The following is a 1,153,433-nucleotide window of genomic DNA, read 5'->3' on the forward strand; positions in this document are numbered from 1 at the left end:
TTTTCTTTTTTTAATAATGAGAAAAAAAGTAGCAATAATTTCAATATTAATGATGCCTTATATTTTTAAAGATGTTTTCTTATTTTTCTTATACTAAGAGCTGCTAAATCCTTTAAAGTTCAGTACTTTGTCACATGTAGGATAATACTATATTTCTATGAAATTAAATTACATTGCTCAAATTTTAATTATAGCTTAAACAATATTATTTTCACAGTTAATATACCAAGCATAATTTTTGGCAAACAAACCATGCTGAATATAATAGAAACTAATATTTGTATCTAAAGATGAACTATATGAATTCACATTAAATTCTTTTTGGAATAAAGCTATGCATATGAAGGGATGGAGAAATATTGCAAATATTCAATTTTTTGAACTTATTATCATGTTTCCATACATCCCAAAGTAGGAAAAGATATTTTTGCCAGTTCTTTATAGTTTCTGCATTATATATCTTATCAAGCCCAGAAAATTACAATACCCATTAAGCACACACTTGCACCTCTGATTTGAAATGTATATAGTACTCCTCCTGTGATTTGAATGTGTCCCCAAGGTTTCTTACATTAAAAATGTAATCCCTAAGTTCATATATGGACAGTATTTGGAAGTGGGGCCTTTGCACAGTAACTAGAGCTAGACAAGCTCATCAGAGTGGAGCTCCCATGATGGGACTGATGGCTTTGTAAGAGGAGGAAGGGGGACTTGAGTGGACGTGCACGCTTTTGCTCTCTCACCATGTGATACCCTCTAGCATGTCATGGCACAGCAAGATGGCCCTCCATAGATGCCAGCCCCTTGATCCTGGACTTCATAACATTCAGAATGCTAAGAAATCAATGTATTTTCTTTATAAATTACCCAGTCTCTGGGGTTCTGCTAACAACAAAAAATAGACTAAGAGAGTTTCTAAGTAAACATTTTTCCATATAGCTCTTTTATATCTTTAATATTGACAAAAAATTTGTCCTCACATAATCGATGTGATTTGTTTACAAAATGTTATTCAGTTTCGAGGCTTTGGTCCCAATGAGGACAAGATAAAGATCATGGAAGAAAAAATGGAAGATAATTCTTATGTGGCTGGATGTCTTCCCTGCTACATTTAATTTTAGCTTACTTAGTGGAACAACAATATTATTTTTGATGTTTGCTTCCTTTATCAATAACTTCTGGCTCAAATGATTTCAGAAATGTTTAGCATGACAAAAATCAAACAATATATCAAACTTATCTTATTTAACTATATTTTAGGCGAATTAAACCTCTAACACATTTCTTTAACTTTAAGTTTTTATTGTACCCTAAAAATATAAAAATATATGCTGTCTTAGGATGTGCTAGGTTTATGATTGGGAAAAAATAGTTTCAGTGTAATTGAGGTCCTTCAAGAGAGCATAAATAATAAAAGTTGCTAATTTTGGAAAAGTATCACTTCTGATGTTATCTATTGTTGATTCAACATGCAATAATAAGATTTGAGACTGAGCAGCTCAAGATTAGAATTCAGTGTTTAAAGTTACATATTTATTATGGTATCTCTTATGCAAATTATTTTTAGAAAATTTAAAAATATTGTGGGATCATGTTCAGTAATATTCTGTTTTGTTACACATTACAGGTATTAACAATATATAATACATAAAATTCATGTTTGTCTACACACTTTTGGTACAATTTTTGTCTAGCTTTTTGTATTTTTTTCAGTTGAATCTTTATGCGAATGGATTTTTCTACGAAGACGTGATTAATTCAGTATTTTATTTTCAATTGTTCAAATATCTAATTCATGGAATTGTTGTGAAGATTAAATTTGAGAATGTGTAACAAGAGGCTTGATCTTATCCCTAAGACACAGAAAAGACTAAATTATCAGTTATTAACATTGTGTCATATTTGTATAATTGAGGGGTTTGCATATTAGACTTCTACTGCTGTGTAACAAATTACCACAAATTTAGCATCTTAAAATAACACTCTATTTTTAGCTCACATGCTATAGGGCAGAAGGCTGGACACAGCATGGCTCAGGATATCACAACACTGAAATCAAAGGGCCAACCAGGCTGATTTATGCAGATGGGGAAAATTTTCTTTGAAGTTCGTTTTTGTTGTTGGCAGAATTCAGTCTCTGATCTTAAGACAAGTCCCCAGTTGTTGCTTTTTTTTTTTTTCCTCAACTCCATCTTTAAGCCAGCAGTGATGCACTGAATCATTTTTATGTGTCCAGGTGCTGAAATCTGCCACCAGCCAAGGAAAACTCTCTGCTTTTAAAAGCCTTGTGCAACTAGGTTGGGCACACGTAGATAATCTCTCTTTCAATTAATTCAAAGTCAATGATTGGTACTTAATTACATTTGCAAACAAGGGAACGCAGGTCACAGAGGCCAACTTGATATTCTGCCCATCACAGTCTCAAATTTTGTAAGATGTAGTTTTGTTGTATTTCTAATTCATCTAAGGACCAAATTAAGTATTTCAAGAATTTATAGGAATGACAAAAATTGTCACTCTCTGAAATACACTGACAATTAAGAGCTGATTTACCAAGTAAAATGGTGAACAGGTTGACACAATAAGAAATTGACATGTTGCTTTTTTACTTTTGACAACTATCATTGGGAGTCAGATTTCATGAGATCAATTCATACAGAAAGTATACAGAGTGACACAAATATTACATGAAAAGTTCTTTAATGTCTTACTTTTATAATATTAGAATGAAACTAAAGCTTGGTTAGCACAACTGGGAAAATTAATATCAATCATCATCTGATATGGTTGGGGTGTGTCCCCACCCAAATATCATCTTGAATTGTAGTTCTCATATTCCCCTTATGTCATGGGAAGAACCCAGTGGTAGGTAATTCAAACATGGGGGCAGTTCCCTCATGCTGTTCTCATGATAGTGAGTGAGTTCTCAGGAGAGCTGATGGTTTTATAAGGGGCTTTTCTCCTTTTGCTCAGCACTTCTCTCTCCTGCTGCCATGTGAAGAAGGACATGTTTTCTTCCCCTTCCACCATGATTGTAAGTTTCCCGAGGCCTTCCCAGCCATGCATAACTCTGAGTCAACTAAACTTCTTTCCTTATAAACTACCCAGTCTCATGTATTTCTTCATAGCAGCATGAGAATAGACTAATACATCATCGTTTTGTTATTCATAGTGGTATTTGTAATTAATCGTGGTATATGTTTTTCCATATGATGAAAGATATTTTGTTTAAGTTCCAGTATTTGAAAGGAAAAGTCAGCTCAAGTAATATTCCTTGACTCCAGAAATAACCAGACACTCCAAGCCCTTACAAATCACTCTTGGCTTTTGTTTAACCTGCACATATCTGGAAGGGAAAAAGAAAAGGCTTTTAATATCATAAATTGCAGTTTTATGATTTATTATCTTTCACCTGACTTCAGGAAGCCACAGTTCACGTAGCTTATATACTCTCCATTCCCACACTCTTCTTGCACTAAGCTGTACTACATGCTAGGAACTGTGCTATTTACAAGAGATACAATGAATAATATGGCATAAATGCTACTTTTAGAGAACTTACAATTTATTTTGGAGATAAACATGAAAACAAAAATCAATCTTCAGTGTGAGAAAGTGAATACGTGAAGTGCAGGAATATAGGAAATGCTTCAAACTAAAGAATAGTTCATGGCTAAAAGAACAAATATGTATATTTATACCAACGAGGACCAAATACATCCAGAAATAGAAGGCAAATGATTTTGATGCATTTCACAGACATCAGTCTCCTGGGGCACAGAGCAACACAGAAAAGGATGAAGTAAAAGGTCTAAAGACTAAAAACAAGGAAAAAATAGGACAGCATTTTAGAGAAAGACATAGCTTAGGTAAAGATATGATGACACAGTAAAGCATGAACCATCCAGGGTATGTGGCCATGATCAATGCCAATTATGTTGGGTGCTGCCAATTATCCAAGGAGGAATTTAAATCAGACTTAAATCAAGACATGTGACCCATGGGATTGAAGAGAAAGGCCAAGGCCATTTTCAAAGTGCCATATTAAAGGTTGTAGTTTACCTGCAAGGTGAGTGGTCTCTAAACCAGGCTTTGAAACATGTTCACTTAGGGAGATTTAAAATTTGGATTACTAGACTCCACAGCAAACTGGGAATTTATTTTATATTTAAAAGTTTTCCAAATAATGTACCTTGATGCCGTCAAACCCCAGAACAAGATTTGGGGAATACTGTTACAGGTGATTAGGCTGGATATTCTGCATCAGACTTCAAATAATTTTTCTGCCCTTCTCCGCTATGACTGTTGGGCTGTGAGGCTCACCTCTGTGGACTATACAATACTTGTCCTCTTATATTCTGAATAGTTGTCAGGTTTGAACAAAGGGAGACATCAGTAGTAGATCAGAGGGTGGAAGAGAGAAAGACTAAGGTACTGATCCCTCTTCTCTCTTCCTGTTTAGCTTTGATTCTTCTGATGGTGGGAGAATGTTTTCTACTGCTCCTGCCAAGCAGGTCATCTGCCGAAACCCCACTTTGGCAGACTCCACTAAAGCCAATTCCTCCCATAGCCTTTGAAGTCTGTGGGTGGCTTTTAGATAATGCTAGATCCTTACTTACTCATTTCTTCTTGGTTCTCTCAATCAATAATACGTTTACTGAATTGTTTTCAGTTAAGCCTTTCTGAGTCATCACTGTTTTTTGCTTGGATTCCAACAGATACAGTGATGGTTTATGAGCATAGGGTTAACACAGTCAGACTTGTGCTGGGTGAGATCAGAAGTAGCAGCAGTGTGAGGGCTCAATTAAGGTAGGAGGAACTTAAATCAGGATGCCACTCACAAGACAATGGCAAGATTCTAGGTAAGAGACAGCTAGTTTCTGGAAATTGGATTCAGATGATATTTAGGACTTAAAATCCCCTGAACTCTATTACTACTGAATTGACAGACAGTGGGGGAAACAGTGAGGGAGAAGGCTGCATTACAGATAACCCACCTGCTTTACAATTACACTACTTGTGTGCGTGCATGTGTGAGTGTCTAGCTATAGACATAGACATTAAAAGTGGAGCATGTTGTATTTGGAGAATGGTAACATATGTAATGACTTTATTGTTAGAAATGGCAATGGCAATATCTGTAGTATTTCCAACATTCAGATGGAAGTACAGGAGCCAAGAATAGAGGCCAGAGTATTTGGCGAGGAGATACGGTTCATTTTATGAACCATACGCCTTCCACAGGCATGTCACACGTACCTGAGAGAGGTATCAGGTTTGTTTTTTATGTTTTTATTTTCTTTGAAGTAAGACTGCACTTGATGGATGTTGTCGCCGTAAATAGTACAAAGACTGAAGCTGCATAGTATAAACTTAAGAGGACCCCTGTTTTCCAATCCCCAAATATTTTATCTGAAAATATCTAAAACCATAAGTTTATACAATATTTTCCAAGTTTCTAAACTTGGAACAGAAGGCTCAAGATGTGCTAGGTAACTCAGTCACTGCCATGGCTACAAGTAAAACCACAGTGCACTGATACCAGAACATTTCTTGGTAAAGCACTATCCATGCTATGGAGGGTGCCAATTCATGTTTTAGATGTATTTTGCTTGTTGTTCAGTTTAGATTTTCAATATCTAACATAAGTGTACTTGTTCTTATGTGGTTTTTTTTTGTAAAAAATAAAAATAACACATTGCTTTCATCTTCTTGTTTATATAGCGCCTACATCAAAACACAGTTCAAAATGTTCCTCTAAGTTCTGTTGTGTTTAGAAAAGAAAACAGATTCTTGCATAAAGCAATGCTTTGATGGAATCTTTACGCCGTGAGAATGTTTCTGGAAATGGTTAGATGCTCAGAGTTCATTACTTAACACAGAAGCTCTTTGCCTTGATTATACAGAGATAATTAACTATGCTTTTCTACTGCTATTCTTCAAATAGCATGTAATAATCATGACTAGTGACACTCAACATGTTCCCTCCTTTTGCAGTGCATTTATTATAATGACTGTGGCTACATTTTGGTTACTATGGGTGTAGACTGAAAAGTATCCATTTGTTTATGATCATTATAGTGTTTCCCATCATGCAATGTCTCTCAATGTTAGTATGACAAAATCAAAAGGTCTGTTGGTCCTGAGCTTGCAGCTTAGCTGTATGGTGGATGGTCCAAGCCCTTCCTCTGTGATGCTTACTATGCATGAACTACACTGGCCGGCCATAGGTCCTTGAGGGACAATGAGATTTTAAACATTATCCCTAGCCTTAAAAGGCTTACAATCTAGTCTCATGACAAGAGCCTATGCTACTCTGAAGAAGTTTTAAATAACATATATGAAGCATGAGGGGAATGGTAAATTGTCAAAACTGCTATACTCTGACAAGGATCAGGAGCAGTAAATAATTCAACTGAGGCTTGAACAAAGACTGAGCCTTGGGCATGTGGTTTGTAGAAAGAAAGATATCCCACATGTTCTTGTTTTTACTATGAAACTGTGGTTACCATTCTTAGGTGTGGTTTAAATGATACCATGGGAATGAATTCCACATTGTGTATTAATTAGTAACTGATTTTAATTCAACACATTTATGAGTTAAGGAGTAGATATTACATCTACATGGTAATAATTGATGACTGCTTAATTTAAATGATAGTTTTCTACTTCATTAATATGCAGAAGTTTTACTTGGTAATTTCTAATCTGAAAGATCAATTAAACATGATGCATATTTCTGTCAAAAATCTTATAGAAAACCCATTTTATATGGCTTGATAGTGGTTTTTTTAGTACATATATAAAAATTTGTCTATTTATAAATAAATAATCTGCTCCAGTACAAAATTTAGGGTGACTAAAAAGTAAAAGGACTGAGATAAAATGTCATGGATTATTTTTGAATATATGGGGAGTTATTCATACAATGACTTTCATTGTGAAATACAGAATGATCTGCTGTAATCATTTAGTTATTAAGATTTTTCAACTAAGCAAAGTTCATATGGAAGAATAATTGAAAGGATGGGAGCTGACATGTATTAAATGTGAAGCTGAATGTATGGTAAATAGAATATCTCAAAAATTGTGAATAAGGTAACTACTAAGTTTTATCCTTAAGACAGTACTTAAAATAGTGCCAGCTTGGTTTTCTCTGATGAATTAAATATTTATTTTACAATAATGCTTACCTTTGGAATTAAAAACATCTGAAACACAGGTAATTATGAAACTATATAGTGAATTTTCCTATAAGTTTAAATGCATTAGATATCAGAATTTTCTTTCATTTGCTCTTTTACTGCCTAAAAATCTATTATTTTTATTTCTGTATTGCATAAAAGTTTAGAATTTTTGAATTATCTGTTTAGACACTGGGGTGTTTTGTCTCTTGACTTGACTTTGCCTGATACACTCAATAAATATTATCTCCAACTACTGATCTTTTTTTTTTTTTTGATGGAATCTCACTCACTATGTTGCCCAGGCTGAAGTGCAGTGGCGCTGGAGTGCAGTGGCACTGGAGTGTAGTAGTGCTGGAGTGTAGTAGTGCTGGAGTGTGGTGGCACTGGAGTGCAGTGGCGCTGGAGTGTAGTAGTGCTGGAGTGTAGTAGTGCTGGAGTGTGGTGGCACTGCAACCTCTGCCTCCCAGGTTCGGGCAGTTCTCTCACCTCAGCTTCCCAAGTAGCTGGGATTACAGGTATGCACGACCACACCCAGCTAATTTTTGCATATTTTGTGGAGAAGGGGTTTCTCCTTGTTGGCCAGGCTGGTCTCGAATTGCTGACCTCAAGTCATCCACCCGCCTCAGCCTCCCAAAGTGCTGGGGTTACAGACAAGAATCACCGCGCTGGGCCCAACAAATAATTGTTTTGTTTGCTTACAACATAAAAGATGGTCCTTGAAATGAGTCCTCTTAATAAGTAAAACTGTAGTATCTAAAGTATTAATGAATCTATTTCAAGAGAAAGACTATATTTTATTATGAACATTATACATTAGTATTATTACTATCATTTATAAGGGGGATACATTTTAGAGGTGCTAAATTCTGTGACTTTTTCTGCTGCAAGATATGAATCTTCTAAAATGTAATTTAACACACTTCATCGATAAAGTATTTCCATGTTATAAAACAAAAGCTGAAGTAAACACTATATTTAGTTGCATTATATGCAGTTTCTTTATATTCTGGCATAAAATCCTTATGTTGTTGAAGGACCAGCATCAGTCTGCAGAGCATATTTGGAACAGCACAGTTCCAGGGAATCCAAGAATGGAGAATTTATTCTAATATCTGGTTGAAGACTTTAGACTTATCTGTATGATTCTTCTAAAGGTTTTCCCTTCCATCATTATAAAGTCTTCTGAAAACATCATTAAATTAATGCTTATGGAATTCTAGCTTTAACTAATTGTAATTATTTTTGAATCCTCGAAATTTATTCTGCAATGAGTATAATGCTTTTTTTGAAAGACATTTCCAATTGTAGACAACCGCTTAATATATTTCGCTTAGTAATGATAATAGTAGTGTCTCATCTCCCATTCTCCTGATGTATGTGGTATCTTTGCCTCTCTTTACCTCGGATGGAGGCCATTGTTTCATCAGTTGTTACCTGGCTAAATCTGTTTTTTTGTTTTGTTTATTTGTTTGTTTGCTTTGTCATTGCTCTATTCTTTCCCAATTTTAATTGGCCCTGTTTGGTTTGATTAGTGTCTGCAGCTGTTTGTGAAAATGAAGTTGCTCTGTCCCCTTGCACTTTATCCTCCGATTGCAATGGGCAAGCATTTCTGGCAATTAGATTATTGTTTACTTCAAAACCCTAAACTAAGCAGTCATTGTCAACTTTCAGAAGCATCAGTGTTAATTCACACAGTACCTGCCATCTGTTCGTTTCATGGGGTCATAACAGATCATTTCTGAACTTGACTGCTTTTTCTATCATTTTACTGAATGATGTATCAGAGCATTCCATAATGGTTATCAAGCTATGAAGCTATCAAGCAATACAGCTACATTTTCTTCATTTATATACCTGTGTTAATTCACTGCTAAAACTCTCGAAACCAGTAAACAATCTCAGCTTCATAAACAATCAAGTAGAACTGATTCCCTCATGTTCCCAAACATAAAAACACAGAGCTCTCTCTACATTCACCACTGGAAAAATGAAAGCTTAAGAAATGAAAACTTTACCTCAGTTCTTAAGTTTATTCAGTTACCGTTTCCATATAAAGGTGTCTGAATTGATGAATTTTACATATTGACAAAAACTTACAAATTCAGATTTAAAATGTGTATGTTCATTTTTATCTTTCATGCAATGCTCTATTTACAGCATGAAAGAGACATTTTCATCTTTGCTTTCTTAGGTTTATAAACTGTGCTATGAACCATACAAATACACTTTTTTAGTCATAGAATCCTGCTTGGTTAGGTGCAGCTGATAAAGATGGTTTCTTTGAAATTCTCTATCTGCCTTGGCTTTCAGTCGAATTAGTGCATCTTTTCATTCTTGGGAATATGCGGACCTTTATGGTTGTTGTATGTCTCAACTATGAGGCAGCCAACACTCCCCGCTGCTTGCCTTTCCACCCTTTCCTTATGCTGTGACATCCTTTTTTACAGGATAGGTCAATTTATAGGTTTTATAGTCAATTTACAATTTACAGTCTTAGGTCAATTGTCTGAAGTTTATTTTTTCCTATTAATATTATACCCAGTCTTGCTTCTTAGGATTTTCTCTGTGACTCAATCAATATCAAAGCAATTTTGTGGTTTGGTTTGATTTTGCTTTTCCTATATTTACTCACCCTTATAATTCTCTGATCACTGAGATTTGCCAGCATAATCTAGCCAGGATGGCACATAAATATCTTCCTATTCCATTTCTGAATCACAGTACAAACAAACATACATTGTTTGAATAATAATTCAAACAAATGGAAAACAGATGCTATAAATACCTGTCTCTGTTGCATTTATAATGTTTAAGAATTAACATCTTAATTCTTAAATAAGTATACATGTACAATTGTATGTGTCCATACATATTTGGGTATTAAACACATGGAAAATTAGTATTTTCCTCTTTTTGTCTATGTGAGTTCATTATGCTTTGGCATTTGTGAAATTGTTTAAGAAGCTATATAATAGATGGTCCAAATACCAGCCCCATAGGTATCACCCAGAAGCTTATTAGATGGAAATTCTCGGACTATTTAAAAAGGCTATTTAAAATAATATTTAAGTTCATTATGCATTTATTCAGTTCCTATTTTATGAACCATGTTAAAATACAGGTGTATAAATAATTCATGATACACATTGACAGAGGTCTATAAATTCAAATTTAGAATATGAAGTGCTAATGTATTTTTATTTCCTTTATTATAAAGAGAATAAATGACAAGCAGAAAACTTGGGTAAGAATGAAGGTGTTAGAATTTTGTGATTTTAGGTTGTTTAATTTCTAGCACTTGGAGACAGCTGCTTGTCAATTTACATTCTTGAAGATCCACGCCATTTAAATGTTGCTTAATATTTTACCAGGTGCACAAAGCCCTCTCAAGTGCAATTAATTAAAAGTGCATGAATGCTGTTCAATTTATCAACATCCATGGAGTCTCACTAAAACAAAAAATCAAAATAAACACTTCATTAAAGATACTTGTCCATCTCTATTTTAATGTGAGAATTTATCATCACTGTCATAATTAAATTATACTATGATTACATATTTTATGATTTTTAGTCTTTCCTGTATAAAATTAAATTTGCCTTTATGGAATACAAATTTGGATATTAAACACATGGAAAATTAGTATTTTCCTCTTTTTGTCTACATGAGTTCATTATGCTTTGGCATTTGTGAAATTGTTTAAGAAAACTACATAATAGATGGTCCAAGTACCAGCCCCATAGGTATCACCTAGGAGCTTATTAGATGGAAATTCTCAGACCCATCCAGTCAAACAATGGAAATCGGGATGATTCAGTTGGATTTGTACAAGCAAGTAATAATTGTAGGTTAAAAATACACAATGTCACCATTTGATTTTTAATTTTTATTTTAAAACAAAATTTGGTCCCTGAATTCTTTTATAATGGAAAAATTTTTGTGAACATCACTAACTGAAATAAAGCTTCCAATTATTTAAATATGTTGACTAACCAAGTGAGAATTCTTCCCCTTTCTACAGGACACCCGGGCTTTCTGCCAACTGGTTCCTTTAGGGCTTATGACTTCTATATTTTTGGTGGATAAAACCAAAGTTTGGTAATGGTTGCATGACTCTCATATTTGCTAAATATCATTTACTTGTACTACTAAGATAATTTATGGTATGTAGACAATACCACAGTTAAATTGTTTTAAAAAGTGAAGAAACAGACAAACATAGTTGGATAGTTTACTACTGGATTTTCCTTATTTCCTTTAAATGTTATATTTCACAGGTTTGGAAAATCATTATTTAATTATATATACAAACTTTTTTTCTCTACATAGAGATATACATAAGTAATCACTGGAATAGCCAGAAAAACATCTTTGAATGTCAAGAAACTGAGATATTTACTTGACAAAATGGAAAAATTTACATTATTTTCAAGGGCACAGAACAAAATTGCATGCCTAGTAACCTGTCATTTGTTTTTCTCAGAAGCTTACTTTAGTACAACTAGTAAGCATATTTTTCAATAAAATAAAGATGTGGGAGATTGTGTATGTGTGCGTGTGCGTGTGTGTGTGTGTATCTGAGTGTGTGTGGTTAAGTAATCTTACATCCTTTGAATGTGGTATTAGGAAGGAATTAAAAGTTAATCTAATTTTGGAAAGAGAATTACAATAAAACTATTAATATGAACATAAAAGTGTTCAACCATCCTTTATTAAGACAAATCAACTTTCAAATTAATTTCAAGAGGAAAAGCTAATATTTTGCTGATAAGCTATAATTTTCCCTTTAATAATTATGTTTTAAGAAAGTCACATTTTGTTGAAATGACTAATTAATTCACTGCACTGCTTTCCTAATAGCAAAATAATCATGGTAATTAAAAGGAGATAACAAGAATTGTCACTAAAAAGAATAACTTGAGTGGTGATAAATTGGTACTGCCTTCTACAGTGTCAATTTAAATTTAAATCTACACCCACGATATTGGCCACCTCCTAGAGAAGCAAGATGGGATTTTTCTACTCTAAGAACTATAAAACATGTTAATAATGATGCAAGTATACTGTGATGTAAGGAACGTTAAGATTAATCATACCTCCAAATCCCCTTATATCTTTGCATTGAATTCAGACAAATCACAAGCAAAACACTTCTCTAGTGTCACAGGCAATGTGCATATAACTATGTACAGCATTCTACCAGTACCATTTGTATCAAACTAGTTTTTATATCTTATGCTTTGTGATCATTTTAAATTTTTACCCGTAACTATCATGGTGCCTAGGGTTTTTTCACAAAATTTGAGCATCTGTTTTGTTAGCCCAGTTATATAAACAAATAGTATTTTGTTCTACATGAGGGCAAAAATATTTTATCTGAATTGATAGGGAATGACAGTCACCGTACCTGTAGGGAATTGCAACCATACTGACAATTAAATGGTATTATCAAGTCTATGGAGACAGGGTATCCGTGGCACATTCAATGAGGGAGAGTCTTAGCTCTGAAAACTGGAGTTTATCTACCACAGTGAATTTATCTGGCAGTATACAGAAGGAATTATTCAGATCTAAGTTGAATTCCCCTTCTGATGAGTGTTTTTGCTAGGGAGTGAAAACAAGAGCCTGTAAAATTTTATCACGTTTCTATAAATTTATCCATTCACCAATTCCTCGCAGTGACTGAATTTGGAATTTAAAGATATGAGATATGTCCTAATTCCAAAATTCTGAATTTCCATAAAATATATTGTCATATTATCATTATGCTTCGATGAAGTTTAGATCATTATCATCTGAGTAACTTTTGTTGTATTTTTTCTGGTATCCACAATAATACCTAATTATTAGGAGATTAATTTGCATGACCAAAACAACAACAACAAAAAACAAACAAAAAAATAAAAGCCGCCCTGGGTAACTCAGTTTCATGCCGTTGGCAGAAACAGAGACTTCCAAATTTCTGCATCTTGAGCACATGGCTTAAACCAATTTATATTCCTTGATAACTGCTAGAGACTGCGCTGTCTGCCATGTGTACATTTCATAGAGAAGGAAGTTAAAAGTGGAAAAATATGCCCTATTTTTCTAAGACAACTTTCTGGAAGTGACAACACTGCAGCCACCTCATTGGCCAGAATTTTTTTTTTTCACAAGGCCACATGTAGCAGCAAGGTAGACTGGAAATTCTATTCTCTGTTATAGGTAGCAATGTACAGGAATAAAAACTGGGATATTACTACTAATGAAGAAAGTGAAATGAATATTGAGAGGCAACAGCACTTTCTGATGCAGTCAATGCTTTTATTATAGCGTTTATATTTATCTAACTTCCAAAAGATACTTCTTCCATTTTGGCATATTTAAAATAAATATTACTTTAAAATTCCATGAACACAACTATAATTTGAGACTGTTCCTAATTTAGCATATACATAAAAAGATATTTTCTATTTTGCTATTAACATAAAATCTCAATACCCACACCTAAATAATAACTTTCCCACCTTCTTCTCAAGAAGGAAATGCCATCTCTCTTTTCCTCAGACCTCTGTGATTTTCTCCCCCAGGCATATGGACTTTATGCTTTTCTAGGTTTATTTCTCTCTCTGATGTTTTGAGAATAAGAGAGTGTGGTCTGTTTGGGGGAAATATCAGAGCCTACATTCCAAAAGGCTGCCATTTTCTTGCCCTTTCCTCTGAAAATTAATGTATTCTGAACAATCTTGCCCATCTGTTTGTACAGCAGAGAATGGGTTTCCTGATTTATTCAAAGCCTCTTTCCAGTTTGTTTTACCATCTTTGCCTTTAACTCAGGAATAGAACAGAGTGTATTTTGCATTCCTTGCTCAGTTTTAATAGAATAAAATGAAAAGTTTAAACAGGGTTAACCCTCGTTTCATTATCATTTCTCAGCACGAAAGACCAATGAATCCAATGTGTGTCTTCTCTTTTGTGGATAAGACACCACCCCAGGGTCTATGTAATGTCCAAACAGGTAAAGTAAACCTAAGCAAAATCTATGATCTTGTGTAGATTTGCAGTGCTCCTATAGTGGATGTCAACAGAAAACAGATTTTATAAATACCCGTCTGAATTAAATTTAAGCATATGTACCTTGATATATGCAGTTTTTTTTACATAATCAAACATCTTTTATACTTGGTTCATAATTGTGAAAGCATTTTTGTGTATATAAATTCATATAATATATAGTGTATATTTAATATGTATTAATCCTAAGGGTATATTATGGGAGCCTATATTTGCAAGTAGCCTAGAAGTTTCTGTTAAGGATACTGCTTATGGCCAAATAAATATATAAGTCAATGCATCATTTAGAAAATAGGTAAGTTGGTAAATATTTAGAAGTAAATACTTCTAAATACATAATATGCAAGCATAATTAAATATAATTAATATATGCTATCAGTATGTACATATTTGATAGATAAGTAACATAACCATAGCATTATATAGCATAAAATATGTTTAAGCAGATGAAGCATATGGAAAAATACCCACAGAGCCTAGCAAATGCACGTGACTATTTTTGGGTGTATGAATATTTGTAGGTGTGTGTGTGTGTGTGTGTGTGTGTGTGTGTGTGTATCCGCATCTGTGCTGGCAAAGTCTCCAGACTGGGTTTGGTCTCTAGCCCATACTCCAGGAAGAAGTTTTATAAGTCAGTTAACTAAATTATGTCTTGGAGCCTCAGTTTTCTAGTCTACAAAATGAAAGGATTGGCTTACTTGGAAAAACTGTAAATGTTTTTCTTCTTTGAAGTGTCTGTGGCCTTTAAGAAATGGCATCATCATACAGAAGAAGAAAAACAAAGAAATATGTCATTTCTGAATCATTGTTGGACATAATGATGTCTAGAGATAGCCATCCATAAATAATGTTATTCTAACTCACAGGCTGAGTCCAGCCTAGGATCTTAATTGAGAACTCCCTATACTTGCTCATATAGCTGTCTTCATGCCACACATTTGGATCCAGACGAAGTTACTTTACATTTGCAACATAGCATAACTAGATGGAATTATAGCACACTGAGCACCTAACTCCTCTGAGGATTTATCAACTCTTGAATTGTTCTTCATTTTAATAAAACAAAAAAGTCATTCTTGTCATTTCTTTATTCCTGCAGATACAATGTATTAATGTATAAAATTTTTGAAACTTAACCAAATTATACATCTTTTTTTGAGGATCAGTTTTATACTTCTTTGACTCTTCCATATAGTAGGTCCTTGAAAAAGATGAGCAAATATAAGATTTTTTTCAATCAATGACATTGACACAATGTGGAATGTGTATTGTCGTAAATTTGTGCAGTCATATGTGAAGAATTGTAGAAAACATTTGTGTGAAGACATTTGAATAATGAATATGAATTCGTTTATGTATTGCTTATCCTAACTCAGGACAATCTTTACTTCCATATAGAACAGAACAGATGCCATCCAATTCACAATGATACCAAATTCTAAGCCATATTTATGCCCTACTTTCTTCTGGTATTTTTAATGGATAATGAATGTAATTCTTCAATAATTTTAAAAGGATATTGTCTCTTGCTAGATGAGAAGTGAAAAAGGAAACATAAAGACAAACTCTATAATTACCTTCTAGCGTGTTTTAGTGAAAATCAAGACTCTGTAGAGACTGCTTTTCTAAAATCTGAGATTGTGAGTGCTGTTGAGAATATAGCATGTATTATTTTGTAATTAAAAGTGCACCCTCTCCCTGTGCAAATGGAAGGATGATAATAGAACAGGCTAAGCCAAATCCTGGAGAAGTTTTTGCTAGCCAAGAGGTGTCATTTGATTGAGGAACAAAGCTGTGTCTATTTCTTGTTTAAGGATAGTTTAATCACTCCAGTGATGCTTAAGTAGGTACACAGGGACTCTCACCATGGCCTACTCTCCCTCACGTGAAGAAAAAAAGAAATGGGGATGAAGCCACCGAAGTGTACTCCCACCTTCATGTAACCTGCAAAGCAACACTAAGAACTGCCCAACATGGATAATATTGTGGCGGCAATACACCTGTGAAACAGTAGCTACATAAAAATGTTTAATCATCTCATTTATATCACTCCATCAGGATTGTCCTATGACTTTAAGATTACTTCACAGTAGGTACTTGATAAATAAGTATGCATTACATTATTTAGGGATTAGTGAGGTGCTTTTACCAATTTTGAGGGCAATGTACTTTTTCACCTTTAAATCTTACACTGATGAGTGAAAGTTTGCTTCTTTGTAAAATGAGGGTTTCTCAAAATGTTCTTTCATTTTAAAAATTGCACTGTTTTATCAACTCTCTTCCCCTATTATCTACAATACGAAGCAGTCTTCTTGAAAGCAGTAGAAAAGAAGCCCTGGGTCTCTTCAAGTATTATTGAAGTGTCCTGACCCTGTTCAGAAAGGACACACAAAAAAGAAGAGGAACCAAAAATTTCAGAGAACTTTTCACTGCAGCCGAGAGAGGCTAAGGTTCAGAGAAGACACATCACAGCTGTTATTAATGGTAATGGTCACCCTCAGCAGAATTGGAGACTTCCATGTATTCTGGCTGAAATGGACCTCAGCGGCTATTTGTTCCTCACCATTTATGGTTTATCAATAACGAAACAAAGGCCCAGAGACATTAAACGGCCTGTGCAACAGCGAAGCATTTTGTAGTATTGCTTTGTCTTTTAATTAATGATTTTAGAAGTCATTTAACTTCTCATTAAAAACAAAAGGAAACAAAACTGGGGATTTTTGTACAAGTGACCCTTTGCCATGACAGGTCTATTCTATAATAGACTTTCATAGAGAGATGTTGTCTTGAATAAAAATAGCTCACCTCTCGAAGACTTAGAAAACTAAGCACCGCAGAAAGTGCTATAAACCAGTAGCAGAATTAGGTGATGGCTATTTATAATTGTATTTGAAAAAAGACAGAAAAGCCAAAATAAAATGTAAAATCACCCATGATTCCACAAATTCAAAAAAAAATTGTGACCTGATGAAATTGAACTTATTGAGGAAAAGTTTAAACTTCCCATTTCAGTCTGCATGTACTTACACATATGAATATGAACAGATGTGTGTATTTGTGCACATGTATGCTCAGAGGTAAATAAGTGGAAATTGGGGAAAATAGATTTCACTTTTCACCTATAAGCTGATATTTTTCTCAGTCCTGCAAACACAGGTGTATAATGCATGAAAGGTAAACAAACCTAAAAGTCACCTTAAATGTTTTGTGCCTTAACTCGATATTTGCATTTCAGTGTTGTCTTTTTACCTCTGTATTTATGTCCTAGCCAGGATACACATGTAGACTCCACTCCCTGAACAACTTACAAGACAAGAAAGCATTGGTAAAGCCTACATTAATTCTAGTGTGCTGATTTCATTATTGTATTCTCTTAATATATCATTGATGATGCAACATTTTCTTGGTAATATTATTAGAACCAGGTCACCATTAACAGCTTTCAAAGCACTGCAAGTGGATAAAAGACTTCCTATGAATCTAAGGTGAATTAATTTGCATAATGAACTTTTCCATTCTTCCAGGGGCAGTGTATGAGAATTATCTGAAAGCTGTTAAATTATGTTCCTGCTTTGTTTCAGTGCACCTGAAAAGTGCAAAATTATCAGTCTCATCAAATGAATTGATACTAAGCTATTCAACTTTCTAAGATCCTTACATCTTTCAATGAAGTTCTTTTAACAAACCTGTCTATGTTATTGCCAAAATTAACGTAGGTGAACACGTGGAAAATGCCAAAATTTTACTTTTACTCAGAGTGAAGTGAATAGCTAGGGTAGCAACGAAACCTGGCATATTTTATAAGGACCAGTGTGTCTGAGACCGAGAATGGGGAACAGATATGGAAGCAGAAATAGTAGTCAGGAGGTCATGTGCTTAAGCAGGAGAGAGCACGTGCAGTAGCACTGCAGTGACTGGGAACTAATCAGACATGGGCCATTTTAAATATTTAACAGGTATATGTGTGATGAGAGAAATAAATGAGTTACACTGACTCCAAGTCTTTGTCTTGAGCTCCTGAAGGGATAAGATGGGAAAGGCAGTAGAGAGAGTCAATTATGGATAGACAGACCAAGAGGTCAGCTTTGGAAATGGACATGATGCTTTAAGAGGTATATTTGACTTTCAAGTAGAGAGTTTGAAAAAGTCATCATGAATTATGTGAATTTTGTTTATAATCTTACAAAAGATTACATTCATGTATTTGTTGATAAGGACTGAAAGTACTGATAGATTAAATTATGAAATAATATTTATTTATTATTATTCCCCTTCTTCATGGCCCATTTATTTTTCTCCTACCATGAATTAGTGCCATGAAAACAGGACACTTATGGAATTATTTCTTACTCTATGAGTGCAATATATTCATACAATATGTGGATTCTCTTTTGCATATATTTGTCAATTCTTGCCCTATAATCAAGGAATGTACTGTTTTCTCTCTCCTTAAAGGAACTTTTCGTCAACAGGGAACAAGGCGGTATTTCTAGCTGAGAAGGCTAAAATGGTATTATGTCAAGCCCACCCATAACAGTTAATCTACTTTCATCATTTAAGATGACTGTCAGAAGGAACTTAAGAGGCCCTTTAACACATTTACCTTTCATATAGTAACTATGATTAGATAAGTCTGAGATACATTTTCCCACTAAATATTAGTTAATATGTGCAAAGAGATCACACATATAATTGATCTTCGTATATTATTTTCTGTATAGGAGACTTCTGGTGATTTAGCAATGCGCTTCATAACTTGGTAAAAGATAGATGAGGAATTGCCTGTGTCTAAAGCAAGTATTTCCAGAATAGATTAATGATGTATAAAGGTGATTTTTACTTTGGAATTATGATTAATAAAATGAAAATTAATACAAATATGAAGTGGATGCATTCATGTTTAAAACAATGCCATACTTAAACCAAAAATGAAGGCATCCAAACTTTTTATTGCCAGCAAGAATCTCTGCCTTTTAATTACATGTGACCATCACTCTCCATATCTAAAGAAGTTTTGCATTATTTCCGAATGAAACCCATCAGAGATGACATATGAAAGACAGTTTTCCCTAAGCATCTATTTTATTCACTGTTTTGTTTGCTTGCTTATTTCTTCAGAAAATACACTTCGAGCTCTAAAAATTCATATAAAATGTGTATTATTGTCATAAATATCACATGTATTTTAGCTGTGGTAAGGCACTTTACTCAATGGTTTAAAATGATTTTATTTTGTTTGTTTTGTTTCTGTTTGAATCCTAGGAACAGTCTGTTTGAATCCTCTGAGGTGAATTCTATGTTCTGCATAGTGATGAGACAAGTAAAATTTATTGTTAGGGAAAACTCATAATATGAAATATAGGTGAGGCTTGAGACACACACACATCATGTTCCTAAGCAATGTTTGTAATTTTGCTTGTGTGTATGTGTGTGTCATGTACTCATCAGGTTTTGTCTTGAGGGTTAACTTGGCCTCTTGAAACAAGTTATGAAGTATTCTCTCCTCCACATGCCTGAAAACATTTATATATATTTGATATTGTTCATTTCTTTATTTTCATTTTGGAATTTACCAATGAAGCCATCTGAACATTTAGAAAAGTTGTAATTATGACCTCAATTTCTTTTCTGTTTTTAAACTTTATAAATTTTATAAACCCCATATATTTTGTTTTTAAACTTCATAAATTTTAAGTTCAGGGTACATGTGCAGGTTTGTTACCTAAGTAAACTTACATCACGGGGGTTTGCTGTGCAGATTATTTCACCACCCAGCTATTAAACCCAGTATCCATTAGTTATTTTTCCTGATCCTCTCCCTCCTCTCACTGTCCACCCTCCTGTAGGCCCCGGAGTGTGTTACTCCCCTCTATTTGTCCATGTGTTCTTATCATTTATCTCCCACTTCTAAGTGAGAACATGCAGCATTTGGTTTTCTGTTGCTATATTAGTTTGCTAAGGATAAAGGCCTCCAGCTCCATCTATGTCCCTGCAAAGGGAAATATCTCATTTTTTATGGCTACATAGTATTCTGTGGTGTATACGTATCACATTTTCTTTATCCAGTCTAATATTCATGGGCATTTAGGTTGAGTCCATGTCTTTGCTAGTGTGAAGAGTGCTGCAGTAGACATACACATGCTTGTGTCTTTATAACAGAACAATTTATATTCCTTTGAATTATACCCAGTAATGGGATTGCTGGATTGAATGGTATATCTGATTTTAGGTCTTTGAGGAATGACCACACTCTCTTTCACAATAGTTGAACTAACTTACACTCCCACCAATAGTGTGTAAACATTCCTTTTTCTCCACAAATTCACAACCATTTGCTATTTTTTTGACATTTTAATAGCCATCATGACTGGTATGAGGTGGTTTCTCATTGTGGTTTTGATTTGCATTTCTCTAATGATCAGTAACGTTCAGCTTTTTTCATATGTTTGTTGGCTGCATGTACAACTTCTTTTGAAAAGTGTTCATGTCCTTTCCCCACTTTGTAATGTTTTTTTCTTTTTTGGTAAATTTAAGTTCTTTATACATGCTGAACTTTAGACCTTTTGTCAGATGGATAGTTTGCTAAAATTTTCTCCCATTCTGTAGGTCACTTGATAGTTTCCTTTGGTGTGCAGAAGCTCTTCAGTTTAATTAGATACCATTTGTCAATTCTTGCTTCTGTTGCAATTGCTTTTGGCATCTTCATCATGAAATCTTTGCCTGTGCCTATGTCTTAAATGATAATGCCTAGGTTTTCTTCTAGGATCTTTATGGTTTGGGGTTTTACATTTAAGTATTTAATTAATCTTGAGGTGATTTTTATATATGGTGTAAGGAAGGGGTCCAGTTTCAATCATCTGCATTTGGCTAGCCAGTTATCCCAGCAGAATTTATTGAATAGGGAATTTATTTTTGCATCATTTATTTTTGTCAAGTTTGTCAAAGATCAGATAGCTGTAGGTGTGTGGCTTTATTTCTAGGTTCTCTATTCTGTTCTTCTGTTCTATATGCCCGTTTTTGTACCAGTACTATGTTGTTTTGGTTACCGTAGCCCTGTAGTATAGTTTGAAACATGATGTCTCCAGCTTTGTTCTTTTTGCTTAGGATTGTCTTGGCTATTCAGGCTCTTTTTCGCTTCCATATGAATTTTAAAATATTTTTTTTCTAGTTCTGTGAAGAATATCAATGGTAGTTTAATAAGAACTGCATTTAATCTACAAATTCCTTTGGGCAGTATGGCCATCTTCACAGTATTGATTCTTCCTATTCATAAGCCTGTTACATTTTTATATTTGTTTGTATCATATCTGATTTCTTTGAGCAGTATTTTGTAGTTCTCCTTGTAGGGAAACTTTCACCCCCTAGTTAGCTATATTTCTAGGTATTTTATATTTTTGTGGCAATTGCAAATGGGATTTCATTCCTGATTTGGCTTTTTTTTTTTTTTCAGGCAATGCCTTTGCAGTTTTTGAGGTTTTTAAGCTTCCCTGCTCTTGTAGCTTTTTCCCAGATATTTCTACTTATTTTGTTTGAGATACAAATTAACAAAATAATTTTAGCATACACACATTTAGAAGTGACCAAGACAGATTTTTTTTAAGTTACCTGTAGTTATGATGATGATCTGTTGCACAGCAAAGAAGGCCAAAGTGAAGTCTGAAACATTTAAAAATGACTCAATAATCTCTGGCTTTCGAGATAAATTTTTGATAAATATGTTAGCCAGTTTCCCTCACGTTTTAAGGAAATGTATCACGAAAGATGCGGAGAAACTCCATCCTAGTTTGCACATTGCAAATTAATTGCTAGGTTATTTTTAAAACAATGAATGAAAGAATCAGGAAACCAAGAGAGTTACATGTGAAAGAATAAATTGCCTGTGCTTGCTGTGTGTGTGACAGAAAGTGAGGGTCATATACCTGTCACACACACATTTACCTGACTTCATAGGCCTCTTTTTCTTAAAACATATATGTGTGTGTATGTATGCATTCTTGAAATATGTATATATATATACACACACACATATAGTTTTTAATTTTTAGCAGAACTGAGACATTCCCATCCTCCCACCCAAGTCATGTTAAGAGGGAGAGACAGAAATGGATCAGTCTCCCTGTGCCTGATCTAATCACAGCTTTCTGCTCTCAAAATAACTTGCCTCTCTCTTTTATCTTAAGATTGTTGGTGATGTCATGCAATTGCTTTTTCTTTTTCAGTGGAGTGAAAAAGAGCACAAGTTATAGAGACTGAAAAACATCTCATCTCTTTGTTCCCACTTTTATTGTAATTATATATGAATTTTCGCTTAGCAATATATGATAGCTTGAAAATATTCCACAAAATTCCTGACCTTTCATAAAGAGATGGAGTCTGATTTTCCCCTCCTTATATATGGACTGGACTTAATGCCTCATTCCTAAGAGAGAGAATAGCTTGGATATGTATTCTTGTGAGGCTTGTGAGGCTAGATTAAAAAGGATGGTAACGTTTCACCTGACTCACTCTCTTTTGGGACATACAACTTCGGAGCTCTTAGTCACCAAGTAAGGTGTCCAGCTAGTCGGAAGCCATCTTGTTGGAGAAATCATGAGACCAAATCCTCTGAAGACAGAGAGACCCAAGCAGCCTAGCTACTCAGCTATAGATACCGGCTCCTCACCATCAGCTACCAGACATCAAATTCCTAAGCAAGTGAGAAACACCTGAGGGACTGAGCTTTAGACAATTGCAACCCTCAGTCTCCACACCTTCTAATGGAGGCATCAGACGTGATGGAGCAGAGACTGTTAACCCTTCTGCACCCACCTTGAATTTTTGACTTAGGGAATCTGAGAAAAATTAATGTTTTTTTATGTCATTAATTTATGGTCCATTATTTTGTAGCCATGGGAAGACAACAGGCTAGCTCAGGCCATGATACCACATATTAGTGACAATTGACAAATCCACCATTTGTAGATGGAGAAAAGTTTGTTACATGACAAAGGACTTTGCTATACAACCAATATCACAAGTTTCTTAGATATATCCCTTAAAGTATATAATGTTACTTGATATCTTAAAGAACTTTCAGTCTCTCATTTAATAAAGTGCTTACTTGCTAACATATTACTTTTCAAATTTTTAAACAAATATGTTCATTTGTTTATTAGAATGAATGCTAAAATTTGAAAGTCTTCTTTGTTTAGGCAATTATTTCCATACAGTAGGAAAAAATAATCAAAATTTTTAGAAATCATTTATGACAGATTTTTGCTATTGATAAATATAAACATGATATAGCAGTATAAAATAAAATAGTCACCATTTGTGCTAATTTATTTAAAAGTACTGACTTTGTTAATATCCTCTGAGTAAAAATGTCTTGACTATAAACAACAGATGACTAAATTCCTCTCTGCAGAGTCAAACCACAGGTAGGAACATTTCATTTTCCTTAAATTTTTAGCACCACTGGTGATAAATATGAATATATATTTACATAGTTTATTATATAATATTACTTTCTAAATTAATTTTAAATGTAATTATCTCTTTCACTAATTTCAAATTAATAGTCACAAAACATCTGAAAATACATTTCATTTGTCAACCATCTTCTTCATGACTAGATATTTAATCAAAGAGAGCAAATGTATAGCAAAATGGATGAATTTGAATTTGTCTGCTATTTCTTCTGGGTATTTGTTTCCATAGCCTTTGTCTCCTGGACCCCACAGTGGTCATGGGCTCTAGCAGAAAGTGACTGATGGAGGAAACTTGGGAGGAAAGGTCTTACGAAGCTGATGAAGCACATGACAAACCTCTTAGTAAATAAGGTTTTGACTATTCCAAACACAAAATGGATTACACATAAGAAACTTCAAATATTCTATGTATAAGAACAATTCTGCATTTAGTAGTACCATTTTCCTTATTAAGAATTTTACCAGCTGGGTGCAGTGCCTCACACCTGTAATCTCAGCAATGTGAGAGGTCAAGGGGGGTGGATCTCTTGCGCCCAGGAGTTCGAGACCATCCTGTGCAACATAGCAAAACCCCATCTCTACGAAAAATTAGCCAGGCCTATTGATCCACACCTGTAGTCCCAGTCTATCAGGAGGCTGATGCAGGAGTACCACATGAGCCCAGGAGGTTGAGGCTGCAGTGAGCCTTGTCCGTGCCACTGTACTCCATTCCTGGGCAACGGGAACAAGACCCTGTCTCAATTATTTTTTTAATTTTGCCTTGGATGTTTATTTGTTATATATTACTTGCTTCTGTAATTCTATCAAAACATGAAGATTACTTTTCTTTCAAGGTTATTAGTCTTTACTTCAACATTATATAGCTAATAAATATAAGTATTTCAATGCCCTGCCAAATGATGCCTTTAAACCTTACCACTTCTCAAATATTCCCAGTGATTTGTCACACTTTTGCATTTATATTCTTGTAGAGAAAATTAAGTTGTAGCCTTTGAAGTGAATGAAAACACTATAACTCATTTATGAAAAATGAGTTTAGTCCCTTTTCTTACACTTGTATCCAATGCACTTTTTTATATTATCTGTTTAACATCGTGTATACAACTCCATGGTAAAAGTTTCACTAAATGCATTGTAATTACTACACCCTTAAATTTTATAAAAGAAGCTAGTACAAATAGGGTTGTGTTGCTCTTTGAAATCATGCTAAGAGGAAGTTGTGATGCAAAAGACTATATGTGGGTGTTATAAGGCACCCACCAGATGATTTATGAGGCACCCACATATAGCCTTTTGCTTCACAACTTCCTCCTAGCATGATTTCACAGTCCCTCAGTTACAGCAGCACTATTTCTCAGTTTACTTGCCTCAGAATATGGTAGAGTTTTATAGAAGTGGCATTATAAAGACAGCTTTCTGTTCTTTCTCAGCATGTAACACATTGCAGGCCAATGGGTGTCCAAGGTATTACAACAAGCTCCATGATGATTTCTTCCCATATTTCTAGATATTTTAGGTATGGATGGAAATTCTCTCTAGGATTATCTGAACACCCCTAATTGAGCAATGTGCCACTCTGTTTAGACAATGGTTCTATAATATGTGTATAAGTTTGGAAAAGATAACTTTTAGGATCTACAGGCTGAGTTGTCCCTCTAAATGCAACCAACTACCAAACTACTATGCTTGTAAATAGCTCATATCATCAAATACTATTCAACTGTCACATTGAAAGATCCATCAAAGCTTAATAAAGACCAACAAATGAATAAATGAATAAATAAGCCAACCAACCAATAAATAACTGAATGAATATATATATATGTGTATATATATATATATAAATTTATCTATAGACACACTATGTTCTGTGATGTGAAATGTTTAGACAGAGAATTTAAAGTCAAGTTCTAGCTCTCCTCATTCCTTGCACTAATGTTTGGAAGAAGCAACTTAATTTCAGTGATATTCTGGTCTCCCCATCTGAAAAGAAAACAACAGCAAAAGAATCTACCCCATATGTCTGTTATCAATATTAAATGAGAATATCCTTGTTAAAAAGCACCACATTGAATCTATAGAATTAATGAACTATATACCTTTAGTCTTACACTAGATGGTGCCAATAAGGCCCTAAGCACTTCAGCTATTAGGGGTCTCACACTGGTGTGCACTTCAAAAAAAAAAATGTGGCCACTTCTTTATTTGTGGTCTGTTAGTGCTTAAACCAAGAGAATACTTTTTATTTTCTAGTGACGATGTGTCATGTATAATTGGATTTGAGGCTTGCCAAAATTGAGCGTCTGCCATGTAAACCTACAGAAGTTATACTTGACTCTGATGATAAGCTCAAAGAATTCATTTTTCCAAATGCCATTAGAATGTAAGATGCTAATTAAGCCAGACTTTTCATGTATCCCTAGTTCTTTACAGGAGGCAGGCTGATGTTGATCTCAGGGATGTATTATCTATTTACCATAAAGTCCTCCTAAATAAATAAATGTTATCTACAGGGTTTTGCTGGGTCCCCAACTGCCCACCTTGAAAATTCAGTAAAATTACTTTTTGCAAGTGCACAGACCTCTTTTTGTATGTCATAAAACATAGGTCAAATAGCCATGTTTCATATTTATGACATATGTACGAATTGACTACATTGTTGTAGCTTATAATATAATAAGGAAGTATTATTATACTGTTACATGTACTTGTGCATTCATATTGCATCTTATAATTATGACTGTAGACACTTTTATTCAATCATCTGTGAACCTCAGAAGAGCTAAGCAGGGCACTCCTACTCAGCATCTACACAGCAGGACTTGTCTTGGCTCTATCACCTCATCATTTAAAGTATGATTCTCATAGTAGCAGCTTCTGTAGCACCTGTGAGCTTGTTAGAAATGCATTCTTCACTTAAGATTTACTCAATCAAAATCTGCATTTTAACAAAATCACCAGATGGTGCTTATTAATGTTTAAGGAGTGCTGTTCGAGTACTTACTTCAGTTTCATATCAGCTCCTCATGATTTCTGTGGTTATAGGAATGGAAGCATTCTGCACTCCCGTGTGTATTGCAGCACTATTCACAATAGCCAGTATGTGGATTCAACCTAAGTGTCCATCAACAGAGGAATGGATAAAGAAAATGTGGCACATATGCACAATGGGATATTATTCAGCCGTAAAAGTAATGAAATCCTGTCATCTGCAACAACATGAATGGAACTGGAAGACTTTATGTTAAGTGAAATGAGCTAGGCACAGAAAGACAAATTTTGCATGTTCTCACTCTTATGTGGGAGGAAAAAACTAAAACAATTGAACTCATATAGATAGAGAGTGGAACAATGGTTACCAGAGGCTGGGAAGTATACCTGGGAGGAGGGAATGAAATGGGGATAGTTAATGGATGCAATATATATAATTAGATGGAATAAATATAATCTAATATTTGATAGCACAAAAGATTGACTATAGTCAACAATAATTTATTTCGTCTTTTAAAATAACTAAAAGAGTGGACTTATTTGGAATGCTGTCAACACAAAGAAATGATAAATGCTTGAGATGATGAAAACCCCAATTACCCTGAGGTGATTATTACACATTGTATATCTGTATAAAAGCATCACATGTATGTCATATATATATATATATACACATATTATGTAACTATAAATATTAAGAATATATTTTTTAAAAATTACCATTAAGTAGTAAAATAATCAAGGGATGACTTCAATTGATTTCAACTACTGACGATCAATGTTGCTATGTGTGTATGTGTATGTATGTGTGTGTGTGTGTGTGTGTGTGTGTGTGTATTTCTTCACCCAATAAAAATGTTTAACTACAAAAGTTATTTTTCTGAAAAGTCCCTTCTGGAAGTCCCAGGAGGGACATTGAGAGAAATTAAGAAATTCAAAGATTTAAAGACACATTCTCGTTGATGGTTGATAGAGCCCAAAATCTCTAGTCTTATGCTTTGATGACTAAATTCTGCTATTACATCTATTAACTTTCTAAGCAATCAGAGGAGTATTGAATTTCATACACTCATATAGGTAAGTATTTAGTTATAGACATACATTTATAGGCATATACATATGTGTGTTTATACATACATGTATACATACACATATACATTTAAAATAAATATTGTTCTAAAAGAGTAACTGAGGTTGTCAGTGAGTGGTACTATTCAAGACTATTTTTCTTTATGTCATTTGCATTTCTGAAGCTACATTTTGTAATCAGGAAAAATAAAAACATTTTCTTATTTGAAAAATATACTTGATCTTTGATAACAACTTATTAATGTACATGTAGAAAAATATCCAAACTATGAGAAAGCTCACGTAACATTTTATTTGATAGGTGGTTAAAACACAAAATGTATTTAAAAATGAACTTATTTTATTCATCTAAAATTTAATGAGGGCATTTCCAGAAAGTGCTTGTTTGATTTTTTTAAGGAAAACAAGTTACATCTGACATTTTGTAAGCTATTTATTTATTAAAATCATGATAATGTTTCCATAAAAAATATTGCAATCATGGTTTAATGTAACAGTTAATTCAATGGAAAGATGATAAGGGTAACAAGGAGCTAAATAAATCCTTCTTAATAAATGTTATAAGATATTCTAAAGTTACAACTTATAAAATTGAATAGCTGGCCAATGCATCTTAAAAATTAAAAATTAAAGAATTAAAAAAACTTGTGAATATTCTGAGCATAAATACATACAATTCATTTTGATACACTAATAAAAACATAGAGGCAAAGAACATGAAAGACAGGTTTACCTTGCGTGTTTATCAACAACTCAACCTAAACTGAGATCTGTACAATCCCAGCCCGGGAGTAAAGATTGATTATAAAACAAATGTTGTTTGAGCAGTTCATAAATATCTAGCATTTTTTTTAGAAAAAATGATCCATTATACCATAAATATGAACCTTTGGGATAAATATAATGGCGTATCCCCAGTTGACTGCCACCATCAAGGCCCCTGGGTTTATATGCTTCTTCACAAACTCCAAGGCAGTGTGGTAACCACTGTTTACCACTATAGACTGGGTTGCAGTTCATTCTATGTATGAAGATTCATTATTATATATTATTACTGAAGAGTTTCTACCATTATGATGAAGGGTGTTTGGAGAAAAGACAGATTATTCAAAATCTACAGCTGTAAACAAACAAACAAACAAACAAAAAAGCATGGGCCGTTCCATTGAGATCTCTGAAGGCTTTTAACACCAGACAAAGTGTCAAAATACCTATAATAAGAATGAAGTAGAAGATCATCCATGTGGCGACAAGCCAGGATAGACTGTAAGACTAGAGGATCAAATGATACATTACACTACCGATTCATCCAGGGAGTGTTTCCAGGTCAGAGAGTCCTAAAATAAGCCTACAAAGAAGGACTTGTGACAAAAAGACTATTCATCATGTAAACAAAAACTCATCCATCCATCCACATCCACCCACAGTGTTTCTTTATTTTAAAATTGAAGATGTCTTAGACTAATGTAATAAGAAAAAACGTATCATGAGTCTCAAACAGACTGAATGAGAATGTGAAGGAACAACATCTGGTAGTTAACAGATAAGCACATTAACACTTTGTGTTTCTGCATCTGGACTTGCCAAGTGGTGGAGAGCCAGATGCTTGCATAAGGGCAGTGGGAAGTCATGTGTTTCTGACTTGTTTTAAAGCACTTTCACATCTGCGTATTTCAGGTGTTGTGATTTTTTAAAAATCCTTTTCAAATGATGTATAGATTCTAACAAATAATCATGCAAGAGAGGGTAAATGCCTATTAGCATTTCTTTTTTCCCAACTGGGACCAAAATTGTAAGTCAATTGGAGTTAGTGTTTAAGCAGACTGTGCCCAGTTCAAGCCAAACCACTCACTATAAACTATTCCCATGCTTGTCTTAATCTTTAGTCCCATGCAGCTTACAGTTTAGCAACAGTTTCTTGTAACTCAAGCCACCCTTTAAGAATTTATGGTAGGATTTAAGCCTCTTCATTCTATCCCTTTAGACTTTATCATATTTCTTCTTAGAATTGAATAGATGTGTGTTAAAATTTATACTTTACAAAGCAGATAGTTATAGGTGTATGTGTGTTTGTGTGTGTATGGGTGTGTGTGTTTGCAATAATGACAAAGTAAGTTACATCCCTTATTACATTCCAGGCATTCTGAGAAAAAGAAAAGATTTAAGGCACAGGGAATGTGCTGCCACAAATATTTCAACAGATGCAATATTAATAGATGATAGTAAATTTTACTATTTGGCTCCAAAACTCAGAACTAGAACAACTTGCTGCAAATGTCAGAGAATCTACTTAATGAGAAAGCGTATTCTCATAACACTGTTCGTAGTGCAATGAGCCTAGAATCATCGCAAACATTCAATTTGAGGCTGAAGGGACAAAAAAAAAAAAAAAAAAAGAAAATCTCTACATATATTCACTGCCCCATCCAGACACTGAAAGGAGACATCCACCATAATTCTGTTGTGCTTTTTTTACTCACTGTGATGATTCTTCCATGCATATTGTATTAGTTTCCTACAGCTGTTTTGTCAGTTCTGGGTTAGTTTCTAATGAAACAAAATGAGGGAAATAGTGAAAATATCAAAATAATTAATGGCATAAAACAATAGAATGTATTGTCTCACAGTTCAACAGTGAAGTCCTCTTTACTCTTCCCTTTTTTTCTCTTCAAGGGGAGGGAAGGAGTCTCTCCCCTCCAGTCTTCCTGCAAGCTGTGCTGGGTTTGGGGGATGAGAGTGCAAGTACTTTTGTGGCCACCCCAGCTGGTGTCTCACTAGGTCGTGTGCACCTCAAGTCTACAGGTTCAAGCCCAACACAGCACCAGGACTTGCCCAATAATTGCAGTCCATTTAACAGACTACCTTTTAAGTTTATTTAAGTCCCCAAGCCCTTTAGCCCATGCAGGCGGGGCTTGCTGGAACTCAGGTTTTGATTGCTAGGAGGGACCATCCCCTTCTGGCTGTGGCCCGTCTAAATTCTCCCTTTGTGGGCTTTGGCTGAGTTATCCCCAGTGTGGCTTTCTGCTGTGACAGAGCTGCACTGAGTTCCAATCCAAAGTCCCACAATCACTGTGCGTCCCTCCCCTGAGTGCACAGATTCTCTCTCCATGCTATGTGGCCACCACCAGGGAAAAGGATGGGGTGGTGTAAAGAATTCAAAACTGTCTTTTCTACCCTCCTCAGGGCCTCTTTCAATGATTTGAAGTTAAAGCTAGGTACTTTGATTGCTCACCTGCTTTTTGGTTCCTATGAAGGTGATTAGTTGTCTAGAGGGGACAACTGAAGGCTTCTATTCAGCCATCTTTCTTCACCTTCTTTCTCCATAATAATTTATTCCTGACAAATTTTTTGCATCTTATGTTTGTGGAATGAAACTCTAGAAACTAGAGCATCTCATGTGGATCTTTATCAAAATGTGTGCAGAGTTTATATTTATTTTGACAGTTGTTGCTATAGCCAAACAGACTTAATTAGCTTGTATTTAGTCATTAACTTGTATTTTTTAATGTTCATGCCAACGATGTAATTACTTTTTAAAGTTAAAATAACATTTTGAATTTAGAATCTTCAATTCTCTTAAAAAAATCCTTACTGGAAAGTCCCAGCTAAATGAGTAAATTACACGATATAGAGCCTGGACGAGCAATCCAAAATGTTGAAGTGTAAACTCTGTGTTTGTCTCAATGTCGTTTGCAAAATCTTGTAGGAATTAATTACGGCTTTCAATCATGGGACAATGGCATCAACCACAATCAGAACTACTTTTCCATTATAAATATAAGATAATCATTAATATTTAAAATATTAAATGTCTAAAGCATTGCAAATCATTACTTTAACCATTTATTTTTAATGTTGTGCTATTTTAATATCAATATTACTATTTTATAGCACATACAATACAAATGTCAATCCAAAGAACTAGTTCAAATGAATCAGAGACTTCCATTCTAAATTCTATCTTTAAAGGATATTTACATTTGAAAATGTTTGATAGTGTTTTTAAAGGAAGATTGATTTAATTTATTAATAAAGGTGTTTTTTATAGTAAGTCGTGATCACTTGGTTTTATATGCTGTCTGTTAAAGTATAGTTACGAAAAATCATTTTTTAAAAACAACAACTTAAAAGTTTGAGGAATCCCAGCTTATCTCCTAGAAAATTGATATTAAATCAACAAACTTTTATAAATATTGATCAAAACTTGTGTAAACTTCTTAATTTTTACTTCAGATTTAAACTACAATAAGAGATTCTTATCTTATAAAAAACCATTTATATTAATGCCCATAATTCCAGTCCTCACACACCGAATCTCTTACATACATATACAGCTGAGGTTCAACAAAAATAATGATGATCAATTCTTTATCATTTTGACTTTCAAATCCAATTTAAGGGTCAGCCAGAATTAACTTTTCCTATTTTCTAAGAGTAAATGTAGCTGAGTATTTTATCTCAATATTGATTTTAATTTTTAATTAAAGTTTCAATAGTTCAGTCAAAATTTTAATCATAATTTCACTTTTGCTTTTATTACTTTTTTTGCTGCTTAGGTGCTCTTTTGTTAATATTAAGAATTTTAAATGGGAGCATACACAGGGAAAAACATAAAATAAAAATATTCAGTTTAACAGATTAGCAAATAGACAACACCTTAATCACACTACCCAGATCAACAAGTGGAATATAGCTCTTAGCCCAGCCCTACTGAACGCAGCACCTAAATCGCTGTGGGGCTCTTAATTCTAGAGTGATCAATTCCTTGCTTCTTCTTACAATATTATCTTTATATTTATATTAGTATATAACCCTAACTATTTTTGTTTTAAACTTTATACAAATATGAATGAAACTGAGTATATTAGGTATTCCTTCCGTTCAGTATTGTTTAGAGATGCATCCTTTGCTGTATGTAACTATAATTCTTTCATTTATTTTGCTATGTAGCATCCCCACAAATGATTCTATCACACAAATTTATGCTACAGTTGATGCTATTTGATTTGCTCAGATTTGGGGCTTACAGAAATAATGTTATGAGTGTTCCCATACATGTCTCTTCACTCACATATGCACGAATTTCTGTTGGATATACACCAACAAGGCAAGCTAAGAGGTCATTGGTGTGGAAATATTTAACACTGGTAAACAAAGTTAAACAGTTCTCCAACTCACGGCATGAGAGCTACCATTATGCCACATTTGCACATACTCTTGCTATCACCAATCATTTTATTAATACTTAAAATTAGCCATTCTGGTGTTTTTGTGATGCTGTCTCATTGTGATTTATAACAATTTCCCAATTTTGTAATGAGGTTGAGCAAATTTTTAAATATTTCATATATTTATTGGGCATTTCATTATATTTTTTAAAATGTCATTTTGGGCCTGGCACAGTGGCTTACGCCTGTAATCCTAATACTTTGGGAGGCCAAGGGCGGATAACGAGGTCAGGAGTTTGAGACCAGCCTGGCCAACATGGTGAAACCCAGTCTCTACTAAAAATACACAAATTAGCTGAGTGTGGTGGCGCATGCCTGTAATCCCAGCTACTCGGAAGGCTGAGGCACCACAATCGCTTGAACCCAGGAGGTGGAGATTGCAGTGAGCCGAGATCATGCCATTCCACTCCAGCCTGGTGACAAAGGGAGACTCCATCTCAAAAAAAAAAAAAAAAATCATATTAAGTTTTCTGTTTCTCTAATGTCTCAGATCACTTTCTTATTAATATGTAGGAGGAATTTTGTTGTTTTGCTTTTTGTTTTTTAATTTAATTGTAAACATTTCCTCCCACTCTGTAGCTTGAATTTTAATGCTCTTTAATGAGAGTAAGTTACAGTCATTACGCATCTTCACTCATGAACATTTTAGTGTACGTGTGTGTCTCTATATTTGTATCTAGCTATAGATATGTCAGATGAAAAAAGGACATTGTCTGCCAACACCACAGTGCAGTTATCAGTGTCAGTAAATTTAACATTGATGAAAATATTATGTAATTCCTCATCCATATTTAAATATCATTTATTGTCCCAATAATATCTTTTATTGAAAACTTGTGTCCTGACTTGGAATTCAACACATCCAATATGTAATGGGCATGTCTACATAGTCACCCTTACTCTAGAATTTTGCTTGATCATCTTGACTTTTTTAAATATTGTAATTGCTCCACACGTTCTTCTCTGCTGCACAGATAAAACCAAGTCACTGAGACAGTGATTTTGCGGTAGAGAAATAATTTCATAATCTCAGAGCTAGCTGAGCAGAAAGATGGGCGTAATTATTCAAATCAGCCTCCCCAAAAGCTCAGAGGATCAGCTTTTACAAGAATAGTTTGGTGGGGAGGCAGGGTTGTAGAGAATGGGAAATGTTGGCGGTTGGGTTGGGGATAAACTCATAGTGGGTAAAAACTGTCTTCTTGCACTCAGTCACTTCCTGAGTGGGGTCACAAGAACAGATGAACCAGTTACTTGGATTGGATTACTTGTCCAAGTGGTGTCAGCTGGCTCTTCAGAATGAAGGGTCTGGAAAGTAACTCAAACACAATCTTAGGTTTTACAATAGTGATATTATCTATAGCAGAAATTGGGGAAGTTACAAGTCTCGTAACCTTTAATTACGTAACTCCTGAACCGTAATTTTAACTCTGTGGCAAATTTGTTGGTTTTACAAAGGCAGTTACTGTCCCTGAGCAAGGAGGGGGTTAGTTTTGGGAAGGGGCTGTTATCATATTTCTAAAAATAGTTAAACTCATCTGGGCACAGTGGCTCATGCCTGTAATCCTAGCACTTTGGAAGGCCGAGGCAGGCGGATCACTTGAGGTCAGGAATTCGAGACCAGTCTGGTCAACATAGTGAGACCCTATCTCTACAAAAAGTGCAAAAATTAGCTGGGTGTGGTGGCACACACCTGTAGTCCCAGCTACTCGGGAGGCTGAGGCATGAGGATTGTCTGAACCTGGGAGGTGGAGGTTGCAGTGAGCTGAGATCGCACAACTGCATTCAGCCTGGGTGATGGAGTGAGATGCTCTCTCTCTCACAAAAAAAAAAAAAAAAAAAAACAAGCAAACAAACAAAAACAGTTAAACTAGAAACTAAACTCCCCCCATAGTTAGTTTAGCCTACTCCAGGAGTGAAAAACAGCAGCTTGGAGGTTAAAAGCAAGATAGAGTCTGTTAGATGTGATTTCTTTCACTTTAATAACATTTCTATGTCAGATTTCTCTCACCATCATAATTTTCACAAAAGCAGTTTCAATATTATAGGAGAGTTATTTATAAAGTGCTCCAGAATTTGAATCATTATTAAATTCAAGTTACACATTTTTGGCATGGATACAACTCAAATGATAGTGTGTCCTTCTTGGTACATGATATCAGGAGGTATATGATGTCCATTTGTCCCAGTCTTGGTAATGATAGATTTGATCGTTTGTTAAGATGTTGTAAACTGGGTTTCTTCTCCTTTAAATTATTATTTTTACATTTTAGTTAATAAATAATATCTAGGGAGATAGGTTCAATCTAAGTATTCTGTTTCTCATCAAAATTTTAGCTATTAGTGTAATTATTCAGTAATTATTTTCTAATTCTATCACTCCTTCTATACAATATTATTCATTGGCACTCTAAGGATTTTTTTTTTATTTTCTCCCCATGGAGGGCATAAAGTCATTTTTATCTTTCTCAAAGACTGAAAAATTATTTTCCAAAATGGCTGTACAATTTTATACTTCCTCCAGCAATGTATGGCAGCTTCATTTGCTGAACATTCTTATTAAAATGTGATATTATGATTCTTTTATTCATTTTAGCCCTTCTAGTGCTGGAAAAGTAATATCTCATGAGCTGGTTATATCTGCTATTATACTTGCCCACTAATTTTTTAATTGTGAGTATTGTAATTTTCAGTTCTAATATTTCCAGTTAATGCATTTGCCATTCTGTAACGTCTTAATGGTTTCCATATTTTTGTTGAAATTTGTAACTCTCAATTCTTTTGCAACTTGTAAGGTTGTTGTGTGGTGAAACCTCTACTATCTGAATCCTTGCAAATTTATTTTATTTGTCTGTTGTTTATATGCCTTCTTATTTTTTTAAATTTTTTATCATTTACTTATTGTTTATGTGTCCTTCTTTGAGCAATTTATACAAAAATTCTAGAAACAATTTGAGGCTTACAATCACATTTACTTCTCCTTCAGAATGTTTTCTAAGCTATTTTATTGACAAGGCAAGAATTACCTCATTTAGTTCTTCTTTTACACTTTATTTGTCTTGCTCTTTTGCTCAGGTTTGACTGCAGCTATTCGCTGCTATTCACTGCTAATCTCAGCTATTCGCTGAAACGTCTGCCTCCTGGGCTCAAAAGATCCTCGTACCTCAGCTCCCGAGTAGCTGGGACTACAGGCACGCAACATCATGCCCAGCTTATTGGCTTATTTTATTTTATTTTATTTTATTTTATTTTATATAGACAGGGTTTTGTCATGTTGCCTAGGCTGGTCTCAAACTTCTGGGCTCAAGCAACCCACCCACCTCAGTCTCCCAAAGTGCTGAGATTACAGGCTTGAGCCAGTGTGCCCTCATCCTTTTACACTTTCAAGAAAAATGGAAGAAATGCTATGTTCTTTTTGTCTATATACATTTATATTACTGGAAACACCATGATGTCAAAGATATTGGCACACCACATTGGGGATAAAATAAATTTTTATTTTTTTAATTAATTTTATTTTTTATTTTAAGTTCCGGGGTACAGGTGCAGGATGTGCAGGTTTGTTACATAGGTAAATGTGTGCCATGGTGGTTTGCTGCACCTATCCACCCATCACCTAGGTATCAAGCCCAGCATGCATTAGCTATTTTTCCTAATGTTCTCCCCATTCTCCTCACCCCTTGACAGGCCCAGTGTGTGTTGTTCCCCTCCCTGTGTCCATATGTTCTCATTGTTCAGCTCCCACTTATAAGTGAGAACATGTGGTATTTGGTTTTCTGTTCCTATGTTAGTTTGCTAAGGATAATGGCTTCCAGCTCTATCCATGTCCCTGCAAAGGACATTATTTCTTTCCTTTTTATGGCCATATAGTATTTCATTGTGTATATGTACCATGTTTTCTTCATCCAGTCTATCACTGATGGGCATTTAGGTTGATTCCATGTCTTTGTTATTGTGAGTAGTTTGCTATTGTGAGCAGTTTTGCAATGAACATAGATGTGCGTGTATCTTTGTACTAGAAAGATTTATATTCCTTTGGGTATATACCCAATAATGGGATTGCTGGGTCAAGTGGTATTTCTAGTTCCAGATCTTTAAGGAATCGCCACACCATCTTCCACAATGGTTGAACTAATTTACATTCCTACCAACAGTGTAAAAGTGTTCCTATTTCTGGAATTTATTTGAAAACTTACAGGAAACAGAATTCAAACATTTTGCTTGCATCTCATTCAATCAAAAGAACAACTGGGAGGTATCAGAGAAGTTTGATGTTTACACAAGCCAGTCATTTAAAAAATATTTTTAATATTTTTATTTTTAATTATTATGGATACATAATAATTGTATATATTTATGGGGTACATGCGAAATTTTGATACAGGAATAAAATGTGTAATGATCAAATTATAGCAATTGGAGTATTCATCACCTCAAGTATTTATCATTTCTTTGTGTTAAGGACATTTCAATTTCACTCTTTTACTGGGCTGAACTTTTAACTTTGTTTAAAATTTTACCAAGATTGAACTTGTAAGTTGTTTCTCCTTCAGCTTAGAATATCAGGAAAAAAAAGATATTATCTGTGCTGTTTTAAAAATCTCCAATTCATTTTTAGCCTTTTTTGTAGAAGGAATTAGAAATATTCTAATTTGACTATGATACAAAAATACATTTGAGTCTTATATTTCAGAATTATATTCTGATATACCCTTTAGGCATTATAGTAGAACTAAAGAACAGTTTTCTACCAAATTTGCTAACTTAATCCATATACACTGTGCCTTATCATAAGAGATAAGCCCACAGTCTAGAAGGACTAGTCTAGAAGGCCTGGACCAATGCTTCTCCCCTATAGCGTACACTCTTTCTGGCAGCCCCCTGGGGTGCAGTCTTGCTGACAAGTTTGAAAGAACCTACAGCTGTGTGTTGAGAAGGTCAGAATTTATATGACTGCCTTGCATCCTTATTTAGGGCAACCAAGAAAGTCACTGATTTCTAAAATTAAGAGGCTAAGAACAGCTTCAGTAATGTCACTATGTTTAGCTCTTGGAGCAGTTAAAACAAAAGCTATTTGTGTATCTGTAAAAACAGAAAATTCAGTAGTTCATGAACTGAAAAAAGTAGCATTAATTTTTTTAAGTGTTAGGATATCTTAAGTAAAAAAATCCCTTATTTTCTTTCCAATAGACATCTAAAGACAAACAATATCTCCAAAGGCAGGTAAATCCCCAGACATAGTAACATTCCTGTCCAGACGGAAGAGAGTTTCACTACAGGGGATTCTATGCATAATTTTATAGCTAAAGAAAATGTTTTGGTTAATAAATGATTGAGCAGGTTAATGAAGTTCCTGCTTGTCTGTCAAATTTGATGGTTTTTGCAGTTCTGACAACTATTTTTATAAGGCTGAGAAGGAAAAAAAAAAGGTCCCATTCTTCCAGAGCTACGGAAATAACACTGAAATCTAGATGATAGATTAAAATGAATTTGATGAAACACATCAAAAAAGACTTGATAATATGATGTACCACATAAGAACTGAAATGATGAAGCTTTTCTTTTTTTATTTCCAAAATAGTTTTTTTTCTACAATTGTTCTCATATCATTGAAAGTTATAATTATTTTCTTATGTGAAAGAGGTTTTTATATTTATTCCAAGTACCTTTCTGTCAGTTGTTTCACTAATCTTTACCATTAAGTGGAAATTTCTGAAGTTTTTATAGATAAGCTGAAACTATTTTTAATTTATAAGAGAGACAATGGAAGATAATTATACCTTACTCTGAAAATGCCTAATGTAGCAAGGTATTTTTCATGTGATAAATTTATATTCATGGGATGAACTATACATAGAGATACTTTAGGATAAGTTAATAAAAAATGTAAGTTACAGGAACAAAATGAAGGGAGACAGAAAATCTATATCATTCTTTTTTTATAGGTCTTATATCAGATACAAAGGAATATTGTTTTGATTGACAACAAAATTGTGCATATTCAACTTTAACATGAAAATTAGTGACTAGGATATAAGTATCTATCTATTTTTTCATACATATCTAGATATTTCATCCCCATGGGTCATTAAACTTAGGCATCTTTAATGAGAAACTTACATACTTAAATAAAATTTAATATTTTATATACCTTTAACTAGTTTTGGCGTATAAGTTTGCGCACTTCCTACGTATTGAGCATGTCACAGGGTGCTTTATACAAATCTTATCCTAGGATCAGACTGAGAGAATTGGATAAGCAGCTTCTCTAGTACTGAAAAGATAAAAAAGCAAAGTCAGAGAGTAATTCATCTTGGTACAAAAATAAAACAAAATTCTGTACTAGGTATATGCCAACAGTCTTGACATGTAAACAAAGACCAGAGATTTGAACTTGTGTTTCAGTTAGGATGTTAGACATATCTGGTGGGGAGGGAGGCAAGGGAGATGAAAGTCAACCCATTCATCTTATTTATTTTAGTTATTTAGCAAACCCATGTACATATAGTACTTAAAAATCTTCTGATAACTACTGTGCTTTATAAATACGAACTCATTTAACCTGTATAACAAAGATATGAGCCTACTAATAATATTATCCAGCATATTTTGCAGATGAGAACACTTAGGCACAGAGTTATAGGCTTCCCAAGATGACACAGCCAGTAAGTAGCAGAGATAAGATTTGAAATCAGGAACTATGGCTTTACCTTCTACCATCTCACTGTGCCGTGTCAGTTCTACAGAGTCAATTGGTAAATGTGTCAAGTTATATCTTTGCTTGCTCCTTTAAGATTGAGCCAATAAAACAGGATTACAGCGATGGATTTTAACTAGTTTTTTCTTGTTTTGTTATCAGAACACACACACACACACACACACACACACACGACTGGCTAGTATATTAATTATTGAAGGTTACATAGCTAACAAATAACAAATAGCAAAGCCAGGATTTGTATCCAGTGAGTTAGGATGCTTTTTGGTTTTTGGTTTTTTGTTTGTTTGTTTGTGTGTGTGTGTTGTTTTGTTTTGTTTTGTTTGAGATGGGGTATCGCTCCTGTTGCTCAGGCTGGAGTGCAATGGTGCAATCTCGACTCACTGCAACCGCCGCCTCCCAGGTTCAAGAGATTCTCCTACCTCAGCCTCCAGAGTAGCTGGAACTACAGGTGTGCAACACGCCCGGCTAATTTTTTGTATTTTTAGTAGAGATGGGGTTTCCCCATGTTGCCCAGGCTGGTCTTGAACTCCTGACCTCAGGTAATCCACTGCCTGGGACTCCCAGAGTCCTGGGATTATAGGCGTGAGCCACCACGCCCAGCCAGGATGTTTCTTACAATGTAGAATTAACTGCTTGACTTTACTGCCTTAAAGCAAATAAAGTATTCCCCAATGAAAAATAGATTATTTTCTTAAAATATAGAAGAAAATCTTTTAGGACTAAAAATAAGTAAATAAATAAAAGTACATGTTAAAACAAATGTGAACAAAAATAATACCCACAAACACAAAGAAAAGTATAGACAAATATCATTTCAGTGTAATAGAGGCAAATTTAATAGATGCAAGTAATAGATACAGAATAGATACAGAGATGCATAAAATAGGTGTAAATAATAGATACAGTGCAACCAAATTTCATCTAGCTGTGCTTTAAAATAGTAATATGACTTGGACACAGAGGGCTTATTTATGTAAGTCATGAATAGTTAAAGATAATGCTAAGCTACATTAAGAATTAAAGGGGGAAACAAATAATACAACTTTATGCATTAATAGCATTGGTTCTCACTCGGAAGCATAATATTGAGTGAAAGAACATTGTCTCAGAAGATAAACACAACGTGTTTCCCGGTTATATGGTGTCTAAAATACAACAAACTGGATAGAGTTTTAATGTGGAGGCCAGGCCCGGTGGCTCATGCCTGTGCCAGTACTTTGGAAGGCCACGGTGGGCGCATCACCAGGTCAGGAGATTGAGACCATCCTGGCCAACATGGTGAAACCCCGTCTCTACTAAAAATACAAAAATGAGCCGAGCGTGGTGGCACGTGCCTGTAATCCCAGCTACTCAGGAGGCTGAGGCAGGAGAATCTCTTGAACCCGGGAGTTGGAGGTTGCAGTGAGCTGAGATCGCACCACTGCACTCTAGCCTGGCGACAGAGGGAGACTCTGTCTCAAAAAAAAAAAAATGTGGAATAGATAATTGGACAATGAGGAAGACAGAAATTGTGAGGAGTAATTGGCACAAGTTTGAGGATGGTGGTTAATTCTGGGCATGGGGAAAAAAGAGGTGGTCAGTGGAAGCTGCACTTAATGGTCTGTGCCTTAGCTTGGTGGTAAGTGCACAGCTATCTATTTTATTGTTGCTCTTTACATTATTAACATCTTTTACACACTTCTGTATATTAGTTATATTTCACAGCAATTTTTTTAATGTTGAGATTCTAAATGAGATTGTAGCTAAAAGATTGTTCATGTAAAACCATCACCCTGGCTACTAAGGCAAGAATCCATGGTAAAATATCAAGAATGTATACATAAAATGGGTAGGGTACTTGTATTACTGTGTTATCATGTTCCTAATAAACACATATCCAATCCTGGGCAGTTTATAAAGGAGTTTAATTAACTCACAGTTCCACATGGCTGGGGAGGCTTCAGAATCATGGCGGAAGGCGAATGAGGAGCAAAGTCACGTTTTACATGGTGGCAGGCAAGAGAGCTTCCGTAGGGGAAACTCCACTTTATAAAACTATCAGATCTTCTGAGACTTACTCACTATCACAAGAACAGCATGAGAAAGACAGCTCCCAAGATTCAATTACCTCCCACTGGATCCCTCCCACGACATGTAGGAATTATGGCAGCTACAATTCAAGATGATATTTGGATGTGGACACAGACAAACCATATCAGTACTCTTGCTAATGTCTCGATGCAGAATCAGGTCATTTAGACAATGTTAAGTACAGTGGGGTGTAAGAGACATGGATGGATTAGGGAGTGCCTTAGAGATGGAGCAAGAGAAGAAGAACGGGGTGGGTAAAATAGTGAGAAACAGTGGAAAGTCAAGGGTATCTGATAGGTTTCTATGTTGAATCACATGATGGACACCCATGTCCTTTATTAAGCATGGAAACCATGCACATGGAGTCAAGATGTTCATGAATAAGGACAAATGTCATGATCTCTGTGGTAAACATACCCAATCTGGTTAGGTTTGACTTACTTCTACCTACGTGGAAATGCGAAAAAGGCAGATAAAGGCTGGGTCTCAGGAGAAAGGACTGACTTAGGTGTATTTTTAGGGTCATCAGCATATATTCAGCAAATGTATTTGTGGCTTAAGAAGAGATTGCATAGTTTAAAGTGAAAAGAGAAGATATTCTCTGTGGAAGTCCTGAAGAGGCAAATTGAGAAGGTCTGGGCAGAAAAATAACACTGAGGAGACGTGCTAGAAAATTGGAAGAAAGAACCCAAGGAGGTGTTTCTACCATGAGGAAACAATAGATATTGCCTTGAGTCACCAGAACTCACTTTTGCTTATTACATTATTTGTTTGATAAAAAACAAAATCAAATCTATGGGATCCTAAGGTGAGGCTGACACAACCCAGTGGTTTTACAAAAGGAGAATCACATAGTGACACTGTTTTAAAATAGTGAACTCTATCGCTGACAATTTAAGATAAAGCATTAAATAAATTCACTTTATAAATGTATAAAGATAAGCATCAGCTATTTATTTACTAGTCAAAAATTTTAATGTAATAAAAAGTAATTAGTTGCATAGAACTTTTATGAAGCTTTTCAGTTCTAGCAAGCATCAACAGATATGCTTCATTTTACAATATGCCCATGGTACATTGAAAACATTTTTATCATAGAACTGTATATGAAGTCCTAAAATTTCAACATGTACACTTGTTGCTGACATTGTGGAATAGTAAGCAGGAGTCGTCCCATCATTCTCCTTTCAAACATGAATCCCCAAATATTTGGATGTGAAAATGAGATGGCCTCAAGAGAGAAAAAAAATAAGTGATAATTGAAAACTGCATCCATGAACTGAGATATTATTTTGTGCCAAACATTTCTTCTTTTAAAAAATTCTGCAACCTGAATATATTCCTGTATTACAGATAGGACTAATGAAGCTCATATTATTTAAATAACATTTTAAAGGTCACAGACCTCTAAATGATTATTTAGAACTGAATCTATATTCTAACGACAGGTTCGTGATAATTGAAGAGATAATGTTTTTTCTGCAAGCAGGCTTATTCAAAAATATTCTTACCAAAGTATAAAATTCCACCATTTTCATAATATTAATCTATGTACCGTAAGCTTATTTTGTTTTCTTTTTTTATACAGACTCATTTCTTAGTAAAATAATTGTGCAGCTTATCCAAAAGCTGTCTGCCATTCTATTCACAGAATGAGTCTGAATTCCTTTGTGTAATATTTTGTATTATTCATTCATGATATCAGAGCTCTCTTCTGTATAAACAATGAACCATGGATTTCAATTTTGAAACAATGTTAATTATTAATAGGATTTAACTCTGTCTACTTTATGGGCACACACAGATTTCTACAAGGCAAAAATGTTCCAGGCAGCAAAAATAAGCGAAATAAATCAAATATTTCAGGAAAATGCAATGTGTTCTTTATTCTTTAGAAAATATGGCAGGTTTCAATGATTATGGTTATTTTTATAATCACTTTTATTTACATTACAGCAAAGTCCATGTGTTTATTCATTCCGTAAATAATAAAGCCCTGTCTTTTTACTGAGGATGTTCAAATCCCTTCCCCAATCTAGTCTTGATCTTCTTCCACAGTCTTTTCTTTCATCACTGTCATCCATTTGTTTTATGCTGTAGGTACTTTGAACTCATCAATATGCCTTATATATTTAATGTCTTTACTGACCAGTGATTCTTTTTCTGGCAAGTTATCACTACAATAAGCCCCCTAGTCTCTAAGTCTCTCCTTTTCCTTCTACTTCAATGTTGTAAATGCTATCTGGTAAATTGCTGTTTGTTTTTTCATGTCCAACTGAAATATGCAGTCCTTCCTTACAGCACTTTCTTCAAACTTCCATGATGCTCTCTTGTTCTTGAATTGAATATTCTTTGCTCAGAGCTTCTAGGAGGCTTGCCCATTTCTTCTCTCCTAACATTTGTTGCAACAGATGTTGTTAGCTAGGTAGGTCCCAGTCTTCACCATCAGGTCCTTCCCACTTTGCATTCTTGGCACATATGCCAGTGGTTAGGAAGAAAATAAATGTGGTGAACTGAGGTACATGTACACAACTGTCAGTGGAAAGTCCTGTGACCTAGATGTTGATATTTGCGAATATACTAAACAATGCAGGTGTGTGCCTATGATTCCATGTACCACCAAAGATTTCTAGCATTTACAAGAAAATAAAATCATAGTAAGTTCTAGGGGAAATCTGAGCAGAGTTTTTAAACCCTGACATTTTTATTTTCATCATTTTTTATTTTTATTTTATTTTATCATTTTATTTATCATTTTTATTTTATTTTATTTTATTTTTATTTTATTCATCTAATTTTTTCTCTAAAATTAGATGAATAAAATGTGTAATTTAATTGAGATCTATGTCTATATTTATTTCCTAAATATTATGCATGCGTTCCATCTTAATTTGTGAAATAATGGTAGTTCTGCTTTTGGTGATCATGGAGTGTCTTGTTGAAGACCAACTCCCCCATTGATAAAAACTTGAACATATGGGCAAATACAAACACATCCTTTTAAAAGTGTGGAAGGGCTGCCAAGGTACCCAAGACTCAGGAGGGCAGAATTCTGGTGTATAACAAACAACAACATGATAATTCTAGTAGTCTTTGGAATGGATTAATATGTTCAGTAAGATAGATTAAAGATGGATAATGTTATCAGGGAATCAGTATATACTTAAAATGCAGTGGAAATTATAGAATAAAGAGATAACAACTGAAATGAATAACTCCTTTGTGGCTTTAACAACAGATTATAAACAACAGAAGTGAGTATTAGAGAAATAGAAGAGAGGTCAAACACATGACTAAGAATAGCACATTAAAAACAGGACAGAAAATGTTAATTGTATAATGAGACAAATAAGACATGTTGCAAATGTCTGAAAAGTTAATTGGTGCACAAAAGAGAGGGAAAAATAATTTGAATCAATGTTTGAAGAGATATTTACCAAGAAACTTCAAGTCATAGTTTCAATAAGACATGAATCCCAAACAGGCACACAAAGAAAATCACACAGTGAAAATGCTGAATATTTATAACAAATATAAATATTCTTAAAATGAGAGAAAAAGGCATATTGCCTTTCAAAGTAGTAATAAAAATTATATTGAATTTTCACCAAATTAATGGAAAAATAACATTAACTTTTATTTAATACACAGGAATAAATTTAATAAAATATATGCAGAAGTCTACATTAAAAATATAAAATATTATTAAGAAAATATTAAATCAATTAAAACATTTCTGGATGGGGCAAATTTTGTCTGTAGATGCAATGCAATCTTAATTAAAAGCTCAGCATATTTTAAAATAGATACCATTTAAATTATTTCAAAATATTTTGAGAAATTTAAAAATATATAAAACTACCAAAGGAAACTGAAGAAGAATAGTAATGATGCATCTAGTTTACCTGATATGCAGAACTAATGTTACCAAATGTCAAGATACATTTATAGTTAAAGTAACTAAGGCAGTGTAGTATTGGCAATAAGATAGACAAACCAACGGAACATAGTGGCAAGTATAAACAGAGTTACACACTGATCTAAACACTGGATTTATGAAAAAAGAAAGGTGAAGATCAGTCAGCAGGTAAAGGACAGACTTCTCAATAAATGTTGCCAATGCATTTGGATGTACATGAGAATAAAAATATATCTTGTCTCCTATTTTCTTCAATATACCTAACATTCCAGATGGATTGTTGATTTCAGTTGGAGGGATATTAAACAAATAAAAGCTTCTACATGAAACATGAGGGAGTATTTTTCTCTATTTGTAGTTTCAAGAATTTTCTTCAACAGGAGATTAAATGTACTAAGATTAAAAGAAAATTCTATAAATTTGACCTTCAAAATTAAGAAATTCTGTTCATCAAGGGACCCCATTAAAGAGAAGAAAATTTTTTAAAGTAAAAAATCAAGGCAGTGGCACAGGTATTTGTTGTATATATAGCCAACAAATAATTTGATATATATATAGAATATAAAATGATTATATATAGATACATGTTACATATAATTATATAATGCTGCATATAACCATATACATATAAGCATACATAAATTTATTTGCCTATCTACCTTTATCTACTTACCTATATATTAGATTTCTACAGATTAGTAAGAAAAACAATTTAAGAAAAGAAATATAACTCAATAGATAAATTGGCTAAAAAATAAGGAGGCACTTCAAAAGAGAACATATTGAATGTCTTCAAATGACCAATAAATATATGAAAAGACACTCAAACTCAGCCATTAGGTAAGTTAAATTCATAAGAAAAATACAACAAAAATGCAACCAAAAATGACTAAATGTAAAAGAATATACATGTCAACACAGAGTCACTGTAAATCTTATGCACTGCTGTTGAAATGTAAATTGGTATAACCATTTTAGATGTCTGAATCTGAATGTTAAATCTGAACTATTAAATCTGAACTATTAAATCTGAACTAACACATAGCCTAAGACCCAGGAATTGTACTTCTGGTTACATATGCACAAAAATACATATTATACGTATCAAAAGACATATATGAAAGAGAAGATTATAACAGCAAATGCTAAGAACAGAACACACCCCTAATGCTTATAAAGATAGAATGGTGAATACATTTTGGTTTCTTCATACAATGGAATAATAATTAAATTAAAATATAGAAAGTCTTTTACATGCAACATGATGAATCTTGAGTAGTATTCTACTTAAGATGAGAGATGTGAAAGCAGACACGTGTATGACATATAAACAAGGTCAAAAATCAGCAAAATTTATATCTAATGTTAAAATTCATGGTGGTGGTTCCCTCCTGGAAGAAGAGAAAGAAGAAAGAGCCACCTAGGAGAAGGTAGGAAGCATAGGAAGCATGACCTGTGGCGCTGAAAATATTCTATTTCGTGGTCTAGATGGTGTTTATGTGGTTAAAAGTCTTTGAGCTGGGCTGGGCGCAATGGCTCATGCCTGTAATCCCAGCACTTTGGGAGGCAGAGGCAGGCAGATCACGAGGTCAAGAGATCGAGACCATCCTGGCCAACATGGTGAAACCCCGTCTCTACTAAAAATACAAAAATTAGCTGGGAGTGGTGGTGCGGTAGTCCCATCTACTCGGGTGGCTGAAGCAGGAGAATCTCTTGAACCCGGGAGACGGAGGTTGCAGTGAGCCGAGATCACACCATTGCACTCCAGGCTGGCCACAGAGCAAGACTCCATCTCAAAACAAACAAATAAACAAATGAAAATTCTTTGAGCTATACAGCTATGTCTGCTTTTGTGTTTATATATGTCATACTTGCAAAAATTATTAAAATATGAAGATATGAAGTCCTTGGCATTCTGCGTCTCACAGAAATATAGGATTGGTTTTCAGGATTTAAATACAAGCAATCTTTTAAAAGTCTTTTAAGTAATTAACTGAAAGGACAGTCTAAATGAGGTATAATTAAGTCAAATATATTGCGGAAAAAGAGTTGTTGTAGCTGCTGTTGTACTGGATGAAGACCTCTATATGTTCAAAAGTATTATTTATTTAAATGTTGTGGAAGTGGTTTGAAACATCAAACAGTACAGTTGCTACACTAGGAAAATAACGTAGGCAATTCTCTTTCAGCATATTTTCCTAAATGTCTAAGGATTTATTTTCAGTTGTAATGTAGTGAAATTTTTGTTAAATGGAATTTGATTTTTTAGTACACTATTTTTATATTAAAGATGAAGTTGATTTGTCATTATTTCATCCATATGTTTCTCTTTCTTTGATGAGACAAAATCTACAATTTCAGTATGTGTATTTTTCATGTCTGCAAAATGGGTATATTACTACAAGTTCAAAAACTAACATAAAACAGAATGGAAAATCATGGATATTTCAAATATTAAACAATGTCACCATGGATAATTTTATGAAATTGGATCCATCCACAATATTTTCTATTATCAAGGACTGACAATCATGGAAGAATAATTGTCCATGTATTATTTCCCTTGGACACTGAATTTACTAATTTATGATATAATTTTAGTATGGGGAAGTGCTAGAGACAACTTGTGTTAAACTTTCTTCCAAATGTAAGATTCTTTCATTAGAGTGTGTATCCTCTTCTCCCCCTCTTCCTCCTCTTCCTGCCCCTCTTCTTCTTCCTTGTCTTTTGGTTTTGGGCATTACTTCTATTGGAATAGCACTGTCTTACAGAGCATACAGAGCATGCAACTTGTAACATAAACTAGCCCTGAGATGAAGATTCCTCTCCCATTTTGTATGCTGGAAAATTCTTACATAAGAGATAATGGTATAAGTTTTATAAGATTAGATAATAAAATCTAGCCTTTCTCTTGGTACAAACATTTATATTCATTTTTTAAACCATATATTTAAATAAGCACCTTGAAATTTATTTTTCTGAAAATCTTCCTAACAATGTGTGTCAGGTAAATGGTAAATGAGGTGTAAAGTAGTTCTCAAAACTGTCAATTTCTCAGTGAGGCATGTGCAGTAGAAGAGTGTTATTACTTCACCCATGCAACTTTGTTACAGGAAATTAGAAGAGCTAGGTCACTTTAGCTGTTTAACACCTGAATTTCATTTTGTGATAAATCCTTTACTCTTCTTGAATCTCACCTGGTGCACAGGTAATGCAAGGAGCAGAAGACTTACTACTTGGAGAAACCGTTATTTTCTATTGGTGCAATAATGAATTACGACAGTAACAAATTACTCCAGATTTAGCATCTTAAAACAAAATTGTATTATCTCACAGTTCTGGAGGTGAGAATTCCAATGGTTGTCCCTGGGCTTCACTTAAGATGTTGGCAGGGCTGACTGCTTTCTGGAATATATAAGTAGGATCCTTTTCCTTGCCTTTTTTGACTTCTAGAAGCTATCTACATTCCCAGGCTCATGGCTTCCTTCCGTCACCTCCAAAGACAATAATTCTGCATCAGTCTAATCCCATCTCTATTATCAAATCTCTCTGACTAGAGCTGGAAAGGCTCTCTACTTTTCAAGAATTCATGTCATTAGATTGAGCCCACCTAGTTAATCCAGGATAATCTCCCATATATAGGTTCTTAACTTTAATCCTATCTGCAAAGCCTCTTTTTCAGGTAAGATATTTCAGGTAAGTATATGTTTTTCAGGTAAGAATATGTTTCAGGTAACATATTCATTGGGTATAAAGATTAGGATGTAGACATCTTTGGGAGTGGGGGGACATTATTCTGTCTACCACAATAAGAAAGTGTTTTAATGTGTTATTTAAGTATTGGAGTTCCTTTGAAGATGAAGGAACACATTAATTATGCAAATTTTTAAAATACTCATGTGAAGGCAGTATCTAGGGCACCAAGTATCTCGGGCAGTATCTAGGGCACATGACCAGTCAAACTTCATGTATAATGAACAAAACAACACTGAAGTGGTGTTATTACTTAGCAGGAAGAAAAGGCCATTCAGATTTTTATTCTTTAGTGTATATTACCCAGCGGTGATGTCTTTTGCTTGCCTCCCAAGGTGTGAATTCCTTTCATGTATGTAGGTATTTGTGATCATGAAGACTGTTGATGAAAGACTATAATGAAGACTGTTTCCCACCTTTCCTTATACACTGTAAGTCCCCCTCTCTACTCCCTGGCAGGCAGATTATGGCCATATAATCTACACTCTGCCAGTCCAATGTGCCCATGCCAAATGCCTGTTGGCCAGTTCACTGGTAATGTATCAGTGCCCTCAGATAAGTTCTGCATCATGACCTGAATGTGGGTCCTACAGCCCAGTATCCCGTGTGTGTGTGTGTGTGTGTGTGTGTGTGTGTGTGTGTGTGTGTGTGTGAGGTTTGTTCTCTACACTGTTGATTCTAAGAGCCATCTGATATCCTTAAATAAATTGCATCCCTGACTACACAAGCCAGCATAAGGAACTGCTATTTACAAACAAGAATGCATATCTGAGCCTGTGTCTTCTTGTTCCCAAACTCAAGGAAATAAATGATTTAGCAGAAACTAATAAAAAACTTGGATCTACTGATATTTTAATCTGTCTTGAGTATGTATTTTGTTATTTTAATCACCAAAAATCTGGTAAGGGAATTATGTTACAGAGAGAATTTAATAATAACTGTTTCAAATGCCTCATGTTCTCACTTATTCTTAGGAGCTAAACGATGGGTACACATGGATGTACAGAGTGGAATGATGGACATTGGAGACTGTAAAATTTAGGAGAGTAGGATGGAGGTGATAGATGAGAAATTACCCATTGGGTACAACTTAACCGATTCAGGTGATGATTACACTAAAAGTCCAGACTTCACCACAACACAATTTATTCATATAACAAGAATGCACTTGTAGCCCCCAAATCTATAAATAGTTTGAAAGGAAAAAAAATAGCTTGTAAGTTAGAGGTTATGTATGTATGATTATTTTTAAAGTAAAACATGAGTCCAGATATTAAAACCCTTGGTATCATGGTGCATTAAATTAAAGGAAAGTAAGTATGCTGGTTTGATTTTTATATCTAACAATGAAATGAATTAATAAAAATAACTCCACTTGAAAGTCAGATTGCTATATTTTAGACAGCCGGGAGAATGGAGACACTGCTAATACTGATTTTTTTGAGCACAGTGTAAGTGCAGCATAAGAAATTCTCTTGGTGATGGATGACATGCAAACTGAATAGCAATTTTAAATATTGTATTAGAGAAAATCATAGAAAGGTACCCTTACTATTTAATTGCTATTTCAAGTGGTTGTTTGCTTGTTTCTTTTTGTTTCCACCCCATGCCCCATAAATGTTTCCATAAGTTGACTAAGTCTGTACTCATTAGCACATGAACCAGGGACTCCAGTTCCTCAGTGTAGTGGGTGTCCCAGTCTAAAATAAAGTATTTTTAAAGAAGGTGGTGAAAAAGGGAGCAGAGGTAGATAGTGAAATACCGTGTTTGAAACTATAAAACATGTCAAATTTGTCAAGTTTGAATAAAAGTAACTTCATTTGTATGTTTATATTTTTAAGGCAAATGAGAAACACATCTACAATTAGAGTCATCAACACTAGTCCTACCAAAGCAGTGTAAGCTTCTTATCTGGGCTTTTAAATGTGTGGCCAAATGGTTAAGTCCGGTGACAGAATAACAGTTGATCAGTCAAAATCTGATACTGTTACTTAGGTATGCCAACGATGCTAAGAAGAATATGTGCAAAAGTAAAGAGGAGAGAAATCAGAAAGATTTAAGTGAAGAGAATGATCTGCTCAAGATGGTGGTGAATAGGACACCAACAAGTAGATGTGTAATGTAGCATGAAGAGCACAAGTGGGTTGATTTGAAAATCTAGAAGAATTAATATTCAAAACAGGGGTGGAGTGGACAGTAGTCTAGAAAACACAACTTTTGGAATTAAATGTTAAAAGAATAATTCTATTTTAGAAAGTAGGAAGGGGTCAGTTGACCATTGTGCAGTCAATACTACCAATAGAAGTTGTCTTTTTTTCAGTGAGTTTTCCCATTGATGTTTGATCATTAACCCATTTTAAAGTGGGTCATTTTCTGCATCACAGTTCAGTGACTGTCAATGATTCTCAAGCTGTCACCACGCACTTAATAGGAAACAATTTCGTTAGACCAGACATGTGAGCAGTAAGTTGATATAGTCTGAACTGAAATATAGAATGAGAAGGTGACATGGCTGGGCTCTATGTTTCCACCCAAATTGTATGTGAAATTGTAATCACCACATGTTGAAGGAGGAGCCTGGTGGAAGGTAATTGGATCATGGGGGTGATTTCTAATGGTATAATACCATCCCCTTGGTGCTGTCTCATGATAGAGTTCTCACGAGAACTGGTTGTTTAAACGTGTGTGGTACCTTCCCCTTCTCTCTAGCTCTCTCTCTTGCCACGATGAGAAGAAGGTCCTTGCTTCCCCTTTGCTTTCCGCTGTGACTGTTAAGTTTCCTGTGGCTTCCTGTTAAACCCCAAAAATGGTGAGTAAACCTCTTTTTTTTCATAAATTACCTAGTCTCAGGTAGTTCTTTCTATCAGTGTGAAAATGCACTAATATAGAAGGATAACTTGAATTTTTAAAAAACAGACTTGCTTATATAGTTTTATTAATTTAATGATGTGGGATAACCCTTCAGGGGTTTCATCTCTGTGAAGTCTCAGGAAACTTAGAATGTCTCAAGTCCCTTAGGGAACCAATGAAAATAGATTAATTTGGTGCCTAATTTCCATGACTATATGAAGATAATTATTTATAAATCTTTCTGTTAGGAACAGTGATATTTCAGTATGCTTGTCTGCATTAAGTACTTTAAATATGTATTGATCACTAGCATTTCTGCAAAGCTATCCTAAGTTGGTTGCTTTTCTTTTTCAAAGGTATTACTCAATTGTTCTTAGGACTGAAAATTAGCTTTGATGAATTCTATTCTGATATTCCTAGCTGATCAAGGCCATGAAGATATTGTCCAGATAAAGCTGCTCTTACTTAACTATCAAGTGAGGCATTGATGGAGATCTCATTATATTGAATACCTTGCTCTGCTTATGGTTTGAACTGAACCTTATAGATCTGTGCTCTTTAAAACTAGTTCAGAAAAAGTGTGCTGAAGCTTCCTTAACAATTATTTGTGCCCAGAAACACATGAGGCGACAGTCAATATTATAGTCATCTCTTCTCAGAATTGATGAAAACAATATACTCTGTTGGAGTTGGTTTTAAAAATGGAGCAAAGATATGTTTGCCAAAGTTAATGCTTTTTCTTAAACTTGTGGACTTCCAATTCTGTTTGGGATCACTTTTCTTATTACTCTTAGTGGAAGGTGACATATTCTGATCTTGAGAAAACAGGTAACCTAATATTAAGGTACCTATGTAGTAAGAATTTATCCAAATAATCCTTTGATCCACATGCACATTTACATGTCACATATGAGCTTCATATTTTCATGTCCTTATGGAATTGCCTTTAGAGTAAAAGTGCTCTAGTCCCAAGCAAGCCATTCACTTACGTTGTTTCTACTTAGCTTTTGAGCTACACAGTCTTTTTATTAACATTCCTTGCTGAAACCAAAATTTAGATTTTTAGAACTACGATACCATTTCTTAGATGTTCTCACCAAATGCTGATGCTAAAATATGCTTATCTACTCTTTCGTTCATAACCATCGTCCTCTTAAAATTACACTGTACCTTAAATCAAAAGATTTAAGAAAAACTGAAGCTACATGTTGTCACTGCTTTTTTTCTATTCTAGCATCTTATTCATTCCAAGTTTATGAAATCTATATTTGAGTAAATTAAGATGAATAAAGGATCTATTCTTTCATTTGATTTTGTCATTACAAAAAAAGAAACACTTCAATTTTCAATAGAAATAGATAATCACAGGGGTCTATGGTTAAGTAAGATACCTGAGATGATGAGATAATATGTTGCTAGATAGGGATACAATTTCCTTGTCACAGAAACTCTATTTCTGTAAGAGATCCAAGATTTTCTTCATAATAAAATAACATACAGATGCCCACACGAAGAAGAGAGAGAGGCAATTTTACAGCAAGAAAAATTGTCAGCATATTTGAGTTCTAATTAAGAAAGGAAGCATGTGAACAGGAGTGATAGCTAAGCCAGGCGGGAGGGCGGGTGGCACCAGGCCCACACAGCACATTTCTAAAGGAATATGGCAACTGCTGTCTATCTTGTTCCAATTACTATATATCAAATAAATGGCTGCCTCTATGGTGGGATGCAAAAGAATGTTAAGAAGGCCTGTTTGCCTTTCTAAAATTACATAATTATATTTGTCAGAATATGACATAGAAGTCAGTTGTTTCTTCAAATTAAAAAAAAAAAATCACCAATTCAGTCCATCTCAGAAGTGCCAAACACAAAGGTAATTTCAAAGCTAAAATCATAAGTAGGAAAGGCATTGCCAATAAGACAGATGTTCTCTTTGGAAGTCCTCTTTCTTTTTGCTGGGTAACATCTGAGACTTCTTCAACCTTACGAAATGATGAAAAATTAAAGAAGACAATAGCATTTGTAGTTTTCATGAATATTGAAATCACACATTCATGTACAAGAAAAAATTGTGCATGGCAACACACGTCCATACTCAAGGCTGCACATACATAATAAAAAATACAAGCACATTGTTTTTTCTTACATTTTATAAACACATGCTCATTTGATTGATTGTGTAGATAAAGCAGCATTGTTCTATCATCTTTCCCTCAGGCTTTTAGATATAATTCTTCTTGGAGCCTTATTGTGTGACATGTGGATGGAGAATTTGATATTTAATATTTGTTCTTTTGAATCATGTCCAGGAGCTGGCTAGGGTGGTTCATGCCTATAATCCCAACAGTTTGGGAAGCTGGGCAGAGAGGATCATGAGCCCAGGAGTCCAAGACCAGCCTAGGCAACATAGCAAGGCCTTGTCTCTACTAAAAAATAAAAATAAAAAATTTAGCCAGGTATTGTGATGCACACGTATAGTACCAGCTACCGAGGAGGCCGAGGAGGGAGGACTGCTTGATCCCAGGAATTCTAGATTATAGTGGGCTATGATCATTCCACTGCTCTCCAGCCTGGGTAATGAACAAGACCCTGTTTCAAAACAAAAAAAAAAAAACAAAAATAATGTCAGGACTAGGTACTTCAAAATACATTATAAATCATAACTTGTGTCTGTAGAGCTTATCTCTCATAAGTGGAGATATGTTCTATAATGTCAAGTTTGGATGTTTCCTCTACCATTAGATTTAGAAGGATTAACATTTAATTGTCTTCTTATCAATGGGAGAAGAGAAAAAAATAGTTCCTTAAAATATTTCTACATGGATATGTATCTTTTTGATATGAGAATAGTACAAGAATTCTGCTTACCCCTACCCATAAATTGCACGAACCAATTGCAAAATAGATATAAAGGTGTGTGTCTGCATGTGTTTGTGCTTCTGGGCACAATTTTTCATGACAAAATTGAAAATGAAAGGGTAAATAAAAATATCAGTCTAAGCAACTTATTTGACAACATGGACATAAACACCAAATGAAAAAGCTAAGAAATTAAAATGGTTGTTTTTAGAAAGAGACTTGGAAGTGCAGAGGCTGAGGCAGAGCAGAGCATTTAAATATCTATACAAAAATTCAAATAATAAAAACATTTAGTTAAAGTTGGGAATCAAAATAAATAACCACGAAGTGGAAATAAGCAAATAAATGAAAAAATATCCATAAAAGCAAAACTATATAGCCATTAAAAAAGAAAGAAGTTCATCTAGATTATTTTGAATTTTAACGATGTTCCAGATTTATTAATTTAAAAATTTAAAATGAATTTATTAATTCATGCTATGCATATTTTAGGGACTGAAGCATCAACAGTGAACCAAAAAAACCAGTCTGTGTCTTCCAGACTTTACATATGAATGAAAGAAAGCATAAAGTATGTACACATTTAAAAAATTATATTTCAAAAGGTCATGAATTCTACAGAGAAAAACAAAACAAAGTAAGTGGTACAGGGCAGGTGGATGAGTGTGGGGCGCAGCAGTGAGTGTTTTCTTTCCTAGCCCTCTGTGATAATAATATATGTATAAACAAAGACTAGAAGGAAGGGAGGAACAAGTCACATGGGTGTATAAGGAAAGGCACTCTAGAAGAAGATAAATAAATGTAACGTTCAAAAGTCCTGCCATCTTTGTGCATTAAAGGAGAGGAAAAGTGCTCTGTGTTGATGTATTTCAGAAAAAGAGGAGGAAAACGGTAGAAAATGAGATCAAGTAGGTCACTGAAGGTTTTTTAGATTAACATAAGATATTTCGTTGTTTTTTCTTCTGAGATGAGAACCATTAGTAAGAATTGAAACATGTTTTAAAATGTTGATTTTTTTTTCTTTGAGGACTAAACAGAATGGTAGCAAGGATCAAATCAGAGAAACCAGGGAACAGTAAACTACTAGAAATCTTGGTAATTTTGACCAGAAGGGTAGAAGCAAAAGTGATGAAATGTGGAAAGTTCTGGAAGCCTTTTGAAAGTAAAGCTGAAAGTATTTGCTGTTACATTTAACTTGAGTGAGGTGAAGACAGTGTTATAGGATATATCCACATTTTCTGACCTGAACAACTAAAGGTCTGAATTTCCTGAGGTGAAGAATACTATTAAATAAAAGTTTTAGGTCATAGGGAATCAAGATACTTTTTTTGGACATTTTAATTTTGAGATGTTGAGTGAAAATCAAAGTAGGATATTGAATATGCAGTTTGATATACACTTTCAAAATTTGAGAAATAAATTTGAGAGTAAACGTGGATCTTTAAAGCATGTGACAAAATGATACTACTCTTGAAGTACAAAAAATAGATTACTAGTTTACATAAGTCTTTAGAGTTCAAGGAGCTAAGAAAAACAATTTTAAAACATGAAGACATATTATGTTTGCCACCTATTTATTGTTTTAATATAGTGATAATAAGAAACCAGATATAATGCATTCTTTTCTTTTTTATTTCAATAATTTATTTTTCAAAAGGCTGGCAGAGGTAACTTATGTTTTTGAAATATTAAAGAAATTCATTAGGCATTCTCTTAGTTAGTTTGGGCTGCTATAACAAAACACCTTAGATGAGGTAGTTTATAAACAAGAGAAATTTATTGTTCACGCAGTTCTGGAGGCTGGAAAGTCTAAGACCAAGGCTCCAGCAGATGCGGTATCTGCTGAGGGCCCCCGTTCCTCATAGACGACGTCTGCTGTATGTCTTCACATGGCAGAAGGAGTGAACAAGCTCACTTGGGCATCTTTTATATATAAGGGCACCAATGCTATTCATAAGAGCAAAGCCCTTACGATATGTAATCACCTCTGAAAGGCCCCACCTCTTACTGCAATTACTTTGAGGATTAGGTTTCAATATAAAAATGCTGGTGGGACACAAACACTCAGACTATAGCAATTGCAACATGTATTTTAGTGCAAAAAAATGATATTTCTTATATGGTATTCATATGATGAAGATAGAGGAATTAAAGCTAGTTAAACAAGAACCAAGGAGAATTAATTGATGTCAAACTGTGGAAGGTATTTTGCACAAGCCACTAGGTGCACCTTTTCTAAAATATTTTTTCTTAACTAGACTTTATAAAAATTTGTTTATATGAGCTTTTCATTATGGGGGCTGAAAAATTAGAATGAAATGTAATCTGCAATACACATCTTAAGTGTTATAATGGAATTACTAGCTGAGTTTAATCCTAGGTCTTGGGGGTAAATATGACTTAGAGCATGTTCTTCCATTTAAAACCATAATTATTAGAAAATAAATGTGCAAACAATCAATCAGCTGTAAAAAAAAAAAAAAAAGGATACTATTAGGTTGTTGCAAAAGTAATTACGGTTTTTGCCATTAAAAGTGATGGCAAAACCCACATTTACTCTTGCACCAACCTAGTAAGTACTCTGGAGATAAAGGGCAAGTACCTTTGCTGAGAGACCATAGATGTGGTGTCATTAAAGGTCTTGAAAAATAATTAAAAACAAATTGAGAAGATAGGAGCATTCTATCACAGTATTTTCTGTCATAGAAGCATAAGCAGCACCACATGTTAAATTGTTGTTTTATGAAGTTAGAATATATGCTATGTTAGGCAAAATGTGAGAAATCAGGGTGGGAAATAGAGATAGACTCATTTTGAAGAGCGCAATTTTAAAGAACAGTGAAGGCAAGGTTTTTGAAATAAAGAATGGCAACTTCAGAATCATATTTTTATATATAAGCGTATGGAAGCAGATGAGGATGTAACGATGCTTAAACAACTAGTACGTGCCATGAGAAAAAAGAATGGTACCAGTATAGCTTTCTAGGTTGTGGAAATATGTATGTCACAGAGTTGTGACACTTGGAATAAAGCTGAGAGAGACCTATAACTTATTTGACATCTATGTTTCTGCCTAATTTACTCCATTGGTGAACAAATGATGTATAAATGCATCAATGCTACTACTACAAATACTAGCGATACTAATACTGGTTATAACAACGACAATGACTAATGTCACTTAAACTACTCTGTGCCAAGAACTGTGATTAAAGAATCACGTTTTTATTGTTTTATATCATCAATAAGTATTTACTGTTTTATGTCATCAAGAAGTTTATCCTCAGTCAAACTTAAATACAGAACAAAAGTTTTCCAAATCCCTTCTTGTATCTTCCGAAGTATAAAATATAACTGGTGGCTGTGACAAATCAACAAACGCTGTCTGTTAAAGGAATTTTTAAAAATCTTTGAAGATATTCAATTGTATTATTTTCAGTGCACATGATAACATACATCAAGCTAAGAAGCACTCTAGACTTTTGGGATAATGTGACATATTTATTATATTTACAAGCATATATTATTTATTTTGAATTCATTATATACAGAGATTTATTTTAAATGCATTTACTCTATGAATTGTATATATAAATGTATTTTAAAACATTTATATATATATACATATATGAATGGTTTAGTGTTCTTGTAAAAAGAATGCATTGTGTATACTAGTAATTTAAAAGCTATCTTTTGCCAGGCATGATGGAGCACCTGTAATCCTAGCTAGTTGGGAGGCTGAGGCAGGAGTATTGTTTGAGCCTCAGACTTCAAGGCTACAGTGCCTGTTAATAGCCACTGCATTCCAGCTTGGGAAATATAGCGAGACTCTATATCTAAAATTTTAAAAATAAATAAATAATTACATACGATAGGAAAATAAAGGCTAACAACTCTTTAATGACCTCGTCTGTCATTTATTCATTTATTCTTTTCATTCAATCCTTTACTTACTTATTTTTATTAAGGTGAATTTTAAATTCTGTAGCGAGTACATAATTTAGCACTGTTGTATTTCAATTGCCTCAAAATTTAGCAGCATATAAAAACAAAAGTGTATTATTTTCCCCAGTTTATAAAGCTGAGGAGTCTAGATGCAGACTATCTGCGTGGGTCTGAATCACGAGCTCGTATGAGATGGCAGTCAAACTAAAGGTCTGCGCTTCAGATTCGGAACACGCCTGAGTTCTGCTTAGTGAAGTTCGGCTTCCAAGCTCAGTCACATGACTGTTGGCAAGAGGTTTCAGTTCCCTGCCATGTGGGTCTCCTGATAGGCTGCAGATGGCATTGATTCCTCAGCATCAGTGATCCAAGCATGAGAGTGAGAGCGCGCACTTAAGATGGAAGCCATAGTCTATTTATAACCCGATCTTAGAAGGGCATATGATCGTGTCTGAACTCAAATTTAATAAAAGTAAGTCACTAAGTCCAGCCCACATTAAGTACACCAAAATTAAGTTCCATCTCTTGAAAGGAGCCCTGTCAAAAACTGATTGGTGTCTTAAAAACCATCACCAAGGTATCTTATCTTCCATTCAGTTCTTATTTTGATGATTAGAAATAGATAATAGAAAATTAGTGTATTTCTTGTGCCCCAGGGTTATGTTCATTCCAGATAGGTTATCTTCTTAAGAAACACAAAATATCGATATACCAATGGATTAAGCCAACTATAAAACTCCATTAGAAACAAACAATTAATTACTAATGAGAGTAATTGTTATTGAGCAAGGGCACAAAAGTTCTCACATCAAATCATTATATTAGAGAGAATTATTAATATAAGAAGATTTTAGCAGTCAGAAACAATCAGAAAAGAGAGTCTTGAAAAGAGTGCTCTTCAGTCGTGTTTAATAACAATTTATAAAAGCTTTTATGTAAACAAAATAGTTTTATGCCAAGAATTATGCCGATGTTGAAAATACAAAGATGAATAACTCAGTTCTGCTTTGAAGGCTCCCCAAGGCTTTTGTGGGAGAGAGTTCCATGTAAAGCTATATTAAGGGCAATACGAAAAGTGCAATAATTAAAGTGTGTAGAAATCGCTATGGAAACGTTTTACTACATAGGAGATCAAGGTGAACTTCACAGAGTAAGTGACCTTTAGTAGAGTCTTGAAAATGTGTAGCGTCAGCAAGGTGTGAAAATGCTGGAGGGGAGGGGAGGGGGCGTGCAGAGATGGAAAATGGAAGAGGCTCCTCGGAAAAGAGAGCAGAGCACGGGTGAGAGATGAGAGGGACTCTGACCCCGGCAATGCAAGAGGAGTGGTATGGAAAGCAGCACAGGGGAGTGGCTAGGTCATGGGAAATAAGTATCCAGTGGAGAGCAAGCTATGTTCCAGCCCTGCTCCCCACACTGGGCACACAGCAGAATAAAGGAGGGCCAGGCCTCCTCACCATTTTAGTGTTGCCTGCCGTACTAAAGAAGGAAATTTATCTTGTCATGTGGAGAGAAAGGTTGAAGGATTCTGAGCTGCGTAATTGCTTGATACGTTTTGAGTTTTAGAAAGCTGATTTTGGTTCTGATGAGCTGATACGTTCTGATGAGGGTGAATTGAAGGGGGGTGATTTTCTAAGCAGAGGATCATTAGGAACTCAGTTCTCAGACTGAGAATTTCTTTTTAAAATAGTTGCAAGATATCCAGGAAGTCTGTCTATGACTGGGATGCAGGAAATGCTGACCTTTTCTGTCACACCCTCCTCCTTCCCCTAAAAACAAACAAACACAAGCAAAGAAAAAAAAATAAATAAAAACAAACAAAGAAAATCACCCTCCTTGTTTGGAGGGAAAACCATTGCTTTCCTTCTCCAAGAAAATTTGAGAAAGGATTTAAAATAGTTTCCAAATGGCAAAAAGATGCTAAATGTTGGAAAAGAGATAAACAGGGTCACTGTCTCCATTACTTCTACTAAGAAATGTCCTTGATTTTAGGATTCTTTGGAAATGTCACTATCTTGTCCTCCCGAACCTTCAATGTCTCATGCAGTCTTGGGGAATAATTCTGTCTTCCTCTCTATTCTCATAAAATCAGATTGTTTGTCCTCATCATTTGCACCCCTAAATCTGAAGATTGTCTTGCTCGGAAAGACTTGCCTTTTCCTTTTGCTTTTATTTCTCTTTGGTTTCTTCAAAAGCCAGTTTATATCTACATTTTTTCATTTAATTTCTCATGTTCCTAGTTCTTTTTCTAAACTTCTGTCACTTACTGTAGAAATACCTTCATGCTGTTCTCATCATTTATCGTTTTTAATTCCAGAACACAGTGTGGCGACTCAAGTATAACAAGTGCTTAGCAGTATTTGTGGAAAACAAAGAATATGAGTTAGAAAAAAATGAATAAATAGATCTTGGTTTGGTCTAATTGTTAGCAAATGCTCACTTTAATTCCAAATCTGTTCAGGTGAAGATTTTCTTGAGTAAGCCATGAGAGTGTATCTTTTTACAACAGAATCTCAATACTAAGTATATGACTGATATATATCACAGTTTTGGAATTAAATGTGATCTAGTCCAATACTGACGCTAAACTGATGTAGTATGCTGGAGATTTCTTTGCAAATTAATTCAAATGAAAGTAGGAGCATGTTTGTTTTAAAAATATGATAAACAATAAATCTGACATCATTTCAGAAGAGAACTTTTAGTTCGTAGATACACTTGATGAAATTTAAGTTTAGAAAATATATTGGGCCAGAATTTTAATGTGAAGGTATGAATTTAAATGTTATAAAAAATTAAATAACTTTTATTTTAAATGACTCAGAATTAACTACATAACTAATATAATACTTAATATTAAATAAAACATAAAAAATAATTTAGATGTTTTCCTTTTTAAGGTACTCTTTCAAGGCTTTAATAGGAAAGATTATGGAGCATTTGAATAAGGGAAAGAAAGCCAGTGAGGCTGGGTTATGAGAGGCAAACTAGAAAGGTAGACAGAGACCCGATCACGGTTGGTGTCCAAGGCTCTCTGAAACGTTTTTATGTTATTCTCTAGGAGGCATGATCATCTTCTGATGTCTGACATTTAATATCTCTGTAATATTATGCAAGTTAATTAGCCTACATCAACACAACAGTGTTTCCATCTGTACTATGCAAATAATAACAATAACTGCTTGCTTTGAAAATAATAGTAACCGCTTCCTTGGGTTGTTGGAAGAATAAAAGAGATCATTTATATTACCTAAGTAAAATGCTTAGTACATATCACTCAACAAATGTAAACTCTTGATAGGATCAGTGTTTTGCAGGGTGACCCATGCAGACAGGAGAAATTAGAGGGCATTAAAAGACAGATTCACAAGAGAAAGCAACACTTAATTATGTTGGTTGGCATGGAAATTCACAAGGAAATGAGACTCGAGGTGGTTAGAATTTGGGGCTTATATACTGTATTAGTCCATTCTCATGCTGCTAATAAAGACATACCTGAGACTGGGTAATTAAAAAAATAAAAGAAAAAAGAAACAAAAGGAAATTAGAGGGCATTAGTAATCACACAGATAAAGGAAGGTATCTCTATGAAGATTAAACATGTACTGTAATTACTGGAGAATATTTGCTTGCCTAAAATATTCTCTCCCTAGCCAGATTCCTTCACCGTTTCTGACTAAACTTAGAATCACTAAAAATAGAACGACACAACCACAATATCATCTTCTCAGGCAATTCCAGCCTACTTTCTCAGCAAAAGCAGTTTCTTCTCTTTCTGGCTGCATTCCTTGCAGGCAATCCGAGCTGCTTGCAAGAAAGCAAAGTTCCTTGCTCATCTTTGCAGTCCTGAAACCTATTGCTGAGGCAATGCTTTGCCCCAGTCCCGACGGGAGCTCCGTTATCACAAAACCTTATGTCGGTTTACTCCTTTGTTCAAGGGCCACTGGAAGAGAAAGACTAAATGCATCCCACCCAGGGCCTGCCTTCGCGTCCACCAGGGAGCAAGGTGTACACAGGAAGTGGACATTCCACTGTGGTGGTAGAACCTCCTCTGTCACTCATCAGTGGATGACTGGCTCATTTGACTATTCAGTGCCTGCCCTTTGGACATCTCGCTGAACTGCAGTCTCTCACAGAGCCCTTATAAGTAATACAGCTGATCCTTTGGCTATGCTATACTATGCTTGTTTTATTTTCTACACCAAATGAAAAGTAGATATTCACTAGATTTTTTGCTAAATGGAGATAACATTTAATTGAATTCAATAAATGAGAGGAAAAATTAATTAGCCTTAAAGTCTCGTAAGTACATCTATACTTTAAAAAATATTGTGTGCTTGCAAAAGCTGCAGATTAATAAATCATCTGCAATGGAATTAAATTTGTGAATATTTATCTCTCTAATATTGTGTAGCAGGCATATTAGTTAGGAAAATAATGAACCATACAGATGCAGTGGCAAAAATTGCAGCCAACCCAGAGATTTTAAATTATTAGAACCATAAGTACAAGGCAACTAGAAAAACCCACATGTTGAATGAAAAAGAAGAATGAAAACAATGCCAATTTCAGTATAAGCCAATTGAAGGGTCATCTATCTTCTGTACCAGCACAAAATCCTTGATGGGGTGACACGACCATCCCAGAAGATCCCATTTAACAGCATTTAGTACTGCTTACATTTACACATTTTTTAAGGATAACTTAAAAGTTCATTTTATTTCCATGGTTAAAACATAGTTGCCCATACTTTACTGTTAGAAATTGTGTGGCATAGTAGATGTTTATAGAAACATCTTTCGTATCACACGAACGGTGTGAGAGGGGTTCCAAGCCAACAGAAGTGTTGCTTTCACCTTAGGCACTCTTAAAACTTCAGTTATTTACATCTTAAATAACACATTCAGTTTTTGCAGCTCTACTTTGAGAAAATGAAAGTGGAGTGTAAGGTTAAAATTAAGATATTTTAAAATAAAGTAACATTTACATAAACTGTATTTCACACATGGAAGATCAAACAAATCATCAGAAACAACTCAGCATGAAAATTCATTGTGAATGTCCCAAGAATTCCTTTCCTTTCCTTCCCTTCCCTTCCCTCCCCTCCCCTCCCCTCCTTTCCCTTCCCTTCCCCTCCCCTCCTTCCCCTCCCTTCCCCTCCCTTTCCCTCCTTTCCCCTCCCTTCCCCTCCCCTCTCCTGTTCTTTTTCTTTTCTTACTTTTTCTCTTTTTTTTCTTTTGTTTACATTCAGCTTAAACCTGAGGTATACTTCAGTTATTCAATGTTACTTTTCTCAGGCACTTTCGTTTTTTTTGTCTTCATCAATAACCCCCTCCCCGCTAACAAGCATTCCCCCAAAAACACATACGCTATTCCACATATGCTCTACAGACCAATTTTGTATACGGCCTCCTCTTTTTTTCCACTTCTGTGAAATTCTTTTTTTTTTTTTTTTTTTTTTTTTTTTTGAGACGGAGTCTCGCTCTGTCGTCCAGGCTGGAGTGCAGTGGCGCAATCTCGGCTCGCTGCAAGCTCCACCTCCCGAGTTGACGCCATTCTCCTGCCTCAGTCTCCCAAGTAGCTGGGACTACAGGCGCCTGCCACCACGGCCGGCTAATTTTTTGTATTTTTTAGTAGAGACGGGGTTTCACCGTGTTAGCCAGGATGGTCTCCGTCTCCTGACCTTGTGATCCACCCGCCTCGGCCTCCCTATGGAATTCTTACAGGTGCTTTTGGTAGTTAACTTCAGAGTTCTTGGTCGTCTTTGCAATCTGAAAAGAAGGAGGAAAAATATGATTAAGAGACTAAATGACCACGACCTAAAATGACCTTAAAAAGATCTGAAGTAACCCAAATAAATAAGAACACTTTTCTCATAGTTTAATACTATTTGAATGAGAATTATATTTCAGGCAAAACTGCCAATCATGTACATCATTGGATTATTTGACCCGTGAAAATTTTCTTCTTTCTGAGAACATTTTGATTACTTTATGTATAATGAAAAACAGTTATGTTTTACTTAACGTAGGTTGATTGTCATTTCATCTCTTGGCCCTTATACATTTTCCTCACTAATATCATTTTGTAGAAGTGGCAGATCACTAAAGATTAGCATATTTAACTCATAAGAGAGTTTTGTGGTTTAAAGTATTTAAGTTTTCTAGAATTGTTACATATCCAACTGCCCGCTTTTTCAAATGGCTTAGACTTAGGATGCTTTTCAAGAAATGTTTTCCCTCACAACCCTCAGATTCTTGAGTTCATTTTACAAAATTGCCACTGCATATTTTCTGGCGTAGTTTATGAAAGTATTCCCCTGTTTAAAGGGTAATCCAATCAATTCCCAGGATTCTCCATGAAATGCAAATTGAGTCCAGCTGGCAACCTCTGACTTCAACCTGGTTTTTGTTGTGGCAGTTGTTGGTTTCATTACAAAAATACTCATTCAGAATAATCCAGGTGCTCTATTACACACTGAATGGCTCTCTCATGTAACTTAGATGAATTCTAAATTGAAACATTGTTTATTCTGACATGCCAGAGTAGACATGTTGAACATTTTAGACCCACAAAACTATATTTGTCTAAAGCTGTCCCTTAACTACCCCTCACTTCTTCCTTTGCATTGTCATTGTGTATGTATGTGTGCAAATGACATGTACCTACATTTTTGTAAATTTGTTTATTTTTCTAGGCTGTGAGCTATTCCAGAGCACATACTTTTTATGACTAGCATGTAATGGCACAGAAAATACCTGAGAAAATAATAACTTTACTTTTTTAACAATTTAAATATATAAACTCATTTTAATTGGAAAAGGTAGACAAATGGTAGGCTAAAAATCATTAAATTTAAAAAAATTTGAGTAGCTTTATTAGAATTTATATATGTTTTATAGAAATAAAGTTTTACAAATGATTAGAGATGAGTTTCAGGGTAAATTACACAGAATTTTCTCTAAAAGACTAGACATCACTTCATGTTTGCTATATTCAATACACATCACAGTTAATCGTATTTAATTAAAACATCTTGTAGAGTCATCAAATACTATCCTAAACACCTTCATGAAAGCTTTAGTTTGCATTTTCATTAATATTTTAACTGGTACAAATCAATTGCAGGTGGTGGGATGAAAACTTATTTTAAGAATTCAGAGCTCAACTCCAAACCAAAGAAAACCCAAATGCTGAACACTAACTATCCTGTGTTTTCTGTGTCCCAGGGGATGTAGGAAATGAGGGAATCACAAGAAGAGCCAACTGGAAACTTTGCATAGAAACAATACACACAAAATCCGGGCTAATGTTTTCCTTGGGGTAAATATAATTCATATCTTTCAAAGCATTAAAAGAGTTTTTTGGTTTTTGTTTGTTTGTTTGTTTGTTTTTTGGTAACAACAATCATATTTGAATGCTAACACCCGGGCATTTTTAACAGTTGTGTCTTTCTCTTTTGAAATGTCAGTTATGATAGTGAATGTGCTCTCACAGAATAAGATGGTGGTGAAAAATATATTCAGTGTCCCCAATTAATGGAGACACAAATTAATCATCAGTTATCAGTATGGATCTTTTAAGTTCATGGAAATGCATATTCTGCACTTGGAAAATAATAATTCTTGAAATTCTTGAAATGTGTAGCAGTTCTAGGTAATTGCATTTTTGGATTCAATTATTTGAAGAAGGATAAATAAAATTTTAGAAATTTTATTGAAGAATAATTCTGTGAGCCATCTTTTCTTTTCTTTTTCTGGGGCAGTAATAGTATAGTGCACTTTATATGCATTAGTCAAATATCTGTTCTTTTTAATAATATGAAACATGGCTAATGTCTTGAAAAATACTCATGTGAAAAAACCCTCAACTCTTTCAGAAAGAGGTTGACATATACACACAATGTGCATATGATACATTTACTTATTTATTCAAGAATACTTATTAAATGCTAATTCCAGGCCAGTGATTATTGTAATTACTCAACAGACAGAGAGGTTCTCTGCTTCTGAGGAGTTTACAATCTGGTGTGCAAGACTGTGTGGTGGAGATAATCTGTGATTTATCTGTTTTTGCTGAAACTGCAAAACAATCAGCTTCTGGATGCCAAGCATCTCCTCACACCATCTCCCCAGGCCTTGCTGTAGGCATACACCTAGCTAGCCTTTCTAAAAATATATTTTAATTGATCTATGTTAAAAAAATCTTTAGTTTATTTCTTTCATGAACTGACCAAAATCCAAACATTGTTATTCTGGATTTAAGACCTTTTCAAATCTCATTACAACTTACCTGTCCTCTGACTACCTTCCTTTCCAGCCTGTTACCTACATCCCTTCCTTTATAGTACATACCACCATCAGACATTACTTTATTTATCAGAATGAGGCTTTTAAGGGCATAGTCTTGGTTTATGTTTTTCTTCTCACCACTTCCCAGTAACTAGGACAGGATTAGACAGTTAGGTAAGGCTCTATCAATATGCCACAACTAAAACTTACCCTCCAGGTGGCTAACTGTTGTTTTTGAAAGTACTTTATACGTTTCCATCTGAACTTTGTGTACATTCTGTCTGCCTGGAAAGCATTTCCAGCAATTCTCACCTCGTTGTTTGTAGTGAATTGTTCAAACTCCTTGTCTGCTTTCTATCTCCTGCCTGTACACTGACTGATACAGGTGGGTAATGAAGATTTTTCCTCAAAAACGATGGTTTTCAAGATTGGATTAAGTGGAGATAAGGTTTGTTATCTAACTCGTATAGCTATTTCTTATTAAATAGTGTTTCTCTTGCACGTTTTTACTCAGAAACTCTCACCAAACAAAAACCCTTCCTTCATTTTTTTTGTGTGATCATACCTGATCAAACTTATCAGTCTCATATATAAGTTGGGTTTCAATGGTCAGTTATAGAACAGTGACATGTCACTCAGAATCCACCTTATTCTCTAGAACCCTGTTGTGGTCAATTGATAGGTGTGTATAACAATCCACAAAAATATGTCTAATCCACTGTGTGCCTGACATAAAGTTCTATACCAATGGGATGCTAGCATTTAACCAGCATGCTTCAAAAATTTATCACTAGGAAGAGTTAAGAACTCCTGCTTCAGGGATCAGAAACAAGTCCACCACCTGTACTTTTGGTGGTGGCAAAGGATATTCCATTCTCTTCCATGTCAGGCTAATCTTGACTTAATGTAACCCCCCTGGGGTGAATTCCATGCACACTTCTAGACCGTTTGTGTGTCTGTTTTTTCTTGGAGCTGTTGGGTGCTGCCACTCTCTTATGTTCCGTGGGTCTCTGGGCTGCATGGTGGTCGTGGTGAGGGTGGATGGGCGGCAGGTCATGGGGAGCCCCCGGCCTGTTGTTTCAATACCAGAGCAATGGATGATGTGCTCTCGCTGTAGCCACACCACCTTTTAATTTAGGACATTTAGACATCTAAGTCACCTTGTGGGCCTTCCTCTAATTTTCTCAGCATCTTTCTTGTTCATGCTTCCCACAGCTGTGAAAGTGGCCATAAATTTCCACAGTTTCCACCTCTCTTCTGAGCTAGGGGTTCCCTTTCCCTCTTTTATTAGATAACTACCTCTTACCAGGCTCTGTGCCAGTAGAGGAGAAGCAGTTTGCAGGGGAGAAGCAGCGTGCAGGGGAGAAGCGAGCAGGAAAGAAGCAGTGTGCAGGGAAGACACGATGTGCGACAGTAACTTTTGGTGAATCAATTCCCGGGAGCTCTTTTTAGAACCATTTCTGATTTTTTAAACCTTCACTCTCAATCCTGTTGTCACTAGACTTCCAAACTATATGTTAGAAGTGGCAGGTTTTTTAATATATTTTTTTTTTCCTGTAGTAGACTAAGAAAGAGGCAGTGTCACTTGTTAATCCTGAGCCCACCCAACAAAACACAGCACGCTCACTTCATTCCTTTTCTCCACACGCCCTGATATCAAATGAGGTGAAGATTGAGGCTCAAGCAGATTCTGACATTGGCTGGAACCTTCTTAGAACTCTTTTTCAAATAAAATTATGATGTTTTTTGAGCCCCATTAATTAATGCATTGTGAAAAGATATTTGTTCAGGTTAGTTCTGCTTAAGAACTTCTTTTAGAGTTTTACATCTTGGAATCAACAGACTGGAGAGAGGACTTTATAAATTGTAATGTAGCATGGACATTATCCTTTAGTTAATAAACTAGTTTTATTTTTAAAAATTTTTTATATTGCATTCATACCAAAGAGCTGATGGTTATTTTTATTAAGAATTGCTTAGGACGAGATGAAAAGCACAGATAATGGAATTCTTGACACGAGTTGATGCCAGTAAAGGGAGAGCATGTAAAACACCCAAGAGGAAGTTCTTCTGTAGAGAGAAGTTTTATTTTTAACATCATATTTACAGCTGGCAGAAGATTAATAGTAAATAACTGTCAACCAAGCTAGGATGAAAATGCACCACTAAGGAGGCAAAATACCATATGTCTTCCAATATTCAGGAACTATAATGACATTAGAAGAGTGATTAAGGTGCCACCACACAGCATCCAGGTGTAACATGGCATATGGTACACTTCCTGGCTCACTGTGCATCTCAATGTTCTTGTAGCTAAATAAACTTTTATTGCCACTTTTATGTATGTCTAAATATGGATTTATTGTTTAAGTAAACTTTCAGTATTATAATGAATCCATTACTACTTATTTCATTACTGACCATTACAATGAAATTATTTTAAAGGATGGACATAAAAAGATATGAATAAATGTTTAAAAGTAATCCTAATAGCTAAAATTATTTGAACTTTTTCTGTTAGTCACTATTCTAATTGCTGTAAAAGTATAAACACGCTGGTCCACAGCTATATTTAATAAGTAAAAGAGTTAAAATTCAAATTCTGATATTCCTCCTTATAAAGACCATGATCTTTCTATTGCTGTTCTCGTGCTAGAGTTCTCACCAGATCTGGTTGTTTAAAAGCCTGTGGCACCTCCCCACTCTCACTTTCTTCCTCCTGCTTTGGCAGTGTAAGACTTGCTGTTTCCCCTTTGCCTTCTGCCATGATTGTAAGTTTTCTGAGGCCTTCCCAGAAGCAGAAGCTGCTATGCTTCCTGTACAACCTGCAGAACCATCAGCAAATTAAACCTCTTCTTTTTATAAATTATTCAATCTCAGGTATTTCTTTATAGCAATGCAAGAACAGACTAACATATATTACTCTAATCGGGTAAATTATTTTGTTTAGACAAAAATGCAACTAAATTGTTACAATTAAATTAATTTATATTAGTAAAATAGTTCTTTGATTGCATTTCTAATTAATTTACCTTGACTGCAGAGAAAAGCCCTTATCTTTTTTCCAGTGTTTTCACTTTTTGATGCAAATTTGAGCTTTGTTTACTCTATAAGAGTGATTAAAATATACATAAAGCCAACTTTGGGAATATGTGAATAATTTCTCCCTGCATGTCTTCTGAAAATGACATTTTTTTTTATTTTGAGCAGCAGAATTATGCCTCACCATGTGGCCTTATTTGAGATTATATTATTAAATGTAGCATGGGAGATGAAATATAAAGTGGAGCTTGTATGATTTCTAACCTCCCTTCTGATAAAAGCAGCAGGGAGCTATTGAGCAATCTTATTTTAAAGTATATGTTTGCAGGGGAAATAAGACTTCAATCCTCTCTCTCTATAGGCCAACTCTACATAGGCAAGCAGATAGATTGTATCAGTTTTATCACTGTAGTTTTTTTTCCAATTTATAGAATTGCACTCTGTTATAGTCATACATAATAAATCAGAGAGCTCTCCTTAGAAACATTTTCCATGGATCCTTATGTTTTTTTCCGCTAGGTTAGAAGCATGCTTTTTATAATTCTTGAAATAGTACTATTTAAGAGAATAACATAACCTTGCCTCTGAATATGCACATGATTATTTGATTTTAAGATAAGGATATGCATTGGATTAAGTATTAGCATGCATTTGAATGTATTATTAGACATGTATTGATCACTAATTTGTCACTATTATTCAGTGTAACATACTCAGCTTGTGTCTAAAGGTATATTGGTTTGATTTTAAGATTTTCAAAGAATTTTATTGACCCTGTACCATTCACAGATCTTTTAGAAAGCGTAAGGAATTTTGATAGATAACAAACATATTTTTTTCAAAGATGAGCGAAGGCAGAGCTGATTTAAAATAAAATACAACTGCTTGTTGCTGCTTTACTTTGTAGAAGGTACAATTGGACATAAATGTCCCTAATTAGTAGCTATAAATCTCTGCTTCTGTTACGATAATGTCTTAATATCATCTTTTTTGTTTTAATTGTAATTGCACAGATAAAAACACATAGAGACTAATATAGCAGACAGCCATATAATGATAACCCTAATTTAACCACTATAATGTATACTCTCATATATTTTCATCTATTAGGAAAAGTTTGCCAAGATCGTGTCACTGCACTCCAACCTGGGTGGCAGAATGAGACTCTGTCTCAAGAAAAACAAAAACAAACAAACAAAAAATGAAAGAAAAGAAAAACAGAAAAGCTTTGCAGATGTACTGCAGAGATTCCCACCCAATTATTTTGATTTCCATCTTATGTCTTCTCTCTTTTGCCTGAGATGCTGAGTGAATATGTTTCTCTCCATTTGGGATTTTATACGTATTTTACAAACATGCTTTCCTAAAAAAATACATGTTGTTACTGGTACTTATATAGGCACTAGCAAACAGGTACTGCCCAATTTTTGCAACATATTGGTATTCACTTAAAATTGTATATTTGAAGTTAACTGATTTAGATAAGTGCACTTTTTCTTTCTCTTTCTTTTTGTTTAATCCATTGTTTGACCATACCAAATGTATTTATCTATTCTTCCATCGATGAATGTTTGAATTTTCTCTACATTTTTGCTACTAAAAACAATGCTGGTTAAAGTTATTTGTGCAGCTTAAAACAGGCTAAGCCATTTTCTCAAGGGTATGTTTTTTCTTTTCTCCTTTGTGTTTTTTGTTTTGGTTTGGTTTTTGAGACATATTCTCACTCTGTCACCCAGACCAGAGTGCAAAGGCACAACCATGGCTCAAGTAGCCTCGACCTCCTGTGCCCAAGAGATCCTCCCCACTCAGCCTCCCTAGTAGCTGAGACTACAGGCACATACTACTACGCATGGCTGACTTTTGTATTTTTTTTGTACAGATGAGATTTCACCATGTTGCTCAAGGGGTAAGTTTTTTTCCAATTCTGAAATTCCTGGGTTATAAACTTATCACTTTCTGCTTCTAAAGCTTCTAAGTCTTATGATAAAGAGGTATGCAACTTTGACCTTCATAGTATAGTCTCTTCTGTGCCATTAACAAATAAATAAATGAATAGTGAATTCCTAAAAACCTCCTAGTAGAAAGATTATAACTTTTTCAGGTAAATTATAAATTGTTCCATTCTGTGACTGCAGTGAAGGCTATTTCTCCTTTAAAAATTTCCTTTCCTCTTGACTCATAAATGAATAAAAACTAGTTAGGTTTGTTGAAGTGTAATGGACCCAACCTGCAATCTAACTAATGAGAATTTTGTTGCTGTTTTTAATATTGCAATGCTCCTAATGCTTCTTTCTGACATGACTTTTACAAGCAGTTGCTTTACTCTGCTTACCCTACATGGGTAAAAGATGAAAAAAAAAATACAAAGAGGAGAAAACAGAAACAGGTTTTTCTAAGATTCGGTTTCCATCTACCAAAAATTGTTTGGACCCTTTACCTGAATACGTGAGCAAGTTTGACATGTGAGAGTTAGACCTGTCTAAATTATGCCTAATATCTTCAATAAATGATGTTTTGAGCTATAACATTTAAAAGTGTAAGATATAAATAACTGATTTGAAAATTAAATGTTTTTGATGATTAAAATCCTGAAAAGACATTGAATACATGATAAATAACAGTATCACTTTTACCAAATTATGTTTTATGTATTTTTCTGTCTCAATAAATATCATGCTAGTAAAGAATTCCAGAATAGTGTTCATAACAGTTATTTATTTGCCCATTCCATTGTCACATATAGCTTATATTTATGCCTAACAATTAAAAAAAAAAGACAAGCATTTGAGATGGTTAATTTTATGTGTCAACATGACTAGGCTGTTTGGTCAAACACAGTCTAGATGTTGCTGAGAAGGTATTTTTTAGACACAATTAGCATGTAAATCAGTAGACTTTGAGCAAAGCAAACTACCCTCCAAAATGTGGGTGAGCCTCATTCAATCAGTTAAAAAATGTAAGAGGTAAAAACGGAAGTTTCCTGAGCAAGAATCAATTCTGCCTCAAGACTACAGCATGGAAACCCTGCCCAAGCTTTCAGCCTGTGGATTTATGACTCAGGATTGTAACATCAACTCTTTCCTGAATTTCCAGTATGTTGGTCTGCTTGCTTAATAAGAAAATTCCTTTAAAATTTCTGTCCCTCTCTCTCTGCGTATATATTTGTGTGTGTGCACACAAACAACATGGCACTGTTCAGAAACAGACACATACAAAAATAGGCCAATAGAACATAATAGAAAACCTGGAAAGAAAGCCACACATCTACAACCATCTGATCTTCAATGAAGCTGACAAAAGTAAGCAATGGGGAAAGACTCTGCAGTCACTAAATGACGCTGTGATAACTGGCTAGCCATACGCAGAAGAATGAAACTGGACCCCTACCTCACACCATGTACAAAAATTTACAAATGATAGATTAACTATTTAAATCTAAGACCTCAAACTGTAAGAATCTTAGAATATAACCTAGGAAATACTATTCTGGAGATCAACCCTGGCAAAGAATTTATGACGAAGTCCTCCAAAGCAAGTATAACAAAAACAAAAATTAACAAGCGGGGCCTAATTAAACTAAAGAGCTTTTGCACAGCAAAAAAAAACAAAAACAAAAACAACAACAACAACAAAAAACACTATCACAGAGTAAATAGACAATGCACAGAATGGGGGAAAATATTTGCAAACTCTGCATCTGACAAATGTCTAATATTCAGAATCTATAAGGAACTTAACAAGCAAAAAAACATATAACCCCATTAAAAAGTGGGCAAAAGACATGAACAGACATTTCTCAAGAGCAGACATAAGGTGGTCAGCAGACATGAAAAAATGTTCAACATCTCTAATGATCAGAGAAATGCAAATCAAAACCACAATGAGATAGCATCTCACAGCAATCAGAATGGCTATTATTAAAAAGACAAAAAAATAACTAACAGATGTTGGTGAGGCTGCAGAGAAAAGGGAACACTTATACACTTTTGTTTGGAATTTACATTAGTTCAGTCACTGTGGAAAGCAGTTCAGCGTTTTCTCAAAGAACTTAAAACAGAACTACCATTTGACCTAGCAATCCCATTACTTGGTATACACCCAAAGGAAAATAGATCATTATACCAAAGGACACATGCACTTGTAGAGTCATCGCTGCACTATTCACAATAGCAAAGGCATGGAATTAAACTAGGTGCCCACTAACAGTGGATTGGATAAATAAAATGTGGTACATGTACACCATGGAATACTATGCAGCTATAAAAATAAATGAAATCACACCCTTTGCATAAATATGGATGCAGCTGAAGGTTATTATCCTAAGCAAATGAGCAGGAACAGAAAATGAAATACCTCATGTTCTCACTTATAAGTGGAAGCTAATCATTGGGTACGTATAGACATGAAGAGGGAAACAATAGACTCTGAGGACTAATAGAAGGATAAGAGGGGAGAGAGGGGAGGGTTGAAAAATGACCTATCAGTACTATTCTCACTACTTGGATTATAGGGCCATGCAGCATTGTGCAGTATATCCATGCAACTAACCTGTTTATATATTCCCGGAATCTAAAATAAAAACAAAAATTATTTTTATAATGTTATTATTTAGTAGCACAGATTGTTTTGATTAGGCAACAAACCAAGCCAGAAGTTTCAAGTTATTATCCATATTTTAACTGTGCTGACACATCTGGTACTTCAGCAACTGCATTTCAATTTACTAAATCAATCCCGTTCCTAGATATCTTTAAAAATGAAATTAAAATACCCAGATTTGCACATTAATTAATGCTCATCTAGGGATTACAATATGTATCCTTAAATTTTCACATTCTACGTATAGTTAACATTGTATCACTTTCTAAGAGATGCAAGAACTTTGCAACCATGACGTTCTATTTATGTTTTTATGATATGGTTCTCATATATGATACATCTGCATGTGCCAAAGCCCCACAATACAATGCCATAATTTTTCTTTAAACTGTCTATATAGGCTAAATAAACTAAGAGACTTAAAAAGATTTTAGATGTATAATAATATATATATAATCACATATTTGCCATTTTGAGCATAGCTCAATGTCCAAGTTTATTATTTAGCTATGGCTATTTTATGAATGTTTGTTCCCTCTGAAACTCATGCGAAAACTTAATCTCCAATGTAACAGTATTTAGAGGTCAGGCCTTTAAGAAGTGATGGGTCATTACGGCTCTGCTCTCATTAATGGATTAACACATTTCATAGATTAATGGACTAATGGGTTATCACGGGAGTGGGTTAGTTATCACGAGAGTGGTTCATTATAAAAGCCATTTTGGCTCTCAGTGTACCCCTCCTAGCCTGTGATGCCCTCTGCCATGTTATGACACAGCACAAGGCTCTCACCAGGGGCCGACCAGACATGGCCCCTCAACGTTGGAATGCCCAGCCTCCAGAACTATAAAATATAAATTTATTTTCTTTATAAATTATCCAGCCTCAGGGACTCAGAGCCATGGAAAACAGACTAAGATAGCTATAGAATAAATACTTTATTTTTGCTTTTCTTGACAATGATTTGTCATATTTGTGTATCTGGCAATGTCTTAATTTCACCTTCATTTAAAGAATATTTTCAGCACATATAGAATCCCATGTTGACAATCCTCTTTATTTTTCTTTCAGTATGTTAAAAAATGTAGTTACATTGCCTACTGGCTTCCATTTATTTTCATAATAAGTTTGCAATAATTTGTATGCCTGCCCTCTATGTTTTTCTCTACTATTACAAAGACCAGTATCGCTGGTGTTCAGTAGTTTGACCGAAATGTTGCTAGGTGTGAGTTTGTGTTGCGGGGCGGGAGACACTAGAGTTATTCTACTTGAGTTCTGCTGAGCTTCTTGAATATATGTGTTTTTCATTCACCAAATTCTGGAAATCTTTGCACATATTCTGTCAATTTTTTTTTCTGATTAACTTTCTTACTTTAGTATGTGACTAGTTTACATACGTGTTAGATGTATTGATATTGCTCCACAAGTCTGTGATGCTCTGTTCATGTTTCACTCTGTTTCCAGTTGGATGTGATGATAATGACAATATAGCTTTCAGTTTTCAACTGTTTCTTATGTGATTTCAGAACTGCTGTTAACTTTAGCAGTTTTTTTCAGATACATAATTTTTCAGTTCTATTATAAAATATCTATATTTCATTTTAATACTTCCCATTTCTCTTCTGAGTTTTCCTATATTTTCATGCACTTTATGCATCTTTTTCTTTACACCCGTAAGTATAGTTACAATATGACCACGTTATAGAAACTTGTGTCTGCTAATTCCACTATCGGCATCCTCTTATGGTTGGTCTTGCTTGTTTGTTCTCTTGAGTATAAGTCTTCTATTCCTGGTGCTCTTATGATTAGTGATTTTGAATTCTATTGTGAACATTGTGAATGACACATGATAGAAACTCTGAATAAAGTTCTTTTATTCTGAAGGAAAGGCTTATCAAAGTACTGCTTAAATTTTAGCCGGAAGTTAACTTGCTGTAACACAAATTTAAATTTCTAGGCCTTCAGAAAGTAGCATCTGAAGTCTCTTCACGTTTTCTTTGGCCTCATTCTAATAAGCACATGTGCAGTTCAAGGGTCAGCCAGAGAATTGGGCAGATTTTATGTACGGAATTTGAGCACCCACTTAGTGGCTGCTTTCCAGAATATTCTAAGCTGTTTTGCTCATGACAAACCCTGTCCTTTGTGTTTCTCAGCCAGCAAAATGATTTCCAGAATATTCTAAGCTGCTGTGTTCATGAAAAACCCTGTCCTTTGTATTTCTCAGCCTGCAAAATGATTGGTTTCTATCAGATTTCAGTCCTTCACAGTGCTGCCCTGGGCCTGCCGTCAGGTGGAAAACCTTAACAACCGTAAAAGATCTCAGTGTCACATTTTCCAGTTGTGGACCCTTCTCCACTTTCTGCCCAACTTTGATCACTCTCCGTTGCCTTTGTGCGGATAGCTGGTGTGCGTGTGTGTGTATGTGTGTGTGTTTGTGTGTGTGTGTTTGCATTTCATTTTATTCAGAGTATTAGTTTGGTGCAAACGTAATTGCGGTGTTCACCGTTACTTTTAATGGCGAACACTGCAATTACTTTTGCATCAACCTAAATATATAGTTGTTACCTGCAAAAGAGTTAGTTGTTTATAAGGCATTCCACTATTACTGGAAATCTAGCGGAAGCTGTTTATTATGCAGATTATTGTAGCCTTTCTTGCTGCTTCTAGTTTTCCTATCCTTATGTTACTAAGTTCCGCAAATCAAAAGAAAATCTGGTTGCTAACCAGCAAGGAAGAATCGCTTCTCCTCAGGTGAAGACTGCAAGCATTTTGCTCACCATTTTATTTTATCTTTCTCATAAAGTTATATCAAATCCCACATAACATCTCTTAATCAGCCATATGAACTCAGGCTCACCAATTTGTAATTATAGAATAAAAGTAAATGATTTTAAACTTGATTTTATAAGTTCCAACAGACACATACTTTTTAAAAATTAGCTCCCTTAAATATCCCTGAGTAATTTCAGAGGTTTCTAGAACACTGCATCGCCTGGGTTCCTAGAATTTCTTCTGGACGCTGTGCTGCTTTTCAGATTGTGACTCTAATGTAATTGCAGCTCTCTTTTCTGCTGATAGCTCCTGCTAGGAACTGAATGTTTGTGTTCCTCCAAAATTCATGTAATGTAATGAAAATGTATGCATTCCCCATGGGATGGTATTTGGAGACGAAACTTTGGGAGGTAATTCTATTTAGATGAAGTCATGATTGTGAGGTCCTAATAATGTCATTGTTGCTCTTATAAGAAGGGACACTAGGTCATTCATTCTCATTCTCTCTTTATCTTCTCTCTCTCTCTCTCTTTCTCTCTCTCCTCCCACACCCACCACTTTCTGCCATGGGAGGATATAGCAAGAAGGCAGGCGTCTCTAAGCCAGGAACAGGGTCCTCACTGGGGACCTGAATCAGTGAGCTTACTGGTGTTGGACTCCTCACGCAAACTGTGCGAAACAAATTCCTGTTGTTTAAGTTACCTGGTCTATGGGATTTTGTTATGACAGCCTGAGCTGACTAAGACAACTCCTTCAGCCTCAGAGAGAGGCCTGGAACTAGGGAAAAGCAACTGAAGTATTTGCTTCAGTTATAGAATTTAAGAATGAGCCCAAATCTCAGTAATCTATGTAAATAAGATGTTACTACCACATTTTAAAAATATATTAAAATTAATACAAAAATCATTGATAAATATTATAAATATATATAAAGAAAAGATCATTCACAGTGCCAGGCTGAGCCATACCGGAGCTTGTGGCAAAAGGAAAAATGTATATTCCTATTGCAGTTTTTACATACCTTTTTAAAAAAAAATTTTATAATGGCTTTTTGAGATATAATTCACATATCATGCAATTTACCCATCTAAAGTGTACAATTCAATTTGCAGATATGTGTGGCATCCCCTCAGTCAATTTTAAAATATGTTCCAAAGAAACCTCACACCCTTTAGCTAGCATCCTCTAATCCCCCTATTTCCCACAGTCCAAAGCAACCAGGAACCTGCTTGCTGTCTCTCTAGATATGCCTACTATGGACCTTTCATATAAATGGGATCACATGATATACAATCATTTGTGGTGAGCATCTTTCAGTTAGTACAATATTTTCAAAATAAATACTTATTGTAGCATGAATCAGCACTTTTTTCCTTTTTAAGCCAAGAAATTTTCCATTGTATAGGTATACCATATTTTGTTTATCCATTCATCATTTGATGGGCATTTGGGTTAGTTCTACCTTTTGGCTATTATAAATACTGCTGCTGTAAATATTAATGTAAATGTTTTTTTTTTGTTTGTTTTTTTGTTTCTGTGGACAGATGTTTTCAATTCTCTTAGGTTTACTTAGTGTTGAATTAATTGCTGGGTCACATGGAAACTGTTTAACTAATGGAGAAAATACAAACTTCTATGAAGTGGTATAATTTTATATTCCCACCAGCAGTGTATGACTGTTTTAATTTCTTCACATTCTTGCCAACAGCTGTTAATACCTTACTTTTAAAAATTATTATAATTATCCTAGTAAATGGAAAGTGGTATTACATTCTGGTTTTAGTTTTGTATTTTCCCGATGACTAATGATGTCAAGCATCTTTTAAAGTGCTTAATGGGTATTTATGTAGCTTCTTTGGAGAAATCTCTTTTCATACCCTGAGCCACGGGGTTTGTTTCTGTTTTCATTTTGTCTTTGTATTATTCACTGGTAAGATTTCTTTATATATCCTTTATATGTGTCTCTTATCAGATACATGATTTGCAAATATGTTCTCTCCTGTGAGTTTTCATTTTCTTGACAGTGTCCTTTCGAGCTCCTTGTAAAGAAAATCTAGAAACAAATTCTCTCAATTTTTTCTTTATATGGGGATGTCTAATTTCACCTTTATTTTTGAAAGATAGTTTGCTGGATACAGAATTGTTGGTTGCTAGGTTTTTTGTTCCTTTGAGCGCATAGAATGTTAGTCCACACTCTTCTGGCCTTCATTATTTCTGATGAGAAGTGAGCTGCTAATCGTATGTGGTTCCTTTGTAAGTGGTGGGTTATTTTTCTCTTGCTACTTTGAATATTTTCTCTTTGACTTTCAGCTTTACTATGATACGTCTATTTTTGGATTTTTGCATTTTTTCTCTAGTAATTTGCTGAGATTCCTAATTTGTAGATGGTTTTACAATAGTTTGGGAAGTTTCCAGGCATTATTTCATTTTTCTTTCTGCTTCTTTCTCTCACTTTTCCTTCTACTATTCCCATTAATGTCGGTGCACTTAATGGAGCCCCACATTTTTCTAAGATGATGTTAATTTTTCATTGTTCTCCTTTTTTTCTGTTCTTCATGTTGCATAATGTCTATGTTCAGATTGGCTTATTCTTTATTCTGCCAGGTCAAATCTACTGTTAAATCTTCCAGTGAGTTTTTATTGCAGGTATTACACTTTCCAATGCCAGAAATTCCATTTGGTTCTTTCTATTTGATGTGACATTATCATACATTCCCTTATTTCTTTACTTATAGATTCCTTTATGTCTTTGAATGTATTTATAATGACTGCTTTGAACTCTTTGTTAAGTCTGACATCTGGTTGCTTTCCAAGGCAATTTCTCTTGCCTGCTTTTTCCCCTCAGTGTATAGGCCATAATTTTCTGTTTCTTTTCACGTCTCTTATTTGTTGTTGCTATTGTTGTAAAACGCTTGTTTTAGATATTGCATTGTAGCAATTCTAGGTACTGGCTACCTCACATCCAGGGCATATTACTGTTCTTTGCTTTATTACTGTTTTAGTAACTGGCTGAATTATTTTAGTAAAGTCTATGCCCCCTCTTCCACTTTCCATAGAGTGAAGCTTCTCATGTTGCTCCTTGGGTTGTGGGGGGCAGCCTTGGTTATGCCCCCAGTCACCTTAGGATTACAGTTGTTTTGACAGAGCTTTCTTTGACTCTCTTTTTCTGACAACACCCACCTGTTATGATCCACCAGTCCCAGCTGATATGTCTATTGATTTCAACCATGCCATAGGTTACAAACTAATCCAATCAAATCCAGTCTATTTTGAAGAGATAGTTTCTAAGGTCAGCATTTGAAATTTGTCTTCACTAAATGAGGGCTGTTTCTAGCTGTCTCTTTTCTGTTTTTCTCTGGCAAACTTGTTGGCCTACATACAGTTTGGTGTCTACCTGCAAAGAATCTATCAATCTACTTTAACTTGCCTTTCCCTCACAACTCCCATAATTTTTTAAGAGTACCCTTAGGCTTGAACTTTTGTAAACATTTGCAAATGAGGTCATACCTTTTCAATGTGTTCTGATGCTTGCTTTCCCCCTGGGCAAAATCTCTGAACTATGGCTCTGGTGATGTGGGGCATCGACCTGCTTCTCTCTGAGTGACATTTTTACTTTAGGAGCTAAAGACAGTGGATGGGGAAGCAGCAGCTTCGGGTTTGATTATCTCAGCACAGGAAACCCATCCCACAAGCCAGGACAAAAAGATTGTAGGCCAGAGTGTTCTCAAAAGTAATATGCCCAAGACTGAGCCTCTATCCCGCAAAGGGTTTGAGCTGAAAAAGGGAACCAGCACCTTTGATCCACAATCACCAGAAGCTTAGCCTGAGCAACAGGGAGCTGAAGTATAAAGATAAATATAGGTGTCTTGCTCATCCTGGGATAATGGTACTCCCACTGAGTTCTTGGTTATACCAAACTAGAGGGAAGTTTCCATTTCATGACCTGTGAGAGAAGACAGAGCACAAATCTTGGTTCAAATACTACAGACTTTTCCATTTCTTACTGAGTTTTAGCAGATTTTCTTGTGCAAATATTCTTAATTTGCTGTGGGCCTTTATGGACATTTCCAGAGACTCTAAGTGGTTAGCTTTTTAAAAAGAATTTTCAGCCATTTTTCCAGGGTGTCTGTGAAGCTCCCCAAGCTGTTGTACTAAACCATATTTTTAAATGGGTATTTTTTTTCCAGAACATTGAAGATGTTTAAAAAAAGTTTTAAAAATTGAAAATATACTGAAATACTGAATATTGAAAAATTGAAAGATTAAATATTGATATGTGAATAACCCTCATTGTGTAGTGATTAATACATACAGAGAGTAGCAGTTCTACAAATAGAATGTATCATAATTTTAGCTTCCCATATTTAATGGAAACAAATAAATCAATAATAATTTTTAAATCCATTTGCTTGTCTTATTTTTACTTGAAGAACATCCTCTAAAATTTTGTGCCCAACATGGGTACTTTATTTGCCTCTATATAGTCTCACTCCTTCTCATGGAGGAAGAGCTGCTTTCTTTCTATCCTGGTCTCCATTGCTGTGTGCTAGTATGTCCAACCATTAATGTCCTGCCAAGTTGACCGTGCTGATGCTAAATAACTTCATTACCATGAGCCCAGAGGATGACTGTTTCAAAAACTGACTGATTTGCTGTTCTGCTCACTGTGTTTATGGCTGCTACACCATCTGCAGGCATAGGCAACACAAACCCAGACCCAGAGAGCTCATACATAGTGCCAGAATTAAAGTCTTTCCTTGTCAGTGAACATACCACCCATTCATCTTCACCCTATAGAAAATAAGCTCTCCTTCTCTTCCTCCATTCTCGGTTCTTCCCCAAAAAGAACAACTTTAAAGAAAAATGAAAGTAGTATTTTCAACTGCATGTTCTCACTTATAAGAGAGAGGTAAACAATGGGTACATATGGACAGACAGAGTGTAGTCTCCAGTAATAGACATTGGAGACTCCAAAAGATGGGAAGGTGGGAAAGGGTGAGGGTTGAAAAACTACCTATTGGGTACAATGTTCACTATTCAGGTAATGGGTACATTGAAACCCCAGGCTTCACAACTACACCATATATGCATGTAGGAAATCTGCACTTGTATCCCCTACAGAAAAAATAAAAGTTTTGAACTTAAAAAAAATAGTATTTTTATTGAACTTCATGAAAAAATCCTACTTCAAGCTAGTAGATATGCATGTTTTCAATAGTCCTAACAAGCGAATAGACCTAAAGGATATTTATAGTCAGCATTTTTACTTAAATCCTAAAAACAGTAGTCAAGTATTTACTTTTGTCATATTAGTTACAATGTAATTGAATTAACTCTTTCCTTCTATTATATTATTATCCTACTTTTTCTCGTCACTGTAACTTTCACTGTATACAATTTTATATAGAGAATTAACTTTCAAATTGCTTGTGAAAATGTATACTTGTATACTTGTCCACTAATATACACATCTTTTTTTCACTAATTTATTCGTTGGCCAGTCTATTTTTTAAGTACTCATATACCAGTCTTTGCACCTATTTTCTTTACTAATTATTATTTTCCTTCCAATTTCTTTAACTTGCAATAGTAAAATCATATTTTACTGTTGGGAAGAAAATTAAATAAGATAATGTAAGTGATAATACAGTGAAACACAGTGAGTGGTCAATAAAAGTTTATTGTCTTCTGAGTGTATATAACATGTAACTCCTTTTCATTTGGAATTTTGTTGTGGTTTATTCACCTACTGTGATTCTGCCTTGGTTTGGTCATTGTGTATATTATCAGGAGCCTACTTATATTGATAAATTTATCTATTGAAACCACAGGTAAGATGTTGTATGCCACGGACAAATTTTGACCTTCATAATGTAGCTGGGTTAATGACGAGTTAATGAAAACCATTTATTTTGCCTACAATAAGCTGCTCAGCAGGAATTTTCTTATCTAATTAATAGCGACATGTTATATGAACTTCATCTGGCATTTTGCACCCAATTCAAGGCAATTTCAGAAATTAAGAATCCAAAATATATTTGAATAGATCTCTACCAGTAATTATAACAATTCTTAGTAAATAATATTGCATAAAGAAACAGTACCTGATGATTTGTCAAGGTCAGTTCATTTTCCTTGTAGATAGTAAAAATAAGTTGAGAAATATTTCTTTGTCTTAAGATTAGATATGAAAATACTTGTTTAAAATTTAAACCATGTTTTAGCTCTCAATGGTGCTCCTCACAACATTTTAAATATTAATATTTAATTACTGATCTGTTTTCCAGGTAGACATACAAAATCTGTATTAATTTTTTTAACATATACACATTTTATTGGAGTTTTCTTCTAAAATTCAAAAATGACAACATCATTTTTTCAAAGCCAAGTAACAGAAGAGTATATTACAAAGTCAATTTTGTGCATGCCTTTTTACATTTCTTTCTATGCTCATGTAAAACATACATGACTTGTGTAATTATACACATATGCTCTCGGTCTCATCTGTATTAAATTTTTTAAAACCACAGAGTCTCATCGATTTTTGCAAAGTCATGTTAGTTTCCAGTTTTTAAGGTGACAAAACCAAAGAAATTCACATAAAAACTAGATTTAGAGAATAAAATATTTTTTAAATTGTGGGTCGAGGAGTAGTCATTCTTTCAATAGAATTAGGTATGTTATATTGTCTTATGTTTCAATAATTTCTGCTCTTAAATTATTATTTCTTTATCACATTTGTATATTAATTTGTCATATTTTCAAATTTTTCATGATGGATGATTATTTTATTCATTTGCAGATTTTCTTTTTTCTTAATAAAAGCATGAAAGTCTGTAAATTTCCCTTTAAGTATACTTTTAGCTATATTTTGTAAGTTTTGAAATGTAGTATTTTAAATATTACCTAGTATATAAATAATTTCTAAATACTTTTGAATGATTCCATTTGTTTTTACATTTCCCCTTTCTACTATCTTGACAGTTATAAATCCTTTCCTATTTTTAGTAATTACTGAAAGATTATTATATACATTTTGAGCTAAATGAAAATATGGAAAGGATTTATTATTATTTCACCACTTTAAGGATGATAGAATGATATTAGAACAATTTATATCCATCATCTTCCTTTCAATTATATGGCTGCATATTACTGTTATTACTGTTTTCTGTAGTCAACGGTAATTTGGCACACCAATTCAGTTGCTCTTCATTCCCTCCGTGTGTCTTAGATTCCATACAGTATAATTTTCTATATGTCCAAAATATTCTTTTTAGTATTTCCCTAATATAAAAATACTGATGGTGAACTTTCTATTTTCTCTCAAACAGCCTTCAGTTCACCTTTATTATAAAAACTACTTTTATTTGAAATTATTTTCCAGTTTTCTGGTTTCATTATGAAAATAGCTCTTAAACCCAGTATTGCTCTTATGAAGGTAAAATTTATCTTTCTATGGATGGTTTTAATATTTTATTATATTTTAGAAGGTTTAAATATTTCATCCAGCTGTGGTTTACTTTATATTTATTATTTAGTTAATATTTAGCTTCATTTTGTATTTCAACAGTCTCTGGAAATTCTCCACCATTATGTTTTCAAATATTGTTTCAAATCTACTCTTTCTTCTCTTTCTTCCTGGGACTCCATTTGCATTCGTATTAAACCTTTCCATCACATCTCCTGGGCTTCAAATTATTTTCTATATTATTTTTTCTTTTGGCTCTTTGTGGTGGAGTGCAGACAGATTCTCTGAACTATCTTCTAGCTCACTAATTTTCTATTTACAATTGTTTTCTATTTAGACTCGTTATTGTGTCTTGAATGTTTGGTTATTACATTATGGTGTGGCAGAATTGCTACTTGGTACTTTAAAAAACCTTCAAGTTCTCTGCCTAACTTCCTCATCTTCTCTATTTACTAAATAATTCAGCATAGTTACTTTAAAGTTTGTGTCTCATTTCCTATTGTCACATTTTTATTTTCTATCTATCTATCTTTCTCTATCGTTTCTCTAGGGTGCATTCTTGTTCCCTTGTCTTCGTGTATACATGATTATTTAATTGATTTATAGGTATTGCTTAAGAAAAACTGTCGGAAAACAAAATTGAGGTCCTAAGTGACATTGCACTCCATATTAGATGTTAGAGACTCTAGTAACCCTAAATCAGCTTAATTTACATAAGAATTGAGAAGATATTAATTTGGGTTTAAGCTTTATTTTTATCTTTGAATATAAAGTGTATCTCCTATAGACAGCATATAGTCAGATATTGGTTTGTTTTATCTATACTAACAAAATCTGCCTTTGATCTGATTGTTAAATCAATTCCCATTTAACATTATTATTGATATAGTTGGATGTGCACCTCCTGGTTCAGTTTATATTTTGTGTATATCTCCTGTCCTCTATATTCTTCTGGTCTGGGGAACTCCACATGCCACTATTTTGGAAGACATTTCCTAGAATATTATTTTTAATGTTAGGAACAAAAACATATTTTAAAAAGCATCAAATTTGATAGAACTTGTGCACTTTTTCAAACAAATATTCATATGTTCATTATGTTTCTAGATTCAGCCCAATATGATATACACATTTCTAACAGCTTGATATCAAATATTGTATTTGCTGCCATCCCTTATAAACATTGTGTTCATAAAGCTACAGAATGTAGTCCTATCATTTAAAAAGAAAGAGAAAAGTCTGCACTCCCGAGCTACAGAGATGAGTTATTTTTTCAATTAGTTTCACTTCTTGTTTTAACTCTGATTAACTGGTTTGTCCATTTATATTTTTAAAATTTAATATTAACATGATTTATCTGTAAAATGCTTTAAGTGAATATATACCCAAAGTAAGTGACCCTGAGTAAATAAATTGAAAATCCAGAATTATAGGAGCAGATATTGTTAATAGTTTTTCACCTTTAAAATTTCCTTAACTTCAATGTGGCACAAGAAAAGTTCTTCGGAGTGTTGGAAAGGTGGTGGTGGTTTTACAACTGTCAAAATTCAACGAATCCCAACTTTATTGTATGCATATCAATAATTCTGACTTTTTGCAGTTGCATTCTAATGGCCCGCTTTAATGAAATAGCAGTTAATATGAATGGAGGGCTGTGATGAATATGCCATCTTATAATCATCACAACAAATTTGTGAAACCAAGTTTATTAATATTCCCATTTAAAATATAAGGAAAAGGTACCCTAGGGAAGTTAGGTGATTTGCCCATAGTCACAGAGCTAATAAGTGGTAGAACAGCAAGTGAAAAACAAGTTACGATGATTCAAAAATCTACACATTTAACGATGTTTTTCTGCCTCTCCTTAAACTCCTAGGCACCTCAGTTAGAATATATTGAGGTTTGTAAAGTAGATTTGCTGGTTAAATATAATTTGTTTATACTTAATGACTATATTTTAATATAAAATACATCGTGAGAACATACAACCAGTACATCCCTGATAATCCATTATTTACAATGATCCTAAGCTGCTCTAATAATTCACCAATAATTGCACAATGGATATTCTCACAGGCGATGCAGAAAGCTCAAGCTAATGATTCTCCATGTGAAGTTGTGGACAATTGGCCTCAGATTCTTCCAAAATATGTTTCAAAGATTTGTGGGATTCCCCCACTAGATCTATTAAAAGAGATTATCAGAAAGTAGCACCTAGGAATTTACACTTTAAAAGCTACTACAGGTGATTCATAAACACATTGAAATTAAACTGTCCCCTCTGTTACCTAGTTATGTTCTTTGATGTGGTGTGCCACATACCACTCTAGAAAAACAATTGTTTTTAAATCCCCCAGGGAGCTAAGAAGTGTCTTGGATTGTTGCAATGAGGTGAGTAGTGGGTACTGCTATCATCTGTCTCCACCATTTCTAAATTTATTTTCTGGTCAATAAGTTGTAAACTAGCTTCTCAAAAGAGCTGTAAGAATATAGTAAAATATGAATGCTGTTTTCATCAGCATGGGTTTTGTTTGTTATACTTTTTATTTCAATTATTTCAGTAATAATAAACAGAATATGAGCTAAATGAAAACAAATAGGTCCTTTAAGAAGGGGCTAAAACAATGTTTCTAGGGTAGTTTTTTGTCTCTTATCAAACCATAAAAATTGACTCCATTGCACTCGTAATAAACTTCAACTGTTTACTCAGCTTCTATATGCTCCAGATTCACTTAGCTTTCAGCATCAAAGTTTATAGAATATGACAAAATGATTATGCTCCACTTGAAATTGCTTCATGAGAAAATAACATCTTCAGAAAATGGAGCAAATCTACAGAGGCAATGTCCATAGAAGAGAGCAAAATGAACAACACTGCGATTGTTTAGCATGAAAACGATATTTAAAAAGCCAAGGATAAAAGTTGGAAGGAAGAGCATTAGACAGAATTTAGTTTTAGGGGGAAGAAAGCACAGGCCAGTGAATGGTAAGAATATGATAGTCTGTCTCTCTGGGGGGTCGTGTTTGGGATAATAGCAAAAAAAAAACAAAAAACAAACAAACAAAAAACATTCTTGCATCTGCATTGCCTTCAAAAGTTTCTAAGGAACAAGCTCAAGCAGGCTTATGGAATAATTTTCTGAAGAAGTTGACTCTGAATCTATTTTGACTGTGCCTAAAGAGTGTTCTTAATGCAATTGACCAAGAAGGCATCAAAATCAACTATTTCGTAGGATGTGCATAATATTTTGAAAAGACAAGCCACTCTTGTGGATCAGAATTTGGTTTTTAAAAAGCCTGTTTTGATCTCCCAGAGAGAGGTAACACATCTGAGGTTATCACAGCACTGGCTCAGAAGCTCAATTAGTAAAGCTTTACTCTAAAAATCAACTTAGAAGAAATGAACTTTTATCCATGGCACATTTCAAACAAATAGTATTGACCCTCTTTAATTTCCCTTAGATGTTTCATTTTTTCCCTTGAATGCATTTTTTAAAATTTCAACTAAATTTCAAATCCAAACAACTTCAAAATGACAAAGTTTATATTCAAACCAAAGCTTGTTTCAAACCACTTACACAATGAATTTTAACTTTGATTTAGAATTTGAAAACTATATTTAGAGAAAATGTATTAAAATAAATATAGAAAAGTACTTAGACATATATAATACTTAGATTTTATAACTGTCATATTTTTAAATAGAAACTCAACAAGATATATTGGGTTTATGATCTGAATAGGATACCAAAGACTGGAAAATAAAAAGTAAATATTGGCCAATAACATAAATTGATTTTTGCTTTGTTTTACATTATTACCTAAATTAGAATCTTAATATCCGTCTTACAATGAATTAGCCACAGGATTGTATTATTAATTTCATCTTCTGAGAAAGAACATAAATAAAACATAATTCATTTTAATCATCTTTTACCTTCCCATATGCTTTAAAAATTAAAAAAGAGAACAAACTTCTATTTTAACCTTCTTGGCTTAGTGTTTCAATTCCATGACAAAATACAAATATATGAAAGTGGGTTAATTTATTTAGATTATTTAAATTAGCATTGGCTCTAACCTGTGCATTTCTTTGTTGACATTAATGCAGCTTATTCAATCAAAAGCTACATAAATTTCATATCTTCACTATATTTATCAATTATACTTTTTTCCAGGTCGCTAACCTCTCCCCAGATTTTTGTTCACTAAATTACCTTGATTGAAGTGATGGTTAAATTTCTCTATGGTATTTCCTAAGGTTATGCAACTGATTTTCACATCATCTATGCAACTCACATAATCATCTATTAGATGACTTATCAGGAATCTGTTCTAACAAATACACACAAACACACATATGAACACACACACATTGACCTACACACGCACATACACAATGTGCCACAGGCTTTGAAATATTATACATAGGTCTTTAGAGACAGAAGTAGTTAGTATTAAAAAAAATGGGGAAGAAATTTCCTACTAAAAATATAGTTAAAACATAAACAAGCAAAAAACAGTGTTCCAACACACAGTTCAAACACAGCAAAAACTAGTACAAACACAAAATTCCCATAGTTAAAAGAAATTGACAGTAAAAAGAAGGCATATTTTAAATAACTTTAACAGGAATTCTTATATCTTAGTCTGTTTTTTACTGTTGTAACAAAATGTCTCGGAGTAGATAATCTATAAAAAGCAGAAATTTATCTCTCACGTTCTGGAGGCTGAGAGTCCAAGATCAAAGTGCCAGCAGTTTCAATGTTTGTGAGGTCTACACTTTCTGCTTCCAAGATGGCACTTTACTGCTGCATCCTTCCAAGAAAAGTAATGCTGTGTCCTCATCGTGGTGGAAAGAATGGAAGAGCAAGAGGGGACAAACCTTGTGTCCCCTCACATAGCAGAGCAGAAGAGAGCAAACCCACTCCTTCTAGTCCTTTTATAAGGGCCCTAACGCCATCCACGAAGGCTCTGCTCACATGACTTAATCACCTCCCAAAAATCCCACCTTTTAACACTAATTGGTGATTTTGGAGGGGACATCATCAGCCAAACCATACCACCACATAAAAGCATGTTTAAAATTTGTTTCTGACGACTGAGACAGTTTGCATCTCAATATTACAATTGTTCTACCTGATTTAACTTAGAGACCTTGGGTCTTTAGCTACTAAAAGATTGAATAATCACCAATCTTTCCTGAAGGAGCTTATTTTTGAAGCAGCCAATAATGTCAAACTTTTCTCACTCTCTACTTGTCTCAATTTTTCCCAATATTTTACAATATTAATTATAATCATAATCCCCTCCCAAAAAAAAGTAGGCTAAAAGTAAAGTGTTGGATGAATAAAAGTAGCACATACATTATTTTAGAAGGTTTCTACAAATTGTACCATACTCTAGGTAATTAGAAGTGGGAGCAGGTTTCAGGGGGAAGAACCCCAGCAGAAGGCTAAATTCCATGGTATGAGGTGATGCCCGTGATTACAGAAATCTTGGGAGTGAAGTTAGAAAAGGATGTCATAAACAAGATGCAAATACTACTTATCACAAGGGGAAATGGTAAATTGAACGGCATTAAAAATAATAACTTCTTATCAAGAGGCATCACTAAAAGATTGAAAGGACACCCTACAGATGAGGAGAACATATTTTCAATACACATGTGTAATAGAAAACTCATAATGAACTGTCAGAAATCAGTAAGTAAACGTCAAGCAAGATAATAACACTGGAAAATATCATATAAACATACATTTCATAAGAGAAGATACCCACATTTCTGATACCATAAGAAAAGTGTGATATGGTTTGGCTGTGTCCTCACCCAAATCTGTTTTGAACCGTAGTTCCCATAATCCCCCGTGTTGTGGAAGGGACTGGGTCGGAGGTGGTTGAATCATGGGGGCGGTTACCTCCACGCTGTTCTCATGATAGTAAGTTCTCACGAGATCTGATGGTTTTATAAGGGTCTTCCCCTGACCCCCACTTCGTACTGCATTTTTTCTTGCCATCATGTGAAGAAGAACGTGTCTGCTTCCCCTTCTGCCATGATTGTAAGCTTCCTGAGGCATCCCCTGCAATGCTAATTTGTGAGTCAATTAAACCTCTTTCCTTAATAAATTACCCAGTCTCGGGTATGTCTTTATTAGCAGCATGAGAATGGACTAATAAAAGTTGTTAAAATTCTTTAGTCATTTTCTAAAGCTCAAAATATTCATTTCTTATGATTCTGTAAATTGACTCCTAGATATATAGGCAAATGAAAAGAAATCTACCAAAAGCAACATATAATTCAAATGTCCATCATGGGAAAAATTAATTGATAAATAATATACAATGAAATTTCATACTGTAATAAGAATACAGAATATATAAGTATGCCTACATGCAGCATTTCCTTATAACAATAGTCTTAAGTTAAAAAAAAAAGCCAGAGTATACATTGTAACATTCCATTTAGATAAGTTCAAAAATAGTCAAAATTATCTATGACACTTAAAGTCAGGTATTTGCTATTCAGGGGTTGATGACTAGAAAGGGGCAGAGAGAAAGGTTTAAAAGGCTTTACCAATGATATCATTTTTTATTCCCTTGCTATGTTTATGAGTGTCTTTACTCAATGAAAATTCTTTAAGTTTCACACCTATGATATGTGCAAATTTTAAGGATATGTTATACTATAAAGTTTTTTTTTATTTTTAGGGAATGAGGTTAAGAAAAGATACAATCATAGTCAAAAAGAAGTGCCGATGATTAAGAATGCAAATTACAGGTGGCTCATGCCTGTAATCCCAGCACTTTGGGAGGCCGAGGCAGGCGGAACACGAGGTCAGGAGATCCAGACCATCCTGGCTAACACGGTGAAACCCCGTCTCTACTAAAAATACAAAAATTAGCCAGGCGTGGCGGCGGGCACCTGTAGTCCCAGCTACTCGGGAGGCTGAGGCAGGAGAATGGCGTGAACCCGGGAGGCGGAGCTTGCAGTGAGCGGAGATGGTGCCACTGCACTCCAGCCTGGGCGACAGAGCGAGACTCCGTCTCACAAAAAAACAAAAAACAAAAACCAAAAAAACACAAACAAAAAAAACAGGAATGCAAGTAATTTGTTGATGGATTTTATGTTAATTGAGTTTTTAAAAAGTTTAAAACACAAATAAAATAAAAACAAGTTTAAAAATTGTTTCAGTGGTGTAATACTATTAGCAGTATCTACGAAATTATTATCAATAGATGTGGTAAATAATTTCATATGACAATACAGTTGTCTCAGATATCATAAAATATTTTTTAGTCATTCTTACTTCCAAATTATGGTAGTTGACCCGGTGCTAAATCATGTAATTTAAGATATTAAAAATGATACATATAAATAATATTCTACCATAAATTTTCTCATCTCTTGATAATTCTATTTAGACATAATGAATGTTCTTTAGAATACTACACATTTAATGTTTTATAGTATTTCAGACTTCAAATGGCCATTAAAAGGTTAATAATTTCTGAGCTTGTTTAATTAACAGATGATCCCTTTCATTTCTACTTCTCTGTCTGTTCTACTTCTTTTAAGTAGGCAGACAATAAACCAGGCTTTTTAAAAGAGAAATATAGTCCTATTTTTCATGTGATGACCAAAAAAAGGAAGCCCCAGATTTTTTTTTTAATTTTTCCACCCAGATATGATTCAGTTCTTCCACAATAAGGTGCATGGGTTATAGAATATGCCACGAATGGGATTATCTGGCCTCATGGGTAACACTAAAGGGAGTCTCAAGGGTCCATCCACTCTGTGTGAATAACAATTCCAATGCCTCAGACAGACAGCTGCCCTTCTTGCAATTCTGTTTGTCTGTGTCTTCTCACTACAGCCCGCATCATACCATCACCATCACCACACAAATGGCTTCTATTCCTCAAGACAGAGGCTGCTTCTCACCATTCTTCAAGAGGTTCTTACATTTAGTTAGTGTGTGCAAATTTCTCTTTGGCTCAGCTACTCCTAAAACCTCTTTAGAAGAGAGACTGTAATCACTGTATAGCCTACTAATTAATCTTACATTTGGCAGGTTCACCTTAAAGCAAAACAAAACAAAATAAAAACCTCAAGTTAGCTGGTTTTGCTGATGAGGCCAGATTTTATCTATGATTTATTGCTTATTTAAAAACAAATCATACTGATTTGTCACTATGGTTTCTACCTCTCTTTGCCAAATCATAAGTGGAAATATTCCAATACACTAGCTAAATCTTTTCCTTTCTCATATTTTAAGATGGTATGTTCTTGGAGAATTATAAAATCTATCCATCAAATAAGTGTATTATGGAAGAGTATAAGTATTGGAAAATATATCCAAAGCTCCACTCTGGAATCACCAATAAGTCATTTATTCAAAAAGTAATGTTTAGTCAACCATTGAAATAGCTTAAGGAGCTTGTGATATGGCAGTGAATTACACTACATATAAATCAGACTCAAGTCTTCAAACTTTCATCACTTCTGATCCTTATGTGAAATAGGAACAGTTGTTATATTTACCCTCACTTCCTCCCACTGTTCCAGCTTCATGGGTGTGCAGCCTGTTCAGTCAGTCACAGAGGGGCCTGCACTTAGGGTCCCACTTGAGTTTAATGCTATGTTGTTGCCATCTTGAAATCCTTCATGGTTTTTGAACAAGGGTCCCACTTGAGTTTAATGCTATGTTGTTGCCATCTTGAAATCCTTCATGGTTTTTGAACAAGGGTCCTGAATTCTGTACTGTTTCCTAAAAATTGTTGCAGCCAGTCCTGCTCCCTCCTTATAATGGATTTATAATTAAAGGTAAATTGAGTGAGGAGTGTGAATATTTGTAGATCAGGTGCTATGTATGTGTTTGAAATGGTATGTTTTTTAAAAAATTCCACATTGCCTCATGTTTCAAAGCAAATTTCTGAGTCTTTTTAAAATCTCTTTGCTGCTTTTATCTCTTTTGAGGGACTCAGAATTTGTCTGTCTTTATTGTGTTTCCATTTATACCTTTTATCATAAACAACACATTTTCACTTTTTTATATAATTCCTGGCTCTATGTTGATATTCACTAGAGAAGGAAGACATTACCACAGAAAGAAGTATATATTTGCAAGTGCAACAAGTGTTAAAGAGAGGTTGTTTGTTTTTCAGCAAGTAGACTCCTGGATTAAATAGTACTAATCAAAGATCAGCAACTTTTCCAACTTCTCCCAGGCCTACCTCATCAAGTTTTATAACTCTTCTAGCATTGCAAGTCAAAATATAAGGCAGTGTTCTGAAAACACTCTCACAGGCACTCCCAGAAACAATGTTTTACCAGCCATTTAGGCATCCTGACATTTAATTGAGTGACACCTAATATTAACCACCACATCATGTGATCCAAAAATCTCACTTATTTCTCTTTAACCAAAAGAGTTGAAAATGTGTGTCCACACAAAAACCTGTGCATAGATGCTTATAACAGCTTTCTTTATAATGGCCAAAACCTTAAAGCAACCAAGATATCCTTCAGTAGATGAATGGATAAGTTATGTTACATGCAGACAATGGACTATTATTCAGCATTCAAGAGAAGTGACTTAACAAGCTACAAAAAGACACGGAGGATATTTAAATGCACATTGCTAATTGAAAGAAGCCAATGTGAAAAGATTACACACTGTGTAAAATCAACTATATGACCTTCTGGAAAAGGTAAAATTATGAAAACAGGAAAAGGATCAGTGGTTGCCAAGGCTTGGGGTTAGGGATAGAGATATGTCGGTGGAACACAGAGGATTTTAAGGGCAATGAGACTACTCTCTATGATACTATAATGGAGGGTACATGTTTTTATACATTTGTCCAAATCCATAGAATATACACCACCAAGAATGAACCCTAAGGTAAACTGTGGACTTTGGGTGATTATGATGTGTCAATGTAGGTTCATCAAATGCAGGAACTGTACCACTCTGGTGAAGGACACTGAGAGTGGAGAGGCTGTGCATTTGTGAAGGTGGAGGATATACAGCTAATCTCTGTACCTTCCTCTGTACTTCAGTTTTGCCATGAATCTAAACTTCTGTAAAAAAAAAAAAAGTCTTTAAAACCAAACCAAACAGAAAGAAAACCTTCTGAGAAGATTCTAAAGAGAAGCCAGGGTGAAGAATGACACATTCTATTTACAGGTTTAGATAGATCACCCTTTCTTCCCCACTCCCTCTCCTTACCATCCTCTATCCTTTCTTACCTCTCTCTTTCCCAGTTCATCTAGAAGTAGATATCTTATTTTTATGTATTAATGGTACCTATAATGTGATTTTCATCTTTTAAAAAATATTAAATTTATACCTGTGAATATCTTGTCAGGGGGATGTGTGTATGAAGGGACTGGCATTGTGAGAGTGCCTTTTATGGGACATTGGGAGGTAGAAAAATAGATTAATTTAGGAAAATTCTCCATAAGATCATATAGGCTTACAGTTAGAGTCATAGAAATGCAGAAGCCTAATAAAAGATAGTTACAGGTATGTGGGGTTATCCTTCCCACTTCTAATCCATCTGCTTTTAAATTCTAGAAGTGGTGTTATTCATTCTCTGCCACCTTTACTAAATAGCTTACCTGACCTAGTTTGTGGTAAAGAGTCAGAGTTTTCAGTGCAGTTAGAAGGTGGCCCCTGGTGACTACTTGCAGCGTATAGAGCGAGATCATCACCCAGAGAGATGACAAATTGGCTGAATAAGTGTTCATGATCTGTAAAGGACATTGCAATTCAGTTTGAAAGACATTGCGTAACCTCTGTAGCCCTTTTCAATTTCTTATGCTGTAATTCTACCACAAAGCAGGCAGCAACTAACCCACCACTTAAGTGTCCACAGCTATCCCAGCTATCCACCATGATGACCATCTATTGAAAAGTCCATGCTATCTTTATTTGAAAATAGCAAAAGGAGAAACATATATAGAATCTAGTCCTGAGTTCAGACAGTTGTATGATCTTGAGTTTCCTTGTTCTTTGCCTCTCTTTGAATAAGGATTTCTGTATGGAAAGCATGCAATATTCAAGTGGGTGGAATTTTGCCTATAACTCTGCCCATTTGACTTCCAACCTACAGATTAGTAGAAAGAGGTGATACAAAATGTATTTCCTGACAGGTAATTAGGTATTACCAAATAGGAACTGGAGTTTAAAAAAATTAGAATAGCATGAGCAACCTTTTGGCAGAGAAGTATTTGCAATGAATCTGAGCACATCAGAGTAAAGATGCCGATTTTAGGAGCATACTAGTGAAGGTAACTGTGAGCCCTCACATCCAAGGTCATCCCCTCATGCATCTAAGCCATCAGTACTATATTTTGATATTTTCTGTGTACATTCTTTTCTTAGGTTTCCTATAACAAAGTTCAATAAACTCCGTGGCTTATAACAATGGACATTTATTCTTTCAAAATTCTGGATCCTAAAAGTCCAAAATCAAGATGTCAAGATTATGCTCCTTCTGAAACCTCTTAGGAGGAAGGTCTTTGCCTGCCTCTTTAATCTTCTGGTAACTTCAGGTGTTAACTGCAAATTGTGTTTTCACATGGCTGTCTTCCCTCTGTGTCTGTGTCTTTTCTTCTTTTCTTATGAGGACAGCAGTCATATTGGATTAGAGCCTGTCTAATTCATCATGACCTCATCTAATCCTGAGTACATCTACAAAGACCCTATTTCTAAATGGGATCATATTTACATGTATCAGAGATTAGAGCTTCAGCTTATCTTTTTGCAAGACATAACCCATAACACTGTATATTTGTTCTGTCTACTTAGTACTTATGAAAAATAAGACCTTGTTTCAGAATAGTCAATAATAAAATAAATTGGTAATAAAATATCCCTTAAATTCTCAAGTCCCTTCTTTTGGCCCATTGTCTTTACCAAATACCACAGTCCAGGAGTTAAACCTGCTATGAATTTCAAGATATTGTGGGAGGTTGAAGTAAAAACTGTATTTAAAAATCATAAAGCAACTTTAGAGTTGGACATTAGCACATTTTCCTGGCATGTAAAAACTGAGTAAAATATTCAACAGAAAACAGTAGCTCTCATAAGAAGTTATCTTTGTCAGAATAACCATGAAGTAATAGCATTTGCACCAATCTGGATGGAATTGGAGACTATTATTCTAAGTGAAGTAACTTGGGAATGGAAAATCAAATATCCACTCATAAATTAGAGCTAAGTTATGAGGACAAAAAGTCATAAGAATGATACAGTGGACTTTGGGGACTCTGGGGAAAGTGTGGGAGGGGGTGAGGGATAAAAGACTACACATTGGGTACAATGTACACTGCTCAGGTGATGGGTACACCAAAATCTCAGAAATCACCACTAAAAAACTTGTTCATGTAAGCAAATACCACTGGTTCCCTCAAAAACCTATTGAAATTAAAAAAAAAAACTGTAGGTTTATTTCAAGAAAGACTGTGGCTTCAAATACATTGGGAATGGATAAAATTCCATCTTCTTTTTCAGCCCAGGTCTCCAAACTCCCGTCAAATCCATTACTCAGCAAATATTAATATTTTATGAAAAAATCGGCTGTCCTTCTCGAGCTCCCATGGAGTCCAGTAAGCCACACCATCCCACATGACAGTCAGAAGCTGTAATAATTGCTTTCTTTAGCGGATTCCTTAAGACTATAGCAAAACTGATGCTGTATGCCCAAGAGTAAAACAGTCATATCTGATCTACATTGACCTAGGACAATTCCTTATGTCTTTTTAAAAAGTCAGACTTTCGTAATTAATCTTTCTTTCCCTGCCTATTGGAAAAAGTGTCTACTACCTTCAACATAACAATCAAAAGCAGAAATTTACATTTTATTCTATCCTCTAAAAACTACAATTCACTTATATTAAATATGTGTTTCCAACAATGTAAAGTAGAAACTTTACATCTAGTCACTTATATTAGGTATTTATCCTAATGCTATCCCTCCCCTAGTCCCCCACCCCCCGACAGGCCCCAGTGTTTGATGCTCCCCTCCCTGTGTCCATGTGTTCTCATTGTTCAACCCCCACTTATGAATGAGAACATGCAGTGTTTGGTTTTCTGTTCCTGTGTTAGTCTGATGAGAACAATGGTTTCCAGCTTCATCCATGTCCCTGCAAAGGACACGAACTCATCCTTTTTATGGCTGCACAGTATTCCATGGTGTATATATGCCAGATTTTCTTTATCCAATCTATCATTGATGGACATTTGAGTTGGTTCCAAGTCTTTGCTATTGTGAATAGTGCCACAAAAAACGTACATGTGCATGTGTCTTTGTATTATAATCTTTTGGGTATATACCCAGTAATGGGATTACTGGATCAAATGGTATTTCTAGTTCTAGATCTTTGAGGAATCGCCACACTGTCTTCCACAATGGTTGAACTGATTTACACTCCCACCAATAGTGTAAAAGCATTTCTGTTTCTCCACATCCTCTCCAGCATCTGCTGTTTCCTGACTTTTTAATGATCGCCATTCTAACTGGCATGAGATGGTATCTCATTGTTTTGCTTTGCATTTCTCCAATGACCAGTGATGATGAGTTTTTGATAGGTTTGTTGGCTGCATAAGTGTCTTCTTTTGAGAAGTGTCTATTCATATCCTTTTACCACTTTTTGATGGTGGTGTTTATTTTCTTGTAAATTCGTTTAAGTTCTTTGTAGGTTATGGATATTAGCCCTTTGTCAGATGGAAAAATTGCAAATTTTTTCTCCCATTCTGTAGGTTGCCTGTTCACTCTGATGATAGTTTCTTTTGCTGTGCAGAAACTCTTTAGTTTAATTAGACCCCATTTGTCAATTTTGACTTTTGTTGCCGTTGCTTTTGATGTTTTAGACATGAAGTCCTTGCCCATGCCTATGTCCTGAATGGTATTGCCCAGGTTTTTTTCTAGGGTTTTTATGGTTTTAGGTCTTACATTTAAGTCTTTTTCATTTTACATATTAGTGTTGAAGATTGTCGTTTTAAGAAGTTTCAAAATAATGGAAATTTCCTATGTACAATATTAAGGGTTTTTAATTTTTTAATTTATTAATTTGGTTTAGAAATTCAAGAGAAAAAGTAAAATGAATCAGCATTCATGCAATAAATGTGATTGCTTTTTAAAATTAAGTGAAAATAGAAAGGTTTTATAAATGTGTGCTCAGTTTTCTCAATAGCAATTAAACTACAGTAATACACGAAGTAATTAAAGTTTCAGTCATAGTTTTTGTTCCTTTACCTTTCTTCTACAGAAAGTAACAAACTATTCACATCGTTCAACAATAACCTACAAACGTGAAGAGCTTTTTTTAAATAAAATTATTAGAAAGTCTAACCTCTGGATTTGTCTCAAGTACTTAATAAATATTTTCAAAAGTTAGTATCAATGAAGTTCTATGTGCTTTATTGCCAATATTTATATTTTTATGCAAACAATGACAGCAATAAAGAAGGCTAAAATATAATAATGAAACACCACATAAAAACCTTTAAGAGGTTTTACACAATTGATATAGGAAATCACATTATTACTTCCTAGGTAAAATGTAAATAATTAAGTTCTACCATATTAAATAATTTATTTCACTTCAATATTATTTCTAATGTTTTGTTGAAAATAAATTATTTAAGAATCTTATGTTAAAGAAAGACTCTTCAGTTTATTGAAGAAAATTACATGAAAATCTTAAAGCTCAGTAGGAAAATTGAAAATGAAAACACTGTATAACATCTTCCTCTGTTGCTATGCTTCGTAGGAGATAACTTTTCCTGGTCGCTGCTTCTGCAGCATGATGTTATTCATGAAGCTCAATATGCAAAATAAAAGGGTTAAAGGGATTCTACTGAAAAAAATAATAATTCTAAAATTTTCTATAAGGATGTATTAGTTTGTAAGTACTTTAGTTTCCAATATTTCTATTTTCAGAAACGTAGGTTTCATAAATTAGATTTTGAAAGAAAAAAATAACTTATCTCAAATACTGTGCACATGTGAGTTTTAAAACTACGCATGTTTTAATCTATAGGCAAACTATATATCTATGATTTAAAAGCATATATTATTTATATGAAACCTATATGCTTATAAACTACAGATGTAATTTGAAATATATGTTTGTGTGTATAGTTTTAAAATAGCTGCCCTAAGTTTGACATAATCTGACACCTGAATTTCTAATGACTTCATATTTAATCAATTCAACAATTTGTCATATATATAACTTGAGTTGCCTAAATATTTGTTATTCCCATTAATAACACTGCTATTCTTCGAGGCAACTCATGTAAGAAATCTCAGTCACCTTTCACTGACTTTTCTTCCAGAATTCCCATGATAAATCAATCATAGGCAATACTTACTAGTTGGTTTTTAGGTGGACAGGGGTTCAAAAGAATGATGTATTTAAACAGAATTTCTTGCTTTGTATTTCAACTTGATAAAAGCAATTTGAAACCTATGAAATATGAAAAAACTATTGAGGCAACCAACCAAATTCCACAACCTGGGATTAACATTTTATCATCTCACTTCTAGAAATTTTAGAAAAAGTAAATCATTATGGAGTAAACCAATCTCCTTTTGAATTAACACTCCCAATATCTTCTCCCATCTTCACTCTCCAGCGACTATTGCTCTAGTGAGTCTATATCATTACACTTTATTATAGTATTCACAATTTAAAATTTTTTAAATGTATGCAAATTCCACTATTCTACAAGATAATTTTGAAATTCAAAATACTCATTAAATTATATTTTTAAAAGAGTCCTCATTATATAAGTATAAAATTATAATTTATTAGCTATATATATGTATGTACATGTGTATTTGTGGGTTTGTATACATATATAAAATTCATTTAACCTACATAAGACAAAATCACTTATTCTATAACTATTCTCCAATTGATGTCTCTGTTTCCCTTTTTTTTCCTCTACTACATAAAATGCCCAAATGAACAATCTTGAGGTCCTTTTGCTCACATGTGAGAGCTTTCCTGGATAATATAGCTAGGAGAAATGGTAATTATTTTAACAACATAAAATACATACAAATGATTTAGTAATGAATATGACAGACATGGGCCAATGAAAAGATTAGATTCTTATGATAGAAGTATAGATAATTATTTTCTCCAAAGTAGTCTTTAATTATATTAATATTACCTGCTTGGTAACTAATAATAAAAGTGAACAATTAAAATAAATAATCTATAGATAGGCACATAGCCGACCATATAAAGACAGAATTTTTCAACCATTCCAGGAACTCAGGGTTGCCGTATGATTAAGTGTTGGGCAACAGGATGTGAGCAGAAGTCATATGTTCCAGGTGTAGCTGTTGGCTTTCAAACAGAAGGACCTGAACTCCCTTGGTCTCTTTCTCTTTCCCCTGGGAAATGGAAAGACTTGAGGTATCTACAATGAGCTCATAGATAGGAGGGTATGAAAGAGGTGGAGTTTTCTACAAGGCTGGGTCTACTTATATCAAACTGTTATATTAGAAAACCCCAAAACTTTCATTTTTTTTGTCTATTTCACTACTTTGGCTGACATCTTTGTTACAACATCCTAACCTATACTACTCCTGATATAAACATTCCAACACAAACTTTCAAAGACTTGCATTTCAATATGAAAGCCAGTTCAAAGTGAGTGTCTTTCTCAAAATGAGGCTTGCAATATATTATGTTTCATTTACTGAAGAAAGGACAGGCACTCGAGTCTCCTCATGGTCCATATCTAAGTTGAACGTGTCCTTTTTTACTTCACACACCATCGAGTCTGCACCTGCCACAAGAGTCACTGAATTCTGACCCTCTTGGCTGATATACAGCCAATCAAGAATCAGAAAACAGTTCACTTGTTTTATTTAACAGGGAATGTTTTCTGATTTTGTTTATTCAACATGGGTTTTGTTGCTATTATTTCCCTCACAGGGCACTGTCTATTATATAATTTCAGCCCTACCTTTTTCTGTTGATATGCCAAAGCATATTCTCATATTGATCTTCGTACACAAAGCAGTAATATGGAATTCATGATACCTTAATTTCCTATTATAAATCAGTTCATTCAGCACAAATGGGCATGAGTAACATCCGCCATGTACAATGAATGTGAGAAACGCTTCTAGTTTATTTGTAAGGAAGTAGACACCAAATACTCAGAGAAGACTTCTAAGGATGCAGATGTTTTAACACTAGGGCTATTACTAAACTTATTGATATATCTTAGGATTTTAATTTGTCTAATCCATTTACTCATTTTAATAAAATCATTATTATTAGAATTAATTTTAATGATAAATTCTCAATCATTTTGAATAAATCATTCTTATTCAAATATCAGCTCAGCAGTAATGACATTCCTGACTGTCCCACTTACAATCAAATTCTGTAGAACATTATATCCTCCTATCTGGCTTTACTTTTATTCATTGTACTTACATGATTAATATCATTTTAAATATATATACATTTGTTTCTTAACCAACTAGAATACAAGCTCCCTCCCACCAGAGATGTAATATGAGCTCCATGGAGTCAGAAAGATGGTAATGATTGCTGTGCCCACAGTAACTGAAACAGCTCCTTGGTTATAAAAGCTACCAGATAAATATATTCTAACAGGACTAATGAACTTTCTGGGTTATTTTATATCAACCTTTTTAGTCTTTTAGGTTAAAAAACATAGCATTCTTTGCTCTGCCTATGGAAGCTGAGGAGAGTGAGAAGAACGATTCTGTTTGTTATGCTGAGAGAAATTATTTATTCAGTCAGGATATTCAAATATTAGCAACACAAAAACATATAGTAGAATATCCAAATATTATGGGTATTCTATTATGATGTACAATATTTTTTAAACTCTTGAGTAATTAGTTAAATAAGAAATGGCAAAAGAAGAAACACAAGAAAGTACAATGAATAGGAAATATTAGCAGAAGTGAAATAAAAATGTGTCATAACATGTGATAGAATTGATATTCTATTAAAGAATATTTAAAGATTATTTTTAAAAAGCAAAATACAGCTATATTCTTTGTATAAGAATCACTCCTAAAAAAGAATTTGAGGAAGCCCAACTAGAAGAAATGAGCAAGAATAGATCAAACACTTAGAGAAAACAAGAAAGCAAGAGAGTGAGAAAGAAAGGAAAGGAAAGGAGAAAAGAGAAAAGAGAGAAGGAAGGAAGGAAGGAAGGAAAGAAGATAAAGTGGCAATAGTGGCAATATGAATATCAGATTATATGAAATTTAAAGTCAAAAATATTAAAGTCAGAAACAGTGTAAAGTGTATTTTATAATGGAAAAAGATAGGATATTTTACAACTTAAAGATCAAAGGAAAATCTTTAGTATTTCATAAAGATAAGAGGACAATATTAATGTAAACAGAGAGAAAATTACCAACCTTTATATATTCAGCACAGGTGGATACAAAAAAATAAAACCTTTTACAAATAAAGGAAATGTGATTAATCTAATACTACTGACAGGATTTATGACATCTTCCTCAGATAAATAGAAAAAACTAATAACCAAAAATTTTAAAAGATTTGAATAACAAAAATATTTCATATGCTATCATCAATTGACAAAAAAAATTCATTATTTCAAATACTCATGGAACATTCACAAAGACAAACCATGTATTAGGCCACCACATAAAGCTAAATAGTTTTTAAAAGTACAAATTACCTTTGGCTACTCTCTTGCCCCCAAATGCAACAAAAAGATACTTAGCACAAACACCTTTTTTTTTCCACATTGTCTTGTCTTACCTGCCTAAGGATTCTTTATCTTTATTTGAAATCATATAAATGCCAGTCATCTTTAAACATCTTCATTAAATAGGAAATCAAAATTAAAATTGTCATTCTGTGTAAATGAATAAAAATTGGGGCATAATTAAAACCTGTACAATATTTCAAAAATAACTTAAAAAATTTGTTGCAATTAATGCCTCTATTAGAACACAATAAATATTTAAAAGAAATGAGAGATGACTACAATTCAAGAGTCTAAAAATATAGTAAAATAATATCCTAAAATGTTCTAGGACTTAATACAGACAAAAGGAGAAAATGAATAAAACACAAACCATGTGGACAGCTGAAAGCTGGTTCCTGGAAAAAAACAGTAAAGTATTTGCCAAGTCTGATCATAAGAATAGGAGAAAGGAATGACACAACAGCAATTGTGATGAAAACTTGGATGTTAAAAGAAATATGAAATATAATCTAAAACTTAAAATATAGTAATGAATGAAATTATATGGTAGGATATTTTTTCTGTAAAAACATCCACTACCAAAATTGTTTCACAAAGGAGTAAAGCTACATAGACTAATAACCACAGAAAAAATATAAAAGTTAGTCAAAATATAGAACCCTTCCTTTCTCCAAAAAAGGAAGACTTCAGCTTCAAAACGGATGGAAACAAACAGCTGAAGAACAGGCAATTCCAATATTATTAAGGTTTTCTAAACGTAAAAATAAATACTTGATTCATCCTAAGATAAACAAAACCCTAACAGAGAAATCCGCTAAGGACGACTCCCATTCAAAATTAAAAGAGATTACATTCATTTGTAAATGTATAAACAGATATAAATGATATTAATGGAGGCATTAATTGCAATAAATTTTTTTAGTTATTTTTGAAATATTGTACAGGTTTTAATTATGCCCCAATTTTTATTCATTTACATAGAATGACAATTTTAATTTTGATTTCCTATTTAATGAAGAAGATGTTTAAAGATGACTGGCATTTCTATGATTTCAAATAAAGATAAAGAATCCTTAGGCTGGTAAGACAAGACAATGTGGAAAAAAAGGTGTTTGTGCTAAGTATCTTTTTGTTGCATTTGGGGCCAAGAGAGTAGCCAAAGGTAATTTGTACTTTTAAAAATTATTTAGCTTTATGTGGTGGCCTAATACATGGTTTGTCTTTGTGAATGTTCCATGAGTATTTGAAATAATGAATTTTTTTTGTCAATTGATGATAGCATATGAGATATTCATATGGATTCAATTTTAGCAATTACCCAGCAGTATGTTAATATAAATGAAATAAGGTACTCAACTGTGTTTAATCTGTACAGTTAAATTTTAAAATGCCAAAATAAATAAGTAAAAGTAGAAAAATGAACAATAACTTGAGTTCACAAGCCAGAAAATTAAGATTCATCTGTGGTCTTTTCTCTTCCTCACTTCTCCTATCTAATTTATTACCATACTTTCTCTACTTCTAAACAAACTCAAACATCTCCCCGTTTCTCTTCATTTCTAGCACCACTCTCCTAGCACAAGGAAGTTAGATACTGGTTATATGCAGGTATAATTCTTTTGAAAAAATGTATGGATTTCTTGTGAATATTATTTCAGTTCATTAGACAGAAGTCAGGCCCTCTAATACCTGTCTTGTGGAGAAGATCGGCGCCTTCATTTATTTCTTCAATCCACTCAATGCTCTCCATCCAGGAAGCGTTTCTCCATCACTTACTTGAGCTATTGCAATGGTTAACCAGAGTCAGCTGTGAATTTCCCACTCCCTCCCTGTATTTTCCACACCTTGATTTTTGGTAGCCTAGGTGCCTAAAATAAAAAGTTGTTCTTATATATTTTTTCCAATTGCTCAAAGTTTTGTTTTTCATATCCACTCCATAAATCATTTGCTTTTATGTTTTAAAGGATGGTATGAGGTAAGGTTCTAAATTTACCATTTTTCACTTGCATATCCAATTCTCCCCATCGATTTGGAATTCATTCTCATTCTGGGGTCTGCTTTTTGTCCCATTTTTCTATTATTCTATTCTCATATAGTCACTGCAATTTTTTTAAATGTTGGTCTACAATATAATTATAGAATGCATGGATACCAGGTGGGGCGATTGCTCCTTCATTGAGAAAGATGTGGCCCAGAAGGTTGTCTAAAAAACAAATTACTTCTTCTGTATTTTAGAGGTTTAGAAAGAAAACTCAGCGGGTTTTTAAAAGCTGTTAAAATGATACAGCTTCAGCTCATACAGAAAGATTTACTAATTAAATTTAAACTGCCTTGAAACTATAAAAGATTTACTAGAAACCATTAAATTCCCAAGACATCCAAATTTTAACTTTTATCCTTAGGTAATTGTGGAAACAGGGCTTTCATTCATTAGTCCAAAATATTTTCAGCAATATTTGCAAATTAGCAAATAAATATATGTAGACATGCTTACAGAGGGCTTGAAGCTGTTTTATGATATAATTACCTGCAATTCCTTCCTATTTCTACTGGTGAACTAATTAGCATTCTCACATAGATATTCATCAAATCTTGATTTGGAGAGAGAGATAAGCATATAAAAAACAGAAGATAAATATTTGCATGTAAAACTTCTGCTTTGTCAGCACTAGGATCCTGGCTGTATTAATTTACCAATAACATTGTAGCCTACAGAGGCTTTATCAGGATGGTTTATATATTGAGGTTAATGCCTTTGCAAATGAGTTTTCGTTTACATCTTCTACATAGTGGGAGCCTTTAAACCATTCTTTTGTAAAAAAAATCGGTAATAGGTATTGTATATCTCAAAATACCTATGAGAAAGGATTTGAATGTTCCCACTACAAAGAAATGACAAATGTTTGAGGTGGTATGTTAATTACCCTGACTTGAGCATTATACAATATATACATATATCTAAACAGCACCTTGTACTGCATAAATATTTGTAATTATTATGTGTCAATTTAAAATATAGAATAAAAATGTTTAAATATTAGGCAATAGCTAGCGTGATTTTATAACATTTGAATTGAAATTATATGAAATGATATATCAATTGTTATGCTTAATTTGTATTTAATCACAGTAGCATGATGAGTTAAAAGCTGAGTAATAGAAGTATAACAAATCATACACCTAGCCAGAATTTATTTTTATTTAGACAGAATTCAGTAAAGGCTTATCTGTTCTTATTCATGCTGGACATGGGAAACTTGGCTATACTGTTAAAATAAATTCTATCACCATTTTTCCTTCATCCACATTTTCAAACTTGTACCTGTATGATGATTACAAGATGTTTTCTCGATGACTCAAGCCAGAATTTAGAAATGCTATGTACAAGTTAATTTATTTTACATTAGGCCTAAATATAAATGAATATAATTAATAATTTCACAGAAGAATTCTGATAAGCAGTTCCATGTAATCATCCCCACATAGCTGGTGTTACTATTGTTTATTGTGATTAAGACAATCATTATTTTATGGTCCTAGCTGTACTATGCAAATATTCCTGGTCAGCTAACCCCTGATATTTTCTGTACTGAAGGGTTTATTCTTGCTTCAAGTCCTTTAAGATTCATCACATAATAATTTTTGTTTGCCAATAGACTTATTCAAAGAAAAGTCATGTCATGTTGCATTTTTTTTCTGTTGAAGGCTTTCCTTCCCTCCAAAGTTCTCTGCTAAATGTCCACTGTTGGTTTTTAACAGAAACAGTTAACAACGTGAGAGTTTGTGCCAGCAATCTCTCCTTTGTGTCTTTCTCCGTAGCTTAGTGGTGCTTTTTCTTCTACACCATGATGATGATAATTTACACAATTTATTTTCTTCACAGAAAGAGTCTTTTTCTCACTGAAATGACACTGAAAAAAAAAAGCAGGTATTTTGTTTGGCACAGTTCCACATCCCTGCCTCTATGTGACAAGCCTTTTGTCTTCATGCTAGGCACCCACTAGAAGCCACACGTGTTCCTGAGGACACAGCAACAAAGAAACAGCAAAGCCCCTGCCCTCAGTGCACTTACAGTCTGGAAGCAATTAAACATTCCTCTGGCAGCAATATTTCTGGAGCATTCTTATCTAGATATTTTGGTAACATATCAAAAAAAATTGGAGAAATGTCTTCAAATGGGCACACCAAGATTTTAAACCATGGAATTAGACTGTATACTCTAAATTCATGCTTGGACTCATGAACATACACATGGATTCAATCAAAGAGAATCAAGTTTTTGATTCATTGACAAATATTTCTAAATACTTTTAAAGAACACATAATATAGAATTATGTTTTTATCAATATTTATACAGTATATTCTGCTAGTGTTCACCAAATATTCTACATATTCATTCTTCCTCTAGTAATTGTTCACATAGATAAGATTTCTCTAGCATTTATTCTTTGTGCTATTGTTGACCACTCTAGAGAACTGCTATAGTCATTTATTTCATTATATTTGCCCAAGGAATCTCAAAAAGAGTTTCACATTTGTTTTCTCTGAATATGTCAAATAATTTGGTCAGAACTGATATGTCCAAAGTCTAGGATGAAAACCACTAGTTTCAGGCAGTGCAGAAATGATCTGCAAAATAAAAAGTTTTCTTTGTGCTTTTTTATTTTCCACTATAAGAATATTTTCTTTTATTTGTTGACCCATGCAAGTTGACCTTTCTTGCTTACTACTTATAATTGCAAAAACTCTGATATTACATTGGCAAATGTTGGCTGACACTTTTACATTAATTTTAAAAGCTCACTTTTCGTTTTATTTTTAATGCTTTTCTCCAGACGCTCTGTGTATGGCTAAATCTGATGGTGTTGTCTGGAGTGTGAAAGAGGTTAAAATAAGTCATCCAAAGTAAACTACTGTTCTTAAAATAAGATTACCCCATTTCTACATACCATTCCTTTATTCCTTTTTTTAAAAGAGGCTGCAAAGATTTTACTTTGATTTTAATAAATAAGTGGACTCCACTGAAAAAGCTTGAACAATCCAAAGCAATAGCTATATGGCAATTTCATGTATTTTGTCGATTTCCAACGAACAGCAATTTGGGGAACTTCTATATTCAATAGTAGAAAAGATGCAATGTTTATTTTGCACCTTCGAGTTCATATTAATATCTGCTGATAAGAGAAGAGATAGCTTTTGCTAAGAGATAACATGGCTATATGAAGTGAGAGTTAATGCTGAAGATCTCGTATGCAAACATGTTGATAACAAAGCAAATATTCAATACATAGTAGAAATGAAGAATTCAAGATGACTCAGAATCACAAATTCAAAACCAGTTAGGAAGGTTATAGGTCATTGTTTAGCACCAAATGTGCTTTACTGCATAAAAATTGAGGGAAAAATGCTTAGTTTCATAGCCTAAACTATAATCTCTCCAAGAATTAGAAAATAAATATATATCTTATTTATAGACATCAACAGTAATGGAGTAGTTATTTATTTTTGTCAAATACTACAAGAACATGCAAACAAACCACCTAACATATGTTCTCTGTTGCTTCTTCTCTTTGGTAAGTATTTGAATAGGTCAGATATAAAACATGACAAGGGAAAAGTCATTTATCAAATAAAATTGAGTGATAGATATTTCCAAAAATATTAGAAAGCATAGAGTATGTTTTCAGGAAACTACTAATAGAATAAACCAATGTACAGATATAATTGGACAGATATAGAGCTACAAATGAATAAGTTAAGTAATAGATATGAAATACTATGACAGAGAGTGTGGGGCATTTTACATGCTGGAGATTAGAGAAAGCTTACAAAAGGAGTCCAATAAACTTGAATGATAAAATAATTTGGTATGCAAAAATGGAAGACGCTTATGGAACTCTGTACAGTACGGCCCCTAGAGGGTAGAGCATGGGAGTGTTACAGAACACTGAGTACAAATTGGCTGAAATAGATTATTTGTAAAGAGAAATAATAAGACAAAAAGTTGAAGTTGAGAAGTTGAAGATTACAGACAAAGCGTGGAATGTTACACTAACTGCCAGGTTTAAAAGTTTATATTTTATTTTTATTTTTAAGGAAAAGTGAGAATACTTGAATTTTTCAAGTGAGAATCTTTTGACCGCACAGCATACAGTTCGTTGAAACGGGGGCCTGTTCTGGAATAGTTGTATGAAGGCGATTTGAAAGATGCGTGCTTGTTTAGTTTTGAAATATTTGCCTTTTACAAATGTGTCTACATTCTCTTTACTGAATGTAACAGAAAATATAAAGGAAGCATGGAATTAGCCATAGTTTTCAAATGTAAAGAAGAGTATTGTAAAGTCAGTGTCACTTATTTCAAGCTGGATGGCAAACTTCAAACCTGTATTTTTTCAAATACAAACTAATATGCAAAAGAAGGGTGTGTAGTCTGACTGAATCCATGCGTTCTACTAATTACCTTTTTCTAATTAAGGTATTGGGAAAATGGAAAAGTATTCAGTATTTAAAGACTAAAAGTATGTTTAAAATAACTATAACATATTAAGATTCTTCATTTTAGGAGACTGTGGAGTCTAAGGTGATAATAAAACCACTATTATTAAATAATATTTTATTTTAATTATTTGCCTATTTATTAATTTTGAGAAAGGAAAGATTTGAGAGGAATTAGCAGATGCATGTTTCATGAAAGCTTAGGAATTTGTAAAGTTTGGGCAAAAAGTCAATAATATATGATAGATTCCAGCAACAGCAACCTTTATTAAATATGAAGCTAGATCATTTTTGTTTTAACATTCCTTCCAAAACTAGAACGAGTATCTAGACAAGTTCGAAACTCTGAATTATACTTAACTATTCTCCAATATTCAAAAAGCTTAAAACAAATGTCATCTATTAACTCACTAAATGAGTGACAAAAGTAAATAATGGGCATTTTTGTTGCATTTGGAACATATACAAAAGTGGCTAAATAATTGGCATAGGTCAGACAAATATTAATTTATATTGATAATTATTTATAGCTAATGGAAAATCTCTTCAGAAATCTGTAACTGTTGGGAACATGTAAGTATCCTACCTAGATTGAAATCAGCTGACACCATCAAAAGACCATATGCTTCTGTGTTCACACAGTATTTAAAACTTTACAAAGCCAGCTGGCTTTATTTCATAATCTAATTACAAATGAAAATGTTCAGCTAAATATTGCAATGCTTGCCAAAACTTACTTTAAATATCTTCATCTTCCTTAAGCTCCTTGTTATTGAATTTTCATGTTTCATTTCTCCTATCCTTATACTTCCTTGTTTTTCAATATTAATTTTTAATAAAAATATTATTTACTTCACCTAAAGTATTTTGTTCTGCCTAATAAATTACTGTGGATGTCATGCAGGTGATCCAGTGAAGCAATATTATGAAAGTAGGCTATTTATGTATAAGAAGCAAGGAAAGAGAGAAGTTCCACATTCTAACATATGTCATTACAATGTAAAAACATAATATTCATTCAATAATATAACAACAAAAACTCATTTGACAACAAGTAAATGTATACAATAGAACTTTTATACTATTAATGCATATTCTCTTCACAATACTCACAAAGCAATACTAACCCTTGGATAAATGTAGACCCTCTTGTTTGACAGGTGTACCTGTTATTCAATCCTTTCTGTATAGTTACATTTATTTTGGGTTTGATATTATGCACTGCTTTTTAAAATTTGTAAAATTCAACATTTTCTGCCCATATGTTATAATTCCATGAGTTTCTTTAAAAATTACCTTTGGCTATGGGGGGTAAAGGTATTTGATTAATATCAAAATAAATGGGTTTTTGTTGATTTTATTCTTTTTAATATTTGAAAACATTTCCTTTTATCACACACAAAAAATCTGTATTTTGAAATGACCCTGGATCCTTAATATATTCACACCATAGGAAGAAAAATGCTTTTATGCACTAACATCATGCATAATTGATTTATGTAAAGAAAAGGACCATGTGGGTACAGCAAATTATCATGGCACGTGGATACCTATGTAACAAAGCTGCACATTCTGCACATGCATCCCAGAACTTAAAGTATAATAACAAAAATAAATACATAAAAATAAAATCCCAGAATGTGGTTAAAAAAAGGATCATGAACAGCATTTATGCAATAAATGAACATGTTTTAATGGGATATGAAAATGTTTACTTTATAAAATACAAAATTACATTTTCATGACTTTAGAATTGCTTATTTTAAGTTATTCAATTACAGAGCCTTGAATAGGGAACTCTTTTTGGAGCTATTGTACATAATTTTTAAAATCTGAAATTGCTTGCTGTAATTTATGGGAGAAGTTTTCACATTTTCAGAATTAGAGAAAAGTGCCCACTCTGCCTTTTTAGAACATTTTTTTCCTAAAGTCCTTCTTCTACTTTTATTTTGTTTTATCTCCTGATACTCAAAACCAAAATATGTTCTAGATTACCGAAAGCACTGTTTTATGGTCAGCCAATGAAGATAGACACATAGCTCAGAAACTGGCTTAAGCTGCCTCTTAAACATGTCTTCAGTTACTCAACTTTCCCAATTCCCAGGTACGACCCAAATGGGCCATTCACCATTCTTGTCACATTCCTTGCACTTTCACATCTACACTTATTTTTAGACCTGGGATACTCTCTTCTCATTATTCCAAAAGGCTGCACATCCATTTATACCTAATTCAAAATATTTCTTTTTCATAAAGCATTTTCTATGTTATTCATTTCACCTCCAATAATCTCTCATTTCTCTGAATCCAGCTCTTTTGTCTATACAACTCACTTTTGAATTTGTTTTACTCTATTTTTTATCATCTGAACTGTATCTTATTTGTCTGAATACACATCCATGAACTGAGGACTCATATTTAATATTGTCTTCTATCTTCCTTTTTTTCCCAATATAACGCTTTACACAGTAAAATTATGTTACTTAATTGCGCAGTGTAAATTTTGGTGATAAGCTTTACTGTTATAAATATACTTATGTGTATATCCCCCTCCCTACATTTCAGGGTCATTAGGTATAGGAGGAGTGGTTTGTCTTTTCCATATTAGCTGAGAATGCAACGTTTGTGAGGCTGTCTCTTAGTATCTGGGCACCCATGTTATGGTCCAGAGAACCATTCACAAAAACTTTTGGCCTTATTTCCCATAACTCATTTCTAAAAAAGATTATATAAAATGATTATTTGATAATTGAGACATATTATGAACACATATTTTACCTATGCATGTAAAATACATAAATATCATATAATTACATATATACTATTATATAATATCGAATATGTATGTAAAATTATTTATATAAAAACATATAAAATTATTCTAGATAGAAAATAGGCTTAGACAGGAAAACAAACTAATTTGGTGAGGTCTCAAATCCCTTTCCAGAAAATGTTTTATAATTTTCTGAATTTTAATTTAAGAAGCATTGATCCAGGAAATATCTTAAACCCAAACAAAAACTCAAATAAATTTAACTAGAGTACAATATGTAATGACATTTAAACTACAAAATATTGCAAGCTATAAAAATATTACAAACTATAAAAGTATGGGTTAGTATTATATCCTACTTATCTTTTGTTTAAGCCTTAAATTAAATAGGAGGATAATATTACCATTATGGTAGGAACAATGTGTTCTGTAACAAAAATAGGACTCAAAATATTCATGGCATCTCTTTTCTTCTTCCAAATCACTTTATACTTGAATGATTTAGTTATGAATAGAGGTTAAGGTGGACAATCTTAGGACCAGAGAAAATGAGTCTTTGTTTCAAATTCTAATTTTGCTGCTTAAGTTTAATAATCAATGTGAACCTCCCTTTGTTCATCTGGAAAATGGAAGTAAAACCACCTGGCATGGTTTCAGTGAAGACTAAAGACATGTAAAACACCAAGCTCTGTGCTTGGTTCATAAGAGACGTTTAACAACTGGAAACTCTTAATACCATTTGCATTCTTTTGAGGGTAAATACATTGATTTTCATCTCCATTTTTTAGCATGCTAAATATTATCTACTATATAATTTTTTCTTATCTTATCTTATCTCTTGATGAAATCTAATTCATCAGCCTGTCAATTTGATCTCTTGAGGTCTTTAACATTGTGGTATTTCCAACTTTATATTCTGCAAACTGCAAGCTTCCAAATCAAATGCACTTTGTTCTGATTTAGTGTATTGAAATTTTCTGTAGAATGGCTAGATCCAAATAGTCTATTTGGGCCCCAGCATCACATAATATACTTATGTAATAAACCTGCACATGTACCCCCTGAATCCAAAAAATAGTTGAAGTTATAAAAATAAAAAATAATTATTTTAGGGTATATTAGTCTGTGTTCACACTGCTATAAAGATACTATCTGAGACTGGGTAATTTATAAAGAAAGGAGGTATTATTGACTCACAGTTCCACATGGCTGGGGAGGGCTCAGGAAACTTACAGTCGTGGCAGAAGTCAAAGGGGTAGCTAGCACCTTCTGCACAGGGCAGCAGGAGAGATAGAGAGAGCAAGCAAAGGAGCATCGCCACACTTTAAAACCATCCACTCTCTTGAGAATTCACGCACTCTCATGAGGACAACACGGGGGAAATCGCCCCCATGATCTAACATCTACCAACTCCCTCCCCTGACATGTGAGGATTATAATTAGAGATGAGATTTCTGTGGAGACACAGAGCCAAACCATGTCATAGGGTAATGACTGATTTAAAGGTTTTATTCAGCTTCCAAATGCCAATACCTTTATACATCAAGCACTGTGGTAAGCAGTGGGGACACGTATGAAAACCATTAAACTCTCACCTTGCAAAGACTGAATCTCTCAGTATTATTTTCAAGAAAGGCCAAAAAGAGTATGTGTGTGCCTGTGTGTGTGTGTGTGTGTGTGTCTATTTATATATAGAAAGTATGAACAACATATCATAAGGACAAAAAATGAAAAGGGACACATAGCACTATATACTATGGTTCTGGTGAAGGAGGGAATAAAGAAGTTGATACCCAAAAGCCATAGATTGGGCAAGAAGGATTAGAGACTTCCTCAGCACAGTTAGTTCTGAACCAGTAATAGTAGGATTTTCAACCAGATGCTGTAGCAATGAAATTTAAATGACAATCTAAAAGATAATCTAAAAATAATAAAACAATCTGGAAATAACATTAACTTTCTCTTCTGGCATCTAAATCCCGAGTAATTGTGCCTTAGATTGCAGAAGAGTTTAAATTAATTTAGTTCAATGAAGTGAAATAAGCTGTCTTTACTTTTATTTCCCCAATTCGATAAAAGAGTATAACTCTATAGTAAATCCTTTTACAACTGTGATGTAAGTACACTCATTTATATAGTTTCAGTACTTGATAAGTAATCAAAACATCCTTTGCTAAGAAATAAAGTCTTACAATATATGTATGGTATGTGATTATATAAATGTATTTTTATACTTGTGTTTGAAATAAAGCAATTTTTAAATCAAATTTTCTTTTTCTTTCTTTTTTTTTTTTTTGAGACAGGGTTTTGCTTTATTACCTAGGCTGAAGTGCAGTGGCGTGATCATGGCTCACTGCAGCCACTCCCTCCCGGCTCAAGTGATCCTCCCACCTCAGCCTCCCGAGTAGCTGGGACTACAGCCACATGCTATCACACTCAGCTAATTTTTGTATTATTTTGTAGAGACGGGGTTTCAACATGTTGCCCAGGCTGGTCTCAAACACCTGGGCTCAAGCAATCTGCCCTCCTTGGCTTTCCAAAGTGCTGGGATTACAGGTCACCACACCAGGCCTTAAAACAAACTTTCTATATTCAGATTTATCTACACAGAAGGAAGTCCCCCCAGCACACATACACACACATGCAAACATACTCAATTTGTTTCTTCTATCTGGTCTTGGTTGTCGTCAAATCATACATTCTCTCATCTGGATGTGCACCTCTTAGTATTTTCCTTCTTCAATTCTATTAACATAGCCAACCACTTTCACTATTTTGCATCTATTCACCAGATATTTATGTTTATCAATCACCTACAGAGTTAGATGCTGCAGGAGGAGGTCATAGATGACATGACAGGTGAAAGCAGTTGCCTAGAAATTATGTAGCAATGTTGAAAACTATAAGTAGAATAAAGGAAGTCAAGCTGGTTTAGACAAGGGCAATGTCACTGGAAGCAAAGAGGTATTTTTGCCTGATCTTTTCATTGTCATTGTGCAGATTTTATCTACATAAACAAAGACATGAAGATAAAATTACTTTTAATCTGATGTCCCCTCCCACCCCATCCATCATTCTGCAAAATATGATTCAGTGAGGGAATGGACCTTTAGTCGCTACATCTTTGTAACAAAGATTTGCAGGTTTGAATGGCAGACCTGGTTTTTATTCCATCCTACCAGGGATGTGGAGATCAGACAGGTGTACACAGTTTTCTTTTCTTTGTACTGGCAGGTGGTGTCATCAAAGTGAGAGGTGCCCTTCCAATATGTTCAGCCAAAAACTTTTGTCACCTAAGCAGATGGCAAAGCTCATCTACTATGCTGACAGTTTGCAGATAAATGGAAGACTTACTTGGCTAATCCATGAACTGCTGAAAAGCAGGAGTAAAAATAAAAATAAAAAATCCATGGGTCACAAATGGATTAGGGCAGTCCGTATTTAGAAATAGCTCAAGGCCTTGTCTATCAGTGTTGACAAGGCTTAAAGTTAGGAAGGCCTCAATTAATTAAACTAAAGAAATCAAACACAAAAGCAAGGTTACTAGTAACAAAACTAATGGCCTGTTTTCAGTAAAGCAAAATTTAAAATCAAAACAGATTCAGCTAAGTAGGAGAGTTTAGAAATGTAAATCAATAGAAGAAAATATTTATTTAAAATTAAAAATAAAAAACGGAGGGCCAACATATTTCAGCTCCTAGTATGTTGAAATTTGCATTAGCGTTATTTTAAAAGTCATAATTTTGCTTTTGCAATTTTATAGTGTTGAAAATATTTCAAGTCCATATACATGATGCAACTATATTTTTTACCTTATTTATTATTTTGAGATTTTTGAATAAATGTTTTCTATTACCCTACACTAATGCCTTTTTCTTCCTTTTTACGCCTTAATGATTTTAAATGTGTATCCACTGTTTAATTATTTTCATCATCTCATTTTCTTTTCAAATACGCAAATTCCCTAATAGCATCAAACATCTATTTTTTTTCTAATTCCACCTTGGATAAAAACGTAGACTCCTGGGAGCAGGGGATGCCTCCTTTGTTTCCATTTTTCTAGCTCCTGGTAGTGTGTTTCAGGTGTAGATATTTTTCCCTCCCCTTCCTTCTTATTGAAATGGAAAAGTATTAATATCAAGCTATGGCTAGCGTTTGTTAATGGCTTCTGAATTTTACATTAAAAGCAAGTGTATAATTCCACATTTCACTGCATACATTTACCTATAAAGCACCCATGTGGAACCCTTGTGCTTCTCTTATCTTTAAATCTTTTAGGCAGAAAAAGATTAATGAACCTAACATTTCTCTCTCACACAGGGGTGAAATGGACTGTATAAAATCTTCACGGGAGCCTGTCTGATTTATGAGAAGGAAAATCCACTCCGTTAAAGGCACAAGGCTTCGGAGTGTTCTGTCCAAAACCATTTAACCTCTGGGTTATCCCTGCCAAGCAGACCTGGGAGGAGCACCAAACCACTGCCCACAAGCAGACGTTACTCAGAGATAATTGAAAGGGGCACTTACAGGTTTCTTTTCCCCTGGCCTTGTTTTGAATAGAAAAAGACAGCTGCTGTCAACGTAGTGCAAGGTGAAGAGGGCCAAAACGTCTTAACCAAAAATAACTATCAAAGTACTGCTGCGTTTTCACAAATTCCAACCTCATTAGCCCCTTAGTCTCCTTCAGTGCTCTTTCGCTAGCTTAATATGTTATTTAAGTTTAAAAGGATAATGCATTTTCTATCTAATTAGCTGAGATGGGTTTAACCAAGTATTAATACCTATTACTACCATCTGCAGAAGAACCTTGGAGAACTAAGATAAATAATAGTTTGGCATATAGAATAAGATAAGAAGTTTCCAAGAGTACTGAACTTTATTGGGGCAAATGTTCTAATTTCTAATCCAGGAAAACTTGAGGTGAGAGAATAAGGTCAGAAGTACTTAACAGAGATGAAGTACTGAATTTTGTGGAGACAGCTGAGTGTTTCCATTATTCAGTGACAATTTAGGATGTTGCATCCTCTTTAAAAAGAGGTGAGTGAACATCACAGGCTCTAATTCTCCTAGGAAAGAGAAGGAAGAAGATTTTACATTTGCTTAAAGTGAAAAAAAAATTATTTCTGCTTCTCCCCTGTACTAGTCTGTTCTCATGCAGCTAATAAAGACATACCCAGAACTGGGTAATATATAAAGGAAAGAGATTTAATGAACTCACAGTTCCACATGGCTGAGGAGGCCTCACAATCACGGCAGAAGGCAAAGGAAAAACAAGGCACGTCTTACAGGCTGGCAGGCAAGCGAGCTTGTGCAGGGGAACTCACATTTATAAAACCATCAGATCTTGTGAGACTTATTCCCTACCCTGAGAACGGCATGGAAAAAAGCCACCCCCATGATTCAATTAACTTCACCTGGCCCTGCCCTTCGACACGTGGGGATTATTACAATTCAAGATGAGATTTGGCTGGGAACACAGCCAAAGCATATCATCCCCTTTCAACATACCCATATTAAATATCACCTGTTTATGGCAATGGGCAATTGTATTCCTCATTGCAACTAGACTTTACTAAACTAGCAGAAATGAGAATGCAGGGGTTTAGGGACACAGAGGAGGTGCTGAGCAAGGAGTTGGGGTAGGGGGAGCCAGAAGATTCACTAACCCTCATCAAACACATGGAAAGCTCTCCTTTTTTGACCCATAGCATCTAGGGCGAAATTACCTCCTAGAAGAATTACATCCCACTCTTTACTCTGCGTGTAGTGATTGTGTATTTAGCATTAAATCATGCAAGGTAGCTCAAGAATACATTAACTTTAGTGAGAACTGAAAGGAATTACTTGTTCAACCAAGGGAATTATTTCTGGGGAAACAAAACTGATAGTTTTCTTAAATTAAATTTTCTATTTGCTGAGAACCTTTATGTTTTAGTCAATTGTCAGCATTCTTTCATCCAGATTTTTAAGCACAGTTTAAAGACAGCAGAATACTTATCTCATAGTACTGACATTTTGAGAAGCTTAGTTTTATGCACAGAGATTTTAGGCTAGATTTAAGTGTAAGGCAGTTTTCAGTAGAAAACATGACCATTCATAGTTCATCTTGAATCATAGGGGGTTTGGCCATGCATGGAATTGTTACACTGACCTGAAGACTCTGTATTAAACTCTCCTTTCTGACTGAGTTACTCAGGAAATATGTAGCTATACATGCAAAGAGTTATACCTGCTTTATTATTATTATATTTTAAATTTTAGCTAACATCCATTCCTCTAGGCATTGTCCTAGGAGTTAGATAAAAATAAACAAAAAGGCCTCCATCCATGAGTAGCCTCACATTCTAAAAGACAAGCTGAGCATGGTAAGATATAATTTTAAACCAATAATGTAAAGGACTTATCTGCAAAATGATAGAATTGCTAAGAAAATGAAAAGGCTAATTGTGCCTAAGAGGAATAACATGAAAGGCAAATAATGTCTATTTTCTGCGCTTATTAGAGAAAAGGTGCTTGGACACGGTTGGAATATAGACAAAGAGTTAAAAGTGTTACTACTTAGTCAACAAGATGCTTATGGTTAAATTAGAAAAATAACTACTTGGTGAAATGGAGACTGTAATAGTGTGACAAATAACTGCAACAGTTATCTCCAGGACACAGGTGGAGAAAGACACAATAGCAGATGCACCCTGGAATTTAGAGAAAGAAGATTGTAAAAGGTTTAGAGAGAGAAACATACTCTGCACAAAGTCCTCAGCCAAATCTTATTGGATGGGTATAGGCTGGGTTGTGAAATGAGTGGAGGCCATTGCTACACACTCAGGGGATCAGGCGGCAGGTGGGAAAGAGCAGAGCCTGTGCTGAGCCTGCTGCAAAGCTAAGTACGTCAGGAAACAAGCCTGAAAATGTAGGAGGGGCTTGGTTGAGAGGTCATTAAATACCTTCAGGTGTACCAGGCCCTGGAACTTTCACACCATCTAATAGGCAGCCAAGAGCTGTAGAGGAGATTTAAGCAGGCTGTGGCCAGTCAGTTGCATCCAATGTTGATCACAGTACAGAAGTGTGCTTTCAAATGGGGAATGATGCAAAGGAGCACTCCCAGAGGAAAGATCTGTGCTGAAGTCTAATTATATTATTATTATTATTATTATTATTATTATTTTGATGGAGTCTCTCTCTGTCGCCCAGGCTGGAGTGCAGTGGTGCTATCTCAGCTCCGTGCAACATCCGCCTCCCCAGTACGAGCGATTCTCCTGCCTCAGCCTCCCCAGCAGCTGGGATGACAGGCACACACCACCATGCCGGGCTCTTTTTTGTATTTTTAATAGAGATGTGGTTTCACCTTGTTGGCCAGAATGGTCTCAAACTCCTGGCCTCAAGTGATCCACAGGCCTCGGCCTCCCAAAGTGCTGGGATTACAGGCGTGAGTCACCACCCCGATCCTGAAGTCTGATTTTTAAAACACTGTTAAAAGCTTTTGTCAGGGGAAAGCTTTACCCTAAAGAATGTTCACCTTCTCAAGAGTGCCTTGCTGCTCATGGTATTTGTTTTTCCTATTGGTGGCATTTTAATAGTTTGAATCATACATTGTCTTAGGCGTAAGCATAAAGTTGAAAGTGTTCATCAGTCTTATTGATTAATACACCCTGCCTTAGTGTGTCCTTTAAGGAAAATATATCTAAAGATCCCTTACTGGCCCCAAGTGACAGGATTATGTGTGTGTATATTAGAGAAAAACTCATCATGGTAATAAAAAAAAAATCAGAAACAGGGCATTTGTAAACTAACACATTCTTAGGGTAACCAGAGTTCAATGAAGAAAAAGCAAAAGTTTCTGTTTATGTCCAGGTTTCAACTAGAATAAATCATTAAATAACAGTTTTATTAATATTAACAATTTATTAATATTAATGTTATTAATATTAATAATACTAACAATTTTATTTATTGAACTTATGGGTAAGGTACTGTACAGCCCTATTCACAGAATGTTCATTTCATACTTCTAGTAATTCAATGAAGTGGGTACTTTTATTTATACCCATTTTACAAATGAGGTTTTAAAGCTCCAAGAAGTTAAATAACTCATCTGTAATCAGTCAAATAGAAGTGGCTGAGGCTGCTCTTCCGACTCTCCAACCTGTGCTTTAATCATGATGGTGGTGGCATCAATTAAGATGGAAATAGAGAAGGAAGAGCAACGTTCGGGATGACAATGACTTCTGTTGGACAGGGAACATAGAATTTTCCGTGCTGTACGAGGAGATGTGGCACCATATGGCTATGTGGTAGAGAAACTTGACTGTAAGAGAATGAGGCCCAGGGCAAAATATCTACCTGTGACTTCCTGTCCTAGCCCCTCGGAAGGGCTTGTTCAGGTCTAGAGTCTTTGTGCTGCTGATCCGTCTGCACCTTTGTTCATGTTGCACCCTCTAAATTCCTCACTCTCTATATCTCTCTCCTTCACCTGCCTCACTGTGGCTCCTCTATGACTCTCCAGAGACCTCACTTCTTCACGAAGCCTTCACGCTTGGTCAGGGCCAGTGGCGTCCGGATTCTACAGAGTCACTATGCACTGCCACTTCATTTAGTACAGTCTTTCCCACACAGGAAACTGAGCTGTTCGCTTCTGTGTCTCTCTGCCTTTCCTGGTGGATCATTAACCCACTAGGGCAGGAACTCTGACTTGAGTATTTCTGATGGTCCCATATTAGCCTGTTTTCAGCATCTACATGAGTTCAAATAAGCTTTTCTTGAAAAGATGCAAGCTAGAATAATAAAGCCTGGTCACCTATGTTAGAGAGATGATTTGGGACAGAGGCTACACTAAGATCTCATTTGTATGAGTTCAAATTACTGAAAGTTAGACTTCAATTTAAGAAAACATTCTGCTATTAGGGTGAATATAAATAATATAGATATATGTATATCATAATGAAATATTATTAGACATTTTTAAGGAGAGGCCTAATGACCAAAGTTTACAGATATTAATAAAAGAAATACTTCAATGGGTAGAAAATAGATTATATTACCTCTAATGTACTCTTCTCTCTCAGAAATATCCTGTAATATTGGTTTGAAAAAGTGGAGCTGAGAGCAGATCCTTTGAGACTTACGTTTCTAAGACTATCCTTACACAATTCCACAAAGAGGTGGCCTTCTGTGCCAGATGAATGAAACCATGGAGTTTGGCATAACACAAGGATTTATGGTCAGTCATATTCTGGCCTGGCTCTGTGGGTGGTCATGATGGCCAAATACAAGGCAGAAATTGGAGGAGAGAGGACACGTTTATCTTAATCAAGACAGAAAAGGTCCTCCCCTGAAAATGGCAAGTAAAACCAGTAGTAATCTATAGCACATCAACGAGACAGGACAGAATCAAGAGATTCTTGGCAAACAAAAAGCTTTTCCTGAAAGAACATTTTCCCAAAACACTTCAGTGGAAGAATTGATCACTGACACAGTGGAAAGTTTAGTTCCCTAGAAATCCTTCAAATCCCAGGCAGCATTGTCACGGTGGATAGCAACAATAATCTGGATGGGTTAAAGGGTTTAAAGACATAGCCCAAGAAATAACCTGTGAGAAACCCCAGACATAGAACCTCCGTGCACACAGAAGGGACTTTGTTAGTGCCGAATGTTAATATAGACTCCTGGCCTTGCCTGCATGTTACACTTGAGCAAAACCGTGGGCACTGGCTGGGTAGTGCCAGAGCCCCTTCACACTGTATATGAGGTACTCAGAAATACTAGCAATAGTCATGATGCCAAGTCAACAACAACAAGAACTTAGCCCATACTATACCCTCCAGTACCTCTGCTCATCACTTCGTATGATTATCACATTCACTCCTTCCAAAAATACGTAATAATATTCCCATATTACGAGTGAAGAATGTGAGAATTTAAAAAGCTAACTAACCAGACTGAGGATGTACAGCTACAGTTAGCAAATCTAAATTAGAAACAGAAAATCTGACTCCAAGCTAGCACTCTTAGTTACAATAGTCAAATACTTCTCTGCGATCTGATTGAGAATGGTATATTTAAGTTGCTGTTACAGCAGACATAACAGGAATTGTACTGAAAATACTTAACAACAGGTAATGATGATCTTTTGCTCAGCGAGCTTCCACCAGCCCTGCCAAGGGCCTTGGCTCTGCCAGTGAAGTCCTTTCAGGACTACAAGGGGCCTGGTGGGTGGGACGTGATGGGGGCTGTTCCACAGGAGCCCTGTTAGTATCTTGGTAAGTTTCATGGTGGTCCATGGAAGTGCACATGAGGGGCTGCCAGGCTGAATGGGGGAGAAAGGGAGAAAGATGGAGAAGAGACAGTTATCCCTCCAAAGTGCCCAAGGAAAGCCAATAGTAGAAATGCTGGGCAGGGAGTTTTGTTTTTTGTTTTTTGTTTTTTGTGAAGGAGTCTCTCTCTGTCACCAGGCTGGAGTGCAGTGGCGTGATCTCGGCTCACTGCAACCTCCACTTCCCAGGTTCAAGCAATTCTCCTGTCTCAGCCTCCTGAGTAGCTGGGATTATAGGCGCGTGCCACTATGCCCAGCTACTTTTTGTATTTTTAGTTGAGACGGGTTTTCACCATGTTGGTCAGGCTGGTCTTGATCTCGTGACCTTGTGATCCGCCCGCCTTGGCCTCCCAAAGTGCTGGGATTACAGGCGTGAGCCACTGCGCCCAGCTGGGAGATTTTTTTTTTTTTTTTTATGAGTTTGACTGAGATAGAAAATCACAAATTAGAACAGTAACCAGCTAGAAGTCGGTACAGGAGAAGGGATTGGTGCAGCAAGCGAAGCTGGTGGCACTAGGTGGGTCAGGACAACAGCTGTTCACCAACCAGTATATATTTTAGCAACCAGTGCAGCTATCCTGCTGGGGTATAGGATGCCTCTCAAATATGTAGGCTACAGAGGGGAGCTCTGATGTGAATGTCTAGCTCTTCCTTGCAGAGGAACATGTGAAATCTCATAGTTAGTCTCTCTTCTGATAGGGTCACGAGTGAGTTTCTTCTCAGTTTGTCTAAAGTTCTGCTTTCTAGACTCTGGATTGGCTGACACCTGATTCTTCTGGTGCTCTTACTCCTGAGTTCTCCTTTTGTGCTTAGTCCACATATCACAGTGTAGCTAAGAGTGCTTATCTGTAAGTGAGCTGTACTAACCACTGGCTTCTTTCTGTATTTATTGATGTAGTTACAACTCTACTCCTTTCAGGTTGGACATGTAACTTCGTATTTATACATACATAGCTGGCAGTCTTCTTGGCTGCAGATATAGGGAGATTTAAATTCTGCTCTTTCTGCAGACTGAGGTGGAATTACCTTGGGAAAAGGGTAGTTTCTTATTTACAGTACAATCTAAAGACAGATTCTCTCATTACACAGAAACGTGACCAGCTCAAAACTTCCTATATTGCAACTTTAACACACCACCTGCCGCCATATCTGCAGCAGCTCAGAGGTTTTTCAATTTGAATTTATCACTATACTCGCATTCTACTGCATACCACAACAGCGGATCATTATTAGCACTGAATCCCCCTCTGGCACAGCAGTTGGAGAGTAAGTGCTTCTTCGGAGCATCCACCACATTTGTACGGTTTGTCTCAGCATTGAACAATTTTTAATCTTCATTCCAGTGCTTGGATTCATAAAACTTAACGTTCTTGCTTTAATATTAAATGCTCATTCTGGTCTATGACACGAATAGCCATCTTGTTTTGGCTTTGTCCTTTCTTCGGCCAGTTTGCTCTCTCCTTTTGTTTTATTTTCTTTTGCTATCAGTGGTTTCTAACCATCAGTCTTTCCTCTCACTTTCTTCACCTTGGATTTTCTATTTAGGACTCTCATTTTACTCCCTTCTCTGTTTTTCTTTTTCTTTTTTTTTTCATTTTTGTTTTTAATATTTCTCTTTTAAGATCTGTGCCTGCTGATATTCTATTGCAAGTCTCACTTCTGGGAATCCACAGTACTGAATTTTTAAAATTCTTTCTTACTTAAGAATATATTTAAGATTCTCTCTTGATATTTTAACACAGAGATAACCAGGCTTTTAATCTGACAGTAGGTCACACAAGTCATCATCTTGTTTTGGAGCGGATGTATTTTTATCAAGGCCTGAATGAACAGGGATTTGGCCCACCTTCAAGGTACCAGGAAAAGCAGCCCGAAGGTGTCCCTCACTGTAATTCCCCCACCCCTCAACCATGAACCCAGAACCAGCCATATTCTGTTCACTTCAGAAGGATGTGTGCACTTTATGCCATATGCAAAATTTTAGGGTGTTTAGGAACTGTTTATAGACAAGGTCTCCATGTCTTTTGATTCTTAGAAGCCAGTTTATTTATTCCCAATAACTACTGGCTATTAAGAGAACCACTTGGAGACAGCTGTGTGGGGAACACACTGCCTCCACCTTCTTCAACGTGCCTCCCACAGAGCCTCCCGCGTGACCGAGTCTACACGTTGAAGAATAAGTCCACAGGCTTTGCCATCAGGGATTCTATGGCTGAACCCTCAACATCGCCACACTCCAAAAAAAAGTTAGACCTTTACATGTGAAAAAGATTTCTGAAAGTTTTAGAGGCATTTAGGTTTCATAGAGCACTCGCAGAGTCACCAAGTTATAAAACACTTATTGTGACACGTGGCCTTAAATTTGACCAAAGAGGGAAGAATAAGACAGGTTGCTCTCTAAGGGACAACTTTTTGGCCAGCAGGACAAAAACCTTCTTCCCATTTCTGTTTTGCTGACTATAATTAATGATATATTAGTTCGCAGCCTCCCAAATGGCTGCATGACAGATGAGAAACTAGGCAGCAGGAAAGAGAATGAGGGCTCCCCGTACACCTGCCATTGCTCCAACGAGTCATGTGGGATGCCCATTTTCAGCCAGAGTGGACGAATCACGATTCATTCCAATGGTGGTGCAGTTAAATGAGGTAAACTAAATTATATTTGGCTTTCAGCTTTTGAATCCTAGCCTGTGCTTCCCTAAGACACTGGGGTTTATTTCAATAACAGAGCATGACGGTAGTTTATAATGAGGTCATTCTCACCTGGGGACTGTGTACTCCCAGGAGTAACACCCAGGAGACGGCTATTGTGATCATTTATTATTCAAAGTACTACAGATCTCTGAGTAAATTAGAGCCCCCATTAGCCATTGACACAAAACTCTGGAAACTGAACACATTTCCAGAATACGTTTTCCTGTATTAGTCCAGACCTCTTGAGACTGTAGTTCACGACTCCCCAGGAAGATCTCGGCCCCTCTAAAAAGCCAGAAGATCAAACACCACTTAGAGGTTACGGTTCATTCTGGCTGAGTATGGTGGCTCACACTTGTAATCCCAACACTTTGGGAGGCCTGAGGGATCACCTGAGGTTAGGAGTTCGAGATCAGCCTGGCCAGCATGGTGAAACCCTGTCTCTACTAAAAATGCAAAAATTATCTGGGCATGGTAGTGCTCACCTGTAACCCCAGCTATTCGGGAGTCTGAGGCAGGAGAATCACCGGATGACGGAGCAAAAACTCTGCCTCAAAAAAAAAAAAAAACAAAAAAGGTTACAATTCATTCATTTTAGTCTGATGCAACTAACTTGGGATAATTTAATAGACTAACAATAAAAAACTAAGCAAATTATGACTCTAATAAATTGAATTCCCATGTAATTCTGCAGTCAGGACCCCAAAATTTTATGAAGGGTAATTTATTCTGACTTCAAAAGGAAATGTATAATACAAACTAAAAAAAAATTAACATGTTCTTAATTCAGGGTTCCCCTTTGGTTTTTTAACCTTATGAACATTGGAACATTCTAGCTATTAAAATCTTTCATGAAAATTGAGCAGGAATGTATTAGCTTTAATAAAGTAATAGCCAATCAAAAAAATTTAATTTTGATTTTAGTAGAGACGAGGTTTCACCATGTTGGTCAGGTTGGTCTCGAACTCCTGACCTCAAGTGATCCCCCGCCTTGGCCTCCCAAAGTGCTGGGATTACAGGCATGAGCCACAGTGCCTGGCCTAAATATAATTATAACCATATTCATTTTTAAGTATACTTTATTAAACATGATTATAAACATAACAATTTTACAGATTTTAAGGAAATTTTATAGTATGTAAGGTAAAATGATTCAGTTGATCTGTATAAGCAAGATCTTAGAGAAATCATCAAAGTTAAAATAAGACTTCCTGTAAGATTTGTAATTTATAATCTTGACAAATGCATTTCTGAGTTACCATCCATGAATTTTGGCTCAAGTTATAAGCTTCTGTCAGGTATTTATAGAGTAAAAATCATATCCTAATTTCATATCTAACACAAACCTTTGCAGCCACTGGAAGATTGGTGATGGACATTTAATTGAAAAGAGACACTCGTAAGTGTCTTTTTCTAAATCATTCCTCTTTGCTGCTTTTTGACGTGTCCTACAAGCAATTGTAAAAGAAAAAAAAATTCTATTTTTTCTTTAAGATAATTGAAATCCTTTGTCATCTAATTACATTGTTAAACATCTTTTCATGCTCTTATTACCTTTATCTAATGTTTAGCACATAATATTAAAATGTTCAGATGCTATCTTTTATATATTTTTTCTCATCAATTTTAATTATAATGACCATGATTAGAATTAAATAATAATTACTTGAACAAAAAGACTGAGCATTTTATGGTGTGGTTGTGAGGGGGAGTTATTTTATATCATAACTAACACTGAAAAAAGTCCCAGAATCATGATTCCTAAAAAGATATAAACTCTTTGGAGGATGATTTGTATAGGAGAACTGAAAATTCTATGAGCCATTCTTGAGAAAATCTGTCCTCCCTGCTTCACTGTAGGTGGAATGTAATTTTATAGTAAGATACATATGCCAATGTTATTTTGTTCCTGGCTCAATTCTCTTGCAAGATTTCTCCATTGATTTCTTTAAAAAGCATTCTCTGTGATAACAAACATGCCTTTGTATGTGCAGACCTTGATCTTGCAAGCTCTCTTAATACTCACGTAATTTTGGTGATTATAGCAAAGGTCAATTCCAGTTCAGCAAGCATTAATTAATAGTCCTTTACATGCCAGACACTATAAAAGTTGTGAGGATAGAAAGGAGAAAACCAGATCACCTTTCCCTGGACATTCTCTCCGTCTACTTACAACTTGCCAAACAGATCATTTCAGTGTGATATGAAAAATACCATGACAAAGTTTATCCAAGAAAGTGTAGGTGGAGAATAGAACAGTTCATGAAGCATGAGAGACTTTTGGGGAGGCTTTTTGAAATAGCAAATACTTGATATATGTTCTTCAGGAATGGGAAGGATTCCATCGGAAAGTTAACTGAGCATCTTATTTACAGCAAAAGGAAAAAATTAGTAAATATGTAAGTGATATGGTTTGGATCTATGTCCCCACACAAAGCTCAGGTCACATTGTTATTCCCAATGCTGGAGACGGGGCCTGGTGGGGGGTGATTGGATCATGGGGGCGGCTTTTCCCTTTGGTGCTGTTCTCTTGATACTGAGTGAGTTATCGTGAGATCTGGTTTAAAAGTGTGAGGCACATCCCACCTCTCTATCTTCCTTCGCTCTGGCCATGTGAAGACATGCCTGCTTCCCCTTTGCTTTCCACCGTGATTGTAAGTTCCCTGAGGCCTCCCCAGCCGTGCTTCCTGTACAGGCTGCAGAACCGTGAGCCAATTAAAACTCTTTTCTTAATTTAAACTCAGTCTCAGGTATGCAGGTATCTCCTTATAGCAATGTGAGAACGGACTACTACCATAAGCATACATTTTAGCAAAGAATGTTTAATGAAATAAATAAATGGCATATGAAATATTAAGTTTTTAAGTACGTAAAATACCTCTGTGTGTTTTATCTATCATTAGCAGATGATATCATTTTAAGCAGAGATCAATATTTTATCTACTTAGAGAATAACATAAATCAGTCAACATTGAAAAGGGAGTGCCAAGATATTTAGCAGTATTTTATGAAGAGTACCTCATCAAATGGCACTTTACCTCTATAAGGCAGATTTTATTATTATGCTTATTTATAGGTAAAGTAACTAAGGGATACAGAGTCTAAGTAATTTGTCAATAAATTTAAGTTGCATAACTAATATGTGTTAGGGAATTGATTCAAATGCAGGTGAACTGTCTTCAGGTTCTCTTATCAAAATATGCCATCCTGTCACTCAAGATCCTATCTTCTACCTACTGAGAAGCTGTTCCATCATGGAATAGATAGATGAATTGGGGAGTAGGGCTGAGAACCTGTTTGGTGCTGGACATCAGTTCCTGAGATAGGATATGACTCTCACAGGCTGGAAGGAGCTGAGCATGATAAAAACAGCTAGTCCATGTGCCAAAGAAAATTAATCAGAATTTCAAATGTAGACAAATACGTTGGTCTAGATATTAGCAGGGAGTAGAATTTAATAGACAAGTAGTGCCAATTTATGACCATAAATTGCTAAGAAGTTTTTTCATCTTTTCTGTGGCCTCTACAAAGCAAAGCCTAATATATTCACAGATATTTCCTTGACACCTGGAAACATCTTTTTCTGAAGCTATGTTGAATCTATTTTGTATATTATGTTTGCCTTGCACAAACTAATTACAAGACATTTTGTAATCTTGGTTCCTTACTTTGTTTATATACATTTTTGTCTCCAAAAAGCAAAGATTGCATCCTAAATTTCTTTATTTTTCCTCACAGATTTTTTAAATAGTGCTATCCATGTTGTTTATGTAGTGAAATTATTATATTATGTGCATGTTCAACCGAGGTAAATATAGTTACATGTGCAAGAGAGAAAGGAGGGTAGAAATTTAAAGAATTAAGACTTTTCCCACCTTCTCATCCATTAGCACCCACTCAGAGTGACCATGAAAGGGTAACTGAATCATATTGACCTCAGCCATACTCAGCTTCCTCAGATTATTCATAATATGAGCATTTCAAGCATTGAATATGATCCTTTGGAATCAAAGTTACATAGTTTTCATTCAGCATGTCCCCTAAATAAGAGATAACTAATTATTCTGGTGTTCCACTGAAAGGCACAGTGATCTCTTTCAATCTTGGAGAAAAAACTGAATGTTAAAATTACTGTTAAATCATATGTCAGTCTCCAATATATAGATTTCCTGAGTGACTTTTACAGGAAATGTTAACATAATCATCACTCTAGGAGTCACCCATGGAATATAACTAATGTCAGTTGGGACTGTCATATATTCAGTAAAAATCTTTTAAATAAACTGATAGAATTGGCAAGTGTTAGGGCTCATGGTGGGACCAGGGACACTGTTAGAGATATTTGCTAGGGAATGTCTAAATATGGTTTAACTCCATACTCCTTCAATTCTCCAACACAAGACTTGTAAAGAAGAAAATAGGGCCCCCAAATGACTTTCCTTCAAGTTACCCTGAGTTATGCTACCCCACATTCACACTTTTGGTCTAGCTGTGTTGAAGTATACAACTTACAGTTTTGATAAGAGTAAGAATCTTGAGTTTAATGTGAAAAATATCATGATAAAGTTCATCCAGGAAAAGTGTGGGTGGAGAATAGAATAGTTTACCAAGCGCTCTATAGCTCTAGTGAGTTCTCCACTTTATCTAAGCCCAAACTCAATATCAGCAATCTGCATGAGATATAAAACCTAGGGAATGACAAAAGTAATCACACTGTGTGTTAGAGAAAGAGAAGTCCAAGATGATTGACCCTATAATAAGATCATAACTTTATTTTCCGATCACTTCTGATGGACACCAAAGGGAAGATAAAATGGAGAAAAACTCAGATGCAATATTTTTCAATAAATAGTAAATCTTTCCACAAGCAAAAGGCCCAATCATATTTCTAGGCAATCTGAAACTATCAGATTTCTGGTTGCAGAGCTGGAAAGGTGATATAATAGAGATCTTTCTCTTCACTCTGAAACGTCTGTCTTGATTTACTACCTGTGTTATAGCAGATTTGGTAGAATGTTGAGAACAGGCTACTTTTAAAAAAAATTCTTCCTTTTTAAATTTGGAACTGAACTGTGTCATTGTCTGGGGTAAATACCTGAGATTCGTTGTCTCATGGCCACGGAAAACTAGGATGCAGACACACAAAGAGTAAGCTTAAGAGCAGAAGTTTAATAGGCGAAAGAAAGAGAATAGCTCTCTCTGTAGGGGTTTCTGCTTCCACGGTAAAAGTTAGGGAGATTTGTAGATGAGCTTGAGGAGGTGGTGCCTAATTTACAAAGGGTACGAAAGATTGGTCAGACCAGGTGTGTCATTTGCATAAGGTGCGAAAAACTGGTTAGGACTAGGTGTGTGCCATTTGCATAGGGCGCAAAAAGCTGGCTGCCCCCATCCTAATCTTTTATTATGGAGATGGGTTCTCTACCTGGCCTGTACCATGTTGCCTGTTTCTTTACGGTACACGTGGTAAAAAACAAGAGAGAAGATGGAGCCTCCATGTTGGATATGCCTGGACCCCAGGTAGCCTTTTTCTACTGGCACAGCTGCCGGTATTCACCCATGCAGACTTCCAGCTCGCTTATCTATGTTTGCAGCTCGATTTTTCAGGCTGCTCTTTGTTAGAAAAAATAATTTCTTGGGCTGCTTTTTGTTAGAAAGGAAGCTTTGCCGAGGGCTCTTTTACCCTCACTATCTGTCTAAATAATTTCTATCTCCTGTATCAGAACTTACTGCAACTTCTATTTCTTATATTTTGTATATCTTAAAACAACATTATGAACTATTACCACATATTTGATGTTGGTACTGCTTTGGAATTCCATAACTATAAAGCCAAACAGAGAAATTGAAAAGGTTTGTGAAATATGATAGAATGAAAGTATTGAAGAATAAAAGCAGCTAATAAATGGAAAAATACATCAGTCATCACTAAGGATAGCATACACTTCTTCATCACATAAGTTTGCATATGAATAGGAGCTCAATTGGCCAATACTGAGTAGTCAACGTGTTCAATTTTTCCAATTCCCCAAATAGCAAGTACATTGGCTTAGGTCATCCTTCTTATAAAGACCAGAAATCATGGGTTACTGCCTTTGAATTAGGAGTGCAGTTTGTGGCTGGGATTGGAGGAGTCATGTTGGGTGCAACATGACAGCATAGGTAGAAGGGTCCATGGGTGAATGGACACAATAGATAAAGCTACCATTAACCAGGTCCAGCAGATTTCACTGTATCACTTACATGTTCGTTAGCCTAACACTAACTATGAAACTGAAACACTAACCAACACAAGGTGGTCAAATTGTTATGAAGGGGGTTTAGTATTTGGAATCATCTCCTTCCTAAGCTTTTGTTTTCATCTATTTTCTAACTATATGTCTTTTAAAGGTTCCGTAGCTTTGGCAGATCTGTGCATATGCTATCTGACTTTGTCTAGCATTTTTAGTGCACCCCTTCCTGATTGCTAATGCTCTTGGAGTTGCCCAGGTATAAGAGTTCCTAAAGGATTAGCAGATCTCACTTGCTGGTAAGCCCCAAGCTTATTTCGTAAGATTCTGTCACTCGGGGGACAAAGTTGAGTCCAATGCTCTACTTCTTTGCTGTCATCCTGACTGCCCCACAATTGATTTTATGCCTTTTGATGGCCCTTTGTAGTTATGATAATGCTGCCTTATGTCTCTAAATATGCAGAAAGCCAGAAACTTAAATGTAAAATAAGTAGCATGAAATACTGTTAAATTACAAGAACTAAAGTAATTTTATTTCTGTCTTTCATCTTAAGCCTAATTCCCAAAGTAAAAGTGTTGCATTATTCCCTTTAAAAAAATTGATTTGATAATTAAATCCTAAAACAGGCATGTTATAGCTCGTCTTTCTGTCCTGTGAACCAACCAAATCCAGTCTCACTGTACTGTCAAAATAATCCTACCCTAATAAGTAAAATACTATCTTACTAGAAAGATAGATTTTCAGTTTTATCCTGGTCCCCAGTTGCCACTCTGTAAAAAGCAATTTGGGTCACTCCTTAGAGCACAAATGTACTTTCTAAGGAGCATTTTTGGCTATGCATGAGCATTAATAAACACAGAAAGATTCTTCCATTTAGATTGGATAGCAATGCATTTGAATTTATAGAGCTGCTTTGTCATTTTTTAAATGGAGAGGTTGGTCTAGCTTATATTTAATTTCCCTTCCAGAATTAAAATGTTGTTATTATATGATTCTACAGTACACTTAAGTATTCCTTTTTGAAACAAAAGGATCAGAACACAAGCAAAATTCGAATTAGGTAAAAAAAAAAAAAAAAAAAAAAAAGGTTTTTTATTCTCGATGGCCTATCAAATTTTCTCCTATATTCTCTTGAACTCTAGTTTAGTGTCAGAGAGTTACTGTTTGTGGTCATTTTCTAACTGCTTTAAATTATTGCTTCCTTCAGAGCTACCATTTGAAAGAAAGCTTGAAAACAGGAAAGCCTTCAAGATAGCAAGAGATCAGTTACCAAAAGTGGAATTTCAGGAAATTACAGGTGGCCCTTCAATTGACATAGCGTAACTTATCTACTCACTTCTTCTGGAGTAAGCATGAAGTTCTGGAGAATTACACTGGCTCTGTTCTTTTAATTGATTATCAGTTGAGTAAAATAGTCAAACAACTATTTCATTTATTGGTCAAAATACAGCTGTTTCATACTTGTTTTGAAGGCAGGCTAGACAAAATAATAATAATAATAAGCACAAAAGGCCGGGTGCAGTGGTTCACGCCTGTAATCCTAGCACTTCGGGACGCCAAGGTGGGTGGATCACCTGAGGTCAGGAGTTCAAGACCAGCCTGGTCAATATGGTGAAACTCCATCTCTACTAAAAATACAAAAAAAAAAAAAAAATAGCCGGGCGTGGTGGCACACGCCTGTAATCCCAGATACTTGGGAGGCTGAGGCAGAAGAATTGCTTGAACCTGGGAGGCAGAGGTTGTAGTGAGCTAAGATCGTGCCATTGCATATCAGCCTGGGCAACAGAGCAAGACTCTGTCAAAAAAAAAAAAAAAGCACAAAAATATACTGAGTTCTTATTTCTTATTTTGAAATGTGCATAGAGTAGAGTTTGAGAAACAATTCGTTTGGCAAACAGTACGTGGTTCTGTTTTATGAATAAAGTTTTATTGAAACACAGTGATGCCTACTTGTTTTTGTATCTTCTAAGGATGCATCTGTACTACAGTGGAAGAGTAGAGTAGTTGCAAGAAACCACATGGCCACAATGCCAAAAATATTTACTATCTGCACCTTACAAAAACAGTTTGCTGACACCAGAATGAGAATGAAAATAATTTTAGTTTCAAAAATATTTGAATATATGTGCAGTTAGAAAGAAAAGGAATTCAACTCAAGTAAAATATATCATTTGAAAGAAATGATACATCAAGCATGTTTTGTCTACTGCTCACACATTGGGCAGTAGACTGTGAACCTGCTGCCAAACATAGCTGGTGACTGAGGAAGATTACATGTGAACCAAACCTCTTATTTCAGATGACAAGGTTTCCTCATGGTGACCATGAGAAGACAGAGGCACCATTCTTTGTATTGCTACTCACCTTTTCCCTCATACTTCTTACGGCAGTACCCCATAATGCTTAACACAGTACTGAAATCAGAACTTCTACTTGGGACTGTTCGACACCAAGGGCAGCCAAACCACTGCCAAATAGCACTTTTTCAAATTACATTCTCAGCTGTCTCTCTCGCAGTCAGGTCAAAGCCCTGCCTATCTTGCTTGCCTAAGAGCAGTATGTTATTTTAGGCAACTGTAGATAGTAAACAAAATTGAAGACTTTTGCCAGGGGCATGTCACAGACATTTCACCAGAAGACAACTTTTGCCATCCATTCCTAGAGATCATAGAATATAAAATGTTAAGTACAAAATAGATTTCATGGGTTAATATTTGACCTTTTTTTGATTTTCTTATTAATCAAAGAAAAATGATAGCCAGTCAAGATAGACTGTCATTTAAAATAAATTGTGTTGATATAAATAAAATAGAGTATCAAAAATATGACTGTACTTATGATTCATATTTAATTTTGCTTAAGATTAAAATATATGGCCAGGCATGGTGGCTCACGCCTGTAATCCCAGCATTTTGGGAGGCCAAGGTGGGCGGATCGCAAGGTCAGGAGCTCGAGGCCAGCCTGCCCAACATGGCAAAACTCCATATCTACTAAAAATACAAAAAATTAGTCAGGCATGGTGGCGGGTGCCTGTAATCCCAGCTACTCAGGAGGCTGAGGCAGGAGAATCACTTGAGGCGGAGGTTGCAGTTAGTCAAGATCGCGCCACTGCACTCCAGCCTGGGTAACAAAAGCGAAACTCCATCTCAAAAAAAAAAAAAATTTAAAATTAAAATATATTTATAAGATCATCTCTGGCACTGTTTGAATATGTTTTTAAGTTGGAAAGTCAAATTGGAATGAATGTGCTTTTTATTTTTTGGAGAATATAATAGTAGATTCTATAGAAGGAGAGGGCAAAATTATGCTATCATATGGTGATTAAGATAATACCAAATGTCTGATTGTCAAGTCATATTCAAAGGAATTGCTGATAGTTAAACAATGCAGGCAATTACAAGACCTAAGCAACGTATGCAGAAGTCTGAGACCATCTCTGCAGCTCACGTGGTCCTTCCTTATTACATTAGGATGCACTGTCATTCAGATTTAGTATCTGAAATTCTAAGCTTGTTTGCTTAAAAAAAAGCCATTTTGGTTATAAAATATCTCCAATTTATACCTCCATTAATTAAAAGAAAAAGATGACATTTTTCCAGGAAACCATACCCTAACACATTAATAAATTCCAGTTTTGTTTACAATAGGCCTCCTAGATAAATCACGTTATGTGACTACATGCATTTTGTAGATAGATACTCTGTATTTTCTGATAGTGAATATCATTAGGGTGTTTGCTACAAGGTTTTATTAACTTGTGCACAAGAAAATTTGATCCTATCACTCTTTTTTTTTCCTCCCAGGAAAGAGGTTAACATCCTACTGTTAATATGCTCCTTCACAGTGATGATACATGAGTTGCCCCAACTGGTACATTGTTGAGAATCAAATTTATATTTTTAATTACTATATAATTTCAACCAGTAAAAACCAGTATTGTCTGGAACAAACAAAGGCATGGTCAAACTAGACACTTGTAACCATGTAGCACTAAGGTTACCTGGTAGACATACCAGAAAACAGACATGGGAAATTATTAAAAACAATATTACAAGCTAGTAATAAATGTTAACCTATAATGCTTGACAAAAACGATGTATTTTGTTTTGCCTTAACATGTGGAGTTGAGAATCATTGTCAAGATGATGATTTGAGGGAAGACCCAAAACTCTGGGTCTTTTGTTGTTGTTGCTGTTGCTTTCTTTTTTTTTTTTTTTTTAAATATATGTATATATATATATATATATTTTCTTTTCTCTTTTCTGTGTACCGTACATATCTCTAAGGCTCAAGGAATTAAACAGCTTCCTTTTGCTTGACCTGAATATAATTTTCTGTATGTTACTCCAAAATTTCAAGAGTTCTAAATTTTAGGGACAAAATAGAAAACGTATGCAGTCTTTTTTGAAGGTGGCTTAGAAAAAGGCTTTCTTTCTAAATTGTGAGTGTAAGATGTAAGCAAGTCTCCGAGATTTACATTAGTGAACACACAAAGTTCCAGAATAAAGGCTAGGGATAGACCATTCACAGCAGGTTCCAAGACAGATTCTAAAGGATGTCACCACGGCCCATCATTTGCCAAGCTCTATATGTATGGGGTAGCTTCTTGGCCCTTGGCAGCTACCCAATCTTATAACTTTTACATCTGGAGGCACACATTCAGCCCTAGTTAGTATCACATTCTCCATGTTGTTAAGTTAAATTGCCTTTGGCCGCAGTAACAAAATGCTTGATTAAAACTGGCTTAAACAATAATAACGTTTATTATCTTGCTTAAAAATTTCCACTGGCAAATCAGTTACAGAAGGCTCTACAAGTTCATCTTTGCAAAAACTAGGGGATTTTTATCTTTCTTGAAACTCCAGTATCCTGACTTTCATCCTCAAACTTGCTCCCAGAGAAATCAAAAATAATTAATCATCACAGTCTACAGAATTTATCCAAAGGCAGATAGAAAGACAACATTTTCCTCATGGGCCTTACTTTTATTACAGAAAAATTATTTACCAGTAGCCCAAGAGCAGATTTGTATTTTATGAGTCAAAACTGGGTCTCCACAGTCATCCTAAATCATTTAACATCAAAAAGAATTACACTACTGCAATTGGGTATCTCAATCATGATTAATGACCAAAGACACATATTGCCACTCCAAATACGTGCAAAAATTTAAGTTTCTGCTATAAAGGATGATGGAGAGGATAGCTGTTGGGGGTGAAGCTTAGCTTGGGTCTGCATGCCATTTTGTGAGTGTTTCTTACATTCCAGAGTTTGAAGTGCTTAATGTAGTTTCTATTTCTGAATACCTACAACAACTCCTTTAGATATGTTTATAATCCTCATTTAGTGGAATTTTAAGATATATGTTTATAAAATCTGCTATTATACCCCAAAATGCTGATGTATGACAAACATTTCACAATTATCAACTTTCTAGTTTTCTCCATGAAATAGAAGTTGTTGTAGTACAAATTAAAATAATCAATTAGTGAGTCCTACTAGGAGCAATAGTTGCAGAGGTGCAACTTTGAATGCAAGGTATGCTGCATGAGTTTCTGTTAAAAACAGAGGGTAATTTTATCCTGAAGTAAATTGACTGGTTATTCCAGAATTAGAAAGAAGAAACCATACAACAAACACTAAATGAATATAGAAAGTTCATTTCAGAACTCAGAAAAGGGAATTTTGTCATGCTTAAAGTTGAATGTGATGGACTTATTTCTAAGACTTTCAAAAATAGCTTTTGCATGAAATGATATACTAATGACAATTAGAATTTGTTTTTCATCAAATTTTTATCATATTTTGAGTAATCTGACTAGAAAGCAAATATTGTGTATCTTGGAACCATTTTCTTTGGTTTATGTTGAATTTATCATGTCTTCGATTATTGAAGAGAACAAAGTTTCTCACATATTGTAGAACTTATGTTCTTTGAAATCATAACTCCTACATTTATTTTTAAAATATTTTATTTCCACTTGCCTAAATGAGTTGTCAGTTTGTTTCTCAGCAGCCCATGATCTTATCTTAATCTGGTGTACAAATATCCCTTTAATTTTTTGATATTTTATCTCCCCCAAAATCTAACTCCAAATGATAATTCCAAGTGACACAAGAACTAAGCCTGAGATGAATCTAGAGCTTTCAGGTGAGAGAGAAGTCTGACGAAAAGCTGTCCTGCTCTGACCTCAGAAGAGGAGAAGGTTCAAGTTGGTCTCTAAAGCCTTCCACTGCCTCACATACTCAGTTTTCTGTGTCTCCTTTCTTCAGCATTCAACTCTATCACTCTCTTGACATGACTTTCATCAAGGTGAGTGGCTGTTCTCTACAGCCAAGGAACGCCCTCTCTTGTTTGAGCTTCCTCTTGTATTTGATATTTTTGTAACACTTTTATTTGTAACACAATCTTCGTAACTTCTTTGATGTCAGCCTCTTCCTTTTTGGAATCTTCCATAATTTTATCTCATTATCTGCTTAAATTATTCCTCTTGTAAGTACCACATGAATGCAGATGCTCAGAAGGTCCTATACTCTTATTTTTTCCTAGATATTCATACTCAAACTCAAGTTAATGTGATGTTTCCAAATTACAGGTCTAATCTTGTTATTCTCTGGCTGAAAGTCCTGAATGAGCTGCCCAGAACTTTCAAAATACACAAAAGCCTTCTTCATTCTAGGTGTGCCACATACTCCTACACGAACCCTCCTCCAGTTCTACTGAACTAATTGTAATTATCAAATGCTCATTGCTGTTTACCCTCAGTGCTTTTGTCCATTCTAATTTTCTTCCTGGAACATTTTTTCCTCACCACTCTTTCTGGTTAAATTGTGAAAATCTGTTAGGGCAATTTCCTTGGGTCTTCTACCTAGTAAACATCCTGAGACCCTTCTCAAGTCCATATAAAAGTTTCCCAGCTTATCCATTCCACCATGGCCTAGGAAGACAAAATGCTTCTCCAAGACCAGGAGGTGTGTAATAGTCCATTTTCATACTGCTATAAAGAACAGCCCGAGGCTGGATAACTTACAAAGGAAAGAGGTTTAATCGACTCACAATTCAGCCTGGCTGGGGAGGGCTCAGGAAACTTATAATCATGGCAGAAAATGAAGGAGATGTGAGGCAGCTTCTTCACAAGGTGGCAGGAAGGAGAAGTGTCGAGCAAAGGTGCAAGAACCCCTCATAAAACCATCAAATCTCATGAGAACTCACTCACTGTCATGAGAACAGCATGGGGGAAACCACTCCCACGATTCAATTACCTCTACCTGGTCTCTCCCTTAACATGTGGGGTTACATTATGAGGGTTACAATTCAAGATGAAATTCGGGTGGACACAAACCACATCAACGTGTGAGTATCTACTATTGAGCCTGTGCTCAGCAGTGGGCAAAAGATTCACAAGAAAATGCCCTGCCTTTGGGTCACTTGCAATCGGGGGGATATGCATGCCACCAGTTCGCTTAATACATATATATGTATAGTATAGAGAGAGATAGGTGTATATTTGTTTGTTTGTAGAGAAAACAGATTTTGCATAGTCTTGGAGCATCAGAGAAAGAAAATAATACCTAATCTGATAATTAAAGGAGAAGTAATTATTATCAAGTTCACAAATGTGATGAAAGCATTCCAAACAGATGGTACATCAGGAACAAAGACCTGAAGGCATCACACAATCAACTGTAAGTGAAGTATTTTAAGTAAATCCGCATTTACTCAAACCATGAAAATCAAAGTTGTGAGTAGTAAGAAGTCTGGGAGGAGGGCAGGCTTAGTGCAGAGCATGAATTTCAGATGTTGCTGAGTGGGAGGCAGTTATAATAACCTATGCAAGCATTTATCAAGACAGGACCTGAGGATATATATTATCAGAGATTGTTGGGAGTTTCAAATATGTAATTTGTAGTTTTCATTTTGATTATACATTGGAATCATCCTGATGACCACCTTATACCCAACTACTGACATATAATTTCAGCAGCTGCAGTTGGGATCATGATTAAAATGGCAAAAATCCCCAAGTAGTATTACTTTAATTGCCACAAACTATAGAGAAAATAAAAGAGGCACAAAAACAGGCAAAATAATATATTTGCAGTAAGTGAAGGTCATATGGTAAGGTACAAGTGAAAGTTTCAAAGAAAGTTCAGTAAAACAAAACAACTAGGAGAAAAATTATGTCACCCCTTTCCATGTTGCAGAATGGATGCAGTGAATTCTAGAGAATCAGTGGACAGCCGAAAAATACAAACCTGAGAAGGATAATTTAATTTCAGCAAAATGTCATTCATCGAATTAAAAATAATACATTGAAAATTGTTTAATTCATATATAATTATATCTCCATTTAATTTTTAATTAAATTTGCATTTTTTGTCTGATAAAAGTCACATCCATGAAGAGTTTATACCTAGATTTTATGCTTTATATATTTATGGAACATGCTGAAAGTAAGTGTATTCAATCTTTTAGGTCCTCAATATTTATTTTCCTTCAAAGAGGATTTGGAGCTTGTTGCTTTCCAACTAGAAGGTTAACATTCTGATTTCACATTAGAAGGTCACATTCCAGTTAACAGAAAAGGAAGGAGAACAGCATGAAGGAAAGGTCTGCAGAGACAACTCTCACCTTAGGAGACTTCGAAGGGATTGGGGAAAATAAATGCCCTCATCTCACTCTCCTGCCTTTCCCTGACCATCTGCTGGGATTTTCAGTGGCCAATAGGAAGGAGAGGAAAATCCCTGTTGATGTGGCAAGAAGTCAGCATCCTGGAGTGAGACAAGGTGAAGAAGGGCAGAACCAATATGGAATGCCAAACTGGAGATCCCCAGCACAGCTGCTTCCCAAAACAGTTTTTAAAAAATGAAAAACAAAACATTCTGTTGGTAAAAATATGAAGACTTCTGTTTACATACTTTGCTTAAATGTATGTGTTTCTACCTTAAAAAAAGAGTGTCTGTGAATCATTTTTATGAAGTGAAAATTATGAGAATTGAACTTGTTAATCTAAAAATTCTCTCTCCTTTTAAAAGTACAGTCTTATATTTAGAAAGAAATTTAACTAATGGGGTGATAAGGGCAGGCCGCAAGCCAAGAAAGTGATAAAAGGATTAACTAATCCAGGGCAAAAAGGTCTTTATTTTTTTAAAGAGTCAGCTTTAAATCTTCCAATAGCAAAAGTTCAGATTTAAAAAGGTGGGAGGCTGATGCACATCCTACACATGTACCCCGGAACTTAATAATAATAATGATGATAATAATAATAAATAATTACTAAACAATTTTTAAAAAGAAAAGAAAGGTGCGAGGGATGAATGTCTTCCCCAGTCCCCTATCCATTAGTTAAAGAATAATTTATAAATCTCTTTGTTTTCTAAAACACTTTCTTTCTAATTTTAAAGATAAATGTTAAATTCAATTTACATTTTAAAATGTGTTTAAAAAGCATACATTGTATAACAAAACTGAAAAGTTTATTATTTTACCTTAATTGCTTTAGAAGAATATTTTGTTTTTCTTCGTGGAAATGAAAAGTTACCAGTAATACAAATTTGGAAATTTGGGACATATCAAATCTGCAAGTATTTGCATTTCTTAACTAAATGTAGACAAAATCTTAAATAAATGAAAGAGGAATTTAGAATTGTCATTGAAAGCCTTTAGGGTTTAAGTTAAAATTTTGTAAATTAACACAACTCTAAAAATTTGCATTTATAATCAGAATTTATAGAATCTATAAAATAATATTACATTTAGTATTTATGTATACCTTGTAAACATTTTCTAAAATTGTTCAGTTAGTTTTTGGAAGTCAAAAATTGTCATAGAAATAGATTTATAATTTCCAATAGCCTCTAAAATTTTGGATTTCACAAGAGGGATTCATGTCGTTAAAATGAGAATGCTTAAAAAACAGACCTGTGAAGTAAAGTTGGATTTGTCACGTTAGTCAAAAGGAGATTTTTGACCAAACCTCTACAGCATATATTTGCATATACTGTTCTGGGCTAATCATGAGAAATTCCTAGGGAGGGATCATCTCCTGAATTTCCCTTCAGGAAATCTGAAGATTTTTACTGCTATTGCATCCAAACAAGACCACCTGAGAGAACCATTTGGAGTGATACATAGCAACCATTGGTACAATATAAATACTGTAACATGATAATGAATAGTATAACACATTAAATGTGAAAGAATTTTTTTTTTGAGACAGTGTCTTGTTCTCCTCCCACTTCAGCCTCCCAAGTAGCTGGGACTATAAGTATATGCCACCACACCCGGCTAATTTTTGTATTTTTTGTAGAGGCGAGGTCTCACTATGTTGTCCAGACTTGTCTCAAACTCCTGAGTGCAAGTGATCGGCCCACCTCACCCTCCCAAAGTGCTGGGATTACAGGTGTGTGCCACTATGTCCGGCCGAAAAAGATATTTCATATCATAATATAAGAACAAGTTTGTGGTAATTCCATATCTCCAAGCTGAAACATGCTCTGGTGCCACAAAGCAGAATATGTGTCCAAGGTTAATGGAATCATATCAAAAGTGCACGCAAAGGAAATCCCATTCAATGAGCTGTTGACAGTTTGAGCATCCAAAGACGAATAAAGACTTTAGTTAATTGAAAAATATCCAATCCATAAAGAATTGAGTTCATAATGATACTTCAAACAAAGAAAAGATAATTTAAAGGTATTTTAAATTATAAAATGTATAGTTGTTGAGTCTTTTACTTCTTCATATACCTTAAAAATATTATAATAACAAAATATTGTGAGAGAACAGAAAAAACATGTGGAAGACTTTTAATCTGTATAAATGTATGTGTTTAAATGCCTAAATTATATAAAGCAAAAATAATTTGGCCTTTTAAAGTAATAGCGTTGTTACTCTAATATAATAGTTGAATTGAGTAACTGATTTATTTAGACTTAGGAAATCATGATGAAAGTTCTCAATTTATAAAGAGTGTTGCAGCATCTAAGAGAACTGAGGTTTACTGCATCTGTATGAATAATTTATTCAATTCTAAAAATTATTTAGTATCTAGGAAAAACTTGTTTAAAAATCAGAGAATTGAAGTACTTTAAATGGAAACAGAATTTTTAAAATATAGATTAATGTATGTAAAGATAGTTAATTAAGTTTGTGAATGAGATCAAAGATACCTTAAAAGTGATAGATGTTTAGTAGACATATATTGAATGATAACTTGTGCAAGGGAAATGAAAATCATCAAAGAGAACATCGAGATTTTCGCCATTCTATGCCACTTTTCCTCATCAAGGGAAAGGGTGGACCAAATCCACGAAAAAAGACTGAAAACCCCAGAGCCGGCTCTAAAGAACCCACAGCAACCTTGGGACCAGGGTGTGATGTGGAGCCCCTGGTGGATCTTCCTCCCCATCACTTTTCATGACCTGCTCCCTCAACTCCTTTCCTGAGGTGGTTGATGACAAAAATCAATAGACTCATGATTACATAGGCATAAACTTGTGGCTATATCACCACAAAATGAAGAAAATAAGAGAAAAATTTCTTTTCAATTATAAAGATATCTACAAGTCATGTAGAGCCAAAGTTGGAGAAAAAGCAAAGTGAAGTTCTTTACAAAATCTTTTTCTGAGCAGAACTGAGAAGGCTGCCATGTGTATATTATCAGCATCCCCACTTGTAAATACTAAGTGTAATTACTAAGTGTAATACTTGCTCACTTGTAAATACTAAGTGTATTGGTCCATTCTCACACTGCTAATAAAGACATACCTGAGACTGGGTAATTTATAATGGAGAGAGGTTTGATTGACTCACACAGCTCCACATGGCTGGGAGGCCTCAGGAAACTTACAATCATGGTGGAAAGCACCTCTTCGCCTGCCAGCAGGGGACAGAATGAGTACCCAGCAAAGGAGGAAGCCCTGTAAAACCATCAGATCTTATGAGAACTCACTCGCTATCATGAGAACAACATGGGGGAAACCACCCCCATGATTCAGTTATCTCCACCTAGTCCCCCTGGACACATGGGGATTATCACAATTCAAGGTGAGATCTGGGTGGGGACATAGAGTGAAACCATATCACTTAAAGGATATTAAGAAACTGGAGGATGATGTTCGCTTTGATACTGGCTGGAGAACATTCCCTCCATTTCCTTTCCAGTATGTCATTCAAAGTAAACAACAGTCTTAAGTGCACTTATGAACCTAGATGGAAGAAAAACTAGTAATCAAATCCAACAGTGTGAAAAAAAAAATAGAAAAAACACCAATGCAGAGATGGCTCAAAATCTTAAAATCCGTTTATATAATATACAAGAGTATCAGTTTAAAAGTAAAATAAATAAATAAAAGAAGTATAAATAATGCAAAAGGAGAAATAATCTCAAGTGCATTTAATCCAAATTATTTATTATTTTTGTTGCTGTATTGTCCAGTTTCAATATCAAGATTCTACCAGTTTGCTTTTGTTGTTTGATAAACCTAGGTGTCTGTAAATGCTTCATTTGACTAAAAGAATGTGGAGAGGTGTGTTCTGATGCCTTTCAGAGGCTTCACATCTTCTTTTCTATTCAATAAAGTAGACTTTTAAGAACAATAAAATAAAATAAAATAAAATAAAATAAAACAAAAGCAAAGTAAACAACAGTCTCATATTAATTCTCAATCCATAGTACTTTTTTTCTCTTAACAAGAGTTTGAAGTCACTCTGTGCATCTCTGACACTGTATTCAGACAGGACCATAAATTCCAAAATGTGCTCTGTCACCTAGAAGCTCTATGTCAACTAGAACATTTGTTTATTTCTCTAAATAACGTTTCTTATCTAATAAGTGCTGCTAATATTAGTTACAGTTTCATAAAGTCAACAGAGATAATACGTGAGAAGAATTTGAATACTGTATGAATATAATAAGCTGTTGACTATAAAACTATTAGTAAGTTTTATTAGAATTATTGCAATATATTGTGCTTTTTTAAACTTGCTGCCTCCTCACTGATAGTTAAGATCACTATGGGATGGAATAGTCTGTTTTTATTTCTGAAAGTCCAATATTAATACGGAGTACTTAATACTATGTGTAAGTGAATAAATTCTTAAATTAATTAAATAATTAGCTGGTATAATTATCCTCCAAATACCTTCTAGTTACGGAATTATATACTCCTATAGTAAGAGGAATACTTTAACTTGGATAAAGAGATCATTGCAGTCAAAAATCTCAGAACACTTTAAATCCAAAGTAGCTTGTAGTTTTCAGCCTTTCTACATAGAAAATATTCAAGATAATTTAGTTCTAGCTTTAAAATAGAATCAGCTGTATTAAATTTAGGAAAACAAAATTGTTTTGTGATTGAGATAATTTATGTGGGAAAAAACAAACCGGAATAAAGATGTAGGACATTATCCCATTATCCATATCTATCTATCTCTCTCTCTACTTACCTACTTACCTACCTATCTAGTGTGCTCTAAACAATAAATATAAGGATGGTATAAAAATCAAATGTTTCTTATTAGTTTTAAAAACAATTTGATAAGTTTAAAAGTATATACACAGAGAGAGATAGAGAAAGAAAAAGAAAGGATATAGATGGTAGAGATACAGATGCAGATGGACACAGGGACACGAATAAAGATATAGATTTTGAAGAATGCTTAAGTGAAACAATGGTCTTCAGTTGATAAGTATGTCATCATCCAGGCGGTGGGGATTCCACTTGGGAGATGCTATAATCATGAGGAACAATGTCTCATGTCAGTGTGTGTACAGCAACTCAAACTTACCTTAGGCTGAAACAGAAATCTGCAAAGCAGTGGTTAAGGTAAATGAATTGAATCTGGACTTGGGTGGTTCATGGATTTAGTTTCATTGCTGAGGGATCTCAGAGCCATGGCATTTTGATGTTTCTCGCCTTTCCTCATAGCTGCTGTGTGGCCACAAAATCACTGCTTTTCCTGTCGCATCAAATATTCATTTTAGCCATGAAGAAGAGGCAGATTGAAGGCCAGAAAAATAAAAACACCAGACAAAACAAAAAGCATGAGTCTTGAGGTGCTCACTTTTGAGGAGCATTCCTAAAAATCCCACCCAGCAAGTTCCACTTACCACAGCCTTGGAGCCAGCCAAAGCTGGAAATGCCATTGGGAAATGTAGCTTTTTTAGCTGTCTGGATTTTCACTTCCAACAAAATCCCGGTACTGTTAGCAAGGAAAAGGTGGTGAATGGATATTGGATCAGCATTTTGCAATCTCTGCAACCATTCTTTTTCTTAGTAGGGACAAACCACATCAGTTAATCTTTGAGCAAAATTGAACTGACATGTTCATGGATTTCATAGCACCTTATTCCAGCAAGAGCCTATATATCATAAATCTCCTCATAGTAAAATTTGCTTAACAGTAACAGAGAATTTCTGCTCTCAGATATGTCTCAGCTCCACCTCGATCATGAACTAACTCAGGATTTCAGATATGTTCTCAGATCTTTAAGCTTATTTCGCATATTCAATATTGCTTTTATTTAATCCTATTATGTGATTTCAGTATGATTTTATACCTAAGTATAAGATTTTGGCAAAATGTTCTATTTCCCTTTTTCATTTCTCTCTTCTTAAAACGAAGATGGCATTTATCTAAAATATGTTTACTTCTAAAAAGATATCCTATCTGAGATTTTTAATTCAAAATGGGGAAAAAAATCACATTTTCCAAAAATTTATTTGAAAGGTGAAGAATAAATTAAACAATGGTATTTTATTTTACTTCTTGAATCTTCTAAGTCTAAAGCATACCCAAAAGTAGATTCAGGATTTTAAAGTGTTCTTATTTAAAATGTTAATTTACATTTTTTTGTTTTGTTTTGTTTTGTTTTATTTGCTTTATCTTTGGCTACAAAAGATATTTCTAAAATGGTTTATGTTCTAAGGAATGCATTTCATGCCACTATGACAGGCTTTGCATTACAGATGACATGAATGGAAAGAAAGCAGAACAAGCCAAAACAAATACAAACATGAATAATTTTAAATGCTAGAGGAAAATAAAGTATACGTAACCTCTGTATTTCTTTCAGAAGGAATATAACCTGAAAATACTGCTTTCAAAAGAAAAACAATGATCAAAATAATAACTTTAAATTGTATTACAATGTCTTATGCTCAAAACTTTTTGTTTCTATCTTGGCATAAAATAAACAATTAAATGAAGATTTAAATCATTCACCTAGCATTAAAACCTCAAGAGTCTAACACTACCATTTTTAGTTGTTTGCACATTTTTAAAGTAATGCATTTGTATATATTGTAATAACCTTATAAAACTGTCAGAAAATAGGCCTATTGTGTTCCTTCTTTTTAAATAATAAGACGAATGATTTCAAAGAAAAATTCCCAAGTATAATATTCAATAGCACAAGTTCTGTGAGCAATTCAGTGTGTTCACATATACTCATAAATCTTTAGAGTAAAGCTTTATGAATATCATTATAGATGTTCTTAGCCTAATGTACACAGTCTTTCAAAGCATGCAAAATGCTTTTTAATTAATGTAAAATTATCTATAACATGGGAAGAAAATACAGCTTAATTTTCCTTTTCAGTTCATAAATTTTAAAAAAAGCAGTAAAAACATACAAAGTTTGTTATGTTCTTATTCCTTAATGGAATTATTATTTTCTTTAGATCCTGACTCATTTATAATTTGATCCATGATGGCACTTATAAAGAATGATTTGTAATTTCTTTCATTTAATTGTCCCCTTGAGGAAAAGAAATAAAAAGTTGCTTTTTCTATTGGCATAAGTGGTAATTGCAAATGCATTTGGACTCAGTGATTACTGTTTTTTACTCATTCAGCCATTTCTATTAATTGAGTGACAACCCATTCTGCAGTTGAAAGAGCTTTAATTATTTAGAAGTTGAAAACCAAACAATTGTGCGTGTGTGTGTGTAAAAGCACTGGTTTTATATGTTTTTATGTTGGTCTTTACCAAACTGAGAAGTGTGGAGATATTGTTAAGGTTTTTGTCTTTTACGCAATGTTATCGAAATGTAATTTACATAGCATGAAATTCACCCTTCTAAAGTGTACAGTTTCATGTTTTTTAGTATATTCAAAGAGTTGTGCAACTATCATCATAATCTAATTTTAGAACAATTTTTGCATTCCTAAAATAAAGACGAAACCAAGCAGCAGGTTTGCCAACTTGTCTGAGTCTGTTGAGACAGAACACCCCCACACACAACAAGTTACATAAGGCAGCTTTATTACTTACAGATAGGCAGCGAGGGACAACAGATGTCTAGGATCCAGAATGAGCAGGTCCCCAAGGCTCAGGAAAGATGCCTGGGGTGGAGGGAGTGCTGTCTGCCCATGCCCCACTTACACTGCCGCTGAGGGACCCTAAAAAGCAGCCCATCCTGGTTTTATATCTTAGGGGTTACTGGGCTAGATGGATACACTGGGTTATAGTGTGTCCACCGGACTAAAGCATTCTCGGAGGGCCTGGAACAGAGCCCGACTATTCCAGGTGGCTCCTTTTTAATCTCAGGATGTTGCATTCCCACCACATTCTGTAGCTACTCTTAGGAGCTACAAGCAAGAAAGAGGGAGTACTGGGTCTGCCTGAGGCAGACCCAGGTGATTATAAGATTTAAGGGCTCAGGTGATTATAGTAGGCCTTCTCTGATTATCCAGTCTAATATCTTCATTCTAAGGCCCCTAATTTAATTAGATCTGCAAAGTCCCTTTTGTCAGGCAACATATTTGCAGGCTTTGGGGACTCAAGTGTAGGCATCTTTTGGGGGCCATCCTACCTCTTACAAGTCAACAGTTTTCCTTGTCATTTATAGGAAGATGACATACAGCACTGACCACAAACATTTAAAATTAATGAGATAGCTATACAATAATTGTTGGGGTTTTTTTTGTTTGTTGGTTTGTTTGTTTATTTGTTTATTTGTTTATTTTATTTTATTATTATTATACTTTAAGTTTTAGGGTACATGTGCACAATGTGCAGGTTAGCTACATATGTATACATGTGCCATGCTGGTGCGCTGCACCCATTAACTAGTCATTTAGCATTAGGTATGTCTCCTAATGCTATCCTTCCCCCTCCCCCCACCCCACAACAGTCCCCAGAGTGTGATGTTCCCCTTCCTGTGTCCATGTGTTCTGATTGTTCAATTCCCACCTATGAGTGAGAACATGCGGTGTTTGTTTTTTTGTCCTTGCAATAGTTTACTGAGAATGATGATTTCCAATTTCATCCATGTCCCTACAAAGGACATGAACTCATCATTTTTTATGGCTGCATAGTATTCCATGGTATATGTGCCACATTTTCTTCATCCAGTCTATCATTGTTGGACATTTGGGTTGGTTCCAAGTCTTTGCTGTTGTGAATAGTGCCACAACAAACATACGTGTGCATGTGTCTTTATAGCAGCATGATTTATAGTCCTTTGGGTATACACCCAGTAATGGGATGGCTGGGTCAAATGGTATTTCTAGTTCTAGATCCCTGAGGAATCGCCACACTGTCTTCCACAATGGTTGAACTAGTTTACAGTCCCACCAACAGTGTAAAAGTGTTCCTATTTCTCCACATCCTCTTCAGCACCTGTTGCTTCCTGACGTTTTAATGATTGCCATTCTAATTGGTGTGAGATGGTATCTCATTGTGGTTTTGATTTGCATTTCTCTGATGGCCAGTGATGGTGAGCATTTTTCATGTGTTTTTTGGCTGCATAAATGTCTTCTTTTGAGAAGTGTCTGTTCATGTCCTTCACCCACTTTTTGATTGGTTTGTTTGTTTTTTTCTTGTAAATTTGTTTGAGTTCACTGTAGATTCTGGATATTAGCCCTTTGTCAGAGGAGTTTAGTAGGTTGCCTGTTCACTCTGATGGTAGTTTGTTTTGCTGTGCAGAAGCTCTTTAGTTTAATTAGATCCCATTTGTCAACTTTGGCTTTTGTTGCCATTGCTTTTGGTGTTTTAGATATGAAGTCCTTGCCCATGCCTATGTCCTGAATGGTAATGCCTAGGTTTTCTTCTTGGGTTTTTATGGTTTTAGGTCTAACGTTTAAGTCTTTAATCCATCTTGAATTAATTTTTGTATAAGGTGTAAGGAAGGGATCCAGTTTCAGCTTTCTACATATGGCTAGCCAGTTTTCCCAGCACCATTTATTAAATAGGGAATCCTTTCCCCATTGCTTGTTTTTCTCAAGTTTGTCAAAGATCAGATAGTTGTAGATATGCGGCGTTATTTCTGAGGGCTCTGTTCTGTTCCATTGATCTATATCTCTGTTTTAGTGCCAGTACCATGCTGTTTTGGTTACTGTAGCCTTGTAGTATAGTTTGAAGTCAGGTAGCGTGATGCCTCCAGCTTTGTTCTTTTGGCTTAGGATTGACTTGGCGATGCGGGCTCTTTTTTGGTTGCATATGAACTTTAAAGTAGTTTTTTCCAATTCTGTGAAGAAAGTCATTGGTAGCTTGATGGGGATGGCATTGAATCTATAAATTACCTTGGGCAGTATGGCCATTTTCATGATATTGATTCTTCCTACCCATGAGCATGGAATGTTCTTCCATTTGTTTGTATCCTCTTTTATTTCATTGAGCAGTGGTTTGTAGTTCTCCTTGAAGAGGTCCTTCACATCCCTTGTAAGTTGGATTCCTAGGTATTTTATTCTCTTTGAAGCAATTGTGAATGGGAGTTCGCTCATGATTTGGCTCTCTGTTTGTCTGTTATTGGTGTATAAGAACGCTTGTGATTTTTGTACATTGATTTTGTATCCTGAGACTTTGCTGAAGTGGCTTATCAGCTTAAGGAGATTTTGGGCTGAGACAGTGGGGTTTTCTAGATATACAATCATGTCATCTGCAAACAGGGACAATTTGACTTCCTCTTTTCTTAATTGAATACCCTTTATTTCCTTCTTCTGCCTCATTGCCCTGGCCAGAACTTCCAACACTATGTTGAATAGGAGTGGTGAGAGAGGGCATCGCTGTCTTGTGCCAGTTTTCAAAGGGAATGCTTCCAGTTTTTGCCCATTCGGTATGATATTGGCTGTGGGTTTTTCATAGATAGCTCTTATTATTTTGAGATACGTCCCGTCAATACCTAATTTCTTGAGAGTTTTTAGCATGGAGGGTTGTTGAATTTTGTCAAAGGCCTTTCTGCATCTATTGAGATAATCATGTGATTTTTGTCTTTGGTTCTGTTTATATGCTGGATAACATTTATTGATTTGCGTATATTGAACCAGCCTTGCATCCCAGGGATGAAGCCCACTTGATCATGGTGTATAAGCTTTTTGATGTGCTGCTGGATTCGGTTTGCCAGTATTTTATTGAGGATTTTTGCATCAATGTTCATCAAGGATATTGGTCTAAAATTCTCTTTTTTGGTTGTGTCTCTGCCCGGCTTTGGTATCAGAATGATGCTGGCCTCATAAAATGAGTTAGGGAGGATTCCCTCTTTTTCTGTTGATGGGAATAGTTTCAGAAGGAATAGTACCAGTTACTCCTTGTACCTCTGGTAGAATTCGGCTGTGAATCCATCTGGTCCTGGACTCTTTTTGGTTGGTAAGCTATTGATTACTGCCACAATTTCAGAGCCTGTTATTGGTCTATTCAGAGATTCAACTTCTTCCTGGTTTAGTCTGAGGAGTGTGTATGTGTTGAAGAATTTATCCATTTCTTCTAGATTTGCTAGTTTACTTGCGTAGAGGTGTTTGTAGTATTCTCTGATGGTAGTTTGCATTTCTGTGGGATCAGTGGTGATATCCCCTTTATCATTTTTGATTGCATCTATTTGATTCTTCTCTTTTTTTATTTATTAGTCTTGCTAGCGGTCTATCAATTTTGTTGATCCTTTCAAAAAACCAGCTCCTGGATTCATTAATTTTTTGAAGGGTTTTTTGTGTCTCTATTTCCTTCAGTTCTGCTCTGATTTTAGTTATTTCTTGCCTTCTGCTAGCTTTTGAATGTGTTTGCTCTTGCTTTTCTAGTTCTTTTAATTGTGATGTTAGGGTGTCAATTTTGGATCTTTCCTGCTTTCTCTTGTGGGCATTTAGTGCTATAAATTTCCCTCTACAGACTGCTTTGAATGTGTCCCAGAGATTCTGCTATGTTGTGTCTTTGTTCTCGTTGGTTTCAAAGAACATCTTTATTTCTGCCTTCATTTCGTTATGTACCCAGTAGTCATTCAGGAGCAGGTTGTTCAGTTTCCATGTAGTTGAGCGGTTTTGAGTGAGTTTCTTAATCCTGAGTTCTAGTTTGATTGCACTGTGGTCTGAGAGACAGTTTGTTATAATTTCTGTTCTTTTACATTTGCTGAGGAGAGCTTTACTTCCAAGTATGTGGTCAATTTTGGAATAGGTGTGGTGTGGTGCTGAAAAAAATGTATATTCTGTTAATTTGGGGTGGAGAGTTCTGTAGATGTTTATTAGGTCCGCTTGGTGCAGAGCTGAGTTCAATTCCTGGGTATACTTGTTAACTTTCTGTCTCATTGATCTGTCTAATGTTGACAGCGGGGTGTTAAAGTCTCCCATTATTATTGTGTGGGAGTCTAAGTCTCTTTGTAGGTCACTCAGGACTTGCTTTATGAATCTGGGTGCTCTTGTATTGGGTGCATATATATTTAGGATAGTTAGCTCTTCTTGTTGAATAACCAATACAGAGAAGTGCTTAAAGGAGCTGATGGAGCTGAAAGCCAAGGCTCGAGAACTACATGAAGAATGCAGAAGCCTCAGGAGCCAATGCAATCAACTGGAAGAAAGGGTATCAGTGATGGAAGATGAAATGAAGCGAGAAGGGAAGTTTAGAGAAAAAAGAATAAAAAGAAACAAACAAAGCCTCCAAGAAATATGGGACTATGTGAAAAGACCAAATCTACGTCTGATTGGTGTACCTGAAAGTGACGGGGAGTATGGAACCAAGTTGGAAAACACTCTACAGGATATTATCCAGGAGAACTTCCCCAACCTAGCAAGGCAGGCCAACATTCAGGCCAAGATTCAGGAAATACAGAGAACGCCACAAAGATATTCCTCGAGAAGAGCAACTCCAAGACACATAATTGTCAGATTCACCAAAGTTGAAATGAAGGAAAAAATGTTAATTAAGGGCAGCCAGAGAGAAAGGTCGGGTTACCCACAAAGGGAAGCCCATCAGACTAACAGCGGATCTCTCAGCAGAAACGCTACAAGCCAGAAGAGAGTGGGGGCCAATATTCAACATTCTTAAAGAAAAGAATTTTCAACCCAGAATTTCATATCCAGCCAAACTAAGCTTCATAAGTGAAGGAGAAATAAAATACTTTACAGACAAGCAAATGCTGAGAGATTTTGTCACCACCAGGCCTGCCCTAAAAGAGCTCCTGAAGGAAGCACTAAACATGGAAAGGAACAACCGGTACCAGCCGCTGCAAAATCATGCCAAAATGTAAAGACCATTGAGACTAGGAAGAAACTCCATCAACTAACGAGCAAAATAACCAGCTAACATCATAATGACAGGATCAAATTCACACATAACAATATTAACTTTCAATGTAAATGGACTAAATGCTCCAATTAAAAGACACAGACTGTCAAATTGGCTAAAAAGTCAAGACCCATCAGTGTGCTGTATTCAGGAAACCCATCTCACGTGCAGAGACACATATAGGCTCAAAATAAAAGGATGGAGGAAGATCTACCAAGCAAATGGAAAACAAAAAAAGGCAGGGGTTGCAATCTTAGTCTCTGATAAAACAGACTTTAAATCAACAAAGATCAAAAGAGACAAAGAAGACCATTACATAATGGTAAAGGGATTGCTGGTTGTTAACAGTCAAAAAATTGGTTTAAATGCAATATATATGATTATTTAACTGATGTTATTTTTATGCCTGTTGTCTCTACCTGTCTTCTTACAATTAATATAAATTTTTGGACAGGTTCCAGAGGACTGATCTGATAAACTCTCAGCTTCCTTCTCTGTGCTCCTGGTCACACTGCCCAACTTCCACACACAGGTTCTATTTCCAGAAGAAGTTTACACAAGCTCATTTGGAAACGGGCCCCAGGTTTGACGTACACTTTCTAAGTGTACTTTTCCCCTTATTCTTCCCCTTGCCTCAGCTACTCCTGTCTTCATAGTTGTTGGCTTCTGGGTGGAAGCTGCTAGCACACTTGCTTCGAATTCAACAACATGGAGCATGTGATCCCATGGCTGCTGATCTCTCAGGTCTGGTAGGAGTTCCAAAAGATAGCCACGTGGGCTGTCAGCTCAGCTACCCAATTGATTTCTACACTTTCCATGGTACCTGTGTAAAATATACAGGATCCATTCTTTGCCATTGCAGGATTTCAGGAAGCCAGGGTGTCTGTGAGCTACTGGAAAGAGATCAGTTCTTTCCAACCCCTAAAGACCCCAAACTTTGTGAGGCCTCCTGTCTTGTTTCTTTCCTCATTTTCTCAGGATGTACCCTGCCAAGGGCAGAAGAACCACAGTGACAGATAGCTTCTCAACCGTCTGTGTCTGTGTCTCACCCTCGTCCTGAGCCTAGCATCTTCGTGTTGTGGGAGGGATATACAATAGAAGCTCTCAGTCCCTACCACGTCACCAAATCCAACAAGGCTCACAGCAGGGCCAGTGCCCTTTGAATTGAGTTCAGTGATGGCCCATTGCCTCCCTAACATGTGAACAAGGGCAGAGTGAAGTATGGTGAGGGGAGTGGTATCTGCAGCCTACCTGGCAGGGAGAAAAGGCTCACTCATTTATATTTTGAAATACTGTCATCCCAACTACATATAAAATATTTAAATTTAGATGCTTGTCTTATCTTTTTTCATTGGAATAACAAACCCACTCAAAAATGTATGTTATTTATGAATTCATAACTACATTTCCTTTGAAATTAGCAAATCAATAATGATATAAACAATGAATGGTAGTTGTAACTTAAACCAATGTATTTTAGTGGTAGTTTTTAAAGTGTGGCTTTTAATTGAAAATAAATGCCTGTTGTACTCACTTATAATTGGGACCTATATAATATATACACATGGACATAAGGGTGTGAAATAATAGACATAGGAGACTCAGAAGAGTGGGAGACAGGTGGGGAAATGATGGATGAGAAATTACTTAATGAGTTCAATGCACATTATTTGGGTGATTGTTATACTAAAGCCCTGACTTCACTACACAGTGTATCCACGTAACAAAACTGCACTTGTATCCTTAAATTTATACAAATAAAAAATTTAAAAATAAATACATGCATGACTTTGCTTTCTTAAACCTTTATTTTCCAAAAGTTTAGCCTTCACAATTCAGACTTTTAGAAAACTATTCCAGCAAAATATGACACGAACTTATTCAGTAAAGTTAACATTAGATTCTCTATTTTCTCAATTCCTGTTGCTAATTAAAATTCTCATTACACTCTTCTCCAAATACTTCCAAAATTAATCTAAATAATTGATTTAGGAACTCCTCCAGTCATTCATTTCTGTGAAATCAATTACTCTAAAACTGGGTGGCATAAAAAGCAAACTCTTTTATTAAACTCATAATTTTGTGGGCCAGAAGTTCGGACAGGGCACAGGAGGAACTGATTATTTTTGCTGCATAGTGTCTGGTCTGGGTTCTACACAAAGCTGGAAAGGCTAGGGTGACTGCTTAGGAGGAATATGCCTGACACCTGAGTCTTCTCCACTAGCATTTGCCAGGGCAGCTACACACACAGTGTGTAGCTTGGCTGGATGTCTGCAGCAGCCAATATGCTCCCTTTCCGTGATTCCTTTCCACGTGGCTAGCTTGGGCTTCATCAAAATTCTCAGTTTTCTTACTCAGTATTTGCCTTCTCAAAGGGAGAATGTTCCAGAAATGCCAGGCCATATATGCTAAACATTATCACTTCTGCCATGTGTCATAGGTTACACAATGCTGGCCGAGATTCAATATGGAAAGGGATTATGAAAGAGTATGCATACCAGGAAGCATGGTTCATTTGAGCCTGGCTATCCTACAATCTAACAGATGGTGCTAATTTCTTCTCATTCTTCTAATTTAATGTTTCAGTTTTATCTGGAATGTTGGATATTCTAACCACGCTATTTTATGTTCTTTGTTTTGTGATTAAAAATACAGAAAAGGAAGTAAAATAGTCTATTTCTTAGAGGTTGCCTTGAAACCAAGGAATAAATAATATTCTGTTATATTAATGTTACATAGTACTAGGTATTAAAGCATATACATAGTCTACAGTCCAAGTGTGTAATCTATTCTAAAATTCCTCCATGGTAGAGTTGCAAAAAGTAAAAGGAAAATGAAAAATAAATCCAAACACAATAAAGTATTTGGGCTAATATAGGTAGGTTTGGTTTTGTTGTTGCTGCTGATAAAAGATTGCAGAGAAGAGAAAGATTAGAAGCAATAATCACACACTTGGACATATTCATTCATTCTGTAGTTTCCTGAAGAGTATTGTAAAAATTCTAGATTTTGTAGTGAAATGGATTGTGGTTATGACAGGTTCAGATTGAGATTGAAGATATCTCTGTCATACAGTCTCTTTTATTCTTCCATAAAAATCACAACCTTGAGGAACATGGTTATGCCAAAGTTGTATGAAGGGGAGCAAGGTGTGGGGAAGAAGAAATCTGTTCTAATTGCAGGTATCATTCTTTGCTCAGAAACAATTCCCTCTTAAATTCGATTTTTAGACACCTATTGACTACAGATATTTTTCATTGCCATCCTCTTTAGCTGGCCTAGATGTGGCTCACTGTGAACCTAGCTTCTTTCCTACTCACATATTTATCATATAATTAAATATTTCTAATGTACCACTACAGGAAACATACAGATTTAACAATCCACCATATAAACTGTGTTGAGAGGAACTATGCTAACCTTTCCTGAATTCTTATCTAGTCCAAAAGGCTTCTTCAAAACCAATGAGTCTTATCGTTGGAAAATTTTGCACTCCTAGATTACACGTTCTTATTCAAAGGATCCATTTGACCTCATGCCTGCAGTTCAATAAGGCTACTGTGTTCTGCGAAGTTACCAGATAAGTGGTTTGCCACAATCATAATTCAGAAAACAGCATCTGGAACACACTTGGGAAGTGGGTGGCACACTATAGGGAGGCTCTTTTCACTGAGTATGCTGCCAACAGCAATATTGTTGGAACATTGTTAAGAAAATATTGATTCACCATTGTACAAATACAATAAAATTCCAATTCTGCACACGGTTCCCAAACTATGTCTGAAGACGTTTCACCTCATTCTTCATCCTATCAATATACTTTATATTCTAGACTTGTCCAATTACATTATATTCTGAATGCACCATATACTTTTCCTTTTTTAATAACTCAGTTTAAACTATTCCCTCACATGTAAATGTCTAGAATACATATTGCCTTGTCTTCAATTATCCAAAGCTTACAGCATTAAAATGAAATTCCCCCTTCTATAATTTCCATATTCCATATTAGAACTATTTTTTTTCCTCTAGAGCGCCTTTATGACTCTTGGTATCTCTGTTGCTTTCAATTTATTTTAATTTAATGTAGTCTGTTATAGTTGCCTACTCTACTATTCTTTCTATTTCTTGATGTCAACCCAAGGCCTAGACCACAGTACCCCTAATACTGACACCGTGAAAATATTAGGTGTTTAATTACTGTTACCACATGAATAAATGGATGAAGATAGCTAATGATCAAAAGTAACGGTATATTCACCATTGATTTTGAGTAAATCGAAATATTTTTGACCCTAAAACAGGGCATCCATAAAGCAGCAAGCAATTAGACAACCAGTTAGAAGCTTCGGAGAATCTATCAAATAGCTCACAGAGTGGTGATTTTTTACACTTTTCCATGTAGAATCTGCAAATATACTAAATCTGAATTGTCCTGTTTGATAAATATTTTGTTATAATTTTAACTAAATATGCATAGCTTAAATACAAAATAAGTTTCAAAAATGAATTTAGTTATTATTTTTCTTTCATTGCCATTTTACCCGTTCTTTTCAAATCACCATGAACTGGGATGAGAAGAAATGAGAAAATAGAAAAATTCAATGTCAGAATGATTTATTGTAGAACATATTTTCAATGGAAAAACATAAAAGAATAAGGAGCTTCAAAATGCACATATTCTATGAAAGTGAAAAACAGTAATACTCAAAATTAAAATGCTTTGTAAAATACAAAAGTCACTAGCTGAGGGTTTTGTGAAGTTTTGTTTATATTGTTTTCAGTCAGGTTTAGGACAAGTAGGACAAACACAACTTTCCCATTTCTATGGTTCCATATTATATCACCTGTACCTATAAAAAAGCTTTTATTCACCAGAAAGACTGCCACTGTGTGCCAGTTGAACAAATATGCATGATTCATATAATAGCCCCTTTTAAATTTAATTTGCCTGTAACTATTTTAAATGCTATTTACCTTATCTGCTATTAGAATACACTTCATACAAGATATATGAAAATATATAAACATATAATAAAAATATATTTTCTGTTTTTAAGTAATTTCAAAACCCATGTTTAAAAATACAAAATATCTTTTACCCAGCTATAATTAGAACTTTTCTAAGCTTTTCATTATTGAAAAGAAAAATGAAAAGCTCCAAAACAATTTTCATACAAAAACTGAAAACTGTAATCTGAGTGTTTGCTCATATATATTTTTTATTTTCTTAACTTTAAAAAATTATATTTTCTCCTTCCTTCCTTCCTTCCTTCCTTCCTTCCTTCCTTCCTTCCTTCCTTCCTCCCCCTCTCTTTCTTCCTTCTTTCCTAATTAATGGAAAAAAGACTTGGTCTAAATGAAGGAAGTAGATCTTAGAAGTTATCAGTCTTTTGAAACTCATGCACGTAATTCATGTTGTGAGAAAACTGAGAAGTCCCTGGTTCTAACCTATCTTTTGGTCATCACAATCATATTCACCTGTCTTGTTTCCATGTGGATATTTAAGAGATGTCTCAAATTAACATGTTCATACCATGTCTAAAACAAAACTTCTTCTTTACAACTCTTCCCACCTACTGTCTCCTTACTGTTTTGTAAATGGTATCCCTGTAATTGCTGAAAACAAAAAACCTGACATCACCACTAACTGTCCTATGGATGACCCTATGTATTGGCAACCATGGCCTTTGACCAATTTCCTTTTCTTTGCTCCTTCTTCACTTCATTGTCTAGAAAACAAGACACCCACATTCCCATTCCCACATGCAGCCAGAGGTGGCCATGCAACCAACTTCTAGACAATGAAAAACAGAACTAGAGATTTTTAGAAGGCTTCCACTGTGGCTTTTGTGGTCCAGGTCAAAGGGATAGTTGTGGGTCAGGTGCAGTGGGTGGTTCATGACTGTAATCCCAGCACTTTGGAAGGTCAAGGTGGGAGGGACACTTGAGCTCAGGAGTTTGAGACCAGCCTGAGCAACATGGCAAAACCATGTCTCCATAAATAAATAAATAAATACCAAAAATTTTTTAAAGGGATAGATGTGACTCATACCATCAAATCTCACCTTTTCCTTCTTTTAATAGGTGAACATGATGTCTAGAGCTGTGATTGCTTTCATATGACAGAGGCAAGAAATATATCAGTAAAATGTCCTCCAGTGAAAGATTCAAGAACAGAAAAATAGCTTGGATCTTTGATGGCATTAGTAAACAACAGAACCATTACCAGCAAGTGCTCACTGCCAGACTTCTTAAGTGGGGAAGATAACCACCATTTGTTAAGCCACTAAATTTAAGCATTTTATTACTTGCAGCTGAAAGCATTCCTAACCGAAGTATCTCTCCTTCATTAATGCTCCCCTCCCATCTTTAACATCAGTCCACCACTAAATCTTGTCCATTTGATCTTCAAAATATAAGCACCACAACCGTAATTCAAAACTCCATTATCTCTGTCCAAGATTACTGGGTTAGCTTCCTAACTAGTCTTTTCACTTGAATTCTACATATCTCTTCTCTATACAACTTAAAGAATGATATTTTTCAGAGTTATTGCACACTCCACTTTCTATTCCTACTACATAGAATATTCTTTCATGGATTTTCGTCTGGTTGGAACCTTCTAATTTTTCTGTTACAATAATGTTGGTTAATATTAGCCATTCAATATGTATTTAGTGGAAAAATACATTTGTAAATGGAAATATAAAAATATCTGCAACACTCAAATGTTTTACTACCTGAAGTCTTCCTAATATATTAATCCATTAAGTTTCCAACATTAAGTTTCTGCCTTTTGGTAAATGTATGCTGAAATGTATACATTAGTTCGAATTAATTTTTACTTTCTTTTTGATAGATTCCTGAAGATAAGTCATATATATATATATATATATAGAGAGAGAGAGAGAGAGAGAAATATACATATGTGTATATATATATGGCAAGGGAGAATATTGTGTAATTATTTATTGCTAATATTTGTCAGGACTAATTTAGTACTTTGCAGTAAGAAATTCACACTGAAAAAATAATATGAAAAGGGACTGTTTTGGGACAGGTGTAAAATAAACAATGTAAACACACACACTCTACTTCACAGTCTTTTCCAAGGTTGATTTTGTAGGATATGGCATCACAAAGAAGAGGCTCTAACTGTGTGATTTTTAATTCCCAGTGGGTGATATTCTATGAAAGGGTGATTAACAAATAGTGGATCATTACTGCAAGAACATAATCTAGTTCTTCTTGCAATTCTTCAGTGTCTGCCTCATATTTTCTATTTATCTTAGGCCTGGCCCTAAGAAATAGAACTATTTATTTCAGTTTTTAATATAACTTAGAAAAGTTGCATTTTTTAAATCATTGTGCTATTAAATTGAAAGAATGAAGCAATAGTTGCTAAGACAGGTAATTTTGAATAATTTACCTTCTGTAGTTAAGAGATCCAACAAAAATATAAAACCTGGTTCAATTGGCTAATGAGGAATTACTTCACTTTTGGTTCTTTTCATTTTGTTTGAATGATATTACAACAGATTCTAAGTTTAAAATGAGAATACTTTTAGTACAAGGAGTTGGTAGAGTTAATATCAGTTTTGTCTCTGATGGGAAGCTTCACTCTTCCCGGAATCTACTTCTAGGTCTTATTTGATGCCATTATTTTATTTTATTTTATTTTATTTTATTTTTTGGCTAAATATTGCATTGCATGTCTACTTTGCCGTTGACCTGAATGCTCCAGCCTCTCCCTAAGGCCCTGAGTTCCAGAGCTCTCAGTTAGAAACGGCCAACACTGTGTGACATTCTTTAGTCCTTAACATATATATCACTTCTACAGCCATCAGAGACTTTACTCTTATTACAGCTGGAATAATGCATTAAAGACATCACACTGACATTTCTACTCTATGCTGCTTCATCCCAATGGGGGAGGAGATTTCTCTCCAAGACCTACCTCCCCCCACCTATATATGCTCTGGAACATACAGCACTGGTTGTGCCACTCTTAGATTCCTCAACTTTCAAGGTTCACATCACTGTATCTCTTCATTCAAGACTCATCTCAAGGGGTTGAGCACAGTTTACACAAACATCTCTTGGGTCAACGTACAATTCCATTTCCCCCTACTTTCCAAGCACTAGTCTGGAAAAAAAAAAAAACTTACATCTTTCAAAATACATATTTATTAGGCAGTTAGTTGCTAAGAATGTGTTACCATAATTGCTGATACATCTGACAACTCTCCCGGGGCAATGACAGCCCCCTCTTTTGCAAATTTAACAGCTGTGTTTGTAGGGTCTAAGAAAGTAACATATGTGATAATATCTAAAAATCTTTTTTCTACTTTATCTGTACAAGTTAGATTTTTTTTGTTGTTGAAAGGAAGTGACATACTCATTTTATCTTTACTGTTACATATTTATTATAAGGATACTGTAAAAAGTATGAAAGTAATAGTAAGATAAGATACCACCTTATGATCTATAAAATTCACAGACCAACCAACAAGGGCTGGCTGGAATGACCACTTGTTGTCATTGGGAAGTTACTTTTCCCCAAGCATTTAGGGGGAAAAATGCCTTTCATTGTGAACTGACTGTAAATCTTTCAGGACTGGGTTATCCCTTAACTCTTCAATAGCCATGGGACCGAGTGATTGCACCACCCTTTAGAGGCAGGCGTCTACTGTTTGCCAGGCCCTGTTCCTCTCTCTACTCTTTCTAACTCTCTTCCATACCACTCACCGTTTATGATCTTCCTGGTTGTCATTATAATTTTTGACTGCATACTAACTTACCTTCCATGCAGAATGGACCATCAACATACTGCTTGACCCTATGTTCAGGATGTCTTTTCCCTGGCACACCTGTGAACCCTGTGAATGTGTGGTATACTAAAATCTTTCTCTGCAAAACATCTAAAAAAGAGTAAAGTCTTATTATTTTATGTAAAATACTCATAGGAAACTTTCTTTGAAACTACAGAATATACCTGGTTGATGGACAGGTTCTTAGAACCATAGGTATGTTATAAGGGGTGTTTAAGGAACCATATAAATAAATATGTGCTAATTTAACAAACTTGTGTTTTCAATGATCCTGGGCATGTGATGTTGTCATACTGTTTCCATTTAATAAGAAGATGCTTTGAAAGACATAAGTTACTTTATGGGGCCAAATCAACTTTGTTGCAAGACAGATAATTTATTTGCCAGTTTAATATGTGGCCTGCATTGCAAAATCTCCTGGAAATCAGTGGTCAAGTATTTAGACTCCACTAGATTCCTACAGCAAGGAAATTCTCTGTTTCAAAATGATAATTATTTATGTACTAAAGAAAACATGGCTTTGCTCTAAATCCTCCAAGAGATCTTTCTTGAAATTCTCCTGCTAGTTCTGTTACAGGCCTCAAATTGTACCCACCTCTGCTTCAGACACTTCAAGCACTATTGAAACTATAAAGATTTCTCTTTATTGGAGTAAGCAACTTTTCTGGCTATATGATAAATGAGTTGCAGAAGGTCATTCATGTGGCGTTTATAAGTTGTTAAAATCCAAAAAGTTACACTGATCCTTCTACTACCTTCCAAGGGGTATGATGGTTAAGTAACAGGACTATGTTCTTCACATTAATGACGATATGTCCCTGTGTGCCTTACACCACTGGAGGCCCAGAAATTTTAGAAATGTAATAGGTCTTCGTAAGGTTTAGTTTCCGTCTTCTTCCATGCATAAAGGACTTGTCACTTCCTACCTGACATTATAAATTTAGCAGAGAAGGACAATGTCCTAGGAGAGAGAAAATCCATCAAGTTGACAGTGGACAACTTTGGAGTACAAGACTAGGAATTTTATATAACCTTAGGGCAGAATCCTAAACTGCATTGCTGCTATTTTGGGTAAAAATGAAACAGTTTGGTTGTTTATGTGAAAAAATGATAAGAAATGGCTTCAATGTAACAATAGCCCTGTGCCAAGTGTCAGTGAAGATATGTTGCAATAGCATCACATTCAATGTAGTATCTGTAAGCAGAGCTGCTCTCTACTAGGTTTTGACATACACAGATATCTTTCAAAGGCCAAGCTGGGAAACTAAACAAAAGCTTAGAGAAATTACCATATTTGCACATCTTTCGTTGTGTGTTTACAGGGGTGAATTTAAGAAAGAGTTTCCTTAGTAAATTAGCTTGAGTGCCAGATGATTTTTTTGGTTGGAGTGGTTGTTTGTTTGTTTGTTTTTCCCCTCTTAAAATTACATGAGGCCCGGTGCAGTGGCTCATGCCTGTAATCCCAGCACTTTGGGAGGCTAAGCGGGGTGGATCACCTGAGGTCAGAAGTTCAAGGCAAGCCTGGAATGTATTAGAAATTCAATATCTACTGAAAAAAAAATTAGCCAGGAATGATGGTGGGCACCTGTAGTCCCAGCTACTCCAGACGCTGAGGCAGGAGAATCCTTTGATCCCAGGAGGCAGAGGTTGCAGTGAGCTAAGATTGTGCTATTGCACTCCAGCCTGGGTAACAAGGGCAAGACTTCATCTCAAGAAGAAAAAAAAAAATTACATGGAACTAGAGTTTTCTGAAAAGATAAATTTTCAAAGATATTTAAAGAAAAAGAAAAGAATCACCCATGAATGTACACACCCCCAAATGTATCTACTCGGAATAGAAGTCACTATTCTGGTGAGATGGGTTATTTATGGCAATGGGTTGTAGTGGAACGAGATGACGAGAGAATTAACTATAATACTATGAGGAGTTCCTCCATAAATATGTTGGTACATTTCTTTTTCTCAAGTTAAACATGGCATGATATAAGTAAATGAATCACAGAAACCAATGGGAAAAACGTAAATTAGTCCAAAATGGTCAAGTTAAATTGCTTATTATTCTGGAAAAACATAATCCAGTTAGACTTAACTCAATTGAGAGACCAAAATAAATTCCAGACGAACTAAAGAATTAAATGTAATAATTTAAATACCAACAATTTGTCATTCATTTGGTGCCTTTTAAACTGCCTTGTGACATTAACATTTTAAACACAATAATATTTTATTTTATATCACATTCATATAATTCTCGATCCATACTATACCTTGCCTACTCCCAAGTTCAGGTTACAGAAGTTGCAACCTACATAAAAAAAAAAGGCCTTACCTTCAGATTAGTTTCATGTAAATAGAAGTAGTCATAACCTAATCAATCTTGCCCCATTTAAGATTATCTTTTTCTAAGTACACAGAATACAGAATGAAACAAATAAACAAGACCCATCATTTTTAAAAGGACTTAAGCTCAGTACTGAATTCCTAAAGAATTCCATTTTAAAGTGTAATATGTAAACCTGTAATTAAGTAATTTCTGATTCTCATTCTCAAGAAGTTTTCCAAAGAAAAGAGACAATTCATGTCTAGCAACATATATTAGAAAGGTGTAACTGAAAGACTGGTGGTGAAGGAAACAGGAAAGTCTAGAAGTGTCTTGGCTGGAATTGTACTGATCTTAAAACACTGATTCTGCCAAATGTGAGTAGCCATTGGAACGACATGAGAGATGCACTGTTGACTCCTGCATTTCTCCTGCAGAAGCCTTGTCCTAGTCAAGAAGTACTCGGTTCCTATCTAGGGATGGACAATGTAACATTTGGCTGACTAAATAAAGCCTTTTTTCTCTCTTTCCCTGTGAGAAGAGCAAGCATTTGCTTTTAAAATTTATGTAGTGTGTTTTTCTTCTGACTTTAAAAAAGTGTATAATTTGTTTTCCAATTGCAACTTTTAGTGGCTAACACTAACTATGATATTCTTTTGGAAAATAGAGAGAAGCAGAGGAATGTGTGGGAAATAAAAAAAAGTAATTACTTTAAAAAGTAACTTGTATAATTTATGCATTTATTTTCAAAACAAGTTTTCTATGTGTGCTCCTACTAGGGGCTTGATGCTGTGACAGGTGCAGGGAAAGGTACCACTCTCATAAAATTTGCACTCTAGTGAGATTTAGTTAATAATTCTCTACAGTTGTATATGATACATACATCTTCAATTTTCTATAAACAATTGGATATTTTGCTTATATTTTCCTAAATTGTGATACAATTTCACATAAAAATATATTGTGATCTCTTCCTTTAATATTTTTCTGGGCATTAAAATGAATGGAGGGCTGGCTATCAACTTGAACATACTTGCAATGAACCATTCTGTACGAAAGAAAGCCTCCAACCCATGTCAAAACTGAAACACATCACTAAACCACTCTCTAATCTTATGACACTGGGGCAACATTTTCTATCATGACTTACATAAAAATAGTAATACAAAATCCTCTAGAGCTACTCTTTACTAGTAAAATTCTTCTAATCATTTCTGAGGGAAAAGAACTCACCATCCCATGTTTGAACTTCTTGTCACTAGGTTAGAAGCCCATTTTTCTATCTATTTCCTGTCTGTGCCTATCCTGTGACACCTCACCTTAACAATTAAACTTTCTGATATGGAACACAACTAAAATTCATTTTAGAAAATCGAAGTGCAGCTTCATCACTTGAATTTTCCTTATTTATTATGACAGTAATATCTTCAAAGACTTTCGTAAGGCTGGGTAAGCTTCACCTCTATGCAGCCTGAAGTTCTGCAGTTGGCCTTTATCAAAACATTCTTACAGTTGTTTTCTCACTCTCTCCTTTACTATTTCATTATTGACTGACAGATTTGATCTCCCTATATCATGCCAAATGTCTTTGCACTCTATAATTCTCTGACAATATAATTTTAGACTATCACTTAAGTTTTCCAAAGCAGTTTGGCTAGACTCTAAGTCCTCAATTTTATGTATTTCTCATACATTGCAATTCTTCAGGGCATGGCTGCATGGCTGGATTTTCCAATAACGATCTGCAATGATGAAATTAGAGAAAGTAACATCTGAAAATAAAGGATGTTGCACAAAAGCCAAGTGTTTACAATAAAAAAGATGTATAAGCCAAGATAAAATATTGCTTTGTATAGTTATTAAGGTTTTCTTAGTTACTTTCTGATAACTGGAGATAACTACTTTCAGCCACCTTATTTTAAACAGTCATTTTCAAGCATGGTGTTTCTTCAGTGTCTATGTGGCAGGTAAATCAGACAACTGTAGACATCATTTTGGCCATTGAAACACCCAAATTAACTCTGCTTAGATGGTCAAGCTGATTAAAAACCTGACTGTAGTCTTTTCAAACCAACAACATAGACATTGTGTGTGATACAATATGAGCCTGAGCAAGAAAGACCACATAATTTTTAAAAATTATATTTATATATAATAATATATAATAAAATTATATATGTACACACACACACAAACCAAGCAGGATTTGCCAGAGACCGCCCCCAAAAAAGAATACAATCTCTAAAAAGTAAACTTAACTCTATTGAAAATGTATTAAATAAAAATGCTGAAAGGGATAAATGAGGAAAGAAATGACCTATGTAACGTTTTGAAACAGGACCTTGACTAGATAGTGTAAGGCTAAAGACAACAAGAGCTTTGCATAAATGCTGAAAGCTAATTAGTAAATATATTTTATGTGTATATAAAGATTCAAAATATAATTTATTGGTGGGAGAAAGAAGTTACAAATAAGCAAAGAGGAAAACCAAAAAGATATCTGTGATATTACATTGAAATAAGAAGCATCAATATGAATTCATAGCGAGAGATAGATGATAGATAGATATTAATAGAATGGATAGATTGATAGATATATAATACACACATATGTAAATTAGCTCACACTCACATATTTCCTTGCTTACTCTACTGAAATGCCTAGAAGCAATAATACCTGGATAGTAAATTGATGGCTGTCTAGGACAGGCATTGGCCTTTAGCTCAAGTACATTTTCTGACTGCAGTCGTATGAAATTAGAAATCAATAAACTAGAATTTTGGAGAATTCAAAAATACATGGAAATTTGACTGAATTCTCCTAAGCCACCAATAGTTCAAAACAAGAAATTCAAAGGGAAATTTAAAAATATATTGAGACAAATGAAAATGGACACACAACATACAAAAAACCTTTGGGATGCAGCAAAAGCAATTATAAAAGGGAAGTTTATAGCAATAAACAGCTACATCAAAAAAGCAAAAAAAAAATCTCAAATAACCTAGTATTATACCTCAAGAAACTAGAAAAAAAAGTAAACCCAAATATCACAGAAAAAAAAGTAAATACAGATCAGAGTAGAAATAAATTAACTAGAGACTAGAACAAAAATAGAAAAGATCAGCAGAATTAGAATTGGGTTTCTGAAAAGATAATCAAGATTGACAAACCTTAAGCTAGGCTAAGAAAAAAACACAGAAGACTCAAATAAATAGAATCAGAAATGAAAGAGGAGACATCACAAATGACACCACAGAAATCGTTAGAGACTGCTATGAAGAACTATGCAACAATAAATTGGATAATCTAGAAGAAATAGAAAAATTTCTAGAAACATACAACCTATCAAATTGAATTATGAAGAAATAGAGAATCTGAATACACTAATAACAAATAAGGAGATTGAATATATAATAAAAAGTCTCCCAACAAAGAAAAGCCTGGGACCTGATCCCTTCACTGTGACACTATACCAAACACTAAAGAAGAACTAGGCCAGGCGCGATGGCTCATGCCTGTAATCCCAGCACTTTAGGAGGCTGAGGCGGTGGATCACAAGGCCAAGAGTTCAAGACCAGCCTGGCCAAGATGGTGAAACCCCGTCTTTATTAAAAATACAAAAAAATTAGCTGGGTGTGGTGGTGGGCACCTGTAATCCCAGCTACTCAGGAGGCCAAGGCAAAGAATTGCTTGAACATGGGAGGTGGAGGTTGCAGTGAGCTGAGATCACGCCACTGCACTCCAGCCTGGGTGACAGAGTGAGACTCCATCTCAAAAAAAAAAAAAATGAATAAATAAAAATTTAAAAAAGGAAGAACTAATCCCAATTCAAAAATTGAAGAGGCAACACTTCCAAACTTATTTTATGAGGCTGGCATTACCCTGATACCAAAGCCAGGAAAGTACATATAAGAAAAGAAAATTATGGGCCAATATCCCTGATGAACACAGATGGAAAAGTCTTACACAAAATACTAGCAAACCACATTCAATAGCACATTAAAGAATTATTCACCATTATCAAGTAGAATTTATTCCAAAGATGTGTTGATTGTTCAATACAAACAAATTTTAAAATGTGATACACCACGTTAACAGAATTCAGGACAAAAACCGTATAATCATTTCATAGATGCAGAAAAAGCACTGGTAAAAATTCCATGTCCTTTTATGATAAGAACTCCCAAGAAATTAGATATAGGAGGAATTTAACACAATAAAGGCTATATATGACAAATCTACAGTAAATGTCATAGTCAATGTGTAAAAGTTATATATTTCTCTCTCTCTCTCTATGATCAGGAACAAGACAAGAATGCCTACTCTTACTACTTTTATTCAACATAGTACTGAAGTCCAAGCCACACCAAGTAGGCGAGAGAAATAAAAGGCATCCAAATTGGAAAGGAAGAAGTTAAGTTGTCCTTGTTTGTAGACAATATAACCTTATATAGAGAAAACCTTGAAAACACCAAAAAAATACTGTTAGAACTAATAAACAAATTCAGCAAAGCTGTAGGATACAAAATCAACATAAAAACAATTAGTAGCATTTTTATAAAATAACAGAAAGTACGTGCCACCCCCCAAAAAAATCAAGAAAATAATACCATTTACAATAGCTACACAAAATACATAGGAATAAATATAAATAAGGAGGTGAAAGACATGAACTCTGAAACAAAAAAAATTGATGAAAGAAATTGGATATGCAAAATATTCCATGATCATGAATTGAAAAAAAAAAGTATTTAAATGTTCAGACTTCCCAATGCAATCTACAGATTCAATATAATCTCTATCAAAATACCAAAGACATTTTTCACAGAAATGGAAAAAAAATCCTAAAATTTGCATAGAACCAGAAAAGACCCTGAATATCCAAAACAATCTTAAGCAAAAAGACCTAAGCTGGATGTATCAGACTATCTGACATCTAAATATACTGCAAATCTACAGTAATCAAAGTTTAAAGTTTGTAGGCAATGGAAAATAACAAAGAGAAATATTAAGTAATATAAGGATTTAGGGATATAATATCATGTATTCCGGCACTTTTTCTAGGCAGTGAATCATTGCTGCCAAGGAGCACTATAGAAATTGAAAATTTGAAAAATGGCAAAACATTTTAGAAGAGAATCATGAGGTTAAGTGAACTGGCAAATCTAAAGTGAAATCACCTCAATCTAAATGACAGACACAACTTTGCAAAAATGTGAACATTAATTCTGAACAAGTACTGTTCATCAAGTACAGTTTTTATGACTTGCATTGTAAAACTGCTTGCTTTCATGAATTAATTTTGAATATTTGCATTATTCTATCATAAAGCACTTAGCATTCCCCCCCCATGTAGTTTTCCCTTCAAATATCAAAAGGTATATTTTTCTAGTTTATAATACGATAGAAGGAGACAAGTAACGGAAAACATTTTTTCTTGGTTGAGTGACAGTTTTAAAATATCTCAACATGCTCTAAAAATACACTGATTAAATCTTACAATAACATAGATATTGAAGTACTACAACAAGGAATTTCATTATAAACTTCATATTTTTGCAAAGATATGATACTTCGAAACTGCTTGTTTTCTCAGGGTCAAGGACGTTTCAAGTCCTGAAAATGATGTGCTGAGTAATAGGAAAAATAGAGCTGGACTCAGAAGGGCACAGAATATGCTGCTGCCTAGGTGATGGGATTTCAGAAAATTAGATCCATGCTTCTAAAATACGCCTTCCTGACTTGCTCAATGATCGCTGAAATTCTTTCCAACATAGCTAAGTCCTTTCATCCCAGAGTTAATTGAAAATCTTAAGTGGCAGGTAACTCTGGTAGTTTAAAGAAGTGGTATTGCATTTTTTCTTTGGTTCAGAATTCAGCACAGGAGGAAGCCCGTGAGAGCATGAGCATCCTGAACACTTTGATAGAAAATCGAGTTTTCATAGTAAAGTAAAATAATTCAGAAAGAGACTCTGGGGTACTGATCTGGGATATTTTGCCTATTTATAGTGGAACTTTCCTTTCTGTTGTCATAAGTGATTGAAGAATGGCTAAAAGCATGATATGGAGATGGGACATTAGAGCACAGAGACTATTAATGGCAGTAGTGGGTATGGTAAGTCAAGCACAAACATATATTCTTACTTGTAGAAGTTAGACAATTCATAGAATTATGTCATTATCATCATCAGTGTTATTAAATAGCATTTATCCATCTATTAGGAGGTGCCATGAGTGGCATTAGGGACACTAAGAACAAAAAATGAACAATATTCTTAGAGTAATCTCAGAAATGAGAATTTTAAAAGCGACATTTAGGATAACAATGACACTTTGTTCTCTCCTTGATTACCTCTTCTTTGTCTAAACCCATCCTTACTACATTTAACTAAATTTCAATATGTAGCTATTTTTTGAGCAATAAATAAGTAAATCTCTATGTAATACATGCTGCAGAAGAGATGAATATGAGTGAGTTAAACCGATCTCTACTGTCAGCAATTCCCAGACTATTTGGGCAAGTGGTTGTCACAAACAGATGGCTAACTTCTTACCTACTACAATTGCAAAGGAGAAAGTAGAGACAAAAGAAGTGCTTGTAAAAAGGTTCACATTGATTATTCCTGAAATATGATTAGGAACAAAGTTCTATGGGTGTTCTGAAGAGGAAGAGATCAACCAGCATATTAATATGTTGATGTGATGAAACAGCAATATATTGCAATGGACATGCCCTCCCTGAAAGTAAATCTACACACATTCTTTCAACTCTCCAGGCTATACAAGGCAGAAAATGTTTCTTATTTACAAATGAGAAAGCTAAAAAATAGTCTGAAGACAAATTCTTCTGAGTTTAAAAAACATATTTAAATTGAGCAAGAAGCACATAACACAAATCTGAAACCTTGTGGGATGTTTTGTAGCAACTTGTCAGTAAATAAAGTTTTCTCTTTATTTTGTACTTCATGGATGTTTGAATTAGTGTTTTCATCCCTGAGAAATCAGGAAGCTCAAAATTATTATCAGTTGAAAACAAAAAACAAATACATGACACTGAAAGTTTGATTTCATGAATTACATGATTTTTCTTTAGATATTTTAGTGGTATCAACCTCAATAACAGAGTTAAATTTTCCAAAGATATTGAATTTATTTGGGAGTCATGAGGGTTAGCAAATCTGGGGTATGTAGGCTATAGGGACCACACACATATTCAAAAAGGTTGCAGAAAGGGAAAAGATGATCTCGTCCCTCCACTGCAGCCTGGGTGACACAGCAAGACTACCTCTAAAAATAAAATAAAATAAAAATAAAAAAGGCCAAAGGAGAAGTGCACATAAGTTGTTTTGTGACAAAAAGAACATGGGTTACAAGGGCTTATCACAGGAGGTGATGCCAGTTTGTTAGCAGAGACAATGTCAAGCAATGGCTCTTAAGCATCCAGCTAGCTGTCCTTGTGACTCCTGCAGCAAGCTACAGTTTGAAAAGTGCTTGGCAAAAGTTGTTGTCACAGGCACATAGGCATAAGAGCTCTTCAGAGAGTCTACCATAGGCATGTGTGTGAGAGCCCTCCCTTCTTAACCTTCTGGATTTATTTATTTATTTACGTATTTATTTATTTATTTATTATTTTGGGGTCTAACACAAGTGATTCCGTTTTGCTTCTGACTGCTTTCACATTTCCCCCTCTTTTCGTCAGGGTCTTTTCCCAAAAGTATCACTGATCAGTCATCCTGCAGTTAGGTTGTAATTGTACCTCAGTGCCAAGATGGACTTGTCCCAGCTGTTGGTTAGAGGGAAGTGCTTGGAGACTAGGAGTCAGTGTCAAAATCCCTTTAGCCACATTGGAGCAATAAGGAGGTTTGGAAGGAGTGGCTTTCATGCTAGGTCTGCCTGGAGTCCATTAAGTTCAATTTTGTTTGTACTGTAGGTGTTGACTAGCATCTCAAAGTCCTGAACTAACATTGTTCTGTACGGAGCATTGGTTTTGAAGAGATTGTACAGGCAACTGGTACAAAGTTTCAAAAGAATAACGTAAAAGAAAACCAACAGGATCGTAACAAATCCAATTTGCACAGTGGTTCTGCATCAAGAGCCCAAGCCTAAAGGCAATGAACTAAACAAATTAGAAGGCCATGGGGAACTGATTGAGACTTGTGGTCATTGAGCCTGTTCTGTAATGCAGCTGCATTAGCAATCTTACCATTTAGTATTCCATAACTGGGTTAAATTAAAGCAGATAGTGTTATACAAAGAAAGCATTAGTACAATTTGAACAGAAAGTTGCATTGGGGGTGTTGCCAAAGTTACCCACTAGTTGAACTAAAGGATTTATTAAATCAGGTATTGTCAAGTTATCCACAGTAGCTGCTGACTGTGAAATTTTACTATACCTACATCTACACCTGTGAAATTTTACTACTACCTTTTTTCAAGTGAAAATGTAGGCATTAAGAAAGGTAATAGTTTTATTATAATATGGAGTCTGTTTTTATGTTTTTCTTTTTTAACTCATTTTAGGTTCAAGGGTACATGTGAAGGTTTGTTACATAGATAAACATGTGTCAAGGGTGTTCATTTACAAATTTCTTCATCACCTGGGTATTAAGCTCAGTACCTAAGAGTTCTCTTTTCTGCTTCTCTCCCTCCTCCCACCCTCCACCCTCAAGTAGACCCCAGTGTTTGTTGTTTCCTTCTTTGTGTTCATATGTTCTTATCATTTAGCTCCCACTTATAAGTAAGACGATGTGGTATTTGGTTTTCTGTTTCTGCATTAGTTTGTTAAGAATAATAGCCTCCCGCTCCATCCATGTTCCCGCAAAAGACATGATCTCATTCTTTTCTATGGCTGCATAGCATTCCATGGTGTATATACACCACATTTTCTTTATCCACTTTGTTATGATTGGCTTATTCATGATATGCAGTCTTGTTCCAACATCTCGGAGAACGTTGCCCACAGCATGAAGTTCTGAACGTCTTGTCCTGGTTTGCAGTCAAAAAGTCCCTGGATGTGGTATCAGGTGATCTGTTGAACTTTGTATGTGGCCCCTGTATCAGGCACAAGATGTGTTCCTTAAAATTTGCTCCGTTTCTGCTTATGAGGACTCAGGAAGACAGCAGTTATTTTTCTTAGTCGGAGAGTTGCAGCCAGACAGTGAAGGAAACTATGATAATTCATGATCTAGTCCAGTCTACAGGCAGTTAGTAAAAACTTGAAACAATACACAAGGTTACAATCTAATAACAGCTCTTTTATGGCTTTTCCTTAGAAACATCATTTTTTTTTCTCCACAGTCATCCTGATTTCTACCAGAGATAATCAAAGAAAGACAGATTTTTTGTAAAGTAAATAGAGTTTTATTAGATTTGACCTGATCTTTTACATAAGTGCAATGAGACTAGTAACTGACCACATAAGAATCTCAGGTTGAACTTTTAAAAATATGCAGGGCAAGAAATCCAAATTAAAGTAGACTTCAGACTTTGTGGGCAGTACCTATAAACAATTTAAAATATGGCATCCCATTCAAAGCCTTGGTAATACAACTAATGTTTCCAATTGTATCCTACTATAAAGAGAACTTATAGCTTAAGATAAAAATTATTTGTAAATCTGAAAAACTTATAGCTTAAGATAAACTTTTTTTGTAAATCTGAAAAATAAAACATTTCATTAAAGAGCCAGTAATGTTACCATAAAAGTTATATAAACATTATCTTTATCAGATATTAAATCTCACGTAAGTTTTGGTTTACTTGATTTGATTAGCAGTTTCATGAATTCATTAGTTTCTTCAACAGAGTTTTGAAAACGTTTACTTAGTTCATTAATATCTTAATTTGAACCAAGTCAAGTGTTCAAATGACTTTTAAAAATTTAATATGTATGAAATTTTAAAAATATATATATTTTAAATTGTCTTTAATTGTATATCAGTTTGAGATTTACAGAAAAATCAAATGGATAGTGCATTCAGTTTCCTATTATTAACATCTTCTTGGTTAGTATGGTACATCTGCTACAATTAACCAAGTAATACTGATGCATTTTTATTAACTAAAGTCCATGTTTTATTCAGATGTCTTTCATTTTTAACCAATGATCTTCTTCTGTTCCAGTATTTCATCCAGTATGCATGACATTTAGTCCTCTTGGCTCCTTAGGCTCCTCTTGGCTGTGACAGTTTCTCAGGTTTTCTTGGTTGTGATCATTTTGAAAGCTATGAGGAGTACTGGTCAGGTGTTTTGCAGGATGCCGTTTTATTGGAACTTGTCTGAGATTTTGCTCAGGATTAGACTAGGGTTACCTATTTTGGGAGGAAGACCACATGGATAAAATGCCATTTTTATCACATCATATCAAGGGTACATACTATTCGCATGATTTACCATTGTTGATGTTGACCTTGACCACATGGTTAAGGCAGTGTTTGTCAGATTTCTGCACTGCAAAGTTACTCTTCCTCTGGCCCTGCCTTGCTGAACTCTTTGGAAGGAAGTCACTATTCCCAGCGTGTACTTAAGAAATGAGAAGTCATGCTCCTTCTTAAGGGATTAGAGTATCTACATAAAGTATTTGAAATTCTTCTAAATGGGAAATTAATAACCTCCTTTTTTAATTTATGTATTCAACAATTTATTTATATTAATATGGCTTATGGATACATATTTTGTATTTCATGGTATAAGCTAATACTATTTTATTTTGTCACTCCAACTGTTCAAATAACTTTTATTAGAAGGGGATAATATTATTTAACATATTTTAATTAAATTATCAGTAATGATGTGATACAAAGCTACATCTGTGAGAGTCAGGTGTTATATAAAATTATTTTAATTAGATACATTAGATTAGATATTCTGGAGGTATAAGCCCATCTTTAGTTATAATCATATTATTTATAATTACAAATGTACTATTTTAAAGTCATAGAAAAATGCACTTCCCAAACAATGGCATTGATAGAATATTTCTTCAGGGTCACCTATGTGAGTAATAACATATCAATTTCTATATCCCTTATAATTTGACGTTAAATTGATTTAACTAAAGAAGCATTCTTTTTTTTTTTTTTTTTTTTAGAGGACTGGTATTTTATTTATTTATTTTTTCTTTTCTTTTTTTTTATTATACTTTAAGTTTTAGGGTACATGTGCACATTGTGCAGGTTAGTTACATATGCATACATGCGCCATTTAAACTAAAACAAAGAATACTGAACAAATAATAACAGAATAATTGCTTTTAGAACTCAAAATTCTCTGTAGGCATATTTTGCAGGATTCGAATGATATAAAATGAAATTATTCTTACCAAGGTGATATCCAGGATCTCCGCCCTTGTTCAGGAATAGTTTCAGTATATACATACATGGGTTATTGTTAGCAGGAATGCATTTCTCTCTTTGCCTTATCTCATTGGTCAAATATATGATTTAACATTCAGTACAGCTGTGTAAAGAGGGATTAAATTCTCAATGCTTAATTACTTTAGCTAGTTTCCATCTGTTAGTTGATTTCAGGCCTTTTCTCCAACATTAGACTACAAAGAAATTCTGCAAGCAATCCTTTTGCATGACAGACATTTTTTGCTAACAATTCGACAGATTTAACATTCACCTTCAAATTCACGGAATGGGAACCCTGGCTGCTATGGTTTGACCAAGCATGTCTCTCATAAGCTATTGTGTTAGAAACTTAGTCTCCAAACTCATATGTTAATGTTATTTGGAGGTGGGGCCTTTGAAAGATAATTATGATTAAATGAGGTTATATGGGTGGGCCCTCTCCCATGATGGCATTAGTCACTTTATAAGAAGAGACAGAGAGTTTAGCTCTCTGGCTTGCTTTGTCTCATCACGTGATGCCCTCAGCCATGTTATGAGGCAGCAAGAAGACCCTCACTAGATGCCGGTACCATGATCTTGGACTTCCCAGCCTCCATTACTATGAGATAAGTCAATCTCTATTCTACATAAATTACCCAATCTTTGGCATTCAGTTAACAGAAAAGAGTTAACAGAAAACAAACCAAGATATTGGCCTTATATGACCTCCAATAATATGAAAGCGGCTTGATTTCTGTACTCTTCATATCCTTTCCACAACTACAAACTTAACATTTAAGATTGTAATGTTAATTTTTATGTCACATCTTTGTACAAGTAAAATAGAATTTTCATGAACAGTTTATTCAAAACAAGCAAACTGAGGTCTGACAAAACCCATATTGTGAAAATCTAACACCAATTTTATGAAATGGCACATATGTACTTGCTGCCTGCCCCTCTACAAAGGTCAACCAGAGCAACGGAAATCAGTTGGAGGAAAAAGCCACTGGAAATACGAAAATGTACATCAAGTGGGCAAAAATCTTGGTATTTTTAATAGCCTGAGTCAAGGCCCAAATCCAACAGGTGATAAGATTAATTAAAAGATTAATTAAAAGAAAGTATTTCCATGAAATTTAAGGCTAGCTCAGCAGTATAAATTTTTACGTTGAATAAGTTAGAGAGCAAATCAAATAGGACATTTAGTTTATCCCATTACTTTCAATTAGGAATGCTTATGGCTTCAGCTAATCTTTTCAAAAGACATGGAGAATATTGAAGTGTCCCCTTCAAAGACATTGCTCACTGTTTCTCAATGACCTGTTCCAGTGTTTAGCAATTCTTAGGCAAGTAAGAATTGTATTGGTTTTGGGCAAAGATCACTGAACAATCTGAAAGCAAACAGTAGATACAATACAATCTTTCAAAACAATTATAAGGCTAAGAACCAAAAAACAGAGAGAATTCTTTTCTTGTTATAGAAGTAATCATTTCTCCAAGCTAATCAGTTCCTGGTATAGAAGGTGTCATTCACTCAAATTTACAGTCCCTGTGGTTTTGTACCCCTTCACCAGTTCCCATCCTTCCACCCCCACTAAACACATACGTACTTTCACCATATTCATGGGATCCCTGTTGGTGGTTTACAAACCCATTTGCTGCTGGTGGATGCAGTCACTTCAACATCAAATCTGACACTTTTCATCCATTTCTACTGCTGGTCCAGAGGTGTGTGACCTGTCATCCAGTCCCTCACAGCTGGCTGTGTGTGACCTGCTAGACAAGGCAGGTATTGACACCTAACTCTGCCTCTACTATGTGGACCCTGCTGCAACAGCATCACCTCAGATGCCCAGAGATGGCCTAAAGAGGCTCTAGTATCCGCCATTTTGCCCAAGGCTCCTCAGCCCCATAATTGTATTAAACATATTTCATATCCAGGTAAGTCTGAATCAAACTGAAAAGCTAAATAAGATTGTGTGTAAGATTTTAATGTAAATGTTATAAAGGAAATAAAATACCAATATCTACATACTTCAGAAAGGCTACTGATAAGTATTGAAATAATCTAAAGTATTTGTGAACTAAATTCTGTAGCCAGATGTAGAGCTTACAGCATACAATTTTGTGAAAAACAGATAGTTACTTTATGCTTTTTTGTTACTATGATTAGGTGAATGTGGGTTTTAATTGAGGAAGAGAAATATCCTAATTTAAGTTTTATCTACCAGTATTCTACACAAAAATGTTTGTGTATATAGCTGTGTTTAAAACTGTACATATAAATAGAAATTTACAACCAGCCAGTATCTTCCTTTGCTCTATTGCCAACCACATTTAATTCAAGCTTTCATTCTTTAGGATTATTTTGTTTATTTTTATTTTTGTTTTTGTAGAGACAGAGTCTTACTATGTTGCTCAGGCTGGTCTCACATACCCGGCTTCAAGCAATCCTCCGAACTCTGCCTCCCAAAATTCTGGGATTACAGGCATAAGCCACTGTGCCCAGCCAGCAATCATTCTTTACTAACTAAATTATTACACAGCTGCCTGTATGTCTCCCTTCTTCTAATCTACTTGCACTTTGTGTCAGGGTGCTTTTATAAGGTTATTTTCAGCTATTTATTTTCTTTAGTGACTAACCACAAACTTCTTAGCATGACAAGAAGACCTTTGTAGATATAGTGCTCACCCTTTCTGCTGTTCTAGACACACCAAACAATTTGCTGTTTCCATGATGTGACAACCTTTTCTACATATTGTTCTCTACCCTTTTCTGTTCTACCAATTCTTTCCTGCCCTTGTCTGACCTCTATATATGATTCTAAATGTATAAGCTGTCACCTTTCTGTGCAGTTTCCTGACTCTCCTAATAATATGTATGTCCCTCCCTGCCATGCCATCCTGTCATTGCTGTGATGGCAACATTTGCAAATTATTATAGAACATTTATTTACTTGATTTTCTGTATTTGGGGATTAGAAGCTCTCTGATAGCTGGCATATGACATTGCTCATAAATATGTTATGGAAATGTTAAATTAATTTGAAATTTGTTATCTTTGTTGTTTCTTCCCAACTTCAGACTTCAATTACATGATGATTATGAGTCAACTACATGAAAATATATGAGAGATGAAAAATTTAAGTACAATTTACAATGGGAAAATTTCAGTATAGACTCTATCATTTTGTTTCCTTTTGCTTTTATCCTGCTGGTATAGAAATATTATTAGATTTTTTCCCTCAATTCTCATAATGTTTCTCTCTGTGCTGTGACAAAATAAAAAAAACTTCACCAGTGTATTTTGAATAGAAAGCCTTCTACTGCTGAAGCTTTCTTGAATCTTTCTTCTCTAAGTTTATCAAATTAAACTTTATTTTTCTCCTTACTGAGAATTATTATTTTTTTCCCATTGAAAACTACAGAGGTTTGAAACCATGAAGAATCTATGACAGTATTGACTTTACATCCTCAATAAATATGGACAAAGGAACATAATTATTAGTGGAACTCGGTGCCTAAAGATCTCTCAAAGAGTCATTAATTTGTCAATTTTAAATAACAGGAGTAAACTATTTTTAATAAATATTTTTTAAATTTTTCCTCATTAAAATATTGTCTATAATGTTTTACGAACATTATGAGTTCTCTACTGACACTTCTTTGGAAAACATAAAATTTGTTTATAGATAAAAATTAATAGATTTTTGAGCTCTTTAAAGGAGAAACATTAAACACACATTTGCACATGGCACAAAATATGATGAGCATACCTAGTGAATGCATTTCCAAAATAGCATAAAAAGTTTCATCATTCTGGTGAAATGAAATTCACATTAGTACCTAAGCATTTGGGGTTTCCTGTCATTTAAAACATTTTTAAGCTATTCATTGTAAGATGCATTCTTTGTTGAAGAACCAATCCAAGTGGGGAGAAAAACTAAAAATCTAGTATAATACCTTGATTCAAAATGTGACAGTGATATTAAAGGGACTGTACATCATTTCGTCTCATGAAATCCTCATTATTTTGAAGAGATGTGAAATAAAATATTTGCCTTAATTCAAGGGGCCTTTATGTGCATGAGCTGTCATACTTATCAGAGATTACTACAGAGTAATGACATTCAGCTCCAAAACCCATCTAGAAAAAGATAATTTTGAGTTAATAAAAACTCTTGTTTTGAGCCAGATATGACAATTAAAGAATGAGAGTATACTCTGGTACACTTTATCTGTGTTCTCAGATGAACAGGGCATGTGTATATCAGGAATCTCAGAGCCTCCCCCAACAGCTTCCTTATCCCAGCAGGGTCAGCCAGATCCTTGGAGGGCTATTGCCTTGATCTTAGCAGGAACATTCCTTCTTTAATCCAAGCAGTCGCAAACTCTACCAAGGGAATACTATTCCTTTTGAGGCCGCAGACCACACCCATTCTTATCTGTAGGTGCAACCGAAGATGTCTCTACAGCTAGTGATTGTGCCAAGAGCTCCCAGTGAAAGGCAATCCATTTGGTGCAGGGATCTGCTCCCATAATACCAGGGACTGTATCTTACATTAGTAATTCATAGGCTTGGCTCTTGTTAAGTTGACATCCATGCATTGTGACAGCCTCACCTTGAAAATTTATATTTATTGATTTAAGAAAGAGCCCCTGGGATGATGATATTTTTATCACCTTAGCAAAAGGTGAGAACTCATTTTCCCTTTATAGTTTTTAAGGCACTGGACATATATTGCCCACAGCTTATGCTTTGGGGGGCAATAATAACTTCCTGTATCTTAACTTTTGTTTGAGTGCAGCACCCCACTCACAAAACATTGAAAATATTTTGTAATATTCATGTATAATTTTTATTCTGATTTTTACCTGAATAAACTACTCAGACATCATAGATTATCATTTCAATATTTAGGAATTAAAACTTTCCTATTATGCAGCTATTATGTATGTGTAAAGTTCATATTAGATGTTATGGAAATGAAGACAAACAACACAAAACACTGGTTATAAGGATTTTATAATCTTTATTTATATAAGATTCAATTATGTCAAAACTACTATGAAATATAATATAGCCTAATAGATAAGAGGAACGAGTGCAGCATTTACTTGAGTAGGACTTCACGAAGGAAAAAGTACTTGAGCTGCATGGGATGTTCGTAATGAATCTTAAAGAAATTATCTGAATTCAGTTGGTAAAAAAGAAAAAAGAAAATATGTCATCTGGTGTAAAAGTCATGCACAAAGACATGAAGGTTTGACAGCATGTCATGATGTGGTGGCATAAAGAAGAGAACATCAGCTGGCTTTGCAAAGATGTTGAGCATTATTTTAATCTGGTCATTTGGACTTTCTGAAACTCAGCTTTTATCATTTGTAAAGGGGAGAGGATATTGACAATTGATCATTGAAATGATAATTGATAAACACGAATTTAGTGAAAATTAATGATAGTGGCCATGAATAGCTATGCTGTTGGTAGCTATATTACTGACAGTATTAGAAGTCCAGTATGTTTGGAGGAGAGGATACTAAAATATGAGTATATTTAGCAGAATTTAAGAGATTTAGTTTCAACTAGATTTATGTTTTATGATGATCCCTGCAAGTAATAGAGTGAAAATGTCTACTCATAAATGCACATTTCAGCAATTATGTCATGTCCTCATTTTCCTCATCAAATTATTAATATGGCCTTAATCCTGAGAAATGACTTGAATTTCTTCTCTGCCAGCTATCCCTGAAAAAAAAATAACCTTGAATTATCCCTGAGGCAAAAGAAGGGAAACCCTATACTCTGAAACAATTTCTTTATTTTCCCACTTCCCCCAAACTGCTTTGCAAGTTAACATAACACCTGTTAATAATCTTTCTTATGTTTATAGAACTGAGTTTTCAGCAACAGCTGAAGTTAAGATATTTAAACATCACGTCTCAGAAATGCATTCAAAATCATAAGTTTTATTTGAGTAAGGAATGAAAATATATCTAAAATCAGTCTTTATGATCCATTATGTTAACCTTTCAAAATTTGAAATATAATAAACTGTAATCTCTGAGCTGAAACACTCTAGTGAAATGAAATGAGTTAATAAACATTTGTTCTATATTTAATTGACAGAAAATTTGAAGGCTGAATTAAAGCCAAAATCAATGGAATACAAATATGAATAGCACATTTATACGACACGAAGCCAGAGTATTGTGAATATTTACTTTGGAACATGGAGGCTGAAGAGAAAAGAAAAATAGAATTTTATAGCATTTATATATTTGGAAGAAATTCATTGATCAAGAACCAGCAGTGATATTGAATGTGTGTGTGTATGTGTGTGTGCACATTCACGTGTGTTTTTTTCTTGATTAGTAAAACTCTACTTTTCTTCCAGTCTAAATCATGATATAGGAAATAAAACCCCATCTGTCTATTGTATTCTTATAAGTCATATATCACTGCTACTGCTGTTAAGAAACCAGGAAATAAAATTTTGGCAAAAGTTATTTCGGCAAAATTACCATAAAAAATGTATATAGTATATGTAAGTGAAAGTTTTTAGGTTCCTATTGGACACAGAATTATAAAACAAAGGAAAAAGCTACTGAGCTCTTTGCAAGAATAGATAATCAAATAACTGTATTTTAGGGCAGAATTTTTAATGAAATACAGGTTTCAGTCATATTTTTAGTTAGAATGAATATGCATATGCTAGATACCAAAATAGTATTAACTAATCTTTTTAAGATTCATGTAATTCTAAATCTTAGAAAGTAGTTTTGTATAAAATATTTCCTTGATTTGACTAATTTTTTTGTTATTTTCTCACTCAAAAAAAGCAGTAACATTTTCCATTTTTATAGTTATCCTTTGTAAAAGCACAGATAAGAGTTTATTCAAAATTATTTTAAAATGTTTTCTATAGCTAAGAAATTATTGACAAAACAAGTCTTAACTTTTTTTATATTTATATCTATTTTATATAAAACAATTTATAAATGGATAAAATTATTTTTAAAATTATATTTTGTAAAGATATGTTTAGTCTTTCAACATTTATGTGTTTGTCAAAGAAAATGTATGTTTTTATTTTTACTGCTTTTAAATACAAGAACATATAATATTTCATTTATTCTAATATACATAGAGAATACTTTATTCTCTAAAACATGGAAGGCTAAAATTACCTACTAAAAGATAAAATGATTCAAATAATTTTCAAGAAATTTTATTTCATGATCCTTATTTTTAAAATAGTAATTTAGAATATATCTATTTATTTTCATGATATAAAATTACAGTCACATATGTCATTTTTCTTACTTTAATTAAAATATTTATGTACAGTGTCTTCAACTATGCTTGGTCATTTCTGTGATTCTTGCTTTTTGCCTTTTATTTCAGTCATGAATAGTGTAGAGAACCTGCACTAAATTAAGATCTGTACAAATTGGGTGATGTCGAGTAATTTTTCAAAAAGCGTAGTAGGTTTTATTCTTTCAATCTCCCTGAATCAGTTATGTTTTCCACATTTTAAATTTCTCAATGTTTAAATAATTAAATAACCATATTTTTTTATTCCCCACAAAGGACTTCTTTACATATAAAACAAAATTTCTCCTCAACAGTTTCACGTAACATAAGTTAGTTTAAGAAAAAATAGAATAAGGGCTTATTTCCTGACCATTCAAAAAAGAAGAAAGAAAGAAGAGGGACAGAATGCAGAACTGGAGCTGAGAAAACTGATTTTGCAGAGGGATTCCAATGGGGAAAAACAGATACGTAGAAATCGGTAGCTGACTCTTGAAGAGAAATCCTGGAAAGTCAAAGTCAACAAAGAGACATCTTTAAAATGTCTAAAGAAAAAAACTATTTTTAAATGTGTTGAACATATTAAAATATGAAAGAAAAATAAAAGTGATTTAAAGTCAAATAAAAGCTGAGATAATTCTTCATTTGAAAACCAACAAGAAAAAATAAATAGCTAACACTAAAAGTAAGATGTTTAGGCTACAGGAAAATGATGCTAGATGTAAGAACAAAGCTGAAGAGAGAAAGGAAGATCACCAGAAGAGTGAGTGTATAAATACTGATGACAAATCCACGAGAACGGTGTCTATTTGAGGTAAAAATAGTCATCAAAGAATAATGATAAATATCTACTGGACTTTAAAACATGTAAATTATTTTATAACAGTAGCAAAAAAGAGGATTAGAGTTCAAATATATAATTGTCTTAGTCCATTTTGTGTTGCTATAACAGATAAGACTGTCTAATTTATAAAGAAAAGATATGTATTTGGCTTACAATTCTGGTGGTTGAAAGGTGTAATATTGGCCATAGGCATCTGGTGAGGGCCTAAGGCTGCTTCACTCATGATGGAAAGCAGAAGGGTAGCCAGCATGTGCAAAGATATCAAAGGGCTATAAAGGAAGGAAGAAGAGAAACCAGGGAAGCTGGATTCTTTTTAATAACGCACTCTTGCAGGAACTAATCCATTCCTATGAGAGGGAGAGCTCAGTCAACCCTATAGAGGGCATTAATTTATTAATGATGGATCCACCCCTGTGACCCAAATACTTCCCACGAGGCTGCCCCTCCCAGCACTGCCATGTTGGAGATGAAAATTTAACACAAGTTTTGTCCAGAACAAAGCAAACCCCAGCAATGTTTATTTGAATCCTTATGCTAAATTATTGAGAAAATCATTTAACAGTATATAAGTAAAATGAAAGGGTACTAAGGATGACAAAATGGAATAATAAAAAAGATGATAAATACAAAATCAGGTAGGAAAGTTGAAATAAAGGCAAAAAGGAAGCACATAGAACAAATCTTGAAAGAAAGCAAATAGCAAGATATAACCCAACTCTATCAATAATTACATTAGATGTAAATGTGCTAAAATCTCCAACTACAATGCAAATATTTTTATACCGAGGTTTTAGTGTCAATTATACATTGTTTACAAGAAACACACATTAAATAAATGGAAAGAAGTTGAAAGTTAAAAAATGAAAATGATATACTATGCAAGCACTAAAAGAAAGCTGATATTGTTATATTAATATCAGATGAAATAAAACCTAAGACAATAATTTTTACAAGAGGTAAAGAGGGATGTTTTATAATAATAAAATGCTTAATTCAGATAGGGTATGTTGCAATCTTAAAGTTGTGTGCATTTAAAACGTGTGTGTGTGTGTGTGTGTGTGTGTGTGTATTAAGTAGAGAACTAAATAGTAAAGTAGAAAAATCCACAATAATAGTTGGACATTTTAACATAGCTCCTTAAACATAACGAAACAAAAAGACAACATAATAACAAGTATATAGAAGATTTGAATATCACATTTAAAAACTTGACCTAATTGGCATATATAGAACATTGCAGCAACAACTGTAGAATACTCTCTTACTTTCAAATACTCTCTTACTTTCAGATACTCTCTTACTTTCAGTATACCCTAAAGAGTTATCAAAAGACAGGCAATGACAATATCCTCAAATATTTGAAAAATAAACACCACATTTCTAATAACACATGGGTACACAAAAGTAGCAATGAGAAATATCCTTAACAGGTCAATGATGAAAACACAGTATATCACCACTCACATTGTGCAGTTAAAACAATGTTTTGGAGAAAATACCTTTAAATAAATATTTATCAAAAAGAAGAATGGTTAAAAATAAATATTAGGCTTCTTATTAGTTATAAAGAAATCCAAGAAATTACTAGCATTTTTCAGTGAGTATAATTAAATTTTGCAAGACTTTCTGTAAGTCACCAGTGTATATAAATTTTTTGTGATGTCTCATCCCTTTATATTAAGAAATGCAATAGTAAAATAAGCTCTAAACTGAAATGTAAAAACGGAGAATTAGAAAGAATATTTGATTTATTAGCCTTAAGGAAAATTAGCTGTTTAAACTCCAAAAGCCACATTCAGTTCATGTTTTGGTTCTGACAATTATAGGTAGAATGTCATGAAGAATGAATTTTAAACTTGTTTAAATTTTGTTGATCCTCAGTTGGACATCAATGGCTCTATGTAATCCTGAATAATAGCGATCTGGACATCCAGGCCAGTAGGTAGTATTTGGCAGGTTAGATCGGCTAGCAAATTCTAAGAAGTTTAATCAGGGATTGGGAGAATCCTTTGGGAGAGCCAGGAGCTCAGGTTTTTCCCAGAGAACAAATTATAACCTAGTACCATTACCATTGCCTTGCATAATCCTGAAGGGGGTTGAGGGGACACACCTGCGGAGTCAGAGGTTAAAGGGGCAGTTGAGAAGGATCTGGGTATTTGGGAGGAGAAGGGAGGGTGCCCCAGGGGCTGTAGAAGAGGGTGGAGTAGAGATGGAAACAGGAGCAAAAGGGGAGACAGGAAAGGTGAGGAAAAGAGTCAACTGTAAATTTGCAAACATGCATGTTACATATGTCCCATGTTCATGATAAGGTAGAAACTTAACAGTTAAATGCATTAAAATTAGACCCTACATGTCAAAAAATGAAATGGAGAACACAGGGGCATCTTGTGTGCAGCCTCTGTAAACCAGCCAGAGATTGTCCATGGTCAGTTGTCAATTATCAGGAAGAAATATTGGTCAGGTGCTGTGTGGAAAATGGCAAAAGGGAGGAAAGTCCAGCAAGTCTTTCAGAAGGGGCTGGTTTCTGCTTAACCCTTAGGAAAGAAAGTCTAATGGTGGTTAGTGAGGGAGGATGTATAAAGAAGCATGTGTGATCTCCCATCTCGTCATGGCTGGGATCTCAGTTTCTAAGGTTTCTCTGGAGTCCCTTTGGCCAAGATGGGTCCGTTCAGTCAGTTGGGGGACTTAGGATTTTATTTTTATTTCTCAACAGCTACATCCAAGGAAGCCATCTCAAGTACATACAATGCACTGAAAACTTGGTCCTCATGCTTATGTGGATGTCCTTTGTATCCTGTGACACTCTCACACCTTTCATCAATTCATAAAAAAGAAAGTTGAAAAAAAAGGTTTCTCTGCTTCCAAATAGTAGAGAAGGAAACAGAGGGAAAAAAGTGACTTTACAATGAAGACTGCTACACACTGCCTCAGCCAGGTGATCAAGGTTAATGATGAATCTTATTTATAATATGAACCCATGTTATTATGTGAAGAGAATGGCCCTGTCCCCTTGTGCTCTTTTTTTTTTCCAAAAACACATAACCTCTATTTGACCATGAGAAAAACACTAAACAAAGCCAAATTGAGAGTCATTGTACAAAATTCCTGGCCACTACTTGTCAAAATTGCTAAGGCTAACAGAAGCAAGAAAAATCTGAGAAACACTCACAGACTACAGGAGAGCAAGGAGACATGACAACTAAATGAAGTGTGGTCCTTGGAAGGGATTCTGAACAGAAAATAGACTTTAGGTACAAACTTGAGGATATCTGAATACAGTAACAAATATGGTTAACACTAATGTACCAATGTTGGCTCTTTAATTGTGGTAAATGTACCATCCATAATAGAATGTGCTACCAGTAACGAACACTTGGGTTATGGGGTATACTGGGACTCTCTGTACTATTTTTGTAACTTTGTAAACCTAAATTTACTCTAAAATAAATTTTAATTATGCTTAAAAGCATTTAGCCCTTTTGATTGAGAAGCAATATTTTCTCTAGAGAGAAATGTGTTTTTTAAGACATGTTTTGTTCTTTGACATTTATGAGGGAAATAATGCTCTGAAATGTCTCCTTGACTAACATTTCTTTAAAAACTTGTCTGAAATTGTTTGTATTTCGTAGTTTTGGAAGAGCAGACAACAGTAGCCTTCCCTATTAATTCTTCATCTTCCTATTGCTTTTATCAATAGGTATATTTTCAGAATCACATCTGCAGTTGTCATGGAAAATGCATTGCTCGTTGGCTTCCCGACAATGTTTGAGTAATTGCCTCATGTTTTCCAGCAAGTTGTGAGACCAACTCTGAGTACGGACATATATCAAAAACAGAACGTAGCAAATGCACTTTAGTAAGGTAACCTGAATAAATAGAGAGAAGTCAGAAGAAGTAAATAGTGATCACCTTATCTGTGACACTTTAGCAAAAGTTATCTTAATATTCTACCCAGTAACATCTGCGACTGATTCTAGTGCCATGGTTATAAATTTAAAAAGTGTGCTAGTAAAGAGTACAACACAAGAACACAAATGATTTCTCGAAACTGGGTGTCTTGATTTCTAAAAATGCATTAGAAATTTTGCTTACTTTTACAAACGGCATCTTCGTTATGTGAATTTTGCTAAATATAGAAAGAAAAAATAATCATCTACATTTGTCAATTTCACATGATCTAATTCCACATATAATATTCAGTGGTAGTTATAAAACTTTTAAAAATATGTGTTCAAACAGGATCAAAATGTGAACAATAGAAAAAAAAGACGGTGTAATTTAATCAACCAGCATTCACAAGGCTGAGGCTTTGGATTGGTCACTTTCACTTATTAACTGTGTGATCTATGCCTGTGACTTCCATCTCTCAGTCATTCTCTTTTCACATAAAACTTGATGGTGATACTATGTTTTATATATACCCCAGTGCTTCTGTTAGAGTCAAATACTATGTAATGATTTTTATGAGATATGAAGAGCTGTTAAGCTCTGTCTTTTCTTCTTCACCCTTAATACCTCTACAGTTCTTCTGGTTCTCATAATCTTTACATCATTGAAATGCCTCCTGGTTGCTCCCTAAGCCACCAGACACCAAATTCCTACCTAGGGCAAGTCAACTCTCTGAAATATTATCAAGCTGATCATCTAACAAAACCACCTCACTGGTTGGCCAGTAGAAACAAATCCAGCCACCTTGTAAGTTGCTGTGTGATTGCCCTTCTCTCTATTCACCAAACTCTCTCATATATTACCCCCAGTTCCTCACTAATATAAAAAGTGCTTATAGTACCGCTAGTTCCTGTGTCTCTGTCTTTGCTCATGTTTTATTCAATTACCAAGAATGAGTCTTTTAAGTGTTATGACTGCCTCACCCTAGCCCCAAGACAGGGTAGGGGCTCATGAGCTATGCTTGCATAATGCATTTTTATATCTTTATAATTTCACATTCATATTTGATAGACGTTTATCCTACTGAATTCACGGTCTTAGGGAATTTTGTTGTTGTTGTTGTTTGAGCCACTAATACAATATTAAGCAGAGGGTCATATTCAATAAAGGTTGTGCACTATAGTTAACATTTAGGATTATAAAATTATTATACAGTTGGCACTTGAACAATGTAGAGGTTAGGGTCACTGATCCCTGTCCAGTCAAAAATCCCCCATATAATTTTTGACTCCCAAAATCTTTATTACTAAATCATAAGGAATAAAAATATATTTACAGCATTGTGCTGTATTTATCGATATGGAAAGTTTACACCATCTGTTTCCAAGATAAATCATCTGTCTGAAATGGTGAGCAGCCACAGCCGCAGACTCAATCTGCAGTACATATCAAGCAATTCACCTTTTTCTTGTAATGTCATGACTTTTCTTTGCTTCTCGGGAACACTTCCAGCATCACTGGTGGCACTTCCTATGAGCCCATGGTGTTATTCAAAGTTTACAGTATTGCCCTAAACACAATTAAAAATAGCTGAGAACCACGAACAATCACTTTGTACTGACCGTGAGAGGTAACTTTTTGCTGTGATACAATTTGCTAGTCAGATGAAATGATCACAAGGAGATGATGTCACGTAGTGTTTTAAGCAAATACTAGCAACATTTGATTTCACCCATAGCAATAAGAGGTGGCTATTAAATTTTTACAGTAGTACAGTATATGCTACAGTTAATTTCATGCAGTTATAATTTAATCCTGCAGTTTCATGCTTGTTTACACTGCTCTGTGAATGTGTATGGTTTCATGTATGGTCTGTGTGTGTTTATTGAAAACAATTCAGTATAAGTGAACCCACCCAGTTCAAAACCACGCTGTTCAAGGGTCAACTGTACTTTCCATTTGGTGGAAAAATTATCTTGTATCTTACAGCCTATATTATAGGCTATGTTTCTGAGAAAACTGTGTACTTAGAATGTGTTGTGGATAGAATATACACTCCCAAAAAAGATATGTTGAAATTCTAACTTCAGTTACTCAGAAAAATGCCCTTATTTGGAATTTGAGTCATACGTTTCAAATATAATTATTATAGAAATAAATATTCAGTAACAAAAATTTAATATATTACCACTCAATGAGTCAACAATTATAAATAAAGACGAAGGTACTCGTCCAAGAGGATGCATATATACATTGATCTTTTTTTAGTTTTCTGATTGAATTAAGGATACACACATGTTCTAAGGCTGGGTTCCAATAGATACACTCTTGGGATTAAAATATGAAACACGGACCACATGTAAGTTAAATAACTGTCATAGTTATGTAATCAAAACACCTATCACCATATTCATTATTATTCTAAAGCTAACCCCCTCTTTATGTTCTTAATCCCACCTGCAATAGGTTCATGTTTTACATGTAAACACATTGTCAGTTGTTGGAGAAACATAATTAAAATGAAATCTCCCAACCCGGAAATCCTCTCCACAAAGGTAAGTAGAGGAAGAAACATTTGTATTATTGAATAAGCATTAAATTAGAATTTGATGCATATCACAGACAGTCCACTAAAAGAAGGGAAAGACAGAAGGAAATCTCATCCTTTTATATAGCCAAGCAAATATGACCCATTACATAGATATTTTCAAGGTACACAATAACTAGTCCTCAAATAAGAGGACTTGACAGCACCACTAGCCAAATATAGTTCATCCTAAACTTACCAGAGTCCAATTAGTGTTAGCTAATTGGCTTTATCCAAAGGAGAAAAAAACTTGTCATATCCTTATTCCATGAAGCGATTTTGCAGTTTGGATAAAATGATTCACCGAAGTTAGAGTCTTAACTTATCATAGAAACTGGGATATAGGGGCACTATCTTTCTGCTGTTTACATTTCAAAAAGATGGCTCCCGGCTCCTTGAGAAATATATTTTCGGGCCATAAAGCTGACAAAAAGCCTCTCTAGTTTTCAAAAGCATTTTTATATACACTTCAAACAGAGAAAGAAGCACCTGCAATTACAACTTTTCTAAAGTAAATGCCCTAAGAAAAAAGGAGGGGGAATAAGTCTCTTCTTTAATTTCAAAAAGGAGAATCAAAATCTCTTATTTTTATTTGTCCTGATACAATATTTTATCTTTAAACTCTTTCTCCAGTTTGAGTCTTTACTCAAAATATATTTAAATCCTTATTTTGTAAAAAAAAAAAAAAAAAAGAATACTTTCTATTATAGGAATCAAAATAATAAATTGTATTAATTAAAACTAAAACATTTATTTTTATTGTATAAAATTACAAACAAATTGTATCATATTGAAAAATAGAATAGACTGAAGTTCTTAATTCTATAATCCTTGTCAAATTATTTTTAGGACAATTTTTTGAGATATTAATGTGTCTGCTATTCTAATTATTTATCTCCCCCATCGAGTCAGTATCCAGTCTTTGGCAGTTCCTTACGAGAGGGTCATTTCAGTTACAGGGCCAAAAACTGAAATTATTTGAATAAAATTATTTTTCTTGATTTCTGTCGGCTCATTGAGAGGCTTAGTCTAGGTTTTCCGAGGGAGGATGCTCTGAAGGAGATTTTCTGAGGGAGGATGCTGTGAAGGAGAAGCAAAACATGGTGCTGGTTGTGCTCTTCCTCCTTGTGCGGTTCCTTTCCTCACCTAAGAGGGACTGGCACTCTGCTCCCTTTGCCTACCTTGGAAGCCCTGGTGGTGTATACCTAGGGAGTTGGGTAATGGATATCTAAGATCCCAGCCTAGGCTAGCATGGGCAAATGATACAGCAGCTCTCACTTTCAGGGGCATGAAATGCCACAAGGTTAGCACCGAGGCTTATGGAGACCAGAGGATAAATGAAGAACAGCCCTCAAGTGGGTCCAGTAAGTCCATAGGATCATATGTTTACTCATCCATCTCCAAATACATAATCACTACGAATCTATTAGCAGATAGAAGAACTTCCACGTTGGTTTCTTGACCTTTAATGCCATTATGGTGGGAAGGGCCAAGTAGAAATCCTTGAAAATGTTCATTTTAACCCTCCCCTGTCACGACAGAAACAAGAGGAAATGCTTCATTTTAGGAAAGTTTCCATAGACAAGTAGCATGATCAAAGATGTAAACATAAACCATGCTGGAGAGGCGGCTTCCCTCATAGTTTTTGTATCAGCAATACAAGAAGCACTTACTGGCTGGTCAGTATAGAGTTAACCACAGAAATGCAAGAGCATAGCCTGGACAGTATGCAGGAGGCTACTACAAACTCAAGACACATCAGCGTGGCAGTTTGGATTAGGGTGGTAGCAGAAGTATGATAGTATTTGGAAGCAGTGTGAATGAGGATATATTTTGAAAGCAAAACTCACAGGACACACAGAACATATGTGTGTATGTTTAGTGGTAAGAAAACAAAGCAGCTAAGGATGCCAAGGTTTTTGATCTCAGAAGTTTGATAAAGGATAGTGCTACTTCCTAAAACGGGAACCATGGTAAGGAGCAGGATTCAGACAAGGGGAGAACAAGGAGTTGCATATTGGACTTAGTCCATTCAGGCTGTTATAATAAAACACCACAGATGGGGAGCTGGGAAGTCCAAGATCGGTATGCCAGCAAAATTGGAGTCCATTGAAGGCCATCTTTCTGGCTCATAGATGGCATTTTTTGGCTGTGTCCTCACATATTGGAAGGGGTGAACAAGCCCCCTGGGCCTAGTTTATAAAGGCACTAACCCCACTCCTGAGGGGTCTTTCCTCTTGACCTACTCACCTCCCAAAAGGCCATAAGACTTAATACTGTCACCTTTGGAATAAGAATTTCAACATGAATTTTAAGACAACACAAATATTCAGAACGTTAGCAATTTCTTAATATAGAAGTTTCTAAAAGCACCCTAATAGGGATATTAGATAGAATTGAACACATTGGTCTGAAACTCACGGACAAGGTAGAGCCTTGGATATCTACTTGGGAATCATCAGCAAAGAGGCTATATTCAAAGCTGTGAAATTGAATGTATTTAGAAAATATGTATAGAGAAGTTGCAATGATTGGTCCCTGGTTCTGTCTGTCTTTAAAATCAGAAAGAAGAGAAGGAGCAGGGAAAACAGATGAAGAAGAAACATTTAGTGAGTTTGGAATGTGTTGTCCCCAGCAGCAGAATGAAAAAGATTGCAAATATACTAAACACTGCTGAGAAATCAAGAAAGGTGAGGATTGAGAAAAGATTGTGGTTCTGACTATACAGAAGTTCTGAAGATTTTTACAGATTCCTGCTCAATGAAAAAGTGAGGGAGTAATTCAAAAACAGAACATGAAATTAATGTGCCAAGTATACAAAACTATTTTGAGTCATGTTGGAAAGACAACAAGAGAGAAGAGATGGCAGTTTGTGGGGGTAATGAGGTCTCCACAGTTATATTACAGTGTGATATACAGCATGACATATCTATAGCCACACATAAATCTATCTATATTTGTCAATATTTATTTTTATAATTATACATAGAGGATAAAGAGAGAAGCTGATAATATAGGAAAAATAAGGAAAATCTTAAGCGTAAATCTATCAATTAAGCAAGAAGGGAGAGGATGCAGTGGAGATCTTGGTCTTTTATGGGAATAGGTAAAGTGTATTTTATTAATTTTCTTTTAAAATATTTATTTATGGTTTATTTTATTTCCATCACCTCAAGCATTTGTCCTTTCTTTATGTTACAGACAATCTAATTATAATTCTTTTAGTTATTTTTAAACGTGCAATAAATTATTGTTGATGTAGTCACCTGTTATGCTATCAAATACTAGATCTTATTCAAACTATAATTTTGTACCTATTAACCATCCCCACTTCCCCCCCATCCCCACTACCCTTCCACAATTCTAATATCTCTAAATTTAAATTGACAAATAATAATTGAATATATTTATGGATACAATGTGATATTCTGATATATGCTTACAATGTAAAATGATTAAATCAGGCTAAATAAATTCATCACCCCATATAATTAGCATTTCTGTGGTGGAACATTTAAAATACACTAGTTTTGCAATGTTGAATTATCCAATGCATTATTTATTATAGTCACCACTCACCAATACATTACTGAATCTTCTATCTTTTGTCTAACCAAAACTTTGTACTCTTAGATCAATCTCTCTCTGTTCCCCATCCACATCCCCTCCTCTAGTAATCATCAATTTTGTATTGCTGCTACAAATTTCTACAAATTGCTACAAATTTTGTGACTTAAAACCACACATATTTACCTTACAAGTCTGTTGGTCAGAAGTCTGACAACAATCTCACTGAGTTAAAATGTAGGTGTCAGCCAGGTGCCTTTCCTTGCTGGAAGCTCATGGAGTCTGTTTCCATGAGCTTACCAGCATTTAGAGACCACTCACATTCTTTGGCTGTGGCATCCTTCCTCTTTTTTTTAAAGTGAGCAACACATCATATGGCACTGGTCACGCTGCCATAGTCACGTTGCCCTCTGACTCTACTGCCTCCCCCTTCCACTTCTAAGAACTATTGTCATTACTTTGGCCCCAGGGAGATAATCTTAGATAATCACCCAATCTCGGATTCCTAGATTTAATCACATCCACAAAGTCCATTTCACCATGTAACGAAGTATACTCCTGGATATTCCTGAGAGCAATTATTCTGACTATTCCATTCATTTATCAGCTAAACAGGCAGGAAGATATTACAAACACAGATAAGATGGTAAATGTATTGCTGAGGAAATGTAGTTCTCAGTTTACTGCCTGTGATTTATCATTGAATTAGGAAGAATAAATATTGGAAGTTTGCTGAAAGGAAAAATCAGTACTTTGGCATATGGGAGAATGAATTAGCTAGGCTAGTATTAGACTTTTTAAATCTTACTTTAACTTTAAGATGACTATTCAACGTAGTTGTATATTTTCTCCATTGGATTTCATATGTTAGTATCTTGTAGATGGATATTTGGGTTAACCACGTGAACAAGAGGAGAAACAAGGCACTTGAGGATGTATACAGAAGAATGTTTATCACCATGAACAATTATACCCTGCCTATGCAATAGGACATGAAAATACAAGGGCAATAATGAGCACTAACATGGTAGATTAGAGACCCTAATGTGTAAGACTTTTGAAAATGATCAGCTCTAGGAGTAGAGATAAGAAAGAATCAGACAGTGTGATAGTTAATATTTTTTAAATGGAACTGGCATAATTATTATTAAAGGCCAAGTAAAAGATATGACCTTGAGAGTAGGCCTGAAATCTTGGTAGAGAAAATATGGTCAGAAGTTCAAAAGTAAAAAAAAAAAACAAGAAGCTGCCATTCCCCACATCTGTGTGTCTGTAAGAACATGCATGTGTCTTCCTTTCATTCATTCTTTTGTTTTCTTTCTTCCTGCCTGCCTGCCTTCCTTCCTTCCCTTTCCTTCCTTCCTTCCTTCCTTTTTTTCTTCATTATTTTTTATTTTTAATCGACAAATAATAATTGTACATATTTATGGGGTACAATGGGATGTAATACATGTATTCATTGTCTAATGACTAAATTAGGGTAATTAGCACATCTATCACCTCAAGCATTTATCATATCTTTATGGTGGGAATATTCAAAATCCTCTCTTCTAGCTATTTTGAAATATAATGTATTGTTGAGTTTACTGTGCAGCAAAACTCCAGAACTTATTCTTCCTTTCTAATTGTAACTTTATATCCTTTGACCAGTCTCCCCCATTCTTCCTTTCCCTCACCCCTTCTCCATCTCTCCCCTTCCCCATCTCTAGAAACTACTATTTTATTCACTATTTCTGTGAGATCAACTTCTTTAGATTTCACATATGAGTAACATCACTTGGCATTTGTCTTTCTGGGTCTGGCTCATCTCACTTAACATAATGACCTCCAGTTCCAAGCATTTGTTGCAAATGGAAGGACTTCATTCTTTTTTATGTAGGAATAATATTCCATTGTGTATATATACCACATTTTCTTTATCTATTCACCCACTGATGGACACTAGGTTGACACCATATCTTTGCTATTGTGAATAGTGCTGCAATAAACGTGGAAGCAGGGTAGGAGGCAGGACTGAACTCTGGAATAGATTTAAACCTGGCAGAAATAGGGAAGAGGTATCAAAAGCACCTCTCACCCCAGCGCAGTGGCACACGGTGGCTCATGCTTATAATCCCAGCACTTTGGGAGGTTGTGGCAGGTGAATTGCTGGAGGTCAGGAGTTCAAGATCAGCCTGACCAACATGGTGAAAACCCGTCTCTACTAAAAATACAAAAATTAGCTAGGCATGGTGGTGGGCACCTGTCATCCCAGCTACTCAGGAGGCTGAAGCAGGAGAATCACTTGAACCCAGGAGGCAGAGGTTGCAGTGAGCAGAAATCAGGCTGCACTCCAGCCTGGGTGACAGAGGTAGACTGGGTCTCAAGAAAGGAAAAAAAAAAAAAAACACCTCTTCATAAGACACACCCACCAACATCACCAACATCATGACAGTTTACCATTGTCATGACAACGCCTGGAAGTTACTCCCGTTTCCATGGCAAAGACCCAGAAATTACCACCCCTTTTCCAGAAATTTCTGACTAACCCATCCATTAATTTGCATGTAATTAAAAGCGGCTATTTGCATGTAATTAAAAGCACTACAGAAGTACCCCTGAGCTGCTACTCTGGGCACACTTCCTATGGGGTAGCCCTGCTCTGCAGGAGCAGTCATGTGGCTGTAACACTGCCCCCTCAATAAACCTGCTTTCTTCTCCCACTGCTGGCTCTTGAATTCTTTCCTGAGTAAAGCCAAAATTTTTCCTGGGCTAAGTCCCAATTTGGGGGCTCATCTGTCCTGTAACAGAAGTGCAGATATCTCTTTGACATAGTGACTTCATCGCATTTGAATACATACCCAGTAGTGGAATTGCTGGATCATATGGTAGTTTTGTTAACATTTTAATTTTTTGAGGAAACTCTGTAATGCTTTCTATGATGACTGTACTAATCTATATCCCCACCAGAAGTGTGTAAGGGTTCCCTTTTCTCCACATCCTTACCAACACTTGTTATCTTTTAACTTTTTGAGATCGCTATTCTAACTGGAGTGAGGTAGTATCTCATTATGGCTATGATTTGTATTTTCCTGATAGTTAGTGATGTTGAGCATTTTTATATACCTGTTGACCATTTGTATATCTTATTTTAAGAAGTGTCTAACCAGGTTCTTGCCAATTCTTAAATCAGATTATTTGTTTTTTGTTTTTTTGTTTGTTTTGTTTTTTGTTTGTTTTTCTATTGAGTTTTTTTGAGTTTCTTGTATATTCTGGATATTAACTCCTTGTCAGATGTACAGTTTGCCAATATTTCCTCCCATTCTGTTGGTTGTCTATTCACTCTGTTGATGGTTTCCTTTTCTGTGCAGAAGTTTTTTAGTTTGATGTGATATTTTACCTTCCTTCCTTCCTTTCTTTCATTGTTTTCACAGTCTCTAGAGAGAAAGTAAGTTTTAGTGAAGTTTGCAATATTCTCTAAATTGAGCTATTAATATCTATAATGCTTGAGGAATGGTCTTTGGAATTTGATTTTCAACAGTCCCCTCAGTTAACCTTAATGAAAGGATTTTGCAATGGGATAGGTATAGAAATCATGAAACAGAAAAGTTCTGGTGAATATCCTCATACAAACAGTGCACCCGTCCAGAGAGCTGCGAGTTGATGCAAGGCCTTTCGTCTGGCTTGCTACATTTGCTAAATCTTGTCTCTGATAAAGACTAAAAGGCTTTTGCTATAATTAAATCACATATAAGGATTTTATTCCAAAATGAGGCAATAAATAAGTATAAAATTAACTAATTGGTTGACCATGCCAGCTGATGCCAGTTGCAGGAAAAAGTGAAGGTGCTTAACCTTTTCTATAAGCTCAAAGCACCCTGCTGAACAGCCAGAAGCCATGCACATAACTGGGTAAAATAATAGGGCTCCTGAAGACGAAGGACAGCCTGGGGACAGTGAGTCCTCGCATAAGACATGACTCATTTCTCCAGTCCCATATCTCTTAAATGACTTAGTAATTAACAGCAAGACTATCATATATCATGATACAAGAAGCATCTAGGGACCAGAGCACTATTATAAGGAGAGATGATTTCTTAGTTCTTATGGAGACATTAATTTATTTATATTACTCCTTTTTCTTAAATAAAGACATTACTGATATCATGCAGAATGATATTTTAAAGTTGCAGTCTACTATGAGATTAGGCTCTAACCCTAAGGGATAAATTCCATAATTCTCTAAAATTAATTTATTTTCAAAACTATAATTAACAGTTCACTAAAATCTCCAGCACCATTATAGCAATACAAGAGCTCCTAAAGTCCCAACTACATGCTCATAAAATTTTGATTACTTCTTGTAATCGTGCCATCTGGTAGCTTGGTTACAGCTGCATCTTAAAACTTATTGGAGATAGGCTTATTTTTGAAATTTTTTACAGTATTTTGATAATTCAACATTTGGAAATAAAAAATACAGTCTTTTTAATCTTTCAAAAAAGTACAAATTAGTTGTTCTTGTATAAAAATAATAATTTGGCTGTTTCTCTTAATATCAAGTACTACTATTAGTACTGCACATAACATTTATTAAATCACTATTAGGTTAAACATAAGGAAATCATGCATCTAAAGTGTGCAAATAAGGGCATTTGGAATACTATAGTATCATCTTCTATCAAGTAATGTAATTGTAAATAAACTTAAATCTAAATGTCTTATTTTTAGTTTCATACAAGCTTAAAATTTTTATACAGTCTAACATGCCTTAAAATAACAATAGAGGAAAGAAAGACTACCTTTCTTTCTTTTTTAAGAGACAGTGTCTTGTTCTGTTGCCCAGGCTGTAGTGCAGTGGCACAATCATGGTTTACTATAGCCTCAAACTCCTAGGCTCAAGCCATCTTTCCACCTCAGCCTATCTAGGAGTAGCTAGGACTGCAGGCATGTACCACCATGCCCAGCTAATAGTGAGACGAGAAGTCTCCCTATTTTGCTCAGGCTGGGCTCAAACTCCTGAGCTCAAGCAATCCTCCTACCTTGACCTCCCAAAGTGCTGGATTACACGTGTGAGCCACAAGTCCAGCTAAGACTGCCCTTCAAGAGAACCTGGAATTTATTTACTCTTCTCAAGTCAGGTTATTGGAGCTACTAAGCAAACAGGGTAAGATGAATAACACTCCAGCTACCTCTGAGAGGACAGTTGCAGATCTTTAGATCATCTGAGACTCTAGGAAGTGGCATTTGTGGAAAGAAATGAACTGTGAAGCTTGGTGAGATTGGTCCCCAGGGATCCATAGACACCATGACCACCTCAACTCTGGGAGGAGACTGACATTGCCTAGTCTTCTTGGCCTCTGTCTGCTGGTGGGAGTCAAGACCTTCCTCTCGCCTGTTCCTGAGCAGCAGAAAAATTTCCTCATGCTGTTCCAACCTTGAGTAGCTCAGGGAAACACACAGGGAAGACCACATCCTAGTCCTATGGGTAGAGCTGACTCTACACAAGGTATTCTTGCAGCTGGACCACAGCCCCAAGGAGCATAGAGAGAAAAATAACCCATTTATGGGCCTATCCTAAGAGAAGACAAGGTGAATACTTAAGTCTTTCACAAGGCAGAGATAAAAGAGGAGCAAAGCAGCAACTACAATAAAATATTTTGACCTTTAGAATTTTTTAAACATCACAAAATTTTAAAACTCCATTAGGTATTTTGGAGTACAGGATGGTGACTAAGCTAAAACAAAGCTTTGAATAATAAGCGGGGAAATGCCTCAAATCATAGGAAAAATGTAAAGGTAAAGTAGAAGAGGAAATAAAAACACATAGAAATAGACAGGCATGATCTGGTTAGCATCATTATCAAAATATTTGGGAGATTGTAAAAAATATAAGATAAGAAAACAAAATAACAACTATAGACATAAATTAGTTTATCTAATATAATTTCTACTTAAAATTCAAGAGGTAAAAATGTATTGGATTGAAATATTTTGTCGAATGACTAGTTTGAAAATAGAAAAGAGAAAAATGTACTTCAACACAGTGACAATGTCAATTATGACATACTTAACAATACTGTTAACAGCGTCCTGTACCTGTATAAAAGTTAAAACTACTATTAACAAAAAAGATATAAACAAATGAAAAACATCCCACGGATGCAGAAACCTAGAATCATATCAATGTAAATTATCCCAAAACTCTGAATAAATCCAATGTAATTTCAGCTACAATTCTGATAGCTTTTTTTCAATATAAAATAATATTCTTTTTTTCTGTAAGTATTTGTTGAAAGTCAACACCATGCCTGGCATTATTTATGTCATTAAGGATGCAAAAGCAAACGAAATAGGTATGATTCTTCCCTCATGCTGTTTGTAGTCTACCAGGGAGAAATTCATTTCAAAATTGCATAGCATAATGTCAGGTTGGGAAAAGTGCTACGAGGAAAAAGCAAGAACATTTGCTAAATGAATTAAAGAGATTTTGTTTCAGATATGGTGGTCAGGAAACAACTTTCCTAAGAAGTACATTCAAATTGAGATGTGAATGCAGTGTGTTAAGCTATTAATCTCTGTAAATACATGGAGGAAAAGAATTATACCCAGTAAGTACCAATGCCCAAGGTAAAAATGTAGTGCGTTTGAGAAACAGCAAAGCAAAATGAGGAGAAGAATGTCAGGAACAGAGGTGCAAAATACAGCCAGATGCCACACTTTGCAAGGCCTGTGTAAACTGATGAGGACTTTGACTTTCATTCCACATGTGATAGGAAGGAATTTGATGGTGAGGGCAGGGGCAAGAGACTGGCTTGGTGTGTTATACATATTAAGGCATATTATGTTTTAGGGTGGGGAATGAATGGCTGAGGGGCAACAGTGAAAGGAGAGAAGCAATGAGAAGGTCCTTGAGCAATTCAAGCAAGAGATGATTGTGGCTTAGAGTTTTGGCAATAGAAGAGTGAGAGTAGTTTAAGAAAATATTTTCAGGGTAAAGCCAACAGGTGCAGTTTATGGAAGGTATGTTGATTGTAAGCAAAAGGGAGAAGTCAGGGATGACTATGTTTTGTGTTGTTTGGTTTTTATAAACTGAGCAACTCCATCATCGTACGTTGTACTGAAAGGTGTGAAAATCAAGGAATATCCAGGAGAAGAATGAATTCAAAGATGTTGTGGGGACATTTTTTGCCAACCTAGATATCAGAACCTATTGAAATATTAATATTGTAAAAGAAACGTTACACCAACATGCCAGTAGACAAATAGGCTGATGAATCATAATACAGAGTCCAAAAATAACACTCATGATATATGAAAATTTATTGTATGACAAATGTGGTATTGCAAGTGTGAAAAGCATGAGACATTTAATAAAATACATTGGCACCATTAGATATCCATCTGGATAAGTATGATTTGAACTCTCTCTCACACATTATTAAAAATAAATTCCAGATGGCTTAATGATTTAATTAGGTGTGGAGAAGATCATCTTTACTAATACTAAAACTTATAAATTATATGTGAGAAGATATATATATATATCACATATATCTAATACTGTCTACAAAATAATTTGAGAAAATAATAAGAAAACTTTATTTTCAACTCACATGATCAAAAAATGTGGTTATTATTTACATACTATTTGATCAAATTCATGTAAAAATACTAATACCTTAGTAAATCCATGGACAAAGTATATAAACAAGCAATTCATAGAAGGCTTTGTTAATTTAAATATATATATATATATCTCAAACTTTAACACAGAAATTTTACTATTTATAATTTGTTCCATAGAGAAAAAAATTGGATTGTATGCTATGTATATATAAATACACATAAATATATCATATATAAATCTAAATGACATCAGGATATCATATATAAGTATATATATGCTATATTTATGTATCATACGTAATATAAATATATCATATAATATGTATATGATATATGAAATATATTTATATCATGTATTTATCTTATACATAAAATTATATTTAGTACAACATTGTCTGTAGTGGGAAAATCTGAAAATTATTGGATAGCTATTGCTCTAATTTAGTGGAATGTTATACAACCAGTAAAAATAATGATTTATATAGTTTCACTAATGGACTTAAAAGGGATTTTGTGGATATTAGTCAATGAATAAGGCAGATATAAACCAGTTCATATGAATCTACTTTTAAAGCAAAAGTGAAACAAAAGCCCTCAAACATTTATTTATTTGTATTTTCATATGGGACAGTATGAGTAAAATCAAAAATATTTCTATATGTTGGCATTACCAGACAGATTATATGATAACTATACACTATGTTTAATATATAAGATAAATAAAATGCCAGCCTTAAAATATAGGCATGAATTAGAAACTATAAAGAATGAATAATTGCAAGTAATATTTTTTTAAATCAAAATTGGAGATGGTAAAATGGGCCAAAAATAATCAACAAATTTGGAAGTATTTGAAGTACAGAGAGTATACATAAAATTACAATTCAATTAAGTTGGCAATCAATAGGAAAAATCACACATGAACCAACAAAACTTGGGAAAAAACATTTATGTTTGAAATTCAATGCAAGAAACACAATTCTGAATTACTAATATATGAAAGAAAAATAATAGCCATGCAAATACCAACATATCCTTACTTTATGCTGGGCACTATAATTAGCATGGAGAATGATGAACCAAAAAATCAAAACTTGCTGATTTATAAGGCTTTTTTTTTTTAAAGGATGTTGTCCTAAACCCTTTATATTTAACCCTCATAAGACCCCAAAGAGGGAAGAACTGTTCCCTCCTCAGTTTGCAGTCAAGGCAACAGGAGCCAGAAAAGATAAAAGACTTGGTCAAAGGTGCAGCTCGTTTTGGGCAGACCAGGAATACTTTGAACTGAATGATAAAGACGAGGAACAGCATAAGAAAATTAGATGGAATAAAAGCTTATTAGAAACATTCTTGTGCAAGTGCAACAAGAGACATGTAAATAACAGGATGTTAATAACAGCAGTGCTCACAACAACAAGCAGACAGGAAACACAGCAGATATCCATCAATAATAGATTTGATAATTTCTGGAAGAATTATAAAATGGCCTACTCTACATCAATTAAAATACATGTACATTCAGTATCAAATAATCTTTTTTTCGTTTTTTGTTTTTTTTTTTTGGAGATAGAGTCTCACTCTGTCACCCAGGCTGGAATGCAGTGTTGCAATCTCAGCTCACTGCAACCTCTGCCTCTCAGGTTCAAGTGATTCTCCTGCCTCAACTTTCTGAGTAGCTGGGACTACAGGTGTGCGCCACAACACTGGGCTAATTTTTGTATTTTTTTCTAGAAAAGGGGTTTCGCCATTTTGGCCAGGCTGGTCTCGAACTCCTGACATCAAGTTATCCACCGGCCTTGGCCTCCCAAAGTGCTGGGATTACAGGCGTGAGCCACCGCACCCGGCCAGAATCAAAGAATCTTGTAAGGATTATGTAGAGAAGAAAAAATCAAAGAAAGATAGATTATAATTATGTTTCTGTAGAATTCAAGGACAGTCTCAATAAATGTTGATTAATATACCTAATTCTTAAGTTACATGCTTATTACCAAGCAATGAAAATAAAAGAAAACGTGAAGAAAAGAAAGAAAATGATTACCAAAAAAAGACAAGAAAATGGTTACCTGTGGGGTGGAGGGAAGGTAACGTGACTAGGAAGAGACACATGGTTAGGAAGGGGACTTGAAAGTACTGACCATGTTGTATTTCTTAACCTGTGTGGTTAAGTGTGTGATATACAAATGTTTTTGTATTGTACTTAGAAGTTTCTTTTTATGCTATGTTTTCCATGGTATCTAATTTTAAAAAGAAAAATTTGAAGAGAATGTATTGGGTATCTAACCTTTATAACAAATTTACCCTACAACTTAGTGGCTTAAAACATAAAGATACATTGTCCTCACAGTTTCTGTACGTTTGAAATCCTGGATCAGTTCCACTGTGCCATTCTGGCCCAAGGTTTTCCATGAGGTTGCGGTTAAGATGTTGTCGGGGACATCAGTCATCTGAACGCTTAACTGTGGCTGAAGATTCTGCTTCCAAGGAGGCTCGCTCACATGAGTAACAGACAGTGCTAGTTGTTGTCTGGCTTCAGCTTCTCCCAAGATAGTCCTCTCCATGGGTTTCCTTCCTGTCCTCATGACATGGTGGCTCGCTTTCCCCAGAGGAAGCACTGCAAGTGAGCAAGGGAGCTGTAGCAAAACCTTTCACCAGCTCGGCAATACTGGCTGCATTCTACTGCTTAGAAGTGATTCACTAAATCTGTTCCATATTGAAGGGAAGGAGAATTACATTCCACTTTTTAAACGAAAGAAAGAGTGTCCATCAATGATAGATTGGATAAAATAAATGTGGCACATATACACCATGGAATACTATGCAGCCATTAAAAAGAATGAGTTCATGTCTTTTGCAGGGACATGGATGAAGCTGGAAGCCATCATTCTCAGAAAACCAAACATTGCGTGTTCTCACTCACAAGTGAGAGTAGAACAATGAGAACACATGGACACAGGGAGGGGAACATCACACACAGAGGCCTGTCAGGAAGTGGGGGGCATGGGGAGGGAGAGCATGAGGACAAATACCTAATGAATGCTGGGCTTAAAACCTAGATGATGGGTTGATAGGTGCAGCAAACAATCGTGGCACATGTATACCTGTGTAACAAACCTGCACGTTCTGCACGTGTACCCCTGAACTTAAAGTACAATTTTTTTAAAAAAAGAAAGAGTGCCAAAGAATTTGCCGACGCATTTTAAATCTACCCCAAGGAGGTATACCAGATTTGATGTTGGGAGAGGAACAGTAAAATGTTCAGCTACCTCCATAGACTGGCATTCTTTTTGCATAAAAGTTAAGTGCACCTACTTCAAAAATATTCCGTGGCAGATGCTGACTTATCCTTATGAGTCACAACTGCGGGAAAAAAGCTTTTAAATTCTTATGATGAGACCAGGCACAGTGGCTCACGCCTGTAATCCCAGCACTTTGGAAGTCTGAGGCGGGTGGATCATGAGGTCAGGAGTTCAAGACCAGCCTGATGACCATAGGGAAACCCCGTCTCTACGGAAAAAAATTAGCCAGGCATGGTGGCGGGCACCTGTAATCTCAGCTACTCAGGAGGCCGAGGCAGGAGAATTGCTTGAACCCGGGAGGCAGAGGTTGCAGTGAGCTGAGAGTGTGCCACTGCACTCCAGCCTGTGCAACAGTGCGAGACTCAGTCTCAAAAAAAATAATAATTTTATGTATATATATATATATTCTTATGGCGAAATAAATCTTATATATGTAACATATTTATTAAAACTACTAATATATGTCTTATTTATTACTAGTTAGATAATGTGATGGAAGACTTTAATAAATACTTTTGTTGCAGAGATAGGAAACATTTTCAAATTTATCCTTTTCATGGAGATAGATTTCATGGAGTAGTTTTCAGTGAGAGTTTTGAGATTAATCTGAGGTTGTGTATTCTGTCCATGATAAACTACATCGCACCCCTGTCACACAGATTTGCACCAGGTGGGAAAATAATTCACATCTAACTCCCTTGTTTCCATTTATTTTTAATGCTTTCAATACTACCTAATATTTTCAAAATGTTGTACGTAAATGAAAAGTAAACCCTTACTTGCCTCACTCTATCTTCTCAATTTATATTTTTAAGGTGTATTGAAAATAATAAATTTATACCAAATTATGGTAATTTTGCAAATTTGCACCTGGTTGCAAAAAAGCACAAGAAAAAAAATGCACAAAGACACAAATAGAGGGTAATAATTAAATTCTTACCAAGTGTGATGTTCTTGTAGAGAAGCCACTATACTTCATAAAATTTTACATTTGCATATATTATAAATGCACAATATGTTGTTATAATTTTAGCTTTAAATAATAATACCTTATTAAGAAAGTTAAGAGAGGAAAAACATATGTACTTATTTATGAATAATTATATATGTATAAAAATGGCACATGTATATGTACACATATATGCACACAGTTATGTTTATTTTAGGCACTTTTCATTCATTTTTGTAAATCTGAATTTTCTTTTGGTGTCTATTCACTTCAGTAAAGAATGAATGTCTTCAGTGTTTCCGTATTTCAGTTCTGCAGTGATGAATTCTTTCAATTATTTGTCTTAAAATGTCTTTGTCTAAAAATCTCATTTTTAGATTATTATTTTCCCACCTGGCGTGAATCTCACTTATTTGTCTAAAAACCTCATTTTCTATTTTGTACAATAGTTTTGCTGAGTAAAGAATTCCGGGTTGACTGTTTTTAGTTTCAGCACTTTAAAGTTGATTCATTGTCTTTGGCCTCGTATAAAATGATAAGTCAGCAATTATTTGTGTCATTGCTTTCATATATATGATATATTTCTCCCCTCTGACTGTTTTTAAGACTTTTTAAAATCTATGCTTTTTAGCACTCATGCTGTGCTTAGGTGTGGTCATCTTTATAAATCATCCACCTTTGCATTTACTGAGGGTCTTGGATCTGTAAATTTATGCTTTTCACCAAATTCATCATATTTTCAGACAACATTTCTACATATCCATATTTTCTACTTCATTCTTTCTCTCTCCCGTGTTCTCATAGGCCTTGACATGCCTCAGATAGCTTGTCATTCTGTAACTTAGTTACCAAGTCTCTGTTCATCTGTTAGTCTTCGTTCTTCAGATTAACTAGTATCTAGTGATCTATCTTTAAATTCACCAGGCCTTTCATTTTCCATCTGTAATCTTCTGGACTAGGCAACTGACATAATTTGCATTTCAGATACTGAAATTTTCCATTTGAATCTTTTTTTGTAGGTTTTGTTGATCTTCTGAAATCTTCATTCTTTATTATGTATAGTCATATTTTCTTTTATGTCTTAAATTTACTTATAAGTTATTTATAATCTTTTACTGCTAATTCCAATATCTAGATTATCTTGTTGTTTGTTTCTATTAGTCATCCCTTCCCCAACAATTATAAGTACTTATTCACTAATTAGTATAAGTACTTCCCCTTATAAGTTAAAAGTTTTGAATATACAACTGTTATATCCATATGAAAAGAAGTTACACTTCTTTATAAGTCTAGTAATTTTTTTTTTTTTTTGATGAAGTCTCACACCATCGCTCAGGCTGGAGTGCAGTGGCATGATCTTGGCTCACTGCAACCTCTGCCTCCTGGGTTCAAGCAATTCTCCTGCCTCAGCCTCCTGAGTAGTTGGGATTACAGGCGCCCACCACCATGCCTGGCTAACTTTTGTATTTTTTAGTAGAGACAGGGTTTCACCATGTTGGTCAGGCTGGTCTTAAACCGCTGACTTCATGATCTATTCACCTTGGTCTCCCAAAGTGCTGGGATTATAGGTGTGAGCCACCGCACCTGGCCAAGTTTAGAAATTTTTATTGCATTGTAGACATTGTAGATACTACATTTGGGGGGATTTAGATTTTGTTGTCTTTTTTTATATTAGTACTGTATTTTACTTGTTGCTTTTGGCAGGCAGTTAGTTTATTGTTATGTCAGATTTATCCCTTCAGTTTTCATTTTAAAGATTTTTAGGGCTGAACTCAAGTAGTCATTATTCTAGACGGTGTTTTCTGAGTTAATTGAGTTCCTGTGGCTGGCTTGTTGGAACTCCTACTTTTTAGGTATTGTGTGACCTCCAACGTCTTCATTCAGCTCATAACTTCCGAGAAGCTATCTAGGCGTCAGGTTCTGTGCAAACAGATCATTGGGGACTCAATGAAAGTTTCTTAAAAATTGTGGGTGTATTTCCTTTCTCTCTGTTATTCTTTCCTGCAAATTCCGACTCTTAAGTTATCATCTCTTAGACTCCACTTCCTAATTTCAGTGAGGATTTTGTGCTTAATTGTGCTCTACCTTTGCAGGCAATTGTGGAGAACGTGCCCACTCGGCAGTATTTTCATTGATGAGGGGCTCACTCTGTATGTTTTCCTTCCTCCAGGAATAACAGCCCTGTATTGTCTATTGTTCACTACCTGAAAATATTCTCCCACATATTTTATCTAATTCTTAAATTGTCAATTATGGTTAGGTTCCTGTGGTATTAGTTACTTCACCATGGCTGGAACCTAAAGTCATCAAGACATTTCTGATGATACCATTTTTCTCTCATCCTTGAGTCGACCTCCATAAATGGTAGTTGTATAAGAACAAACATTAATATACCCAGGGTATTAAGATAATGTTCAGTGAATTACTCATTCAGCACTTTTTTTAGGAAGTCAAATACTTTGGGATACACATCAATAATATATAGTGCCCCAATAGCCCAAGAAAATGTGAAATGTTTCCCGATAGATAGAATTAAAATTTAAAAGAGGTATAGGTACTGGAGCAAATGCAGCTCACACCATTTTTAAATTATTTTTTTTCCTTTTGTCCTATCAAAGACACCCCAAAAGAACATCAGACATAGTTCATGTAAGTTAAAAATATCTTCAAAATGTTAAATCATGAGGTAATTCACCTATTAGAATAAGTATAGGATCTCAGCCGGGCATGGTGGCTCACGCCTGTAATCCCAGCACTTTGGGAGGCCGAGGCAGGTGGATCAGTTCAGGAGTTTGAGAATAGCCTGGCCAACATGGTGAAACCCCATCTCTACTAAAAATACAAAAATAAGCTGGGCGTGTTGGCGCATGCCTGTAATCCCAGCTACTCAGGAGTCTGAGACAGGAGAATCGCTTGAACCCGGCAGGCAGAGGTTGCAGTGACCTGTGATGGGGCCACTGCACTCCAGCCTGGGAGACAGAATGAGACCCTGTCACCAGAAAAAAAAAAAAAAAAAAAAAAAAAAAAAAAAAAGGATAAGTGTAGGATCTCTATTCTAATTTTAAAAGACATTTTATGTAAAATAAAAAGGAGTATACCAATAATTTTACAGTAGGAATTCCTGTATATATACAGAAAACTAGTTAATAAACACTTTTTATTTCTTACTGAGATCTAAAGCTAAGTATACCTGTTATATCTGTAAAAGGGAAGAAAAATGGGATGGTTCAATGGATGATAATTCCACTGAAGGAACAACATTGTCATTGTTTTGTAGCCCACAATGTGTACTTAATTTTAAAATGATTCTTTCCTCCTTTGAAAATGATGACAACATGTACTTTTTGTCCAAAAGTTATGTATTTTTAGGTAAAGTATGTTAATGTAAAGATGAGATAAATCATGATGATAAAAGACTATCATTATAGAGCACCCCAATCGATCATTTCAAACAGATTTTTTAATCATTTACTTAGAATGCCCAAGTAATCATAATTTATTATAATAACTCAGATGAAAAATAAATAACAAAGCAGACTGCATTTGTAGGACAATACAGACCAGATTCATGCTGACCAAGTGTTAAGCCTAGTTCAAATCCTCATGGTAATAACATGGACATAGTTCAAACCATATAATGTGTGTATTTCAAGTAAATATTACATAATTAAATTTCACAACATAACTTGGAATATTCTACAGAAATAATATATAAACAATGCGTGCCACCAAAATTTTACAGTTAGGCTAAATATACTAGGATAAATTTACCTTGTTACAATTTTCCAACTTCATTTTCTAGAGTTCTGGTTCCAGTTGCCATAGAGCATGTGAAAAGAGAAATAGGCCTCCTGGTCTCTTCAGTAAATTAAATTCTATTTTCAAATTTTAATATATACCACAGTTTCATGTGAGCTGGTTTTTAAAAAAATATTTAAAAAAAAGATTTTTGCTGTAAAATAAATGAAACGATGTAAATTTTAGTAAATATAAATTTAAATATGCGTGTGTTAAAGTAACTGATTAAAGGAAGATTATTTAAGTAGGGTTTTTATTCCTGAATGACTACCTTACCTCTGTAAGCTACTCAGAATGTAAAAGTTTAAAAAAATAGCGTGAGTAATGTGAAATAGGATTAAGGAGATTAATGCTTCTTGGAAGAGGTAATTAGACTCTAGATGGAAACAAATGATAAGGAACTAGAAAAGTATATTTAAGCCAATGCAAGACAGGAAAAAATATAGGATATATTGTTGTTAACTAGTATTACAAGCAAGATTTACACAGGTGATCACTTTGACACAAAAATGTACTCATCCCATTTCTAATTAAGTAAAATTCAAAATTATGTCCAGCTACTGCCACTAGAGGTATAATAATGGTTATTGTGCTCAAATTTTAGACTTCCTGGGTAGATAAGATCTAATCTTCCTTTATTTATTTATTTTTTAATTTTTTAAGAGACGGAGTCTTGCTCTGTCACCCAGACTGGAATGCAGTGGCATGATCCTAGCTGACTGCAGCCTCCAGTTCCTGGGCTTACATGAACCTCCTGCCTCAGCCTCCCTGGGTCCACAGCTATGACTATCAGCTAATTTTTATTTTATTTTATTTTTGTGGAAATGGGGACACACCCAGCCTCTATCATTCCTTTAACTCAGGTCTGCTAGATACAAATATAGTAGATCAAATAATATATTTAATTATCCCTCATATCAATAAAATAATTAGAGGAAAGAGAGTATGTAATGAAAAATAATACCTGTTTGATAAGGGAGAAATGATTTCACCAGTCACTTACTTAGAATCTAAGCCATATCTGTTATACAGGAAGATAAAGATATAAGGAAAGACGTTCTCCTGGGTATTCATCTTCATATAATCTGGTTTGCCAATATTCTGCAAATCAGTTCTGCATCTATGTATTTCAAGTTCATAAATGTCAATGAAAGCCACATTGCTACTACTTGAGTCAAGTGACATCCATGTACCTATTAACCTCGCCAAAGTGTTGAGATCAGATAAAAACATGTCTCACCATGGCCAGGCACCGTGGCTCACTCTTGGTAATCTCAACACTTTGGGAGACTGAGGCAGGAGGAGCTCTTGAGGCCTGGAGTTTACGACAAGCCAGGACAACACAATGAGATTTCATCAGTTAAAAAAAAAAAAATGAACCAGCATGGTGGCTGGTGTCCATATTCCTAGCTACTTAGGAGGCTGAAACAGGAAGATTGCTTGAGCCTAGGAGTTTGAGGTTACAGTGAGCCATGATTGAGCCACTGCACTCCAGTCTGGATGACAAAGAGAGACCTCATCTCTAAAAAAAAGAAAATATCAGATCTTACTGTTAATGAAATCTATAAACAATGGCAGGTGAAGGTTGATTCTCAGAAGAATTACACAAAGGAAGAAAAACAAAGACAAAACAATAATAAAAAGTAAAACAACAAAAAACTCTATAATCTGAAAAATTTGTCTGCAAATTATGTTTTTGGTATGGCATTAGTATGCGCTATGAAATGTCATTTTGGTAGTGATGACAGAAATGGAAGAAGCTGTTTTGTGGAAATTCATTTTCGCTTTAATAAAGTCTTACAAATGATACATACCTTTAAACAGCAGACAATATAGATTTGGAAAATAGGTAAATTTGCTTGCCACATTAATAGCATGTTACACATTGATTCCACAGATTTATAGTTCCATATAGTTTTCTGGTATATGAGTTTTCTGATACTTACAAACAAATGACTAACAGTCATTTTATTATTTACCTTAACATTATGTATTAATTATATTACTAAATTCTGAAGCAATTCATAATTATTAATTTATGTAATAGAATTTCACTTTAATATGTATGTCCAGTAATATCAGTGGGTATTTTACAATCTGCTGGTAAGTATATAAACCCAGATGATTAAATCAGTTGACAAAACTAACTAGTTTATAACATTTTATCCTCCTTTCAAGGTTATAAGGTAGAATTTACACACATGTACCCACTTAAACTGAACAATATGATGTTTTAATAAATGTATATCGCCAAGAAACTATTACCTCAATCAAGTTATAGACTATTTCCATTAACTCAAAATATTCCATTTTGATCTTCCCATCTCTGTTATGGAATGTGGATCTGGAGGTTTCTCTGTGGAAAGGCTTTTACTTACACAATTACTATAATAAATACAGGGTCATGAATGTGATGGTTAGTTTCAGGTACCAACTTGTCTGTATTAGGGAACACCTGAGGGTAAAACATTATTTAATCTAGTTTTCACTAGGTCTCAGCTCATATATCTCAGAGATATACAATATGACAGTATAAAATTTAGAACTTTCCTCATATCTACCAGGTAATTTTTGGTGTGAGGAGGTACTAGTATATTTCCTAGAAGACCAAATATGGCTTTTCCCTCATCATAGACTCTTGTATACTAAATGCATTCCCACCCAGCCTCCTGATGTATAAGAACACGCACCACAAAACCATGAGGTGTCTGATAACCTGTTCTGTCATCACTCAAAGAATGAGGTTAAATATTTTAAAACTTATAATTTAAAAAATATTTAGGAGTATACTCATTGAAGACTTTGGCGAACCTAAATTTCCAATCTGAAGTTCAGCATCACTTTGACCAGAAAAAAAAAAAAAATTTAAATTTATAGGTTGGCCAATGTCATTATTCACAGAAGAAATTGGACTTCTAGCTGAGCGCAATGGCTCACACCTGTAATCCCAGCACTTTGGGAGGCCGAGGTGGGCAGATCATGAGGTCAGGAGTTCGAGACCAGCCTGGCCAATATGGTGAAACCCCATCCCTACTAAAAATATAAAAATTAGCCATGGGTGGTGGTGCATGCCTGTAGTCCCAGCTACTTGGGAGGCTGAGGCAGAAGAATCACTTGAACCTGGGAGGTGGAGATTGTAATGAGCCAAGATCACGCCACTGCACTCCAGGCTGGGTGACAGAGCAAGACTCCATGTCAAAAAAAAAAAATTGACTTCTAAATTTTATGTGCATGATTTATACTGGGGAAGAAATATTGCTCACTTTTAAAAGAATCTTTTTAATGGCATACATAATAGAGAATAATTTAGACAAATTTTCTTAAATGGGAATCTTCTTCAGATGTTTATTTAACTCTTGCCATGTAATAATTGTTTTAAGGTTAAGATGGCTTTTTTCTTTTCCAAGATTATCACAATTTCACATAATAGTCTAATTAAGAATGGGTTGGGGTACCTGAGTCTGCACTTAATCAAATTTGATTCATTATGAGAAGAAAGGTTATAAACTTGAGGGCACTATTCACTCATGAAGAAATTATCAGGGGCCCTTGTACATATAAAACTCTCCTATAATGCAGTTGTGTGATGATTACAGTGGTGATGGTGGTGAACATGTGCCTTTATGTCTATGAAGGATTTGCTTCTGCCAGTGGATGAGCCAATCTATTTTGTGCTTGCTTCAGTTTTATTTGCACGCTATGTTCATGTTTAGATAAAGCCCATTATAATAGTGGAGTCTGGGTAGGATAGATATGTGGAACGTCGAGGATCATTTGTTATCTTGACAGCAAGAGTAGTCCTATGCCCAGCTGCAACAGGGGACATGTATTCTAGGTTACTGAGGTGACTTGAAATTTGTCTGCTATGATTATAGGGCTCATATTTTCATCCAGTGCCGCCCATATCTTGATGTTCTTAAGGAACTCCTTGCTGTTAACGTGGGGTTCTACTATGTTCCATGGTCAGGTGGGGTGGTAAAGTGAAATCTTTTGGAACTTTTTTGGTATCTTGCATATGATTTACTCTCCTGTTAGAAAAATAAAGCAATGCTATGACTATAAATTGCATGGGTTTTCTTTTTTAAAATAAGTAATCTAGAAAAAAACAGTAGTTTGATTATTAGCTATTAACTTGTATTCTAATGGAGTTTAAACCAAGTAAGGTACACACACACACACACACCCCCTTTCTAAAATAAGTTGTAGAGTAACATGAATGTATGTGACATTAATCCATGCAGGCATTGCCATCTTTTAGACTGTGTCCTCTACAGTGGTTTTACTATTTTCTAAAGTACACTTATATTACATCGCTTTCCAGCTCAAAAGCCAGCTGATTCTCCGTTCCTTCTTGAGTCAAGTTCAAGTCTCTAGGAAACCTATAAGATCAAGTATTTCCACAATCTGGTTCCTGCCTAGATTTCCAAAGCTATAGTCTTTATTCCTTTTAATGTACTTTGGGGATCGGTATTAAATAATCCATTGTCTGGTAACTACATATTTCTTGGCTTATTTTTTACTTTTCCCATTTTGACATAGTTCTTGGATTACGTTTCTACAATCTAGCGTACTGCCTCATTACCACTGTGAAGAAATGTAAGCATCTCCCTAAAGTCTTCCTTACTTACTCACCATTGGACCTTACTTACTTTTCCAATTTTATAGTACTTTCTTTTTTTTAATATTCTTAATATTCCTTTCATGAACTTTATTACTTTACAACTTACACCATTTTACAATCTGAATTATGTTTGAAAACAGAACCCATAACTGTTTTTCTGTAAATATTTTCCATAACCTGATGCTGAAAACAGAATATGTTGCAAAGAAATGTTGGAAATTTTTGCTGTTACTTTTTAGTCATAAATCTTCATGACAAGCACACTGAAGATTTTTATTTTTAAATTTCGTACTCTGTAGTTACATACAATATTCCCTATTGTTGTTATATAATCTGGCTTTTCCTAGGTTTGATTAAACTAAATCATCTAATATGTTTTTTATTGAGAATTTTTATTAATATGTTCCATCAGAGTATCTCTCAAAAAATGTGTATTAAAGGCAAATATAACTTTTCTTTTTTCTTTTTTTTTTTTTTGAGATAGAGTCTCACTCTGTCACCCATTCAGGAGTGCAGTGGCATGATCTCTGCTCACTGCAACCTCCACCTCCCAGTTTCAAGGATTTCTCCTGTCTTAGCCTCCTGAGTAGCTGGGATTATAGTCGTCTGCCACCACACCTGGCTAACTTTTTGTATTTTTAGTAGAGATGGAGTTTCACTATGTTGGAAAGGCTGGTCTCAAACTCCTGACCTAAAATGATCCACCTACCTTGGCCTGCCAAACTGCAGGGATTACAGGCACTAGACATAATTCCCGGCACCAAAATGACTTTGAACTAATTTCAGTCATCTCTTCTTGGTTCCCTACTCCCTTTAGAATCCTTTAAGATAAATATTTCTGGATACCAAAATACTCAATGTGAGGATATAATGAAATAAAAATGCAAACTTTACATGCATATTATGGAAAATAATAATTGACTAACTCTCTAAAAACAAAAAATTATTTTTTATCAATTAGAAATGTTGATAGGTACATATTAGGTGTGCGTATTTTGGGGGCACATTAAGACATTTTGAGAATGGCATACAATGCTTAATAATCATGTCAGGGTAAACAGAGGTATCCTTCACCTCAAGCATTTATCATGTCTTTGTGTTACAAATATTCTGTTATAATCTTTCAGTTATTTAAAAATGTACAATAAATTATTGGTGGGTGTAATCACCCTGTCACCCTGTAGGATTTTTCCTATAGAGTTGTTTGTGCTCCTTATATATTCTGTATTAATCTCTTGTCAGATCGATAGTTTGCACATATTTTCTCCCATTCTGTGGGTTGTCTCTTCACTTCATTGCTTGTTTCCTTTGCTCTGCAGAGGCTTTTTAACTTGATGTGATCCCTTTTCTCCATTTTTCCTTTGGTTGTCTGTGCTCATGGCGTATTAGTCAAAAAAAAATCTGCCAATGCCCTGGAGAGCTTCCCCAGTGTTTTCTTGAAGTAGTTTCATAGATTTAGATCTTAGGTTTAAGTCTTTAACCCATTTGATTTCATTTTGTTATATGGCAATAGATAGAGGTCTAGTTTTGTTCTTTTGTAAGATATCCAGTTTTCCCAGCAACATTTATTGAGGAGACTGTCTTTTCCCCAGTGTATGTTCTCAGCACATTTGTAAAAAATGAGTTCACTGTGGGTGTGTTCATTGGTCTCTGTGTTCTCTATTCTGTTCCATTAATCTGTGTGTCTGTTTTTATGGCAGTACTATGCTGTTTTGGTTACTGTAGCTCTATAATATAGTCTGAATTAAGGTAATGTGATTCACCAGTTTTGTTCTTTTTGTTCAGGATAGGTTTGGCTATTCTGGGTCTTTTGTGCTTCCATATAAATTTTAGGATTGTTTGTTCTATTTCTATAAAGAATGTAATTGATATTTTGATTGCATTGAAACTGTAGATTGCTTTGGGTATAGAGACATTTTCACGATATTGATTCTTCCAATCCATGAACATGGAATATCTTTTCATTTATTGGTGTCCTCTTCAATTTCTTTTATCAGTGATTTACAATTTTTACTATGGAGATCTTTCACCTCTTTAAGTTAATTCATAGATATTTACATTTATGTGTTGTTATTGTAAAATGAGATTGTTTCTTGTTTTCTGTTTCAGATTGTTCACTGTTGGCATATAGAAATGCTAGTGATTTTGTGTGTTGGTTTTGTATCCTGCAACTTTACTGAATTTGGTTATTCATTTTAATACTTTTTTTGGTGGACTCCTTAGGTTTTTTTCAAATACAAGATCGTATCATCTGCAAACAAGGATAATTTAACTTCTTTTTTAATTTGGATGTCTTTATATCTTTCTATAGTCTGACTGTTCTAGCTAGGACTACCGGTAATATGTCGAATAACAGCAGTGAAAGTTGTCATCCTTGTCATGGTCAAGATCTTACAGGAAAGGTGTTCAGTTTTTCCCCATTCAGTATGATACTAGATGTGGGTCTATCGTATATGGCTTTTGTTGTATTGAGGTATATAACTTCTATACCCAGCTTTTTGAGGGTTTTCCTTTGGAAGGAATGCTGAATTTTATCAAATGCTTTTTCAGCCTCAATTAAAATGATCATATAATTTTTGTCCTTCATTCTGTGGATATAATGTATTACATCGTTTATTTGCATATGTTGAACCATCCTTGCATAGCTGGGATAAATCCCACTTGGTTATGATAAACCACTTTTTTAATATTTTGGTAAATTTGGTTTGCTAGTATTTTGTTGAGGATTTTTGCATCAATGTTTGTCAGGGATGTGTGCCTGTAGTTTTCTTTTCTTTCTCTCTCTCTCTCTCTCCTTCTCTCTGTCTCTCTTTCTCTCATCTCCCTCTCTCTTTCTCTCTTTCTTTCTTGCTCTCTTTCTTTCCCTTTTTAATGTGTCTTTGTCTGGTTTTGGTATCAGAGTAATACTGGCCTTGTGGAATGATTTTGAAAATACTCCCTCCTCCTCTATTTTTTTGAATAGTTTGAGTAGGATTGGTATTACTTCTTTTTAAATGTTTGGTAAAATTCATCAGTGGAGCCTTTTGGGTCCTGAGCTTTTCTTTGGTGGGAGAGTTTTTATTATACCTTATAGCCCATTACTTTTTATTGGTCTATTCAGGTTTGGATTTCTTTATGGTTCAATATTGGTAGGTTGCGTGTGTCTAGGAACTTATCCATTTCTTCTAGGTTTTCCAATTTATTGTCATATAGTTGTTCATAGTAGTCTCTTATGATCCTTTGAATTTCTTCGGTATCCATGGTAATTTGTCCTTTTTCTTCTCAGATTTTATTTATTTGGGTCTTCGCTCTTTTTTGCTTAGTTGATCTGGCTGAAGGCTCATAACAAATTTATCTTTTCAAACACCAACATTTTGTTTCATTGTTCTTTTTTATTTTAATTTCTTTTATTTCTGCTCTGATCTCTCTTTTTTTCCTGCTAATTTGGATTTGGTCTGCTGTTGCTTTTCTAGTCCTTTAAAATGCATCAATAGGTTGCTTCTTTGATGTTTTCTTGTGTATTTTTTTTTTTATGTAAGCACTATTGCTACAAACTTTCCTCCTGGTACTTCTTTTGCTCTATCCCATATGTTTTGTTATGCTGTATTTTGATTTTTATGTGTTTAAAGAATTTTTAAATTTTCTTTCTTAATTTCTTCATTGACCCACTGGTCATTTATGAATGTATTGTTTAATTTGTATGTGTTTGTATAGCTTCCAAATTTCCTCTTGTTATTGATTTCTAGTTTTATTCCACTGTGTTCAGAGAAGTTACTTGATATGATTTCTTTTTTAAAAAAACTTTAAAGACTTGTTTTGTGAACTAACACATGGTATATTCTTGATAATAATCCATGTGCTGAAAAGAAGAACGTGTGTTCTGAGGCGTTTGCATGAAATGTTTTGCATATATCTATTAGATCTATTTGATCTATAGTGTAGATTAAGTCCAATGTTTCTTTGTTAATTTTCTGTCTGGAACATACATCCAATACTGAAAGTGGTGTGTTGATGTCTCCAGTTATTATTATATTGGGGTCTATCTCTCCCTTTAGCTCTAATAATATCTGCCTTATATATATCTAGGTGCCCCAGGGTTGGGTGCATATGTATTTATAATTGTTATATTCTCTTGCTGAATTGACTCCTTTATCATTATATAGTGACCTACTTTGTCTCTTCCTATAGTTTTTGTCTTGAAATCTATTTTGTCAGATATAAGTATAGTGACTCCTGCTCTTTTTTGGGTTTTATTGGCATGGAATATATTTCTTCATCCCTTTATATGTATCTTTATAACAGATGTGTGCATCTGGGATCTTTTAAAAAATACATTCAGTCATTCTATGCCTTTGTTTGGAGAGTTTAGTCAATTTACGTTCCATGTTATTATTGATAAGTAAGAACTTACTCCAACCATTTTGTTATTTGTTTTCTGATTGTCTACTGGTCTTCTCTTCTTTCTTTCCTTCCTTCCTATATTCCTTTCAGGGAAGGTGATTTTCTCTGGCGGTATGCTTTAATTTCTTGTTTATTATCTTTTCTGTATATGTTGTAGTTTTTTTTAATTACTATTTGAGGTGACCATGAGGTGTGTAAATTAAATCTTATAACTCATTATTTTAAAGTGATGACAGGTTAACACTGGCTTTAAAAAACAAATAAAAAAGCCAAGAGAAAACTAATAAAAACTCTGCACTTCAGCTTTATTCCCCCAATTTTTAAACTTTTTGTTTTGTCTGTTTATACCTTATTATACTGTGTTTTGAAAAGTTGTTGCAGTTAGTATTTTTGATAGATTTGTCTTTTAGTCTTTCTATTCAAGATATGAGTAGTTTACATACCACAGTTACAGTGTTACAATATTCTGTGTTTCTCTGTGGACTTAGAATTACCAGTGAGTATTGTACCTTCACATGATTTCTTACTGCTCATTAACATCTTTTGCTTTCAGACTGAAGAACTCCCTTTAGCATTTCTTGTAGGACAGGTCAGGTATTGATTAAATCCTTCAGCTTTTGTTTGTCTGGGAAAGTCTTTATTTCTCCTTCATGTTTAAAAGATATTTTTGCCAGATATACTATTCTAGGATAAAAGGTTTTTTATTTTTTTTCTTCACTACTTTAAATATCTCACGCCAATCTCTACTGGCCTGTGAGAGGTTTCCACTGTGAAGGTTGCTGCCAGATATATTGGAACCCCTTTGTATGCTATTTGTGTCTTTTCTCGTGCTTTTTTTAGGATCTTTTTTTTTTCTCTTTCTTTAGATGAGGCCTTGCTCTTTTACGCAGGCTGGAGTGCAGTGGCACAATCATGGCTCGCTGCAGCCTCTACCTCCTGGGCTGAAGCAGTCTTTCCTCAGCCCAAGTATCTGGGGCTACAGGGACATGCCATCACACCCAGCTTTTTTTTCTCTCCTTTTTTTGAGATGGGGTTTTGACACCTTGCCAAGACTGCACTCAAACTCCTGGACTCAAGTGATCTGTCAGCCATGGCTTCCCAAAGTGCTGGGATTACAGGCATGAGCCACTGTGTCCAACTCCATTAAATCTGGCCCTGAGAGTAGATTAAAATTGGAGGTATTATGACATAATGTTTAAAGTAGTATTTTTTGTTGTTCATAGAAGTAAATATAATGGCTGAAAATACGTGCTAGCTCTCTATAAATATTTATATCTGACAGAAGACCTTGTATCTAGAATGCACAAATATTTTTTTCAAATAAATTAAAAAGACAAAACAACAAAGGGGGAAATACGCAAACACATAATTTTAAAAATAAGATACCTGAATAACCTAAGACACACAGAATGCTGCTCAACATCATTAGCATTTAGAGATATACAAATTAAAATCAAAATAAAATACCACTTTACAACCACTAGAAGGCTGAAGTTAAAAAGCCTGACAACCCCGGGCATAGGCTAGATGTGAAGCATCTTGAAGTTTTGTTCATTTCTCATAGGAATATAAAAAGGTTAATCACTTACAAATTCAAACATATATTCCCATGACCTCACAAAAAAGACTTGTACATCATATCTCAAATCTGTAAATGACCAAAATGTTCATTAACATGGCCATAAATAAACAGATGCTTGTATATTTGTACAATAATGTAAATAAAAAGAATGAACTACTGGCACACACAATACTGACAAATCGTGACATGCTATGCTGAGTGAAAGAACAAACACATAAAAGACATGCAATACAATTTTATTGTTTTTCTTTCTAATTCAAGACCGGATAAAACTAATCTATCAAGATAGAAATCAAAACAGTGGATACCTGTGAAAAGGTGGGAATTAACTGCAAGGGACCATGAGGGAACCTTCTGGGGAGATGGAAATATTCTATATCTTAAGTGGGTGGTTGTTACGCAAATATATATGCTATGGTCTCAATGTGTCCACCAAAATTTATGTTTTGAAAACTTAATCCACAATTCAATAGTGTTTGAAGGTGGGGTCTTTGGGAGATGTTTAGGTCATAAAGGCTCTGCCTTCATGAGTGGATTAATGCTGCTTAAAAAGGGCTTTCAGGATTGGGTGTGCACTCTCTTGCCTTTCTTCCACATAAAAACACAGCAAGAAGAACCTCACAAGATAGATACCAGTGCCCTGATCTTGGACTACCCAGCCACCAGAACTGTGAGAAATACACTTCTATTATTTACACATTACCCAGTCTCAAATATTCTGTTGTAGCAGCACGGAACAGACTAAGACAGTATATGTTTGTAAAATCCCATTGAATTGTGTGCTTATGAATTATTCATTTTCCATATGTAAATTTTACCTTCATTAAGAAAAAATACAATGAAATCTCCCTTTTTATATAGTTGGAAATCTACTATGAATTAGGCTTTAGAATATTTTTATATCCTAATAAATTCAATGAATTTTCAGGGCAACAAAAACAGTAAAATTGCTATTACTATATTCTCTAGAACTTAAAGAAATTTAAAGAAAATGTATTATTATTAAATAAACATTCTTATTCTCTAATATAGATTTAAGTCTTGAAATTGGAAGTAAAACTCTACAAACTGTGAAACATAAAAGCAATATAATCTGAAGCTATTAAATCTGCTTATCAATTAAAAATCACATTGAAATAACTTAATTATCAATTTGCAGATTAAACTATAGAGTCACTATTGAAAATTAATCATTTCTACAAGCTTAAAAGAATTTAGTCATCATATTTAGTAATTTTTTGGAATACAAAGGCGACAGTATTAATTTTCACATCACTGATAAAAGCAATTTAAATTACACTAGCGTTGAAATTTCAGTTTTAAGCTGTAACGTTAGTGATTATTAATCATAATCAATGTAAATTTGTTAATGCCAATTGAGTAGGTTGATGACGATGCTCATTTATGTATGATATACAATACTTTTCAGTTGTAATAAAATATATTAAGGTTTTTTTACTTTCACGGTTTTTAAACAATATGAATTATTTTTCAAGCTTTATTAGGCTTAATATGCTATGATATATAATCATTGATATGGCCAAGATTTGCTGATAAATAATTCCAAATTAATATTTCATTTTAATGCCTATTTCTTAGGCCTTAACTCCAGGTTCTAAATTTAGTACTAAGTAGCAATAAGCTAGGAAATATGCATTCATCAAAACCATTTTAAAATATCCAATGCCTCAATATATTAGAAAGCGAGTATTCTTTAGCCTGCAGAAAGTTAAGTATAAAAATTAGGTTTTGAATTTTTATATATGAACTTAATTTCAGCAGATACTTTTAAGGACCACTCAATGCACTATATGTAACTACCAGTAGTCCAATTGTCCTTGTGGTTTAAATAATCAGTAGTAAAGACAAGAAGCCTAACTAGCCATCTGGAGATAGAATGCAGAAGAGAATTGGATTATATTCTCTTTCCTCAGCCCAGTAATGGCCAGGGAAGTGGCAACAGTAGTCATGTATCATTGCTACAGGCAGGGGAATAATTTTTTCTTCCTACTAATCCATTCCATGCTAAGCCTTATGACTGGGCTACACTGAGGAGGAGAAGAGGGAACAAGGTCCTTGCCCTTAGCTGCCATTCATTGTTATGGAAGATACCTTCTTTCCAGGTTTAACCCTCAACAGCAACAAGCTAGAAATATAATCGTTACCAATTCTGCACAGATAAAAATTTTGTTAAATAATCTTTCCTTCTCAGTACATCTGGTTCAAATGCTTGACTTTGCAACAGTGTTTCCCAATATTCCCACCTTCCTGAGATGATTGGAATGAGGATTGTTGTAAATTATACTAACAAGAATCAGCAATAAAATATCTGTAGAAAATACGCAAAAAATCTTCTTACAAAGGCTTAGAAATAGACATAAGAAGGTGTATATTTGCATTACAAATGTATCAGTTTTTTTAGTTAACTTTGTTATGTAATAGAACCAATGTCACTTTTTGAGGAAATTTGACAACATATTATTTTAAAGGTTGTCTGAAATAATAATAAGAGGCAAAGAAAAAAAAGCCAAAACAAATAGGAAGATATATAATTAAGGGTATGTGGTAGGGGTTAGACCAAGCAGAGATTATAAAATATTATACAAAAAAAAACAGCCAAGTTACCCAAGAATAATACATCAAACTTAAAAATGGCATTTGTTACACAGGAAAATTTAATATATTAAAAATAAGTCATTTCAAATTAATTGGAAAAGAGAGGTTATTTAATTATTGTTACACAAGTAATTCGGTTGTTATATAGGAAGAAAAAATCAACTGAATTTATCTTATAGGTGAATTAAAGAGTGAAATATGCAAACGTACACATTAAACAAATACCCAAACTCTTTTTGCTGCAGTCTTTCCACTTGTGACCATGTTGGCTGTTCCTAGTAACCCTCATGCTGGTTATTTCCTCCTGTAGCAATTGGAACTTGTAATAGCACAATTCTAAGATGGTCCCCAAGATTACTGCACCTTTGTTAGGGAAACAGGAGCATAGAGCCAGAGAGACACCCACCATTTTAAAAATCAGCTCCATCTTAAAATTAGCAAGGCACATTCTTTGCCATTCACATGGTCATAAGATGGCTATGGCTAAGGAAGCAGCTTAGTAATGACTGCAAAGACAAACTCCTGAACAACCAGGTGTTCAAATGCCCTGATATGGAATAACAATACATACTTTAAAGATGATTACAGTCATGCTTTGATGTACTGATGCACCCAAATGCCAAGGATAACTTTCTTTAAATCAACAAAGTAATTAATTTGGACACACTGTGAGCCCACCTGCATGTAGACATAACTTAGCTTAGCTTTTATATCAGTAAGACCCTTACATAAGAAGAGTTTAAAACAAAGACAGAGCATTCCTCCTCTTGCTTTCTGGGTATGCCTTACTCTAGCTGAAACTTTTAGAAGTTTCTCTAACAGTCCTGGTACTGAAATGGGTCCAATTAAATTTGCTCTGTCAGCCAAGGACCTGCCTCTATTTTATTATCATAGCCATCTTTTACAGAAATCCCATGTCTATGGAGCTGACTTGTAGTTGGGTGAATTATGGAAGCATTTTCCCCTAAGGCTACTCATTTACTTGTCACCTGGATCTTTTCCAACCTTGCCTAACCTATAAATTGCCCTCTCTCTCTTGCATAATCCTTGTTTTCCTTTTTAATTAAACTATTCCCATTACCTCTTGAACATACTGAAATTGCTCCCATCTAAAAAAAAAGAAAGAAAAACCTGTTCACTGACCTTGCACCTCCTTTCAGTTACCACTCCAAATCTCAATTCTTTACCGCCGAATGCACTTCCTGCTGCCCTTTTTCTCTTTTGCATACTGCAATCAGGCTTTTACCCCAGACAATTGATTAAAATTGCTCTTGTAAAGGTCTCAAATGATTTCCATGTCACCAAATCCTAGTCAGACTTTATCTCACTCCACCTATCAGCAATGAAGAACACAGGTCACGCTATCCTTATTAAAACACATTCTTCATTTGGCCTCCAAGAAACACTATCTCTTGATTATCCTCTGACCATACTGGCCTTTACTTTTCAGTCTTCTTTGATGAATTCTCATCTTGTGGACCTCTAAATGCTGGGGCACCTTAGAGTTCTGTCTTTGTACTAGTCCTTTTCTCTATCTGTTCTCTCTTAATAGATAATATCATGTAACCCCTCACCTTACATTTCAGATATAAATGAAATATATACTGAATACTCCATGGGAATGAAAGGATTCTCAGCAAGGCTATAACCTATTCCTCCACTACTTAGAAATCTGAGAAACAATAAGAACTCAATAAAAAAATCTTTCTAAATCTACTAAAAAAGAGCTCTTGGCAAGTAAATATGGTAATGATATTTACTAGAGGAGCAATCATGGTAAGTCTCTATCTGTATGAAAATTTTTGCATGATATAGCTGGTCTGAAAATGTTGCTTATTGTATTAAAAAGTTGGACTATGTGCATTTATAGTAAAATTCCTGGATGAAGAATGGCAAGTAAAGGATATAATTAACAGGTGCGAGATGATGAGCTTAAGATGAAAATATTCCATGATAATTGCTTTGTCTATGAAAAATAATTTTATAGCCATTGCTCAAACACCTTGTCTATTAACTTGAAATTAAATTGCATCCTAATACAAGAAAACTTAGCAAATGATTTTATGAAGGGTCCGGCAGAAGTCAACCGTGTCAGTGTGATAAAACTGATGCTTACCGTTTGGCTAAAACCAAGAAGACCTATTAAAAAAAAAAGTGCCTAGGAGTTGGCAAGATGGTCAACTAGATGCAGCCAGGAGGAACATCTGTCACTAAGGGACTGGGCCATAGGGAAGACTGGTGCACTCCAAGCAGATCTTCAGAGGAAAGGCGTTGAGAACAGACAGAGGGAAGATGCTGGGCTGAAGGGAGAGGAAGCTGGGAAACCTGCACAAGGCTACTGGGCTCCAGGACTCATTCCTGGGCCCAAAGGGCTCCTGGGGAAGGGGATGAGTTGATTAGGCAAGGAGAAACTCACTCTTGCCATGGTCCTCTGGAATCCCAGCAGGAGGAGACTCCACGACCACCACGGACACTTGAATTGGCAGGGAGAGCTGCTTGGGGAAATGGTAGGTGCAGAATTCCAACCAGTGTGGAGCCCAGAGTATTTGGTGTTCGACTGTCAGTAGTGGAACACAGCCATAAAGTCCATACCCCTAGCCTTGACTTGTTCCCATAGGAGACTTTAGCCCTGTGGGAGCTGTGGGATCTGAACTTTGCAAGGCAGTTTTCCCTATGAGACGAGGTAGGTCCGACCTGAGCACTCCTCGGTCTGCTGGCCTCTCCTAGCACCCCAGCCTGACTGTGCCTGCTTGGAGTGCAGCCCCTCACCCCCACCCCAGGTAACTCCTGGGGGCTAATATCAGAGCTCCCGTGCTGGCAGACAGTGGAGAGTGGAGAGGAGTGGAGTGGCACCTACAGACACACACAAGCCCCCTGGCATTCTCCCCCCACTGCAGCCTCTCGCATGCCACTTTGCCTGCAGGCACTTGCTCACGGCCATGCCCCACATCACTTTGCCGGCACCTGTGTGCCTGGGCGGACGTTGCCTCCCCTTCCCTACCACACGCACGTGTGCATGCCCTCTGCCGTGCCACTGCTGCAGGTGTGAGTCCACCCCTCCTCACTACCCGCGGTGCAGGATCATTGCCTTTGGAGCATTGGTGGGCACTGATCTCGCCTGCTCAGCCTCCTCCAGCACCCTGCCCCTGCGCCCAACATATAGAAAACATAACTGACTTGATATAGCTTAAAATACACTATACGAATTTCATAATGCAATCGCAAGTATTAACAACAGAATAGACCAAGCCGAGAAAAGAATCCCAGAGCTTGAAGACTGGCTTTCTGAAATAAGACAGTCGGACAAGAATAAAAAAAGAAAAATGAAAAGGAAAGAACGAAACCATCAAGAAATATGGAATCATGTAAAGACACCACATGTATGACTCATTGGCATCTCTGAGGAGGTGAGAAGAATGGAAGCAACTTGGAAAACATATTTCAGGACATCATCCATGAGAACTTCCCCCAGTGCAAAGACATGGAATCCACCGAAATGCCTACTAATGACAGATTGAACAAAGAAAATGTAGTACTTATACACTATGGAATATTATGCAGCCATAAAAAATGAATGAGATCATGTCCCTTGCAGGAACCTGGATGGATCTGGAGGCTATTGTCGTTAGCAAACTAATGCAGGGACATAAAACCAAATGGAGCATCTTCTCACCTATAAGAAGGAGCTAAATGATGAGAACACATGGACACAAAGAGGGGAACAACAGACACTGGGGCCTACCTGAGGGTGGAATATGGGAGGCGGGAGAGGATCAGAAAAAATAATTATTGGGTACTAGGCTTAGTACCTGTCTGACAAAATAATCTGTATAACCAACTCCAATGACACAAGTTTACCTAAGTAACAAACCTGCACAAGTACCCCTGAACCTAAATAAAACTTTAAAAATAAAAGAATAATAATTGAAAAGGAAATTATTTTACTGGAACTGGTGTCAGAGGGTTTTAGACTTCTCCAAGTAAAATGCTAACTTTTGCCTGGTGTTCTGCTGTGATCCTTTTAATATTAGGTTGGTGCAAAAGTAATTGTGGTTTTTACCATTACTTTGAATGGGCTGGCTTCTAGGAGAGAGAAAGGCTATAAACACACACACACACACGCACACACACACACACACACACATTTACATAGTTAAGTTTGATATTGGGCAATTTATATGAATTTTCTGAGTCCAACTTTAAAATTTGGTGCTTGTGTATCTTTCCCAAAATTATTTTTCAGCTCAAACACCTTCATGGAACTACAGAATCAATTGCCTAATTCATTTAACTATCTAATGGCCTCGCTCAATTTCGCATTTAAAAAGAATATTACATTTGAGAACAGGTCTTATTAGAGTCTTTCTCATTTCAATAAATGCCCATTTCATTTATCCATTGCTTGTGCAAAAATTTTAAAGTCCAGAATTCAATCACTATGTAATGTAAGTTCTCGAATTATCTAGTTTGAAGCATTGAGGTTGCTTTCTACCTGATCTCCCTTCTGTTTCCCCCCCCCCCAAGAAGGTATTCTGCACACAGCAGCCATCGTAGCTTTTTCTCTTAGGTTCAGATCCCCCCCTAGCTTCCCAGTTCAGTCAGAATAATCCCGGAATCTATTCAGGCATCATGTCCTACAGGATGTACTTGATATGATCGCCTGCTTCCTCCATTACCTGCCCTCTTACTACTTATTCATGGGATACCTTGGCTCTTGAAACACTGACCTCCTGAAGCTCCTTCAACACACTTAGACTGCTCACACCTCAGTAACTTTGTACTTGATACTTCCTATGCATGTAACATTCCTCTCCCAGGTATGACGTGGTACACTCCCTTCCCTCCCTCAGATGTCTGCTAAGATATCCCAGCATTAGCAAGGCCTTACTTGATCATTGTTACAAAATAGCACAGACTGAAAGATCATGCATTTGTTATTTATTTGCTTATTTTTATCTCAACAACTGGAAGCTCCTTAAAAACAAAGACTCTGTCTGTTTATTTCACTGTCAAATCCTCAGCTACTTGAACAGCTGTTTCATGAGTAATTATTTTATATGACTTGCCATGAAAATTCATGGTCACAAGAAATTAGGCTCAGCTCAGTGAGGCCATCCATTCTGGGGTACCCTCACTTTTTACACTCAGCTAGTATGTAAAGTATACACAGCCTGCTGAGACCTCTGTGACTAGCCCTCATTCTCCAAGGCAGGGGCATCTTATCAAAACTGGTTACTCATTAACTGACAACAGCTGCTGGTCTAGGTACTGATTTATCACGGATCTGGTATAGTAAATCCTTAACGATTCCTTGAGTTAACGCTGGAATGCAAATCTATTCCTCAGCAAATCCTGAGGTACTCCTCAAATTGGAGTAATGACTTCAGAGCCAGCTTTTTGCTATTTCCTTCCATATCTATTTGTTTATGGAGGAAGTAAAGATGCTTGCTTGAAATTATCACGTTTCAGGATGATTTAACCATGCCAACCATGTATGTTTTTTTACAGCCTTTCTCTCTCCTAGTCCCCAAGTGTGAGTCTAAACTGCCACTCATGCATGGATTTCAGTGAGAGTCATCACACTATAGGCTTATTGATTGCAACCCTCTGATATCCTGCTGGGTTAAGTTAATCAGCCATCTTTCTCCTCATTAATGTATGTAAATATAAAAAACACGCGCAGTGCAGATGACTCTTGGACAGTTACACATTTAATTATAACATTGCTATGTATTTCTAATTGCAGTCTTTTAGCATTAATTTTTTTTCTGGATATTAGAAAGCCTTTTTGAATTATGTTTTTATGTATTTTTAATCTTAGCAAAATGTCTTACAATGTAAATTGTATCCTTGCTTTCAACCGCTATTGCTTCCATCATTCTTATATGTTATTTCTCTTTTGTGTCCGTATAATATCATTTTTCTTACTTTTTCCTATATTTATCCCTTTCCTGTATATTCTAAAATATTTCAACTTGTTCTTTCACATTTTATATTTTAAATAACAGTTTTGTTAAACTATAATTCACATAAAATAAAATTTACCCCTTTAGAGTCTATAATCCAGTGGTTTTGATTGTATTTACACAGTTGTGCAACCGTCACCACTATTTTATTTTAGAAGATTTTTGTCACCCTCAAATAGAAACCCTTTACCAATTACCAGCCACTTGCCATTCCCCATGCTTCCCCCAAACCTCTGACAAGAAAAAGCACACTTCTCTTTTCTGTAATTTGCCCATACTGAATATTTCATATAAATGGACAGTGTGTGTGACCTCTATGAATAGTTTATTTCATTTAGCATAATGTTTCCAGGGTCCATCTTTGTAGCATATATCAGCACTTCCTTCATTTTCATTGCAGAATAATATTCATTTGAATGGGTATACCACTTTTTACTTATTTATTCATCAGTTGATGAACACGGATTATTTCCACTTTTTTTGCTGTTATGAATAAAGCTGCTATAAGCATTTTTGTATAGGTTTTTATGAACGTATGCTTTTAATTCTTTTGAACATATAACCAGAAAAGGAATTTTGGGACCTTAATGAAATTGCTTGTTTAACATTTTCAGGAACTGCCAAAATATTTTCAAAAGTGACTGTACCATTTTACAATCCTCCCAGCAACTTATGGGGACTCCACTTTCCCCTTATCCTCATCAATACTTGTTACTGTCTGTCTTTTTCATGTTAGCCATCCTGGGGGGTCTGAAGTAGTATTTTATTGTAGGCTTGATTTGTGTTACCACAATAATTAATGATGTTCAACATCTTTAAATGTGCTTATCATCCATTTGCATATCCTCTTTGAAGAAACATTTATTTAAATCATTTGCTCCTACTATTTGTCCATTTGTTATTGAGTTTATGAGTTCATAAAAATGCAAAGATAGTGAATCTTAAGTGTTCTCAGCACAAAAATGATAAATATGTGAGGTAATACATTTGTTAATTAGCTAGATTTAACTACTCCACACTATATAGGTACTTTAAAGCACCATGTTGTACGTGATAACTACATACAATTTTATCTGCAAAACATAAATAAGTACATTAATTAATTAATTAATTTTAAAAATAAAAATTGCCCAGGCCAGGCACAGTGGCTCATGCCTGTAATCCCAGCACTTTGGGAGGCTGAGGCAGGAGGATTGCTTGAACCCAGGAGTTTGAGACCAGCTTAGGCAAGGAACATATATCGTGCAATCTTGCTCGACCCCATGAATAATGTACCAGTGAGACCCTGTCTCTACAAAACATTTTAAAAATTAGCCAGGTGTGGTGGTATGCACCTATAGTCCCAGCTACTCGGGAGGCTGAGGCGGGAGAATTGCTTGAGCCCAGGAGGTAGAGGCTACAGTGAGCTGTGATTGTGCCACTGCACTCCAACCCAGATGACAGAGCAAGACCCTGCCTCAAAGAAAATAAAAAGAAAAATTGTTCAGTTAAAAAATGAGTTCTTTGGATGTTCTGGGTACGAGGCTTTTTATCAAATATATGATTTACAAATATCTCCTTGCATTATGTCATTTTTCTACTTTCTTGATGGTCCTTAGAAGTAAAAGTAATTTTTATGATTTATCTCTTTTTCCTTTAGATGTATGTGTTGGGATTATATCTAAAAAGTCATAGGCCAATAATTATTCCTCTGTTTTCTCCAAAAAGTTATATATTTTACATTAAGAACTTTGATCCAGTTCAAGCTGAGTTTTGTGTATGGGGTGAGGAAGGGCTCCAAATTCATTTTTTGTAAATGAATATGCAGTTGTCTCATCACCGTTTGTTAAAAGGACTACTTGACAATTAATTTTCTTGGTACTCATGTTGAATCAATTGATGATAAAGGTAGGAGTTGATTTCTGGATTCTCCGTATTATTCTATATATCTATATGTTTATCCTTTTGCCAGTATCATGCTGTCCTGATTGCTGTAGCTTGTAGTAAGTTGTTTGTTTGTTTGTGACAGGTTCTTACTCTGTCACCAAGGGTGCAGGGCAGTGGCATGATCATGACTAATTTCAGCCTTGACCTCCTGGGTTCAGGTGATCCTCCCACCTCAGCCTCTCGAGTAGCTGTGACTATAGGTACATGCCACCACACCAAGCTAATTCTTATAGTTTTTGTAGAGATGAGGTTTCATCACGTTGCTCAGTCTGGTCTCAAACTCCTGAGCTCAAGCAATCTACCCACCTCAGCCTCCCAAAGTGCTAGGCGCCATGCCTGTCCTATAGTATGTTTTGCAATTTGAAGTGTGAGACCTCCAAATTTGTTCCTCTTTTCTAAGATCATGTTGGCTATTTTACATTGTTGCACTGCCATAATAATTTTAGTATCAGTTTATCAATTTCTACCAAAGAAAAAAGCCACCCAGGATTTTGATAGGAACTTAGAGTCTGTAGATCAATTTGTGGAGTATTGCCATGTTAATAATATTAAGATTCTGGATTTATGAGCCTGGGATAACTTTACATTTATTTAGGTATTATTTAATTTCTTTCAACAATGTTGACATAGTTTGGATATTTGTCCCCACCCAAATCTCATGCTGAATTGTAATCCCCAATGCTGGAGGTGGGGCCTGGTGGGAACTGTTTGGGTCCTGGGGGTGAATCCCTCCGGGCTTGGTGCTGTCTTTGCCATAGTGAGTTCTTGTCATTTAAAAGTATGTGGTACCTCTGCTACCCCCACTCTTCCTCTTTCTCTCTCTTACTCCTGCTTTCACCATGTGATGTGCCTGTTCCTGCTTCACCTTCAGGCAAAAGTCAAACCTCCTTGAGGCCTCCCCAGAAGCCTAGCAATGTCAGCACCATGCTACACAGCCAATTAAGCCTCTTTTCTATATGAAATACCTAGTCTCTAATTTTTTTTTTGTAGCAGTGCAAGAACAGCCTAATACAAATGTTTTCTACTTTTGAAAGTATAAGTTTTTAACCTCTTTTCAAAATTTATTCAATCTTTACTATTTTGATGGTGTTATAAGTGAAATTGTTCTTATATTAATTTTTGGACTATTTGTTGCTAAGGAATAAAAATAAAGTTGTTTTTTAAATATTTACCCTGCAAACTTACTAAGTTCATTTATTAGTGCTAATAACATTTTTGCATATAAATTTCATACGATTTTCTATGTAGAAGATCACATTATCTGTAAATAGAAAGAGTATTTTGTTTGTTTGTTTGTTTTTTGTTTTTTGTTTTACTTCTTTTCAATCAGGATGCCTTTCAGGTTTTTCCTTGCCTGACTGTCATGGCTAGAACCTCTAGTAAAATGTTAAATAGACGTGGTAAGGGCGAACATCCTTAGGGTCTTTCTGACATTAGGGGAAATGTTTTCAGTCTTTCCCTATTAAATTAGCTGTGGGTTTTTATAGACACCTTTAGGAAGTTGAGAATGTTCTATTCATAGTTTGTGGAGTTTTTTAATGAATTGATGTTGGACTTTGTCCAGTTTTTCCTGCATTTATTGAGATGATCATGTGGTTTTGTTATTTAGTCCTAAATGTCATTCTGTTATTGATTTCTAATTTTATTCTGTTGTGATAATAAAACATATTTTGTATTTCCACTCAAGATTCATTGAGGCTTATCTTATAGACTAACATACAGTACATCCTGGAGAATGTTCCATTCGCCCATGAGAAGGACAATGTTTTGGAGGAGCATTCTATAGAAATCTGTCCATTCTAGTTGTTTTATAATTTTATTCAATACTTATATCCCTTTGTTGCTCTTCTGCCTAGTTATTTTATTAATTATTGAAAGGTGGTTACTGCCTAGTTGTTATATTAATTATTGAACGGTGGGTATTGAATTTTTAGAACTATTATTGTTGAATTGTTTATTTGTTCAATGTTGTCAGTTTTTCCTTCATGTATTTTGATAGTCTGTTTCTAGGTGCATTTATATTTATAACTTTATGTCTTCTTGATGGATTGACCATTTTATCATTATAAAATGTCCTTCTTTTGCAATAATTTTTCTCTAGCAACAATTTTGGTCTTAAACTCTATTTTGTTTATATTAATATAGCCACTCTACCGCTAATTTGTGTCCTATTTGCATAGCATATCACTTTCCATCCTTTATTTTCAAGCTCTTTGTGTCTTCGAGTCTAAAGTGTGTCTCTTGTGGGCAGCATATAGTTGGATTGCACATTTTTTCATCATTTCTGTCAAGCTCTTCCTTGTGTTTGGATTGTTTAGTTGAATTATATTTGAATTTTGTTACTTACTTTTTTGCTCATATGTTAATTAGTCTGATACAATCTGGTCCCCATGAAGCCTCTACAGACTTTATATCACTTAACAGTTTCCAAGTGCCATGAGGGTTTTCTTTTTTTGCATTTTATTAGACATGCCCATATTTTTAACATCCTATGATTTTTGAAGTCTATCATTTTAAATAATATATGTTTATTCTGAATCTTCAACTTACTTCTTGCTTTCTCTTCTCCTGCATTTTTTGTAGATTTTATGTTGTTGTGGCTGCAGTATTCCTATTTGCCCTTCACAGACTGCATTAAAATTCACTGTAGCTTTTTGATTAATACTAAACAAATATAAAAACATTAACCTTTTATTATCAGCTTTTGGCAAATTACTTTTTAGGCTGAGCCTTCTCAAATTTCATCTAAAGTAAAGTTTGTGTTTGCTGGACTGGTGTGAGATTTCTCTTATTTGAATTGCAGAGTTTTCTCAATTGTCAGAAAGACAGGTGTTCTCTTTTTAGGATGCAAGCCTAGTAATTCTTTTATGTATGCTCACATATTTGGGATATAGTTTTCATGCTAGGGAAAGTTAATACCTGGTTTTCTGATTTGTTTGGTCATGAGTCCTCAGAAAGTACTTTGAAAGTATAGTTGGATCATAACATTATTTTTTTTCTAGTTTTTCTTAATCTGCTGTTTCATGGAGGAGAACATGTAGAACACAGATATGTTGCTTGTCCCAATCCCATCAGGACTGGTTTTAGTCAGATTGCATTATACTTGTACAAAGACTGAGTATTCCTTATTGAAAAGGCTTGGGACGAGAAGTGTTGCAAATTTGGGGTTTTTGTCAGATTTTAGAATATTTGCATATACATAATCACATGAGGTCAGATGCAAAATTTTCTACTTATGATATCAGGTTAGTGCTTCGAAAGTTTTGGATTTTGTAACATTTTAGATTTCAAATTTTCAGATTAGAGATGCTCCACCTGTACCACAATTTCTTTACACATTCATTTATAGATCATAAATTAGGTTGGTGTTTGGTTACTGTGAATGGTGCTGCTGTAAACATGCATGTACATGTACCAGTTTGAGTAACTGTTTTCAATTCTTTGGGGTATATATCTAAAAGTGGAATTTAAAGATCATATGGAAATTTCATGTTTCCCTTTTTGAAGATGTGCTTAACTTTTTTCCACAGTGGCCAATCCATTTTGCATTTCCATTTACAATGTCGGAGTGTTCCAATTTCTCTGAATTCTGGCCAACATTTAGCAATCCTAAATGCTGATAATTCATTGTGGTTTTAATTTGCATTTGCATTACCCTACTTACTAATGATTTTGAGTACTTTTAATGTGTTTATTGGCTGTTGTATATCTTCTTTGTAGAAATACTTATTCATGTTATTTATTCATTATTTATTTAGATAGGTTTTTTGTTACTGAGTTGTAAAAGTTATTTTTATGTTCTGGATCTTAGATCTGTTATCAGATATATAATTCACAAATATTTTCTTCTGTTCTGCAGGTTGTCTTTTCACTTGCTGATAAATGACATTTGATGCAAAAAGAAATTGAAATTTTGAAAAGGTGAAACTCTGTGTAGTTTTTCCTTGCTTTTAGAGTCACATCTGAAAATCTTGCTGAAGTGTCCTTCAATTTTATGGTGCCACTTGTCTTACAACACACAAATTTTCCTCTTTTAATTTTTTTCTTTCATCACCCTATTGACAAAGAGTGTCTCTCCCTTTCCTCCATTCATTAAGAATTTTTTTTTTTTTTTTTTTTTTTTTTTTTGATACAGGGTCTTGCTCTGTCACCCAGGCTGGAATGCAATGGTGCGGTCATGGCTCACTGAAATCTCAACCTTCCAGGCTCTAGGGATCCTCCTGCCTCAGCTCCCGAAAGTGCTGAGATTATAGACATGAGCCACTGCAATCACTCTATCTCAGATTCCTGAAGCTGGCTTCTCACTTAATGTCCTTAATGTAAGAAAAGAACAGGAGTTCAAGTAGCATGTACTTGCAAGTGTTAGAGAGTTTTAGCCTAATACGAGGCAGTATTTAAAATTTTTATTCAAAATACAGACAAAAATATATTAATGGATGTCCAACATGGCACCCAAAAGACAAAGAAGCTTCTTAAGTGTGGGCAGACTACACCTCACTTCTGGACTTAAGAAAGTATGAGAACAATTTGTGAAATGATACAGTTTTATCATATGTCTCCTCACCCATGCTAGGGACCCTTGATCACCCAGCTGGCCTTGAAGGGGCATTGGTGAAAACCTGCTGCTTATTCTAAAAATTCTGATAACGGTAACAGGACAGGATATTCAAATAATGACACCTAATTATCAGGAGCAAGCTCAGAAAAATAATGGTACCTGTAGTCATAGAAAGGAAGGTCAGTCACAAAGAAGTAGAACATATCCCACCCAAAACAGACATACTGGTTGATTGTAAAAAGGAGTTAAATAGAAAATTATCTATAGCACTGTATATACTAGTTTAGCCTACATCCATACATATGCACACACACACACACACACACACACAGATAAATTTTTAGAAAGTAAAACATAACTTACTGAGCCAAGAATTGAGCATATACCATGCTGAATACAAGAAGATAAATTTCCTTTTTGACCCCAAAATTATTGAAGGAAACATCTGAATATACCAGATAAAACTATAATGAGAGTAAAAATTTGGGAACGAAAAATATACATGTTGAATAAACCTTGGAAATATATTATCCCAAAAAATAAAAGTTAAAAAATTAAAAAATGGAAATTGGTGAAAGACAGAATGTAAATAAACAAAAACAATTGTTTTGAGATAAACAAAGCCTCCAAATTAAAAGGGTTTCCCAAATTCTGGCTGGAAAAATGGAAAAAGACACAGGCTAGCCTATACTCATAAAAAAAAGAAGTCAGTATAGCATTACCCCTCTCATCTGACACTGATAATTGGAAGATAATGGAATACTACCTACAGGCTACTGAAGGAAGAGGGAAAAATTAAACTCAATAGTTCTATAGTTAGTGAAGATATTATTTCTCCAGGAGGAAAAGAGATAATTTAGAGTTATACATAATTAAGATATTATTACATTCACGTAATTCAAATGAGGAAAATCTTGGAAAATGTCAAACTTAGTACTAAAAATCATAATAAAAATATCCATGCAATAATGGAGAAAAATAAAGATAAGATTGTAATTAATATGAATTATTAGGTACAAATGGATAATGACAGCATACAGCATTATTCTTACACAATGGCACAAGAACAAGAGAAATACTGCAAAGCACATTTGAATAATGGCCTAGAACCTAAAATACTAATAATCATTTAATAATATGAATGAAATGTAGACAGTATGTCAATCATTGCATGAATGTGAATGGATTGAATTTTCCAATTAAAATATGTGTATTAAGAAAACAACACTCAGTTATACAGTTTACAACAAACACACTTAAGGTTGTAAAAAGAGTTGATAGTAAAGAAAAGGGTAAGGGGATATAAAGCAACTGTAAACAAAAATGAAGCAGAAATGATAATGTTATTATCTTGTAAGTGAAATATATGATTAAAAAGCACTAATCAAAGAAAGAGGAAAGATTTCCTTTTTTCTGATATACACTGTAAGGTGAAGATGTAACCATTATAAATTAAAAACACACATATCAGAAATTATATTAAATGTAAAAGGACTAAATAATTGATTTAAAACACTAAGGTCATCAAACCACATTATATATTGCTTACAAAAGACAGACATTAAATATAATGACACAAAAGGTAGAAAGGTAGAAAGTAAAAGGAATAAAATGTAATATCATGCAAACATTCACAAAAGAAAGCTAGAGAAGCTATACTAACATCAGAATAAATCATATTAAGCAATAAGTTCATAATGATAAAAGAACCAATCAAACAAGAAAATAAATCTACGTTTACATGCCTCTAATAACAAAGTCATCCTACACTTTACATCAGATGTAAAGCGGCTGTTATGACAGTAATTAAGGTTTTATGTTACTACTGCTACTGATGTGCACTTGACTTGGCAGAGACCGGCACTGAAATGCTGTTAGAACATTATTCTCTGCAGGAAAACTAGCCATTTGGTGACAAAATGATTACATGAGGCTTCTCCTATTATGGAGAGGTAAAAAATTACATCCCTGGATAAGACATGTACCCTGGATATGGATTATCTTTTCAGTAAGTAATGCCCATGCCATCATCTCTAAACTTAGGAGTTTTTTATTTACCTTAATTGTATTCCACATAGCATTGCTTCTGGAGAAAAAACTCATCTCATAGCAAAAGAACAATGAGAATGGATATCACTGGTTTTACCATATACCTCATAACAGAGAAAGAATTAGACCCATAAAAATGGAGTAATGGTCAACTAAAGACTGAGTTACAGTGCCAGTTGTCGGGGGAAATATGACGTTACATCTTAAAAGGTAAATATATGTTTTGAATTAGTAAGCAAGTTATGGTATATTCTTCCCCAAATCAAAATACACACGTCTGACGACCAAGAAGTAAATGTGGAGCTAGATCATCTCGGTATTGTACAGCATAATCCACCCAAATACCTTTTTTTCTTCTACTTTCTCTAACTTTGAATTCTATTGATTCAGAGATCTTGGTTCCCAAAGAAGAAATGTTTTCACCCACGTAACAATGATTTTATTGAATTGAAACCAAGACTTTCTGCTGGCTATTTTAGTTTCCTCATGTCAAACAAACGAACAAGCAAAGAAAGGAGTTAGTCTACTAGATGGGGTGATTAATACCAATTACTAAGTAGAAATTAATGGGGAGAGGAAAGAGTAGGTCTGTTATGAAACTGAATCCAAAACTACCACAACAAATAGCTGAAGGCAGAAACCTTTCAGGAATGAAGATTTGGGTCACTCTACCGGTAATATCTTGGCGTAAAGCAAAGAAAATGTGGAAGCGTAGTGGGAATACACAAGTTAAAAATACCCATTACAGTCTCATCGTAAGTTACAGAAATGAATGCTACAGCAGCAATGCTTATTCTCCCTACATCATCGTGTATGTGTGGGTCAACGATTTCCTTCTCTCTCTTCCTTCCTGTTATTGTCTTATACTAATCTTGTTGAATGTGACCTAAAACAATTTGGCTTTTTTTAATGAACAGAATATTAAGCTGGGACTGTGAGTGAATTTTAAGGTAATAAAGATAACTCAGAAAAAATAGTGCAACTCTGTTTCGGAGATGTATGAAATGATGATAGTTATTTGCATCTACTCATTTCAATAAGAGAAAGAGAACATCTTAATTTGCACAAAAGTTTATTTTACATTGTTGGATGCAAACACAGAAATGTAATTTGCACAAAAGTTTATTTTATATTGTTGGATGCAAACACAGAAATGTTTTTCTTGTCTTAGATATGAGATCTTTAGATACAGGGTTCACATGTGTGTAGAAGGGTGTGGGGATGCTTAACAGCTACAAGCACACCATGCCACTTAGGGAGTTATGGTATGTGCTTCAGACCAGCTTTTCTAAGACATTTTATTATTTTTATGCTATTTTGCGATTGCTATTCTCTTTAACTATTACTATGCTGCTTCATTTTTTTTTAATGAAATTAAGACCAAAGTGTCACTGGATCAGGCCAAGGACAGGGTGAAAGATTATTAGCAGCAAGGTCACTGGGATACTATGGGGCCAGATCCTTTAAGGTCTTATTTATAAGTTTTGCAAATCTGCTATGAAACATCTGTATTTTATTAAAGGTGAGAATAATGTTAATGATGACATGCGCTTCTATTATGGAGGGTAAAATATTACACTCCTGGAAAAGACACGCATCGTGGATACAGATTATGTTTTCTGAAAGTAGTGCCCACACCATCATCTCTAAACTTAAGATATTTTGGTTTACTATAGCGTTATTCCACAGAGTAATTTTTAAAATTATATTTAAGTATAATTTTTTGAATATCTGCCCTAGAAAGTAGAATTTCTGAGAATGATGATTCATCTTTCTCAGCAAACTATCGCAAGGACAAAAAACCAAACACTGCATGTTCTCACTCTTAGGTGGGAATTGAACAACGAGAACACATGGACACAGGAAGGGGAACATCACACTCCGGGGACTCTTGTGGGGTGGGGGGAGGGGGGAGGGATAGCATTAGGATATACCTAATGCTAAATGACGAGTTAATGGGTGCAGCACACCAGCATGGCACATGTATACCTATGTAACAAACCTGCACGTTGTGCACATGTACCCTAAAACTTAAAGTATAATAATAATAAAATAAAATAAAATTCAGACCACAAAAAAAAGAAAGTAGAATTTCTGTTGCAATGAATGTTGTAAAATGTAAACTTTTATAAATATAGAGAAATTAAAAGTGTGAAGTCTCTTTAAAATCTTAGTAGAATGGTGCTTTCTGATAGCTTTGCTGTCCCATAGTAAAAGGATTAATCAGACTGAAAACAAAATTTATCCTAAAAGCCAGAGAAAGAACGGTCCTGTTAGGCCACCTTCAAAAGCATGGAATCTAATTCCACCGCTTACTAGCTAAGTCAGCACAAAAGTTCAAATTGCCCAATCAGACTCACACATACAAGAGATGTTACCCACTATTAAGCTTTTCTAATACATTCAAAGATACAAATAATCAAGACACATGCATGAAATGAAGCGTTCTGGGACATCAAGGTATTTTTCCTGGTCACTTGTTTTCTCACATTTGACAAGAATCTTTAGCCCAGATTAGGAGACGAGACCTTTAAGAGAGATGTTGCCTCTTGCACCAGGACACATTTCACATTTGGGATATCAAGCACATTTGTTATACACAGATTGGCGTTTAAGTGATGTGACATTTTCCAGGGAACCATGCCTCATGAATCTATAATTTATAGTTTTGTTTATCATGATCAAACCTACACTGGAGACATCTTGATAAAGGATTACCCAACTAGAGGCTCGATAGAAGCATGACCAAACCATGGGCTTTCCTTCCGATTTTCCAGGACATTTCACTACCAGTGGATTCACAGAAAAATTAGATTGAGTTAACTGATGTCTTTCCTTCCCCAGGAGCACTCCAAGCCCTGGTAATCGGGAGAGAAAGGGATCCCAAGCCAACTACTTTAACTTTTTTTTGCCTCACTAGCTATGCAAGTGTGGGCAATTTACTTAGCCTAGATATCTATCTGTTTTCTTGTCTTTCACATGGAAATAAAGGGACTCCATGCATAGATTTTTATTATTAGGTGGAATGCAACATGCAACTTGCTGAGCACAATGCTTGGCACATAGTAAGTACTCAATGAATATTAGCTATCACTGATAGTATTGTTTTTTTATTGGTTTTCTGTATGAAAGGAGATATTCCCCCTTTATCAGAAAAAAAAATCAAATAAGGGAAGAAAAGTCAGAGATATAGTGAGTCTTCAATAATGTTGAATACATAAGGCACTTTACATGCATTTGCTTTACTGTTCTAGCAAGAAATAACAATATGTCACACTCAGCTACTCAGGTATCCCAAAACATTTCCATTTGAGTAACAGCAGCTTGAAGATTCATACACTAATACAACATCTCTGAATAATATGTTTTTAAGTTCGTTGCTGAGAAAATCCAGAAATATAGCTCAGTATCTAGTAACATCAGGGGCTACTGAAATTAAATAAATAAATAAAAATAAATTTGCATCTTCTTTTGAGACTTCTGTCTTGGGAAACAATAAATGAAATGAGGGACTCATTTCAAAGGTGAGGCTTTTAATGAAGCAGTATGCTTTTTTTCCTTCCACTTTGTACTAACTACCCTCCTATTGGGACAATTTAGTGAGTCACTGTGTTGGCTAGAGAGGCGATTAGTAAATTCATCCTTTATTTTAAATTACCCTAGTAGTGAATTTAAGAGAAAGATCTAATAATTACCTTAAAAAACTTAAAAGAAAGTTGAAGTGAAATGTTAACCACACTTAGTCATATCAGCCCATTTTTCCATGCGTGGATCATTCATTCTCTCAGGAAAAAAAAAAAAATATACATATATATATATATAGGTAAATACATAGACAGACAGACAGACAGACAGACAGATAGATAGATAGATAGATAGATAGATAGATCTGTTGAGTGCACATCAGCTATCAGAGACTGTTGGACTGTTGATTGGGCTGCTGGGGATGCTTTGCCATGAATCAGACAGTCTCAGGCTTCATGGAGCTTGCATTTTAGTGAATGAGAGGAAAAGATTAGAAGTGAGGGTGTGACCTGTTTGTAGGGAGTGATGTATACAGAGTGCAAGGATGGACTAAAGTGGCCTGAAGTATAAGAAGTGACAAATTTTTAATAACCTACAAGAGAGTTGACACACCCACTGTGTCAAGGATTTATTTTACTTTTATTTATGTTCATTTTGGGTGGAGGGGAGTTGTTTTGGGTTGTTTTGTTAATATACTGTCTATCTTCCAAGATACATAGGACAAAGCTTCATATATAGCACTGCATCATCAATGTTTGTTGAATGAATTCTTAGAGCATTAAAAATGGGTAAGAGGAAGGATATAATGGTTATAGGTATAAATCCAAGAATAGATATTAAACACTAGATGGCTGAGGAAAGACATAAAATTGCAGGAAATGGTAGTGAAAGCCAAGGAGTTGTAAAATATAGAATTCAGTATATATTCTAAAGATTCTCTTAGCAATTTCTTATTCTTTGAATGAGAAAAGTACCTCATCGAGCATCACTTTGTTTATTTGTTTTGTTTTGTTGTATTTATCTTCATGATCACTACACAATTTTGGCAAGTCAGTATGATTTTCAATTTCTGGTGTAACATAAATTTTCCTTTTAAATGAAAAGTTTTATTTTTCATTTATGGAAATAGATTTTTGATTTTGAAGAACTATATTAATAAATATAAGTACAATACATACTTGTTTGGGGAAAAATAATACAGGAAGTACACAAATAACTGAGGTTTGTGAAACCATGTTTAGAAACACTAGCAGTAATAACAGTGTTTGTATTATTTATTCATTTAAACTATAAATTGTCATTTCGGTTTGTTTTGTGTTCTCTAGAAGCATTCATCTATTTGGGTTTTGTTGCAAAGAACACAGATATTTGAGTTGACAGTGTTAGAGAGATTTGCCATCTAAGTACAGAAGGCAAGGGAATTGTGGTTTTCTAACCACAAGGAATACTAACAATCATAAACCATGAAATCTTAAGAGTGATAAACAGAAAAGGAAAGGGATCCAGGAAATATGTGGATAGGAATAACCTATCCAATTCTTGTCAAGGTTAGCAGCTTCACAGAATACCTTAGAAGGCTTTCTGTCTTTTTCTATGCTTTGCAACTATTTAAATAAGTATAATGTTCTTGAAGATGTGTAAGAATTTAACCTGTTAAACCTATTGATCTGCTGCTCCTTGGAGAATAGAACTTTCCTTATCTTTTCCAATTTATCTTTATTGTTTTCCTATTGCTCCAATAAGTTGCCTTCTCCTTAATCTGTTTACTGATCTTTACTTTTCCTAGTTAACCATCCTCTTTCTTCTATAATTTCAATTGATTTTATATAAATTTGTTCAAAGTGATCCATAGATTTATTTTTGGTCTTATTTGTTTCTGCAGTTTTGTTGTCTTTTTTATTCCTCTGATTTGCTCATGTTTTTCACTTGAATTTCCCCCTAGTTAACACCTGCTAAAATCAGTCTTTTCCCAGGATGCTTTGTAATCGCATGCTAAAATTTTCTCATATCTGTTATTTTATTTTTATTTCACCTCTATTTTATATTAATTCTTCATTATTATGTATTTTTTAATTATTTTGTTATTGTTCTTCTAATACCTTAATGTGAAAGTGTTTTTGGTTACCTTGAGTTTGTTTTGTGTTTTTATTTTTAATTGACACATGATTGTACGTATGTGTGAAATACAGTATGACGTTTTGGTACATGTATACACTGTGTAAAAATCAAGTAAGGGTATTTGGTATATCCATCACCTCACACATTTATAATTTCTTTGTGGTGAGAATATTCAAAATCCTCCCTTCTAGGTATTTTGAAATATACAATATTGTTAACCACAGTCACTCTACTGTGCAATGGAACACCTAATTATGATATTTAGGTTTTTAATTCTCCTCTAGGCCTCATAGTTATGATATTTAATACTTTCTTTCCATTTACTTTTAATAGAAGTTAACTTCATTTTTTAAAATATAACTTGAAATATTTAGAAGATTTTATTTAACTCCAAGATTTAAAGATTGGAGGGCAGCTTGTACTATTAATTTTTCATAAACGTTATATCATATTCAAAGAGTAACAGCTGTGTGATTTCTTAGCTGTGGACTTCATCGTGGGTTTTTTATGTCTTCTAGTAAATGGTCAATTATTTTAAATGTTTTATGAATAATATCTTGTTTCTTGTTTAAAGCTTCCATTATTTTAAGTTTCCATTAAGTTAAAATGCTGATTTTCAACAATAATTTCGATTTAATAATATATTTTTCCAATTTTTTTTTACCTCCTGTAACTTCCTCATTCTTGGATTTAATTTTCCATGTTAATGGAATACATTCTCTGTTGTTGTTTTTCTCCAGAAATAGTATGTAATGAAAAACAACTTGGCTTTACACATGTGAATAACTCTTTTTCCCACTTCATCAAATGCTTACTTGGATGGTCATAGAATGTTAGATTACACATCATTGTCTCTCAGAATTCCCCTATTTTTGTCTAGAATTCTGTATTACTAAGAGTACCAATGATATTTAGCTAACTCTTATTTTCTAGTAGCAACCTGCGTGTTCACTTTGACTTTTTCTTACTTTAACACATATATATCTGTAATTTCAATTGAATTTATATAAATTTGTATATACACATATATATATCTAGGTGTCCATCTTTCTTTTGCTCAGGGAATGCATTTCTTTTATGATTTCCTCCACTTGATTCTTTCAGAAATCTGTTATGCATGTGGGAAATGTAGATCTCTCACGTCTAAATTTATTCCTCTCTTTTATTAATGATTATCAGCAAGTATTGCCTTTTATTTTTAACAGGTTTATTGTGGTGATAGTATCAGGGGTGTTTGCATATCTACACAATCATCAAACTGTCTTTCATTTTTAGAAATAAGATGTGTCCTTTTATGCTATATTTCTAAGAGATTCCCTCAGCTCATTCAGTGTAGGTGTGTTTGTTGTGCTTATAAAGCCCATTCTATAGAATATTTTTTTCAGTGATCACCAATCATGCTTCTAATTTATAAGAATGCAGGGGTTTTTCCACAACACACATTGTTTTCTCCAAGGTCATATTCTCTCAGCTGCTTTGAAAGGTATTTACTATACTTACTTAGAAACTTTCTCCTTTTTCTAAAAATTAACTGTATTTCCACTGGTGCAATTTCAGTTAAAAAATAGATGCCTCTCCTTTGTGCATTTGCATTCCTCCAAATTCTTATGGTTATTGTCTCTTCTCTATTGATGAGGTTTTGGTTGAAAGGGTCCGTGGACGTGTAACTGGGCTTCACATGAAGATTTCCTGTCAAGTCCACAACAATCTTTACTGAGAGTTGGGGAATGAAGCTTGAGGCTTCCAATCACTTATAAAGCCTGTCAGAAACAGCTCAGTTATCAAGCCATTAGTTTTCTAGGGGTGAACAAAACAATTGGTGCCTTGTTTTATTAGCCCTTTCACAAGTAGCTATACTGGCTATTTTTAGGATGATTCTATCTATTCCCTACTGGCTCTGATTTTGCGATTATCCCAAGGTGAGCTGCATGTAGGACTGTGAGCTATTTCCTTTCTGTTACATGACACCAGTCTCATTCTTTATGCTTTATATGGATCCAAATGTTCTCATTTATAAGTCCACTTCTGGCATTCTCCTGGCTTTCTAGAGCAAATATTTATTCTTGTTTTTGTTTCATTTTATATTTTAATGGAATTATGGAAATAGAGATTCATAATGATATAAAGCCATGTTGAATGAGAAGCCAAAATGCAAATTTAGAGAATTTTGTTAGATCTCAAGAAGCTAAAAACATGGCTGATGTAAAGTGTAGTCTTTAAGAGTATTATGAGGTAATTCAGAAACATTTATAACATGCTACCAGTACCCGGGGCTTTGATATTGCATGACATTCCATAGTTTTTAAGATCTTGGAAATAAGTAAGTTGTCTTGTAGGTGTTAAATTAGAAAATAAATAAAATGTGAAAGAGAAGAAAAACGTGGATAAATACAAAATAGTGGCCCACGGAGTCATTTAACTTTCTTACTGACATCAAGGCAAAGTTATCTTCTTTATGAACTTTAAAACCAGTAGACACTGAGACTAGCAACACAACCTTTACAAACATGGGGACCAGTGAAAGGCATTATTCTGCATATGTCAAACACAGAGCAGAAATGAGAAAAGTTTGGTTAATGAAACAACCCCATCAAAAAGTGGGTGAAGGATATGAACAGACACTTCTCAAAAGAAGACATTTGTGCAACCAACAAACATATGAAAAAAGCTCATCATCACTTGTCGTTATAGAAATGAAAATCAAAACCGCTATGAGATACCATCTCATGCCAGTTAGAATGGCGATCATTAAAAAGTGAGGAAACAACAGATGCTGGAGAGGATGCAGAGAAATAGGAAGGCTTTTACACTATTGGTGAGAGTGTAAATTAGTTCAACCATTGTGGAAGACAGCGTGACAATTCCTCAAGGATCTAAACCAGAAATACCATTTGACCCAGCCATCCAATTACTCGGTATATACCCAAAGGATTATAAATCATTCTACTATAAAGACACATGCACACGTATGTTTACTGCAGCACTATTCACAATAGCAAAGACTTGGAACCAACCCAAATGCTCATCAATGATAGATGGATTTTCTTTATCCATAAAGAAAATGTGGCATGTATACACCATGGAATACTATGCAGCCATAAAAAAGAACAAGTTCATATCCTTTGCAGGGACATGGATGAAGCTGGAAACTATCATTCTCAGCAAACTAACACAGGAACAGAAAACCAAACACCACATATTCTCACTCATAAGTGGGAGCTGAACAATGAGAACATATGGGCACAGGGAGGGGAACATCACACACCTGGGCCTGTCAGGGGATGGGGGGCAAGGGGAGGGAGAGCATGAGGAGAAATACCTAATGTAAATGACAGGTTGATGGGTGCAGCAAACCACCATGTCACATGTATACCTGTGTAACAAACCTGCATGTTCTGCACATGTATCCCAGAATTTAAGGTATAATTTTAAAAAGATTTCAAGTATTTCAGTCGCATTTTCCAAACCAGTGAAAGCATGTCTCAATGTCTTGATTCCTCAGAAATTATGGTAATAACATTTAAATCTGTTTGAATCTATATGTCAACACAACAGTTTTTACTGTAACTTGTGAAATAGACCGATCATAGGGAAAAAGTATTTTTTAAATTGTGAACAGGCTTTGTAAATTAATATGTTGGCATTATTTGTGATCATTATAATTTGAATGTAGGGGCGAGTCATTTAAAATTCTATAAAGTATTTAGAAAATTACCAGGCACACAGTGATTTTAGTGGGGGGGGGGTGGTAAATGTTAAACATTACCATTAATCTTTCCTTATTTTGTCAAATTATATTCCTTCTTGATGATTACTGACCATGTTACCCTACAACTTGTCATTTTCTCTAGGATTAAAGAGATAAAAGAAACTTGCAAGAAAAATATTATGTAAACCATCTTGTACTTTTTATGTAAATTCTTGGAGCAATTGGGAAAAAACAGCTATGTATTACTGCTCTGTAAATGAAGCTATTTCATTTCAAGCATCAAATAGAAGAGTGTTTCATTTGTTTCCTCTAGGTATTTAAAATGCAAATAATATACGCAGTGAAAAGAAAAAAAGTACATGCATATATAAAAATTATTTTGATTCATGAGAGTTTAGTGATTTGACCCTGAATTTCAGATACTAGTAGAAATAATTTACTTAGAAACAAATCAATTTCTATGCAAATTCACAAAAAGGTTTTGTTTTACAGCTGTAATTAGAAGTATAATGGTATAATCAAGCACCCTTCAGAATTTGAAATTATTTTAAAATATTCTGCTCATGAAAATTTTATTGTGAAATCAGGCCATTTTATTTATAAAATGACATATTGTCAATGCATATTCTCTGTAAAATATTCTATTTCTTTAAATTAATCACAACAGTCTACATGATACTTGCAATGTGACTTTATAGTTATTCTTTTCACTGTGATCATATACTGGGCTAGACAGAAGTGACTTTTCTCAACCTTATCTCATAATTAATCACTAATAATTTAAACAATGAAGGGTTCAAAATCTGTATATTTGGGACAAGTTGGGGATTATAGTAATGGATCATGGGTGAATTATTTGCTGAAGAGTAAATGCGCACACACACACACACACTCTTACTTTACCCTTGATAAACATAATGCAATGAATGACAGCTGTAAAATACATGAGTAAATTGTTTACGTAAAGTTGCATAAGCTTTCTTTCAACACCTCAAGAAGATCCTGCCTTCACACAACTGAAGACAGAAACAACTAACATTATTACTGCAGAGACAAAAATACTGTAGTGGTTAAATACATACACATACACACACAGCTTCCAGAGCCAGCCAAGGTTTAAATCCCAGCTCAGTCACCTTACAGCTGTATGAACCCATGTGAGAATGATTGTCAATCTCTGACTCAATTTCCTCTACTTCTGCAAAATGAAGATAATATTGCCACTGCTATTGTTACTACCATTAATCAAAGCTCGCATTTATTGCTTACTTATTTAATCTTAGGTACTGTGCAGAGTACTTTATGTATCTCATTGAATCCTCATAATAGCCTTGGGAAATATGTGCAACTTTCGTACTTATTTTCACAGAGAGGACACGGACAGGTTAAGTAACCTGAACAAGACCACACATTTAGTAAGTGTCGGAGGCAGGAAACGTATGAAGGAAATATTGAAGAAGGGTTCGTGAAATTGAGTTCACATGCAACCCTGCTACAGCCTGTCTCAACCTAGGCTTCCATTCTTACATAACACATATCTACCAACTCATATTTTCTCCAAACTTCCTAGGGGATTGCAACATGGAGAAATTATCAAAACTAAAACCCAATCAGGGATAACATGGTATGTACATCTTAGCTGCCAACGGCATGGACATTTGCCACCTGAAGCTGATATTCCCCCTAACAACATATTGTTTTGTAAAACACCTGGGCCCTAAATCCCACCCTGGAGACAATGTTGAATTGATCAATACTATTGTTTGAAAACAACACTCCTGTCACATTTGCCATAATTTCTAACAATAACACAAATAATATATTTATTTGTTGATAGTGTCAGTGTCCCCTAACAAACTATAAACTTCGTAAGATAGTGACTCTAATTATGATTATTTTTTAATGTTTTATGTCCCTGGAAAATAGTGGGTGCTCAAAAATATTTATTGGCTGACTGAATTGAAGGTATTATGAATGATTTACTCAAGGCAGACACAATGGCACTCAAGAAGCAAGATACTCTCCGTCAGGCAAAAAAAAAAAAAAAAAAAAAAAAAAAATCCTCATCAGCCGATGACTGTACAAAATGTAATTTTTAGAAACGTGTTTTCATCGGATGCATTACTTGTTCTGTATCAGAACAGGCTATGTTATGTGTGGCTTAAAAAAAAAAAGAAAAAAATTAGGCTGGGCTCAGTGGCTCATGCCTGTAATCTCAGGAGTATTGCTTGAGCTCGGGAGTTCAAGACCAACCTAAGCAACATTACCAGACCCTGTCTCTACAAAAAAAAAATTAAAAAATTATCTGGGTGTGCTGGCATGTACCTGTGGGCTCAACTACTCAGGAGGCTGAGGAAAGAGGATTGCTTGAGCCCAGCATGAGCCCAGCATGATTTCACCACTGTATTCCAGCCTGGACATCAGAGTAAGACCCTGTCTCGAAAAAAAATCAATCCCAAATGTCGACAGCTTGAAACAATTGTGGTTTATTTTTCATTCACTACTCCTGTCCAACACTAGTTATCTGAGGAATCTGCTCTGTATGAGTCCATTTTCATGCTGCTTATAAAGACAGACTGGGTACCCGAGACTGGGTAATTTTATAAAGAAAAATAGGTTTAATTGACTCACAGTTCCACATGAGTAGGGAGGCCTCACAATCATGGTGGAAGGCAACAGGCACATCTTACATGGCAGCAGACAAGAGAGAGTGAACCAAGTGAAAAGTGAAATGCCTTATAAAACCATCAGATTTCATGAAACTTAGTCACTACCAATGAGAACAGTATGGGGGAAACCGCTCCCGGGATTCAATTACCTCCCAGCAGGTCCCTCCCACAACAGGTGGGAATTATGTGAGCTACAATTCAAAATGAGATTCTGGTGGGGACACAGCCAAACGATATCATAGTCCAATAAATCTCCACTAGAACCACAGCTGATGGGGCAAACCCTGTCTGCATTCCTTTGCTAGGGCTGCTGTAACCAAGTAGCACAACCTGAGTGGCTCAAACCAACAGAAATTTATTCTCTCACAGTTCTGGAGGCTACAAATCTTAAACCAAGGTCCCAGCAGGGTCATGCACCCTCCAAAACCTGTAGAAGAGAATGTGTCTTTGCTTCTTTTAGTTTCTGGTGTTTGCTGGCAGTGCTTGATGTTCTTTGGCTTGTAGCAGCATTGCTCCCAATGATGTCTCCCTTGTCACTATATGTTCTCCCTGATGTGTCTCTCTTCTCTTCTTATGAGGACATCAGTCACAGAGGATTAGGGGCCCTCCCTACTCCACTATAACCTCATCTTAACTAATTACATCTATGACTACCCTACTTCAATATCAGGTCACATTATGAGGTACTGGAGGTTCACACTTCAATATATTTTTCTTCTTAATAGAAAAAGAGTCTCTTTCTGTCACCCAGGCTGAAGTGCATTGGCATGATCAATACTCACTGCAGCCTCAAACTCCTGGCTCAAATGATCCTCTCACCTCAGCCTCCCAAGTAGCTGGGACTACAGGCATGCACAAACGTGTCTGGCTAGTTTTTAAATTAATTTTTAACATCTCGCCCATGCTGTAATCCAACTCCTGGGCTCATGCAATCCTCCTGTCTTGGCCTCCCAAAGCGTTAGGATTACAGGCATGTGCCACCACGCTCTGCCAAAACTTCAGCATATCTTTTTTGGGAAACACAATTCAATTCATAACACCATCAGAATGTTGATAGTTACTGTGACGGACTGGATGTTTGTGTCCCTCCAGAATCCATATGTTGATGTCCTAACCCCCAATGTTATGGTATTTGGAGGCAGGGTCTTTGGGAGATAAGTAGGTTTGGATGAGGTCACAAGGGCGATGTCCTCATGTGGGATTGTAGAAGAGGCAGGAGAGATCGCTCTCACCACGAGCATAAACCGAGGAACAACTGTGGGAGGACACGGTGAAGAGGCCACTGTCTGACAGCTAGAAAGAAGGCCCTCACCAGACACCAAGCCTACTAGTACCTTAATCCTTGACTTCCCAGCATCCAGAACTTTACAAAATAAATTTCTATTGTGTAAGCCACCAGGCTATGGTATTTTGTTACAGGAACCCAAGCTGACTAACATAGTTACATAGGCAAAAGGACAATGTAATGAACCGTGCACTATCTGTTAATTATTTAACCCAGAAGGGATACACAGGACTTCCACTAGGGTTGCATTGCTAGAGCAAATGTCATCCTTGTCCAGTCAAATGTTCTCAACACTAACCATTTCCATTAGTGCTGGTTCTAGTACAACCAATTCTGTCTCTTGGTCTGAGGGCTTTCTCTGGCAAATAGCTTCTGTTCTGCTTCAGCAAAACAGACGTTAAGGGAATTCATGCTCCCAGGACAGGTTCTCAAAAAATAACGGATCAAAGTCGGTGAGTAATTTAATGAGTTGACTTGCTATTTTGTTGCGATAGCTGTGAGATGCACGTGCCATGCTGTATCCCAAAGCTCCTCAGTGGAATTAAGCCAAACAATATGGGGGAAACCGCCCCCATGATTCAATCATTCCCACCAGGTCCTCCCACAACATGTGGGAATTATGGAGGCTATAATTCAAAATGAGATTTGGTTGGGGAAACAGCCAAAACACATCAGGATCCTTTCCTTTTTCTGTGTTTCAGAAATTATTCTAATGATTAACAATTATGGCCGGGCACGGTGGCTCATGTCAGTAATCCCAGCACTTTGGCAGGCCAAGGTGGGAGGATCACCTGAGGTCAGGAGTTTGAGACCGGCCTGACCAACATGGTGAAACCCCGTCTCTACTAAAAATACAAAAATTAGCTGGGCATGATGGCGGGTGCCTGTAATCCCAGCTACTTGGGAGGCTGAGGCAGGAGAATCACTGGAACCTGGGAGGCGGAGGTTGCAGTGAGCCGAGACCATGCCACTGCACTCCAGCCTGGGAAACAAGAGCGAAACTCTGTCCCTCCAAAAAAAATAAAGAAAAAAGAAAACAAACAAACAAGCAAACAAACAAAAACCAATTATGGTTTTTCTGTTAGATATGCTTTATCAAAATAAATAATTTTTGTCTAAACCCATTTTACATAGCTTTGATTCTACTCTATTCAACACTGTCCTTCTCTCTTCCACTCCTGTCTTAGCTTTGATACCATAGAAAAAGGAAACTTGGGGCAAAGTATATATATATTAATACTTTTTGGATGAATAAAATGCCTGTGCAAGCACACTGAGGAAAAAAGACAAGTGAAGCAGGCAAAAAAGAAAAAAAAATGTGTGTGTGCGTGTGCGTGTGTGTGTTACAGAACCAGCTACAACCTCAAAAGAAACAAGCTAGTCACTTGATCATTTTGGACATCTCTCTAGAAGCTTTACAGAAACATTCAACTGCGAAAGAGCTGGAGAGGGGGAAGGGGAGGATTTGTCCTCTAAGCCTGTGCACCTACTTCCCAACGTTCCAGCCGGTGGGTAAGTCAGAGCCTCTCTGGGTTCATTTGGAAGTGACCGGGTCAATGGACCTGCCCCAGATGCCCTGGTGAGGCTTGTGAGAGACTGTGTTGAGCATAGCCCCTAAGCCCTTGGGGAGCTGAGAAAATCACATTTGAAGATAAAGCTGTATCTGCAGCTAGACCCTGGAGAGGCATCGATTTGATCCGGGACATTCCTCCTTACTCCCATCTTCTCCTCCTTTCATCCACTCCCACATTTTGAAACATAGAGCTATATTTTTCTTTGTCTTCTATTAGAATAATATTATAGTAATTTATTATAAACAAAACTGATACAATATTGCAATTTATTAAGTACTTATTGTAAACCAAGTACTAAGCAAGGCACTTTTTAAATGTTATTAAATTAATTTTATATTAAAAGGACTTTTATAATATAGAGATATAATTCTTTGCATGGGTTCACATAAATTATTTTATATCAATTCAATAGTATAATGATGCCACATATATAACCTGAGGGGGGGGGCTGAATAATATTTTTCTTTTCATTGTTTTAGCTTCTTTCAGTCATTGAATTTAAAGTTTAACCACTGCATACACAGAAAACAAGGCACCATATTCAGTTAAGTCAAGTGTGTGTCCCTTTATTTTGGTTTTTTGTATATTTTAATGCTTTTATCCAAGTTACATAATCAGAAACAGTCAGTTCTGTGTATATTTAACACCAACTCACTAATAGTTGTACCATTTTTATTTTTCAGACAAAATAGTCTTCAGAAAACTTCTTTTTATATCACTTTGCTTCCTCAATACTACTTCATGGAAATACCTCTTTTTAGCTGGTTTAGCTTTAATTATATTTAATGCTTTTAGACTCTTGAGTGTATGGTAATTAATATGAACATCGCAGGATTGATGGGTATTTACTTGGTTTCTTGCTAGGGATTAGTATGAACAAATCGGATACAATCTATTTTATTTATACCTACTCCTGTATTGATTATAGTATTTCTAACGCATAGAACCCTAATAGCGGGATCGCAGTGTTGAAAGATATCCATGCATTTAATTTCAATGAAGTTGCCAGAATCGAATTTGAGTAAATACTCAATCTAAAGGCAAACAAAGATTGTCATGTAGCTGATTAATAAGGTTGAAGCAAGTCCTCGTGACAAAGCTTGGCCGAACTTTGGTAGGTTTCTGAACCTTCTCCTAGGCCCATCTGTGCATTTCCTCATAAAATTCTGTTTTAGCAAAGATCCCTGCTAAGTCAGTTTAGCAAGAACACCTCCATTTTTGACCCCTAATTATTCTCGATATCTGATCAAGTTCCCCATCCTCCAGTATTCCCCACATGATGTCTTATAAACCTGGCCTGTATGTAACTGCAATCCCCCTCACTCCGATGTGTTTTCTCTTAATTTCCTATCCATTGACCCCCACGCTGCTTCTAGGCTGTAAATTCCCACTTGCCTATCTATGAATGAAGTTGATCCCAATCTCTCTCCCACTAAAAGATCCCATTGCAGTGGCCCTTGAACCTATAGTATGGTCCTGAGTAAAGTCTTCCTTACTGTGCATTAACAAGTATCACTGAATGCTTTTTCTTTCACACTGGCAAGACTCAAACATATTGGGCAGTGTAGTGTCAGTGTGGACTCCGGAAGCCAGCTGCCTGGGCCCATGATTATGATCCTCCCACTCTTGGGGTGTGACCTTGGGCAAGGTACACATACTTACTTGTCTTGCTTCTACCCCAGTTTGCTCATCTGTAAAATGAGGATAATACAACTACTATTTCATATGATTGTTGAAGGAGCTATATCAGTGTATATGTAAAATGCTCAGAAGAGTACATGACAGAACAAAAATACCATATAAGTATTTCACTACTGTAATGGTCATCATTATCGTTACTATCAGCATCATTGTCATCATTTTGGACCCAAATGTCAGATTTCTTTTTTATGATTTATTTCCATTCAATGTGCAAAGATAATAACTTTTTTTTTTTTTTGAGACAGAATCTCGCTCTGTTGCCCAGCCTGGAGTGCAGTGGTGCGATCCTAGCTCACTGCAACCTCTGCCTCCCAGGTTCAAGCGATTCTCCTGCCTCAGCCTCCCGAGTAGCTGAGACCACAGATGCGTCCCACCACGCTGGCTAATTTTTTGTATTTTTAGTAGAGACAGGGTTTCACCATGTTAGCCAGGATGGTCTTGATCTCTTGACCTCGTGATCTGCCTGCCTCAGCCTCCCAAACTGCTGGGATTACAGGCATGAGCCACTGTGCCCGGCCAGAAAATAACTTTTATCTCAAATCTGAGTTTGTTTTAAGCACCTTCAGTGTTACCATCAATATTTCCCCAGACACAGTTAATGTCCTGTTATGTATCCCAGAAATCTCCCACAGACTTTGCCTATAGCCATGGCAAACTCAAGTTCCCACCCCAGTTACCAGCATCCTTATGCTTCCCTTGAGCTTAATCAGCCCAAGCTCAGGGAGTCCCACAACTGCAGGGAATTTGCTGTCTCCTCAAGAGTAACCCTTCACCAGTGAGATGTAACACATAGGCCCCAGATTCTTTGGTCCAGGAGGAATAATTCTGAGGCCCATTTTCCATGGTTCTTAAGAGAGTTCCCAGGATTGCATTCAAATTGCCCACAAGAGTAACCATCTCCATAACATACTCTTGGTTGGTTCCCCAGACTCCCCGCCCTCTTCTCACGTTCGCTCCTCCCACACCTGAGCTTTCTGGGATCACCTCCCAAGTAAACGCCCTAACCCTAAGTCTTTGACTGAGGTCAACTTAAAGAGTGCCTGAGGTAAGCAAACCTCAGTGCTTGAGATAAGACTTTTTACTTTTTGCCAGAAAGTACATGCTAGATTACCTAACTTTTTTTTCTGTGGGTTTCTTTGTTCTATTGATTTGAAATGTGTGTGTATATGTAGATAGATAGATGGATAGGTAGACATAGATATAGATATGTATATTTGTATACATACATATTTGTGTGTGTTTCAATCTCTTCAATATTTTTGCCTGTGCTTTAGGATTTTTGTTGTTGTTCTTGTTTGAGACAAAGCCTTGCTCTGTCACCCAGGCTGGAGTGCACTGGTGCCATCTCGGGCTCACTGAAACCTCTGCCTCCTGGGTTCAAGTGATTTTCATGCCTCAGCCTCCCAAGCAGCTGGTATTACAGGTGTGTACCACCATGCCCAGCTACTTTTTCTATTTATACTGGAGATGGGGTTTTGCCATGTTTCTCGGGCCAGTCTCGAACTCCTGAGCTCAAGCAATCCTCCCACCTCAGCCTCCCAAAGTGCTGGGATTTCAAGCACGTGCCACTGAGCCTGACCTTGCCTGTGTTTTAAATAATGTTTGCGTTTAATCTACCAAACAATTACCATACTTGAACTTATCAGCCACTTATTTAGTTAGAAATTATTTGTTTTTTACTCTCTAGAAATAATGTTTGTGTGTATGTGGGTTCCTTTTAAATCTTTTTAGGCATTCTCACTATTTTTCTCAGGCTGCTTACTTCTTCCAGCAGCTTTAATCTGCTCTGCGTGGTTTCCTTGTCTTCTGCCCTCAGGCTATCTGAGAGAATTTATATTTCTCTGGAAATTCATTAAGGATGAAGTCCAGAGAGTACCCTAAGTGTGATAGTTCCTCAGTGGTAGGAGTCCACACAAGATTCTGGGCAGGGGCTGTAAGCTAGGCGTTATCAGACTATCTATCCAAATTTTGAAGCCCTTCCTATTCTCAGGCTGTTTATATTTTCCCAGGCTCAGCTCCCACAATCTCCGTCTTCTCAGTGTCCTCATGACTAGAACGATCAGACACACACAAAGTGGTTTGAACTCGACCTTCCTTTTTTTGATGACACAGATCACTGTGGATAAAACTCTTCCCAAGATTTCTAACTTCCTATTCCCTTCCCAGTGTCTTCCAATACTAGTCTCCAGAGATTTGTTTATCCTGCAGAGAGAGGAACAAAAGGATGATACTGGCTTTTTCCAAGCAACCCACAGAAAAGATCTCAAAGCTTCACTTACATTTAGCAACCCCTAAGCCTTGACCAAAGATTAGCCAGAAGATGAGAGAGATCAGAGTTGTCATGAAAGGGAAGGAAGCCTCAGTCAGTTCAACATAGTTCCATCATGCCCCCCTTGAGGACACTGGGCTTTTATTCCTTTTTGTTTGTTTTTGGCAACATTATCACAAAGCAAACTTTCCACCAGAGCAACAGAACATAGTTGTTAAGAATTCAGTCTCTAGAGTAGGATTACATGGATTCAAGTCACAGTTCATCTACTTACCATCTGTGAGATCTACACTTCATAATTTAAACTCTGTGTTTCTGTTTCTTCTTTAAAATGTGAATAGCAAAACTTACTGCTCACAGCCTTCCATAAAAGATCCTAGAATAAAGATCACACCTCTGTAGCAGATTCTAAACAGTTTGAGAATAAATTACCACTATGTATGTCAAAACATCAACTTATAACTAAAGGTCGATTGAAGTGTGTATCTTGGTAAGAAACAGATGTCAAGTAAACCTCAGAATTAAACACATTTAACAGCCATTTTCCAGCAAAAGAAAATATGGCATCACTGTGGGCAGCTGATGCGTAAAGGACAAAAGGGTGGTATTGAATGATGCACACCTAATTATGTTTCCCTAGTTTCCCAGTTGATTAAGTTTCTCCACCTCTCTGTGGGTGGAAAGAATATGTGCCATAATTTTAAGTCATTTAGTGAAAACCTCTCCTCATGACCACAAGAGAAAGCAAGAAAAAGTGTTTCTGCTGTCACACTGAGGTTAGCATATATCTGAGACAATTTCTGTTCTGGAAATTCTTTGTGCCTAATCATATCCCTGTTGTGAAAAGGGACGTGGCTCTTTCTGAGGTTGGAAGAGAGCATGGCCTCCATCTTCCATTCACTAAGTTGTTTCTTTTAAACTCAGCCCTGGTCCTGTGGATGCCTTTTTGGGACTTGTTCTGGGGAGATTAGATTTAGCCCCTGATATGGTTTGGCTGTGTCCCCACCTAAATCTCATCTTGAATTATAACCCCCACAATTCCCACATGTCATAGAGGGAATCTGGTGGGAGGTGATTGAATTATGGAGGTGAGTCTTTCCTGCACTGTTCTTGTGATAGTGAATGAGCCTCACAAGATCTGATGGTTGTAAAAATGGGAGTTTCCCTACACAAGCTCTCTCCTTCCCTGCCACCATCCACGTAAGATGTGATTTGCTCCTCTTTGCCTTCTGCCATGATTGTGAGACCTCCCCAGCCATGTGGAACTGTAAGTCCATTAAACCACTTTTTCTTCCCATTCTATGTCTTTATCAGCAGCTTGAAAACAACTAATACAGTAAATTGGTACTAGGAGTGGGGTGTTGCTGAAAAGATACCCTAAAATGTGGAAGGGACTTTGGAACTGGGTAACAGGCAGAGGTTGGAACAGTTTGGAGGGCTCAGAAGAAGACAGGAAAATGTAGGAAAGTTTGGAACATGCTAGAGACTTGTTGAATGGCTTTGACCAAAATGCTGACAGCAAAATGGACAATAAAATCCAGGCCGAGGTGGTCTCAGATGGAAATGAAGAACTTGTTGGGAAATGGGGCGAAGATGACTTTTGTTATGTTTTAACAAAGAGACTGGCAGCATTTTACCCTTGCCCTAGAGATTCGTTTTAAACTTGAGAAGGGCAACTTAGGGTATTTGGTGGAAGACATTTCTAAGCAGCAAAGTATTCAAGATGTGACTTGGATGTTGTTAAAGGCATTCAGTTTTATAAGGGAAGCAGAGCATAAAAGGTTAGAAAATTTGTAGCCTGACAATACCATAGAAAAGAAAATCCCATTTTCTGAGGAGAAATTCAAGCTGGCCACAGAAATTTGCATAAGTAATGAGGAGCTGAATGTCAGTCTCAAAGACAGTGGGAAAAATGTCTCTAGGGCATGTTAGAGATCTTCACAGCAGCCCCTCCCATCACAGGCCCAGAGGCCTAGGAGGAAAACATGGTCTCCTGGGCCAAGCCCAGGGTCCCTGTGCTGTGTGCAGTCTAGGGACTTGGTGCCCTGCATCCCAGAAGCTCCACCCATGGTTAAAAGGGGCCAAGGTACAGCTTGGGCTGTGGTTTCAAAGGGTGCAAGCCTCATGCCTTGGCAGCTGCCATGTGGTGTTGAGCCTGTGGGTGCACAGAAGTAAAGAATTGAGGTTTGGGAACCTCCGCCTAGATTTCAGAGGATGTATAGAAATGCCTGGATGCACAGGCAGAAGTTTGCTGCAGGGGCAGGGCTCTCATGGGAGAACCTCTGCTAGAGCAGTGTGGAAGGGAAATGGGAGGTTGGAGTCCCCACACAGAGTCGCTACTGGAACACTGCCTAGTGGAGCTGTGAAAAGAGACCATCATCCTCCAGACCCCAGAAGGGTAGATCCACCTACAGCTTGCACTGTGGACCTGGAAAAGCTGCAGACACTCAATGCCAGCCCACGAAAGTAGCCAGGGAGGCTTTACTCTGCAGAGCCACAGGGGCAGAGCTGCCCAATACCATGGAAGCCCATCTCTTGCAACAGCTTGACCCAGATGCAAGACATGCAGTCAAAGGAGATCATTTTGGAGCTTTTAAGATTTGACTGCCCTGATCATGAGGTCAAGAGATCAAGACCATCCTGGCCAACATTGTGAAACCTTGTCTCTACCCAAAATACAAAAATTAGCTGGACGTGGTGGTGCGCACCTGTAGTCCCATGTACTCAAGAAGCTGAGGCAAGAGAATTGCTTGAACCCAGGAGGCGGAGGTTATAGTGAGCTGAGACTGCACCACTGCACTCCAGCCTGGTGACAGAGCAAGACTCCATCTAAAAAAAAAAAAAAAAAAAAAGATTTGTCTGCCCTGCTGGATTTCAGACTTGCATGGGGTCTGTAGCCCCTTCGTTTTGGCCAATTTCTCCCATTTGGAATGGATGTATTTACCCAATGCCTGTATCCCCATTGTATCTAGGAAGTAACTAACTTACTTTTGATTTCACGTTTCATAGGCAGAATGAACTTGCCTTGTTTTAGATAAGACATTGGATTGTGGACTTTTGATTTAATGCTGAAATGAGTTGAGACTTTGGGGGATTCTTGGGAAATCATGATTGGTTTTGAAATGTGAAAACATGAAATTTTGGGGAGGGGGGGTCAGGGGAGGAATGATGTGGTTTGGCTGTGTCCCCACCCAAATTTCATCTTGAATTGTAACTCCCACAATTCCCATGTGTTGTGGGAGGAACCTGATGAGAGGTGATTGAATTATGGAGATGAGTCTTTCCTGCCCTGTTCCCATGATAGTGAATGAGTCTCATGAGATATGATGGTTTTAAAAATGGGAGTTTTCCTACACAAGCTCTCTCTTTGCCTGCTGACATCCACATAAGATGTGACTTGCTCTTCGTTGCCTTCTGCCATGATTGTGAGGCCTCCCCAACCATGTGGAACTGTAAGTCCATTAAACTACTTTTTTTTTTCCAGTCTCAGGTATGTATTTATTGGCAGCTTGAAAATGGACTAATACAGCCCCTCTCAGGTCTTTACCATGAATCACAAAAATACATTCTGAAAATCAATTCCTCAGGCATCTCATTTCCATTCTATTCCTTCTCGTATTAAAACTCATGTCCAGCCACAAAGTACTGTGAGCCTACAAGTAAGCAGTAAGATAAGATGCATAAACACAATACATAAATTCTAATTAATAATGTCAGCTGAGATATTTCCCCAGTTTTAATCCCAGGCAATTTTCAAATTTCCTGGAAGAAATTAAAGGTTAAATATTTAAACATTTTTCAAGTTAAAATCTAAAGATAGAAAGTTTGAAGCAATTAAAATCAGTTATCTTGTTTTTAGAAGTTTAAGATCTAAAATTTAAAATTCTTATGTTATAATTAAGTCAAAATATTATCCTCCCAAATTTCTTACTCAATTTCATCTCACTAACAGGCATTCTTGATGACTGCCTAAAAGTGTGTTCCTTGCAGCAGCTAGAGACAGCTTTCGCATCTCTCATGCTAATGGGTATGTGTCCTTCAAGGCCTGAGAGATTAGAGATACAACAAACCTCTCAAGAGTTTAAATTTTTCTTGTTTTGTTTTTTACTTTATTGATTGATTGATTGATTTTTGTAGAGATGGGGTCTTACTATAATGCCTAAGCTGGTCTTGAACTCCTGGCCTCAAGCATTCCTCCCAACTCAGCCTCCCAAAGTGCTGGCATTATAGGTGTGAACCACTATGCCTGGCCAAGTTTCACTTTCGTTGACTTAAAAAGCATCCACAAAGCACATAAAATTATTAATTTACCATATCCATTACTATACATTTTTTAAAAACATATCATTAGCTTTGATAACAATATTCCTAGGTATATTTACATTCCCATAACCTAATATTTAGTTTTGCCAAAGTCCATAGCAGAAACTGAAGGAAAGGGGAGTCTGCAGAGATAATCTTCATGGAGTTATCCTGGCCAAAATGACGATCAGTTCATTCCTGTTACTCAGAATCCATGCCCTATAAATTCGCATTTGTTTGGAAGCAATAACCCTGCAAAGCAGTATTTTTCACACTATACAATCATTAAATCTGAAAGAAGGTTCATTTTACGCATCTATACACTGTCTTATACACTGGCATTGAAATGCTTCTAGTTTCTTGGAAGTCAAGAAAATTCCAAAGAAACAGGCATCAGTCAACAGGTAATATTTGTGGTGCTTTTTCTTTTATAATCAAAAGTGGTAATTGCTATTTATCCCAACTCCCCTATTTCTGCCCAAATGTTATACCAAGGTTATCATCTATCTGAGACAGCATCCACTATTTTCCTGAGCAGGCTTTTTCATTCCTGCGCTACGGTGGCTCATTCTACTGCCTCTTATTATGGGATAAATTAAAGCCTGTGAAACCTGCCTGTTAGTAATTGGCTCTCTTTCATCCCTTTACTTGTTTCAGTTGGAAAATCTCCTTCAGACTTCTGATCTGGAGCTGCTATTTGATGCTTTTGAAACCTGTGCCAAAAGGAACCTAACAGGAGCTGATACCCCTGCTTGTTTCCTTTAAGTCATGGCCCTTTTCATCCACTTTTTCAATATTCCAAGACTTAAGGCACATTATTTTACATTGCTACTCTTTTTCCTCTACAGTCCTGAAATGTGCTTCTCATGTTTAATTTCTCTGCCATTTCCTTATTCTTTTCAGGAGGGTTCAGCTGGATTCCCGTGAATACAAACATTTCTGAGTAACCTTCCCTCTCTAATACATGCAGATTGTTTAAATTTTAATTGTATATGTTTGTGGGATGCAATGTGATTTATTGATACATTGTGGGATAATTTGTTTTTCCAGAATGGAGACTTTCTTTCCTTTAACCTTTTGTGTGTTTTGTGCCCCATAAGTTTGTTTTCTTAAAATATTCTTTCATATTTTGTCCAGATAGTAAAAGGGTTCCAGATCTTTCTAATGCTTCTGGGTGGCGAACTTTTGTTCAAACCAATCTTGTTTTCATCATTTCTCTGGGCTATGTAATGCCCTCATGGCATCATCTATCCAAGTCCAAGAACACAATTTGCCATTGCCTGCCTTCTCCCCTTTTCACCTTGTAGTTACTTTAGAGTATTAGTTCCATAAGCATATTAGGCAACTTGCTGAAGGCAAAACTATATGCCTACCTTCAGTGGCTATACTCTCTTGAAATTACCTAAGAAAATTTTGACTCTTTTTCACTGATATTTCTGGACTTCTCCCTCATACCTGCACAGATAATTTTTGGCCATCACTTGGTAAAGCTGTCACAATCTTTGAGGGGCGGTTCCTCATTTGGTTTTCTTATGGAATCCCTGTTGTAAAGCCCCTTTTCAATAATGTCCTGAATGATTTGGCAAAGAGCCACTCCCACGTGTCTTCTTTGAGGACAAATAAGCCTTAGGTTTATGTGGGTCATAGGTGAAGTTTTTGTCTTCTAATAAATACAACACATATTTTACTAAATTTCTCTAAAAGAGCAATTGGTTATGGGGGCTTTTTCCCCATATTTATGTCATCTCCTCTGGCCTTCAATATCACATCAGATTTTTCTCTTCAAATCTGTTGTCTTTATTTTAGGATATCTACCTATTTGTACTGGAATTTCTCTCTCTTAAATATAGTTTCCATTGTTTCTATTGCTCACATTATGTCCCTCCACTTATTCTGATAGTAAGCATATTTCTCAAACTACTTGTACCCACAATTTGCATAATTTTTGCAGATTGTTTCTCTAATACCAAAATGAAATATTGCAAGGGCCCTTATTCCTTTCTATTTATGTATTAATAAAATCTATTATCTTTGTATCGGTGATCATAGTTGAAATCTTGAAAACCTGAGGAATTGGAACTGCTATAATTAACAAATCCCCAGACACTTCACTGTGGTATGTTTGCCTGTGTGTGTCTGTGTTGTGCAGGGGCGGTTACCACATAAATAAGACTAAGCATAGATCAAAACAGGATGTAATGGGCTCTGCCCTGGGGTCATTGCTTTGCTAATAATATTCTGACATGTGGACAATGTTTGCTTGTTGGGTCAGCAGACACCAAGCTTCTCATAGGTACTGACAAGACTGCTGGGAAGCCCAACCCTAGCACCTCTCTGGTGGCCTGTCCCCTTTAGGCGGACACAGTGTGTTGTCCTGAAAAGGAGGCCACCCCTCACCCCAAGGAAAACAAAACAAAGCAAAACAACATGGTAAACTGCAGTCACAGGTCCAGGTCAACAAGCAAATGGCTGATTCAAACCATTTCATCTAGGACACAGCAGTTGAAAGACCACTTCTCAATGCCAAATACTCACTTGACCTAATACTCTACAGATTATTTGGGTCAAAATACCCTGCCTTACTCTGAAATTCAAGATTGCAACCTCAGAGCTCAACTCCTGGCCATACCCAAAGCCACCCACATGACTACCATGGCCCTCTAGATGTTTAGAATTTTTCAATATTCTAGCCAATGTGAGTAATGCTGGTAGTCTCCAAAATGCTCCTCCAAAAGAACACCCTTCTTCTTTATCACTATCCTGAACAAACTTAAAAATGACATAAATATAAAAGAAAATATCGCATTTTTTTCCTAAAAGACACTAAGTCAAGGAAGGTTGTCTGAGAGTACAAATCAGGTTGCACGGCATCTCACTTGCAGGCTTCTCGGGAGCACAGCAAGCAGCTCCTGGTGGAGGAGAAGGAGGCTGCAGCCCAAAATCCGCATTAAGTTCTCTCCTCTCTGTTAATGATCAGGTGAGTAAGAGGGCAGAGAGAAGCCCTTTGTGCCTAGGGAGAAGCTCCTGCTCCCGGAAGCCTGCTCTCCGTCTGACTCCACCTCAGATGTGAGGAGCAAATGGATTGAAAGTTACAGTAGATATATTTAGACAAGTTCCAGACACATAATAAGGACTCTCTAAAATCAAACTGTTTCTTTTGTTTGTTTCTATGTTCTGCAGCATTAGATACAAACTACCGCTTCTTGAAACGATAAAGTCAAGGTTAAAATGCTTTGGTTTGCTGTAGCTTCCAGGTCTATCTTTGATTACCTTTTAATTCCATTAACAGATCTGGCCTCTTTGAAATTTTGTCTTTTTAGCCTTATACAAGAAGGAAATCCTACCATTTGTGACAATTTGGGTGACCTGGAAGATGCTACACTGAATGAAATAAGTCAGTCACAGAAGAACAAATACTGCATGATTCCACTTATGTGAAGTATCTAAAATAGCCACACTCATGGAAGCAGAGAACAGCATCATTGTTGCCAAGGGATGGGGCAAAAGGAAATGGTGAGTTGCTTAGTAGGTATAAAGTTTCAGTTATGCAAAATGAATGAGTTCGAAAGATCTGCTATAAAACGTACGGCATATAGTTAACAATAAGAGATGGTGCACTGAAAATGTTGTTAAGAGGGCAGATCTCACGTTAAGTGTTCTCACCATACACACAAACACACACACAGAGGGACACAAAGAAACTCTTGGAGGTAACGGACATGTTTATTCAGTAGATTGTGGTTGGATTTTATGGGTACATGTGCATGTCCAAACTCATCAAATTATATACGTTAAACATGTGCACTTTTTTTTGGTATGTCAATTATACCTCAGTAATGCTGCTAAGAGACAAAATAACAGAAAAAGATTCTGTCTTTTCTTGGAGCAAATTAGTAGTTTCTTAGACAATTATCTACATTCTACTATACTTAGACTTTCAGAGGCTTGACATTTCTTGTGGGGAGGAACTTTACAAGAATTTGCCTTTGGTCTATCAATTTTGTTTTCCTGTTGTTCATTTTACTTTTTAAAAATTGATATCTGTGCTTGTCTCTATTAATTTCCCCATTTGACTTCTTTAGGTATTTATTTTGTTATTCGATTTCAAACTTATTGAGCTAAATTCTCATTGGTATTCTATTATGTTTTCTAAAAGTTTGCAATTAATGCAATCTATTTTCCTCTATGTATTGCTTCTATCACATAGCAATTTGTAAAACAATGTACTCTCATTTTATAATTTACATTGAAAGAGTGAAAACCAGTCCAAAACTAAAAGATTGAAGATTAGCTTGGATTGAAAAAGAAAAAAGCAGTCCCATCATTAACTAGCCTTGGAGACAGACACAGACAAAGCCAGAGGCAAAGTCCACAGGCAGCTATGTACCTCCCAAATCACTCAGCGGCTATGAAATGGCGTAACAGCCTGGAGTGAATATACTTTTATATCAATGATGCCCCCAGACACACTTTGCTGTTCCTATTTAGTGGAAGGAAGTCTCAACTGGTTGGAATTCTCTAAAATGTATTATATTTATTATTGCTTTGTTTTCACTCTATCAATGCAATTGTCTTCCAAGTATTTCCACTTTAAGAAGCGTAAGTCCTAAATCAAAGTATTGAGTGAAAAAAAGCTCATTTCAGAATGGAAGTTAGTGCTTGCCATAAAAAAAATGGGGACAAAAATTATGTTTGGGTTATTTTATTATGTGCCTAGAATTCATTGTTTAAAACTTACTAGTGTATGCTATATTTTTTATTAAAAAGAAACTTGTGATCCCTCATCTTGAAGTCCTGGAAAACAGCCCTGGACAGAATGGCTATTTCTTTACAATTGCATCGAACCCACTTATGGAATGTAGAGGTAGAACTGTAAGCAGAGGTGAGGATGATGTTTCAAAAGTCTAGAGAGAGTTGAACTTTTCAGCTTAAAAACCAGCTGCAGCCTTAGAAAATTGCCATAACAAATATTGCCAGAGGCTTCCTGTAGCCTCCACAGCAAGTCGATGGAGAATTCTCTCACAGAAGTCCGTATCTGAGTCACAATTCTGATCTGCCTCCTATATTGAACCCACAAAAAATAAGGCTCTACCACACACCCCCTCCCCGCCCTTTATTTTTCTTCAGAGTTGCTATGGCAATCTTTCAAACTCTAATTTTAATCCTGGTACATAGACTGTCATTATATGCATTATCAAATTTGAAGCTGTAAATCCTTCAGTCAGAATCACTAGCTGGATACCCAAAATGAAAGTTTGTAACATATATTCAAATTTTTGAAGAAATGAGCAAGTCTACTGGTAACATAGTTAATATCTGGGCTAACTACAGACCTGTACACAATCTACTCCCATCCACACTTCCTGCAAACCAGGGGTACCCAGTCTTTTGGCTTCCTTGGGCCATATTGGAAGAAGAATTATCTTGGGCCACACATAAAATTCACTACCTTTAATGATAGCTGATGAACTAAAGAAAAATGGCAAAAAGTCTCATAATGTTTTAAGAAAGTTTATGAATTTGTGTTGAGCTGTACTCAGAACCATCCCGGGCCGCACGTGGCCCATGGGCCACAGGTTAGCCAAGGTTGCTCTGAACTGTAATCCTGCTTCATTTGGTTATACATGAATTACCACATAAAGAATTGTAAACCATACCTTATTTTCTTCCTCTTTTTGAGCTTCTTAATAAGCAGTATATTTTAAAACTACTTTATGCCTCATAAGCATGTCTTTTTTACTCAATGGACATAGTTTTTCTGACTCAAGTTTTTTCTTATGATTTCTCTCTTCTTTTACCCTTCTTCCTCTCCACGTCTTTTCTTCTTCTTTGCTTCCTTTTCCCTTCTGGTCTTGGACCTCAGTAGCAGCTAGCATTGCTTTATCCATAACGGATCTAGACTATGTTCACCGACATTTCAGCAGAGTAGTATGAATACTACTGTCTCAACTTGCTCAAACTCAGGCTGGCTAGCAGGAAAGCCCATAGGAAATTGGGAGAAAACCATGTTACTAGTTGATGCAGATCAGCTGGAAAGACATTCTCTCATCTCCAGTGTGACAGTCCCAGTATGCTGCTCAGCATTAGACCTTTGACTGGACAAGTACATTCCCAGATACCTATACAAATGCATTCTGAAATCAATATCCAATATGTTGTAATAGCTGGCAATAATGGTCTTCTTGGAACAATTCTCTACTATCTTCCACAAACTAATGAATATTTTATTGTTTTCAGGATGTCTTCTGTTTTATTAATTTATTTTCACTACAACAAAGAACTTTAGCAGTAAACATCTTTGCGCATAGCCTTTATTATCAGTTCTGTTATATCTTCATTTTCATACATAAAATAATGGGTCAAAGTGACTGCGTATTTTCAGTTTTGTCACTTGCAGCCAGATTGTTCTCTTCAAGTGTTAGAGTTTATCTTATTTCTTTTGGCAGGGTATCAGAGGAAGGTGGGGGGAGGGGGTGTTACAATTAGAGGGAGATAAACCCAAATCATGTAAGAGACTTTGTAGGCCCACAAGAGGAATTCAGGTGGATTATAAGTTCAATATAAAAGCATTGAAAGATTTTAAACCAAGGAGTGAGATAATTTTAAAAATATTACAAAAGCACTCTGACGTAAATTGTAGGGGATGGTTTTGGGAAGGCAAAGGTAGCAGCAGGATAATATAAGTTTTGTCAGTCATCTGGATCATGAGAATATTTTGAAACGAGTTCATAATATTACAAGAGTCCTCTGACATTTTTATTTAAAGTAGTTACACCAAAACTGCTGATTTAACCTGCATAATATACCATATGTTTGTTTTTAATAAATGGATTACAAAATAAATGTCTATAAAACATAAAATGTTAAGTTACACTAAACAAACAAAATGAAATGCATTTACCAGGGCTTTCTTGGAGGAATCTGCTCATGATAACTCAGTCCAAAATAAATCTTTCTCTGTGTTATGGTCTCATGTCAAGCATCCTGCTTTTATTTTACATCATGGCACTTCTCTGATTTTCCTTTGTCTTTATATTTTCCTCTGTTTTCCTTTGAGCCATTTCTGGGTCCATCCTCCTGTCAGACCCAACCTCCAAGGCTGTCTGTTCCCAGTGTATACACCGGATAGAGCCCAGTGTGAGTGCAGGATGCACAATACACACAGCTAAGCATTTCTTAAATTAATAAATCAATATTGGTATCTAAGAGATTAAACAGAAAATCCTATTTGTTTCATTTCCATAGCTCTTAGAGAAAGACATTGGTGGACACTTTTCAGATCTAAATGAAAGAAATTACAGAATCCATCGATGTAGAAATATATTTTAGGCAAATGAATGCATCATTCTTCTATCTCATAAGCTAATATATCAGCCTTGGAAAATGGCTAACGCAGATCTATTTTAAGCTGGCAACATGTTTATGGTATACAGTCTTTCCCTTGTTATTATTTGAATATAGTTTGTCTATCAAAAAATAATTTATTTTCTAAATGACTTTTGCCTCCAGTCAGCATTCTTCTAAACAGCTTGTCCAAATGGTTATAAGAAGATAGGAAATTATTATTGCCTTTGAGAAGTAAATAGAAATTAAAATATGTTGGACATATATATGATTGAATATGAGGACAACGGAAGAGTTCCAATGAATTTTTGATATAGTTAAAATTAAAATAGAGAACTGGGGAGTAAATACTTTGCCTAATAAGTCTATTGCTAAAATGTCGGAAAAGTTAGAATATTCATGTCTGTTGGCTGCTTCCTGATGCTTTTAACGAGACACCATGAGATAAGCTGAGGAGAGACTTGGCCAGTTACCGAGCAAGATGAAAGGAAATGCTTTTGCTAAAAAAGGCTCTCTCTTTTCTAAGGAGCCGTTTAAAGTGACTGAGAAGCCAGTAATTTGCAGCTCACAAAATTGGAAAAACCAACTGTATGTTTAACCCAAGGAACAGGAGATATGATTCTAAAAGCCATCCCAATTGTACCAATCTAATTAAGAGGGTCTCCTTCTTGCCCTAGCCTCTTATTTCATATGACCTCAAGATGCATACCATTAAATCGAGAGGAAGAGGATGGGCAAACACAAAACCCAGTAAATAAGAGACAGGATTCATCAGGTTTAAGAACGACATATATGATTAACTTGATGTAGAGTTTGCTAAAATAAAATAGACGTTAGCCTGCAAAAACTTAAAATTTTATTGCCACAAAATTACAAACTTTTATAAATATTGATTGTTCAATTATTAACATTACCCTCTGCCCTATTTCTGTATCAGCACCCATGCAGCATCTCTGTCATGAACTTCAGATTAGAGCACGGAGGATCATGGATAAGGAAGAGGCTCTCAGAGTCCAAGGAAGACAACAGACAAGTGAGTTATTCATACACAGCAAAAAAAGAGGAAGCTAGGGGAAATCCAAGAAGGAGGCAGTGACCGCTAACTGCCATAGATTGTGCACTCTTTCTCATTCCTCCTTTTTCTAAAAAGATGTGTGCGTGTTCCTATTCCATCATCATGTAACCAAGGCCATGTTCAGTTCTGACACGCTGGTGTAAAACTCTTAGAGTTCATGCTTCCTACTGATGAGAACTAAATATGATGAACAAAATATGAAAACTTCCAACTACCTATAGACTGTGAAAAGTGAGCAAAAACAGATTGTGATGAGGAGTCAGAATTTGGAGAACCGATTGCATGAATGTTAAATTTCTTGTTAGATTTTTTTGGTTTTGTTCTTGTGTTTACCCAACAGTTTTCTCCAGAGGTGGGTCCCATTAACATAGTGGCAGGCTGGTAGTGATGTCTAGAACTTCAGGAGAAGTCTCATGTCTGGTCAGAGAAACCAGCAAAGAAAGACCTTGCATTCCAGAGAGTACAGGAGAATCCAGAGCACTGAGAAACAAAGAAGGGCAACTCGAATTTTGAATATGAACATGCTCCAGTCTCAGTCTCACCCTTAAGCTACACATATATAAGACAGACACAAATCAACACAACAAAGGCTTTGAGAGGTGATGATTACTTGAACCTCAGGGCAAGTTAGTTAAATTAACACATGAATTATGCATGTATAGAACAGCACAAGCCAAAATAGCAAAAGTTAGTAGAAGTGAGATTTAAACCACTCATAAGGTCTCACGTTTTTTTTTTGAATGTACTAAACAGCAAACATTTTGAGAACTGACCAGAGATTTGAACTACCACCCACAAAATGCAAGACAGAAATTATGGTCTAAATCTGACCAGATTGGTTTCTGGCTAAAACTGAAATATCAACATTTCCGGAGGATTCTAACAGGATGCATCATCTTAACATAATATTCAAATGTGTAGGATACAACCCAAAATTACAGAACGTACCAAAAACCAGAAAAACACGACCAAATCCCAAGGGAAAAGACAATCAACAGATTTCAAATATGAATAAAAAAGATGTTGAAATTGTAACAGCAAGATTAAAGAGCTTATCAAACTATGCCACATTTGGCTGGGCATGGTGGCTCAACCCTGTAATCCCAGCACATTGGGAGGCTTAGGTGGGCAAATCGTGTGAGCCCAGAAGTTCAAGACCAGCCTGGGCAACATGGCAAAAGTCTGTGTCTACAAAAAAAAAAAAAAAAAGCCAAGCATGGTGGCATGTGCCTGTAGTCCCAGTTACTTGGGAGGCTGAGGCAGGAAGATTTCTTGAGCCTAGGCAGTGGAGGTTTCAGTGAGCTGTGATTGCACCACTGAACTGCAGCCTGGGTGACAGAGTGAGACCCCCCCAAAACTGTCACATTTAAAATTAAAAATAAAATAAGACTTTTCAGCAGAAAAATTGAAACTACAATAAACAAAATAATTTAAAAACTAAAAAATACAATATCTAAATATTTTTAAGTCTCTAGTAGATCTCAGTAGTACAACAGAACTAGCAGAGAAAAAATCAATGAACTTGAAGATAGTACAGTAGAAATTATGCAAACTGCATAACACAGAAAATGAAGAGGCTCAGGGAACTGTTGGACAATATCGAGTAAATGTGTCATCATTAACAAAGAAGCAAAATAGAAAGAAATTGGGGCAAAAATCTAATTTAAAGAAATAATAACCAAAGTTTAACAAATGTAGTGAAACATATACATTTACTGATCCAAGTAGCTCAGTGAATCTCAAAAAACAAAAATTTAAAAATCCTGCATATGTTATAATCACATTTCCCAAAACTAAAAATAAAGGGAAAAAATATTTAAAGCAGCCACAGAAAAAATGGCACTTTCTAAACTGAGTGACTGCAGTAAGAATGATCACAAATTTTTCATAAGAAGCGTGGAGGCCAGGAGACAGTACCTTTAAGGGAAGGGGGGGGAAACACTTTTAACCCAGATTTCTGTATCTCATGAAAATATACTTCAGGAATTAAGGCAAAATTAAGGAATTAGATGAAGGTAAACAAAAAGAATTTGAAACCAATTGAGCCACTCACAAGAAATTCTAAAGACCTTCAGATTGAAGGGAATCTATACCAGAGGTCTAAGGCAATCTTCAGCAATGGAGGAAAAGGAATAGCACTGATAAATATCTGCTCAAGTAAGGAAGCCTACTTTTTTCTTGTAAGTCCCTAAAATACATGAGCTTTGATAACAAAAATGATAGCATTGCCTGTGGGGGCTTCCCATGTGTGTAGATGTGATATTTATAAAAGCTATATGTAGAGCTCAGTGGGAGGGGCCATAAGAGACTATATGGTTATAATTTGTTACGTTTTAATAAACTGATAAATTATTAATTCTAAATTTAACTGTGAAAGGTTACTATGCATGTTGTAATCCCTAAAGCAACTGGACAAATAAAATATGAAGAATTCTCAACAAAAGAAACAACAAATAAATTAGGATAAATCACTAAAAAAAATTCAAATAATGTAAAGGAAGGCAGGAAAGGCAGAATAAGTTTTGAAAAACAGAAAGTGGTTAATAAAATAGTAAAACTAAATCTAACCATATTAGTGCTTACAGAAATGTTAATGATACAATGAATAAAAAGAGCCTGGTACATGCTGCCTACAAAAAAAGTTGAATAAAATGAGACAGACAGATTGAAAGCAAATATCTGGAAAAAAAGTGTTTTATGCAAACCATAAGTGTAAGAAGGCCAGAGTGGTTGGAGGAGCTATATTCATATCACATAAAATGGACTTCAAGATAAAGTGTATTACCTGAGATAAAGAATTTCATAATGATAGAATGGACAAGTTACTGAAGTATTATAACTATTTATAAATATATGTGCACCTACTAATAGAACTGCAGAATAGATTAAGCAAAAATCGACAGAATTTTGAAAGGAAGATAGCAGAAAGTTTTAACGCCCCTCTCTCAATGGTTGATAGAACAATTAGATTAAGAAAATCAGAAAGGACAAAGAAGAACTGACCACAACTATTGAGTGCCTTAATCTTAATAGCAATGTATAAAAGATTTATACCTAACAATTGCAGAATACACATTCTTTTCATGGGTACAAGTTTTATTTAACTGACAGTAGATTGGTCATTGTCTGGGGATGAGGATAAAGGGAGAAACTGATTCCGAAGGTGTATATGGAAATCTTTATGAGTTATCAAAATGTTTGCTTTCTTCATTGCAGTGATAATTTCCTGGGGGTATACATATGTCAAACCTACTCAAATAGTACTAAAAATGTATGTCTGTTTAATATATCTCAATTACATCTCATGAAAGTTCTAAAAAAATTCCATCGTTGCATTTTAAATGTTGATTAAAATATTTAAAAGGTTTTTAAAGTTGTCTTATTAGTTGGCAATACATTTGTTTTAAACCTTTCCTTATTTTTTAGTTGTGATGATACGATGCATACATATCCACTTTAAATTCCACAGTTTACACTCAAATACCCCAAATGTCTATACACTGATTGTACTAATGGTAGCCCATTTCCAAACAGAAAATTATGATGAATTAGATCAGGGTGTTGTCTATCAAGGGGGTGAGAAAATACCATTTCCTTGATAAAAATTGAGGGTATATATAACAAAATAAGATTTTGGCTTACATTTGAATTGCAAGAGATACAGAGGAGGCAGATTCTTTTTGTCTGAACAATGGGAAGAGTGAGTTTGCCATTTAATTTAATTTTTTTGAGAAACCTGTGAAAAACAGGTATGAGGAGCTCAGTGATTAACTTTGAGATGATTATTAGACACTTAAGTAAAGTTTAGAAGTATTTCCAGTCTGGAGTTGTTTGGGAAATACTCAATGTCATAAAATTAGATAACCAGGGAACTGCATTTACATAAACAAGAGTTCCGAAATCCAAGCCCTAGGGTCTCCAAGCATTGAAAAGTTGGGGAGATAGTAACAACTGCAAACATTTCTAGAAATAACAAACAGTTCCAGTGTTCCTGGTTACACACACACACACCAGTCTTACAATGGGTATTATTGTCATCCTGATACATTTATATATTGATGAAAAAACTCATGGTACACTATCATCTATGGTAGATAGTACCCTATAATCTCTTTATGGTACCCTATCAACTCTTACGATAGCTATGGTACCCTATCATCTCTTTATGAGAAAATGCTGGCCAAGATTTCTAGGAAAGAACCTTCCATGAAGACAGAGAAAAAGCAAGAGAAAGTGGGGTCATGGAAGCCACACGCATGTTTGCTGGGGGAAGGAGGTATTGGGTAGGTCAAAAGTTGCTGATCGATCAACCGAGCAATGATGAGACCTGAGCATTAAATTAGCCAAGGGGAGTCGCTAGTGATTTGACACAAGCATTTTCTTAAAATAAATAAAGGCGGAGAGGTGATAAGGAATGAGCTTAGAAGAGATTGTGAAGAAAGATAGTAAAAGCAGAATTTGGAGCTCAGTTTCAAGAGCAGAGAAACAAAATGGCAGCTTGAGGGGGATATGAGTTCAAGAAAAGGTGTTTGAAAGATGAAGTATATTACTGTCAGCTTTTGTGTTGATCAAAATTATGTAACATAAAGGGATAAAAGTATCAATGCTAGGAGAGAGTTTCATTGTTAGGGATTACTTTCCTAAGTGAAAGAGAATGAGACCTATTGCCCAAAAGAGTAGTTTGGTCTCAGATGGGAAGAAGGACAGCTCCTTCTCAGTTAAAGGAAGGAGGGTGGAGCCAATTATCTGGATTTCAGAAAGGTCAGTGCTGTAAGAGGGAGCTTTTGCCAGTTCTCTTCTGAATGCTTCTCTTTTCACAGTGTTATAGAAAATGAGTTTATGGGATGAATATGAAGATGAGAGAGAATCTGTGGAATTTTGAGAAGAGAGAATCCAACAAATTGCCTCTGGTGAGTGTTAAAGTAATTTGAGTAGGATAATACAGTAGGATTCCTGGGACAGCACTTAAAACTCAATTATTAGTTCTAAATTTACAGTCAATCCAGATTCCTATTGCTGCCATAACAAATTAGCACAATTGTAGTGATTTCATGTAACATAAATTTATTATTTTCCAATTCTGTAAGTCAGAAGACTAAAGTCTGATCAAATTCTAGGTGTCAGCAGGACTGTGCTTCATTCTATAAGCCCTAGGGGAGTATCTGTTTCCTAATTAGTGAAATTGTTGGCAGAATTCACTTAGTTGCAGCTGTAGGACTGAGCTCCTTGTTTTCTTGCTGGCTGCAATTTGACAACCATTCCCAGTTTCTACAAGTTGACCATATTTGGCTTGTACCTCTTTCCTCCATCTTCAAAACAAGCAAATGGTCAAGTACAATTTACATCCTTGCATCTCCCTAACCACAAGTGGGAGGGTTCTCTGCTTTTATACATTCACATGACTAGATTGGGCCCACCCAGATAAGCCAGAATAATCTCTCCACCTCAAGGTCTCTAACTTTAATTACACCTACAAATTACCTTTGCCATGGCTCACATTCACAGATTCCTACAACTAGGATTGAACATCTTTGAGGGCCAATTATTTAGTCTGCCACATCCAGTCAAGATGACTGTGTGTTTTTGCAAGCTGCATTCATCTGCAGCGGTAGAGCCTGCAAAGGTAGGATTGTATACAATGATTTACGTTCAGATTACTGCTGGTTAGGTATGTGGCAAGCAGAGTGAGTCCTGACAGAAAACAGATATGTTCAGCATTTTCTGGGAAAGCTTTATTATTGAAGGGGCTATTTGAAAATATGTAGGTACAGAGAAAAAAACCTCAAAGTATGCTGTAACTGGTGGCAGTAGAATAATTCTACCTCTCACCCTGGAAAATGAAGAAGAAAAGATTAGCAGAATCTATGTTCCAGTAGAGTTGGAGCCCTTGAGAGAAACAGGGACCTTTGCCCAAGGGGTATAAACAGTTGAGCATGACATCCCGGGAAGTGAACTGGGAGATAAATACCTGACTTCACTCTCTTCTCTTCTTATGTTCTGCTGGGATTACCATTGGCTAAGCCCAACCATAAGCTAGAGAGTAGTAGAGGTTAACCTCCCTGTAGAGATTGACCTCCGTGGCAAAAGTGGAAGAGGAAAAGGTAGAGAATGGGTCAACGTGGACAGAAGGTGCGTGTCCAAAGGGGAGATGAGAATATGAGTGGGATTAGGAGGGTGGGGTGAGGGACACTGACAGGGCGATAGATATAAAATGTGGGTCCTGGTAGGGCTAAGAGATTATTGGAATAAATCAGAAAGAAAGGCAGTGCCTGTTAGATAATAGGATGCTTGAAGTGACCCCGTGTTTAACATAATCACATTTGTATTACACAATCAGAGTGCCATTCGCCTTTAACAATGGAAAATAATGTTCCATTCAAAATATATTCTGCATGTTTTTACATGCTAATACAATGTTTCAAAATTAATTCAGATTTTCTATATATTTATACTCATACAAGAGATTATTCTTGAATGAACCTTTACATTTTCAAGTATTACATAAAATCTCACCCAAAATACTTAAAAGCATTATGATTATAAATTTCCAAACGCAACAAGTGCAGCACTTTCAGACTGTATCTCTTCGGTTGCTCTGTTTCTGTGCTCAGTTCCAATTCCAAGACTCCTCTATCAGCTCATCTCTCCCTCCAGAATGCCTCAGGTCTTGTCTTCCCTAGATTCCATTTCTTATTTCTAATACTTCGACCTTTCATAGCTCTACAGGTGTATCTAGTAATGTGGTGCTATAATACCCTTCCCTCTCTTGCCATTAATTATTTTTATAATAAATTTACAATTATGCTTTATTTGCCTGTACTTCTCTTTTATAATATTTCCAGATTTTCTTCAGCTTAATTTTCTCCTGTAGTCTTTGAAAGCACTCAAAATAGTTTATTCTAAAAACATAAATTCTTTGGTTGATAATATACATCTCAAAGGCTCCAGATGATGTGGAATGCAAAGTTAGTTCAGTTTTCCCCTTGAATCTTGGTCTCAGGACTTTAACACATATGCCCACTCTTTGAAAACAAATGTTTTTATATGTGCTTATAGTAAACATAAATGAATACAATTAGGAAATAATGCTTGCCATTCAATATGTCAACCCCATAATTTAAAGGCTATTTATGAGGAATTTCCTATACCTACATATTTTCCCATGATGAATGCCTTGGCTTTGGTCCACTGCCTGTAGTGAAGAGGTGGGGCATTTTATCTGGTGGATTCTTGATGTGAGAAGCTTTAGATAAATTTGGGATGGCTTCAGGGACAATTGGAAATATGATTAGAAAAGGACACATAATTTGAATACTGTTGCGAGTGTGAACACCTACTTCATCATTTTGCTGAAAGATCTGATCCTTTTTTCATGACCTTTCCTGAATCCTCAGCTCAGTAACTGTATCATCCCACCACTCCATCCCCTCATACTCATTCCTATAGTCATTCTCTCTCTCTCTCTCTCTTTTTTTTTTTTTTTTTAGAGACGGAGCCTCACTCTGTCACCAGGCCAGAGTGCAGTGGCACCATCTTGGCTCACTGCAACCTCTGCCTCCAGGGTTCAAGCAATTCTCCTGCCTCAGCCTCCTGAGTAGCTGGGATTACAGGCGCGTGCCACCATGCCCAGCTAATTTCTGTATATTAGTAGAGACGGGATTTTACTGTGTTACCCAGGCTGGTCTCGAACTCCTGGGCTCAGGCAAACTGCCTGCCTCAGCCTCCCAAAGTGGTATTATTTATCTTCACAGAACTCTTCCATTTATTATGGAGCTGGAGTTGCATGAGAAAGTATATTGTGGAAACTTTCTTTAAATCAAGGTGGCATTTAGAATTTATTTTTTATATTGACTGTGGCCAAAAGACATATATTGATTTTCATTGTAATACTGAACGCTGGAATGCCTTCCTCCTTTTTATCATGTTTTCCTTTGAAAGAACAACAAGGCTAAATGCATTCACAATTTACTGCTCTCTTAAAGGAAGCAGTAATGAGCTTTCAGAAACAACCTTCAGAGCACACTTAAATATTTAGCAACATTAAAGCACTCTGTTTTTTTCCACTATAATTTAATGTCCCTACTATAAGAATTATCCATATACAAATGTTTAAATGTTGAGTATCTCTACATTAGTCACTGAATAAAGTTCAATTAAATAAATGTTTATGGAATCCTTATTATGTGACAGAGTATTCTAGGTGCCAATTAAAAGGTGTATAATTCATTTAAAAATATTAAAATTCAAGAAAGACATGAAAAATATAATAAGAAAGTATGTATACTCCCCTTCACCATCACCACTACCACTACTTGTCTTACTGTCCTAGTTCATTGCGGTTTTACTTCCACACCTTGGATTCTCCAGTCGTCAGATAAACTGAGTATCAATGCAGGGAGCCACAGTTGAAACACAGAGGTGGGGTCCTGACACCGGTGATGAATACTATTTGTGGTACATTTTCTCCAAAAGACCAGATGTGATGGCACAGTGGTTCCCCAAACCGCTGCAATTGACAAACAGGGTTTCAATCTTTAACCTATTTAATGAGGCTTACAAGGAGATCCAAGGCTATTAGAAGTCATTTTAAAGCCACTTTTGTGAAACTTAGCCTTTACTCAGCTTAAAATTTAACTGGGAAAGGATTATAAATTACCTTTTTTGTTTCCAAAGTGGATATTTTTCAGTTTTTTCTGATCACCATTCATGCCCCATTTATAATAGCAAGCCAGTTTTTAGTGATGGAATTAACTGTCTCCTATCATATGCAAATCAAAGTGCTTCTCTTCCTTCATAGATGTTGAAGGGGTCAAATCTTAAAACTGGGCAAAACAGGCTGTAGCATAATAGCTATCTCAATGTCTAGCAAAACATCAACTCTTGAAATAATGTTGCTCAAACCAAAGGAAAGGTGAATACCTTTCCTCTGAGGAGCAGAGCTTATGAGTGCTAGAACAGTGCTGTTCTTCATACTCCCTGCACACCACGGTTTCTAACCAACACCAGGACCCCCAGCATTCCATGAGCTCCCCAGATTTTTCCAGTAGACTATATTATTCTTGAGTTACCAAGAAAGAGTTCATGATGCTTGCCTTTAGCGCTCCTCATGTGATGCATCCTCCAGCACGGACGGTGGGGAGAGCCCTTCCTGGAAGCAGACAGGTTGAGCAACAGCACTTGTGCACATGACCGGGAAAACCAGTGACTAAAAAGTCACTGCTTCATGATGCAACCACTTCTATGTCTAGATTTATCAATTTTTAAAAAATCTCTTCTCAATATTATACTGAATCTTCTTCCCTGCCACGTCTTAGTCAGTAACAGATTATAATACTGAAAGCAATAGGTCATTTATGACTTAGGAAAAATAGATTTCATTTAACTCCTGGGTCAGAAATCAAATTGCGAAGGGCTGGAGTGAGAGAGAGGTGTGGGTTTGGGAGGAAGTGAAGACCACTGATGAAGTAGGAGAGAGACATGACATGCTAGTGAAGATGGCAACCAATCACAGGATATATCTTCCAAGGCAGTGAAAGCTAGTGCGTTTTGAGGTGAATTAGATGGAGTTGATGGGAATCGGTTGAAGAACAGCAGGGGGATGAAGGGGATGAAGAGGTTACAGAGAGAAAAGAAAGCTCTTATGAGAAGAAAGCACCTTTGCTCATGAGGGTACATAAGGGATAAGACAAATGAAGATACAAGATCATCAAAGAGATTTGAGAAACCTATGTGAAATCTCTTTGATTCTTGTGAGGTTATTCATAAATGTATAGGTCTGAAAGCATCTTAAAGGCATCTAAAATAACCTCCTGACAAATGTATGCATTTCTTCCTCAACATTCAGCAGAGTCAGAAAGTTTTCTCCTGAAACTTTTAGGAGTAGAGAAATACCATCTTATGCGATATTACTGGCTGTTTCTGAGCAGCTCAAACTGTACAGTGTAGTAAATTGGGAAAAAATCCTCCCATTATACTTCTATCGGTCTATCTCAATTTAATCCTCTAATACCACAAAAGTTATAAATCTTTCTACATGAAGACACATGCACACATATGTTTATTGCAGCACTATCCCCAATAGCAAAGACTTGGAACCAACCCAAATGCCCTTCAGTGACAGACTGGATAAAGAAAATGTGGCACATACACACCATGGAATACTCTGCAGCCATAAAAAAGGATGAGTTCATGTCCTTTGCAGGGACATGGATGAAGCTGGAAACCATCATTCTCAGCAAACGAACTCATCTGTTTTTCAGATATTCACTCCAAATACTTGACTTACTTGAAGATAATTATAATTCTTACTTTGGTAAAGAAACTCATCCAAACATATCTTTTAAAATATAGCCTGCCACATCCAATCTGTTAACAGAGACACATCATCTGTTCATGTCATCTATTGTTTTCCACTGGACTGGAATAGCTTTAGAGTCTCTCCCTCCCTCCTACTCCCCCTTTCTGTCTCCCCCTGTCTCTCTGTGTCTGTATCTCTTTCTGACTCCTCATCTGTCTCTTCATTTCTCTCTTCTTCTTCTAGTGTATTCTGCCATGCCTGTATTTTTAAGTATGTGAATGTGTGTATAGTTAGATGATTTTCTTCACAGGGGAATCAATAATGACCACATTTTTGGTCAGGCATGTTCCTTTTGAACAATGTGCATGTCTACATGCCAATATTTTAGATCTCAGGATTTAGTAATGTCTATGATTGTGTTTTTATACTTAGATTTGAATCTGAAGTTCACATTATCTCTGACCTAAATGTTGTACTATCCAAAGTCATGAACATGATATCTAATACACTTTACATCAGTTTCTCCCAGAAACTGCTGAAACTTCCTTCTATTGATTTTCTTTATCCCTTAACAGACAAGGTGTCCTGGATTCTACCAATATTACAGATATATCAGATCTGTTTTTCTCTCCCTCCTTTTAAACTTACATTTCTTGTCATGAAATCAATAAAACTCAAGGAAAATAGATATATGTATTAAAATCTTCATAACAGTCATCTGGTGTCAAAGTAGAATCCATGTATTTTACATTAAACTATATACCAGAAAGCCAAATCCTTCTAGTCACATTATACTTCAAACTTTGTCAAATCCCAGCTTCACATGAAAATAATAAATTAAAGTTTAATATTTAACCTGAGAACATTTTGGCTGTTATCAGGATTTCATAGACATATTTGATACTTCTTTTTTATTGCTTATTCTCCTTTCTATAAAATGTTACCACATTGATATTTTTCTATAAATTTTGCTAAGTACTTATCATATTCAAGTCACTATGGTAAATTGTATGTGAAAAGGCAAATAAAACACTGTGATTATTCTAATAGGGTGCCCAGTATACTGCATTGGATATGTAAGTCAGTGATTATATTAGAAAGACATTTATGCAATCATAACAATTATTTAATTATACAAAATAAGAAATTGCTGATTTTTGTCTGAAGACATAGCGATGTCAAAAACAGTTTCGAGAATATATATCATTTTAGTCGAGATCCCAAGAAGAGATGATAGTTAGATTTTTTTTGTAATATTATATAGATTTGCCATCTGGAAAGAATGAATATCTTTGGATTGTATCGTGTTAATAAACAGCTACTTTCCATATCTTCAATAATGATTCTTCAGCCATCACAAAAGAAAGTATTTCACGAACCTATAGGAATAAGCAAAATGCTCTTTCCCTAATTAGGTGCCTTAGATCTAATATATTATGGCATAAATGAAGAATATTCCTAAATGATCAGATACTTTCTTAAATATTTTCCAATTATTCTATTTTCCTTTCCTTGCCTAAATTACATGTTAAACACCTAATATTTCCCTGGCTTCTGATAAAAATCTGTTCCAACTGATATTTAAATTTAGGAAACATGAGCAAGATAACCTCTGACAACTTTTCTGGCTGTCTTTTAGTTATTTGAATTGCTGTGGTATTGAGAGAGGATTGAAGAAGGAAGACACTGCCGAATCACTGGGGTTTGTGAAAACTTGGTGAGAAATTTCTTCCTTGAGTCACGGCAGACCCAGGGAGTTGCCTAAGAATCTTCTGTGATGCGTTAAGCCAGCCAGCCTGTCAGTGAGCCTTAGTGTATTTTGGGTTATCCTCAGAAGAAAACAAAGATCCTACCATTGTCTATTTAAAGCTCAAGTATAAACTTCCCATAGCTCTTCTCTTTCTTTAAAATCGATATTCCTTTGATTTTAAAGACATGCTGTAAATACTCTCCCTAAGGTGCTTTTGCATACTTATATCCAATAACTATTTTCATTTCTTTATACAGCTATCTGTGTTCAGGACTCCATACTGGATGTGTTAAAATGTTTCTCCACATGAACAAGAAGATATCAGTGATATGTATCTGAGTCTGTTGTTAGAGAGTTAAGTGCAGAGTTTGCCAAAGTGAATGTTCTTTTTCTATATCTTCTAAATATTTTTAAAATCCTTTATAATAATTGAGGTTATAGGTAATGCATTTTATATTTATAATGTGCTTTAGGGTTATACCGATTTCATTCAACTGTCATTTGATCCTCATACCAATTATATGGAACATTTTATTTGTATTGAATACCAACTTCAGTTTTACCAAAGAAACCTAAGATTAAAACAGATAAATGACTTTCCAAACCTTCCCAGTTTACAGAGCTTGTAGGTTCCAGAAACAAAATTCTAAATGAGAGCATGTGATTTCAAATCCTATAGCCTTTATTCAGTTTCAAGCTGATTCCTAATTGCATACATGGTCATTTTAAGCATAATGGAGCTCCATAATGAGCTATGATATTAAAAGCTGCATTTATTCCACTAGCACCATATATATATATATATATACATATATATGTATATATATATGTATATATATATATATTTGAGAAGCTGTTAGAGACAGAACAGGGGTGTTAAAATTGTATCATGGACAAGACAGATCTACAAATACAGGGTCTACGAAGTCCTAATGTGAAGTCAGCCCTCAGGGGTTGTGGGACTCCAAGATAGAAGCTTCCCCCATCTATCATTCTCTGTCCATGTTTTCTGTTCTAAGAGATCCTGTGCATCTGCTTTCTAACAGAAAAAGAACTTTCCCTTATTTTGGTTCTCTTATATCTGCTATACCTCAAAATATCATCTCACATGGACAAATCACTGGATTAAAATAAAAACTACTAGAGGGTTGAACACGAACTACTGGTTTTATGAAATTAGATATCTCTAGCTAAAAAGAAATAAATTTCTGCAATCCCATTTGACTAATTCTATTTCTCTTAAATTACACGTCTTATAAGTATGTCAATCAATATTACATATTATATATCAATGAGGATGCCAATTTATTAACATAGATTTTTAATTCCAAATTATTTTTTAATAATTAAACATTACTTTTTAATACCTTGAACCTATTTGCTTGCTTTAATGGGAAATAGAAATAAGAGATATGAATATTTTCTTCCATGATAAGTAAAGAAAAAAATTATTATATTTAAATTATAATAATAAATCAGATCATAAATTTGAATAAAATGTCAAATATATCTTTGACAGAAAAAATATGTTGGAAACAACCAATTTACCACAAGTTATACTTTAAAGCTTATTTAGATGGAGAGGGCAAGGAAAAGTTTGCTAAACACTATCTTAAGTAAGAGAAAAATCAAAGATAGTGTTTCAGTTTATCTCCTTCAATTATTAAAATATGTACCAAAATGCTTTTGAAATATTTGAAACAAGAAGTTATAATTTTATATATATATATTTATATCTTTGGAAGATATATATATCTTCATGTATTGTGTATATTTATATATAATATATATTTCTATATATTATATATATCTTTATATATATAATATTCCTCAATATTTTGGAAGATGCTGTATTTTCTAAAATACTGATGAAGATAAAAGGAACGCATACCTAACCATCTAACAAAGCATTAAAAGTAACCACGAAAATAATATGAAAGTAAGAAAACAAAATATTGATGCAGAAAATAGGAGTAAAAATAATTATATTATTCATAAAAACAAAGGATTCTAGGATTAGATTAATAAGAAAAACCCAACAATGCGAAAAACAAATTTAACAAGTGCACTAAAAACAATGTGATCCACAAACATAAAAATAAAACAGAATAGATTAATTTAGACCTCTTTATAAGTATGAATGGGAAAAAAGTCTTAAAAAAAATCAAGCAAAGGGGAACTCAAGGCAAAATGTGTTACCACAGTAACTTTGTTAACAAGTGTCTATTTTAAAGGATAAAACAGACCCAATTTTATGCACTGAATTTCATTGCATCAAAATGTATAGGGCAAAACAAAATTTAAAAAAACATAAAAATATATCTGGCATTTATTGAGTAAATATTATATATGATAGTCTTGGAAATATCATATAATCCTCATAGACAACTGTGAAATATTAATACTACTTATATTAAATACAAATATGTGAGGCTCAACAAAGTTATACAATCTCAAACGCCAATGTTTGTGTCCCCTTCCTCATGAAAAATCTTAGAGATAAATTTGTGTGGCAATACACACAAAAAAAATTGTCAGAAACAATAGTTGAAGTTAATACATTCAACTTTTTATGCCAAGGTAGACAGTATATAATGATATAAAGGGTTGAATAATGTAATTAAGATCAATTTGCAACATGTGCACATATTGAGAATTTGTTTTCTCAAAATAAATAAACCCATGGGAATAGTTTGAAAAGTTAATTATATTTTCCTAAGAGAAAATATCAATCAGTATTCATTTTATAGGATTATAACAATATAGGTTAGCTTAATTAAATAGAATTCATTCTGACAAAAACGCAATAAAAATTGAAATTAACAGCAAAGTGTCATCTAAGACTGAAGTTTTTAGGTTTATTAAATGGCTCTCAAATCAAAAAATGAATCAAAATCTTAACATCTGACTGTTTCTCAATGACTGTAATCATAATGACAACAATACAATATAGCAAATATGCACAAAATTGATCTTAGAAGAAAGTGCATAGCTTTAAATGGTTTCACCATGTAAAGACAAACAAACATGCCAAGCAAGGTAGCTCATGCCTGTAATTCCCAACTTTAGGAGGCTGAGGTGGGTGGATCGCTTGAGCCCAGGAGTTCGAGACCAGACTAGGCTAAATGGCAAAACCCCATTGCTACAAATAATACAACAATTAGCCAGGTGCGGTGACTGGGAAGGCTGAGGTGAGAGGATCACTTGAGCCAGGGAAGTGGAGGCGGCAGTGAGCCATGCTCACAATACTGCACAGCAGCCTGGATGACACAGTGAGACCAAGTTTCAAAACATAACATAGGTAGTTAAATAAATAAATAAACATGTTATTTAAGCATCTAATTTAAAAGGCAAAAATAGTAAAAACAATAAATTTAAAGAAATTTAGGAAAGACAAATAGAAAAAATACTCCTTTTCGAAATGATTAGCTATTGTGTCATCTCCATCCTTTTTCTTCTAAAATGAGAATAAACAAAAATATTTTAGAGGTAGATAGTCACAATAGTGAAGAGAGCTGGAGGGGAGCCATCAAGAGATGTTATTTGAGCACCTCTAGAATAAAGAAAGTGGACGGAAAAGAGCTGATGACTGAAGGAGTGCAGAGAAAGTTGCAGTAAAAAAAAATAAATAAGGAAGTTGTTGCATTGGAGAAGAAAGTCAGTCAGCTTGGCACCATTCCTAAGAGGCTCAAGTCAGAGGCTACAGCAGAATCTATAGTAGAAAAAGGAAATAGAATAGAAAATAGTTGAAAGATTACATAGGGCAGTCATCACCTCACCCACCTACTGACCTATTCCACTGAAATCTGGCAATCTGGCGTTTTACTCAGGGGCAAAAATTCAGAGGGCTCATCTCTAAGGAAATTGAACTAACCGGGAGGAACAAAGCCAACCAGTGTGAGTGCTCCTGACTGAGTAAAGCTCTCCTCATTTCTCACTGGGAATGTTGCCAACATAAAGGATGGCTCCCCATGCTCTAATCTTAAAGGTAAGTGCTGCTCACACATGCATATCTGCCAGTCTGCCTTCCTATTCATTAATTAAAATACATATATATATATGTCCACCAAGTGTCACTAATTAGCTGAAAATTATATGAATCATGAACTAGAAAGACAAAGTTTAAACAACAACAAAAATCAGAATCAGATGAAACAGATAATGCAAACAGCAGAAGAGAACTTTAAAATGTAGTGAACGTCCCCAGAGAATAAGGAAAAAATTGCATCTCAAAGACTAGGCAGACTGCTTCTCTGAGGAAAAATCAGAGCAACAAAACTCTGATTGATAAGAAGTATCATGGCCAAAGTAAAAGTAAAATTATTACACAATGGAATGGATTAAATAAAACAGTCCAGAAAATATCCCAAATTAGAAAGCAAAAAGCAATAGATTAAAACAAAGAGACAAAATTGAATCAAAAAGTGTAACTTCTGAGTAGTAGGAATTAAAAAAAAAATACTAAGATACGAGAAGAAAATTTCTCATGGTTGCAGAGATTCCGGTCTTCAAATTCAATGTGCTCTAAAGCTCCCGTAGAGAAAAATGGGGAAAACAAAAGGAAAACCTAGAGGATTGGGGCTCTCTCTTTTGCTGCTTACTGCCCCACCTCATATTTTCTGAGTCAAATGGCTAAGAGCTAAGAGCCGGGTGCAAGTGGAGAAATTTTCTCCTATTATAGTCTAAAAAGATTAACTGGGTGTCACACTCTCCTCTGAGGTCTGAAAAACAGCAAAAAGGTAAGACTGGAAAGCCACTGATCAAGAAAGGTTGTGGTGCAGAGAGATCTACATACCTCAAAGGGAAAGGAAGATTCTCACGATTTATTAATCTGCAACATCTAGACAGGAGCCAGTCCAAATAAGAAGAGTCCAGAAGCCAATGAAATACGGCAGAGCAATCAAAATAAACCACATGAAGCACAACTGATGGAGGAGATGAGTGAGTATCAATAAAATAATACAAAGAACACCTGAGAACATCAAAATGACAGCTTAATGCAGATAAAAGACTTTCAAGAGACATATACATAATTTCCCAATTATATGTTTAGAATATGAGTTAAGGGAGCAGAATTACTGTTGACATCTGAGTGTATGATCTGAAACATCAAGTGCAAGAAATGTCTCAGGGAAGAGAGCCAAAAACATAAGGAGACAGAAAAAATAATAAGGGGAAACAACAAAAAGCGTTCTGGATATAATAAAAATTCCAGAAAAAGAAATAGGATAATATATGTATGAGCAGCAAAAATTGAAGAAATAATACAAATAATAGAAAATATTTCTATAATATTAGTAATAAAACAAAAGTGTTAAGTTCCAGGGTGCCTTAATTAGAAAGCACACAGGGCTCTGTTGGTATATTTCTGAAATTAAAGGATGAAGGAAAAATTTGCAAGATACAAAGCAGAAAGAAAAAAGTTACATACTAAGGAAAAGTCGGTCAACATTGCATTTTTTACCTGCACACTGTAGATTGAGGACAATGAAATAACATATACAAATCACCGAGATATAGGACTGAAACCCAGGAATGTACACTGTAATTAACAAGTTATTCAATTTTCAGGGAGAAAGATGTTTAAAGAGGATGCAAAAGTCCAAAGTCTACCAATCACATACCCACTTCAGGATAGACTCTGTTCAAAAATAGAGACAGAAGACCACAAGAAACACCCAAATACCTACAGTAGAGGAACATAAAACTTAGAGAAAAATATGCTGAGTACCTTAAGATATGAATGTATATGTGTATGTGCGTGCATGTGTGTGTGTATATATAAATATATGTGTATATATATTGATATATCATATTTAATATGAGATATATATCATATTAAGATGTAGGAAAAGGGCCTGGAAATTTGTCATACAGTGTTAGTTAAGGGACAAATTATGAAAAATTCATCTCAGCAAAAAATAACTTATAGTTGGAGGAAAGGAAAAGAGAAGAGAAATAACCACATTCTAAATCTCTATTGGGGGTAGGAAAAAAGAGAAGGTGAAAATAAAACTACTCTAAAATTATTTCTTTGGGACTTAAGGAAAAATGGAATATCTTGGTGGGGGGAAATGGTTTTGCTTGGGGAGTTAATTGGTGCATCCAGTAGATTAATCATATATGTTTGCCTAAAAGGCAAGAAAAAAGATTCATTTCTAGAACAGAAAATTACATTTGATGTTCTAAATTAATGAAGAAAAATGAATAACTAAAAAACATGTCAATGCAACAAACACAGAAAAAAGTGAAAAACAGTTCAATCAATAATAGAAAATATATAGGAAAGGAATAAAATCTAGCATAGCCATTATTATAAGTGTGAATTAAATAAATTATGTGAATTAAATAAATTATCTCATTATCAGTCAAAAAATGTCAAGTTGGGTTAAAGTGTAAAACTTGTTTGAAAGAAATACACTTAAATTAAAATAATGAAAATAAAAAGTTTGGTAAAGAGACATATGACAAATATAATAGGGAGCAGGAAGAGTACATATTTGAAGGGTAAGAGCACCAAAAGGTATAAAGGATATTAAATGACTTTAAAAGGCATAATATATGATGAAGCTATAACATTCATAAATCTGGATGCACTAAACAAGAGTGCAGTTAAATACGTATGCAAAATCTATTGAAATCTAAGAAAAGTAAACAGAAGTTAAGTTTTAAAGAGTTCAATTTAACTTTCTTGTAACAAGACAGACATAAGAAAAATATAAACTCAATTTAAAAAATTAATTGTTGAATCTTCACCACTTAAGTACTTGTCCACATTTGAAAACTTTATTTTTTAAAAATATTTTTATTGGTTGCATTTTCATAGCATAAGCCAAAAAAATCTATTATGAATTTACCAACTACTTTAGCATAGGTTAAGTTCCAGGCAAATCATAACATCTCTAGAAAACAATGGAAAGGAAGACTCTTTTATACTAATATATATATATATATATTTCTTTTCTTTTTGAGACAGGGTCTCTGTCACCTAGGCTGGAGTGCAGGGCTGGGATCCTGGCTCACTGCAGCCTCGACTTCATGGGCTCAAGAGATTTTCCCACCTCAGCCTCCTGAGTAGCTGAGATTACAGGTGCATGCCGCTATGCCTAGCTAATTTTGTATTTTTTGTGGAGACTGGATTTCACCATGTTGCCTAGGCTGGTCTTGAACTTCTGTGCTCCGGCCATCCACCTGCCTTGGCCTCCCAAACTGCTGGACTATAGGCGTGAGCCACCACACCCGGCCTACAATAACATATTTCTAAAAAACATGTAAAATACATCATAAGAAAAATTCTCAGATACTGACAAAATTGGACATGTGAAGGGCCTCAAACAATTTCCCCTCTAAAGAAATGTGTTGAATTCTGAAGTTATGCAGCACGGTTTAAAAGGTGAAGTCAAAAATTTCTGAAAAGTAGCATGCAACTTCTTCATAGTCTTATTGTTTTTTAGGAGTCAAAGATCCATCACGCCTTTGAAAACACAACAGATGAGTAAGTATTTAAAGCCACAGAGAAAGTGTTGACATCATGTGTAAGCAGTCATTTCTATTCTAAGAATATTTGGCTATATTGCTCTAACTGGAGACTGAGAATTTTTAGGTTGCTCCCATTGGTGGTCCATAGGTATGGAAATGAGAAACCAAGTGGAATTTTTGGAATGACATGGGGCCTAAGTAACCAACTGGAGACTTGCAAGTGCTTTGAACAGTCTCCTCCTCAATACATTTGCCATTTAATAAAATTCAACCTCTATTCATATAAAATCTACCAGAAAACCAGCAATAGAAATTTCTGCATAACGAAAGCTATTTATGAAGTTAATACCTTAATTAATGTAATATTAGATTTCCCCAAAGTAAGTGAATAGGCGAGGACATTCAATCTTACCAATTCCATTAAACTTTAAATAGACCCTAACCAGAGCAGGAAAAAGTAAAACTATTTTTATTCCGAGATGACATCATTGTATATGTAGAAAACTCAAAATAATTTGCAAATCTACTACTAGATCTAATAGGTGAATGTAGCAAGGTCAATATATAAAATCAACTGTATTTCTATATAGTAAAATGAAAATGGTATTTCAAAAACATTACTTATATTAGCAGTAAAACATCACATTTAAATGTCAAGAAATAAATTTAAAGAAATATGTGAAGGCCTCCACAGCCATAAAATATTTAAGGTAGCATAGTGTAGTAGTTTGCTAGGGCCACCATATAAAAGTACCAAAGACTGGGTGGCTCAAACAACAGAAATTTATTTTCTCACACACTAAACAATAGAAGTCTTGAGAGCAAAGGATCAGCAGGGTTAGGTTTTTCTGAGGCCTCTCTCCACAGCTGGTAGACGGACATCTTCTCCCCATATCTTCTCATCATCTTCTCCCTCTACCTGTCTATCTCCAAACTTCCTCTTCTTCTGAGGACAACAGACATATTCAATTAGATCCCCTCTCCCCACCAATAACCTAATTTTAACTTGACTGCCTGTTTAAATACAGTCACATTTTACGGTACCATGAATTAGGGCTTCAATATATAAATTTTGAGTAAACACAATTAAGGCTATAATATGCAGTGAAACAATAGTGGAAATAAAGAGAGTGAAAGAAATAATATTTGAAGGAGGTAGGAGAGAGATAGATGTTCTGTGTGTGATGTCCATGGCCTAGGGGTTGAGGACCTCTGTGTGAAAATGTGTTTGACTCAGGAAGTGGGGCTGTATCTAAGTAAAGACATAGCAGGAAACTAATTATACCTTTTATAAAAGATTTTGGACAGCTATGTGTATGTGTAAAAGATAAATTTAAAAATGCAATTAAGTAATAAAAATATGAGTTGATTAATGAGAAAAAGTAAATCTACTCCTGGTAAACATAATCAAAAAAAGAAAGAAAGAAGAAAGGGAATAAAAAATTTTAGAAACAAGAGACTACTACTGTAAACATCAAAGAGATTTTTAAAATTCTGTATACATGAAATATTAATTTTAAAATCCTAAAGATACTTGTGATTCTGTATTACATAGATCACTAAAATTAGCAGAGAAAATTTTTTGTACATCCGGAAGATCCATTGAATTCAGATGAGTTTAAAGCAATAAAAGAATTAACTTGTCAAATACATGGGGCCGAAAATTTTGTCAAACTTCTATAGACCAGATCATTTTTTATTTAAAATGTTTCTGAATATAGAAAAAGGAATATGATTTGCTATTTCTTTTTTTAAAAAATACACAGAACACTTCATGGCAACTGTAAAGTAATTACATTAATCACAGGTAACTTATCCCATCAAATTGAATACATTAGATTAATTATTAATCTTGATTAACCAAATTGTACTGTAGGAAATTGAAGATGGTCAACACAAATAAATACACTAATGTGCTTAGTTTATCAAACTTAAGATACAAATTATATTATGATTTTCACAGATACAAAAGACACGTCTAGTAAATTTTTTTTTTTTTTTGGAGACAGAGTCTCGCTCTGTCACCCAGGCTGGAGTGCAGTGGTGCGATGTCTGCTCACTGCAAGCTTTGCCTCCCGGGTTCAAGCCATTCTCCTGCCTCAGCCTCCCGAGTAGCTGGGACTACAGGCGCCCACAACGACACCTGGCTAATTTTTTTGTATTTTTTTAGTAGAGACGGGGTTACACCGTGTTAACCAGGATGGTCTCGATCTCCTGACCTCATGATCTGCCCGCCTTGGCCTCCCAAAGCACTGGGATTACAGGCGTGAGCCACTGCGCCTCGCCCACATTTAGTAAAATTTAATAAATATTTTGGTTAACAAGTACTTTATGAAATAAGATTTGAAAAGAAGTATTTTATCTGAATAGTTAACATTTTAATCCTTAATCCCTCCTCAAATTCTTATTTAGCAAAAATGTTATTGAATGACTGCATTACCAGTTGTTACTTCACATTGTTCCAGAAATTATATCCATTGCAAATAAAAAAATAAAAAATATTATAGTAAAAATATTGAACAGGAGATAAAATTATTTTTATTTGAACAAAAAATGCAAGAAAATCAATTTAAAATCAATTCTAAATAGTAGGAGCTTTCCATCAGACTTCTATAAAAGCATTTCCAATAATCTAATATTATCATCAGTGATAAAATTTAATAAAGGAAACAATATTATTTATGACAGCAAAAAAGTGCCAAAGAATAAATTTAAAAGAAATATGTAAACATGATGTATATTTTTAAATACTGCAATATGTTGCCAAGTAGTATGATTTATGGAAAAAGGAAGCAGACTCATAATCTAAATAGGAAAATTCAAAATTTGAAATATATGCATTTACTCAAATTTTAATGAAAAATAATCATATAATTGCAAGCAAATCCAATGGGAAATGGGAGGAGTGTGGGGAGGGTATGGGAGGGATTTATAGAATAAAACTTCAGTATCACAAATCTTGAAAAGAACAATTACAATACATACATTGGGACGGGAAAGGAACTTGCAGTGACAGATGTTAACCACCATTATAAGCATATGAAATCCACATTGTAATTATTATAAACGACTAAAATAGGTGGTTCTATAATAAAAATTGACTATTCTATTCAGCTGAATAGAAGGTACAAAAACAAAAGCAAATACATATTTATTTTTAGTAGATAATATATGGGCTATTCATATTAAGTAAAGATCTATTCAAGAAGTGTATATTAAACATTAACAGAAATGTAGTGATGTCAGTTTTCCCTCAAATAAGTTTAAATAAGTGGATTAAATATTTATGTAAAAATTTTCAATCGTAAATACAGTATCTTATAAAGATAGAAGTGGGTGCTCTGTAAGATGGTGTCGGTAGGGGTAGCAAAATAATTTGAATATCTTAAATCCTGTCAAATAAACAAAGACAGCAACTGGGATAGAAAAGGAAAAACATTGATAGAACTTCTTAATTTAACTAAGTGACAAGATATGCCACAGAAGCTAAAATCAGGGTGGGTATGGCTAATCACCAACAGCAACAAGGATGTCAGGGGAAAAGTAGTTGTATAGGAGAAGCAAGAGGAAAAGAACAATCTATTACTGACCTAAGAATAAAATATATATATATATATATATATATATATATATATATATATATATCTCCAATGACACACTTTCTAGAGGAAGATTTACTACTTAGACTAAAGGAATAAGTAGATCAATCTGAGAACAATTAATAAAAAAAAAAGTTTAAAAGATTGGGCTTCAGATGTCCCAAACTTCAAGTGGTTGTGTGGAGACTGTAGATAGAGGTGCAAGTGTATAGGAGTTGCTTGAGGATTAGAGCTCTGAAATATGAAGTCCCACATTGAGGAGGTAACTAGTAGACATTAGAATAAAAATGAACACGAACAGGAATCTGTCATTATGAGAAGAAGATCGAGATATTTGTGGGTGAGTGACCTGAGTAGGTTAATTTCAGGAAGTCTCAAAAGGCATACTCAGAAGCCGTATCTTTCGCTACCTCATGGTACAAGTGAAAACGGATGCCAAGGGTACCCTAACTCAGTCTCTCGCCCAGTAAACTAAACATCCTTAAAATACATTTTCAAAAAGCATAATTCCCTAAAAATGAGTGCCAGGAAAGATCTAGAGTGTATTTTTAGATTTCCAATATTTTGAATTAGAAACATGAACTAAATAATACTTTTAGATGACATTCATAAAGAAGGAGTATATTCATTTTGCAAACGAAAGGAAAAAAGGAGAGAGCGAGAGATACCTAGGGAATACACCCGCATTCTTTTGATAACCTATTCTTGAAAATGACATTCTATCACTTCTGCCAGACTGAGAATTTATTCAGTAGTCCAAGCCACACGCAAAGAGGGGATTGTAAGGAGGTGGGAGGTTGTAGACCCATCTTAAAAGCTGCTTCCCACAGGCTGCCCCGGACCCTCCATGCTTCATGTCCCTCATGTGCAAAATATGCCAACCCCTTTGAAGACCTTCAAATTCTCACTCACTACAGTCTGAACTCAAAGTACAAAGTTTTGTCACATGAAACAGAAATGAGGCTTCTCAAGTGTAATGCCTTGGGCACAGTTTTTCAACTGTAGATCTTTTCTTTCAAACCTTTGAAACTAAAGAGACAAGTTATCTACCTACCATATATCCAACAATGGTGGGACAAGCATAATACAACCACTATACACATTCCTGTTTGAAAAGGGAGAAAACAGAAGGCAAACAGTTACTGGTCCATGATAATTCTGAAATCCAGATGGGAAAATGTTGGAAGTTCCTGGACTAGTTCTCAGGGTGTGGGTATAATCCTCCAAGGTTCTTTGCTCTCCCTTCTAGGCTCGTGGTTCTTCCCTCTGAGTAGTATTTATTTATTTATTTATTTATTTAATGTAGCATGTTTCTGCACCTGACCTGTCCTCTCTGCCTGCTTCCTGTCAGTAGAATATTGGGGATCCACGTGCCTCTCCTCATTGCAGACTATCTTTGTCTGGCAAAGCTTCAGCATTATAAATCTTTCAAGAATGTCGTGGGTTTCCTGTGACTCTTTTCATTAGATCAAATCAAGAGCAGTGCCATGACAATGTGGTGTAAAGATAAAGCCCAGAATGTGACCATAAAATCATTGATTTTCTGAAATCTTAAAAAATATATTTTGTTGTCACTCCCTTGACATTATTTCTACACTAAATATTCATGGCAGTCAGTGCCCAGGATGAAATCTTTGTTCAACTGTCATTTATTAATTTGAGCAACCTAGTCTGGAGAAGGTGAGAATATTCGAAACCATCATCAGTTCTTGGCTCCCTTCTGTTCAACAGTCCTTCCCTCAGTGTATCTCTCTCCTCTCAAGTTGTACTAAGTGGGGCCAGGCACAGTGGCTCATGCCTGTAACCTCAGCACTTTGGGAGGCCGGGGAGGCTGACATGGACAGATCACCTGAGGCCAGGAGTTCCAGAACAGCTTGGCCAACATGGTGAAACTCCATCTCTACTAAAAATACAAAAATTAGCCTGGTGTGGTGGCGCATGCCTGTAGTCCCAGCTACTCGGGAGGCTGAGACAGGAGAATCACCTGAGCCTGTGAGGCGGAGGTTGCAGTGAGCCAGGACTTGCCACTGCACTCTGCAGCCTGGATGACAGAGTGAGATTCCGTCTGAAAAAACAAACAAACAAACAAACAAAAATTTACTAAATGGAAAGAAGAAACAGTTGCACTTCAAATACTTTGGTTGGAGATTTTCTTATCTAGATCAGGGAGTTTATTACATACATTTTCTAGTTTCCACATAGCTGCAAGGAACATTATTACTAAATTTCCTGCCACTGAATAACCAGTATACTCCTCCTTCCAATTTTCAATCACATTTTCTTCACTTTGTTGTGTGAGCTTACTCAGTGCCCTCAAAGTACAAAATGCTACAAACAGCATGTTGAAGATACTTTCAGCCTTTACTAATACTCTTCTCAAGGCCACTCATAAATTCCAAAATCATTCTCAAATTTTAGGGTTTTTTGTTGTTGTTGTTGTTAAGACAACACCCTACTTCCACATACCAAAGTCTATTTTAGTTATTAATTTACAAGTAACTAAAGTTTCCTTTGTTGAAAAACAACTAGTAGCAGCATAGCTGGCTGGTTTTAGCTCAGGCTGTCTCAGCGACTGCCAGGGTGTGGTCACCTAAAGCAACTGGGCGGATGTATTTCTGAGTTTACTCGCATGGCTTTTGGAAAGCCTCAGATGGTCACCCTCCAGGCTCATTTGCATGGGCCTCTCCATAGGATTGCTCACACTGTGGTAGCTGGCTTCTCCAGGGCAAGCAATCCAATAGAGATGACTCAGCATATAAGAAGCCACAGTCTTTTTATAACTTAATTCAGGAAGAACACTCCATCACTTCTGCTGTATTCACTAGAAGTTGGCGGCGGAGCGGGGGTGGGGCGGGAAAGTCCATCCCACACTAAGAAGGAGGAATTACACAGGGCCCGATATCAAGTCTTAGGGCCCAATTTAGAGGCTGCCTACTGGAGTAATAAAATGTTGAATAGTATGCTTTTCTTTTTTTTTTTTTTTTGTAAGAAAGACAAAAACAGGTACCCATATATGTCTTTCCTTATATTGTCAAAAAAAAAAAAAAAAAAAAAAGCAGTGAAAGGGCAAACCAAAAACTAATAAAAATTGTTTCTTACAAAGAGAGGAAGGGAAATAAATGAGAGCTATATCTCTCAATGTGCCTTATTTGATATGTCTGACTTTGGAAACTTGTAAATATTTCACATAGTGAGTATCTCAAAGGAAAAGAAGCGATCCTTAAATATGGAATATGTCAACATTAATTTGAATTGAAAATATCCTTTGAAAGTGAGAATTTTTTCTTTTAATATATATTTCTGAGATTAAAAAAAAGTTCCTTGCTTTATAACTGAAAAGCATAAAACTAGTAGCAAAAAACACCACTAGCAACCAAATTATGGGAAATGAATTTCATTTCTCATTAAAACAAATGAAGGTTCCAAAAGAAATAATGAATTCCAGGTCTGCAGTTGGAAATGTATTAGATAAGCATGGGATACCTTGTTATTGATCACAGCCAGGCCAGTAAAGTTCATGGCTACCTGTTCAAAATGCAAAAATGTCTATGGAAGCAGCTCCTTCTCACCTAAGATGGGGTAGTTCAGACACCAAAAAGAATAATGACTGTGACGCCCTGAAATACATCAAATATACAAAACTGCACCTTTGAAAATGATATTCCAAAGGGAGCAGGGATTCATTTTGAGTTTGCTAGAACCCATTGAAGATTTCTAAAACATGGATAATAATGGTTAAGAATCAAGCCTGCCTTTCTTATAGGGTGTCTATTTCAGGGGAATTCTCTAATTTGTGAGGGAAAGAACTTTTGTTTATTTGTTTGTTTTTTAGAAGAGGGTATATACTCATAAACTCAAGAATAAAGATAAATTAGAAAATCACAACTTTGCAATCCCTAATGAAATAATGTATCTAAGCAATGATCATCAGTGGCTGCAAAAACCACTAGTTGGAAGGTTGGTGGAGAATTTTATAATTCTACAATTTCATATAATTTATATTTTATAATTTTATAATGTACGGATGAGTGTTGACAACACTTTAATCTTCTAATCAATTGGACAGCTAGATATTTTGTTCCTTTGGTATGATTCAGTAGAATATACACAGCATCTTTTATTAATTATTTTGAAAAAAAGGAGAATGCAAGTAAGTTTCTAAGTCACATTAGTAGGAAACGTGGGACTTGGGTGAACATATTTAATTGATGCTATGCAACCAAATCCAGATTTGGGAAAATTTACATGACAGATAACCTACTGCTTTCAAGAAGCAAATAAAGATCATAAAAAGAGGGACACACATACATAAAAATTGCTGTATCACAAGTTTAAAAATTAAAGATAAATGAGAATATTGAAGTCATGCTAGGGTGTTACAAAGACGTTGATAAACATGAATGTAGGCACAGTGATCACATACATAATCATTAAAAGCTACGATTATTGATCACACCTGTTACTTATGTAAGCACTAAGATTGTTGCTGAGACAAAACTAATCCCTGACTTCAAAGAACTGATAATTGACTTGTGAAACAGATGATTATATAAATAGGAGAAGGAGTCAGTGGTCATAGAAATCATTGTAGACCTCAAATCAATCTTGAAACGTGTGGCTCTGCAACTGAATGTCTGTGAGCCTCAATTTCCTCTAGTAACTGGCAACCACATTTAACATATGTGGTTGCAAAGAGGGCTGAATGAAATCACTTATTTAAAGCATTTACAAACCTAAAGCAGTCTTTACATTTCTAAAAAAAAAATGGCCATGCAGTGTATGAAATAGTAAGAAGTGGGTGGAATAGACAAGCTGTGCCAGGTATTTAGAGGAAAGAATTACAAGGAGTTATCAGAGAATTTATGCAAATTTTCTGAGAAGGTCAGAGCTTGAGCCCATTCCAGGGAGTTTATGCAAATTTTCTGGGAAGGTCAGAGTTTGGGCCCATTCCAGAGTGACAGCGGAAAGGATTTTACCATGTTATTCTTAGTATCTGATCTGCCCCAGCATCTGGTACTTTGCACGGTGGAAGGTTTTTTTATTTAAAAAAAAAAAAAAAAGGCTAGCCCACATTAATGAATGAATAGGAATAGTGTGCTGTTAAAGCAAGTAAGAATTTCCATTGGTTTACATGGGCTCTAGATGGAGATTTCTGCAAAGGATGAGACAAAAATCTTCCTTGGATGCTCATCTGGTTGGAGTGAGCTACCTTGTCCTTCAAGTTTTTACATTCCCCCTACAACCCCATTCAAGTTAAGTTTCCTTTCTTTCTATTATTGTGTTTCAAATGGGGTAGGAAATTTTAAATGAGAACCTGGAAAAATACTGCTCACTGTAATAAACAAACATCATCTTTTGAACTTTTACTAAATATAACTGTTGCAGGAGTCACCTTAAAAACTGCCAATCTTTATACATTTTACTAGTTAGAAACATCCTTAGAAGTAAGTACTAAATGTTCTAGCCTATAGTAAAAATCCATATGTTGCCTCCGGCCAAAACTCAACATCGCTCTTTTTCCTCGAATCTTTCACAAAAATATAATCCTAAAAATTAAAACATCTTTACAATAATGAAAAACCTACTTTTCAAATGCCATGTGTTTCTACATTAAGGGGAGAAAGTTTTTCATTTTTTGTTTGTACAAGTTGAGCATTTCAGGAAGTCATTGGTATCCATTGATAACAACCACGTTCTCCATTTTCCCAGAAGAGCCAGGAGCCACTTTCAGTCCTAGTTAACGAAAACGCATGCATACATCAACCACTCGGGTCGGTCGGTCTTCTCCACTCCTTCAGCAGAGGACGTCGGCGCCCGGCTGCCTCGCCCGCCTGCCTGTCTCCAGGCTGCGGGAGGATTAGACACATGCGCACGATTGGTCTCTTTGTGTGCACCGGGAAGGGTTTGGCGTCGATTTACACTTCCTAACGGGGCAGAGACCTGGAACGGCCGCGAGTGCTTGGGAATAAAAATGTACTGTAAACAAGGCCAATGAAATAAGTGTCTCGCTCCCGCTGGCCTTCCGCGTTGGAAGTGTCCCCACTGCCCTTTCCCCGGTGCCCAGCTTGCGAGTGGAGATTTTGAGCCCGGGAATGAGGCGCCGTGTCCTTAGGAATCTCGCGCCCGGGGAGCGCTGCGGGACCGGGGAGCCGGGTGGGGAGCGGGCCTCGGGGCGCGCGGCGGCGGAGGCGCTCCCACCCGCGCGGAGAGGGATGGAGCGCGTCTTGCGAGCGTCTCCAAACCCAGCCACCCCACGGGCCAGGGGGAGGGAGCGGGGCCGGCGCATCAGCCCGCCCCCCCGGCCCGCCCCCTCCCCCCGCGCCGGGGAGCCGCGGTGGTGCGCTCCGGCCAGCTGTGCGCCGCCGAGCGAGGCGCCAGCCCGTGGGTGCTGCCGGGGGCGGCGGCGCGGTGGGGGCTCCCGCAGCTGGCGGAGGCGCGGGCCGCGGCGCTGGGCTCGCGGCGGGGAGCGAAGGTGAGCGCCGGAACGCGGAGGGCTGGCGCGGCTCGCGGCGCCGGGCCCCGTTCCCCGTCCGCGGCGGCCCCGCAGGCGACCCCGCGTCCCCACCGGCGGGAGCTCGGGGAAGAGCGGGCGGCGGCGCTGCTGCTGGCGGCGGCCGGCTGGATGCGAGACCCGCGCAGACCCGGCGGCGGACGGCGGCTCTCGACTCCGGAGAGCGGATCGCGGGGCGCAGGAGCCCGATCGCGCTGGCCATGGCCTCCAACTTTAACGACATAGTCAAGCAGGGCTACGTGAAAATCCGCAGCAGGAAGCTTGGGGTGAGTGGCTCGCTCGGCTTGCTCCTTCCCCGGCGCTCGTTCGGCCCGGCTGGCTGCCTGGCGAGGGGGGGGGGACAGGGAGAGGTGACCCGTGCGGGTACAGGGCAGAGAGGGACCCGGCCCTTAGGCGGATGGCCCGCTTGTTGCTTGGCCAGGTGGGGGCCCACACCTGCCGGGGGGCTCTGCAGACGGACCTGGGGACTCCAGGAGCGCCTGAGTCCCCATCCTCGAGTGCACCGGGCTGTCTTCGACCGTGCGGGGAAGTCAGTAGACGAAAGGGGTTGTCAGTTCCAACGAGGAACGTGCCTTGGAGGAGGTTTCTTTGCGGTGCTATCCACGATGGTCTGTTCTCAAAAGTGTGCGCCTTTCGGGTGGAACTGCTCTGTGTGGCGACGCTCGCGTGTGTTTAGAATCACCATTTTCTGGTCTCCGCTTCCCAAGCTCAATTCGAAATTCCCGTCTGATGCCCTCCCAGCGCCGCGCGTCCCTGCCGGCTGTAGTTTAGGGCGCCTTCGCCGTGGCCGAGGGCGGCTCCCGCGCCCCGCAAGTGCTCCCCTACCCGGGGACCCGCGCCCGCGTGCAGGCAGGTGTGTGCCCCGCGCCCGCCCGCGGTCACTGCTCCGTGACGGCAAAGTTGATGGAGACCTTTCCCTACTTCTTGAGAGATGCGCTGCCTGGCTTGGGAGGGAAACCGTGTAGAACCCAAGGGTTCAAAACTATTCTAGTGACCAGACGAGGCGGTAGGAGGGACTCACGGGAGGCAGCGGGACAGGAGGGGCTGTCACCTGGGCGGGAGCAGCCTAGACTTGAGACGCGAGAGGGAGGATGGAGGGATGGGTAGGAGGTCCCTGGGGAGCGCGCGATGTAGGGTGGCCTGGGAGGCTGACCCCGACTGGCTGGTCCAGAAAAGCGAGGGGAAACTCGTCTGGGAAAGAAAGGGCCCCTGTTCCAGACTCTGGTTGTGTCTACCTCACTGTTCTCCAACTTCCAGTTCTACCAGGCTCCTGCCTCCCGGGGCAAAGGGTCCTTGAGCTAGAACCTTTCCTGTGTTCCCTGATGACTGGATGAATCCTCCAACTTGGAGAAGGGGAAAAAGAGGGGAGGACTTTGCTAATTTTTGTGTAAAAAAGAAAGCAAAAGAAGGGTAGTGTTAGAGGGTAGAAGAAAGATACGGTAGAATCCCCGAAAGAGGGCAGATCACCAAGCACCAGGAGTCGCTTTGTCGGGAGTTGGCGGCGCCAGGTGTTGGGGACAGGAGGACGGGAAAGGCAGACTTGACTCTTGGTGCTGCCTCTGCTGGGTTTCGCATTAAAGGTGCAGACTGTACCCCAAGGACAACAGGGGCCCATTCTGGAACTTCAGCAGCTCTGTAGTAGGCTGGGAGGCTGCAAGAGCGAGTGCGGAGCTGGGTGACAGCAACGCCCCCCTTCCTCTAGCCTGGAGCCAACGTGCGCTGCCGTGAGCCCCACCAAGGCGAGAGAGAGCAGGCGCCAGAATCAGATCCTCGGCCAGGTTTCAAGGGCTTTTCTTGAGTAGAAGAAAGCGCCTCATTCTTTTCCAGGGATATAAGGACGAACCCACGGGAAAAGCTGCGGTTCTCCAGGAGTCTGGTTGTTCCTCGCAGCCCGGACGCAATGCTCGAGTCTGTCACCACACAGCTGTCAGCCAAGGGAGGTGCAGAGCTGGAGGTGGAAGGGAAGCGTCTTCTTAGCTTGACCTTTGAAGCCCTTTGCTTTACGACTGGATGCTTGATCATTTTTCTCGGCCTTTGATCTTCTTGAAATCGCAATTGTATCTGATGCCTCAGACTATATAAACTAATAGATGAGTTAAGTCCCAGACAAGATGTATGTCTGCGTTCACAGAGTCACCTGCATATGAAAATGAGACTGAAGAATGTAGCCTGAGCATCCCCTTCCTGCGCACTTGGCCCTGGAGTCTATAGGATTCCCCTCCACCCCATCCAAGCCTTCCAGGATTTCACACAATAAAAACTGAGTATGTAACCCAATTATAACATAGGGCCCAAGGAAAGTGCATTGAATGCTTCTTGGGTAACTATGGCATTCACAGCGTTTGAAATGTCATCTTGAACGCCATTTCTGCCTAACGATGTGTGCAAATGTATATTTACACTTACAAAGCCTCTTTTGCTATGTTCACTGTTTAGAGCTTTGCCTTTGTAAAGTGCAGCCTTCATAGAAAACAATAAAAGTGTGTTCATATAAAAGTTAATTGCTTTTGTCCTCCATTTCTACCTGAGAAATGTAAACTTCAAAGTTAGATATTGAAACAGTTTTGTTTTAAATTAAATCAAAATATTGAATTCACCTTGACTATTTTGGGAACTTTTTTTTAAGTCAGATACTTTTCTATTCAGAATATTCTAATATGCAGAAGAGTGAATTTAAATGGCAAAACTTCACATAGCTGGTTCTGTGAAGCTTACTAAGTTAAGTGAGTCCCATAAGATAGTAAAACTCTAAGCAAATATTGTGTGCCTTAAAGAGTCATACCCCAAATCATAAAAATTGAAATTATCCAAACATTAATATTTACTTTGCATAGTTAATAACACATATTCCTAATTTTATGGACTCAAAACTATGAACTTTTCCAAATAACATATTTTTTAACTCCAAGGACACGATGAGTTTTGTATGATTTATGTCCAAAACTAAATTTCAAAATATAATTATAATTGAACATACATAGATATTTGATTTATTATGGACAGTACTCATGCTTTCAAAAATCAAAGTCTGTGATATTCTAATGGAGAAAAAAAGGCCTGGATATGAGGCCGATTGCATCAGAGATAATTATTGACATGAAACATAATTTATGATGAAATGTTCTAATGTGCCCTTTGCTCTTCACAGATAAGTGCAATTTTGAATGAGGGCAGTAAGGCATTTCTTGTCCTCTAGGCAGCAAGTCAGCCCTTTCAGAGGAGCTTCCAGGTTTAAGAGGTCAAAAAGGCCCTTGCCCTGTGTCTCACTGGGGAAGCTAGCAACCTGTTGAGTACAGTCCCTTACCCACTCTTTGGGCAAAGAAGTAAAATTTAGTAAGCAAGGCATATATAGCAAAATATCCAGTCAGTTTTTGGTTTGCAGCCAAACTAAGAACTCAATCACTGAAAGCATTAATAATCTAACACTTTGTATATTGACCCTAAATTTATCAAAAATAGATGCAGCTTTGTGGAGTGATCATCATCATCATCACCATCATCACAGTCATTGTCATCAATATCACTGTACAAATTTTAGACTGCTATACCTTGACTTATTCTAGACACAGACCTCACATCATTTTTTTTCAAGGAATTCATTCAAATACATCAACATGACTATTCACAGACACATTGTATGCAGACAAAATAGTGTCTTCTACAGACATTTTATATTTCTTACTCAAACTCAGGTGAGAGATTGGTGTTGATATGTGTGGGTTCTGAAGGAGTGTCTCAGGATAGGGTGGTGTGTGTGTGTGTGTGTATTCAGGTACACACTTAAGTGATCAAATTATCTTGGAGTGCCCACAGTTTAAGAGGCAGTGTACACTGGTGTTTGTGTGTATATTACAGTCATATTGCGTTAAGCCTGAATTAGTTATAATAAAGAACCGCTGCATCATTGCTACTCAGAGTACATCCGGCCAGTCATTGTCACTTTGCACCAACTTTGCTGTAGAGTAAGCAGGGAAATGTGGAGGGACAGATTGCGAGTTTTGAAGAGCACTAACTTTATGAGCTGAGCACCTATTGAGAATTTCGCTTTTTGCATATTTTTGTTTTAACATCTTATTGTGGATTCACCTACCTCTTGCCCTTTCTCCCTTCTTGATTAAAACCTTAAGACACCTCCATTCCTGGCTTAAGGATAATTGATCTCCTTTCCGTAAACACTGTGAGTTTTCCTTTCCTCTCTCAACAGCTTTCCTCGGAGTATTTGTTCATGAGAGATATTTATGAAAATTTACCCTTTTATAGAAGCTCAATGATTAAAATAAATAGAAATAGCTGGACACGGTGGCTCACGCCTGTAATCCTAGCATTTTGGGAGGCTGAGGCAACATGGTGAAACCCCATCTCTACTAAAAATTACAAAAAGTCAGCGGGGTCTGGTGATGTGTGCCTATAGTCCCAGCTACTCAGGAGGCTGAGGTTTGAGAATTGCTTGAACTCGGGAGGTGGAAGTTGCTGTGAGCCGAGCTCATGCCTCTGCACTCTAGCCTGGGTGACAAAGCGAAACTCTGTCTCAAAATAACTAACTAAATAAAACAAAATAAAATAAATAGAAATGTGCATATGTGCATTTGTATATTTTGTCCTTTAGACCATTTTACAATATCTTTGGTCTCCAAGTCTGTAAAAACTAGTTTGTAAAGAGAGATTACATCTTGCATGGCATGCATTACCAATTTCCCAAGAATTAGATGCAATAAATATATTTAAGATAAAACATATAAATAACTTAGTCATTCTGACCATTTAAAAATTCTAAAGAAATTTCAGGATCATTACTTTGTATATGAATTTCCAATATATGGATTTATGGTGCAGAAGTTATAATGAGTGTGTTTCAGTCTTTACTTGTCTAGAATATTGCGAATCCTGGACATTGTTTTCTGAAATGGATCTGTGGTATCTATGTTTATTTATCATTTGTATATTTATCATTTCTCATTAAATACTAATTTAGCAGATGACAATTTCAATTATTTGAACTCTCTATTTGATTCTAGATTTTTATTCATGGTGACAATTATGCATATTCCTTACGCTGTGTGTAGATTTGCCACTTACTTCTGTATCTATACATATTCCTGCAAATAATGCTAGTTCTTAGAATTTTCCAGTAAGCAAAGATCTTATATATCTTCTACCCAATCCCTATATTTTGCATTATCTTCAACTGCATGTTCGTGTGTATGACATCTGATGTATGCTTAGAAACTCTATCTCTATTGGCACTTTTTTTCCTTTTAAAAACATCCCTCTGTCTGCATATGAACATGTTCGATGTTCTTTGAATTTCAAAAATTAAGCCAAAGACAATGAAAATTAAGGTAATTTTTACAGTAAAAACCAAATACAGACATTGTGGCTGGATTTTGCTATTAAATTATTATGCCTATGTAAGACCTGGGAGAGGCGGGTAAATCAGAGAGAGTTATCAAGATTCACATCTCAGTTTTTATCTTGATAGATTTACAGATGACTGCTGGCAAGGTAAACTTTAAAAATGGCATTCCTTTTCTTAGAAAACAAAGATAATACTCAGTACTTAAAGAGATCTTTCAAATGACTGAAATTAATAGATAGTGAGCAGGGAAGTGCTACAGTGGTCAAATATCTTTCTACCATCTACATTCCCAGTTTCCTTAAATGTCTTTCAAACACGCACAGTAATGGTGAATATTTTGGATCAGTATAAAATAGAATACGGAATAAAAAATTAGTTTAGGCTGGGTGCGGTGGCTCACACCTGTAATCTCAACATTTTGGGAGGCCGAGGCTGGTGGATCACCTGAGGTCAGGAGTTCGAGAGCAGCCTGGCCAACATTGTGAAACCTCATCTCTACTAAAAATACAAAAATTAGCGGGGCGCAGAGGCCAGCGCCTGTAATTCCAGCTACTCAGGAGGCTGAGGCAGGAGAATCACTTGAACTCGAGAGGTGGAGGTTGCAGTGCACTGAGATCGTGCCACTGCACTCCAGTCTGGGCAACAAGAGCGAAACTCCATCTAAAAAAAAATAGTTTACTATGAAGCATATATATTTGACATAAATGTCATCTTTTTGAAGTATTTTTCTTAGTTAGCATTGCCCTCTTTGGATCATAAACCATGTAGAAACTGTTGAGTAGGACACTTAAGTATTTGTATCTTTGGACTGTTTCTATTTACATCAATTTTAGAAACTGTAGAAGATAAAAGGTATGCAATACAAACAAAATTGAAATTATCTGTAGTCCCACCATTTAAAGATAATCTCTAGATTCACATATTTTGAAATGCAGTGCTGGTTTTGAGGAAGACATAATTTCTATCAAGTAAGATAAAATAATTAAAAGGGAGCATACTATAATTTATTTAGCCTCGGTTTTATTACTTGTGCCTCACTTTTGTCACAGTATTTTCTGTTTTTCTTCAAGGTCTTGTAACTTTGTCCACAGAGTCCACAAATTCTAGATAGGGAACATTTTCATTAACTTTCTGCATAAATCCTCTTTAGATTTATTTTAAGTTACAGAGCAGTATTATCCTCTAAGTAATTCATTTTTATATTGTTACACTATTATTACTCAATGAGAATATTGCACCTGTCAGTCAAAGTGGACAGAATAAGAAATGATATTTTGCTATAAGCAAGAGCAGAAATTAATAAAGAAAACTATTGTTTACATGGTACTTGCAATGATTAGTGATGGTTGTAACCTTTCAACATGTGCAAAATATTTTGTCTGCCATTTTCCTGAATTATTTGCAATAATTCTTGGTTAATTTTTATTTTTGGCTTAACAGTAAAATTACTGGGAACAAAGACATATTAATGCTTAGTTTGAGACTTCATAATGGTAACATAATCTCACTACATTTTGTACATATTGTGCATCTCACAACTTGTAAAGACTTATCACACATATTATATAAGTCTTATGGTAGGTTTCAAACATATATTCAATTTTTAACCCCCATTCTGTACATAAACTAGAATCCAAAAGAAGTAAGGCAAATCAGCTGGAGTTATTGAGACACAGCTTGGGTTTGTGTGTTTGTGTCTACAAACCTAGGTTTATAACTTCAAGTTCAGTGTAATAGCTGTTATAGAACAGCTACCACTTTGGAGTATATATAGACAAGTTCAACACAGTCATGTGTACCCTTCAAAGTCAAGATGCTTTCTTTGGTATCTTGGTTTAAAGCTGATACAGTCATTCACTGTACTCAATGCTAAGTTATTTAGATTGCAGACAAAAATGCTACTTAGTGAAAGAATTTATGTCACAATAAGGAAGTACTATGCAGATACTTGTCCAGGCCACACTGAATTGACACAATTTCATTTTCATTGATACCAAACACAAATTCACTAACCTCTCCTTTCAAAAAAAAATAAAAATAGAGCACCTTTCAAAATTTACATGACAGTGTCTGGGTAGAATTTTACAAGTCATTTAAATAGTTAAATATCTTTAGTTTAGCATTAACTTTATTTATGGAAGATGATATTTTGTTTAACCTGGCTTTATAAAAGATTATGTTTAAATCAACTTAATGAAAGGTGAGTTCATTTAAAGAAAACCTAAATATAAAAACTATACAGATTAATGGGGATCTGACAAATCAAAAGGCAGTATGTGGTGACATAGTCATGCCTCACATAGTATGACAGTGTTAGCTAAATGCCCAGGCATTGACAGTACTCAACCACAGCACGATCTTAACTCAAGAGACTGGATTATTTTGTTTGTTTCTTATTTTTGTTGCTTGCTGCTTTAAAGGGGGCTTAAATCAAAATAGATGTATTTAAATTATGTTCCTTTATTAAAAAACTATTAATTTTTTAAGTTGCCTATATGCCAATCTCTTATTCAAATGTGTACATTTATACATAAAATGTATTACACGTTGATGTGGTTTGGCTGTGTCCCCACCGAAATCTCATTTGAATTGTAGCTCCCATAATCCCCACGTGTCATGGGAGGGACCTGGTGGGAGGTAATTGAATCATGGGAGTGGTTTCTTCCATGCTGTTCTCGAGATAGTGAGTTCTCACAAGATCTGATGATTTTATAAGGGGCTTCCCCCTTCACTGGGTACTCATTCTCTCTCCTGCCGCCCTGTGAAGAGGTGCCTTCCACCATGATTGTAAGTTCCCTGAGGCCTCCCTAGCCATGCAGAACTGTGAGTCAATTAAACCTCTTTCCTTTATAAATTACCCAGTCTCTGGTATGTTCTTACAGCAGCGTGAGAATGGACTAATACACATGTAGAAACGTGTGTAGTAATTTTTTCCTAACGATTTTTCCATTGTAAATATGGAATTGCTTTTTTCTGATTACTCACTACCCTTTGGCATGTTTATGTGTGTATGTATATGTGTGTACACACACATATACATATATGATGTGCTATATATTGAATATGTATGTATTTCCAAATGGCACATTACTACCCATACACATGGAATTGCTATCTTTCCTGAGTGGATAGCAGAATGCACTCCCCACCTCTGCACCAGAAGAAGAGTTCATAAAATGCTTTTGTAGAATACAAGGAAAGTTTTTAATTCTATAAACCATTTTATGTCTACATCAGTCTTTACTTGGAAAAATAGATGCAATATTTGTCTAAAATTGCAAAGTTAGTATTTTTTCCCCAAAACTATAAAAACTATAACTTTAACACCATGGCAACCAGTAAATTTTATATTTATTTTTGTTTACATAATTCTAGTAAATTTTCTCACATGCTATGCAAAAATAAGAGTAAAATTATACTATTCACATATGTCTCCTTGCTTTGAAAAATATTCCTTTTTGTTTAAACTTACTAGCAAATAGGAATACATTTTCCAGAGTGTTTTAAAGACCATAGGGTAGTTCTGTAGAAAGCATCCATGTCATTTTACTCTTGCTTTCATAGACTTCACCACATATTTGAAATCCTTAAGTTTTAGCTATATAAGTCTTCTAAACCAAAGTACACCTAGTACCAAGTCATGATACTGAATTTACCTAGAAGCTACCAATTTTATGTATAAGTATGAAATATACTATTCTAGACATTTAAAACTGGACAATTATTTAGCACTGTGAAGGCCACTCAACACATTCTGTTGTTTTCTGATATTTTGAATAATTATCTATATTACCTATCCCTTTATTAAAAAACAATCACTCTCAACCACGACTGCATATAGGAGTGACCTGCAGAACTTGATCCTTCCGCCTGGGCTTTCCTCACTCAATTGGCCTGCCTGGAGTTGAGTGTGGGTTTGCTTTAAAGTTCCCTCAAGTGTTTTTAATGTGACACCAGAGTTGATAATTGTTGCCATAAAATGATACTTTTTTAGGAAACAGAGAAAATATGTAACATGCTAGACTCCTCTAAACTGCTAATTACACTGTTGTTAGTGCGAAGACCTCTGATATATAAAGTTAATTATCCATTAAATCCTTTATGTAACACTAATTTCCTGACAGTCTATAATGCTTTATAATGTGAACACAGAAGGAATACAACAAAAAATTTCTTCGATGTACAGAAATTGACTTCATAAACAATGTAACGAACGTGAGTAAATCCTTTCTGAGGACTTTCCAGGCTCTCTTGATACATGACTGATGTGGATTGTATACCAGCAATGTGGATGCTCTTGAAAGATTTCAATTGTCTAATTTGTGTATTCTCATCTAAGTAATTAAGATACCACGGCTATTTAAATTGTACTTAATTTAAGACTCACTGAGTTCTGAACAATGCAATCATGATTTTCCCAATGGGAGATTCAGTGCCTGAGGCTATATTTTTAAAAAACCAGTAGCTCAGAGTCAGTTTTGTATTCTTCATAAACCTGGGCTCATGGCTGTGAAAGACAGTTGCTACCCTGCAACACCTTGCTCCTGATATCTATGAGGTTTATGTTTTATGTTCTTTTCTTTGTTCTTTGTTTCCTACTTGAAGAGATAGGGCATAGATGGATGGATGGGGGGAGAGAAAATCGAAGCAATATATAGCACATACCTCTCGAGTTCATGCAGATAGTAGGTACCCTTGTGGTTTTTAGAGAAAGTGACCATCAAGCTGACAAGTCGTGAATTAAGAAGGGTTTGTTAAAAAGTTCTATGCATAAGACACAACATATCCAGGTAACAATATGTGTCTAGATGAGATGAGTGTGGAGTAATGAAAAAAGATCCAGAATAAGGGTGCTTGTAGTGTTCTAAGAAGCTGGGAAGTTACTTATGTGTTTTACAAGAGGGGTTAATTGTTCATTGTCAAATTAACAAAATTCCTGAGCCGGGGGTGTAGAATAGATTGTAGTGAAATAGGACTGTTGGCAAGGAGCCAATAAGAAGTGAGTTTCAGTATCTAGGAAAGGTACTGCATGCTTCTACAGGCTAGCCAGGATGGAGAACCATTGCCACAGAAGTATTTTGTTTTTCTAGCTCTTGGGAAAAATGAGTCTTTCACCTACTATTGTTTGCATTGAGAATCCATCTGGCAGTCTTATTTTTGCCGTTTGAAAATGATTGGTCTCTTCTGTCTGCTTTTAACATGTTCTTTATCTTTGGTTTTCAGGAGTTTTGTTATGACATGTAGAAATATAGTTTTCATTCCGTTCATCTTTCTTGAGGTTTATAGGGCTTCTTGATTCTATGGCTTGATATCACTCATCAGTTTTGAAACATTCTCCACCACTACCTCCTCAAGTATCAGTTCTGTCCATTCTTTCTCTTTGTCCTTACTCGTATGTAAGGAAGCAGATATATGGCAAGTAATTACTACCTTATCTCAAAGTGTCTTTACGCTTTTACTCTTTCATCTCTTTGCCTCTCAGATCTTCAAGATAAATATTTTTCTTGCATTTCTTTCAGTTTGCTAATTTTCTATTCAACTGCAAATAATCTACTGTTAAAACTATTCATTGCTATCAATTTCGATGATTTTATTTTCATGTCTAGAATTATCATTTGGTTCATTTAAAAATTATACAAATAAATTATCAATTTTATCTTTGGTAGTTTTCAATGCCTTCGAATATATATACTTTTTGTATGTGTGCAGCATTTGTGATCATGAGCATGTGGGCTTTCTTGAATTACTTAGTACCCCATTAACAGAAATGGAACTTTCTCACTGGTTAATGGCTTTTTGTGGAGGTAGAGGTCATGTGATCCTCCAGAACTCGCTGAGAGACAGAAGAGTTGGCTATGGCTTTTCCTTCATTGTGGGACCCTCTACCTGTGATAATTTTGACTTGGAATATTCTCAAAACAAGTTATCTACCTCCATGGTAGCACTATGGCTTGTGACAATGACGGTGAAGAAAAATAATTATTTTACTTTTGAGGGTTATTTTTTCTCTTTTGTTTTGGTAACAGCAGTGGCAAGACCAACTCCCAGAGATTCTACCTTAATTGATTTCTGGGCAAGAGAATTATTTGTTTCAGGCTTGGTTTTTATCTCAAGTGATTCCAGAATAAATAAAGTACATTTCACCAGAATAATTTTTAATGCAAGTTGTTTTTCACCATATATTTCCACTGAGCCCTAGAGAGCTAGGATAAATAGGCTAAAGTATGCCTCCATAAGTAAAAAAATAAAATAAAATAAATGTCTATATCGGCTACTTGTCATTTCTTTATTTCAGCCAAAATTTGAGTCTCTTTCCCATATTTGGAAAGTACTCCCACATTATGAGTGGTGAAGGTAGCAAATAAGGTCTTGCATTATAAAAGATGAAATGCCCAAAATGCTTATCTCCCTTGCAGCTAGAGCACAAGAACATGAGCTGGCTTTTACAAATTCCAGGAACCTAGGACCGACTTTGAGTTAGTGACAAAAGAGGCAATTCAGTGGAGGAATCTTCACAGGGGAGGAGAGACTAGTCATTTCTACTGGATCAATGTAATGACACAGAAGTAGAAACAATGCAAATTGCTGCATCTATTGTCTCAAGTGAATACACACATTAAGCCACTTTAATAACTTTAGAGAATATTTATGGTTGCTTAGTCTTGAACCTGGTTCTCCAGTCCTCTATTCCTATTTTGAAATAATAAAAACTTTAATAAATTCCTTTCTGTCTAAATCAGCAAGTGTCAGCTTCTGTTGCTTGCAACTAATACATATAATTGATAAAACAGCATTATTGGAAGTGACTCAATTAAGTTTTAAAATATCTTAAAATCATCAATGTTTTAGAGTAGTGAATATTAAATAGTTGTCTTTAGCAACAAGTAGATAGAATTAATTTCTCTTTTGTTTACTCCTAGCTTGGACATTAGAGCATCATTAGTGATTTATTCTGTTCAAACATGGGGATTTGTAGGAGCTTTGATATAAGGATACATCCAGATCATATAATTAAGAAAAAAGTTTGTTTTAAATAGGGACCCACACAAATACACATAACATATTTTAGGCAAAGGTGGAAAACTAATTGGATAAAGAGGAATGCCTTTTCAGCAAATGTTACTGGAGTAATTGAACATCCACGAGCAAACTAAGTGAAACTTCACATAAACTTCACGCCTTGTAACTCAAAACAGGTCACAGACTTAAATGTAAAACATAAAGCTATAAAAAATTTTTGGAAAAACATTAGAAGAAAATCTAGGACTAGGCAGAATTCTTAGACTTGACAACAAAATCATGATCCATAAAAGGAAAGATTGACAATTTCATCTTATTGAAATTAAAAACTTTTGCTCTGTGAAAGACCCTATTAAGAGGATGAAAAGACAAGCTATTTACTGGCAGAAAATACTTAAGGACTATACATCTCTGACAAAAAACTAGTATGAGACACTCTAAAAACTGTACAGTAAATTTTTAAAAAACCATAATTCAACCAGAAGACAGGCAAAGGACATGAAGATACATTTCACCAAAGTTGACATATATACAAATAACCACATAAACAGGTGTCTGACATCATTAACCATTAGGAAGATGCAAATTAAAACTACCAAGAGATATCATTACACACCTATTGGAAAGGCTAGGAAAAAGTGACAACACTAAATGCTGACACGAATCCAGAGAAGCTGGATAGCTGGATCACTCATTACTGGCAGGAATATAAAATGGTTCAGACACTCTGGAAAACAATTTGTCAATTTCTTAACAACCTACATATGCAAAAATGAGACCTGGCAATTGCACTCCTGGACATTCATGTCAGAGGAATGAAACTTCTCACATACAAACCTATTCATGAATGTTCATGGCTGCTTCATTTGAAATAGTAATAAATTGAAGATAAACCAGATGTCCATCATTAGGTGAATGATTAAACAAGCTGTAGTTTACCAAATTATGCAATACTACACAGCAGTAACAAAGGACCAAACTAATAATAAATCTCAGAAAATCATGGTGGGTGTCTATAAAAACACCAATCATCAAATGTTACATACTGTGCAATTTCATTCTGTTAACATTCTTAAAATAATAAATTGTAGAAATGAAGAACAGGTTGGTAGTATCCAGAGGTTATGGACAGGAAAGAGGGAATGGGGTTTGTGTGTGAGGTAGAAGTGGTTATAAAAGCAAAGAATGGGGAATCCTTTTGATGGTTGAAATGTTCTGTATCTTGACTGTAGTAATGTCAGTATTTTGGTTATGAAATGAGATGGTAATTTTACAAGAAGTTACTATGGGGAAAATTGGATAAAGAGCATGCAGGGTTGTTCTGTACTGTTTCCCACAACTGCATGTGTAACAACAGTTATCTTAAAATTAAAAGCTAATTAGAAAATGTAAGAAGGAGCATCAAAACCTAGCCTCATTTTACAAACACGATAAGCCATCCAGTGGGGCACAATTATGGTGGAAGTAGCATAGAAAAATGGAAAGAGTACACTCTTTTAGAATCAACTGAGGGATTCAATTAATAACTTGTCAATTATGAATTTTGTAACCTATAGTAAGTTTCAAATATCTTTAAGTCTCACTTTTCTTAATTATGAATTCGGTAGAAGAACACCAACCTCATTGTTGAGTAAAATAATACTTTACAAGATCAAAAGAGTGCTTAGTCTATGATGCTTCAACCATTGAATGGTAGAATTGATTGACAGATACCAAAAGCCTCCTGGGACAGACCTTTGAAAAGGAACCTATTTCTTGGCAGCTCTTCTGAACTGGGGTTCCATAGGAGAAGAAACTCTTAATTCCTTGAGTCTTCCAATGTATGTAATGAGTTAACTTCCTTCCTGTATGGAAAATGGTAGCAACTGTTCAATACTTGTGAATTGAGGAAAATAATGACTCAAATCATTTTTTTGTAAGTCTTAATTCTCTCATGAAACTCAGGTTGAGAGAGGCCAAATTTTGATTGATGGGCTGTCAATTTCTGCATATCATCAAGAAAACAGATAAAGGGGAAAGGTGTCATTCTGTGATGGTTTGAATCATGAGACCACCCCCAACCTTCCAATATGAATTTTAAATGATTATTACTATCTTAAAGATAGGCACCAGATATTTATTTTACCACAGTTTTACCCCAGTAGCTAAACTCAAAGTCTGATACAGTGAGTTCATGTAGATAGCCGTATTGATATATTATGTAACATTTTGGCTTACTTTTTGCAAACATCTGTCCAAGGATGCATTATATCATTTTCAGCACCTAAAGGTCAATGCATTCATGAGATAAATTCTGATTTTGGAAGAAAAATCTTAAAAAAGAAGGCCATATTTTGAGGGTCACAAAAGAGAGGTCAAAAATATTTACCTCAACCTTACGATTCATATATTAAATCCCAAGGTTACTAAACATGTAAAAGATTAATTTATGGCTTACAGAATTTTAAGGGATTTTAGGTTGACTGTATATTCATATAAACATTTCCAGTGAATACACTCATCATGTGCAAACCCATCATGTAGTTAGCTTATTTAACTCATAATTAAGGGCACATTTAACAATACCGTCTTCTGTAGCTACTCCATTTTCTTCTGCTTTCCAGATCTCTAGATAAATTTTTTGGAAGGAAGGAAGGAAGGAAAGGAGGGAGGAAGGGAGAGAGGGAGGGAGAGAGGGATGGAGGGAGGGACGGAGGAAGGGAGGGAGGGATGGAGAGAGGGAGGGAAGGAAGGAAGGAAGGAAGGAAGGAAGGAAGGAAGGAAAGAAAGGGTGGGAGCGAGGAACAAACATGTCCTTAAAATGAATGAATGTGTTTTTGCTGAACAGTCTTAATAGGACAACAGTTATTCTGAAACTCAAGCCACCATGGCATAGAAAAGCTAAATTTGTGTTTTTGCATACAATTTAACCAACTGTATAAATATATGAATACACAAGTATGATTTAATGGAATAACTCTCCACATTGTCACCTGTGAAAACATAAAAATGTCTTTTCTTTTGGAGACAGTGAGAATTGTTCCCTTCAAAGTGAGGACTTTACATCTTCTCCCACTGTTCTTCCTAGAAATGCAGCAGAAAGTGGGAGAAACATCTGCCTTCTGTTCTTAATAATTTATAGACCCCAGTATGGCCCATTTAGAAATTTCACCTATTTAAGAATATGCTCAAATCCTACTTCCTCCAGATTGTATGACCTATCATCCTCATCCTGGAAGTTTTCTACTGTCTCTGAGCTGATGGAGTTATTATTTGTAACCTAGGCCCACCTCATAGGGCTGTGAGGGCTGTGCTCAGCACAAATCCAAGGGACTGCATTTATATAGACTATGTTGTGATCACTTTGGAGTTGTATATATAATCCTGGCACTGTTTCAATGTACTGTTTTCCTTCTTGCATGTTTGTCTTTGGTCTCCTAAACCATTTTAGGTTGTTGGAATGTTATGGCAATTATGCTATTTTTAATTTTTAAATTTTTTTATGTTTATGGATACATAATAGTTGTCCATATTTATGGAATACATGTAATATTTTGATACAATAATGCAACGTATAATGATCAAATCTTGGTTATTGGGATATTCATCACCTCAAACAGTTTTCATTTATTTGTGTTGAGAACATCCAACTCTACTCTTCTAGTTCTTTTGAAATATACAATAAATTATTAACTTTACTATAGTCACCCTATTGAACTATCAAACACTAGATCTTATCCTTCTATCTAACTGTATTTTTGTGCCCATTAACCAACCTCCCCTCCCTACTACTTTTCCTAGCCTCTGGTACCCACCATTCTATCCACTATGTCCATGAGATCAATATTTTTAGCTCCCACATATTGTGAGACACGTAACGTTTGTCTTCCTGAGCCTGGCTTATTTCATTTAACATAATGACCTCCATTTTCACCTATGTTGCTGCAAATGACAGGAGTTAATTCTTTTTATAGAGGAAGAACATTGCGTTGTGTATATATACCACATTTTCTTTTTCATTCATCCATTGATGAATACTTAGGTTGATACCATATCTTGGTTATTGTGAATACTGCTGCAATAAATATGGCAGTCATGTATCTTTTTGATATACTGATTTCCTTTCTTTTGTATATATACCCAGAGATGGGATTGCTGGATCATATGGCAATTCTATGTTCAAATTTTGAGGAACCTCCACACTGTATTTTAGATGGAAATAATTTTTATTTCCATCAACAGTGTGCAAACATTCTCTTTCCTTTGCATCCTCGCCAGCATTTATTATTTTCTGTCTTCTTAATAGTAGCCATACTAATTGGGGTGAGATAATATCTCATTGTGGTTTCTATTTGCATTTCCCAAATGATTAGTGATGTTGAACATTTTTTTCATATACCTTTGACTATTTGGCTTCTTTTAAGAAATGTCTATGTAGAACTTTTGCCCATTTTTAATCAGATTGTTTGTTTATATTGCTATTGAGTTGTTTGGGTTATTTATGTATCCCGGTTATTAACCCCTTGTCAGTTGAATAGCTTCACATATAATTTTTCCTATTGTGTAGGTTTTCTCTTCACTTGGCTGATTGTTTCCTTTGCTGTGCAGAAGCTTTTAAACTTGATGTGATCCCATTTGCCCATTTTTGCTTTGGTAGTCTGCTTTTGAGGCCTTACTCAAGAAATCTTTGCTCAAACCAGTGTCCTGGAGCATTTCCCTAATGTTTTCTTCAGTAGTTTCACAATTTTAGGTCTTATTTAAGTTATTAATCTATTTTGATTTGATTTATGTATATATTGAAAGACAGGGGTCCAGTTTCATTCTTCTGTCTATGGTCTAGATAGTTTTTGGTGTTTGTTTTTGACTTTTGGGATTATTTCACTTCATTTTATGTCAAATTCAAATGGATGATCTTTTATTATAATATCTGATAAATTTTATATTTTCATCTAAGCCTAATGAATAACAGCTTTTCTCAGTGAATTCTGAGAAATATGTAAAGTAGAATTTATATTTAAATATTAAACAGCTTTCTTTTTCAGAGATAGGGCCTTGCTCTGTCATCCAGGCTGGAGTGCAGTGAGTGGGATCATGGTTTACTGTAACCTTGAATTCCTGGACTCAGGTGATCCTCCTGACTCAGCCTCCCCAGTATCTGGGACTACAGGCACGTGCCACTTTGCCCAGCTAATTTCTTTTCTTTTCTTTTTTTTTTGGTGGGGATGGGGTCTTGCTGTGTTGCCAATGTTGGTCTTGAACTCCTAGCCTTAAGCAATCCTCCTGCCTCAGCCTCCCAAAGTGCTGGGATTACAAGTATAAGCCATTATGCCTAGCCTGAGAGCTTCAAAATAAACATAAAGGGAATATTTATTTAATGCCAGTCAAGAAATGGCTGCTTCTAAATTTCATATGAGAGTAATAGTTAACTAAGAAATAGTAGTGAGGAAAAAACTTTTTTTGCCTAAGTACATGTATTTCAATTATTAGCTGGGACTTTTTCGTTTTATGGTTCTCTCTTTTGAATTGGGGAAAATATAAACATTAATCATTTTGCAGTTGCAGTTTAGTGTTCTCTGTGAAATGAGGTTTATATAAGCTACATTTGCCCATAGAATACCTTAATTACTAGGACCCAAGTGGTTTGAACACTCCATTGACTTTAAAAACAAACAGCAGTGCAAAACTTCTGTGTCTTTGATGTTGAGCTCTAGAGCCATCTTGACTAAATTTTAGAAGACTTCATTACTTAGAAGATAAAGTTCAATGCCTTTTCAATGAAATTCTATTTTGTAACTGCAGTAAAAGAGAGATCACTGAGCTGCATTCCCATCCAAAACGCGCACATAGCTATCTTGATACTCATGGTTTTAACTAGTCACAACTCCCTTTTAAATGACAATAAAAGTGTGCAGAATACAAAATAAATAAAGTCCCAAATAAAGCATCCAAGAAGTTGAAGTCATTATGCTTTCTGCTGACAGCGAAATGTCAGTATCTGACTAGAATGTAAAGGGGAAACAGTAAAATTACTTTTCAAAAGAAAAGTAATAGCACCTAAAGAAATAGCACCTAATGCATTTGGATATTCATGATTTACCCAGGATTCAGAATTAAAGGTGAAGTAAATAATTGTTTTGCTCTGCAGTTAGAATCTGTAATGTATCTGGTAGGTTTTTCTTCAATTACAAATATTAAGGATGTGTTAGTATATGTTTAATATGTGTTAATTAAGGATATATGCTAATAGGAAATAACCAAGGATGAAGAAGTAAAAAGATGGCATTAATACGAACCCCAGCATTTACTATACACAGGAGGATACAATGATATGTAAGACCCTTTCTGGCACAAAAGAGGGCAGTCAATAAACATTTGTTAAATTGTTAGATAAGTTTACATTCAGAACTGCACCATTATGGTTTTGATTGATATGTACAAGAATATTGGCACCACCTTCATAGAGGCACTTTGTAATATCCACCTTTGTAATTAGCTTCAGCAATATCAATTGATTGCAATGTAAAGCCTGTAATTGGAAATATGCCAGCAATAATATATTTTATATCTTACCTAAGAGGTGTTATTCGATGTTTAATTTTTACAAACTACATTTTATAACCTCAACTAAATTTATTTTTTGACAATTTTTTTGTGAACATACTAAAATTTAGCTTTTTAACCAATAAAACATACAAAAAAACACAGCAAAGTACATTGCTGTTTTGGAGGGAAGAGATTTTGTTTTAAGGGCTATCTAAATTAAAAAAAATTAGTCCTGCATTGTCTTTAGATGTATTTGTTATATTGTGATTTTTTCAGTTACTATTTTGACTATTCTTTATGTATATATTTGTCTTTAAAATTTAATGCAAAATTTCAAATAGTATATACAATAAAATTGTGCAGCAACTTTTACAGCAAGTGAAATGTTCTATTAGGAATCATCCCAACAATATGAATTCTTACTGTTTTTTACACACAGTACACCTTTAACACAGCTATACTGTTCTGTGGGCAGGTCAGATATCATTTTCTCTTTATTTATTTATTTATTTTTATTTTTTTAATTATACTTTAAGTTCTAGGGTACATGTGCACAACGTGCAGGTTTGTTACATATGTATACATGTGCCATGTTGGTGTGCTGCACCCATTAACTCGTCATTTACATTAGGTATATCTCCTAATGCTATCCCTCATTTTATACAGGAAGCCCATGAAGTTAAGGAAGCTGAGATAACACAAGCAGGCTCAGATCTGTTACACTGATTTCTAGCGCCTTCTCAGAACACCTGTTTCAACCACTGCACACAATTTCATGACAGTGTATTCCACCCTTACCCCAGAGGAGGTTGGCGTATATCTGAGGATGCCGATTGGTGTGCCACCCTAGACTAGGACATGATACCCTTTTTCTATATAATCTACAGTAATTCTAAGGCTCCTATTTTATATAGTTTTTCCCCAATTTAATTGGAACCATTGGCTGTATCTATTTCAATTCACAGTCCCTGATGAGTGCCTCAACCAATCTCAAAGGTAATGTCACTAATGATTCCTCAGATCTCTTGATCACTTTCCCTGTTATGTGTGCAGTCTACCATCTTTGAAACCCTAAGATGCATGCATCACTTTAAATGTACTCAAAGATTAAGACAGGTTCTCAATTGTACTTATTTTAAAACCTGAAAAACCTTTACAAAAACTTTCTATATGCAGCAGCATGATTCTGAAATGTCTTTTCTTCCATCTCATTGATGTTGGTTTTGATAATGTGATTTTATGACTTAGCTGGAGCTTATCAAAGACTACATTGTTTTTGTCTCTGAAAGAACTCTCCACAGACTTCTGCTTCAGGAAAATCCAGTACTTCAGATTATTAACATTATTTAAGCCCCAGCTCAAGAGTACCAAGTTCTGAATATCACCAGAGTGTAATGCAGACAAAGAACTTTGGAAATAGAGACATTTGGTTGAGGCTGTGGACTTTCCTTCTTCATACCTCATCTGTAAAATGGGCATGAAGTATCAAATGGCCAACTCCCATAGGGTTATTGCAAGACGTAAATAAGATAAAATTTGCAAAATGCCAGGTGCATGGTAAGCCCTATACCATTTTACCTATTGATATTGGTATTTCTAAACAAGAAATACAGATTTGATTTGCCACAATGAAGGAGTATCTTTACATTTAATTTCACCTCTTTGGGGACGACTTCTTTTTTTGCCACAGGGAAAACAGTTTTATATCTGATACAGTCAAAGTGGAAAGCTATGATGTTTTAATCCAGAGAAATTACTTGTTTACATGTGGTTTTAAACATATTCATTGGACAAAATTGTGTGCATGGATTGATGCATGGGAAAGACACAGAAACTGGTGTGGGGTTACCAGGCTGATGATGACTTGACCACACTCTGCGTTGAGGCATCCCAGCTTCCTCACCTGGAGAACTGGGCTTCCTCACCTTCACCTGACTAGCTCTTCCCTGCCATTAAAACAAAGCAAAGCAAAACAAAACAAAAACAACTTCCAGTTTCCCTTAAGTTTTTATCATCCACCAGAAGTCCAGCTAGAATCACTTAGAAAGCCCTCAATTTCTGAACCTTCCATCATGTGTACCCTAACGGTTTCCAGCCCTTCCTCTGCTTCTAATACTTGACTGTCCCATCTGTCTGGAAGGCCAGGGATCCACACACGTGTGTCTCCTGCTGCCTGGCCCACTGGACCGCCTTCCCTGTCTTCTCCTCCTCCTCATGCCCTCTCTCCACCCACCACTACAAGAGTTCTGCTTTTAAAAAAATCTTATCCTCTTTCCCAAAGAATTCCTCAAGTCCTGAGCCCTACAGTTTTATGAGTGCTTCTCAAAAGACTTCTCTGAAATATAATTTTATACTTTAATCTCACTTTCAGTGTCCAGATTGGCATACTCAAATTTTTATAAAATATTTTCTGCTTCCTACTCATATTTTACTCCAGGCCAATGAGTCTAAATAGAATATATGCTGTTCCCTCCTGAACCAGCTACTCTATCATGTAGAAACATATATTAAGTAGATATTTCTGTTAACACTGCCACTCTTTTCGAAGTTATTCAATATTAGACCTCAAAGGTAAAACTGTCTTGTCTTTATCTCAATGAGAACATCCAACTGAGTGCTGTATCTTATTGGTGCTGCCTCAGAATGTCTCTACCTTCTGTGGTCTCTTTCCAGTTGATATATTCTGTTTGTGTAACTTAAGGCACAAGTGTTGGTGTGACTTTCTAATGGTTCTTTTTACTGCTCGCTCAATTATCCTTGTACTTCCTGCTAGATTAATTTTTCAAAATTTTGATTTGAAACATAATTATTCCTCTTAAAATTTCCCATGCTTTTTCATTACCTAGACTAATAATTTAAACTTAAACTTGCAATTCAGAACTATTTGCAACATCTACCATTGTTACATTTAGATTTTTTAAATATAATATTTCAAGCATGATGGAAATTGCAGAGAGTCACATTACAAACCTCCAAGCGCACACTACTATATTTTAGAAAGTTCTTCTTTTCCTTTAAATTTTTTAACATAGAAAAATGTGGCCAGGCGCAGTGGCTCACGGATGTAATCCCAGGACTTTGGGAGACTGAAGTGGGAAGATCGCTTGAGCCCAGGAGTTTGAGACCAGCTTGGGTACATGGGGAAACCCCATCTCTACGAAGAATACAAAAATTAGCCAGGCATGGTGGTGAACACCTGTAGCCCAGCCACGCGGGAGGCTGGGGTGCCAGGATCACTTGATTCTGGGAGATCTAAGCTGTAGTGAGCTGAGATCATGCCACTGTACTCCAGCATGGACAACAGAGTGAGATCCTGTCTCAACAAACAAACAAACAAACAAAAACAACAAAAAATGTTGGGAATTGAAGACCCATTTGAACCTTTTGCTATCTTGCCATTTTCACACTGAAGCGTTGCCTTTGGTATTTATCTGTGTTACTACCTAAGACTAGTCTGTACACTTCAACCGTTGTATTGTCCTCTACTACATAAGTTAATCACTCTTCCTCTATTAATAGACAGTATCAGGTATTGCTGATTTTGCTATTACAAACCATGCTTCAACAAACATATAATTATCCTTGATTGCATGTATACATGTTTCTGCAGGGTATGTGGATAGAAGTAGAAATACTGGTTTTTAAAATGTGTGTATGTTCACTTTACTAGATGTTTTCAGATTGCTCATGATTGTTTTAATTTATAAGCCTAGAACCAATGAAATGAAAACTTCTTTTGTCCTCAGCAACAACTACTATTGCCAGATTTTTCCAGTTATGAAATATTCCAAACATACAAAGAACATAAACTTTTCTTAAAACATAATTTGCTGTGTTTCAGATTTTAAAAAATAAATAAAATGAATATAATTGAGGCCTGGTGTATATCCCAATATAGTTATTTCAGAAGAAAACTCATGTTTATAATTCTATGTACAGTTTTTCTACATTTATTAGATTTTTGTATTTCTTTAAATAATATTTGCTATTGAATTACATAGCTTCAACTTTATATAATCAGAATTGTACAGAATGTGATTTCCTGTTTTTGCTCAAGATTATGTTTTTGAAATGTAATAGTTTTGATATATAGAGCTGTGGTTCATTCATTTTTACTTCTATATACTATCGCTTTGTATAAATACCTACAATTTGTATTTTAATGCAAATGTGCAAGAGTTTGGTTAGGTTATATGCTTAGAGGTGGATTTGCTGGGCATAGGTTGGCCACATACTTACCATCTACTGCAAGTTTGCCAGATGGTGTATCCAAATGCAGCCAAGTAAATTCCAGAACCTTTTGCTCTACCTTCTCAGCAACCCATGACAGTGTGAGACTTTTTCCCCTTGGATAAATGAGTGGGTAAAAGTTGCATTTCTCTGCACTTTGAACATGTTTTCATATGTTTATTGACCAATAGATTTTCTTAGTTTTGAATTATTTCTTCCCGGCTATTGATTAGTTTTCTATGTGACATCTTTTCTTAATGGTGTACAAGAATGCCATCTATATTTTAAATATTAGTTATTTACAGTTATACACAATACAGTTGTCTTATGTTATAGCTTGCCTTTAAACCTGCTTATAGTCTTCTATGTCTTACTAACATTTTACATTTTAATAAAATCAAATTTATTCTCTTTGTGACTTATAATTTTTTGTCTTACTCAAGAAGGCTCTCTTTACAACATAAAGCTACTATCTTCTAGTCTAATGACACAATATTCTGTTCTAATTAAGCCACATGTAGATCTTTAATCAGTGTCTAATTAATCCTTATTTCAGGGTTTGAGTTTGGGATTTATTTGTTCCCATATAGGTAGTCTGTTTTTCTTCTCCATTTATTAAAATTCTTGTGCATGAGCTTGTTAAACATGCACAACTTTTCATGTTTTCATACATGTATCTTCAATATTGTGCTGGATTTACTCAGGCAAATAGAGCAACATGGGCCGGACAAAGGCGTAGGGGTCTCAGAATACTTGCCATCATGCTTCAGTGCCACTTGTGTGTAAAGTGTGCCAGATTAGGTCAAATTAGTTAGGTCAGAGTAACACAGTAATATTTTACATGTGCAGTCTAGATTATTGTGAGCAGGACTGGAAGGAGGAGTACTATATAGATAGATGCCAGGCAAAAAGTGCAAGGAAGGGTCGGCGTGAGCAGCAAAAATAGAGAAGAATTTTGCTGTTGTAGTCAGAGTAGAGCCTTATGTGCATTGTATCATTATGTAAATATGGATCGATAATTTGCCCACTTCCAGTTTTTTTATTATATATATTTATGTTTATATAATAATTTTTTCTTTTCCCACTATCACAGCTTGTCACAGTGCTACCTGCTACTTAGGACCATTTAAAAAGCCACCTTGTTTACAAGCTTTTTCTAGATGTCCTAAACACTATGTGGTTTCTGCTCCTCCCCCTTTCAATTATTTATGGCGCTCTGCTTGTGCCCTTAATATACCCTTTTTCCCTGCTTTTCATTATATTTACATGTTCATGAAATTAATTTGTTCTCAATTATCCCACAATGATATATGTCCTTTTTAAGATGTCACTAAAATGTATTAACTGGAAATTTGAATGTATTATAAAATATTTTATTCATTGCATCATGATTAAAGCAATCATTTTTTAATTTTTAGAAAATAATTTAAAATAAAAATACAAGTTTAAAATAACCTTTAATCAGATATTTGCAATTTTAAATCAGAGTATTCTGATTTAAAGTGTTAAAAAATGTTGCATTAAAATTTAAAAAATCATATAAACTGGTAAACATATGCTTAATCTCCTGATTGCTTATATTCCTTGACTTTATTTCACTATCTGTATATTGAGTTGAAATATTTCTCTAAATATTAAGGAGTGGGCAAAACTGTCTTAAAGATTATTTTAACACTAGCATAATAGAGCTAGATATACGTATTCATATTATTTTTATTTCTGGAGAAATTTTTCACTGCCCTAAAATCGCAAAGATATTCTCTTACATTTTATTCTAATTGTTTTACTTTTAATTTTTACATGTAAGGGATCCATTCACCTGGATTGTTATTGGTTGATGAGAGATTATGATCAGGTTAATTTTTTCGTATGTGTAGCTAATTTTCTCATCACAATTTGTTAAATAATCTGTCCTTTTCCATTCATGTTCAGTGCTACTTCTTCATATACCCCATTTCTGCATATGTGTAGGTAATATATGGGCTTCCTTATTCTGCCCATCTTGTTCATTTATGTATAATGAACACTGCTATTCCTCCCCATATCCAAACACATTTTCCTTCCTCTCCAAAGCTGTCCAGGATCTTCCTAATCCTTTACTTTGTCATTTGCATTTTAGGATTTGTTTATTAACTTGCATCAAATACTTTGCTAAGATTTGAATAAAAAATTCATTGACTTTTAAAATTAGAAACGTAATTATATACGCATTTCAGGCATTACATGGTTCAACTTAATTTACAAATGTTGAAATGGGATCTCAAAAGGGTAAACTCAGATCACCTATGAAAGTCGTTTTATTTCTAATTTTCTAGGGGAAGATATAAATGACTAAACTTTGGGCCATATTACTAAACATTGTAGATCATGAGTATGCCATTAAAACATAATAAATTGAGAAACACAAGAAAATCTACAAAGTTAGATATTCAATCAATACAGTGAAGTGATTTTAAAAGTGTCAGAAATGATTGTGTTAACAAACATTCATACCCATTTTTTCACTTTGTAGAATATGATATGTGTCACATTTTGACGATTTTCTCCAGCTCGTCATTCTTGATCCCTACTAGTCTGATGTTACCCTACCTTTTATTCAGTTGTTTGATTTTTTTGTACTCTCCTTTATTTCTTTTTTTAACTTTTATTTTAAGTTCAGGAGTACAAGTGCAGGTTTGCAACATAGGTAAACTTGTGTAATGGGGGCTTGTTTTACAGCTGATTTCCTTACCCAAGCATTAAGCCTAGTGCCCATCAGTTATTTTTCCTGATCCTCTCTCCCCTTCCATCCTCTACCCTCCAAAAGGTGCTAGTGTGTGTTGTTTCCCTCTATGTGTCCATGTGTTCTTGTTATTTACCTCCAATTTATAAGCAAGAACATATGGTATTTGGTTATATGTTCCTGTGTTAGTTTGCTAAGGATAATGGCCTCCAGCTCCATCCACGTTGCTGCAAAAGACATGTGCTGTCTCTCTCTCCCTCTCTCCCTCTCTCTCTCTCTTTATGGCTGCATAGCACTCCAACAAAGGTCTAATATCCAGCACCTATAAGGAACTTAAACAAAATTACAAGGAAAAAACAAACTACCACATAAAAACGTGGGCAAAGGACAGGAACAGATACTTCTCAAAAGAAGACATACATGTGCCAACAATCATATGAAAAAAAGCATAACATCACTGATCATTAGAGAGATGCAAATCAAAACCACAACAAAATGCCATCTGACACCAGTCAGACTGGCTACAGATGCTGGCAAGGTGGTGGAGAAAAAGGAACGCTTATACACTGTTAGTGGGAGTGTAAATTACTCCAGCCATGTGGAAGACAGTGTGGTGATTCCTCAAAGACCTAAAGACAGAAATACTATTCGACCCAGCAATCCCATTACTGGGTATATGCCCGAAGGAATACAACTCATTCTATCTTAAAGACACATGCACACATATGTTCATTGCAGCACTATTCACAACAGCAAAAACATGGAATCAGCCTAAATGCCCATCAATGATAGACTGATTAAAGAAAATAAAGAAAATGTGGTACATATACACCATGGAATACCCTACCTTTTTTTTTTTTTTGAGATGGAATTTCACTCTTCTCACCCAGGCCGGAGTACAATGGCGTGATCTCGGCTCACTGCAACCTCAGCCTCCTGGGTTCAAGCAATTCTCCTACCTCAGCCTCCTGAGTAGCTCGAATTATAAGTGCCCACCACCACACCCAGCTAATTTTTGTATTTTTAGTAAAGATGGGGTTTTAATATGTTGGCCAGGCTGGTCTCGAACTCCTGTCCCCAGGTGATCCGCCGGCCTCAGCCTCCCAAAGTGTTGGGATTACAGGCGTGAGCCATCCGGCCTGGCCTGGAGTACCCTACTTTTAAAGTGACTTTACTTTCTTTATAGTTCCTCATGATCTTTACTTTGTCTTCATTGTACTGTACTAATAATTAAATTATAAAATATAGAGAATATGGTTTTTATATAGAGAGAAAATAGATTATAAAATATAGAGCATATAGATTATTTCTATAGTAATCTGCACTTCTTTGTTTTGTGCCCACACAATGTGGGCTCTGTATACAAATTTGATAAATTAAAGGAAGTGTATTTAAAATCCTATCGTTTATGTCTTCATTCATTCATTCCATGATACAGATTTAGCATTTACTTGGTGCCAGATATGATTCTAACCATTCTCAGATATTTAAATTCTTACTACAATTGCCCTTTCAAGAAAGATTTCTTCTTTATTATCTGAAATTTGGGTTTCAAACAGAAATTAAATAATTAATATAAAATATAAATTTTGGGCCCCAATAAGGATTAATTCTTAATCCTTAAGAGGATAACTCTAGAGCTTCCTCATGAAAAATTACTAAATTATGTAGGTCAAAGAGATAGTGATTTAGAATATAAACCTCTGATAGCTCACTTGCTGGATAAAATACCAAAAATAATAAAATCCAAATAGCTTGCCTAGGATTGTCTAACATGTTCAAAAACAAATCAGCTTTTTCCAACAACCTCTCTATTCTCCTTTTATAAACTCTAATAAATTTTTAAAAAGTAAAAATAAAAGGACTTGCTCAAACAAACTCCTAGAGTGTCAGTGTGGTACTATATTTTACATCAATGATGAATAATCATCAGAATCATTGTCTTTAATTGTGGAATCATCATTCATGTTTATTAGTGTTTCCTTATAGGCACCTACGTGATACGTGGAAAAGAAATCTGCAAAATCAAAGGGTAGCTTTAGTGTCTGTTGCTTTTCACAAATGAATGTACTCATGATGAAAGGCCTAACATTGCTTGGACTACTTCAATCTGGAATAAGAAGAAATATTGCCTGTTCAGAACAGCCACAGGAGAAGTAATTAATTGAGGACTTTGGAATCAGTGTTTTATAGGAAATGATTTAATTAGTTGTTCTATCCATTGGCTTCAAAAATTTTGTTGTAATATATGCTTCAGTTTACCCCTGTGACTCTGATGATTTCCTTATGCATATAAGGAAATTATAAGAGAATTTTAGTAGCATGGACATATTCCTGTGAATTGAAGATGTGATGAAAACTTCTAATTTAAGAATCTTTATTCTTTGGAGAACATGTGGTTCTGCCCTGTTTAACTGCACACTAAAATGATTTAATTTACTAAATGTTAAGATGATCTAAAATTCCAGAATTTAAAAATGATTGGCTTTTCCTTATTTACTACACATGGATATTTTATATTTCTATCAAAAATATATTGGAAATAGTTTCTTAGATCCCTGTTTGTACTTGAGATTTTATGCTTAAATATATGTTGAAAACCACAATGTATTCAATCAAAGTTACATTTAATACAAACAACATCTATATCTATGTTGATTTTTCTATAAGGAAAATATTGAGGGATATATATATATATATATATATATATATCTTATTAATACAACTCAAGGTCTTCCTTTTCTTCCATACCACCTCTAATGCAGTGTCTGTAATTTGTGATGATTTTTGCATTCTCACAGTTGTAATTTCTAAGCCTAGTATAACAATTTAAACCTGTTAAAAAGAGAGAAACTATTGTTTTCATTTAGATGCAAAGTATAAGATTCATTGCTCTTATCTCTGGAATTTTTCCAAAGATAAATTGGTTAAACTATTCATTATCATTATGAAACATTATTATTGATTATGAAATGCTGATAAATTAGCCGTTTTTATCTAATGAAATTTCCTTTTTATGAAAGTGAACCATAAAAACAATCTCAGTGCATAAAGGGTTATGCAGCTGCTTCTGAAATAAATTTCTAAGTGGGCATTTTACATCATTGATCTTCAAAACTCTTAATTATCAAAAAGCTTTTAATTTGTAGAGGGACAATTATAACTATTAGATCTACCTGTGTTGGAAGGTCTAGGATTGACTGATTACGAAGGAGAAGAAAAAGCCATCATTTCCAAAAAGTCTTAGGTTGTCTACATGAAAACTGTCATCTTTTTAACATCCAATTTTAGAATATTTATTATGCCTGTATCTTCAGTCTAAGCATTCAGAAAGGGACTGTAGTTAATGACAAGGAAAGTAGGTTATTTTTGGCTTATTCAGATTTAAGGTACAGGTTATTTCTTTTTACTTTCGCTTTTTTATTATTTTTTGAGAGCAAGGGACTATTCTCTTCAAAACATAAAAAAGTCTTTCATCATAAAAATGAGTTGCTCTTTATTAAAATAGCAATCACACAACTTAGAAAATGATAAAGAAGTTAGTTGGACTTACCCAAAATCTCCCCCGCTTCCTCATTAGGATTAGTATCATTATTCATTCTTTGAATGAATCTACCTAGATGTTTTTCTTTCCCTAAGTGGAATACATACATAATTTTATTTTGCAAAAATAGCAGAGAGTATATGCAATGCTTTATAGGAATTTTTTTCCCGCTTGAAAATAGATTACTGGCCGGGCACGGTGGCTCATGCCTATAATCCCAGCACTTTGGAAGGCCGAGGCTGGTGGATCACCTGAGTTCAAGAGTTTGAGACCGGCCTGATTAACATGGTGAAACCCCATCTCTACTAAAAATATAAAATTAGCCAGGCGTGGTGGCGGGTGCCTGTAGTCCTAGCTACTAGGGAGGCTGAGGCAGGAGGATCACTTGAACCCAGGAGACGGAGGTTGCAGTGAGCCGAGATTGCGCCACTGCACTCTAGCCTGGCGACAGAGCGAGTCTCCGTCTCAAAATAAAAGAAGATTACTAATGTTTTCCCATGTCAATTTTCCTAGCTCAGTCAACATAAGACCACCATTGACAGCCTCTACTGTGACAAAATCAGGTTTATTACCTCAGTTTAATGAAGGACACTGCACAGCAGAGAAAATTTAGGAGTTCTCACCAAACTAAGGAAAAGAGATAGTTATTGCAGCGTCTAGGGAGTGATGGAGCTTAGGGGAAATGTAAATAAAACAGTACTTTCAGCAGGCACAAAGCAGGACTATTTAAAGGGATTAACATCAGTTCTGAACTGCAGTGTAAACTGAGAGTCCTTTTTCCTTGGAAACTACAGAGTTGAGATAATTACAGAGAGCTGTGTCCAGTTACCCCTTATCTGAATCTCTGCACCTGAGTTGTCAGTTGCTGTAGCTTCTCTGAGTCAAAGTAACTTAGCAACTCTAGGCAAGAGTGGGAGGTTTCATTCTTATTTACATAATTTCAAACATCAAAGTTTCTGACAGCAAACAAGATTTCTCAGTGAGTAGAAAAACAGTATTCATTCATAAAAGATTATCCTTATGCTGCCCTTGGTTTTATAATAGCTTATCTTTGGGAGAAAGGGTGACTCCTGTTAACTTTGCATCTGGCGCTACCTGTCTCATTCCAGCCCAAGAATAGCAGGGCTGATTTTTACAGTCCCAATTAATTTTTAATTTCTCACCATAAATACAAGTGTACACAATTTTCAATGTGTATGATTTACAGATAATGCATAATTTGTTTAATTACTGCCTACTGTTGAAATCTCCCCACCCCATGGATAAAGTCTTATAAGTAGAATTGTTGGGTCAAAGTTATATATTTTGTAACTTTTTAATTTGAGATAGTTTAAGGCTTACATAAAAGTTACAAAGATAGTACAGAGAATTCTACATACCCTTCATCTGGCATTCCCTTATGTTAATATCTTACATAAGCACAGAATAATTATCTATCTTAATTTTTTGTTTTGCAGGTATTAAAAATAGCATCCTACATTTAAACATCATACTTTAAAAAACTGCAGCTTAACCATAGGAACTGATGTTAAGTTTTAATAACCAAAAATAAAAAGAAAATTTGAAAAGAAATTACAATTAAACATCGATATTTCACAATATAGTATACAATTAGTGAGTTTTTTCCCCTAAAGATTATTAAACTAAAGAAGTTTATCATTTTGGCTGGTCATGGTGGCCCATGCCTGTATTCCCAGCACTTTAAAAGACCAATGCATGAGGATTACTTGAGCCCATGAGTTTGAGACCAGCCTGGGCAACATGGCAAGAACCTGTCTCTACAAAAAATTAAAAACCTTAGCCAGAAGTGCTGGTATACATCTGTAGTCCCAGCTACTTGGGATGCTGAGGTGGGAGGATTGCTTGTACCAAGGAGGTCAAGGCTGCAGTGAGCCGAGATCATGCCGTTGCATTCCAGCCTGGGAAACAGAGAGAGACCCTGTCTCAAAAAAAGAGAAAAAAGTTTGCCATTCTAATTATTTTGAAATGTGTAAAAAATGTGAAAGCCACCCATAAACTGAGTGAAGAGTGAACCTTTAATCTGATTGCTAATAACATAATGCTACTTTGAGAGAAGAGAGGGAATGAATATGCATATTTCTGTATTTCAACAAGGTTTCAATATGTAAGATTAATCTTTTTCACAGTTTGAGTAATTATATAATGACTACTGGCAACAGTGATACATTTGGTGGTGTTACTGCATAGGAACTTGTTTCCAGAGTTTCCAAGTTTAAATTCTCCCCTTCAAAAAAAAGAAAAAGTGATTAATGAAAGAAAATACAATTTTATTTAAAATATAAATTCATACAATTTTAAAAAGATTTCATTAGGAAACATTTATTTGTGTTGTGCTTGATATAAAATTAATGAATTAAGCTAAGGAGTCACCCCCTAGGATTTCATTATTGAAGTGTGTGTGCATTATATTTTCTGGCACATTCCATGTTAATAAATCAAGGCTTTGAGGTTATGGACATGTCTGCTTGACCTCAAAGCACAGTGATTTATTTGTTTTGATGGTTTTGATTACTGCAAAGTCATAGAAGTGGAGGTTTGTGAAAACTGTGGTATAGCTAGAAACAGAAGCTCTCTTCTACCTTATTTAGTCTTATTTAAAAAGCTTGATTCTGTGTGTTCTAATGCATTTGAATCTAGTTTAAGTCTATATATTAATAAAGTTATAATTAGAACACTATAATTAGAACAATTTTTAGGAGATCTGTTAGCATTTTATTTATTAGTGCTAATTGAACACTGCTTTTGCTTGAACCATCGATAGTAAAACACTCTTAGAAAGCAAGTTTCAATTTTCTTCCTGAATTTTTTTTCTGAGAACCAATGTAATATGTTAAAATATCTCATTGTTAAGTTGAAAGACAAAAGCATAATAGTTTTGACTACATATTGCAATAGAAATAGCAGGAAAATTAAGGATGTCTTTTAAGTGAGCTACATTTTTAAAAATTGTATCAAATTTTGTAAGTAAACTATAATGTAATAAAAATGCATTTAACCAAAATAGCAGCCAAAAATTATTCCAGATAGAGATAAAGCTCATATACATCTAAGTCTCATGCTGTACTTGAAAATGTAATACATTGAGTCACATTGCAGGGAAGAATTCAGGACAGTGAGACTCAGTGTGCACACAGTTTTAGAAGCTTTGCACTGTCTGTCATCTGCATATATTGCAAAAAAAAACAAAAAACAAAAAAAAACCAAACAGTTATTCTTCCCTTCTAAAAACCTGGATATAAGTAGTTTGGAAAGAAATGTAGACTATTTCCTCTGAGAAGCTAGTTAAATATATAGTCACTTTTATGACATGAAGTTCAATAGAGAGCACAAATATAAAAAGAACAATGTGCATTTCAGATTTTGAATTTTGTCACATACATTCCTATGTACTTTTTCACTACAGATTTTCTATATACTATATAAAGTTTTCCCAACGCATGGCTAATGTAAAAAGAAAACTACATGTACTAACTTTATAGCCTCAACTACAGCAAAATTTCCTGATCACACATGATTTTTTCCACTAGGAATAATCAGTTCCATCTGTTATCATACATTTTAACTATTTCTTACTAATTTTTAACTTCTCTTCCAAGCATAATTATGTGAGGTCAGGTTCAGTTTTGGTGTGAAAGCAATGAAAGGGTCTGGGAATCCTGGTGGAGCCAGTAGAAGCAAGGCTGACAGTCAGAGTGACGTTTGAGATGTGGTTTTCAATTTCTCTACCATTCCACAAATACCTATTGATTTCTGGTTCTGCTGGCATTTTTCTTGATTAACGTTTCTGCCACATGTTCTCCATGTGATCTTGGACAAGTTAATTAAACACTTTGCACTTTAAACTTCTCATTGAACAAAATGGGGAAAATAATTCTTCCCCTTCAGACTGTGATGAGTCTCAAAAAATAAATGAAAGAAGTAACAAGTGCCCTACATGTAGGATGCACATGGAGATTTGCATGTGGCATGTGTACTGGATTGTTCCTGGGAGATACATACATAAGAAAATGGAAAAGGTGGCCAGGCACGGTGGCTCACGCCTGTAATCCCAGCACTTTGAAAGGCAGAGGCGGGCGGATCACGAGGTTAGAGCATCGAGACCATTCTGGCCGACATGGTGAAACCCTGTTTCTACTAAAAATACAAAAATTAGCTAGGCATTGTGGCACCCGCCTGTAATCCCAGCTACTTGGGAGGCTGAGGCAGGAGAATCGCTTGAACCAGGGAGGCGGAGGTTGCAATGAGCCGTGATCACGCCACTGCACTCCAGTCTGGCGACAGAGCGAGGCTCTGTCAAAAGAAAAAAGGGAGGGAGGGAAGGAAGGAAGGAAGGAAGGAAGGAAGGAAGGAAGGAAGGAAGGAAGGAAGGAAGGAAGGAAGAAAGGAAGGAAAGAAACGAAAGAAAGAAAGAGAAAGAAAGAAAGAAAAGAAAAGAAAGAAGGAAAGAAAGAAAGATTAGTGTAGGGGATCCTGATCCACCATGAGGTTGCAGCTGTGGTCTTAGCCTGCTCCACAGTTGAGCTCTGGAACTGGGATGGGCCTTCAGAGTTGTCACAAATTGAGGCCAATGAAATAGTATTTGCACTTGCACATTGGCCAGTCACTAGGCTGAGGTTTTCTCCCTCTCCCGTCAATATCCTGACTTTTAAGTTTATTAATCATCTATTTATCAAATATTTATTTAAGCTGTGCACTCTACTGGAAATATAAACACAGATAAAATATGGGTCTTTCTATTAAGAATGCATTGAACTGGTGGGTAAACAGGCAAATGTTTGGAATCTTGTAGAGCCATAATAAAAATAGAGATGAATGCTGTGCTTCTGAGGGGAGACAGAAAGCGGCCTTTTCATTCGATTGTCGACACAAAGTGGGAAAGGATTCCTTAAACCGTTCTTAATTATGTGGATCTTGAAGTAGAACTTTGGAACAATAAAGTCAGGATGGATACTGAAGTGGTAAGAAGTTCAAGTTGTAGAATAGCATTAAATATCATTTTTCACCTTAATGGAATGTATTTTTTAAAATCTTTTTATTGGCTTACTTTTTTGGCCTGAAGTATTTCCAATTTATTATTGTTTTTACTTTCAAATAATCCATATTACGTGCTACAAGGAAAATACATAAATATATATTTCAGTGATATTTCCCCCTCCCTCTTTCATTTTTATCCCTTTAAAATGTATCCAGTGTTTCTCTTGGCTCATATGTGCTTTTCTTTAGATGTATAAAGATACTATTTAATATAATTTAATATAATATCCCTTTATTCCCTGCTATGAAAACTGATAAAGTTAATATACTTTTAATCCTTCTTTTCTTTCTAATTTTTGTGTACTATTTTAACTGAAGGTTTTTAATATTTATGTCCTGTCTTATAATTACAGTTCTTACACCTTAGTTCTCTATTTAAAACCTTAGTTCTATATTAAAATCTATGTGATAAATCACCGCAGCCTCTCTATTCTTGAGTTCTTTATCTTGATACATATACGAATTATCTGGATTTTTTTTTTTTTTACTTTAAATTCTGGGATACATGTGCAGAACGTGCAGGTTTGTTACATAGGTATACGCGTGCCATGGTGGTTTGCTGCACCCATCAACCCGTCATCTACATTAGGTATTTCTCCTAATGCTATCTCTCCTCTCGCCCCCTACCCCCTGACAGGCCCCAGTGTATTATGTTCCCCTCCCTGTGTCCATGTGTTCATTGTTCAACTCCCATTTATGAGTGAGAACATGCGGTGTTTGGTTTTCTGTTCCTGTTGCTGAGAATGATGGTTTCCAGCTTCATCGATGTCCCTGCAAAGGACATGAACTCATCCATTTTTATGGCTGCAGAGTATTCCATGGTGCATATGTGCCACATTTTCTTTCTCCAGTCTATCATTGATGGACATTTGGGTTGGTTCCAAGTCTTTGCTATTGTGAACAGTGCTGCAATAAACATATGTATGCATGTGTCTTTATAGTAGAATGATTTATAATCCCTCGGGTATATACCCAGTAATGGAACTGCTGTGTCAAATGGTATTTCTGGTTCTAGATCCTTGAGCAATTGCCACACTGTCTTCCACAATGGTTGAACTAATTTACACTCCCACCAACAGTGTGAAAGCATTCATATTTCTCCACATCCTCTCCAGTATCTGTTGTTTCCTGACTTTTTAATTATCACCATTGTAACTATTGTGAAATGGTATCTCATTGTGGTTTTGCTTTGCATTTCTCTAATGACCAGTGATGATGAGCTTTTTTTCTATGTTTGTTGCCTGCATAAATGTCTTTTGAGAAGTGTCTGTTCATAGCCTTCACCCACTTTTTGATGGGGTTGTATGTTTTTTTCTTGTAAATTTGTTCAAGTTCTTTGTAGATTCTGGATATTAGTCCTTTGTCAGATGGACAGATTGCAATAATTTTCTCCCATTCTGTAGGTTGCCTGCTCACTCTGATGATAGTTTCATTTGCTGTGCAGAAGCTCTTTAGTTTAATTAGATCCCATTTGTCAATTTTGGTTTTTGTTGTCATTGCTTTTGGTGTTATAGTCATGAAGTCTTTGCCCATGCCTATGTCCTGAATGGTATTGCCTAGGTTTTCTTCTAGGATATTTATAGTTTTAGGTCTTACACTTAAGTTTTTAATCCATTTTGAGTTAATTTTTGTAGAAGATGTAAGAAAGGGGTCCAGTTTCAGTCTTTTGCATATGGCTAGCCAGTTTTCCCAAGACCATTTATTAAATAGGGAATCCTTTCCCCATTGCTGGTTTTTTGTCAGGTTTTCCAAAGATCAGATGGTTGTAAATGTGTAGCATTATTTGTGAGTCCTCTGTTCTGTTCAGTTGGTCTCTATATCTGTTTTGGTACCAGCACCAGTACCAGTACCAGTACCAGTACCAGGCTGTTTTGGTTACTGTAGCCTTGTAGTATAGTTTGAAGTCAGGTAGTGTGATGCCTCCACCTTTGTTCTTTTTGCTTAGGACTGTTTTGGCTATGTGGGCTCTTTTTATGTTCCATATGAAAGTTAAAGTAGTTTTTTCTAATTCTGTGAAGAAACTCAATGGTAGCTTGATGGGGATAATCCAAAGGAATTATCTGGATTTTATCATATCTTGGAAATATTGTTCATTCAGGCATATCTTAAAAATGTTATTGGTTCAGTTCTAGACCACCACAGTAAAGCAAATATCAAAAACAGTCAAACAAATTTGGAGGTTTTCTGGTGCATATAAAAGTCATGTTCACACTCTGCTGTAGTCTATTAAGTGTCAATATCATTGTGTCTGAAAAACAATGTAATTCCTTCATTAAAAAGTAATTTTTTGCTAAAAATGCCAATGATCATCTGAGACTTCAGTGTGTAGTAATATTTTGCTGGTGAAGGGTCTTGCCTCAATGTTGATGGCTGCTGACAGATCAAGGTGGTGGTTGCTGAAAGTTGGGGTGGGTGTGGCAACTTTTAAAAACAACACAACAGTGAGTTTGCCACATATATTAAGCCTTCCTTTCATGAAAGATTTCTCTGTAGCAAGTGATGCTATTTGATAGCATTTTATCCATAGTAGAACTTCGCTCACAATTGGAATAAACAAAGTTTACGTAATATTATAAATCCTTTGTTGTCATGCCAACCATGTTCACAGTATCTTCATCATGAGTAGATTCCGTGTTAAGAAACCACTTTATTTGCTTATGCATAAAAAGAAACTTCTTATTTGTTATTTGTTAAAGTTTTATCTTGAGATTTCAGCAATTCAGTCACATCTTTAGGTTCCACTTCTAATTCTAGTTATCTTGCTATTTCTACTGTGTCTGTAGTTCCTTCCTCTGCTGAAGTCTTGAACTCCTCAAAGTCATCCATAAGAGTTGAAATCAGCTTCTTTCAAACTCCCTGTTAATGTGGATATTTTGACCTCCTCCAATGAATCAGAAATGTTCTTCATCTAAAATGCTGAATCCTTTCCAGAAGATTTTCAACTTACTTTACCCAATTCCGTCAGAGGAATCACCATTTGTGGCAGCTACAAACTTATGAAATGTATTTCTTAAATAATAAGATTTGAAAGTCTAAATGACTCCTTGACTCATGGGTGGCAGAATGCATGTTGTGTTAGCAGGCATAAAAATGACAGTTATCACCAGGTATAATGGTCACGCCTATAATGCTAGCACTTTGAGAGGCCAAGGTGGGTGGATTGCATGAACCCTTGTATTCAAGACGAGCCTGGGCAACATGGTGAAACCTTGTTTCTACAAAAACTACAAAAAAATAGCTGGGTATTGTAGCACACGCCTGTAGTTCCAGCTACTCTGGAGGCTGAGGTGGGAGAATTTCTGGAGCCTGGGAGATGGAGGCTGCATTGAGCTATGATCATACCACTGCACTCCAGCAAAGAGTGAGACCTGGTCTCAAAAAACAAAACAAAAACAACAATCGCCTCCTTGCACATTTCCATCAGAGCTCTTGGGTAACCAGGTATATTGTCAATGATCTGTAATATTTCAAAAGGAATCTCTTTTTCTAAGCAGTAGGTCTCAACATTAGGCTTAAAATATTCAGTAAACCATGCTGTAAACAGATATGCTGTCATCCAGGCTTTGTTGTCCTGTTTATAGAGTACTGGCAGAGTAGATTTAGCATAATCTTTAAGGGCCCTATGAATTTTGGAATGGTAAATGAGCATTGGCTGCAACTTAAAGTCACCAGTTGCATTAACCTCTAACAGGAGAGCCAGCCAATCCTTTGAAGCTTTGAAGCCAGGCATTGACTTCTCCTTTCTAGCTATGAAAGTCCTGAATGGCATCTTCTTCCAGCAGAAGGCTGTTTTATCTAAATTTAAAATATGTTTTTAGAACAGCCACCTTCATCAATGATCTTAGCTAGATCTTCCGGATAACTTGCTGCAGCTCCTACATCAGCACTTGCTGCTTCACCTTTCACTTTTGTGTTATAGAGATGGCTTCTTTCCTCAAACCTCATGAACCAACCTATGCTAGTTTCAAACTTCTCTTCTGTAGCTTCCTCACCTCTCTCAGCCTTCATGGAATTAGAATGAGGGCCTTGTTCTGGATTAGGCTTTGGCTTAAGGGAATGTTGTGGCCGGTTCGATCTTTTATCCAGACCACTCAAACTTTCTCCATATCAGCAACCCAGGCTATTTCACTTTCTTATGATTCATGTGTTCACTGTAGTAGCACTTTTCATTTCCTTCAAAAAATTTTCCTTTTGCATTCTCAATTTGGATAACTGTTTGGCACAAGAGCTCTTGCTTTTGGGCTATCTCTGCTTTCAGCATGCCTTCTTCACTGAGTTTATTTTTAGCTTAATGATTTATTAATCATTTGTAGCTTTTGATTTGAAGCAAGAGATGTGCCACTCTTTGTTTCACTTGAACACTTAGAGGCCATTGTAGGGTTATTCATTTGCCTAATTTCAACATTGTTGTCTCAGGGAATCTGGAAAGTCTGAGAAGAGGGAGAGAAGTGGGAAATGGCTGGTCAGTGACATCAGAACACACACAACATATTTGTCAATTAAGTTTAGCATCTTATATGGGCATGGTTTATGGTGCCAAAAACAATTATAATAGTGATATCAAAGATCATTGATCACAGATCACCATGGCAGATATAATAATAATGAAATGGTTTAAAATATTATGAGAATTACCAAAATGTGACAGAGACAGGAAGTGAGCACATGCTGTTGGAAAAATGGAGGTGATAGACTTGCTTAACACAGGGTTGTCACAGAATTTCAATTTGTAAAAAATGCAATATCTGCAGAACACAATAAATTTAAGTACAATGAAACAAGTTATGTCTGTAGTTGTTTTCAAGAAGGCATTCGGAGTAGCCATGAGTCTGTTCTCTGTTTTACCATATATTTGGGAATGTCGGCCTGGTGCTTTCTTACTTGCAGGATAACTTGAGCCCAAGTATATTTCTTGGGTTATAGTCTTTTTCACTGAGACCCTTGTAGACTTTTTTCCACTGTGCTCTAGCATTTATTGTGTCTGTGAAGAATTTCAGTCTCTCCAATATCTCACTTTTCTACACAAATTGCTTTTTCTTCTGTGATTTTTGTTCTTTTATACACACACACACACACACACACACACACACACACACACATTTCTTTGACTATGAGATACGTTGAACATGAAACAAAAAAATAATGATTGATTTATGTAGAACTGTGATCCTGGGAGAGAAAAACAACTTGACATTGTCTGATTGAAGGTTTAATACAAGTACTGAGTGAGTAGGTAGTGAATTTCATCAGCTTCTTGAAGTATTTCAAATCCTACTATTTGATTTTCAATAGGCTAACTTAAAAAATTAGTTGACTATTTTAAGCGTTTGAAATTACAAAGGCAGAAAGATATTAAAATTAAACTTTTCAAATTAATTCTCTATTCCCTATACCACTTAATTTCCAGTAAATTGTGTGTGTGTGTATGGTTTTGTATTCAGATTAAATCTGTCCTTATAGCCAACAACCACCATAAAAATACTCCTTACATGAATACCAGATGAAGTTAAAGTAACATTTTCTTACAGTTTTTATCATTATACTGTTACTGTAACGTCAAAAATAGTATAAAAGTATGATAAATATTATGAGTACTTAATTTTTGAAATTCAATAGTTATTTGTTTCTTTTCTGTCCATCTTTCTCACAAAGGTTGTGTATATTTTTAGCTAGGCATTTTCCTTCGAGGATCTCAATTATTTTATACTTTCTGAAACATTTTTGCAATTTAAAACATTAGGAGACTAGAGAAGATAAATTTAATACAATAAACTTTGTACATAACATCTGTTGTTACTCAACTTAATATGAATTACTTATTTTGAAGTATATTTTTTGTAAAGAAGAACCTTCAAGTCTATACTGGACCTACCTCCAATGATTCATTCAAACATGAGTGGCATAAATAACTTACATTTACAAGGTATTTCCGAATTAGATAATTATGTTCTTTGAGCCCACCAGAACATGCACTGGATAATATAGCAATAAACATAGCTGAAAATGTATTCTTCTTTTTTATAATATAAATATCAATAGCCAGGGGATGCACAGAATAACTGTTCATTCAACAGCTGTTGCATTGTGAAAAGCACAATAGGTGTTTTATGATATAAAGAGATGGCCCAGTGGTACAGGTAGAACACCGGTGTGCATAACGTTACACAGAATGTGATGAATGCCTTAAGGAGGAGACAATAAGGCATTTTGGATATTGAGAGAAAAGAAAAAAATGTTCAGGCTGGAAGGAAGGCAGAGTTCAGAAAAATACTTTAAGAAAGGAGATGACATTTAAGGTGGGGATTAAAATATGGTTACCCCGGAACATGCAGAGATAGAGGTAAGAGAACAAGGTAGTCAGAGGATTTGGATAATTCTAAATTGTGTACCAATCCTGCATAATTAATCAGTCTGTCTTTTACCTTGTGTTTTTTTAAATTCACCATTAATGTTGTTTTTTACTTGCTTAATTCTCTCTTCTAAAAATAGGATCAATTTGTTCATTTTATGAATATTAACAGTATTTGAAAGCATATTTTATGTTCTTTTTATTTTTAAAGATCTTCAAAGACTCTTAATATGCTTTGTGTATTAGTCCATCTCACGCTGCTATAAGGACATACCCAAGACTGAGTAATTTATAAAACAAAGAGGTTTAATTGTCTCACAATTCAGCATGGCTGCAGAGGCCTCAGGTAACTTACAATCATGGTGGAAGGGGAAGCAAACACATCCTTCTTCACATGGCAGCAGGAAAGAGAAATGCAGAGCAAAGGGGAAAAAGCCCCTTATAAAACCATCAGACGTTGTGAGAACTCACTCACTATCAGAGAACAGCATGGGGGAACTGCCCCCATGATCTAATCACCTCCCACGAGGCCCCTCCCGCAACATGTGGGGATTACAATTTGGATTACAATTCAAGATGAGATTTGGGTGGGGACACAGAGACAAACCATATTATTTTGCAAATTGTTTTTCAACAATAGACGTGGAATTTCTGTTTGCTACTTTACACATGTTGCTTATTGTCTTATACTATACTTATATTGTTGCTTATTGTCTTATACTATACTTATATATGTTGCTTATTGTCTTGAGGACACTTCATTGCACATCTTTCATTGTATATCTGTGTGAATATTTTATTAGTGTTTCTCTACCTTACTGGGAGGTGCATAAGATTAGGTATCATTTATTTCTCACTGCATACTAATAGCACAAAGCAGACCCTTAGCAGATGCTCAATAAATGCTTGTTTAATTTATTTACAAATAATGGAGGGAAACGAATGTTGCTTCACACTCATTTTATCTAAAATAATGAAGATCACTCATTTTTTTTCATTTGGTATACCAAAGATACGAATACGCCTGTTTACCTTACAACAAATGCGTCAGTAGACTCAGAGCTTGAATTAATTTCTTTCAGAGTAAAAAGTTACATTTACATAGGATCTATAGATTTCTGAGCATGATGTTCCAGGTTGTTAATTTGAAAATAGCTCTGTATGACTAGAAAGATTTTAGTGTTTGAATATGACATTTGACTACCTGATGAAGGCATAGCTCCTCTCAGCAAAAAACTAGAGGCAGATTCAAGAGATCTTGTGAGAACACCAGAGCACAGTGGTCACGTGTGTGGAGCAAGACCATCTCAGGTTGAAACCCAGCTCCAGCACTACCGGCAATGTGACCTCAGCAAATTTATCTTCTCTTTGTTCTGCAGTTTTCTGTTCTGCAAAGTGCTACTAGGTGATGATTCAATGAGTTAAATCATGTAAATAACTTACATGGGAAAACCTGAACCCATATCTTTTTCTTGTAGCCTATAAGAGAGTAGCAAACTGTCACCTTTGTTCTGTTTGTTTCCAAATTCTGTTTTCTGATATGATTGTGCTTGAGACAGTCTAAACTCCTTAGTGTGACTTCAAAACCATTCAGGAGCCATCTCTTACTTGTATCTCCGGCATTTTCTTGTGTTACTTTCTATCCCTTGTACTAAATGCTCTATCCACAAGGAATTACATGCCCTTGACTCTGTCTTGTTTGAAGGAGTTGCTGATAGTGGTATTTAGACATAGACCCATAGTATTCTTGCTCCTGCGTTTTGCTAGGATAGATCCTCAGATACCACCTCCTGTAGTCATCATAGTCCTCACGTTCAGAGTGGAGGTCAAGTCTGTGTGCTCCCTTAACCTGCTGTGTACATTCTATGCTTGTACTTACCACATTCCATAAACATAAACATGTGTACACACACATAATCATATATATATACACACACAATACACATATACATACATTAATACATATACAGATATATGCATGTGTGTATATATATGTATATGCATGTACATTATATATAATTTGTCTCTACTTGTAAAGCAATCAGGGAAGGTTATAAGACAGGATATTAAAATATGTAAGTTTTAAGATGGCTTTAACTGACTTCGAGGAAATGGCTGAGCTCATGGAGGATTAAGTACAGTAGGCAGTTTAGAATTTTTAAAGCCCTTTGATGTTTTGGAGAGCACGGCACTCATCATTGCAGCCTAGGCTGGTTCACTTGCAATGTAGCTACAGAAACTATTGTAGCATTATCTCATGATGGCTGAATATTTGAAGAGAACTAAAGAAAAGTTGTGGATGTATAACTCCAGGAACTCATTGCCTTAGTGACTGCACAAAAAGGGCACCATATGGAGTTGATTCAATTTGTGGTTGTTCTCCAAGAATGCATTTCCCAACCACCAAATCCCACACATGAGCTATGCCTGTTTTGTAAATGTTCCTCTGAGGTTTACTTGGATGAAAACTTCAGTGGGAAGAATTTGCCATATTTATTGCTGTCTCCTTAGTGCCGAATACCATATTGATTTTTATTTTTATTTTTAATTTATATGTTATTATTGAGGCAAAGTTAACATAATATAAAATCAACCTTTTTTTTTTTTTTTGAGACAGAATCTCACTCTGTCCCCCAGGCTGGAGTACAATGGCACGATCTCAGCTCACTGCAACCTCCGCCTCCTGGATTCAAGAAATTCTCCTGCCTCAGCTCCCAAGTAGCTCTTGAAATTGAGAAATATGAGTCCTCCAAGTTTGCTTTAATTTATTTTTTACTATTATGGCTACTTAAAATTCCATATGAATTTTGGATCAGGTTTTCTCTTTTTTTTAATGGAAATTACATTGATTCTGTAGATCACTTGTGGCAGTGGGGTATTGTCATCTAAACACTATGAAGTCTTTAAGTCGATGAACATATAATGCCTTTCTATTTATTTCTGCCTGCTTTAATTTATTTTGGCAATGTTTTTTACTTTCAGTATACAAGTCTTGCATATTCTTGGTTAAATGTATTGCTAAGTATTATATTCTTTTTGATCCATTATTTTCTTATTTCATTTTCATATTATTAATTGCTACGGCATGGAAATGCAACTGATTTTTTGTGTGTTGATCTTGTATTCTGCCACTTTGATAAATTTGCTTTTTAGTTTAATAGATTTGTGTGTGGGTTTTCAAAGATTACCTATGTATATTATTAGGTTTACCTATAGATATAACCAGTTTGAGTACCATTGATTTATTTTTCTTAACCAGTACTACTAGTACAACATTGAATAGTCCTGGCTAAAGTGTTCATCCTTTTCTTGTTCCTAGTCTTAGAGGGAAGGTTTTCAGTCTTTCACTGTTTTGTATAATGCTAGTTATGAACTTTTCATAAATGCCTTTTATCAGGTTGAGGAAATTCCCTTCTCTTCCCAGATTATTAAGTGTTCTTATCATGAAACAGTTTGTTTGGGATTTTGTCAGATGCTTTTTTTGGGGGGGGAATTAATCGAGGTCATCATATAGATTTTTTTCCTTCAGTCTATTGTGGCATATTACTTTAATTGACTTTCATATGTTGAACCACTCTTTCATTTCTAAAATAAATCTCACTTGGTTATTATGTATATATATTTTTAAATATGTTGCTAGATTCAGCTTAGTAGTATTTTTTGGAGAATATCGAAAATCTGTTTTCTTGGCCAGGCATAGTGGCTCATGTCTATAATCCCAGTGCTTTGAGAGGCTGACACGGGAGGATCACTTGAGCCCAGTAGTCCAAGGTTACAGTGAGCTATGACTGCATCACTGCACTCTAGCCTTGGTGACACAGCAAGGTCATGTCTTTTACAAAATGTTTTTGGTAATATCTTTTATATTCCTTATTTATATAAGATCTGTAGTAATGCCTCTACTTTCATTCCTGATTTTAGTAATTTGAGTCCTCTCTTTTATTCGTGGTCAGTCTATCAGAAAGTTTGTTGATATTATTTATATTTCTTTTTTTTATTTCCTATTTAATTAATTAATTTATTTATTTATTATACTTTAAGTTCTAGGGTACATGTGCACAATGTGCAGGTTTGTTACATATGTATACTTGTGCTATGTTGGTGTGCTGCACCCATTAACTCGTCATTTATATTAGGTATATCTCCTAATGCTATCCCTCCCCCCTCCCCCTACCCCACGACAGGCCCCAGTGTGTGATGTTCCCCTTCCTGTGTCCAAGTGTTCTCATTGTTCAATTCCCACCTATGAGTGAGAACACACGGTGTTTTGTTTTTTGTCCTTGTGATAGTTTGCTGAGAATGATGGTTTCCAGCTTCATCCATGTCCCTACAAAGGACATGAACTCATCATTTTTTATGACTGCATAGTATTCCATGGTGTATATGTGCCACATTTTCTTCATCCAGTCTATCATTGTTGGACATTTGGGTTGGTTCTAAGTCTTTGCTATTGTGAGTAGTGCCACAATAAACATACATGTGCATGTGTCTTTATAGCAGCATGATTTATAATCCTTTGGGTATATACCCAGTAATGGGATGGCTGGGTCAAATGGTATTTCTAGTTCTAGATCCTTGAGGAATTGCCACACTGTCTTCCACAATGGTTGAACTAGTTTACAGTCCCACCAACAGTGTCAAAGTGTTCCTGTTTCTCCACATCTTCTCCAGCACCTGTTGTTTCCTGACTTTTTAGTGATCACCATTCTAACTGGTTTGAGATGGTATCTCATTGTGGTTTTGATTTGCATTTCTCTGATGGCCAGTGATGATGAGCATTTTTTCATGTGTCTGTTGACTGCATAAACGTCTTCTTTTGAAAAATTTCTGTTCATATCCTTTGCCTACTTTTTGATGGGTTTTTTTGATTTTTTCTTGTAAATTTGTTTGAGTTCTTTGTAGATTCTGGATATTAGCCCTTTGTCAGATGGGTAGATTGCAAAAATTTTCTATTCCGTAGGTTGCCTGTTCACTCTGATGGTAGTTTCTTTTGCTGTGCCGAAGCTCTTTAGTTTAATTAGATCCCATTTGTCAATTTTGGCTTTTGTTGTCATTGCTTTTGGTGTTTTAGACATGAAGTCCTTGCCCATGCCTATGTCCTGAATGGTATTGCCTAGGTTTTATTCTAGGGTTTTTATGGTTTTAGGTCTAACATTTAAGTCTTTAATCCATCTTGAATCAATTTTTGTATGTGGTGTAAGGAAGGGATCCAATTTCAGCTTTCTACATATGGCTAGCCAGTTTTCCTAGCACCATTCATTAAATAGGGAATCCTTTCCCCATTTCTTTTTTTTGTCAGGTTTGTCAAAGATCAGATGGTTGTAGATGTGTGGTGTTATTTCTGAGGGCTCTGCTCTGTTCCATTGATCTATATCTCTGTTTTGGTACCAGTACCATGCTGTTTTGGTTACTGTAGCCTTGTAGTGTAGTTTGAAGTCAGGTAATGTGATGCCTCCAGCTTTGTTCTTTTGGCTTAGGATTGTCTTGGCAGTGCGGCTTCAAAGAGCCAACTTTAGGTTTTGTTGATTCTCTCTATTCTTTATTTCATTCATCTCCACTATAATCTTCATAAGTTTCTTTCTTCTATATTCTTTCAGTGCTCAGCCAGGCCATTAACAGCCCTGCCTTAGCTTTCACCTCCTATTTTCATGGAGTCAGAAGGTGAGCCCGTGATGAAAGCTGAGGTTATTTTCTGCTTTTAACAGAGTATGTGTATAGCCCTGGGCACGTAATTAGTCTTCTTGATATTCTGGTATAAACAGATATTTTAAAAGTCAACATATCTCTTTTCCTAACCTCTTCTTCCCTGGAGTTTGGTTATATTGCCTGTTATATTCCTTATCTCAGGTTTCCAGTGACCTTTAAAGACTTTTGGCAAATGTTATCCCAGCCCTGAGAATGTATTGGTTCAGACAAATTAAGTGTAGCCCTCAAGCTAGTCATTCAGGGAGCTTTGAAAGACAGGTCAAAACACAGCCACAGTTCTTTGATAATAGCAATTGCATTGCTCATTTTGGCACTAGCAGCATGAAGAAGGAGTGTGGTCTGCTGCTGTCTTTATCGCCATCACTCATCTGGAAAGTGGGAGATGGTAGGCAGACAACTTAAAATGCCACAGTGATTTCTTACACGGATGCAGCAAATTCTTTCTTCATTAAACTTTCACCAGATTGTTTTAAGTGTTTAACTAGATTTTAGAATTCTGAAAAAGTTGACTCTGAGACTTTTTGCTGGCATTGTAGTTGCTTTTGTGCAAGGAGGGTTGGGCTGGCATTTCTTACTCTGCCATTTGGGTGATGCCATCCCAAATTGATTCTTATTTTTTTTTTATTTTTACTTTTATTTTTGAGACAGAGTTTCACTCTTGTTGCCCAGGCTGGAGTCCAATGGCGCATTCTCAGCTCACTGCAACCTCTGCCTCTCGGGTTCAAGTGATTCTCCTGCCTCACCCTTCTAAGTAGCTGAGATTACAGGCATGCACCACCATGCCCAGCTAATGTTTTTGTATTTTTAGTAGAGACAGGGTTTCACCATGTTGGTCAGGCTGGTCTCAAACTCCTAGCCTCAGGTGATCCACCCGCCTCAGCCTCCCAAACTGCTGGGATTACAGGTGTGAGCCACCGTGCCCAGCCCAAATTGATTCTTAATAGTTGATTATACCATCCTTGGTCCTTAATGAGAGATTATTAATTTTTGGAACATTGAATAATCAGAAGTATTGTTATATTTGTAAATAAACGTTAGTTGCAATGAAAGTGACATATTTACTATTTATTCTACAATACTGAGTGCCATGTATATATTTGAAAAATATGGCAATTTTCTATTTCAGATGTGGCAATATATTTCAATTGCCACATTTTTCAAAAGTAGAATATATCAAAATGCATGTTATATAGAGAGTTGCCAAATAATTTGTCACCCAAATCTGGATACTTTGAAAGTACAAAGAAGAGCTGACAAGACAGGAAACTAGGGTTAAGGTATAACCAGGACTGTATTAGACTAACTGATTTGTACATATGTTCATCCTAGGGATCCTTCACTCTCTTTAGTAATTGATAATCCTGACTTCTAGTCTAGTTAGTTGTGGTCTTTAATTACTAGTTTTTGTTATTCTTGTATATTTATGCAAAGAGTTTATTGCTAAAAAGTTGGGTGCAAGATAAGTCTACTTTTGGTATAATACTATATGAACAGTAGTTTCCATTATCACTTAAGAATAATCAAGTTTATGGCAGATACAATGTGAGAAACTTTTGCTTCAGCATTGTAGAAATGTGATCTAATATGCAGAATTGAGGAATCAAGAGTTTTTCTCTTAGTTGTAAACTTTGACATAAATCTGTAAATAAGACCAAAGAAAGAAAATAGCTAGATAATAAGTTCATATCTTAATAGCATACGTTATCAAAATACCTTAGCATTTGAAGTAAGGAATTTTTCATTAACTACTAATTTAATATCAAAGCTTTATTGGGTCTTAAATAATATATAACCATGTATGAAAATAGCTGTGGAACATTTTCAACTTTGTTTATAATTCGCCTTTAGGTACTTTTGCTGAATAGCTATAGCAAAAAAAAAAAAAAAAAAAAAAAAGAAGAAAGAAAAAGAAAAAAGGAAAAAAAAAAGAAAAACCAAGCTGAAATTCATTAATGTGTAAAAGCACAGAACATCATGAAAGAAAGAATAATAACTAGTAGGTATGCTTCTAGCAGTAATTGCAGTGACACACAGGATTGCAGAATAACACTGAAAGGCATTCTTGCAAGGTCAAAAGCCACTTGACCTACTCTATTTTTTAAGTCTGAAGAAAGCTTTTGATACACGGAGAGTCTGTAAGTTTATCTTGCACGTGTGTGTTTGTTTTTAACACATAAAGTGAACATTGACTCAACTATTTTTAACAGAAATATATGTGAATAATTCATTCTATAAAATACCTCATTTTTTGTTTCTCTGTCTTTCACTCTCTGATATTACATGTGGCATATGCACTAGAATTGTGTGGAGTCACAATTGTATATTGGGAGATATTTTATCAATGTATCAGTTTGTTTTTACATAGGGATGGGAAGTAAGATACATAGAGGCTTAGGATTTTAACTGATGGCAGATGAGAAGAATGTAACATTTTAGGGGTAAATGCCACAGCATAAAATGTAAAATATTGGCAGTCCTTCTCCTTCAGTAAAATTACCTACAGCTGTATTGGCAAATAATTTGTCATTTATATTCAAAAAGCTAAATGATGGGCAATTTGGACTCATTTACCTTTTTAAAATCCATACAAATAATGACAACATTAATCTTATTTCCCCCAAAAAAGTATAAACTAGTTTGAAATGCCAATTCTCTAAAGAGACTTACACTGACTATAGTGTATCCAAATTAAAAATCATAATTTAAAAGAGGGATTAAAGACTTCAAATTTGTTTGAAATATACATGATACAAGATTACAAATCTGTTTCTGCCATATAGAAATAAACATTTAGCATTCACCCATTGTAGTCAAGAACCGTATCTACTACCTCAAAACACCCCTCTTTTTTCATGATATCAAAACATTGTTTTTATTCCAGGAATTATGTCAAAAATTAAGCCTTTTTTTCCTAAATTTCAACTTTTATTTTCTATACAAGGGGTACTTGGGCAGGTTTGTTACATGAGTATATTGCATCCTGGTAGTGAGCATAGTACCCAATAGGTAATTTTTCAATCCACGCCTCACTCCCTTTCTCCTCTAGTGTCTGTTGTTTCCATATTTATGTTCATATGTGGTCAATGTTTAGCTCCTACTTATAAGTGAGAACATGTGGTATTTGGCTTCCTGTGCCTCCATTAATTCTCTTAGGATAATGGCCTCCAGTTGCATCCATGTTGCCGCAAAGGACATGATTTCATTCTTTTTTATGGCTATGCAGTATTCCATGGTGTATATGTATCATATTTTCTTTATCCACCTTACTGCTGATGGATACCTAGATTGAGTCCATGTCTTTGCTATCATGAATAGTGCTGCTGTGAATATATGAATACATGTGTCTTTATGGTAGAATGATTTATATTCTTTTGGGTCTATACCCATGAATGGGATTGCCGGGTCAAATGGTAGCTCCGTTTTAAGTTCTTTGAGAAATCTCCAAACTGCTTTCCACAGTGGCTGAACTAATTTTCTTTCCTACAAAAAGTGTATAAGTGTTCCCTTTTCTTCAAAGTCTTGCCAGTATCCATTGTTTTTTTACTTCTTAATAATAGCCATTCTGACTGGTGTGAAATGGTATCTCACTGTGGTTTTGATTTGCATTTCTCTGATGATTAATGATGATGAGCATTTTTCATGTTTGTTGGCCACTTGTATGTCTTCTTTTGAGAAGTGTCTGTTCATGTCCTTTGCCCATTTTTAATGGGGTTATTTGATTTTTGCTTGCTGAAGTTCCTTACAGATTCTGGATATTAGACCTTTGTTGGATGCATAGTGTGTGAATAATTTTCTCCCATTCTGTAGGTTATCTATTTACTATGATAATAGTTTCTTTCACTGTGTGAATGTTCTTTATTTTAATTAGGTCCTACTTGTCAATTTTTGGTTTTCTTGCAATTGCTTTTGGGGACTTAGCCAAAAATTCTTTGCCAAGACCAACATTAAGAAGGCTATTTGCTAGGTTTTCTTCTAGGATTTTTAGACATTCAGATGTTACATTTAAATCTCTAACTTATCTTGAGTTAATTTTTGTATATTGTGAAAGATAAGGTTCTAGTTTCATTCTTCTGCATATGGCTAGCCAGTTATCCCAGCACAATTAATTGAATAGAGAGTCCTTTCTCTGTTGCTTGTTTTTGTTGGCCTTGCTGTAGGTGTGCAGCTTTATTTCTGAGTTTTCTATTATGTTCCCTGGTCTATGTGTCTGTTTTTGTACCAGTAGTATGCTGTTTTGGTTACTCTAGTCCTATAGTATAGTCTGAAGTCAGGTGATGTGATGCCTCAAGTCTGGTTCTTTTTTGCTTAGGATTGCTTTGCCTATTTGGGCTCTCGTTTCATTCATTATGCATTTTAGAATAGTTTATTTCTAATTCTGTGAGGAATGTCATTGGTAGTTTGATAGGAATAGCATTGAATCTGTAAATTTATTTGGATAGTATGGCCATTTTAATGATATTGATTCTTTCAGTCCATGAGCATGGAATGTTTTTCAATTTGTTTGTGTCATCTCAGATTTATTTGAGCAGCATTTGGTAGTTCTCCAGCAGCACATCAAAAAGTTAATTCACATGCCAGGCACGGTGGCTCACACCTGTAATCTCAGCACTTTGGGAGGCCAGGGCGGGTAGATCACCTGAAGTCAGGAGTTTGAGACCAGCCTGGCCAACATGGTGAAAGCTGTCTCTACTAAAAATACAAGAATTTGCTGGGCGTGGTGGTGCATGCCTGTAATCCCAGCTACTTGGGAGGCTGAGGCAGAAGAATCACTTGAACCCGTGAGGCAGAACTTACAGCAAGCCAAGTTACAGCAAGCCAAGGTCATGCCATTGCACTCCAGCCTGGGCAACAAGAGCAAACCTCCGTGTTACAAAAACAAAAACAAAACAAAACAAAACAAAAAACAAAAAACTTTTTCACCACAATCAAGTAGGCTTTATTCCTGGGATGCAAGGCTGGTTCAACATATGCAAATCAACAAATGTGATTCACCACATAAAAAGAATTAAAAGCAAAAGCATATATCATCTCAACAGACACAGAAAAAGCTTTTGATAAAGTCCAGCATCCTGTCATGATAATAGTCCTCAAAAGACTAGGCATCAAATGAATATACCTCAAAATAATAACAGCCTTGTATGACAAACACAAAGCCAATATCATACTGACTGGGTAAAAGCTAGAAGCATTCCCTTCGAGGATACAAAGTAAGGATGCCCAGTCTCACCACTCCTACTCAACATAGTACTGGAAGTCCTAGCCAGAGCAGTCAGGCAAGGGAAGGGAATAAAAGGAATCCAAATATGAAATGAAGTCAAACTATTTCTCTTCACTGTCAATATCTACACTTAGAAAACCCTAAAGATTATGTCAAAATGCTACTAGATCTGATAAACAATTTTAGCAAGGTTTCAGGATACAAAATCAGTGTACAAAAATCAGTAGCATTTCTATACACCAATAATGCCCAGACTGAGAATCAAATCAAGAACACAATCCCACTTACAGTAGCCAAAAAGAAAGTGAAATACCGGCTGGGAGCTATGGCTCATGCCTGTAATCCCAGCATTTTGGGCGGCCAGGGCGGGTGGATCACCTGAGGTCAGGAGTTCAAGACCAGCTTGTCCAACATGGTGAAACCCAGTCTTTACTAAAAATACAAAAAAATGAGCTGAGTGTGGTGGCAGGTGCCTGTAATCCCAGCCACCTGGGAGGCTGAGGCAGGAGAATTGCTTGAACCTGGCAGATGGAGGTTGCAGTGAGCTGACATCACGCCACTGCACTCCTGCCTGGGTGACAGAGCAAGACTCCCCCCAACAACCCCCCCCCAAAAAAAAAGAAGGAAGGAAGGAAGGAAGCAGAAATACTTAGAAATACCTAACCAAGGAGGTGAGAAATCTCAAAAAAAAATTGTGTGTGTGTGTGTGTGTGTGTGTGTGTGAAGGTGCCACGTAATGTATTGCATTCCAAACTCAATAAATTAAATTTTAGTAACCCCTAAAAATAGCCTTTTATGCTTTCTAGGGCTCATACATTTCTGTTAATATTATGTGCTTGTTTCTTATTTAAAATCTATTCTCCAAGTTTTTCTGGCCCTATTTGTTGGTCCTCATGTTATGGAGTTGATAACATCAATAATAATTATTGACCAATCTTTATCAAGTATGTAAAATGTGTCAATGTTCTTGGCATTTCAATTTTAAAATAATTCATTGTTCACCTGCTATTACAGTTGAGGAATATCACATTTTAAAACAAGAGCAAATCCCAATCAGCATTGTTTCCAGGACTTGTGCTCAGAACGATGAAACTCACTGTCATGGTCATTGTTATAGGAAGTACTGCCTTCTGTTTCTGTATTTATATTCACCATCACTAAGCTTTCATCACTGTACTCAGAACTTTACTATTTTTAGCACAGTAAATAATATTTCATAATTCTCATTTAGGGAAAAATTCAAAAGAAATGCGAAAGCAATATATTGGTTACTTTTGGTGCTTGGCTTGAATATGCAGAGTTTAAAAAAAAATACATTTCAGATGATATTTGCTAAATAACCCAACCCAATTTTGGTGTTATATGTGTGGGTAAAAGTTGTTGGAGAAACTACCTTCTTATTGTGTTATTTGTGTTTAAATATTACTTTTCCTATTTCTTTAATAGCATTTAGGAACTCTTTTATAAAATTTAATTTATAACCAATTTATCTCATTAGTCGTTTTAATACTTAAATTTTTCCAAATGTAGCCAGTGAGAGCTTATTTAAGCTGACTTCTGGGCCCTTTTGCCATTTCCTTGTCAGTTTTTAAGCACTTCTGTACTTTCTGGCACAATATATAAGGGATATAAGGGAGAGGAGAAAATTCCTCATTACTAAGGAATGACAAGTGAAAATGCAAAATGATTGATATAAATAGAAAGACATATTTTTCACAATTACTAAAGCAGTCACTGAACCATTCAAACATCATCAATCATTGGGTGAAAAACAGAAAACAGGATATTCACAACTTAAGCAATAAAACTTATCACCAATGATAGGTCAGATGTAATTATTGTACACTGACATGATGCAATAACAAGGAGATATATATGTTAATACACCAATCATATATCAATAAAATTACATATATTGAGGTATATTAATATCAATAAGTTTTATGCAGGTGTAGCTAAATAATATCAGTCAGTTTATGCTTTATATAAAACTGTTAGATGAACTCAATCAATGTATTTGTACATGAATATATTAATGTTTCCATATCTATATAACATCCCAAAATAGTAATTAAATATTAAGTCATGCATACCCTTGAAGGCATGAACACTGAAGAAATTGTAACAAATTGTTGATATCTGGCAAACTCATTGGTATGGTAAATTTATATAATCAGTTATGTGTTTTTATTATTTTGCAACTAAACCACTGAATCTACTACTTTTCAACTCATAAAGACGTGTTAAAATAGTGGCTTCTTGCCTTATAATTGTATTGCCCTCTTTCATTCTTCATAAGCATCATTTAAAAGCCTACCTCTGCCTTTCCTGCAGTCTCATCTTGACTTCGATCATGCCCACTTTTTAACTGTCAGAGCAGCAACACTTTCTGCTTCATACTTGGTCTTTTGAACCTGTCTTGTTTCTCTGTGTGTGTGTGCACGTGCAAAATAATATGGTACTATGTTTGAGGAAAGCACAGAAAAGCCTTAAACTGAGTTACATTTCCCGAAGTGCCTTTCCCATAGCCTTGCTCTTAGGAAGTTCTGAATATTTGTGGAATGGCACTGACATCTTTGTCATTATTATTAATTATTTTTAATAGTAGTAGTGGTATTGTAAAGCAAACACATTCTTTTTTGGTTCTGATGAACACATATACTTCAGAAACACACACACACATTGTCTCTCTCTCAGAAACACACTCACAAACTTATAAATGTATTTTATTAGAAGCACTTGCAATCTTATCTGGAACTCAGAAATGCTTCCCAGAATTACTTTTATGTTTTATGAGTTTATTTTTGCTTATTTTCAAGCCTCTTCTATTTCCTTTAGTTTCTGACCTGCCATATTCCTCGTCACTCAAAGCAAATCACCTCACCTCCCGCTCCACCATGGGAACAGCTGGCAGGGGCTCCTCAGTTCCTGATAAACGCCTGGCAGTCTTACTGGCATCTATTAAATAAATTCCCTTTATTCATCTCATCTGCTTACGGTGGAGCACATATCCCTATTTGGTCTAAATTCCTCCCAGCTTTTCTCTGAATCATATCCCCTCTTGGAGGCCCTATTTAATCTATTAATGTTATGCTTTCCTCCAATCTTTATATTATTTATCTCACCCCACTTTTATTCCAGCTGTTATAAACATCTTTTCAAAACCCTCTTTAAACCTAAAATTAAAAGCATTTTTGATCTCATATCCTCCTCGTCATTGTCCTATTGTTGTTTGCTAAGCAAATTTTTGAAATGACTTCATATGTCCTTGTGTATGTGTACATGTGTCTTAAGAATTTGAAATAGAAATGGCAGTGCAGTTCATCATCTTCTTTGATCCTCTCTTACCATCTTGTGGATTAAGTCATCTTGTAAAACTCCAGTTTGTCTTGTCTCTTAAAACTTCCCACGCAGCTCAAAAGCCTTAATCCTTGTTGTCGCCTATAGGATCTTTCTAGGTGCTTATGCCTGTTCTTCCTTTTGTCCAGACTACTTTCCCTTGCATTTTCAAAAGGAAGACAAATTCCCTTGAAATTTCTCATCCTCTTGTCTGGTTAGTTGCTAATAATTTTTCAAGTAGATAGGATATCTCTTTTTGGATATCTTCCTTGAAATTCCAAAGTGTGTTACATTTCCCCTATGTGCTTTCATGCCATTGATTAGATCATATAATAATTGCCTATTTATTTGTCTGTATTTCCCTCTATCATAAGGTTTATGAAACCAAGCGCCCTGTGTATTTTTTTAACCATGTGCTTTCAAAATCTTGTAGGAGACCTGTCAGATGGAAGCTATTCACTAACCACTGATTAAATGAAATCTTAGCTATTGGCCTTCTTGCATAGGCTATTAAGTGTAGTATATTTCTGTGTGTATGTGTGTGTCTGTGTGTATGTGTGTGTCCTCAAACTATTCCTTGTGCTATGAAGGTTAAGAATATTTACAAAAGTATCCTCAGACATCAGCTTTTCATGAATATTTTGATTACATTATTGCTTCTTTCAATTTTGGTATTAAAAATTCTAAATGTCATGGGTATTTAAAGGTATATTTATTCAGCACATTGTTGTAAATGATAGAAAGCCCCTTTCCTGTTTGTGCTAGATTTTGGTCTTTATTTTTATTAAAAGCTTCAGTGAATTGCTTTGGCTTTAAAAAATGTTTTTATACAGCATTCATGTACGGTATTAACTGATTAATCCTTCTGCTAGAAGATTATGAAACTCTCAAATCTGAACAGAATTCAACAAATCCAGATTAATAGCATTTAAGCATTGGAAAGGTGGTTTCTCTTGGGAGCTTGGGCAATTATTTTAAACTCTGTACCGAAGTAACTCAAGTCATTAAGAAATGTCCTGCCTTTTAAATTCTTTGAGCCCAAAGAGATGACTGACAACTCTGCCTGCTTTTCATTACCCTTCATCAGATCAGCCTGTATTAACAGACTAAAAGGAAATTGGAATTTAGTCTATGGCTAAGCATTTTGAAATATATTTAGTGACTGTCTTAGTCCATTTGGATGGCTGTAACAAAATAACATCAATTGGGTTGCTTAGGTACAACAGAAATGTGTTTCTCATGGTGCTGGAGGCTGGGATGTCCAAGACTGGTGTCTAGTGAGGGCCTGCTTCCCGGTTCATAGATGGCACCTTAGCTGTGTCCTCGCCATGGTGGAAGGGATGAGGGGTCTCTCTCAGGCCTCTCCTATAAGGGCACCAGGCCTAATCATGAAGGTTCTGCCCTCTGTACCTAATAACCTCCCCAGGGCCTCTCCTCTCCCCAGCATCACCGTGGCGATTAGGATTTCCACACATCAATCTTGGGAGAACACCAAAATTCTACCATAGCAGTTTCTCCCTCTCCCTTCAGAGGGAGCCCTTGGGAGTGCTCTTCAGCAGCCCTTGGCATTTGGAGATGAACAGCAACATCTGTTATATTGCTGTTTACTGTTGGCTTCTCCTGCTCCCTCTTCCATATCATCTCCCCTTAGGAAAGTTTTCTTTTATGCAAAACACTAGTTTTGCCATTAAACTAACTGAAACACTAAGCTAACTCATTTCTGAGTAAGATACTTGAGAGAGAACTCCACAGAGCACTTCCAGTTCTATTGGCTACAAAACTGTTTCATTGACCTTTGTTGTGTGTGTGTGTGTGTGTATCTGCGTGTAAATATGTGTGCATGTGTGGGTGTCTATGTGTGTGTGTCTATGTGTGTATGTGTATGTATATGCCTATGTATGTAAATGCATGTTTGTATGTGTGTGTCTCTGTGCGTGTGTGTGTGTGTCTGTGCAAATGTGTGTGTGCATGTGTGTCCGTGTGTGTGTGTTAATCTCAATTGCGTCCTCTTATTTAGATTTTATGGCACTATGTCTGTCAGGCTAATGCTTAGCGTTCCATTGACACCAAATAAAGTTAAACTGTAATCACTGTAATTACTGCTACTTTTATTTGAAAATGATATTTACTATTGACTTTTGTCAATATTTTGTTACTTAAATTGCTCCCTCCTGTGTTTCCAGCATTCTGAACTCTGCACCTGACAGCATAAAGATCTGGACCGTCTAAAGATTTGGCAATTTTTAAAGTGCACAGTTTATCCTGGGCTTTAAACATAATTGTAGCACACTTAATGAGTATAATAACCTAACAGCATGAGTGTTGTTTTCATAAACATGTCTGCATAATGATAGACTCACTTCTAAGAAGAAATCATCTAATCAATGTGAATTCCAGTTATTTGTCCCATATCCTGATGTAGGATTGACATCCTGATGTGAGATTTTCTAAAAACTTTTCTTGGCAAAAGCTTGTCTGGTGAGATTGTAAACAATGGAGTGGGTATGTTTGTTTTTCTGTTTAAATTTCAGTTATTAGGGTCCACTTTCCTCTTCTCTAGGCAGTGGCCTATTCCGAATGTTCTTTGTATCTTCAGCTTCAGATATACTGAAAATTTGGTGACAGCAGTTTGATATTTATTTAATTGGACTTTATATTAGATTATGAGAAGAGGAAGCTAATACACAATGGTATTTTTATTTCACCGTCTTCAGTCTAGGACAGAGATGTTCAGTGAAGATTTTTGCCCTGCAAAATTAATGAGGGAAAATAATCTATAACATATTGTGTTGACATCATCTATAAAGTTCTGTAGCTAAAACACTGTGGATATTTTGTATTTTTCAATAAAATGTCTGCAATTTGCACTAATTGTGAAGAAAGTCAGTCTTCTCTATGAACAATGTAAACTACAGAATGTATTTAAAGATCTAGAACATTATTACATAAAATTAATCAGGACACTTCAAATTAGTCTAGGAAAGTATTGGCAGTTGAAATGCTTGGAGGATCTGTTTCCAAGAACAACAATAAAGACAAAACCTCTATTTTAAAATTTCAGATCACAGTTTTCAAAGTAAATCCTCTTTAAATGTAATCCAGATTAACTTTTATTTAAAATTATTTATCTCTCCTTGTAGCATCTTTACATATTGTAATTGGTTATTTAATACTAATAAACAAAAGAAGTTAGACCTTTGTTCATTCAATTTAGTTCCATGTTCTTCACACCTAAAATTTGTTTAACCCAATAATGGGGGAAAATATTGTACATACATACACAACTGGAAGTCAGTTCACTAATTTTCTTGTATGGCATGTTTGATTTCTATCCATAATTGAAGGAGCTTTAGTTTTCTTAGAATATAAAATAATGGAAATCAGATATGGATAAATTTGTATTTTCATTTACATAAGAAGATATTGAATTCTTTTTGTATTTATGTGATAGAACTATATAAAATAAAATTTATTTTATTTTATTATTATACTTTAAGTTTTAGGGTACATGTGCACAATGTGCAGGTTAGTTACATATGTATACATATGCCATGCTGGTGTGCTGCACCCATTAACTCATCATTTAGCATTAGGTGTATCTCCTAAAGCTATCCCTCCCCGCTCCCCCCACCCCACAACAGTCCCCAGAGTGTGATGTTCCCCTTCCTGTGTCCATGTGTTCTCATTGTTCAATTCCCACCTATGAGTGAGAATATGCAGTGTTTGTTTTTTTGTTCTTGTGATAGTTTACTGAGAATGATGATTTCCAATTTCATCCATGTCCCTACAAAGGACATGAACTCATCATTTTTTATGGCTGCATAGTATTCCATGGTGTATATGTGCCACATTTTCTTAATCCAGTCTATCATTGTTGGACATTTGGGTTGGTTCCAAGTCTTTGCTATTGTGAATAGTGCCGCAATAAACATACGTGTGCATGTGTCTTTATAGCAGCATGATTTATAGTCCTTTGGGTAAATACCCAGTAATGGGATGGCTGGGTCAAATGGTATTTTCTAATAAAGTTATTCTATTGTCTTACATTTTTAAAGGTATAGTTGATACCTTAAACATTTATAGTTGATAAATAAAAATTATATATGGTGTATGACATGATGCTTTATACATTGTGAAATAGTTAAATTAAGCTTACTAAACTTTCACCTGACATACTTTTTTGTTGTGAGAACATCTAAGATCCACAGTTTTAGCATTTGGTAAGTATACATTATTATTAACTGTAGTTACCCTGCTGTACAGTAGATTTTGTGAACTTATTCATCCTGTCTAGCTGAAATTTTGAACCCTTTAACAAACATTATTCTATTCCTCCGCCCCTCCCTCCAGCCCTTGGCAACCACCATCCTACGCTGAGCATTTATGAGTTTGATTTTTGTACATTCCACATATGAGTGAGATCATGCAGCATTTGTCCTTCTCTGCCTGCCTTATTTCACTTAACATGTTTTCCAGATTCATTCATGATGTCACAAATGTCAGGATTTCCTTCTTTTTTGAAGGCTCAATAATATTCCACTGTACATCTATACTGCATTTTCATTATCCGTTCTTTCATCGATGAACACAAAGATTGATTTTATATCTTGGCTATTGTCAATAATGCTGCAGTGCATATGAGAGTGCAGAGTTATCCCCGAGATAGTGTTTTTATTTCCTCTGAACATATATCTAGACTTGGGATTGCTGGATCTTAAGGTAATTCTAGTCTTAATTTTTTGAGGAACATTCAAACTGTTAAATTTAAACTTACTATAAAATTGTACATATTTTTGTCTTTGAAAAATTGTTCAAAAACAAAAAAAAAGCTGTATGAGATCATAAGGGAGAATCTCTAACTTATTCATTGATCAGTTAAAAATGTGTGTGATATAATCTGAAAAATCCCAAAGACTCAAGGGAAAAAAAAGTAGGAAAAGTAAGAGGGAGGGAAAGAGGGAGGGAGGGAGGAAAGAAGGAAGGAAAAAAGAAAGAAGGAGAGAAGGCCTCCTCTTCTGTGTCCGTAATGAAATATTCTTTTCTGTTGAATAATCCAAGTTACTTTTATATTGATACTGGGAGAAACAGTAACTTTCTTTCATTTTTTGTTTTCACTTTTCTTTTTTTCTTAAATAGGAAGGAGGAAAGACCATGAAGGCATTCAGCACCTAGGAAGTAATAAATAAGTAGCAACATCAAAGAGATCAGAATGACGCATTTTAACCTTAGTAAAATTTTTGTAAGGATCAATTCTGTCTGCATAATATGATACAGGCAAGCTATTAGCCACTGCCTTATTTAATAATGTTGTAAACTAAAGAGGAGGATAAGATTAAGAAATAACTGAATAAGTTATGAAAACACGCCATATTCTATTATAGCTGCCTAAAGAGAAGAGGTCATTTGGCAAACACAGTACTTCCTGGAGTTATCAACAATTCATATATAAGATCATAGACCATTTTTAAATGATAAAGATGAATGGAATAAAAAACAAGTGCTTCCTGTAACACAAATAAAAAATTCAACAGTGAACTAAATAAGAATTTATTTTGAATCAGGAACATGAGGTGATTCATTTTGAATTTTGAATCAGGAATATAGTCCTATACTATAGGAAGTATAATATATGAAAATATGAGTGGCTTTAGGTTTATGTGAAACATAGTTTCTGTGGTTCATTTCATAGTTATCCAAGGAAATACAACTTGCTTTCCTCATCTATATTTGACTAATTTATATTTGGCTCATAATGTTGCAAAAAATAATAATTTAGCACGTTTTCTATAAAATCATCTAGATATTATCCAATCACGATTTCTTATCTCTTGTGTAATGAAAAAAATCGGTGCTTTTTAGGAAACCTATCCTTTTGTGTGCCACCAGATAGTTACTTACTGTTAACATAATTACCTGAGGAGTTTGTGTAAATATGCAGTTTCCTGTATCATTTATTACTATGAAGTATGCATTAGCTGTTAGTCTTGCTATTTACAATTATTATTATTGTTGTGATATCTGTATTAGAAGTGACAGACAACACAGTTTCCAAAGGGACTTGAAGGGGTTATGATAGCCCCTGAATTGTATTGTAAATAATAGCATGGAGAGACAGCTTGCATTTTTGAAAAGCACTATGCCATGCAATAGGCAATGATTTAATTTTGAAGTTATTATATTTTCAAATGAAATGCAAATTCCCCTGTTTCTTACTGTGTTTCTCATTATTAATTCATCATTTATCCTCCTTAGGTGATTATCATGGTTCATGTATCATTCTTTGGCTTATATAATATACCTAGCTGACATTATATATGGTGACAATTTGATATTTCTCATTATAATGGAATTATTTTCTTTGTCTACTGTAAAGGAGGTTCCTGTATTTCAGGAAACAAATAATGAATACTTATTTAACAAATAGAAACATGTCACTGAGCAGATTTTGCCATTAAATTCTGCCACACTTAGCAACACTTGGAAGTAGCCCAGTTACCTTAATTTGATCATTACATGTTATATGCTTGTATCAAAATGTCATATGTGCCCCATAAATATGTGTAACTATTATGTACCCCTATAAATTAAAAATAAAATTCAGTTAAGCTCAACGCAATAACACACACTATAAATTCAACTGCCTACTATACACCAGGTCCTCTGTGAGGTAATTGGCAGTGTCTGTACCCTTGAGGAGTGTATGGCTTGGTATATAGATTTCCCACATAGTCTGTCAGTTTATCTGTGCTCTATTTTCTGAGATCTGAGAAGCACGGATGTGGCTGCATAGAGAAATAGAAGTTGAAAGATCTTAAAAATATTTCATATCTCGTATGATACACAATGTCATATGATATACAATCTCATAAGATATATACAATGTAGGGCAATTTTAGATTTCAAACTTAGATTAGGTGTGGTGATAGTCATAGATTTGAAAAATTTATTGCGGCTGCATGCAAGATGGACTAGAGCAGAAAGAATTTAGAATATAAAGACACAAACTTGAATACTACTAGAGAGATACAGCTCTGGATAAAAATGGAGATTTTTAAAAATAAAAGCAAAGGAGGAAACCGCGACACACTTCAGAGTAAGCTGCACCCGGATTTTCTGACTACTTGGATATTTGGGACAAAGGAGGCGTGCGAGGAATTACTTTTGAAAATGATATCCTCTCTATCTGATAGGTCAGGGGAGAGGATGAAGATGGTGCCACTGAAGGAACTGCAGGTTTGCTGAGAAAGTGAGTGACTTTGATATTGCTGATAGTGACTTCAAAGTAACATAAAGAGGAAGAGTGACACGGAATGGCAACCAGCAATTGTGGGGCAAGGGCCCAAGGAGTCAGAACTAGAAATACAGATTTTTAAATATTTAGTGTGTGCTGAGTACTGATAATTTCATAAAATAAGGAGATTTTACCTTATTTTATTTATTACTAGTAATGATTAGATTTATACAAGTTTAAATAAGAATGCTTTTTATTCTCACCCTTCACTTAAATAATGAACTATATCAAATGCAAGTCATTTTAACTTTGTGTGTTTGCTTTGCAGGATAGGGAAAGGTAATTTAAAAATTCATAGAGATGATAATTACGGCTTTTTTTTTTTTTGGTGGTTTTTATTTGAAAACTCGTATGATCTATAACCTTCGCCGGGAGTGATCTGCCGCCACTAGGGTGGCGCAGCAGATAGCCCAGGGGAGACTGACGTCATCTACTTACTCATCATCCGCCGGAAATCACAAACATCATGGTTCCCTGCGTGCTCATCTCAGGCTTGGTGCTGCTAGCCTACTTCCTGCCGGCTGCCTCGCCAGAGCCTGGGCACTGCCGCCCCGGAGATCCGCTGCTGTGGGGACGCCGTGAACTTCGTGGCCAAGAACATGAGAGGGCAGGACACGAGAGGCCAGGACGCCATCGGCGAGGTTGGACAGGAGCCGGAGGCGGATGGAGCGCGGCAGAGGCGGCCCCAATGTCTCCCGTGCCACTGGCTCCTGCAGCTGCCCCTTTAAGGACTGTTTGTGCCGACCCTTCCCCAGGAAGTGACGGCATCTACTTCTGGGTCGCTCGGGTGCTCTTCAGCCTGGACTCCAACCTTATCTCATCGTGGCCTACTTGAACCGAGTGTCCGATCTCCCCTACCCGCTGGGTATCCAGCCTTAGCGTGCACCGACTACAACTTCAACTTTCCACCCATCTCCAGGGGAAATTGATTTTGAAAAAGCAGGCTGCTGCCACCACAGCATTATGATCCTTTCTGGCTGCTGACCAATCTGTATTTTGTGAACTTCACAAGAGGAATGGTGTGTGCCCATTCCTTGACATGTGTAGGTCTGGCCCCAAGTCCAGGGGTCAGCAGGAGGGAAAACGGTTCAAGCAGGCTCTGAGGTGCTAGTCTTCCAGAAAGCAAGGACTGCCCTTCATTCACCCTTGCTGACCTCCCAGCTTTTCTCAGGCCCAGCCTCACGTGACTCTGGAAGCTGGGAGCTTCTGAGCTATCTTTGTTCATCTCATAGCCAAACAGGAGACCCCTTTGCAGGACTTGCACATAGGGAGGCTGGAGCCAGGAAACTGTCTCCTTTTCTGGCCTGGCCCTGCTGGAGTGGGTGGGAACCAAACACCTTCAGTGTCGGTGGCCCCCAGGCGCACCTGTTTAGAGCTGAGGATGCCCTGGCCCTCCCTCAGTCATTTATTCTAGGTCTTGTTGGTCCAGCACTGCCCATCCCACCCCATGAGACTCACTCATTGCGGATCCCACCCCACCCTGCCCCTTTCTTCCCCACCCTGAAGACTCTCTGCTTAGCATCCAGGACTGTGAGAGAAAGCAATAACATGGGGCCTGAATGGTGGGGCGGGAGGGAATACATATATATGTATATAACACATATATGGCCTTCTCCAGAAAGTTGTGTGGAAAAGATGCTGGTAAACGAGCAGAAAACAAAGCGTAAGAAATTTTCATTCGCTCAACATGTGGTTGTTGACTTTGACTTAGGTGCTGGGGATAAAGCAGTCAGGTCCTGTTAAAGTTTTCATTTTAGAGGAGGGGGCTCAGAGTAAATACTTAACAGTAAACAAAAAATAGATGAAGATAAATGCTGTAGAAGGATTTTTTAAAGTGTGATGCAGCCGGGCATGGTGGCTTGTGCCTGTAATCCCAGCACTTTGGGAGTCCGAGGCAGGCGGATCACCTGAGGTCGGGAGTTTGAGACCAGCCTGACCAATATAGAGAAACCCTGACTCTACTAAAAATACAAGATTAGCCGGGCGTGGTGGCATATGCCTGTAATCCCAGCTACTCGGGAAGCTGGAGGCAGGAGAATCGCTTGAACCTGGGAGGCAGAGGTTGCGGTGAGCTGAGATCGCGCCATTGCACTCTAGCCTGGGCAACAAAAGCAAAACTCCATCTCAAAAAAAAAAAAAAAAGGGGGTGATTTCAGAGATGAAGGGCAGCGAGGAGGCTGCCTGCTGGCTCCAGGCGAGAAGCCACCGGTGGATCAGGAAAGTGCTTTCGGAGGTTAGGGAAACACTTGGTGCACTTGAGGAACAAAAATGAGGTGAATATGGTGGGTAGAATTGAACAATATGTTTGGAAAGGTCAGTGGGAGACTTAACTGACTAGGGCTGTGTAAGCCGTGGCACGATGCTTGGATTTTACCTGCAGTTCTCTGAGAAGACACTGGACAGTTTAAAGCAGGGATTTGTCCTTCTCTGATTTATGAGGTTTTTTTTTTTTTTTTTTTTTTTGTAGAGAACACTGGCTGCTGTGTTACAACTGGGTGGGGGGTTGCACGGAGAAGAGAGAAAAGGATCAGGGAGACCATTTAAGATGCTCTGGTGATATTACAGCTGAAAGAGAGGTCTAATCAATAAATATCAAATGAGCGAGTGAGTGAATTGCCATTTGCTTCAGGAAAACTGTCACTTGCTCTATTCAAATAGAGAATTGTTCTTGGTTGAGCCTGAAATATAGAGAAACTTTCAAATCACCTGATACAATTTGCCTCTACTCTCAATGATGAATTCTGTTTTGCCCTGTTTTTTATTTCAAGTTTCAAGCAATCTGGTTTCTTATCCCCTAGCACAGTTACTTGCTTTACAGTGTTGGTTATGGAATAATTATAAGTAGTAGCATTACTGTTCTAGTTTACATTTATTTCCTCAGCAGGGACTGTGGTCAGGGCTTTACATGCATTATCTCATATGATTTTCCCAAACAACTCTTTAGTTAGGTAACATAAATATTCCCATTTTACTTATGAGAAAACTGAGACATAACCTCACCTAGGAAATAATTCCTCCAATTCTTATTTACGAAAAGCCAGAAAACTACTTAAAATACCTGTTTCACTTGAGGTTAAAGAGATATAATAGAAGCAGGTGGGCCTACTAATGTATTTCAGGCCAGATTCTGAGTGTGAGCGCCCGGGCAAGGTAAGGTTACTGCGCACACAATGAGGTTCCCTTCTTCCTTGCACTGTACCACTCTCCCGAGTGTCTTTATAATGAGAATACCCCCAGGGACCTGCAGACCTTAGAAGAAAAGGTGGCACATCATATTCTTGCCTTAGGGTCTCAGATTTCTGTGCTAAGTCCACTACCTGGGCTCTGCTAGATTGCATGTGCCTTGGAATTGTTGTCTGTTCATTGTTGCAATAGACAAAAGGTGGCTTCCTCCTCCTTCCAGGTCTCTGGGCCCCACTCATCCCTAGTGCTCACTGACGACCACAGGAGAGGAAGTTCTCCAACTATTTCTAGAATCTTTTTATTTGCCTTTTTTCCCAATCCCTCATCAGGAGAATTGAAAACACACACATACACACAAGCACGCACACACATGCATACATACATATACACATAAACATACACACACGCACAGATAGACACACACACACGGGATCTCATTATTTCTTTAAAGAAACATTTATTTTTTCTTTTCATTTGACCTCAGTCACAAACTCTGGTCTAGAGGCAGACGAGTTATTCAATTCAAAAACTTCTTTATAAGAAACAAAGAATTTCAAACATAGGTCATTCATATCATGTTGTTGTATGTTTCGTTCTTATCCATGTTGAAAAATCTCATACTATTTGAAACCTCTTCAAAGACAGTTGCTGGCATTAGCTTCCCTAGTTTCATAGCAGTGCTAATATGTAAGTTAGAGAGAAAAACATATTTTATGTTTAGCTCATATGATGAAATACAAATGTTACAAGTATCAACTTGGTTGGGAAAAAAATTAATATTTTTTTATTTTGTGTAACTGATATAACCCTGCTTTCCAAAGATGAGAGAGAAGTTCATACTTGCTGTTTCATTATAAATAGGCTTACCAAGTAAAATGTAGGAATACTGTTATATTTGAATGTCAGGTAAACAATGAGTAATTTTTGAAAATATGTCCAATGAATAAGTTTTGAAAATGTTGAAAAATACAAATAAAAGTTATTTGTGTTTTTATTTGTTAAATATGGCAACCCTAATTTTTAAACAATTTTAAGTGAAAACTTAAATATCAAAAAGATGTTAAAAGGCCCCATCAATTTATATGATCACAATGGTGACATCATGTTCCCTCATATTCCCCCAGTAGCTAGAGTGGTTCCTGTCGTGGTTGAGGCTTAGTGGTCCCTGTTAACTCAGACTCACCTGATTTCTTTCAGCCATTGAAGATCCCTACATATCAGCTGTATTTTCTGTCTGGAGTCTGTCTTGCACCCAGCACTGTCAGTCTATGCTCTGGGGACAACTAGACCCTCACCATAGTGGCTCGCTGGCAGACCAATCCCATGTCCTTGCTAGGTCATATGCAGGGTTTTTTGAATCCCTTCCATGTTACAATGTTGCTGAGGGAAAGAGACTCTAAACCACTATTTCATGTTCTTTCTCAACCAAATAATCTATGTAATGATTTTAAATGGCTTTGACCACATGTCTTGCTATGGAATCCACTGGAGGGAAACTGTCTCCTACGATTACAAATAGAAGCAGGATACGTTCCTTCTGTGCTGTCCCTCTTGCTTTTAGCTTCCTATCCACCCTATCTGGGTTTTTCTATCACAGCCATACTGGAAGTGCACACCTTTCCCCCATGCACCCAAGCTTTTAGGACTCAGTGAAAATTCAAGAAGGTCAGCTTTCAGACTGAGTGACACATTGGTTTCCTTCTGTTGAAGCCAAAAATCATGGAAAGAGGCTTCATTAAAGTAGAATTTTTAGGAAATGAAAATACATTGCAAAATATTTTTAAATCCCTCATATGTTAATATAGATTTTATTATATGTGTCCTTGGTGAGGGGGGGGGCCTTCTTTCCTTCTTTCCTCCCTCTCCTGTTCTCTCACACACTCTCTCTCTGGTTTTTGCTCTGTCTTCTTTCCTCTCCTTTCTTCTCCCTTCTTCTCCATCCCCCTTCCATTCTTCCTTTCTCTCTTTCATTTTCCTTTTTTACTTTCTTTCTTGAAATCGTGTGTGAACAATTATAAAAGCAACATGGCCCCCTAAGTATTGGAGAAGCAGAAAAGCTTTGAAAGATTGAATGACTCTGATGCTGAATTTTTCAGTTATAAGGCAAACTCTTGCCTGATTTATTCTAATATCAATAAGAATTGTTCATTTTAGACTCGTCAGAAAATATGTGCTTCGATCTTTAAAATAAAAATTTTACCTATAAGCAATTTGCATTTGACTTTTGATATGGTTTGTACATGGTTTAATGTATTCCAAAGGCCCATTCATTGAAAAATGTGTTGAAACTTCTTATAATGCCATTTTTCGATTTTGAACCAACTTATATAGCACTCCTTGGGGAACTGCCAGTGCCTTCTTTGGCAAGAAAATCTTTGGCTATAGGATAACTAAAATAGTTCAAAAGGTTTCCCAGTGCAAAATTTAACAATCAGTGTATTCAGAGCTAGAATAATTCTTGTCAAAACAAAAATGAATTCAGTTGTGTAATTCTTGTTAGCAAATGGATATAACCCCTTTAGAAATCCTGCAGCCTGTGATTTTAATTATCTATAGCAAAAACTTGCACTAAATTTAACAATGCAACAGAATGTAATGTTTTAAAAACAATGTATCCATTCTAGATACTTAAAAATGATTCATATTTAAAATTTATTTTCTTATATCACAAAAACATAGAACTTGAACCAAATAATTATTTCACTTCCAAGTTCCAGAAGGGTACATTTTGCATTGACTTTAACATATCAAGAAAAAAACGCACTAAATCACTCCTGAAGGGATGATGTAGCTAATAAATACCAGTTATATATTTTAGGAATTTAATCAACTGTAGCACAACAGAATAAGCATTTGTATAACATATTCCACCATATTGGAAAAAAGAAAATGTGGTTAGGTAGAGGAGAGTATTGGAATCTTACTTTCACAGAGTAAAGTTGGAAAAACAAAAGTATTGATCTTATCAGGAATAAGTAGTTTCCAAGGGCATGCAGTAACACTGAGTATTAGGATTGGACCCGGTGGAAATGCACTAATATTAATTACAAATTCCCACTTAGAATTTAGAAATGTTCCCCTAATGAGACTGAAAAAATCAAGAAATTTGACATTAGAAGTATGAAACAAAGAAAAAAATAGGAAAACATTATCACAGAATTGGCAAATAGTTTAACTTTTGCAGAGAGAAATTCAGCATTTTCTGTGCTGCCAAACATTGCTGAACATACTTTCCTATGTGAATCCTCATTTAGATGGCCCCGCCTCTACCTTGAATTGTGTTCCTGGAAACAAGAAAGCTCTATTTTTACTGCCATCATCCCAAGCTATGTATCTTGAAAATTCATTGTTCACTTTATATCTTGTTCATAGATATCTTGAAAAGTCATTGTTCACTTTAGATATTATCAGCTCTTCTAGTAAACATGCAACAACTATTCCTACTTGCTTTCACTAGAAAAAAAAATTCATTCTATTAGACACAAGTTAACTTTCCAGTTTTACTAAACACATATTAAACAATATGAGCCACTTATCATAGCTATTTAATGTTTATTTTTTATTATTTTATTGTTTTAACTTTTATTTTAGATTTAAGGGGTACATGTGTAAGTTTGTTACGTGGGTATACTGTGTGATGCTGAAGTTTGGAGTATGACTGGTCCCATCACCCAGGCAGTAAGCATAGTACCCAACCATTTTTCAGCCCTTGCCACTCTCCTTCCCACCCCTCTCACCTCCAATAGTCCCCAGTGTCTGTTGTTGCCATCTTTATATCCATGAGGCCTGGAGGTGGTGGAGGTTCCACTTCCTTACAAGTGAGAACACGGGGTATTTGGTTTTCTGTTTCTGCGTTAATTCACTTGCTGCCCAACATTTTAAATGCACGTCTTCACAGGCAGTTTTTTTGTGAGTTTATCATATATTATTTTTCCCTAGGATATAAGAATAGGTTTTGTTTTCTGGGTATACAGATATATGTGAATTTTTTCTACATGAAGAATATACATAAGAGTAAAACATTTTCTAGGTATTCCTACGCTCTTTGTCTAATATTGAATGTAAGTACCTGAAAACTCAGGAATTTTGTTTTTGTTTTCTCAAGAGCGGAAGAGAAATCAGAGGGATTCTTGGAAGGCACGCGTAATCGTCACTTGATCAGTCAGAGTTCCCGGAGGAAATCGATGGCATTCTCAGAAGGAAGGATTAGAGAAGCCTTACTCTGGACAAGGCAGTTAATAGACAGGTTAGGGAAACCAAAAAGAAGAGAAAGCAGGAGGTGGCCTCTGCCACCCCCAGGTCCACAGGAGGAGAGAAGGGATTGGTGACTCTCATTGGAGTTGACCTTGAGAAAGGGGCCACCCATCAGGAATTGGACTTGAGGAGAAGAGGTAGCAGGAAGCAGGTAGCAGGGCCGACTGCGGCCTGCAGAGAGGGCGTGAGAGAATAAGCAGCGCTCCTCCTTGCTTCCTCCCATCTCTTGCTGGAACTTTCCTTTCTCAGAACCCAATTGGAAGCATGGAACATACTCATGCAATCCATGAAGACCAGCCTCCAGGACAGCAGGACAGAGAACAATGAGACTGAAGGAATCTAAAGGGGCCAGTGGAACTTATAGATCCCACGGTTAAGTACACAGTAAAAGGTTACTTGGATTAGTCAGGTGATATATGATTTACCTGAAGTCTTAATTCTGTGAGTGCTGTGCACAACCCCATCACTGAATTTATTTATAAAATAGGCTACTTGTAGCATAAAAATAGTATCATTTTTAAAGATAGATTTGGTATATGGATGACTGCGTATTGTTGTGTGCTTTGTATGACAATCCCATGGTGACAATGCTGTTTGAAATATGTATTTGACGTTTGAAATAAACTTTAGAGCAACATTTATCTTTTGGGGGATCCTATCAGCCCACAAGTGTGGAAGCAGGTTTCGAGATCCGTTCTAAGCCCAAAGCATCAGTTCCACAGATGCTGAGACAAGTTTGTCCCATTGGAGGCTACAGTGGTAGTAGGGTGTACCTGGGAGCAAGTAGTCCTTAACTTTCATCAAGATCAAAAAGTGTATGTTTTAAATTTTTGATCAAATAAAGCTATGTCTCTAATTGTATTTCTTTGTTTGCCATAGCAATGGAAAACTTAAAGCAAGAGGGAGTCTAACTGTACCATTCATTTTTTTCAACAGCTATGACTTGAGCTTCTATACCCCCCAAAAATATGAAGTCCTGAAGATGCAAACAAACAGTATTTATTCTTCCATTTCTTTATATTTGAATAGAAGCTAATGTATATTTAGTACAGGCTATTCTATGCATGTTTTAAAATTCAAAGATGACCCAATTCTTGTTTTTGGTTAGGTATACTGTGACTGTATAGAAATGTCAAAGAAAAATTTTTGAACATTGATAACTTTTAAAGTGATTTCCTGCATGATCAATATTCATTTATCAGTTTAACAGCCAAGAAGATAACCTTACATATTAGCATGAATTTGACCTTAAAATCAGGTTTTCGTATCCGTTATCTTCCTCCTACATTTGGTTTATTGAAACCTAACTGTGAAAAGAACACTACTGTAGTATTTGAGCCTTTAGCTTTGATCTCATTTGGGCCGAATCTGTCACAAAATTTTTCAGTGGTGAATGAAATTTAAAAAAGTATTATCGTTAACAAATGGTAAGGAAAACTTATATTGTCTTTCTTTTAAGATACAGAAAATTACAGTAATATTACCTTAAATTGAGTGTTCAAGTATTAATGTTCATTGCATTGATAAACTAATCTGTACTTCACAAAATACTTAAATACGTGTGTGTTTATTCTATACTCCCATTAGCTCAGTGTGGTGGAAGAGAGAAGAGGCTTTCCGAATCACGCTATTTTGGGCACTAGACTTAATATTTCATGCATAGTTTAAAAATCAGATTAGCAGTCTTATTTTAGCATAGGGCATTTGCCTGTTAAATTATATCAGCCATCATTTATTCTAAGGAATTTTCTTGTACCTTGAACATAAATCCATGTTTTGGGGCTTGAATTTCTAATCTGACACCTATCTAATTTGGTTCTTCCTCCCCTCCCCTTCCTTCTCCTCCTTTTTCTCCTTTGTTTTATTTAAATCATTATTAGAAAGTAGTCACTTTAAACTTACTGTTTTATTTCCTAATCTAAAAAAAATGGGAAAAATAATTAATGTTCTAGTTTCCTAACTACAACCTCCTCAGTCAATTTGATCATTTTCTTTGAGAAACAAATTCAATATATGCCATTGTAAGATTAGTGTTGTTTTCTGATTCTGATAGTACACATTTATTTCATGATTTTTTATTGGAATAAGTTTTAATTTACAGAAAATTCACCAAGATTATACAGAGAGTTTACTATTTATCCAATATCCTCTAAAGTTAACATCTTCCATTACCATGATACATTTATTAAAACTAAGAAACCAATATTGGTACATTACTGTTAACTAAACCCCACACTTTATTTGGATATCATGGGCTTTGCCACTGATGTTTTTTTCTCTGTACCAGGATCCAATTTATGATACAAAAATGCACTGAATAGTTCTTAAATTTAGTACAGGTTTTCAGTTACAGAAAAAGACCACCAGATTGTAGTATAGATTTCAATTAACATAAATTAAGACACAAATTAGGACATTTTCAGTATACATCCAATTTAGATATTTTGTCCGTTTCATTTTTGCTAAACTGTTTCTTGAGTGCTCAGCACACTGAAGGATGCTTGCGCTGGGAGGTAAGGAAGCATGTAACTAAGAGATAAATGCATGTTGCCTGTTCTCGGGAACTAGTGGTTATTATAAACTAAAATAGAACAAACCAGGAAATAGGGTATTTGCCAGAGGGAGGAGAGGAATGGAGATATTAAGTTTGTAGTAAACAAGTTTAGTCCTGAAGGATTCCAGTGAAAAGTTGAAAATATGAGAATAAAAATCAAGGAAGGGTTCTTAGGTGACTCAGAGAGGATACAGTAACATGAGTTGGTATACAAGCTAGCAACATGTGATACATTTCATGGTATGGGCTAGAGTAAGGGAAGAATGTGATTCCCATACCTAGCCCTCAATATAAAAGGGATGTCGAGCCAGTTAATACATGAGATGAAATGTAGAAGCATGTTTTGCAGGGTTCTGGGATTACAGGAATACAACGTTTTCCTCAGCTTTTACTTTGCTGCAGATGTGCTTTCGGTAATATGGTCATCATAATACACTTTTATAGGATTAATTCTGAGCTCTTTGAAAGGAACCAATTCATTAATACAAGTTAATATTATGTAACTTAAAATATTCTTCTCCAAGTAATCATTAACTTTGGCAAATTTTCACACACAAAAAGAAATACTCCTTATCACCTGTGGTATCAGTTGGAATGGAATTATAATTTCTTACCATGAGCAGAAAAAAAGGTATTTAACACTCTTAAGTTGAGATATAAAAATAATTGAGCAAATTGCTTAGAATTTTATAAAGGGCTTTGAATGAAGGATGCCACTAATATGATTAAACATTTCTTTTGCATCTGTTTAGTCTCTTGTGAGTGTGTGGTAGGGACCTGATTTTAACTTAATTATCAGAAGCATTAATACATTTAGACACAAATCAAGAGGGAAAAAGTCAATTTCAAAACTTATTAGTAAATTGGCACACTCAAAACTCATTTATTTCTCCAGCATCTAAACTAATGCGGTGTTACAGTCTATTTGTTGACATATTAATAAAACTGAATGCCTTTTTATTAATCAAATATGCACTACTTGAAATGGTAAAATAAATACAAGTTAGTAGTAGTGATAACTCAAAATAAGTTTAACTTTAAGATGAATGATAAATTTTAGTTTTTAAAAAATATTTTATGGACTCTATCATTTTAAATATCCTTATTGGTATATAATTTAAAAGATTAAAGCTAATAAATGATACATGTGGGAAACTTTCTTTTTATTTCCCAAATGTCATCTAACTTTTGAGATGAAAAGTTTACCACTCATTTTGATATGATAAAATGAGTGTCAAAGATATGAATCTTGACTATAATATTGACAAGAACCAAACAGATTTTTTATTTGCTAGTAACATATCTGTGACTAAATTAATCTATAGAAATGAGGTGTCTAATGTGTCTAAAATATTTCTAAAATATACCTAAAATATTTTAAGATCTTCTGAAATATTTCTGTAGTCTCTTCTGTAATTAATATTCTCTGAATTTACATAAAACTACCTACCCCTAGTGACACATCTAATCTCTTTGAATTAAGATCTATTTGTCAGTTGAACACAAGGATATTGTGTAATCCCTCTGCGTTCTGCTTTTTGAAGGCGTCTTGGTGTAGTGAGAAATGTCTTACACGTGTGGGGAAGGAGATATGGAGATATGACTTTGATGTGACTGAGGTCACAATACAGTGTGACGATTTTAAAATAGGCACAGAATTATAGGCTGAGGGACAATAATCCATGTATGTGATATTGGTTAGGGCAGGTTTTACTTTTCAGGCAATGGAGATGGGTGGATGTCCCAAGTCAGAGAACTGTACATGAGAAAGGCTCTGGCGGACCCTGTGAAGAACTCACATACGGTCCTGAGATGACTGGATGGCCAGAGAAGCCCAATATATCTACCTCCAAAGTGAGAGTGAAGGAAAGAGATATTTGCCCTTCTCCCACATTCTATTTAAATTCAGTGCCAGAGGAGTAAAGCTTTGGTAGAGGATTGGGAGACCCAGCCAAAACCAGCACACACCTTCTGCCGTCAGGCACTTGGAAGAGAAGGACAGAAATGGCCAAGCCTTTTCTCGTTCACATCCCTTGAGGTTCATATCTGAGAGTGGAGAGGAGCTGAGATATCAAGTCACATGTGTGATGGGGATTTTTTTTTTTATTATTATACTTTAAGTTCTAGGGTACATGTGCATGATGTGCAGGTTTGTTACATATATATACATGTGCCATGTTGGTGTGCTGTACTCATTAACTCATCATTTACATTACGTATATCTCCTAATGCTATCCCTACCCCCTACCCCCACCCCACAACAGGCCCCAGTGTGTGATGTTCCCCTTCCTGTGTCCAAGTGTTCTCATTGTTCAATTCCCACCTATGAGTGAGAACATGCGGTGTTTGGTTTTTTGTCCTTGCGATAGTTTCTGTGAATGATGGTTTCCAGCTTCATCCATGTCCCTACAAAGGACATGAACTCATCCTTTTTTATGACTGCATAGTATACCATGGTGTATGTGTGCCACATTTTCTTAATCCAGTCTATCATTGTTGGACATTTGGGTTGGTTCCAAGTCTTTGCTATTGTGAATAGTGCCACAATAAACATACGTGTGCATGTGTCTTTATAGCAGCATGATTTATAATCCTTTGGGTATATACCCAGCAATGGGATGGCTGGGTCAAATGGCATTTCTAGCTCTAGATCCTTGAGGAATCGCCACACTGTCTTCCACAATGGTTGAACTAGTTTACACTCCCACCAACAGAGTAAAAGTGTTCCCATTTCTCCACATCGTCTCCAGCACCTGTTGTTTCCTGACTTTTTAATGATCACCATTCTAACTGATGTGAGATGGTATCTCATTGTGGTTTTGATTTGCATTTCTCTGATGGCCAGTGATGATGAGCATCTTTTCATGTGTCTTTTGGCTGCATAAATGTCTTCTTTTGAGAAGTGTCTGTTCATATCCTTTGCCCAATTTTTGATGGGGTTGTTTGTTTTTTTCTTGTAAATTTGTTTGAGTTCATTTTAGATTCTGGGTATTAGCCCTTTGTCAGATGAGTAGATTGCAAAAATTTTCTCCCATTTAGTAGGTTGCCTGTTCACTCTGATGGTAGTTTCTTTTCCTGTGCAGAAGCTCTTTAGTTTAATTAGATCCCATTTGTCAATTTTGGCTTTTGTTGCCATTGCTTTTGGTGTTTTAGACATGAAGTCCTTGCCCATGCCTATGTCCTGAATGGTATTGCACGTGCAGTGATGGGGATTTTAAACTGGGCTTGGCACGAGTCTTCCAAATGGAAAATTATCAGAAAACTAGAGAGGGGTTCATCCAAGTGTTATAAATAGAACAGGACTGACAATTTTCTTACAGCATATTTTGGGGAAAGAATTGAAGAAAAATTAACTTCATGTATGTTTGTATCCCATGGAATTTAGAACATTAAGTGTCCTCATGACATTATATGCTGGAAAAACAATTCTGTTCTAGGCTGAAGCTGCCCATTACCAAAGTGAGATTATATAGTAAAATTGGAAATGACAAAACAAATTAATATTTCATGCAGCATAAATATGATCCATTTTAGAGGTTTTAGTTTGTGTATCTTATGTATATCTCTGCTATGCATCCTTATGTATATCTCTGCTAGCTAGGAGCTTCTGTTATAAAAATTATTCTATAAAATAAGAAACTATATGAAAAAGGATGAAATAAAAAAAGTGATATAAGAAATATGAGTTCTGTAATTTAAAAGAACCTCTGCAGTAATTTACTAAATGCTGTTCTTTTAAAAATTATTTATTATTCTTTTTATTTTTTTAACTTTTAAGTTCAAGGTTACAAATGCAGGTTTGCTACACAGGTAAACTTGTGTCATGGGGGTTTGCGGTACACAGATTATTTCATAACCCAGGTATTAAGCCTAGTAGCCATTAGGTATATTTTCTGATACTCTCCCTCCCCCCGCCCTCCACCCTCCGACAGGCCCCAGTGTGTATTGTACTCTATGTGTTCATGTTTTCTCATCATTTAGCTCCCACTTATAAGTGAGAAAATTTACTGTTTTGTTTCCTGTTCCTGTGTTAGTTTGCCAAGGGTAATGGCCTCCAGATCCACCCATATCCCTGCATGAACCTATGTCTAGAAAACCCCCATAGTCTCAGCCCAAAAGCTTCTTAAGCTAATAAACTTCAGCAAAGTCTCAGGATACAAAAAATCAATGTGCACAAATTACTAGTATTCCTATACACCAACAACAGTCAAGCTGAGAGCCAAATCAGGAATGAACTCTCATTCACAATTGCCATAAAAGGAGTAATTGCTGTTCTTTAATGATACAGTGATGTTATTAGATGAAAGAGTTTTGAGGCCCCATCTATCTTAGAAGACTTATTCTCTTTACTCTCTTGAAAGCCGTTTCAGCCTCTTTGGAAGGAATGAGCATCTATCTTTCCATAGCATTGGGACAGACTACGAAGTACTCAGTTGTCTGCTGATTTCCTCTCTAGTCTTTGCTTTTCTTGGCTGCTGCTTTCTTCTGATCCCTTGTAACACTAGAGTCCTTGTAACTCCATTCTGCTCAGTGAACTGCAGGTGTCATTCAAAACTCAAGAAAGTCTTCCCTCCAGATTGTGATAGTAAGTTTGCAGGATAGACTTGCTTAATTACAACAGTGCCTTAGCAGGCATGCAGGCTTTCCTCATGCTTGCCTAAACGAAATTTAGAAATGGAAAGGGTTAGAGATGCATTAGTCTTTGTGGTTTTTTCATACTGGTTGTGGCATCTCCGCTGTTAATTGCTTTCCTTTAGTGATTAATATAATTTTTCCATCCATTAATCTATATGCCAAACTGGGTTTGTTCGTTTGAATAACTTAAATATCCACATATTTTTATTTTTTAAATTAGCAAAGATGTTTAACAGTTTAACAATGTATCCTAATGTTTTATTTATCTGTTGTGTCAGAAAGCAAGAAGTTGAGGGATCCTGCTCTTAGTGGATATCATTGTGACCCTAATATATATTGAATTATTGTTCACTTAATTTATAAATCCTAAGTCCTGAGGCTTTCCATAAAAAAAATAATTAAATGTTCAATAGGTCTCTAAAATCCGAGACTGGCTGAAATGTTATTCTTATAAAGCATTTTGATCAACTGGTTTCTATGTAATACGTATATGTCTTTAAAAGACTCAATGCGTTCTTTGCTTTAAGTAACTAAGATACTTATTTTATAGAAGGAATCCAAATAAATGTTTCAGCTTCGTATGCCTGCATAGAGATACTCAGTTGATTTATTTTTGCTGATGGGAACAAAGCCTAAATTTAGAAGCTATCTTTCTTTTATAACACTGTCCTAAAATACTTTCAGACGTTTTCGAGTTTTGTATTTTGTATTTGTTCAATGAATCAAATAACTAATATGGCAAAATCTAGAAGGGTTTTAAGCTTTGTCATCAAGTAATACTGAACCATTGCTCCTAGAGGAAATACAGGGTTGGGTTCTCAGAGCCTCAGGTCACAATATTTTTACCCACGGATCAATACAGAAACTTGTTTTGAGTGTGTTTCTATTGAAAAACATCTTATGTAACACATATTCTTGATTCATTAACATTGAACTCACGGCCAGCAGCACTGTAACTCATGCCTGAGCTAAGCTTATCTAATCATATTTTCTCCTTAAGGTGCACCACAGCCTTCTCCTGCTTAGGAGTCCTGGACAGCACTTCAGCACTGTGCTTAGAAGTTATTTAAATGGTGACATCGCCAACAAAAAGTGCAAAAATGTGGAAATCATGACTAATAAATAGATCTCTGGAAAAGACACTTGTTTATAGTTAAGAGAGCTGGAACAGGAAGGAAGAGCGTCACCTGCTGGGCTTCAGCTGGGAAACTTGTGTGTTGGGTGACTCAGATTTCTCCCTTTCTCTTTCTGAGAAAGTGCAGTGAATATTGATTGGGGGGTTACAAATGCATTGTAACGAGTAGGAGAATTTGCAAATACAGAGTCCACTAATAGTGAGGGTCACTTGTCTCTTCACAGTAGATCGTTTGCACATCCCTTTGGGATTTGGTTTGGGATTTGTGGAATCAACTGTTCAGCAGATGATGGTTCAGCAGATGAATCCAACAGCAATGCTCCTGGATTCCCAGTGGTTCCATGGTGAGCAAGGGCAGCAAGTGAGAGGGCATGCTGAAAGCCTTGCTAGAAATTTGTCGTGATTTTAGATCTGTTGGATCTATTAGTGCTGTCTATATCATATATATGTATTTTTCTTAGAAATATATTTTAATGTGCTTTATGAAGTCTCTTAACAGATAGGAGATTAAAAAAGAAGAAAAGATCCTTTACCCCAGACCATCGAAGGCATTGCCTCATTCAGTTGGCCATTTCACTCTGTCCCGTGGATGCAGAATAAAGGCAAGAGGGCATAGGATATCCTGCAGTTGAATCCCCTAATTGTTCCCTGATCCCAAGTCTGTGCTTGAGAAGTGAAGGCTTAATCCTTTTTTGTGCCATTTTGTTCTAAGATCCTTCAGAGGAGTGAAGGTAAACATTCAAACATTCAACTCGGTTTGAGAAGAGATGATGTGTTTATGTCTGAGGGAATCTAGAATGCAATACAAATTGGTAGAAAATTTTGAGAGAATGTTTTCTAGAAAGAATTTTAACACAGACATATCCTGTCCATTCTAGTAAGAAGAAAATTTAGTCAAATCATTCTGAATAGAATTTTCTGTCTCATTGCAGACTTCAGACATTTAAGGCTCATATATGTATGTGTGTATATATCCATATATATAGTATACATATATATATGTGTGTGTGTGTATATGTATATCTCCCAGTATCCCCTAAAACTAAGCTTTTTTATTAATATATGTTTCATTTATGATCTTCCTATAAGTATTATTTACTCATTCTCTTTTGGTCTATAAATGCCACTTCTTGGATGAATAACACATATGAAGCAGGGAAAATAGGATATTTCATAGGTAAAAAGGTTTCAGTTCCTTTTTTAATATATAATGTAACATTATTATGCTCATTATTATTATAAGTAATAATGTCTACATTCTTCTTTTGCAGAGTATAGACATTTCTTGTTCCTTTATTGATATCTTTAAACATTAGCTTTACTAAGAACATATTTATAATTAAGAGTAAATTAACACATATAAACTGATCAAGCTGTTGAAAAAATTATACATGTTTAGTTTTTGTTTAATCTGAAGGTACTTTAGAAAATGTTAGGAGAAACAGTTTTAAAATTCATGAAAAGTCTTAGTAAGAATGATAATGGGACAATTAAAACAGTAGTGTGGGTTTTTGTTTTCTATTTTTTAGTTTTTCCTATTTCTCCTGTGTGAGGTGATGTTCACAGAAGTTCACTATTTCAACCTAGACAATAAATCTGCCATCCAGAATGGAGATCTAAAATGTATTCTGGAAACTTACATTGTGTACTTTCTCAAACTTGAAATTTAGTGCTTTTGATCAAATTGTAATGCCAGTGGCTGAACCCACATTTTGTTGAAGGTTTTATTTTATTCAAATCTATCAAATGAAACTTTACACAGAGAAGTCTGGAAATACTAATTTTTCACTCAACAAATGTGGTGGTTAGGTCTCTCTGGGCTAGTTTTTTATTCAATGAAGGAATTTTTATTGGTAAATCTTAAACCTACCACAGCATACTTTTCTTTTTAACTAACAATGTTAAGGAAATTTACTTTAAAAATAGCATTGGTTTCATTTTAAAGTTTACATTTCTATGAGTGTTTGCTATGGAAATACCATCTGCAGTTTATATACACCTATTTTCCTGTTTGACATTTTATATTTTTCTTCATCCTTATTTTTCACCCCCTTTCTTTCTTCTTTCTATTGTATGTTAATAATGATCTACTTTCTGCTCCACTTTAGGGTTGTAAGTTTCCCAACCCTGCCTTTCCTGTCAGGGCCTGTTGGGATAGAAAGAGGGGGAAAGGAGGAGAGTGAAGGGAAGATGTACATGTACAGTGTCAGTTGCTGTCTTTATCTCTGATTCAATAATTTCTGTCTACAATTAGCCTTGGCACTGATAGGATATGTGTGTGTGTGTGTGTGTCTGTCTCTGTGTGTGTGTGTCTGTGTGTGTGTATGTTGGGGGGTATCAGCCCTCATTTTCAATGTCCTGTTACAGTCTTTCAAATTACCTATTTTTCACCTTTTTCTATTTTATAAATCCAGTGGTCATAAATTAGGGATCAAAGACTGAAAAGGGGCATTTCTAGATTTGAGGAGGTCACTAAGATCACAGGCTTCATTGAGGACACCTGGGGCAAAATCTTTCCCCCAATGTGTGAGGAGCTGGAAGGAATCTGATCTCTGGTTTACTTTTTCCAGGTTTATACTTTGATGTGAGTGGATTATCCTTTTATTATTTTCATTAATATGAAACAACCAAAAGTTCCTTTTTTAAACTTTTAGTGCTGACTTCAGATGTTTACCCCTTTGCTGAGGAATGTTCCATCGATGTTTATAGAAGTTATGCAAGGCAATTTCTGGAGAGAGTCAGGAAAGAGGCCCTGAGAAGCAGGTAACAGGTTATTTCATCAGCTGGAAAGCTTTGGACTCTGGATCTCCAATTCTAGAGCGGGAGATCTTAGCCCCTTCACATTTTGAAGATCTCTGCCCTGCCTGACATCTTTCAGAGTTTCAGGGAGCATCTTGCTTTCACTTTTGACCTCTGCTTCCCACTCATCTGAGTTACTCCCCAAATGCTTTCACAAAAACTCTTTCTGGTCTAGGCACAGTCTAGGTTCTCTGAGGGTCCCAAACAGCCTTGATGTTCCACTCACATCGAGCCCACATGTCTTAGTCTTCTCAGAACCATGGTAAAATGCCATGGACTGGGCAGCTTAAACAACAGAAATTTCTTTCTCACAGTAATGGGAGGTAGACTGTCCAAGATCAAGGTGCTGGCCAGGTATGTTTCCTTCTCTAGCCTTGTCCCTTGGCTTGTACATGACCACAATCTCATAGTGTGTTTCTATGACCTCTTCTTGTGCTCAAGGGGAGAGAAAGGGGGTGGGCTGTCTTGTGTCTCTTCTTAGAAGGGCACTAATCCCATAATGAGGGCCCCAACCTCATGACCTCATCTAACCCTAATTGCTTCTTAAAGACCCAGTCTCCAGATACCATCACATTGGGAACTGAGGTTTCAACATATGAAACTGGTCGAGTGGGACACAAACGTTCAGTCTTAACACTGGGTCTCCCTCCCTCTGTTTGGGCTACTACCCACCATCAATGCTTCCTGCTCCCCACTGGTGCCACCAGCTCATTAGGCCATAGTGTTGCTGCCTCAACGTTCTTGTCGTGTGTTTTAGTCCGTTTTAGTACTGCTATGAAGAAATACCCAAGACTGGGTAATTTATAAAGAAAAAGAGGGCCAATGGACTCACAGTTCCACATGGCTGAGGAGGCCTCACAATCATGGGGGGAGGTGAAGGAGGAGCAAAGTCCTGTCTTACATGGCAGCAGGCAATAGAGCAGTGCAGGGGAACTGCCCATTATAAAACCATCAGATCTTGTAAGACTTATTCACTATCAGAAGAACAGCAAGGGAAAAACCCACCTCCATGATTCAATTACCTCCTACCGGGTCCCTCCCACAACATGTGGGGATTGTGGAAACTACAATTCAAGATGAGATCTGGGTGGGGACACAGCCATACCATATCATCATGATTCACTTATGTTATTCTCTTTGTGTCACTTCCTTTTATGTGAATGTCACTGCTACCTGTACTACTACAGCCAGAACTCCTGTTTATTGATCTGTGACCATATTAACAGAGAAATAGGCTCAGGTTTCTGATTGGCTCAGCTCTTATTGATGGAGTCCATAGGGTTCACAGAGCTGTAGCTTAAGTTTTATACACATAGAACTTTTCTACTAAATGGAAGATAGGTGGGTGCATTGAGAGAGTTTCCATAAAGAACCACTGCTGAACTCAGAAACACAAGTTCACTAGTTAGATTGTTTCTAAAATGATCACAGCATATTTGGTGATTTGGCCATAGGTTGATGCCCCACCCACCTTGTCCAGCTTAAATACTTGCATAGTTCTGAATCCCAACTTTTCAAAATCTCTTCCAGAAAACTTTTCAGACTCTGAAGAAATTGTCAGTACAAATACTAAAGGTTCATCAGCTCTTTTCTACTTGCTCACATAGGGATAAACAGTCCACTTCCAAGTACTGAAGGTCCATCATCTTCCTACCAGTGATGGGCCATGGGCCAGGGCAGGGAGGGTAAGCCCGTTTCCATAGTGCTGTGTACTTGCAATGATTTCAAATTAATAGCTTGAAATCAGCCATGGTGGGGAAGTGTGTACACCATGGAAATTGACGGTACTACAAATCTAAGCTTTTTTGAGGGGAAGGGGTCCAAAATACCAGTATTGTCACCATGATCGATTATAGGTTACCTCAGAAATTTGCCTGGCTTCCCCATTCACATTGGCATTACTATTTTACTTCATTTAGAGTCCTGTTTCTTTTGTTAATTACAGAATAAAATTTACATTTGTAGGTTTTTCCTTATCCTTCTCTTTCTAATGCATATGGAAAGCCCTGTTCAGATTTTCATGAATTTTGTAATTTTGGCCATACACGATTTGGTATGTCTTAGGTTGATATTTTATTAGCTGACACAAGTTAATATTTCTTTAGAAGGTGATGGAAGAAAACAGCAGTATTTTTTCCAATATATTTCCTCTAAAATACATTAGGAAGAACAGTTTTGAAGTGGTGAATAGTTTTTGGAGACAAAAATTCTAAAAAAAAAAAAACCCCTATCTTTACATAAATACAGTTTTAGACAAATTCTGCCATATTCAATGCAACATTGTAGGCTGCCATGTCATAGTTTTACATATTCAGAAGACATGCCAATTGTTCATAAGCTGAGATTGCTTGAGAATCAGATTTTGCAAAAGAATTGTCCTGATATATTTTCTATTTTAAGAGTTTAAGAATGTCTGAGGAAAAAAAAAAAAGCAAAACAAACTTCTTGCTGTAACGGGTGAATGCTCTGTTTGCATTGATTCTGACTTCTTCTCGGTGGTGAAACGCCAGACCTCACAAGGATATCATTAGACAGCAGTCACAGCTCATGCCACCATCAGGAGGAACTCTAGTCCACATTGTTTTAACTGGCAAACTCAATTCCTCACAAAGGCCAGAAGCAGTTTGGCTAAATTTGAATTGTTATATAAATATATGTTGGATAGGATACTCAAAATTTAGAAAGAAAAAACTTTAACACTGGACTGTGGAAAGCTGAAGATAATAATTATGAAAACATGTTTCAAGTTAAGAAGGGGTTTTAATAAGTTTGTAAAATGGCATGCCTTTTAGGGAAATTTGATTCATTAATATATGCCTGTTAGCATATAGTTAAGCTAGAAAATACTTTTTTATTACGTAATACAAACTATTCACTTAAAAAAATCTTAAGATCAAAGACAAAAGTTATGACCATCTACATACTAATATAATAATTTCCCAAGTATTTGAATTACCTCCATTATGTGCAACTAAAACAAGCAAAAAATATAAATATAAATATAACTGATTCTATTTAGTTTTGTTTCTTTTAATTGAATAAAAACATTTTGAGATCAATGTAATAAAATTGTGAAGTGTTTTTATTTAAAGCCTTGTATTGGGTTTTATATCCAACTTTAGCAAATTTGATCTGCTAATTTCCAAGTGGGTTGAATTTTGCGTATGGGTGATATGTGTGTGTGCTTATTTCTGTCATGAATTTTACAAGAATGACTCATGTCTCATTGTGAATGCCCTCCGAAGGCCGCAGTCCCTGAGCGTTTGCTGCCGGCAGCGGAGGAGCAGATGGAGTTAATTAACATTAACCAATGGCATGGTATATACTAAACATTCAGTAAGTGTTATCTATTAATAGTAATAATAAACACAATGAAAGGAAAATAGTTTAAATTAACCAACCAATGTTATCAGAGCAGAACATCTATGGAGTTTGCTTAGATGATTAATAAATACTTTTACTGTCTTATCTAGAGGAAATGTGTAATTTTTGCACTTTTCCATCTGGATTGGCTAAAATGCCCTTCACAGCAGAAAGCTAACTATTGAAGAATGATATTGCCTGTCATTTTCTGATATAATAAATACATGTTTGTATATATAATAAAATAGTTTCTTTTATGCATCATTGTATTCCTTCTAGCGAACATAGTTCTAGGCATTGAAATAATGTTTTCTAAAAAATCAGTAAAAGTACTTATGGCTAAATTTGAGATTCTGAAATGTTATCTCGTCACATTTGTATTATATGTCCTATGTATGATATGAGTCACATCATCAATTTGCAAAATGTTTAGCTTGTTAGCAGTGCGTTTCCTAAGGAAGAAACAAGAATCTGTGCTGAATATTAATTCCAGGCATGACTGAGGGTTTTCCAAATTGCAGCAGTCATTTAGCAGGCTGTTATTTGACACAAGACTATGGCCTTGGAGATTGTTTATTGTATCTGCTGACTTGGAATTTGTTTAGAATAGGTTGCCCAGGAATGTTTCTGAACATGCTGTCTATAAATATGTAAATCATCTTTTTTCTTAACTATGCTATCTAAATATATAAATCATCTTTTTTTCTTAACTATCCTATCTAAATATATAAATCATCTTTTTTGCCAACTGGCTAGACATTACCGCTGAGTAAATGGCGATCAATGTGCAGAGAACCAAAAGAATATTAAATATGAGTATTTCCAATTGAGAATTCAGATAGTTTTATTATGGCTATATCTGTTACAAAGTGTTCATTCCCAAATCTGTCTCTTTGCAAAGCTAACTGTATGCCAGCAGCAGATAGAAAACTGAAGAAATGAGTAGTGTGAATCGACAATTCTAATTGTTATCTTATTTGCAGATAAACAACGCATGTAAAAAGACTAATGTACTGTATTGACTTATTGAAAATATACAATAGGAACCATAAAAATCACAATACTATTTACATGAAAACAAAGTGTCATACAATTAATTTTAAATTTATGGATATCATACACAATGCAAAATAATGTGAGATGTCACCTTCTTAGACAGCAAAGAACAATATTGCTTCTGCAGAGACTGTACAATCTGTATCTGCAAGCTCCAATTCTAATAAACCCCTTATTTCTTTTAAAAATTTATTTTATTTTATTTTATTATTTTTCTAACTTTCACTTTAGGTTCAGGGCATAGATGTGCAGGTTTGTTATATGAGTAAATTGCCTGTCACGGGAGTTTGATGTACAGATTACTTTGTCATTCAGATAATAAGCATAGTACCTGATAGGTAGTTTTTCAATCCTCACCCTCCATCCTCAACATAGGCCCTGATGTCCATTGTTCCCTTTTTTGTGTCCATGTGTAATCGATCTTTAGCTCCAACTTAGAACATGCAGAATTTGGTTTTCTGTTCATGAATTAATTCACTTAGGCTAATGACCTCCAACTGCATTCATGTTGCTGCAAAGGACATGGTTTCATTCTTTTTCTATGGCTGCATAGTATTCCATGGTGTATATGTACCAAATTTTCTTTACCCAGTCCACCATTGGTGGGCTTTTTTATAGCTTTGGATTTTTAAGGGTGGTGTAAGAAATACTCAAAAGGAATGTTTTCTTTTCTTGAGTATTTAGCTTCAAACCCAGCTCTGTCATTTACTACCTGTGCTTTTTCCATTTCAAATGAGAATAGTAATACTACCTGCCTTACATTTAAGAATCTTAAATGAAAATATAAACTTATTGTCACAGCAAATGCCCTCAAAATATTAGCTATCACATCTATATAAACATCATGATGATGTCATTGTATGACAGTCACCAACAATATTAAGATCTTTCCAAAACCTCCCAGGTGAAGTTTATAATCTCTCTATATCAACATAGAAGCACAATATTCATATTCATCTTTGAGTAGCACTTTAAAAGATTATAAAATATTTTAAAAGACATTACCTTATTTAATCCCTTTTGTAAACTTACACGTTTGGCATGGCTAATTGTATAGTTTTTTCTAAGAAGTAAGGGAGGTTCAAACAGGCAGTAAACACAGCCTGTCCAACAATGCACCATGTTTAGTGGCCAAGACATGGACATCCATGCGTTACAACAGTCATTCTCATAGTGTGGTCCCCAGAGAAAGAGCACTAGCATTGCCTGAAAACTTGTTAGAAATTCAGATATTCAGCCTCAACCAGATCTGCTAAATCACAAACTCTGGGAGTGGAACACCATAATCTGATTTTTTAGCCACTCTAGGGGATATTAATACATGCTAAAATTTGAGAATCATTGCACTAGACAAGGCAACTAAGGATAATATCTGAAATATGAGCAACATTCAATAATTATCATTTTCTTCAAAATCATAGAGATACAGATATGAAATTAGTATGCCCATCTTTTAGAAACCAGCTATATATAAGAATTTTGATATCTCCTAAATTGATGAATATATTTACAAATAATAGAAAATTACAAGCAGCAAACAGGAAATAAATTTTTGTGGCTTTTTTCATGCCACACCCACAATGGTTTTATTTTATTTTATTCCAGCTTTATGGAGCAATCATTGACAAACAACACTGTATATATTTAAGATGTGCAATGTGATGATATAATATGCATATACATTGTGAAATGATTACTATAATCAAGCAAATTAACACATAATCATGCATTCAGATAGCAATTATATTCACACAGGCCATTTTACTTCAAAGGAGAGTAACCTGGGGTCTGTTTCAGGAATGTTAAAGTTCTACATAGAATGACTGAAGCCTAAAATCTAAATGAGATATTTTGTCTTCTAATATCAACAAATTTGGGAAATATAAAAGTATTTTTTGTCTTGCACAATTTTCAGATTAGTGCTTCTTTCTTAACTGCAAGTTAAACCCACTTAAGATTTTTAAAAAAGATTTGGTAGGCCAGGCTTGGTGGCTCATGCCTGTAATCCTAGAACTTTGGGAGGCCAAGGTGAGCAGATCATCTGAGGTCAGGAGTTTGAGACCAGTCTGGCCAACATGGTGAAACTCCATCTCTACTAAAAATACAAAAATTAGCCAGGTGTGATAGCACACACCTGTAATCCCAGCTATTTGGAAGGCTGAGGCACAAGAATTGCTTGAACCCAGGAGACAGAGGTTGCAGTGAGCCAAGATCAAGCCACTACACTCCAGCCTCTGTGATAGAGTGAGATTCTGTCTCAAAAAAAAAAAAAAAAAAAAAGTTTTACTACATAATAGCTTACATTTTTGAACAATTACTGTCTATAGTTAGGCACAAGGGAGAATAGGGCATTTTATTTTCTGGAATTACTGATAAATTATTTCTTCAAATTCTTCCCTCGCATGATTTCTTCTTGATCGTGTTGTCTTATCTTCCTGTACTCATTAATTAAATGACTTGGTTAAATATATTGGTATGGGGCAATGTATAATCACAGTCTTATTACCTTCTCATTTTTCTCAAAAACTTATATGATATAATTACCCTTATCTTCTTACATAGCTATTGATGCATTTATTTTTTAATCATGCTGTTGCAGGATCCTTGGGGTGAGGCATTTCTGGACAGAAACCTCTGTGGCCAGTGGCACCTTTGTGTGAGTTTTGCTTGGGCCCAGTGGGCTCATTGCACCCACTCAGCTTGGCAGGCTCTACTCGGCTCACACTACTGGCCTGGATCCCACACCTGCCAAGTGCGAGCCAGGTGTGGAGCAGCAAGGGGTGTGTGAGGGAGCAAGCACTGGGTCCAGCAACTGCACAGTCAGGCATGCTGGCTGACACAGCGGGATGGGCACCTCCAGGTGCTGGAACAGTTGCCTGCTCTCTGCAAGGCTGTGGCTGGACCAGGTTCACCACAAGCAGCCTCAACAGCTGCCCCCAGGGAACACAGTGGAAGCTTGGGGACTCCAGGAAATGCAAAGCCCCAAAGAGGGAGTCACAGTCTTGGCTTGGGGAGCTCCCAGGTCTGGAGAGGGCCACAGCTCTCCTCTCCCCTTCACCTTCAATGTGGCGAGCAAGGGGCATGTTTCAGCCCTGTATGTGTTACAGCTCCTTCAGCCCCGCCGTTTCGCATTTCTTGAGTTCTTTTCCTGCATCCAGGAAGAATGAGGTATGCAGATAAGCGAAGGGTGAGCAAGGTGAAGAGGAGCTTTACTGAGTGACAGAATACCTCAGAGGAGGCCCTGGAGTGGGTAGCTCCTCTCTGCAGCTGGTTGTCCCAGTGGCTGCTCAGCTCTGGCTGAGCCTGGGGCTTCTATGGGCATTCAAAGGGGAGGAAGTGCCCACTGATTGGTCCATGGGCAGCTGTAGGCGGGCCCAGAAAAGGCACCACAAGTTCCCACTCCTGTCAGTGGGACTGGTAGCCCTGCCTGCAGCCTTCAGGCCCTTCCCAGCCTGAAAGTAGGCTTGGACATCCCGTTCTGCCCAGGAGCCTGTCTGCCTCTGCTGCCATTCATGGCATCCAGGCTGTTCATGCCAAGAGGAGCCTGCAGGCCAGCACTGAACTACCTGCAACACCCCCTCAACTTCCCTCCTATGCTCATCAGCACCCAAAGTCCAGAGGGGGCCATGTGGGCAGGGGCTGGTGTGTCAGCACTGCCCCAAGTGTGCGCACACCCAGCCAGACTGAGACAGCACCTGGGCTCAGCCCCAACTTTTCTGAGATTTGAGTGGGTGCCAGGAATGGAGAGAGGGAAGGCAGCGAAAGCAGACACTTCTGAAACTTGCCGGGGGGAGATGCCTGACTCTGCAGGGCATTGTGGCTTGTATGGCTGTAGCTGCACCCAGGAATGTGGGTCTCCTGCCTGCTCTGTGGGCTAGGAGGCCCAGATCCGCCGCCGTGACTTGGGCATCTGCAGCTGCCCCAGGAGGGCAGGTCTCCTGCCTGCTCCCAGGCCCCCCACTTTGAGACGTCACCGTCGACGAGGGAGGCCTGGGTTCACAGGCACAACCTGAGTGTCTGTAGCTGTGACCAGGAGGACAGGGATCCTGCCTGCTTTGTGGAGTGGGATGCCTGGGTCCACAGCCATGACTTGGGCAGCTGCAGCTGCATACCGGGAGTTCCCACCCCACCAACTCGGAAGGGGCGGGGCTCCCACTTGTCCCGGCTACCACCAGGTCTATGGAGGGTGCAGCCCCAGTGGGGCTTCCCGGCTGCAGCTGATGTGATGGCAGCCGTGGCTCCAGACAGCCGCTGCTGCCATCTGTGCTATCTCGTTCAGCTATTTTCAGTGGACCTATATACACTTAAATTTCACACAGTTCCCCAAATGGACAATGCTTTCTAACACCCACGTTTTTGGACACAATGTTTTTTCTATCTTTTTTCTTGACTAATCTCCATTCATTCCTCTAAACCCATTTCATATGACATTATTACCAGAAAATTCTTCACAATCCTCTCCATAATGGGTAGGATGATTTTTTTCATATTTTCTCATGGTATTCTCTGAATCCATCCATCATAGCACATATCATATCACATTGTAGTTACTTTAAATCTCTGCTTCCCCATAGAATGTGAGAATCTTAAAACATGAATTATATTAGTAATTTTCAGGCTTCCAGAACTCATTCTGTGGCACAGAACATTTATTGAAAATTTGTTGGATGCAATATACAGGTTGTAAATAATATGGAGTCAGGAATGATATGTTTAGTAGCAAGTACTTATACATGCAAAAACATGAGTTAACACTGTTGCATTAGAATGTACTAGGCATTGTTCTAAGCATATTACTAATAAAATATTAATTATTAAAACGGCCTTATGAGGTTGGTATTGCTGTCAGTCTCATTTTATATTAAACAGGTTTGAGTTAGTATTGACCATCCATGCCACAAAGACAGTAAGTACAAAAAAAGGCAGATTAGGGTAAATATGTAATCCTTCTAAAATATTGCCTGGAAAGCTACGCATAAGATTATTATCAAACCTTCTAAACAGCATTTGTCTGAAATATACATTTCTTAAACTTGAGCAAAGTCATTAGAACAGCAGTTTTAAGTAGTCCCTATTACTCTAATAGACAAGCTAAAGGGTCAGACTAGAGAAAGAGCCAAATGTCGTCTGATGACACACATGCTGTGTCCAGCCCCAATCTCTGGAAACACCCCCCCCTCACACCACCCCAATGCCACGTTTCACAAGCAGGATCCTTGAAAAGGGAGAATCCTTCATGTGGCTGGAAATGGAGTGTTACTGGGTATAGGGGCCGACTTGGTCTGTGGAACGGTGATGTCTCAAGCACTGGTTATTCTCCAGCTCACAGGTTGTCCTCTGAAAGGACGGTTACTAATTTATGAACTCCAAGTTGATAGTCATCATGTCCATCTTATTCCCCTGCGTGGGCCTAACACCTATTGGAAATAGAAGATACTAAATACGTATTTGTTGAATTGCAAAATCAATGAATGGATATTCACTTTACTTGCTTGATCTGCAGATTCTAGGGAAATTTAGGTCACACATCAACTTTATTTTAAAAGCTTTTTAAAATATATAACAGTGTTAAAATTAAAACTTGAGATGTGTTACTTTATTCTATGCCTTGAAAAAAGAATATTGGACAGGTATAGTTGCTCATGCTTGTAATCTCACTACATTGGGAAGGTGACGTTGGAGGATCACTTGAAGCTAGGAATTTGAGGCTGCAGTGAGCTATGATTGCACCACTGTACTCCAGCATGGGCAACAGAGCTAGACCTTGTCTCCAAAAAAAGAAAAAAAAATGAAGAAAAATGATATTAAGCTTATCTCTCTCTCTCCACGCACACACAAATACACACACACACAGACACACAAAAAATGAATACTTGTGTGACTCTTAAAGAAAGAATGTTAATCTTACTATGTGCATAGGAGATCAGAATACTTAGAAAATTCACTTTGGGAAAATTCGATATAGTAAAATGAAATTAATTATTTGATTTCATTCCAATTAATGAAATAAAATAAAATTTTAATTTTAATTAATGAAAATAAAGTATAATAACAAGTTTGTAAATTTTTAACTTACTTTGTAGTATTGAAACAAAATAGAACAATTCTTCTTTGAAACCACAAAGGTTTATTTTAATAATGCCTAAAGACAAATCATTATAAACCCAGAAGATTTTCTTTGAAGAATAGAGTTGGGATGAGTCCCAGACAGGGCCATTCTTATTTTTTATGCAAATAATTTGATATGATAAGGAATACCAAATGATATTTTAAAGACTATAATTCTTTATTTTGGAAAATTCAATTATATATGCTCATATATAATTAGATATGATGACAGTGGCTTATTGAAAATATGAGTGTTCTCAGTGAGTTTTAATTGGTAACTTAGTGTATTAGTTACCCCACAATTAAAAGGTCACAGTTAGCCTATATTGGGGGATAAATTATAATTTTGGGGTGAATTGGTTTAAGGTGATTTTTATAACTATTTTCAGAGTCAAAGCATTTTGTACTTCATGGTTAATTCTTCCAGGCATGGAACAGGGCAAGGGCACTCTCTTGTATAAAGATGCAACTCCAGTGGGAAACATAGTGCCTGGCACATAGTAGCTGTTGAATAAACGTGTGTTGCCTGCCTGAAAACAAATTTTCCTGTGTATCAGGGTGAGTTGTTACATTGATTTTACAAATAAAAGAGAAAATATTTAAATTATTAGGCAAGAATGCCTAAGTAGCTGTTTGAAAAATCTTCCTTTGTTTTAAAGGCTCTGTAACTATAGAGATTCTCAACTGAGTCACTTTGAGATAATAGATTGACGTGTTTATTATTTTGTAATAATTTTGAATATTACATTTCGCAATGGTATATGCTGTGTGTAAATGCCATTATGCTGAACACAATTTTCAGAGACAGAAATGTAATAAGAATAGGATAAACAATGAAATAAATTTCTCTCCATAATTTATGCTTAAGGGTATATATATACATATATATGTGTGTATGTATATATACACATACATATATATATATATATATATGAGATAATGAATATTGGACCAAAAGATGTGATGGGCTAAGAAGATTACTTGTTTAGTTTTTAAAATAATTTTTTTTCCTGAAAAATAGAAAACTGTTTTTAACTCTTGAGTCAATCAATCAATAGATGTGGACTGAAAACAATATTCCTTACTGTGGAAAATAGGCTAGAATTAGTGTGATAGAATTAATCAAATCTACTTTTCCTTTGTAGAATGAGTAATTTACGCAAAAATGATTAACTTCAACAAAGGGCAGATTTTTCTCTGTTTTAAAATTTTACTCCCCAAAACACAAGCTAAGGACTTCTAAAAACGGTAATTTGGCAGGTAGATTTTATCTCTATTTCATGTAAATATAATTCCCAACTGTCATCAGTTTCTGATGGCTGACAATTCTGACGTTTGTATCTGCAGCCCGGACTTCGGCTTCCTACTCCAGATTCTTTGGTCCTAGCCTGCTATGCATCTCCATTTGGAAGCCTAACAGGCGCTCAGACTTAACAAGTTCAGTTTCCAACATTTGCTTCATTTCATTAAACCTGCTCTTTCTGCACTCTTTCATTTTTATTAGTTGTAGTTATATTCTTCTAGGTTTTCTTGATGAAAGGCTTAGAGTCATTCCTAATTTCTATCTTTCCCTCACATTTTAATTCTTATGCATAAGAAAGTACAGTGCAGATCCTGAATACTATCATTTTTCATGACAACCATTTGCCCAAGCCACTATTGGACTTCTGCATCATTGTGGTGTATGTAGAATATGTAAATGGATAATATTAGTACCAATCTGACTTCCTGGCTTCCCTTTACATCACCCCATCGACTTCAACCTCAGTTTTCTCCATATAACAGCCAGAACGATGCTTGATACAGGTACATGAGATTGTGTAAGCCCTTCTTCATGGCCCTCCAATGGTTTCCCATAATTGCTGTCAGTCTACTATTTTCCACCAACATACATACTGTGGGCTTCAAGGCACTGATGTTATCTTCTAGTATTCTCCGCCTCTGCTTTTATACTTACTTGGACACATCAAATAAATATCCACATTTCAGATTTTGTACTTGCTCCCTCCTCAACCTTCCCATTCTTCCACATGGACAAAGGACTTGACTTGTTTCCTTTATTCTTGCCATTCTCTTTCATATGTCACCTTCTCAGTGAGGTCTCTCCTGGCCACCTCTCCATTATACTGGCTCTCAGCTTCCTAACTTTACCTTCCATGTCCTTTTAGCTGTAGCCACTATTGGACTTTCAGCTCCTCTGGAATATCATCTCCATGAAAACAATAACTCTGCCTCCTGGGTTCACTGCCTGTAGCCCCAGCACCTGACATAGTGCCTGATACAGAGAAGGCAATTAGTAAACATTTATTGAATGAATACTTTGCTGAGAGTTCAATCATTTAAGTAAATATCAATATATGTTACTGGCAATATAAGTAACAACTAGTGGATACAGATAAATAGCTAGATAGATGTGTTCACCTTTATTAATAATATGTAATCTTATAATCACCCTGAAATGTAAATTAATTTCAGTCAATATAGTTTGACAAATATAATAAACCATCATTTAGTATTTTAGAGTTTGTGTAAGGTGAGTGATCTAACCACTTTGTTTATAAATCTAACTGTCACCATTAAGACAGCTAATGTGATTTATAAACACATGTATTTTGGAATTGATGTGTAAAATCTGAAATGCCAACAAACATTTGGTTTTGGGGTGTGTGTTAGAGTATGTTAATGTTGCATTCCCTTCTACTTTTTTTGAAAGAGATCCTCGAGAGAAAAACAACTCTAGAAAATGGGGTACTGAACCAACACCAAAGATGGAAAAATAAGTTGAAATAATTATGGTTAATAGCATTCTCATATAATACCTAAAATGTCATATTTTCTACCAAAAGAAAGTACTTTACATTTGGAACACTATTTTTTTTAGAACTTATTTTATGGTAGAGTTTTGGATGCTCAAATTTATCATTATCAGATGATCTCAAACAATACTGAGTTCGTGCTAACTTGACTCCACTGACAACTGATTAGTGAACTAGTTTGTGTATGTTGCTTACTAGGTAATCAAGCTCCGAATAAAAGAGTACAGTTTTCAAAAGTTATACTATTGCCAAAACAAATACTATATGTTGGAACCCAATATCCTCAAATACTTTATTTTCCATGTAAGTGTGTAATCGCAGCTTGAGTTGTCTAATCAATCCAGCACCATAACCAACATCAGTTCAATATCTTTTCTTCTCAAGGAAGAGCACGTACTGAGAGTTTCTGCTCTTGCAATGTGATCTTAGGTTTCCACGTACTTGTGGGTCAGGGGAGTGGTGTTTAGTAGTCTCCACATTCTTACATTTCCCTAATTAACATATAACAATTGTTGCAAAATGCCTAATTACAGTTGGGACACATGGAACCTCTTTAGCTTGTCTGATAAGTCTGTAACCATGAACATCATCATAAGATTAAAATGAAACACTTATGTCAGTTCATGTAATGATTCATTTTTTAAATTTCCCACTGAGACACAGGGATGATTTATACTTATATTGGATCCTTAAATATATCTTTATAAAGGTTAGAATATTAGAACTTCAATCTAGAGATTAATAAATGCAAAAAATACAGAACATAGCTTTCATTGTTATTATGATCACATTCTTATTGTATTGATTGTGTAGGAAACAGAGACAGGAAACTCAGAACAATGATCTGTAACAGTAGAATAATATTTCTTCCTTGATGTCTTCAGAAGAGCCAGGAGAGCTATTATTTCAGAAGAGTTGCTTTTGTTTAATACATAGAATAGTTTGTTTTACTAAAATTAAACAAAGTAATTAGATTGACTTTCTAAAAGTGGTAAATTGTGGTTGCAATACCATTGGTAAGACACTAAGTGAAAGGCTACATAATTGGCTAACTTCTTGAAAAGCGTGATAATATCATTTATCATAGAAGTTGGATAATTATTATTGTTGGAAGAATGACGAATTTGAATGTCTTTGAAAAATTTAGCGGAATATATTCAACAGATAAGGCTCAGGACTCTGAAACCAAGAAAACCATGAAACAGGAGAGGGTAATTCAAGAAAATACTGTGGAGAGAGACACTGTGGGCCAAGAACAGAATGAGGGTGGCTGCTAATATATTAAAAGTCGAGAAAGAAGAAATAATTCAAAAAACAAAGATAAAATGGTCAAGGAAATACAGAGACTCTCAGAAGAGGTTAGAGTCAAGAGTCCCAAGGAAATAGAGTTTCAAGTAATAAGTGCTCAGCAGTGCTGAATGCAGAGAAGCTGTTCTAGTATCTTTAATTTGTTAGAAACTAGTAAAGTATCAACCACGTGAAATTCTGAAGTGGTTACTTTAAGCTACAGTCTAAGGAGTGGATCAGTTGTCTTATCATAACCTCAAATCCCATGTTATTTAGTGTGCCATCAGGAACCCCACACTTCAAAAGAGCATTCACATGTGCTTGACCTCAAGATGCCATATATGTATATCAGTCAAACAGCACGCTCCTTTATAAAGTACTATGAATAATATTACAAATAAGTTTTAATTACTGAAACTAGTGGTCTTCAAGAGATGTTAGACTGACTGAACTATTTAAAGATACTCTTAATAGGATAAGGATATAGAAAGTTATGTAGTGTGTGCTCTTATAGATGGAGCCGTTACATTTATCTCTAAATTGCCCTGTGACTGGCTGTGAATTTAAAGGATTCTGCTTGGTGTTAGCCTTAACTAAATCTTGACCTAAGAGTATTGTCACATATTTTTTCTTAAATGAACCTTTCATGCAAACTATAGTTACCAGATAGCTGAAATATCCTTGCATTTTCAAAATAGGTTGTATGATTTTATTGTGTGTAGGCATGCTAAAAATATTTGTATAATAAATAGCTACATGTGTGACAGATTTCAATCTGAGACATTCTTTTATTAGACCTAAAAATGTAGTTATGGGAATAATATCAAACCTTAAAGCAGAGATAATTATCTTCTAAACAGGAACCAAGTGTTGTGCATAACCAAAATGTTTTCCAGTTGACATAGAGACCCATGAACTAAGATAATTGACTAGTGAATTTTCAACATGGAAGCTGTTGTTTCTTTGTGGCAGGGAGAGTTCACTGCTACTGTGAAAGTGTAAATCTACCTGAAAGAGATTGAGGAGGAAATAAGAAAGTGCAGAAAACATCTAAATTAATGAAGTTCTCATTCTCATTGCCTGGTATATTCTTCTATTTTGGTAAATAGTAAGTATGGTTGAATTTTCCTTCATTGTAAGATTAAAGAAGGCATGTATTTAAAATCACAGACTTTAAAACAGTAAAATTACTAAACAATGTCTTAAAATAACACAAATACTTGTTTTTCAGTTCAACATATGCTATCTTTAAAAATAAGATATTTTGCTTTAGCTAATATATCCTCATCCTGGTATAAACTTAATAATTTAGAGCATGAAGAAAAAATTTTAATTCCAGTTACAAAAATAATTTTAATATATTATTTGACTTATGTGTCATTTTATATTGAATAATATTTTAAACCAATATATTTCTTATTCAAGGACAGAAAAAGAAATGAATAGAGTCATTATTCTCTGGAACAATGGAAGAAAATGTTATATCCGTAGGTCTCAAACATTGTTTCAAAAAAGGAGTACCTTTTGCAAACTAAAGAACTACCTTTTGCAAACTAAAGAACTATTGAGAATTCTGAATGACTCAGATAATTTTTTATAAGAGCATCCTCAGCTATATCTTCTTATGGATTCACGATGGAAAATTATAATACTGTAGGTTTCCATGTCAAATATTAAGCTAATTACCAATCTAGTTGTCTAGTCTGAGAGTTAATGGGATAAGTTTCAGATAGAGAACTGTCATTTTGTCTAGGCAGCTAGATGAGTAGGTAATTTAAAATAAAAGATAAGTCATTTTAGAAATATGTGAGGTCAACAAAGATCTATCTCTTTGTTGTTTAAAATCTCCAAGTTTTAAAGTTTAAATCTCTAAGTCTTAATTGAAACTGTCCCAACTACCCCTATTCTATCTGACAAACTATGAGCAAGAAGATAACACCACAGTTCCTTAAAAAAAAGCACTTTCCACACAATCACAAATTTTAATGGAAGTAACTTGACAAGGAAATAGAAAGTAAGTAAATTAATATTAGAACATATACCTGATATTTTTCTGAGCCTGCTTCTCTAGTTAAGGCAAATATACTGTGTGCCATTATATAGCTAGCTGGGGAATTATATGTACTAGTAACATTTTGCATCCAACGAATATTACAAATGGAAAAAGTATATGATGAGAAATATTCAAATATAAAAATCTATCCTCATAGTTTTTAGCAGTCTATGCAAAAAGAAATCTTTTTTCTTCAATAAAAGTGACATTTTTTCCATTTGTTTGACATGTGAAATACCACTTTGTAATAGCTTAAGCCTACCACATGCTATCAAAAAAACACAGGAATAATTAAGAGAAATTATAAAGATTATTCAGAAATCTTGTGATCTAGGGCTTTTGTGATTCCACGAGAGCTATTTAAATATTTTTCCTATTTTCCACCAATATCTCAGTTTTGTTACAGGAAAAATGTTGAAGACTTTAAAGATGAGATTGTCTGTGTCTTTTTCTCTAATTAAAAGCTCCTACTGGAAGCTCTCCATTCTTCTCCTTCTTATATATGTAGTTCCCTCTGCACTTACTTTCATGTAACGTTTATGTTTGCATTTATCCATATAACTGTTTGTAACTTGTGACTTCCTACTCCACTGGAGGACTGAAGAAAATTTCTCTTTTCTAGTTCCCACAGTCCACAGTCACATCCTGTCATGCATATGAAAATAAATGCTACTAAAATATTAACTGAAAAGTAAGGATGATAGGGTTTTCCTTTTGTCAGGTAAGAACTAACTTCTTTTGTCACCTTAAACTTGGAGGTGGAGATAATGATGTTGAAGGGACCGTGTTAAGCAAAAGTGGAGTTTTATCTTCCCTTACCTATCAGTCTTTTTATATAATTGACCAAGTCCACTGCAGTAACTACTATCTAATTCCATTGACTTGTTTCCTGTGTGAAGCTCTGAACTGTAGAAGCCTTAAAGTTTCTAATGCTGTGGGAAAAAACCTATGGTGGAGCGGTTACAAATCATGGCTTCAGAATTAAATGTAGAACTGGATTCTAGTCCTGTCATACTCCCATTCTTTTTTTTTTTTTTGAAACAGAGTCTTGCTCTGTCACCCCGGCTGGAGTGCAATGGTGTAATCTCGGCTCACTGCAACCTCCGCCTCCCAGGTTCAAGCGATTCTCCTGCTTCAGCCTCCTGAGTAGCTGGGACTACAGGCGCCCACCACCACGCCATGCTAATTTTTGTATTTTTAGTAGACATAGGGTTTCACCATGTTCACCAGGCTGGTCTTGAACTCCTGACCTCAGTGATCCACCCACCTCGGACTCCCAGAGTGCTGGGATTACAGGCGTGAGCCACCATGCCAGGGCCATACTCCCATTCTTTACTCAGCAGCATGCAAGCAAACAAAACAAAACAAAATCCTATTTCTAACAACATAAATTCACCAAAATACTAGCAAAATTAAACACAAAATGTTAAAACTTCCTCAAAAAAAAATGCTGGACACTTACCCATATGCTTTTTTTTTTTCTCACATTAAGATAAAAGCAATTTTAGCTAACTGGTGGGATCAGTGTGACAGTTCCATGAAATAATGAATGTAAAGGTCTTAGCAAGGTGCTTGGTAAATTCTAGCAACAAATGAATGTAGCTGTTATGTTAAGATAATAACATAATACTCTTTGGGTTCAGCAATCTTTGACATTTATTTTCTCCAATTTATCTTCTAATGGACAAATAGATGGAAGTTATAAAGACTCTTTTTTAAAAAAGTATATAAAGTAGCACCATCACTCAGGGACAGGACATTTTTCTGTAAAGAATTTAAGGTATGTTTACATCCAGTATAATTTGCACTTTCAATGTAAAATTTTGTAAGCCCTTAGAAATGGGCACAGTTATTTAACCACCACAAGAATCAAAATACACAACAATTTAATCACTCCCCACAAATTTCCTCATGTCTTTTTGTCATGAACCCACCATTTATCCCTAACCCCTGACAACCTATGATTTGTTAACTGTCTCTGTAGTTCTGCCTTTGTAAGTGTCGAAGAAATGAAATCAGGCACAACATAACCTTTCCAGTTTGGCTTCTTATATTTAATATAATGCATTTGGGATTTATCTACATATTTATATTTATCAGTGGGTCACTTGTTTTTCATTGACAGATACTATTTCTTTAAATGGACCTATCACAGTTTATTTATTTACTTACCTGTTGAAGTATATGTGAGCCATTTCCACATCTAGAATTGTGAGTAAACATTTCACATACATACCTAAATTGTGTGGGAACATATTTTAATTTTCTTGATAAATACCTAGACATGGGGTTGCCGGGTTGTATGGTGTGTGTACATTCAGTATTATAAAAACTGCTAAAGTTTTCCTAAATGATGGCAACATTTTGAATTTGCATTGCCTCACACCTTGTTGAAAATGCACACACACACACACACACATATGTATATTTAAATATATATATTTTTGGATTATATTGTATTTCATTGATCTATATATCCATTCTTTTGTCAATATTTACTTTCTTGGTAATTATAGGTTTTTGTTTTTTTTGTTGTGTTTTGTTTGAGACAGAGTCTTTGTCACCCAGGCTGGAATGCAGTGCAGTGGTACATTCTCGGCTCACTGCAAACTCCACCTCCCGGGTTCAAGCGATTCCCCTGCCTCAGCCTCTCAAGTAGCTGAGACTACAGGCGCGTGCCACCGTGGCTTGCTAATTTTTTGTATTTTCAGTAGAGAGGGGGTTTCACCGTGTTAGCCAGAATGGTCTTGATCTCCTGACCTCGTGATCCGCCCACCTCGGCCTCCCAAAGTGCTGGGATTACAGGCGTGAGCCACCATGCCCAGCCGGTAATTATAGTTTTAAAATAAGTCTTAATATCTAGTAGTCCAAGTTTCTCAATATAGTTCTTTTTAAAAATTGTTTTGCCTCTCTAATTCCTTTGTCTTCTCATATATTTCAGAATCAGCTCATTGATTTTTACAAAAATGTATTATTTTGGAGAGAATTTACACATCTTACTGCTGTTGAGTCTTCTAAAATATAAAGACTATATATACCTTAATTTATTTAAATCTTTTATTTCTTTCAACATTTTGTAGATTTCAGCATACTTATTCTGCACATATTTGGTAAGATTTAATGCCTAAGTAGTTCATCTTTCATGGTGCTGTTGTAAAAGGAGCCTTTTAAAGTTTTTAATCTTCATTGTTAATATATATAAATAAGTTGCTTTTTTTAACCCTTGTATGACAGTGCTAAACTCACTTGTTAGTTCTAGAAAGTTCATGCATGTTCTTTGGAATTTCATGCATAGATAAAATCCTATGTCTTCCTTTTCAGTCTTTCCAGTCATGCCTCTTGTTTCTTTTGAAGCCTTGTTGCACTGACTGGATGCAGTCAGTGCAACTCAAGGATGATGTTGAAGAGGAGAGGGAAGAGAAGACAATTTTGACTTTTTCCCAGTCTTAGGGGAAAAGTGTTCAGTCTTTCACCTTTATGTATGATGTTAATTGTAGGTTTTTTATAGAGGCTATACGTCAGATTGAGGGATTTTCCTTCTAGTCTTAGCTTCCTAGTATATTTTTTTCATGAATGGATGTTGATTATTTTCAAATATTATTTCAAAGATTAGTTGTGGGTTTTCCATTATATAATCTTTTGATATGGTAAATTGAATTGCATAGCCTTCAATGCTGAACCAGCCTTGGTTACTGGAAGACATTCCACTTGGTTATGATGGGTTGTGCATTTTGTATATTGTTGGTAATCTTTGCTGCTATTTTACTGAGTTTTTTGCATCTATGTTAATAAGGTACATTGGTCTGTGGCTTTATTTTTTCCTCTTGTGATGTCTTTTCTCTAACCTCAGCAACTGCTATCCTCAAGGACTTACTTGAGAAATATCCCCTCCTCTCTGTTTTGTGCAGTAGTTAGTATAGAATTTATATCATTCCTTGCAACTTAGTGGAATTTTCCAGTGAAATCATCTGTACCTTTCCAATTTTGTTGGAAAGTTTTTAATTAGAATTCAGTTTTGTTTAAAGTCACAGACTTCAGTGGAGATGTAAAGGTCACATTACGGAAAGAATTAGGTAGTGAGTGTGAGGATGGAGGTGGAGATTGATAGCGTTTGGGTTACACGGTTCTAGGCAGTGATGTAAAGACAGGGTTATTAAAATTGGCATGATGGGTCAAGTTTGGCACTAAATGTGTTTATGGATCTACAGCGCCATTGCATACTATAGCAGAGATATTTTTTCTTTCATAAGGTCATGCCATGATGCTTATGCAGTCTGTCTCAGGAATTCATGACTGCAAACTGGAAGATCCAGATATGGTTAGGAAGAAAGAAATGAGAATGAGTGATACAGACAGAGTCTGGTGGAAAGCTATAGGCGCTCTTTGACCACCGTGGAGGAAAAGGAAACACTTTTGCCATGATTAAACTAGTCATGGCATCTTTGTTGCTTTTAAAAACAAATTATATATTTTGATAAAAAATGTATATTGCTAAGGTATAGATAGAACAATGATGTGTATTCCACATTTGTGTAGCTAATATTACATATTTTAACAATCCTATTACATTTCCACCATTTACTCAAGTATAACCATCACCAGTGGTAAGACACACCCTGTCCACCTGGTTGTGCTTATGAGTCCCGAGTATTCTTTCCTTCATCAGAGAACCCTTTTTTTCTACTCCTCAAAATTACCAAGTCCTGGTTCCCAGAATAATTTACAGTCTTAATTCTTTTTATTCTTTCTGTGTGTTTCTTCAACCTCATTTATATATGAAATTCAACCACCTTTCAAAGTCTTAACAAAATGTTATGCCGATAATCACAAAATTAATTTTAAAGCCAGGATATGGCCGGGCGCAGTGGCTCACGCCTGTAATCCCAGCACTTTGGGAGGCCGAGGCGGGCGGATCACGAGGTCAGGAGATCGAGACCATCCTGGCTAACACGGTGAAACCCCATCTCTACTAAAAAATAGAAAAAATTAGCCGGGCGTGGTGGAGGGCGCCTGTAGTCCCAGCTACTCGGGAGGCCGAGGCAGGAGAATGGCGTGAACCCGGGAGGCGGAGCTTGCAGTGAGCCGAGATCGCGCCACTGTACTCCAGCCTGGGCGACAGAGCTAGGCTCTGTCTCAAAAAAAAAAAAAAACAAAAAACACAAGTCAGAATATTTGTACTTTCTGTGTCAGACTTTTATTTCTCCTTACCCCCAATAACACTTTCCCAAATAAATTGTTCACTTAATATTTAAGCTGCACATTTGACAGCTCTCATTTAAATAAAACTGTCCCTACATATTTTTATTCTAGGGTGAACACAACTAAATTGTAATTGTGCCATCGTTGAGATTCTCAGGGTGTTATGTATTTATGCAACAGCAAATGGATGTGAAATGCTTTCATTATTTCAAACTTCAATGCAGAAACAGCAGGGACAGCTGCATTTTTTTGCTAGTAATGTTCAACTTGATCAAACTGTCCTGTTTTATTAAATCAATGTTGCCGCATACAAGACTAATGGAAGAATGGCAATTAGATGTAGCTTTTACCCTGAGACTACTTTGCTAGGAGACTAATGCTCTAATTTGTGTTTCAGAAACTTGCTATTATTTTAAAGTCATTTTGGCTAAAGTTTGAATATTCTTGAAACAAACGAATACTAACATTCTTATTAAGCACAGAGAGCAATGAAATACAAGTTTATTACACTGAATTGGAGCTGCTGGATATTGCATTTAATTCTTCATTACTTGTATATTCTTTTTGGTGCTATTGGAATCATACAATATTGCTTTTAGTTAATATTAACCATTAAGTAATGAAAACATCTTCAATCTCTTACCAGGGTATCTTAATACTCACTGTTCAGGCCATAAATTTGCTTTTGTAAATATGGACTGCTGATTTTATTAACTTCTTTACTAATTGCCTTTAAGACACTCATGCCCAGTATTTTTTAAAAGTCCAAATGAGATGAATTGGAGTTTTGTTGTTTAGCTTATTACATTTAAATACCAAACAGAGAGCCAATTGTTTTTAATTTTTTCTATGATTTTCTGAATGGCCATTACCAATGTGAATACATTGTGTCATGTCCAAAATGGTCTATATATCTGTATATTGGCCGAAGTACAAAGCATGAGCAATGGTGAAATTGTCTTTACTAAAATGTATAAAACATCTTATGATTCTGAACTGCTGTGAAAAGGGAAGTCAGATTCAGTTTAGTCAATCATTTGGAAAAATGTGCTTAATAGCCAATTGTAACTTTAGTAAAATAACTTTAGTAATTTAAAATTTGTATTTTAGTGTACATTTATTTTTGCTCATTTCCTCATCATCTTTGTCTTCATCTTTGATCTCCCCTCCCCTTTTTCTTTCTTTTTGGCTAAATTATAATTATATGGAGGAAATTATAATGTTACCAAGTCATAGATGAAGTAAGTGGTTGAACTGAGGAAGAATACAAATAATTCTGGCAACACTGTCTTATTTATAAGAAAATAAAATGAAACAAAATGAAACTTGTTAACAGAAGCAATGAATTTTGAAGAGAGAGGTGATTGGAGCAAACACACTGATTCCTGTTGCTACTGTTGTTTTCTTTACATTAAAAATTTCTTTCCTCATATCCTATGCACTCTATTATTACAGCATTATCTGTTGACAGTTATATAGCTCTTCAAGACCTTCAACCATCTTTCTCCCATATCATCTGTTGTTTTTGTATCTTGGCACATTGCTCTCACACATTAAAATATTCCTTTTTTGGAATGCAGTATATAAGATGAGGCACAAGGTACAGATTCTTAACATTGTTATTATTTTAGAGAGAGAGCTGTAGTCAACTCTCTAAAACTGAACTTCTTTTAGGAGATAAGATCTAATAATTATTATACTTGCCTAGGAAAGAAGGGTAAATATTTGAAGGACTCGTAAAACAAGGGGTAAGACATCTTCAAAATCTATAAAACTTTACTTCAATGTTATCATTCATATGCAGATATTAAAGGAGATGAAGCCTGTTTTACACATAAGCACTTTGTCATTTTCCCAATATACTATGATTATTTTATACCACAGGAGATAGTAGCAATAAGTAGGATTAAGCCCATACTGTCATTGTTAATATATTAAAGATTTGTCATTTATTGATCTCCTTAACGGTTATTACAGACCAATCTCATCCCATATGTAAATTTATAATTAGCAATGTGTCCTGCAAAATATTAAACCATTTGCCTTGTTAATTGTAAAATATGAAGACCTTACTATCACCATTGAAACCATAGCTCTTTCACTAAATCTCTTCTACAATCTGGCTCATTTAATTTTCATTCCAAATTAAGTATTCATTAGACTAAAACCACATAAAATAACACATATCAGACTGTTAGGTAAGCATGAGAAATATGCTGGGTTGGTAAGTATGAATGTGCAATGTAAAGGAGATTGGACTGATAATATCAGTTGGATTATGTTTGGGCAGATGCTTGGGTTGACCCTGACGATCACAATAATGGTGTTTCTAGTGGATTTCAGTTGTTTTTTTCTGTTCATCATCTCCCCATCCCCCCACACGCACCCCCACCCCCACAATCTTTAGGTTTAAAATATATTTTATTTTTGTGGAAATTATATTCCATATTTGCAGATGGGTCTCCTTGTCTCGGTACTCCCCCCAACCTTCTCTTACAAAAAAAGGGCAAGAAACCATACTCAAGCCTTGTCAATCAATGCAATCGATGCTATCTTGAGCGTCATACTTTATTCAAATGTTGGCATTTAGGTCAAGCCAACCCCTTCGTCTTTGCTTTCTTCTTCTTCTTCTTCTTCTTCTTTTTTTTTTTTTTTTCTTTTTGAGGTAGAGTCTCGCTCTGTCACCCAGGCTGGAATGCAATGGCGCAATCTTGGCTCACTGCAGCCTCCCCCTTCCGGGTTCATGCAATTCTCCTACCTCAGCCTCCTGAATAGCTGGGACTACAGGCGCCCACCACCACGCCAAGCTAATTTTTGTGTTTTTAGTAGAGACAGGGTTTTGCCATGTTGGCCAGGTTGGTCTTGAACTCCTAACCTCAGTTGATTCGTCCGCCTCGGCCTCCAAAAGTGCTGGGATTACAAGCGTGAGCCACCGCGCCTGGCCAGGCTTTGCTCTTTAATCCAGCAAGAAACAGTTCGTTTTTAATAGTGGGGGTGGGGGAAGGAATCCTGAGTATTAGCCCTTCCTACAGTATTAAGCATGGATATCATTGTTGATAAATCAATCAATATCTCTGTGACTTAGTGCCCCGTTTAGATAATTGAGAATTGGTTTAAATCAATGCTTTCTATGATTATTCTCCCTTAAAAAATGGTTATAACTTTTAACAACAACAAAAACTGGTATGTGGATTGCAGCTATTCAAATTTCCTTTAAAATCTGGTATTTCAGATGTCACATTTCGTTAGTGTGAATATGTATCACTGGAGATGAATGTTAGCTAAATTTTTAACTTTATTTTATTATACACCACAATTAGCTGATTTTATTAAATATATGAGGTAAAATAGTATAGAAGATTGAATTTAATCTTGAGATTATTTTTCATTTTATATCTATACTTAAAATAACAATAAAAGCTCGTTCACTAAATGTAATGCATGTTAGTTCAATACTTTATGTTTTACCAATTAATGTACTCATTTTTGTTCACATATTGTTATTAAAAATAAGAAAGAAGAGGAATTAACTCTTAAGATTTATGATTGTTGCCATGTTTTAGAAACTATGCTTCTGTCCTTTGGTCAAAAGCTTAAGCTAATTAAGTTTCTAGCCTGACTGCTAATACTGAACTCAGACACACGCCTTTGAGCACATGTGTGGGTGCACACACACATATACTCACCCACACAAACACACTCTCTCTCTCTCAGTACAATCTACCCTAATACACCTTGCCATACTTTGCTTATGAGAAGCTTCCAGTCACTCCAGATAATGAGGATTTCCAGCAATAAGTGGTTTCCAAAGAAAAAGATAACCCTTTGTTTTCTAACCAACCTGACATTGCTAGTGAATTGTATTTACCTGTTGGGTTTAAAACTAGATTTCACTGTCTGATAAAATACATAGGAGCCTTTCTATCATCTGAAAATCTTGCATAATGGAGAGATTTTTGGATAATTGTGCATTATGGTAAAATTCTTCAGCAACAAAGCAATATACAGGTGGTGTGACAGTAATTATAAAAAAAATTTCAGTTAAGCTAAATTGCTTAGCAGTGAATCAATGCATTTGTATTTGCCAAAGGATGAACATGCTTCTTGGTGTTATAAAACTGCAAATTATAATTTTATCAAAGAAAAGATAAGTGAAAATACAATTTTTAATTAAAATATTACTATAATTTGCATTTCAAGTTAGTATTTGTCAGATTAAAATTTAATAAAATGTTAGGTATCTCTTAAGGTTTAAAATACATATTACCTCTAGTTAGGTTTTATTTTAGCTTCTTGTCAATGCATGTAACTTACTGATTTTATATTTTAAAATATTATGTAACAATAATTCAAAAATCAATATATGCAAAATGAACAATGTAAGATCCTTTTTCATTTAGATTTTTTCTCTTGAAATTTTCTTGAAATGATTTGATTACCTGTTTGTGTAAATACTTGAAGCCTGTAAGTATGCATTTTGATTTCTCCAAGTACTTTTTACTGATCACTTTGAGGTCAAAATATTGAATCAAATATAAGATAAAAATGTAAATGAGTAAAAAAAAAGAAAGGGAAACAAGACAAAAGGAGGGAAGAAGACATGAAGACGACATTTAAGAACACTTTTCTCCCTTGCCATCCTCTTGCAAAATTAACAAGACTTGCCTTACGTACTATATCGATTTTCAAATCTCCTCTTTGTGCCAAATTTCCAAGTGGAGGAAAGTAACATTCTTGAAAATTTTAATAGGATATTGTGTTGTAAAATATTGTTTAAAAGTCAAACTAGTTGAATGAATCCTGAGCTGTAATAAATAACTCATCTGATTCATACAGGAACTTTAAAATGAAAAACATAGAGTACATATAATTCATATAGACAGTTCTGTTAACTATAAGCAAGTAGGTAGTTATTTTATTAATTTATATTGGGAACAAAATCATGATTAATGTCATTTAACCAGCAAGCATATTAATTTATCCCACATCTTTCATCTAAACAAATTTGGGTAGGTTTTTTGTTTTTTTTTTAAGAAACTATTTTTATTTTATTTTAAAATTAGGCTGTTGTCTTTGCCTATATTATTATACAACATGCTACCTCCTACTTTGTAGACCACATCATGAGTAAAGGTCTCCATATATATATTTTTTTTTGAAGAAACAGATGCTTGCTATGGGCTTTGCAGGCATTACCATTCAGCTCACTCAGTGTTGTCTTCTGTTCATAGCCTCAGACTGATTAGAGGCTCTGCTCAGTTAATCAGATGACACGGTGGACAATTTTTTAAATTATTGATGGTGAATCTTCTATGAGTTATATCAGCTATTCATGTGTATCAGCTCTTGGCTAATATTAAGATGTTGACAGATTTCTGTTTGTTTTAAGTGTTTAACCTATCTCCACTATAATATTTAAAACACATGAGATGAGACAAACATTCTTATATCAGAATGATTTATCCAGAGTGCTTAATTGTGTAGTTTATTGAGTTCTATGATTTCTTCCTAGGCTTCTTTTAGACCACAGAAGGATTAAATGAGGCATCGTGTAAATATTTATAGTCAAGAAAAATTTTCCATATGTTTGTGGGAGATAACCTTTCTAATACATATGAAAGGAATTATAAATATTTTTTCCTGGTTCTAAGGTGAACATGATAATAAATTCAGCAGCCTGTGTGCTTCAGTGCTTTCCAATATTCACTAGATAACCTGCTTTTTACTGTTGCTTAGTCAGTCATCTGTCTTTGTTTTCCTTTGTTTCTGGGCCACCTGAGAGTGTCATTGCCATAAAGCCAGTGGCGTACTGAATAAATGAGGGATTCGGGCGTGAACTAACAAACATAAAAGCTATTTTTAATATTATTTCTTTCTGCTACAGCTCAGAAGAAACAAAAATAGAATAGACTTGAGAAAGTAAACAGCTTTCTAAAAAGAAACAACAGGAAATGAATTAGAGAAAACTATGAAGAAGTAACTTGAAACTGAAAGATATATGGTTCCTAATCTTTCCACTCTCACTTATTTTAGTTGAGTAACTATTTTATGCCAATATATTTGAGGGGGAAAAATAAGTTGTGTAACACTAACTTCGTAGAATAACAATATACACATACATGTACACACAGTGTATGATCAAATAAGTTTGGTAAATGTTACAATTGGAGGATGCTTCAGCATTTTCAAGCATGCAAACAGGTCTTCTGAATTTCTCAGATTTATGATCATGCATTTTTAAACTCTTGAGACCACAGATTAATTTCCACCGATATTCACACTGTTTTGATTTCACTATTTAGGAAATGCTGATCAGTTCTTAATTTTCTGTAACTTTGTAAATTCCAACATTATTTAAGTTTCTATTTCAGAGAAGCTTGTAAGACATTTGCAAGCATACTGAAAGCAGGGACCTTGTCTGGTCACCCTGGAGTGTCTGGTGCACCCTGGTGGAGTGCGTATAATGGCCCAGGTTGTTTTACAAAGTGTGCTATCTCCAAGAATGTTTCACATTCTAGGTATTGTACTATATTCTGGGAGTTAAGAAGATCCTTTTTTAGAATTTAAAATTATACCTTATCTAGTGAGAATAGCAGAAACACAAACACATAATTATGATACAAATAATTAGTGGTACAAATTAGATTTGAATAAAATCCGATTATATAATGAGAGAACAACCAACTCTGCCTGAGGGAACAGGAGAGCATTGTACAGTAAGTGAACTGAGTCTTAACTTTCACCAGGTGAAGACAAGAAGAAAGTGTTATGGAAGAGGGTGTATGCAAAGACATAGAGACATAAACGAAACACTTCATTTGCAAGAAACAATGAGATGGTCATTAAAATGTACTAGGCAAACATTTATCTAAAGGCAAAGAGATTTGTATATTGACTTTTTATTATGGAACAATATTCTATCATATCATCTTCTTTAATGTTGTTTTGGCTGCACTAGATAATCTGCATTTTCACATTTAAAAGTACTATACTTTTTTTTTTCTTTTGAGGCGGAGTCTCACTCTGTCTCTCAGGCTGGAGTGCAGTGGCACGATCTTGGCTCATTGCAACCTCTGCCTCCCTTGCTCAAGCGATTCCCCTGCCTCAGCCTCCGGAGAAGCTGGGATTACAGGCATGCACCACCACGCATGGCTAATTTTTTTTTTTTTTTTTTTTTTTTTTTTTTTTTTAGTGAAGACGGCCGTTTCACCATATTTGCCAGGCTAGTCTTAAACTCCTAGTCTTAAGCGATCAACTTGCTTTGGCCTCACAAAGTGCTGGGATTACAGGCCTGAACCACCATGCCAGGCCTAAAAATACTATGCTTCTTATCTCCTCTTTCTCCGTCTACAAGAATTTTGAGGTTGTATTATTTTAAACAACAAAAGTTTGAATACTGAGATTGTAATTTTTGAATCTATTTCTCACAGTTCCGTTTGTGGATATGAACTCATAGGAGATTCTTGGTCAATAAGTGAGATGTTAAAATACTCTCTGAAGACCCCTAAGTCAGAATAGAGTCAAAGCCAAGACTAACAAGTGGTCTTATTAAGCTTCAGTAGATGGATGCATTTATATTCACTGTCTAAATATAATGGCTGAGTGAATTAGATCTCCATATGACCATGTGAAACCACCTGACCTCTGCATAGGGGAAAAAAAAGGATTGTTTTGCTTATGTAATTTTTTAGATTTTATTCATACTATTAGCTCTTCAATTGGCAACTCTTTTTTCAAACTTATAAGGAAAATTATTGACATTGGTCATTAAACTTGAGACATTCTAGGCTCTCTTTGAATGGCTGATTGAACTATATAGAGCCATGGGAGTCTCTTCTATAATCCGGTCCTCTAGATGAATCATTTCTTGTATGTATGTATGCATTGACTGATTGTAGCTAGAAGTTGAGCTGTGTTGCTTTTATATGTTTTTGTTCATTATTACTTTCAGTTTTAACTTAGTATTCAAAGACCCTGTCTCTAATTCTTAGGGCACTTCATTTGAGATGCCTTTGAATTGTATACAATCTGTATTCAAGAGTTGTGCTATACAGCTTGGTTTTTTTTTTTTTTAATTTCCCATAACCTTTTCTTAGAGATACTGTGTTCCAAGCAGCAAATGACGTGGATGTGCGGATATCAGTCATGGAATAGCATTTATTATATGGAACTGGACTGTCCTCTGTCCCAATTTAATCTTTGCAGGTGCTGTTTACCTTGTAGGCTAGATTTTCTCTACATCAACTTTCACACATTAAATGTTAGCAGCACTACAGCTGCCTCCCCTAGCCAAATTACATCTTTCTACATGAGCTGGAAAGGCATAGCTTTTAACTTCTCTTGGTGGCTTGCCTGCTGGCCGCTGGCAAATTTCCATTTATGCATTTCTTTGAGTCTCTTAATAATTTAGAGTATCATTATTACATGTCATAAATACTACAAGATTTACTTAGGATGCTTTTCAGAACTCCTTCATTTTGGGAAAGCATTGCCGGTCTGATAAATTGAAAATTTGTTTCCATAATATTACAATTTTAAAGGAATCTACTGGTAAAATTGTAAAGACCTGAATACCAACATTTCTAAAATTCTCTCCTACTTATCCTTCCCTTTCCTTCTTCCTCCTCTTCCTTTTTTTTTCCTTCTTCTGCTCTTTCCTTTTCTTTTCATAATGTGGTGTGCCCTTAGTGTGGGCTGAACTCCTCTTTTGTCTGCCTCTCTTCTCTACTTATTATTCTGATCTTGCTTCCTCAACAGCCCCCTTCTTATGGTCAGTTATAAGGAAATACCTTGGTTACTTACAAAAAATATTGCATTGCAATTTAAATATTTTTATGTATTATTTAATAACCAAAAATGTTTGTCTGAAGACATCAGTAGGTTATCACAGTTGAGGTCAATGACTGAGTTTAGAATTTTTGCATCAAAATTACATGAGATGGTAACTGTGGGATATGCAAAAATATTTGGCAAGGTGAATAATATGTGGATAATCTTTTCATGGCATTATTTCTTTGGCTAAAGAGAAAACAAAAACAGAAAGAAAAATCTTTAAAAACATTTCTAAAAAATATGTATCAAAGTTAAAATCATGCTAGGTAAAAGGAACATATGATGGAAGGAATCCAATAGAAGATATTGACCTGGTGTAGTGTCTTTAAATTATGTATTGACGTTTCACTGGATATAATGGAATATATGTTGGCAGGTAATCTTACCATTGACAAACCTGATGGTGGTTTTAAAAATTGTCAGGTACATAAAGTTATCTTCTACTGGTAGCATCTTCCTTAGTCACTCTGTATTTGACATGGAAAATCTTCCTTACGCTCTGTGTGTTTCATGTCAATTGCAAGAGGAAATGAAGAAAATTACCAACAGCATATTGTAGTTGCCTTTCAGAAATTTTCCTAATATTAAAAATAAGATTAATGAGTATAAGAATGGGAATATTACTCATTTTTTGGCTCCACTGCACAGATTTTGTATTGAGCACCAGAGACAACTACTGCACAAATATTTATGCCATGAATCACTAGAATAGAAAATTGTTTTGAACATAATCACAAATTTTGACAGAGTGTGTATTGATGCAGACTTTTGGAGGGTAATTTAGTAATTTATAGTGAAGAAAAAAACACAAACCTCAGTAACCAAATTATACTCATAGCCACTTACTAGTCAGACTAACATAATCAGAATACAGCAGCAGAAGACAATAAGTCAGATACAAGAATGTTCATCACTGCTTTATTTTTGTTATTCACACATACAAGAAGAAAAAAACTGAAATGCCACAAATATGAAAATATCTAAATAAATTATACAGAATCACAAAACATTGAACATGAAGACAAGAGACTTAGATGTTGGCTAAAATGTTAGGTGTATAAGGAAAATTAAAAGAGTTCCATAATTATTAGAAACATATAAATACAACCAACCTGGAAGAATATACTTGAATGTTTTAAAGAGCTTCTTTGGAGTGGAGACTAAAATGCATTATTTTATCAGTTTTACTGTCCTGAATCTTCAGTAGTGACATTATATTACTTTCAGAATTATAAAAATTTTCTCTCAAAGTGTTTGAAATAATGACTGGTAAGTCACATATGAAATATGGCATGAGAACATGACTATAATGAAAAATAATGGCATTAATACTCATAACTGTATTATGCTGGCATTGTCAATAAACCCTTAAATAGAAAAGTCAGATACATTTAATAAGTTGTGTTTCTTATTTTTAATTTCCAATTTTAAAATGAAATGTTATTGTTCATGATTATTTTACCACACAAAATAATATTGCCTAAATGTATCTGAGGCACTGTTAGCCTGAGCAGCTTGATTTTAAATAACAGTAAGAAAAATAAAACTTCCTATTTTCTTCAGTGCAGAGGAAATAACTTTCAGGACATTGAATTCTAATGTTAAGTCACCATAAAAAAACTTGACATTTATTATTATTAAAGAGAATTTATGCACTTAATAGTTACTTGCAATTTTAGTTACCCTCAATGATGTTCCTGAAGACTCTTTAAAAAATAATGCTTTTTAAAGAAAATATATTTACTTATTTAAAACAATTTCTATTAGACCTAGTTAAAAATATACAGTGCACTATTGGATTTGGGTAAGGTGTTAGTAATATAAGCTAATGTAATTAAATCCTATTATCCTCTTTGTGTGATATTAAATATACTTGAATAGTATGTATGTCAGTGTGTATGTTTTTTAATCTTACTTCTCTTATTTCTTTGAATCACTGATAGTTTTAGATGTTTTCTGCTGCTCTTTTGGAATACAGGTAGAGCATTCCTAATCCAAAAGTCTAAAATCGAAAATGCTCCAAAATTCAAAATTTTTTGAGCACCAACATGATGCCTAAAGTTGAAAATTCTACACATAAGTAATTAACACAAACGTTGTTTCATGCAAAAAATTATTCAAATTTACCTCCAGGCTATGTGTATATGATGAATGTAAAACATAAATAAAAGTTTGTGCTTGGACTTGGGTCTCATCCCCAAAATAGCTCATTGTGTACAGTATATGCAAATATTCCAAAATTCAAAATATCCAAAATCTGAAGCACTTCTGGTCCCAAGCATACACAACCTATACTAGGTAATAGGGTGGGGTTAGCCTGAAATTTTTCTTTCAATTCAATTCAATTCAGTTCCGTTCACATCTATGAAATATTCTAGGCTCTACCCAAATAGTTTGAGATATAATGATAAAAAGAGAGGCCTCTTAATTCAACTGTGCATGTTTGTCTGAGTAGAATATGGAAGCAATTAATGAAATGTGGAAAGTGTGATGGTAATAACAGTAAAGATTCTGATTGCTTAAAAGACATCAGTGTATGAATGCTTAGTCTTTAACAGGTGGTCATGGTAGAATATCTGTTGTACACAACAGATATTACTGTAGTTGCAAACTCATTTTCCAGATTTTTCTATTTTATGTAACCATCTATAAACATTATAGAATTGTTCTTAAACATCTAGCATCTCTATGAATAGATTATGGACCATGAATCCGAGTTTCTTATTTTACTGTTGCATGTTTTAAGTAATATATATTTATTTGTCATAGTATGTTAAACAGTTAAAATAATTTGTAATCTCGATCATCAAGGTTCCTGTATTTTAAAAGTTGAGGAGAATAAAGAACCAATCAAATCAAGTGACACCATTCTGGCAGTATTTTAACCAAAGTGTTTTTTTAGGAAGTATGCTGCATCCAATGCCTTAAATTTTACAGTCATTTAAAGAAAAAAACATGTGAATCAAAGTTTATTTCCATCTTTGCAACTTTTATGAATGGATAGTTCAGTTTTAAGTCAACACAGTATTTTAAGTCCATTTAAAAAAGACAATGAGTAAAAACACCGATGTTTAATTTCTATGAGTGGGGAATATCGATTTGAGGATTAAATTTTTCCTTAATTCTTCTAGTAGAAAACAGAGTAGAGAATCTATGGGTAGAATATCTGTCCATTATTTGCACATAGAATCATTTCTAATGAGTACAAAGGTACAATTAGGAGAAATAAGTTCTGATACACTATTGCACTGTAGAGTGACTACATGTAATAATGTATTGAATATTATGCTCACTACAAAGAAATGATAAATGTTTCAGTTGATGGATATGCTAATTATCTTGATTTGATCATTATACTAAATGTGCATGAAACGTCATATTGTACCCCATAAATATATACAATTATTATGTGGCAGTTAAAATTAAAAAAAATTATAATATAAAAAATAAAATCTCCCAAACTGTGTAGATTAATGTCTTGATTTATATTTAAATATGAACCTTCAGCAAAATAGTGAAAATTTCCATCTTTACTAAATAACTAAAAGTTCCAGTGTTTTTCTTTCATATATGTGTTGTACACACTTAGGGGAAGACAATAAAATCAACTGAATCCCTTAGAATGGACCTGAGGGATAATTTTGCACAGTGTCTTTATGTTTGCGTGCCATTTACTAACAGTATATTGTTGGTTCAAAACAAACCACACACACACACACCCACACACATACACACACACACACGAGTTACCCATTGCATTAGTAGGAAACAAATGGCAAATGGCTGAAGGGATCAGTACTTCAACTTCGGAGGTCCCCAAACACATAAAGCTTTATTTGGAACTTGTAAGACTTCAACTAGAACCAAATAAAATCCATTTTTTTCTGAAGAGAGTTGATAGCTAAGTAAGATTATAGACAAAGTACATTCAGAGTGTATGTTTGCAATGACTGTGCTATTTCTAAAAAATTTAAATCTATGCATATGGAGTCTTTACATACTTATGGATGGATAATATCTTGATTGTCTAAATTTTTAGGCTCAGTATACATGTATTGATTTAAAAATTAATGATTAATTAAAGAAAAAGACAAAAAAGTAGAGACTCACAAAACTAAATTATTCTTTCTCAGAGAAATATCGTTTTAAACCATCCTTCTACATTCTGGATTTATTAGTTAACTAACTAGGTTTGGCTAAAACAAATGTTCCTCATGGATAATTTATAGGTAGTATTCTGTCCAACTTTTGTGATATCTCCTTGTGGGACATTGATTACTGTTCCACATTATTGAACTCTCTTCTAGCTATTCAAAACCCAACAAATTATAGTTAAGTATGTGATGGAGAAAAGTATATCTATATTTTCCAGTCTCCTTGCTTCTTTCTTACGAGGGTAGGTTCTAGAGATCAAAGTGTGTCTTTTTCTGGGAGCCAGTTGTTGAGTGTGCTCTGTAAGAATGGAAGCATTAAGGGATAGCTATTTCCTGCCAGAGAAAGACAAAGAGAAGCTGGGAAGGAAGATCTAGAAAGTGGGACCAGAGGGAAGCAGATTTTCTAGGCTTCGCCAGGGGAACTTTGGTGTTATCGGAAATGTGTAATTTAAATTTATTACCAAGTCACTCTGTGGTGTGTGATGCAAAACCTCTCTGCATCCAAAGATTATCCAGGAAAGCCATATTTCTGAATATTGATTCAATAAAGTTCTGCATCTTCCACGGATGACAGAGTGAACAATGGAAGCTGTACAGACAGATACATTTTCATCTAAAAGAATGATTTTGTGAAATGTGTATAAGGAATAAGAAAAAGTCATAATAAATTAAAATATTTGATTGGAGTATTTATACTGACATATTTTAAGTTTTATGTTCCACAAGTGGTTTCTAAACAGTTTTTTAAAGATAATTAAACAATACCTATAACATATACTTCAGATTGAAAATAATTACCTTATCACCTGAAGAATCAAGTCTAAATTCAAACTCTCTCAAACCAATTTAATGTAAGATACATACAGGAAATCATCTATTGGATTTATCCATTTGTTTTCTTTTTTACTTGAAAACAAATGTTTATTCAATGGTTAAAAACATTTTCACTTTAATAGTTTTATCAAATACTGTAGAATTGATCTCCCACCAAAGAAACAATTTGTTTTTCTCTTGGAAGTTTTTTTCTTGTCTCTTTGGTGTTATTTATTTTGTTTATGTTGTGTTTTTGTAACTGTTTAGGTCTAGCTCAAGTAGCAGTGATCCAAGAAAATATTGCTTTGTCAGCACCAATAATGTGTGTCATGCTGATAACCCCATGAAATCTCTTTTACTTAAAGTAATGGTTACGACGATTTGACCTACAGAGAATGCATGAACATCATCTACAAATGCATTCTCAGAGCATGATCTAAAAGCTAAATATTGACTTGGAAATAGATATAAAGCTTTTCTGAGTTCGTATTTTTATAGTCTCAAATTTTCTTTCAACTTCCATCTGAGATTTTCAGCAATTGGATAGTGAAGAGTTATGTCTAAAACTGTACAGGTGCAGAACCAATTCTATTACAGGAGATTTTTATCCAAGCCTGTGTGCTTTATTCAATGACTTTTGTATTCTGGAGTGGATGAGATGCTTTGTGTTTATTTTGTGTTTGAGAAACATGTTAATTGTGTAGCTCTGTCACTGTTTTAGACAATTTGGACAATTTTGCATAACAATTAAAGTTACATGGTGAATTAATCATTGAAAATGTAAAAACTGAACATTCTATTCAATTACACAACCCAAACATAAAAATAAAACGGGCAATACTTCCAAATGTTTTATAGTGTAGTTAAAGTGTGTCTTATTAAACATTCTTCAACTTTCATATGATTTATGCAATTTAAAGTTTTGTTGCTACACTGAGCCTCTGTGTGAAATTAGAGTGTCACTTTCATTGTACTTATACTCCCTAAATACAGTAGTACGTACAGTGGCTTAACAGACTAGAGGAGTGTGGACAATAGCATGTAGTGACTTTTAGTTGGCTAAATAGGTTCTAATTAGAGTTTAGTTTAGACAATTACAATAATCACAAATATACAAAATAAATCTATGTCAGACCTATTCAGACCATTCCGAACATTAGTTCTTTATTTTATAAACAACTAAAAATGTTCATTTGAAATAGAAATGTAATGAAAAACCATTAATTTTGAAGCCACAATAAATAATGATTTTTATTAATATGTGGATTATGAAGGATTTCAACCTAATTTTTAAAACAAAGTAATTGTCCAGTAGCCTATAATCATTAAACAAATTTTTGATTTGTTTGTTTATAGAAAAGAAATAGGGAGAGTTTTTTCTCTTTCCAGTCATGTATTCCTTCCAATTATTGGACAAGTCGACTTTAATTGCTATGCTTGCAAATTCACTGGAGAGATGAGAAATGCTTTTTCTTTTAATAAACAGATATTAAATGAAGATTTTCAGTGAAAAAAACATTAATTTTTTTCTTGTATTAGTATATAAATGAATATAAAAATATTTTCTGAATTTAATCCAATCAATATTATATTTCTAATTCATTTTAGATGGATAGGTAGAAATGACTAAATCTTGTACCTCTTTAAAACTATGTAAGAAATGGAAAACGACTTGATTTTGCTAAGTAATCTTTGTTTATAGTTTTAGAGGTAATTATACTTCAGATTTTTTCTTTATTATGCATAATAAAATGCAACCTTGATTGTTACCATTATCCTCAAATGTCAAATTATTTTATTCTAAACATTTAGATTTTCTTTACTTCAATTTAACTTGTATTTTTTCTTTATATTTTAAAATTTTAATCTAAAACTCTACATAAATATTTTTGAAATGTGTCATGAATAATTTTGCACATTTCTGGGGGGTTTCTATTTTACATTGAAGGTTTGAGAAATCTCTAAAGAAATTGAAGGTGGTAATTGTTATAGAGAAATGATTCAATGATAAGAGGACTGAGGAAAGATGAATGAGTAATTATTCTCTTGTCCTCTTTGTCTTAAATCCAACATCTTTCATCTTTAGTACACTTGCCTTGGTTGAGATATGTACTACTACACTTGCCATTTCCCTGCTTTCAAATACTCCCTGTGAATGGGAAATCTGGCAATTTCTTCTCTGTAAAAGGCCAGAGAGTGAATATTTTGGACTTTGTGGATCATAAAGTCTCTTTTACAGCTACTCACCTCTGCCACTGTAGCACAAAAGCAGCCACAGACAATACATAAGTGAATGTGCTCCAATGAAAGTTTCTTTATGCACATCGAAACTTTCACCTGCCATGAAGCATTCTATCCTTTAATTTTTCCAACCATTTAAAAACGCTACAACTTTTCTTGGCTTTTGAGTCATGTGTAAATCTGGCCTGTGACCTGTATTTGTATGGCTCATGAAACACACACAGTAAAGTTTGACAAGCAGTGATCTATACAATTTAAAAATTATTCATTATTAAGCCAGTATGTATATAAATATATTATTTTAAAATACAACTACACATACTCCTACATCCCTCATTAAATTGTTATTATGGCTTTATTAAAATATAATTCATATATTATAGAATTCACCCATTTAATATATACAATTCTGTTGTTTTTAGTGGATTCACAGAATTGTGCACCCATCACTACAATCAATCTTAGAACATTTTCATCACCGTAAAAAGAAATCCCATAACCATGAACAGTCATTCTCCATTTCTCCTCATGCTCCCTTAACCCTAGGCAACCACTGGTTACTGGTTTCTGTTTATTTGTCTATTACAGACATTTCATATAAATGGAATGTACACAATGTCAGCTTTTATAACTGACTCCTTTCACTTAGCATAATGCTATCAATTATGCTTTCAGTTAATCAGTATTGTGGTATGTATCAGTATTGCATTTCATTATATTGCTGAATAATATTCCTTTGTATGAATATGCTACATTTTAATTATTCATTCATCAGATTATGGACATGTGAATTGTTTCTACTTTTTGACTAGAATGAATGATGCCACTATAAACATTCATGTACAAGTTTTTGTGTGTACATATGTTTTCATTTCTCTTAGATATATCCCTGAGAGTAAAATTTCTGGGTCATACAGAAATATGCCACATTTCTTTTCTTAGTGATTTCTAATTTCTTCCCATTGTGCTCTTAGAACATACTTGGTGTGATTTCAGTTCTTTTAAACATACTGAGATTTGTTTTATGGTCCAGCATATGGTTGTATTGTGTAGAATGTTCCATGTGAACTTGAGAAGAACAATAAGTGCTGAGAGACCAAGGAAATATATCTGTGTTCACTAACACATGTATATACATATATCCGTAAATATTTTTACATGAAACCATCCGTATCTATGTTAAGCTAAATGTGAGTTCCTGCTTCTGTTTCCATAGATCATTTATTATCACACGGATCATTCGATCCCCTTCCCTTGCTTATCTGTAACCTTCTGCTCAGAAGAACAATGGGAAATCCACCTCCCACCATCCACCACCCATTGCTTGTTTAATCCCAGTACACATGTACAGTGGTTTAGCATTGTTAATGTACTCTTGTATAAAACAACTGTATCAATTAGATTCAGCACATATGCATTGTTACTTCTGTCTTTAGTCTTACAGTCTTCATTCATTTGCAAATCTACTTAATTCAGCACCCAACCCTCCACCCACTTCACTGAGTTTGTTTCATTTATTTGTAATGTGTATTAGTCCATTATCACGCTGCTACGAAGAAACACCTGAGACTGGGTAATTTATAAAGGAAAGAGGTTTAACTGACTCACAGTTCTAAATGGCTAGGGAGGCCTCAGGAAACTTACAATCATAGCAGAAGGGGAAGTAAACATGTTCTTTTCACATGGCAGCAGGAGAGGGAAGTGCCAAGCAAAGGGGGAAAAGCCTCTTCTAAAACCATCAGCTCTCCTGAGAACTGACTCACTTTCATCAGAACAGCATGGTGGTAACTGCCCCCGTGATTCAACCACCTCCCACTGGGTCCCTCCCAGGACACGTGGGGATTATGGGAACTACAATTCAAGATGAGATTTGGGTGGGGACAGAGTCAAACCATAGCATAATGCAATTAGATTATTTGCTCCCATTCTGCATTCCATCTTAAATATACATACTTTCCACTGAAATTCATTTGGCAACTACTGATTTGTACAAAAAGGAAGCCTACTTAGAAAAGGCAAATGCTGAGCTTTTGTTGATTTAACTTCATATTTATAAAAACCAAAAGCAAAAGTTTTGATTGCTTTTTATAGCTAAATAACAGTCACTGTTGGTGAACTTTAAACCTAGTTATAATCATAAAGGTTACTTCCCAGTAAAAATGCTTCACCTGGCCGGGTGCGGTGGCTCACACCTGTAATCCCAGCAATGTTGGGAGGCCAAGGCGGGCGGATCACGAGGTCAGGAGATCGATACCATCTTGGCTAACACGGTGAAACCCCGTCTCTACTAAAAATACAAAAAATTAGCCAGGCATGATGGTGGGTGCCTGTAGTCCCAGCTACTCGGGAGGCTGAGGCAGGAGAATGGCTTGAACCCGGGAGGTGGAGCTTGCAGTGATCCGAGATAGTGCCACTGCAGTTCGGCCTGGGTGACAGAGCGAGACTCTGTCTCAAAAAAAAAAAAAAAAAAAAAAAAGCTTCACCTTACAGATGCAGAAACTAAGATGCATAGAGTTGCATAAAGTAAATTATCCATATCTCTAGAAAGAATGTTCTTTCTTCCATTCTTTCCCATGTTCTATCAGATGCAATTATTGTCATAAATATAACGGTTATATTCTCTAATCATATTGCCTTCAGGACTTAAAATATTCTAACGTACTTAAAGTTAGTAAAAGGAGGAAAACAACTTTGAAATAAGCAAGTATTTAACTCCCCAGTAGGTTTTAATGCGTATTTCACTTTAGAATAAGGGTGAATTCGTGCAGGGAGAACTTTGATTTCTGTGTTTGGCATTTATGCAGGAGATTCCCTGAAGTATAGCCTGACTCATTGCTGGTAAGAATACTTCTCCTAAGGAAAGCTCGAATCTTGCCAATTTGTATGGTGCCAGGGAACTCTAAATAGTCCTGCATTTCAGCATGTACTTATTTAGGCTTTCTGTTTAAATGTAAGGTTTAATAAAATGTATCTCCATAGACTGTATCCATCATCCATGACGTAGCTCTATCTGGGCCTCATTAATTAATCTTCAGCACAGTCATGTCATATGTAATATTACTCAACATCTATCTTGGTTGGAAACTATTTAAACAGCATCACTTTAGAGCAACTGGCTGTGCTTATGTTTTTACTGAGTCTCACCTTTTGCTAAACAAGGTGAAAACAGAAGTGAATTTTCCTTGCCCTGACAGGTCCACAGGGCAAAATAATATGGCTCTTCCAGTGTAAGAGGGATCAAGAACTGCATAAATCACCTGAAGGAAGTCAACTGCATTTCTAGAATTCCAGCCCTTTTGTAGGCAGACCTTGCAATGAATACGGTTTCTTGGTTTAGCACTCTTATTCTCCCTTTCTCTTTGTGTGTGTGTGCTTTGTGCATAGATGTGTGTGCACACGACTGTCCTCCTCACTACTTGCAACGAAAGGAAATTATTTAGTTAATTAGGTAATTTACTGCATAACCGGAATAGGAGTGATATACCAGGAATTATTGAAAGCATCATAATTTTTATTCCAGTCTTTATTTAAAAATTGAAACCCCTCTTACATGTCTTTTTTTCCCTCACCCTCCTATCCACCTAACCAAGAGTTCTTTTCATTGCTTTGTGAGGTTTTGTTCTGGCTACTTCTTTCAAATTCCCATAGTCAGCACTATTTTATATCTTCATCTCATATTTTTGACTCGTTGTTCAGTGGAATCCAAACTGGGCTCTCCAAAAAGGGTTTTCCTGTCTGCAACCTCCGCAATCTTTATTTATTTGTGCATTTAATGTTTATTTAATGCACTGTGCCATCCACTTGGAAAGGTATACAAATGTTTCTTGAGTCTCAGCTTCTGCTATGTAAAAGAGTAATTGCAAGATAGCATAATGGGCACTCCATAACATAATAAATATACTCCCTGCACTGAATGCCTACTATATTTTCTTCCTTTAAATCTTTGCTCAAGTTATTATTATTAAATTGAAAAGACCTCTTTTCCTACTTAGCTTATTAAAATCCAACACAGCCGTCCTTTAAAGTTAACTATTAATGTTGCCCTATTCCATGCAATCTTCGGTGACAATCCAAATCAGAACAGTACTCTTAAACTTCAATATTACTTAATTTTGGTACCCCTGTATTTCATATTTCACAATTCTTCAAAATTGTATCAAATGTATAATAATGATATGTTAGGCACTTTACATATATTATCTCATATTTGTAGCTTCAGTATAACAAATATGGAATCAGAAAGTCTTTAATCTATATCTTGTTTCTGGCAAGTCCATTAACCATTACTCCTCTATCAAATTAGACTTATGGTTCCTCATAATGTTGTTTTGAGGACAAACGAGTTTATGCATGATCCTATAAAAAGCACTCAAAATTATTATTGTTATTATTAATATTATTACCATCTTAGAGAGTACTAAACTGATGCCCAAAAGGTGCAGTGAACTGAACAAGATCATACCAATAACAAACAGTAGATTCAGGTCTCTGATTCCAAGCCACACTGCTTTTAAATACCACACTATGTTGACTACTGGACACCTTTTTTTTTATTATTAACTAAAGGTTTGTTGATAGAACTTTATATTGCAGGCACTGGGCAGACATTAGCTGCATCTTAAAGCAAAAACACTTTGTATGCCCTGTATGCTTTGGTTTGTGTAATATTGCACACCCAAAAATGGCATCTACATCTATCTGAATCAAGTAGTTTTGACTTTGAACAGGTAAAGTGTGGTTGTCAGCAGGGCCTGGATAGCAGATATGCTTTCAGTGATTCACCAAAGGTTGGAGAACCAAGAAAGATGAGAAGTACCAAAGAATAATTAACCAAGAAAGATGAGAAGTATCAAAGAAAACCAAGAAAGGTGAGAAGTATCAATGAAAAAAAAATGACTGGATTCAACACCAGTTTCTCATAGTCTTCTTGAAAAGGACTTTCAGAAGTTTTTACATTTGCTGAGGAGAGCTTTACTTCCAACTATGTGGTCAATTTTGGAATAAGTGCGATGTGGTGCTGAGAAGAATGTATATTCTGTTGATTTGGGGTGGAGAGTTCTGTAGATGTCTATTAGGTCTGCTTGGTGCAGAGCTGAGTTCAATTCCTGGATATTTTTATTAACTTTCTGTCTCGTTGATCTGTCTAATGTTGACAGTGGGGTGTTAAAGTCTCCTATTATTATTGTGTGGGAGTCTAAGTCTCTTTGTAGGTCTCTAAGGACTTGCTTTATAAATCTGGGTGCTCCTGTATTGGGTGCATATATATTTAGGATAGTTAGCTCTTCTTGTGGAATTTACCATTATGTAATGGCCTTCTTTGTCTCTTTTGATCTTTGTTGGCTTAAAGTCTGTTTTATCAGAGACTAGGATTGCAACCCCTGCCTTTTTTTGTTTTCCATTTGCTTGGTAGATCTTTCTCCATCCCTTTATTTTGAGCCTTTGTGTGTCTCTGAACGTGAGATGGGTTTCCTGAATACAGCACACTGATGGGTCTTGACTCTTTATCCAATTTGCCAGTCTGAGAAGTTTTTTAAGTGAGGTAATTAATAGAAAAATCCTGGAGGACATTAGGGGCAAGGTTGTCAGTGTCATTAGGCCATCTGTGTTTGCTAATTGGTACTTAAGAAGTTAGACTCCTACCTTCTCACAGAGACTGGGAGATAGGGGAGCTATCTTCCTTGATGATTGCATATCAAATGGATGATTCCCAGGTCTTTGAGAAAGACATTCTTGTGTTGTAAAACTGTCCAGAGGCTGAAAGAAGATCTACATCTCAAAAAGGCAGGGAAATAATTTACAATGGAAAGGTTTCCAAAGTAAATTCTCTAGAGGAGAGAGGTTAGGAGCCTATAGTCAGGAAGAAGTCTGAAGCTTGGTCAAGCTGAAGGGAATGTTAATGCCATTTTGTTCAGAAGTTATCCTAGTCCAAAACCTATCCTTCAATCAGTGTACTCCATGTGCACCAGAATCACCTGGAGGGCTTGATAAAGCATATTGATATTAAACTTGATTGTTGAGCATGGTGGAGGGGGTGAGAATGGTTAATAGCTACACACAAAAAAATAGAGAGAATGAATAAGTCCTACTATTTGGTAGCACAGCAGGGTGACTATAGTCAATAATAACTGAAAGAGTATAACTGGATTGTTTTTAACACAAAGGATAAATGCTTGAGGGGATGGATACTCCATTCTGCGTGATGTGATTATTTCACATTGCATACCTGTATCAAAACATTTCATATACTCCATAAATATATACACCTATTTTGTACCCACAAAAATTGCAAAAAATAATTAAAAATAAAAATTTTAACACATGTTGCTGAACCTTACCCCTAGAAATTCTGATTTATATAATTTTTATTAACATGTTCTTATGTGATCCTGAAACTTCTGATCTGTGGGCTACACTTATAGTACCACTGCCCTAGAAAATCGTGTGTCATATAACTGGTTCACTAGCTTACCTTCATCATTAGCAATTTCCGAGAGATTCAGGCTAGACTATTAGGCCTCACTGATTATTCAAAGTTAACTAAAAAATTAATTGTTCAAGTACACTTTGAATATTTTCAATGAAAAATAATAATAAAAAGTAAAAATACTATAACATTCTTGATGGGTTCTTATATATAGCTCTAAGTTGATGAAACAATTACTATATTAACTATTTTTATATAATATAATAAATTTCATATTATATAACATGTATATTATATGTTATATATTATATATATTTTAATGAAAGAAGGGGTATTTTCTTATTTTATAAAAAAGTGAAAGTAGAAATTTTCCCTGCCAATTTGCTGGACAGAATGCACTTACCCAGTCAAAAATCTAGTTGAATAATAATTATAACCGTCTAGTCTTTACGAAACAAAAATAAGTCCACTACCAAAAGATATTTTACAAATAAATGGGTGAGTCCACTGCCACTGTTTTTTTTTCTGGTTTGAGAATTCCTTAAATGAAGGACATGAACAGCCATTAAGAGCCAAAGCCACCTCTTATGAAGTCCAGACATACAGAACCTGTAGTTCACGAAATTATTTCCCTTCCTCCTCATTGTACGTTCATTCCTTTTGTTCTCATGAGATCACTCCACGATTTCACATTTTAAGCACTGGACATTACCCACTTGTATCTTTTTGCCCTCTTTTTACTGAGGCCATAATATTTTCATTCCCGATGAAATATTGCCATTACCTTGAAACATTTAGATATTCCTTTTTAAAGGATATCTCCTACATTTTCATTAAAATTTAAAAATGCCAAAGAGCCCTGTTATGGACTGAGTAAGTATTCCCCACAGCCATTTGTTGAAGCCCTAACCCCCAGTATTAGGAGATGGGGTATTAGGAGATGGTATTAGGAGATGGGGTCTTTGGGAGGTGATTTTATTTAGATGAGGTCACGAGGGTGGGGCCTCCATGGTAGGATTAGTGTTCTTATAAATATAGGAAAAAACACCAAAGTTTATTCTCTCCACCACGTGAGGACACAGTGAGAAGACATCTTTCTGCAAGCCAGAAGGAAGGCCCTCACTAAGAACTGAATCTGCTCTGACTTTGACCTTGGACTTCCTGGCTTCCAGAACTGTGAGAAATAAACATCTGTTGTTTAAGCCACACAGTCTATGGTGTTCTGCTACAGCAGCCTGAGCTAAGATATGCCCTCTTGCCTATCTGAACAGAGCTCTGGTCCCTTCTCCCGGTTTTACTGTCAGTGTTCTGAGGAAGAGGAGCATTTATCAACAAACATTTGCAGAGCTCTCAGTGTCATTTTTAGTCTACACAGTAAGACTTTCTATTTTTATGATTCTGCATGCGATAATATCTGTTAATAAAAGAAGGGGTATTTTCTTATTTTATAAAAAAGTGAAAGTAGAAATTTTCCCTGCCAATTTGCAGGTCAGAGTGTACTTACCCAGTCAAAAATCTAATTGAACAAGTTAGGTAATGGTTTTCCAAATAACTTGGGTAATATTTTTCTTTCAGTTAATATTCACTGCCAATAGCATTAAGATGTTTACGGAAGGCAGGTGTGGTGGCCCTTGCCTGTAATCCCAGCATTTTGGGAGGCCAAAGCAGGAGGACCACTTGAGGCCGGGAGTTAGAGACCAGCCTGGACAACATAGGGAGACTCTGTCCCTTTAAAAATTTTTTAAAATTAGCTGGACATGGTGTTCCTCACCTGTGACCCCAGCTCCTCAGGAGGGTAGTGTGGGAGAATTGCTTGAGCCTGGCAGGTTGAGGCTGCAGTGAGCCACGATCATGCCACTGCACTCCTGCCTGGGTGACAAAGTGAGACCCTGTCTGAAAACAGAAAAAGATATTTATGGAAACAAAACTGCTTTAGAAATGAAATTTCAGTGGTGGATAAATTTTTGTCAAAGTAAACATTGTTTTCTCAGAAAACAGCTTTATGGAAAAACATCAATTTCAATGTCTGTTCTTTTGGGAACAAACAGATAGTCATTTTGAAAAATGACAATTTTTGATACTCTAAAAGAAATAAGAAGGAATATCGGTGAAGTGTCCTCTTAAAAAATATCACATTTAGATGTGCTAACCCAACATCCTTTGCATCTCCAGAAAAAAAAAATGATTACTGAAACAAAACAGTTCTTTTCATTGTATGGAAACTGCTTCAAATTTATTTTAAATCGTAAACTACATATGTTCAAGCTGAATTCATGTATAGTATTGCTCACTAATAACATAACTCCAGTATTAATTCAAAATTAGTTCTGACAATTTTTCTCCTTTTTAAGCCATTTTAATTGTGTTCTCATTATCCCCCAAAAAATTATTTTTAGTGTGGCTTGTCATGTCCTCTATAATACAGAATAAGTCATGTCTAATGTCATGCCAACAGATTTTTCTCTTCAAATTAAATAAAAAGAAGATACTAGGCATTATCTCACTGAAAAATACAAACATGAAATGATTCATATTATGCAAATATAAGTATTAATCTGACAACTGCAGGAAAGGAACTTTAGTAATTGTTTTATTTAAATGACTAATATGGGAAACTCAGATTATAATCTATAAAATATGGAAAGAGTTATTTTTATTTCAGTATCCAATAGAAAACTTATGTACTTAAACTTAAGTTATGATATAATGAATTCTAAATGTTGTAAGTTTAGAGTTTTAGTAGACTGTATTATTTTCCTTTTTTATTATTTCCTCCTTGATTTGAAAATTCAGGAAATTATCCCCCTTTTTATAATTTCTAAATGATTTGGTTTTTTATTATTTGATAGAATTGTTACATTGGATTTTAAATGTCATTTATATCATTTGTTCTACTCGTTTAATTTTATATTTCTTTCTCTAAAGAAAAGCTTTTCCAATTCATCCTCTTTAGATAGAGATAGATAGATCAATAAATAAAGACAGATAAAATGTAGATATGCATGCCTACATGACCTCCAGTACTTTCAGACAATAACATTAACCTTTTTGGACTGCTAATTTTGTCTCAGGCACTGGCACAAAAGTACATTACACGTATTACCTCATTAAATCATTGCAACAACTCTTAGAAGCTCTTTTTTAAAATACATTTTTCAGTCTGCCAAATGGAAGGCTAATAACTTGCCTGTAGTCCCACTGCTATTAAGTGGCAGTTTTAATGCAGGTCTCTTTGACTATGCTATATGTGTCTCATAGATATGGGTTCTATTCTATAAAATAACAATTTTCTGTAATTTAACAAAAATACTATAGTTCATCTTATACAGGAATTTAGAGTTATGCAATTGCAATTGCATGAAAGTGATAATTGAATATTTTAGAAGCTGACAACTTCACAATTATCTATGCATTTGCTACATGGGTGTCTTCTGTATATACATGTATGTGTTTTAGATATATAATTGTTTTCCATCTAAGAATTCCTTCTCAAGCCCAATGTAATACACTTATTATTCTATATTTGCTTCTAAATTTTTTTAAATTTTCTTATTCATATATACAATATTTATGCATGGGAACTGATTCTTTGTATGGTGTGAGTTTGGAGTAAAACTTATTCTTTGTTTTTTTCCATATGAATAGCCAGTATTCTCAGTGGTCCCTCACTCCATTTAAAATCCCAGCTCTGTCATGTATAAGCACTCCACAAAGGAGCATGCCAGCAGATGAGCTCCCTAATAGTTTCCACTCGTTCCTTTATCTATCGTTGCATCAAAACAACATATTCTTAATTCCAATACTTTTATTATAAGTCTTCATACCATAGGCAAAACTTCCTCATTCTTCTTTAGCATCTGCTATGATCATCTTGGATAAATTATATACGACATAAAATTATTCACAAGGAATATTCCACTTTGATTTTCTAAAGACTTTTGAACGTTAGGCTCACTTCTGCTTTCTGGCTGTGATATTGTCTGGTTAACTCAGTCTCACTCATGTCTTCTCTTCCCTTAAGCAAGTTTCCTTCATTTAGGCTTTTCTCCTCGGGCTATATCAATGTGCCTCCCTGTGTCTCAGTGCACCTTCATTCTTTAGCACCTGTTAAGATTTTAGCTTTGTAAAGTTGCACAAGAGATCTTATAAGGGTTTTGGTTAAAATTGCATTTATAGATTGGTATGAGGGGAACGAATGTGAATCACCGTACGTTGTGCATGTATCTCTTCATTTCCTTAGATCTTTCAAAAAATTTATATTTTCTTCATAATAGTCTTAATAGTTTTTCTTATATTTATTTCCAGGCTTTATATTATCACTTTCATTGTCATTGTAAAACTTATAATTTTCTCTTACATTTTCTGTATCTTTGTTGCTGGTAGACAGGAAAGCAATTGCTTTCTGCATATTCATGTTACGGTTGACTAACTTCCTGAAATCTCTGTAATTCTAATAATTTTCTAGGGATTCACTTTTTATGTAGACAATATAATTTCCATAAACAATTATGGTTTGGGGTGTTTTAAAAAACCTTTTCAACCCCTAGATTTTTAAAAAATTTTTTCTAGGTTAATGAACTTGCCATGAATTTTTACTACTCAGTTGAATATATATATGTGATTCATATATATATGTGATTCATGTATATATATGATAATGGACATTATCATCATGTTTCTGATTTTTAAGAGTATTACTTCTAATATTTTATTATTAAGTGTCTTTACTTAGGCTATAAAAATATAAATACCTTAAGTTTTCAGGTCTCCAAACAGAAAAGAAAATGACTTACAGCAGGATGATTTATAGGAGTCCCAAATTTCATTATGAAACTGTGGATTTCAGAAAATAAAAAAAATATCTACAGAGTTCTGAGTCACAGGAGATGTTATGCAAAAAATATCATACTTGGCCAAATTATCAGCCAAATACCAACGTAACAAGTATAACTTCCTAAAAATGAATGGTCTTTGTAATTATAACAGCTAAAAAGAACTCTTGAAAACCAATTATGAAATCCAGAATTCTGCCAAAAAAGTAAATAGAGAGACATAGGGAGAAGACTAGTGCCAGATTCAATGTCCACATAATTAACACACTGTCTACAAGGTCCCGTATAATCAGGCATTTACCAAGAAATTTAATCCAGCCAAATAGTTCCTGAGTATAAAGAAAGCATACGGTCTTGTTCTTCAAGGATATAAGAAAGGACTCAAAGGATTACACCTACAAGCCCTTCTTGAAACACTTAAGGTGGCAGTAAAATCAGGTTCCACTGACACACGTATAATTACCTCAGAAATGCAGAATCTGTGGTAAAAATGACTTGGTAAATATTAAATCCAGTAATATTCAGATAATTTAGTCTAGTATGAGTAGAATGCAAGGTAAATACTGTAGAATTTGCTCTGTAAAAATATGACTGATAAAACATAAACTGCTAAACATATATTGTTAAAACTGCAAAGTAAAAGGGAATGCTTTGTACTTATCAAGTATAGTTTTTATTAAGTATATCTTATCTTTATGAAATTAATTCTGAATATCCATTTAGCCATGTATATAAACAAATAATATATAAAGAATTTTGGTTATTTTAATAATTATAGTTATTTCTGGTTGACAAAATGTTTGTGAATATCTTTCTATCTTTTCTAAACTTCTGTATGTTTGAATTTTTATTCTTGGTCTAAACATCATCACTTTAATAAAAATTGTTACATATTTTCAATTATTAAGTTTAAACAATGAAAGATATACACCCTGTGTAGTCACATGTATTGATATATCCACAATATATCACAAGATTTTTTGTTTTAAAGGGACTTTTAACAGCGATTTAGTTCACCTGCTTCATTTTACAAGAGAGAATTAGAAAGTCTAAGTTGTTTGGTAAACTGGCCAATATCATGTAGCTGGTTAGTGACTGAAAGAACAAGGGCTCAATTGAATATTTTCTTGAATTAAATTAATCAAAATTATCATACAGACACAAGAATGTTCACATTAACATACACGACAGAAGATTTATTATTATTATTATTATTATTATTTTATAAAATAGACACGAGGTCTTGCTATGTTGACCGGGTCGGTCGGAAACTCCTGGCCTCAAGCCGTCCTCCCACCTCAGCCTCCCAAGGTGCTGGGATTATAAGCGTGAGCCACCTCGTCCGGCCAATACAGAAGTTTTAAACCCTATTCAAGTAAGACATAAAATTATTCACAAGGAATATTCCACTTTGATTTTATAAAGACTTTTGAACCTTGAGCTCACTTCTGCCTTCTGGCTCTGATATTGCCTGGTTAACTCAGTCTCACTCATGTCTTCTCTTCCCTTTAAGTAGAGTTCCTTCATTCAGGCTTTTTTCCGCGGGCTATGTCAGGTGCTTCTCTTTGTCTCAGTGCACACTGAGAATATCATTATCACGGCCCTTTCTTCAGTGAGTTGGATTTATTTATTTGTATGCTGGTCTGCCCCACCAGACTGCCAGTTCCTTCAAGCTGGAATCCTTTCATTCTCATATTTGCCAGTGCCTAGCACAGTGGAAAACATTGTTTCATGTGTACATTTATTTAACTGATTGAATTGCATTTAGCAATCTATACACTCAACTAATTATTGAGCACTTATTATGAGAAAGACATATTAAGGAGAGCTGGATTATTCCTTTGTTTCTAGACGAGTCGGTGAATTTTACACAAATATGCAAACTTCTACTTCAGTTCCAATTTTAAGGTTTCGAATAAGGAATCATTTATGATCTTTGCCTAGCAAACATATTTCAAAGGTATCATCAATAGGTACCTGGCCAAAATTCCAGTAAAATCTCTTTTTCAGAGGACATTCTTTCTGTTTTTATATGATTTTTATAACACTATGTCTTAAAAGTATATTGACATAACAGTCCAACATGTCTAAGATGTATCAGAAATATGGTTTCCAGTAAAAATAAGCTCCTTAGAAAGCTTTTAGTATTGCTGTTCTTTTCTAGAAGAATGATTGAAGGATTTTTAAAAAGGACTTGTATCCAAGCAGAGATTTAAAATAAAACTGTCATGTTCAATTTGATGCTTTATGATTGTGACATGCAAAAAATATTGTAAAGTTACAGGGCTATCATTATTTTATTGAAATCTAAGGTAAATAGGCTCTTTTCTCATGTATCTATCTTCTTGTTCAGAACAACTGCATTTTGAGAATAGAAATGTTATGCTGAAATATGAGAACTTACATGAAAGGTAAATATGAAAAGAGTGAGAAGAAAAATAAGTCTTAGAGCAAGCCCTGTAGTATTTTGAATACTAGGGAGACTGCTTGAGGTCTAAATTTTAGTGTCTTTTTTTAAAGCATGCTATTCATTGTTAATATTTTTTCCCAATAAGAATAATTCAAAAGTTTGGGTGCCTTAGATGATCCATTTCTCCTTTTGTTTTCCCTCTGAGACAGGGTCTTGCTCTGTTACCCGGGCTGGAGTGCAGTGATGTGACCACAGCTCCCTGCAGGCTTGACCTCCTGGGCTCACGTGATCCTCTACCTCAGCCTCCAAAGTAGCTGGGACTACAGGCATCCACCACCATGCCCAGCTAACTTTTGTATTTTTGGTAGAGATAGGAGTCTCACTATATTGCCCATGCTGGCCTCCAACTCCTAGGCTCAAGCGATCTGACCATCTAGGCCTCCCAAAGTGCTACTATCACAGCTGTGAGCTACCATCCTTGGCCTCCATTTCTCTTTACTACACCAACCTTTCTATTCCCACTGCCTTGCTCACCAGGATATTTCCTCCCTAGTTACTCTGGTCACCTCTCTGATTGTCTTCCTCAGAATCTCATCCCTTCATTTCCCTTTAAATGTCAACCTTCCTCCTCCTCCCTTCTTCTTGGATCCCTTTTTCCTCTCCAGCCTTCCCTGCAAATACTGCCCTTGATCCTCCTAGGCTATTGGATGGTTTATCTAAGTCTCAGTTGCTCTCTGTTTCTTCATCTGTAACGTGGAAATAATAGGAGTAGCTTTCACACAGAGCAGATGTGAGAATTGAGGGACAGAGTGCTTGGATATGCTCTTTCAAACATAAACAGAAATCATGTAATGAGTATCAGCTGTTATCATAATAGAAGTAAGGTCAACTAAGAGATATCCCTGCCTTAGGCTTTTTCTTATCAAACTACACTACAGCACCAGAGTTAACCATCCTGAAATACAAACATGATCATGAATTCTTCATTGGTTGTCAATATAAATTTAAAAAAACAACACCTCACATACCTCTGTCAAGCATTTAATCTGTCGTTCATCAAATTTAGTATTTATTACCAGATAGGCAAATCACTAGCACATGATTCGTGAATTGCGAAGTTTGTCTCCTTTCATTTTGGTAGATTCTGCCCCTGAATTCTGTAGTGGAAACTTATTTTTCTTAAATTCATTTTTTTGTAGTTCTAGAGTTTCTTTGTGAAGATAAAAAAAAGTGACCATACATTTTTAATTATTTTTCTTTCTCATACAAAAACAGCTTTTTTTTTTTTTTTTTTTTTTTTCACATATAGTGATCCTCCTGCCTTAGCCTCCCAAGTAGCTGGGACTACAGGCACAGGGACTCCAGGATGTACATATATATCCTCCAGGAGATACATATGTATCCTGGATAGATTGTCATGTCAGCATATAGAAAGCTTTCTTATTCCAGTAAGTGCATGTACCATTGTTTATTTAATAAATTCATTATTAATGGCTAATTTTATTTTGCAGGTTTTGCTATATGAACAATTCTATAATACATAACTTATGCACATAACATTGTTATGAATGCAGATGTATCTAAGATGTACATTTTAGAATGTGGGAATGATGGTTCAAAGTCACATTTGATATATATATTTTTCAAATGAAATATGTATTAGTTTGTTCTCTCAGTACTATAAATAAATACCCGGGACTGGGAAAGAGGTATAATTGACACAATTCTGCATGGCTGGGGAGACCTCAGGAAATTTACAATCATGGCAGTAGGTGAAGGGGAAGGAGGCACCATCTTTCACAAGGCGGCAGGAGGGAGAAAGAATGCATGTGTTGGAGGAACTGTCAAATGCTTATAAAACCATCATGTCTCCTGAGAACAGCATGGGGGAAACTGCCCCCAGGATCCAATCACCTCCCACCAGGGCCTGCCATCAACATGTGGGGATTATGGGGATTACAGTTCAAGATGAGATTTGGGTGGGAACACAGAACCTAACCATATCAATGTTTGTTATACTTCCTGCATTGATTAGAGATGCCACCTTTATCATCATATCCTCTTTCTAGATTTTCTTTGCTTTCCTATTCTGATTACTCATCTGCCATTGCCATACTGTTTTAATTATTGAGGCATTATGTTTTAATATATATTTGGTCTCCCCCACCATTGTATTTATTTTTCTGAGTTTTACTGGCTATTTCTTATTTTACCACAAGTTAAATAATGTGTCTAGTTCCCAGGGACTGATTTACTGTTCATTGCAATCAAAATTTAACTAATATGGGAGAATTTACCATTTGTTCACAATCTTGGGGGATCCTTGTATTAAGTCATAATCTATTTCCTCCATAAATGTCTTCTAATGATCCTTTGGTGGGTTTCAACATTATCTTAAGTGTATTTCTCGACTTCTTCACATTTATGTGGCCATTGTAAATGAAGTTTTTTCTTCCATCATAGTTTTTCAATGATTACGGTATGTATATTCAAAATTATAGACTTTTGATAATTAATTTTATTAACACTTATCTTAGTGAAATTAACTACCTTATGCTTTGTTATAGATTCAAGTTGATTCTATTGGGCTTTTAAATATATAGGCATTTCACCTAAAGTTATTTTAGCTCTTACTTTGTAATATTTCTCTCTTTCATTTCCTTCTCTTTTGTAATTGCATTGGTTAACATTTCTACTACCACACAAATCATAGTTCTGTTAAAGAATCTTTGTTGTTTTCCTCATTGGCAGAAATTCGCCATTAAGTTTAATGCTAATTCTTGCACTAATTTGAGTGGGGGAGGAAGAAAAGAGTGTGTATGTTATCCTACTAGCATATATTATAATATATAAAATGCATATCATAACACTTTTCTGAACCTACTTACTAGTATGTTTATTTGTTCCTTTGTTTCCCCAAACTGTTTGCTCCTTGAAGGCAACTATGAGTTTTATTTTACCCAAATATAAGTATGATGTTCCCCCATTGTCAACATGTATTTACTGTATAATTAGAATTGTAAGTTAAGCCACTAAAATTGCAGACTACTGTAATTTGCTCTCATGCTCTGGAATAATTCCTAAGTAGAAATATGTACTTGCTTGTGATGGGGAAATTGATGCCTTATTCATAATGGCTTAATATATAAGCCTTAAAGCAAGGAAGCAGCAGTGGGTGGGATCTGTGCATTGATGATGTATGTATATTATCCACAAAGACTGAGTGCATTATTATATATTTTAAAAACCCAACCATTTCCAATCATTTATGAGAGATATTTTATTGGAGATAGGTATGAAAGTGTTATTAATGTATATAATTGCATGTATTTAGGTTTGAAATAATCGATACTGGTCCTTTATGAATCTTAGGCATGAGTTTATGCCTTCCATGAATATATACTGAGCCATGAAGGGAATACATTGTGCCAGAAGCTGTTTGACATACAAAGTTTTACCTTCCACAACCATGCACTCTCACAGGAGAAATGAAACTTCTATATGCTGATTTACAAAAACAGAAGAGTATGATAATGGTCATGTTTGTGGCAAATAGAGCATAGGAGAATGGAACCTGTAGGCATTACAATGAACAGGAAAGCTTGATTTGCCAAACAATTCCTTCCTTGAAAACTCTGTATTGATAGGAAAAAGTAATCAATTTGGCCAGATGTCAGGATACCTGGAAAGCACAAAGAAAGGGAGCTATCTGTGACAGACTCTGTCTCATAAATAAATAAATAAATAATTTTAAAAAGAAAGGGAGTTGACAAGTAGTTGTGAGTCCCTAGAGCTTAGTTTGAGTAAAAAGAAGTGGAAGTTAGTCCGAAAAGGCAGAATGGAGATGGTGTGGATGGCCTTGTGTGTGGGATTTAGGCAGTTAGAATTTACCTGCTAGACAACTGGATGCTCTCAAAGGTGCCATGAAATTACAAAAGCATTAGTATGATTATTTTTATTGTGGTTTATAGAACAGTTTGGAGAAGAAGAGAAAGTTTAAATAGGAAACCAACTTAGCAAACATAACAATAATTTAGTATTATGCCAAACTTTAAGCTACTTCGCTTTTCTGCCTGACCGACCCATTTTGTAAGCAGGAATAATGATATTGCCTGCCTTGATGGATTTGGGTGTGGCTTAAACTATGTTAATGTTTGTAAGTCACTTTACAATGGTGGGAAACAGAAGAAATTAAGATGTTAGTTATTATTACTGAAAGTCAAGATTGTTGCTGCTACCCTATGAAAGTGATGACCAAAATGTTGACCCAAGAGAAAAAGTTAAGTTAAGCCATAAAATTAAAATAATATTAAAACAAATCTAGAACCCCTCCAAGTCCAGTTATGTAGCGCTACACGAAAAGCTGGTACATTTTACACAGCAGCTAACATTAAATTTAGGAGAACAATAAAAATGGAAATATAAAGTAGGAAAGAAACACCGTGTACTTTTTGCAGTTTCAGAGATTGATTTTTTTTTTCTGAGTAAAAACGCTTGCTTAAGACGTTTCATTTCAAGGGAGCTTTGTACATTTGAAATCAGTCATTCTTGAAGTTATTTCTTCCATGGGCTTTCGAGCCTCTGAAGCTTTCATGACTCGTTCATGCAATGAGGTGAAAAGCTTCTGTTCATACACCCAGCGTGGATTAGTTCCTAAGGCTGCAAGGTGCCATGGTCTCAAACATCATTTAGTTGAGATCTTGACATTTCTTTTACTTTTGATTTTAAAACATACTTATTATTGCAGTCGATTTGTCTTCTTCAAATGAAAGGATAGAAAGATTGTCCAAAGGGGTATTTTCAAAGGAGTCTGCTTTGGGACAAAAATCTATTGATAACTAAGTACATGAAGTAGAGAGTTCTTCACTGGTTTAATCCCAAGCAGACCCCGTAATGGCCTTAGATTCCCTAGGTCTTAGAAGGAGGAAAGTAAGTTGTAAACCCCTTTTCTTTCTTTACACTCCTTTCAATTTACTTTTATTTTCGGCTGTCACTTGGGCTTTCAGACATGAAAAATTGCAACTGTGCTGAAATTTTCAGTGTGCCAGAATAAATGGTGATTCTCCTTCATGACTGGTTTCCAGTTTGAGAACAAGGACTTTCTTTTAGGGAGTTTGGATACACTTCACTCTCAGGCAGGTGAACAGAGAACAAGTGAGAAGCGATAAGTATGAGGAAAGATAAAGAGAGAAGACCTTTCCCACACAAAGGTGACTTCACAAAGAAACAAGGATGAAGGAAACAGACAAACATATACAACCTCTCATTTCAACTACATCTCTGTTTTCTCCATTCTTTTTTTCCCCCAAGTCCAAGTTCTCATTCTTGAAGAAAGCCAACCCGTTTTCCTTGGTGTTGTAAGTTTTCCCAACTTTTAAACCAATACATTAATATCTTGCTTAAGGCTCAAGTGTATAATGTATGAGGGAGTATAATTTTGTAATTCTAAATCCAAGCCCTGAAGCTAGACTTTCAGGGCTTGATTCTTGTATCTCCGTTACTACCTTTTAAAAAAATATTTCTGCACCTTGATTTCTTCATGTGAAACAAAATGATAATAATGTAGCCTAATTATGTTGTTTTGTGGATGAGATTAATTTCAAAGACAACAAAGAACAAATGATAAGGGAAAACATTATAAAGCATGTACATTTTTAAAATAAGGGAATTTCAGGTAAGAAATAATGCAAGCAAAGAAATGGAAGCAAATATATTGAAGGGGTAATGATGACTAAACCAGTCCAATTTGAGGAAAGGATTTAATAGAGAAAGGCACAAATGTTCCACATGATTTTGGGGTTAGTTCATGACAGTTCTTGCGGGGCCGAGGTGGGCGGATCAGGAGGTCAGGAGTTTGAGACCAGCCTGGCCAACATAGTGAAACCCTGTCTCTACTAAAAAAAAAAAAAAATCAGCCAGGTGTGGTGGCGTGCATCTGTAACCACAGCTATGTGGGAGGCTGAGGCAGGAGAATCACTTGAACCCTGGAGGTAAAGGTTGCAGTGAGCTGAGATCGAGCCATTGCACTCCAGCCTGGGTGACAGGGCAAGACTCCATCTCAGAAAAACAAAACAAAACAAAAAAAACTTGTCCAGAAACTCAGTGCTGTAGATATCAATGTCATATTATCCATGCGTTAGTGATGCTTTCATACATTTTTCAAGGGAGAAACTGTACACAAGAAATAAAAGGTAATGAGGAATGATCAAATTTAGGAAAACGAAGTTAAAAAGAGGAGTGAATGAAGAAAATAATGGGAAAGCAGTCAGTAAAGGAGGAGAACCACATAATGAAAACACTCAACAAATGTAAAACAAAAATACTGTGGTCATGAATGTCAGAAGTTCCAAAACTAGCAGGAAGTGCCTATCAGAAGCATTGAGAAGTTTTAAAGAGAATATAGTTGGGCTCAGGCCACAGTTTCAAACCATACAGTTAGAACCTTCAGGAACTGGGTCTTGGCATGATCAAACCCTATGCTAACTGGATCCATAAAATAAAAACAAACTGAACTGCTCGTACATAGAAATACGGTTTGTATATATTACTGAATTTCACCTCTATGGCTGATTGATTAAAATAAAACATGAATTTCAAAAGCATAACTTTATATAGAGGCAAAAATATTCTGATTTAAAAAAAATTACAACCCGCCAGGTGTGATGGCACACGCCTGTAATCCTAGCACTTTAGGAGGCTGAGGCGGGCGGATCACTAGGTCAGGAGATTGAGACCATCCTGGCTAACATGGTGAAACCCCATCTCTACAAAAAATTAGCTGGGTGTAGTGGTGCACACTTGTAATCCCAACTACTCAGGAGGCTGAGGCAGGAGAATCACTTGAACCCGGGGGGTGGAGGTTGCAGTGAGCCGAGATTGTGCCACTGCACTCCAGCCTGGGTGACAGAGCGAGACACCATAAAAAAAAAATTACAACCCATGATATCAGAAAACATGGCTTTTTCCTAGAGTTCTTGAGCAAAAACAAAGGACTATTTATTCCGCATCATTTCAGCTTTGAGCTCTCTGAAAGCTGGGAACTTAAAGGGTGTAATTTTAAGTATGCTTCCAGTGTTGTGATTGTTTCCAAAAATTTCCTTCTGCTTGGGGTACTGCTGGGCAGGTGTACTCTACAACTAGTTTTCATTCTTATTGTAATGATGACAGTTTCACACTGTTGACCTAAAACTTGCTGCTGTTTAGGAAACTTCATTTCTGTCTGTAAATTTAAGCCATGTGTGTATTTTCTCCTGGTATTTCATTGATGATCTGGTAACAAAATCAGCAGAGATCACTATTTCTCTTCAGTGAAATACCAAAAAAAAAAAAAAAAGACAAGAAAAAACACTTGACCTCCTCAAAAATTGCCACTACTTAGAATTTTAGAACCATCATTTGCCCATTATGAATTTTACAGTTGTTTTCCTGGATTATTAATATGAAGAGAAAGCTAAATAATAGAACTGGAAAAGACTACTACATTCATTTTGGTCTTTTCCACTATACAAAATAAGATAAATTGAGATATACATATTGCTCTTTAAGCATTTTTTCCCAGTATTTCAGTATACTGTAAATAGATGGCAGTATTCACATTTTGGATTATATAATTGCAAATGATGAAATTTTTAAGCTACAAAGTTGGTAAGTACATTCTCTTATAAAAATGAGCTTATGCTCTAAAAGAAACTAAACCTAGAATTTTAAAAAGTGTTGGTCCTATGATTTATATTTAAATAGGTGTTTTATACCTGGATAGATGCATATATTCATGTATATTATTTATATAAATATGTAAACTATGTGGTGGCTTATGCCTGTAATCCTAGTACTTTGGGAGGCCAAGGCGGGCGGATCACTTAAGGTTGGGAGTTTGAGACCAGGCTAGCCAACATCGAGAAACCCCATCTCTAATAAAAATACAAAATTAGCCAGGCATGGTGGCGCATGCCTGTAATCCCAGCTACTTGGGAGGCTGAGGCAGAAGAATCGCTTGAACCTGGGAGGTCGAGGTTGCAGTGAGCCGAGGTCACACCATTGCACTCCAGCTTGGACAACAAGAGCAAAACTCCGTCTCAAAAAAAAAAAAAAAAGTGTAAACTAAAATTGAGAAAAGTAGATATACATACATATACCTGTATGCATAAATATAAATGGCTAGCGCCGTATACATACAATGATAGCATGTGTCTGCATCCTCTCTTCCTGAACCTCTCACTTTCTACCTCTGCTGTTTTCAGTCATAGATTCCATAACCAGGAATGGCCAACTTTTTAAAACACTTAAATAAAACCAACCCTTTGAGCAGAGATAAGAGTTCTTACAGTTTGTGGGGTACTACCTATAAAGTAAATATATTTAGATTTGTAAATATTTAAGAAAATACAATCGTATTTCACAGTCCAAGTTATATGCTCTTTGCCTTTTATCACTGTGGACTGCTTGGTGCCTCTTAAAACAGAGGCTGCTTTTTTATTGGTACATAATATTTTGCATATTCATGGGGTCCCTGTGATATTTTGTTACATGCATGGCATGAGTAATGATCAAGTCAGGGTATTTGGAGTAGCCATCACCTTGAGTATTTATCATTCCTATTTGTTGGGAACATTTTAAGTCCTCTCTTCTAGCTGTTTTGAACTATATCATACGTTGCTGTGTTAGGCTGTTCTTACATTACTATAAAGAAATACCCGAGACTGGGTAATTCATAAGAAAGAGGTTTAATTCGCTAACGGTTCTTCAGGCTGTACAGAAAGCATGACAGCATCTGCTTCTGGGGAGGTGTCAGGGAGCTTTGATTCATGGTGGAAGGTGAAGTGGGAGCAGACATGTTTTCACGTGGAAAAAGCAGGAACAAGAGAGATAGTTGGGTCAGGGGGCATACCCTTTTTTGTTGTTTGTTTGTTTGTTAGTTTTTTGAGACAGAGTCTCACTCTGTTGCCAGGCTGGAGTGCAGTGGTGTGATCTTGGCTCACTGCAACCTCCGCCTCCCGTGTTCAAGCAATTCTCTTGCCTCAGCCTCCTTAGTAGCTGGGATTACAGGTGCGCACCACCACGCCCAGCTAATTTTTGTATTTTTAGTAGAGACGGGGTTTCAGCATGTTGGCCAGACAGGTCTCGAACTCCTGACCTCGTGACCTGTCCGTCTCGGCCTCCCAAAATGCTGGGATTACAGGCATAAGCCACTGCACCCTGCCGGGCACACACTTTTAAACAACGGGATCTCAGGAGAATTCATTCACTATCACAAGGCTAGCACCAAGAGGATGTTACTAAACCATTCATGACAAATCCACCCCCATGATCCAATCACCTCCCAGCAGGCCTCACCTCCAACAGTGCGGATTACATTTTAACATGAGATTTGGAGTGGACAGTTATCCCAACTATATTAATTGCTATTAACTACAGTCACCCTACTCTGCTATCTAACATTAGAACTTATTCCTTCTATCTAACTATATGTTTGTACTCATTACAACCAACGTCTCTTCATCCACCCTCATCCATACACCCTTCTTAGCCTCTGGTAACCATCATTCTACTCTCTCTCCATGAGATCCACTTTTCTAGCTCCCACATAGAAGTCAGAATGTGCAATATTTGTCTTTCTGTTCCTGGCTTATTTCACTCAATAGGATAACCTCCAGTTGCATCCATGTTGCTGTAAATGACATGATTTTATTTTTATGGCTAAATAATATTCCATTGTATCAATGTATATTATATATATTATATATAATATATAATAATATATATAAAAGATATATATATATATATATATATATATATATATATTTGAGACAGAGTCTCGCTGTCACCCAGGCTGGAGTGCAGTGGCGCAATCTCGGCTCACTGCAAACTCCACCTCCCAGGTTCACGCCATTCTCCTGCCTCAGCCTCCCGAGTAGCTGGGACTACAGGTGCCTGCTACCACACCCGGCTAATTTTTTGTATTTTTAGTAGAGACGGGGTTTCACGGTGTTAGCCAGGATGGTCTCGATCTCCTGACCTCATGATCCACCCGCCTTGGCCTCCCAAAGTGCTGGGATTACAGGCGTGAGCCACCGCGCCTGCCCTCATATATATATATTTTTAATCCAGTTGTCCATTGACGGACACTTAGGTTGATTCTACATCTTGCTATTGTGAACAGGGGGCACCTTTTTATAGTTGACTTGTCTTTTCAGTTGCTCTTATGTTTTTAGGTATTTCTAATAAACTCACAGGTGGAGAAAAACATTTTGGGCTTTACATTATCAGAGAGCCACTGCATTTATTTCAGAGAATTCAGCAGGCTGTGAACCATATCCTGACTTACAATTTTGTACAAAGGACGGCCCATAATGGATGTATGTATTGTAGCAGCATACAGTCTGTTTGGCTAAGCATATAAAAGCTACAGAACTGTAGATATTTTAATGACAGCTGCAGATCTTACAGCTTAGAGACTTGTAGCTTGAAAAACCGAGTCATTGAATACAAGTCGACCTGAAATACATGGTCACTCAACCAGTCTGGTATATTCCTGGACCTATATGGCTGCTTTTAAAATTTGATTTTATTTATGACCTTAAGCATTTTGTTTAAGAATTTTTAATTGTAAGAGTTTCAGTTTACTTAAGAATTTCTACCTTGGCCGGGCGCGGTAGCTCACGCCTGTAATCCCAGCACTTTGGGAGGCCGAGGCGGGCGGATCACGAGGTCAGGAGATCGAGACCATCCTGGCTAACACGGTGAAACCCCGTCTCTACTAAAAATACAAAAAATTAGCCGGGCGTGGTGGCGGGCGCCTGTAGTCCCAGCTACTCGGGAGGCTGAGGCAGGAGAATGGCGTGAACCCGGGAGGCGGAGCTTGCAGTGAGCCGAGATCGCGCCACCGCACATCAGCCTGGGCGACAGAGCGAGACTCCGTCTCAAAAAAAAAAAAAAAAAAAAAAAAAATTTCTACCTTAACGTGCCTTAAGTTAAGTTGATGCTGCTTGGAGTTCTGAATCTGATTTAAATGTTAGTGAATGACTTGCTTCTTAGATGCATGTAGCTATTTGCCAAAATGCATGAAATTTTTTTTAGAAAAAAATGCTGTCTAATGTGGAATATCATTATTGTAGCCACAGTACTTCTTATGGGAGCTGCCATATTTAAAGGAAGTTGTATGATAGGCCTATGCAAATTAACCATGCTTTTTAAATTAAATTAGTAGTTGTAGGATGAGGCATTCTTACTATCATAATGATACAATCAGAGTGAGAAAATGCATGAGATGGGTTGTTGCAGATTCTCTGCTCCCTCTACAAATTCTTATCGTGAAAGTTAACATTTTAAAGTTCGTAATCCATTACCCCATTTGTCCAGTCCTTTCCTAGTTCTTGATTAGGCATTTAATTTAAAAAAATTGAATGGCTTAATTTGGGCATAGTAGTTGTATACACACTTTTTGGTGGCAATTTCCATAAAGCAGTTTGTATCTCAACTCATCAAGTGGTTTGTTAATGAAGTGAGAGTTTGTTAAAGATCTTTACTTGAGGATCCTTAAGGAAAATTGATGCCTATGCAAGATAGACACTCATTTTACCCTCAGGGAATCAGATCTGGAAGCACTTATAGTCTGTAGAGCTTAATGAAACAAAGTACATTTTTTATTTGAAAGAATTTATTAGATTTATCTAAGAAAATGTGGGGAAGAGTTTTTAATTTTTTTTTTTTTTTGCCTATCTAGGATAGGAAATTAATGCTAATAGCTACTATTTCTTGGATAAAGATATATTAAATAAGAGTACAACAATAGCTATATCCAGTTTTAATATACTTCCTACATGCCAAGATACTTTAGAAATGTTAATTTTATTAAGTTTATAAAGTGTAATCATCTTGCATTTTCAGAATATTAGAACATAGCCAATCCAAAATTTTACAAACATTTTTGACAAAAAATAATCATGGATTACCTAAGATTACTTATTTATTTAATAATACATAAAGTTTTAAAATTCAACCTCTTCTGCGTCTACAAAATTCTATTACTAAGAAGCAAAGTCATCATTTTTAGGTATATCTCAACAACAACCTTCCATACATTTTCAGGCACAAAAAAAATGCCAGTATGAAAATGTTCCTGGAAAGTAGCACTGGTGAAATTTTCTGATTCTTTCCAATACCAAACAACTCTGGATAAGATAAAAGCACCCATGGGAAAAAAATAAAGCAAAACTAAAACAAAACAGAATAAAAACAAAGATGCTGTATTAATTAATTTGAGAAACAATATATATTTTTCCTCCCTCTCAATGCATTTTAAATGCTTTGAGATTCCCTGAGTAAACAACAATTTAACTTTGTTTAATCCAGCATTTTGCAGAATCATTTACACATGGAACCTTGGCTTCTTTACTCAGCATATACATCAGTATCGGATGGTGTTAAGCACAGTTTGAGAAAGCTTCTTTAGAAAAATATGAAGAAAATTATGAAGTATATGGAGAGCTAAGAGTTATTTTACTTCATGTATATGAGAACAAGTTACATCATTTTGTTTTCCCTAATATATATTGACAGTTTCTTAAGTTTTTTTATTTGTTTGTTTTGTTGTTGTTGTTTCTTTCTTTTTTTTTTTTTTTTTTGAGACAGAGTCTTACTCCCTCACCCAGTCTGGAGTGCAGAGGCACGATCTTGGCTCACTGAAACCACTGCCTCTGGGGTTCAAGCGATTCTTCTGCCTCAGCCTCCTGAGTCGCTGGGATTATGGGCATGTGCCACCATGCCCGGCTAATTTTTGTATTTTTAGTAGAGACAGGGTTTCATCATGTTGCCCAGGCTGGAGTTTTTTTTAATCTTAACTTATTTACAGGAAGTAACATTTACTGTACTTTAAAAAATATACTAATTTAATCAAAGCAGTAGAAAGGGAAAAAACATTAGTGAAAGGATGAAGTTGAATTTTTGAAGAAAGCTTTTCTTCTGTTGTAAAGATATAGTGATAAGTGTATGGACAACAAATGATTCCTTTGAGAATGAGTTGAAATCATAAATTCATTTGTCTGAGAAAATAACACAGTTACATTAAAAAATATGTGTAACATTTCAAGTATTTTTTAGGCATCGTGAAGCTTGTGCCTGGGCTATCTAATAATCACTGGCTTAATATTTTTGTATTAGAATTCCACAGTTTGAAGAAAACAGTGCTGTGTATTTTTGAAATGTGGTGTTCTGCAATCAACAAGATATAGGGGTTTTAATTTTCAACAACTACTTTTTATTCAATAAATATCTTGATTATCATGTAGTCATAAATCATTGACTCAAAAGTAGGGCAGGTAATATTTATACTGTCTATCAGATATTTGAAATACAAACAATAATTAGAAAAAGAATGGACCCATATGGTGTAAAATACTAAGGTTCCTCTGCTCGGGAAATCCATGAGGATATGTCAATAAAAAAGGTAAAACATGTATATAGATTAGAGACACTACACAGTCAAAGTAATGGAAAGTCTTCAGTGGCTATGTAAAGAAAATCACTGTTATTTTTCATCTTATGCCAGTGGCTTTTAGGAAATTCATATATTGAAACAAACATCAAAATTTCACTCTTAGCAAAACTGTCTGATTTTAATATATGTGTATTGTTTTTAATGTTTCACTCTTTCCAAAGATGTATTTACATTTTGAATTTTCCAAATTGATTATTAATGTTCTTATGTTTAGAAAATCACTTCTAAACTGTATTGAAATCTCCGTAAATAAAAAATAATTGCAAAATGCATTACCCCAGTTCACATACTTGGCTCTTCAGGCAAGCCCAATCATGTTCAAGAAAGGCAAGTAGGTTTCACCTTCATTTTGCTGAGCAAATTATATTTTGGATGATTGTTATATAAATTAGGAGAGGATTTTAAAAAATCACTTTCCTGGAACATAGTGAGGAGTTACCGGAGAAAAATGGAAAGGACACTGTTTCTACACTTTAGAAGCTCATTGTCTTGTGGACAAATAAAGCAGAAAAATACTTAGGGATTTTTATATATTAATCAAGATGTCACAGCTCAGAGTGTTTTGGAAAAATAAATCTCCATGTTTTAAGAACTTGGTTTAGGACATTTGGAAATATATTAATAAGTAGATAAGCATCTTAAATATATAATCATATATTAAAGATGAATTTTAATATAGCAAGCATTATACTAAATATTCTATATTAAATTTATATTATCTATGTTTGCTCTATATTTTGTGGTGACAATATCAATAAAATTTGTATTTGTAAATGTTTTTCCATAGGAACCTGTTTGGAAATATTTAATACATAAATACATCCGTAAGTTACCATTAAAATGATATTATACATGTGTATTTATCGATAAGGCATGAAGTTCAGAACATTTGCTGTGTGAATAAGACGATTACTTCCTCCAGGACTTCCACTTCCCATTCTCTTTTAATTTTCTGCATACTGGTTGTTCTTTATTATAATCTGCATGTTATTCAGTTATCTTTTATTTTGTCTTTGTGTCTGTACTGAGAGGTGAACTCCATGAAGACAAGGATGGCAGGTGTTCTTGTTTGTTTCATTCACTGCTTGACACTAAGCAGCTGGAAGTGTACCTGGCAAATAGCAAATATTCATAAGATGTTTGCCGAATGAATGAATTATGAAAGTGGAACTCTTTGAAAAGCTGTATTCATAGAGAAAATGTGTGTGTGTGCACATGCGCGTGTGCGCCCAGAGATACGGTGTGCTAATTTTAGAAGGCTGTCTATCAAAATGCTGGCAATATTTTTCTCTGGATGGTAGTGGAATTTTAAAATATTCTTTAATTGGCTTTTTGGTATTATATGTCATTTTAACAAAAAGAGATAAAAATTAAGATTAGAAACCATAATATTTTAAGATTTAACATTGTGATTTTAAAATATCAATTTCTTTATCTCTATTCACCCCAAACATATTTTGAATGCCTATGTTGCTGCAGGTGGGAAAATAATTGCTATTTCTGTTCATAAGTCAATTAATAGCTTACCAGGAAAGATAATAAAACATTGACTGGAGAACAAAGTCAAATTGTAATGAAATCCATAACAGTTGTGCATAGTGTAAGTCTATTCTAAAGACTAAGTATTGAAAATAAGTTCATTATTTCACACAAGAACAAAGAGACATAAATCATGGCCTTCTCTCCGTGCATCCATTGTTGAAGTGTATGCTTAATTACCACCTCTGGTACTACACAGTTTAGATTAGAGATATTATGATGTGGAAATAGGCGGGCCACAGAGATGGGCTGAAAACAGAGGCTTTGGAGACAGACAAATGCATTAGAGTTTTCATAGCACCACTTGGTTTTGTGATCTTTGCCAAATTACTTGACTTAAGTGGATGAGACTTACTTACCCTTCTGTGCTGTGGCCAGGATTGCCTGACCTAGTATGTGAAGCCCCCAGCACAGTGTCTCCCTGCTCAACAAGTGTGGACTTAACACCCTTTGCTAGGTAGAATCCCAGCTTGTCTCCCTTCAGAAGCCCCAGTACAACCACTTACATACTCACTCCAGACTCCAATTGAAAATCCAGTCATTTACTTATTTCTTTTAACAGATAAACTAAAGATGTTGGGGCTCCTTAGAAACTTGAGCACCTTAGATGTCAGTACTTCTGGGATGCCTGCATCTTAACCAAAAGCTGTTTGATGTCCACCTGCTCCTTTACAAATTTCAGTCTCATGAGTGGTTTGTCATAACACCTTTTGTAACACATGTAGCAGGGACTGCCTTCTGCTATCCTTGAAAATCCTAGCAAAGGATCAATTCGTCTGTCTCTATCTGTTCCTATATCACTTTTTCTTACAAATAGGGAGCAACAATAAGGAGAAAACCAAAATGGGTCTCATAACATCTGCATAAACTTCAACATGTGATATTTTTAAACTTAAAAAAAATTGTAATTAAGGCACCCATAGAGAAAACAACACAACTGGAGACTAAAATGACTAAATGGAGAGTTTAAAGCAAATACTAGTGTACATGCGAATTATATCAAGAAACAGAACTTTGTTAGTAGCCAAGAAGGAAACCCCAATCCCAATACATTCCTTCCCATTCACACCAGGACCTCCCACTAAATGAACCACTGTGCTGATTACGATGGAAGCCACTTTCTCACTCTTTATACACTTGTCATCTAAGCATGCATCTTTGAACAGTGTAGTTGACTTTTGGCAATTTGAGGAATTTATAGAAATAAGCCTTGTATCATGCTTTCTTTTGTGTCTGGATTATTTTATTCAACATAACGTTTTTGAGATTTGCACGTGAGGTTCTATGTAACCATAGTTCATGTATTTCTTTGATAGCTGCCTAGTATTCAACTATATACGTCAATCACAACTTCTGCATTTGAGACTTATGTGAATAATGCTATAATGGCCATTCTTCTTGTGCAATGTACAGATATTTCTGTTGAGTACATAACCAGGAGTAGAATTGCTAGAGCCTGTGTAAATTATTAGCAGAATTGCTAGATTCTGGGTATGTATCTCCCGAAGTCATCCGGTGCACACTCTCTCCAGTAGAGTGTGAGACTTCCATTGCTCCATATCCTTACCAACACTTGGTATTATCAGTATTTTTATTTTTTTCTCCATTTTGTTGCAAATGAATTGATATCTTATTGTGCTTTTACTTCAGGTTTCCCTGAGTACGAATGTGGTTGAGCATTTTGTATAAGCCTATTGGCCATTTATACAGCTCCTTTTTATAAGCGCCTGCTCAAGTATCTTGCCCTTTTTAAAACTGGATTGTCTGTCTTCTTTTGGATTCTTTACATATTCTGGATATGTACCCATTTAACAGTTACGTGTGTGGCAAGTATCTTCTAATCAATTCCTTGGTTTTTGATTCTCTGATAATTCTTTCCTAATATGTAAAAATTTATATTCTTATTTATTTCTGCTTATTTTATCTTACAATAATGTTTTGTGTCTTATTTTTCCCTACTTTGAAATCACTGACATACTAATTAACATACTATATTTTCTTCAAAAAGCTTTAATTACTGGACCTTTTACATGAATATTAAGGATCCACCAGATTCCTAAGACTGAAAATGTTAAGTGTCGCCATTTTGGAAAAGAGTAACATGCTTTAAAGAGCAAAAATCCTGTTGAGTGGGCATTGTAGCAGTTTTTTGAAATAGGTGTAGTCTTTTTTTCCGTTAAGAAAAAGAATCCGCCTGATTTTGGGATATCATATCAGGAAAAGGTCAATTTTCACTTTGTTTTCAATATATTTATCCAACTATCCCAGAGCTATTTATTAAAAAGTCTTTTTCCATTGCTTTGAAGTGCTCCTTTTGTCATAAATCGAATATCCATATATGTGTTTATTGATGGCTCTGTTCCTGATCTATTTGTATTTGTCTGATTCTACGGTGTCTTAATTACTGTGTCTTCTAATTGGTCTTGGTATTCTATTTAGCAAGTCTTCCCATCTTGTTACTCAATCTTATTTGAATCCTTTGAATTTTCTGGTTTGTAACCAAATATATAATCAGTTTCTCTCATGTTCCGTGTGAGCTTGAAAATAATTCATATTATGCATTCATTGGGTACTGCATTCTGCAGAGGTCTATTTAATCAATTTGATAAATATTTTTGCTCAGATACTGTGTATCCTTCCTGATTTGTTAGCAGATACTGACATTTTAAACAAACAAACAAACAAACAAACAAAACACGTTATTGTGGCCTTGTCGGTTTTTGTCAACTCTGATTTACAATTCTGAGGCTACATTCATGAATGCATATAAATTCAGAAAAGTTTACACATTCTGCTGAATTAACCTCTGATCATTCCAAAGTGTCTCCATCTCTAATAATACATTTTGCTTTGAAGTAGACTTTGATATTAATATGGTTACATCAGTTTCTTTTTGTTAAGATTTAAGTTCTATTGTGTTCTCTCACTGCTTAGAGCTTTTAATGGCATCAGAGAGTAAAAGCCAAGATCCCTTCCTGACCTGGCTTGTCCCTGTCTCTCTCAACTCCAGCCACCTTGTTCTGATTCCCTGCCCTCCACACTGGCCCCTTGCAGCTCTTGAAGCAGTTCAGAAGCTCCCACATCAGGGTATTTACGTGTGCAATTCTCTCTGGCTGAAATGCTCTTTCATCAGATGTCTGCATCACTCATTCTTTCATGTTCTCTAATGCTGCTCCTAAAAATCTCCCTGGGGGTTGAGCCTTTCCTCACCACACCCAATGTTCCCTTCTCCATCCTTGTGCATAATTCTCTCCATAGCACATAGCAAAAAAAAATTAAAATAAAAAAAGCTATTTACAAATGTGCTTATTTGTTTGCTGTCCACCCATCTACCATATTGAAATGGTAGTTTCATGCAGCCAGAACTTTGTTTCCATAAGGGCAGAAACTTGGTTTTTGTTGTTATTATTTTATTCGTTTAAATTCTTTTTTATTACTCTATCCAGAGAATGTAAAACTCTCAAGTACTTTTTGAATAAATGAATGAATGAATAAGAGGAATTGTAGCATTATATTTATCTGTGTACCTATCTATGGATCTACCTATCTATTTAACAGCCATTAAATATAAGCTAGTATTAAGATAGAGCAAAACTCATTTCTCTATTGAAAAGATAGCTAAAGCTAAACTCATCAGTGCATTAAAGTGAATCCTGTGCACTGACTACTTTTTTACACAAATCAAGTATGTGTCTTTCAATAGTACTACATACGTTTTGTCAAAGGGCAAACACTTAAGACCAAGTAACTGAAATTACTCATAGCATAAACCTGTAAATAACTCTTCTGGATGGGCTTTGCTGATTTGTTTATTCATTTGTTGTCTTGATGTGTTTGTCTGATACACAGTTATAAATTAATAATAAATCTTATTCCCCAAGATGTCATTCACATGGTATCTTGCTTTCAGAACGGAACACAAACTTAGCCACTCCAGCTACGACACTTCATTCTATAATTTTTTAAATCTCAAGAAACAAACTTTCTAACACCCCCTTTAGAGCAATTGACTGTCAGGTTTGACAACTTCTGTAACTGAAAATTCTTCCGAGTTTCTAATCAAAATCCTACTTGAAGTGCAGAGTTCATTGGGTCAACAGCTTGTGATAAAACAGGCCCATTAAATCCAACTTCTGGTTAAGGCAGAGCTTGTGAATGAGTCCTAGCTAAATAACGTAATTACGGCTATGAACTGAAGCCAAGAAATCTGCCACCTACTTCACAGTGAGTCTTAAATGGAAACAGGATATCCTTTGTGTAAAATCACCTTGAAAAGGAGAAAGAACTAAGGAAAAGAGACTGCTATGCGGTAAAATGGTTTTCATCAGATGGAAGGGGATTAAGAAGGTATTTAATGATGGCATGCTGGCTGGCTGGTTAACACAGTGGAAAGCTGAGGGTGTGGACCAGCTGTGGTCCTGGGAATTCCTGGAGTCCTAGCAACAACATGGAATTTTCTATATGAGAATCAGAGGGGCACCTAGGAGCCTGTTTGATGAAATAACTGGCATGTTTAGGAGATAGTTTTGAATGAGAAAGTGAAATCAGTTAATCCCCCAGGATAAAGTGGTACAGCATCCTGAAATGATGGGGAGGGAATGTCATCTGCCGTAAGACAGACACTGGGAAGGTACATTTTCTTGTAAGCAATAGGTTCTGTTGTTAACCAGCCAGTGGTCTCTGTACCTTGAGATGCCCTTGAAAGCCAAGTAGTACCTGAAGAGACTGCCCCATCTCTTCCCACCTACTGCTAATGGAGGTCATTAATTTATGTCCCATTCTCATGGGAGGCAAATAAAAATAAGGTACTGCATTTATTTCATTGATGTGGTGCTCTTTCATGTACTCAAAGAATGTGTATCTTTCATTTACAAGCAAAATAAAACCTATTCCTTTATTATTCTTTTTTCTCCAAGGAGTGATTTCCTGGTCTCAGGCAGTCATTTCTGCTGTTCAGTCCTGGAATTTCTCCAACACTCTCACATAAGGCATCAGTTACAGGGCCTAAAGCAGATCCTAATGCACTAATAAAATCTGGTTTGACGAAGAGTACAGAAAAGGTGATCTCCTTGTACTTCTGCTTATTTTATACTTCTGGTACGGAGGTGGCTTTTAGTGTGCTGACTCATGCTTAATTTGATTTTACATTGACACAGAATGACACTTGCAAATTCTCCACTCCGGTGCCCTTTTTATTTTACTCCTATTAAAAAGCAAAATACTTTGAAAAACCGTGTCCAAAGAGGGGTAGAAGATGGAACTCTGCATTTATTAAATGATTTTTTTTTTGCTACTTTAAGTTTAAAATTCAGCCAGAGATCTGATCAAAATATAACTAGTCCATAGCCATGGTGAATTCATATTTCCTAATAAATTATATGCTTTCATTATTTGATGAGATGTTTATTAGACTTTTAAAATATCAAACATAACTTAATTAAGACAAACAGAAATGAAGGACATTGTACAATATACCTAACCATTAGACTTCCAAACTGTTTAGGTCACGAAAAACAAAGTGTCACATATCAGAGGAGACTAAGGAGACAGAACAACTACATGCAACTTGGTATCCTGTGTCAGATCTTGAAACAGAACAGGACGAGAAAAATCTGACAAAATCTGAGCAGAATCTTTAGTTTAGTTAATAGTATTTGACCAATATTAGTGCATTCATTTTGAAAATGTACCATTGTTATATAGGATGCTATCAGAGGAAGCTGTATAGAGTATACAGGAACTCCACCATTTTTGCAACTGTTCATAAACCTAAACTTATTCCAAGATTGAAAAAAAATAATAACTTAAGGGCTTCAACTTGGTAAACAGTCTATTACATAGAATCTTTAAAAATCAGTCTTATCTCTGCGTGACTGCCTTTCTTAATGTAATAGCAAAGAGATAAGACGCTGTCAAAAATATTAAATCTATTTTTTCCTTATTATCTATTATTAGGTTTATTTTAAAACAATATTGAGTGCCTACATAGAAATATGCCTTCTGGCTCATGTTTAACTCACTCTTTAATAGAAAATAACTACAGTAACATCAGATGGGGAATTACAGTCAGCAAGTATGTGTATTTACATATTTCCACGAATATTATAAGGTTTCATTTAACATCATGATTGTTCCCAAGCTATGAGTAACCAAGTGACAGAGAGTACAGGGGAAAGCATTGCTCTGTACAAAAAGACAACAACTATATTACTAGGGATTTGAGTCTCAATTTTACTCCTCAGTTAAGACTCCAAATCCATTAATGAATAGCTAAAAGATAAAATATTGATAATCTCTATACATCCCACTTTGCAGATATCTTTTTCTGTTAGCAGTCTCTCAAATCTTAGATTCATGTAACTGTTTTTTACTTCCCCAATATTATTACTGTGACAACTACCACATCCAGCACTATCCTACCATCACTGCTAGTTTTAAAAATATATATCTAAAAGTATCTTAGTCAGTTCCAGCTTCTGTAACAAAATTTCATATAGCTAGTGGCTTGAACCACAGAAATTTATTTTTTCACAGTTCTGGAGTTTGCAAGTTTGAGATGAGGGTGCCAGCCCCATTGGGTTCTGGTGAAGGATTTCTTCTTGGCTTGCACATGGCCACATTCTCACTGTGTGCTCATGTGACCTCTTCCTTGTGAGTAAGCAGAGAGAGAGAGAGAGAGAAAGCAAGTTGTCTTCTATGTCTTCTTGTAAGAGCACTAATCTCATTATCAAGGCCCAACCCTCATGACCCCATGTAACCCTCCTTACTTCCCAAAGGCCCCATCTCCAAATACTAGCACCTTGGGAGTTAGGGCATCAGTAGATGAATTCTGTGGGATGCAGTTCAGTCATGGCAATATCAGAAACCCAAGAGTTTCAGGTAAGAGTTTGTGGATTACTTTTCAAATTCACATGCCAGATGCTTTCTTCAGGCTATGTCTTGTAATCCTCAAAGAGCATCTTCATGAGGTATATTGATCTTAATTTAACTTCTGCAAGTGAAAGTGTTTAATGAATAGCAGAACGTGCACTAAAAATTAAATTGTTGTGACTAAAAAACTGTTTTTAGGCATTACAATATCATATCCTGAATTCTAATACTAAAGTGTGAATTGTACTAAAGACTGAGCGAAATGATTTATCCTGCCCAAAAATTATTTCATGCTATATGGTGAAGAGAGTAATTTTAGGAAAACCAAATCTGATGCTGATTTTTTTTCTTTTCTTTTCAGTCATGTATTAGTGAATGTCACTATAAATAGTTATATTGCTTAACAAATATTCCAAACTACTGTGAAATATAGTAGGAACTCATATGTGTATTCAATGGAATAAATGGTTTTGTTTATTGATACTATATATAACATAATTCTCGTAATTATGAAAATCATTTGAAAACTTAAAAACTATACTGATGCAAGCAATAATTTGTAAAGTACATGTAAATACCCATAATGGTTATAGATGCGCTGAACAAGATCTGTTGCTAAGAGCATTTTATCCATTTTGAATTAAAATACCCTGTGTTTATTGACTACCTTCTATGCACTGCGGCATGAGCTTTACATACTTAATTTTTTAACACTTAACACTTAATTGTCCATAGCTAATTTAAGGACACAAGCTCAGAGAGATAAATGCCTTGCCCAAAGTTATCTGGCTCCAGCAAGGGCTGAGCTGGAATTCCAAGTCCAATATTTGTAGTTTCACAGTCTGTACTTGGGAGATGATTAATATGCTTTCTATTAAAAAAATTATATGGTGCTCTAATTTTTCTGGTTGCAAAATATTTGCATCTGAATATTCTGGAGCTGAATATTCATTAGAATTGTATATCATTAGGAAAAAAGTGTCCCTTCATATGGCTTTGTCATGTGCAGAAAATTGTACCTACTCTATAAGAAAAAGGCGCTTGAGAAATGGCTGAGCCTTGTGGAGAGTATTCTGTGTATTAGAACATAAGCCCATCTTGGTAAATCCTCCGTCTGTTTCTTGAGGTACCCTTCTTTATCAGCTAAGACACTAAGTAATTTGTGTAAGCTTGCACAGCTAGTAAGTGGCATAGCCATAATGTAAACCTATGTCTGTCTGATTCCAGAGCTCTATTAAGTTTCCACTATATCAAACTGTCTCTTTGTGATGTTTGCATTTCCAAAATCTCTTACCACTTGAAATGTAATTACTTCATTTAAGTTCAAAAGCAGAATTCTACAGCACTAAATAAATCTATGTAGAATTAAGTTAATTAAAGGTAAACAAACCATATGCTGATCATATTCTAATCATCTGTTTTTTTAAATACATTTCACTTCGGGAGTGTGGATAAGTAAGGGGCCAAATAAGCACATAATTACAACATTATGTGTGAAATACAGGAGCTGTATGTAGAAAGAACACCAGGAGCTCTAAAGGAGTAATATAGTTCATAATTTTCAGGTTCATGGTTAGGCAGTGTTTGTTAGGGAAGGTGCATCTGATCCATGCAGAGGAGAGGCATGTTCATGTGTGTAGGAAGTTCAGGGTTATCCTGCACATGCTTTTCAAGGCTCCTAAAAAGGATGTAAGAAAGAAAGAGTAAAATCAACTTATGGATATGCTTGGTTGTTCTACTTTTATAATGAGAGGCCTTTATGTGATTGTTGCAAGAATGCCTTTTAACATGGAAAAGACTGTCTTCTAGTGAATAATAAGCAATGCACACTTCAAAGGAATTATATTATCTAGGCTATATTTGTAAAAAAAAAATGACAACTTTGCAATTTAAATGAAGACATAGAAGAGAAACATTGTGATCTAGATTTCAGAAGTTTCCTTCTATTGATTTCCTCATGGGCATAAAGAAATTATCCACCAGCAAAGAATACACCAGATTTTTAAATTTAAAAGTTGTGGCCAATTTGCATTTTTAGACTTCTTCAATTATTGGAAAGAAAGATTCATTTTATTACCTTGTCTTTAAACATACCTGTTGAGGGAGTGTGATATGGTGGAAAGTAGATAATGAACAATCTACAGGTCTAATATTAATCAGTCCTATAAAATAAAGGCAAGGTTCAGAAATTATGGTTTGTGTTAGTGTAATTAGTAGTCTGGGTTTTTTTCCATCAAAGCTTAAGATTCAGACGTGTCAGGTTTGTCAAATATCAGATAGTTGTAGATATGTGGCATTATTTCTGAGGGCTCTGTTCTGTTCCATTGGTCTATATCTCTGTTTTAGTGCCAGTACCATGCTGTTTTGGTTACAGTAGCCTTGTAGTATAGTTTGAAGTCAGGTAGCGTGATGCCTCCAGTTTTGTTCTTTTGGCTTAGGATTGCCTTGGCAATGCAGACTCTTTTTACTTGACAAAAACAAGCAACGAGGAAAGCATTCCCTATTTACTAAATGGTGCTGGGAAAACTGGCTAGCCATATGTAGAAAGCTGAAACTGGATCCCTTCCTTACACCTTATACAAAAATTAATTCAAGATGGATTAAAGACTTAAATGTCAGACCTAAAACCATAAAAACCCTAGAAGAAAACCTAGGTAATACCATTCAGGACATAGGCATGGGCAAGGACTTCATGTCTAAAACACCAAAAGCAATGACAACAAAAGCCAAAATTGACAAATGGGATCTAATTAAACTAAAGAGCTTCTGCACAGCAAAAGAAACTACCATCAGAGTGAACAGGCAACCTACAGAATAGGAGAAAATTTTTGAAATCTACTTATCTGACAAAGGGCTAATATCCAGAATCTACAATGAACTCCAACAAATTTGCAAGAAAAAAACAAACCACCCCATCAAAAAGTGGGCGAAGGATATGAACAGACACTTCTCAAAAGAAGACATTTATGCAGCCAAAAGACACATGAAAAGATGCTCATCATCACTGGCCATCAGAAAAATGCAAATCAAAACCACAATGAGATACCATCTCACACCAGTTAGAATGGCGATCATTAAAAAGTCAGGAAACAACAGGTGCTGGAGAGGATGTGGAGAAATAGGAACACTTTTACACTGTTGGTGGGACTGTAAACTAGTTCAACCATTGTGGAAGTCAGTGTGGCGATTCCTCAGGGATCTAGAACTAGAACTGCCATTTGACCCAGCCATCCCATTGCTGGGTATATACCCAAAAGAGTATAAATCATGCTGCTATAAAGACACATGCACACGTATGTTTATTGCAGCACTATTCACAATAGCAAAGACTTGGAACCAACCCAAATGTCCAACAATGATAGACTGGATGAAGAAAATATGGCACATATACACCATGGAATACTATGCAGCCATAAAAAATGATGGGTTCATGTCCTTTGCAGGGACATGGATGAAGCTGGAAATCATGATTCTCAGCAAACTATCACAAGGACAAAAAACCAAACACCGCATGTTCTCACTCATAGGTGGGAATTGAACAATGAGAACACATGGACACAGGAAGGGGAACATCACACACCGGAGCCTGTTTTGGGGTAGGGGGAGGGGGGAGGGATAGCATTAGGAGATACACCTAAGGTTAAATGACGAGTTAATGGGTGCAGCACACCAACATGGCACATGTATACATATGTAACAAACCTGCCCATTGTGCGCATATACCCTAAAACTTAAATATTAAAAAAAAAAAAAGATTCAGATGTGTGTGTTGAAATCCTGACATTGGCACAAACTTTATCTTGAAATGAAAGTAATGCCTATTTTACATTAATCTCATTTCACTGTGAGTATTAAATATGTATATAAATTTTAATTTATTGCACGTAAGTATTTAATAAATACTTCCTATTACAAAAGTTCAAAAGTGTGAGACAGATGTGTTCATAATAAAAATATATTTCTTGCTGCTTTCAAAATTACTAATGAACATCTATTTTTAAAAATCTAAAATTCTACAAGATAAGTAAATTTTCAAATGTGATTTTTTTCAAAGATAGAAAATTGAATATTATGTAAGTGCTTCACTTAACTTTGTTAACCTGCCATTGCACTAGCATGGAAGATGGAGAATTGTCTGTCACTAGGATGGTGATAATAATTTATATGGTATTGACATCCAGATGATTTAGTTATATTAAAGACTACTAAAATCAGCCAGTACAGTGAAAACCTCAAAACAAAATCTTTTCACAAAAAATTATTTTACATGAAATATCATATTTAAAAATACTGTAATCTTAATTAAGAACATGTTTGCCAATCAAAAACAGTTCCTCTCTGTGAAGTACACTTAAAAAATTGATTAATTGAATAAACTCCTAATGTCATAAACTCATGTAAAAATATGGATAATGGGATTCCTTTATTTGCTTTCAGATTTTCAGACGATGCTGGTTGGTTTTCAAGAAGGCTTCTAGCAAAGGACCCAGAAGGTTAGAAAAATTTCCAGATGAAAAGGCAGCTTATTTCAGAAACTTTCATAAGGTAAGCCACAGTCCTGGGAGTCCCTGGGGAATAACTGGGCCCTTGAAGACTTGTGGAGATATTTCTTTGATAGATGAAATCTGCAGTGGCAAAAATTAATGGCTTGGGAAAAATGCCCTTTTCTGATAAAATGCAAAAGTTATTTTTCTCCTTTAATTATCTGTTGTAAATGCCAGTGCTACCTCTGTGCAAAACCAAAGACTCATTTTTATTGCTACTTTGCAAAATGAGATGACTCATAACTCCACCAAATCCTTTTCTAAGGTGCTGAGTAGGTATTTTCTCTCTATTGAGGTTAATTATGCATTTGTTACTTGGCGTAAACTGTGAACAATATTTACTAGATAAAAATTAGGGGGCTGCCTTTAACAGTGCTAATGATATTGTTAATGTATATGGCATTTGCTGTTTTGTAAGCTCCTTAACAAGAAAATGATCATCGAATATGCTGATGTGTAGAGATAAGGCATAAATATTAGGAATAAAATATCAATTTCCTAAGAATTAAAAGAATGTAAAATATAACCCCAAAATGACGCTAAATATATCTTTCATGATAACATCAAAACACAGCTAGGTATTTTATAGTAATACAAACGATTCATGATCAAAACTCAGAGTTGTAGAACAGTGTTGCTTCATTGGTAGAATGCTCAGTAAAGATTTTAATTTCTCATTGGTCATACATGGAGTAAGTTTTCCTGGATAATGTAATGAATTTGTGGAATTTTATTTTGTGTAATATATTGTTCTAATTTCTTTTTTAAAAATAGATTATTTGATAATAACTAGTATTTATTATTATTAGTTATGAATATTAACTAGTAATCATTTAAAATTTGAGCTTGTAAAACTCTAGGAACCATCTTCTGTCTCTATGTGTGTGTGTGTGTGTGTGTATATATATATATATATACATAATTTAAAAAATATTTTAAATATAAATAGACATTGGTCTTGCTATGTTGCTGGTCTCAAACTCCTGATCTCAAACAGTCCTCCTGCCTTGATTTCCCAAAGTCCTGGGATTACAGGCATGAGCTACCATACCCAGCCAAGTATTCCATACATTGATATAGATTTACTGCCAGAGAATACAACTTTCTGTCCAGTCACTTAATAGCTCATGTATGTTTGGTTTTCTCATGAGTAGATGAATTTTAAAATTGTTATATATCTCTAAAGATTATTTGATATATGATGTCATAAACAGCCAGCATAATACTTCTCAATCTCATTATATGCAATTATTTGAATTCTAAAGTCTTACTGATATGTTTGTGTTATAACTATGATTATGACTTTGGCAATAAAGTAAAACCTAACTTAACGAGGAACTGCCAGTTTGTAAAAATGTGAGTCCATGATATTTAGTTTGTGAGTAAAATTTTGATGGGCTGAGCATATTATATCTTATTTGGATGCCTGGTCAGAGTTCCTGCCTGCTGGTTAGTGACATATACTAGTTGGAGCTCTCTAGCCAGTACAGCTTGGTTTATTTATTTATTTATTTATTTATTTATTTATAGACGGAGTCTGGCTCTGTCGCCCAGGCTGGAATGCAGTGGTGCGATCTAGGCTCACTGTAAGCTCCGCCTTCGGGTTCACACCATTCTCCTGCCTCAGCCTCCCCAGTAGCTGGGACTACAGGTGCCCGCCACTGCACCCAGCTAATTTTTTGTGTTTTTAGTAGAGATGGGGTTTCACCGTGTTAGCCAGGATGGTCTCGATCTTCTGACCTTGTGATCCGCCCACCTCGGCCTCCCAAAGTGCTGGGATTACAGGCGCGAACCACTGCACCCGGCCCAGTTTATTTTTACTTACAAATGAAACAGGAAAAATTGTCAAGAAGCATTATTATGTTATCTCTGGATTCAGCTATCTTTTATCTGAAAAAAATAGACACACTCTAGTACTCTAACCCCACTGTGAGGATTGGTAATTTGGATACAGATGGGCGTGGAGTGTCTGCTCTACGCTAGGCATTCCACTCCTGGTTGGGAATTCAAAGATGTGTGAGACACAGTCTTGCCCCGAAAAAGCTTGCATTCTAGTGGAAAAGACACAAATACACAAATAACTTCAATTCAATATAGCAAGTACAGATGGAGAAGTATTTATAGATTGCTGGAGAAAGAGCATTTTACCTAATTTGGAACTCAGGTAAAACTTCTCTGCAAAGATGATATTTGAATGGCCAAACTAGTGGTGGTAATGTGTCAGCCAAATGAAGAGAAAGGGTCATCTCTGGGAGGCATGTGGAACAGCCCTTCCTCCTTATTTTATATTCTCTTGATTTTTACTACCTTGCCCACTCCTTATCCCATAGAGGCAATCACAGGCACTCCATGGCAGTGCTCAGAGCTAAGGAAAATGCTAACTCCTATTTATCTTACAGATTGCCTCTTTAAAAATCACTTAGCTTCCACTGTGAGCTGTGAATTTCAAGGCAAACTTCATTCCTTAAGTTATTCTGTGAATCGTCAAAACATGGTCTATCCGTTAGCCTGGTATGGAACTCCAACTCATTAACATCATCAGACATGTTTACAGAGCCCTTACCATGAATGTGGCACTGGGCCATGCACTGGGGATACAGTATTAGAAAGATGGTCCTCTAGTCTATCACTGATCTTCACTTCTTGATAACATAAAACAATGTAAATATGTAATAAATGTGTCTTTTTTTAAAAAAAATAGGATAATACAGAATTAATGGATAACAGCTATAGTAGGCTAAGACTCAACTGAAAAGAAAAAGACTCAATCCTTAACAAATTCAGTGATATAAAGAAAGATCATTCCAAGAAGAAAGAAAAATTTTTAAAAACCATTACCAAAAAAAAAAAAATGAGGCAGGAACAATTCGGTGTGATCAAGGACCTGAAAGAGATCTGTTGTGACTGGAGTGTAGGAAAAGAGGTCATAAAAACCGAATTAAACTACAAGTGATGAGAGTCAATGACAGGGTTTTAAGCCTGGGTCTGGCATTATAGTCTTAAAATACCACTTTTTGTTTTCATTTCCAGTACACAACAGTGATCCTCTGACAGTATAATTCTCCCACAGATGACATATAGAAACTCTGGATGTCAGGTTCGAGCCCCAGCTGAGGTCCGAGGGGAGTGAGTGGTTGGGGGTAGGGAGCTGGAAGAACACTCAAGAAATGACAGGTAGATGACACATGGCTTTACTCAGAAGCTCTCTCACACTGTCTGTCTCATCAGCAGCTTACTTACATTGTCCACCTTTATCTCAGCTGCTTGCTCCAGCTGTGCCCTTCTCAGCAGCTTCTGTGGCTCCTGCCGCTCCCACTCACAGCTGCATGGCCAGCTCTCCCTTACAGGGTCAGCAGCTTCACTCTCTCCCTCTCAGCCCAAGCTGGTTTCTGGCTCCCCGCTGCCTGCCTTCAGGCAACCGGCTCTCCCTTACAGAGTCAGCAACTTCACTGTCTCTCTGGGCACAAGCCCAACTTGTGTCCTGGCTCCCCCGTGTTCAACTGCAAAACTAACACATTTGCAGAGACCACTCTGGCTCTCTTTCTTTCTCTGGGCATGCCATATGCACAGCATCAGCAGGGCAGTTAGACCTTTTAGAAACAATAGTGGCTCCAAGCCAGGTAATGAGCCTTCCCGTGTTATGGCTACATAGCTGTGTTTACATAATGCATGGAACTGTGCACCTGCACTCCAATCCTGCTGAGTCATGCAGGATGTTTACCTCGGCCTGTACTTGACCAAAGCACATCCATTTACCTTACACTGGACAAAATACAAAAACAAAGAAGTCCCTGGGTCTCTGAAAAAAGCAAGTCGTTTGTGGGGGAAAGTCAGATCTGGAATCAAGGGAATGACAGCCTCTCCCTTTCTCTGGGTGCAGCTTTAGGCTGGGGGCAGATGTAGTCACACCAAAGCAATATTGGCCATGGCAATGAGATGACTAAAACCAGCAGTTCCCAACTACCAGGGCATGAACCAGTGCTGGGCTGTGGCCTGTTAGAAACCAGGCTGCATAGCAGGAGGTGAGCAGCAGTGGGCAAGGGAGCAAAGCTTCATCTGTGTTTATTTACAGCTGCTCCCCATGGCTGGCATTACCACCTGAGCTCCACCTCCTGTCAGATCGGTGGCAGCATTACATTCTCATAGGAGCACAAACCCTATTGTGAACTACGCATGAAAGGGATACAGGCTGTGCACTCCTTATGAGAATCTAATGCCTGATGATCTGTCACTGTCTCCCATCACCCCCAGATGGGACCATCTAGTTGCTGTAAAACAATCTCAGGGCTCCCACTGATTCTACATTATGGTGAGTCGTATAATTATTTCATTATGTACTACAATGTAATAATAGTAGAAATGAAGTGCACAATAAATGTAATATGCTTGAATCATCCCGAAACTGTCCCCCAGCCCCCACAAACCCCCTGGTCCATGGAAAAATTGTCTTCCATGAAACCTGTCCCTGGTGCCAAACAGGTTGGGAACCGCTGACTAAAACAACCACAGAAAGACTCGGCATCATTGTTCAGAAACCAGGAGAAATCTAGGCTGCCAGAAAGGGAGGAAGAAACTCCACCAAAGAGAATGCTAGAGAAGGGGAGCTCTTAAATATGTACATAAACTCAGAACAAGAGTGTAGGTGACACTTGAACCAGTTATGAAGTGGCAAATTGAAAGCAACTCACAACTAAAGCTTAAGCATCTCACTGAAGTTTGAGCCACACCCCACCACAGGTGTAGCATTTGGCAGTTCAGTCTAAGCAAGGTAATTGCTGGCTGAAACAAAACACTAACCATCTCAGATAAATGCAACAGAATGCAGAGGCTACACGTGACAATTACAATGTCCAATATAAAATCCAAAATTCCTCAAGATAAAAAATACTATGAAAATGGAGTCCAATCTAAAAGGAAAAGAAAATCAGCAAATGTTCAACCTGATATGATTCAGATTCTGAATTATTAGAATGGGATTTAAAACCAGCTATTATGCCTATGCTTGATGAAGTGAATGAAAATATCATTACTCTTTTAATTTTAAGAAAAGTATTTTTGGCAGAAAAACAAAAATTATTTTTTTAAAAATCCTAATATAAATCATTCTACCATAAAGGCACATGCACATATATGTACATCGCAACACTATTCACAATACCAAAGACACGGAACCAACCTAAGAAAATGTTGTACATATACACCATATGGTACATATGGATACTATGTGGCCATGAGAAAAGAACAAGATCATATATAACATGGATGGAACTGGAGGCCATTATCCTTAGCAAACTAATGCAGGAACAGAAAAACCATATACCACCTGTTCTCACTTATAAGTGAGAGCTAAATAATGAGAACATATGGACAGAATGAGAGGAACAACAAACACTGGGATCTACTTGAGGGAGGAGGGTGGATGGAAGGAGGTTTCAGGAGAAAAAAACTGTTGAGTACTATGCTTAGTACCTGAGTGATGAAATAATCTGTACACCAAACCCCCAGTCACAAGTTTACCTATATAACAAACCTGCACATACACCCCTAGCCTAAAATAAAAGTTAAACAATATATTTTTTTAAAAAAGCAAAAACAAAATTCACCTGCAAAAAGGAGAAAAAAGAGAAATCTTAAATGGAAATTTTAGAACTACAAGTAAGACATCCAAAATTTAAATTTCACTGGGTAGGATTAATAGCAGGAAGAAAATAATAGAAGAAATAGTGAACTTAAAGATAGAACAACAGCAACAACAAAAAATCACTGGCTATGAAAAAGAGAATTTTTAAAAAACAAAGAAGTAAAACCACTTCTGGGACTTAAGGGACAATTTCCTAGTTAGTATTCCCATTGCAAAGAAAGAAGAGAATGAGGAAGAAAAAAATTTGAAAAAGATAATGGCTGAAAAATTCCCAAATTTGTTGAAAGACATGAATTTACAGATTTAATAAATTCAGTGAATTTGAAGCAGGATATTTGGAAAAAGAATCATGCCTACCAGGTCTTTCATAAAAGAGAAAGAAAATCTTCAAAGCAGCCAGAGAAAAAAGACATGACATGCTGGGGGCCAGTGATTTGGAGAGCAGTGATCTTGGAAACCAGAAGAGTCTGTGGGACATCTTTAGGATGACAAAAAAAAAAAAAAAAGTATCTTCAACCAAAAATTCTATGTCTGTGAAAAATATCCTTTAAAATGAAGGTGAGATAAAGTCACTTTCAGATTAAGAAGAAAAAACACCTAAAGGTATTTATTTCCTTCACATCTATACTCCAAAAGTGTTGAAAGTGAGTTCTTCAGGCAGATTATACCAGAGGACTTGAATCTTCAGGAATAACTGAAGGGAATCAAGAATTATAAATATATAGGTAAATATAAAATACTAACTTTGTCATTATATATGTATACATGATTTATAATGTATGAATATGTAATATATGTGATAAATATAATGTAAAGATGTTGGTGGTGAGTAAAACGGACTCATACCATTGTAAGATTTTCATGGCTTACATAAAGTGGTACAATATTAAGTATAAGTAGACTTGGAAAAATTAAGGAGTTTATTGTAATCCCCAGAATAACATTTTTAAGTTAACATAAAAATATGTAGCTCAAAAGTGAATAAACTAAAATTGAATTTTAAATAATATTCAAAAATTCCAGAAGAAAATAGGAAAGGAGAAAAGAGGTAAAACAACAACAACAAAAATATGCAAAAATGTAAACAAAGAAGAAAATAGTTTATTTAAAGCCAATCACCTGAATAATTACGTTGTGTTGGTTAACATTCCAATTAAAAAGGAAAAATTATTTGAATGGAAATAAATCAAGACCTAACAATAGGCTGTCTACAAAAGATGCACATTAAATATACAAATAGCCTGAATGCAAATGGATGGAAAAAATGATTGGCCATGAAAATAATAATCATAAGAAATTTGGAGTGGCTGTATTAAATCAGAGAAATAGACTTCCGGACAAAGAGTATTACCAAAGATAAACAGGTTGTTTCATGATGACAACAGTATCAATTCATCAGGACAAATAAAAATCACAAATTTTATGGAACTAATTACAGAACTTAAAAATACATAAAGCAAATTTGACAGATTTAAAGGAAGAAAGAAACAATTTCACAATCTATATTGAAGATTTTAACCCCCTCCCTTTCTCACCAAATGATAGACTAGCTAGAAAAAATACATATATCAGCAAGGATATGAGATCAGACTTAACACAATCAACCACTTTGACTTGATACTTTTATACCAATACACAAAACAACTATAGAATACAGGTTACTTTCAAGTGCACATGACATGGTCAACAAAGTAGACCAAGTTCAAGAATATTAACAAGTCCTAATAAATTGAAAAATATTGTGTTCTTTGACCATAGATGTTTTAAATGAGAAATCAATAACAATGTATTATCTAGAAAGCTCTAAATATTTGAAAATTAGCGTATGCCAAGGAGCAACATGCAAAAGGGCTAAATAGATATCACAAAAGCAATTATTCTAAACTGAAAGATAGCAAAAATAGATTGCAATAAGCCTTATTTCATTGTTTTTGAGTAAAAGGACAAATTTTGGATATGGTGTGTAAAAACGGACAGGACTTACTTATGAATTAAGTGTCGGGTGTGAATGAAAGGTAGAACTCATGCATGATCCGTGGATTTGGGCTTGAGCAACAATGTCAAGGATGATGCAGTTCATGGAGATGAGGAAGCCTAGAAGATCTGGCTTTGGGTAAAAATCATAAGCTTTTACTTTATATATGTTAAATTTCAAATGTCTATTAGGCATTCAAACTGAAATGTCAAGTAGTCAATTCGATAAATAGCTATGGGCTGAGGTGAGGGAAATGTCACTGCTAAAGTTGTTCCTTTGGTTATCTTTGGCATATTGATAGTACCTTATTCTATAGTTCTGGATAAAATGTCCTTGGGAAAGACAGAGAAGAAAAAGAAGATAATTAGCAATCCAACGTTTGGAAGACTAGTGAAGGAAAAAGGAACAGCATAGAAGTCTAGGGAAAAGAACAGTAAAAGGTGAGAAATAACATTAAGAGTAGATCATTGGAAACCAAGAGAAAACTACTTATAAAGATGAGCAAATGGTATTATGGCTAACACCAACAAGAGATTAAGTAATATGAAAGCAAAGAGACCATTGCATTTATGACACAGAGGTCCTTGATGACTTTGACAAAAGCTGTTTCATTCAAATATGGGGACTAAGTTTACTTGAAGGAGCCTATAAGAGAATGATAGATGAGAAAAAGACAGCTACTTAGAAAATGTTTTCAAGAAGTTTTGAGCCACGACATGTAGCAGGTATGTTTTCAAATATGACATATATGTTACCTACAGGTAACACACCTGTAGGCCTATGGGAATGATCTAGTAAGCAGGAAATGTGATGAGGAGAAAGTTTATGTGTGTAATTATAGGGTTTTGTCCTTGACAGAACCTGGGATACTTCATTCATTCTAACAGAAAATCTGGAAGAGAATATGAGTATTGATATAAGTAGGTTGGATAAAAATTAATATTGGAAAACTGTGATCAACATTTCAGAAACACACATGCTCTGTGTGTGTGATTTTTCCCTCCAATGTGTGAAAATGAAGCGGCAAAACAGCATGAAGAGCCCCGTGAGAACAGGAACAGTTAAGGGAATCATCTTGTGATTAAAAACTACACAGACTTTTTAAATTAAAGCTCCCTGAAGCTCTTTTGTAACTATGTTCAGTAGATATGACAGCTAAAATTTACCTTTTTGTGGCAATGCTATGAAGATGAAAGTTTTTGTTATTACAACTTTCCTTTCATAGCATTGGAAAGGTAATTCACTTTCCCAGTGACTGGAGTTTCCCTTCAGGAATTTTATTATTTTTTTTTTCTGTGATGGATCGTGAACTGAAACAGCAAAGTTCAACCAATCCTGATATGGAAAAATAACATAGGCATGATTCATCAGTAGTACAAATTTTAAGGTTTCTTTTTAAGAGTGTATGCAAGGCCCCTTTTCTGATTTTGATTTTGTTTTAGTAAATATTACCTAAGGCTTGTGTCTTTGTATCAACCTTACTATGTCTCTTCTTTCCACTATCTTAACTAGTTCAATGATTCTGAATTCTGTTTCTTTTTTTTCCCTTAGGACGTACATCTGGTTTTCTTCAAATTCTCTTTTACCATCCTTTCGTTATTCTATAACGCCACTGTTTATCATTCAAATGTGATCTATTCTTCCTAGTCATCAAAATTACATTACTATTAAGCAACTCTGAATTGCTCAAATTAAGGTAAAAGCCATCAATATGAATATATGTACTTGTTGAGTAAGATAAGTAACATACGGGCACATCCATCTCTAGAAGTTGTTGCCTCTGTGCTACAAAGGAAAAGAGATCTGCCCTCTTTATTGGGGAACTGCTATTAAGCCCAATTCATATGATGAATGCAGTATGATTATGAATGTAATCATATAATGTAATATAAATCTTTGTGAGACACTATGTGTAGTGACAATGCAGACCTCAAGTTTCAGAAAATGAAGAAGATACTCTTCTTGTTTGTACACTAGGGATCATAATTGTCCTAATCTTCTAGGACCAGGAGGAGACTTGAATAAGGTTCTACATATAAAAATTTTAAGAGTGTTTGGAGGAGTCAATCAACACTAAGAGTTACTATCATTATTGTTTTGAAATTTTACAATCTGATGAAGTAAGGTTTATAAATAGCTAACTATAATGAAATATGATTAAATGTAGAGTGCAATGTTAAAAGTACACAGAAACAGTTAATTCTGCTTCTGGCAACTAGGACTTTACCAAGGACGTGACACTTAAGGGACTTCTTAGGTTTACTTAGTTTTGACAAAGTAAAATAATGGGGGAATGCACTATATGAAGAAAAATGTGACCACAAGTACTGAAAAGCTACATTGCACAATGATTTGAAGAGAATTTGAGTTATCTAGTGTTGGCAGGCTCTGAAAGGAGGCCTGGAGTGGGAAAGATGAGCCCAAAAAGAGTGCATGGGGCAATAATTGGGTATAAATACCTTACTATGAGTTTAGTTTTTATCTTTAGGCAATAGCGAAGTTGTGAAAGGGTTAAAATGTTTTTTGTCATATTCTCAAATAGGTATTTCAGAAAAAAATCCATTTTTGTGGTGTCACAGCCAATGGATAGGGTAATACACTATGTAACAGAGAAACTAGTTAATTAAATATTATAATATTCCCACTTCCCAAAAATAGATGTGAGAGTCCTGAATGGAGAAAGGTACGTGAATGGAAAGGAGGAGATAGATTTAGGTGACGTTGTCCAGGCACGGTCAAGTAGAATTAATTACTTAATGGATACAGTGTACACCCTTCAGGCCATGGTGAAAAGCCTAGGCTTCCCCACTGCACAGCATATTCATGTAGCAAAACTGCACAGGTATTTCCTAAATTTATACAAATAAAACTTTTAGAAAAGACTTTGTAACTGACTGTGTATAGGGGAAATGGAAGAGAGAGGAATGAAAGTTCTGATCTTTTCAAGACAGGGTGGTGGATGCATGATTTTGCACTCACAGAAACAGTTACCATATGAGGAGCAGTTTTCACTGGTAAAGAAAAATGTCATCCTTGGCATGGTATGAGGCATCTATGGTATATTCAGGCATATATTTTCATTAAGCAATTAGAAGTACAGCAGATTGTAGTGAAATTGCCCAGGAAGCCTACTGAATAGAATTAAAGTTAAGGTAGGTGTATATCAAAGCCCATGTGCAAAAGCAGATCCATGTAAAATTAAACTTTATAATAAGCCCTTTTCTCTAAATGACATGGAGTTTGGTATCAGCCTTAGAGTAACATCCGTGGTATTTCACAGGTATTTCAATTCCAAGATTATTGAGAGCTACAAATAAAAAAAAAGTTGAGCCCTGACAGGAAAAAAGCTAATTTAAGAAATGCTTTTAAAAATTGCAAAGAGTGCCACTTAAATGAGTAGCTGTTAGTGGAATAAATGTTAAAAGACTAAACAGCAAAGGTTATAGTAATTATCAATACTATGTAACTATACTCCTAAGGAAATAGTAATAATTCTAAAGAGAGAATATATTTATTTTAACAAAGAGAACATTGTTTAAAATTTTTTATATTTACAAAGGAGAAGGAGAAAGCACATTATTGGAGGCCATGGGTGTTTCCTTGGGACAGGACAGGTGGCTGTGGGTGACTTCAATGTCACCATAGGGATCAGATGGTGTTATTTTGTCCAAGGCCTAGACAATCAGCCATCAAGGCAAAAAAAATCACAGAAGTTTTTAAATATTTTTATGCTCAAATATACTCTTGCTCTTACAAAATCATGGACTAAACCATAATTCCTCATGGCTTGCTCCATTTCTAGAATCATTAATCCTTTTTCTTCAGAAGTGTACATTGGCCAAGTTGTAAATTTGGTCATAGTTGCCTCTGAGGGTCAGGTAAATAAAGGAAGCTCCTTTTATGAGAAAGGTGAGATGTGGAATCTTTGTTTTCTCTTAGATAATTAATGGCCAGTCCAAATATTGGATCTCCAGAATTGGGAAAAAATACTCATCATCAAGATGGCTTAGAGAAATAGACTAGTGTGGATTTCTCAAACTGTTCTATTTGTGAGTGTTTAAATATCTTGAACTTGTAACTAACCAGTTACTTTGATATACCCTAAAATCAAAGTAACTGGTTAGTTACAAGTTTAAGATATTTATGCTGTAACACTCAATAGCAATAAATTAAAATAATCAATCAAATGAATGAAATGTTTGAAACCTAAATGAGAGATTTCTGAAAAAATAAGCCAAGGATACAATTATTTATTTACCAACTTTAACTTTGTGTTATGCCCTATCTGGAACATACATATTATAAGCTTATGAGTATTAATGGTCTCATTTAGACATTTGATATGTTTACTGTGAGAGAGATCTTGCAGCATAAATCAATTTTTATATGAAACTGCTATAAAATGGTATATACTTTTTAGAAACTTCTTGGCAGAGAGAAATTTGAAATTCAAATCACTAGCTGCTGAGGGAAGTTATTAAAAATGCATTAGGGTTGAAAATGTAGCTGTATATAATTGTCATAACAGATATTCAAAACAAATTTACCCTCAATGAAAACTGAACTAGAGCAATTTACATAGAATCAGCTAATAAATTTTCCTTAATTTTCTAAGCAGATGAAAAAGAAGCAGTTTATAGACATTTTAATAAAATAAATATGAGTTCTGTCTACAGGGAGGAAAATATAAATAAAATCCCTTAGAAGGATGAATGAAGATAAAACAACGTGAAGTTCCATGAAAACTGCGTGATGCCAGAAAAGCGATGTTTGTATTGGGACCAATCTCACTTCTAAATTCCCTGTAACCCAACACTGAAAACATCATTTTATTCTCTTTGTTTGGCATTGGCAGTATTTATCTTTAGGTAAAGCAAACATCTCAGAAAGTTGGGGAAAATAAAGGCATCCTTGTGAAAAACAGCCACCTATAAATACACTATTTCTTCAAAACTAGAAGAAAAGGCATTGGTAAATGCAGAAATGGCACATGGGCATAATGTTCTGTTGGACACTCTACCCTCATTTTGATTCCACGAAGAAACAGCCCTATGCTTGGATGAGCATATATGTCATGCGATGTGAAAGCTGTTAAAGGGCTTGGTGTCTCTTGAAATACCTGCTGGAAGTTCCCAAAGTGATCATGATTTGTTTAGATTAAGGTGTCTTATCTATTCATTAATGTATTCATCCATCTTCAATCTCTTATCTGGAAGAGGTCTCAATTTCTTGAACATTAAGCACTTACTAATATACACATCGGTTTCTAGGACAGTGACACCTCAATTCACAATCATTTACTGATTGATTTACTTATATTATCACATGCAGGTGTCTCAGGGAAGACTCAAAGAAATGGAAAATGAAAAGTTCATTTTTATTTTGGATGAAGAGCGGAGAATATGCCCACAGACTGAGCACCATCTGTGTAGAGCGTCTCTAGAGGGATGTTCTGGTTATGAATGGAAAACTCGAAACCAGAGACTAGCGAGAGGCACTAGGTGTTAAGACTTTCAGGTGGAGGGGATCTGTAACATTGTGATGTCTAAAATCTAGGAACCTTCCAGAGCTAAACTTGATTTTTGTAATAGTTGAATTAAAGTCAATTAAAATTTTACAAAATCTTAGATATCTATCGCCAATAAGAATTATTCTATGTGGCTTAATAATGCCATGGAAAGCAGATCACTCAGTACTTCGGATTTCTGTTTATTACCCATTTCTCTACAGCAGTTATGATTCAGACTCTTAGGAAACCACCATGGCACATATATACCTATGTAACAAACCTGCACGTTCTGCACCTGTATCCCAGAACGTAAAGTAAAATAAATAAATAAATAAATTATTTAAAAAGAAAAATACCTGTATCACTGATCTGGGATTGACTTAGAGTATATAGCAGCATGATTTATGTTAGCAAAATTACTGTCCTTATTCCACTTTTTAAATTTATCCATTTTTTCTTTTGTAAAGCAACCGTCTATAACGGTACTATATAGGAAAAATCATAGTATAATTTAAACAACATATTTCCCTGTTTGTAAAATGCAAGTAATAATAACATCATGGCACACAAAGTGAAGAGGTGATTGCGAGTAACATAATATGTAAAATGTAAAATAATTGTTGTGTAAAAGTCATTTCTGCCTTAGAGTTTGCATTTTTGAAATTAAGAAAATAATTCGTATCAACTTTAGAAAGTTTTTGAGAGAAATTCGGATGATAATTTCAAACAAGTCATTCATTCTACATGGGAAATCAGATAGTGTGAAAGAATGTTCGGTACTGCAACACTGTTATGACATTATTTCCATCATTTCTGGAGCATTTTTGCATTTAATTCACAGATTTAGATCCAATGCTTTTCATTATTTCAGAGTATCATCAGTGCATTTTTGAATTTTAAAACTCTCCCTTTTTAATCTATCACCAAATTCTGCCTAATTGCATAATATATGACAGATGCAACAGGAGAAATGCTTACTGCATAATGTCCAATGAGAATAAATTGTTTCCTACCATTAATGGAAAGTTATATATTACACTTTAAGTTATAAATGCATATTTATTTAGAACTTACAATTTCAACAATATTTCAGTGAGAAATTATTCTTGAATAATACTTTGCACTTCACTATAAATATCTATCTAGCATCCTTTGAAATAAATAATAATGTTGCTTCATATTTATTTCAAATTTATATAGTATTTTAATATTTTTAAAGCTCTTTATTTACTTTAGTAAAAAACAACAGTACACTTTTAATTGACCTTTGAAGTATCTTAATTTGCAGACTGAGAAAAAACACTAAACTAGTTTTATTTGAGAGCAGGTCCTTAACCTAGGGAACTGGGGGTTTTGAGACAGTGAAATTACTTGTTTTGATCATAACTGTTTAATTTCTCTACTCAGAATATTGTCACACATAAATTGATCTCCTGAAGAAATGGTTCAATTTCTCCCACACAATATGAAGGCAAACAAGTTTTTGTTCCCTGACTTATTTGGAAGTGGAGAGAGGAAGAGAAAGAAAGATTATAAATTTTTGCTTTTAAATGCAACTATTTCCCCATAATTCTCCTTTTCTACTTTTTAGAATCAAGTTAATCATATTTAGATATCAAATATACTACAATATTAAAATGTAACTGGATTTTCAATAGCCTGGAATTCTCTAATTGTTTTTATTCTTTCATAAAAGGTTTTCCTGGGTATAATGGAAACTGTCTTCCTATTTGATATTCTCTCATGCTGGAAGCTATCATGTTAATCTCCTAGTCCTAAAGCTGGTTTGTCCAACTCTCCGAAGGTGGGCCAAAAGAAGCCAACTTTTTTTTTTTGAGACGGAGTCTTGCTCTGTCACCAGGCCGGAGTGTAGTGGCACGATGTTGGCTCACTGCAACCTCCAGCTCCCTCGTTCAAATGATTCTCCTGCCTCAGACTCTCGAGTAGCTGGAATTACAGGCACCCACCACCACGCCCAGCTAATTTTTATATATTTTTGTTTGTTTGTTTGTTTGTTTGTTTGTTTGTTTTAGTGGAGACGGGGTTTTCAGCTTGTTGGCCAGGATGGTCTCGATCTCCTAACCTCGTGGAGAGATTCTCTCACAAGGAGAGATCCTCGTGGAGCGGTCGATCCGCCCGCCTCGACCCCCCCAAATTGCTGGGATTACAGGCGTGAACCACTCTGCCCAGCCAGAAGTCAATTTTTTTAATGTTTCATTCCAGTTCCATCTTCCAAGCAAACTGATCTGGTCAGTCTCACCATTATCCCAAATAATTGAATTTTTTATGCAGTTCAAATACTAACAATAATTGAAGTACAGTTTTAGTTTTCTTTTGCTACATAATAAATCATCACAAACTCAGGGGCTCAAAAATACCCATTTTTTAGTTCACAGTTCTGGGGTCAAAAGCCTGATTCAGACTGTTTCAGGGTTTCAGAAGGCAGATGTCAAGGTGTCAGGTGGACTGGGTTTTCATCTAGTGGCTGTAGAGAAAAATCTGCTTCAAAGCTCCTTCTGTTGTTGACAGGATTCAGTTCCTTGTAGCTGTAGAGCTGACTTCCTGTTTCCTTGCTGGCTGTCAATAACAAGCTGCTCTCAGCAACTAGAGGCTGTTGCAATCTGTAATTCTCTCCCTCTCCAAGCCAGCACGGCACATCAAATCCTTCTCGTGCTTTGGATCTCTGACTTCCGTTTCAGTGACCAACTGGAGAATACTCTGCTTGCTTTTAGAAAGCTTCCATGATGAAGCCAGGCATGCCTGGGGAATCTTTCTTTCATTTTCCTTTTTCTGTTTTCGGTTTTATTATTATTATTTTCAATTGACACATAATAATTGTACATATTTATGGGATACAGTGTGATATTTTGATACATGTGTACAAAGTATAATGTTCAAATCAGGATAATTCACATATTCATCACCTCAAACATTTATTTTTCTTTGTGTTGAGAATGTTAATCATCTGTCCTTCTAGCTATTTGAAAATATATAATATATTGTTGTTAATTATAATCACCTTATGGTGCCAGAACACTAGAACTTATTCCTCCTATCTAGCTGTAATCTTATACCATTTAAAAAACAACTCCTCAATATTCCCCATCCCCTCAACCCTTCCCAGCCTCTAATAACCACAATTCTACTCTTCGTTATGAGCTCAACTTTTTAGTTTCTACATGCAGTGAGAACGTGTGGTATTAATCTTTCTGTACCTATCTTATTTCACTTAATCTCCTCCAAACTCATCCATGTTGCCACACATGACAGATGTTCATTCTTAATAAATTCAGAATTATTTTCTTAATTTCTTATTTATGGCTGAATAGTATTCCATCGTGTATATACGGCACACTTTCTTTATCCATTCATTTGTTGATGGACCTGGGAACCGCTCTTTCTTAAAGTAAACAGTGTCATATGACATGACCTAACTTAAGGCATGCATAGCAGGGGTTGGGGCATGTTGGAGGACGTTTTAGAATTCTGCCCACCACCAATACCCATTTGACATCCTTGCAGGGCCCAGTGGTTGATAACTTGTTTGCTGTGGCTCATCACTCATGCCTTCCCAGCCTTGTGACAATACTTTCTCTAATTTATGGAAAGGTACTGGTAACAGTACAACTTTACTCAAAAAAGCTCAAAACATATGGACGTGCTTACACTGTCATTTTAGGCTATTTGTTAAAGGAAGAAAGGAGTAAACCTTTAAAGTTCTGCATTGTGATCTAACTCTAGTGGCTACCATTACAATTTTACTTTAGCTTTCTAATGGGAGGGAATTTTTTAGGCTGACGAAATTAAGAGATCCACATTTCCCTCATGGACTGTAGGAAGTATACACCTATAGGCATCATATTTGAAGTGAAACATGATACAACTTTGGCAATTCAGGCATGGGATATAATTTAATTAGTTGCTAACTCAACTCCCATTTGTGACACATTACCGCCTCTCCCATCTCTACTAAAGGGACTGAAAAAGCAGAATGATCACTTTTCTATACTTCCTACAGATAGGGAGGTACATTTCTGGCAAATGAGATATAAATAAAAGCCTGATAGAAGCTATCAATAGGGCTTTATGTTTTCTGATATGGCCAATAATGCCCCCTTATTCTTTTTCTAAATTGAAATCATGATGGCTGGACATGCAGCAGTCATTTTGTGGCCACGAGGAGACAAGCCTGTGAGAAATGCTAAGAAAAGGACAGCCAGATGGGCCTGACATGCTGCCTCTTAACAGCATCAAACTGCTGAACCAACACCAGTAACTACCTACTTCAAAATTCTATGTGGAACAAAAAAGGTCCTGTTTGTTGAAATTAGTCCTCAGAGGACACTTTTTTTTTTAAAGTAAAGGGTCAGCTAGTAAAAAATTTATGCTTTGCAGACCATAGGTCTTTGTTGGAGCTTAAACTCTGCCTTTGTAATGCCTGAAGCAGCCACAGACAACATGTAAAGAAATGGGCCTGTCTGTGTTCTGATATAACTTTATTTACAAAAACAGAAGATAGACCAAATTGGTCCATAGGCTATAGTTTGCTTGGATTTTCTATGATTTAAAGCTATGTAAATTTCTAGCTGAATTCGTGAAAGTATAAATAAACCTGAATATTATGAAATATGCCTAGATGCAGTAAGTGTATAGGTGAACATCAGCTAAACATGATTGGCAGTTAACTTGTAGATCTTACCTAGGGTTGGTCTCATAAGTTTAGGAAAGTAAAATTTCCTAGCCTTTTTGTAACAAAGAGTTGATATATGTTAATGACTGTACAAATACTCTTTTTCATCTTCCTTCCTTCCTTCCATCTTTCTTTCTTTCTTTTTCTAGTGTAGTAAAGCTCAGCTGCACAGGTTGAGTTAATCCTATTACTTAATGGATGCTATCATCAGTGGTTTCTATAGTTTGATTAATCTATTTTATTTCTATTCCTTAATCCCATTCATCTTTCCATCTCCATAGACAATCATTACAGTGAATTTGATGGAAACTTTGTATTTATATAATTCTTATACATTTGTACTATTGATTTCTTGTACACTTACTGCATTGTTAACTCATGTACCTGCTAATATGTTATAACCCTTATTCTGTTTCTTATTTTTACTCAGCTTGCATTATGGCTTTTAAGATCCATTCACATTTCTATGTGTCCATTTTGCCAGTTGCTTCTAACTGTTACATGATATTCCATGGTTTGCCTTCACTATATTTTATTTTTTCATTTTTCCTAGTGATAGAAACTAGAGTGTTAGCAACTTTTCATTATCTCAAACAGTGCTGTAATTAAGATTTTGTATCCTCTCCTTGTGACCCAGTGTGAGAAACTTTGGGGAATATATATAAGGAATGAGATAGTTCTGTTAAATATATGTAGATACTTACATATGTACTACAGATGGTTTTCCAGAATGGCAGTTCATTCTACATATTCACCTGGTATGTGAGGATCTCTGTATTCTCACATTCTCATTGATGCCTATCCTCATTCATTAACTTTTCCAAATCTGATGGGTGTAAAGTCATGGTCAACAGTGTTTTAACACGCATTTGTAATTCTTTATGAGTTTGAGATATTCTTCGGGTGCATGGTTGCTTTCAGGTTTTATTAATCCAGGAATTAATTGCCTGATATCATCTGTTTTGTTTTTTTACTGGAGTTTCTACATTTTCCTTGCTGCTTTATAAGGTTTGTCTGTTTTAAGCACTAGACTCACTTTAGTTTTACACACTGGAAATAACGTCTCACTTGTATTATCTGTCATTAACTTTGTATATGGAGTCCTGCATTAAACAGAAATCTGAAAATTTGATATACTCAAATTTTTCATGGGTTGAGCTGCTGTAGTTTACTTTAAGAAATACTTCCCCATCCTATACACCGCAAAGATATCATCATAGGCCAGGCATGGTGAAGCACATCTGTATTCCCAGCCCTGTAAGAGGCTGAGGCAGCAGGATCGCTTGAGGCCAGGAAATCAAGACCAGCCAGGCAACATAGTGAGATTCCATCCATACAAAAAAAAAAAAAAGCGTTATCTTAAATACTATTCAATTGACCTTAAAGTTTTGGCTTTAATATTTGGGCCGGGCGAGGTGGCTCACGCCTGTAATTCCAGCACTTTGAGAGACCGAGGTGGGAGGATCATGAAGTCAGGAGATCGAGACCATCCTGGCTAACACGGTGAAACCCCGTCCCTACTAAAAATACAAAAAATTAGCCGGGCGTGGTGGCGGGCGCCTGTAGTCCCAGCTACTCAGGAGGTTGAGGCAGGAGAATGGCGAGGACCCGGCAGGCGGAGCTTGCAGTGAGCCGAGATTGTGCCACTGCACTCCAGCCTGGGCAACACAGTGAGACTCCATCTCAAAAAAACAAAAAAAAAAAGGAGAAGAAATAAAGAAAATTCTAAAGACTCCATCAAAATAGTATTAAAACAGTATTAAGTGAATTTAGTAAAGTTATCACCATATAATTTTTAAACATTTTTCATATCTGGGTTTTTTTCTTATCTTTTCACTTTTTTAAAATCAGGGTTTTTTGTTGTTGCTGTTGTTTTTTCGTTTGAGATAGAGTCTCACACTGTCACCCAAGCTGGAGTGCAGGGGCACAACCTCCACCCACTGCAACCTCCACCTCTGGGTTCAAGCGATTCCTGATTCTTCTGCCTCAGCCACTCGAGTAGCTGAGATTACAGCTGTGGCCACCAGCCCGGCTAATTTTTGTATTTTTCAGTAGTGATGGGTTTTCACCATGTTGGCCAGGCTGGTCTTGAACTCCTGACCTCAAGCAGTCCGCTCACTTCAGCCTCCCAAAGTGCTGGGATTACAGGAGTGAGCCACCACGCCCAGACCATATCTGGTTTTTGCATCAATATTAAACCAGACTCAAATAGCTAAGCAGCTTTTGCTTTTTTTTTCTGGACTATCTTAGAGAAGAGATTAATTCACTGTCCCTTAAATGTTTGGTAAATCCAATTATGAAACCATCTGGAAATGGGCTCTTGGAAAATGAATATATTGTTTTACTCAAGTTTTCTATTTTTTTTTCTGCTGACAATTTTGATATTTTGTATTTTCCTAGATATACAGCCTTTTAATTGATGTTTTTAAGTTAATTAATGTATAGTTGTTTAGAAGCTGTTTATTACTATTTGGATTTTTCTTTGTTCAGTTTTCCCCTTTTCATCCTGTACTTGATTTATTCCTACCTTCTTTCATCTAGCTTGCCAGAGGTCTCTTACTAATCATTTCAAATGGAGGTTTTGTTTAGATTTTTTTTTCATTTCATTGATTTCTGCCCTTATCATTATTATGTCTTTCTTTATGGAAATGCTCTGTTGCTTTATTTTAAATCACATTTTCAGTTGAATGTCTAAATTCTTTGCTGTCAACCTGTTTTGTTCATTAAAAATATTTTTAAAGCTGCATGTTTTCTTAAATTGTAATATACTGTTCAATTTTTGTTAAAATCTACATGTTTTGTAATTTAACTTATAATTTCCTTTTAACTCATGTGTTTTAGAAATTTGCTATTTATTTTTATATATGTAGAATATTTAATTATCTTATAAATTTTAATTATATTGTATTATGGCAATAGGATATAATTTGTATAATTTTGTTCTTTTGAATTTACTAAGACTTTTTTTATCACCATCTTTTCAGTTTTCACAAATATTCCAAATGTGCTAGAAGGAAAGTGTCTATTTTGTTTGCTGTTGATAGTGGATGTGTGTATATAGGGCCACATAGATAATATAAAATAGCTTAACCATTTTTTAATTTCATATAACTTCCATATCTTTGCTTATGAGAGTGATAGGTTTACTGCTTAACTTCCTTGTCGGATAATTTTGTCACCTGTGATTAAATATAATGTGTCTTTTTTTTAATTGGACAATATAATGTACTGGACAAAAGTCATGTGCTTCCAAAACCAGTTAGGGTTGTGTGTAGGGATACACTGTACTGCTTTTAGCGTCTATGTAATCTTGCCTGAGAACTAAGTTGAATGGGTTGTCCATGATTTGAACTTGAATAACATTCATAGACTGATACAATGTCATCACGTGCAAGCAGTTTCTCCTAAGCTTTTCCATTTTTATTTCCACTTAGAACCCAGCTTGTGACACTTTTAAAAGTTGATGTATGTCAGCAATCTGTCCCTAATCATAGCCTTGTATCTTTTAAACAGCTGCAACAACATTTTTAAGGCAATGATCTCTCAAGCTGTTGTCAGTGTTTTTCATGCCACCAGAACTTGATCTTTCTATATTTTCTGTCTTACATATAATGGTAGGTCAGCAATCCTGGCCAACTCATGGTAGTTCTTCCCAGCTGTCAGATGTGTGCAGTAAACAGCGAACTTCTTTATTAAACGAGTAAACAATCCTGTTTTGATTCCAGAAATGCCAACGAGAAGCAGTTACAGAAACCACAACTAGCAGAATGACTTGCTTAAATATTAGCCACATATTTTCTCAAGATCTTTGTGAAAATCCCAAGTTTATGATGATAGACCACAGGAGTATAAAGGACCTTTTTGACAAAGAAATGTTTTATCTGTTTGAAGAGGGTGACCCGGAGACTCCTCATAATTTTATTAGGGGCAAGAGTGGACCTACTGGCTGTCTTCTCCAGGGTCATTCAGGCTAGTATCTCAGGTTGACAGCAGGCCCTCTGCCGTGCTACTCTTTTGTTCCCTGTTAATGTGCCCAAACCAGAAAAAAGTAAATAAATAAATAAAATAAACTATGATTGGTTACAAAGAACAGAGCAAGCCATACCCTCTGAAAAATTCAGGACTTCCCATCTGAACGTTTGAATGACCTCTTCTGCAGGTGGATGTCCCCGGACCCTACTGGCTAGTTTCCCAGTGGAGAGGAGGTAGCCCCAGAGGGCAGATGAAGAGCTCACCAGCTCAGTAACAGGTCAGCTGTGCTGCTTGCTGCGGCCCCCATCAGATAGCAGTAAATTATTTTTCCAAAGAGAGGCTTTGTGCTTAGCTGCGTTTTCCCTGCATTTCCTCCTGGGGCCCCGATACTGACAGGGCTCGTCGACAAGGAGCTCTTGCCCTAATGGAACTTCACCTCCCACAGGCTGCCCATCAATCACCTGCCCAGCCTCTGGGGGAGGCACATTAGAAAGCTGTGTGGACTTCCTAGCAATCAAAAATAAATAATAAATAAAGAATAAAAAAAGAAAAGCATATTTAATGCCTTCAGGTGACACTGAATAAGCAGGGATGTATCCCTTGCTTTTAAAGAAACAAATATCTTACTGGAGAAATGGGGCTATATAGAAAATTTTCGTGGTTGTCTTTCTATTTTACGTTCATGTAATAACTAACTCTAATACAGATGGCACTGCTTATCTTCTCATAATCTGTGTCATTGTAGTAATTGGGGCTGGCCTCACAAATTACCAAAAACTTGGTGGCTTAAAAACACAGAAATTTATTCTCTTACAGTTCTGGATGCCAAAAGTCAGAAATCAAGGTGTCTGCGGGGCCACACTCTCCCAAAGCTTCCAAGGGGGTCTCCTTGCTTGCATTTTTCAGCATCCAGGGGTTCCAGGTCTTCCTTGGTTAGCGCAGCATAACTTCTATCTCTGCCTCCATCTCCTCAGGGCCATCTCCCTGTGTCTTTGTCTCAAATCTCCCTCTCCTCGTCTCTTGTAAAGACACTTGTCATTAGATTTAAGGCCTACACTAAATTTAGAATGATGTCCTCTCAAGGTCCTTAATTACATCTACAAAGACCCCTTTTCCAAATAAGGGCACATACACAGGTTCTAGGGACTAGGACTTGGACATACCTTCCCAGGGCCCCCTGTGCAACCCATTACAATAATGAAGAGATTTAAGTTTGTCCATCTGCTAGGTAAAGCCATAGTAGCTGTATAGTATCTGATAATATCCGTGTGGTAAAATTGCAGCTCTCAAAGTAAGAGCGATGTTGTAACTGACTGAGTTGTTTTGTGAATTTTTGTTTTTGGAGTCAGTGGAGCATGTTATTAGATGTAGTAAATTTAAACACACACACACAGAGGAGAAGTAAGTGCCAAGATTTTCTACTTCAGTGCCTATATTTCTATATACTGATTTTCTGTATTTCCCAGACTTGAATATAGATTGTCTTTCTGTTTTATCATAGACAATCTCATAATAATTTAGGCATAATAAGGTAATGAGGTTTTTCTGGGCTTCTTTTCATCATCTCTGCAATTTGAGTCTCTTTTATAGTTGAATTCTTCTCTGTAATAACTTCTTGTTTTAGCTGATATTTACCATTGATAAATCACATGACTTTCAGAATAATGGCTATTGCATGAATTGGTGGAAAAAGTGTACTAGCCTAAGAACTAAGAAATTTGGCCCTTATTCTCTCTATGACATTAACTGTATGATAGAGACCAAAATCAGGATAGCCATTTTGCCATTTGTAAAATGAGGCAAGCTCCACTCTAAGCTTGCTTTATCAGTTAGAAATTTTAGGGACTGCGAATAACAGAAACCCAACGCAAACAAGTTTCAAATGTACATTATTACATATTATAGCAGAAAAAGAAACTGGCTTCAAGGCTGCTTGATTCAGTAACTCTTGCTAAACAGTTAAAACATGTATGTTTTTCCTCTATCTGTGTTCTTCCATCCTTAGGATTGCCTCATCCTCTTCAATCTAGTAGAGTGGCAGCTGTAGCATTTCTCAGTTATGACATTCAGATAGGGCAGCAGCACTAGAGAGGAAGCCTGGTTTTATCATGAAGCTACCACTAGGAGACTTCTATTCACATCACATTAGCCATGTGTGGCTCATATTCCCTTTTCTAAACTAATCACAGGCAAGGAAACTTTACCCTTGGAATAACGAGTTGTACCAAGATACTAGGGCTGAGAGATTCCCACCAGGACACACACTGGCTGCTTGTTGGAGGGGCAGATAATGGAACAAAATCAGGTTCTGGTAAGAGTGAAGGAATTGGAGCTGGATGTTGAGTAGACAGCCAATGGAGAGAGTATTATAGTTAATTTTAATTCTAATATAATTATGCATATAATTATATTATAATTATATTGACATAATTCATTTTTAGATGAGGCATTTCATAATGTGGTTTATGTCAAAGATGTAAAAGATTAAGCTTGTAATTATTAATAATAAACATATTGGGATAGTCAAGTGCTGAGCCATGGGAGAATTGTGTCAGAGCACATGTCTGTCACAGGTAGCTTTAAGAATGAATTAAATTGATTTCTTTTGTTGTACACATTCATTTTTATCAGCAACAGGAGGCAAATATAAGGAAGCAGCTACTGGAAAATTGATATAAATTTAGTTGGAAAAAAGCAATAGTAAAATTTCTATGCAAATTTCATGATCCAGATATTGAAGCATATAATGTATGAGGTAATACAAATATTTAAATTATTGTTATGAAAGCTTAGGATTCAAGCATAGAGAGATTAACCTGTATTTATTGTAATAATGAAAATGCAGTAAAATTTTCATTTTCTTTTCTTAGTAGAAAATAAATATTTTCCATCCTAATAAAGTGAAGTTGTATTAAACTTGCTCCTAGAAGGTACTATTGTACTCTCAAAAGTAAAATCTTTGACTTAATTAAAACAACCTTAGGAGATTAGTAAAATACCCAGATTAATAAGAATTATTAGTAAGATTAGTATGAAAGAATAGTAAAATTTATGTTCTAATTCATTTGACTCTACTTGAAAAAATCTAGAAAGTAATTTCACTATTCAAAAGATAGGTTTAAAGAAAGAATATTAGTGCTTTAATGGGCAGATAATCTAATCTCAATTATCATGATGCAAACTGAAAAGAGGCACATTAAAGCTAATAATTATAGTAAATATGTGGTTTTGCCTATTTATGTATGTTGTAAATAGTGTAAATGCAATTGTAGTGAGTAAGATCTGCATTGAGTGGTAATATTCCACTTAATTTGCCCAGTTAGGCTAAAAGAAAAGATACATAAAATAAATAGCATGATGTTTTTAAAATGCGCAGTTAAATATAAATTACATATTCCAAATTTTACCGAGCATGCAAATAAAATAACTGAAAAACTTGGGCTTAACTGGAGAAAATATCGCTATGTCCTTAAGCCCATATCATATACCTCCACTTAAATGGTAGTAATGGTGGAACAAGTAAAATCTTATTAACCTTTTTGAACTAAAATTGAAGCAAAGTTTCTCTCTGATGTTTGTTCTTCTATTTATAACTCCTAAAATATCTAAATATGCCCTCCCTCTCACAGCATATACCCTAAGAGAATAAATCCTATTCTTCAGTCTTTGCTTCTCCCATAGGCTATGAAAGGAATAATCACTTAATAAATGCCAAGTGGTCTTCACAGTGAACAGCACACTGTCAAAACTCACAAATGAATAAGTAAATAAATCCTATGTTGAAGTCTAGATATGCAAAGAACTAAGTAAATGACATTAATGAATGAAAATTAACTATTTTTACTTACTGTGTCCTGCATAAGAACACAAACGGATTTCATAATGAGCCAGAGGCATCTGAGTTTAGATCAAATTGCCAAGTTCTAGAGAAAAGGTCTGTCCAGGAATGAATTATGAACTCTGCATGAGTCACTCAGGGAAGACCTGCCCATTGGTCTTGAAGAATGATTGTTAGTTTGATAGAAATATGCGAGATCAGCATACTCCAAGTGGATTGTTTTGTGAAAACCTTCCTAACCTTTAAATACCATGCTTTTTATTCAGGAAAATTGAAAGACTTTGTATACGGCTGGAATTTAGCTTGTGTTGAGAGCTGGAAAAAGATGAGATTAGATGCGCAGGTAGCAACTAAATCATGGAAAGCCTTCTAGTTCTTGCTAAAGACTGAAAATTTCATTTTTAAGATGTTATCAAATAGGCTTAGGTCCTTGAAGGGCATGATTAAATGTATGGTTAAGAAATATTAGTCTGAAAACAGTGTGATGAAGATAATGAAAGGTGAGGAGCATGGAGGCTGATGGGAACATAATGAAAATATTTCGGAAGAGAAGGAGTGAGGGCTTAAATGAGTCACTAATGTGAAGAGGAAGGAATAGGTAGGAGAATGTTCAAGAAGTAGAACTGACAAAATTTCATGACAGAACAGATGTTGTGGGTCCAGGAGGAGGTTATACATGGAAGAGTGGATCTCAGAGTGGTCCGTGAAAACAACACCTTTTCATCATAATGCCTCTGTGTTACTTGTCTTTTCTACTGGTTTTCATTTTCACTGTTTTGGTGCATTTGCAACAGTAATTAAAACTATAACATCCATCAAGGCTGTGGCTCCAAACAATAGTAGCAGTTATATTTTTTACAATCATGCAGTTACCCAAATAAGTAAACACACAAATAAACATGCCAATTTTATTTTCATTTTACTTAAGAATCTCCTTGATGAAGTAGTAAGAAATACTAATTTTACGTCCAGACTTCCAAGTGTGTCTTTTTAATATTCTACTTGACAAAATAAATAGAACTCATAGGTCACTTCTGCTGTATACTGACATGGGATGGCTGTCTTGAGGAGAGCACATGTGTGATGGTTGAAGTCACAAGCCTAACAGTTACTTAAAGAAAAAAACAGCTCTTTTAATGAGTGAATGACTGACAGACAACCGTGGTCATTCAGACTTTGGTATTTGTCACATATGTTCTCAAAAATGAACTAAGGGAGTCTCATCAAGGAAAACAACTGAATGCTTACTGAAAATTTGAAAATTTAAACTTGCAAGTAAAAATTAAAATTTGGGAATCTTGTATCTGCATTTTTCAACTTGACAACTTCTCAAAACTGGACTTTTCTGAAGAAACTAAGGTCAATATTAAATATTTTTTAAAAAATATGTATAATAAAATAATGTCAATATTGGGAAGGTTTGCGTAACTGAGTAAATCAGTATTTTCCCAAAGATCAGTCCAAGATGATACAAAACCATAATGGATAAAAGACTCATTAAAAGTTGAAACTAGACCATGAATTTTAGGAGTAGGAAAAGCATGTGACATGGTATCAGACTCCCTGTTGCAATAACCTTCAATAAAACATTTGCTGAGCTTAGAGAAAGAATCAAAGGAGACTAATATAGGTTAGTTGACAAGTTCATATCTGTATAAGGCCTTATTTTCTTCATATGTTCTTAATCAAAAGAACATATTAAACAGATTAAATTCAGAAGCAGATATGAGTATAAGCTGTGTTGTATTAAGCCAGATATTTGAGTTTTGGAAAAATGCAAAAACGTTGACACTCTTCATACTATTTGGGAATTATTTTCATTTTAAAATGCTATTTGTGTTGGTATTAATTCATTTATTATTTTTTAAACACATAATAAAAATATTTAAGAATATATAAGTTCTAATATCTCTTATGGAAATCACTAACAGATATAACCCACATGAATAAAGTTGGGTAAGAGTAAGTTTTGGGAGCTGGTGGCTTTTGTTTTTCTTTTTTCTTTTTTTTTTTTTTAAACTTACGCTTTAAAATCCAAGTGTCATGTCTACAAAGAAGTGGCAGAACCCACAAATTAAAATAAAGATCTTTCTTCCTCTCTGCTCCCTTAATTCTGATTTTTCCTTCTTTCATAGAGTTTACTAGAGTTATTTTTTATTTTCCCACTCCAAATAAATTATGAAATCCTACAAAAACAAGATCATGTGTTTCATCTTTGTCTCTACTAGTACCGTGAATTGCTTAGGGATTTCTCTTTAAAATGACAATTAAATAACATCTGTTAGCAGTGTTGTCATTTAGGTAAATTTATACTTAGGCATTAGTCTTGTCATTTATCAGACCTTAATATTTTAAATTTTTCATCATGGAACGTATTGATTTGGATGTGAACAACCTGAATTATTTTCAAGTAATTTTTCCTTCAATTCAATTCAGTCAACTTCGTATTTACTTAAAATAATTAAGTTTAATGCTTTTATTAAACTTTAATCAGTACTTTATGCTTTTACAACCATATGAAAAATCAATAATTTAAAAGTACATATTATTTTTAATGATGCAATAATTTATGGATGTTGAAAAGCTCAAGGATTTCACAATTTTAATAAATGTTGATAATTTTTTATGTTACATTGACAGGTTTTACACTAATAAAAACATAATTTTAAAACATTTTAGAAATTTTAAAAGCTTTCTTTATGTAAGTAAATACAGAGTTTCCCATGATAGTCAATCCATATAGTATTGACAGTAAAAAAAGAAATGAAGATAGGATATTCAAATACATTAGATCTTGTCCTAAATATTCATGGCTAAAAATTTTTTTTAAGTGGAATTTGGTTAGGCACAGTGGCATGATGGATTTCATGCTTGTAATCCCAACACTCTGGGAGGCCAAGGCTGGAAGGTAGCTTGAGGCCAAGAGTTTAAGACCAGACTGTGTAACATAGAGAGAGCCCATTTCTACAAAAAAAATTAAATTAAAAAAATTAGTTGGGCATGGTGGCACCACCTGTAGTCCCAGCTACTTGGAAGGCTGAAGCAAGAGGATTGCTTGAACCCAGGAGTTTGAGGCTGCAGTGAGCTGTGATCTCACCACTTCATGCCAGCCTGGGCCACAGAACAAGGCCCTGTCTCTTAAAAGAAAAAAAAAAAAGAAAGAAAGAAAAAAGTAGAATTTGATACTCTTCATTATATTTTTCTTTTCTGGTATCTGTTTAATTTCTTAGGGTACATGCTGAAGTGGATAACATCACACTGTTGATCAACAATGAAAAACCTTGCATTATTCTAAAAACTACTGTAACAATGTGGGCTTGAAGAAGCTGTCTGCATTTCTAAATGTAAATTTTACAGAAGAGCAAACACTGTGTTTGACCTACATCATCTGTCAGATAGCCTAAGGCTCTGAAATTAGAAAATCCCTGGGGTTTGCTGCATTTTGCTAGGCTATCCATTAGCTTATTTTGTCAATTTTTATTATAAGAGGACAAAAAAACAGAAATCACAATATCTGTTCTAATATTCTTTTATATTTGCAAGTAAAAACCTTTGGAAAAGGTTCTCAAACAGATTTATAAATGTTTTTATAATATGGTACAGCTAGCTATTATATGTAATGTAGTTTAACAGTATATCATTCTTGTGTTTACCTTTTTATGGAAATTCTTAAGCCACACATAATTTTCATTAAGATCCTTTGTTCAGGTAAAATTAGTAGCATTTGAAAATGGTATATCTTTTCAAACATAACTTCAGTTTATTTTGTTGTAATAAAATTTGTTGTAAATATCGCTTGATTCCATAAATTACAAAGTTAAGCTTTATTTCAGAACACGATTTAATGTGCTTAAAATACAACCCGTGAATCACTCTTCCTAAAAAACTTCATATTTCTCTCCAGGGTATTAATTCTCAGGAACTGTAAGACATTGATTTTTTTTTTTTTTTTTTTTTTTACTGAAAGGGAAAATGAATGTTTTCAGATAGATGGATGGACAGATAGATAGCAAATTGTATACACATACATGTACACACATACACACACATGCACATATATACACACACACATACATGCTATACAAATATATGTATTTTTATATATAAGCAAACCTCTTTAAGTTTATTTTACTTAAAATCACCCATATTACATATTTTAATTTTTCAAGATAATTTTAAATGAGATAATTACAAGTAGGGAGAAAACAAATATAAATAACAGATATATTAAAACTAATTTTCTAAGCTAAAGCCTTTCCTTTAAGAACTGACATAAAACAAAAGAAAACCTACTTTCACCCCTCCTATTCTACATAGCACTAGAAGTCCTAGCCAGAGCAAACAGACAAAAAAAAAAAAAAAAAAAAAAAGAAATAAGAAATAAAAGGCATCCAGATTGGAAAAGAAGTCAAATTGTCAAATTGTCCCTCTTTGCAGATGAGATGATCTTATATTTTGAAAAATGTATATTTTGGCCTCACACAGTGGATCACACCTGCAATGCTAACACTTTGGGAGGTGGAGGCAGGAGGATCACTTGACGTCAGAAGTTCAAGAACAGCCTGGGTAATATAGTGATACTCTGTCTCTTACATGAAAAAAATAAAGAAAGAAAGAAAGAAAAAAGAAAAAGGAGCACCTAAAGACTCTACCAAAGTGGATTTAGATATGATAAATTCAGCAAAGTTGCAGGATACAAAATCAACATACGAAAAGAAGTGGCATTTCTATACACCAATAATGAACTAGTTAAAAAAGAGATCAAGAAGGCAGTCTCATTTACAATACCTCAAAAAATAAAATAAAATATCTAGGAACAAATTTAACCAAGGAGGTGAAAGACCTCTACAAGGAAAACTGCAAAACACTGATGAAAGAATTGAACAAATGCAAAGACATGCCATGTTAATGGACTGGAAAACTTAATTGTTAAAATGACCATACTACTCAAAGCAATCTACAGATTCAATGCAATCCCTATCAAGTTACCAATGTCTTTTTTTACAGAATTAGAAAAGCAATTGTGTGGCTAATCTAAGCACAACAGTTTTGGCACTCACTGAGTGGAAAATTTGTTCAACTTTAATTTTTCTGTCAGACTTGTATAAAATGAACCAATTGAGATGACTGTGGGTTTGGCTATTGTTCTGCCATTAATTGTTGGTCTTTCTTAAGGCAAGAACAAGATGATTTTTTTCCCTCAAAAATTGATGTGGATGATCTGCCACTGAGGGCTTCATCTTGAACATCATCTTGTCTCTTCTTAAATTGACTTATTTATTTGTAAGCTGCTGATTTCTTTGGACATTGTTTCCCATAAACTTTTTGTGAAGCATCAATAATTTCATCGTTCTTCCACCCAAGCTTTGTCCTAAGTTTGATGTTTGTCTTTGCTTCAATTTTAGCAGAATTCATGTTGCTCTGACAGGAGTTCTTTTCAAACTGATGTCTTATCCTTCTTAGTGCCTCAAACTAGAGTCTGTTTAGATATGTTACAACAAAAGTTGATGAGTTTATGTGAATTTATGAGTTATGAGATTAATAATTTATTTTGGTGCAAAAAATGTTTAATCCATGTGTAGTTTTTTCACTATATGCATTTTCTATGAACCTTTCAAAGACCCCTCATATATACTATTCATTCTGTTTCTCCAGAGAAGCCTAACTAAGACACATGGCTTAGAGATTTTTGCCCTAGAAGAATAAAGCTGACCATAAAACAGAGTTCTCAGTCTCTTTCCAAAAACACCTGACTTCATTTTCAACAGGGTGTGGAAAAGTTTAAGCATAAGGACACTATACAAAAGCACAGAGGTTGTGATGAAAAGCAATTGAGAGAAAATGATACGTATATGAGAGATATAAGCTAAACTTTAGGTCAGCAAGTTTGCTGGACATGACCTGGAACATAGACACCTGGGAGGAGCCCATCTGGATTTAGAACCAATGTAAAACAATGACCTCAGGAACTATCACTTTAAAAGATCCCAAATTGGATTGGCCCCATATGTGAAGTAATATATGCCCCCAGGATATTTTTTTAAAAACTAAAGAAATCAGCCTGCAAATAGTGGAGCTAAATAATTGGGTGTGGTCATGGAAAGAAAGAGTGAAAGGTAGTCCTGATTAAACTACTGTCATTCCACATCCAGAAGCTCAGTTAACTCAAAGTAGGATAAATGCAAAGTGATATACCATCAGGAATGTCATAGTAAAAATACTGAAAGACAAAGACAAATGGAATATCTTGAAAGCAGCAAAAGAAAAACTGCTCTTCACTTACAAAGGAACCCCAATAAGATTAACATCTGACTTCTCACTAAAAACACTGTAGACTGGAAGGCAGTGGAAAGTATATTCAAAGTGCTTAAAGGGGGGGGAAAAACACGCCCACAAAGAATCTTGTATTCTTCAAAAAATAAGATGAAATAAAGACATCGTGAGACAGACTAAAACTCACAGACATGCCTTACAAGAAATAGTAAGTGATCCCAGTACAACCGTACCAAAAAACAGTATCAGTAAGGTAATTATAAAAGACAGTATAAATGCATATTTATTTTTTTCCTCTGAACTGACTTAAAAGGCAATTACATAAAACAATATGTATATAATGTACTTTTAGGCCTATAACATATAGAGTTCTAATATATTTACCAATAACAACACAAAGGAGGTCGTGGGAGCAAATTTGTATCGACTATGGAAATGACTTCAGATAGTAACTCAAGTCAATAGGAACAAAAGAAAAGATACAGAAATTATAAAGAAAATGTTAATGTAAAAAGCAATAAATATACACTTGATCTCCTTCTCTCAGCTTCTTTAAAAGATATAAAATTATATAAATTAAAATTATAAATATGATGTAATGTTGGGTTTGTAACATTTATATTAATAGATGTAATATGTATAAAAATAATATCACAGTAAGGGAAAAAGCTATGTAGATATGAGATTTCTATGTTTCACTGGGACACAATATCAATCTAAAGCTAATTCTGGTATGTTAAAATATTTATGGTAAACCCTAGAACAATCTCTAAGGCATGTAGTTGATTTTCATTATTCATTGTAGTTATGGTCTATAAAGCCTCTGCAAACATTCAGTTGCAAATCATGAATGAATTAATGAATGACCTCTAGTCACAATGCTTTTGTTAACTGATCATTATATTACCTCGTTTTATTGTTGCTCTTTAAAGATATCTGATTGCTAATAATGAACTTAGGGCAAACAGCACTGTACCTCATGCTGAATAAAGCTTATCTAACACATGTATTTTCTCCATAAGGGGTATCACAGTCCTCTTTAACTTAGGGACACTAGACAGCAGTTTAGGGCTGCACTTGGGGAGCCATTTTTAAAAGTGTAGTCAACAAGAAAAATCACAAAAATACAAAAGCCATGGCTCTATGCAGAGCATGAAAAGGACATGTGTCCCACAAACACAATAAGATACAGCATCGCCTGCTCAACCTCAGCTGGAAGCGTGCACATCTGGAGACTCAAACGCCTGCTCAACTTCAGCTGGAAGCGTGCATATCTGGAGACTCAGGAAAAGTTTTCACACCTCTGCACATGCACATGTCTACGAATGACCACAGATGTGCCATGTGTATTTATGTTGGGGTTGTAAATACATTTTTGCAAGTAGGTGAATTCACAGATTCAGAAACCACAAATAAAGATGATCAACTGTAACTTTAAAAAATACCTGATGACTTGGGTGATTTTCCTTGACAAGTAACTTTCAGTCACTCTCTGTAGTCTCCATTCCAACATATCCAATTGCTCATTTCTATCCACATTATAGATTACTCGCCTGTGATTTTTAGGTTTTTTTGTGTTCTTATTGGGGATCTTAGTCTAGTCTACATAGTGTAATGTTAAATACAGATATAAATGCTTGCTAAACTAACCACACTTAATATTAAAGATAATAAAATATTATTTCCTTAGGAAAATAGATCCTAAGGAATATTACTTAAATATTGATTATATTTGTATTATATATTAGATTATATAACTATAATATGCAAATGTGTATATAAATATGCATGTGTTTAATTCTTGTGTTTATAAAAATATTAATCAGCAAAATAGCCTTGAAAAAGCTAGTTATATCCTGTGAAAATTCTACATTTGGAGAAGAGAAAGCATAGTCAAAAGGTAATGAATTTATTATAAGATCATATAATTATAGATATAATATCATAGGTTGTCATAAAAGAGGATATTAATTTGCTGTTTACTATGCTAGTTAATCCCGTCTTCTTTCTGTTAACAGTATGGATCTAGAAATAAGAAATCTTATAAATTAGAAGAAAAAATTCAGCACCTTGATAAGCAGATTTTAAAAAATTAACTCATTGAATATTATTATTGCAATGTTGTGTTTGCAGAATTGTTGAGGAAATATACATTTGTTTGTTTCTGTTGACTGTGGGGGAAATTAAAGATGCACAAATTGTAGCAGAAGATCTTGTACCAATAAGGAGTCAACATCCAAAATACATAAGGCTACTAGATATTTATTAATTGCCCAATAAATATATTGTTGTTAAGCTGGGTGCATAAATCTTGGATGGGCTTTGGTGGGAGAAGTGGTGTATGGGTCTGTGAACACTATGAGCATTTTTCTGGAGAGCAAGTCTATTGCTCTAAAATGTAACTTTTGGAGCAATGGACTTGCTTTCCAGTCACTTTTCTGACAGATATGTGTCAGTTGCCTCAGGACCATAGGCCTGCAGGAAATTTGCAGGATAGGTGAGAATTAAGAGAGAGGAGTTATTAAATACAACCAATATTCAGCAGATATTTAATGAAAATCCTCTGTTATACCACAACTGCTATTATTTGCCAGGTATATGCTTTTAATAAAAGCACAAAGTCCATAGAACCCTTCTACATAATGTGTAGGTCATTTCAAAATGCAGCAAACAATATAGTCTGTGACCAAAGTTAAGGGCATAATAGAAGACATTTTGTTTTTTTCTTTACTGTTTTTGGCTAAAGTCAATTCAAAATGAGTACAAATATCCCGTGGAAATTCATGTAAGACTGTGATAACTTATCATTTTGTTTCAGCACTCCAACATACAGCATACATACTGTACACTAACTTAAATATATTTTTTCTTTCAAGGTAACTGAACTGCACAATATCAAAAATATAACCAGACTGCCCCGAGAGACAAAGAAGCATGCGGTAGCAATCATCTTTCACGATGAAACGTCGAAGACATTTGCCTGTGAGTCAGGTAAGCTATTATTGGCCATCTACCCCTTGAGGAAATTGAGCTGCTTGTGAGACAATGGCCTAGGCAGATTAAGGTACACTATTGAACAGGATGGCTACTGTCATGAGAATGTGCTGTAGAAGACTTCATTCAGAAGCTCAACATATTGATTTCTACAGATGTTTTGGTGCCTGTTGTTACATGTCTGTGTCTGGATTTGGCTCCCAGGTGGTCTGCCTGTTGAGGTTTCCGTTCGAGCTTTGAGAATTAAGTAAACAATACCTGGCAGGTGTTGTTCGGGTAAGTGCATGACCAATATTCTGGTTCTTGCTCATTGTGTCTCTAGGCATTTTGTAGGGCAGGAATCAGGGTGCTGTGCAAAAGCATGGCAGAGCACAGCCCCAGTCCGCAGACACCACAAAACAGAACTTTGAGGAATTTATTGCTTTCATGGATTCTCAGTACTACAAGTAAATACATTTCAGATTGAATTTTAGCATCTCAGTTCATAAAGCACTCTGACATTATTGAGACACAAGGCAGTTTATAGTTTGAACTTGCAGTATTTTTCATGTTGGAATCCCTGTGGTGTGTAATATATTAGTTGGCTTATCACTTTTTAAAGATTTTGCTCAATGCAATGGTGCATTCATTTTATAATGGATGTTAGCAGAAAGTACCAAGGGTTTGCAAGATGTGAACTTTAACTAATGATTAGGTCTTTAGGAGAAATTTTATTCAGCATTTTAAAAAAGTAAAATGGTCCTTCTAGTTTTGTATACTTTGTTTATGGATGTCATTAATATCAGGTTATATTATTCTAAAACTGATAATATTCCTTTGCCTAACTGAAATTGCTCACACCTCTCGCCGACCTTATCTTAGTATGGCTAAACTGAACTGGAATTTATCTCCGTGTTCCTCTTTTCTTGCGTGCCTTTATCCATCTGTCCCGGCATATTTCTCTTCACTTGCCATCTGACCTCATTTCATCATTTAAAATCGACATTTTGGCGTTGCATAGAAGCCTGTTAAATGATATAAATTCCCATTTTGTAATACCCCCTGTCCCAACCTTGCTGGTGTAATATAATATCATCCAATGATTTTTCTGCCTTCCTGTCAGCTGTCTTAAAACTGGTAAACCACTTTATTTTTGTCTGGGCTCTTAATCTCTCGTATTAAAACTAGTATTTTAAAAAAACTAAAAAGTAATGTTTAATATTTAAATTTCTAATTTTCCCAATTACTGTACATTTTCAAATTGTAGTGAGCAATATTTTGAATGTATAGGAAATACTGGAGCCTATTAATTTGTTAAAGAATGATATTTGGTTATATTTCTTTATGTGAAAATCTTATTTATGTTGTGTTTGGGAAGGTATTGCCCTAAAATTCATGTTTAGATAATAACTTAATCTTTCAGTATATTGCTGCTTTCAATCTGATTACAATCTTGAATCCGATATTACAGTAGAAAGTCATTTAATGCAATTTTATGTATTTATACAGATGTTTTTTGATTTACATCATTATAATCTACTCTCCATTTAACTTTCTATTGGTTTTAGAATAAACTACGCTTGAGAATATTATAAAGCTTACAAGATTCTGCCTTTTCAAATTTCTATATTCTTGGAAGTTAGAGAAAATACATATTCCTAAAATTTTGTCTAAATATCCTTGCTGCTCCATGACTCTTTTCTACCTCATTTATCCTGGTATCGCCTGAATGTCCTTGCCCTCATAGATCACAGAATACATACCAATGGCCCAATTGAAAGCAAAGCTCTGATTTACATCCCGATACTTAGAGCATTTTAATAGAAAAGGTGTATTATTTGAATAGTACATTTGAGTTCTGTGCTCCCATCATCTCAAGTTCTTAGTTTATAAATGTCAGTGTCTATAATATATCGATATTGATCTATTAAATCAGAAACTCATATAAACATAGTTGAAATTCAGCAGTACTTGTTTTTATATACTATCTGGAAATTCTGAAGTATGATTTGTTGAATTTTGTTGGTCTATGCCCAACAGAGGACCAGGGTGTTCAAGACAGGAAGTGTGATAACAGAGCAGCGCCCCACTCCCAACCAGGGGCTGGAGTCAGAGCACCTCATCGTTACACAAGGTTCTGTGCAAACAAAACATTCTCCCCGCTGCGTTGGCTTAACAAAAGCATTTAAATTTTAGTTTAAAGGCCATCAAGATTTAGAATTTTAAAATAAAACTCCCAAGTACACCTAGCATCCAGATCTTTCTTGGTTTTTAGTAACAGGAACCAGGGCTTCTTGGAGAAATGGTAGATTCTAGGACCGGGGCATGAAATACACAAGACGAGCCCAGAGCATCTTATAGTGCCAGAAAGTAAGGAAGTACCACACGAATGCTTCTGTATGTCAGAGGGACACAGGAGTTCCCAATGGCCAAAGATGGAACAATTTGAATGCTAAAATAAAGTAGCAAAGCATTATAGCCCAAATAATAAATGAATATTTATGAGTCCATGCTTTAGCAATGCTCGATGAACGAATACATAGGAGAGTATAGAAAAATATCCCATGCAGAAAATTACAAATAATTTATGTAGATGCTCTGTCCAGAGGAGGTGGAGCATGACTCCCTGTGCCTTAAGTGGGGGCTGTTCATAGTGACTTCCTCCCTAGGAGAATAGGATAGAAAGGGATGGGAGAAAACAGCTTTGTGATGGAGAAAACTGACAGACACTGCCTCAGCCAGGTGACCAAGGTGAAGATCAACAATGATAAATCATGTTGATAGACTCTACCCTTGATATGACGTGATCAAAAATAGCACTTTACCTGTGTGGTCTTTATCCTAACAACCTATAAACCCATGAGAATAACATCAGACACATCCCAATGAAGGGACATTCTACAAATACCTGCCCAGTATTCCTCAAAACTTTCAAGGTCATTACAAAGAAGGAAAGCCTGGAAAACTGTCCCAACCAAGAGGGAGCTAAGAAGGCCTGATGAATAAATGTAATGTGGTATCTTGATGGGATCTTGAAACCAAAAGAGGACAATAAGTAAAAACTAAGGAAAACTTAATAAAATGTGGTGATTAGTTAGTAAAAATTTATCAATACTAGTTCATTAATTTTAACAAATGTACCATACTAATGTAAGATGTTACTAATAGGAGAAGATAGATATAGGCTATATAGGAACTCATTATTATTTTTGCAATAATTCTTTAAATCTAAAACTATACCAAAACAGGTATTTTTTGTTTAAAAATAATGTGGAAGTGAATACAAATATATCGATGACCTACAGTAGACTCAAGTATAATAGAAATATAGTGCATTATCAAGAATATATTAAAAATTAGTAAAGAAAAATTATATCTTACAATAACTGGTGTTTGAAAAACTAAATTCTTACACCATCCTATTATAGAATGCTTTCAAGAATGATGAAGTGATATTCATTATTTCTCAACAATGGAAATGACAATACTAAAATCATTGCCACTGTTCAGTGGCTTGATAGGAAATGTTAGACGTTTACCTAGTGTCGTGAACAATAATGAAGAACCAGACTTAAAGTTGTATTGTGAGAGTCCCATTTTTCAATGTAGGTGATTCAGCAGAAGGCTGAGCCTACCACATGTTCTTTTAGCGAACTGAGCACTCCCTTCAGGGTCATTTTAGAATACTGTTTTATTGCTAACTTTGAAATAATTATCGAGGCCCTGCTTGGTTTTCTCTGAAATGCTGCTGTGTGAGCTTACCACACATCTGTAGGACAAATGGAAAGGTTACAGGATGGCTTACCTTTTGACACTGATTTCATAGTGCAAAAACCTACCCTTGTAGCCCCTAATCCTACAATTCAGCCTGCCTACCTTACAGAGTGCCCTGTGGACATTTGTTACCAGTGTCTATACATCATGTAAAACCTATACTAGAATCTGCTCATCACAGTTATTGCTACTATGTTAGTCTCTTCCATAGATTTCTAGATACCCTAAAATATGGACATCTGCCGGGCGCGGTGCCTCACGCCTATAATCCCAGCACTTTGGGAGTCCGAGGCGGGTGGATCACGAGGTCAGGAGATCGAGACCATCCTGGCTAGCACGGTGAAACCCCGTCCCTACTAAAAATACAAAAAATTAGCCGGGCGCGGTGGCGGGGGCCTGTAGTCCCAGCTACTGGGGAGGCTGAGGCAGGAGAATGGCGTGAACCCGGGAGGCGGAGCTTGCAGTGAGCCGAGATCGCGCCACTGTACTCCAGCCTGGGCGACAGAGCGAGACTCCGTCTCAAAAAAAAAAAAAAAAAAAAAAAAATGGACATCTGTGGAAAACTTTACTCAGTTCTTGTTGAGCCAAAAAGTTGAAATTAAAATGCATGTATTTGTGAAGCATAACTTTAGGGAAACTACTTTGGATATTAAGTCATTATACGATTTATTCTCAGTGAAAAACATAAATAGGATCATAATTTTGTTTTAACTAGGATAATTTCAAAATATAAGCCTCAAATTAGGGTCATTAATAGCATTCTTCATTGAAAATGACAAGTAGTGGTCTCAATAAATCACAGTGATAATTTGAATCCATAATTTAAACTGAACACTGCAATTATTTTTAATATAAACAGATAATTTCTATATCTGACTTTGAACTTTCCCATTATCAATTAGCAGTGGGGAAAAACGGCTTATTTAGTATACTAATTAAGGAACTAGGATTAGTATAACCACAAAAGACAAGGTTCTGTTTTTTAAAAATTTTTGAACACACAGAAACCTCTTGCTAACAAAGACTGTTTCTTCTCATGTCTGAATTTCACACGCACAAGTCTGAAATGTGAAGTTTTCTTAATATTGGTTTTATGGTTCGTGTAAGATTTTTGGGAAATAAAGGGCTCTCTTCATTAGGATAAAATGGTCTTAACTTCCCAGAGAAGAATTTCCTGACAACGTGGCTGAAGTTAGATACAAATGTTAATATAGAAGAATGCTTTTATTTGAATTTCTAGCAAATGGTTTTCAACTACTTTAAATATGACCTACTTGAAAGTATTATTTCTTTTTTAAAACTACTTTTTATGTGTAGATCTAAGTCTGCTTGAAGCTACTAGTTAGAGTGAGAAATAAAGGCAAGATTTTTTTTAAATTGTCTCAACCTTCATGACACATGCTGATCGGGATAAAAAAGAACTTGAAAATCATAAACAAGAAATTTTATTACTTTGTAATGCAAATTATTTTTAGATAAATGTTAAGCTACAGTAGTTTATATCTGTTAATAAAATTTTATTCTCCAAGAAAATGCTGTGTCAAGTAGATATTGTATAGATTATTAAATACTCAAAGGAATTGCCAAGTGATAACAAGAAATCCACTTTCATTTTATTTGTATAAATTTGAGGGTACAAGTGCAGTTTTGTTATGTGGGTACATTGTGCAGTGGTGAAGTCTGAAGAAACCCACTTTCTAAAGTTTAATAAGAGTGTCGCTTCTCCTTGTCAGAGACAGTATCTGCACCATGGCCTCTGGATAGAAAATTTCAAAAAGTCCTTGTAGTTTTTTGAGACCCCTGTTAGGAGAGATCCCTTTGTGTGTGTGTGTGTGTGTGTGTGTGTGTGTGTGTGTGTGTGTGTGTCTGTTTCAGAATCAGCTGAGACCAAATCATTTTGCAGCATTCAAGAAGTATTGGTCATTTTTAAAAGCTTAAACATACAAAATGATAAAAAGTAACAGTAATTTTACTGAAACCTTTCTATAAGGTTAGGAAATGTATTAATAAGAGTAGGAAATGTATTAATCCAAAATGTCCTCCCTGCAGCCCCGTGTGAACTGACCTGTCCGTTTAACCAAAGAAGAAACAGAGGTACTTTGAACCTCAGCACACGCTCTTAACAACTAGGTCACCTGTACAAGTTTTCACCTAAGTCCTGATGCTAATTACCAAACGTATATTCACTTAACATAGATGACAGTCATATGCTGTCTTTTCCTTGAGGTCTCTCCTTAAGCACAAATTATTACTAAGTCTAGGATAAAAGTTAAAACATCACTTTTTTCTGGTGGATGACTTGAGAAATGAAATGTAACAACAATAAAAGGTAGTATAATTTTCAATATTCAGAAAATAATCCCACTCATAAAGAATAAAAATTATTATATTGTCACAGAAAAAGTATTTGACAATATTCAAAGACATTCATGATAAAAACTATGAGAAAATAAAAAATAGATGGGAACTTCCTCAACTTGATAAAGAACATCTGCAGAAACCTACGGCTACATCACACTTAAGATAAAAACTGATGCTTTCTCCATAGACTGGGAAGATGGAAAGCTTTCCTGCTCTCCTCTGTGTTGTGCAAGACAGTTCCGGAAGCTCTGCTGCCACAGTAAGGCAAGAAAGAGAAATAAAAGACATACAGATTGGAAAGCAATGAATATAACTGCCCATTTTTTGAAGGCGACATGATTGTCTATATTTAAAAAATCCCGGCCAGGTGCGGTGGCTCACACCTATAATTCCAGGACTTTGGGAGGCCGAGGCAGGCAAATTACCTCAGGTCAGGAGTTCAGGATCATCCCAGGCAACATGGTGAAACCCTGTCTCTACTAAAATACAAAAAATTAGCCGGGCATGGTGGCGCACGCCCGTAGTCCCAGCTACTTGGGAGGCTGAGGCAGGATAATTGCTTGAACCCAGAAGGCAAAGGTTGCAGTGAGCTGAGATCACGCCACTGCACTCCAGCCTGGGCAACAAGAGCGAAACTCCATCTCAAAATAAATAAATAAATAAATAAATAAATAAATAAATAAATAAATAAATATAAAAATAAATAAAATTCCCAAGGAATTCTAAAATTATATGGAAAGACAGACAACTCTCAATAAAATACGTATAAAAGGAACAAACTTCAACAGAATAATGGCCACTTATGAAAAGCCCACAGCTAACATCATAATCCATGAATAAAAACTGAAAGCTTTTTCTTAAAGATGTGGTACAAGGCAAGAATGTTCACCCTTGCCACTTCTATTGAACATAGCACTGTAAGTCCTACCCAGAGAAATTAGACAAGAAAAAGAAACAAAAGACGTCCAAATTAGAATTACCTCTATTTGCAGATGACATGATCCTACATGTAGAAACCCTAAGACTCCATTTAAAAACTGTTAGGACAAATAAACGAATTCAGTGAAGATGCAGGATACAAGATCAACGTACAAAAATCAGTAGCATTTATTTACACTGATAACAAAAGATTCAAAAAGGATTTTTTTTTTTTTTTTTTTTGGAGACAGAGTCTCTTTCCGTCGCCCAGGCTGCTGGAGTGCAGTGGCGCAATCTCGGCCCACTGCAACCTCCGCCTCCCAGGTTCAAGCAACTCTCTGCCTTAGCCTCCCTCAACAAGGAAATTTTAAAAAATAAGCCTATCTATCTAAGTTGTGTTAAAAATAATAAAATACTTATGAGTAAATTTAACCAAAGATGGTTTTATGTGTTACTCTTTCATGGATCCCAGCACATGACAAAAGATTCCTGGGTCAGATACGATAATTTTTTTTTTTCCCAAGTCCCAAAGAGGCAATGTGATTAGCTCAGATGGATGCCTGCACATGCAATGGGTTTGTGTCACAGTTGCAGAACCCAGAACCAGAAACTAGGCCCTTTTTGAACAACCAGCACATATTGCAACAAGCAGCAAACAAGCCAACCCCCTTACCCCCAGGGGGAGTGAGCAGTTTCCTGGTAGTCGCACTTGATCTACTTTGTTGCCTTTGAAACATTAAAACTCATAAAGAAGGAATATGATCTAATTTATTTTATGAAGCCAGCATAGTAACATGATATTATTTTGTTTTAATATATTTTTAACTTTAAATTTAAAAATTAACAAAAAGCTACAGCAATATACCATAGCAGGAAAAAGGTAAATATTCAGGAGCGATTTAATTACTATATAAAGGAAAATAACAAGTCTTATTTATAAACAAAATAGATCATTTCCTTGGATATAAAAAAAATTAAAATAATAAACTTCTTCCAAAACACAATATTAAAATATAAACTTCTCCCATGTTAATACTGCATTTTAATATAGTTCCTACTTGGATGTCAACGAAATTTTACTTTTGGAGTAGGGAAAATTATTTAAAATTTATATGGAATAATATCTATGACTAACCAAAGACAATATGTTAAAGTCTAAAAAAATTTCAAAGAAAATTTGGAAAACTGTATGCATAATCTAGGGAGAGACCTTCTTTATAAAGACAGAGCTCCAAAACTATAAAACACGACAACTGATACGTCTGAGCCTAAAAAATCAAACAGCTCTCCTACAGCAAAGGATTCACAAGCAGAGTCACTACACAAATTAGAGTTTTAGAATAATATTGGAAATGCAGGTAGCAGATAAAATGTTAAAAACTATAATGTGAAAAAACCCTTATAAAGTGACAAGGAGGAAATGTTAACAATTACAGTTATGCAAAGATTATGACTAGGCAATTCACATTTTTATAAATACAAATGGCAAAATTGTTTTTTTAAGAAGACTTAAATTATAAAATTGTTAGAGATATAAAAAATCAAAATGATAATGAGAATAAAACCAAGATTAAAAGGAACCCTCAGTTCAAGTTATAAATTTATTTAAAATCTTATAACAGGCTTTAATCTATTTTGATTTGATGTTTGGATGTAGTATAAGATAAGGGTCCAATTTCATTATTTTCTATGTGGATTTCCAGTTTTCCAACACTATTTGTTGAATAGCTTATCCTTTGACCACTATGTGTTCTTGGCACCCCTGTTAAAGATGAGTTGACTATATATGTGTGGATTCATGTCTGGGCTCTTCTGTTCCATCAGTCTATATGTCTGCCTTCATGCCAGTGTTAAACTGTTTTGATTATGGTAACCTTGTAGTATATTTGAAATCAGGAAGTGTGATACCTCCAGCTTTATTCCTGTTTCTCAAGATTGATTTGGATATTCATAGTCTTTTGTGGCTCCATATGAATTGTAGAATTTTTTTTATTTTTGTAAAAAAAAGTCATTGAAATTTTGATAGGGATTGCACTGAATCTGTGGATTGTTTTGGGTAGGATGATATTTTAACAATATTAAGTTTTCAAATCCATGAGCAATAGATGTTTTTCCATTTGTTTGTATCTTTTTGAATTTCTTTCATAAATGTTTGTATTTTAAAGCATAGAAATTTGGGAGGCCGAGGCAGGTGGATCCTGAAGTCAGGAATTCGAGACCAGCCTGGTCAACATGGTGAAACCCCGTCTCTACTAAAAATACAAAAATTAGGTGGGCGTGGTGGCAGGCGCCTATAATCCCAGCTACTCGGGAGGCTGAGGCATGTGAATCGCTTCAACCCGGGAGGTGGAGGTTGCAGTGAGCCGAGATGGCGCCACTGCCTTCTATCCTGAGCAACAGAGCAAGACTCTGTCTCAAAAAAACAAAAAACTTTCACTTAACTTTTATTTAAGTTTTTTTCTTAACTATTTTATTCTTTTTAGTGCTATTGTAAAACTCCAAGAAGAAAACTTAGGGGAAAAATTTTGTCTCCTTGGTCTAGAAAAATGATTTCATGGCTATAACAGAAAGCTCAGATAACAAAAGCAAAAATTGGCGAATGGAAATTGTATCAAACTAAAAAGCTTCTAAACAGTAAAGAAAGACATCAACAGAATGAAAAGACAATCTACAGAATGGGAAAAATACTTGCAAACTATCTATCTGATCAGCAGTTAATTTCCAGAATATATTAGGCATGTGTACATCTCAATAGCAAATAAATAAATTATCCAATTCCAAAACAGAATAAACATCTTTCCAAAGAAGACATACAGATGGTCAACAGGTGTATGAAAGGTGCTCTGAACATAACAAATCATTATAAAAATGTAGTTCAAAATCACAATGAGTATTATGAAAATGTAAATCAAACCTGCCAGGATGGCTATTACAAAAATAAATAAATAAATAAATAAATAAATAAATAAATAATAAAATAACAACAAGTGTTGGCAAAGATGTGGAGAAATTGGAACCCTAGTGTATTAGTAACGGAAATGCAAATTGATGCAGTTTTTATAGAAAACAATATGGAAGTTCCTCAAAATATTAAAAGGAGAATTACCATATGATCTGGCAATCCCATTTCTGAGTATTCATCCAAAATAATTAAAATTTGGATCTTGAAGAGATGTTAACACTCCTATGTTTATTGCAGCACTATTCACAATAGCCAAGATATGGAAACAACCTGAATGTTGATCAGTTGATGAATGGATTAAGAAAATGTGGAATATACATATACAATAGAGTATTATTCAATCTTTAAAAAGAAGGAAATTCTGCAATATGCAACAACATGGATGAATCTTGAGAGCATTATACTAAATGAAATAAGCCAGTCACAAAAAAACAAATACTGCATTTCACTTATGTCAGGTATCTAAAATAGTCAAATTTGTAAACCCAAAGAATGAAATAGAAGTTACCAGAAGGTAGGGGCTAACCAATGGGCATAAAGTTTCAGTTAAGCAAAGTAAATAAGTTCTAGAGATCTTCTGTACAGCATGGCACCTCTATTCATCAATAATGTATTGCCTTTTTAAAAATCTGTTAAGAAGGTAGAGCTCATGTTAAGTGTTCTTATAACAATAAAATAAAATTTTAAGAAAGGGGAAAAATGAGTTCTCACATTTATTTCCCATGACAATGTAGGTAAAAGTATATTCTCATAATGGCTAATAGGAATATGAATTGTTTTCCTTAGGTTTTCAAGAAAACTGTCTATTGCTATTAAATAAACATGCATACCCTTGATTCTATGAACCTCCTTGGGAATATATCTCATATAAGCATATACACTAATACATGAGGATACAGGTACAAGAACATTAAGTACATTATGTATAATGGCAAAAAAAAAATAGAAATATATGCCTATCAAGAAAACAGTTGAGCATTTATGGTGTATCCTTATTTCATGAAGTATTTTGTGATCGCTAGAAAGAATTCTAATTAAATCCTTTGAGAAGATTTCAATCAAACTTAGTTCTTCAGGCAAAGCAACCACCCAAGAAGTATATACAATGAACACAGTCCGCCCTCCATATCTGCGGACACTGCATCTGTGGAGTCAACCAACGGTGAATTGAAAATATTTCAGAAGAAAAATAACAATACACCAATAAAAAACAATACAAATTAGGAAATACAGTATAACAATGATTAACATAGCATTTAAATTGTATTACATATTATAAGTAATCAGGATGTACTTTAAAGTATTGGGGAGGTTATATGCAAACACTGCAGCATTTTATATAAGAGATTTGAGCATTCATTGATTTTGGTATTTGAGGGTCAGAGAAGGAGGTCCTTAAACCAATCCCCTACGTATGGATATTTAGGAGCAACTGTAATCACATATTTAAAGGAAACAAAGAGAGAGAGAGAGAGAGAGACAGAGTTTTAACAACTGCTACCTGAGGTAAGGGAGGTTGATGGTGAGGTGGATGGAAAAGGAAGAGGGACAAAAAAGGCAACCAAAAAAAGAATTTTAATTTTTATGTACCCATAAAAATTAAAATTACAAAAAAGAAAGAGAAGATAAAATGAGCAAAAGAAAACATCAAGTATACAATTTATCGCATTCACGTGAAATTTTGCGTATGTGAATTTGTGCATGAATGTGTTCAGTATTTTTAAGTAAGTTAATCATCAGGAAATGCAAATTAAAACCGCAGTGAGGTGCATAGTGCCACACCTGTCAGCATGACTGACAGTTTTTAAAAATTAGCCACACCAGCAAGTGCTCGTGAGGATGCAGAAGAACTAGATCTCTCATGTGTTGCTGATGGGAAATGTAAAACGGTACAGTCAGTTTGGAAAATCGTTTGGCAGCTTCTCATAAAATTAAACATGAAATTACCATACAACCTAGAAATTACACTCTTAGGCATTTATCCCAAAAAAGGAAAAAGAAACAAGTACACGTACACACACACACACACACACACACACACACACACACCTGAATGTTTATACTAGCTTTATTTTTAAGAGCCCCAAACTGGAAAGAACTCAGATGTCCTTCAACAAACTGTGGTATCTTCACACCATGAAATAAATACTCTTCACCAGTACAAAAAAGAACAGACTCAATATATGCAGCAGCCTGGATGAATCTTGAAGGAATTACACTAAGTGACAAAAAGCACATCCCAAAAGGTTTTAGATACCATGTGATTCTGTTTACATATCCTTTCAATGACAAATATTAGAAATGGAGGACAGATTAGTAGTTGCCAAAAGTTAGGAATGGGGCTGGAACCTTGGGGACAGGAGGGCTGCATGGTCACTAAAGAGTAACAGAGCTTGTATTGGAACTGTGCAGCATTGATTGTGGTGGTGCGTACACAAACCTCCACAAGTGATAAATTATATAAAACTTACACACACCACACACACACACACACACACCTATAAGTAAAACTGAGGAAACCAGAATAAGATCAGTGGACTATCAATGTCAACACCCTGGTTGTCATATTATACTGCTCTTTTGCAAAATGTTACCACTGGGGGAAACTGGACAAAATGTACACAGGATGTCTCTATCATTTCTCATAACTACACGTGAGTCTATAATCATCTCAGTAAAATTTTCAACAAAAAGTAAATTAGGTATATGTCTGTGATCGTAAGGTTGTCTATAGTGTATATTTAAGTTAAAAAAAAAACCCAGGATGGGAAGACAGTTGCGGAAAAAATTGTTTTCCTTAGGTTTTCAAGAAAACTGGCAATTGCTATTTCATATAATTCTAATATGCTAAAAAGAAACTAACTACGAAACCAAAAACAGTCCTCAACCTGTGCCTGTGTGGCTTGTGCATGTTTATGAGCACGAAGAGACTTTGTGTGCGAGGGCGCATGTGTGCGAGCGTGCATATGTATTTCTTGCTCTTTTCTAACATAGAGGCCGTGCATGAGCTGCTCGTCTGCCTACCCCAGCCTGGCACCAACACCTCACCCAACCGACTCCTACATTTCCTTCCATTTTCAGCATAAGGTTCTCCTGCTTTGTTCCCCCTCACGCTGCTTAGTGTCTTTGCTCCCCGCTCCCATAGTACCCTAAAGCGGGGCTTCACACTCTTCACGGTCTCTGTACTCTGGCAGATTTGAACTCAGTGAGGACATGCACATATTGGCCTGTTTACCCCTGTATTCCTAGCACCACATGCTAATAAAAGTGTGTTGAATTATTAATTAATACCTGAATTAGTAAAATTTATACTTGTTTTATCTTAATGATATATTTATATTTTTTGGATGATTATTTTTTTCTTTTTTGCTTTTCTTTCTTTCTTTTCTTTTTCCTTTTGAGACAGGGTCTTGCTCTGTTGCCCAGGCTTAAGTGCAGTGGCATGATCATGGCTCACTGCAGCCTTCACCTCCCTGGCTCAGTCAATCCTCCCACCTGTAGCTGGGACTACAGCTGTGTGCCACCATGCCCGGCTAATTTTTGTACTTTTTGTATAGATGGGGTATCGTTATGTTGCTCAGGCTGGTCTCGAACTCCTGGGCTCAAGCCATCCACCAGTCTCGGCCTCTCAAAGTGCTGGGATTACAGGCGGGAGCCACCGTGGCTTGCCTATTGCTTTTTTCAAAACAAATTTTAAAGACTATGTGCTTTGTGCTTGTGATGTGAGAGTGAACGACCAGTGTGCTGCGTATGTGTGTGTGTGCATGTGTGTATAAAATTGGTTATGGCAAACCAGGCCTGTGGCAGTAACTCTGCAAGTAAAACATTGCTGTATACAATGAGAAATTCAACATTTTGCCTGTTCATTAAAAGGAGAGCCCTTCTTTCTTTTACTGAGTATGTCCCAGTCTCAAGGCAATGGCTAGTAAATGAAAAAGGAGATGACGTAGAGAAACCCAAAGTTTGGTTAATAGATTCTGCCACTGGAGAAATAAACCACTAATTATTTTTAAAATTAATAAATGAAGAGAAATAAAGGGAAATAAAATTAATACTTTGTCATTCCTTTCCTATGAGCAGTTCTATTGAGGACCCAAAAAAATAGATGAAGAAAAATTTCTCTTATAAAAAAATAGATTATTCTTACCTTCATTAAGAAAAAGAGGAAAAAAGAGTATAACTGTGTCAGCATATGAAACCTAAAAACTTATCTTCAAATGACTTTGGACAAGTAAATTTTTAAGTCTGAATTACCTGTTTAATTTCCTAAATAATTACATGAAGCATTGAATGTATTCCATAATATAATGAGGATATTTTTATAGGTTCTTCCCTCCAAAATATGTAATGGAATATGTATCAATTGAATAAATTCTCCCACATGAAAAATTGTAAAAATGAATTTGGGTAAATCCCAGATCTCAATATATTTATATATTTATAATAAATTTTTTTATTTTTTTATTTTATTATTATTATACTTTTAAGTTTTAGAATATTTTTAAGTTTTCTGAGTATTACCTCATACCTGAAATACCTGGTTATCAGCTTATCACATTGCAGTTTATTCAAATTTTATTTATCAAATTCTATATCTTTATCTCAAAGAGAACATCATTTACTAAAGTAACACCTTTTCCCCATAACGATTTGTGTTAGGCGATATATTTGTATCTTACAATATTATCACTAATTTTTCTAAGAATTTTTTTCCAGAGGAATCTCTGTAGTTTTCTGCTTCTCAGACTTGGCATAATCTTTCCTACCACAAGTCATCTAGAAAAGATGCTGTCAAAAATCATCCTTGAATTCAAAAAAAATCATCCTTGAATTCAAAATGACAGGCAGTAGGCATACATTTCAACCTTTATTTTCATTCGCATTTTTCAGTTTTACCGCGGGATAGTTAGCAAGTAAAAATTCTGCTTATTTAAGGTATGCAACTTGATGTTTCAATATATGTATACTTCATAAAATGGTCACCACAATCAAGCTAATTAAAATATCTGTCACTTCACGTAATTATCACTTTATTTTTTCTTTGTGTGTGTGTGTGTGTGTGTGTGTGTTAAGAACACTTAAAATCTACCCTGTTAGCAAATAGATGCTATCACAAAACCTGTATTGGTTTCAATATGTGGCGTAGAAACTGTAAATAGAAATCAATTTGTTTTGCATCCGTGTTACAGCTGTAGACACTAAACAAATAATCCATACTTAGACATAGGTGAATGGAGCCTACTCTAAAGTCCAATTACTATTCATTAACATTATAATAAAGAATATATATATACACACACACATATGTGTGTGTGTGTTATTTCACCAAAAATATTTTTACTTGATTTTTTAAGAAAGCATTTCTATTACCTTATTCGGAAATCCTTTTGAAGCATGTAGATTATTAAAGATTGGAGGGGCTCACTTTCTGCTTAAGAATAGAGGAAGGGTCCCTCATATAAAGGTTGTATAGTTCAGGTACTCATCCCAGATTATAGAACTTTTCATCTTTATGGACACAAAGCTGATTTAATAAACGTAAGATAGTAAAACAACTAATAGATTTTATCGATGTTAGATCAGTGGTATAGTCAAATATGACTTTAAGTTGTTGCAAATATAGTATATATAACCCCAAATAATAGCTGGTATGTATCCAGGACAAAGGAGAAAATCAATTTTATTGCATTTAAGAAGCCAACTTAGGGTATGACATTAGAAAAATTATTCACTAATGCTGCTTAGAGTTATATGGTCTGTGGGCAAACATAGTACTTCAGTTTCAAGTGATGTCAGTCCAGCACTTTTATGAACATTCCATTACTTTGGGGATAATGGGAAACATTTCTGTTTACTGATTGTTCAATACAAAAGACAACTTGAATAAAGCTGGAACAACTTATATTTCTAGCTGACTCAGTCACTGTGGAATAAAATTGCTGGTTTATAACCATCTGCTTCTCAGCCATCCTGCTAAGAGATGTGGAAGAAATCATTAAAAACAGAATATAGTGGCCTTATGTTATCTGAAATGTATTGAGATTTTGAAGTTAATTCTTTAGAGAATGTGGAAAGCTATATAGCAATGTCAGTGTAATGAGACTTTAAATTTTTAATACTCTTCACAATTTCACATTGAAGAAAAATACCAAACCTTAAGCTGCACACACCTCCACCAAAAGTTTACATTATTTTGGTGAAATTTGGGTATGCCGTTGTCAGATTGGCATAACAAACCAGAGACAGAACTGATTTGAGCAAAGTTTGATGTAACTAAATTGCCCTGTAGTGTCCAGCCTCTACCATGCATGGGGTATCAGAGAAATTGGTGTGTTCAGTTGAAAGTAGTTTCTCTTTGACACCAAAATCATAAGCACGGTGAACTGATTTCATTTAGGATGAGTGTGGCTAATGCATTTTTTCTAAAAGAGGTGCTTGGATTTGGGACATTGGAAATAAGAAAGAAATGAGTTCCCAGTGGGAGAAAAAGATATTGGCTGCTAAACAACTAATTTAAGGAGAGACAATACAGTTAAGTGTGGCATGCAAAATACTGATGTATCCTGGTGTCATCACTCACTAAACACTGATGAACTCTAGAAATTAATGGCATAAGAATAGAATCCAGAAATCCAGTACCTATCCTGAGAGGCTTCTCTTCCTGTTCCCAGCTTCAGTGGAGTGTTACTATCACACTGGTGCTGCTTTGTTTCCCTGTCTTTGAACTTGTTGAAGAGTAGAAAGAGCTACCGCTCATGACTGTCTGCTCTGCGTCGGTGTCCGTGTGTCATCCCAGCACCCCTCACCTCCACCATGCCATGCTCATTGCTGGGCTGCCCAGGCCTGGCCTTCCCATCACTTTACACAACGAAGCCCTAGCTGGCCCTGTGCTCCTTCTCTAAGTCAACCAAGCAGATTTTTCCAAAGGTCAACCAAGCTCCAGAAAGCAACTTTAGAACTAACTACTAGATGTGCAAGAATTTAGAAACTACTTTTTTTAAAACATTTTATGAGCAATTAACATACAGTATCAGCTGGAAAATGGTTGTTGAAGAGTTGTCATTGTAATTCCTTATTTTTGTACATTAAGAAAATATACTTCTGCTTTATTTGCAGAATTTACATAAAGCATATTACCTTGCTGTCTCACTTCCAAGTTTTACCATATGATACCCTGTTACACAGAATTGTGCTTTTTTAAGAAACTAAGCCCTCGATAATTGGGTGCCAGACTTTTTGAAATCTTTGTAGCAAAAAAAGTGGTTTGAATATTTTTATGCATATATAAACAAAATCTTTCATTTGAAATGTTGAATGAGGACTTAAAAATATCTTTCTTACAGTAGCAATCTCTTAATAAGCTAACAAGAATATCTGAGACTTTTAAATTTAAACTTTCTAGCAAATGTTCTAAACAATTAATATCCAGTAGTACGATAGACCTCAGGACTGAGTTTACTTTTTGCCAACTTGTCCCTTGTATATCCATATATTTGTAAAAAAAAAAAAAAAAATTCACTACAAACAGATTAGGAAGAGGTTTTTAAAATGCAATGTACTCTGGTATCACAAAACAGAGCCTTAGGCTGGGAGTGGTGGCTCACGCCTGTAATTTCAACACTTTAGGAGGTCAAGGTGGGAGGATAGAGTGAGCCCAAGACGTTGAGGCTGCTGTGAGCTGTGATTGTACCACTGCACTCCAGCCTGACAGAGACAAAGAAAAGAAAAGAGAGAGAAAGAAAAGAAAGAAAGAAAGAGAAAGAAAGGAAAAGACTGAGCGATAGGAGAAAAAGAGAGAGAGAGAAAAGACTGAGCGATAGGAGAAAAGAAAAAGAAAGAAAGAGGGAGGGAGAGAGGGAGGAAGGAAGGAAGGAAAAAGACAGCAACAGGAGAAAAGAAGAAAGAAAGAGAAAGAAAGAAAAGACAGAAAGAGAAAAGAAAGAAAGAAAGAAAGAAAAGAAAAAAGGGGAAGGAGGGAAGGAAGGAAAGAAGGAAGGAAGGAACGGAGGGAGGGAGGGAGGGAAAAGACAGAGTGATAGGAGAAAAAGAATTTGTGGTGAGTTGATTTGTGTCCCCACAAAACGCATGTTCAGGTCCTAACCTCCAGTACCTGTGAATGTGACATTATGCAGAAGTAAAGTGTTTTAGATGTAATCAAGTCAAGATGAGTTTATACCAGTTTAGTGTCAGCCCTAAATACAAGGACTGATATCTTTGAGACAAAAGAGAGAAAGATTTGGATACAGAAACACAGAGGAGACATGGAAAGAAGAAAGCCACGTGGAGATGCAAAGAGGCAGCTACAACCAAGGAATGTGAAGCCTTGCCAACAACCACTATGAGCTAGGAGAGGGGCATGGGAAAGATTCTCCCTCAGCCCTCCAGAAGAAGCCAACCATGCACTTAGAAATTCCATCCTAGAGAACTGTGACAGAATACATTTCTGCGGCTTTAAACCACGCAGTTTGTGATCATTTTTACGTCAGTCCTAGGAAACTAATATAGAGCTCTTCCGAATCAACTGTTCCTTGTGGAGGACTAAATGGCTTCCAACAGGTAGGTGCATGGAAAAAAGGCAAGGTGTGTATAAAGGCAAACAAGAAATGATGAAATTCCTGTGTTTTTAAAGAAGCAGTTTTAGAGGCAGGGGCAGAAGAGTGGAAACAGCTAAGAAGGGTTTAAGAGTTTTGTATTAGTCCGTTTTCACGCTGCTGATAAAGACATACCTGAGACTGGGTAAATTATAAAGAAAAAGAAGTTTAATGGACTCACGGTTCCACGTGGCTGGAGAGGCCTCAAAATCATGGCAGACAGCGAAAGGCACATTTTACATGGCAGCAGACGAGAGAATGAGGGCCAAGCGAAACGGGTTTCCCCTTATAAAACCATCAGGTCTCATGAGAGTTATTCACTACCATAAGAAGAGTACAACAGTATGGGGGAAACTGCCCTCGTGATTCAATTATCTCCCACCAGCTCCCTCCCACAACACATGGGAATTGTGGGAGCTACAATTCAAGATGAGATGTGGGTGGGGACACAGCTGAACCCTATCAAGTTTGGACTTTGTTTTGAACACAAGTGGTCCAAATGAAAATGATTTCTTTTTAAATAAAAATAACGATTTTTTTTTTCTGATTGTCAAAGTGATGCAGAACTTCTATCTCCAAAAATAAGGTCAACATTATGTACCAAAAAAAACACACACACAACACAACATGCCTAAAAACAAGTACTAAGTAAAATATAACAAACATTTAAATGCATAGTTCCACTTACAAGAAAGAAAAGAGATGCCACAAAAAACTAAATGCAGAGAACATTTTCAAGAGGAGTAGATTGGAGAGAAAGCAAGTAAAGCCAAAGAGGAGTAAGCTGAACCTGGGAGCCTGGGCTCACCCCAGAAGAACGTGGAACGCAATACTCATGCATTTTCACGGCTGTGACTGTGGACCAGGAGACAGTGCCTGGGGCTTCTATAGCTTGAGGACACAGAACTGAAAGCTTTCAGTAAGAACTGATTGAAGAAAACAAATCCAAATGCCAGCAGAGCAAAATAACCAGACTGCCATTTCCAAGATAGGCTCTGTGAATAGGTCAATCCCACACCTGCCCTGGCTGACATTTTTGTGCCGTCACACCACCTTCATGATCGTGGGTGTCCAGAACCATGTTAAGGAATTTCTCTAAAGTGACCCAGGATTGTTAATTCACCTTCGGCACTACATGCCTCTTGGAATTCCCATGTGCAACTTCTAAAATGTGGATTTGCCAGAATGATGACCAAAATCGTGAGTAAACAAGCACCTTGGGTAAAAGTTAGAAAACAGACAAACTCGTGGCAGCGCTTTATATAAAATAGGAAAATGAATGAACTAATTGTCCACCAGTTTGTTATTGGCGTAAAATACAAAATAATTTGCATCAATTAAAACTGATGATGTAAATTGTATTTCTTGGCTTGAGAAGATGTACATTGTAAATTAAGTGAAAAATGCAATTGGTAGTGTGCACCATAAAGTTATCCTGGTGTTGTGAACATGTGTGTAAACATACACACGCACACATATGTATACATATACACACAAGTATATATGTTTGTCATAAAACACGAGGTACCGAAAATTTATATTAATGATTGTGTCTTGGTAAGAAAATATCAAGTAATAATAAGTGATGTTTCCTTTATACTTTTATATTCTAAAAGTTGTTAAATTAGTATGTTTTGATTTTATGTATTATTAAAACATACATAAACAAATAATAATATTACAAACACCTGTGAACTTACCAACCACCTTAATATAATACAATATAAATATGTGATGTATGCTTTTAATACAATTATATCAATCCCTAAAATTATATTATAATGCTTTGCATACTTTCTTTAGTAGACACTTGTGATTATACTCACATAGTAATATGTATTTTTAAATTGCTTTGCATTTTTTGAAATTTATATAAACAAGTATTATACTCCATTATTTGGCAAGTTGCCATTTTTTTCCTCCAGATTGTATTTGTGAACATCTTCCACTTTGATAAATATCACCTACTTCATTTATTTTATATCATTTCACAATTACACAAGGCCATATTTTTGATAGCTAAAATATGTCAATTCACTCAAAGCTTGCATCCATCAGTATAATTACATGGTTCTTTTCCTTTAAGCATTTAGTATGATGAATTATATCAATATGAACACATTTCCTGATATTGAACCATTTGAGAGGACAGGTCATGGGTAAGAGCATACCCTGCAGCCAGACTGAGTTCTAATTACCCGTCTCTACACCTCTGATTCCCCTTATGTGAATGGGGCCATAGCAATCCCACCTCATGGGTTTGAAAGGAAGATTTAATATCAAAAGTAGAATGTCTGGCATTTGATAAACAATAGTTAATAATAAATATGGTTATATGTCAATAATGAATAATCGTAAGCATTATTCTTAACGTACTTGTAAATTCAAATTTCTGAAACTCGTAGGTTTTTCACAATCCTATTCATAATTGAGGCACGCCTGTAAACCTTGTGTACTTTCCTAGTCAGGTTTCAGCATCAGGACGTTGTGTTTTATGTACAAGAAACTTCAAAATGTTTTTAAGCACAACAGCTGTTTAAATAACAAGTGAAATATTATTTTCATGTTGCTTTGAAACCATCTTAGCCTAGTGCATTTTTGAGGGGTGTTTTTTACAAAGTTCATGGTCACTCAGGCATTCTACATCTACTTGAATGCATTCTGGTTATCTACATCTACTTGAATGCGTTCTGGTTGAATGCATTCTGATTTTTCTGGAACACTGTTTCATCCTGAATTTAGGGTTCCTTTGTATAGTGAACTGGACAAGATCATACACCTAGCACCAACTGCCTAGGTTTAAATCCTGGCTCTCCATGTCCTAGTGATAAGGTTGGGAGAAAGTGACTATTTCCGTAAGGCTTTGCCTTGATATTTTTTAAAGGGTAATTATAGAATGTACTAAAATTGTTACTGACTGAGACTCAGTAAGTGCTCTATCAGTGTCAGCTATTATTACTATATACCTTATTATTTTAATTTCCTTCTATTCATATACCCTTTCTCATCTCATTACTGATATCATGTATTTCCTTCTCCTTCTCTTTTAAAATTATATAGGATCTGTAGGAATGTATATATTTTGCTGTTTTGTTTTGCCAATATATATGAGGAAACAAGAGGGATGATTGAGGAAGTTGACTTTGCAAGGAAGTGATTCTAATGGCTGACTAAGGAGTTTACGCTGGATAAGGAGGGGAGTGAGGCCATGGGGGTGACTGAATTGAAAAGATCATGGGATTCACAATGGTTGGTGATCTTGATGGTGTTAAAAGAGTGCTGAAACAGACACTCAATGGAGTAAATTGGAATGACAGGAGGCATTTCAACGGGACTTTATGAAAACAGCTTTAATGAGAGATGTGAACTTTGATTATTTGGATATCTCTCTTTTGGAACATAGTTAATTCCTCAATAATAAAAGATGGTGCCTTACAAATAAAAGACACACATTTATTGTTGCTGATCACAGTGTTTTGAAAAAGAAAAAATGATCTTACAGTGTTTTTAAAATAATGTAATTAAAAGTTCATTCTGATATATTTATTGTACTTGCTTCTTGGGAGAATTTAATTTTTGGAAAGAAATATAGTAATCTAATTTTGTGACTTAAAAATACTGTACATATAGTAACAGATTTTGTGTTAATTTCCCTTTTGAATTTCAGTTTCTACAGATTCAAATGCCAGAAATATGTAATACCCAAAGTATCTGATGCTGTGCTAAGAAAGACCACATAGGAAATCCTGTTTAATTTTCCAAAGAAATCCTTTCTGCTTATTGTGTTTTCCAGGCACACATCTTATTAGCTTATAAGCTCATTGCCTTATCTTTATTACTTTCTCCAGCCCCATAAAGAGAGAAAATAGAAACTAGATAATTATATGTAAGTTCACAGTTTGATAACCTTTGTCTCCTGTGAATTCAAGCTTCGTATTGTGGAAACACATCACATTGACATCTGCAGTATTCATTTGTTTTGATAACTATTATTTCTTGGGCAGAATATGTCACAAAGCTGCCTCTTATGTCACAATGCAGCCAAAAGCATTTTTCTTTAGTGTGACACTAGAAATGCTGTGAAATAAGCAATAGGATTTTTTGTTTAAGTATACTGTTGCCATTTGCTTCAAGCTATATTTTTCTGTCTTTAAATGTACTACTTCTAAGAACATAGCTGTGGTTTGCTAAATTGTACTGACTTTGTTTATAAATAGTGAGGCAGATGTCAGCAGAAAATTAGATTTAATGCAGGTCACCATGGCCTCCTTAGATAAAGAACTTGAAGGTATTGAATGGAAATTGCAGAATGACACAAAGAAAATTGAGATTCAGAGTTCTGAACAACTGGCAGGTGCAACAATATTATTATTGTCTAAGGCATAAAAATGTGAAACTTTGAAACAATTATTGATCCTCTTGAAAATTTCAGAAAGATAAGGATTTATAGGAATGTACCTGACTAGGAAGAAAAAAAGAAAATTGCTTGTGTTTACCAATACCATTCCTGAATCACATGGAAGTGAAATAAACCCATTTGAGTCGGAATTGCCATTTCACTATTTCCACGTGATATGGTTTGGCTCTGGGTCCCCACCCAAATCTCATGTAGAGTTGTCATCCTCAGTGCTGGAGGCCTGGTGGGACGTGATTTAATTATGGGGTGTGGACTTCTCCCTTACTGTTCTCATGATAGAGTTCTCAGGAGATCTGGTTTGAAAGTGTGTAGGCCTTACCCTTTACTCTGTCTCTTTTTCCTGCTGGCCATCTGAATATATGCCAGCTTCCCCTTCACCTTCTGTCATTATTGTAAGTTTCATGAGGCCTCCCCAGAAGCAGAAGCCTGTGTAGCTCACAGAACCATGAGCTGATTAAACCTCTTTTCTTTACAGGTTACCCAGTCTCAGGTAGTTCTTTACAGCATTGCAAGAACAGACTAATACACCACACTTTGTTTTTACACTATGTTAATTATTTGTGGATACTTCATCCATTACATTCAATAAAATTTTCCAGCATATGAAAAAAAAGATAAAAATCTACCTAAAAATTAACAAAGAAGGTAAAATTCAACTTCAGTCTAAATAATGATTGAACATCTATATTGTCTGGATGAAACTGGCTCATAATGTGCATAATCACCCTTTCAAGAAAAATTATTTGTCTTCTATGAAAGTAAGGCAGTGTAGGGCACTGGAAACAGAGTGATCTAACCCAGCCAACTGTTAGCTCTAAGACACTGGGCAAACTTCTAAATTCCTCTAATGATTATTACTAATATTTATTGAATGCTACTGTGTTTCTCTTACTGTGTCCTACACTTTGAACTCATTTGAATCTCATAATCATTCTCACAACACTCTTATAATGTCATTATTTTCATTTTAGGGGAGATGAAACAAAGACACAGAAAGGTTATAATCACATAATTAGTAAGTGCTAGAGCCAGGATGTGAATTGAGGGAGTATTACCCAGAACCTCTACTTCTAGCTGGTATACTGCATACATTTCAGCTTTCATGTTTTCCTGTGCAGAAAGGAGTAATTTATAGTGCTGGTAACAATTAGACATGATAGACATAGAGCCTTTGGCACTGAGTGAAACCTTAGTGAATGGTAACTGCCAGTATTATGGCTCTACACAACTTCCTCTTCTATTGATTTTTGACATAGAGTAGGGAACAATGAACAATATTTCATTATTTGAGGAGTTCTAGTGTTTAATAAATCTAAAAGCAATTCAGAAATGATTTATTTAATTTATTGGACCCTATAATTATCTTCTTCTTTCCAAAACCCATCCATAAAGAGATTAGTTTTAAAACATTTCATCATCACCATCATCATCGTCATTATCAATCAACCTTATCATCTGATTGTGCCAAATAGATTTAGCAAATCATAATCATTTTCATCCTATCGGTTAAAAATGGCAAATATCTGAAGTATTTTTAAGATATAGCAAAATTTTGCAGCCACTTCTATAAAACCTGCTAGCAGTATGTTTATGTTTCAAATTGTGTTCCTCTGTAATTTAAAACCAGCTAGTAATTCATTGTATTTTTCTGTAATCAGGTAAAGGAACAAATAATTGTAGTCTCACTGCTAAAAATTGTTTAGTGGCATTTTTGACAAATATAAAATCTGTCACTTTAATCATTTGGCCATCCCATTTGATCTCTAAATGACATACAATTAGCTGAACAAAAGCTAAGCCAGAGATGTATTTCATGAGAATATTCCCACATTCCCCTGACCACTTCAAACCGCCTCTTGGTCCATTCACATTTGCTTCTGTTAATGATTACCAGAGAAAAGAATATATTCACCTTTCTTCATTTCTTTATTCATCAAGTCAAAAAACACATACTAAAAGTCAACCTTGTAAAGGTTTCATTCAAGACATTAGGAATACAGCTGCAAACAAGCAAAGAAAAATCCATGCTGGCAAAAAGCTATAAGCTAAATGCTTATAACCCAATGGGAAGAGGCTAAAATATGCACAACAAATGAGTAAAATGTTTAATAACTTCCTGATAAATGCTTCCAAGAAAATCGAGGCAGGAAAAACTGGTCTTAACCAAAGGAAAAATAAACTTTCTCATAGCTTCATGACAGGAGATCGAGGTGCTCATCAAAGCTGGACCCTTACCCTCTCACAAAGACTGAGAAATAGCGGCACTGTCTTCTTGGATTACTGTATTTCAAAGGAATGGTTCCCAGGTCCTTGAGAAAGACATTCCTGGCATGCAAAACTGGCAAGAGGTTTTAAAAAGATTTCTGTCTCAAAGAGGCAGTTATAGTTACCAGTTTTCTAAAGTAAATGCTCCAAGGAAAGGAAGGGATGGGGCCTCTGTGGTTAGACTGCCTGGATCTGCAAGGACTGGGGAGAGGGGTCAGGCCTAGAGGTACCTAGGAAGTTTTTCTAAAGTATAGTCAAGCTGAGGGGAAGTTAAGACTCTTGCTGGCCTTATAGACCTGGGTAAATACTCTCACGCAGTGAGACGGGCAGTCATTGAAGGGCATGGAGTCCTGCCGAGTCATGGCCTGATTCATATTTGTAGTACCCTGTTTAATCCAGCATTCACAACATTTTAGAAAAACAGCAGTGCCAAGAAGCAAAAGAAAACAAAAACAAACAAACAAACAAAAAAGACTCAGAGAAGAGAAATGCCTTCTTCAGGTGCAGAGAGTCAGAGAGTGCTGATTGAGTGGCAGCCAAGGAAAGACATTTCAGTTGGTTGTTTGCAGATGGATTTAACCCAAAAGTTGTAGCAGTGTCCATGGTGCTTTAGGGGGATGTTTCTGCTGCTCAGTATGATACTGGTGTAATAATTTATAAATAATTCACCTTCCTAAACTTTTTTATTTTTATTTTATTTATTTATTTATTTTGTGACGGAGTCTCGCTTTGTCCCCCAGGCTGGAGTGCAATGGCGCCATCTCGGCTCATTGCAACCTCTGCCTCCCGGGTTCACGCCATTCTCCTGCTTCAGCCTCCCGAGTAGCTGGGACTGCAGGCACCCGCCACCACACCCAGCTAGTTTTTTTGTATTTTTAGTAGAGACGGGGTTTCACCGTGTTAGCCAGGATGGTCTCGATCTCCTGACCTTGTGATCCGCCCGCCTCGGCCTCCCAAAGTGCTGGGATTTACAGGCGTGACCACCATGCCCGGCCTCACCTTCCTAAACTTTTCTATGGTCTTCAAAGCACTAATGTCCTGGATGTCAAAATCAATCAAGTATGAGGATGAAGAGACTTTGAAAAAGTAGGAATCTTAATAACTTAATGAAATGAATCTTTTGGGACAGCACTCTTTTTCAATATCATTATCCACAACTTACCTTTGTGTGTAAAATACAGAGATGTCACTTCATAAAACTGCATAAAATAGAAAAAATAAAATCCTCATTTTATCCTTTAAATGAATTTTATGCATAATGTACAAAACAGTGTTCCTTAAAATGATTCCTGTGGAGTCAATTTTTACCTTTTACTTCTTTATAAATAAAATTTGAATAAATTTGTTTTATCATACAGTGTTTCCCCAAATTGTCTTCTGTAAACCATTCATTTGTTGCAAGGTAAATAGCTGGATTGAAGAAAGGGTTGCTGTGTCATCAAATGTTTGGGGAGGCTCGGTGTAGTGGCTCACACCTGTAATCTCAGCACTTTTTGGGAGGCTGAGGCAGGTGGATCACTTGAGGCCAGGAGTTTGAGACCAGCCTGGCAAACTTGGTGAAACCCCATGTTTACTAAAATATGAAACTTAGCCAGGTTTCATGGCCCACGCCTGTAATCCCAGCTACTTGGGGGGCTGAAGCACAAGAATCTCTTGAAACTGGGAGGCAGAACTTGCAGTGAGCCAAGATCACGCCACTGCACTTCAGCCTGGGTGACAGAGTAAGACTCTGTCTCAAAAAATATACATATATATTTGGGAAATGTTAGAATAAACAGAGTAGGACAATTTTACCTACTATAGAGCTCCTCAGAGCAGTTAATGTTATGATAAGCTATGTTCCTCCAGGAGGGATATGGTATGAAACTTTTCCTAAACTTCTCCTAAACATATTTTGATTTTTGAATTTTATGAACATATTTGCCTAACATATTTTGATTTATGAATACCTTTGTAAACATCTCTGAGCATATCTCTAAACTGGAGTTCTGAAGAGGCATCTAGAAACAATTGTTACATTTGTTGGCTTGGGAATGCCTTAAAACTAGATCCAAGTATGAGAGTAATTCACACCTTCATGTAGGAAAGGCTTGTTGGATGGATTGGAGTAGGATGCATGTACATTTAAGAGTTAACTGAAGGCTGTGTAAGCTGGAGCTGGTGATGGAACAATATGCAAGCCACAAATATCAAGGCTTAAGTGCTCAGCAAAAGAGCCCAGCTTATCCAAGTTACAGAGAGCACCTAGCTCCTGGCTGGAGAGATGATCATATAGTAGCAAAAAGTGTCAATTTAGTCACAAAGGCTGAAATGTTCTAAGGTCTCCTAGCCCATCAGAGGGAATGTTGGGGGTTTGCCAGTTTGAGGATCACGGTTGCTGCCAAATTAACCTGGCAGCTGTTCTGAGAGAGTTCAGGCAGCTTCATATCTATGCAGAGGTTCATTTGTATGGTGTTGATAGCCTGGCACCCCTGGAGCAATCCAGAAGACTGTCGTGACCTTTAGTGACACAGCAAGTGGCAATGTTTCAGGAATTTGCTCAGTATATGAGAGTTCAGTTGCCGAAGTTTCGAATAAGATATCAAATATTATAGCTGCTTATTTTTTTTCAATCATACTCAATGGCCATGAATTATGCTTATGACTGACATGTTGCACATCCCACATATGGTGTCTAATTAAAAGAGCGGCATTCTCACAGGCTCTTTTTCTCCGACATCTTCCTCTCTTCCTGCATCTGGCACTTTTATTGAAAGAGAAATTTGCAATATAAATGTTTTCTAATGTTAATTTCTTTAGAAGTGGAATAAAAGCATTATTGAGACTTGGCACTGAGGAACTAGTTAATAGAATGAAAATAATGTTATGTCTCCAATCACAACTCAAAGGACTGTTTTTATCTTAACAGGCTGATCATTTCCACCCTGAAGGACTGACTCCTCCCCCATTTCAAGAGTGGTGGGCAAGTCATCAGGATTCTGCTTCCCAACACAAACCCTCCTTCAGCCCTATGGGTTTTTGTTTGTTTGTTTGTTTTTGTTTGTTTGTTTGTTTTGAGATAGAGTCTGGCTGTCCAGGCTGGAGTGCAGTGATGCGATCGCAGCTCACTGAAATTTCTGCCTCCCAGGTTCAAGCGATTCTCCTGCCTCAGCCTCCCATGTATCTGGGATTACAGGTGCTAATTTTTAGTAGAGATGGGGTTTCACCGTGTTGGCCAGGCTGGTGTCGAACTCCTGGCCTCAGGTGATCCACCTGCCTCAGCCTCCCAATGCGCCTATGGTCTTTAAAACATACCCTCAGCACTTCAGCACACTTCCAGCAGAAACTGTAATATACAGTTGACTCTGCATTTGATGGTAGTTTTTTTTTAACAATGTGTTAATTCATAATGAAATCCTGTTAGGTTATATAAGCCCACCCTGTACACATAGTCACCTGGCATGTATCTCTACATGCCAATAACAAGTAACCAAGAAAGGCCAGAAAGACCTAACACTTGACCATTTTACATGTGATGTTTCAAAAGCCAACTGGAAAATTGATTATGGGTTTTCTGATTCCATTGTTCCTTTTATTATACTATGCTTCCTTGGAATTAAAAAAAGGAATGTCCCACCTTGTCACATTTTAGTTCCCTTGGATTTTTTTAACATTTAGTAGCATTTATGTTAAAATGTGTTTCACTTTAAAATTTTTTGCATGAGTGAGGAAAGCTATATATTTCTTCACTTTCATTCATTCATTATTCATGAAATCAGAACATAAATAGACTGTCAGAATACAGCCAAAGGGCTGAGTGTAGAGTAAGAAGGTTGCTGTTACCATATAAAGTGCTATAAAAAGTCAAAACAATAATGGGGGATAGATGTATAATTCTTCTTGAGAAAAATGTGCCAAGTTTCACAAAGCATTAGTCATTATATTCATTTCTATTTTCAAAGCCCCAGGCATTAGTTTGGATTTATTTGTTCTTTGTTGAATGGTCAAATTATACTGTGACTGCATGTATTGCACTGTATAATACAAATCATTACTGAATTCCCATGAAATGCTTCTGTAAAATACTTCTGGTATTGCTGAACATTTTTTGTCTTACTCAGAAAAGTATAAATTTATAGGCATTTTCTTAAGATAGCTACTTCAGGCTATAAAAAGTAGATGCCCCAAGTAACTTGCCAAGTTTAGAAATGCAAGTAACTGAGAAGTAGCTTGGCAAACTAAAGGAGTTCACTCAAATTATTAAATAATTTGCATTCAAGGTGTTATATTTCTTGTTGAATTAGGAGATACTTATTTGCCGGGATATTATTCCTATTCATAGCTAAAGATAAAGTATTTTTAGCTATGTCTTCTTTTAAAAAAAAAAGCGGTTCTCATTTTTGCATTTCAGCATATTTTATAGTATTCCTCCTGGATCAAACGTCAAGGAAATATATACAAAATGTAGACAATATGAGAAGACATGTTTGCTAATTGTCTCTTCGTATGGGAAAGTTCTCACAACTCCATTAGGGATTTGGAGATGATGTAATTGATAATATATAAGCCCAGTGTCTTTTGAGGCTGCTGGATTCCTTAGAGTATTGCCAGCCAACAAAATCCAGACAGTAATTTGAAAGTGGAATTTGAAACACCATCAGATAACGTGTGACCAGCTGGGCCCAGGAGACCTTCAGTGAATAGCGTGGTAATTCATGGCACCTAACATGAAACTCCAACTTTACCCATCTGTCACTGTTCAACCTCAGTTTGGTCAGCTGAGTCATGTACAGTACATCATCCTGCAAACAGACTAATCGATCTAACCTCCCCTCTTTCAGGGCTCTTTCATCATTACTGGGTGAAAAACTCACCCTGCCAAAGGAATGATCAGTATGAGCACGTTACTGTAGCTAGAACATGTCACAGACTGTTCAGATGTTCTCCACAATATTAGATGTTTGATACTGTGAATACATGCACAGGAAAAAGAAATTGTTCACATATAAAACCATCTGACTTGAAAACTACTGCTAACAAATGGACATGTGTACATCCATTAGACAAAGAGTCCAAAAATCCAAGCGCTATCCTCTAGATTTCACAAACCTGTTTCCTGAAAATACATTTGTTTATGTAAGCCTGCTTACTTTCATCTCCAATTCTTTTTATCATAAGTCACATTGACTCTATTTGAAAATCTTTATGTTGCTTATGTGACTAAATTTTGATTCATTGTATGCCTTAAGCGTTCAAATATTCATATATTTTCTTGACTACATGACTATTGAATAAATGCCATTGTCAAAAACCCTAAATATTTCTCCTTAAAATTTAAGAAATTTTTACCACTATTTGGTAATTTAATAAAATGCATTTGTATTTCCCTTGATGACCATGCAAAAACAGTATAAAAACTTGGTACATACTTTCTTTATCACTAACAAACCAGATTTGCTTCATTTGTCTTAGGAGACATATTGGCTCAGCAAATAGACGGTAGAGCCTTTGACAGTGGGAAATTGAGTGTAACATATAGTGTAATCAACACTTAGGTTTTCTTGCTGTGTGGGTCTGAAGAACAGTTTCATGCATTTTCTAGTTTTTAATATATGTAGCTCTCCCATTTTGTTCTGAGTTTTCCATTTGAAACTTATTATTTACAATTTTCCAAAAGATTTGAGGTCCAGTATTTTTTCCCTCTAAAATATTAGAACAGACTTCTAAATTCTAGGATTAAGGGATTCTGTTATCTTGAAGATAACATCGGTGTATCAGAATACTGTATATAGGAAGGAACCTGGGTCCACCTCCCCACACGGGTACAAATTTTAAATATTTAAGTCACCTGGTGGCCTTTGACAACCAAGATAATTGTAGCAGAAGGTACTGTCCTCTTGACTGGTAGCAAGATGATTAAAAGTAAAGTCTCCCGAGGTATATTTCTATATTTAGAAGTACACAATTTCAGTAGTCACTTCTCAATATTTTGTTCAAAAACATATATTGATTTATATCTGCATACATCCTACAAATGCCCATGCAATAAATATAAAAAGAAGCATCATTTGGAGCAAGACAAAATAAGCATTAGAATCCAGCCAATTCAGGAAGCAACAGTAATCTAATATTTTCTTTCTGATGGCACTTTGTGTTGTCATCACTTGTAAGACACAAGTACTCATAGAAACCACTGTGATCAGACACCATCCTCTGTGGCCTCCCCTGAGTCCTCAGTTTGTATGGGGAACATCATGGTTTAAGCTCACAGCTGTGAATCATAGATTCTCCATGTCTGGTCCATGCATGGAGTTTATGGAACCCGTGTATTCCCTGACTTCTTTTCTCATTTATGTATCTATGGCTTTCATTGATTTGTCAAGAACTATTGTTTTAATTAATGGTTTTCTTCCCGGAGTACATGTAATGTCCTCGTAAGAATAACAATAGCTAATAATTATTAAGTATATTCTACTTGTCAGTATGCCTGTAAGACTTGAATTAATTTATTTTTCTTCACAATAATCAGATACAGCAAATAGTATTCACACCCATTTTACAAATGAGAAAATCATGGTAAGATAGTTTAAGAAATTGTCAAAGCTCATACATCTCATTAGTGACAGAGCAAGAATTCAAATGTCAAAACGCCTATGCAAAGTCTATACTGTTAACCAGAAAGCTAAGCTTTCTGAAAATGTAGCTGGTTTTATCCTGCAGAACATATTCTGCCTATGGGTTTCCATGTATCTTCTTAGTATACATATCTTGCAACCAAGGTCTAGCTTATAAGTTATTTTTGCCATAGTTTAAAATTATTTACCATATTTTTATTGAACGGGGATTTCAAATTTAGTAAAACTAATCAAAAATTTCCTATTTTGTTTTCCTTTAAAGCCTATTTTACACAAAGCAGGACCTATCTAAATACATTTTAACTTATGAAGCAGAAGTTTACTTATTGAATGAGAGGAAAACGTCTAATTACTCAGTGATGGTCAGGGTGCCATTTTCACTCTCAAATTCTGGCAAAAATATATGCTTAGTGGAGACAATAAGGAGTATACGTTGAAGAAATGATTGTGAGACCATTTAACAAATATTTCAACTCAAAACAAAAAAGTCTTGCACTAAGTACTGAGTAAGGGAAACAGAATCCGAAGTGACCTTTCCCTGGCTCACCAATGGTTTTAGGATTTAGAGGAACAAGAGAGTATAAATATGGAAAAGTAATATTGAAAGTCTTATAAGAAAACATAAATGAAAAGAGACTATTAATTTAGCAGTGACTTTGATCTAATCATAACTAGAGGAATATAAGAAAGTTATCTCCCAAATCAAAAAAAAAAGTACAAAATGGTTTCATATCCTCTCCTCTAAAAAATTAGTCCAAACATAAAATCTCTGAAAATGAAATTAATTGACTTGAGTTCAGCACGGTGTCTAGTACAATGGTAGTATGGTCTTGAGTAAGCCAGTTAGATACCTAGGATTATCTCTCAGTGTGGAAATAATAATACCTCTTCACTTACATATCATGAAGGTCACATGAAATTTTCTCTTTGCACAGTTCTAGAACACTTTAAAACTTTAGTGTACTTTTGTACACCATTTTAAAGTAACCCTACTCCCCAGCAAAGACATTTAAAAACTGATCATGCTTTTTGCCATGTTAAAAAAACAAGAGTTGTCAAGATACTTGAATTTTAGTCCCGGTAACTTCACAATCTAAGTTGTGACTTCAGCATGTCATTTAAGTTTTCCAGTTCACAAGCCAAACAAGTGAATTAGATAAGATGATCTTTAATACTCATTTCTTTTCTGTGAATTGAATACTGTGTAAGGAGAGGAGGAAATTTTCATTCACCAGAAATAATGTATTTGATAGTATTTATTTATTCAATAACTATTTATTGGCTGCTGACTCTTTGCTTGGACTTAGAGAAATGAACAAGAGAAATAAAGCCCAGACCCTGAGAGAACTTTCTAGATGGAGAGACAGACAACAGACAAGTAAACAAATAAATAGGTAATTTCAGAAAATAATAAGCACAATGAACAAAAACAAGGCAGGGTAAGAGTTTTTTTATTAGCAGATTCCTTTACCGTATTACTGGTAAAATTAAACATCCTTGGTATTTTGTAATTTTTTTCCCTTTCTTAAAATGTCTTTCCTTCTCAGTAAACTCTTTCGACCTATGTGCTTAATTTCCTCCCCAAGTAATCTCCTTCTTAATTTTCTCCATGTTCACTGACTTCTTCCTGCCGCAGACAGCCAGGCACACCTGTTTCTTATGCTATTTACTGCCGCATCTGCCAGCCCCAGGTGGGCTCCAGTTGACACAATCCAGGTGCAAACATGCAGTGCACACACTCTGTGGCTCTTACTTCTGCTCCATGGCTTTCCTGTTGACACCGGGGCTTAGAATTCCATGTGACCCTGATGGATACTTATGCATGGACAACTAGAAAGTGTAGGGATGTTAACGAGCCATAGTATAAACCTTTCTCTAATGCGAGGTGGAAACCAGAGATTCGATATTTCTCTTTTTTTTCTCCTCATATGGATTGGCTTGAGGCACAGTTTTGTGGCATTTTACAAGACAACTGTGCAGGACGTAGAAATGTTTTGCTCCGAGGTGTGTATAAGCTTAATAATTCATCATTATATTGGCTTTCCCTTTCTTACCTGTCCCTTAGTGCTCCTTCCGTAATTGTCCTATCTAGTAAAGTAGCACCACTTATGCCTTTGCTTCAGGCTTTGCGTTTTCTAACTATTCGTGCTTCCATGGAACCAGGAATGGCTTTAGACAACACACCCGCAGGACAGATTTTAGGAGTTGGATTACTCCCCTATGTGACAGCAACAAGGATCTGATTTCTGGTTGTAAACACATGGTGATAACTCTAGGCATGTGGTAGCATCACAATTACCAACACTTTCTCTTGTGGTTAACTGAGATGTGGTGCAGGTGGAAGAAGATGTGTTGGGATCCTCAGTAGACGCATACCTAGACTTCCCTAACCAGACAGAGGACTCAGTGTTACACTCAGCATCTCCAACCCTAAGAAAGAGGTGCAATGTTGGGGGTTTCTTTGGATTTTGGAAACAACATATATCATAATATTTCAGAATATTTTTTTCAATGCATTTATTGCTTTACTTAGAAGGTTGCCCATTTTCAGTGGAGTCCAGAGCAAGAAAGGGCTCTTCAGCATGTGCTGGCTCTGCTGCAAGCTTTCTGTCCCTGGAAGTCTGTGACACAGTAGAGATAGTGCTGCTGATGTCTGCGGTATGGAAGAATGGTGAGTAGAGGTCTCCAGCAAGCCCCAATAGGAATTCTGTAATGCAGACACCTAGAGATTTGGAAGGAGTTCATGCCTTTTATGGAGAACTGTCCTCCATTGTAAAATTGTCTGTAGCATGATTCTGGCACTAGTGGGGACTGATTATTGGACCATGGGGTACCAAGTGCCTATGTGACAGAAACCACCCTTTGTAAGTAGAAAAAACTGACCAAATCTTAAAATGAAGTAGACATAGCAGCAGTCCACTTTATAATGGAATATTCGGGATCAAGCCCTAACTAGTACAGATGACACAAGATATTATGAGGACAAGTGGCACAGACCCCCCTTGTCACATGTCATTAATTAATGCCCTGGCACCTTTCTTCTGTCTATGTATATGGCCTCATAGAGGATTCCCTGTGAACTACTGAAGAAAAAGGAAGCCATCCAGGCACATCCAGGCATGGCTCCCAAATAGTTAACAAGGTAGTCTATGCTGGCGAAAAGTTGATTTTTGCTGCATTTAACTCCACTCATGAATGTCCCAGGAGGACAATAGCAAAGAAGAGTTGTCTTAGTGACCAGAGTTGTTTGCCTTGGGCTCTGCTTTCTGGGGCAACATTGGTTTGCTGTCTTCAAAGATCTGCTTATGTTCCCTCTCATTTCTACTAGCTGCTCTTCTTGCAGTTACTGTATCACTCCTTGCAACTGTCAGTATTTGTCTTAAACTTATGATCAGGGCTACCAGAAATACAATGATTATAAGCCACATTTTCGGTTCCAGTACTGTAGAGTACATTCATTTATGCAAAGGAAGTCTGGTTCAATGAAGTTCAAAGTCAGCTGAAAGGCCAAAAAAAGGATGCAAAGGCAAAATGCAGACTGGGGAGTGAGGGTCTAAGTAAATGAGGTGAGTTGACTTTGGTGGAGTAGATGGTGTGTTTATAGGATGACTGTGTACATAGATGCCTTAAAGGAACTTTGTTTTAGTTCTGAATGGCAGCACCGTCTCCCCACCGCCATACCCCTCTCCTCACTCTGGGACCCTGGGTCATTACCCAGAACAGTCAGCAGGGAGCTCCCCAAGCTTGGCCTCCGCTCTGTGCACCCTGTGATCTGTCTTAACCAGGTTATTCTTGTCTTCCACTTGTCATAAACCTACCTAAATGACAACCCACTGATGGTTATTATTTAAAGCTTATTTAAAGCAGTGTTTTCATTGACAAAGAGTTCACAAGAGATGTTCAGGAAAATAAATTTTCACGGTCACATGAGTTTAGGAAATGCAATGTAACATGTCTCCCTTTTTTGAAAATTTGTCAGGCACATTTACATATTAAAAGGCCTTAAAAAGAGAGTAAAAGGCAATAAAAAGATACTTTTATCCTTATTTAATTCAGTGATTACCAAACGTATGAGCCTACATAATTCCATTTTATCTTTGTTTTAAATACCATCTCCACTCCTTCCCCCGCAAATGTTTCATCCCTCTCTCATCATTCAGGGAGAAAGAAAAGTCATGATAATAACTTTGAAGTATTCATGTGGTACATTGGTGTTCAAAGAATTTTGGAGTTGAAAAGGACCTTAGAGAATATCTAATCTATTGGGTCACAAACATTTTATCACCAAAAACCATTTTACTTAAATCTCTCCACATATATACAAGTTTTAAAAGACAACTTCTACCACTTAGAAAATTATAATGTTCTCTCTCTTTTTTTTAAACCAGCAAAGGGGTAGATAGCTGCCTTCCAAAGCCTTTTATTAACATTGAGTTATATATTTATTTTGGCAGTTTAATAATACTTTCAGCAAAAAAATCAAAGGACCTTGACATTTCGGTTGGCAAACTTTTAAGTTTTTTTTAATGACTTCTTATTTCTATGATCTCATAAGGATAGGAGATCTATATTATGCCCGTCCTCAACTATTTATTGATAACATACCTTGGTTTCAAAAAGTTGAGCATCGTACTCTAGGCCCACTGCTGTTTGATAGAACTCAGAGCTCCTAATTCCCTGATCAATATTCTTCCTATTGCCTTTGATGTTTCTTTAGAGCAGAAGTTGGCAAACTTTTTCTGTAAGTCAGATAGTAAACATTTTAGCATGTGTGTCATAAAGTCTCTGTTGAAACCATTCAACTTTGTTGTTGTAGTGCGGAAGCAGTGATAGACAATATGTAACAAATGGGTATGACTGTGTTCTAATAAAACTTTATTTACAGAAACAGGCCACAGGCTGTGAGCCACAGTTTGCCAACCCTTCCTGTAGAGCACTTTGCCATACACTTGCCTGATTATAGGAATTATCTGGCCTATGAAGTAAAATATGGATTCCACTGTCTCTTCTGATTCTGATTGAGGATAAGGCCTATAAATCTGTGTCCTTTTCAAATGCATCAGGTGATTTTTATTTTTGGAGGAACAAGTTTGTCAAACATTGATTTGGGTATACTTATTCTTTTTTTTTGTAATATTAGAAAACCACATGTATTTATTTCCAGGTTGAAGTATTTAGTATTTTCCAATTTGTACCAGATCAAGTTTGAGTCAAAGAAACTGAATATTTGGCTTCAGTTTGGTTTAACAGATTAATTTGAATCAAATCATTGGCTTGTGGTGCTTGTAGTTTAGTTTATGGTACTGCTTCTTATATGAACCCTTAAATGATTTATTCCTGGTTCATTTGCGGTTCTTCAATGGGAATAGCTTGAAGAAGGATCCAGAATCATTCTCTAAAGGATTTGATGCCTGTTTAAGAAAATATATGTTAATGTACACTGTATATAATATACTTGTTTTTATATATACATATAGTATAACCTCACAAGAGAAATTATGGCTAGTTAGAAGTGGGGATTTATAAAGGAATTAAAAGTAATCAATATTAACATGATGTTGTACAGTTGAAAAAGTACATTTTTCTCATTTGATATTTATAATCCTGGGAGGTCTTTTTGTTTTTTCTTGTTTTATAGCTGAAGAAATTCAGGCTGAAATCACAAAGCTGGTAAATGGAATTGGGACAGAAACTGAAGACTTTAAATCTCAAATTCTGTGTTCTTTTTCCTGCAGTCTAGAAGATACAAATAAAAGAGGCATAATAGCAGAAGTTAGGAAAAACAGATGAACCAAGGAAAAGCTTTTTATGAGTGTCCATCTCTCCAGTGATCCCTGATCCAAACGGAATCCTAGACTCTTAAGAGCTACTTCTCCACTGTCTTAAAACAAAGCTTGAAAAAATATCTCTAAGTGTCCTCCCATCCTCTGCTCTCTTAGAGAAAACCTTTTACAGCACTGAAGGACCTTCTGCAGCTTGAAAAATCCAAATCAAGAGTCCACACTTGATAAGGCCATGGAGGGATTCTGTAAAGAGGAGGACTCGGCCGATGAGGAAGGGAGGGCTCCTGAGGATTTGGCAGAGCTGGGTCCTCACCTGCCTTCTCTATAAAGTCTTTCCCAGTTTTCCTTTTCGTAGCTTTCTGAAAACCTGGTCAACTCTTCTTTGAGTCCTCGTGCAGCCTTTTCATGGTTCTTTTAATACTTTTCATACACTGCCCTCTTGTAAGGTGTTACAGGATCCTAATGAATGCCTTCTGTATTGTTGTATTCCATACTAGTTAAGGCCTAACAAAAGCATGGCATCGAATTGTGTAGAGGTGACTGATAAATACAAGAAGGAAAGAAGAAAGAGTGGGGAGGAAATAAGGGGAAAGGAAGACAGAAAGAAAGAGAAAGGAGAGAAAAAGTCAACAGAGCATGAGACATAGCATTACTAATTGGCTGAGGAATATCAAAGTTAGTATCTCTACCCTATTATTTTCCTATTTCTTTCCTGTCCCAAAACTAAGCAAGAGTGGAATTATCTCCCCAAAGTCCCTTGTCCTCCTCTGATTGTTACAGCTGGAGGGTCCTATTAATTGATGATGAGGGTCACTTGCCTGTTTCCCCAGGTAACCATGAGCACCTTGAGCTAAGTCCCCTTTCTTAGATACCATTTTAACCAGTTCCCCTGACTCCAGCTTTTCTGCTCATTTTATTGCATACACAAATGTCAGATTAACCTTCATCACAGTTGTAGTAAACAGACAAAGGCTTGCGATGTCTCCACACTGCCCAGGATGGCCTGCATACTTGAGCTGACCTACTAGCCCTTTGCAATTCACGATCATGTGCAAAATATTGCCTCAATCTGGTATTCCTCACTCTTTGTTAATTCTGTCTTTCAAAATACATTCTGAAAATACATCTCAAAGAGAATCTCACAGTCCTCAAAATCTCTTAAAATTTCCTGTTTCCCTAATATGTGGTATTCCTCTCATTCTTATTTCATGAGAGGTACAATTGTATAAAAAAAGTGCTTGCAAGCCTGAAAGATGTACCCTTTGCCACATTCAGTTCTATGCCCTTAGGTAATTTGCTTAGCCATTAGGAATCTGTGTTTCCAAATCTTCAGAGAAGTGTCTTAGTCCCTTTTTGCATGCTGGCAACAAGTGAAAAACTACCCTGCTTGTAGCAGAAGCTTAAACTCCTGTGATGAATGACAGAAGCAACAGCATCTAACCCTGGGGGCACAGAGAGACAGGAACTGAGAAGAGTAAGGGACAGGGCAGTTGGATCCAGATGGGCTTCTGTTTTTGTACGATCATGATCCCTTCTTTACTTGTTAGTATGACCAGCAAGACATTAAAAAATATTTCCTTTTTCCAAGACCATATAAGGAAATAAAACTATTTAGCAATCTGATCTCTCTTCAGAATGCTTTTCATTAAATGATATGAGTATTTATTGCTTAATAGTGGACTCTTCAATGCCAGCATCCCCCAGTAACAAATTAGTATAAGAGTATGCTCTTCCACTTGCTTCAAAATGTGCTTTCTGATTACTGTCATAAAAAACAGGCCAGGCATGGTGGCTCACGCCTGTAATCCCAGCACTTTGGGAGGCTGAGGCGGGTGGGATCACGAGGTCAGGAGATCAATCGAGACCATCCTGGCCAACATAGTAAAACCCCGTCTCTACTAAAATACAAAAAATTAGCTGAGTGTGGTGACACGTGCCTGTAGTCCCAGTTACTCAGGAGGCTGAGGCAGGGTATGGTTTGAACCTGGGAGGCGGATGTTGCAGTGAGCCGAGATCGTGCTACTGCACTCCAGCCTGGTGACAGAGCAAGACTCTGTCTCAAAAAAAAAGAAAAAAAAAAAAAAAAAGAACTCAACCTAATGATAAAATAAATATGAAGTAGTGCTAATGCTGTTCCACAAAAAACTTCCACTTAATCATTGACTAAACTGATTACAAAAATATTTCATGGGAAAATTTAATCAGATTTATTTTTTATATTTGAACAATAACAATAACACCTTATGCCAGTTGCTTACAAAACCTTAGCTAATTAATGTTATTGGAAAAATTCGATAAAAATTTAGACTCTGGAGCCACCCACAGATTTTTAATTCATTAAATCTGGAACAGGGCCCAGGAATTTACATTTTTAAAGAAGCAGATGCTTAAACTGTGACAATAATTTAAGCTTGTTTTCATTGTGGTTTCTTCCTGCACCTAACATAATCATTATTTGACTTATAAGCTAGATATCAGCTGCCCATACTAATTGCATTGCTTGAGAATCTCTGCAATGAGAATGCTGCCTCAAAATTGCTATTATTTTAGAATGTAGTCTCCTGACTTGAATTTTCAACTAGCTCCTTAGTGATAAGTGTCTAGTGATATAGGATCTAAATTTCCCAAACATCCAACTGCTACCACAGCCATCTTGCTGTGCACAAGCAGCAGCGTGGAAAACACACAAAAAAAGATTCTGCAGAATAATTATCTGAGATGTGAAACTGCATGTTCTTTCCCCCTCTCTCTCCAGCCACCCTCATTTAGACTGTTTAAAGCAAAGATGCCAGTGCATTTTTATTTCGTTAGGGGCATTTATAACCACTGGATTTGTTTTAATTTTGAAGAATTACAAATACAGAAAACTCAAAGAAATGGAAGTTGTAAAAACCCATTTACACTCTAACTCAGCAGTTAATATTTATCTTATTTACTTATTTCTCTTTCCTCTCCATGTCTCTGTCTACCTAACTGTACTTTTTTACTGGATCTTTGAAAGTGAGTCACAGACATGATGATACTTACCCTATATATTTCAGCATCTCTTCTAATTAAAAAACCTTAACTTACATAAATGCAATACCATGATCACAACCAACATATTTAATACCGATAAAAGAATACAGGTACATTTGATGTTTTCTTCTTCCACAACTGACCTATAGCGATTTTTATTTTATTTTATTTTATTTTTTGCTCCAGATTTCAGTCAAGAACCACTTGTTTGCTAGGCATGGTAGTGGTACATGCCTGTAGTCCCAGCTACTTTGGAGGCTGAGGCCAGAAGTTCAGGGCCAACCTAGGCAACATAATATAATGAGACTTCATCTCTTAAAACAAAACAAACACTTAAACACTTATTGCATTTGGTTATCACAATCTCTTTAGTCTCCTTTGATTTAGATTAATTTATCTACCTGCCTTTTTTTCATTTTTATTCTTTTTTTATTTCAAAATATTGACATTCTGGAAGAGTTTAGAAACTTGTCTCTTATAATATCCTCCAACCTGAATTTGTTGTAATTTTTCCTCAAGTTAAACATCTTTCCAAGAATGTCTACATGTATCTGTTTCTCACAGCCTGACACGAGAAGGTACACGATGCCAATTTGTCCCCTTATGGGCAATGATAGTTTTAGCTACTTGGATATGGTAGATGTTGCCACATTTCCTTATTGTAAACATAACTTTCTTTTTGTAATTAATATTTTGTTCTTCACAAACTTAAACCCTATAGATTAAGTACCTATTAATGAACCTTGCATAGATCAAATAGCACACTGATGATTGCAAAATAGAGACTCTATCATTACTTTCCTATTTTTAGATGGTCTTAGAAAAAAGTACATACATGTTGAGGAAAAGCTCTTTACATACTTTGTTTCCCAATCTTTGTATCATTATGGCCCTATGGATTCTTTTTATATTCACTGTAATAAACCATCACTATTCTTCTTTTGTTATTGCTGGTTTTACTGAAGTAGCTGTACATTCATATGAAGTTGTAGGAAATAACAGAGATCCCAACGGTAATGTTTTGCAAAACTATAGTATAATATCCTCCTAAACAGGGTATTGACATTGATGCAATCCACTGATCTGATTCAGATTTTCCTAGTTTTGCTTTTATTCATTTGTGTGTGTGTATGTTCTATACATTTTTATCACCTGGTCCGTTTGTGTGTAAACAACACAGCCAAGATACTGAACAATTCCAACTCCACAGGGAATCCTTGTGTTGCCTTTTAGAACCACATTCACCTTCATGCCATCCCACCCCATCCCTAACCTTTGGCTTGTATCTTCCATTTCTAAAATTTGTCATTTTAAATGTTATGTAAATTGACTCAGGTAGTATGTAACTTTTGGGGATTGGCTTTTTTCTCTCAGCCTGATTCCCTTCTGACAGATCCACACATGTATCAGTAATTTATTTCATTTTATTGCTGAACATTCCATGGTGTGGTTACATCACAAAGTATTTAACCATTCACCTACTGAAGGACATCTGGGGCCATTTGGGAGCCTTTAGAAATAAAACTGCTATAGATATTCACGTGCAGGATTTATGTGGACATGTTTTCATTTATCCAAGATAAATGCTTAAGGGGCTAATTGCTGATTCTTAAGGTAAAAGCTCATTTAGTTTTATAAGAAAGTGCCGAAATGTTTTCCAAAATGTATCATTTGACATTCCCACCAGATATCTATTAGTAGTCCAGTTTTCACAACCTTGCCAGCATTTAGTGTTGTCACCATTGTATTATTTTTAATTTGGCCATCCAGATAGGTGAGTAGTGACATTTCATTTTTGACTTAGCTTATCTTTCCTTGGTGATAAGTGATTTTGAGCATATTTTCAAGTGCTTATTTGCCATCCATATATCCTCTTCATTCAAATGTCTGTTCACGTATTTTGCCCATTTTCTAGGTGGATATTGGTTTCATTTTTACTATTGATGTTGGAGAGTTCTTTATAAATTCTAGATATTTGTTCTTTGTCAGATATGTGGTTTGCAAATATTTTCCCTTAGTCTATAGCCTGTATTTTCTGTTTTCATCCTTTTCACATAGGTTTTTACAGAGCAAAAGTTTTTAATTTGTATGAGGTCCAGTTTATTAGTTTTTCTTTTTATGAGTCATTCTTTTAATGCCAAATCTAAGAACTCTTTGCGTACTCTTAATTCCTAAAGGTTTTTCTTCCACTTTTAAATACATTTTACAGTTTTTCATTTTGCTCTTAAGTTTATGATCCATTTTGAGTTTGTTACTGTAGAAGTTGTGAGGTTTAAGTCAAGATTATCCCGCCTATGGATGTCCAATTGCACCAGTGCCATTTAATGAAAAGGTTACCGTTCCTCCATTGAACTGGTGTGACACATTTGTCAAAAATCATTAGGACGTAATTGTGTGGGTCTATTCTGGGTTCTCTATTCTAATCATTAATCTATGTATCTGTGCCCTGCCGAGACCACACCAATTTGATTACTGCAGCTAAATTGTGAGCCTTTTTATTAGGTAGAGTGATTCCTCCCACTTTATTACTCTTTGTCAAGAGTGTTTTAGCTATTCAAGACCTGCTGATACTGATGCTAATTGCTGTGTCTTGAGTAATAAAGTTTTTCTCTGATCCAGGAGTCTTGTCAGCTGCCAGGATTTATGAAAGAGTAACAGGTGGACTTGTTATCTTCTAAGTAAAGCAAATCTCAGATCCTTCCCAATTCTTGCTGCATATTTCCTTTTCTTAGAAAATATTAAATGAATGCTTTGGAAGGACCAATATTAAAATAGATGTTTTAACTTTTTATTTAGAAATAATTACAGATTCATAGGGAAATTTCAAACATGGTAGAGAGAGCTCTTGTATACCTTTGATTCTTAAAGATATGCGATCTTTGTGTTGTATATCAACTCCCAGTGGTTGCCTCTTACATAAGTGTAGAAACCAGGAATTTAATATGATACAATGTGTGTGTATAATTCCATGCCATTTATCACGTGTGTGGATCTGTGCAACCACTGCTGCAGTCTAGATACAGAACTGCCCCATCCCCACAGAGATGGGCTTATGCTACCCTGTGAGAGGTGCATGCACCACACTCCTCCAATCTTCCCAACTGCTGACAACCACGAACCTGTTTTCCATCTCTCTAATTTCATTATTAGGAATATTATATAAATAGAATCATGTGTCCTTTTTAGAGTAGGTTTTTCACTCAGCATAATCTTTTGAATATTCATCTATGTTCAATATAATACACACAGTGAATAAAACATAAGATGACAAAGTCGGGACCAATTGTATCAGATATAGCCATGATTTTAAGGGAGTAAGCTCATCTATTAAAAGAAAAAGATTTTCACATTGGCTTACTGGGCAAAATACATGCTAGTAGGAATGTAAAATTGTAGACATAGTGTGAAAAACAGCTTGGCAGTTTCTTCATATTAAAAAAATTCATTCTTACTATATAACCCAAAAATGACATGCCTGAGCCTGTATCCCAGGAAAAAAAAAATGAATACTTAGGTCTACAAAAAAACCCTGTACATAATTATTCATAGCAGCTTTACTTGTAATATCCTAAAACTAAAACAATCCAGTTGTTCCTCAGAAGGTGTGTAAACTTCTCAAGGAGATAAACAAAGACAGCATTTCCTGAGTTTTTCTTTTTTAAATGTATTTCTATGATGTTTAGAGTTTAAAGACCCTTAATAATTCTTTTGTCGATTCTTCTGGAATGTTCCACTACTGTCTTATTTTGTATTTTGTGATCGAGGAGTCTGATTTCAACCTTTTCTTCCATTATAAGTGACTTAGTTTTTTTACCTGGGATCTAAAAGGAATATGTATTTGTTCTAGTATTTATTCTCTGCAGTTTTACTAGAGTATATCTAGGAATTAATGATTTTTTTTTAATTTCCCCAGTATATAATAGACCCCTTCAAAATGTAGATTTGAGTTCCTTGATTTTGAGCAAGTTTTCTTGGGTTATTGTTTTAAATATTAGTCTCGTTTTACAGTTTTGTTTTTTCTTCTTCAGGGATTCCAATTATGCATATTTTAGTTACTTTTCCTATTTGGATATCTGTATATTTTTTCCATATCTTTTCTAAGTTTTTGACATTCTGACAGAAGGTGTTTGCTTTCATTATGTCTGCAGTTGCTTGTTTGAGAGTATTTAATGCAGACATGAGTATGATGTTACAGTTTGCCTCTGATTTCTGGTTATTTTAGGGCAAAAAATTACCAGTTATTATGTATTCTCTTTTTAAAATTTCTTGTTAGTACATTGATTTTTATTTATTTTTAAATACTGTGTTTTTCAAAATCTTAAAGGTAAATTCAGGGATATAGAGTTTGAGGGGCTCCCTGGGTTTAATTCTTGAGGATTTCTTCCGTGGTGCCCATTTGGTGGAGAAGGGCTGGTAGCTAAACTTCAGCTAATTTTAATTCTGTTTACTTGTTTACGAGCATTACTTTTCACCACTTGCTTCCTTTTCCTTTACCACCAAACGTCTAAAGGATGCATCCCTCTGCTCTAGAGACAGGGTGTTCACAACCAGGCCCCTCCTGGTCTATGCACTTCCAAGACTCTTCCTTTTGATTCCCCAGTCAAGGAGGATCTGTCCATCAAGTCTCAACAGTATTACTTCTATTTCTCCCTCAGGGTGGGACCCCTTGTATCTGATCAATATCTTGATTAATTGTCCCACATTGCTAAGCATGCTCCTCCACTCTCTCCTTTCTTCATATAGTCTATCTATTTATCTATCTAGCTATATAATCTATCTAGCTATCTAATCTATCTAATCTATCTACTCTATCTCATCTATCCTATCTGTCTATCCTATCTATCTGTCTATCCTATCCATCTATCCATCCATCTATCTATCTATCTCCTGTCTTCATTATGTACTCCAAAGCTGGTCTTCTAGTTTCATTTTTTTTTTCTTATGTACTTGTAAAGTGAAGTTTACATGTTTGTTATTTCTTTGTTATGCTAGAAGTACAGGTTATGGTGGTTTCACTGGCTCTTTTGGTTGAAGGGTATGATGTTGGAGGGTATGTAGAGAAATAAGGCAGTCATGATTATCCTACAGGACCCTGGAAGTCCCACAGCTCGCAAATTCTAAACTGCTAGTTGAAAGCACGTCACTTCCAGTAGGTGACCCCTTAATTCCATGAAGATGCAAACAAACAGCCAAGAGATCTGAAAGTAAATGGATTTCATCAGGCTAAACAAGGTACTCAGTCCTTAAAGAGGGATCAGGCCTTGGGTTGTAAGTGTGTGTGATGTACTGTGCCCTTGTTTCTTGAACACTCTACTCCCCACTCTGCCCAAGCACTCCCCACTCCCTGGACTCCCCGTAAACTTTAGAGCAGAATGTGGGAGTAGGAGAAATGAAAGGCACTAGAGAATCTGCTGGTGATCTGGAAACTTATGTCTCCTACTTAAAGGCTTTTCTGAAAATGAAATCCCATAGATCAACTCCATGTCATCAGGCTGGGGCAGAGGACAGAAGAAGTGGTGATGTAGCAAATTGGATGAGAAGCAGAGAAATGCCTTTCTCTGCCCGCAGGCAGGGATATGTTAAATAGGACCCTGCTAGTGAAGGCTGCAGTTTTAGCTGCCCAGGGAGAGCCAGAATGAATTTATCTTTATTCATTTGTTTACATACTGCTTTATTTTAGGACAGGATTACAGTGACTAGAAGCCTATCAAATACTTGTTTAGCTATCATATAATCATCATGAAGCCTGGCACGTCCTTGTTTCTCCTTTTCTCGCTGAAGAATACTTTCAAATTTTACTTTTTGTTTTTTACGTTACACATCCAGAAAATGAAACTATGGCCACATTCAGGTCTTCATTAATATTTTAGCTCCCTATAGTTATTTACTATAATTGTTGGAGAAAATATTAAAAATAAATCAATTCAAAATGTTATTGTGCTGAATTTCAGAATATTATTGGTAAGTTGGGTACAAACTAAGGTTACAGTGTATTTGTGTCTGAACAAAAACAAAACAAAACCAAAGCCCATTTTCTAATCTGTACACCAAACCCCTGAGTCACAAATTTACCTGTATAACAAATGTGCACATTGTATTTTAGCTTTAGGTACCTCTGAACCTAAAATATTTTTTAAAGCCCATTTTCTTTCTCTTTTCCATTGAAAAGGAGGTATTCACCATCCTATTAATGAGAGTTTATGTAAATGACCTTTACTGAGAATTTTAAAATCATAGTAAAATGGCTTATTAGTATCTCTAGCATAAGGACTAGGAAATAGAGGACATGGCGATGTGAAACTAAGTGTACTAAATATCCTCTGTTAATTGATAGGTAGAACATCATTGCCCTGGACTCAGCAGTTCTGAGCACTCCAGTTTGCTTTGGCTACGTGCCAATGCATGTTCTGGTTATGCCTAGGTGGAATTTGTAGAAAATAATCAGAACAGCCCCCTGTTCCCATCAGCAATAAAATAGCTGTTCATGCAACTGGGAACAGTAGTAAATTCTTTTTTATTTCCTAGTTCCTATGCAGAAGGTCAAATCCCTGGCCATTTTCAGATGTACATTATGTTAAACATCTATAAATTAAGAGCAAGAACATGAGCTGAATCTTACACTAAAAGAGAGACATGTTTTCTACTACAAAGCACTTAATCCCACTAGATACGATATTATTAGAGCATAGCATCCATATGGCATATTCTTGCATCCTGATCATTTTGTAGCAAAGAAGTGTTCTTGACTTCTCTTACCATCCACACAGCTTCCCACTGGAGGAGTCTGTGGATATGTCCATTCCCAAGAACACACGCAAACCTGAGGCAGGAAAGGGACACTAGTATTTTTTCCAATACCTATCACTAATCCAATTTAAAAGGCTCATCTAGTTACAGAAAAAGAGGAAGGCTATATTCTATTCATTTTTTAAAAATGGTTACAATAAAGCTTTTCTCAAAGTCATTTATTCTACAATGAAAGCTTCCTTTCTCAAAGAAATAATTTATGTCCATGTAAACCAAATCTCCTCATCAGAGATCTAAAAAATGACACCCTTCATTGCATGGACTAGACTTCCACAAATCCATGCTAATGATGAAAATAGAGGTATTTTAGTTTGGGATGGATCCTAGGGTTGCCTCCCATTCACTGCCAGGGATTTGCGGCTTCTTTTAGGATAAATGAACGTAATTTATCAGCCTCAATAGATATTTCTAGAATTCATATTACTATGAAGAACTTTTTCTGCATCCCCCTTCTTAAAGATAGTGGTGTCTTAACAGACTTTATAATTGGAAAATGCAAAACAAAATCAACTAAAAATGGATTTGAATTAATGAGATTAGTAAAGGGCCTGATATAAGGTCAATGCATGGAAATCAAGGACAAAGAAACATTGCATATTTAGAAAAGGCAATAGAAACGTTATTTTTAATGACAAAATTCTAAGATTTTAATAGTAAAATATTTGAGAAATGTTCAAGACCTAAATAAAAACAAGTATATACATCTTTATGAAATATAAGATTGTATAATTATTGAGATTGTAAGATATGATGTCTCTTATGCAATAATCTTATGCAATTGCAATAATCATGATTTTTTAAAAAGTAAAACTTGACCCACTGATCCTAAAATACATCTCTTATGGGACCCCCTCCCTTCCTACAGTCCTCTACATAAGGCTTAGACAGCCAAAAATCACCACAGAGCGACTTTCCTTTCCAAGGAAAGGACAAGCAAGACTTTTCTTGCCTTGTCACCCAGTGAGATTAACACTTTGTGCCTACTGTCTATTGTTCTTAGGCCAGTATGATAGGTGGCATGTCTAACAAGAATTTGTGAAAATTTTAGGATTTTCTATGAAATTATCATCTTTAAAAAAAAAACGTGGTTGGTTGATTTTATGTATTTGTAAAGAGGATGCAGGGAATACTACTGCTCTGTGGGTTGAAGACTTTATAAAGTAATCTTAAGTGAGAGTTTCAGTCTCTGAGCTAGAAGTCATCCAAAGGTTCTAAATGCCTCCTGCTTTGAGTCGGGCATAAGGTTCTGTTCTAGAGGATCTGCTACCAAGAGTGAGCAAAGCCCTAGACATCTTCCCTATCACATATGAGCCATGTCAGACCCGGGGTCCTAAAAAGGAAGGAATATGCAGGAAATGCCTAGATATTGCTTGGCATACTTTCATAAGAAATAAAACTGAAACTTTTTCCTCAAGTTTAATTATGTTAATTTTCCAACTTTTCAGAGCTATTTTGGTTAAAATGGATTAAAAACTATCATATCCAATGAAGGGAGGTGACCCTTGCTGTTCAACGGGTGTAAAGCTTCAGTTATGCCAGAAGAATAAATTCTAGAGATCTTCTGCACAATATTGTGCTTACCTTGAACAGTACTGCGTCATACACTCAAACTCTGTGATCCCATGTTCAGTGTTCTTACCACAATTAAAAATATATAACCAAGACAAGAAAAAATTTGTCTTCCAACTCCATCATTTTTTTCATGCTGCTATTACTGCTTCTAATTTCCAAATACCCATACTTTTTCTTCGACTGTTCTCTTTGGTATAATAGCCTGTCCATATTTTATTCATTGCAGCGTCTAAATGCCCTTCATCAAGGCGGTGGTTAAAATTTAAGAACAATCTTGATATGGAATATGCTGCAGCCATACATTCATACCTAAACATTTTAAAAAGCAGTCTTAGACTGTATGTGGAGAGATGTAGAAGGCATATTGTTGGTAAGCAAAAGGACTCTCTCTCCCACTTTCCAGAGGAAATAGAAGTCATCATCATAGCATGCTTCCCAGTACGAAGCATACGGACATCTGTGCCCGTCCTCCCCACTTGAGCCTCCTGTAATAACAGGGGAACCATAATAACGTCAATACCTCCTCCTATAGTTTTGATCATTACCACCTCCTTGAAGCACAAATAATCTTCTCTGCCTTTTATCCCATGCGTAATCCAATGGGTCCCTCAAGACTAGATCCTTCCCATGATATTTTAGATATAGTCCAATTTATGCACTTTTTTCCAAAACTTGTCCCTGCTTTCCCTTAAGATATTCCTTATCTTCTCCCCTTCACAGCTGGACTTTTTGGTTCCTCCTTAGGGAACCCAATCCTTGCCCTGCATTGCATCATCAGCCCCCCACTCCTTTTTTTTTTTTTTTTTTTTTTAAAGACAGAGTCTTGCCTTGTCACCCAGGCTGGAGTGCAGTGGCGCGATCTTGGCTCGCTGCAACCTCTGCCTCCCGGGTTCAAGCGAATCTCCTGCCTTAGCCTCTGGAATAGCTAGGATTACAGACATGTGCCACCACACCCAGCTAATTTTTGTATTTTGAGTAAAGACGGGGTTTCACCATGTTGGCCAAGCTGATCTCAAACTCCTGACCTCAAGTGATCTGCCTCCTCAGCCTCCAAAGTGTTGAGATTACAGGCGTCAGCCACCGCGCCCAGCCCCATCAGCCCCCTTTAATCTCTTTTCTGCACTATCTCCTTGCAAAGCAGGCTGTTAAACATCTCTCTGACCTCCATTGGTTAAATAATACTAATATTTTAAGTCATTTGATTATTCAGAATCCTTTCGATACAAAATTTTAAAAGGAAACTAATTTAAGTTAGCCTTAAAAGTGAATTGATTTGATAACCAAAAGAGCAATGGGAGAACGGCCTTTGGTCAGCTAGTGTCCTTGTGCTTCTCTCTGCTTTAACCTTGCTGTGTGCTGGCTTCTCTTATGACAGCAATGGCTCCCACAGGCATTTACACACAGCTTGTGGAAAAATAAGGGTGTCCTTCTTTCATTACCAAGGAGCAATTGTGTGAGTAATTTTGCTTTCAAGCCAATCCATGAAACAGAGAGGATTAGGATGACAAGTGAATTATTAAATAACTTTCAGAGAAGTTGTTTTTTATACAATACACTAAAAATAATATAAAAAGTACCTATTTATTGAAATCTAGAATCAACCATTTTTAATTTTGTTCACACTTGTTTTAACTCCTGGTTTTAAAAGATGAATATTCCACATAAATACGAGATGTTGACTCACACAGGCTCCCTTCCTTTTACAAAGAGTGTGATGGGAAAATCCCAGGACTGTACAGAAGAACATCCCTCAAAAACTGGGAAGGAGCTGAGAGACCAAAGAATGACTTGGGCAATTCCAGCTTGAGGAGTAGATGCGTTTATGAGGATTCACAAACAGGACATTTTCGGGCAGCATCAGGAGAACTCTAGAGATCCACCCACCACACGCCTCTAAGCTGCTTTTAAGCTGATTTTGTGGCTCTTTGGCTGCCACACGTGATGAGACTGTTTTCCTTGGTATGTTCCCAGATACACTCTAGGATGTTTGGGTTCTCAGGGACACCTGCTCCTCAGCTGAGCACCGTGGCCTTGGCTCATTTCCCAGCTTTTAGGGTTCAAGCAGCGGACATACAGCCTTAAGTAAACTGGTAGGAGAAACATCACCCTACAAAGAAACATATTATTTTTACTACATAGGCAAGCTTGAAAAAAGCATAAAGATTATTCTAGCTGCAAGAAATTGAAAATCAATTTCGAATAGTAAGGACAAACAATTATCTGACAGTCTATGTTATTTTCAGACCCACGTATATTCCCTGAGGGGATGATGTCTGTAGTTTGAAAGATTCACGATGGAATTCTACTTCTGGCTATGGGGGACTCACTTTTATCACACCAACACTCGTTAAAAACATGGGTAAATAATGGATATTTTTCAAAATCATCTATTTGAAAGTATCTAAGAAACATCAAAGCAACTGGATTTAGAGAAGCCAAGATTCAAGATAGAAAGCCACCATGTTTGGGTGAGTCTAGCCTTTAAGACCATCTATACCTTGAAGCATTTGCTAATTCGTAAGTAACACAGGCTGCAAGCCCACCCAGAAAGAAGAGGCTATGGCAGATAGCTGAGAAGAATTTTAGGCAGTCTTATGAGACTAAGACTGGGACAAAAAAAAAAAAAAAAGATGATGATTTTAGCTAACTTCCGAGGCAGCCAGGACTTGGGGAGCTGAGGTCCTGGAGAAAAGGAAACAGAGAACTGAGCCTGACGTTTGACTCTGTGTTGCTTCCCGTGGTACTTGCCGTCTGGTAGGTAATCAGTAAGGGGCCGAAGAAGCCAAGCTGAAGGTGGTGGCTAAGAGAACTTCCAATAGACTCATGATATTGGGAGTCAAATTCAGATTTCAGGATCCACCAAGGAAGAGGGACTTCTGTAAATATCCCACATTTCTAGTGGGATTCTGAAGGGCTAAACCCCAGAAATGAACACAAACTGAACAAAAACTAGTCCTTACAAAAACTGAAACTCAGATTTGAATGAGCTGAGTCCCAGACTGGATAAAATTGATATATCTCTAACTACATGCAGTAAAGCGAACTGATAAAGATAACATCATTCAGACCTTTGTCATCTGGGCAGAGATAAACATCACTGAGATCCTCAAATTATCGCTATAGTGTTTCAAACATACAAATTATCCCTATAATGTTTCAAACATCTCTATAATGTTTCAAACAAGCATTCAGTTAAATACCACCAATCATTCCAGGGGGAAAAAAATGGTTAATAGAAACGGGGCCACAGATTATCCAATATGAGAGTCAAAATAGCTGTGATTAACGTGCTCAAAATGTGAATGACAAGATGGAAAACTTCAGAGAATTGAGACGTCTAAAAAATGAATCAAACAAAAATTCTGAAATCCTACAAATGAAAGTAAAATGTAATGAAGATTTGATATTGATTAAAAACAGGTGAGGAGGGTGTTAGTAAACAGAAATGGGTCACTAGAAATATACAGACTAAACACAGAAGAAAAGAGCAAAAAAATATATAAATGGTGGATAAGATGCAGTGGAAAAGTCTAACATACTTGTAATTGGAGTTGCAGAAGTTTAAGAGAAAAAGAGATTGTGTCAAGGAAATATTTGAATGGAAATTGGCAGAGAATTTTTCCAATATGACAAAAGACATCAAGAAACAAATCCGGGTTGCTGTGTACTTGAACAGGGACACACACACACAGACACAGACACACACACACAATTGTAAACTTCTCTGGGGCAGGAAATTTGACATTGACATTGAGTCGGCATGAAGTTAGGGCTCTGGACTTGAATTTTTTGCATAAAATCTGGCTCTTCCCTTCTTTATAAAAGAAATAGCAAAATTTCACTCACCCTCAGAAAGTAATGAGAAAGGCTGACACATCTCTCTCAGAATTAAAATGGTGAATTGTCATCCAAATGAAGGCTTGCCCCTCTTATGAATATCATATCCCAATATAAACTACTTGCATAATAAAAGAATTCCAAGCTAATATTAAACTCAAACTTGTTTAGAATTGCTGACTGCTGTAGGGCTTTGACAGAGGAAAAGATTAAACCATTTTGTTGAGGCCCTTTAAAGAATTCTAGGCTCATTGGACACAGTGGTGCACGCCTGTAATCCCAGTACTTTGGGAGGTGGAGATGGTGGATCACTTGAGTCCAGGAGTTCAAGAACAGTCTGAGCAACATGGCAAAGCCCCATCTCTACAAAAGATACAGAAAATTAGCTGGGTATGGTGGTGTGCACCTGTAGTCTCAGCTACTCTGGAGGCTGAGGCAGGAGGATAACCCAAGTCTGGGAGGTTGAGGCTACAGTGAGCCATGACTGCACCACTGCACCCCAGCCTGGACAACAGAGTGAGACTCTGTCTCAAAACAAGACAAAAAGAATTCTAGGTGTGTGAGTTTTCTACAGAAGACAAAAACCTTCTGAAGATGAGCTTACTTTAAGAAAATAGCACCAACCACATAAATAAATCACAAAGAGGGAAATTCACCAGGTACAAGACAAAAAAGCGAATTAGCATCTTAAGAACTGCAAGTAATGGGAAAAGTTTTACAAGAATAGAAAATAATTTTATTTAAAATAAATATAAGAAAAAATAGACATTATATTGGAAGGGCATAATATAAAAGACAGAATATATGTAAAAGAAACAAATAGAACTTTAAGATATTTTAACATGCCATTGAAATGGAAAGGATTAAATAAAATTAGTCTATCTGAGAGAATTCTCAATGCTTAGAAGATGAATCTGGATAAATCATCAAGAATGCAGCACAAAGGTTGGGCGCTGTGGCTCACGCCTGTAATCCCAGCATGTTGGGAGGTCGAGGTGGGTGGATTGCCTGAGCTCAGGAGTTTGAGACCACCCTGGGCAACATGGTGAAACCCTGTCTCTACTAAAAATACAAAAATTAGCCAGGTGTGGAGGCAGGTGCCTGTAATTCCAGCTACTCAGGAGACTGAGGCAGGAGAATTGCTTGAACCCGGGAGGTGGAGGTGGCAGTGAGCAGAGATCACACCACTGCACTCCAGCCTGGGTGACAGAGCGAGACTCCTTCCCCCACCCCTCAAAAAAAAAAACAAAAACAAAAAGAACAAAGCACAAAATATGAAGATATAAAAACCTTAATCTAAAATATGAAAAATAAAATATGACATATGATAAAAATAAGATATGAAAGAGTAAGAATGTCCACCATACATCCAACATATGTCTGACAGGATTTGCAATGAAAGAAACAATGGTGAATAGGAAAGAGGCAAAAGTCAAAATGGTAATTGCTGAAAAAAAATTCCAGAATTGAAGAAAGACTTGTATTGTTGAGAGTTACATCAAGTCAACAAGTAGACACATAATGGTTTATATGTAAAATTAAATATAAAACAAAAAGTCTTAAAAGCAACCCCAGAGAAAAATCAGACTGCTGTTAGAATGGAATGACAGAATGAATAGATGACTCAATGTTAGCAACAATAAGACAAAATACTCTAAAAAATTTTGTAATGCTGGAGAAAAGCAACAGTCAAGATAAATTAACACTGAATAGTAAGGGTAGCAAGAAAGATATTTTCAGAAACATAAAAGCAAAGGAAATTGATTAACCTAGATCTTTACAGAAAGGAGTACCAAAAACATATTCTTTAGGAAGAGGAAAGTAAAAACAGAAAGGAGGAAGATGCAAATCACAATGATGAGCTGATATCACAAAGTGGTTTAGAGTATAGATGTTCTAGTCAGCGTGCTGTGTGACAAAGAGTAAATTACTCCACCTCTCTGTGCCTCCATTTCCACATATGTTCAGTGGAAATATAAATAATAGTAGCACTTATATCATAGGTTTGTCACCGGCACATAGTATAAGTTCAATAAATGTTGATTAAAAATAAGCCAAAAAGTTGCTAAATTTAAAGTAATATTGATGTAAAATGGCTAAGATAACTATTTTAAGAATTTAAAAACAACAGACTTAAAACAAAATATAAGTGTAATGTTGGACACTGATATGGTAAAAAAGAGGAAATTTGATTAAAGTATTCTAAGATCATTGTATTTTTTTCTTATACATGAAAAAGGGAGAAAATAAAGACAATGCAATTGATAACTGCAGAAGAGTGAGTGTGGGCTCCAGACCACCGGCATCAATATACCTGGGAGCTTGTTAGAATGCAACTTCTCAGGTTGCACTCCAGATCTTCTGAATCAGAAATTCCAGGGTTGGAGTCCAAGAATCCACTCTAACAACCCTCCAGGTATTTCTAATGCATAATAAAGTCTGAGGTGCTCTGTTAGAGAAGATAGGAAAGGAGGACAGAAAAAAAGAAAATTCATGGCAAGCGGAAAACACAAACTGAAATGATCGATAATAATCCAAGTAAATGCAAATACGTAGGTTTTTCTAAGATATCTCCAATTGAATTGAAAACCTAGTTATATACTTTTTACAAGATAAATGCACATAAAAGAGAGGATCCACAGTGATAGAAAGTGAAAGGATGGGAAGGATGGCGGCGATGTGTTGGGTTGGATTATCGTTCCTTATGCCCGCCTGCCTTTCTCTGTTAGAATATTAAATCTCCCTTTCCATTAACTTGCGTCTGTCAGTGGAACCTGCCACAGTGACACGTGCCACATATGAATTTTAACTGCATGACATGGCTCTGCCTTAGCTTTTATCCCCTTTGCCCTGAGACTGAGATGGAAGCTACCCCTTCAGCCTGGTCCCAGAATGAGAGAAGCTGAGCAGAGTTGAAGCTGACTAACATCCAACAAGGTCAGGAGTAGGAAATAAGCATTTTGTTATAGGAATCCTCTGAGATTGCAGGGCTATTTCTTACTACAGCATAATCTAAGTAAAAGTTGATTGATACAGAAAAATATAACAGGCGAAAGCTACCAAAGAAAGTTGATGTAATGAGATTTTTGATGTTAAATCATGTATTAGAAACAGAGGCTAAGAATTCTTCACCCTTATACACCTAACAAAATAGTCTCAAAATAAAAATTAAGTGCTGATAACTTTTACAAGGGGAAAACTGGCCCAACCCAAGAAGGAAATAGTAAATTCGTGAACTTGATAGGAGATTTTCACCTGTTTCGTAAATTCTGGAATTAGGTCTGCATTCTACCAGACCTAAGATACAAATTAACTGGAACCTTTCTGTTGGTTGGTTGGTGTGTAGGTGAGTGGGTGGGTTTTTTGTTTGTTTGGGTGGGTGGTTGGTTTTGGGTGGGTTTTTGTTGTTGTTGCTGTTGTTGTTTTTGTTTGTTTGTTTGTTTGCTTTTGAGAGGGGTCTCCGTCTATTGCCCAGACTGGAATGCAGTGGCATGATCATGGCTCACTGTGGCCTCCATCTTCTGGGCTCAAGCGATCCTCCCACCCCAGCCTCCTGAGGAGCTGGGACGAGAGGCACCACCACGCCCAGCTGATTTTTTAATTCGTCATTTGTTGAGATGGGGTTTTGCTATATTGACCAGGCTGGTTTTACACTCCTGGCCTCAAGAGATCCTCCCACCCCTGACTCTCAGAGAGCTGGGAATACAAGCGTTAAGCCACCACGCCCAGCCTGGGTTAAGAGCATAGACTGGGGCTGGATTGCTGGGTTTGACTCCTGAATCTTCACATGCACTTTAAATTCTTTGGTCTTGGTGACATCATCTGCAAAATTGTGAAATAGTGTCTATTTCTTGTTGGGAGTCATGCATGAGTTAATATATGTAATGTAAATTGCTTAGACTAGTGCCTGGCACACAGTAAATATTTTTAAAATAAGTATTGTTGTAATATTTAGTATGTTGACAATAATTACTACTACTATTACTATTGCTATTATTATTATACAAGCTTATTCCATTTGAAAGCAGCATGGGAAAGACATGAAAGCCAAGAACAGGCTTTTATTCACTCATTTTCATGATCAAAAATAAGGGGTCTCTCTGCTTCCTTAGTTCTGCTACTTATATCTGCCAGTAGCAGTTCGCTGTATTTCTCTATTTCATAAACAGAAATGAATCTTTTTCTGCTGTCTTTTTCTCAGTATTCCAGAATACAGCACAAGCTAATATAGAGAGGCTCAAAATGCTTTATTTTTGCATATATAACTCTCTTTTTTCAACAAGGAAAAAGATTAATTGGTAACTGGTTTTCCCATAATTCATTCCTCTCAATATTCCTGGCTGCAGCTTAGCACAGCTATAAAAGTAAGCCTGCACATAATAATTAAACACAATCCCTTCTCAGCCTGTAGATGGTAAAGACTAGCTCTTAAGAATTACAACACAATATTTTTGGTCTAGTTCCCTTAAGAAGGCTATTTTTTCTACTTCGAATATTTGAAAACACATTAAAATCAAATGCAGGCAAATTGAAAATTTCCTTAACACCCTGAAATCAAATAGTAGAACAATGTAAACATTTAATCATTACATCTGACTTTGCTGACACTGAATCTTTCAGGTGACAGGGGCTTCTGGCACCCTGAGCTCTTCATGTTCTCTGCTGCTCCAGCATTTAACCTTCATGGTCAAAGGATGCTGTCCTGGCTCTCTGGCCTGTTCAGAAGAAACAAGCAGCATTCTGGCCTTTCATATTACATAAAATTATTTCAAAAGTCACTGCTGTGCACGTCTACGTGTGCCTCCAAATGGTTCAAAGTATTGAAACAGTGGTGTCCATTAGAAAAAGATAAAGTGACAAAGCAGCAACAAGAAAGCTACATGCTGTGGTTTTGCAAAACTAAGAAGATATCCAAATATAACAGGTTATGTGTTTCTGCACAATGTATTTCATTCTGTTTGTATTTAGGAATTAATCCCCTGAGAAATTGAACATGGCTCACGTTTGCCAGCTGAAGCCGGTTAATTACACGGGCTGAGATAAAGTCAAGGGCACTAGGGACATGAGCAAACATGTCGTTAAATGCAGTAACTGGAGTGGAGGATCAGGATGGAGAGAAGACACACAGTGTTTTACAGCCCTAATTTGTTTTGGAATGTCTTAGAAAGGGGCTAAAGAGGACGTTAATCTGACTGTGCCTGTAATTATTTGCTGGGACAGTGTCACTCTGAACACTGAATAAATGCCAGATTTTAAATATTATTAGATGGCCAACTGAAATCCTGGTGTTTCTTTTTTTTTCTGTTTCTTTTTGTTTGTTTTTTATATATATATAACATATATATAAAACATATATATAACATATATATATAACATATATATAACATATATAAAACATATATATAACATACATATAAAACATATATAACATATATAAAACATATATATATAACATATATCTATATATATAAAGAAAATCACAAACCTAGTCACTCTATTGATGCAAATGATTTGGGGGTGTCTTCCTAGCTTTACAATAAGAGGAGGGACCCTCTGCTGCACCCTCTGTCTCAGTTTCAGGGCAACATCTGGTCTCTTTGGAAGCAGCTTCCATGCATGACATAAGCAAACAGGGCCCCGACTTTCTTCCTGAAGGCCACTTTTCACGCTTTTCAAACTAGTTTCTGTACGTCTGAAACAAACCCTCTGCATGGAGGCCTGCAATGTGCATAGATTGTTCATAACTCAGAACGTTGACTTTAATCAATTGCTAAATGTGTTACCTTTTGTTTGAAGAAAAATAGGATGCAAGTGTCTTTGTATATTCAAATAAAAGCTAATGAATGAAAAATTTCCAATAACATAAATTTCAACTCCACAATACAAGTCTCAATGAGGCTAACCACTTTCTCTCATTGTTTCTTTTATCATGGTATGCGCTAGTGCAGGATACTGACTTTTTTTTCAGATTGGTCTTAGCACAATTACTAAAATAACTTCATTTTTCTACTTGAAATGACAGATTTAGCAGGATTAACATCTCATAAGGGATACCTCCATAACCAAAACTGGATAGATTTTGGAGTTTTCACACTGACCTCAAGGAGCAATGCATTCCTTTTGCTATTACTTTTGAAGACATGAGACATCTATATCTGATTTTTTTTTTTTTTTTTTTTGAGATGGAGTCTCGCTCTGTCACCAGGCTGGAGTACAGTGGCTCAATCTCAACTCACTGCAACCTCCGCCTCCCAGATTCAAGCAATTCTCCTGCCTCAGCCTCCCAAGTGGCTGGGACTACAGGCGCCCACCACCACTCCTGGCTAATTTTTGTATTTTTAGTAAAGACGGGGTTTCACTATGTTGACCAGGTTGGTCTTGAATTCCTTACCTCGTGATCCACCTGCCTCAGCCTCCCGAAGTGCTGGGATTACAGGCGTGAGCCACCACGCCTGGCCTATACCTGATATTTCTTATGCTTTGATTACAAATTCAACTGAGGAGACAGCAGATGCTGAAAGTCTGAAGAAGTAGAAGGGACATGTCAAAACTCAGCAAATTATATCCTGTTTTTGTTCATTCCGGCTGCTATAACAAAAATACCATACCCTGGATGCTTATAAACAACAGAAATGTATGTCTCCCAGTCCCCGAAGCTAGGATGTACAAGATCAAGTCACCAGCATATGCAGCATCTGTTGACAACCTACTACTTCTTGTTTCATAGGTGTCTCTCTTTTCTCTGTGTCCTCAGATGCTGCAAAGGGCAAGGGATCTCTCTGGGTCTTTTATAAGGACGCTAAATTCCATTCCTGCTGGCAGAGCCCTCATGACCTAATGACATCAACAACGGCCTCACATCTTAATAGCATCACCTTGGGAGTTAGGTTTCCACATATGAATTGTAGGAGGACACAAAGATTCAGTTTATAGCATATGCATAAGCAACTAAAAAGCAAAAAGAAGAGACTATGGGCATCTCCTAGATAGGAAATTGAAATTCAGAAAGCATAAGTAACTCAGTCAGGTGTGAGAAATGGTGGAGCCTCCTTCCTATTATACTCTGTAGGAACAATTTAAGGTTCCTTTATGTGTAATTTTCGGGATAGCAGCTCTAAATGTTAGATCATTCTTATCAGATAATATAAAAATGCAACATGATTCAATCTGGTCAATTTTGTTCTTTCCACCTAAAATAATTCTTCATTAAAATATAGTTTTAATTTACTGAATTAATTATTTAAGCTGAATAAAAACACAGTTGCAATGTGAAGGAAAAGTAGAAAGCTTACATAATATATGTAATGTGGACTGTCACCAGTCACTCCTAACTGTAAATACATGCTACAGATGTTTTCTTACTTGTCTGAGTTGGAGCCCTGAACTGTACCCAGGTGTGTCCACTCTGAAAAGCTGTACTTCTGGGCTAGCACAGAAACAAACAGTAATCAGAAGGGGTGACTAACCTATTTCTCACCTTGGTTCTTCTGAATAAACTCAGAATTTAATCCCACCATCAATATATTGATGCAGATCTCGGCTCACTGCAACCTCCCCCTGCCAGGTTCAAGTGATTCTCCTGCCTCAGCCTCCTGAGTAGCTGGGATTACAGGCGCCTGCCACCATGCCCAGATAAGTTTTGTATTTTTAGTAGAGATGCGGTTTCGCCATGTTAGCCGGGCTGGTCTCAAACTCCTGACCTCAGGTGATCCACCTGCCCTGGTCTCCCATAGTGCTGGGATTACAGGCATGAGCCACCACACCTGGCCTCCAGGAGCTACTCTTTATAGTCTTCTCTCTTCTGTCTTGTTTCTCCTGTGGTTCTGTTTTGAGGCTTTCACACTTTAATCAGGATGTGTACTTATCACAGCTACTTTTGGAAGGATTGCTGCTGATGTAATTTATTACTCTCTTTACCTCGATTTTTAATAAAGAAAGCTCTTTGAAAATGTTTTTCTTTTACTCTAACTATATTCTCAGGAGTTTAATACTACTTGCTCCAAATCTGGGTTGTTTCCCTTTTGTTCACTTTGGACTTTTGTCTAAAGACCTCTTTTAGTAGATGAATATTGCCTTTGAACAAATAAAAATATTTGAACACAGTTTTACATTGATCTATTTTAATGAACCAAAGCAAATTTTGCATGAGTGTGCAGTAATAGATTTCCAATGAGACTTTTAAAGTCAGTTTTAAAATCCGCACTTTTGAAGATTAATTTCTTGTGCCATGCCAATGAAACACTGTCCCATTGCCAACTCCACAATGATGTTTAGCTTTACTAAACTCCCTCCTGTGAAACTGATCTTCAAGCCAAGTTAAACTTGTTTCCTCCATAGAAATAGTTATAGGGACAAATGACTTTAAGCAATAGGATGGATCCAGGCTTCAAGGTGACATGTATTCACTTTAGCTCCAAAGCCAATTAAGTAAACCAAAGGATCCTTTTTTTGAACTATCCTAAGCCATTCCAAAATTATTTGTTTTATCTCATGGAAAATGTTTTGAATCTCAAGTCCCTTAAAACATACTGCAGTTATTAACAAAGTCAAGGAGTTAAAAGGCAGTCTGCCTGCAGAATCTGCTGAACAATGCGTCAACCTTAGGGATATAGTTAAAAACTGGAATGGATCTGGCCAGTCCCTTTGGTCTCATAGAAATTCCTAAACCACACTGTACTTTGAAGCAATTTTCCAGGCACCCCTCTTTGCAAGTTCTGCATTGCTTCAGGGTCCTGACTTCTATGGTTTATTTTAAGATCTTCTAAAAAGGGATTAGAAATCAGAGGATGAAGGGTGGGAGGACGGAGAGAATACTAGGCTTAATAGCTGGATGGTGAAATAATCTGTACGACAAACCCCCATGACACCTGTGTAATAAACCTGCACATGTACCCATGAACTTCAAATAAAAGTGGAAAAAAAAAAAAGAAATCACAAGTCAGTTGACCACAGAAAATCCCTTCAGCCTAAACTCCACCTGGAATATGAAAATGGGCCCCAATGACAGATAATAATTAAATGGTCCATGGTTGATTATGATAATAAACACATTGGAGAACACTGTTAATTGGGAAAATGTTAACTAAGAAATTGTGGAGATGCATGGTTCTGAGAAGAATCGGGGAATTTTGTTATCCTTTCCCCACACCCTAGGCACAGTATTGTGTTTGGCATTAACTACAGTGGAGCTTTTAATAAAATTGAACAATATTTTGGAACCAACTGAAGGCAACCAGTGAAGGCAACAAGCCTATCCTCAGATCTCTAATTTTAGATACTGTGTGACTCTGGTGGCTGTCTTTAGAACGTTTGTGGAATGTGCGGCTATTTAGTGCCTATTGTTCTCAAGTGGTAGCTTTAGAGGGCCCCAAACACAAGAGGACAAATCCCATTCAACAATATTATAAAGTTTACTTTAATAAAATTTCTGATTTATAATAAAAATACACTCCTAATTTATCTCATTTCATAAGCCGCTAATTTTTTTTAAAGGGTGACTAGGCAACAAATACATTTTAAAATAAAATGCTGTGTGATGTTTGGATTGGGGTACAAAGCTAACAGAAAACAAAGGTTGAAATTTTAAATGTACTAATGCATTAAATGTTTGTGTTAATTAATTTCAGAATCTAATATTTGAAATTCTTGTAGTTTTAAAAAGTAACCAGCTGGTTTACTTTCATACTTCTGTATGTTGTTTTCATACGAATTTCCTCATTACTCAGAAATCATTTTTCAGACCTGTTAGTGCTTTTCCGCAAATATATATGATCTTTCTTTCCAATGAATGGAAAATTCATCTGAATATTTATTATAGGTTCTCATTTGATACTGGCTTTTAAAAAGCCATCTTTATGAGCTGTACAATACTTCATATAACTGGAACATGTAAATCTTAATGATCATCTTTATGCAAATTATCAGAATAATTATACTTCTTACGCTCCTCAATAATTATTTGTATTTCAACATCAGTGGTCCTTGTGCTTTCTTCTTTTATGGATGTATGACTAGAAGGAAAAAAATAATTCCTAGTGGTGTAATGGTCAAAACCACTAGCGGCCTTCTTCTTGGAAATAAACAAAGATACTCATCACATTCCTCCCATGTACTAACTGCAAGCAGTATCACCCTGTAGGCACTCAGGGCTTCTCAGACTGTGTGCATTTAAAGGGAAACATATGGAAAATATTTCACTTACTTTTCATTCACTCTCTGACTACCCACAATGTGCCAGGCACCTGCATCCAAAGAGGAGAAAATGCCATCTTGCCATGTGCCCAAAAGCAGCAGCTCTAAATCCAGCTGAACAAGAAACTGTGCAAAGGATCCCACCAAGCATGCTTCTGCTCACTGAACATCATTTTCTTCCTAAAAGCAAAATGTGGCCAGGCACGATGGCTCACGCCTGTAATCCCAGCACTTTGGGGGGCCAAGGTGGGTGGGTCACGAGGTCAGGAGTTTGAGACCAGCCTGGTCAATATGGTGAAACCCCCATATTGTATAAATACAAAAAAAATTAGCCAGGCATGGTGGTGCATGCCTGTAGTCCCAGCTACTCCAGAGGCTGAGACAGAAGAATCGCTTGAACCCGGGAGATGGAGGTTGCAGTGAGGCGAGATTGTGCCACTGTACTCCAGCCTGGGTGACAGAGCAAGACTCCGTCTCAAAAAACAGAAAAAAAAAAAATGCATGCACTCCTCCCCAAAAGACACTAACTCAATGTCTCATCCAGTCATGACTCCAGGATTCTGGGCAATGCAAGGTTGTCCCTACAGCCAGTCCAGATGTGACTCTTTATGAGCTAGAAACCTATGACCCAATGCACACTTGTGAAATGAGATGGGATAGACAGTTTCAGAGCCTCCTTGCTATGTGGAATGAGGTATTTGATTATTTGTACCTAATTATAGGTACCTAATTATTTGTACCTAATTATAGGCACCTAATTATTTGATTAGGTAGTAATTTTGCACTCTGGGAGGGGGCCACCAGTCCATTGTTATCTGAAGTGATGTCATTTTCTGGGAGTTTTCCAATTTTCTATCGTCTGCCTTAACTCGATCTCTGAAGCGAGCATGGGAGTATACACTTTCTTTAGGAGCTAAGAAACTTCTTCAGATGCTTTCGGCCCTAGAAGCTCAAGGATGATTTATAAGCTCCAAAAGCGATTGACTTTTTAGAGAAGTTTTGGATTTCTTTGGCAGTTTAACTCTTTAAAACTTTGCAGTTTTGTGATCTATTTGATTTTACTTGGTTCCATGGGCCAGTAGTTACACCCACAGTTTTGATTTTTTTTTTTTTTTCTAGAAGTACTTCTCTTCAATCTTAAGCCTCCTGCTGTTTCTCTCTCAGACCTTATGCCCTCAGATTTTGGTGGGAGAACCACCCCTTTGCTCTCGTTTCCCTGAACCATTTCTCTATTAAGCAAGCATATTGGGCTTCACCTTTGAGCAGACCTTGACTCTGAGATGCTTTCAACCATTCACAGGCTTTAAGAAACGGCATGTAGCTCAAAGGCTTATCATTTTTATTTTATTGGTATTGACTTGGAGTTGAGAAGCAGTTGCCTTTTTCAACCTTGAAAAGCTCCAAGTTTTAAATACACTCTATCTCCTTTTGATCCTATGTGCAAACTGAGCAATTCTTTTTCTTAATACCCTGCCAAATAGAGCCTATGGCAACTAACATATGCTGATAAGTTTGTTAATATTTTATCTTCCAACTCCTTTTCCTAGGGTGGATATTTTCTAATCCATTCACCAAGTTACTACAGGTGACGTTTTAACCAAATATTTCCCTACTGCATAACATGGATCAGCCTCTATCCAACGCCCAGTTCATTTCCTTTCCCTTGCTGACTGAGCACCAAGACAGTGACACATAGCATCACCCTTCTCAGCTGACTTCTATTCTTTATTTCTTTTATTTTTTTTTAAATTAGACAGGAAATGTTAGGCATGCACCTATAACAAACAATCCCAAAATTTCAGTGTCTTAACCCAACAAATTTTTTTTTTCTCAATTACACAGTGAGTCTGCAGAATGGCTCTGTTAATCATCGACATCACATATTCAGACTGATGCAGGCACCATGTTGCTATTTGCTATTATATTGGCCCATTTATGGTGTTTTCCACATAGTGGAACTCAAAAACATGTTCATTGAATGGAATGGATGATGTGAAATGAAGGAATGGAATGAGTTAGATGACAGATGTCAAAAATGACCCCAAGGTTTGTTACATGGATTGAATAAGAAATAACTATCTGCTGACAACCCTGGGTCACCTTTGGCAAAAGTTGCTGCAGGCTGCCATCAGCAGGGATTCATAAGCTGTGTACTCAGCATGACACCAACTCAAGGAAGTTTCCTCTGCAGCAATGAGGAAATAGCTTCGTTTTAAGGAAATAAGTCTGCCCATCTGCAGGCTCCACCTCTGTCAGTAGGAGCCACCAGGGACACTGTGCTCCCAGAAGGACCGCCCCCCCATCCCAACCTCCCTTTAGTTCTCATAATTTTCCACAGAGCATCAGCATGGGGCTGTCAGAATTAATCTCAACGTGCCCTTTATCTCTGTCCATGTCAGCTACATGCTCTTTCTCCTGCCTCTTTCATCTCTAGAATCTCATATCTTGGGCTTTATAATGGTCTTTCCAACTCCTTCTCACGCCCCTGCACACATCCTGATATTCTTTTTATGCTACTAGAAGTCATCATCAACCAAAATTCTTGATATCACTTCCCTCAGCAGCTATTGTGCCAGATATTTCTCTTCTTGACCTAAAAAAAATTACAAAATAAATAACTTCTAGATTGAGTTGTCTATTATTTAACTGTCTGCACTGACTCCAACTTCTGTTTCTCTTCTCTCCTGCTTTCTCTTGCACTTATTCAAGCTGTCTTTTGTCTTCCAACAAAGACAATAAGGGAAGCCTAACAAAAACTTGCCTTATTAAGGGAGCTAATGCTACCTTAAGAAAAAGGTAACAAAAACTTTCTAACAAAACTTTCCTTATTAAGGTAGCTATGCTCTCCAGTTTGGAAAAATCTTACAATCAATTTTTGGACTTCATTTGACTTGAGCTTTGCTAGCATGAAAAAGTCAGCTACTCTCTCCTCCTTGAAACATTTTTTGTTCTTGGCTTTCAGCATATTGCACATTTTTCTGGTTTCTTCTTCCTTAAATGTCTGTTATGTCTTAGTTGCCTTCCCTGTTTGTTTCCCAAATATCAAACTGTGGGAGTATCTCAGGTCTTAGCCCTTAAATGTCTTCTTTTTTTCTACCTACTCAGACTTCTTGGTGATCTCATTTAGTCCCGTGACTTTAAAAGGAATCAATATACTGTTGACTCCCACATTTATAAGTCCGATCTGAATTTCTCTCCTGAATACCAAGCTCATATAGTGAACTGCCTATTCATCCACCCACTTCAATAACTAATAAGAACCTGAGAATTATTTCTAAAACTGAACTCTCGTTATTTTCCTCTAAATCTGCTTTTCTCATAGTCTTCGTCATCTCACTACATGATAAATCCATTTTTCCAGTTGTAAAGGCTAAAACTTTTGTATTCATCTTTAATTTCTCTTTCCCTCATACCCTGCTTGCAAATCTTATAGGCTTTCCTGAATATATCCTAAATGTGAATGATTCTCATCGCCACCATTCACCACTCCACTGCTATACTGATCCTAGTTACCATTCCTCTTCTCCTGTTATCCATTTCCACTGCTTCTCCTCAATGCTTTTTACTTCTTTCTTATTGACAACTTTATTTTTGTATTTTACTCAATGCCTCTTAATAAGTGTTCATTTGACGCTATTCTACCTTACATACCTTGTACTTTATGTTTCAATCCTAGGTTTGTCTTTTTTCACTTCTTTCATGCTATTCTTTTCATTTTTCCTATAGTTTTTGTTCATTTCCATTCTTAGTTTACGAATTTTTGATTCAAGTTTATATTTTACACCCTCAATGATTGAGCACATTCAACTATTTTTGGAGTGTACTCATAGTTTTCTTCTGCTTCATGTTACTTTTGGGGATTGAGGTGTGGTAGGAGTTTATTTTCCTTAATTTATTTGAATTTGTGTGAATTTTCTTGTCTTGAATTTCTGCAGTAGTTCTCTATGGACTTTTATTTTCTTTGCTGATTTTTATGATATCGGGATGATGTATAAGAGTCCTAGTTTGTTGTTTGGCTGGATTTGATCATTCCGCAATGTATGTGACTCAAAGCATCATGTTGTACATGATAAATACATAAAATTTATATCTCAATCTTTACAAAATTAAATATTTGAACAAAAAAGGTTAAAACACAGCATCTGACTACTCAATAGTTAACAGAGTTTGTAATTAAAAGTATTTTGTCAATGAAAAAGTCCTAGTTTAATATTGCCCTTTTTCTGTCATTTTAATAAGGCCCAGGAAGTATGGTAGGGTTTTGTTTGCTTGCCTTTTGTGATAGGGATGGTCAGTTCCCTGATACTGTGGCAACATGTTACTTACAGGACCCTAATCTTCTACTTTTTCTTCTTTTCCCTCTACCACCCAATTGCTAAAGGGTGTTTCTTCCTCTCTCTTTGCTTTTATTCTTTTCCCTTCAACTTTTATTTTAGGTTCAGGGGAGTGCATGTGCAGGGTTGTTACATGGGTAAATTGCAGATTATTTTGTCACCCAGATAATGAGCAAAGTACCCGACAGGTAATTTTTTGATCCTCTCCCTCCTCCCACTCTCCACCCTCAAGTAGGCCCTGGCGTCTCTTGTTCCCTCCTCAGTGTCCATGTGTACTTCGTGTTTAGCTCCCACTTAAAAGTGAGAACATGCAATATTTGGTTCTCTGTTTCTGCATTAATTCTAGTAGGATATTAGCCTCCAGCTGCATCCATGCTGCTACAAAGGACATCATTTTGTTCTTTTTTATGGCTGCGTAGTATTTCATGATGTAAGCTATGCAACTGGAAGACTTGCTCCTCTAAACCCAATGTGTTTTTAAATCACATGCTTGGCCTTTTATATAACACCCGTCCTTTATACCAGATGTCCTTCGAAATCTCTTCCTTCGTACATTTTCAGTACTTTCAGGTTACTGGTGGATCTAATCTTTCTGGTGGTTGCTCCAACTCTCCCTCAGACCCCTTCCCGCACCCCCGCTCTGACCCTCCTGCTCTTGTTCTCGGTTGGCTTTTGGCAGATCAGCATTCTCTGCCTTGAGATTTTTTTTTCCCCTTCATGTTAATAATCTGGAAATTCCTATTTAATTTGTTAAGCTTCAAGTAGATTTAATCACACCATATTCCTTATATATATTTCTCATTGTTTTCATAGATCACATCCCATTAATTAGCGCGCTTGGAAGCTTTCCTATTAGAAAGGAATAAAATATTTGGCCTTTATATTTGTTTTGGTGTTTTACTACTGACATAACAAATTGCCACACACAGTAGCAGAAAGCACCACAAATTTATTATCTTATAGTTCCGAAGGACAAAAGTCCAACGCTGGTCCTCCTCGGAAGAAAATCAAGCTGTTATCAATTTGATTTTTTTCAACATATTTATTTATTTATTTATTGTTATCAATTTGATTTTCCTTCCTTTCAGGAGGCTCTGGAATAAATACACTTTCAGATTTGTTGGTGTCGTTTGGCCAAATTCAGTTCCACGTTCAATAGGGACTAACGTCAAAATGTTTTTGTAACAGATTTGGTACAAACAGTTTTAGAGCTCTGTATGATTTCAGACTTCCAGTTTAGATACCCATATCGTTGGCTATGTTTTCATATTCCTGCACACAGCTCTTCCTGTCTGTTTCTCTCTCAACTGCCAACCACCTCAGAAGAGTTGCACAGAAAGCAATTGTTTTTGGGGTCTTAGGAAAGTATGACTAAGATAAAGGGTCTTGATAGCACCTCTTCCTCAAAAAGTTGTCTGCTTGATTATTGTATTCTTGAGAAACCTAAAAAACTTGTGCACCAATTTTTTTTTTTTTTTTTGAGTCAGAGTCTCACTCTGTCACCAGGCTGGAGTACAGTGGCATGATCTTGGCTCACTGCAACCTCTGCCTCCCAGGTTCAAGTGATTCTCCTGCCTCAGCCTCCCAAGTAGCTGGGATTACAGGCACATGCCACCATGCCCAGCTAATTTTTGTGTTTTTAGTAGAGACAGGGTTTCACCATGTTGGCTAGGATGGTCTCAATCTCTTGACCTCATGATCCTCCCACCCCGGCCTCCCAAAGTGCTGTGATTATGGGCATGAGCCACCGTGCCCGGCCTGTGCATCAAATTTGCTATTGGCATCTATTAAGAATTCTCCCCCAATGCTGGCTTTCCATCACAGAAATGCACTCATTCTCAAGGTGAGCTTCCAAGTTGTCGGAAAGGATCCTTTTTAAGCTCGTAATTTTTAAAAAATATCCAATTACCATCTTTGCCTCCCTCCCCCAACACACACACACGCGCGCGCACACACACACACACATACACACACACTACACCATTCTTTTCAGATCATTTACTGGTGTCCATTTCTGTTCTTTCTTGTTTTCTCTGGATTGTTTTAAGCTCTTGTGTCATTCACTAACCTCCGTATTAAAGAATTTTACAATGAATTCTTGTCAGGCAAAAAAGCAGCACATTTGATTGTTCTATCAATTGCAGCTATTTGTCATTTGTTACTTTGGAAAATAGGTAGGGGCAATTTTCTCTTTGGCCATGTTTGAAAGCCTAATCTCACTCCTTCAATTCATAAAAGAAGTAGCAGAATAAGGTTTTCTGTATTGAGTCCAGAAAGTTGATGTATCAGCCTGCTGTTAAATCAAGGAAAACAAGTCATGATTATCTGCATCAAAGATGCATTTTGGTGGTAACACATTTCCTTGGCTCTAAGTTGACTTTTTCTAAGATTCCACTGTCATATCTATATAGAAAATAAAAATTTAATCAAGTGCTGATCACAAATAAAATTAGAAGAGTTTATGCAAAACCTTTGGGTTGCATAAATATTCCTAATGAGGTTGAAAGAAACAATAGCCAATAAAATAAGAAACCTTTTTTGAATAGATGATATTTTATCATTAAGTTCAGTAGGGAACCATGTCAGGTAGTGCTCTGTTTCTTTTTCTAAAGATCTATTTTACCTAGCTAAGCAAGACTTATAAACTCTACTTAAATGGAGACAATAGAGACCTCAAAATATCCTCCAAGAGACTACTCACCAAATTATTTGCATTTGGCTTTAGAATTTGTTTTGAATTTCTGGGAATAAACTGCAAATGATATAGACCTAATTGTTCCATATTTATGTATTCTTTTCCATATCCAGGTGCAGTTCTAGGGTAAAGGGTGACTAGATCAAGTAAGTTTCCTGCACTCCAATTTCTTAAAGTTGACTGGGAAAGGCAGAACAATCGCTCATTGATACGTAGGGGCGTCTACGGCCATATCACCCTGAATGCACCCAATCTCATCTGATATTTAGGGGCTATGATAAAATTCTCTACACTGTTATGGAAATGTAGAGGAAAGGTGTCACATCTAAACATGGGTCTGAAGAGCTAAACTAAGAAGGCCATATTTGAACCACATTTTAAAGGACTATTAGGTATCAGTGAACTTTGTGGAAGGGAGGAAATGAGGGGAACTCCACAGAAAGGAAATAAATGCACTTCCTACTTAGAAAACTAATCGTACCCCCATCTCTACACTGGTCAACTCTACAAATCTGACTTCAACAGAAAAAGCTTGTTCCTGTAGGCTAACCAGAGATCCATGCTTTTGATCTTTGCTGAAACAAGCATTTAGGTGGTTTTGTTTGTTAGTTAGTTTGTTTTGTTTTGATGGAGTTTTGCTCTTGTTGCCCAGGCTGGAGTGCAATGGCGCGATCTCAGCTCACCGCAAGCTCCGCCTCCTGTGTTCAAGCGATTCTCCTGCCTCAGACTCCCGAGTAGCTGGGATTACAGGCGTGCGCCACCACGCCCGGCTAATTTTGTATTTTTAGTAGAGACGGGGTTTCGCCATGTTGGCCGGGCTGGTCTCAAACTCCTGATCTCAAGTGATCCGCCCACCTCAGCCTCCCAAAGTGCTGGGATTACAGACGTGAGCCACTGCGCCCGGCAGTGTTTATGTTTTAACTGGTTTCTTGTCTTCCCACTATTAAAAAAAAAGGGTGGGGTGGGTGGGGAAGGTGGGGAAACAAAAGTCCATAAAACATCAGCAAGGCCAGTTAAGTAGAAAGTCACGCCAGTTTTCAAGAATGAAAGCATCATCAAAATGTCTTATATTTTAATAGTTCTATAAATTTTAAATGACAATAAGGGAGAGTTTTATATTCTCTAAGCAATAGCCTGTAAGGGAAACATTTTTCTTCACTTCACAGCAAAGCATGTATTTAAGACGTTAATAAATATGAAAACAACCTTTATCATCAAATCATAGCAAATCTGCACAGAACATAAGAATTAGATAGAATTAAGAATTTCTGCTTATGCTGAAGACGAAACAGGATTATTTTGTCTACATTTTCCAAAGATTATTAATAAAAGCTAACTCCAGTGGGAACTAGATACAATGATTTATTATTTTCACACAAAAAAGTCTTACTTGCATCTTCTGATAAAATAACATGAAACTGATGCAGTGCTATTTTTAATTCTGCTACGTAATTTTGGGCTGATAGCATATTTTCTGTGTATATATATATATATGATGAAAACTTTTTCAGTCTGTTTTCAAATATAGCTCATTTTGGATCATTTAACTTTAATGTCATTATCTTAAGGGCTAAATTTAGTAAAAGCAATAAAGCTTGAATCTAATTACTTAGTCAATAGGCATTTATTAAAGGCCTTCTATTTAAATACCTCTTCTCTGATCCCCTTCGAATAAGAATTAAAAATAGCACTGCATCAGTCCCATGTCACTGTATTGTAAGACACCATACTTTCCCCAGAATTCTGTGGAGAAATGGAAAGACACTGAAACACAGGGAGGAGCCACCATCTTTGACTGAATTGGCTTTGGACTCCCATCATTTTCTCTGCAGTCAGTCAACCCATTTGTCACATAATTCACCATTTAATTTAATCTCTAGTCTCCATTTGTCGTATTATTCCCAAATGACTTTCAATTTTCCTTTTGGAAATTACCAAATTTCTTCATTTAACTAATCCTCTATATAATGAAAACATTATTTGTGTTTCTAGTCCAGAGAAAAAGTTATTTACTCAATTAAAAATTTGAACATAGCTGCAAGCTATCTGAAAAAGGCATCTTAATGAAAAAGCACTTCATCATGAAGAGAAAAATAAAAAACTTTATAGAACCCTTTAATGTCTTTATTCTCCCATAATGAAATTTAATTATTTACACAGTATGTGTAGACTGAAAAGTTTGAAAGATAAAGCAAATTACAAAAGGCACTCGGTCTATGGGAAAACAAACATTTTAAAATGCAGTGGGTGGGTTCAGATTATTGCATTTGTATTGAATCTCTGTTCTGTAAAAAAATATAAAAATGAAAGATGAAAGATAATTTAGAGAAAAACACCAATTAAATAGTGATAGAAAAAAATTAACATGCAATAAAAGATTAAAAGACTTCAATACATAGAGCTTGCCTAAGAAAGAAGAATTAAAAAGCATAGTTGTAATATTTGAAAGGTGGTGACTGTCAAAAACAGATTTATAAAACCAAAGCTTTGTCTAAAAGTCAAAGAAATTCAGCTTATGTGCAGCAAAACTGTTAGCTCCAAGTATACAGTCTACAAAGGTTAATACTTTTGAGGTGAAGTTTTAGGACTGATCTTATTGAGCCAAATACTAGAAAATCATGAAAAGAATGAACTGATACTGTCTCTCACATTTTTCTACATGAACTCAGAGCTATCTCCAGCTGTTACAGGATGTCACTCTTGCTACCCTGCAAATGTCTTTCCCTCTCCACCCCAGGCATCTCCCTCACTCCTCCCAGACACCTCCAACACACACTCATACACTCACAAAATATGACTACAAATGCACACTCACACACACTCATCAAAACTGCTGTGTGCACACACACCCACACATTATACATACAGTGCTATGCACACTCACACCCACATACACACACTGATATACACACACACTCACTAACATACACATCATCATTTTCTCTCTGCTTGCCCTGATACTTTCACTCTGCTGAGCCTTTGGCATAGTTCCTCAGTTTCTGCCTAGCTAGGCTAACAGCCTTCCAGAGCACCATATACTAAACCCACCTGCCCATCCCAGTAGACTCTATGATTATTGAGAGCAGAAATGGTGTGTTTTTCATATAACCTCCTAGCACAGTGCCTGGCATATGGAGAGTTCACAATAAATATTTGTTAAAGGAATGAGCCCTGAATTGTAAGAATCTCTCTTCCTCTCTCTCTTTGAAATAGTTTACAGTTCAGACTTTAGTGTGACAGTATGTACTCTACTTTTATTATTCTTGCTATTCCTATTCTTATATGCTACTACACTACTAAAATGCTGAAGCACTGTCTGCAAAAGACATCTTTATCTGCTGGTAGGAGCCCATGAATACCTCTCATTGCTGTGATGGGAGACTTCTTTGTTCCAGCACTTAACAGAAATTCTGCATTTAGTTCTGCTTGAAAGAGTCCACTCCAGTTTCATAGAAGCCTTTTACTGTATGATTGCTTTCTTCATCTCATTAAACCCTGGGACAAAAGACTTAACACAAAGAAGGAGTGAATTATATATTTCTTAAATGTCTGGGCATGCACCGACTTACTGCTTAAAGAGAATATTGGCACCAAGGTGCTTTGACATATTTAACGTTCTAATTTTTACTCCCAAATAGCACATTAGATATTTTCATCCTTATCTGTAGAGAACTGGAAATATTATTACAAAGAATAATGCAAAAAAGATTTTAATTGCGTGTGACTTTACATTATTTTTACATCGTGGAGTCTTCTGAAAAATTTAAAACATTAAAAATTTAAAAGAAAAACATACCTAATGTTAAATGATGAATTAATGGGTGCAGCATACCAACATGGCACATGTATACATATGTAACAAACCTGCACGTTGTGCACATGTACCCTAAAACTTAAAGTATAATAATAAAAAAAAAGAAAAAAAGAAAAACAATAATCATAGTGTCTCCCTTGACAGAAATTTCAAACATTTCTTGATACATAGCATGTAAATTGGTTTAACCTATAATATTTTGGTTGACTGTTAGAAAATATTTTAAATCTCATAGTGGTTTTGATTTGCATTTCTCTGATGGCCAGTGATGATGAGCATTTTTTCATGTGTTTTTTGGCTGCATAAATGTCTTCTTTTGAGAAGTGCCTGTTCATGTCCTTCGCCCACTTTTTGATGGGGTTGTTTGTTTTTTTCTTGTAAATTTGTTTGAGTTCACTGTAGATTCTGGATATTAGCCCTTTGTCAGATGAGTAGGTTGCAAAAATTTTCTCCCATGTTGTAGGTTGCCTATTCACTCTGATGGTAGTTTCTTTTGCTGTGCAGAAGCTCTTTAGTTTAATTAGATCCCATTTGTTAATTTTGTCTTTTGTTGCCATAAATAGGAACACTTTTACACTGTTGGTGGGACTGTAAACTAGTTCAACCATTGTGGAAGTCAGTGTGGCGATTCCTCAGGGATCTAGAACTAGAAATACCATTTGACCCAGCCATCCCATTACTGGGTATATACCCAAATGACTATAAATCATGCTGCTATAAAGACACATGCACACGTATGTTTATTGCAGCATTATTCACAATAGCAAAGACTTGGAACCAACCCAAATGTCCAACAATGATAGACTGGATTAAGAAAATGTGGCACATATACACCATGGAATACTATGCAGCCATAAAAAATGATTTCATATCCTTTGTAGGGACATGGATGAAATTGGAAACCATCATTCTCAGTAAACTATCGCAAGAACAAAAAACCAAACACCGCATATTCTCACTCATAGGTGGGAATTGAACAATGAGATCACATAGACACAGGAAGGGGAATATCATACTCTGGGGACTGTGGTGGGGAGGGGGGAGGGGGGAGGGATAGCATTGGGAGATATACCTAATGCTAGATGACGAGTTAGTGGGTGCAGCGCACCAGCATGGCACATGTATACATATGTAACTAACCTGCACAATGTGCACATGTACCCTAAAACTTAAAGTATAATAAAAAAAAAAAAAAAAGAAAATATTTTAAATCTTGTATACATTTTATAAATACTTATATATCTAATAAAAGTACGTTCAATATATGCTTTTGTTGCTCCTGTAAATTTTTTCTATGAAGTCTGGCATTTACTTCCTAAAAGAAAAAAGTTTTGTTTTTTGTTTTTTGTTTTTTGTTTTTGTTATTTTTAGTAAGCCATAGCCCCCACAAATGGCGCATTTATTATATTGGTAGCCTTGTGGTTGGAAAGGATTATTTTCTGGGTTCCTAAGGAAATGCCTGAGCAGCTAATCCCAGGCCTCTGACTCCACTCAAGTGAGGGAACCAGGCCCTCTTGAAAATCTTCCTGATCCTTGACATAGTTTGATAATATGCCTTACATCAGTGAGGGGATGGTCCCTGACACATGCAAACTGTACTTTTGTAAATAAAAGTGCTTCTCATGATAGGAACATTGGAACTATTATTTTTATTAGAACAGGATCCCATGGGGAACTGCATGTTCTTTCTTTTGTTATTTTTAAAAGTATGTCATGGACTTGAGAAAAGTAAAAATAAATGATAAATTTGTCTTCACATCTCATTGATGAAACTTATTTTTGCTGCAGCATGACTAAGCTCAGAAAGAAAACATTACCCAAATTTGATGGTGTTGACCATCAAGGAGAGCCCAGTGTTGGTATTCAGATCCCAAAAGTCAAGAAAACCTGTCACAGATAACTTTTCATGGGGCATTTAAAATGCCAAGACAAAGGGTGAGGTGTCATCCACAGAGAGCAACAAGAGATTTACAGAGAATCCATATTACTACAGATTTATGCTGTATGGAAAAGTCAGAAACTTCTCTGGGCAGACGTCAACGGAAAGTTCTTATCCAATTTCTGTACAGTGATATTGGAGCTTGGCCTAAAATATTAAACCTGAGACACCTTTTCAAATTTCTGCGTAGTAAAATAGCTGGAAGACTTGGTTGATTTCCAATTCTGTTTTGATGCTGACCAATGATTTGAGGCACAGATATGATCCTAACCCTTGGCTACCTCACTCGCACAGGGCTTACACGAAAGTCAAATTCACTTATGTTTATGAAAGCCTGTGAAAACTTTAGATATGACAGGATTTTGTGTTGATGTAACACATTCTAATGTCTTAAGCAAGAGGAAAATGTGATTATAAAGCAATTGGGAGGTAATCATAGAAAAAAAGAGCAATGATCTAATCAACGTCTTAGGTAATTGGAATTTTCCAAAGAGAAGAGATACTTTTAAATTCTACCCCAACTTTTTAAAAAAATAAGAATAGCCTAATTTGTATTGTTTACAAAGAAAAATGATCACATTCTAGAGCTGATTTATGATCCATTACAATTCAGAATGACTTGGGGATCAGGTCTTCAACTCATACAAATCTAAGTCACTTTCAGGAAAACGTTCATTTGTTTAATCTAACCTGACATTTTTTCAACTATTCACTTATATATTTATTTTCTATTTTATATTTACTTACTTAATTTACATTGACATAAAATTAAATGTATTTATTATGCAAAGCATGTTTTGAAGTATATATATGTGTATATATATATTATATGTGTGTGTGTGTATATATGTATATAAAATGTAAAGCATGATGGCTAATTTATTATTTTAAAAGTAAATTTTCCTCCCCAAATAAAATCAATCTAAACTATGCTATATAGGAAACAAATATTCTCAGACTATTATTTGTAAATAAGGTAAAGTACTACAAATAAGATAAACCACTTAAAAATATAATGTCAAAGAGTAGGAAATAATTTTTGGGACTTATTTTCACTTCCTAAATACAGTTTTTTGTTTTTTTTAAAGGCAGGTTCTTAACTCTTGCCAGTTACCTGGGAAAATGGTTAAGGGAATATTATTCTTGCATCATTCCTAGGGAGCATTGCTTGACTGGTGATGTTGTGGTTACTTTCAGAGCTGGAGGCCGAGGAGTGGTGCAAGCACCTCTGCATGGAGTGTCTGGGGACGAGGCTCAATGACATCAGCCTTGGGGAGCCCGACCTTCTGGCCGCAGGAGTGCAGCGGGAACAGAATGGTAGGTGTGAGATTGCCTTCCATCACTTCAGAATACCCTTGTAATTGTAGAACTTTGAAACTGGAAAGGATCTCAGAAATGTTTCAGACCAATCATATTTTTTAAATCAAAGAGGCCGAGTGCAGTGGCGCAAACCTGTAATCCCTGCATTTTGGGAGCCCGAGGGTGACCCATCCCTTGAGGCTAGGAGTTCGAGGCCAGCCTGGGCAACATGGTAAAACCTCATCTCTACTAAAAATACAAAAATTAGCTGGGTGTGGTGGCCCGCGCCTGTAGTCCCAGCTTCTTGGGAGGCTGGAGCACGAGAATTGCTTGAACCTGGGAGGCAGAGGTTGCAATGAGCCAAGATCATGCCACTGCACTCCAGCCTGGACAACAGAGTAAGACCCTGTCTCAGAAACATATATATAACATAAACTGAACAGTTCAAGTTATTAAGGAACTTTCCCACAATGGTGTAACAACTGGAGAAAATGCTAAGGTACAACCCAGGTCTCCTGGCTTCTTGTCTGTGGCATTGCCTTTTATCCTAATAACTAATAGGTTAACTTGTTCTTCAGAAGACTTTTGAATGGCTAGCATCCCTCCAGTTTCTTCTTGGAGACTTATTACAGATTTAGAGTCTATATTAACAGATTTGGCTTATCAGGTTATCGGTAGCTTTTAGGACATTTGGCTAATATTACAAGGAGGAAAGTAGTGAGTAAAATCTCAGGGTTTCACAAAACTGAGGTTTTTGTTTCTAATGGTGTTGACTTACTACACTGTTCTCTAGTTTAACAAGCGTTTCTAATGTCTCATAACAATTTATGCTGCATGTTCTTGACTAGCAACTCTAAATAACAGAATTGGAGTAATATTATTCAGCCCGTCAATATTCATTGATTGTGAGCTCATTTATAAAAATATGATCACCACCACCAGATGATTGAATAGTGTGAAAATAGAAACTTTTTAGTGTTGCTAAGTTTTGATGATCGGTGTTTTGAAAGGTTGAAGGATATTGAGGAAACTTGACATTATTTATTAAGAAGAAATTCTGGGCCGGGTGTGGTGGCTCACACCTGTAATCCCAGCAGTTTAGGAGGCAGTGGTGGGTGGATTGCTTGAGCTCAGAAGTTCAAGAACAGCTTGCACAACATGGTGAAACCCTGTCTCTACAAATTACAAAAATTAGCGGGCTGTGGTGGCGTGTGCCTATAGTTCCAGCTACTCGGGAGGCTGAGGTGGGAGGATCACTTGAGCCTGGGAGGCGGAGGTTGCAGTGAGCCAAGATTGGGCCACTGTAGTCCAGCCTGGGTGACAGAGTGAGGCCATATCTCAAAAAAAGAAAAAAGAAAGCAATTCTTGAATTATCTGTGGGTCATAAACTAAATAGCGTAGGTAAAAGAGCACATGATAGCACATGATGATTATATTCTCATTATTACTAATAACAATACTGTCAACAGCCATTGCTAGCTCATGGCCCATTGTAGCACTATTTTTTATTTGTTGCTAAAATGAAAAAAGTTTTTTTCTGCTCATGGATCATGAACATATATAATAAGTTCCAAATATTGCTTCCATTTGAGTTTTTAGAAAGTCACAAAAGCATTTCTGTAGCTCTTTATCTAGCTTCTGGTTTATATTCCAGTTCCTATCCCACACTCTCTCAAATTTCATCTCTGATTTGTTTTCTGAGAGCAGTGCTAAGCACAGGGTCCATAATCATGCTGTTTAAAATGTATGCTCTCCATTCACAGTTTAAGAAAAGGAAACACCTCTTACTGATAAAAATTTGTCAAGTACTACATAAAGCAAATATGAAAAAAGTGAATAAATTAAGCTTGTAAATAGAAATACTGTGCCTCTTGTAGCATGGACTGTATGCTTTTTACTTTGAAGATTTGGAGATATATATGGTTTCCATCCAAATGTATAATGTACTTCTTTGGTTTATCGTAATTTTGTTTCTAATTTAATAATAAGGTCAAAGTAATTGTCTAGAATATAAAGAGAAATTTTTAATATAGATTTATTTTAGAATAGGACAAACAGAATAAAATGCCAAAGCTACATAAAAAGCAGAAGGTGACTTTAAAACACACACACACACACACAACACACATACACACACAAGTCAAAATAAAGAAGAGAAAAAATAATTCCTGCGTATACTTTACAGTGGACCTAAAATTATATCACCAATGCTATAAATGCTTTTCTTAGATTAATTATGTTTAATAATCCTAACTTCAAACAAAAGGATATATGTGCTTTAAAAATATAGTTAACAAATCTATGAGTAATTTAGCTGGAAAAGGTAATACTGGGTTTATTTAAATGGCCCACAAAGATACATGATATCCTATAAGGAAATTTGCAACTTTAGTACACATGCTGGGAGACAGACACGTACTCACTAAGACTCTTCAATGTTTAGCATTAAAAGAAAATTCCTGGATGGGGAGGATTTCCTGTCCCTGGGAATCTCCTTCCCCTTGAAGGAAGTTCCTTATTTGACTGCCAAGGCCACGGATACAGCCATTGCTCAGGGTTCGTCAAGTCTGCACCCCCCTCTTTAAAGAACTTCCATAACTTTTGATGATATCCCTTTTCTGTGTTCCTCTTGGCCCATTCAGAGCCAGCTAGAACTTTTTAAAATTTGCATCAACACGTTAGGAGAATAATAAAAGGAATAAACATTGAGGCAATATCAAGATTTCAGACTCTACTCTTGCTAGCTCAATAATCTAGTGTGTATACACAGAGACAACTATACACACACAGAGATTGGCACAATTTCTTAGGTGTATACCCCAGTGTTCTCACTTTCTAATCAACAGGCTTCCCCCATACTTATGATAATTCCAATTTAGAATGCTCTCTCAAAAAATTACCAGTAGGCTATAAAACCTCATGGTAAAGACTAAGATATCTCATCCGTCAACTTGGACCCTCCCACCCAGTCCTTGGAGTAGATAGCTATTTCTTAGACAATATACTCACTTATTTTACTCAAATGTGTAGGGAAAGCATTTTAGCTAACTAAAGTCTTTAAAAATAACATTGACTTTTAAAGCTGTCATTTCACTGACTCTCAATCACTCTTCCAGACTCTTCAAGCATAACACCTTTTAAAATAAAATCATTAACTTCCTAATACGTGGTTGAAGTCACTAATATATATAGATTGAATAATCTTTTATCAAAGAATTAGCACGATAGATTGTTTATTAAGACATTTTAGTATTAAATTATATAGCTGAATCTTCATCAGGAACATGATTTTATTATTTTGCCAATAATGTGCTTGGATAGTTTGAACTTTTTCTACTAAGAGATATGTGTGCAGAATTACTGTAATTAATTACATTAACATGGTTTGTGGTGATCTTGTAGTATTCTATCAGTATCAAGTCACACCGCTTAGTCTTTACCACAGCATTTTTTTGACATTCAAAAATGCTACTTCTCTTCTTGTGTTTTCCTGCCTCTTCAGACAGCCTGAGACTAGCTAAGAAGAGACATTTATACAAATAATTTTTAAAGGTGAAAGATAATGTGTGTTGCTGAGATAAAAGTGGTTATTGATTAAATCCTTTGCTGTAATCATCTTTATCTACTGCTGTCAGCTTGTTTTCATATCGACCCAGAATCCCACATGGTATGGGGAAAGTTACATGAACACAAGTTCACATGCACATGTGCATAAACAGACACACACACACACACAGAGGAAAATGTGTTCTGATTTCAGATGACACTGCCACAGGAAAGTGCATACTTGGTAGACATTTCAAAGTTTAAATTCTTAAAATTTCCAGGATCTCCAGGTCTTTCAGTAGTATTTAAGATAGCCTATACTGACCATAAAAAATATTAATATATGGCATTACAGTTATTTATAAAGGATTCACAACACATAGTAGCAATCGTGGAAAACAAATGTTGCTTATTCATCATGAATAGCAAAAGTTAACGTCGTAACCAAGAAGCAATTCACTTGTAGGAAATTCCTGCAAATGCAGTTGGAAATGGACACAAAGGATAGGTCCAATTTGCTACTGATGCAAGAGATCTCCATCTGGAACAAAAGTAATGGAACCTCAGACTTTGCCATCTGGTTTATTCAGAGTCAGATTGAAGGGTTTGCCTTTCTCTGGGACCCAGTGTCTCTGCTTATGAGTGGGCTACATACATTTCTTCTTTTAGCCTAAAGACCTGTATAACTTGTCTTAGAACCAAAGCAATATGCTAGTGTTGTTTCTAAATTATTACCTGGTTGCCATGGTAAACATGCTTCCTACATTCAACTCAGACACCCTTGAATGTCATTCATTCATTCCGGACTCATCAAACATTGTGAGGACCTATGATATGTAAGAACTAAACAAGAAATGTAAAATTGAACAAAATGCTTAGAGGCTCACAAAGTAGTAAAGGAGACAAACATAAACAAAGTGTATCAATTAAGGTTTTGTAAAATAATGTTGTGTTACCAGTCAACAAAAATCTCAGTAGTACAGACCTATAAGCAGATCTTCGTTGTTCAGGCATAGGTAAAAAGGCTAAAGTTGGGCTGAGTTAGACTGGGTTGTGCTGAGACTGGCTCCAAGCTGCAGACAATGCCAGTGTCTATTTCATCTGTCTCTCAACCTCCTTACACTTGCAACTTCCCAAAGCACACTTCTCAAAACAAAAGATAACAGTAATGCATGACAGTATGCCCAGATTTGCAACACAATTTGAGCCTTTGAATATTTCATGTCCACTAACATTCCATTGGTCAAGGCAAATCCTATTGCCAAGCCCAAAGTTAAGAAGCACAGTACACCCCATCTATGAGGCCACAATAGCAGTTAGAATGTATGACATATGGAAAGGAAGTGAAAAGCTGATATAAAAAATGATACAATCTACCATCTCAGGTATAATAAAGCATATGCCGAAATAAAAACAAAAGGAAAGAACTGTGGTAGAGGTGAGATTAATTCTAATCAAAGTAGCTTACACTTTCCTTTTTATGATTATTTTTTATTCCTCTAAATTAGCTTTCTCAATCAGGCAAGTCTGAAACTCTTGATGTCCATCAATGATTAAAGCCAATATTAGCAGCACCTTACTCGTGGGAAATAACCAGTTAATGACAAAACAATGGCCACAGTAACAATAGGCCTCTCTCTGTTTTGAGGATTTTCCCCCAATATCTTACTAAGGATCTGGGGTAAACCATATTCACTTATATACATATTCTTTATAACCAAACAAAAGAGTTTTCCAGGGCAATAATTTTATCTATGGGATGACCCTGAACAAAACCAACTTTTGCATCAGGAAAAAAAAAACAAGCACACTCACGTCTGAGTTTCTAAAACGCCATTCATATGCTCTAGTCTTGCCCAAAGTGAGTTCCTGGAAATGCTACTCTGACAATGATGACGACCTGCTCTCTGCAGTGAGGGAATCAATCTGTTGAACTTAACACTGTATCACAATTGTGTCCCTTCCAAGAAGATATGTTGAAATCCAAACCCTCCATAACTTAGAATGTGGATTTATTTGGAAATAGTTTCTTTGTAAAGGCAATCAAGTTAAAATGAGGTAATTAGGGTTGGCCATAATCCAGTGACATCTAATATGTCACTGTAAAGTGGGAAGGTTTGGACTCAGAGATAGATATGGACAAGTGAAGATGATGTGAAGATGCACAAGAAGACGGCCATGTGGCTGGAGTGATGATGCGTCCACAAGCCAAGGAACATCAGGCATTGCCCATTAATACCAGAAGCTAGAAAAAGCAAGAAAGGATTCTTCCGTTGAGCAGCCAGAGAGGGGATGGCCCTGCCAGTACTCTGATTACAAACTTCTAGCCTCCAGAACTGTGAGATGATATATTACTGTTATTTTAAGCCAACCAATTGTTGGTACTTTGTTATGATAGCCCTAGGAAACAAATACCAGCCCTGTATGATAGTCACAATATACATTAGTAAAGCTGTTGAGAAGTCCTATAATAATCTGTTTAACTTTGTATAACCCAACATTTCCCAAACTCACGTGACCTAGGTGCCTCCTTCTGCACCTAACATGTATTCATATCCTGTGGGACTTGTGTTCCATGAAACACATATTTACAAATGCTGATATAATCAGCAAAGGTTATTATCTACAGGGAAAGCTGAAAGGCAATGATTATGGAAGCAGCCCCTCTAGAAGAAATAAGATGACACTAATAGATGCAACACAAAGTCTTGAATGGACCGTAGCAATTTTGCCTGCCATTGTGTTGTACCATTTTACTTTTATTATTTGATTTATATAGACACCACATATAAATTTGAAAAATACAAATTATAACCACCACTTTTCTCACTTGGTCTTCAACACACACTACACCAGAAAAAGGTCAAAGCTATATTTATTTCTCCCTATACTTTGCCACAGATGCTTCAGGAAAGCAAAAGATGTTTTGTAGTGCTTCTCTTCTCACAATGTCAAATCTAAATGATCCATTTGTCCATGTCTAACTGTACTGTTATAAAGGAGATGTATACATGAAGAAATATCTTGAAGTACCAAAGGACTGATCCTGGTTCTTTTGCCCTGGGAACATGCCCTCTGTACAGTAAGAATAAAGATGCAGATTTTGAAAGCATTCACAGCTATGTAAGGAGAAAAGCTTATGGGGGAGAATACTGAATCCAGAATTACTGCTTCCAGGTATGTGCAACAAGATGAAAAGAGTGGCTTGAAAAGAAGAGTTTTATGGAAAATAAGAAATAGAACGCTTCCTTGCCTTTCCTCTTTTCATGGGAGGTCAAGTGGGTAGTGACACGTGCTTATATCATCCCGTATAAATTGGAGGTTTCTTCAAAAGAAGACTAGAATGTGATTTTCCCTGTTGGGTTTAACGAAAGGCATAGGACAAGTAGCAGACAATGTTATTGGAAGCCAGAGAGATTTAAGAAAGTAAAGAGCCTCAATTTTCTCAAAACTGAGTGTGGCATGGAGAGGGTGCTCAACTTTTCCTTAGTTACAGGCTGGACCCCAGATATTATCTGGAAGCAGAAACTGACATGGCACAGGAAAGCAGAGACAAGGAACTTTATTGGCATACAGGCGCATACAAACGAGATAAGATGACCCCTTTTCCTCTGCCAGCTCCTGTGACTAAATCACTTCTGCCAGCTTTCAATTCAGCCTAGAGGAAAAGGCAAGGGTGCTCAGGGATTGAACTTTGAATAACAACAACAAAAAAATGGGTTAAGTGAGTCCTCATTTGACAGAAAATTAACGCAATTTAACACAAAAAGAAACAATATAATCTTTCTAAATTCAATATATAATATTGGGATTTCATTTTTTGGTATACATAAGTTTCGATTATCCATTTTTTTTCCTGCTGTACTAAAACAAAATATTGTATGAAGCTGGAAAGTCAAATACGTAGCCTGTCAGAAAAAAGTTGACAAAGTTAGTATGTCATCAAGTTCTATTCTAGTTTTTACATGCTATGGGGCCTTGGTCAGATTAGTGAAATTCTCTTAATCTCTGCTTCCTACTCTGCACATTGAGGATAATGATAGTCCTTATTTCAGAGGATTGTTGTGAGGACTAAGTAAGATATGATATGACTTGGAAAGCAGGCAGCACAATGCCTGGCAGGAAAGTCAGTTTCTCTGGGATGTGCGTGAACATCTCCATCACATTCACGTCAGGTGCACATTAAACAAGGGAATTCTGGGCTCACCCACGCCTACAAAGTAAATATCTGGAGGTGGAGCCTAGACATTTCTATTTTAACAATTCTAGTGATGCTCATATATACATTAAAGCTTGAAATTTGGGGGTAATGTACTGTCAATTATAATTGGCTTAAAAAAAAATGTACCATTGATTTTAGGAATTTGCCCATTGCTTGAAAAGTTTCAAAATTACTGGCAAAAATTTCATCAGAGTATCTTTGCGTTATAATTTTAACATCTTTTTATAGTACGGTGGCAACCTTTGCATTCATTCCTTTTGGTCATGTGTGGCTTCTTTTCTTAGTCGGCATCACTAGACACATGCCTATGTGTTAAACCTCTTTTCTGTATTTTGTGGGCTGAATTTTGTTTCACGCAAAATGTATATGTTGAAGTCCTAACCCCTGGTACCTCAGAATGTGATAGTACTTGTAGGTAGTACCTTTAAAGAGGTAATTGAGGCAGAGGTGAGCCCTAATCCAATATGACTGGTGTCCTTGTAAGAAGAGGAAATTTGAACACAGGCAGAGACAGAGGGAAAACCATATAAAGATATAGGAAGAAAATGGCCCAGTACAAGCTGAAGAGAGAGGCCTCAGAAAAAAATCAACCCTGCTGGCACGCTGATCTTGGACTTCCAGCCTCCAGAACAGTGAGAAAATAATTATCTTTCTTTAAGCCACCCAGTCTGTGGTACTTTGTTATAACAGCCCTGGCAAACTTTGTATATATTTTTTTAATTTTATTAATATTTGTTCTCATTCACTATTACTAATAATTCAGTTGCTCTACAGTTTTAGGCTTAATTGCTGGTTATTTTTCAAATTTCTTGAGATAGATATTTCAATAACTAATTTGTAACTTTTCACTTTAATATATTCTATAAAGCTCCACATTTTTCTTCGAGCATGGATTAAGACCTTAATAGCAACAATATTATTCCCAAATCCCAGATGCTACTACAATAAATATTAAATCTGAGGGGGGATCTAGGGAGGAAGAAATGCCCTAAATTTCCCATCTGCCATAATGGAAACATCAAAATAGTATCTTATAGCTCTGGAAAATAAAGCAATGTATCATTTATACCTCAAAGTTCACTGGATGAAGATAATTAAAATATAAAAAAGGAAACAGGAACCACATATAATAAAACAAGATAATATAAGACACTAGCTTTAATAACAAATCTGAATAAATTATTTTTATTTAAACATAGTTTTTCTTAGATTGAGTTAAAATAATCTAATTTCATATCATTCAGTGGTTTCAAATTACACAGTCGTACTCAAGGAGAAACAGAAAATCCAAAAAGCCCTATAATCATTTAAAAAAAATAATATGTTGTTATGCAACTTCCAATACATAAACTTTAGTTCCAAATAGTTGTTAAGTTATATCAGACACTTAAATAAGAAATAATACTAATGCTATGCAAAAGTATTCAGAAAACAGAGGAGGAGATATCATTTCACAACTCATTTTATGAGGTCACTTTAACCCAGATACTCGAAACCAGACCAAGTTTATACAAGTAAAGGAAATTTCAGACAAATATCTTTCATGAATCTAAGCCTAAAATTACTTTTAAAATATTAAGAAATTGAATCCAATATTATACAAAAGAGATAATACACCCTGACCGATGTTGGCATAGCCCAATAATGCAAAGAATCCCAGAAATCCATCAAAATATTTCCTTATGTTAATCCATGAAGGGTGAAAAATTATGTGATTATTATAATTCATCTGTAAAAAGCATTTGATACAATTCAAAATTCATTTATGAAATCAACTCTCCAAAACCTAGGAATAGAGGCCAGGCATGACGGTGGCTCACACCTGTGATCTCAGCATTTTGGGAGGCTGAGGCAGGTGCATAATTTTAAGTCAGGAGTTCGAGACCAGCCTGGCCAATATGGTGAAACCCCATCTTTACTAACAACACAAAAATTAGCCAGGTGTGATGGCTGGCGCCTGAAATCCCAGCTACTCAGGAGGCTGAGGCAGGAGAATTGCTTGAGCCCAAGAGGCAGAGGTTGCAGTGAGCCACAATCACGCCACTGCACTGCAGCCTGGGTGAAAGCTAGATTCTTTCTCAAACACACACCCACAAAACCTAGGACTAAAATGAGACACTAACAGACTGAAGAACATCATTGGAAAGCCCTCAGTAAACATCATTCTTGAGAGTAAAGTACTCAATGTTTTTCTCCTAAGGTTGGGAAAAAGGCAAAGATATCTTTCTCATTACTTCTAATCAAACTTTTTACTGAAAGTCTTTATCTATGTAATATGACAAGAAAATAAACTAAAATTATAAAAAATGATAAAGAAGTATAATCTAGATTGTGTACTCGGAAAACCCTAAAATTCTACCAGAAAGTAACTATAGCTAACAAGTGAATTCAATGATGTTGCAGGATAACAAGTTGGTATTCAAATTTTTAAATATATACTCATATTTCATATAATGCAATTAATATTATAAAATTAAATATTAAAATACCTTTTATAAACCCATGAAAAACCATCACATACTGAGGGATAAACTAGCAAAGGATACACCAAGCCCCCACACTGGAAACTAAATATTTCTGAGAGAAGTTTTAAAAGATCTAGGTAAATGAAATGATAAACCACTTTTATGATTGGAACACTCAATATCATTAAGATATCAGTCTTCAGAGATTGATCTGTAAATCCAACATAATCCCAGTAAACCAGACATGTTTCTTTCTAGAACTTGACAAGTCAATTTTAGATGAATTTAGAAGGCAAAAGACCAACACGAGCCAAATAATCTTGAAAAGGAAAAGCCAAGTTGAAACCGGTGTCTTTCCTAATTATAGCACTTACTATAAGTGATAACAATTAGGACAAAGGCTACAGAGATCCAGGGAACAGAACAGACAGAAGAAATAGACACACACATATGTAGACAAATAGGTTGTGGTGGTGGTGGTGGTGGTGGTTGCTGCTGTTTGAGTCAGAGTCTCGCTCTATTGCCCAGGCTGGAGTGCAGTGGTGCAATCTCGGCTCACTGCAACCTCCGCCTCCTGGGTTCAAGTGATTCTCCTGCGTCAGTCTCCCGAGCAGCTGGGATTACAGGCACCCCCCCCATCACACCCGGCTATTTTTGTATTTTTAGTAGAGATGGGGTTTCGCCATGTTGGCCAGGCTGGTCTCGAACTCTTGACCTCAAATGATCCACCCACCTCAACCTCCCAAAGCAAGGACAATACTCTTTTTCATAAGCTTATTAGCCATCTTAATGAGAATAGTAAAACATCTGAAAATAAGTTGTTCTAGAATGACTGGATATCTGTGTGAAATGATGAACCTGAACCCCTATGCACACCACAGTTAAACATCAATTTAAGATGGATGCAACTTAGAGATATATAAAGATTTCTTATGTAAAACGCTGGAAACACAAACTATAAAAAGAAATGTTGAACTTCATCAAAACTCAAACTATTGCTCATCAAGAAAGTACCATCAAAAAATTAAAAATAAAAAGGGAAGTGACAGATGGAATCAAGTCATGATGTGCGGGTATCAGTCCACAAGAACCTTGTAGAGAATAAGCAAAACTAACCTAAGAGTGTTAGAAATCAGATCAGTGGTGGTTCTGAGGGCCTGGACAACTGAAAAGTGGTGTAAGATAACTTTCTGTAGGGACAGAAGCATTACATGTCTTGCTGTGCCTTTGTCAAAACTAACAGAACATTATACGTAAGATATGAACATTCCATTATATTTCACAATATAGTTCACTCTTTCAAGAATGAAGGACTTATTACAAAAGTTAAAGAAAATTGTTTTCTAAATAATGTAAACAAAACCAATGAAAATCTGAGATGAAGTATTTGTCATAAACATCTAAAGAAAAGTTTCCAATATACAGAATTCTCACAATCAGGAAAACAAACAGTAGATGTAATGTTTGATAAATCTGGCAAAAGACACTTATAATGACTCACTCTATATGTATTTTGAATATTTATTGGTAAGGGATTTCTGGAAAGCAATTTGGCAATGTGTGATTCTTATAAGAGTTTATAGTATTTGCTCCAGTGATTCAGATTTTAGTACTCACTGTAAGTTTATAATCAAAGATATTAAAAATTATCTAAAATTTATATAGAAGAATATAGTACAGTAAACTCTATGAACCAATATAAAAGGACTGAATTATTCAGCAAATTGAGCTAAAAATTGGTTATTTTACTGCATCTTAATTTACATTAGATTAAAATTGGCTTACTTTTAATATTTGTTAAACAGATAATTTAAATTATAGCACAGCTATATAGTGTACTATTATGCATTTCTTAAAAATTTTATCACGTTAAAATATTTAATAGTGTCTGAAAATGCTTATAAGTGCAATATACAAGGTTAAATATTTTCAGTATAATAATTGTGTGAATATTTTTGTATATTAAGATACAGTATAACAGAAATCTCTAAGGTTTAACAGTTAAATTTTTAATTTTTAAAAATAATTTTCCATATTTGCTGCCATGAACATGCTTTACTTGGAAATACAGATAAAATCCATGCAATAGTCAATTTTTGTAAAGCAAAAAAGAAATTTCCTGGGAATTTTAAAAAGATACTGTGGGATTTTTTTTTTTTAAAGTACTGCTGATTGTTCAAGAAATGTAAGCATTCCAATTGACAGTGATCTTCGACACTGAGCAGATGGCACCTAGCAACTAAATCTATTGCTATTTCCACATAATAATAAAATAAATTTTGATGAGTTTTAGTTCTGTGGTGGAGATGGAGTCACAATTTCTGAAGAGTTCTACAAATTTTGACAAGCATAAATCATGTTTTGTTTATTCGTGGTTTAATTGCATTATACAGATCTAAGGATGGGTCTAAATGTGTAAACATCTGCTTTTTCAGTGTGGTTCAGCTTCTAAAGCTGCTAGAATTGAAGAGTGACCACTGCAATAATTGTCTATTATAGAAATTTTGGAGATAAGATTATAAAGAACAGAATGATCTTGAAATGTCTCATCTTCTGTGTAATATCTGGCTGTATTTAATTCCTTTAGCATTTCAAGTAACTATTAAGAAAAAAATAAAGCAGACTGTTTAAACAATGGGATGAATCTAGATTCCAAATTCATATGAAACTCAATAATAAATCCCAAGCATTAGTCCAGTTTTTCTAATACCAGATTCTTGAGGACTTACTCATCAACACTTAATATTAGACTAATGTCTCTGTGGTCTTTTGCGTAAATACCATTTAGTAGTTTTGGATTCTTACTAAAATTTCATGTTTTAATTGGCATGTAAAAAGTGTTAAAGAATATAGAATTGGGCTGGGCATGGTGGCTCACACCTGTAATCCCAGCACTTTGGGAGGCCGAGACAGGAAGATCACCTGAGGCCAGGAGTTCAAGACCAGCCTGTCCAACATGGAGAAACTCACCCTGTCTCTACTAAAAATTCAAAAATTAGCTGGGTGTAGTGACAGGTGACTGTAATCCCAGCTACTCTGGAGTCTGAGGGAGGAGAATCACTGCCTCAGGAGGCGGAGGTTGCAGTGAGCCAAGATCGTACCATTGCACTCCAGCCCGGGCAACAAGAGCGAAACTCTGTCTCAAAATAAATAAATAAATAAATTAATAATAATAATAATAATATAGAATTGGACTTTCTTGTTGTCTCTGTATTGTGGCCACAGAGCTGTGGATAGTGGGTGAAAAGAACCAAGAAGTGTTAAGAGAGACATAAAGATAATTCATTGAAAGTGTTTTATAGGAGAAGGGCAGAAAGGAGGGAATATTCACCCCTCTCAAGCCCCATGAAAGAGGAAGGGCAAGAGAACTACTTGTAGAATTTGGTTGTTTGTCAGGAGGACAGACTGGCTTCTCACCTCACCCATGCCGGTAGAACTGTAGAATCAAGTAGTGCTACCCAAGCTGGTACCTGGGCAGTGTTCAAGAGAGTCTGGGGAAGAACCTGAGTTTGGGGAAGTGGTGGTTTCAGTTTTCACCATGGTGAACCTGAGGTCAGGATGCAAGATGGGTCTGAGGCTGTTTGTGATAGCCAAACAAGGAGAATGGGTCAGCAACTGGACAAGATACACTGCCACATTCAGTGGGACAAGTGCACACCTTATAGTTAGCTGAGCTTGATTCATCTTGAAAACACCCACACCAGGACAACTCTTGCCTGTGAGAAGGAGCTCCAGCTGAAAGATGATAAAGGTGGAATGCAGAAAATAGAAGCTAAGGGTAATAGGCTCCATGTCTAATCAAGGCACCTCCCCTTCAGAGAGCAGGGGAGATATCTGAGGTGTTGGGATGGTTTTTCTGAGGTGTTGGGATGGTTCTTAGGAACATACCATATGCCTCAAAGACAGCGGTAGCATTTGAATACATCTTGTCATTAAGAATTCAAAAGTAAAGAAGAATTTTCAATAGTAACTATTTAGAAGGAATTTACCCCCTTTTCTTTTCATTATTCTTACCCTGGAAAAGTCAAAAGCAAAAGAAAGTGGGGCGGTGGGGAGTCACCGTGGAAAGACGGTGATGGAACAAGCAGGAAAGAGCATATTCTATCTTTCTCATTCTCATTGCTGGACTCTCAGTAATGGACTTGACCTGAAAGAAGAGGAGAAACTTCCATTTATTTGAGACTCTAAAATTATCAATTACACCAATCATTTCATCTGAGACATAAAGTTGACAATATCCTGATGGGCAATAGTGAATTAAACACTAATCTCTGCCTGAGATACCGCCAGGGGCAAGAAGTGGAAATTTCATAGTTGTGTGAGAGCAGGGTTGGAAGAAAAACCATTTTCCTAAATTGCATCCTACTAAATCTGGGTCTTTTAATGAATTAGCTACAGTAACAGATTTAACCTAAACAATGTCTTCCATAAATACTGGGTTTTTTATCACATGATATTTTGAAACAAATTTGAAGCCTCCTGCCATCAGAGAATCTCAGTTAAATCTTTAAAGTTATTTTGACCAGTTGATTGTATATAGAAGTGAGTCTTAACTTTATGGAATCACTCGTTAATAAAAACAATGAAGTGAAATTCTCCTATTTAGAGTTGACATTTGCCTGAGCAGATAGGCCCAGGCCATCCAAGTTTTGCCTGTGACTCTAGTTATGTACACTTATGGGAAAAACAATAGATGGATATAAACTACAGCAGAATGAAAAAATATGTAAACAAATTATCCAATACTTACAGCTATTTTAAATCATTATATAACCAGTTTACAGCTACTGTATACATTTATGTAAGTATTAATTTTATTTATGTTAACTTAATAATGCCTAGATATTTTAATTAATAAATTTTAACAAATATTTAAGCCTCATGAGGGATAAAGGTTCAATTTTACACAAGGAATTGTTTACAGCCTAACTCATTATGTCACCAACGATCTAAATCAAGAATGCCTTTCCTTTTGTACAGTTTCTTCTTTTGAGCCATTTTTGGCTTTTAAGAGGAAGACAAGCTAAAAGTATAAGGAGTTCACATGTACTTACTTAGCTGAAGATATTGTTAGATTTAACTCCTCTCTGTGGAAAACCTAATGAGTTAATATTTATACATCTCTTGGTTTCTGAATATTTAGGTATAATACTTTGTTCCATGTTCCATTGTTTTCTTTTGACCCATCCTTCAAACCCATGACTTCTGAAGCAGAGGAAGAAATAGAATACAGTGGAAAAAAGTCTTCTTTGAAGAAAAAAAAAAAAAAAAGAATCTATTGGCTTCCAGTAGACATTTTTCAAATTTCTTCTAACATACAAAAATGCATTTTATGTGTATGCAGTCACAATGCACTAAATGTTCACCATGTGCTAGATGCACACTTATTTAATACATAAATTCCAAAAGCCTCTTTTTATATATATATTTCTACATAGTATAAGGGAAATTTAGCTGAACAGATGTCTGTTTTCCTGTACGGTTCTCCATTAAACATAGTTTTCCATCTGTATTCTTACAAAAGGGAAATTATCAAGGGGTTGTTTGAAGGACTTCTCACCCGTTTGTTTTCTGTGTGTTACTTCTTGTCAGAAATCCCCATCTCTGATCCTTTGCTTCTCCAGGCAACTGCGAGATCCACTTACCTCCACCTGCCAGTCTCAGACTCACAGCTATACTTGGATTTGTTCCTGCATAAAATAGATCTATTTAGGCCGGGCGCGGTGGTTCACGCCTGTAATCCCAGCAATTTAGGAGGCCGAGGAGGGCGGATCAGGAGGTCAGGAGATCAAGACCATCCTGGCTAACACAGTGAAACCCCGTCTCTACTGAAAATACAAAAAATTAGCCGGGCGTGGCCGCGGGCGCCTGTAGTCCCAGCTACTCGGGAGGCTGAGGCAGGAGAATGGCGTGGACCCAGGAGGCGGAGCTTGCAGTGAGCCGAGATCGCGCCACTGCACTCCAGCCTGGGCAACAGAGCGAGACTCCGTGTCAAAAAAAAAAAAAAAAAAAAATTGATCTATTTAAAAACTCACTGGCTGACAGGGAAGATTTCAGTTCTTCTCGGCACTGATGACCCATTCAGTCCCCTCTCATTCCACCTGGAGCCTTGCTGCCCCTTTTCCCTGAGTACAGTCACCCTGTCTTGCCAGACCTTGATCTATTCAATTCGTCTAAGCCTTGTTTTGTAGCCCTGTCTAGACTCTTGTAGTTGCAGCCTTACCCCTGTATCTCAGGCCTTCTCTGGGCATGGTCTGTTCCTTTGGACCTCATCATTCAGCCCTAGTGAAAAAGATGCCCTTGTAAACATAATTGCAGATTCAATACTAGCATCTTTGTTGGATGCAATATTTATATTATTATAATAAAATTATACACTTTATTATAGTATAATTATATATTTATAATATTTAATAAATATTCCACCCTTGGTTCTTGTTTCAACCATTTAAAATAAAATTATATTTTCTCACATATTAGCTAATATGGGACTCTAAATTTTACCAACATACAAATTCATGGGCAATGTGTTTGGGACTTTTTAACTCTGTAGTTTTAAATCTTATATGAATGAATACATTTTGATTTGGTATTTGTTTCTACATAACCTTTTCAAAAATTTGTTTTTCCATACGTTCAGCAGCCTTCACAGATTAGCAGAATATTTATGTTTTAGGATATTATTATCATTATTTAGACAATTAGTTTCCTTTTCAGTACTTTTGGGTATTTGGGAATGGGTTTAGTTTTCTTTAATAATGTTTTCTTGTTGTTGTCAATCATCTGATAGGGAAAATAGTTGGAATACACGTATCTTGATAAATTGTAAACCATCTTCCATGTATCTTTCTTTCTATGCTCCTGTCTCTTGTTTTGTTCCAATTAGCCTAAGAACTCTTTCTTACAAAATCAGACATGAATCAGTTGAGATGGGATTAATTTATTTGGGCAGATATTAGATAACACTTTTGAAAAAAGCAAGTGTTCTTTTGTTCTGCTGGTACATGGCATCATTTTCCAAAGTCATTCCTCATGATTTCTCTAATACTGCTACTTCCCTGGCAATATTTTAAAGTGAGTTTCACAAATCAACAGTTCTCAAAGTGTGGTCCACAGAGCAGCAGTGTCAACATCTCTTAGGAATAAACAGAAAATGTAAATTATCTGGCTCCAGCCCAGCCCTATTGTACCAGAAATGATAAGATTGGAGGGGGCCCAGCATTCTGTGTTTCAACAAAGCCTCCAGGTAATTTTAGCACACTGAAGTCTGAAAAACCAGTGGTATAGGAAATAAAAACCGAACATGGGTTCTTAAATTTAAAAAGCAGCATAATTAGAGAGTGATTTAAAATGCCTGCTTGATAGAATTGTTTCACAAAGATAAACATTTTTTTAAAATCATTTTAATGGAGCCAATTTTAACCACTCCATTTTGAAATGGTCTTTCTAGCAAAGCCTTAACAAATTTTTCAGTAAAACAAAGTGTATTATGCTACTAAGAGAATACACTGATACAGTCATTGAAAAGGCAGAAAGCTTCCTTCATCATTATAACGGAATTCGGTTAAGTATAGTTAGGTAACATAATGTGCTGCCTTCATCTTTTTGTGCCTAGTTTTCTGCTGGATTAAATTTGTTCACTTTTTAATTGAATCTGAAATTCTTAGAAATTAGCTGTTAGGAGAGAATAGATTTTGAATATTTGAAAATTGAAAATATAAATATAATCTTAGTATAATGTCTTTCTAAAGTTGCAAGAAATAGCATCCAAAGGAAGACTGGAGAGTTCTAAACCACAACAAGAAGGGTTGACTTGAGTTGCTGGGTAAAAAAGTATGTGAGGACAGGGAAAACAGAAGACAGGCAAGAGGGTAGGGGCACCACGGGTAAATTTCACCTGCTTGTATTGACTAGAGATGGCCCTGGAAAAACTCCCTTAGGGCAAGTTGTCCAATTAATTTTTTTTTACATGGGCCTTGATGATATACATAGCGATAGAGACAGAGATGGAGACAGAGATAGAGATACATAGAGCCCTATATCATGTGAATCTTATTAAATTTACTTACTTGATTTTTTTCAGCTTTCTCCAGTGTCCAGTGTGATGCTTGTACTCTCTCCTTGCTTATTTTTCCTAAGCTCTATCTGCTAACATTTGAGCACACAAACATTTCAGTGAAAATGTGATGGTCCTTCTGGGTCCACTGTTACAGGTCATGTTTCATGTACCATCCATTGGAAGGACACTCAATGTCAAGATCTTTTTTTAAACATTCTATGTTTTTAACTATCAAACTATGGGCATGAACATCAAGGGCCAATACAGCCATAAGCAACAATAATACTGGTTAATGATGTTTACTTCAATATTTTGGAAGAAATGTTATTTAGTGGCATTTTGGCAATTATGTTTTCGGTTGCTAATTCTGACTCTGAAATCGATGGAAAGGAAAGAATGTAAAGAAATGTTTTACTTTCCATTTCTATAACAATATTTTCTCTATGCACAACAGGTGCCACTGACATATGATTAATTCCAAATATAAGAGCTGAACTTTATCAAAAACTTCTTGGCCAAAGAAGAGAAGATTGATGTTCGGGCATTGTCTATATTCCTGTGTAAACCCTTTGGGTCCAAGTTTCATTTATTGTTTTATATGAGATCATGCCCCCTTTGATTTACTACTAATCCCATTGGAGTGTGAATTATGATGGGAATGTGACTGATGTGTTTAATGCTAAATGTTAATACTTCAGTTGGTTGCACATAAGAATTTTAAGCTATTGGGAATATGTATATATTTGGGCTTTTCACTGCAGATAATTAATGAGGCAATGTTCTTTCTTCAGCTTTCAGCCATAGAATTGATTGCAATTTGTCGTTTCTTAGGAAATGAATGTGAAATCCATACACATATTAGTTTCATGGGTCAGTAATCTAAAAGACTGAATTATTAGATAAGCTATTGTCCAAAATATCAAGACACATGAGTATAAATATTGTTTTTATGGCTAGTAAATGTTAAGCTATCATGGTTATGTTAATTTGTAATTCAAATATTTTTTTTTTTGGCATCAGAGAATCCTTACTAAGTAAAATATCTGCCAGAGAGAAGAATCTTTCTATTATACAATTTCAGCTCAGTACCAGCAAACGTGTAGCATTTAAGATTATGCTGTTATGATGTATAATAGTACATTCCTAAACATATCAATCATTTTCCATCTGCAGCTGCACTATTTCTTCTCTCAAAATAATTAATTCAACAGCACTGACTTTAAAGCACTATTCACAATTAAATCCTAACCCACAGAGGTATATCTGCCGGTAATTCTTAAACTTTTTCTTATGACTTTTTTTGTAATTCTTCAATTCTTGCATCTCATAATTCATCATGGCATAGATGTATTTTATTCATACAGTTATCAAATATTTATTGGACACTTAATGTAAACCAAGGATATGGTGCTAGGAACTAGGGATACTTTATAGAGTATGTTGTAAGGCATACCAAGTTCTTTTTACTTCCTGGAACTTGCAAACTAATCTTATTTTTCAAAAAAAAAAATCTATTTAATGCATCTAAATGGGAATCAAAGGCAGCATAACTTTGCAATAGCCTCTAAGAAACACAGATAGTTACAAAGTAAGGTTTGGAATCATTGCCTAATAATCATATTTTCAGCCATAGGATATCCAGGAATGAAAAAAGTTAAGTATTTTTATTTTGCTTACCAAAGCAATGTCTTAAGTTCTGCGGAAGGCTGTAATGAATATCTGCAATTATCATATGCTAAATTTGACCATGACTACAATTTGTTTTGAGATACAAACTAAATTATTTTTGCAGTGCTTAAGTAGTTAGTGAGTCAGTCTGAGGGTGCATTAAATACTTCACATCAACAAAGGTAAAAATCAAATAAGATCTTGCCTAAGGAGAGCAAGTAAGACATCCCTCGCTGGAATCGTATCTGTGATATCCACTTAGATTGTGTGAAGGAACAGACCATAAGCACAATTTGGGCAGAGACTCCCTTAACTTTTGCCCTTATTTTTCCATTGTACAATTTAACTACTTAATGCTCACCATAGACAATACATGCAATGAAAAGTCGTTGAGTGAGTGAATGAATTAATGATTCAGAACACTTTAATGAACTCCTTTTCTCATACAAATTTGGAAATATGCCATGTTCTACAATGTCTATCCCTATCACCTAGGGAGGATGTGGTCATGTTTCCTGCAGTCTGTAGATAAACAAATTAATATCGTATGGCCATAGACAGTCACACCTCTTTTCACTTAACCTTCTCCATTCTTCGTTTCTTCACAGAGCGATTCAACGTGTATCTTATGCCTACGCCAAACCTGGATATTTATGGTGAATGCACAATGCAGATCACTCATGAAAATATCTATCTCTGGGATATCCACAATGCCAAGGTCAAACTGGTGATGTGGCCTCTCAGCTCACTGAGGAGATACGGTCGGGACTCAACGTGGTTCACGTTTGAGTCAGGAAGGTAAGATCTAGTGCAGCAGCCAAGTGCAGGAGTTGTCTGTATAACAGAGTCCTGAAAGAGAGTGCTGTCCATCATTGCCCCCGGTGAGCACTGTTTTCATTCAGGGTAAAAGTTACCAAATACATAATTTCTTCAGATTCTTAATAACATGAATACAATTCTGTTAGTTTTTTGGCAGGCTAATTACCCCATTCAAAATAATTTCAGTTTCTTACACTACCATCAAACTCAAACTGGTTTTGTAATTATTTTAATAATGTAATATGTTTTGCAAGATTATTACAATACTATATTTTTGGTGTGCCTGTATGCAAAAGGACCTCCATAAAATTAAAGGCAGCATGTCCTTGCTTGCATTGTTTTTGTGAGTGTTTTTTAATAAGCAAACAATCTTTTTTTAAAGTTTTAAATACATTTAAATATTGCTTTTAGGCAAATATACTGCTTTCTTGATCACAGCATATGGTTGGAATCCATAAGGATCTGAAATGAATGCTTGATTCACAATCATTGTTAATAAACACGGATTTAGACATAAACTACAACCAACCAAATCATTGTCTTTATGCTATGACCCCATTGTAGTATTGTCACACATCCAAGATAAGACTTAGGTTTGGGGATTTTATATGAGGAGATGTTTAATGCTTCCGTCTTCACCCAGGGTACATGATTTATCACATTCTTAAAATGAATTCATGGCCTTATAAGGCAATTATAGTGAGGTTTTATTGCATTTGATATAATATTTTTAAGTTTATAACTTTCTTCTTAAAAACTGCTAAATATTTACTCAATGTCACATTCTAATAATATCTATCTAGCCAGCTAGGGTAGGTCCCATGTCTCTTAAAATTTTAAGGAGGGAAAAAAAAAACAAAAAACCTGAGCTGGAGTAATTTTACCAGTCTGGGGCCCTTTTGCACTACGGTAATATTAAAGTCTCTACCACACTGATTTCTCTGAAAAGCATTAGATCCTGTGTTTACTTAGTAGTTATGAGCTTGTTCAACTATTTCTGTCTACCTAGATATTGAGAGTGCAATAGTGTAATCACATTCCGATAGCCATTGGGAAATACAAATTCTAATAAGAAAATGAATATTTTTAAGATATGTTTACTATTTTAAAAATTATGACTATGAAAATGAGTTGACATGTTTTAGAGATTCACTGACCTAAAATCTATGATGCACCTTATTTTTTTACTGGCTTTAAAAAGGTAGTATATTAATCCATTTTCACACTGCTAATAAAGACATACCCAAGACTGGGCAGTTCACCAAAGGAAGAGGTTTAATGGACTCACAGTCCCACGTGGCTAAGGAGGCCTCACAGTCATGGCAGAAGGAGAAAGACACATCTCACATGGCAGCAGACGAGAGAAGAGAATGAAGCCAAGTGAAAGGGGTTTCCCCTTATCAAAACATCAGATCTCATGAGACTTATTAACTACCATCAGAACAGCATGGGAGGAACTGCCCCCATGATTCAGTTATCTCCCACTGGGTCACTCCAACAACACGTGGGAATTTTGGGAGCTACAATTCAAGATGAGATTTGGGTGGGGACAGAGTCAAACCATATCAGTTAGTTTTACATATATATACATATATATATATATATGAATTGAATGTTGTTGTTAAGGTTTTGTCGGGGTTGGGGTTTTGTTTTCGTTTTTGCATCATTTACCAGCACTACCTCCAGGATCCCTTCCCTTGGATCCTTCTAGATATACCTATCTTCCTCTTTCTATGGAAAACAATTTAACTATTTTGTCTGTTACAACATTTCAATAGACTTCCACTCAAAATTTTAAATAACAAGTCATTTTCTTTCATGAAGAATGGTTATTCAGAATTTTCACTCCATTTATACCTGTCCACATTAGTTTTTTAAGATCTTTCTATTTGATAGAGGAATTTGGTATCTATTTTTTTCCCTCTGTTTATTTCCTTGTCTTTGAGATTAGAGATCTGTCCTTTGGACACAGTTCATTTGTGTGTTTCTCCTTCTCTGAATTTTGGGTGTCATTTGCTCTTTAGTGACTGAGAAATTGTCCATAATTTTGTGCATCTGTTTTGTAAATTCCAGATGACTTCACTGTTGTTAAAATGAGCCAGTGGGGGAAGGTCTTGTCCATACTTGATCTAGAGAAATAAAAGTGGGACATTGTGTTCCCTGGGTCTGGACTGATGGGGTCACTGGTGATGAGACTGGGGACAATTTAGAGGGCAGATTGGCAGGTAAGGCATGGCCAGTCATGCTAGCAAACCAAAGCCAAAGGCCAACACTTTCTAGGTTTTATTAGCTCATTGCCCAAGGCATATCACTTGGTATAAATTTTAGCGATTTATTTATACTACTATATGCACTAATAGTAGTATTAGTACAAATAATACATATGAAAATAATACAATTGGATATGTCAAAATACTTTTTTCATTGACACACTTTTTCAAATGCATTGTTAAATTCTGCTGTAAACCTGACATGTAGACATGAACAGTAGGAATGGATATACATCGTTTATTCTGGAGAAGCATCCTTCAGTCACCCTCGTAATTATAATTATATGCCATAAGTCTCAAGGAGCACTCACCTAGTGTGGGGCAGAAGGAGAATAAGGACCAGGAAACTCTCCGTGGTAATCATCCTCAGCGCAGCATGGCGCCCAGGAGATGTATTCATAGTCTCACATCAGCTCGGAGCAATTGCTCTTTTACCATAAGGATCATAACTTTGCATTTTAAAGGTAGAAACAACCAATTTGCCATGCAAGCATATTTTCTCAAGATAATCACAAAAAAATACCAGACCTTCAGAGGAAGTGATAAGATTCATGATTATGTACAATTTTATCCTGTGAAAGACAAAACTCCTTTATTTAACTGCTAACTTGACATTTTTACTTCATGTTACCTCATAAATATTGTAAGCAAAAATCAAGATGAGTGCAAATGCCTGCATGGCCAAAATTCAGGCGAGCCCCTGATCTTTTGTATGAATTATTTTTCAAAAACTAAGCACCCATATTCAGCATGATGCTTACTAGTAGAAAATTGGTGCTTAAAATATGTGTCTCACTAACTTTGATAATATTGCTTCCATTTAGAAACCTGGGAAAAACCCAGTTACTAATTTTTAACAATTAGAAATGCAAAATAATACTTAAATATTGCAATATAGTTATTATGAAAAGGTGGTTAGTGGTAGCAAATGTTATATGTCATACAATTAAGGATTCTGTGATGTCATAGGTAGGCTTAATTTATTCCTAAACCTTCATTGGTCAGGGATGCAAAGAGAAAGAATCTTTTCTCTAATGCATAACCAAGTGGTTAAAAGATAAAACAGAAAGTTCTTAAATATGATACAAAAGCATAAAAATATAATTAATACATAATAAATATGAATTATGTTATATACACTATAAGGTCTAAGTTAGTTAAGGAATTTCTCACATATGGACTCCAACATTTCTGTACTAACCCAGAGTTATCAATGCCCTTCTGCGTTGGTTGTTTTTTTTTTTTTTAATATCATTTGATTTGCCATCAAGAGTGTTAGTGGTACACATATCTTCATAAAAGAGTGTACTGCTGGGACTCTAAGATTTTCTTCTGAACTACTGATATCTGTCCTGCAAGTTTTTTATGCTTGTTGGTACAAACTTTATCTACCAGAAGGTGTACACAGTAGGTTTTTAGACAACAAGGTCTCGTGTTTCTCTTTCAAATGGTCCTAAAACACTTCTTGACTGAAACATTGAAGAGTTGCAATTAACTAAAATATAGTCAAACACAAGACATGAAGTGCCAACATTGCACAGAGCTTCAATTGAAGTGAGGAAATCCTGAGCCTGTACACACAGGCAACAGCAGCCACATCACTACCACCACTTGGCAGCCATCATTTGGAGGCTGCTGTTCCATAGACGATGTCATAACAAAATATACCCCAATTTCAGAAATACTAAAATGTAAAAACATGTGCTTCTGTTGAATGAAGGAATTAATCAATGAATGGCTTCATTGTTTGAATAAAGCCAGCTGGGGGTGGTATCCTGGGATACAGAAACCTAGGAGTGAATGTGGTGACATTTCACAAATCATGGGAGGAGATCAAACCAGAACTTCACAGCTCTCTTGACTTTATCTTCTTGATTCCAGAAATCATTCTTGATATAATGACTATGAATGAAGTTTAGGAACTTTCCGAATGAGAATAAAAGAAGCCTAAAAGGCGACCAAAACTGTCATTGTGATTACTACAGACCAATTAGTAAAAAGCAATTCACGTTAAAGTATGTGTGGGTTCAATAAAAATGTATTGAACTTTAAAGTTAATTGAGCAATAACTAAGATCAGAGTCTCCATTTCTCGATAAAAACAGTTTCCTAGGTCATTTAATTAATGCTCTCTCCGAGGGGAAAAAAAAAATCAGACTGGTATTATCATAGCAAGAGATTTACCAGATTAGACACACAGAAGGAAAAGGCACTAGGTTCCTAAACACTTTGTCTTAGCATTATCTCTTTGGAATTAAAGCAAGGGTTTATATAGACCTATGATTTTAAAACATTGAAAACATCCCTGATGCAAATTTTTTTCATGGAGGCCTTTGCTACTCTATACTTTGTAATTAAAACCCAATTAGATATTATGATTTAAATCTTTTTGTGGCACCAGAAACCTCATTTATTCTCTGGGCTATTTTATTTCATTTATTGAACACTATGGTAAGAACTAAAGAAACAAAAATAGGTAACACATAGTCCCTTCCCTTAATGAGCACATAGTGTACTTGGTAAGATAGATCAACTAATGATTTCAATATAATATAGGAATTGTAATAAAATACATCCCAGGAGGGTTGTGTATTAGGAACATAGGTTAAGTTGTATCATTTTAAAAACATTAATGATGTCAACCCCAAATCTCAATAGCTCAATACAACAAAGATTTATTTCCCACTCAAGCTATGCCTGATGCAGGCTTGGACAGATCACCAGGGCACCTGGATTCAGAAACCTAGGATGCTGCAATCTTGTGACTCAGACATCTTCATGCTAACCTACCTCATTGCCATGCATAGCAGGGGAAGAAGGTGGGAACATTCTCCAACAAGCATACTATGGACTCAATTGTTTCTCCCCAAAATTCATATGTTGAAACCCTAAACCCCAAACTTCTTATATCTTTATGACAAGAGCCAGAGATGATAGGTCCTTTATAGATGGAATTAAAGTTAAATGAAGTAATAAGGGTGGAGTCCTAATCTGATAGGATCGGTGGCTTTGTAAGAAGGAGAAAGAAACCTCTCAGTCCGTCTTCTCTGCCATGCAGAGGAAAGACCTCAGGAAGGTGACCATTTCCAAACCAGGAAGAAAGCCCTCACCAGAACCCAACCATGCTGGCACCCTGATCTCAGACTCCAGCCTCTAGAGTGAGAAAATTAATTTCCGTTGCTTAAGTCACCCACTCTGTGTCATGTTTTTCTTATGGCAGCCTGCGCTAATACAAAACATTTAAATACTTTAGTACAGTGGTAACGCATGTTATTTCTATTAATAGCCCACCACCCAGAAGGTGGCCTCCACAGCCCCCCCACCCCACATCTGCGAGGGGACAAGTGGGGAGTATGTGGAATATTTGGTAAGTATATTGTCTCTGCCACAGTCATATCTTCTGATGAGCGAAGATCCCTTTTCTCTCTTCTTCCTACACACTCAATTGTTCCTTAAGGGAAACAATCCAAAAAGCAATCCAGCAAGCCACTGATTATAGCTCAAAGTCCAGAGTCTGCAGGCGATTTGTAGCAGTGTGTACATCAGGTCCAGATATGACTTTTTTTTTTTTTTTTTTTGGAGACGGAGTCTTGCTCTGTCGCCCAGGCTGGAGTGCAGTGGCGCGATCTCGGCTCACTGCAAGCTCCTCCTCCTGGGTTCACTCCATTCTCCTGCCTCAGACTCCTGAGTAGCTGGGACTACAGGCGCCCGCCACCACGCCCGGCTAATTTTTTTTGTATTTTTAGTAGAGACAGGGTTTCACCGTGTTAGCCAAGATGGTCTCGATCTCCTGACCTCGTGATCCACTTGCCTCAGCCTCCCAAAGTGCTGGGATTACAGGCGTGAGCCACCATGCTAGGCCGATATGAATTCTTATAGTTCCAAAAGAACGATCCAGAAAAAGATGCTTTTTTTTCCCCCTCTACCCACCCTGGCCCAAGGAACAGTGGTTTAAGAGAGGTGGGATGCCTGCCCCTGCAAACACTCCCATTCAAGGGAAAGTTTGGGAGGCAAGCGGGCAACAGTCACTGGTCCTGGTAATTCTGAATTGCTGCTTGCCAGATATCTTCAGGCTCTTCATCCAGAATTAACAAGGATATGCGGCTGGGCCCTCATTCTGCTCTTTGGGAAGAACGTGCCAATCCTCTATTCCACTTGGTTCTGCCCTCGGCCCGCCAGGAGGATTTTCCTTTATCATTATCCTCCTTGTCCATATTCGAACTGGACATTGGGAAAATGTTCTCTTTGAAGTGTTGCACGTTTCTCAGTCCACATTCTACCCTGAGAAGTTGTAGTAGAGATCTGAAGGTTACTGAATCTTAACAAGTTATAAATATTTTTTATTTACGGCCTGTTTTCCCTGTAAAACTTTGTCAAAATATTACTAGATTTCTTGTATATTTAGTGCCAATCACTTGTACCAAGGAAGTGTTTTCTTGGTCTGTTTTTGTTTTGTTTTGTTTTTTGTTTTTTGAGCTCTATTTCTCAGATATGCTCTGATTGTTTATTTCTTCCCTCGAAACTGTCTTTTGATTTGAAAGGTGCCTTGACTTTGTCAGGTTTTTGTAGGAGCAGCACTCACTTAATTAGATAAAAATGACCCAGGGCAAAGAATTAACAGATTATAATGGGTATCCTACCCTTGAGCTGTTTTTACCTTGACACACCTTAATTGAAAGGTTTTAGCAATAATTGTGGAGATTACACTTAATCTGCTCTTTTCCTTGAGACTGCTTTAGCTTGGTTTTGTCACTTAAAAACATTAAGTATCTGTCTCAGAGTTCTCTTTTCCAATTTTACAAGGTTTTGAATTTTTCAAATGCATTTTTGCTTGAAAATTCTCAATTTCTTTCTAAGAGCCTCTTTCTTTTCAGTACCTTATCAGTCAACAAACACTGTTAACATTTTGTTATCTAACCGCTCTCCCTAGATGTTGTTGGAGGAATAAAATTAAAAACAAAATCTCCCAATGCAGAAATCTTCTCCATAAATGTGATTAAAAAAAAAAAACAACACTCCATTATTTCTGCTAAGAAACTGCAGACAGAAGGAGAATACCACCCTTTGATATAGCCATCCAGGTACAACTCAATACATGCAGGTTCTCAAGGTAAACAATTACTGGTCTCAAGCGAGAGAACTTGACAGCACTGTTTGTCACACATGCCTCATCCTTGTAACTGGGGTAACCATTTGTGTTGGCTAATTGGCTTTATGCAGAGGAAAAACAAACTTCTTGTATCTTTATGACAAGAGACAGTTTTGCAAGTTGGAGAGAAGTAGCACCTGAAGTTAGGCACCCTCTCTGTTACAGAAACTAGGAGATGGGGGTGCATCTCCCTTCAGGTTTACTGTCAAAGGCACGGTTCATGAGTCCTTGAGAAAGGCATTTTAGGGTCTTAAAGCTGACAAAAGACCTATCTGGTTTTCAGAAGAATTATTTACATTTCAAAGAGAGGAGGAAGTGCTTACAACCGAAAGTTTTCTAAAGTTATATGCCCTAAAAAACAGGAAGGACAATTGCCCATTTTCAACAGGGAGAATAGAGCCTCTTATTTTTAAATTTCACATTTGTCCATACAATCTAGAAACTCTTTTTTTTTTTATTTTATTATTATTATACTTTCAGTTTTAGGGTACATGTGCACAATGTGCAGGTTAGTTACATATGTATACATGTGCCATGCTGCTATGCTGCACCCATTAACTCGTCATTTAGCATTAGGTATATCTCCTAATGCTATCCCTCTCCCCTTCCCCCACCCACAACAGTCCCCAGAGTGTGATGTTCCCCTTCCTGTGTCCGTGTGTTCTCATTGTTCGATTCCCACCTATGAGTGAGAACATGCGGTGTTTGGTTTTTTGTCCTTGTGATAGTTTACTGAGAATGATGATTTCCAATTTCATCCATGTCCCTACAAAGGACATGAACTCATCATTTTTTATGGCTGCATAGTATTCCATGGTGTATATGTGCCACATTTTCTTAATCCAGTCTATCATTGTTGGACATTTGGATGGGTTCCAAGTCTTTGCTATTGTGAATAGTGCCACAATAAACATACGTGTGCATGTGTCTTTATAGCAGCATGATTTATAGTCCTTTGGGTATATACCCAGTAATGGGATGGCATGAGTGAACTCCCATTCACAATTGCTTCAAACAGAATAAAATACCTAGGAATCCAACTTACAAGGGACGTGAAGGACCTCTTCAAGGAGAACTACAAACCACTGCTCAATGAAATAAAAGAGGATACAAAGAAATGGAAGAACATTCCATGCTCATGGGTAGGAAGAATCAATATGTTGAAAATGGCCATACTGCCCAAGGTAATTTATAGATTCAATGCCATCCCCATCAAGCTACCAATGACTTTCTTCACAGAACTGGAAAAAACTACTTTAAAGTTCTTATAGAAACTCTTAAGACATGAAATCGGCCTACCAAGTTATCACAAGTTCTACTAAGAGGCAAGAGCTTTACCGAATATCTCACTGCTAAATAACATTCTCCCAGCTTGCTTACTAGTTTCCTTTATCCCTGGCCCAGCCACTATTTCAGTGCCCTGTATCTTAGGGCTATTTATTCATTTATCACTGTACCACTATTAGGATCAAGTATTAGGATCATCACTTATCCTTAAGTGATGAACAAAGTCTCAGTGGTTTATGCAACTGGAACTGATCTCTCACTCATGCTAGTCCACTCTGATTCTGGGCAACTATCCTAGGCAATTAGGACAACACTCACATCAAAAAATAGATGCTTTGGCTTCAGCAGGTGTCCCTTCTGTTCATAGCCCTTTCTTGGGAACTAGTGATAAGGTTTCCAGATTGTGCTGGGTGCAGGAAATGAAGGGGAGCATGAGACATTTGGAGAACAGTCCTGTCTAGGCAAACGGGCACCAAATTTAATTGTAGGGACTCAGGAAAAGCTTCCTGAAGAAGATGATTTGCACGGCGAATCATAAAATATGAGTTGGACTTCTTTAAGGTAGAGTGTGAGGTTGGCATGAGGATAGAGGGGTCAGGTTACTCTCCACGACGCACAGCACAGGCAGAGCACGGATGGTTCCTTCTTAGCGGATTTTAGCTGCTGGAGATTAGAGTAAGAATAAAGTGGGCAGAGAGTTTGTTAAAAGTCAGATAAAGCTCAAAACCAGGAGTGTTTTCTGTGTCATGTCAAAAAATAAATTGGACTTTATCTTACAGGCAGCAAGGAGTTGTTTTTTAATGTAGCAAGTAAACAGAGATTTAAATTTTAGATATGTCTATCTGGTGACTCTGTGGAGGATATTTTAATAATAATCCTTTAGGTTAATAATTTATAATACGCAATGTACCTAGGGCAATATTGTCTGAGCAATCGTGGTTTGAAATGAACATGGGAGAATGAATCAGACCGCTCAGACTCCGCTTCTGCATGAGCCAGCACTTTCCCTGTGCCTTCAGTTACATTCTATTAACCTTTCCAAGGCTTGATTTCCTCATCTGTGAGAACCTGATAAAAATATACTCTGCTATGTCCACCTTCAGTGCTGATATGAGGATCAAATGAAATAATGTGCTTTGAGGCCGGGTGTGGTGGCTCACGCCCGTAATCCCAGCTCTTTGGGAGGCCGAGGCAGGGGGATCATGATGTCAGGAGTTCGAGACCAGCCTGACCAACATGGTGAAACGCTGCCTTTACTAAAAATACAAAAAACAGCTGGGCATGGTGGCGGATGCCAGTGTCCCACCTACTCGGGAGGCTGAGGCAGAAGAATCATTTGAACCCAGAAGGCAGATGTTGCAGTGAGCCGAGATCATGCCATTGCACTCTAGCCTGGGTGACAGGGCAAAAATCCGTCTCAAAAAAAAAAAAAAAGTGCTTTGAAACAAGGGCTTTGAAAGCTGTAACACAGGTATAAGAGATGATTAAATTCGGCAAACACCTATTTTTACCTGCACAGCACTGGACAGGGCAATATAGGGAATCAAAAACAAGCCTTTCCTTTGAAGAAATCAACATTCTTTCACGAAAAATGCTAAAACACCAGAGCATGATTTTGTAGCTTGAGCTGCAGGAGAGTGATTACAAACAATGAACGGAGTGTGAACTCACAGCGGGGCTCTCTCTGTGGGAGAGCAATGCCAATATCACTGCTTTGTCCTTATTTAGAACATTTTGTGAAATCTTCTTTAAGGGGACTTTTCAAAGCAAGTTCATGTGCCCTTCAAGAACATCCATCGTATGACTCTGGTGTCACTTACTTTAATGGTGGTAATAACCACATACATTAGCCTCACAACTTGTGAGGCTTGAAATCTAATGAGTGCTAGGAATGGAGTCCTGAAACTATTATTTTTAAATTAAATAGCCAAAGTCTTGTCAAAATTCCTTATAAATGAAAATATTTTTCATTCTTAATTAGTCAAATAGATTAACTTATCCTTGACACAAATGTTAATTTTTTCCCATTTTTTATTGCAATAATTTTTTTAAAAAATATGTTGATACATGTGGATTCAAGTCATCTACTTTTGTTGGGAAAATGTTAAAACTCTCACAACAAAAGTCTAGGAGGAGGGTCAAAATTATAGTTGCCCTTGTATTTACAAGATTTTTTTATTGGTGTTGAATAAATTCTAGACAAAGATTATAAATTCATTATTATCTTTATCTTTTACAGACACATACCATATTATACGTACTCGATCATCGTAATTAACTCACAATGTCTTATGTTTTACTACAATTAAAGAATTTAAAATTATCTGAGTTATTTAGCATTAGCAAAAGAGTAAAGAAAAAAGATATTTTTCTTGTTATAAAATTCAAATTGTGATAAAATCTGTTCTTTCAAAACTATTTTTTGCTCTTATATTTCCTTCTAATATCTTTACTTGCTTAGATTTTTCACCATCTGATTATAACTTCTTGGCCACTTGATTTTTTTAAAAATTATAAACTTACTGGCTAGGCACCACTGCTCAAGCCTACATTCCCAGCACTTTCAGAGGCCAAGGCTGCCAGATCGCTTGAGCTCTAGGAGTTCAAGAGCAGACTTGGCAACATAGTGAGACTGCTTCTCTACTAAAAATACAAAAAATTGGCTGGGCGTGGTGGTGTGTGCCTTTAGTCCCAGCTACTGGGGAGGCTGAGGTGGGAGAATCACCTGAACCCGGGAGTTTGAAACTGCACTGAGCCATGTTCATGCCACTGCACTCTAGCCTGGTCAACAGAGTGAGACCCTGTCTCAGAAAAAAAAAAATTATAAACTTACTATTTTTAATAATTTTCATTACTGTAAATGAAGCAGATCAGAAGAGGTTTAACAAAACTTAAAGGGGAAAAAACTGACTTTTTGGACACTGAATATATTCCAAACATTTTTCTAATTTTCACATACATTATAGCACAAAAGTCCTACAAAATAGGTATTCTCATGCTTCTCACAAATGAAGGGAATACAACTCAAGAATCAAAATCAATTTGCACACACATAGTAAAACCAATCCAAACCTCACAGTGCTGCAAAAACACATATTCTTCTCATGATAACATAGCTTTGCTAATACGTCTCAGGTTTTGTGTTTGGAGGTCAAAGAACTTAATTTGTGTGGTAGAGGTTCCAACAGCAATTACTAATAGATGGGAAAACATATTATCTTTTGACCGGAGGAGATATTAGATTACAAAAAGCAAAATTAGTGCTAATGTAGAACAAAATTAGTGTTAAGTGTAGAACTTCCAGACACTAGATTTTTTTCGTTAATATTTCTAAGTAGATCATGGATTCATAATTGTCTGAAAAGATAATGCAGTCCGTCATAAGATATTCTGCCATGAGAACAAAAACTGATTAAACTACAAATGAAATTGGGTATTTTTTGTTCACTTATTTTACCATGAAGAGTTGACTTAGATGAAATAGGTAGCTTGGTTTATTCAAAACAAGTTCTACTTTCACCTGACCCAAGCAAGTCTGTGTCTTAATAGAAGATACAGAGACACTAGAGGTGATGGGAGCATAAGGCTCAACATTTGCTGCTGATCTTAGATCTGCCCTCTAGCTTTGGTTTGTCTGCTGTTACTCTTCAGGCTAGGTCTACAGTTCCAGAGAAATATTTTAGAGTTAATCAACCCTTCAAATAGAGGTGAGAAAAAGCTTACAAATTTGTTTTCCATATATGGCACCTGGAACACCGGCTTTATAAGACACCTCCAATTCATATCATTAGAGGAGCAAAGAAAACAAATGCACAGAGATCCTGAGTCCACGATATGCTTTCCCTCAGACCTATTTCCAAATAAATATTTTCATTTACAAGTAAAATTAGTAGGCAATTAGCACCTATGGAATTCATTACCTTTGGAAATACAATCCCGATGATAGTGGAATCTTTTAATGATGAACGAGGTAACATATTCAAATAAAATCATCCTTAATGAAGCTGTGATTAAAAACCACTGCAATTTTCATACCGTTGTTAAAAATTATGTTACTTGTAGAACTTTTACTAAATTTTACTTTTCATGTTGATTAAAAACAAAGCAATTAGTTGGTATATTCTCTGAATCATTTCTTTGGAAAATCAGCATCTACTTGGATTACAATTAGTATACATGAAAAAATAATGCTACTCTATTCTTTAATATGAAAATATATTTGCTCCTTGAAATTCTGAACAATCCATTTTCCTTTGACATTTGTTTGTCCAAATACTCCTCAGGGCATCACATATTTATTTGCTCATCTATTGCCTGATGTGTTTCAATTATTTAATTGTATAATACATGAAAAGTGCCAAATAGTTAATTTTATCCTACTTTGTAGGGCTGATGTCAAGTCAGTTAGGAAAATAAACAATACCACTTTGTATCAGAAGAAAAAATCTTTCCTGACTTTTAATACTTCGTGAATTCTGTAGGCGAAACCATTCGTGGCAGGCCCCATACTTGTTTTCTGTTAGTTTTAGGTACTTGTCTTTTTCCTTATAGTCACCCTAAAAAACTCAAAATAACCAGACAATTGATTATTAATCATTCGCTATACTGGCATAAAAAATGAACCTTTTCTGAATCACATTTGTGTAGAAAATCAATTCTGTGAAGGAACACTTTTACAAAAGAGGCAATGGATATTATTGTGTTTATTTTGAAGGGTGCAATTTACAACTCAGAATAAAATAGGAAAATACTAATTTTAAGGTGAAAGAACACCTAGACAGATAGTGTATAAATGTATATAATCCACCAAACTCTCTGGGCATGCCAATTATCTTTCTATAAATGTACATTGGGGCCTGGCAAGGTGGCTCATGCCTGTAATCCCAGCACTTTGGGAGGCTGAGGCAGGCAGATCACCTGAGGCCAGGAATTTGAGACCAGCCTGGCCAACATGGTGAAACCCCCCATCTCTACTAAAAATACATAAGTTAGCCAGGAGTGGGGGTGTGCACCTGTAGTCCCAGCTACTCAGGAGGCTGAGGCAGGAGAATCTCTTGAAGCCGGGAGGCTGAGGTTGCAGTGAGCCGAGATCACGCTACTGCATTCCAGCCTGGGTGACAGAGTGAGACTCTGTTTCAACAACAACAAAAATGTTCATTGGAAGCTCACTTCTCCAAAATCCCCAATAAATGAAGTGCTAAATATAAAATTATATCTTTCCTGATTTGATTACATAGGTGGAAAAGATGCTTGAAAATATTGCTTTCAAGATACACGAGACTGACCTTGAAATTACAGCTACAATTTAGAAACTCGGAGATTTTTTGCATGCCAGATTATCTAAAGGGTATCAGTTACTCTCTCACAAATGATCACTGAGTTTCTATTATTTTAGAGATATTCAGGACGCCCAGATCACAATCTATCCCTAGCCAGTTGAATGAGAAAGCTATTATCTATCGTTTTAAAATCATGATTAATCCAGTTGTGGGAAAAGCACAAAGAAATGAAAGGTAGAACTTGTGACAATTATTCAACGAGATCTGAAATTCATCAAGATTTTTGCTGAATTGGGGAAGAAAAGATTTAGAAGTAGGCAGGTAGCTAAAAAGTCAGATATGTTTATTTCTGTCATCATTATACCAAAATAGCATTAAAGAACTAATACTGTGGGAGGTAGCATGGATTGTGGAATAAGCTTCCTGCTTTTATTTATGTGTATTCCAGAGGTTCCTAACAACTGAATGCAACTCTCTTAACACAAATATACTTATATACAGGCAGAATTTGCTGAGATACTAATGAGCTATGGCTTCAGGACCCCTCTGTTAAAGGTGACCTTGCACCCTGTTCACATGTGATCATATATTTTTGTCATTTTGTACATGACAATTATTTTTTCTGTTCTTTATTAAGTAAAACGGCCTCTAAAATTGTATAAGTTTTCAGCCTTACAAAACTTGCATCTGTACCTTCTTACTCTTATATCTGTTTAATTATCTTACTCAAAGGGGTGCTGGATTTCTAGAACTATATCATACCTTTTTTACACCTCCTCCTTTTCAAGTGGAACCCGCGAAACTCCCAGGATGGTAGATCTGCACTGGTGTTGTGGTATATCACCATGAAACGTGATGCTGCTGAATCACATAGGATTAAGCTCCCCGTCTTGGCTCTAAGCTCATCAGTACTCCCAGCAAAGTGGTGAAAATAAATTATAGATTCAAGGATGTGTCCCACTATGGTGGAGGAAGGTACCCACCTAATCTATGATCATTTCTGTCTCGAGTACCACTAAAGGGACCTCCAGCGGGACAGGAGGTGATGCAGTCTCATCTCCTTGTAAACGTGCTGGTGAGAAAACTCCTGGTAAATAGACTACTGATCTTTACTAAAAAGAGACTCCCTATATACAGACTGCTCTTAGCAGGATGCTTCTAGTTTAGGATTACCTATGGTAAACAGACATACAGCTTCCGGATTTAGGAGGCAGAGCTTTCTGGAGAATGACAAACTAAACAGTTGGGATATTAAATATATTTCCTAACTCACACACTCCTTGCTGGGGGCACTAGTGCAGACCTGGTGTAATCTGAGCCAGACAATGCACACCCGAAGGCAGAAGCAGGGCCCTGGGAGCTGCCTGGACAGCCTAGACCTCTCCTGCTTTGTCCTGGGCCTCCTGATTCTTTCTGTCAGTGTTTCTATATTTAGATTGTTTCTAAATATCAGTAACTTGATATTTAGTAAATTCTGTTGATAATTTCATCCTTTTTATTGGCTCATGCACCAATATGCTCAAAAATGGTTTATGTGGAATAAGTAAAATAAACTTAGAACAGAAATTAGGCTCTGTTAAAGTTCTTTTATAAATGAGTAAGCCATAAAAATAAATATTTTTTAGCAATATATCTGCCTCAGAAGAAAAAACTAATAAACGTTGCAAAGAGATTGTTTTAAATACCAATATACCACAGAAGCTGAATAAAAAGAATTTAGAAGGAAATTTTGCAAGGCAATTCACCTTGATCATTAAATATTTAGCAATATTTTCATAAAAGTATTTTTCATCTGTGCAGTGCAAAATGTGATGAGTGTATTTATATAAATTTAGGTAAGTTGGATTATACTTTCATTGACTCATAGAATTACTCCAATAATACACGAATCAAGAAAGACTTGGTATGAACAATACATATATGCAGAAATCAAATCATACCATAGAAAATTACTTTGTATATTTATTTAATGTGTTTTTTTGTAATAAATACAATATGAGACACTCATTACCTAGGGAAAAGCTCTAGAATGAAAAATCCTTTATATATGACTAAATGTGGCACTATTACGTTATACATGTCTCCCATTAAGGCCATGTGAGGAAGTGCTTTGAACAAGAATATAAAATCTACAAGCCAAATCGGTCTAGATTCTGCAAGATACTTCTCTCCTTTGGGGATTAGTTTCCTAATCTAAAAACTAGAGATTAATTTTGCCCAGGCCACGCAGTTGTTTTTAGAATTAAGTGAGATGATGCACACATAAAGAAATGATGACATCCTGGCAAAATGTAAGCACACCATAAATGGAAGCCACATTTATTATTAATTGGACCCATTGATGTCTTCCTTAAAACTTTAAGACAGTAGCAGAACTTAAAGGGCACCAAGGTTTTATATTTTTAAAGATAAAGTAGAAATCAGGTCCCAGGGCAGGATGCACACAGGCTAAACTAAGTAGCATATGGTCTGGCAACTTTTCAGACTGTAGAGGCAGAGGTATCAATCAGCTCTCACGATCTCACGCACCCTGTTGCATGACAGAGCTGTCAGTCGAGTGCATTGTTAACCACAGGCCTGATGAGGAGTGGGAAGCACAACTTTTGACATTTGACTTTGCAGATGAATGAATTCTTCCAACTTTACAGTCTTTGAAATAAAGGACTCTCTCTAAAGTTCTGTGTGGCAGACTCATGCTCCATTACTCTGGAAAGAGATTGTATTTGAAACAAGTCAGATCAGGATCTGAATTGGTCTTGTTGGCGTTGAAAGTCCCCCTTGACTTTCTATTTGCTTTCCTATTACTGCTCCAAAACCATTCTACTGGTTCACTTAGCGATTTTTGAGGCTGATGAAGGAAGTGATTGGGGTATGGACTGTGAATTGGTTGGTTTGCATTTGAGGTTGCATTCATTATATCACTACTCTATGAAGATAATTGGCAAAACTGTTCATTCAGCAGAGAACTAGAAAACAAAACCATTCGTTATTCTGCTAGAATTTTTTTGTAAACATGAAGTCTAATCAAAAGAAAAAGGAATGCTTTAGCAACATCATTTTAGCAGCTGCGTCCCAGATCTATTCAAATCAAGTCATTGATATTTTCTCCAATCGTGCTAAGCAGGCTAAGATACTGATACATATCTCCTATGGAGGTCAGAGAGCAGCATCAAACCCTCCCAGATAAAGCAGGGCCACAGTGAGACAGTATTCTTTTCTACCTACTGGATTTATTGAGGGAATTTGTAATTTGAGGCTCATTTAATCCATGTTATTCTGTAAAGCCATACGTTGAGGGGTCAACAGGAAATATTTAGTTGAAAATGTCACCATGCAATGTGAACTATGAGGCAATTTAATATGCAATTATTTTAAGCATAATTAAAAGTGGCAAACTATAAATATGTTGCAATGATGTTCTAATACGAGTGTTTCAATTTCCTCTTCACTTTGGAAATGATGAAAACCTTAACCCCTGAAATAGCTCGGGTTTTATTTTGTCTTGTGTCTTCATTTCTCTTAATTCTATACCGTGTACACACTGCTTTTCCTGTGCTAATCTGCCTCAAAATGTCCCTTTGTTTCAGAACCCTTATTGCCATTTAAAGAAAATTCTCAGACTGTGTCTGCAGTTGCTCATAGTTGTTTTGGATAACAGATTCTCTGCAGAATTGACAAAAAAAAAAAAAAAAAAAAAAGTCTTCTGGTTACCTATAACCAGGAACTGGCTTTTTAAAAAAATTGTTCTTGCGCCCTAAAGTGGTGTTTCAAATTCTGCTCCTTTTCCTAGGAGTAATTTCTTAATTATTTCTGATTTCCAAATGGGTACCCAAGTGATCAAAGCCATCGACTCCACCCAGCACCTGAGTAACACTGACTTCATTTCTATCCCTATAGTCTTGCTTTGTACTAGAATGTCATTTAAATGCATGTCTGGCTACTTCCACCCAGTGTAATGCTTTTTAGATTCTTCCATGGTATTTCACATATAGGAGTTTATTCTTTTTTATTGTCATATGAATATACTATAATTCCTTTACCCACTCACCAGTTAAGAATTTTAAACATATTTTAGTCGATTGCTTTATATAAACTTGTGAATTCTGGTCTAAAGAATAATTCTGTCACAACCTTCCTGCAGCACAGGTGGAGAGATTGACTCGTTTTATTCCATAAACTCCTAAAACCCAATGTAGATATATTTCTGGGTTTTAATATCTATACATGTTATTTTTATGACAAAAGTTTTTGTAATATAAACATTAATGTGTAAAAGTATTCATTAAGCCTATTTATATGTCTCAGTGGGTAAAACACAAGCTTTGAAAAACTTTTAAAAATATGAAAATGATAGAATATATGAGGAAATATATTTCATATGGTACCTAATAAGTGCTTATAAACAAATAAAAAGTTGCTTAGAGCGCATGGGTGATTGTTTTAATGGGTTTTATTATTATTTAAGCATGATGAGGTCAATAGATAAGGACATCATTTTCTTTGAAAATATAGTTTGTGACTCTGTTCCCAAGAGAAGGGAGCATGCCATGGCTCCAGGGGGCCACAAAGAGAAGTACTGGGTTTAGTCACAGGCAGAGAGAGAGGGAAACTGGCTAAGAGCCTTCATTGTGTAACTGGCAAGCCAAAGTAAGCAGGTTAGGATTCCTTAGTTTGAAAATTTCAGCATGCTCTGGAGCATAGAAGCTGTGCCTCCTGATCTGATCCTTGGCCCTGGGGTGATCAGGGCAGAGAGATAGTAGCTTAGAGTTAAAGAGTCTGATGAAGGAGGTGGTTGTGAGTGTGGGCTGTATATTGGTTGGTTTGCATTTGAAAAGCCCCTTCAGGGAAGTTATTTACTATCTCTAGGACTTGACTAGCCATGGTAGGGGCAATCCTTCCAGTGGCATCGAGGCCTTAGATGTCAAAGAATCAGAATATAGAAAATAAAAATATATTAATAGAGTAATGTGTTTTCTAAGTATGTTCCTTTAAGGAGTTTAACTCTTAAATTGGGTTAATGCCCTTTTAATATAAGTTAGAAAGTTGCCTTGTTTAATCTTCTGTGGCAGGATTCCATATCCAACAGCTGATGAGGACAGCAACAGAGAATCTGTGGAATCCACATTGAGTCTTAGAGACATTAAGGGGTGGATTCGCCTATTCTTGCATTTGAAATTCCCTAAGCAACCAAAGTAATTTTGAATGGGTAGAAGGGGAGAGTTGGGAAGACCCATTCAGGAACCTCCCTCTCTCACAGGAGAGAGAGCTATTCTCCTTTCTCCTTCTGTTGCCTATTAAACTCTGATCCTAAGTCCCCAACCTCCCAAAAGAAGCTGAGAGTTGGGGTGAGAGCACACAGCAGTTGGCTGAAAGATGAGGGAAACATACAGTTTCCATGCAACAAGAAGTAACATTGAGAAATTTAATTCTTGATTCAGAAAACAGTAAACTCTTATGTGAGTTGAAAATAAAAATAGGGCACATTTTATCATGAAAGGAATTATGAGGCAGGGGTTGGAAATAACAAGTTAATAAAACAGAGACATTGTTTCTCTACCATTATGAGGCCCCTATTTAGCTTAAAAAAGAAAGGATATTATGCCATTCTCAAAGAGTGAGTAATCACTTTCTATTATGTTCATAGCTTTACCTCTCATGAACAGAGGACAACTTGCTTCATGTTTTATACTAGTCATGAATTCTACTACTAAAATAAGCCTAACAACATTCACTGTGCGCACCTACTTCATCCCAATCTGTTGGATCTCTATTTGCCCCTAGTTTTTTTAATGGAACCCACGAAACCATTGACCTGGATAAATACTGGAAAAGAGAATCAAGATGACCATGCAAATTAATATATGAGTATACTAGATTCTAACAAAAGGAAAACTGGAATCTCTGCTCTAAATCTAAATAAAAGCTAAGAATTTGGTAGTATAATATCACAGTTTAATATATTCTAGATCTCAATAAGTCTATGATCTTAGAAGTAGAAAGAATAGAGCTGAAATTGTTGGAAAAAAATGTAATTATTACAGCCCAATGGGTTCTTGCTCTTGGCACAGAAATGCCAATACACTGAGACAGTGGTGTTGCAACAGAGAAAGTTTAATTATTGCAAATCAGCCAAATGGAAGGACAGGAGATGTTTCTCAAACCTGCCTCTCCAAGAGTTCCGAAGCTAGGGTTTTTGAAGAAAATTTGGAGGGCAGGGGGCTAGGGAATAGGTGCTGCTGATTGGTTGGGGATAAAAATCATAGGAGTATTGAAACTGTCTTCATGCACTGAGTCAGTTTCTGGGTGAGGGGTCACAGGACTGGTTGAGCAAGTTCCTTGGTATGAGTCACAGGTCAAGTGGAATCAGTTGGTCTGTCCTAATGCAACGTCTGAAAAATACATCAAAGACTTAGGTTTTACAATAGTGATATTATCTGTTGGAGCAACTGGGGAAGTTACAGATCTTGTGACCTTTGGCTACATGACTCCTGAGCAGTAAGCAATTATAGAAAGGCAAACTAAGGAACAATGGCTGGTTATCACTTAACTATGCCTGCATCTTAGCAGATTTCAGGCCCCTACCATAATTCTAACCTTGGGCCTTTCGTTTATTTTGAAAAGGTACTTTTAGTCCTCAAACAAAGAAGGGGTCAGTTTGGGGAAGGGGCTGTTATATTCCTTGCTTTAAAGTTAAACTATAAACTAAATTGCTCCCATAGTTAGTTTGGCCTATTCTCAGGCATGAGCAAGGACAGTTATCTTATGAGGTTAGAAGCAAATATGGTGTCAGCTATGTTAGATTTTTCTGACTCAATTTTGCAAAGGCAGTTTCATAATCAGTACCTGAAAGTCCCAGGCCCCATGTGGTTAAGGATTCACTTATATTACCATTAATTCTCACCAACACAACAGGCATCGAAATCATCGAATCATGCAGTTTGGGAAGCCAAGGCAGGCAGATCACCTGAGGTCAAGAGTTCAAGACCAGCCTGGGCTACATGGTGAAACCCATCTCTACTAAAAATACAAAAATTAGCCAGGTGTGGTGGCACACGCTTGTAGTCCCAGCCACTCAGGAGGCTGAGGCATGAGAATCGCTTGAACCTGGGAGGCGGAGGTTGCAGTGAGCCCAGATTGTGCCACTGCACTCCAGCCTGGGCAACAGAGGGAGACTGACTCAAAAAAAAATTTTTTTTTTTTAAAGCATGAAACCATGATCTAACCAACACAAGACTTGTATTGATGTTTAGGCCAACTTTCAACTCGTTACCTTTACCTCCCAATGTCTAAAAGGAAAATTTGCTAGGCAATAAAATTACAGCAAGTGATCACCATCAGGGAATGTATGTTTTCATTTATGTTTGCATTCCCCTTTTGATCCTATATGCTAATTCCATATTTAAATACGCTTAAGACAATGAAGAAATTTTTTAAAAATTGCTCAGGTGATGAATAGAATCTTAATCCAAAATGCAGATCATTTAGGTTTAAGTTGTTATTGGCACAAAGCTTCAAAGTTGACCGATTTCCTAAAGGGCTACTCAGATATGAATTCATATAGTTGAAAGTCTTCATCAAATTTTTTGCCACAATTTACATGGATATAATGCTGACTCAATCCTTTTATCTAATCAAATAGTCACAAAAGTTCGGTTATTTTATTTTGGTTTTGCAATATGCTTAGCATAGTGATTGTATAATTTTGTCCCCTTAAAATACTTATTTCTTTTAGTAAGTCAGCTTCCCAGGGCACAGTGCCAGATAGAAAAGTTTTATTTTTATCAAAATAAAACGAAAAAATTCTCTGTAAGGCAGTTCAAAAGTGATCATTTTCATCAAATGTAGCTACTTTAAAATCTAAAGAGATGAAATATATGGATTCCTATATAGAAGACTAAATACAACCAGAATGGAGGGAATTTTTTACTTTCGTACTAAAATGCCTTATATACAGCCCACCCAAAAAGGATATTTGTAGGTTAAATCTTGACTTTATCATTTTTATTATTAATGTTGTTTGTGTTCACTAACATAAAGCTTACATAAAAATTCCAAGTCTTGCCTTCTTCAGTTCATAAAAAAGAAGTAGCTATCCTCACATACCCATGATTATATACAAATGTTAGATGAAAGGTTCCCTTTTGTATTATTGTCAGGAGCTCCCTGCGATAAAATGTTATAGAATATATACCTAACGTCCTTCTCTGAAAGTTCTTTTCTCCTACTAGCATATGTGTTCCTGGCACATAATAGGCCCCAAGAAATATATGCTTAATTATTTGAAGACATGCGTAGCCTAAGCTAACTATTTACCTGAAGAGCGAGAATTTTATTCTGGCTTATTCCCTCTTCAAACAGCAGGTGCTTGGAATCTCAGCAGAGATTCCAAGGCAACTGGCTATAGATCTTTAACAAAAAATAAACATCAAAATTTCCATAAAAATATGCTTATGACAATATAAATTATAAAAATAGGAACAATCATGTTTTGGTTGTCAAAAACAAAATTATAAGTTTAATTTATTTTCTTCAATCACATTGTGCTATTGTTTGCAGTACACATTCAGGTGCATTCTTTAACTGCAATAAGCATTTTCCTCTCTGTGTCTTGACACTAGTCATCCATCAGAAAATGCTAATTATATTAGTTCTTTCATAAGCTGTCTCCCTTGGAAGGAATTTTTAAAATGCAGTAGAAGCACTATTATGAATTTACTTAAAGTATAATATTTCATACATTAATGAGAATAAAAATTATAGAAACTTACTGAAGAATTATTTTTCTTCCAGTTACAAAAGACAACCTAAAAAAATAAATAATTTAAACAGTGCTGTCTTTTTAAATAGAATGAAGCTAAAGGATCATTGAAAGTTTATTCTCCGTAAGGCAAACTGAATATACCATATAAAACCTGTTTGCTCTGTCTTTAACGAAAGCCTTAATTAATAAGAGAAAATTTAGACTGCAAAGGGTCACTTCCAGAGTTTGTATGGATTTGGAATATTATGATAACTCGTGGGAAACCGAAACCTCCCTCAAAAAAGACGTGATGTTATTTCCAACCTCTTTTCAATGGAAATCTTAATTCCATATTATAAAATGAAATCATATGTTTGGGTCTATGTGTCACTTTTGATCACTGTTTGAAGAGCTTTGATATTCTTAATACATTCTTCAGGGAGGAAAACGATGCTAATACTATTCACATTTACACCTTTGAACTTTTAGTTCATATTTATAAGAGAGGGTATTATCCCAGTAAGTTATTATTCTTATCTCCAAATGAGTGCTTTCGAACAGCCTAGCAACTCCTCATTAGTGTGGGGGACATCCTCATTAAGTGTAAGCCTACTGTTTCAGCCTGGACATGTTTTTCCTTTGATCTAGAACTAGAAGGACATTAATGACCAAGTTTTAGAGACAGCTACTATATCCTCTCCCCAAAATGCCCATCGCTTTGGTGCCTGTCTCAGCGAGGCTTGTAGAAGTCAGCTTCCCAGAGCAAAGCACCAGATAGACAAGACAAGGAAGGACAGAGAATAGATATCAGGGCACAGTCAAGGTCACTCAAGGTCACGTAAGTCATTATTCACACAACCCTGAATATAAACCTCTATCTGTGGAAACTGAATCCAGTATGCTTTTGTTCAACTCTGAAATTTAAATTGTAAATTAGATTTTCTTTGTCATGTGTTTGCATTAACAGCAAAATACTTCATATCTCTAAAGTTAAATTCAGTCACATTTATGTTAATTTAAAATATTAACAAATAATCAGCACCAAAATCAAAAATAACAGCCCAGGATCCTGAGGGAATAGATAGCATTCCTTTAGCTACTAGTAAGACTGGTTTAAAATGAACCCTGCAATAACTCAAAAATACTAAAGAAATTAGAAATATTCTCTAAAAGAAATTATGTTTTCTTACTCTTTGTGCTAAGGAAAATTCATGTTTTAAAAAGAGCCCCAGAGAAAAATCCATAAAGTCAGCCAAATCCAAAATCAGAAACTAAGTCTTTTTTATTTATTCCAATCCTAATCAACTGTAAGTATTTTTATATTGCATTTATATTAAATATGCTGAAAGCTGACAAGAGGTATAGGAATGGGTTATTTTGCCTGCAATGCTAACTACATCATCTGCATGCTCTGCTGCACTAAATGTAATGAAACTTGGTCTAGGTGGAAGATAGCACAGCCCCTGAGAACAAGAATGAATTCAAGAAGGCAACATTACTAGAGCTATATAGTCAACACCTTCCACTGCGCAAGAAACAGGTTGAGAAATGACCTTTACATGAGCTAGGGAAATAGCAAAGTGTTTTTTGTTCCCTTCTCCATTGTTGTCTGTGTTGGTGAAAGCACAGGCAGATTTCCTCCGTGGAAAGCTGCCACTTTACCAGGGGAAGCAGTTTTTCACAGGCAAACTCTCTGATGGGGACAGTTGCTAGTTTGATAGGACACACGCTCGGGTGTGATTGGGCCTGTCAGGGGTATTGTGGGTCACAGTCTAAGAACAGGAAACAGCATCTCTAAACATAGAAAATGCAACACCATTGGGGAAGGTGGCAGAGGCCAATGATATTCTAAAGCACAGTAGGAAAATATTTGCAAAGGAGCATGTTTTAGCTCTTTAGGCAGTGTAGTGCTCCTGTGAAACCATTGCTCATAATCACACTGATAGTATCTTTTATTTCACAGTGCCTGACGATGTTCAAAATGTGTTCACATTTTGATCCTCATAGCAACCCTCTAAGGTGTGAAAGGCAAGCAGTTTTAGAGATGGGCAGCCACAGACTTGGAGGTCAGGTGACTTTTCCAAGGCATCCAAGCTGAGCCCAGGGCCTTCGATTCCACATCAGTGTGTTTCCCCAGGATGTCACCTGCCTTCAGAAGGCAGTGTTTGAACTTTGCAGGGTATCCTTTCCACTGCTCTGTGCATCCTAGTGCACCGCAACTTTGTAATCTGGTCTCAAAACCTTTACTTCTTTCTTGGCATAATATTAATTGAAAAGAAACACAGGAGATTTGCTTTTTAATTCTCTCATTTTCTACCTTGCTAATTCCATCTCCCCTTCAATTTGTAGGAATGCTTAATGAAAGCAGCAAGAGAGATTATCATTGGGAACTGAAATGTGTAATCAATCCCTGAATAGAAAAAAATAGTGGGAATTATAGAAATAAGATAATTTTATAGCTCAAGTACTTAAAATCAGACAACAGAGCAATACAAAACTTTTTATGATGAAGTTTCTATAATTCATCCTTACATACAATAAGAAATGAAACCCTATAGATATTACTTTAGATATTGCTTAGGAGCAGACAATCTTTTGTTCACAGAGAAGATAGCATTGAAAATGAACATTTCATGGAGCTTTAACAACTAGTCAAGCTGAAATAAATATTTTTCACTAGATTGCTTTGATCCATGATAGGTATTTACAATATACAGCCAAGGGCTTTGACCATTAAGAAAAATAAAATAAAAAATATAGTGCTTGAATTCCCATTAGGTCTCAAGGGTAAAAGAGTAAATTTCTCTCAACAACTTTCCTTATGACATTTTTATCCCATTCTTTATAACAGTTGGTGCTGGGTTGAGAAAAGTAGAAGAGATTCCAGTAAGCTCCTACCTTCTTTACTCTTCCATAGAATTTCATCTCAAGCTGGGACAGGAGCTAGAGAGGGAGTGAGACAGCCAGCTCATTCTGTCTTCTCCCCCATCTTACGTCACTGCTCAAGAAGCAGGTGTTTGGAGTCCAGAGAGGATCCAGTTGTTAAAACACTTACCTGAGGCACTTAAGACCAGCTCTCTCCAAGATTATATGGAATGCTAAGTTGCTCTTGTCTGCTACTGACGAGTGCTGTCTCCTTTTCTCCTGACCCACCAGGACTCTGATGTTGTTATAAAGCCCAGTGGCTTGTAAAACCAACATTGTAATGGCTCTTACTTCTAAATATCTGAAATTACCCTTTCCAGAAAACCAAAACTCTTTCTGTATAAATACTTCTCAGTTATGTACATGATTCATTCATTTCTACCATGAGCCCCTGAATTCTCCTGAAGGTGTTAATAACTGAAAGTATTTTTGGAAATATGAAATAACTTTATTTGGGTCCAGTCATGGAGATGTGGTTTTCCGGAGGTGGTAGACAGAGGATAAACTACTCCAAACAAGCGTCAGAATCTTACTCATTCGGGCAGCTTTCCCGATCACCACCCGTCAGCCTGCAGTCACATACTTGGCTGGGCAGAGCGCCTTGCATGCAACGAGGGATGGATAAGCGTTTGTTGAATGAGAACAAGCTAATGAGACTCGGGTTCTGTAAGGAGGCTTTCTGCAGCCCTTGGTTCTTTCCTCATGTTCAAAAGAACAGGAAACTATCCTGGGCTTGCTCTAAAAGTAATTTGAAACTTAAATATGCAGAACTCACCTAAAAAAGTGTGTTCGTTTTTATTTTTATTAATTTTTAAATATGTATTTATTGAGACAGTGTCTCACTCTGTCACCCTGGCTGGAGTGCAGTGGCACGATCTCGGCTCACTGCAGCCTCCGCCTCCTGGGTTCAAGCAATTCTCCTGCCTCAGCCTCCTGAGGAGGTGGGACTACAGGTGTGAGCCACCACATCCAGCCAATTTTTGTATTTTTAGTAGAGACAGAGTTTCACCATGTTGGCCAAGCTGGTCTCGAACTCCTGACCTCAGGTAATCGCCCACCTTGGCCTCCCAAAATGCCAGGATTACATGTATGAGCCACCCCGCCCACTCCTGAAGTGTATTTAAAATACTCAGTCCCCATTATCAGAAAACTATGGAATCTAAATATATGAAACAAAGTGTGCCTTGCATCAGGCAAAACGGAATGGAGAGCTAACAATGGGGAAGGGGCTGTGCACCCTCGCTAAGGACCCAGCATCTTCCTTTGCTTCTCTTTCACAACTGAACTTCTCTCACTGGTGGTTACTCCTGTGTCTTGTAGATGAAGTCACTCAGCGGGGAGAATTTGATTGTCTCACCAGCCAGCAGCTTAAGTTATCAGGAAAATGCAGTCGGTACACCCAGCCAGAAGTGTGGGCAGCATGGAGAGAGGGATGTCAAGAATATTCCATGAGGATGAGACTTTGAAAATCATTTTTATAAATTTAACTTCGCTTCCTCTGCTAGTTCAGATCTTCACTCCCCTCTTTCTCGCTTCTTTGGCCTTTTTCTGTCTTCAGATTATAACTAGCTAGTTCACTGAATAACGCTCTTGTTTGAGTCATCACTCTGGACTCAATCCTTGTTGATTTTTATCACCATTTGACTACTGACCTTTCCCATTCATCTTTTTGTTCTTTGATCTTTTGTTTATTTGCTACTCTCTCTTTCTCAACCCATACCGTTCCTCCAGTTTCTGGCTAAGCATTAATCTCACCGGGGAGAATATTGTTAGCCTCCAAATTCAAACTGTCTTAATGTCGCGTGTGAATGACCACAGCAGAAAGGAGCCCAGTGCCTAAGTATGCCTTGCCCTGGTGACCTCGCTTTGTTGTTGGACTCTTAGTCCATTTGGACTGCTATAATAAAATACCATAAACGGGGTGGCCTATAAACAACAAATTGTATATATATGTAAACACACACACATATATGTACATGTATGTATATATGTGTGTGTGTATATATACATATATATTTTTTTCTCACATTTCTTGAGGCTGAGAGGCCTAAGAGCAAGATGCCACCAGATTTGGTGTCTGATGGGAGCCACTCCTCTTAGGTGGTAGTTTCATGCTGTGTCCTCACATGGTAGACGGGCAAACAAGCTCCTTTGGGCCTTTTTGTTTTGTGATCCTTTTTAAAAAAAAAAAAAATTGAGACAGAGCCTCACTCTGTCACCCAGGCTGGAGTGCAGTGGCACCATCATAGCTCACTGCAGCCTTGACCTCTTGGCCTCAAGCAATCCTCCCACTTCAGCCTCCCAAGTAGCTGGGGCTACAGGTGGATGCTGCCATGCCTGGCTAAGTTTTTTTATTTCTTTGTAGCAACAGGGTCCTACTACATTGTCCAGACTGATCTCGAACTACTGGGCTCAAGCAATCCTCCTTCTTTGGCCTCCCAGAGTGCTTGGTTAACAGGCATGAGCCACTGCACCAGGCCTGGGTCTCTTTTATAAGGGCACTAATCCCATTCATGAGAGCTCTGCCCTCATGACCTACTTACCTCCCAAAGGCCGCACCTCTCACTACCATCACATCAAGAATAGGGTTTCAACACATGAGTTTGGGGGAACACAAACATTCAGACCATAGCAGACTGTTTTGTGAAGTGGCTGAAATCTAAGTCATTGAAGCCTGTTCTAGCACATATCATTCTACATGCTCAACATTTAAGAATACATTTTTAATTTTGGCTTTTTGTGTGTGGCTTTCTGACAATGAAAAGAGCCTCTTTAGTGATAATGTGAATCAAAATAAAATATATTCAGTTCATTCCATACCCCCAAGTGATTGTAGAAGGCAGGAATGAAGTAGTGGAAGAATTAGAAAGATGTGTGGGCAGAAACTTAGAAAAAATATTTTTCCCCAAATTTAGGGAGAGACTGTAAATCTGGCCTGATGACTATATAAATGTGAGACCACGGTAAAAGAAAACCTTTGCCAATTAATTTTCACAGACAAGGGAGTAAAAATTTTGCTATTTGAAATTGCAGATGCTTTACAACTGTAGCAGGTTCAAGAATTTAACACAACCTGATTCAGTTAAGAAACTGTAAATTCTTTGTTTCTTATTGAATATTTCTCAGGAACCCCTTCTCACTGGGAAGGGGATAATTATAGCTTGCCATTTCAAATCACCCCTTTCAAATGACTCACCTTGGTGTGATACTATTTTCTGCCCCTTCTTCCCAGTTTTATGTAGTTTGATGTTTAAACACACAAAAATCTTACATGACCTTATGGAATAAAAGGAACCCCAGATTCAAGCCTCGTCTGGTCTGGTCTGTTCCAGGCTGGCATCTGCTGTAGTAAATATAACTGAACTGATTTGGGCTTTGCAGGGATGCGCTGTCACGCTCCACTGAAACCCCTGATCCTGACCAGTTTCCTCGATCCTAGATTTCTCACACCCTACTCTTTGACTCCAGTCCTCCACATTGGAATTTTTGGATGGCCTGCAGCCAGATGTAGGCACTGGGGAGTCAGGAGTGTAACCTTTAGCTCACCTATCTAGAGACCAATTTATTTCACATTCCTGCATTCTCCAGAATTTTCACTCAGATAAGCGACATCGGGATATGCAAGTCTCACCTAATGCTTTCTAATTTTTTTTCCCCACAGTCACCCAGGTCCAGATGGAACAAGGTTGCCTCTTAAATCATGTTCTAATCTCCCTCTAGCTCTGATTTATAGCAAAGCTGACTTAATCATCTAGATTTGGCTTTTACAAATTCATCAAAGTCTGCCTGGCTAGTGACTCAAATCTTACTCCAAATCTCAGAGGTGAAATGTTGACTTCCTATTTCTTTTGCTGTAATAATACTTTCTATGGCAAATCAAAGTCCTTGGTAGATTAGGGGAAAATGTCCACAATTTCTCAGTGGAGAAAATTCCTTAGTATACTAAAAAAAAAAAAAAGTAAAGCCATTGCACTACAGTAACTTCCTGCCCCCCTTTACCCAAGTTCTGCTGTGTCTGTAGCTGTTTGTGGAAGAGAAAAGTTCTCCTTGGATCTACTGGGCAGCATTTTTCTTACCTTCTCAACTACAAGCTGGTTCAGAGAGTGAAAGTCTACCTGGATCTCAGGAGAAAGACAACTTGAAGAGTAATGTCTATAGTGATGCAAACACAGAAACAGAAGAAACTTCTTCATTTAAAATACAATTTTTCTTTATTCTTTGATCTCTCAAGAACCACCATGATTTTTGTGACATCAAGGACAGCCCCTGCAGTGCATCCCACTCATCCTACTCACCCCTCACCTGACCAGGGCCAGGATCAGATTTCCATGGGGTCAGCAGAGGGCTGAGAAGTCAGAAGACAAAGATCTACAAGCTGTGTTAATTAGGAAGCCTCTAGAGAAACAGACCAAAATAATATGCATATCATATGTTATACATATACACACATAAACACACATACATATATAATACATATATACATGCACATATATACATGTACACATTCATATATGCACAGACATACATACACATACATACAACATACAAATACTAAATACAGGTCAATTCCCTTCAACCAAAGATTCTGTATTCTGTGAGTTAAACCTCGCTTTGTTATTTTTTTCTTTATTCTATTAGAGGACTCAAGTTTTGTATTGTTTCTGCTTTTTTACCATTACCTGAATTAGCGTCAATTAAGAAATTATTTTTCCTTCATTATATCTTTCCCAATTGTTCTTTCCTACCAACATGTTTGTCTTTTTAGCAAGAAGTGAAGGTTTTATTTTCAAAATATTAACTGAAATCAGCTTGACCAGACTTTAGTATTTTTTTTTCTTTTACAGTTAGAATCATGAAGTCTAACAACAGGAGGTGGGAAACTATCTCAATTCCATTCCCAAAATGAGGTAGATGGGCACCAGTAAGAAATGAGGATTCAGAGCAACTCTGTGCATGTTGGTTGAGACTCCAACCAACCAAAGAATAGGAATTGGCTGTCACCAAAGTGAAAAATACACCCGCCAAGGGAAATTCCCACACACAATCTGTTCAAATACCAAATCTGGATATATGCCCCCAAATGTGAGGGCAGATAAAAATGTAAAAATGGGATCTAGGAAGCAAACAAATCAGATAGGTAATAAAGACATCATTCTCAAATTTAAGAAAATGGAGTGGCTCTAAAAGTTTTATTGTAAAATCTAATAAAGGCTTTCAAAAAGAAGAATCTTTAAAGGTCAAAGAAGGAAGCCATAGGAAGAAATAACAACAAAAGAAACATATGTTAAGATGATGGGAACGACAAATATGACAAGGTTTTTCAGAAAGCTTAGAGAAAGGATAAATCAATACGGAAGGAAAAGAGGAAGATAATCAATAGGGAAGATACACTACATAAGAGATACAGCCAAGTAAAAAGCTAAAACAACTGGAGTCAAAACAACAATTAGGAATGCTCCTGTTTTTCCAGCCACCAAGCAGCCTGCTCTGACATCTGCAGGATCCTGGGTGGAAACCCACCACCCTGTCTCAAACACCAACATCCCCTTTCATGGACTGAGTTGCCAGCCTCTATAGGTTTTATTCTAAGTTTTATTTTCCTCCCTATCTACTTGTATTTTCAGGGGATAAGTCTAGTTGGGAAAACATCATGTAAAAATAAAGATAATGAGATATTAGAAGTACTATAATATAGATTTATACTTAATTCAGCAGGAGAAACAGAAGTGGTTGGTCCATTCCTAAACTAGAATTTGTTAGTATGAACTATAATGAGACTAATACTGTATAGCTAAGAAGATCAAAGATATCAAGGAACAATACAAACTGATTGATACTTTTATTTTTGATAGGGAGATATTTACTCCACTTCTTAGCTTCTACATTGAAGGTGATTCAAGCTATCTATTCACTAACATTTTCGACGAAGATTGTTTTAAGAAATACAATCTAATGTGTTAAAATAAGTTAAAATTTTAAGGTTGAAAATCCACTAAGCTGAAATGAACATTTGACATTTGAAATTATAGAACATCTAGGTGATTGCATTTGAAATTATTTAATGTTTAAAACTTAGATTCATTTTGTTCATGATTTCAGTAAATTTTAATTTCTGTTTCAAAATGAATTAAAAATTGGTAGTTTAGGCAGGATGTGATGGCTAACACCTGTAATCTCAGCACTTTGGGAGGTGAGAGAATCTCCTGAGCCCAGGAGTTTGAGGCCAGCCTGAGCAAGAGAAACCCTAGCTCTACAATAAATAAATATATGAAAATAAAATGTTAAAAATTAAAAAAAAATCAGTAGATCAAACATATGCCTACATCTTTTATAATACCAGTCAGTATTTGCCCCAAGTATCTTAGAATGATTTGTGTTTTGTTGTTTTACTGGGTAGCTTGTTTTGATAATCCCAACTAAAAAAATGTGGTACTTTATCAGTGATCTGTCAACTGAAAATCTCTAGAGAAAACTGTAACACAATAAGGTAATAAATTCAAAAGTTCTTAATCTCCATATACATTTATGTAATCATCTACCTCACTGAGTTTTTAAATAAAAAGTTAAATGCATATATATGAGAACAAATATAATTCATAAAACAATGGTAATTATTTATGTTTTTAAAAATATGATTTTAAAAAATATTACATCTTCCATTGAAAAAAGTAATATGGTTATCTCTGAAAATCTAAAATCTAATACAGTGCCTGACAAGTAGACAAGTGGGTAGTGCCCAAAAATATGTTGACAAATGAATAATTATAACCTGAGAAGAAAAGTCAATCCTTAGTCAAATCAAATCCAGTCTTATATTTATTTTCTATTTGGCTATGATACTTTGTCTTTTTTCTATGGTCAGTTGAAATGCTGAAAGGATCTTTCACATAATTAAAAAATTATCTTAACTTCATTTAAAGCAAAAGAGGAATATGAATATAATTGTAAATCCTGATTGCACATGATTACACATGTTCTTTTTGTTCTGAAGAAATATAATTCTTATTGATAGGTTCTCCTCAAAATGGTGAAAAAAAACATAACTCTTCTCTAATGCAGAGACTAAATACTATTAAAATTTGGGACAAACTAAAAACTGTCCCAATCGTAACATGGCAGTTAAATTCACGTTAAAAGGAAAGTATACTTCATAAATGACAGAATTCAAGTTTCTGCTTGTCTTCTTTTGTTATTAGCTCTTCACCACAAAAATAGGTGTGAGTATAGATCAGTAGCTATTCCATGTGATACACACACAGATGCCCTCAAACAAGTTTAAAGTAGAACAAGTCTTCCACCCAGGATAAGAACGTATCACTTCTCTGTATTTAACTGTTTTATCTACCTCATTTGGAAGAGCACACTAGCACCAAGGCACAATTCTTCAAAACAATGTTTCTTTTATAATATGTTTTGCTTTTTTTTCCTATCAGAAACTAGAAAATCAATACTTTTTATTTAGCCATTATATTGATAATTTTCATTTGCTTGGGTCAACATTTAAGGAGTACACGAGGTGCTTTTTGTGATTAACATTGGGAGTTAAAAATGTTAAAATTCCTGATTGTCAGGGAATATCTGATATGTTTACAATAAAGCCTCCAGGAGATATGTATATAGGGCGAATATAAAATCATCTGTCAATCTTTTAAAATTTTTTTCCCATTAAACCCTCATTAACATGTAACCATATAATAAGGATAATGGTAATTTGTGATCATATATTGAGGTAATTCAAGTCTTATGATTTACATCACATCTTCACATGGTGGGTTTTTTTGATTCTGAATTTTTGAGGCATAAAGATAAATAGAAAAGCATCTTATATGTATATATTTTCAAAGATTTACTAAAGCCAAACTCCAGAGTGTTCAGGGAGACTCAACTAGTCATCTTATTGAGTTAAAGTAAAAGAAAGAAACGAAAAAATAAACAATAGGGTAAAATGAAAACTTTGGAAAGATGTGAAAAGATAGATTTTAACTAATGTGATTGTAATTGTGCCATCACTGAGTACACAGGTGGAAGAATTGTAGAGTTTGAGTACAAATGTGTACCTTAGATATGGTTTATGTTCACTCTTTCATTTAAAAGCTGAATTTTAGAGAGGGTTAAATGGCATTTCACAGAGCTAGTTGGCAGCAGAGCCCAGACTAAAACCAAGATTTCCTTGTAGGCATGTGTATTAGTCCATTCTCACACTGCTAAGAAGAATTATCCGAGACTGGGTAATTTATGAAAACAGGTTTACTTGACCCACAATTTTTAACAGGCTTAACAGGAAACATAGCTGGGAGGCCTCTGGAAACTTACAATCATGGCAGAAGGGGAAGTAAGCATGTCTTACCATGGTGGAGCAGGAGAGAGAGAGAGAGGCATGGCAGTGTACGCCTGTACTAACAGCTACTCAGGAGGCTGAGGTGGGCAGATTACTTGAGCCCAGGAGTTCAAGGCTGCATTGAGCTATGCCTCTGCACTCCAGCCTGGGTGATAGAGTGAGACCTTGTCTCTATGAAAAAAAAAATTCATTTAATTTACTTTAAATAAATCTATAACTTTCCTTATTGTTTATGTAAAGATTTATTAGTGAAAATGTTCCTTCTATACTTAAACCCCATCTGCTTCACTTCACGCCCAATAAATAACAGTTAGTAGGTTTTGTACATTCTTCCAGAGTTTAATGTACATACATGCAAAGATGCATATAAATTCCTCCCATGCACATTTTTTACAGTGACATAAAATTGTATTTATTGTGTACAACCTGATATTTTGAAGTATACAAACATGTGGAATGATTAAGTCTAGCTAGTTAACATATGCATCACCTCACATAGTCATCATTTTCCATGGTGAGAACACTTATCCACCCACTTTACATTTTTAAGTATACAATATATTTGTATTAACTATAGTCACCATGTTGGACAATAGAGCTCTTGAACTTATTCCTCCAATTTAACTGAAATTTTGTCCCACACATCTTTTTTACACAAACATTAGCACGCTCTACATATTACTTTCACCTGAAAAATACTTTTCATAATTTTTTCAGAGTTCTTTGAGCATTAAAAAATTAATGTGCGTAAACCCTAAAACCCTGTAACTTATCGTTCTTCACTGTATACTACTATTATTATTACGACTATTACTGAAAAGTAGTAGTCTTCAGTAGTTGAATTTCTAAAATATGTTGCTAGATGAAACAAGAGAAATTAGTGTTTTGAGTTTCAATCTTTTTCTTGTTTTTGTCTTATGATACTTTTTAAAAATAAAAGATATCAAAAGATATTTTCACTGGCAAATTCATCTATCTTTTCTTCTGTGACTTTATTTGAATCCTCGCTTGAAATCCCTTCTCCTTTCTGAGTTTATGTAGAAATTCTTCGATATTTTCTTGTAGCGCTTTTTTTTCTCCATTTGCTTTCTCTGAAATTTATATCAATGAAGGAAGATACATGGATTCAAATATTTTTTTTTCCAAATGACTACCATTCAACAGTTTATTGAAGAGGTCAGCTTTCCCTAACTGACTTGAGACTCTACTTGGACCATATGTTTAACTGTTATATGAACTGGGTCTATTTCTTGACTTTCTGTACTGTTGCTTTACTGACTTTTCTGTACTGTTGTTTTTTACAAGCTGTCTGTCCATTTTGCCTAGAGTTTCTTAGATTAAAGTCTGACTCAGAGTAACCAATCTTTTCATAGCAGCAAAAAAAAAAAAAAAGGAAAATTCTAGCATCGTTAAATGACAATAAAGATTAAACTGTTAACAGAATAAAAGTGTTAATTGGTTTTAACTGCTCTGTGGAAAAGCTGTGCTTTGAAGAATTTCATTATGTTCTATAATTAAACGTTAAATTTTAAATACTGAATAAAAATACCACTGGGTTTTTAGGAACATGCTCCTACTCTACCCCATTACTGAGAGTTTAAAATTTCTGTGTTCACAGAGACTAAATATTTGGTTATTAAATATGTACACAATATTGCAAAACTTACAGTGACAATGAAATTATACAGCTGTGAAGATGGACAAAATTGCCAGATGTCAACTAATTCATCTGTAGCAAAGTTTTATCTATAGACCCACAAAAAATTATCTTAAAGTATCTACACTTACTTTAAGTAAAATGTCTCCATAATTTTTGACTTGGTAAATTTCTTTCACACATCATGTGGGAAGAAAGAGTGGCATTTCAAAGTCACGCCTTCATAGAGAGCCAAGTTTGAGAGTTACAGACAAGAAAAAGAGGGCGTGGTCTAGTAGTTCAATGCTAGGAATATTTTCTCCAGAAAATTCCTCCACGCACCATGTTAGGGCTGATTCTGCCCTTGAAGGCAACTAAGAGAACCATGAATAGTGGAGCACCTCCTCTGGAGTTCGGTTTCCTTCAAATATATACATCCACATGATCCCTGGTTATTTTTTATTTGTTAGAACATAACAGAGATAAGTCTGACAGTACTGTTATCTCAAGTGATTCTGGATGCGAGTGGTGAGGCTGGATATTCTCTTAGATTCCATAGAGGAATGTAATTTGACAAACAGACATTTAGGGAAAAGACTAGGAATTTTACACTCTTACTGCATTATTGACTCCTTAGCACATGCTGTCCAGTGTCAGATGGAAGGGTTCCCAAGGCCACCCTCCAGCTCAATACTCCTCTAGAAGACTCACAAGACTCAGAAAAACACATTATGCTCACAGTTTGTATCACCACAGTGAGAAATAAGATTAAAATCAGCAAAGGGAAAAGTCACAAGGGATAAAGGCCAGGAGAGACCAGGCAAAAGCTTCCAAGGCCCCTCCCAGTGGGCTTGCATGGGGACACCCTTAATTCTCCCAGCAATGACGTGTGACAACACATGCAGTGCCATAAACCAGAGAAGCTCCCCTGAGCCTCGATGTCCAAGGTTTTTATTGGGGGTCAGTCATGTAGGCATGCAGCACCCCCAGGACTGACTCAGCTATTCAGGCTCCAGGCTGCATCAGAGTAAAAACAGGCATCCCCGCTAGGCTGTCCCTTGTTGGGATTAATGTATCTGGTCAAATGGGTATAGCATGGCCCAAGGTCTCAGACTTACAGAAACAGGCAGAATATTCCAAAGGCCCCAGAAATCAAATCCCAGAAGCCAGCCATAGGCCTATCCTAAAAATAGGAATGGAGAATGTGCAGGGTTTGAATAACCAACTGGTGCCTGCTAAATTAACCCCTTCCTGCCCACTATCACATATATCACATATATTACACATATATGTAAAAACAAACTGATAAATTCTTGTTGCCGATTTTATAGGTGAGAAGTTAATAGGTAAAATAACTGGCTCAGATTGATCCCCAATTGTCCTCCTCACGGCCCTGTACTTCTCCCTGGTAGCACATATCACAGTAAGTTTGTGATTCTTGCTGGCCTTTCCTGACTACTCAAAAGCCTCAGAAGCAATAGGCCATATATATTTTTCCCTCCTATTCAGTTCCCAGGCCCAAAACAGTGCCTAGGTTATAGTAGCTACTTGAAAATTATATGATACATTTATATGACAGGCTAGAGCATTGTGGTTGAAATCGGTGCCCTAGTCTTTTGAATCCTATATTGTTATAATTTCCCTATATCACAATGTCGAAAACAAACAAAAACAAAGAAAATTCTGGAAACAAGTGTCCCAGTTCTGTTTACCTCTTAGAATTTTTATGAGGCCCTAGAATATTCCTCAGAGCTGAAAGAAACCTTAGAGATTATATTATCCAACATCCTATTTTAGATAAGAAAAAAACATTCATTTTGTACAAAGACATTGTTAGATATAAAGAGATTACAATTGCAATTGTCTACAAATATCAATAGAATTCTAGTTTGAAGTCAGGACAAACACACGTCATCCATATTTTCCCTGTTTCACAAAATAAATGCAATTGAGGAATATGCATCTTGTTGGCAAGGGAGTTGGGGGTTCAACTGTAACACCTATGTTTTAGCTTTTCCCAAGTTAAGGAAATAATTCTTTGGGTTCATTTGCCCTTTTTGACATATTTCTTTATAATATTAGTTTTATATATCACAGTCTTAAAAAGTTGTGCAAATACGTCTTCTAATATGTCCTCCTGTGGGTCTCATGTGTCATCTCCCACTCATCTTCAATGAAATGGTGACCTGTGGAGAAGGTTCTGGAGTCTAGTCATCATCAAACATAATGTGCATGTGAGTCACCTTGGGGTGTGTTAAATGCAGATTTAGATCTGATGGTCTGGACAAGCTCCCAGGGAGGCAGATGCTACTGATCCGTGGACCATGCTTTGAGGAGCAAGTCAAATGCCATCTAAATTATTTCCTCTTTCTCCTAATTACGTTCTCTAGTATTGGCTTGTTACCACAAGACTGTTTAGACAGATATGAAACAGTCTATCTGTTCCCTAACAGCCCCAAAAGAACACATTTTAAATAATAAGGGAAACCTAGAGTATTAGTGCATTTTCACACTCCTACAAAGAAATACCCAAGACTGGATAATTTACAAAGGAAAGAGGTTTAATTGACTTAGTTGCACATGGCTGTGGAGGCCTCAGGAAACTTACCATCATGGCAGAAGGTGAAACGGAAGCAGGGACCTTCTTCACATGGTGGCAGGAGAGAGAAGAGCAAAGGAGGAACTTCCAAACACTTAAAAACCATCAGATCTCGCGAGAACTCACTCAATATCAGGAGAGCAGCATCGGAGAAACTGCCCCCTGATCCATTCACTTCCCTCCCTCCACATGTGGGGATTACAGGTCCCTCCCTGGACACATGGGGATTACAATTTGGGATGAGAGTTGGGTGGGGACACAGAGCCAAACCATATCACCTAGCCCATTTATTCCAACATGGCTGACAAAAATCATAAATATGACCATCTAGGCTTAGGTACAAACACTGACGAAAGAACATCTTCTACCTAAAGTTTCTTTGCTTTTTATGCTGTTTTAAATGCCTTATTTCATGATCAAAGGATGAAGTTTACAGTAGTTTTTACTTCAGAGACAAAAATCCCTCCTGTAAGCATGCAAGCTCTTGCGCGGGGCAGAGTCAAATCCCAGGAAGTGGACAAGCACTCGACCTTTACATCTCAATGACTGAGTGTGAAATAACAATTTGTGTCTTCATTATCTCATTTCCAAAGGCTAATAAGCACTGTTTTTCAGATGACTATGAACAAAGCTCAACCTCAAACAAGATGCACTCGCTACTTATCAATGGTTTTGTTGCTGCTGCTCCTTACTCCTCTGAATCAACAAAGAAAGCTCATTTGTTTCACTTTGTGAAAACTCTTCATTTTTCCCCCAGACTTTCCATTTCACGCTGTGTGAATTTTATTAAGATCTCTTTCAGAGAAGCTAAGTGCTGGCTCTATAGGGCCCTAAGGGATCACAGTTGCAGCCTCTGTAATGTCGGAAGCCTCTTGAGACATTTCTTTTCTATTGAAAACTCTTTGGAGAATCATAGAGAAGAATCTAAAGTCTTTTTGGTGCTTAAAGAAATAGTTATCCTCATGAATATTTTTATGTTATAACTTGAAAATCACTTGATTTTGTAATCTGAAAAATCAGCAACACAGAAATCCAATTAATATCCAATATCCAAAATATTAACATATTGATATTGGGTGGGTCTTTCTGAAGACTTTCTTAAAAGCTAGCTTAAAATATTAAAATATTTTCCATTTTAGAGTTAGCCTTTGTTAATAAAACTTACCTATAATCCTATTGAATAACAACTTGTCAGTGGAGTTTTCCTAATTAAAAAAATGTTTTTAAAAAGTAATTCTAATTAGATAGTTGAAAAAAGAATTTGCATTCTGATTTTTCCCTGAATTGACATAAGAATTTTAATGTTATATGCTCTCAGAAATGACATGGTGATAACTGCGTAACAGTTTGCCCATAATATTGTATCATAATAGTCTATGTCATAATGGCAGATAAAAACACGAATTCATTTAAATATTGGAAAGCATCCACTGTCATTGCCTAAATCACCTTTTTTTTCTGTTCCTTTACACTGTTGTGAATGCTTCCTTTTTAAACATCCAAATATACATGGATTTTTATTTTTATTTCCATTTTCATGTACCATATAAAGATGCACTTTTTGGTTGGTTTGATTACGGCTGAATCAGCCTCACTAACTCCTGTGGAGGTCAGGAGGAGGAGGCACAAGGGCAAGGGCTTTGTCTACGTGGAAAACTGTTACGCACTTGAACACATGGAGACCCATCTCTTTCCCTATCTCTATTCTCACAGAATGTGTGACACAGGAGAAGGACTATTCACTTTTCAAACAAGGGAAGGAGAAATGATCTATCAGAAGGTTCATTCTGCGACACTGGCCATAGCTGAGCAACATGAAAGATTAATGCTAGAAATGGAACAGAAGGCCCGGGTAAGGCCCCTTCCTTGGTAACCTATCAGCTTGGAAATGAATGTCACTGGGATCTGATGTACAGTGTGTATGTGTGGGGCCATTCATGTCAGCGCCTGGGTGTCCACCCTGCCCTGATCCTGAGGGCTTACCCTACCCTCTCATCTCTCTAATATCCTATTCAATATGTCAAAAAAGAAGTTATTGTGGCCACCAACTGTGCGCCCTGCACTTCTGGCATCTACCTATGTAAGACCTGTTGCCTTGGATGTCAGAGAGTGGATTGCATGAAATAAGAAGCAATGCTGTCTGCATGTCCCCACATACAGTTGGACAATCAGATTTAAATATGGGCTCAAAATAACTAGGAAAATTAAGTTCTCACCAAAAAGGGTTCAACTTTTTTTTTAACCTTTATGTTTATCCTAGGTGCTCTAAAAGTTCTAGCTCTTCCTGTATGTATAATAAAATGTTTACAGAAGGAGGTTATGCTGGTTGACAATAGAATAATTTGTCTATCCTCTTGTCCTGGAACTGTAGTCCAGTTTTAGGATCAAGCTAAAAAATAATCTAGTAAAGAATCTAAAGTAGTAAATTTTATTAATATGACAAGCTGAAAAATAATTATAAGCTTTATTACTAATTTGCTTGAAAAAGCAAACAATGAAATGACTATTGATTATGATCTTAAGAGATGAGTATTATTTTTTCTCTAGGATTTATAAAGATGCATCAGAGTTCATCTATAGAAGGACAGGTAGTGTTTGGGAAGCATCTATAATTCTCTTTGTGAAACATCAGTAAGTCTATTGTAGTTTAAGAAAGTTTTATATTACTATCATTTTAGTTTTTATCTCTAAAATTCTATGAAATATTTTGAAGTATAAAATAAATATTTTTAAAAGAAAGAACAGAAGTAGCTTAAATGATCATATTTTACTCTTAATGCACTTTTAACTTTCTCAATACTATATTTATCTCTCCATCTGGGGTACAGTTAAAAAAGAGCCTTCCTAACACCTCAGGAGGGAAAGGGCAACACAGGACATTGGACTCCCCATGGAAATGAAAGAGTAGCTTCAGCATTTGTAGGATGATTAGGATGAGACTGTGGGATTGACTGAAGAATCATCAATTAGAGAGGGCTGGTAAAACAAACTTCTAGAAAGATTTGGGTTAACTTTAAACCATTGTAACAATTATCTAATCAATGTGATGTTTTTCTAGCGATTAAAATCAAGTGGAAAAATGTAACTATCAAATTTCAAATTATTTCAGAGTCATGCATGTTGATCATCAGCCCATATTTTCAATCTGCTGGTGCTTGTTTTCAACCAAAATTTACCATGGGGTTAACCATGATGTTACTTGCTATTAGTTAACCTCTGTACTTCTTTACTTATAGTTGTTTTAAACAAGCAAAAGCTCATAGAGTGATTTAAATTATATTTTAATGATGGAAATTCCAAGAGCTCTTTCACATACTGTAATTATCTGCCATAAAGAAGAGTACCCCGTTGTTGGTGCTCTGGGCTTGCATCCCAACACCACCACTTACTGGCTGTGTAATCTTGGGCAAATTATTTAACTCTGGTTTTCCTTTATCTGTAACAAGGGCATGTAATAGTTCTACTCATTTGGTTGTTATGAGGTTTCTGTGCATTCATCTACATAAAGTGCTGAGAATCAGACCAAGCACATAGAAGTACCACGAAAGCGTTCATTATGGATGACGGTGATGTCGGAGTGACATTGAATAGTTATAAGAGTTGCTATTATGGCTACATAATATCCTTCACAATCTTTCAAGTATTTCTAACAATGTTGTGCCAAAATATTTGCTAAACAAAACTTAATTCACTTTTGTTGTTGATGTTGTTCTATGTTTCTCGTGTCCTGTGCCACTGAGAAGCAAGTCAAAGGAATGGAGCCAAGTAATTGCTTTTAATGGCTCAGACATGAGATAATGGATCCAGTCAATGTAACCACAGGCAGTCTAAAACTAGGGTATACACCACAGGCGTGGGTGCCAATATCAGTGCTGAGACAGAGATAGAACGGAGAGCGCAACAAATGTTTAAACGGCAGGCTCAGCAAGGCTCAACAGAGAAACAAAATGTTTCTAGAAATTACAAAATCAGAGACTCCATCACTTGGCCCATACATGTCAATAGAGTGTTTGATTTAATTCAGAAATAATTTCCCAACTATGCTTTTCTCTGCAGGTTAATGATAGTAAGAACTACTCCATGGCTAATTTGTTCTCCACAGTAAACTGAACTAATCCTTTTCAAGTGCAAGCTGCCTCAAGTTGATAAATGCCTAAATTTCCAAAATACTACAACCAAAAGCAAAGTTTTCCAGTTCTTCAGATACAATTTTTTTTATAGATACCTCAACATGCACAAAACTTTTCTTTGTTGCTGTTGTTTTTTGAGACAGGGTCTCGCTCTGTCACCCGGGCCAGAGTGTAATGATGTGAACACAGCTCACTGCAGCCTCAACCTCCTGGGCTCAAGCAGTCCTCCAGCCTCAGCCCCCAACTAGCTGGTACTACAGGCCTGCACCACTATTCCTAGCCAATTTTTGTATTTTTTATAGAGACGAGGTCTTACTGTGTTGCCCAGGCTGGTGCTGAACTCCTGGGTTCAAGCAGTCCAACTTGGTCTCCCAAAGTGCTAGGAATACAGGCATGACCACCATGCCTGGCCACAGAAAACTCTTTTATAAAAATTTCCAACAAGTATGAAAGAATGTTTAAATACTCTCTAACTCTTCATTTGCTATTTAAAATAACAAAATTGTAACTTGAAAGTTGGATTAAAAAACTCAAATGAGAAATAATGTCTCAACAACCATTTCTTACTATAAAAGAAAATTCAATATGATCTTTTCACATCATATAAGACCTTATTTTGCCCTTGTTTATAACCTTCTTTCTTTGGGGGGCCACATGAATAAACATATTTGACATATATCCACAGTCTGAATTAGGACATTTCTATTCTTGCTTGAAGAATTTGATGTTTAGAAATATTTCTCAGCATTGGCCAGGCACAGTGGCTTATGCCTGTAATCCCAGCACTTTAGGAGGCCGAGGCAGGCAGATCAGCTGAAGTCAGGAGTTTGAGACCAGCCCAACCAACATGGAGAAACCCTGTCTCTACTAAAAATACAAAATTAGCCAGGCATGGTGGCACATGCCTGTAATCTCAGCTACTCAGGAGGCTGAGGCAGGAGAATCGCTTGAACCCAGGAGGCAGAGGTTGTAGTGAGCCGAGATCGTGCCGTCGCACTCTAGCTTGGGCAACAAGAGTGAAACTCCATCTCAGAAAAAAAAAAAAAGAAAGAAAAAGAAAAATTTATCAACATTGTGAGAAAACATTGCATTTGCCACTCAACAGTAACTGGACAAAAGAATCACTAAATTGGTAAGATAATTAGAAGTGAATGTCTTGATTTCCTTCACTGAGAAGAATAAAAAATTAATATTAACTGACAACATATTAAGGAGAGGTTATTGGTTTATTAACCATTCACAAGATTATAAAGTGCTTGCACTATGCTAAGTACCCTGCACAGTGGTATAGGGAAATACAAGAGGAGAGCAAGAAAGTTCCTTCTCAAGTAGCCCAGAATTGTGTGGGATCAAATAATTTGTACTGCTCAGAACAAGATTATTGCATGTCCTTTGACTCCTTGAAATATCAAAAGTTTTCCATACCTCAGTGTATGTATGGGTAAGACATCACCATCATCGAATTTTGCTACACGATAATACACCATTTGAGCTTGTTCATATTGTCATGGCAGTAGAACCTGACAGATTATTTGGATAATCAACTTATTGGAGTCAGCCCTCCATAGAATGATCTCTGTATTAGAAGATGACATGCTTGCCATTTTGCATTCAGAGGTACAGCAACAGCTTCTCATTCCTGCCTCCAAGTGAGAATCAGAAAGTGGTCTTGGCAGAAAAGGAGACAGCAATCTTAAGGAGTCTCTATACCTTCTTCATTTTCAAACTACAAACCAGTCTAATTTTAAAAGAGTTTTAAGATACATGGGAGAATTAAGCTAGGGTAATACATATTAAACTGGAACTATTTTTGAGGACTATGTTTCAAATATTTGAGAAAATGATTAAAGCTAGATATTTGAACACGATATGTTCATCTCTAGAAATGTTTCCATTTCACAGAGATCATTCTTGTTCTCAGAGCTAGCAGAGTTCTTTGGATTCCATTGCCAAAAGTATCTGTAGATGGTTTGACATGCATGTGCAACATTATCAAAGAAAGTTTTGACATTGTGATAGAAGCCACTCATCAGAAACTGTATCACAAATGCTCCCATGTGACTTAGCCTGTTAAGGTTGAGTACAGGCTGAAATCATCATGGACACGGCCTCAACTGGATTGAAATAATTTAATTTTAGATTTTCATGGATCTGCTTTACACGCACACACATGCACATTAAATGAAAGGTGCTTTCTTTTAAAATGTGCCTTTTATGTTCTAAAGCAATTTATTATAAAATGCTCACATGTAAAGAGCAGTTGAGAAGACAAGAATGAGAAAAAAAACAGATTTTTTTTTCTGCTATATCCAAAATAAGTAAGCAAAAAGAAGTGTGGGGGGGATTGTCAGTAATTTCTAATCTTCTAACATTGCAAGTAATTTAAAAACATTTGTATACAAACACCCTCACAAAATGAGAATTTCAGTGTATTAAAAAAAAAAAAAAACAGCATTTAGGATGCTCCTGTTCTGTAATCCCCATCTCCTGCTCACCAGAAAAGCTCTGTATACAGTGTAAGGACAAATAGCATGAGTGCTGTTGAAACGCCAGGAAGATATCAAGACTTTGTCTAATGCCTTAAAAACATCATCAGTGGGACTTGTCAAATGGGCTGCCCTCCAGAGCTGTCAATCCTGTGATTTTCCTAAGCTCTGGTGGACAGAAAAAGAAAGAACATTGGGAGGCCAAGGCAGGCGGATCACCTGAGGTCAGGAGTTCAAGACCAGCCTGGCCAACATGGTGAAACCCCGTCTCTACTAAAAATACAAAAATTAGCTGGTGTGGTGGTGGGTGCCTGTAATCCCAGCTACTCAGGAGGCTGAGGCAGGAGAATTGCTTGAACCCAGGAGGCGGAGGTTGCAGTGAGCCGAGATCGCACCATTGCATTCCAGCCTGGGCAACAGAGCAGGACTCCGTATCAAAAAAAAAAAAGAATAACTGCAAATACAGTTATTATTCAGAGTTCTATTCATGATTTTATCACTCAATATTATCAATCTTAATCATAAGATTAGAGCTTTTGATTGCTGACAGTGATCACATTTGCATATTTGTGATTTTTTTTCTTTTTTTACTGATAGTCATGGATTGTGATGAAACAACACAAGCTGAATTAGAACAAATTATTATGGTTGATAATGAAAATGTGAAAATGGATCTGTGATCCCAATTAATCAATTCACTTACTGTTGTTCAGTTTCAGAACACTAAAGAAAATGTAGTCTAAACAACAACAACAAAACCTCACTTGGCTGGGCGGGGTGGCTCACACCTGTAATCCCTGCACTTTGGGAGGCCGAGGTGGACAGATCACTTGAGGTCAGGAGTTCAAGACCAGCCTGGCCAACATGGTGAAACCCTGTCTCTACTAAAAATACAAAAAGTTAGCTGGGCGTGGTGACGGGTGCCTGTAATCCCAGCTACTCAGGAGGAGGCTGAGGCAGGAGACTCACTTGAACCTGGGCGGCAGAGGTTGCGGTGAGCAGAGATCACACCATTGTACTCCAGCCTGGGTAACAATAGCGACACTCCATCTAAAAAAAAAAAAAAAAACACCCACACATACACATGCCCAAGGAGAAACATGTATCTCTGCGTAAGGACACGAAGGAGGTAGAGATAGTGAGAAAGCAATGTGTAATTTATCTAACCAGTGGTGTTCTTGCATGATGTGAGTAAAAATTAGACTATCATGTTCTTTTTTCTTAAAATTTGTTTCCTTAAAATTGATACTTTAGATGTCACTTCAGAAAATGCATTTCATGTATGTATGTATGTACATGTATGTACTTCAAATGTAAATCAAATAGATCAGAGTTGGTTCTGTGTAAGAAAAATCATTGCCTGACACAAAATAGTGCAATTTCTGTGTTTAAAAAAATACAGTTTTGATTCTTTGCTTTGCTGGAACTGAACAATATAAAGAAAGCTGCACAAGGATAGTTTTCTTAAATGAAAATAACAGCTTTCAAGAGGTTCATCAAAATGACCCAACATACAGACATTATGACAACATACACACATATAACCCAATGGCTCAGACTATCTTTTCTTTGGAACAATGCTATAAAACAGAAGTATTTTTTAAATGTAGGCCACGAAAATCTAAGGCGTTGATATAAGCATTGCCTGGGAGGATAATGAAGGCCACATCCAGTGAATGTGATAGGAAGTGTCAGTTCCTGGGATGTGTTCAGTGAACACAGATGCAGATTGTAGAAGAAACACAGTGGGATTTCAGAGATTGATTCCAGGGAGACTGCAACAGAGCTATGTGACCTTGGGCAAGTTACGTTCTCTGTGCTTCAGTTGCCTGTACTTAAAAGGTGTTGAGTGAAGCGCAATGATATCATAATATGTACTTCACAGTGTTAGAACACCACCTGGTCTTTAGTAAAAGCTCAGTAATTATGAGCTAATTCATAAGACGGCTAGCAAGAAAAATTAGCTTTAAGTGGGAAAAACTGTTTTAACCATCACTAAAAATTCATCCCAGCTTTAATTACGTGCAGATATTGGAAATTAATTTTATGAACTTAACGATAGCCTCTAGATATTTACATTTTTTAATTTAGAAAGAGCCCAAAATTTGATTTTAAATCACTAAGAAATTTAACGTTTTATGTGTATTTATCATGTTCCTTATATTCAAAGAGCAGCTCTGTAAATGTGTCTTACTTACAAATAGATAAACAGAAATAGAGATAATAGAGAGAGATTAAGAATATACATGTTGTTAAATGCATTACTGATTGCAGACGGAAATGATGTTGAAAGTGAATGACAGTTTCTGCTGTTATTCCCAAACTCAGCTTATTTTCAGACTTCCTGAAAGTATTTTGGTCCATACATGATTTTATTTTATTTATTTATTTATTTATTTATTTATTTATTTATTCATTCATTTAGAGACAGAGTCTCACTGTTGCCCAGGGTGGAGTGCAGTGATATGATCTTGGCTCTCTACCTCCTAGTTTCAAGCGATTCTCATGCCTCAGGCTCCCCAGTAGCTAGAATTACAGGCACATGCCGCCACGCCTGGCTAATTTTTTGTATTTTAGTAGAGAGCGTTTTGCCATGTTTCCCAGGCTGGTCTCAAACTCCTGAGCTCAGGCAATCTGCCCAGTTCGGCCTCCCGAAGTGCTAGGATTACAGGCATGAGCCACCGCACCTGGCCAATACATGATTTGAAATATGCAATAACACTCATTTCTACAGGTTTAATGAAAATATCCTACAAAGTTCAATTAAATGACATCTAGCAACTTTCATTCAATGACCATGTAAATATTGCCTTTTATCTGTCATTCTGGTACAGACTTAGCATGGTATCTTCTAATTCCTTTCCATTTATCTTGAATAAAATGGAAGATTAAGGGTGAGGTGTCCCTTACTGAAAATTAAGCCAAGTCTGTGATAAGCCAATTGGTGTTCTTCTTGAACATGAGAAGGTGTTCTGTCTTGAACATGAGAAACAGGCACTCGCATTCCTGCTCTGGTTTTGTGAAATTTACCCAATTGGTGTAATTCTCATCTTATCTGTTATCCTGGAGAAGAGAGATCCAGTAATTTATTTTACAGTGAGTCATGGGGAAGAGGGAAGAATATCAAGACTCTGAAACCTCAGAGCCATCTCTCATTAGCCGTGTCACCATGAACAAATTATATTATCCCTCTGTACCTCATTGTCCTTGTCTGTAAAGTTCAGATGGCATATTTGTTGACAATTTATGTGAATATTCAGTAGTATAATATATGAAACCAATTTGCACATTGCCAGGCACATAGAGAATGGCTCATAAATGTCAATTTATAAATGCTGAATTTCTTCTCTCTCAGTTGTATATAGATTTGTCTCAACTGCTAATCCAATTTTTTAATTTTTAGGCAATCACTAGAGAGATAAAGAGCAAAAGGAAAGTCAGTTAACAGCTTTTTTATACAAATGAATTTTATGTAAATGAACACAAGTTAGCATCAATGTTCATCACAGGGGGAAGAAAAGCCTCAAGTCAACAAAGGAAAAAATTTCAGAGACAGTAAGATTACCTAGGTCATATTTTTGGTAAAAGCATGAAGAGGTGTGGGTTGCCAATACCTTCATAAAATTCCCAACATTTGTCAGCCCCACCTTCCTAGTAACTTAGGTCTTCTCAAGGGATAAGGGTAGAATGTCCACATTGCAATATATTAGGGAGGAAGCCTTTCCACTCCCCCCACCGCCAGAAGATATCAGCATCAAAGTCTAAAGAGCAATGGGCTCAGAGTCTAGAGAACTGTTTTCTATTGGGAGCTCTGTAGTTGAGATTTACCTTGAGCAAATTCTTGAATTTTTCTGCATGTTGATTTCCCATCTGTAAGAAAATTGCTAGGTTTTCTAAGAAGGATTTAAACCTTGAATTGCATGACTTGTCCACATAGTTACTTGAAGCTTCCTCACTCCGTAGCAGTCTTACGTGTATGCAGCCTTACAAGGTGACTCAGAAGAAGTGAGAGGAAGAGGAGCTGTCATAAGGGTCTTAGAAGTCATGTCCACAGCAGACATAATGTCACACCTACCATATGTTACACTAGTCAAAACAATCACCAAGAAGCCCAGATTAAAGGGAGGGAACAATCTTACATGCAAAGACACACATAGACTCAAAATAAAAGGGTGGAGGAAAATTTACCAAGCAAATTGAAAACAAAAAAGCAGAGGTTACAATCCTGGTTTCTGACAAAACAGACTTTAAACCAACAAAGTTCAAAAAAGACAAAGAAGGGCATTACATAATGGTAAAGGGGTCAATTTAACAAGAAGAGCTAACTATTCTAAATATGTACACACCCAATACAGGGCACCCAGATTCATAAAACCAGTTCTTAGAGACCTATAAAGAGACTTAGATTCCCACGCAATAATAGTGGGAGAATTTAACACCCTGTTGTCAATATTTGACAGATCACCGAGACAGAAACTTAAGATATTCAGGACTTGAACTCAGCTCTGGATCAAGTGGACCTGATAAACCCACCCCTAAAACAACAAAATATGCATTCTTCTTGGCACCGTGGCACTTACTCTAAAATTTATCCCATAATTGGAAGTAAATCACTTCTCAGCAGATGCAAAAGAACTGAAAACAGTCTCTCAGACCACAGTGCAATCAAATTAGAACTCAAGATTAAGAAACTTACTCAAAACCACATAACTACATGGAAATTGAACAACCTGCTCCCGAATGACTTCTGGGTAAATGAAATTAAGGCAGAAATCAAGCAACAGATGCTGGCAAGATTGTGGAGTAATAGGAACATTTTTACACTGTTGGTGGGATGTAAATTAGTTCAACCATTGTGGAACATGGTGTGGCAATTCCTCAAAGATCTAGAACCAGAAATATCATTTCACCAGTCATCCTATTACTGGATGTATCCCCAAAAGAATAAAAATCATACTATTACAAAGATACATGCATGCATATGTTCACTGAAGCACTGTTCACAATAGCAAATACATGGAATCAACCCAAATGCCCACCAATGATAGACTGGATAAGGAAAATGTGGTATATACATACCATGAAATACTATGCAGCCATGAAAAGGAACAAGATTATGTCCTTTTCATGGACATGGATGAGCTGGAAAGCCATTATCCCCAGCAAACTAATGCAGGAACAGAAAACCAAATACCACATGTTCTCACTTGCAAGTGGGAACTGAACAATGAGAACACATGGACACAGGGAGGGGGACAACACACACTGGTGCCTGTTGGGGGTTGGGGTGGGGAGAGGGAGACCATTAGGAAAAATAGCTAGGCTTAATATCTAGGTGATGGGTTGATAGGTGCAGCAAACCACCACGGCACACAGTTTACCTATATAACAATCCTGCACATCCTGCACTTGTACCCCAGAATTTAAAAATGAACATTTAAAAAAATGAAGGAACATAGGTGGTTTCTAAGTGCCAGCTTTTAAACAAATTTGCAGCCATCTTCAATCTTTCACAAAATAATGCAATATTTAATACTATTTATGATGTAAGATTATGAGGAAACATTATACAGAATCTCTTGATGATGAAAAAAAGGACAAAAGCATAGAGCAGAATCATGATTCCAGTTTTGCTTCCACAGGATATATGGTCTTAGGAATGTCGATTGATATTAATCAATCAAAGCTTCAGCATCCTCTCATTTTAAAGAGGGATACTTCATCCCTTTCTTATCTTACAGGAATTTTATGAGGATTTAAGTAGATAAAAATCAATGAGTTGGCCGGGTGCAGTGGCTCACGCCTGTAATCCCAGCACTTTGGGAGGCCGAGGCAGGTAGATCATGAGGTCAAGAGATCGAGACCATCCTGGCCAACATGGTGAAACCCTGTCTAAAAATACAAAAAAAAAAAAAATTAGCTGGGCATGATGGTGCGCACCTGTAGTGCAGCTACTTGGGAGGCTGAGGCAGGAGAGTCGCTTGAACCTGGGAGGCAAAGGTTGCAGTGAGCCACCAAGACTGCGCCACTGCACTCCTGCCTGGCAACAGAGCGAGACTCCATCAAAAAAAAAAAAAGTTCTGGGTCAAATACCGGGTAAAATGACTAAAGGGATATAAAAGTGTAGAATACTTGAATTTGGCTGAAAATAAGGAAAAGGCATTTTATATATATAATATATATATATAATATATATATTAAAACATGTATGTGTTAAAAATGCTCAATAATTTCTACTAGAACAAGTGCAGATGAAACAAAGAAGATATTAATGGATGATGAACAACACTGTTTCTTGAAAGGAAAGCCCAGACTTCCTAGGAGAAAACAGAGGAGATTCTTATTCATTTGGAAGGGTAGGGGCTAGAAGATGGAGGTGTGGTTGAACATTAGGCCTGGGCAGAACTTTTAAAGGAGAGTTTAATAAAATAGCTAAGGAGGGGAAATGTAAGTTATAGAACCATAGAACAGTCAGAAAGCTTTGTGAATTAAATAAAATACCATTTTCATGTATAAAATAGTACTTGAAAAATGGGCAAGGAACATGAGCAGACATTTTTCAAAAGACATAAAAATGGCTACAAAGGTTCATAAAAAATGCTGTACATTGCTATTCATTAGGGAAATGCAAATAAAACCACAGTGAGATATCTTCTCACACGCGTCAGAATCGCTATTATAAAAAGATGAAAGGTAACAAGTGCTGGTGAGGACATGGAGAAAAGGGGACCAGGACCCTGAACACTGTTGCTGGGAATGCAAATTAGTACAACCATTGGGGAAAACAGCATGAAGTTTCCTCAAACATTTAAAAATAAAACTACCCCATAGGCCAGCAATTCTACATCTAGGTATTTACCCAAATGATTTGAATCAGTGTCAAAGAGATTCAATTCTCCTATATTCACTGCAGCATGTTTCACAATAGTAAGTTTATGGAATCAGCATAAGTGTTTATCAACAAATGAATGGATTAAAAATGTGGAATACATACACAGTGGAATAGTATTGAGCCTTAAAAAGAAAAACTCATTTGCAGCAACATAGCCTTAAAAAAAAAGAAAACTGACATTGCAGCAACATAGATGGAATTGGAGAACATTATGCTAAGTTAAATAAACCAGACACAAAAAGAAATACCATGTATTCTCACCTATAAATGGAATCTAAATCAATCAACTCATAAAAGTAGAAAGTAGAAATGTGGCTACAAAGGCTAGGGGCTCGGGGGCAACAGGGAGATGATGGTCAAAGGGTACAAGTCTCAGGCAGGAGGAGTATGTTTTATTTTGATTTTGAGTGTTCTATTGTGGCAAATATAGTTAGTAATGCTGTATTGTACGTTTCAAAATTACTAAGTAAATTTCAAAGGTTCTTATCACAAAAAAGTATTTGAATTAATGGTTATGTTAATTAGATTGATTTATTTCACTTGTATTCATAAATTATAATATCATGTGCCCCACAAGTATATATAATTATAAATTGTCAATTTATAGTACAGTTAAAAAGTACTTAAAGATACAAGAGGAAATGGACAGAAACATGCTAATCAGTCATTTGAAATTAACACTTTCATATCTTGATACAGTAGATTAAAAATTGAACAAATATATATAGAGCAGGAAATGCAGAGTGAATAGTGTTTATTATGTGTATATTTGAGTGCGTGTAGAGAGATTCTACATCAGTGTGTGTATCTTTTCAAGTACTTATAAGATGTACAGAAATTGGCCATATTAGTTAAAAATGAAAAATAAATTTTAATGTACAGAAACTACTCAGTGCATGTTCTCTACTACAAAACATTAAATAAAAAATAATAAAATTTGCACAAATGGCCGGGTGCAGTGGCTCACACCTCTAATGGCAGTGCTTTGGGAGACTGAGGTGGGAGAATTACTTGAGGCCAGGGTTCCAGACCAGCCTGGGCAACATAATGAGTTCTCGTCTCTACAAAAAGGAAAAAGAAAGTGCACGAAAAATCATCACCTTAAGAAAATATACACAAGCAATACTTTATGTAAAAAAGGAAATAAAGCTACAATTTACAATTATATAATTTTAGGAGAGAATACTTTCTATCCTACTTCATTCAGAAGCAAATGCTTTTATTAAACAAATACAATTTTAATTAAAAATACTTAACTTGAGAAGGTAAAAAAAGATCAAGAAGATAACCTAAGAAAAACAGCAGGTGGAAATTAATTAGTGCAAGCACAAAATATAAGAAGAACTGAAAAATATAAGTTATTTAGATAAATGAAAACACAAGTCTCTCTAAAAGATAAATATAAAAATATAGAAACATTATCCAAAGTAAAACCCAAATATATAAATTCAACATATGAAAGGACTTATAAAAACATGTATTTTTTTAAAAATCCTACAAGAATTTGATGGTTTTGTATTAAAATGTGAACCCCAAATAACCTTAGTAGAATTGATGACTTTTTAGGGGAACAACGGTCATAATTCTACTTATACATACATCAGCTAAAGTCCCTAGATGGCATAACTAACCTAAATGTTTAAAATTTTTCTCAAAATTTTTTAGTTTTGAGATTTTTTAGTTTTTAGTTCCAAAAGAGCAGAAATAAGTTAATGCCTTTCAGTATGGATATAGTGAATACATTTGGGGCATAGCAAGGTAGTCCTTTGTATTATTCAGGGTCCACTTAAGTAAATGGAGCCTGTGATAGAGAGTTCAATGAAGGAACTTTAATACAGTAATTTAGATTCAGGAGATAGGAAGAGTAGAGACAATCAAAGATTAGCAAAAGCAGGAAAGATGCTACCAGCCCTGCTTCCCTTGCCTATTAGTTTCATGGATGTTGGCAGAAAACACAAAAAACTCCTGAGTCAGAGACAGAGGACTTGATTCCTGAGGCACAGCGAGCATCATGAGTTTCACGCTTCCATAGGTTTCCCTGGTCCCCCGGTCCCACGGGGTCATGTGGAGCAGCCAGGATGGATGGTGCTGCATATTACCACAGCCAAGGGATCTGAGTTAGCAACTCCCCATCTTATCAGGGGGCTGCTAGCAACCCTGCCCAGCCTTTGCCTTGGAGGAAAATAGGATCTGTACTGTCCTGGTCAGGAAACAAATCTGCCCTCTGCCTGGAGGCTGTTTGCTGTACAAACATACTTGAAAAGATAGTAACAGAAGTGCAAAGCCAGAGTGACACAGGACTCATTGTTTCCTAAAAATGACCTTTTCAATGAAATGTGTTCAAAAGAATCTTCCGAAGTTTAGGGGAGGAGAGAGAGATGAGGATTGGAATCTCTTTGATATCATCTATGAATCTCAAATATTTACAAATAAAAGATAAGTGTATTTGTATATTGCCTAAATGGGAAAAACACAAGGAACCCACCCTTGTTTCTATCTTTACAAGAGCCCTCTAAATCTAAACTTCTTTTCTGGTTGGGAAGAAGGGTCTATTCTCATCAACTTGAGGACAGCATAACTCTCATCTGTGTTATATGCAAACAAAGGTATCAATGCAGTCTCCATACAGCACTTGGGGGCTAAATTATTTTCTTAGACTGTTGGCTTTGTGATGAGATGTGTCGGTTGTCCCTCTCAAATAAAGCACAAATGTTTTAACTACTCTCCAGGCTTATTTGAGCTGTGATCTCTACTCTTTCTAGATGCTAAGTAACTCCTGATTCACTGCTCATATCCTAGAAAACTGACTGCTGTTTCAAAAGAATAGAAGGAAGAGAGAGTTAGAACCAAAAATGGCAAAAAGTGATGGCAAGTATATCAAGAACTGAATCAATGCTTCCTAATCTAGTTGATTTCTGCATGTATGCTAGAGCATCCTTTCTAAATCCTGACCCTATGCAAAAAGGAGAAGCATTGCCTACAGGAAACAGTCTTATAAATACCAAGGGAATTCTGGCACAAAGATTGCAGAATTTTGTATCGCTGTTTGAGACTTTTTTTTTTTTTTACTAAGTCCACTGAAAGAATCAATACAGCAGACCCTTGCAGAGAAGCAATGAAAGAACTTCAAACACACGTATCCATCTTGTTTAATTTCTTAAAATACATTGTTTAGAAATAATCCCATAATATATTTTATATAAATATTTATTTGCAATATAAGTTGTCTTATATATTTTGTTGATATACATACTTTTATGATCCTAAAAATCCTCCTGGTCAAATTGATGCATTGCTTTTTCAATGAAGGCATTACTATAGCATTTTAAGTTTTGTTTTTTCTTAATGCTTTTAATTGAAGCATTATAATATGAAAATAGTTAAGGATGAGTTTTAATTAAATAGTTAAGGATGTGTGTCCTCTTTGTTGAAGCCTGTCATCAAAAAAAGTTTTACACCTGTAATCCAGGCTACTCGGGAGGCTGAGGTGGCAGAATTACTTGAGCTTAGGAGGCGGAGATTGCAGTGAGCCAAGATTGCACCACACTCCAGCCTGGGCAACAGAGTGAGACCCTATCTCCAAAAAAAAAAAAAAAGTTATCAAGAGTGCTTGAAATACTGTCTTAGTCACTGCACAGATCAAACAGGTCAATTTCTAATACATTGCTTAAAGTTCATAACAAAATTAAGAATTGCTGGTTAAATCAGACAGATTCTGCATTTCTTAGATTCCCCATGAGAGTACTCATATTAGTTTGCTCAGCCTGCTATAACAAAATACCACAAACTGGATGGGTTAAACAACAGAAATTTATTTTCTCAGTTCTGGAGGCTGGAAGTGCAAAAACCAATATACCTGCAGGGTTGGTTTCTCCTGAGGCCTCTCTTCTTGACTTTTAGATGGGCACTTCCTTGCTGTGTCCTTAATAGCCTTTTCTCTGAATATTTATCCCTGTGTCTCTTCCTCCTCACCTAAGGGCACAAGTCCTATTTGATTAGGGTCCCCACACTTATATCTTCCTTTAACCTTCATTAAGCTCTTTAAAAGCCTTGTCTTCAAATATAGTCATTTGGGGGATAGTGTTTTAACATATGAATTTGTGGGGGAACACAGTTCAGTCTACAGCAGTACTCAATACATGGGGAATGGACTCTATTTTAAAAGTCCAGGGGAACATTTAGACATCTGAGAAATGGGGGACTAGATTTGTATCCCTGGCAAAGATCCCAAGAAAATCCATGATCAATGTTTTAAATACAAATTTTCCATTTTTCAGCAATAAATTATGGAAGTAGAATAAGGAGAAACCTAAAGAAATAGAATATCATTAAAAGCATCCTAGAACACGAAAACAATGAAGAGGGAAGAGTAGAGAAACATGAGGCGTAAAACAATACAGGGTGATTCAGAAGTAAATCATGTGGAAGAATTATTATCCAGTGGCTTCCAATTATATTTCCAGCAAACAAAAAATGCTTACTCTATTTCCCTGATGCTTAAAACTGACCACATTTGGGAAGAAAAATGTCTCCCAGAATAAAAAAAGAGAAAAAGCACTTTCATCACATTTTGGAAAGATTAATTTGCCATCAATGATCTACTGTATGCTGAGTAATAAACAAATTATAATACATTAGAAAAAGGAATAAAGAGTAGACAGTAGGCAGAACGGTGATTAATATGAGACTGAATCTATGGATTGTTATTAATGGGCATTGCTGACATGAATTGAAGATTTATGTGTTTAATTAAGTTTATGCCTCATATGGGAAATTGGCTTTAAAGACGAAAGTCCTATCTTCTCCTAATAATCCTTTCATAAAATGAGCCTGGCCTCTAGTTCTTTATGGTGGTGGATGATGGACTTCCATCCATATGAGGGTGTAATGCACGTTTTTAACGTGCATAGCTCTACCTGCAGAGTCCCCCACTGTTAGGTCCGGGGTAAAACTGGAGACCTCCATTGTTGATGCAGGATTTTTTTGCTCCTTAGTTCAGCTAAATCCAGGTTCTTGTCTCACAACCAGGAAAAATTAGGCATGTGAACACATTGAAGGGTGAGGAAAGCGGAATTTATTAAGCAAAAGGGGAGCTCTCAGCAAAGAGAGGGGTCCCCCACCAGCCAGCTCCCACCTCACAGATTGAACACAAGGCCACCACACAGGACCTGAAGGGGCCAGGCTCCTCCCCTGCATCAGGTGTGATTTCCTGGTGGCTCCGCCCCATTTTTTCCAGTGCACATGTGGGCCCTTGGTCTGAGCCACCCCAATTCATTTCCTTTACTACGCATGTGTTAAGGGACAGAATATTTTTTACGTGGGCTTGTTTAGACAAGTCCCGTATGAACAATGACCTGGGTGGGTCAGAGGTTCCCCGGGGAGCCTTCCTTATCTGCCTAGGCATTTCGCCGTCTCCTGCCGTTATTGTTACCAAACCACCCAAAGATTCTGAAAGCACTACTCTATGATAACCCAGAAACTTGTCTCCTTAGAACCCCACCCCTATAAACACCAACCACAGGATGTGGATGTGGATAGTTCACCTGTTTATGTAATAAGCAGGAAAACTTTGAAGTCTACCAAATTTTGAAAAACAAAGAATGGCTGCAAAGTTACCATTTGGAGCCATCTTTAAAAAAAGAGAAACCTCAACAGTGCCAGACTTTTAAATAGACTGAGTATGGCACTTCTGTGACAAGACGTAGCAGCTCCAGAAATGCCTTACTACTAAGAAAGTAAAATGAAATAAGTAAGTTCAAGCTCTATAATTCCACTTTCTATTAAAATGTAAGAACCTCTTAGTTTTATGTGGCCTTGAACGACCTGGTGTGTCATATCAGGTACTTTCCTGATAGCATCTTCTATGAAGGGTGGTAAGAGTCAAATCCAATGCTGGATGCAGAAGTATGTGACCCATCCAAGCATCGAGGACCAGGCACGGGGTGTGCAGGTGCACCGTGGGAGGTACACACCACAGTAGCAGAAAGGCACGCAAAGCCTAGATTTGACAGAGATGATCTTTGCAACTCAGTTTTGCCAGGAGTCAGGCATTACATAAAGAGAAAATGTGAGATTTTATTCATTAGAGGATTGCTCATTGTCAAAAAGTAAACATTTCCTCATGTTGGGTCAGAGACATGTGTGCCGAGACTAAATAAAACCATTTCTGCATGCTTCTTGAAATTATTTCTGCATTAATAAAAATAAAGCTATTTCTTGAAAGTCCAATGTAAACTATTATTTTCTTTGAACTAATCATGTGCCGGAGCACGTGATATTGTGTGAATCTTCTCAGCAATCCTTAAAATGTATGTTTCGAATAAACAAACATGCCACAGTTTTATCACAGTGTTTCTCAGAGAATACCTTCTTTAATATGTACAAGATTCTATAACAGGGGCAAGGAAAAAGGTCTATTTGAGAAAATATCCATTGTGTAAGGTTGGGAGGAAGTGTAAGGAAAAATGTTTAGCGATTGAAATGGGTAAAAAAATAATAATAACGGGTATTCTGTAAACCTTTCATGGGTCTCTGCTTCTGAAGCAGCTGGCACCTTTATTTTTTTTAGTTATTTTACAACTCTGTAAATTGTGGAAAGCTGAGAGTAATGCAAATAATTCTTGTCCATAGAAATGTAAATAACTTTGTCAGGTGGAGTGAGTACAATTGATCATGCCCTGAGTGTTTGCCAGCATTCCCCATTGCTACAAGTCATTGGAATCATTCGTACCATCTTAATGTTCTCTTCTTAATTAATGAGTAAAATTGTTTACAAGTATTCCTTTCATATTTTTGAGTAATGATTTTACTTTAAAAGTTATCCTTACACCGGGGATCATGCAGGTATCTATAGCAGATTCTATCTGTCACTCACATTTAACCCTGAATATTTAAAAGAGATTTCAGTTTAATATTTTAAAACAAGGCCTAAAACACATTCTTTTCTCTTTTAGCTTCAGACAAGCTTGACTGCACCAATGACATTATCCAAATCAATATCTCTTCCTCGCAGCGCGTACTGGCATCACATCACTCGTCAGAACAGCGTTGGTGAAATCTACAGTTTGCAAGGCAAGTCACTCTAAAGTAAGAAAGCAGTGCCTCCATTAGCTTCCTCCAGGTGGACTGAGTCATGCAAATTGCTTTGTATTTGCATTGCTTGCTTTTCCTCCCATTCCCATTTATCAGCTGTCACTGGCCACAGTGGGAGCTCTGAGATTTACAGTGGCTTTTTAAAAGCTATCATTTCATATACTCATGGTAAAAAACACTTCAAAAATTACTGTGAGGGCTAAGGACCCCATTTGGCACAAGAACTTGACTAAAACATTATACCAAGCACATTATCAGAAGCTAAAAGCTAATGCTGAGGTCTGCTTCATGCTGTTGTTTTATGAAGGATTTCTTTTTTCGCATCTTTTTTTCCTTGAAAGGATTCAATATCAGTTCAGGAGGCTGACTTCAGGCTTTAAGGCTCTGCCGTAAACTGGTATGTAAACCTACCCATGAAAGTCTTAAAGTTTAGTCAAAGCCTTAATACAGAAACCATTCGGAGAGGGTGCAGGGTAGAAGGGGCCACATGTAGATACTTTGCCTTTGTACTTTTTCTAATGATAAACGGTCAATTAGCTAGCATAGGAATAGCTTGCCAGATGAATCAAATTAATAGCTAGCAGATTTTTTTTTTTTGACTAACAGCAGCAAACAACTCAGCTTCAGCAGTTGTCTTCCTGTTCCTTCCCTTTTGTTTTAAACTGAATAATCTTACCCTTCAAATAAAATATTTGATTGGCTACAAGCAACTGACTAACAGCTAGCCAACACTGGAGGAAGCAAGAAACTAAGAAAATAAGGCTGAAACACACACAGCCAAGAGCATTTACTCATCCAACAAATATTTATTGAGCACCATAGGCTTGAATGTAATAAGCATCCAATAAATATCTGGGGAAAGAATGACCAAGTATGACCCTCTGGTAGTTAGACATTCAGACTGTGTTTTTCTTTCACACGTTAGCTTTTGCTCACTATTAACAATGCTGTAAGTTTTGACAAAAAGAAATATTTCCGTTGCAAGCAAACTGAAGTAATGTGTCTTTTTATAGCAATATTTGCTTGCCAGGGTTTCCAAACTAGACTAATGGAGTTCGATCATGGAAATTGATGGTTAAAGATATGTTCTACAAGGCCAAGCAGTTGGAATGGTTTTAGTCAATTACTGAACGCAATTACATTTTATATTGTAAAGGGACTCTCTTACGGCCAACTTGACTGCCTGTATTTAAGAGTTATTATCTTTGTTATTTGTATGATAAAATATTTAATAGAATAAGGATTAGAGTGTTAAGAAAAGTGAGGAGTGGAGACTGGTTTGGCAATTTCAAGAATCGGAAAGAGAAGACGAGTATCTTATGCTTTTATTTCCCTGTTCAAATGCCAGCAGCCACACACTCAAATTGCCTGAGTCATGATCATGCAAAATTAACCTTGCCTATTTCTGGGATGAAAAATAATTTGAAAGTATGCTTGTAATATAAGATTTTTATTTAAACATAATATATGTGTAAATATTGATATTCACTTGAAAACAAACTATAAAATGTTTAAATGAAAAAAACTATCAGATTTCTAAGCAATAAAAGTGAGATATTAGTGCTCTTAATACAAAAAACGTGGGAATAGGTCAGAAGTAGTATACTAACTCTAGTTTTTGTCAAGGGTTTGGCCTATAATTCCAGAAAATAAAAACTCTTGTTTTCATGGTAGTATGAAGGAAACGTTTTCTGAAGACAGAGCTGAGATTTAGACTGATACACAATTTCTGCAATGATTCGTTTTGCATCTGATAAAAAATTAGAATGCACTGGAATATCCTAAAACATTGCCAGAGACTTCTTGAAGATGTTGATTTATATGTTGTATAGATATAATAACTGATTGAAATACTCTCACTGATGTTAACTTCCAGCAAAGTTAAAGGCTTGACATGCCTTTTCAATTACAATTTACTTAATCTCAGTATTTCATGTTTCTCTGGTTGGTTGGTGGTGATTACAGAGTAAAAAATATGCATTGACTAAGGTAATTACTTAAGTCAAATATTTATAAAATGTATTCAACGGAAGTTACGTTTCACTATACTGTGGGTTTACTTTTTGTACTGTGTGCTTCTTAGAGCAATACGTTTTACCACCCTGTATACCCCTCAGTGTTATAGATATAAAAATTTAAGCATCCAGATAAGGGGATAGATGGTTGATAGTAGGCAGTAGGCAGGTATATAATATAGAGATGAATAAATAGATAAAGTTGTTAGTTATACTTTGATAATGGTCATGTATTTTATTCTTCCTTCGTTCGGTTGTGATAGTCAAAACAAGTAGAGAGCAAGGAGCCTCAGTAGTTTTTTTACTAGGTGCTAGTCCCTAATGGAATCAGGGTAGAATAAAACTATTGAAAATAAGGAAGAAATAAAAAGAGAAATTCAGAACCTCAGCACCCTTCCACGAACACGTACGTTTTTCACAAAACTACATTTAGAAGCCTAGTTATCCACTGAGTGCGGTGGCTCATCCCTGTAATCCCAGCACTTTGAGAGTTTGATTTTTTTTTTCCCCCGAGCAGAAGCGAGAGTTTATTAAAAAGCTTTAGAACAGCAAGGGAAAGAAAAGAAGGAAAGTTCGCCTTGGGAGAGAGCAAAGCAGGCGCCTTGAGAAACCAAAAGAAGGAAAGTTCACCTTGAGAGAAAGCAAAGCAGGCGCCCTGAGAAACCAAGTGCGCGGCTTGACCTCTTGAATTCGGGTTTTATACTTGGGGTTGGCTTACTTCCGGGATCTTGCATTACTTCTCCCTACTCCTGAAATCTTATTGGGAAGCTGCTGATCAGTTTCAGGTGTTTTCTATCTAGTATGAGCCTGCCTTTCCCGGGGGCCGGTTGTGACCAATTATTACTACTCCTGAAATCTTACTGGGAAGCTGCTGATCAGTTTCAGGTGTTTTCTATCTAGTATGAGCCTGCCTTTCCCGGGGGCTGGCTGTGACCAATTATTACTACTCCTGAAATCTTACTGGGAAACTGCTGATCAGTTTCAGGTGTTTTCTGTCTAGTAGGAGCCTGCCTTTCCCGGGGGCCGGTTGTGACCAATTATTACTACTCCTGAAATCTTACTGGGAAGCTGCTGATCAGTTTCAGGTGTTTTCTATCTATTAAGAGCCTGCCTTTCCCTGGGGCCGGCTGCGACCAATTATTACTTTACCAAAACAGTTAACAACCGCCTGACCATCAGCTGATTGTTGCCCAACACTGCTGGTGTGTGTTGGGAGTGGGGCTTCTCTCTCTTGCCCTGCTCATACGTGACTAGCTACCTGCTGTAACATTTCTCACCTCAAGAGTCCAGGACCTCAAATCTTTGGATGAAGGTCTGTCATCCAAAATGGATGACTTCTGTCTTCTGTAACTGCTTCCTGCTGACAGAGGGGTGGTCGTGGTCGGGTGGATCTTGGCTCCTTGCTACCCGTCAGGGCTGAGTTGGCTGCATCAGTTGGTGAAAGTGGTATCCAGCCAGGTCCAAGGGAGACAGGGGCAGGATTTCACCACTGTCTTGTCCCACTGATGGGAAGTGCAGAGGTCCTCTCTAGAAGGGTGACTCTTGAATATCGAGAGGATGGTTTTCCTCATTGAGGATTGTCTGGAGCTCAATGGCCACTAGGAAGGTATCTGAGTCATGTGGACCAAATATGTTAGCAGTGGCAGATATCCGAGTTACGCAAGTTACCGGTGGCGAATCCATACGGGTCCACAGCAACCTCAGTCCTTGTCTCCTCAGAAGAAAGAATTCTACTGAGGGGCATAAGGCAGAAGGAGAGACCTAGGCAAGTTGCAAAGCAGAAGTGAGCATGTATTAAAAAGCTTTAGAACAGTAAGGAAAGGAAGAAAAGAAAAGAAGGAAAGTTCAACTTGGAAGAGGGCTAAGCCGGCAACTTGGCAGAAGGATTACTTGAGCCCAGGAGTTAAGACCAGTCTGGGCAATATAGTGAGACTCCATCTCTGCATAAATAAATAAATACATACATATTGCAGGGTATGATGGCACACGCCTGTAGTCCTAGCTACTCTGGAGGTTGAGATGGGAGGGTCACTGAGCCTGGGAAGTTGAGGCTGCAGTGAGCCATGATCATACCACTGCACTGCAGCCTGGGCTAAACAGTAAGACCCTGTCTTAAAAAAATAATTTTTTTAAAGTCTAGTTATTTTGAATCTCGCTTTTTCAGCTGTGCTCCTTGAAGTGGCATTACCTCTTCTTTACAAAAAGGAGAATATCGTCAGCCAACTGTCATCACTGATTTTGCCAAATCAAAGTAAAAGTCTGGCAATGTGGGAATATATCATCGTCAAGTAAACTGCAGGTAGCACTGAGGAATAAAAATATATCTTTAGAATTTTCAAATATTTTTTAGGTGAAGCTGAGATCAATATGAATTAAATTTAGCAGACTACATTCAGAAAACAAAAGCAGAAAACTTTCATATATTTAAAGTTTAAGAGATTAAGATTCATTAATAAGCAGCACATGTACTCAAAGTTTTTTAAATGCATGGCGTGGTAACAAATTCATTCTATAGTAAGACACCTATAACTTCAGTTGTCTGTCAGCCTCAAAGCTTTGACTTAGCTCAGTTTTGCTGTATTCATTTCTTTCATCCATTGCTAGATACACACGTAAAGATTGACATAGCAGGACAGAGATCCTGCATCTACCTTCATCTTTGGAGAATGTCTAATGGTGATTAAAAGTCAAGGTGAGAGCCTTAAAGTAAGAAAAAGTCAGTAATCTGATTTCCTTGTTTTTTGTTTTCTTTTTCTTTCTTTTTACCCTTTTCTGTGCTCCCCTCCTCAATTGGAGAATAAGAATCTCCAATACAATCTGCCTCATCTTTCCATGCTACGCCCAGAAGGGTGCTCTCAAAGAATAAGTTAATGTGATTTCCCCATTGTATTCTAGTAGTCTGGAATCAAAAGAGTGAAAAAGGGAATAATTAGCTTCTAACAAGCACATGTTGTACTAAGTACTTGGCAGCCACTGTTTAAAAATCTCTGTCCGTAAGTGGTTTGCAGCAGGTTGAGTTATGCCACCTCTTCTTGCAGAAGTGGCAAACAGACATTACTTTTCTTTTTTGCCAGATTATCATAAGGATAGTTGATTTGTATTTGAAAGTAATTTCTTATTTATACTTCTCTAACTTCCTCTGTGCTTATGAAAAATGTTTATATCACGCTCATACTAGAGATGTTGTCTCTAGACTGAGGGAAACCTAAACCGTAAAGGGATGAACATGATTTTAAACTCGCAACTCTGAAGTGAATACATACTATTTGTTTTAATATTCATACAATTGTATTTCCAAGGCATTGGGAAATGTAGTACGAATGTTTTGAAAGCCCTGAGGAACAATCATTTAAAAAAGAGAAAGAAAGAAATACAGAGAAGTTGAGGAGGGGAGCACAGGAAAGGGTAAAAAGAAAGAAAAAGAAAACAAAAAACAAGGAAATCAGATTACTGAGTTTTCTTACTTTAGGGCTCTCACCTTGACTTTTAATCACCATTAGACATATTTAGATGACAGGCTGTACAGCAGGGTTTTTAAGTCAGGATTTGTGAAGATGACAAAAGCATTTATTGAAAATGACAGATCAAACCAGTAAAAGCCATTGACGGTACCAGGTGTACTGCAGGCACTCAGTAAAGCCTATTGAATTCTAAAGTGAATTAGCAATGCATTATAAAGCATACATGGAGATATGTGACATCAGGACCACATCCTCCTCCATGAGGGTGGACCTGAGAAAAATTCTCTTCTATATCAAGGAATCATGTCTAGTCCCACATGTGAGCCCCATGCTCTTGCGCAAGGTGAGGTGTTTGTTGGCATTTCTGCTTTTTGCTTTAGGATCATTTTGACTGAGCACAGATACTTGCTACTACTAGCCTTTATTTTCATGAACACAGGAAGGACTGTGAAATGCTAGATCTGCCCCTTTAACATGATGGCTCAAAATCCGTCTCTCTACACCTGCTGCTTTCTCTCAGGTTAGTTCATGTTCTTCTTTTATAAACTAATGGTGAGAACGAGGGCCAAGAATATGAGCTGAACACAGTGCCCAATGAGCAGGTTTATGGGACTGCACGTGATGACTAAACTTTCTCTGATGTATGATAATATGGTCTGGCTCTGTGTCCCCACCCAAATCTCATCTTGAATTGTAATCTGAATTGTAAACCCCACATGTTGGGGGAGGGACCTCATGGGCGGTCATTAGGTAATGGGGGCAGTTCCTCCATGCTGTTCTTGTGATAGTGAGTGAGTTCTCATGAGATCTGATGGTTTTATAAGGAGCTTTTTCCCCTTCACGCTCCAATTCTCTCTCCTGCCACCATGTGAAGAAGGATGTGTTTGCTTCCCCTTCCACCGGGATTGTAAGTTTCCTGAGACCTTCCCAGCCATGCAGAACTGTGAGCCAATTAAACCTCTTTTCTTTATAAATTACTCAGTTTCAGGTGTTTCATAATAGCAGCATGAGAAGGGACTAATACATATGATAATCCCTTATTTTCACACAAAATAATGTGGAATATACTTTGACTCCTTTTTTTTAAACAGCTTGAACAACTACACTCTTTGAATCAAGAATGATTGTATATACCATTTGTAAAGGTCGTAGCTTTAGGAGTTCTGCTTTCAGTAACACTGATTAATATCCACAGGCCAGCTTTGCCTCTGTATATCCGTAATTAAGCTACAGACCACCAATGTCAGCACGGACACATACCTAATCACCAGAAGGCATTTGATGCTCACGGAAAGGGTGTCTGTGGCTTCATTTTCTCAGAAGGACAGGATGGAAATAGGCAATTAGAATTAGAGATAACCTTCAGAAAATGGTAAATAGAGTTCTGCCATAGATTAAGGAGGTAAATCAAAGACTTTGTTTCCTCTTTGCTCAGCAATGACCTTCTGTCCTTCTCTACTGTCCATTCAAAGTGCATTGTATATAAATTCCTTCTATTGAGATTTGCTATTTTGTTTTTCAAGTTCAAAGCTAATAAAAGCCTCTGATAGCCAGTTTTAAAAAATATAGAAATTTGCAACAGAAGTAAAATGAAGCCTGATAGCCACTTGGTAACAGCCATTAAAACATGAGCCACTTTCTAGAAGCAACACTTCTGTCTATTAAACCTTATTTATAAACATTTATTGTATGCCCATACCTTAAGAAAGGTATGTCAAAGGCAGGAAATGTATCCCTGGATGTCAATTTTTAGAGATAAATGAATTGGTTATTCCCTAAAGCAGACATCATAAAAATGCACAAAATATTCCCACTGTGAAATGATCCTCACATCCTGCAGTCTTAATCGCCTGCTTTTCCATGCTCCCAGAGACATTTGTGTTTAACTTTATTAAATGAATGTGTTTATTTACAAACCTGCTTATTCCACTGGATTATGAGGCAGTAATTTTGTGAAAGATTTTATCAAACAAATTTTGGGGCTCAATTATCTTGAAGATGTTACCCCTAGAGGTTAAAATCTTGAGTTCTGGAGTCAAATATACCAGAGTTTGAATATTAACTTTACCACTACTGACTGATGTGATTTTTGGGCAATTTACTCAACCTTTCTAAGCTTATTGCTTGATATCTAAAAGAAGATAGTATTATCTCCCATGATCTCATTAAATGAGATCATCAACATAAGATGTCAACATTCAATAATTATTAACTATTATTAATATATTAAAGTACAGTTGACCCTTGAACAACATGGGGGTTGAGGTGCCTACCCCACCCCTGCACAGCTAAAACCAGTGTATAAAACAGCAAAGACATGAAATCAACCTAGGCGCCCATCAACAGTGGATTGGATCAAGAAATTGTGGTACATATACACCATGGAATACTACCCAGCCATAAAAAAGAATGAAATCAGGTCCTTTGTAGCAACATGGATGTAGCTGGAGGCTATTAGCCTAAGCAAATTGAACAGAAAACCAAATACCGCACATTCTCACTCATAAGTGGGAGCTAAACATTGGTTACACATGGACATAAGTACGGCCATAGTAGACACTGAAGAAGGAGGAGGGCAAGGGTTGAAAACTAACTATTGGGTACTATGCTCACCACCTGGGTGATGGGATCAGTCATAACCATAACCTCAGCATCATGCAGTATACCCAGCTAACAACCCTGCACATGTACCCACTGAATCTAAAAGAAAAGTCGAAATTGTTTATTTAAAAAAGAAAATCAATGTACAACTTTTGACACCCCCAAACTTAACTACTAGTAGTCTGCTGTTGACCAGAAACCTTTCCAATAATATAAATAATCAATTAATGCATATTTTGGTTTACACGTATTATATACTGTATTCTTACAATAAAGAAGCAACCTAGAGAAAAGAAAATGTTATTAAGAAAATCATAAAGAGGAGAATATATATTTAGTATTCATTAAGTGGAGGTAGATCATTAAATTGAGTAGGTTGAGGAGGAGGAGGAAGAGGAGAGGCTGGTCTTGCTGTCTCAGGAGTGGCAGAGATGGAAGAAAATCCACACATAAATGAACCCATGCAGTCCATACTGTGTTGTTTAAGAGTCTGCTGTAAACCAAACTCTCACTATGACGTTTCTTTTTTCTGGCAGAGGCAGATAGGCTGTCCTACTCTTATTTATTCCAGTGTTGACTTGGAAATATTATTACAGAGTTCTTACTGTGCTTGGGGAAATTTGTTTGGTTCTAAGGACTATGAAAATCTAGCTTTAGGCCAGGTGTGGTGGCTCACTCCTGTAATTCCCACACTTTGGGAGGCTGAGGCAGGCAGATCACTTGAGGCCTAGAGTTCGAGACCAGCCTGGCCAACATGGCAAAACCCTGTCTCTACTAAAAATACCAAAAAAAATTAGCCAGGCATGGTGGCTCACACCTGTAATTCTAGCTACTCAGGAGGCTGAGGCACAAGAATAGTTTGAACCCGGGAGGCGGAGGTTGCAGTGAGCCAAGATTGCACCACTGCACTCCAGCCTGGGCGACAGAGTGAGAAAGTCTATCTCAAAAGAAAAAAAAAATCTAGCTTTAATAAATGGTTTCTAGTTTTTAAGGTTTTAGAAAAACTAAATCTAAGCTTAACTCTCACTCTAAGTTTTTAATACAAGGAAAAAAAATTCAGTCTGAAGTCTTCATTTAAGTTTTTTCTTCTCATCAGTGAGTATAAACAAGACATGGCACCTTAAACAGATAAACCACCTCTCCCATGCCTTATATTGCTCAGTCCAGGTAGCCTAAGGCAAACTAGAGCCTCTTTTCCAACCCAAGGTTTGCAGAACTCATGGAAGGACTGTGTTTAGCTCAGCCCAGTGCAGAGGAGATGCACCCACCCAAACATACTCATCCACACCCACCCTACCACTTACCCTCCCACCCCAAATCAGTTCTTACTAATTAGCTTACCCTAACTGCCCAGAAGCCTTTCAGAGACCTTTCTTCCTCCATGAGGCCCCAGCCTCTTTCCTAATGTGGACTAGCTTTCTCGAGCCAGTTAATACTACACTGATTCTCTCTCACAGTGCATTCTACTGGCTGGACTAGAGGCGAGCAACAAGATTTACATTACTAATTGAATTCTTCTGCATCACCCAAATTAAAATCCAAAGAGGACTCACAGTGCAAAATATACCAAATCAGCCATTTAATCACTTTTTACCAGATATGTACAAGTAATTACTAAAAGATAAAAGATGAAGAGTTTCCAGATGTTACACTGGATTAGTATAATCCACCAATGGTTTTATTAAAATGAATTGCTTCACTCTTTTTAATTCAAATTTGGTGGAAATTAAAATCTCTGTTCAGTCTCTATATTTTTCTCCATCAAGCTTCCCCTACTGAATTTTTTAAATAAAAGAAGTAACATACTGAGTTCTCTATTAATCAAATTTTGTGGGGAATATATATTAAAGGCATGTCAAATAAATTATACATATATATTCGATTTTATTCAGAAGGGAATAAACAGTACATAATATTAGTTCAGGGAAATGTCAATACAACCAGATTAATTAATACAGACAAATGTTAATACAGACAGATTTTAACACAAACGGATGCTCAACTGTCTTTGTCATGTATATGTATATACACACACAAACACATATATACACAGAGAAAGAGAGGAGCATCTGGTTCACCATATATGGCTTCTCATATACTTCCCTCAAACATGTATGTATTAGGCTAAGCTTCACAAATTGTAAACTACAAAGAAGAACCTAGAGGGAAAAATGTTCAATTACCTTTTTTCTCCTTGGTCTCTATTTCTTGTTTGATTTTTCTTAATCTCATCTCTGTCTCTGGCCCTTCAACTAAATGTTCTCCATCCCTAATTATAGGTTCAATACATGTATTTTGAACAAGTTTTCCTTTATTTTCCTCTGCGGGCCAAGCAGAATACGGCAGAGACTTGATAATGATTGAAAGATAATAAAAGATGAGAAACATCAGGAAATTAACATCCTTAAAATTACACTTGCCAGAGAATAAACTGCAGAGTTGATGTTGATTTAACCCTGGATATGTCCTTCACATCTAGCACAGTGGTGGGCAGGTGTGAAGAACCTCTTTGAAAGTTCTAGCACCTGCCAGCTGTCCAACAATTAATAGACACTAATTGGAAATTTGTTGCTTCGAACTTCGAACCACCCAATATTTTGAAACTCAGGAGCATGGTTATATGTTTATATAAGAGGAATTTATGCTAAGATTTGAAGCGCATGCATGTGTGTGTGTGTGTGTGTGTGTGTGTGTGTGTGTGTGTGTGTTGAATGCCTGTATTTAATTTAGGAAGAAGAATAGAGTTTGGGAGTGCTCTTAGAAATTTTTGGTTGCCATTGCTATATTATGTTGGTTTGGTAAGAAGTTTAGAACTTTTGTGTTATTTTTTGTTTTATTATTCATAATATTAAAAAGAGGAGTTTGATATGAAACTCTCAGTGACATAGTATGTCATTTACATATATGATTAATGATAAACATTATCAATGTCTTTTACATATATGTAAAATTATTTCAGAACAAAATTTCTTACTGACAATTACAACTCTAAGACAAAAGCTGTACTTAGTTTTTTATTCATCAGGAAAGTTCATTCTTCCAGATAAACATGGAAAGTTTCCTCTCTAGTGTATATTTGAAGAATAGCCATTGTCTGTGGCTCTATCATTTCCAGTTTAGGATTCTGTATGTGCTCAAAAAAGATGTTGTCTAAGAAACATCCTGTGCTTGTATCTGTAACTCTAATATGATGAGTTGAAACTTTTCTTTGAGATTGATTTACCATTTATAAATTTCTTTTTAAAATATTTAAAAAATTGTCCAAACTTCTGATAGTATAATTTAGCATTGTTCTTACATTTACCAAAAACCCACATTTTGTGCAAAAACAACAACAAAAAAAGCAAATTGTAGAGCATAATCAGTTTTACTGTTTGAAGATGTCTCTAAATTAATGTCCCAGCTTCTTTAGAGGCATGTCTAATAAATTGCTGTATATAAAATTAAAAATCCCAATAGTTAATTTCCTAATCTACTACTTATTTCCTGGATCTCAGCACTGAATTCATCCTTCTGAAAGCAGTGAGACACTAAGAGTCAGGAAGCCAGAGATCTCACCCCAGTTCAGAATTTAACAGCCATTCAATGTTCATTTAACTTTTCCAATCAGTAAGTGGGTGGGAGTGAACCACTTACCAGATTTCAAACAGATTGCATGGTCTGAATAGCAAGAGAGGAGGTGTAACATGTTTGAAAATTTTTGTAGGAAGAAGAAGGGTATTTTATTGAGCAACCTTCTATGAACAAGATATTATGCTAGGTGTTATCAAAAATATAATTTCATGTAAACCACAAAAAACCCTGAAAGGGTAGATCGTTAGGAGTGGCGTTTTTATAAATGGAGAGAGGTGGTGTCATTTTCAGCTTGGCTGATATTTACCCAGCACTTGACAGTTTCATGATATTTAATTATCCCAACAACTCTCCAAGGTAGGGGCTATTATTGTCCCCATTTTACAAATAAGAAAACCGAGGCACACAAAGATAAAATAACTTGCCAAAGGACAAAGAGTGGGATTATCAACGCAGGCAGTCTTGATTTTCTAGCTAGATTATCACTTGGATAGGAAAGTTACATAACTACCTTGAGGCAACAGAGTTTAAGCAGAGAGAAAGAAAACATGTATAATCTCTCCCCTTCTGCCCAAGGACATTCTCCTTGAACTATAATGAAGGTTTACACGAATGATTCTTCTGAAAAGCAAGCAACAGCTCTTCTCAAATGTGCTTTAAATGAGACAACCCAGATGGAAGCCATCTAAGCAATTTGTGTAAAGTCCGTGGTGTCCAAAGATGACTTGTATACAGTTTGGGCACTGCTTTTAAAAATCTCGTATAACAGCCTTGCTCTTTTTGTGGAACAATTTAAAGCACACCGTATATGTAAATTAATGGGTTTAACTCGTGAGGGTTGCCATTACTTTTCATTATTGCTTTTCCAGCTTTTTAACTAAGCTTTATAGCACATTCAAATGTGTTCCTCCCTCATTTCAACTTCTTTAGAAGTGTCTTATTTTGGAGATTTCAGAATCACTTTTCCTGTTGCAAACCCCTTCTATTTCTTACACTTTCCACTCTCCTAAATATTTCCTTTTCTTTTCTTTAGGCATTAATGCTGACATATGGAGCCTCCCTGTTGTTATTCCCTGTTGTTAGTTCATATGACTTCCATAACAAAAGTGTAAATGTCTTCTTAGACAAGCTTTATTTCCCTTAAACAATTTCTGTACCTTCCATTGAAAAGTAACTTTTTAAGTTAAGGCAGTATGATATCTGAAAATCTGATGGAATTCCAAGGTATAAATACATTAAATTTAACTGAAATTAATAGTCAAATTTATAAATTGCAAAATAAATATAGCCTAGTTGAGAAAACTCAAGACGTGAAGAAATATGTGAATAAAAAGGTAAAAATCATCACCACCATATATTAACATTTTAAAATATGAGTATAGATACATAGATAAAAGTATAGGTCAAGATAAAATTCATATATGTATTTATAAAATTAAGATCATACTACATATGCGCTTACTTGCTATGTTTTTGTATTCTGGTAGAATTGAAACAAAGTCTAAGTGGCAATTAAGGGCTGCATAATATTCTACTGCAAACTCTAGTTTATTTAACCATTGCTCTATTGTTTAGCATGCTGTGCCTTATCCTTTGATTTTTACTATTATAAACGATGTTTCAGTAAGCACGTGTATATAATACTTTACACATTATACATATTATATGTGTGTAATGTTTATAATAACATTTCTAGGAGTGGAATTGATTTTTTTTCAATCAGAATTTATGGGGCTGTGTCAGATCCTGGGGATGTGTCTCATTTACAGAGCGCAAAATCACTGTGGTCGCCATCTCTATGTACATTAGCATCTTATTTTTTAAAAAGGCACATAGCTAACTACAGCAGATTTATTAATTTGTTCATTTATTTATCCATTTGCCACCTATGCATTGAATTGCTTTATGTCCTATTTCTAGATAGCTGGAGACAGAGAGGTGAAGAAAAGAAATTAGGTATTTTACATGAAAGTAAATACCAAAAAAATTAAGTAAAGAAAATAATATGTGGGATAATTTCAGACCTTGATGAATGTTACGAAGAAAATATATCAAAATGATGACAAAGATAAAGGAACACTTAGGAATAAATTTAAGGATGTGAAAGACTGGTAATCTGAAAACATAGAACATTCTAGGCAACACACTGAGACCTCAGTTAAAAAAAAATGGTTTTTAGGTGAACACCGTAGTCCCAGATACTCGGGAGGTTGAGGTGGGAGGATCACTTGAGCCCCGGAGTTCCAGACTAAAATGAGCTATGATTGTGCCATTGCACTCGAGTCTGGGTGACAGAATGAGACCCCATCTCTAAAAAATAAATAAATAAAACAAATATTGAGGAAGGAAAGTAAAATAGATACAAATAAGTGGAAAGACATCTTGTATTCACGAGTTGAAAGAGTGAATATTGTTAAAATGTCTATACTACTCTAAAGCATCCATAGAGTCAATGCAATCCCCAACAAAATCCCAAGGTATTTTTCACAGGAATAGAAACAATTAGCAAATTCATGTATCACCACAAAAGACCTCAAATAGCCTCAACAATCTTGAGAAAGAACAGAGCTAAAAGGATCACACTCACTGATTTCAAAGTATATTACAAAGCTCCAGTAATTAAAGCAATATGCTTAAAACAATAAAACATAAAGATAGACAAATAGAGTAATGGAACATAATAGCCCAGAAACAAATCGCAACATTGTAAAGCCAACTGATCTTCAGCAAGAGTGCCAAAAATACACAATGGGGAAATGATAGTTTCTTGCTGGGAAAACTGGATATCCATATGCAAAAGAATGAAATTGCACCCCTATCTTACACCATGCACAAAAGTCAACTCAAAATGGTTTAAAGACAAAGGTTAAGGCCTGAAACCATAAAACTCCTAGAAGGATAAGCTTCAGGCAGTGGTTCTGGCAATGGTTTCATGAATCTGACACCAAAAGCACAGGTGGTAAAAGCATAAGTAGGTAAGTGGGATTATATCAAACTAAAAATCAACTGCACAGTAAAGAAAACAATAAACAGAGGAAGCAGTCAACCTATGGAATGGAAGAAAATATTTGCAAACTGTATATCTGATAAGGAACTAATTTCTAAAATACATAAGGAACTCCTACAACTCAATAGCAAAAAACACCTACACTAATAACTTAATTTTTAAAACAGCAAAGGACTTGAACAAACATTTCTCCAAAGATATACAAATGGCCAATAAGTACATGAAAAGATACTCAGCATCACTAATCAGCAGGGAGATGCAAATCAAAATCACAATGAGATATCCCTTCACACTTGTTAGGATGGCTAATTATCTAAAAAACAAAAAACAAAGTATTGGTGAGGATATGGAGAAACTGGAACTCTTGTACACCATTGATGGGAATGCAAAATGGTACAGCTGCCATGGAAAACAGTATGAAGATACCCAAAACAGTTAAAAATAGAAATACATAAAATCCACAACTCCACCTACGGGTATTTATCAAAAAAAATATGAAAGTAGGATCTCGAAGCGATATTAGCACTTTCATGTTCATTGCAGTAGTATTCACAATAGCCAAGATATGGAAACAAACGTTCGTTGATGGATTAATGAAGAAAGAAAATGTGGTATAAACATACAATTGAATATTATTCAGCCTCAAAAAAGATAGAAATCCTGCCATATGCTACATCATGGATGAGCCTTGAGGACGTTATGCTAAGTAAAATATGCCATTCACAGAAGGACAAATATTACATAATTCAATTTATGTGGAGTATATGAGATAGTCAAATTCACAGAAGCAGGGAACAGAATGTGCTTGCCAGGAGCTGGAAGAGGGAGAAATGAGGAGTTGCTGTGCAACAGGTATAAAGTTTCAGTTATGCAAGATGCACACATTTTACAGATCTGTGCTTAGTTAACGGTACTGTGTTGTACACTTAAAAATGTGTTAAGACTGCTGGTGGGAATGTAAACTAATACAACCACTATGGAAAACAGTCTGGAGACTCCTTAAAGAACCAAAAGTAGAATACAATTTGATCCAGCAATCCTACTATTGGGTACCTACCCAGAGGAAAAGAAGTCATTATACAAAAAAAAGATACTTGCACATGTATGTTTATAGCAGCACAATTTATAATTGAATGTGGAACTAACACAAATGCCCATCAGTCAATGAGTGGATAAAGAATTTGTGAGATATATATATAGATATATATATACATATGAGATAGATTTATATAGATATATATATATGAGATATATAGAGAGATAGATTTATATAGATATATATATGAGAGAGATATATATATATATAATGTAATACTACTCAGTCATAAAAAGGAATGAATTAGTGGCATTTGCAGCAACCCGGATGAGATTGGAGACTATTATTCTAAGTGAAGTGACTCAGGAATGGAAAACCAAACATCATATGTTCTCACTCATAAGCGGGAGCTAAGCTATGAGGATGCAAAGGCCTAAGAATGACACAATGGACTTTGGGGACTCAGGGGAAAAGGGCGGGAAGGGGGTGTGGGATAAAGGACTACAAATTGGGTTCAGTGTATACTGCTCAGGTGATGTGTGCATCAAAATCTCACAAATCACCACTAAAAAACTTACTCATGTAACCAAACACTCGTTCCCCAATAACCTACGGAAATAAAATTTTTTTAAAACATGTGTTAAGAGGGTAGATCTCATGTTAAGTGTTCTTACCACAGTTAAATTAATTTAACATTAAAAACTGAATTGTGAAAGTGGTAACTTAGTCACAAGTGCAGAGAAAATGAGAGAGTTGTAGGATAGGAGGAAATCATTCAGCATGCAACAGAGAGATATTAAGGAGATGGGAAATATAAAATATCTTTAGACATACAGAATAGAGTATGAATATTGAACACAGATTTAATAATCATTCCTAAAGGAGATGATACAGCAAATGGGGATGAGGTAAATATACAATAACTGGTAATTCTACAGACTAGACAAATGGTATGACTTGTCAGATTGAAGAAGTACATTGAGTTCCAGCATGAAAAAAATAAAAAGCAATTCATACTTTGAAACACGAGGGTAAAATTGCCCAATTCTAAATGCAAAAGGAAGTTTTAAAATCAGAGAGATAAGACAGATAACCCACAAAAGAACAGCAAACCAGATTGACATCAGATATCTCAATAGCAACGAGATAGAACAGGAAGTGATGAAATGAAATCCCTCGTTGGCCAAGAATTTTATAACCATTCAAGAAATGAGGCCAGATGCAATAAAAGCCAGAAAATAATGAAAACCATCTTCAAATAACTGAAAACTCTATCACCAACTGAAATATGCAAGAATAAATACTAAATTGATTCATCTTTGGAAAATGCTGAGTTTACCAAACAAAAATTCCCTAAAGAAAATAAATAATGGATGTACTTAATGGAAAATAAATTTGAACTCACAAAGAAGAACTGGAGTACAAGAAGTAAAGATACTATTAAACGTGACCAAACCTAATATACATTAACTTTAATAACAGTGATGGTAATAAAGAGTAAGTTTTAGATGTTTAAAAGAAAGGTAGAATTAAAATAGTTGATAGCAGTAACAAGAAATGGAAGGTAATAAAAGGAGAAGTATGGATACGTTTATATTGTAAAATTTTGATTTTACTTTTTGGTCAAGCGGGCACATTAAGTAAACTACTAAAAGATTATAAATACATCTAAACAAGTAAATAGGAGAAAAGGAGAAATTTTTAAATTAATGTAATTAGAAGTAGAGAAAATATAGAAAGAAAAAAGAGTAAATAAATATTATAACAGACACTATAAGAGAGAGAGAAAATATAAATATGTAGAATCAAAAGAAATAAAAATGATTACATTTGTCTGTTATAAAAGAGAAGGAAGAAAACCTTAGATTGAGTTTTAAAAGCCCAACTTCGTGCGTTTCTAACAGAAAACATCTAAAGTTTAAGATACAGGAATGTTGAAAGTAAACTGAAGGCAAGGCAAAACACAAAGTTTTGGGAAAAGAGGGTCATTACATGTTATCATTAGAAAAAAATGATTCATCAGCAAGATGCAATATATTTGAACTCTTGATAAAATATTCCCTTGAGTGTATTTTAAGTTTGTACACACACAAAAATTGACACAATTATTAGGTGGAACCTATTGAAACTGCCATAATTGTAAGTCAGTACTGTTAAATAACAACCATTTCATATGATTCAACCAAAAAAATTGAAAACATGACAATTATAATGAGACTTTTAAAAAGGTACACCTTATAAATATTAGACTGCATGAAAAAAGTTTCTAAGGAAATAGAAAATTAAACAGCATAAAACAAGCTTAAGCAAAAACAAAAATCAGAGACTATACATTGCTTTTAAACATTCTTGGAACATTAACAAAATTTGACAACATAAGATGCCACAAACACATCTTAAGGTGTATAAAATAATCAAGAGCCTATAGAACATGGGCTCATGTTTTCAGATCATAATGCAATACAAATAAAAGCCAAAAAGTCTATACTTTTAAAATTAAGAACACGTCTGTAAGATCTTTAATAAAAGACAACACAATAAGGGAACTTATTACATATTGGAACTACACGATAATGAAAACACTACATCAAAATTTATGAGATGTGGCTAAGTTGGTAGAGAAAATTTTATAGACTTAAATACACGTATTTAGAAGAAAATAGGGATGGAAAATTAATCAGCTAAGCACTCAACCTTGTAGGTTAGATGAGGACAATACAAAAATAGGATAAAATCAACTAATCTCACAAACATCAATACTAAAGACATCATCACAACCTAATTGTATACAGTCCAGAAAGTAAGGCTACTTTAACAATAAAATATCAATAAATGATTTTATGTTAGGAAATGGAAGCTAAAATTCTGAGATGATCTCTATAGGTACAGAAAAATATTTGATAAAATTCAGTATTCATCAAGAGGTATCAATATATTCTAAAGAAATGTAGGCATGTGAAATCTATATTAGACATGACATCAGTTTGCTTCACTTCTACTTTATCATAGTTCTTTAAAAAGACCACGTGTTCTCACTCATAGGTGGGAATTGAACAATGAGAACACACGGACACAGGAAGGGGAACATCACACTCTGGGGACTGTTGTGGGGTGGGGGGAGAGGGGAGGGATAGCATTAGGAGGTATACCTAATGCTAAATGATGAGTTAATGGGTGCAGCACACCAGCATGGCACATGTATACGTATATAACTAACCTGCACATTGTGCACATGTACCCTAAAACTTAAAGTATAATAAAAAAGAAAAGACAGGATAAAAAAGTAAAACTAACTTTTTCAAAGCCTCAGTATTCCATCACTTACATATCAATTTTTTTGTAAACAAATTTTCCTTAAGATAATTATTTTCATTAATATTAAGAAAAATGTCTTACTGTATTAATGGAGATTTCTTTAAATAAATTATTCTTAAAGTTTCAGATTTGTTTAATAGAAATAAAATTTTGATGAATTATATTAGAGGTATGATATTCTCAGTAAGTCCTATTATTTATGCTAAAAATACCCTTTGGGTTTATACATAAAGTGCTTAGCAAAGCAGTTTTTCACTTTCACTTGTAACTCCTTAACAATGTTCCTGACATCACCACCAACCTCTCTTTTATCCAGGCCTGCAAAATGACAGCCATCCTTAGTTTTTTTCTTACCCCAGCAATTGACTCAGTTCTATCAATACACATTAACAGACCTATCACAAAGGACTACCCAGTTTGGCCAGAGAGTTCTGAGATGGTATATTTAATTCAAAATGGCCTCCTTCCCAATCTCCCACCTCTTCTCTCTCCTCAGCCCCTACACTTCACAACAAGTATTAGGTCTAGACAGGACTGTCCCATTCACTGACAAAAAAAAAAAAAAAAAAAGCAGAAAGGATTCAACATGATATCTGTTTGTGGATGATAAAAAAAATTTTAAAAGAGAAAATCAACAAAGGGAAACATGAAGAAGAAACAAAATTTTAAAAATATGTACCTGTACATCCAGGAAATCATGAAAATCGGCACTCCGATTTAACAGGAAAGAGTTGCAAGAAATCCGAGAACAGGTAAGACAATGGGAAGGATATAAAGCAGACTAAAGTGCTCATCAAAGTAAATTGAAAATAATGATAAATGCTTCACACAAATAAAACAATTTTTATAAGCACTTAGAAATCCAATAATTGTAGCTGAAAAGAGAGTATAGTAGCTTCAGAAAATAATAGGCATTAATAAAGTAACAAAGAAAGAAATTCAGTCAGAGAGACGGAAAATACATGGGTATGTGCACAAGTCAAATAATGGATTGAACATACAGGTTTTCCTGAAATAGAGAATAAATACAAGATGTATATGAAAGTGTTTCCTGAAATAAAGGAAGATCTATGGCTTAACTCAGGTCCTCCGAGAAGCAGATGCCGAGATGGGTTGAGATGCACGAGAGTTAGCCAGTTAGGGGTCACCAGATATTTGAGGAAAGTATGAAACAAAAAACAGAGGCCATAGCAAATAAATTGCGTCAAAAGGAACCTCGAAGAGATGGAGGCAGTGCAGAAAGCAGAATAAAACCATGCACACAAGCAGGCTTACAAACAAGGCAATAAACAATTCACTCAGAAGTTAACTCAGATGTTTGAGAAAAACAGACATGCAACCACTGTAAACTACATGGCTGGCTTATAAATCATAATTGGATTGGTGATACTAATGCAAATGCTAAATACTGCTTTTGAAATGTACTTATTCTGAGCATGAAAGGAGGGAAGGTGTGTGTGAGGAAGGAAGGGAGTGGTTCAGACCACTAAATCATCATATTCCATAGTAGGAAGAAAATCTATAACGTCTAAAAATGAAAAATCAAAACCCAGCTTTTAAAACCATTTTCATTTAAGAATATGAAGGTCAATATCTGAAGAGATAGCCTAAAGGATTGTGACTGCTAACTTCTGAAAATATAGCCTAGTACTGCCGTTGTTAGTATGTTTGCCTTGTTTGTTTTTAGACATGGAACTTCAAACTCCAGCCCCCTCATGAGTGGAATGGGGATGGAAGGAACAGAGTGGTTAGAAGAATTTTACCGGCTCACTTCTGCTCTATTTGAATCTTTTACAAAAATCAAGTTATCATTTGTAATTTAGAAAACGATTTTAATATACAAAATACAAAAAAGAAAGCATTAGATGCTTATTGCCATCAAGATAATTTCTAGATTTTTCTTGATATTTACGGTGCTTCATATTCTGACCTCATCTTCATGCTGTTGAAAGGGCTCTTTCCAGCACTGTCTCCCTCAATAAATCTGTTGCCCAGGACTTAACTGTCCCAAATGGTCATGTACTTTCCCATTTTTACCCTCCTTTTATACCATTGCTTTCACTCAATGCCTTTTTCACAATCCCTACTTGTGATGTGGCTAAACATACTTAGATGTCCGGATAACAGTGGATTAATTTTACCCTACTGCATATATGTCCCTGCACGCTCACTAGATATCAAAGCAGAGACTATCTCCACCTCCTCCAGTACCTACTGAGCATAGTGCCCTACACAGCTTTATGGCACACACACAGTCTACACACACACACACACACACAAAAACAGTATGTTTCTGGCAAGAAGTGTCAGTGTTGTTATGCTTGCTATTTATTAAATTCTTGTAATTATGTTGACTTGTAATAGAAATTGTAAATGGAGAGAATATATATCCCAAGTTACTACTCTTTTGATTTGTAAGGAAAAAAATAAAAAATATTATGAGTGCTTAAAAGATAATTTAGCTGTAACAATAGGAGAGGTCTCCCTGCCCCATGTGTGTGTGTGTGCGTGCATGTGTGTGTATTTGTGTGTTCTTAATCTGCCACTGTGTCATAGTCCATTCAACTTCATATGCAGGGGACTTTTAATTGGTCTTCTTGGCAGAAGATACTATTGATCATGCAACACCTCTGATGCCCTTCAAACCTGGACTTACCCTTTTCTATACTGTGAATAAATATTTGCCATATTTTTCATGTTTTCACAGTTTCATGAAAAAAATAACTCAAATTCAATCATAGTATCCTATTTATTGTGTTATTACTGGAAAAGGAAAATATTTTATTTAGAATTGTACAAATAACTATAATTATATAAATAATAGAGCATGAAAATATGGTCCTACCTTCACATTTGAGAAAACAAAAATTTCTGAAAATATAATTGTTTAAAAAATTCTAAAATACAAAAGAATAAAAGCATTAGATACTCACTGCCATCAAGATAATTTCGGATTTTTCTTCGTATTTTTGGTGCTTCTTATTCTGACCTCATTTTTGTGCTGTTGAAAAGGCTCTTTCCAGCATTGTCACCCTCAGTAAATCTGATGCCCAGGATTTACCTGCCCCAAATAGCCATATATTTTCCTATTTGAAACATTGGCTAGGCGCGGTGGCTCATGCCTGTAATCCCAGCACTTTGGGAGGTTGAGGTGGGAAGATCACTTGAGGTCAGGAGGTCAAGGCCAGCCTGGCCAACATGGTGAAACCCCGTCTCTACTGAAAATACAAAAATTAGCCGTGCATGGTGATGTGTGCCTGTAGTCCCAGCTACTCTGGAGGCTGAGGCAGGAGAGTCACTTGAACCCAGGAGATGGAGGTTGTAGTGAGCAGAGATTGTGCCACCGCACTCCAGCCTGGGCAACAGACCAAGACTCCGTCTCAGAAACCAAACAAAAAGAAACATTGAAACATTGAGCATTATGTTTCAGTAATATAGAATATAAAGCTTTCATGGACACAGTCTCTCTATACGGAATACAACATTAAACAATCAATTATCTTCTGCTATGTATGCGAGTATATTCATTATTCAATTGAGACCTTGGTATTGGCAAGTTACAAAACTGAGCTGAGATTTTAAGTAAAAATCATGTGACCATGTTATATGTGTCTGAAGGTATACAGGATGAAGAAAGCTCTGTGTTTCTGTTCTCTTTGTTTTTCAATGGACACCAAGATGTGGATATTTATGGGCTGTCTATGGTAGAGCCATGTGTAGTAGCTATGGGATTTCTTAATTTAGCCTGTAGATCTCCACTGATTTCTCTGTTCACTGGATGACAGACGGCCATTTGTCAGAAATATTATGGTGCACACTGTGTCTTTGCAATCCCCACAAACGATTTCAGCTACCAAGAGAAAACACTCTGAAAATAGATTCCAAAATTCAACTGATCATCTGCTTGTGTCCCTTTAAATTTTTCAGAGGAAACTGTCAGAAGACAGTTTTTTCTAGACTTCATCTGCACTCTTAAATAAAAGAGGATTTTTTTCTATAGTGCTATAAAAATAAGAAGGTTTTGCCAAAGGAAGAGTGAAGATTGTCTAGTTGGTAAGCCTGACTGATGTTTTCTCCCATGACATTCCTAGATTTCTTGAAGAAAATGCACCCTTGGTTATGTATGGCATCACTCACCATCTGTTCATGGATACTTCTACATGCAAAGTTGTACATGACTTGGAATAAACCAGCTCTAGTTTTATCATCAGTGTTAATTGTAAATACATTATCTGTAATCAGAAATAAATGTTAGTGATACCATGATTTATTTATGACATGACCTACCACCTAAATGTATGAATATGCCAAGTAAGTGAAATTATAGTGGGTAAAGCTTATGAAAAGTACTCTATTACTAATCGTATCCGCATGGAAATTTGTATATTCTAGGAGTAATTGTCTCAGCTACAGATGGAAAAGCTAGGTTTCAAAGTAGATTTAAAATGGTGTTATGCAGGATTATATAATATTCGTTATTTTAATTAACATTTTCATATATTGAAATCATTTACCATTTTATGCAAATGACATCATTTGGAAGTTTAATTTCTAAAATTGTGAAGTTTTTCCTGTTAAATAAAAATTTATCAGGGTAAAAGTGATCTTTTCATCCAGATGACTACCTTGACTTCATATTTACCTTTGAAAGAAAACTTTGTTATGGTTATAAACAAGTAAAATTATATATTTTCTAGCAAAAGAGAGATTTCATTAAAGAAAAATAATTACTTCTGGAATTGGGGAGTTTATAATTCACATTTGTAATATAGAATTAGCTTAGGGCAACTAAGAAATAAGAATGAAAAATATAGCAGTTCTATTACAGCCCATGGTAAATAAAATAATTACTGTGAAAAAAGTGGAAAGATTATAGGAAGATTAGCTATAGAGACTACAGAAAGAGTGGATGTTTTGAAAAGTAAGTTCCTTTTTTTTCTGTCAGTGACCAGAGTTTTTTAAATCCAGAACTAACTGGAAATTTTATGTGTTCTAAGATTTTTTTTTTTTTTTTTTTTTTTTTTTTGAGACAGTGTCTCGCTCTGTCACCCAGGCTGGAGTGCAGTGGCGAGATCTCGGCTCACTGCAAGCTCTGCCTCCCAGGTTCACACCATTCTCCTCCCTCAGCCTCCCGAGTAGCTGGGACTACAGGCACCTGCCACCATGCCCGGCTAATTTTTTATATTTTTAGTAGAGACTGGGTTTCACTGTGTTAGCCAGGATGGTCTCGATCTCCTGACCTCGTGATCCCCCCGCCTCGGCCTCCCAAAGTGCTGGGATTACAGGCGTGAGCCACCGCACTCGGCCATGTTCTAAGATTTTCTAAAGCTTCATGCATCTTCCTGAAGAAACTATCTTAGAAGTTAGTTCCACAAAGACAATACAAGTTGTGTTTCATTAAACTCTTGCAAGACAGGTGCAGTGGCTCACACCTGTAATCCCAGCACTTTGGGAGGCTGAGGCAGGAGAATCGCTTGAACCCAGGAAGTGGAGGTTGCAGTGAGCTGAGATCGCACCACTGCACTCCAGCCTGGGCAACAGAGCGAGACTCCGTCTCAAAAAATAAAAATAAAAAACTTGCAAGAAAATTCCTATTTTAAAAACATATCAAAACAGGTCACATGTGATTTAAAACACAAGCTTGCTATTCACTCCTACTATCCTCCCTAAAGTGTGACCCATCCTCTTTTTCCCTCTCTGTGGGTTCCAGATTCTCATTTCAGTAGCCAGCATGTGTGTGCCCTGTAGCCCACGAACTTTGGAAGAAATTGACAGCAACTCAATTCCAGGTGTGGCCACACTGTTGAGCTTAGTTGGTATATTTTGTTTGCTTGATCAGAGCCATTGATTCAGGGATAGACATGACCCAGGCAATGAAAGAGACTTGCATCTCAGCCTTTTGTTCAAAAGTACTTCTCACCCACCAGGCTTAACTGAGAGAGCAGACAGCTCCTACTGTGGCTGTGGCCAACCTCTTTCCAAAGGAGTGGCCACGCGACAGTGAAGCCAACACTAGCACTGTGCATCCAGTACAACAACCATTGCCACACGTGGCTGTTGAACACTTGAGATATGATTAGTCCGAATTGAGATATACTATAAGAGAGATACACACACCAGATGTGAAGATTTAGCATGAAATAAATGTATCTCATAATTTTTATATTGATTACATGTTGAACTGATAATATTTTGGATACATTGGGTTAAAAGATGTTACCAAAATTAATTCCACCTCTTCCTTTTTGGATTTTTAATGTAGCTACAAGTAAATTTAACGTTACATTGGTGTTTTATATACTACGTGCATTGGGCAGCATTGTTCTGGTATGATCCAGGTGCTGATGGCGTTCTTGAGTGGCCAGATCAACCAATTGTGAGTTCCACATGACCTCTGCATTTTCTAGAGACAATTCAAGATATTTCTTTATTTTCTAAAATCACTTTGGATTTGTATTTTTATTTATAATTAAAAACATCCAAATCAATGCTCTGGTTTTATATTTAAGCACTTATCTGTACAGTTATTTGAAAAATATGAAGGCCTATGCTCAATTTTTCTTTAAAATTCTTATAATTTTCAATGAATATCATTTAATTTTTCAAAAAGTGTAAAATTTTAGTGCATTCATGTTTCTAAATTTATATTTAAAATAGTAAATGTTCAGCAAGTGATATTTAAAGATTTTCTGCCCTTGGCTGGGCATGGTGGTTTATGCCTGTAATCCCAGCACTTTGGGAGGCAGAGGCGTGTTGATCACTTCAGCCCATGAGTTTCGAGCCAACCTGGGTAAACCCCATCTCTACCAAAAAATACAAAAAATTAGCCAAGTGTGGCAGCACGCACCTGTAGTCTCAGCTACTCGGGAAGCTGAGTGGTGGGAGGATCACTTAAGCCCAGGTAGAGGCCGCGGTGAATTGCCATTACGCCACTGCACTTCAACGAGGGCGACAGAGCAAGATTCTGCCTCAAAAAAATAAAATAATAAAAATTTTCCACCCTTTTGTTAATATCATTACCATCATAATGGATTACAAGTTAATTTTTGATATAAAAATGATAAATGTATGTGGGCATAATAATATTCGTATTCTAAAGTAAGAATCCATAATTCTTAGGCATGAAATATGGACTTATCTTTAATTAAATTGTTAGCTTTGCCCTAGACAAAACATCATGGTTTTATATGGAGTTTTTTATATATAAATAAATTATTCTCATAATATTACAGTATCAAAAGAGTACACTTTATTTTATAATTTAATATTTAAAATATAAAATTTAATATAAAATATGATGCACTTGTAATTTATTATGCAAGTAAAATTGTGATTAATTTCTTTAAAAATTGCATAAGATTAAGTGAAAATGGCTATCCATCATCACTTTATGTTGGACTACATTTTATTCCATCCAAAAAAATTCATTAGTTTAATTCCTAAGATATTCCTAAGCACTTATCAAATATGGCAATGTAGTTATTCCATAGGGAGAAAAAAATCTATTTCCACAAGATAGATAATTCTTGTTTTTATATAAGATTTTCACACTGTGTTTTTCAAAAGTTAATGAGAGATTCATCAGATTTTCCATTTTCTTGGTCATGGATCATTAACCTTAAAGAAATGCAGGTAAAATTGACTTTACTATGTTTTTTATCATTGTAAATCTCAAAGTCATAGAAACGGTTTGTCACCCATGCTGGTGCTGAAAATGCAGTTCATAACCTGATTCCATAAACACTATGGCAACACTTTAGACTGAGAAGCATAATCTCATGCTACACGCTATAATTAAAGTACACTCAGTGTCCTTTTGATGGGATGGCAAATGACGGTCTATGGTGACTTGCTTTTCCCATTATTGCTGTCATATAGGACACATAATTCAGCAAATGCTTCCATTTCTCAGAACTTTTATGTGTGTAATGACAGCCCAACATCAGCAATGTTCTGTTAATATAGTAAAGAAGATAAGATTGTCTGTTTGGAGCTGGACACTAAACAGATTATTTGGATGATGTCTTACTGAGCATCTTATTCATCAAATCTAGAATTTAATTCTAAGATGTAGGTTTGCAATTACGCATTTGGTTCAGCAAAACATTTTTATATACTGGGTCTTGAAATTCTGTTCGTCCTGTTTTGCCCAGGCATCTATAATTATCTCCTCAAACTATATAACTGTGGTGGTCTCCGTTTCCATTCTAATAAAAACCTATGACCCTCGTTCTGCAGCCAAGGCCATGGCGGTTTAACAATAAAAAGGGATATTAACATGAAAAATATCGAAGAGCATCAAGACATCAAATCAAGGCAGGTTTTTTTCCCCCTAAATTGTACCAGTTATTGGGAATCTTCTTTTAGGAAAGATTTGCCATTAGTTCATGGGTATGCAGATCTAGAAACCTCAAGAATTCTTTTTGTTCCGTTGCCAGATTTGAAACTCAGTCACTGCCTTTTTATCTCAATGTGCTTTGTTGCCATATTTCTGATGTTTCTTTCCTCATTCCTGACATTACGTTGTCCATTATATTATTCATTTCTTAGTTGCTTCCTTTCTTATGATTTATGCTATAAGTTACCATAATACTTTGTGGAAAGTCTTGGTATATAGTTATTAAATGTGAATGCTAATCAAATATGATTAAAATGCTCTTCTAGCTCTCTGTTAGAAAGGTAATGCTCTCTCAGAGTTAGACCTTCAAATTAAGTCATACGTACTCAGCTAGTCTTAATGCCATTAAAATATCTTCAGGATTATAGAATTGGGGAAGTTATACTAAGTAAAAGACTTTTGCATATTTGGTTTGCTTATCAATTGTGCTTTCCTGTTGTATGCGTTTGATATTTAAAATACTCTTATGAGGAAGGGGAAAAAACACCTATATTTATTTCTTAATGGTTTCCACATGCTTGAAAAAATAAATCAAAACTTGACATGGAGACCATCTAAAAATTCATTGACTTACGCTTAATATAAAATCTGAGGCCTATATTCTCAGAAAACAACCAAAGCACATGATAATAATCTAGCAAAAAAATCCTATATTTGATTTTTGAAATGTGTTGATCTTAAAAATTATATTTTGATACAAGCATATTTCATATGTTAGACTGCTTCCCTTTATTTTACAAGTCTGAGCTTTCAATGAATGAGTCACTTGTGGCTTAACCTAATTCCTATTCTGAACATAATCTTTAATATAAAGAGTCAGCCTTATGGAAAAAAGAGATTGATGTAGAGTTGAAATAACGGTAATGTTATATTACAGAAAGTGTTGGGGAAAATTTGAGTGGTGAGATCAATTAATTTTCCTCAGAACTTGAACACAAGAGAATCTTGCACAATGAAGTGTTATTTCCTACTAGTAGCAAGTGTTCATTTTCTGGCTTTGACATACAATGTATAGTTTCAAAAATACTCAGAAGTTAGTGCCTTAGCACAAAGCTTGCAACAGTTGCAAAAGGCGCCTAAGGAACATTTTGCACTGTGATCAGTAAAACACTGAGACATGCACAATAATTAAATACAGTAAACTTTGACATTTTGCAGACATTTTGTTATATAAAATTCATACATATGGGTACATTATTTTGAACCACGTGATTCCTAATTTTGTAGGTCAAAAGTGATTAAGTACCAGCAATTTCAGATTGTTTGACCTAATTCAAAAATGCACAGATCCCAAGTGTACAATTTGATGGCCAGGCTTGGTGGCTCACGCCTGTAATCCCAGCACTTTGGGTGGTTGAGGCAGGCAGATCACTTGAGGTCAGGAGTTTGAGACCAGCCTGGCCAACATGGTGAAACCCCATCTCTATCAAAAATACAAAAATTAGCCAGGCATGGTGGTGCATGCCTGTAAACCCAGCTAGTTGGGAGGCTGAGGCAGGAGAATCGCTTGAACCTGGGAGGCAGAGGTTGCAGTGAACTGAGATCACGCCACTGCATTCCAGGCTGGGCAACAGAGTGAGACTTGGTCTCAAAAAACAAAACAAAACAAAACTTGATGAATTTTCTCAAACTGAAAATATTTTTATAACTAGCATCAAGATCCAATATACTTTTTTTGGTCATAATTATGTGTCTTTGTCAAAATAGGACAATATAACATATTTCCTTTTACAGTGTGTTAACTTTATTTGTAACATACGTATTTAGACAGGTGGCATGTCCATTCAGATTCTCACCTTGGGTCCACCTCTCTGATAGTGGAAGAGAAAATGGAATCAATACATTATAAGGAAGAATCATGAAAGTCATTTTATTTGTTTTTCTTCTGTCAAGGGTCACAGTCTTGTGCTGCCTGTTGTCCAGTGTGTGAAATCAATTGTTTTATATGTTGATACAGTTTTTTTAATTGTTTACAACCAAAAGGGAAAGCCAGCTCATTCCTAGATATTCCATTATGACCAGAAACAGAAATCTAGGGCACACTGCTAAACAACCTCAAAGTTAAAAGTGGTTCTAGTATGATACAGTACCTGTTTTCAAACTTTTTAGCTAAGACAGATACATGAAGGGAAGGAATATGTGCTTCTCTAGAGCCTGGGAGAAGACCCAAATGAGTTCCGAAAAAGACAAACTATCTTTATTGTCATACTTAAAAGGTTGCAATTAATCTGCTTTCTCCTCCATGCTCTACCTTTAGACTAAATATATATGCACTTTAGACTAAATATATTCAGCCTCGGCAATTAGCTTACTTTTGAGGATTCCATACCCAACAGGTGCTACCACTTAGAAGTGTATTTCTGCAGAAGTTGCTGAGTCACCAGCAGCTCTAAGATATTATGAAATCCTCCAGTGCCCTTCTGGAGCCACTTGGCGGACAAGGGTTTTAAATGGCAGAGAACTCTTGCGTGGAATCCTCAAGTCTCCAACCATCTGTACTTTGTCTAGAAGTCAACTCCCAAGTGCCTAAAGGATTATTAAATAACCAGGGGTAATCTAGGTCTCTTCTGGATTAAACTGAGTGCCCTAAAGTTCTCCTCACAAAGCAGGGTACACACCCAACAAGGTACTAGAACTGGCATGTTACTAGTTGTGTGTGTTAATGTCTTTAGGAATCTAGAAATCTCCTAAGTCATCTTCTCACTCACTTAAACAATTGTGTAGTTCACAAACACGGAGGGATGACTAACTTCCTGAAGAATGCAGCCACAATTTGTAAGCATAAATGGGCTCTTTGTAATGAGAAGAAATTAGAGGGTTCTGTTCCATTTTTATTATGTAGAATGGAAGTTTTCAATGATATGTAACACATAAAAATTAAGGAGTAGGTGGAGATTCCAACATTAAGGTAATGTTAAGCATATGATCTATTTAAACTTGGCACTTAACGAACAGAGAGTAAAGCTATCCAAGGCGTCCTAACTGATCATTTGGAAGACTGGCAAAAGTGTTCGGCATAAAACAATATGCATTAGTGTAATCAGAATGTGTAAATCGTAATCATAATGCCTCTTAAATATACCCATGTCAGTAACAGAATCGCTGCCAGGTAATGAAGGCAGACTACTTGGTGAGAAAGAGCTATCTCATTTACTTTTTATTATGTCCCAATCTGTAAATTAGGAACACAAAAAATTGGTCCAGCTGCCCTGTGTTTTCACTTTCAGCAATGCTATCTCATGAAATAATGGAAATGTTTTCCCATAAATAACCAAAGAACAGAAATAATGCAACTCATTAAAATACAATAGTGTATATGACTTCAACTCGTCTTAACAAGGTTGGTATTCCCAATAAACAGTTCCTTAAAACAGAAAATTAGTGGGCATTTATGGAAGTTCTTTAAAGATAAATGATGTTTTGTTATTACTTTTTAAGAAATTCTTTCCAATAATAACCAAGACCATGTATTTGAGTTACAAACATGACCATGATTCAAAGCGACAATTGTGAAAATGATGCTAGTACAATTTTGTCTCCCTAATTCCGAGTTTCTTCTTCCACAGTGATTAGTATTTATTCATAGGCTTAATGGAAATTATTAAATATTTGTTAAATAAAATAATATATGGTATATACGCATATAAAATCTGGCTTTACGAGTAAACTAAATACCTCTTATAGGACCTTTTACTCTTATTTCATTCAGTTTGTTCTTTCCAAACCAAAAATTAATGCTTGCATTATATTGGTAAATCTCCCTAAATGTTCCCAACTCAACTATAAATAAAGTGGATGACCCATTATATTGGGTCAGTTGTGTGTATGCGTGTGTGTTTGTGTGTGTGTGTAAGTAAAATAAAAAAGAAATTCAACAAATAAAACTAAAATTATCTCTATATTTTATAATACCACAAGAAACTGCTGGTCACTGTACTCCTTTTTATAGTGGGGTGGTAAGCAACTGAGAACCTGAGATTGTTTATGTTCCCAAAGATGACATTAAAAAGAAACTTTTTACAAACATTCTTGGCAGTATTTCTTTTGCCAAAATTTGTATCAATTTATTAACTACATGAAACAGATTAAATATATTAAACCTAGTTTTTTCCAAACCTGTCCATGGCTAACCATTAAGATATCAGCTGGAACTATTTGAATATCATCTTCAGAATAAATTTGTAAACACTTTTTCTTCTTTACTTGATTATCCAGCAAGTTTTCTGCCACTAAGCCCTCCACACAACAGTAAGCACATTAGGGGAGGCTGCAGTGTAAGTCTGTGGTGATATTCCACTATTTCTGAAACACAAAGACACTTTTGATCCCCTGTGACTTCACATGCATGTTACTGAAAAGGCATTATTGACTTCCCTTTGTTGCTACAATGGAGTAACAAGATCAAAGTCCTCAGAGTTGAACAAGAGGTACAGACTAAACCCCAAGTCCGCTATTATCTGTGACCAGAGATTTTGTCAAAGGAGAGGATGTCTCTTAATCCATCAGGAGAAGCACCAGGCACCTGTGCAATTTAAAAAATTGCTGTGTTTCACCACGTTTCACTCATAAGTGGGAGTTGAACAATAAGAACACATGGACACAGGGAGGGGAACATCACACACTGGGGCCTGTCGGGGGGTGGGGGGCAAGGAAGGGGAGGGATAACATTAGGAGAAATACCTAATGCATGCAGGGCTTAAAACCTATGATGGGTTGTTGGGTGCAGCAAACCACCATGGCACATGTATACCTTTGTAACAGGCCTGCAGGTTCTGCACATGTATCCCAGAACTTAAAGTATAATTTTTTAAAAACTGCTGTGTTTCTGAGAACCACTAAATTATAAAGTCTAGAATGTGTTTATAATTAATTATACAATCTGAAGCATGCGCTAAGTAAGAATTTTTATATTCTTAAAATAGTATATGGACAATATTAAGATCTTGGTTTTCTATATTTAGTAATATGTGCAGTAATGCAGGGTTGCATTGCTATTGGGCTTTTTTCTTTTTAGAAGTTTTATTTTATTTTTGTAAGTACATAGGTATATATATTTATGGGATACATGAGCTATTTTGATATGGGCATACAATGCATAACAATCACATCAGGGGAGTATTTATCACCTGAAACATTTATCTTTTCTTCATGTTACAAACAATCCAAATATAGTCTTCTAGTTATTTTTAAAGTTCAATAAATTTTTGTTGACTGTGGCCATCCTGTTGTGCTATCAAATACTAGATCTTATTTATTCCATCTAACTATATTTCTGTACCCATTAACCATCCCACCCCTCCCCCACCCTTCCCATCCTCTAGGAACCACCATTCTACTCTCTATCTCCATGAGGTCAATTGTTTTAATTTTTAGCTCCCACAACTAAGTAAGATCATGCAAAGCTTGTTTTTCTGTGCCTGGTTTATTTCAGTTTAAATGATGACCTCAAATTCTATCCACGTTGTTACCAATGACAGGATCTCATTCTTTTTTATAGCTGAATATGTCTTTATCCATTTGCCTGTTAATGGATACTTAGGTTGCTTCTAAATCTGGGTTATTGTCAATAGGGCTGCAATAAACATGGAAGTTCAGCTATCTCTTCAATACACTTATTTCTTTTCTTTTGGGAATATACCTAGTAGTGGGATTGCTGGATCATGTGGTAGCTCTACTTTTGGTTCTTTGAGGAACCTCCAAACTGTTCTCCATAGTGGTTATACTAACTTACATTCCCACCAACAGTGTGTGAGGATTCCCTTCTCTCCACATCCTCACCAGCATTTGTTATTGCCTGTCCTTTGAATAAAAGCCATTTTAACTGGAGTGAGATGATACCTCAACGTAGTTTTAATTTGCATTTCTCTGATGATCAGTGATGCTGAGCAGCTTTTCATATACCTGTTTGCCATTCGTATGTCTTCGTTCGAGAAATGTCTATCCGGATCTTTTGCCCATTTTAAAATCAGATTACTAGATTTTTTTCTATAGAGTTCTTTGAGCTCCTTATATATTCTGGTTATTATCCCTTATTGGATGGGGAGTTTGCAGATATTTTCTCTCATTCTATGAACTGTCTCTTTACTTTGTTGATTGTTTCCTTTGCTGTAGAAGCTTTTTAACTTGATGTGATCCCATTTGTCCATTTTGCTTGGGTTGTCTGTGTTTGTGGGGTATTACTCAAGAAATATTTGCCCAGTCCAATGTCCTGGATTGTGTCTCCAATGTTTTCTTTTAATAGTTGCATAGTTTCAGGTCTTAGATTTAAGTCTTTAATCCATTTTCATTTGGTTTTTGTATATGGTGAGAGATAAGGATCTAGTTTCATTCTTCTACATATAGATACTCGGTTTTCCCAGCACCATTTATTGAAGAGATGGTCCTTTCCCCAGTGCATGTTCCTGGTGACTTTGTCAAAAATGAATTCACTGTAGATGTATGAATTTATTTATGGGTCCCCTACACTCTCCCACTGGTCTATGTGTCTGTTTTTATGCCATTACCATGCTGTTTTAGTTACTATAGCTCTGCATTATAATGTGAAGTTGAGTAATGTGATTCTTCCAGTTTTGTTCTTTTTGCTCAGGATAGCTTTGGCTATTGTGTATCTTTTGTAGTTTTAATAGAATTGTCTTTTCTGTTTCTGTGAAGAATGTTATCGGTATTTTTGATAGGAATTGCACTGAATCTATAGATTGCTAGGTAATATGGAAATTTTAACAATATGGATTATTCCAATCCATGAACATGGAATATCTTTCCATTTTTTGGTGTCCTCTTCTATTTCTTGCATCAGTGTTTTACGGTTTTTGTTGTAGAGATCTTATCACTACTTGTTTAATTCCTTTTTCAGATTGTTTGCTGCTGACAAATAGAAATGCTACTGCTTTTCATATGTTGATTTTGTATTCTGCAACTTTATTACATTTTTAAATCAATTTTAATAGTTTTTTGGTGGAGTCCTTAGTTTTTTCCAAATATTAGATTATATCATCTGCAAACAAGGATAATTTAACTTATTCCTTTTGAATTTGGCTGCTCTTTATTTCTTTCTGTTGTCTGATTGCTCTAACTAGGTGCATTGCTACTGTGACCCAAATTCCAGTATGTAAGAGAATCTCACCCATCAAAAATAAGAACAATAAGTCCTTTGAACCTTGTAATTGCAACATATTACATGCTTTTCCAGGTTTTGCTGTCCTTGATCAATTTGCTAAATCGTCCTTCAGGAGATAATAAAAAGTGATGCAAATTATAGAAAAACAAGAAATAATAGTCTCCATTGAAAATTAGTAATCATCTATTGAAACAAAGACTGACATTGAAAATGAAGAATAACTTAGTGACAAAATGCATTCAAATTTATAGCCAGTCATCTTCTAAGAAATAGACAAATATCCATATTAGAAACTTATTTGCAGCAGAATTTTACTTTTATTGTATTAAAATCTCCTAGTTTTAATAAATAGTACCAGAGGATCAATAAACTGTATCATTTGTATACTGCTTCACAGCCTGAAAGTTGAGACCAGTAACTCAATAGATTGACTTATAGTTTTCTGGTGAGTTTTCGGACTTTGACCATGATTTTCAGGTTATAGAATTTTTGAAACAGTAACAAAAACAGACATATCCATTTAATTTAGAATAGCATCCACAAATAGTTATCTACAAATACAAGGCACTGTCCTAGGCATATACTATTTTTACCTATCTCCAAGGAGTTTGTGTCCAACTGATGATCCAAACATAAAGAAAGTGTTGGCTAATGGTGAGATCAAGGTGTTGACAGAAAGGCCAACTAGTTGATTACTGCACCAGAGTTTCATAAAGTGACAATGCTTTAGTTCCACACAACTCCAGTGCCACTTCACATGTGTAATTATGGTTGCATTGACGCCTATATCACAATCACAAAATAATGTTTTATTTTAAATACAATCTTTTTTAAACAGGGGAACTTAAGACTCCTAGGGATCTGAGGAAAGGGTTCAATGTAAAAATTTTCTTACTTTTAGGAAACATTGAATTAAATCATATAACTGGAACGTGACAGAGCCAGAATTTAAACCCAAGTTTTCAGAGTTCTTTTCACTACCAGAGAGAAAAGATTTCTTAGAAGAGATAGCACTTTCCCAACATCTTTTGCACAACTAGAGAGAAAGAAATAAGCACTATGGGAAAAATAAATGGTATTTTCATTGTTCCTTGAAAAAAATAACCCTACACCAAGAATTATAGGACAAAAGCCCAATGGGATATTAAAGTAAAAGCCACACTCAACGAAACTGAGGACTCTTTTCTTGTTTTGTTGAGATGCTGTGATATCATAGACATTAAGTTTAGCCAAATACTCCTCTTCCTATTTATTTTTATTTAACATCCCTGACAGAATTATGAAGCTTCAGATGAATACTCAGAGTGATAAACGACAGACTGCTCTCCCAACACCCTGAATGGAAATTTTTCATTTTGCTCAGTACATTTATGAAATAATCCTGTTATGTGTCTTATGGTGGTCATCACTTGGATCCTGCCTACTTTCCATGTCATTGGGGCCCCATCTTCACGTCTTCCCTCCCAAGCATCCCCAGTACTGTTCAGCTATACATAATTCTATCAAATACTCAAATTCCTTTTAGCTAGCTTTCTACAGAAGTATCTGCCTTTTGCACTGTTCTAGGGTAAGCACCCTGCCAGAGGTCTGCATTGATGTCATTAGCGAAAGGAGAAAGTAATTAAATGGAAAATGAATGCCTATTTTCAATTCCACCAAAATATGTTTTTTTTAACCATTATGATTTTTCAGCTATAATATCCATTGTTTCTGTTTCATTAAATGAGGTAGTACTTTCCCTTAGGAATACTGGCAGTGGGAACATTGACAATGTCTCTTATTTCACAGAATGGGATTTCAGAACAGATATGCTAAGTAAGTTGAGTAAGATTCCACTCCATCACCATACTCATCATATTCTACTTTCAGATAGGATGCAAAGCAGGGGTCCCAATCACCAGGCCAAAGACCAATACTGGTTTATGGCCTGTCAGAAACCAGGCCACAGAGCAGGTGAGCAGCGGGCAAGCTAGTGAAGCTTCATTTGTATTTGCAGCCGCTCCCCATCACTCACATTCCTACCTGAGCTCTGCCTCCTGTCAGATCAGCGGCATGAGATTCTCAAAGGAGCATGAAGCATGAACCCTATTGTGAACTGCGCATGCGAGGGATTTAGGCTCCGTGCTCCTTATGAGAACCTAATGCCTGATGATCTGTCACTGTCTCCCATCACCCCCATATAGGACTGCCTAGCTGCAGGAAAACAAGCTTAGGGCTCCCACTGATTCCACATTATGGTGGGTTGTATAATAATTTCATTATATATTACAATGTAATAATAGAGATAAAGTGCAAAATAAATGTAATGCACTGGAATCATCCTGAAACCATCCCCCACCCTGATCCATGGAAAAACTGTCTTCCATGAAACTGGTCCCTCGTGCTAAAAGGTTGTGGGCATCTGATATAATTTCACTTACAATAACTCCATTATTCATGGAGTTCGGACACCTAGGTTTTCAACCCAGTTTGGTCACTAACCTCTTAAACAACCAAGACAAGCGGATGATCATCTCTGAGCTGTACAGTTCTCATACAAGATAGACACCAGACGATGGCAAAGGCTGTTTAAGCTTTAAAATGCTTAGCCCTTCCGTTTTTTTTCATTCAGAATATGTTTTACAATGGGCATAGAAATCTTTCAGTCTTTAAAAACGTGATGAAGGATATGAGACTATTTCTATAGAGCTAAAAATGTATTTATATTTTGAATTATGAAACAGTGTGTAGGAACATCTTACAAAACTTAATAGTAATATATTGAAAGACAGCATAACCCAGTTGCCTGAGAAAGCAGAAATCAAGACAAAGATCTTGGAACAACATTGTTTAATGTGAGAACAAGGTTCCAGTTCTCTGACGCCTGTATTCATTTAACAAATGTTTACTAAGCACCAACTGTGTGCTAGGCAAAAGGCCAGGCCCTCTTTATAATAAAGTTCGTTCATGATACACACTGATTGATTTAATGACAGCCCGTTTGGGAATTTTCTCCATTTGGCAGGCAGGATAAATGGAATGTCTTGCAGCACTCAAAGTAAAGGTCTTTAAGGAGAAGTTTTATCTGCTTTTAACCACCTCCTAACAAGTGGGAAAGAAGAGAGAAACAACTCTATGTGTCTCTTCAGGTTTATTTTTCCTCTGAGTAATCAAACTGTGGAAAGCAGCTTTGACCACGTAGGGAAAGAGCCAGCCGCTGAACTGTGATCCGAGCTCATCCTGTAACAGAGGGCCTGAGGCACTTTCTAGAAGAATGAGTTTTCTGCCTGAGTGTTTCTTTCAGAGAAGAGAGAAATGAAATGTCACAGCAATTATCTGGGCAGCGGCAGTGCAGGGAAAGCTGGCTGTGGCCAGAGTCCCAATTACTGGATTAGGCAGAGACGGATCCCAGCAACTCCTGTTGCTTCAAGGTGAGCTCAGTAACAGCGTGATGGAAAGGATGAAAATTCCAAAGAAGGGTCCTGGAAACTCACAAACGAGCCTGGCTTGCTTTTGTGAGAAGGCTTTGGGATCCACATTTACAAACAATTTCTCTAATCCCCAGTTCTGCCATTCCACATAATGAGAAACTGTTACCAAGGATCTGTCTGCAACGATAATAGCAGAGCGCCCTCCTTGCCCATTCCTTCCATTCTAATTAACTTCTTATTAATATACATAAGCCTAATACATGCTGACCACAAGACAGCAATTTCTATTCACTTTCACCTGTTTGCCAGCCTTCTAATAACATGAGACAGCACCATCTTTGATGGTACTTAGTCAGTAAGAGTTCTGATAGGTATTAACACACCTATCCTTAAAAATAGAGTGTGCTATGCACAAAACATAGCACACATCAATTTCAAAAAAAGACCAGTCTTTCTCATGAAATAAAGTTTATGGAACGATTAAAGTCACTGGCAATGCCCCATCATGAATGAATTTAGAAAGTGTACCTGTCAAATTAGCTCATGTGTACAAATACTAGACAAAGCTCACATGTCCAGAAAAGAGGCACAGTCAATCTCCACAACTGTGAAGCCAGCTGCAGGACTCTGTGAAGCATTGGCTTGTAATTCTCATATGCCTGTTTCTTGAGTAGCCTAGAATATTGAAGTTATTTGATGTTACGTAACTCCTCCTAAGGCTGATGTCTTGAAAAGAGGGTAAAGTTTAGATGAAATAAATCCTGAGTCTGATTCAATGTTTTTCTTTAGTAAGATTCTTGAAAAGAGCTTATATTTGATGAACTGACTAAGCTGGACTATAGTGATAACTCTTTCTGGAAATTGTATCTGTCAATCTACTAATTTCTTTGAAATTAATCGATTATTTCCAATTACTAACTTATCTCCTGATAGATGAAATTGCCTGTATTTGTCAGGAAATAATTAGAAAGCAATACTTTACACCTGCACAAAACCTGCTCCAAATGATAGGGCTTCTCACCAACCGAAAGGAAGAATATAAATGATTTTAAATTTAATTATGTGTTGGCATTGCTCAGATATAACTCGTCTAAGATTCTTTGAGAAGAGTTACATCGTTTTTATGGTAATGAAATGCCACCATCACTGTAGTCGGATAATTTTACCCACTGAAAATGCATATTAAATGTGAAAAATATAAAGTTGTAAAGTTGTTAGAGTGTTGCCTCAGAAAGTTAACATCTTGAGATTATATTAACCTTTACAAAATACCCTCATACATTAAGGCAGAATATAAACAAAAGCAGAGGCAGTAATCTTCTATTTTGCTAACACAGGAAGAATAATAGCCCAGTTTTTAGTCTACTAATTTTTAAAATAATATACAGAATAAATTTGACATAAGTAAGTATTATTGCAAATCAGATGTCTTCTACTTATTTTGTTAAGACTTTATCACTGTTTTCCCAATGAGATGTAATTTTTCCTCTTTTGAATTGCCATAACATTTTTTTCCTTCTTTTCTTATTTGGCACTTACTGTTTTCTATTTGGTGTTACAGATAACATTGCATAGAGCCCTTAGGTTGTAATATTTTCTTACTTCCTCACAGTGCTATCACTAAGCCTTATATTGTATTCATTTCTTCTTACTATTCATTCTTTCATCAAATATTAAGGCAGGCAGTAGTGCACTAAAAAAAGTGATTATTGCCTCTTTGTAATGTTCTCTAAATAGCAGTTGTTAATATCAAAGAAAAGGAGTGAAAACCAGACTGTGTGCCCCAGGTGAAAGAATCTAGAACTACCAATAGCCTTGACAAAGATTCAAAGCCGAATCTAATCAAGACTCTATATCTGCTACTAATTTTCAGGAATATAGAGAGGAGAAAGGAATATAGGCAGCAAAAGTGTGCAACAGCAAATCTAGTCTGTGGACATATCTGCAAGTCAGTCAGTCTGGGATCTTTGACAGATAAATTGCAAGGAAAATAAAGGGATGAAGAGGGAACCTGTAGATTAAAAGAGACATATAAGACATATAAATGGGTCTAGGGATGCACACTTAGGTGGTAAAACAACGGAGAATTGCAAGGAAGTGATTACCATAAAGGTCAAGACTAGTTATTTTGGAGAGAAGAAGTCTATGATAAGGATGGACCTATTGAAGGGCTTCTGGGTAGGAGGGCAAAGTTCCATGACTTATTGTGAACGATGGTTATACAGGCTAAAGGATTGTAAGAGTTACAAACGCTTAAGATAATTCATTAAGCTATCATTTAATGTGGTTTTCTGTATCTGTGTGTATTTTAAATAAAATGGTTAAACTCTTGTATGTGTAATACCAAATTATACATACAACAATTTATCTACTGTTAATATTTTTTAATTTTAATCAGCTGTATTTATTGTATAGCATTTGTGCATTAGATCATGTTTTCAAATCTCTGTGAAAGTTTAGGTTATCTGAAATGCCAGAAGTTAATCTTACCAGATTTGGGGAGAAATAAAAAAGGTTTTTGTTTTCTGTTTTATGTTATTTTTAGAATCTCTTAAATAAATTAAATCAATAGTATCATATGTTATTTTAAAATTATTATTATTATATATTTAGAAATAAATGTTCTGCATATTACCATTTACAAGTTTTTATGTTATAGAGACAAGCATTTTCACTTCATGATCTGTTCTTTAGCTTCAACTTATTCCTACTGTTATCCTTCATAGCAGAGAGGACGGTTTTGAGATGAGACCAACTTCACTGGAATCCTCTGTCAAGTACTAGCAATACAACTGCAGGCAGGACACTTCACAACTGTATTGTCTCTGTTTCTTAATGTACAAAATAGAACTAAAAATCGTTTTAGCAAGTCACTGGGTTGTAAACAGAATTTAATATAATTATTGAAAACATGGACCCTAGTACATAAAAAACTTACATTCAGCATTAACTGTCATCATTTTTGCTATTATTATTACCAACCATTACTATTATTACTAGTATACTGACCTATAAGAAAAAAAATGGAGTCGTGAGCTAAAAGGAAATACTTCTTCATTTGACATTTTAAATGTTTTCAGATTTTCTATAATCCATTAAGATGTTTCAAAATTAGAAATTCCTATTCTTTAAGAAGTTTATCGTCAGCAGCAATATGCTGAAGACTAGCTAAAAAAGATTAAATATTTGAAATTTAGGAACACCTAACCTCATTTTGTAAATGAAATTATTAATCTTGACTCGTCTTTAACCTAAAAACTAACAGAATCAACTATGAAAAGCACTTATCATTCTGAAATCACTAAAATTGTCCATTCTTGGAAAAAAGTGAAAAAAAGCATAAAATGTTTCTTCATTAACTCCGTATAAAAAGAAAGGTGCATGTAGTTCTTCAGCATTGCTTATCTCCAATATTTTCCTGACAAGCATTCAAGATGACAAAATGCCCCTAGCAAGTCAGTAAACTCTATAAAGAAAACTACTTCCACAACAAGTTTTGGCCATGGGTTATAAATGTGATAGCTTTATCAAGCAGAATCAATGTCTTAAGTAATCAGACTGCTTCAGCCATTTGTGGAAGATACAGCATAATAAATCTGAGGTGTGGTTCTATTCCGAGAATCAATCAGTTTTAGGGTGCCCTCAATGACCGAGGCATTTTATTACGCTTATCTCTCACTTCAGTGTCTCCAGTCTCAGATATCAGCTGAGCAACCTCTAAACTTAACCGCACAACTTGATTCTCCAAGCCATTTGACTTTAATATAAAAGCAAATAAAATTAATTATAATAGCTGTCTTTCAAGGGGTGGGAATCGGTTCCCAGCATATACAATTTTAAGGCAACAAATTGAAATCAGCAGGAAAGAAACATTTGCAGTTCAGCTTATTTTTATGGAGTTATTTTTACTATTTTTAGTTTTTCTTCATTTCTCTACATTCTATTAAAAAAAACACACAAAAATGGAGCCATTCAGTTTGGCTTATTTTTTCTATTGCATTGAAACAGTAAATGAAATATAAAGCCACTAATCTATGGATTTACCTAATTTCAGAGTACTTTAATATTTTCCTTTAGATACTCTGCTTACCAAATGGCTTCTCATTAAGTGGGATTTTAAAATTTTCCCGTATTACAATTAGTTTCTTCTCTTCCCCATTATATTTTCAAATTGCTTATAACAAAGAAGCTAAATCATCCTGCACTTATTTTGTTTCTTTTTAGTTCTTCTTTTCATAAATCACTTATGCTAGAGAAATTACCCATTATGCCTCTGGAAAAGATATTAAGTGCTATTATTAAACATGATTCATCCAATGTACTTTATCTGTATACATGTGTAATACAATTGCTTTAACACAAAAAGCTTTGTTAGTTTATTTTGTCAGAACTGGTTATTTGGGGAGAAAAGGGTTCATGTGAATATTTTGTCTTCTTCAGACTTTTTCTATTTCAGTTCTATAATAGTTTCAGAAAGATAGATTGTTTTTCTTATTTATGAAAGTGACCTCTGAAAAGCATGGGACATCATTTTTACAGTGGTTCATATCACGTGCCCTTATTTAACCTGGCCTCTCTGAATCAACCACTGAGCAGTTTGGACACTGCACAGATTAGAAATGTTATCACTATCATTTTGATGAATTTTATTCTTCAAGAAATGTGTGACTTTACATTACATTCTTTTCAGATAATGTGATACATGACTTTTGAAATATTTCTTTAATGATTTTTCTTGTTATAACAAACAAGTTTATTTTAAAGTACATGTTCTTCTGAGTAAAATAATGCATAGCCACCAAAGAAAATTTGGAGAAAGAAAAGAGCACCAAGGATAAAATGAAATTTTTTATTTTAAAATTGATTCATATCTCCCAGAGACAATTGTATTGGTATTTGGGTATAAACATATGCCCAGCCTTTTTCTTTACTTTGGTTTTGTTTTGTTTTGTTTTCAGTGACTCATGGCTTTAAGACTACTTTTTAATCAGCCTTTTCCTTAGCAACATGCCTTGGGCATTTTCCCCAATCATGAATGTTCTTAAACAACGTCATTTATAATGGCTATATAGTATTCTAGTCCATATGTCTGTAGCATAATTAATATAACCAACACTCATTGTCAGGCATCTAGGTTGTTTCTTGATCTTTTGTTTGTTTGCTTGCTTCTGCTATTAAGTGCCAAAATTAAAAATCATTAATTAATTTTTAATGAATAGTTCTAGTTTTAAATGATAATTTCAAGGCCACCAAATATCGGAAGATTATGTAAACTATTAAAACAGCCACATAAGTAGTTTCCCAAACTCGTCTCCTCCTCTACAGCCTGCTTCAATCCATCTGTTGCTTTGCAGCAAGCATGATCTCAGTAGAAATGACTGCTGTGGTCCCATTGTAATGACTCCCTTTGGTCATTGTGTTAAAGTCTAAACTGCTTTCCAGGACTTTTAAGGCCCTTTACACTGGGGGCTGTATTTTCTCTCCAACCCCTTTGTCCCACCTCTTCACACGGTCCCTCTGGGCTGCCAAGTCAGCCATACTGATGTTTTAATTACCAAAAGTTACTGTTCTTTCTCTCAGATTAAAACCATCTTATGTGCTTTTCCCTTGCCTGGGCAACCTAACCCAGGCTCCTTATCTCTGCTGTAGGTAAAAATGATCAGAATTGTTCTTGCAGAGTGTTGAGTAAAAGAAAGTAGGGCTTATATAGGAAACTATTTCTGTTAGCTATTGTCAATACATATTATAAATAACATTGGCAAAGGAAGAAGGAAAAATTCAAATTTCAGTCCTCTTCTTTAACACCGTCACTTTCAGAGGCCTTTTATGATGCTCTAGTTCTGGGAACCCTTTTTCCTCCATCCTATGCACTCCGTGGCCCACCCATGCCAAGGGTTCTTTCATATCATCTGAACCCCACCCTCCCATGATAAGGCACATAATGTTTTATATGAATATATGTTTAACGGTGCAATCATCTCTTTCTACAGTAGATCACAAGCCCCCTGAGAACAGAAATGGTGTCTTTTTTCTCCTGGTAAAGAGTGCCCACAACAAATAAATATACATAGTGTCTGATTTACCATGGTTCAACTTGAAGATTTTTCAACTTCATGATGGCAAGAAAGCCACATGCATTCGGTACGCCCTTTGACTGATAATGGAGCTACATCCTCAAACTTTTCCAGAAGTTACCCCATAGTAAGTCATGGAGCATCAGTACTTGTTACAGAAATAAATCTTATCTCAAATTTCTAAAAAGAATTATGTCTTTCTTATTAAAATTAAAATGCAAGATGTTATGGTTTGGATGTTTTGTCACCTCCAAATCTCGTATTGAAATGCAAGCTCCAATGTTGAAGGAGGGTCTAGTGGGAGATATTTGGATCATGGGGGTGGATCCTTCATGAGTGTCCTAGTGCTGTCATCACCGTAATGAGTGAGTTCTCACTCTGAGTTCACACGAAATCAGGTTATTTAAGAGTCTGTCATGGCCTCCCTGTTTTGCTCTCTCTTTCTCACCATGTGATATGCTGGCTCTCCCTTGGCCTCCTGCTATGATTAAAAGCTTCCTGAGGCCTCACCAGAAGTCAAACAGATGCTGGCACCATGCTTGTACAGCCTGCAGAAATGTGAGCCAACTAAACCTCTTTTTTTTTAAATAAATTACCCTAGTCCTAGGTATTCTTTATAGCAACAGAAAACTGACCAACACAGAAGATAAATTACAATATTTTTCTATAAAATTTAAGCCAAAGAAAGTAGGAATTATAAGAAACTATCTCCTTTAGCTCTTATTTTTAATAACTTTAAAAATGGAAGAAATGATAATTAGTAGCTATTAAATGATATATGAAAGATAGATTGAAAGTCCATTATTAAAAATTTGTTTGATTTTATGATGTTATATATACTATTTTTGTATTGATTTATCTGATTATAAAGCCTCCATTTTCACCTAACACTTTGCAGAAGCATTTTACCATATTATTAAATAATTATTGAATTTAAAAGTAATTATGTTGTTGAATTAAAATTTCTAAATGTAAATCTGGTAATTATAATAACAATTTTATGAAATGCTCTTTTGTTAATATTAATTCCTAGCAATATCACAGACATTTGATAATGGTTTCCCAATCACTACATAGTAAGGCAAGAAAAAAGGAAAATCCATTTTGTACAACATTCAGAAAATTCTTCTTAAATAAGATGCAAAACCACCTTCAATAAGAGGTTAATATGTCAAATGCAAGAAAACTGTATAAAAATGCACCAAGCAGGAAATAAGATGACTCACAATTTTATAGAATTCATTTACTCTTGATAAATCTAATGAAAGAAATTCCAAAGGGAAGATTTAGTGAGTAACAGAGATTTATTTTTAAAAAATAGCTATGACCAGGTGGCTCACGCCTATAATCCCAGCACTTTGGGAGGCCGAGGCGGGTGGATCACGAGGTCAAGAGATCGAGACCATCCTGGCCAATATGGTGAAACCCCGTCTCTACTAAAAATACAAAAAAGCCGAGCGTGGTGGTGGACGCCTGTAATCCCAGCTACTCGGGAGGCTGAGGCAGGAGAATCACTTGAACCCGGGAGGCAGAGGTTGCAGTGAGCCAAGATCACGCCACTGCACTCCAGCCTGGGCACAGAGCAAGGCTCCATCTCAAAAAAATATATATATAGCTATGACCCACACTGTAGAAGAAGTATAGTGCAGAAAAGTTGAAGGAAGAAATAGAAAGTCACTTTGGTTTAAATTACCAAAAACTCTACCTTATTTCTCTATTTCACATGAGTTTTGGTTAAATATAAACCAAAAACAATTCAGCCAAATGAAAACAGAGGTAATTCAAACTAGAAATGTCAGAAAGAGGATTGATTTTCCCTAAACAAAATTTTTGAGGTTAATGTCTGGGTTCCCAGAAGAGAGCAATACAAAGAGAAAAATGACCTGGGGGAGAGCATGTTTGTCTGTTGTTTTAACTTGGTGAATAAATATTTAGGTTCAAATGACTTGAGGAGTCTCATTGAAAAGTTGTTTTCACTGACACAACGAAAAAACAAGACTTTTAACTTTATAATTCATTATCACAAAGTAGACTTATGATGTCTAAGAAGGTCAGTTGCTCAGAAAAATGAAGACATTTTGTGCTGTTGAGGTTTAGAAAATCTCCTTTCAATTATATTGACAAATGGTTTAATTCTTCAATTTACTATGTGATGACAGAGTTTTCATAATCTGTAAGAATAGAATATATACATATATGCAATCATCAATTATTCCTTTTAACTCTGATTTCAATTAGAAACAGAGATACTTTTTAAGGAGATACTATGATAAATTATACACATTAAATGAACTGTCCATGTTTTCTAAGTCTGTAGGCTAGAAAATCCGTGGCATGTATTAACAAAATTGTTATTTATCTGTGTTTATGGATGAACACATTAACACATTTGGGACAATGATTTTTGTGACTGTTATTTCTATCTTCATTCTATGGCCAGAATTATGCCATGGAGGATGAGATTCAGGACCAAACCAGTTCAGCCTTCAACGAAACTACTTAAGCTTCCTCAGAAAATCTTAAGTCAAATGTTTTCATATTGACACAGTTATGGACACAGCCTCAGTTCTGCAGCCTCAGTTATGGACACAGACTACCAATTGGTATTGGTGTTGTGTAGTCAAATTTTCTCTGACTTTGACTTTGGTGACGAGTATCTACCAAAGGGAGTATATGCCCTGTTGGATAAATAACGTACGAAGGAATATGAACAGGGGAAAGGTCAAAATACATTTCTGCTCAGAGAGTAAGGTGGAGTCCTTGTACTGTGGAAGCAAAGGCAGTAATTCCCAGCAAGCTACATTTAAATAATTTGATGGCTAAAACGGAGGCTTATGAAGGGGAGATTTGAAACCCACTCACTTAGTGATTATTATGATTAAGAGCTATCAGTAAATCAGGAACTACACAGCACATAAAGAGATAAGCTCCTGTGTTTATGGTTTATTCTCTAACAGAGGCAAACATACTGTTGAGATAGTAGACTCATCATGAAGAAAGTATTTTTATCTCAAAGGGCAAAAGTTCATGAGCATGTATAGGTTGGTTTTATTTCACAGGTTGTGTCCTTTTATAGAGGTTGGAGATGGGGGACAGGGTGTGAAGGTGCTCTTGAAGGCCCTTGTGAGGTTTTATGAAAGAAGTGAGTAATAAGAAATAATGGCCTGAGATATACTGATTAACTAGTCTATGCAAAATAAAATACATGTAATCCTTTTAAAAATACATATTTCTGTATTCTGGGTGTGTTCAAAGTAATAAAAAATAAAACAATTACACTGCAAAGTAGGTGGTGCTATAATTTTGATTGAACCTGTTTCTACAGTTTGATGTTCTTCACTTGATATTCTATAAAACCATAACACTGTTAAGAGCCGTCTCATGCATATGTGGGGAAACAAACAAAATAAACCAAACAGACCATAGTATTTCCAAATAGATTTCTCACCAAAAAATCCTGATCTAATGTAAAGCATATATATGATAATGTTTGAGAACTGTCAATTAACAAGCAATACACATTTTCTTGAAATACTGGCTGAAAGTTTATAAGCTTAACTGAAACTTCTTGCGGTACGAGTATACAAATAAGCTGTTAAGAAAAGTAATATGAATGGTGCCTATCCTTTCAAACCCGTTTTTTACTTTATTATGAAGGTAAAGTCTATTATAATAATTCATCTTAATTATTAATTATGTGGTTTATGGAACTAAGATTATGTATGCATATGGGAAGTACATGTGTGTATTTAAATTTCTGCTTGAAAAAGTATAGGTTTTTTGCTTTCTTGTTTTTTCTTCAAAGTTTCTTGGACACATTTTGAAGTTTTAAACCGAAATTTTTATTGTACCCATTTAAATCCCTTTCTTTTCTGGGATCATTTTTAGTCTTCTAGCCTTGTAGAGTCCCAGCCATAGAGAAGTACTTGTTCTATTATAATTAGTATAATAAATGATGTCATTAATGGTATCCACATAGCTTAGAAAACTAGTTTTACTTATGTTTTCTTAGATGGTTTTGCTGCCAAGAAATTCTTACTGGAAGATAGTTGAACAAAATATAAAAATGTTCAGAAGCATGCTAATTCTATTTCTGGATTTGTGCTGTATGTTAAATTTTGGCACTTTCTAACTTTTAATAATGTAAAAGGTCAAACACTCAATGCAAATGTATTTTAGAGTATCTACACTAAATGCCACATTAATCTCAGTGTAATTAATGAGCTTACCCTGTACGTATTAAGCAGGAAAATAGGATTATTTCCCTCAGAACTCATGAACCTAGCAGAATAACAGATTAGAAAAATAAATTTTGCAACTTCTGTCCTGACTAGAAACAAACTAGATGGTCCATAAATGCATTTTGATTTAATTTTCTAAGATACAGAAGTACAGTATAAATCTCATTTATCCATCACTATAGTTCCACTATCATCAGCCTTAGGGATCAATATTTTACAAGGAAGGTTAGGTAATCAGAGACTCACACCACTGGGCAGGTTATAATATAATATCATTATGTTAAATGACAAGCTCATTTAGTAATCAGATTGCATGCAAATTGACTGTTATGTCTACAAATTTCTAAAATGTAAACACGATCCAATCAAGTACATCATGTATTCATATGGAAAGTAGAATCAATATTGGACTTACATCAAGTTTTATACAGACCTTGTCAGGAGATGCTGATGAATATATTATGGGCAAACTATATCTTAGTTTCTTATTATCTAAAATGTCAGGTTACATAGTTTTATTGTCAGTTTATTGATAATGACCACTATTTGTTACTCTCAATCACAAAATGTCAAAGCCTATAGAAATTTAGAAATGTTCTAGGTCAGTAGTTCTTAGAGTGTGGGCCCCAAATTAGCATCATCAGCATCACCTGGGACCTTGTTAGAAATGCAAGTCCTCAGTGTGGAGGTTTTTTTTAATGCAATCAAAGTTAAGCTGTTATCAGCTTAAAATAACCTGTTATAACTATAAGATGTTTTATATAAGCCTCACAGTAACCATAAAGCAAAAACTCCTATAGTAGATACACAGAAAACAGAAAGTAAGAAATCAAAGTATGTCACTGGAGAGAATCGTTTAATCACAAAGGAAGACAACAAGAGATGAAGAACGCAGCAAATGATCTACAAAACAACCAAAAAACAATTAGCAAAATAGCAGTAGTAAATCCTTGCTTATCAATAATTACTTTGAATGAAAATAGATTAAAATTGTCAATCAAAAACATGGAATGGCTGAAGGTATTAAAAAGCAAGACACAACTATATGCTGCTTATAAGAGACTCACTTCATTTTTAAGGACACACATATACTGAAAGTAAAATGATAGAAAAACATATTCCATGCAAATAGAAACCAAAAGAGAGCAGGGGTAGCTATACATGTATCATATAAAATAGACTTTAAGTCAAAAACTGTAAAATGAAACAAATAAGATCATTATATAATGACAATGGTGTAAATTCATCAAGAGAATACAATTGTAAACATATGTGCACCCCAAATTGGAGCACCTAAATAAATAAAGCAAATATTAATAAATTCTTGAAGGGAGAGATAGACTCTAAAACAATAATAATAAGAGACTGCAATATCTTACTTTTAGCAATGGATAGATCATCCAGAGAAAAAAAATCAATAAGGAAACATTGGACTTAAACTATACCTTAGACCAAATGGATCTAACAGACATATACAAAGCATTCCATACAATAGCAGCAGAATATACATTTTTCTAAGCACACATGGACCATTCCATGTTAGATCACATGTTAGGCCACAATACAAGTCTGAACAAATTTAAGAGGATTGAAATCCTGTCAAGTCTCTTTTCTGACCACAATGGTATAAAACTATAAATTAATAACAAGAGGAATTTTAGAAAATTCACAAATACATGGAAATTAAGCACCATGCTTTTGAAAAACAAATGGACCAGTGAAGAAATTAAAAGAGAAATTTAAAAATACCTTGAGACAAATAAGGGACACAGCATACCAAAATTTATAAGGGGCAGCAAAAGCAGTTCAAAGGTTAGCTAATACCAATAAATGCCTACACCAAAAAAGAAGAAATGTTTCAAACGACCTAATGTCACACCTCAAAAAACTACAAAAAGAACAACAAAATAACCCTAAAGTTAGCAGAAGGAAGGAATAATAAAGATCAGACTCAAAGTAAATGAGTTAGAGACAAGAAAAACAATAGAAAAGAGCAACAGAACTAAAAGTTGGTGTTTTTTTGAAAGATAAACAAAATCAACAAACTTTTACCTAGACTAAGAGAAACAGAGAAGAGACTCAAGTAAATAAAATGAGAACTGAAAGAGGAGACATCACAACTGATGACATTACCACTACAGTAATGCAAAGGATCGTAAGACACTGCTAGAACAATTATACACCAACAAATTGGATAACCTAGAAGAAATGGAAAAATTCCTAAACATATACAATCTATCCAGACTGAATCATGAAGAAATAGAAAATGTGAACAGAACAATAACAAGTACAAAGACTGAATCAGTAATAAAAGTCTCCCATCAGTGAAAACCCTAGGACCTGATGCCTTCACAACTGAACTCAGCCAAACATTTAAAAAATAGGGAACACTAGTCATTCCCAAACTCCCGTCACTCTTCCAAAACACAGAAGAAGAGAAAATACTTGCAAACTTATTTTACAAGGCCAGCATTACCATGATATCAAAACCAAAGACCTACAAGTAAATTACAAGCCCTTATCTTTGATAAACATAGATACAGAAATCCTCAACAGAAAACTAGCAAACAGAATTCAACAGGACACTAAAAGGATCATTCACCATGATCAAGTGGGATTTATCCCAGGGATTCAAGGGTCATTCAACATAGGCAAATCTTATACTCACAACATATGCAAATGTAACATACCACATTAACAGAATGAAGGACAAAAATTATATAATCATCTCAGAATGCAGAAAAAGCATTGGACAAAATTCAACATCCTTTCATAATAAGAAAAACCTCAATAAATTAGGTATAGAAAGAATATACCTCAACACAAGAAAGGCCATCTATGACAAACCCACAGTTAACATCATACTCAAGAGTGAAAAGTTGAAAATTTTTCTCTAAGATACAGAACAAGACAAGGATGCCCCACTTCTCTGTAACATAGTACTGGAAAAGCCTAGCCAAAATAAGCAGGAAGAAAAAAGAAATAAAGGGCATTGAATTGAAAAGGAAGAAGTTAAATTGTCCCTATTTGCAGACAACATGATCTTATATATAGAAAACCCTAAGACTTCACACACACAAACACACACACACACACACACAAGAAAGAAAAAAAAACAGACAAAACTGTTAAAAATAATGAATTTGGTAAAGTTGCAGGATACAAAATCAAAAGTCAGTAGTGTTTTTATACACTAACAAAAAAATCAACAAAATAATCCTATTTATAATGGCTACAGAAAATTAAATAAATCAAATACTTAGAAATAAATTCAGCCAAGGAGGTGAAAGACCTGTACACAGAAAACCACATAACATTGATGAAAGAAATTGAAGAAGACACAAATAAATGAAAAGATATCCTGTGTTTATGGATTGGAGGAATTAATATTATTAAAGTGTCAGTACCATTCAAAGCTATCTACAGACTCAATGCCATATCTATCAAAATTCCAATGACATTTTTTATAAAATTGAAAAAACAATTCTAAAATTCTGATGGAATCACAAAACATCCTGAATAGCCAAAGTAATGTTGAACAAAAGGAACAAAGCTGGAGGCATCACACTACCTGACTTCAAAATATACTACAAAGCTAAGTAATCAAAACAATATGGCAGTATTGTAAAAGCAGACACATAGACCAATGGAATAGAATAGAGACCTCAGAAATAAATCCACACATTTATGGTCAATTGATTTTTGACAAAAGTGCCGAGAACAGTTTCTTCAATAAATGATATTGGGAAAACTGTATATCCACATGCAGAAGAATGAATTTAGACACATCTCACATAATATACAAAAATCAACTAACAATGGATTAAAGAATGAAATGTAAGACCTAGAACTGTAAAACTACTAGAAGAACACATAGAGGAGGAGCTCCATGATATTGGCCTATGCAATGATTTTTTTGATATTATATGACCCAAAAACCACAGGAAATGAAAATGAAAATAGACAAATGGGATTACATCAAACTAATAAGCTTCTGTACAGCAAAGGAAACAATCAACAGTGTGGAGAGACAACCTACAGAATGGTAGAAGATATTTGCAACCATCCATCTGATAAGGAGTTAATATCCAAAGTATATAAGGAACTCAAACAACTAAAAAGCAAGAAAACAAATAACCTGATTTTTTTTTAATGGGAAAAGGTCCTCAATAGACACTTCTCAAAAGAAGAATGGCCAACAGGTACATGAAAAATGCTCAACATCACTAATTATCAAGGAAAAAACAAATAAAAGCCTCAATGAGATATCACAATGGTTATTGTCAAAAAGACAAAAAAGAATAAGTGTTAGTGAGGATATGTAGAAAAGGAACCCCTTGCACAACTGCTAATGGGAATGTAAATTAGTAAAGCCATTATGGAAAACAGTATGGAGGTCATTCAAAAAATTAAAAATAAAACTACCATAGGGTCCAGCGATCCCAGTATTGGTTATTTAGCCAAAGGAAATGAAATCAGTACATCAAAGATATATCCATACTGTCATGCTTACCATAGCATTATTCACAGTAGCTAAGATAAGGAATCAACCTAAGTGTCCATCAAGAGATGACGAATGGATAAAGAAAATGTGGTACATACACACAAACGAGTAGAGTAGTATTCAGGTTTTAAAAAGAAGGAAATCCACCATGTATTACAACATGGATGAACCTGGACAATATTACGTTAAGTGAAATAAGCCAGACACAGAGCGGGAAAAAATACCATGTGATCTCACTTACGTATGGAATCTTAAAAAGTTGAACCCACAGAAGCATAAAGTCCAGTGGTGGTTACTAGAGGCTGGTGGGGAGCTGAGGGATTGGGGAGAGGTTGGTCAAGAGATACAAAATTTCAGTTACATAGGAGGAACAAGTTCAAGAGATCTATTGTACAACATGATAACCATAGTTAATAAAAATGTATTCTTGAAAATAGCTAAGAGAGTGGATTTTAAGTTCTGTCTCTATAAAAAAAATGTTAAGTATGTGAGGTAATGCATATACTAATTAGCTTGATTTAACCATTCCATTTTATTTATATATATATATATATATATTTCAAAACACTATGTTGTACACAATCAATATATACAATTTTGGTTAACTAAAAGTGAATTAACTTATAAAAAGAAATGTAAGTGCCATCCAGACCTCCTGAGCCAGAAATTCTATGGGTAAACCCCAAGAATCTGTGTTTTGCAAACCCTTTGGGTGATTCTGATATATGCTTAAATTCCAGGCAACACTGTTCACTTCTTCCAGTTTTGTGAGAAAAATGCAGAGGTACTGGACAGCAAAGTCAGAAGGAACCTCAGATCTCCTGATTTCCCTAAGAATATCCCACTGCCATTTAAGTTACCTTGACTTGACTTTGTTATGCCTCAAGACAAAATAAATGTTTAGTGAACATCTTCTCTGTGATATATATGATATACAAAGTCTGCCTTCATGGAGATATATTTGCAAAGAGGAGGCAGGCAACAAACAAAAACTATGGAGACTACAATATACTTAACAAATACCTACATACTCGAATAAATTTAATAAATTATATATACACAAGAATATATTTAATAGAATGTTAAAGAGTGCTCATGCCATAAAGACAAATAAAGCACAGTGAAGGGAAAATTAACCACAGAGGGTGGAATCTTAGCGTTGTCAGAGAGACCCTCTCTGTAAAAGTAATTTCATGTTTGTTGTTCCAGAGTTACATACTCTCAGCCTGTATCTTGGTTAACTCAATTCAATTGCAAGATACTTTTACCCCGTACTGTGTGTTCCAGTTAATAGGGAATATAGTGATAATACTGTACTGTCTCCACCATCCAACACCCTTTTTTGTGATGATAAATTATATCATTTTTAGTATATTTTTGAAAAATCTTTAAGAACAAATTGCCATGCAAAACTGAGGAATGGTACATCTCCTAGATCGGACAGTTGTCAGTGGCAACAAATGGGCTGCTGTCAGCTCCCGAGGATCTGAAGGCAAATTGCAGATGTCCTGTGATGGACAGCTCCTTACCAGAACCTACCTCTTGAGGGGATGCACAGTTGAAGGACAACGCTACCTGGTTTGAATAATCAGCATGAATGATCCTGACTTAATGAGTCAAAGCATCCTACATTCTTCATTCTCACACTGCTAAAAACCTGAGATTGGGTAATTTATTTTAAAAAAGAAGTTTAATTGACCCACAGTTCTGCATGGCTGGAGAGGCCTCAGGAGACTTAAAATTATGGTGGAAGGTGAAGGGGAATCAAGGCACCTTCTTCACAAGGGCAGCAGGAAGGAGAAGTGCTGAGCGAAGTGGGAGGAGACCCTGACAAAACCTTCAGATTTCATGAGAACAGCATGGGGAAGAATGCCCCCATGATTCAATTACCTACATCTGGTCTCTCCTAGGTGGGGATTATGGGGATTACAATTCAAGATGAGATTTGGGTGGGGACACAAAGCCTAACCATATGAATGTGACACATAAAAAAATAAATTGCAAGATACCAGTATAGCATCAAGCACATTTCACCTGATTACTAGAACATAGTAGCTTCATCTTACGCAGATAGACAGCGTCAAGACTCTACTTCATGCCTACCTGACTTCCAAACTTGTACCTGACAAGGGCACTACTTTATTTTACAGATGAGGAAACTCAAGCCCAAGAGACTTTAAGTGACTTGTGAAGTTCCAAAATTTGAGGTGCCCTTAGCCATTGTTTTACGTAGTAATGAAAAAGGATCATACCAAGGGAAAAATATACATGTAATGAATTGAAAGTTGTCACTGTGTGAGAGTTTCCAGGTTGAACGTATGTCCTTATGGGGATGTTCAAAATAGTATTTAATGAAAGGCTGTGAGAAGGCTAGATTGTTGTCCTGCAGTGCCCTGGGAGTATAAAAAAGTTGCCCCTAATGTTTCTATGCTTACTGATCCAGTGCAGTATGATTGGGGAGGCCCAAATAGAAGCATGGTTTATGCCAAAAACAAGAAATAAATAAATTAGGAGAAAAAGAAACCCTCTAACCTTGATGGGCATTTTCTTTAGGTGGAAATTAAAGAATTTCTAGAGATTGCATTTTTTTAAATAAGCAAGCTGGGTTTCATCTTGGGGGTTAAGTGATGGGATAGGGGAACCTAAGGAAAGCTTTGTCTTTAAAAGGATCATGGTGTTTCAGAAGCTACAAAGCACAGCACAGAGGACATCTAGAGCATGGTACACAGGAGCAAATACACAAACTAGGAATTGGGCAATCTGGGTTTTAGACCTTACTGTAACCTAACAATCCTAGCAAAGGCACTAGCAAAATCATGCAAACTCCTCCAGGTTCAGTTTTTCCGAGTGCTAAGTAGGAACAAGGCTTACTCTCATTTCTCAATGCTATTTTCAGAATTAAATGAAGTAATTATATGTGAAAATATTATGAAACTTAAAAGCAATATACATACATGTTACTACCTCGATTAAGCATGTGACCTGCCACCAAGAGGATGTAGTGCCAAAGGGAGGAGACACCAGCAGAAGAAGGCCAGGAGTGGCAGGTGTCTGACCCAGGGAGGGCTCTGGTAGCAGAGTAGGGATGGGAGAGACACCCAGGGGGGAAGTCAGAGAAAGCCCATGGCCTGGAGTGTGTGACCTTGAGAAAATCAATAAAAGAAAATCCAAGGAAAAATACAGAGGCCAGTAGTCAGCAGCAAGAGCCAACTGGAAAGAGAAATGAAAAACGTAGCCTAGACCAGATACTCCTGATCAGAAATCTGCAGTGCAACCAAAGTGTATGTGCGCTTTTCAGGCTATGTTGGCCCTGAGTGAGGTGAGGGAGGCAAAGTGTGTTGCCGTGTCATTTGAGGCAAAGGCCCCTTCAGGTGGATAGATGGTCCCATCTAGAGGTGATGGGAGACAGTGACAGATCGTCAGGCATTAGATTCTCATAAGGAACACACAATCTAGATCCCTCCCCTGCATAGTTCACAGTCAGGTTCATGCTTGTATTAGTCCATTCTCACACTGCTATAAAGAACTATCTGAGACTGGATAATTTATGAAGAAAAGAGGTTTAGTTGACTCACAGGTCCACAGGATTAACAGGAAGCATGACTGGGAGGCCTCAGGAAATTTACAATCATGGTGGAAGGTGAGGAGGAAGCAAGGCATGTCTTCTCATGGTAGCAGGAAGGAGAGAGAGTGCAAGGGGAAAGTGTCACGCACTCTTAAACCACCAGGTCTCATGAGAACTCACTATTATGAGAACAGCAAGGGGAAAGTCCACCCCCATGATTCGGGCAATTTCCACCAGGACCCTCCCCCAACACATGGAGATTACAATTCAAGATGAGATTTGGGTGAGTACACAGAGCCAAACCATATCAGGTGTCATGCGACTAGCAGAGTTTGAGTGTCCAGATAAGAAAGAAAAGGTAAGATGGAGAGGTGGCGAGGTAATCCCTCTTCTCTGATATTTTTTTTCTGAGGTCATTGTGGTCAAACCTGACACCCATAGGAATGAAAGGGGAAGGAGCTGCGTGCTCTGTTCCCTTTAATTCCTACCCCCAGAACAATAACTTGCAATGCAGTAAATCAGGGGAGTCAACACACTGCATCAAGAAAAGCAAGGCAACCGTTAATGGGAAATGAAAGACAGCACAAGGAACAAAGAAGGGAGGGAGGCGGGCCACACATCCTCCTGTGAGATAAGATTCCCCTAAGGGAAAACTAAATAGAGATGTGGAGATACTTCAGGGCTGACATAGAAGGAAGGGAGGGCAAGGAGGGAAGATTCACTTTGCCTTTGTTCACCTTTATATTGTATTATCTCACTTGTTGTGACAAATGTGCATTCCTTCTGTGATTTGGAACTCATCAGAGGAAAAACGTTAAATACAAAGCCGTAATATACGATAGAGATAGGTGCTAAAATTTGCATTGTGGCAATTACTTGGGACTACGAATAAGGTTAGACCCATCTGCAGTGTCAACGTGATTAGTGCTGCAACTCTGTTTATATTACGATGATGCTTTCACATAAGAATGAAGCTGCAGGAAAAAAATAATTTAAATAAAAGCAAATGAAAGGACAAGTAAGAGAAAGTCTTATAGTAACCACCTAATTCTTCATTCCATCTATGTATTTTAAGTTGAACTGTGTGAAATTACTTATATTTTACAGTAGAGGTGTGATCTACTGTAATTTCATAGGATTCAATTTTATTTTTTTATCTAGACAGACCGATGGGTAGATATAGATAGTAGATACATACATACAAGCATACATGCACATATATATGTATATATACAAATATATATGTGTCATTTGAGGCTTTTAATATTTGCTTTAAATTGTTTGTTTTGGTCCTACTTTCTGTTTCATTAAGTATATTTACGTAAAGATCATCCTGCCAGTTATATGCTTATCCACTTGCACTGTCTATCCTACATTTTATGTCTTCTAGGATTTATGGAAAACACAAGTTTCTGTGGACATGATTATGTTTTCCAGAAATAACAACTGTGACTTAAGAGGAGAAATGGAGCAGAGCCAAATATATTGATAATAATGACAATGTTAGAAAAAGACCAAACATAGCAATTCATCCTCTATGTAGTGATATTTTCAAAACATAAAATAGGCTCATGACTCCATTAGGAGGCCCTCTCCACTCCCACTGCTCCTATTTTGGGTTATTGAAGAATCAAATTCCAGACACGAAAGGCCTACGGCATTGCCAGGCCCCTTTCCAAATCTCCTGATCTACTGGACATTGAAACGACAGCAGCTGCTCCTGTATTTTTCTCTGCCAATAGACTTTACCCTTTTATGTCTCTTGTGCTATATGTTCCTCTTCGAAATAATAGGAACTATGCATAATGACAGTCGTGACCACACATCTCATTATACGTAGACCACAGTCCCTATGAGCAAATTAGTGAATTAACCATACAACCTTAAAACAGATTAGCAGTAAAGAGACTGTGTTTTCAGACCAAAGTTTGGAGACTTGTTACTTTGGAGTATTATATCTTCCTCCACGACAAACATAAATATTATGTATGGAGCGTTTACAGGAGTAAATAAATACTATACTTTTAACTTAGCCTAAGCCATGAAGTAGGTATTATTATCCCCTGTTTTAAAAACACAAAACCTGGAGCCTTTCAGTGACTTCTCATTAAAGGCAAATTAGGGTTTAAACCAGATCAGTCTACATGGGAACCCTGTACTCTATCTTAGACTTTGACTTGGAGGTTAACTTCAGAGCTGCTGGTGGCGGAACTGTTCGTGACCATTGAATGAAAGCAAATAGGACATAGGAGGAGAAGAGAAGGTCAAAACCATAGCAAATTTTAACAGCAAAAACTTCAACAGGGTCTTAGCAAAAATTGCAGCAATATCTACCAGTAGGAACCTGAAGAAAACCCCAAAAGGAAAACATTCTGTATTTGGTGCTTCATGTGAGGAGGACAGCAGCATTCTCACACATTTCTTTTTGCCCATGTAAGTAGTAAGTAGACACATACCTTCAATAAACACCAAAGGATGTGCATATTAAACTGCTAGAGGTGTTATCTTTTGACTATTCTTGAAGAGTAAGCTTTAGTTCCTCGAGTATGGAGCCCAATTCATCCATTTCTTTCTTATTCTTTCATAAAACATTTTTATACAACTATGGCAGCTGTTCAGTAAATGTTTACGTCTTGAACTGACTCTTCATTTGTGATCAGTACCGTTGATCATTTCAGACATGTTTCAACTTTATTTAGTGAAAGAAGTCCATTTTTCTTCTTACTTAAAAAAAGTGAAAATAATAAAAATAATCCTTAAGGTTATTTGACCCTAAAAGAGGTATCTCCAACATTTACCAAAGTCAGTCTTTGTCTTGCTCTACTCAGATTGTCATAACAAAATACCACAGACTAGGTGGTGCAAACAACAGAGATTTATTTTCTCACAGTTCTGAAAGCTGAAAGTCTGAGGGCTCTCTTCCTGGCTTGCAGACAGCCGCCTTCTCACTGTGTCCTACAGGGCCATTCCTTTGTGTGTGTCATGGAGAGAGAGAGGAGAGAGAGAACTGCATTCTCTCTCTCTCTCTTTCTCTGCTTCTTATAAAGCCATCACTTCTATAGCCTTAGGACCCACCCTTGTGACCTCATTTAACCTTAATTACTTCCTAAAAGTCCTGTCTTCAAGTACAGTCACATTGTGAGTGAAGGCTTCAACATATGCATTTTGGAAGGAACGTGATTCGGGCCAGAGTCATCCTCTAACAACGGAGTGTAGTCCAAGATGCCAGTAGTCACATGCTAGATGCAACATGAGCATCCAGAGACCAGTTCACCACCAGCTGCAACATCTCAGAGAAACTGCCTGGCTACACTTAATCCAATTATGGATTTTATTTCTAGACTAAAGCAAAGGCACATTTAAACTAAGAAAGCTTGCCAAAAATCAAAATTCTGAGGTTTGGACTTTCTTAGAAAACTGGGAAACTCAGGAAGATTCCTTGGGACTCCAAACAAAACATACACTGTACACCTCCTTCTCCTACAAATACCTATGGAAGGAAGGATCCCCTTCAAGTTTAGAACCCATGAACTTTGAGTACCTTATAAAGCTACCAGACTCCTGACACTTGCCCAAGATACAAAGCATCCCTGGCCTGCGAACAGGGGGCATTTTGGCAGCAGGGGCTCTCCCAGAATCATTCTCCTTTGCACGTCCCATTCCAATGCAGTTCCTTCACATCTTGGGACATCTCAACCAGGAGGGAGTGGTGAGAGGAATGTGCTCTGAGATGGCTGAGTTTGTTCTCAGTGGACACCCCTGTGCACCAGGCATGGTTCAGGCAAAGAAGCAGAACCAATAGAAGATAAATATTAAGAGGCTTATTTCGAAGAACTGGCGTATGTGATTGTGGGGTAACACTAGGCAAATGTGAAGTCCAGGGACCAGGCCTCCAGCAGGTGTAAGCTGGATATGGCCTGAAGTTGCTGTCCATCTGAAGGATTTCTCCTTCACCAGGAAATCCTCAGCCTACTTTTCAGGACTTTCAACTGATAGAATCAGGCTCGCCCAAATGACCTAGGATAATCTTCCTCATAACGGACCTTAATCACCTACAAAATACCTTCAGAACAACACCTACATGAGCATTTGATTGAATAACTGGGGCTGTAGCCTAGCTATGTTTACACATCCAAAGACCACCACAGCCTGTATACAGTCCCGTGACACTGCTGAAGGCTACCAGGCCCCAGGCCAAAAACTGGAGCCACGTAGAGATGATAAAGGCCCCCTAGTTAGATCCTGAGAAGCAACGAGAAAAGCCACAGTCATAGCCCTGGGATTTGGCACAACTACCAATAGTCACACAAGCCTCCCACCATCACCAGCAAAACCTGAAGGATACTTCCCATTGGGCTTGCCCTCAGCAGGCTATTGTAAGGGTTAAGTGGAAGAAATTTTTTAAAATACGGTGAAAACCAAAGTTTTACATACATATAAAGGAGTGCTGTTTTTACTGTTATTATTTTTTGCTATCAGAGAATGATCACTTTTCATCTAGAACCTAGGAATATCCTCACAAGTACACAAGGGTATTAGGCAGTATCATCTCCATAAGAGTAAACTCTTTTTCTGTTGTGGAGTTCCATATATTTCTTACTTTTAACCAGTATCACTCAATCTAATCCATATCAGTATCTTAATCATAGGATAGTAGCCATCTCTTTTAGCATGTATTTCTCTCAATGGATGAAGAGTATGCATACAATCAAGAAAAAAAATCCCGAGTAAAATGTCATTAATGCACATTTTTAAACCCAAAATGTTTTGCTGCTCATCAAACAAGCAAGCAGCTCCTCACAATTCTGCTATCCTGGCTGCAAGAATATGTGAATATCTCTCCTGGGGGAACTCATGCAACTTGCCCAGGATTCATTTTCATTCCAGCATGTACAATCCCAGAAATTTAATAGGATTTCAGGCCATCTTTTTGCTTTCTAACTGTGGTAAGAACACTTAACATGAGATCCACCTTCTTGAGAAGTTTTTAAGTGAACAATACAGTGCTAAAATGACAATGTTATACGACAAGCCTCTAGAACTTATTCATCTTGCATAACTGAAACTTAAGACCTGTTGAACAGCAACTTCCCACTTCCTGCTCCCCGTAGACCTTGAAAAGTATCATTTTACCCTGTTTCTATGAGTTTGATGATTTTAGATACCTCATATAAGTGAAATGATGCTGTATTTGTCCTTCTGTGTCAGGTTTATTTCACTTATTATAATGTCCTCCAGATTCATTTGTGTTGTAGCACAGGGGTGTCCAATGTTTTGGCTTCCCTAGGCCACATTGGAAGAAGAAGAATTGTTTTGGGTGACACATAAAATACACTAACACTAATGATAACTGATGAGGTTTACAAAAATTGCAAAAAAACCTCATAATGTTTAAGAAAGTTTATGAATTTGTGTTGGGCCACATTCGTAGCTGTCCTGGGCTGCAGGTTAGACAGGCTTGTTTTAGCAAATGGCAAGATTTCCTCCTTTTTTAAGGCTGAGTAATATTCCATTTTGTGTATATAGATATATAGTGTGTGTGTGTACTATATTTTCTTTATTCATTCATCAGTCAACAGACAATTAGGTTGTTTCCATATCTTAGCTATTGTGAATAATGTTTAGGCCATGATCTTACCACTACCTAGTATCCTATACTAATACTTAACACTAATACCCCAATCACAAATACTTTAATGAACAAAAATTATTATGCTTGTATTTTCTGCTACATAGATTTTTATACATGCAAACTTAATCAATCTCTGTAAAATAGCAAGTGTCAGAAGAAAGCAAAAAGCAAAATCCCAAATAATTTTTCCTAGTAATACACACCAGTGGACTTCAAGCAAGAATCAAGCTGCCTCTGTGCATGGGATCATCTCCATAGTGTGCGTAGATTACTACTAAGAATGAAAAGTAACAGAGACATTTGGCCTTAAACTTGCTATTTTTATATCATGTATCTTCCCATCCGGAAACTTAAAGCAGTATTAACATATAAATTTAAACATACAGAAGCAATAAGAAAATATCATCAGAATGTATTGTTATTAAACTAAAAAAGCTAATTCACTCAACAGTTTCTAAATACCAAAATAACATACTCTATACACCATGGAATACTATGCAGCCATCAAAAAGAGTGAGATTATATCCTCTGCAGGAACATGGATGGAGCTGGAGGCCATTATCCTTAGCAAACTTAGGCAGGAACAGAAAACCAAATACCGCATATTCTCACTTATAAGTGGCAGCTAAATGATGGGAACACATGGACGCATAGAGGGGAACAACAGACACTGGGGCCTATAGAAGGATAGAGGGTGGGAGAAGGGAGGGGATCAGGAAGAATAACTAATGGGTACTAGGCTTTATACCTGGGTGATGAAATAATCTGTACAACAAACCTCCCCATGATAAAAGTTTACCTATATAGCAAACCTGCACATGAACCCCTGAAGTTAAAATAAAAATTAAATTTTTAAAAAATATTCATTGGCCATTCCTTGATTACATTATCATATTTTTGTTAATACAATCATGTGAACCATGCTATGAAAATTATATATATATTGGTTAAAATGGTCTAGAATCCTGAGAAAAGTCAATAATTGAAAGTTACCGATAGGACATACATGTCTGAGTCTCGACTTGCTGCTCATACTCCCTGCATCACACTTCCTATGTGGACCCACATTTCTCTGCTTTCTATTGCACATTCTAACAGCCAGTACCAGATTTCCCTAAAATACATTATGTCTGCATCTTTTAGGTTCAGTTTAACTGTCTGTTACGGGGGTGGCAGTGAAGGGAATAAAAAGAAGCTCTCTTAACAAAAGAATTCCAATAAGAGATATATTCTCTAGTGAATCATCCTCTGAATGTTAACCATCACAGTTTATAGGATATTTACCCCGTAATCTCTTTATTTTCCATCTTTAAAAGTACCCTATTGTGGTATAGCAGTAGTCTCTTAGAGCAATTTTATGGGGCAGCAAATCTTTGAGAACAATTTTCTATATTCAGAATTAAAACACGCTTCACTCTTTTTAACAATGGCTCTAACAGGATAAAAGCTTGATTCCAAAACCACAGGAGTCATTCATTTTCTCTTCTTTGTGTCGGTCCTAAAATAATTTTTCCCCTGTGAAAATCACATGAGCTCTCTGATTTTTTTCCATTTCAGATTTGTTGATAGCATGCTATTGTTTTTTAAAAAAAAAAATCCTTTGAAGACTCTTGCCATCAAAACAATAGCAACAACAAAACTCTATGTGTCTTATGAGAAATAATTTAAACAACACTTCTCAGGTAACTGAACTATCCTTACCAGAAATTAATTGTGATTAATAGTTTAATTCAGTTCTCTGAATTTTATTGGTAAGAGGGCCACTTACCTAATTTTCTTTTCTCTAGTGAAAAAAACATTGTCTGTATTCACTCTTTCTTTCTCATATATCACGAGGTTATTCAACTCTCCCTATGAAACTACCCAGTTGGTCACTATTACATAAATTATCTCATTAAGACTTGATAATGCATTTCATATAAAGGAATGATGGCACTGAAACTTAGCAGAGTCTTACTAAATAATGGGTAAATGTCAGATCCAGCAAAATTTTGAAGCCTCCACCTTTAGCGTGGGAATTGTTAAATATCACTCCTTATTGACATTGTCAAGAACTATGAAGGGCCTGAAATTTTACCCTACTTATAAGCTAACAAATTAGCCTGCCACAGTTTCATGGATGTTGGCAGAAGACATGAGACTGCTGGGTCAGAGACAATGGGCAGTTTATTACTCATAGCAATTGCATTAACAAGAGTATTAGCCTTTTTGATGGCTAATTGAATCCCAATTCCCAAAAGATGATGTAAAAAGGTTCAGGTGGCACCTGCACATGAAGTAGCTTGTATCACAGGAGGGAAACTACAAGTTTGGGGAACCCCAGTGTTTTATAATAGGCAATAATCCAGCCTGACATTTCCCCCAGAAAGAGACATTATCTTTTTTGTACTGGAATAAACAAATCTTCCTTTGGCTTCAGAGGAAGACCTTTGAAGGCCTATGTTTCTTGACATATCCTCAAAAAGATAATCCAGAACAAGGCAGTCATTGCCTTTGCTCACAAAACATGCAGAAATGCAAAAGACTCATGGAGAACAGTCTATCAAAAAACGTTCATTTTCTCACTAAATCTGCATCTGTTTACATTTTTAAAAAATACTTTAAATTGTTATACTTGTTGGGACCAGTGTGTTATAATGAAGTTATAAAAGTTTTTTTAAAAAAGAAATAGTAATTTCCTTATTCTCATACCTATAGCATACATTGACAATCACATTTAGCTTTATAGTATTTTTACATTTTTATTTTATAAAGGATTGTCATTTCCCCATGTCAGGACCAGGCTAAATAATTAAAGTACTTTGATTCAACAGGTAATGATTAACAATCAAAAATGTGCAGGGCAAGATGAGACATCTGTACTTCATTTTGTGTTCCACTCTATCTGTGTACACAGGAGTGAGCTGCTGCATCCATTTTTCATAATTTTACTCATTAATATTTATTGAGTGCCTGCTGTGTGCCTGGCATTTCACAAGGCTCCAAAGACACAAAAGTAAATAAGCTTCCTCTTCTCAACTCAGTATAATCTTATAGAGGAGAGACAAAAGCAAGGAGATGAGAGATGAAATAGAGGTATGCAGAGGATGCTAACAGACAGAGTGAAGTGGCTTCCAACTCAGGCTGGGCAGGATGGTGGGGAAGAGTGTGTAAGCCTTCCTAGATAAATTCTTAAAGAAAAAATGGTAATTAGCATGGTAGGAGTTGAAGTTCAAATGAGTGTGAGGGCGAGCATTCCTAGTAAAGAAAGAAGCCCATGCCACAGCTCAGAGAGCCTGCTTTCTCTGGAAACTATGTGTAGTTTCTAAGAGGGCCATTAGAGCAGAGGGTGTCAGGATGGTACTGGAAAGCTGAGGCTGGAGAAGCACATTTCAAACCACAAAGAGTCCTTAGGAGAAGGAGAAGTGTGTGTGTTTGTGTGTGTGTGTGTGTGTGTGTGTGTGTATTTTAAAGACAAAGGAATTAATTGTGAAGCAGGGGTATTCTCCATTCTCTTATATCAGCATCTTCCTGGTGCCTTCCTTCTATGACTCTGTACTTTTAGCTCCCCTGAGACCTGTTTGAGTTGCTTCTCTCATCTCTATCAAGGTTCTTCTATGATCATTTCATAGGATTTATATTTGGAAAGAACTGTCTACAAAAAAAATAGCATTTACTCTAAAAATACAATTTGTATTTCATTTGCACAAGTCAGAAACTTACGTGTTTGAAGATCAAAAGTTATAATCATTAGATGATAGTGCTACCAACCTGACCTGTGTGTGGTATGTGTTCCAAAAAAAGCAAACAGAAACTTACATCAGACAGCCTTGTTATAGTAGTTATTTTTCTTTTTTTTAAAATTATACTTTAAGTTTTAGGGTACATGTGCACAACGTGCAGGTTAGTTACATATGTATACATGTGCCATGTTGGTGTGCTGCACCCATTAACTCGTCATTTAACATTAGGTATATCTCCTAATGCTATCCCTCCCCCCTCCCCCCCCACCCCACAACAGGCCCCGGTGTGTGATGTTCCCCTTCCTGTGTCCATGTGTTCTCATTGTTTAATTCCCACCTATGAATGAGAACATGCGGTGTTTGGTTTTTTGTCCTTGCGATAGTTTGCTGAGAATGATGGTTTTTAAAAAAAAAATTTTTTTTGAGACAGGGTCTCACTCTGTTGCCCAGGCTGGAGTGCAGTGGTGTCTCAGCTCACTGCAGCCTCAACCTCCTCCTGCGCTCAAGCAATCCTCCTGCCTGAGCTTCCCAAGTAGCTGAAACCAAGGCACGTGCCACCATGCCAACTAACTTTTGTATTTTTTGTAGAGATGAGGTCTCACCATGTTGCCCAGGCTGGTTTCAAACTCCTAAGCTCAAGTGATCCTCCCACCTTGGCCTCCCAAAGTGCTAGGATTACAAGTGTTAGCCACTGTAAATTTTTAACAAATTTTCCTTTAAATTTTTAACAAAAATAGTTTACAAACCACTTCAAACCCATTCACTGTCATGACCCCTTGTGAATCCAGGCTGAAGTGTTAATGAACACCCAAATGGTATCTATTAAAGGAGATTGGTACCGCCCTGTCCTGAGAAAGCCACTTTAAATTGAGGCTCCGCAGGACTGAATGAAGTGAAGACTGAGAGGAGTTATACCCAGGGTATGATTCTTTTAGTCTTAGTCTTGAAAAATTACAAATGATCATTCATTTCAACTTCAACTGCTTTTGTACTTAGAAAAATCTCACAATTCAAACTATTTTTCTAAATTTCTTTCTAGTGTTACTTAATGCTTATCTACTTCCTTATTTCTCGAGGTCTTTGTAATTTCTTTTCATCTATAATGTAGAGAGAGAACATAAACTAATATGTTTCTCCAAAGTGCTACCCAAATTTCCCAGTACAGGAAGATTTTTTCAAATTTGATAGAGGTATAGAGACTTGTGTGCAGGCTTAGAGACAAAAAGACTCGAACAAACATAAACTGTTTCTGTCTTTGATTTAGTAAGATTTAGAAAAACTTAATTTATGTGACTTACCAATTTGCATTAAGTCAATGTTATTAATTATGTAAACATAAATGGTTTACATTAAAATACTCTTATCTTCTACTGCAGTAGTGAGAGCACAGAGTGAATTTAGGAACATTAGCCAACCCATTGTCACCGATGTCATCCAAGAATCCAAGAACATTGCAAACGGTTTATCAATCATAACTTCTTTTTTTTTTTTTTTTTTTTTTGAGATGGAGTCTTGCTCTGTCACCCAGACTGGAATGCAGTGGCGCGATCTCGGCTCACTGCAACCTCTGCCTCCTGGGTTCATGCTATTCTCCTGCCTCAGTCTCCCGAGTAGCTGGGACTACAGGTGCCCACCACCACGCCCGGCTAATTTTTTTGTATTTTTTAGTAGAGACGGGGTTTCACCGTGTTAGCCAGGATGGTCTCGATAATCATAACTTCTATTCAAGATTTAACTTTCTATTCTATTAAATGATTATTACTCATAAAATAAAACAGAAACACTAATGTTTCTGACTTTCACAATTATGAAACGAAAGTAAAACGTAAAGAGATAACAAATGTTTGGGAAAAAATATTCTCATAGTCAAGTACATACAAAATACAAATAATTCAGATTATGCTGTGCTCTTTTGAAAATCTTGTAACAGTGTGGCATTAAAAAAAAAAAGCATGATGCTTGCCTTGCACCTTTGCCTGTAAAATATGCTTTTATTTGCAAAATATTGTCCTTTTCCCCAATCACTGTGCTGTATGGCAGTGTTAACATTTTGGAGGTCAGTGAAGAGTTTTGAGCTGGTAGCCTGAGTTCCACCATTACTGTCTGTGTACTTCAGTGTCCTCATCTAAGAATGAGGATAAGAGCACCTCTCCTGTAGGCCTATCAGGTCTATTAAGTAAATTGACATAAATGGGATGTCTGACACTGCTAGTGCTCACTAAGCTTTCAGTATTATCATGAGCCTAACACTCTGCTACTTGATATGTGATTATATTTGACCCAAAGTAAGCTGGTAAGTGCTAGGACTGGCCTTGGCATCTGTACTCTCAGCCTTTTCCATATCCTGCAGGTTTTCAGTTCCATCAGAACATGGACCAGAATATTGTAAAGTAGCAGTTACTCTGAATGTACATTTTTTTAGCCAAAAACATTAGTATTTAATATGAAAAATAATTCATAAAAATATATCTCAAATATATTCTTCCAATTAATTAAACATTAAAGACTAATAAGGGGTTAAGATGACAATTTTTATTGCTGCCCACTGGCAGAGTGGTACTATGGCTAATAAGAGTTGCTAAACCCACCTAGAAAAGTGTTCTCCTAAAACATGAGGAATGTCAAGAAAATTCCTTCTTTCTCCTACAATCTTGACTCCATTTTCATGAATCTCTGATCTCTTACTTTCTATTGGGATGGTTACAATACTAGTTGAAACATATTGCAATATCCAGTCCAGTAGGTGTTACTAACTAGAAAATTATTTAGATTTCAGATTTCTAGGCTCTGAAATTATTGCATGGTTTATTCATTGTATAATTCAGACCTTAGAATCATGAACTTAACTGTAATAAATAATTATAGATTTTTCTCAGTAAGAATAAACTTTCTCAATTCCCTATCATACCCACCCCTTCTGGTCCCATTCTTATATAGATCTGTGTCCACAATTCTCAACTCTCCTATTGGATGCTAGAGGATTATAATTTGCTACAGAAAATGGGGAATTGTTACTAAACCTTGGGAAATGCAAATAAAACCAGAAGCTTCTTTTTAATCTCTGTACTAGTCTTGCATAAAAACAATTGTTTGATCTAGGGATAAATTGTTACTCATCAAATATAGTATAATGGAAACAGAGTTGAAAGCAGCTACTTGGTAGTCCCATTGAATGAGATTCCAAACCATAAATCTGATCCAATCACTCACTTTCTTAAAATCATTCAAAGCTTCCTATCACCTATTAGAAAAAATTATCCAATCTGTTTGGTAGAGTATAACAAACTTTCCATGACTGATTCCCTCTCCATTCCCAATCTCATCTGCTACTACTTGCCATTTGGATTTGGGTATAATTCATAATGGTGAAACATAAAAAGTTTTAAAGCCATGACCATTTGGACATTGTAGCCTTATAAGAGTGACAAAGGGAATATTTACAAATATGAAAGTCAAAATTTTGTTCCTGATGATCAGAATGCTTCCCAGATCTCTGAAAAATTAATCTAATCAGTTATCAGAAAGAAAAGCCCTAGGCAAACTTCTTCTTTGGTAATTCATTTTGATAATTACATATCAAACTTCTAGAAAGTAAGATGAAAATTCAGATCTTTATCAAGTTAAGCAAACTTTTTTAACACATATCGTCGAAGTCATTTCAGAAGCCCTTGGACTAAATGCAAGCTTAACCTTGTATCCACCACAGAATAAAATTGTGCTACATTATATGAATGCCAGATAGTAAATTTTAAATAATTTCATGATGTTTCTTATATGTAGCCTGAGCTTTCTGCATACTGACTCCTCTGTAAATGTACGTAACATTCAATAATTTTGTCTATACTATTTCTTTTGTAACAAATCTTTAAGTATATATTGCGCAGAGAAGTCTCATTCTCATGAAAATGTGTTTTCTTGCATTCGTTTAAATTTTTAGAAAAGAATTGTAGCAAAATTTTCAAGTTTTTTCTTAATATATCATTTTAAGAACTATAAACTTACATGTATTATTCTTGTTATTGATTTGTAGGACATTAATATGGTGTTGCAGTAAATTTCTTTAAATAGCTCACTTTATGGTTCAGATCTCTATCTAAACCGGGAATACTGTACTTCATCATCCTAAGTAGTTCCTTGATTATTAAAACTCTCTAATAATATGTTCAGAAATTAAAACAAAGATACTTTAATATAATATTCTTTATAACTGAGACTTTGAAGATAGCAATGAAATATTTATAGTTTAAAAACTAAATACCTGAATTTTTCATTATGATATATTTTCCCATTCCTCTTGTTAATCAACATTAGTGAATTTTTATTTCATGTATTCTCCAGTCTTTATATAATGTTTTCACTAAGATTATGCCATTTTAACATTTACCATTTTACTGGCTGTCACAGATTGCTTATAAACTTCATAATTATTCAAATGAATTATCTATTTGCTAATGGTAAAGAATTCATCTAAGCTTTGCAAAGAGATCGCAGTTGTAGAAAATTAATATCTCACTAGGTAATTACAATAATTAAAATACAAGAGAAATTAAATGCAAGCAACAGAAACAAATGAATGCTACATTGACTAAAATAAGAGACATAAGACTATTTTTATTATGGAGAATTTATAAAATAGCTATGAAAATATAATTCTATTTGAATCAAATTAAACCATCTTCAAGACAAATCAAATTATTATAAACTACATTATATTCACTATATTTTAGTGTTTGGATATTGCTGTTAACCTACCAGTCTTTTTATAACTGTGGGCTGAGCACTACATAAAATTAAATGATAGGCAATTTTCCCACTCAAATATTTCTATCTAAGGTTTAAAGATATAAGTAAAGAATAGTTGCATGTCCACTTATGAGATAAACAAAAAAGAACCACAGCTTTGAGATGAAAGTCCCATTATTAATAGCAATACATTTATGTGTGTGTGTGTGTATATATATATATATATATATATATATATATATATATATATTATGTATGTTAGAGAAAGGAGAGGGAGAGAGTGAAGGGAGAAGGGGAATAAAAGCCTTTATAAATTAACATTTGGGTAATAGAATGTTTTTTAATTCTGTAAATCTCAAAGATGAGGTTAAGGAAATCACAAATCTCCCACATAGTAAAGCAGCAAAAAGGAGAGTGAAAATAGACAAGATTAGAAAAGTACCAGATCAGTACAGCACTTGAACATATAATTAAGAAATGATCCAGAAAAAGAGAACAGAGGTGGAAAAGAGGGAGAGAAAACAGAGAAATGGAAGGAAATAATTAACAGGAAATTATTTTAATAATTCTAAATATTTCTTGGAAATGAGAGACTTTGGTTCCTTAATTTAAAAATATATATATATAGCTTTTCATCCTGAAGCTTAAAACACTGGAAACAAAGAGAAGTTTCTAAAAATTCTAAACCGGACAAAAACTAACACTATTGTTATCTAATATTATCCTGCACCATTATGTACTAACTCATTTAATACATGATTCTATTAGTAGAAACTATTATGATTGCCATTGTACAGCTGAGGAACTTGAGGGAAAGAGTAAAGAACTTTCTGGATGTCACCCAGCTGGTAAGTAGTGGAGCTGGAAGTCAAACCAAGCAGTCTTCTTTTAGAGTTTATACTATTAACCATTACACAATATAGGAATCCTTAATTTAGGGTGAGAGCCAAGATAAATTCCCAATGAATTAAAGAGCTAAAGTTAGAAGAAATTTATGAAAGTATTAAGAAGAAAGTAGGAGAAAATATTTTAATATTACTGCAATGAAGAAAGACTTGTTATCAAGACACAAAACCCAGAAAACACAAAGACAGATTTGACCACGAGAAATGAAATACTTTCTATAGGAAAAAAAAAAGAAATTAACAAAACAATGAGATGTAGTTTTTTGTATTCAACTTGGAAAAAAGATTTTTAAAAATCTAATAATATTCATATCTAATGTTAAGAAAGAAAGTACTTTTATATCCATTAGGTGGGAATGTAAATTAGTGCAATGCAATTTGACAGTTTATGTCAGAAACCTAGTGACATATAACAGCCATTAAATTAAAAATAAATTTTTGACAATTTGAAGAATCAGAAATTACATGCCATATTTAATCATTGTATGTAATTTTAAGCCAAATTATATAATTTCACAAACAAGTGCAAATACCTCCCAGAAAAAAGGCCAAGAAAATAATTGTTCCAACGTCCAAACCCACTAAATTATGTACATTAATTATGTTCAGTTTTTGTTACCAATTATACCTCAATGAAGCTGGAAGAAAAAAAGTCCCTAGAAAAAGAGAAGATGTTATGAATTAATGTCTCCTGATTCATTTTGATTTTTATAGCTTGTTATAGACTGACTTTATCCCCCCCAAAATACATAGGTTGACTCCCCAAACCAACATACAACTGTATTTAAAGATAAGATCTTTGAAGAGATAAGTAAGGTAAAATGAGATCATATGGGTAGAACCTCATCTGATACAAATGGTGTTCTTATAAGAAAAGGAGATTAGGACAACTGACATGCTCACACACAGAGGAAAGGCCGTGTGAGGACACAGCACAAAGATGGCCATCTGCAAACCAAGGAAGGAGGCCTCAGAAGAAAGCAACCCTGCCAACACCTTGATCTTGGACTTCCAGCCTATAAAACTTTGAGAAAATAAATGTGGCTGAAGCTACCCAGTCTGTGGCATTTTATTATGGCAGCCCCAGCAGACTAAGACATAGCTTTATCTGTTTGAATTGTTTTTTGTTATTCAGCAACACACTTCACAATTTTGAAGGAACGTGAATCAAGTCTTAAGGCATTGAGTTGTGAAAATTGACATTACTTCTTCTCTGAAGCTGTACTGTATCCTAAAGTGACCCATGTGTTTAAAGAACTTCTATAAGGAAAAGGAGAACATGTTCAGGGCAATGCTTTGGCTTCTGTTTCCAGGAAACCTAGGTCTGACTTCTTCTGCACTATCCAGCTTGGCAAGTTGTTAAATACCTCTGGGCTTCTAATTTATATTTTTTCCACATGTAAAATGAAGATATGTGTATGAGTAAGGGTTTTCCAGAGAAATAGAACCAGTAGGATACATATAGATATATAAGAGGAGATCTATTATGGGAATTGATTCACCTTATTATGGAGGCCAGGAAGTTCCATGATCTGCCATCTGCAAGCTGGAGACCCAAAAGAGCCAGAAGTGAGACACAGTCCAAGTCTGAAGGCCTGAGAACCAGGAAAGCCAATGGTGTAGGTCCCATAGTCCAAAGGCCTGGAGCTCTGATGTCTGAGGGCAGAAGAAGATGGATGTTCCAGCTCAAACAGTGAGAAAATGTGCCATTCCTCCTCTTTCTGTTCTATCCAAATGGACTGGATGATGCCCGCCCATATTGGTGAGGGCAGATTTTCTTTACTTAGTCTACTGATTCAGATGCTAACCTGCCCTCAAATACCTACACAGACACACTCAGAAATAATGTTTCACCAGCTATCTGGGCATTCTTTAACCCATTCCTGTTGACATATAAAAGCCATCACAATATGCAATCTCACTGTACAGAGTTGATATGAGGATTTTTAAACTATGATTTCTAAGGTACTTAGCACTGGATCTACATGAAATACATGCTCAATGAACAGTGGTTATTATATTATGGCTTTTCTACATCGCTGTCTTTATGGATTGAAACCATTGATCTTCATTCCCCATTTCTCAAATGTGCTGAACATGAGCCTGGACACCCCCAACAAATCTACTTAAGGTCATGAAGCTACTGAGACCCTGAGATCTCCAACGGAATTTCAGAAGCACTCTAGGAGAGCACAGTGATCAAATCATAACCATACTAGTCTGGTTTGACTTATAATTAAAACAAATTGAGTAAAATTCAGATACAGTTTATAGAAAAGATGTTGGCAATAAGTCCTAGTATTGCTAAGCATAATTAATATATGGTATATTGATTTTGTATCCTGCAACTTTAGTAAATTTGTATACCACCTCTAAGAGTTTTTTAGTGGAGTCTCTAGATTTTTCTAAATATAAGATCATAACAACTTCAAACAAGGATAATTTGACTTCTTTTACAATTTGGATGCCCTTTCTTTCTTTTGTGTAATTGCTCTGACTAGGGCTTCTAGTACTATGTTGAATAAAAGTGGTAAAAGTGGGCATTCTTGTTTTGTTCCAGTTCTTAGTGGAAAGGCTTTCAATTTTTCCCCATTCAGTATGATACTAGCTGTGGGTTTGTAAAAAATAGCCCTTATTTGGTTGAGATATGTTCCCTCTATACCCAATTCGTTGAGGGTTTTTATAATGAAGCAATGTAGAACTTTATCAAGTGCTTCTATAGCATCTATTAAAACGATCTAGTTTTAGTTTTAGTCCTTGATTTTGTTGATGTAATGTATCATGTTTATTGATTGTTAAACCATCCTTGTATCCTGAGGATGAATCCCACTTGATTAAGGTGAATGATCTCTTTAATGTGTTGTTTAATTCTATTTGCTACTATTTTGTTGAGAATTTTTGAATCTATGTTCATCAGAGATATTGGCCTATAGTTTTCTCTTTTTTTCTATATTTTTCTGGTTTTAGTATCAGAGTCATACTTGCCTCATAGAGTAGGTTTGGAAGTATTATCTCCTCTTCAATTTTTTGAAATAGTTTAAGTGAAACTGGTATTACTGATAGGCAAAGGTTGGCAGTGATTCCACTAGGTCCTGGGCTTTTCTTTGGTGGAAGACTTTTATTACTCCTTCAATCTCATTATTCATTATGGCCGTCAGTAGTGTTTCTATACACTAACAGCAAACAATCTGAAAAAAAAAATAAAGACAGCAATTTCATTTACAATGGCTACAAAATATAAAGAAAACAATTTCATTTACAATAGCTATTAATACAAATATAATACCTAAGAATAAATTTAACCAGAGAAGTGAACATCTTTACAACAAGGGACAATATAAAATACTGATGAAAGAAATTGAAGAGTACAAAAAAATGGAAAGATATTCCATGTTCATGGATTGGAAGAATAAATATTGTTAAAATGTCCATACTATCCAAAGCAATCTACAGATTCGATGCAATCCCTATCAAAATACCAATAACATTCTTCACAGAAGTAGAAAAGACAATTCTAAAATTCACACGGTACCACAAAAGACCCCAAATAACCAAAGCTATCCTGAGCAAAAAGAACAAAGCTGGAGACATCACAGTATCCCAATTCAAATTAAACTACAATGGTATAGTAACAAAAACAGCATGGTACTGGCAAAAAACAGAAACACAGAACAATGGAAAGAGTTGAGGACCCAGACATAAATCCACGTGCTTACAGCCAACTCATTTTTAACAAAGATGCTGAGAACATACCTTAAAGAAAGACAGTCTGCTTAATAAATGGTGCTGAGAAAACTGGTTATTTATACACAGAATTAAACTAGAGTCCCATCTTTCACCACATATAAAAATAAACTCAAAATGGAGTAAAGATTTAAATGTAATACCTAAAACTTCAGACTATTAAAAGAAAATATTGGGGAAATGCTACAGGACATTGGTCTGGACAAAGATTTTAGGAGTAAGACCACAAAAGCACAGGAAACAAAAGCAAAATAGACAAATGGTATTATATCATGCTAAAAAGCTTCTGCACAGCAAAGGAAAAAAAGCTAACAAATAAATGAGATGACCTAAAGAATGGGAGAAGATATTCCTAAACTATTGATTTGACTAGGTATTAATAACCAGAATATATAAATAACTCAAACAACTCAGTAGCAAAAAAAAGCAAAATGTAAAAATAAGCAAACTCCTGAATAGACATTTCTCAAAATAAGATATACAAGTGGCAAACAGATATGTATATATAAAAGCTCAACATAACTAATCATTAGAGAAATGCAGATCACAACTACAATGGGATATCATCTCACCCCACTTAAACTGTTATTATCAAAAAGACAAAAAATAACAAATGCTGTCAAGGATGTGGAAAATGGGAATGCTCAAGTGTTGTGGGAATATTAAGTAGTACAGCTATTATGGAAAATAAAATGGAGATTTCTCAAAAAAACTAGCAATCCCACTTCTAGGTACACATCCAAAAGAAAGGAAATTAGTATGTCAAGGAGATATTTGCATTCCCATGTTTATTGCAGCATCATTTACAATAGCCAAGATAGAGAATCAACCTATGTCCATAAACAGATGAATGGATAAAGAAAATGTGGTACATATACACAATGCAATGCTATTCATCCATAAGAAAGAATGAGATCCTGTCATTTGCAGTGACATGGATGGAACTAGGGTCATTATGTTAAGTGAAATAAGCCAGGCACAAAAAGACAAATATTACACGTTCTCACTCATATGTGAGAGCTGAAAAAGTGGATCTCCTGGAGATAGAGAGTAGAACGGTGGTTTCCAGAGGCTTGGAAGGGAAAGTGGAAGAAGGAGATAAGTGACGTTGGTTAATGGAAACAAAAATACAGTTAGATAGAAGGAATAAGTTTCAGTATTCCATAGTATAGTAGATAAATTATAGTTAACAATAATTTATTGTATTTTTCAAATTAGCTAGTAAAGAACTCCAATATGTCCAACACACAAAAAGAGATAAATGCTTGAGATGATGAATATCCCACTTACCCTGACTTGATCATTACACATTCTATACATGTTTCAGAGCATCATGTGTTCTCTCAAAATATATGCAACTGTAATATATTAATAAAAAATATACAAACATACATTTAAATAGTAAGTTTATTTATTACAAGATATTGTAGAGAGCCCTGGGTTGCTTCTACTTCCATCTGGTTTTCACATTTACTTAACTGCCCAATTATTAGATACTCTGTATGTATTAGTCCATTTTCACACTGCTATAAAGACATACCCAAGACTGGGTAAGTTATAGAGAGAAGACATTTAATTGACTCACAGTTTTGCGTGGCTGGGGAGGCCTCAGGAAAGTTACAATCATGGCGGAAGGGGAAGAGTCACATCTTCCTTGGCCTCAGGCGAGAGAGCAAATGATCAAAACAGGAACTTGCCAACAGATCTCGTGAGAACTCACCCACTATCGCAAGAACAGCATGGGGGGAACCAACCCCATAATCCAGTCACCTCCCATCAAGTCTCTCCCTCAACACCTGGAGATTTCAATTCAAGAGGAGATTTGGGTGAGGACATAAAGCCTAACCATATCACCATAAGAAGCTTCTGGGCCGGGTGCGGTGGCTCACGCCTGTAATTCCAGCACTTTGGGAGGCCGAGGTGGGTGGATCACGAGGTCAGGAGATCAAGACCATCTTGGCTAACAGGGTGAAACCCCGTCTCTATTTAAAAATACAAAAAAAATTAGCTGGGTATGGTGGTGGGCGCCTGTAGTCCCAGCTACTGGGGAGGCTGAGGCAGGAGAATGGCGTGAACCCGGGAGGTGGAGCTTGCAGTGAGCCAAAATCGCACCACTGCACTCCAGCCTGGGCGACAGAGCGAGACTCCGTCTCAAAAAAAAAAAAAAAAAACAGCTTCTGGCCCCCAATTCATTGCAGTAAGAGCCTGTGAAATAAATAAAAGGGCTCTCTTCTGTACCCAAGTCGTTCCTTCCATTCTGTCCTCCACCATCCATCCATGCTTACATCTGCAGCCTGCCCGCTCCTTTTTCCTCTAATGGCTAGAAGCTACTTGTTAAAGGATGACAGCGTCTCCTCTGTGTCTATCTAGGCCCAACTGTTAATGCTTTGACTCTGGGCTGCTTGTGTCCTCATCAGATGACTTTGTTATTTATTTATCACATTGTTTGTTGTTTTCTTTGTTATTTATAGGGACAGTACCCTTTTATCTCCCCCAGATTCTAACAAAGTAATAAAACACATAAATTCCAACTATTAAATAGCTTTACCAGGCCCATTGTCTTTTACCAATTAATACTGCAAGTTTTATGCTTTGGGATCTTTCTGACTTTCTACAAAAACAATTTCCTTCATAGTATATATCAAGAATAAAATCAGTGTTATTAAGATAAAAATTCAGAGACTAGCCAAAAGGGAACCCTTGTTGGTCATTCTGTGTCAGCAACAATGCATTTCTTAATTCCTCGGGAAGGAGAGGATATTCACAATGTGTTGTCAGTCTCCATTTTTTCTTCCATTCATAATGTGAATCTCTGGTCTTGCATTTCAATTTGATTGTTATTTTCTACTGAATTTGTGCTCCTTCTAGTTCATTACGGGTTTGGATTTTTTATGATACAGCAGGGAAGCTTCTTTTTAAGGCTAGAGTGGTTTTGCTTTTATTGTGTGATACTCTTGAGTTCCTGGAATTAGAGAGAGGGTCATATAATTTTGGCAGAATAAAGCAAATGTTTTAAATGTCTCTGTAGCCAATATATTTTCTTATTTATGGAATGGGACTACATTTCTAGGGCATGTATACATACCCTAGTGAGAAGCTGGCAGGTAGTGGTAGTATGAATGTCATTTCAGAGTATACTTGAACTACGAGATAAATGTGATATGTTTTTTTTTCCCCAGATTGTCAACATTACCTAGATATATGGGTAGAAAATAGTATTTTCTATTAAAACAAACATGAATACACAATAGATTAGCAAAGGTAAGAGGACTTTTAAAATAAACCAATAACCATTAACAATTTTGTTGCTTTTAAATTGTAGCATCCCTTAGATTCCAAAGGTACATATTTGCCTTATTTGTCTTTAGTGGGTGATCTGGAGGAAAAGTTAAGGAAGCATTTAACTAGAGTCCTTGTATAGTGTGATGAGCAAGGCTATTGCATCAGGTTTTTAATTTAAGCCACAGAGTTGATTTTTATTTTGTTTTGCTTCCATCAACACTGTCTAGGGGCATAATTCAAATGAACATTGAAAAAATGCTTAATTATTTCTTTTTTATTCTCATACTCATTGTTGCCAAAATCAGACAGCATTTACAAAACCTTCATATATAGAGTACTGACTGAGGTATGCTATTTTTGTAATATGTATTAAATAGCATCATTTGTGAATTATCTGTAAAGGAACGGTTGCTGTAAGAAAAATCATAATTTAATTTCTAATTAGACTAGAAATTCTTCACAGAGGAGGTGAAGAAAGCGATGCTGACCTTGAGGGCGAAAATATTCTAAGTATGTCATAGTGAATGTCTTAGTCTTTTTTGTGTTGCTATAACAGAATACCACAGACTAGGTAATTAATAAGAAAAGAAATTTATTTGTTACAGTTCTGGAGACCGGGAAGTCCAATATTGAGGGGCCCACATCTAGTGAGGTCCTTCTTCTTGCATTATCCTATGGTGGAAGGCTGAGGGGCAAGACAGGATGAGACAGCAAGAAGGAGCAGAACTCACTTTTATAGCAAAGCCACTTCTGTCATAATTAACCCACTTCGGTGGCAATGAAATTAACCTATTCATGATGACAGAGCCCTCATGACCTAATAACCTCTTATTAGGCCCCACTGCCCAACACTGTTGCATTGAAAATTAAGCTATCAACACACAAACTTTGGAGGACAAATGTGAACCAATTACCAGTGAGAGACAGCATATTGAGATGGTGGAGAAAGCACAGGTGTTGAGCAAAAAAAAAAGTGCAAGAATATCACCCCTTTAGTGCAGAAAAAAGAAAATTAACATTTATTGCCTATCTGTCATACTAGGTGTCTCCTATATGTTGTTTCATTTAAATCCTGAAAATACCTTGGGAAACTATATTCTCCCCATGCAGAAAAAATGAGGCTCCAAAAGGCATGGAAGAACTCAAGTCTGTCTGTTTCAAAAGCCCATGGTAGTGGGGGAGTTTGCACACTGTGCAGAGGAAGTTATTTGTGATTATTGAAGTGACATGTACAGTTTTATAACATGCTCTTCTAAGTCCCATTGGCTTTCCTCTGTGACCCCGTATAGCACTGGCTGTATGGACTCTTGATTTGATGTTTATTGTTGTCTGTCTTTGACCATCATTCAAAACAGCATGTGGACTCTAAAAGTCATACTTCCACACTTCGCCTTTCCTGTGGAGCCTGGAATTTTTTAATAGATGATGGTTAATATTAATCGCATGATTGACTTTTTACATCTAAGATTCTAGGATTTAAAAAAACGTGTTAATAAGCAAAGTCTAATTTGAATTTTCTTTTTTTATTTTTTTATTATAACTTAAGCTTCACTTCTCAGCCCACAAGTAGTGTGAATTAAAGCTGCCTCAGCATTTGTTCTCTTTCAGATATGTCTAAAACTTTAAAAAAAAAAAAAAACAGGATGAAACCAAGGCCAGGAGCATTATCTTAATATTATACTTTCCAGCTATCTTATGCTGATAAATGCCAGTATCCCCAATTACAGAAACTATGAATTGTCATCTAGAGTCAATGGTAAGATGAGACAAAATCATCAAAACTTTTAAGTGCTTTTTCCCATATCAGCTTAGTGTATCAGAACTTTGTCATTTCATCATGCCAAAATGCCACCTCCTTAGGGAGGCCCTTGCTGACCTCCCTAGTTACCAATCCTATTTGGCGATTACCATGACATGGTGGCAGCACTTAGCATGGATTAACTCATTGATTTAATACTCAAAAGGATCATATAAGCTAAGTGCCACTATACCATCCAGAATTTTTAGATAGGGAAACAAACCCAGAGATGAAGTAATTCCCTTAAGATGGGTTACAAGCTAGGAAGTAGCAGAGGCAACATATATACCTGGTGTTCTAGCTCCAGAGATCCTACTTCTAACCTCTAACTGCTCCCTTAAAATCTCCCCTAGCCCCTCCCCTAGAGCCTCTCCAGCTCCTCCCCCTTCCCTAATCCCTTCCCTAGCTGCTCCCCTAACTCCTCCCCTAGTTCCTCCCCTAATTCTTCCTGCAGCTCCTCCCCTAGTTCATGACTGCTTCTTTCCCTAGCCCCTCCATTAGCTCCTCTTTCCCTAGCCCCTACCTTAGTTCCTTCCCTAGTCCCTCGAACTCCTCCCCAAGCCTCACCCCTAGATTCTCCCCTAACTCCTCCCCTAGATGTTCTCCTAACTCCTCCCCTAGCTCCACTCCTAGTCTCTCCCTAACTCCTCCTCTAGCTCCACTCCTAGTCTCTCCCTAACTCCTCCTCTAGCTCCTCCCCATCCCCTCCCGTGTCGCTCCCCTTGTCCCTCACCTAGACTCTCCCTAGCTCTTCCCCAATCTCTCCCTAACTCCTCCCCTAGCTTCTCCCCGAGCCTCATCTCCTTAGCTCCTCTCCTAGTCTCTCCCTAACTCATCCCCTAGTCCCTCCCCTAGTCTCTCCCTAACTCCTCCCCTAGTCCCTCCCCTAGTCTCTCCCTAACCCCTCCCCTAACTCCTCCCTAGCACTTCCCCTGGCCCCGCCCCTAGTCTCTCCCTAGCTCCTCCCATAACTCCTCCCTAGCACTTCCGCTGATCCCGCCCCTAGTCTCTCCCTAGCTCCTCCCATAACTCCTCCCCTAGCCCCTCCCCTGGTCTATCCCATGACTCCTTCCCTAGTCTCTCCCTAGCCCCTCCCCTAACTCCTTCCCTAGCCCCTCCCCTGGTTCCGCCCCTAACTCCTCTCCTAGCTTCTTTGGTAATCACTACCTTAACCCATCCTTTAACCCTCTTAACTCCTCCCCTCCTCTGCCCTGCTTCATTTTTCCTTCACTATATCATCAGGGTCTTGCAGGAAAGAAGATGCACTCAGCTGAGATTAAAAGAATTTGATGAGGAGACTGCTTCAAGAGCTGGGGGAACCGATGAGAAAATGCAGACATGCGCAACAGCAGGAAGCATCACCACCCTCAGGCCTGCGGGCCAGGCGAGGAGGAGTGCGGGGCAGGACCCTGGGAGAGAGGGGAAGGAGGGACTAGTAGAGCCTCCAGGCGCCGTGGGGCAGAAAGTTCTGGAAGCTCAGAGGACTGGCGGTGGCAGAGCCAGGGGCGTGGGGCAGGAGGTGCGAGGGAAAAGCCCCTCTTCTCTTTGATCCCCTCTTGCTGAGCCTGGTGCACTTTCCTTGACGTGGACAGCAACAGAATCCAGGACATAGTGAATCTAAAACAACTTTTTTTTTAATGCAAGATTTTTCTCTCAGTATTTTGACATTTCAGTGGTTCTACCGCTAAGTGGTTAGGTGGTTCCGTTCTAATTAGCCTTTTACCACCCGGTTCATCCGAGTTTCCTCCCTGCATCCCAAGCTTCCCGCAGTGAGAGAGTATTTTCCACGTCGCCAAACACACCTGGCAATAGAACAGGCTGAAAGCGAGTGACATTGCCAAGGACAGAGCCACCTGCGGAGCCTGACACAGAGATGGTCGGTGCTCGGCGTTAACAGATTGTCTTCTCTGTGTTCCTCGCCCAGGCGATCAGATGACACACAAATCAGACTCAGCACAGCCCCTCCTTTGGGTAAAATAGAAACTCTGAAAGAGCATGACTTACTACATCTATTTTTCTTCTCCCTCTAAGCTCATCCATTAGATACAAGTCATTCTCAAGTATGAAGAATAATTGCTGGCTTAAAAAGGATGAGGGGGAAAAAACAAATAAAGATGAGGAAACGACTGGAAAGTTCATCAGAAGCCTTAGTTAGCATGCATGCGTTTCTCTGTACATTGTTAGCATTCTGAAAAGTTTTCGGTAATCACTTCTGTTTTCGGTTTGCGATAGACTATTTCTCATGCAGGGGTGCAGCTGAACAACCAAAAGCATAGACAGAATTTTCTTTAAATGTATTTTGTATGGAATTTAACTTTTGGCCATTTTGGTAGCCATCGAGCTTAATTGTTTGGGTTAACCATATCATGAAGTGAGTTCAGTGACGGTGACTCACACACCGGCTAGGATAAGTCAGAATCTCTACCTCTATCATTGTAAAAGCTTTCTTCCTGATAATTCAAGGTTACTGCTTAGGGTAAAGCACAGCTTGCCTGTTCCCAGAGATTTTAAGAAAGTGTGTAATTTGCTTTTATATGCTGAAATTGAGCATAAAGGAAAAGAAAGCAGCTTATAGGCTCTCCATTAAAAACAGCTTTTTCTGGGGAAAAGCTTTTCTGCTTTTATTTCAAAAGTTGAAGAACAGCAGAAGTTTCAGATTCCCTAGAAAATCTACCTAGCTCTCTGGCATCCAGAATTTTTAGCAAAGTACATTTGGAGGAAATATTGAGCTCTGAATACATTTTAATTCATCAAGGATCAAGGCAACAAGATTGCTCAATTTTTACCAACTTATCTTGAGCTCAATATTGAGGATATGAAAGCTGCTGCCTTGTTTATTGTTCTTAAAAATATAGATAGATAGATAATAGATAGATGATAGATAGTGTATCTTTTGTGCTTCTGAATCTGTTTCTCAGTAGAGCTCTCCTTTCTTCCTCTCTAGGTCATGGGTTTGGTTCGTCAAAGATGTCTCGTGCACAGACATTTCCCAGCTACGCCCCAGAACAGAGTGAAGAGGCCCAGCAGCCGTTGTCGCGGTCCAGCAGCTATGGATTCAGCTACAGCTCCAGCCTCATCCAATGACACACAGAGAGCCGCTGTTGACTAGAGAGACAGTCTGTCCTGGACCCGTCTGTGGGGTCATTACCCTCTGCCTCCTGGAAGACCAATTGCAGTACAAATTGAAATGGGTCGGCTCTAGCCCCAGTCCCATTGGAAGGTTAAAAACTGGAGTTCTGCTTCCTTGATTCAGTGGCTAAGTCCTTTATTTATTGAATTTCTTTGGGGGAATCTATGTTTTACATAAATAGAATCCAAATCGTATGAACAGTTATTTAAATAAACAAAATTCTTTGGGTCTGACAGTAACAGAAACCTCAGCACTGGGAAAAGTTGCCCACGCTGGGGTATGCCTGGGTGATGGGCACCTCTCACTGACCTCACAGCGCAGTCCGCCCATCTGAGCACAGGGTCTGTCCTTAGACATAATGGTGACCCTCCACAAGCTCTGGCTTTTAAAGTTCTGACAGGGATAAATACAGTAAGCTCTGCAAATGACATCATAGCTGCATATAAATAAACCCAGTGACAATTAAAGGAACATGAAATTCAGAACACACTATTAAGCAGGGCCCTGTAGCTCTACTCGTGTGTGTGTGTGTGCGTGTGTGTGTGTGTGTGTGTGTAGACAAATGGATATTGCTATATCCATCTATATATAACAAGTATATATCAAACGTGCTGAGGGTGACAGGATATGCTCACTAAAATTGTTGAAAACCATAATTTGGTGCATTAAAATTAAGATTGTTATGTTGAATAGCTATTTTTAAAATAGTGCTGTAAAAAAAAAAAAGGCTTCTTATTAGCAAAAGTATATGTAATCCAGTCTGTTCCTAACAAGTGTAAGCAAAAATGTGAGAAGGGGAACATTCAGAAGCAAAAGAACCAGTCTAGCTGTCCTACACATCATGTCATACCCTGTCTTTCTGGTGAGCGTTTCCTTGTTGCTGACAATGTTGCTCCCTGTGGCCATCCATCTGAGCTACGTGAGGAGGATTCCATGTGAACGCCGATCAGCTTCCATTTAACCTTGAGAGAAAAGAGAGGTTCTAAATGAAGAACTCTTTAAGAAAGAAATAATACACCCATAAAGAACTCAGCTATTTTGCAGTAAAGAGAAGAACAAAATGGACACAGGATTGTGGATATCAATATTTAAAATGTCATAGATGCTGTTCTCAGACAACCACTGGGGGCTTGTAATTTACTGTGTAACCAGAACTTGCAGGGCTTTATTTTTTCTTTTACTGGACACAGGTTGTCTGAGATTATAAGAAATAGAATAGATCAATAATTTTCATCATCCCTGACACTGATTACAAACCTACAGTGTTTAAAGGGAGGTAGTGAATTCCACGGAAACTGAAAGAGTTTGGCTAATTCAGGTCAACAAAGATATATTTGCCCTTAATTCTGGAGTTAAGTAAAAATAAAAATTATCCTGCCTGAATCATCTGATGCTTTGTGCCTAAGATGGTTATCTCTCAAATACTCTAGGGTGGGTTTAAAGAACAGTGAGCTCAGGTCACGCAAGATGAGAACCCAGGTTTTTTTTTTCTTAATAGGAAAATTTTTTAAACTATCCAAATTAGTCTGTTGAAAGGGTACCTTTTTTGCTGATCTCTGATGAGTTGTCTTTTCATCCCTATCTGTAGCTTGAGTGCAGATTGACAATTCATTTCAGTGAATTACTACCGAATAAAAGTGGTTCTGGATCCCTCCTAGATAAATGTGCACTTACAGCAACTACCTAGGCTCTCCCAATCACTCCACTAGGTATGAAAACCCCATCAAGATACTAATCATAAGAGTTAATGTGGCGGCAAAAAATAATTATCCTAAGCTTTCAGGGATAAAAAGAAAATTACCCAGGTTCTCTGCACTGTGAATTTTGCTGACACAGCGGAGGAGCAGATGACTGGTTCCTACGACTGTACAGCCTTCCTTGAAATCATAGCTTTTGGGGTTAAACACTTGTGAATTTCTTTTGCACATGGCATTTGCTTTTGAAATGCCTTTAGTCAAATACACCAGAGCAACTCCCAGCTGAGACCATTTGAGCACAGTTCCTAGTGGGGCCACATTCAGAGCAAGCCTCTCACCGGCTCACTCAGTTGAGCTGTTGCTTAGACACCACAAGTTTCTACAAGGGACTTATGGGGAACGGCCCTCAGGGGTCCTGGTTCACATCTCAGCTTTATTCATGTGCTGGAAGCACAAACAGCGAGTCCAGGGAGGGATTCTGCTAATTAGATGAGTCTGCTCTTGTGTCTCTTTCTTAGGAGACAAATACCTGTATGTAATTGCTTCAAGAACTCCATTTGGTTCTGATCATTACCAATGAATATAACTGAAGGAGCACCAAAGATCAGGCATAACCTCGGGCCAGTTCGTTCTGAAAATGATGTCGTAAAAAGAGTATGTGTGAGAGAAATCTACTTCCCAAGTTTTTAACCAGATCTCGTCACAATGAGGAGAATGCTATAATCTATCTCATGGTACATTTTTGGAGCTTAATTCTAGCATACTCCTCCAAGTACACTCACAATTGTAGCTGAGTCAAGACTGCTAAATGAACAGATAGGAGAACTTATATTAGACTAATATCCTTGACATGAAGCAGGGTTCATTGTAATAAAAACGGCAAACAGATAAATCTTCTACCAAAACCAAAGATGGAAAGTCACTGCACCAGTCTCCTGGAACTTCATAAAATCAATTTCACTGGAGCAACCAGAAGGGTCATGGATATGTATACCACTCGCTTGGGCTCGTAGGTTTTTGACTGGGGATGCCTCTACACTTTGTAAGTCATTTCTCCCTTCAAAAATTGTATTATATCTTTAATATATGTGTATTTTTCAATGTGAGGGAGGAATTACTATGAACCAAAGATATCTTTTGGCTCCTTCTGAAAGTGACTCAGTTTGAATTCCATTCAGATTTGTACAGATAAATAGATGGTCACCATTTCTGCATCAGGTTGGAAGAGACCAATGATAAAGGAACCCAACGTAAGGAATAGCAGTTCTGAAAACAGACAAAGCCTAAAGGAGGTATCCATTTCACTGAGAGATTACACGAGGGGACTTATTTTTTATGTTCCCAATTTTTTCTTCTGATAATATTAATCAATGTACACATGATTGACGCATGATATTACACTTAAAATGCAGGAAAGTACAAAACAACCTTGATCTAATAGTTTCCTATTCTGGGGGGTGGGGGCAGAGGTGGAAAAGAAAACACATCTTTCACTTACTTATTGAACAAACAATAAGCACTCAGAACTAATTTATTTATGCAGGTTGCAAATATGTATGAAGCAATAGGTTCTGGCCACTGCCACAATTTGAAATCAATAAAATAAGAAATATATATTTATATATGAGGGAAGACGCTGTTTGATAGAGCATGTGAAATCAATGGAAACATATTTATTAAACGTAAACCTCACCTTTTTCACCAAATAGTAACTAGAGAACTAGTCCTAGTATCTTGCGTAATTCTTCTCTGTCTTCATTGGGAAATTATGTTTGAAAATCTTCCATCACCTATAAAATGGTGAGCCTCTTGTACTTTCTATTCAGTATAGAAAGAGTAGACTGATAAATAACTTTACATTGTTGGTAGTAGTTTCTACAGATCCAGTTTATTGCATGTCGTATCTTTATTGTAGATATTAAAAACACATGATAAAAATTGATGTGTGCCCCTCCTTGTTTGGCCAGTATCAGAAAACTTTGTAAAAAAGCACGGGGACCCTACTCCCTAGATTATTTGAGCCATTTACTAAAATTGGCCATTAGTGATACAGTGAAAACAAGCTAAGGAAATGATATTCTCCTAAAAAGTTATATTCCAGTTTTGATTATTATAACACAGCACAATAAATGGGCAGTATACATCTAATGGAACTGAGATTTAAGGCTTTAACAATTCGTGTTTTAAAATATTATATTGAAGACTGCACAAAGAGAAAATTATACATGTTTCTCCAATCCTGTGATCATGTCTGTAAATACCTTGCTATTTCAAATTACTTCATCCGTCATTAACTATATGATCTCCCAAACACAGCCTTCTCAAAATCGATAAAAATTTGCCACTGAATATGCATTAATAGCTATAACAATGGGTGACATGCCACACAAATTTAGCTTATGAAATTTATGGGGTGTGTGTTTGTAGACTATGAAATGTATGAAGTGCAGTCTCCCACGGAGAGAATAGAGAGGCAGGATGGCAACTAGTCATGAACGCAACAATTTAGGTTAAATGATAAAGAATACAATGAAATGTCCAGAGTAACACTTGGTCTCTACCTTTCTGACATTCTAACCCAAGGCCAGTGTCATGGGCTTGGCTTTCTTCCGTGTCGCCTCATACTGCGTATGCAATTTACAGAGGACATCTGTTGCTTTATGTCTTAAGGCCACTAGAGGAAGTCACTACATTCCCAACAAAGATGTGTCTTTCGGCTTAGTGAAAAACATTTAACAAGAAACAATGTGTAACCAAGTCCCCACAGTAAAATGTGTCTTCAGAAACATGAGAATCACTTTTATATAGCCAACCTCATTTGAATTTTATCATGAACATAAATTATCGGTGAGACTGGTGTGCGAGGCTGGATCTGTGAGACGAGAACACACTCTCATGTGTGCATTGTCTATAAACATATTTGGAAGATTGCCCACATTTTCTCTGCGGACCTGCCACAAATCCTTACCTTCTTACTGAAGAATGTGAATATTGTAGCATTCGTGCAATTATGCCAGCAGAAGAGGCACTAGACAGTTTATAGACTCTTATGGAAGTTGGGCACATTTCCTAGGCAGGTGGAATGCTAGCTAGATCTAGAAGCACCCTTAAAGGTCATGTAGAATCAAGGTCCCACTTTATGTTTCCCTTGGGAGAAAACTGAAACCCATGGATGCTGTAATTTGCTTAACGGCAAAGAAAGAGCCAAGAATTGTTTCTCGTAGTTCCAGGCTCCTGATCTAGGAATGTTTCCTTGGCTCCATGGCATCTCCCAGTTTGACATAGTGGGAGCTGAGAAATGCCATATGGCCTCAAAATAAATAAACCCTTGTACATTTAAGTGTTTTCCCAGATTTTCAGATGCCGCTACTCTTGCTGAACTCATCACCAGCTGTATCAGTAGAGAGGTGTTATGGGGCAATTCATTAGATTTCTGGTAGGTCATGAATGGTTGGTATAAGCTTTATTTACTCATATATTGTCATCCAGTTCTTTGAAATTCAATCTTATCCTAAAGTGGTAGTCAAACTAAAACACATTAAGTAGGTGTCTGTGTTTAGCAGTCCTACTAATTCATCACAATCACATAGTAATTGTGATTATAATTTTTGGAATCTTTATCACTTTCTAGCACTTTACGGTGTCATTATTTATGGCATTTTTAACAACTTTGTTGCATAATTGATAACATCAGGGCTACATTTTTTTCATGTGAGCCTCAAGAAGCTTCCATTATCAACAAGAATTGGGGAAATGACTTTTTTACATTATAATACCTTATATATTAGGTTTTTCCTGATAATCTTCAGTAGACAATAATTTAAATTAACTAAAGTTTAAATAAGAAATATGTTAAAATTACTAAATAATATGAAAACCACATTATACTTGTAATTTTCAGACACTTTTCCCCTACCTTAAGATTTTAACATCTTGTAAATATTAATATTTGAAGGGGAGAGGAAAAATACATTTGTAGTAGAAATATTCCCTCTAACAATTCTGTTTAACTAGTAAGTTTTTTTTAAGTTATCTTCCATGCCTGCTTCCCTAGTCTGAACTCCACATTCCAGTTGTCAGAAGAATGAATGGATTTAAATTTTCTAATCATTATTTTGGGCCCATGTTAGCAGTTGAAACAATTAAGTTCCTCACTCTTTCCTGCTTTTAGGATGATTTTAGACTGTGAGCATAAAATCAACCCTTTCTGTCAGCACAGAATTGAACATCAAATGGAGCAAGGTCTACACTCTCAGCCTGTAGCTGTGCTAATGTTAGGATTGAATTGTTATATTAATTCCCTCAAGAGACCCACAGCCTCAAAAGAGTTGCTTATTATCAGATGTCTGAAATTCAGAAACCCAAAGTCAGGCAAAGAAGGAAACTGAGATAATGATTTAATTTTTTTAAGTCACTGCAGGATTTCTCTCAAAGAAAACATCTGAAAATGGTTGAGAAAGTAGTTCCAGATCATTAACTATTTTACAGAGGGACTGAAAGCCAGGGAAAATAAAGAACAGAATGATAGTAGTATCTTGATATTAAATTTGCATCAGAAATGAGCAAAATATGTCAATATGAAATAATTTGAAATCAAATTCAGATTCACATGTATAGTGCATAGTTCAAGAAATAATGCTTACTCTTGTAAAAAAAAAATATATATATATATATATGTGTCAGTGGGTAGAGTGGGGGAGCTCCAACTTTGTTGTGAAAACTGATAACAGAGTATGATTCTTTCCAGTTACAAAATACTGTATTACTTTAGTTATAGCAAGCAGTACATAAATGACATCAACAACTCAGGCTGCTCCCTGACATAAAAGCCAGTTCCATCTTTACTGCAGATGACAGGAGACTTTCCAAGACCTGCAGAGGCCCCCTCCACCCCAACCTTAGTGCATGCTCACACACACACACACACACACACACACACAATTTTTGGCTTTTGACCCACTCTGTGTGTTCCACTGAAGTTATCTTTTCCTTAATAGAGTCACACAGAATTACCCCATCCTGCAAAATCCTTATCCCTATGAATCTTTAAAATATATTAAATAATGTGTTATATATTTGCTTTTTGTAAATCTTTATTTAATTAATTTATATATACTTTGTGAAGTCTTATACTGTACATCATAAAGCGATGTCATCTGTAGTTGGTTCAATATAATGTTTATGATCATTTTGATAAGAAATAACTTTGGACATTAGGCCCTTGTTAAGAAATAAAACACCCAGTATAAATTTGCTTCTGTTGGAAAATACATGATTTGGCATACTTCATTTTTAGTAACAATCTATTCTAGATAAATGATAATTTGGGGACATCTGTACTTAAAAACTAGCTGAACTACGTTTTGGGATGAGATGCAAAGCAACAGCTGTCCCTGGAACTGAAATGTGAATTTCTAGCAGAACAGAAAATATTATAATAATGAGGCAATAATAAAATTAGGAAATTAAATTATTTTTAAATCTGTCTGTGTGATTTTTCCCCTTGGTAAAAATACATGAAATACATAATTGAAAAATTACCTTCTTCTGAAGTCGTAGTTTTTATCTTAACCATCAATAAATAAACCTAATCTATTGTTAACAATGTCTTATTCATAATTCTAAAAAATTTACAAATGATATTGCTATGAGGTTGTGCACTATTAAAGTTTGCTCCATCACTTAAAGGTAAAGCAGTTCAAAAATACTACTTTACATCACAACTTTGCATGACTGAGATTTTGAACAACTAAATTGATGGTTTTACCCACAAGTTATTTCATAAAACTAACACTGTAATATTACTTGGTTTTCTTATACTTTTGTTATCATGTGATGAAATGTAACTATGTAATTAAACAAAATTCTGACAATCATATTCTGCTAATGTTTAAAATGTTACTTATTCCTTCACTTATTAGCTTGCTATTTTGAAAATAAAGTGAAAGAAGGCCCTTTATTAAATGAAAGGTTACCGATAATTTATTATGTATTTCCAATGTTTTCCTAACTCCATCTTTTAATATAATTGAATTTTTATTAGGTTGACTCTGGTTTGAAGGAATTATAGAATTTAATATGGAAAATGACACTAGAGATTAACACTTTTGGATATCCAGGCCGGGCACGGTGGCTCACACCTGTAATCCCAACACTTTGGGAGGCTGAGGCGGGTGGATCACTTGAGGCCAGGAGTTCAAGACCAGCCTGGCTAACATGGTGAAACACTGTCTCTACTAAAAACACAAAAATTAGCTGGGCGTGGTGGCAGGCACCTGTAATCCCAGCTACTCAGGAGGCTGAGGCACGAGAATCGCTTGAACCTGGGAGGCGGAGGTTGCAGTGAGCTGAGATCGTGCCACTGTACTCCAGCCTGGGTGACAGAGTGGGACTCGCCCTCAAAGAAAAAAAAAAGATATCCAGAGAGCTTAACTGGCTTGCATAATGTTGCACAGCTAGACAATGGCTTTTCCTACAGAACTCTGCTAATAGCCAAAAAAAAAAAAAAAAAAAAAAATTGAAAATAAACATCATTTGGTAGATAAAAATTTAACTTCAAAGGTGAAATGCATGCAGCTGTGACTATCATGCTGTTATCAATGGCTTCTTTTATTTTTCAGCCCATGATTAAGTAGCCTTTGCCACTCAGATTTAGACCTGTCTAGAAATACACTTACAGAATCTGTTTTTCAAACTTAACCTTTAAATATTAGCTGGACATTTCTTTTTTTTTTTTTTTTTTTGAGACGGAGTCTCGCTGTCACCCAGGCTGGAGTGCAGTGGCGCGATCTCGGCTCACTGCAGGCTCCGCCCCCCGGGGTTCACGCCATTCTCCCGCCTCAGCCTCCCGAGTAGCTGGGACTACAGGCGTAGCTGGGCATTTCTTATGGGCTTACTAGATTAATTTGTTATGAGTATTTTTCCTTTTAGAGAATAATGCTTTTAAAGAGAGTGTGAAGCTTCAATAATATCAGAGAAATCAAACTAGGTGAGAGAAAAGGAATCAAGCAGTCAGTACTGTTAAAAATGCCCTTCAATGGGTAAGTCTGGGCCAAATTCATGAATTGAAGAAAACAATGAAAAATGTATGAGACCTTTCCATTTTATGCAGCCAATAGAAGTTTGAAAAATGTTCAGGGGTGGCAATGATGATGAAATCACCCATTCTTTGTCAATATTGAATGAAATACAGCTTATTCTGAATATGAATTTTTAGTGATACATTTTCGTAACAAATTGGTTGTATGAACTTGATGAATTTTCTTTCCCTTTTTGTCACTATTAAAATCATGGAGACTATATTTACTTGGGAAAATGTATTTAGAAATAATGTAAAGGTTTATATAAGCTTAGAGCTAACATCAAAGAAGGTATTTAATAAATATACGTCACGAGGCACAGCTCAATAGCAATTATGCTGCTATTTCCATAATGTACAAAGAACATCAACTCTTTCTACTTCCAGTTTAGTCAAGAAATATATTTTTAAAAGATTTATCTAATATTAGCATCCATATGGTGAATTATTAAAATAAATATTTGAGTAAGAGCTGCATAGAATATCAAAACATTCATGGAAGTATGAATTACACTAATATGTAGGTATCTCTAGGGTATTAGCCTGCTGATTTCATCTGATCTCAAAGGCCAGTCAATCACTACTTTTTGCGTAATTACTACCTCCAAAACATGAGTGGAGGACAAACAATATCTCCTGATCTTTGTTCTTGCCTCCTTTTAATTCCATTTGATATGCATCAATGACAGTATGGAGCTGTGACAGCAAATATGTACATGGCTTTCTGTAGGAGACATGAAAATGGATAGAAGTAAGGAAGGAAGGAAGGCAAGAGAGACCATCCTCACTAGCTCCCTAAATTCCTTTCTCAAAGCTATGTCTGAACTTCTCTTCCCTTCTTCCTCCTCCTCCTTCTCCTCTTTCTCTTCCCCCCCGGCCACCCCACCCAACAAATAGGCTGCATTTTAATCACAAAAAAATTATTAGACACACAGTCTAACCTAACTCCAAAATTGTCTCTTGTTATTTGAATTGTATAAATGTTTTAAAGCCTCTTTTTTAAAAAAAGAAAAAATTTATTCGATGCCATAATCTAACAGAACTCCAAATGTATCTGTTGCTACTTGAGCTCTATACATTTTTAAAACCTCATTTTAAAAAAATCCTCTATTTCTTCCTCTCTTGACACAAACTTGCATGTAAGACAAACATACACTCATTGTCTTTTTTTTTTTTTTTTTTTTTTTTTTTTTGAGATGCAGTCTCCCAGGCTAGAGTGCAGGGGCACGATCTTGGCTTACTGCAACTTCCATCTCCCAGGTTCAGGCGATTCTCCTGCCTCTGCCTCCCAACTATCTAGGACTACAGGCGAGTGCCACCACAACCAGCTAATATTTTTGTATTTTTAGAAGAGATGGGGTTTCACCATGTTAGCCAGGCTGGTCTTGAACTCCTGGCCTCAAGTGATCCACCCGCCTCAGCCTCCCAAAGTGCTGGGATTACAGGCACGAGCCACCACTCCTGGCCTCATTGTTACTTTCTATTCATGTGTGAATTACAGAGATCCATTCTAAATATTCAATACTCCCTGAATATTTGCAAACTTTGGTTATGAGAAAGCCAAAGGGGGAAAATATTATTCCAAAATTCAATTTTTAAAGCATGAGCTGAATGTTCTAATTACTGGGAATTCAAAAATGGGTAAGATTTGGTCCCTTCTGTAAGATTTGGCTCACCATCCGGAGAGGAAGCGTATTCCTCAAGCCATGAGGCAGGTATACTTAGTCTAATCTTGCTTAATGACTGTCCTTTGAGTACCATTTGACTTAAGAAATTCCTTTCTTGTTCCAATATCTATTAAAAGTTACAGATAACCTGCTGTTTTTAGGTAACCTGCTGTTTTTGAGGCTTACGGTTTTTAACAAATCCAAGTACACTTCAAAGAGCCAAATATAGAGCTAGAAATTCATGCTACCCCCCAAAAAATAAATTAAGACCACTGCTCAGAAATAACCCATTTTACTTACTGTAACTAGTCACTTTACTCTCATCAGAACAATCTAAAGAAAAATGTTACAAGAAATAGATTTAAAATGTTCTACTCAGCTCTCCTCTCCTCCCTCCCTTCCTCTCCCTCCTCATATCTGACCCTTTTTCTCAATAGTGAAAAGGGATGGCATTCTAAATTCTAAAATGCATGGATCCTCAAGAGACCTGACTAGGAAATGTAACTAAAATGGAATTGTTATAAGTTTAGAATTTGTAAGTGGGATGAGTAGGCATTTAATGGGAGATAATGTCCATTGCATTTTTAAGATTATGCACAACTTAGACTGATTTGGGGTGGCAATTGATATCTCAGGTAAAACCAACATTACATATAGTACAAAATGTTCTCTAAATTCATGAACAAAACATAACTCCATCCTTCATGTGACATTTGTAGTGTCCACCTCTTTAATGGAGATGTTAAACACATAGGTATCTAAGAGACACTATACGCCAAGAGATGTTACATGATGGTGTTTTACCTTGTAAATGATAACATGTTGATGGTATGTTTAACCATGTGTTTAACTTAAGCTTATGGGTGGGGTTTGGGACATTATTTTTAATATATAAGAACACTGTGATCTCTCATGTAGTTCAGATCATTACCGTTGACTATTTAGTAAAAGAGATCGCATTTGACGTTTTTTGTTTCTATCTAGACACAATATTCTTCCTGAAGCTAAAATGCCATGTGATTCTTACTGGTCAGTTATTATTTAAGCTTTTTCTTAACCTGGAAAAGATAGTAACATGTTTTGGGCAGTATTGGGTTTGTTTGTTCATTTGTTTATCTATACTAACAGAAAATATTCAACACTACTTCCACTAAACTGTAGAGAGAAAAGGGGTTCAGCTTTAAGAAATTATTAAATGATCTGTTTATAAAAGCTTTGCACTATTTACATATGACCATATGGAGTGAACAAACTATGAGGCAAGTCTGTAGACGTAGGTCTTTATTTCACATTAAAATGACTCTCACACATTCTTTAAAAACATTCCACAAACAAACGTTGCATAAAAGGCCTCAGGACGTATAGACCTTCTGCCCTCTGTTGTGTTCATCTTCCTTCCTATTGTGTTTTTTTCTCAGAAGCCTAATATCTAAATATATAGACATAGAACCCTTGACAATGCTTTACTTCTGTGGCTCCTCTTACCCATGGAGTCTTCTAATTCTCATTTACCTTTTGTGCAACTAAACCTTAAAATGAATTAATATTGAACACATATGATGAGTGAAACACCACCATGTGACTCATATTTCATTTTAACAGAATTTCCCCCAAAAAATGCTTATGAAATCTGGTGCTTTAGACTGAGCTCTGTGATGAGTGAGCATCCCCAGCAGTTCATCTTTAGTTTATTTCCAATCGCATAGACTTGACATGTTATCTCCTTGTGGCTTGTGCTACAAATTTTCCTTATTACATTTTGCCTCTGGACTTGAATATTTGTATAAGGCCTGATGTTGATCCAAGCACAGACAGTGAAACTCAGTATGATCTACTCATCTTCAGTTTGATGTCTATACTTCATTTCATATTTATTTAAAAAATAAATATGTGCTTCATTTTGGATCATGATTTATAAAAATGAGCCAAAGAGCAGCCTAGACGAGAGCAAGTCATATGGAATGGAGTCCAGCAACAGGAACCCTAGTGCAGTATCAGAAAGTCAGGGCAAAGAGACAGGTCAGAAACCACGATAACAAAAAACATATGTGTTAAAATGTTTATACATGGAGATCAACTTCTGCCTTTAGTGTCATCATGTTAAGAGCATGGAAGATGTTGCTGCCATGCTTATAACAAGACAAAGCTGGAAAGTTGGAAAGCTGAAAATCAATGACTTTTCTTAGACCTATTAGAGAACCAAGGTCCTGAGCAAACTGCCACCCCAAAATCTGGAGATACAGATACATCCAGAGAGATACAGCAACCAATAGCCATTTATCTGGAGTCAAAGCACTGGAGCCATAAACTAGTATGGGCCTTTATATGGTAAGTTGGGTGAATTGCTGGCATCTGTTTGTGGACTGGTGTGAGCAAGAAACCCATGGGAGCTGTGCTCTTGAGGCACTCCACACATTCAAGGGCTTTTCCAGTAGGAAACTCCAAGGTTCTCATTATGAGGATCCAAGAAAAATTTCCTCGTGGCTCTGGCAACAGATAGAGAGGGACATCCATTGAGAAATAAGCCATGAACCTTCTTGGTAACAAAGATGGAGAGGACTCTGCCAAGCACAATTCCCAAACCTCATCCCAGCCCCTGAAGTCTCCCTGTCCCACTTAAGGAAAGAGGGAAAATAACAGTCAACAGGGGGCAGGCCTTCAAAGAAATATATTGGGAATACTGCAGCCAGGAAAGGGAGTTGAGGATGAGGAAGCAATACCACTGGAGAAGCTCTGTGAATGTCCCAGACACAGACCCACTGAAAGACTGAGATTTCACTGTAAGATTATAGAGCACTCTCCTTTCCCACAGCTTAGTACTACACCAACAGGGTTCCAGTATAGTAACAGTGAATTGCAGAGGAAAGAGCTGAAAGACAGAAAGTCTCTCTGAAGAGGAGCACTTAGGGAAGACTGAACTCAAGAAGGGGAAAAACACATAAACAAACAAAACAAAGACACTAGAGGAATTTGAAGAAATTTAGCACCTATGGTTATAACAGACTTTAAACACAGTCTAATAGTTAGTCAGATTAAGATAAGTCTGCAAGCTAAAGACTTATTTACCTGTTCCTATTACATAACATACCAGATCTGGCTTGCAACAAAAAATTCAAAAAAAATGTCAAAGAATGTCAAAAGGCAAGAAAAGTCATGGTCTGAAGAGATAAAGCAATCATTGGAACCAGATAGAGACATGACACGTGTCAGAATTATCAGACATGGAACTTATCATTAATATGTTAAGAGCTCTCATGAAAAAAATAGACAACAGATGGATAATGTAAGAAGAAAGATGGAAACACTAAGAAGGAATAAAAAAGAAATGGTAGCAATAAAAAACAAAGTAATAGAAAGGAAGGATATCTTTGATGCAATTATCAGTTGACTTGGAACCCCGAAGGAAGAATCAATGACTTTGAAGCTAGGCCAATAGAAACTTTTCAAACTAAAATTCAAAGAGTGGGAAAAACCCAGAATATTCAAGACTATGGAATAATTGAAGAAGAAGAAAGAATGGAGCAAAAGAATGTTAGAAGTAATAACGTCTGGGAACTTGCCAAAATTAGTGATAGACACCAACTCAGGTAGCTCAGATAACACTAAATAGAATAAATACCAAAAAAAAGAGGGGAAAAGGAGAAAAACCTAGGTTGATCAATGAAAGATATGCCAAGAGAGAAAATTAAATCATGTAAAAACCCCAGTTAAAATCAGAGAACACAGAAAAAGAAGTGAGGATAAAAAAGAAAGAACGAGTGCAAGGATAGAAAAGTTACAAACAGTAGATATTAATCCAACTATATCAATAATCACTTAAATTTGAATAATCTAAATGTACCAATTAGAAGTGGTGGGTTTAAACACACAAAAAAGATGAATGTTAGAGGTGATAGATATCACGATTACCCAATATGATCATTACATATTGTATACAGGTATCAAAACATCACATGTACCCCCCAAATATATACAACTCCTATATATCTATAACATTTTTAAGTAAGAAAAGTGGGGAAATTACAAATAGATGCAACTATACATTGTCTATAAGAAAGGCACATTAAATATAAATATTTAGATAATTTAAAATTAAAAGGATAAAGATGTGAGATGCTAATGTTAATTTTTTAAAAAACTGAAAGTTATGTTAATATCAGAAAAAGCAGACAGAACAAGAAAGATTATCAAGAATAAAAGGGACATTACATGTGGTAAAGGGGTCAATTCTCCAAGAAAACCTAACGATTCTGAAAGTATATGTACTAACAAGAGTATCAAGATACATGAGACAAAAACTAACAAAACTGCAAGGAGAAATAGAAAAATCCACTATTATACTTGCAGTCTTTAACGAGACTTGATCACTTGATCTGTCAGTATGTGATAGATCAAGAAGAGGGAAAATCAGAAAGGATATAGATAATCTGAACAGTGGTATCAATCAGTTTAATCTAATGGACATTTGTAGAATATTACACTCAACAGCAGAATGAACATTCTTCTTAAGATAACATGAAACATTCTACAAGATAGACCATATTCTGGGCCATAAAATACACCTGAAAAATTTAAAAGAATAGAAATTATACAAAGAATGTTTTAAAAACATGATGAAATTAAGTTAGAAATCTGTAAGAGATATAAAGTAGAAAAATCCCAAAATATATAGAGATTAAACAACACATTGTAAATAATTCATGGCTCAAAGAAGAAATATCAAAAGAAATTTTAAAATATTTTGGACTAAATGAAAATAAAAATAGAGCTTACCAAAACTTGTGGAACAAAGTGAAATTTATAGCATTAAGTGCCACTATTGGAAAAGAAAACAACATATAAAATCAATAATCTAGGCTTCCACCTTAAGAAACTAAGGAGGCCAGGCGCGGTGGCTCACTCCTGTAATCCCAGCACGTTGGGAGGCCGAGGCGGGCGGATCACGAGGTCAGGAGATCGAGACCATCCTGGCTAACACGGTGAAACCCCGTCTCTACTAAAAATACAGAAAAATTAGCTGGGCATGGTGGTGGGCGCCTGTAGTCCCAGCTACTCGGGAGGCTGAGGCAGGAGAATGGCGTGAACCTGGAAGACGCAGCTTGCGGTGAGCCGAGATCGCACCACTGCACTCCAGCCTGGGCGACAGAGCGAGACTCCGTCTCAAAAAAAGATAGCTATTCATTAGACATTGAAAGAATTATAAAATAGACATACAAAATTACAGAAAGGTTAGAAGAGTAATCTATATCTCTAGAAGCTACTGAGCCATTACATTTCTTTGTACATTTTTTATGTGAGCTAAAATCAAAATTTGCTTCTGAGGACCATTATACGATAAAAATAAAGTGTGGGATAAATCAGCTCAACTGAAGCCACATCCAAAGCTGTTACTCAGAAAACTTAGTATCACTGAGAGTATATTGGAGAGCTCAAAGTCTTACTCAGGCAGCTGATCAAAGAATAATGGTCTTAGTCACTGTAAGTACTTTTGGATACCTGGCATAAAGGATGTAATGAATACATGATTGAATAAGGATATATCTTAAGAATCCATTTTCATAAAAACATAAAATCAGTTGAGATTATGTAAATTTTGAAGAATGAAGAAAGTAAGTTATCATAGCTTCTTCTCAGGTTTTATTTTTATGTCTTACAAATATGGCTGGGCAATACAACACAAGGCTTCCTTTTCAGGAATTTGGAGAACTTATGCTTGGTATTTTAAACTCATGAGAACTTAGTCTAGAAAGGGCCTCCACTTATTTGACCACACGTAGAAGATTGGCTCTGCCTTCTTCCTGTAATAATATTGGTTTCTATAGGTCAAATGATACACAGTATAATTTTGTGGCATTTTGATTACAAGTTTTCCATTTAAAAATGGACAAAAATCAACTTCTTACTTGAAATTTTGGAGGTAGTATGTTACCAAAAATAATGGTAGTTCTTGTAAAGGTATACCTGTGTCTAGACATAAGTTGCAGGTTTAAAAATCAGTAGATTTGAATAAAGTTAAAGTCTAGAAAAATATGCAATGTATACATGTGGATGATTAGTAAACCCTAATATCCAAATGCAATGTCAATAGTGTTACTAAAAATGAACTATCGGCCATTATTGCAAAACTGCCAATTGAGAATATTGATATAGATACTAACTGTATTTATTTGTTTTTTCAGCAATTTATTTTAAAACAATCTTGGATATATTTAGTTACATCTGGAATAAACTCAGGTATTACACAGGGCCTTGAAACATTTATAAAAGGGTATATTAAACCCTGCCTTTAAGAAAACTATCATCTGGTCGAGGAGGGACATTTGTCAGTTGAAGTTCTTCAACGAGCCTGGAGGGAATGTCGCAGTGTGTTCTGTTTGGAAAGTAAGTTGTACCCTGACTGCCACTATGGAAGCTGAAGGGGGAGATACCAGCTGCTGCCTTCCAGATATATTTAAGAGACACTGATTTTGGAATAAGTCAGTGAATAAAAATAGGGGCTCAGGACTCATCCGAACGTGGGGTACTGATGCTGCTCAGATTCACTGCCCTGTGTTCTAGGGAGGGTATTGAAGCCCAAATTGTTGCTTTCTGCAGGAAACGAGTGTTTCCTGCCTCGTTTCCCACTGGAGTTGCCACATGTTGTATTTTGCAAGCCTACTCCATCGGGTGTCCTGGGAATTCTATGAGCCACCCCTATGTTCAAATACTTAACTTTTTTTTTGAGACGGAGTCTCGCTCTGTTGCCCAGGGTGGAGTGCAGTGGTGCGATCTTGGCTCACTGCAACCTCTGCCTCCCGGGTTCAAGCGATTCTTCTGCCTCAGCCTCCCAAGTAGCTGGGACTACAGATGCGTGCCACCAGGCCTGGCTAATTTTTCTATTTTTACTAAGACAGGGTGTCACCATATTGGCCAAGTTGGTCTCAAACTCCTGACCTCGTATTTTTTTTTTCCTTCAACAGTCAATATCTGTTTTCGTGCTTACAACCAATACCCCCAACTTTTACAGACACAAAAGCAAACATAATAGACTTATTATTCCTTGTTATGGGCACTTGTTAAACATTTACAACATGGAAACACATGTCCTTTTGTTCTGGAAAATGTTTTAGAGTGGATTCTAGGTTTCATGTATTCCTCCCCCTTTTTCTGGATGAAGGGAGACACCAGGATGGCAGTTGTGTGCCTCTCCTTCTAGCCCCAAGTCAAGCTTCTAATGGAGTCTTTCTAAGGAAGTTGACATTGCTAGAATTCCTGCTGCATCACAGAGGAGTTTCAGGTCAATTTATGGTAAATACAGAAAAAGTCAGTCCCCAGAATGACAATTATTAGCTCTAGGTGGAAAAAAAGTTATGTAGGAGGGAAAGCAAAATCATTTTTACCATGTAGTTTAACTAAGAGTACTGGCAAGGTCATAAGAAATAAATGCCAAATATTGATATAATCATATTTTAACACAAATATTTCTGAAAGAGACATGAGAAGAGTATTTTATGTGGCGAGTTTGGGGAGAGAAAGACATCTAAATGAATAATGAATGTCTAAAATTGAAAAAAAAGTATTAGTGTCATAAGCATGCTATTCAGAAAAGTGAACATAAATAAAATAATGAGTTAGAAGTAGTAAAATTTGTTGTCTCAAGGTAACCAAAATGAGGAAGGGCAAGGGACTACTATGTTTCGGGAAAAAACAAAAACAAAAAAAAAACCTGTAAAGCCCTTTGACCCTTTGCACTACATGCACTTATAAAATACAAAGAACAAGGCCAGGAGTGGTCGCTCATGCCTGTAATCCCAGCAAATTGGGAGGCTGAGGCAGGTGGATCACCTGAGGTCCAGAGTTCAAGACAAGTCTGACCAACATGGAGAAACCCCGTCTCCACTAAAAATACAAAATTAGCCAGGCATGTTGTCATATGCCTGTAATCCCAGCTATTCAGGAGGCTGAGGCAGGAGAATCACTTGAATCCGGGAGGCAGAGGTTGTGGTGAGCCGAGATTGTGCCATTGCACTCCAGCCCGGGCAACAAAAGTGAAACTCCATCTCAAAAAAATAATAATAAAATAAAATACAAAGAACATTGCATTGAGATAAAAATTACAATGTATCATTGATTTGAATTTTTTCTGCATGTAATTCATCAGTTAATTTTATTCTGTAGAAATTTTTCCCTGCTATTTCTCCATGGCAAATGAAAGTAGTGATCGTGAAACATTGTGTTTTATTCATTCAAAACAACAGAATACAAGACATCAAGGAAAATATTTCTATACCCTACAAGAACCAAAAATCCAAAAGTACACACTAACACTAGAAAAAGTGTTCTGAACAGGTTGACCATATAACTTATTCTAACAAGGATAATACGAAATAAACCAGAATTATCCCAGACATTTATTACTCATACTTCCAAATAGACCTTTTCTTACATCTTACAACATAGTTAGTGCTCTGAATCTGGAAAAATATGTGTAAACCGACCTTGAGGATTTATAAAATTTCCTTAGAAAGCATTGCAGTTAATTCTAGAAGCTATTTTTCTACCTATTGAATCACTAGAAATAGAGAAGCTTTTAAAAAAATAAACTTGTTTTTACTTTTCAGATACATGTTTTAAGAGCCCAGAGTCTTGGCTGGAAGAATTCTAATGAACAGATCAGTGAAAAAATATACTTATACAGAAGTCTGAAGGCGGAGGTCAGTACTTTCTAGATGTTACATTTTAATAGTAGCTAAATTAATGATGACATGTTTATATTATATTTTTTAAAGATATTTTCTTATCACTGTTGTGAAAAAGAAACTTTGTACTCACAATTTAGCGTCTCCACTTACACTTTATAAGCATCTTTATAATATCGTCAATCTTGCTGAAATTTCATATAAGCAGTACAAAATACAGTACATCATTATAAATCAAGGAGAAGCATTTTGGTCACAGTGATCTCTAATTACAATGTGGACTCTCTCAGTTTAGAAAACTACAGTTATACAGCTGTAATTTTTACTTAATGCCGTTCTATACAAACCAATATAACTTGGATGTTCACAATCAAAGAATGCCTACTAAAAGTATTTTTACTTACTTTGTCTTTTAAATTGATAACCCATGTATTTTAAGTTTATATATATATAGTATTTTAGTAATACACTGAATTACTTAAAACGTAAATTGGAGTTTTTACTAAAAATTATATCCTCACCTACCTGCCTCCCATTTTAAGCATGATTACAAATAAATGAAATTTCTATTTTATTTTCTCAACATATTATACCTAAAGTTCTTTAAATAAAGTTTGAAGGTATCTCTTATAATAATATAGTCAATGCATAGTCATCATAGTTCAATAAGATGTGTTCTTTCCCTGACAAAACTGTGTACTCCATTAACAAGTCTCCCTATCTTATTATAACAAAGTAATTTCCTTTCATTGGTTACTTTAACATAAATATTAATGGCATTCAAAGGAAGCATAGATTCTTAATGTATTATCCATCAATATAAATTATATGTGTATATATATATGTATATATATATATGTAAAACTTAAGAAGCATTTTGCTTCCAAAGCAGCAACTTGTAAAAAGTATCTGTATTTAAAATATAATTTACTGGAATTCTGATCTTTTATTCTGCGGATCTGTTTTTAATCTGCTTTCTTAGTAACAATCAGAATCATAGGTGCAAAAGAGTAGAGGGGGAGAAACATATACTAGGGAGAGTTCCAAAACTATCACGAATTAGGGATGATGTTAAAAAGATGACAATGAAAGTGCTTTGGTAAGTAAAGATGTCCAGAGAAAGAAAATGAATGAATGGAATTTCACAAGCATTACCCCTGAGGGTATAACAGGAGCATCAGAAGACGTCAGAGAATTTTCAGGAGGACTTAGGATGGCTCCAAATTCCTGAAAAAATCCTACACTCTGTAGAGGAAGAATATATAGAGAAGAAAGGACAGAGTAAATAGTTCTCATCAATATTTTGAATGAGAGACCAAAAACACAAACACACACAAGGAAAAAGAGACAAGTTCCAAATGTTCTGGAGGCTTTGCAATACTGCAGTGGTTTGCTACAAAAGTCTTTCATGAAGTTCCCAGTAAAAACCACCATGACAATGGTATCTGACTATACTGTCCCTTCCACACCCAGTCATAATTTTCTCTCTTAAAATTGGATTTATATTTCCCCATACTACAACTGTAAAAATGTTTTCCTGCTCACATACACTAATCATTGAGAATTTGGTTATTGGAGTTTTCCAGAAAGTAATATTTTGATTGTCTTTACCATTCAGAAAAGAAATTATTTACCTTTTAATTGATGCTAAGCTTGCTTCACCATGCAAACCAATAAATTCACTCACAGAATCTTTAATTGATCTGATAGTAGAGTGCTTTCTTGTAAACTGCCTTTCAAGTTTGTTACACTAATATATTTGTGGAAACATTTCATGAACCCGGGTATAAAAAGATCTTTAAGCAAACATAATAAAAATGAGAGTTTACCCTTCTCGCATATACTTAAGTACAACCAGGAAATGGTCGTTTTTATTTTTTCACTCCTGAAAAGGGTTAAAAGAAACTCACAAATTTTATAATTCACAGAAATGTGGGCACTTACCATTTCTGTAATTCACAAAACAAGTGCATTATTTGGCATACATGGTGTTTAAGGCTAAAATCATAAAATACTCACTAATTAGCTTAAAAGTGTAAATTACATCTTAGAATCTGTCTAGGCAACAGGAGAATTTGGATTTGCTTCATTTAAGATTATCATGAAGTCCACAACTTTGATATTTAAATACAGCCTTCATAACGAATCTTTTCTAGATGGTGGTCTTTAGAAATCTTTAGAGATAAATAATGAATCTTTTAGACATGAATGATCACTATATTTAATAATAACCATTGTCCTTTCAAGGTAACCATGACAGTTTTATTCAGTTTGGCAAATACTTTTCATTGTTTGCCTACATCTAGAATTTAAACAATATTAGGTATGGTCTCTAATTGCTTTGACTGTTGGTGATGTCATTAGGGCTGTCTTTGTCTGAATAGTGAAGCAGAAGTTTCCCTTTGTATTTTTCTGTGGTTTGATTCCTTTCTCCTGTTGCCTGTACCCTCCCAATTTCTTTTTTCCCTCCCAAATTTCTACCCTACCATCCTATGCCACCACTTTCAACTGTCACTTTTAGTGGTATATTATATTCAACTTTCACATAATCATTAAAAAATAATAACTAGGTGCCTGATCCTTTTGAGAGAATTTACATATTAAAAATAATTCTCAAAAGTAGACAAAATATGTCCAAAACATTAAGTTATTTATTATTGGACTATCTACTACATTTGCTCCTAAGGCTAGACCTGGGATGGCAGCAAGAATTCTATACAGAATGAGAGATAAATATATATGAGAATAGTAAGGGATTGCCCTCTCGCATTTATCTTCCTCTTGAATATTCATTTCTTCTACTGCCAGGTACTCTTCTGGACTATGCTGATAGAGTGGATTCTAGAAGTATGGACAGAGATACCCCATTTCTAGAATCCACCCCATATTTCACTTTTTAGTTAACCAAGAATGTCTTGGTTAATCACTGCAGTCAATATTTGTTGGTAAACTCTCCAGCTTTGAGACTCCCCTTCCCTCTTCTAACCATGCTCTGAATTGCCCAGTATTGTGCTTTGACCCTGCTTCTCAGCTCTAGAAGTGAACCCTTAGTTTACTTAAGCCATTCCATCCTTTCTGGTCATGATGCTTATTTAACAATGAAAAAATAATCAAATTTCTTTGCTCCATTTGAGAAGCAAACTCTCTACCAGATAGAAACGAGGATGTATGAATTGCCAAGAGTTGGCAGCCACCTTGCCAACACAAGAGGAAAGCCTGCATGAGAGTGAGGCCAAGACCAGGGAAATGGATCCAACACTCTGGAAAGGGATTCAGAAGCCAGTTTATGCCCATACTTAATTCTAGACACAACATTTAAGCCCTGGTAAATAGCCTTTGCCCAAAGCTTAATCTCCCCTGGATCATTCTGTTATATGATACAGTAAGTTTTCTTTTGTATATAAACAAGTTAGAGTCAGGTTTTCTGAAACAGTTCTATGAAAAATGATTTTAGGTAATGAAGTATTTTTCCTGTCAAAGGAACTCAATTCAGACAACTAGCATCTAAGGTAGACCTTGGGTAGTGGAAAAAAATTGCATAAAGATCCATGCATGAGTACATAAGAGTCATTACTAATGCACTCATGTCAAGAATAAGCTTAAACTCTAGTCTTTGGTCTGCGAGAGAAGGTTGGATAGTTGACATAAATATCCTCTCTTGTATCATCCATGGATTGATTGGTAGGTTGACTGGTAGAGATGGGACTTCTATAGTTATTGGGTGCCTAGAAAGACAAACAGCAGAGAGTGTCAATAATTCACTGCATTTCAACAACTAATGAAGACATTCAAAATATATCTCTCATAAATGCAGGCATGATATGGGACAAGTTTCCATTATAATTAATTTGATAAAACATTCTCATTGTATTGAACTTCTGTTAGAAATCATATTCTTGACTGAGATGCAACAGAAATCTAGTCTAGATTAATACTTGCTGTATTGTGCTATGAATTACCTGTTTCAATGTAGAACTCTCTCTCCCAATGTTAAGCTATTTTGATAAGAACAATTATTATCATTTTTATACAGAAATTCTAACACAGTGTCTGAACTTTAAAAAATAAGCAACTTAACATATAAAAAGTTAACAAAACAAAACTGACATCAAAATGATATCGTATAATCATTAATCTTCTCTACCGTAATCAAGTCACTTTGACCACATATGTATGTATGTAACAGAAAATATGCAGGTGTGAAAAAAAAAAGACAAATTAAGAGACAAAAGAAACTAAAGAAAGGTCTTTTGATGAGTAATTTAAAAATTCAGATTGACCTCAGTGTTGTTGGTTTTTTTGAGTCAGAGTCTCGCTCTGTTGCCCAAGCTGAAGTGCAGTGGCGCAATCTCGGCTCACTGCAACCCCCACCTCCCAGGTTCAAGCAATTCTGCCTCAGCCTCACGAGTAGCTGGGATTACAGGCAAGCACCATCACGCCCAGCTAATTTTTGTGTTTTTAGTAGAGATGGAGTTTCGCCATGTTGGCCAGGCTGGTCTCAAACTCCTGACCTCAGACGATCCGCCCACCTCAGCCTCCCAAAGTGTTGGGATTACAAGCATGAGCCACCATGACCAGCCAGACGTTAGTGTTTTTAAGAAGAAAGCAAAATGAAAATTCAAGTGCCATGATTACTTATACAGGTTATCTTTTAAAAAAGAGAATGAAGTAGTTCTAATGTCTTTTTTTGACAGTCCAACCTATTAACTCTTTAATAATCCTTCAAAATATTATTCTACAAAAACCTGAAAAAGTTGGATACCTAATATAGACAGTTGCAAAGCTCCCTTTCATTCCTCAAATTCACAACAATAAATGTGACTGGATTGGCATGAGTAGACACAGGCTAAGGATGAAGAAGGGAATCCCAAAATTGTGTATGACAGAGCACCAATTTATTTCTTGCCGAAGTGGCTGATGAAATAAAGCAAGGTTTCTTGATTCTACAGTTGGCATCAAGAAGCAATCCATGTTTTTTGCCAACAAACAAAAAAAATATTTTTTGCAAAAGTAACTACTTAATAAACAAAAAGTTAAACTGATAAATTATAAAGGCGTCTGATGAACACATGTTGGATTGTCAGAACCTTTTTAGTACTTGGCTTTTGGCCATGTAGAATTCCATTGCAAATAGTTAAAATGAAAAGAAATTTATATACTTTTGGCTAGGAATTGGGGAATTTTTTTGTCTTAGTTTGGGCTGCTGTAACAAAATACTGTAGACTGGGTTGCTTAAACCACAAACACTTATTCCTCACAGTTCTGGAGGCTGGGAAGTCCAAGATTAAGAAAATATCTTCCTAACTTGAGAAAAAAAAAAAAAGTCCAGTGAGGGCCTGCGGGCCTGTTTCTTGGTTTGCAGACAACTGTCTTCTCAGTATCCTCACATTGCAAAGAGCAGAAAGAGGAAGCAAGCTCTTCTGTCCTTAAAAAGGCACTAATCCCATTCACGAAGATGCCACCCTCATGATCTAATTACATCCCAAAGTCTCCACCTCCTAATATCATCGCATTAGGCATTAGGATTTCAACATATGAATTTTGGGAAGACATAAATGTTCAATCCATAGCAACGTTTTTTTGTGAAATTTCATAAACAGGATGCTATGCATTAAAGAAAGAGATTTGAAGTATAGTGGGGATAATGAGCATGAAAATACATATCCCTCTTATCTGCAAACCCAGAAGGAAGTTTCTAGTCTTTTAGTTAAACACTAAGGGGCAGGAGCAAGGCAGAATAAGGAAGAAACTTTTACAGCTCATCAAACTCCTGCAGCCCATAAGGAAATAAAAAAGTTCTTTGGCTGTATAACATAAGTATACACTAATTAATAACTTACCTCCAAAGATAATAATAATAATGAATATCATTACGTTCTTCTATGTGCTTGCTACGTTTCTGGTTCTTTTATGCAATTTAACCATCACAATAACCTTATGACATAAAAATATTATGTCCTCTCCTGGGTTGGATACTGTCCCCTGCAAATTCATGTCCTCCTCAGAACCTCATAATGTGACCTCATTTGAAAATAGGATCCTTGTAATTAGCTAAGCTCAAACAACGCTGTGCTGGAGAGGAGTGGGCCTTTAAGTCCAAGATAACTGCGGTCTCCATAAGAAAAGAAGGAAGGCAGACACACACACACAGCTGAGAACAGTGATGAGAGGGGCAGAGATTGGAGCGATGTGTCTACCAGCCAAGGATCGACAGCTCCACTAGAAGCTGGATAGAAGCATGGGATGGATTCTCATCCCACGAAGAAACCAGTACTTCTGACACTGTTTCTTGTACTTCAACCCTCCAGAATTATGGAAGAATAGATTTCTGTTGTTTTAAGCCACCCCGTTTTGGTAATTTGTCACAGCAGCCCTAGAAAAGTAACAAAGATTTAGGGAAGGCATAGTGTTGATTGTTATTATGCCAGGGTAATTGCTCCTTTATTTATATTCATATAAAAAACTTAGTTTCAAAGGGTATTAAAAATAGAATAGTTCAGAAAATAACTTTCTCCAAATAGCTGATATTTAAATTACAGGCAACTGCATGGTCAGGTTACTGAAAGGACAATAAAATATAAGATTGCTAACTGCAAAAGAGACTGACTTTGCATCTGTAAATTACAAAAGAAAAAAATGACAGTTCCGTATAAACTTACCTTCTGTGTATCCCAGGACTCCGTAAACAGATCTCTTCTCTCTCTCCTTCTCCTTCTGGAATGCATATTCAATAAAGGATATAAAGATATGATATTCCAGCACTAATATTATTTCGAAGACTCTATACCTCACTGTAACCCTAGCCCACATGCACCTTCTAATATGTTGAAGTAGCTTTATGCACATTTATCCAAAATTCTGTTACCCTACAGTTTTTTTCATTTTCCCTGTCTTCTCCAAATTGCTCCCAGATGGTGAGGGCAACTAAATGGATATCTAACCACTGTGCATTAGTAATTAATCTCAGTGATTTTACTAAAGAATGATTTATAGTGACTTATTACATAAATGACTTATAGCTTTCTCCAAATAACCTCACATTTAAGACATTTTCCACAATTAAAATTTCTTTTAAATGCCAGCAGTGTAACTTCTTGGATGACAATATAATGAAGCTTTATAAAATCTTTTGGGTGTTATTCTAAATCACTCATATGGATTATTTTATTAAATCACTTATGTAGATTATTTTATTAAGATTTCATATAAACAGGTTTAGAAACTAAGGTGTGAAGAGGAAGAGTAACTTGCCCCAAATCACATGATCGGTTGGTGTAGTGCTGGAATTTAAATCCATCGCCCTCCCTCTTGACTACTAAGCTCTACAACTTCTGGAATCACTTCGCCGTGACTGAAAGGACCATCTGCAACCACAGTATTCAATAAACGCTCCACAGTTCCAATGAAACCCATAAAAACCTAACCAGGGGAATCATAGGAGAGAAAATACCAGAGAAGAAGAAAAGAGGCTACTGTAACTGAATGCAAGAGCTGATATAACTGTATCCAACTATATAAAATAGTTATTATAGGGAGATGGTGACTCTTTTTATCTCCCTAAGGAAAAGATTCTTACTGAACAACAGACTCCTCTGTTAGATACAGAAGATACAGAAATGTCATGTTTTGGGAGTTCTCTTTAAGGTGAGGTTGTAATTCCTTTGTGAATATCTTGAAAATAAGATGGTCTTTCTCCAGGGAAAGGTTATGCAGGAAATGGATATTGACTCCAATTGTCTCTTCTAGTTGCTTTGAAATCCTCCTATCATGTCAATATAATCTTACCTTATTCTATGTGCATTTATTTATTTTCTTATTTATTATTATTTTGACCAATTATTCATTAATTTATTTATTCTATGTGTAAATTTACTATACACAAGGCATATGGCTAGGTGTTTTATATAAATTAGATCATTTACTCCTCAAAATAAATCTATGATATAGATGCTATTATTATCCTCATTTTAAAGATAAGGAAAAGATCTATGATCTTCGACCTTTTATTAAATTGTGGTTCACAAGGCTTGCTATCTCACAACGTGCAGTTAACGTTCCCAACCAGGTCCAAATGCACGCGCACACACACACACACATTTAAATAAGCCTGGAGCATACAATGTGATGAAACAAAAGAGAACATTGAACTTAGAGTCAAATGATCTATGTTTAACTTGCACTCTGCAATTTACTAGCTGAGTTATTTATGTCTTTAAAGTTCAGTCCTCTCATCTGTATTATTAAAAAGTCAAAAAATATTAGATGCTGGCAAGGTTGTGGAGGAAAAAGAACACTTTTACGCTGTTGGTGGGAATGTAAATTAGTTCAGGCATTGTGGAAGACAGTGTGGTGATTCCTCAAAAACTTACAGACAGAAATACCATTTGACCCAGCAGCGCCATTACTGGGTATATGCCCAAAGGAATACAAATCATTCTACTATAAGACACATGCAAGCATGTGTTCATTGCAGCACTATTCATGATAGCAAAGACATGGAATCAACCTCAATACCCATCAATGATAGACTGGATAAAGAAAATGTGGTACACATATACCATAGAACGCTATACAGCCATAGAAAGAAATGAGATCATGTCCTTTGCAGGGACACGGATAGAGCTGGAGGCCATTATCCTTAGCAAACTCATGCAGGAACAGAAAACCAAATACCACATGTTCTCACCTATAAGTGGGAGCTAAATGATGAGAACACATGGACACATAGACAGGAACAACACACACTGGAGCCTACTGGAGGGCAGAGGGTGGGAGAAGGGAGAGGATCAGGAAAAATAACTATTGGGTATAAGGCTTAATACCTGGGTGAAGCAATAATCTATACAACAAACCCCATGACACATGTCTGCCTATGTAACAAACCTGCACATCCTGCACATGTATCCCTGAACTTAAAATAAATGTTAAGAAAATAAAAATGAAAATAAAAAAATAAAGAGAGTAAACATATCACAATTGGATTTACGTTGACCAGCCATTCTGGTTTGCCTGGGACTAAGGAGTTTCCCAGGATGAGAGATTTTCTTTTTTTTCTTTTTTTTCTTTTTTTTTTTTGAGATGGAGTCTCGCTCTGTCACCCAGGCTGGGATGCAATGCTGCAATCTCAGCTCACTGCAACCTCTGCCTCCCGGGTTCAAGTGATTCTCCTGCCTCAGCCTCCTGAGTAGCTGGGATTACAGGCGCCCGCCACCATGCCTGGCTAATTTTTTTTTTATTTTTAGTAGAGATGGGGTTTCACCATGTTGGTCAGGCTGGTCTTGAACTCCTGACCTCATGATCTGCCCACCTCGGCCTCCCAAAGTGCTGGGATTACAGGCGTGAGCCATCGCACCCAGCTGAGAGATTTTCAATGCCAAAACCCAGAGGGCCCCGAAAACCAAGGTTCCCTATCCGTTAATGCCAGTGTTCACAAGGAATGTAAAAATATATATCTAACATTTTTCTCCCTAAATATTAAATTTCTTCCTACACTCAGGTGCACATCTATAGAACACAGTTTGGCTCCTTTTTTTTTTTTTGGAGACAGAGTCTTACTCTGTTACCCAGGCTGGAGTACAGTGGTGCAATCTTGGCTCACTGCAACCTCCATCTCCCGGGTTCAAGTGATTCTCCTGTCTCAGCCTCCTGAGTAGCTGAGACTACAGGCGCCCACCACCACGCCCAGCCAATTTTTGCAGTTTTAGTAGAGATGGGGTTTCACCATGTTGGCCAGGCTGGTCTCGAACTCCTGACCTCAAATGATCCACCCACCTCATCCTCCCAAAGTGCTGGGATTACAGGCGTGAGCCACCATGCCTGGCCATATTTTGGCTCCTTTCACACTTGCCAATGCGAGGCTCTTTCCCTAGCCATGGTCACTTAGTCGTGTTACTGTTGCTATCTCTGCATGAAAACAGCACAAACCAGGAGCAGAGAAGCTGCTGCCAATCCCTCCAACACACAGGCTACCAGGCACTGAGTGTGAAGTATTCAGTTTTGTTCAGTGACACTGTCTGATTTATGTTGGCTCCTATCCAAGTCAATACATCTGAAGCTGCAGGATTATTTTAAACAGTCAGTAAAACGGAGTTCAGAAGGTCATTGTTGGAGCCCTTGGGTCATCTTTTGAAGCATTTCTATTGGAAGTAACAACCACAAACTGATACTAGTGACAAGGCAGAAGGAACAAGTGCTTTTCCCTTGTGGTGTGCATCCATGATTACAAATTCAAGTCCACTAATCTCCTTTTATCACATTTAACCAAGTGGGACAATGTATTCTACCGTTCAATTTAGCTATTCATGTAAAAGTAATGCATAATGCATTTTCATGAAGCAAAATTTTTCATGAAGCAAAATCTATCATGTCCAACATCTGTGACCCTGTGGAGGTTTGTCACCACTCGCTGTCTCTTAGTCACATTTGCCCGGTTCCCATGTGCTCCCTCTGCCATCTCTGCCCCCAGGATGTTCCCCATTGCCAAGGTGAAAAAGTGGAAGAGTCCGTGGTGCTACTAACACCTCGGTTCCTTACTTCAATTTGCTAATTTCTGTTCAGGGAAAGACTTAAGGGCAGTCCGTGATGGGGAAAAAGGTGAAATTACCTGACCTCCTGTTTCAGTTTAATTAGACAAATGTTTATTGAGCATTCATTATTTGGACAGATTAGTGCTAAATGCTATCAAATGCTAAAAAATGAATAAAACACAAACTCTGCCATTATGAATAGAAGGGATGGCAAGCATGAAAGTGATTAAAATACAAAGCAGGATGTGAGGAGTAGCAGAGACGTACATGATGATTCCAGATGGTGACATCATGTCTATTTGCGGGGATGGAGAACAGTACAGAGCTCACAGAGGGGACAGGTGTTTCACACCTTGAATGATACATAGGAATTCAGCCAAAGGTGGGGAAACAGCACTTTGGTAGCAAACCAGATGGGGAGAGCAATGGGTGTGCTTCAGTTTCCACAAAATTTATCAACATCCGGGAGATTAAATAAAGTAGAAAGTATGAATAAAAATTAGGCTTCAGTCAGAATATAGGGCAACTTCAATGACAGGGTTAATGAGTTTTAACATTATTCTGGTAGGAGTGGGAAGATAATCAAAGATATTGAACAAGAAGATGACATGCCAACCCAGCTTTCAGAAGAAGACCCAGGGAAACTGGATGGGTTAGAGAAAGAGGCTATAGCTGAGAGCAGGCTGGAGACGTTACCAAAATCAGGGAGCAGTGATGACAGCTGCTAAAGAGCCAGAGGTTAAGGATGAAGAGACAAGATGGAGAGACACTGGAAATCCTATTAATAAGGGGTGTGTGTGTGTGTGTGTGTGTGTGGTGCATTTGGTAACATTACTGAAGGAGAGGAGTGCAGATGGACATATTCACCTACCCAGCAAACATATATTAAGTATCTATGATATGCCAGACATGAAAAATATAGACCTCAAAAGTGTGGTCCCTTCCTCCCCTAAGAAGATAACACTTTAGCTGTAATACATTATAAGGAATAATTTCAACCTGCTATGATTACAGCAGATATGTAACAAATACCTACACAAGTGAGCTGATAAGCACAGGAGAACTAGAAGGGGAAGAAAAACTCAGCCAAGAATATCCTAGAAAATTCCCAACTGTGCTACAATACAGTAAAAGGTTTTTTTTAATTTTTAATTTTTGTTATTGACAGGGTCTTGCTATGTTGCCCAGGCTGGACTCGAACTCTTGGACTCAAGCAATCCTCCAGCCTCAGCCTCCTGAGTAGCTGGAACTTCAGGCACATATCACTGTGACCAGCCAATAAAAGATTTTTAAAAATTTAGTATAGGCCAAATGGCTCCCTGCTGTCTCTAAGGCAGCACCCTCCAATTCCTTCTTCTCAGTAATTTTAAGCACCTAGATTTCTTGGTTCTGAGAATATACAACTATTTGAAATTATGCTGTTTGCTTATTGGGATGTGAGCTTCATTATGTCTTGTTCACTGCTGTGCACGATAAATATTTGATGAATGAATAAATGAAGGCTTTATCACTGTTAAACCTTGTTCTTCCCCTTCTCAGAATCTGTATCCATCTCGCGCTGTGTCATACACGCACACACACCACCCCCTCGCTGTCAGCTTTTTCCTTGGAGGAGGAAGACAGGGCAGGATAAAGAGCAGAGGCATCAGGCAGAATATAAAAGGGGCAGAGCACCAGCTTCTACCAATTCTTAAATGAACTATTCCAGCTCTCCCTGTAACATTACCACAGCTACTTCTCCTCCTTTGTGTTAGAACAGTACTCACAAAAATATATATGTGAATGCTGAGACAGGCTGACAAATTACTGGGTTATTAATAGAGAACCTCTAACATGCTGAATAAGATTCAGGATAAGTTGCACTACTCACCTGTTAAGGAAAATGACAATGATGGTGGTAATTGAGATAACAAACAACAACAATAAAACTGTCCCTCCAGCCACAAAGAGGGTATATTGGTTATCGGTTTTACCTAGGAGAAAAAAAAAATATTGTAGGAATTAGGAATTCAGCCAAAGGCAGTAAAAAGTAAGGCAGGAAAATAAAGAAAAGATACATTAATTATTGAGTAACAAAAACAAAGAATCCAACAAAAAAATAGAATGAGTTACAGGAAAAAGAGAATTTTTCTTTTAGAGTCTCCTAAATATTTCTAACTCCTAATAGATTTTTATTTGTTTTTTGATTAAGCTGAGTTTTACACATTAAGAAGAAAAAAAATATAAAAAGCATGCGTTTGCCAAAGACCTCATTCAAATAAGCTGCCAATCATATACACAAAACCTTTTGTAGAAAAAAAAACTATTAAAATAGGAAATAGGCCAGGTGTAGTGGCTCAGGCCTGTAATCACAGAGTTTTAGGAGAGGGGATCACTTGAGGCCAGGAGTTCAAGACCAGCATGGGCAACATGGTGAAACCCCGTCTCTACTAAAAACACAAAAAGTTATCCCAGTGTGGTGGTGCATGCCTATAATCCCAGCTACTCATTAGGCTGAGGCACGAGACTCATTTGAACCCCAGAGGCGGAGCTTGCAGTGAGCCCGGATCTTGCCACTGCACTCCAGCCTGGGCAACAGAGAGAGACTCTATGTAAAAATAAATAAAATAGTAAATAAACAAAGATTATCTTTTATGCCTGATATATTAAGTACATTCAACATACAACAGAATATAACTTTGATGTTTATAAGTATAATTTAAGAAAAATAGATATTTTCTATTCAATTTGGTAATGATACAAAAAATCAGAAAAAAAAAAAATGTTACTCCAACTCAATGTCTGAAAGTTTACCATGGTCCAGTAATCTGAAATTCTCATCCTAAATCTTTCACAATTCAACTGACCGACTCCAGCAAATTCCTTACTGTGTATGTGTCTCTTCATTTGTCAACTGATGGCAATGGCAGCAGCCCTAATTACATCACAGAATTGTGATGAGACTCTCATGAGTCAATATTCACAAGAACAATCAACTGCAATTAGAGAAATGTCCCCTCTGGAGTGTGAGCCCAGTGAGGTCAGAGAACATTTTATCTTTTTGTTACATCCTCCTGCCCACAACACACCTCTCACCTCCCAACCCACAGAGCATGTTGTGAGTGCCTCCCACAGGGAAGAATCCCATCAACATCTGCTGCTGGGAATAGGACTGAATTGAAACCCAATGGTCTTCATTGCTGTCTCTCTTCGGGAAAGCGAACCTGTCAATCACCCCACTATTAGGATGATGCCAGGCTCTGAGAGGGCAGCACAATTTCCCTTCCTCCTGAAATCAAAGCTTGAATGTTTGTACTGTGACACCCCGGCTGTCTGGAATCCTATTGCAGCCTGAAAACCATGACTTTCAACCAATTCTTCCCCATCTTTTCCTCAGATAATTTCTTCTCACTTTATCCACTATGTAGCTGCATTTTTTTCATAAGAACTCAAAGTATAGACCCACTTATTCTTTCACAAACTTTACTGCAAAGAGAAACTAAGACAAATAAGCAAACATTTTATTTTTAAATGTTTTAGACCTAGATTCCACAAATAAGTGAAGTCATACAAAATTTTTTCTTTTTGTGTCTGGCTTATTTCACTTTTCATAATGTCCTCAAGGTTTATCCACCTTGTCACACATGATATGATTTCCTTCTTTTTTAAAGGGTTAATAGTACTACATTGTGTCTATGTACCACATTTTCTTTATCTATTCATCTGTTGATGGACACCTAGGTTGCATCCACATCTTGACTACTGTAGACAATGATGCAATACATACACGGTGCAGGTATTTCTTCAAGATACTGACCTCATTTCCTTTGTATATAATACCCATCAGATTGCTGGTTCATATGATAGTTTTATTTATTTAATTTTAATTTTATTTTATTTTTGAGACAGAGTTTCGCTCTTGTCACCCAGGCTGGAGTGCAGTGGCACAATCTCAGCTCGCTGCAAGCTCCACTTCCCAGGTTCAAGCAATTCTCCTGCCTCAGCCTTCAAGTAGCTGGGATTACAGGCACCTGCCACCACACCCAGCTAATTTTTGTATTTTTAGTAGAGATGGGGTTTCACCCTGTTGGCCAGGCTGGTCTCGAACTCCTGACCTCAGGTGATCCATCTGCCTTGGCCTCCCAAAGTGCTGGGATTACAGGCATGAGCCACCGCACCTGGCCTATTTTTAATTTCTTGAGGAACCTACTACCTGTACCAATAACGAGTGTACCCATTTACATTCCCGCCAACAGTGTACAAGGGTTGCCTTTTCTCCACATCCTCACCAACACTTGCTATCTCTTGTCTTTTTGATAACAGCCATTCTAATAGGTGTGAGGTGAGAGCTCACTGGGGTTTTGATTTGCATTTCCCTGATGACTAGTAATGTTGAGCAGCTTTCCATATACCTATTGGCCAGTGTTATGTCTTCTTTGGAAAAATGTCTGTTTTTGCCCACTTTTTAATTGGGTTGCTCTTTTGCTGTGAAATCCTGCCATTTGCGACAGCATGGATGAATTTGGAGGACATTATGTAAGTGAAATAAGCCAGACATAGAAAGACAAATACTGTATAATCTCACCTGTATGTGGAATCTAAAAAAGTCAAACTTGTAGAAGCAGGGAATAGAACAGTGGTTGCCAGGAGGTGGGAGTGCAGAAAATAGGGAGACTTTGGCTAAAGGGTACCAACTTTTGGTTATAATGGGGACCTACTACACAGTATGGATGGTGATACATGAGTTAATTAATTGTGGTGATTACTACACCATGTTTATATACATCAAATAATCACATTGTATGCCCTGAATATATTCAATCTTTGACAGTTAATTATTTAAAAAAAATTTAAAGCAATTGTTTTCTTTGGGCTTTTTTATATTTTCCAAATTTTCTAGACGATGTGTTCATTTTGTGATCAGGCAAATACAGTACCAAAAAAAATAAAGATCTGCAGGCTTAAAAAAGAATATTTTATCAAATCTTAGTGGTTAAAGTACAGGATGTAGGAATCTTTTCTTTAGAAATAGACTCAGAATACTTAACAATTAAGATGGCTTTCTTTATGAAGGTCTAATTTATATGAATTTAACAGTATAATCCACTTGAAAGTACGACCACTTGTGACACACTGTTCAATTATAAATCCAAATTTCAGATGCGTTGTTTCATAGGAAATATGTTACCTATTTGTAACCTGTTTTTAGTAATGTTTGGCCTCTTGGATCAGATCCATTTATTCACTCAGTCTTTAAACACAAAGTATTTCAAGGTGTACTGTATGCCTGGTACTACAGACAAAGTGGTAGGTAAAAACAAGTTTGACACCTGTGTAGAAAAAAACTCTCAAATTGTGTTTTTCCTCTGCTCTCACACTACCACAGCAATCGTCAACAGACTTCTGCGACCAAAGGTGTGGGTGGTTTTCCCCCACAGTAACAGGCACCAGCTGAGTGTCTGCCAATTCAGTTCTGACACGATCTACCCAAGTACAGTATCAGATCCCACAGGTTGGGGGCTCAGTCCCAAAGACATCGCACCCCCTCCTCCATTGCCAACCCTGCCCTTCAGACACCAATTGCAAGTCCAGGCCTCTAGAACTTTTTTGTTTTTTTTTTTTTTTTGAGACGGAGTCTCACTCTGTCACCCAGGCTGGAGTACAATGGCAGGATCTCAGCTCACTGCAATCTCCGCCTCCCAGGTTCAAGTGATTCTCCTGCCTCAGCCTCCCGAGTAGCTGGGATTACAGGCACCCGCCACTATGTCCAGCTAATTTTTGTATTTTTAGTAGAGACGGGGTTTCACCATGTTAGTCAGGCTGGTCTCGAACTCCTCACCTAAGGTGATCCGCCCTCCTCGGCCTCCCAAAGTGCTGGGATTGCAGGCGTGAGCCACCGTGCCCAGTCCCAGGCCTCTAGAACTTCTGACCAATGGGCCTCAAGCTGGGGTTCCCAAGACCCCTTTTTCAGGTTTGGTTAATCTGGTGGAGCCAGTTATAGAGCTGAAGAAAACACATTTGTCAGTTTAATATCAAGGATATTGCAAGGGATACAGATGAAGAGATTGGTAGGGTGAGGCATGTGTAAAGGGGCACAGAGTTCCCATGCCCTCCCTGTCCACATCGCCCTCCAGGAGGCTCCACATGTTCAGCTGTCCAGAAACTCTCCAAACCCCATCCTCTTGGATTTTTATGGAGGCTTCATTACGTAGGTATGACTGACAACCTTGTAGAAATGGGATTGGGCAAAAAGCATATCATCTAAACCCAGCAAGTCCTGTCCAGACTTTAGGTATGGGGTGGGATCCTCTCTAGAATGAGGGTCTTTTGACCCACATTCAGATTAGAGTCTTACCTTGGTCAGGAGAAAGGACAGGAGAAGGTCAGAGAGAACTTCTGTTTCCTGAGGCCTGAAGTGCCCCAACATTATAACAAGGACCATGTGAATTTTGAGCCAGGACCCGTGGATGAAAACCTATAGATCTGCATATCCTAATACCACAATACCTGATTTAGTGGAACATATATTGTTTTGAAAAGTCCTAGACAGTTTAAAAATAGTTAGGGAAAAAGGATTTTTTTCTTAAGAAATAAAGGTGAAATAAAGCATGGAGTCAGGTAGAGATTCAATCCAGAGACATTTCAATCTAGAGTGGCCCAGCCTGTAGCTGACATGGCTTCTCAGTCCATTCCCTGCCTTGCCTGCAGCTTCCACATGAATGACCACTGGCCCATACAGGGCTTGCACCTTGCTGGGCCCTGTATGGCTGGGGAAAATAAAAAGGAAAAGCAAATGGGTATGGATGCTTTGGGAGTTAATCAACAGTTCATAACATTTAGTTTTTTAAGTTTTGCTAATAGATCTCAGATTGAGTAATGTCAGCCCTGAAGCCCTTTTCTTTAAAAAGGAAGCCCTTTTCTTTAAAAAAGAAGAATTGTTTCCAGAAGCCATTTTTTTGCTAAATTTTTTCACTTATATCCCAATGCTGTGTTGATTCATAGGAGGAGAAGTGTCTTGAACTGTAAAACCATTACTTTTCCTTACATCACAGAAGATAAATACAGTTAAAACAATTTAAAGCAAGTCAGTGAAATATATAAATGAATAATTTACTCCAGGATTGTGACCCTCTAGGCTAAGTTTCTGGCAATGACAAGTATTTATGGCTGAGTTATAAACTCTTAGAAAAGGCTCATGATAGAAATATTGCCAGTCCCTTCCCTCAGAGTTCAGCAGGCAAGAGTGGCCATTAATGTCTATAGTTTATCCTCTATTAGGGTGGGGGTGGAGTTAGGGAGTGAAGAAAGCAAGTCACTTAGAACCTAAATAACTGGGCCAAAGAACATGCCAGGGAAAACCCGCAGGTCCTGACTCTCTAACATCAAGCGTTAGGCTGGAAACTGCAAATTAAAACCACAATGACAGACCACCTCACACCTTTTTGAATGGCTTTTCTCAAAAAGATGAAAGAAAACACGTGGTTTTCGCCGCCATCATGGTGTGTGTGGTTGACTCTGTTCCTCACCATGTCTTCTCCCAAGACTTTCAGGGTCAAGCAATTCCTGGCCAAGAAACAAAAGCAAAATCATCCCATTTTATCGGGGGAACCTGCCGCTGATAATTCAATGTACGTTCTTTTCTATTTTCCCTAAGTGTTGGCCAGTCTGAGAAATAAAGGGAAAGAGTACAAAAGACAGAAATTTTAAAGCTGGGTGTCTAGGGGAGACATCACATGTCGGCAGGTTCCGTGATGCCTCCTGAGCCGTAAAACCAGCAAGTTTTTATTAGCAATTTTCAAAGGGGAGGGAGTGTATGAATAGGGTGTGGGTCACAGAGATCACATGCTTCAAGGGCAACAAAAGATCACAAGGCAAATGGAGGCAGAGCAAGATCACAGGACGGGGTGAAATTAAAATTGCTAATGAAGTTTCAGGAACACATTGTCACTGATAAACATCTTAACAGGGTTCAAGAGCAGAGAACCAGTCTGACTAGAATTCGCCAGGCTGGAATTTCCTAATCCTAGCAAGCCTGGGGGTGCTGCAGGAGGCCAGGGCATGTTTCATCCCTTATCTGCAACTGCATAAGGCAGACAGCCCCCTGAGAGGCCATTATAGAGGGCCCCCCCGCCCCCCCCGGGAAAGCATTCTTTTCCCAGGGCTGTGAATTATTAATATTCCTTACTGGGGAAGGAATTCAGTGATATTTCTCTTACCCGTTTTTGATAATAAGAGAAATATGGCTCTGTCCTGCCTGGCCTACAGGCAGCCAGACTTTAAGTTTATCTCCCTTGTTCCCTGAAAATCACAGTTATCCTGTTCTTAAGGTGCCCAGATTTCATATTCTTCAAACACACATGCTTTACAAACAATTTGTGCAGTTAACACAACCATCACAGGGTCCTGAGGTGACGTACATCCTCAGCTTACGAAGATGATGGGATTAAGAGATTAAAGACAAGCATAGGAAATCACAAGAGTATTGATTGGGGAAGTGATAAATGTCCATGAAATCTTCACAATTTAAATTCTTCTGCCATGGCTTCAGCCAGTCCCTCCGTTCAGGCTCCCTGACTTCCCACAGCACCATTTCCCAGTGGATTCAGATGAAAGCTGGTAATAAAACCAGGTACAGCTCCAAAACGGAGCCACTGAAGAAGAACCAAGCTGGGTTTATACAGAATTGTACGTGAGATGGCACACAGGTTTACGCTGTGTCAAAGTCATGATCATGTCACCATATCGATCTGTGAATGTCACCACTATCTGGACAGTCGAACATGTTTTATTGGGAATATGTTTTTTCTCTTTGTTTATATGCTCTGCACTAGTAGGTAGGTTCAGTAATAAATATGTGAGAACTTTTGTTTCAGTAAAAGAAGAAAGAAAGAAAGGAAAGAGAGAGAGAGAAAGAGGAAAGGAAGGGAAGAGAAGGAAAGTGGGGTAGGAAGGAAGGAAGGAAGGAATGAAGGCAGGCTGGCAGGGAGGAGAAAGAAAGAGAAAGGAAGTAAGGAAGGCGGAAAGAAGGAAGGGAAGGGAAGCGAAAGGAAGGGAAGAGAAAGAAAGAAAGAAAGAAAGAAAGAAAGAAAGAAAGAAAGAAAGAAAGAAAGAAAGAAAGAAAGAAAGAGAAAGGAAGGAAGGAAGGAAGGAAGGAAGGAAAGAAAGGAAGGAAGGAAGGGGAAAGAAAGAAAGAAGGAGGGAAGTGAAGGGGAGAAAGAAGAAAGAGTTGGCAAGGGTATGGAGAAGAGAGAACCCTCGCACACTGTTGAAAGACAAATACCACATAATCTCACTTAAATATGGAACCTAAAAAAATTAATGTCTTAGAAGTAGAAAGTAGAATGATGGTTACCAGAGGCTGTGCAAGAGAATGGGGAGGGAGATAATGGGAGTTGTTGGTCAAAGAGTACAAAATTTCAGATACACGAGGGGAATAAGTCTTAAGATTTCTTTTTTTTTTTTTTTTTGAGACAGAGTCTCGTTTTGTCACCCAGGCTGGAGTGCAGTGGCACGATCTCGGCTCACTGCAACCTCCGCCTCCTGGGTTCAAGCGATTCTCCTGCCTCAGCCCCCTGAGTAGCTGGGACTACAGGCGCCCGCCACAATGCCCAGCTAATTTTTGTATTTTAGTAGAGATGGGGTTTCACCATGTTGGCCATGCTGGTCTCGAACTCCTGACCTCAAGGGATCCACCTGCCTCGGTCTCCTAAAGTGCTGGAATTACAGGCGTGAGCCACAGCACCTGGCCAAGTTTTAAGATTTATCATACAGCAGAGTCTCTATAGTCAATAATAATGTATACTTCAAAATAACTGAGTAAATTTCAAATGTCTCACAGTAGAAATCATAGGTAAATGAAGTGGTGGATATGTTAATTGGCTTGATTTAATCACTCTACATTGTATACATATGTCAAAATATCACAGCGTACCCCCAAAATATGCACAAATATTATTTGTCAACTAAAATTAACTTTTTTTAGATTTTAAGAAAATAAACTGAAATATTAGACCTTGTTTTGTGTACAGATGGACCATAGTGAGTGAGTTCACACAGAGCAGATGTGGGTGAGCTGACAGATTCTGCATTATCAGGTCATTCCAAGTTTTGACTTTCTATATAATGTAAACAAATATTCAACCTTTGTCCCACTTTAGACATTGGTTTATTGAAAACAGAGACTGAGGAGAAAAGCCTTGGGGCCTAGTCCTGTCTTCTAATTCTTTCCCCTGGAAGACTTCACATAGGACACTTAATGTTTTAAACAGTTTTTTTTTTGGCAACTCCATAATGATGATAAAATTAACCACAAGGGTAGCTATGAGATTTAAATCAAGCATGTAGAGGTGGTTTCAACATTTTAAGCGCCAAACGATTTAAGTTATTAATCATGCATATTTAATATGCATTTATATTTTACGTAGACACATTCCAAATGAGGGTTAATCGGATAACTTGTTTCTATTTTTTTCATGTTGAGATGTCACACTGAAGTAGTCGTGTACAGCAGAGCATGCTTGCTCCTGCAGCTAGACTCGCCTTCCTGGGGAAGGGCACAGGTACTGTTGGTAAACATCTATACAATAACTGTTGCCTTGGCAGACCACCGGAAATAACAGTAGCACAAAGTGTGTTGAACTTTCCTGTATGCCTGAAACACGCATCACGTGGATATTGGTATGGTAATATTATTCCAAGTTTTCAAAGGTCAGCTTTCTTTGTCCAGATAAATCAGTTTTATACTCTGTATTTCAGAAACCTTTCCATGTTTTATAGCTAGAAGGTCCTAGAGTGTAAATTATTTTCAGAGAATTAAAGGGCCATGGCTTCAACCTCTAATCCTTCTTCTGAGTAAATAGCAACTACTTTTCCTCAAAATAAAAGTATTATCAGGTTTTAACTAAGAAACATAAGGCCCAGAGAATCTAAATAATTTTTCTGTCATTATAGAGCAAACCAGTGAGGGAAGCAAGCTTCCTAGCTGATGTAGAAATTTTGCTACAATTTGCCTCTCTTGATGGCAAATTATAGCAAAATTAGTATATCAGGTGGGAAACTTTCTTTATGTTGAAAATACTTGTCCCAAATGGTTTAAACACTTTAAAGGTTTATGTCAGTTGAGAAACATATACCCTAAGATAGCTTGTGTGTACGTTTTACCTACACAATATAGAATGACTGTATTAGCTACTTCTTCTGGTGCGATAATGTAGCATCATTCAGTACTGTGGGCCATAAGTTCTCTACAGTGATTGGTGTATGGCAAGGATATTTAAGTGAGCACATGAGGACAAAGAGATGGGAACATCTTCAAATTGACACATTTATTGAGAAAAATGTTACGGCTGACTCCTTTGTATTAGATATCTCATATTTTTACCCAAATATTTCTGAGTCTTATACTTCTTGCACATTTACCTCAATTTTTATGAACATATTATTTAAAGAGACTATATAGATGCTCCAAAAGTCAGAATGTCAAGAGCTGCACATACCTTTCTCACTGTCTTAGTGAATTAGTGTGCAGAAAAGAGTTCATGTAGCAGGCTTGGATTCTGGGTGATCCTCCTGCCTCAGCCTCCCAAGTAGCTGGGACCACAGGCACATGCCACCAGGCCCAGCTAATATTTTTTTAAATTGTTTGTAGAGACAAGATCTCACTATGTTGCTCAGCCTGGGGTTGAACTCTAGACCTCAAGCAGTCCTACTGAAATGGCCTCCCAAAGCATTGGGATTACAGGCAGGAGCCACCACGCCTGGCTCCAAGGGATTATTATGGACACTTGACTCTGAGTCAAAGCCTAGCCAAGACTGTTTCTGTTTAGCTTTATTTCTAGTGCTTTTGTGTTCATGTCTGTAGACATGTCTTGATTGAAATCAGGAATTAGAAATTAAATGCCATGTCCATAAAAAAGAAAATGAAGTAGATGCAACAAGTTCTCTGCTTGGATAAGCATAGCAGTGAGACTGTCATAGATACTGTCACCTTTGACTCATAAGGTGTCTCTTGGGAATCTGGCTTCCTGTCATAACAGAAGTTATTTTTTAACTTTAACTTTAAAACCGTTGTTTTTTATAACAATAAAAAAACTAGAAAAATGGCAAAAAATAGACTATAGAATATTGAGGAAAACAAACGAGGTAGGTGATGCTTTGTAGTGAGCGAGGGGACCAAATTCAAACAAACAAACATACAAGAGTATAATGGCACAAGGTAATTTAAAGCGGGGATTAACCATCTTGCTTCTCATTATAGCCCACCACATAGAGCAAAGCGCAAGACTTGGTGCTCAGAGGACACCAGGACAGCCACAGGATGGTTATATCTATTGTCCTCTGTTTAGTAAGGCAAAGAAACATGCTATCCAGCTTCGAATTCTTTCCATCTAAAAATGATAATTTAAAAACTTGGTACATAAAAGGAATAAGCTTTACTAAACTTAGAAGATGTATGTATATAAGACATGTCATTACTTATTGCCTACAGAAATAAGGCCTATTGTATATGCAAACTGTGTTTCAAATAAAACAAGTATGAGAATGTATATGTTCTTATAACAATAGAAATATCATCTTAAAATGAGCCATCAGTATTAAAAGGCAACCAACACACTATTTCACAGTTATGTTCAGGGTGCCCCCTCCCCAGGATCTGGGATTTGCTGGAAGGACACACGGCTTTCAGCCTGTACCCATGTCACAGCTCAGGTTTATGACAGCAGAAGGATCCAAAGCAAATCAGCAAAGGGATAAACTGCCTGGGCAAAGTCACAAGGACTGGCTGATGTCCCTGAAGAAAAGCAGGTGTTTAGCATAAACCACATGGGTTGTATAAACATTTAGACAGAATAAGCCACCCCAGCAGTCAGAGAATTGTTGAAAGCCTCCAAATATCCAAGTTCCCACATGCCCACAGAGAGCCAACCTTGCAGGCAGGCCGTCCTAAGGACTGTAGTCCCAGGCCTGGATGACAGAGCAAGACCCTGTCTCTAAAACAAAACAATACAAATGACCACATGGAGCCTTGTGGAATATCACCCTGATTCCTAGGCCTGGGAACAAGTCCCAGGAATCCATGTCTTTCAGCAAGCACACCAGATGATCCTGATGTTGGTGTTCCACAGAATGGCGTTGAGAAACACTGCTCTACTCTAGAAAGCACCTTCCAGGGGAGCTCCAGCTGCTGAGCCCCAGTCTGCCAGTGGATTTCTCCTCCCTCCTTTCTTAGGGTATTGACTTTAGAAAACTTGTAATTGGCAGTTCTGTCTCTGTCTCTTTGAAAGACATGCACATCTTTTTAACGGCCAGATAAGTCTTTTGTGGGCTTTTGATGGAGAAATGTCTTTCTCGAGGACCTGGGAGCCATCCCTTTGAAATGTAACCATCAAGGAAGACAGCACCCTTACCTCCCAATTTCTGAGAGGGTAGAAAACTACCACAAGCACCTCGCTCAAGGTGCAAAAGTACCTCCTGTCATAAAGATGTGAGAAGTTTGTTTTTCCTTTGGATAAAGCCAATTATTAGCTAACACACACAGTCATCCCCAATTACCAGTTGAATCTAGGATGAAGCATGTGTGACAAATGTCTGACAAGCCCTCTTACTTGAAGACTAGTTATCATTCATCTTTAGAGCATGTATGTAATGGGTTGTATCTACTTGGCTGTATGAGAGAGTGAGATTTCTTTGTCTTTGCAGTCTCTTAGGAGGTTGCCTGTGACATGCATTACATTCTGATTTAGTGCTTATTCAATAACAAAATTATTTTGTTTTCTACCTTTGTGGAGCAGTTTTCTGGGTAGGGAGGAGATTTTGTTTCTAATTATATTTCTCCGGCACATTTTTATTATTACTGTTGTTTAATCAGGTATAACTCTACATTACAGTGCTACCATTATGCTTATCCTCAGGAAATAGGAAATTTTTCAAATGCTGTAGTGAAATCAAGATAAACAACCTGGTGTCTGCAGGTTGCAACAAGACACACAATAGGCAGACCATACCATTTAAATATATTATGTATTTAGCTGTACAATATAAACTACATAAACATGAGAGAACATAAGTGTTCAGAATGTTTTAATATGGAAAATAAACTTTTGTTTTTGGAAGGGAGATTTTAGAGGTGAAGCCCTCACTGTCCCTAAGGAAGGAGGGACTAGTATTCTGATTACTCCAGCTCTGGTTTCAAGAAGCCATTACGGTCTGGGCACAAGAGCAAGAGAGCAGGATTTGACAGGAAGAGAAGAAGGGAGAAGCCTCAGAAGGAGGAAGGAAAGGCGTGCTTGGGAACTTTTAGCAGATTCCTGGAAAGCTGTTCAAGGGAGTGGACTTTCCCACACAGGAAGTGGGTGGATCTGGTGAGACCATGAGAACAGGTGCTTTGCAGTGGCCAGAAGCTGTGCCTATGAGACCTGAGCCATCACCAGGTCTCCTTTGCGCAGAGGCTACTCCTAAAGTTCCCCTAATCTGTTCCTGGTGTGGATTTGACTTCACCAGCAACCAGCACCTCCCCTCCAGGCCTTCACACCTGCTACCTGATTGTGCCTGTCCCTCATGGCACTGTGTGGACAGCCTGCCTCACGTGACTCCATGATGTGCACAAGCCCCTAGAAGGAAGACAGGAAGGAAGGGGAGAAGGTCCCCCCACAGCATTGGCGTCAGCGAAGGATCCCAAGCTGAAATAAAGTAGCGGGAGACCACGCACCACCCCCGCTCCCCGACTCCTTTGCCTAAACTTGCTCTAGACGTTGGTTCAGCCTGAAACCTATCACTTGTATAAACCTCTTGAAGAAGGACGCTCTGTAGCTCCACCGTCACCAGCTTCTGTTGTGATGAGTCTCCTGATGAGAGTAGTTTTTCTCTTCCACTTTGAGCAGAAAAGTAGTGCTGGGGCCAAGAATAGGAACTCTGAAGCCAGTCGGCCCGGATCTGAATCCCTGCCCCTCTATTTATTAGTTACCAAGCCTGAGATAAGTCCCGTCAACTCTCCATACCTCACTCTCCACAGACGTCAAACGTGGGCAGTCAGGCTGCTGTGACAAGTAAATCAGTAACTACGAGTAAATTCTCAGAACAGCCACTGGCACACATAGAAACATGGTATGTGTGTTTATCATATAGCGACCAAGACAAAGCCCTGTGACACGTAATTCTTAGAACAGCTACTTATAACTCTTTCCTTGGGTCCTTAGAAAACTTCAAAATGTGACCAGGTGCAGTGGCTCACGTCTGCAATCCCGGCACTTTGGAAGGCTGAGGTGGGTGGATCACCTGAGGTCAGGACTTCGAGACCAGCTTGACCAACGTGGTGAAACCCCGTCTCTTCTAAAAATACAAAAATTAGCTAGGCATGGTGGCAGGTGCCTGTAATCCCAGCTGCTTGGGAGGCTGAGGCAGAAGAATCGCTTGAACCCAGGAGGAGGAGGTTGCAGTGAGCCGAGATCGTGCCATTGCACTCCAGCCTGGGCAGCAGAGTGAGACCCTGTCTCAAAAAAAAATAAAAATAAAAATAAAAGTAAAAATAATTTTTTTAAAAAAGGAAACTTGAAAATGCAAACCATATAGCATTTACAAAGACTTATATCTAAAGGTGTTATAAATGTTGTACAGATCTTTTCAGAATATGAAATTCAGCAAGCCTTAGGCTGAATACCTCCAAATAGACTATCCAATTTTAAACCATTTTATGAAAAAAATTCCCTAAGTGCTCTACAAAACATGAAAGCCTATGCCTGGCTATAAGAAATGGTAACAAGGAATAATTTCAAAATCTGCTGCTTTATGCTCTAGAGTTTAATAACCCATCTCATCTCTCTTTTTTAAAAAGAGCCAATAATTTAAAAATGAATTATATGATTAGATTTCAAAACTGATACCTTTATTTGCTGGATCAGGAAGAGAAAATAGTCAATATAAAAGCAAAATGACTTGTTTGGATTAAAATATTTGGGATTTGGCATGTGTGCATATGGTAAGTGTGGTTATAAAGTTGCCCACACAATCGTGTGTATTTGTTGAGTGTTTACCATATGGCAGGTTGAAAAATAAACTTGTTACTCCTCCTAACAAATATTCATAGATATCTCAGTTCATACACCTACACATACACACACACACACACACACAAATTAAAAGAGTGAATAATCAATCCTAATGCTCCACATAAGATGTGAAAAACTGAAGACACAGTGACATCAGGATAACTATACTTGGTGAGCCTGTATTTTTCTGTATAAACTTCCCTCCCATGGGTTCATTTACACATTGCGTCCCACGGAAAATACCCCACCCTTTGTTAATGAAATCTTCTCAACTCAGCATCTACTTTTTATTTTACCCGTGTCCATCATCATCACAATAAGGTTTTTTATTGTTTCACTCACTGTCCAACATAGCTAAAGCCATTTTCACTTGCCACCAATCCAACTGAGAGTATTAACATTCCAACTTGATACTTATGAAAGAATCTCTCCCTGTGAGTTAATTAATTAAAATGCCACTCATATCTAAAGGATTGTGAACACCATGGCCTACCTTTGAGTTCTACCAAAGTTAAAAACATTGAATTAATCCTGGAAATGAATTTTAGAGTGCTCAATGAAGATTGCAAAATATTTATTTTATAAAAGTTGTACCAAAAAAACTAATATTCCTCTGTTGAATAAATGTATTTTTAAAATCCCTGAATCATTTTAGTATAAATAATAGCTTAAAGATACAAATTGGGGTTCAAAGATATACTTCTACTTATGACAGATCTGTTTATTCTTCATTTTCCGTCCTCTTATTAAACAACATAGTCCTCCACAAACCTAGTACATCGCCTTTGAATATTTATCAGGAGCCATGTCAATAATGTTTGAAATACTTCAGATGAAGTTCAAAGTAATTGACTGATTGAGTTGTAATACTTAAATTAGAATTTCTATTAAGAATGAAATGCTATTAATCTTATAAGAATAACTTTTTTTTACATTTTAAGTAATTTTCTACTTGCCTTTGGAGAAATCTTTGCACAATCATTTATGTTCAGTTTTTAATAAGGCTCTAAGAGACAACCTCAAGCTGTTAACAATTCCCAGGTGCTTTTAGAATGTAAATTCCATATACGACAATAAAGTATAAATGGTTATTTCACAGTCAGAGTCATTTGAAAGGTCTCAAATAAATGTAGCCATGCATTGACTATTTTTTCCTTTCTCTTTTTTTTTTTTTTTTTTTTTTTTTTTTTGGAGACAGGTTCTGGCTCTGTTGCCCAGGCTGCAGTGCAATGGTGCAGTCATAGCTCACAGCAGCCACTAATTCTTGGGCTCAAGGACTCCTACCGCCTCAGCCTCCCAAAGCACCACGTGTGAATTTTAAGTAGGAAGAAAATCAGTACATTTGTCTGAATTTGAATCCTGACTTGTAGTCTAAGTTCCCAGGGAGAGAAAAACTTTATGAAAAGAGTTGAAAATTCAATCACAAGATAAAGGTCCACCTGTAGAACAGCAGTTCCTAGGATCAACTGCTTTCTAATTCTACAAACTTGCATTGTTTATAGTGGTGTTCTGTTAGAACTTGCTTTATGTACATGAGGTAGCAATGTACAGTCAACAATGTTCTTCAATATAATAGTGTCGTCAGATAAATTCAGCATGTAACCTTTTAGAGTTTCATTCCCTCTGACAATAACTTATCACTATTATTCAATATCTTACTTATCTATACAATAATAGTATGTATAAAAATGACTGCAGGCAAACATTCTAGGTTTTTGTGTGTTCAAAAAATGAATAGATCAATAGTAGGGCTTACAAAACAAATTAACTGACCGGTTGCATTTTTTTGAATGCAATAGATCATTTAAAACAATGATCTGGGCAGAGGCAACAGTAAAGTAAAGATTCAACCACATAATAGCCATGATTGAGTAATCAACTCACTTGTGATGCTGGAAACTATGTTTCATCTGGATACCCAGTTTCACCGAGAAAACTAAATTGGGCTGAAAATTGTGGTTGATCTGTTTGAGTAGAGGTTATTTTAGCTTGTGAGCAGTGACACGGTGCTCTGGGATTCTGGTCGTGTTGCTCCATCATATAAATTAACTGTCATGGACATTTTACTTTCCATGTAGGTAAAGATAATAAAAGGCTGAGGTTCACCACACAATGTCATGGAAAGGGACATATCTGTCAGCCCAGTGCACACCAGCTCAGACAGTCCTCATGTCTACAAGCTTTATATCTATTCTAAATTCATAGGAGTGGGACAGAAGGTTCTGGATTAATGGAATCCTTAAAAAAAAAAAAATGTCTTGTCTACAACCTGAAACTCTTCTGGAATCCAAATGGACTGGGAGCAAACTGGTTGGTTTTTGACAGAAATAAAAGGCCAAGGAAATAAGCAAAATTTATTTCCTTTCTTCAATAATTTTATAATCCAACTCAGGAGCACAGAGTCTCAAAGTCAGTAACCTCCCACAAGCCATCTACAGGCAAGATTTATAATCTGTATAAATAAGATGTATCATCTATATAGGGATGTATTTATAACTCACAGCACTCTATTCCCCTGTCCTTCCTCCTTGTCAATCCTATACCTCACATCGTCCCAGAGGAAATATCTGGGAAGATTCTCTTAGCTGTGGCACTATGATTTCCTAGTGAATAGTTTTGTAATCTTAATTTACTAATCCCATTCTTCTATTCAGATGGCCAGCAATTATGTGCCACTTATATTAAAAATTCAAAATAAGAAAATGAAAGTTAAAAAAGTAAATAGCCCTATCTGAAAGTTATATATGTAAACAAGAGTTCATGAAAGTTTTTTCTCCAATCATTGCAGTTGATCTTTTGAAAGTTCAGTTTCTTTGATCAACAATCAGTAAACCTCAAAGGTTAAACGTTGAAGAAAAAAATCTGGAAAGAAAAGAGGTAGAAAACTTAAAATTAAAATGGACACAGCCCCTACTAGAATGAATAGAAACATTAACATAATCGGTCAAGAACACTTACTGGGCATATTCTGAAAAGATGCTTTGACAACTTTAAGCAGATGCCATAATCCTTAATCTCAATTAATTTCTGATAACCAGAGTTTGGAACATTACAAATAGATGCAGGCCAGGTGTGGTGGTTCACACTACCAATCCCAGCACTTTAGGAGGCTGAGGCAGGGGGATTGCTTGAGCCCAGGACCATCCTTGAAACCCCATCTCTACCAAAAATACAAAAATTAGCCAGCCTCATAACCCGGTCTCAAAAAATAAATAAATAAATAAATACAAATCGATGGAAGTTAATAAGTCACTCGAGGGTAGCAATTTTCAGACTATAAAAGTTTGAGAAATCCAAGATGCTTAATATTTCAATGATGGGGAAGCAGTTTGGTCTGATGTGGAAAAAAACATAGACATTGAGACGGCTGAAACTCTATAGGAAAGAAAGCAAATGTGATGGAAACTTAGTCAGTTAGAAAAAGGAGAAAGTAGGAAAGTGTGAGTGTTTTGAGGCAGTGGAAAGCACAAACTGAGATTCAAATCATGCTGACAGTATCTCTCTACCCTGTGTAGGACACCTTTGTGCCTACAAAGGTAGGTGGATCAGTGGCCTATGACCCATCACTGATCCCAGGACCAGGTGGCTTCACAGATGAATTCTATCAAGCATTCTAGGAATTAATGCCAATCCTGAGTTTAGAAACAGTTCTACATTATCATGTGTAATCAATAAATGATTTAATTCTTTTTTAAAAAAAGAAGTAGTTCTAAACTCAGTTTATGAGACCAGCATCACCCTGATACCAAAACCAGACAAAGACACCATTAAAAAAAAAAAAAAAAAACTACAGGCTGACATCCCTAATGAACACAGATGAAAAAATCCTCAACAAAATACTAGCAAACTAAATTCACCATCACATTAAATGGATTGTATATTCTAATCAATTCTGATTTATCCCTGGCATGCAAAGATGGTTCAACATACGTAAATCAATCAATGTAATACACCACATTAACAAAGTGATATAAAAAGGCCACATGATCATCAAAATAGAGCATAAAAAGCATTTGACAAATTCAACATCCTTGTGTGATTAAAAAAAAAAAACTCTCAACAAATTAGGTACAGAAGGAATTTACCCCAACACAATAAAGGCCATCTATGAAAAGCCCACAGCTAACATCATACCAAGTCACATAAGACTGAGAACTTTTGCTCTAAGATCAGGAAAAAGACAAAGGTGGCCACTTTCAACACCTCTGCTCAACATAGTACAAGAAGTCTTAATCAGAGCCATTAAACAAGAAAAAGAAAACAAAAGGCATTCAAATCAGAAAGGAAGAAGTAATATTATCTCTGTTTGCCGATGACATAATCATATATGTATAAAACCCTAAAAGTGCCGCAAAAAAACCTGTTCAAACTAATAAATGAATTCAGTTAAGAGGCAGGATACAAAAATCAACATATAAAATATCAGTCAGGTTTCTGTACACAAACAGCAAACTATCCAAAAAAGGAATTAAAACAAAATCCCATCCCCGATAATAAAAAGAATAAAGTATTTAAGAATAAACTTAACCAAAAATGTTAAAGACTTGCACACTGAAAATCATATAGCAACTTATTCTTTCTTGATTATTGTTTTGCCATCTTTGCTCAAGAACTAATGGTAGCTTTGCTTGACAATTATATGAGATGCAGGTTTTCACGGTCATCACTTAATTTAACCTACCTCGTCCCATATTAATACATAACTTAGACTCTCCATACCAACCTAGTCATTTGACTACAGTCTCCCATGCACCATCTCCCCATTCCTCCTGCATATTTGGGGTTACTCTTCATAACCTGTTTCATGTCATTCCTCAGCTCTAATCATCAATGCCTCATTTGAACCTTGATGGTCCCGCCTGAGTGGTCTCACTGGTGGAAGACGATTATACAAGGACATGAGTAATTATACTTATCAATGGCAAACAGAAGTTTTTTCAATATTAGCCTCCTCCAGAGACTTTCTGCAAGAGCTGATTTTCTTTCTTTTGCCTTCATTCTTTTTATAGCCAATAAGGTCAGTTTAAACAATAGTAGTCTGCAAATCATTTAGCTAATATTAAAATATTTGACAAATTATTTTAGTGGCACCTAAAATACTTCTCTTATGACAAATGAAAATCCAGAGGATGTTAAGGGCCAAAAATAACTGTAGTCACTGTCAATAAACAGACATTCCCCTGTGCTCCCCCCGTCCCCACTTTCCTTGCCTTTCGGTCCAGGCAAGTTTCAAATTCAGAAAAGTCAGTCTGGAATTATTTCATTCTACATTTCAGGACATAAGTGCAAAGGACAAGAGAAATGTATTTCTTTTCATTCAGCAAAGAAAGTCAGTGGTAAATGTGAGTTCAGTTCTTGCTTCTGCCATTTTCTCCTCTGTTCAAAACCAATCAAGGCCTGGATACTTGACCTGCTGGTTGACAGGGGTCCTCTGTTGAGTGACCTGGTACTTGTCTGAAGATGAATGCAGGCAGGTAGGAGTCAGGGGAAGAGCCCCTCTCTGTGTGTGTGTCCGTGTCTGTATGTGCGTGTGTGTGTGTGTGTGTATGAGTATGAGAGTCCTAAAAATCTCTCTTTTAGATCCAATACTATGTGCTATAAAAGAAGTCATTGAGAACTAACAAAGGTATGTACAGCAATTTATAAAATCTGCCACAATCACCTTTCCCTTGGCAGTTGAAATAAATTAAATCTGTCCCACGTCTTATATCTGTCTCTCTGCTTTAATCTCCACATTGATTTTTGACCAAAGAGCCTCAAGACGTGAAATAATCAAATTGCACCAGAGAAAACAAAAATGATGTGTTTTGCTTTGCATCTAAGTTTTATATTCAATCTTTCACTTATAAAAATTGAAAAAAGGAATTAAACTGAAACATACAGTCAATGGCTGTCATCTTCTGTCAATGATAACTTTTTACTAATGGATACAAGGTCCAGTTGACATTCTTTCAATCTGTCAACTGAATGTCAAAAAACCATTTGCAACTGTTCAAAACACACGGACACTAACACTACTGACCATTACATTTAGTCATCTTCATTTCATTGGCAGAGTTTGACACTGTTTATAATTTACATACAAAGAAATAGTTTTGTGCAAGAAACTTAGTCATCTTTGGACAGATGAATGACATTTTTATTAATTAGTAAGAGTTAAATAACCATATCTCCTAAAAAATCTGTTACCTTCATTTTCTCTATAATTTAAGATGTTTACAATTACTTTTTCAGCATATAATGGGCAAAATCTTATATGTGTTTGAAAATGATTCTTTATGACACTTTTCTGAATAGAACATTTTTTTCTTGCCTTGGTCTCTAATCTGTTTTCACTGTTTCTTTTTCCTGACCAGTTTCAAAAAATACTTCCATAACGCAAGGGATTTTTAGGTAAGAAGTTCTTTTTGTCTGTGTCTGAAGGAACAGAGTCAACATTTAAAATGAGGAGTCTCTGCTAATTTTTCCTCCCCCAAATATTTCACCAACCACTCATCATTTTCATTAAATTCTAAGTCCAATGTATGTCTCACCACAGTTCCTAGAGGAACAAGGGAGGCTTGATGTGGTCCAAGGTGATTGTGTATGAAAAGATGCTATTCCCTGAAAATGCTCTCCTTATTATACACAGAGCTATAGTGGAGGCTTCTGTTTATACAAGACCTTTTCTTCTTCATTTTCAACACAGGAAGAAATATCAGTTTGCAATATGAGCAAAGTCTATAAAGGGACAGCCAAAGCCTAGCAAGCGTTGGCTCTACAAGTCTAACATAAGTCAAAGGTAAATTAGCTGGCTGAAAGCATGTGGAAGGGAGAAGGGAAGGAAGAAAAGAAAAGGGAATGGAACAGAGTGAAAGAAGGAAGGAAGGGAAGGAAAGATGGAAGACAGTGAGGGAGAAAGGGAGGGAGGGAACTGTAATACAGGCCTCTACACAGAACTCTATATGGACCTCTATATTTGTACTTCTGTAAATAAAAAAAAAATCACTTTTTCTCACAATCATACAAAGTGGATCTAGGTTTTGTGGGGGCTGGAATCTTACACAATTTAAGGATTCATTGTGACAAAAGAGACAAATGCCTAATACACAAATAGTGCAGTGCTTTGGAAGGGGCCTGCTCAAGTGGGAGGAAGGAAGGAAGGAAGGAAGGAAGGAAGGAAGGAAGGGAGGGAGGGATGGAGGGAGGGAGGGGGGGAGGAGGGAGGGAAGGGAGGGGAGGGGAGGGAAGGGAGGGGAGGGGAGGGAAGGGAGGGGAGAGAAGGGAGGGGAGGGGAGGGAGGGGAGGGAGGGGAGGGGAGCAGATGGGGGCAGGGGAGGGGAGTGGATGGGGCAGGGGAGGGGAGTGGATGGGGGCAGGGGAGGGGAAGGGGAGGGAGACAGGAAGGGGAGGGAGATGGGGAGGGGAGGGAGACGGGGAGGGGGAGGGCAGGGGAGGGGGAGGGGAGGGGAGGGGAAGGGGAGGGAGACGGGGAGGGGGAGGGCAGGGGAGGGGGAAGGTAGGGGAGGGAAGGAAGGGGAGGGGAGGAGGGGAGGGGAGGGAGGAAGGAAAGGAAGAAGGGAGAACAAAGTGAAAGGTAAAAATAAATTATTTTCTCTTCCATGTCCCGACAGTGAGGAAGCTGGCCCAGAGGCAGAGCCGGGAGAGCCTGGGATGGCCTTCCTCTCTCTCAACTGTAATGCAGGCCTCTACACAGACCTCTATATGGGCCTCTCTATATTAGCGCTTCTGTAAGTGAAAGAAATTACTTTTTCTCATACTCATGCAAAGTGGATCTAGGTTTTGCAGGTCCTGAAACACAATGAAAGGCTTCATTGTGACAAAAAAAGACAAATGCCTAATACACAAATAGTGTGGTGCCTTGGAGGAGGCCTTGGAGGAGGTGGAAGCCCCAAAGGCCAATTTCACCAGCACAAAGATTATACTCAGTAATGGTCACCAAAGATCTAAGTCAGTGGTTCTCATAGTGTGTTTGGGGGTCCCTGAGGATCCCTGTGTCCCTTTTGGGGATCTGCAAGGTCAAACCTATTTTCCTAGTAATATTAAGATGCAACATCAGTCTGTTTCTGCATCCACATCTGAAAAAGACTGAGAGAAAAAAAGGCTCCTGTCTGGCAAACTGGCAACCGCATTCTCAAACACCTGCTGAAATGCACTCAACGCAGCCCTGCTTCAGCCATATCCACCTAGCACTGTCTCGTATTGCTGGGGTATGTGGGGATTCTAACACCTTATCACCACCATCAAAAATATTCATGTAATTAGGAAGATAGGAGTTCTACAGCTGAAACCTGAAGGCTGGTAATACCATATGTTTTTCAGCCCTTTACCAATTTCTTTTTAAGTTTCAGGATGGTGGCAGATAAGAAAATTGGAAAGATTTTTATCGCTGTATCTGTGATTGATGGATTCACAAGATAAAGAAACCCTAAATACTAGAATAATGGCCAACTCACCTAAATTCAGCCATTTAAAAAAATGCTGAATATGCGCATTAAATGAACATGTTTACCATAAATAAAAACAGAGACCAGCCCACGGGGCTGGCTTTTTCCATGTTTGACACCAGAAGATGTCTGGTGCTCACTCACCCTTGGCTACAGTCAATCTCATCACGAAGGTTTCGTTTTCTCCTGCGCTGGCCTGCAAGTGGCAGCGGTAAAGCCCCGAGTCTGAGGCCGTGACATCGGGGATGACGATGACGCTCCACCTTCCGTGGCTGCAGTTGCTCACTATTTGTCTTGGGAACTTGGAGGTGAAATTTCTGCCATGGACCAAGTTGCAGTAAGTTAAGAGGTCGATCTGACGGGGCTGGATCTTTTCCCACCTCACTGCCTGCACAGGCCACGTCATCTGAGGCTGACAAGTGAGTGTGACATTCTTTCCAGGTTCCGAGACAATGTGTCTATTTGATGGCACAGCTGCCTCAAAACTATCTGAAAAGAAGAAGCAAATGATCAGATCCAGGTTGTCAAATTTTGGGACACCCAACTGGAAGATACCTAATCATAAAAATAATTGGTGATGTTACCTAACACAATTCTTCCGTTGTGAATGACCTCTTTATACTACTTTTTTTTTTTTTTTTCCTGAGACGGAGTCTTGCTCTGTCGCCCGGGCTAGAGTGCAGTGGTGTGATCTCGGCTCACTGCAACCTCCACCTCCCAGGTTCACGCCATTCTCCTGCCTCAGCCTCCCGAGTAGCTGGGACTACAGGCGCCCACCACCACGCCCGGCTAATTTTTTGTATTTTTAGTAGAGACGGGCTTTCACCATGTTAGCCAGGATGGTCTCAATCTCCTGACCCTATGATCCGCCCACCTCAGTCTCCCAAAGTGCTGGGATTACAGGCATGAGCCACCGCGCCCAGTCGTGAATGACACATTCTTGTAAGACAAAGGGTTTTTTTTGTTTTTTGTTTTTAAGTCCGGGAGATAAATAGAAAAGAGGATATGATTGTTCACACATAGTTCCGTAAGTGTTACTTGGTTAACCATGTAGTGAGAAACACAGCCAAAACCCCTGGTATTTTTCTGGGTATCATATCAAGAGGCTGAATTTTACAAAGAGACTGTTAGGCAATAATGCTGGGCTGGTGTCTCTGACACTGACCTACAGTATCAAATGTTCAGGTTATAATCATTCTGGCTAAGATTCTGACAGTTATGAAAAAGATACCAAATCATTCTCACTGAATATACACATGATCTCATTCTTCAGATATACAGGGTTGTCTTACACATGGGTAGAGTAGGGCCCCACATGTGGTATCAATTCTTGATACCATGAAAGTCCACCAGTATTCTCCCACCTTCCTCACACCATTTCTGGAATTCCTAGCATAAAGTACTCAGTAATTGTCACTAAATATCTAAGTCCATGGTCCTTAGAGTGTGTTTGGGGGCCCTGGCATCTCTGTGTCCCTTTAGGGGATATGCAAGTTCAAATCTATTTTCCTGGTGATAATGAGATGAAATTCCCCCTCTTCACTCCAGTTCTCTCACAGGTATACAGTAGATATTTCCAGAGGCTCTGCCAGCTAGTGGTATGCATGCTCGAAAATTCTTGTGTTTTAAATTTTGCTCAATATTGATTTCTAATACAGTAAACATGACAGATATAGCGTACATAAACAAACACTCCCTGAGGGCCTTCAGTAATTTTTAAAATAGCATAAAAGGGTCTTGAGACCAAAAAGTTTGGGAACCTGATCTAAAGAATAAACGGTGGTAATTATTTCTTAAAATTAAGATAACCCAGCAAGGTAACAAGTGGATCTATTTATTAGTGATGAACACCTTCTTTCTTCTGATGGCATCACTAATGCCAACAAATCCTGACCTGCTATTTCAGTAGAGTGAGGCCTGGGCAGTAATGATGTCACAAAACTCTCTGGCACTAAGGGAGAAATGCAAAAAGTGGGAAGTCATCTGTCACTTCAACTATGTGACAGTTTCACTCAGGACTGGCCCAGGAGCCATTGTCTTGGCATACAAACAAAAGAAAAAAGAAATAGAGAAAGAGAGAAAGGAAAGAGGGAAGGAGAAAAAGAAAAAAGGAGGGAGAAAAAAAAGGAAGGAAAGGAGACAGAGAAACAAGAGAGATGTCACATTTCGAAAGAGAGAATGAAAGCAAGTCTAAAGTGCAGTAAGATTTGCCATCTATTGAACTAGAATATCATGTCTACGATAGTTTCAGCCACACCAAAAACTAGCTTCTCATCTTCAGCATGCGGTTCCATGTGTCAAAATGTTGTAAAAAGAAAACCACAGCACTCCAGCTTTCTCCTCTGTACAACCGTTTACCAAAGGTAGCACTTTACCCACATAACACACACCCGGAAAACATTTCGTCTCTAAGTAATAAAGCAACACAAGAAAAGGGGAAGAAAGAAAAGCAAAGGAAGAAAATTCATTAAAAAAGGGAAAAAAGGAAATAAAAGCTTAAAAGAAACAAAAGGAAAATTAAAATAAAAATTAAAACAGGGAAAGGAAGACGTGAGAAAAGAAGGAAATGCGTGACAACATAAAATCAGATGCTAGCACACCATGTGGAGAAATGAAAGAACATAAATGAAAAAAAGAAGGAGAAATCGACTTTCATGTGAGCCCTTCTGGTCCCTGGGAAGTAAGAGGCAGCGTGAATGCGTGTCCTCAGTGCTCACACGCACAACTGTTTTGTGTTCTTCTTCTCTCTGGATGCTGCCCCGTCCAATCTCAGGAGCTTCCTTTGTCTGCCTATCTAACCAAAACCATGCTCTCAGGCCCCCGTGAACCTGCCGACTCAGGTAGAAACAGGGGTCTACTCATAGCCGTGTCTGCATTTTCACAAAGGACAATGCAGGAAGCAATGGGGAAAATCCTAGAGGGGATGCAGCTGTCTTTGGGGAGCAAAGTGCAGGGAGGTTACAGCAGAGGCTCCATGTGAGGACCTAGACCCGCCTCTCAATAGACTCAGCCTGGAGGTGAAAGAAGCGGTTCCCAACCCTAGAGCCAGGTGGTTCAGAAGCTCAGAGTAGCCCCTGATTAACCTTTCCTGACAAACAGAGTAACTGATTGGTGTTAGATGAAAATCAAGACCTATTACGAGGTCGGCCAAACCTGCCTTGCCTCAGATATTGCTTGTGGCTTCTCAGACCACAGGCTCTTCCTGCAAAGCTCAGTGGAAGGCAGCTCAAAATGACCTTGAAAAGAACTGCCAGAAAGAGGCCACACAAACAAGAGAACCCTGGGATCCTGATGAACTTGGAATTGGAAAGTGGATTCACGTGAAACAGACCAAAATGTCGTAGTTAATTGGGAAGAAAAAAATTTGATTTCAATAAAACAAATACAAATAATGAAAACCAGCTTATACTTATATGTAGCTATGTATTAATACTTAGAATAAACATTGAATAGACTGTGTTGTTTTCCCATGATTTTTATTGCAGGATATCATGATTAAATATTCTCTATTTTGCATGTGGCTTCTCTGGCTTGACCACAAATCATCCTTGGAAATTATTTCAGTGCTTTATCACTTTTCCAACCACTGCTCATGCCCTGGGTACCCCAAACATTGCTGGGTACATCTTCACATCATGCCACTGCCCCTGCCCACTAGCACCTCCCTGGCTACTGACCTGTCCTCCTCACCATCCTCACTGGTCAACAGTTCTGCATGCAGTTTGAGCAGCTCTGCAAAATCCCTCACCAACTTCACAAAACCCTGAGTCATTTTACTGTCAGCTTGGTAAACCCAAGCTTTTGAATAGCTAGACCATTTTAGACTGCTCTGTACTTCGCACCTAGAACCATGCTTGGCATAAAGTAGAAAAGTCAATCAATATTTTTTGGATAAAAAATTTGCCAACCTAAAGAATGGGAGGAAATATTTGCAAACTATGCATCTGACAGAGGTCTAATATCCAGCATCTATAAGGAAGTTAAGCAAATTTACAAGAGGAAAACGACCCCATGAAAAAGTGGGTAAAGGACACAAACAGACACTTCTCAAAAGAAGACATATACGTGGCCAACAAGCATATGACAAAAAGCTCAATATCACTCATCATTACAGAAAGGCAAACCAAAATGACAATGAGACACCATCTCATACCAGTCAGAATGGCTATTACTAAAAAGGCAAAACATTACAGATGCTGGTGAGGTTGCAGAGAAAAGGGAACGCTTATACACTGTTGGTGGGAGTGTAAATTAGTTCAACCATTGTGGAAAGCAGTATGGCAATTCCTCAAAGAGATAAAAGCAGAACTACCATTTGACCCAGCAATCCCATTCCTGGGCATATACCCAGAGGAATATAAATCATCCCACTATAAAGACACATATGTACATGAATGTTCACTGCAGCACTAATCACAATAGCAAAGACATGAAATCAACCTAAACGTCCATCAGTGACAGATGGGATAAAGAAAATGTGTTACACATTCATCATGGAATACTATGCAGCCATAAAAAAGAATGAGATCGTATGTTTTGTGGGAACATGGATGCAGCTGGAGGCTATTATCCTCAGTAAACTAATGCAGGAATTGAAAACCAAATACCACATGTCCTCACTTTCAAATGGGAGCCAAAGGATAAGAACTTATGAACATAAAGAAGGAAACAACAGACACTGGGGTCTAGTTGGGAGCGGAGGGTGGGAGGAGGGAGAGAAGCAGAAAAGGTAACTATTAGTTACTGAGCTTAATACCCGGGTGATGAAATAATATGTACAATGAACCCCTGTGACACATATTTACCTATGCAACAAACCTTCACATGTACCCACAAACCTAAAAGTTTTTTTAAAAATTTTTCTAATAAAATAAAACTGTATTTTTGACTTTAAACACTTGAAAAAATTAATTTGCAATTCACTTTGCACTCAATGTGCATGTATTTTTATTGATTTTGGGGGAGATTTACACCTATAATAACCCTAATATTAAGAAATATATTTAAAATAGTATTAGTCATGCCTAAACGAATTGATAGTTCTAGGCAACAATCCTCAGTGTCTGCAAATTCACAAATGCCATTTATGTTTCCACAGTACCACCTTGGACGTCATAGCCTTGTCAAAATAATCAAACCTGATGCTAATCAAGCCTCCAAATCTAACCACCAACTTACAGAACTGCAAAGAGCAGAGAAACGTATCAAATGCCACCATGGGAAAGCAGCCCATGGGAATATGAAAAACTCAAGGTGACAACAACAACAAAAAAATGAAAGGTGGAGAGGAATAAACCTACAGGTTAAAGGGAGGTATTACACAGTAACAATGTGTGGAGCTTGAAAAGGAAAAATTCATAGAACTGGAGAAATGCAAAGTAGACACTTAATAATTTTAAGAAATTATTGCGGTTTTGTGAGGGGTGAAGGTAATGATGGTATCATGTTTATGTTAAAAAGAAAACTCATCTTTTGAGATTCAGGCTAAAATATTTATAGATGAGATGACTTAATGGCTGGAATTTGCTTCAAATTAATCAAGGGAAAGAGAGAGTGTGAGAAATAGAGAACAACAACACTGACCCAAACTTGATAGTCGGCGAAGCTATATACTGGTCACAGGGGAACTGATTACGCTATTCTTCCTATTTTTGTATATGTTTGAAACTTCCATTAAAAAAGCTTTAAAAGTATTTGTTTGTGGCCGGGCGCAGTGGCTCACACCTGTAATCCACTTTGGGAGGCCGAGGCAGGCAGATCACGAGGTCAGGAGATCAAGACCATCCTGGCTAACATGGTGAAACCCCGTCTCTACTAAAAATACAAAAAATTAGCCGGGCATGGTGGCAGGTGCCTGTAGTCCCAGCTACTCAGGAGGCTGAGGCAGAAGAATGGTGTGAACCTGGGAGGCGGAGCTTGCAGCGAGCCGAGATCGCACCACTGTACTCCAGCCTGGGCGACAGAGCAAGACTCTGACTCAAAAAAAAAAAAAAAAAAAGTATTTGTTAGTACAAGATTTGAGAAGCAAGAGAAGGAACCTAAATTGGAGTCCCTGCTTGTGAAAGGTACTTCACACACCCAATCTCTAATCCTAACAATAACATCCAATCAGTATTAATGTGCCTGTTTCACAGTTGAAAAAATATATATACTGAAGTAGCTTTCCCAAAGAGCTGAGCTGGCAAAGAACAGAATCAGAAACGCAACAAACTAATTTGGTTTTAAAGCTCATACATTTTTCATGCCAGAACACCACAAATGCTAAACTCTCTCCTGCATCTTTAACCTCCAATTCTAAGTGGACTGTTCTCTCTCTCACCTCTGAACGGGATCTTTCTCCCATTCCTGAAAACCAACTTTGGACCTTTTGGCGCCATCCAGTCCTTGTTTCTTCTTCCCTATTCATTCAAAATTCCAGGAGTGGGTTCCCATCCTGCTCGGCCTCACCCTTTCCCATGTGTGCTTCGACACAATCGAGCATCCATTTCCACCCTTCTACCAAGACTGCAAGTGTCATCAGTGTTCTTGACCTGAATGCTGGATGTCCAGCCCTCCTGGAAATACTCTACCCCTTGGCTTCTGTGACATTGCACTTGCCTGCCTCTCCTCTCTCCTTTCTGACCTCCCTCTGCTATCTCCTTCATGCTTTCTCTTCTTCTGCTTGTCCCTAAAAAAAATGTGTGTTGTGCCCCCAGGAGTCCACTGCCCTTCCCTGTCTACTCACCATCGCTGAGTGAGCCTATCTACCCTCCTTGTTCAACTATCTCTTAGGTGCAGATCAAGTGCAAATCAATAGCGCCTGCTCAGTCAGACCTCTCCCCAGGGTTTCTAAAGCACGAGACGATAACTTGTTCTTACGATGCTTCAAACAGACTAAAAATTAAACAGCCCAGCATTGCCCTAAGCCATCTGCAGGAGCACTATTATTACACTAGCTAATTAGAAATGATGATAGTAGTAGCTCCAGTAGCTTCACGTATTCCCAACTGTGTCTAGACTATGAATATGCTCAATTAAGAACTTTTCTACAAACTCTTACTAGTCACCCAAATAAATGCAAAATGAAATGTTGACTGCATGATGACTAAGGAGGTCTCCTAAAGTGCCTGAGATAAAGTTCTCAAAAATAAGCAAGCAAAAGAAATAGAAAGGCAAATTCCCAGTTACAAGCAAGCAACAAAGTCCAGAAAGTGGAAAAACGGCACTTTTGAAGCTCATAGGGCATGCAGTGTGGGAGGATGTGCTGAGGACAGAAGGAGAAACACAGACACAAAAGGCAGAATTTTCCAAGGATGCCTTTGCCTCCCTCATAGTTCTGGCTGTGACAGCCAAAAAGTGAAAAAGACAGTCGTGGTGGACACTGAACTGAGCTGTCAGGCAGCTTCAAGCAGAATAGAAACAGAAGCCTCTTCCCTAGAACGCATCAGCATTCCCAGAAAGAGAATGCAAGCTCCTGCCTACACTGTAGACTCCCTGTGTGCATTCATTTCAAACATAGACAGCAATGACAGTATTGGATGGCATTTCTCTAAAAAGCTGCAATGTTCCCAGATGGCCAAGTTTGGGGATGTTACAGGTGGAATTGTGTCCCCCAACATTCCTATGGTGAAGTCCTAGCCTCCAGTACTTCACAACCTGATCTGATTTGGAAATAGGGCTGTTGCAGATACAATTAGTTAACATGAAGTCATCCTGGAATACGGTGGCCCCTAATCCAATATGACCATGTCCTTATAAAAAGGGGAAATTCTGACACAGGCATGAATACAAGCAGAACGCCATGTGAAGATGAATGCAGAGGTTGGGTTGATGCTTCCACGGGCCAAGGAAGGCCAAAGATTGCCAGAAATTGCCAGAAGCTAGGCGAGACCTCTCCTTGCAACCCCCAGAGGGAACCAACCCTGCTGACACCTTCACTTTGGACTTCAAACTACAAGACAACACATTTCTGTTAAGTTACCCAGCTTTTGGTATTGTGTGCCAGCAGCTCTAGGACACTAATAGGGAGTAAGGACCATCAGGACGACATCTTGGGTACAGTCTGGGCCTCGCCAGCACCCACCAGAAGCAGCAAGTCCACCCCGCTGAGAAAATCGGCCGTCTTCACAACACTGCTTCCCACGCATTGCCATTTCTGTCTTTCATCGAAAGTGCAGATAAAAGGGAAAGGACCAAACAAGATAAAAAATAAGCTAAAAGACCGCTTAACTGAAAGGCACAGATAAAGTGGGAAGAATGAGTTACAATAAAGAGATAAAAACACAACCCGATAAAGCCATCATGAAGGAAAGCCAGGCAAGGCCATTTGTGGAAATAAAAAAATGAAGGGACTAGATTCAGGCTGCGTGTCCTGCATGGCAAATCAGGATTCAGCCCAGAAAATCCATATTAAGAGATGATTTGCAGTATGTCCAAAGAGCGATTCCCCTGTCTAAGCACTGAACAGCAAAGGACTTGCAATGCAGGCCCCGGCAGGTTTGTGATTCAGATTACCCAGGAGTCAAAGCAACTGCTGAGACCACCCGCCTCCCCAGCTTCAGAGCCCAGGCTGCCTCCAGGGGCAGCTCCGTGGAGCTCCAGAATCTTGAGATTGGCTCCTGAAAGGTAACCGTGGGTCCCCTTGGTGTAATGTTTGTTCAGGTTCTAATTGTTAAAAAAATAACTTTCAATCTCTCCACCATGGTACAATGAGAATGATGCTTTTTATTATAGTCAGTATCATAAGATTTGCTGAATCACATGGAAAAGTCAAACTTTTGAGCCATTCTGCAGTTTCTCTCAACCAGAAAAATTACTGACTAATGGGATATAAGAATTTTAAATATAGGTAGTACATCTCTGAGGTCTCATAAAACCAAAAAATAAAATGCCCAAGAGCATTGGTCTGTTTTCTACTAAAATGTTACCAATTGGCCCCCCAGGTTAGACAATTTAATGTAGACTTTCTGCATGGCAGGTTTTTAACAGAAAAAGACATCAAGAGATTAACACCATCTCTAATGATTCCCTACTAGAGAATAGATTGTTAGTGATGGTCCCTGGAGACTACATTAAGCATTTTGTCCCATATACTTAAAAATATTTTCAGTATATTTTTAAAGTAAAATAATAAGCCTTGAACGAGTCCTTACTAAGTGCCAGCATTAAATGCATTACCTAAGCTAGTGCATTTAGTCCCCACAAATAAGTCACCCAGCTGTGAATGGCAGGACATTCTTACCTAGGCAGGGCGTCTAGGGAGCCAGTCTCAAACCAGCCCTGAGAAGGGACTCCGGTGACAGCCAGAGTTTTCTTTCTACCCTGCAGCAGGGCAGGATCTCAGAGGCAACATCAGCTCCAAGGATGCCTCTGCTCCTAGATAGCTTATTTTCTGATGCCTTAACTCTTATAATTAGAAATCAATTTCTGCACTTGTCCTTGTTAAAATGCATATAAAATTTTCAATTCCTGGCAGGCACCAACACATTAGTGTGAAATTGTCCATTAGATTGTTTTCCAAGTAGAAAGCAAGGAAGATGTTTCCCACAGGAGAGTGGCCAGCAATAGACTTGCTGTGGCAAAGGAGAGAGAGGAGAGCCCAGAACTAGCCTTGTCCCTGCCAAGGTGAGTGCACCGCGGGGCAGAGGGCAGAGAAGGAGAGTGAGTGGAAGTGCGGGATTGGTGGGAGACTCATACAGAAAGATGGACTGCAAACCAGAGACGGTGAAATTTTACCTCCTTTATTTTTCCTTCCTTTATTCATTCAACATTCATTCCTTCATCCACAAAGATTACTGGGTGTAAATAAAACACAGACTGGGTTAGGGGAGAGACACACAAGCAGATAATTGCTGTAAAAAGACGATAAGTCCTCCAAAGAACAAAGTGATGAAAGCACAAAGAGAGCCTGTAGAAATTCCCCACTGAGACCCTGATGGCATCTGCAGAGACCCAAAGAGACAGAGCTGTGAGTTTCAGAAGCAACTATTGCCCGACGGTGCTCACCAAGGTCTGTCAAAGATTCTCTCACCAAACACAAGGGTATTTGCCAGAAGAAAATCTATTTAGGACTCCAAACTTAAGCTGTTCGATTGCATAAGTTTGATGCCTTTAGAGCATCTACTCCAGGTTCAATTTCCTTCCTCTTCTCATATTTTCTGACCATGTCACTATTTTAGTATCTACTTCATTACATTTCTTTGGTATTTCCAGATGGCTTTGTGGAGAACAAATAAGTACCATTTGTGATGCATGACATACGAAAAATGACTAAGAACCAACTGATATAATGTTAGAAATGGGAAACCAAGAAACAGTACCTGCACACCCTCACAATGTACTCTACACATACTATATACGCCTAGATGTGAACTTACATATTTTGACTTCCATTGAAAAAAAGATGTAATAAAATTAAGTTAATTCTAAAACTAAGTTTTAAAACACACTGCTCAGGAAATCAGAGGTTCACCATTGCTAACAGTGTGATTCCTATCCAATTAAAATTGCTCTGAAAATTGGAAGATAATTTCTGCAAATTTCTGCAGGCAAAAGACATGATCTATGAAATAGAAGCCATTTTCTGTAGGGAAAGGAGAACACAAGGTCCTCTGGTCTTGCTCAGCGCTGCAAAAATCTCCAGTCAGGAATAGCAACAGGACTCAAAGAAAAGCAAACTAAAAATTCACCCTTACAGCTCTCTCCTGAAAATGTGAATATGAGCCCTATTTTGCCTAGCAAAATATTTCACGCTTTAACTGGCCGCAGGCAAGAAAGGTGAGGATTTCTTGGAGGACTTCGAGTTTCAGACAATATTCACGTTCGTTGTAAGGGAAAATGGCAAATGACGAATGGGAAGAACTGAAAGATGAAATCTTTGCTTGGGTTTCGCTAAGCAATAAGTTCCAAACACCCTGCAATGCAGGGAACTCCATAAAAATGGAGCAGGAGCCGGGCTTGACTCGGACAGTGAGCAGATGCTGTCAAGCTCTACGGACACCTCCTGGGACCTTTCTGCCTTCTTGAAGCACCCCAGCTTCTGTGCTCTCTTCTCCCCTAACAGCCAGCACCTGCCCCGCTAGGTTGGAGCACTGCCCAGGGTGGCTGGAGCCTGCCTGAGAATGCACACACTGATCAAGGGACCCTGATCCAGTGACTGACCCTGGTAGAGTTTGCTTTTCCTGACCAGGCAGCTTCCCTAGACTTCGCTGGATCCTGTGCCCTTGCTGGATCTCTCCTTCCCTTTCCAATCCAGATCCCCTGATGGGTTTCCCTGCAAACACTTCCTAATGGGTCCTTTTCACATTTATCCTCTTCTCAGGGACTGCTTCTGGTGAATGCAATCTAAGGCAAGCACAATTGTAGAACTTTACTAAATTGTACTTGGAGCCTAGAATCTAAATTTCCATCAGTGTGCCTGGAACCAGATTCCTAAATGTCTTTTTTGTTTTTCAGATGGAGTCCCACTCTGTTGCCCAGGCTGGAGTGCAGTGATGGTATCTTGACTCGGCACCTCCTGGGTTCAAGCAATTCTGCTGCCTCAGCCTCCCGAGTAACTGGGATCACAGGCACGCACCACCATGCCCAGCTAAATTTTTTGTATTTTTAGTAGAGATGGGGTTTTGCCATGTTGGCCAGGCTGGTCTCGAACTCCTGATCTCAAGTGGTCCGCCCACCTCGGCCTCCCAAAGTGCTGGGATTACAGGTGTGTGCCACCACGCCTGGCCCTTGAATGTCTTCTTGATAACATGACCTGAGTCAATGAAATCTCTCTCATAGAAGCAGAGGGTAGGATGGTGCTTACAGTGGCTGGGGATTAGGAGAATGAGGGGATAACGGTTAAGAGGGTACAAAACCTCAGTCAGACAGAAGACATAGGATTCTTCCTTTTTTGAGCTCCGTCACACAGCTTGATGCATATAAATAAGAGAGTATTGCCCATTTCTAAATTTCTAGAGAGTGAATTTCAAATATTCTCACCACAAAAAAAGTTAAGTATTTGAGAGGATGGATACATGAACTAGCTTGATTTAATTATTACACATTATATTTATAAGTTATAACCTCTGTTTGTACCCTATAAATTTATAGAATTATAAATTGTCAAATTACAATTTAAAAATTAATAACAAAACAAAACCGACTCTGTCTTTGACTCTCTGTTTGGCTCTATCACTCTCTCAAGTCCCAGCTTGACCTATCTCTCTCCCAGGACTTACCCACAGTAATCTCTCAGCCACTGAATCCTACGGCTCTCTCTTTCCACACTTTTGTGTAATTGGATATAACAAAGTACTGCACTTGCAAAATATAAACTGTCGTGTTTTCTATTTCTGTGGCTATGTCTTGCTTTTCTCAGTTATGCCAAGCTCCTTGGAGGCAAAAATAATTTCTAAAATATTTGTTTGTTTCTTGTTACTCCACCATGTTTCAAAAGCTTGCCAGTTAATTGTAGGGTGAATTGTACTCCTTCTAATCTCAGGAAAAACCTTATATAATAGCTTGTACATATTGGATGATTAATAAATACTTGAGAATTCATTTACTACATCTGTAGGAGTTAAGCACAATCTCAAAGAAATCTGCACAACAGCAAGAATGACTAACACAAAGATGATGAACAGTGTTCTTAACCAAACAGAATGAAAATTTGAGATATGGTTATTAGAGGCTTCCCTACATTGTTTCAACTGGACTATTAAAATAGTTGTCAAAATGAACTCTAATTGTAGCCCCTTTTCCCTCCAATTCATATTGCATCAAAGACTATATAACTAACATATAAATCTTATCAGGCTACAGCTGTACTTTGAAAGGTTCAGATGTTTCCTATTCCTACTACAGGACAAAGCACATGTTCTTTAGCAAAATCCTATATGATTTTATTCTTGCCTTTGTCTCCATTCTCATCTCCTACTAGAATCTGCCATATACTCCAGTTTCCCCAAGGACATTATTCACCTTTATGATCTTGCATCAGCTATCTCTTCTTCTGGAATGCCTTCATATAATCCTTCCACTTCATTCCAAGAACACTGCTATTTATCCTACAAAATTTATCCTGTGATGCCACCTTATCCTGTGATGCCACTTATCCTGTGATATCACTTATTCTGTGACATCACCTATTTCAAGGAAGTATTTTCTTACTCATTTCAAAATAGGCTAACCACTCCCTCCTCTGTTTTACCTCTACCTTCTATTGTGTTGTTTTTTATTTGTTGTCATTTACTTCCTACCCTAAGAAACTATCCACTCCTTAAAGACATTGTACCTTCAGTATGTCTAATCTTAGCAAAATGCCAGGCACATTAAGTCTCCCAATAATTTTGGGGGGACTAAATGGATGAGAAAACATCTCCAAAGATGATGTGTTGTAAATTTAGTGAATGATACCAGGAACTCAGAGCAATATTTTCCAGTCCAGGCCCTACATGAGTTTGGGTCTCCATTCCGACTTTTGCCAAATGGAAACCCACACAGCAGCTTTCCCTCCTGGCACCACACACCCCTGAGCATCAGCCAGCACTGCAAATTTATGGTTTTAATACCTCCTCTCCAAACAGCTCCAGGTGCTTTTCAAACCACAGAAAGATCAACAGTATTTCTCACAACTCCCTGAGGTAGAAGAGGCTGAAATTATTTAGTTCAAACCATAATGAAGTTAAAATGAAAAATATAACAATATTAAAAAACCAGTGTGAGTACAGCTATTAGCAGGGATAGTTGTAATCATCACATCGATTCAGAAAAGCAAGTAGCCCAGAAAAAACTAACAGCAAGAGGGAAACAAGAGTGTCCATGGTATTTATTTTGGATTTGCAATGAAATTTGGGAATTAAAGGAGATAATAATACATGTATTCAGCATTTAATTTGTGTTCTTTATACGTCAGAGGAAATGTCTGCAAATTAATCCTACGCAACAATAATTCTGTAAAGCATTACATATGTGAAGATGACTACACCAAGCATTAGTTGAAATAGAGAATATTGGAAAGAATCTAAATGTCCACAAACTTAACAAGGTGAAGCAAATTATGAAAAGTAAAGATCAGTCTATCAGTATTGGAAATGCTTATGACATAATGTACAGAAAAAAATTATCAATGACATGTATGTACACTTTGCTAACAGTTAGAACATGTGTGTGCTCTGAATGAGAGTTGAACAGGAAATGGGAAGAGGAAACACAAGAACGGCAGCCTGAACTTTTTTCATTTATTTCTTTTATGCATTTTAAAATTTCTGTAAATGTTGTTTTGATACTCTTGGTGCACTGTGTTAGTAGTTTTCTAAAGAAGGAGGTAGCCCTGTGAAGATGGGCACACCTTGGAGACTTGCGTCCAAAGACTAGAACACAGAAAGGAAAAATAGGAACTTGACTTCACAGTGGGAAAACGTGGCAAACACACCTTAACCACATGATAGAGACCAACATCTCAGTGACGCTGCGTGGATATGAGGCACCCCTTGATATGATGTGATGAGAAGGGGTTCATGACTCTGGTATTCTTTCCAAAATTCCATATTCCCAGTCCTAATCATGAGTGAAACATCAGACAAACCCTAATTGGGAGATGCTCTGCAGGACACTGGGCTAGTAATCCTCAGGCCTCACAGGGTTGTGAAAAGCAAGGAGAGACAGAAACTGTCACAGATCAGAGGAAACTGGGGAGAAGTGGCAACTCAATGCAATGTGGTGGCCTGGTAGAGGAGACCCTGGAAAGGAAAGAGGACAAAACATAAACACTTTGGATCCAAATAAAGTCTAGAGCTGAGTTAATGGTAGTATACTAGTTTCAGTTTCTTTGGTTTAACAAACATACCACAATAATGTGAGATGTTAACAATGGGGGAGACTGGATAAGGGGTATATGGAAACTATCTGTACTAGTTTTCCCACTTTTCTGTAAATCTAAAAATATTCTAAAATTTAAAGATTATTAGAAGGGTAAGAGGGCCAGATTTGGGAGTCTATAAAAGAAAAGAAACACAAGACAGATGGTAGAGCAGAAGGAATGTTTTTGCAACACCATCTTGAGTGGTACAAGGCAATGGAGTAAACACCACGAGACGTTGGGACTACACTGCAGTCGGTTAGGAAAGAGGAATAATAATGAGTTCTCATGGGTGGAACCAAGGCCATAAATAGCAAACTGGGTGTTGGCGAAGTGAGTTAGCTCAACATACTGGTGCACAAGAAACAATGTTAACTGAAATGGTCCAACATTTTGCTAGCTAAAAAGTATAAATTTCTCTGTCTTCCTTGAGATAGGTCCATGTTGGCACATGTGAGTTAATCTTATTTTTTGAAGTGAGTACTGTCAAAAAATTCAGAGAAGGCTTCAGTGGAACAGGTTTGGGGTGCTGGAGATTGCCACAGAGCCCCATCTTTCCCTTGAGGAAGGGTAATAGAGTGGATTAGCAAAGAGCAACTGAACACCGGCATCCTTTCTCCAAATGCTGACATTTATCCAACTAGAATATTGAGCTATTAAAAGTCTATTAGCCTAGCAAGCCCTGGGAACTGCCTTCTTCATTTTTGGAAGTTGGGACCAAAACAAATTGAAAATAAACCCTAAACAGATATTGCTACAAACCACATACGAAGAGCGACCTTAAAGTCCATGTTCACAGAGTGGGCACAACTGATGCGGCCAGGCACTCCACTTCACCCATCCCCGCAGGTCGGCAATCCTCACACACACGGGAATGCTAACACTCATATAAGTTTGGAATAACACCCAATTCACTCAAAATGAGGCCAGAATTCTCAACTCTAATCCAAAGCAACTCTCTTTTCACACTTATCTGCCCCATGTATTACTTTTTCATGTATTTTCTAATCACTTGATTAAAATAAAGAGGTAAATACTTTGGTATACATTTTTAACTGTGATTTTTATTCTTTTCTCAAAATAAAATAGAATATGCTCATTTTACATGTGTGTATGTGTGTGTGCATATGTGTGTGTGTATTACTAATAAGCATACTGAACTAAGAGTCTTTGCCCACAAAAATATATCTCTTAATCATATTTCTTGGCTGTGGACTTAACTTTTTGTTCAACTGAATACAGTAAATTCTTCATTTTCTTATATCTATTCAAAGTGTTTCTTTTTATTATACTTTAAGTTCTAGGGTACATGTGCACACATGCAGGTTTGTTACATATGTATGGTGCTGGGAAAACTGGCTAGCCATATGTAGAAAGCTGAAACTGGATCCCTTCCTTACACCTTATACAAAAATTAATTCAAGATGGATTAAAGACTTAAATGTTAGACCTAAAACCATAAAAACCCTAGAAGAAAACCTAGGCATTACCATTCAGGACATAGGCATGGGAAGGACTTCATGCCTAAAACACCAAAAGCAATGGCAACAAAAGTCAAAGTGTTTCTTTCATTTCTTCATTTAAACATAAAATGGTTGAGCCTTCTTATGGGAAGAAATTTGTGAAAACCCAGAAGACATCAAAATCTGCAATGTTGTCATAAAGTGAGTGGCTATTTTTAAAATGATGCCTCTTCTATGTTTTTGTTTGTTCGCTTATATCCACATATCTTTTCCTTCCTGAGTTCTGAGAAAGGGTATACAAAGCTCTGTACATTTTGAGATTGAGATGTCTAGACTACAAAATTCTTTAAATTTTTGGACACAAAATTCCTCTCTGCTGAGGGCTAGAACAAATGTCACCTCTGATTTGCTCAGGGATTTGGCTATATTTCATGATCCTTATTAAGAAAGATGATAATAATCTAGTCTTTAGGTCTGACTAATAATAACAGCTATAGTTTGAGGACTTATTATCTGCTTGTGACTATATTCAGTGCTTTGCATATGCAGTACTATTTCATTTTCACATTTACAATTCAGTGAAGTATGGATTATTGTATCATTTTACAGATGATGAAATTCAGGGTAGAGAAGTAAAGAGAAGAATCAGTCTTTGGATCTAATCACTTGTAACAAATGGGATCTGTTTCTCTCTCTCTCCTCAGTTTTAGGAAAGGAACCACACAGCACAAGCAGGAGCTAGCAGATAAAAAGCATTTAGGGAACTCAGTGCAATAAACAGTTTGTCTCACTGGTTTCTTATAACTAGAATAAGGTACTCCCAGATCTAAATGACACTCTGCTTATTATGAATAGGGACAATAGAAAAGATCACTTCTGATGGGCAGATTCCTCTAGCACCAGCACCAGACGGTGGGATAAACGGGCTCTGGGATGCGCCGTCATACCTGCCAGCCCAGCAACCACAGCCATCTTCCCTGTCTCCACCCCTTCACCTTTCCCAATAGCAGTGGATGACAGACAGAGACATCATCAGAATACCAAGGATATCATAGAAAGAAAAATGAACGTGGAAACATTTTAGAAAATAGATCACCAGAGCTCTGAAAACCAAAAAAGTCCTTATTGAAGAGATAAGTGTGCCTAAAGGATTTGTTATTGTCACAGAGCACAGATCAAAGATGGGATTATTTAAGCTTTTTATTTCTCAGAGTGAGAAAAGGACAGGTCTGGTCATAATTAGAAAACAAAATAAACTTTTTATTTTCTAAACATGTGCTTTTTTCTAAATGAAAAACTGCCTAAAGCAACTCTAGAATTTTATTAATCTATGTTTATGCATTACATGTGAACATTATTTAAAAAAAAAATAGATCATCTTAGAGCGAACTCAGTAAACACATGCCATACTCTTAGAGTAACAACCTTTGTAAATTACCGTTTAAATTACAAGCGTGGGGTAAGTTGGTGCTTAGAGTAGTTGGGAAGGAGGCAGGAGAAGTCTCTGCAGGATGGACCTCACGAGCAGGCAGGAGTTCAGTGTGGGCAGAGAACTCTTTTTGCAGGGCTCAGGTGTCCTAGTGAAATGCTAAGCCTGCATATTATGGAGCAAGGGACCAGCCCTCTGAAAGATGGGCTTCAGATGTGCTAAAAGAATTGGAGAATTATAGACAACCTCACCGGAAAGGGAGAAAAAGGAAGAAGATGTTTCTTATTAAAGTGTGAAGGGGAAAAAATGGCATCCCATGACTTCCCTATCATTCTATTGATCTTAATGAGGTTTCTGGAAACAAAATGAGTTGGGGGAAATGCACTACTTCTATTAGAGAGATTTCCAAAATTTGGAAAGCTGTCTCACTGTGATCATATTTTCATAGCATGATTTTGGAACAATAATCTAAAATGTCCAGTATTTATACTACCATCTATGAATTTGGTTTGTATGTATTATGTCAGAATGTGAAAAATCTCTGGCTCTGAAATTCTACCTTTCTATATAATATTTCAGATCACACCTGCAAAACTACTCTATGACCTTGACATTTTTGATGAGTTTGATGAGATCTTCTTTGACTGCTTCAAGTCAATCACCTCATATCAGTGCCATTGGCAATTTGAGGAAGACAAAGAGGAGCTTGGTTCAAGCTGATTAGCACTACCAGAAAAGAAACTCACAGTGAACACCATATATCAATTATTCCATTGAGTTCATGGACCAAGAGGAGAATATTTATTTTCAAGTTTTGTGGTTAGCAATTCCTTGTGATAGTTCTGCCAGTTTCCAATTTTCTCACTGAAGGGCTACAGAGTTCAGTATTTGTGCCAAGTCCTATATATTGCTCCTTTACAAAAGCATTTCTACTGAAGTAAATTGGAAAAAGAAGAAAAGGCAAGATAGACTAGACTTTTGGCCCTCCTTCTAATTGAGAATGACAACCACAACCATTTCAGTTGCATTCAGCTGTCATTCTGTTACTCCCAATAAAACAGAAATGTTCATGCTCTAAAGTAACTAACACACAAATAACCATCAATTGAGGACCTACTATATTTAAGACAATGTCCCAAATTCTCAGCCAAATCTCAAGGAAATTGCAAAGGAAAGTCAAAGGAATTAAAATCAATAATGCAATAGGTCCTCACTCGCCTGAAAGTAAATTGGCACAAGAAAACATCCAAAAAATATATTTTTACTATCTTAGCATACTCTGATTTTCTAGAAATTCTACTCTTGTTCAGTTTAAAGTGAGGGAAGATTTTACTTTGAAGTATTAGAGCTTTACCAGAGTTGTTCATTTTGGAAACAGTATCGTTAATGATTGACAATGCCATTCAGGGTAATCACATCTTCTAGTCATAGTTCACAGTGATTCTAAATGGAGGTGAACACATTTCACCATTTCATTTTATCCCTCTCACACAATAGCACCTGGACACGATTTCAAAATGGTTAAGGAGACTTATAAAGTATTTATTACAGAAGAGAACATTGGATCTGATAGGGTTGATAATCATTGCTATTTGCTTTATTAGTAGCAGAATGAGTAAAAATATGCAGAAATGCATACACACTTTAGCAAATGATCAAAGAGTCCACATGTTGTATTTTTAATCTAATAAATGAATTCAATGTTAATGTAACTAACCAAAGGTCCCCAGGTACTTTGTATCATGCCATGGTTCTCCATTTGCCAGAATTCATCTAACAGCCCCATTAAAATTGTAAACACTGGAAGCAAAGATGAAATGGAGAAAACAATTCTTTTCCAGATTACAGTTAGTTCTCAAATATACCGTTGGAAGCTAGGTCAGAAAGAACTTAGATAAATATACTTCCTATGAATTGGTATATGTCCTATTGCTACGTGCCATTTTTTAAATGCAGAAACTAATTGAAATAGTTGCTTTGAAATATTTAAGCTCAGTGTTTGCCATTCTCCTTTGCTCTTTTATCTCACTACACACTCTTTTTCTAAGTTAGGGATGACTTCCATTTCCCCTGCATAGTATGCACTTTCCCCAAAGTCTGCAATTTAATTTCCACCTCCACAATTTTAAATATTTTAAAGTTATCATTTTACACTCTCAATTTTCCTCCACAATTGCCTTCAGTAATGGCTTCCTAACTCTATTGTCTTGGAATTACATTTTTCACATTTATAGGTTTGTCTTTTAAAAGCAAAACAAAACAAAAAAGCCATAAAATTTGGGGATCAGAATCAAATCACAGGATGTGCCAGAGCCAGTGGTAATGATTACAGATATACCCTAATGTGAGGTTTATTGCAGTTGTGCTATTTCATTTCAGAGGTATATTACTGTAGAATAACAGTTAAGAGAACAAAGCATATTTTTTTGCCTGTCAATAGATTCAATTGCATTTTACAGCAAAAATAATTTACTCGCAGATTTAAATTAGACATCTAAGTGATGCAAATAAATAAATCACTGATGATTTCAGCAATCAGAGATAACCACAGAGATACTGATTTGTGATTTATTTGTAATATACCACAAACAAAACTAAAAACGTCAATGTATATTTCAGGAAAAGATTAATTTGGTGTGTGGTTACTTATAAAATCATGTAAGAGTAACAAGACAAAACCAATTTTAAATAATAGAATTTAAGAATGCTCTAGCCCTAAGGAATAATTTAGTATGACATTGACCATCTAACCATCCCTCTATTTCCTCTCCCAAAATATAGTTCAGATGCTGAAAGTGAAATACATCTTAAAAAATAAAAGGTAAAATATAGGCTGTCAGACTAATCTGTACTGAATAAAATATCCTCCAGAAAGCCATGACTCAAAACATTTATCATCTCAACAAGAAACAATGATGTGTTTGATTCATAAAGTAATACAAAAAGTATATTTGTTTTCCTGATGTTTAGACAAGCATCAAACCACACAATATTTTTTAATGAGTCATTGGACTAGAAATCTTAGCTTTATTTTTCATACTGAATACATGGTTCATCCACTAGGGTATCAACCTACTAGGGGCATGAACTGTCCTTTTTATACATTTTGTACATAAGGGAACAGACGAGATTCTTATACTCAATATGAGCACCCAATGGGCACTCATTATATGCTCATCAAGTTTGCTTTAAGGGATGTTGAGAGAGCAGTATAACTTTCTGCATACTAATTCTGAACCTTTGTGACATGGTATCCTTCTGACAATCTCTATCTTGGTTAATACCATCTCCCCACATGACCTGCTATCAAGATTTGAAGCCAAGCTTCACTCCTTCCTTTGTGCATCCCTCTCATTTCACTCACACCCAAATCCTGTCACTTCCTCCTCCTTAATAGCCTTACATCTGCCTACTTCTCTGCTTTCCCACTTGAACAGGTTCTTATCATCACCTCTCCCCAGGTGGTAATGACAAGGGCCTTGTCATAATTCTCTATATACATTACATAGTACAGCCAGAGTAATCTTTGTAAAACAGATCTGGCCCTGTTAGTCCCTAGCTTAAAATTCTATGTATCCCCAAAGCCTCCAGGATAAAATTCAAACTTCTCAGCACATATTCTAAGGCCTAATAGAAGTAGTCATGGTTTCTCCAAGGGTCAGCTCTGGTCCACCACTCACCTTGCCCCTGGGCTCATTCTCAGATCCTCCAACTCACCACATACACTCCATCTCACATCTGAACTCTGGACCAGGCCACTCCCTCCCCCAGCACCATCTTTCCTTCCCTCCTTCTCCTGCTTTCTGCCTCTTCCATTGAGCTTTCCTGGGTTGCTCCTCCTCCTCAAGCTAGGTTACACCCCCCCCAACACACGCACTTTATGCTCATATTTTAGCCTATATGCACCTCTTCATTTACAGTGCTGCTCCTAAGATATGCCTCTTGTGCAGCTGTTGACTTTTTAAAAATAAAGCACAGGAATTTATATGTTCTCCTACCTGATTTTAGTGTGTTAGCGCTGTTAGTTTAGTTTAGTTGTTAGTTTGAGTTTACTTTTCCAAATGGGTGCTTTCGTCTATCATTGAGAACTTCAGGTATGACCTGAGTTATGTGTATAAATATATCTTTAACTCTTCATACAGCTTCTTGGACAAGGGGGGAGTCATTGAAAAGGATCAAAGATTGAGTCTCCTGTCTAATACTTAATCCATTGTTGATTATGCTTTGAGATCACAGAGGGAAGTTATAGTGAAGGAAAATGAGTGGTTTGAATTCACTCCAAAGAGGAGCAAAAGAGCTTTATAATGACCAAGAGCCCCTGGCTCTAAAACCTTGAAAACAAGTCAGCTGCCCACTGAACCCACCTACCCAAGGCCATATGAGATGAAATTTGTGCCTCACCAGCCACACCAAGCAAGGAGAAGGGCACAGCCAATTTAGTCTTCAACATGGAGGTGAGTTCATCTCAATTAAACAAATCTACTTTTAAGGGTCTATTGTAAAATATGTGTGAGGCAATGTTGATGGGACAAGACCTATCACGTCCCTGAAAGAGCTTACAAAAAGAGTCACCTACTTCAATTACAAATTCAGTTCAAAAATATTTGGTAAGGGCCTAGTACATAAGAAGTACTAAAGAAGCTATTAGGGCCAGGCACGGTGGCTCACGCCTGTAATCCCAGCACTTTGGGAGGCCGAGGCAGGTGGATCACCTGAGGTCAGGAGTTCGAGACCAGCCTGGCCAACATCATAAAACCCCATCACTACTAAAAATACAAAAATAAAATTAGCCAGGTGTGGTGGCAGGCACCTGTAATCCCAGCTACTTGGGAGGCTGAGGCAGAAGAATCACTTGAACTTGGCAGGTGGAAGTTGCAGTGAGCCGAGATTGTGTCATTGCACTCCAGCTTTGGTGACAGAGTGGGATTCTGTCTCAAAAAATAAATTAATTAAAAAGCAGCTATTAAGGATAGAGTGGATAATACCTCAGGCATGGTCTCGGTCCTCACAGGGCTTAGGAACTAATAAGGAAGCCATAAAACTAAACAGATGGTTACAATGTAAAATGCACTGTGAGCTCTGTGCAGGGACACAGTAGGAAAGGAGCCAGATAGAGAGCAATGTCTTGACTTGGAGCAGAGCCACAGCCATCAGCAGGCATCCAGGGCACTTATAGACACCCCTGTGCAAATAGGGGAGTCATGGAAAATACAGATGGAAAGTGGAAGGCCTGGACTGTTGCCCAATACGCATCTGTATAATTTCGTGGACTGAATGTGTGGGGCAGGCTAGTGATACTTCAGGAAGGGCTGAGATTGTTGCTGCACTGATACAGACATGGGATGCAATCAGAGGAGGCGGGGACCATGGGCCCTCCCAAGGCCTAGAAATGGAAAGATGAAGAAGTATTTAGGAAATAATGTCACTGCCAGAGGACCTGGCAGCCAAATGAAGAAAAAAGAGCCGAAAGGAAATAAATGGCAAACTGAGAAAAAGGTTAACACTTTAAACAGAAAATGTTCGGACAGTTGAGGCTTCAAGCACTGCGTCCAATGAGTATTGGATATTATCTCAGCTAATTTGCCACTTCGTTTCTCAAGGATAACCAAGAACTGGTTGTGGCCTCTCTGTTTCCATAATGCTCAAACTGAAGAAAAATAATGGAGCAACCCAGGCAATTTAAACATTCCAGGAACGCTGTCAGGGAGCTTTTTTCAAACATAGGAAGGAAAAAACTGACCGTTTACATAGCTACAAAAAAATATCTAAAATATTGTCAAAAGAAGTCTTGAACCAAGGAAATTTATCACATAAGACAAACCATTTCATTTTCACCATAATATTTAAAGGATCATCCAGGAAGTAGACAAAACTCTTCAAACAATGTCTAGTATCAAAAGAAAGTGAATAATTCTACTTTCTGAAAGAACTGAAGGCAAGGAGATTACCTAAATTTTAAGAGTAAATAAATGCTGAAGAGACAAAACATAATATCTGTCTGTGAAGTAAATGGCACCAGGCAAAGCACATTTTCATCTTATTTCGCTGAACAATGCAGGCCAGGGTTATTAAGTCTGACAAGGCAAATTGTTTATCATGACTGAGTCATAAATACTAGTACCAAGAGATGTGATTTACTGAACAGTACCAAACACCGAATGAGGATTTTGTAAATGAAGTTATTTCAAAAAAGAGTCAGTTACTATAAGAAGCATGAGTTATCCTCTTACTTTCATCTACTTTCGTTGCCACTCTTTTTTTTTTTTTTTTTTTCAAAGACAAGGTCTCACTCTATTGCCCATGAGCAATCACAGGTCACTGAAGCCCCGACCTTTCAGGATCAAACCATCATCCCACCTCAGCCTCCTAAGTAGCTGGGACAACAGACATGTGCCACCACACTCAGCTAATTTTTATATTTTTTTGTAGCAACAGGGTTTTGCCAAGTTGCCCAGGCTGGTCTCGAACTCTAGGATCAAGGGATCTGCCTGCCTCAGCCTCCCAAACTGCTGGGATTACAGGTGTGAGCCACCATGCCTGGCCTTGTTGTCACTCTCTACACAGGCTCAAACCCAAAAATAGAAACAGGAAAAACTGAAGATATTTTTAAAACTGCTTTGCTTTCCTGGGGAAGATATTACAAATGAACTTACTTCTCTACTTCCATTTGCTTTGATAAAAAGAAGACTAGAGGTCTCTTTGTTCTTCACATTATGAAACAGGAATTTTCCATAGAAAATCCATCCCCTACTGCCTTGAAATGTCCATTTATATACAAGATAAAAACAATGCTTCATGGAGTTTATAATATAGAATCACTTATTGCCTCACCAATGCATTCATTTCTTCATTTTTATATAAGAAAACTTGACACTTCTCCTTTTTACTTACATGAAAATTCATTCCTCTGTATTTTTCTTTATACCCGGTAGTACTTATAATTACTCCTCAAAAGAAAAATAACTTTGCTTCATTCTTCTTTATGTTGTTATTTGGGCCAATTAATCATAATAAAAAATTTAATATATACTAAGTATTTATAATGAGGCACGATGTGTGATAAACACTTTGCAGCGGATGTTTATTGAATCTCACCTTTCATTTGAGGCACTGTTATTATGACTCTCATTTTAAAGATATTGTAACAAGGGTTATGGCTAGCGAAGACAGAGTCAGTATTTGAACACAGAAATTTGACTGAGTTCCTTAAAAGAACAAAAATAAAAACTTATGTACCCAAATAGTAGATGAATAGCATCTAGCACAACATGTTCCCTAAAATGATAACTACAAATTATTAATTCTGGAATCCTTTATACAAAAAAGTCATCTCGCTTATGCAGCACAACTCAGCCCTGTGTATTTGTCTTTTTCCCATCTGCAGGTCACTGCCATCACAGGACGCAATTGCTCAGTTCTTCATGCCGAGGCAATGAAAACTTGTACCCAATGTTTCCTCTGGGAGGGCAATTCTTCCCAAATGTAAATCTGATCATGGACCTCTCTGCTTGCAAACCAGTTTCAATACTTGGAGCTTCTTAGACTCATGCAAGTATAATCTCTCTCTAAGCCTCCTTCTCTCTGCCCTCACCTCTCACCACATCTGTCCATGCCCCACAATCACCACCATTAATCACCACCACTCCAGGCCCTCATGTGTTCACCTCTCTTGTCCACGCCTCCATGCCCGGTGCAGGTTGTTCTGTCTGCTGAGATCCTCAAACCCTGAAGGCCTCCCTCGCATGGGATCATCTGGGAAGCTTCGCCAGCTTTGGGGGTGCAGTTTGCATCCTATCCTATCTGCACTCTGGCCATCTCTGTGAGAAGCTAACACATCTTATTGGGCCATTGGATTGTAAGCATCTCCACAGAAGGAATGACTTCTTAGTCATATAAGAGGGCACCACATCTTTTAACCTTCCTACCCAATCTCTTTAATAAGGTGGCTGTCCTCCTCCCCCCAGGCCGAGCCACAAGGCAGAACATCACACCTGCCCTGTGGGAAGACCCATGAGGCCCTTCGTGGATTGGCCTTATCTTTTGAATATTATCTTAAATCACTTGTCTCCTTGTTAGTCAGTTTAAGTAACTGTAAGTCAAAGGGAAGGATGCAAATCTACACACTCCAAGTTTTATCCAATGCTCTTTGGCATAATTTGCCTCCATGATATTCTTTATTCTTAGTCTTATTGCTCTACTGACTTCTTTCCTCCGGGTTTTTTGTTTTGATTTAGTTTGGGCTTTGTTTGGGGATTTTAGGGGTTTTTTAATTTGAATTTTTGTTTCTTTGTTTCTTTTGGTAGAAATTAAAAACAAGCTCCCATTTTTGTCTTTGGAAAACTCCACTTGAGGAAGTACCAAGAATCTTCACTGTTTTAGGCACCTCCTTATTACCAGTCACATCAAGCATAAGAAATCCCCATGATAAAGGACTAGTTACACTTACTAAATGGAGCACTAAGGTGTACAAAAGGCTGGAAAAATAAACATGCAGGAGGTTTTTCTAACAGCATCAGAAATGTGGCAAATGTATTGCAAATGTTTTTATTTGTTCTATCTAAAAAGCATAAATATTGTTTTACAAATATTAATATAGGCCTAATACAAGGAATGGCAAATGATTTCATTGTCAAGAAGTAAGGCCTTGAGTATTTGTTGAATGTCTATAATTTTTGTTTGTTTATTTTTTGAGATAGGGTCCACTCTGGCACCCAGCCTGGAGTCCAGTGGTGCGATCATAGCTCACTGCAGCTTCAAGCACCTGGGCACAGGCAGTCCTCCTGCCTCAGCCTCCCAAGTAGCTGGGACCACAGGTGCATACCACCACAACTGGATAATTTTTTATTTTCAATCGAGCCACAGTCTCACTGTGTTACCCAGGCTGGTTTCAAACTCCTAGGCTCAAGCAATCCTCCTGCCTCAGTTTCCCAAAATTCTGTGATTACAGGCGTGAGCCACTGTGCCCAGCTTTGTATAATGTTTTACACTAAAAACAGACTTCTGTAAATGGAACAATTATGGAAATGCTGGACTTGAGAAATGAGGACTCATCTCTCCACAAATCTTATCTAGTCAAGAAACAGACCAGGCCATTGTGAGGATGCACAGTGCTGAAAACGAACCCCTGGGAATGGGGCCCTTCGCAGTCTACCCAATTCCACCCTCATACAGCTTTCAAGTAGTGAGAGCTGATAAACACTGGCATGAGAGCAGTTTTGAAAAGAAAATCTCATAACTGGCCAGGGCTGGTGGCTCATGCCTTGTACTCCCAGCACTTTGGGAGGCCAAGGCAGGCAGATCGCCTAAGGTCAGGAGTTCGAGACCAGCCTGGCCAACATGGTGAAACCCCCATCTCTACTAAAATTACAAAAATTAGCCAAGCATGGTGGCGGGCACCTGTAATCCCAGCTACTCAGGAGGCTGAGGCAGGAGAATGGCTTGAACCCAAGAGGCAGAGGTTGCAGTGATCCGAGATTGCGCCACTACACTCCAGCCTGGGCAACAGTGAGACTCTGTCTCAAAAAAGTCAAAGAAGAAAGAGAGAAAGAGAGAAAGAGAAAAAGGAAGGAAGGAAGGAAGGAAGGAAGGAAGGAAGGAAGGAAGGAAGGAAGGAAGGAAGGAAGGAAGGAAGGAAAGGGAGAAAGAGAGAGAGGGAAAGAAAGAGAGAGAGAAGGAAGAAAAGAAAGAAAGAAAATCTGATAACAAAATAACAAAACATGGCATCATAATGTTGGAAGGCAAGTGTCGTGTTGCAGGAAGACAAGAATTGGGGGCCAGGAGTGGGATCAATGCAGGGCTGAAGTTCTCACTGGTTAGAATCCTGCCCCCTCCTCAACACCAACTGCGAAAATGTCCTCTTTTTATCCCTGCCTTACCCCATCAGCTCTGGCCTTTTTAAAAACATTTGTTGTTCTCTAGTGAAGCCTCTATCACCTTCTCCATCTGAGAACTGACCAATGGAAATTCATAACTTTATCTCCAGAAATCCCAGAGGCCTAAAAAAATTAAGAGGATTAATGGGAAACTTGCAAGAAAGTGACAACCTCGATAGAAGTGACACATCTGATTTAGGATGGAAAAAGGTTAATCAATAAAAATCAATGGAGTATTGTGCCCTCAGACTTCAAAATAAAAACAGATACAGCATCATTTATCCAAGATGGCTTCCACAAAACTCATATCTAAATAGCAACTGCCAACAGAAACCTCAACACTTTACAAGGGAGAAACGAGCTTCTCGAATTATACCATAGACCACCGAGCCAACGTCATAGAAGAAAATATTATGCAAAATGAGACAGATGGAAAAATTAAATTAGGAAGGACTAACGGACTACTTCCATTATCTGCATCGTATCTTGAATTCCACCTCTGAAAAAGCTATAGACACACTACATTTGTACTGCACATAACTGGCTCCTGAATTTATAGGAATAAAAATATATGGAAATTTATATTGCATTGTGGAATGAAATAGATATATACAATATGCACTTTGAAGCATCTGTCATGATCAAATGACAAAAGGCGATTCTGACTAGAAAGGCAAAGTCAAAAGTTCATTGGAAATTTTTGCATAATTACAAATGAAAACTACAATAAAATGCAAATATTCTGGTTAAAAAAGTAAAAGTATAGTTGAAAAGGTAAAAATCCCAAAGAAACCCCTAGACTTACAAAAAAAAAAACAAAACAAAACATGTTTTTGAAAGTCCAGGGAAAATAGGTGCCAACAGATCTAAAGGGCCAAGTGCTTCAAATAAAACCCCTTATGGCTGAACTGACAAAGTCAAAGGGCAACAGTAGGATGAAGGTATTGCCAAAAAAAAAAAAAAAAAAAAAAAAAAGAATCATTCAAACTGGGGAGAACTGCAAAGCCCAGAGGTACAAATAAGCAGTGAGGCCAGAAGAGTGTTTGAAAACTATCTCACATAACACTCCAAAGTAAATGCTGAAAAGTTTTTCAGCACATCAAAAAGAGAAAGAGAGGGAGAGAAACTGCATGGCATTTGAAAACAACATACACAACAAAAGTTTTTCAGCGAATAAAAACAGAGTAACAAGGACACTAAAGGGATTCGTTTCATCTTTTTGGAAAAAGTGATTAGAGAATTCCTGAATTTTCCATTAGAACAGATAGGCAACATATATTACTTTAAATAAATAAGCCTTTGACCTAACTCATGAACTGAACAAAATGTTCTCACCAGGAACAAAAATCCTCCACTCAGCTTGCTTTGCAGGTGCTACAAGACAACCTGTTAGACAAAATGCACTTCCGATATTTGCAAATGGCCACCATGCTTCAGAATGAGTGTGTTTTCAATGGGTGCCATCCAAAAGGGGAACTCTAGGTAGGTCATGAAATTAAAGCCAGAGAGTCTTACTGCTATGTCTAAAAAACTGAGAGAATGTGCTGGGACAAGTACTTCGTGCATAACCAAATACAAACTAGGATCAGAAATGCAGAATGATCTCGGCAAAGAAAAAGAATGCAAATTCACCTGCTAGAATTTCCTGAGTAGATAAATCACATGTCAAAGGAGAAACAAAAGAAAAAACTCGTTTAGATTTTCAAGCTCTTTTTTTTTCCACTTTCTATTCACAGATATTCCAAAACCATATTCCCCTCTCCAAACTGGCTCCTTTTTACTCTCCCCACTGTTCAGAAACTGGGTATCCTTCTTAACACCTCTTCCCTTTCTCACTCATCCAATCAGTTGCTGGATCCCGTCAACTCTACCTTTTAAACATCTCTCAAACATGGACCCTACACTCTCTATACAAATTGCCCTATTCTGCTCCATCCCTACTATATTACTAAAATAGACTCCTGCCCAGCCTCCTTCACTCCAGTCTAGCTCCCATATGAACGACGGTCCATGATACCATCAATCTGATCTCTCTCTCAAGACATTAAAACCCTTCAATAAACTCTCAGTCCCCTTATGGTGAGTATGCACTTCTCACCACAGCACATAGAATCACTTAGCAGGCTGGAAACAGTGGATCCTGCCTGTAATCCCAGCACTTTGGGAGGCCGAGGCGGGCAGACCACCTGAGGCCAGGAGTTCGAGACCAGCCTGGCCAATATGGTGATACCCCATCTCTACCAAAAATACAAAAAGTAGTCAGGTGTGAGGGCGCACAACTGCAATCCAAGCTACTCGGGAGGCTGAGGAAGGAGAATCACTGGAACCCAGGATGTGGAGGTCGCAGTGTGCCAAGATTGCACCACTGCACTCCAGACTGGGCGACGGAATGAGACTCCATCTCAAAACAACAATAACAACAAAGAACCACTTAGCATCAGGTCTTTGCCTACCTCTCTGCTTGTATCTATCCCATTCCCCCACCTCATACATTATGTTTCAGGATGATGGACTGCTTTTCCATCCTCTTACATCTCCCGCTTTGTATTTATTCTCGGGACCTTTGCACTTGCTATTCCTACTGCAAGGACACCCTGCCCTTTCTTTGGCTAACTCCTACTTCTTTAGTTGTCAGATGTGTTTTCCATCCAACTTGAACAATGAGGAATGACAACAGTCATCTTAAGGACTCTGAGAGTCCCCTTTATGGCATTATCCCCATGAGAGTGTTATTTCATACCATCATGTAATGTCTACTTACATATGATAGGGAGGAGGGCAGGAGCTATAATATCTCATTCATCCTAATATTTCCAGTTCCTGATGGAATGCCTGGCAAGTGGTAACAGCTAAATATGTGTTAGTTGAAATGAGTTGAAGTTTCAGACTCAACAAGATATCTAATTCTTCAGGGAACATGGAAAGGGAATTCAATGGAACCACCATGTGCTGGGCAACTTCCATGTGCCAAGTATTATATAGGATCTTTGTATATTATCTCATTAGTTCTCATGCCTCCCCTAAGGTACATATTATACATGAGTACTTTCTATACATGAGTAAACTGAAGCTCAGAAAAATAAAGAAACTTTTCAGACATCACCAGATGAGTTAGGAGCAGGACAGAACTCAAAGCTCTGTGTCAACAAATCCTTTTTTGTTTTCGTGTAATAAAGACAAGAACCAAAACAATAGATAGCAGGAATTTCTCTAAATAAAGAATTGTTAACAATGAAATTTCCCTTGAAATAATCCTGGAACTAAGCTCACTGCTATGATCTGAATGTTTCTCAAATTCATATTGAAACCTAATCCCCATTGTGGTGGTATTAAGAGATGGTGCTTTTGGGGACATCATTAAGTCTTGAGAATTCTGCTTTCATGAATGTGATTAGTGCCCTTCAGAAAGATGTTGAAGGGAGCTGCTTTGCCCCTTCCACCATATGAGGACGCAGCAAGAAGGCGCCATCTTGGAAGCAAAGAGCAACCCCTCACTAGACAGTAAATTTGCTCATGCTTTGGTCTTGGACTTCCTAGCTTCTAGAACGGTGAGATATACAACTCAATTATTTATAAATTACCCATCTAAGGTATTTTGTTATAGCAGCCTGAACAGACTAAGACACTATACACACACACACACACACACACACAAACACACACACACACATATACCATCTTAGCCCTTTTAAAATGTACAGTTCAGTAGCATTAAGTATATTCACATTGTTGTATACCCAATTTTCAGAACTCTTTTTATCTCACAGAATCGAAATCCTACCCATTAAACAACTCCCTGTTCTCCCATCCCCCACCCCCGACAACTACCATTCCACTTTCTGAATCAATGAATTTGACTCCTCTGAGTACCTCATATAAGTGGAATCATAAAGTATTTGTTGTCTTGTGACTGGCTTTGTTCATTTGGAATAATGTCCCCAGGGTTCACCCAAGTTGCAGCATGTGTTCAAATAGTCCTCATTTTTAAGAATGAAGAATATTCCATTGTATATATTCTACATGTTACATACATTTTATATACATATGCGCATAATAGATATACACTGTAGATATTCTGCATTTTGTCCATGTATTCCTCCGTAGACACTTAGGTTGCTTCTTCTTTTTAGCTGTTGTGAATAATGCTGTTATGAACATGAGTGTACTAAGTTCACATAATATGTTTACAAATAATGTGCTAATAAATATCCCTATCAAAAACTTGCAAATGACACTAAACCATTCTGAGTGGTAAAATAACAAACTAGTGGGTGAAATACTGAAGAATCTCATTAAGCTATGAAATATGCAGAAAAGCAGTAGATAAGTTTCAAACCATTTAGAAAGACAAATTCATATCCAAATACACTTCAAACCATGTTTCACATATGATGAGCTATAAACCTTTGTTACCACCCAGGGGAATACTTTTCACTTACTCGAAAGTACTCATAGGCAGCTGTTCTATTCTACTTAATTACATATGGAATTCATACGTTTCCTATGTACAGATCAGCAATTGGTGCTGATCATTTTCTATCACTCCCCGTACTTCACCCCAACTCTTTTGCTGTTTTATTGAGCACGTCTCCTAAGGGCAAAGCTCTGTTCCCAACATTATTGTGATCATAAAGAGGGAAATGGGATGTGGCCTGCCCTCATTCAGCACAGGAGGCAGTGAGGGAGATGGCAATGGTAATCACTAGATGGAATGCAAGGAAAATAAAATATGTTCAATGAAAAGGTGGCCACAAACAACATCCGGGGGAATGCAGGAAACATGGATTCCTGTTTTAGGGGTGGGACAATGAAGAATGAGTACAGGTTGAGTATCCCTTATCCAAAATACTTGGGAAAATAAGTGTTTCAGATTTGGGATTCTTTTGGATTTTGGAATATTTACATCATACCAGCTGAACATCCCAAATCCAAAAATCTGAAATCTAAAATGCTCCAATGAGCATTTCCTTTGAGCATCATGTTGGCATTCAAAGAGTTTTGGATTTCGGAGCATTTCAGATTTCAGATTTTTTGATTTGGGATATTCAGTCTGTAGTACACAGAGTGAAAGAGTAAGGGAAAGAAAAGGCACAAGCAAAAATATCTACAATTCAGAAATGCAGAGGATGCCTAGGGAATTTGCACTTAACCATGTTTGGCTGAAAAAAAGGAATGCAAAGGTGACTTTGGAAGGTATGCAGGGACCAAGCCTTAGAAGACCTTGAACAGCACTTGTAAGAATCAAGATTAACCACGTAGGTGAGGGCTCCAAAGACAAATTCCCAGAGGGTCCAGGAAGATCATGGAAATGACCAGAGCCAAAGGCATTACAATAGGGAAGAGTGGGGATTGTGGGTGACTCAGGAATACATTATTTACAAAAAGGTTGCTGCTACCCAGCCTAGAAAATGCTGCCAAGCAGAAAACTTATGGCAGTATTAATAGTCCATCCAGATGTGTATATGAGTGTTTCTGATCTTCCAAAAATGTGTTGGTCAAATGAAATGGGTGTTACAGGCCACTTGTTTGCAAACTGTGGTGTGGATCGTGAGGACACCCTGGATCTAGTAACATCCCTTCCATCTTGATTTCTTCATGTACTTGTAACATCATTTTATCAAGTCACTCTCATGTGCTAGGTCCCTTTTCTCCCTATATGCTCCATAGTCTATCCTCACTTTTTTAATTTTGCTTTTTAAATTATGTATTAATAATACTATCTCCCTCACAGGGACAATGTGAGGGTTAAATGAAATAATCAGTGTAAAGCCTTTAGAGCCCTGCCCAGGGCTGTCACATAATAAACATTCAACGGTTATGAATGTGAAGGAAGACTAGCCAAAGCTCTCTGTGCATACTCGTACACACCCATGACTTTACCACATTTGCATCTCCAACCCAAGTTCTCTCTTGGGTTCTGATTAAAAAATCCTCCTGCCTGCTAGAGAGCTTCACTTGGATGTCTAAACCTAAACGATTCAACCCCACTCCGGAGCTTCTCATCTCATTCTCCCTGATGCAGTCAATGACAGCACCATCTACTCAGGATCCCAAGTAAAACCTGGTGCCACTCTTGAATCCCTTTTCTATTTCACACGCAACATCGAATATATTATGAAATCTGTCATTTCTCAATTTCTCTCTCTGTCTCTGTGTGTCTCTCTCTAGCCTATTGTCTGAGCTCATTCCCAGAAATATGGAAATTCCACAGGCTGCATGCCATCTCTGGAGGCGATTGAGAATGAAGGAGGTCTGGCATCTCTCCCCTGCACCATGAGCACCGGCAACTACAAACAAAATCCTACTGGGACTGGAGAAGAGTCCAAAAACTGGGGTATTTGATACATCATTTCTGGGAAGATGATGGGCTACATTATTCAGATCAGACTTTCAGGTAAAAGCATCTAGATGACAAATACTTTTTAAAAAATACAAAGAGGTAAAAGATGAGTGTTTTGAATGAAGGCTGTTGCAATATGGTTTGAGATAAATGGATATGAGGTGTCTATTTTGCAAGTCTAGACACTTAGATGTGAAAAATGAGGCAAAACAAAGCATAAAAGATGACTTCTATGTTTTTAAGATGTGGGAATATTGACTCAAATGAGAAAGACTGGGAGCAGGACAGATTTGTGAAAGGAGAAAATGTATTTGTGAAAGGAGCAAAAGCATCAAATCTCTGAGAACACAGGGACCACCGGAAAAATCCAGGTAGAAGTGAAAAACTAGAGACATAGGGACGTGGAAGCCACTTCTGCCCTGAGCACACCTGCCAGTCTAAGCAAACGTGAACTCTGATTTTTGAACCTCATACAACACGAAAGAAATAGGTGTCAAAACCCAGGACCTACCTGAAGTGAGAATTAAAAAGAAGACCTTCCTCTTGTCGAGACTCTAAGTGATACTCCTGCATGGTGACAATGACCTGGAAATAAGCATGCGCTCACCCGCATCCCCAGGTGAATAAGGGAAAGAAAGAAAATCCTTGAGTAGTTCTAAGCACAAATCAGTCCTCATGTGGATTTATAGCCTAAATTCCCATAGTACAGGTGCTCCATAAAGCTCAGGCTGAAAGTAATCCAGGTTTCGACTCCTCTGAGAACAAAGGTCCCTTCATGTTAGACTTCAGAGAATCCCCAGAAGGCTTTATCAAGGACTATGAGCAGCACACAGTGAAAAATAACCACAAACATTGCGGCACTATTCACAGTAGCAAAGACTTGGAACCAACCCAAATGTCCAACAACGATAGACTGGATTAAGAAAACGTGGCACATATACACCATGGAATACTATGCAGCCATAAAAAATGATGAGTTCATGTCCTTTGTAGGGACATGGATGAAACTGGAAACCATCATTCTCAGCAAACTATCGCAAGGACAAAAAACCAAACACCGCATGTTCTCACTCATAGGTGGGAATTGAACAATGAGAACACACAGACACAGGAAGGGGAACATCACACACCGGGAACTGTTGTGGGGTGGGGAGAGGGGGGAGGGATAGCATTAGGAGATATACCTAATGTTAAATGACGAGTTAATGGGTGCAGCACACCAACATGGCACATGTATACATATGTAACTAACCTGCACGTTGTGCACATGTACCCTAAAACTTAAAGTGTAATAACAATAAAATTTAAAAAAAAGAAAAGAAAGTAATGACAGGAAGAAAAAAATCTGAGTAAAGAAGAAAAAAAACAGACAATAGAGACAGAACTACTTTAATATTACAGCATCAGACATAGATTACAAAATAACTAAGTGTACTAATTCTGGGAAAGATGGTGTGTGCACTGCAAAACACAAATTTTTTTTTAAATTATACTTTAAGTTTTAGGGTACATGTGCACATTGTGCAGGTTAGTTACATACGTATACATGTGCCATGCTGGTGTGCTGCACCCACTAACTCGTCATCTAGCATTAGGTATATCTCCCAGTGCTATCCCTCCCCCCTCCCCCCTCCCCCCTCCCCACAACAGTCCCCAGAGTGTGATGTTCCCCTTCCTGTGTCCATGTGATCTCATTGTTCAATTCCCACCTATGAGTGAGAATATGCGGTGTTTGGTTTTTTGTTCTTGCGATAGTTTACTGAGAATTGGAAATCATCATTCTCAGCAAAACACAAATTAAGGTAGAGAGACAGACAGAACCATGAGTGAAACTTTGACAAAGCAAGTAGGCGGGGAGCAGTGTTCCAGCAATTTCTGAGCCAAAGCTCTGGCAGTTATAATAGTTTTTTAAAATGTAAGACCTGAATCTTCAAGAGGGGAAGAATTCAGAATAATGAAGAACACACTAGGAAGAAAATTCATCCTGAATATGCCCCATCTGCTTTATCCCCACTTAAGCTGCCTCAGTTTAATTCTTTTTCATCTCTTGTCTGACTTATTCCCATCACGTCTGCATTAGTTTGCTAGGGCTGCCATAATAAAGGACCACAGACTGGATGGCTTAAACAACAGAAACTTATTTTATTGCAATTCTGCAGGCTAGAAACCCAAAATTCAGTTGCCAGCAGGGTTGATTCCTTTTGAGGCCTCTCTCCTTGGTTTCCAGATGACCCTCTGTGTCCTAATCTCCTCTTCCTATTTGGAAACCAGTCATATTGGATTAGATCCCACCCTAATGACTTCATTTTAACTTAATTACCTCTTTAAAAGCCTCATTTCCAAATAGTCACCTTCTGAGATATCAGGAGTTGCGACTTCACCAAATAAACTTGGGGACACAATTCTCCTGACTTGTCTTTCCTCTATTCTCTCTTACTTCCAATCTCTCTTCTAAACCCTGTCTGAGTGCTCTTTCTAACTGCAGACTAATGGAAATCCCTTGCCTAAAACCTAAAGTCAAAATACCTTAGAATAGTGTACATTCGTGACATGACACGACAATGTAACTAGAGGGAAGTAAAGCTCCTACTGCCAGCCCACTGCAAAGAAAATGCATCTAAGTAAGCATGTGGGTTTGCTGTGAACATGCAGTTCCAAATCGAGTGTTCTGAATGCCCCCTCTTCTAAGCAAAAATCTGGAGCTCCTGCTGATCACACATCAAATTTCTTTATCACCACTATCCACCCCTCCAAGTTCACCACCTGGCACCTCTACCCACTTAAATTAGCTTTTACTCAGGCTTTATGATCCATCCTGCAATTCCCAAGCACACCAGCCTCATTTTGCTTTTGCGCCATTAGCATGATTTCCCTCCAGCAGGAATGCCATCCAGCTAACAGCATGACCACCCTTCAGTCCGTTCTCATCTTCCCTCATGAGTAAGCTCTACTGTCTTCTGATCTCTGAAGTTCCTTGAATGACCCCTTCCCTCACTCCACAACCCTCCTTCCCACATGCACACACATACACTGTCACGACCCACTCCTAGCTCCACCAATTCCCGTCCTCTGCACACAAACAATGTAAGCATCAAGTCACACAGAGCCTTGAGCTTGAGATGAGGGACTGGGACATTTCTCCTATATGCCTCCAACCTCACACAGGCCCAGCATATGACAGGCATTCAATAAACATTTATAGAATTAAAGAGCGGGGAAATGGGAAGGAGAAACTTGCAGCAGGGGAGCTTTCCTGGTGTGTAATTTGGAAAGACTGCCCTGGTGGGCTGCACCGTGGGGGCAGTGTCCTCCCTCAATGCAGGGCCACAGGCCTCCCACTTTCTTGCCTGCTTTCGTGCCTCCTATCTCTCTGCCTTCCTACCTCTACATCATCCTCCATGCTGTTGGTAGGGTCATGGCTCCCAATCATGGCCAACATGAGACTTTCACTATTTGAAAATTTTACTAACAACCAAATGAAGTCCAAAATCTGGACCTTCCACCCTCCGACCTTCCCCTAAGCCTCTGGCCAAATGTGTTTTTCATGTGCCTCAAACACAAAGAGCATCTCCCTGGTATGCGATGTTTCTTGTGATGCACTTTCCTGTTTGAACTTCCTCCCTCTTCCTGACAGCCCTTGTCTCCATTCACCCAAATTACACCTATATTTCCAGGCCATGGTTTCCCCAAACCAGAAGTAACCTCTGTCACCTCCAACTCCCCAAGCCTTGCTTTAAGCTACTTTCCAAATTTCACCTTGCATTACAGTCACTTGGCCCATACGTTTACATGGTGTATAGGCATACATTCTTTCTTTTCCTCACAGCAAACAATAATATCTATTCAACAGATATAGATAAGATTTACAGGGATTTTTAAATTACTGTTATCATCCTTCATCCAATAAAGCAGATTCAAATACCTCTGTGTCATTTGAGCAACAACAAGGTTTAGCCATTTTCCCTTTAGTTCAATTCTGCTATTTTCACTGAAAACAGAATAATCAGACCATGTTAAGAATGAAAATTCAAACACTGTGTCAGCACAAAGAAACACAATGCGAGTAGTTGAAAATATTTTCATCTTATTAAATGTTTGCTCTTTCCGGAAACATTTATAGGATTTAAAGAGAATAAAAGGAAGAAGTTACAAGCCCTATGTTAAGTATTATTTATTTCACTTAAATGAGCGACTATGTTTCTTAAAAGATAATAAAGAGACATTTTGAGAAATCTGATGTCAGGAGTTAATGGGACTTTACAAAGGATCTCTTTTGGAGACATATACTAACATTACCAATACAACAACTGATTTCTTTGGCTGTTTCTCACATGAAAAAGGTATACATTCAACTAGAGCTTCCAGTTTGCGAAGAGAAATAAATGTATCCTATTAGTGAAATGAATTAGGTAAATGACTTAAAATTTGCTATAGTCTCCGGTTCTTTATATATCATGAAGGAAATGATCCTGTCCACACAGAGGATACACACACACACACACACACACACACACACACACACACGCACACCCCTTCACTAAGCAATTCTGGAAATATCGGTGTTGGTAGCATATAGAATTTTATGTAGCTGGCCAAGAATTGGAACAAGTATGTTCTTAAGAGCCTGTCTGCTAAAATGAAAATGTTAAGTTTCTTAGGATTCTGCTCATTAAATGGTGCACCTAAATGCTCCCAGAATTAATGCGCAGATTTTATTCTGTTTGGCCACGGTCATCACTGTGTGCAGATATGATGCACATAGCTATTTACAACAGTAGTAAGTATGAATATTGTGTATTACACCTCCATCCTTGGAAGTCTTCTTCTATCAGTATTCTACGAAACATGGCTCTTTCTCTCGAGGCAGATTACAAAGAAGATTTTTTTAAAGTGTAAGTTGGTTAAATAGCTGAAGTCAGGAAAAATTTTCTCACATTGAGAGTTATTGGATTGTGAATAATCTCTCAAGGGAAGTGCCAGAAGCCCCATCAACTGAGTTATTTAATTAAAACTGCTCAGGAGTAAGTAGAAGAGATGTTGCCTGAGGGAATAATTTCACACTGATCCCTGAAGGATTGACTTGATGGTCTTGAAATTCTTAACAGTTTCAAAATCTTAAATGTCTTCAGAAATAGTCTCCTACCATTTTCTCCACGGAAAGAAAAAGCCATTCTGCCTGCAACCTCCTCTCCCTATAAAACCAAACAAAAACCAAAACCAGCAACAAAAACCGTAACTTAGAAACCAGATCTTTTTATCGACACTACCTAAACCATCACAGGACAGCATTAACTCAAAGAGAAAGCCACAGAGGAGCTCCAAGCATCAGTAAAAACTGAGAGCTCTACCAGCCAAGAGCTTTTGGACTTTCTTCACTTACTTATTTTCTTTTTGTTTGCTTTTGAATATCTCAAATCTCACATTTTTTATTTTACAAAATGCAATTTATAATGTTACTTTCAGTTAATAATGTGATCTGTTAAGAGGTAAATTCCTATAAGGCCTTTTTGAAGGTCACTCACACCTACTGCTAATCCTATAAGGAAGTTTCCCAGAGCAAGTGCTGGAGAACAATGCCCACTATCTGCAGCTCTCAACCTTTGAAGTGAGGAATTTTTTAAAAGATCACTGAAGCCGAGATGGTCTGAGGAGGAGTCTCAACGTGTGTGGGCTGAACATGTTCCACAGTTATTTGACAGGCATTGAAGGCTATAGGACACCAGCTCTTACTCATGTGTGAGGCCACAGTCCCCACGCTGCATTGGCACCCACACACCACCAACACTCATTCTGAAGAGGAAATGTATTCCTCATGTTGTGGTTGGCAGCCGCCTTCAGTGCTGGGTAAACAGCTGTTGTGGTAAAGGTGTGAGTTGTCTTGATCACTGAGAGTTGAAGGAGGAAAAACCAAGAACTGTGTAGTTTCCAGCTATACTCACAGAATGTTCTGAGGTCACAGGAGAATCAGTGTCCGAAGCTTCAGCTGTAGCCCATTCTCTATCAATTCAGCCAAGCATACCCCTACTCTACAATCATCTTGAAAATATAAATACCTACAATAAGAAGGGTACAGTTTCAAGTTTCCATAGGCAGTATAAATAAACAAAATGGCTGCACACAAAGATGGCAGCCAATTCCACTCCCTGCTCTGGCTCGCCTGAGTGCATTTGACAACAAGCCCAAAGTAAAAGTTTCCTCTGGATTTTGCTACAGCTTAGAAGTGTCAAAGACTGGGGTGTCTCATGGGGCATAAAGGAGGTGAAGGAGGTAGAGAGAAACCCAGGCATCAAGACAGACAGACAATCTCACTCCCCAAAAATCCAAGCCTGTACCCGTGCCTGTACGTGAATTCCACTGTATCAGCCATTCGATTATTGAATTCAATTGTGTACATAAATTTAGTATTATCTTGCTTTAGAGAGTTTTTAAACTTTCTCTTTTTTTTGATTTTTGATTACAGAGCTTTACCTGAAAGCCTGAGGGTTGATTCCCACAGTGACATGTGTTCTTGTGCCTGTTCCTTCCTGGGCTTAGCACAGGGAAAGCACGTCGATAAAAACAACCTTGGCACACGTTCTGGTAACCATCCACTTTCAGTTTCCCATTTACTTCACCCTTGAGAAGTGCAGTGACCATAACCTTGCTTTCTGTGAGTCTTAAAATGTTTTTTATCGTCTGCCTTCTTTATATACTATTTTATTTCATTACGGAGTGAGATTTTTAAGCCTTTAAAATGTTTCTGCTTCATCCCTTGTGGATTCCTTATAGGTACCATTTAGTATTTTTTTCTTTAAATGAAAAACTGCTAAAATGTAACATTTTTTAGTCTTGTGTGTGTGCATGCATACACACACACACATGGATATATAAAACCTTTATGACTTATTTCTAATCTCGCCAGAATGGGCCTGAAGAGAGAGCTTATGGCTTCACTCTCTAAACAGCTGACTTGAAATGACTTTTTTTCTTATTTCTCCATCTAACTTAAGAAAATTAAAAGGGATAGATCACACTCTGGGGACTGGGAATATCACACTCTGGGGACTGTTGTGGGGTGGGGGGAGGGGGGGAGGGATAGCATCGGGAGATATACCTAATGCTAGATGACGAGTTAGTGGGTGCAGCGCACCAGCATGGCACATGTATACATATGTAACTAACCTGCACAATGTGCACATGTACCCTAAAACTTAAAGTATAATAAAAAGAAAAAAAAGAAAATTAAAAGTGATAGAGATACATATGATAGACAAAACTGGAAAAGGTCTACACAAGGACTAAGGAAGCTAGCAGGAATTGGTGACCCTTATAACAGGAGAATAAGAAAGACTCTTTCTCTGTGGCCTTCTTAACCTTGTTTGAAATTTCCTTTGACAGGCAATAGCCTTTCAGACCAAATCTCCTCCTCCATCACTTTCACCTGTCATTAATAGATATGATAGTGTCATTTTCGTATGTTTTCTTCCTTCCTTCTGAATTTGGGATAGGCAAAACAGAAGCCGAAATGAAAGTGTGCAAATACCGTAAGATAGGTTGTAAAATACAACTGCATAGTGCATCTGGCTTCCCTTGCCTTTTGAAGCAGCAATTCGACATGTCAACCAAGCCATGAATTGTAAACCGGAATAAATTGCTTTAATTTGTTGATCAATTCTATGTGTTGGTTCAATTTTAGAGGTTTTTGTTGTTTTGTTGTTGGGGTCTTTTTGAACAATGAAAATTATCTTCCAAAGTAGGTTACACTGGAGCCATAGCTGTCTATTTTCTAGATAATTTTCTAAAGCAATTCTCCTGGAATAGTGCCTACTAATCTCAACATCCAAATTTTCTGGGTTGGCAGTTCAAATTCCACTTTTTCAGGGACTCTGCCCTGAATTTCCTAGGTAAAATAAAATTATATCCTCTAGACTACAATGTGACTTTTTTTTTGCCTCAAATAATAATTTGTGATATAAACTTTTCTCTCTCCCAATATTCTACATCCTATTTAGAGCTAAGATCTATGTCTTTCTATCTTCCAAACCACTGAACATTACATTGCACATTGTAGATTCTCAGGAAAGACTTGATGAGTGAATTAATTGATAAGTGGGTTCAGCTCCTGCAAATCAGCACACCCATTTATAAAAGCCAGATTTGAGACACTTCCCTCTCCCCAGCTTTAAATCAAATTTAAAGGCTGAGATTATACCCCAGCATTAGAAAAATGTTGGCCATGCTGGCCTCAACTAATATATAGGCCAGCATGATCTTTAGAATCCCTTTCATCATAGGATTCCTCAGAACTGCCATCAATTCTGGAGCCCTTAATATTAAAGGAATCTCTTTAGTGCCACTAACCAGCAGATATATACAAGAATGAAAGACAACTTTGGCTGCTATGTCAGCTGCTGGGAACCTGGACAGAGAACACTTGTCCCTGAAGGGTGTAGAGATAAGAGCCTTCTAAGAATGAGCGTGGATGGCATATAAGGAGCCTCATCCCACCTGGGAGAGAATGAGACTCTTAAAGGGAAACAGTGAGGAACATCTCTGTGCCCAGTTTGAGATAAATGGACTGGAATATGGGAGATCACAGAGTCAGCAAACATACAATACAGCCAACACAAAGTACCTGCATGTGTGGAGCAAGAAAATCTAACCCTCTACTATAAATATGAGTTCTATGTGTCTTCTGCTCTCACATCAATAATTCGCCTGTTCACTTTCCTCTCCCTCCCGACTCTCCCCCTCTTTTCTCTATGCCCTCTACATTCTTTAACGTGAACACCTTCTTTAACACACTACAATGTGACCATCCTCCAAGCCACAAGCTATGACCTTAGACTTCTGCCCCCATCCATTGGTACTTTCTTAGTTAACCCTCTTGTTCACATGTGCTGGATGATCATTCAGATGACTTCAAATTGGATATTTTCAATCCTGGTTTGTTGTTCCATAATTTCAATTGTCAGCTGGTCAAAGGCTACTTTACAATTTAATACACCTGAAACAGACTTAATTCCACTCTTGCTAGCCAAGTTGGTCTCTTAATTTCACATCTTTTTCACTAAAATCATCATTTTTTAGTCCTCGGATCATAAAAATTTGAAACCATTGCTGAAACTTACCTCTACCTGGCCCCCAGGCCATATCAGAATGAAGATTTCATCCTTACCTTAGACCTTTCAACTGCTCAAAAATTGCAATCGCATCTCTTTTCACCATTAGAAATCAGTAGATTTGGCCAGGCAAGGTGGCCTATGCCTGTAATTCCAGCACTTTGGGAGGCCGAGGTGGGGTGGATCACCTGAGGTCAGGAGTTTGAGATCAGCCTGGCCAACATGGCAAAACCCCCATCTCTACAAAAATAAAAAAATTAGCTGGGTGTGATGATGCAGGCCTGTAATCCCAGCTCCTCAGGAGGCTGAGGCAGGAGAACCACTTGAACCCAAGAGGCAGAGGTTGCAATGAGCTGAGATCATGCCACTGCACTCCAGCCTGGGCAACAGAGTGAGACTCTGTCTCAAAAAAGGAAAAGAAAAAGAAATCAGTAGATTTGAAAGAAATCTTCTAAAACATTTTGAGACAAATGCGAAATAAAACACCTGTATAAGGAAAACACCCTGACTATGAGCCTTAAAGACCCTTTCAGCCCTTCCTGATTCTATTCTATCCCCCACCTACCATGTTTCTGAACTTTGCTTTTCTTTATAGTTTTACCACGTTTGTATCTATAAATAACGTATTGTTTAATTATGCATATTTCTAAAACCTTTAAAGAAAAGGTACCCTAGTTTACCTATTTTTTTTTGGTAACTTGCTCTTTTCTTTCAACACAAAGTTCATGAGCTTCATCCATGTCGGTGAGCAAGTGATAATTCACTCATTTTAGTGATGTAGAGTATCCTAATGTGTGAATAGACCTCAGTGTGCTTTTCTGTTCTACTGTTGATGGGTATTTGGGTTGTTACCAATTTTTTGCTATTGCAATCACTGTTGCTATAAATATTGTCAGGAATTTTCCCTATAATGAGAGAACTCTTGGATACCAAACAGAGTAGAATTATTGGATCATAGGATTTGGGGTTTTTAACTAGCTAATGCCATATCATTTTCCAAAACAGGTATGATGGTTAATTTTACGTGTCAATTTGAAGGGTGTTTTGGGATGAGATTAACATTTAAATTGGTGAATTTTGAATAAGCAGTTTGCCTCCATAATGTAGGTGAGCCTAATTCAACAAAAAGACCAGCCTCCCCAAGCAAGAGGGATTCTGCAGCAGATGACCTGGGCTTCATCTGTACCATCGGCTCTCCAGGGTCTGCAGCCTGCAAGCCCACACTGCAAATTTGGGCTTATCAGTCTCCATGATCATATGATATAATTTGGCCGTGTGCCCACCCAAATCTCATCTTGAGCTGTAGTTCCCAAAACCCTCACGTGTCGTGGGAGAGACCAGGTGGAGATAACTGAATCATGGGGGTGGTTTCCCCCATCCTGTTCTCATGATAGTGAGTTAGTTCTCATGAGATCTGCTGGTTTTATAAGGGGCTTCCCCTGCTCTGGGCACTCATTCTTCTTCTCCCTGCTGCCATGTGAAGGACATATTTGCTTCCCCTTCCACCACGATTGTAAGTTTCCTGAGGCCTCCCCACCCATACTGAACTGAGAATCAATTAAACCTCTTTCCTTTATAAATTACCCTGTCTCAGGTATGTCTTTATTAGCAGCATGAAAATTGAGTAATACAGTAAATGAGTACAGCAAAGAGTGGAGGGCTGCTGTAAAGATATCCACAAGTGTGAAAGCAACTTTGGAACTGGGTAACAGGTAGAGGTTGGAACAGTTTTGAGGGCTCAGAAGAAGACAGGAAAATGTGGGAAATTTGGGAACTTCCTAGAAATTTGTTGAATGACATTGACCAAAATGCTGACAGTGATATAAACAATGAAGTCCAGGCTGAGGTGGTCTCAGATGGAGATGAGGAACTTTTTGGGAACTGGAGTAAAGGTCACTCTTGCTATGCAAAGAGTTTGGTGGCATTTTGCCCCTGCCCCAGAGATCTGTGGAACTTTGAACTTGAGAGAGATAATTTAGGGTATCTGGCAGAAGAAACTTCTAAGGGGCAAAGCATTCAAGAGGAAGCAGAGCATAAAAAATTTGGAAAATTTGCAGCCTGATGATGCGACAGAAAAGAAAAACAGTTTCTGGGAAGAAATTCCAGCCAGCTGCAGAAATTTGCATAAGTAATGAGGAGCCAAATGTAAATCACCAAGACAATGGGGAAAATGTCTCCAAGGCATGTCAGAGACCTTCATGGCAGCCCCTTCCATCATAGGCCTAGGAGGGAACAGTGATTTCCTGGGCCAAGCCTAAGACCCCCTGCTCTATGCAGCCTCGGGACTGCATATGGTGCCCTATGTCCCAGCCACGGCTAAAAGGGGCCAACATACAGCTCAGGCTGTTGCTTCAGAGGGTGCAAGCCCCAAGCCTTGACAGCTTACACGTGGTGTTGGGCCTGCGGGTGCACAGAAGTCAAGAACTGTGGTTTGAGAACCTCTGCCTAGACTTCAGAAAATGTACAGAAACACCCGGGTGTCCATTCAGAAGTTGCTGCAAGGGCAGAGCCCTCATGGAAGACCTCTGCTAGGGCACTGCAGCAGGGAAATGTGGGGTTGGAGCCCCCACACAGAATCCCCACTGGGGCACTGTCTAGTAGAGCTGTGAGAAGAGGGCCACCATCCTTCAGACCCCACAATCTGAATCTGATCCACAGACGGCTTGCACCATGCAACTGGAGAAGCCACAGACACTCAACACCAGCCTGTGAAAGCAGCCAAGAGGGGAGGCTGTACCCTGCATAGCCAGAGGGGTGGAGCTGCCCAAGACCATGGGTGCCCACCTCTTGCATCAGCATGCCCAGGATGTGGGACATGGAGTCAAAGGAGATCATTTTTGGAACTTGAAGTTTTAATGACTGCCCTACAGGATTTCAGACTTGCATGGAGCTAGTAGCCCCTTTGTTTTGGCCAATTTCTCTCATTTGGAATTGGTGTATTTATCCAATGCCTGTACCCCTCTTTTATCTAGGAAGTAACTAACTTGCTTTTGATTTTACAGGCTCATAGGCGGAAGGTACTTGCCTTGTCTCAGATGAGACTTTGGGCTGTGGACTTTCAGTTAATGCTGGAAAGAGTTAAGACTTTGGGGGACTGTTGGGAGGGTATGGTTGTATTTTGAAATGTGAGGGCATGAGATTTCAGAGGGGCCAGGGGCAAAATGATATAGTTTGGCTGTTTCCCCACCCAAATCTCATCTTGTAGTTCCCATAATCCCCATGTATTGTGGGAGGGACCCGGTGGGAGGTAGTTGAATCATGGGGCCAGTCACCTTCATGCTGTTCTGGTGACAGTGAGTGAATTCTCACAAAATCTGATGGTTTTATAAGGGGCTTTTCCCCCACCTCACTCTGCACTTCTCCTTCCTGCTGCCATGTGAAGAAGGACATGTTTGCTCCCTTTTTCACCATGATTGTACGTTTCCTGAGGCCTCCCCAGCCATACTGAACTGTGAGTCAATTAAACCTCTTTCCCTTATAAATTACCCAGTCTTAAGTATTTCTTCACAGCAGTGTGAGAATAGACTAATACATCATGTGAGCCAATTTCTTATAATAAATCTCCATGTATATACACATTGGTTCTCTTTCTCTGGAGAAGCCTGACTAAAATAATAGAGATACCAATTAATCCTCCTGCTAGCAGTGTGTAAAGGTTCCAATCTACAGATGCCTATTTGCTTACCTTGCCTGCAAACTCTTACTCTCCTAAAAGGCTGCAGCTAGTGTAATCTTTTAGGTGGTGAAAGAAAAATCTGGTTTTATTTTGTGTGTCTCTCTAAAAACTAGTCAGAGATGTCCCCTGGTCTGCATTACAGACAGAAGTCAAAATTCCATTAGGCACATCAATAACTTTTCGGGTTTATTTCTGACATTCTGCTGCCCTAGTGAGCTGCAACTCCTTTTTCAAGCACAGAATCTACTGTACTAAAGCTTTTCCTGAAACTCTAAAGTATCATAAGCTGAGCCCCTTTGCTGGTGCATGCAGGGAGAGAGTCTCACTCTCACAGTGTCTTCCTTTCCTGGGAGGCTGCCTCTCAGGCCACCTCTGTGGGTGTAGAGGGCCTCAGAGCCCAGGGTGAGAACCACATCTTATCCAAATCCAGTGCCCTAGTCAGAGAAGGCCAGGCTCTGCCTCTTACATGAACTTTACACCTCTACTGTGCCCTTCTTTAAGCCATCAGTACCCCCAGGACACCCTTCCCTCTCTGTCTTCTCTCTTCCCCAGACCCCGGCCTCTCTAATTAAAATATTCCTTCCAATTCTTCAAGGTCCAGCACGACTTTTCTCTACCATGGCCCTCCCTGGTTCATTCCACTGGAGTTAAGATCTCTGGCTCTTCAGAAAAATCAACTGGGGTCATTCTGGTGCTGTCACTTGGCAGCTTGATAACCTTGGACAAGTGAGTCTACCACCCTGAACCTCAGTGTCTTCTGTTGTATTACGGGAACACATTACCTCCCCATAGTGCTTCATAAGGATTAAATGAAATGACACTCAGTTGCATCCTACAGAGCAGGCACCCAGTAAACACTAGGTGGCAGAGCATTCTGAGTAGGTCACTCATTTTGGGGGTATTTCTGTAAATGCAACTATATTTGCTTTAACTGACTAATAAAGCCAGAGACACGTAGGTGACAGTAGTTTTCTCCATGACCTCACAAACTCTGCTAGAAAGGGCTACCTGGAAAATGTGGTCCCCCAAGTCATCTCTGCATATTTTCTCACAAACTAGGTAAAAACAAATGCATTTATTCTTACCATCAGAGTCTCTAAATCAATTGCTAATGAAGAAATGCCTGTTCTGGAAAGAACACATATTTTCAAATAACTTTGTATTAGTAGCACCATTTATTCAGAATAAGATGTCCTGTTTGCTCTTAAACTCTAGGCTGAAAGCTGGAGAGGGGTAGCATTGATAGGAGGTACAATGGCCAAGGTCTCCTTCTTCAAGGGCCCTGGTGGGTTCCCATGTCCCCCAGGCTGACAGTTACATCAATTTGCAACTTTATCTGCTGGGACATACGTGAAACTTAGGGCCTTGGAAAGACTACTAGACCTCACTGCACTTCAATGTCATCATCTGTAAAATCAGGCAATACAAACGTTCAAGTGCACACAGGAGATTCAAGGAGGAAGTCTATGAAGATCCAGACTATGTAAAATTCCGCACATAATAAGCTATCGATAAATAGCAAAAAATCAACATATTTACAGAGCATAGGGCCCAACTCCTTCATCCTTCTGAAGTTCTTACAATCCATTATACAAACTAGGATTTCTAGATTCCAAGTCTGACTTTTTTTTTTTTTTACTATTTAATGTATTTTCAACTCCCCCTTTACAGTATACAAAAGTACAATATTTGCAATCCCAGTATGTTGTTACTGAAGTACATAAGAAAATTTTAAGCACACCTAAGGTTAATTTTGAAATACAACTAATATTTTTTAAACTCACTATCATTCTTAGTTTAAAAAAGTGAAGCTCTCAAACTCTCAAAATAGGGTAGAATGCCCTCACTAGCCCATTGCATCAATCTGCTCTTTAAAATACAAATAATCAAAACAAGAGCAATGGATCATGGCTAAGGATACCATCATGAAGAATTCAAACTAGATGGACAGCCGGTATTCCTTCCTCTGACTGATAACTGACTGAAAATCTCCACATTGTATTTTTTAAGCCCCATGAAGGTGACAGCTCTCTTTTCCTAACCTCAAAAACTAGCAGTAATGACAAATCTGGATGAAAACAACAGGAAATATTCCTAAGACTATTCATATGTGATGTTAAAAATCCTACCTTTGCATAACAACCATCATTTAGTTCTCTACAGGTTAGCTCCATCCTCTATCCTGAAAGGTTGAGCTGTTTTCAATTGGTTGTCCTGTGACAGAAACCAAAACAGCTAATTTGGAACCCAAACTTTAAAGGCACACCACACAAGGCAGCAGTGGGGAGTGCATCCTGTTCTAGCTTTGGTGGCTCAGGCCTTGTTTCCAATGGCTCACTCTATGTTAAAAGCTTTGCCAATCTTCTACTTCGCCTGCCTGACTGATTTATAGCAAACTACACAGTAAAAACTTCCAAGCAGGATTTAACAGGTGTCTACATACAACAGCAAATGAGGACTTGTATGGTGAAACAGAGTCTTTAATAAATAAACATTTAACTAAAGAAACATTGTAAATTGACACTCTATAAGCCTCAGCTATATACACAAAATTAGTCTTCACCCTAGCTACACCTAAAGAGAAAGGGAAAACTAAATATATGAAGATGTTTCTTATCTCCTGATCATTTGATATTCCTCATATAATTCTGTACTTGTTCTTTTAGAGCACAGATCCCTTAAAAATAAAGCACTATTATGTCAGATGTCATAAAATGTTCTTCTCTGTACAGCCATGAGTATAATTTGAGAGACACCACACAAGAAACACACAGTTCCAAAAATATTCCCTTCTTTAGATTGTCACTAATATCTGAAAATTTCATTATTAGTCCTTTTGGATCACAAGCATAGGAAATAATAAGATGTATCATTCTCTGACTACCATGGACCAAGTTCTTTAAATATATCGTCCCTCAGCCATTCAACAAGTAGAATGGCACTACCAACCCCATTTCCTCTTCAGGAACCTGAGATTCAGAGGGATCGAGCAACTAACACCAGGTTGATGGAAAGTGATGACTATAAACCCAAGTGTTTCCAATATACTACAACCAGTTCATGTAGTCATCACTAGAAAGACAAAACCACAATCTCTGGTAGATAAAGCAAAAAACACTCCAAGGGATCATTGGGTTCTTTCTGACACCACAGCTCACAATTTATGAAGAAAGTGTCCTCTCTAGCTAAACCTGGATGAGGTGAAAGATAGAGCCAGGGCCAAGCTTGGTGGTTCATGCCAGTAATCCTGGCACTCTGGGAGGCCGAGGCAGTTGGATCACTTGAACTCAGGAGTCCAAGACCAGCCTGGGCAACATGTTGAAACCTCATCTCTACAAAAAAATACAACAATCAGCCTGGCATGGTGTATTAGTCCGTTTTCACCCTGCTGATGAAGATATTCCCAAGACTGGGCAATTTACAAAAGAAAGAGGTTTAATTGGACTTACAGCACCACATGTCTGGGGAAGCCTCACAATCAAGGTGGAAGGCAAGGAGGAGCAAGTCACGTCTTACATGGATGGCAGCAGGCAAACAGAGAGAGCTTGTGCAGGGGAACTCCTCTTTTTTAAACCATCAGATCTCATGAGACTTATGCACTATCATGAGGACAGCATGGGAAAGACTTGCCCCCACGATTCAATTACCTCCCACCAGGTCCCTCCCACAACACATGGGAATTCAAACCATATCACGTGGCGGTGCACACCTGTAGTCCCAGCTACTTGCGGGGCTGAGGTAGGAGAATCGCTTGAGCCCAGGAGCTGGAGGTTGCAGTGAGCCAAGATCATGCTACTGTACTCCAGCCTGGTGACAGAGCAAGACTCCATCAAAAAAAAAAAAAAAAGAAGGAAGGAGAAAGAAAGACAGGAAAGAAAGGAAAGAAAAGAAAGAGAGAGAGAGAGAGAAAGAAAGAAAGAGAAAAAGAAAGAAAGAAAACAAACTTAGATTTGGTACTGTAGGAAGAACCTTGAACACACAGGGGTTGATGTGGGTGCTGAGTGTCCAGCAGAAGGGAATGGTGCTATGTCACTGTGATGAAACCCTGAAAGGATCCTGAACCCATGTGTTGCCAACATCAGTTTAATCAAGGCTCAGGTTATCATTAAGACAACAAAAAACCTGTGCTTTCTTCTACTACATTCAAATTTGAAAGGCACTTCTACTCGGACACAACAGCACAGTCAGAAAAATGAAACAGACTCCCAAGATTGCTCCTTCAAAGCAGTAACATCAAAGCATCTAGAAATGGAATTGGAGAATGCCACAGAAATACGAGAAGACATTCTATAGCTTCTACTTGGGCTTTATAGAAACAAATGTTGTAGGTGGATAAAAAGAGATTTAAAAAAAACAAAAAACTTGCCCTTACCTGACTGAACCACCCGTATCACCTTCTGCCAAGTTCCCTGTGGGTAAGTGTAAAGAGAGCAGGAATAGTAGCCAACATCATCTTCAGAGGCATTCCGAAAGAAAAGAGTCATGTTATTGGAAGCCATCGTTGAATTCAAAAAGTAAACCCTCTCAGCATAGGGCTTCCTTATGACCATGCCATGAGTAGGGCTGAAAATGGCTATGGAATCCTGCTGGGTCCCGATCTTGAACCACTCCACCTGTGTTAAGATGCCCATTGATGGATACACACATTCTAGAGACATGTTCTCGGCAAAGGGAACTGATGTATGCCAAAGCACCTCTTCACATAGAGCTGAAATATACAACATCACATTAATTGTTAGCCTTGATGATGGAAACACCAAATCAATATCTTAAGCTTTTGAAGACCTAGTGCATTGAGATCACAGTAAAGGCTGACAGTTTCTGCCTTTGTCTAAAAAGGCGTCCTGCTGATAATTGGAAAATGTAACTTTTAGTTTTTCTGAACAAGTGAGAAATTATCCTAGCCAACTAAAGAGCATTGTAAATTCTGAATATGCCACACTGTACAAACAAAAACAGGAGCAAAAATTTTAAATGAAAATATAAAGATCATCTTTACCTCTGTATACATGAAGAAGAGCCAAAAGTAAAGTAGGATAATCCATCTCTGGAAACTGTTTGAAAGGCTGGTTCTATTTAAAAAAATTGCTTTTTATAATGTGACATGCAGATCCCCGGCACAATGCAGTTTCCTTCCTCTCAGATGTTATCAGTCGTGTCTTCTTTTTCTGAAGTATGAACACAGGAAAAAGGCCTTAGCTTAAAAGACAGGTTTGCTCCTTTATGAGGATGGGCAGATTTGAGTTTCTTCTCTCTCGGGGAACCAGTCGGCTTATTTTCGGGCTTTCATTTTCTACAAGGAGTCATTCATTCAACAAACATGTGCTGCATGCATTCTCTGTGCCTAACTCAGCTGTAGGCAATGAGGATACAATAATACAAAAAAAATATATTGCCATGATAGAACTTACATTCTATGTGGAGGAGGCAGAAACTAAAATAAAGATGTAAAAATATAAATAATAAGTGAAAGGTGGTGCATGCATGGAGCAGAGAAGTCCTCACTGAGAGCATAAGATGAGGCAGAGGCTGAAGTGGGTGGAGGGAGCCTACGCCCAGCGCTGACAGCCCATCCTGTGGCCTTCCTTTCACCTCTTTCTCCTTGCTGATCTCAGGCATTTGCTTTGATGAGGACCAAAAAACAGATCAAAAGCCCATCAGATACAAAAGTATGGTGGCCCAGGGCATATGCAGATCTACCATTATGAGAGATTTAACTTTTGATTTTGAAATAATTATAGTCACAAGAAGTCACAAAGAGAGTACAAGACAGGTCCCTGCGCCCTGGTTCTGTCAGGGGTCATATCTTACATAATTATAGTACAATATCAAAACAGGATTCATTTTTCAGGTTCATCATTGCTCTCTTCTGTCTCTTATAAAATACAAGTTCCAATTCTTAAGAACTTGTTAGGTACAAGTTCCAATTCTTAAGAACTTGTTAGGAACATATCAGCATGTCAGTATAAAAAGTATACCCCTACAAAAAGAGGAATTGTATAAATGCATTTGACCCTGGTAAGACTGTCAAAATAGAAGATGAGTAAAAATTGGGAAAAGTAGGAGCAGAAACCACTGAAGACAATTTTATCTAATGCCGACCCTGAACTTTGTTTGTGACTCAGTCTCAAAGTGTATCAGCAAGTGTTGACTACTCAGCATGAATATCTAATGTGGGCACTTTCTCAGGGAACACAAAATCAACAATGTAATGATAATCAGAACAAAATTGTAATGTGTACATATAATCAAGCATGGTGTCACCTTGTGTTTATATGGCATTATATTTTCTAAAAGTTTTCACATCTATGATATTATTTGTGCCTCTAGTTGTTTTGTGATGTAGTCAAAAGAGGTATCTGTTATCTCTGTTTTGTAAATAAGTCAACCCAACAATTCCTCTAAATTGTACTGAGTTATGCCAGGTCCTCTGCTTAATCCCTTGGAAATAAAATCATAAAGAGGACACATCTCTGCTCTCAGGTTATGCATAATATAGTGGGTCATATTAATTTTAAAGGCAATTTATTGTAGCAAAACATGATCATCTCTATACAAGTCATTTGCTAAGTTTTATGAAAGCCAGAGAGAACAAATCATTCTAATAGATTGTGGAAAAGGTTTTATAGAAAAAGTGGGGGAAAGACAGAGGCGTGACAATGCGGGTGTTTCAGGAAATGGTGTGACTACAGTCTAGTGGGTGAGGAAGTGACCGAAAATGAGACTGAGTCTGGACTGAAAAGTGACCTGAGTGACACACATAAAGGACTGAAACGTAGCAATCAGAAACCGTGGCGTCATGCTAACTTCTGTAACTCCAGCACCCAGCACAATTCCTCAGGCAAAGCAGGCTCTCAGTAACGCCTGTGACGTTAACACATTCCTGAGAGGAACATGGAGCTGATGGAGAAAGCGGTGCACACAACTTCGTGTTTTGGAAAGATAATCTTGTTCACTGTACAGAACAAACTGGAGTGGCAAGGACATGGAAGACTTCCATCAGAATTGGAAAAATTAATTTCATCTATTATGTCCTAATGACAAGATTTTCCCCTGACAGGCACCAGCAAAAATGAAACTACAAATCCCGAGCTAAACCAAGTCCAGAGAATTCCTGAGGTCCTGAGGACAGGGTCCCCCTAAGTACTCCTCCTGCACTCATACCTTCTGTCTCAGACCTGTGTCCCTTCACACACACACACACACACACGGATACATGCACACACTGACACACTCACGTGCTCAAATGCATGAACCCACACATGCTGTCTCCCAAACATGCATGCACTCACACATGCAGTCTCACATATGCACTCACACATGCTCTAACACACATTCACACACACAACATGCACGCACATACACATGCACCCACACACACATGCTCACAGTCTCAGACACACAATCACATGCATGTGCACACATACTCTCACATCCACGCACTCTCACACTCATGCACTTACACGTTATCACACTCACATACGCAGTCTCACACACTCATACACTATCTCAATCACATGCATGTGCACATATACTCTCAAACACACATCCACACACACACATGCACTTACACATGCTCTCACACTCACATATGCACACATTCACACTTTGTTTCTCACACACGATCTCACACACACAATCACATGCAGGTGCACACATACTCTCAAACACGTATACATGCACTCACACACATGCACACACACAAGCATGCACTTATACATGTTCTCACACATGCTCACATATGCACACACAATCTCAATCACATGCATCTGCACATATACTCTCAAACATACTCGTACATGCATACACTCACATGCACGCACACATGCATGTGTTTACACATGCTCACACAATTTGCACACACTCTCACACACTCTGTGTCTCTCTCTCTCTCCCACACACATACTGCATCTGGCGTGATCTCAAAACAGAGTGTATGGCCAAAGTCTAACATACCACCTGCTCTTTTACAGAAAAACTTTTTCATGCCCCTAGTCTAGTTGGAAAGACAGACATCAGACGAACATACAAATAAATGCACAGTTATGAAGTGCATGTCACGTTATGAAAAGGAAGAAACACACACAGGCATGGGAGAGAATGGCTGGGGCTGCAGCCAAGCAGAGGCTGTGTCAGGTTGGTGGTTGGGAAAGGCTCTCGGGCAGTGAAGTGTGTTCTGGAATCTGCAGAAGCAGGAGGCTGTGGCCACAGGCAGGGTGTGGCCAGGTGTGTGAACGAGCAGTCCAGGTGGATAGGAGAGCAGGTGCACAAAGTCAGAGACTTTGTGGAAGTTTTTCAATCATTGTAGCTGGATACATTGAGGGGAGATGGAAACAGAAAGATGTAGAGATGAGTGGGGTGGGAGTACATTTGCCTTATATACTTCCTGGTACAATTCTAAGAGCAATTGGAGATTGTTAAGCACCAGAATGATATGATCAGATTTCAATTATTAGAAAGATAACTGACCATCACCCATTTCACTTTCCTCACTCCTAGCAGTATTGTACCTGAGTTTGAGTATCCACCCCTTTCCACACGCCACAGAGATAAGATATTATGACAAATCGAAGCTATTGTACTGAAAACTATGATTGTGTGTGTGTGTGTGTGTGTGTGTGTGTGTGTGTGTGTGTGTAGAGGTGGGGACTTGCTATGTTGCCCAGGCTGATCTCAAACTCCTGGTCTCAAGTGACCCTCCCACTTCAGCCTCCTGGGTAGCTGGGACTATAGGCGTGAGCCACCACACTCAGCTAATTTTTTAAAATTATTTTTTTTTTGGAGACAGGGTCTTGCTACATTGCCAAGGCTTGCTTGGAGCTTCTGGACTCATGTAATTCTGCACTTGTACATGTTGGCCTCCTAAAGTGTTGGGAGTACGGGCGTGATCCACCATGCCCAGCCTGAAAACTATGATTGATTTGAGGGGTCAGAGAAGCCAACTATGGCCTGAGTTGGCCCATCAAAGTGAAGGAAGTTATTCACATTCCATGCCAGAAAAACAGCATGGAATGTGAACAATTTCTCTTCTCTCCATCCCTGTTTCTATCTTTATCTCCTCTCATTATGCATGAACAAGAATGCTGTCCTGGTTACCACAGGCAGCCATATTGAAGGAAATCAGCCTGAGGACAAACAGGGTGGTAGAGAGAGACAGAATGAATGTGGGGCTCAGATGGCATTACTGAGCTACTGAATCCACCAACTCTGAAGTCTGAACATATTACATAGAATTGCAAGGGGTCCTGAATAGCCAAAATGGTATTAAAAAAGAAGAAAAAGCTGAAAGACTAACATTTCCCATTTCAAAACTGTAGTACACAGCTACAGTAATCAAAACAGTGTGGGTATTGGCATATACATAGACAAATAGACCAAGGAAATTGAAATGATGATCAAAACAGATGTTAGGTAGGATGTGGAGTAAAGAGAACATTTATACACTGTTCATGGGAATGTAAATTAGTACAACGTCTATGGAAAATAGTATGGCGATTCCTCAAAGAACTAAAAATAGAATTACCATTAGATCCAGCAGTCTCACTACAGGGTATCTACCCAAAGGAAAATAAATCATTATATTAAAAATATACCTGCCCTTATATGTTTATTGCAGCACTATTCACAATAACCAAGATATGGAATCAACCTAAGTGCCCATCAATGAAGGGTTAGATAAAGAAACTGTGGTATATATCCACAATGGAATACTACACAGCCCTAAAAAGAATGAAATCATGTCTTTTGCAGCAACATAGATAGACCGGGAAGCCATTATATTAAATGAAACAACTCAGACACAGAAACTCAAAAACCACATGTTCTCACCTATAAATGGGAGCAAAATAATGTGTACCCATGGACATATAGTATGCAATAATGGACACTGGAGACTTGGAAGAATGGGAGAGTAGAAAGGGGTGAGGGATAGAAATTACTTAATGTGTACAACATATATTATTCAGGTGATGGTTATATTAAAAATCCAGACTTCACCACTACATAATAAAACTGCCCTTGTACAAAACTGCCCTTGTACCCCTTGAATTTATACAAATAAAAATAATAATAAGCCCATACATCTATGAACAATTGATATTCAACAAGGTGCCAACCCCACTGAGTGGGGATAGAATAGCTTCTTCAATAAATGGTCCTGGGACAACTGGATAGCCACATGCAAAAGCATGAAATTGGATTCCTACCTCCGTGAAACACAAAAATTAACTCAAAATGGGTTGACCTAAATATAAGACCTCAGACTGCAGAAATCTTAGAATAAGCACAGAGGTAAATTTTTAAGACCTGGAAGTTGGCAACGGATTCTTAGACATGACACCAAACCTATGGGCAACAAAAGAAAAAAATTAATTGGACTTACTAAAATTAAAAACTTTTGGGCATCAAAGGACATTTTCAAGAAAGTGAAAAGTCACCCTACAGAATGCAAGCAAATATTTGCAAATAATCTATCTGATTATGGTCTAATATCCATAATATATAAGGAACTCTCACACTTTAACATAAAAGAAACAACCCAATTTTCAAATGGGCAAAGTACTTGAATAGACATTTTTCTCCAAAAGATGCTCAACATTATCAGTCAATAAGGAAACACAAATAAGAACCACAATGAGAACTCACTTTATATCTACTAGGATGGCTATAATCAAAAAGAGAAAAATAAATACGTTAGGGAAAATGTGGAGAAATTGGAACCCTTGTGTACTGTTGCACAAGCGTTGTAAAGAAATGTAAAATCATGCAGCTGCTGTGAAGAACAGTTTAGAGATTCTTCAAAACGTTCAACAGGATTACTGTATGACCCAGAAGTTTTACTCCTAGGTATATACTCAAAAGAATATACTCAAACCAATACTTGTAGACCAATGTTTATAGCAGCATTATTCACAAAAGCCAGAAGGTGGTAATGATCCAAGCGTCTGCCAACAGGTGAATGAATGAATGAACAAATTGTGATCAAATCCATACAATGGAATATTACTCAGCCATAAAAAGGAATGAAGGGCTAATGCATGCTACAACATGAATAAGCCTTGACAACATTATGCTAAGTCAAAGAATGCAGAAACAAAAGGCCACATTTTGTAAGAATCCATTTATATGAAATATCCAGATAGTTAAATCCATGGAGATGGAAAGCAGATTGGTGATTTGCCAATTGATTGACTGTTGGAAGGAGGGAATAGGGAGTGACTATTTAAGGTATGGGGTTTTCTTTAAAATGATGAAAATGTTTTGGAATCTGATAAAAGTGGTCATCACAGAACACTGTGGATGTACTAAATACCACTGAACTGTATATTTTAAAATGTTTAATCTTGACCTGGTGTGGTGGCTCACACCTGTAATCCCAGTACTTTGGGAGGCCAAGGCAGGTGGATTGCTTGAGGTCAGGAATTCAAAACCAGCCTGGCCAACATGGTGAAACCCCGACTCTACTAAAAATACAAAAATTAGCTGTGCGTGGTGGTGCACAACTGTAATCCCAGCTACTTGGGAGGCTGAGACAGGAGAATCGCTTGAACCCGGGAGGTGGAGGTTGCAGTGAGCTGAGATTGTGCCACTGCACTCCAGCCAGGTCAACAGAGCAAGATTCCGTTTCAAAAAAAAAAGTTTAATCTTATGTTGACTAAATCTTAGGTGAACAATGTTATGTGAATTTCACCTCAATTTTTAAAAATTATTACTAGTGAATAGTATGAGTCCACATTCACCCCAGGTCTTACCAATGAATGAGGCCACCCCATCTTGCTGTTGACCACATATTAATTGATTTCATTTGATCCCCCAACCACCCCGGTCCAAAGATGCCAAGTACATTCTAAGAATACAGTGCATTAGCATAGTACAGTCTAAGCATAGAGTCCACAGACACACTCTGTCACAACTTTGTGATAACAGCTATAAATCAATAATGCAAAAGATCATGATAGTTGAGGTTGTCAGATAAATGATTTAAGATTTTTAAAAAATCATTATGTGCTTATTAAACAAATGCCAAAACATATCTATTTTCTGAGGGAGGGGTCAGGGTTGGGTAAAGTGGGGTAGAGGTGCAGGTAGAGAGGTAGAAGGGCTGAGGGCCAAGCAGGCATCTGCAACACCGTGCTGCCTCAAACCCTAAAGGAAATGAGATGAAACCTAGCATCATCCATTCTCGGTGGCTTCTATGATCAGGCCCAAAGTGAACTTCCTCACCCAGGATAAAGAAATGAGGTTCAGGGGAGGAGGATTGGAGAAGGGGTACTAACTGGTAATAACTTGTAGGAACTCCTTATTCCCAAGGCATCCAGAGCCAACTAGTCAAGAGATGAAGAGAACTTGTGTATTTGCACCCTGGAATCGAGGGTCCTAGAGGTCACGGATTCGAATGAAAGGGGCAGAAAGACTTGCAGCTGAAGACAAAGTCCAGCTGTTACGACTTTGCTAGAGATGAGCCCTATTTATCAACATCTAACCAAAGACAAATAGAGACAGCGCTTGAGCTATTTTTGTTGTGTCAGCAGCCATTTTTTGCATGATTTATGAAGGGATTTTGGCTTGAGGTTTTTTTTCTAATAGAGCTGTCTGTATAAAAGAGCTTTGTCCTCAAGGAAGTCATTAATCAAAATATTACTGGATTTCTCTACTATTAAAAATGTCTCAGCTAACCACATGAGCATGAATTCATCTCACAAGCTTGCCTCTGAATGCAGACTCCTAGGTGGCCTGGGTAGGTGGGGACGGGGAACACTCTTCAGCCACACTGTTCTTCTTTCTGTAGGCTGTCCACGCAGGTACAACCTTCCCTGTCACCTCAGTTTCATTGTTTCTGCTACCTACAATATGTCCTGCTTCCCCAGATGTCTCTATGGTTTCTGAGCATTGGGAGGAGTCTCCTAGTGTCTACTCAATGACCCCACCTTCCCCAGTTTATGCAAAAACACCTGATGTGTGTGATGGAGAATCTGCTCTGATACCTTTCGACACTTGCTTGGAAAAGTATTCACATGCTGGAAAGCAGAGGACTGTGAACAGAAAATCTAGCTAAACTCAGAACAAGTGACTGGGGCTGGGAAGATTATAGTGTGACAGGTCGTTTGCTCCCTCCACTCTTTCTCAGATGCGAGGGTTTGCCTGCCTTCTGCTGGGATGCCCCAGCTGTTAAGAGGCTCATACTTCCAGTAAGATTTCCACAGGAGGCCGGGCGCGGTGGCTCACGCCTGTAATCCCAAAGTGAAGGCCGAGGCAGGCGGATCATGAGGTCAGATCGAGACCATCCTGGCTAACACGGTGAAACCGCATCTCTGCTAAAAATACAAAAAATTAGCCGGGTGTGGTAGCGGGCACCTGTAGTCCCAGCTACTCAAGAGGCTGAGGCAGGAGAATGGCGTGAACCCGGGAGGCAGAGCTTGCAGTGAGCCGACATCGCGCCACTGCACTCCAGCCTGGGCAAAGGAGCGAGACTCCATCTCAAAAAAAAAAAAAAAAAAAAGATTTCCTCAGGAACACAATAGTCTGGGTTTCTGCTCCCTTCCTCAAATAATCTCATTAAGAGAACCTTTCAAATGTGGGCCACATGGTCTCCTCTAGACCATGATACCCTTAGAACCTTGGCAAGTCATACACATGTCCCCAGGAGTGAGGCTACTGCTGAGTGACCAGTAGAACCCCACTTCCAGTCAACGCAAAGACTCCAGTTGGGGTTCAGCAGGGATCCTCTAAGACAGGGTTCTGAAACTACGGCCTGAGGGCTGAATGCAGCCCACTGTCTGATTTCCATAAACAGTTTGGTTGGAGACAGCCATGCTCATTTGGTTACATACCATCCACCGTTTTTGTGCTGCAATGCTGGAACCAAGAGGTGTTAGGTCACAACTGACAGACACCACACAGCCCACAAAGCTGTAAATATTAACTATCTGGCCCTTTACAGAAAAAGTTTCCCAACCCTTGAGTAGGATAATAAATCTTTGGATCATGGACATTTATTATTTAAGTTCATCCTTGTTCAGTCTTGCTGGAGAGAAGGAAGATTTAGCTTGGCAGACCAGATGCCGGTAAAATTAGCTCAGTTTTCTTATTCTCAAGAACTTTACGATCAGATTATAAATACAATTCTAGAGACAGACTGCGAAAAAGTACTTAACTGGCACCCTTTTACTACAAACTGCACCCCTCATTAAACTAACAGTTCACAGAACACCGAGCACTTAACTCACTCCAGCTTTTTCCGGCAACTCTCTTGTCCTGCTGCATCAACTTGCCATGGTTTCACTGGCAGCCCCCACCCTTTCGCACACGATTCATTTAAAAAGTTGAGCTCAGACACATCCAGTCTTTTTTCTGAGAAGGTTACTAACCTTGAGATGTGAGTGCTGCTCGCTCTAACGCTTCTTCCCATCTGTGTCTTGGTTAAGGGCTTTTATCGTATCCTGTTTATCGTGGCCTCTTAGCCTCAACCCCCTCTTGGTCACTGCAAGCTCCCCGCTGCTCCCTCCCTTAATTAGCACTGCAGGAGCTGAGGGGAGCGTTCAGCCCACTCGGGAGCTGACTCTGCCCATGCTCTTGAGCTCTTCTCTCTACCAGAACTTCTTCAGATAGCAACTGAAGTGAATCACTAATATTTCATGAAGCAGCGTTTTTTGAAGTCAAGTTTACCTGCTTCTGGAAGCAACTTTACTATTGAAGCTACTCAGACTCATTCCAAACTCAGATAAAGTTCTGTCCCTCTTTTCCCCCAAAGAATCTATAATTTGAAAGGACGCACTTCTCCTTTGTTCTAGCTCTAAATAGAAACTACACTCCCCGCCGAAATCAGTTTGTTTCTTTGCCTTTCCTTGCCTGTTTTTTTTTCCTGCCAATCAAAGCACATTAGATTCAGCTGTCTCTTTAAGTCAAGACACTTCCTTATCTCTGCCCATATCTAAGTATGTTTTGGTCTTACTTTCTAGATACTCTTTTTTTTTTCTTTGTCTCCCATTCTCCGACAGAAAAAGTACACAAGTCGGTGTTTCCTGAGAACTAACCCTGCATGTTTAGCAGCTTTTGTCTCTTAGAAACACTAGGTTTTTTGCTGCACCAGGCCACGGCAACGTTAGTTTTATTGATTCCTTTGATTTATTAGGTTATGGAGGTTCCCTGCTGGTTAAACCACCATGAAGGATTGTGGCTGAGGCTTTAGTGTGTAAAATTCATAGAAAGACTAGGAAGGAAGGACCACGTTTGACAGGTGAGAAGGCACTCATGGGGCTGCCCTACCCTGCACATTTAATTATGCATCGCAGGTACAGGACTGGTCTCTTCTGCTGGACCACTGCATATACGAAAGCAAGGGAGAAGAAAGTGCAATACTGCCTCTCATGACACAAGTGTTTACTGAGCCTTATTGTGGGCCAGAGGTAGCCAGAGTAGCCTTCTCAAACACCTGCCTGACTCTTGTCATTCCCTTCAATGCCTCACTGTCCCCAAGAAAATATCCAAATGTCTTACTCACTTGCAAGGCCTGCGTCATTGATGACTGCCATTTTCCCAGTGTTATGTCTTATAAGTCTTCTGCTCACTCCTAGCCTTTGCTCATCCAACTTACATTGTGTAATTTGAGGACAATGCTCTAATGGGGCAGGGCCTTTGCACGTGGAGTTTCCTCACCTCTTATCCCTCTCCCATCCAGCAGGTCTCAGCTCCAATGTATCTTATACTCTCCCTGGGGCCCACATCTGTCCTGTGAGTTTCCTGAGAACCCCAAATATGTCCTCACTGAAATACTTGCCACATCCTATTATGCCTATTCACTCGCTGCATTTTTTACTAGAGCCTGACAGGCACTTCCAGGCCCAGGTAAAGTCTCTTATCCCTGCTCTATCAGATCCTTGCACAGGGCCTTTGACCATGCCAGGTGCTCAGTCAGCACTTGTAGAAGAGGACGAAGCCATGCAATGACTTCCATCTGTAAGGTTTCCATATTGTGATCACAATCCCAATTCCATCTTGTTTCCAATCTGCCATCGTTGGGGCTGCTTTTTTGCCTCAATTTTCGATTTTCTCAAGGAAAAAGACAAAAACAGTTTGACCCAAAACACCCACTGATTTTTGCAGGACACACCCAAAGACAAGTTTTCTTTTGAGTCAAAACTCTTCCTCAAAATTATTCAGTGGGCCCTGAAGTGAACCTCACACATCGGCTGAAACAGTCACCGTCTACCCACGTGGTTCACAATAGGGTGAATGCAAATCCTATCTATCGTGACAGTAGCTGCTGCTCATACCTACAGGGACCTGGCTTGAAAGTATCTTTTGCTTACTCCCTGACTCACAAAATCCAGATTGATACAGGCTGGGGGGTTTCCCCAAATTACTTTTTCATGGTCACTCCCTAATTCAGTGTTCACAGGCAAACACACACACACACACATACACACACACACACACACACATCCTTCTCCTTCTTATCACCCATAATAAAGCTATTGCTATTTTGTTTTTTATTTTTATTATTTAGCTATTGCTATTTTTAAGGGAGGCACAATGGAGATACCTTTTGCTGTTTCTCTGTAGAGGTTTATCCTCTCTGGTTTATTTAGCTTCCTCTTGGAGGCTCTCGAAATCTTGTAATAAATACAAAGAACCCAAGACTTAGCTTTGAATCATTTCCAAAGAAACACAGGCATCCCAAGATCTTGGCCCCAAGGATGCAACATTGTTCCCCCAACATGGAACTACGGAATTTTACTCAGCAAACAGGGGAAATGTTGAAATATCACATGATCGATAATAAATTACAAAACAAACAATAAAAATAACCTGAGACAAATTAAATTGCCCTATCCCTCCAGAGAACAGATGTCCTAAATGTTCTAACCAGCAGAACAAATGGACGTAAAGATGGAAAGTAGTGAGATAGAATGAAGATTACCACTCAGAGATCAACATTGGAGAAAGAGCCCTTTCTCCAACATTTTTTCATGACCCTTACAAAAGGCTTTTTGAACAACTTAAAGCAAAGACACTCTTCAACCTTACCAGTTGCTGACAGAAGCAGGAAACAGCAAAAGTCATCACATCCCTAGTAGCAGCATCGCATCAGCTACCTCCTTCCTCTTTTTTTCTAAGGTCACCAAGGCACTAACTTGCTGTTCTAACAAAGGGTAAGGAAAGAAAGAATCAAGCATTTACTCTGCCTTTCCTGTACAAATTATAATTCAAGGTGACCCGAGTTTCTCTTTATAGGAAAATTCAGCTACTAAGTGGGAAAAACAATCATAGTTATTTTTTAAGTCACCATTTTGCAACCCCTATTAAAATAATAGATGGAGACAATTGTTAATAGATGCTAAAACCATGAGGTGGAAGGTTAATGTGGAACCTTATAATGAAAGGTGCTGCTGATTGACGATACCTGAGCCCTCAGATCAGCCGTTAATCTTGCTAAATATGGCACAGCCAGGCATGAGAGGGACTCCCAACACGATGCAGCAGGAGGAAAGCAGCGCCACCTAGGAAGTCCTCTTCCCCGGGTAGCTGAGCCTGAATGCAGCCAAGCCTCTAGAAGTAACCAGCAGTGCATAGAAAATACAGGCAATGGCTGGGCACGGTGGTTCACACCTGTAATCCCAGCACTTTGGGAGGCCAAGGCAGGCGGATCACATGAAGTTCGAGACCAGCCTAGCCAATATGGTGAAACCCCGTCTCTACTAAAAATACAAAAATTAGCCAGTTGTGGTGGTGCACGTCTGTAATCCCAGCTACTTGGGAGGCTGAGGCACGAGAATCACTTGAACCTGGGAGGCAGTGGTTGTAGTGAGCCAAGATTGCGCCACTGCACTCCAACCTGGGTGACAGAGCGAGACTCCATCTTAAAAAAAAAAAAGAAAAGAAAAGAAAAAGAAAAGAAAAAAAATACAGGCAATAAAAGACTGAGTTAAAGGACACTACGAGACCACAAGGAAGCAACGAACTGAACATAGAAAGCAGGAGCTACTGCAGAACAAATATCTCAGTTTCCTCCAGCAACAAAAGGCAATTATGATGAACACAACCAGTAAATGCCAAAAAGATACTTGACAATTTTTGTTGTTGTTGTTGAGATGGAGTCTTGCTCTATTGCCCAGGCTGGAGCACAGTGACACGATCTTGGCTCACTGCAACCTCCACTACCTGGGTTCAAGTGATTCTCCTGCCTCAGCCTCCCAAGTAGCTGGGATTACAGGCATGCACCAACACGCATGGCTAATTTTTGTAATTTTAGTAGAAACAGGGTTTTGCCTTGTTGGCCAGGCTGGTCTTGAATTCCTGACCTCAAGTGATCCGCCTGCCTCGGACTCCCAAAGTGCTGGAATTACAGGCATGAGCCACTGTGCCTGGCCAGATACTTGATAATTTTAAATATCCTTTCCTGGGAAAGACTCATAGCAATTTTACAATTTCATCAGCATGATAAAGAAAATTTATGAGAAACTAACAGCAACCTTGATAGTGAGACACTAGAAAAATCTCAATTCAATTTTGAAATAAGACAAGGATGGCCACAATCACTGTCAATATTTAACATATTCTGGAGGTTTTAACTAAATGTAATGGATTTTAAAAAGGAATAGGAGCTGTAAACCTTGAAAATTATTTAAAATGTAGGATTTGTAGGTGATCCACCTAGAGAACATGGTCAAATAAAACAGAAAAGAATTTAATAAGCTGCCTAGCAAAATAATTTTATAAGACTCAGTAGCTTTATTGTATATCCTATCCAAAAGAACAGCAAAATTTACACGTGTATGTATATGTAGGTATAAATGTGTGCCTGTGTGAATATATATGAATGTACCTCAAGAATTTGTAGGATTTAAACAAAGAAATTTGCTAATTTATCAAAGGAAATAAAAGAAGTCTTGAATAAATGGAGGTATGTCCTATGCTCCTCTATGGCAAGACCCAATTTTGAGAATGCATCAAAAATATTTTTTTAGTTACCTGGAATTTTATACTCTTTTACATTATTAAGCAGGTCAGGCTATGAATGGCTATTCATGAGGCACTTATCGACGGCACTCTGCAAAAAGGTCTTCACCTAGTATATTGTGGAAATGTTATATGTTTGCACAATCAATCACTGAAGACCTTTTACAACACACATATCCCCATGAAAGTAAGCAATGGATGAACTGCTGTGAAAGGTGCTCCCTGGAGCAGAAATCCACACCCTGGTTCTTACCTGGTTTTAGCAGTGCCAAGGGCCCAGCAAACTTCACCCACCACTCCCTTGGCCACTGTTCTTTTCTTCCTCCACTGTTTTTAGTCCCCCTCTCTTGAGGGTCTCAAGGTTTCAAGGAAATAAGTACTTACACACACACCTTAAGGACTCCAGACCTCAAGCATCAGGCCCGGGTAAGTGCTAAGTTCTTCTTTGGGAATTTTTCTAAATGACACCAGGAAGCAGCAGCCAGCAGTACAGCTATATGGACAAACAGGGACTTGCAGATACCCACTATCTCTTTCCCCCAGTCCCAGTTCCCTGACAAAGCTCATGCCTTTCTCCTCTGCATTCCACATCCCTTTCTGCTGCAACTATTTGATAACATTGCACGCTGCATTGTGGCTACTTAGTAAAGTGGGCGAGAGCTGCCATCCTGTAAGTATAAGAGTGTGAGCTTTGCAGAGAGACTTGGGTTCAAATCCTGTTCCACGCCTGGCTAGCTGTGGGACCTCCAGTCCTCAGCACATTGATGGCAGCGCAGATCCCAGCTAGGCCACAGCTGATCGTCCAGGAAGGCAGCCCCCACCTCACGTTACCCGTGGCCCAGTGGGCTCCACTCTTGTCAGGGTCCACTGAGGGTCTTTTAACACTCTCAGTGTCAAAAAGGTTGTTTTGCCTCCTGAGCTCTCAATACTGCTGTATCTCAGATTATTTAAAGAAAATTTCATTTTCCAAAATGGCAGAAACCTCATATTGTTTAAATTAAGATATATTCTTTCTAGAATATTTTACTGAGAACATTTTCATCTGCAATTGGACAATGTAGCTTATATCTGAACTGCTTAGTTAGCATCTACAGAACAGTCACTGTCCCCAAAACCCACCACCTTAGCAAGGTGCCTGAATGAGGGAGGGTCTCCAGCCTCAGCCACACATTGGCTGCACCTCCCTGGAATCTGAATCTGGTACAATGTTATCTAATGTGGTTAAGATCACATCTCTCGGGCTCCCTGAATCCAGTCCAATATACACCTTGTTGTATTTATTAACAACCTTGCATTTCACTCTCCAAAGTGTCTTGATTTGGGTGACAAACTCTATGGTCACCCTAAGAGCCACCAAGGGGGCTGTGGGTTTGAAGGAAACCCCTCAGTTCTGGGAAAACCAGGACAGTGGGTCATCCTTGATATAGCAGGGACCAGGACTCCCTGGGTCCAGCCCACATTCCCTCATGGCCAGCTCACTTGAGGGGATGGGGTATGTCTTCTACCCACTCCTCAGTAAGGATTGCCCTCAGCCATCAGAAAGCATCTAACAATTCTGGCTTTAAAGGGGAGCAGGGCCACAGTCTCACCCTCCTCTTCCTAGGACATGTGGCCTATTTGAAAAGTTGCCTCCTTGGCCCCAAAGACTACATGGATTCAGGAAGGGCAGGCTGCATCAGCCAGAAAAGGTCCTTCCATAGACTTACCCCAGGCAAGGGCATTTATTCACCCTTACCTGCACCTGCTTGAGGCAGTCAACAGTGGATCCGAAAACCAAAGAGTGTGCTGAGGGAACCAGCTCTTTCATCCACTGGAGAAAGAAGAAGACAGCTCATTTTATAAAATAAACAGATAAACCAATATACATATAAATACTTTAAATTCTTCCTAACCTGCTGGCACACTCCATGTAAAGTTGTGCCCTTTGTCTTATGTTTGTATTTTGTGTTCGTCTCTGGACCCTCCAACTTGAATATGTGTTCCTTGATGTGAAGACTGCCTCGTTCACCACTGTAACAAACCAACCAACTGTCTGTGTTTGCCTGGTGCCAGGTAGTTTCCCAGGACTCAAGACTTTGAAGTGCTGACTCCAGGACATCCCCAGGCAAACCCAGACAGCTGATCACCCTAGCTGTATCCCCAGTGCCAAGAGCAGTGCCCAGCATATAGTAAGAGTTCACAAAACAATTGCTGCCTGGCTATGATCATAACTCTTATTATGCAGTTTTATTCTTAGAATTTAAAGAGCGGAGAAAAGAATCGAAGGAGATAGAGACACAAAAAACTCTTCAAAAAATCAATGAATCCAGGAGCTGGTTTTTTGAAAAGATCAACAAAATTGATAGACCACTAGCAAGACTAATAAAGAAGAAAAGAGGGAAGAATCCAATAGACGCAATAAAAAATGATAAAGGGGATATCACCACCAATCCCACAGAAATACAAACTACCATCAGAGAATACTATAAACACCTCTATGCAAATAAACTAGAAAATCTAGAAGAAATGGATAAATTCCTCAACACATACACCCTCCCAAGACTAAACCAGGAAGAAGTTGAATCCCTGAATAGACCAATAACAGGCTCTGAAATTGAGGCAATAATTAATAGCCTACCAACCAAAAAAAAAGTCCAGGACCAGACAGATTCACAGCCGAATTCTACCAGAGGTACAAGGGGGAGCTGGTACCATTCCTTCTGAAACTATTCCAATCAATAGAAAAAGAGGGAATCCTCTCTAACTCATTTTATGAGGCCAGCATCATCCTGATACCAAAGCCTGGCAGAGAGACAACAAAAAAAGAGAATCTTAGACCAATATCCCTGATGCACATCGATGCAAAAATCCTCAATAAAATACTGGCAAACCGAATCCAGCAGCACATCAAAAAGCTTATCCACCATGATCAAGTGGGCTTCATCCCTGGGATGCAAGGCTGGTTCAACATACGAAAATCAATAAACATAATCCAGCATATAAACAGAACCAAAGACAAAAAACACATGATTATCTCAATAGATGCAGAAAAGGCCTTTGACAAAATTCAACAGCCCTTCATGCTAAAAACTCTCAATAAATTAGGTATTGATGGGACGTATCTCACAATAATAAGAGCTATTTATGACAAACCCACAGCCAATATCATATGGAATGGGCAAAAACTGGAAGCATTCCCTTTGAAAACTGGCACAAGACAGGGATGCCCTCTCTCACCACTCTTATTCAACATAGTGTTGGAAGTTCTGGCCAGGGCAATCAGGCAGGAGAAAGAAATAAACGGTATTCAATTAGGAAAAGAGGAAGTCAAATTGTCCCTGTTTGCAGATGACATGATTGTATATCTAGAAAACCCCATCGTCTCAGACCAAAATCTCCTTAAGCTGATAAGCAACTTCAGCAAAGTCTCAGGATACAAAATCAATGTGCAAAAATCACAAGCATTCTTATACACCAATAACAGACAAACGGAGAGCCAAATCATGAGTGAACTCCCATTCACAATTGCTTCAAAGAGAATAAAATACCTAGGAATCCAACTTACAAGGGATGTGAAGGACCTCTTCAAGGAGAACTACAAACCACTGCTCAGCGAAATAAAAGAGGACACAAACAAATGGAAGAACATTCCATGCTCATGGATAGGAAGAATCAATATCATGAAAATGGCCATACTGCCCAAGGTAATTTATAGATTCAATGCCATCCCCATCAAGCTACCAATGACTTTCTTCACAGAACTAGAAAAAACTACTTTAAAGTTCAAATGGAACCAAAAAAGAGCTTGCATTGCCAAGTCAATCCTAAGCCAAAAGAACAAAGCTGGAGGCATCACGCTACCTGACTTCAAACTATACTACAAGGCTACAGTAACCAAAACAGCATGTTACTGGTACCAAAACAGAGATACAGACCAATGGAACATAACAGAGCCCTCAGAAATAATACCACACATCTACAACCATCTGATCTTTGGCAAACCTGACAAAAAGAAGAAATGGGGAAAGGATTCCCTATTTAATAAATGGTGCTGGGAAAACTTGCTAGCCATATGTAGAAAGCTGAAACTGGATCCCTTCCTTACACCTTACACAAAAATTAATTCAAGATGGATTAAAGACTTAAATGTTAGACCTAAAACCATAAAAATTCTAGAAGAAAACCTAGGCAATACCATTCAGGACATAGGCATGGGCAAGGACTTCATGTCTAAAACACCAAAAGCGATGGCAACAAAAGCCAAAATTGACAAATGGGATCTAATTAAACTAAAGAGCTTCTGCACAGCAAAACAAACTACCATCAGAGTGAACAGGCAACGTACAGAATGGGAGTAAAATTTTGCAACCTATTCATCTGACAAAGGGCTAATATCCAGAATCTACAACAAACTCAAACAAATTTACAAAAAAAAAAAAAACAACCCCATCAAAAAGTGGGCAAAGGATATGAACAGACACTTCTCAAAAGAAGACATTTATGCAGCCAAAAGACACATGAGAAAATGTTTATCATCACTGGCCATCAGAGAAATGCAAATCAAAACCACAATGAGATACCATCTCACACCAGTTAGAACGGTGATCATTAAAAAGTCAGGAAACAACAGGTGCTGGAGAGGATGTGGAGAAATAGGAACACTTTTACACTGTTGGTGGGACTGTAAACTAGTTCAACCATTGTGGAAGACAGTGTGGCGATTCCTCAAGGATCTAGAACTAGAAATACCATTTGACCCAGCAATCCCATTACTGGGTATATACCCAAAGGATTATAAATCATGCTGCTATAAAGGCACATGCACACGTATGTTTAATGCGGCACTATTCACAATAGCAAAGACTTGGAACCAACCCAAATGTCCATCAATGATAGACTGGATTAAGAAAATGTGGCACATACACACCATGGAATACTATGCAGCCACAAAAAATGATGAGTTCATGTCCTTTGTAGGGACATGGATGAAGCCGGAAACCATCATTCTCAACAAACTATCGCAAGAACAAAAAACCAAACACCGCATGTTCTCACTCATAGGTGGGCATTGAACAATGAGAACACTTGGACACAGGAAGGGGAACATTACACACCAGGGCCTGTTGTGGGGTGGGGGTAGGGGGTAGGGAAAGCATTAGGAGATATACCTAATGTAAATGATGAGTTAATGGGTCCAGCACACCAACATGGCACATGAATACATATGTAACAAACCTGCACGTTGTGCCCATGTACCCTAGAACTTATAGAACTTAAAGTATAATAAAAAATAAACAATAAATAAAGAGCGGGAGGGAAGTGCGAAAATGCCCAATAAGATCTTAACAAATACAAGTGCTGGCTCAAAGGTAGAGCTTAAGGCTTTCTCCTGCTGGGCCCTCACTCCATCCCAGAAGGAGATAGAATGCCACGGTTGACCAGATGCACCAGCCTGCCTCCTGCCAAGCAGCACCATCCTCTCTGTCTATGCTTTCTGCATCACATCGCTTGGGCTCCCTGAAACCAGTCCAATATTCACCTTGTTGTATTTATTACCAAGCTTGCATTTCATTTTCAAACATGTCTTGATTTGGATGACAAACTCTATGGCCACCCTAAGAGCCCTGTATCTAGGGGCTGGAAGACTGGATGCTGCACCTGCCAGAAACCCTGGCAGCGGGATTCCAAATGAGATTCTGTCAACCAAAGGCACTTGCATGAGGTCTGGAAATCAGAAGAGAAGTAGGATTTCATTTCTGTCAAACTGACAGTCACAATTGTCACAATTCCACTTGTGGAAATGTATGCTTGTCGTTCTTCTTTAGCTGTGGTGAGTAGATGTGAGGACTTTACACAGAGGAGACTTGAAGCAGCCTCCTTTCTGGGATCTTCCCGGAAACTCCCTGCACCCGGGCTGGAGACAGCTGTAGATGGGCCAGTGGATTCTTCCAGTGCTGGAACTTCTGACTTGTTGAAACCTCCAAGTCAATCTGAACTCAGGAGACTCCTTCAAGCCTGTGCATGCAGGTCTTCAGATTCACAGCTCCCTCACCCTCTGTTTTAAATGCTATTCTGAATAAGTGTCTAGATTTTTTTCCTTCTTCCCGACTAGCCTTTAACTGATACCTCAGGTCTAATACATTGCTAGAGAGGGAAATGTCAGTCAGCCTTGTTGAAAGGGAAACCGAGGTGAATGTGGCCACTGCCTGGGGTTCCCACCCACAGCTCCTCTGCCCACTGCAGGCACACAGTACAGCATATCCTCTTTCCCTGTCCCTCCAGGACGATGCTGCGGCTCTGACAGAGCATCCTCAGGGAAAGGTCCAGAGGCAGAAAAGCACAACCCGTTCCTTCCTGTGAGGCTCCTTCACCAGCAAGAAAAACCTTTCACTGCAGACGCTTTCGTGCCTCCTTGGCCAGAACTGATCTCATCTATATCTATTTTGCCTGTCACGAAATCACAAACTACCCCAAAGTTTAGTGGCCTACTAGTGGTCCCCAACCTTTTTGGCACCAGGGACCAATTTCGTGGAAGAAAATTTTTCCACAGACCAGGGAGAGGGGATGGTTCGGGATGATTCAAACACATTACCTTTATTGTGCACTTTATTTCTATTATTATTACGTTGTAATATATAACGAAATAATTATACAACTCACCATAATGTAGAATCAGTGGGAGCCCTGAGCTTGTTTTCCTGCAACTAGACAATCCCATCTGTGGGTGATGGGAGACAGTGACTGATCATCAAGCATTAGATTCTCATAATGAGGCTGCAGCCTAGATCCTTCACACGCACAGTTCACAATAGGGTTCGTGCTCCTATAAGAATCTAATGCTGCTGCTCATCTGACAGGAGGCGGAGCTCAGGTGGTAATGTGAGCAACAGCGAGCAGCTGTAAATACAGATGCAGCTTCACTTGCTCTAGCGCCGCTCACATCCTGCTGTGCGGCCTGGTTCCTAAAAGGCCACAGACTGGTATCAGTCAACTGCCTGGGGGCTGGGGACACCTGGCTTAAACAAAAGCAGCTCATAATTTTGCAGGGCAGCTATCTGGGCAGTTCTGCACTGCTCTTATCTCTTTCTCTGTGTCTGTCTTATCTAGCAGTTCCTCGGTTTCTCTCTCTCTCTCTCTGTCTGGCATAATGTAGGTATTAAGAGCTGCTGTATTCATTCTCTACATACCACTGTAAATTACCACCAATTTAGTAGTTTAAATAAAAATAAATGTTAGGTCAGGAGTCCAGTGTGGGTCTCACAGAGCTCAAATGGAAGTAGCAGCAGGGCTGTGTGCCCTTCTGAAGGCTCCAGGCAAGAGGGAACCTGCTCCCTGCCTCTGCCAGCTTCTGGAGGCAGCTGCTTTCCTTGGCTCGTGGCCCCACTCCATCTCTAAGTCCGCAGCATGGCACTGACCTGAACCTTCTTCCCTCTTCACATCTCCTGCTGACTCCACTCTGCCTCCCTCATCCACTTTAAAGACTCTGGGATTACACTAGGCAAATTTGAATAATCCAGGCTAAACTAATCTCTCCACCTCAAGGTCCTTAACCTTAGTCACATGTGCAAAGTCCTTTTTGTCATGAAAAGTCATATATTTACAGGTTCCAGGGATTCGGATATGGATATCCTTGGGAGGGTCATTATTCTGCCTACCACACCAGCCAGATACAAATTAATTTCCTTTCTTCTTCCCGAAAGCATTGACTCAGGCTTATTCCCAAACGCATTGACTCAGGTTTATTCCAAGCCCTAGTGCTTGGCACAGAAACAAGCAGAATTATCTGGGAAAATCCACTCATTCAAGGTGTTCACTGCTCTGGTTTGAGGACTGCTGGGAAGATACTTTGAAGGAAAAGATCATGAAAAATAAAGACAGAAGAAAAAATATTCAACTAAAGTTAAACAAGAATATTCAACTAAAGTTAAACAATACACACACATTTAATATGTTATCAACTAAAGATACCAATCCACTAAAATATTTGTTGTTCAAATGCTTTTAGACGTTTTCCTTTCTAATAGTGGTATTCTGGGCTTCCATGGGTTTCCAAATGTTAGGATCCACAAGCACTATCCAAGAAAACGAGAAATAAGATGAAAACAAAGTTGGGTTAAAGTCCATTATTATATATGCAGAGTGAGTTATGTTTTATACCTTTGGCTTATTTTAAGTCATTTTACTAAGATCATATTTACTTAAATTTTCTCTGCTATGGCAATCACATTTCCTCTTCTCCCATTCTTTAATTTATGCATATTGATTTCCCTAGGGACCTTTTCAATTCTTCCTTCTTGCATTGTTTCTCTTCTTCATTCTGAGCACCAGCATGCCTTTCTCTTGCTTAATTTCCTCTCAGAGGAGCCATTCCTCCACTTCAGTGCCCTCAATAAAAAGCTGCGATGTCCTCAAAGTTCAAAGTTGCATCATGGGCATAATTTTCCTTGTAGTACAACTGTGTAATCAGATTGTTCCTTCGCCAACATTGATCAGGTTTCAGGTGTGTGCATAAATGGGCTGAAACTCTTAATTTTCCTGCATTTATTAAAACCAAAAACTGAAATATCTATCATTTTTAACTAGAACACTAAAATCTTGTCTTACACATTGATATCCAGGACACACATCATTCCTGGAGGCCACTCCCCCAACACAGAGGCTCCATCTTGATGCCATCTTTGGCTTGTCCTCTTTACGTTTCATATTCAACCACCAACTCCTGAAGTCTCCATGAAAATATTTGTAAGAGCGACCTCTGCCTCTCCACCTCCATTCTCACTATTCCTAGTTCTCGAAGAATCCATTACGGAGTCAGAGATTCACCTTCTCCTAAATCATCCTACAACAGCCTTCCCTCAGGTCCACATTCCGAATGAATGCTTTCAGAGTAACAGTATTGACAGACAGATGCCTCACAAACCATCTCACTTAATGCTCTGATGATTCACATGCCAGATTGTGACCGTTGGATGGCTGCTATGTGTCTGACACCCTCTAATGCTTTATATGTTTCATTCATTTAACTGTTTTTAAAATATTAGAGAGCAGGAATTGCTACTATTTTCATGCTACATTTGAGGAAACTGAGGCACCGAGTGGTTAAGTAATTTTCCCAATGTCCTCCCTCACCCTCTAGGTAGCAAAGCGAGGATTTCAACCCAGATATCTGACTGTAGACCCACACTTTTAACCTCAACACCTCACAGCCCACCCATGGGAGGTATTTTCCCCCCACTCAACACATAATAAAATAAGCATCACAGCAGTTAGGAAGCCAGCTACAGTTCTGTGGGTCACCGATTCCTTTTATGATACCCCTTGAGTCCGAGATGTAAATGAACAAACTGCCTAACGCAATGATTCCCAAAGTGCATCCTCCAACTGCCACTGACATCTTGGAAAATGTTCATTACGTGGATAAACAGGATTAGGAAATTCTACACACTTTATTCCCATTTTGTAGACACAGAAATCACTCAACACAGCACATTAAAAGCTCTGGTAAGTTCAGCAGCAAAGAAGTTTATCGAGCTTAGTTTAACCCACTGTTTCTCAAACTACACCGGTCCACAAATAATGTCATTTTATTCAATGACATTTCATTGTAATATTGATGAGAAAAAAAAATGGATGCCTGGCTGGGGCCACTGTCCTTGTGGAGTTAGCATGCTGTCTCCACGTCTGCATGGGTTTTCACATATTCCAGTTTCCTCCCACATCCCAAAGCTGTGCAGGTTAGGTTCATTGGCGTGTCTAAATGGTCCCAGTCTGGGTGAGTGTCAGTGTGAGTGAGTGCACCCTGTGATGGAACGGCGTCCTGTCCAGGGCTGGTTCCTGCCTTGCACCCTGAGCTGCTGGGATGGAATCTGGCCTCCCAAAACCCTGAACTTAAATAATTGGGTAAATAATTATCTTGCTTGTCTTTATTCATCTTTCTTCAAAGTATGTATAGCTCACATTTATTTCAATGTTTAATATTATAAGTGTTTGGGGTCTTTATTTAGAAGTTTGGTGATGTTTTTGTGACTAAAAATATGCCATCAAAACTTAACTTTTATTTATATCAATTAGCCTATGGTAAAATTAGTTTTGTTACATGTTGTTCTACTTAAAGCCACAGTTTCCAAGAACCTATCAATGATGCTAAGTGAGAACGTACTGAACAATCGCACATCGCTGAACAATAGGAATTCATTCTGAGAAATCTGTCATTAGGCAACCTCCTTATTGTGTGAAGATGCTAGAGTGCACTTACACAAAACTACAAGGTGGAGCCTACCACACACCTAGGCTATATCTTACAGCCTGTTGCTCCCAGGCTATAAACATGTACAGCATGTTACTGTATGGAATACTGTAGGTAATTGTAACACAATGTAAGTATTTGTGTTTCTAAACATATCTGAACATAGAAAAGGTAGAGTTTAAATATGGTATTATAGCCTTATGGAACTTACATCAGTATAGTGTTGTTCCATATAATATTATGGAACCACTGTCATATATGTAGTCTGCTGTTTTAGTCTGTCCTTATGCAGCACATGACTATAATTTTACCATGAAATTATATTTTTATGTATCATTTATTAGCATACACCACAGGACAGATTTTGGAACATGCTAGGTGATAGATTGAATCTGAACATCTCCATTTCCTTGTCAAAGTTCTATAAAGTCTACTCCCTTTTTTACCTCTTCAATGTCACTTCTCATCTGAAAATCAATCAATGTAATTCAACTATCCACAAGTTAAAGAAGAAAAATCATGTGATTATATCAACTGACAAAGAAAAAGCATTTGACAAAATCTAGTATACACTCCCAATGAAAACTCTTAGCAAGTTAGTAATAAAAGAGAATTACCTCAACTTGGTAAAGACAACCTATAATCACCCTATAGCTAGAAATACTAAATAGTTTCTCCCTGAGACTGGAAGCAAGGTTAAAAGGTCCTTTCTTACCACGGCTATACAATATAGTATTGGATGTTCTGGCCATTGCAATAAGGCAAGAAAAAGAGATAAAAGCCATACAGATTGGAAAAAAAGAAATAAAATTGTTGCTATTTGCAGGTGACATGATTGTCTATGTAGAACCCCCAAGAAATCTACAAAAACTTCTAAAACTAATAAGTGAGTTCAGCAACTTTGCAGTATACAAGATCAACACCCAAAATCAATTGCATTTCTATATATAAACATGAACATAGAGAAACCAAAAATAACGCAATATCATTTATAACCATAAGAAATTATGTACATTTAACAAAACGTGTGTAGTATCTTTATGCTGAAAATTAGAACAATTTGATGAAATAAACCAAAGACCTGAATAAATGGAGACATGTCATGTTCATGGATAGAAAGATTCAAATGGTAAAGATAGCAGCTCTTCCCAAATTTATTTATAATTGTGGCATTATTTATAATATCAAAATATTATGAATGACTTAATACCCATCCCTGGAAAACTGGTTGAATAAACTATGGTACGTCCACATAATACAGTAAGGGAGAAAGATGTAGGATGGGAGGCTAGGCCTGTCTCTCCTTTTCACGTTTTTCTACCTGCTTTATATTCACTGGAAGCTGTTTAGATGGTGCCCACCAGATTAAGGGTAGGTCTGCCTTCTCCAGCCACTGACTCAAATGTTAATCTCCTTTGGCAACACCCTCACAGACATACCCAGGATCGGTACTTTGCATCCTTCAATCCAATCAAGTTGACACTCAGTATTGACTATCACAAGTCCACCCCTTGTCAACTTGAACCCATGCATGTCTCCTGAGATCACACATAATCTTCAAATAAAGACAATAATAAGGTCATGATTATGCCCAACATAATACAACTATCCTTCGTACAACCAGAAATGCACCAATCCCCAACCTAAATATTACATAAAGTTAATAACACTTAAATGCTGATATGAAGTCAATAAATCTTATGTCACATGATAAAGGAAAAGGAAATAAAATGAAGATATTTTCTTAGTACAAGTATATACATGCACAAACATGTTTTTAACAAAAGGAGGAAATATGACAGTTACAGTCCTTGTTTCTGCAGCTGGTCATGTGGTTGTTGCTGGTGTTGATGACTACCTTCTTCTACTACCCATTCCGTATTCCCTTTGCCTTCAGCAAGGACCTCAGCAGGTCATGGCTTTTTTCCTGGTGAAGTGACCCAAACCTTCAATCCTGAAGAGTCGGGACCATTTATAGCTCTGCCTGGATTGGGCTGTTGTAGTTTCCCATTGACCTCAATCACAGGGCATGGTAATAATAAGGGATGCCCTAATGGATCTGCTGTATTCCATGCATACTCTTCCTTACCTCCATTGAGGAGAAGTAGACTGATTTGACCTTGATAGTCCGGGTCAGCCACCCCGGCCAACACTGTAATTCCCTTCTTAACCTGTTGACTTAAAGGTAGGAGGAGCCCAAAGTGTTCAGGTGGCAATCTTAACTTCCAGTTTAATGGAATTGTTGTTGTATCTCCCTCTGGAACTAAGACTTCTAGGCCAACAGAATGTAATGTTGTGGGAACAGGAAGCAAAAATTTTGCTAGTGGATCACTAGGGGTGATGGTGAGTGGTGTCACTTCCACTTCCACCCCTTGATTCCTGGACCCACGAATCCTGGCTATAGGAGACACAGTACCATATATTGGATGCTGATTCAGAGCACACACGGCCTTCTGGAGAATTTTGCCCCAGTCCTGCAAAGTATTGTCACCTAGTCGGTATTGTAATTGTGACTTCAAAAGGCCATTCCACCATTCTATCAATCCAGCTGATTCAGGATTATGGGGAACATGGTAAGACCAGTGAATTCCATGAGCATGAGTCCATGCTGCACTTCTTTAGCCGTAGAGTGAGTGCCTTGGTCAAGAGACAATGCTGTGTGGAATACAATGACAGTGGATAAGGCATTCTGTGAGTACATGGATGGTAGTCTTGACAGAAGCACTGTGTGCAGGATAGACAAACCCGTATGTGGAGTAAGTGTCTATTCCAGTGAGGACCAACCTCTGGCCTTTCCATGATGGAAGAGGTCCAATATAGTCAATCAGCCACCAGGTAGCTGGCCGATCACCCCAAGGAATTGTGCCATATCAAGGGCTTGGTGTTGGTCTCTGCTGCTGGCAAACTGGACACTCAGCAGTGGCCATAGCCAGGTCACCCTTGGTGAGTGGAAGTCCATGTTGCTGATCCCATGTGTAATCTCCATCCCTGCCACCATGGCCACTTTGTTCATGGGCCTATTGGGCGATGACAGGGGTGGCTGGAGAAAGAGGCTGAGTGGTGTTCATAGAATGAATCATCCTATCCACTTCATTATTAAAATCCTCCTCTGATGAGGTCACCTATTGGTGAGCACTCACATGGGACACAAATATCTTCACAGTATTTGACCACTCACAGAGGTCCATCCACATACCTCTTCCCCAAATATCTTTGTTACCAGTTTTCCAATTATGCTTCTTCCAAGTCCCTGACCATCCAGCCAAACCATTGGCTACAGTCCATGAATCAGTATATAATTACACATCTGGCCATTTCTCCCTCCATGCAAAGTGCACAACCAGGTGCACTGCTCAAAGTTCTGCCCACTGCGGAGATATTCCTTCACCACTGTCCTTCAGGGATGTCCTAGAAAGGGGCTGTAGTGCTGCAGCTGTGCACTTTTGGGTGGTGCCTGCATATCGTACAGAATCGTCTATGAACCAGGCCCTAGTATTCTCTTCATCTGTCAATTGATCATATGGAACTCCCCATGAGGCCATCAGTGCAGGATGGGGAAGAGAAGGCAGGGTGGCAGATGTGGAGACCATGGGCATTTGAGCCACTTCCTCATGTAACTTACTTGTGCCTTCAGGACCTGCTCAAGTCTGATCACATATATACCGCTTCCATTTGTTGATGGAATGCTGCTGTGCAAGACCTACTTTATGGCTAGGCACCCAGTTCATGATAGGGGTCCAGGTCGCACGGTGACCTGATGACCCATAGTCAAATGTTCAGTTTCCACCAAAGCCCAGTAACAAGCCAAGAGCTGTCTCTCAAAAGGAGACTAGTTATCTGCAGAAGATGGCAGGGCCTTGCTCCAAAAGCCTAGAGGCCTCCACTGTGATTCACCTATGGTGGCCTGCCAAAGGCTCCAAACAGTATCCTTATCTGCCACTGCCACTTCAAGCACCATTGGATCTGCTGAGTCGTATGGGCCACGTGGAACAGCAGCTTGCACAGCAACCTGGACTTGTTGCAGAGCCTTCTCCTGCTCTGGACCCTACTTAAAACTGGCAGCCTTTCAGGTCACTTGACAAATGGGCCTGAGTAACACACCCAAATGAGGAATGTGTTGCCTCCAAAATCCACATAGGCCCACTAGGCACTGTGGCTTCTTCTTGGTTGTAGGAGGGGCCAAAGGCAGCAACTTATCCTTCACCTTAGAAGGAATATATCGACAGGCCCCACACCACTGAACCGCTAGAAATTTTACTGAGGTAGAAGATCCCTGAATTTTAGTCGGATTTATTTCCCATCCTGTGGAACGCAAATGTCTCACCGATAAGTCTAGTGTGTTTGCTACTTCTTGCTCACTGGAACCAGTCAGCATAATGTCATCAATGTAATGGACCAATGTGATATCTTGTGGAAGCAAAAAGTGATCAACGTCTCTCTGAATGAGATTATGACACAAAGCCAGAGAGTTGGCATACCCCTGAGGCAGGACAGTAAAGGTATATTGCTGGCCTTGCCAGCTGAGGGCAAATTACTTCTGGTGGACAGGAATGGAGAAAAAGGCATTTGCCAAGTCAATGGCTGCATACCAGGTACCACGAGGTGTGTTAATTTGCTCAAGCAATGAAACCACATCCAGCACAGCAGCTGCAATTGGAGTCCCCACTTGGTTAACCTTACGATAATTCACTGTCATTCTCCAAGATCCATCTTTCTTCTGCACAGGCCAAATGGAAGAGTTGAATGGGCATGTGGTGGGAATCACCACCCCTGCATGTTTCAAGTCCTTGATGGTGGCACTAATCTCCACAATCCCTCCAGGGATGCGATATTGTTTTTTATTTACTGTTTTTCTAGGTAGGGAGTCAAATGGCTTCCATTGGGCCTTTCCCACCATAGTAGCCCTCCCCCTACCAGTCAGGGAGCCAATGCGGGGATTCTGCCAGCTGCTAAGTATGTCTATGCCAATTATGCAAATGACCACAGGATGAGTCTGGGGGCCCACTGGACCCACTGTAAGTCAGACCTGAGCTAAAACTTGGAGAAGGACGGGAGAAAGAGTCACTGCATAAATTGCTGATAATATAGTGGGGTCCTTCCTCAAGAGCAGCCAGCTTCCCTTCATTCAAGGGGTTCTGGGTGTGTAAACTGGCTCAAGTCTGGAAATTGATTGAGGGGCCATGATTTTCTGTTTTTATAATTTGAATTAGTCTTTTGTCCACTCAACCTAGAAGTTTTCTTCCTATATAGATTAAGTAGAAATGCAGTAGGCTTCCTACCCATTTTACTTCTAGGAACATTGTGATTAATTAGCCAATGCCAGAGCTCCACACAAATCAGACTATTCTGATTGCTGCTTTGTCTCTGCTGTCCCTTACAGTATCTATGCCTGCCTTGCCTTTGATGGTTGAGTGCTGCCACTTGGCCCCTGCCACCTCAGGATCCAATTATTCCCATTGAATTTAAATTTTCTAGTTGAGTGACTGTGGTTCCCACTGTTAGATCTGACATACAGAAAAGAGCAATTTCAGGGCTCTTCAAAGATGAAGGTGCTGCACTCACAAATCTATTTTGCAAGGCATTGGTCAAGGGTATATCTTCTGGACCCTCCTAGCTGGGATGAGTAAAACTAAAGTGACTAATCCACTCCACCATCCCGATCTCCCTAAGCCTTTGGATCCCTTCCTCTATATTAAGGGAGATCAGGCATTTCCAGCTTACCCACAGTGGGCCATCTTTTAATCCATATTTCAGCTAACCAAGCAAATAAACTATTAGAACCTTTTTAAACTCCCTGAGCTGCAACATTAAATGCAGAGTCCCTACTTAGTGGACCCAAATCAATAAATTCAGCCTGATCCAACACCATGTTCCTCCCACCATTATCCCATACCCTTAATATCCATTCCCATGCCTGTTTTCCAGATTTGTTTATATAGATTAGAAATCTCAAGGAGTTCTTATCGAGTGTAGCACACCTGCTTATGGATTACACTCTCAACCTCACCTCTAGGGGCCTGCGAGTAGTTTAGTTTAGTTATAGGTCTAGAAGCAAACAGGGGTGTTGGGGGTGGCACCTGAGAAGAATCAACATTATTTTGCCTGACAACTGCTTCAGGGGAGGCCATCACTGTTGCCTCAGGCAGTGAAGGGTTAATCTCCTCAGACAAAGGTGGAAAGGCTGATGGCAGCATGGTAGGGGAGAAGGTGTTGCCACTACTGGGGATGGGGAAGCTGTTCCTTCTGGCAAAAATGGTTCATCAGAGTTTACAAACTCAGGGTTCTCCCACACATCCCCATTCCAAGTTGCAGGGTCCCATTCTTTTCCAATCAAGGCCTTCACTTTAACAGCAGACACCTGGGGAGGCTGTGCATGCACCTTCCATTGCAGGTCAGCCACTCACATGATAAAAGTTTGTGTCTGTTTTACCATAATTTCAGCTCAGGATAATCTTAGCAGATTTGCGGCTCAGTATCTGCTTCTGAAGCCAGGAGACAGAATCCCTGAGTTCATCATTTTCTTTCATCACTTTGTCCACTGAACTGAGGAGCAACCAACCAGCTTCATTATGTTCCTTGGTTCCCCACATATGGTCAAAGGTATTACGTATAGAGTCACTAAACTCCTTGCCTCTCATGAGCAGTGAAGCAGGAGTGTCATGTCAAATGCATTTATTTTGCATAATTCTCTAAACAGTTCACACCAAGGACTATCAGTGTTTTCCACACTATTAGAAGTAGAGTACTTAGCATTTTTATATATATATATAATATATAATATATATTCCTATATAATATATATCCTATTATATATAATGTATATAGGTGTATATATAATGCCTATGTGTGTGTATATATAATATATGTGTGTGTGTGCATATATATATGGGAGTTTATTAAGTATTTACTTACATGATCACAAGGTCCCACAATAGGCCATCCGCAAGCTTGAGGAGCAAGGAGAGCCAGTCTGAGTCTCAAGACTGAAGAACTTGGAGTCCGATGTTCGAGGGCAGGAAGCATCCAACACAGGAGAAAGATGTAGGCTGGGAGGCTAGGCCTGTCTCTCCTTTTCACGTTTTTCCACTTGCTTTATATTCGCTGGCAGCTGATTAGATGGTGCCCACCAGATTAAGGGTAGGTCTGCCTTCCCCAGCCACTGACTCAAAGGTTGATCTCCTTTGGCAACACCCTCACAGACACACCCAGGATGGCTACTTCGCATCCTTCAATCCAGTCAGGTTGACAGTCAGTATTAACCATCACAGAACTAAAGTTGTATCTGCTTGTCCTTGGTAATAGCACTCATGTAGTAATTCTGAAAGCACTTTGTTCAACTTGCGTATGACAGAGGAAATGAGTAGATACATTTGACTCTGGTATTACAAGGAACCAGGGTTCTCACTATGGGTAAGAGATACAAATATGGAATGGGGAAGGGAGAAGAACTCTGAGTTACCGGACTGAAACTGAAGTTATCGGTGGAAACGTATGAATTTTAAAAATGTATTTCTAGTTCTGGTTCTAGTTCCACTAAAAGGGTCTAGAAGTAGCATAGCCCAGTAGCAACACCCACACCTACCTACTTCCCATAACTTAGTTGGTAGATGCCATCTCCCACTAAACAAGCCAGGGCTCCTTGTGGAAATTCTGATTGCAATCTGGCATGAGGAAATACAAGACCACAGTGTAATCCTTTGTGGGCATAGACAAAAACAAAGTCCTTGTGCTACAGCCATCACCAAACACCGCCCTCTCCCAGATAACCTGAGTGACAGCTGCTTCTGCTCAAGCTGCAGCTTCAGCGTCACTCTACTTCCCTACCTCCTCTCACACAGCACCTGATCCAGAACAAACTCCTCACCTCCTCAGCACCCCACTATCTCCTAACACAAGTTAAATCCTCACAACCAGGCCAGGTGCTGCCCCACCCTTTGCCATCGAGAGAGTGTGTGTGTGTGCATGTGTGTGTGCGCGCGCATGCACTCTCCATTGCTGTTGCAAGCATCAAAAAGCCTAACTTTGTTGTGCCTGTGGTCTTGACCGAAGGGTGTAAAACTTTGTGTATGTACATGAGCTGAGAGGCTTTTTGTCCACAATCGTGCTGAAACTCATTCCTAGAACCTCCTAGAATAATGCAGCCATAACGGCATTTCAGAACCTTACTCCACTCTGCACCTCTCTGCCTTGCATTTCTGCTCCTTAGAAACAACAACTATCAAATCTTTTGGCTGTTTTTCTTACGTCATGTTTCTAAATAATATGCTCATTCTGTTACTTCTGGATTTATCTATTTTATGCATTATTGCTTGCCTTCCTTCAGTATATTATTTCTCTTTCACAGACCAAATAAAAATTTATGCAAACTGAGAGCAAGACAAAATGCTGATTTCCTGATTGTTTTGAAATAAAAAAGGCATTTTCTCCTAAACCTGTTTGACCCTCATCTTATACTCTTGGGGAAGGTTTTACTTTGTTCAAAAAATATTTGATTGGTAATTCACAATAGATGAGGTGTTTCCTTTTACACACATCTACATTCACTTCCTCCTACCCCATCTTCCCAATACATGTTAATTGTGATTTTTAAAATACTGATCATCAGTGTTGACATCACTATGGCTATATAAATGCTGATCATTTCTTTCCTGAACAATTTCTTTAGCCAAACACCACCTCTTCTCTTCTCAAACATCAAAAATCCTCTTGTTTGGGCCACGGCGTCCTCACACAATGCACCACGCTCTTGATCCCTCATGAAAATATCTCAACTTGGATTTGTAGTAATGTACCATAGCTGGAAGGGTGTGATTCCCTGCAGACGACAAAGGATCATGGGCTTCCCTATGATGCACATGGCATACAATGAATGGTGTCTCTGCCAAGTGGTCTCAGGCACCCTGGACTGGAGTCTGGTAAAAATCTCTCTCTTATCCATCCATCTTTGTTTGGTGGATTGATTGAGGAGAAGCTGGATTTAGATGATCTGGCCTCATTATTTACGTACATTTGGTATTAGATAGAATGTCACTCTTCTCTCTTGTATTATCAGTAGGTGAAAGATACGAGCCGACACCAGTTCCATGTGGGTTATGTAGATAAGATTTTATCTTTATTTTGCAGAGCTCCAAGTATATTAATAGCATCCTATATTTGATTACATAATTGGGTACTGAGGCTCCTTTTACTTCCACAGGATAAGGTTGAATTCATTTTCTGAGACTAATTAATCTGAGACCTTTGAAGAGGAAGTGGGGTTGAACATGAAGAAGGAACCCTTATTGACAGTATCCCAGGAGCTACGCATTGCCAGGCATATTCAATTATGCTATAATTTTCATAAGGTCAGCAGATATGAGAGCAAAACTGTTGCCCACTTAAGATTTGGAAACATTTGAGAAGAGGGGAAAAACATGAACTTCTAGTGGTATATTTTATTCTTTTTTCCAGCTCAATCATTTTTCTCTTCATTGTTCCTTAATTCCCATAACTTCTTTTAAAATATCTGTGACAAGAAGATCCAAAAATTCCTTCAAATTTCATTGAGTGATCTGTTGCAGTCCCTATACCTCCTGCTGTGGCTCTTTGTCAGGAACTGTGGTTGTGTGGTTGCTGCTGTGTCAATTTGAGCAAACTGTACTTTCAGGGATAAAAGAAAATGCTAACACCTGGATAATTCTTAAAGTTATTGCATGGCATGTGGAGGAAACTGAAATCCTTCTGCGGGGAGGGGATTATTTAGATCTAAAAGGGCTTGAGAAGTCAGTCATGGAGGAGGCAGATGGATAGTGGGAAAAAGCAGTGAGGAATTAGACAAACTGTTTCCAAGTAAATCTGGAATCTTCCAATAGAAGTAATAACTAAAGTCAAAAGAGGTAATGTGACTTCCTGGGGAAAGCACATACAGGAAAAAGAACTGAAGAAATTTACAATAAAACTAAACCAAATATAACACAAACCAGATCGTAAACCTCAAATTTCTAAGGGGTCCTTGAAAGTTCAGAAGACAGGTTTTACAGTGGGTTCAGGTTCTCAGAAATGAGAACTAGTTCATAGCTGAATAGAAGTAAAAGTGAAACATCACATCTTGTCAGAAATGTTTCAATTTAGCTATCATTCTACAATGAACAAGAAATAATATTGTTCTTCTACAAGACAGAGTATCAACGAGGTGTGCTAAATAAGATCTGGAGAGTAAATTATAGAAATTTATCCATTCTAAAATGCCAGAATAATATTAAAGCGCCACAAGACAGACAGACAGACACACACACACACACACACACAAAATTCAAATATATGAAATGTCTTACCTATATCCAAGGGAATGCGTAAGCCAAGGGAATGAAATTAGTGGCTGTTTCAGAGCACCTAGAACCTACAATTCTCTAAGTATTAAATAAAAACAGATCTGCAGTCATTTTCTTTTTAATTGAATACTTGCATTGACTTGATCTATGCCCTTAGCTCTAAGTAGGTAGGAGACAGACCTTTAACTCTGATCCAGCTGTAGAATAATGATTCATAATTCAGTTGTTTCAGGAAGTGAGATGGGTGTACGTGTGCAGGTTGTTCTATAGATAAATTGCGTGTCATGGTGGTTTGGTGTACATATTCAACCAAATTATTTCTCAGTTTCTTTCTGTGTTCTGCATGAAACAGTACTTTATTCCTGTGCTATTCATATGTAACTGGAATAACGAACTGGGCAGTGTTCAGTCAAGCAGTATGCTGAAGGGACTTGCAGGCCCTATCAGTATATATTATCAAGGTTTGTTCTGTGAATTTGTGAACTTTTTCAAACCCATTACTACACCATTATATAGCTTGAAAAGGTAAACTGAAGGGATTCTACAAAATCAATGAAATAAAAAAACTACAAAATCAATGAAATAAAAAGTACGAGTGACTACTTTTATAGTTCGCAATGCAAAAGGAAAAGAGAAACTTCCACTGTTAGTACACACATATCAACTCTCACCTAGAGACTGAGCAGCTCCTGCAGACAAGGGGATGGGGCACATGATCAGCACATTTGGGTCACAGGCCCACCCCTGTAGCCACTGGAATTACTATGGGAGAAGAGAGAAGGAATTGTTTATACAAAAGGGTGCTGAGACAATCAAAACAAAAGGCGTTCTGCAGACACCTTGTTGTTGGAGGTTAGAATGCTATTCAGTCTTACTGGCCTGGAATTTTCGAAAGGCTAATATTGCAAGTTCTTCCTACAAACCTGTATGCCCCCTGGCTTCCTATTCACCCTACCTACATAGCAGTTCTATTGTCCATCGTAACAATGGCTCACCAAAATTTACCTCTAATTCTCATATGCGTATTTCAATACCTCCCTGCATGGCATAATTAGGCAGCAATTAGAAGAAACTTTGGAATATAAATTGGTACTATTTTCTAACAGCAATTTTACTGAGTTGTATTTTTTCTCTGTTCCTCAGGTGTACAGATATGGTTTACTCACAAGTCTTAAGTGAGGACATATTTCCATCACTGATTCATACAGTGTCTTTTTTTTAATTAATTAATTGATTATTGAAAGTAGTATAATAAGTACCATGAACCCGTCACCCTAAACAAAAACCAGGATCTTGGTGCAACCTACATTTACTTGTGTTCTCCCCATGTCAAAACATCCCACTGCTATTCCCCTGCTAAAGTCACCATCGCCCTCTTGATTTGCCTTTTTATGTAGTTTTTGTGCGCATATGTGTGGTGAAATTGTTGTTGTTGTTGTTGTTATTGTTTTAGCTTTCACCTCTATGAAAAGAGTATATAAATATTTAAGACACATTTTTCTTCATTGAATATTCTACGACTAACAGTGATGGGAATGAGATGGCAGAATAGGAAGCCCTAGACCTCCTATCCTCCCCACTCCCCCACAAGATTCAACAACTATGCATGGATGAATGTGAGAATTCCAGAAATGTGAGAAATAAATTTCCGGGTTTGAATAAATTCCGTAGTCTAAGGTATTTTGTTGGAATACAGATGAACAGAAACACTGAGCACAGGTGAGGGGCTCTGGCAGCTAGTATGTGCTAGTCCAGTTGGTGGCTTTGTTCTCAGCAGCCCCAAGCGTCTAGAATATGCCAAACCTGTCCCTCCTCCAGGACAGGTGATGCAGAGCCAGTCCTCCAGGCAGCCCCGTATAGTCCAGAACATCGAACACTTGCTGTAGCTCTGTCCCACCCCAGGGAGAACTCAGGATTTGGGGGTTCCCCGTCTTGTTCTGTGCTGGGCGGCAGAGTCTAGTTGACAGGCTCCTGTACCCTGAGCAAGCATGAAACCAGCAGTCTTGAAGCCAGCAGAAAAATTGGTGGCACCCTCGCTCCATAATCCTTTCTCTGGCACCTCTCACATGATTGGGAGGAAACCCCAGGTCATAACTTCTCCCAGGGGAGGGAAGGAGGGGACTTGACCATATGTCCCATGTTCTGACATTCTGGGGGGCTTCCCAAGGGACTGATTTCTGTGTTGCCTGAATCTGAGAGTTGACAGAAACAGCCCTAGGTTGGGAGCCACTGAGAATAAAGGACATAGTTGTCACTAGTATGCACTCACCAGTCATACTTTCAGCAGCCCAGCACTGAACGAGAGGGAGAACCCCCAAATCCTGAGTTCTCCCTGGGATGGGACAGAGCTGCAGCAAGTGTCCGATGTTCTGGACTTTCCGGGGCTGCCTGGAGGACTGGCTCTGCATCACCTGTCCTGGAGGAGGGACAGGTTTGGCATATTCTAGACACCTGGGGCTGCTGAGAACAAAGCCACCATCTGGACTAGCACACACTCGCTGCCAGAGCCCCTCACCTGTGCTCAGTGTTTCTGTTCATCTGTATTGTTCCAACAAAATACCTTAGACTGCGGAATTTATACAAACACAAAAATTTATTTCTCACATTTCTGGAGGCTGTGAAGTCCAAGATGAAGGAACTGGCAGATCCAGTGTCTGGTGAGGCTCGTGTGTTGCTTCCGAGAACTCTGCCTTGTTGCTGGGTCCTTACACGGCAGAAGCCAAGAGGGCAAAATGCACCAGGCACTCCCTTCAACCTCATTTATAAGAGCAGCAATCCATTCATAACAAGCCCTAACGCCTTCATCACTTCTCAAAAGGCCTCACTTCTTAACACTGTTCACATTGGGCATTAGGTTCCAACATGTGAATTTTGGAAGGCCACATATATTGAAACGATAGCACTCCACCTCTGGCTCCCCAAAATTCATGTCCTTCTCACGAAGGACAAAAAAATGCGCTCATTTTATCACAAAAGCCCCCAAAGCCTTAACTTGTTCTAGCACTTAAAGTCTAAAGTCTCATCTAAATATTGTCTAAATCAGATAACGGTTGACACCCTACGTACAATTTATTTTTTTATTTTATTTATTATTTTTTTGAGATGGAGTCTTGCTCTGTCGACCAGGCTGGAATGCAGTGGCGTGATCTCGGCTCACTGCAACCCCCGCCTCTGGGTTCAAGCAATTCTACTGCCTCAGCCTCCCGAGTAGCTGGGATTATAGGTGTAAGCCACCGTGCCCAGCCAACATACCATTTATTCTGAGGCAAATTCCTCTTAAGTCGTAAGACTGTGGAACTAAACAAGTTACATTTCCAAAATACAATGGTGGGACAGATGTAGGAGAGATATTCTCATTCCAAAAGCAAGAAATAAAAAGGAAGAAAGGGGTAACTGGTACCAAATTAAGTCCAAAACCCAACAGGGCCAAACCAACATTAAATCTTAAGGCTTCAGAACAATTTTGACTTAGCGTTCTGCCTTCCAGACATACTGGGGCAAGGGTTGGGCCCCCAGGCCTGGGCAGCCCCACTCCCACTGCTTTGCTAGGAGCAGCCCATGTGGCAGCTTTCACACATTGCAGTTGCATGCCTATAGCTCTCCCAAGCTGGAGTCGTCTGCTGGTGGTGCTACAGTTCTGGAGTCTCAGAGGCGGCCCTAACCCCATGGCTCTGCTGGCCATTGCCCTAATAGGGGGATCTCTGTGGCTGTGCATGCCTGTGGCAGTTCTTCTTGTGTGCCCTGAGGTTCTCTGAGGTAACTTTTGAGAGCTAGAAAGCCATGTCTCCACACCTTGTGTACTCTGTGTGCCTACAGAGTCAGCACCATGTGGATGTTGCCAAGGTTTATCACTTACACCCTCCAGAGTGGTGGCCCAAGCTGTACATGGGCCCACTTGACCACAGCAGGGAGCTAAGGAGCTCTGTGCTGGAATGCTTGGAGCAGAGACTTGAGGTGACTCTAGGCAGTGAGCCTGAGGTCCCAAAGGTACCTGGGCACTTCCCTTGAAACCATTCTGCTCTCAAGGTCATGGCACTCTGGCCTGTGATGGGAGTGGCCATGATCTCCAGAATGCTTTTGGGGTCATTCTTTCATTGTCCTGATGAATAGCATCTGGCTCTTTTCTATCCATCCTAATCTCCTGACAGTCACTGGGCCACGCCCCCTGGACAGAACTTCAATTCTCTACAGAACATGTCTTTTTATGCTTTACAAGTTGGCCAGGCTGAGAATTTTTCAACTCTTAAGTTCTGCTTCCTTTTTAATTAGAAATTCCATCTTTAATTCATTTCTCTCTTCTTACATTTTACTATAGTCAAAAAAGCCATGCCACACCCTCAATACTTTGGTTAGAGATTTCTTCGGTCAGATATCCTAGTGCATTTCTTTTCAGTTCTGCCTTTCACAAAGTACTGGGACACAGAAACAATTCAGGCAAGCTCTTTGCCACTTTGTAACAAGGATGGCCTTCCCACCAGTTTCCATTAACATATCCCTCATTTCAGTCTAAGACCTCATCAGAAGCACCTGTACTTGACTGAGCATGGTGGCTCATGCTTGTAATCCCAGCACTTTGGGAGGCCAAGGCGGGAGAATTGCTTGAGACCAGGAGTTCCAGACCAGCCTGGGCAACAAGGTGAGCCTTCATCTCTACAAAAAACTTTTTAAATTAGCATATATAGTCCCAGCTGCTTGGAAGGCTGAAGCAGGAGGATCACTTAAGCCCAGGAATTCAAGATTAGTCAGCTGTAATCTCACCAATGCACTCCAACCTGGGTGACAGAGTGAGACCCTGTCTCAAATAAATAAATAAATAAACAAACACCTTTACTGTTCATATTTTTACCTATATTCTGATCACAACCACTTAATCTCCAAGAAGACTGAGACTCTTCCTGCAGCTCTCCTTTTCTGAATTCCCTCCAGAATCCCCCTCTATGGTCCACTCATGGCAATATGGGCTTTTTCTAGTCTGCTCCAGCTTCCACCCATTACCCAGTTTCAAAATTGCCTCCACATTTTTGGACATCTGTTATAGCCACACCCTACTTCTCAGTACCAATTTCCAAGTTCATTCAGGCTGTTACAACAAAATGCCTTAGACTGGGTGCCAGCAGATTCAGTGTCTGGTGAGGGCCTGCTCTCTCCGCTTCAAAAATGGTTGTCTTGTTGCTGCGTCCTAACATGGCAGAAGGGGGAAAAGGGACAAATGCTCTCTGAAGCCTCTTTTATATGGGTATTAATCCCATCCATGAGGGCAGAGCTCTTGTGACCTAATAACCTCCTAAAGGCTTCCTCTTCTAAATCCATCACCTTGGTGATGAGGCTTCAACATGTGAATTTCGGAGGGCCACGTACATTGAAACCGTAGCACTCAGCAAGGCAAGATCATGGAAACACACAGCCCCTGGCTTCTCCCTTAGGATGGAAAGAGAAAACTGAAACATACTTCCAATGTTCAGACTTTTTGGAAGGCTGTTTGAGGGACTAGCTTCTGTTTATCCTGGCTCAGAGCACCGATGAGACTCGGCAAACTTTAGATATCTGAGGGCTTCTGAGATAAACAACAACAAAAAGAGCTGGGTAGTATGCTAGTGCTTCAGAGGACTGCAGTACAGCAGACAGGCAGCAGAGAGAAAAGAGATTATGAACTTCTAAAAAAAGAAACTGGGAAATCCTTCTAGTTATGATCTATATACAAAAGTCCAAGGAAGTCATACCCACAGAAAAGATTTAAGAGGACCACAGAATCACTAGCAAGGCTGACTGGTGAAGGTCATCACCTATACAAAGCCAGGCTGTAAAGACTGGGAGAGGCAGCTGATTTTTCCAATACACAGACCCTAATATAAAGGGTTAAGAAACATAAAGGAACAGAAAATCATGGCCCAAACAAAGGCACAAAGTAAATCTTCAGAAATGAAGGTGAATACAGAAATGAAGGACCATACACCATGAACAAGTGAGATTTATCTCTGGGATGCAAGGATAGTTTAACACAGGTAAATCACTTAATATGATTACCTGACAAAGAATTCATAATTATCATCATATATATACTCAAGTAGCTTAGAAAAATGGTGCATGAACAAAATAAGTATTTCAACAAGATAGAAAATTGAAGAAAAAAATCCTAGAATTTTGGAGCTGAAGAATACAATAAATGAACAAAAAAAAATCACCAGAGGCCTTCAACAGCAGACTTGATGTAGCAGAGGAAAAGAGTCAGCACACTTGAAAATGGGTCATTTGAAATTATTCAGTTAGAGGAGCAAAAACAAAAAGAATTAAAAAAGTAAAAACTTAAGGGGACCAATGGTACATACTATAATATACATGGTACATTGCAATGGCACCTCATAAGGACAGAGAGAAAAATGGCAGAAAGCTTACTTAAAGAAATAATGACTGAAAACTTCTGAAATCTGAAGAAGGAAATAAACAGCCAGATTCAAGGAGTTCAAATGTCTCCAAATAGGATGACCCAAAGAAGTCTACACAGAGACACATTATAATCAGAGTCATGAAGGAATAGAAAATCTGAACATATCTATAGCCAATAGGGAAACTGAACTAGCAACCAAAAACCTCCAGAGAAAGCTCATGACCAGAAGACTTCACTGGTGAATTCTACCAAACATTTAAAGAATTAATTTCAATCTTTCATAAATGCTTCCAGAAAACAAAGTCAAGGAAGAGGGAACATTTTCAAACCTATTTTCTAGGGCCAGCATTACCCTGATACCAAAGCCAGACCAAGATATACAAGAAAAGAAAACTATAGTTCAATATCCCTGATAAGCATAGATGCAAAAATCCTCAAAAAAGAAAAAAGAAAAAAAACTTGCAAACCAAGTTCAACAGTATAATAAAATACACCACAACAAAGTGGGATTTACCCTGGGATGTAAGGATGGTTTAATGCAGGTAAATCAATTAATGTGATGAATAATGAAAATCACACAAATATCTCAATAGACACAGAAAAAGGATTGGATAAATTCAACACTATTTCTGATAAAAACAATCTCAACAACCTAGGCACAGAGGGAACTTACCTTTACATAATAAAGGTCATGCGTGACAAATCCACAGCTAACATCATATACTCAACAGTGAAAAACTGAAAGCTTTTTTTTTTCTTTATTTTTTGAGACGGAGTTTCACTCTGTTGCCTAGGCTGGAGTGCAATGGCATGATCTTGGCTCACTGCAACCTCCACCTCCCAGGTTCAAGCAGTTCTTCTGCCTCAGCCTCCTGAGTAGCTGGGATTACAGGTATGTGCCACCATGCCTGGCTAATTTTTGTATTTTTAGTAGAGACGCGGTTTCGCCATGTTGGCCAGGCTGGTCTCAAACTTCTGACCTCGGGTGATCCACCCGCTTCAGCCTCCCAAACTGCTGGGATTACAAGCATGAGCCACCGCGCCTGGCCTGAAAGCTTTTTTTTCTAAGATGAGGAACAAGAAGAATGCCCACTCTCAGTACTTCTATTCAACACAGTACTTGAAGTCCTGACTAGAGAAATTAGGTATGAAAAAGAAATAAAAGGCACTGAAATTAGAAAGGAAGAAGTAAAATTGTCTCTGCAGACTACATAATCTTATACATAGAGAATCCTAAAGACTCCACACACACAAAAACGTTAGAACTAATAAATGAATTTAATCCAGTTGCAGGATACAAAACAAACACATGAAAATTAGTAGTGTTTCTATACACTAGCAATAAACCATCTAAAGAAGAAATCAAGGAAACAACCCCATTTACAATAGCATCAAAAATAATAAAACACTTAGAAATAAACTTAACCAAGGAGGTAAAATATTTATACACTAAAACTACAAAACATTAATGAAAGAAACTAAAGAAGATAGAAATAAATGGGAAAATATACAGTGTTCATGAATTGGAAGACTTAATTAGTGAAAATTTCCATATTATCCAAAGCAATCTACAGATTCAATGCTATCCCCTTCAATATTCCAATGGCATTTTTTTTTTTTACAGAAAAAAAAAATCCTAAAATTCATATGGAACCCATAAAGGTCCTGAATATTCAAAGCAACCTTGGTAAAGAAGTACAAAGCTGGAGGCACTAAACTTACTGGTTTCAAAATAGATGTATTATAATGTTACAGAATCCATAAAAACAGACATATAGATCAATGGAGCAGAATAAAGAGACCAGAAATAAACCCATACATATCTGGTCAACCAATATTCAAAATGGTGCCAAGAACACACAATGGGGAAAAGTTAGTCCCTTCAACAAATGGTGCTGAAAAACTGGATATCCATACGTAAGAGAATGAAATTGGAATAAATACTTAAAGGTAAGATATGAAAATGTAATGCTTCTAGAAAAAAATCATAAGAGAAAAATTCCATGACATTGGTCTAGGTAATGATTTCTCAGATATGACAACAAAAGCAAAGCAACAAAAGCAAAGAACTAATAATAATAATAAGTGGAATTACATCAAGCTGATAAGCTTCTGAATGGCAAGGAAAAACAACTAACAGTGAAAAGGTAACCTACAGAATGGAAGAAAATATTTGCAAACCATATATCTGTTAAGGAGTTAATATCCAAAATACAGAAGGAATTCCTACAATAGGAAAGAACAAAAAAACCCAATTAAAAAATGGACAAAAAACTGGAATAGACATTTCTTCAAAGAAGACATACAAACGGCCAACAGAAATAGGTGATCAAGCAGCATTAATCAACATGAAAATGCTAATTAAACAATATTACCATTCCATTACGATGATCATTATAAAAAAATAGTGCTGGTGAAAGTGTGGAAAAATTGAAACACTTGTGCACTGTTAGAGGGAATATATAATGATGCAGCTACTACAGAAAACAGTACAGAGATTTCTCAAAAAAATACTAAAATAGAATTATCATATGATCCAGCAATCCTACTTCCGGTGTTTATCCAGAATTGAGATTAGGATCTCTAAGATATTTGCACTCTTATGTTCGGTGCAACATTATTTAAAATACCTAAGATGTGGAAACAATCTAAATGTCCATCTACAAATGAATGGATAAAGAAAATGTGGACCAGATGTGGTGGCTCATGCCTGTAATCCCAGCACTTTGGTAGGCGGAGGCAGGCAGATTGCTCGAGCTTAGGAGTTTGAGACCAGCCTGGGCAACAGGACGAAGCTCTGTCTCCACAAAAAATACAAAAATTAGCCACGCATGGTGGCACAGCTACTTGGAAGGCTGAGGTGGGAGGATTGCCTGAGCCCAGGAGGCCAAGGTTGCAGTGAGCTGAGATTACACTACTGCACTCCAGGCTGGGTGACCATAATGGAGTATTATTTGGCTTCAAAAAGGAAGGAAATTCTACTGTATAACAACATGAATGAACTTTGAGGATATCATGCTAAGTTAAATAAATCAGTTACAGAAGGACAAATACTGAATGATTACACTTTTATGAGGTATCTACAGTCGTTAAATACATAGAAGAAAAAGCAGACTGCTGGATGCTAGGGTCTGGGGGGAGGGAGAAGTGGGGAGTTGCTATTCAATGGGTATAAAATTCTAGAGATCTGCTGTAGAACATTATGCTTATAGTTAACAATACCACACTGCACAATTAATTATTTAAAAGGGAAGGTCTTATATGATTTTTTTTTACCACAATAAAAGATTCTACTACTACAGTCCATTCATACTGTTGGATATTGTTATTGTTCATTCATTTTGACTGCTGCATAATGTTCCATTGAGTAAACTGAATCACGTAAACTGCTTATTCATTAACTATCCGATTGATGGGCTTTTGGGATGTTTCCAGGTGGTCATTACTGTAAAGAATACTGCTATTAACACTTTTTTACATGACTCTTGATGCTCATATTCTCTTGAATATTTTGGGGATGCATACCAAGGACTAAAACTACATCATAGTGTATGTTAATGTTGAACTCTAGAAATAATGTCAAATTGTTTTGCCAAGTGGTTGCAACTACTTCCATTTCCACCAGGAATGTGTAAAAACTCCCATGAATTTATATGCTCTCCAACATTTTTACCATCAGACTTTTAACTTTTTGTCATCATTTGAGTGTAAAGGTAACTCACTGTGGTCTTAATTCCTAATTCTTACTTTCCTAAATAAAAATTACATTGAAGACCTTTTTAAACGCTTATTGGTCGATGACTTTCCTTTTCTTGAAAATGCCTGCTCATGATTCCTGTTTTTTCCATTGGGTTATGTTCCACTTATTGATTTGTAGAAGTTCTTTATATGTTGTTGATATTAACTCACTGTCAGTAACATATATTGCAGATATTTTCATCCAGTTCATAACTTAACCTTTTTAAATTTCTTTATGGGTGTTTTCCAATTAACAACGTTCCTAATTTTTATATATTGAAATTTGTCAATCTTGTCTATTATAGTCAATGCATTTTTTAAAATCTAGTTGAAAAAAATCTTTCCTAGCCCATGGTCTAAAATAAGTTTTCTACTAAGAGTGTTAATATTTTGTTTTTGACGTATATGTCCTTAATCGTTTTGAATTGATTTTTGCATATGTTGTAAAGAAGGAATCCAATTTCATCTTTTCTCATATGAATAATACTTTTTCTCACTCTATTGATCAAGTAGTCCCTCCTTTCTTCACTGATTGCATACCATTTGTCATATATTAAATTTCCATGTTTTGCTTATCCCTGCCCCAATATCAGACTGTTTTAATTACCATAACTTAATATTGTTCTAAAACCATTGCTCTTCAAAATTCCTCTTCTAAAATGTCTTGGCTATTCTCAGATATTTATTCTTTCATATAATGTTCAGAATAATTGCATAAAACTCTATAGTAATATCCTGTTGAAATTTTGACTAGATTTGTGTTAAATCTACCAACCAATTTGGGAAGAACTGACATTCAATGATGTAGAAGAGCAATCATTTTATGATGCTCAATGATTTTGTGGGCCATGATTGAGCAAAAGCCCAGCAGCAATGGTTCTCAATTTACCATGACATCTGGGACCTCAGTGGGTAGACAAAGGCTGGGGTGACTCAATGACTGGGAGCTGGAGTCATCTGAAGGCTCATTCACTCATGTCTGGGGTTGAAACTCAGCCATGACTGTCATGCAGAACTCACGGCCTCCTCCTGTGGCTTCATGGCTTTCTCACAACACAGTGGCTTGGTTCCAAGGGAACCAGTAGGAAGCTGCATCATCTTTTATCATCTAACCTTGGAAGTTATATCATACCACCTTTGCCATAGAATTACAGACCCCACCTCTAGAGTGGGGAAGCATCAAAGTCACTTTTTAAGAAAAGTAAGTGGGATAGGAAATACTGTCCTGGCTATCTTTGCAAAACAAAATCTAAGTAAGTCTCCCTGTCTATTCACACAAAGCCTAACCATATCAAAAAACAATCTGTCTTGTTTTTAATAGGAAGATTATAATCATGACGTTGATTTCTTTAATAGCTATAGGACTATTGAAGTTTATTTTTGAGGACATATGTAGCAAATTATATTTTCCCAAGAACTCATCCATTTCATTTATGCTTGCAAATATTCTAGTATAGAATTGTTGATAACATCCTAGTAGTATCTCTTTAATCTCTATCTGTATGTATGTCCACATTTACCTTCATTGTATTATTTGTATCTTTTTGCTTTTTTAGTTGATCATTTTTGGCAGAAATTTGTCTAATTACTGCTCTTTTTTCCAAATAACTGATTTTTTTTTTGTTTGCTTTGTTGATTTCCTACATTACGTCTTTGGTTCTATTTCATTGACTTCAGCTCTTGTTTTTTCATTCTCTCTCAAACTTAATTTAGGTTTAGTCTTTCATTATTTTTCAAACTTCTTAAAATAGACATAATGTAGCTCATTAATTTTGAGACTTTCTTCTTTTATATAGATTTAAAGCTAAAAATTTCCCACAAAGATTTTTAAAAGGGAGAAAATTTTCACTTTTACTGCATCCCACAGGTCTTTAAGTGCGGTGTTTTCATTATCATGCAGTAAATTTCCATTGTGGTTTCTGCTTTAACTTTTGGGTTATTTAGAAGTGTGTCTTAAAAATTTCCAAATATGTAAAGATACTATCTTATTGTTAATTTAATCACATACTGGTAAGACTTCTTCATCTATATGGACCTATTCTTTGGAATGTATTGAGACTCTGTTGCCTAATACCTGATAATTGTAAATTCTTCATATGAAACAAGTAAAAATGTGTTTTCTTTAAATTTTGGTTGCAGAACTCTGTATATACCCATTAGATCAAGGTTATCAATTGTATTATTTAGATTTTCTATATCCTTTCTGAGTTTTTAACCTGCTTAACCTATGAGCATGTGCAGAAATCTAGTCCCTGTGATGGCAGGTTTATCAAATTATCCTTGTATTTCTACCACTTTTTCCTTCATATACTTTGAGGTTATTTTATGAGATGCATGCATGTTTAAAATTGTTACATCTTCTTGGTCAATTGAATAGTTTATCATTATAGTGATCTTTCTCATCTCCATTTCAAAAAAATCTTGAAGTCAATTTTATTCATGTTAGTATCAGTTGACAGTAACTTCCAATTTTATTTGGGTTACTTTTTTTCACTCTTTTATTTCACCCTTGTAAATAATACATATTTAGATTTCAAAACTCAATCTTTCAAGTAAGTTTAGTAAATGGACTAAACTCATAAAATCAAGTTCATCTTTCATTTATAAGTTTAGTCCATTTACTTTTACTGATATGCTTTTATGTTTCTGTCATATTTATTCTTTTAATTTGTCCGTTTTTTTCATCTTTTCTTAAAAAAAAAAAAACCCACCTCAATAACAAGGTAGCATTTTCTTACATCCTTTGTCCTTCCCTTACCAATGTCCATCATGTTGCTATCATCTAGTTAATTTTCTTTCAGTACCTTATTGAACAATGTACATATAACATGCACAATTTTAAAGACATTTTACATATGCATACACCTGTGTTACCATAACCTGAATCAAGGCATAGAACATTATAAATCAAGGTATAGAAGACATACAGTTGCTTTGTACCTTTGGGTCAATACTCCACCTCTAAGTTACCGTTATTATGACTTCTGTCACCAGAGATTAGTTTTGTCTGTTATTGAACCTCATATAAATGAAGTACGTATAAACTTTAACGTCAAGCTTTTGATCAGTTTCTGATGTTTATACATAATGTTATACAAAATTTCTCAGCATTTTATTTTTCACTGTCGAACAGTATTTCATTGCTTAAATATATTGCAATTTATCTATCCATTCTTTTATCGATAGGCATTTGGGTTGTTTCCCAAATCTGGGGCTTGGGACTATTATAGTATCATTTCTATTTAGTATACATCTAATTCTCAGAGATTTCCTCAATCTTGTTTTCTAATTCATTAATTCATAACTCAACTGTATCTATTCTTAGTTCTACCTATTGTAGTCTTTCAACTTTTATATTTGTTGCACATATTTTCTGCTCTTTTTATGTTTTCTTGTTTGGGGTTCATATTTTTAATTTCTTTCTTCATCTCTTTCAATGACTTTGACTAATTTTAAATTTTTGTTTCATCTGTTTTAATGTTTCTGCTTCTTTTTGAAAACCTACTTTCAGCATGTTGTTTTCCTCAAATGTCCTGTTATTTTGCCCGATAAGTTCATTTTCCTCTGGAGTATCAGGCAGGTACAGTGGAAGGCCAGCCCTTAGTTGCATGAGTCCAAGACAGATCAAGGGGTGCATAAGCCTATAATGGATAACTAGATCTAGGCTTCAATCAGTCACTCCCCACTCCCAAAGCACCTTCTTCTCTGTCAGGTCCTCGCCCTTTGCTCCCCCAATGAGAAGCATTAGGAAGAAATGTTTTGAGACTGTAGTGCCTATGTCTGTGGGGGACTGAAGTAGCAGAGAACAGAAGAGCCTAATGGAGATCAGGGAGACCCACCCTTTTTCCCAGCTCCTCACAAGCACAGAGGTTGTGTTGCTGCCCAGAGTTTGCTCATGAGCACACTTGGACCAGAAATCTAAACTGCCAGGGGCAGGCACTGTTTTCCCCAAGGCAATGGATGGGAGAAGTAAGAACACCTCCCACTACTGCCTACCCCCCTTACACCTGTCTTCCCTCTCATAGTCTTGCTGGGCTCTCTGCAGCCCCTGAACAAAAGATACATCCCCCACCCCCAACACAGCAGTTCCAACAGCTCCCCCATGACTCAGTTGGTTTCTTACAATTCTCTCTCCATCCTAAAGGAAATTTTGGGAGAGGGATCAGCAGTCCTGATAGGTCAACGTCTTGGTCAGCACTAGCCCCATTTCCCTAACCATTTCAAGGCTTTAAATCATACCTAGCTCATGCTATACATGTTGGATCTACCAATTGTGAATCATACTTTGTATTTAGAGCTTCTTAATTTGGGTCAAAACTCAGAATCACCAAATGAGAGATGCAGTATCCTCATTCTTCCACATAGCAGCTGCTGCTAAGAAAGATTTAAAGTGATACAATGAGAGATGTTATTCCCTATTGTGATGGTACCAAGAGAATATGCATTTCCACCAGTTTTCATTAAGTCAAGTTACTACGTTGCCTTTCAGCCTTTACTGCTGCCCCCTCCTCTCTTTCTGTGCAAAGAAAATACTGTCACATTTATTTTAGTCAAAGTCAAGTTCTTACAGTGCCTGCTGCTGCACACTAAGAAGCAGGGCCTGGAAGGAAGCTGACAGGTGATCTGTTGATTTGTACCTTTCACACAGCATGGGTAATGCAAATTGCCTGCTTCTGTTTTCCCACACTGCTGGAGTCGCAGCTTACACATTTTTCAGAATTTACTGTTGTTTCAAAAAGCTGATGCCTACACTCTATTCCCCAAAAGAATGTACAAGTAAGATTCCTAGTAAAAAAAAAAAAAAAAAAGGATCCTTAAAGTTTAGATTGGCATCTGTTTCATGTGGGTGCTAGTTTTCAAATCCTAGCAAAAATATTGTTTTTTTCTCCCTCTTCACTGAACTAAAAGAGAGTTTAAGAATTTTAAGTGTTTTAAGCTGTACTTCTTTTTTCAGTAGACAGAAATCTATTCCATAAAAGAAACACTTATGGTTCTGCAAATTTTGAAAAAGTCAATAAATTTTGAACCTAACTTACAGGTGAAATTCTGTAGCTTTGCCTAATAAAGTCATATTCATTCATTTGATATATATTGAGCACCTGCTTTGTGCAAGGCGTCATGAGAGGCGGGGAGTTACAAGCTCAATCAAAGGTCATGTCTTTATGGAGATAATGGGAACAATGTATGAGAATCAACATAATATGAGGGCAAAAGGGCTAAGGGACATAAAGATTTAAAACAACAACAAAATTAAAATCTAAAAGAGTTGTGGAAACTCAGAGTAAACCATTCCTTCCCAGGTGGGGAATCTGACACAGCTTCATGGGAGAGTTGTGGAAACTCAGAGTGAACCATTTCTTCCCAGGTGGGGAATCTGACACAGCTTCATGGGAGAGGTGACATTTTGGCCTTTTACAACAGGCAGAAAAATGTAAATGTGAAAGTGGGTGGAGGTGCACTCTGGGGGAGGAAATTTGAAGAATTAAAGAGGTAGGAGAAGAACAGGCATAGGATGAGCAAGCCAGAGAATCTGAAGAGGGCATGAGGGTAAAAGGTGAGTTGAGAACAACGTCCAGGCAAGTACACATATCCTCGGGAAAACTTTGTTCTAACAATAGGGAGCCAGGCAAAGGAGTAACCACGAAAACAAACAAAAGGCAGTTCAAAGTTTGAAGAAATCTCAAAAGGTCATAGAATGGCATAGCCTCTCTTACTTGGCCACCACAGAACAGATTTGCTCAGATTAAAGAATTCTCTCCATTCTCCCAACAAAACATCCTGGCTGATGCCAGAGCACATGAGCAGGGGAGGGACAAAGTGGGTGGGCATTAGTGCCACTCTCTCTGGCTTCCCTTAGGTGAGTTTCATGCTTACAGAGATTTGGCTGTGCTTGTTCCCACACCATTTACATCACTTAGACTTGTTATTGGAATTACAGAATTTGGTGAAATATTAATGACAAGTGATCAGAAAAATAATTGTTACTGTAAGAACTAAGTTGAATGTTTTGCAAATAATTGGTAACAAGGAGTCACTTAAAAATTGCTATTGAATCTGGTGTGGCAAGTCAACTACAAAATAGAGTAAAAAATGGTAGAAATCTGGAAGAATTCTTAGAGGAAAGAAAAAGATCTGGAAGAGGTTAGTTTGGGTTGCTTTAATATGTGCCTTAGTATTTGCTCCACTTTCAGAAACTGAAACTGGAAATTGTCCAAATGCATTAGGTGTGATTTATGATTAAAAAAAACCAGTATTAACACCAATAAGGGAACTATACTCTAAAAAGGCCTCAGCCCTTAATCAAAAGTTTGTGGAATGAATATATATTTACATACATAAAATATATATATTTAGATACATATATGTATGTAATATATATTTAGATACATATATGTAATATATATTTACATACATAAAATAAAATGTTAAAGGTACATATTTAAAATGTTGCAATTAATTTTATTTTTCAATTAGCCAGTTTTAAATTACTGTCTGTGAAAATGCTGGCAATCTGTTCACATCAACCATTCTATTTCCCAGCCTCATTTCTCCCTGAGGAGAAGGTGGATCCTGACAGCTGATGGCTGCATTTCATAGGCATAAACTCCACAGAAGGCATTTGGCTTTACACTGGAAAGGCATCTGACTTCTTTCTCTGACACTAATATTTTTAGCTCTGAATGCAGCTAGAACTAATCACAAAGTCTAAATGCAGACTGAATAAATTCAATAAGCATCTAATCTTATTTACTTGGGAAGATAATACTTTTTTTTTTTTACCCCTAATTACATCAGTTTTCTCTCAAATCAAGAACATTGGTGGACACTGGTGGTTGCTGAACCAAACACCACCTCCCCTTCTCTATTAGCAGTGGCCTGTGCTACTGGATCTGGCAATGTGCCCAAATGAGGGACAACAATTCTTGGCCTCTCTTGAAGCTTTGAGTGACCATGTGCTGTTCTGTCTGAGATGTGAGCTCTAGTTATTGGACCTGTCTTTTGGGAAGGCTCCTTAAACGGAAACACAGCTGAGGAAGTCCTTTTCCAGTCTTTCTCCTTCCTGATGTCCATGAGGTAACTTCCTAAAGGAAACGTGCAAAGACAGAGAGAGCAGAAAAGCAGGCAGTTGAGTCCCTGAGGACACTGTTAGCTATAGACTGCCCATGTGTGCCTTTCCTGGGATGCAAACAACAACAACAAAAAACAATAAAAATAAAAAGAAACTCCTCTCTTAGTGAAGCCATTATTATTTTGGAGTTTCTCCTCAGTGAAATGTGCCTATTCCTAGCAGATACAGAATATAACTTTAAACCAGGTATTATACCCATAAACTGATTCTTTGCAATCTGATCTTTATGAATATGACCAGAAAACAATTAAAAACAGTAAGTTCCCATTTTATAATCTGTTTACTTCCATGGTAAGCCAAAGAAAGAATGTTCCAATAAACTGTTTGAAGAAACAATGATTTCAGAATTTACACAGAACTGCAAGCAATCTGCTACCAGACTACCAAGTATCGCTGCCCAGAAGAACCCAAGTGGGTGCAGATATTCCAAAGGCACAAGCATTGGCAGAGGCCAAAGTGAGGTAAGGATGCCACTGAAAAGTAGAAATGTGTCAAAGAACATTACCTTGGAGTCTGTACTAAAACACTTTTTTTTTTTTTTTTAGCTTTCATGCAAAATTAGTTAAAAAGAGATTTATTGAATGTTACCATATGGGTATTTTGTAAAACATGGATTTAAAGATTTATTTTTTTCTGAAGCAGATTCCTCCAATGTGGAAGGAGCAAACAAAATGCAAAAACGAACGTTGTTGGAAACATTTAAAGTAGGATCACACTAAGCTCCTTCTGTGTTGCTGCCAAACCTCAGACTCCCGGGGTCTTGGCATAGCCTTTCGTACATCTGAGCCTTGAGGCCCGGCGAAGTCCCACACAGCCCTAGGTGCGGGACTTGAGTTGTATAAGAATTTCCTAAGAGAAATTTTAAGTTAGGAAGAATAAACTCTACGTTCCCCAAAACTAAGTTTCCTAATTGACCAAAGCAATAGCATTTTATCATCCATGCCCCTTAGTCTTTGGATAATGATCAATGGGAAGAAAAAAAAAAAATAGCTACTCCCAAATTGAAGGATTTTTTTTTTAAGCTAAGATTTTGTTTTGGTTACTAAGGTTATAATTTTTTAATCTTCCATTTACACAAGTCAGATGGAAAAAGAGCAAAATTTTGCCAACTGACACTCAATCAAGACAACATGACAAGCAGAACAAAATGTGCACACCCCAGGTGTGTATAATGCCTGTATACAGTGCTTTGTGAGACTCGGGTTCTCAATGGTGCCTTGCCAAGTGTCTGGGCAATCAGTCATCCCAGGACTGTGGACATGCACTCCACCAGGAACCAATAATCCTTTTGGGATGCTGGAACCTTAGTTGTCACAGCCCAACTCACTTTCCAGCACATCCCCTCCCAGAGGGGAGGAAAGTTTGCAAGGACACAAAAGATTTAAAGTTTTTGCTTAAACAGATGTTTTTGAGAATTTTGTAAGAATAAAAAATCACTGATAACATCTAAGGGATAACTATGTACCAGGCTAAGCACACAGTCCTCTCACCAACTGCACAAGGTAGGTGTCCTCAACCCCAGTTAGCCTTGAGCCTGTCCCAGGTTTCCAACAATTGCAGTGGTGAGGCCAGGGTTAATTCCTGGTCCACAGGACTCAAGAGCCCTCTACTCTTAACCGCTCTATTATGCTTTCTCATTCACTGAGATAACTGCAAGCAGATCTTAATGCAGAAGCGGGGATGCCAGTCATTACTCTTACCCATCACTCTGGCAAATCCGAGGAACATCACGGGTCAAGAAGCAGACTTGGGGCTCTGGCAACCTCAAGAAATGGGGAATACACAAGGTGCAGCCCCAAAGACTGATGATGCAAAATGACACGGATGATGAGTCCATTTAACACTACAAAGGAAAATTGGTGATCTGGAGTTAAATAGGCAAAATTCTGTTTTGTTTTGTTTTTTTTTTTTGCTCCATTCTATATAGAACACCAAAAAAAGAGGTACATTCAGCTATTCATTTCTGTAAGTGTTTTTAGGAAGAGTGGGAAAAGGGTCTAGCCAGGTATGCTAACACCACTTTCCTACTAGCTTCCTGTTTTCAAAACTAATGGCTGCCTCCTCCCTCAAACTGCTCAAATCTTAAGCCCAGAAGCCTCAGTATCAATGTCTGCACTTCATGTGTGACGTGGCACTACCTTTTTGTGCTTCCATAGTGCACATACACTAACTCAGCCCACCAAAAATGCTAGGATATGGAGAAATTGGACACCATGAAGTATGAACTAGTCCCCTGCACCTATTTCCTGGATCCTTGCTTAAACTTGGGCAGGTGTGAAAGAAAAAATACTTGGTTCACATTCAAGAGACCCAGATTCAAGTCCTGATTTCATCAGGCAGCAGTTAAGTGATATGAAATAATTTTCGTGTTCTAGGCAGTTTTCTGTAATCATGGGGATTAATCAGTGGTTCTCAAACTGTGGTGAGCAGAACCTGGAGAGCTTGCTAAAAATTCTCCTGGACACAAGTCTGCCTCATTGAGCCCAGGAATCTGCATTTCAGTGCACACACCTGAGGATTCTGATGCTGGTCCGCAAGGGAGAGGCAGGGCAGCTGCTACAGCAGTGGGCCAGTCACCTCAAGGCTCCTGCTGAAACGTCTTCCCCACTGGCTGACGGTGCACAATCCCAGGAGACCCAGTTGCAAGGACTGTCCCCCAGGATCTGGACCACAGCGTGCACCCAAGCTTCACATTCCTGGACACCAAGAGAGGCAAACGCAAGTTCCCCTAAAGCCATGGCCCCTCTCCTTTCTCCAAGGTCTGCAGTCCTCCTGGGCTTTGGCAGGTAACATTTCTGGGTGGTTCTGACTACTAGGCTACAAATCGCCCTCTGGTACTACTGTGAACTGCTAGGGAAAATGATCAGTTACAACAATTCTTCCTGGTTCCAAGAAGATGAGGTAGTGCCTACTCTGATATGTCAATCAGTCAATCAATGAACCGTAATATAATTTCCCTGAGGAGAACAAATTTTTGTTGAAAAATGGTGTTTATCTATAAGATTCAAACACAAAAAGAGATATTTCAGTGGGGGTGGTAGAGGGGCAGAATAAATGGTTTATAAAGAAAAGTGGTTTATAAAGAAAAGCAAACTTCTTCGCAGTTATCCTGGGTTCCAACCTCCACTTCACTGATAACCAGCCACAGTCAATGAGCACATTACTTAACCACTCTGCGCCTCTGCTTATTCACCTGGAACACAAAGACATTAGTAGTATTTTAGAAAAAGATAGATTAAATGATAAAAGTTCCGAGAATAATAGCTGGGACATAGAAGGAGGAGTTATAAAGGAGTTATGAAGGGAGTTAGAAATTCATTTCATTTATTTATCAGTGAGGGCTGATTAGAGAATTCCAGAAAAATGGCAAAAAATATAAGATACCGGGAGAAAAGGGAAAAATAATTCCCAAGATTCCTGCTCTCAGAATTGACGAGTTTTCCGCTACACATTAACTTGGGCAGCTCAGAAACTTCTGAGCTTCCTAGATTTATTTTTCAGATCTCGAATCAATTAATTCTCAGACATTACAAACTTAACTGTTACTATTTCTGTATTTAACATAAATTTTGTCATACTTCCAGCTTAAATAACATCATTGCTTATTTTATTGCTGTTAGCAATTTAACAGCACTTAAAATGATATTTTTCTTTCAGTTTTTCTGAAAACATTATCCTAAATGAATATATATGTATACATGTATATGACATATATGTATATACAAACATATATATATTAATACTTCACCTTTTATTTCTCTTACACACAATTTTCTCACTTTCAAAAGTGTTGGGAAAGTTGCTGAAAGTGATTAGTACTTGATTTTGGTTTAAGTGCGGAATTCAAAACTACAGGTTAAGTAAGATTATGTAATAGAGTATAGAGCTTGTTCCTCCTGCATTTTTTTTTTTTTTTTTTTTTTTTTTTTGAGACAGAGTCTTGCTTTGTCACCCACGCTGGAATGCAGTGGCATGATCTCAGCTCACTGCAACCTCCCTGCCTCCCAGGTTCAAGAGATTCTCGTGCCTCAGCCACTGGAGTAGCTGAGATTATAGACGCTCAAGACCAGGAATGGCTAATTTTTGTATTTTTAGGAGAGATGGGATTTCACCATGTTGCCCAAGCTGGTCTCAAACTCCTGGCCTCAAGTGATCCACCTACCTCGGTCTCCCAAAGAGCTGAAAGTGTAAGCATGAGCCACCAAGCCCGGCCATCTTCTGCATTTTTCAGTCTTACTCTATTCTTCATGATGTTTTGGGCTGAGCTAAATTTGAACCCAGGCTTATACAGCCCCAACTCTATTTCTTTCTTCTTTATTACACAGCCTTGCAGAAGACAATGGTGAAGATTATAAATGTAATGATTTAAGAGTCATCTAGAAAGAAGATAACATCACTAAAACTTGCCTAAGAAAGCTACTTACAAATCATGTACATTTACTTCCACACAGCCCTTTACAAATAATGCACACTTACTTCTACATAGCCCTTTTCCAGTGTGGATGCTCTGGATAACAGAAAGTTTTGAAAATAAGGATTTGCACTGACAGAGCCAAATTTTACATCAGTTAAAATTTAAAAAAAGAGAGAAACAACCAGGACACAATGTCTTATTTCAACTCCTAAAATTAATATTCATGAGACTGATAAAAGTCTGTAAGCAGCAATTATTAGTCAATTTTTAGTTTCTAAAAATATTGTTTTATTAAATAACTGTTAAATAGGATTTTTACAAAATAAATGGCATAGAAAAGGGTAAAAATGTTTATGTTCCCAGAACTTTCTATGCCTTTTCAACAGAAAGGAAAAGGCACAGAAAGTTGTCAGCTGCTATTACTTCTGGAGAGCTGCCACAACTGGACGGTGTTGGAGTATCACCAGTTCTCTCTCTCATGGGAAAGAAGGGGATCAACACTTTGTAGAGAGGTAGCATGTCTTCAGGTAACAGCTGCTACACACAGCTGGCTTCAACTTTAGCTCCCCTGTTGATGACTGTCAGCTTCAAGGTGTAGCATCCCATGGCACTCAGGAAGAATTAAGGAGCTGCACGAGGTTTTCAAGACATTTCAAATAATAGGCATTTAGAGGGTTTGCTTCTGAGTTTGGGAAAGCTGAGATAGAAAAATAAGAGTACAGAAATACTAGTTTATGAAACTTGGTACTATACTTAAGAGGCACACACATAAACAAATACATATGAACAGGATTTATATATAATTTAAAGCTCTAAGTTCTTGATGTAATAGCATTCCAGAATATTTTGCATTTTTAAAAAAATAAACAAGTTACAAAATTAATATTTTTTTAAATTAACAGCTTACCCAGAGTATTTTTTAAAAAGTACCCCCCATAATGGATACCATTAACTATAATTCCAAATGAACGCCATTAATCTTTTTTTATGTACCATCCTTCCTAAAGCATAAACTTTAACTTCACTAGCTCCAGAAATTCATGGTCGCAGCTAAAACAAACTAAAACCTCCCCTGCTTAAAAAAAAAATCAGACTATAAAAACACAAATAACCAACAGATATATTACAGTACAGGAAAGACACAATTCAGTGTTTTAGCATAAAAAATGTTCAGAGAATAACGCTCACTGAAATTTGGTGTCACTAAAAATGAATAATGTGCTTTGAAAAGAAAACCGTCTCTAGTATTGTGACCACATCACAGGGAAACGTGGATATAAGGGTAACAGGATCAATTCTTGGAAGACTGTCCTCCAGCTCCCTGATGTTAGATCCAGGTTTTCTGCTCACAGTTAATTCTAATTGGGCCAGTTCTTACCACTAAGAACATACTTCAACACAGTGGTCACTGTCGACAAAGAAAATTTAGTACAAAAATAAGACGAAGATCACAGATGCATTTTTAGAAGCAATCACATCTTAAACCTTCATCTATCTATTTTATTATTTTAAAAAATGATATAATTAAAGCACATACTGAATATTGGCACATTTTACAATGTCATTTTGCTGTGGCCTGTCCAAATATCTCATTAATCAGAAAATCCACTTAATAGCTTCTGAGTTTAACCATAATCTCTTTCTTATTGCAACTTACTTTTCTTTGCTAAGGAGTATGCTTCATCCACTCTTCTTTTTACTGATGGGCTTTTCAAAGCTGTTTTTGCCTAGAACAATCCATTAATTAGGTTTCTTGCCATGTGTTATGGATCATGATAGCAAAACACCAATTCTGCCCATTGCTAACTACAGTATTAAACAGAATATTATGAAATATAATAATATAACTAGAGAGTTCCATCCTAGCATAATACATCCTATTGAGCCAATCCCCTTGCACATTCTGAAGTCTTGCCCATATCCTCTTATCTAACTTGATTCTTTCTCTATTCCCATTTTCTTTCTTCCCTTCTCTTTTACTCCTTCTCCCCTAATCTCAATTTGCTATTTTAAACGAGTCATCCTTGGTTTCAGTTTTTCATATTCCCTCGAACCTCAGATTTCTGATCACATATACCAAATATTAGCAGTTGGTCAACAAATATTTACAGAGTGACTACAAAGTGCCAAATCCTGTGCTAAGCTCTGGGGATACCCAGGTGAGAAAGAAAACAACACCCTCTTGTCCTTGTGTACGTGACTCTGGCCAGCAGGGAGAAAACTAGCCCCGGCAGAGACAGTCAGCTGAGAGAACACCATTCTAGGATGGCTGTCTATCCTAACACTGTCACTTGGCTACTACTTAATCACTAGATACTTATGGGTATTTCTCTTGGGAACGACATGTCTGCAATAAAGTGGAAGTCCAAAGGCCAGAGAAAGAGTAGAACACAAATCTCCACGTTGCCTGCCCTTTTCTCAGAGCAGGCTTTGGGCTGCAGTCGTACAAGAACTGAGCTAGATAAAGGGGAACTGTACAATTGGATAAAACTTTTGTTACTCGGTTTTACTTTAAGATGTGTTTTCCCTTGATACGTCTTTTAGAAGAAACAATCTATGCTAAAATTGCAATAATAAAGTAAATCAATTTAAATTAAGAGGAAAAAGTCAGTTCAGAGATTCTCTTCTAAACTGAGACATTCTGTTGAAATGATTAAATACAAAGATTTCAACTGATGGTTTACTAATTGTATGAATCAGCAAAGGGAACGTGGGTCTTTGATTTTGTCTTTTTCCTTTTGCTATAACTCTTGACACCTTTGGATGTATCCTAAGAGTTTATACCTGGGTTATACCTTGTTGTTTGCTCCCCAGGTGTAACAATGATTTTTAAAACTGACCTTCTGATAATTGTAAATCAGAGCCCAAAGGGCAGCTGCTCCAATCCTCTGAGCATTTTGATTCTCACTTTCCAGACAGGCAGCAAGCACAGTAATGACTTTTTCTAAAAATGAACATATATTTTTTAAAAGTTCAGTCCCAGACACTGCATTGTATTCTTATCTTGGACTAGTCAGACACCCCCCTCTTTTCCCGTTAGAATGCATACATAAAGTTGGTATCACTAGACTATGGCAAAACCAATCTTTTATGCCATGTGGTATATGGGAGGACAACCTCAAAACATTGTTTTCATGTCAGGCATAGAAGGGTCAAAGACACTGAAGCTGCTTCATTTTTTGGCCAGAATTCAAGAAAAGGCACATTCATTTAAAGACCACAAGTGTGCAAAAATAAGTATAAAATTAGTTACATTAATGAGTTACTCAATTACAGCTAACATTCTGGCAGGCAGAAAAACAGATCTGCTTTCATGATAAATTATAAAGACTATCATACAAACACATCAGTAGCATGAGCTAGTATACAAAAACGATCATCAAATATCACACTGGTTGACGTTTTTTAAAAATGACTAGGGTGGCTGGCAAGATGGCTCAATAGGAAGCTCCGGTCTGCAGCTTCCAGTGAGATCAATGCAGAAGGCGGGTGATTTCTGCATTTCCAACTGAGGTACCCAGCTCATCTCACTGGGGCTGGTTAAACAACGGGTGCAGCCCATGGAGGGCGAGCCAAAGCAGGGTGGGGTGTCGCCTCACCCAGGAATCACAAGGGGTGGGGGAGCTCCCTCCCTTAGCCAAGGGAAGCTCTGAGAAACTGTGCCCTGAGGAACGGTGCATTCCGGCCCAGATACTACGCTTTTCCCATGGTCTTTGCAACCCACAGACCAGGAGATTCCCTTGGGTGCCTACACCACCAGGGCCCAGGGTTTCAAGCACAAAGCTGGGCGGCCATTTGGGCAGTCACCGAGCCAGCTGCCGGAGATTTTTCATACCTCAGTAGTGCCTGGAATGCCAGTGAGACAGAGTTGTTCAGTCCCCTGGAAAGGGGGCTGAAGCCAGGGTGCCAAGTGGCCTAGCTCAACAGATCCCATACCCATGGAGCCCAGCAAACTAAGATCCACTGGCTTAAAATTCTCACTGCCTGCACAGCAGTCTGAAGTTGACCTGGGATGCTTGAGCTTGGTGGGGAGAGGGGTGTCCACCATTAATGAGGCTTAAGTAGCCTGTTTCCCTTCACAGTGCAAACGAAGCCACTGGGAAGTTCAAACTGGGCAGAGCCCACCACAGCTCAGCAAAGATGTTGTACCCAAACTGCCTCTCTAGATTCCTCCTCTCTGGGCAGGCCATCTCTGAAAGAAAGGCAGCAGCCCCAGTCAGGGGCTTATAGATAAAACTCCCATCTCCCTGGGACAGAGCACCTGGGGGAAAGGGCGGCTGTGGGCGCAGCTTCAGCAGACTTAAATGTTCCTGCCTGCTGTCTCTGAAGAGAGCAGTGGACCTCCCAGCACAGTGCTCGAGCTCTGCTAACGGACAGACTGCCTCCTCAAGTGGGTCCCTGACGCTCGTGCCTCCTGACTGGGAGACACCTCCCAACAGGTGTCGACAGACACATCATACAGGAGAGCTCTAGCTGGCATCTGGGGGGTGCCCTCTGGGATGAAGCTTCCAGAGGAAGGAGCAGGCAGCAATCTTTGCTCTTCTGTAGCCTCTGCTGGTGATACCCAGGCAAACAGGGGCAGGAGTGGACCTCCAGCCAACTCCCAAAGACCTGCAGCAGAGAGGCCCGTTAGGAAGAAAACTAACAAACAGAAAGGAATAGCATCAACATCAACCAAAAGGACATCCACACAAAAACCCCATCCGATGGTCACCAACATCAAAAACCAAAGGTAGATAAATCCACGAAAATGAGGAAAACCCAGTGCAAAAAGGATGAAAATTCCCAAAACCAGAATAACTCTTCTCTTCCAAAGGATCACAACTCCTCACCAGCAAGGGAACAAAATTGGATGGAGAATGAGTTTGACGAAGTGACAGAAGCAGGCTTCAGAAGGTGGGTAATAACAAACTCCTCCGAGCTAAAGAAGCATTCTAACCCAATGCAAGGAAGCTAAGAACCTTGATAAAAGGTTACAGGAAATGCTAACTAGAATAACCAGTTTAAAGAAGAACATAAATGACCTGATGGGAGCTGAAAAACATAGCATGAGAACTTCGTGAAGCATACACAAGTATCAATAGCGAAATCGATCAAGCAGAAGAAAGGATGTCAGAGATTGAAGATCAACTTAATGAAATAAAGCGTGAAGACAAGATTAGAGAAAAAAAAAAAAGAAAAGGAATGAACAAAGCATCCAAGAAATATGGGACTATGTGAAAAGAAGAAACCTATGTTTGATTGGTGTACCTGAGAGTGATGGGGAAAAATGGAACCAAGTTGGAAAATACTCTTCAGGATATTAAATGCAAGAGAACTTCCCCAACCTAGCAAGACAGGCCAACATTCAAATTCAGGAAATACAGAGAACACCACAAAGATACTCCTCGAGAAGAGCAACCCCAAGACACATAATCATCAGATTCACCAAGGTTGAAATGAAGGAAAAAAATGTTAAGGGCAGCCAGAGAGAAAGGTCGGGTTACCCACCAAGGGAAGCCCATCAGGCTAACAGCAGATCTCTCTGCAGAAATCCTATAAGCCAAAAGAGACTGGGGGCCAATATTCAACATTCTTAAAGAATTTACCTTTTCTTTTTTTGTGGGGGAGGGGGATGGAGTCTTGCTCTGTCTCCCAGGTTTGGAGTGCAGTGGTGAGATCTCGGCTCACTGCAACCTCCGCCTACCAGGTTTAAGCAATTCTTCTGTCTCAGCCTCCTGAGTAGCTGGGACGACAGGTGGGCACCACCACACCTGGCTAATTCTTTTGTATTTTTATTAGAGACGGGGTTTCACCATATGGGCCAGGCTGGTCTCAGACTCTGGATCTCATGGTCCGCCCACCTTGGCCTCCCAAAAGGCTGGGATTACAGGTGAGAGCCACCGCGCGTGGCCCAAGAAAATAATTTTCAACCCAAAAATTCATATCCAGCCATACTAAGCTTCATAAGTGAAAAATAAATAAAATCCTTTACAGAAAAGCAAATGCTGAGAGATTTTGTCACCAGCAGCCCTACCTTACAAGAGCTCCTGAAGGAAGCACTAAATATGGAAAGGAAAAAACGGTACCAGACACTGCAAAAACATATCAAATTGTAAAGAACATTGACACTATGAAGAAACTGCATCAACTAATGGGCAAAACAACCAGCTAGCATCATAATGACAGGATCAAATTCACATGTAACAATATTAACCTTAAATGTAAACGGGCTAAATGCCACAATTAAAAGACACAGACTGGCAAATTGGATGAAGCGTCAAGACCCATCGGTGTGCTGTATTCAGGAGACCCATCTCATGTGCAAAGACACACATAGGCTCAAAATAAAGGGATGGAGGAAGATTTACTAAGCAAATGGCAAGCAGGGGGAAAAAAAAAGCAGAGGTGGCAATCTTAGCCTCTGATAAAAAAGACTATAAGACAACAAACATCAAAAAAGAAAAAGAAGGGCATTACATAATGGTAAAGGGATCAATGCAACAAGTAGAACTAACTATCCTAAATATATATGCACCCAATACAGGAGCACCCAGATTCATAAAGCAAGTTCTTAGAGACCTACAAAGAGACTTAGACTCGCACACAATAATCATGGGAGACTTCAACACCCCACTGTCAATATTAGACACATCAACAAGACAGAAAATTAACAAGGATATTCAGGACTTGAACTCAACTCTGAGCCAAGTGGACCTAATAGATATCTACAGAACACTCCACCCCAAATCAACAGAGTATACATTCTTCTCAGCACCACATCGCACTTATTCTAAAACTGACCACATACTTGGAAGTAAAACACTCCTCAGCAAATGCCAAAGACCTGAAATCATAACAAACAGTCTCTCACAGCACAGTGCAATCAAATTAGAACTCAGGACTAAGAAACTCACTCAAAACCACACAACTACACGGAAACTGAACAACTTGCTCCTGAATGACTACTGAGTAAATAACACAATTAAGGCAGAAATAAATTAGTTCTTTGAAACCAAAGAGAGCAAAGACACAATATACCAGAATCTCTGGGACACAGCTAAAGCAGTGTTTAGAGGGAAATTTATAGCACAAAATGCTCACAGGTGAAAGGGGGAAAGATCTAAAATCAACACCCTAACATCACAATTAAAAGAACTAGAGAAGCAACAGCAAACAAATTCAAAAGCTTACAGAAGACAAGAAATAACTAAGATCAGAGCAGAACTGAAGGAGAGAGAGACACGAAAAACCCTTCAAAAAATCAATGAATCCAGGAGCTGGTTTTTGGAAAAGATTAACAAAATAGATAGACCACTAGCCTGACTAATAAAGAAGAAAAGAGAGAAGAATCAAATAGACACAATAAAAAATCATAAAGGGGAGATCAGCACTGATCCCACAGAAATCCAAACTACCATCAGAGAATATTATAAACACCTCTATGCAAATAAACTAGAAAATCTAGAAGAAATGGATGAATTCCTGGACACATACACCCTCCCAAGACTAAACTAGGAAGAAGTCGAATCCCTGAATAGATCAATAACAAGTTCTGAAATTGAGGCAGTAATTAATAGCCTACCAACCAAAAAAAGCCCAGGACCAGATGAATTCACAGCCGAATTCTACCAGGCATACAAAGTGGAGCTGGTACCATTCCTTCTGAAACTATTCCAATCAATAGAAAAAGAGGGAATCCTCTCTAACTCATTTTATGAGGCCAGCATCATCCTGATACAAAAACCTGGCAGAGACACACACACAAAAAGAAAATTTCAGGCCAATATCCCCGATGAACATTGATGCAAAAATCCTCAATAAAATACTGGCAAACTGAATCCAGCAGCACGTCAAAAAGCTTATTCACCAAGATCAAGTCGGTTTCATCCCTGGGATGCAAGGCTGGTTCAACATACACAAATCAATAAAAGTAATCTATCACAAAAACAGAGCCAATGACAAAAACCACATGATTATCTCAACAGACGCAGAAAGGCCTTCAAAAAAATTCAACACCCCTTCATGCTAAAAACTCTCAATAAACTAGGTATTGATGCAACATATCTCAAAATAATAAGAGCTATTTATGACAAACCCACAGCCAATATCACACTGAATGGGCAAAAGCTGGAAACATTCCCTTTGAAAACTGGCACAAGACAAGGATGCCATTTCTTACCACTCCTATTCAACACAGTATTGGAACTTCTGGCCAGGGCAATCAGGCAAGATAAAGAAATAAAGGGTACTAAAATAGGAAAAGGTTCAAGGCAGCGTCTGTGAGTGTAGCATCTGCTCACTGGTACTGGTTAGAGGGCAGTGTCTGCTCACTGGTATTGGTTAGAGGGCAGCGTCTGCTCACTGGTATTGGTTACAGGGCAGCGTCTGCTCACCGGTGTTAGATAGAGGGCAGCGTCTGCTCACTGGTATTGGTTAGAGGGCAGCGTCTGCTCCTGGTATTGGTTAGAAGGCAGCGTCTGCTCACTGGTATTGGTTACAGGGCAGCGTCTGCTCACTGGTATTGGTTACAGGGCAGCGTCTGCTCACTGGTATTGGTTACAGGGCAGCGTCTGCTCACTGGTGTTAGATAGAGGGCAGCGTCTGCTCACTGGTATTGGTTAGAGGGCAGCGTCTGCTCACTGGTATTGGTTACAGGGCAGCATCTGCTCACTGGTATTAGTTACAGCACAGTGTCTGTTCACTGGTACTGGTTAGAGGGCAGCATCTGCTTACTGGTATTAGTTACAGGGCAGTGTCTGCTCACTGGTACTGGTTAGAAGGTAGTGTCTGCTCACTGGTATTGGTTAGAGGGCAGCGTCTGCTCACTGGTGTTAGATAGAGGGCAGCGTCTGCTCCTGGTATTGGTTAGAGGGCAGCGTCTGCTCACTGGTATTGGTTAGAGGGCAGCGTCTGCTCACTGGTATTGGTTAGAGGGCAGCGTCTGCTCACTGGTATTGGTTAGAGGGCAGCGTCTGCTCACTGGTATTGGTTACAGGGCAGCGTCTGCTCACTGGTGTTAGATAAAGGGCAGCGTCTGCTCACTGGTATTGGTTAGAGGGCAGCGTCTGCTCACTGGTATTGGTTAGAGGGCAGCATCTGCTCACTGGTATTGGTTAGAGGGCAGCGTCTGCTCACTGGTATTGGTTACAGGGCAGCGTCTGCTCACTGGTGTTAGATAGAGGGCAGCGTCTGCTCACTGGTATTGGTTAGAGGGCAGTGTCTGCTCACTGGTATTGGTGAGAGGGCAGCGTCTGCTCACTGGTATTGGTTACAGGGCAGCGTCTGCTCACTGGTGTTAGATAGAGGGCAGCGTCTGCTCACTGGTATTGGTTACAGGGCAGCGTCTGCTCACTGGTATTGGTTACAGGGCAGCGTCTGCTCACTGGTGTTAGATAGAGGGCAGCGTCTGCTCACTGGTATTGGTTAGAGGGCAGCATCTGCTCACTGGTATTGGTTAGAGGGCAGCGTCTGCTCACTGGTATTGGTTAGAGGGCAGCGTCTGCTCACTGGTATTGGTTACAGGGCAGCGTCTGCTCACTGGTATTGGTTACAGGGCAGCGTCTGCTCAGTGGTGTTAGATAGAGGGCAGCGTCTGCTCACTGGTATTGGTTACAGGGCAGCGTCTGCTCACTGGTATTGGTTACAGGGCAGCGTCTGCTCACTGGTATTGGTTACAGGGCAGCGTCTGCTCACTGGTATTGGTTACAGGGCAGCGTCTGCTCACTGGTATTGGTTACAGGGCAGCGTCTGCTCACTGGTATTGGTTACAGGGCAGCGTCTGCTCACTGGTATTGGTTACAGGGCAGCGTCTGCTCACTGGTATTGGTTACAGGGCAGCGTCTGCTCACTGGTACTGGTTAGAAGGCAGTGTCTGCTCACTGGTATTAGTTACAGGGCAACGTCTGCTCACTGGTATTAGTTAGATGGCAGTGTCTACTCACTGGTATTAGACCAACCACAATGCTAGTGTATTTTAGGAGCTCAATAAATATTCGTTGTGTGAAAGATTCCAGAATAGAATAAACAAAAATTTTGTCTATATAATTCAATTTTTTTATTTTAAGGGATTTTAAATATTTAACAAAAACAAAACAAAAAAAGCTGCTCCCTAAAGTGAACTGGAAATGTGCATCAGGACAATGTGAAAGGCAGGTGCAGTGATGTTTCAGGCACGCTGCAGCCGACTCCCTGAACACCTCATCTGCACTATCTGATGCCCTTTGGTTGTCGTCTATCATAACCTACCCAGAACCAAGCCATGTACATAGCTTGCAGACGCAATTTATCACGTGAGGTTATGGCTGCAAGTGCTACTCATTAGGGCACATCAAATGTCCCCTTATTAAATGGGAGGGTGACTTCCTTATGTTCCATCTGAGTAGCATCAAGTGATGTTTTTAAATGTCTCAAACACTCAGAATATATAACTCCTCTGATCTAAGTAAGTCTATAACTCCTTCAACCAGCTATCCCTTAAAGCATTTTTAATAAAGTACTGTGTGTGTATGTATATATACATATGTGTGTGTGTGTGTGTCTGTGTGTGTGTGTGTGTGTGTGTGAATTAATGTGGTGGGCCCCTCTGATAATGCAAGTGGATCGACTTTTTTAACAAAACAAATGTTATTGTGAAACATGCATATAACAAAGCAATAAAACAATTTTGAGTTTAACAAGTAGGTCTGAACTCTCATATAAACATTTAAATAACCTAAAGTGAATATACAGTAGTAAAATGTAAATAATGAGAAAGTATTTTTGAATATTTGAACTGAATATTACCTTCTTAATATAATAATTGAATAGTACCTTAATATAATAATTGAATATTACCTTCTTAATACAATTGGTTTAAGTATAAGTTTAGGGATGTCAGTTTGGTAATTACAGTGAGTTGTCAGTTATGGTGACATTAATGTCTTAGAAAAGTTCTTAAAGTTTTTACCCATCATTTCTTCAAATATTTCCTCTCCCATTCTCCTAGGACACTTCATTAAACACAAAGACTGTCTTGATATATCTGCTGTGTCACTTACCTTTGATTCTTTTAATCCTTTCTCATCTTTTTAGCTTTCTCTGCTGCATTCTGGATAATATTTTTCTAATCTATCTTCTAATTCCTAAGTTCTCTGCTATACCTAACTTGCTGTCAGACATGTATATTAAGTTTTCAATTTTGGCCACTGAAGTTCTAGATTACTGTTGTAAAACAGAACTTCCTACAATAATGGAAATATTTATATCTTGCTATTTAATAAGACAGCCACTAGCCACATGTAGTGAGTACAACTGAATAATTTTAATTAGTTTAAATTTAAATAGCTACATGTGGCTGATTATCATACTGCACAGTAAAGTTCTTGAAGTTCTGTTTGGTTCTTTTCAAATATTTCAACTTGTCAGTTTCCCATTTCCTAAAATTTTCAAGCTTGTCATTTATTTATCTAAATATGGTATAATTAAAGTTATTTTTAAACCCATGCTTTGTAATTCCCATATTCAAAGTCTGGGCAGATAAGCTGGTATTTTTATTCTTCTGCTGTTTCTTACTACATGTTGCCATGTCTCCTAATGTGCTTGATTATCTCTAACTTTGTACTGGTTAATGCTTTTGAAAAATTATTTGTAGAGGTTCCCTGAGGCCCAGTATGAACTTGTCTTTCAACCATCACCAAGGCAGTTTGCTTTCTGCTAAGTACTCACAGGCACCATCAATCGAAGACACCTCAAGCCAAGTTCACGGCCAACTTTGGGTGCAGAGCCCTATCAGAAGCAGTCTGTAGTACCCATTCTCACATTTTTTTTTTCCTTTTCTTTACAGTCTCCTTCATGAAGTTTGGGAAACCAACTTATTTTTGACTCATCCATCTATTAAGAGAATGGTTCTTTGGAGGTCCAGCTTAATACAAGCAGGATAGCCAGTAAGAATCCCCACTCTGGGGAATCGCAGCTTCTGTCCTCTCACCCCTCGATACTCCTCAACAAAAGCCAAGCATACAACCTTGGCAAATGCACTTGGGGCAAAATAATTTTCTACATAATTCTTACTTGTCTGGGCAAGACTTTCAATCAAAACTGGACTGGAAGTTTCTATCTTTTCAGTTTTTTTGATTATTTTGAGGTGCATTTTAATACAGCCTGTCTAGCATGTTATTGTCGTTTTCAGAGGAGACTTAGTCTGGCATTGCCAGAAACAAGGAATTTTCCAGATCTTTTTTTTTTTTTTTTTGGAGACGAAGTCTCACTCTGTTGCCCAGGCTGGAGTGCAGTGGTGCGATCTTGGCTCACTGCAACCTCCGTCTCCCCAGTTCAAGCAATTCTACTGCTGGGGACTACAAGGTGCCCACCACCATGCCTGGCTAATTTTTGTATTTTTAGTAGAGGCGGGGTTTCACCATGTTGGCCAGACTGATCTCAAACTCTTGACCTCAAATGATCCACCCACCACGGTCTCCCAAAGTACTGGGATTACAGTTGTGAGCCACCATGCCAAGCCCCAGATCTATTTTTACCAGCAAGGTCAAGCTCCACTGCACACTCCACTCCTGACCATTTAAACCAGATGTGTGGGTGCTACCGATCAGAGGCAGCCTTTCCTGGGAGACTTTTAAGCTGGCTGACTCTGCTAAGGCCTCCTCCATAAATCCCCAAGTGGAAAGCGAGGCATAGCCTGTGACATCCCTTTATAGTTCCACACAGAAACTGCACAGCTGATGTCTCTTATCTTACCCCTGCCTGAAAAGCCCACTGATCTCTAGTCTGTGGGCTAGGGGAAGCTTCTCACCAAAGTTTATCCATCTGCTTTAAGCTAATGAAGGAGAAAAAGCACTGCTGACTACAAAGAAATGCTAAAAATAATTCTAGAGGGGTCTAGAAGTGGAAAATGCAGACTTCTCTCCTTCACTTCTCAAAAAGCTTGACCTTTTTCCAACTCTCAATAATAAACTGGAGTAAGTAGCCCCCAAAGAAAAAAAAATCATTCTAAGAAAGGTGAATAAACAATAACAGATGTTACTGAGTAGCTGCTATATACCAAGAATGGTCACAAACACTTCACAGGCTCTCTCATTGCCCTGAGGAGGGATTATCATCACCCTCATTTTACAAATGTGAGGGCTGAAGCAGCTACAGTGGGAGAGGATGGAAATAAAACCAGTGATGTACATCACGCAGCAACAGAGAACGCAGCATCAGCACAGCAGCCACCGGAAAGCAGAGTGCAAAATCCACAGTAAGGTTAGGTCTGCTACAAGCTAACTGAACTTTAAACATCCTTCTATATCATATCTAGCAGTTGATTATCAGAATGCTTTTCAGAAAAATAGAATCACAACTATATACACCACAAAATGTAAGAAGAATCATTTTCGTACACTTAGAAAACCCTTGATTTCACAGAAAAATGCTTCTGAGAAAAGTTTAAGTGAAAAACATGAAAAAACAAGAGAATGAATCTATCTTAAACATTTATCATGTACCAGAAATAGCGCTAGGCACCTTATATGTGTTTATAAACTGATTCTTACCAAACCAAGAAGAGTGGGCTTCTTTTATAGATGAAGAAGCTGGGCCCAGCGAGGCTGCACCAGGCGATGCTGGAGTGATGCCCTGGTGCTGGCATTCAAGACCAGGTGTGTAGGGGTCTGGAGCCTACCTTCTGTTTTTCACTAGAACACATGTCTTTTATAAAACTCACTCCCCACGAAATTCACATACTCCTCACAGAGATAACACATGGTTGCAGAAAAAGATCTTTCCGATTCTTTTTGCTTCAATTTTTTCCTGAATCCTTACCAATCCTCGCCTCCATCTGTCCTACATCTGAGAATGAAGTCTCTGCGAGGCTCACTGCACCATCTGATCTCAAGCCCTGAACTCTCTCCGGTCTGCTTGGGATCTCTCTCAATCATCAAATATTTATTGAGTGCTCGCTAGTTGCAGGCACAATTCTAGGTGCTACACATAAACAAAGCAGACAAAAACCTCCTGACCCCATAAGAGCTTACCTTCTAGTGTGGGAAGACTAGGAATAGACAGATACATGAAACACATAATCTATCAGATGGTGATAATACTACGGAGGGAAATAAAACCAGGAAAGGAAATAGTGAGGAGGAGGAAAGAGAAGGCCCCCTGGGTGCGGGGCTATTATATTAACACATGGTTCCTGAGAGGCTTCATTGACATAGTAGCATTTGCTTGAAGATGCAGAAGAGGGGAGCTGGAGTTAGAGGAAGAGCAAGGAGAGAGGAGAGGGAGCAGAAGGTAAGGCCAGGGAGCCCTCGTCCACGGCTCCCCTTCCTCCAGGTGTCCAGTATGTGCACTGGAATGACATGATTTGCTAACCTCAGGAGACTCCTGGAAGCCCACGGAAGGCTGAAGCCATGCCTGATTCATTCCCATGCCTTCCACAGTGCCTTGAACACAGTGGGTGCTTAATAAATGCCTAGAAAATTATTTATAAAATTATTTGGTGTTGACCTGAACAGTCTATGAATAACTACATATATAAATGTATGTGTGTGTGAATACTTACCATTAGCCAGGATCTTGGGTTTATTAGCAGGACTGAAGCAAACATTATGAAAGATAAGAAGAGGCAATAAAGGGCTGCTCTTGTGCTTGTATTTGCTCATCTCTGTTAGTAAGTCTAGACAGCCATCAAGCCTCAGAATCATTTGTTGCCCATCTTCTCCAGATGATATATTCAGGAGTAACTTCAACCAAAGAATAGTCAGATTACTTAGATGTTTATTTCCTCCTTTTGGCAATGCTAGAGAGAGGAAGTTCTGTAAGAAGTTACTCTGTGGATAAATAGAGAGAATATTATTTTCTTCTCATCTTTTTCATTATTTTCCTAGTCCCTTGGTGACCAATTAACTAACATTCTGATATACTCTTCCCCTACATTAATTTCTCCTTCTTTCTAACAGCTTCTGAATACTCCATCTATATTATTTCCAAGCATAAGTGAAAAAGGTAAGAAGAACAAAATAGTGCTCAAGTTTTAATTCCTGCTAATTATTTCCTCATGATGGATGAAGTATACTATAGTTAACTCTTAATTATTTAGAATTGGTAATTAAGTTTGGAGATTATTTCAGGGCTCTTGAGTTTTCTCTTCTCTCTGCCTTCTGGTGATTTTGCTATTAAAAGCTACCCTGTGGAAGGAAAAAAGGCAAAAATCCAAATCAGTCTTGAATACTAGTTAACAACTCTGGAAGTAGTGAGGGTATTTTGAATCATTATAGCTACAGGTGTTGTTGTTGTTTTTATCAAATCTATAGATACATCTTACATTCACTTTATCCCAGGTACTTATCATTACAAGTAAGAATTTCTGATGGCTACACGTCATTCTATTATGCTTATAGATGAGAAAGCTCTATTATTTGAACTGTAAGAGTCTTTTCAACCTCCAAATAAAGCCCCTTCCAAAAAACCCCACCAAACCCTTAACTATAAGAAAGATAATAAATTATTGCTTAGACTAATCTATATGCAAAGTATAAAAGTGCTGCATCAAGCTGCAGCCCATGGCAGCATGGAAACCACAGTTAGGTGGACATTTTAGAAATGAAATGCAATCACTTAACTTTTATGATTGCACAGAATAACTCTTCTCTCTCTCTGTTTAAATCTACTCCAGTTTATCTCTTAGGTTTTCCTAGACCAAAATCAAGATGTTGGCTTTAATCTATAAAATAAACTTAACGTTTTTATACAAAAGGACTCTGAGTGTTAAGAATGAAATGAGCTACAGAAATATTATCAACATTACCCACACAATAAGTAAACTGTAAAATTACATGCCCACTTTCAGCTGCATTTGCTGTCACTCACACCTACTCTCAGCCAAATTGACAGTTTTTAGATTCAACCCTTGCTGGATTTGGGACTGACAAGGGTGATAAAGTAGATGTCAGTGCTCTCAAATATAAATGTGCTGTGGGCACTCCTTTTTTTTTTTTTTTGCTGCTTCTAAAGATGTTTTCAGACAATTTCCTACACCAGGTAGAATATGTAGAGATGTATACCATGGTAGAAAAAAAAAACAAACAAGCAGGATATTTCGGAGCCTGAGTTGTACAATACCACCTGCTGCATTTTCTATGTCCTACAGATGGGTAATGAAGAAGTAGAAGTGTTAAGTGTCTGGGCTCATTATTACTTAATGCAGCAGAGGAAGTCTCAGGCATTTCCTAATTACAGCAGAGGAAAAAGACTTGATTAATCCGTCCCTGGAAAGAGAGTCTGATCACACTTCATCAAAATATTCTTAAGTATAGCACTAGAATAACAGATTAAGAGTTGAACATATCTTAGAGATTATTTTGTTAAACCCAAATGAAGCTGAAAGAGAATAGGTCTCCAGCTCAAAGTCACAGACCAGACTCGAGATTGGCACTTACATTCCTTCTGGGTGCTCCCACTTAGCTTCCCACCAACATGCTCTATAAGGAAGTGGTGGAAAGCACTGCCCCCGCTCTGCTCTCACATATGCAGAATCTCTCATTCTTATGGATGCTAATCACATATATCCAGTTCAAGAGAATGTCTCATTTTGGAAGTGATGCATGTATATGAATACATATATGAAGAAAATATATTCAAATATATATACATATATGACATACATGAACATATACATGAAGAAAATATCCAGCCATGTGCTGGTAAATAAACAACTGATTGTGGTGAGGGTAGAAAAGATCCAAGATTTGTACAGTTCGCTGAATTACGTGGTGTGATATGCCCACTGTGGCTGATTTCAAAATAACAATGTAACATCAACTGGAATTTTTATAAAATTTCTGCAAATTTAAGATGACACTCATGAGTCAGTAGGAGGCTGGCTCCAACGTGCCACTGAAAACATCTTTCCTTGGTAAGATTGATCTTTCCATTTCCTTAGAAAGACCGAACTTTCTATTTATGTGGTGATAACAAAGTATCTTCTGAGGAGTTCAGGGAGAAGAAACAGTAGAGGAAAAGGAGACTCAATTCTTATAAATGCTCTCAACTTTTGCAATTTATCTTGGCCTTCAAGTAAAAGAAATGGAAACACTCAAATTACAATACTAGTAAGTAGTATATAATCTGATTACATTCAAATTTGAAGGGATTTTCCCAATTAGGGATTCTGTTTATACACATCTAAATACAGAATATAAGTGCACATGTGTACTAGAATTTATTTAACTCATTACATCCCTTTTAAATTACCTTAAGTTAAAATCAGTGATGAGAAGTCTAGATTGGGAACTGGAATCCTAGAGAACTGATAAAATTGCTTAACATGCCATAAGGAAGTTAAGTCTAACTGGGGGAAGTGGGCTGTGATTTCATAAACCATTTTGTCAATGAAATTAAACTGAAATTGTTACTGCCCAATTTGGTCTGTTTAAAGACCAATATATTACTTTTATTATTTCCAATAAATGTAAGACGGCTATCTTTCTAAAACCCTCATCTTTGAGAATAAAACACAATCCGAAAGCTAAGAAGATAAATGAGAAGGAAGTGGTATGACTCTACTCTAGCTCCTGTCCTTCTGCACGTGTCATCTATCAACTGGCTTTAAACAAAGTGAACCTCTTACCCCTTTCATAATCCTTTAAAATAAAATGCCTCAAAATCATAATAATCTTAGAAATTGAGTTGTAAACTTTTGATTGGAAAGATTATTTCACTGAGTACCCTTTTAAGATATGTGGGGAGTTTAAGTGCGTACCTTCTGAATTACTCCTTTACAGTCATGCGACAAGGCCAGGTTTGAAAGAAGCATAAAAACCATCTGCTGAACCGTGGTGTTCTCCAGTGGCATCTGGGAAGCCAACTTTAGGATACACAGCATCAGAGAGTTGCTCACGGCTCCTCTATGTGTAGCTTGAACAGGGTGTTGTCCACAACTTGACCAACAAAGAGAACTGCAACCTTCAAAAATAACAGCCTATCACAATGTCTTCTCAGTTTCCCTGTTTAGTTTTTGAAGACACTAAGTGGCAAAGCATATCTGTCTAACAAAATGACTAGGCCATTAACCTGTGAACTGCAAATTAGCAATGGAGGCTAATGTTGGTGTCTACAGTCAACCTAATAGATATACTGTCCTCACTGAGGGCCTAATTATCTCACTAAAGCACTTTAAGACACTAGGTTTATTTTTTAAAAAAGAATAAAATAAACATACTAGGGTTTTTAATAGTTGCTAAAGAAAACATCTAAATAAAGGCCTGTGTAAAGGAACAGAATTTTAGAAATGGGAGATAACTTGTCTAATGCCTTCATTTTACATAACATACAAATAAGGAACATAATATCCCTGGGAAAGCGGACAAAACAAATACTATTTTCTATATTTGGTCAACAAAGATATGGAGCTCAGAAAAGCCAGTTTGTTGTTCAAGGTCATACAGCTTAGCATGGCAGGAGCCAAAAGTGGCATCTACAGGCTTTCCAGGGTTCAGTGTTTCTCAGGAAATTAAGTAACTGAATGAGACTTATTGAGGGAGAAAAAAAAATTAGAAATACATTTTAATGTTAAATCAATAATACTGTATTATACATAAACCTAAGGTATAATTGACTTGTCAAAGTTCATACGAGGAGGCCAACTTAAGTATAAACTGATCAGAATCAAATACATTCTGTAAAAGAAACTCATAAAAGATGAGTAAACAAACAAAAGATATACTAGTGGAGCTGGAAAATGCACTGAAAGGAGACATTCCCACCAGACCTAAGGAATGGAGAAAGTTAACAGCACAGAATGAAGGCAAGGACAATCCTGTACACATATGCTTCAATGACAGTTCAAGTTCAAGAGCTTGAAGGTCTGTTTATATCTCTTTGTGCTGACTGGAGACAACCTGAGTTGGGTATCAAAATGGACAGCTCCAGAGGTGTCAGATTATTCAAAGGAATAAGCCATCATCAGCATCTGGCAGATTATTCAAAGGAATAAACCATCATCAGCATCTGGCAGATTATTCAAAGGAATAAACCATCAACAGCATCTGGCAGTAACTAGATGGGCTCCTTAACTGTTTTGAGTTCCAGTCCCTTCTCTGTATAACCTTTGATATTCAGAGACCCCAGTTGCTGGGCTACTGAGTGTTGTTAGAAGAAAGCACAAAAACTTGCTAGTCAAATCTTAAATTTATGACCATAAATTTAATAAAATTTAAATCTTAAATTTATGACCATAAATTATGACCATAAATTCTAATTTATTTTCTTAAATTTATGACCATAAGTGGTACTTAACACTGCCAGCAATCCTACTTTGCTTCTCCAGCGTGTTTACTTTCCTTCCTCTAAAAACAGCTACTTCACACTTTCTCCTCTTCTCACATCATCTCTACTCCTTGTCTTTGCTCATTCTTAGTGGTCAGTGTTCTCTCCTAAATGAAGAAAGCAGAAGTATTCAAAATGGGAATTTTCTCATCATTCCCATCAAGTCTATCAGCCCTCCTAAATCCACATCCTTCCTCTCAGCCTTCCCTCTGCTTCTGTTGTCAGCTGTGCTCTAGCTCTCACCTCTCTTACCTACTCAGGCTGGGCTCTTACCTGCACTCTTTCCTGCACCTCATTCTCCCAATCCCTTAAGTTAATAAACATGCCTTAAAAACATACATCTTTAAAAACAAGCAAAAACTCCTCCTTTGACTCCACATCTGTCTCTTGCTGTTGCTCCATTTCTTTGTCGTCTTAAGAGTAGAACATTTTGGAAAAGCTGTCTCCTCTACTTCTTCATCTTCTCTCCTCAACTCACACTAAGTAGGTTTCTGTTCTGGCACTGCACTAAAATTACCCTCAAGGTCCAAAAGAACATCAATACTGCTAAGTCCAACAGCCATTTTTTCTATCCTCATTTTAGCAGAATTTTCGATAGCATTCCACACAACTGAGCATGCCCTTCTCTGACTTTCTGTGACTGTGCACTGTTATCTCATTGGCTGCTCCTTCTCTTTTTTTTCTGCTGGTTTCTCATCTTTTGATTAACTCCAAATGTTGATGTGCCTCAGAACTTGGTCATGGGTTTCTGCTTCTCCATCTACACATTCTCCCTGGGTAATCGCAAACAGCCACATGGCTTTAAATACAATCTACATGACAACGACTCCTGTGGTAGCCAGCCTCCAAGATGGTCCCAGTGGCGCCTGCCTCTGTACCAGGGTTGGTATGTGTGACCCACAGGAGCTAGGAGTGCTGTTCAGTTACTTCTGAGACTGGATTATAAGAGACTATAACTTCTGCCCTCAGCCCACTCATTCTGGGTCGTTTGAGACAGCCCTAAGTAGCAAGGAATTGAGGCTCCCATAGTCACACTGGATCCTCTATCCCAGTCAAGACTTCAGATGATTGCAGAGACTCTGAGCGAGGACCACCCAGATTAGCCACTCCCAGATTCCTGAGCCACAGAAGCCGTGGCATAATGAAATGATTAATGTTTGCAGATGCTAAATTTTAGAGTAATTTCTTTTGTAGCAATAAATAACTAATAATATTCCCAACATTTTAAATCTTCAAACTTACCTCTACACTCCATTGAATTCAACTCCAGCTTACTATTTTCACTTGAGTGAACATCAACACCTTAGACTTAACAAGACCAAACAGAACTCTTGATTCCTACTACTTTCTCACTTCAAGTCTGCTTCTTTTAAATCTTCCCCATTTTAGTAAATGGCACTACTGTGCACTCAGGCTCATTTCTCCAAATGAAGTTCACCCCGGACACCTTTTTTTCCTTCCTACCTCCCACAACAGGTATCCTTGACTCTACCTTTGAGCTATATACTGAATCTGTCTACTTCTCTCAATCTCTCCAGCTACCACTCAAGCCCAAGCCACCATTATATCTCCATGACAAGTCTCCCTGCTTCTAGACTTGCTCCCAATCATTCATTCTCCACATACCACCCAGGGCAATTTTTCTTTTCTTTTCTTTTCTTTTCTTTGTGAGACAAAGTCTCACTCTGTTGCCCAGGCTGGAGTATAGTGGTGTGATCTCGGCTCAATGTAACCTCCGCTTCCTGGGTTCAAGTGATTCTCCTGCTTCAGCCTCCTGAGTAGCTGGAACTACAGGCATGCACCACCACGCCTGGCTAATTTTTGTGTTTTTAGTAGAGACAGGGTTTCCTCATGTTGGCCAGGCTAGTCTCAAACTCCAGACTTCAAGTGATCCGCCTGCCTGGGTCTCCCAAAGTGCTGGCATTACAGGCATGAGCCACCGCACCCAGCCTAATCCTTCTTAAACACAAATTAAATCATGCCACTCACCAGCTTACAACTGTCAAGGTCATCCTGTTACACTCACATAAAAATCCAAACTCCCTACTCTAGCCCCTGAGGCCCTACATGACCTGTCCTCCTATGTCATTTCAGATCACTCTCACCAGAACTCACAATGCATGGCCCACCACAGGCTCTTGATAAAATGTCTATCAAGTGCATGAGCGAAAGAGGAGCCCTAGTGATATCAAGTATCACCAGACCAACTGTTATGAGAACTAACTTTCAACATGCCAGTCTCCTGCTCTAGAATCTATGAGAAGTTCTAACCTTCACGTGGCTTTTGAGGTCTTACATCATAATTTTTATCCTCTCAATTTTCCTACTAAACTCAATTTCCCATTGCCAGATAATCAGACCAGTCCTCCCTCTCTATTCCCTGCACTGCCAATGACTCTCTCATGTCAACAAACACACTAAAATATCTGTCTGCTCTCATAATACCTACAAGAAAGCTTGCCTTTGCCCATCATATCCTCAATAATTCAGAGAAATACTTCAAAATATGTATTAGTTTTTCCAGTCCACCTTAACAACATTTATAAAACTAGTATTTTGGTATATTATTGAAAGGCAGTATTGGATCCTATTACCATTTGGAAAATTTGCAGTATAGACACAAAGGAGCTGCAGAGAAATTTGCATCAATGAATCATCCATCAAAATCCAAGGCCAGAGAGAGTGCAAGACAGGGACAAGGTGAGCTTCAAGAGCTGCTTCCTGTTGAAGGAAGGGAAAAAGACAGCATTAGTCTGAATATATGAAAATATAACATTAAAATCAAAACAACAACAGAAAGCCATCAACATAAGACCCAAGGAGAACCCTGTGGATGGCTTCAGCATCCTGCCCCAGCCCCACTGGGCTCCACACATGGCTGCCCTGACCATGAGCCTGACCAATCTTAGGACGTCGCTTCAACACCAGGGTGGTTAAGATGTACCACTAAGGTAGGAAGCACAGAAAATAGCCTGTGTAACATGTAAATTAAACAGCAAAGTGATATCTCACAACACTGAATAAATTCCTGTAAATGCTATGAACTGGCCAAGAAGTGAGAATTTCTGGTTAAGTAAACATTCTGATCAACTCTGAGTCCTCTTTGCCCACCCTCTCTCCCTCTCCTTCTCTCTCTCTGTGTGTGTATGTGTGTATATACTCAAAGTAAATTACAGTTTTTGAGTAATTTGAATATATAAAATTCAGTCTAAATATGATAAATTGATAAATTCTGAAGTAACTCAGAGTCTTTATTACAAAGATCAGTTACCCCGGGACAATATTGCAGATAAAATATAGCTGTTTAAGTGCAGCAATATCTATTTTAAATGAACAAGAATTCCGAGGTAATTTGTAGACCCATGATTATGCACGTGAGCATGCACATAAATACACACACCCTATACAATTTCACATAGCATCAAGTGGCAGAAGAGGAGAAGTGATTCCCAATGTTCAACACTCTCCGTAAGCACTGAAGTCATTCCCAGTGCTTTCCCTAAAGTTCTTCCCTTGTTCACCACTCTCTGTGGCACACGGCCCTCCATCTGCAGCAGATGACCTTGTTTACTATTTCACAGAGAAGACAGAAACGATTAAGTACAAACTCCTTTATCTACTCTGCCATTCTGTCCACATAGTTTATCTGTATTTTCATCCATTCATCCTTCCTGTCTGCCTGGTAGTGACAAAGAGGTGTTCCACTTCTTGCCTGCCAGAGACTGATACATCCATCTGTGTTCTGAAACACAGCTCTTCCTGTCTCCTCAGGGATCTTAATCCACCAGTTAGTTCTCCTCTTGCTATCTCTTAAACAACTCGTCCCCAATTTGCTCATTTCTGTGCCTGTATTCAAGTAGTTTACATGTTAAGAGAAACAAACATACTCATTTCCTTTCATCTTATATGTCCTAAATTATTAATGCCACTTTTCATGACCAAACTTCTACATTATTATTGCTGTAATTTCCCTGCCTCACATTTAATCTTTAGCTCATTTCCGTTTATTTTCTGCCCTGATGATTCTATTGAGGTCACTTCTACTTTTGTGGTTGCCAACAATGCTTAAGCACGGTGGCATTTGCTATATGTCTCTTAATTTCCATGCTGCTGCTCTATCCTGGATCATTTCTGATAGAGTCTGGATATTTGTCCCTGCCCAAATCTCATGTTGAATTGTAATCCCCAGTGCTAGAGGTGAGGCCTGGTGGGAGGTGTTTATATCTTGGGGGCGGATTCCTCATGGCTTGGTGCTTTCCTCAAGACAGTGAGTGATCTCATGAGATCTGGTCATTTAAAAGTGTGTGGCACTTCCTCGCCAGCTCTCTCACTCTTGCTCCAGTTCTAGTAATGTGATGTGCCTGTTCCCCTTTTGCCTTCTTGTCATGATTGGAAGCTTCCTGAGGCCTCCTCAGAAGCAGACGCCACTGTGCTTCCTCTATACCCTGCAGAACTGTGAGCCAATTAAACCTCTTTTCTTTAATAAATTACCTAGTCTCAGATATTTCTTCATAGCAAGGCAAGAACGGCCTAATGCAATCTCCAAATTCCTTCTCCAGTATTCCCTTCTCAGTTGTTTTCTGCCCCCTCTTAAATGTTCCTATTTTCCAAAGATATGACCTTGGTTTTCATTACATACTTTCTTGGGAAATTTCAACAATGGTGAGGACCACAAACACCATCTACACATTGATAACTCCTAATATCCCCAGCTTGTATCACTCCTTAGAGTCCCAGACCCATAAAATCTACAGGCCACAAGCCATTTTTTACCTGGATGCCCCAAAGACTCTTGAGGCTAGCACGTGCAAGCATGAATATCGGGTCTCTCACACCTGCGCTCTGCTCCATCATGCACTCTTAATGCATGATAATGCAGCGGCTTAAACTGGAGTTTGGAAGTCATTCTACATTCCTCCTCTTTTCAATGCCTCAAATTTACTCCCTACCCTCCTTCTCCTTTCTACCTGCTCAAGTTAAGGTGTCATCATCTCTTGTCTGGACTATGACAGTCCCCTCCGTCTAACCTTGTCCACTGTTTAATTCATTTACCTCACAGCCACCATGCTCCTTCCAGTATGAAAACCCCTTAATGTTATGCATATGCAAACAGCAGGGTGGGGTGGCAGTGGGTGACCTGGTGAATTACCCAATAGTGGCCAACTATTAATAATGAGAACATGCCATACACCTGATAAAAGCTGAAATTGAAATTAATAATCTCTACCTCCATAATATTATATTTATACTCAAGGATAATCTTAATATTCTTTGGATTTACTTCTTATTAAACAACTTAGAAATACAGAAATGCTTTGACTTATTGAGATATTACACTTTTATAAATGGCTAATGTGATACAAATTGAGCACAATATTTATAACTAGTAGCCAGGTTAGCACTTCATAAATCTTTATAGGTAGATCCCACATGTAAAGTATTCCAGAGTATTTCCCTGAATAAGGTGTCATGAATGAATATTAACTGCACATACACATGAAATTTATATATTTAAATTTACACACAAATACTGACAGTACATCCAGTCACAAGCATAATATCATAAGCATGAAGGAATCATTAAGTTTATTAATGGCACTTTTGTCTTGAGAAAAAGTTCATATAAATTCATATATAGGGAATTTTAATAAATTGTATAAATAAATACTTAATTTCCATCAAACTACTTTGAAAGATAAATTGTGAGTCATGTATCTGGCTTTTTAACATTGCTCAAGTGTGTTCAACATGTCCATTTTCCAGATGTGGTATGGTTTTTCCAGTTGTGCTCTTACCACAAGTAAGAGCAAAACAGGTAAAAATTTATAAGGCAATAAAAGCTTCTATAATTTATCTTTGCTTTCTATATTAAAGCTTTAATTTAGTATTTTTTAAAATTTTTATTTTCGTGGCCAGCTTTTATAAAGAATAATCTAGTATTTCTGCATTAAAGCATTAATCTAGTATTTCAAAAGTGTTGTAAAGCTATAGACAAAGCAAATCAGAGTGTTCAAAAGATTATATCCTCTACAGTAGCACTGATACAATGGTTTAAAACATCATCAATGCTTACAGACGAAGCAAAACATCTCAGTGATTTTTAGACAGAAGGGCCATGTAAATGGTCACAGGGAGTCAGCAGAGCTAGAAGAAACTTGCTCTCGGTGGATGTGGCCACACTAGGTAGCAGCTCTAACTATCTTCTCCTTTGAAGCAGGAAACTCTTCATTTTCTTTCCTTATAGATACAGATAGCTTCACTTATTTCCTTGAAGAGTTGTTTTGACAACCCATTTTGAAAGAATCTACCTTATAAGACACATCCAGCCATTCATTCCATATGTAAAACATTTAAAATACCTAAGAGTACAGAATGAGGCTGAAGTTTGCGAAGTTAAAGTTTCAATGATAAATCAAAACACTGATATACACAAGAAATGTAATCAGTGTTGATGAATAACGATTAGATACACACATTTCTGACAATTAACACTGAGTTTAAGGACCAATCAACTGTGTGTCTAAAAATTTAAAAGTCAGAGCTTTCCATTTTTCCTACTACATTATCTCACATAAAAATTAAACTGCTTAATACCAGTACTCCTATTAAAATTTTGAAAAGTAGTTCTACTTACTTTACATTCCTCATTTTGATAAAGACAGTTTCTTAGGAGCTGCATGGCAATGCTTAACTCTTTAATAACACCATCCTCCTATTTAAACAAAAAGCAGTTGAAAACTGTGAATGCAACAGCATACTTCACTTTTTGTGTATAGTAATTCCCTCCCCTTTGGGTCACGGGACAATGCAGGTGTGCTCTGATCATGCCCAACCACTGTAACTTTGAGGGAACTGACAGGCTAACGATCTCTGAAAGATGACCATATCTCAAGAAGCACATTCACCATGAAAAAGCTATTTCTGTTCTATCAAGCATGGAGGAACTGGGATATATGATAGCCTCCATGTTTCATCTCAATAAAGTGAGGCAGATACTGAGAGATTTTCAATCATATCAGGTGCTGGCTGACTTTCTCAATGATGAAGGGCCTTTGGCTAGGGAGGAAAAGAGGCAAAAAAAAAAAAAGAAACGATAAACATACGATCTCCTGCATCAATTACATTATTAAATAAGACTTTGTCTTGGTTTCTTATTAAATGCAGTAGAAACTAGTTATTACATAGAGTGCTGCTATAACGGCCTTACCTACACACATATATGTATATTTATATATTTATACTATTCACACACTTTCATTTGTTGAATAAGTGGGTGGCAGATCTTGTTAACCACAGTAGTTATTGTTAATCATAGCTATTATATAATAACTATGTTATTTTCAGTTTATCTGAGCATGCAGTTTAAACATGAGTCCAGCAGATTCAATGCTAGAGGAGATATTCAGAAGGCACAGGAGGAGATAAACAGAGATGAGGAATACCAGCTCTGCAACCACCCAGATTTGGGGCAAATATTAGCTCCATCAATTACCAGTTGTGTGACTATGCTGTAATGAGTGTTTGTTCATGAGATAATAAATATGAAATGTTTCAATAGTGGCTGACATATAGAAAACTCTCAATAAATTATAGTTGTTACAGATCTCATTCCTAGTTAACCTATGCTTGTTTTGAGATAAAGATTTTCTTTTTGTAGTATAAAAAATGTATCTGGCATAGTATCATGTATATGTGGATATTTCCAATGTTTGTAACAACAGTACATAATAGACAGATGTTGTCTAAAGATCTTCAAGTAAGAATTAAGACCAAAAAAAGCCAACAATCTGCTAATGTAGAAGTCTCATTAATTTATCCATCTGTACCTTTCTTCTAAATGAGACACTCATTTCAAGCTCGTGCTCATTTCCAGGCACAAGAGGACTGGAGAATGGTCTCTATATATAGCCATTCATTTATCCCAGAATGTTACCTTTTTTTTCAATGCTGCTTTCCCAGGCCTCAGAGAATCTAGGTTCAGTTGTGCATTTATGTGTTTCATCTGCTCCATGCAATTGTCTATAAGATTGGCTGAAAGACAAAATCTGCAGTAGTCAAAAGGATATTCTATTTCCAAGTACGTTATAACCACATATACCAATCAGATTCTCAAAAAGGTAACATTTTCTATTTCTGACCCACTTCATTTTAGAATTTTCAGTCAGAGATTAATGAATCAGAGGGGGGAAAAGTAAGAGGACTAAAATGCTGAAGTCCACTTGTTTTCAGTTTTTAGTAAGATACTACCCAAATCCAATTTACAACTTGAGGAATACATCATTTGTTGTAGTCGCAAATCACAATTGATATTAATGGACTTGATGTTGCCATTATTCTCTTTTAATTCTCAGATCTACATTCTCCGATTCCCAAATGAGAAATTACAACACTCAAGAGGGAAATTTATACAAAAATATGGAATCATCTGTTGCTGTTTTTACCATCAAAACTATGTGGGTTTTGTTCAGGTATGCAGTGAGTGCTTCTGGATAGTAATATTTAATTATAATGAAACTCAGTGTGTTAGCTTTTAGCTTCCCTAATATTTACATATAGGTTCTTTAGAGCAAGAACCATCACATACTAAACAAACAAAAACAAACTATGTCTAATCTTTTTATTTGAAAAGTAATGCATATTTACTGCTTCTGTATGGAAAAAAAATTATTTTTAGTGACACTGAGATTATACTACACGTTTTTTACATTTTGAGTCCAAAGAAAATTAACTTGAACAAGCAACAAAACATATGAATTGATAATGCCATCAAAACAGCTCATATGTCATGTGGCTCACCTTTCAAAGCATGTTTCTGTGCTCTTCTACTGACAGCCAGAAGTGACATCAATGCATTTGCAGCTACTCTTTTCAGGATATCTTTGGAGGATTTCCCTTCATAGCACTGCAGAGAATATAAATCAAACTGCCTTGAAGAAATATTTAATCTGGAGCAAAACTGTTGTGAATAAAGAACATTTTCTACTTAAAAGATATTGCTAGGTTTCAACTATCATGTGAAATTCACTGGATTTTGATAAATCATTAATATTTGAGAATGTTCTGCATGGATAAGACTGTATAAGTTGCTTATAATATGGAAAAGAACAACAATCATTCTTAAAGACTCATCATCTACAGAAAAAAGCTTTATTTAGCTTTCACGTAGCAAGCTCATATACTTACTCAAATTCACCAGCGCATATTGTATATATATGTGTGTACCTTATTAAAATGGGTCCTTGTAAAACTGCTGAACAGGAGAACTGTCATCAATTTCCTCCTTTCTCCTTCTGGGGACACATTCCCCTCTCTCCATTTCTATCTAACCTACCCCTATATCTCAGGTGATTTGGTTCTTTCCATCTTTCATTTCTATGGTAACATGCACCTGTCATATAACATTTTCTCAAAAAATAGTGCATAACTTTTTTGACTTTCAGAGAAATGGAAAATCATTTGTAATTCCGAAACTACTATTTCTGTATATTTCCTTTATACATTTAAATTTATGAGCTAGAAAAATTTTCACTTAAAAATTTCTAATGTGTACAAAAGTAGACACAATAACAGATTCCATACATTTTTATTAAAAAACAAAACTAGAAATTTCTGCTCCAAGATGGCCAACTAGATACAGCCAGGAGGAACATCTCCCACTGAGGGACTGGGACACCAGGAAGACTGGCACACTCCTAGCAGATCTTCAGAGGGAGGGCATCGAGAGCAGATGGAGGGAAAACACAGAGCTGGGGCTGAAGGGGGAGGAAGCTGGGGACCCTGCTCGGGGCTACCAAGCACCACAACTTGTTCCTGGCCCCCAACAACTCCTGCAGAGGGGAAAGTTGAAAAGGCCAGGAACAAAATTCGCTCTCCCCACAGGCCTCTGGAATCCTGGTAGGAAGGAACCCCTGGACCACCATGGACATTTGAGTTGTCAGGGAAAGCTGCTTAGGGAAGCAGTGGAAGCAGAACTCCAGCTGGGGCAGAGCCCAGAGAGTTTGGTATGGGAGTGTCTATAGCGGAGCACGGCCAAGGATGCCCATCCCCTTAGGCTAGACTTGCTCCCATAGGAGACTTTATCCCTAGGGGAACTGTGGGACCTCAACTCTGCAGGGTGGTCTTGCCCATGAGATGGGGCCAATCTGGTCCACCCTTTGGTCTGCTGGCTTCTCCCAGAGCCCAAGCCTAGCCACACCTGCTTGGAGTGAAGCTTCCAGGTACGGGCCCACACGGTAGCTCCTGCACTGGCAGACTGCCTGACTAGCAGAGTGCTCCAGCAGAGTGACCCCAGTGGACACGCACCAGCATTCTTCCCCCACTGCAGCCTCCTTCATGCTGCCTTGCCTGCAGGCACTCACCCATCTCATGCAATGACACACACAGGCTCAAAATAAAGGGATGGAAAAAGGCTACCAAGCAATGAAAAACAGAAAAAAGCAGGGATTGCAATTCTAATTTCAGACAAAATAGACTTTAAACCAACAAAGATAAAAAAAGACAAAGAAGGGCATTACAAATAGTAAAGGACTCAATTCAACAAGGCAACCTAGCTATCCTAAATATATATGCACTAAACACAGAAGCATCCAGATTCATAAATCAAGTTCTTAAGAGATCTTCAAAGAGATTTAGACTCCCATAGGGTAACGTGGGAGACTTCAACACCCCATTGACAGTATTAGACAGACAATCCAGGCAAAAAATTAACAAAGATATTCAAGACCTGAACTCAACACTGGACCAAATGGATCTGATAGACATCTACAGAACTCCCCACCAGAATACAACAGAGTATACATTCTTCTCATTGCCACATGGCACATACTCTAAAATCAACCACACAATCAGACACAAAACAAATTTCTGCAAATTCAAAAAAATCAAAATTATACTGATATGGTTTGGATCTGTATCCCCACCCAAATCTCATGTTCAACTGTAATCCCTAATGTTGGGAACTGGATCATTGGGGTAGATCCTTCATGAATGGTTTAGCACCATCCCTTTGGTTCTGTTCCTGTAACAGAGTTCTCATGAGATCTGGTTGTTTAAAAGTGTGTGGCATCTTGTCCCTCTCTCTTCCTCCTGCTCCCACCATGTGAGATGCCTCGCTCCCCCTTCTGCCATAATTGAAAGTTTCCTGAGGCCTTCCCAGAAGCTGAGTAGATGCCAGCACTATGCTTCCTGTACAGCCTGTGGAACCATGAGCCAATTAAACCTCTTTTCTTTATAAATTACTCCGTGTCAGGTATTTCTTTACAGCAATGTAAGAATGGTCTAATACATATACCATCCACATATACCATAGCACAATAAAAACAGAATTCAATACAAAGAAAATTGCACAAAACCATTCATTTACATTGAAATTAAGCATCCTGCTCCTGAATAACTTTTGGGCAAATAATGAAATTAAGGCAGAAATCAGTAAGTTCTTCGAAACTAATGAGAACAATGATAACATACCAGAATCTCTGGGACACAGCTAAGGCAGTGTTAACAGGAAAATTTGGAGCGCTAAATGCCCATATTGAAAAGTTAGAAAGATCTCAAGTTTGCACCTAACATCACAACTAAAAGAACTAGAGAAGAAAGAGCAAACCAACCCCAAAGCTAGTAGAACACAAGAAATAATCAGAATCAGAGCTGAAGGAGACTGAGACATGAAAAACCATTCAAAAGACCAATGAAGTGAGGAGCCAGTTTTTTGAAAAAAATAATAAAATATATGGACCACTAGGCTAGATTAATGAAGAAACAAGAAAAGATCCAAATAAACATAACGAGAAATGACAAAGGGGATATTACCACTGACCCCAGAGAAATAACCATCAGAGACAATTATGAACACTTCTATGCACACAAACTAAAAATCTAGAAGTGGACGAATTCCTGGCCACATATATCCTCCCAAGACTGAACCAGGAAGAAACTGAATCCCTGAACAGACCAATAATGAGCTCTAAAATGGAATCAGAAATAAATAGCCTGCACACCATAAAAGCCATGGATCAGATGGATTGACAGCCAAATTCTACCAGATCTATAAAGAAGAGCTGATACCATTCTTACAGACACTGTTCCCCAAAAAAATGAGAAGTAGGAACTCCTCCTCAATCCATTCTATGAGGCTAGCATCATGCTGACCCAAAACTGGCAGAGACACAACAAAAAAAAGGGTCAATATCCTTGATGAACAGCAATGCAAAAACCCTCAACAACATACTAGCAAACTGAATCCAGCAGCACATCAAAAAGCTAATCCACTACGAACAAGAAGGCTTTATCCCTAGGATGCAAGGTTGGTTCAACATACGTGCAAACAAATAAACATGATTCATCACATAAACAGAACTAGAAACAAAAATAACATGATTATCTCAACAGAGGCTTTCAGTAAAATTCAACATCTTTTCATATTAAAAACTCCTAACAAATTAGGTATTGAAGTAACATATATTAAAATAACAAGAGCCATCTATGACAAACCTGCTGTCTACATCATACTGAATGGGCAAAAGCTAGAAGCATTCCCCTTGAAAACTGGCACAAGACAAGGATGCCCTCTCTCACCATTCCTATTCAACACGGTACTGGAAGTTCTGGCCAGGGCAATCAGGCAAGAGAAGGAAATAAAGGGCATCCAAATAGGAAGAGAGGAAGTCAAATTATCCCTGTTTGCAGATGACATGATCCTATATCTAGAAAACCCCATCGTCTCAGCCCAAAAGCTCCTTAAGCTGATAAACAATTTTAGCAAAGTTTCAGGATACAAAATCAATGTGCAAAAGTCACTAACATTCCTATATACCAACAATCAAGCCGAGAGGCAAATCAGGAATGCAATCCCATTCACAACTGCCACCAAAACAAAACAAAATAAAATAAAATAAAATGCAATACCTAGGAATACAGCTAACCAGGGAGGTGAAAGATCTCTACAAGGAGAAATACAAAACACTGCTGAAAGAAATCAGTGGTGACACAAATGAATGGAAAAACATTCCATGAACATGGCTAGGAAGAATCAACATCGCTAAAATGGCCATACTGCCCAAAGCGATTTGTAGATTCAATACTATCCCTATCGAACCACCAATCACATTCTTCACAGAACTAGAAAAAACTTTTAAAATTCATATGGAACCAAAAAAGAGCCCAAATCGCCAAGGCAATTCTAAGCAAAAAGAAAAAAGCTGGAGGCATCAAGCTACTTGACTTCAAACTATACTACAGGGCTACAGTAACCAAAGCATGGTAATGGTATAAAAAATAAACACACAGACCAATGGAACAGAATACAGAGCCTAGAAATAAGGGTGTACACCTAGAACCATCTGACCTTAGACAAACCTGACAAAAACAAACAATGGGAAAAGAACTCCCTGTTCAATAAATGGTGCTGGGATAACTGACTAATTATATACATACATTGAAACTGGACCCCTTCCTTACATATATACAGAAATAAACTGAAGATGGATTAAAGACTTAAATATAAACCCCAAAACTATTAAAACGCTGGAAGACAACCTAGGCAATACCATTCTGGACACAGAAACTGGCAGAGATTTCATGATGAAAATGTGAAAAGCAACTGCAACAAAAGCAAAAATTGACAAATGAAATCTAATTAAACTAAAGCGTGTCTGCACAGCAAAAGAAACTATCAACAGAGTAAACAGACAACCTACAGAATGGGAGAAAATATCTGCAAACTATGCATCAGACAAAGGTCTAATATCCAGCAACTACAAGGAACTTAAATTTACAAGAAAAAAACAACCCCATTAAGAAGTGGGCAAAGGACACGAACAGACACTTCTCAAAAGAAGACATACACATTGCCAACAAGCACATGAAAAAAAGCTCAACATCACTGATCATTAGAGAAATGCAAATCAAAGCCACAGTAAGATACCATCTCACACCAGTCAGAATGGCTACTAAGAAGTCAAAAAATAACACACGCTGATGAGGTTGTGGAGAAAAGGGAATGCTTATACACAGTGGGACTGCAAATTAGTTCAACCATTGGGAAGGCAGTGTGGTGATTCCTCAACAAGCTAAAAAAAGGACTGCAATTCAACCCTATAATCTCATTACAGGGTATACACCCAAAGGAATATAAATCATTCTATCATAAAGACACATGAATACAAATGTTCACTGCAGCACTATCTGCAATAGTAAAGACATGGAATCAACTTAAATGCCCATCAATGGAAAACTGGATAAAGAAAATGTGGCACATATACACCATGGAATACTATGCAGCCATAAAAAAGAGTGAGATCATGTCCTCCGCATGAACATGGTTGGAGCTCGCGGCCATGATCCTTAGGAAACAATGCAGGAACAGAAAACCAAATACTGCTTGTTCTCACTTACAAGTGGGAGCTAAATGATGACAGCACCGGGACACAAAGAAGGGAACAATAGACAATGGGGCCTACCAGTGGGTGAAGGGTAGCAGGAGGGAGAGGATCAGAAAAAATAACTATTGGGTACCAGGCTTAGTACCTGGGTCATGAAATAATCTATACACCAAACCCCCGTGATACAAGTTTACCTATATAACAAACCTACACATGTACCCCGAACCTAACAGTTAAAAAAGAATCGGCTGGGTGAGTGCAGCAAGGTGGCAGAATAGAAGCCTATACTGTTTGTCCTCCCCTGACAGGAACACCAAATTTTAACAACTATATGCACACAGAAAAGCACCGTCACAAGAACCAAAAATCAGGTGAGCAATCACAGTACCTGGTTTTAATGTGTACGGCTGAAAGAGGAACTGAAAAGTGTCGGAGATACAGTCTTGAATCACCACCCCTCCCCTATCTATCAGCAGCAGCTGCCTGGTATGGCGAGCTAACTTGCACACTTGGAGGAGGGAGAGAGCAGCAACTGGGGCACTTCACACTGAATTCAGTGCTGCTCTGTCACAGTGGAGAGCAAAGCTGTGCTGGGCTCAGCCAACACCCATGCATGGAGAGATCATTTAGATCAACTGCCCAAACCAGCAGTCAGAAGTGGAGTTTCTTGGCAAGCCTTGCCACCGTAAAGCCAGTGCTCTGGGGTCCTAGGTAAACTTGAAAGGCAGTCTTGGACACAAGGCCTGCAATTCCTAGGCAACTCCTAGTATTAGGCTGGGCTTAGAGCCAGTGGACTATGGTGGCATGTGACACAGGGAGACAACAGCCAGGGCAGCTAAGGGAGGCCTTACACCATTTCTCCCTCAATCCCAGGCAGTGCGGCTCGCAGCAACAAAAGTGACTCCTTCCTTCCACTTGAGGAGGAGAGTAAACAAGACTTTGTCTTGCATCTTAGATACCAGCTCAGTCACAATAGAACAGGGCACTGGGCAGAGTCGTGAGACCCCCATTCCAGGCCCATTCCTGGATGATATTTCTAGACAAAATGTGGGCCAAGGGAACCCACTGCCTTGAAGGGAAGAAACCAGTCCTGGCAGGATTCATTACTTGCTGACTAAAGAGCCCTCAGGCCCTGAATAACCAGCAGCAATATCCAGATAGTACACCACAGGCCTTGGGCTCTGGGACGTGCTGACTTTAGGTATGACCCAGCACATTCACAGCTGTGGTGGCTACAACAAAAGACTCCTTCTGTTTGAGAAAAGCAGAGGGGAAAGTAAAGGGGACTTTGTCTTGCATCTTAGGTATCAGCTCAGCCACAGTGGGTAGAGCAACAAGTAGGCTCTTGGGCTCCCTGAATCCAGGCCGAGGCTCTTGGACAGTATTTCTGGACCATCTCTGGGCCAGAGGGGAACTGATTGTCCTGAAGGGTGAGCCCCAGGTCTGGCAACATTCGTCACAGAATGATAGAAGTGCCCTTGGGCTCTAAGTGAACATTGGCAGCAGCCTGGTAGAACTCCCATGGGACCATGGTATTAGTGGCCAAAAGGAGAGTCTCCTTTTCCGTGGAAAGGGGAGAGAAGAGCAGAAAGGACCCAGTATTGTAGTTTGAGTGCCAGGTTAGTCACATTAGAATAGAACAACAGGTAAAATTCTAAGGTTTTTGACTGTAATCCCTGGCTCACAGATAGCATCTCTGGACCTGCTCAGGGTCTGGGGGAACTTACTGCTCTGAAGGGAAGGACAGAAACCTGGCTGGCTTTGTCACCTACTGATTATGAAGTCCTAGGGCCTTGAGTGAACACAGGTAAGCAGGTAGCGACTGCAGTGGGCTTGAGAGAAACCCAGTGTTGTGTTGACATCGGGACTAATCCAGCGCAGTTCCAGTGGTGGTAGCCACAGGGATGCTAATATCACCACATCCCCAGTTCCAGGCTGCTCAGTATATATAGAGAGACTCTGTTTGTTTGGGAGAAAGTAAGGTAAAAGAACAAGAGTCTTTGCCTGGTAATCTGGAGAATTCTTCCAGATCTTATCCAAGACCACCAAGGCAGTACCTCTACAAGTCTGCAAGAAACAAAGTGTTATTGGGCTTAAGGTCCAATTCCCTTGGAATGCCTGGAAAGCCTCCTCAAGGAGGACACACACAAACAAGCCCAGACTGCAAAGACTAAAACAAATACCTAACTCTTCAATGTCCAGATACTGATGAACGTCTAAAAGTATCAAGATCATCCAGGAAAAAATGACCCCACCAAATGAACTAAAATAAGGCATCAGAGACCAAGCCTGGAGAAACAGAGATATGTGAACTTTCAAACAGAGAATTCAAAATTGCTGTGTTAGGGGAACTCAAAAGAAATTCTAAATAAGAGAAAGAATTCAGAATTTTATCAGATAAATTTAACAGAGAGATTTAAATAATTAAGAAGAATGAAACAAATTCTGGAGTTGAAAAATTCAATTGGCATACTGACAAATACATCAGTCTCATATTAGTAGAGCTGACCAAGTAAAAGAAAGAATTAGTAAACTTGAAGGCAAGCTATTTGAAAATACACAGTCAGGGGAAGGAGACAAAAGAAAAAGGAGAATAAAGAAGAATGAAGCATGCCTATAAAACCTAAAAAATAGCCTCAAAAGGGCAAATTTAAGACAAAGAGATAGTGGTAGAAAGTTTATTCAAAGGGATAATATCAGAGAACTTACAAAACCTAGAGAAAGATCAATATTCAAGTACAAGAAGGTTAGAGAACACCAAGCAGATTTAACCCAAAGAAGACATTTAAGATATTTCATAATCAAACTCCTAAAGGTCAAGGATAAAGAAAAGATCCTAAAAGCAGCAAGAGAACAGAAACAACATACAATGGACCTCCAATATATCTGGAAATGTTACAGGTCACGAGAGAGTGGCATGACATATTTCAAGCGCTGAAGGGAAAAAAAATAAAACAAAACAACAAAAAAACTTTACCCTAGAATAGTACATACGATGAAACTATCCTTCAAGTATGAAGAGAAATAAAAACCTTAGACAAACAAAAGCTGAAGGATTTCAACAACACCAGACCTGTCCTACAAGAAATAGTAAAGTGAGTTCTTCAATCTGAAATAAAAGAATGTTCGTGAGCAAGAAGAAATCATCTGATGTTACAAAACTCACTGGTAATAGTAAGCACGCAGAAAAACAGAAACTACTGTAACACTGTAATGGTGTTGTGTAAACTACTCTTATCTTAAGTAGAGTCTAAATTATGAACCAATCGAAAATAATAACTACAGCAACTTTTTAAGACAAAGACAGTACAATAAGACATAAAGAGAAACAACTAAAAGTTAAAAAGCAGGGGAGATAAAGTTAAAGTGTAGAGTTTTTATTAGTTTTCTTTTGCATGTGTGCTTGTTCATGCAATCAGTACTAAGCTGTCATTAGTTTAAAATAATGGGCTATAAGAAGGTATTTGCAAGCCTCATCATGGTAACCTTTTACCAAAAACAATACAAATGGAGACACAAAAACTAAGAAGAAATTAACATACCACCAAAGAAAATCATCTTCACTAAAAGAAAGACAGAAGGAACTAAAGAAGAATGAGATCACAAAACAATTAGAAAACAAATAACAAAACGGCAGAAGGCAGTCCCTACTTGTCAATAACAACATTCAGTGTAAATGGACTATGGACTAAACTCTACAATAAAAACACACAGAGTGGCTGAAGGGATGAAAAAACAACGCCCACTTATCTGTTGCCTATAAGAAACATATTTCACCAATAAAAATATATACAGACTGAAAATAAAGGGATGGAAAAAGACATTCCATGCCAATGAAAACAAAAAAAAATTGGGAGTAGCTATACTTAGACAAAATAGATGTCAAAACAAAAACTGTAAGGACAGACAAAGAAGATCATTATATAATGATAATGCAGTCAATGCAGCAAGAGGATACAATGATTGTGAGTATATATGAACCCATCACTGGAGCACTGAGATATATAAAGCAAATATTAGAACTAAAGAGAGAGCGAGATCTCAAGACAATAATGGCTGGAGACTTCAACACCCTACTTTCAGCATTGAACAGACAGATCTTCCAGACAGAAAATCACCAAAGAAACACTGGATTTAATCTGCACTAAAGACCAAACGGACCTAATAGATATTTACCGAACATTTCATCTAATGGCTGCATAATACACATTCTTCTCCTCAGCATATGGATCATTCTGTAGGATATTCCATATGTTAGGTTCACAAAACAAGTCTTAAAACATTCAAGAAATTGAAATAATATCAAGCATCTTCTATGACCAGAGTAGAATAAAACTGGAAATCAATAACAAGAGGAATTTTGGAAACTATACAAACATATGAAAATTAAATATGCTCCTCAATGTCCAGTGGGTTAATGAAAAAATTAAGAAGAAAATTGAAAAATTTCTTGAAACAAATGATAATGGGGCCAGGTGTGGTGGCTCACGCCTTGTAATCCCAGCCCTTCGGGAGGCCAAGGTGGACGGATCACCTGAGGTCAGGAGTTCGAGACCAGTTTGGCCAACCAACATGCGAAAAATATAAAAATTAGCTGGGCATGGTGGCAAGCGCCTGTAATCCCAGCTACTTGGGAGGCTTGAGGCAAGAGAATCACTTGAACCCGGGAGGCAGAGGTTGCAGTGAGCTGAGATCGGGCCACGCTGCACTCCAGCCTGGGTGACAGAGTGAGATTCTGTCTCAAAAATAAATAAATAAAAATAAAAAATAAAATAAAAATATATGTAGCAATTGGGGACAGGGTTGGGTCAGAGTTAAGACTCCTAAGGAAATAGTTGTGTGCACAGATATGTCTTTTATTCCCTCCTGAAATCCCATTAAAATGACAAAAATGGGATTGCACACACACACACACACACACAAGCCTGAAAACGAGAAAGCAGATGGATGAGTGGCAAGTGTATTAGGCTTGGGAAACCTGAATTCTAAGTGGTGAGTGGGGAAAGCTGAAAACTACCCCAATCTATCCACTGAATTGCCCGAGGCTGAAGAAATTTAGCACCAGGTATCCCTGGATGTGAGGATGAAGGATTGCTTAAAGTCTCTAAAATGCAGTTACATGCCCAGATCCTGCCTGCCAGCCACCAGTTTCTATGTAACTAAGCCACTCTTCCTCCCAGCCCTTGCAAAATCCTGGATGTTTAGTCTCTGGAGAGGATAAATTAGGATTCTGAACTGGCAGAGACGGGAAAATTTGTGGGCAAGGGTATTCTACTAAAACCTTTGAAGGATTAAGTGAAATTGTGCAAACTAAATTCTGAGACCTCAGCTGTTGTCTCCTACTTGGCTACATAACATTTGGCAGTTGGGTTTTCACCTCCAGGAAAGAGATCAGAAGACCATTCTCCAGGGAATCTGATAAGCCCCAGAAGACAAGCTTACAAAATAACCCCCATTGGTCCCCTTGGACAGCAATTGACAAGTTGCACTCATATGCTCAGGGATGTCAATCTGCTTTGAGTTTCCTAGTCTTAAATACAGCACATAATCAAGATTACCAGACACCAAGAAAAGCTGCCAAACAGAAAAGAGAGACTAAAATAAATAGAGGAAAAGACAGCAAAGAGAGATTACATAGCGGAAAAAAAAAACTTCATAGGAGTTCCAAATGTACAGAGCATACAAAGTACAGGGAATGTCTCTGAAGTAATTTAGAAAGCATGAGTTTATAGATGGAAAGAATCCCCGAGAGCCCAGTACAATGGCTAAAACAGATCCACACCTGGATGCTTCATCTAAACATTTTAGAATACGAGAAAAAATAAAGATTCTAAAAACTTCCAGGAAGAGAAAAACCAGGAATTCTAAGGGCTTTGGAATTTTCTTTTTTTTTTTTTTTTTTTGAGACGGAGTCTCGCTCTGTCGCCCAGGATGGAGTGCAGTGGCGTGATCTCTGCTCACTGCAAGCTCCGCCTCCCGGGTTCACACCATTCTCCTGCCTCAGCCTCCCGAGTAGCTGGGACTACAGGTGCCCGCCGCCACGTCTGGCTAATTTTTTTGTGTTTTTAGTAGAGATGGGGTTTCACTGTGTTAGCCAGGACGGTCTCGATCTCCTGACCTCGTGATCCGCCCGCCTCGGCCTCCCAACGTGCTGGGATTACAGGCATGAGCACCGCGCCCAGCCAAGGCTTCAGAATTCTCTAAAGTAACATTTGGAATTAAAAAGAACAGACTATGGCTTCTAAATTCTGAAGTAAATGACTTCCAATCCAGAATTCTCACTAGCCTAACTATAAATTATATGTAAGGGAGATAAAGACTTTCAGTCATTTAGATCTCAAAAGACCTCCTCGGTACCTTTTCTCTGAAAGCTAAGGGAGAAGAGACGCTACGCAAAAATGAAGAGCATTAACCAGGAGAGAAGGCCACAGGAGATGGGAGACAGCATGCGGGATGCAGGAGACTGCACACAGCACAGAGGTAAAGGAATTCCTGGAACCAGGTGAATGGATATCCCAGGATGACAGGAAACTGCACCTAGCACAGAGGTAAAGGAATTCCCAGAAACTGGTGAATGGATATCCCAGGATGAAAACAGGCACCAAGTAGGTTAGAAGGAATTGGGAAGAGATTTCTTCCAAAAGATGAAGCGATGAAGTTCTGACAATTCTGAACACACTGAGAGGATATTTAATTCTGGCAAAGAGCATGGAGCTTATAAGTGATAACAGGAAAGTCAGCACGTTTTAAAATAATACAATAATTACCTCTAAGGCAAACAAAAGCTGTGCAAGAAAAGAAAGTTAAACACTCTGCAACACGGTTCAACTGTGTATAACACTGTCATAAATTTAATACCGTTCACGCTGCCTATTCTCTAATTGGCATTATGGTATATCAATATTAGGAGAATGAGAAGGGAACCCATTTTGGCAGGGTAGGTGGGTGAGGCATGAAAAAAAAGCTAAAGTCTCATTTTCCATAGTAGGAATTCAACAGATAATATCTAAAACTGAATAATCAAGACAAAAAAATATAAGCATGTTATTTAGAGACATGAAAGAGAAGCCATAAAAAGTAGCTAAATGAGGTATAAGTGGTCACCTCTGAGAAAATGAGGAATGAAGGCAGAAATCTCCTACTTTTAGTAAAAACTTACAGATACAACTATTTGGTTCTCTAAAATGTGTACATGGTAAAACTGAAATCAAAGCCCCAAACCAAAACCAAACAGACAAAAAGGAAACAAACAGGATTAACCTATGGTAAATTCATATACTTTCCAACATATACTGAAGGAAAGGCTGGAGTGAAGAACTGACTTTCTATCAGTTTCCATACAGTACTTACTGCAGACTGAAAAGCAGTCTGAGCATCACTGCAAAGAGCAAGTGGACACGACTGGAAGTGTGAGGAGCCTGGAGGCAGCAAGGCTGAGAATAAACTCAAGCAACAGATAACTAGCTCCTAGATGATGCAAATACACAAAAAGAGAAAAAGAAATCAAGATGATATACAGAGCAAGACATAATGTCTTTTCATCAACCAAAATTCATTTAAATGTCATGCTCTTTCTAGATTAATCCCTTCTGTACATTTAAGTGATGTAGGGTATTCTAGGTCAAGACTTTCTTGCTTTCTTTCCAAAAGGTACTTAATGTAAAAAATAGGCTTTTTAATTACAGTGAACATTCATCAACACAACGGGATCTTAAATATATAAGCCTTCCTTTCAACAGATTTACCCTTGAATTTTACCATTCACTAAATGTGAGCACAAAATACATCTAAAATAAGGCACAGGAGTTCCTCATTTGCATTACTACTTTTAGATATCAGATCAAATATAAGGAGCAAAATTAATTCATTATCTCAACTGATTAACATATCAATTATAGACGAAATCTACTACATATAGAGAGATTTTGATTGATCTTGTTATCTATGTGTATTTGCAAATAAAACATATGGAGCACAGTAGGCCCCCTTATCCTTGAGGGATCCATTCCAACACCCCCAGTGGATACCTAAAACCATGAAGAGTACCCAACTCCATATATTCTAAGTTTTATTCCTATACATATGTAACTACAATAAAGTTTAATTATAAATTAGGCAGGTAGGAGATTAACAATAATAATAACAGAATAGTATAATAAAAATTATGCGATTGTGGCCTCTCTGTCTCTCTCTCTAAAATATCTTACTACAATGCACTCATCCTTCTTCGTCTTGTGATTCATCAGTCTGATAACCAAGATTGCTATACTAAGTGATGAATGGGCACGTATCATATGCAGCATGGGTAAGCTAGACATAGGATGATTCACGTCCTGAGGGGAGACAGAGCATATTTCATCATACTACTCAGAATGGCATGCAATTTAAGACGTAAGAATTGTGTATTTCTGGAATTTTCCATTTAATATTTTTGGACTACAGTCAACCATGAGTAACTGAAGCCATAAAAGGCAAAACTACAGATAAGAGGAGACTACTGTATCTTCATAAACTAGGGAAGGTAAAATCTCCGCTAAGTCAAATGTGTTCAGTATTGTATGGACAAAAGACAGCTGAATATTTCTTAGAAAATGCTCAAAGTCTGAAAACACCTCAAAATGGACTTAGAAAAAAACACTTACACATGACTAAAGATGTAAGTATGAATACTTTCAACATGTATCCCCTATGGGATAGTGCTATAAAGCACCATTTGAAAGATAACTCTGACCAGACATTTAACTGAAGTTCCAATACAGTGATTTGTTAGGAGGATGGAGATTTTAGAGGCAGCTGAAACTTAGTAATAATGTAATAAAAGCCTATCATTTTGCACTTGATGAACTGAATCCCAAGAAGTTAAGTGATTTGCCTAAGGTCCCATATCAAATGTTTTTTGAGTATGACTTTATAGAAAACTTAAATAGACCTTTGAAAGACATCAATTTTAGAATATAATTTCTTCAGATAATTTAAAGACTGTAATTTACTTTGCTTCATACAGCACCTGGCCCAAACCACAGCCTCCATGGACATATAGTAAGCTACATTTATTACTTATCAAAACGTGTTGCTGTTGAATGTATTCTAATAATATTTTAATTCACATATCCTATTTCTATAAGGCAAAGAAAACAGTGTTTGTAATTTAATAGGCCCATTAACTGTCCCAACTTACATTAGGTACACATTTTGTCATGAGTATGCCAGGAGTATACTTCCTCTCTTCACTTTCTTTGTCTTAAACTTGCCTGTGCCTTTCTAACAGATGTCATGTATCCAAATTCTACTGCTTACACGAACACAAAGAGTATGATTTATTAGGAAACATGGTTTAAATAATTGGTTAATGTATCCATACCCTCACAAAATACGTGATTTGTAATTTAGAGAAATAAAGAGGAAAATTAGCTAGTCATTAGGAAAATCATTGAGATATTCTGTGACTGTAGGCTATCTCATTTTCTTTGTCCAAAAAGGTAACAAAAAAATTATAAACAAAAGCTTTTATAATGAATAATATTACAAACTATTAGGTAAAAATAAGGACAAGGTAAATTTCACAAATTCCTCTAGCACAGATTTTTTTTTCGTGTGTATACTATCATAAACTGATTCATTACCCTACATGGATCCATATGTATCATGAGTCTCATCAGAGACCCTTCAAACACAGCACCACAAACAACATTAAAGAGTTGGGAAATAAAATAGCCCTGGCTTTGCCTGGCTGGAAGTCTTTAAATTTCCCAGGTCCAGGAGGATTGGTTGCAGGACACCCACAGTCATCCATGCAAAGCCAGGCTCCCACAGCTATTGCCATTTTGGCCTCAGCAGGGAGGGCAGGGCCCAGCACACTGCCCTCACTGCACTCAGTCCTCTGAGTGAAGTCACTGAAATTCTCTGACGAGCCAAGTGTATCAGCAAGAGCAAAAGCCTTTCCCCAAGCAGTACCGTGCTCCAACCAAAGCCAAAGTTGGGAAATTTATAATTAAATTAGATAGGGGTTGTGGTTGGGAGACTTTTGAAAAGGTTTGAATTTTCCTCCTTACAACATTCTTTAAAGTGCAAAACTGGAGACTCAGTTAATCATTGGGAAATAAAGTCTGTTGTTCTGATGGGGAATGAGAAAACTGGGACAACATCCAGTTTTTGTTTTCAACTAAGAAAATTTGAGTGAACTGACAGTGAGGTAGTAGGTACAGGAAAGCTATGGCCTCCCAAGAATGAGAGGCTTTTAGAGAAATGCTTTGAGGAACGCTTCTCCCCTAGAGCTCTATCCAGGCTTCTGAAGGCGCTGCTGGAGATGGATGAGAAAATGGGGGATGCCTTAACAGGCTTCTTATCTATGCTGGAAAGGCAACCAGATTTTGTAGCACAAGGGAGACAAAGTCCCCTGAGGACCCTGTGACACTGTCCACAGGACAGCTCCTGGGTGAACCAGGAAGCATTTTCTTCTTACTGGCAATCCTTTCTGCATCTCAACATCATCAAGCCTTGTGCCCAAAATGCACAAGCAGTCATACCAGAAATATCTGCATGACCATGACTCTCACACGCAAAGAAGTGGGTAAAAATCTCCAAATTCTAAGCAACAAAGGGACTATAACAAACCAGCACAAAGACAATCTTCTGTCTTTGCCAAACGTGGCTGGCTGATTGGGAAGCTGAAGCAAATTCTTCAATCAACAGTTCTACTACTTTTCTGCCTTTCAGTGAGAAGACAAAAATCATAAAACCACATGATTAAAAAGAATAATTCTAAATACTGAAAAATCTAAAAATATTCCTATTTGTAAAAAACAATGTACAACTTTAACTTAGTAAACACACAGTTTTTAAAAAATTACTAATCTACTTATACAATAATACTTTAGTGATTTTAAAATGTTTTCTGATTAACAAAATTCTTGATTCACATTTTAGACTGTAAACATAATTTTATAAGATAAAACAGGCAACAGGGCTTGGAAAGGGGGCATTTTCTTCCAAATGTGCCAGACAAGTCCACTTACCTATACATGTAACCAACCCCAAAAATCTGTGGTCCATTTCTAGAAATCAAATGTCACTTAGAATATATTTTCAGAGACATAGATATATCTTTAAAATTATAATAAATTTTGAACCATAACTGCATTCCTGAAATATATCCATTTTGGTCATGATATGAAACACTGTTTTGATCAACTGTTAGATTTAGATTAGTAATATTTCACTTCAAATCTTTACATCATATTCACTGAAGAAACTGGTCAACATAAGCGGGTGGGGCTAAGGAGGAGATAGTTAATTTAACTTTATAAACTTTTGTATCATTTAAACAGTCATAATAAGCATTACTATTTCTTAATTTAAATGACTGACACAGTTTTTAACAAGACCATGACTGAAAGTCAATTTATTTAAATGCTAAATAAAGTTTTTGAAAAACCAAGAAATGACGTACCTGAAGGATTATATCACTAAGTCGTTCTAGAGATTTCTGATTTTCCTGAGAGTCATCAAGAAGTGAAGCCACTGTTGGACTACAGCATAAATGTGTTTTGCTCTTAGCCTGGAGATGCCCTTTTGCTTCTTCGGTCAAGAGAATAGAAAGGAATTGCAAGCTGGCAGTATACAGGGCAGGACACGTGGCAGACAAGCCTGCACATCTGCAGAACATATCTAAAGGAATAATTTCAGATGTGAATGTTTGAAAATTTCTTCAAAATTCAACAAAAAGGAAATCAAATTGATTTTAAAGTAACTATACTCTGGATCATCTAGATTACCAACTTGTGTGATTGTGTTGCAACTGTTAAAGGAGCTGGTGCCAACCAGAACTTAAAAGCAAGACTTAGTATGCAGTGTTGGCACAATGTACAAACAAATATTTCATAGCAGTTCAGACAGCACATGAGTGGTCATGAACTGATTCACAAACTTAATACAGAGTGGAAAGAACAGACCAAACTGAAAGGAATTTACACTGAAACAGTCATTATTAATTTCCTGTTGTGAGAACTGATTTTGTTTAATCAAAATTACATGTGTTGTTTTACATTTTATAAACTTGAAAAATTGGATTTATAATTTTGTTTGATTTTATATTTTAGATTTATGCTTGTGTGATAATTATAACCATAAAAATTTTTACTTAGATTTTGGCTTGTACAAATTAAAGTTACATAAGAAAAATAAAGTAGTCAGCAGTAGGGTTTCATGAGAGTTATGTTCATTTAAATGATGTCCAAATATTAGTCAAGTTTGAGAAAAGACTCTTATAGATAACACAAGTTACGGAGTGACCACGATATGTTTTAAATGTATATGGGCATATGAGATGGCAATTGATTTAAAAAAATAAAAATAAACAAAAATAAAACCATGGCAAAAAAAAGATAATTGTTATTAATGTTTTCATTAACATTACTATTATGAAAACCATTTATGCAGTAAGTTACTTTTGATTAGTACTATTATTACATAAAACTGTACACATATTTTGAAGGAAGGTTTTGAATTTAATATGTATTTATTTTATCACTAGAGAAATAGTGTTAGATAAATAAGTTTAAGTCAGAGGTCAGCAAACTTTTTCTGTAAAGGTCCAAGTAGTAAGTATTTTATACTCTGCAGGTAACTGGCTTTTTCACAACTATTCACCTCAACTTTTGTAGCATGAAAGCAGCCATATGCAATATGTGAGTGTGGCTATGTTCCAATAAAACTTTATTTACCAAAACAAGCTGCAGGCCAGATTTATCTAATGTGGGTAGCATCATGCTTTCTATTGATATTATTGGTGATTCAGGTGATAAACTAATTTTCCCCAATAAATACAAGAAGAAAATCCCAATGTCTTAATCAGTCAATCTCTTTCAATTATTATATTTTAAACAAAATAATGATATCCTACGTGGACACTGTACTCCATGGTAGACTCAGAACTCCTACATCCAGAAAATTAACAATTCTGTTCCTTGTTAAACATGCATTTGCCATAATTCTTACTATCGCTTTGGTTAAAAATTGTATCATGCATTTAAGTTTACTGAATGATCAAATGATAAAATAAATGTTAAAAAAAATCGGTCAGTTGAATTAGCAGGTACTTTGGAAGCTTAAAATAACTCAATTTTGAGTACATTTAAGTAGGTTGTTTAAAAAGGTTACATAAATGTCAGTTATGAATATTTATGTTAAAAAACAGCGTTTTTCTATGCTAAAATTTAGGAGGCTTCATGAAAAATTAAAGATTAGTTATTTTAAAATAATCATGTTTATTTAAGTGGGCAACTATCATGAAAAACATCTTATAAAAATAATTATACTATACTCTTGGCATTTCTGTACTATAAGAAAATTCTGATGTGATGAGAAAGTTATTTTTATCCTAACTTTCCATGTTATCATGTATACCAGATTTTATATATGAAGATGTATCCACATACAATGTACATATGTCAGAAAGGATACTGGTTTCTATACCAACACAGTAAAATTTATCTCATTGTTTTATAATCATATCATATGTACCTTTATAAAACCACAGGCTTACAACTGACAAATGGGATCTAAACTAAAGAGCGTCTGCATAGCAAAACAAACTATCATCAGAGTGAACAGGCAACCTACACAATGGGAGAAAATTTCTGTAATCTATCCATCTGACAAAGGTCTAACATCCAGAATCTACAAGGAACTTAAACAAATTTACAAGAAAAAAACAAACAACCGCATCAAAAAGTGGGCGAAGGATACGAACAGACACTTCTCAAAAGATGACATTTATGCGGCCGACAAACATGAAAAAAAACCCATCATCACTGGTCATTAGAGAAATGCAAATCAAAACCACAATGAGATACCATCTCAGGCCAGTTAGAATGGTGATTATTCAAAAGTCAGGAAACAACAGATGCTGGCAAGGATGTGGAGAAAACAGGAACACTTTTACACTGCTGGTGGGAGTATAAATTAGTTTAACCATTGTGGAAGACAGTGTGGCAATTCTTCAAGCATCTAGAACCAGAAATACCATTTGACCCAACAATCCCATTACTGGGTATATACCTAAAGTTTTATAAATCATCCTACTGTAAAGACAAATGCACACATATGTTTACTGTGGCACTGTTCACAATAGCAAAGACTTGGAACCAACCCAAATGCCCATCAATGACAGAGTGGATAAAGAAAATGCAGCACATATACACCATGGAACATTATGCAGCCATAAAAAAAGAATGAGTTCATGTCCTTTCAGGTACACGGATGAAGCTGGAAGCCATCATTCTCAGCAAACTAACACAGGAACAGAAAACCAAACACTGTGTGTTCTCATTCACAAGTGAGAGATGAACAATGAGAACACATGGACACAGGGTAGGGAACATCACACACCGTGTCGGGGGATGAGAAGCAAGGGGAGGGAGAGCATTAGGACAAATACCTCATGCGTGCGGGGCTTAAAACCTAGATGATCGGTTGATAGGTGCAGCAAACCACCATGGCACATGTATTCCTATGTAAAAAACCTGCACGTTCTGCACATGTAACCCAGAACTTAAAGTAAAATTTTAAAAAACCAACAGTGGCCAATATAATGTTCTCAATAAAACAGAGCTTCAGGGATGACATCTTTAAAAAGCTTAAAAAATAATGAAACCACAGGCTTTCCTAACTCGCTTTTATGTTATCTTAAAATGTGTTTCAATTTTTCAAAAATGCATTTTTGGGGGGCTCAAGAACACTGCAAATTTTTCAAAGCAAGCACCCTGATACCTCTTTTATATGCCATGCTATAATTACTTAACTTTAGTGAATTTACATACCTAAACAGGCAGAATCATTATCTCGTTTTATTAGCAGAAAGCCCCCAAGATGATGCAAGTATCTTCTTACCAATCGCCGCTGTCCAGTGCTTGGCCAGGGCCATGGTAACAGACGGGAGTGTGACGGCACCAGCTTTCCTCAGGAGCATGGCCAGAAGATTAAATAAATGTGTCCATGTGTGATAAAATGCTGATATTAACTCTTTATCTATAAAATTAATCAAAACACTTCAAGTTATTAACACAAAGAAGGAAAAGAACCTTTCAAGATATAAAACTTACCACAGACGCTTCATTACACTTAAAATGAGGGGTGTGCACTTATCAAATGAAGACAAATCTAATTCAGCATTATCCAAAATTTATTTCAATTAACTTCTTTTCCATTGCATCTTAAGATATCTCCCCTCCACCCTCCTGCATATAAAGCCACACTCACAAACTCTCCTCTTATTAAAGCATACTCAAGAACAATCAGAAGGTGTGACAAACTAAATATTAAGCCATGACTGCAGAACTACATATTGGCACATTATAAAAATATGTCATTGTTTGTGCTACTTTTGTCAGAGTAAGTTTTCCCCTATTTCCTTTATCCCCTCCAGCAGCTTTGGGCAGGGGTGAAAGGAAAGCACAGTGTGCCAAGGTCAAGGTAGAAAAGAAAGAATTTCTTTGAAGAACCAAGAAAAGTATCATCCCACAAAGAAAAGTATGACGCAAAAGAAGATTCTGCAGCTTTTCCTATGGCTAAGGATGTAGCAATTCTAGGATGAGGACCCATTTTCCCTTCTCTCCACTCAGGTAAATGGAAGCTGGAGAGCAGTCGCTGAGGACTCTCTCTGACCATGCCATCAGGGGGATCTGTCATCTTTTATCTAATTCCACTATAATGTAAACTTTATAGGACGTTAACCCCGAGGACGTCCATCTAGGTGTACTTCAGCACCTATGAGATACTTGAAAACTGCACCTTCCCCAGGGCAATCCTTGGTGTTTCTCAACCCTTTTGTCATTAGTGGCTCTCTAAAGAGTTTATTTTAGAAAATGTTTCCTCATTGCCATCCCCACAAGATTTTAATTCCACACATATACTGTATATCTCTTTATGTACTATATGTATATCTGTACTTTGTACATAAAAAGGCTAAGTATAGAGCTTACTGTTTTTATTCAATACAGGCTTAAGAAGAGCCGAATAAAACATTTAAGCTGAAAATTAAATTAAAAATTAAAGACCTATTAATACCAAATTTAGCTTTGCACCTATACTTGCTGAATAACTTTTCATGTAATTTATTTACTTATATATATATATCATCACAATGTGTCAATTTACATACATAAATTAGCAATTCATATAAAAACATAACAGCAATATAATAAATTCTTATAAAATCATTTAAAACTTATTTTTCTCAGAAAAAAATTTTAAAAACTTCTTTAAAAATATTCTTAGTGAACTTTTAAAACTTTTTGCTAGATATGAGAAAACAATTTTTAATTTAACCAGCTAATAGATGTACATTCAGATACTGACATTTTTTCCTTTCAGCGCTTGATATAATTAATGATGGGTTAAACAACTTTTATGTAATTAAATATATACTACTTTCAATTAATTTTCAAAGCTCAAATCATACAGAAAAGCAAGAGGATCAATAAAAAGCATTCACAAGGCAGCCAATAGCAGCCAAGATACACAGACCACCTTTTGCTATATGACCTTGGGATCAAACAATCAACCAAAGGTCCTCCAGCTGCTGTCATCTATTCACCACAGTTCTGTGGCACTAGTCTTGCATACATCTTGTGTATCTTCCATGAACTCAACGTCAATGCTTCTCAAGGAATTCTCAAGAAAAACCAGGAAGAGAAATAGTAATAAGATTGTCTCAGGTAGAGTTGAGCTTTGGAAGCCTACAAACTATTTTAATTTCTAAGATGTTTTTGCCTCACCCTCTTCTCCCCAGAATCAATGTTCACTCCTTAGAGACTGGGGGTGATATCACCTTGTTGAGCTTGTCCAGTCTAACCTAATAAGCTTAGTTAGGGTATCACTGCCACTTGTTGAATTTCTAAGGAATTACTATTCCTTTAACATAGAGATCATTTTAACACTGATGAGATGCTGAGAACTGGCTTTGCTGGGTATCATAACACACTTCATTTTCCAGACCTAAAACCAAGTAAATCCATAGTTCAAATAAAACTGAAAGGCAAAGAGAATTACCAAATGGTCAATTACTTCATTATAAATGATTGTTTCCATTTTTAAAATAATTATATTAGATTTTGACAAAGATCCTACTTTGCTTTAATTTTCTCCACTAAGCATTACATTCAACTTTTCATCATAGAATATTTTCCCCTGGAGATAACATTAGATCACAAAATATATATACATTTCAATAATTTAGGACCTTAGGAAATTTTTGATATATTCTAGATTGGCTTATACTTGTTATTGGGAATGTTTTATTAAGCTTTTGGCCTTAGCCATAGTTTATAAGAATAGTTAATACCCAGAACTCACTGTACTTTCTAACATCACACAGAGAGCTTTGCCCTCATTTAAACTGAAAACTCAAGGGTAGTCCTTTCTTATACTACACACTTGTCTTAATTGGTACCATTAAAAGGCATCCAAACTATAAAACACATTATCAAAGCCTTCCAAAATACTAGCAAAAAGAAACTCAAAAAGTAACCTTCAAGTGAATATCTGAAACAGAGTAAGTTTTTTTTTCTCAATATTATTCACTTACATTCTAAACTAAAACAATTAAGCTTACCTGATACATCTTTGGTACATATGGTGAGAATTCCAATGATATTGGTGATAAGAGGTTTCACAAGCTCATCCTGAATCACAAGGTCAGGCTCCACCAATAAACATGACTGCAGAAGCCTGGACAAAGAGGATAGGTATTCCAGGAGAAAGGAAACCTGTTTGAAAAGGAGACAGGGTCAAATCAAACATGCCATATAAAAAGCCCATCTCAGTGATACAGCATTTTACTTTTGTAACACAATAAAAAATAAAATATTAACCATAATTTTTCAAGATCTGAAATTAACACATAGCAGACAAAGCATTATTTTTCTCATAAGCATGTCATTAACAGCCATATTAATACTGTCAACTATACACCAAACAAAGCAATGTTTTCAAAGTCAAGTTTTGAATTCCATTTAAAGAAGTAAAGTCTTGGCCAGGTGTGGTAGCTAACACACCTGTAATGCCAGTCCTTTGAGAGGCCAAGGTGGGCAGATGGCTTGAGCCCAGGAGTTTGAGACCAGCCTGGGCAATACGGCGAGATCCTGTTTCCACAAAAAATATAAAAATTAGCCGGGCCTGCAGTCCCAGCTACTTGGGAGGCTGAGATGGGAGGACCACTTAAGCCCAGAAGGTAGAGGCTATAGTGAGCTGTGATCACACCACTGAACTCCAGCCTGGGTGACAGAGTAAAACCCTGTTTCAAAAGAAAAAAAAAAGTCCCATATTTTTCAAGTAGTCAAATTATGAAATCAATATCATGGAAGAAGTGGAAAAGTGTATAACAAAGCCATAAAGTCTATAATTTTGTAAAGAAAGAAAGATTACAAAAACACCCTTCAAAGTGCATAAGCAGGGGTGGGGGGAAGCTAGCCTAGTTATTGCTACAAATAAAATGCAAATATGTTCTATTTTTGCCCTCAGCATAAAAATACTATTATTAATTATAAAAGAAAAAATTAAATCATCTTCAATATTACCAACAAAACCATCTCTGGAATTTGCCTGATGCTAATATTGTTAAGTATTAACTGGCAAAAGTACTTTTCAGAAAAATAATCCTCTGAATATGTAACAATTAAAGAATGAGCTGTGATGTCTCATTTGTCCACTACCCTCAAGCAATGAGCCAGTTACATATAAGTGAATTTTATAAAGAGATTCTGAAATCAGTCATTCTCTCTCTCTGTACACACACACACATACACACACACACACACACACACACACACTTTTTTTCCTCTCACCTTATTCCGGGGTTGTAAGAGTGTAATGAAGAGTCGAGAGCCTATTGTAAATTTGTGGAGTATGTGTCTCTGAGGTCAATGGTCTCAGACTATTTACAAATAGTTCTGTCCTACTTCTCCTGATGAATACGCCCTCCCTTTATCTAACCTGCCAACTTACTTTATATAAAAGTGTAGGTGGCTCCAGGCTTCACAAACTCTTCAGTTTCTGAAATTTAATTTGTTTACTGCCGTGAAGTCTTGAGACTTCATATTACATTCATACTCTACACTACTGAAATTATAGCAAGTCTGACCTCTGGACGTATGAAATATTACCATAAATAGATAAACCATGCCAGGTGAGGCAAGAAGAAGTGTTATAGAGAAAATGCTGAATTGCTAAAGATTCTTTTGTATATGATCACATTCAAGATTAAATAAAATATTAATATCTTAAGAGTAGTTGATAAAGTAACTCTTTTTCTATGTACGGCCCTCTTAAAAAAAAATACCAACCAACTGACCACAAACTTTAATACATCATACCTTCAGCAGAGTATCACCCCACCAGCAGGGCTCTGACCACCCCATCTGCCGCAGGCACTCGCAGCCTGCTCCCTCACCTCCCCAGCTTTCTGCTTAAGTGTCACCTTCAGGAGGCCCCTCCCCTTGCTGACACACCCTTTTACCCATCCTCAATTACTTTTTTCCATACCATTTGTGACCATCTGATACAATGCATTTTATTTACTTGTTCACTGTCTGTCTCCTGCATTTATGGCACAGACTCTACGTGAGGAGAGATGCTCATCTGCTTTGTTCAAGGATATATCACTAGCACCTAGAACGGAATCTGGTAAAGCAGAGGCTCAAGAATTTTCTGAAATGAGTGAATGATCTTATATAAATACCAAGAGCCCAGAAGCATTTAATCTACATAAGGCCAGCTAGTGCAGTGGTTAAGAATGTGGGCCCTGGAACTGACCTGCATGGGTTGGAATCTATGTCAGAGACCTTGGACAAGTCACTCATCTCTCTGTGCCTCAGGCATTTCCTTTATAAAATGGCATTAATGATAACTTCATGATTCTTGTGAAGATTACATGAATTAACAAAAACAAATGCCCATAAATGTTTGCTACTGCTATTATTCATTCATCCCACAAGTATCAAGTGAGCACCTGTCATGAGACAAGCCCTATGCCAGACACTCAGAACACAATGGAACATAACAGCCAGCAAGGTCCTGACTTCATGGAGCTGACTGTGCCCCTCTGGCCTCATCTTGCCCTCATAGATTCTGCTCCAGCGACTCCACCCTCCTTGCTGTTTCTTGGATAGGCCAAGCATACCCCAACCTCAGGGGTCTTGCAATGACCATAGGACTAGCTTCTTCACTAACTTTGGGTCCCACGACACTGCCTAATCATCCTAAGTGGAATAGCCCTACCCTTCCAACACTGACATCACTTCCTGTCCCCTGCTTTAGTTTTTCTTCTGAGATGTCTATCATCTTCAGGCATATATGGATTTTCTAATTATCTATTCTCCCAACTTGAGGGAAGGGTCTTTGTTTTATTCACTTGGAGAAGATTCAGGCACACAGCAAGTACTCAACAAAGATTTGCTGGATGGAGAGCAGAAAAATGGAGGAGACAGTCATTATGCAATAGGCATGCTCAGGTGAAAACACTGCACCAGGACAACAGCTTCAAAGACCATGTGTGTAGCATTCCCAAACTTTGTAATGGGGTCTGCCTTATTTAGCTCAAAGAACACATCTCAAAGCAAGAGATATTGGTCTACTTCACCTTTAATTCATCACCTCCTAAATAAATCTTGTAGCCCTTCTTAAAATTTGATTTTGAAATAAAATTTCTGTTAGCAACAGCTACATGAATAATTGTTAAGCATGTTTTATAAATAGATTCTAGCTATAGGCAAGAATTTAAAACTAAATATCTGTGAAGGAACAAGAATAAATCATTTTTATCAAATTGGGTTTTGAAAATACCCATAACTTAGCCACCAAATATTTTAACAACTTTAACTTTGGTGTAAATAACAGAGATAGCCTAAAATCACAGAAGCAGGAAGTGAACTATACCAATGTCCCTCTTTATTAAAGTGGTGCTCCAAGATATCCAGACACTTGATCATACATTTCAAGCTGGTTAATGATGGAGTCAAGAATAGAATCTAGGTCTTCAAACCCCACCTCTCTTTTCTAACATCCAGACATGTCCCATATTAAAATTTTAAGTAACATATTTCGAATAATCTCATCATACCATGTATATTTTGAGAGGTTTTCATCCTTTTCCTATGACTAGTATCTCCTCAGCAAGATTTTTATTTTTGACACCTAACGTAAACAAACCCACAAACAGACTTGAGATGCTTACCTGAGCCTGAGTGTGTTCAGCTGGAGGTGATGAAGGCAGCAGGGCTCTGAGTTCCTGGACACATGTCTGTATGAGGGTAGCATCTGCAATGCTGTGACGATCAGAAAAAGAAAATCCTTCAGAAGATTAGTATACTTTTTATTAAAGATTAAGAAATCAGAATTTGAAGTTTAAAGGTAACTCGAATACAATTCAAGAGGAAGGATCTTTATAAGCAAAGAAAATGTTTATAAAAAGATATCTCAAAGAATTTCAAATTGTATCCTGGGTTACCTTCAAACAGGAAAATATCTTGTCAGAGAAAAGTGAGAAGCAAAGAGTTGTGAAGAAAATATCTAAGGAAACCTAATTAAAAGCAGAATAAAATATAATACAGCCCATTCGGAAAGAAAGCAAATGAGTAACAGGAACCTTGGTGGTTATTTTCCTAATAAAATAGCAAAAATACTGGCTAAAATAGCAAGAACACTGTTCATATTTAGAAAGTAAAAAACAAAATAAAGTAAAACAGGCCGGGTGCGGTGGCTCAGGCCTGTAATCCCAGCACTTTGGGAGGCCAAGGTGGGTGGATCACCTGGGGTCAGGAGTTCAAGACCAGCCTGGTGAACATGGTGAAACCCCGTCTCTACTAAAGGTACCAAAAATTAGCTGGGTGTAGTGGCAGATGCCTGTAATCCCAGCTACTTAGGAGGTTGAGACAGGAGAATCGCTTGAACCCAGGAGGCGGAGGTTGCAGTGAGCCGAGAAAGCGCCACTGCACTCCAGCCTGGGCAATAAGAGTGAAACTCTGTCTCAAAATAAATAAAAATAAAAAAATAAAAATAAAGTAAAACAAGTAGGATTTTTTTAAAGTCAAAAATGAAAAACAGGTATGGAAATATGATAAGCCTTTGCCATAAAAGGTCTTTTAATGCCCCTGTGGCCTCAATGCCACATCAGACTCTTAGCTGACTTGTAAGAAGCAAAGAAGATCCTATCCCTAGAGCTCTATTTTGGTCATCTTCAGGCAGGAGCATCCAGGAAGGAAAGCCAACTGACTAGCAGTTACTTTTCCAATCCGAGTAGGTACAGTAAAAAAAGATCAATAAATATTAAAGCCAGAACAAACTCATACTCCATTGCGTATCATACATGTTAAAGGAATAATTACAATTGAATGAGGTGAAACAAGGAATACTTCTTTTAGAGTTTATATTTTTTAGAGTTTTCTTAATATCCCAGAAAGAAAGAGAAGACACTATGATTTGGCAAGAAGACGCAAGACATTTCAGATGGTGTATGTTCAAAGGTAAAGGGACAGAGAGACAGAGAAATGCAAATAAACATGTGGTCAAAAGGAGGTGGGTATGGTTGGCTAGAATAAACTGAACACCAGAAGAAAAGAGAAGTAATACTTAAGGAGGTATCCTAGATACCATCACTTTTAATTCTCACACTAACTCCATTAAATAGGTGTTAATGACACAGTAGGGAGTAATTTCCCAAGGCTGCAAGCTACTGAGTGAATGAACTATAATTTGACCCTAGGTCAACCTGAATTCAATATCTAGTCCTTTTCTACTATACCTTACTAGAAATTCAGAAAAATTATGTTACAGACTGATTAATACCAAATAAGTAATAAAAATTCAAATAATTTTTCTTTGAATTTAATTTCCCTAAATTTTATCAGAATACTTTTTGATGAAAAGTTTAATTTCCCTTAACAAAATAACTCCAAATGAATTTAACCAATAATTTTTCAACCCAGGGACATTATTCTGATATGACCACTAAAAAGATGAATTCCCAAAGTCCCTCACATCCATTAAGAACAGGGGATAGCACCATATTCCTTAAGTGTGCTGGAGGATAAATAAGGTTTAGAATCCATGAATTTTAGAAAGCAGGAGTTTTTCTTTGGCCTTAATAGTCAAGATAACAAACTAATACAAGTGCTTTAATAGATGTAAAATAAAAACCACCAAGACAATTCTGGCAAAAGCAAAATCCTAGAGTTCAATGAGCCTAAAAAAGAATAAAGCTGTATTCCCAGGTCACATGAAATCTTGTATCAAGTCATGAATACAGTTTGTGTAAATTTATCTCAACTAACATGCCTCTCTAGGAGTATTTATCTCTTACCTACAGAGAAGTTCTATGAGATGAGCTTGTTGAAAAGCCTTTGCAGTGTCTCTGGGAGCAATCGTCAAGAGGTTGTCCAAGAGGCTGCACATTGCTGAAAGAAGAGATGGAGTAACAAAAACACACAGTTTGGGCAGGGGAGCAGAAAGAGATGAATCATGAGGTGGCCGTGGTGATGTACTTTCCTGGTGACCTATTATTGAAAATAAACATAAGAATTATTATTTTATTTACCTTACAGCTATGTACAATACTCAAAAGTTCTTATAATCATAGGAAAGTTCCTGAAAATGATAATCTATAATAGTTGGGGAATTGCCTTAGCTGCTTGGCTCATCTTAACCTTGAGGTTAGGGGTCAGGCTACCCCTACTACTCCTGACCTCCACCCTCCACCATGTGTGGATGTAGATGTGTAGATGTGTACACACGGACATTGTCGTATGCAGAAGAGACAGGTCAGAAAGGGCAGAACATGACTTCATGCCCCACGTATTCAGACACTGAGAACAAAAAGATGATTTACAATCCTTTTTCTGAAACTCGAGGGGCCAAAGGTGTGTCCAAATTCAAATAATCTTTAGGTTTTTTTCAGAGTAAAATCTTACTATTTTTATTATTTTTTAATTTTTAATTATGGATATATAATCACTGTACATATTTATGGGGTACACATGATATTTTGATACAGGCATACTATGTGCAATGCTCAAATCAAGGTAACTGGGACATCCATCACCTCAAACATTTACCATTTCTTTGTGTTGGGAACATTCCAACTCCATTCTTTTAGTTATTTTTAACTATACAATAAATTATTGTTAACTATAGTTACCCTGTTGTGCTACTGAACACTAGATCTTATTCCTCCTAACTGTATTTTGTACCCACTAACCATCCCTTCTTTATCTCTGGCTCTCCACTCTTTAGCCTCTGGTAACCCTCATTCTACTCTCTATTTTCATGAGTTCAACTTTTTTTTTTTTTAGTTCCCAAATATGAGTTGCAATATTTGTCTTTCTGTGCCTGGCTTATTTCATTTAACACAATGGCCTCCAGTTCCATCCATGTTGCTGCAAATGACAGGACTTCATTCTTTTCTCTGAGTAATATTGCATTGTGTACATATATGGTTCATTTTCTTTATCCATTCATTTGCTGACGGAACTTAGACTGATTCCCTATCTTGGCTATCACGAATGGCGTTGCAATCAACATGGGAGTGCAGCTATCTCGTCGATATACTTTTTTTTTCTTTAGATATATACTCAGCAGCTGGACTGCTGGATCAGAGGGTAGGTTCTATTTTTAGTTTTTGAGGAAACTGCATACTGTTCTCCACAGTGGTTCCCAACAACACTGTATGAGAGCTCCCTTTTCTCCAAAATACTTTTAGACTTTAGAACAGTAATAAGGTACCTGCACCCTACGTTAGTGAACACCTCCATTAACCTTTGAGCATTCCCTTACTTTCTGGCACAGCAAGATGTTCCACGTTCATCTTGTTCTTTCCTCGCCCAAGCTCTAAAATTGGATATTTGTTCCAAAGTGTCGATTCCCTAAAGTGGAGAATGGAGTTTGGAAAGCAAGATTTGGGCACTAAATGTATACATTGCTATTTAGAGTGTCATTGTTTCTAAGCTAGAAAACGTGTGTGTATATACGTATGCATGCACATACATACCCCTGGGCACATAAACATATTTTATCTATGAATTAAAAATCATTAATTTGCCTGTAATTCCAGAATTTTGTGAGGCTAGGGTAGGAGGATCACTTTAGGCAAGGAGTTCAAGATCAGCCTGAGCAACATACAGAAACCTATCTCTACAAAAAGATTTAAAAATGAACCAGGCATGGCGGCACATTCCTTTAATCCTGGCTACTCGGGAGGAGGTGGGAGGATCGCTTGAGCCCAGGAGGTGGCAACTGCAGTGAACTATGATCACAGCACTGTCCTCCAGCCTGGATGACAGAATGAGACCTCATCTCTTAAAAAACAAAATAATTGATTCATACTGAAAGCTCCAAATATAATCCAACACTCCAAATATAATCCAACATGAAACATCTTCCTTCCCTTCCATATTTGTAATTTCCGTTATGTGAAAGTAAAAATTCTGGCTTTGTCTACAATATATTTACTTATTTGCCTTGCCTTATGAACACAATAAGTAGTTTCAGAATTTCTAACTAATAATACTGCAAAAAATAAAACTAGTAACTAGAGTTCAATGCTTGGTTACAGTTCTTTTTGCCAATAGTCTGAGGACTAAAGTCCTAAAAATATGTCTGAGAGTTACTGGGGTTACTTCCTCTCTCACTTCAATGCTATTCATGTGAAATGTAGCTGGATTAATTGGTTTGTATTCCATGTTATTGTTTCCCATTTTTGTTGATTTTATTTTTTTCAGCAAGTAAAACATACATGGTTATAAAAGTCAACCTATACAAGAAGATACATGCAGAGAAGGGTCACTATCCCACCCTCAATCTCTTCTACACTGCTCCCATCCTCTCTTATTTCCTAACTAACTCCCACCCATTCTCATAATTAATCTCATTCATTTCCAGCTGTTCCTTCCTGTTTTCTTTCTACACAAATAGATACACGTATTTTAAATTTCCCCTTCTTTCATATGCAAAAGTAGAAAACTGTAAATATCATAAACTATAAATACTCTTTATCATTGTGCTTCTTTCTTCACTTGACAATACTTCCTAAAATTTGTTCCATATCTGTTTGAGGATATCCTCCCCTCTTTTTTTTTTTTTTTTTTGTTTTTGGAGAAATGGTCTCTCTGTTGCCCAGGCTGGAGTCTGGTGCAATCATGGCTCACTGAAGCCTCAAAGCCTGGGCTCAAGTGCTCCTCCCACCTCAGCCTCCTGAGGAGCTGAGACCACAGGTGTGTGCCACCATGCCTGGCTAATTTATTTTATATTTTGTAGAGATACAGTCTCACTATCGTGAGACAGTATCTCCCACCTCAGCCTCCAAAAGTTCTAGGATTATTGGTGTGAGCTGCTGTGCCCAGCCCCCTCTTTCTAATAGCTGTAGTTCTCCATTGTTATTTTAAAAATAAATTTTATTTATAAGTAATTTTGTTATATGTTTATCATTATCTATATATTGTTATATATCTACCAAAAACTATCCTTCTACTTACAGGCATTTGTGTTGTTTCCATGTTTTATAATTACAAACAATGCTTGCTAAATTATCAAGTACATATGTATTTTTATATTGCTGGAGATAAATAAAAGAGAATTCCTAGAAGTGGAATTGTTTAATCAAAGGTAAATATATAATTTTGTTATCTATTGCCAAATTCCCTTCCAAAATTATACTAATTTGCATTTTCTCTAACAATGTATGAAAGTGCTTATTTTCCACAGCCTCGCCAAAAGAATGTACTGCCAATACTTAATTGTTGGCAATTTAATAAATAAAAAAGTATCTTCGGGTAGTATTAATCTGTATAATATTTTTCCAAAGATAAAGGCTACTTTTAGGTCCTTTGTGAATTATCTTTTCATGTTTTCTGCTCATTTTTACATGAGAGTTTGTGTTCTTTTCCCCTCAAATATTACGCCTGTAATCCCAGCCACTTGGGAAACTGAGACAGGAGGATTACTTGAGTCCAGGCGTTCGAGACTACAATGAGCTATGACCATGCCACTGCACTCCAGCCTGGGTGACAGAGCTAGACCCTGTCTCTTAAAAAATAATGATAAATCTTTGGAAATAAAAATGGAAAAAATTAAATTGAGATAATTCTAATGAAAACTGTCCAAACGATTTCAAGGGAAATCTTTCAGTATTCATAAAATATGTATTACATATCTTCAGCACTTCTAGAGCAAGCATATATAGAAACCTCTTTTGAATTTTTCTGTAAAGAGAGCTAGTTCAGAATATAAATTGATACATATTTTTTCAATTTTCTTGCTAATTTATTTTGTAAAACTAAGGAGGACATTTGACACCCTGATCTCTTATTTCCAAGTTTTGAAAAAAAAGGAATATACCTGATAGTGTCATATATCACCAAAAAATTGTGAGGATTCATCCTCTGTTCATGCCTCCCCTTTCTGTGGGTATTCTTTCTTTTATATGCTTTTTTTTTTTTTTTTGGTCATATATATGTGCTGAAATGATTGGCAAAGAGTAAAATTGCATAAATATACATTGAAAGCATACTATTTGTGGACGGGCATGGTGGCTCATGTCTGTAATCCCAGCACTTTGGGAGGCCAAGGCAGGTGGATCATCTGAGGTCAGGGGTTAGAGACCAGCCTGGGCAACATGATGAAACCCAAGCTCTACTAAAAATACAAAAATTAGGCAGGTGTACCGGCACACCTCTGTAATCCCAGCTACTCAGGAGGCTGAGGCAGAAGAATCTCCTGAACCCAGGAGGCAGAGGCTGCACTGAGCCAAGATTGCGCCACTGCACTCCAGCCTGGGCAACAGAGTGAGACTGCCTCCAAAAAAAAAAAAAAAAGCATAATACTTGAAAATAAAATAAATTTAAAATCAAAGGTAATCCAAACAAAAAACAGAAAGCCTGTATATCCACACAAATGCCTATATCACGTGATGAATGGGTAACTGTAATATATTCATACAGTGGAATATTATTTGTCAATAAATAAATGAAGTTCTGATACATGCTAGAACATGGATGAACCTTGAAAACAGCACACTAAGTGAAAGAAGCCAGTCACACAAGACCATGTTATATGATTCCATTCATACAAAATGTCCAAAACGGGCAAATCTATAAAGAAGGAAAGTAGATTAGTGATTCCGTAGAGTGCCAAGAATGGGGGAGACAGGGAGTGACTGCTAATGGGTATAGGGTTTTTTTGCAAGATGATGGAAATATCCTAAAATTGATCGTGGTGACGGTTGCACAACTCTGAATATACTTAAAACCAATAAAGTATACACTTTAAACAAGTGAATTATATGGTATGTGAATTATATCTCAATAAAGATGTTAAAAATCAGAGTAAGGCAACATGCTTTTAGAGATAAATGTTCATGAAATTCATGATCGAATTTCATTTCATGCCCTATGTCCTGAGCCATTTAAATAATCTGAGTTTGCTCCTTTTGTTCTTAAGAAGATCAAATGAGTATTTTCTACAGTTAAATAATTTTATATATAGTGAACATGAATTACTAAAAACCAATATGGAACACTGTTTAGGAAATTATTGGAACAAATATTGTAATGAAAGTTCAAAGTTTTAATTCAGCAAGTTTTTCTAAATGTTTCAGAAAGTATTTTTTCTGCATATACTTATATGTATGCCAGTGTTTAAAATTACTTTCTTTTTAGATAGTATAGTCCTTTCAAGTCAAAAATTTAATGCTACTGAATAAGGCTTATATACGCTCTAGAATTAAAAAAAAAAAAAGCGAAGTTGCAAATTTGAAGCACAGCAGGGTTGGAAGCAGTTCCCAGCACAAGGAGCAAAATTTATATATTGCCATTAATAAAAATAAGTCCCAAGTTGTGTATTGTGCATTTCTAATAAAATAAAGACTCAATACATTTTATGTGCCTTTATATGGAAGCATAGCCTTAGAAAATACTTAAAACCAGAATCGCTTTACTTTCAAGTGGATTACTTGTAGCAAAGTGTTTTCTCAAAAGAAGGGAAAAAATAAAGTTAAGTTATACCCATCAGTTCCCAAATTCAAATGTCAAATACCTACGAGCGCCTAATAAGGAGCCACACAGGAATTGGACTATTTATTTAAGAGCCAAATTCCATTTATTAGTTAAGAGCATTTATTTTATTAATTTCTGATATATTGGTTCTAAATGTATTTCATAATGGTCTATAACTTATTTCATTAAAATTTTGTTCTTTAGACATTTACTTTCAAAATATCTGTCTGGACCAACTTGTCATTTTTCTTTTTGAAGGTAGAATGTCTTCACTAAAAGGATACCTTGAGCCACAAACTGGTCATGGGAGGCTTCAGGCAGAAGTGTTGTTGACTGCACAAGTGGCTGAAATTCAGTACTCCCCAATGAAGGTGCCACCTATGAATCAGTAAATTATTTTACTTATTAATGTTACAGTACGGAAAATGAAACACAGGCAACATACACACAAGATATCCTTAAACAAGGAGGTTTAAAACAAAATTATACTAGTTAGGATAACTAGAAAAGATTCCATATCTTGGGAGTTACAGCAGTTTTTTTAAATGGCATTTCCACTTCTTAAAGGAATTGTTATCATTTACATAAATCAGTAACTCAAAGGAGCAGTATTGACTTCAGGCCCATTTAGGAGTTTAAGGTTCCCATAAGGCCAATTCCCTCATTGCCCAAATGTTAGAAAGGCTAAAATATACCACCTTAACTATAATTTATTGTGATATTTTGCATTTCTTGATTCACAATAAAGATATTTTTAATGTTCCAAATGGCACATATAAATTTTAATAGTGCCTAAAAAATTAGAAGTATTAAAAGATTTTTCTCTACCTCACCTCCTATCAAGGAAGAACACTAAAAAATTGTGCCAGTTTGCTGAGATTGCTTCAGAATCCAACATTAAATATAACAAAATCCGTGGAAAGCAAGTACAATTTCACCTACAGGTTTATAATGAGCAGACCGACCTTCTAAGACTGAAAAAGCGCAAAGTGATGTGTTTGGCACCTCTTAGTTGAAAAACACTTACGTGGTGAGGTCAGATAACTCTTTTCCTTACCATCAATTTCTCTTCTGTGAAGTAACATGAAGTGCCCATACCTGGGTAGCCTCCATATCAGTACATGCAACACAACATTAGCTATCCATAGAAGTTATAAACCATCATTCCAGACTCAGATCCTATATAGCTCACAGTATTTGTACATTGATTGTGTATATATCTTAACACTTAGAGTACCTTAGAATTACCATGATGAAATGAAAGCAAAAACTAAGGTTATTTTCATTTGCAGTTTCTAATAGTAAAGAGAATATAAATTTGAAGAAATTACTAAAAATGGAATATAGTTTTTTAAATCCCCCTTTTAACTTGAGCCCTTAACCATCTTTCACCACATTAAGTAAGTATAACAGTCATGATGCCAAGAAATAAGTGAGAAAGCTGCAGCTAAAAAATGTAAGCTAAGCACATAATCTAAAAAGTAAATCTGGAAAAAAGTTCAGTCTAAATAAGTCAATCATAAACAAACATCAAATGCCTTATTTTATATAGTATTAGATCCAGATACTAGGTAAAAATAACCTAAAGCTTGTTTATTTTTTTTTTTTTTGAGACGGAGTCTCACTCTGTTGCCCAGGCTGGAGTGCAGTGGCGCGATCTCGGCTCACTGCAAGCTCCGCCTCCCGGGTTCATGCCATTCTCCTGCCTCAGCCTCCCGAGTAGCTGGGACTACAGGCGCCCGCCACCACGTCCGGCTAATTTTTTGTATTTTTAGTAGAGGCAGGGTTTCACTGTGTTAGCCAGGATGGTCTCGATCTCCTGACCTCGTGATCCGCCCGCCTCTGCCTCCCAAAGTGCTGGGATTACAGGCGTGAGCCACCGCGCCCGGCAAGCTTGTTTATTTTTAAAAATATATTTGCCTACAATTTGGCAATGAGAGGTATGTGAAAAAATGTTCCTGTCAACAGATATCAAGACAACATTTATAGTTCTGTGAAGAAAATAATCCTATGCCAAGACTGATATCACAAACTATGCACAAGCTAATATATCTGGCTCCTGCCACAACTCTTTTGGTTGTATAAGAAAAGTTAAGGGGATAATGATGCTGAAATCCTTTATCATTTCACTGAACATTCTTTCAACTGATAAAGACTCAAGAAGGCCTTATTACTGATATAAATAGAATAGGTACCTGGTTTGCGGTTTCAACGATCAGTGTGGGAAAAGAAAGCTTATAAGGGCCCACTAAATACCTGGCTCATTAGAAGAAAGCAAAGTTGTGATTCATGACAAAGGTCAGGCATTAATAAAGATGTGATTTTCCTTAGTATAGTCCACAGAAGGGATACACAAGTTTAGAAAAGATGCTTTTAGAAAGTACCTTATTGTATTATAACTTACCCCATGTGGTTGGGGAAACACAATGATTGCTTTATATGGTGCTTTAAAATTGATTATGGATGATTTATATTTCTACTAGCCTCTGTTTTTTAAGTGTGCTAAACTAATATATTGCTATTTTAATAACTAAAAGCAAAAAAGTATTAAAGCAAATTGTCCCAGTTCTATGCTCAAATCTTTGCTTGTTTAGATATAATCTCCAATCGATAGTATTTGGTTACATTTGATAAAGTACATCGATATGTAAATATGTTACTTTTCACCTTAAAATCCAAGTAATAACTAGACAATTTTGGCATTAAGTATTAGCTACTGGAAGGTGCAGTATGAGCCTATGAAGCTATAGGTACAAAAAGCCTGACCTAGTCCATGTCCTCATTTAGAGAAAAGGACCACAAGTTAAGGGATTTGTCTGAGTTGAGACTAATTAGGATTCTCAGTCCGGAACTGCATTCATGACAGCATAAATTCATTAGAATCAGAGGAAGTCCTCAGACGTACCTCTTGAGAAAGCTGGCTGGCCTTGTTTGAGAGGAGAGGCTTGCTTCTTTCTCCCTGATCCCCCTGTGTCCCCGTGGAACTTCAGCTAGACTAACTTCACCTGCCCCATCCCAGGTGAGGGAGGAGGAATTGGCTTAGTTTAAGAGCAAACTTAGTCTGCTGAAGTCATCCGTTCCTGTCAAGCTTCTCGCTGCTCTGCTCTGTACCTCACAGTAAGTAGGATAACTAGGGTTGTCCTCTTACAACAGCGAGAGTCTAATTCTTGTATCTATCACTTGCTCAATTCATTAGAATGGTCTAAGTGCAAAATCACAATCTAGACTTTTCCCTCGCTTTCACATCTGCCACATGACATATCCTGAGATCTTCAATTTATAATCCCTCGGTAAGACAAAAAAAATCTGAATTTGAATATATTTCTAGCCTTATTACTTTACAGATATTACAAAAGACAATACAAGCTTTTTAGAGCAGGCTGATGCTACTTAAAGGTACTGTCCTAAAACAGACTCAGATTAGTGTAATGGATGTTGCTAGGGGATAGGAGCTGGGGAAAAGGGGAGATGTTTGGTCAAAGAGTGCAAACTTTCAGATAAGATGAGTATGTTCTGGGGATCTAATGTGTAGCATGGTGAATATGGTTAATATGGTCTAATGTGTAGCATGGTGAATATGGTTAATATGGTTAATAACACTGCACAGTCTACTTGAAAGAGAGTAGTTCTTAAGTGTTCTCACCACAAAAAAAAAAGGTTGACTCTTAGGTGACAGATGTGTTAACTAATTTGACTGTGGTAATCATTTCATCACATATACATATATCAAGTAATCTCACTGTATATCTCAAATATATACAATTTTATTTGTCATTTTAGCTCAAAACTAGGGAAAATAAAAAATAAAATGGACTCAAATCTTGCTTATAAAAACTGAAAAAAATTGTTCTTCAATGTGTTTGTAAGCAGATTTGGTAACTAAAGAAGGTTTCTAAATTATGCTTCAGTGTAAAATAAGCAGCTAAAATTAAGAAAGTCCCTTTGAAATCACTGAAAATAGCAGAGTCATTTGCCATATCCAAGTAGAATTGGAATGTAAAAAACAATTTCTGTCATATAAGCAAAAATGCATCAATGTACAAAAATGATTTTCTTTGTATCTGCCTTACAGAAGCAAGTGATTTCACTAGACACTTTAACTTTTTTTGAAAGTTAATTCAGAACTTGAATATTGTATTTGCCAAAATGATCTTGTAATAGTTTCATCAACTTCCCTCAAAAGCAGTACTGGTGCCAAAAAAGTTTATTTAATTGTTTTTAAAAAGGTACAAAGGGAGAAAATAAGGATTGTAGTGTGAAAAAAATAAAGTACAAGTCTAGCCACATTTTGAAAACATGGAAAAATATAAGATACGAAAGGTTTCTAAGAGATTCTAAGCTTCATGTGTTCATTTTAATAAATAATACCTTTCTCTATATGCCCAAGAGCAGGAAAGCTTTGGCATGCTTCTCAATTTGTAATCATTAATTCTAACCAAATTATAACAAGAAGTTTAAATTATTTCAACTAATAGATTCATAATTCAAATGGATTATGTACAACATATGTAAAAAAAGAAAGCTCAGAAAAGTTCTCTGAAGGAATGAGCAGAAGATGATAGACGATTCTTGCATGTCTAACTAAAGGACCACTTAAAGAGACAGATTATCACCACAACACAGTCACAGTTCCTGTGCCATCCTGTGTGTAATCTAAGAGCACAAATTTCCAAGAGCTTGTCTCACTTGTATTTTCCTCCTAACTAAATATAAAAGGTTGTTAGACTCTGGATAATCCACAGGTAGCTGAAATTTATTTAAACAGAGTATAACATTTTCTTTCTCTCTCCACCATCACACAAACTGCCACCTCCTCAAGTTTTCCTGGGGTCACCATGCTGGAGGTATTTGTATGTCCTATCAGTGATGCCTATGTCAAAACTATTTTTCTTATAGAAAGCCTCTTGGATCCATCCCTGCTTAAACTGTCCTCTGTCTACTCTTCCTTCTATAAAACAATTTTAACTACCATCAAATGAGTGTCAATACGTTATTTCTCTCATATCAGTTGTAATGTTTCATGCCATTCCATGCTGCTGAAATATCCTTACATCTTTATCTTTATAGCTTTTATATCTTACCTCTTCAAATCCAAAAGCTGATTCAGCTTTCTTAACTAACTCCTATCTGATTAGTCAGGTCATCAAACTTTAGCTTTCCGTCCCACATTCTACTCCAAACAACCTCTTGCATTTTCTGAATGTTAATGCCTTCAGTACAACACAACTTCATATTTAGTTAGAAAGTCTAAGTATGCTTTATGTTCTCAAGTAGACTTTTGTCATTTGTTAAGTGGTCACTGAATCCTAAGGAATATTTGAATCTTTTCAGTCCCTTGCAAATGTTTGTATGCATATAAAAGAGAAGGGGATAATATTGTAAAGCCCATTTCAGTGGCCACTTCCTACACAAAACCACTTTTCATTTCATCTTTCCCTCTAAAGAAACCTCACTGTCCCTTGACTACACCATCTTTTATGGGATCAATCACATCTGGCCTTAGAGTGAAGGAGGAAGCAAACATACTTCTGGACTCAAAAGAATGGTCTACCAGTTACCATGCTAGGAACTTGAACAAGCGTGCACTCCATGGAGTGGGACCTCCCTCCATGCCCTAATTTCCTCTTTTGCAAAACAGTAACAATGCTTTTCAGTTGTTTTAAGACTATTAAGTGTAAAAATTCTCTTTAAATGTTTAGAAAAACTAAAATCAGTTTTCTTTAAATCTGTGTTCCAGAAAAAAGTTTGAAAGTATCACATATTTCACAAAGAAAGGCTCAAAAAGAAAGGAATTACATTTCCCACATATTTTATTTTGACAATTGATAAATTTAAAAAAATACAGACATAGTTCTGCTCAGGAACAACAGAAGAGATCAAATTTTGGTCATAAAGCTGTTGCTGCACACAGGTGTGTAAGAGGCACAAACAGCTATCCATCTTGGATATAAACGTGATTTCGAGAAGAAAACCACCACCTAATGGCTGCATCCTCCTACCCCAGAGGAGGAGAATATTGAGTTCGATAGAGGCCACTCCTGAGGAAGCATTTACAAGGGCGATGCCCCAAAGCTAACAATGACACTCTGCTTACTCTATCTGCAGTTTATCAAACATACAGGACCCAACAATCCTTACGAAGCTTGCCAAACAACGGAACTAATACACATTAGGTAACAGCATGAAAGTCCCTAACTTGGCATTAACAGCACAAAATGGATAGTGACCCAGGAGAGCATGCTGGATGACATGACCCAAATCAAAAGATGATGCTTTCCTTGGAAAGATAAAATGGAAAAACCAGCCAACTAACCAATAAAGGATTGCATTTTTTCTCAATTCTGAGATAAACAAAACAAAGATATAAATAAGCAGATAAGCTGATTAATAAGATTTACATCTACTCAACTTATACCTCAATTTGTAACTTCAACATTTTTTTATACATAAGAAAGTATGCCTTGGTCTAAGTACTGACAGCTTTGGTTTAAAGTAATACTGGCAGAATGAAAACACTCTCCAGATTTTTCTCCCGTTGGGACAAAGATACACATCATCTTGGGTATGGTAAAGAAAATATAACTAGTAGAATTAGGATACGAAGACTATTTTTGTAACTAAAAGTCACCCATTCTAAAAGTTGTTTGGAAACCTCCCGAAAAAGAAAGTAAAAAGTAAATTCTGTAAAAATTCTAACAGAATACACTAGCCTTTAGAGAAAATAATAAGAAATAAATTTTACACATATTACAAAATTCTTTAAAAAAAACTGAAAAGATTCCATTGGTATATATTTCTAAAAGTCTGTGTTACATTCAAACACAAACAAGTTAAAGACCTTCACTTTAATTGGGGTGCTTCTTTCTTTAATAATGACTACAATAAATAACATATTTTCAAATTTTCTCAGAAAATCTAGTATTCTAACCTGTAAGATTAAATGTTATTACAAAATAGAGAAATTCAAAAGGTTGATATGCTTTTGCTTTTTGTATTTAGGTTTTCTTGTATAGGATAAATACGACTTCAGTGCTCACCACAAAATAGCTAAGATAACTCAAAGTTAATTAGAGCAATTATTATTTACTGAGTACCTACTAAAAGCAAAAAAACTAAAATATGTACAAAGATTTCAAGGCTAGTCTATAGCCCTTTTGACAAATAGGCTAACAAACAAAATTTACTTTTAAGCACACATTCATGCTGTCCTTCTGTGAACTAAATAACCAATTAAGACAATTCAGTTTGGCATTTATCATATTACTGCTCTTGTTGAGACAAAGGTACACACTATCTCCACCTTGGAAAGGAAAGCATGACATCTAGTGGAACTCGGGTAATTATCTTACTTTTCCATATGAAGGTCCAATGTAGCACTAAACACAAATACTTCTCTTGAATCTAGGGAAAAAAAGACTTAAAACTGTAGCAAAAAGTATCAGTCTTTTGAGAAACTAGGAGATAGATTAAACATAATCTTTACATTATAATGTCTGTATAATAATTATTATTCTCATATTATTTCTGTTCCTGGAAACAGGTGTATCAAATCTTTCCCTTCCTGATATGTTGTATAATACACTAATTATTTCAAAAACACTTCAAAATTAAAAGTAACATTTCCCAGTTGAGAATAAATGATTCTGTATGTTTGTAAATAACTGAAACCTAGTATCAATCATTCCTTATAAATACTCAGTGTTTCAAACTTTCCTGCAAAAAAAGCAACTAATGCATGAATGAAAGGGGAAGGAAAGAAGGCACGCAAACAGGCATATATAAATTTCAGGTATTCCAGATAAACTTCTATGTGATGCAAGTATTTAGAAGTGTGTTTAAAGCTGTCAGCACCACACTAGAATCATTCGAATGTTCTTCATATTGCCCTGCCCTTAAGCACAATTTCAGGGTAATCAACCATTTTTAACATGTAGGATTTGTTCTCTTCTAATACTAACGAAAAACATATTTTCACACTTTCGTACTATCAAAAAAGGTAGGAAAGAGAGGTTGAAAATTCTCAACTAAAGGGATATTCAGTGTAGCTATACCGTAGCAAGACACACCCTGGTTCAAATTCCAGTTCTGCTACCTATAGCACTAATGATCACAAAGTTACTTTACTTCAGAGTGGCTTGCGCACACAGAAAAGCAAGATAAGTATCTATAATGTATGACTGATGTGCAGCTTGAATACAATAATTTAGCAAAATTCTGCAGACAGCACTTCGAATAAATCATAGCTGTTATAACCTTACACTTTGTATTCTTAACTCTCCCACTAGGCAAACTCAAATTTTTTCAGAGATTCAAAATAAAGGACTTATGCATTCTTTGCAAGTACCGTTGTTTCTGAGGTGGAGAGAGAACTTGGATCTCGATCCTGACTTATCCTAGATGGAGCCCTCCAAAACTTGAATGAGTCATCTAAACCTGCAACAACGAGAAAACTGTTAACATGGACACCCTCCTAGGAACTGTAACAATTAATTAAAAGGGTACGCATTACAGGAAACCAATTCAAAACTAAAGAAAGGAAAAAACTTATATGGATCTGGCTTCTGAGATAGACCACTATTTAAAAAAAAAAAAAAATCTAAGGAGAGTTTTTTTTTAATGTGCATAAGAATCACTGAGAGCTTGCTAAAGCAGCTGCTTCAGCCCCAGCCCCAGAGGCTCCAATACCCCAGGTCAGAGTGGAAGCCCTGAGTGTTCACTTCTAACAAGTTCACAGAAGACGCCAATGCTGTTAGTTTAAGGGCCATCCTCTAAGTAACTGATCCAGAGAAATCTAAACAATTAAGTGAGTCACTTTTCTAAGAGGGATATTTAAAATGTTCAAAACTTCATCAAATCTCATTTTCTTGATTCCTCCAAGAAGTAAACAGAAAAGTGAATCACACATTCACACTTAATAATTTGGGGATAAAGGAACTTCATGTCTTCAACTTACTCTTAAATGGCTCAAAAAGAGTATATATAGATCATACATATCCATTTATTTATACACACATACACACACATGTGGCAAGATGTAAATACAGTAAAATGTTAACATTTGAGAATTTTTTTGTACTATTCCTGAAGCTTTTCTGTAAGTTTGAAACTATGGCAAGATTCTAAAAAATTATTATAAAAATGAATTTAAAAATAAAAGCTATTTATATTATTAAATTACTATTTATTACAAGATATAATTATTTTTATGTGCTCAGATCTTATACTTAGCAAATCTACAAGAACCTACAAACAAAAGGAATAAAAAGGTTTCAGGAAAATATTGTGACAAATAAGTAACATACTAAAATAAATAACTTTTTGATACATGAGCAAAATGAATTAGAAAATATAGTGGGAAAAAGTCTCATTCACAAGAAGGATAAAAAAACTGTACATTGCCTAGAAGTGAAAGTTCCAAAAAAGTTTGAGACGTTAATAGAGAAAGAAACTATAAAACTGTACTGATGGGCATAACTTATAAAGTATTAATAAGATGTCAAAAATAATTTCCATGAAGAATTTATAACATAGAAAAATGCTTGCAGAATATTTAGTGAAAGAAGGAAATACAAAAATGTACACAAGATATGAACATAATTACATAAAACAAAGGCTATACAGAGAAAGAAGACGGGAAGAAAATACATCTCTCTGGGTGGTAGAGCTGGAAATGAATGTTTTCCCTGTATACTTTCATTTTTCAAATTTTTAAAACAAATATATGTATTTTTAACAGTTTTTACAAGTTACATATTACAAAAATAAAAATATAAAGATATCGTACTTACCATTTAAATCATTGCTTTCTGAATTTCTATCAAAAGCAGAAAAATTCAAATCAAACATACACCGTCCTAGGTAACAATGCTTTACCATCTGATTCAAATGTTCATAAAAATGGCAGTGATATAAAAGAGCCTGAAGGGCAGGTTTTCCAATGAGCGATAGGCCAGAGTCCTCATCATGAACACAGGGACCCTGTAGGAAGAGAGGGAAAGAAGAAGGAGACACTGATTTATCCAACAATTTCCTTAAAAAGATCCATTGTCTCCTCTCGAGGAAACAAATGGGTCCCAGATGCTCCCATCTCCTTCCACTCTGCTTTTGTCCTTACACAGTTATAGCAGCCTGACCTAGGACAAATTATTCCATAATACTCTAGGTCTTTGCTGCCTAAACACCCCCGTGAAGGGACAAAGCTGATCTTTCTCTTGAGGGGCCATTTCATTTAAAATGTTTCTATGGAATGATCAGCTTTAACCAAGAAATCATATACTTGCGCTAAAAACACAATAAAAGCAGTATTTTTCAACCTACATATAATAGTAAAATAATAGGTGTTAAAATATATGAAATAAGGTGGTCCATATATTATGTTTAGAATTATTTTTTATACCTATCACTAAGCCAGGTAAAATGAAAAGGTCCATCAATATCCATATGGCAAAATCTGTCACATTACTTCCCACTGAATTAATCCTGACAAGGAAAAAAAACACACACATGTATACATACACACACATGAACTGCCATCAGGAGGCTGAAAAGAATCTGCTATTACACAATTTTTCTCTTTGCATTTTTCCCAATTTTTTGCATAGTCACTTGCTACTTTTCCTGGAGTATCTAATAGCAAAAAGCAAGCAATGAGGATTGGTTTGAAGTTTGCAAATAATCCTATCATTAGTTTATAAATATTTCTATTTTCTGGGAAATGATAATAAAGTTAAGATTTCAAAACAGGCCATAAGAGAGAGAAAAATAAAAGATAGCAAACAGAAATCTAAGAGCCAACAGGAAAGATACATTCAAAACATATTGCAAGTTGACCTTTAACCATAAGATTTGTATGTGTGTCTGTTCTCTCACCCTCCCCATCACCAAAAGAAGATAGATATTTTAACTTACTCTTCAGGAAGACAAAGGAATTCACAAGTTAAAGGCATGATTACACTAACAAGGTTATTTCTATTAACACTTCTTTTTAAGGACATTTATATACATCATTATAATTAAACCTCTTCAATATTCAATGTCTTTTATGACTATGAAGTTGTTACTGCTGTGTTGTAATAAATCTACCAACACTGTGAGCTTACTCGTCCTAAACAGAGCAATTTATATAAGAAATAAGACTACTGTAATGAACAGCCAGCACATGGTGGTCACTGTCGTTATTTTAAATGCAGAGGTCTAGAAGAATCAGGTAAAATAGAGAGTAATACAAAGTGAATGGGGTTATGTGGCTCCTGTTTATTAACCAAGGTATATGTTACAGGTACTGGCGCCCTTTAATACATTACCTTATTTTATTATATAGAATGAAGTATTCACCCAAAATCACAGAGTCAATCTTAACATTCACAGCTTCAAGAAATTCTATCTTTTAAGCAAGTTATAACATACTTAAACGTACAAAACACGCCAAACACCCAAGAGATTTGCAATAAACTGCTTAACATCACAAATTAGAGTCCTCATTATAATAATATAGGGAAGGAATTAACAAATAAGACAAGAATTGTAAAGGGTTTACTAGCTTCACTCCATCTAAAAAATTCAATAAATCAAAAGTGATTAATCAAAGTTGTACAAAAACTATTTTTCAAAATATATTTTATAATGATACAAAGAACCACTTAAAAATATTTTGCCATACAGATTATATAAAATTATGCAATTTTTCATATTTTTGCAAAATTATGTCTACATGAATGCTTCCTCTATCAGTTACCACAACCCAAAATTCACAAACCTTTAATGAAAATAGAGAAGAGAATGTAAACTGTATAAATCTTAAAAACAGAAAAAAATGACATCTACAGCTCTTTGAGAGATCTTAAATCTGCTGATTCTTTATTCTGTTCAAGGCCTACTGAGGCTGATGGCTATACCAACTGTTAGGAAGACAAGAGTTACAAACCCACTGTCTTCTAAAATCTAACATTTCTTTAGTTTTTAAGTATTTTAGAAGTGAGAAGTTATACATGTAAATATGGTATTAGAACTCTTGCAATTATTCTCTAAATATGTAAAATTGTCACAGTGATAAAGAACCTAGTTCAATCACATTTTCCCTTCAATAAATTAAAAATTCTTTTCTAGTTCCTATTAATATAAACACAGACTTAGAAAATATAGGTAAGAAAGTCATAATAAGAGACACAAATTTATAACTAAATCTATCTAATAAAGTTTAGAATCTGTTCTATTTTTCCTCTTTATAAATCATGGTAAAAATTATTTAGCCTACCAAGATTGAAGAAGCTAATTTAGCTTATGAACAAAAAATTTAATATCACAGAAAATAGTGCAAAAAGGTTTAAGATATAGAAATACAAAAGGAAATAAGAGAAAATAAATTCAAGAGGCCTAATAAGGGACTTGCAATTTCTGGAAAGATAAAATATAACACACAAAAAAGGAAATTCATCTTAAAAGAAATAAATATGAAAAGATTTGTCAGAGCCAAAAAAATATATAGAAGATCCAAATCTTCAAATTAAGGAGCTTAATAAATGTCAACCAAGAAAAATGGAAAAAAAGATATATAATAAAAAATTCTAAACATTGAGGACAAAGAGATGATAATGAAAGAAAACATCAGCCATAAAGAAGTAAAAAGAGTCAGATGAAAATTCAACTTCTCATCAGTAGCACTGGATGCTAGAATACAGTGAAGCAAAATTCTTGGGAGGAACAATCTTCACCAAACATATGGTAACTAACCACACTATCAATCCAGTGCAATTTAAAGACATTTTCAAATATGCAAGAACTTGTGATATTTATCTCTCATGCACTTGTCACTAGTTACCAGTACAATCATTTTGAGAATTATGACTAGGAAAAGAAATTCTAACAGAAGAGAAAGGATGATTAAGAGCTTAGAAAAACTTTAGACATGAGACATGATATGGACCCACAATATAAGAAAAAACAAACAGGAACCTCAAGGGAAAATAAATCACCCAAATCAATTTTTAAATTATATTTTTATATATACATATATACACACACACATATACATGTATACATACATACAAATACCAGAAAACTTTTCCTCTGAGTATTAGATGAGTTGGTCCTGGAAGCCGAGATAAGAAAGTGTAATCACAGCCCACTAAGTGTCTCTGTAGTGAGTTACGGTTTTCAACTTTTAGAAGCAACCTACAGATAAAATTGAGACTGCAGATGAGAATGTAAACATAATCAACGCTCACAAAGCAAAAAGTAAAAATAAAACTATTAAAGATGGGTATTAGAAATGGCAGAGGAAAGACTGAAGAAAGGACAGGTACATCTCAGCCATGTCTTATTCATCTCAAAATGGGTTGGGGTCAAAGGATATGATGCATGGGTGACAAAACCAGGAAGAGCAAGTGTGACCAGTGGAGAAATAAGAGCAGTAATACCACTATGGTACTATGAGATACTGTGGTATCTGCAGGAAATTGTGTACATGAGCTAAATCCTTAGGTACTAAAGTAGTGTATGAATAAATATACTATTGCAAACATGCTATTTAGATATACAGTGGTAACTCCCTGAAGAATTAAAATCAGAGGTAAAACTGTCTCAGTGAATGGAGAGGGACAGTGAATTTCACTATAAGCTCTATTAGCTTTTTTTTAACCACATGTATTTATTACTTGAAAAAAAAATTTCTTCTAAAAAGTTCAATTAGTGCATTCAAAATATTCTTGAACTGCTCAAAAGAAAACCGAGTAATCTGAAATAGGCACATATTACATAAAAATTATTTTATTTTTTATTTAACTAAGCATTAAGCCTGAATCCCCATTCTCTACACTTATTAAGAGAGCTTTATAATGGAGCCAAGCCCAGGATATGCACAAAGGATGGCCAGGCTCAGGCTTTCACAGATAACTAATGGTTCAAGGGCCAGAACAATGAAGTCTTTCATGCACACACTAGGCTCTGCTCCATACATCCATCAGTAATTGATGGGGTTATCTTCTAGCATAGTGGGAAAATTAGCGCAATCAGGTCTAATTGCTCTGTCTCAAGACTTCTGTATCATGACTAGCCTTGCCCTCAGGTGAGTTCTGGGGCTGCCAGATCATCTGCTGAATTGCCAGAGAGAGCTGAGAAGGAAAGTAAGAAAGCTCTTCAAATCACCAGAATGCCATTACAAATACATTTACAAAGAAAACTGCAAATTAATTATGTCATATCAAGCTCCAATTAATTTGAAAACATCTTTATCAAGAATGCAATAAATCAGAATACTAATTTTAAAATGCATATTATACTCCTAGTGTCAGTGCTAATATACCCATTAGCTATAATTGAAAAGGTACTAGAAGCAAAGTAAGAATAACATTTAAGAAGATATAATATTTTCAAGGAGAAAAATGAACTATTGTCATATATAACAAAAATGCTATAATCCAAAGACTGTAAAAATGACCCTAAATACATTAGAAATCCAAAACTACATGTAAAATATGAATATCATTACAATGATATCAGTTTACCAAGTACTCATTGTCTTCTGGAAATACTCATGATGCTTCATAACAAACATATTAAAAGATAAAAAGAATATATATTAATCATATCAAATATCAAAATAATATATAACTATAAATGAGTTGACTATTTAAAACATATACACAGACAATTACTAGCTTTGTTCACTGACAGGACATAGAAGCAACGACACCCCAGGAACAATGAATACATCTAGAACACAGATCTTGGTTTCTAAATACCATTCTCCATGAAAAGAAATCAGAGCCCTTGGAGCAAATATCTGATTCCAGGATGGAGCTGGACAGTCTAGAACACTTTGCTGTACCAGAAGTAAGGAAATGGCTCAAATATTGATAAAGACACAAGAACCATTATGAAGAAATTTCCCCTGGCCAAAGCAAGAATGATTTGAACATTGAAACAAATAATGATAGAAACAGATTATAGCCCATTAAACAAACTTAAGAATCTTCAATCCATGCTGGTGTAAATAAGTGAATCACTAAATAAGCAAGGAAGAATGAAAAGTTCTTCCTTACAGTAGCATGTAATAAACATAGAAAGAAATGATGGAATTAGGAAATCATTTGGCAACAATTCTGTAATAACTGTTTCAGGTAAGAATCATGAATGGAATTTAAAACTAGGAAAACAGTGTGGAGATTTCTTAAAGAACTAAAAGTAGAACTACCAGTGGGATTCAGCAATCCCACTACTGGGTATCTACCCAGAGGAAAAGAAGTCATTATACAAAAAAGATACTTGCACACACATGTTTAGAGCAGCACAATTTGCAATTGCAAAAACGTAGAACCAATTCAAATGCCCATCCACCAATGAGTGGATAAACTGGTGTGTGTGGTATCTCACACACACACACACACACACACACACGCACACACGATGGAATACTACTCAGCCATAAAAAGGAATGAATTAATGGTATTCGCAGTGATCTGGATGAGATTGGAGACTATTATTCTAAGTGAAGTAACTCAGGAATGGAAAACCAAACATCAAATGTTCTCACTCATAAGCGGGAGCTATGCTATGAGGATGCAAGGGCTTAAGAATGACACAACGGACTTTGGGGACTTGAGGGAAAAGGGTGGGAAGGGGTGAGGGATAAAAGATACAAACTGTGTGCAGTGTATACTGCTGAGGTGATGGGTACACCAAAATCTCACAAATCACCACTAAAGAACTTACTCATGTAATCAAACACCACCTGTTCCCCAATAACCTATGGGGAAAAAAAAAGTAAAACAAAACAAAACAAAAAACTAGTGAAAGAAAGTTTGATGAGAAACAGATATTTACAGTCTCAGAGCACCTCCTTCCAAAAGAAAAAACTGTAACTTTACAAAGGACAAAACAGGCAGATTCTATCTTTACTAAGTAATCAAAGTTAGTATCACCAACAATGAGAAAGAGCGATATCATATCTCTTGACATGTTGCACTGAGAACCCATCACTTCTATGGTTTTTCTGCCAAAAATGCGTAACTCAAATCTAAACCTGGGGAAAAGGACAAATCTAATTGAAGTATATTACAACAAATAAGTAGCCTGCATTCTTCAAAAATGTTAAGATCATAAATATTTAAAATTTTGAAACTATTTCAGATGAACAAAAGCAAATATGTAAGACAAGTACATGCAATGTGTATTCCTGAACTGGATCTTGGGTCCAGGATTGGATTTTTTTTTCTTTTTTTTTCTATTAAAAACAGCAGTGGGACAACTGAAAATCCTTGAGTAATCTCCTAATTTTGATAATTATTATTGTGATTATGTAAGAGGATATCCTTATTTTTAGGAAATCCACACTTAAGTGTTCAGAGGAAAAGAAGCATTATGTCTACAACTCTCCAATAGTTTAGAAAGAAGACACTAGACAGAGCTGAAGTAAATGTGTAAAATAACATTTGGGGAATCTGGGTGAAGAGTACATAAAAATTGTATTGTTTCTACAAATTTCCTATAAATCTAATTTTTTTCAAAATAAAGTTTAAAAAGTCTGTGTACCAATTCAAAGTCCTGTCACAAACATGGAAAGCAACTAGAGCATGAACAAGTTTATTTAAATCACAAACTGACAACCCATTATGTTATTTAAGCGCATGAAATTACCCTTTACATTTAAATGTGAGATCATTTTCAAGTGGAAAGAATTGAAATATTATTAAAATTATGCATAAGCTACCATCATCATACATAACATGATTATAACAATGTTTCCTGGGTACATGTCATCCCCTGTAGGCCATAAGCCCAAGAATACTAAATTGGATTATCTGTGAATCTCCAATATTTAGACACTCAACAAATGTTTACAGAAATGAACTGAGACAAATTACATCAATAATCCATCTCTAATCAATAGATTTCTTGTTATAATCAACTCTAAAATTGGTTGTTAAAGTTTCAGGGATACGGATTTCTGACACTAGTCTTCAAACTAAACCCAGTTATGAAACCACCCACATTCAGGAGTCTTAACTCCGAGTCAGACTGTGGGAAACTGGTCTGAAAAACACTGGACAGTTGGGAGCCACAATACAGTTTCGTGTCAACTGAATATTGGCTCTGTTTTCTCTTCTTGGCAGAGAATGTAGTATGCAGGGTTTTTGTTTTTAGAGACAGGGTTTTGTTCTGTCACCCAAGCTGCAGCACAGTGACACAATCATAGCTTACTGTGGCCTCAAACTCCTGGGCTCAAGCAATCCTCCTGCCTCAGTCTCCTGAGTAGCTAGGGACTACAGGTGCATGCCACCATTCCAGGCCAATTTTTAAAATTTTTTTTAGAGATGGGGTCTCACTATGTTGCCCAGGCTAGTCTCAAACTCCTGGGCTCAAGTGATCCTCTCACCTCAGCCTCCCCAAGTGTTGGGATTACAGGCATGAGCCACCACGCCCAGCTGGGATGTAGCTTTGAATGAGGCTGAGTTTGACCCAAGAACAAGACCAATGTTTGTAAATATCCCTCTGAAAAGTTAGTGTCCTGAATATAAAAGAGCTGTGACACACCAAAGACTGACACAGCAGGAACTGGGTTCTCATATCCAGCAGGGGCCTGGTATCAAGGCCCCTGGTAGGAGTGCTAGATGTCAAGGGAAGACAGGCCGAGATACTTCATCTGCTCCTCCTCTTGGTGACCACCCCACTTCCAGTATGCTTCTGCATCCACAGAAAAATAAAAGGGGACTTATGCTATGAAAATTAAGGCTTTATTTCTAACTGTATTTACTTATGATATTAAGACCAAAAGGATAACTCAAATGTTTTGCACATTTTAATGAATCAGTCAAGACAGATGGAGCACTTACTTTCTCTGTGGTAGGGGTTGGGAGAAACATTTTTAAAAATATAAAAAATGTAGTCCTGTCAGAAACAAACATTCTACACAGGAAGATTAAGTTAAATGGTAAGAAATAATGCAAATATGGAAAATAACCTAATTTAGTGGTAAGACATTAAATGTTAGTGTCTTTAAAAGGAAGATTAAAATGGGAATTGCAGTGGTTGGTAAAATTATTTAATACTTTAAAAAAATAAATTGTTTTAAATTATTTACTTCCTATCTTGTCCGAGAAAAGATTTAAGGCCCATTACAAGGAAAGGTAAATTGTAACATGATAGTAAATGCATACCAGGAATAAAAGAAAGAAAAAAGCCAGAGATATGGAAAAAGTGCAACCATGAATAAAGCTTAGAAGGTAAGCTGGGTGTGGCAGCATGTGCCTGGGGTCCCAGCTACTCAGGAGGCTGAGGCAAGCGTATCACTTGAGCCCAGGAACTCAAGGCCAGCCTGGACAACACAGTGAGACCCCATCTTTTTTTTTTTTTAAGTACATACAGAAAAAGTCACAATTGATAAAAGGGCTCTACTTTCTGGCATCTAACAATAAAAGGGAAACTCAGCTATAATATTATTCATAATTCATATATGCATATTATTACTATTCACAAGTACAACAATTCTATGTCATGACATGAAGTAGGAATTTATGCTACTGTGCAGAGGAAGGAGAGGAAAAGGAGTAGTAATTATAAAGAGAATGCTTCAGAAAGCCTATGAAACAAGAGCACTAGCGGGCATTAATTTAGACTGCAGGCAGGAAAACAAAGTGCAAAGCAATAGAAGCAATTCTCTTTGTTAAAAAAAAAATCAAATATTTACCTCAACCAAAATAAAATTTTAACAAAGCTCCTAAACATGCTGTTTCATGCTATATCCTCCACAACACTGTGAAAGGGACACTAAAATAAGTAAATGAAACATTTTGTTGAATAAGATTATTATTCATAATTCTACCAAAGACTGTTTGAATTTTAAAATACTGGCTATGTGGCCCCTTTTTCATGGTTGCAAAGGACCATGTGCCCCACTAGCTGCACCCAGAGACAACCATCTTGTTTCCTTCTTGCAGCAGCTGTTTCTACTTTGGAATTTCAGACCCCACTAAACTTTCTTAAAATTGGATGACACATATACTGAGTTAACTATTTTCACTGCCAAGGAAGGACACTTACACAAACAAAAATAACCAAAAAAAAAAAAAAAAAAAAACTGAAAAGAGAGGAAGAAAATCTGAGTTTATTAAAAAGCATACAAGATTGTCCTTATTTATCTAATTTTTCCTAAGACTAGCAAAAGTTGTAATCAACTATTGTTTGGGACAGCAGTGGCTCTCCAGCTTTTTTTATTTTGGCCAACTTAGCAAGGCCAAAACTCCAAAAGCTAACTTAAATCACTATTTTCCACTTTTTAGTAGAAAAGGATTTCCATGATGAAGACTGGAGAATAACAAAACCAATAAACTGCAGTAAGCATGCCACCAGCAACAAACAGGAACTTTACTATTTAATTTCTAAGAGAAAAATATGAACAGCTACATACGGTTCTGTATTATAACATAATGTCCCAGGAACTTTAATATACTCTGCCTTTATACTTATTTCAATAATTAAAAATTCATTGGTAGTACATCACCAAGTATATCCATGTACATGGGTCACTAGTTTAACAATGGGAGTAGAGATGATTTGTATTTGAGCCAAAAACAACATGTTTTAAAATGTAGTCTCCGGATAACAGGTACCAAAACTACTACACTATTAATATAACTATTAATCCTGCATATTCCCTCCAGTTTTGTCTCCTGGTTTTATTACAACATGGAAAGTAGATAAGCAGCCATTATCAGAAGGCAATGTTAAAGAAATTATGAGCAAATTATAAGCCTGGGATTTACAATGACTGGTAGGGTCACCCTGGGTTTGTAAAGTTTGGAGAGGTAAGCCTTCCAAGAGTTAAATGCTACCTGGGCCTTGACATGACCACCTGGATTCATGCTTCGGGTCATGTGTGGAAACTTGCCCTTGCTACGGTTCAGCTTGTTTCACTAACTCCTCTAAGAGTATAGTCTAATTAAAACTTAAAAATAAACCTTAGATTTATACAGGATTTTGAGGAGTGAGGTGTAGCAATATGATAAATATATCCCTATAAGGTGAAAATATATGGATAGGTAAAAGGACAGAAACAGCACATCTTATATCCCCAATAAGTGTATTTTTGTATCTTCCAAATTACCTAAAACTGCAGCAACATGGATGGAGGTGGAGGCCATTATCTAAGTGAACTAACTCAAGAATAGAAAATCAAATATTGCATGTTCTCACGTATAAGTGGGAGCTAACCAATGAATACACATGGACATAAAGACAGACACAACAGACACTGAGACTCCCAAGGAGGGAGTGGGGGAGGCGGCTGAGGTTATAAATTACCTAACTGGGTACAATGTTCAATATTTGGGTAATGAGTACACGAGAACCCCAATCCCCACCATTACGCAATATACTTATGTAACAAACATGTTCATATATCCCATGAAGCTAGAATTTTTTTAATGTAAGCTATAAAAATGTTAGGTAACCATTTACTGATGTGATATTCAGAACATGAAAAAGAAAGTTAACCCAACAGAAACCAAAGCAAGATACACTATAACCCGCACTGTGCACTAACCTAGAAAAGGAAAAAAAGATGTTAACATCAACACATATTTAACTATCTACAAATTTGTTTATTATTACTAAATTAGAGAAGTAATACAGCAAAGTGGGTAAGAGACTGCCTAGACTCAAAGCAAAGGCGTACCACTGACTAGCTGTGTGATTTAGGACAAACTATTTAAACTCTCTATGCAAAAGTTCCTAAGCTTAGAAAATAAGGATAGTAACAGTTCACAACTCAAACAATTATACAAGTTACTATGTCTTACATTTCTAGAAGGGTGCCTAAAACATAGTAAACATATGTTAACTATTATTATTTGCTTTAAATTATTTTGAACACTATAGAGAAGAAGTTTTAAGTCTGGTCGGCATAAGAAAAAATTCCACATTCTATTTTAAGAGACCCTTGTTGTCTTGTATATAGTTTCATCAATAATGAAATATACTACTTATACTGAAAATTTATCACCAATTAATTTGAAACATCTACTAGGTTGATAATTGTTTAAAATCACCCACCTGCCAAGTATAATCCTTTATAATTTCTGTAGGCATTGGAATTACAAGGAGATTCTGAAGAATAAATGCCGCCTGAAAATGTAAAAAAAAAAAAAAAAAAAGGTCAATACTGCCATCTTGTGGTCATCTCTGAAATAACCAATATATTGTAATGTAATAGCAAAAGACATCTCTGGTCAACTGCACATGCTGAGAGGTCATTATGAGAATTGTCAAACTGTATTTCTTGTTAGGTGATGACCTTCTTAGGTAATGACCTTGTTAGGTAATGACCTAACAGTATATGAAATTATTTCATCAGGAAATATATCTTTTCCTATTTCAGAATTCTGCTTTATTAAAAAATGATTTGTATAACATAAATTCTTCTGGTAGCATTTAAGAAATATAATTTTAGGTTTCTACTATCCCCTTTCAGATTACACACACACACACACACAAACACACACACCCCTCTGCCCCACTTTCTCCCTTCTCTTATACAGACTCCTTTCAATAAAAACTTGCTAACTAGAAATACAAACCACAAATGTCCAACTTGACTAGATCCTGAAGATGATCAAATTAAATAATCATACAAATAGGAGCATTGATTGTCTGCTTAATGAAAGATGAAATAACCATAATGGGAGAATGACAGGATTAACAAGAGGATTCTAAGAAACTGACATTTCCAACCACGATAACTAGAAGTGATGGAAAAGCTTTAAAGTTGATAAATCAAGAAGCAGCCATAAATATAAACATCACTACTTAAAAACATGAAGGCAAATAGCAACAAAACTAGCCTTTTGAGCTTGGAACTGGCGACTGCTAATGGTGGACCCAGGAGCTGCTGTTTTTTTTCATAAGCCTCTAAGTATAATTTGATTATTGTTTTAAAACCATTTACATGAATCATTACTTTAACAAAAGCAGCAATAAAAAAAAACCACAAGCTATTCAGAAAGAATTAAAATAGGGTTTATTTTTCACTCTCATGTTATATGATAAATACTACAAAGAGTTATTTTGACAGCCTCTTATCTATACTAAAGCTTCATAAATATCAGAGACCCATAAATGCTGAGATAATATAAAAGTAATTTTTCCTGTGAACTACCTTCCAATGCATAATAAAAAAAGTTCACATTAAAATATAGTATATTCTGATTTTATCTTATCGGAAGGAAGGACTCCAGTTTTTCCTGTGCATGAATACCTTTTAAATCCTCTACTGTCATTTTGTTTGGGTGTTCACAGACAGAAGAGATCATGGTCAGTGGTCAGTCCACCATGTTGAGCGGGAGTCAAGTATCGCTTACGGATACCATCACAAAGAATTTCTAAGGACAAAAAGGAGAAAAGACAGACATACCTCCCGGCGCACCATACTACATTCTGACTGGTCCAGAAGAATGTTCACCACAGTTCCCCAGAGCCCACCGGAAATGTTCTGACAACTGTTTGCTAAGGCCACACAGCCAGTTTCAAGGGTGGTCAGTGCTGATCCTAATCCCAGTGAAGTGAATCTCACCTGTTCAAATTAAAGAGAAAGTTGTTGAATCAAATAAGCCTTTTTCCTAACATGAATTCTTAGTTTTTCTGGTACATAAATACCATACTTTAAAAAAATGTGCCAGTGGTTTTATGATCCTAAATTATAAGAGACACCTATAGAAGACAGTGTCCTCCATTCCATGATTCAAGAAAGCAATAATACAGGAAAAATTAAATATAAGCAAATTTCAAAGCAAAGTAAAACTGGGTATAAAAAGATACATAAAAATTATAGTTTGCAAGCCTTTTTCTAAGGAAAGCATAGGGCACTTACATTTTATGAACACAATTTCAATTCTTCATTCTTAAAAAAGGAAGCTATTCTTTGTTCTACCTTTCTTAATTTTTTATTGTTTCTTCCAAATAAATGATTTTAACTTTCTTAAAACTTCTAAACAAAGAGGCAACTATCATTTTACAAGGCATTTCGTATTTTCCTCAAAAGTTATTCAAGAGAAAAACGTTCCCAAATAAGATTGATGTGGTATAATATGCTTGCTGTAGAACCACTGCTGTTCAAGCCACACGTTTTGGTAAATTTCTGAATTCGAATCCAAAAATATAGTTTCAATGACAGCTATAGAATTTTTTTAAAATGCAGTCATAAAATAGTCAAGTAGTAAGTCCAAGTTCAATGTGACTAAAAAATGTATTTCAAATATTTCTATAAATAAGATTTTATTGTAATAGCATATTTTACTTGAAAAAAGTAAACAACTGGCTAAAACTGGAAAGAAATAATACAAAATTTTGTATTGTAATGCAAATGCAATTTTTTGCATTTAATTTAATTTCATTACATGACACTTCAGTGTTGCATGTCTATAATTTCCAGATCCTTTTCAATTTTTTCAAAATCGCTAAGCTTCTCCAATAATTTTCCACTCTTCTGAAGGTAATAGATACTATAACCTTTTCTCTTTTATATTTTCAATCTATACTCGAACAAATTTGATTGAAAATGAGGGTGCTGTGTACTGAACTGTGTCTCCTCAAAACTCGTATGTTGAAGCCCTAATCCCCAACCTGTATTTGGAGACAGAGCTATTAGGTGATTACAGTTAAATGAGGTTATAAGGGTGGGACCCTACTGCACTAGGAATGGTGGCCTCAGGAAGGAGAGAAATCTTTCTCCATGTGCATGCTCCAAGGAGAGGTCATATGAGCACACAGTGAGAAGGTGGCCCTCTGTAAATCAGGAAGAGTGCCCTACCAGAAACCAACCATGTTGACACTCTGATCTTGGACTTGCAGCCTCTAGAACTGTAAGAAATAAATTTCTGTTTTTAAGCCACCCAGACAATGGTATTTTGTTATGGAAGCCTGAGCACACTAATACAGATTTTTGTACCAAGGAGTGGGGATGCTGCTGAAACAAATGCCTAAACACATGAAAGTGACTTTGGCACTGGGTAATGGGTTACAGGCTAGAAGAGTTTTGAGGTGGATGCCAGAAACGTAGACATGGGTAATTCTCATGAGATCTCAGACAAAAATGAGGAAAGTGTTATTTAAAAAAGGTTATTTGAGGAAAGGCAATCCTTGTTATAAAGTAGCAAGAAAACTGGTTAAGCTGTGGTCATGTTCTAGTGTTTTGTGGAAGGCAGAACTTGTGAGCAATGAAATTGGATATTTAGCTGAGAAGATTTCTAAGCAAAGTGTTGAAAAATTGGCTTGGTTCCTCCTGATTGCTTATAGCAAAATGCAAAGGGAGAGAGATGAATTAAAGAAGGAATTAAGAATGGGTAAGCAAAAAGAAACAAGAACAAGATTTGAAAAATTCTCAGCCTATCTGTGCAAAAAAAATGAGAAAGCTTGTTCTAAAGAGAACATGGAGGGTGTGGCTGAATAACCATTTAAGAAAAAGATCACGGGTGCAATTCATGGACTTAATCAGACATCTCAGCAGAAGCCAGGAATAGAGATGGGATTATATCAGCAAAGACATTGCCAGTTTGAACTAAAGAGGACAGAGAAAGATGCAGAGAATGAAGGAAAGCTGTTGGACTTCCTGGATTCTGTAAGCAAATATGTGCTACAGTGGTCCCTCCCTTATCCATGGGAAATACATTCCAAGACCCCCAGTAGATGCCTGAAACCACAGATAGTGCTGAGCCCTATAACTACTATGTTTTCTCCTACACATACATATCTATGGTAAAGTTTACAAATTAGGCACAGTAAGAGATTAACAATAACTAAAAATAAACTAGAACAATTACAACAATATATTATAATACAAAATACATAAATGTGGTCTCTCTCTCAAAATATCTTATTGTATTGCACTCAGCCTTCTTGTATTGATGTGAGATGATACGATGATTACATAAAGAGATGAGGTGAGGTGAATGATGTAGGCATTGTGAGGGAGGGTTTGGCTACTACTGATCTTCAGGCTGCTTTTGGAAAATGAAACCTCTGATAAGGGAGGACTACTGTATTCTTCAATGAAAAGAATGACCCAAAAAATGATTCAGAGATCACCAGGCTGCTAATCCCACCACAGGACTCAAGGGTGGCTTTTCCTCCTTGGTTTCAAAGACCTCCGATTTCTGTGGGCCAGAATGATGACCCTGCCCAGTGCTTCAGGAACATGGCTGCCCTTGAAGACAGCTTTATGGGCGGGGCTCTTGAAGACAGCCAAAGGGGTGGGGTCACCCCACAGAGCCATCTAGATAGATGCTGTCACTCTGGTGGGCCTGTAAGGCACACCATCAAGCCAAAGAACATTATCCTTGAGCATTAACATCTAATGAAATTTGCTTTGCTAGGCTTTGGACTTGCTTGGGACCCATCACTTCTTCCTTTTTTTCCTATTTCTCTCTTTTGGAATGGGAATGTCTATTCTACCACCATCTTTTGGAAGCACATAACTTGTATGGGTTCACAGGTTCACACCTGCAGAAGAATTCTGTTTCAGGAGGGTTTATATCTGGAGACTTACCCAGATGTGGTTTAGATGATATTTAGATGAGATTTTGGACTTTAGACTTTACAGTTGATTTGGGAATAAGTTAAGACTTTTGAGGTTGTTGAGGGAGAATAAAAGCATTTTGCATGGAAGAAGAACATGAAGTTCAGGGGCTCAGGGATGGAAAACTATGAACTGAATTGCGTCCCTCCAAAACTCATATGTTGAAGTCTTTATGCTCAAGTGACTACATTTGAAGATAGGGTTTCTAGGAGATAATTAAGGTTTAAAGAGATCATAAGGGAGTGGTCCTATCTCAATAAGACTGGTAACATAGTAAAAAAAAAAAAGACAAATCTGTCTCTATACCACCCCTCCCTCCCCTGCCCCACATGCATGGACCAAGGAAAGGCCACGTGAATACACAGCAAGAAGGCAGCCATGTACAAGCCAGAAGAAGAGCCCTCACCAGAACTTGACTATGCCGGCACTCTGATCTTGGACTTTCAGCTTCCAAAACTTCTATGAGAAAAGAAGTGTCTGTTGTCTAAGCCACCCGGTCTGTGGTATTTTGTTATGGCAGCCTAAGCTAAAACAGGGCTTAAATAAAACATAAGGTAGAGTCACTACAATAATCCCATAATATAACTATGTATATGTATATATGTTTTGTGTCTTTTTTTTTGAGATGGAGTCTTGCTCTGTTGCCCAGGCTGGAGTGCAGTGGCACAATCTCAGCTCACTGCAAGCTTCACCTCCCAAGTTCACACCATTCTCCTGCTGCAGCCTCCCAAGTAGCTGGGACTACAGGTGCCTGCCACCACACCCAGCTAATTTTTTTATATTTTTAGTAGAGATGGGGTTTCACTGTGTCAGCCAGGATGGTCTCGATCTCCTGACCTCATGATCTGCCCACCTCAGCCTCCCAACAAGCTGGGATTACAGGCATGAGCCACCGCACCCGGCCCCGTGTCATTTGTTTTTTAATCTAAACACAATACACTTGATTCTCCTTCACACTCACCTCTGGGTCCCGATCAACCCATAATGGAATCAACCAAGCCAATCCTTGTTGAGTAGGAATATGTTCTTCACTATGACTACCCAAAGGCAAGAACCAAAGTGACATCCACTCCTAGAGGGAAAAAAGGGAAACAGAAATACTTTAGGTAAGTTTCTAAAAATAAAATGCAGGAAGGTTAAAACAAGAATGTTTAATGAAAACAACGTAAAAATGTATTTTAGACTTGGTTTTAATCCATTATTCAGCCAAAAAATGCAAACAAAAAAATCTGTTTCTCTTTAAAAAGTTAAACGTAACAATTTTTTGACAGAAGCTATTTTTCCCATAATGTAGACAAAATGTAGTTTTCCAGTGAATGCACATTTGAATCAATTTCAAATAAGATTCATATTTGTTAATATACAACTTCTAAGAAATATTCTAGTCAAAAATCATTCATGTTACCTAAAAAGAAAAGTCAAAAGAGACATTTTCATGTGGCAAGTTTATATGCTTGAAATGTGTTGGACACAGCACATTCCCTTTCAAGCAAATGTTCAGAAGATAGACAGCTTTAACGCGCTCACCGAGCTCCCAGCCTGGGCCATCATCTCATGGGATAAGTGAAGCAAGCAAAGAATTGTGCTCTTTGTAACACCTTTTCCCATGAAGGACATAGCATTTCCTCCACGCTCCACATAAAAAGAAGTAATGACCTGAAAAACAAATGTAAACAATTTCATGGTGGCTTTATTCTCAATGGTATATAAAGATAAATATATAACTGTCTACTGACTTGTATGAATTGAATCCTTACCTTATAAAGTTGTAATATTTTTAGTTTATATACTTAAAAATGAATAAGATGGTAAATTTTATGTTATGGGTATTTTACCATTGTTAAAAGAAAATATTCTTCAGCCTACATAACATAGCAAGACCCAGTCTACTTTAAAAAAGAAAAAAATTAGCCAGGCATGGCAGTGGACACCTGTAGTCCCAGCTATCGGGGAAGCTGAGGAGGGAGGATCACTTGAGCCTGGGAGCTGGAGCTGGAGCTTGCGGTGAGCTATGATTGCACCACTGCACTTGGCCTAAGTTACAGAGTGAGATCCTGTAATTTTTCAAAACAAAAACAAAAATTCTTAGTTTCAATATTTTTCCTTTTAAAGTCTGTAAAAAAAAAAGATGTGTGGTGCCCTCCTAGTACACAGTTGTAACTTAGAATATGCTTATAATATTTTTTAAAATGTTATAGCATCCTTTTAAAGAGTTTATGAATAATTTGTGCTGGTTTTCAAGGGGAACGCTTCCAGCTTTTGCTCATTCAGTATGATATTGGCTGTGGGTTTGTCACAAATAGGTCTTATTATTTTGAGATATGTCTCATCAATACCTAGTTTATTGAGAATTTTTAGCATGAAGAGATGTTGAATTTTATCGAAAGACTTTTCTGCATCTATTGAGATAATCATGTGGTTTTTCTCACTGGTTCTGTTTATGTGATGGATTACATTTATTGATTTGCATATGTTGAACGGGCCTTGCATCCCAGGGATGAAGCCAACTTGATCATGGTGGATAAGCTTTTTGATGTGCTGCTGGATTCGGTTTGCCAGTCTTTTATTGAGGATTTTGCATTGATGTTCCTCAGTGATAATGACCTGAAAATTTCTTTTTTTGTTGTGTCTCTGCCAGATTTTGGTATCAGGATGATGCTGGCCTCATAAAATGAGTTAGGGAGGATTCCCTCTTTTCTATCATTTGGAATAGTTTCAGAAGGAATGGTACCAGATCCTCTTTGTACCTCTAGTAGAATTCGGCTATGAATCCCTCTGGTCCTTTTCTTGGTTGCTAGGCTATTAATTACTGCCTCAATTTCAGAGCCTGTTATTGGTCTATTCCGGAATTCAACTTCTTCCTGGTTTAGTCTTGGGAGGGTGTATGTGTCCAGGAATTTATCCATTTCTTCTAGATTTTCTAGTTTATTTGCGTAGAGGTGTTTATAACACTCTCTGACGGTAGTTTGGATTTCTGTGGGATCAGTGCTGATCTCCCTTTTATCATTTTTTATTGTGTCTATTTGATTCTTCTCTCTTTTCTTCTTTATTAGTCAGGCTAGTGGTCTATCTATTTTGTTGATCTTTTCCAAAACACCAGCTCCTGGATTCACTGATTTTTTGAAGGGTTTTTCGTGTCTCTCTCTCCTTCAGTTCTGCTCTGATCTTAGTTATTTCTTGTCTTCTGCTAGCTTTTGAATTTGTTTGCCGTTGCTTCTCTAGTTCTTCTAATTGTGATGTTAGGGTGTCGATTTTAGATCTTTCCCCCTTCCTCCTGTGGGCATTTGGTGAAACACTGCTTTAGCTGTGTCCCAGAGATTCTGGTATATTGTGTCTTTGTTCTCTTTGGTTTCAAAGAACTAATTTATTTCTGCCTTAATTGTGTTATTTACCCAGTAGTCATTCAGGAGCAGGTTGTTCAGTTTCCATGTAGTTGTGCGGTTTGTAGTTAGTTTCTCAATGCTGACTTCTAATTTGATTCCACTGTGGTCTGAGGGGCTGTTTGTTATGATTTCCATTCTTTTGAGTTTGCTGAGGAGTGTTTTACTTCCAACTATGTGGTCAATTTTAGAATAAGTGCGATGTGGTGCTGAGAAGAATGTATATTCTGTTGATTTGGGGTGGAGAGTTCTGTAGATGTCTATTAGGTCCGCTTGGTCCAGAGCTGAGTTCAACTCTTGAATATCCCTTTTTTTTTTTTTTTCTGAATATCCTTTTTAATTTTCAGTCTCGTTGATCTAATATTGACAGTGAGGTGTTAAAGTCTCCCACTGTTATTTTGTGGAAATCTAAGTCTCTTTGTAGGTCTCTAAGAACTTGCTTTACGAATCTGGGTGCTCCTGTATTGGGTGCATATATATTTAGGACAGTTAGCTCTTCTTGCTGCATTGATCCCTTTATCATTATGTAATGCCTTCTTTGTTTTTTTTTATCTTTGTTGGTTTAAAGTCTGTTTTATCAGTGATGAAAACTGCAACTCCTGCTTTTTTTTTTCTTTCCATTTGCTTGGTAAATCATCCTCCATCCCTTTATTTCAAACTTATGTGTGTCTTGCATGTGAGATGGGTCTCCTGAATACAGCACACTGATAGGTCTTGCCTCTTTATCCAATTTGCCAGTCTGTGTCTTTTAATTGGGGCATTTAGCCTGTTTACATTTAAGATTAATATTGTTATGCGTGAATTGATCCTGTCATTACGATGTTAGCTGGTTATTTTGCCCATTAGTTGATGCAGTTTCTTCATAGCATCAATGGTCTTTATAATTTGGTATGCTTTTGTAGTGGTTGGTACTGGTTGTTCCTTTCCATATTTAGTGCTTTCTTCAGGAGCTCTTGTAAGGCAGGCCTGGTGGTGACAAGATTTCTCAGCATTTGCTTGTCTGTAAAGGATTTTCTCCTTCGCTTTTGAAGCTTAGTTTGGCTGGATATGAAATTCTGGATTGAAAATTATTTTCTTTATTAATGAATATAGGCCCCCACTCTCTTCTGGCTTGCAGGGTGTCTGAGAGAGATCTGCTGGTAAGACTAACAGGGATGGGCTTCCCTTTGTGGGTAACCCGACCTCTCTGGCTGCCCTTAATATATTTTCCTTCATTTCAGCCTTGGTAAATCTGACGATTACATGTCTTGGGGTTGCTCTTCTCGGGGAGCATCTTTGTGGTGATCTCTGTATTTCCTGAATTGGAATGCTGGCCTGTCTTGATAGGTTGGGGAAGTTCTCCTAGGTAATATCCTGAAGAGTTTTTTCCAATTTGGTCCATTCTCCCTGTCACTTTCAGGTATATCAATCAAACGTAGGTTCAGTCTTTTCACATAATCCCATATTTCTTGGAGGCTTTGCTCATTCCCTTTTTTTTTTTTTTTCTCTAATCTTGTCTTCTCGCTTTATTTCATTAAGTTGATCTTGAATCTCTGATATCCTTTCTTCTGATTCATCTATTCGGCTATTGATACTCATGTATGTGTCACGAAGTTCTGGTGCTGTGTTTTTCAGCTCCATCAGGTCATTTATGTTCTTCTCTAAACTGGTTATTGTAGTTAGCAATTCCTCTACCCTTTATCCAAGGTTATTAGCTTCCTTGCATTGAGTTAGAACATGCTCCTTTAGCTTGGAGGAGTTTGTTATTACCTACCTTCTGAAGCCTACTTCTGTCAATTCACCAAACTCATTCTCTATCCAGTTTTGTTCCCTTGCTGGCAAGGAGTTGTGATCCTTTGGAGGAAAAGAGGCATTCTGGTTTTTGGAACTTTCAGCATTTTTGCACTGGGTTTTCCTCATCTTCATGGATTTATCTACCTTTGGTCTTTGATGCTGGTGACCTTTGGATGGGGTCTCTGAGTGGAAGTCCTTTCTGTTGGTGTTGATGCTATTCCTGTTTGTTAGTTTTCCTTCTAACAGTCAGGCCCCTCTGCTGCTGGTCTGCTGGAGTTGGCTGGAGGTCCACTCCAGACCCTGTTTGCCTGGGTATCACCAGCGGAGGCTGCAGAACAGCAAAGATTGCTGCCTGTTCCTTACTCTGGAAGCTTTGTCCCAGAGGGGCACTGCCAGATGCCAGCAGAGCTCTCCTATATGAGGTGTCTGTCAACCCCTGCTGGGAGGTGTCTCCCAGTCAGGAGGCACGGGGTTCAGGGACCAACTTAAGGAGGCAGTCTGTCCCTTAGCAGAGCTTGAGTGCTGTGCTGGGAGATCCACTGCTCTCTTCAGAGCCGGCAGGCAAGAATATTTAAGTTTGCTGAAGCTGTGCCCACAGCTGCCCCTTCCCCAAGGTCAAAAATTTAAAATTTTAAGTGACTACTTGAAAAATAAAATATCTAAATGATCAGGTCCTTATTATCTTCCTCTAAGTCATCTTTGGAGATATCTAACATCTGTGATCTGTGTAATGATTTTTAATTCTAGCTTATAAATGACAAGCCAAGACCTTTGCCAGTATTTTCTTTCAACTTGATATTTTTGTCAGACCTCTGGAATTATACATCATGTATCTGATTTAAAGATTTAATTATCATAGTTTATTCACCTATCATAATTAATCATGCTTAGTTAAAAAGTCTCATTTCACAGCTACAAAAAGCAAATACTCATATTCAAATTTCACTGTGTAGAAACAAGCTAATCTTTTATTAGAAATATGGCTCCCTTCCAAAAAGGAAACAGCTTTAATTACTAAGAAACTATGAAGCAAATCATTTGGACCAACAATGACTTTGTTTCAATGTTCTCTCACATAAGCCTTACTTTATTCTTTAAAAGATGAATTTAGTCATTAGTAGTACAACAGGGATACCTGTTTATGTAATTAATAAACTAAGCAGATAGTCCCAAGATTAAATGTTACCCTGCTACAATTTTTAACAAAAGTGACGGATTCTTTCCTAATATTTGCCTGCCATTTAACATAAAGTCATAAAGATTTTCTGCTCGAGATGTTTTATGAAGCACAAAATGACCTCCTTTTTAAACCAAAGCAAGATTAGCTAATCAAATTTTTTATAACTGTGAAACATTACATAACAGGGACTGTGCTTTTTATGTATCCTTTAGCTAACAAACTGTTACTAAATTTTATTACCTCAAAGACAACTGAACACAGAATGGACTACTGCCTTTTTGCCTACACTTCTTACCTAAAACTAAGCCCTTTTGTTCTCCAATACATTAACAGTTCATTTCAATTTCTGGTATTTGAAACGTAGGTGTGATCTAAAGTCTTTGCATGTAATTTTAAAACAAAAGCACTTCTGATAGTTTCTAAACATAAATGAGGCAACACTTCACTTCTTCTTTAGTTACCGCTGTGGCAGGTCCTCACCTATTCCTGATTTCAAAGAGTAAAACTCATTTTCTAGAGGAGACTGACTCTGTAAAAGGTTGATAAATAGAGTATTTATAAATCACATTACAAAAAATGCTATAAACTAGGTACTTATAGGTTCAATTATATTTTTTTTTAACTTTTAAACTTTTAGGTTCACAGGTAACGTGAATGTTTGTTACACAAGTAAACTCATGAGAACAAAGTTACAACACATCAGAATCTCTGGGACACAGCTAAGGCAGTGTTAAGAGGGAAATTCATAGCACTAAATGCCTCCATCAAAAAGTTAGAAAGATCTCAAATTAACAACTTAACATCACAACTGAAAGAATTAGAGAAGCAATAACAAATCAACCCCAAACTAGCAGAAGACAAGAAATAACCAAAATCAGAGCTGAACTGAAGGAAATCAAGATATGAAAAACCATTCGAAAGGTCACTAGATCCAGGAGTTGTTTTTTTGAAAAACTTAATGAGATAGATAGGCCACTAGCTAGACTAACTGAATTATATTTTAAATGCACTAGAGGAGCTGACTTTCTAAGAAATATTATCATTAACTCTTTAATATACCTGTTTTTTAAAATTCATACATTTCTAATAGACAGCAGAAAATAACTAATTAGTATACTGACAGTTGAACCTTTTTTAATATTTATAATTAAAAAATGAAGTTTATTTTTTTAAATACTTAAAAGTTCTAGAGTACATGTGCACAACGTACAGGTTTGTTACATATGTATACATGTGCCATGTTGGTGTGCTGCACCTGTTAACTTGTCATTTATATTAGGTATATCTCCTAATGCTATCCCTCCACCCTCCTCCTACCCCATGACAGGCCCTGGTGTGTGATGTTCCCTACCCTGTTTCCAAGTTTTTCATTGTTCAATTCCCACTTATGAGCACGAACATGCAGTGTTTGGTTATCTGTCCTTGCGATAGTTTGCTGAGAATGATGGTTTCCAGCTTCATCCATGTCCCTACAAAGGACATGAACTCATCCTATTTTATGGCTGCATAGTATTACATGGTGTATATGTGCCAAATTTTCTTCACCCAGTCTATCGCTGATGGACATTTGGGCTAGTTCCATGAATATAGCAGCATGATTTATAATCCTTTGGGTATATACCCAGTAATGGAATGGCTGGGTAAAATGGTATTTCTAGTTCTAGATCCTTAAGGAATCACCACACTGTCTGCCACAATGGTTGAACTAGTTTACAGTTCCACCAACAGTGTAAAAATGTTCCTATTTCTCCACATCCTCTCCAGCACCTGCTGTTTCCTGACATTTTAATGTTGCCATTCTGACTGGTGTGAGATGGTTTCTCATTGTCGTTTTGATTTGCATTTCTCTGATGATGAGCATTCTTTCATGTGTCTGTTGGCTGCATAAATGTCTTCTTTTGAGAAGTGTCTGATCATATCCTTCGCCCACTTTTTGATGGAGTTTTTTTTTCTTGCAAATTTCTTTAAGTTCTTTATAGATTCTGGATATTAGCCCTTTGTCAGATGGGTAGATTGCAAACATTTTCTCCCATTCTGTAGGTTGCCTGTTCACTCTGATGGTAGTTTCTTTTGCTATGCAGAAGCTCTGTAGTTTAATTAGATCCCATTTGTCTATTTTGGCTTTTGTTGCCATTGCTTTTGGTATTTTAGTCATGAAGTCCTTGCCCATGCCTATGTCCTGAATGGTATTGCCTAGGTTTTCTTCTTGGGTTTTTATGGTTTTAGGTCTAACATTTAAGTCTTTAATCCATCTTGAATTAATTTTTGTATAAGGTGTAAGGAAGGGATCCAGTTTCAGCTTTCTACATATGGCTAGCCAGTTTTCCCAGCACCATTTACTAAATACGGAATGCTTTCCCCATTTCTTCTTTTTGTCAGGTTTGTCAAAGATCAGATGGTTGTGGATGTGTGGTATTATTTCTGAGGGCTCTGTTCTGTTCCATTGGTCTATATCTCTGTTTTGGTACCAGTACCATGCTGTTTTGGTTACTGTAGCCTTGTAGCACAGTTTGAAGTCAGGTAGCGTGATGCCTCCAGCTTTGTTCTTTGGCTTAGGATTGTCTTGGCAATGCAGGCTCTTTTTTATTTCCATTTGAACTTTAAAGTAGTTTTTTCCAATTCTGTGAAGAAAGTCATTGGTAGCTTGATGAAGATGGCATTGAATCTATAAATTACCTTGGCCAGTATGGCCATTTTCATGATATTGATTCTTCCTATCCACAAGCATGGAATGGTCTTCCATTTGTTTGTGTCCTCTTTTATTTTGTTGAGCAGTGGTTTGCAGTTCTCCTTGAAGACGTCCTTCACATCCCTTGTAAGTTGGATTCCTAGGTATTTTATTCTCTTTGAAGCAATTGTGAATGGGAGTTCACTCATGATTTGGCTGTTTGTCTGTTATTGGTGTATAGGAATGCTTGTGACTTCTGCACATTGATTTTTGTATCCTGCGACTTTGCTGAAGTTGCTTATCAGCTTAAGGAGATTTTGGGCTGAGACAATGGGGTTTTCTAAATATACAATCATGTCATCTGCAAACAGGGACAATTTGACTTCCTCTTTTCCTAACTGAATACCCTTTATTTCTTTCTCCTGCCTGATTACCCTGGCCAGAACTTCCAACACTGTTGAATAGGAGTGGTGAGAGAGGGCATCCCTGTCTTGTGCCAGTTTTCAAAGGGAATGCTTCCAGTTTTTGCCCATTCAGTATGATATTGGCTGTGGGTTTGTCATAAATAGCTCTTATTATTGCGAGATACGTCCCATCAATACCTAATTTACTGAGAGTTTTTAGCATGAAGGGCTGTTGAATTTTGTCAATGGCCTTTTCTGCATCTATTGAGATAATCATGTGGTTTTTGTCTTTGGTTCTGTTTATATGATGGGTTACGTTTATTGATCTGTGCATGTTGAACCAGCCTTGCATCCCAGGGATGAAGCCCACTTGATCATGGTGGATAAGCTTTTTCATGTGCTGCTGGATTCAGTTTGCCAGTATTTTATTGAGGATTTTTGCACTGATGTTCATCAGGGATATGGTCTAAAATTCTCTTTTTTTGTTGTCTCTCTGCCAGGCTTTGGTATCAGGATGATGCTGGCCTCATAAAATGAGTTAGGGAGGATTCCCTCTTTTTCTATTGACTGGAATAGTTTCAGAAGGAATGGTACTAGCTCCTCTTCGTACCTCTGGTAGAATTCAGCTGTGAATCCATCTGGTCCTGGACTTTTTTTGGTTGGCAGGCTAATAATTATTGCCTCAATTTCAGAGCCTGTTATTGATCTATTCAGAAATTGAACTTCTTCCTGGTTCAGTCTTCGGAGGGTGTATGTGTCCAGAAATTTATCCATTTCTTCTAGATTTTCTAGTTTATTTGCATAGAGGAGTTTATGGTATTGTCTGATAGTAGTTTGTATTTCTGTGGGATCGGTGTTGATATCCCCTTTATCATTTTTTATTGCATCTATTTGATCCTTCTCTCTTTTCTTCTTTATTAGTCTTGCTAGTGGTGTATCTATTTTGTTGATCTTTTCAAAAAACCAGCTCCTGGATTCACCGATTTTTTTTAAGGGTTTTTGTGTCTGTATCTCCTTCATTTCTGCTCTGTTCTTAGTTATTTCTTGCCTTCTGCTAGCTTTTGAATGTGTTTACTCTTGCTTTTCTACTTCTTTTAACTGTGATGTTAGGGTGTCAATTTTAGATCTTTCCTGCTTTCTCCTGTGGGCATTTAGTGCTATAAATTTCCCTTTAGACACTGCTTTAAATGTGTCCCAGAAATTCTGGTATATTGTGTCTTTGTTCTCACTGGTTTCAAAGAGCATCTTTATTTCTGCCTTCATTTCGTTATGTACCCAGTAGTCATTCAGGAGCAGGTTGTTCAGTTTCCATGTAGTTGAGCTGTTCTGAGTGAGTTTCTTAATCCTGAGTTCCAGTTTGATTGCACTGTGGTTTGAGACACAGTTTATCATAACTTCTGTTCTTTTTCATTTGCTGAGGAGTGCTTTAATTCCAACTATGTGGTCAATTTTGGAATAAGTGTGATGTGGTGCTGAGAAGAATGTACATTCTGTTGATTTGGGGTGGAGTGTTCTGTAGATGCCTATTAGGTCCACTTGGTGCAGAGCTGAGTTCAAGTCCTGGATATCCTTGTTAACTTTCTGTCTCATTGATCTGTCTAATGTTGACAGTGGGGTGTTAAAGTCTCCCATTATTATTGTGTGGAGTCCAAGTCTCTTTGTAGGTCTCTAAGGACTTGCTTTATGAATCTGGGTGCTCCTGTACTGGGTGCATATATATTTAGGATAGTTAGCTCTTCTTCTTGAACTGATCCCTTTACCATTATGTAATGGCCTTGTCTCTTTAGCTCTTTGTTGGTTTAAAGTCTGTTTTATCAGAGAGAGGATTGCAACCCCTGCCTTTTTTTGTTTTCCATTTGCTTGGTTGATCTTCCTCCATCCCTTTATTTTGAGCCTATGTGTGTCTCTGCACGTGAGATGAGTCTCCTGAATATAGCACACTGATGGGTCTTGACTCTTTATCCAACTTCCCAGTCTGTATCTTTTAATTGGAGCATTTAGACCATTTACATTTAAGGTTAATATTGTTATGTGTGAATTCAATCCTGTCATCATGATGTTAGCTGGTTATTTTGCTCGTTAGTTGATACAGTTTCTTCCTAGCATCAATGGTCTTTACAATTTGGCATGTTTTTGCAGTGGCTGGTACCGCTTGTTCCTTTCCATGTTTAGTGATTCCTTCAGGAACTCTTGTAAGGCAGGCCTGGTGGTGACAAATCTCTCAGCATTTGCTTGTCTGTAAAAGATTTTATTTCTCCTTCACTTATGAAACTTAGTTTGGCAGGATATGAAATTCTGGGTTGAAAATTCTTTTCTTTAAGAATGTTGAGCCCGGCTGCCCCGTCTGGGAAGTGAGGAGCGCCTCTGCCCGGGCGCCCCATCTGGGAAGTGAGGAGCGCCTCTGCCCGGGCGCCCCGTCTGGGAAGTGAGGAGCGCCTCTGCCCAGCTGTCCCGTCTGGGAAGTGAGGAGCGCCTCTGCCCGGCTGCCCCGTCTGGGATGTGAGGAGCGCCTCTGCCCAGCCGCCACCCCGTCTGGGAAGTGAGGATCGCCTCTGCCTGGCCGCCCCGTCTGGGAAGTGAGGAGCACCTCTGCCTGGCTGCTGTGCAATCTTCCAAGCATGAAGTGACAGCCTTTCTGCAGGGGTACCCAACAGCTCCAAAGAGACAGCGACCATCGAGAACGGGCCATGATGACTATGGCAGTTTTGTCAAAAAGAAAAGGGGGAAATGTGGGGAAAAGAAAGAGAGATCAGATTGTTACTGTGTCTGTGTAGAAAGAAGTAGACATAGCAGACTCCATTTTGTTCTGTACTAAGAAAAATTTTTCTGCCTTGGGATGCTGTTAATCTATAACCTTACCCCCAACCACGTGCTCTCTGAAACATGTGCTGTGTCAACTCAGGGTTAAATGGATTAAGGGCAGTGCAAGATGTGCTTTGTTAAACAGATGCTTGAAGGCAGCATGCTGGTTCAGAGTCACCACCACTCCCTAATCTCAAGTACCCAGGGACACAAACACTGCGGAAGGCCGCAGGGACCTCTGCCTAGGAAAACCAGAGACCTTTGTTCAAGTGTTTATCTGCTGACCTTCTCTCCACTATTATCCTATGACCCTGCCACATCCCCCTCTCCAAGAAACACCCAAGAATGATCAATAAATACTTTAAAAAAAAAAAAAAAAAAAGCAAATCATTAAAAAAAAGAATGTTGAATATTGGCCCCCACTCTCTTCTGGCTTATAGAGTTTCTGCCGAGAGATCCGCTGTTAGTCTGATGGGCTTCCCTTTGCGTGTAACGGGACCTTTCTCTCTGGCTGCCCTTAATATATTTTCTGTCATTTCAACTTTGGTGAATCCGACAATTATGTGCCTTGGAGTTGCTCTTCTCAAGGAGTATCTTTGTGGCATTCTCTGTATTTCCTGAATTTGAATGTTGGCCTGCCTTGCTAGGTTGGGGAAGTTCTCCTGGATAATATCCTGAAGAGCGTTTTCCAACTTGGTTCCATTCTCCCCGTCACTTTCAGGTACAACAATCAAATGTAGATTTGGTCTTTTCACATAGTCCCATATTTCTTGGAGGCTTTGTTTGTTTCTTTTTATTCTTTTTTCTCTAAACTTCTCTTCTCGCTTCATTTCATTCATTTGATCTTCAATCACTGATACCCTTTCTTCCACTTGATCAAATCAGCTACTGAAGCTTGTGCATATGTCATGTAGTTCTTGTGCCATGATTTTCAGCTCCATCAGGTCATTTAAGGTCTTCTCTATACTGTTTATTCTAGTTAGCCATTCGTCTAATCTTTCTTCAAGGTTTTTAGCTTCTTTGTGATGGGTTCGAACATCCTCCTTTAGCTTGGAGAAGTTTGTTATTACCAATCTTCTGAAGCCTTCTTCTCTCAACTTGTCAAAGTCATTCTCCGTCCAGCTTTGTTCCGTTGCTGACAAGGAGTTGTGTTCCTCTGCAGGAGAAGAGGTGCTCTGATTTTTAGAATTTTCAGCTTTTCTGCTCTGTTTCTTCCCCATCTTTGTGGTTTTATCTATCTTTGGTCTTTGATGATGGTGACGTACAGATGGGGTTTTGGTGTGGATGTCCTTTCTGTTTGTTAGTTTTCCTTCTAACAGTCAGGACCCTCAGCTGCAGGTCTGCTGGAGTTTGCTGGAGGTCCACTCCAGACCCTGTTTGCCTGGGTATCACCAGCGGAGGCTGCAGAAGAGCAAATGTTACAGAACAGCAAATGTTGCTGCCTGATCCTTCCTCTGGAAGCTTCGTCTCAGAGGGGCACCCGGCTGTATGAGGTGTCAGTTGGCCCCTACTGGGAAGTGTCTCCCAGTTAGGCTACTCTGGGGTCGGGGACCCACTTGAGGAGGCTGTCTGTCTGTTCTCAGATCTCAAACTCTGTAATGGGAGAACCAGTACTCTCTTCAAAGCTGTCAGACAGGGACGTTTAAGTCTACAGAGGTTTCTGCTGCCTTTTGTTCAGCTATGCCCTGCCCCCAGAAGTGGGGTCTACAGAGGCAGGCAGGCCTCCTTCAGCTGTGGTGGGTTCCACCCAGTTCGAGCTTCCCGGCCACTTTGATTACCTACTCAAGCCTTAGCAATGGCGGACACCCCTCCCCCAGCCTCGCTGCCACCTTGCAGTTCGATCTCAGACTGCTGTGCTAGCAGTGAGCGAGGCTCTATAGGCGTGGGACCCTCCAAGCCAGGCGTGGGATATAATCTCCTAGTGTGTTGTTTGCTAAGACCATTGGAAAAGCACAGTATTAGGGTGGAAGTGTCCCAATTTTCCAGGTACCATGTGTCATGGCTTCCCTTGGCTTGGAAAAGGAATTCCCTGACCTCCTACGCTTCCTGGGTGAGGCGATGCCCCGCCCTGCTTCTGCTCACAGTCCGTGGGCTGCACCCACTGTCCGACAAGCCCCAGTGAGATGAACCCGGTACCTCAGTTGGAAATGCAAAAATCACCCGTCTTCTGCGTCGCTCATGCTGGGAGCTGTAGACTAGAGCTGTTCCTATTTGGCCATCTTGGAACCTCTCCGAAATTTATTTTATTAAAGGGACTCCAGTGAAATTCATATTAAATTTTATAGTACAGCAAAGAGTATTTATGATCTTTAAATTTGTTTTAAAAACAATATGTGCTTTTGGAAAAAAGTTCTAGATAAGACCAGATAAAAATATATATATACATTATTTAAATCATTATTTAGTAATAAAAATACAAAAATAAAACATATTTTTATAATCATTTATGCCACATTTCCAAAATGTTTTTCAAACTGTATCTTAATTTAAAAACTATACACAATATATATGTATTATGTAGCACATATATTAATTAACTGATTCACTAACCACTATGTAAAAACCATGGTGCTAGGTCAATGAAGTAGCCATGGGATAGTAGAAATAGCCCAAAGATGATACTTATAAGCTCATAGTCTACTAGAGCAATGCAGAAAACAAAATAAAGGTCCAGGTACAGTGGCTCATGCCTGTAATAGCACCACTTTGGTAGGCCAAAGTGGGAAGATCATTTGCGCCAAAGAATTCAAGACAAACCTGGGCAACATAGTGAGACCCATCTCTACAAAAAAATTAAACCAGCCAGGTGTAGTGGTGCACACCTGTGGCCCCAGCTACTTGGGAGGCTGAGGTGGGAAGATCACTTGGGCTCAGGAGGTTGAGGCTGTAGTGAGCTGTGATTGCACCACTGCATTCCAGCCTGAGCAACAGGGTAAATCCTGTCTCAAAGAAATAAAGTAAAGTAAATAAAAATATAATGTATTAAGTAATAGCCACATATATAAATTGTTACAGGTATATAACCTACAGGAAAGGCCAAACAGTATTAGGTAAGTATCCAACCTTGGAAGAATAAGAAAAGGTTTACCAAATGAAGGTAAATAAATAAGTTAGATCTTAAATTTTTTGTAGATATTGCCATCCCTAAAAGAGAGGAAACTATGTGAAAGAAGCAGTCTTTTTAAAGTGCATTTTTATTTTGGAAAAACAGCCAGATATAACTGAAAATTCAGAGACGTGGGAAAAAACTACAATGGAGGCAAATCTCTAAATGCAAAATATTGAGTCTTATGCTCTTGAAAAAAAAAAAGAGGTTTGGATTGAAAAATTTATGTTTCTGAAAAATAATCTGGCAATAGGTAGAGATTATATGATGTCAAGAAGTCACCCACAGCATGAAAAAAAACAGGAGGTTATAGATACAATTTTATCAGAAAATTCCTGTCTAGAATGTCTACTGCTATCACTATCAATTTACTTATCTTTCAAAATCTAACTCTACAGTGCTTCCTACAAGAGTCATTCTTGAGGTCTCAACACAGTTAGCAATCAAAACAAGGCTGACAGATTTGTCCAGTAAGAAAACAATGAGTAATTTTTGGATTCAGACAGTTTATTACCTACATAAACAGCAAAAGCAAGAATAGTCAAAGGTGCCAGCTACTAGTATCCCTTGCACAGGATGACATTGAAACAAAGGGGCCAGATGACTATAACAAAGATGTAGGACACTCTGTTGTGGAGAAGCCCATGCCGTGTTGCAGTAAAGCAGTTTTATAAGCTGTAGCTATGCCCCAAGGAGAGCAAGGCAGAAAGCCCAGTGCTCGTCGGAACCTAGGAACCAATAAGAAACGGGCTCCTAACTGACTTCCTAATAGACTGTGAAGTAAATGAGAATCAATCTTGCATAGTCAGCTGCTCATAAGCCTTTCATATTCTCATGTTCCAGAAGGATCACAGGAAATTCTGCCAAGATTTAGATTGGCTGTAGTTAAGCCTTATCTATGAAGCCCAAGGGCAGATATGCAAAATTGTCAGGCCACTGTGATGAGGCTGTTCTCATAGAACTATGTACAACCATATCATTGTCATATTTATTATATCACAGTAGAAATATTTTGACCTAAATGATGATAAAAACATGGCATAAGGCCATGCTTAGAGGATTAGAGCTAAAAACACACATTTGAGAAAGACTTTTTAAAAAATCAATGACGTAAGCCTCTACCTTAAAATGTTAGAAAAAAGAGCTGTAAACTAAACTAAAAGTAGAAGGAGATAATAAATATTGGCAGAAATAAAACAGGAGAAAAAAGTTAAAGAGAGGCTCAACAAAGCCAAAGGTTCATTCTATTAGAAAGATAAACCAAGAAAAATTGAGAAAGGAATAATTAATGTCTGCAATGAAAGGGGACCTCACTACAGATTCAGCAGACATTAAAAGTGTAAGATGATTTGATGAATACCTTCACAGTAACAAATTTTAAAAATTAGATAAAAAGTTTTTAAGTTCTACAAAAACATAACTTACTAAGGCTGACACACGTAAAAAGAAACTCTGAACGATTTTAGATCTATTTAAAAAGTCATTTCAGGCCAGGCGCAGTGGCTCACACCCGTAATCCCAGCACTTTGGGAGGCCAAGACGGGTGTGGATCACCTGAGATCAGGAGTTCGACACCAGCCTGGCCAACCTGGTGAAACCCTGTCTCTACTAAAAATACAAAAATTAGCTGTGCATGGTGGCAGGCGCCTGTAATCCCAGCTATTTGGGAGGCTGAGGCAGGAGAATCACTTGAACCCGGGAGGCAGAGGTTGCAGTGAGCTGAGATCATGCCATTGCACTCCAGCCTGGGCAACAGAGCAAGACTCTGTCTCAAAAAAAAAAAAAAAAGTCATTTCATTTCACAATTTACAATCTTCCCAAAAAGAAAACTGCAAACCAAGATTGTTTCACGATCAAATTCTACCTAACATTAGAGAACAAAATCACACTAATGCAAATCAGCTATTCCAAAAAAGAAAGTTATATAAAGGAAAAGATTTAAAATGGTTGAAAAAGTCACGTTCTTACAATCTCACATTCTCCCATTTTAGTCATAAGAACGGAATGATTTTGATTATTAAAAACCTGACAAATTCTTTAAGAGAAAAAAGATGCAAAATTCGAAAAACTTTTTTACATGAGGAAATAGAATAATTCTAAAAACTTCAGAATTCTAAAAAATTGAGAAACGAAATCCACTAATATATAAAAAGAGTAATACATCACAACCTAACTGAAATGTTTCGAGAAATGCAAGGTTGTTTAACATTTTAAAATCAATCAGTAATGGAATATAAGGGAAAAATCATGTGATTATCTTAAAAGATACAGAAAAAAGCAATATACAACTATGAATTAAAAAACAAAGCTCCTAGCAAAACAGGACAAAAGAAAACTTCCTTAACTTGATTTTTCTTAATTGACAAAAAAAAAACTATAAACAGCATACTGAAGGGTGAAAAATTAAAGGCTTTTGTTTTGATATTGGAAATAAGAATTGCCTGATACATGGTCAACATATAAAAATTGGCTATATTTACATATTTCAATAACAGAAGATAAAATTTCAAAAAAGATGCTCATTTTCACCAAAAGATAAGAATGTTCATAGCAGTAGCATCTAGAACTGCACAAACTGGAAGAAAAAGAAAAAACAAATATCCTTTAACATTGTACAGCCTGAGTATACCGTATACAAAATGCTTGGGACCAGAAGTGTTTGAATTCTGGAGTTCTTTGGATTTTGAAATATCTGTATCATATACTTACTGGTTGAGCATTCCTAATCCAAAAATCCAAAATCTGAAACGCTCTAGCGAACACTTCCTTTGAGCATCAAAAGTTTCCATTTATTTCTTTTGAAAATGAGGGTATTTATAAAAGTGACCTTCCTTACTTAACTATTAATAAAAATCACTAAAACATTTCACTATTATGACTTATATAAATAATGTATAATATTCTACATTGAATAGAGTAACATATAATGCACTTGTGGCCTGGCATAAAGTAAAAGCAACTAATAGTGAATAACTACCATATGCTATTTTTACTTACCTCAAGGAGACCTGACAAGTACTTCACACAGATATCTAGAGGGTTTGTGAGAGGAGAGTGTGAGCTCCATCCCGGAAACGCAGTGAGGTTAGCCATCCCTCGTAAAGTCCGCTCAAGGGACGGCAGGCCATAGAAATGAGGCGCATCCGTCACTTTCAGACACTGGAGCAGTTTCAGAGCCAGCTGCGTTTGAAAAACGTAAAGAAGTTCCGAGCATTTCCTATGTATGCAAAAGAGGGAAAATCAATCACCAAGGAAGTATAATGGGCTTCATGGGCTATCTTACTGGCTATAAAAGGTTACTTAAACTCATAGTAATAGAAAAAAATGAACCAGACAAAATGGCAGAAAATAGTCTCTATCAAAATGAGACTTTTCAAGGAAAGCATAAAATACCAACTAGAGAATGTCATATAAAATACAAGTAACAATTACACTGGGCCAGGGGCTGTGGCCCACCCCTATAATCCCAGTGCCTTGGGAGCCTGAGGTGGGAGGATTGCTTGCGGCCAGCTTGAGCAACACAACACAGTGAGACCTCATTTCTAAAGAAATGAAATAAAATAAAATTAAAATAAAAAAAATTAGCCAGGTGTGGTGGTGCACACCTATAGTCCCAGCTACTCAGGAAGCTGAGGCAGGAGGATCTCTTAAGCCCTGGAGCTTGAGGTTACAGTGAACTAAGAATGTGTCACTGCACTCCAGCCGGGGTGACATAGTGAGACCCCCATCCCTTTTTTTAAAAAAAAAAAAAAAAAAAAGGTTGGGGGGATTGCTGGCAAGATGGTCAAATAGGAATAGCTCCAGTCTGCAGCTCCCGGCAAGATCGACGCAGAAGGCGGGTGATTTCTGCATTTCCAACTAAGGTACCCGGTTCATCTCACTGGGACTGGTTGGACAGTGGGTGCAGGGCACAGAGGGCAAGCTGAAGCAGGGTGGAGCATCGCCTCACCTGGGAAGCGCAAGGGGTCGGGGAATTTTCTCCACCACCCAAGGGAAGCCGTGACAGACTGAGCCTGAGGAACTCCTGCACAGATACTGCGCTTGTCCCACGGTTTTCGCAACCTACAAACCAGGAGATTCCCTCGGTTGCCTACCCTACCAGAGCCCTGGGTTTCAAGCACAAAACTGGGCGGCCATTTGGGCAGACACCAAACAAGCTGCAGTAGTTCTTTTTTCCCATACCCCAGTGGCGCCTGGAACAGCAGCGAGACAGAAGTGTTCACTCCGCTGGAAAGGGGTGCTGAAGCCAGGGAGCCAAGTGGTCTGGCTCAGCAGGTCCCACTCCCACGGAGCCCAGCAAACTAAGATTCACTGGCTTGAAATTCTCGTTGCCAGCACAGCAGCAGTCTGAGATTGACCTGGGACGCTAGAGCTTGGTGAGGGGAGGGGCGTCCGCCATTGCTGAGGCTTGAGTAGGCAGTTTTACACTCACAGTGTAAACTAAGCCACTGGGAAGTTCGAACTGGGCACAGCCCACTGCAGCTCAACAAGGCTGCCATGGCCAGATTGCCAGATTTCCCTTGTCTGGGCAGGGCATCTCTGAAAAAGTGGCAGCAGCCCCAGACAGGGACTTATAGATAAAACCCCCATCTCCCTGGGACAGAGCACCTGGAGAAAGGGGAGGCTGTGGGCGCAACTTCATCAGATTTAAACATCCCTGCCTGACGACTCCGAAGAGAGCAGTGGACCTCCCAGCACACCGATCAAGCTCTGCTAAGGGTCAGACTGCCTCCTCAAGTGGGTCCCTGACCCCCGTGTATCCTGACTGGGAGATACCTCCTAGTAGGGGCCAACAGACACTTGATACAGAAGAGCTCTGGCTGGCATCTGGCAGGTGCCCCTCTGGAACGAAGCTTCCAGAGGAAAGATCAGGCAGCAATATTTGCTGTTCTGCAGCCTCCGCTGGTGATACCTAGGCAAACAGGGTCGAGAGTGGACCTCTAGCAAACTCCAGCAGACCAGCAGCACATGGGCCTGTCAGAAGGAAAACTAACAAACAGAAAGGAACAGCACGTCCACTCAAAGACCCCAACCGAAGGTCACCAAGAAAGGATATCAGTGATAGAAGATCAAATTAATGAAATAAAATGTGAAGACAAGATTAGAGAAAAAAGAATAAAAAGGAACAAACAAAGGCTCCAAGAAATATGGGACTATGTGAAAAGGCCAAATCTATGTTTGATTGGTGTACCTGAAAGTGACAGGGAGAATGGAACCAACTTGGAAAACACTCTGCAGGATATTATCCAGAAGAACTTCCCCAATCTAGCAAAACAGGCCAACATTTCAATTCAGGAAATACAGAGACCACCACAAAGATACTCCTCAAGAACACATAATCATCAAGACACATAATCATCAGATTTACCAAAGATTAAATGAAGGAAAAAATGTTAAGGGCAGCCAGAGAGAAAGATCAGGTTACCCACAAAGGGAAGCCCATCAGACTAACAGCAGATCTCTCAGCAGAAACGTACAAGCCAGAAGAGAGTGGGGGCCAATATTCAACCTTTCTAAAGAAAACAATTTTCAACCCAGAATTTCATATCCAGCCAAACTAAGCTTCATAAGCAAAGGAGAAATAAAATCTTTTACAGACAAGCAAATGCTGAGAGATTTTGTCACCACCAGGCCTGCCTTACAAGAGCTCTTGAAGGAAGCACTAAATATGGAAAGGAAAAACCGGTACCGGCCACTGCAAAAGCATACCAAATTGTAAAGAACATCGACGCTATGAAGAAACTGCATCAACTAATGGGCAAAACAACCAGCTAGCATCATAATGACAGGATCAAATTCACACATAACAATATTAACCTTAAATGTAAACGGGCTAAATGCCCCAATTAAAAGACACAGACTGGCAAATTGGATAAAGAGTCAAGACCTATCAGTGTGCTATATTCAGGAGACCCATCTCACATGCAAAAAACACACATAGGCTCAAAATAAAGGGATGGAGGATGATTTACCAAGCAAATGGAAAGCAAAAAAAAAAAAAAAAGCAAGAGCTACCATCCTTATCTCTGATACAAAAGACTTAAAACCAACAAAGATCAAAAGAGAAAAAGAAGGGCACTACATAATGATAAAGGGATCAATACAGCAAGAAGAGCTAACTATCCTAAATATATATGCACCCAATACAGGAGCACCCAGATTCATAAAGCAAGTTCTTAGAGACCTACAAAGAGACTTAGACTACCACACAATAACAGTGGGAGATTTTAACACCCCACTGCCAATATTAGACAGATCAACAAGACAGAAAATTAACAAGGATATTCAGGACTTGAACTCAGCTCTTGACCAAGCGGACCTAATAGGCATCTACAGAACTCTTCACCCCAAATCAACGGAATATACATTCTTCTTAGCACTTCATCGCACTTATTCTAAAATTGACCACATAATTGGAAGTAAAACACTCCTCAGCAAATGCAAAAGAACGCAAATCATAACAAACAGTCTTTCAAACCACAGTGCAATCAAACTGGAACACAGGATTAAGAAACTCACTCCAAACCGCACAACTACATGGAAACCGAACAACCTGCTCCTAAATGACTACTGAGTAAATAACGAAATGAAGGCAGAAATAAAGATGTTCTTTGAAATCAATGAGAACGAAGACACAATGTACCAGAATCTCTGGGACACATTTAAAGCAAAAAACAAAACAAAACAAAAAAGGAAAATTTCAGGCCAATATCCCTGATGCACACTGATACTAAATCCTCAAAGATGTTGAATAGGTATTTCTCCGAAGAAGATACACAAATAGCCATAAGAACATGAGAAGATGCTCAAAATTATTTTTCATTGGGGAAATGCAAATAAAAACCAAAATGATACCAGTCTACACCAATTAGGATGCTATAATAACAAGCGTTGGTGAGGCTATGAAGAAAATGAAACACTCATACATTGCTGGTGGGAATGTAAAATGGTATAGCTGCTGTGGAAAACAGCTTGGCATTTCCTTGAAAAGTCAAACATAGAGTTACCATTACAGTTACCATATGAACCAACAATTCCACTCCTAATTATATACTCAAGAGAACTGAAACACATGTCCACACAAAAATTTGTATGAGTGTTTACAGCAACACTATTCATAATAGCCAAAAGGTAGAAACAGCTCAAATGTCCACCAATGAATGAATGGATAAACAAAACATGGCATATCTATAAATAGAATATTATTCAGTCATAGAAAGAAGTAGTGATATTTGCTACAGCATGCAAGGAGCTTGGAAACATGATGCTAAGTGAAGAAGCTAGACGCTAAAGGTCACATTATTGTTTGATTTCATTTATGTGATATATCCAGAATAGGCAAATCCACAGACATAGAAAGAAGACTAGTGGCTGCCAGGGCCCAGAGGAATGTGTGAATAGGGAGAGACTTTTTCATGGATACAAGGCTTCTCTTGGGGGTGATGATAAAGTTCTGGAATTAGGTAGTGGTGACAGTTGCAAACATTGCGGATATACTAAAACCATTCAAATGTACATTTTAAAATGGTTAAAATAGTGACTTTCATCTTAATATTTTTATTTTTAAAAAACAGAATTCATAACTAGAGATATGTATTTGAAAGTCATCAGTGTAATCATAAAGTCATAGGCATAGGTATGACTGCTCAAGTAGATTTGTAGATAATTAAGAGAGAACCAGGAATTAAACCCTAGAGAACAAAACTGTGTGTGTGCATATATGAGTGCATGTGTGTAGTGAAAGAGACCAAGCAGGTACAATCAGGCTGTAACAGATTAAACTGAAACAAAAACAAACAGAACACTATAACTGATTATTATTTAAGTATTTGAAAGAAGTATTTCTTAATTTGAAAGAAGTACAAAGTAAAACTTTGAAAATCAAAGAAAACTTAGGTTCTATATAAATGCACCTAAACCTGCAATATTACAAATGGTACCTGTCAGTAACTTCCATGAAATTGAGCAGCAAGGTATCAAAAAGAGCAATCAGTTCTTTCTGAAGTTGTTGCCTGACAGCAGTCCGGATATCATCTGTTTCTTCTCGTGCCTGTGACTCTGTCAGAACCAAGAGGTCTAACAGTGGGTTTGCACTCTAAAAAATGAAATTTGTAAAAAATGTATTTACTAATTGAACTATATATTGTTTCCTATAAAGGGTTTGGTTGCTAAGCAAGTTCTAGTAAGAGCTATATTACCTAACTAGTAGGTGTGGGCCTTTACTGCATTAGTAGAGATGTTCTAAATTCAAAAGATGTTTAATATATTCTCAACAAAAGAAAAACATATTTATCATATAAAATAGAAAAAAAGGACGAGAAAAACAAAACCACACATAATCATGCCACACAGAAATTGCCACTATTATATATTGATATATAACTCTCCTTTTTGTTTCTGAGAATATAAACAGAATTAAAACTGTACATTTTTCACAAACCCGTATCAAGTGAAAAAAATCACTACTGTAACCATTTTTTCCTACTTCCCGTTATTAACAATATTTCTGCAAAAACATTAGTTTAATATCTGATTGTTTTTCAACAATAAGGATTTACCACACTAACTCCTGGATAATCAATGATGCATAATTTCACTAAGATGCAACACACAGTGTACTCAAGTTGGATTTTATCTTATGTATGAATTCTGCAATAAAATTACTAAATCAAAATATTATAGTAGTTTTAATTTTTTGATATATATTGCCAAATTGTCCCTGTAAAAAATGTACCAATACATACAATTACACAGGACATGAAAAGACCCACAGCACCTGAGCCAGTGCTATGTGGATTATTACTGCAATAATCTTTGCCAACTTGATAGGCTAGTAAGCAAATACTAGTTCTTTCTAAAGTTTTTCCTCTTTTCCCAACTAAAAAAAAAAATAGATAAAGGAATATAAGAGGATTATTTCTAATAATATTGACAAAAGAAAATGTTACATTAATCAGAAGCATTAATAGATATATGGGATATTTATTAATCATCTATGATGCCTCAGGCACTGTGCTAAAAAAAAAAAGATAGTAAGATTTCATTTGACTTTTTGAATAAACTAGAAGATTTGCATTTTCATTCCTGTTTTACAGATGGGAACATAGATTTATAAAGAGGTTAAATAATTGTCTAAGTCTTAGACAGACAAGGGCAGAGCAAGAAGCATCTTACTCCAAAGCTAGTTAATATTCCGTCCTCAGCACAGTGTCACATCACTAGTGCATGTAAAAACATACAAAAAGAGATACAATCAAAATGTAACTATTGTTCTTATAAAATCCTTCACCTAAAAGAGCTCAACTCAAAATTAACTGCATTCTCTTTAGGCAAAAGAAATGAAAATATGTAAAGAAACCTCTAAATTGCTTATAGTATATAGAGATATATACAATTATAAATAATGTAACTGAGAGCTTTTGGAAACTAGTAGTGACATTTTGCTCTTATTTTACAGTGTTTTAACATCTAAATAGTTTTTTCCCCAACTTTTTCTTTTATCTTAAGCAATATATGTCTTTGGATAAATTAAAATTGAATAAGACATAACTGCAACTTTTATGTTTCATACATGAATAAAAGAATCGAGATACACATTTAGTAAATCATAAAAATAAATAAATTTTCTATAATGTTCTGAGCCCTAAATATCCAAAAGCTGACTCACATTCACGTGCCTTCTGACTCCCAAAACTACTGACAAAATGAACAAACTGTTTATACCAAGACGCAAACTCCATCTTGTAAAACAATTTTATTATTAGGAATTATTAATTCTGATATGCTGATAAAAATTAAGTAGAAGCTACTATTAATACATGAATATACTGAAACAGTATGTGTATACCTAAAAATTAAGATTCTCCCAAAGAATCTCATCCTATTAATAACTTGCTTCCACTTGAAGATTACTGAAGTTTTTTTTTCCTCTTTTCACCTTTGATTTACATGTTAACACTGAAATTCAGTGAACCTCAGCAATACCACTTGTAAAATATAGGGTGAATTACCATTTCTCAAGTACAACAGAGTAGAATAAGATGTCTCTACTGATGCCTACAGATGTCAAATGCTTAATCATATCTGAAGTTTTTGTCTTTAGACGTTAGGATTCAATCCTAATTTTAAACCAACTACTTGGGCCATTATTTTGTCACTGTTGACCTCTAAAAGGCAACCATTTCTATAATGATGGCTCATTTTGTTTACACACACAGTTACCACTCATCATATCCAACTTTACATCCATCAGCAAGCTATGCCAAAAGTAACTGCAAGACCCTCAATAATGTCTGAGTGCACATTGAGCCTGTTACGGGAAAGTCAGCCAAGGAAAATATATATGCTGTGTAGTTCTGCTGAGCTTCACCAAAAGAAGAAAAAAACTAACAGCCCCACATTTGTGAACTTCCATCAAAAAAAATGCATTCCAAAAAGAAAGGTATTCAAATTCAGCACTTCTAGGTTACTATAAACAAAATATCATATTAAAAACAGATTAGAGGTGCAATAAACTCCTAAATTGCCTAAGAATTACAATATGTTTGTAATAAATGAATGTCTTGATAAAACACATGGAAAAAAATTTCACAAGAGAAAGTTCCTAAATCTTCCCTCAGGAAGTTAGCTGATTTTTCTTTTCACTTCCTCTTAGCATTCTTCTGACTAATCAGGCGTTCATATCTGCCTAATTTTGTTTTTGCAACCACAACTTTTGTATATCTTTTCATGTATGTCCATACATTCAAAGCAATTTACTTGGAAATGTTATTTTACTGAGCTTCTTAAATCATTTCTCACTTATTTTACTCACTTCAAAGGATAAACTTTAAAAGGTACTTGATTTTCTATTTCCAGGTTCCCTTTATCCTAAACATTGGTAGTTATATAACATATATTAATTTATCTTGTAGCATAATATTTAGGGAGTAAACCCAACTGATAGTGAACACTTAAGTTCACTTTTGTGCACTCTTAAAAGTAGTATTATTTATAACACTTGTGGTGATAATATATGAGATAAAGTAGAAGCTTTCCGAAGAAAGGTTTAATACCATACAAAACCAAATAAGTAAATGTAACTGTACCAAAAATCCTTTTGAAAAACTGCATTAAAATTATAGTACAATCATCTAGAGTCTTGTAGGAATTTAATTTTAATTTCATAACTATGAATAAATTATAAAATATACATAAACCTTATGACATACTACAAAATTAACAGTACATGTATGGTGTTACAAGTCTTAACAAATATAACAAGACTGAAATCATATCTAATATCATTTCTGACCATAGTGATAAAAAACTAGAAGTCACCAAAAGAAGGAATTCTGGAGTATTCACATATACATAAAAATTAAGCAACATGCTCCTGAACAATCAGTGGGTCAAAGAAAAAGCTAAAAGGGAAATTTTAAAATATCATGAGACAAACAAAAATGGACACCAAACCAACCAAAACTTATGGGATACAGCAAAAGCAGGTCTAAGAAGGACATACATAACAATAAACATCTATGTCAAAAAGAAAGATACCAAGTAAACAACCTCAAGGAACTAGAAAAAGAAGCATAAATGAAGCCAAAACTTAGTAAAAAGAAAACAATGAAGATAAGGGCAGATACAAATGAAATAGAAACTGGAAAAACAATAGAAAAGAGTAACAGAATCAAGAATTGAGATTTTGAAAAGATGAACAAAACTGACAAACCTTTAGCTAGACTAATAAAAAAAGAAGACAAAATGAGAAACGAAAGGGAAGACATTACAACAGATACCACAGAAACACAAGGAATCGTAAGAGACTATTATGAACAATTTCATGTCAACAAATTGGACAACCAAGTGGAAAAAATTCTAGACACATAGAGCTACCAAGATTGAATCATGAAGAAACAGAAAATCTGAACAGACCAATAATAAGGAGATTAAATCAGTAATGCAAAGTCTTTCACCAAAAAAAAGCCCAAGACCTGATTGATGGCTTCACTGCTGAATTCCACCAAACATTTAAAGAATTAATACTAATCTCTGTACTCCTAAAACCAAATGAAGAAGGAATACTTCCAAACTCACTTTATGACGGCAGCATTACACTGATACCAAAGCCAGACATGGGAACTACAAGAAAAGAAAATTACAGGCTAATATCCCTGATAAACACAGATATAAAAAATCCTTTACCAAATACTGGCAAACTGAAACCAAGAGCACAATAAAAAGATCACTCACTATAATCAAGTGGAATTCATTCCAGGGATGCAAGGATGGTTCAACATACACAAATGCGTAAATGTGATACACCAAATTAACAGAATTAAGAACAAAAACCACATGATTATACCAACAGATGCAGAAAAAGCATTTGACAAAATTCAACATCCTTTCATAATAAAAACTCTCAATAAATTAAGTAGAAAAGGAATACCAACACAATAAAGGCCATATATGAAAAACCCACAGCTAACATCATTCTCAATGGTGAAAAGTTTAAAGCTTTTTCTCTAAGATCAGGAACAAGACAAGGATGTCTACTCTCACCATGTCTATTCAATATGGTACTGGAAATCCTAGCCAGAGCAATTAGTATATAGAAAGAAATAAAAGGCATCCACATTAGAAAAAAGGCAAGTTAAGCTGTCCCTCTATGCTGATGATATAATCTTAAATCTAGAAAAACCTAGACTCCACCAAAAAACTTTGATCTTAAAAATGAATTCAATAAAGTTGCAGGATACAAAATCAACATATAAAAAATCAGTAGCATTTCTATACAGTAACCGCGCCCCCCCCAAAAAAAACCTCATTTAAAATAGCTACCAAAAAAAATTAAGATATTTAGGAATAAATTTAATCAAAAGGTGAAAGATCTCTACACTAATGTCCAAGTTGCAGGTACCAGAATGAAATCATGCTCCAAGGAAAGGGGAGGGGAGGGAAGAGGAAAATGGAAGGAAAAAGCAAAGGAGAAAGGGTAGGGAGAAGGGAAGGGAGGAAAAGAAAGAGGACAGGAAGGAAGAAATGAAAGGAGACTAACAACCCAATTGTGGCAGAGAACCAGCAAGGACATCAAGATACAATTCATGAAAAGACCGAATATGAAAAAATCTCCATCTAATTCAAAATAAGTTATCTATTTATAAAACCACAAAAACCTCAGCACACACACACCTCTACAATTTGACTCAGCAATTACAATTCTAGAAATTCAGTCTATAAATATACTTGCATATATAAGTAACCTTGAAAGTAATACATGGTTTCCATTTTTGTTAAATCTTAACAAGTTATAAAATTAAGGTTTTGTGTGCTTCTTGTAATTAACTACATAGCTTATTACTGAGTTAATAAATGTTTATTGAGAGCTCACTATGTGCAAGGCACTATAATAAATGCTGGGTATGCAATAATGAACAAAACAGTCCCTACTTTCACCAATCTACAATAAAAGAAAAGATAATTACTATGGTTTGAACGTTCCCTCCAAAATTCATGTTGAAATTTAATCCCCAAAGTAACAGTATTAAGAGGTGGGGCCTTTGGAGGTGACTGGATCATGAAGGCCCTACCCTCATGAATAGACTAATCCATTCATGGATAGTGGATTAATGGGTTATCATGGAAGGGGAACTGATGGCTTTGTAAGAAGAGAAAAACCTGAGATAGCACATCAGCATGCTCAGCCCCCTCACCACATATACCCTGCATCACCTCGGGACTCTTCAGAGAGTCCCCACTGCAAGAAGGCTGTCACCAGATATGCCCTCTTAAACCTGGACTTCCTGCACCCCATAACTGTAAGAAATAAATTTTGTTTTTTATAAATTACCCAGCTTCTGATATTATGTTAAAAACAACAGAAAACAGCCTAAGACGATAATAAACCTCTAAATAAGTTTTATATACACACAAACATTCATATCAGTTAGCATTTCTGACAACACAGTAATTCATATTTTTACATAAAATTATCTCTAAGTTTCGCAAATGTGTTAATATATAATGAAACATATTTGCCTTATAAGATCCACTATGTCCTATATCAGTTTAGGCCCTCTTTTCTAGTTTTGTTTTGTTTTTCTTCTTATTTGTGTAAAGCTTTATCTTAGCTAAGTTGAGTAAATTCATACGGTATTTGCAAATAAATACATAAAGAGACAGATAGACCAACAACAGGGACCTGGCTTCTTGGGTTCTTCACACGCTTCTTAGAATAAGAAATCTGAATAGCCAAAATTTTTAGAATAGCTATTTAGAAAAATTTTAGAGCCAGGCGCGGTGGCTCACGCCTGTAATCCCAGCACTTTGAGAGGCCAAGGCGGGCGGATCACCTGAGGTCCGGAGTTCAAGACGAGCCTGGCCAACATGGTGAAACCCTGTCTCTACTAAAAATACAAAAATTAGCTGGGCGTGGTGGCAGGCACCTGTAATCCCAGCTACTCAGGAGGCTGAGGCAGGAGAATCATTTGAACCCAGGAGGCAGAGGTTGCAGTGAGCCAAGATCGCACCATTGCATTCCAGCCGTCTCAAAAAAAAAAAAATTTAGAATTTTTAGAAGAGCTAAAAATCTGACAGTAGTGGGGGCTAGAAGGGTAAATATTCCAGAAACCGTTATTTAAGGCCTGAACGCACTTTATCTTTATAACTGCACCATCACTATACCCCCTCCTGCCTCCATCTGGCTTTGTTAGCTAACTCTCAACATGCCTATCTGGACATCCACCCTGTCCCCTGCCACCTGAACTGTAATCCCCACTTAAAAATACAGTTGCAGCAGAAAGTTCACATGCAGAACAGGTTTTATTAAACACAAGACCGTAGGTCCCATTCACTGTACAGAATTTTAATAAACACATTCACAATCGTATCAGGAAAGCCATGTTGTTATGAGCCATTCATTACATGAAGACTACTTTACCAAGCATAGACAATATAAAATTATCCTTTTCCATAATATAATGTTAATGATTTCTACAAATAAGTTATTTCCCAAACTTAAAATCCAAATTCCTTAACACCACTTACATGTCTAAGAAGTAATTCGAGAATCCAGTTTAGAAGTTCTAGTGAAGAATTTTTTCTTTGTTCCTTTATTAATTTATTTAAAAAATGTACGATATCTATTAGCAGTTTCTCATCTTCAGTGCAAGCAGGAAGCACTTGTAAAAACCTATAATGAAAAGACAATAATCATGGTTTCTGGCGCTTTAAAATACACAATACCACTGTTCATCATAGATATGTGGACCTAACAGATGTCTTGTGAGGATGCTATTTTATGAGACACTGTTTTAAATGCTTTGGAAAATGCAAAGTTGAAACAAACTGGGTATCTGCCTTCAAGAACATGAGCTTATAGTGGAAAAAACATGTGGACAAGTAACTAAAATAACTAGAAGTGACAAATATCATAAGAGAAAAATAACAAATTCAGAAAAAGTACCAAAAAAATACCAAGGGGAAAAACACTGACTCTAATAACCGCCCAATGAAACTTGCTTTTCATACTGGGAATGTCATGTTTCACTGATAAGAAGAATTAGTACTTCAAACCTAATTCTGACCAACTCGAAAAAATAAGGTAATAAAGTGAGGGGGAAAAAAAGGCCTGCAAGGACGCTACTAGAGTTTGTAACAGGCAAGGAAAACACTGAAGGTAGACTTAGGATGAAATTTCTTTTTAAGTTCAGAGCAAAAGGATATGAGCCAATTTTCTAAGATTTCTTTAAAAAAAAAAACTGGTTTAAGAGAGCTAAGAGATTAGTAAACAATAAAACTTTTATTTAAAAGGGAGAAGTAGTTTGGAAATCGTTTTTTTTAAAAAGCAATCAGCAAGAGATATGAGATCCAATTTTATCTGTAATGTTTTATTTTTTATAAATCTAAAGCCATTGCATCAAAATGTTAGTAAGAGTGACAATAATACGAATCTTAATACTCAGCATTTATTGAGCACCAACCTTGTGCCAGCCTATGTTCTAACAGCAGGGTTTCTGTCAAACTTCATAACAACATTATGAAGTAGGCACCTCTATTTCAAAGACAAGAAGACCCAAGCAAAAATATGGTTAAGTCGTTTTTCCACAGTCACATGGCTAGCAAGTTTTAAAACAGGAATACTAAACTAAGCAGTCCAACACCAGGGATATATAATGCTGTATTTCTTAGTAATGTGGTGTTTGTCTCATTATTATTTTTCCTTACTTAAAATTCTCACATCCCCAAAATGACATTCAGCTGAGTAGGATGGCAAGTGCCGGATTATGAAAATTGAGAGGTGATTCTAACAACCATAGATCTTTGGGAGATTTATGATTTAACAATCACAAAGATTATAAGAAGTCTTCTATGATATCCAGTGTAACATTAAAATATCACCTCTGTAACCCCATTTTATAAGCACCCTCATATCCCCTAAATCTAAGTGTACTATCCTCTTTTCAATTCCTCTTGAAGACACAAGACACTCTTTCCTAACTCAGGGCCTATCCCTTTGCCTGGCATTTAAAAAAAAAATTAATTTGTATAATATTTGTTGAATATGGCATTTTAGTCTAGAGGAGAAATAATATATTCTGCAAGTGGTTGTGAGTCAACTGACCATCCATTTACGGATTCAAAGTATCAAATTTCTGTCACATAACATGCACCAAACTATATTCCATTTATTTGTTTTATTTTTAACTGACAAATAATAATTGTATGTATCTTTAGGATACAATGTGGTGTTCTGACACATGTATACATTGTGGAATGATCCAATCAGGCTAATTAACATACCAATCACCTCAAATACTTATTTCTCTGTGGTGAGAACATTTAACATCCATTCTTTTAGCTATTTTGAAACATATATTATTATTAACTATAGTCACTATGCTGTAAGAGATCACCAGAACTCATTCCTCTTGTCTAACTGGAATTTTGTAACCTCTCAGCAACGTCTCCCTTTTCCCTACCCATATCCACCTGCCACTTGCCTCTGGTAACAATTCTACTCTACTTCTTTGAATTCGACTTCTTTAGATTCCATATATAAGACAGATCATGTGGTATTTGTTTCTCTGTGTGCCTGGTATCTTTTAGGCTTCCAATCCCATAGACTTTTAACATCCTTCTACCTGTTATGCCTTGGCTTAAGCTTCATTCTCTGAACCACTTTCTCTCTACTGAAGAGGGATAGGGTGCTCCTCTAATGCAGCTTCCTAATAGTCTGCTTGGAAGCATTTCTACTTTTGATTATACTTCTAGCTGTCTTAATTCCAAGTTCCATGAGAGCAGGACCCTATCAATTTTGCCCACTGCTATATTTCCTACAAGAGTGACACCTAGTAGGTGATCAATAAATGTTTGTTGAATGATGGAAAAGCAGTAGGAAAAGAAAGGCAGTAGCCCCTTTCTTCCTATTCACCCCATGCCACAGCACCACACCCATATAAGGTATCATGTCCAGATCTCAGGGAGAGTCCTAAGAAACACAATACCCTTGTAAAATAGCATGAACAAATGAGAAGTCTGGACACTGTGGCTTTTAAAGTCTATCTAAAAAAAAAACAAATCATTTAAAGCAGGGTGGGGGGAATAGAGAAGAAATTATAGTTATGTTTAAATGAAGAGCTGTCACATGTGAAGACATTATTTATTCTGTGAGTTTAAAGGACAGAATAACAGGTAGAAATGATCAGGTACAGTCCAAAAGAACAAAAAACTTACGAATAATCACAGCGCAAAAACAGAATGAATATCCTTCAAAGGAGGTGTTCACGCTGAGGCTGCATGGCCAACTGTATACTATGACTTATGCGATATGTGAGGGATATAAAAAGGAATGTAATAAACCCAAGGCACATGAGAAAACAAATATTTAAACAACTGTAGAAGTAATGCAGGAAAGCCACATGACAATCAGGGTAACTAGAATTCCACATACATTACAGAGTAAGAAGACCTTGGAGCTCAAGGAAGAGTAGATATTCACAAGGCAGCCAGGGAGTTAACTATGTAAAAGCAAGGATGTATAAAACAGAAGTGTATGCCCTAAAATATCAAGCAGTTTCATAAAACCCCAATATTTGCACTTCATAGAAACACAGCATATGTTAGAGAGAGAGGAGGAAACTGCAGCTGAAAAGGTAAGCAAGAGCCAGATCAAAAAGAACTTTCTACAGCATGCTAAGGGGTTGGAATTCTATTAATATCTAGCACACCATGGAAGAGAACCCACAGGTGACATGTATTTCAGAAGGATCATTCAGGAAGCAACATAAATGAGTGGCATAAGGTTAAAAGCAGAAAAACCAATTCGCTAGTCAGTCTACAGTCTGGTGAAAAATGGAGAAAAACAGTAGCAATAGGACTTCCAGCAGGAAAGGAGTAGAGAGGCATTAAACATGCAAACTCAACAGAAACTAGTTGAAAGAAGACTCTAGATACCTCTAACAACTTGTAATCCTACTGAACCATGACTATCATCTGTTTTCTTAAAATAAGTTTCCAAAATGATATTAGATTATAATTGTATGCTTGTGTGTTAGCATACACATATAAAAACATACACATAAATTAATGTTGGGCTGTTAAAATAATCATCTTGGAAAGTTACGTTTAGAAGCCACAGTACCGTAAGTAAAAAGATTTTAGAAACCATTTTTTTGGTCAAACTGAAATATACTTTTGTTAATAGTGATAAATAGTCATGGTTTAGGGTGGTGTTCATTTCGGTATACATGTAAAAATCATTTTTACCCTTCTCTGGATAGTTGAGTTTGCTAATATCATTTTTTGGTAAAAAATTAAATATAACTTCAAAATATAATAAGACTTCCTTACATCTGTTGTTTAAATGACCTGAGAGGACAATTTCAAAATATCTGAGCAAAGCCAGAATTATTCTAACATACACACTCACTCCTAAAAGGACCCCTTTTGCGGAAATTCATTTGGATATATCATATATTTGAAAAGTTAGCCTCAAAGTATATTTACTGACATGGAAAATGTCTAAAAAATAACATTATTTTTAAAATACAATAAAAAACCATTCACACAGGTATGAACATGCTTCTCTATATTTTGTTTTGTCTAGAATGATATAATTTGAAATAGCTGTATTTTAAAAATATTAAACTAAGCTTATAAAAATGTTCTCAATATCTCAATACTTTATACAGCCATGATTTATGGGAATTTTCTATCTCCAAGCACCCTTTAAGCTGTTGGTTCATCTTAGATAATGTTCCTTTCTATCATTAAACTGAATGAAAGCAAAACTAAAGTTTCCCAAAGCCTCATTAGTACATACATTTCTGGAAGTAAAGTTTTTAAAAAGTTTTCATGAAAAAAGGTGGATTCTGTGATATATATTTTTGATACATTCCTTAGTGAAACATAATACAGCAGAAATACATGAATATTTATAAATTAGGCAGTAGTGTCTGTGTTGCCATGATCAAACACAGGCCTAAAAACCAAACACAAGATGAATATTATATATGCATGTGTGTATATATTAAACATACACACAGTCTATACTCTCCACTTACACTAGTCCTGAGGAAACTAACCATAAAAAATGCAATGCTCACATACAGTTACTGCTATTGGGCAATTTGAAATACTCTAAAGGCTTCCACTGACCCACAGTTTGAGAGTCTTTCCTGTAATGTGGTATTGCATACTATTTCTATGGTTTTAATTCACAAGAGAAAGAAAACTTAGTGCAATGAATTCAATCAGCTTTTATGTTAAAATTTCTTTTGACAAATAGGGACATATTACATTTATTTAAAGTGAAGGATTTATGCATTCTTCAACTGGCGAGACTGTTTAAATGCGGGAGTGTGCTGATAAATATGTAACTGAGAGTGCTGACTTATTGTGTTTGTCAATTTCCATGGTGTAAATATACTACTCTAGACAATGTGGAGCTACCATGTAACATGAAGTTGTGAAGAGATGCACAGTGGTACTCCATTGTAGTTATTTCCATAAAATACATACCCCTGTAGTGCATATGTATGCATAACCTCAAGAACAAAGATAACAGTAAAATGTTGCCACATAATTAGAAAGTGATGTTTGCATATTCATTACCTTTTGTCTTCATATAATTTATTTAATTGTAAGTTTATATAATTAAGAACGGCTGTGTTTAACAATCACCTTACAAAAATCCTGAAAATTCAACCATCAGCTCTCTCACAAGGCTGCACTAGTGGGCACCAGCACACCACTGGAAAGCCTAATCAGATAAACTAATTTTTAAAGCTAAACTAATAAAGGAATTCATATTTTGGAAACTCATTTAACCTAGCAGCTTAAAAACTGCACATTTTATGTTAAATAATAAAGTTATACATTTTATACTAAAGTCACATGAAGAATAAAATGAAAACCTGCTTGCAGTGGTTGCTTATCAGTCTTGTTGCAAATGCAACCATCTGCTACAAGTTAAGCATGTTAAATTGACAAGCTAGAGTCTTCTCAATCAACTGCTATAAAGGACCGCCACATGGCAATCAACTTCATGAAATTGAGAGTAAAAAGAAAAATGATATAATTTACTTAAGAACAAAACAAAAGCAAAACAAAACAGCCTGTGGCAGGTGTATCACACCTATTAATCAATTCACTGATGTCTCAACTCATTTATAACATGGATAGAAATAAACATTCAATTTGTTTCATCCATGTCTTATCCTAATTATTTGCTTTTGTGAGGTAAAATTTTCTAAGAATAAATTGTTACAAGTTTATTAATAATCCCTTCAACAATGCAATAACTAAATTAAAGATTTCTCTTTGGCTATTATTACAGATGATAAAAATCCTGGAGTTTTTCTTTCTATGATAGCAGCAGTAAGGGCATAGACTCTTATCTTCAAAGGTTAGGAGATGAACACAATACAATGCAATCCAGGTCTCTGAAACTGGCAGCCTTGACCTTACACTGACCTGTTTAGTGCGGTGTGCCAAGCCAAGGACTTCAAGGTAACCCCACATGGACCAGGGCAACCCTTTAAAGACAATCTGTCATTCAGAAGATAAAAACTCATCCTGGTGACAGCAGCCCTAACTTCCCTGTGGGTTGCAGCCTGAACAATGGAATGGAGGCAGTCCTGCAGCCCACTAGCCATGTGTGTTATCTTCAGAGTGAGGATGTCCTCTGTAGATAACTTCAATGCATCTAAAATTCTAGACAAAAAGAAAAAAAATGAAGGAGGAACATAAAGCTATTTAAATAAAAGCTCACACTTATTTCTATTATAAACTCTCCCAAAAGCTGTTTTATCTTCATTTTCTTTTAACAAAAGGTTGACTTACAGCCAGAAGAAAAACTGATACATATCTGTCAATATTAGGATTTTACATTGGCATCCCAAATGTTTATATTGACTTTTCCTCCTTATAAAAATTTTTATTCACATAAGACAGACAGATTAGAATATTAAGATACTCAAAAGTAATCACCATCACACTAATGATAACACTCATGCATATACTTACTGAGATTTTGTTCTAATCCAGGACCCTTTTCCTAGTGATTCATATCTACAAACAAATCAGACTTTAACCTCTAAAACAGTACAGAGTAAAATGCTTTTTCATTTAAAATTTTCCCGTATGATAGATTGTTAAAAGTAATAAACACATGTAATATTTAAAAGAAAGTAAAAATTATAACTGTTAAAAAGCAGAATCAGATGATACCAAGGGAAAAAGCTACTGGACCTAAGGAAAAAGTAAAACTTAACTAATTAATTACAATTAATTAATTGCAAATGCTTTTTAAACTAATATAAGAGCTTACTCTTGCGTTTTAGTTTCAGAGTTCATTTGCTTCAACAGATTATCACTCCCATGATACCATGACAGGTTCCAAGCTATTCTCAGCATATCTGACACCGGCTTCAAGGCCAAACAATCAGCAGATAAGGGCAAAACTATGGAGTAAGGACTCACAGCATGGTGTCCAATTACATGAACAGGTAGATGGTACCTAAAGAAAATGTGTACAAATAATTACAAACTTTCAAATTCTTAAATGCTACTCAAAAAGATGAGCCACAAATGAGGGCTAGTTCAATGCCTCCCAACCCACAATAATGCAAAGGTTTCTCTTAGTCCCTATTTTAAACAATTATCATAATTTATACAGTATTTCAATTATTCTTTTCATCTCCTCTAAACTCCCCAGAACACTTAAATCCTTTCTTGAGGACTTACCACATTCTATGCTATATTAGAGTTGTTGTGGAGATAACTAATGCTCCTTGAAGTCAGGGACCATGAATACAGTGAACCAAACATAAAAGGTGTTCAGCTAAAACACTGATATTTACTTTATGCCAAACACTGCTTATTTTGTATCATTCATTCACAGTTACATGGTATGGCACTATGATACCTATTTTACAAATGATCAAAATGAGGCTTAAAGCTGATAAATGAATTGCCTATGATCATAGAGGTCACTAAATGACTGAATTCCAGCTTATTGTTTTCACTTGAGAACATGGTTTCATCATCAATAAATTCAACAAGAACCAAGAAATATGTTTAGAAATAAAAACAGATTCAATAGCAGTATCTTTTAAACCAAAGTTAATTTTGTTCTACCGTAAAGACACATGCATGTGTATTTTGTCTCAAGTTTTTCCTTTAACATGGTGAAATAATCTAACATGCATGTAAATTTGCATCCTAAAAGGAACAAAAAGAAATTTTAAAACTCCTAAAATGTATATGGAACAAAACATGGTCCTAAATAGCCAAAACAATCCTGAGCAAAAAGAACAAAGAGGGAGGTATCACACTGCCTAACTCTGAATTATGCTACAAAGCTATAGTAACCAAAACAGCATGATACTAGCATAAAAACAGACACACAGACCAATAAAACAGAATAAAGAATGCACAAATAAATACACACATTTGGTCAATTTTCAACAAAAGCACCGAGAACATAATTTGGGGAAAGAACAGTCTCTTCAATGAATGGTACTCAGAAAACTGGATATCCATATGCAGAAAAATGAAACTAGATCTCTATCTCTCGCCACATACGAAAATCAAATCAAAATGAATTAAAGACTTAAATGTAAGACCTGCAACTATGAAACTACTAGAAGAAAACATTAGAGAAATGCTTCAGGACATTAGCCTGGGCAAAGATTTATTAAGTAAGACCTCAAAAACACAGGCAAGCAAAGCAAAAATAGGTAAATGGGATCATATCAAGCTAAAAAGCTTCTGCATAGCAAAGGAAACAGTCAACAAAGTGAAGAGACCACCTATGGAATGAGAGAAAACACTTGCAAACTATTCAACTGGCAAGAGATTAACCATCAAAATATATACGGAACTCAAACAACTTAACAGCAAAATAATAATAATAATCCAATTAAAAGCTGGGCAAAAGATCTGAATAGAAACTTCTTAAAAGACATACAAATGACCAACAGGTATATGAAAAAATTCTCAACATTACCAATCATCAGAGAAATGCAAATCAAAACCACAATGAGATATCTCACCCCAGTTAAAAAGGCTTTTATCAACAAGACAAAAAAAAATAACAGATGCTGGCAAAGATGTGGAGGAAGGAGAATGCTCATACACTGTTAGTGGGAATGTAAATTAGTAGAGTCATTATTGGAAACAGTATGGAGTTCCTCAAAAAACTAAAAACAGAACCTACATATGATCCAACAATCCCACTGCTGGGTATATATCCAAAAGAAAGGAAATTGGTATGTCAAAGAGATATATGCACTCCCATGTTTATTGTAGCACTATTCACAATAACCAAGATATGGAATCTACCTAAGTGTCCATCAATAGATGAATGGATTTTTAAAAATGTGGTATAAATACACAATGGAGTATCATTCAGACGTAAAAAAGAATGAAATCCTGTCACTTGAAACAACATGGATGGAACTGGAAGTCATTATGTTAACTGAAATAATCCAGGCACAGAAAAGCAAACATCACATGTTCTCCTTTATATGTGGGAGCTAAAAAAAAAAAAAAAAAAATGATCTCATGGAGATAAAGAGTAGAATGATGATTACCACAGGCTGTAAAGGATGGTGGGGAAGGGGGGAATTAAGAAGGGATGGCTAATGGGTACATAAAAATTTAGATAGAAGGAATAAGATCTAGTGTTCAGTAGCACAATAGGGTAAAAATAGTTAACAGTAATTTGTTGTATATTTCAAAATAACTAGAAGAGCAGATCTGAAATGTTCCTAACACAGAGAATCAATAAATGTTAGAGGTAATGGACATCCTAATTACTCTGATTTGATCATTATACATTGTATGCTTATATCAAAATATCACATGTACTCCATAAATATGTACTATCATATACCCATAAAAATAAAATAAACTCCCCCAAATAAATAAGCAAGCAAGCAAAGTGCTGTGGGATATAGCTGAAGGAACTCCTAAGAGAATGGGGAACACAGTTCCTTCAAAGAAGCAACAATAAAACTGACAGCCAATGTTCCTACAAAAAATGGACTCCAACTGCCAACCTAGAATTCTATACCTAGTGATAACATTTTTTAAAACAGAAAGAATTTTTAGATTAAAAAAAAAAAACCCGACAGAAATCATTGCTAATGTAAGTGCACTACATTAAATAATAAAAAACTCTTAAAAAAACAAATTCTCAGATGGAGGCAGAAAAACCAAAAAAGCAATAAAAAGTAACAGAAACGACCAAGGTATACAAATCTAAATGACTATTTACTGCATAAAATAATTATAATAACATCTTATAGAATGTAAAATATGTATAGAATTTAAATACCTGACAATAAAAGAAAAAAAAAAGAAGAGCAAATAAATGGAATTAATGTGTTCTAAGGTCCTTGCATTGTCTGGGATGTGGTAAAAATACTAGTTCACAGTCAAGGAAGTAAATTATAATCTCTATATTATAAAAGAATAATCATCTGTATACAATATATAGAAATAATGTATATAGAAGAATACTTAGCTGGGCACAGTGACTCATGCCTGTAATCCCAACACTTTTGGGAGGCTGAGGTGGGAGAATTGCTTGAAGCTAGGAGTTCAAGACTAGCCTGGGCAACAAAGCAAGGCTTTGCTACAAATAAATAAATAAATAAATAAATTGCTACAAATAAATAAATAAATAAAATACTTAATGTATATGTAACTACAAGTTAACTGCTGGAAAACATGGACTAATTTTAAAAATTAATCAAGAAAAGCCAGAGAGGAAAAAGAAAGAAAAAAACCACATTGGACAAAAAGAAAATAGCAAGCTAATAATCTGTATCCAAAAATATTAGTAATTATAGTAAATGTAAAATGCATTAAAATATTCCATTAAAACTGTAAATAATGTCAGATTGGACAAAAAAACTCAACTATATACTTCTTAAAAAAAAAGTACATTTAAGGACACAGAACAGCTAAAACTACAAGGATGGAAAAATACATATCATGCTAACCACTAACCAAATAAAAGCTGGTGAAGCTACAGTCATAAGAGATCGAGTGAATTCTATATGATGAAGCACTGCTAGAGATAAAGAAATAATTTCATAATGATAGAGACAACCCACCACCATGTTTACAAACTAAATTACATGGCCTCAAAATACATTGTCAGCCAGAATGACAATGTCATAGTGGAGATTTTAACATGCCTCTCTGCTACCTGAAAGAACTTCACACACATATAATAAAGTAGACACAGGGAAGATCTGAACACTATCAATAAACCTGATATATTTTGAGACTTATAGAACAGTATATCCAACAACTACTACATATACATTATTATTTTCAAGTACACATGGAACATTTTAAAAAGCTGACCATATGCTGGGCCATAAAGTAAAATTCAACAAACTCTAAAGAATTAAAATCATAGAAAATATTTTCTCATGTCAATATTTAGCTAAATATTAATAATAAAATAACTAGAAAACCTAATAAACTAAATCTTCACTAGTTACCCCCAATAACTCTAAACAACCCTTGCATCAATGAAAAAAAAATCACAAAACACTTAGAAAATATTTTGAACTAAATAATAAAATATGGCATATCAAATTCGTGGAATATACCAAAAGCCATACTTAGAAACATTGATAGCTTTAAATGAAAGGGCGGCTAATAATCAATGGCCAATCCTCCAGTAAGTTAGAAAATGAACAGCAAATTAAGTTTGAAAAACATAGAAGGAAGAAAATAATAAAAAGCAAAGAGTAATACATCAGGACCACTTTGAGATACACTATACATCCATCAGATGGGCAACAATTTTTTAAATGCCAACATTACTGTGAGTAAAAGAGTAATAAAACCCTTTCTCCTCTTTACGGACAAACATGATATTGAGGTAACTCTCTGTCCCTTTACCCAGTAAAATCAGATAGATATGGAATGTCAAGAATTTACTAAGCTGCTTTGCTTATGATGAAAATGACTCCCCACATCTGGACTGAGACATCTAGGAATAAACTATAAATGCATGATGGGATGTCACAGCTCTGAGCAATCTTGAGTGCTGTGGCTCTTATAAGCAACCTGGAAACTATGCCTACAGCACACTTACTAGAGAACATATTTTCTATTTGGGACATGAGGCTTCCAAGCCAAGACAGCTCCCAGCACCCACAAATGTGATCTCATTCTAAGCATGACTACTGCAGTCATGTGAGTTTCATTATTTAGCCAAACTAAACACCATTAAGACTGGTAATGCAAATACCAAAGGCTAGTGAGGATGTGGGGCAGCTAGTACTTTTCCACTGATGGTAGGAATGTAAATCAGCACAACAACTTCGTAATACTGTCTGGTAACATCTACTAAAGCTAAACATAAATATCCTATATTCCAACAATGACACATGTTCAAGAATGTTCTTAGCAGTCATTTATTCATAATAGCCCAAAACAGAAAACAAATTAAACATCCACAAATAGAATGGTAAATAAAAGTATTGTATATTCTTAGACAGAATACTACATAGAATAAAAATGAACCAACTACTGATTGCTTCATGCAGCAACATGGACAAATCTCTCCAAGTTGAGCAAAAAGCCAATATAATAATGCACTCTATAAGTTCAAAAACTAGCAAAAATAATGTACAGCAATAGAAATTAAAATAGGATTACATTTTGGGGTGGTAGAAGGTAATGAGAAAGCACAAAAAGGGTTTCCGGTCTGTCAGTAATATTCTATGTCAATCTGTGTGAGATAAATAGGTACGTTTATTCAGAAAAATTCAAGGGCTGTACCCTTATGACTTGTATGCTTTATGTACGATATATGTCAATAAAAACAATTTACTTTTTACAAAAGTCTAAAGAGACATGAAAACCAAATACAATGCAGAACCTTAACTGGTTATTGCATTCTGAAAAAATATACACAAAAGATACTTGGAGATAACTGGAGAAACCACACCATGTTATAGAATTATTTTTAATCTTGTTAGATGGGATCATATTGTAGCAGTTATGTAGAATAATGTCCTTAACTTAAGGATGTGCATGCTGGAATATATAGGAAAGGAGTGAATTTATGTCTGAAACTTATTTCCAATTGGCAGGTGAGGGAGAATTAAATATAAATAAAAATATATATTAGGAGAGAGAAAGCAAAGAGACTCATATGTAAATAATTGATGACTCTAGGCTGAACGACATACAAGTATGCACTGTATAGCTTTCAACTTTCCTGTAAATTTGAACAGTATCAAAATAAAAAATTGGTGGTGGGGAGATATACTTACTGAAATCTTCAAAGCACCATTGTGAAGGAACCATGAAAGCCCAAGTTATGGGATTTAAATGCTAAATGAAAATTGTGACAAATTATAGATTTTGATTTCCCTTTCTGTAACAACATTTCGTCCTTCAAGAAAATCAGAGAAATAAATCCTTTACCTTCTAAAAACGGAAACAGGCAAACTGAAGACCGATGGCAAAGAAGGTTTATTGGAAGGATTAACAGACCTATTTCATAAAAGAAAAACAAAAACAAAGAAACAACTGAGTAGACCAAGTTTTGTCTAACAAATACAACTTACCTCACTTCGTTGACTGCAAATGAAATCAAGCAGTGCAACTGAGTCTATCATTTAGTATAGAAACAACATGTTTGCTACTTCCTAGATTTGCTTATGAAGAGTAAATTATGTTTTAAAAAAAAATTCCACATAACAAATGATTCATACAATGCAGTGGTGGGACTAGCAGGTGGACTTTGTGCGTCTCCTCCCACGGATCCTGCTCAAGATCAGTGCTAATCATATACTATCATCCTAAATATCTTCCGAGGTTTTTTAAAAATCATGAAATATTAAGAAAAAAACACATAGTTGAAGGTATGTACTAAAAATGTATTAAAGACAAAAATTACTGCAGTAATTTTAAATTTTATATTTAGTAATGTTTAAAAATAAAATTTGAGATAGACTTTCTGAGCCAATAGGCTTTTGAATACTGTTTATTCAAATCAAAATTCATACCACATATGTGTAGCATGGACAGCATAAGCTTCGTAAATCAGAAATTTCCATGCCTTGCTATAAGATTACATCAGATATCTGAGATAAATAGTTAAGAGTAAAAAACTTATAAATTCTTATATCTCACCACATATCCATTCTTGATACTTCATCAAATAATAGAAGACAAAATAGTGCTCCAACTTCAGTCACGACACTACAATCTTCATGAAATATTAAGGAAACTGAATAAAAAGAAGCACAACTTTATGAAATATTTGTACGTCTAGAAAGAATGAACTTCAAATTTAAAATATCTTGATTTGAAGAGAAAAGAAATGCAACATTAACCCAGATAAGGTGACACTAAAACACAGGCTTTCATCTCAAACTTGTGGATGTACAAGAATCACCTGGAAGGCTGGTTAAAACAGTTTCTGATTGGATAGGTTTAGGGTGGAGCCTGTGAATGTGAATTTCTAATAAGTTCTCAGAGGATGCAGATGCTGCCAGTCCAGGAGCCACACTTGTAGATACACTCACTAGACACTGTCTAGTTTTAGGTAATTAGAGAAACAAACTGATACAGCCTCTAAGAAGGTTATGCCGAGTCAGATAATTCTAGCTAAAGTTTCCTCACCAAGAGATCTTATTTTATAACTTTTGCCCTTTACTACAAACATGTGATCACAGAACTTGGATTTGACTTTAAAATGTTATCCTTGGGCTGTGTCATTGTTTTGGTTCCTTTTAATTATGACAAGATGATGGAAAAGGGAAGTGCTCTGAATGGACAGACTTAACACTAGCTCTACCACTTACTACTTAGCTAAGTGCCCTGGTGAGATTCTTTAACATTAAGTCTCAGTTCCCACTTCTGTAATGATCCCAATGCTACAATCTCCTTGAAACCTATGAAATTCTAAACAAAGAAGTACGATGTTATCTCACAGGAATAACAACATAATACACAGTTAGCAAATTCAGGGAAGCAGCAATAAGAAGTTTTGAGAGAAGAGATTTTTCCTAACTGCAGGAAAAGAAAATCATCCTTATGTAATTGGCATGATTAAAAATAGCCATAAACCAAAAAGTAAAGAAACAGAGAACATGTAAAAATTAACTTATAATAAAACAGACATTTCACATCAGTGATGAATAGGATGAACCATAATATTTCCAAATAAATAAGAAATTACAGCAATGCCTTTGCCTGATTTCAAATTTAATTTTTTTAAACAACACTCGAAACACAGGAAAAGTGTTTTCAATCTGGAACTAAAGAAAGTCCTACTTGAAGAGCATGATAAAAAATTGCCCAACTGCCATAACAGAAAAGTTCTATATGTTTCCATAAAATATTTAAGGTTAAAAATATAATAATAAATAAATTTAAAGGATAGAAAAGTTGAGAGAAAATATTAATCACATAAAATCAAGCATAAGGATTGTGCCTATCTTATAATAAAAAAACCCTACAAGTCACTAAAAAGAAAGTAAATACAACAGGAAAATAAGTAATCCATAGATTAAGAAATTTGAATATATATGAAAAGATAACTTCACTAAAACTAAAATAAGAAAATAAAACAATTATATATTTTTACCTATAAGATTAAAAAAATTAATGAGACATATTCAGTGTTGGCAAAGTTGTAATGAAAATAAGCATTTTTAAACACCTTTGGTGAGAGTGACTTGGAAAGGAACTTAACCACTATCTTATAAAATCTCTTTGACCTAGGAATTCCAACACTGAATGCACAAAGATGATCACACAACATGATTACTGTCATGGTGAAAAATCTAAAACAAATACCCAGTAACATAGCAAACTGAAATTCTGCAACACCAGTGCAGTAGTTTTTAGGGTTTTTTAAAGAATGTATACTCACATGAAATAATATAGAAAGATATTCAAGTTACATTTCCAGTTGAAAAAAGGAAGCAACACAATACTGTAATATACAGAATGAAAACTACATGTGTATGTAGAAAAAATCATTCGGAAAAATACATTCCTAATGATAACTAGAACAGTCTTCTTTGGGTAAATTGAGAACGAGAAGAAAATGAAAACTTTTAGAATTTGTATAGTTCTATATTGCCTGAATTTTTACAATAGGGATGTATAGGTCTGTGATTATTTAAAACAGAAACAAACAAAGGTAAGGAAGTTTCGATTCTCTCTCAGTAGCAAAGTAAATAACCCAATAACCATTTTTTGGTTATAGCCTTGGCCAAGTTGCTAAATCTCTCTAGACCTCACACAGATGGTATAGTAAATGATTTCTAAGTTAATTTCTAACCCTGAAATACACTATAGAATTCTGTCATAACATAAAGTTTATAATTCAAAGCAGTGTTATCTGAGAAGTTATTTATTGTACTCCTTTGATCCACTATCCATGCTACAGAAATAATCTTCCTAAAACACATACTCCCCTGTTTAACAACCTTAAACAGCTCTTCACTGCTGTTTAATAAAATCTCCCAGGCCCTGCACGAACCGCCCTCCCTGCCTCATCCCATCATTTCCCCTTCACTCCACACTCCCCAAATCCAGCCAGCTCCATCTCAAACACCTCAATTTCTCATACACACAACCACGGCTCCATCTAGAAGTCAATCTTGCCTATTTGAACTCCTACTCATTTCTGAAATTCCATCTTAGATGCCACATTCCCTAGAAACAATCTCTGAGACTTTTCACCAACCAAGCTGACCAGCATGTCCTCTGGCACCAGGAATCCCCAATTACAAGTATTACTGTGGTGTACTGTATATTTACTTGTCAATGTCTCCAACTCTACTGTAAGCTCCATGAGGGTCATTTACCATTCGAACCAATATAACCCAAGGGCCTAGCATTGCACCTAGCACAAGGCATGTGCTTAATAAACGTTTGCTGAGAAATGGGTTTTCTTGGTTAAGCAGCTGGTTAAAAATTAATTTTTCGGCCAGGCACAGTGGCTCACGACTGTAATCCCAGCACTTTGGGAGGCCAAGGCAGGTGGATCACATGAGGTCAGGAGTTCGAGACCAGCCTGGCCAACATGGAGAAACCTAGCCTCTACTAAAAATACAAAAATTACCCAGGCATGGTGGCAGGCACCTGTAATCCCAGCTACTCAGGAGGCTGAGGCAGGAGAAATGCTTGAACCCAGGAGGCAGAGGTTGCACTGAGCCGAGATTGTGCCACTGCACTCCAGCCTGGGTGATAAGAGTGAAACTCTGTCTCAATAAATAAATAAGTAAGTAAGTAAAATTTTTCCTGAAACTAAATCCATTAATGGAGGATACTATATTCATTCTCAAACTCATTGAAAGTAATTTCCACAAACAGCAATGAAATAGAAAAACTGAAATACTGAAAAGGGTATAGATTATATTGCCTTGAAATGTGCTTTTGAATCTAGTAGGTGTTCATAATAAGTTCCATGCTTGAATAATTTAAATGAAAATTATAAATGAAAAGGTAAACCAGGAGCTAAATTCAAGTGAATGAGGTTAATAAGAAGACAATTATTAACAGGATTAAAGAAAACTAAAAATCCATAACTGCTGCTCTTTCAGATGATCAGTCTATACAATCTTATAAAAACGTTATAGTCTACTCAAAATGTTATGAGCCTAAACACACTGAATCTGTTTAGAGCTTTACCTGGTTTTAGGGCTGCTACTTAAATAAACTGCATCTTACTCACTTGGCAAGCAGAAGCCAACAGGAGGAAAAAATGCTAAAATAAAATGACTACATTATAATAACATATTTTGAACATAAATCTCACTTATCTCCTATATGCCTGATAATAGACAAGATGAAGCACATTCAGATGCTTGTACGTGACTCTTCAGCACATTCAGATGATTCTACATGACTCTTGCAAAATATTAAAAAGCAGTGGCCTAAGTCTCTAAGAAAAAAAATAGTACAAAATGTTACCAAGCTCTCCATTGAGAAAAAAAAAAACAGAGAAGACAGGAAGGACAAAACGACATGAAACGTGTTCATCTAACGCCTTACTAAATTAGAATCTAATTAAAATGGGTTTTTAAAAACCACATTTTATAGAATGTAATAAATTTAGGCTCAGAGTCATTTAGGATGGTCTAGTTTCTACCCACACAGGTTGAGCCTATACTCTTAACACCTGTCAAATGAAATAATCAGACAAAATGTACCAAGATCCAAAGGTATAAGCAAAACAAGAAAGACGAAAGAGATATTGGAAAGAAGACAGTAATAACAGCAGCTGCAACTTTCTCTCTTTATAGATAATAGTTTACTGTCTGAGCACCAGATGACATCTACATCAAGGCACAAAGAACAATCAGAGGTTTCAGCTTTTCTCAGCTCTAGCCTCCACTCAGCAACAGGATTAGAAAGCAATTTCCACAAAAATATTAAACATTTTCCATTTACATTAGTAGTGTATTCACTAATAAATGCTGTTGTTCTAATAGTAAAATAAAAAGTAAATGTGACTTACAATTAAAGAAGAAACACTTAAAACTTAAGAACAATCTAATTATTAGCAGATTTTCTTCTATTTACCTCTGAATAACACGGTCAAAAGAGAAGACTGTTGCGAGAGCGAAACACGCATGACTGGATCACCACATAAAACCTTCCTCAAGAGTGTGAGGCATGGTTGTACCAAACATTCTACAACCTGGGCCAGGAGGAAAAACACAGCTATTTCATTTTCACCAATTATCAGGTGAGATCAAACAGACCATAACATTATCTTACTCTAAATTTTATGCGTTTTCATCAAAATTATCTGAAACTAAAATGTAAATAAATACTAGGAATTACTTTCCACTGAAAGTAAGTTTCGTATATACTTCTATCACCTATCTTATGGAAATTTTAGGATTAGTTTTCCTTTATAGAGACTCCACTTTTCGAATTTAAAAAAAAAAAATGAATGAGATAGGAGGTGTTACTTAGAATTTAAAATCCAAGTACTCATCCAAATTCTGCTCAGTTCAATTTCAGATCCGATTAATCAAAACAGCCTGTAAAACAATGTCTAGACGCACATTAGCCTTACCTTGCCATCTTGACTCACACATTCATTTAAATACTCAATTATTTTGTCAATTAAGCATAACTTTTTCACCACAGCATGCATTTTAATATCTGTAGATAAAAAAAGTTACTAAAAGTTAAAGAACATTTTTTGTAGTTTAAAACACATATTTTGAAATACTCAGAACTGATATCCACACAACCTTCAAACTATTAAAAATACTTAGACCTGGGGTTGACATTAGAGTATGAAACTTTTAACTTTTTACTTTACGTACACCTGTCCAATTTGAAAATGTTTAAGTAAAAAGCATATCTTACTTCTGTCACATAAAATACAAAACTATAAAAAAAGAATTATGGAACTAGTTCAGACTCTGAAAACTACGAGAATTTAAGTGTACAAATGAATGCTTATATTTATACATGCAAATTATCTTCTTTATATTATTTCATTGACTCTTCCAAATGTATCACCTTCAAATGTTTGTAATTCTCCACAAGCTCATGTGTAAAATATGACTTACAACATGAACATTTTTCTATCTATAAAAAAATCTCTAACCTCAAACTATTAATAGCAAATATAAAAGGAACGAGATTATAATACACTATATATTTCTGGAGAACATGAGCTTCTTTTTAATAAGCATATATTCACATATTATGTTTGTAATAAAGAAGTTTTTGTATATACATAAAAAAATCTTATATGTACAGACATGCGCACACGCACACACAAATGTTACCAGAACCCAAAACTGTAATTGCTTATATATTTGTTACAAGTATTTAACAACTTGCAGACAAATTTTCTCCTATATTCTCATTAGGAAAAACACATACACTCACATACTGATATTGAAGTGGTAGCTATCACTGTAACAATCTTTAGCTGCTACTTAAAAAAAAAAATTTCCATTGCCCCCCAATATAGTGCATACCAAAATTATAAGGCATACTTTTGAAATGTTAACAATATTGAAGGAATACTCTTTAACGAGTTTTTCTTGATCTTTTTTTTAACCAGGGCTTTCCACATTTTCTAGTCTTCTTTTCTGTAGTCTGTGTGATTGTTGTTAAAACTACAAATATGTGGAATATGTTTTTTCAAATAACTCTCTCATTCCAGTTTCCACTAATGTCAAGACAAGAAGTGCTAACCATAAAAATCTTTTTACATAAACTCAAAGTTATCATTTCTCATAAATATTAAAGTACATACATCACATATGGGGAAAAATTCAAAACTAACCCAAAGAACAAAAGCCTATGGAATAACAACACTACAAACAAAGCTAACAGTGTATTACACTAGTTGTTTTTAAAAATAAACATTTATACACCATGGAATACTATGCAGCCATAAAAAAGGATGAGTTCACGTCCTTTGCAGGGACACGGATGAAGCTGGAAACCATCATTCTCAGCAAACTATCACAAAGACAGAAAACCAAACACCGCATGTTCTCACTCACAGGTGGGAACTGAACAATGAGATCACTTGGACACAGGGCGGGGAACATCACACTCCCGGGCCTGTCACGGAGTTGGGGGCTGGGGGAGGGATAGCATTAGGAGAAATACCTAATATAAATGAGTTGATGGGTGCAGCAAACCAACATGGCACATGTATACCTATGTATCAAACCTGCACGTTGTGCACATGTACCCTAGAACTTAAAGTATAATTTAAAAAAATAAAAATAAACATTTACAGAAAAGGCATAGCTACAGTGTACTATTTTTCTTTTACCTACCACAAAAGTATTATTCGATTAATTTCCCTAAGCAAGATGGTACAGATTGAAAATATGATGCATGCACTCAGTAAACAGAGGAAGGAACATGGACTTCACTATTGGAAGTACACTAATATTTTAGAAAGAAGATAATTCTATCAAATGGCATTTTACAGGTCAAATAATAATAAGGCATTAGCAAACTTCTTCTGTAAAGAACCAGGTAGTAAGCATGTTGTTAGGCTTTGCTAGACACACACATATGATCTCTCGCATATTCTTTGGTTTTGGTTTGATTTTGTTAACAACTCTAAAGATGCAAAAACCATTCTTGAGGGCTGTCCAAAAAAAGGCCACAGGCTGGATCTGGCGCATAAACCATAGTTGCCAACTCCTGCCAGTACCATATGGCAATCTAAAATTCTATTATCAGCAGTACAGCAATCATTTTCCTTAAAAGACATTACCTTGCATAATCACAGCTAACTGTTCAGCAGCTGACTTTCTCAAAACGAGATCAACATCATCTGAGGTGAAGATTTCATATACCTTTTCAACAGTCTCCAACTACAAACCAAAAAAAAAAAAAAAAACCCAAAATTACATTTATCTGCTTCCAATTCTCCAATAAGATTTTATAGTTTGTGCCCTATGAACAAAAGCTCAAAAAGTCAACTTATTTAAATAACCAACATATTTACAGGTAAATTCACACAATGCTGGGTTAAGTAGCAGTTCTGTATTTAGGTCTTCAAGGAATTGCCACACTGCTTTTCACAATGGTTGAACTAATTTGCACAGTCATCAACAGTGTGTAAGTATTCCCTTTTCTCCACAACCTCACCAGTATCTGCTATTTTTTGACTTTTAATAATAGCCATTCTGGCCGGGTGCGATGGCTCACGCCTATAATCCCAGCACTCTGGGAAGCTGAGGTGGGCAGATCATCTGAGGTCAGGAGTTCAAGACAAGCCTGGCCAACATGGTGAAACCCCATCTCTACTAGAAATACAAAAGGCCAACATTGTGAAACTCCATCTCTACTAAAAATACAAAAATTAGCTGGGTGTGGTAGTACACACCTGTAATCCCAGCTACTCGGGAGGCTGAGACAGGAGAATAGCTTGAACCCAGGAGGCGGAGGCGGCAGTGATCCAAGATCGCACCACTGCACTCCAACCTGGGCAACAAGAGTGAAACTCTGTCTCACAAAAAAAATAAATAAATAAATAGCCATTCTGACTGGTGTGAGATGGTCCCTCGTAGCAGTTTTGATTTGCATTTCTCCAATGATCAGTGATATTGAGCTCTTTTCCATATGCCTTTTGGCCACATGTATGTCTTCTTTTGAAAAATGTCTGTTCTGTCCTTTGTCCACTTTTTAATGGAGCTGTTTGTTTTTTTCTTGTAAATTTGTTTAAGTTCCTTATAGATGTTGGATACTCAAAGAAATACAAATCATTCTACCATAAAGACACATGCATGTGTATGTTCACTGCAGCACTATTCACAACAGCAAACACATGGAATCAACCTACATGCCTATCAATGGCAGATTGGATAAAGAAAATGTGGTACATATACACCACAGAGTACCATGCAGCCCTAAAAAAGGACGAGATCATGTCTTTTGAGGGAACATGGATGAAGCCGGAAGCCATTATCCTTAGCAAAATAACACAGGAACAGAAAACCAAATACTGCATGTTCTCACTTATGAGCAGGAGCTAAATGATGAAAACACAAGGACACAAAGAGGGGAACAACAGACACTGGGGCCTACCTGAGGGTGGGGGGTAGGAGGCGGGAGAGGATCTGAAAAATAACTATTGGGTACTAGGCTTAGTACCAGTGTGATGAAATAATCTGTACAACAAACCCCCATGACACGAGTTTACCTATATAACAAACCTGCACAGGTACCCCTGAAACTGAAATAAAAGTTTAAAATAAATACATAAATAAATAAAATTTGCAACAATGATGCAGTAGGTCAGGAAGGAACTTAAGATCTAAAATAAAGAGTCATCATGTCAAATAAGTTTTCCTTTTTTTTTTTTTTTTTTTTTTGAGACAGGGTCTCACTCTGGTCACCCAGGCTGGAGTAAAGTGGTGCAATCTCAGCTCACTGCAGACTCGACTTCCTGGGCTCAGGTGATTCTCCTACCTCAGCCTCCCAAATTGCTGGGACTACAGGCATGTACCACCAAGCCCAGCTAATTTTTTGTATTTTTAGTAGAGACAGGGTTTCACCATATTGCCTAGGCTGGGCTCAAGTGGTCCACCCATCTCAGCCTCCCATAGTGCTGGGATTACAGGCATGAGCCACTGTGCCCGGCCCCTCTCTTCTTAATATACATTTTTGCTAGGAAGTTATTCATAACCCATTAATCCATTAGCAACCTTACAAAGGTAACAGAAAACAACCATGTTCCCTAACATCTTTACAGGTAGTACCAGGCTAACCTGAGAAAAGTGACCCAGACCTATGACTCAAGATTTCCCTGCTGCTCCCAGAAGCCACCAGCTGGTATTCCCGTGGACCTCTCCATTCTTTCTTCTAGAAGACCCCAGAGCAAACAGCACTCTGGGACTTGCTGTCCAGCACCCCTTCAAAGCTACCCCCCAGACAAGTCCCTTACTGTCACCTCATGCTAGAACAGAATCTGAGGTGGCAAAACCAGCATCAGGAAAAAGGGACAAGAAAATAACAAAGATGAAGCTCCTTTCTCCCACTCACTGCTATCTTCCAGTCCTAACATGGACTCACAGAAGACGTATTAGAATGCCCTCTCCCCGCCTTCCTCCATACATCAGGGCACAGGAGTGACTACCAATGGCTTAGTACTCAGGGAAGTCCCAACCAGACCTGGTATGTGGCCAGTGAAGACTCTCCAATCCCCCTGCCAGCACTGTCATACAGCCCTGAACATTCAGTTTAGAAGAACATAATGTGTTTCCCCATTAAAAAGCAAACAAACAAACAAAAAAACCGACTGTATTACATGTGGCTCTACCATACTACTACAGGCCTTGGCAAGTTAGTCTAAAATAAAACAGACAGATTGCAAACTTGAGTGAAATGAGAAAGTACAAAACACAGGAATGAATCCATGAAAACAGTGGACTAGTGGACAGCTTTCTTTATAGAATTCTCCATCAGTCCAGTATGCTATAGGTACAGTCCTAGCTAAAGACAGGAAAATGTATTTACAGCCGCTGCCCATTGCTGCCATTACCATCTGAGCTCCACCTCCTGTCAGATCAGTGGCGGCATTCAATTCTCATAGGAGTGCAAACCGTATTGTGAGCTAGGTGTGTGAGGGATCTTGGCTGGCTGCTCCTTAAGAGAATTTAACTAATGTCTGATGATCTGTCACTGTCTCCCATTACCCCCACATGGGACTGTCTAGTTGCAGGAAAACAAGTTCAGAGCTCCCACTGATTCTACATTATGGTGAGTTGTACAATTATTTCATTATATATTACAATGTAATAACAATAGAAATAAAGTATACAATAAATATAATGCACTCGAATCATCCCAAAACAATACTCCTGCCCCGATCCATGGAAAAATTGTCCTGTGAAACTGGTCCCTAGTGCCAAAAAGGTTGGGACCACTGCAATAAATCAACATATCTAGAAGCCAGATAAAGCCAGAACACAATTTCAAACCAGCCCTGAATCCCCATACTTCTCTCCCTCCCCAGGACATACACAAACTGAAGAACGTCACATAAAATACATGATATAAAAATGTATCAAATTACCACACAGTAATAAACTCAAAATTTATAGTCACCTTAATAACCAGCTCTCTTCTGTCATCCAGTTTGAGTTCAATAGGTTTCTTCACAATGAATAAATTAGTAACTCTGGAGAGAACTCTGGCGTCTATTAGAGGACGCTTTGTATCAGCCCCTTCTTCACTGGTAAGATGGAATGCTAAAAGCTTTAATGCTAGTGAACGGACCCTAAGAACACAAAGTAGTTAAGTCGAACTTTTGTGATATACAAATGTCTATTTTAAAAGGGCTTGTAATTACAAGTAATTATATATCAACAAAGTACAATAAGTAGTCACAATTATACTGCCATTACTAGTAATAATTTACTTTTCCTACTAAAAATTCTTCGATATATAATTATAATGATTTATTCAATGTAATAGTTATAAAATAAACATCAGAAACAAAAAATAATAACTACAAATGAGACAGACTCACTGAGATTAAATATCAGTAAACTTCAATAAGCACATCTGCGAATTAAATCAATAACTCCTGTCTTCAAATCTAGTGAACTATTCTCAACCATAAAAAGTATCACAGACCGCTGACCACAGTCCAAACGTTAAGTTGAACCCACAGGAGAGTAATGACGCTCATAATGGAAGTGTGATAACACTACAATGTATCAAAATCTTCTCATATTAGGGGTCAAACAGATTCCTGTCAAATATGAAAATACAAATACTTTTTCCTTATCTGGAAGGGATTAGGAATAAGGTCAGCTGAGTGGGGAGGTGGGAGACTTTTCAAGAAAAGAGTAAATACTGTATGCCACTAAACAATGAAATAGAGAAACAGAAAAACCACTGAGTGGACAAAGGTCACTGAGGCGGCAGATATTGAGACAACCATGTATCTGTCACTCCTCTGATAGGTTCTTGAACTACCTGGAAACTGGACAAATTTTAAGCAATAATACAAGTTGCCAGGTTTTAAGAACTACCTATAAGACAACAATTAAAACATGCATCATTAGGGTGGCCCTCCTACTACAGACTAGAGCAGGTTGCCTTCTGTATGCAGGCCTGCCACCTTGAGCCCCTGTATCATAACTTTTATCTCACTTTATGACAATTAATAATAAAGAATAATTGATAATAAGAGCTATATTCCCGGTTACACACTAAATGCTGAAAGGGCAGGGCCCATGTCTGTGTTGTGTGCTGCTACGTTCCCACAGCTCATAGATATGTAGTAAGACACCCAATAAATACTTCCTGAATCTAACACAAAGTAGATATTTACTGCAATATTGTTAATTGATATCATCTCCAGAGGACTAATAAGTCAGGCAAACTTTCTCCCTCTCCATTTCCTGAGTTACCTCAAGAGAGCTTAGAAAGGCTAAACACCTACCTAATAGTTTTCCTTTGTTCCTTACATTCTAAGCCAATGATATCTGTATTCACAGCTGGGGTTGTCAGTTGACAGACAGGTATAACCCCTAGCAAAGGTGGCTAGAGATGAGATATGTAAAGCATGTATTTATGCATCTTGTTCTCTGGTATATACATTTAGCATCTTTTTAGGTTTAGCATAGGATGCCAGAATCCAGTTATTCCTATACATGTATGTCATTCTTTAAAACTTTTGAGTACAGTCATGTACTGCATAACAATGTTACAGTCAACAGTAGATCACATATGCAACAGTGGTCTCATAGGATTATATTACTATATTTTTCTAAACCTTTTCTATGTTTAGATACACAAATGCCACTGTGTTACAACTGCATATGGTATTCAGTACAGTAACATGCTGTACAGGTTTGTAGCCTAGAAGCAATAGGCTATAGGATACAGCCTAGGTTATGTATGTAGTTAAGTTATTATTGCTTAGGTTTGTGTAAGGTACATTCTATGATGTTCACACAAGGACAAAATCACCTAACAAAGCATTTCTCAGGATGCATCCATGTCATTAAGCAACGCATGACTGTGTATTTATGTATAAGGTACGCTATGAAGTTCTGAGAATATAAAGATTAGCCAACGGACAGGGTTCCTGTCTACATGGAGTTTATGGATGGGTTGATGGGATGGGGTAGAATTAATACAATAAGGAAAACAAATATGTCATTTGAATTGTTTCAAGTTCTATATAATAGAGACTTATCTTACCCAAAGAAAGATCTGGCCTTTCCTTGCACTATGCTCCTGGGGGTGTCCTGCCTTAGAATGTCTTTATTAAACTGAGGACCTTGGGCCCGAAAAGCAAACAAGAAATGCCCCCTATTGTGTTAATTCTCCAAACTGGGGGTTTGTTCAAGTAAGGAGTACCACACTAGCATGTTAATTAACAGGGAACAGCTTTTCTGCATGTGTAGAAGACAACCCCTGAGAACACAAGCGCATTAACTCCCTCTGCCCTACTTCTTCCTGGATCACCCATAACATTACTCTCTACAATACAGAGATATTTTAAAGACTATAATTTTCCTCCTTCCATTCTCTTAATAGTTTAGTTAACTTCCACCTATTTCCTTATTTTTCAGTCCAATGATCTGTCTATAAATAAGCTGCTGTATTTTCCTGATGTAAGGTTTGGGAAACAGAAATTATCCATTGTGAAAAGAATGTCTGTCCATTCTTCCTAGCCTTTTCAACCAACTATTCCTCTTTATCCCTGCTTATCCATCTCGACTCAGCATTTTTTTCTTTTTTCAGTAAGGGAAAATCTAACCACTGTTACCTAAAAATAATAATAGAAAAGATTCATGTTGCAATGACAGAGAAGGAAGAAAAACAGTATCATTCTCCTTCTTTTCATTAATTAAAACAATGCTTATATTAATGGCAGTCAAAGAAAGGATACGTTTTCAGTTCCCCAAGTAAGAACACAGCTATATGGGATTAAAATACCTGCATAACTCTGGTATTTGAGACAACTGGCCTACTATACTTATGAAAAACTTAATATTCAGAACAGATGTTTACAAAAGGATCACTCTGGAAGGCTAACAATTTCTAAAGAGAAGATGGGAATGCACTATAATTTTTACCATCTATTTATCTCCATGGCTCTCCAACTTGCCTAGGGCACTACTGAGCAGCACTTAGTAGCAGTCCTATAACACAGGCTGATCTGGCAAGGAATAACTTGGCTGTAAAGTGGATGAAACTTCAGCAAGTACATAAAAGACCTTGTATCTGCTTAGTTTCACGCATTAGTTTCCTCTAGTAATGGAATAACACCCTCCTTAAAAATTCTTTAGTTTTGTTTCAAATTATATATAGTTACTATACTTTCTTAGCATGTTTCCATTAATCTTTGATGTTCACAAGATTACGTTGTACTCACGATGGCTTTTTCACTAGCAAAAGTCGCAGCATGGACTTTAATCGGGTAGTACACGGAAGAATCTCTTCTGTGTCAGAACTTGCTTTGCTTAGAAGGAGAATGCAGTTACCCAGAGGATCTTCTGTGTCGGCATAGCCCTGATAGATTTGTTTTTAAAGAGAAATTATTGTCTAATTGTATACATAACTTTTCAACTTGAAAATAAGAATTGTATTGTCCTATCAGCAACTCATAAATGTCTTTGGATTCAGTTGAATAAAATCGTTATTTTTAAAAATAACCTCTACGAGCCAAGGAGCCTAAATAAAACTGTATTTAAAAGAAAATACACATACATACAGGAGAACTTCAGGAAAACATGCCAACCTTCTTGACACTTGCTGATTTTTCTATTTTCTAAGATTCTAATAGTGGCACCTCCCCTCGGTGAAGCACCTCACAGATCCTCAGCCCATCCCCACCCTAAGAAGATGGAGTGCTCTAAATGCTACACGCACGGAATAGGACCCTGTGAGTCTCAAGGCACAAGGCCCAGGCTCTCCCTTCTAAAAGAGGACTGTGCTTATGATGGCATTTCTGAACTCCACCTTTTCATCCAAAAGAGACAGGAAACTGACTCCTTTGATGTCCAGAAGGATTGCTTTTTAAAAAAAAAAAAAAAAGCTGTTTCTAGGAGCATGTTAATTACGGTATCACTCTAATCATACATATGCATGGATAGAACTCATGAGGCAAGTCAGTTATGTAAGGTCTCCTTAAAAAGCACTGTTAGCTCTGCCTAAAAGCCTTTATATAAGGTTGAGTTCTATTTTTCACAGTCAATGCTGTGAATGCACCTCACTTTTTAACCTCCCACCCAGATATATAAAATATATACAGACAAATTAGCTATCCTGGTTTAACTTTCTGCCAGAAACAAGACAGCCACCCACTTCCTGTTCACTTATCCCCAGCGCCTTCACAGCTTCTCTTCATTTCTCTCACAACTTGACAGTTTAGCTGTTTGCATGCATTTAAATCAATCACACCCAGCCAAAGATAAATGGTATCATAAAAAGTGAATTTCACAGAATACCTGTAGTATTGGGATGACAGGACAGAGAGATTCAATAAACTTGTTCCAGGTCAATGCTGTCATCATCAATCGTCCCTGAAGCAGGTATAACAGAATGGCCTTGGCAGCAGTGTTCACCTGCTCAACAACACAGACCCGATAAACCAGTCAAATGAGATGTCCCGCTAGGTCACCTGACACACCTGGAACATTTTATAGCATGTGGAAAGATGCTATAATTAACATCTCTTTCTTTCAAATGTTCGTACTTCCACAGCATCATCTTACATTCTGTTCTGTTTTTCTTCCTTAATATTTCTAATTTTTTACCTTTAATGTACATTTGTCCCTTGAGTAAAAATTTCCCTAACTGAAATAATCTGCTTACTACCTGTACTGTATAGTTCTCTACATCTTAGATGAAAAATGTAAGTAAACTGAATTGAATTTTTTGAAATCAAGTGTGTCCTGTATTTTTATTCCCACATTTTATGTAACATTTATTTTTATTTAAATAACACTTCAACTGAACCAATGCACCAAAGACAGGTTTCTTTTTAGTTTCTCACCATGCTACCTAAACTATATTAGAATATCACCTTGATTTAGCTGAGTATCTAAGTTACTGTAATATTTTCACTCATGTTTAATGTCATACCTCACTTTTGGGCTCTTGAATGCCAAATACAGAGATTTCATACAGAACTTTTGGATGAAGTAGAAAATGAATTCCATTGCAAAGTGAAGACACGGGTTTAGTGACATTATGGACACCTAAACATTCCTGTAAAATAATATTAAAAAGTATTTTTAAATTAGCAACACTGATTTTTCCAAAAGATCCATCTTTCTTCTGTTTATAATCCCATTTCTATTTTAGTTTTTACTTCATTGAAACTTTTTTTAACAAGAGAGAATTAAAAAGATTCTCCTGTCTAACAGTTTCTTAGTTTGTAGGAGACACATATTATATTACTTTCTGCCAACAAGCATAATCATGATAAATTAAGTAAACAAACGGCTGAGACAACCATAATCTCTTAAAGTTAATTCATCATGACAGACACAAAGGACATAAACACAGTAAGAAACTTATCCTAAGGTGTTTGCATTTTACTTACAAAGGTTGGGAAAGAAAAATTCAACATGAAAAGACTTCAAGGACTTCAAGTTATGGGAGACATAACTTTATATATTATATATATTTATATTCTATATATATAGAATATAAAGAATACATATTTTATATATAATATACCTATTATATATAATTTTTTATGCTACATATTTATATCCTATATATGTGATATATATATGATTATATAAAGTTATCATCAATACAGCTATGTACCTAAAATACAATTACTTTGAACCAACACTTAGAGTAACTATCAGGAATTTTTTTCTCAATATGTGATAGAGAATAGTATTTTGTTAGCAGCTATTTAAGGTGAGAGGGGAAAAAAAGCTACTTGAAATATTAATGGAATTTAAATACAATATAGAAGGTAAAAATACAATAAATAATGAGTTACATGAATACTACTTTTTTCATTCTGCAAATTTCTACTTCCTATTATCAACAATTCAAAGGTCAAAAAGTTACACACATACACTCACATATGTATTTGCATACATTATTTTTCTTTCAACTGTTAACTTCATGCCACAGACAGCAACTTCGTTCGTATTACAAGCTTTTCAAAGATCTAAAGCCTCAGCCCTAAACAATAGCTGTCACCTACTTCCTTAAGATACTTATCTACCATCTAAACTGTGACTATCCCCTTCTGAAACCAAGATTTACTTCCTAAAATTGTCTTATTTTTCTCCAGCACCTTTATTTTTCTTCACATGATTATTCTAATCACCATATGACATATTCTAATGTGTCTATGGCCCTGGCTTTCTCCTCTTGATAACAATTCATTTTTCAGCTCTCCTTCCCACCACGAATCCTCACAAGAGTTCGCTGTCCTCAGTCAGTACTTCCTCATTTGCCAAGCCCTCTTCAATGCACATCAGCAGGACTTAGGTTCCTACCATTCCACAGGAGCTTCTCATAGAGGACACCAACAACCTCAACGATGCCAAATCCAACGTGTTCATCTCTGTTCCCATGTGACTCTTCCTTCTAACCTCTGTCTCCACTTCTGGCTCCCTCTGTTCCCAACTTCTAACTGGTTAGATCCTAGACAGCCTTCTCTTCCCTAGTCTCTCAGTAGTTGATCCTATCACGGCTTGTGGCTTTAATATCATCTCTAAGCTGATGACTGAAAATTTTATACCTAATCTGGGCTCCACACTCCAAAGGTAGTGTGGTGCAATGCTTAAGAATATGGGCTTTGGAGTGAGCCTATAGGGTTCAAAGCCCAGTTTCACCACTTTTAGTTGAATGACCTTGGACAAATTCAAAGTATCTCCGTTTTCAGAAAGAGGTAGTACCTAGCTCACAGAGCTGTTAGGAGGATTCAATGAGATAATATACTTATAAAAGTACTTGATACATAAGAGTAAATGCTCAATAAATGTTAGCTGCTATCATTATCAATGAAATTATTAGCATTAGCATTATTATATTTAACAGTCTACTTAACATATGCACTTGATATAAAAAGGCATGTCAAACTTAGGTTCAAAACAGAATTCTACCCAATCCACAATCCCATATTTGGGACATCAATCCAACTGCTAAATCCAAAACCTTAAAATTCATCCTTGATCACTCTCTATCTCCTACTCTCATTATCAGCAAGACCAATTAGCTCCACGTCCGTAATACCTCCTAAATTCATTTCCTTCTCTTCATCTCCACTACACCACCACATCTCATCAGGGCTACTACAATGAAACTGGTCTTCTTGCTTCCATCCTGACCCCCTACAATCCATTCCCCACAATGGGAGAGTGATCTTTTCAGAAAGATCATCAGATCACGTTAAAATCATTCATAGCATCTCACTGTACTTAGAATACAATTCATAGCTTTATAATGTTTGGCACCCTGCCTACTTTTCAGACCCAATCTGGTACCATTTTTCTATTATCTCATTATACTGCCCTTCTTTTTGTTCGTGAAACACGCAAAGTACATTCTCACCTGAAAAGCAGAGGCTTTTCACCTGTTGTTTCCTCTGGCTAGAAATTCTCCCTCCCTCCCTAGCCAGCCTACATAAATTTAGTCCACATTACTAGTCATTCTCTAGTCCTTTATCCTTTCATTGTCTTTACAACACTATTTTATTTAAAACACTATATACATTGAATGTATATGCAGTGTTGTAAACTATATATATACACATATTCTATACATATAGTGTTATAAAGAAAACTATATATACATATATACACACACACATACACATACATACTTTTTATGTATTTAAAGAATTTTTTTTAATTATTACATACATCTCTCTGTGTCCCCTATCAGAACGTAAGCTCTCTGATAAGGCTCTTTTCTGTACTTTATATCACTACAGTCTAGCATATGGTAAAGTGTCCAGTAAATATTGCTAAATGAATGTTAGATGTAGGTAACATGGAAGTGGTGGCCATTTAATCATCCCTAAATTTAAAAGCTATTTTACCTCTTTACCATACCGTCCTCAAAGTTAAGTCTTACAATAAAAAGCTAACTTGCCTCTTCAGAAAAAGTAACCTCCACATTACTAGCACGCTGCTACATTTAGGTAGGTAAAGCTGCAGCAATGCCTTGGAGATTTACCAGAAGACACTGGAATAATATCATCTGACAGACATAGCCAATTAAAGTGAAATGCCTTTACAAATCCTTATATCCAAACCAAGATACTATATCTTTATGACACAGGGGCTAACTACAAGAAATCTCATCATTTGGAGCTTTTGACTTGGATTATTATAACTCCCTGATAGTAAATACACATGAATTTTTTAAAACCACATTGCACTATACAGATGATTATCTTTTGTGACAAAAGAAAAATCACAATATTTTGCAAGAAGTGTCAACTAATATAAATTTCCAAATAGTTAACAAGAAAATAAAACATTAAATGAAAGTTCACATTCTTTTATTTTATCTCCTTCTACAACTAGGATAATAAGGTGAGTTTTAACAAAAAATATTCTTTCAGTTTAAATTTTGCAACAAAATGTATGACACTTGGTTATAAAAACTATAGTATATTAAAATTTAGAATTTTCAAAATTACTAAAATTCAGTGCATTTTTTTAAAAAACAAATTTGAAACTGACACATACATATTTATTTCTGACATTCCTTTTTTCCTATCATTCTATGACAGGAAAAATTATCTGGATGTTAATTTTTTAGAACTCCTCTAAAAAATTAACATCCAGATTATTCCTACTTGAAATTCGTCATATACCAAAATGATCATATACATCAATAACTCAATTTACACCAAATATTTTCCTATCTGCAAAAATTTTTATTTCCAATAATTATTTAAAATCTGCCTCAAGAAAGATATCAAATCGTATTCCACCATTTTAAATTTCGGGGTATAATAACTATCCCAAATACAGTGATCTTAGTTTCTTGACCTATTTATCTCAATGATACTCACCTGCCCTATAACTGAGGAACCCTTCTCTTTTCACTTGTTCTACCTCTAAAATCATAAATGTAGGTTTCTAATCTTCTTACTCAACTTGAAATATGGTCCTTCTTTGACCTCCAGTCCATAAACCCTTCTACTTTCTTCCCTGTAGTCTTTACAGCCTTTGGTTCTACAGTCGACATGTCATTTCAACTACTCAGCTCACTTGCACCACAGGCATTCCCTCCTCCCCGACAGCAATGAAATAACTCAACCCTTGATCGATCGCAATGTTCACATTCCCAGAAACCACACCAGCTAGCCAAAGATAAACATGCGAAGTAGAAGAGTCTCCCTATTAAGATTATAGACACAATTGACTAAGCTCTTCATGCAGCCCAAAAATGCTACTATTTGATATTATCAAATATCTACTCATATTAGTCATTTCACACACTCAACATCTCACTTTCAATCTCAAAGAAAATACAGACTCAATAGAAGGAGGCTCCTGCAACTTCCTGTGATATCTAAGCCCACCTAACCCCAATTAGCCATCATGTTCAAGGTCCCACCGCCTTCAACTTTCAAAGGCACTAGCTTCTTTTAATTAGCTACTTGCTACCCACTATCTTCAATCGTTCCTCCTCTGATTCTTTTTATTATTTCAACATACACAAATGAAAATGTAACTTCATTACAAACCCCTTCCAAGGTGCGTCCCCACTAACTGTCAAATCCCTAAAGGCAAGGCAGAAACAAATATACAACCACCATCTAGAGAATACAAGATCACAAGAAAAAGCTACCCTGCCAAAGAAGACCTGAAAATCAAAATAACAGTATCTGCTAAAATGAACAACATAAGGAAGATTCAATAGCCATAACAAGTGGGAGGATTCTAATACCATAATCTAAACAAGATTATAAAATAAATATGTTTAAAATTCACAACAACACAAAAGAAGAAACTAGAGGACTTGTTCCTGGCCTTGAGCAGCTCTTAGGGAACGGGCAAGTGCAACAGGCATGGAGCAGCCCACTCTTGCAACGATCCTCTAGGATCCTAACTATGGGAGACCCCATGACCTGCACAGACCTTTGAGTTGCAAGGGAGAACTGCCCAATGAGTTGCCAGAGACAGAATGCCAGTCTGCACAGAGCCCAGAGGGTCTGGCGTAGTAATGGCTGCAATGGGGCATGGCCATAGGTGCCTGTTGCAGGAAGTCAGGGACCCCGAACGGAGGGACCGGCTGAAGCCATGGGAGAAGAACGTGGATTGTGAAGATTTCATGGACATTTATTAGTTCTCCAAATTAATACTTTTATAATTTCTTATGCCTGTCTTTACTGCAATCTCTAAACATAAATTGTGAAGATTTCATGGACACTTATCACTTCCCCAATAAATACCCTTGTGATTTCCTATGCCTGTCTTTACTTTAATCTCTTAATCCTGTCATCTCGTAAACTGAGGAGGATGTATGTCGCCTCAGGACCCTGTGATGATTGCGTTAACTGCACAAATTGTAGAGCATGTGTGTTTGAACAATATGAAATCTGGGCTCCTTGAAAAAAGAACAGAATAACAGCAACGTTCAGGGAACACGAGAGATCACCTTAAACTCTGACCGCCGGTGAGCCGGGTGGAACAGAGCCATATTTCTCTTCTTTCAAAAGCTAATGGGAGAAATATCACTGAATTCTTTTTCTCAGCAAGGAACATCCCTGAGAAAGAGAATGTGCCCTTGAAGGTGGGTCTCTAAAATGGCCCCCTTGGGTGTGGCCGTCTTCTATGGTCGAGACTGTAGGGATGAAATAAGCCCCAGTCTCCCATAGCGCTCCCAGGCTTACTAGGAAGAGGAAATTCCCATCTAATAAATTTTGGTCAGGCCGGTTGCTCTCAAACCCTGTCTATTGATAAGATGTTATCAATGACAATGGTGCCCAAAACTTCATTAGCAATTTTAATTTCGCCCGCGGTCCTGCGGTCCTGTGATCTCGCCCTGCCTCCATTTGCCTTGTGATATTCTATTACCTTGTGAAGTACGTGATTTTTGTGACCCACACCCTATTCGTACACTCCCTCCCCTTTTGAAAGTCCCTAATAAAAACTTGCTGGTTTTGCAGCTTGTGGGACATCACGGAACCCACCGACATGTGATGTCTCCCCCGGACGCCCAGCTTTAAAATTTCCCTCTTTTGTACTCTGTCCCTTTATTTCCCAACCCAGCCGACACTTAGGGAAAACAGAAAAGAAACTACGTTGACTATTGGGGCAGGTTCCCTGATAGGTGCCCATCACCCAAATCTTGATATACTCCTCTAGGTGGCTTTAGCCTTAGTTCGCTGCCAGAAGTAGAAAGAGCAGGGCTATCTTTCCCACAAGACTGGGCCAACCTGATCTGAATGCCACCCTGTCTGCCAGCCTCTCAAAGGGTCCTGTCTGTCTCACTAGCTTGCAACACAGCCTCAACTGCCCTGCCAAAATGCTCCCCAACAGCCACCCCATAGGTCTTTTGCCAACAGCCTCTGCCTTCCTGTCAGAGCGCTTTTGCAAGCATACACCCACCCACAGTCAATCCCTACTGGTGTGCACTTGCCTGCAGCCTCCCCTGCCAGTGCGCACTTGCCCATGGTTACCCCCACCACAAGTGCACTCTCCCAAAGCACCGCCCCACGCCCCCCCAGAGCACTTTCTCGGGCAGTCACCATCGGAAAGTTGTTGCCAGCAGTCTGGGAACATCTCAGCTCCTCCAGTGCAGCAGATGCTTGACCTCAAGGAACCAGAAATCAAAGCCACTGGCCTTTTCAGTGCACTCCCAGGGTTAGAGCACACAGCCCAGGGGTGCTGAGCTGAGCTCTGGCCCTGAAACCAAGCCAATTGACTAATCCCAACTTATACCACAGTAAAATCCTCAATGGCATCAAATAATATAAAAGCAAAAGGCCCCATCCAAAGTACAGCAACTTCAAAGATTAAAGGAATATCTGCCCACACAGGTAAGAAAAAAACAGTGTAAGAATTCTGGCAATTCTAAAAGCCAGAATGTCTTCTTATTTTCAAGTAACCACACTAGCTCCCCAGCAATCGTTCTTAACCAAACTGAAATGGCTAAAATGACAGAATTCAGAAGCTGGAAGGCAAGGAAGCTCGACAAGATATAGAAGAAGGCTGAAGCCCCACCCATGGAAACCCGTAAAACGGTGGTTTGATCCATGATCGGATCTGACACAAACATTTTAAGTAAGAACAAAACTGAACTTCTGGAAACAAAAATTTCATGATAGGAATTTCATAATGCAATTGGAAGCATTAATAACATAACTGAGGAAAAAAATCTCAGAGCTCAAAGACTACTCCTTTGAATCATCACAGGCAAACAGAAATAAAGAAAAAAGAATTAAAAAAAAAAACTTCAAGAAATATGGGATTATGTAAACAAAACGAACCTAACACCCATCAGCATTCCAGAAAGAGAAGGAGAGCGAGCAAGCAACTTGGAAGGCATATTTGTGGATATTTTCCACGAAAATTTCTCCAACCTCACTAGGCAGGTCAATAAGCAAATTCAGGAAACTCAGAGAACCCCAGTGAGATACTATTCAAGATGACCACCCCCAAGACACATAGTCATCAGATTCTCCAAGGTCAACAGGAAAGAAAAAATCTTAAAAGGAAGCTAGAAAGAAAGAGCAGGTCACATATAAAAAGAACTCCATCAGGCTAACAGCAGACCTTTCAGCAGAAACCTTACAAGCCAGAAAAGATTGGGGACCTATAATCAGCATGCTTAAAGAAATTCAAACCAAGTATTTCATATCCAGCCAAGCTAAGCTTCATAAGCAAAGGAAAAACAAAATTATTTTCAGAGAAGCAAACGCTCAGGGAATTCATTACCATGAGACCTGACTTACAAGGGGTCCTCAATGGAGTGCTAAAAAAGGAAGCAAAAGACCATTACCTACCTCCACAAAAACACACTAAAATACATCTCCCACTGACACTATGATGCAACTATACAATCAAGTCTACGTAACAACCAGCTAGCAACATGGCGACGGAATCAAATCCTCACATATCAATACTGACCTTGAACATAAACGGGCTAAACACCCCACTTAAAAAGCACAGAGTGGCAAGCTGGATAAAGAACCAAGACCCAACTATATGCTGTCAAGAGACCCAACTCACATGCAGTGACACCCACATGCTCAAAGTAATAGAATGGAGATAAAGATCTATCAAGCAAACAGAAAACAAAAAAAGAGCAGGAGTTGCTCTTCTTATTTCAGACAAAACAGACTTTAAACCAACAATGATCAAAAGGATAAAGAAAGGCATTACATAATGATAAAGGGTTCAATTCAACAAGAAGATTTAACTATCCTAAATATATATGCACCCAGCATTGGAGCACCCAGTCATAAAACAAGTTCTTAGAGACCTACAGAGTTTTAGACAACCACAAAATAATAGTGGGAGACTTCAACACCCCACTGACAGTGTTAGACAAATCACTGAGGCAGAAAACTAACAAAAATAGTTGGGACCTAAACTCGACACCTGACCAAATGGACCTAGGAGACTCTACAGAGTACTCCACTCAACAAAAGCAAAACACATTCTTCTCATCTGCACACAGCACACACTCTAAGATCAACCACACACTCAGCTGTAAAGCAATTCTCAACAAATTCAAGAAAACCGAAATCATACCAACCACACTCTCAGGCCACAGTGCAATAAAAATAGAAATTATTACCAAGAAGATCTCTCAAAAATGATACAATTACAGGGAACTTAAACAACATGCACCTGAATGACTTTTGAGTAAAGAATGAAATTAAGGCAGAAATCATAAAATTCTTTGAAACTAACAAAAACAGAAACACAATATATCAGAATCTTTAGAACACAGCTAAGGCAGTGTTAAGAGGAAACTATACAGCACTAAATGCCTATATGAAGAAGTTAGAAAGATTGCAAACTAACAACCTGACACCACACTTAGAGGAACTAGAAAAGCAGGAGCAAACCAACCTGAAAGCTAGCAGAAGAACCAAAATCAGGGCTGAATTGAATGAAACTGAGACACAAAAATTCACACAAAAGATCGACAAAACCAAATTTTGGTTCTCCAAAAGAATATACAAGATTGATATATCATTAGCTAGATTAATAAAGAAAAAAAAGAGACAATCCAAATAAACACAATCAGAAATGACAAAAGTGACATTATCACTGACCCCACAGAAAGACCCTCAGAGACCATTAAGAAAAACTCTATGCATACCAAATAGAAAGCCGAGAAGAAATGGATAAATTTCTGGAAATATACAAACTCCCAAGATTGGACCAGAAAGAAATTAAAACCATGAACAGAACAGTAATGTGTTCCTCCAAAGTTCAATCAGTCATTAAAAAATAAAAAAAGCCTACCAACCAGAAAAAAACACTGGGCCAGACAAACTCACAGCCAAATTCTACCAAATGTAAAAAGAACTGGTACCAATCCTACTGAAATTATTCCAAAAAATGAAGGAGGAGTGACTCCTCCCTAACTCATTCTATGAGGCCAGCATCATCCTGATACCAAACCCTAGCAGAGACACAACAAAAAAAGAAAACTTCAGGCCAATATCTCTGATGGACATAAATGTAAAAATTCTCAACAAAATATTGGTATACTGAAACCAGCAGGACAGCAAAAAGCTAATCCACCACGATCAAGTATACCTTATCCACTGGATGCAAGGTTGATTCAACATATGCAAATCAATAAATGTGATTCATCACATAAACAGAACCAAAAAGAAAAACCACATGATCATCTCAACAGACACAGAAAAGGCTTTTGATAAAATTCAACATTCCTTCTTGTTAAAAACCCTCATCAAACTAGGCATTGAAGCCTCAAAATAATGAGTTATCCATGACAAAGCCACAGCCAGCATCATACTGAACAAGCAAAAGCTAGAAACAGTCCCCTTGAGAACCAGAACAAGACAAAGATGCCAACTCTCACCACTTCTATTCAATATGCTATTGGAAGGCCTAGCCAGATCAATCAGGCAAGAAAAATAAAAGGCATCCAAATAGGAAGAGGAAGTTAAACTCTCTCTCTTCACAGATGATTCTATACCTGAAAAAAAAAAAAAAAAAACAAAAACCATATTCTCTGCCCAAAAGTTCTTAGAACTGATAAATGACTTTGGTGAAGTTCCAAGATATAAAATCAATGTACAAAAATCAGTAGCATTTCTGTACTCCAATAACATCCAAGCTCAGAGCCAAATCACAATGACAATTGTAAAACACTGCAGAAAGATATCAGAGATGACACAAATGGAAAAACATTCTCTGCTTATGAATAGGAAGAATCAATATTGTTAAAATGGCCATACTTCCCAAAGCAATTTACAGATTCAACACTATTCTTATCAAACTACCAATGTCATTCTTCACAGAATTAGAAAAAACCATTCTAAAATTCATATGGAACCAAAAAAAGAGACCAAATAGCCAAAGCAAACTTAAGCAAAAAGAACAAAGCTGGAGGCATCAGACTGCCTGACTTCAAACTACACTATGGGGCTACAGTAACCAAAACAGCATGGTACTGGTACAAAAACAGATACACAGGCCACTAGAATAGGTTAGAGAACACAAAAATATAGCCAGACACCTACAACCATCTGATCTTTGAAAAGACAACAATAACAAACAACGGGGAAATAACTCCCTACTCAGTAAACAGTGCTGGAATAACTGGTTAGGCGTATTCAAAAGATTGAAACTGGACCCCCTTCCTTTCACCATATATAAAAATCAACTCGAAATGGATTAGACTTAAATGTAAGACTTAAAACTATAAAAACCCTAGAAAAATACCTAGGAAATACCATTCTGGACACAGGCCTTGGAAAATATTTCATGATGAAGTCTCCAAAAAAAGCAATTGCAACAAAAACAGAAATAGATAAGTGGGACCTAATGAAACTAAAAAGTTTCTGCACAGTAAAAGAAACTATCAACTAAGTAAAAATATCAACTAAGTAAAAAGCCTACAGAATGGGAGAAAATATTTGCAAACTATGCATGTGACAAAGGTCTAATATCCAGAATCTATAAGGAACTTAAATCAACAAGTAAAAAACAAATAACCCCATTACAAATGGGCAAAGGACATAAACAGACACTTCTCAAAAGACGACATACACACGGTCAACAAACACATGAAAAAATGCTCAATATCACTAATCATTAGAAAAATTCAAATCAAAACCACAATGAGATATCATCTCATACCAGTCAGAATGGCTATTATTAAAAAGTAAAAGAATAACAGGTGTTGGCAAGGTTGGAGAGAAAAGGGAACACAGTACTATAAGCCCTATACACTGCTTGTGGGAATTTAAATTAATTCAGTCACTGTGGAAAACAGTTTGGAGATGTCTCAAAGAAATTAAAACAGAACTACCATTTGACCTAGCAATCCCTTACTGGGTATAGACCCAAAAAAATATAAATCGTTCTACCAGAAAGACACATGAACCCAGATGTTCACTGCAGCATTATTCACAATAGCAAAGACATGGGATCAACCTAGATGCCCATCAACAGTGGATTGGATAAAGAAACTATGGTACATATACATCATGGAAAACTACTCAGCCATTAAAAAAGAATAAAATAATGTCTTTTGCAGCAACATGGATGCAACCAGAGGCCATTATCCTAAGTGAATTAACACAGAAAAACCAAATACAGCACATTCTCACTTAGAAGTGGGAACTAAACACTGCGTATACACATGGATACAAAGATGGGAACAACAGACACTGGGGTCTACTTCACAAGGGAAGGTGGGAAGAGAATGTATTAGCCTATTCTCACACTGCTATAAGGACATACCCGAGACTGGGTAATACATAAGGAAAGAAGTTTAATTGACTCACAGTTCTGCATGGCTGAGGGAAGTCTCAGGAAATAATCATGTCAGAAGGCACCTCTTCACAGGGCGGCAGGAGAGAGACAGAATGCCAGCAGAGACAATGCCAGATGTTTATAAAACCATCAGATCTCATGAGAACTCACTCACTGTTAGAAGAACAGGATGGGGGAACTGCCCCCATGATTCCAATTACCTCCTCCCACTGGGTCCCTCCCACGACACGTGGGGATTACAGAATTACAATTCAAGATGAGATTTGGGTGGGGACACAAAGACAAACCATATCAGAGGGTGAGGATCAAAAAACTACCTATTGGGTACTATGCTCACTACCTGGCTGACAAAATCATTTGTACACCAAACCCCAGCAGCACACAATTTACCCATGTAACAAACCTGCACATGTACCCCCAACCCTAAAATAAAAGTTGGAAAAAAAAAAAAAAAAAACAGAAACTAATGAAAGATTACATGAAAAAAGAACAAGTCAGTTAAAGAAAGCAAAGAAAAGGTATAGACATGAAAAACGTATAAGTGATAATCAAAACTTGATAAATTTAAAAAAAACTATGATGGGAAATGACTTTGCACCCATTAGGATGGTTACTATTATTAAAAAAAAAAAAAAAAAAAAAAAAAAAAAACAAGGCCAGACACGGTGGCTCACATTTGTAATCCCAGCACTTTGGGAGGCCGACGTGGGTGGATCATGAGGTCAAGAGATCGAGACCATCCTGGCCAACATGGTGAAACCCCATCTCTACTAAAAATACAAAACTTAGCTGGGCATGGTGATGCACGCCTGTAGTTCCAGCTACTTGGGAGGCTGAGGCAGGAGAATCACTTGAACCCGGGAGGCAGAGGTTGCAGTGAGCCAAGATCGTGCCACTGCACTCCAGCCTGGTGACACAGCGAGACTCCATCTCAAAAAAAAAAAAAATCCAGAAAAAAAGTATTGCCAAGGATGAAGAGAAACTGGAATCCTTGGCACTGCCAGTGGGAACATAAAATAGTACAGTCACTGTGGAAAACAGTATGGCAATTCCTCAAAAATTAAACACAGAATTACTGTGTGATCTACCAATTCCACTTCTGGGTATATAAACAATTGCAAAAAGATGGAAACAACCCAAATGCCTATCAACGGATGAATAAACAAAATGTAGTATAGGATGAGTGTCCCTTATCTGAAATGCTTGGGACCAGAAGTGTTTCAGATTTTGAAATTATTTGGATTTCTTAATATTTGCATTATACTTTCCAGTTGAGCATCCCTAATCTGAAAATTCAAAACTGGAAATGCTCCAACGTGCATTTCCTTTAAGTGTCATTTCGGCACTCGAAAAGTGTCAGATTGTGGAGCCTTTTAGATTTTGGATTTTCAGAATTGGAGTGTTCATATATACAGACAATAGATTATTATTAAGTCTTAAAAAGGAATGAAATGTTGATACATGTTACAACATGGATGAGCCTTGAGAACATTATATTAAGTGAAATAAGCCAGTAACAAAAAGACAAACACTGTATGATTCTACTTATATGAGTTACCTAGGGACCTCAAATTCATAGAGACAGAAAGTAGAAAGGTGGCTGTCAGGGGCTGGGAGAAGGGGAGAATGAGGAGTTATTGTTTAATGACTATAAAGTTTCAATTTGGGAGATGGGTAATGGTGATGATGGTACAACAATACGAATGTACTTATGCCACTGAATTGTACACTTAGAACATAGTTAAAATGGTAAAATTTTTTCTTTTTTTTTTTTTTTTTTTCCAGAAATGAAGTCTCACTCTGTTGCCTAGGCTTGAGTGCAGTGGCATGATCACAGCTCTCTGTACCTTGACCTCCCAGTCTCAAGCGATCCTCCTGCCTCAGCCTCCCAAGTAGCTGGGACTACAGGCACATGCCACCATGCCCAGCTATTTTTTTTTTTTTTTTCTTGTACAAACAGGATTTCCCTATGTTGCCCAGGCTGGTCTCAAACTCCTGGGCTCCAGTGATCCTCCTGCTTTGGCCTTCCCAAATGCTGGGATTACAGGCATGAGCCACCACACCTGGCCTAAAATAAATTTTATGTTATATATATATATCACCATCAAAAAAAAGTAAATTAGACAAAGCTGAGGAAAGAATTAGTGTACTGAAAGGATAACACTGAGAAATTCTACCCAAATAAAACCTAAAAAGATATGGAAAATATGAAAGAAGGCTTAAAAGACACAAAGGGTAAACTAAGAAGGTCTAACACAGGTCTAATAAGAGTTCCACTTGGAGAAAACAGCAAGGATAAGAGAAAAGCAATATTCAAAATAAGCATGACCAAGAATTATACAGAAGTGAAGGCAGATGGAGTGTTCAAAGCGAAAAGTCCTAAGCAAGATAAATGGAAAATCATGTATGCATGGAGACATATTTTAATGAAACCGCAGGGCACCACAGAAAAGGAAAATATTTTAAAACAAACTAGAGAAAAAAATTAAAAGAAATCATAATTAACTGATATCAGACTTCTCAACAATGATAGAAGCCGAATAAGAATTAAGCAATACTGGCAAAGTGCTAATAAAAACTAGCAGTCAACCTGTATTTTATATGCAGCCAAATTACTATTCAAAATAAAGTGAAATCATGACATTTTCAAACGTATGCACACAGTCACAGACTGTCACTGAAAATACTGAAAAACTTACTTCAATAAAAAGGAGACTGAACCTAAATATTTATCATTCAATAAAAGGAAGTATATTCAAACTTAATAGCAGTTAAGGTGAATGAACTAGGCAAATCTCAAATCCTGCTATATATACTAATCATGCTATATACAAAATTCTTTAAATTATTTAAAGATAATATTTATATATAAAGATACAGCTTTATAAATAATATACACCAACTGGATGGGAAGAATATACACCAGCTGTGTAAGAGTGGCTAGGCTATGCTGGTGGGAGAAGAGAAAGCAAAGAAGCTTCCTCTATAACTAGTATTTTTCTTTGAATAAAAATGAATCAGAAGTAAAAATGGCAAAATGTAAACACTTATTATAACCAAATAGTACTTACAAGAGTGTTAAATACAAAAGGACACTTTCAAGAGTACACAGTAATATATATACTTTTAAATATTGTCCTATGTACAGTGTTCTTTTCAATATTGAAATATTTAATATTCTATGCTGAAATATTTTATCATTTAAGAAGACAGAAAAATAAATATTTCAAAAGAAAAGAAAAATAAAAAATAACATTAAAAAAACAGAATTAAAACCATAAAATCTAGGCCATAACAACCTAAAAGGTTTCCTGGGCATAGAAATCACTTTTGAATACCTGGAAATCAATTTTCCTTATAATTTTTCCATCATTAATACAACATAAATGTAATTCTTAATAAAACTTCAAATAAAGCAATTCAATTGCTGGACTTACTAAGTTAAGAGAATTTAATAGTACAAATTTTCCAGAATTGACTAGTAATTATCATCTACTTTTATGGGATATAGTTCTTATATCTCATACAAAAGGTCAAGTAAATTAAGTTTGAAGGTATAACAAGAGAGTCTACTATTTGTTCTCAAAAACAAAACATACAAAAAAACAAAACCTCACCTTCGTGATTTCCAGACAGTGGTGGTAAGTTTCAGCTTTCACTCGTGGCAATGGGTGAGACAACATATGGAGAAGCACCTTCTGACTTTCTCCTTGTAGTAATGGACTGGCCTGAGCAGATTTCCAGCTGGTGAAAAGGTAAAACAACCAAGACATCTGAGGCAAGTAAGTTAGTAAGCAAAAGACTGCAAAGCATACTGGAAGGGATTTCTTCCTACTCCAACTCCTCAAACTGAGATCTTATTAAAAATAACCAATATTAGCAAGTACTCACCTAAGCACTTATTTGTTTCAGGGCAGAGGAGGTTCTGTCTTAAAGAGTATTTTTAAAAACCCAAAATGTCTTTAAAATCCCCTACTCAGTTAATGATTATCACATCACAGAATTTATTCTTTCCAAAAGCAATAAAGACACTAAGTTCTAAATAGAAATTTGCTGATGTCCTCAAAATAAATTAACCAATACACAGTCTTTTCTAAAAATCCACATAAGAAAAAGGTACAAAGTAATAAAAGTTACAAAACTCTCAGTTTAAGTTATTAATTAAAACTTTAAAGATAAATAAACAATGTGTGTGAATAGTCTGGATGGATACCAAAAACAAATGTATAAAAATCCAAGGATTATTCATTTTGATTGTAGGCATGATATTTTTGAAGTTTAATCTTGAATATAACAGTTAAGTATCCTAATGCAGCTGTACATATACCCTTTAAAAATCAGACACATATAAAAGCAATTAAACTAAAAATAATAACAAAGATATACAGTCAGTTTCACTTTCACTGTTTCTAAGTTTACACACACCCTAAGTGTCCAATAATAACGTAATCACATTAAGAAAGAAAATATTACATCTTTGAACAAATGCTGATGATTTCCTTTATTAGGGGGAAATGCTGATGATAGGAAAAGCTACGCAAGGCTTGGTCTGCCAGCTCCACTAATTCTAAGAGATTCTTCTCTCCCTACAAAAGAAGCAGAATGGAACAATAAATGTCAAGTTCATGTGCAATGATATTCTCAACAGCTAACTAAGCAGCTTCAAGAAATTAGACCATTCAGAGACCATGAGACTGTTTACATTTGTTTAAGTCCACTTTCTCATCAAGCAACCTAAAAATGTCAGCCTAGGTGGAGAAATGTAGGAAAATTCCCTAGCTAAATGCCACATGAGACTTTCTATTATTTAACTCTGAGTAAGCTTAAAGTTACAATCAAGTTGCCTGGTTCTTTGATTACTTCTTTGTAGCTCTACCTCCCCTAATAAAAGTAGGGCTAATGTATTTATTTTATTATAAACCTGCCTCTTGTAGCAGCCTGACCACTAGAAACACACAGGACATTGAACACATGTGTGATTAACTGACCACACAAAATGCCACAGAGGCCAGACCCAGTGGCTCCCAGCACTTTGGGAGGCCGAGGCGGGCAGATCACTTGAGGTCAGGAGTTCAAGACTAACCTGGCCAACATGGCGAAACCCCGTCTCTACTAAAAATACAAAAAATTAGCTGGTTGTGGTGGCACGAGCCTGTAATCCCAGCTACTTGAGAGGCTGAGGCGGGAGGTGGAGCTTGCAGTGCGCCAAGACTGCACCACTGCACTCCAGCCTGGGAGACAGAGTGAGATTTCGTCTCAAAAAAAAAAAAAAAAGCCACAGAAATACTTCAACTTAAAGACACAATTCAAAATTCTATCACAGAGAAAACAAGAAGACAGTGGTACTAACATGGCAAAAGGAAAGGGAAAAAAAAAACAAACTATAGTGGTAAGTAAGAAAAATCATAAATATCAAGTTCAAGGCCAGGCACGGTGGCTAACACCTTTAATCCTAGCATTTTGGGAGGCCAAGGTGGGAGGACAGCTTGAGGCCAGGAGTTCAAGACCAGCCTGGGCAACACAGTGAGACCTCATCTCTACAAAACAATTTAAATATTAGCCAGGTGTGGTAGCATGTGCCTATAGTACTAGTTGCTTGGGAGGCCAAGGCAGATGGATTGCTGGAGCCCAAGAGATCAAGGCTGTAGCCTAGGCAACTGAGAAGGCTGTCAAAAAAAAAAAAATTCAAAGAAAATAAATAGGTTCAGATAGATTCTACTGTAGGCACCAAAATGAGTAAGAATTTTATCCCTAATTCTTCAAGATCTTCAGGATCCATGTCCTTATTTTCAAACAATAAACAACTCTTGTGTCAATGTCTGTCTCTAAGACCCATTAACCCTTTCATTGATAACATACTAATATTCTAATAGTATTTTTAAAAGGGATAAATACTGACACATAATTATTGCTGTAACACTGCCATAAAGTCATCCTAATACATTATAAACAATGTAGTTCATCACTGTACTTAATATATTTTAAAAATCAGGCTTTATATATATGTAATAACTATCTATAAAATATTGAGGCAAAAATATGTCTACAAGTAAGCACTAAAATAGCCCTTATAATTTTGGTTACATCAACTGTCATTCAGTTCATATCAGTAAGTCACTTAATAGAGGTACTCATTATTAAATATTAAGACATTTGTAATAACCACTGCTTTTTTGTAAATCACTGATGTTAGGAATATACACCATTAATTAAAGTCTTCGTTTTACTTCTATACAAATCGTATCCTTACTTTAACCTGTTAAATAACAGGTTATGTATAATTGACCCACTCAGGAATAATGTATCCCACCTGTGACAATTCAATTATATGTCCATCAATTTGAAAAGTATAGATTAAATTTTCAAAATATGTCAAAGGGATTTAAGAGAGATATTAAAAAAGCTTTTTACCTCTTTCCCAATATCAGACAGGAAGTTACAGGTGCATTCAATTGAATAAACGGCCTCTGCAGTTCGTTTATAAATACTGTAGTTTTCAGAATTCAGCTGTTCCAAATAGGCCACAACAGCTTCATGAATATTTGGATATTCCAAAGAAATAGGCATGTCCAAAGAAAGGAGAAATAATGCTGTTGACATAGGCTCTGATAAAAACTCGCTTGCCTTGGTGAATTAAAAAAACAAAAAAATTAAAACTTTGTTTAAAAAAAACTTATTTTAGAGAAACATAGTGGGCTATAGTCTTAATCTAATCCAACTTCCTTTTTAGCAATTCTTTGTCAAAAAACTGAAACTTTTTCCAAAGAAAATCCCATTTCCCAACACATCATCTACCTCTACCTCTATGTCTTTTTTCAATACAAAATGTCTCAAGTCCAAATATCAACTCTTTCTCAAAGCCTAAGATACTAACTACTTTCTTCTTCCCCAAACCAACTTCTTCTCTCCTTGAGCCCTGCACCTTGTATATACCTCTGCTATTGAACTAAGGCATGAGGCCTTTTTCTCTAAGTATTTTCTGTACATGTACGCAAATCTCCCCAATAACCTGATAAACTGAAGACAAGAACACTTCCCCATCCCATAGCTGAACATGACAGAGCTTATTAATGACATATTAATAACACGAAATCAAGTATAGCTATAGATTGATTTGAACAGAAACGAATTTTTTCTTTGGTTTTGTCTTTTAGAGGGGATAGTGGAAATTCAATATAATATTTTAAATAGTTCTAAAATACAGAAGATAGCCCCTTAATTAGTATAAAATCAATATGCCCAAATGAAATATTATACACATTATAACCTTAAATCAATAGATTTAAAACTGAAAGAATTATGGTTTTTAAAAAAATGGTTCTAGTTTTGTGACAGGATTCTAAATATCAATTAAAGGAATAAAAAGGACTAAAAATTTGACGTTCAGAGAAAATCTCTTGACAAGGCTCACTATTACAGCTGAAATGCTGTCTTTACAAAAGTGGGTTTGGTCATGATTTATTTCATGGATAACCTATTTCAAGGATAATCATTAACTACCTGAAAGTCTAAGAGCTGAATCAGCTAAACAACGATACCTTTAAATGAATATAGTTGCTAAACGAAGATCAGAAACTACAGAAATCAAAATTTTAGATTACACAGACATGACAAACCTCCAGATTAGTAAAACAGCAGCTATTAGAAAGTAAAGAGAAATTTCATTATTCTGTGAAGAACTTTCCTTTTTTTTGTGGGCGGGGGAGGAAAAAGAGAAACTCAATTATCTGCTCACCTATTATTCACTCACTCGGCAAATATTAATTAGGCCTTACTATGTTCCTCCACTATATGCCAGGTACCTCTCCAGTCCTGGGAACCCAGCAGAGAGCAAAATAAAACCTCTGCCCGCATGAAGCTCACATCCCACTGAAGAAAGTAGTGTAAATCGATATACTTCCTAAGATGTTAGGTGTGGCTAAAAAGTGTTTTAAAACAGGATAGGAAAGATGAAGAGGAACAGAGAAGTAATGGGGAGTGGAGGCAGGGAACTGCTACTTCTCCAAAGTAGTAGAGGAAGGCCTCGCTAATAAGATGACATTTAAGTAGAACCCTGGAAGGGTCAGGAGCCACATGGCTATCTGAGGGAAAGCATTTATAGAAGAGGGAAGAGCAATTACAAAAACTATTATTTGGTAGCAAGAAAGCCAGTGGAGCTGGTTCTGAGGGATGGAGTCAGAAAGGAGTGGTGGGCCAGATCAGTTAAGGCTTTGGGTCATCATAAGGAATTGTCCTCTGCTGAAAGCCACTGGAACATTTTAAACAAATATCAAAATTGGTCTGTAGAGAACTGATGGTAATGTGCAAAAGTGGAAGCTAAGAGACAGAGGACTTTACTGCAGTAATCCAGGCAGGACAGAATGGTGGGCTTAACTCAGGTATTCAGATTCTGTATAGGTATTCAAGGGAGAAATGACAAATTTTGCTCAGGGATTATATCTACATATGAGCAAAAGAAAGGAATCAAGGCTGACTCTAAGGTTTTTGCCTGATCAACCATCAACTTGAACAACAAAGTTGACATTTACCGAGACAGGCAAGACTATAGGAAGAACATATTTGGAAGGGGAAACAAAGAACGAAGTTTGGGACATGTTCAGTTGGAGACATTTATTGTCACCCAAGTGAAGACATCAAAAAGGACACTGGATATAGGTAAGTTCAGAGTTCAGGTTATATGTCTGGTCTGGAAGTATAAATTTGGCAGGCATCAACAAATAGATGGCATTTAACAATCACAAATGGGATGTATTTCATGAGGACTACTGTCAGTCCTGGGGTTCCACTCCTGAAGAGTTAGGAAGATAAAGAGAAATTAGCAAAGGCGATTTACACTGTGCTAAGAGAGTAAATCCTAATGGATCTAACTCTAAAGGCACTGTGTTCTAGTTTAAGAGAGTTCTCTCTGACTCTAGTCAGAAAAATAACAGCTGCTGTGAGAATTAAACAAGCATTAAGCAGAGCATGTGGCATATAGCACTCAATAAATATTAATTTCCTTTTCTCGCTTCACCACAAAGGAATTCCAATGTTTCACCCTGCGTACTTGTATTTGAAACTCTTGCTATCTCAGCAACTCAAAGCCCCATGCTAATGTCATTAGCTAATCTTTACATGGCCCAACGGACTAATCACAATTTACACCCCTAATCTAAGATAGCTGTCCTGCATATATAAGCATTAGTCACATGCCATCGGAACTAAAAGTGAAGATGTTTCAGTGCAAATCCATCACCCCTATTAGATAAAAAATAATCAGCAACATCACCTCATGTGCATTGGGAGGAGGGGCTATAAATGTTTCCTGTAAACTAGCCACTCAGCAGCCATGGCATAATTCTATGAGTCTGTTAGAAATGCCAGCTCTCAGGCCCTACCCTTTACCTGATGAATCAGAATATGCAAGATGTGATTAACAATATCCCTAAGTGATCTGTTTGAACATTACCGTTTGAAAAGCACTGCTCTCAGTCACTCAACTGGCTTCACCAGATCATTAGATCTTTTTATATACCTCCCTGAAAAGCTAAAGACCTTGTGTTACAAATTCTTCCTCAGTCTTGGTAAGCATCACTAGCTAAGAGTAACAGCAGTTCCTAGAATGCTCTGTGCTTCTGCTTCCAGAACAGGGCTAGTACTTTTAGCTCTTACTTCCCAGATGTTTCCCCAGATGAAATTACCTTCATTTGTTTTACCAATTTAGTTTACTCAACCACAATATTTTTCACAAGATTACCAATGTATCATTTTAACCTATCCATGAGTATTCTCCAAAATCATTTAATATCAACAAATATCAGTTTCAAAACAGGCATCAGAGGACATTTTGTTAAACTTAGGAAATCTCTACATAGATTCATATTTATTTTCCAACATCCAAATTACCTACTTGGTCAGTGGCAACTCAAAAAAACCACTTTAAAGGCAAAAAGTTTCAGAGTCCAAATTCTACTTCAATTATTAGTGGGCTAGCAACAGACAGAGGGCAGCATAACCTTACATTTATATAAACCAAAGAAGAAATTTAACAGCAATGAAATAGCATTTTTGTTTAGATCTCATTTTAAAGTACTTAATCAATTAATCAAAACAAATATAATCATCTAAAAACAAATACCTTAATTACAATCTCCCACAATGATCAAAATTGTTTTAATAAAGTTCCAAGTTATATATTTAAAATAACTACCAAAAATTAGATAATTGATTTGTTTTTAAAAACAGAAACAATAAAACAATAACTACCTTTAAAAAAAAAAAAGCATGGAAAATTAACTTTACATTATTCTGGCACTAAGTAAAATAAATAACTGATTTCTTTTTGGTTCCTGTCCAAATAAGCACATAGATGAAAAAATACAATCAAAAACTACATGATGCAACTGATAGGATAAGTTTTCCATCAATACTTCGACCCATAGATAGATTGACCATTTGCAATACTTAATAGCAAGCAATTGTAGCACCACTAATTTTTCATTTATATAATATTAAGGAAGACACCCATATTTTAAATTCAATTCCTGTCTTAAGAGACTGGAATTCTTCCATTCTTGATGCTTATGCCTTGAAAAATTGTCACTCTTCAAAACAGAAAAGGACTTCAGAAACATAACGACTAGTGAATACAAGTTAAAAATTAAAAGTAACACAAGTGATGTTATTTTCCTTAAAGCAAAATACTATATTTAAAATGCAGTGTTTTATCCGTTTTCCTGGATCACCTGATAATACATTGTGTATATAAGTGATACTTAGAAAATGGAGTTTGGGCCAGGCGCGGTGGCTCATGCCTATAATCCCAGCACATTGGGAGGCCAAGGCAGGCAAAACAAGAGGTCAAGAGATCGAGACCATCCTGGCTAACATGGTGAAACCCCATCTCTACTAAAAATACAAAAATTAGCCGGGCATGGTGGGGGACACCTGCAATCCCAGCTACTTGGGAGGCTGAGGCAGCAGAATGGCTTGAACCCAGGAGGCGGAGGTTGCAGTGAGCGGAGATCACGCCACTGAACTCCAGCCTGGTGACAGAGCAAGACTCCAACTCAAAAAAAAAAAAAAAAAGAAAAAAAAGAAAATAGAGTTTGGACTATATGCTCTACAGAATTCTAGGAAACAAAGCTGCAAATGTTTAATAACTAAGGGCAACAAAGAGGCATAAGGAATAGTTTTCTAGTTTTCATAATTTCTCCCATACCTGCATTTTAGTGTGCCACTCCTTCGTTTTTGTAATAAGTACACCATGAAACACTGATGTCTGAATGATCTGAGATATTTTTACCACTAACATTCAAATTCAGAGATAACCTCACGTTTAAAAATACAGTCAGTAAGAAGATTTTAAAGAAATATTTACACATATTAAAATCACTTTTAACAGACTTCATACAATGGAATATTTTGTAATAAAAGTTAACAAATTAATGCTATAGGCAACAATAGTTATGAACCTCAAGAAGGAGTTGAGAGAGTACATACTTTATAATTTCATTTAAACAACATTCAAAACAGGCCAATTGATCTACAGTGACAGAAGTCAGAAAGGAGTGTGGCTTGGAGAAGGAGGGAGAGGTAACAGATGGGAAGGGGTCTTTGGAATGCAGGTAACATTCTATTTTCTGTTATGGGGGTGGTCACTTTTTAAAGACAGATGCATTCACTTAGTAGAAAAAGCACTGAACTATGTACTTTTCTGAATGTATATGAAAGTTTAAAAAAAAAAGCCTTTACAGAATTGTTTTTTTCTGATAGCATTTTAAAAATCATTTAAAAATTTAAGTGTTCTAGTTAAACTAACAGTGCACAATTTCAGAAACTGTAACTGGCAAACACACAGAAGAGACATCAGCCTTAGGCACTTTCAAAAAGTGCTTCTTTTTAGTAATTTCCCGGCCATATATTCTCACAATTATCTTTTCCGGGTACTACTCTTTTTATCCATTCTTTAGTTAAAAACAATGAAACTCGTGAAACTATAATATTTTTAAATTATGCTTATAATAAAAACATGTTTAAGCATTCAGCCTTTGAACTAGTAATGCCACTAGGAATGTAAGAATCCAAAATATGAGTAAACATGTGTAAGTAGCAATTCAGCATAGTGTTATTTATCAAAATACCAAAAAAAGAAAAAAAGAAACCTAAAAGCTTAATTTCTGGAATCCTTGTGGAAATCATAAAACATCTTGCTGGTAAAATATTAGTACCCATTAAAATTTATGAAGTGTTTAATTAAATGGAAAATGTATGTTAGATAATAAGAAATGGTTAAAAAAAAAAAAAAAGAATAAACAGGCCAGGTGCAGTGGCTCACGTGAGTACTCCCAGCACTTTGGGAGGCCGAGGCGGGCACATCACCTGAGGTCAGGAGTTCAAGATCAGCCTGGCAAACATGGTGAAATCTGGTCTCTACTAAAAAAAAATACGAAAATTAGCTGGGTGTGGTGGCTCACACCTATAATCCCAGCTACTCGGGAGGCTGAGGAAGGAGAATCACTTGAACCTGGGAGGTGGAGGTTGCAGTGAGCCAAGAAAGTGCCACTGCACTCCAGCCTGGGTGACAGAGTGAGACTCCATCTCAAAAACAAAAACAAAACCAAAAAACAAATAATAATAAATAAATAACTTTTATAGATGCTGTCAATTGGACTTAAAGCAGAAAAGAAAAAAGCCTCAAAACTAACTTGAAATTATAAATGAATTTTTATTCTTCTTTGTACATCAAAATGTTTTTTAAATGAACATTTTATTTTCTGAATAAAAGTTAAAAACTGAAAACACCAAAGCTTAAGAAAAGAAAGGTCTAGGTAAAATAGAAAAGTAGGAAAAAGAAAAGTACTAGAATAAAGACTAGCACAGAAGATAGTTTATTGCTATCATGGGCAGAAAAGCAGCTTTGTGAAAGACACCTAAAGCAACACGTTAATTAAAAAAACAACTTTCAAAAGACATACTAAGGTATGAAATCATATATTACGTAACTCAAACTACAAATATGGTTTAGACATAAAACAAGTTACCAAATATTAACTAGATGAATCAAATAAAAATCAGGATATTTAATCCTACCAAAGATGACTTCTGAAATTCTTTTGATCAGGTGCTAAAATAAAAATATTAAGCAATTAAGTTGCTGACAGAAAGGAAATAGTGGGATACCTTCAAGAGAAATGCATGGGACCAAAAAAAAAAAAATCCCTTAAGTTACTAAAATATGCAACACACCAGCAATATACATAAAGTACAAGAAATACAAGAAATAGGACAGTCCTCAGAAACCAACTTGACCAACACTTAGAAACTAAAGCACTGCTAACAGTATTTTGAATAGATATAACAAGAAAAAGAAAAGGTTCTATGACATTAAGATATGCTAACTATAAAATAATTTCTGGAGCAGCAATGGAAACTATTGTTTGTATTCTGTGTGTCAAGGAACCTGGGAAATAGTGAATAAGTAAAGAACTCTGACAACACGTACCTAGCTGAAAAGAAGGAAAGGCTACTCTTGATATTAATGATAAGAACCAAGACACACACTGCAGAGATAAGATCAGTAGGCTTTCAATGCCCTCCAATCAATTAAAAGATACAAGTGTACCAATTATATATGTATATATGTATGGAAAAATGTATTCGTATATTAAGACATAATCTCTTCCCTCAAGTGATCCCAAAGTTATTAAAGAAACCAAAGAAGTCAAACATATACATGTATATGTATATGTATATGTATATGTATATGTATATGTATAGATAACAGCCAAGTCTTGTCTTTTACAAAACTAAGTTCCATGAGGCCAGGGACTAATTCTAACCTATTCAGTTTTACATCCAGCAAGTAATACTGTTAGTCCACTGTAAGCAATCAATAAATTATTCACTGAATGAACAAGGAATAAACAAACAAACGTACGGACTGCAATAAAACATATGCAATAAAAGCAACAGCAAGATTAAAAAATAATTTCCCATCAAATGATTTGTCAAAATTGTTCAAAATGTTAGCCATTTCTCAATTTCTTCATTTCCCATATAACCTGTTACACTTATTTTGAAAATGGCCTAAAGCACAATACCTTCACACATGAAAAGAGCAGAAGAAATTTACAACAGAGCATTTATTTATAATAGTCTGTAAAGTACAAATGAGCAGCATTGCCTGCCTTACCTTTTCAACAGGGAGAAGCGTTTGTAGCAGTCGAACTGCAAACAGGGAAATGCTGATAAAGGCCATTCTGTGGTGCACAAGCATCACCTCTGGCTGCTCCAAACTGATACTACTTTTATGGTAGCACATGGTTTCTCCAAGGGCTCCCAACACCAGGAGTAGTTTCTCCTTCTGAAAACATTTACACAACATGAAACAGAAGAAAACAACCAATTTTAGGGGCCAGTATACAAAAGCCATGGAGAACAGTTTAAAATATTATCATTTTCATTAAATAGGAAAACAAATCAAAACAGAATTTATTCCTCTGAGAATTACCAATGCCTGCTGACATAATTTAAAAAGCACAAAAGAATGATAAACCACCTACATTTTAAAAATACAATAATCTTTAAGTATTTAATATGATGAATCTTAACAATGAATAAATACAAACAATAAAATATAAAAGGTAAATGAACCATAAATTCCTCCTAGTTTCTAGTGCCTAATTGTTCCAATTTGGAACATTAACACGCAAACCCCTCGTCAAGTATTTCTTATGCTTACTATACGCCTAACACAGTGGCAGGCATAATGAAAAAACAATGCATTAGTACAAGAGACATGATGATCTCTGTCCTCAAATTGATACCAACATTTCTAAAGAAATGCATCAAGGAAAGTCAAATAATTAAAAAACAATTAAATATCAAATTTTATAAACTCTCTTTAGATAATAAGGTTTCAAGTGGAAAATGTTATGCCATCATAAATTTAAATAATTTACTACTTCAAGAGAAATCATATCTTTTAAACTAAAAGGTATACATTAAATATGAAGAAGAATCTATGCATAGTAGACTGTCTTGTAAGTCACATCAATATAGACAAAGTATATCCCAGATATACTGATATGCCCCCATAAACTAGCGGGTAAAAGGACACCCTCAGTAAGAAAGAAAAAAAAAACTGAAGTACTTAACTTTCAATTTTCCATTGAAAACATATGAAAAGAAGAATGAGAAATACCTGCAAACTAAGAACAAAAATCTAATATACCAGAATTTCTTCAATTCAAGGATGACTATACAGGGAACAACTAAAAGGTATGAGGCCCAAAAAGCACAAGTCGTTGGCAAGAATATGGAAAAAATGGAAGCCTTGTGCATTGCTGGTGGGAATGTAAAATGGGGCAGCCACTGTGGAAAATATAGTGGGCAGTTCCTCAAAAAAACACAGAATTATCATATGATCCAGCAAATTCCACTTCTGGGAATATACCCAAAAGAACTGAAAGCAGGGTCTCCAAAAGAGATGTATACACACCCAGGTTAACAGCAGCACTATTCACAACAGCCAAAAGGTGGAAACAATGAAAGTGGCCACTGACCAATAAATGCAGAAACAAAATGTGGTATGTTGTATATACATGCAAGAAAAGGAGGCCGGACGCGATGGCTCACGCCTGTAATCCCAGCAGGATTGAACTTGAACCCAGGAGGCAGAGGTTGCAGTGAGCCAAGATCACACCACTGCTCTCAGGCCTTGGCGACAGAGCAAGACTCTGTCTCAAAAAGAAAAAAAGAAAAGGGTGTTGAGCATTCAAAAGGAATTAAATTCTGATACATGCTACAACATGGGTGAACCTTTAAAACATAAAATAAAATAAGCCAAATACAAAAGTAAAATAAGCCAGATACAAAAAGACAAATATAGATTCCACTTATATGAGGTACCAGGGGCTGGGGATAGGCAGAATGAGGGGTTATTGTTTAATGGGTACAGAGATTCCATTTGAGATGATGAAAAAGTTGCATAGATAATGATAATGGTTGTACAACAATGTCACTGCAGAAGTAAAAGGAAGACAAAATGATCTACATAAGCAAAACAAGGCAAAAACTTTTGAGAGTAGACCAAGCATAACTATACTATAAAAAGTTTAAATTTTCCTATAAATGAAACAATTTCATATTGAAGTAAAAAACAAAAATTAAAAATTTATATATAAATCCTTAACTGTCATGGGATTATAAGTAAAAATAGAAAAGAAAATTCTAAAAAAACTTTGTGAATAAAAGGTTAAAAGTTCAATGAGTAGTAGAATTAAAACAAAAATTCTAAGCAATATGAATAGTGAATAATTTAGGGCAAAATAAATTAGAGTAATTTTCTACTGATGACATGTTTAACAATAAAGACTCAATAAAAATGAGTCTGTGATCTGAATAACACAGGACATCAACAAAACATGTTATTGATATGGACTTATAAATTTTAACTCAGTCTTTTTGAACATAATTAAAATTAATAGACATAAACTTTGAACACTGCAAAGAATATAACTTCTCTTTAAGTTTCCAAGAAACACTGACAAAAATTAACTTTAAACATACTTTGCCACAAAGAAAACTTCAATGTATATTTAAGGCTATATTTCTCTGATCCCCAAGAAATAAAACTAAAAAGCAATAAATATTTAAACCGAAAGTAGAACAATCCTTACAAAATTAAAACAGAAAAAGTAAAACGCCCTCATACAAACAACTACTGGTCTAGAGAAAACAAATTGGAAATACAGTGACAGTCTTATTATATTGACAGGCAATTAATTCCTCCATACAGTATTTCTCCATGAAAACAGTACTAGGAACAACATCTCTATTATTCAAGTCTATTTACTTGTGAAATTGTTTAAAATAATCTTGCTAATTCTAATGATGAATTGAGTACTTCTCAAAATATCATAAAAAGAAAATACTTTAAGAATGAGTTTTACAGTTCTATTTCCAACATTTCTTCTAAGCATAAAAAAAATGGCTTTTTGTATTGTTTTGTTTTGTTTTGTAGGAAAGGATTGAAAAACAATAGTAACTGGCCCACATTTTTTAATTCTTTGGGCTAAAGATGTTTAAGCAACAACCCTAAAGGAGTTGAAGGTGGGGGAAAAGACCAGTCCTCACAGGATACTCATAGTTTTTACAACAGAAGGTACAAAACTGAAATACCAGGTTAGCAAAATGTCTTAAATATTACCAATAAAACAGATTTTATAGTGTAAACACAACTTACACACTACCTCTGCAATATACAATGGGTTGTGGATTCTACAAGGCACCTGGAGTAAGAAACTGCAGCAAGCTCTGCCCCTCACATGCTTCCAATGGACCTTCCACACTGCAGCCAGTCACAGTTCCTCCTGCCAGTCTCACAAGGCACTTCTCTGATTAAAAGCAATCTCATCATGCCTTCAGAGGAAAGGCAGGACTACTCAGCATCATGCCAAAAGACCCCTACCAGCAGACCCTCATTTATCCCACCAGTCTCTCTCCACTATTTGCACCTCACATTTCATGCTCTAGGTGCTTGTGTTCCATCTACTACCAGCCGTATCCTTTATCTCCGATCAGAACTATCCATGCCTCTTTGTCATGGCTCATGGTTCATTCTCACGCTCTGCCAGATTAAAAAAAAAAAAGCTATTGTATTTGCTTGGCCAAATCCTACTTATAATTTAAAACTCAGTTCATTCAGATCTACAAAAAGCCCTCACTGAGGCCGGGTACGGTGGCTCATGCCTCTAATCCCAGCACTTTGGGAGGCCAAGGCAGGAGGATCACTTGAGCCCAGGAGTTTGAGACCAGCCTGGCCAACATGGCAAAATCCAGTCTCTGCTAAAAATACAAAAATTAGCCAGGAGTGGTGGTACATGCCTGTAATCCCAGCTACTTGGGAGGCTGAGGCACAAAAATTGCTTCAATCCAGGAGGCGGAGGTTGCAGTGAGTCAAGATCATGCCACTGCCCTCCAGCCTGGGCAACAGAGTGAGACTCTGAGTCTGGGGAAGAGAAAAAAAAAAAAAAAAGCCCTCACTGACATACCAAGTTCATAGTTCATAGTGTTTTCAAAGCACTGGCAATAAAACATAATGGCTATAAATACAAAACCACAAGTGACCCTGAAAAATAAACTGTGCCTCAGTTATGGAGTTTGCAGGGTCATGATAATTAAATGACTTCATAAATAGTGCTTAGTGTCTGACATATAGTAAGTGCTATATTTAAACTATCTTAGTTTAAGTGTTATTCCTTTATGCTTATCTCTGTTTTACTAATGTCATATTAAAAGTATCTATCACCCACAGGCATAAAAAGCACTACATCTTATTTGATATCCCAAGTGCCTAGCATATATTAATAATGGGCAATCAAGAAATGTGAGTTAAAATAACTGTCTTTGGAATGGTGGCAGCAGCAGGGAAGGTCTATGTAATTAGAGATCCCACTACACCAGTTATCAATTCACAATCTGGTCCAAATATCCTTAATGAGCCCTTACTGGATACAAAGATCTTTAGTTTCTTTCACAATCCTCTTAGCCCCTCTTGAAGTCCTACCAACATTCTACAATTCTACCAACATGCCTTGATGTTGAAGTTACCAGTTCACAGCAGGTCAGATGGGAATTTAGAAGCAATGAGTCATAAAGATGAAAAGACTGCTTTCCAATGACTGAAATGACAGGAATGACACAGAAGAAATGCGGAAAAGAAACAGAATATAGACCTAAGAGTCTAGGTTATCTGGCAGGAGGTGAAAGCTACTTTCTCCTTGCATCTTGAACCTGACTTAGCATGTAAATAGGGAAAAAATAGACCTGATTTGATGATGGAGGACTAGGGGGAATGACATATGACATACTTTAGGTCAGCATAACTAATTTTGGTGAAAATATTTTTTCTTTTATTTACTTCGAGTAATATAAAAATATTCAATTAAGGGGGGAAATTGAAATTCCCTTCCATGCTGAGTTACAGGGTTCCAGACATGATTGATGTTACTGATATTAGTACTGTGTGGAAATACCTAGAGATTTGATTATATATCCTCAGGTACTTAATTTCTAAATTGATAGCAACATTTATTATTTTGTTCCTTTAATGACTCAACAAAAATACTGCTTCTGTCTTTCTTTTGAAAACTGGCAAAAGTATGAACATTAAGAAATTTTACTTGTTTGCTTCTTTTAAAATATAGCCAAAGAAAAGAGACATTTATTCTTTTTAAACAAGTAAATCAAATATAATTTGAAGTACTTCTGTTTTATTTAGCATTTGTAACATACCAACTGGCACTTGTACAACAGAATTAACCTTTAAAGTAAAAATAATTCATTGAATCATAAAGTACCAGCAGCCAAAAGTTAAAAGTGAATGACTAACTTTTACAGATAAATGTTCTGGCCAAGAAAATTTAAGTTAATTTAAGAAACAACTGATAAAGCATTCCTCACACTTCAAAGGAAAAATTTACTTGTTGAAAATCTTCAATATGTGAAAAATCTCCTAAAAGTACTACAAAATAGTGTGACAACCTTAAGGACTAAAGAAAAACCAAGATTCAGAACTATTATCAGAAAATGAAAGACTTGAAAATATACCCATTTTAAAATATGCAATTTGTTTCTCTTTTTAAGAGGTTCGTGTTATGAAAAAAATAAAAGTTTGGGTTTCTTTCTTACATGGGTATTGTTATTATGTAAATATCTGTAATTTATTTTTTTTATATTCAGACCTCTATTCACAAGGATTTCAGACAGCCTGTAACAATGTTTAATTAAATATAGACCAACTTACATCAAAATAGCATAAAGAGAAAAAAACTGATAAATGTAAGAGTCAATATATATTTTTATGACTAATAAATTTTGATTCTACTGGCCTGACAAGGCAGCAAAAGGGAAGGGAGAAAGGGAGAGGGGAAGGAAGAAAGGGAGAGGAAGGAAGACCAGACATTAGGAATTCACATTAACAGAAGAGATAGAATGCCAAATCTTCAAGGAAGGCAAGGTTATCAGATGACAATTTCAAAATGAAAGATATTAAATGACAAATGATTTATGATATTTTGAAATGTTAAAAAAGATATGGTTTCCAGTTACATGGAGACATACTCTGGTATTCCATAGATCTCTTAAATATTATGTTGTAATATAACATTCTTAAGGCTACTACTGTACACATGTTGATTACTCATGCAAAATATTACTTATCAAAACACTTCTTGCAAAAAAAACAAAATTTAATTCCATATTTTCTAAAATTATCTACTCTACTGAAATACAAACAGCAAAAAACAAGGTATCCTGAACTCTCCACACTTTTAATGATTATTCTAAAGTTGATCCAGAATTTTCACTCTAGATAAATGTACATTTAAGCTCCTAATAACTCACAGATAGGCCAGTTGCTTAAATGACATAATTAAAAACTTTACGTAAAACTTCCAATTCTGGCCATGAAATAATAACAAGGACATCTCCTGTCCTTCCCCAGAAATCAACTAGAAAGTGGCATAGTGTCATTGCAGGACTGTGATGCCAGAGAGAAGGAAAATAAGCAATGAGAGTCCTACTATACCTGAAAACAATTACTGTACAGCAAACACAGGCAAGAGAAATCCAAAGAGTCTGACAGTCTCGATGACTTTAGGAGATGAAGATGCCTGTGGAAGCTGACATGGTTAGGAATTGTGGGAGAGCTATGCAAAGAAAGAATTTCAGAGACCTAAACAAGTTTCCACCCAGACCATGCTGAGATTAGGTGGCTTAGATTATAGGTAGATACTCTGTAAATACAGACCAAAGATGATTACTGAGATTTAAATTGAACAACTCCCAGGGCTCACACAAGACAATAAAACTCAGTCTTCAACCAGGCAGAGTAGACAGTCATCAATCATCACTTTGGACATTCAATAGAGGTCCCAAAGGATCACATCTCAGGAGCAGAGTTTAACCCCAAGCAAAGGTTCTTCTAGATCAGGGTTTCTCAACCTTAACACTTCCTCAAGGTTTTTTGACATCTTGAGCTAAAACATTCTTTGTTGTGGTGAGCTGTTCTGGCTTCTATCTACTAGAAGCCAGCAGCACCACTCCAGGTGTGACAATCAAAAATGGCTCCCGACGTTGCCAAACATCCTCTGGGAAGCAAAATTACCCCCCAGTTGAAAACCACTATTTTAGACCCATTCTAGCAAAATTTTTTAAAGTCTTGAGAAAATGAAACTGCTCTACAAGTAACATAACCACCTGTCAGCCTCAAACTTCTGGGTTCGAGTGATCCTCCTGCCTCAGCTTTCCAAATAGCTGGGACTATAGGTATGCACCTACATGCCCAGCTAATGTTACTAATTTTTGAAGAGACAAGATCTTACTTTGTTGCCCAGGTTCATCTCAAGCTCCTGGCTTCAAGTAATGCTCCCATGCTGGCCTCCCAAAGTGCTTCAGAACCCTCCCAAAGTGCTTCTAAAAGGGTAAAATAAAAAATCAAGATACTCAACATGGTAACATTGAAAAGGTCCAGCATCCAATCAGAAATTACTACACACATCAAATATTAAGATCCATAAAGAGAAAAGTCAGCCAGTGGACAAGACCCAAAACTGAAATACTCAAATGTATAAGACCTATACACTGACAACTTCAAAACAATGCAGAGACAAATTAAAGAGCTAAATAAGGCTGGGCACAGTGGCTCATGCCTGTAGTCCCAGCACTCTGGGAGGCCGAGGCAGGCAGATCACCTGAGGTCAGGAGTTCGAGACCAGCCTGGCCAACATGGTGAAACCCTGTCTCTACTAAAAATACAAAAAAATTAGCTGGGCATGGTGGCACATGCCTGTAATCTCAGCTACTTGGGAGGCTGAAGCTGTAGTGACAGTCACTTGAACCCAGGAGGCGGACAGTGCAGTGAGCCAAGATCATGCCACTGCACTCCAGTCTGGGTGACAGAATGAGATTCCATGTTAAAAAAAATAAAAATAAAAATAAATAAAGAGCTAAACAAGTGAAGACATATATATGGTATTCATGGATCAGAAGATTCAATACTATTAAGATGTCAATTTTTCCTGAATTGATCTACAAATTCAACTCAATTCCATTCAAAACCACAGCAGGTTTTTTTTTTGTGTGTGTGTGTGTGTGTGTGTGTGTGTGTGTGTGTGTGTGTGTGTGTGGTGGCGGGCGCCTGTAGTCCCAGCTACTTGGGAGGCTGAGGCAGGAGAATGGCGTGAACCCGGGAGGTGGAGCTTACAGTGATCCGAGATGGCGCCACTGCACTCCAGCCTGGGCAACAGAGCGAGGACTCCATATCAAAAAAAAAAAAGAAAAAAAAAAACAAGAACAAAGTTGAAGGACTTATACTACCTTATTTCAAGACTTACAATAAGCTTCACTATAGCTAACTATAAGCCTTCACTATAAGCTACAATAATTAAGTCAGTTGGGTATTGGCATCATAAGAGAAAACAGATCAAATAGATTCCGGAAGTAAACCCATATATAGTTAGTTGGTAAGGAATTCAGGAAAGAAAGGACAGTCATTTGAACAAATAGTGCTGAGAAAATAATTGTATACCCATAAAAAAAAAAGTTCATTCCTTACCTTGTACTAGATACAAAAATCAACTCAAAATTAATCAAAGATATAAAACCTAAAACATATGTAATAATTCTAAAAGAAAGCATAGGAAACACTCTTTGTATTCCAGGTTAGGCAAAGATTTCTTAGATAAAATATCAAAAGCATGATCCATAAAAGAAAAACTAAGAAACTGAACCTCATCAAAATTAAGTTTTTCTGCTCTTCAAAAAGCTAAATGATCATCTCAATAGAGACAAAAGATTTGGCAAAATACAATAATCATTCATGATCAAAACTTTCAACAAACTAAGAATACAGGGAACTTCCTCAACTTTATAAAGGCATCTACAAAATACAAATGTACTAGAGCTAATCTTGTATTTAATGGTGAAAGATCGAATGCTTCCCTCTAAATCACGAAGAAGGCTCTCACCACATCCATCCAACATTATACTAAAGCTTCTAGCCAGGGCAATTAGGCAATTTTAAAAAATTAAAGGTATCCAGAGTGAATAGAAAGAAATAAAACTGTCTTTATTCACAGATAAGATGATCTTAAAACTGTTTTTATTCACAGATAACAAGATTTTATAGGTAGAAAATCCTAAGGGATCTACCAGAAAACAAAACAAAACAAAAAAAACTACCAGAACTAGTAAGTTCAGCAAGGCCACCAAACAGACGATTAATACACAAAAATCAATTGTATTTCTATATACTAACAATGAACAATCCAAAAACTTTTAAAATTTTCATTCACAATGGCATTGAAAAGAATACTTAAGAATAAGTGTTTTTTTTAAAAAAAACCTAGACTTGCTCTCTAAAAATTACAAAAGATGCTCAAAATCATCAGTCACTAGGGAAATGCAAATTAAAACCCACTAAGATACCATTGCACATCTATCAGAATGCCCTCTCCCCCCCAAAAAAAAAAAAACTGAACATAATAGATGTTGAAGATGTGGAACAACTGGAATGTCCATAGGAATGTTATTTGTAATAACTAGAAACAACCCCATTGTCCACCAACAGGTGAATGGATAAACAAATTGTGGTATGTCCACACAATGTAATACTACTCAGAAATAAAATGAATAAACTACACTAAGCCTTCACTTAACTTGGTCAACAGGTTCTTGGAAACTGACTTTAATGAAACAGCATTACAAGTTCCATGCCGTTTCACTAAATGCTGATGAGAAAAAATAACTGGGTTTGTTATAAGTCAGTTTGCTTAAAGTCACAGTTTCCGAAAACCTATCTATGATGCCAAGTGAGGAACTGCTGTACTACTACATAAACAACATGGCTCAGCCGGGCGTGGTGGCTCACACCTGTAATTCTAGCACTTTCGGAGACCAAGGCAGGCAGATCACTTGAGGCCATTCTACCATAAAGACACATACATGTGTATGTTCACTGCTGCACTATTCACAATAGCAAAGACATGGAATCAACCTAAATGCCTATCAATGGGAGACTGATTAAGGAAAATGTGGTACATACACACCAATGAATACTATGCAGCCATAAAAATGCATGAGATCATATCCTTTGCTGCAACATGGATGGAGCTGGAGGCCATTATCCTATGCAAACTAATCCAGAAACAGAAAACCAAATACACATATTCTCACTTATAAGTGGGAGCTAAACAATGAGAACACATGGACACAAAGAGGGGAACAACAGACACCAGGGATTACTCGACGGCAGAGAGTGGGAGGAGGATCACAAAAATTACCTATCGGGTACTATGCTTATTACCTGGATGACAAAATAATCTGTACACCAAACCCCCATGACACAGTTTACCTATATAACAAACCTGCACACGTACCGCTGAAGCTAAATAAAAGTTTTTTAGAAAAACAGCATGCCCACTTAAATAAATCTACCCTAGAGACATACCTGCACATTTATGAAATAGCATAAGCCCATTATTCATCGTACATAATTTATATTAACAATAATATCCATCAAGAGACTAGGTTAACAAATACACAATGAAGCATTTGCTACCTATAAAAAAGAACAAGAAAATCTCACGTATAGATAGATGGGGAATAATCCCCATACCTACTATTCTATGCACATAAGACGTATTTTTAAGTTATAAAAACAGGGTGCAAAACAGTGTCTATAATATACCACCTTTTATGCAGGATGGGGAGAGGATAAGAATCTACATACTTAGTTGCTTACATTTGCAAAAATAAAATAAAAATAGAAAAAAATAGCCAGAAAATAAAAATGACTACCAATAAGGAAAACATCTTAAAGGTAACTGGATGGGAGAGAGGCATCTCTGAGCTACATTTTTATGAAGAAAAAACAATTCCCAATAGTGAAAACAAACAAAAAAAATCTAACTGTATGCTGAATGGGTAACGGTAGCTTTAAGGCACAGTATTTTGACTGTATATCCTTAGTGAGATTAGTCTATCTCAAAAAGAACAGCCAGGAAATCTTGAACTTTTCATTAGAATTGTTCATAGTAATGTTAATATTGCTGTTCTGAAACTATCTTATGTATGTTTAAGGTCAAAGCTAATAAGCAATTATGCTGATACTGCTAGGAATGAAGACTTTCTACAAGCGCAAGCATAAGAAATACAAATTTAAAATAAGAAAAATAGCAATAAACTCACGATCTTTAAAAATACGTATTTCCTAATTGTTCCTGAAAGAAAAGAATGATATCACAGTAGCTATAACCACCTCTAATGGCCTGGTTTTGGTCTTAATATACCTTCCCCTATTAGAAGTAACCAGAACCTTTGGAAAAATAGGCCTGTTCCAGGCTATTTATAACATAAGCCTGGGACATATTGAGTCAAAAAGAAAAAAGATTTTGAACACGAATGAGACAATGAAACCGGCTTAAAAGAACCAAAATCTTAAAAAATACTATTCCCTATATCCCAAAGAAAACATTGATTCTTACCATATCTATACCAAAAAGGCTGCTGTCATCCCAGATATCTGTTGAAATTGCTTCACCAATAAGTGTCATATCCTCTGTAAGCAATTCCAGAACTCTTATTATCACTTGTCTGCTACCTAGGAATACAAACAGAAAAAAGTAAAGGAGAAGAAGTTACTTAACTTTAAAATAATCAGCTGAATATCATATTGCTCAATTTTCTAGTTAGTCATGCTCCAACATTTTCTCTTTTTTTCTAATGTTCTTAGAACTGTAGAGAAATCACAATTTACAATCACACTGAAGGCTTCTGTTCCAGTCACAGTACTACTTTACTATATAACAAATCAAATACATTTATAATTGGAAAAGATATTGAAAGTAGCAATAATCTAACAAGTACTGTGAGATAGATTAAAATAATTTTTCGAATTTAGGGACCATCCATTTTACACGTAATATGTGACAAAGCACCAGAAAGGTTTAGAAAACGTATTCCAATAATTTCTACTTAGTACTAGAAGGCGTGAGCCTTCTCATAAATTAGTATTTTCCCACACAGGAGTTGCCTGGGAAGCTGAGCTTGGACTGGAGCAACTAAAGGAATAAATGAACATGTTAACATTTGCTAAAAAAACTATTTGTACTCACCTTAAACTCAAAAAAACTTCCCAAAGTCACACCCACCAGAGCAACCTCCTTTCTCCACAGAGACAGAATAACAAAGACTCCACTTCCATTATCCTGTGTGAGACGAACATTCACACGAGACTTTCCCACCCCGCATCCCAAAGGTTAAGTTCTAATGAATCAAAGTAAAACAAACTACCAGATTGGAAGGATCTAGATTAATGTTTTCACTAGAACAGCTGGACCAAATTCTCTTACAAATCTCTTACAATATTGAACAGTTACAAATCATGCCATAATTTACCACAAAAGGGCAGGAGAACATTTAGTTTTTATGTACCAAGATACAGCTTTATAATTATCAATCTGACTTTTTAAAGCAAATTAAGGAAAGGTTAAATGCAAAATCATTAAAGTCTAAGACTGTTCTTCTCAGCTTACCAGACAGATAAACATATGTACTTTATGATGCCAAAGTTCAGATCTTTCTTCATTTCACATTATTAGTATATGAATTAATATATAGTTCCAGCTAGTAGAAGCACTTACTGAGTAAAAAGTATGAGTACACAGTTTTCCTCAGGATGAAAACATTTTAAATGTTTTCCAAATATATACCTTCCTGCTTCTTTCTCCTCCATCACCTCCAAGTGGCAAAAAATAGACATGGGACTTAAAGAACCATTAACTTGGAATATATATTTTTACTTTGCCAGTATAAAGTAAAAAGGGCAAAACTTGGTTATCTTATTTATATCCTGATGAGTTTATCAAACGTTGAAAATGTATAGATTATGAGAACAAAAATCATGACTGTTTTCTTTCTAAAACTTTCTTTACACCTTGCAAAATGCTAAAGTATTTAAAAGCATGGACTTTAGATTCAAAAGAATCGTGGTTCAAGTCCCTGCTTTTAGCCGTTTGACTTCAGGCAAGTTTCTAAACCACTCAAAAACTCAGCTTCATCATTTGTAAAAATGGAGATAAAATTAGTTAACTACCAGTGAAAAAACAAAATGGGTTGATATGAAAAATACATGAAATAATGCACACAAAACCAAGTATGAAGGCAGAACCCAGTAGGGACACATGCTAACTGTTGTTTCATTACTAGACTCAGTAGACATCTGTCATATTGTTATTGCTGTTACCGTTGTTCAGTACAATTACAATTAAATACCAGTGTATATTTCAGTAAACCTCTTCAAATTTTCCTAGTACATCTGAACAAAAATGGGATCTCAAAATATTTGTGGCTTTTTTAAGAAAAATTACTACAAAGGTAAGAATCCAGTTTTGGAGTTTTGTTTTTAACATGTTAAGTGGCTTAAGTAGTAAGAAATGAATGGGAAGAGTAAACAACTGACAGCTAATCAAAAAGTTTCCAAAGAGCAAAAGCCAAAGATTTTTTTATTCTGGTCTATTCATGCCAGTCCACCTTTTATACCTTATTCCAGTTGCTGAATGTTGTCACTGCTCAAATTTAAAATAGCCATACAGTCCAAAAAGAAAAGAAAAAAATAGATGACAGCAAGAATAAATGCAAAAAATAGATAAAAATTCTAAAAAAAAAAAAAAAGCATGAAAGCCTGTGCCAATAAAAACTCATAAAATGGAAGGGCAAGCTGAATAGCCTTCCAAGGCATCCACATTTAATTTAAAAATAATAAAGACCTTATTAGGTTTTTAGAAATTTATATCCCAAAAGATAAGTAAATACAGATTCCAAAGGCCCTAACATAGAAGAGAAAAAAAGGAAAATCCTAACGAAATACAAAACAGACACAAATTATATCAGAATTACGATTTCTAAAACAACTAACCTGTTCTTAAGAGAGGAACAGCTGATTCCAGAATGGAGACACAAAACTGGGGAAGACTGAGCTGCTGGAATTGTAGTTCCAATGTGTCTTCAGTTTCCAGCTCTGGCAGATCTATGTGTCCCATATCCAAAGGTGAATGAACGGATATCCTGGAGTTTACATGAGCATGACTACTATTTCCACTGCAAGATAAACAAATGATAAACCTTGCATACAGAAACAATCCCCAAACAGATTTACTGCATATCTGCTGCCTCGCATATTAGAAGCCTCATACAAGTTACAACTCTACTGCTTCATTCAACTCTGGTCAGATTTGTAGAAACTTTGACAAATTTACGAAATTAAATTCCATAAAGATGACTCAAGGCCAGGAGTGGTGGCTCATGCCTGTCATCCCAGCACTTTGGGAGGCCAAGGCGGGCAGATCACCTGAGGTCAGGAGTTCAAGACCAGCCTGGCCAACATGGTGAAACCCCATCTCTACTAAAAATACAAAAAAAAATTCGCTAGGCATGGTGGCACACACCTGTAATCCCAGCTACTGGGGAGGCTGAGGCGGGAGAATCTTCTGAGCCCAGGAGGTAGACGTTGCAGTGAGCTGAGATAGCGACACTGCACTCCAGCCTGGGCGACAGAGCAAGACTCCATCTCAAAAAAAAAAAAAGACTCTAAATTGTAAATGAAGCCAAAAATGCATCTATATTTTGCTTGTCAGGCTGGTATCTCAAAACATGTCAACATTCCTATAGTAGCAATCAATATTAGCACTGATAACCCATTCATTTCCAAAAGAAAACAAGCAGATTTATAGGAAAGCTCTTCTGTAATCAACGTGTAGAGACAAAACCAATAGTTCATACAGTTTCCTAGATTTTCTGAGTTTCACCACTGTTCTGAGTAAGCCAGTGTTAGTAAATGAAGGATGTTTCTAGAAAAACCTCATGGGAAATGTATTACTTCACTTAGTACATTCGACATCATGTAGTGACTTCAAAAATGCACCCAAAAAAAACGGAACATCCCATTGTCCTTGGCTTTCTTCATTAAAAAGTTCTTACCTCGGATGTAAAGTGCTGGAGTAAGGATTTAAAAAGTGTAGAAAGGCTAGAGCCTCACACTTACAAAGAGCCTTAAAATTTTGTCTTTTGATGTTATCCACAACTGAAGCTGGATCACAAGAGATATATTAATGCTATGGAACATTTAAATCTGCCCAAATTATAAACCAACTTTGTCGTTTCTTCAATTTCAAGATACCAAGCACCCCAAAATATGGAAACGACTCGGGCTTCTCTGTAACTCTGAAAGGAAGTTTCAGTGAGGAAGCTGTTCACTCAGGAGTGAAAACTTAGAAGCATGAAGCACACAAGAGAATGAGGCGGAAAGGCTTCAGGAGAAAGAGAAAAACATGGCTGAACAACCAACTACAATATAAGGACTAAGAGCATAGACTCTCCTATCATTTTATTTAACCCTAGCTCTGCTCTTTACCAACTGTTACGCTCTTAACCTCTCTAAACCTCAATGAGGATGATAATAATAATACTAATGCTATATATAATATCAATCCTATTCTAGGACAACTAAAGGAGACAAAGTATGCAAAGCACAGGGCAGAACACCATACACACAGCAGGTATGAATCGGTATTAGCTTGTTAACAGTAGTAGCAGTATTGCAAGAAAATAATTAAGCCAACAGACCAATGCTTAACTTAGTGAACATTTTTTAGAATGACACTAAAGAGACTAATATGTTTCTAACACGTTTGCACCCAAGGATAAGGTAACATACAAATACCACACCAATCCTTTTAAGCAGAGTTGGTGTATGAAAATCTGGGTGCCAAGCACTGGGGGCCAAGCATGGTGACTCATGTCTGTAATCTCAGCACTTTACGAGGCCAAGATGGGAAGATCACTTGAGCCCAGGAGTTCGAGACCAGCCTGGGAAACATAGTGAGACCCCATCTCTACAAAAAATAAAAGGCTTAGCCAAGTGTGGTAGTGCACATCTGTGGTCCCAGCCACTCAGGAGGCTGAGGCGAAAGGATCACTTCAGCCCAGAAGTCAAGGCTATAATCGTGCCACTGCACTCCAGCCTAGGCAAGAGAGTGAGACCTTGTCTCAAAAAAAAAAAAAGAAAAAGAAAAAAATCTGTATTTACACAAACAAATACCATAAATTGTTCACCTTGAAGGAGTCCTTATTTTATAAAATTCTCCAACCATTCCTTTTAACAGTAAACACTTATCCATTTGTTATAAGACTTACAAAAATCTGTGTAAAATACTATCAACAATGTATCTATCATTTAAAGCTATGCTTTTAAACTTGATCATATTCCGTTTGCAGCTGGTAAAAACAATGTATTGGGTCAGAATCATTTCTTTTTTAATGAAATCGGAACTGAAAACATAGTTCAGTGTGTCAAATATAGTATCAGAATACTATTTTGTGAACATTTTGTTTTGGGGGACACATACACACACATATATATACATAAACAGAGTATATGTTCAAGTACTGAGCACTGAGTTGCGATGTAATATTTATCTGTCCTTACCGTGGATCATGGTCAAAAAAGGTATGAAGCCAGGGTTTAACACAAGGCCTATACCTGTGTTAATGTTTCAAAAAAAAAAAAAAAAGGGACAGAAAAATAATTATCTCCTTCTGAAATTAACACACACACAAGTTAACCGGCATTTCTCATCTCCCCAGAGACACTGCTAGCAGTCACCTAGAGGACGCTGCATCCCAGTCCTGGCCATCTCCTCTGGGTCGCTGGCCTGTGCGCCCAACCACAGAAGGCCGAGGGCTGCTGCTTCCTGGGGAAGGATTCTGGGAATGATGAGTACCTCTTGCTTCATGACAATAAGACAAAGAAGAATTTTGGGAAACTGTGTCTGGGGAAAAAAAGAAAAAATAAAATTATCCTTTAGTAGAAACAGACTTCTGACTATGTGGTATTTATGTATCATTCTTCCAAAAACATTAACAAATTAGGATAGTAGGAATCCTTCTACAGGGGTAAAAACAAAAGCAAAGATCAAACTTTTCTATAAGTATTCACTTAGTACATTTAGGTTTACATCTAACTGACTTGATTACATGGGACCTTCTAGTCAATGGCATTCAGTTACAACATTAGAGACTACCAAAGCAGAAAAACACTAGATCATGCACTCGTCTGCTTAAAACTCTCCAAGAATGGCTACCTCATACTGTACATAAAAATTAATTCAAAGTGGATCAACAACCTAAATATAAAAGCTAAAGCCATAAAGCTCTTAGCGGAAAAAATAAATCTTCATGACCTTGAATTTGGCAATCGATTGTTAACTATGACATCGAAAGCACAAACAACCAAGGAACAGACAGATAAGCTGGACTTCATCAAAATCTAAAACTTGGGTACACCAAGGGAACATTACAAGAAAGTGTTAAGATAACTTATAGAGTGGGAGGAAATATTGGCAAACCATATATCTGATAAGGGTTTAATTTTCAGAATATATAAGTAACCTAAAACCCAGGTTTTAGGGTTAAGAAACCAGTCCAATTTTTAAAATGGGCAAAGAACTTTAATAAACATTTCTCCAAAGAAGATATATGAACAAACAATAAGCACATAAAAAGTTATTAGAGATTCATTGGTCATTAATCATTAGGTCTTTAGAGAAATGCAAATCAAAACCATGAGATACCACTTCACATCTACTAGGATGACTACGATTATTTTTAAAAAAGAAAAAAATGAACAAGTCAGTGATGATGTGGAAAAACTGGAAGCTTTATATATTGCTGATAGAAATGTAAATGGTACAGCTGCTGTGGAAAATAGTTTGGCGATTCTTCAAAAAGCTAAAGATAGAATTTCCATATGACGCAGCAATTTCACTATTATTCACTAGGTATTACCCAAAAGAATTGAAACCAGGCACTGCACAGATACTTGCATGCCAATGTTCACTGAAGCATTATTCACAACCGCCAAATGTGGGTACAACCCACATGTCCATCGACTAATGCATAGATGAATAAAATGTGGGATATACATGCAATGGAATATTATTCAGCCATATAAAGGAATGAAGTTCTGATACAAGCTACAATGTGGATGAAGCTTGAAAACACTACAAATAAACCAGACACATAAGGACAAATACTGTATGATTCCTCTTAGATGAGGTACCTAGAATAGACAAAATCAGAGACAGAAAGTAAATTAGAGTTTACCAGCTTTGGGGAAAGGAAAAATGAGGAATCACTGCTTAATGATTAGAGTTTCTGTTTCAGATAATGAAGAGGTTTAGAAACAGATAGTGGTGATGGCTGCATAACAATGCGAATGTTATTAATGTCACTATATTGTATACTTAAAAATGTTTATAATGGCATATTTTATATTATACCTATTTTACCCCAATTTAAAAAAAGAATTAGGTAATAAAAGCATTTACAGTCAGAGAGAGGGGGAAAAAAAACTCTCCACGAGCTTCTCACTACACTTCAAAGAAAATATAAAATCTTTAAAAAGATCTGCAAGCCCCAATATACTCTGGCCCCTAACTACCTCTCTGATGTCACCTCATTCTCCTCTTCTGCCCAGCTCACTGCAGTCCACTCTCATGGGCTTTATTTCAGTTGCTCAAGGACATCACCCTCAGTGCTAACCTTGAGGCCTGGCCTTCCCTGGAACACTCTTCTTGCAGCTCTTCGAGTGACGATTCCTTGTCACCCTTCAGGTCACCTCCTCTGAGGGACTTTCTCTGACTATCCTAAATGAAGCTATGTTTACCCAACCACGTTGTGTCACATCACCCTTTTTATTTCCTTCAAGTACTTCTCCTTATCTCAAGCAAACTTGATTGTTTATCACCTGTCCCCAGCCTTTTAAAATAGAAGCTTTCTGAGGGACTTTCCCTGACTATCCTAAATGAAGCTATGTTTACCCAACCACATTCTGTCACATCACCCTTTTTATTTCCTTCAAGTACTTCTCCTTATCTCAAGCAAACTTGATTGTTTATCACCTGTCCCCAGCCTTTTAAAATAGAAGCTCATAAGGGCTTGGATCTTATTCGTTTGTTCAGTGTTATACTTCCCTAGAGGCTAGAATATCAGGGGCATAAAACAGGTAATAAATACATACTTATTAAATACATTAACAATTCTTCAGAGATATCAACTTTTTAAATCAACATTGTAACTCTTTTTCTGTTGAAGTATGGGGTACCCAGACGTTCTCTATTACCAGTCATTTGTACAATGCCATACCCTCTAAGATCTAGAATAAAACCAAGGTAAAGCATAAATATTCAAGTAGCACAGGATCAGTGAAACTCCCAATGAAATAGGGATTAACTATGAAACATGATGACAAATGACTATAATATTTGACTTTCGATGCAGGTTGCATTAAGCACACAAAAATCCTAAATGGTACTGTTTTGTCGAAGCCAGGCTGGTACTCTATTTGGCCATTAGGTGGCACTTTTTCTCTGAAGTCTCACATTGCTGTAACACTTGACTACATCGCAAGTTGCATAAAAATACTTTTCATAAAATTCAAATCAATATTTTTCAAACAAAACAACGTATTAACACTATATGTAACTTGCTAAATTGTCCAAAGTCCTACATGAATAGCCATACCAAATATCCGAGTCACTACGTCCCAACAACACTATATAGAATCTCTGCAAGTTTGGGAGAAAAAAGAAAAACACCTTGTAAATATCTCTTATCCAGAAAAAAAAAAAAAGGCTGAAGAGATCATGGCAGTTTCTGTCATTCACGCAATCTGTAAAGATAATCATTTGAATACATTTAGGAGTGGCGAGTTTATGTTGTGAAAATGCGTACACAATAAACCCTAACAGTAACTATAATGGAAGGTTCCCAGAAGAATCTACAAATAACACCAGTGGCTAATGAACAGATAAAAATAAATACCGTGTTTATTGGAGAAAAAACCTGGATCTCGGTGAAAGTTAAGTCTGTTTCTTAAATACATGCACAGCTGCTGCAGGCAGGACACTGACTGTAATGCCAGGCGATGCTTTCCATCTCCTCCAAAGGCCAGTTTCAACAGAGATAAAAGGCTCTGAAATCAAGAAGAGCCATGAAAATTATTAAGGGAACAAAGAGCTCAACTTCAAAGCAGAATGTGGAGCTTAAGTAAGTAAGCCTAAGTGAATAATCAAGAGAAAATAAGTTGCCAAATATTTGTAAGACATAAGAAACTGAAATGGGCAAATATGACTTGGCATAAAGCAAGGAGATGGGTCAAAATAAAATAAGACAACAACATTTAAATAGAATAGTCAGTGTTTCCTATTTCTAAAATCTGTTAGTTGAGTAATCATTCTGAGAGAAGAGAGAAATTATTCCCCACTCAGGACATTACATTACAGAGAACATTTTAAAAATCACAGCAAGCCCTTTTCATCTCAAGCATCTAAACCATTTAACCACATTTTAGTAATTAACAGCTTTCCTCTGCGATCATTTGCCAGCTTTGATCCTAGGTATTAACAGTTGGCACCCACTGGAGTCCATTTCAGCCCTGGGAGTGTGGAGCGAGAATGCTGAGCCATTACTGGCTGCTGTGAAGATGCTGCAATTCCCCACCCTGGATCCCTCTCTCTCTACTATATAAGCAATAAACTAGAAAAAAAAGAAAAGAATCCATCTGTGTTACTCACCGCTACTGTATTTTCCCAGCATGTAGCACTGTGCGTTAAATAAACGAGATACTCAAGAAGCAATGCTATTCCTACTTTTAATAAGGGCTCCGCACAGTCTCAATGTCCGAAGTCTACTCTACCATTTAGGTGATCCATAAATGGTAACTCAAGGTGGCCAGACTGGACTGCAAGTGTCAAATGAAACTACTACTATTGGAAGAACTATAACTATCCACCCAAGTTAGCGAATAAGTGCTTTAAATAGCCAAATACTTCACTTTTTAAAAACATGAGTACAAAGTTCCTTCCCAAGAACTCCTACTCTGCAAAATTTGCTTTATTGCAAAAAGTTCTCTAGTTCAAAATCTAAAACAATTATAGAGGGCACTGACCTGAACAATTTTTGGCCTTTGAAGGAAAATCTCAGCAGGAAAATCTTGCATGATAACATCCTTCAATAGTTCACAGGTGTTCCAGATTAAAGTGTGGTTACTACTTCTTAAAGAGCTACAAAACATAGCGTTAATCATTTTTAAGAAGAGTTCATCTATTCCAGATTCTAAGTAGCCTACTGACACAATGACTCCATTAACAATCTTTTGGGTCTCAGCTGAGATATCACTTCTCCAGAAAAGCCTTCCTAGATCTTTTCCCTAACCAATAAACAACTCTAGGGCAGTGCTTCTTCCGTTTGTCCATTATTTGTGATATTGTTAACTGCCTGTTGATTTTGCATTCCCCACTAGACCCTCTCAAGAGCAGGAACGACATCATACTAAACACTGTACCCTCAGAGATTATCACAAGTCTGCAAAATGAGTTCAATGAGGTCAAAGAGCACACAATTCTAGGAAATCTGCCAAATAAATTAAGAAATGAGACAGAACAAAAGTACAGAGGCAAATTCTAAGAATTAAAGTCCTTACTGATCTTCCCCACTCAAGGTGAATCAGATTAGGACTCCCCTCTTATCCCATACAGAGGACACCTATCAACTTCTGCCCACCTAGGATTGGCAGTTGTTCACTCCCCACCCCAAAAAAATCACACCCCTTCTCTCAGCCCAGTTCCATTACACTATCCACCATTCACTATCTAGAGGCATGAATTAGAAATTATCGCCGTCTCTGCCTTTGGGACTGACTCAAAACTGAGAGATCATACAACCTCCTAACCCTTTCCCATGTGCACTTTGCCTCTTGAGTATGTTGTTCCAAGAGAATTCATGTCATTATTAAAAATCATTTAATGGCATCCACCTGTAATCTGGACTTAGCCCTAGTAAATTGGTCTCTATTTTCCAGATTTATACCCCAAAAAAGCAGATAACTCGTGTATTGTGGCATTTATGAAACTGCACAAAGTGAATCTGGACATTAAAATACTCTCTAAATTTCTATATATCAGCTATTTACTCTTGTGGGTAGCAATCAATTAACAGTCATTACATTAGATTGGATCAGTGGTACCCAACCTTATCCACATGGTTTAATTTGTCTCCTAATGAAGCCCACATTTTGAAATATATTCTGCCAAAAAGACTACATTTATGTTTAATTTTCCATTTTTATCAATCAAGGGCATAAGCAATGGCCAATAAGAGAATCTGGCCAATAAGAGAAAACTCCTGTCACCAAGGACTACACAAGAGTCCAACCACAAAAAGAAACGTGGGCCAAATGCAGTGGCTCACACCTGTAATCTCAGCACTTTGAGAGGCCAAGAGGGGCGGATCACTTGAGATTAAGAGTTGAAGACCAGCTTGGCCAACGTGGGGAAACCCCATCTCTACTAGAAATACAAAAATTAGCTCAGCGTGGTGGTGCGTGCTTGTAATTCCAGCTACTCAGGAGGCTGTGGCACAAGAATCGCTTGAACCCAGGAGGCGGAGGTTGCACTGAGCCAGATGGTGCCATTGCACTCCAGCCCAGGTGACAGAGTGAGACTCTGTCTCAAAAATAAATAAATAAATAAATAAATAAAAGAAACTTGATGTGTAGATTGATTAAAAGCAAATAGGAATTTTTTTCTGGCTAGCTTTTTGAAAAATAAAAATCATTTAAATATGACCATTACTACCTTTCACTGCCACTAGTATCTTTTCCTGGTAAAACATATTGTAATAACTATCAAACTTAATGACTATAAGTGAACAAAAATACCTGAAAATACATCAAGCACCGTACCTTTCATTAGAGGAGAGGACATGTCTGTCTGTGGTGGTCAGGGGTAGCCAAGGAAATGTAGAAAACTTCAAGCACTTCACAGTCTGATTTACTGTCAGTGAAAGAGCAAATCTTATGGTATCAAAGAATAAAGAGATGACAGATTCACAATGTTAAGAGTAAATTTTCCCTTTAAAACAAGTCCCAAAATAAAGGCTACATCTTACAGTAACCTAAAATATACCAAACAAGGTCAGCTGCAAATTTGTTCTATCACAGGATAAATAAGAGAGTTCTCTTTTCATAATTTAAACAGAACTCATATGATATCAAAATAAGTATTAGAAGAAGAGCATTAAACACAATCCAATACAGACTGACATATGAAGTTTCCATTAAATTTTCTATTTTACCCTGTGGCTGACCAGAACATCAAACTTAAATTCAACATAAAAGGAACTGACATTTAGGGAAAACCTTAACTTTTCAAAATTAAAAATGATAAAACATAATGATATACCATATCTAGCCATGTTCAAATATCCTACATGGTGTCAGGTGTTTTAAACCTCTGTGAAGATGACTTGAAGACCGTAAGGTCAAAAAACAAGTATCAGTGTTCGAACAAGATTAAAAGAAATCTGAGAAAGCAACAGTTTTAAACTATCCCCATGCAAGTTATTTTTAACAGATCTTATGTAGTACAAGTTAAGGTGGCAACACTGGGAAATCGCATCTACATAAGTCCTTCCAAATGGCAGTCTTTCTGCCAAGTGCTTTGAAAAGAGCATGGAATCGCTAAATGTGGATAGCAGTATTATTAAATTCCCAAACATAGCACAGTTACTTCTTTCAAAATTGCTAACATAAAAGCAGGATTTACTTTCTAAGGAAATAAGGAGAGGTGGGTGGAGGGAAGGACAGGCTTACACCACACAGTAAAAATGTGTCCAAAATAAGCCAGACCCTCAATCAAGACAAACTGCAACTCACATAAAAGTGTAACAATCTCAATCCCCCTTAATGTTTTCATCGGCTTCATTCAGACACCCATCCTTTACCAACCCTAGAGATTCCCCCTCCCTTCAGATGTCTCTCATCTTGATGGAATTAAGCCTCTCAGCCATCTGGCCTCAAAAACAAAGCTTGCTACAAGCCTAACAATGAATGAAAAGGTAAAGTATTCTAATGGCTTAACAAGTTTTCAGTTCTTTCTTGTTATTCCACCTGTGAGTTTCCATGAAAGCTTTTTAATAACAGAGGCTTCCAAATGGAGTTCATTTGAATATGTGACATCAGCAGATATACTCTTGAACATATCCTTTTCAACTTAACTGTGCAGGCAAGAAAATGGTAAGTACATGATTACTTAACTACTTCCTAACTGCCTCACCAAGGACAAAGTTTTCAACCTTTCTAATCTCAGTGTCTTTATTAGTAAAATGTGGTCACTAATAATACCAATCTCAAAGACACTCCAGGAGGATTCATTCACTCCTTCAAAGAATATATACTGAGTGCCTAATACATTTTTTGGTATTGTTCCAGACACTGAAAATAATGCAATGTTCACGGCTATTATCAAACTTAAAACAAAAATAATAAAAAATAATGTGTTAGGAAGAAAACTACACATAGGAAGTGATCACTGGCTAGAATCACCAGGAAGGTCTCTGATGAGGTGGCATGTGAGCTGAGGCTGAACACAGCCAGATACAAAAAGATGGAGATGAGATTCCAGATTCCAGAAACCGGGTTCTAAATCAGAACTTTTTAATTAACTGGGTGTTGAGGAAATGGGAAAAGAAACTAAAATGATCTTCAGCCTCTGGCTGGCGTAACTGGATAGATGGTGCCATCGTTAAGCTGGAGAACAAATGAGATGACATGTGTAGTGCAGGGCACAATGCCTCAAAAAACTCATGTTCATTCAGTACGACATACTACTGCCATTAATACCATCCATCTACACAGTTGTTCAAATATGGTTAGAATAACACAAAATTTTATCATTTCTACTCGATATCCTAAACTAACTTGAAACAACTAAAACATTTAATGGTAGTTTGGTGCTGAAACATTCAAGTTTGGTAAAAATACATCTTCACAATAACGAAGAAAGTACATTAATTTTCAACTTCCCAAGTCAACAGGATTTACTTCCTGACATATACACACCCACTGGTCGTGGCGGCACTTCCATCTGCTGGAAATTACTTTTGTCTTGGGGAAAATATCCTGTTAAGATTTCAGGGTTTTTTGACAATTCTGAAAAGGAAATAAACATTACTGTATTGTCGATTCCTTATTTGCTAAAAGTGAAACTTACTTTCTTTAAATGGTAATGTTTTCTCTTAAATATTGGAATCATTTTAAAAATTAAAAAAAAGTCCAGTTTTTTTTCTGAATGATCTATCTTGCTAAAGAGGAAAAAATGTGCACATTGAGCCCACTTCCAGTTAAGAAGCTTTTTCCCTCTCACTTTTACTGTTAGCCAAACACAGTTATTTGTTAGAATGTACACGAAGAATCTGCTACAAAGTATTCAAGGACTATCCCTCTCTACTTCCTAATCCATCTCCCTCTCCCTTGACTCCAATTATATAGTTCCTGATCACTTCAATTTTCATTCATACCTTAAAAAGAAAGTTGTCAAAAACAAAGGAGTCAAATATTATCTTTCAATACCTTTACAATTCCCTGTAACATGCGATTATATGTTCAGCAGTTCAGCTGCAATGAAAATGAGGAAAAGGCTAAAACTATAGTTTGTAATTTTAAGTTTTCATGGCAATAGTTCCTAACACTAATAAAGAAAAATAACATTTAGCCCTAAACCATTCCTCTACTTTCACCCGCAAGGAATCAGATTAAAAATTCACAGTGTAAGACTCTACTTTATTTGTGATGTCTTCGAAACTGTAAAATATAGTGTTAAAAATCACAGGTTTGGGAGCCAGATAAAGCAATGTTAGAATCCTGCAGCTGCTACAGGTTAGAAAACTTGGTACTGTGGGGCAAGTTACTTTATACTTTTATTCTCAGCTATAGAGTAAGACTAATAACATCTCAGTCAAAGGGCTGCTTTAAGATTTAACAAGATGATGTGTTTAAATCAATGTATTCAATGCCCCACAACAAAACTCAATAAATGACAGCTGCTGTTGTTGCTGTGAACCGCAGTACCCACAGCTGAAGCTGTAACAGTACTGGCAGAGAAGAAAATATGGTCTAACAGGTTAAGCATCAAAACTTTTTTTTTTTTTTTTTTTACTTTTACTACTCAGTCACATAAATTGCATGAAGATGTTTTTCTTCAAATCAATTCAAATGCATTCCCTGTGCAAGGCACTATACTAGGCATTAGGAACAACACAACAGCAGCAGCACAGCAGCCAACAGCCACACTTCATATATGCTGGGCCCTGTGCTAAGCACTTCACAGACATTGTCTCATCTAATCTCATGACGATTCTATGAGAAAGTGTTCTTTTTTTTTTTTTCTTTTTTTTTGAGATGGAGTCTTGCTCTGTCACCCAGGCTGGAGTGCAATGGAGTGATCTCAGCTCACCCTTGCAACCTCCACCCCCCGGGTTCAAGTGATTCTCCTGCCTCAGCCTCCCTACTAGCTGGGATTACAGGCGCCCGCCACTATGTCCGGCTAATTTTTGTATTGTATTTTTAGTAGTGACGGGGCACCATGTTGGTCAGGCTGGTCTTGAACTTCTGACCACCTGCCTCGGCTTCCCAAAGTGCTGGGATTACAGGCGTGAGCCACCATGCCCAGCCCGGTGTTCTTTCTTATTATCCCAGTTTTTGAATGAGAAAACTGAAGCCTGGAAGGGTTAATTACCTTAGCCAAGGTCACACAACTAGCAGCAGAACTGAGACTTAAATCCATGTCTCTTTGACTTGGATTTTAACAAGTATATCATGATGGACTGCAGCATATAAAAATACTTGCATTATGTCATTTTGATTGGTCCCCACAACAAGATCATGAGCTAGGACAGATATCATTATACTCCAATATGACGAACAAGGTCAAAAATACAAATATAAAGCACTAAGAACAATGAGCACTCATGTGCTCAATAAAAATACGTTGTTATTGTCAAAAAAAAATCTGTCAAACTGGTCTCATAAAAGCAAAGTCACTGGCATCCTTTAGGCCTGACCCAAAAAGCAATTAATGCAAATGTACCATCCTTTGACTAACAGTAGACGAGGGGAAAACGGTCAAAATCATGTAAGTTAACACAAGAAAAATAAGTTTGAGGGAGGTGGGAGAAATCCTTTTTAAAAAAATCTAATCTCCCTTTCCTTAAAATTTACCATTAGAATTAGTATATTTGTATTTAACAGATTCCAAAGAGTTACCAGTTTGATTGGTTTGGTATGAGGCAGAAGATAGTGCAGGAACTTCCGAAGGAAGAAGAAAAAGTCCATCCAGAATGCCATCAATTTCAGCCTGCAGATTTGGCTCCACATTAGACCGAAGCTTAGATAAGAACTCTACTGCACCAACGTCAACCAAATGTTGGACTGCTGGGGGATACTAAAATAAGAAGAGGATGATCTTGAGAATAACTGTATCAAAATCTCTATAACTTACGGCAATCAAAACATAAAATTATTTTTGGTATATCAGATGTTCCTTTTCTAAAAAACAAATCCTTCATGGCTCTGCCCCGAAGTAAGGCACTTCCATGAGGAGCACATACACCTATAGAGACATACATCCAACACTTGATAACATTTATGAAAGATGAGCCAACACACTGAACGCTAGAAATGCACATTATCAATCCCTACTCTTATTTTTTTAATGGGTTACTTTTTTCCACTGACACTCACCTTATGGTCCCAGCCCCAACCGGTCAACAGGATGTCAAAGCAGTTTAAGATTCCTCTACCATTGTACAGTGATTTAGTTTTGAAAGGTTAAACTTACACTTTGATATCTGACCCCGACAACTAACTACTCTTGAGGTAGGCATAAGAATACCAATCTAAAAGCATATGGGCAAGCAACTTAACATTGGTATTTATGAATCACGGTTATGTAACATTATTTTTAAAGTGCTCCCTTTCATACTGACATATCTAGTTTTTAAGATGTAAATGTCAGAAAATAAAAACAGAATACAAATATTAACCTCCAAAGATAACTCAAAAACACAGAACATACCAAAACTCAAAAGAAGTTCTGTGTTACTTCTGAGCACAGCAGAGACCATGTGGGATTCAGTATCACAAATAAAAGATGAACCATATACCCAGATTAATTAAAATTAAACATCTCTGGTTGATTAAAAAAACTTTTAACCCCAATTATTTAACTTTCAATAAACGCTACAATTAAATGACTAAGAAACAAGTCACTCGTCTGATTATTTTCTTTATTTCAAAATGACCCTACCTTAACCAATCTGCTTAACAGGTTCAGAACCTCTTCCTTCATCGGAACGGACGGGAAATTGAACCATTCCAGCAAATGAAGAAAAAGTTGCCTCTCCTGAATGAGATCAGCGTAGCAGATTAAGTTGTGCTCAATCTTGCAGAGAATACTCTTGAGAGCGCGCTCCCTGATCTCGGCCAGCTGATGACCTGTCAACGAACGGCACAAAACTATTTTATTTCCCGACTGCAAAGAGACTATGTTATTTATGCTGTGGGCAGGAGCGGCGTGAAGACGGAATAAACCAGTTTTTTCAGAAGCAGGCCACTGGTGCCTTCGGGACGCGAACCGCGAAGTTTACACAAAGTCCGAGATGGGTCCCCGGGGGCTATCCTGACAAAGCGGGGGTGAAAGAGGGAGCGGTCGCGGAGCGGCCGGCCGCGGAAAGGTGACACGACCATTCTCAGCAAGTGGCCAGAGCGCGGGGGGTGCCTTGGGCGAGGGGCAAGCTGACAGTTACCGAGTTTCCTGATGAGCCCCGCCAGGACCATCTCGTCCCGTCAATCTGCAGCCGCCGGAGAATTAAACTGCCGCGCCACTGCGTCCAGCCACAATTAATGTACCCCCGGAAACACGTCCTGTGGGACGGTGAGTTCCGCAACGCCTGCGCTCACCAGGAGTAGGAGGCATTACGTGAGCCCTTCGCGGCCCCAGCGTCGTCAGGAGAGCTTCCAGCCTCTCTAGAATCACTACTGCGCACTTCCTGACAGCAGTCTCCGTCGCAAGAAGCGGAGGGAAAAAAAAAAAGCAACAAGCAGGGATAGAACCAGCGTTGGCCGCCGCGCACGTCGGGAGTTGTAGTTCTGGCTCGGCCGTGCGTCCTGCACCGATCTCCGGGCCCGCCGCGGCGCCCGCTGGCCTGGGGTTCCGCCTTACAGCGCGGGAATTCGGGAACCCAGCGCGGGCTGCAGAGGCCCCAGCAGGAGCCCCGCCTCCTGGCTCGGCGACGGATTCGTTCTTGGCCCTGCCAATCTGATTCTCAGCTCCCAGAACTTCACGATTTAGAATGTAGACTTTTGCTTTGTGACAGTTCTCCCCATCCCCGACTACTAAATGACGAACCCTCTTTAACTGTGAAATGTACCTGCAAAGTCAAGCAGTGTCTTTGGATACCCAAGTTCAGATATGAACAAGCAAGCTACAAAAGCGGGGTGGGCGGGTATGAGTGAGCAGAAGAGAGAAACCGGGCTGCAAAAAAGGAAAATAAAGGCGGGACGTGGGGGTATGATTTGCTGAATGGTACCAAAGTTGATTTTTTGCACCGTGCACAGTGATCGAGCTGAGCAAATCATTTTTTTTTTTTAATTATAAGTAGCGGTAAGAACAACAACAAAATTACATTTGGAAAATGATTTGCATTTTCTCGGTCTGATCATTTCACTTTCCCTGGGAAAGGGATGTCAAGGCAGGTAAAGTGGGCCCTCGGTATCCCTAGGTAATTGGTTCCAGGACCCCCGCAGATACCCAAATCCACCCATGCTTAAGTCTCTTATAAAATGGTGTAGTATTTGCATATAACCTACACACATCCTCCTATATGCTTTAAATCATCTCTAGATTGCTTACAATACCTAATACACTGTAAATGCTATGTAAATAGTTGTTACACTGTACTTTTATTCATATTATTTTTTAATTGTTGTATTGTTATTTTCAACTGTGGGGTTTTTTCCCGAATATTTTCCATCCCGTGTGTTGAATTCTCTGTGTGCAGCCAGTGGACAGCAAAGGCCTACTGGATTCCCATTCCTATTTTGCCAAAGAGGAAACGTAGAATCACAAAAGTACCCCCACACAAAGTCACATTAACTAGTAAGTGACAGATTGAGGAGCTGACCTGATGTTTCTTTGTTCTATTTAGAGTGCCTTGCTGCCTCCTCATGTGTGTCAATAGGAGAGTGATGATATTTGAGTTGGATCTTAAAGAGTAAGTAGGAGTTTGCCACACAAAGAAGTTGGGTAAGGAAATTCCTGCAGGAGAAACCTGTATTTGCAAATACAGACGGAGAATCCAGACGGAGTGTGTCAAATTCGGGAAAAGAACAAAATTCAAGGTGGCCATATTATCTCTGGGAAGAAGAGAGGAAGGGCAAGAGAGCTGCTAGCATGCTGGATATTCTCCATTCCACCTTCTAGTGGTTCCTCCCAGCTCTTCCAGCTCTGCATCAACTGACCTGAACAGGCAAAAAGACTGCACTATCCAGGCTGCCTGGCCCTCTGGCTTCCAGTTGGTTGCCGCCGATAGGAGGCATCAGCAGGAAATTGGAAAGTAGGAGGAAAGAGATACGGATATTAAACCAAGATTCCACTAGCCCATGCCTAAGCCTGCCTGGCCAAGATTGTAACAGTGGCTGAATTCCTTGACCCAAAGACCACATGTCCTGATGGATAGCATACCACAGTGGGCACTGCAGAACCAGTTACACCAACTCAGAAGTGTCTGTAGTTATCCAGGAAGGAAGGTGTTAATTATGGATTTGAAGTGTCAAGGTCAAAAAACACATGACAGTACAGAAAAATAATAGAAATAACTTGTCAATGATGTTTCTGAGATGAACAATCTTAGATGATGAGAGACTGTAGATGCAGTGGGGTAAGGGGCGATAATACTGTAGAAGAAATATAAAAAATCCATTGACTTAAAACAAGCATGTTACAAGTAAAATGGGGGTCAAACTATGAAAGGGTTTTACTTATGTTGCACCCAAGGTCAACATAAACATTTTATTTTATTTTCATTGTTGAGCATATATTGCTCCTGTAATTAGACAAAAATAATTAAATCCCATTCATTACATTCAAAGGAAATAATCTCTCATTCTCCTATTAGACTATTGATTCAGCAATTTTTCCTAAAAAAAATCAACCTTTGATTTATTAATTCTACTATTTAAAAACACACACATATATTCTAGTGTATTAACTGTATTATTTTTTACCAGTTACTTCACTCTGTCGCCCAGGCTGGAGTGCGGTGGTGTGATCTCCGCTCACTGCAATCTCTGCCTCCTGCGTTCAAGTGATTTTCCTGCCTCCACCTCCCACATAGCTGGGATCATAAGCATGAGCCACTATGCCCAGCTAATTTTTGTATGTTTAGTAGAGATGAGTTTTCGCCACAATGACCAGGTTGGTCTCGAACTCCTGACCTCAAATGATCCTCCTGCCTCGGCCTCCCAAAATGCTGGAATTACAGGCATGAGCCACCGCACCCGGGCTACATCCTTCTTTAAGTGTGTTTTGCTGTTCTTTTTTTAACTTCTTCAGCTAAAGGTCTTGTTTACATTCTTTCTTTTTTAGTTATAGAGAATTTTAAGTCCATGAATTTGCATGTAAAAAAAGTTTCAATCATGTATCATGAGTTTCAATTTGTAAGGTTTTTGTTCTCAACCAATCTGAAACTGCTGCTTTGATACTTTCTGTTTCACCCAAGATCCATGTAGGAAGATGGTCTTTAATCACCAAGTCTTTCTTACATACACTTTAGTTATTAATTTAGACTTTTATTATATCAGAGTCAGCAACAATTACAAAAGGTCAGGGCCTTTTGTAATTTGAATGTTAAAGATTTTAGGTGAACTTGAAAAAATGGGCAATAGATGTCTGCGTGGATGTATAGAAAACTACATAATTTTCTTCTTGTATTTACAGTGGTTTTTGTTGTATTTATTTAAATGCTATGTATAAAAACTTATGTTGAATTTTACACGATGATAAATGATGGTCACTCAACTGGTGATATATACATGGATTGGGAAGGGGTCATGGGTAGAGCTATTATATGTTGAGATTTGCTATGATCACAAGCCACAGGACATTAAGGACACATGAACCCAAAGGCGGAGGTCAAATTCTACTATCTAATTATCTACTGATTCTGCTGTTTCCACTTGAATCTGATTCATCTTCAACCTCTTGGTCATACCTGTAAAATCACTGGCAGTCATTGCCTCAGTGTGCTGAATCAGATCACCCAGATTAGATGAGATATTTATACCCAAAGTCACAGGAAATAGTTACTCTCCTAAGAACTCATATTACTATCTGTAGGAATTGATTCTAGGGGGAAATGAAATGCTTTTTTTCTCTTGGAAAAGACATACATTTTTGCTCTTCCTCACACTTTGGACATGAGTTTTCATATTTGGGGTTATACATGGTGGGTCTGTCAGTTGTGATCATGTGCATTTTATACCCTTTCTTTCTGTTAATATTTGACGAAATCTGGTTCATATCAGTATAAGCTAAAATATTGTATAGAGCACAAGCTTTGGAGGTAGACAGACATGGATTTAAAAGCAGTGTTTTGGCTTCCCTAATCACACAACTGTGGGCAAGCTGATTAACTTTCTCGATTGCAAATAACAAAGCTGTAAGTCAGGCAAGTAAGCAAAAATGGGTTATCTAATATCTCACTCTAGAAGTGGATCTAGCCTCAGAGACTCAAAAGAATACAATGTTTTTTATTCGTCTCTCGGCTTTGATTTTCTCAGTGTGTTTTATGTTTCTCTTCTATTACAGGCAGAATTTCCTCAAAATGTAGAGGAGGAGAAGATTGTGGTCCAGACTTCCATCTTCCCGTATAATGACTCCAGAAGAAAAAGAAAGCTTCTCTCTGAGCATCCAGATATAAAATCTATGATAAGAACCCTAATCAGGATTACCAGTAGGAGATTACCTGATCCTAGGTTATTTGTTCACACTCTCTGAACAGCAGGGCAGGATATTATAATTATTAAAATTAGAGTTACAGAAAGTGGGGCAGAAGACTTCCACTTAAAAAGGTATGTTATTCACAGAAAATGAGGGAAAAGAATCTTGCACAGAGGGAAGAAAAAAAATGATATCTCTATACTCACTAAGCCTCAGCTTCCACAAGTAAAAATTAAGATTAATAATAATACCTACTAATAGGACTGCCTGGGGGCCAAAGAAGATGATTTAGAGAAAGGATTTGTTCCAAGACCTCCCATAATAAGTAGTTACTACAAATAATAGCTCTGTTTTAACACCTGTCAAACTTGGAGGTACCTCCCTTTCCAGGAATCGAATGCAATGTCAAACCATGTTCAAGTACTGTCTGTGAGTGTAACTGCAAGGTAGACGCTGCCTTCATCAAAGGGATCTTATGCCCAAGAAACAACTTTGCTACGTAAGTGATGGAGGCTTGCAGAGTGGAGGTGCCCACAACCTTACTGCATTTATTTGTGCAGCCATATCGAAAACATTTCCAGCAACAGAAAAAGGGGGAAGGAAGCACTCTGATACTTTTTTTCTTATTCTTCGGAGGGGACACGTTATTGGTCCAAGAGGGAAATCCTTTTACAACCTACTTTTACATTAACTGGGATCATAATTTATTTATGAAAACATCATATAAAAAGAGCAAGCAAGCAGGATTCCTAAACAAAGGGGGCTCAAACCAATATATGTGTAGAAGTTATTCATTGTCCCCAGGGCAGGCATACGTTTTCGTGTGTCTTTCAGGAAAGTCACTGGCACCCCAGCCTTCCTTCTTTCAGAATAAAGGTCATGATTTATTAATAATTCTGATCTCTAGGAAGGAAAAATGACCCCAGGTTTCATCTCTCACTTACGAATTTTCCTAATCATGCCCCATAACTTTGTCCTATGAATTCACATATTTAATTTTGAAGGGCATCATCAAATTCTAATTTATTCTCTCAATACCAAAATAGAAAGTTAATACATATTTTATGCCATTTTAAAGTGGAAGGATTGAAACAAGGTGTATTCACTTTCCATTTCAATTAGAGCAACATGATTTGAGCCCTGCTTTCTTTTCACAATTTAATAAATAGTTGTCTTAATTATAAAAGGACAGACGCAGATAAAGTTGTCTACTTTCACCACATCCATTCAGCACAGTACTGGAAGTGTTATCCAGGGTAACTAAACAAGAAAAAGAAATAAAAGGCATCCAGATTAGAAAAAAAAGAAAATTTATATATGTAATTGACATCACCTTATATATAGAAAATCCTGACTGGGCTTGGTGGCTCATGCCTATAATGCCAGCACTTTGGGAGGCCAAGGCGGGTGGATCACCTGAGCTCAGGAGTTTAAGACCAGCCTGGGCAACATGGTGAAACCCCGTCTCTACCCAAAATAAAATAAAATAAAATAAAATAAAATTAGCCAGGAGTGGTGGCATGTGCCTGTGGTCCCAACTCCTTGGGAGGCTAAGGTGGAAGGTGGGAGGATTACTTGAGCCTGGGAGGCAGAGGTTGAAGTGAGCTGAAATGGCACCACTGCACTCCAACCTGGGTGACAGAATGAGACTCCAGCTCAAAAAAAAGAAAAAAAATCCTAAGATATTCACAAAGAAACTATTAGAGCAAAGAAGAGACTTTAGCAAGGTTGCAGAATGCAAGATCAATGTACAAAATCAATTCTTTTTCTATACCCTAGCAATAAACAATCCAAAAGTCCAATTTAGAAAATAATTCAACTACCAATAATATCAAAAATAATAAAATACTTAGGAATAAGTTTAACACAATAAATGAAAGACTTCTGCACTAAAAATTATAAAACATTATTAAAATTAATTAAATATTATTTTAAAAAATTGAAGACATCCTGTATCATGCACTGGAAGATTTAGTATTGTTAAGATGGCAGTACCCCCAAAATTGAACTACAGATTCAAAGCAATTTCTATCAAATACCCACCTGCCTTTCTAGTAGAAATTTTTAAGATTGTCCTCATATTCATGTGGAAATCAAGGGAATCAGACTGACCAAAACAATCTTGAAAAGGAACAAAATCAGATAATTTATACTTCTGAATTTCAAAACATATTTCAAAGCTACAGTATTCAAAACAGTGTGATACTGGCATAAGGACAGACAATGGAATAGAATTGAAAGTCCAGAAATAAACCCTCACACTTCTGGTCAATTGATTATCAACCAGTGCATCAAGGGAAAGAATAGTTTTTTCAACAAATGGGATAACTGGCTACCATATGCAAAAGAAGGAATTTGGATCTGCACCTCACACCATATACAAAATTAATTCAAAATAGATCAAAGACATAACTGCAAGAGCTAAATTAGAAAGTTTTAGAAAAAACATAGTCATAAATCTTTGTGAATTAAGCAACAGTTCCTTTGATCTGACAGCATAAACACAAGCAAAAAAAAAGATGAACTGGACATCAACAAAATTAAAAACTTTTGTACTTCTAAGTTTTAGCAGTGGGTCTCTTCCAAGCACACCTTCCTTTCTTTGCTGTTCTGAGGCCTTTTTCAATAAACTTCCATTCCTGCTCTGGAACTTGCCTCGATCTCTTTTTCTCCTTTATGCCCCTCAGTCAAATTCTTTGTTCTGAGGAGGCAAGGACTGAAGTTGCTACGGACCCGTAAGGGTAGGTCGCCAGTAACTTGAGGTCTCTTCTACTGTGCACACAAGGACATGATCAAAAAAATTAAAAGACAATACACAGAATGGGAGAAAATATTTGCAAATCATATATCTAGTAAGAGACTATTATCTAGAATACGTAAAGAACTCTTACAACTCAAAAATAAGAAGGCAACCTACAGCCTGGGAAACACAGTAAGACCCCATCTCTGTAAAAAATAAAAGAATTAGATGGGTGTGGCAGAGCAAACCTGTAGTCCCAGCTACTCAGGAGGCTGAGGTGGGAGGATCACTTGAACTGAACCCAGGAGATTAAGACTGCAGTGAGCCATGTTCACACCACTGCACTCAAGCCTGGGCAACATTGTAAGACCCTGTCTCAAAAAAATAAAAGTACAAAAATACAAAAGACAGCTCAATTTTAAAATGGGCAAAGGATCTAAGTAGTTGTTTCATCAAAGAAGCTACATAAATGGCCAATACACACATAAAAAGGTCTTCAGCATTATTGGTCATCAAGGAAAAGCAAATCCAAAGCCAGAATGAGATATCAATTCATACCTACTAGAATAGCTATAGTCAAAAATAAGGGCAATAACATTATTCATGAGGATTTGGAGAAACTTCAAGTTTCCAATTTGGACAAATTGGAAATCTCATACATTGTTGCTAAGAATTTAAAATAGTGTTGCCACTGTGGAAAATAGTCTTGCAGCTCCTCAAAAAGTTAAACACAGAATTATCATATGACCCAGCAATTCTGCTCCCAGGTATATACTCAAAAGAAATCAAAACAAATGAATTCATTGCCCATGAATGTTTATAGAGGCACTATTTACAATAGCCAAAGCTGAAAACAACAAAAATGTCTATCGATAGAGGAATATAGTAGTGAGACATGATACAGAAAACATCATGCTAAGTGAAGAAACAAGTCACAAAAGACCACATATTGGATAATTCCATTTACATGTCTATTAGTCTGCTTGGGCTGCAATAACAAAATATGATGGTCTTGTTGGCTTAAACAACAGAAATTTATTTTCTGACAGTTCTGGGGGATGGGAAGTTGAAGATTAAGATGCTGGCAGGTTCAGTGTGTGGGGAGGCCTCTCTTCCCAGCCGTCACATAGCTACTTTCTTGCTGTGTCACGTGGTCTTTCCCCTGTGCATGTGCAGAGAGAGAGAGATCTCTGTTGTCTCTTCTTCTTATCAGGACACCAGACCTATCAGATGAGAGTCTCCCCCTTATTACCTCATTTAAACTTAATTAACTCCTGAACACCCTTATCTCTAAATACAATCACACTGGGGGTTAGGGCTTCAACACATGAATTTGGGAGGGTGAGAGGACCACAATTCAGTCCATAACAAAATGAACTAGTCAGAATAGGTAAATTCATAGATGGACAAAGCAGATCATTAGTTGATAGGGACTGGTGGAAGCCGGGAATGGGAAGTGACTCCTTGGCTTTGCTGCCTTCTTTTGGGGATGATGAAAACGTTTTGGAACTAGATAGAGGTGATAGTTGTACTACATTGTGAATGTACTAAATGCTATTGAACTGTACACCTTAAAATGTTAATTTTTTGTTCTGTGAATTTCCCCATTTAAAAAATGAAACTCTAAAAAAATAGAAAATAATAAGTGTTGACAAGGATGTGAAGAAATCAGAAAGCTCATACACTGCTAGTAGGAATATAAAATGTTACAACCACTTTGGAAGACAGTTGGGAGTCCCTCAAAAGTTAACAGAATGTTACTATATGACCAAGCAATTTCACTTCTAGGTACTTGCTCTCCAAAATGAAGACATAAGTACACACAAAAACTTGTCTACAATTGTTCATAGCAGCATTATTATAAGAGCCGAAAGTTAGAAACAAGCCAAATGGCCATCAATTCATGAACAAACAATAGACTTATGGAATAAATAAACCATATCTATACAATGAAATATTATATAGCTAAAAATGGAAGGAAGTACTGATATATGCTGCAATGTGGATGAACTTTCAAAACATCGTGCTAACTGAAAGCTAGCCATGAAAGTACACCTATTACAGTATATGGTTCCATTCATATGAAATGTCCAGAAAAGGCAAATCTATACAGACAGGAAGTAGCTTAGTGGTTGCTTAGATTTGGGGGTCATTGGGGAAATAGAGTGGTAATATCTGCAGCATAAGGGATTTCTTTTTGAGGTAATGAAAATGTTCTAAAATTGCCTGAGGTGATGGTTACACATATCTGTGAATATATCAAAACCTACTGAATTGTACACTTTAAATTGGTGAATCTTGCAGTACCTGAATAGTATCTTAATAACGTGGTACCCAAAAAAGCAATAGGCTGATATTAAATTAAACACAAGAATTTATTTCGTAAAGAATTTATTTTGTAAAGACACAAAAAGTTTGCTAAGGAAAATCAGTGTCTTTTCCTCGGAGTTTATGAGAGCGTTATTTTCCATTTACTGATGCTGTTTAGATGTAGTCCTCCTACAGTGACAGATCAGATGGCTGGCCCTTTTGTGAACCTTAGAGCACCATTGCCAGTTATCTACATTATTCAGCAAATGCAAGATGTTTCTGCCCCGTTTCCCCTTGTCCTTCAGGTTGGGGTTACTGTTCACTCAACCATTTAACCTCTCAAAAACATTCTTTTTTGGTAAAATGAGGTAAGTATGTACTTTGATTTCCAAATTGTGAGATTTGATTAGCAAGATGAGAAAGTCCTTCCATGAAGAGTGCAGTATAAGTTCAAGGTAAGATTATTATAATGTTAAGAAGTTTTTTCAACAGATAAAGACATATAACTTCATTATTACAGTCAGATATATGATTCTGGGCAGGAAATATTTCCAGGAAAAAGAAAGAAAGAAAAAAACCAGCTCTTTAGATATGTAACACAAAGATCTAGTTTCTTGTGATCTTCAGGCGGCTCCTGCGAGCAGCCCCTCTCCACTCAACTTGAACAATAATAGTCTCCTTTGGGGCTCCAGCTGAGTCGGATCTATTTAGGTGAAGTTCAGAACCTGACCCTGACTTTCAGCTCTATCTTGGCTAGTGATACATCTATGCGGAATGTGTGTCAGGTCTGTAAATAAAATACTGATTTCAGTCACTTCTGCAGAATGTATTTTGATACTGTGATACTTTTCAGTGGCAGCTCCATTTTAAAGCCAATTATCACTAAGGGGAAAAGTCAGTTAATCAGTTAATGTAAAAAAGCAGTGGAGGCCTAACACTGGTCATTTTGTTATAAAAGTGTCTGAAGTCCTCCCTTAATTTGGGAAGGTAATCCTGCACAGCACTCAGATTTAAACGTTGTGTCATGTTAACTGTCAAATGAAGACAAAAGCCTTGGAATTCTAAAGAATCTCTTCTCATGAGGCCAGTCTCTACAATCTAATAATAATGCTTTTTATTTATAGCAATTTTTGCACACCTCATGTGGCCCAGGACAGGCTGGCCCTTGAAGGGGCCTATAGCTGGTCACTTGAAGACCTCTCCACCTTTGTTTTTCTATGAGACTTCACCCATGTCATCTGCTTCATAATTTTTTTTTTTTTTTTTTTTGAGACAGAGTCTTGCTCCGTTTCCCAGGCTGGAGTGCAATGGCACGATCTCGGCTCACTGCAACCTCTGCCTCCCAGGTTCAAGTGATACTCCTACCTCAGCCTCCTGAGTAGCTAGGATTATAGGTGCATGCCACCACACCCAGCTAACTTTTGTATTTTTAGTAGAGACGGGGTTTTGCCATGTTGGCCAGGCTGGTCTCGAACTTCTGACCTCAGGTGATCTGCCCACCTCGGCCACCCAAAGTGCTGGGATTACAGGCGTGACCCACTGTGCCCAGCCCTGCTTAATAAGTATTCTGATTGAATAAATGAACGAACTTCCAGGTGATGCTTAAGATCATTTCTGTTGGGAAGTGAGTTATTAAGTCATGAATCAGAAGAGACTTAATCTTTTTAAAAGAGATTTTATGAAATTGGAAAATAAGTTGAATTGTTTTAATATGTGTTTTCTCTAAATCCTAGCACTAAGGGTAAATCTCCTTCACAAACCAGTAATCTTGGAAGTTCTGAAATTCTCAAGCCGGGGCCCATGCTATTTGCTCTCACTCCCTAATCTCATTCACATTTTTTGTTTCAGTTAAAAACAAACACAAGCAACTTACACATTTATTATATCTCCATTTCTTTCTTTTGAGATCCAGACCAGGGTACTCAACTGCCTGCTCAGCATCTTCAGCCTGAAATCTCAGAGGCATCTCAGCCTCAACACACAAAAATCTAAACACATGGTCTTCTCTCCCAAACATCATATTCCTTCAGTGTTTCCTATTTCGGTGAACAGCTGTGCTGGCTCCCTGTTTCTGCAAGCTAGATACTGGAGGAACCCTCATGCTTCTCCTTCCTTACTCCTATATAGAAAATATCTCCAAAGCCAACACAGGTTGAACATCCCTAATCCAAAAATCAGAAGCCAAAATGCTCCAAAACCTGAAACGTTTCGAGTGCCAACATGACACTCAAAGGTTTTTGCTCGAAGGAAATGCTCATTGGACCATGTGGGATTTGGGAATTTTAGATTTGGGTTGCAAATATTCCAAAATCTGAAAAAATCTGAAATTTGAAACACTTCTGGTGCCAAACATTTGGGGACTATTTCAGGGACCATCTATCCTTCTAAATTGTCGATTTACGTAAATACACATGTATGTCCCCTCAAATCGATTTTCCGCAGGCAGCTAGAGCAATCTTTTCAAAATGTAAATCTGGTAACATCACCCCTCCCCACTTCACTGCTTGATATACTCTGTGGCTTCCAATTACTTTTAGTGTAAAGAAAACACTAAACATGATGTTCAGGGTGTGGAACAAATCCTCTCTCCACCTCATCTCACGCCACGCTCCCATTCACTCTCAGTGCTCCACCCACTCTGGCCAGATTTACAGCTCTGATGTTTTTTTGTGTTCCTTTAAGCCACGGGGCTTTTGAATATAGTTTTATTTCTGCTTGAAATGTTTTATTCTCCCTTATTTGACTCATAAACTCCTCTCTACCCTTTATATTTTCATAGGCTCAAGCATAACCTCTTTAGAAAGGCCTTCTTTGACTAAGTTCAAAAACCTCTGTTATACACTCCTGAAGCACAATATTCTTCACCTTTGTGACATACTATAATTCCAATTTTACATGTATTTGATTAGTATCCATCATCTCTTCTGGAATGCAGATTCTGTGAGAGGAAGTTTTCTGTTTTTGTTTGCTACTTTATACCTAGAGTGTAGCCAAATTCTTAACTCATAGGAGACAATAATAAGTATATTTAGTGCATGAATGAATAAACTGAATGCTATTGTCCTATAAGAGCACATGGCTACCGTATTAGTCTGTTCTCACACAGCTGATAAAGACATACCTGAGACTGGGCAATTTACAAAAGAAGGAGGTTTATTGGACTTACAGTTCCATGTGGCTAGGGAGGCCTCAAAATCACGGTGGAAGGTAGAAGTCACATTTCACATGTCAGCAGAAAAGAGAAGAGAGCTTGTGCAGGGAAACTCCCATTTATAAAACCATCAGATCTTATGAGACTTATTCGCTATCATGAGAACAGCACAGGGAAGACCTATTCCCATGATTCAATTACCTCCCACTGGGTCCGTCCCACAACACATGGGAATTATGGGAGCTACAGGATGGGATTTGGGTGGTGACACAGAGCCAAACTACATCAGCTACCAATGGGTTGCATTCTAATAAGAGAGTTATTTTAAGGGGTATTTTCCCTAAAAAAAATCCATGATTTTTTCACACCACTTGGAAGAAGAGAGAGTATGGAAATAGTGTGAGCAAGCTGCTAGACTGAGGATGACCTTTCTTCCTTTCTTCTGGCTTAAAGCTGGCCATCTTCTCTCTGTGTCCTCAGGCGGCAGACAGAGAGAGAAAACTCATTGGTGTCATTTTTTTTTTTTTTTTTTTGAGACAGAGTCTTACCCTGTCACCTAGACTTGAGTGAAGTGGCACAACCGTGGCTCACTGCAGCCTCACATTCCTGGGCTCAAGTAATTCTCCTACCTTAGCCTCATGAGTAGCTAAGGCTACAGGCATACACCACTATACCCAGCTAATCCGTTAACTTTTCATAGAGACAGGGTCTTCCTCTGTTGCCCAGGCTAGTCTCAAACTCCTGGCCTCAAACGATCATCCCCCTCAGCCTCCCAAAGCTCCAAGGTTACAAGCATGAGCCACCATGCCTGGCCTGTCTTCTTATAAAACCACCGATCCTATAGGATTAGAGCCCACCCTTGTGACCTCACTTAACCTTACTTTACCTCCTAAAAACCCTGTCTCCAAATACAGTAACATTGAGGGTTAGGGCTTCAAAATATGAATTTTGGGAGGACACAAACATTCAGTCCATGGCAAAATGTAAATGTATGAATTAAAAAGAGAGAGGGCAGGGTGCAGTGGCTCACGCCTGTAATCCCAACACTTTGGGAGGCTGAGGCAGGCTCATCACTTGAGGTCAGGAGTTCAAGACCAGTCTGGCCAACATGGTGAAACCCTGTCTCTACTAAAAATACAAAAATTAGCCAGGTGTGGTGGCGCATGCCTGTCATCCCAGCTACTTGGGAGGCTGAGGCAGGAGAATCACTTGAACCTGGGAGGTGGAGGTTGCAGTGAGCAGACATCGCGCCACTGCACTCCAGCCTGGGCAACAGAGTGAGACTCCATCTCAAAAATAAAATAAAATAAAAAGAGAAAAAGAACATGAATAGATATTTCTCCAAAGAAGATGTACAAATGACAAATAAGTACATGAAAAGATGCTCAGTGTTCAAATCATTAGGGAAATGGAAATCAAAACCACAATGAGATACCACCTCACACCCATTAGGATGTCTACCATCAGAAAAAACGAAAACAAAAGGTAACAAGTGTTCTCCAAGATGTGGAGAAAGTGCAACTTTTGTGCACTGTTGGTAGGAACGTGAAACAGTGCAGCCATATGGAAAACAATATGATTATTCCTCAAAAAATTAAACCTAGAATTATCATGTGATCCAGTAATTCCACTTCTGAGTATACACCCAAAAGAATCAAAGGCAGAGACTTGAACAGATATTTGTACACCATTGTTCATGGCAGTATTATTCACAGTAGCCAACATGTGGAAGCAGCTCAGGCTTCTATTGACAGATGAATGAATAAACAAGATGTGGTATATACAATTAATGGAATGTTACTTAGCCTTAAAAAGGAACTAAATTCTGACACTTGCTACTACATGAATGAGCCTTGAGGACATTATGCTAAGTAAAATAGGCCAGTCACAATTTTGGCTGGAATCAGACAAATACTGTACGATCGCAGTTATACAAGGTACTTAGAATAGTCAAATTCATAGAGACAGAAAGTAGAATGGTGGTTACCAGGAACTGGAGAAAGGAGGAATGGGAAATTCCTTTTTAATGGGTACAGAGTTTCATTTTTCCAAGATGAAAAGAGCTCTGGAGATGGATGGTGGTGATGGTTACATAACGATGTGAATGTGCGTGATGCCATTGAACAGTATGCTTAAAAATGCTTAAGATGTGCCAGGCACAGTGGCTCACACCTGTAATCCCAACACTTTGGGAGGCCAAGGCGGGTGGATCACCTGAGGTCGGGAGTTCGAGACTAGCCTGACCAACATGGTGAAACCCCATCTCTACTAAAAATACAAAATTAGCCGGGCATGGTGATGCATGCCCGTAATCCCAGTTACTCGGGAGGCTGAGGAGGGACAGTCACTTGAACCCGGGAGGCGCAGGTTGCCGTGAGCCGAGATCACGCCATTGCCCTCCAGCCTAGGCAACAAGAGCAAACCTCTGTCTAAAAAAAAAAAAAAAAAAAGAAAGAAAAAGTTAAGATGGTAAATTTTATGTTATGTATATTTTATCACAATTTTTAAAAACAAATTTTTTAATAAGAGAAAAATTTCAAAAGTGTAAACAAATGCCTAATGGTAGAGGAGTCCTATAGTGTCTCATCGCAGTTTCATGATTTTGCCCAAAGGTGACCTTTTCCAGTTGACTAATAGGAAACCAAACACTTTGACGATGTCACAGGAATGAGGCACGAGGGACTCATCGGTGCTGAGGAGTTTCTGAGTCAGGTCAAGAGCCTTGACAGGGAGGTTGGAATCACAGACGATAAGGCTTCAAAATGAATTTGGAGATTGTGTTCATGGATCTGCTTGCTTTTCTGTTTTTGTTTGTAACTCAGTGCATATGGACCTCCAGAGTGTCAGTCAATCCCCAACCTGTTCATAATTGTTTTATATATTTGCACGTGTGCGCTATTCTAAGGAGAATGTCCATGGCTTTCATCAGATTCCCAAAGCATTCTGTCAACCTGCACAAAATAAAGAAACGGATCTAGTCTGCTCTCACCTTTTTCAGATCTGGAAACTGAGATTTGAAGAAACGTGGCTTCAAGTCCTAGAACAGAGAGTCAGTTTTAGCGAATTCTGCTTCTCCCTTTCATTGAGGTATTTTAAGTTTCAGGTGGCTTCCCCCACGGGAGTATTTCCGTTTTTAAGAGAGCGATGCTGGAACTAGCTGTCCTTAGAACAATGGGAGGGATTGTATCTCAGCCCCTTTCTCTGCTGACCCTGCCTTTAGTGATTCCAGCAGGAGTTCTTTAATAAGGGAAAGAGGAGGGTGACTAGAATAGAAGCAGAGGAAGGGAACAGGATTTGCTGACAGGGCCGGGTGGAGGGGGAGGTGCAGACTGTAACTCTTTGGATGTCCTTGGACCCAAACGACTCCCCTGAGATGGTAGCAGGAACTAGAACCATTGTGTTCATATCACAGCACAATCTAGATGCAGGGCTGGGCACAGCGCGATCTGGCTTCCAGGAGGGAGAATGGAGAGCGATTCACAGCAGGACCTTCCCAGAACAAAAGGAGAAGGAAGAAATTTGGGCTAAGCACAATGACTACAAAGACCAAACAGGCAGCCTGATAAAGCATCAAGCCAGCCAAAGAAATTTAAGCCCTTTTCTTGGCAAGAACTAGCTATATTTTAGTAATAAGACCTTTTCACAGGAAAGCAGGTGCTTTGTAGACAACTGGTCTTAATGAGCACACATCAATAGGTTTGGCTGAAAACCTTGTAATACCAAAGAGCAGAATACTTAAATCAAATATGAAAGTACCATAGTTGTTCAGTAAATTAAGGCACACTGCCCGGAAACTGTGCACTTTTCTGTTGTCTTAAAATGTTGTGCCAAGTGGCACAATGCTCAAAAGAAGAGTTAGTTAGGTTAGTAGATTAGAATTATCCACTAATTAAATTGTGGCACATAGTCTTCCAGCATGAAGCAGTAGTCAGCAGCAAAGAGCGTTTTTCAATTAATTAGAGAGGAGTGGCATTTACCAGATCAGACGCCACGTGCTCCAGGCTCTCCACAGCATCAGCTCCACAAATTCACTCAGTGACGACGAGAGACAACTTTTCAGATGTAGAACATTCTAGAAATAAATCATGTTCCAATACAGAACTATAAAGCTATAGTTCTGTAACTATAAAACTATAAAGCTGCCCTTTTTAGGAGATGTGGACAACAAATAGAGATGCTGGTTTGTTCTTTCCTCTATCCATGAGATGGAACAGCCAGGAGATGTGGGGCGTAATAAAGACACCATCCTGATAAAGACTTGTGTGCTGCAGCCAGAATGTGAATTGTTAACCCCATGAAAAATAAAAATCACTTACAAAAATTATTTAAAATAGCATTAAGAAGAATTTTATCATAAAATTCTTAAGAATAAACTTAACAAAATAAATGTAAAACTTGTACACTGAAAATTACAAATCTCAGTGAAACAAACTTTAAAAGACCCAAATACATAAATGGAAAGATATCTTCTGTCATGGATTACAAGACTAAATATTGTCAAGATGGCAATACTCCCAAATTGATCTGCAGATTCAATGCAACCCCTATCAGAATTCTAACTGCCCTTTCTACAGAAACAGACAAAGGTGATCCTAAAGTTCATATGAAATGCAAGAGAACCATAATAGCCAAAACCATCTTGAAAAAGAAGAACAAAGTTGAAGGACTCACACTTTCTGATTTCAAAACTTACCCCAAAGCTACAGTCATCAAGACAGTGTGGTGCTGGCATAAGGAATAGATGAATATAGATTAATCAAATAGTATTCAGAGTCTAGAAATGAATCCATAAATATATCCTCAATTGATCTTTGACAGGCTGCCAAGACCATTCAAAGGGGAATAAAATTAGTCGTTTCAATAAATGATGTGAAGACTACTGGATATCCATATAGAAAGAATGAAGTCAGTCCATACCTTATGCCATATACAAAAATTAACTCCATGGCGAGGGACAATCAAAGACCTAAGCATAAGAACCAAAAACATAAAACTCTTAGAAGACAACATAGATGTGAATCTTTGTGACCTTGGATGAAGCTGTTTCTTAGCTATGACACCAAAAGCACAAGCATCCAGAGAAAAAAATAAATGTGAAAAATAGGACTTCATCAAAATTTAAAACTTCTTTTGTGTCAAAGGACACCTTCAAGAAATGAAAAGGCAACCCACACAATGCAAAAAAAAATTGCAAATTAAATAAAGATCTAGAATCCATAATACATAAAGAACTTTTACAACTCAGCAATAGAAAGATAAATAAACCGACTGAAAAATGGCAACAGATTTGAATAGACACTTCTCGAAAGAAGATATACAAATGACTAACAAACACGTGAAGAGATACCCAACATCACTAGTATTTAGGGAAATGTAAATCAAAACCACAATGAACACTTGTAGTCGTAGCTACTCTGGAGGCTGAGATGGGAGGATCACTTAAGTCCAGGAGTTCAAGTCCAGCCTAGACAACATGTCTCTTAAAAAAAAACACAAAACATAATGAGGTATCACTTCACACTCACTATGAGGCCTATAAAAAATGGAAAATATAGTAGTCCTCCCTTACTCACGGTTTTGCTTTTATTCTTTAACACATTCTGTGAGTTTTGTCTATAACTCATAAGCTACTACTTTAACACTTACACGTTTCATCCACCCATTTTTCTCTCTTGCCTTCTGTAGCAGAATTGAATATTTGTAAATAAGACAGCAAACTTACATTACAAGAACTGAGAAAAGCTGCTGGATTCAGCCAATTTTTAAAGTACTTTCACATTACCTCCCTCTTCTTAAAATATTATAAACAGCCATTTGATCTTCTAAATCAATATGGTTCTTTGTAAAATTCTAACCCTATTATTTGACTAATTTTTGTAGCTGAGTTTTTTGATCCCTTTTCTCCTATTATAAGTGTATCAGCCAGTAGACAGAAATCATATGAGTTATTTTAACAGACACAATTTAATAAAAAGAATAAATAACTAGGTATGTGAAATTGGTAACTACGTTTCAAAGTGCCGAAAAGATAAATAGAACATTAAACAACCACCGCCCTAGAAACTGTGGGAAGCAGAGGGCCCTCGTCTTTGGGGACTAAAGTGAAGATTGGAGCGGGGTGTAGTTCCAGGTACTCAGAAGGCTGAGGTGGGAGGATTGCTTGAGCCCAGAAGGTCGAGACCATCCTGGGTAACATAGCAACACCCTGTCTCTATGGGGAAAAACAACAACACCAAAAATCTAGTCATGGTTGCACATACCTGTAGTTCAAGATACTCAGGAGGCTGAGCACATAGGATTGCCTGAGCCCAGGAGTTGGAGGCTGCAGTGAGCTATGATTGTGCCACTGCACTCCATCCTGGGCAACAGAGAAAGATTCTGTCAAAGAAAGAAAGAGAGAAACAGAGAAACAGAGAAGGAGAAACAGAGAAAGAGGAAAGAAAGAAAGAGAAGAAAGAAATTAAGGAAAGCTTGAAGCCCAGACCTCTGAGAAGGGGATGCTGCTTGGTCCTGGTGACTCTGAGCTCAGAGTTGGGCTTCATGGCACTGGAATCTGGACTTCTGAGAGCTGGCTGATACTGGTGGTTCCTGAGGAGATACATTAAGTCTAGCTCTTCTAGGAGAAGAAAAACTGCAAACTGGATTCAACTGTGCCACAGGAATCAGCTGCTGCTAATGAAGTGCAGCATTACTGCTGAGGTGATGCTCACAGTGACGGGGCAGACACGAAGGAGAAGCCCTTTCCTTGCCCAGCCATGGAGCCTCCCTCCAAGCCTTCCCAAGGACAGGACCAACAGCCGGCAGACCAGAAGTGTGGGTTGTAGACACTCGGCCCCAACATCACCAAGCCCAGTACAAAGGGTGGTTTGAAGTGGAGGAGCAGTGGCTTAGTAACTGGCAGAACAACTCTGACAAATGCAGTGACACCTTTTGTATGTGCTATTATTACTGACAAATGGGTGGCAACTTCTCACTGGCATCAAAGCTCCAGTATGAACCGAAGCCATGAGGGCCAATCTTTATTTCCATATGCAACAAAATGGCATTCTATTCCAGGTGAAGCCTAAGCGGATATCTTTTCTCTCTTGAATGGGGAATCTATTCTGAATTTTCAGCAAATAGTCAATACTTTATTCACCCAAATGTTTAATTTATGACTCATACTTCTTTCAGCCTTTCAGAATGGTTTACTACCTGGTGGTTCCTGCTAGGGTATAATAATACAATATTTATAAGCATTAGACCTCGGGTAACTGCCTCATTTCCCTACAAATCTATGAAGGGTGACTCGATTGTCCTGTGAACCTTTATCTCTATTCCATAGGATGTAGAATTTGGCTGGAAATTCTTTCTTCAGTCCCATCCCCTACTGAACTTAAACTATAATTGAAAATGAGCTCAATTCAAAGTATATTATACTGGTTATGTTTAGTTATTTCTGAAAAGCAAATCTCAGTTTAACTATCAAGGGAATTATCCCCATATCATTAATCACAGATATACAACTTGAATTGTTTTTAAACATCAGTAGAAATTCAAGCCTATATTGAAATTTTAATAATTAATCAGAAATATGCAATATTAATGAAACCCAGTATATTCTGTATGACTTGTAATAACACAGCATGGGCATAGAAAAGCATATCCCTAAATAAGACCACAGAGTTGAGGGACACCCACTACTTGAAGTAGCATCTTCCCTGTTTTAAGTTTAAGCAGGTTTGCATCATATTATGAAAAGCAAAGTAAAAATCATACATAGGATTGAACACAAAGAGCTATTAATGAGATACTCTAGTTTTTATAAAATGCAACCAAAGCAATATTATTAATATCAATAATTATATTAGTTAATTTTATATATCTGCTAACAAAAAAATTTAAAATGTTTTCGATAATAGAAAATATGCAAGAATGTTAGTCATGGGAAGAGCTTTTTTTTCATGAAGCACAGTTTTAATAATGATATTAAATAATGGTAATTTCTTTTTTTTTTTTTGACAGAGTCTAATTCTGTCACCCAGGCTGGAGTGCAGTGGCATGATCTCAGCTCACTGCAACCTCTGCCTCCTGTGTTCAAGCAATTCTTCTGCTTCAGCCTCCCAAGTAGCTAGGATTACAGGCACCCACCAACACACCCAGCTAATTTTTGTGTTTTTAGTAGAGACGGGGTTTCACTGTATTGGCCAGGCTGGTCTCGAACTCCTGACCTCATGATCCGCCCGCCTCAGCCTCCCAAAGTGCTGGGATTAAAATGTGAGCCACCACACCCAGCCAATAATGAAAATTTCATTTGTGAAAATATTTTTATGATACATCTGAATTCCAGATTTAAACTATTTTGTGTGTTTGAATTAACGATCACTCCACACTTATTAGCTCATCCATTCAAAGCATCTTTTTGAAGATATACAAAAATAAATAGGTTATTGCCCATGCCCTAATGGAACATAGAGTTTAGTAAAATCTAGGATTTTAGCTCTGTCCCTTTTGTGCATTCCTTTTTTTAATGCCATCCTTGAAAACAATTATTGGCCTGAGAAACTCCTTGATTTCAGATGGAAATGTAATATTTGCTAATTTGTTTTACAATGGCACTCATCTGGTTTTAGCTATAATATGTTATTATTTAAATGACTTGTTTAACCACTATTTATGGAATATACACACAGTTATATAAAAGGTGAAAGTACTTTTTCAGGCAAGTAAAACCAAACAAGAATCTCTTGATCAGACTCTATTATTGATCAAACTCATCAGATCACATCCATCAGATCACATCCACCAGATAATTTATTTGATAATACTACTAAGCCACGGAAAGAAAGAAAGCTTTTCTCCTTTTATCCCTTCATTTTAATTAGCTTTTGGTTATCAAAACCACCTTTGCAAAAATTATGAAAGTGAGAGAAATCTGACATAAATACTCCCATCTTGCTTCCAATAGCACAAACTAACTGACTTTGTTAAAGATGATAACAATTCCTTCCTGAAACTAACTCCTTCCTTGCTCAGGGACTGAAACTGCCTTTGTAAGTCTCATCAAAGTCTACAAGGTTAGGATTATGACAGGGGCCTGAATTCTGCTAAGATGTAGGCACAGTTAAACAAAAACCAGCCATTATTCCATAGCTTGCCTTTCTATAATTGCTTACTGCTTGAGAATCACATAGCCAGGGATCACAGGATTAGTAACTTCCCCAATTTCTCCTATAAATAATGTCACTATTGTCAAACCTATGATTGATCTTTGAGATGTATTTCAGACCTTTGCATTGGTGCAGACTCACCGACACCACCATGACCCATCCAGACCCATGACTCAATCAGTCCTGTGACATCCCCCACAAGAAACTGACACCTGCCAAATTTCCTTAAAAACCATAGCCTCTGAGCTCTCAAGGAGGTGAATTTAAGAAATATTTCCCATCCTCTCGCTTGGCTGCCTTGCAATAATTAAACACTTTCTCTGCCACAACACCGCTGTCTCAGTGCATTGGCTTTATCTGTGCAGTGGGCAAGAAGCACCAGGCTGGGCAATTACATTATTTCTAGGAACTTCTAAGACTGCAGGTTGCAGTAACTGAGTCTAATTAAGTTTTGGTTTAAAGACATAAACATACACAATGATTGTACCAGCAGTAGAGAAAGATTTATTTTGAATACTTTAAAGACTATATTTCTCTTACAATCAGAAATTTCTTGCAACTTTTAGACAGCTGATTGTTGTGCAAGTTACTCAATCATAATAACACAGTGAATGCATAAAATATATTCTATTCAGTAGTGGGGCATTAGGATTTCAAGATTATGAAATGATTATTAAATTTGCAAAAAAGAATATCCATTTTGAAAATGCTTATTTTTAATAACTACTATGACTTAAAGTTAGTATATGTGTCAGGTACATCTTTTAATTTCTCATTTAATAGCCAGAATGTTATAAGGAGGTTGTTATTAATCTCCATTTACAAATAAGGAGAATGAATGAAAAGGCTAAAGGCGTTTGTCTAGGATCTCACAACTAATAAATGACAGTTTCATCCCTCCCATTGAGTTACCAAAGACCTGGTTTTCCTGAGAACAATTTTATTTTCCCACAGTATCCAGGGGACATTGCATAAAGTTAAAACAGTGTAAAAATCTAGAACCTGAAGGAGCAAGAGAATCTCTTGCTTCAAAGCTGGTGAGCCTAAATTCAATAACCTGCAAGACCAAAATAATTCATGCCTTTTATCTGGCATCTCCAGTGGCAAGAAAACTCCATTCATTTCTACCCATAACTCCTGAGATGTGCAATTCAAGCTCGCACTAAAGGCCTTTCCATATAGTTGTTCCCTTTTATTCTTCTTAAATTCTGAAGCTAACTCTCATATGTCCAATTTCCCTTTCATCTGCTAATATAATCTCTGCTAGGGTTTCAACTGTATTGTCTAGTATTAGTTATTATTGGCTCAGGAAATGAACTCATTCAGAGATCTAGAAAGTTACAACCAAAATGGCTGATGAAGGCAGGTTTCTCAATCAATTGAGGTTTATTGAACCAGCTTGAGGGTGTGCCTAGGAAAAGCATGAGTCACAGATGCCCTCTGTGGCTGTTTTCTCCAAAGAGCTTCTTAGAAAGTCTAGTATTTATGCATTTTCATTAAAAGGGAAGTGAGACAAATTGTTACATACTAGTGAGACTTTAGTTAGTCCCCAAGAAATCTGTATTTTACATAGGTGAACATTTGAAGAAAAAGAGAATAGAAGAGGCAGGTGTCTCAGCTAAGAGTGAAGGAACAATTAATCTCATCTTGTCTTTGTTCTGTGCCTGGGAAGATAAGCTGGTAATTGACATTATCAATGTGAAATCTTTTGAAAAGTCTAGCTTCTGTTTCCCCTTAGGGAAGAGACCCTAATGGCAGTTTTTGAGGGAGTGGGTATAATAAGGTGTGTCTGACCTCCATCCTGTCATGGCTGGAAATTCAGCTTCTAAGGCATTTCTGGGGTCCCTGTGGCCAAGAGGGGGTCCAATCAGTCATTTAGGGGCTGAGAATTTTATTATTTCTCGAAAGTCTAGAAACTGGATAAGCTTTAGATGTATCCTCAGTGTCAACCACTGGCACCTGACACAAAGCAGAATGTGTTAATGAATAAATAAATGAATAAAAGAAAGTGTGTTACGATGACAAGGGAGAGGTTGATATTTGTAAGTTTACTCTAAGTTCGCCCTGGCAATCAAGACTAGAAAAATATTTAAGGTGTGTGTGTGTGTGTGTGTGTGTGTGTGTGTGTGTGTGTGTGTAAATATATATATGTTAAATGACAGGGAGGGCCGGGCACAGTGGCTCACTCCTATAATCACAACACTTTAGGAGGTGAAGGTGGGAGGATTGCTTGAGCCCAGGAGTTTGAGACCAGCCATAGGGAGACCCCCATCTCTACCAAAAAAAAAGTAATAATAATAACCATGGTGCATGCCTGTGGTCCCAGCTACTTGGGAGGCAAAGGTGAGAGGATCACTTGAGCCCAGGAGGTTGAGGCTGCAGTGAGCCATGATCCCGCCACTGCAGTCCAGCCTGGGCAACAGAGAAAGATCCTGTCTCAAAACAAACAAACAAACAAGTCAGGAAGAAGGGAAACAGCATTTCTATTGCATTGTTGTAACTGCCCAATGGGTTCACCTTACCCGCTGCCTAGACAGAGCTGATTTCTCAAGACAGGGGAATTGCAATAGAGAAAGAGAAATTCACTCAGAGCTGGCTGTGCAGGAGACTGGAGTTTTATCATTACTGAAATCAGTCTCCCTGAGCATTTGAGGATCAGAGTTTTTAAAGACAATTTGGTAGGAGGTGAGGGGCAGTGAGTCGGGGAGTGCTGATTGGTTGGGTCGGAGATGAAATCATGGGGCACCACAGTCTTCTTGCGCTGTCAGTTCCTGGGTAGGGGTCACAAGTCAGATGTGCCAGTTTCTCCATCTGGATGGTGCTGGTTGATCCATCAAGAGCAGGGTCTGCAAAACATCTCAAGCACTGATCTTAGGAGCAGTTAAGGGAGGGTCAGAATCTTGTAGCCTCCAGCTGCGTGACTCCTAAACCATAATTTCTAATCTTGTGGCCAATGTTAGTGCTCTAGTCCCCAGGCAAGAAGGAGGTTTGTTTTGGGAAAGGGCTGTTATCGTCTTTGTTTTAAACTATAAACTAAGTTCCTCCCAAAGTTAGCTCAGCCTATGCCCAGGAATGAACAAGGACGGCTTGGAGGTTAGAGGCAAGATGGAGTCGTTTAAGTTGGACCTATTTCACTGTCTCAGTCACACTTTTGCAAAGGTGGTTTCACTATTACTATTCATCTCCTTTTGGTCATCTGCTCAGTGTTCTGCTGGGAGCCCTAAGACAAATAAATCATCTCCAACTCTCTCTCTTTTGCCCACCTATCCCCACAGACACATACTTCTAGTATTTAGAGAGTGTCTTAGTTTGATCTGGCTGACATAACAAAATACCATAGGCTGGGTGGCTTAAACAACAGAAATTCATTTCTCAAGTTCTGGAGGCTAGAAGTCCAAGATGAAAGTGCCAGCCAATTTGGTTTCCGATGGGAGCTGTTCTATGGATTGCCACCTTTTCACTGTGTCCTCACACAGCAGAGAGAGTGAGCTCTCTAGGGTCTCTTCCTACAAAGACACTAATCCAATCAAATCAGTGTTCCAGCCTTATAACCTCCTTTAACTTTAATTACATCCTTATTCCACATACAGCCACATTGGGGGTTAGGGTTTCAACATAGGAATTTTGTGGAGGACACGATTCAGTCCATAGCAGGGAGTTAGTACAAAAATCAGCAAATCACTTCTAACCAGTGATGGCTAGAAAATGCTTAACAACTGGCAGGGGGTAGTAAGGGCATAGTGAGAGCTGGTGCAGACTGCGGAAGATTCCTGCAGGAATAGAAGAGCCTAAAATTTCAGAACTAAATGCCTTTGGGCATTAGGACACATTTGAGACACAGAAGGTACTTTTCCAGTACCTTCCATGTCTTAACAAGAAGAACCTGAGATCCAGCAAGAAGTGACTCCTTTAGGTCATAGAGTTAGTGGCAGAGCTAGGACTAGAAACCAGATCTCCTCATGCCTTCTCTTTATTGGTGGTTCCCAAAGGTTGGTCTGTGGATATTTTACATAAGAGTTATCTTTCGATATTGATATGGTTTGGCTGTGTCCCCACCCAAATATCATCTTGAATTATAACTCCCACATGTCGTGGAAGGGACCCAGTTGGAAGTGACTGAATTATGGGGGTGAGTCTTTCCTGGACTGTTCTCATGATAGTGAATGAGTCTCATGAGATCTGATCATTTTAAAAATGGGAGTTTCTCTGCACAAGCTCCTTTGCCTGCTGCCATCCATGTAAGACGTGTTACTCTTTGTTACTCCTTGCCTTCCACCATGATTGTGAGGCTTCCCCAGCCATGTGGAACTGTAAGTCCACTAAATCTTTTTCTCTTGGAAATTGCCCAGTCTTGGGTATGTCTTCATCAACAGCATGAAAACAGACTAACACATACAGCATACTGTAAAAGAAGGTAAGTGTGTTTACTTATTTTAACTTATTTAGGACTTCTTCCCCTCGTGAATAACATCAGATTAAAATGTCCCATTCCTTTCACATTGGAGAATAGTCTAATCCACACCGTCATGTACCACGCCTGTCATTATTCTTCTAATTAAAACCAATACTAGGTCTGAGAGGAAAATAAATTGCCAAGGTGGAAAAAGAATAAAAATATTCTTTTTCTCATAACCATAACTTCCTTTGACTTTAACTCATCTAAAAGTAGGCCCACATCTGATATTTTGTTGCTGTTGTTGTAGAGGTAGGGACTCCCTATGTTGCTCAGGCTGGTCTCAACCTCCTGGCCTGAATCAATTTTTCCTTCCACCTTGGCCTCAAAGAGTGTTGGGATTAAAGGCATGAGCCACTGTCCCCAGCAGGTATGATAGTTTTAAAAACTCTAAGATAGTTTTTAGGCCTTCACCAGAGAAGATAAGGATCTGTAGGGGAGACAAAATTTTCCCTCTACCATCATAGGGTTTTTGGCTAGGTCTGAGAATTAAACTGACATAAAACTGATTAACAGAAGAAAAGCATACAAATTTATTTAGTAAAAGGCTTGCATGACACAGGGGCAAAGGAAATGAAGACTCAACAAAGCAGTGAGAGTCAAACATTTAATACTGAGTTGGACAAAGGGTAGTAGATTGTAAAAACATGACAAGGCAAAGGGGCTTGGGGCAGGGTAATTAACTGGGTGGTGAAGTCACTGGGAAGATAAGGGTTAGTTAATTGAACAAGGTTTGTTTGCACGGATTTCTCTTGGCTTTGCCTTCCCATCCTTGATAACAATAACCTTACTTTCTTCCTGGTATAGGGATTTCCTCCTGGTGCAGGGAAAGCACCTTCCAAATGAGAATTTTATCTCCTGCTCACAGGAAGAAAGAGGGGGGTCACAGTGACCCTCTTGCACCTGCTGCTTTTTCAAGTATCTTTAGCTCAAAATAATTCTTATGCCTAAGAGACATATTTTGGGGTGGTATGTCCTGAACTCCTTTGGACCAGCAAAGGTAGGTATCTAAGTTCCAGATGTTCTCTCATTGCCTTCCCCGTCAATTATTTACAGATTAAGAAAGAAACTCATATATTCACTGTTGTTCTCTTTGTTAACATTCCTTCCGGTCAGAAGCACAGCTGCTTATTTAAAAAGACCAGAATCCAGGCATGGTGGCTCATGCCTGTAATCCCAGCACTTTGGGAGGCCAAAGCAGGTGGATCACAAGGTCAGGAGTTCGAGACCAACCTGGCCAACATGGTGAAACCCTGTCTCTACTAAAAATACAAAAATTAGCCAGACATGGTGGCGGGCATCTGTAATCCCAGCTACTTGGGAGGCTGAGGCAGGAGAATCGCTTGAACCCGGGAGGCAGAGGTTGCAGTGAGCCAAGATAGCACCTCAGCACTCCAGCTACGGAAGTCAGAAGATCTGAATTCAAGATCCGACCTCTGGGCTGGGAAACAGTACATCTCTGCGCCTCCATATCCATCCGTAGAGTGAAAATGATATGAACTCCCCTTGTTTTCCAGTACTCAAAAGGACTGATGCATGAGCAAAGGCCTGGTAAACATAGTGCTTCAGTATTTACCAATGTATCTTCCAGGGAGGAAAAGTAATAGTTTAAAATAGACCAGTAGAAAGAACAAGTCAAGACAGTTTTGTTGATAATCTGCTTGCGAAGTATACTAATTTCCAGTTTTGAGAACTGATCATCACACAGAAGATAAGCAAAATGTGATATATCTGTCTGAGTTTAAGATCAACATTAGACCGATTCATTTTGATTTTGTCATATATAGGCAAATGGTAGTAACCTCCTTAGATGCTTCTGGATTTCCCACAGATCTTAAGAAAATAAGTTTACCAAAAATTGCATTGTTTTTGACAATGGGATTAATTTACTGCTTTCTCCACAATATTATAGTTTTAGATTTTTTTAAAATCACAGAAAATATCTCAAGAAAGAAAAAATGACTTTAAGAATTTTAAAACTCCGATTAAATATGTATTGAATAGTGCATAAATTTTTTCATGGCAATATCTATAGTTTGCTCAGTCTCACTTTACATTAAAGAATTGAAACCTATGCATTTTCTACTCACAGTCACTAAAATCCTGTGGCTATTTTCAGATAAGCTTTTCCTGGCTTATTCACATTTCTGCACACAGAGTCATAAGGTAACGAACAAGTGTTATTCTTAATTGAAAAGTTGTCTCTCAAAACAGTATTGAATTCAATACTCTCAAAACAGTATTGAATTCAATTGCAATTAAGTATTTCTTGATGGGTAATGATCTTCTTTTTCAAGTTTCAGTGACCCTATTTGTTTCACTAAAGTAGGTTTTCCACTTGGAAGTATTTATCACTTTGGGTGGGGAAACTATTGTGGTAGTGTGTTTATTTTACTGCAGGAAAACACATTTTTCACTTGGAAATTGTTAGTCTTTTTGCAGTAGTAAGCTAAATTTGGGAACACATGGTAAAAATAAAATAAGTTCATTGTGTGCAGCTGGCTAGGTTTATGCATGCTGTATAAGACTTAATCACTGTATATTTTAATGACCTTCCATATTTTGTCTACTGTAGGACCTTAGCACTACAGTGTTTAGCTAAAAGGACATATCCCATATATATTTGTTGAATGAATATCAAAGCTGATCGGTCTCTGTTGAAAATATTGATATATTCTTTTTACTGGATGTAGAATTGCATAAACCACTGTGACAAATGGTGTTCAGGCTGCCCCCTCCCCCATTCACATCCTGCTGCCTGTCCTGCAGTTCTGTTTGGTTCTCAGGAAGATGAGTCCTCCGCGGTCCTAGGTGAGTGGGGCTTGAACCCTGGTAGTCATTCTGCTGGTGGAAAGGCTGTGATGCGGCTCCAGCCCATGAGACAGGAGGAGGAAGGAATCCATGGGGGACTGATTCTAAAACTGGGGCACGAGCAGGAATGTGCTCCTCATTGTCCATCCTGCCTCTGGATATTTTCGTGTGAGCACATGATGTCTGAAGCTGCCGCAGTCAACTTGTGACCACAGGGAGGTGGAAGGAGGTGGCTCACATGCTCTGAGAGAGGCGGAGCAGAAAGAATGGGAAATCTTTTCCCTCGATAATGTCTTGAGCCTTTCACTTAATGACCCACAGACTCACCCTCCCTTCCAGACTGCTTGTTGTAGAAGAATTTCCCCCTGACCTTTCGAGCTGGGTGTTCTGTTATTTTCAAGCAGAAGTATCATCGCTGATAACTGACACAGACCACAGTTAGTTGACGGATTTTTGGAGTTGACTGCATGGTTTTTGAAGTTGACTGTCAGAATGCTCAGAGTCAAATTTAATGATAAATCATTACCTTATGCCATTCCGAGTTCTAACAGAACATCAAACTGACATTAAGTATGTTCTTTTCTTCTTTCCAGAACCCAGTCTAGACAGACATACACCAGGAACCTTTACCATGCAGTAGAAGTAGAAATGGGTGTTTCTCTTCTGTAGCTTGCCAAGTATCCCCTCCAAACCTCGTCAGTCCTTCACGCAGGTAATTGGGCAACTCATGTGCTACTGATAGTCCCAGTCCTAGACAAGGGGAACTGCAGGCCTCTGTCCCCTGAGCGAGGCCTCTTGCTGGGTGCCGACTCCCCAGGCACACAGCTCACAGGACTAGTCCTGACATTTCGATTTATCTTTGTCTGTTTCCAGTGGGAATCCTGGCTCACCTAGCATCTGGTGGACACACAGTTTTCACTCTGCAGTTTCACCTCCTTTATCTGGATTGGCTTTCTCTTCTGACCCTGCTTATTGGACCTACCGATGTAGGTTTTATCTAAATGGAGTGAAAAGCCACTGGCGGTTTTCAACAGGAGACCCGGCCCAGAGGATCTGCTGATTTCCAGGGCTCTGCATTCCCCAGCCAGCTGCTTCCACCCTTTACCTGATCGGGGCCTCCACGCCTTGGAGGTTCTGAATCCCAGCGACAAGAAGGCCTGGGCAGTCACACCAGGCTCAAATCAAACGTTCATGCTAAAGCACACCAGCAGTAGTAACCTGGGCAAAATTCTGGAATGCCTTTCACTCACAGTCCCCATTTAGGCCACATGGGGATGAAAAGGAAGTGTAGGCAGAGGAAGGAAACCAAATCACAGAATTCTCAATAAAAAGTGAGTGGGAAAATTAGTTGAAAGGAAAAAACACACCAGCAGTAATCAAAAAAGACATGACTTCCTGATGAAGAGTACAGTTTAATTCATAAGCAAATCCTGGAGAAACTCCGATCCCAGCTGGGCCATCCAGTTAGTAGCTGTCTCATTAATTTATCCCACTTGCGGAAACTGTATTCTGGGGTAGCTTTGTCTTTCTTCTGCTGTGTGTTTGTGTGTAAGTGACAATAGCCTTTGGGTGGAATTCATAAAACGAAGAAGGAGAACTAGGGGGCTGGCTCTCTCTGCCTGAATCAGAGATGAGAGGGTTTTTTGCTGGTGTGAGGGAACCACCTGAATCCTGAGATGTCTCCCCATGGGCTACAGCACATATCCTGCCCGCCCTCTCGACGTTAAAGAACAATAGTGTAGCACAGTTCACATTTTAAACCATTCTACTTGGCCATCTTAAATAATCCCAACTTGTTAGTTCATGAGAAATAAAACTGAATCTAAGATTTAAAAAAATATATCTCAGGATTCCTGGGCAAGATGGCCAAACAGGAACAGCTGCAATCTGCAGCTCCCAGCGAGATTAACGCAGAAGGCGGGTGATTTCTGCATTTCCAACTGAGGTACCCAGCTCATCTCATTGGGACTGGTTAGACAGTGGGTGCAGTTCACGGTGGGTGAGCAGAAGCAAGGTGGGCTGTCACCTCACCCGGGAAGTGCAGGGGTCAGGGAACTCCCTCCCCTAGCCAAGGGAAGCCATGAAGGACTGAGCAGGGAGAGACAGTGCATTCCGGCCCAGATACTGCACTTTTCCCACGGTCTTCGCAACCTGCAGACCATGAGATTCCCTCGGGTGCCCTGGGTTTCAAGCACAAAACTGGGCGGCCATTTGGGGAGACACCCAGCTAGTTGCAGGAGTTTTCTTTTTTTTTTTTTTCATACACCAGTGGCGCCTGGAATGTCAGCGTGACAGAACCGTTCACCCCCCTGAAAAGGGGGCTAAAGCCAGGGAGCCGAGTGGCCTTGCTCAGTGGATCCCACTCCCACAGAGCCCAACAAGCTAAGATCCACTGGCTTGAAATTCTCGCTGCCAGCACAGCCGTCTGAAGTCGACCTGGGACATTCTAGCTTGGTGGGGGAAGGGGCGTCCACCATTACTGAGGCTTGAGTAGGCAGTTTTCCCCTCACAGTGTAAACAAAGCCTCCTGGAAGTTCAGGTTGGGCAGAGCCGACCGCAGGGCCACAAAGCCACTGTAGCCAGACTGCCTCTCTAGATTCCTCCTCTCTGGGCAGGGCATCACTGAAATAAAGGCAGCAGCTCCAGTCAGGGGCTTATAGGTAAAAGTCCCATCTCGCTGGGACAGAGCACTTGGGGGAAGGGGTGGTGTGGGCTCAGCTTCAGCAGACCTAAATGTTCCCGCCCGCTGGCTCTGAAGACAGCAGTAGATCTTCCAGCACAGTGCCTGAGCTCTGCTAAGGGACAGACTGCCTCCTCAAGTAGGTCCCTGACACGTGTGCCTCCTGATGGGGAGACACCTCCCAGCAGGGGTTGACAGACACCTCATACAGGAGCACTCCGGCTAGCATCTGGCAGGTGCCCCTCTGTGACAAAGCTTCCAGAGGAAGTAGCAGGCAGCAACCTTTGCTGTTCTGCAGCCTCTACTGGTGATACCCAGGCAAACAGGGTCTGGAGTGGACCACCTGCAAACTCCAGCAGACCTGCAGAAGAGGGGCCTGTTAGAAGGCAAACTAACAAACAGGAAGCAATAGCATCAACATCAACAAAAAGGATTACCACTCAAAAACTCCATCCAAAAGTCACCAACATCAAAGACCAAAGGCAGACAAATCCACAAAGATGAGGAAAAACAAGCGGAAAAAAGGCTGAAAATTCCAAAAAGCAGAACACCTCTTCTCCTCCAAATGATCACCGTTCCTTGCCAGCAAGGGAACAAAACTGGATGGAGAATGAGTTTGACAAAGTGACAGAAGTAGGCTTCAGAAGGTGGGTAATAACAAACTTCTCCAAGCTAAAGGAGCATGTTCTAACCCAATTCAAGGAAGCTAAGAACTTTGATAAAAGGTTACGGGAAATGCTAACTAGAATAACTAGTTTAAAGAAGAACATAAATGACCTGATGGGGCTGAAAAACACAGCACGAGAACTTTGTGAAGCATATACAAGTATCAATAGCCAAATTGATCAAGCGGAAGAAAGGATATCAGAGATTGAAAATCAACTTAATGAAATAAAGTGTGAAGACAAGATTAGAGAAAAAAGAATGAAAAGGAACGAACAAAGCCTCCAAGAAATATGGGACTATGTGAAGAGACCAAACCTATGTTTGATTGGTGTACCTGAAAGTCATGGGGAGAATGGAATCAAGTTGGAAAACACTCTTCAGGATATTACCCAGGAGAACTTCCCCAACCTAGCAAGACAGGCCAACATTCCAATTCAGGAAATACAGAGAACACCACAAAGATACTCCTCGAGAAGAACAACCCCAAGACACACAATCATCAGATTTACCAAGGTTAAAATGAAGGAAAAATTGTTAAGGGCAGCCAGAGAGAAAGGTTGGGTTACCCGCAAAGGGAAGCCCATCAGACTAACAGTGGATTGTCTGCAGAAACCCTACAAGCCAGAAGAGAATGGGGACCAATATCCAACATTGTTAAAGAAAAGAATTTTCAACTCAGAATTTCATATCCAGCCAAACTAAGCTTCATAACTGAAGGAAAAATAAAACCCTTTACAGACAAGTAAATGCTGAGGGATTTTGTCACCACCAGGCCTGCCATAAGAACTCCTGAAGGAAGCACTAAATATGGAAAGGAGAAACTGGTACCAGCCACTGCAAAAACATACCAAAAAGTAAAGACCATCGATACTATGAAAAAACTGCATCAACTGATGGGTAAAATAACCAGCTAGCATCAAAATGACAGGATCAAATTCACACATAACAATATTAGCCTTAAATGTAAATGGGCAAATGCCCCAGTTAAAAGACACAGACTGGCAAATAGGATAAAGAGTCAAGACCTATTGGTGTGCTGTATTCAGGAGACCCATCTCAAGTGCAAAGACACACATAGGCTCAAAATAAAGAGATGGAGGAAGATTTACCAATCAAATGGAAAGCAAAAAAAGGCAGGGGTTGCAATCTTAGTCTCTGATAAAACAAACTTTAAACCAACAAAGATCAAAAAATAACAAAGAAGGGCATTACATAATGATAAAAGGATCAATGCAACAAGAAGAGCTAACTATCCTAAATATATATGCCCCCAATACAGGAACACCCAGATTCATAAAGCAAGCTCTTAGAGACCTACAAAGAGACTTAGACTCCCACACAATAACAGTGGGAGACTTTAACACCCCACTGTCAATATTAGATCAACGAGACAGAAAATTAACAAGGATATTCAGGACTTGAGCTCAGCTCTGGACCAAACAGACCTAACAGGCATCTACAGAACTCTCCACCCCAAATCAACAGAATACACATTCTTCTCAGCACCTCATTGCACCTATTCTAAAACTGACCACATAATTGGAAGTGAAACACTCCTCAGCAAATGCAAAAGAATGGAAATCGTAACAAGCAGTCTCTCAGACGACAGTGCAATCAAATTAGAACTCAGGATTAAGAAACTCAGTCAAAACTGCACAACTACATGGAAACTGAATAACCTGCTCCTGAATGACTACTGGGTAAATAATGAAATTAAGGCAGAAATAAATAAGTTCTTTGAAACCAATGAGAACAAAGACATAACGTACCAGAATCTCTGGGACACGGCTAAAGCAGTGTTTGGAGGGAAATTTATCTCACTAAATGCCCACAGGAGAAAGCAGGAAAGATCTAAAATCGACACCCTAACATCACAATTAAAAGAACTAGAGAAGCAAGAGCAAACACATTCAAAAACTAGCAGAAGACAAGAAATAACTAAGATCAGAGCAGAACTGAAGGAGATAGAGACACAAAAACCCCTTCAAAAAAAATCAATCAATCCAGGAACTGGTTTTTTGGAAAGATTAACAAAATAGATAGACTGCTAATCAGACCAATAAAGAAGAAAAGAGAGAAGAATCAAATAGACGAAATAAAAAATGATAAAGGGGAGATCACCACTGATCCCACAGAAATACAAACTATCATCAGATAATACTATAAACACCTCTACAAAAATCTAGAAGAAATGGATACATTCCTGGACACATACACCCTCCCAATTGAGGGTGGGTGTTCCTCAATACACAATTGAGGAACATTGATGAGAAAATCCTCAATAAAATACTGGCAAACCAAATCCAGCAGCACAGTAAAAAGCTTATTCACCGTGATCAAGTTGACTTCATCCCTGAAATACAAGGCTGGTTCAACATACGCAAATCAATAAATGTAATCCATCACATAAACAGAATCAATGACAAAAACCACATGATTATCTCAATAGATGCAGAAAAGGCCTTCGACAAAATTCAACACCCCTTCATTCTAAAAACTTTCAATAAACCAAGTATTGATGGAGCGTATCTCAAAATTATAAGAGCTATTTATGACAAACCCACAGACAATATCATACTGAATGGGCAAAAACTGGAAGCATTCCCTTTGAAAACCAGCCCAAGACAAGGATGCCCTCTCTCACCACTCCTATTCAACATAGTATTGGAAGGGCAATCAGGCAAGATAAGAAATAAAGTGTGTTCAAATAGGAAGAGAGGAAGTCAAATTATCCCTGTTTGTAGATGACATGATTGTATATTTAGAAAACCCCATCATCTCAGCCCCAAAACGTAAGCTGCAAGCACCTTCAGCAAAGTCTCAGGATACAAAATCAATGTGCAAAAATCACAAGCATTCCTATACACAAATACACAGAGAGCCAAATCATGAGTGAACTCCCATTCACAATTGCTATGAAGAGAATAAAATACCTAGGAATCCAGCTTACAAGGGATGTGAAGGACCTCTTCAAGGAGAACTACAAACCACTGCTTAAAGAAATAAGAGAGGACACAAGCAAATGGAAAAACATTCCATGTTCATGGATAGGAAGAATCAATATCATGAAAATGGTCATACTGCCCAAAGTAATTTTTAGATTAAATGCTATTCCCATAAAGCTACCATTGACTTTCTTCACAGAATTAGAAAAAACTACTTTAAATTTCATATGGAACCAAAAAAGAGCCCGTATAGCCAAGACAATCCTAAGCAAAAAGATCGAAGCTGGAGGCATCATGCTACCTGACTTCAAACTATACTACAAGGCTATAGTATCCAAAACAGCTTAGTACTGGTACCAAAACAGAGATATAGACCAATGGAACAGAACAGAGGGCTCAGAAATAACACCACACATCTACAACCATCGGATCTTTGACAAACCTGACAAAAACAAGCAATGGGGAAAGGATTCCCTATTTAATAAATGGTGTTGGGAAAACTGGCTAGCCATATGCAGAAAACTAAAACTGGACCCCTTCCTTACACCTTATACAAAAATTAAGTCAAGATGAATTAAAGATTTAAATGTAAGACCTAAAACCATAAAAACCCTAGAAGAAAACCTGGGCAATACCATTCAGGATATAGGCATGGACAAAGACTTCATTACTAAAACACCAAAAGCAATGGCAACAAAAGCCAAAAATGAAAAATGGGATCTAACTAAACTAAAGAGCTTCTGCACAGCAAAAGAAACTATCATCAGGGTGAACAGGCAACCTACAGAATGGGAGAAAATGTTTGCAATCTATCCTTCTGACAAAGGGCTAATATCCAGAATCTACAAGGAACTTAAACAAATTTACAAGAAAAAAAAACCCCATCAAAAGGTGGGCAAAGGATACGAACAGACACTTTTCAAAGGAAGACTTTCATCATCACTGGTCATTAGAGAAATGCAAATCAAAACCACAGTGAGATACCATCTCACGTCAGTTAGAATGTCAATCATTAAAAAGTCAGGATACAGGCCGGGCACTGGAGCCCAGGAGTTCAAGACCAGCGTGGGAAACATAGGGAGACCCTGTCTCTATTAAAAGTTAGCTAAGTGTGGTGGCTTAGCTAATCTGTAGTCCAAGCTACTTGGAAGGCTGAGGCAAAAGGATGGATTGAGCTCAGGAGGTCGAGGTGGTCAAGGCTGCAGTGAGCTGTGATCATGCCACTGCACTCCAGCCTGGTGACAGAGTGAGATCCTGTCACAAAAAAGCAGCTGGGTATGGTGGCTCGTGTCTGTAATCCCAGCACTTTGGGAGGCTGAGGCAGGTGGGTCACGAGGTCAGGAGTTTGAGACCAGCCTGGTCAACGTGGCGAAACCCCATCTCTACTAAAAATATAAAAATTAGCTGGATGTGGTGGCGGACACCTGTAATTCCAGCTACTCGGGAGGCTGAGGCAGGAGAATCACTTGAAACCAGAAGGCGGAGGTTGCAGTGAGCTGAGATCACACCACTGCACTCCAGCAACACTTTTACACTGTTGGTGGGAGTGTAAATTAGTTCAATCATTGTGGAAGACAGTGTGGCAATTCCTCAAGGATCTAGAACTAGAAATACTATTTGACCCAGCAATCCCATTACTGAGTATATACCCAAAGGATTATAAATCATTCCACTATAAAGACACATGCACACGTATTTTTACTGCAGCACTATTCACAATAGCAAAGTCTTGGAACCAGTGCAAATGCCCATCAAGGATAGACTGGATAAAGAAAATGTGGCACATATACACCATGGAATACTATGCAGCCATAAAAAGAATGAGTTCATGTCCTTTGCAGGGACATAGATGAAGCTGGAAACCATCATTCTCAGCAAACTAACACAGGAACAGAAAACCAAATACTGCATGTTCTCACTCATAAGCGGGAGTTGAACAATGAGAACATATGGGCACAGGGAGGGGAACATCACACACTGGGGCCTGTCGGGGGGTGGAGGGCAAAGGGAGGCATAGCATTAGGAGAAATACCTAATGTAGATGATGGGTTAATGGGTGAGACAAACCACCATGGCACATGTATACCTATGTAAGAAACCTGCACAGTCTGCACATGTATCCCAGAACTTAAGTATAATCAAAAAAAAAGAAGAAAAAAAATCTCTTTGAAGGGCATGTTCAGTAAATAAATGAAGGTATTTGGCAACGTACAACTCCTATTTGAATATTTATAGCCATTCTAGCCATTTTCAACAACTACTCTTTCATTAGAATAAACAAGAAATTATTGTTTATTCACCATTGCTTTACTAATTGCTTAAACAACAAGCGCATCATTTGCTCAGTGGTAAGATTGCACAAGGAGGAAAAAGTGACAGAGCGTGCTGCATACTTTTCAGAGGCGCACCTTTGTTGTTGAAATGTGGCTAGGGCGTGGCAGGACCCACAGTTAGAGTGAAAGCAAAGTTAGAAAAACTCAAGCATCCGAGGGCACCTCATTCACCGACAATGGAAAAACTCACAAATTAGTGTGATGCTTACGCTGATATTCAGACTGGAGCCAGGCACAAACAACAAAAAATAGTCGTATTGAAAGTTTCGGGGTAATTCTTTCTGAAAGGTCTTTTTTTCTCTATTTAACAATGATACATTGCTTTATAAAGATTTGCAGAGCACTACAATACAAAACAAAACATTGGCGGGGCTTAAAGGAGCATGGAATTCCAAATAATACAATTACTTGAATTTGTAGAAAGACTGATAATTAGCAGTGAACAGCAACAAACGACATCATTCGCTATTTGGACAAGCAGGAAAACGTAATGGAATCTGGCTCATGATTGTAAGAGGAACTGCCCTATTTACCTTTCCCATAGCCAGAAATAAAAGATCCACACACGATTTAAAACTGTGGTTACAAATAAAATAGTTGGTGCTTTAGTTGTTTGTTTACTCAAAACTATTTTTTCTCAAAATTTAACTACAAGGGTACATAAGGCCATGATCTACAACATAATATTCCCTCCCCTTTGCCCTAGCAAAGAATTTAAAAAAAAAAAAGAAAGAAAGAAAAGAAAAAGAAAAGACTATCGCATGAATTTCTGACAATGTTTTGAGGGAAAAAAGTGACTTTTTTTCAGTAGCAATGGAATGTTTTTTTCGTGGGTGGAAACAGTAACAGCAGACACTTCGAAACATAATACTACTTTTTTATTTAATGGAAAAAATACTTTCAAACATATTGCAGTTTATAAAAATATCTGTGTACAGAAAAGTGAAATGTATTACTAGTTTTCAGAATTATAAAAATCAGACAAAAACTCAAGAAAATTTACTTACATGAACAATAGAAGATTTGTTTTGAAATCTAATATAAATAAATATTTTTAAATAGTCATTGTGTTAAGGTGGTTAGGTAATTAGTGCTTTGCTTTTACAAACAAATTCTGTAATGTATGTGTGTGTATGAAAAAGAAACAATATAGATCAGTATTTTTTCATATGGCTATTTTAAGTATGGGGGTGCATTTAAGACAATATCATTTATTTAACTTAAAGCCATATTGCACCGTATGTAGTCCTACTTGTTTAGATTCACAGGTAAAGTATTGATATAATTATCAAAATCTATTGGATGTCCACAGTACTCTATAAAACAAATACTCAGGATGGGCACAGTGGCTTATGCCTGTAATCCCAGCACTTTGGGAGGCTGAGGCGGAAGGATCACTTGAGCCCAAGAATTCAAGACCAGCCTGTCTCTACTAAAAATTAAAAAATAAACTGGGTGTGGTAGCATGTACTTGTATTCCCAGCTACTGTGGAGGTTGAGGCGGGAGGATCGCTTGGGCCAGGGTGTTCGAGGGTGCAGTGAGCTGTGATCCAGCCACTGTCCTTGAAGTTGGGTGACAGAGGGAGACCCTATGTCAAACAAACAAACAACAACAAAAACTGAGACATTTTTGTACCAAAAATGCATTAAATGAAAAACAATCCAAGCTGACCATTTTCTTTGTGCACCACCCATGTTCCCACAACCTCATACAGGAAGACTTCTGTAGAATTCCTATCATTTGGCCATTCAGTCTTCACTATCATTTTAATTCCAATATTCTGCTGAGAGAGGAACACAGAAATAGACAGTAGCCAGTGATTCCAAGTCTAGCTGAGCATCAGAATTACACCGGGAGCTGTTTGTGAGAAACATTATAAAGTTATATATGGTCATTCAGGGGAAGAGTAGAGAATTGTAAAAATTAAAAATTAGAAGTTCTTTGTTTCTTTCTTTTACCCCACAACCATTTCCTAGAGTTAAATCCTGTTAATAATTGAATGTACAGTTATGCATTACATAACCACATTTTGGTGAGCAATGGATGTAGTACAGGGTGTCCTATAAGATTATAATGGGGCCGAAAAATTCCTGTAGCCTAATGATGTCATAGCTGTCCTAATGTCATAGTGCAATGCATTAATCATGTTTGTGGTGACACTGGTGTAAACCCACTGTGCTGCCGGTTGTACAAAAGCATAACATGTACAATTATGAATAGTACATAATACTTGATAATGACAATAAAGGACCATTACTTGTTTATGTATTTACTATACTATTTTTTTTATTATTGTTTTAGAGTGTACTCCTTCGGATAGGGACAGGCAGCAGAGAAATTCTAGGCAGAAAAAGGTGAGTCCCTGGCAAAGTCCCATACTCAAGCCAAAAAGCCTAAGACCACAGCCCAAGGTAAAAACTTACATCCCTGTTTCTGCTCAAATGTTGCCTTTTCCTAAACTACCCGTGGCCCACCCCGCCTCCCACCCCACACTCAACCGACAGAGAGAGGAGAAGCAGCTGGACATCGAACTGGGCCCCTTTGGATTGGTTGCTGTTATTCTCCTCCTGTTTTGGAAACACCCATTTCTAAGTTCAGTTTGATTACCTGGCACTCGGCACAAGTGACCCATTCTGGTTTGGTCTGGTCCGTCGGGGTCTAGTGCAGGAGCTCAGTCCAAAACAATAGCCTCCCATAAACTTTATTTCACAAAGCATATAGGAGGCGTGTGGAAGTGGAATGCATGCACACTATTTTAAATTATGTGAATCATATTATGCATATACTGTTCTGCAACTTTTTTTGGAACATTTGTTTTCTCACTTAATCTGTGGCAAAGACTTGGTGGTTTATTCATTGAATACACTGAACCAGAGGGGCTCTGGACAAGAGATTTCTGGCATAGCCAAAAGCTTATCAGGCAGGTTCTTGGCAGGAAACAGATGGCACACTTTTCTTAAACTGCAACGAGGGAGAAAACTGGAAGTCTTCATCATGACAAGTGTGTCCCAGTTTCACTCCCAAACACACAGACAGCCACGTATTCATTCCTTTCTAAGGAAACTGACCACCCAAAAAAGAAAAAGCAAATGTAAAGATAGACCTTGTCACAATATCCCCACATGATACTCACAATACAAAAAAACGCTGCCTGAACACACACAGCTTCCAAATTAGTCTTTCAGAGCCTCATTTTAAAATAGAAACAGACCATGCGGGATCACTGAACATTTGAAGAAACCCAGACATGAAAGAACAAAACAAAGAAACTCACAGGGACAGAGAAAGCTCAGGAAGCAGGAGGAAATATACATATATAGATAGATATTCTTAAAGTTATGAAAAAAATTTCCTCCATGAAACAAATGATCTTAAAAAAAATAGGAGCATTCAGATAACGAAAACTACTCTGGGAAATTAATATTATGATAGCAAAAATAAAACATGCAATAGAAGGATTGGAAGATAAAGTTGGGGACAGCTCTCAAATAATAAGGTTAAAAAGCAAAGAGATGCAGAATAGGAAAAAAAAAAGGATACAAAAATAAAGTCAGAAAAGAGATAAAAATTTCCTTGGTAGGAGTTCCAGAAACAAGGAACAGAGAAAATTGAAAGAGAAATATCAAAGACATAATGTAAGAATATCTCTCCAAACTGAAAGGTAAGAATTTTCAGAGCAAAATTTCCTGTTGAGGGCACAGCACAATGAACGGGAAAAGACAAGTATCAAAGAATATCTTTATAACATTTCAAAATAACACGGATAAAAAAGAAGACTCTAAATGTTTCTACAAGGAAAAAATAGGTCATATGTTTCCAGAAGGAGAATTCAAATACCTTGAAGACAATGGGGCAAAGCTTTCATGCTTTTGAGGGCAAATTATTTCCATTCTAGAAATATAAACCTAGTCTGAAATTCAATTAGAAATGAAAAGGAGCTAAACGCACTCTTCCCCTGGAGTTCTCTAGGCTTTCACTGCAACCTCACCTGGAGTTGCAAAACCCTGTGTGATTTAGGCTCTGCTTGATGCACTGAGAAGGATGGCAGAAATCTTATCTCAGAAGGCCCTGTGAGCTGTCTAGAGATCAACACCAACTTTGCAAGTCTGAAGTTCATAGATGTTACCTTACATTTTTGAGATGAGAATATTTATACATGCCCAGCTTTCTATTTCTGTGTTCTCCTGATGCTTCAATAGTAAGTCAACATTGCTGTTTAAATATAAACTCATTAGACTAGACCAAGCCCCAGAGGAGACGGGGAGATGTGGCAAGGGGACAGTGCTCCTTCACAGGAACCCAGCACGGAGTCTCACCCACTCAAAAAACGCCTATTGGGCCAGGCATGGTGGCTCACACTTGTAATCCTAGCACTTTGGGAGGCCGAGGCAGGTGGATCACTTGAGGCCAGGAGTTCGAGACCAGGATGGCCAACATGGTAAAACCTCGTCTCTACTAAGAATACAAAAATTAGCCGGGCATAGGGGTGCATGCCTGTAATCCCAGCTGCTTGGGAGGCTGAAGCACAAGAATCACTTGAACCTGGGAGGCAGAGGTTGCAGTGAGCTGAGATCGCGCCACCGCACTCCAGTCTGGGCGACAGAATGAGATTCTGTCTCAAAAAAGAAAAAGAAAAGGAAAAAAAAGTCTATTGACTGGCCAAGTTAATAACATATTCAAAAGACTTCTACTCGGGAGGCTGAGGCAGGACAATCGCTTGAACCCGGGAGGTGCAGGTTGCAGTGAGCCGAGATCATGCCACTGCACTCCAGCCTGGCGACAGAACGAGACTCCATCTCAAAAAAATAAAAATAAAAAAAAAAAGACTTCAGCTTGGTAAGGGCTGTGAAGTGAGCACAACCTAGATTCTCTACATTTGCTCTAAAATTCCGATTTAATAATGTATATTTGTCTTATCTTTTCTAGTCTGAGAATCATTCTAAATGATAGGGAAAACATGTACAAACTTCATTGGATTTTTTTAAAGGAGGGTTTTCTGATATCTTGTCCTATGCTATTTAAAATTCTTCCTTCTTGTATCTCTCTTTTTTTGGGTTTTTTTTTTTTTTTTTTGGCTTTTGTTTTGTTTGAGACAGAGTCTCTCTCTGTCGCCCATGCTGGAATGCAGTGGCATGATCTTGGCTCACTGTAACCTCCACCGGGACCACAGGCATGTGCCAACACACCGGCTAATTTTTGTTTTCTTTTGTAGAGATGAGATTTTGCCATGTTGCCCAGGCTGGTCTCGAACTCCTGGGCTGAAGTGATCCACCTGCTTCAGCCTCCCAAAGTGCTGGGATTACAGGCATGAGCCTTATGCCTGGACTTGCTTCTCGTATCTCTAAAAATGTTTTTTTATTTTGCTTTGTTTTCAGACTTATTGCAATTTAGCACATTCTGAATATTGGCCTTTCTAACAATATTTTTACAGGACTGGGCTATCCTTCTAAATCTATTTTTGATTAGGCTTCCTTTTTTTTTTTCTTTGTTCTATATTCATGCTTTTAAAATGTGAGCTCACTGAAAACACATTCACAGTTTGGGGGACTTCTGGCTATTCTCTTATCAGAATCACTAATGATTATATTGATGTAATTTTGGCTTCTGAGAGGTTCCCATTCACTGTATTTGTCAGCAGAAGTAGAAACAAAGAAATGGTTAATAGCGCTCTGCAGACTCTCTGTAACCTCATGCAGGCTGTAGGATGTAGCAAACCTCCTGATGGCTGGTGACAAGGGCACGTAATTGACCTCCAGAACAACTTTTTAAAAAAATTATATTTATTTATTGAGACAGGGTCTCACTCTGTTGCCCAGGGTGGAGTGCAGTGGCATGATCTCAGCTCACTGCAACTTTCGCCTCCCCAGGTCAAGCGATTCTCATGCCTCGGCCTCCTGAGTAGCTGGGATTACAGGCGTGCACCACCACGCCTAGCTAATTTTTGTATTTTTAGTAGAGACTGGGTTTCACCATGTTGACTAGGCTGGTCTTGAACTCCTGACCTCAACTGATTCACTGCCTCAGCCCCCAAAGTGCTGGGATTACAGGCGTGAGTCACCGAGCCCAGCCCAGAACAGTCTCTATTTTTTCTGTTTTTTTCTATCCATCATAGCCTGCTGCTTCCCAGAAGTTTAGGATCTACCCTTTGTGGCAGTGGTTCACAACCCTGCCTGCACGTTTTAATCACCCAGGCAGCTTTTAAACTATACTAGTGCTTGGGCCTCACCTCAGGCTAATAAAATTGGTATCTCTGAGGGCTGTGGCTGTACTAGAATGCCAGACAGACCATCATCCTGATGGCTTTGTGACTGAAAGAACAACACCCTAGGAAACGGGCGTTATTTGTTGTAACTTTAGTTCTGCTGCGTATGAACCATGCAACCGTAGACAATTTCCTTACTTAATAGAGTGGAATGGTTAATAATATGATTCCCAGAATCCAGTAAGCCGGGAGTGCATCCTGGCTCTGCCACTTACAAGCTGCGTGACCTTGGGCACGTGATTTAACCTCTTGCAAACTGTGAGCGTTAATAACATTATCTACTCATTGAAGTTTTGAAAGGATTCAATGGGATAATGTATGTAAAGTACTACAGTGACTGAGTAAATACTAAATGTTAAAAATGTCTTAACAATTGTTGCTCATTTACTTAATCTATCTTCCTTTATTTTCACATGCAAGTGAGAATAATAATAAAACCTACCTCATAGGGTGGTTCCAAAAATTAAAGGAAATGAAAGATTCCCAACATTATACCTAGGCCTAGTAAACACTGAAAAGGTTGCAGTTGTGATTACTCATGAGTATATGAAAAGCAGCAAAATGCGGCCGGGCGCGGTGGTTCACGTCTGTAATCCCAGCACTTTCGGAGGCCGAGGCGGGCGGATCAGCAGGTCAGGAGATCGAGACCATCCTAGCTAACATGGTGAAACCCTGTCTCTACTAAAAATACAAAAAAATTAGCTGGGCGTTGTGGCGGGCGCCTGTAGTCCCAGCTACACGGGAGGCTGAGGCAGGAGAATGGCTTGAACCCAGGAGGCGGAGGTTGCAGTGAGTCGAGATTCTTCCACTGCACTCCAGCCTGGGCGAGAGAGCAAAACTCCGTCTAAAAAATAAAAAAAATTAAAAAGAAAAGCAGCACAACAATACCCGTCTGGTCTACAGCACCGTGGTGTTGTGATGTTACAGGCGGTGAATCCATACGGGTCTGCAGCAACCTCCGTCCTTGCCTTCTCAGAAGGAAGAATTCTACTGAGGGGCATATGGCAGAAGGAGAGATCTAGGCAAGTTTCAGAGCAGGAGTGAAAGTTTATTAAAAAACTTGAGAGCAGGCCGGGCGCGGTGGCTCACGCCTGTAATCCCAGCACTATGGGAGGCCGAGGCGGGCGGATCACGAGATCAGGAGATCGAGACCATCCTGGCTAACACGGTGAAACCCTGTCCCTACTAAAAATACAAAAAATTAGCCGGGCGTGGTGGCGGGCGCCTGTAGTCCCAGCTGCTTGGGAGGCTCAGGCGGGAGAATGGCGCGAACCCGGGAGGCGGAGCTTGCAGTGAGCCGAGATCGCGCCACTGCACTCCAGCCTGGGCGACAGAGCTAGACTCCGTTTCAAAACAAACAAACAAAAAAACTTGAGAGCAGGAGCAAAAGGAAGTAACGTACACTTGGAAGAGGGCCAAGCAGGCGGCTTGAGAGAATGTATGCAGTTGGACCTTTGACTTGGGGTTGATACGTTGGAGTACTTCAGGGGGTCGCATCCCTTCTGCCCTGATTCTTCCCTCGGGGTGGGCTGTCCGCATGCGCAGTGAGCTGCCAGCCCTTGGGAGGGGCCACACGCGCAGTGTGTTTACGGCAGCTTTGCACGTGCTCTCTTGAGGCGTTCTTCTCTTACCAAATGTTCCTACAGGAAGATCATATACAAATTAAACTCTGCCATTTTTCTCGTACTGTTCATGCTTGAGCCCACTCTCCCAACTCCTGAGATCTTATTGGGAAGCGGCCGATCAGGATTTTTCTATCTATTGGGAGATTGCCTTTCCCTGGCGCTGGCTGTGACCAATTATTATTCTAGAAAGACAGTTTAATAACCTCCTGAGCATCTCCTGATGGTTGCCTGACACCCCTGGTGGTGAGGGGCTGTCTCCTGGCCTGTTCATGTCTGCCTCACTACCTACTCTAAGAGTAATACTCAAATTAATTCTTGGAAGTGAAAAGCACTGCTGTTAAAAAAAAAGACTAACACTCTGTAAATGTAAGGTATGTGTGTACGTATATAATTGATTTATAATACAGATGTAGAAATGTATTGTGAGTTTCAATTTGCCAATCCCTTTCTATGGTAGGTTGAATAATGTTTCCCTGAAGGTTCACATCCTAATTCCCAGAACCTGAGTGTATGTCACTTTATATAGTAAAGGAAACTTTTCAGGTGTGGTAAAGGAAACTTTTCAGGTGTGGTAAAGGAGATGGTGAGATTATTCTGGATTATCTGGGTGAATCCAATATAATCACAGGGGTCACTGTAGGAAGAAGACAGTGTGATCAGAGTAAGTAGTAGGAGATGTAATGATGGAGCACAAAGTTGAATTGGAATAAGGAAGGGGCTTTGAGCCAAGGAATACAAATGGCCTCTACAAGGTGAAAAAGGCAAACAAATGAATTCTCCCTGAAACCTCCAGAAAGAACCAGCCCTGCCAACACTTTGATTTTAGCCCCAAAAGAATCATTTAAGGCTTCTGACATCTAGAACTACAAGAGAATAAATTTGTGTTCTTTTAAGCCACTAAGTTTGTGTACTTTGTTACAAACAGCAATAGGAAATGAATATATTTCCCTTGAAGTCAAGGAAAATGAAAAGTAAAAATCAAGATGGTTGACCTGCTGACTGCTTTGGGGCACAATATGTTCATGACCTTTATTTACTGGTATTTATTTTTTTTCTGAAGTAGAGACATAAATTGATTGAATGGATTTTTAGTTTTTAATTCTTCCAAGAAAGAAAGGAGTTGCAAATTAATTGAATATTTGTTGAAGACTTAGTCTATGCAAAATTGTGTGTACATACTATCTGGTAGAAATAAAATTGGATAGCAAATATTACACATTTTTATACAATGGGAATTTGAATGGATATAACCTGATTATCTCAACACAATGTCAAAAATACAAATCAATATTGTTTCCTGGTACCTACCAATATAGTTATTTAAGAGTACCAAAATCCTCAAAAACATATTTTAAAAAATGATTCATTGTAATAAAGGAGATCTTTGTTGACAGTAGGGAATTATGTGGTTGTTTTGACTTTGTTACTATGTAGGTATGGTTGCCAGATTTAGTACATAAAAACACAGAGCACACAGTTAAATATGAATTTCAAAAAAAAACAAATAATTTTATATATAAGTATGCATATAATATTTGTAGAATATTTATACTGAGGAAAAATAATTGTTTATCTGAAATTCAAATTTAATGGGGCCTCCTATATTTTATCTGGCAACCCTAGTTGTATAGCTATTGGTAAAACCAGTATGTTAACATTTATGAAAATCACATCAGAAGAGAGAACTGTAAAATAAAGATCACTTTAATCCTACTAAACATAAGCTTCTGCTTAACCAGAAATGACCATTTATATGATCAGATACCACTGTACATTTGGTCAATTAAAATGCAAATTGAGGCTATTTTTCCTGATGAACATACTTCAGAGATGGATGAAACTCATGAATAATGGATTAATGGTGAAAAATGATATATGGGTTTTAATGACACTGTTACATAAGTAAATCAGTGAAATTTGAAGCAGGAAAAAGAATTAATGGTTGTATAATTATAAGATGCTCCATGGATTATGAAACAGCACGACATCTCCTTAGGGGAATTTGGCCCACAGGGTCATTTCTAGGAAGTATTGGGGCACACATAACCACATTATATGCTTCCTTCTCTTCCTAACCATCCATTTTATACAGCTGAAATCTAGTTAAATAAATTTCCAAGGCTGTCTGGGGAAAAAAGAAAGGTCACAAAAAGGCAAAGGAAGAATAGCCTCCTCATTTGCTTTAGAAATTTGGGGGAGAGAGTGTAGAGTGAGGGTATTGTTGTCCAATGTAGCAATAACCAACAGGGAGAGGAAGAGAAAAAAATTTGAATAAACCCCTTTATTTTGTCTTGCATTTCTCCAACAACGAGCCCCTCTAAGACAAATGACTGATGCCATCTATGGTCTAGAGATGGCTTCAGACATGAAATCAAGAAACTGTAAAGTATGACCAGCTGTAGTTTTTAACAGATGTCAGAGTTCCAGTAGTTACAGATTTTAGGGAGCAAGAGACCAGTCAATTGGTAATTTGCAAATAATAGATATATCTTGACCATCAACAATGTTCAAAAGAATTATTCCAAGATGTTTCCAAGCATCAGTTCATAAAATGCACTTGTTTTCGTGTGCTTTTTGATGTTCTCTCCTAACCTTCTCCCGCTTCACCCTCAGCACCCTGGACACAGCAAGCACATGTCAGGCCCAAGTCATAGCCCTTTCTCTGGAGAGTGCCTTTTTAAAAGCCAGCCATGCTTCCTACTACTTTCCAATTCACCATCACCAGTACTGAGAACCTAGAGCTAGTCCTCATTTGCATTTTTTAAAATTATTCTTCTCCATAAAAATATAATTTTGCTCAGGTCTGTGGCTCTATGAAACAGATGTCAAGTGAATTAAATGAAAGTTTTGCTCTTAATAAATATATTTGAATGTAATAAACTGTCTTATAATTTTGATATATTGGTCATCAATTTTCAAGTTTGAGAGATAATCATACTTAAATTGTCTCAGATTGATGAAAATAAAATGTGCTTTTCATTCACAGAGGAAACATAAAAGATTAATGATTTGAAGGAAAGCTAAAGCATAGAAAAAGCAAAACCCTACAAGTGGTTAAGAGTTAAACAAAACTATGAATGACCGCAGTGTGATTACAGTTTATCACACTTAGTTCTAAAGCTAAAAACGAATGTAAAATTATATAATAGATGCCACGTTATTGATATTTTTCCTTAATGAGGTAGTCTTTTTTTACTATCAAAAATAATCTTGTATTAAAAGCTTGAAATTGTTTTACTTAAACTTCTATGAGAGTAGTTTCTTTGACGTAATCATTTGAGAGGAGGGTGTCTAAGGAGCAAAGAAGTAAGGGTAAGGTTAATATATTATTACTCAAGAAAAGACCAGAAGCCATAAAGACTTCCCAATGTGTCTCTTAGAACTAATATTTTATACAAACATATTTATAGATATTGTGTTTGTTTTACTTTAACAAGTTCAATGAAAAGTATTTGCTCAGCACGCCTGTAATCCCAGCACTTTGGGAGGCCGAGGTGGGTGGATCACGAGGTCAGGAGTTCGAGACCAGCCTGGCCAACATGGTGAAACCCTGTCTCTACTAAAAATACAAAAATTAGCCAGGCGTCATGGTGCACACCTGTAATCCCAAGCTACTTGGGAGGCTGAGGCAGGAGAATTGCTTGAACCCAGGAGGTGAAGGTTGCAGTGAGCCAAGATCACGCCACTGCACTCCAGCCTGGGCAACAGAGCGAGACTTCGTCTCAAAAAATAATAATAATAACATTAAAAATTTTAAAAAGTATTTGCTCACTTTTTCACAGCAATGCTGTGGTTCCTCAGAATACCCTTCTCACCGTTATAAGTCATTTTATCATCTTAGGCTACACATAAATAAATCATTTCTTTGCTTCATTGCCTTCTATTACAATTCCCTGAAGTTCATTATCCAATGGAGTGCTGCTATATTTTTTAATACCAGGCATTTTCATGTTGAGTTGTCAGCAATTAGTCTATTTTTTTTCCAGTTAACAAATCTGGATATATATCTCATACAAAATTTACACAGATATTTCAAGTAGGAGTAGACCACAAAAATTACATTTAACCTGAAAATATCATTTTACTAATATCCCTTTCGCAACACTGTCATTCACTTTTTAATGATATCTTAATTAATTTTTCAACTATTTATTGCTAAATCTTTAAAACTTAATTTTAAAAAAGAATAGTATTGTGAGCACCCCCACTACACACATTAGGATATTTTACCTTGATTTTAGTAAGCATCTCCTAAGAAAAGGATATTCTTCTGTATGATGATGATACCGTTATCATACCTAGGAAAATAAGCAATAATTCCCTATTATCATCTAATGCTCAATCTATTTTCAGATTTCCTTAATTTTCTGCAAAATTTTTTCATCACCAGTTTTATTTTAGTTCTTATTTTCAAATTTAATGTAATATTTGTGCTAAGTGAAAATTCTGAGCCAATCCTTTATGTGAATATATAAATATATATCCTATTTTGTTTGTGTGTATAAAGTCTTGATTATATCCAACTAAGACATTTCTGGCCGTTTTATAGGTTATGTGTGTACATCATATTGCATCCCGTCAAGAGGCACGTAATGTTAGATTATTGATTATTTCATGTAAGGCAGATACAGCAAGATCACTCTATTGTGGGTACTTGTAAACTTTGTGATTAGCAAATACAGTGAGTCCACTATAATTTAGCAGATGTGGTACTAAAAATCATCAGGTATGAAAAATTGCAAAACAAAAACCACACGGTTTATGGGGAAAATCAGGTTAAAGACACAACACAAAAACTTCATCAATTACACTTTTTTTAAAAAAAAGCAGGAGCCCAATCAAAATGACAGCACAGTTTTACACATGTTAAATGGTAAATAAATACATGTAAACTATATAAATAGGGCACTTTCCCCTGAAGAGACCTGAAGTTTGCATGTAGAAGCGGGTGACAGGATGACTCTTCTGGATTAAATCAGGTATAAGCAAGTGCAAAATCGGCATTATGGTCAAATTGTTCCCTAATATATTTATATAGAAGTAAATTGTGGTATTAAAACAAGCTGTAGAAGAACATCATCTGTGGGTTAATACTTTGACACCCTATGAATATCCTATTTCTCAACACCCTTTCTCTTATTGGTTTTAGCATCCATTGATTATCCGTGTCTGAGTCAATTACTGCAACGGCAGTTGCAAAATGGTGACTTTCTAATTCCATCAATCCTTCTACATTTATGAGCTGACATTGGTCTGCAGAAAGAGACTTTCCACTTCCGTGTGGGGGATGGTCTCAGTATTACCCTTTGTACTAGGCACAAGTCTAGTCCTTCTTCTTTTGGGGCTGTCCTTGAAATGTTTTAAAGCCATGATTTTGGATTCCCTCAGTCTTCTTGACTCCCAATTTCTTTAACTGTCCCTCAGATCACATGCTTTAAAATTATTTCACTGTCCTGATCACTTTCGTTTGAATAACCTCCGATAGCACATAGACAATATAACTTTTCAGATGGGATTTGATGGAACAGATTGAGAAAGCTGCCTTTCTCACTCTGGACATTACCCTTCTTTTCTTGCAGCTCAAGGGCAGCGTAGCTTTGCTAAGAGTCACATCTTGCTGTTGACTCATATTTTCACTACAATTGCTGAGCTACATTTCCTCCAATCTCACTTGTTCATTTTCTTTTAGGACCAAATATCATGAACTTACTGTGTTAAATCTCATCATAGTAGATTCAACCCAATTGTGCAGATCTTTCTGTTACTCAGTTTTCTATGCTGGCTATAAATCTACGGAGCTTCATATTTTCATCTAAGTCATTAATAAATTTGATCAGCGAAGGGCCAAGGACAGAGTTTGCCCTTGATTATGGTCATTTTGACATGTGCTGATTATGGTCATTTTCACATGTCCTGATTATGATCATTCACCGAGGGCTCAATCTATCACACTGTTCTTGCCTCCAGCTAACATCTCTTCCTTTAATCCTCAAAGATATGATATGAGAGACGTTGTCACATGCTTTGCTGAAGTTCAAATACCCTGAGTCTACATTTTGCCCCTTAATTACCCCTTTAGTCACACTGTCTAAAAAAGAAATAAGACTACTGTGGCGTCACATGGTTTTGGTGAAGCCATTGCACAGCCTGCACAGCCTTGTGATCCTGGCTTCACTTTCAAGGAGCTTACAAACTGCTGAGTATCAACCAACTCATTCATCAATGCAACAAAAGCAACTGTTTTCAAGAAGTGAAAATGAAATATTTTTAGGAAGAATTACCTTAAAATTAAAATAAAATATGAATTTATAATGCTTGCTTATTTAAAATTTTTAAAATTTTGACTGTGCTTTGACCATGGATGAATGTTACAGAATTATGAAAATATAATAAATGGCAGTATGCCTACTTGATTCTAATAGAAGACTTTTCCTTTAAGTTTTTGATGCACTGTCTTAAGTTTAATTTTTTAACGTATTTTGAACAAATTCCCATTATTGTAAAGGATTTACAGTTTTTTAAAGGATAAAATGTTGAAGTCAGTTTTATTCCCCAAACCTGCTTTTAAAATTTTTACATCATTAGTTTGTAACACTGGCTATGAAGCCTCATTAAATAACATTTCAACATTACTGACTTTATGTGATGTTTGCTAGGTCTATAAATCTACCTAAACAGAGAAAGGAGAAATCAGTTAACAGAGTTCAACCAAAGGGATCAATCAGTAATTTTATGGCAGGCGATCCTGAAAATGGATTGATCTGTGTTAAAATTCTAGCATTTGCAGTTAGGGAGAAATTCGTGCAGTTGAGTCTATGTAGCATTATTTCATAAAACTAAAATATGAGTGAGAAAAAGTGTGATGACTAATTTTGTATAAACTTAGAACTCTAAAGAAGTGTTTTTGGCAATACATTTTACTAGACCTGCGACAACACTATCTTTGTCTTTGAATTGATATAGGAAAATCAGTCTGTAGCACAATTCTCAGATTTCTCTGGTGAGTTAGTACTTCTGAAAACCAACAGAAGAAGTTATGTGATTAAAATTTTAGAGACATATATATGTACTCACTCTGATGCATCTAAGTGTTTGTTCTGTTTATTTTAGGATGTTAAGACAGTTAAAGAGCTAACACCCGAGCTTAAGAATCTTGAGACATAATGTGACTATGTAAATCACTTAGTAGTATAATATATCATATGTATAATACATAATCCTTTCATAGTAGAATGTCAGGCATCTAATCCAAGAAAAATAATATGCTTAATGTTATCACAATATGTGGAAGCATAATTTCAATGTTACAAAGTAGAAAACATTGAAATCAACTTACATCAATTCAAGAACTAATAGCATCAACCCTATTTAAAAGAGGATAATTTAATTACTTTGTTTCCTGGAAAAGGAAACAAGCACTTTACCTTTGATTTATTTCATGGAATACCACAAGGGATTCTGAATCTAAATATTACTTGGTAATTTTCTTCTTATGTTGAAATATCAATCTTTTTTCTAAAATGTCCAATACTGTAATTGTTACATTAATCAAGAAATAAAACCCATAAGGCAAATGATTTCCTTCTCTTCACATTGAAAACAGAATATAAATCATCTGCTTCTTTTCAGTGATTTTTAAAAATCTAGATAATCACTATATATTTTTAAATCGAGATAATATTCTAGTATTATTGTTTATCATGCTAACCTATATTTTAGGGAATTACGGGATATATATTATACAAATGAAACCAATTGGTTAGTAATAAACTACACAAAATATATTTTATTATGGAGAGTTTAACATTAATTTCAGCTGACCTTCCTATGAATTTATTTATTTCTCCTCCCTTCCTTCACTCCATCTAAATAAACTCTATGTTAATTACAAACTGAGCTCTGGCTCAGGAAATTACTGATCCTGCTTTTTATCTATTTGTAGTGAGTTACCTAGAACTATAAAATTAGTGGAATAGAGCACTGTCCAGGTTCCATGCCAATTACTTTTAAAATGAACCTCTTTTAAAATGAACACTGTGCTAATATGTGTATTTGATTTAGAAAATGATTTGTAAAATTAGAAGAAAATCTTGGCTTAGCTTTTGTAATGCCCTAACAATCCAAGTCCATTATCTTCCTCGGATTGATGAGTTCCACTGTGAATGGCATTTAATTAAATAAGGTAATGCATCTTCTTATTAATATGAATGTTCTTATTTATCTTATATGAGGGCGTTCACATAGTAAAGAAAGTCAGATTATAATGGTTACATTAAAAATATTTTTCAGGCTGGTGAATTCGAAAGGGTTTTGAAATGTAATTGCTCTCTGTACATTTTTTTCTCATAACTTTTTTCTCATAATTATCTCATAATTATTTTGTTCTAAATTAATTTCATAAATTGATAAATTAAGCTTCTAATTTTTTTTCATCTATTTTTAGATAAACAAAAGGTATTTGATTCTTAGATATACTGGTCATGTTTGTTTTACTTACTTTTACAAAAATAAACTTTCCCCCCTTTTTAATATAAACATATTTGTGCATAATTCACAGTATTAAGTGATCATAAAAGGAAAGACATTCCTGGAAAAGAAAATCCTGACATAATTTGTTCTGAATGTTAACATCTAACATTATGTCACATTTTCTATCAGAAATAGATATCAGATAATGCATATACTCTATGAATTAGAGTCTTAGCTTTGACAAGTAAATTCCAAATAAGAAAGAAAATAGGAATGTAGCCATTTCTGGAATATAAAAAACATTTAGATTAATTAGTATCCTTTCACATACACAGACACACACACACACACACATGCAAAATAAATGACATAATAATGGATTTCAAATTATGGAAAAATTTAAATTAAGAGAACATGGAAAAAATGTCTATTTGCAATAAATGTTACAATAAAAAAATGGGCTCAGGTGGAGGGTATTTTTATTGGCCCAATGAAAGAAGGTTTTTACTTTCCACTGATAAACAATGGAAAGAAAGGAAGTTGCTTACTAGAAGTAGTTTATCAGAAGAATAGATAACAGAAGAAGTTTTCTGACCGATTTAGACATTCATTTAACTAGAAAGAAAAAAGAAGAAAGAGAAAGGGTAGTTAAGAAAAAAAAAAGGAAAGAATGGAATTCATGGATCAGTGAAATGTACAGGTCATTTAAAATTATAAGTTAAACAATTTTTAAATATTTTCATAGAAACCTAATAATTATTATACAATAGTTTGAGAAATAACAGAAGAGCCAATTTGATTTTAGTTTAATTTACAAATCATAGCCTCTGTGGGATGCTAATGGCCTCAAAGCAGGCATCCAGATTGATGTTAATTAGTTAATTATGTTCTCAAAGGAATACAATTTCAGAGTGTTATTTCTAAGATATTTTAGAAGGTAATGAGGCTCTGAAATTATAGTTGAAATGGCATTAATAAAGAAGAAAAACCAATGGCAGAAAGTATTAAAACATCTAATGTACATATGTGAAGATAAAAGAATGATGGTATAAGTAAGTATGTCAGAGTTTGATGGGAGACACAGACCCACTCTACATATTATTTATTATACAAATATTGTGTGTTACAAGAATTGACCTAATACCACCATGGGAAAGGGTTGGGCAGTCGCTGTAGGACTGTAGTCTTTCTGTCTGGTGTTTGACCTTCAGTCTGCAGGGCCACAGGCAGGAAGGGAAAACAGATGGAAAGTGGAAAAGAATAAAGGAAACTGGAACCCATGGGCATAAGCTGGAGCCCACAGAGACAGACTGGAGCCTGGTGAGTCTTGTCTCTGCCAACGCCGATGACGTGGGTGTCCTGCAGGGGAAGCTGGCATTTTTGTTTTGGAGCTGAACACACATGTGGCCCAAGCATCAGAGAAGCTATGGGAGGATCTGGGGTTGACAGAACAGCTGCAGGCCCAGGTACTTCCCACATCAGTGAGGGCAGCCAGCAGGCAAACGCCAATGGGCATGAGTTGCCACAATATCTGGTGCCTCCACAGATCCTCGAGCCTAAAATTTACTCTACTTCCCCTTTTCAGATATATCTGTGACCCACACTAACTAGAAACATACAGGGACGAGAATTTTGGAAAATGTCGTCCAGCCTAGCCAAGTTAGCATATTGCCAGGCCATCAGAGTATGCTTAGGGATTAACCAGGAAATGAGATGACAGCATGGTTCTAAGATGTAAGCTCCAATTAAATGCCTCCAAGCTACAGACTTGCATCGCATCCACTTGCGTGCCGTATGAAGAAAAGGTGCTGTGTCAATCAGAGTGCTGGCAGAAACAGAAGGCAGTCCCAAAGGGTTTAACCAAAGAAAGCTTGGGAAAGCAGCCGACCACAGAGTGGTGAGCCAAAATAAAGACACTAACTAGGGATAACAAAGCACCCATGAACTGGCAACAGTGGGAAGCCATTACCACCCACAGGCTCCAGGCAGCAAGAGGAAAGAGCAGCTACAGTGAGCCATGGAGGGTGACAGAGGGAGATCTCAACAAAGCCTAAAGCGGAGGAAGGCAGCCTCTGTCCAACCTGCACCTAGCAAAGAGGGGGCAAAGGGAATCAAACACCCCGAATTCTTTCTGCTCTGGATCTTCCATCACATACTATTTACCATCATTGCTAAACCCACATGGACGCCAGCAGGAAAGGAAGCCCCAGGCAATGCCATCCATAGACAGCAGCCTC

General features: G+C 36.7%; 3 protein-coding genes and 1 long non-coding RNA gene across 8 annotated transcripts; 1 reads left to right on the top strand and 3 right to left on the bottom strand.

Moving 5' to 3' along the window:
* Positions 1 to 64,562: 64,562 nt before the first annotated feature.
* Positions 64,563 to 118,664, bottom strand: LOC134729261 (uncharacterized). The gene is made up of 2 exons (XR_010110169.1): positions 118,548 to 118,664; positions 64,563 to 64,897 (listed from the first exon to the last, which is right to left on the bottom strand). It is a non-coding gene; the product is annotated as an uncharacterized LOC134729261 (long non-coding RNA).
* A 180,269-nt stretch (positions 118,665 to 298,933) lies between these two features.
* On the top strand, positions 298,934 to 742,187 carry DOK6 (docking protein 6). Of its 2 annotated transcripts, none has more exons than XM_034944008.3 (8): positions 298,934 to 299,571; positions 458,147 to 458,254; positions 493,028 to 493,142; positions 570,214 to 570,333; positions 590,884 to 591,073; positions 631,030 to 631,168; positions 649,778 to 649,910; positions 733,004 to 733,139. In XM_034944008.3, exons 1-7 carry the CDS (start codon positions 299,506 to 299,508, stop codon positions 649,907 to 649,909), a joined length of 870 nt encoding a protein of 289 aa, XP_034799899.1. In that variant the 5' UTR covers positions 298,934 to 299,505; the 3' UTR covers position 649,910; positions 733,004 to 733,139. The 2 variants fall into 2 exon arrangements, with proteins under 2 accessions (XP_034799899.1, XP_034799897.1); XM_034944006.4 differs by having other exon boundaries at positions 298,937 to 299,571; positions 649,778 to 649,895; positions 733,004 to 742,187.
* A 12,529-nt stretch (positions 742,188 to 754,716) lies between these two features.
* On the bottom strand, positions 754,717 to 850,910 carry CD226 (CD226 molecule). Its single transcript, XM_034944014.4, has 7 exons — positions 848,370 to 850,910; positions 839,003 to 839,171; positions 838,376 to 838,711; positions 787,449 to 787,793; positions 764,706 to 764,808; positions 758,969 to 759,023; positions 754,717 to 756,034 (listed from the first exon to the last, which is right to left on the bottom strand). The coding sequence occupies exons 2-7, from the start codon at positions 839,046 to 839,048 to the stop codon at positions 755,909 to 755,911; spliced, it is 1,011 nt and encodes a 336-aa protein (XP_034799905.1). The 5' UTR covers positions 839,049 to 839,171; positions 848,370 to 850,910; the 3' UTR covers positions 754,717 to 755,908.
* Positions 850,911 to 895,425: 44,515 nt separating this feature from the next.
* Positions 895,426 to 1,097,939, bottom strand: RTTN (rotatin). Of its 4 annotated transcripts, none has more exons than XM_034944011.3 (49): positions 1,097,409 to 1,097,939; positions 1,096,910 to 1,097,097; positions 1,095,868 to 1,096,045; positions 1,093,666 to 1,093,755; positions 1,091,509 to 1,091,599; positions 1,089,715 to 1,089,829; positions 1,088,589 to 1,088,739; positions 1,085,371 to 1,085,536; positions 1,082,626 to 1,082,807; positions 1,080,194 to 1,080,309; positions 1,068,838 to 1,069,008; positions 1,061,076 to 1,061,288; positions 1,059,138 to 1,059,250; positions 1,058,282 to 1,058,408; positions 1,042,825 to 1,042,950; positions 1,042,188 to 1,042,304; positions 1,041,113 to 1,041,249; positions 1,037,824 to 1,037,995; positions 1,034,486 to 1,034,585; positions 1,032,299 to 1,032,387; positions 1,031,797 to 1,031,914; positions 1,027,387 to 1,027,483; positions 1,026,676 to 1,026,744; positions 1,020,542 to 1,020,730; positions 1,019,686 to 1,019,925; positions 1,013,758 to 1,013,902; positions 1,006,671 to 1,006,825; positions 1,001,728 to 1,001,947; positions 984,945 to 985,073; positions 984,379 to 984,489; positions 980,259 to 980,417; positions 978,902 to 978,973; positions 967,645 to 967,834; positions 966,201 to 966,289; positions 958,141 to 958,234; positions 952,174 to 952,366; positions 950,050 to 950,140; positions 946,432 to 946,585; positions 943,710 to 943,847; positions 940,270 to 940,487; positions 923,239 to 923,344; positions 922,376 to 922,473; positions 921,077 to 921,154; positions 917,037 to 917,163; positions 912,878 to 913,080; positions 909,680 to 909,947; positions 898,002 to 898,105; positions 896,819 to 896,888; positions 895,426 to 895,858 (listed from the first exon to the last, which is right to left on the bottom strand). In XM_034944011.3, the coding sequence occupies exons 1-49, from the start codon at positions 1,097,437 to 1,097,439 to the stop codon at positions 895,773 to 895,775; spliced, it is 6,684 nt and encodes a 2,227-aa protein (XP_034799902.1). In that variant the 5' UTR covers positions 1,097,440 to 1,097,939; the 3' UTR covers positions 895,426 to 895,772. The 4 variants fall into 4 exon arrangements, with proteins under 4 accessions (XP_034799902.1, XP_063453429.1, XP_063453431.1 ...); XM_063597359.1 differs by having other exon boundaries at positions 1,042,188 to 1,042,307; XM_063597360.1 differs by lacking the exons at positions 895,426 to 895,858; positions 896,819 to 896,888; positions 898,002 to 898,105 and adding an exon at positions 898,129 to 899,772 and having other exon boundaries at positions 1,042,188 to 1,042,307.
* Between the last annotated feature and the right edge of the window lie 55,494 nt (positions 1,097,940 to 1,153,433).

The sequence above is a fragment of the Pan paniscus genome, chromosome 17, assembly GCF_029289425.2.
Source record: "Pan paniscus chromosome 17, NHGRI_mPanPan1-v2.0_pri, whole genome shotgun sequence".
NCBI lineage: Eukaryota > Metazoa > Chordata > Mammalia > Primates > Hominidae > Pan > Pan paniscus.

Excerpts from the sequence above, each read along its gene's own strand:
- CD226 (XM_034944014.4), bottom strand. The coding sequence starts at position 839,048 with ATGGATTATCCTACTTTACTTTTGGCTCTTCTTCATGTATACAGAG. Across the intron at positions 787,794-838,375 it reads GATACGGGTGGTTCAGTCAG|ATAGTTTTGAGGCAGCTGTG; the intron begins GTAAGGGCAAGT and ends TCTTCTTTTCAG. Across the intron at positions 764,809-787,448 it reads GAGATTGACTGTAGCCAAGG|GTAAAACCGATAACCAATAT; the intron begins GTGAGTGAGCAC and ends TTTTTCTCCTAG.
- DOK6 (XM_034944006.4), top strand. The coding sequence starts at position 299,506 with ATGGCCTCCAACTTTAACGACATAGTCAAGCAGGGCTACGTGAAAATC. Across the intron at positions 591,074-631,029 it reads TTCACGTTTGAGTCAGGAAG|AATGTGTGACACAGGAGAAG; the intron begins GTAAGATCTAGT and ends CTATTCTCACAG. Across the intron at positions 649,896-733,003 it reads TGAAATCTACAGTTTGCAAG|GTCATGGGTTTGGTTCGTCA; the intron begins GCAAGTCACTCT and ends CTTCCTCTCTAG.
- RTTN (XM_063597359.1), bottom strand. The coding sequence starts at position 1,097,439 with ATGGTCCTGGCGGGGCTCATCAGGAAACTCG. Across the intron at positions 1,088,740-1,089,714 it reads AAAGGCCAAAAATTGTTCAG|AGCCTTTTATCTCTGTTGAA; the intron begins GTCAGTGCCCTC and ends TCTTGATTTCAG. Across the intron at positions 1,069,009-1,080,193 it reads GCCTTTTTGGTATAGATATG|AAGGAGAAACTACTCCTGGT; the intron begins GTAAGAATCAAT and ends AAATGTTTTCAG.